The sequence below is a fragment of the Alligator mississippiensis genome, chromosome 16 (assembly GCF_030867095.1).
Source record: "Alligator mississippiensis isolate rAllMis1 chromosome 16, rAllMis1, whole genome shotgun sequence".
Taxonomy (NCBI): Eukaryota; Metazoa; Chordata; order Crocodylia; family Alligatoridae; genus Alligator; species Alligator mississippiensis.
The window spans coordinates 30,010,557-31,123,734 of NC_081839.1; the positions used below are offsets into that span (position 1 = coordinate 30,010,557).

At 51.1% G+C, this 1,113,178-nt stretch overlaps 14 protein-coding genes and 2 long non-coding RNA genes across 39 annotated transcripts in view; 7 read left to right on the top strand and 9 right to left on the bottom strand.

The window, feature by feature from the left end:
* The window catches only part of LOC102564232 (tubulin-specific chaperone cofactor E-like protein), an 85,569-nt gene extending 69,090 nt beyond the window's left edge, over positions 1-16,479 (bottom strand). Inside the window, exons 1-7 of one of the 7 annotated variants that reach the window (XM_019487317.2) lie at positions 16,410-16,479; positions 14,985-15,094; positions 13,029-13,266; positions 10,833-10,982; positions 8,983-9,122; positions 5,574-5,755; positions 4,244-4,500 (exon numbers count right to left, since the gene is read on the bottom strand). In XM_019487317.2, the coding sequence (XP_019342862.1) occupies positions 4,244-4,500; positions 5,574-5,755; positions 8,983-9,122; positions 10,833-10,982; positions 13,029-13,101 (802 nt within the window). In that variant the 5' untranslated portion in view covers positions 13,102-13,266; positions 14,985-15,094; positions 16,410-16,479. The other 6 variants (XM_059719506.1, XM_019487316.2, XM_019487318.2 and 3 more) reach the window with 6 other exon arrangements.
* Positions 16,480-33,197: 16,718 nt separating this feature from the next.
* On the bottom strand, positions 33,198-316,184 carry GRIK4 (glutamate ionotropic receptor kainate type subunit 4). Of its 5 annotated transcripts, none has more exons than XM_059719504.1 (20): positions 316,049-316,183; positions 224,681-224,812; positions 141,897-142,061; positions 132,381-132,478; positions 127,806-127,971; positions 118,639-118,817; positions 112,093-112,146; positions 94,632-94,793; positions 87,607-87,759; positions 86,069-86,173; positions 73,927-74,034; positions 72,473-72,676; positions 60,169-60,282; positions 50,082-50,191; positions 47,262-47,435; positions 46,354-46,519; positions 43,919-44,144; positions 42,289-42,417; positions 37,879-37,997; positions 33,198-35,231 (listed from the first exon to the last, which is right to left on the bottom strand). In XM_059719504.1, exons 2-20 carry the CDS (start codon positions 224,760-224,762, stop codon positions 35,193-35,195), a joined length of 2,553 nt encoding a protein of 850 aa, XP_059575487.1. In that variant the 5' UTR covers positions 224,763-224,812; positions 316,049-316,183; the 3' UTR covers positions 33,198-35,192. The 5 variants fall into 5 exon arrangements, with proteins under 5 accessions (XP_059575487.1, XP_019342866.1, XP_006259751.2 ...); XM_019487321.2 differs by lacking the exon at positions 33,198-35,231 and adding an exon at positions 35,238-37,229 and having other exon boundaries at positions 316,049-316,184; XM_006259689.4 differs by lacking the exons at positions 33,198-35,231; positions 316,049-316,183 and adding exons at positions 35,238-37,229; positions 247,138-247,510.
* An 11,932-nt stretch (positions 316,185-328,116) lies between these two features.
* ARHGEF12 (Rho guanine nucleotide exchange factor 12) lies at positions 328,117-416,971 on the bottom strand. 2 transcript variants are annotated; one of them, XM_059719665.1, is made up of 41 exons: positions 416,626-416,971; positions 379,075-379,098; positions 378,389-378,477; positions 376,677-376,733; positions 367,264-367,362; positions 366,795-366,844; positions 365,860-365,917; positions 364,769-364,947; positions 364,107-364,184; positions 363,373-363,492; positions 362,542-362,673; positions 361,400-361,471; positions 360,490-360,582; positions 359,792-359,902; positions 359,352-359,450; positions 357,953-357,995; positions 357,410-357,515; positions 356,394-356,531; positions 355,656-355,688; positions 354,975-355,089; positions 353,939-354,044; positions 353,345-353,557; positions 352,749-352,881; positions 351,282-351,317; positions 350,520-350,674; positions 349,745-349,891; positions 348,824-348,909; positions 347,466-347,591; positions 346,590-346,704; positions 344,300-344,400; positions 343,962-344,039; positions 341,968-342,043; positions 341,403-341,570; positions 340,735-340,822; positions 338,896-338,988; positions 338,678-338,754; positions 338,138-338,371; positions 335,922-336,407; positions 333,535-333,842; positions 333,015-333,087; positions 328,117-332,445 (listed from the first exon to the last, which is right to left on the bottom strand). In XM_059719665.1, exons 1-41 carry the CDS (start codon positions 416,655-416,657, stop codon positions 332,435-332,437), a joined length of 4,638 nt encoding a protein of 1,545 aa, XP_059575648.1. In that variant the 5' UTR covers positions 416,658-416,971; the 3' UTR covers positions 328,117-332,434. The 2 variants fall into 2 exon arrangements, with proteins under 2 accessions (XP_059575648.1, XP_059575649.1); XM_059719666.1 differs by lacking the exon at positions 376,677-376,733.
* Positions 416,972-421,522: 4,551 nt separating this feature from the next.
* On the bottom strand, positions 421,523-424,092 carry LOC132246529 (uncharacterized). Its single transcript, XR_009457865.1, has 3 exons — positions 423,928-424,092; positions 422,510-423,691; positions 421,523-422,408 (listed from the first exon to the last, which is right to left on the bottom strand). It is a non-coding gene; the product is annotated as an uncharacterized LOC132246529 (long non-coding RNA).
* Positions 424,093-427,759: 3,667 nt separating this feature from the next.
* On the bottom strand, positions 427,760-439,293 carry LOC102569678 (TLC domain-containing protein 5). Of its 3 annotated transcripts, none has more exons than XM_019487329.2 (3): positions 437,499-439,293; positions 432,414-432,613; positions 427,760-431,490 (listed from the first exon to the last, which is right to left on the bottom strand). In XM_019487329.2, exons 2-3 carry the CDS (start codon positions 432,610-432,612, stop codon positions 430,952-430,954), a joined length of 738 nt encoding a protein of 245 aa, XP_019342874.1. In that variant the 5' UTR covers position 432,613; positions 437,499-439,293; the 3' UTR covers positions 427,760-430,951. The 3 variants fall into 3 exon arrangements, with proteins under 3 accessions (XP_019342874.1, XP_019342870.1, XP_006259756.1); XM_019487325.2 differs by lacking the exon at positions 437,499-439,293 and adding an exon at positions 433,602-437,491; XM_006259694.3 differs by lacking the exon at positions 437,499-439,293 and adding an exon at positions 432,834-437,491.
* A 309-nt stretch (positions 439,294-439,602) lies between these two features.
* Positions 439,603-445,301, bottom strand: LOC102569914 (TLC domain-containing protein 5). The gene is made up of 3 exons (XM_014593741.3): positions 445,077-445,301; positions 443,105-443,304; positions 439,603-442,175 (listed from the first exon to the last, which is right to left on the bottom strand). The coding sequence occupies exons 1-3, from the start codon at positions 445,103-445,105 to the stop codon at positions 441,661-441,663; spliced, it is 744 nt and encodes a 247-aa protein (XP_014449227.2). The 5' UTR covers positions 445,106-445,301; the 3' UTR covers positions 439,603-441,660.
* Positions 445,302-456,787: 11,486 nt separating this feature from the next.
* Positions 456,788-511,274, bottom strand: POU2F3 (POU class 2 homeobox 3). The gene is made up of 14 exons (XM_059719696.1): positions 509,912-511,274; positions 500,814-500,867; positions 499,952-500,020; positions 488,813-488,847; positions 476,526-476,630; positions 474,087-474,189; positions 469,476-469,558; positions 468,151-468,333; positions 467,612-467,753; positions 466,860-466,996; positions 465,768-465,929; positions 462,020-462,086; positions 461,077-461,209; positions 456,788-460,025 (listed from the first exon to the last, which is right to left on the bottom strand). Exons 1-14 carry the CDS (start codon positions 510,126-510,128, stop codon positions 459,986-459,988), a joined length of 1,530 nt encoding a protein of 509 aa, XP_059575679.1. The 5' UTR covers positions 510,129-511,274; the 3' UTR covers positions 456,788-459,985.
* Positions 511,275-511,379: 105 nt separating this feature from the next.
* On the bottom strand, positions 511,380-530,800 carry OAF (out at first homolog). Its single transcript, XM_014593740.3, has 4 exons — positions 530,527-530,800; positions 514,496-514,630; positions 513,722-513,902; positions 511,380-513,095 (listed from the first exon to the last, which is right to left on the bottom strand). Exons 1-4 carry the CDS (start codon positions 530,743-530,745, stop codon positions 512,821-512,823), a joined length of 810 nt encoding a protein of 269 aa, XP_014449226.2. The 5' UTR covers positions 530,746-530,800; the 3' UTR covers positions 511,380-512,820.
* Positions 530,801-568,383: 37,583 nt separating this feature from the next.
* TRIM29 (tripartite motif containing 29) lies at positions 568,384-596,096 on the top strand. Of its 4 annotated transcripts, none has more exons than XM_006258152.4 (9): positions 568,384-569,439; positions 575,945-576,040; positions 576,970-577,203; positions 577,565-577,763; positions 583,110-583,193; positions 587,760-587,849; positions 589,829-589,930; positions 590,803-590,879; positions 593,754-596,096. In XM_006258152.4, the coding sequence occupies exons 1-9, from the start codon at positions 568,582-568,584 to the stop codon at positions 593,814-593,816; spliced, it is 1,803 nt and encodes a 600-aa protein (XP_006258214.1). In that variant the 5' UTR covers positions 568,384-568,581; the 3' UTR covers positions 593,817-596,096. The 4 variants fall into 4 exon arrangements, with proteins under 4 accessions (XP_006258214.1, XP_019342879.1, XP_019342880.1 ...); XM_019487334.2 differs by having other exon boundaries at positions 589,832-589,930; XM_019487335.2 differs by lacking the exon at positions 587,760-587,849.
* Positions 596,097-822,683: 226,587 nt separating this feature from the next.
* NECTIN1 (nectin cell adhesion molecule 1) lies at positions 822,684-922,768 on the top strand. 3 transcript variants are annotated; one of them, XR_009457945.1, is made up of 10 exons: positions 822,684-823,095; positions 863,988-864,338; positions 864,944-865,246; positions 865,737-865,854; positions 867,347-867,498; positions 901,129-901,276; positions 903,818-903,905; positions 904,190-904,300; positions 919,031-920,260; positions 920,673-922,768. XR_009457945.1 is itself a non-coding variant. In XM_019487337.2 (9 exons), the coding sequence occupies exons 1-9, from the start codon at positions 823,026-823,028 to the stop codon at positions 919,247-919,249; spliced, it is 1,560 nt and encodes a 519-aa protein (XP_019342882.2). In that variant the 5' UTR covers positions 822,684-823,025; the 3' UTR covers positions 919,250-922,768. The 3 variants fall into 3 exon arrangements, 2 of the variants coding, with proteins under 2 accessions (XP_019342882.2, XP_006258219.1); XM_019487337.2 differs by having other exon boundaries at positions 919,031-922,768; XM_006258157.4 differs by lacking the exons at positions 901,129-901,276; positions 903,818-903,905; positions 904,190-904,300; positions 919,031-920,260; positions 920,673-922,768 and adding an exon at positions 879,164-884,950 and having other exon boundaries at positions 822,694-823,095.
* Positions 922,769-1,051,531: 128,763 nt separating this feature from the next.
* On the top strand, positions 1,051,532-1,057,255 carry THY1 (Thy-1 cell surface antigen). Its single transcript, XM_006258151.4, has 4 exons — positions 1,051,532-1,051,626; positions 1,053,876-1,053,965; positions 1,054,521-1,054,856; positions 1,055,549-1,057,255. Exons 2-4 carry the CDS (start codon positions 1,053,929-1,053,931, stop codon positions 1,055,659-1,055,661), a joined length of 486 nt encoding a protein of 161 aa, XP_006258213.2. The 5' UTR covers positions 1,051,532-1,051,626; positions 1,053,876-1,053,928; the 3' UTR covers positions 1,055,662-1,057,255.
* Positions 1,057,256-1,060,954: 3,699 nt separating this feature from the next.
* USP2 (ubiquitin specific peptidase 2) lies at positions 1,060,955-1,080,007 on the top strand. 3 transcript variants are annotated; one of them, XM_059719953.1, is made up of 13 exons: positions 1,060,955-1,061,038; positions 1,064,361-1,065,133; positions 1,076,025-1,076,075; positions 1,076,527-1,076,650; positions 1,076,945-1,077,056; positions 1,077,149-1,077,259; positions 1,077,820-1,077,884; positions 1,078,057-1,078,160; positions 1,078,245-1,078,325; positions 1,078,578-1,078,656; positions 1,078,848-1,078,955; positions 1,079,383-1,079,503; positions 1,079,651-1,080,007. In XM_059719953.1, the coding sequence occupies exons 2-13, from the start codon at positions 1,064,402-1,064,404 to the stop codon at positions 1,079,736-1,079,738; spliced, it is 1,776 nt and encodes a 591-aa protein (XP_059575936.1). In that variant the 5' UTR covers positions 1,060,955-1,061,038; positions 1,064,361-1,064,401; the 3' UTR covers positions 1,079,739-1,080,007. The 3 variants fall into 3 exon arrangements, with proteins under 3 accessions (XP_059575936.1, XP_059575935.1, XP_059575937.1); XM_059719952.1 differs by lacking the exon at positions 1,060,955-1,061,038 and adding an exon at positions 1,062,763-1,062,847; XM_059719954.1 differs by lacking the exons at positions 1,060,955-1,061,038; positions 1,064,361-1,065,133 and adding an exon at positions 1,072,646-1,072,832.
* A 2,063-nt stretch (positions 1,080,008-1,082,070) lies between these two features.
* Positions 1,082,071-1,088,018, top strand: MFRP (membrane frizzled-related protein). Of its 3 annotated transcripts, XM_019488449.2 has the most exons (14): positions 1,082,071-1,082,413; positions 1,082,601-1,082,721; positions 1,083,067-1,083,195; positions 1,083,504-1,083,638; positions 1,083,770-1,083,998; positions 1,084,397-1,084,527; positions 1,084,748-1,084,873; positions 1,085,095-1,085,171; positions 1,085,440-1,085,588; positions 1,085,674-1,085,804; positions 1,086,681-1,086,815; positions 1,086,954-1,087,078; positions 1,087,165-1,087,373; positions 1,087,509-1,087,574. In XM_019488449.2, exons 1-14 carry the CDS (start codon positions 1,082,360-1,082,362, stop codon positions 1,087,510-1,087,512), a joined length of 1,755 nt encoding a protein of 584 aa, XP_019343994.2. In that variant the 5' UTR covers positions 1,082,071-1,082,359; the 3' UTR covers positions 1,087,513-1,087,574. The 3 variants fall into 3 exon arrangements, with proteins under 3 accessions (XP_019343994.2, XP_014462528.2, XP_019343996.2); XM_014607042.3 differs by having other exon boundaries at positions 1,087,165-1,088,018; XM_019488451.2 differs by lacking the exon at positions 1,087,165-1,087,373 and having other exon boundaries at positions 1,087,509-1,088,018.
* A 1,814-nt stretch (positions 1,088,019-1,089,832) lies between these two features.
* C1QTNF5 (C1q and TNF related 5) lies at positions 1,089,833-1,093,668 on the top strand. Its single transcript, XM_019488452.2, has 3 exons — positions 1,089,833-1,090,035; positions 1,091,410-1,091,640; positions 1,092,480-1,093,668. The coding sequence occupies exons 2-3, from the start codon at positions 1,091,433-1,091,435 to the stop codon at positions 1,092,995-1,092,997; spliced, it is 726 nt and encodes a 241-aa protein (XP_019343997.1). The 5' UTR covers positions 1,089,833-1,090,035; positions 1,091,410-1,091,432; the 3' UTR covers positions 1,092,998-1,093,668.
* An 804-nt stretch (positions 1,093,669-1,094,472) lies between these two features.
* LOC132246421 (uncharacterized) lies at positions 1,094,473-1,096,972 on the top strand. Of its 2 annotated transcripts, XR_009457671.1 has the most exons (3): positions 1,094,473-1,094,723; positions 1,094,860-1,095,018; positions 1,096,288-1,096,972. It is a non-coding gene; the product is annotated as an uncharacterized LOC132246421 (long non-coding RNA). The 2 variants fall into 2 exon arrangements; XR_009457672.1 differs by lacking the exon at positions 1,094,860-1,095,018 and having other exon boundaries at positions 1,095,350-1,096,972.
* RNF26 (ring finger protein 26) lies at positions 1,096,336-1,100,002 on the bottom strand. Its single transcript, XM_006258145.4, has 2 exons — positions 1,099,661-1,100,002; positions 1,096,336-1,099,200 (listed from the first exon to the last, which is right to left on the bottom strand). Exons 1-2 carry the CDS (start codon positions 1,099,837-1,099,839, stop codon positions 1,097,712-1,097,714), a joined length of 1,668 nt encoding a protein of 555 aa, XP_006258207.3. The 5' UTR covers positions 1,099,840-1,100,002; the 3' UTR covers positions 1,096,336-1,097,711.
* Between the last annotated feature and the right edge of the window lie 13,176 nt (positions 1,100,003-1,113,178).

Consider the following 1,113,178-nt stretch of genomic DNA (forward strand, 5'->3'; position numbering starts at 1 on the left):
TGCTTCAATGAATAAAAACTCTGGCTAAGTACCAGCAGTAGTACAATCATGGGACAGGCATTACTTCAGGACTGCCAAATTGCCATCAAATAGCTTTCAGGTATCATCCTGGATCTGACTTGAATGTGCACGCTAGGAGTACCCCAATTCATAAAGCCTATTAATAAAAATATCTTCACCCAATTCCAGCCTCTGAAAATGGAAGCAAGTTGTGAGGAAAGCTGAGATCGTGCGACAGTGCTGCTTCGATCACATAACAGGATTAATACTGATGCTTCCTTTGCCTCCATTCACTCTGAGACACAAATATCTTTATACATCATGCTTCTTACACAAATATTCCAGATGTTTAGCCTAACTAAGTACCAAGCGTTGTGCACTTTTATTGCAAGCTGTTGTGTGGCTTTCACCATTAAAATAGATAAAAAGAAACTAGCATCAATGGGAGATCAGTTAAAATAAAACCAGAGGCCTAATTTAATTTATCCAAGTAAGGAAATACTGGCTGCATCCAGACAAGCACGGGCATGTGGTATGTGGCGCTGCAGTGCTGCAGACACATCTGCAGCACCACACAGCACATTCAGCTATTCTCTGTGCTGCAAGGTAAAAAGTGTTGGGGGGTGGATTTTGGCCTCTGGAGATCAAAGGGTCAACCCCCCCCCCCCAAAACAAACAAAAAAAAAACCTGCACAAAACACGTGGAGCAGTGCATGTGGGGGCAGCACACATCATCCAAAACTGGAGCCTGGCTAGCTGGAGCCACACACCAACTAAATCGGTCAGGCTCCGAGCGGCAGGATCACCACTGCTGCAGCACCAGGAGGCTCCCAGGACCCCAGGTAAGGCTCCTGGGGCCACCCCAGAGCTGGCCCCAGCTTCCCCTACTCTGCCACGTGCCAGAGGGCACATGGCACAGGCATTCCCAAGGGACAACTAGCAGCGGCACAAGGTGTGCCACTACTTATCCCCAGGAAAACAAATGTCTGTGCTCATGTGGATGTGACTGCTAAGGCCAAATGCTTCTGTTGTGGTGCAGACTGCAATGATCTCAGAAGCGTAAATGATCTTTCAGACCAGAGTCACAATGCTTACTTGTAGTGTGGGAATTTACAGGACAATATCATTCCTTCCTTCCACATAAGTACAATATACTAGACAAATCAACCCATGACTCCAGGTGTCCCTGGAGTCGTGAGGTCAGCTGTAAGTGGATTTCAAAAGTAGAAAAAGGCCAGTAGGTACTTGAGTCATATTAATCCTCTCAACTCACTGTTGCCTCCCAAGGGGAAAGGGAGGGAGGGAGGTGGAAACCTGGCCTCTATAGGTCACAGTGCTAAATATACCTAGAGGAAATTTGGTGGCTAGAAACAATTGCATTTGAAAGAGAGATCAGCCTTTTTATGCTGCTGAAGGTGTTCGCTCTAGACAGTAGAATCTGGTGGAACTCCCACCGCCAGGCTCCATCACGATGCCCGTAAAAAACTGCTCTCTGCTAGACTACAGGAGCCAGCAGGACAAGGAGCAAGTCACTGATGACCTTGGTCCTGCATTAGTTTACATAATACAATTCCTTATACTGCATCTTCACTTAAGTGGAGCAGCAACAGCTATTTCAAGGGCAGAAGTGGCAGGTACTGGACTCGCCCATGGGCCAGCTTAAGACAAAGGATGAGCTTAAGAAGAGGGATGAGAAAACCAAGAGGTTTGGTTTTATATTTTATTTACTTACATTAAGATATCAGTAAGTATCACATCTACCTACCATTCAACCGCCACAAAAATTAGAAGATACGGAAACTTGTCGTAATAGCCAAATTTTGGTACCTGCTCTGTCTGAAGGAGTGGTGCAGTGCTTTGCCTGTAAAATGATCATTCTCAATTCATCTACTACATCATAGCTAGCCAGAGGACAGCTGTGCAATGGATAGCTTCATGACCTGCCTTTATTTAGGCAGTTATTTGGGTTCCTCTAGCAGTTATGAAGGTTTTAAAATGATCAGTTTTTACAGACTCTCCATTGTCAAGGTTTCCTCCCACCTGTAAGGTTTAGCTCCGGTTTGGGTCTTGGGATTTTTGGTCCTCAGACCATCAGTGTGCATTACAAAGTATCCAGGACTTTGGTGCATCTGGTGCCAAGCCAGAAGCCTTCATGTGGCAGGCAGTTCTCGCACAACAATTCAGCTTTAAACAATTACTTTAAAAAATTTCCATTTGTCTTGCTATATGAGGTTTTAGATTATTTGTTTGGTACTTATGAAGAATACTGATGCCTGTGAAAGTGTTTAATAACATGTTATGCCCTCTAAGGGTTTGCAATAATAAAGCAAAAGCAACAACAGTGATGATGAATTAAATAGGTCCATAATAAAACTTTTAAAAGGTATTTTAGGGAAGAAAGAGATAAAAAGGACTGGTGACCAATGGTAAGGCAGCCAAACTGGAACAAGAATTCACCAGGAATTCAGGTAGAGGATTTTTTTTTTTTTTTTTTTTTTTTTTTTTACACACACACACAAGCTCAATCACTAGGAATATGGATTTTTTTCATGAGGTGCTTGAAGCCTAGGTTCTCCGATTCAGCCTAGGAAGCACAGTAGACGGGGCCAACAATGAGTGACCACACAACACTGGCTGCAACGTGTGCTTGCTGCTATGGAAATAGGTCACAACTCTGAGAAAAGGATCTGGGGAAGATCTATAAAGAAACCTAAAACACGGCTTCTGGTAAGCTCAATTCCATTGGTACGTGGATGCCATTGGTATGGAAAGCAAATACAGGCCATGGGATCTATTTGTAAAACTTGATCCCTGACACCTACCACTGTGATACCACGCCCCTATAAGCCAAGGCCAGAATCTTGTGGGTAGTTTTACTATAGCCTGGCCTCAGAACAGAGACTGACTCCTCAGTTACAGACATTTTTTTCCAGCTACAAGTATGTTTTTTCCTCCCCAGAACACATGGAGAGTTGAAGGCAAAAAACATCTGCTGGCCTCTGGCAACCTGCACGTTAACTTTTTTTGTTTCATTCCCCCACCACTGGTCATTTCCCCCACTCCTAAAAGTCCACTGTTAGGATATCAGCTCTATCATGGCAGTGAACCTTGCCCATTACATCTGACTGATAGCAGATCCACCTGTGAGCCTGAACCATTACTTAGAGAACAAGGAAGTGCTAGGAGAAGCTGGAGGAGCTGAAAAGAACAGAGATGGGGTAGGGAAGAGTGCTGCTTTCTTGCTTGCCCTCTTCTCCTCGCACTATTTTCTTAAAGTTATTGGTCTGGCTTCTCCTTGTGCGTTCTCAGAGCAATGCCATGAGCTCCTATGGCATTTCTAAACCTTAGATCAGGGCCAATGGCAAATGTAATGCAGAACACATTCATCTCTTTCATTGCAAGAGTTGCAGCCTCACTGAAAAATGTTACAAAGTCTGCATGTTGCTCGGGATCTTGGGAACCAGCTCCAACTTGGGGACTCCACACATGAGATCACATCAAGTCCACCCACACTGCCCTGACATGACCCACCCTCAAAATTGTTATAGCTCCAGAGACAGCATGACCCAAATCCAGGAGAGATCAGTTACTTACCTCACAGTAACTGCTGCTTTTCCAAATATTGGGAATCCTACTCCTGATATGTGCATATTGTAGGTATCTAAGGCTTATGAAAAGAAGAACTAATATCCACCCCATAAATTTGGGGAGGCTTTGGATCCAGACATTGCAGCCTGGACTTCTCCCTCAGTAGAGCCTAGTTGCATTCTAATGCAGTCTGGCTGGCAAGTGCAGAGAGGGAACAACTCATGGCATAAGGGATCTCTAGCTCAATTAGTGATACAGGCATACTTGCACTGCAGCCCTGTCTGGGCTGCATTTATCATTTCTGTTTAGACTGGTCAGCAGCCAGAATAGACAGGGCCCAAGGTGATGGCAGGCTCCAATAGATCGCCAATGAACACATGCATTCCCACTTTACTGCAGATAGCTTATGCTTTTCATCCACCCCTTCACCTGTCTTCATTTACTTAATGCAGCAGCAACCAACAGAAAGCAATGCTGACTGCAGAATGCGCCTTCAAAAGGTGCAGGAAGCCAATACAGCAAAACAGTGCACTTCCCCACCCTGTTTAAGCATAGGTTTAGATTGCGCTGAGAGGAGAATATTACTCTCCCTCTCTCAGCTCCGCTGGCATCATCTATGCATGGAATACAGAGCATGCTGCGTGCAGTACCTCACCTGACTTGTGCAAGTTTATGGATCGCAAGTTTGGGAACAGCCTTGCCAGAGAATCTTCCGAGTCTTCAATGGTCATTACGTGATTGTTAGCCAGGATAAGGGTGTCAAGCAACGGAAACATAATTCCAAGCTTTCTGATTTCAGTCCAGTCCCGAAGATTATTGTCAGTTATGTGGAGCAATTTGAGAGACTGACAGCAAACCGGAGAGCAAGACACTGTTTCATAGTCATTAAGGCACAGGAAGAGCTCCTCCAAGCTGCACAGGGAAAGAAACAAACTTTTAGTTCCAGAGTCCCTGTGAAACAGAAATGATTCGAGAGGCTATGCACATGGCTTAAATGTGGACTGTGCACAATTTGCAACACAAGGTCTTCCAAAGCATCTTTCAGTTTTAAGCATCCTGAGAATCTTTTGACTTTGGGATATGTTTTCACCCAGACCTCTGCTTCACCAATAGTTGAAAGTGCACTTCACAGGGACAACTCCCTGCTACAATTTCTTAAACTTCAAAGGCTTTCCTAGTAATCTATCACTTAATGCACGTACACACAGAAGCATTATAAATTGGCATCGTACCACCACCACCTCTGGCTTAAATGCACGAGTTATTTGCACCTGCAAGAAGCCTAAACCAGCACTTACATGGACTCAGGTATTTACTAATTATAGGGCATAAATGAACATTTCCTTTCATAGCCAAGGGTATGGGCATTCTTGTCAAAATCCCTATTAATTTATGCTACCAACACCTCAGATAAATAGCTATTACTACTATTAATTATAAGAGGGCTAAACTGGTTCCCCTGTGAGATGTCCTAATAATCGCTTAGTTAAGGTTGCCTTTATTAAAGTTGAGTATACAGCAGTAAGGTTGGATTTACAGAGAAACCTGGTATCCAAATGAAACTGTCCAGGAAATTCAGGGAGGCAGACTGTCACTGCCAAGAGGGATTTTGGCTGAGAGACAAATCAAACAAGTCAATTCATGAAAAACATGACAACATCTTTAATGACCGGTGGCCAGAACCTCAGATTTACATCTCATCCAAAAGCTATGAGCACAGCACTGTGCAGCGCCATTCATTCAGAAGTGACTCAGAGGAAAGAATGTCACATACTAAATAATCAGGATTATAATCCATTAACTCAGCACCAATATTTAGATTAAGAAAATGTGCCTTGAGCATCACAGCACAGTGAAACCCCCGAAAGAAATGAAATCAGGATTTTCCTCTGCTCTTCCCACTCACCCCCACCTCTCCTGGCACAGGTATACTTTGCCTGCATGCAGCAGGCACTTCTCCTCCATGCCAAGCTCCCCATGCTTACTCTGGTAATTCCTGGAGTATTGTGTGGACTGTTTCCCAGGAAGTTTTGCTGTTGTTGAGCACAAGTTTGCGGACACCAGAGAAAGACCCAGCACACCTTCTCTCTAAAACTGACAAATTCAGAGGGTTGGAACTCAGGTTTAGAAACTCCAAGTGGGGAACATTTGACACAATTTTACTGACCTAGGTTGGGAGAAAAAAGAGAGAGAAAGAGAAAGAGAGAGAGAAAGTAGTGTATCAAGAAGTAATCAGACCTTGTGCAATAAAATTTCATCTCCTAAAAGGGACCCTCCAGTCTCACTGCGCCAAAGAAATATATGGTAAAAAATAGGGCTTCTTGATAACTATCTGTAATTCATACTCCAGCTATTCACTGATCTAGATTGATTGGCTAATTGCTCGTTCACCTCAACAGTTCATTTAATTATTCTCTTAGAACAGCTTGATAAGGGAAAGCAGATCCCTTGGGAGGGGTCATAAAATTCACCTGAGCACCAGCCTACAAAACAGCAAACCGGAGAAGCCAGCATCTCAAAAGGCTGCTATACCCTTCTCTGGGCAAAGAAGGAAAGGAATGGGCTCTGAGCTTATGGTGGTTATATAAATCAATTGCTCAGTTTTCCACCGCTCCCTATGAGCCTAAAATAAAAGACTGATAGAAGCTCATTGTACACACGATGAATTCCTTATTAGAATCCATTACTCCAGGAAAACATCATCTTTCTTAAAACACATGGTGCTGAAGCTGGAAGGTTATGAATCAAATCTGAACATTTGTATACCAGTGCTTGGGGCTAGCTGTGCTGTTGGTAAGTACCAGGTGTGCACCTGGAGGTATATGGGTAGGGAGTAAAGGGTGAATTATTAGGAAAACAGAGAAGCTAGACACACACACACACACACACACACATCTGAAAAGGTGCAGAATATAAATGTAGGGCATGAGACTAGGCAGGTATTTGTCTAAAATACCTTCAACATGTGTAAAGATATTGGGACAAATGATTAAACAGTCAATTTGTAAACATCTAGGGGATAAGTGAAGGACAAGAACAAATCATGTCAAATCAATCTAATTTTCTTCTTCAACAGAGCAACGGGCCTAGCAAACGAAGGGAAACAGATGAAGTGAAACACTGACTCTAGGTCAGGCTTACGACAGTGCCCATGACATTCTCATAAGCTACCTAGGGAAATATGGTCTAGACCAAGTTCCTAGAAAGACCTACAAAACTATTCGATAAACATGCTCCAAAAATAGTGATTGGGTTGCTGTGAGACTCAAACCAATCCAACAGGGTCCCACAGGGGTTCAATCCTATTCAGTGTTTCTATTCAACTACTTGAATGATGAAATAGGGAACACAATTATAAAATCTGGGGACGAGACCAGGCTGGGATGATGGGCTGTAGGCGCTTTAGAGAATATGCTCGGAATTCAAAATGATTTTGGTAAACTGGTGAAAGGATCCGAGAGCTGCAAAATGAAAGTCAACGAAGAGAGGGGCAAAGCTCAACATTTAGGAAGGACAAATCAAGTGCAAATACCAAATGCAGAATAACTGCCAAGGCAGCAGTATTACAGAAAATGATGTGAGGGTTACAATGGCCTGCAAACCAGATACAAGACAGCAATGTAATGATGTTGCAAAAGAGGCAAAATATCATTCTGGGAGATTTTAAAAGAAGAAGTGTCATGCATAAGATGGCAGGTAATTATCCTGCTCTCCTTGGCACTGGCACGGCCTCATTTGGAGGACAGCATACCACTTCTGGCACCACACTTGAAGAAAGATGTAGACAAATTGGAGAGAGCACAGAGGAAAGCAACAAATAATTGTAAAGGATTTTGAAAACACGATCTACAAGGGAAGTTGAAAGAACCGATTTCTTTAGTTTAGAGAAAAGAAAATGGAGGGGAATGTGATTGCTTTTGCAAGCAATTAGAGAAAAAAAAAAGGGTGTTATAAAGAAGACAGTGCCAAATTGTTCTCCCTGCCTGTCAAAGGCAAAACAAGAAGTAGTTGGCTTAATTTGCAACCAGGGGAAATTATAGTAGATATTTCTAATTAAAAGGATAATTAAGCTTTGGAACAGTGTACTTAGTTTTCATCAAAGGGTTTTAAGGACAGGTTAGCCTGGGGGTGGGGGAACCTGCAGCACGCACGCCACAAGTGGCATGTTGTAGCATACAACAGATCAGGGAGGAGATGGGTGCCCCAGTGGCAGGGAGCACAGGACAGGAAGCAGAAAGCAGAGTAGAAAAGGCAGGGAGCATATGTGCATCTCCCAGCTGATCATGGCTTTTAATAATATTGTAGGACTAAAAGCAGCACAATCAGAAAGTAGCGAACTAGAATCTAGTGGACTTTTAGGAGGCAACCTAAGCTAGTAGTTTCACCCTACTTCCTAATGAACAGGTGTCTGTTATCATAGCACTATCATCGCCACTGTCACTAATCAACTCTAGCTGGCAACTTCAGAGGATGGACAGCCATGGAGATGAGACCACAAAGGTGGCTCCTCCAGTGAGTGCTGAGGTGGAGGCTGGATAAGGAAGATTCTACTGCTGTTCCTGGCCTTGCAACATCTGTTCTGAAGGAAGAAGACTTCCAACAAAACAATATTCATTAGTTTTTTAAAGAAACAGGAAGTTAGAATAACTGGGGATTAAGAGACTTAACGCCCCCCCCCCCCCCAAAAAAAACCCAAAAAACAACAAAACCCAACAACCACTGCCCCTAAGATTTCACGTTGGGTCTTTTGCAGTAATTAACAGTAGGATAAAAGTAGAGCGTGAGCTGGCGAGAGTATAGGACACTTAAATGTACTATATTTATTCCACTAATAACATATTGCATTTATATAGCAAATTTCATTCAAGCACCTCGCGGTACTTTACCAGCCTCACATGAAGTTTCATCAAACCCCCTTAACATAGGTGAGCATTCTTAATCCTGCTTCAAGGACAGGAAAACTAAAGACAGACAGGATAAACAACGTGACCCAAATCAAACAGCATTAGTGGGAGCAGAACCCAGGAGTCTTAACTACCTGCCCTCAAGACCTCTTGACTACGCTCCTGCAATTAAATAATCTACATTGCTCATTAACCTCTTGGTGTTTTAGGATTGTCAGTACTCTGCACTGATGGAAAATATATTTGTCCCCTACAGGGTGCGATTATAAATCCCCAAGTGAAGTGCCTGAATGTGTTACATTCATCAAGCATATTTACTCTGACAGCTACAGAGCAATACACAATCTTTGAAGGTGAACTTGAACCTATGAAGATGGGTGCATTTGCCAACGCTGAAAGGACTGAGAAGAGTCTCATAAAACTTAAAAAGTACAAGCAGCAAAAGCAGAAGTTATTACTGCTCTGCAAGGTACATGCATAGTCATTTTACCTCATGCCAGTCTTCAAGTTTATTGTCAGAAAGATCCAGCTCGGACACATGAGCACAGAAGGCAGCAATTTCATTCTCCTCTCCTGCACAGGTGATTCCACAGCTGTTCAGTACTAGAATGCTTGGGAGGTTGAGACGATCTGAAACGGCAGAGGAACAAAATACCTTTCAGTCAGCCTTGGCTTTCCCTAGCTCGGCGAGTTCATCCCTAGGTCTCAGAACACACAAACCAGACAAATATGAAAACCAGCAAAGGGCAAGAATTAATAAGCAGAGTTTATAAAAGTGTAACTGGTCTCACGCATCTTACACTGGGACTTTGCTTCTGATCTGGCAGAACATCCTTAAAATATTGTTGTAATGCAGGTAAAGATTTACATACCTATGTTATAAGCAGTGAAATGGGCACATGTGTGCGCACACACACACAATCATGGGTTGATTTTACCAAACAAAGAAAATCCAACATAAAAATTAAAGAATGTTTAATAAATAGCAGGAAGTTGTTTCAATATGGAAATTCCATGAACGGCTAGAAGGCATCACACAGCTTGCAACTTGCAAGTACAAAATAATTTCTCTGACATGTCCTTGTAAAGCACTTCAAGATATTATCATTCTTAAAATAGTAAAATTTTTATTCTCCATATTTGACCACCACATGACAAAAGGTGCATTGTAAAGATATGGAATTATAAGATGGGGGTGATGAGAGTTCTGGATTCCTGCTTCATTAATTGTGGCCAACATTAAATGATACTGCAATACTTTCAGTATTTATGATGTATTTTTAGATTACCAAGTCAGCCAATTGATAGAATCACGTCAGGCAATGCACTTTTGATTTTAATAACCGGTGAAGCGAACAAGTAAAAAGCCTGTGCAGAATCTCGTCAAAAAACTCAGCAGTTTCAGTACTTCATTGCATTTGACTCTTTGATTCTAACAGTTGGTGGAAAAAAAAGCTTATACTCACAGAATACGATTTAAGATTTTAATTTTAAGAATCAAGCGATTCTATGAAGTGAAAAGCTAATAAGTGATGGAACTTGAACACAGTGAAATATTTTGTGAGTTTTGAATCCATTATGTGAGATTCGAATACGTGGCAGACACTATACTTTAGGGACACCCAGAATATAAAGCAGAACCCTGTTTTTAACACGTGTAGTGTATTAAATAGAAGATACAGAGAAAATATCTGTGAGATCCTCTGTTGTCATTAATTCTGAACAGCACACAGTATATTTTGTCTTTGTCTGAACTGACCCCTTTTGCTCCCTTTTTGTCAAACCTCATTCTTTATCATTTTCATCCAACTAATTTCCCTGCGTACCCCCACACTTCCTTGGGGCTAGTTTATGATATAAGTCGACCTGATGGAAAATTTAAACTAGAGCTACAACAAGAGATAACCAACAGAGTTAACAGTATGGTGGCTCTGGTGTGGTCCTCTTAAACCAAGACGGTATGACTAAAATGAGAAGAAAATCCTATTACCCAGATTTGGGGGGGTGGGAAGATTAGAGATAGCAAAATTGATGGAGCTCTGGATTAAGGCCTTAAAAATAGGGATACAAATCTTTTGGATCCTAGGAGCTACAAGAATGTGCTTGGGAACAGTAGAACTTCATGTACATCTCTGAATTTCCTTACAGAAAATGAGAAAACAGGGAAGTAACACCCACAGGGTGCTAGCAAAACATGCCTCGAAACTCTATTGTGTGGTTTGTCATTAACAATACAAGTGCGATTGTTTGGCTTAGCCATTCAGTGGGATCTTTGTATTCAGATGAATGTAGGCACTCAGTCCCAACACTCTCCATGCTCAGAGTGACCTGAAACCCTACCTTTCATAGGTGATCCCTGCGGCGTTGCTGGCACATGCACCCCCATTCCAGGACCACGACGATATGGGAAGTTCTCAGGACTGTATTTCTCACAAAGTACTTGCATGAAACTCCTTCCACTGGGCTGATCCATGTTTTCTTCTTGGACTTCTACAGTCAACACAGTAAGAAAACAAAGAATGCACTGTTAATCCACTCTCTCCAGCAGAGAGCTGTGGACTTCATTCTACTTGTTTAAATAGCTAAGAAAAAAAGGCCAGATATATTAGCAACGAGATTAATACCAGTATCCTTTCTGTTTCTCCAATGCAAGTGCCCTCACTCCCAAACAGTCTTCAAGGCAGTACCCCTGCCACCCCTAGTTACAAGGACTTGCTTAGTGATCTTAACTTCCATATTAAGCACTTCCTATGGACTCCCTAGATCAGTGGTTCTCAACCTTTTTCTGACTGGGACCTATTTGCAAAGGTCCCTGCCTGGTCCTGACCCACACCCTCCTGGTCCTACTACTGTAGGGCCCATAGTCCCCTGCTGCCTGGCCATCCTTGGGGGTCCCTGACTCCCAACACAGTGTCCTACCCCTGCCCCAGTCATTCCAGAGTGGTCCCCAGCTGTCCCTGTCCCGCTTGGGCCAGAGTGCAGTGAGCTCCGGCTCATGTGGGTGGCAGCGGAGTGAGTCTGGCCCAGCATGGACTGGAGGGAGGAGGAGGGGGGCTCCTGTGCCATGCCAGGGAGCCTGGTCCTAGCCCCTCCTTCCCTCTGAGCAGCATCTCCCAGTCACCTTGCCCCTGTGAGCTCAGGCTGCCACCAGCCCAGCCACACAGCTCTCCCCTGCTGGAAGGGGCAGGGACCTTCCTGCCACCCCCCTCTGCCCTGCCAGTCTCAGTGCCTGGCCACGTTCCACCACTGCCGACTGCCCCAAGTAACCCCTTGCAGGCTGGAATGCTGTCAACCTGCAAGGGGGGACCCACCTGTGCTTTCCCATATTTTTTTGTAATTTGTCCACGACCCTTTCAAATATTCTCAAGACCCACTTTTGGGTCACGACCCACGGGTTGTGAAACTCTGCCCTAGATCAACAGCTTTGAATCCTGGCAGTCAATTAAGCCCTTCATCTTTCTGCAGCAGATGTGCTCAGTTCTGTGCAGTGTGTGGTTCAGGCGTGTTTTAAAGAGAACCGTAAAAATTAAAACCCTCTCTGTTCTGCAGGGACATTTAAAACTCATGCACTAGGCTTTGGCCCAGAATCTGGAGCCAAAAGCTCACCGCCAAAGCTGCGCAGCATACAGTCAGCCTGGCTGAGGTGCTCCACCCCTGAAGGGCCTGTCCTTCCTCGCTATCATATGCATACACTTCTTAAAGTGCACCAGGATACATCAAAAATGAATGGCGCTATACAAATATTATGATCACTAGTCAATGTAACAGACATGACAAAGAGAGATAAATAACACACAGCAATTATTAAAGCATGCAAGCTGCAGCAGTTAAAAAGTCAGAGAGATAAATACAATCATGGCTGTGACAAGACTAAAAAAAAAAAAACCTCTTGAGTTTGAAAGTGGAAGCGACTGAATTGCCACTGATATCATAATAACATCTCACACTTAGGCTGCTCATTTTTCACTGCAAGGAATGTATAAGGCTTTGCAAATATTAACGAAACCTCACAGAACACTGGTAAGGCTAGAAAGTAGTACTTCCATTTTACAGATGAGAAACCAAAACCCAGGGCCAGAACAGTGCTTTCAGAGTCAAAATTATGCCCCAAAAGTGTAGGCCCTAAGGGGAATTCATTTATTCTAGGTAACTGTATGGTGTCCACATCATAAAGGGCAGTGCTTCATTGACAGCAAGTTTCAGCCCCTCCCCCAAATGGCAGCAGCCTTGTTTTAAGCAGGCCACTTCCAAACTCGATGAGCAGGGACTGCTACTCAGATATGCGTGCAGGATGGAAAGAGACAGGCTTTTTCATTAGGATGTTAAAGCTGTGCCATGGATCAATAGCACAAATGCACAAAGACAGAGTTCATCCTTAAAATAATTTCTTGCCTACTCATTTTTGTAGCAACATACTGTATTTTGAAGATGCTTGTCACCTTGGTATCTAGGCATCACACGGTGAAGAAAGACGAGAAGAAACAGAAAGCAGGGGCCCCTCACGTGCCAAACCCAAGAGCTCTGTGTAGTGCTGACCTGCATAGCTTAGCATCGCATGTCCGCTGGAAGTTACTTGGTGCCTACAGTGAGGTGACTGGCATCTGTACATACTCTAGATGGAAGTTCGCTAATCTGCCCTGGTTTGCTACATGTGGCTCTGAAATCATCCGTTCAGTGTATTTTTGATAAAAAGAAACCATGTTTGAGATTCATCTGAAGTCAAAAGAAGCACTCAGTACCAGGGCCAGCTCCAAAAACAAGCCTCTAATGCATCCTGGAAAAGCAGAAGAAACCTGTAAAGAAGAGTGAATCTCACAGGCCAAGCCACATCTCTGCAATGCCAGAGTGTTTTGAAAGCTTAGAGCAACAGAGAAATACAAATAGCATTCCCTTCACCCCTCATCCCCTTTAAAAGGCACAGAGAACACCGTTTGAGAATTTCATCTCCTCAGTAAAACACTGCCATCCTGGAGTCTGCAATGCTCCCCATAAAAACAGAGTGGGAACAAAGCTGAGCAAGTGCAAGTTTTCACTGCTGATAAGCACAGCCAAAAAGAGCTATGGCTCAGCACTTTCAGTTGCTGAACATGGACCATCTAGAGCAGAACATGACACCACTGATATCAAATGATAGGCTTTGATCCTGAAATTACTTACATACAAAAATAGCTCCAACATGGCATATCCCAAGCCACAGGGAAGCATAGCAAGAGAGTGGACAGGGTCCTGGACTACGACTCAGGAGTTCTGGGCTTTACTCCCAGCTGGCACTGGTCTGTTTGGGGATCTTACGGGAAATGTAGCCTGATCCACAAAAAACACTGGCAGTATTATATGACAATGTGACAATGACAACGAATTCCTTTGTAACATATTTTGAGATCTTCTGGTGAAGAGAGCTTGATACTATGCTTTCAGGATAATGCCGAAGTGTCTCAAAGAAAGAAATCAAATTGCGACCAAACCTACATAAAATTATCCCCCTATATTGTCTGAATTGCAGCTGCAAACATAACTGAGGTCAAAATTGAACAGCTTGTGCCTGACCTTTCCAATTGTGGTATAAAATAATGAAATGATTTATGCTATAACAGAAAGGTCAGCTCAGATTTGTAAATTTGCCTTCATCACCCTAGCTCCAGTGCTCTCTAACAGAGTGTGCGTGCCCTCTTGTTCCCTCATTAAAGGACCATGGTCATGTTTAGACTAATATTGTTAGCTAACACTCATGAAGAAAACTCTCTCTTGCTATTTAACTCTCTCTGGGATCCAGTTGAGGTATGGGCAAAGGACAGATTGTGAGTTAAAGAAGAGAAAACTCTGTGTCGATTTCCTTGTGTTGAGAAGGAATTCTTTGGAGACTGAAACTTAGCTTCTCCTTGGATCGATTAACTCTGTATCTCTGGTCACGAGCTGTTACAGCTCCCCCATTACAAAGGAATTAAGCATCGTAAGGAGAGAAATGACCCAAACCTACTGCCACCCTATAAAAGGTAGTTTTATGTTTTACACATAAAAGCTCCACAGACTCCCACTATATAGTACAATAAAGCACAAGACATTTTGGGTCTTAAAGCCATGGTTCAAGGTGCGTTGACATCACAGAGTTCATTGCATTTTTTCTATCAGTTTACCACTTCAAACTTCTAACAATTTTTCTTTTCAAACTTTTGCTGCAGCGCAAAGGGTGCACCCTCCCTGAGATGACTTCAGTCTGGCGGTGTAGCCTGTAGCCTTTGAAAGAAAATACTCAAAGTAAAGCCCCTCTGCCTGGAAAGGAGCATTTCATCTGATGCTGAAATGAGCAGCATACCACAGGAGTGATTTACCTTGATAATCAAGGCTTTGGGTAGAAATGCCCCGATCTTAAGATATGACTTGTAACCCAGTAGCTAAGAGAGAGGTGTTTGCTTCCAATTGGGCACTCAGACCTTCTATTTTTGAACATGTAAAAATTAAATGTTTAGGCAGAAACAGCTTGAATTCACTCACCCATAAAGCTTCCTCTCCTTCACTTTGCTCTTCAGTCAACTCCGCTCCTGTTCACCCACCGAGCTAACATCGGTTGATAAATCCCACATGAGACAGTCACCTCAACACAACTGGAGGGGAAAAAGAGATCAGCAAGTTGCGTTTCCCAACACCAAAGACTTCTCTAAGTTGGAAGAGTCTCCAGGTTTTAGCCATATTGGTCCAGAGGAAAAAGCAACCAGGACTCATAGTAGAGATGATACCCTTTATTAAACCAACAAGATTTTTGCAAAAAAAAAAAAAATTCTTTAATTGCAAGCTTTTGGACACAAACACCCAAAAAACCTTGCAATTAAAATATTTTTTTTAGCAAAAAAATCTTATTGGTTTAATAAAAGATATCACCTCTATGAGTCCTGGTTGCTAAATTGAAAGATAAAAGATCGCGGGTAAGAGTCTAATTCCTTCCGAAACACAAATATATTTCATGTTGAAGCATTACTTCAACAAACCAATTTTGTCAATAGAGGACGGTTATTTGGGGTCTGAAGCTACCCACGTCCCTTCCTACAACAGGGAAAGCGAACTAAAAAAAATCTAACTAAAAAAAATCACTCCCGATAGCCACTGCTTTCCTGAAGCTGCGTCACACCCGCCGACACGCGCGCGCCACTCCCGCCAACACCTGAGGGAAGAAAGCGTTAACAAGAGATGCAAGGACAGCACGCAGCATTTCACACACGTGTCATAAGTGCGAGGGCAGGACGCAACGCGCACTTTTTTTTTGGAGTGTGTTGCACACGCGCCGATTAAAGGGGCACCGCCTAATTTTAGACCCTCAAAGCAGGCCTTTTAAAAGGCAACGGGGGAGGTAGAAACGGTCTCAAACCGACTCCGAGAAGATCTTTTGACGGGTCGATGAAAAGCGCTGCAAGCCTCGTTAACGACTACGCGCAAATCGACCTCTAAAACAGGGATCTGTACCCATCTGGCTCACACAAGGGAGGGAAGTCAAGCAGGACGTCCCCTCCCTCCCTGTCTGTCTGTCTGGAGTCATGCAGGGATGGAGATGATGGATACACCAAAAACAACCAACATCCAGCAGCGCCACGCCACATCCCCGCGCACCCAAACCAGCCTGGCCCACCCAGGGATGAAGCCGGGCCTCCTCTCTGCAAACAGAGGCCAGGAGGGCCGGCTCCTCCTCGCAGGCGGCTATTGCGGGGCATTCATGAAGGCGGGAGGGCTGGCGAACCACTGCCCTGAGCCCGGGGGGAGACCGGCAAGGGACGGGGGGCAAGGCCCGGCCCCAGGGGGGACGTGGGTCTCCTTCCGCCGGGCGGGACGAGGACTAGGGGGTGTTTACTGGGAGGGCAGCGGGGAGCAGGCCCAGCCCGGCGCCCCGGCCCCGCGCTCACCCGCCCGCCGGCCGCGGCCCGCGCTCACCCGGAAGCAGCTCGTCGGCCGCCAAACATCACGTGACAGCCGGGTCACGTGAGCAGCGCGCCGCGGGGGCGTTGCCGTGGAGACGGGGCGGCTTCCGTGGAGCCGTTCCGCCGCGAGACCGGCGTGCATTGCGGCTGCGCGGAGGGAGCGCGCTCGCGGGGCCGAGGTGGATGACGTCATGGTTTTCTCCGAGTTAAAAAAAAAATAAAATAAAATAAAAAATCACCAGTTTTCGGTTCAAAAAAAAAAAAAATCAAGTCCCATTCTTCCATAATTTACATGAAATTCTAGCTATAAATTAATTCATTAATAATTAAAGAATTTTTGTTCCATTGGGCTAATAAAAGTGATTGCTGCCGCGAGGCCCAATGACTAGCTCTTAGCGGTGTTTCATTTAAATCGTGGGGAAACGTGGATTTGGGGGTACTACGAGTGATAGTTTCTGTCACCGCGTGTGATGTCACCGCAGTGAGGTCACCGGAGGGCTGGGTGACCTCACCCCCCTGGCGCCAGCCTCTTCCCGGGCAGCGCAGTGACATCACAAGCCTGGAACCTCGAGCGGGTGGTGATGCAATCGCAGGGTCGTCACGCAAGCTCAGTGGGACAAGCGATAGTTTCTGTCACCGCGTGCGATGTCACCGCAGTGAAGTCATCAGAGAGCCGAGTGACCTCACACCATGGCACCAGCTTCTTCCCGGGCACTACAGTGACATCACAAACCAGGATCCCTTAACCAGTGATGATGCAATCACAGGCCCGTCGTGCTACCACCATGACCGTAGGTCACAGTCCAGCGATAGTTTCTGTCAGCGCGTGTGATGTCATCGCAGTGAAGTCACCAGAGGGCCAAGTGACCTCACACTCTGGCACCAGCTTCTTCCCAGGCACCGCAGTGACATCACATGGCAGCAGTGCAGGAAGGCATCCCAGCATGGCAGTGTCCAGTGAAAGGCCGCGTCCCTCTCCTCTGCGGTGACCTCACAGCCCTTCGTGACCTCATTAGGCCGCAACACAAGACCGTCACGCGAGACGTCTGCCTCCCCGGCCTGCGGGAAGCAGAGCGCAGGGTCCGGACCCCGCGGACGGGGCAGCTCGGATCCAGACCAGTCCAACCCGCCGGTAATGGTAACAACTGCCCCCTGCTCGACGTGCGGCCGTACAGCTGCCGCTGCCCCAGGGAAAGGACAACGGGGAAAAATGCATGTTCTTGGCAAACCAAACCTGTTTCTGTATCATTCGTATCGTGTGCGAAACTTTCAGTAAATGGTACGACACACGCGTGACACAGGAACAAACAGAAACCAGCCGCTGGAATGGAGTTTGCTCCAGTCCAAAGTTTGTCTCCACCTCCCGTTGCGCACACTGTCCGTTCGCTTGGCTGAGACTTTGCAGAAAAGCCCACGCATTACTAACGAGGTTGTCCGTGTCTCTGGTGCTTAATCCCTCAGTGACGGCTCCGTCATCCCTGCGATGACTGGTCGTGACATCGCACGGGGAGATAAGGCGTACAGAGAGTGACAGAGCAGCAGCGCGTGACCCTGCCTGGCAACAAATCTTCCTGATTTCCCACAAACACCCTTTGTGGTACTGTATGATAAGGCAGAAACTGTCTAAAACGAGCAAGTTCGCTCCTGCAGCACGTCCCTCGGAGAGGAAAGGGGGAACATTTCTAAGTAGAGTTACACCAGAGGTGGCAAAATGACCTGCCATGAAGCATCTTTAGCTCTGCAATGCTACAGCCCCACCAGTGCAACATCATCCTACGAGCTACAGACCCTTTGTGCAAAACCTAAGACAATTTTGCATAATTATACACGCTAAATGGGTAGAAGAAGGGTGCCCTGGTTAACAGCACAAGCCAGGGATGGGAGAAATGAATTTACTTCCTGCTCCATCACAGATTATCATGACCTTGGAGGTGAACAGGGGGTGACCCTGCTTTGAGCAGGGGGCTGGATGAGGTGACCTTATGAGATCCTACTTTCCTATAATCCTATACAACCCGTTGGGCCAAATCTGCAAGAAGGACATAATGACCCAGATCAAATGAAGGATTTAGATGCCTACCAACTAGGTGCTATATCAGGCAGCAGGGCTGCAGAGGGAAATCCAAAATCCAGAGTTTGGCACAAGCTCCCTGTTTGATGCATGGGGAGATGTATTTGATGCAAAACACTTGCAAGCTGAGCAAGGAATTGCTTAGACTTAGCCGATAGGAAACAGTGAACACTGGAGTGTGTCTGAAATGCTCTGTAGGAGCAAAGCTCTGTAGGCGAGGCACCTGAACTAGGGCTGTAAGGGAAGCATCTCCATGTAGTCAGGCCTGACAGCCCCAAAGCCACTCGTGAGGGTAGATGCTTATCATTGAAAACAAGGGTGGGAAGGGACCTCAGGAGGTTGCATCTAGTCCAACCTCCTGCTCAAAACAGGACCATCCCCAACTAGATCATCCCAGCCAAGGCTTTGTCTAGCCGGGTCTTAAAAACCTCCAAGGAAGGAAATTCTGCAGTGTCTCTGGGTAACCTGTTCCAGTGCTTCGCTACGTTCCTCATCAGAGTTTTTCCTACTATCTAACCTAAACTTCCCTTGCTGCAACTTGAGCCCATGCTTACCTCCATTCTTGGGAACTGTTGAGCAAGGCACATTCAATTCAAAGCACGGCTGGATGTGGTACCGGCTGATTAGAAGCCCTGCCCAGGAACTGGGGAAGTTGGGCCTTTTGTGGCATCCAGAGATCAAACCCACTTCTTCCAAGGGAATGCCATGGCCACCAAGCTATCAGCTAGGCAGGAAGAAAAGTGGTCTCCGCTCCTCCTTCGGAGGCTAGGCTGCTGCATAGCAAAGAGCGCAAAACTCATGGAGGCAGAAGGGGGACGTGTAAAAGGTTGCATGAGCACCATGCTAGGGATAAGGTGGTACCGCTGGGTTTTGGATTCTGCTTGCTGACATACTCTCTGCATTTGACATCAGTCATTCGATAAGCACCAGAGAGACCAGTAACCCTGCAAGCAGGGTGCTTGCTGCTGAGAATCCCATTCTGAGCTGCCCAACTTCCCCATGCGTTGTAGAAGGAGCCTAATTCTGCTCCAAGGGCCAGGTGCCTACGCGTTAGGCACAGCCACTCAGTGCCGCAACGCCTAAGTCTTCCTATCTAGCATGTCGTTGGCACTGTACAAACAACAACAGCAATAATACAACTGCTCAAGCTGCAGGAGAAACTCTTGGGGCAAAGCCATCTCAGCAGAGGCTCCTCAACAATGAAACTCCACGCCAGAAATCAGATGAGCCCAAGGCAGACCATTTTCAGAGCACTCAGCTGTAACCATAGCTATCAACACATTATCTAGGCACCAATTACAAAGTTAAAAGCTGCATTAAGCTAGTTCATAAATGACCCTGCCGATTGCCACTCCTAGACTTAGCCACTTTGACTCCAGTTTTTTTACCCTCGCCTCCACCCTTTGTGACATGGATTTGTTTATGCAGGAAGGCTTTTAAAAAAGTTGGGTGTGCCTCTGTAATGAAGTGCTGTTAGGAAGAGTATTTGTTTCCTGGTTCTAGCTACTGGTCCGGGTTCAAGATTCAAAAGGCTAATACTACTGTCAAATGATTGTGTTCAGCTTTGCAGAAAAAATAGGGCCGGGAAGACCATCCAAACGTGCTCAAGGCCTGGCTGCTGTTGCTACCAGAAAAGCACAGTCTGAACTGGATGTACTGCAACACCCCAAACTTCTGGTGTGATCATGCTGACATCCGTGGGTCAGTCCCGTAGTTGTCAGACTAGACGTGCGGCTTCCAAAGCCATGCTATCAACACCCTTAAATGCATGCATGCTTTTTGCAGGGCTCATTTTCCTCTTAACGCAGAGAAAATACGCCTGTGTTCTTTCTTATTAGCCTATTGACACAACACTGGTGTTATTCTGTTCCAGCATAGATGAACAGTGCTCTTGCTAACTTCCCATTAAAAAACACTTACCCGCATTCCTCTGAATGTTTTGTTTGCTTCCTTTTATACATTCCTGAGAGTGCTTTGTCTCTATTTGTTTTTTTCCCCCCGGTATCTGTTTCAGTGAGATAAAGAACCAAGATGCATTCAGAAACTACACGCTTTTTGCTAACAATTCTCATGGTTTTGCACAACTCGCCTAAGTTATTCAGCTCCTAGCGCAGAAAAAGAATATTTGCTCGCTTATAGCCTACATCATCTGACAATATATTGATACAAAATTAATCTCCATTGCTGCTTTCTATAGTTACACATTTAATTGGACATAATAGATTTCCTTGTTGACCTCCAGTGGGTCAATACCGTGAGTGTGAGATTATGACCAATGCTTTCCCTGGGCTAAATAAAAGACTGTTTTAATGGGAACTGCATAACTCAGGGAATTGTTAATGGAGTATTGTCTTTCACCTGTAGGTGCCAGTTTGAATTCAGCCCAAGCTGGTAATGGTTCAAAGTGCTTATCATCTAGGGGCTGTCTCATTGTCCATGTGAAATAAATTTGGTGGGTCTCAGTCTGAGCGTTAGTTGACAGGTATCCATTTCACAAAACCTTCATCACAGCTGGCACAAAGAATGCCCCTTTGCAGACAATCTCAGCAGAGACCCCAAGGACCAACCAGGCCATGGGAACTAAGTTCACCTCTAAAATTACTTCTTCTATGTCAGGGTTGAAGTCATGTTGGTGGGACAACACAGGAGAAGCATGCTCTACTGCTGGCCCAGCCTTTAGCTATTCCATGTCTGTGTCTACACGAGATGCTGACTGCAGTTATTACTATGCAGTCATTTAGTACCCGCATAACCAAGTACTAAATGACTGCGCAGTAACCGGCATTACTGCACAGTAGCATCCCCGCACGGCTTCTGGGTGACACTGACTGTGCAGTAGCTTGTTACTACTGTGCAGTAGCGTTGCATCACAGTTTGCGCCCCACAACACTACTGCACAGTACCAATGAGCTATTGCACAGTAGTAATAAGCTACTGTGCAGTAAGCATCTCGTGTAGATGTGGCCTGTGGGTAGATGGTAGGCTTTAGTTAAAGGGGTGTTCCTCAACGCCATTCATTAGTAAAAACTAATGTTGGGTAAAAGACTAATTTCATTCTTATTGCATTATTTTGACACATTTTTAGATGATCTGAACAAATGCTACAGATGGAAACATCCCCAAATTCAGAGACAGTTGAGAGCAAGAGCCTGTACCCAAACTTAACGTTTCATATTTAAGCTTCACTTAATAAAAGTGGTTAGGACTTGCAAAGGGATTTCCCGAGTGCACAGAGACAGATTATAAGGCCAGAAGGGACCACTGTCATCATTTTGTATAACCTCCTGAATAACAGAGGCCAGAGGACTTCCCTGAAGACTTTCCCTCTTGAACACAAGCAGATCTGTTAAGGAAAAAAAAACACATACCCTAGTGATTTAAAAAATCATTGCTGATGGAGAGTCAACTGTAGCCTCTGATGGATGGTTTCAATAGCTAACTGCCCTCTCTGTTAAAAATCTGTGCCTTATTTCTAATCTACATCTGAAGAGAGAGGTATCTAAGCCCATTAATGTTCAATGCTATCTTTTAGTGCCTTATTCCCTTACTCTCCTTGGAAATTCCCAGCCAATTAAACTAACGTTTAATACTCAAGTCTCAAAGTACTGCGGAGAGGCAGAGAAATATTGCTATCCCCGATTTACAGATGTGGAAACTGCCATGCTGAGTACCACAGTGAATTGCTGTCACACACAGACGGACCAGCAGAATCCCTGTGGGGCCTCTCAGATCACCACGTTAGGTGTGTGAATCATTTTTTTTTTTTCATTTTTGAAAAAAAACATAATATATGCAATTTTTCCCTTCCTTTTTGATCCATTTGCTTATGGGTTTGGCAATTGCATTTGCCTTCATCCTTGGAGATTATTCTGGAGTTCCTCAGAGAGACTTGAGTTTTCTTTTAAATTTCTCTTCCTTTCACTTGATTTAAACATTTTTGGCCAATTTCATGATTTAATAATGAGAAATGAAAGCGGAGCTTTAATAAGTGTTGAGGGGAAACCTCTGATTCCATCTGGGGATTAAGAGGGGTGTGAGAGGTATGTGAATCCTGTTAGACAGACTGTCCTTTCAGAGCTCAAGTGTGGCGCAGAGATAGTGAAAGCTCTTAAAACACCCACTAAAGTCAAGGAGCTGGGGAAGGCTCTGAGCATCTTGGAGGATGAGGCCCTTTAAGCTGTAATGCTAGGATACAAATGCATAGGGTCAGTGACTCTCAGCTCTCTCTCTAATACCTTTAAAAATCTGAACTCATGTACAGCTGTATCTCACTGATCAACTCAAAGCAGGTTCTCACTAAACGATTCAGTTAACAATTCATGAAGACCTTAGACTTCACAAAAGTGCTTCCAAAGTTGCATCTCGGGGCTGTGCAACTTATTTGGGACTCAGTAGGAGTTTTAAAGGTAACCCTTATGTTACACTTAAAGCAAGCATTGTTAGACTATACATATTGTAAAACATCAGCCAACAGTTAAAAGTGATTCAGGTGTCAACCTAACAAATTCAGACTGAAAAGTTAAATAAATCATAATTAGCTACCAGTACTTTTCTGAAGAGCTGCTCCTTTTTGGTTGGTTTTTGAGCTTGGCACATACATGAGATAGAGCAGATGTAAGCTCCTTTGTTCCACTTCCCTCCCTGCCTAACCATGAATAGCCAAAGGCAGCTTTTCAGGTAACACACTGAGATAATGCACGGATCTTGTGCCGGATTCATTTTACCCAGCAAGTATGTTGCTGAGCGCACCAAAGCATCTAACTTGCTCCCAGCAAGTTTGCTATTGAAGTGGGGCAGTGATGGTACAGAATCACTGAAAATGAGGGTGGGAAGGGACCTCAGGAGGTCACATCTAGTCCAACCCCTGCTCAAAGCAGGACCAGCCCCAACTAGATCACCCCAGCAAGGCTTTGTCTAGCCAGGTCTTAAAAACTTTCAAGGATGGAGACTCAACCACCTCTCTGGGTAACCTGTTCCGATGCTTTACTACACTCCTAGTGAGAAGGTTTTCCTAATATCCAATCTAAACTTCCCTTGCTGAAACTTGAGCCCATTGCTCCTTGTTCTGTCATCTGCCACCACTGAGAACAGCCCAGCTCCATCCTCTTTGGATCCCCCCTTCAGGGAGCTGAAGGCTGCTATTAAATCCCCCCTCGGTCTTCTCTCCTCCAGTTCCCTCAGCCTCTCCTCACAAGTCATGTCCTCCAGCCCCCAAACTATTTTTGTTCCCTCCGCTGGACTCTCACGCTTTCTCTAGTGGGGACCCAAAACTGAACACAGGACTCCAGATGTGGCCTCGCCAGTGCTGAAAAGAGGGGAATCATCACTTCCCTTGATCTACTGGCAACACTCCTACCGATGCAGCCCAAGATGCCGTAGCCTTCTTGGCAACAAGGGCACACTTCTGGCTCCTGTTCAGCTTATTGTCTACTCTAGCCCCCAGGTCCTTTTCTGCAGAGCTGCTATTAAGCCAGTCAGCACCCCGCTTGTACCGGTGCATGGGATTGTTCGACTCTAAGTTCAGGACTTTGCACTTGTCCTATTGAACCTCATGAGATTTCTTTTGGTCCAGTCTTCCAATTTGCCAAGGACCCTTTGAATCCTAGATCTACCCTCCAGCATATCTGCTACTCCCCGCAACTTGGTATCATCTGCAAACTTGCCGAGGATGCAGTCCATCCCATTTTCCAGACGGTTGAGTATATGAGACACAAAGGAAATGTACAGGGAAGTGATTATTTTTTCTGTTGTAGTTATGTTGTCACTGGGTTATTCTAATCTGGGATAACTGACTGGTCTAGCACATTGGCAAAATCTTTGAAAAAATTATCAAGGCTCACATTTGCGAGAGCCCAGCAGGACAAATTATGCTGAGGGGAAACCAGCACGGGTTCGTGGCAGGCAGATCATGCCTGACTAATCTAGTCTCTTTTTATGACCAGGTTACAAAACGCCTAGATACAGGAGGAGGGGTGGATGTCGTATACTTAGACTTCAGGAAGGCCTTCGATACGGCATCCCACCCCATACTGGTGAACAAGTTAAGAGGCTGTGACGTGGATGACTGCACAGTCCGGTGGGTGGCGAATTGGCTAGAGGGTCGCACCCAGAGAGTCGTGGTGGATGGGTTGGTCTCGACCTGGAAGGGTGTGGGCAGTGGGGTCCCGCAAGGCTCGGTCCTTGGACCGATACTCTTTAATGTCTTCATCAGCGACTTGGACGAGGGCGTGAAATGTACTCTGTCCAAGTTTGCAGATGACACAAAGCTCTGGGGAGATGTGGACACGTCGGAGGGCAGGGAACAACTACAAGCAGATCTGGACAGGTTGGACAAGTGGGCAGAAAACAACAGGATGCAGTTCAACAAGGAGAAATGCAAAGTGCTGCACCTAGGGAGGAAAAATGTCCAGCACACCTACAGCCTAGGGAATGACCTGCTGGGTGGCACGGAAGTGGAAAGGGATCTTGGAGTCCTACTGGACTCCAAGATGAACATGAGCCGGCAGTGTGACGAAGCCATCAGAAAAGCCAATGGCACTTTATCGTGCATCAGCAGATGCATGACGAATAGGTCCAAGGAGGTGATACTTCCCCTCTGTCGGGCGCTGGTCAGACCGCAGTTGGAGTACTGCGTGCAATTCTGGGCGCCGCACTTCAAGAGGGATGCGGATAACCTGGAGAGGGTCCAGAGAAGGGCCACTCGTATGGTTAAGGGCTTGCAGACAAAGCCCTACGAGGAGAGACTAGAGAAACTGGACCTTTTCAGCCTCTGCAAGAGAAGGTTGAGAGGCGACCTTGTGGCCACCTATAAGTTCATCACGGGGGCACAGAAGGGAATTGGTGAGGTTTTATTCACCAAGGCGTCCCCGGGGGTTACAAGAAACAATGGCCACAAGCTAGCAGAGAGCAGATTTAGACTGGACATTAGGAAGAACTTCTTCGCAGTTCGAGTGGCCAAGGTCTGGAACGGGCTCCCAAGGGAGGTGGTGCTCTCCCCTACCCTGGGGGTCTTCAAGAGGAGGTTAGATGAGTATCTAGCTGGGGTCATCTAGACCCAGCACTCTTTCCTGCTTATGCAGGGGGTCGGACTCGATGATCTATTGAGGTCCCTTCCGACCCTAACATCTATGAATCTATGAATAGCCGTATGGGACTCAGTACACTCACTCCTGTCTGATCTTGCAAACTAAAGGTATATCCACACAATGTTTCTTGTGAGTACAGGGAAGGACATTTCCAACAATGCATTTCCCAGCCCCATTCATGTGCCCGCATCCAGAAATGTAACAGTGAAGCCACATCAGGATTTTCCCTTATGGCCACTCTCAACTACACTGGAGACAGAGGTCCGGAGTTTGGTCACAGGTCCCCCTCCCCAATGCAGCTTCGCCACCTCATTTCTAGGTTGGACACTAGGCATGTGTGAGCCAGTCGGGGTGGACGGGGAGTAGGCATCCCTCCCTGAACATGTTGGGAACATGGTGCAGATGGATGCTGAGCAGTCCTGATTTGTCTGTGGATAGGAAAGTGCCTGGAAACACTGAGTGCCACGGGCATAAGCCAAGAAGGCATGATCAAGTGCTTGGCAAATAGCAAACTACAGAACCTGACTAAGTAGAAAGCCTCCATTCATCCTCACCATTGCTTCTGAGGTGATGGATAGGAGCAAAAAAAAAATGAATGGGTCTGCTTACATAGCAGTGTGTTTTTCAATGCTTGCCCAGAGTGTGGAGGCCAGGGGCCAGGGTGCACTTGTGTTGCAGCTTTGTAAAAAAAAAAATGTGTACCCATAAATAATAAATCTAAGGGCTGCAAGAACAGCCCAGCTCACCTCCATGGTTAAAGTGCACAGGAGCAGGCTTTTCTGCAGTAAGATTTTCTTCCTGTAGCAGCTCGGAGCCCTCATAGGAAGCAGGTTCCCCTGGTGCAAGGTGCTGCACAAGCATAGCGTGTAAATGTTCCAAACCACAGAAGTCTGTATAAGGCAAAACCAACTGACATCAGAGCTGCTAAAGGCAAAATGCAAACTAAAAGCATAGATATGGAGGGGCATTAGCTTATGAGTTAGAGTACAGAAACTCCTGGCTTCTAAACCCAGCTTTGCCATTTATTTACTGTGCAATCTTGGGCAAGTCACTTTGCCTTCCTGTGTAAGACAGAGCTTATCGTGAGATCATGGCTGCACATACAGGTCACATCCTATTTCACTTATTAGGCATAAGCCACGACGAGGGCTATTCCATACCTATCAAATGAAGACTATTTCACAAGATGCGAATGGGCCCTCTTGCTTGCTGCTTTCCGTGAGTCAGTCTTAAGGCTAAAATGATGGCGTGTTACACATTAGTGTTTGTTTAGGGATGTGAACATGGTGGAATATGATTGCACTTAGGCACCTAAATCTATTTAGCTATCTAATAGGTGGAATAGGCTCTGGGAAAATCTTGGCTGCAGTGATGTCAATGGGAAAATTCCCATGGGCTTTGTGGTCAGGCTTTCACCTGCAAAGTGCAAGCTGAGTGGTGACTTGCGGTGTTAGGGGTAGCAGTGAATGTGGAGGTCAGAAAGGTACTGATAAGAAAGCCACGGTCATTGAGTACACGCATGTCCAAGTGAGCTGCTTGAGAGCACATTAGCATTACATGTATGTCCTTGCTCAGCACGGTGCTGGAGGCTAACTGGGAGAAAAGCCCTTATCCCTTGTTCACCTTGTGCTTCTACAGGTAAAAAAAACCTCTCTGTGCCCATCAGCCAGGGCAGGCTTTTCATTCTAGTGTTAGGGCTCAGACAGAGGCAGTGCCAGGCAGAGGGCAGCATGATGGGAGCTGGCATCCTCCTTTGCCTCTGGATTCCTGCCTCACCACAAACCATTTGTCAAACTAGCCGTGGCAGGTGCGAAAGGAAACCGAGGGCACCGGTTATGCTAGGACTGCTCACCAAGCTGACATAGTGCATACGACCCTGGCCCAACCAATGCTGCAGACTCTCCTGGTGGATGAATAATTCCTTTAACGCTCTGTAATTCTCCAGATGGGAGACACCGCTATCTCTCTCTACAGCTTAGGGAAACTTGACTTCAGCTCGTTCTCTGTCCAAAGAGAACGAAAACAGAAGGAGCCGCCAAGAACGAGTCCCGCTCTCATATTCCAGCGGCTGACAGCCAGCAGCACAAACCGCATGGGGAAGCATTGGCTTTTGCAACCCTCACGCAGACCATCTCTGGCACTAGAGAAGAACAGCAGCAGGGGCTCTGGACATGGGTAGGACTGGCCCTGCCTTCACCAATCCCTGTGGGGTCAGCTTTGAGTGTTGCGAAGCAAACCACCAGCTCTGTAGCCTGCTCTCAGCTTGAAATGGGCCTGGCTTTTCTGAATGAATGGGAAACATACAGCCAAAATCAAGGTCCTTTCTTGTACAGCTCCAAACAATGGGAATCCCATGCTGGGGGTGGTCCTTGAGGCTGGTCTTGCCCTATCCTGTAGGAAACTGGCTTTTATAATAACAGGCCATTAATATTAAAAGACACTCTGCAAATCTCTACCACCTTGCAAACCCCTGGGCAAGCTTGACTGAATTAAACCTCACAATAAGCCTCAGCAATGTGACTCAATGTAAAGCATTTCTTTGACTTCCACATTATCACAGTACCTGAATTCTTCACGCTCTTTAATGGGCTTATCCTTGTAAAACCACACACTGACTGGTACAGCGAGGAATTAAATTCCAGGTCTCCCACCACCCCACCCGATGCCCAGCCTCTTTGCACCACTTCCTCCTTAAAGTAGGCAGCATCCCTGTTCCACTGGTGGGGAAACTGAGGCACGGAGAGGTTGCACGAACAGTTTCAATTCCTACAAGTCAATGGTGCTGCTGAGAACAGCGTGTCCACAGGCAGGCAAGACTTTTCCCTCAAGGATTCTGGGCTGCTTTAGGAACCAGCTCTGAGCCCCTGGTATAAATTACAACAGCCCCTTGACAGGCTTTAATTTACTCCAGCTTCCCCACTGCCAGCCATCAGCTGTGCTGCAGCTCAGAATAAATGGGTTATGCTCACTCTTCTTGCTCCCGCCGCAGCGGTGGCCACCTCCCTCCCTCTTTGAACGGCGCAATAGATGTGGGAGCTGGGACGGCACAGAAAAGGAGCCTGCTTTTCTTAATGCTAATGTGATCAGCATTAGCTCGTACTGTTTTGCCCCAAAGGTTTGAGCTGGAAGGAAATCCAGCAGAAAGCAGCCAGCACCCTTCTCTGACCCCAGCTCCAGCCGGGGTTATGAGAAGCTACGGGGAAGTGATTGTTGTTTGGGATTTTGACTGGCCAGAAAAATTGGCCAGCGTGGCTCTGGAGGAATAACTGGCACAGTAATTCTGTTCTGGTATAACTCCTCCATGTGGGCGCTCTACTCGGGGATAAAATGGCTTCACTCCAGAGCAATTACTCTCTTCCAGAATGATTTGTCCATATTGGGGGTGAGAGATACCACAATATCCATAATGCAATAGTTAACCCGCAACTATGCAAGTTGATTTCCTGATGTAAACGGGTCTTAATAAACCTCCACCCTTCCTTCCCATCTTGACACTGGAATATGCATTTTGTTTATGCACTCACCTCCCCATCCCCATCCCATCACCATCTGAACTAGCCCTCTTAATGGGAGAACACGTTATCTCACCAGGACCCAGTGCTTAGTAGCATCACTGGGTTTCAAAATCCTTACTACATTGTGACCTCCATTTAAGCTGCTTGCAGACTAAACCTGCCGTGGCTGACAAATGGCACAGGAGTAATACCCGAGGCTATGTGTTCATCTAGTTGTCCCAGCTTAGTTCTGCAAGCAATAATCAGAGCATCTTCTGTGACTGCACTCACAACCGCACTAGGGCCGTTTACTGTAAACTCTGGAAGAACAATTGGTTTGAGGCAGACAAATCAGTCATCTTAATACTCACCTGGGAATAACAGTAGTCTCCCTCCCACACATGCTCATTTGCATTTGCTTTTGGCTTAGAAATAAATTACTTCACATCTCAGCTCAGCAAGACCTAGTCTGAGAAGCCAAAAGGAATAAACTCATCAACAGGACCTGGGAGTTGAAATGAGGGCTCAAGTGAGACTTGAAGTATTTGCATTTTGGGAACTGAAGCAACACTATTCTTTTTGGGTTTTTGGAGGGGCTGGGAGGGGGACTGTGGAGTTTAAGGGGCTGTCCGTAGTTGGTATAAACTAGCATAACTCCCCTGTGGTCAGTGAATCTGCTACATACCTCATTAGAAGCGCTAGCCCACACTGGGTGTGTCTACACATGCTATTAATATGAACGAATAAACTCTGGAGCTTATTGCTCCCAGCTGCAGCGTCTCCATATGTACCCAGGACTGCAGCATGCCAAGCTAGGTTGGAACAGCCCTGCTGGCAGGGAACCTGGGGGGTCAGCCTGCCGACCCAGGGCTGCTCCAACCCAGCTCAACGTGCTGCAGAGGGGCTGGCTGGGGTACGAGGGTGCTTCAGTGTGGGGTTAGCTGGCAGGCAGGCCCTGCACTGAAGCCCCCTCATGCCCCAGCCAGCAAGGGGAGTGGAGTAAAAAAACTCTGCAGCCAGATGCTACTTCTATTTACAAGTATTTACAAGTACTATCCTGCCATGGAGTAGATTAGCTTACTCCAACCTAATAGGGGCGCACGTGTAGACGTGCAACATTTAGTACATAGCTATTTAGTCTACTCCTCAGGTAATGTCTTGTACAGATGTGCCAACTAAGTGTTAAACCCTTGCTATGCTCCATTTCAGCTTGGCTCTCTAATGTGCATTTGACTGGATCCTCAGTGGGTGCAAATCAAAATAGATCCATTGCAATCCCCACTGATTTAGAGCAGCAGGGATCTGCAAGCCAGTCATTCACAACAGCCTAAACCTGCCAGAAGTGACTCTGTTAGCATTACCTTTAAATTCCAGGGGCAATTTTAACAAGCCTCCCCTTGCAGCCTTAGGTCAGTGCACGTGAAACAGAAGAGAAAACTGAGCAGAAATCGCATGGAAACCAACTGCCCTATTCTCCTTAATCAAGCCCAGAAACATGCCTCTGATGAGCAGCATAAACAGTGCACAATGTAAATATTAAACCTCCCTGTTTTCATACTGGAGCTGTGGCTCATCACATTGCAAAGGATGCTGCCATTCTACATGAGTGTTTGGATACGTACTTTATACCACAGGGAGATAACTCAGTGATGAGGGCGATATGAAAACCCATATGGAAAACACATAATCATTAATCTTTTACAGTTGGCCATTGGCAGCTGGGTTGTAGCGGACTGACAGCTGTGCTAGTAAGCACAGTGCTAGAGCATGAAGAAGAAAGGAGAGCATTTGCCTAATTAAGATAGCTGCCTTCACATTCATTACTGACGTCCTTTCAGCAGATCTTCTAGGAAGCTGATTTTCTGGTTGCACTTGGCGCTATTAATGGTTGCAATGTTCCACCTCAGAGGCAGCTACACATCACAAGTGGATCAGTCAATTCCCGCTTGTAGTTTGGAAAGTCCTCTGGGATGAAAAGGAGCAATATTTTTGCTGTAAAACGGACTATTAATTCAATCAGAGCAGAACACATTCCCACTTGACAAATCTCCCCGCAAGATGTATAGACCTGTCCCTTACACCGATCCAAGTGATGCAGGGCTGGATTTTACACAGCGGCATCCGGTACAGGAGGAGCCTATTTGTACTGACTTCAACACTGCTCCTTTGTACCATGATGAGCTCAGCTCTGTTATTTTCCACTGGGCTGCGACCATGAAAACAGAATGGCATTTCCAGTATTTGGGGTGCTTTATAGTCCATTAAGCAGGTGTTTATACCCTTGTCCTCAGCTTTACAAGCTCTATTTCAGTCTAGCTCCTCCTCCGATTAAAACAATGGTGCCTGCCCCCATTTAGATGGTGCCCAGCCTGACAGTAGCACCTTTGCATTCAATATAGGTCACTCTTCACCCCATATTTCTTTTGCAGCATCTGTTGGACTTTTGCAGATTGAAGGGCAAGCCTGCCTTCACCTTGACTGCTTTGATACTCGAGTAACTCCATATGCTTCTCTGGTGCTGCTCTTGATTGGCGCCAGTTTGAGCTTAGATTCAGACCCGTGCCTCTACCAATAGCACAAATCATTGCCACTCCACTGGAGTAAATGCCTATGTAAAACCCAAGGAGAAGCTGGACCCAAAGTCCTCTCCACATGGTGGTATAGAAGGTCAGTGAAGGTGATTATTAGAATTAAAACAGGCAGAGGGCTGCTTTTTCTATGTGAATAGGTCTTTTTCATTCTTCCTTATGGGAAACCCAGAAAAGGGGCTCCCTGAGCCCAATGCTGAACCCTGCCTCTGTTCCTCCGTGCTTACAGAAGCCTGCAGGCCAACTCACCAGGCAGCAGCACCATTTCCCCTCTTCTCCAAGGGATGCTTTGATTGTTTAAGCAGAAATACAGTCCAGTCCCTTTGAAAATGGGTGAACGTGCCCCTATTGCCTCACAGGACCCTACTTCAGAAAGCTTCTGTAGCTACCAACATGGCAGGTCTTCCCAGCCAGGTCTTGTACCCAACTGGAATATTAATCTCTCTTGCATGTCCTTTCTCTACCCCAGGAGCTCTCATCTCTAAGCAAAGTAATTACAAGGGAGACGACAGACTGGTCACATATAAGGGGCTGCCCGAGTTCCCGTAAAATGCCACCCCATCCTACATACCACCCCTCCCAGTATAACCATTAAAGACAGTTCTTGGCCTCTGAAACAATGGCAACAGGCTTCCTTGCTACCCTCACAAAAACAGGGGCATCTTCAACAGGATCAATCCCTCCTTTTCACCATTTTTAGTTTCTCTCCCCCTTTTCCATATCTCCCCTGGCTTGCAAGCCACAAAACGACCCTCTTGTGCTTTAATTAGGCCATCCAGTTCAGTCAGTGCCCCCAGGCGAGGTCTGAAAAGGTTTCGGCCTCTTGTCTCTACCCACTCACCTCCCACAGTTATTCAGTCTGGACTTCAGAGGAAAAATCTCTCTTTAGCGTCAAGTGAAAATTAAACTGCCTGGACTTCAAAACTAATAAAACATTCATCACAAATGCGATCCCAGGACTTCGCTTATTATCATATTAGAATCTCACCTAACCAATAATGGAGTCGAGCATGGCCAATCCTCAAGATGAGAAATCTCATATTAACGCAGGAGAAAAGTTGCCAGAGGAATTTAGGTAAGAGAACGCTCCGTTTACATACCTCCTGGGCTCTGCAGTGAGGATCCTGTAATGGATGGGGCAGCAGGGGCCCTAGGCAAAACAATTAAACGGGATAAAGCTAAGTATTATATTTTAATTGATCTAATCGTGGCCTCCCAGTGGACTCCGCAGAGATATCTTACTAGAATTACCCCGTTTTATCAAGAGATGACTATTCTGGGAAAGTGCATTTTGGATGGCAAACTGCCCCAAATCTCTAACTTCATTAGCATGTTAGTGCAGTTGGTCAAATGAGAAAGGCCACCAAAGCAGCACCCTGGGGAAGGAGGGGGGGGGGGGTGCGTGAACAAAGAGTTGAGGGGAGAAAGAGATGGGTATGTAAAAGTGTGTGTGTATGTGTGTGTGTGTGTGTACACGCACACTCAGTTTTCCATGTGTCCAGGCAGAAACACCTGACAGGGGCATTCAAACCAAAGCAGTTTTGACCCATCCATGAATACCGCAACATTTAATTCTCATTTTTATTGTAAATAGTTCAATCAAAGCAAGAACAAAACAAAGAAAAAAGAAAGAAAAGAAAAAAAAGGAAAAAAGCCAGGGAGAGAAAGAGACAGACAGACATGAAAAACCTCCTTAATTTACAGAAACAGATATAAAATACAGCATGGAAAGAGGAAGCCAATGACAAAGAGATAAAAAGTGAAGACAAATGGAGGGAGAAACCCACTGATTTGTTTTTCCTCATGTCCTCAGCCTGAGCAAACGACTAGGAGATCCTCAGAGCAGTGATAGGGTCTGGGGTTGTCAAGCTCCCTCTTTATTCACTGCGGTGAAGGGGGAAAAAAAATATCAGAGGTGATAAATGATTCATGGGAGCTTTTTCTTCTGCTAATCTGTAAATAAATTTTAAAAAGCAAGTTTCTTTTGATGAATATTTCCCGCTGCTTGTTAAAACATGTCGGCCTTTAAACAAAACACAGGCATGCTCAGATGTCACCAGTGCTGCTGTCAGGAACACAGGATACGCCGGTGAATTATGCAGTGGGAACTGTGGGAGAGGCACCCGTGTTTATCCTTAAACTCCCAGGGCCCGATTCTCAGCGGGTAGCGATCGGACTAGCACAACTGCCTTCCATGCGGCTGAGTCTGCTGACAACCCCACAAGATCTGTCCCCAGGGGTCTAGCTAGATATTAATGCTCCGGGCCAAACTTTCAGATGGTGGAAGGGGGCTCTAACTCCCTTGATATACCCAGATCAAAGCTGAGGATCTACCCTATTTCCCCCCATGTTGATCAAAACATGTGGAGCAAACCTTGGCTGGCTGCAATGCTGCTTAAGCACATTATTAGCATGGCTTTTGCAGCCAATGTAGACAGGGACTGTGTTATTTCCCAGACCCTGGTTCGAAACAATCTGCCCACGGTTGTCAAACCAAAAATAACACATTCCTTTTTCCAAGCAAGGGCAGAGCAATGACGCTGTCTTGTTTTGTGATGCAGAGCCTTACAACAGACTTGCGTCTAAGTCTTGGGCCACGAGCTCTAGGAGCTGGTATGCCCTAATGGCAGGCCCAATAGGCATTAGGCTCAGGCAGGCTTTGGGCTTTTCTGTTCAGGGTATAAGGCAACTACTACCTGGTGGAGTTGGGGAGAAACCTTCCTCTAGGGGTCAATACACCTACAACTGTCTACCTCTTTCCACATTTCCAATCTCCTTCCACTATTCCCCACTGCCTGGCCAAAGGTGCCTGCTAGCCCTGCACCCCTGCCTCTCCTCTGCTATTTCCTATGCATGAAACACACTTCTGTTGCTCCACAAAACCTCTCTCCTCTTCCCATTGAGGCCCCCAAAGCCCCACATCTCTGATGCCAGCAATTAACTGGCCATCTCTGGCATGGCTGGGGGTATTTGAGAATCATCTTCTGATTCCAACCAAAACATTAGAGACCAAATCCTCTGGAGTGTAAACGGGCATTTTTCTCTTGAAGGCAACACTGCCCTGAGTCACACCACCTGAGGATCTGCCCTACGTGACTGACACACTGGATCTTTAAGCTGTGGCTAGTCCTCACCCGACGGTCCTACCCCTAAGTTTCACCTTCACTTCCAACCCTTTCATTTTCTAGGAGCGTGAGCTCTTTATAGACTTACAGATAATTAAGGCCAGAGATGACCGTTGTCATTCTCTAAAGTGACCACCTCTATAACCCGGGGCAAAGAACTTCACCCAGGGCAGGGGCTACTCCTCCTTCACACGCCACCTACTACATTTGGGGTACTTCAGGATACAGTCCCGATCCAAAGAGCCCATCCCTGCGGTATCTGTGCATATCCTCGTATCCTCCTGTGGAGCGTCTGGTAGAGACAAGTCGCTGGATTAGATGAGCCGTCGGTCTGCTCTGCAATAGTGAACCCTGCGTCTAAAAGAGGCCGTAGCTTGCATTGTTCAGATCTCGCAGCAGACTGGGCCCCAAGGGACTGCGGTGGTGTTCTTTCCTAAGTGACCAAGGGCTGTCCTTCTTCTCTTGTTTTCATCTGCAACGATTACAGACAATGACAACAACAGAGTTTTAGGTCTTACTGTAGTAGCTAGAGGTCTGCAGAGGCCAAAGCGCCTCCACGCTGCAGGGCGGACCGACTGGGCTCACCGCTCCTCTCGGCTCCTCCCAGGGGTGCTATTGGCCTTTACACCTGAGCATTTAGTGGGGGGTCAAGCTGCTTTATGACTTGAATGGGGGTAGGGAGGGGAAGAAAATCATAATTATACAAGGACATCTTTTATTTCAGTACATTCAAGACAAAAAAAAAAAAAAACAACCCCAAAAAAACAAACCAGGAAAGAAAACAATCTGAGAACAGGTTATACCTTTGCTCAAAGGTTTGTGTTTATCCCCCTCGCCCCTTGTCATGTTTTCTTTTCCCCTCTTATTTTACAATCAGAAATTGCATAGAATTTTGTTTTTCAATCAGAAAAATCAAACTCTTCAATGTAAAACTCACGTTGTGTACCAAAGCAGAGGGCAAGCTGCTGCTACGGAAGCAACGATGTTCTCACCCGAGACCCCAGACTGATTTTCCCCACTGAACCCCCGCCCCGCGTCTTCATTCAAGGACATTTGGTAGCAAGGAAACCCTTAGATTTCAGAGAGGTCACACACAGGCGCGCCTTTGAGCCTGGGGACAGCGCTAAGGGTTTGTAGGAAGGGAACGTGCTGGGCACCTGTTTCTACCATGACGCTGGGACTGCACCACTCTCTGCTGGTGGGAAAAGGCAGAGCTCCTAGGAGAGCGTGGGGAGTCCTGCAGCACATTCAGCTCCCTCCTGTCACCATTTGGCCTTTTTCTGAAGACCCCCAACCCCTCCCCACGCCAATAAAAAAAAAGAAGAAGAAGAAGACACAGAACCCCTGAAATTCCAGGCGTTTCAAGGCCTCTTTGAGATCACTGTGTGTGTTGGTAGGTTTTTTTTTTGGCATTTCACTATATATATATATGTTTTTTTATAACTCCTCTACTGGATTTTCATCTCAACCACTGCTGCTACTTGGGAGCTGCGTCCCATCCTGCTCTTCCTCACCCTACCTGCCACATCACTGCAAAGGAAGGAGATTTTAGCACCTGAAATCCGGTGCGCTGGAGACCCTAGGTCCTGAAGTACCAAAAATAAAATAAAATAGATTACTCCTCCCTTCCCATCCCCCCTCCCCACTTCAAATAAAAATATCCCTGTCCCACCCCCCCATCCCCTCCGGAGAACATCCTTTTTTGAATCTATGTGATTGGGAGAGATGGCATTATTGTCCTTTCTTTTGTCCTAGGATGGGGAATTTCCAACAATGACTCTTGCCCCCCGTTGGAGCAGATCTGGTATGTGAATTGCCCTCAGTGTCCCTCCTCCCCACCCCAGAGTTTCAAGGTGAGGGGTAGCTGCTCAAGATAGGCCAACCAGAGGATCTTCCTCCTGGTGATTAGTATTCCAGTAGGAGCAATGTCCTCTTAAATAGGGTAAGATACCAAAACGTCTCTGGCTGGGCCTGGTTCGTAGCCATTGTCTTGGTCTTGAGAAGCTGGGTAACTGCTTTTAATTTAAAAACGAGTTTCACATTGTACAAGTCCATGTTCTGTAAAATGGAACACGACCCTCCTTGCCCACGCCCCTGCCCCGCTCTACTCGGGTTCGCTGCTGTTGGTGGTTTTCTCCCACTCCAAGCTCTCTTCGCTTCGTGCGGGCGAGCCGGGAGCTGGCCGTGCCCGGAGACCCTGGAACCTCCGGCACTCTGGGCACACCCGGATGTGTGTGCAGCCTCGAGCCACCAGCGCAGCTTCTTGTGCAAGTCTTTGGGCCAGAGGGTCGGGCTCCCCTCCGCCGCACAGCTTGCCATTGCTGAGCGTGGTTGTGCTGCGGGCTCGGCGCTCCTCGGGAATAACGGGGCGAGTCCGTATCACCCCCCCTCGCTTCCGACGAGGGTGGAAACTGTCCTTGCAGAGGATGATATTGCGCAGCTCTGTCACCATCTCCTGGCACACAGACACCTGGAAGGCAGACACAGGCAAGAGGCTGGTTTCCAACAGGTACTGCTCCCTACATTAAGGGGCTGATTCCAACAACCGCACCCATTCTGGATCCTGATGCTGAACCATTCTGGAGATACCAAGGCCGGTGCTTGGGATCTTCAACAGTTTGGGGATCCCAGGGTCTGCCACCTGTTCTAGATGCTACTAATTGAAATCCTCACTCATTCTGCCTCCCAAGGTCCACATCAAAGGTGCTCTCATGTTCTGGATCCCCAAGGTCCACAACTGGGATCTTTACTTGTTCTAGACGTGGTCCAGACTCGATCAACTGTGCCTGGAATTTAGATACATGCTAGATCCATGCCAACTGCCCCTGGGATGTCCACCTCCTTCTTACTAATTGCATACAGGGTGTTCACAAGCTTTGGACTCTGCTAAAAGGACTTACAGGTTTCACGGGTGCTAGCCCTCACCAGTTGCCTCTGAAATCCTCACGCGGTCTCCATCCCTCTGCCTAGAGTGCTCGAACCTAACTTGGATCCCCCATCTGCCCCAGATCCATCCAGCTTTTTCTTTTTTTACGGTCTTTCCGTTGGTGCAGTACCTGAGCACCTCATAAGCATGAACGTAGGAGTCCCTGCAACAGCAATGACATTTCGAGTCCTACCTCTGACTGTTCAGCGTGCCGGAGGCTCCATAAAAACTCCAGCATTGCCATAAAAATTGCTACGATGAGGCCACATATGAGAACTACGAAGATTCCTCCAATGTTCTCCATCCCCAAGCCTGAAAGAAGAGGAAGGAGTCAAGCAGAGAGGAAGATACAGTGAGTACTGAGCTCATCAGCACATGGGAACTCGATGCTAATCATCACTGTGTGATTCCATTCAGGGACCAAAATAAATGCAATGTGACCTGCGCCATTCAAACAAAATTAACTAGCCCAGATCAAGCAGCAAATACCGAGCGACTTGTAATCACTGGCTGTGAACAGTTTTTCCTAGAAAGGATGATTTAGCAAATCATTCCAAACCAGAAAAAAGCATCTCGGGGACCTGGAAAGCACTCCACATACAGACTGAGAACAGGAAAAAGATGCATGCTCAGATGCTGTTCACCTGGCTCAAGTTGCTTTGAACTCAGCAAATGGAAATAAGAGAAATCATGGAGAAAGTAAAGATAAGGAAGACAAGAGCATTAGGCGAGTTCAGCAGCAGGAAAAGTTACTTTGATCATGTTTTAAAAGTGCTGATGTAAAACTATTACAATTATTTATATTGCATTGGCACTTAAATATTCCAATCAAGATGAGGGCTCTGTTCTGCTAGGTGCTATCTGGACACATAGTAAGGGACATCCTCGTCCTCCACCGTGTGCAGTCTGGTGTAGCTCTATGGGCAAAGAGCTACTCTGGATTTGCACTGACATAACCAAGTTTGGAATTTGAAATGCCCATTTCAGGAGTCACGTTCCCTTACCGCAGGGATTAATTTGGCTTTAAGGGCCAGATCTTCAGCTGGGGTAAACTGGCCACACTGCATTGAAATCAATGGGCTGGATTCTCAGCTGCTGTAAACTGATTTTGTTCAGTTGAAGTCAGTGGGCCATATTCCCAGGCTCCCTCCACTGAAGTCTGGAGGAAGCATGTCGGTTTATACCAGCTGAGATTTTGGCCCTGATTCCTTATGCATCTGGGAAACCTCACAACTTCTTGGCCTCAGTAATAGCCTGACTCCTTCCTTTCAGCAAATCACATAGGAACAGCTAGCCCGGTCCTCTCGTGTCTCTGCAGAGCAAAGCTGGTTGGTTCAAGCATTTCAGGGCTGACATCGAGGTCAGGGACCTGTGTCTGTAGTGCAGTCTGTAGTGTCTGGAAATGACTTCTCGCTCGCCCAAGTCCTGGTTTTGGTCCCTGGTGGACTGGGCTCTTGATTGAATTGATCACCGTGAAGCATGCAGCACCTTACGCTGCGGTGATTGTGTGCAGCTATTAGTCAACCAGAACACCTATAAAATCTGCCTCCCCCCTCTGTAACATTAAATCAAAGTGTGAGAATCGATGATTTATTGACTTAATCTCTGCGTGGCTTTTCGATATAAAACCTCACCAAAACCCTTGTAAATCGCTGACCTGTTTTGTTTTAAAACTTACAGGGTCACATTTCTCCCTTGTTCTCCATCATTCTTTTGGCAGAGTTTCTGGAGCGATCTAGTCACCCAGTAAATCAGGCCTTTGCGGGGAGAGATGTTTCCACTAAGGCAGCAATTACAGGACATAAAATGTATCCTGTAACCACCACCCATTCATCTCGCACCTCCATCTCCCAAATTCACAACCCAGAGCACGACCTCACCCTTGCCTGATCCCAGCCCGGTATCAGTGGAGATGCCCCTCATGTTCTCATCCCCACGCTCAGCTCAGGGATGCTCCCCGCTTTCCTGTACTTAAGCCCCAGGACTCTCCTTGGCCCTGCCATCCTCACCTCCAGGGCTCTCCCACGAATGATCAGAGCCTCTAGGTGCCTAAAACACTTCCATTCACTTCACATAGCTCCTGGGAGCTGGTTGTTACCATCCCCATTTCACAGCTGGGGTAAACCGAGGCACTGAGCAGGGACGCAACAATGGTTAGCGCACCAGTGGTAGAGGCCAGGAATGCTCCCAAAAAGGCTGGAAGCCTCATGCTGGGCTCAGCCTTTGGGGTCTGTTCCAAGTTTGCTCTCTGCTGAGTTTGCTGAGCAAAATACTCCCATGTTCCATCCCTCCCTGGAATGTAACCACATTTAATAATTTATCAGTTTATTTTCATCCTTTTGAAGCTTGCTTTTGCATTTGGGATGTCAAGATAAAGCAATTAGTGCTCTCGCAAGTCACTGGGTAGCTGTTTCTGTCCAACAAGGCACTCAGAGACTCTCCTGTAATCCAATACTCTCAGTGAGAGAGGCCTGGAAGCAAGTGGCTAAAAATATGACTTATTATGCGATCTTTAAAGTAACCGGGGAAAATCTGAGCACCTTGCAGAGGCCTCCTTTGCTGCAACTGGGGGCTATCTGCAATGGGACAGAACTGCCAAAGCCAAGAGTAAAGTGTCTAGACATATCCCTGTTCCCCCACACTTCTTTTGCCTAAAACTTGAGAGGAGAGAGAGGGAAGAGGGTGTGATAACATGCGGTTCCCAGTCTTTTTCCCAGAAATCCCAGGTCACAACCCTTTTGGTCTGCGCCCAAGTGCTATCACTGGATTTTGGTATGGCTCCTGACCCCAAATGGGGTCACAACCTCTAGTGTGAAAACCACTGGTGTTGAGGTAGGCCGGAAAGGACACTGGAGCTATAAGCATTAATGCTCCAAGCAACCCTACCCATTACGGTGGGTTTTGGATCCAAACGACAGGGCACATTTTGCAAACAGCATTTGTCTAATTTGCCTACCTAGAGTTCAATCCTGGCCCCCGTGACTGTAGTATCCAAGCAACTCCTGTTCTCTAACGTGCTTCTCTTTGTGATCCTCTGGTGAGATAAAGGCCCCCCTTTTGATGGAGCGGGAACAAAGACACAGAGGGTATATCTATACGGCTCAAGGCAGTGCCATGCAGAAGGTACCCTGACCAGGGCAGATCCGACGGAGCTCCCCGCTTTCGCTGCGCAGCACGTGACTTCTCTATGTGTTGTGAGCTCACCAGCTCACCGTCCCTGTTTCCACCCAGCTCTGGAGCCTGGGGGTGTGAAGGCTGGCACCTCATTGCCTCTTTTCTCCTGCTGGTATATTCAGTGGTGTGGGAGGGCAGGGGAGGGCGAATGGTGGCAGTGCTCCAGCTAGAGCCTGCTCTGATAAGCTGATGGGCTCCGAGAGGTCGTGGCTCACAAGCTCCGCTAGGATCTGCGCTGACATGCTGGGGAGCTCCCTGCACACATGGGACAGGCAGAGGGATGTACCGGGCTGCTTTGCACCCTGCAGACCTGCCTGGAAACCATGTCCAAGGTCTCCCCTATTCACAGGCACTGTCTTTATTCTTGGATCATTCTCTCTCTTGAAAAGGACAATTGGTTGACCCTGAAACCTGGGTCCAGGGAACCTGAAACTCCACTCCAGATCTGAGGGCCCACTTGTAATTCCCAGCAACTCGCAGCCTTTCCTATGGTCTCATGCACAGAGCAGCTTTCTCTGCTAATGAAGCAGCATATGGAGGGAGCTTCTTGGCCAGCTGAAGCCCATGTGTGGTCCATCCAGCTTGTGCCATACAGCAAAAAAAGGAAAAGAAAAAACACTCCTGCAACTGATCTACCAGGAAAATGAAACAGCAATCGCAAGCCTGCTTGGCTCTTGGCCCCTGGGCTCAGAAGGGTCAAAAGGCTGTTCTCTCAGCCAGGGAACCTTTTAGCCTCTCAGAAAAATGCTCACTAAGGTTAGGGCGACTGCCAAAAAAATGCAGCAATTGCTTTAACCTGGCAAGTGTTCCTAGTGCTGGGACAGCAGCCTAATGCTGTGGCTTTTATGGCAATTTGCATAGCATTACCCAGAAGAATTTGCTCTTCAGTTTTAGAGCTTTATTAATAAAGTCCCTGTTCCCCCTTCCCTGTTCTGAAGGAGCTTTAAATTAGGCCCATTAACCAATGGCCCTGCAACAAAGCTCCATCTTCTCTTAAAGGGGCTCGGGCTTTGGATGCAATTCCCTTCAGCTGTCTGGTTTCCCGTGTAACGTTGCGGACATTCATTAGAAGATAATTTACCCTCCATATGCCTCCAATATTTGTCATTTGGTTGTTGCTACTCTCTTTGCCCCAGGCAAAAACACACAGCATGAGGCACAGCAGAGCTGTTTGGCTTTCTCCTTGCATTGTGAAAGGAAGAACTCTTAAGTCAGAAGAAATGAAAAAAAACCAACAACCCCACTGCTCCTCAGGCAGGAGACCGGGTGTCACTCCTATCTGGCTCGGGAGACGATCCTGCTCGAATCAATAATGATGTTGCTGCTTTACATCCTTGTCATCAGGCTCTGCTATGTGAAGGCGCGATGGCCTTGTCTCCCAGAGCCGGTGTGAAGGAGGGCGGCCTCGTCTCTCAGAGTCGGGGTTTACCTTTGGCTCTGTGGTCTTCCTCTTTGGGACACCTGCCTCCTTCCCACCACTTGCGCTTCAGGATTTCCAGCCGGTTGTTTTCTTGCAGCTGGAGAATGGCCAGGTCGAACTCATCGCGGAAGACGGAGCCTGTAAAAGCCAAGAGGGAGATGAAGGGACAGCCGGGACGGCTTTCCATCCCTCCCACCCACTACACACGGCCCTGGCAACCTGCCCGAGCAGGAGAGGGCCACCCCCACCCCCCGACTCTAAGAGACTACAAGGGAGTTCATTCTTCAAGGCGCCTTCAAATCCAAGTGGAGCCTGCCGACAAATGACTTCTAATTGCAGGTGGTGATTTTGCTTCTCCAGCAAAGACTCGATGGAAATCAGACCCAGGCCACCCAACAGCATCAGAAGGGAGAAAACTTTGAGTTGCTGCCATCTTGGCTAGCGTTCAAGTGGGCAGCTCCCTATCTCATTCCCATTCCCTCGAGCCACACAGGCTAATCCCTCGTCATGCTGCCTGTGCGCGTCTAATCTTACTCTAGCCCTCGCTCCTACGTGGGGCAAAGGATGGCAAGAAAACCCTCCCTGTCAATAACACCAATGAACCCAATCATCGGGCAAACCCCAACGCTCGCTGGAGGCCAGGCTCAGTTCCCATGCTCTCTTGCTGTCCCTGTATTTTGCACTGGAGAGAAAACCTAGGATAAATTATGAGCTACAGCACGGTAAATATAGAGCGACTCAATGGGACTGCACCAGTGTAATGAGGGTCAGAGTCTAACTTCCTTTCTCCCCTGCAATTTCACTGTTTCTCAAGGCAAACTCTGGCCTGAAATGTAGGGCTAGTACATAATAGGAATAGCAAAATACAGTTAGCCTGGGATTTGCTCTGGGAGTTAAAGCTTCCTTTGCAGTATGAACCGTTCAGATGAGCCCAGTGCTGCATTACAGCATGAGAATCACACACCAAAGCTATAAGTACTGTTACTTCAATATCGTTAACCACAAGTGTTAAAAAAGCACCCCTCCACGGCACTCAGATCACACGACTGGCTTAACGATCATGAAATCTTTCAACATAGCAAATAGGAAACCATTTAGTTGCCTTCTGGAGCTGGTACCTTTAGGGACAATGTTTTCTAGTTTTCTTTTCTTTTCTTTTGGCAACCACAATGAATAAGGACATTTTATTTCTTACAAAAGACAATTAAAGCCAAGATTCCAGGAGCGGGGGCTTACGAAAAACACCCGACATCAAAAAGCTTGTGATAAAAATCAATGGAGTTGGCGGCATCTTTTAATGCACTATGGTGGGAGACAAGGCAGAGAGTGAAACTAGCTTGCCTGGTTTCGCTCCCAGGGCTGAATGAGAGGAAACATAGTACACAAAGAGCACAAATGCAGAAAAATAAGACGCGCGCATTTTTTTTTTTATAGTAAACATCATTTTAAATGATGTGGGGGCAGGCAGATGAATAATTAAAATGTGTTTGATTTTCCTCCTGATGGCATCTCTGAAATGAAAGGGACACTAGGCAGATCAGCGAAACGCGGCATCAGTTCTAGGGCTGTTTCTGCCTTTCAAATGCTCCGATCCTCTGCAGACAGCTGAGAATGACTATAATTTTTCTTCACTGCCTACCGACTGGCATGCCAATCCCGTAGCCCTTGGTGTCCAGAAGGCCCCCGACCTGCGTGAGGTTGCAATTGCGCTGACGGTAATACTCGTTCATGGTGGACTCCAGCAGGAAGGCATAGTTGGAATTCAGCACCCTGGCGATCCCTTCCTCCGTGCTCTTTACGAACACGCTTGGCTGCTTTGAGTACATGTAATTCCACATCCGCTGGTACGTCTGGTAACGGGAGTTCTGCAAAAGAAAGGGGAGAAGAGGAGCCATTGGAGCAGCACTGTCTGGGGGGCTCTGCCCCAAATGAAAACGTGCACCAATATAAGGCTGGGATTTTGCAAGGAGTCTAAGGGGTTTGGGCGTCCAAATGTGCCCCACTGCCATAGGTTCCCATGATGTTTTAAGGCCTCAAAACATTGTTAAAAAATTACAAAACCTTAGAAGAAAAATGTTTCTATGGCAACATTTTAAGACAACTGCTTCCAGCTGGAATTGCTCTTGCTTGGCTGGTTTGCTCGGAGACCAGCGCACCGTGCTGTACAACAGCCTTGACCCAGTCTTTCCAGAAACAAGGTGGGAAATGAGAATGACAATGTTGAAGGGTCCAGGAATGACTGATGGGGCTGATCTGTAAAGTCTGCACCTTGATCCAGTCTTTGAGGCTTTCTGGATGTGGCCTTCTGATTCATCCAGTCATGGGTCTGATCCAAAGCCTACTGAAGTTAACAGGAGTCTTTCTATTGACTTCAGTAGGACCATGATGACGCTCATAAGGACATGTGAGCCAGACCTCCCTTACAGTTTGCAAGTGTTTGATATTAGAGCTTGGGTGCCAGCCCATCTTGGCTGCACAAAAAGGTGGAACAGACACGGCTACACTTACACTGCTTGAGCTAAATGGAGAGCAAAAAGTCAACAAAAAGCAGAAATGGTAATATTAATTCTGGTTAAAATGCATTCCAGTTTAGCATTTCCATGTTTTATTTTTGTTCTTTAACATCTGGGGCTCTGTCTCCCCGGATCTCACACAATGGCTTTTGCCAACATAAGACAAGTGCAAAGTGCAGGTGAAATGCTTCGTTCTGAGTCAGCCCTGCGTCACCCCGACTTGTCATTCAACTTATTCTGGTTCAGATGACTAGGAAAGGTGCGTGGCAATGGAGAACTGAGCCCTTGATTTTTACACTGCCAGTTTCCCGGAAAAGAACAGGGCTGATTCAACGCCTGAGGTACAGTCTTTTTTATTTGCTTGTGCTACATTTGGCTTTTCTGAGATACAGCAATCTGCTTAAGCAGCCCTTTTCCAAATCTCTAGGGTCTGCAAAGTTGGGCTGGAAAGATCAGATTCGCTCAAGAGGTTTCTGGGCTTCCTGTTTCAATTCAGACTGAACAGAAAGCAAGAAGAGCTTGCTCCTCTTGGTGCTTCAGCATTTAATAAATAAATAATCCCCAGACTGCGTTTTGTGCATTCAAAGCAGTGGTCAAAAGATTAACCTCCTCATTGCTGCTGAGAATGGGAAAGTACAATCACTCATGCAGATATGATGGGCCCGACTACGAACAAAGCTTGATTTGCATCAAGTAGGTATATGTATCCATGGGAAAGATCAGGGTTTGCTGACACATTTATTCTTGCACACACTGAGCCTTGCATATGCAGAAGTTAGGGCTGTGTTAACAATGCAGAAACGTATGAAAATTTGGCTGCAAATACTCGGCTGTCAGGAATGATATTATCAAGGGGCTCTGGGATATGGCTATAAATGACGTAGCTACCCACGCCTTGGCACTCTGGGCAGGAACTCAGCTCCTGGGGCTGGGAACCTAGGCTGTTGCCTGTGTTTCCTGCAAAGTTGTCCCACAACCCTACCCCTTGAGGGTGTCCAGGTTGTGTCTGACTGGATTCTTTCAAAATCCCCTCACTCCTCCTCACTTCCTATCACTTCTCTGAGCTCTGGCTTAATCCCACTTTGGTGCTGCTCATTGCAATCTCAACTCCCCTCACTCGCAGTGGGAGGTGGACCCGGGTGCACAAGTTCAATTAAAAAGCAGAGGATTCAGCCCACTCAAAATGCAACTGAGGAAAACAATCGCTCGCCTTGTAAACAACCTTTCCAAGAGCAAATTCGTCTTTCCGCACCCTGCATGCAGCCTACTGCTGTTTCTTTCCAAGTTCTCAGTTTACTGGGGGGAGGGAAAGGCCTTTACATCCCACATGCATGTACACAAATGCAACCAGATCCATCATCTCATCTCATGGCAACCAAGGACGACGAAATGGATCCAGCTGCTACAGATGCCACCTACACAGGACTAGGATGGAGTGTGCTGCAAAGAGCCCAGGTTCATATCCTGGGTCAACATCTGATTTTTAGAGAATATGTGTCCCCCAACTTTTCCATCCCCCACCCTCCCACACTCCCAGTTAACAAAAAAAAAGGGGGTTTACTTGGAAGAAGGTCATGCTGGAGCCTCCATGAATGGTGCCGTACTCGATAGCCGTCTGGTCAGCGAGGTCATCCACCGACTCTATCGGCACATCCATGCGTTGCACAGTGAGGAAGGCTGCCAGGTTGGCTGTGTAGGAGGAGATGATGATCAAGGTGAATGCCCACCTGGAGAAGGCAGGGAGAAGAGAAGATGAACTGAGATTCATCTAGGGTCTGAGTTGGTCTCGGCCCCGCTCCAGACCTGGAATAACAGGCTTGATCCCGGGAATTGCGAGTACCTGCCACTCCCAGCAAAGGCCCGCGTGTAAGTGAAAGGTGCCCAAAGTTCTTTGGAAACACAAATCAGTCTTTATTTGAATCCTTCAGGCCAAATTAAGTAGATTTAGATCTTAGCAGGTTAGTGGCACATTTGCTTGGAGTCTATCATAGGTAGGCAGGTAGTGGAAGCAGAGGCCACCTAGTTTTCTCCATAAAGGGATGCCCCTCTCTGGCAAGGCTCCCGGGGGCCTTGTGTTTGCTTAGGACTGTTATTCCCCTCAAGTGACAAACCAGACTACTCTGATTAAGAGGTCAGGCAGTCTACCACCACAACAGGGGTGGCGTTTCATGGCAAGAGGACTTGGAGGCTCAGGAAGCAGGTGAATGACCACCCCATTATGTGGGCACACTGGAGCAGAGTCCTCAGAAGTGCAAGACTGATGAGAACATGCCGGGGATCAGAAACATCCTGATCTGGAGCTCCTTGAACTCCAGAGACTCATCTGTTGTTGGCCAAACCCTTAGCAAATGGTACCATGGCGCTGCTTGATTGCACGACTCCAGAACACTACAGCGTTTAGCAACGAGTCTGCACATCCTGAACCATAACTGGAGACTGTTTAAAGGTGCAGCAGGTGTGTCTCCTTACCAGACTCCGCTGACACACCGTGTGGATAGCGCTCGAGGCGCGATGGTAGACCCTTGCTGCATGAACCCCCCGACTGGAAACCACAGGCTGTTGCCGAGGGAGTACTGATTCACCAGGAGATTGCACCTCCCTTGCGAGCAGGGATGGGGGCTGTACCACTCGTACGGTGTCAATCTGCAGTGTCAAGAAACAAGACATGAAGAAACACTGATTGCAAGGCAGGCAGGGGGAATAGAAGTGGGGAAGCCCTCACTATCCTGGAGGCAGAATCATTAGGCAGGAAACTCTTTGCTGGCAAATGGTGCCAAGGGGCTCATAGCAACATTGTGCAAGAGGTTTGCAGTAACACCCGGAAGCCCCCAGGCTTTGTAATAAGATCTGCAAAAGGTTTGTGAAGCTTTCAAGCAAATCCCAGCCTGGGCCTCTGCTTTGCACAAACGACAACGCAAGTGTGAAACGCGCATGGATCAGATGCGAAATCAGGTGCCATCCAGCAGTTTCCGCTGTGTTTCTCTAGTTGGGGAATTAATGCCAATGGGGAGCTCTAAGCCAAACACAAGGTAGGCAGGTCAATGCCAGAAAGAAAAGCCAGGCAAAGGTCTGGCATGGACCAAGTTCAAATCCAAAGTGGGGCACTGCTGTTTTCAAAGAGCCTTAGACTACCGAGCTCATGGGAGCAAGTCAGGAATCTGCATGGGGCACGTTGCGAGATGGTAGCGTGTGCTAGATAAATGTGGGCTGCCAAGGAGTCATCCAAATGACTACTGCTCACATCTCCAGACTAACATCTGCTTTGCTTACAGGCTAAGACTCATGCTAGGGACTGGCAGAGCTCATGGGCATCACAGACGAAGAACAATACGGGCACCCTGCCTGTGAATCAAAGTGGGGCTCGTCCTCCCCCCCGAGCTCTTCCACTTCCTCTCCCTTCTGCTCTTATTCCACTCCCTGCTTCCAAACTATCATATTGCTTCTCCCCTCCTTCTGTTTGGGTGGAAAAATCATCTGATAATGAGGTTTGCTCCCACTGCCAGCATCTGGTCTCGGGCATGCACAAGCTGTCTGGTCTGGCTGGAGAGGCTATTGCACCTGCAGAGACACCCTCCTTGAGTCAGTCTGAAATTGGGTTTCACATAATGTTAATTGGTATTAAGAAAACCAGAACCCAAAAGGCTTGGTTTACTGATCTTATGGGCCAGTTACTATTCCAGCTATTAGGCACCTGAGTGCCATCTAGTCTACCCTACTCAAATCCCTGAAAACCTGCCAAAACCCAAAGCAATGGGCCCTTTGGGTCTCTGCTTTTTCCGAAGGGATGTGTGATGAGCATTTTTTCATTGAATCAAGCAGGGTGGAATAGGATCACATTTAGACACCTATCAGATGGAATAGGACCTAGCCCTATGACCACAGCTTGTGCTGGGAGCCGGGTGGGGACTTTACTGCCTCACACTGAGATTAACCAAAGTATGGTCTGTGTCTTGATTTCTTAATTTCCTCATGCCTTGCTGTGACTCCAGGGAGCTGGAGTTAATCTCTGGAGGCTTCCCTTTATTGGTTTTCAATACTGTAACGACATCCTGACAGAGGCTTTTCGGCAACTCACAAAGGTCACAAAGCCCAGCTGTGAGCTGCAAACTCCCGGGCACTTTCAGAGACTATTTAATATGGGCCGGTCTTCATGGAGAACATGCAGGAGCCCCACTTTAGTCATGTTTAAAACATGCAGAAGAAGGTTAGAGTGGCTCAGTCCGGAGACAGCGTCTGACTGCGTTATTAAATGGTTTACAGAGCTGTGTTATTGAGGCTATAACAGGAGTCTGAAAACCATTAAAACCCTGTCAACATGACAACGTTAGCCAAGCCAGGGGACCTAGCAACAGCATGCTTCTCTTTTGTAATGAGAACTGGGTATTTGCTGTGCCCCGCACAAGTGTTTAAGCCTTGGGCATATCTTTAGCGCACCACCAGGACAGTCGCGCTGTGTCCGAGGAGCCCATCTGTGCTACCAAGCAGAACCGCTTGGGTACAGGGTCAAGGCGAAGTGGAATAGCAGCAAGGTCATCCCTGCTGCAATGGGGCATGTGCTGCCAGCAAGCCCTCCATGATACGATCTAAGCCTGATTTCCATGGGCCATACAGAACCTGACTCATTGCCCATCAAACAGGGGGTAAACCACAAGGCTCTAGAAAGATGCCGATGCATTTTCTGTACAGGCAGGAAAAGCCAACCCAGGCATGGGAAATGGTTGCAAATTCATTTTAGGAGCTCGATGCCTTGCTATCGCTGCCTGGATCGACCAGCCTTGTTGGTTTCTATTCCTATGCCCTCTGGGACTTCCAGGCTGCTTCTGGCACCGGCCAAGACCAACGCAGCCAACCACACGCACCCGAATCTGTCTGATCTGCTCCTGCCCCTGTCCCATGGTGACAATAAAGGCAGGGTAAAGGTGTACCTTACAGATAAACTAAATCAGAGATGCATAAGCTTTTGTGAGTTCAGGCTCACTTCATCGGCTGCTGCGAAAGGAGAATTGTGACACTGCCAGCTCTCCTCACTGGGAGTCACCGGGCCGCCATGGGCATCAGTGGGACGTGCCTTATGCATGCATCTGCACTGCCCAAACACAGACATGGGCTGACAGAGGAAAGCTGGTGCTAGGACCCCCTTACCCAGGGTGTAACCACTCCCGAACTTTTGCACAAGTGCTTCCCCCCCAGCCGAACCCTTCCCCGCATCCCCCCTCCACCAGTTCTCAGCTGCTGGCACTAGGTGGCACCATCAGGACGGGAAAGGAACGGCAATAAAAGTAACAGTACCGAGCAACGAGGAAGAGCACGCAGCTGACCGCCAGGTAGGCAAGTAACATGAAGAGCCAGACACCAGGAGAAAAGGGATCCAGGAAGGAGAAGTAGCCCGGTTTGCGCCCCTAAGATGGAGACAAAAAAGAACCCAGTGGGTTTCCTTTCTTTTTTAACATCAAAAAGTCCATGCTACAGAATAATACAAGGAACCGCCCAGAGCGGACGTGACTGTGAGCGGCAACAAGGTGGGGCTAGGAAAGGCAAACCACGGAGGGACCAGAAAATGCCCTCAGGGGAAGCAGGGGGGACAGACAGCAAAAAAGGAGCATGGTATAAACCTATGCAGCAGCTCACTGGCCAGTATGCAGCTCCCCATACAGCAGCTGCCATCTTCGTGTACAGCAGGAATACAGGCAGAGAGGAATAGCCAGGACGGGTCACACCAGGGCTCCCCTAAGTCCAGCCTTGTCTCGAACGGCGGCCAGAACTTGCCCCTAATGGAAGCTTCTTCCCGACTTTCATTGATTAGAGGATGGCTTTTGCCCTGCAGTTTGAAGGGCTGTATCCCCATGAGCAAAATTCTCTGCTAATTTAACTTAACTGAGGGTGAATTTGACCTAGCAGTTTTATCTTACATTTCTATAGCACCCTTTCAACCTGGGGGCTCTTAAAAGCACGAGCCCCAGTTTTGCAGCCTTCAGTTCACACAATCGATCCTTGCAAAGTAACCCTGTTGCAGGATAGGGAAACCTTCCTGTGTGCAGAAAGGAGGGTTGGATCACGCAGGTGAAAAAAGGAAAATGGGAGATAAATATTTTCCCTGAGTTCCATGCAAAAAAAGGAAGCATTTGGCCATCTTTTCCTGCTGCCCTTTCAATGTTACTTTTGTGCAAAATGCTTATTTTCCTATCGGGCAATGTGTTTCTTTTATCTTGTGGAAAGACTTGATTGTTGAAACTGTTCTGTGTTTTCAAAAATATAGGTCAGACCCCTAAAGCCTACACACAGAGCACTAGGGCACCTCTGAAATGCAGCCACCTCTGGGTTGGACAGGGCATCCGTCAACCAGACCCACAACATGTTGCCTGCCATTGGGGGAAAGAGGGGAAAATGGAGTAAACTCCAGCTGTTCTGGACTAAACTCCATTGAGGCTTTAATGTCCCTGCAGAGAAGGGAACAGCTAGGCATTGAGGTCCCGACACTCCCTTAGGCACCGTCGGGCCTCAGCACTTGTATAGACAAACGGTTTGTTTTTAAGTAGGAAGATGGAAGGATGAAGGGCTTCTCCAACCCAGCTGGGATTTGAACCTGTGGCTCGCAGGCCTGGGTAACTTCTGTACAGACCACTTAGTTCATCTCGCTATCGATAGCATTTCTCTATTCATTTTGCTATCAATAGCATGCCTGAGCTCAAAGCCGGCTAAGCGTTAGATCCCCTGCAAAGCTTCCTATATTCAAGTCAGGCTAGAAAAGGCCTCCCTTCCCCCTGGATCTTCTTCTGGAAGATGTCCAGGCTTCAAGAGTTAGACCCCAAGACTGGTCTATGGAGCCATTTATTATGGCTCAGCTGGGTCCTCTGCTCATTTCTTACTGCTCCCTTGCTCCAGTGCTTGCTGTAGGTGGGCACCAGCATTTGCTGAGCTCAGCTCACTTAAGCAGCAATCCTTCTGCTCTGCTCTTGGGAGAAAGCTTCCCGGGAGGCAGCTGCCCAGTTAAAAAATGGCTGGATTAACACAAAAGGGCCAGCTGAGGACTCCTCTTCGACACGCAGCCATGGCGTTCTCCTTTTGGTCCCCATAAACTAATAACAATTCATCATCTCTCAACCCAACGGCAGGGCACGTTGGCAGGGCAGTTGAGGCATCGTGCTCTAGCGGTAGAGGCATGCAAAATTAAGTCTCACTCTGGATCCCTGCTGAAAACCATCTCCAGTCAACCCAGCTGCACTTAGCCATAGTCATTCAGCTTGGGGTGTCAGAGGTAGCAGGACGTGTTGCCGGCCACGTTGCTCCCTTATCCGCCTCTGGCCTCAGAAATGGGCACGCCTCAACCACATGAGCCCAGTCAGGCCCTTCACACCTGGAATCTCATTAGCCCCATGAAACCTACTCCCATCACGGATCAAACACCTGATTGGTTTTTAACAGAATTTCATCCTAAAATAAGGCATTTTTTTTGCACAACATTTCTCAAGAAAGAGAGCTGTAACTTTCCCCCGCAAGCCCAGAAATGTGACATTAAGTGAAATCTTCATGAAAAGCTTAGCTTGGTACTGCAGTGCATTGATTTGGAGCCACACTGGATTTATACACATTTTTTAACTTTGGAAGAGAAACACTCGGGATTTTGCTGACAAACGCACCCATTTTGGAGTGAAAAACCCCTCTGCCCAATTTGCTGTGGTTCTGGGTGGCATTTCAACCTCAAGGCAATAACCAGGGCCACCACAATTTTCCTTAAAACTTTTAAGGCAAACCAGGGCCAAGTTTCAAGTTGAGATAAACTAAACTAAACCACTTATGCCAATACCCCAAGCTGTGGAGAATTTTAAGGTTGGGATCTGAACACTAGCATTTGGGCCCATTTATATTTTCACTGGAGTCTGGCCTTGTTTTTTTCCTGTCGACACAAAAAACAAGGTGAAATCCAGTGTTTCTCACTCGTTTGCTCCAAATTCATTGAAAACCCGTCCTCAAGAAAAGATGCAATTCCCACCGCGGACTGTGCACCAACATGATTTGCTTCTTCAAAACACAGCTCTTTTTCCTTGTCTGGGCTCTACTGTGTGTGGCATAACATGCAAGTGAATAGGACAGGAATGAACTGTGTAACAAACTACATTCTTCTTTTGTTCCTTCTTTCTTTCTTTAGTTAATCACCACACAGTGATCTATCCTTTTTTGTATCCTTCCCAGAAACTTGGAGACAGGCAAGATGAATGTGTGACAGCCAGCACTTGGAACTGAACCAGACACCTCCAGAACTGAACACATCATCTCGAGGCTTCAGAGAGCCAGACATGGGGGAGGGGGGATATAACAGCTATGCATTTTTCTGCAAATGCCCTGATCCTCGAATGAATTGTGCATCACTGCTGGGTTAGAAAGGAAGCCCTCTGCCTACCTTCCTGGGGGAGTCTTTTCATCACCTCGGAGAAGAGAGTACGTGGCACACAGCATGATGAGCAGCAGGTCCTACAAAGCTTCGTGTTGTTCAGGGACCTGTCTGGTGCTGAGCGGTGAACACTGATGTGGTTCTGAACCTGCTCTAAGGCCCAAAACAGCCCTTAAAAAAATTGTCTTGTTCAGCGATGTCTATGTGAAATGATCCTTGTTGGCTCTACAACCAGGGGACACAAGGAGCTGAAAAGGATGTGGATAAATTAGAGAGAGTCCAGCAGAAATGGTTCAGAGGCTGGGCTACGTGACTTATGAGGAGAAGCTCAAGGAACTGGGCTGATTTACTCACCTAAGAGGAGATTGAATAGCAGCTTTCAAATACTTGAAGGGTGGTTGCAAAGAGGATGGAGCTGGGCTGTTCTCAGTGGTGGCAGACGACAGCACAAGGAGTAATGAATGGGCTCCAGTTGCAGCAAGGGAAGTTTAAGTGAGATATTTGGGGGTCGGACTCGATCTATTGAGGTCCCTTCCGACCCTAACATCTATGAATTAGGAAGAACTTTCTCACTAGGAGGGTAAAGCACTGGAACAAGTTACCCAGAGAGGTGGTGGACTCTCCATCCTTGCAGGTTTTGAAGACCAGCTAGACAAAGCCTTGGCTGGGATGGTGTAGTTGGGGCTGGTCCTGCTTTGAGCAGAGGGTTGGACCAGATATGACCTCCTGAGCTCCCTTCCAACCCTTACTGTCCGTGATGCTATGACTGTATGAAAATGGCATGCATGAAATTTTGTATACTCTGGAGAGAGTCTCCTCCTCCAAGGCAGCCATCCAGATAGGTACAAACGGTTACCTCTGGCTCCTTAAGTACACTGCCAGGACTTTGTAAATAGCCTTGGTAAAAGAAAAAAAATAGCCTAGCCTTAAAAAGTCCAGGCGTTGAACACCGTTCTGGTGATGGTTTGGACCTGCCCAGTATCTTAAGTAATTCAGGGGTGCCAGAGATATGGCACTATAAAAGTTAGCATCATGACAATTGAGAGCTGCTAGCTACTCTTTTGGATCCGGAGACAGCAGCACAGAGGCTAAAATGACCATTTTCCCAGCGCTGACAATGTTCTCAAATCCAGAAGTGATCTCACTTCCCCTTTTCTGACTCCCACTTCAATAAAATCCTTTCTCTACGTGCTGCACCGCAACATCTCATTTCTCCAAGAGGAAATAGAGAAATGCTGTTTCCTGGCTCTGAAGAGGGACAGCAAAGTGGGTTGAGGGTGTAGGTGGGAAAGGTGTATCCTGCTGAAATGATCCATCTGACCAGAAAGCCTGTTGATAGTCAGCGCCAGGACCCGTGACAGAACTGTAAGTAGTTTCCGCAGCAGATGAGTAAGTATGAAGGATTGAGAGAGTGGTTAGTTCATGAATCTTGATGCCCCATCTGGACTCGGGTTGAGCCTCCAGACCCTGGCTGGGACTGCGTCCGGACTCCTGGCTCTGGACTCAGATGCCTGACTCCAAGCCTAACTAGTCAGCTTGAACGCCAATGGCCCCTTCAAGGAAGTCGTGGACCAGGAGGCATTGCTACCTGCCGCGATGTCCTTCCGACCGATTCCCCCTTTGGCAAATAAATGCTCGATGTCTTCACTACGTTTCTGGGGCAGTTTGTCAATATGTTACTGCGGCGAAGGAAATTGTATTGGACAAGCAGAGCCTGACAGCTTGAAGTTGGAAATTGAAAGCTGGCCAATGAATAACCCTCGCGACCCAACAGAGATACTCGTTTCTGTTCCTTTTCGGCTGGAGTCATTTTTAGGTTGACGCTATATGTTCTTTTCATTCACAGTAGCAGCAACTAAAGAACTGCACACCAGAGGGAGAATAAAGATATTCTGCTCCCACAGAGGGTGCCAGCTATTGCTTATCTGCTTTTTTGAAGCTGGGAATGAAAATAGGTGGTGTATGCCTGGTATTTTTAGCAGGTTCCAGTAGGGCTTTGTTAATTGTGAGAGCTGCTCTCCCTGTTACAGAAGTGTGTAAAATGCCCAAAAGCTTATGAAGGGCCTCCTGTACGTCTTCAACTGGAATTGAAATAGTGTGGATACCCTCCTCATCACATCTTGGAAGATTTTATGGGCCCCCAGGTATGACTGTGCTAAAGGAACTGTTGCCTCCCTTGGAGATGGAGGCAGCAGCTACTGCTCCATGAACATCCTTGCCATGGGATTGTTCTTCCTCCTCGGAGACTTCCTCCATCTGCTGAGCGTCTGGAAAGCATGCCTTAGGCTACTTCCTTTCTCTGCCTCTAAGCAGCTCCTGAGGTGATGCCCTCAAGCTATAGCCACAGTGAGGAGCCCTGGGGTCCAATCTGGCTGTGTAGGATTGCTATCGATGAAAGGAATAGGGACCCAACGCGGAGGATACGAGGGGATGGGTGAATATGCAGCTCAGAGGAATAGCTAGAATTCAGATACCGGTCCCAGCGTGCTATCAACTTAGTAGCAGGTGCTGACAAAAAAGAGGTGCTGATAGCCATCTCACAGTCTTGCTATGCATTCAAGGGGATGTGTCCTTGGTAAGTAATACTTGGTAAATAATACTACCAATAATAATAATACCAAGTGTCCTTGGTAAATAATACTAATTACTGTGTACAGTGTTCTCCACACCCTCCTCTGATTCCGGATGTAAAGTCTCCTTGGGAAGAGGCTGAAATGGTGATTTTGACCACTTCGGTACAGAAGCCTTACGAAGGGAAAGACCTCCAAGATTATAGGAGGAAGGATAGGATCATAAAAAATGAGAGCTGAAGGGATCTCAGGAGGTCACATCTACTCCAAACCCCTGCTCAAAGCAGGACCAGCCCCAACTACATCATCCCAGTCAAGGTTTTGTCTATCTGGGTCTTAAAAAGATACTTTTCCCCTACAATTCAAGGGTTTATCCAAGGGTATAGTTTGTAGCTGTGTTGGTCTAAGGCCATAGGCAGGCAAGGATCTTTGGGTAAATCTGATATCTTTTATCCAAGGAAGCCACTGAGGTAATTAAAGGCTACTGGGGGATATTTCTGGATACCACAGGAAGAAGAATTGCTTCCACCATCTATCTGTGTGGCACATCGCATAACGGCAACCCACAAGCAGGACTCTAACCCAATGTCCGCGAGCAGGACTCTAAAACAACCATTAATTGTATCCTGCTCTACTCCTGCTACATCCTTCCACCCATTTTGACAGAAAACAGCCCTCTTTCCAGTCTAAACACATCTGCTGAGAGCTCAGAGTCAATCTTTCTCCCCCCAGTCTTTCTCCTGTTTGCTGGACAGAGGGGCGGAGAAAAAAAGAACTCTTTTCTCTCAGCAGCCTGCAAGTCAGAAAGCCCATTAGCGCCCGCATGTCATAAATCCACACTTGATTATATCACAACAAGTGAAATGGAGAAAAATGACAGCCCCATTTGCAGCTGCCATATTTGGTTATGTGAGATAAGGAAGACATGTATAGCGTGGTGGTGGGCTTGGGAGGAGGAAGCGCAGGGGGGACGGGGCGGATGATTGGGAACTGAACTTAAACAGAATATAAAAGGAAGTCATTAAGTAGGGAGGGGACCAGGACACGGAGATGGCTCCTCGGCAGGAAATTTATTTGTAGTTATTTGTTAGGCGATGCCTGCTCCAAGTTGTGATTAACTTATGTCGGCTGCAATTTTCTACTTCAAGATGTGGGGAGAAGAAGGGTGGGGGCAGGGAAGGAAAGCATTAAGAGCATCCAGGGCTCTGGGGCTGCCTTTATCTGCTCCAGAAACCCGACCCTTAAAGGAAAACCAATGCAATTAGCTTGTGTTTTCATTGTTAAATACGTATTTACTAGTCGAATGAGTTCATTGCTGCATAGCTCTTAGGCACTGGCTTCTGGAGGAAGAGGGGCCAAATGGTTGGCATTACCTGCCATGATATGGAGCAGAGGGAGGGGGCTGGTGGACTTCACAGCCACAGAGTCCATTTCAGGGGACCAAGGTCTGGGAAGGATCATCTGTGGGCAAAGAGGTATGCAGACAGAAGTAGCTATAGACATCCACCAGCAGTAGGTCCCTACTGCCCCCCCACAGCAGGGCTGCAAGAACATCTGCAACTCCAGAGGTGTTGGGTCTGCCATAGGAAACTGGCTTTGAACTCTGAAGCGCCCATTTGCTGTTGGGGACAGAGAATAGGACTATACAATAGGTCCAATCCAAGAGGGTACTTCCTTCATCCTGATGCTTGCTACTGGGCCCTGCATAATTGAGGATTTGCCCCAAATCAGAGCACCAGGAGAGAATAAAGTCTGCAAAAGGCTTTCCAGGCTTCATTATTATTAATTGTATTTATGCCGGTAATGCCTATGGGCCAGGCAGGATGTAGCCTTGCTGCGCTAGCACTGTCTGAACACAGAGTAGCAGATGGTCTCTGCCCTGAAGAGCTTACAATCTAAACAGACATGGCAGATGTATTTTTGTCTAGCTTTCATGGCAGCACTAGCAAACGCCTTGCACTTATGGAGTGGATTACGTGCCCCAAACCTTGTTCTCTTTTCCTGACTTCTCTGCTAGAGAGCGAAGTAAGGCTTGCTACCTCCTGCTGCAGCGAGGGAAAGCGGACCGGTAAGTGATTTGCCTGTGATCACAGACTAAGCGGGGGGCACTGCATGTTCAGTCCATACCAGCAGCCCCCACTCCCTTGAGAAATGAGAGAAAGTAAGTGAATGAAGTAAGGAACTGCACTGGGGTCTGATCATAGCAAAGGTCTTGCAGACAAACCTCTAGGACATGCCTGGATTTTTTGGGGAGGACAGTACAGCAAGGGAAAGCATGTCTGGAGGGGGAGGGGAAGGGAGGAACCGGTCTTTACACATATTTGATCTCTCAAAGCATGAAAGGGTCCAATCCACATTGATGTGTTCGCTCATTGATCCTTCATTCTGCCCATACCGGAGAAAACCGAATTTTAACTAGGCTGTAATTACTTGTTTGTTCTTGGCAAGAGAAATCCAGCCCAGAGAGATGTGTGTGTGAGCCTGTTTATGCTACCACTGAATGCTGCATCCTTAACAGCCTTGTGAACTGAGAGAGGGGGAAGGGATCGGGAAGAAACGGCTTTAATTATTTTATCTTTCAGGTTGTTAGTGTGCAGCTGATGGGGAATCAGGGCCGTATTTCTTAGAGCATGTAGAGCATGTTTGAAACTGCAGATTGGGCATATTATGAACCATCTCTGCAGCAGTCTGCCCTGGGTGAGACACAGGAATGCAAAGGGCTTCAGCTGGCGTGAAGAGTGAGAAAATCTGGCCGCATCAGGGATTTATTAAAGTGAAAGGAGTGCATATTAGCCAACTAAAGGTGCCCAGTTCCAAATGGGCAAGGCGAAGGGGAGGTCTTAGGAGACGTGTGTCACTTTACATTGGGAATCGAAGCTGATGAGCTTTGTCCTGCTGAGCATATACATCTGCACTGCAACCTCAGAGTGCCCTGAGATGGAGGGCTCCCACCTGCTTCCATTCACATATATTACATTTGGCGATGGACCAAGCTGCTCCAGAAGGATCTCCTGAGGGCCAACCAGTGTCCTTCACAGATGCCAATAGCTTCACTGCATTGCCAAGCTCGGTGCATCTGAGCAAGAGCCATCAGATGGGTTTTGCACCCACTCTGGGGCATGCTGGGGATGTGGTGTAGCCGTGTGCTAAAAGAATATGGGATATAATGCCATGCTGGTGAGAATGATCACCCCTGGGGTGACCCACAACTACTCAACAGTGGGTTATAGACTCATGTCCTCCTAAAAGTAGGTGGGCACTTTCCTTCCACTCAAGTAACAGGGTACCCAGCAGAACCCAAGGGGGCATCTCAGACACATCAAGGAAGAGCCAAACTATGGAGCATCTGCCAAGAAACACGCTTAAGATAATGAGCTCATCAGCACATGCCTGATGCCACTGCAGTGTTAATTAACACAGCTCCCAGAATCACTAATCCATCTTGTGGCACCCTGGATACTCTAGGAAGGGCCAGATTCTGCCATACTTGCCTTGAACAGTGCATGAAACACCAGGTATGTTCTCACTACAGGCTCAGCAGTGAAGTGTAGACACAACCAAGCTAGCTTTAAACTAGCTGGCTCAGAAACCAGTGACAGTTCAGCAATTGGCTCAATTTGGACCAACTGAACCGGGTTTCAGGCTGGTTTCCAGCCTACATTGACGTCTGTACTGTTGTTGGTAGCCGAGGCAGCCAGCCTAAACTAGCTTGCGTGTGGCTAGACCATGCTGTAGTCACTTCTGTGCCGGTGGTGTAGACATATCCAAAATCAACAAGACTGCTCGAGCAGGGATGGTGTTACTCCATGTGAGCAATGAGTCAAGGCAGCAGATCAGGTACTGGGTCCAGAGTGCCAATCTCCTACTTTAGAAAAGTTCCCAATAAGCAAGACGACTCTTGAAGTCTCATGGGTGACCTCATGCAGATGCTGGCCAGACTCAATGCTGCTTATCTGCAGAGGTCTGGGGTGATGAGACTTGCAGATAGTGCGGCTACCCACTGATAACAGCAGCAATGCTCCTGCGCCAGCTGCATTTGGGGTTGAACCGGAGAGTGCTGGAATGAACGGGAATCTTTCCACTGACATGCTGGGCTTTGCATCAGCCCCTGCCAGGCAGGCATGGAGGAGGGAGCAAAGCAGACCCTGCAGTCCCCCATACATGGGATGCCTCCTGGAGCCAGCGAGAGCTGTGTGCATGCAGCACTGGGCGCTGGGAGTGTTCCTGGCAGAGTTGCTGTGCTGAATCCTTGCAGCTGAGATGGGATGGAGGGAGAGGGAAATAAAGGTCCAGCACATTTGCGTTTAGATAAGAAACCAAAATATTGTTATGAGTCATTCATTACTGCTCTATAACTATGCGCGTTTGCATGCAAATAACTGTAATGACATAAACGGTTATAAAATAAGTCTCTTACCATATGAACTCGGTAGAGAATGCTAATTCCCAGAGTCATGAATGGCTTAGAGAAATCAATCACCTTCTCCCGCTCTGCAGTAATCGTCAGGCCAGCCACTGCCAAGTCGGCTTTCTAAACAGACAGGAAGGCAGAGATTGTCAGCAGCCCTGCCCCAGAGGCCAGGTGCCCAGGCGTGCAGAGAAATGCATCCCGGCTCAGAGAATCCCCAGCTCCAAATATTCTCCCCTCCAAAGGCACCAAACCCCACGGCCACAGAAAACCCTTCTATTTAATGAGACATGGGAGAAATCCTGGCTTTACTGGGAGCTGTGCCATGGACTTCAGGATGCCACCCCCAGAGGTGGCACAAAACCCAGCACCAAGGCAGATGTCACCTGGTGTGACCATGCAGTCAGCTGCTGCCCAGGAGCACAACTGAGCGCTTAGCTGGTCTCACCCAGCCTTAACCCCCCTCCGCCTGGCTGCTTTCTGCTTCTTCCTAGTGAGGTTCCCTATCCCCAGCCTCTCTGGAGCTCCTGCTATCCATCTGCAAAATGGGCACTGTCATCCTCTGTTTCGTGGTCAGAATCCCAGTTAGGATCCCGCCGTGCTAGGTGCTGTACAAACACAGACAAAGCAGAGCCAGGCCCTGTCCCAAAGAACTTACAATCCAAAATGAACACCTACAGCACCTGCTTCTCAGAGGGAAATAAGGGAAACCATCCCTACTGGCAAGGTGCTTTGAAGAGGATGCCAGAAACCCATGAGACCTGCCCTTCCCACACCGCACAGGATTGCTGCAGCTCAGGAACTCGCTGCTTAGGCAGGATCTTTGGAGACGGGCCCTAAGCATCACTGCTATACCGCCAACCCCAAGAATTCACACTTACGAATCGAGTCATTTTTTTTTTGTGTGTTTTTTGCAAATATCTAGTTGGTCTAATAAAAAACATCACTTCTGCCACGAGTTCTGATTCCAGTTATGAATCGGTCACTGAGAAATCACAAGACCAGCTTCAAAATGAGAAGCTCAAGGAAACACAGAGAGTTTCAACAACTGCCACTTTTCTTTCCTTTTTTGAGTTTTTTGGGGGCACAGGTGCCACAGGCCACAGTCTCTGGCACTTCTTCTCAAATGCGAGGGCTAGGGTTTTGATACTAATGGAAGCTGATTTTGCTGTAATCGCCTGACTCCAAGAACCGAGGAACCATTAGAAACCGCCTCGGCAGTCAGAAAATGAAATCGATGACAAGCCAACAGTGGAAATGGCTGCAAGCAAAATGCTGAAAGCAAACAGAACAGCCCCTGCTAGAGAGCTGCAGGATTTGCACCTTCGCAGCACCTCGCGGAGACCCCTTGCCCTTGAGCTAAAGAGATAACTCCACCAGGTGATAACAGTAGTAAGACTCCTATTCTTTTGTGGCCTCAGCCACCACCCAAAACGCACACCTCCACAAATGGTGGCATCCAGCAAATTAGATTAAAATAAACTAATAAATAACTCTTCTTCCATTTTTATAATTTAGTATCACACATAAAGGAGCTTCACGTTAAATAACATATTTATTATTAGACCTTCCTTTAATGGCTTTAACTGCTGTTTGTCAAATGAGGTTTGCACGGCTCTCTTACATATGTATTGCTTCCTCTCTCCTACGTGTATACTTATGTTATTTTCAGAGTAAGCAGTGACAATTGTGCAAGGGGGGGAAGAAAACCAGCTTGTACTTTCCACCGCTGATTTCCACCAGGGCCACACAACAGCCAGTACACTATCATGACTTGAAGAGCCAATAAAATATGCAGCTTATCTCTCCGGATCCATGCCCTACTTGTAAATGCACCGTGAGATGGCAAATTCGCATGTGCATCTCTCTCTGCATGCTGCCTGAACCTGCTGCTGTTGCAGGATTTTCTTAAGAATAACTGGATTAATCATCTTCTGGCAGAGGCTCTCAGAAATCTTTCCCCATTTAAAGTCATGCAGCGAAAGGGCTGTAAAATGTAGGACCTGCTGCAAGAGCAAAAACAAAGTGTCGGTTTATTGGAGCTCTATTTTATTACCTGCAGGAAGGGGGGAAAAAGGGCTAGCAGAGCAGCAAAAATTGGCCCAACGGTAAGTAAGGTGCACGGGTCAAGGAGAAAGTGGTATTTCACATTCTGGGCAGGAGAGATTTATTGGAGAAAGCGGAGCCGGATTCTGTACGTGTTAGGATGCAGCGATAGGTGATTCTTAAAGAAGCTGAGACTGGAATTAGAAGCCAGGGGAAATTCCTATCTATCCAGCAATCTACCTATGGTGGTTTAAAAAGCATCTATGACCACAGTCTGGCAGGGTGGTTGGACATGGGAGTAACCACCCCCCAAGTGCTGAACACCCCGGCGTATAACTATTAGATTTGACCAATCTAAGCGCCATGGTATTGAAGGGATTCTGCGATTAGGGAAAGCCCCAGACGAGCTATACTTGACTTGCCTACACTTCGAGGGATTTGCTGAGATAGCAATACCGGGGAGAGCTGTACCTGAAAAGCTCCCTAATGAAGATGCAGCTTTTACGACAAGAGAGTTCTTGCGTGGTATAGCTTAAAGCAAATCATACTGGAATGAAGATACACTGGCAAAGGAACAGCAAATCCTGCATTATTGGCAAGTGGTTGGACTGGAAAACTCTCAGGGGTCCTTCCCATCCTATGGTAAGCAGGTGATCACTGAAGAGACCACCTCTCAGATGCCAATAGAGCTAGTCCTCTGTCTTCAGGTCTGTCTTCACATTTCCTTTTCTATCTGCCTAGCTTCTGTGCACCCAGCCCTTTCTCTTGCCCCCAGTGCAGTGCTTTTTCCCTGTTTCAGCTCGGCTGCGAGCCATTCGGATCCTAGGCATGGATACGCTCCTCAGTCAAGTGCATTGGCTGATGCAAGCTCTTGCCAAGCCCAGCTAGAGCCAGCACCAAGGATTCGGGGACACGTTTGCAAACTCAGTGTGCAGATGACTGAACATGGAACAGTAGCATGCTTTTCAAGGACAGGGTGAGGCTGGGGGGTCCTTGGGGAGAGGGGAAGGAGGGGGTCTGAAGAGAGCACACGGAGGCACCACTCAGCCAGCAAGCTGGTTCCTCTATCTGAATCCAGGGGCAGTGCCTTTGAGGAGGAGGAGGAGGAGGAGGAGGAGGAGTGCTGTTATGCCACCTAGATCCCCCCTGCCCATATCCTAGGAGCAAGCCCTGGGTGGGAGCTATTAGGCAGAAGATAGTGGGAGTCGTGGGAACTGAAAGTCAGCCTGAGTTCAGCAGCTAACTAGGCGAGGAAAGCAGGAGCCTTGGCACAGAGTCGGGGCTTGGCCCAGAGGTCAGGCGTGGGGAAGGTCACTCCCCGGAGCAGCCCCCCGAGGGGAGAGGAACTACACCAGCGCGGCAGCAGTCAGGAGCAAACCTGGAAGACTTTGTTCCAAGGTTACCGAGCCTCAGTGTCACTGAAAATCCGACTTACAGCACTGTATCCTGAGAAGGCTTAGGTAAATTTCAAGAAACTCTGCCTGAGACTACAGATAGGAGAGACTATTATTTTTAAATATCCGGCTTTTGCGATGAAGAAAGAAAACCCATGCCTGCGCTGACAGCCGCTACAAAGCCATTACATATGTCCTTTCTTCTGCATTTAAGCCCTGAGCATGCCAACTCCTAGGGTTTTTTTTATTTCTCCTGGCCCAGGATGGATTTTAACTCAGTTGAAAGCTACCTGCTCACCACAGCCTGGAGGAGCAGCACTGAATCTAGGGGTCAGATGCATTACTCAGGTGGTTTAAAGGTCTGATATCCAAGGACCAGTGTCAAGGGGAAAGAAAGCAGCCGGGTTTAGTCGGAGGAGGGTACATGCCATGCTGCCATTGTGGGAACCTGCTAAGAAACAAGTCCCACCTGCTCCCTCTCTCTCAGCACGCATTGCTTGCCAAAAAATGCTGCCAGGTCATTGTGCTGAGGGACGCAGTCATGATCTGTGCCACGGGCACGCTCCTGAGAGCGGTGCTGGGTATGACAGGTGGCCACCCACTCCTTCAGCCAGTGTCAGGGGAGCTCTTGCTTTCCTCTCGAGACTTCAGTATTGTCCTACTGGCATCTACTCCAGCAGGCAGGCGTGACAGCAACCTCCTGCCGATGCCTGATCTGGTGCAAATCCATCCCCCCTTCTTCCTTGTTAAGCCAAACCTCAGTGCAGCACCGAACCTCGGCCTTCATGTCTTTATGATGCATATCTGGAGCTCGCTCTCTGTCTCTCGAAACAGTGGGAAGTCATGAAAGTTAAGAGCTGGGTTCTGACGGCCATAAAGTGGATCTGCGAGCCACACGTGTTCATAGCCTCTGCCTGAATGCCACTGCCTCGTGCTTGCGACTTTTGCTTCAAAATGGCCAGGAGAGACGGGCCTTTCCCACCGTGGCTCGCTGAGGTTGCATCTCTTAGTAACTATGGGAGCTTTGCCAATGCAAATGCTCAGCACCCATTCCTCACTCAAGCCCAGGTAGAAGGCATCACTGAGGTTTCATCATGCCAGATCTGGGGAAGGTGCATCACTTCCTCGCTGCTTTTGAAACCTGTCCGAGTTCAAGCATTGGGAGGAAGGGAACAGGGTAGAGCCAGACACTACTACGTGCCTCTTATTCTTCCAATGGTGTGCCGCGTTCGCACAATCAAGGCGAACACTAAATAAACTAAAAATAAAAAGCCAAGCGCATTATGGGAGCACAGCCTGATGCTTCTAGAGCAGACAACAGCTTAAATGAGAACAAAACTCTAGTTGGATCTGAGGAGCCCCGGGTGCATGGACGTCTGCAATGAAATGTATGACCTGCCACGGCTAGCGCTGCTGCTAAGCGTGGCTGCTGCCGGCGCTCTGAGTGCCCATGCTGGAATATGCCGATGCTGCAGCTGAGCACGAAATTAACTGTTGAGCCTGTGTCTGGGTGCTGAGAAGGAGGCACAATTGAACAGATTTAAGAAGTAAAAGGCGGGGATTTTCCATCTGGAGAGCAAAGCTGCCTCCTCCAGTGCCAGCCTGACTGCAGATGCCGGCAGAGCTCGTCCTGATGCCAAGGGTGATGAGTGGTGAGTGATGTCAAGCGGCGGCTTGATGAGGAGGGTCCCCGTAGGAGTAATCCCCATGGCTCTCGGCACCGTCTGGGAGGTGATCCCTGCCCTGGCCCCTCAGTGGCTTCCCGCTCAGCCATCAAAACTAAACAGGGAGAAGTCCAGACACTTAGCAGCTCTGAGCAAACTCTTGTGTGAATTCAGCGCTGGCAAAACAAGCCCTGAAAGCAGGCCTTGCAACAAGGCTGGGGGTCCCAAAAGATAACAGGTGTGGCTACAAGCGACACCCCCAAACTCACGTCCCATTTCTATAACACAAGCTTTTTGCCCAGCAGGCTGCATGGGCAGTGCCTGGGCTGTCCGTGGGCTGGACCCAGCCAGTGGTCCTAATCCGGCACCCAGGGTGGGTGTTGCAAGGAGCAGCCTGGCCCTGACCTAGCCATGCAGGGAAGGGGGCTTGGCTCAGCCCCAGCTCAGGATGATGGGGCAGAGCCCATCCTATGGGACAAAGAAGGTGTGACCTGGCCCCAAACCAGCTGCATGGGTGGGGGGAAGGAGGGGGAGGGTGTGTGGCTCAGCACTAATCTGACCATATGGGGGCAAGGGGACATGGCCTAGCTCTGACCCGCTGAGCAAAGCTTGGGAATTTGGCAGCGGGGTAGGGTGGCAGTATTAGCAAGCCAACATCTAGTGTCCCACAAAACACCTGATTTGGTTTCCCAACACTGCCCAGTCCCAGCTGCTTCTGCTGGCTCCTGTTCTTCCTTCAACTCTCCGGGGAGGCATCTTGGCAGAAGCAGCTGATAGGTATCATCTGTGGGCACTCCTGCCTCGGCCCTACTGCTCTGCTGAGACCCCGGGAGCCCCCGAACACCTTCGTCCCCCTAAGGTTGCTTTGCAACTGGCAGGAAAAACCAGGAGCTGGACATTCATCCATGGGGACCAGGAGTATGACCCACCAGAGCCATTTTACATGGAGACCCCTTGGCACCAGCAATCGCTTCCAAGGTGGGCTGAATCCTAACTGCTGACTACACAGGAAAACATGCCACATCCCTCCAAGCATCTGCTAAGTCCTTCACCTGAAACAAGGCACCCAAGTTCTCCCAACTCCTGCTGACATCAATGGGAGCTGATAGTGCTTCAGACCTTCAAGGAGGTGGTCGGGACCTTGCAAAGTCAGGCCTTTAAACAGCAGCTAGACTAGCAAGCAATGAGACGTCCCAGAAGTTTTAATCTTTCTTGAAGAAAGACTGATGCTAATGTAGCCCTGGCCACAATTATGCATGCAGAACAACAGAGTGGGAGCAGAGCAAGGGGAGTTCTGGAGAACAAAATGCCCAGTAATAAGAAATGCCTCTGCTGGAAAAAGACGGCTGCAAATGGTCTGCGTTATCCTGCCAAATGCTTGCTGCTCTTGTATCAACAGGCAACACTCTTCTGGCCTTCCTCTCTCTCTCTTTGCCCCACCATCCTCCATCTCATCTCCTTCTTTGGCTTGAACATCAGTCAGATCTGCCAGTACAACCGCATACAGCTCTTCTCCCCCAGCACACCCACCAAACTACTTCTCTAGCTGAAACTCTGCACCAACAGCCCGCTTCACTGCAAACTGAAATGAAAAGCTGCTACCAAGTGCAGGTCAGGGCTTAGGCTGCATGACCCCCTTCCCCAGCCTTTAAATAGCTTCTTTCCCAGCTCGCTCCCCTTTGCACTCACATTTCCCTCCTCCCCGCCTTTTAAGCAAAATTTGTGCTGGCCAAAGGTTAGACCTGGAAGATTAAAGCCACCCAGCTTGCCACAGAACAGGCAGCTGCCAAACGCCAAGCCCCTGAGAAGCAGAACGAACCTTTATCTAGAAAGCACACTCTCGAACACTGCAGCTCACAACAGGAGGGAGGGAAATTGCTTTTGTAGCTGTCCCTCTTCCATGCAAGGCATTTTAATGTACTTCATGCAAGAAGGTGGGGAACCGCATTAGGTCAGAGCACCCTGCAACCCTGTGCTCTCATGTGCCACCCTCTCCCCTAGACGAGCCTTCCTGCAGGAGCCAGCCAGTGTCCCCATGCAAGTCACTCTAGTACGTGCATTCTCCAGTCTTGTTCACACCATGGTACCGTGCAATGGCCCAACCAGGATCAGGGCTCCACTGGAACGGGTTCTGTGCAACCCCGCTGGGAGACAGATGCTATTCGTAACAGCTAACCCTAAAGAATCCAAAGAGCTGTTATTTCACCCATTACTGGACATTTTAGAGAGATGACTGAAGTGATACCTACAGACTACTATCAGTTGACAGAGAGCAGCCGTTGACAGCCTGATTGGGTGTGCAAGTACTCTGCACAGGAACTTGTTTGTCTTATTGTTACCTGCCCCAACCCAACCCAACCACTCCATTAACTCGTTGCATCTTCTTGTTAGCCTATTGTATGTGCTACTCCATGTCTCTACAGCCTCTGATGCACCAGTGCTCTTGCTCTTGACTGGGACCTTTTGGGATTCGCGTACTACAGTACAAAAAAGAAGAACCTGATGAATGCTAGGGGATGGTAGCTATAGCTATGCTGCAGCATAGTTCCCTACTGACTGGGTTGCACAGTAAAAAAATCTCCTAGCTCCATAGCTTAGCCTTGCACTTTGGGAAGACAAGGACTGCAAGACAGGTGGTTTTGGCAGCTGTTGGGAAAGACTCTCTCTAAACCATCTCTGCTCCTTAGAGCTGTAGCAGTGAAAGAGTTAATCACTGAAGTTTCATCACAAGTTGATGCCCAGACACTATGAAGACACATTGAGCATAGCCAGAAACTCACGGCCAAAGGCAGCAAAGACAGTTGTATCAGAATAAAGAAGAAGCTGTCGCATTGCCTTGAAAATACATTTAGTGGCTTGTATCAAGCTAATGAATACATTCCAGCTTGAGGATGAGCAAGCAAGAGAAAACCATGAGGGACTCAAAGTGAGAGACTATATTGTAAAGGGAAAAAGTGAGACATAATTCTTTCAGCCCATCCCTATTGTCCCTGAAGGCTGCGGCACCAAATAAGATGAAACGTGGAAGATTTGCTGTTCTTTCACGTTTCCTTGTTACAGTTAGTGCTTGTCCAAGGCACCAGTCAAACTGATGGAGTCTGAAACTTTCTATCTAGCCCCATGGCAGGTTTGGCAGGGAGAGGGGTCACAACGCTATCCGCTGAGGGGCTCCACTCCTGAACCCACCTCCAGGGAGGAGAGAGGAGCTTGGCCTTCCCACCTCATTCGCTGCTCGATTCACAAAGGGCCCAATTAACATTGTGATTTCAGCCAAGACTTGGCCTGAGCTTTCCAAATCTGTTTCCCCCTGAAGCCAAAGTCCCATTAGCTGGTAACAACGTTGGGTGTCTACTGACCCAAACCAGCTGCTGACCTAGAAGTGAAGGAATCTATAGCCCTTTCACTCATCCCCAGGGCCATCCACTCCTGGCGTGCGTTCGCTCTTAATTAGCTCTGCGTGCAGGTCGATAAGATATGCACTTGTGTATTTGGGTCAACAACAAATTTGTATTTATATAGCATCTCTTTTCAATCATATTATATAGCACAATTAGCTGTAATAGAATTTCCAGCACTTAAGAATAAATCAATGGCTGGTTAATTTAGAAGCAATAAAATAAAATACGGTTTTTTTCCCCCCCAACAACCCGTAGTCACTTTATGGGGAATCAGTGCCCCAGGATGGGTTATCAAGACCAAAACTGTGACAGGATAATAATACAGGCCTAGATAATTCTATGTCCTTTCTAGTTATGCGGACAAAGAGCATGGTAATCACATTTCATGTCTTTGACTATTAACTGATCAGGGTCAGAAAGGAATCACCCTTTAACAATAGCATAGCATTGCCTAAGCAATCCAGTGCATTGCCTTCTGCTGCAGCTCTATGTGCTAGCCATGGCTGTAGGGTGGCAAGCCAATTTGATGGATAAAGCAGAGACCAGTGAAGAGATAGCCCTGGGGTTTACGGTGGACAATAAACTGAATATGAGCCAGCAATGGGCCCTTGTTGCCAAGAAAGCTATCAGGATACTGGGCTGCATTAGCAGGAGCGGTGCCAACAGATCAAGAGAAGTGATTGTTCCCCTCTATTCAGCTCTGGTGAGGCTGCAATGGATTCAAGTTATAAGAGGGGAAGTATAGGTTAGATATTAGGAAAAACTTTCTTACTAGGAGGAAAGTAAAGCACTAGAGCAGGTTCCCCAGAGAGGTGGTGGACTCTCCATCCTTGGAGCACCTCACCCCTTGTTCCCCTACCTCCAATTCCAGAATCCTTCTGTGGCAGGGCAGGAGGCATCATCATCAGAGGGCAGTCTCATATCTGCGGCCCACTCTCAGTTCAATAAAAGGATTGTAAGGCTCTGCTACACCACTCAAACCCTTTATCCAGCGTGCAGGGACCCCAGGGGTCTGATATTTGCGCTCTATGTTCTTACTACTATTTATTTACAGGTGCTGAAGCCCCCCTCTTCACCTACCAGACCAGCAAAGATACTCCTTCAGTGGCATCACTGCATGGCTAGTGATGAAGTGGATGCAAAAGCATTTGCAGGAGTAGGGCTTTGTTTTTTGAGTGCCCCAGAAAGTTTGCAGATGTTGGTATAGGGATCAGGCCAGTGAGAAGCAGCTGTCATACAAAGCAGGGAGTTTTGCAATTGTATTCACCGTGCAGAAGTGCATGTTTTATTTAAAAGGGACAGAAAAAAACCAAACAAACCAAAAACTACCCAGTTGCATGCACATAAATGACTGAAGTCTAATTCAGTAAGAAACCTAAGCTTGGGTGCTTCCCTGAATATTAACGAGATGCAAACCCTGGCACTTCGGAGAAATGAGCCTCAGTTTTGCTAAGCAGCTCTTCCAACACTTCTTCTGAACAGAGATTAAGTGCTGGGCTGGGATACTTCAGCTCTTTTGGAAGTGAGTGGTACTCAAGTAGCAGGCAACGGTGGCTGTCTCCAGATTAGAGACATCACTGTAGCGGTCCCAGCAAACTCTTTAAAGCAGGCACAATTTAGACAGGAGCAATGAGCTTCAAGCCAGAATCTCTGGGTGAACAGCTAGAGCCTTTGTAATGCCAAAAAGGAGACTAGACAATAATTAATTATATCTTGTGCATGTTTAGTTTTTTCTACCCCTCATTCTCAACGTGCTTTCCAAAGCAGGTCAGAATCATTATCTCCATTTAGTAGAGGAAGAAACTGAGGCACAGAGACAGAGAGCGACTTGCCCAGCATCGTCAGCAGGCCAAAAGCAAAACTAGGAACAGAATTTAGCTCTTCAGAGTCCCAGCACAGTGCTTCATATAGGCTGCAGCCCCTGCCCTGCACCGGTTGCTCAGAAAGGTCCTCCTTGTCTTTAAACATTTATGAAAGTGTGTCTGCAGAGAGGCGGGTCTCAGGGCTGGGCTGGTTGGTGGCAGCAAACCCCAGATTATTCGTGAGACATTCTTATTATTGGTTTCTCATGAACAGTATTATATTATAGGGAACAATCCTGCCCTGCCTGGGAGGGGGGAGGTGACAGGGTCTGATCCAAAGCGCACTGTAGCCATCTGAAAGTCTCTTGTCAACTCCAATGGCTTTGGAGCAGGCCTACGACGAACATGCCACATGAGTTTTTTTGTCTTCCCCAGTTTTTACCTGGGTCTTTCTCAGTTCTCTCCAACACTGTCTTGCTCAAACAGGAGCAAACACCTTCTGAACAAGGTTAAGCAAGGTATGAAACCCCTATTTCTCCATGGAGATGAGGTTAAAACACTTATCTCCACAAAAAAAATAAGATTAAAAAAATCAGCAGCTACCATTTATACTGGCAAGGTTAGTAGGCCAAAAATTTGATGGCTTGTTTCTTCTCTTTGTTTGCAGAGATCACACGCTGCTTTGTGTGCATTCCTCTTCTCTACCCCAAGACATAATGCAGATTGGTTTTTATGTGCAGTCCCACATGTATAAAAACTATGCCAACAGCCCAGAGCATTTGCAAACAAACTGAAAGAAAAAGTAATAAAGAGGGGGCCAGGACCTCGGCTGGTGTCAGTAGGCAGAGCCCCATGGGGAGAACATGAAGCCCAAGAGACAGGGTGCTGGCCTGGGATGTGGGAGTCTCCAGTTCAATTCCTTCCTCTGCCATAAACATCCCATGTGACCTTGAACAAGTTTCTCCAAGCCTCAAGGTAATGGTATTTCCCTACCATTGGGAAAATAATATGTTGAGGATTATGAGGTGCTTAGATGCTATAGTGATGTGGATGTGTAAGAATTATAGGTAGATTAACTTTAATGCTGATTCACACCTGCTGAGGCGCTGCAATCTGGTTCTCTCATACACCCCTATAATAACAAGGAAGTACACAAACCGAACAGCAAACAAATATTGGTTGCAATAACATCTATCTTCATAATTTGCCCTTGCGTAGCTCATTTCAATAAGGACCCTAAAGCTGTTTTACAAACCACATTTAAGCCTCAGGATCCCTCAGAAAGCATTATTTTCCCATTTGTCTCAAAGGCACGTTGAAGAATGGAGATGTGACATGGCCTGCCTAAGCTCACACATACAGCAAGTCTCTGGCTAACCTAGAAACTGAACAATTCCCCCTGTTTCCCCCACGATTTCCATTTGGGGAGTTGTCCTTTTCCAAACAACTCTCCACAAGTGTCAGGTCGCAGACCCCTGTGGCAGCCACCTTGCCAGACCCAGGGCTAGAAACCAAGAGCCCGAACTCCTGCTCTGTTACCAACATTGTCCCTGGGTGCGCCTACGCAAGATGCTACTGCACAGTAGCAATGACCTACTGTGCAGTAGCCTTGGCAGGCACTAACTGTGATGTGATGCAACTGTGCAGTAGTAATGAGCTACTGCGCAGTAGCTCGTTGCTACTGAGCAGTAGCATCTGAAATGCAGGGATGCTACTGTGCAGTAACACCGGTTACTGCACAATCATGTAGTATTTGGGTAGGCAAGTACTAAATGACTGCGCAGTCACCACTGCATAGTCTGCTGCTCATGTAGAAGCAGCCACAGTGAACTAAACATGTGCTTAGAAATCTGGAAATACTTTCAGTGCAGCTTTTCACATCAGATTCGTATACACCAAGTAAAAACAACAGGCCCTGTCATGTTAGAAACGCTTACAGGTATCGGGGGTCTTTAGTGTTGAGTTACTGCACTGCGATCAAGGTTAAAAACCACTGATGTCTCACTTACCCGGGCAATCAGCTCCCCCACCATGCCAGTCCAGGTGCCGTTAGCCTCGGGCACACCATACACCCCATCCCCAACGAGGTGGATCTTGTAGTTGAAGTGGAGGATCTCTGCCAGCTCCTTCAGCATGTCCACACAAAAGCCTTCATAGCGATCATTTCCCTCCAGCTCCTGGTGGTTCCACTTCAGCATTAAGTAAGGGTTTTCCTGCATCGAAACTGGGCAGCTGTCATTCCCATCTTAACCGTGGAAGCCCAACAGCACTGAATACAGCATGACTCGGAGAGCAGGGGACACGAGGGTGGTTTACCGGGGAGTAAATGACAAGGGCAATGGCCAGATTTTAGACCTGCTCCATTCCCCGTGGAGAAGGGAGGTACAAGGGGGACTGAAAGTCTACTTTGGACACCGACTGGGGATTTCACTTGCGATTACAAAATCCCAAGGGAGCGGAAAGCTAATGTATGCAGTTCCACACCAGCAATCCTTGGACAAAATCTATAGACATGACTGATCTAACCTGACATAAGGAGTAGTTTGGAGGGCCAGCCATCCTGAACTGGAAAAATGGTCTATTCCAATGGTTTTTAAGAACAGGTTAGAGAAACAGGTGACTAGGATGGTTTAGAGAATGATGATTCTGCCTCGAGTAGGAGTTTGGAGCAGATGACCTCCCGAGGTCCCTGCCAACCCTGCTTTTTTATGATTTCTGAACCTGGCATAACTTAGAGCAGCCTTGAGGCTGTTCTAATTGTTAGTGAGGGCATCAACTTGGCTGCCATCTGCCCTGGACTGAGGGTGGGCAGAAGGGTAACAAAAAAGTCACCTCCACTCTAATCTGTGCCTCATGTAGAGCATAACTCAGCTGGCCCCAAAGGACTGACTCCAGGGGTGTGCAAGTGAAAAGGGACACTGGCAAAAACAAAGTGGCATGGTGGAGACGATTCTCAGGGCCTACGCTATACCTATTCTCAGGGTCTAGGAAGGGAGGTGGGCAGCACAGGGGCTTTATGGGGTGAGGACCCTGGTACCTGCACATGCACAATTCCAGGTCATGACAACTGTCTCCATCTTATTCATGTTCAGTAATTTTATGGATTGAAGGGACAACCATCCCTCCCCACCTACCAGCTGTATACAGAACAAGAACATCATTCAGAGATGAATTTAAAAATGCAACATATCCCCATCACAGTCCTCTCTCCCCAGCTGCTTCTGAACTCATCAAATATCATTTCCATATGAAACATCAACTTGAGTTTAATTATACTGTCATGAATTGTCCTCAGTGCTGTAATTAGAGATTTGATCGTCTGTTCTTTATGAAATCAGTGTGCAATGCTGCATGCTAGGGGCAGAGGGGGTGGAAGAAGGGAATAATATATTGGCTGACTGACACCCCTAGACACCAGGCTGAAAAGGAGCTAACGGGAGCTGTAGGTGACCCTCTCACTTACCAGGATGGTCGTGACAATGAGGGTGGTGTTGAACAGACTATCAGAGATGTTGGAAGAGAAGATTCTGTTGTCCATGGTGAGTCCTTCAGAAACATGCCAGTGACCAATCTGTAGAGGTAAACCGCAGAATAATGAAATTTACAGTGCAAATTACTGTATGCACCTGCCATATGGCTCCGGTGACTGACAACGATCAGGCCAGCCCTGGAAAAGGTATTTATTAATGCTCCATTACCTTTACAAGGTACCCCACTAACATTACGGCAGGCAGATTAATCCACTGATACACAACCTTGGCACACCCCACCGGCACTACGACACTAAAATCTGTCCCTACTCAGAATACTCTCTTCTCGCTCCCGGCATCCATACTGAGATTGTGGCCAAGGGCCTGAATTGTAAGAGGTGCAGGGACGAGTTTCTCAAGGGCAGGCCCTGTGGCATCTGGTAAACCAGCATCCTAACATGCTCCCACCACGTCACCTAAATGTGCCCATCCTTCTCAGTAGTCCTCTCTCCACCAGCAGCTTCAAAGACCTTCCAGTCTCACCAGGGCCGTGTTGCTGTGTCTGAGGGCAAAGCCATAATGGCAGGACCACCCGTACCCTATTTCAGAGCTGGCCAACCTGTGGCACAAGTGGCACAGGCAGCCTCTGCAAGTGGCATACAGCAGATCAGGGAGGGGAAAAGCAGCACGGCGGCAGATCGGGTTGGAAGCATAAAGCAAAGCAGCAGATCAGGAAGGGAGCGCAAGGCTGGGAGCAGAAAGCAGAGCAGCAGATCAGACAGGGAAGGGGAGAGGAAGGGCACTTGGGGACAACGCAAGGCTGATTTGTGGCACAGGGTTGGCCTATTTAATGAACAGAGACTACAAAGTCGCCTTTGCTTTCCAAAGAAGATGTGCTTTTACTATGGGATAACTAGCGCATGTCATCCATCCTGCTGTAAACATTTCGTGCCCGTAAGGAAGTGCCGTTCTTATCATGAGGTAGGTAGGTGAGGCCAACACGATATCCTGGTCTGACCACAGCCTATCCAGATGTAAACTCCTGCCTTGCCTTGCCCTGCATATGTGCCCATGTGAATGCACAGGCATTTTCTGCCATGAAAACCCGGCCCGGCTGCAGTGAATTTCTGGAAGCGCTGTCGTGTAGCAAGCGAGCAGGACTCCTGCTTTTACCTTTCACTTGCTGTGAAACTGGGACATGCGATTCAACCTCTCAGCTGACTCGTGTGCAGGCTTTTATTGACCTCAAAGGAGCATCAACATCCTTAAGTATAAAGTAATCAGAGCTCTTTTGGGTAAAAGCTCCTGGTAGGAAGTATTACAAATACCCCGGCCCCCAAATTATCAGCAATCAGAGCCTAGTGGCATGGTGCTGACAGTAATGCTTTCTAACCCCTACCGTGCAGCTTCACCTTAATAACATGCTCTGAAACTAAACCACTCTCCCAGCAGCACTGCACAGCTATTCATCTCCCCTACCCCTTCTACCAGCAATGCCTGGAGATTAATTAACCCCCAAAACTATAGCACTTGGGATCATCAGCCCCACCAATTCCACTCTGAGACTAATCCACCCTATCCACACATCTGGGTCATTACCTTAAAACTAATTTACCCTGTCCAATGTCATGGAACGGAGACATAGCTCCTACCTGACACTGTGACATGGAGACTAATTCCCCCCGAGTGCAGGAGAACACCACGATCCATCTGAGAGGCAACATAGCAGGCAGCAGGGTCTACTCCGCTATACCCCGGGGCTCTGGCACAGCATCTGTTTCCTGCTGCAAAGCTCCCCGTGAGGCCCCAGACCTCTGCATACCACTGGCTGAGCAGGGGGCATGTCCCTGGGCTCCCCAAAGTGAGTTGTCTCACCCAGGCAGATAGACGGTGATCCCATCCTGCCTGGATGTCTGCAAGGGACCCTTTGTTGCCACCGTACCAAAGCAAATCGGTTCCACAGTGCTCTGGTACTGACACAGGCAGCCTCAGACGCTATAGTTCAGAGGCAGGTTTATCCTTTTGCACTGCCACGGTTGTCAGGGCGGTAGGAATAAATCGATTTCTCCTTTCCTCAAAGCATAATCTTATTACAGCTGTGGAGGTGGAAGGCAGGCGATGTGAAGCCTAGGCCAGATCCTCACCCGATGTAAACTGGCACATCACCAACCAAGCTTCCCAGCTGAGGATATGGTCCCCGAGCATTCGGCGGCTCTTCTTGGCAGCCCTTTTCCTCCAGCGTAGGGGGGAGACAGCTGTCCCAGTAACTTCACGTTCGCTTCTCAGCGTGGAGGCTGGATGCAAATGCTGTCTGAAAGAGCAGCCATACTGACGAAGGCCTGGGCAGCTCGTGGAGCTGGGAACAGGGACACAAGCTCCTTCCTCCCTCTGGGCTGCAGCTCTGAATGCTGACCGACCTTAAAGCTCAAGCATCCATTAGCCTGTTTGAGACACGCTGCCTCCCCGCACTACTTCCCACATCCCTAGTGCACTGGGCAATGCAAAAGGGCTGAAGGGATGCTGAGAAGTACTAAGAACCAGGATGGCTCATTTGCAGGGAGGCAGGAGATGGAAGGAGACCCACAGGATGTCTCTGGGGCCGAGAAGGAATATTTCCTCTGAGACCACATTTACATAGTGAACTTACTGCATCCCCTTCAGACAGCTGCGCTGGCTCTGAAACCACAAGCAGTGTAGCTGTGTCTGTGTGGTGCTTCAGGCAGGATAATTAATGTGCGGGCAGGCTAACTGGCCTGTCACTCAGCTGCACTAATTACCTTACGCCAAGTATTTCACAGACGCTGCTACACCGCTTCTGACTTCGGAGGCCGAGCAGCAGGCCGGAGGGCGCTGCTGCCAGGCACGGCGAGTTTAGCACATAGGCTGTGGGCTCCACGTGCATTTCTCTTCTCATCCCTTGAGGTGGCACGTCAAGCTGGGAGAAGGAGGTGCCCTGCCACGGCGGTGCGTGGTTTGGCTGCACCTGCTCCGTGGGCGTTCTCCTTGTTCTGCAGGTAATACGGGGAAAGTTCAGCCTCCAGGGCTGTCAACCTGGCACCTTTCACAACATTAAAGCTACTCTGGTAAAAGCACTTGTCACATAAGGATCTCGGAGTACTTTGCAAACATTAACTTATCACGGCTTGCCATCCTGCTACGAGGCACCAAAGGGTTATTAGCCTGGTCTGACAAACGGGGAGACTGAGGCAAAGTGACTGATGGCAGGTCACAGCGCACGAGCTGGGAGCAGAGCCCAGGAGTCCTGACAGCTAGACTTTGTCCATCTCTATTAGAAAACTCGCTGCGATTTAACCAAAATCAATCTGGTTGCATCTATCTATGCAACCCCCTCCTATGGACGGAGACTTCAGTGGTTTTAAATTGTGCCTTGGCTTAGCTCTGCTCTCTCCCTCAAGGGTAGAGCCCACCCCAAAGCCAGGGGAGGTGCGATTTACTGCCAGGGATACAGGATCAAATCCTTTAAGTACAATTTAGATTGTCTAAAGAGAGGCTTGATCAGTGTAACCAGATAGATTATAGCTACTCTGGTCTAAGCAAGTCCTTACTAAACAACATTTCTTCTCCCTCCATTGCTTCCCTTGGGCTGCAGTCAGTCACAAGTAACATCCCTTTTTAGATCTCATAACCAGAGATTAGTGACAGATTAACTTTAATTTTAACAGCCTCACTCTTTTCAGAGTCCTCCCTCTCCTGCTGGCTCAATGAGACTAATTGCCTCCTCCTCCTCCTCCAGCATGGCAGAGGATTTGACCCTTCTTGTAAGACAGTGCTAAGGCTAAACACTTCAATGTGCCAGGGTTATTTTCCACCCATGCTGAGTGCTTCCTCCAACTCAAGACTGACCCCCTTGATGATATGATAATGGTGTTAATCGAGTCCCCACAAGGCTTGGTGTTTCTGAAGTTTAATGTGTCAGAAAATGACTAGGCTTCTCAGATCTTCCCTCCTGCAAATGCAGGTGCCAAGGTGATTTTAATCATCTCTATTTCTCTAGACAAAGCACTGTAAAACACTTCACAAGACAATCAAACAGTCTATCCAGAACTGGATAAGATCGTTGTTACGACTCTGAGTGGAGTAGCGGTCTGGAGATTTTGCGGAGGGACTGACGGCTCTCTACAAATACCTCGGGGGCAGCAAGCAGAGAGAGGAGAGCTCTTTAAGGACAATAGTGACATAAGAACAAATGGGTAAAACCAAATGGAAATTATAAAGGCACCAGAGTCTTGAGAGTCTGGAACGGACCTCCAACAAAAGTCCTGGGGTCAGGAAAACTAGCCGGTTTAAATGGAGCTTGATACCTTCATGAACAGGATTCCCCGAACTGGTTGACTGTGACAACAGGGTCTGCACGGAGGAAGGAGTTCACTTCCAGGCACATGGTCCACAGTTTTTTTCTTTGTCCAATTCTTCTGCAGACTCCTCTGATGATGTTGGACAACTCGCTCAATCTTTCTTTGCCTCGGTTTCTCATCTGTGAAACACGGCTAATGACAAATCCTGCATCTGCCCCACTGTCATCTCTTTGGGTCTTTGATGATCTTTGCTACATCGTGTGCAACCGAAATGGTAGTGGGGCTCTGCTGGGCTTCGCAGGACTCCCGAGAGCCCCAGCGCACTGCCTGAACACAGACAAAAATAAAGTCCATCCCAACACAGCAGTTGCGCCTCTAATGAGCAAGGGAGCAGCACTGCCCGCATCGTTTCTCTACCTCCTTCGGCAGACGAGGTCTCTCAAATTAGCCGTTCCACAAAGGAGTTATTGGAATTTGTGACACTTAAAGATTTCTCATCGCCGCGGAAAATTACTGCCGGCTAACATGACAGGCACGTGGCGCTTCAGTCCCACTCCTTCCCTCTGCCAGACTCCCCTGGTTCAGGAAGGACAGCGCTAACGATGGCAGGGCTTCCCAGCTCCTTCTCACACGAGGTGAGAAAACGCGGCTCAAACGAATGATTTAATGAGGTCTTTTCTGCCCAGCTTCCCACAGGTCCACCTGGGAAGAAGGGTCATCGGGAGATGACTCTGTGCCTGCCGTCTCCACTGCTGGCCCTGCATATGGATGCCTCGAAACTACCAGGCGCCCCTTTTCCCAGCGACTAAGACGGGGTTCCTATGGGCCCGGCTGCGGGAGTCTTGTCCTGCGGTCTGCCTTCCCCACTCCCAGCTCTGCTCATCCCCAGGAAAGAGAGAAAGAGAAATGCAATTACTTCGTGGTCAGCTTGCATGTACAGATCCTTGTCGAGGCTGGGAAGGGGATGGTTCTGGTAGGAGACATAATTAGGCACTCAGGAAAAGGCTCCTTATCAGCCCAAGGAGAAGGGGATTATAATCTCAGGCAACAATTTAAGAGGCAGCCGCAGAAATCTTGCCACAGGCCTGAAGCTTTTGAAGGACACGGGAAGATCGCAGGCTGCAGAGCAGCGAGACGGAGCCGATGCATGGAGGGGCTGGCACCGAACCTGCAGAGAGTCGCCGATTAAACCGGTGGGAGTCGCAGATAACCTCCGCTCTTGGATAGGCCCAGTCTGCTCCACTGCCTGCAGGTAAGCTCCAGGGCTTGTCCGTAAAGGACCTAATCCTGCGAGGCGCCGAGTACTGTCACCCTTATAACAAAGGTCCCGGGAGGCAAAGGCATTCCAGGACATTTGCACGAGTCCTTGAATCCTCACCAGGAGTTGGGGGAATGGACAGAGCTTAGGGCAAGAGCAGTGTGGGTCCCACTGGGCCCGGTTAACCATTGACATGCTAACGGGATGAGGACTGCAGACGGTCTCTGCTCTATCAGCTGGTTGCTCATTAGGATTTCATGAGCACACCAATGATGCACACCCTACCTTACTCCATGTTAAGACCTTATACCTTGTACGTGGCTAATTAAACACACCCCTGGCATGGAGGCAGTGTGTGGCGAGAGCAAATAAACACAGCAAAGTTTCCTCCTCGGTGATCCTAACCCCTGCCTTCAACTGGCCCTATTCTCCCTTCCCTTCTGAGTGATGATCACCACCACACCCCTCCCTTCAATCCTCCCCTTTTCAAACCTGCCAAATCCCAGTGCCCTCGGTTTAATGCAGATCACTCATCAAAACCCTCAGAGAGATGCTACAGCACGTTTTAAAGCAAAAACCGGAACGATAGAAAAGAAAGAAAAATTTACAAACTCAGCCCTTGTCAGATCTCCGGATCACAGGCATGTTAATGAGTTTAGGCCTTATCAGGCATCCTGTGAACGCAAAGCGACTCTCGCACGGCTGGGGAAAAATTTCCACTCGTTAAACTAAATAAGGAAACACGTTCAGCACATTACATAAATATATTAAAAATTAAACACTTAGAGCCCTGGCGCCCTTGCCCATAAGCAACGATGAGTTTGAAAATCTAAGTGTCTCTAATTTGTTTGCTGGCTGCGATCTGGATCTGCTTCAACATTCGGTGAATTTTCTATCAAAGCTGATGAGCGAGAAGCCCCTGTGGCTTCACGAGCTGGGGAGAGGGGTGGGGTGGGGTGGGGTGGGGTGGGGGAAGAGGGAGAGACAGACACAGGCAGAGAGCAAAAGCCTGTTAAGAAGGCAGGAAAGGTGCTTCAAAAAGCATTCGGCCAAAATCAGCAAATTTGACCCTGGGGAACAGCTTGAATTGAGGATACCCGTGTTTGCTCCTGCTGGGTCAGGTGGGTTTAGCTGAACGGTTTCTAATCATTTATTTCCATAACAGCAGCAGCAACACAGCAAGTTCTCCCAGGCTGGCCGGCAATGAGGGAGACCGGGGAGATAATCAATGATGCATAAGTGCTTTCCTAGGCTCGAGACTTGACCCCGGCTCTCTGCTCCCACTGCAAGTCCTTGGGAGTGGGAGGGCAGCCTCAGCATGGCTTCTGAGCCGCTGGCCAAGGGTGCAGACATCTGGAAGGCACCTGCTTCCCCATCGGGCTCCTTGGTTGTGGGGTTGCAGGTACACCGCTGAGGCTGGGGAGGAGATCTGGAACACGGGTGTTGGGAGAAGATGCGTTTCAAGGGAGCGGGATGGGATGTCCTGAGGATGAGGTGAGGCCAGAGTCTACCTGGGCAGTCTGCAATGGCCCCGTCTCACCTCAAGAACAACCTGACAGCCAGGTGGGAAGCTCAGGTAACCTTAATGGAGAGTCCAAGTGGAGGAATTGGGCTGTTACCAGAATACGTAGCAGCCATGTGTGCAACAGCCTCCATTCGATGGGCTTTTGACAGGAAAGGGCTTAAGGCCACCAAACGCTCCATCCATACGGCAGACTCACATCAGCAGGGATTCCCCCCGTCTTCCACTGGCAAGTGTAATCTGGAGTCATTTATCATCCATCTGGTGGGATGTTGATACAGCTGGACTCCAATGGGAAAACCCAGGCCGCTTATTGAGGAGCCTAAGGGGCATGTCTTGTGTTAGAAAAAAATGTTGCTTTCTCTCACTGTGAATTGCCCGTGCACAGACCGGGCAAGAACGCATGGGTTCTTCAAAGTCCCTGGTGGGATCTGTCATGAAGCCCATTCACCTCGTGCCCTGCTATGGAGTACACCCCATTTGAAAATCCAGCGGTGATGCTTAGGTGGGATGGGTTGGGGAAATCTCACACCATTTTTGCATCTTGTTGTTAAGTGACTGCCTTTGGAAACTCTCATTTGCCCTCCTGAATGTGGTCTACAGATCTGGTACTACCACTAAGGATTTGTGAGATAACAGAACCAGGAAATACTCACAAGCCCTTAGGAAAGTTTGCGGGCTATTACGGAGCAAAAATACCAAACTAAAATGCTTTTCTCCTTGCCAATCAAGCCAGACTGATCCAGCCCCAATGGAACAAAAACAAGGGCTCTTATACTGACACTTGGGATTGTACTGAAGTGTGCTGAAATATTATCATCTGCATATCAGTGCTAAGTGGACTTTGCGTGAACCACATTATCGGACCGTTTACCAGGTTTGCTCAACAAATAAAAAGCTCTTGGAAAACCATTCTGCCTCCAAATATTAAAGCTAGTCCCCTGCCAGTTGTAAAAACTTTATCATTTCTGTCATACGGGCAAGGAGCTGGAACACAAGAGCAAAGCTAGCAGGGATTTCTATGCAATCAACCCGCACCATGGAGTTTTTAGCAAAACACAGTTACAAGAAGATCTCTCTATTTTTTTTCCTGGTACATGCAACATCACATTTAAAATGTGTTAAAAAATACAGCAGTCCTGGAGTGCCTTAAAGCCATTTCTCTCCCTTGCTCCTGCATAAGGGCTGCTCTCAGGAGCGCAGATGGGCTTGAATCTGTCACTTTTCCTCGCAACAAGCAGGGTCCAGGAGACGATGCAAATGGGTGCTGATACTATGAGGGATCTTGCCGCGTGGAAAATGACATCCAGTTTCCTTGCTCATTCAGAGGGAGCTGAAGGTGGTGTCAAGGCAGAGCTGTCGCTTGACAGGTAAAAATTGGCAGGCAACATTTAAGCCAGGACTAAAACTGGTTCCCGCAGCAACAGAAAAAGACTCCCTGATGCCAAGGTCCCAGGTAAGGATGAGGCAAGATGCAACCATCTGGGAAAGGGGTTATCTCAGAGAAAAATCACTGATGAGAGATGAGCACAGGTCAAGAACCCAGCCCATGGCTCCTTCATTTATTTCATAAAACAGGTTTGCTTTCCCCTGTAAAATATCACCTTCTTGCTCATGCTTCCTTCCATCATCAGCTAACATCCAACTTGGTGTAAGAGGGCTTGACTCCAGCAGTTCCTTTACCCTGCTGGACTATAACCCCTTGTCTCTCTCCCGGCTGCCTCCACTATTACCCATCTTTTCATTCGATCTTGTCAGTATGGGAACTTTTTTTTTCTCTGGAGCTTCTGCCATAAGGATCAGGCTTCTTCTGCAATCTCTCCCTCTCATTGAAGAGACAGGACACTTAATGCAAGGGGCCAGGGATCTGGAAATCCCCGTGTCTGTCCTGAAGAGCCTAGTCAGGAAAGACATCAGGCCTGATGAAGAATGCCTTGCATTTGAAAGCTTGTCTAACTTTATCCCAACCAGTTGGTTCAATAAAAGATATCACCCACAAAAATCCTTGAGGGTGATATGATGAGGCTATAACATCACCCCAGTACGATATAATGAGGAGCCGCACTCCTGCCCCATTCATTGCCCTACCTCTTTCTGTCAAAGTTGAGATGACAGGCCTATCGGCGCGGGATCAGAACACATACGAGCGGAAAACAGCAGGTCTGAATAACTGGTTCAGCCACTAATTGACCAAGGGGGAATTTCCCGCTCTGCTGCAGAACCAGCATGTCCATAATGAGAACCGAAGAGACCTACTGAAGCACAGCACTGAAGCAGAATTGCTGGATAGCCAAAGCACAGCAATACTCACCATCGCCGCTGGGAGCATCAAACGTATCGCTCCACTAGCCCTACATCTTTCAATGCAACCAGAGTCCTTAGGAAGCCACTCGGGAAGGACTCTCACTGGCCAGTCTTGCCTTCCTAGGGGGCCATTAATAGAAGTGTGGGGTTTTATCAATCAAAAGCCAGCCTGGCGCTGCATGAGAAGAAGCAGGGACTCTTATGAGAGCACATGAAAGCAAACAGCAGTTGAGTGAGGGAAACAGCATGACGACAGCAGAGAAAACGGCAATGCAATGAGGGCTCTGGTGCCATCACAAAAGAGAGAACAAAGGGCAGACAGGTGCCAGCACCATAGCGCGAGACAACAGAGATCAAGCAGGCGCCCAGGACAAACTGCTCTGGCTTTTCTCTGCTTAAGAGCTTGTGGAGCCTGCAGGCGGCTTGGGCACGGTACAAATTTGGTGATTCGAGCCAAAACACACCCCATCCCTACAACAGCTGGAATGATAAAGGGCTTCAGGAAGAGAAGGTAGCCAAGATGCATGAGTGCTAAAGGGGTTCTGGATACTGCTGGGTCAATCCTGCCAGAAGCCTCCCTAAATGCCCTAACCAGCCTTTGCTCAGGATGAAGAGAGACTCCTTTTGCTCTGCATTTGCTTGCTTACCTAGAGCATCGCTCTAATGGGAGAGGATCTGCCTCCTGTCAGCTTGCCCCTGTATGGAAACATTTCTAAACTACGCTGTCTGGGTGCTCAGGCAGATTCAGGCACAGGCGTGGATCTGCAGCTCCTCTAAACTTCAAGGGGACTGCAGGTGCTCAGCACTTCTCAACATCAGTCTACTTTCAGTGCCCGATTCAGATTTAGAAACCAGAACACATCAGGCAGTCATGGCACCGAGAAGCAAACTAGCCCTTATAGAGTGTACTGGCAATAGCAGGGGAATTGTATCTGGGCCCTGCTGTATCGCTGACCCTGGAATCAGCAGAAAATACTATTGGAGAAGGGGATAGAGAATAAGGAAGGTAATACATTAATAGCAGGTGCGGATCAGCAAGCACTCAAGGGGAAAGAGACCAAGAGGAATGGGAGGGGAGTAAAGGGAAGGATCAGACCTGGCCAGGACTGGGAATGCCCACTGCATGGGAAACTCGGACACTGGTGATTCTTTCCTGCTGCAAATTGGACGAAAAGCCCAAATTTTGACATTTCCCCCCAAACTCAACTGCAAAACATCCTGTTTCAGTTGGGGCCCTTGAAACATTTTGTTTCCCCTTTACTGCTCCGATGCACTTAATTTAAAATGAAATATTTATACAGAGAAAATTATACATTCATGTTCAATATCATAGAAAACCTAATATTTTAATAGTCTATAAGCGTCCCAATGAACCATTTCTACGCTGTCCAGAAGATTATGAGGAATGAGAGAGGTTCCTGTGAAATGCTTCAATTCTGACAAAACTGCATTTTTCAATGAGAAACTCCTTCTATCAGCTCCAATAATAATAAATTAAACATTTCTGTATAGATTTTAACATGCACCCTGTATCCTAACTCAGCAAGCCTGGCTCTGCTCTTATTTTGGATGTGGTAAAAATCAGGAGTAAATCCCTGGATGTTAGTAGTGTAACCAGGATGAGAATCCAGTCCAGAAAATTCTGAATGGATTGACAAGAAATGGGAAATGGGTCTTTTAAATTAAGGTGATGGAGGATTTTTCTTGACAGCTGTGTGGAATCTTGTCAGAGATTAAATCGTGCCAATTTGATACCTGCCATTCTCCATAAATCATGGAAAATAACTTTTATTTTTATAAAATGCTTAATAGAAGCCTGTTGTTTCCAATGTGCAAGAGGGCCCCTTGCCCCGTTTTGCTCCCCCGTCTGCCATTTGATCTCAATGCAGGTGGAATGAGGATGGCATGGAGTCATGTCCTTCACCGATTTATGCCCACTGTGGACCTAACCCATGAAAGCTGCTACATTTAAATGAAATCTGGTATTTTAGGATACAAGAGCTTAAAGGAAGAAGCATTGCAAAGATAATTTTCTTGCGCATAGATGGTGGGGTGGTCTGTATGGATTTAATAACAAGGCATGAATTTAAATTGATTTAGGCCTTGTCTACAAGGGAACAGTGCACTCATAGACGCTAAAGTATGAATTTAAACTGACAGAGCCATTCTAGTCGGACTTCTTCTCTGGCAGAAGAGTGCCAATTTCGATTAAGCCTCCGTCATTTGGGAAGTGGCTAGACTCAAACTAAAATAATTCTGCTCTTCAGTTGAAGCAAACATGGCTGCACAGAGGTTTGAACCAGTTTAACTGAAGCAGAACACATCTGTAATGCAGATGGCCCCGTGTGTCTGCAGCCAGTGAAAGGGTTGTAGGCATTGAATGCTGTCCCCTAGGAAAGGGGGCTGCTATGTCCGCTGCTGAAGCTGGACAGACTCCGATCTGATGAGAGAGATGGTCCTTGAAGGAGAATTTGCAATGCCCGGGGATGTTTTGGAGTGGTCTCCCGAGTTAGGGGAGCAAGGGATTGCTTCCTTCCAACCCATGCGCAGCGTGAGCTGCAGTTAAAACCACGCTCTGCTCATTCCTTGTGAAGGGCCTAATCCTGCCAGGTACTCTCAACTCCCACTGAGGTCAGGGGGATTGGAGTCTGGGCTCAGCACCACCCAGGCAGGATCTCAGCTGCCAGCAGGAACAGCCCTAAGCAGCTGGCTTGCAGGGTCCCAAACAGCCTTACCTGTCTGAAGCCACTGCGTGTGTACTGCAGGATTTTCAGGGCATAGTTTGACCGCTGACCTTTGCTGTTGAATTCGATGTGGCCGGTGAGACCTTCCAATTCTACCTGTCCAAGAGAGAGTGAGTTACAGCGCCAATTGACACGGCCTTAAGCAGACTCTCCCAACTGCTGCTGCTTACTTTGTTAGCAAGCGCAGGGCTGTGGAGCGCCTGACATTTACCCTCTCACTAAAGCCGTGGGGAAGGGGTATGAGTAGTATTTTCACATAAGGATTTTAATGGCCTTTGTGTGATCTGTCTGGAGCAAGGGGCCAGAGGAGAGCACTGTTAAGTTGCAAGGAGTTTCCTTTCCCAAGGAGGCTCTCTTCCCTCCTTCATCGTCCCCCCACCATGCCCAAAACCTCCCCTTCAGCCCACGGCTGCCCCTGGCTCTGCTGCAGAACTAAGCATCTTCATTGCATCGCATTGAATCACGTTGCTGGGGCCTGCGCGGCAAACTAACACACCACCGCACTGCACGAGGCAGGTGTTAACATGGGGTCACATTGCAAAGGATCCCAAGACGAGCATCTAACCTTGTACAGCAGATTAAATGCTGCTGACTTGCTGCTGAAGCATGTTGCTAGTCATGACAGCAAGTTAATGGGACTCCTTTGAGAGCCAGGAGCAGCTCTGTGGTTGGAGTCATTTTTGTGATCGGGTATCAGGTGGAGTTCAGCTCGGGACTGGAGTGAGATTCACCAGGCCAGCAGGGTCGGACACAGGCATGGGTGAACCGGGTGGCTGCCCAGACAGAAAAGGGGCCTGAAATTGGTAATTTTTATTATTATCATTATCTCGGCAAAGGGGGGCCTGACACTAAAAGTTCACCCGGGACTGCCAGGAGTCTCGGTATGCTGCTGCAAGCCAGACCAGGGCCACATCGGAGATAACTTCCCCTGAGTTTTCTACCATTTTAGAGAATAAATTTCATGAAATCTGTTGTTTTCAGGATGCATCCAAAGAAGAAAAAGAGAGCAGGTTTCTTTGGGTTTTGAATACACAAGTCAGCTCTGGGAATAGACATTAAACCTCTCCAAGAATTTGAGAGGGCTAAAATCTGGGATTCTGATTTTGACCCATAGTTAATTTTGATCCAGGTAGCCCCTGACTTTCCAAGCCAAATGAGGCCAAACTCCTCCGGAAAAAAAAACCTTATCTGCAATTCTTGAGTTTTGCAGGAATGTGCTGCGGGAACATGAATCAACTCAGGTTCACTGAAAACTGGTCCTGGGTTGGCTGGAAACACTCCTAAAGATCATGTTAAAAGTGCACTGAGTTTTGTTTCTGCAGCCAAACCTGCAAGACAGTGAATTTCACGCAGTTCCAAGGCTGGTTACAAACATCTTTGCCCAATGCTCCTTTGAAACAGGTTGGCACCTTGTGCTTTAGCTGAATGGGCCTGGCATCATCAGGCAGGCACACAAACGCTTGTCTTTAGCTCTTGGCAGAGAAGAGAGACGGAGGCACATAAATCAGCAAACTTCAGTCCCTTCTCACCATTCTCAGGTAGTTCATCAAGCTGGTACCATGCTGCCAGATCTGTGCAGAGCCACAGGACAGGGGTTTCACACCAATCTCCTGGCTCCGGTTCAACTCCTGGACTGCACTCACAACGGCATAAACGGCATCAAACAACAAGGCAGAAGACAGCTGTGAAGACAAGACAGAGAGAGTCAGCTCCAGAAGCTGGAAAATTCAACAAGACCTGATAGTTTGCACTGGCATGAAGGAACAAGTCCACAGCGATTGCCACAAGCCCGTGCACGCATTTACACCCCTGCACCATAAAGGAGCCCACACACATGCAGGATCAGACTGGTCAGCTAACCCCTTTACTGGAAAGTTACTGGAAACCCCTTCTCCAGCTGGGCTTTCCTCTGAAAATGCCGTTGTTCAGGAGATGTTGAAACCTATATATTAGTTTGATTCCTTCGCCATTTCTTTTTATCCACCCAGTCTCACATGCAAAACTGTCGCAGTTAATAACCGGCTAGTTGTTCTCCTATCTTCATTGCTGTAGCTGAAACCTCACTTTTAATTATCATCACTTCTCAACTGCGCTGGAATGTAGTTGTTGCAGCTCATTACGATCAAAGCTGCATTTTTCTACTGGTCTCTTCAAAGAGCCTCCTCTTGACTGCTCCGGTGTCCGACAGCATCTTTTCTCTTTAGCCTGTTGAACCTTCCCCCCATTTCACCCTGGCTGTGGGCATTTACAGTTCAACTCTAGCTACTGCTCCAGTCCCTCTCAAAGCCTGATCACATTCACTCACTTCCCCTATCACCCTAGGGAGACAATCATGTTCAGTTCAATCACCTGAGTGGTCCCCTTTGGCTCCAAGTGTTACTTGTTTGAACACAGTGAGCTAGATTTAACCCTGCTTGATCCTACTCAAGGCAATGGCCAGGATCTCACTGTCTTCGATGCCCCAGTGTCAGGCTTTTAATGAGCACCAAAGAGGGCTTTAAAATGAGGAAGCTGATGCTATGAAAAACTGTGGAATCCAAGCTTAATGCTAGCAAAATCCCTATCATCAGCATTAATGGTGCCGATAATCCCTTAAAGATTTCTATCTCCTATCCCTCAATAGCATTCACATTTGTCCTACCAAGCTTCCTTCCAGCCCAATCATTTGTCTCCTCCTTTCTCCCTGCTATTCAGTATCAGGTCTTATCCCACACTCATCCCCACAAGACCCAAGCGCCGTCTAGGAACACACCAAATGGCATGACAAGCATCTGTCACACGTGGTTCATCTCTCAGTATTTGACTTGTTTCACCCACAAGAATGAGCATAACATTTCCCCTTTCTGGAGCAACTTTCATTGCAGGGACTCAAAGTATTCTGCTAACATAGATTAACTGAGCGTCAAGATGTGCCTGGGGGCATAGGGTAAGTATTACACTCATTTTTAAAGGAGGGTAAACTGAGGCATGGAAGAGGTTGAATAGCTTGACCAAAGACACATGGGGAGTCTAAGGCAGAACTGTGAATTGAACCCAGGCATCCTTTTTCCTAAAGTCCCTTGCTTGAACCATAAGGTATGGTTCAATGTCTTCCATTTATAGAGGCAGGGAGTTTTTTCTCCCATGCCTGCTTCTTTCTGATGTTCCCCTAGGATGCACTTTCAGGGCTTTTAAAGTAACTGCGGTATCCCCCTCCCAGCCCCTCTTTACTCATCTAGTCTCCCCTCAACCCACGTGCCACTGCTAGGAATGGCAAGCAGAATTGCTATATCCTCAACTCTCTGTGCAGCTTAGGGGGGTTAGAAAAGCCTGTAAACACATGCATAACTTTAAGCATGGATTGAAGTCCCACTCGAGTCATGGGTTTACATGTGCACTTCCACACTTTGCCGACACAGGGTCCTTATCAGTAGCCACAGACCAAATATTCACGTGATGTCGAGAGGTGCAACTTCACGAAGCTCAGAGTTAAACCATGTCTGAAATCTGACCCAGCATCGTTCGCTGTCTCCAGACAGGTTTTTATTTCCATTTCATCTGAGCAGTTAATGAACTCTTATTAGCTAGTGAGCAAGATGCTTGTAGATCTTAGTGAAGCATTTGACATTATTGACTGGGATATTTTACTCCTGAGCGTTGAACAGTTTTGCTGGTCTTTTTGGTATTGTCTGTAGCTTTTGAAACAATGTCTTGGGCTTGCTTTGCTTCAGGAGATTTCCGCTATTGGGAGGGGAGGAATCTCCCCAGGTCCTGCCCTCCCCTTTCTGCTTTCTCTTATTACAGCCTTGCTCTGAAGCACCTGATTTCCATTTCTAACCCTGGGTGTCATTGTTAATCCAGTCATACCCTGCCCATCCGAGTCTCAAACTCCCCATTCTAAGCTAATCGCATGATTGTGTGCAGTCTGAGTGATGACTTCGGAAAGCTTGGGACTGGCAATGATGCAACCAGCATGAAGAGGAGCCAGGACCTGCCCTCAGACACCTTGATCTTCTCTGCCATTATTTCAGGAACCTGTTTTAGGGCCCCCACCTCACCTCCTCCCTACCCCCAACACCTGCTCTAGACAAGCCAGTGGACTACATTTTAGTCCAGCCAATTGTTTGCTTCCTCTGATCGCTTAACGCCAAAATCCTCTCTGCCACTTCACTTCCTGCTGCGGTCAGCCCAAGAGCCTGCTCCTCTACTGTCCCTGCCATCTGGAGCAGGTCTCCGCATCTCTCCAGCCATATCAAATTGCAGCTGAAAGCAATGTTTCCCCCTTAGCCTATTGCCATTATTTATCTGTTAACTCCATTAGCTGTATTTAACTCAGCAAAGCAATTTGGGATTGAATTTGTATGGAAAGCTCTTGCACAAAATTAAGTTGTTTTTCATTTATCAGCACTGCTAGCAGGCCTTTTGGGATCTTCCACCCATGTGGTTTAAAGCTCATTCATGAAATCTTCCCTGGTTCCCCTCACCCACCCTCTCAGCCTCTCCTATGAAATCTCCTGTTCCTTTTACTTTCCCCCGTCTCTAAGCCACAGCTCTTTTTTGCCTTTGACATAAAATCAAACCCGATTTGACTGTTAATACCCAACTCCATTTTTGTGCACTGTATCTGGAATAAAGAAGTCCGTGACATGCTGGGTGTGGCAGGTGCTGTGGGTCCCAGAGGAGGTTCCTACTTACTGGAGTATGTGGGTTGTGGTGGAAGGGAAAGAAAAGACCCTTTCCCTGCCCTGTATCCATCTCACATAGATTCATAGATGTTAGGGTCGGAAGGGACCTCAATAGATCATCGAGTCCGACTCCCTGCGTAGGCAGGAAAGAGTGCTGGGTCTAGATGACCCCAGCCACATGGCTGATGAGATCCATAATTCAAGTAAATACCCCAAGAAGATACCTTGGAGAGACTGAGGGATGGGTAAAAGCATCTGTCCCCTCCATATACCAGCCAGCTCCCCTACGCTGTGCCTCGAAGGGCTCTGTGGGCTGCAGCCGGGCTACTAAGCACTGTCAGCCGCTCCCTAGGAGAGGGATAAGAAGCAGCTCCATCCTTTCTATGTACCACCAGCTGGTTGGAGAAGCAGGGAGGTACGGGAGCATGGCTCACCCTAAACTGCCCACCACAGTGGCACCGATCCTCTCTGCAGCTCCACCTCCTTTGACTCCATCCCCAGGGTCAGTATAGCCGGGCACTGGTCCCGGCACACAACCCTGGTGGACTCCCACAGCTTAGCCCTATAGAAACACCAGTGGGCCTGGCACAGCGTGGCCTGGGTTATAACTTTTAGTTACCAAAATCATCCACAGAAAGGCCACGTTTGAAAACAGGCTGCTCTCAGCAGGAACAGGGGCAGCTTGGGTTGTTTCTTCCCCCCCCTACCTAAACCACTGTCATCTGCATCTTTGCCCCCCAAACATAACAGAGAGAATTAAAACCATTACAATCCCGTGCAATAGACTTTACAATCTGGATTTTATTCAATGAAATAAACACTTAATTACAAACATCTGTTTTAGCCTAAATTCTAATTACCTAATCTAGCCATCTGTAATTTTAATGATTTTCTCTGATTTCCTTTCTTTGCAACGTGATTAATGAGAATGGCATTTGAACAAGTATCTCCCTCCTCCTTCCAAAGACACTTTCACATCTCTGGCAAGGAAGCCCTAGGATTTTGCAGCTTATAGGAAACCTCCTGCCATGTCCAGCTGTTGAAGCCCCGTCCCTGAACCGTTCCAGGAGATCTCAGCTTGCTGGAGCTGACAGGGGAAGCACTTCCAAGAGGGAGGTACTTGTCTGAGCTAAGTTAAGAGCTTAGCTCCAGCAGGTGCTTGCAATGGCAAGAGACAGGAGACAATTCACGGTGAAATGAGGGACTTCCCTAGCAAACTGAAGACAAGAAAATCAGCCTCCTGCTTGTATAGTTTTGTTTCACTGGCAAAACACTTTTCTTTATCACTGGGGACTGAATAGCAGAGGGCCTTAGTAATGGTGCTCAGTCACCACAATGATGGGGTCAGGAAGAGACCCTCTATATCACAGTCTCGTGGCTACGTCTCTAGACTCACTCTGGAGGGTCCCCAAACTGCCTGCATTAAATCAGGGATGTCACTGGAGGTACATGCACAACACTTCCTCTGCACTGCTGGGGTGCTGCTCACATACGCTGCACCCCCCAGCTCCTGCTCGGTATCTGCCAAGCCAGGAAATGAGGTGGCAAAGCTGCTCTAGGGGCACCTACTGCCACTGCCCTCAATCATGCCAGAGACAGGGAGCAGGAGCAGCAGCCAGGGGAGCCCCCAGAGCACCTCTACTGCCTGGGCTCTAGGTTTGGCAGGTGTGGGAAGTATGCAGGTGCATAAGTGCTGACTTTTATTTTTACCAGGGGCAGAGGTGCTAAGATGATGGACATGTGGACATTTTATGCATTTCAGGTGACAGCCCTCTTCCCGAGGGGGCCAGGGTCCTCAGGCCCCCAAGTATTCAGCATTTCTGTGCAGGTGCACGAGAGCAGCACCCCAGAACAAATGTAGATACAGCCTGACTCTCTTTGAACCCTCTCTGCAAAATATCCCTTCCTTTTGCCCATCTTCTCTGGTGCCAGTTTAAACTGGAAGCATTTGGGGGCAGCTACTGCTCCACCATGCCTAGGACAGTGGGGGGTCCAGTCCCCGGAGGGAGAAGGAGGGCGGTCTCTTGGGGATGCAAATATTAAGCTGCCATGACAAAGAGGTTGAAAATCACTACAACCCACCAAGGTTTGGGGTTGGAAATGGGATGGGACTCGATAATCGACAGAGGTAGGACTGAACGGGCCAGGATGATTGAACCCCCTTCATGACCTCCCACCTAACCCCTCCTGCAAGCCACCTCTCTAATGCAGGAGGGATTTACCCTTCTGCTTAGCCTGTTTTTTGAACAACTTAGACATCCAGCTGCCTTAATGTTACATGGACAGGAGTTTTAGACAGAGACTCCCGAGCCGGCACCAATCACCAGCACTGAGTTCACTCAAAAATAGGGGGCAAGGTGGGGATCAAAAAGGGGCAGCCCTGTGCTCCTTGCATCTCTGGAGCATTCTCAAGCCCATTCGAGACAATCAGGAAAGAAGAGAGTGGAGATGTTTTCTTCCCCACCTTCAGCATTTGCACTTCTCGGGGTTAGCATCTGATTGCTCTGTTAGAAAAGCTTTAGTTTTAATGCATCACAACAGCCCTGCAGCTGTCGCCCAAGCAGGCAGATTCCTTGTGCAGAGTGCATCGAGATGCAGCCAACCAGACGGTGCACAAGCTGCAGCCACCTGAGCACAAAGGGAGGGTAAGGACGAGAGGGGCAGGGGCGGGAAGAGCTGGCGAGAGCACAGCGTCGGCGCTGTTGCAGCAGCAGGTTGGTACCACTCAGGTGTGAACCACGACTGCCTCTTCCTGTCAAGCAAACACAAAGTGGAGAAGACTCCTTATTGGTGCTGCTTACAGTTTATTTGTAGCAAAAACCATGGGGCTTCCAGGCTGCCTCGGGAGCCCAGGGGATTTTTATTCCATTTGTCAAGATGCAAATTGTTTGCTGCTTTTTCCTCTCCCCAAACTCTATCCTCCCCCCTCCATCCGTTTGTAGCAAAGCTGCTCTGCAAACTTTCCAAGAGAGACAGGGACCCTAGGGGAGATTGCAGCAGTCATTAGCAGGCTCATCAGGGAGACTCTGGAGCATGTGAAGTATCTCGCCCCTCAAGCTTCCAGCTAGGGCCCAGGAGGCTCCCTTCCTACATTGTCTGCATCTGCTTCCCCTTCCTCCCCTACCTTCCCAGGGAAGCCTGCTGCACAGGAAAACTCAGATGAAGATAGGGGATGACTGTGAAGGGAAGTAGCTAGCCTTGAATAAGTCTCAAAGTGGACCAAGCTAAAAAGGAGCAGAGCCCTCTTTGAGTATGTCTACATGGCAGAGTGCTCTCACACACCGAACTAATGGAGCTGTAAGGAGTCTTGGCAATCCCCATGATTTAATGAGCTCCTGGAAAACATCGCTTCCCACCTGTATTTATACGACAATGCAATTCTTTCACCGGAAATGCTGACAATAGCAACCTCAAACTCAGAAGGAGCAATGAGGTGCGTGAGGGAGGAGGAAAGGTGCCTATTCCCTCAGCTCGGCAACCAGACGTTGAGTAGGCAACCATCGATCCTCTGAATCGTGGTGTGTGCAGAGATCTAGTGAATGAATCTATTTGTATGGAGTCCTGTGACCATCACACCAAGACCTTCGATGCATATGCCTAGTGCTACTCCCGGCTCCTCACCTACCCGCTTATCCTCTTTTTTTGTGAGAAGTCCCATCCTTTCCTGTAACGCTTCCCATCCACCACAGCAGCCTCTACATCAACCCAGCCAGTTTATTGCTTTTCTGCATTACTCGCTTGTCCTGCACCATCACTCACAAGCTCTGCTCGCCTGTTAGTTCCCTTCACAGCTGTTCCACATTGATCGTCACCTTTGCATCAGCCCCTGCTGCCTCGTTACCGCTTCTGACAGCTGTAGAAAGGGATGTGGTAGAGAGAGCTACGCTTACCGCGGGGCCTGTAAAGGGAGCGTGGTCACAGTTCTCTTGCCAGGAGTGGTTGAGGCTCTGGACGAACTCTTGGAAGAAAGCATGAGATTGGTTGAAGATGGAAAATCCCAAGACGTTCACCCGGTCATCCAGCAGGCTGTCCAGTCGCTGGAGGGAAAACTCCTAAAGCAGAGCAGCAACCCAAAAGAGAAAGCAGCATTAGGCGACGGAGTACGGTAGCTAATTCATTAGCAGGTCACGGAGCAAAGGGAGGCAGGGAGTGCAGGTGGTGGAAAGCATACACTTGATGGTTGAAATGCGCCCACCCCAGGCTGTTGGCAACCAAGAGTCAGGATCGTACGACGGCTGGTGGCAAGTCAGGATATAGAATCGGCTAGTGACCTCTCGCTCCCGAGAGTGGCAGCAGCTGAGCCGACCACCACAAACATCAGCTCTTGTGTAGAGGCCAACAACTAAATGGGTATTGGAAATGGACCTCCTTTTGCAACCCATGACAGTGAACCCTACACAGCATGATAGACATATTGGCAGGGAAGGTAGGGCTGTGGAAGACTGAAGCCATATTCTCAGCAACAACTTTATATCCTCGACACGCCATTACAACGAGATCAAATACAGTGTCAAAAAAAGAGCTGTGGTTCCCCACCAAGGCACTGGGAGAACCAGTGGGGAAAGGGGCTAGTGAAGGCATGGGGAGACATGGGAGCCTTGGAGTTGACCAGGGAAAAGTGTCTGGACAGCCAGAGATGCCCCATCCTCGGGGGTTTGAGGACAAGCAGAGGTTTGGAAGAGGTCCACCCAGGACAGAGCGCCCAGCTCAAGGGGAAGAGCCCTGCAATTAAGTGGCATATCCCACCCCCACCTCCTAGTCCCCACCTTGCCACTACCCAGCAGCATCTGTCCTGCAGGCAAACAAAGGTCCTCAAAGCCTCCAGAGCACTTGCTCCAGTGCATTTCCCATTGCCCCCCTAATTCCACATGCCACTTTGATGGAGAGGGTCCCACCTGACCCAATGCCTCCACCTCCCCCCATCACTTGTTTATCAGAAAGGACCAACAGACCATTTTGCTTTTAAAAGAGGGAGGAAGAAGCCCTGGCCCAGCTCCAACCTCTAGAGAGATCCCTGACAGCACACTGTTTCCACGCTACAGCCTTATTCCAGGAGTCACACCTGTTCCCTGCCATAGCTGAGAGCTCCAGGTACACAGCTGTCCGTCTGAGCGGTGGGGGACTCCCAGCCCTCCCAGTGTGACAGACCATGGAGACACCTGTATAGAAAGAGCCTCCTGTTATTTCATCATCTCCTATTTCTTGCCTCAGAAATAACCACTGATTGGGCTCTGGCCAAGGCTTCGAATACCAGCTGCTGAATTTACCTCCTGCCAATTGCTGCTGTTTTCCACATAGACCATTTCAAGGGTTTTATCTCATGTTATAAGCAGGGCACGCGCACAAGCAATTAAACCAGTTCCATTACCCAAGACAGACCTAGAAGGTCCCCGCTTCTCAGTGAGAAGTGTTTCTTTCATTGCTTTATTTCTTGAGACAGGGGACACTCATGGGTGAGTAGCCAAGGCCCTTGGTGATGCTGGGGAGACAGCAGAAAGGGCATGGAGTGCATGGACTCCTGGTTACAACCCGGGCTGGGGAGTTGGGCATCTCCTGTTCTAGTCTCAGGTCTGCCACCCACCCGTTGCTTGGCTGGTCTCTGTGCCTAAGTTTGCTTGTCTTAAAAGGGGAATACTGCCTCTTTTTTCACAGGCTGTTAGCACTGCTGCAGTAATTAATGGCTGCAGAGCCCATTTAAGCAAGGTCTATGCCACTTCCTTGCAGGGAAACAGGCACTGCTTTCTCACTCCCTCTGTGCCAGCACCCAGTCTCATCACCTGGGCAGTGCAGACAGCACAAGAGGAAGGAAGGGACTGAATGCATGCCCAGGCAACCCTTTTCAGCTCCATGTCAGACGAGCCTGCGAGCACCTTGCGATGCCTCTAAATCCTCTACTCTGCTGACGTGCCAGGCTTAGGCGTGCCCAGAGTGAACGGTGAAGGCTCTTTTCACAGTGGCGTGTGATCCAGGCATGACCTTAGACCTGCAGTTGCAAGGAACTCACAATTACTTTATTTTGCCCAGCCATCTGGGGCAGGGCCTACTCTTTTTTTCTGCATCTGGACACAGCTTGTACTGGGGTACTCTGGTCTGCAACTGAGGCTCCCTGGTGCTGCCATGGCTGTTGATAGCAAGCAACACAGTGATGCCACAAGACCAGTTTACTGTGGAAGTTTCCAGTCTGCCTGGCACTATCACTGGGAGATCATTTATTTCTGGCGAATTGCTAAAATGAAGATAGAAGGTGGTGACTGTGATTGAGGAAGCTGACAGAGCGCCATTCCCCTCCATCACTAACACGAATGCCTTCATGGTTTTTTCTGGCTGATAGGAACAATGATTTTAAGTTTCAGAGAAGTGGAGGGGCAAGACTCCTACTACAGCCTGGCGAGGTCCTATGGGAATGAGATCAGACACAGAATTAAGTGCATTTTGGACACAACCGCATTAACATTAGGTAACATGAAATTGCCTGTGAACTATTGATTCATTTGAATGATATTATCCTCCTGTCTCCCTGACAGGTTATCCATTTACACTCTGCATCCTGTCAACCTGCAGAATGAGGGCAGATGGCTAATGAGACTCTGGGCCTGAGGAGATTTTGGATGCAAAGCGCCATGGCAAGTGGCATGCCGACACCTTGCAACACAGCTCCCTGGCTGCAGTGGGCAGGGAGGGAAGGGGCGCGGGTACCAAGGACCTCCACTCCTGTTGGCTTCATCATACAGGTGTGGAAACTGAGGCACGTGTTCCAAAATGGTCACCGAATACAACGCCCTAGAGGTTTTTGGCTGACCACAGTGGACCAAGTACTCGCAAAACTCCACGTGCAGGAAGTGGGAGCTGTGGGTACTCAGGACTAGGGAAGTTGTACTCTTTTGGTACCATTCAGGACGGGTCTACCAAAAGACAAGGCTTCCAAAAATCATTGGTTTTCTTGATTATATTCTGATTGATGGGTGTTTTCTTTGAGGCAAGATCAGCTCCTGGCAGGACTGTCCTAACTGTTACATCAAGTGCTTTCTAGCGCTTCACAAAGGAAACCAGCATAATTACATTTACAGATGGGGAAACTGAGGCAGTGGGCAATAAAGTGATTTGCCTGAAGTCATGTGGCAAAATACCAGGGCAGAGCTGGCATTAGTACCCAGACCTTGTGAGCGCTAATCAGGTGCTCTGTCTACTAGCACACCGTCTCCTTAGGGGAGAAGGCCCTTGATGGCACGTTGGCAAAGAGAAAATGTTTGCACCAGTGAGCTGTTAATAAGGCTTTCTCAGTCTAATAGATGTGGTTCCTCAAAGTGCAGAATGCCCTCACTCTCGGTCTTTTTCTAAGCCAGCCTCTTGCCATTAAAAACCCCTACAAAGTAAAAAAGTAGTTCCTTCATATTCAAAATGCACCCTTCCCTAACCTCTGCGTGCTGAATGGCCTCTAAATAAGCCTATTTGCACACAAAACTCCTCTATACTCCCACCCCCTAGCTCCAGCCCCCTCTCAGAAATGACATTAAATATAAGTCATGACCTCCGAGCTGACTATGGAATGAGATGTGGATTAAACAGCTCCTGGGGGAGATGCATCATTTGGAACGGGATAAAAGGATTTGGTAAGGTCAGAGCAGCTGCAGAGTGGAAAAACGTGGCAGTACCTGACTGCTTTAGAAGTCATCTCTGCCCCCTATTTATTTCCCTTTCGGCAGCCTCTTACACCACTTGACATTTTCAAATCCACGTTTTACAAACACCACCTCATTTGCCATTCGAGCCCTGTGCCGCTCAGCTGATTTTCAGAGCTGGATAACCCATCACTCAGCTCTGTTCCACCTGCTGCCAGCCAAAGGGGATATTTGGCTTTTCAGCGACACACTGCATCTGCAGCAGTTTGGCCCTGATGTTTTCTGTGCTTCATTGCGCAAGCTGCAGGCTTAACCAGGGTCCTGGCGGGAGGCGTCCTTCAGCCATCTTGTGGCCCCCTTCTCCACACATAGTGAGGGATTTGTCCTCATGTCATGCAAGCCAGGGAACTATTATGCTCATTTCTTAAACGGCTGGGTCAGATGCATAGTTGGGATTCAAACCCAGGCACCTCAGCAACCCTTAATACTGACCTTGACCAGCTACTTTGGCTAGGGACAGAAGTTACATGTAAACTGGTTTAAGTGATCAGAAACTGGTTTCAACCTGTAACAGAACACAAGTTCAGTGCACATAAACCAGTTTCAAAATGGCCGGAACTAGTTTAAGATAAACCAGGTTGAATGTAGTATCAGACTTAACTGATTTAGGTGAAGCTGGTTTATGGAATTTCTGTCCAAGCCCCTTCCTGGTTCAAGTTAAATCACAGTCTCCCAGCATCCCAGGATGCTTTGCAACCCTGGGCTGGGCTGGTAGTGCAGGGTTGGCCCTGCCCCTTTGCTGTCCAGCCGAGCAGTGTGGGTTGGCTGACAAGGCGGGTGGGCGGGGAGATCCAGCCAGGTACACAGCCCAGTCTGCCTGGCAGGGGTGCAGCACCTCTGCCAGACTCTTCCCAGCTGGAGTGGATGGGGCAGGGATGTGGGACAGCAGGCTCAGGCAGAGGGGGATTAAAACATCATCTCCCTTCTCCCACCAGCACGGGACCCCAGCTGGAGTCTGCTTGGCTTTTCCTCCCTGCTCGCAGCTCAGCATGGCCTGGGACCCCCAGAGCCCCCTATCCCAGCCAGGGGATGATCCCAGTGCACCTTACCAGTGGCTGGGGCAAGGATTTCACTTGGGGCAGCCCAGGAGCAAAGGCCGGACATGAGGGGACACGCACAGAGCAGAGTGCAGTAGTGGCAGCAATGGCCACTCGATCCCGGACATCGGCCCTGCTGAGCAGAGGGACCGCGGCTGTGGGGGGGTGGGAGGGGGTGGAGGGCAGGGCAGGGGCTTGAGCATGTGTCAGCGCTAGCCTGGGGCAGAGCCAAGACGAACCAAGCATACAGTTGGGGGAGCAGCTCCTGTCTGGTGGCCCCTTCTACCCACTGGAGAGCGGTGCCAGGCCAGCCCGAGCAGTGTACACGGTGCAGTCTCACCCCGGCAGCACCTGCAGCTGGATAAAGGCACTAAGAAGCTGGGCAGTGCGATGCTGGAGGCCAAGCCAGGCCAGGTGCCACGCTCCTTCATGTGCTCCAAGGCAGATGGGACTGAGGACTCCCCGGGGTTGGGGTCCCATGCTGGTGGGAGAGGGGAGGTAGGGGAGGAGGGGGGGGTTTAATCCCCCTCCCTTCCCCACCGTCACTTGTGGACAAGCCTGGCAAGGGCTGCTTCCCCCTTCAGGCACACCCTGGCTGGGGTCCCTGTAGGCCAGGGTGGGGTTTAAACCCCTCCCCAGTCATACTCAGCCTGCTGGGGCCTGGCCACAGCCACCCCCCTCAGCTCAGCTTCCCTCCAGCCTTAGGGAAAGGAGGGCTCATGCTCTAGCATGAGCTACTGCAGGGATGTGGCTGGATTTCCTGAATCAAAAGTGAATGGCTATTCACTTGCTTGTTGGTTCAATCTACGCAGGTTAGACTAACCAGCAAGATGGAATCAGTTCAGGCTCGGGCTTTTTAAATGTCTGTATTAACCTTTGCAGCTAACAGTGGGGAACAGTCTGCCAAAGTACATTAGCTTGTCCTAATCTTACCACGACCACTCTTCCAAGTCTAGACATACCCAGTGTGACCCCTTCTGAAGCATAATCTTTTGCAGACAGTCCACATACTGAATTTCAGATACCATACTGTTCTCATGCACTGTGCTCAATATTAGCCTAACTCAAATTGGGATTGGGACTCTGATGCTTTTGGGGAGATCAGATCTGAGCTTTCTGCAGCTGCGATCTCTCCCATTACAGAGCATAGTCACTGCCACCTGTTCTCTTCCACAGCCACTTCTCTCAAGGGGATGCTGTTTGCTCCTGGCACTTTCTCTGCTTCTTAGCCATGAATGGGAAGGATGCTCAAGGCACACAGGATGTGAGTGGGTCTTTGGGCACTCTCTCTTCCCTTCTTTCCTTTCATAGTCACTGATGTGTTTGCTCCCTCCTATCTACACGGCGGGCGGGTGCTTTTTGCAGGATGGAAGATTGCTTTTCAGGTAATAACTCCCAAGAGCAAGGAGCTGCTGGGAGAATAATTCATACCTGTCAACCGATTCTATTTAATGGGAGACTCCAAGCTCTTAAACCCTCCATTCTAGCCTCGCCAGCTGCCTCCTCCTTCAGGCCACCTCTCATCCATTGATCTCCTTGGCCAGAGACAGGTCATCTGTCCTTCACAGCCAGCTCTGTGCTCCCCAGGGCTCTCTTGTGACAAGAATTCACATGCACCAGTTCATAGCCTGTGCGTTTGTCTGTCTGGATACCTCAGGAGCATGCAGGTACGGGCAGATCACAAACAGATATACACCCACTTGCAGGCTGCTCCCACACCCACACAGGCACTAATACGGATGCAAACAACAAGCAGTTTTACAGAGAGACTTATCTGGGCTGTCCGCACCACAGGCAATACTACCATGATGCCCACCCCCTCCTCTCATGTCTCCTGCACATATGCCAGCTCCTTCAAACTGGGCAATGGAGCTGTCCTACTGTGGCCAGGAGCACATCTCCAACCCCATTCATATGCTGCCTCAGGTGTGCTTACTGGCACGCGCTCCAGCTGATTTAGGCAGTGACAATGCCATATTTCCAGGAGTTGGCCGGTGTGGAGAGGGAGTGAATTGAAGGGGTAGGGTTGCCAGTGCTCCCGGACTGGCTGAGAGTCTACTGGAATCGGCACTGATCTCCCGGTGACTGCTGAAAGCAATCTGGGAGATTGATATTGTGAACGGGTTGAACAGTACAATTAATGACATTACGTCATGTTGGAAGAAAAAAAAATCTCCCGGAATAGCTTCAGTCAGAGTTGGCAATCCTATGAAGGGGCAAGGCAGCACAGACCTGCCCTCCCAGTACTGCTACCACTAAAGCAGCAGGCATTGCCTTTCCAATAAACCTCGCCATTCAGGCCCCTTAAAGGACCTCACCAACACCAGTGCATTCAGACTCTGAGCAACACAGACAAGGACTGGCAACCTTCTACACGAAGGGAAACTGAGGCATGGAGAAGACCAGAAATGTCAAGTGCCTGCTGATTTGGGGCACCCCATTTGAGACCTGGGGATCAGACTTTCAAAGGGGCAGACAGAGTACCCTCAGTCAGCACTTGCTTCATGCAATTTCAGGCCGCGAGGGATCGGGGGGCTGGCGGGGATGTCTGTCAAAACCTGGCCCTAAGTGCCTGAAATGGGGCACCCAAAATTAAATGACTCTTCCTAAAAACAGAGGCCTTCAAAGTACCTTGCAAGAGGAGTGCTGAGTCTGCAGCAAAGGCAGGGACTCCGAAATCCAATTTCCTGACTCCCAGTCCAGGGCTGTAACCACTAACTGCACACAGTTAAATAAAGTTAAATAATAACACTTAGCAATTATATGGCGCACTATATTTTCAAAGTACTAGGCATACATTAACTAATTGAATACAAAGGAGTTCCCCAGGAGACAGAGCTAGAGGAATTATTATAGGATGAAGTCACTCTTGGGTTTCTGCAGCTCTTCACGCAGCACTCAACGTGCGCTCCTGTACTTTATGGCAGCAGACAAAGTCTCCGGAGTGACCCAAGCCTTTAGATCATCAGGAGAACCTGCCCACAAAAGCAGCACAGCCAGTCCCTGTATCTCATAGTCATGACTTTGATTTTGGTGGCATCACCCACCGTGAATTACCATCCCAAGATTTACAGGCCATATGCTCTATTCCATTAGGGATATCAGCTCCTTGGAGTCGAAGATACGACTCAATGCAAACCTCTGACTCATGCGCTGTGATCCCAAATGGGGCCTGATCCTGACCAGAACTGAGCACCCACAGGTTCCCCTAATTGCTGATGCTGGGGATTGTATTGTTTCAATTGAAGCGTTATTGAAAATTTCCATTCCTGCTTACTAGTTTCTTTCGGTTTCTATAATAAATAGCCTGAATATATACTGCTTTTCTATTGTCATTTTCATCACCGCATCTCCGAGCGCTTTATTAACACTATTAAATCACCGAGCCTCACATTCTCCAGGCTGCAAATTGGAGTGGCGCTGTATACAGATGGGCCAACTGAGTCACAAAGAAAAGCTAACCAGAAAACACACCGGACTGCAATCCACAGAAAGACCCCACTGATGGCAGCATGGCCTGAGACCACAGCTCAGCAAAACACTTAAGCATGTGCTTGAATTTAAGTACTGTGCTACAGCCTTGGTGCTCAGTTCACAGTTCACTAGCAAACTCAAAACACCACCATGGAGAGAAACTTGGAGTCAGCTTCAGGTCTCCCTCAGACACGCTTGGTCAGTGAATTAGCATTAGAGGCTGACCGCAGCCTCGAACCAATTCCTTTTAAAACACTCGCGCATTCCCCGCACCACGTGCAAACTGGGTTTCCACTGCCAGAGCCGGGACACCTGGTTTCTCTTCCAGGCTCAAGGAGACCTTGGCCAAGTCACCCCTGGTCTCTGTCATCTAATTTCCCCATTAGTTAATTCAAGCTAATCATACCTGTGCCGCTCAAGAGGAAACTGGGGCTTCATGTTGCAACGGGGCTAGAGATCTTTGGTTGGAAAGGGCTAGACGAGGAAAGGATTATTACTCTAATAAGAACCTGCTGATAAGGAAATGTATTTTAAACCCGAGACTCAGAACCCGTGAGATTCATCTGCATTGTCATGCCACTGATCTCACTTGAATGACTGGCTTCTAGTAATTGCTTATCTCTGACGGTAGAGAAGGCCAGTTTGCTATTGTTCAGTTCTCTGCATCAGCTATCAAGTTCCTTCTCATTTCATCGATTGGGCCGGCAATATTGTTTTGTATCCCCATTGCGTCGGTGCGACTCTCATGCCTTTACTAGATTTTTATCTCCCTTTTAATAACCCAGATCACCCGGGAAGCCAGGAGATAGTAGCACATTTCCCCCTTTCACCTTCCTGGCAGCTCAAAACACCTGCCAGGATGTGCTCACTTTGATTTTTAGTGACACTGAGACCTTGACAGGCATGTGCATCATCCTCTTTTAATTACCCTAAGGACTGTATTGGGTTTTCAGACCTGCTGATTAACAGCCTCCAAGTGATCTCCAAATGTCATTGCTGCTGCTCCTGCTGCTGGGGGTCTAGATTAGGTTATGGCCCAAATCCTCAGTTGGTGATAGCCACGCTTTAATGGGATCACCCAAACTTCTGGTCATTCTGACTGCCACGGATGCAAGGCTGACTTACAAGATTGGCCTGGCAAGCCCAGAACATGCCGCTCCTGTTCTTCTCTGTCTTTAATCAATGGGTCAAATCCTACTATTCCTCCCTCAGAGCAAACTCTCATTGAGCTCAATAGTAGTTTTGCCTGAGTAACAACAGCTCATGCTTGGAAATTATATGCGGTGACTTCTATGCAGGGATCTCAAAACACTTCACCAACATGGGGCCAAATCTGCACCTGGAGTAAACAGGTATAACCCAACTGACTTCAGTGCTGATTTATACTAGCTAAGGACCAAACACACTCATGGAAGTGCATTCTTATTTCCACTTCAGAAGTGGGCGAACTGAAGCAGGCAGGTCTCAAACCCTGCATCCCCTGTTCAGACACAAGTCCTACTGGCCATCAGTAAGTGTTTTGCCCTGGCAAGGACTTGAGAAGTGCCACAGGGCTTGGGTGAACGATACGGCAGGCAGGATCTGTTTCTCACGCGTACTAGAATAAATCTAGTATAGCTCTATTGACGTCTGTGAAATGACTCCCTGTTTGAACTGCAGCAGCTGGGCACGAAGAGTTGAACTTAACTGTCGTGAGCTGTTTTTTTATCAGCACACTTCTCAACCTACCCACGACCAAGCCCAAGGTAGAGGGGAAAGGAGGAGAAGGTGTTGGAGCCAAGGTGTGACACAGACCACAAACAGTTACTGCAGGAAGGCAGCTAAAACATGTGAGGGATCCCCTGCTTTACTGTAAATGGCCTCTGCTCCATGATCTCTTTATCACTGATGCAAACAGTTATCAGGGTGATAAGTGGAGTCCTGAATTTGTACTGAACCTGAGCCATTGGGGCTCAAATAAGGGAGGTCCCAAAAGGGTGTTGCCCCCCAGGTGCACATTAAAATGAACAGCTGGACACACCAGGGACCAACGTAATGACACTGGATTCCTGTGTGCGGCTCCAGGTTGACGTTATGGATGGGACATTTGACCTTTGAGACAGCCAATCGCTCACAAGCCTGGCACCTTTCCCATGAAGGCATGTTAGTCCTCCTGTGTTAGATGCAACGCACAGAGAATACCCATTTCTACATCTCTGGACTTGGTTGCCTTCCCGGCTGAGTCGTTGAGTCTATTAATCATGTCTGAGATGCTCTAAAAACATATTTATTTATTTACCAAAGCGCATGGAATTATGCAAAGTGCTTTACAGTTTTCTTGAAAGGCTCAGTAAGTTTATAATATATTAACAGAGTCAATAATTGTACAATAAACCAGAAGTAAAAATCAATTTCCCTGGCAGAAGAAAGTCATAGGAACAACAAGCAGTGGTCTCCTGGGTGTGGGCAGACATGCTGATACACTGGACTACATGAGCCTGCTGAGAACTGCTGTCCTAATGACCCTTGTGAATATTTGGGGCACCTGCCCATGGCTGACTTATGCATTCTTGCTGATCTTATGAGGTTGCTGTATCATGAATGCCAACTGCGTCGCATCCCTGCCGGTCCAAGGACAACGGAGAACTGTTAAACCTTAACAGCTCCCATTAAGCCACTGAAACCAGGTTTCTTCCACTTCTCTGTTTCACTCCCAGTCTAGCCTCCTAAACCACTCAGCCACTTAACCTCCACTTAGGCAGCTCTCAGGCCTCCCTCCTAAAGGATCTTAACACGAATGAAGAACCGCAGCTGAAATCTGCAAAGCTGCCTAGATGATTTGGACACCCGTTTCCTATTAATTTCCAACTGAGCATCCAAACCAATTAGGCAGCTTTGAAAATCTCGCCTGCTATGTAGAACCATCTCTTCACAGATCATTGACAAACACAAAACAAAACAAAACTGATTTATTCGGGCTCCGGCGATACAACGCAGCAGCTGTTTTATCAGCACACAGCAACCCCAGAAAATGCTGTCAGGGAACAAACCTACATACAATGAAGAAAGTGCCTGACTCAAGGCACCACTAAAATGCCTTTACACCTTCCTTCTTACTGTAGTAATTTTAATAGTTTCAATTATTTCCATCTTATCTCCTTGATAAATGCATTGAAATTTAAACCCAGCCCCAGGTCCATATAATATATTAAACCCACACACACACACACAGACAAGGCAAAACAAAAAGCTACACAGAATTAATGACCTACAAGGAATTAATTCTAATTGTTGGTTTTTGGAGACATCCAAAACCTCTCATTCTTTGCTCTGCTGGTTTCAAATATCTCCAAGGCTAGGAGATGCAATAATTTTTTATTTTTTTTTTTGCAATTCACAGTAGCCTATTGGCATCGCTCTATCTATACATCCTTATTATTATTATAAATCAAATGTCAACATGGTTACAATTTTTCCTCCAAACCTTTATCAAGTCAAATTTCTCTGCTAAACAAATTGTTTTAATTATTTTTTTTCTTATCAAAGCCATTCGCTATGTTTTAGATTACAGGCTGGGGCTTATGCTTAGGTAAAGGCCAAGAAGGAAACAACTGTCCCCTGCATAGGGCAAGTAGGTCCCATGTGCCAGCTTTCTCTCCACTCCTGAACCAGGTAGGTGGGGGAAATGGGTAGATTTTCATCCCCAGAGCAGCCGTGCAGATGGGTAAGGTGGGATGAGCTGGACATAATGCTACATGGGGGAAGCATTTGCTATTGGTCTCAGTAAATTACTACTCCTCCAGAGCAAGGAGAAGGCCAAGAGAGGTGGCAACATCATGAATACAATGCCTGCTGGGACCCCTTTAATGTGGTGCTGAATACACACATCCACTGAACAGCGGGGTTGTAGGTAGGTGGGTAAAGGGGCCAGCACTCCACCAGGGGCTTTAATCCCACTCCATGTCCTTCTCCTGGTGTTACCATGACACGGGTCCTTTTCACCACAAAATAAAAACCAAACTATTCAGCAAAATCTATACGCGGACACATACAGAGGAAATGCAGCCACCTCTAGGGTGGATGGAGAACATCTCCCTTCTCGTCAGCACAGAGGCAGAAAGGGATCTTGGAGTCATTATTGATTCCAAGATGAACATGAGCCAATGTGAGGACATGGTCATTTAGACTGGACATTAGGAAGAACTTCTTCACAGTTCGAGTGGCCAAGGTCTGGAACGGGCTCCCAAGGGAGGTGGTGCTCTCCCCGACCCTGGGGGTCTTCAAGAGGAGGTTAGACGAGTATCTAGCTGGGGTCATTTAGACCCAGCACTCTTTCCTGCTTATGCAGGGGGTCGGACTTGATGATCTATTGAGGTCCCTTCCGACCCTAACATCTATGAATCTATGAATCTATGGTCAGGAAGGCTAACCACACCTTGTCATGCATCCACAGATGCATCATGAGCAGGTCCAAGGAGGTGATCCCCTCCCTCTACGCGACACTGGTCAGGCCACAGTTGGAGTACTGCATCCAGTTCTGGGTGCTGCACTTCAGGAGGGATGTGGCCAGCATGGAGAGGGTCCAGAGGAGGCCACTCGCATGATCAGGGGGCAGCAGGGAAGGCCCTAAGAGGAGAGGCTACGGGACCTGAACCTGTTCAGCCTCCACAAGAGAAGGCTGAGAGGGGATCTGGTGGCCATCTATAAACTTGCCAAGGGGGACCAGCGGGGAATGGGAGAGTCCCTGTTCTCCCGAGCACTCCCAGGAGTAACAAGGAATAACGGCCACAAGTTGACCGAGAGTAAGTTTAGACTAGACATCAGGAGGCATTACTTCAGTCAGGGCGGCTAGGATCTGGAACCAACTTCCAAGAGAAGTGATCCTCGCTCCTACCCTGGGCATCTTCAAAAGGAGGCTAGATAATCACCTAGCCAGGGTCGTTTGACCCCAGCATCCTTTCCTGCCCATGGCAGGAGGTCAGACTTGATGATCTGCTCAGGTCCCTTCCGACCCTACTCTACCAACTATAGACCAACCAACATACGACACCTTGTAGACCATCCCCAGTTTAATTAACTAAGGAGTACTTTGTAGGAGGACCTTAACACTGATGGAGCAGTTCTGTCCCAGCACTGTCATCACAAGCGCTGTGTGGTCTGTGGCAAGTCGCCTCCCCAGTCTGAGCCTCACTTTCCTCATCCAGCATTCAAGGATAACACCACTCTCTCCTCTGAGTTTCGGGGATGGAAAGCATTGCACACAAATGCCCCTTCTTGGAGTCATTCTAGATTCTGGATAGCCATGGGGAGGAGCTGGCCCAGCCCCTCATGACAATACAAGGGGAGCTGGTCCTGCCACAGGTGGAGAAAGGCATATAAACTGCCAGTCACCTGTGAATCATCTTGTGGGTGTTCCCCCCCCAAGTCCTTGCCTCTCGGTCTCAGCCTCTGTGCACATGCATTGAGAGCTGAGAGGTCCTTCATCTGCTCTTGGAGCCTTTGCTAAAGCTCGGCATCTGTTTCCCCAAGCCATCCTTCCTCCCTGCTGCACTGACTCATAAGTAACATTTAAGGTCTGTGACTCACTGATCTTTCCATGTGGCACCCTGCATCCCCACTCCCACAGCTGTCAGAGAAAGCCAGGAAGTCATGGTGCCTAACTAGCCATTATCTAGCGTGCTCTTTATTACAATGGCTGTAATGAGCTTAATGCCAGGAGGTATAAACAGAGATGCCCTCCAGTGCCTCGGCATGCGTGCAACTCAGCTTTTTAACCTCCCTTCCCTTCTCTTAGGTTTGATTATTTTTGCCATCTCCCACATATTTAATATCCGTGCCTTTAACTATCCATAATGTCTATTCTCTTTCAACAAGGTCTGCCTCCATTTAAACCATCTTTCTGCCTGCTCTCCCAGACAGCAGTTCACAATGATTTTATCTTTCCTATTAGGCAGTGATTGCAAAACCTCAGAGGGTTCATTAGCAGCTTGATAATCCCTCCAGATTTATTAGTTTAAATTGCTCACTCCCATCTCTCATCCCCATTTAAATATTACTAATTTCCTTAAATATCTCTTCCATCTGCCCAGGTTTCGCCCAGTGTCACCTTTCTTCTTAATGATCCCTGTCAAAACTCCAGTTAGCTCTTTAGAGAACTGGTCTTTTGCAAAGTGGTAAAATAAACTGGAATAAATAGATGCCCTTTGTGATTAATTTCCAGGGAGAATGAATGGCCCTAGGATTCATTCCTCTCTAACCTCACCTTAAAGTCATGCATAACCAGATTAGAAGAATGGGCTTGAATTGCAAATTTCAGATTCTGATCTCAACTCGAATTCTGAACATGCCCGTGTCCAAATTCAGAGACACGATTCATTGCTTCGGTCATGGCCCAGGGTCCCATCGTCCCAGGCTCAAATCTTTCATAATTTGATTTGTGGGAGCACCTACAACCCCCGGTCACCCCCCTCCGCCCCGTGCTAGATGAAAATGGACAGGCTCACTAGTTTTTGCTCCAGAGTCCGTGAGAGACAAACGGGATGGGAATGTGGCGTGTTTTGGGTTTAAAACGCTTCACTCCTGAAAATACTGTACACAGTATGCCGCGTGCCAATGCACCGACAAATACACATGGCTGTGGGTTGTGGTTTACCTTCAGAACTATGGCTCTCATAGTATTACGCTGCATTTCTCACAGAGTACCTCGAGGTGCTTTAGAAAGGCTGATGACCTGAACCTGATGTTGTCCCCTGTGAGATGCGAATTGCTCTCTCCATGTTTACAGGTTGGAAAAATTGAGGCAAGGAGCCGCTTATTGGTACTTAGTTCATGTACAAAGTCAGTGGAAGAGTTAGGAATGAAACCCTCATCATTATTATCATCAAGCTCATCATCATTACTATTATCATCATCTTGATCATTACTGTTATGATTATTAATAATACTACCAATAATAATATTCTGACTAGAACAATGAAGCCTTTGGGCTAATAGCCATGAAGCAACAAATACCACCTGAAAAAGGTAACCCTACCTTTTGGGGTCCTACTGGCTTAAACTTAGCTTTCAAGGTTTATGTCACTGCTCAGCTCCTCAACATAAGGTATTTCTTTACTATTCATTGAGTTGCCAATCATCTGTATTGATTTAACTAGGACTAGGACTGAATGGCCTGTTCCTCAGTGGATGGCACTGACTAGGGTTAGGACCTATGGATTTTGCTCCGAGAAGGAATTGGAAGGCTATCTGAAAGCCTGAGCACAGCATTTCTCTCTCCGGTGACTCCTTTCACAAGCCATCTCCTGGTGCCACTTCCCACTGGCTCTCCATGGTGTTGCCTGCTCCTCCGTGTGGGTTACCCTCCCTGCACACTTGGCTCCATCTGTTTCTGTCTATCTCCCACCCAAACACACACAGACACGCCACCCGCTGCAGCTCTCGGCTTTCCTGGCACACGCCCGCACGGGCATAAATATTAATAGACATTAGAGAATCAAAGTATCATTTGGGTTGAAAGGCGCCTCTGGTTCATCATTTCATCCATCCCCCTGCACTAAGAAATGACAGATTTCATTACTCCTGCCCCATCCTTAATAGATAGTCTCAAGTGAACTATTGCTGGGGATAGCAATTTCCCCAGCCTGTGTGGCAGACTGTTTTAGGGCCTCGCAGCTCCTTTAGCTTGAAAGTTTCCCTAATGTTTACTCTGGGCTTCCCCCTGCTGCTACCTAAGCCCATTACTTCTTGTTTAGCGCAGTGCGTGGGGATTTAACTGCATGATCTCCCATTAATGTTCTTAGGAGCTGTAAAGCTAAATTGCCACAAGCCGCATTGAAAAACATGCCTCTCCCTGCCTGTCACAGGTATGCAATCACCCTTGAGTTGCCTTACACGTGCACTCAGCCCCTCACTAAGACTCATGTCATGGCTTGCCCTGTCCATACGCTGCCACCACTGCACCAGTCCCCTTTCTCCCAGCTATAGCTCAGCTGATGTAAATGGTCTTAGCTCTCTGGATCTGTGTGGGTTATTGCCAGCTGGGCAGCTGGCCCAGTGCCTTAAAGAGAGTGTCCCAACCAGGAAAAACTTTTAAAGAGAGGGGAGAGGTAGGGTTAGACATGCTGTCTTCTCATGTTTCGTCTTCTGTACTTGAGAAACCCAGAGGGGACAAAGGAAAGGTCCTTAAAAGGATGATTTAACTCTCTGTCCTGGGTTTATGCTTCAGGTGTCTCTAGCTGACCAGGGCTCAGTCCCAAAACTTCTACTAGTAAGATCAAACTTTACTCAGGTAAGTAAGTGGTTTATAGGGTAAGTAGGGGTTGCAGAATTGCCTGCTTCTGCATCCTCCAAAGCCCACTGAAATCAATGCAAAGACTTGCATTCAGTGAGCTCCATATCAGGCCCTCAGCACTGGGCATAAGCTAGAAATGATGGGCTGAAGACAGTACCACTTATAGCAGGGGCAGGCAATTATTTTGGGCGAAGGTTTGTTTGCCAAGTTTTGGCAAACTGTTGAGGGCCGCATTTCCCTTTCTGTCACAGGGAAGCAGGAACAGCCCCATGGTCCCAGGCCAGAAGCCTCTGCTAGGCAGACCTTGCTGCTGGGTTCTGCCACTAGCTTCCTCTGGGTCCTAGTGCCCCTAGCTCCTATCATCTTTGACAGGCAGCTAGGAGCAAATAAATATTAATTTTCTAATTTTTGAGGGGCCCTGTGGGCCAGATCAAATGGCCTGGTGGGCCAGATCTGGCCCCTAGGCTGTATTTTGCCCACCCCTGACTTATAGCAACCCCTCTCACCCCCACTGCTCTCAGTACAAGAGGAAAAAGGATGAGCTTGCAGCTGAAGCACAGCTCTCTCTTGTCCAAGGTCCACACCCTTCAACTTACAGGGCCGGAGCGCCCGTTTAGCACTGGTGTTGACTGGCTGTGCCATTTTACCATTCCACCGGGCATCACTGGTGGATGAATCTGCTTTCATCACACGGAGGGCAGGGCTAATTTCTCTCTCGGCCAAAGCCTGGATTCTCAGAGACCCCCCAAGTGCCTCTGGCTCATCAATGCTTTTCCACTCCCTCTTGCACATGTCTCTACCAGACACAACCCAGACTCCCACGGGGCGAGCAGATCAGTTGTCATTAGCGGGACTCTATACATATGGGAGAGGAGCTGAGGAAATGTCTTACCAGGTTAGTGAAGATATATGTGTAATAGGCTGATGCCATCCCCAGTTCGGCTGCCTGTGAAGGAGAGGAAGATCAGATTAGAGCAGAGAGTGACCGTCTTTAATCTCAGGGGTGGAAATAGGACAGGCTGGGCTGGATTCACTTTTCACCCTTTTCACTGTGCATGGACACTGCTCTCTTTTGAGAAGCCAGAAAGGGCAGGACACAGATGTACAGTTTCACCTATGAAATTAAAGTTACAGGACCTGGTTTTTCAGAGGCAGTGAACATCTGCAGGTCTCAGTGAAACTGCAGGTTACTCCAACTGCAGCAGCGCTGAAGGACTCAGACGGGGAACATCTGATCTAACCTCGGGCTACAGGCCACAGACTCCAGTCAGTGACTGAATCTGGCCCTGATCCTAACAGGTGAATAAAGACAAGGGGAACAGAGAAGGAAGGGACAGCGGTAGAAAGAGTTTCAGCTGCAAACATGCCTAATAACAGTGATTTTAGCAGTCGCAGATTGCCATACTCATCTAGGTCAGAAGAATAAGCCCAGAGCCCAGCCTTGTAAGAGTAACAGCTATTTGGCTTGGACTACAATGGTGTCACTGATATAGCCCCAGGTGTGAACACATGAGGCCGGTATATAGATCGTACAGCCATATAACTTACTCAGCCTCCCATTGTACTGATAAAACTCACTATGGGTGCTGTACCACTTCCACTATACCAGCATCTTTAAAACAATCTAACTGGTGATCATAGACAAGCCCTCAAGGACAGCACTGTTTAGGAACATTTTGGGTGGAACAAGGAAGAGCTGGCAGAACTGTCAGTTTTGTAAAAAAAAAATGTCGCATGGCATTTTTACCCTCTCCTTCAGGCAGCCAGGCACTCTCTCAGTATCAATCCCACCCCTGATTCAGCTCAATGTATTTTTTCACACTGAAAATGTGGGAAGTTTAAATGTGCTCACACTTGCCATATACAGCCTCTGTTGCTCAGCACTAGGCCTGCTTCTAAGTGCAAACAAAAATTCCTGCGAAAGTAGCAAATTCTTGGCAAAAATATTGGCAGACTCCATGGGGGGAAAAAAAAAAAAAATCACAGAACAAAACACCAAAGATTTTACAAACTGTTCAGCTTTTCACTGCAAACATTAAGCTGCAGAGAGGAAAAGAAGGGAAAACTTCACCAGAATCGGAGGGGATAAGGCTGCCATGCCCCATGGATCTTTGCCCACATACACCAGCCAAATTTAGGCTCTAACATCCTGCAACTGATGATTAGACTGAATGAACTCTCGGGCCTTTACAAAGCCTCCAGGATTTAGCAGAGTTGTAACAATGAATAAAGAGAAGGGGAATGGGAAAGGGGGTTAATGGGGTGTAAGTGTGTGTAGGGAGGGAAGCACGGCTAAATAAATGAGTGTGAAACCCCAGAATTCACAGTGAATGAGGAGCCGGTTACTGCAGCAGATGCTCAGGAAGGTGGGGAATTAGCCTGCAAATCCTTTGGAAAACAGGAGACGGCAGTTCCCTGCCAAACAGCCAGTCTCAAATCACGCTCAGGGGACTTGGCAGAAAGTTTTGCCAGGCAACCCTTCATTATCTTGGAGGGGATCTCTCCACTTCCCCTCTTCTCTTCCCGCCCGACCTGGAGGCTGGAGCTGTCAGAAAGTGCAATGGGCAAGGAAGAGGTAAGATTGTGGCCCGCTGAACTCTGTATGGCAGGTGTAAGCAAACCACCCTGGGTCCGATGTGGGGATGCACAGGTTTCTTCTACTGCCACTGTTTGTCTCCATGATAACATAAGGAGAGCACCTACAGATGAAGTCCCATGTCCATGGACTGAATCCAATTGCTCCATGGGCCACAGGTTGCTAAACCCTGCTTCAAGCCATAGGTAAAGAGGCTAAACAGGGCAGATGCAACATTGCTCCCTGCAAGCATCCTGGGGAGGAGGCCTCAGGGCTTTTCCCCACCCTCCCCCTTGGGAGGTTTTGTGCAATATTTACAAGTGCAATAAATCTGTGGCAGGAATGACTGGCATGACATGGCCTTTCAAAGGGAAACCAAAAAGGGAATGTGTAGCTAGTCACTGGCGCCTCTCTTGATCAGCTGAAGGCTGGAAGGTGAAAAACAAAAGAGGCAGAAGATCCCCCAAGAACAGTAATGGCAATGCTCTACACCTTCCATGTGCACACAGGTTGCTTCTGAGCAGAGGGACCGCGGCTGTGGGGGGTGGGAGGGGGTGGAGGGCAGGGCAGGGACTCGAGCACGTGTCAGCGCTAGCCTGGGGCAGAGCCAAGACGAACCAAGCATACAGCTGGGGGAGCAGCTCCTGTCTGGTGGCCCCTTCTACCCACTGGAGAGCAGTGCCAGGCCATCCTGAGCAGTGTACACGGTGCAGTCTTGCCCCAGCAGCACCTGCAGCTGGATAAGGGCGCTAAGAAGCTGGGCAATGCGATGCTGGAGGGATTTTTAAAATACTCTGCACCGGACAGAATCAAGGTGCTGTTGACTTCAGGGGGAACAGAACTGGAAAATCCTACACTTCATGTTCTGCAGTCAGTAAGCACTTAGCCCCGCTGTCACGAGGATTACTAGAGCAGCGCTATCACCCACAGGTACTGAACTGAAAGGTGCATAATATAACTTGTTGGGTTATCATACTCAGTGCAGAGTCCTCAGTGGTTCAAAGTCTAGTTGGGAGACAGGTATCAAGTGGGATTCCCCAAGGGTCTGTCCTGGGTCTGGTATTATTCAATGTCTTCATTGATGATTGGGATGCTGGGATGGAGTGCATGCTTACCAAGGCTATGGATGGAGCTAAGTTGGGTAGAATAGCAGACACTCTGGAGGGTAAGGCTAGGAACCAGAATGACCTGGATAGGCTGGAGAAATGGTCCACAATCAACTGGTTGAGATGCAACAAAAACAAGTGCAAAGTCCTTGGGACAGAATAACTTCATGCACAAACGTAGACTGGAGAACGAGTGGCTAGGCTGCAGTATTGCAGAGAAGGACTGGAGGGCTATGGTGGTCCATAAGCTGAATATGACCTAACAGTATGCTCTTGTTGCAAAAAAAAGCCAGCAGCATCCTGGGGTGTATCAACAAAAGTGTCACTTGCAAATCAAGAGAGGGGATGCTTCTGCTCTGTTCAGCATGGCTGAGGCCTCAGCAGGAGTTGTGTGTCCAGTTTTGGACCCCACACTTCAAGAAGGATGTGGACAGTTTGGAAAGAGTCCAGCACGGGGCAACAAAAATTGTCAGGAGCCTGGGAGACCAGACGTATGAGGAAAGGCTGAAAGCCCTAGAGTGATTTAGCCCGCAGAAGACAAGACTGAAGAGGGATTTGATAACAGTCTTCAAATCCCTGAAGGATGATTATAAAGAGATGGAGATGGAGATGGGCTTTTCTCTGTGGCTGTAAGGGACAGGACTAGGGCCAGTGGACTCAAGCTGCAGCAGAGGAAATTTAGGCTGGAGATTTCCTGACTATGAGGATGGCCAGGCATTGGAAGAGGCTGCCTGGAGACGTTGTGCAATCTCAGGGATGATCCTGCCTTGAGCAGGGGGCTGCACTACACGACTTTGTGGGGTCCTTCCAGTCCTACTTTCCTACGATCCCAGGTACAGGGAATGGAAACAGCAAGGCAAAGCAACTTGCCCTAGGCCACACCATGAGTCAGTGTCAGAGAGAGGGATGAAAACCTAGCTGCCTAATCGTGTGCCCCAACCACCCCCTCTTGCCACTAGACCACGCTGCCTCTTGTCTTGAGGCCCCTGGACTGTAACCCCCAGCAGCTGCTTACCCTTTGAAGCCAGGCAGTTTGATTTCAAGGGCAGAAAGTCAAAAAAAGAAAAAGAAAAAAGAAATAAGCACTTCCCTTCACTCATCGCTCCTGCCTGCTTAGCATCCCCAAAGGTACCGGTGAGAAGCCAGGACGGGCTGTCAATACAGCAAGCAGTCATATGTCTCCAGACCACATGTGGAGAGCAAGATAGAAGAAGTCTGCCTCACTCTCCGAAAACAGTAGAGGCCAAAAAAGAGCTTTCTAATACTAGGTTGGAGCCATAGCTCATTAAAAACAATAGTAGTTTTTCCTTTGGCTTTAGTGTCTGTTGACTCGATCTGAAGCAAGTTCCTATCTTCTAGTTGTTATCTCCCCACTTTGCTGCCCATATTCTCCCAGTACAACAGGAAATAACTTCTAGTTCCACCAGTTGCAAGAAGTTCACAAACCATGAGGGCATTGTTTATTTTGCTTCCTCTCTCGGGATCCTCTTGCCAGGATGACTGCATTACATTTTATTGAATGCTGCAAAATCTTTTCAATCTTTAACATCTTTATCGGTCACGGCATGAGAATACCCCAGAGAGGGGAAGGGAGAGTGCATATGTCTAAAGAGCCACTGCTGTGTGACTGTGGAAAATTACTATGGCAACAGACTGAGGGATAGCCCTCAATAGTGAGAGAGCTCTTTCAAATCATCTATTAACTCCGAGACCAAAAAAACCCCAAACAAACCCCCAAAACCCCTCACCAACCCAAACACTTGTTCCTGATTTCCCCACAAATCAGCAGTGTATTGCAGTGATATAGCAAAGGTCACAAAGGAAACCTGTCCATCAGTGCATGCACATTGCATTTAGACGTGCAATTAAAATGATGCAGGACCGGACTGATGACAGATGCGTGAGCTTCATGGAGATCCAGCTGGTATCGCTTGGACTTGCACAGCCTGTCAGCAGCCTCCGCCTGACCTCAGCCTCTGGACTCAAGCCTGGCATCTATACCTGCACAGCCAGCAATGGGAACATTTTGCACCGATGCACATCAGTGCTTGTGGTTTGTGGTTCATATCCCAAGAGTTGGACTCTATGATTGAAATTCTCCCTTTGTTTCTTCTCAGTGCCAATGCAATATTCATGTTTTTTTTTTTTTTTTTTTTGGCTGCAGCAGAAAAGCAAACGTAAGGAGAACTGGTTGGGAGCTTCTCAGAAGATATGTTTTTTTTAAAAAGCCAGAACTCTGCCTCAGAAAGAGACTGAGGAACAGATTTGCCCACCCTGAAAACTTTTTGGAAAAAAAAAAAAATCTCAAGGAGTTGAAATGTCTCATTTCATCACCTTCAACGTGAAGAGCTTCCTTTTTTTGAATCAAAGCATCTTTTCGGTTAGAAGGTTGTAAAATAGTAAAAAAAAAATGAAAAAGAAGAGGTTAAAAAGAATAAAAGTTCAGTATCAACAGAGAACATTTGAAGGTAACCCAATGTATTTCTCTGAACCTAATCAGATTTTAATTTTTCACATTTTTGATTCACAAAAATATTTGGGCTTGTGCCTTTTTTCCTAACACAGGATGAGAAAAATGTTTGAAATATTGAAAAATCTTGCCAGACAGGAAAATCATTCCCTGCTGTGCTCTAATCTCATTCCTCTAGCGCGTATGTTAGTGCTGTACCCATCTGCCCTCCCCTGCAGAGGACACGAGTCTCATGCTGTTGGCTAGGTGGCCTTGCTGTTTTAATTCAAGCTGCAGCAGCTCATGCTTCTAGGTCTGCTGGTTCCGGGGTCAAGCCCATGGTGGGCTGACCAAGAGAAAAGCCATTGCACGCAGGCTGCCCAACACCAGTAAGATGGCAAACCTGTGCAAAGTTCCTTTCCTTTGTAAAAAGTGATCCATACCTGTGCATCTTTGCAAGTGTGCGTCTCTTCATCGAGACCAATACTTGTATCAAGCCCTGCCCTAGCTTGCCTTAAAGACAAGCATTCTGTTCTCAGAGTGATGACAATGACGACACACAGCATGATGGGCCAGACTTGGCTACTGAACTCAATTGAGGGATGGTTGTCAATGACTGATGGGCTTTGGATCAGGTTCCACAGGCTCAGATGATCGATTCCTTAGCATCACACCCATGATGCTGCAAGAAACACACAGGACAGCAGACCCTGCTCTATGGGAGAGAGATCTCAACCATCACAGGGCACATGTACACGACACGGGATTTTTTTTACACCCCCATTAGATTCAACTTCCAAATGAAGCCAAGCTGTCCACACACAAGCCAAAACCAAAACACAATACAAGAAAGAATTAAAAGAATAGTAATTTTTTTTAAAAATCAGCTTAAAAACAAACTGATGAAGAAACAACGCAACCTGAGAAGCACTCAGAAGAGGAAAAAGAATCAAAAGTCTGCAGCGCTGATGGTCTGGTTTTCAGAACTGTTCAGCAGCCTCCTGGCTCCTGTTTGAAGTCAATAGGAGCAGTAGGAGTTCAGCACCTTTGGAAACCAACCCCAGTGCACTTAGTCAGAACAATTATTCTATTTGTTCTGTAACTGCAGTCTTGGAGGGAAAGAAAAAAAAAATGTTTCCCCTAGGAACTCAGTGTTAATCAATGGAAATCCCCCTGTAGTGTAGATAATTTTCCTGCAGTGCAGCAGAAATGTTTATACTCTGGAACCACGTAGTGCACACGCTCAGAGAAATCATCAGGGTGGAAAGCAGCAGCGTTTCTAAAACTGTAACTCAACAGCCAACCTACCTTCTGGAGGATGATGTGAGACATGGAGGCATTTGCGTGTACGATGATGGTGGCAGTTTTGTCATCCCGGATCTCTTTTAGGAGAGGGGTAGGGTCCCGGCTGTCATCCAGCATCCGCACCGAGAGGGTGTCCTTGGAGATGAGGAACTGACGAAGCAACTTCTCTAGGTTTAAAAGGCCTGCAAGGAAAAGCAGCACAAAGAGGGCTTTTAAATGATGTGTTCTGTCACGAGTCCTTCACCCCCAGGATCCAGCACTGCATTGGGCCGGGTCACCAAACGTTGTGGCAGTATGCTGAAAAGCAAAGGAGCCATGTCTTAATTACAGTCTCTCTCCTCTGGTCACCAGGGGATGGGGAGGGATGGAACATCAATCACATCATGCTTTGGCCATCAGAAACAGCGGAGTCGGATCATCATGGCGCACGGTTTCTAATTATGGCCTCAATGCAAATAATAAAAGAACCAAATGCGTTCTAGGTACTTCACAGACACACAGGAAGACAGGTCTCCAGTGACCTCAGCCACTGACACAGCACAAAACAAGATCTCTGCAGACCTAGGGCACTTGTACACATGACGAAAATGTCACTTTGTGCCGTGTAATGGCATCACACATAACACATGCACCCGTTTGGTGGAGTTTTAGATGAGCTTGCATTGTTGCAAACTAAACTACCTCTGCATTTAGTTTAGTTTGCAACAATAAGTTGCAGCTGTCAGCTCGCCACCTGGCCCTGGGAGGGGGGTAAGTTCCACAGGAAAAAAAGGATCGGGCTCTTCACCACTTATGCTTTCAGCAGATGCCTGATGCTTTTTTTCGGTGGAGCCTGTCCACCTCTCCCACAGCCACGGGGCAAGCCGCTGGTGGGCCGAGCAGCCCCTGAGCTGCAGGGGACCCATGTCCTTCTCTCTGCAGCAGCAATGCCCCCTGGGGCTGCCTGGGTAGGCTGCTTGTGGGCTGTGTGTTGCCCCAGCTTGGAGGCAGCACCCGGCCTGATCCAACTCTTCCCTGAGCCCACCTGGGGAGCAGCACTCGGGCTTCCAGTGGGTAGACTCAGGGAAGAGTTGGATTGAGCCAGGTGTGATCCATGAGCTGGGGCAGCACCTGGCCCGCTAGCAGCCTGCCCAGGTGGCCCTGGGAAAGCTCCAACCAAAAAAAAAAGGGGGATTGGGCCCCTCGTCATAAGAGTGACAAACCCCCCTAAATTGAACTGGATAGTTTCAATTAAAAACCCACCGGTTCAACTTAGAGGGCAAAGAATATAACCCTAAGGATCAAACCCCCATCACGTGTACAGGTGAGGTGCTATTCTACCTCCTTTGGCTTGCTTCTTTTGGTGAATCATTTTGGCACTGCCATAACCTCAATAACATCTCCCAGTCCGAGAACTTACTATTCAAGGGCTTAATTCTGCTTTTATATATATCTATATAGATATATGGTCTGATTCTGCTTTTCTGATTATAGAGAGATATATCTGTGTATATCTATCTATATATCTATATGGCTATATATAGATATATCTATCTATCTAGATAGAGGAGTCACAGAATTATAGAAAATAGGACTCTCCCATGATCTGCAGCACGTCACCTTGTATCAGGTTGGGAAGGGAGTTTTCCAAAGGGAGGAGAAGGAGGAGTTACATAACAGGGACCTGCAACCACTTCTCCAAAGGAAAAGGACAAACAACAGACCACGCACCCAAATCTGAGACCCAGTGCCCTGACCGTCAGAGGGGCACTCACGCCTGGAGCTGAGCTCATAAACTAAATGTTGCTCTGACTGTACCGAACAGTTTATTCACCCCAAAGGTCAAGGGCTGAGGAAGCAATACAATGCAATGCAATCAGAGTTGCAGAGTGCTGCTTTCAAGGACTCCTGGCACTTCACAAAAGGTAACAAAGCAATGCATTAAAGGGATAAATCCCAGATGAGGAGTCTCTTATTCACAGTGAGATCTTTCAGTAACTCACTGTACCTGCATGGAGCTCTTTCCCATGCGAAGCCCCCTACCTCTCCTCTTCAATACAGGAAGGATCTTAGCTGGGGACTAAAGCAACCAGAGTGGCCAGGATTTCTTAAGGGTGGAATGGATTTCCAAGCTTGCTCCTCTATAAAGGGTGCAATTCACCCCTGCACGGAGTCAGCGCATGGTCTGACCACCACTGAAACAGCATTTTATCAGCACTAGTGGGGCTTCTGTTTAAACCTCCTTTTAGATTTCTGAATTGTTTAATCTTACCCATGCCCACAATCGCCGCTTCCTCTAAGATTCGGAGGCTGCCGTGAATACAAGCCCAGCTCCGCTGAGCTGATTTAGGACTCATCTTGCAAACTCCTTTCCCACGAGGAAGGTTCTAAGAGCATTTTACTAACCTTTATTCAATTAAAGCCTCAGAAAAGGAGGCTTTTATGGTTCCTTTGACTTTTTCTTTTTACAGTGGACCCACTTCATAGCTTTTTGTATTTCTCTTGGTTAAGAAGAGGACGTTTGGGGGAGAGAAGGAGAGGGAACAATATATTTTCTTTATGAGCAAAGCTGGAAGAAAGTTCCCCAAGTGGTCGCTACCAGCCTGAACTCATCTGAAGTCAGGGATGTGTAGGTGAATATTATTCTGCCTTGTGAGCTGATGCAAGAGCCCTTTGAACTGCAGGAGTGGAGGTTGTCATGGGAGTGTAACCCAGCAAATGCCAAACCCTGGGCATTTCCTTTCTTGGGAAGGCATTTCTGAGGCATCAGACGCAAGCTATTATACATTATTCAGGCTCCAAGAGTGACTGGAGGCTTCAGCTGAGGCTACGGCCCACTGGGCATGTCTACATGGCCTCCTATCCAGCCCAAGCTCCAGCACCTGGTCCCTCACTCCTGCTGAGCTGTACCGATGACCAGAGGCACAATAGATAGCTCGGGACCAACCCTGACCGTGCCTGCCCGAGCCGTGCTCTCTGTCCTGAGAGCGCCTGAGGGTGCACAAGTCTAATCCAAGCTGCTTGGGCCACTCTGGAGAAGTGGACAGGGCACAGTTTGTCAGCAGAGGACGGGGCGTTGGAAGGGAAGTGGAGCAGTAAAGCCACAGAGGAGCAGAGTCCCAGATATTCAATGCCTCCTCCCTTCTTCTTCTTGCACCTGACTTCAGAAAGTCAACTCCTCCAACCATTTAAAAGCAGATCCATCACTATTTTTGCAATCTTTCAGACTGTTCGCTCCCTCTGGTGAACCATATAGATGGCAGCCAGTTAGTATACACTGGGCTGTCTGATGTCCTTTGCCACAGGGGCATGATGGTGAGTTTTTAAGGCCCGTTTTATGTTTGATTTTGTTGAAGCTCCATAGCCTGATTGCAGTCGATTCAGGTTTCCCCATACCCTACGTGGGAGTTTATGATGGAGTCTAGGAGGGTGTGAGGATGGTAGTTGTATGTAGTTGTGTAGTGGGGTGTGGTTGTTACTCCATTGCTCTGCCCACCTTCTCTGGGGCCCTGGATCATCACTGCTTAATGTTGATCTCTCAAATCCCAATCTGGAGCCTGAATAACAAGCTAATTATCCATGCCACTGAATGCACAAATATGCCCTCACAACCTGCTCCTGTGTCACTAGCCCCATTTTGCAGATGGGCAGCTGAAGCCCAGAGAGGGGACACAACTAGGCCATTATCACACCACAACATAATAATCGGGGCTGCAACAAGGAGCCCCTGACTCCAGTAACCTAACATTACTCCCCACAACCTGTCAAGAGGTCAGCCCTGAGTGCTAGCAGAGCAACAGTCAAGCAATGCCATTGCACACCGGTAAAGAGGGGCATGTTTAACCCTTCTTTGCAAGGTGCGTTCACATGAAGATTTCCGTTCTGACCCCTCTCCCTCCTGGCTTCAGTGGATGTGGCGAGGTGCACAGGACGGCAGCCTGGATGTCGAAAGAGATGTTCCAGTCCCAGCTCTTCCCACAACCTGCTGCATGAAAATCATTTTGCTTGGTTTCCTCTCTCTTGCATGCTCTTTGGGTCAATGACTGCACCTGTTATGTGCCTGTCTGGTGCTGGGCCCCAAGGCGATGGACCCCGAGTTTCAGCAGGTGCCTCCAGCTACTGTTCTAATACGCAATAAAGACGACATGGGGAAGGATGCTAGCGCACAAAGTGTTAAAGCCGCGTCTCCTGCCTGCCAGGAGCAGGGCGCAGACAGCCCCGAGTGAGCTTCACATCTTGTGATGGCTAAATGAAACGACTCTCGCAGTCCCTCCATGCGGCTGCAGGAACACGTTAGCCTCTCTCAGGCTGTCGGTGTCCCCATCAATACAGAGCACTGCATGGCACCAGGAGGATAGAAGAAGCCTGCTTTCTCATCAGCTAGCTCAAGAGCTGGGAGCCAGCTGCGGGAGGTTACTCAGGGGAGTCTGCTTGCACGGCATCCAGCCTGCTGCTTTGTCGCTCTCCAGGGCCATTGCAAGTAAGCAGCAACGTGGGCGCAGGAATAGGAAGACAGGCATCGAGGCGCACGCTAGGGGATTTTGTTCTGAGTGAATTAACATGCATGGAAGTGGAGGAAGCAGGGCCCTTCCCTCCAGTGGAAAGGGGAAGGTGAGCAACGGCAGCTGATGCTTGGCCACTGAGTGACAGAAGAGGATCCTCATGTTTTTATGGCTGAACAGTGAACTTGCAGTCTTCAGCACGTGGGACAGCACGGCTGGGCCAGTCATCCTAGCTGTACCCCCCCGGACAGCTTGAGAAACACAGCTCCACCACTACTCCCCAGCTAGCTTAGAGGAGCGCGGGTGACCTACACCAGGTCTGGCCCATGCAATGGGCCCAAAGTCACCAGGAGAAATTGAAAAAGCAAGCAAGAAGGCAAGCCAGCCAGCCGAGGCCCCTGGAACCACTTACCATGTGTTGAATCTCAATCCCACATAATACAATTAGACCTGGCTCCTCAAGTCTAATGGCCTGCACATCTCAGCCTTGCTTTAATGAGGCGCTGGAAAGCAGCCCCCAGCCCAGCTGTGGAACCGCAGTTCATGCCAGACCCTCGCTGCTGCTTTCGATTAAGTTTTCCCATTTTGATGCCTCCCCACTGCACTACTGCCTTTCACAGGCACCTCGCCCCCTCCCCTTGCTGCTCCCCCAGCCCATCAAGCGGAGGTAGACAGCTCTGACAGTCCTGCAGGTCGCAGAGCTCAGCCCGACTGAAAGCTTTCCAAACCAGATCAGGCACAGTGAGGAGAGGGGAGGGGGGGAACGGGGTGAAGGCTTTTGATTTCCTTTCCCTTGGCTCAACCAAATTATTATTTCCAGCACGCTCCACCTTACCTGTAGCCCCATCAGCTTCCTGCTTTCCCTCCTCTTGTCACATGGAAGGAGGATTCTATTATCTAAAGAGATTCCCTTTTGTTCTGATGACACGGGAGCGTGAAACGCCCGATGCTGACAGACTGACACTTCAGAAGGCTGTTTTACAGGCTGAACATGAGCAAGGGCTTGTAGGCCCCTTCTGGCAGCTTTGAAGTGCAGAAACGAGGAACCACCGGGCGCGGAGAGGCAGGATCGGTTGTGGGCTGTGAGAGCAGCGCCGTTCATGCCACCACTTGCCGAAGAGGTCTCCCAGACCACCTGCACCTGCCTTGTGCTCACATCTAGGCACATAAGTGCATACAGGAGACAACGGGGTCAGAGATAAGGGGTCAAGGCTCTTTTTGCCTCGCTTTCCCCATCTGTGCAAGGATTGCAGTGCAGGCCTGCATTAGAGAAACGTGGCTGGTAAGAGAAGAGTCTGGACTTGTGGATTTTCTCTCTGCTCTCCTGGATTTAGCTACCGGGCTTGACCATGCGTCAGGGAGGAAGATGTGGGATTGCCCTAACTCCATGTTTTTTTGCATGCATGCCTGATCCTGCTCACTATTGCATTGGTTTTACACCAGCATGGTTCCACTGACTTGGAAGATTTATTCCTATTTAGGGACTCAGGACTGGAAGGGATCTCCCTGACGATCAGGTTGAGCCCCTGCCTTTGCAGACAACTGCCTGCAGCCCCTTACACATCACAGCCCCAACCAAAACCTACAACGTGCCAGAGAAAAGAGCAAGAGAGGAGACAAGGGTACTGCCAATGCACTGGTCCACTGCAATGCCAGGGAACTGATTAGGTGGAAGATGCCCAAATGATCCTATGCTACAGAAGGAGGCAAAGTCCCCAGCAGCCCCAAGAGGGGGAAATACTTTCCTGATCCAAATCTGGTGATTGGTTTGATCCTGAATGAATGAGCAGGACCTATCCACCAGACAGAGATTCTCAGGATCATTAGGAGCACCAATGTATCCCAGCCAGCCTCCCACCTCTAGCCACAGCCAATATCTACTGGTTCAGAAGCTAGCAACCACCCCCTTCCCTCCTTCCTCTTCTCAAATAGCCAAATCATGCTTTAAAGGGGGGGTTGCCTCCAAATCCCAGCAGGCAACCAGTAGGAGCCTTGAAGCATGGGGCTACTGTTTTCTTTTAGTGTAAAAGCAACTGGCCCCCAGAGGAGAGATGTGCTTTTGCCAAGGTCACAGTGTAAATCAGTAAAGGCTAGGTACAGAACCAATGAGTCTTACCACCCAGTCCTGCGCTCAAACCAAATTCACCTGGCTTCATGCATCTCCCAAGTGGTCATTTTGGCTTTGGGGCACTCCCACACCGACACCCTGACAGACCAAAGCTTGTGATCAAATGCAACAGAACAGAGGAAACAAGAAATAAGGATCAGTATGGATGCACGAGAGTGCAAGTTCCCCCTCTGGCCCCTGTGCACAGAGTAAGCACTGTGCACTGGGTGTTAGGCTGGCACACAATGGCATGCATTTGTGTGCACAGCGGTAGCAACAAGCATGTGGGCACCAATTAGAATTACACACAGGCAGCTAGGGGTCCATGCACTGTCTTCCCCTTTGGCTCAACCCACTCCTCATCTGCTCTGTGCCCTATTGCATGGATGGGATTGGGCAGGTTGCCTTGTTTTCTCTATGACCCTCAGGGTGCAACTGCAGTTAGACCTGCAGTCTTGGTAGCTTTTAGCTGTTGCTGTCTTTTATTGCTATAGGCTTTAGAGAGCCATGCAGAACCTTCCTGTATGGAGTCTCAAAGCACTTTGCAAGCCCTGGAGAATTATCCTACACAATACTCCCTAGAGACAAGAAACAAAGTCATGCAGCCGAATTTCTCCTGCTGTTACACTGGATTTATACAGGCATAGCTCTGTGCCTGGCACAGTCCTTCCCTGTTTGCTTAGGTGCTTAGGACCGCTCTAAGGTGGGAAGGCAAGTGTCCAAGTGTCATTGCATGAAGGCAATGCAGACATGTCCTATAAGGTGGGGCAAGACTGGGAGCAGAAGCAGGAGGATGCAAAGAGCCCCATCTAGCATATAACTGAATATGGTGGATGGGGCTCGCTGCAGTCCAAGACAGTATTTAATAGCACTCCCTCTGCTCAAGGTGCTCAGACTTCCTCCAAGTAAGAGACTACAGCCCAATCTTTTCTCTCCACATTGGCTAGCAAACTGTCTGTGCCAGGGGACCGGCCAGTGCTAAGGCTGGCTCTCTACATGAAGAAAACAAGTAGGGTGGGGAGGAGGGGGACTGTAGTGGTCTTCTGGACCCAGGGTGGCTTCGTGCTTCACCTGTACTTGAGGCTTATGGCCAAATGGCATGTCCTAGCCCTAACTGGTGACTCCCTCTTGCAACTGAATTATCTAGTAATTCCTGATTAAAGCATAACACATTGATTCAATTAAAGGGCGGACATCATGTTATTTTAAAGCCAACGATTTGGTTCCCGAGATTTTTCGATCCAGTTAAATGAAGGATCAAATTAACTAGGGACTGAATTAAGTGAAAGGCACCTGTGTGTGTCGGCATGTAGTCGGGAGGACGCGTGTGTATGCAGATGTGTGCCGACGGGCCCCGGTGCCCCAGAGGGTGTGTACTGGACCGTGTGTCAGCACAGGGGGAGAAGGGGAGGGGAGCGGGAGATGTGAAAATGCTGCACACAAGGGAAAAAAAGGAAGGCTAATTTCAGTGTTAAATGGTCACAGCCAAAAAATGATGTCTGAAAATGCCAGTGAGGGTTCCAGCTACGACATGAACACAGCGTGGTGCACGGCTTGGGCCAGATCCCATGGCTGGTGTAAAGCAGAGCGGATGCACTGAAGTCAATTGGGTTTTGCTGTTTCTGCCAACCGTGTATCTAGTCCCCTGTGGATGCCTGGAAAAGGCAAGGACTCTCCTGGCCTGGAGCATCCCTGCAGGAGCCAAACATGAGAGAGCCCGAGGCTTTGGGGACCTGCACTTTGCCTCAGATTCACCCACGTCATGGTCTGCATGCTAAGAGGTCACCTCCTTCCTTCTGCAGCAGTATGAATTCAAAGTGGCTGCGGGCACGCCAATGCGGTTATGCTGGGGTGTTAACCAGAGGAGGGGTCTAAGGAAAAAGGGCTCAGAAGTGTGGCTGCACATGGGCAGGCATACAGCTGCAGTGACTGGCACATGCAGGTCAGTACAAGCAGGGTGGTACAGATGTGGAGCTGTGCAGAAGATGCTGGACATTAGACAGGTCCTGCACGTGCCCCATTTAGATCACAAACAGTGCAGAGTCTGAGAAAGACGTGCTTGCAAAAGACCCATTTGCTAACTAAGTAAATGAAAAGGTGCTTTCTCAGAAATTGGCCTTCGACCTGTCTCCATTGTGGGAAGCCATCCACCAGACAAAACGCTCTTTCAAGCATCAAATAAGACAAGCAGCCAATGATTGTTCCCTGTCCCCCAACTGCTGCATACACAGCTGCTGGAAAACATGGAGATTTGGGATCATTGTGCACATTCCTGTCTGCAGGCTTCCTCCTTGGCTGCTGCTTTTGCCAAGTCCCCATTTTGCCCCACAGTGGACTGAATGGACCCCACCTTTAGACAAATGGTTTCATTTATACCCTTGTAATCGGGGGGGGGGGGGGGGGGGGGGAGCACAAGCCTTCTGCAATCACCACTGCCCTTCTCAGGAGGGATTTCACCGCCAGCAGTGGAAGGTAGAGAGAGGCCTTTTTAACACAGCAGGAGGTGCCGAAAGATGTGGGAAAAGATAAAATGAAAGGAAATCAGGACCAGTGGGGGTTTAACTCAGGCTGGAGTGACTTACATTCAGCTTTGGCACAGATGAGGCAGGCAGTGGTACAGTTAAAGAAATTCAGGATCCCAGCAACAGCCACACTGATGTCTGTGTTGCTGGGATGGAGGTTCAAGGTGGTGAATCGCTGGAACTGGAACTTGAGGAATTCTTCTGGGGCCACTTTGAAATGAGGGACCTGAATGAAAAAGGACAGAGAGAAAAAGCAAGCAAGGTCAGCTGCAGGACAACATCAGTAAGGAGCTGTCAATTCACTGCTAAAAAGGGAGGAGGCAAGAGAGAAAAAATGTCCCAGGAACGCTCTGCTGGGACAGAGGAGCAAGGTTTTTGCAAGATCGTCACAGCAACAAGGCTGGGGACCAAGTGGCTAAGCAGCAGCTCTGCAGAAAAGGACCTGAGGGTTACAGCGACAACAAGCTGTGTATGAGTCAACAGTGTGCCCTTGTTGCCAAGAAGGTTAACAGCATCCTGGGCTGCACTGGTAGGAGCGTTGCCAGCAGATTGAGAGAAGTGATTATGCCTTTCTATTCTGCACTGGTGAGGCCACATCTGGAGTCCTGTGTCCAGTTTTGGGCCCCGCACTACAGAAAGGGTGTGGACACAATGGAGAGAATCCAGCAGAGAGAAATGAATATGGTTTGGGGGCTGGGGGACATGACTGGTGAGGAGAGGCTGAGCGAACTGGGCTTATTTAGTCTGCAGAAGAGAAGATCAAGAGAGGATTTAATAGCAGCCTTTAAGTCCTGGCAGGGTGGTTACAAAGAAGATGGAGCTGAACTGTTCTCAGTGGGGGCAGATGACAGGACAAGGAGCAATGTGCTCAAGTGGCAGCAAGGGAAGTTTAGGTTGGATGTTAAGAAAAACTCTTTCACTAGGAGAGTGGTGAAGCACTAGAATGGGTTAGCTAGAGAGGTGGCAGAGTCTCCATCCTTGGAGGTTTTTAAGGCCCAGCTCAACAAAACCTTGGCTGGGATGATATAGTAGGATGGCCCTGCTTTGAGCAAGGGGTTGGGCTAGATGTGACCTCCTAAGGTCCCTTCCAACACTCATTTTCTGTGATTCTATGAACAAGAACCTGGCTGGCGGCTTTAGGAGATGGATGAGGAAGGGCCTAGCTGAGGTTCTTTAGCAAAGGTCAGCAGCAAGAGCAGCGGTAAGGGGATGCTACACTGTAAAGGGAGGTGTAGGTGTGCTGAGTTAGTATAATCTAGCCAGCTTGGGTACCATGAGCAACAAAGCTATAGCAGCTCTGACTTTAGCAGGGGCTAAGAGCCCCCACTGGTATCTGTGTGGTCCTGAGCGGGGCTTACGGAGTCCACACTGGAACCTCACCACCACGCACGGCTTCATTGCTATTAGTACCCCTGTTAGCTAGATTAAAGCTGCACATGCAGCAATTAGTGGAGACCTACCCCCAGACATTTAGGAGGCTACAAGAAAGAGGAACAAGATGACCTGATGCCGGCAACTCCCAGGAGGAAGAGGAACAGTTGCAGCAATCAGAAGCTTTGGGCCTTTTGATCTGCTGAGAAGGAACAGGCTACTGTAAGGTAGAAAATCCAGTGGGATCATCCCTCCCAGCCCTAATAATATTTCATTTGCCATTAATAAATCAAGGCAAAGGCAGAAGCAGGGTAGTGAATCCCAGGGAACGCAGACAATGTGGAACAAGCCAGCGCTGAGGAAGAGCGGGCAGAGAGCTGCCTCCGTTCGGACTTGGGCATACGCTTAGGGACATGGGGAGGACGCAGCAGGAAGGTGGGAAAGGTGGCCAGGGCCAGCTGGATGGGAAAAATTATTTTTGTTGTTCTGGCAGAATTAATTATTTGGAAGAAATAGCACACAGCAAAGGGAAACATCTGGCTCTGCTTCATTAGGAGGGTGTCAACTCCTCTTTACTTCCATTATCAGAGTTTCCGGAGGCTATCGCCCCACTCTTCCGAGCTTTCTCCTCCTGGGGAAGGCTGTTAGTGGGCTGTGATGGCTGCTTTATTGAAGGCATAAGCTGTTTTGTTAGTAATCGAAAAGTTAAAGAGTAATAAGCTGCTATCTTCCTTGATTTCACTCTGCAGCCCTCATCCGGGGCTCCATTAACAGGAGAGAAGCCGACTGTAAGCTAAAGGCAAATTCCTCTAACCTAAGCAGCCGGGGCATCTACAGAATGGGCTTGTTGATCGTTTCTGAAGTCATATGGAGTCTGAAGCTTGCAGCAAAGATTGCTAACAGGAGAGAGAGATGCTCAGACACAGGTGTACATGAGAACCAGTCACAAGCAGCCTGTGATCTCCAAAGGAGGCAGGCTCCAGCCTCACAGTGGATGGTTGCTTTGATCCAGGTCTTTTCCTCACCCAGGATAAAAATCAAGAAGTCTGACTCTTTCCTTATGTGCACCAGAATAATAGCACTGACTTCACTAGAGAAAAAAAGCCGGTCTTTTGGTGATGGCACTGGACTGTGACTCAGGAAATGAATAGTTCATTACCAGTTCTGACAGGCTGCTTGTGCGACCTGGAGCAAGCGGCTTCATCTCTCTTTGCCTCAATTCCTTGTCTGTAAAATGGGTGGGTGGGTAACAGAACTTGGACTGTGAGCTCCTGAGGCAGAGCTTCCCTTACAAGCCCAGCAAAAGAGAAACCCTGGCCTTGTTTGGGGTCTCTAGGTGCTCCTGCAAGACAAATTATAATGAATTGCTCCTAACTGATGTCAGCGCAAGTGAGAGCGCCCAAGAAAGAGACCACTAAGGCTGGAGCTGAACTCCACAGCATGCAAGTTTTGGTGCCGGGGTACCTCTAGAAAGAAGCAGCAGATTATGAATGATGGGCTGAGACCAGGAGCTTGGATCCAAGTGATGCAGATTAAACGCAATGTTCAGGAAAAGCACTCATGATCTGCTACTGAAGAGGGGTTTCTGCCTGGGGTACAGAAGGTTTCAGATGTTTAAACAGGCTGAAGCATTAAAATATACGCTCTGGGGAGCCACCCTGCCGTGGTCAAGGGCTGGCTCTAGAAGATCTCTTTCGCCTCTACTGCCTCGGATACCAGGGGGAAAAAGGAGTGTGCTTGGTGTGTGAATGCAGCCCATTTACAGTGCTCCATTTCAGATGCTCACAGAGATTGGAGACGCCAGAGACAGAGTTGACTAAATGGCTGAGAGATGTTATCAGGCTTTAAAGGGATGAACTATGAGAAGAGAACTCAATTTCTTGTCCCTGGAGTGAAGTCAGATCAGTCTAAGGCGGTTCAAGGTTTATAAAATATTAAATCAGGTGCATAATCTGGCCACAGATAAAAAAGTGTTTGTACTGAAGGAACATCTCCAAACCAGAAAGGGGGAGTTATCGTCCAGGAGGGCTGCAAACAAATCTAACAGGCTGTGGGGAGACTGTGTAGGGATTCACAATTGCCAAGCAGCGGATAGCTTTTTCAATGGGAAGCGATGAGGAAGCTCAGTGGTGGTGCCGGGTCCTCGAAAAACCAGGGGGGTGGCAGTACAGGAGGGAGGGAGAGCCAAGACACAGAGGAGAAAAAGTTGATGTGGGGAGAGAAGCAAGAAACAACAAGATTAAAGGGAAGGAGGGCAACGAGACCAGGAGAGAGAGGATCTGTGCATTGAATTCTGGATTTTGGTAAGATCATTTCCATGCAACAAGGGTGACAGGCTGGATGTGTTAGTGGGTAAGGCACCAGACTGGCACTCAGGAGCTCTGGGTTCAATGCTTACACCTGAACCCCAGATATTCCCAGGCCATGTCTGATGCCTCCATTGCCCTGGTGCGAGATGTGGATAACATCCCAGCCCCAGCCTGCAGGAAGAGGCGAGGATAAAATCCATTGAGCGAGAATGAGGAGCTCACATACTGCGGTGATGGAGAGCCAGACAGATACCAGGATGGATAGGTGCAGACTCACTAGTTAGACCCGAGTGCGAGAATGGAGGCGAAGTGACAGGAAAGCTGCAGGAGACTTTAGATGTGATGGGACTGTCAGGAGAAGAGCAACAGTCAGAGCCAGGAAAGGAGAGAGGAAAGCAACAGGAAGGGAGTACGCAGCAAGATCCTGGCTGGCATCTCAGGGAAAAAAGCGCTGTCCAGACGCAGAAGACTCCAGCTTGAAGGGACAAACTGATTCAGCAGCAGGAAACCTTCCCTGCTGGATCTGCAGAGGAGGCACTTGCAGCTTGGAGGCAACAAATGCCTTCTGGGATGATAGCTGGGAAGGCAAATAATAACTTCATTTGCAGTTAATAAAGCAGAAGCGAGATGCTGCATCCTCAAGGACTGAGGCAACACTCAGTGGGGACAAGGAGGGAACTGCTCCATCCAGAGCCCAGCAGAGAGGGGAAGGCTGGAAATTGTTTTTAGCCTCCAGATTCTCCCTGGACTCAGGCTCACATGGGCTGAGAGAAGGATTTGAGATGAAGCTGCTGCGGTGAACAAGGTCAGGGGAACTGTATCACCCCACGCACCCTGCCTGCCCCTCCGTTACAACCTCCCAGCCTCGTCCCCTGTGGGCCTGCCCCGTGGGCTCAGGCAGCTCCGCTGGTCAGTGATGGCTCAAAATGACTCCCAAAGGGGACGTTTCACTCACCTCTTTCTCCCCACAGATATTGCTGATAATAGAGCTTGAAGCCGGACTTGATGAAGGTCCCAGGACAGCTACCACCCCTTTCGGCAGAATCTGGCACACTGGAGTCACCACGGAGAAGAAACACGTGTTAATGAGGTGCGATTATCCAGAGTCCCAGCAAGCAGCGATGCCTACGCAATACAGCACAAAGTATATCAACTTGCACAGCCTCCGTGCCCTGCTGAACCAAGAGTCTCTGTAGCCCCAACCTCATGAAGTTATTCTCATATCCCTAACTTTCAAAACATCTCTGCTTCCCACTACTAGTCCCATAGCCCAGCTGTCTTATGGGACAGACCTCCAACCTTGTTAAGTCCCCACCATGTGCTCCAAACCTCTTATCACCACTGCTGGTTTCCTCTTAAAAAGTCGTGGCACACTCCCCTCTGCCACCCCCAATCCCACAGAAGCCCCTTGCCAATGCCATTTGCACATTATTCTCCAACCCCTCCGAACCTCTCACATCTGTTATCTCCCCGCCCTCCTTCAAGGCCAAAGACAGCCGGGTCCCTTTGCCCGGTGACGTGCTCCTTTCAGGCTTTTCTGCTTTGCAGCAAGAAATTATCATGGAAGTTTATGGATGATATTAAGCAAGGAACAATCCAGGTTAAAGCAACATACTGCAGCAGCCAAACTTATATATATTTCTTCTCTCATCTTATGCAGAACTGAGTAATAAGAAGAATTAAATTATTGCTCTCAGTTTGTTTTTACTGTACGCTCGGTGCAGCAGCAGTTAATGTTCTGGACCCAGGCCACGAGGGTTGATATAACATTAACAGGACCCTGACAAACTGAAGAAGCTGAATTTTTCCCTTGGTCTCCTGGGTTATACTGTAACTTTCTGTCCTTTCAATCAGAGCTGAAGGGACTTGGAAGGCCTCCCCGGTGGAAATCAGATCCAACCAAACCATCCAGGACTGTTCCTCTGGAGTAATTTGTATGAGTGAAGCCTCCACAGACTGAAACCAGCAGCATCCTCATTTCTGCGCCCCGAGGTCCCCGAAGGATATTCTGAACTTGGCATGGATGACTGGAGTTTTGAAAGACATTGGGAGAAATGGCTAACTCAGTATTACCACGCTCCCATCTCCCTTCCATCTAAAGACACAGGCAGGCAGATGAACTGCAAATACACAGTCATGTTTGCTTAACTAGCATAACGCGAGTGCTTGCAAGGTATGCAGACACCACTTGGGAGAAATTAAGTTCACCACGGTTATTTGCCTTCTCTACAGTAACATCTTGCCAAAGCTTTCAAAAAAATCAAGTGTTTATGAGCTAGCTTATGCAAAGAAGTCGTGCATCTAAAAGACAGTCCCTCATATATCAAGTGACTTGTCTGGCTTGGGACAGGATTCTGCCTTTGGGCGCTGGGTGTGGATCTGAGCCAGGCCTTTACAATGGTGGTGGAAATTACCTAGATGTAAGGGTTGGAAGCTGAAACCAGAAAAACTGAAAGTGGAATGCAATTTGAATAGCGTGGGTAGTTAATCATTGGAACAGCCTTATGACAGGATATATGGGTTCTCCAGCACTTGAAGTCTTTAAATCAAGACTCAATGTCTTTTGGAGAGAAAGAAAGAAAGAGAGATATGCATTCTCCTTTGACAACGAGTTACTGGGCTCTTTGTGGCAACCAACAGATGAATGTCAAAGGTCTAAGTTATGCAGGAGGTCAAAGTAGATGATTATAACGGTACTTTGTGGCCTTAAATCTATGAAGTTATACCATCTAGTGGCTACAACAAGGGTATAAGAGGCAGGGCTCCTGGGCTGTAGTCCCAGCTCCACTAATGACCTGGTCTGTGACTCTGGGCGAGTCATTTCACCTCTCTGTCCCTCTGTGAATTAGGGATGAGACTAGTGCTTTAACAGGCAATGATATGGTTTAATTAATTCATCTTTGTAAAATGATCCAAGAAACACGGGCATATGAAAAGTGTCATCCCAGCTTACACCCTAACCGACTCAGGAGGACATGGAGGAGCTTAAACCTAAAATCAGCTAACCACAAAACATAAAATAATAATAAATAAGCCCCTCCCACCCCCATGCCTTTTAAAACAAGGATAAAGTAATCTCCCCAAGTAAAGAAGGGAAATGTAATCATGCAATAAGACCTCTCTTTTCATTGTTTTAAAAACTGATGTAAATGTATTACAGTATAACCTCGTAAATCCGGATACACATAAAAAAAATAATCGGGAATTATCAAAAATCCGGCACTTTTTAAGCTTGCACGCAGCGGCTCCTGCCGCCATCCACCACCCCACACTGCCGCGCCACGTGCGGCCGCTGCTCCAGGACCAGCCATCGCTCCAGTTTCAAAAATCCAAAATTGTTAAATTTCTGGCAGGTTCTTGGTCCTGAGCATGCTGGATTTATGAGGTTATACTGCGCTGTACTGTAAATCTTCTGCCCACAATGCAGCACACAACAGGGCATAGAGAGATGATTTGTCTTACAGGAACTAGCCCCGCATTCGAGAAGACAGCTCATTGCCATGTTTTACTCAGTGCTGGACTTTTCTGTTGAAAAACGGTGTTTGTGACCCCGGGGAAAAAACGAACACCTTATTTCCTGCCAGCCAACAGACGCCCACCAAAAGATAATACTTGTAGGCTATACTTGTAGGGCCCCAGGGGCTCACTAGGGAAGTCAAATCATCTGGGCAGAGATGCAGACGACAAAGGAGGAGGCCAAACAGCAGCCCTGCCGGACTGAATGCACCCGGTCTGGTCTGATGTAGGAAACCAAGTTGTCCTGGGTCTAGGTAGTCTTGGCTGAGAGGCTGCCTTGCAGTTCCAGCAGCTGTAGATACAAGCCAAGGAGTTTTGGTCAAATACTAGCTATGAATGAGTGACAAGGCTTAACTTAGCCCCATTGTTGCTACCGAGCTGATGGACAGGAGTAAGAGGAAGGCACAGGAAGCCTCAATGACATGCACACATCTCCCCTTGGTTTTGTTCTCTCAGACCAGTATAGTGCACCAGTGGCGGGTTTTTTTCTCCAGCAGCTTCAAAGGGATATAGCACTTGCTTCTCCTCTTTGCTTAGAGATTTGCTGGCACTCACACCTCTTCAATAGACCTTTTTGACTAAGAATATCAGCAATTTGCAAACTGTGCATTCTGTTTTAGAAACATTCATCAGTCCCTCGTGACAGCTGGGAGCCTTCAATTATTTTGCAGTGTATCAGGCACCTGCCAGCATCCAAGAGGAAGGCACAGGCGCCCGCCCGTGTGTACACGTGTGAATAAGGCAAAAGTCCTAAGGGGGGGATTTTTGTCCTGCATGTAGGGGAAAGTTTGGCAAGCACTTTCCCTTTGTCTCTCGGGTAGCCAAGAACAAAAAGTGTGTTAAGTAGTCATAGCAACTGAGTTGCAACAACTGCCAGAAGAAAGAGCAGCAGCTTATCACTCTAAGGGTGAACATCGGACGGAATTACAGAAAAGAAAAAAAAAGGAAACCAAGTGGAGATGCCTTGAGGCAGAGGCTTAGGCCATGTTGAGGAAGCTCCTCTTGTAATCCAAAGCCATTTCCTAAATCAAAATGCAGCCTGCTTCTCTTACTCTTCATGGGAGTGGGGAGGAGGAATCATACCCAGACTCAGCCGTGCTCCATCGACAGGCATCATGTATTCAGACAAGCGCTGGCAAGGATGCAGGGCTGTCTGCACAACTCCACATTCATTTCTGGTAAAAGTGATCTGACTTCACTGGCATTATCCCAAGGACAACATGGACTAACCAGAAAACCATGGATCCCAACACAGAGCCTGCCATGAAGGATGCTGGCCAGGATATTGTTTTAGATGCTAGAATCGCCAAACCAGATCCTCAGCTTGTGTGAACTGCTGTAATTCTTGATAGTCAAAGAGCTAGCCCAGCACCTACCTCCCTTACAAATGTATACAACACCCAATACTATGGTTGCATGCATGCATGAAAAATTGAAACCTTCAATGATCTCGCCTGGAAAATGGATTCAATCAGAAGAAATGTTATAACTGGCATATATTAAGGCCCTGGCTGAAACCATCATCACACCGGACATACCAAGGCAAGGCTAAACTTCTAGACTTGCTCCTCACGGTATCACACCACCTTTTTGCCAGGGTACAACAGCATGTTCTGCCTAGAAGCATGCACCCAGGTTTGGGGAGCATACCGCCTGGGACCACAAGGTCCCAATGCTGACTTGCAGCCAACCATCTCATATGTCAGAGTAGAGGGATCCAAGGGGCAGGGTTGGCCCCATCTTTGCTGGACAACCTGAGCCGAGCTTCCTAAGCGTTGCACATTGTGGCTCCAATTCGGTAATACACTTCCACATAGCTAAGGCTAAGCAGGTTGTACAGCCTCCACTGTACTGTCACCAGTCCATTGCAAATAGACCCAGTACTGTATCCCATCTGCTTCCAACACAATTCAATCTAAGTAGACTTTCAGTCGCTGTTCCTAGCTGTGGACTCCAGGGAACACCCCCAGGCTCAGACTCACAGTCTGGTGCACCATTTAGGATGTAAGTGGCTCACTCAGCCACTACAAACCTCAAAATCAGTGCCCGGGACCTTCTGACATACAAGCCTAGTATATGACTCTCTCAGCAACAGACGCTGTACCCTTCAAATACTTGAGTGTTACAGATCTTCGAATACAAAATACAAAATGGGTCCCCCTTCCAGCCTCACCTCATGCTTTCTTGCAAGTCAGAGGTGTTGATATTTCTCCTGTCCTCACACTCCTACAGGTCTTCTGGCCATGTGTCTGGAAACAGTCAGATATCCACACAGAGCAGCACCCTGCCTTTTAAAAGTAGCCTCTCAGTGGAAAGCTCCCGTTCCCACCCCTAGTCACACTGGCCCTGATGAAGAAAAGACCACTTTCCCATAGGGTCAGGCCAGTAGCTAACAGTCATTCAAAGGTGATATGCCCTGACTATTGCCTTGATGAGGTCTATATACACCTATCAAGCCAATTTCCTAGGTGAGACAGTTGCCTGGGATACATTACAATAGGGTGCCTTCATGCATAATGCAAACTGGAGCTCATCATTTGATACAGGCGCATCCCACTCTGCTTTGCTGAATCAGGGCCTAAAGAGATACTCAAAGTTTGGAAATATGAGCATCTCTGCTCACAGAGCTATAAGACATCAGTTAGATGTGTATTAGGAAGAGGTAACAATTCCTGTGCGGTCTGTATATTAAAGATACCAGCTTTCGTATACAAGAATCTCAGAGCACTTTGCAAATTCAGAGGTATACTCTCTCTTTGCCCACCGCGACGTGCTCCAGTCTCTGGTGCTGTATGCAACAGCAAGAACAGTTGAAGACAAGGAGAATCCTGAATCCAATTATCCCAACTGGAATTTGGCTGGGAATTAGCATCCTGACTTTTGTGAAACGTGTCAGGGTTTTTTAAATGACCAGACTGTGGGTTTTTTTCCTGAATTATGGGAAACCAATGAACCCCGAACCATACTAGGGTGCGGTCTCCGAAGTGAGGTCGTCACCCATTGGAAGTCGTCAGTGCTGCTTCCTGCAGCGCTCTCTACATGCTGTCTGTCTGGCAGCATCCTGAACCCAGCTGCTGATCGTGCTTGGCTGTTGAGTGCACGAGCATCAGTCAGGATTGCAGCAAAGACAGCAGAGCCACTATCCCATGTGAGCCCACTTGCTCAAATGAAGGCATCCCCTAAACACTCAGAAAGACTTCTGTGTACAGGTTAAAGCCAAAACCCCTCTAGTTACTCATTTTAGCTGATGAAACATCTGAAGGTGTTTGGATTAGCAGAAGGAAGATCCTTAGAAGCTGCCACATGCTGAAGACCATAGACTGATGAGCGGGAAATGTGTCCCTTCTTGGACTTTAAGAGGAAGAAAGTCATTAAACAGACCGTTTAGGATCCCTATAAAGGAATTTGGGGATATAAGACATGGAGTAAACAGGCTTTAGCTGCAATGAAAAAAAACAAGCCCTGTCCATAATCCTTTCACTATGGGATTACTTCAAAATAGTGATACGCAGATGCTTTCTTACAAGAACAGCCAATATATTTATTTGCCTCCACCTCCTTTTAGATAGATAATGAACAGGTCTTAATCAAATCCATGTGCGAGTTTGTCCACAAAGTTTTTTATCTGTTCTAGGAATCACAATTTTGCAGCAACTTATGTTAAGATCCCTGACTCAACCATTAAAAAATGGAAAATTGCTTTACAATAAAATAAAAAGCAACCCACAAAAAGTCTTTCTTCTCTTAAAATGCTAATTGCATGCAAAGTGTCACTGTTTGGATGTAATAGCGACATTCCTAGAATCAGTTAGCTAAACATACTAGCTGTGATATTTAGGAGTAATTCAAAAGGTGTGAAATCTGAAAGCGGTATTAAAGACATGTATAAAAGCTCCGCAGTCATAGGTTAAAACATCGAAACTACTTTCATTAATGTGACATGCAATGACAACTGCTACGGCTGTGTTAGAGCTGAGAAGTCAGGTATTCAAGAAGTAAAGAAACCTTTCATTTTAAGGGGCTTGATTCGCTTTTAATATTGGTGTAAATCAAGAGTAACTTTACTGTGAGAGTAGGGAGGGGCAGAAAGCAAATTTTCCATTTTGTAGGAAATGCTGCAATTTCATAATTTCTTTCTTGTCCTTGTTTGCAATAAAACAATGGAAAAGGTGCTGTCAAATGAAATTCCAAAGAAAGAAATTGCTTCCTTTTGATCATATCAAAGCATTTTGTTCCAACGTCTACTTTTTTATATTCAATTATTTAATATAAAAAAAAATAAATAAAAGTGTTTTAAACTGGAAACCTTTCTAACTTTTCAGGAAGCCGTATTACTCCCCCGCCCCTCCCACACAGCATTTTGCCGAAATCAGCAAGTTTCTACCAAATGTCTATGAAATGTTTTGGTTTCAACAAATTGGTATTTTCAACTAGAAACAAAAGGTGCCATCAGAAAAGTTGCGATTAGCTCTACATTGCTGTAAGGAACAAGGGAATCCGGGACAAGATCATTACCACGTTCACCCACACACGATGCGAGAAGGAGATCGGTACTAAACACGCAAATAAAGGAATGAATGGAAAATGCTGACATCAAATTCAAGAGATGTGGCAAGGAGGAGAAGCAGAACAAACAATAGAGGGAAGCAACACATTGTCCACGTTTCCTCTCCTGCTAATAACAGCAGAGAGGGTGAGGGATAGATGAGGAGGCACACATGGAAGCTGGACCCTGGCTGCCAGGTCTGTCTGTTCAACCCGTGTCCTCTGCTCTGCCCGGGATGGGTATATCTGGGCAGGCCAGAGGGCACGCGTGTGACTGATGCTCCACTTGGGCAAAGGATCAACTGAACAGACATGTGACTGGGGACACTCTTTAATCAGCTGCGATGACCCAGAACAGGGCACAAGCCGGACCCCCGTTACAGAGTTCAAGAAGCAAAGGCAGAGGAAGACCATTTCAAAACTTCTCCTTGAGATGCTGTAGGAGAAGTTTTTAACCTTAACTGTCTCACGGGTGATGGGCTCTATAGATAGACATCCAGGAACTTTCTGCAATACACATTATTAACTGAATGCGGAGGAACGGTTCTATAAATAGCCTAATTTCTTATTTGGGGAATCAAGGACTCGTGTCTCCACCTCACATGCTAACGGGCACGATGGTCCCTTCAGTGAATTATCACGAGGCTTGCTGCTCTGAAGTGCCGAGTGCCAGGACTCCCTTTGAACCTAATGGACATGGACACCACTCAGGACTGCTGAGAATCAAACCCAAAGGCTCGGAAGAGCAGCACTGAAGATAATTTTAGGAAGCTGTTATCATATCCTACGGGATAGCCCAGCAGAACTACACAGAAGTACAACCAACCTGGTTCTGCAGCCATTAGAGAGCGTTGCTCAGAAATCACTCTAAAAGCCTATATAACTTTATATCTTTTCTATAGACTTTTAGAACTCATTTGCAATAGGGAATTATAGCCCTGTTATAGGATTATATGAGATGGCTTAACAATTTGCTGTGGAGAAGTGATCATAGCCTTTTGATTTCTATAGGACTTTTTCTACAAGAGGCAGCCCTTAGAGCCATTTTTTGGGTTTAATTTTTATTGGGACTAGGGAGAGATTTTCCCTGACGCGGGAAGCAAAAATAATCAAACAAAAAAACCCAAAAAACCTTGAAGGCCTCTGAGAACATTAGTATATTAGTCAAATAGACAGGTTTTAGTAATGGATGCAGACTGGATGAGCTCATGTCTAAAGACAAAACCCTTTAGAGAGCATCTAGATCAGAGAACTGTTCGCATTTGGGAAATGCACACCCCCAGGCTGTGTATACTGCCTCTAGAAAGAGAGCTTAGGCACCACCTATTCTGGTATACACAACCCCTTGGCAGCTACTGTTGAGAAATGCAGAAGGAGAGCTGCTGCATTTCTTTGCCCAACTCAGGGCTAAGCAGCATTTCAGAAACGAGTCAATTCAAACCAACATTACCTAGTTCTTGTTTAGTGCTTTACATCAGTTCATTTCCAAAAGGTTTTAGCAAGGAAGACAGTAGCAGCATCCTCAGTTTACAGATGAGGGTGTTTATAGATGTTCTCCGAGAGAGAGGGGTGCTTTAATTAGAGCCATTCTAATTAAAGCATCATGTGTATCAGCATCCCCACTGCCATTTTCCAGCACGGGGACACTGATACATATGATGCTAGAGTCTGCTGGAGTGCAACTATTACCACACTTAAGCAGACTCAATTAATCAAGCCTGCTCAGACATGTTGTGATTACAGCACATTACAGCAGCTTCGCTGCATGTGTATAGGCACCCCCAGGCATAGAGCAGGGAAGGAAGTCACTTTGCTCACAGACAGCCATAAACTAGGGGATGAGAACTCAGGACTCCCAAATCCCAGACTTATGCTCTCTCCACTGGGCAATGCTTGCTCCCCTCCCTGCTTTCTGAGCCTGCCTTAAACCTTTAGACAGCTCTGCAGGGGAAATTCTGCAAGCAAGCCAAATCTATACGTGATAAAAGGATGGGCATTAAACTTTAGAAGGATGACAGTGTGCAGAGAAGAGGGGAGCAGCCCTAAAATACCCCCAAACTATGTAAAAGGATACCGCCCCATCTGCTATCCAGCACAGGTGAATCCCACTAGGATGCCAGCAAGCCTGCCACACACTTGGTCACTACAGCAGAACTGTCTTTAGGACACTGTTATAGCTGGAGAAGCACTCGATACACTAACAGGTTTTGTGATCGTTCAGATGCTTATAACAGGGTACTGTCTTTTCCTGAGAAAAGCCACACTGATCTCATGAATGGGACTGTTTTTTGGGGGCAAGCACCGCTGCAGACTCAGACCAGCTGATGTCTAAGGAAGGATGCTCTTGCGGGGAACCCCCACTTGGAGACCGACAGGAAAAGGAAAGGTTCAAGGCCCAGCAGGTACATACTGGTTTCCGCTGTCTCATATTCACTGTCTCTCAGCAGCTCAAAAATGTCCACCTCCACTTTGGCTTTTCCTGCTCGCTCTGGGGCCCGATTGATCCGATTCTTCGCCAGGGTGATTGACAGCCTCTCCCCTCTGCTGCACTCCATCGGGTCATCCAGAATGGCAGCTGGAAAACAAAAGCACAGCTCAGTAAGGAAGGACTGGAAAAATTGGCAGAACCGAGAATAAAACCTGGCGAGTCAGTAGGCAGAGGAAGTGAAAGGATTAGGGGGGAGAGAGAGAGAGAGAGAGGAAAGAGTCCATTTTCCATGGTGTGTTTTACCACTGGCGTTGGCAACAGTAGGTTTCTCTATTTGCAGGGATGCCTGAATCACCTAATTCGGGAGGATTACATCACTCAGTGGGGTCCCAATTCTGTAACCAGAGCCATCCATAGGATCATAGCAAAGTAGGGCTGGAAGGGACTTCACAAGATCGTCTAGTCCAGCCCCTTGCTCGAGGCAGGATCATCCCCGACTAAACCATCCCAGCCAACTATCTAATCTGCTTTTGAAAACATCCAAGGATGGACATACCACAGTTTCTCTAGGGTGCCTGTCGCAATGCTTGTCCTTTCAAACCGAGTACCAAGCTTACGTCCCACCAAAATTGCTTGCCCCCAACAGGCATTGCTCAGGCATGGGATGAGCTGTTCCTTCATCGTATCTACCGAAGTCCATTCATTTTATTACTGCCCCTCACAGCCATCTTTACCTGTTATGCCCACCTGTTAGTGCCTACCAAATTTCATAGACATTAGGGCTGGAAGGGACCTTGGGAGATCATCCAGCCCAGCACCCTGCCCCAAGGCATCGCTTGTGAGCTCCCTGCCTCAAGAGTGTCTGTTCCTTGCCTGCGCAGCGCCTAAGCTCCCACCTGGAGATTCCTGATTGCAGTTCCTAAATGTTACTAGAATACAAAAATCATAAAGCTGCGGTTTGTCCACTTCAATCAGGGCCCAGTTTAGTATTTAATGCCCAAGAAAACAGTTTAGGATTTACGGTGATGTGTCAATTAGCAAGTGAACAAGCACAGGCGCACGCACAAGAGTGCATCAAAAACATGCTTCGTTCATTTGATAAAGTCTCTGTGCAGTGCTGAGACCAGCAGATCAATTCTCACAGTCAGAATATTTCAGGAAGCGAGTGGGCAGGGGTGGGTGGGGAGGGACAAATATTTTTCAAACAGAAGACACTTGACTCTTGAACTCATCTCCTGAGCCTGCCTACTCAAATCTGTGCTACGCTGGGGTGGAGAAGAGATATTGTGGTGTATGGTTTTTATTTATTTTTTATAGAAGGTAAAAATAAATTGGAGTTGAGCATTAATCTTAATACTTCATAATGCACTAGCAACATTGCTGCGGTACCGTTTGCTGGGTCTGGTTAATAAGAGCTCCTGTTGCAGCACTCAGCTATTAAATCTTAGCTGGGAAGACAGCACTGTTTTTTTTTGGTGTGTGAATTATAAGGGGACCGATGCTTATCTTCCTTGCCAAAGTTTCTTAGCAGCATTGCTTCCATTAGGGCAGGAGCTGCCCGGGTGTAAACCAGGCCTAAGTAACACCAGAATCAGGCCCAAAGGTGCGTAGGTTAGCAAAGAGTAGATTAGTGCAGCTCTGCTGTATAATGTAAGCACACAGGCCAGGAAAATACAGAACCAGCTACAGCACTTGTTAAAGCTTTGAAATGCATCACTTTGCTGCAGAAGCTTTCCTTTTTTAAAGCAAGAACCATGTAAATCAAATGACAGCTGAAATAAAGTAAATTGGCTGTAACCTGGAGGTATGGAGCTGCTCTCGCAGTGGAGGGGGCGGGGGCAGAACAAGGAGATAGATAAGACTTGCAAGGCACAGGGAAAGTTAAAAGAAGATGTCAGCTAGGCATAAAGAATAACTTCCAGCTGGGACCAAAGCAGTGCAAGTTTGTCCTAAGGAGCTCCCACCTGGAGAGGTACAGCTCTCTGGTCTCCAGCTGATGGCACCAGACCCAGACAAAACACACCCAGAAGCCCTGCAGCAGCAGGCTGCTGCATGATAACTGGACCTCCAGGGAAGTTCCATGTTGGTTCTCCAATTGTCAGAGATTACTTTAGACCCTGAACCTTGAAGTTTCTGCCTCCAGAGAGATCCTGACTTGACAGTTGGTTGCAATGAAGTTCTCAGTGCTCAGACAGCTAATCCCCTTAGTTAGTTATGTCTACTAACAAGACCACAAGGATGCCATGCTTCCAAGAAGGTATCCAGGTTGTGGCCATATTTGTCTAAAGGAAAAAGCAATCAGGGCTCATGCATAAAGGTGATATCTTTTATTAGACCAGATTTTTGCAAAAAATTTTCATTTAATTAAATGAAATCATATTTTCCCAAGCAAGAAACAACTTGGACCACCTGCAACCTGAGATCCTGCTCCTGCCTTTAAAGTACTTTGCATCATCACAGCCTCGCAGGAGAGCTGAGACTCCTTACCAGAGAAGAACTGCTGCCCAGAGGGCTTTTTCCATCTATTGAGTCCTCTGTGAAATCCTATGAAATATGATCTTTCATTTCTACCCAGGAGAACTTTTACAATCTTTTCTCTGATGCCAGATGAAGGGTGTTTGTACCCAAAAGCTTCATAGAGCTCATAGACATTTGGGCTGGAAGGGACCTCGGAAGATCAAGTCTATCCCCCTGCTCCAGGGGCAGGAAGTCAGCTAGGGTCAAAGGATCTCTGCCCTCTGCCTCACCTGGCTCTCCAAGCCATCCTTAGCTCTCCTCTAGATCACATTCACTCAGAAGCATAGGAAATGCATAGGGATCATGGGAAATATATAGCCTTCACTGGGCCCAAAATATGCATTTATACTGAAATCCCAACCCAGTCTCTGGGAGTCAAGGTTTCATTTCACACAGCTCAACCTCTGGGCTGTTGCTTTAGACGGCACACAGCTACACCCACACCGTTACAGGATAGACATGAAAAGATTTTCTCTTTGTGGACGCACATGTCAAACACCCATTACATCTAATGGGACACGCACACAGGAGCCGGAAGGAAACAAGCTGCATAAATAGGATACCGTGTCTGTCCTGCGTGATTTCCAGTATGGTTATTCATGTGCAGTTCTAGCTCTGCTTGAACAGCACAAAATAATGGCCACGGCTGTACCTGGAAAACTGTTAAGGGGAAAAAGTGTGTGTGTCTGTGGGGGTGGGGGGGATAACAGCTATCCGATCCCCTCTAGTGAAAAACGCTGCAATCTGGCATATTCTGTCGACTGTGAAAGCTTGTTGTGATAAAAAAAAAATAATTAAAGAGGCTGCATCAGCAGACATATTAACGATATGTTTGTGGAACATCTGGACAGCTAACAAAAATAATCATTGGTGCATTAGGGCTTTGGGGTTTTTTTCTTCTGCTTCCCTTCCTCCCCACATTTTGACGCTCTCTAAGACAGCACGGCTACTCATTGGGAAGTGCCAGGTAGGCACCTAGAGGCAGCTCATACTTAGACACTCGAGTGGGAGCTCTGAGGTTCTCAGTCCCGTGGGCTAGCATCCACCTCTAGATCTAAAGAGAAAGGCATAAAAAAAAATACTAAAAGAACACGCAATGCTGAGATTTCCGGCCAGTGCTTTTTTTTTAAGCATTTAAAATATCCGCTTGCCCATGCTCCGGTTTGTGCCAGGCATGACTGTGAAAGGGAGAGATTACAGAAGCAAGTTGGAAGTTGATTCATTTAATCAGATGTAGGCACTGAGGCACTCAGACACTCACAGGATGAGCACTCAGGTCCTACGGGGATAGGGATCAGAGTTTGCCAGAGTGGGGGGTGTGCATATGGACAGCTATAGATAGGTTAGTAGCGAGGTACCTATGGGGATAGACAGATGCACCAAGGAACTGATCTTCCTGCCTTGCATCACTTTTAAGGATTTCAAAACCTGAACTTGCTTCTGATAAGGAAACACGTGACAACAATTCTTGTGAGATGTGTCTCGCCGCACAGATGTCTTGGCGAGCATTCCCAGTCCTTCAGGCAACACCATCTCGTCTGCTCCGCTTACATACAAGCGCTGTCATTATCTGCAAAGCACGGGCAGTTAATCTTTATCTCATTATACGACTGCAAAGGTTGTGCTTTCCTCTAAGGCCAGCAACTCGGATCACAGGATTTTTAGAAGTTGATATGCATGGTGGCTATTTTTAATTACAAATGAGCCAAGCGAGGAATGAAAAGCATTCCAGAAAGCCAAGTGTTGCCTCACTCCTCCTTGACCTTCTCTCACTCTCAGAATTAACCCACAAATCCTGCCTCCCTGATCCAAGCGTTAGGAGCTTGGATGCAATTTTATTTTTTATTTTTCGCCTGGCCCACGTTGCTATGAAAGGGCAGGCCAAAATCCAAGATCTGAATTAGAACTGGTTGGGAATTTCTCACAAGGTTTGCCCAAAGGAAAAAGCCAATTCTTTACTGCCAATGCCGTTTGCAGGAAAAGGCTGGTTTGGAAGAGCTTTCCATTTGAAAAGCCCTTGAAGTTGTTGGAATGGGAGACATTTTCCAACAGCTGCATTGTTCAGCTCAAAATAATTTTTCAATTCAAAATGTATGTTAATTTCTAGTACAGAACATGTATTTTTAAAGGCACATCAAAATGTCATAATTGATTCTTTTTTTAAATGGCTCACGTCATCTGTTTGCAAGCACTTTTGAGATTGATTTTTGTGCTAATTCAGGGTAGGACCACCCCCCCCCCCCTTTGAAACCTTGAACATTTTTCTAAACTGAGAAAACTGTGCTTCCTTGCTCCCCCTGCCAACTGCCTGAACTTTGTGGCTTGTCTTGAAAAAACATCCCTAAGAAAGGAGGCAATACCCCAACATTACACAGCAAATTGCGGAAAGTGAGGGGCAGCCTTAAGCAAAAAGGAGCTCCATCAGTGGCTGATATAAAGGCCTAAAAATATCCATTTGATATAGCAGGAACAAAGATACGGCTCTTTTTACTTACCAGAATCCCACTAGATCAGGGCCACATGAGAACATATTCCTTTGCTCATCTCCTCATTTCGGGAGATGACGGGAGCCCCGCAGTTTCATAGATGTTAGGGTCGGAAGGGACCTCAATAGATCATTGAGTCCGCCCCCTGCGTAGGCAGGAAAGAGTGCTGGGTCTAGATGACCCCAGCTAGATGCATGTCCAACCTCCTCTTGAAGACCCCCAGGGTAGGGGAGAGCACCACCTCCCTTGGGAGCCCGTTCCAGACCTTGGCCACTCGAACTGTGAAGAAGTTCTTCCTAATGTCCAACCTAAATCTGCTCTCTGCTAGCTTGTGGCCATTATTTCTTGTAACCCCCGGGGGCGCCTTGGTGAATAAATACTCACCAATTCCCTTCTGTGCCCCTGTGATGAACTTATAGGCAGCCACAAGGTCACCTCTCAACCTTCTCTTGCGGAGGCTGAAAAGGTCCAGTTTCTCTAGTCTCTCCTCGTAGGGCTTGGCCTGCAAGTCCTTAACCATACAAGTGGCCCTTCTCTGGACCCTCTCCAGGTTATCCGCATCCCTCTTGAAGTGTGGCACCCAAAACTGCATGCAGTACTCCAACTGCGGTCTGACCAGCGCCTGATAGAGGGGAAGTATCACTTCCTTGGATCTATTCGTCCTGCATCTGCTGATGCACGATAAAGTGCCGTTAGCTTTTCTGATGGCTTCGTCACACTGCCGGCTCATGTTCATCTTGGAGTCCACTAGGACTCCGAGATCCCTCTCCACTTCCGTGCCACCCAGCAGGTCATTCCCTAGGCTGTAGGTATGCTGGACATTTTTCCTCCCTAGGTGCAGCACTTTGCATTTCTCCTTGTTGAACTGCATTCTGTTGTTTTCTGCCCACTTGTCCAGCCTATCCAGGTCTGCCTGCAGCTGTTCCCTGCCCTCCGGCGTGTCCACTTCTCCCCATAGCTTTGTGTCATCCGCAAACTTGGACAGAGTACATTTCACTCCTTTGTCCAAGTTGCTGATGAAGACATTAAAGAGTATCGGTCCAAGGACCGAGCCCTGCAGGACCCCACTGCCCACACCCTTCCAGGTCGAAACTGAGCCTCCAGCCAATTCACCACCCACCGGACTGTGTAGTCATCCACGTCACAGCCTCTTAACTTGTTCACCAGTATGGGGTGGGATACCGTATCGAAGGCCTTCCTGAAGTCTAAGTATACGACATCCACCCCTCCTCCTGTGTCCAGGCGTTTCGTAACCTGGTCATAAAAAGAGACTAGATTAGTCAGGCACGATCTGCCTGCTACGAACCCATGCTGGTTTCCCCTCAGCATAATTTGTCCTGCTGGGCTCTCGCATATGTGAGCCTTGATAATTTTTTCAAAGACTTTGCCAAGGATGGAGGTGAGACTGACTGGTCTATAGTTGCCCGGGTCCTCCTTCCTCCCCTTCTTGAAAATAGGGACCACATTGGCCCTTTTCCAGTCCTCCGGGACTTGGCCCGTGCGCCACGAGCGTTCAAATATTCCCGCCAGTGGCTGTGCAATGACGTCGGCCAGTGCCTTCAGCACCCTCGGATGGAGCTCATCCGGGCCTGCCGACTTAAAGGCATCCAGTTCTTCCAAGTGACTCTGCACCATCTCAGGGTCTACGCATGGCAGTCTGGTGCCTTGCTGCTGCCTCTCTACAACCCCAGTGAGAGACTTATCTTGCCCCTCACTCAGGAACGCTGAGGAACACCGAGTTGCTTAAGGCTGGTAGTCCATCAAGAAGCAAGCCTATTGCAACCACACCTCCTCCAATGGCTATAGCACATTGTGGCTAAACACACTATCCCAATTAGACGTGAACTCATTAAGTGTTTAGTGGCAGCACCAGACTGGACAGCATGTCCTGGAAGTTTAGAGCTGAGCCCACCCCATTTTACAGTTTTCCTCCCCCTCCAAATTACAAACTTCATTGTGGCAGCAAGGAAAGAACAAGGATCCTTGTTTCCAAACACAGGAGCCTCCAGATGCTCGAGGTAGGAGAAAATCTACATTAATCTTTGGGGATGCAGGACCGAGGGCCCATTGCTGGGCAGCTCTGATGCAGCTCACTAGGAGGCAGTAGCACCCATACAAACCAAACCAGCCATGAATGGAGAGCCATTACAGATTGCTAACTTCCTTCAGGGCTTGTGCAGAAATTGTCACAATGCTCCATCTGCTCCCATACTGTGAGACTAGTTAGTTGTTACCAAATATTAAACCAGCTCATGAATCTGACTGGGTAATGAGGCCGAACTAATCTTTATTTATTATTATAGCTAGCAGACCAAAAAGGTAATTTAATGTTTAAAAAGGTTGATTTTAAAACTTTATGTCTGGGGATGCATTGCCAACTCTCGTCTAATAACGGCATCATTAAGTACAGACTAAAGTCTTTATTTAAATTCCCTTTTATGTATTCCTGTCTATTAACGATGGGGAGATGCATCAAGTAAATCTTTAATTCTGGAAACTTAGATTAAGCCTTTGAACTTTGTTAGCCACAAAAATTGCTACACTGCTTTTCTCCCTGGTTGTAATAAATGTCTCAGACCTAGATGTTTCAGAGAGGTTTTTTTTATTATTATTATAGGATCATAAGCAAAAAATTTCAGAAGCAGCCACAGGTTTTCCAGCCATTTCAGAGTTTGTGAATACCAACAGCAAGAGTTGAAGTCAAAGTCCTGTAGTCGCTCTGGGATTTGCTTTCAAAAAGGATAAACGTCTCAAGCAGAGCTGGTCTAGAAACATCTTTGCTCCCACAAGAAAGTTTGATAAAAGATGAAAAATGGCTCCATCAAAAGTTTTCCTCCAGGGTTTTTAATGAAAAATATTACCCAGGATCCATAAAATTATTGCTCTTTGGTTGAAAAAGTTCACTTTTTTGAGTGAAATAATATTCCTCATTTTTATCCTTCCCTTTCCCAAAGAAAACCTATAATATATTTAGGCAGACAAGGTTCCTTGGGTGAATTTGATATCTTTTATTAGACCAACCCAAATGGTTGGAGAATAGTTATTAAGCAAGCTTTCGGGTTCAAAAACCCTTCGTCAGGCCCGTTATATATTAAATATAATATATAATATAATATATAATATATATAAATATAATATATTTAATCTTTTTTTTTTATTTTTTTAGACAGAAATTGCAGTTTGGAGGGAAAAGAAAGGAGGTGCTTGCTAGTGAAAAATATTTTAGATGGTAAATTTTCATCCCGTTCTAAACTTGAGTTGGACACTCCAACACTAATTGACACATAAGGGCTTTGGCCATAAATACTCAATTAGGCTGCATAACTTGGAAACCCCAGTGTATTATCCATAGGCTACTGATGTAGATCATCACGTGACAGCAGCAAATCCTCCTCTTTTTACACTGAGCAGTGTAGGACAGCTAAAATACATTCAGCACTGTCCCACGATTCCTGTCTACACCAGTAAGTTGTCTATACATCAGCAACTACATTGCTCCAGTTGTCTCAGGGATGTTGCATACTAGTGTGGAAGGAAAGCAACCCACAAAACGAGCACATTTATTAAGATGTGATCCAAACTGTATAAGTTTTTGAGAACTCTCTCCTTGACCCCCTAACGAGGCTTGTAACTGCAGCATGTCCGCCAATGTTTCATCCAATCTAGGAAGGATCTCCCAAGGGATGGGGTTTCTATCGCGTCCCGCAGGAGATCGATTCACTGATCCTACAAGCACTTATTCCACTTTATACAAGTAAAAGCTTACAACAATTGCAACACAAGCATTTCACAGGAGCATTTTCACACTACTTTATCACAGCGAACACGGGAGGACATGAGAAGCAGAAGAGCAGGCCACGTCCCACTTTTCTCCCCTGCCCTCAAGGAAACCCCTCTCAGAGCAAGAAGGCTGTTCATTTTCCTTGTTCCAGCCAATCTTGGTCCTTTCCGGCAAAACAGCCAACAACGGGACCAGTAAACGCCAACCACCTGGGCTGCATTAGCAACACAGACCGCTGTCCACCCAGAGCTGGGCTCAGACTGATCAAGTCATCCTATGAAAGCCACCAGCCAATTTTCAAGAGAACAGGAAAATTCATTTCCTACCATCCTCAGTTGAGTTTCAACCAGCACCCGAGCAGCAAATGTCCTTGCATCGCACTCCCATGAGCCGAGCAGTCCTCAGGTGTGCCTTTGCTCCATGAGCCGCATTTGTAACATATGCGCGCTGACAAGACCAACACGGTAACATGTTTTATTACATACTTCTACTGAGTTCATGATGCAACCAAGATCTAATGAAGTGGCATTTTTACAACAACAGGGAACAGATGTCACTGGAAGGTTTATATACTGTTAGAACAACACTGTCTAGCTGACCTTTCCCAGTCAAGTTTATTAAGTACCGTTAACTTCCTTAAGATGCCTCTCGCTCTGTTGGGATGTTTTGCCATAACTTACGATCCATCAAAAAACACAACCGTCGCTCTGAGTCAGTGCCTGGTATATGCAAGATGATGAAAGCATGGAGGAACTGAGATCGCTTCCCAAAATCTACCGCCGGAGGTTCGACAGGTCTGTCTTTCCACGTTCCCTATACTCCTGGCACATAAGGTCATACTTGAGATATTCTTCCTATTTACGCCCTCAATCTATTTCCAACCTCCTGTATGTTCCCAAGAAGCTCAAAACTAAAGTTGCAATGTGGGTTCAACCCAGATACAAGAACTTGCACAGGAGAGCTAGGATCCATTGGGAAGTGCTTTAGCACTGAAGAGCAAAGGGCTCTGAGATCTGTTTTAAGATGTGGGCCATGGGAAGCATCCAGTTGAATGCAGCAAGGTCATTAATACAGGGGGTTAATCTAAGCAGCAATAGTTTTCCTAAGTCTCAGAAAGATTCAACTCCCCTTTAAAATCCATGGGCTTGGGGAGGAGCATGAGGCATAATACTCATCGCAGAAGATGGTCCAGCCCTGGAAACCAGCCTCACCTCCCACCTCGCCTTCCTATTATTCCCTGCAGTTCACACACTGAGTTTAGACCTGCTGCTATTGCCATCAAAGCCAACCCCACATTAACTGCTCCCAATGCCTAGCCTAACCAGTTTAGGAATAGCAAGACATGTTTGGATAAAGAGGCAATTCAAATTTTTTGTTTGGTTAGGCCAGTGTTTCCCAGCCTTTTCCAACCCAAGGCCCACTTGCATCCGCGGCACACCTATTAAGGCATTCCCCATCCTCATACCTATTGTAGCTCATTGCCCTGGCAAAATTTTGCAGCACACCTGTTCATTTCTGACGGCACACTTTTGTGCCGCGGCACATTGGTTGCGAAACGCTGGGTTAGGTTGAAGATGGCTGCAAGGTTTGCTTATTTTACACGTTCCCTCCCTGCTGGCTACTGTATTAGCCCTTGAGGCTGTCAGTTTGGGGAACTGCGAGAAACTTTCAAAGTCCCTCATTACGAGGCTGTCGAGTAGAGCTCCAGTGGAGAAACAGGCAGTTTTGTATTTTCATTACGGTCTACAAACCGCTGCTTACAAATAAAATAATATTACAAAGTCCCCATAATCTGCCATAACTCAGGAAGTAAAGAAGGTGCCTCAATTAACACATTTTTTTATTTATTTTTTTTTACCTATGCTTAAACTCTTTTCTTCACAGACAAAGAGACATGATAATGTTTGCCTGATCGTCGTGGCGGAGAGCTATTTATTGCTCTTGGCCAGCCTCTGAAATCTGCATTTAAATAGAGCTTCCCTCATTTATGATATCCAGAGAGAGGGTGAATCAGGAGAGAGAAAAGAGAGGGAGAGGTGGGGAGAAATGATAAAACAGCCCAGGGCTTTGTGTCTCCGTTGCTTAAAATACAGCATCTTGTTTCCTTTTCTTGGTATTTGTTTGGAGAGCATTAAAAAACAATAAGATTTATGCAACAGTTTCCCCAAATTGCCTAATGAGGTGGACAAAGTGTCCCGGCTCTGTCCCAAGCCTCCCTTCTGCCTGTAACAGGGAGCCGTCGATCTTCCAGTGACTATGGAGAGGGTTTGCAAATACTCCAGTGCCATGCAAAGCACCGATGGGACAGCCTTATCTTTGTGCCCAGGTAAGCACGATCCACCCCTTAGAGCCAGAGAAGAATGGCGCCAGGTTATGGGATGCTGCTTCCTCCTCTGCACCACCGGACACCTGCCGTGATCTCAAGCACAGCAGGTGCAGCATGCATTCGGTGTGGTAGAAGTAAGTACCTCTTTCCCATGTCCCTTAAAGCACCTGCCACTGCAGAATGACACGCGTGGACCATCGAACCTATAAGCGGTTTGGGTTAATTTGCTCAAAAGTAAAATTCCAGCTCCTCTTGCACGCTGCTACAATCAGCCTGGCCTGGTCCCTCAGAACAACAAGCAACAAAAACAACAATAAAAGCTCTTTACATTTGAGAGAGAAAAACCCTTTACTTGTTGTTCTCCTGCCAGGCACCTAGAGGACAGATCTCTCCTCTCCTCCTCTCGCCTTCACTTCAGTGGTGGGAACAAACGCTCTAATGAGACAAGGTCCCAATTTTCTGATAGAGATCGTCTGCCTTTCAGAATGCAGATCTTGCGGCAAGGGAGCTCCCTTAGTATGCAATGGAAACAGCCGGTGCGAACTCGCGACAGGTCTGAAAGAGCCACCAGAAATGGAGCCGGCTCTTCCTTGCAGAAACTGGGAGTGAAATCTTGACTCCCAAGAAGAAAATGGCAAAATTCCCGGTGACTCTGGAGCGGGGCAAGGAAGAAAGGGGCAATTTTCACCGCAGATTGCAATACAAATTATGCAAAAGTTTGACTTCGGATTCACAAGTCATGTGGCTCAGGAGTGGTGAAATCCTGTTCAGGCCTTAGAGATGTTCAGGAGGGAAGGCAGGGGCAGAGGCCAAAAGCCAGATGTTGGGGAAAGGAGAAAGAAATGGCTCAGCCTCCTCTGGATGTGCATATGCGATGAGATTAAGGTGAGGAATATGCTGCAGAAATGGTGCCCAATGTTTGCTACAGGGCATCTTGAATTGTGACCAAATGAGGAGGTCCATCTATCTAGTGGGAATAGGTTCAGGCAGGATAGGGCCATGAGCTTTCATCTGGAAGGAGGCAGGCTTTCACCACTCAGGCTTACTAACTGATGGCAGTTTCTGGCCACCCACCCTGAAGATGGAAACTTTGAAGACAGGATGACCTCCAAGAAGGGCCTCTGAGCTGTGTTACAAGCTGCAGAAACCAGAGAAGAAGGGTGCTTGGATCTTTGCTATTAATGATCAAAGCTATTTCCTAGGAATCCACATTCCTCGTTCCTCCATGGAGTCCCTCTGCAAAGGCTGCCACACACAAATGAGATTTGGTGGTCAAAACCTTTGCTCGGCCTAGGAAACTCTGCAAAACTCTGGCTGCACCAGCACGTTCCAAACTTTAAGCCTCTGCTAATGGGCTGCAGCCTTTACAAAACAGACATTTCCAGTCCCAGCCAGAAATACCAAGGAAACCACTGCTCTATACCCAGGACTCTACTGAATGACGTCAACGTAGGACGGACGTACAGGAAACAAAACAGACCCAAGGAGTACACAGGAAATTGTGGGTTTCAGAATTATTCTGGGGAAAAAAATGGACAAAAAGTGAGAAGAGGGGAAAGGCAGAAAGGCATTTATATGATCTAAGTCAGTTTGCTCCATATCTATTTTAATGAGAGATGAGCTGGACAATTTAGAGTCAGCGCCTGAGAATTCATGGAAAGGGGGGAGGGTTTCCGAGCTACGGGTTTGCTTTCATCTATTCGTGCTCTAGGACCCAATTCGGAAATTCAGCTCCAGAACACGAACCTCCTTCCTCTTTGACTGCCTTCCAAGTGGGAAGGTCCGAGCTGAAATCCTGATTTCTGTTTTTTCAGTATCATCAATCAGAGTTGAGTTTCCAGAGGAAGTCCGCCTGCCTGTTTCACGGTCTCGGGTGACCGGCAGCAGTTGTGGTTGTAACAAGGAGAGCACTTCAAACCCTGATGGGGCCAGCTAATTCGGCAAGTCCCAGAAATGAGCAAGAGCTTAATTAAGTCAGGGGAGAGTAGAAACTTGGGGAAAATAACCAAATATACCCCAAGCTCCTCTGCCAGGCAAAAAAAACAAGGCAGTAATAATATGTAAAGACTCTGAGACTTCTAAAGGCATGCAAGAAGTCGTCTGCTGGGATTTAGAGCAGCAATGATGGACTTGAGAAATAGGATGTGTATCTGTGGTGTTTGTGTGCTGACAGATAGCTGGCAGCAGCTATGTTCTGCGGAGGGGGCTGCTGGAGCGAAGGGGGGCAAAAGAAATCCTGATCCAGCAGCAAATGTGATCTTTTAGTATACATGATTTTGTTTCACCAGGACTTAGTAGTTGCATTACACAAGCTAAACCAGGGTGTTGCACACCAGGAAGGGAGACTGGCAGAGAAGGCCGCATTACTTCAAGAAGTGGTGGTGGGGAAAGCTTCAGGAGTGCAGTGGAGGGGACGTATGAATGGAAAGCATAACCTTCAGGCAGCATTTAAAACCAAGACCCTGGCCACCCATGCGTGTTAGAGTCCATATAAACTTCCCCACAGAGGCAGGAAAGAGGAGAGATATCTTCATTTTCCACAATACAGTATTATTTTAAATGGATGTAGCACTATTCCTCATGTCTTTTCTTAAAGCATCATACAACATTCCTCTGCAATACTGCATATCTGTGCATGTCACTCCAGGTGTGGCCAAATGCCATGGGTCCAGGAGGCGAGCCCTGGACTTATTCAAGCTTGCGACTCAGGGAAGGACATCACTTGAGTGCAAGTAAATGCTTCTAAAATTGACACTGCTCAGCCACTTCCCCATGAAGCCGGTGCCTGAACCGCCACCTTGCCCCTGGGCTTGAGAAGTGATAGGCTTGGTCTGAAGACAGACGGCATGATACTTTCCAACTACTCCAACAGGCCTTGAGAGAGCAAATGATGGGGCCAGTATCTCCTTCAGCACATAGCGGAGCTGGTCTGTACAGTCATCTTGCTCCTCCTTCAACAGCTCCCTCCTTGGAGAGAGTGCAACTTTGGTATTACCCCTTACCAACTTCGGTATTAAGTCCTTGCTGGGTTTTTTTCCCCCAAACAGGATGGAAATCACCAACAGGCTACAGAGGGTCCCTGGCTTAAGCCAAGCAATGGAGTGTGGAGGTACAAGATGGAGAGGCCAAGCTGGCCCCAGTTAACTGATTCATTGCAGTTATAGGGACAGCAAATAGCCATGCACATATTTGTACTGTCAAAGCAAGAGGGAAACAAGAGAGATTTTGTGTTTTGTTTTTCACTACAGCATGGAGAACTCACAGATTTTCACCACCTGTATTGGTGCAAACTATTACTATTACGAAATGAAATACTGGTCCCTGACAGGGCATAACTAAGGTCAGCAGCCTATTGCACTCGATGCTGCCCATACTCATGGCAAGGGAGTCCCTGCTGGAAAGTACTTCGAGAAGACATGCAAGGGATGTGCAAAAGGATCAGCAGCTCCACAATGAGGAGAAGTAACTGAGGCATAAAGATATGAACCGATTTGCTCAAAGTCACATAAGAGGATTGCGGTGAAGTGGGTAACTGAGCCAATCATCCCCTGGTTCCCAGCACCTTATCCACCAAACCACATTCCCTCTTTCATTGTGGACACCACCACCATTAAAATTAATGAGGACATAGCACTTTCCTCCCACAGGCACTTGTGGGCTTTACTGAAGGATTGCTAATCACATTGCTCAATGGGGAATTGCACAGCAGGCATGTCTACACCGCAGCCACTGCCCAGATGACCCCGAGCTCGCCCTGCCTACGCAGGCTTCTTCACATACTCCAAACCTGAAAATAGGACAGTGCAGATGCTCAAGGGCTGTGTCCAGAGACCACTGGGAAACATCCTAGAAATCAAGGTCTTAGGCTTAGTTGCAACCTGATGCAACTAAACCGACAGCCGAGTTCACACACAGGCAGGGAAGTCTAGAAACAAGCCAGATGACATGAAAACCAAGGGAATATGGCTTGGATGGTGTGAGAGGTCTCCTGGCCACAGAGGTGGTCGTGATGCCCCCCTAGTGACCCTGCACCTCCTGTCCAGCTTGGACCCTAATGTCGTTCCCCCTCGATAACTCGTCCACCACGCCTTGTTCTTAACATTAAAGGTTTATTAAGGGAGGCTGCCAACAGGCCTTAGAGTGAGCCTCACTCCTAATAATTTCCCACTGGGTCTCAATCCAGCTCTCAGGCCCCTTTCAGCCTGACTAGGACTCTGTAGAGCACCTGCAGCCTTAAGGACAAACTGTGCAGCTCCTTTTCCTTTCTTATTCCACACCACAAGCCTTGCAGATGTTATCGTATCATTGTTCACTTGTTGGGCTTTGGCCTCCTCAGCCATCGCCCTTTTCCTCTTAGCCAGGCCTTCTAGCCCAGGCCCACTACATTGGACCCAGCTTTGAAGTGCTAGCTCTAGCTTATCCCTTTTGGTCCTGGCTCAGCCCTTCTCTGGACACCCGGACCTGCTGGATGGCACCTCAAGCCCTTTAAGGTTTAACATAAAACAAAGGCCACTTGCCTGGAAATCCAGACTTTCTCTGCCCAGGGAACTTGCCTCTGTTCCCTGCAGAGTTATTTTGCTAAATTCAGGTCCCTGCTGTCAGGAGCTCCTCACTTCATGGCTGGTGGGAAGAGACTCCCTGGGTAGTGCAGGCTCTGGGCTTATATAGCTCCAGGTGAGTCCCTCGTTAGCTCCCCTCTGCCACCTGCAAACAGCTTCTCAGGCTGCTCGCGCCCTTAAAGGAGGCGGCACATCCCAGTGCCCTGCTACAGAGGGATTTTTTTCAGTGAAGAGTCACTAGAAGAAGGCCAGGATGCTTTGAAGAGACAAAAACATGACTCAAGAGGCATGCAGGCAACAGGTGGCTGAGCAAAATGTAAGTGCCCAGATGATATAAATGCTGAGAAAGTGGAGAGGATGGGAGAGAGTCCATTTATGAGTAAGAGTAGGGGCACACGAGAGAAGAGACAGCAGGTAATCCAGCACCGTCCTTACCACATTGCCAAAGACCCAGCTGTAGCGGTTAACCACCGAGCTCAGTCAAGTTACAAACAATGAGACTGAAGCATTCGGAGAGAGAGGCCCTTGGGATTATTTTGATCTCTCTGCTTTGCCGTGGGAAAAAACAACCTTCCTTGCTGAGCGACACCAAAACGAGACGCTAAAGAGCTTCTGTGCCAGTGGTGGAAAACCCTTCAGATTGGATTTGCATCAATCTGAGCATCCTTTTCTTTCCCCCTTTACCCAGCCCCTAGACATTTAATTGAGTCTTTTAACGTCATTCTGCCTCTTCCCCAATGTGCTGAGGTAATTGAGTCTCTGCTAACTATTCTCAGCTTCCACGCAGGAAATAAGTCAGGAATCCTTTTCTCTGGACCCTTTGAATGGTTGCACTCCTTGGCAACCTTCTTAGCAGCAGAATTGTTAATTGCTCTGATCCCAGTTTGCAAGAGGGTTTGCTGCTGGCTAGGAAAGTGACCCTGCGCTAATGCGGGGAAAGGCTGCAGCCTTTTCTTTTCCTTTTTTTAAGTTTTGTGCAATAGATGCACAGAGCTACTCCTGTTCAGCACTGAAAGAGCACCTGCTCTTCTCTGGAGTGGCTAGAGCATGCCTACATATACCCAGGCTCTCAGGCACTGATAGCAGTGAATCCAGCAGGACACGAGCTGTAGAAATCTGCCTGGGACCCTGGTTACTGACTTGCCATCGAAGCCTGTGCTGTTGTGGCTTCCCGGTTACAGATACTTGAGCTAGCTAAGTTGGACCTAGCTCGCATGCATCTACCCAGGCTGCAATCAGACCTACTCCTGCAGTGTTGGCATTTTCTTAGTTCCTCTTGCTCCAGTTGGAGGAAAGACTGCTCTGCTGTCACTTGGTAGCACTGCTGCCTTTGCACAACTGGGACTTTCTCAGGTTGGGACTGGAAGTGATTAGATAGACTCATCCTTTTATCTGGCCTCAGATTTCAGACAGTTCTCACTGAGCCATACTCCTTTTCCAGTAGGTATCCACTAGCTGATTGATGTCACCACGTGACGTGGCTTTGAATATCTACAGCGAGAAGAAAGTGTACTTCAAGAACTAAAGGAGGAAGCTGTGTGTGTGTCCCTGAATGCACCCTACCATAAAACTTGTGGAGAGGGGGATCTAAGCAGACAGAGAAGACTGAATGCAGTAAAACAAAAACCACCTCCATCAGATTTACAACATTTTGTATTGTTGCAGTGTCTTTCATGCAAGCATCACCAAAGGGCACTCAACAAGTGATGCCTCACAATCACCTCGGGAGCTGGCCCTTCTATCTCTGTTTTGCAGGTGGATTCACTAAAACAAAATGAAGTTTAGGCCAAAATTGGCAATAGATTTTGGTTATGTGACTTGGGACGATGTGGGCGCCCAAAGCCAAGTGATTGCTTAGGACAACTGGAGTGATCCACTCAGGGCCACACAGTGACATGATCCTAGATCTCTTGCTTCCAAGTCCTGTTTGCAGTTCACAAGGGATGACAGCACAGCACAGGTATTTATGTGGTTCCCATGACTGAGAGTGGTGACCCCCCTGGGAGGTAGGGAAGTGCAATCATCCCCATTTTTACAGACTGGGAATGGAAGCCTGGAGGGAACAAGGACTTGTCTGAACAAGGACAGTCAGGGAAGTTAAGGTGAACAAATTAAGACTCTGAAATCAAAATGCATCAGTTCAAGGACTTGGGACCCTTGTGAAGACACGCTCCTTCAGCAGTAAAGTGGCCTTAGCTTGTTGAAGGTTAATCTTTTGAAGGAGTGAACTACAGGGAGATCAAACCACTTGGCTTCTGAATGAGAAGGCCCACAAGGAGTTTAATGAGTGTTAACCAATGCACAGCAACCTTACAGCTCTGGTTAATTCCCAAAGTCACAGAGGGAGCCTGCAGCAAATGAAGCTATTGAACATAAATCTCCCGAGATCCAACCTAGTGTCCTGACCTTTGGATCTTCCTAGACTTCTCATCCAAAGAATCCACGACGTTCCCAATTCAATACTGTCCAGCCTTTAGTTAAAGAGCAAACTTTACCAGGCAAACGATTTCGGCTGATTCCCTTGGCGGGGGGCACTTAATATAGATCCTACCATATCTATACAAAAGCAAAAATAAAGGGTGGGGGGGGGGAAGGCATGCAAGAGAAAGAAGTTTAAAGAGGATAACTGAAAACAAGGGCAAAAAAAATGGAAGAGAAGCCAAGAGGCGCCGGGGGGAGGGGGGGGGAAGGGGAATCAATGGTATAAAGTAAATTAAAAAAAAAATCACAAAAGTATCAGTGAACAAGATGAAAGAAGTGCAGAAAAAACATAGCTCAAGAGAGGAAATTCAGGAATTATATGCAATGGCGGTAAGAGAAGATAAATGCGTTGCAGTCCAGAGCAGAATGGTGGGATTAGACCGAAACAGAGACACACTCCAGGTCATGAATGAGAAATAACAAAACCAGTCATACTTGTCCTTAAAGCGGAGGTTGACTGGAGGATCTAGTAACTGAATTACATCCCCTGTAGTTTATGATGATGCTTCTTAGAGAGGATATTGAATTAGTTGCATTAATCCATTGAGGAACTGGATCAGGTTCAGAGTGATAAGCTTAATTAAACAATATAGTTATCCATAGGGTTGTGGTTTATGCTATAAACAAGGCAACATTTATGTTGATTAGTTAAATAACGTCATGGTTCAGATCGTTAAATCCTCCGGCTTTCCCCCAGTTTACAATGCAGATACCTCAAGCAGCAGAATCCAACCATGGATGCTCAAGTGTTTGCAAGCGGAGCACAAAGGAAACCTAGCAAAGGCAACCTTCTGCTGGAAGGAAAGGGTTTGGCTTGCATTTCAGAAGGTGGCACCGGCTTCTTCTTGGGAGTTTCCTCTTGATGCTATCAAAGAAAAAAACAGGCTTGCCGGCAGCGGCTGGTGCTGCATCCCACCCAGCTCCCAATATCTGAAACAGCATCTAATGCTAATGCTGAAATTGTCTGAGACCGGGAGGCTTTGCTGACCCCTTCCTTTTCATTACTCCATCCAGTTCAATATGCCTAGAGAAACAACGCTTTATGGCCCTTCCCGCACCTTCCTAAATGGAGATGCCCAGGCCCACCCTGCAGAGGATCAGGTGCTGACAATCTCACCATTGTGAATACTCTCTCTTACTGTTCCCTTGCTCTTTGCATTCATTCACAGTCCTCCACTATAAAACACAGCCCACTTAGACTGGGGTGCAGGCAAGCCTCCCTGCTCAGAGCACCACTGCGCTATGAGAAGCCCCTGGGTGAAGCCCTGCTTGTTCACCCAAAGGGACTTCACATGTAAAATAAAAATTAAAACGTATGCTCAGGTCCTCCTCCAAACAGGGATGGATGTAAAGCATATGTTTACATGCTAACTTGGGCCACAGCTTTACTGATAAAGAGATTATGAGCTCACTTCTCTTTTTGACTCGCCACCTCTGCGAGTTTGGCAGTTCCAGACAGATTGAGTGTTTCCGTGCATGACCTAGTTGCTGTGAATGGAGCAGCCTACTTGGAAGGCCAGAGCTTGTTGAAACTCATCTATCAGGCTGGCTCTGTTTACAAACTCAAACTGCTCCTGAGAATTAGAACTGGTGAAATCATCAGCTGCAAATTTTGCCATTTTCCACCGCCCCCCTGGCTTGTGAATCATTCATGAGTCTTCTCCTGATTTTTGCAAACAACTGGTCATTCACAATTACTATCCAAATGCTTTATACAAACCAGTTTCTACCCATTTACAAACTAGGCACCTTGGCTATCCACTGCTCAATGTTGCCGGTGCCTATGCTAAGGTTGATTGTCACAGGCTATGTTTTCCGCCCCCGGAGATGCATGCTTGAAGATGAGGAAAAGGAGCCTAGTCCTCCAGGACTAGAAGCTGGCCTGTTTTACCCTCTGTTTTTCATGAGCACTTCAGGAGGAGCAAGAAAGAGATTTGGTCATCACAGGAGGTGATGGGAATTTAGACACTGGCTTCAGAGCAGGGGTGGGCAATTATTTCGAGCAGAGGGCTGTTTACCAAGTTTTGGCAAGCCATCAAGGGCCACATGACAGGCAGCCAGGGGCAGATAAGTATTAATTTTCTAAATTTGGGGGGCAGCCCAAATTGAATGGCCTGGTGGGCTGCATCCGGCCCGCAGGCCGCATTTTGCCCACCCTTGCTTCAGAGGGACCAGAATGGGCCCATGAGTCACTAATTAACCCATCATCTCAGCAAATGGTCCTAGGATGATGATCAGCACCTCTCTCGTCCCTGTAGAGTCTTTCCTATCGTTTCCAGGGAAAGGAGAAGATGGGTTTTTTGCTTTTGTTCATTTAACACCATCTTATCAAATTGAGAGAGAACTGAATAATAATAATAATAAAAAGAACAACAACAATAATGACAAATAAACCTTGTTTACTGCTGGCTGCCAGATCAGCACTGTTTCTTGCCATCCATTCACCATCCGAGAAATTGCCTTTTAAATGGATAACGATGATTGTGAGGATCCAGTCATTACCTTGAAACCTCACATTTTGATATATCCAATGCTCTTCTACTGTAATAACGGTTATTTATATAGGAAAGTGATTCGTTTTCCTCTGTACTTCCACAGGTTCCTGCCGGAGATGGCAAGGGAAATGGATTCCATTAATATTGCACTTAGGCCCGGTTGCTTTTATACTTGAACTTCCATCGTTAATCTTCTAAAGTGTCTTTAAACAAACGTTATTTACCCCGAAACTCCCTGCCTGGTCTGCTCTGCTTTCCCCTAACTCCCCACTGTCCTTTCCTGGGAAGGAAGACAGGTTCAGCCCCTGACTAGTTGGCCTTTTGCTCCGGCCATCAAGGGAAGACTTCCCTTAGCTCTTTCTGAGGTTGCTCACTGGTAATTTAAAAAGGAAAAGCCTTCAAACAAGGACTTATTAATGGGAGATGTGACATCCACATTTTCATCCCTCTGGTATCCCTGCAATAGAAAGGACACTCCAGAAAACTCTGCTTGGAGAGGGCATTTTATAATAAACCTAAGGTGAAATGCACAGGGCAAAAGCCTCGTGTAGGCTCTGAGCACAAATTTCACCTCCGGTGCACAGTGTTGGCTCCTGTCCACGCTACAAATACAAGTACCAGTTCAGGAGGCTTTTATCTGAGATAACTGACTCAAGTCCATGCAGCTGCTGTTTTCACCTGAGCCTCTGCCCCCAAAACAGGCTAACCGTGCACAGCGCTTGTTGAGAAAACCAAGGGTGCTGACAGAGGTGACATCTGTTGTGCGGTCGGCCCCCTGAAAGTGCTCTACAGCCGTGCCCTGATAGAAGTGCATGGCTGCAGAGCACTTTAAAAGTGGCTGATCGTGTTACAAATTAATCCTCCTCTAATGAGGGATCAAGTGAAGGCACTTAGGGAACTTCTGTTCCCTAAGTCAGTTTGTCAGTGTGATTGGGGCTGGGTCCCTGGTGCAGTCTGGGGAGGCAGCTGCAGGCTGGGGTTGCCTGGCCTGAGCTGAAGACAGGGTAGGTGAAGTGGAGTCTCCCATCTCCCTCAGCCCCCTCCTTCCCCTTCCTTCAGCTTAGGCTGGTAAAACCCCAGCCCACAGTTCCCTCTCCCCCTCCTTTCCCGCAGACAGCACCAGAGCTGGGGAGGTGGGGGTGGAGGGCAGGGCTGCATCAGCCCAGCCCTGAATGTGGGGCAGGCAGGCAGGCTTATGCTCCCCATCCCCTCACAGATATAGGCAAATGTCTGTTGCGTGTGGGGAGGTATTCTAACTCATGGCACTTTATGCAAAGCGCCATGAATTAGAGCAGGGACCTGCACCGCTGTCAGCACCCCAAGAGACTCTGGAGGGTGCTTACATGGTCTTCAATGCTGTAGTACCCAAGTACCTCATAACCCCTAATGCAGTGATGCTGAAAACACCTGCATGGGCTAAGGAAGCAGTACTATTCATTCCTCTTGTGCACAAAGATTAAGACACAAATCTTCAAAATGTAGGCAGACCTTTCCCCCCATGCCCCCAAGTCATGCATAGACACTTAACTCCTATTTATTTCAAGAGGCTGGGAAAGTCAGGCTCCTAAATACCTTTAAGGATCTGGGTGAACAAAACCTGGCTCCTCCAAGTGCCAGCCTAGCATCTTAACCACTGGACAAGCTGTTCTCTATCCCACCACGCCATCAGGGTGGACAGGACATGATCAAAGGGCACACAAAGAAGGCTGCCCAATGGCATATGACATAGCATGCTCTGCAATGCACTGTAGCACCAGGAGCCGGAGGAGGGGGAAACAGCCTAACCAGGTCCACAGACACCAGCAGGTGGTCCCATCAACACTGCCAAACCCCAGGGGAGCATCCCGACCCAGTTACAGTAGGACCAGTGTGCTCACCTACATTTCTAACATGGATAAAAAGTTCAGTTGCCATAGTTACTAAGAATTAACCTTGAGTACATGGACACAAACCATACTTCTAGTAAACAGTGCAACTTTCTGCTTACAAGCTCTTTTACAAAGCATACTGCAAACAGGGCCAACTGTAGCTTGAGGTCCTGGGGATGACATTCTTCCCCACGCACCAACTTGGCAAATGAGTCCCTCCAGACTAACCATCCTTGATAGATGGGGCTGGCGCTGAGGGGCAGGATAGACTCACCAAAGGGCCCTGGACCCTGAAGTTAACTTTCTCAACTCTTCCAACGGAGCCCAGGTTGCAACAAGTATTTGAACAGGCTGGGAACACAGCCGTCACCACTCTGGTGACCGGAGTAGCTCTTGGACCTTCCCTTTGGGGATAAACAGACCTGCCTATTTCCTCTTCCTCCCAAGGATGAAGTTTATCTTCCTAACCTTGGACTGCTCATCCAGAGCCGCCTCCTCCTAGTCACCCATCAGATCTAAATTCAAGTGAACACTAGCACGAGAGGAGAATTTTTTTGCTCCTCAGAAAAGCGTAAGCCAGCTAAAAGGATCCTTGCCCTCGAAGTGTTTATGCAAACTTCCTGGTAGTATCACATCTTGCTATTGGAACGGCTCCTCTCCAGGGAGCCTTTCAGTGTTAGGGAAGAAGAAGACACTGCAAGGTTGTATTAAGTGACAGCAGAGGAAATTTCACATGGATGAAGAGCAAACTAGACACCTCCACTGATTAAGCAAGCACTGATGTGTATCACACTGAGTCTTTCAGGGCAAAGTGGAGGACCCAGCCCTTCCCTTGAAAGTGAGGGCTGTGGGCGAGGAGGGGCCAGGTGGATTATTGCCACTCAGCCAGGTTAAAAATGGAGACATTCAAGATCTCATTCAAAGAGAGCTGATATCATAATCCTGGCAGAGCTGTAACAGGGCAAGGGGGCTGTTTGCCTTGGGATAATGTCTGCCTCATTGCTTTTTGATCAGAGACCCATGATCCCAAGACATATGTATTAGGCTCTTCTTGATCAATCTTCAGCCACCTTGTGTCTAACAAGTTGCTTTTCTCAAACACCATTAGCAAGATGATCTTCTGCGAGTGTCCAACACCTTCAGTCTAGGTAAAATCCCACTAATATAAAAGGGTTAGGGTCATTCCTAGGTACAACCCCGAACCCTCAAATCAGGTTTTAAACAGGACTAAGGTCATAGACCTGGTCATACAGAGACCTTGGCCAAAGATGTAATTCAGCTTATATGAGGACTCTTTTCCACTGGAATTGGCTACCCTGACTCTGATCCTACAGGACACTGAATCAACACTAGTGTTTTACCTCCACTTGCTTCCACTGAGGGGGCATCCTATTTGCACCCGTGCAACAGATAAGCAGCAGCCTCCTTGTATTCCCACTAATGTTGAGTTACCAGCACAGATGGAGCTTCTCTATTTACTCACAAACTTTTTTTATTGCATCATGACTTTCTATTAGATGTAGAAACAAAAAATATCCCAAAGTTTGTGGGGGGATAACATAGGATCAGTATAGGGTGATTTGCTCTAAGAAAACTGTTTACTGTTGCTACCTGCATTGCATACTGCTGGCACTTCAACCTCAGTAGCGGCTGGTAACTTTTAGTGTTTTCCCAGTAGGCAAGTGATTTAACATTGGGAGAGCTTTGGGATGGAGTCAGGTATCCATCACAAACCTGTAATTTGGGCCGGTAGTCTGCGTGAGGGGATAGAAGCTAGGTTGTGGACTCTGCTCCCGCTTCTGTCATCAACTAGCTTTGTGACTATTGGGAAACTCAATGAAGGCAACTGCATGCATCTCAGTTTGCCCATCCCAGAACTTTTCCCCTACTCCACAGTGAAGATTTAATTAGTCTTGTAAACTACCTTGCAATCCTCAGAGGAAAGGCTGTTTATTAAGTCCAAGGGCTGAGCAGCAAGGAGCAATGACAGAAGCCACCATGGAAAAAAACCCAACCAGTATCTACTGATTCTGAGCTGACTGTGGACTCAATACATCTGGTCAACAGCTGAAGCCAATACAGGTGGTGGTGAGCGTCCAAAACAAATAGGCAGCAGGAAACTAATGTGAAATGGCAGCAGTCACCGAAAGCTGGTTAGGCATCAAGGACTCGCACCAACAGGCAGAAGGTGTCCATGCACATTGGCAGTGCTCGATGGGACAAGCAGCGTGCTACCAACTGACATCTGCTCAGGGGCTGCTTTCAAGCGTGCTGCATGTTGGTGAAAGTGGGCAAATCATCAAAGCCAAATATCTTTACTGATGCACAGAGCAGAAACAGAGTAAGCTGAGCCCCACAGCACAGCTCCCGGCCAAACTGCCCCCAAGTCTTGACTTGGCGGGAGAAGATCAAACTTGGGCTTCTCTGCAGAAACTGCCAGCCAAAGGGCCCAGCTGAAGCCAGCTCGCTAACACATCCCCAGCCACGTTGGACCATCTTGCTTACAAGTGGGCTGTGAATTGTGCATTTCTCCAGACTCCTTCTTGCACCTATGCTCTGCTCTGCGTGATCCGTGGCAAGTCGCTCACACTTTCCGTGCCTCGGTTCCTACTTTGTAAATGGGGATTAATAGCATTTCCTTTTTTTAGGCCTTTTGTCTGATTCCCCCCCATTTAACTTGCAGACTCCTTGGGGATTTTGTTCAGTACAACACACAATGATGGCTCTATTTTGGTCAAGGCCTCCAGGCACTACTGTAATACATATAATAAACATGCATAGACGGGGGAATTTAAAGCAGCTCCAGAATGAGGGGAACATAAATTATTTCAGCAGCATGGTATTGCAGTTGGATAAGGACTGAGTCAGGACTCTATTGCCGCCCAAACTAGAGCCATCACTTTTTTGTGCATCTGTAAATTGGGGATAAAACCACCCAGTCATTTCGTCTCCCCGACATCTTTTAGGAAACACTCCAATCCTGCTAAGGTTTACATACAAAGGGGTTAAACTTCTGGCTTCTAGGGCTGCAAATACTGGCACAGGTTCTTCATACAGGTGTTTATCATCCCTCCTGTTGGATGCTTACCATCAAGACACTTAGCTTTCCAATGCTACAGCAAAAATTAAACTCTCCAACGAGGACATTTTGGGCTTCAACTGCCCTTTTGTTTCCCCTGGCTGGAAAAGTAGACAGCCTGCCGGAAGCAAGTGGCTTTTTGCCATTGGGGTCTGTAGAAAAATGAGTCACTGATTGGTGATCTCCTCCCTAGCTCCTGCTGCTGTCAGTGGAATGGTTGCCATCAGAGATGCTTGGATGAGAAGCAGAAATTATATCTCCTCATCCCCTCCCCTATTTCCCACCCTCGCTTTCCAGAACCAAGAACATCTCCCTTTCCCACTCAGCTGTCTGTCCCTGGTTAAAAATATGCCAGGCCCTTTATTTTAGCTTGTTGCAGGTGTCTCCTTTAAAGCTGCCCTCCTCCCTCGAAACTCAACCTGCCTTTCCCAAAAATGCTTGGCCAAATTCCTCATGTTCCTGATTAAACAACTAATGAAGAATCTGGACCGAGCAAAACGAGGATCTGGAATGAATGAAAATCAGCCAGAGGATGCAAATTGCAGGCATATGAATCCTGACGACTCTCCTACTTAGACCAAGGATGGAGGGAAGGAATAAGCCACAAGGGACCACTTTGAGCCTTAACTTACCCTTGGGGATCTACCGCACATACTCTATGCAACAAAACACCCTCAAGCATCGCTAAACACATGCTAATGAGCTTCTTAAACCCTGTCTTAAGCAAAGGCTTTAGGGGATCTGAAAATGGTTTCCAATGCAGCTGGTTATTACTGGAAGTGGTACTTTATTACAGGTCATTTTTTGCTGACCTTTCGGCGGTCAATTTGGCTTAAAGGATTTGTTTTTATGGGAAAATAGTCAATTGAAAAATCAGATTATATTTTTTGGCATAAAAACAAAGATGATCAGTTGAAAAACTCCTTCCAGACCAAGCTGAAAAGCAGCCAGTTTCAGCACCAAGAAAACATTTCCAGTGCACATGAAAACAAGCCTTCTCACAGGTATGCAAAAGGCTTACATTAGGTAGGAAGGTGTTTGGGGCAAATACTGTCTCTTTGTCCTGTGTTTGTACATTGGGTCCATAGCTGGGATTTCTGGATTTGTAAATTGGTCTGGAATGACGTTTCATACCTCTGGGTGGGGGGGGAACGATTCTAACTTTTGCATATGATGCACATAGTCTTTTCCCTTGTCATGATTTCTGCTCAAAGCTGGAACTAAAAAAAGTCCAGTGTGCTGAGGCTCAGGTGCAGGATTTATCCAGGCATCAGTACCAGACCACCCCTCCCTACCCGCTACTCATAACAGACCTAGTATCAACGACTCCTCCATGGCCCACTCCTTGACCTCAACTACATCTAGTCTTTTATTAACTTCCACCCCTGCCACATGCTCGCCAACAAACTAGACACATTCGCACTTCATTTCACAAGGTCCCACGGTTGTCATGACTTGGCAGGGAATAAAATGAAACACAATACCTGAACTAAAAAGTTTGGTGATGTCTACAACTTAGCATTCAGAGTCCTAAATGCATCAAACAGCATCCACCTGTACCACTAACACTGGAGCTGGAGAGGACTTTTTATTATCAGACTAAAAAAAAAAATCAGCTTGTGTGTCCAGATGGTCACAGGAGGCACTGTAATTACCATACTATCACTGTAGCTATGCATGTTTGAGCCAGTTTCAATGGCACCAGCAATGTTTATCTGTTTGGAGTGCAGCCTATGCCATCTGGGCAAGACTGGGTTCATTGTCTGCCTGGCATTGATGAAATAAACACAGCTCTCCCATTCTCACAAGTGCAATCTATTAATACGGACTCTTCTTGAGGACAAAATGGGACCAGAGTGACATGAAAAGGCTTTTTCAGTGAGCAAACAAGTGTCTACAAGGTCTCCAAGTCACCGAGTGATCCTCTAGTGCACTCGTGGAGGTGTGGGGCTCCCAACTGTACCTGGGAAGCCAGGCAGTCACGCCGCAGGGGTCTGATCGATACCTGCAGGTGTCCCTGCTTTAAAGGAATGGGATCAAGCTCCACAAAGCCGGGCTGGTAGCAGACCCGTCATGGGATACAGCTGCAGGGATGAGGCTGAGCCCTGCACTCCAAGAAGCACCTGTAAACCACACAAGGTTTGGATTGTAAGTCACAGCGGCTCCATCTTGCACAAGCAACGAATGCCTCAAGGGGATGCTTCCACCTGCCGGGGAAGAGACATCATACGGATGGATGTCTCAGCCACGATCCATTTTCCTGGCTGAGCAGGCAGCTTCTGGCAGGAGATGGGCAAATGCTGGAGTCAACACCCACTACATAAAGGGGAATCTCATGACACCGGCTGGCCTGACTTTGGGGCTGCTTTGCTCTGCCTGAGTCACAAAGGAGTTTTAAGCCTACCAGAAGACATAGCCCCTCTTGTCCTTAATGTGCCGTACTAAATTTTGCAACTCGCAGCTCATGCCAGCTTCCCTCTTCCATGCTGTCCCCTCCCTTATTGGTAAGGCGAAAGGTTGCCAAGACTAAGCAATATCCTTGCAGGGAAAAGGGGATGTGAGGGCAGCCAGCTGGTGGGCAGACCCGGGAGGGCGGAGAGAACTGACATGTGGTCCCCTGCCAAAAGCACGGGCCCTGCAGTTAAGAATAGCTGAGCGCCTTGTATTTCTGACTCTGTTGTGAGGCAGAAGTTGCCCAGGCAGAAGTAGCAGCATCGAAACAAAGCCCTGCTTGTTAATCTACCTTGAAACCTTGTCCCCTAAACTTCATTAAGGGGAACATAATTATGGAGCAAATCTCATTTAGGGAGTTCTAGTGCTTGGAGGATTTTGGAATAAAGTGGCCTGTGATGCTTCTTTATTAGAAAAAGGCACTGAGCAGGAACTGGCGGGCCCAAGCCCTCAGCTGGGGTAAACTGGTGTAGCTCTGTGAACTCCACAGGAAAGATGCTAATTTACACCAGCCAAGCAGCTTGTCCTCTGCCTCTTGTCAGGGCTGAAAAGGCAGAAAAATGTGCTTACCAACGACCTAAACAAAAGGGAAACCTGCAGGCACTGAATCTGCAACTCAGGTCTCCGTGGGAGGGAATCCGATGACGTGGGAGTCCTCTCGCAAAATTAACAGCCCCTTGCCACCCAACCTCCGAAGGGACATGGTGTCTCATTATGAGTGGGCACAGCACTGGGTCACCTGGATGCTCATCTCGCCAAGCGGATTAACTGCAGCAACGCAATGAGTGCATTGCTTAGTCAAGGCACTGAACCACTCCCTGACTCAGTTTCCCCATCTGAAGCATCTTTGCAATGAGAAGAAGAGTGATTCAATGACCTGAGGCTCAAAAAGTTCGGCTCTCAGCTCTGTATGAGCTTGGGGGAATTACTGAGTGCCAGATTTGTAAAGGTAGCTGTCTGAAAGCCCTGCAAGTTAGGCAACTGGGTACCTTTCAAACTGTGGTCCTCAGTCTTTCAGCACCTCCGGGAAGGGTAAAGCGTCCATTACCTACCAGCTGAGATTGCTCTCACTGCACATCTGTGCATCACTTAGCACATAAAATCCTCACTGTCTTGGTTGAGGCCTATTACTGCATTAAAAATATTGAACAATAAAAAGCACTTTATGCTTTAATGATGAAGAAATGACAAAATTATTAGAAAGAAGAGGGAAAATCTTGGAAAATACCAAACCTGGCCTACTTCTAAAATAATTAAACAGGTTACAAAATCTCTCCGTGAGACTTGATGCATCCTCTTCTGACCCAGCATCGCCTCAATTAAGCTGTCTCCTTCCTGAGGCAACTCAGAACAAGCACAGATCAGTGACAGATAAAAAGGTCTGCCTGTCTGAGCTGGTAATCGGAGAGCTTTCCTGCCTGGAATGACACGAAGGCATTTATTATCCTTTTCTTCCCTGCGCGTGATGTTTTGGGAGGTCGGTGGGGAGGGGCGCACAGAGCTTGGAATTAGAGCTGGAGTCTGGAAAATCACGCGCAGAATGGACTTGTCTTCCACCCCCCAAGCCCTATTTTCCTGTTTTCCTAAACTGTCACATTAACTTGCTTTCAAGATAAAACAAATTGATTTTCTTCACTTCTGGCTCTCTATATTAAGATGATTGCATTAAAAGTACGAAGTGGGGTGGGGGGAACAGCACCAGAGAAAAATGCATCAGGGACTATAACACCTAACCTCATATCATGGAAACTGTGGTGTCGCACGCCACGCCCCTTCCCCAAAAACCAGGTTTATGCTGAGGAGAACATGAAGGCTTATTAACGGAGGAGCTAAGTGGCCATTAAAGAATCCACAGAAGATTTTGCGGGGGTATCTGTATGTCTAGGAGGGAGAGTGAAGGGGCTTTGTCTAAGGGTCCTTGGCCAACATTTTCACCCTCTGCCAATTATTATTCTCCACCCCAGTGCTGGTCCTTATCTGGCAGTTTCTAATGGAGCCCGCACTGGTGATAATGGAGGTCCCAAGGATGCCTCCTGTCAGCAGCCATAGCTCAACAGCTTCATCAGCCTGCATGCTCGGAGGAGCTTCCCCGGTGCACTCGTTGCATTGCTGCAGTTAATCCGCTGGCCAGTGCCACTCAAAAGCCAAGCAGAAGGCAACTCCCTGGTAGTGCTCACGGTGATAATGCTTGTGGTGCAATTTGGGCGCACATCCAGCTGCTTGGAAATTTTACGGTTCCCTGTTAGCTGGAGCTGGATTGGAAATGGCCAGCACAGGAGCACCTTCAAAGGGTTTCCCTAGCTTGCTTAGTGCTTATTTCCTCTCCCTCTCTGGTCGCTGTGCTGCTGGAAATCCCTTCCCAAAGACTCGGCTGCATTTCACGCTGCGGTTGGGCCGCGCTCCTCTGGCAGCACTAACGGAAATAGCTTCCCCAGCGAGCGGGAGCAAGGCTTGCAATTTCATTTCCTGCGTGTATTTAATTTTAGCCTTGAATATATATTGCTTACTTAAAAAAATCATGATCCTTCTTTCTCTGGATGGAGGACAGCCTCTGTCAAAGCTACTGGAGACCTTCAGCCTGCCTCTGCAGGGACGCACTCTCCAAGGAGGAGATGCAGAGCCGGTACAGACAGCTTTTCGGTCTGGCAGAAGCACCTGCTCAGGCCACAGCCTGAGGACTGGAAATAAAGGAGTGGCCCCTCTCTAGGGCTTTCCAGACAAGAGGGGTGAATTTCTAGCACTGCAGAAATCAATGGTAGTTCTGATGTTGACCTCACCCGAACCAGGATTTCATCCCAGCTGTCCACTGGGGGCCTGATCCGGAGCTTTTGCTCCTGCTGATGACCCCTGCCCCTGCTCATACTTCATTGTATGCTGAGAGAGGAGCCAGGTGGAGCACCGGGCATTTAGCTAGCAGTTGAGCCTGGCTCTAAATCGTCTAGCCAAGGGAATTGCTCTCAAAGTCTCAATGTGGGGGAGGGATGGCACACCTGGAACCCAGGTTTCTGGTCTCTGCTGCTTTTCTGGGTTTTCAGCATTCGTATCTTGGGTGCTCCTGGGATCTAGGGATGGTGCTGGGAGAGGAGGAGGGGCTATACATGCCCTAAAAACCTCCATCGTGAAACAAAGGTTTCTATAGAAAGCACTCCTTTCACGTGGAATATTGCACCCTCTCCCCTCCCGGCAAAACACCCCTTAAAACCTGAATGAATACAACTTTTTTTTTTTTTTTTTAACATGAAATTTGCTGTGGAGGTAGGAACTAACCATTTTCTGACAATACCTACTGTAAAAATGTAAGAAAAAAGGAAGTCTCTGCCTCAAAGAGCTTGCAATCAAAGTAGCTGATAAGAGGCTGCAGGTAGATATAGCCCGGGGAGCACAATGTCACACAATGACTATTGTTCATGTAATAAAGCACCTGTCACAGCACACTTCTGTCTTAGCCATGGTCAGTGCTTTGTATGCTAGAAGCCCCACAGGGCCCTAATTAGCATCAAGGCTTCCCACGTTACCCAGTTATCCAGGATCTATGTAAAGCAAGGTTTGCACTCTGATTTGATAAGGTTCCCTTGAAAAATAAAACAGACACACACAAAAATCTAAGTTTCTTATTCCCCATGTTATCTCAGTGAAACGATCCTGATAACAGAAATGCAGCGAAGGGACGGAAAAAAAAAAATCCATATTTATTTGCTGCAGGGCCAAGAGAGACAAGAGGAGACTTTACAAAAGCGCGATTCACATTAAATGAGAGCCAAACAAAAATGCATTGCTTATTGATCCTCCATAGCAGGGAGGCAATTGATAGAGCTTAATTAGTCAGAACTGTGATCAAAGGAAATGCTTCTCACAAAAACCTGACTGCAGCCCCGACCTTTATTGGACTTGGGCCAGTCGCCAACCTTTGGACGTTCAGGGCAGATGCTTTATAGCTGGGCTCTTCTCTTAGGGAGCAATTTGTCCCCTGTGCAGAATGGCTCAAACCTATAAACCACCCAAGGCTTACAGAGGAGCTAAGTGCAGTGGGTGATGGGCTCCTCAGCAGGGGGGTGAATAAATACTTCCCACTTGGGTCTGCTGTGAAATCAATAGCAACATTCCCATGGGCTTCAATAAGAGAAGGATTAAACTCCTGAGAGACCAGTAGGCAGCTCTTGGCAGCCCATTTTTTTAAAGGGTGGTTGTAGGGGTCCATTTTGACCTTGGCTTTAGGTGGAAGCCCTCACGCTCCCCGAGCCATTTAGACCTGGGGTGGGCAAGCACAACGGAGGACGGCCGCTAGCTTTGGCCATGGTGGAACTGATCTCTCCTGTCTCCGATCTGTATGGCCGCCCAACAGCAAGTTGGTCTTCACTGATCACCCCCCTCTTAGGTGAAATCAAACCCAACGTGGAGGCTGGGTGCATCATTGAAGTCTTATTTCAGGGGCTTACATGGGACTCAAAGGATGCATAGGGTTTAGGCTGGTCTTCCACATGGGAGAGGGTGACTATCACCCCTCACAAGTGCTCAGTACAGCCCAGGCACCCCCCCCACCGCCCCTGCTCCTCTCTCTACGCTGTCTCTGAGTCACCGCTCTCCGAATGCCATTAGCCTCCCAGACCCCGGGCTGAAGCAAAACACATAGCTCACCACGCCGGTGCACAGCAAGCAGCGTTTTGAGGCTACACTATGAGCAACATCAACTCAAGTCTCTTTTATTACCTCATTTTTTTTCAGACAGAAGATAATAAATGACATCTTCTCTTTCCCTCCCTGGCATCAGGTATTGTGTCTAGACAGCCACTTAAAATAAAGGTGGTGGGTGTTTATTTTAGGCTTTTTTTTTTATTTTAATGCAGATTTTCCCCTTGTGACCTACTGCAGCAGCAGACAGCCTGATTTCAGCCTGGGCTACAATCTGAAGAGGACGAAAAGATTCACTCTGGGAGACTTAATGTGGCACACAGCACTTCTTCCTTCCCTTGGGAGGCCTGATCAAGAATTACAAGACAGAGCAAACAAAGCCTCCAGACGTTTCCTTATCTCCGAGGTGGGCAGGCACTGTTGTCTCTATAGATGGAGAAACTGAGGCACGCTGTGGTTTCATAGCATCCCCAAATGCACTATCCTTCTGTTTAAAAACGCACCATTTTCACTAAAGATCTCCTTGGGCCTGGCATCTGCACCGAGTGCCCAAATCAGACCTGATCCTTTCTACTGAAGGACCGGTGAGATAACGATTGCTACCGCATTTGGACACCACACATGCTCTAATAGCTGCTTTGCTTTCTCACTGTCATTTTAAGCCCTCCAAAATTTGAAAGATCTTCACAATAGACCAAATTCTGTCCAAGCGGACACCCCTCATACATCGCCTCTATTAAGTTCATCTACTCCTTGAGAAAGCCCATGAGGAAGTATGCCCTTAAACAACAGAGAAGGACCATCTCGCTAGCTATGGTCTCTGGGGTGAAACACAGATGCACTTAACAATAGTGGTATGCTAGGAAGAGGAATACAGCTAAACAATGGGGAAAAGGTGAAAGTGCAGACTATACCAGCACACCAAAGATAAATCACCCAATTTAAAAAAAAAAAGAAATGCAAAAGGAATTTTACTCAGGTGTGACCAAGATCTTGGGTAACCACATTTGGCTGTTGGACTTTCTGCATTTCAATGCTGGGCCCAGGGGGTCTGCTCCGACTCGGACAGTGGAGCACTGCCTACTGAAGCATCCCCAAGGGCCGTGCTAGGGTAGCAGGACCAATACTGCCTCAGAGGAGCTTGCCGTACCATATCGCCTCCCAGAACAGGGCATGGCTGTGTGCCGCACCACAGCCATTGTTCCCCGATTGCTTGCCATACATTTTTATTTTTGCATGTTGCTGCTGAATAGTACTCAGCTGCTCCTCCATATGCTCTGGCTTTTTGGCGGGAGCAGCAGTCCATTTGTCTGCAGTTTTCTGATGCTGCTTGCTGGCCCCCTGCCTGCTGGAAACATGGCTGCGTGCTAGAGCTCTCTGCCTTGCTGACACCCTCATTTAAACCCTGCCCCAGTTTTGCACACTCCCGGCGTCACATGATTAGCCCACCGACACCGCAGCACGTGTCAGGACAACGGAGGTCCAGCCGCGATGAGGCTGGCTCTTGGGGCAACTGAAGTTCCTTTGACAGAACAAAGCGTCCTCTTGGACACAAACACTCAACCAAGTGACAGTCGCATGTGACCTCCCCCTAGGCATCCACCTTCCTGCTTCTGGGCACACGCAAGAGCAGCTAATGCACAACTGGAAGGTGCTCAGGTACCACAGTGCAGATGAGGGTAAGTTAAGAAGCTACACAGAAGAGAAGAGTATGGACCATAAACCAACCTTTACCTACTGGGATCCAGAAGGAAAAGCTTTTCCTGGGGTCAGGTCTTTCCATAACTACCATAGGTTTCTTGCACCTTTCTCAGCAGTGGCTGCTACTGGGGTCTCTTGGTGAACAGAAAGAGGACTAGATGGGCCTCTGGTCTGATGCAGTCTGGCAGATCCTACCATCCCATCACCACTCAGGCTTGACAAAATAGAGAGCTCTTGAACTATGAAGCCCTTTCCTCTCCCATTCGCACCATCTTTACTGTACTCTGTGTGGAGCACAAGGAATCTCTCCCCCTTTGATGCTCCCCCATGCTCTCAAGCTGTGGCTAGAAGCAGGAGACCTAAAGGGTTTTCCCTTTGGACCTTGCCAACAGAGGACATTGCTGAAGCTAAACGATTCTCCTTCATCTGCTCCCCAACTTCCCTCTCCTAGAGGTAAGACTGCCCTCCGTACGGTGCTTCGAAAGCCACCAAGAGCAGCAGGGAGGAGAAATTACCTCCAAATCAAACCTCCTGTTGTAATAACTCCTGAAGAGCAAGCTGGAGTATTGGGCTGCCACTAATTTCACTTACTGCTGTAGTCCATGAAGCCCAAATTCCTTGCCTGCAGGTGACCATAGCATCCCCTCTCTGCAGCCATCCTTACTTGTCATCTGCAACACTTCAAACCTCACTGTCCAGGTCCTTCACCACTCTCTGTACCAGCTCTCACTGGGTCACCTCTAGCACTGGCTACTTGGCTAGCAGGGTCAGCTTCAGCTGCCAACTTATCCTCGCTCTGTACAGGCGAGTCCAAAAGTTGAGTCATTTGAGCAGCCCAGACCAAGTAGTTTGGAAGTCAGGTCCTTATATCAGCCCCCATTACTACAGTTTTCAAATACCCTGTAATCTTTAATGCCTTTATCTTCCCAATCCCCTGTGAGGTCAGCCACCTACTGCACAGGCAAAGCACGTGAAGCTTATAGAGTGATTTGCCTAAGATTATGCAGAGAGTCTGTGGCGGAGCAAATAACTGAACCCAGATCACCCAAATACCTAGCATCCTCAGCACAAGGCCATCCTTCCTGTTCAGCTCAGCTGCAGGATTGTTAAACATTGGCTGGGTGGTCACTGGTGAGCATCCCCCACTCCACCCCACCACCAACAATTTTAGAAACAGATTAAAGAAAAAGTTGCTGGGCTTCTGTGGAAGATTTTTGTGGTTTTCCACTGAAAAGCACTGGGGTTTTTTTTAATGATTTGTTTGTTTGTTTTGTTCATTTGTTTTACTCTTGAAAATCTGGAAAAACTTCAATAAAAAATGAAGAGCATCTATAAATATTTTCTTTTTTTTTTCCTTTTTTATTTTTTCCAAATAATAAAGGTGTTTGTTTTAAATATATATTGTGTGTGAATAAAACAATTTGATCAGCTCAAGCGATTCAGATCTCCAAAGCGATCCAGGCTGCTCTGCTAAGTGTGTCAGAGGAGTACAAAGGGAAGCTGTCAAAATGCAGCAGAAAATCTAGGATGGGGTGGGCAAAATATGGGCTGTGGGTCAGGTTTGGCCCACCAACTGATTGCATCAGTTGATGCATGGGACTGAGACCTACCCGCTCCTGCCTGGGGCCACCCATGCCATGCCCCCACCCACAGCTGCCCTGAGCTTGCCGATGGCACTACTGCAGCCCAGGCCAGCATGCACAGCTTCTCAGTGGGGCTGCCTTCCACCCACTCAGTCACCCGTAGGTGACTGCCCGTTGCACTAGGCAGGTGGGGTGGCTGGAAAGCAGCCGGGAGCTGGAGCTGGAGCCCTTCATGCTGGGGCAGGAGCTGTCCAGCTGCAGCTTCCCCGCGCCTGGCTGGGCATGGGGTGCCCAGCAGGCAATCCCACAGCTGCTGTCGCTTCCCTTGCCCTACCTGCTTCCTGGAAGGGTGCAGCAGGGGCAGGAGGAGGAGGTGTTGGAGGCGGGGGAGCCAAGGAGTACCTGAAGCAGCCCTGCCAGGAAGCTGTGCACACTGGCCAGGACAAGGGCAGTGTTGTTGGTGGGCACAGGGCAGGTGGTGCATGGCTAGGCCCCATGAGAAAAGCCATGGGGCCAGAGGGAGGAGGAAGGGAAATGGGGTGGACCACACTTGTACCTGCACCACACTGCCCAGGGGAGCTCTGCCCCCCCTGCAGCCAAGTCCTGGCACCTAACACATGGGCAGCCCCCACCCCTCACACTCCACATCCCACCAAAACACCATATACAAGAGTACAACTACTTTGAGCTATTATGCAATTGCCTCTATACACACTACTCAAAAACATAAATCAGCAAAAGAATTTTTTTCTAAATAAAATTAAAATATGTTATAATAAACGCTTGGTTTTTAGTATACAATTTATCTATAATTGGTTAAAACAATATCTTCTGCAAGGCTGTGTGCATGGCCTTCGACAGCTCACCCAAACAAATTAAGTGGTCCTCCAGCTGAAATCATTGCCCGCCCTAATCTAGGACCCGCTGCTAGGAGAAAAAGCACCAAAGCTGACAAACAACTGAAAACTGAAATGCGTCCCAGCAAGCCCAGTTTCATAGCAACTTCCCTGTCTTGTTTCCAGCTCTTTTCACACAAACTTTATGATCCTTTCAACAAAGCACCGCGCGCCAGGTTCTGTTTTGCAGTAACCAAGACAAATGGTAATACGATAGATCAGACTGCAGGCATGGCTATCGTTAATGCTCCCATGTTTACAGCAAGCGTGGGACTCTCAGACAATGATTTTTCAAGCATGTTTTATTGGCTGACGGAGTCCTCCTGACTTTGGCCCCGAGAGAAAGAAATAGATATGGGAGGAGGAGGTGGGAAGAGGACCGAGCAAGTTTGCTACATCAGCTTTCTCCTGGTGCTGCTGTCTCAGATATATGGATCGCTGGCAAAAAAGGAACAGTTTGAGAGTTTCTGGTCTCTTGGATCTAATTTCTCTGCCAATTTTCTAAGCTTAAAACTTTTCACCCTGGGCTATTTTTTTTCCTGGTTTCTCAGCATCTTCCCTCCATCAAATCTCCAGAGCCACAAAACACCTATATAAATTGTACGCTCCTTTAATTTCTCAGTTTTGTTACTTTGCTCTCTCTTCTTAGCAGGAATGGAAAGCAAAGCTGACGGATCTGAGGCAAGGTATCAGGCTACAGGCTGGCACGAACTGTGCTAGTGGACAGGGTTGGTCTCAGGGCACGGCCGGAGCATATTCTGCGCTCCCAGCAGCCTGAGCAAACACAGGCAGTGGTGACTGCTCAATGCTCATGCAGTTTGAAACCTGCAGTGCGTTCTTTCCTAACAATATTGACACCTGAGAGCTAGAAATAATATAGTTTCACATCCCATCCCCCTCATTTTTCTCTTTTAAACCCCCCCTCTAGGAATAAGCAAGAGTCTCTTTTGGCTACCTCTAGCAATGCATGGCTTCTTTCTTGCAGTCATCACTTCTACTGATGGGAATTACAAAAAAAACCCCCACCCAAAACATTGGGGTTGCATCCACCTGCCTTCTGCTGATTAAGATAAGAACCACAGATGTAGACATGTGTGACAGTAAACCTGTATCAAACAATACGGATATAAACTGGTGTGGTGTAACAGTTAAATCTATGCCTCCTAGAGTGATACAAATGTAGCAGAATGGTATCTTTCAGGGTTAAAGATCCACAGATTTAGCTCACTTATGCCTGCAGGTGTGACAGTTATAGCATAACAGCAGAAAAGTGCTCCAGTCCTGAGTGGTAATTTCTCCTTCCCTTTTAAAGCAGCTGAAAGTCGGATCTGTCCACAGCGTGTGTCAGGCTTAACAGTGGTATTACTAATGACTAAAAAAGGCTTGTCCTGTTGTAGAAAGAGGACCTGAATCCTGTCCTTGCTGTTGTGACAAGGTTCCCATTGTCTGGAGCATGTGGCATAGCAACAGCTGCAAAGACCATGGATTTGTTACAGTATTTTGCCCTTTTCAAGAATGCCTTTCATCAAAGAATCTCAAGGTGCTTTTACAAACGCTAATTAACTAAAACTTCATAGCTCCTGTGACAATCAGGGAAATGCCAACAGGTGGGATTATTATTATTATCATCTTTCCTGCTACTCTTACTATGTGTGTGCATAGAGAGGAAATGGTGGGAAAGCTTTTCAATGGGGAACATCCCTTGCCCGGCTCGAGGCAGGCTGAGAAAGAAGCACTGTTCCCAATGGTTCAAACAAAGGCCATGGATGGATCCTGATGAAATGAGGACCCCAAGCCTAGAAGGAAGGGGCTGGATGAACTGAAAGGCTGCAGGCTGTCTAGGATGCGTCAGAGTGAGAGAGATGCAGAGACCCTGAGGACCAGACAGCCCGTTTCTCCCAGGCACAGATGGGGGCAGCTGGGAACTTAAAAAGCAGGCAAGGAAAGATTAAGGTACAAGACAAAGCCATGCACCCAGGACTTCTAATGTTTTTATCCATAACTCTAGGTGTTTTGGACCTTTTTTTAGGGGAAGAATAAACAAAGTCTGGTGTGGGAAATGCTATTTAGCGTCGCTTTGATCACCTGGCTGGTTACGGGTTCCCAGAGCACAAGGACTAACAGATGCCAAATGCTGCATTTTGGTCTGTGGCATTCAACACAAGTGGGAAATGGGTTTGCAGCTCAGAGATGCAACCCTGGAGTAGATGAACTACATGCTTCTGCCCAAGCTGCAAGGCCTCTCGCCTCAGGGTGTGCTTGAGAGGGGCTGAGAGGTTACAGGCGCAGATCAGCCCATGAGCAGAAGGGCACTGGCTCAGGTGATGGTAATTCACAGGACGTGACAAGTAACAGTAAAAACAAGCACTGCTAAAGGTAAAGGGTTTTGTTCTTCTTCTTCTTTTCAGGAAGAAAGTAGCAAGAACAGTTAATGAAAAAGAGTGTCATGCAGAGCTCCTTAAAACACAGGGAAAGGAGATGTGCAGAAGAGAGGGAAGAGCTCCCAAAAAGCTCAGCAAAGCACAACTTGTAGGCCCCCTTCCTCTTTGTTTGGACAATCACACAAAGAATTGGGGCAGAGACCTGGAGGAGAGCTCAGGGAATCGCAGGACATGAGGGCTGGAAGGGGCCTCAGGGAGTCATCTCGTCCAACCTCCTGCTCAAAGCAGGACCAGCCCCAACTACACCATCCCAGCCAAGGGTTTGCCTAGCCAGGTCTTAAAAACCTCCAGGGATGGAAACTCCACCACCTCTCTGGGTCACCTGTTCCAGTGTTTTACTACCCTCCTAGTGAGAAAGTTCTTCCTAATATCCAACCTTAACTTCCCTTGCTGCAACTTGAGCTCATTGCTCCTTGTTCTGTCAACTGCCCCCACTGAGAACAGCCCAGCTCCACCCTCTTTGGAAACACCCTTCAAGTATTTGAAAGCTGCTATTAAATCCCTTCCCAACACCAAGTCTTCTCTTCTCTTTTTCAGACTAAATAAAGCCCAATTCCCTCAGCCTCTCCTCACAAGTCATGTGCCCTAGTCTTTTCACCATTTCCTTTGCCCTCCACTGAACTGTCTCCAGTTTGTTCACATCTTTTCTGTAGTGGGGGACTCAAAACTGGACACAGGACTCCAGATGTGGCCTCAACAAGGCTGAATAGAGGAGAAGAATCACTGCCTTTGATTTGCTAGCAACACTCCTACCAGTGCAGCCCAGTATCCCATTACTTTTCCTTGCAACAAGGGTACACTGTTGGCTCATATTTAGCTTATTGTCCAGTGTAAACCCCAGGGCCTTTTCTGCTAAGCCAGCCTGTCCCCAGCCTGTACATGGGATTGTTCTGTCCTAAGTGCAGGGCTTTGCACTTGTCTGTATTGAACCCCATGAGATTTCTTTGGGTCCAGTCCTCCAATGCATTGAGGTCCCTCTGAATCCTAGCCCTACCCTCCTGCATATCTACTACTCCCCCTAGCTTGCTGATGCCTGCAAATTTGCTGAGGGTGCTCTCTGTGCCATCTTCTAGGTCACTGGTGAAGCCACTGAACAAAACTGGCCCCAGGACCAACCCCTCGGGTACTTAACACCAGCTGCCAACCAGACATCAAGCCATTGACTACTACCCTCTGAGCCCAACAATCCAGCCAATTTTCTAACCACTTACAGTCCATTCATCCAACATGTACTTCCTTAGCTTGCTTGTGAGAATTGATGTGGGAGACTATATCAAAAGTCTTGCTAAAGTCAAGGTAGATCACATCTACTGCTCTCCCCACATCCACAGAGCCAGTCATCTCATCACAGAAGGCAATCAGGTTGCTCAGGTGTGACTTGCCCTGGGTGAATCCATGCTGACTGCTCCTAATCACCTTCTTCGCCTCCAAGTGCTTAGCAATCGATTCCCTGAGCACCTGCTCCATGACTTTTCCAGGGATTGAGGTGAAGCTGACTAGTCTGTAGTTCCCTGGATCCTCCTTAAACATGGGTGTAGCAAGTCCAGGCCACAGGACTAGCCACGATGAGCCCTGGTGGCCATGCAACTTCTGCCCGACTCAGGCTCTAATGTAGCCTCCCCCTTGATCGCTTGCATGCTGCACTATAAGGCAGGCTGCCCATAAGACTGCTTTAGAGCTGTGCAAATCACCATCAGGGCTCATTGCGTGGCTCTGTCCTTCCCTGCACCATGCCCCATGCCTCACTAGTGTTATCTATTTTTTATATTTGTGGCTGTGGTCCCTCCTGGACTTTGGCCTTTCCTGAGCCCTGGCCTTGCCCTCAGGCTAGTTAAAATCTCCCGTCTCTTCTGCTCTGGCAGTCTCTGGCTGTTTGGACGTCCTTGAGCCCCATTCCCTATTTTTCTCAGGCCTGCTCTAGGTTCCTAGATCCCCCGATCACCCTCCCAGCCTGTCTCTGGGTGCTGGTCTCGTGGATCTCCTGATCCCACTCTGTGGGCTCCTGGACTCCCAGCTGGGTCCTGGTCTCAGCCACTCTTGGGTTACCGATACTCTAAGTAGGCCTGGAGCCTGCACTCAGCAGGGCTCAAGCCTAAACTCAGTGCAACTTAATTCAAAGCACCTATGTCCCCTGGCAGGCACTCAAATCATCTCCAGGCTTAACATAAACCAAGGCTACCTGCCTATATGAACAAACCCCTCTCTGCCCGAGGCACCTTCCCTTGTTCCCACGTTGCCTTCCAGTCAACTTCATCGCTAAAGATCCTGGGGTCTAGAACAATGTAAATATATATTTGCTGACACAATTACTGAAGCAAAGATGACACTACTTTAAATTTACTCAAACTAGTGCAACGTCTTCTGTATGATCAAGGCCTTGGATAACAACTATTCCAGAAAGCTTCCTAGCTCCCTTCCTCTGACCTTCCCTGCCACAATGCTGATCCTTTCCAATGTCTAGTGAACAATGCCCCCAGTTAAATCCATCTCTTAGGGACAGCACCAAAAGTCAGCCTGCAAAGAGAAGAGGCATTGGCTATGCTGGCTCCTGATAGATTCAAATTGTGCTACAGCCTGGAGCCCAAATGCTCTGCTTTGTATGTTTTCTCTCCCACCATAAGGCCTTGGAAAGATTGAGTATTACAGCATGCGATATGGTGCTTGGTTTAAGCAAGGATATCCATCTCTCAAGGGCTGGGGAGTGAGACGTTTTGGATAGGCGACCTCCAGACATTTCTACTGGCACCAGAGGCAACAGAAAAAAATGGGTCAGCATGTTCCAACCATGATCCAATTGTATCCTCCACCCTCCCCAAAAATATCCTTCAGAGTTACGTCAAGTGACTGCTGCAGCAATCTCAATTACCTTTTAAAGTGCCACAACCATAAATCACATTAAGACTAACTACGTTAGAGGGCTCTAACCATGAAAGATGGCACAAGCTTTGCACAATCTCCAATTATCACAGGACAATGAATTAATAAAATATAAGCGATGAGGGCGATTTCCTAAGCACAGCCCCTTCAAAACATCTGTCTGCACCCAGCACAGCTCTCCATTGACTGAAAGAGCACAAAGAGCAATTTCAAGGGTGGGGACAAGGGACCAGGAAGAGGACATGCTCTGAAGCAGAAAGCAGCATGTTTAGCTGCTGGACCAGAAAACTAGGAGTCACCTCCTAGTTCATCTAGCTCTCTCTCAAAAGGCTACCAGATGATAGTTGTGAAGATTAGATACCTCTATTGTTCTCAACCCTTTTCCACACATTCTTCAGAATAAAAAGCAAGTATCTGAAGCCCAGAAAACAATGAAGAAATGGAGAGCTGCTCACTCCTGATCTGTTCCAGCAACTGCTAGAGAATCCAGCGGGTCACTCACATCTGTGCAACCTCTAACTAGTAGGGCTGGAGCGCTGCTGTACCTGTCATGGTCCAGAAAGTGTACGAGGGGAAAGATTTTTCCATCATACCTTTCATTGGACCAACTGTATAGTTGGCAGAGCTGTTGGATGATTTTTCAGGCATCAAGGGCACCTGATGCCTGAAAACTTGTTCAACAGCTCTCCCAAACTGTATGCTTTGTCCAGTAAAAATATCTGCCCATCCTAGAATTGGCAGGTATAGCCACTCATAACTCATACTAGTCCAGTCTGGCACAATCCTCATCGTCTCCGGTTTGCATTGCAATAGCACATAGGAGTCCTACTCATGGACCCTGTTATATTGACCACTGTACAAATAGAGCGAAGACACAGTCTCAGCCCCAAAGAGCTCCCCATCTTCTTAGTCATCATCGCTGACCTTCTGGAAGCTACATAGAGATGCAGCATGACCATAAAGCATATTCATATAAAAACAGGGATTTAAAATAATATATTCTTTGTCCCCCCAGCAGTCAGACAACTCACTATAATTCTCCTCTAGTATATGGAGCCAATTTTTAAACAAAGGTTGATTTGTTTGTTTGTTTGGTATTAAATCTTTGCATTCCCAGTATGACCCTCCTAGCTGTAGAATATTTTATTAAGAAGGGAATTTTAAACCCCAGTGGTCAACTTTCATTTGTAATGCAGTGCTCACATTATTGCTGTTTTCCCTCTGCACCAGTTGTTGGGGCTTTTTTTTTAATTAAATTATTATTATTTTATTTTTGCTCTGCATGCCAAACAGCTGGGCAGCACTGCTGTTCTGCTTCATTGAGTTTTCAGAGTAACCCAGACTGACGTTAACATGGTATTACCCAAGTGGTTCCACCACAACTAATGTATCAGCATCCGGTTCACAGGGGGGTGAATTCTTAGCTTCAACCTTAGCACCAGAGAAAGCCTGGAATAACAACCTTATAGAGCTCCTGTTATTCTGAAGGGCCCCTGGTGGATTTTGTAGTCTGAAAAATAATTGTGAACCCAAGAGAATTTCAAAATCCCAAATTCAGATCCATATTTCACTAAACAAAGGACTGAATCCAAACTCCAGATACAAAAAGCACTAAGTCTGAGGGGTAGCGGAGGAACCATTTCTATATCAAATGTGCATCTATGGACCAAAACAGCTTATTTCTTACGAGAAGGCATCCAGTACAATCTGTAGAAGAAATACTGATGTGCAGGATGAAAGGAAATGATTCCATTATTAATTTGCGCAGCGATCCCTCCTCTTTTATCAAAATGCAGTTATATGCTTCTTGCTTCTCATCGAAAAGCAGATCCTTTCAGGGGCAACTAATGCCATGGTCCTTGCTTGGGTTTGTTTTTGCAAATATTTAGTATTTTCCTTTACACCCCAGCTCCTGGAGTCAGGTGACTATGTGAGACTATCAGTTTTCTCTCTTACTTACATTTTTTTCCCCTTCTTTTTTCTTTATTGCACAAGATTAAGGATTTATGAGTCTTAAAGTTCCCACCAGTGGGCACGTCTACATGAGGAGTTTACTGCAGAGTAGATCAATTAGCTCTGCAGTAAATGTCTTGCATCTATGTGCATGGCCCTATTAGGTTGAAGGAAACTAATTACCTCTTGTATTTACAAGTACTACCCTGCTGCAGAGTTTTTTCACACTCAGTAGCATGCATGTAGATGCTGACCTTGCTGCCTTGGGCACAAAAGTGCTTCAGTGCAGGGGTTGCCTTCAGGCTGGACCCACACTGGAGCGCATTTGTGCCCCAGCCAGCCCCTCTGCAGCACGCCGAGCCAGGCTGGAGCAGCTCCAGGATGGCAGGCTGACCCCCCAGGCCTGCTCCTACCTGGCTCAATATACTGTGGTCCCAGGTGCACGTTCAAACAGCGCACCTAGAAACAATAAGCTCCGGCATGATATATGCCGGAGTTTCCTCCCGTGCGATAACAGTACATGTAGACATACCCGGCAGGGGGCAAATTAGGACAGCAAAACATTATTAGTCAAAGTTTCAGGATTGTTAAGCTAAGTTCATTTTTGGTGGCTTGATTCCCGATTTTGAACGATCAGTACCGTAGACAACTGTGGCATATATTCAATACTAAGAGAGGACCGCCCCCTATTGACTTCCCAACACAGCACACCCCAGCAGTGCTGGAGAACTGGTTCACCAGTACATTCGAGGGAGCGGCACCTCCTCTTTGACAGTCAACACCCCTTTCTGCAACAACTTGCTGTTCTAGTTCAGTGCAAACCAGGTCTGGTGTCTTTATACCTTGTAAAGATCAAAGCCCAAAGCTGTCTGGTTGAATTCTGAAGATCACTCCTCCATTAACTACAAAATGCACCAGGCAGCCAGACTGGAGAACAAGCTGCTGGGAAGGACATGTACACCCAAGCAGAGAGAGGAAACCACAGATGTCTGCCTGAGGGTAAACTCAGACCTAACGAGAACACCAATGTCAAGTTAAAATTCCTGCTACTTCCTAGGATGAGCTTCAGTAACCACTTGAACCTGGTCAGGGAGGTTGTTCTGCAAGGGAGAACATGGTGTGCCTGACTGGTAGCTTTAAGGAGTAGAAATCCAGAGAGTTAAACATTGCAACAGCCTTTGTCCGGGCTTCACGAGCTGGCTGTAATGCGAGTTTGCCAGCGTTAACACTGATGCCCTCAAAAATGAACAGTTTATAACTCGCTCTTGTTTATCTGTGTCTCTATTGCTGCTATTAATATTTAATGTCTCTGGAGTAAAGGCTCCTCTCCAGCATAACAAGCCCTGCTGCAGTATTAATCAGAGCGTCAGCAGCCCGGAGCTTAGCTCTGCACACACTGGTTCCCATGACACGCTCTTAACCTGTGGGCTGCCGAAAGCAGAGCGGGTTGGCATGGGGCCAGACCCAGTGTACTGGAAACACCATCTTCCCCATCCTGAACAAAAAGGCCCCAAGGGAGATGGCACTAAGCGTAGCAACCATCTTACTTTGGCCCCATACACACGGCTATAGTTGCCTCTCCATCTCCTTGGACTTCTCCGGCCTCACATTTACAAGGGCTTCCGAATGCCACTGACCGATGCTGTCAGCCCAAGGGAAGGAAGTGCTCACCCCATTTTACAGCTGGATAAGAGAGGCACAGGGTGAGTTAAGTCACTTGCTTAAGGTCCCAAGGGATATTTTTGGGCGAGTGTGGATTTGAACCTTGAGTTGCAGACCATCCCTACCTTCTGTAAAGTAGTTTCTGGAAGAAAAGCAAGATGCCCTCCACCACCACTTTCCCTGCAAAAACAACAGAGATCCAGGGATCTTTATTTGCCTCTGCTTTACCTCAGTCAGGACTCCCCTGCCCTACACATCCCCACTGGGACAGAATCAGGGATGAAAATCAGTGGTAACCTACCTCTGCAGAAGGAGAGTCCAGAACCTGCCTCCACACAAGCATCCGACCGGCTCTGTGGTTGGGAGGACATTAAGTGACACCCAACCACCAGAGCTTTAAACCCATCAGAGTGTAACAGGATGGTCGCAAGAGGTCCCTTTCAGCCCCTTACAATGAATCTATAAGTAGCACTGAGGAACAGAGCAGAAAGACTCACTGGCTACACACACAAACCAGTGTATATGCCTCCACCTTTCTTCTAACAACGTTCAAAACACAATTACTAAGCAAAGCAATTGGCCCAGGACACTGAAAAGCGCTAAAGCTCTTAGCCAAGCTCCTGGGGAAGAAGTCATATCACAAAGCCACTGCCATGCATACATACATGCAGTTCACTAAAGTAATCCAAAAGGGAGAGAACCCCAGGACTGACTTAATTACTGTTTGTGCAGCATATGGAAGGCACGAGGTGCTAATTTGCTCTTCCATATAATTATAATGAACAGGCTACATCAACCAAAGCCCCCTCTCAGCTCCACTGGGAGATTTCTTAATGGTCAGAGCTGGTTGTTATGGGCAGGTTAGGTCGGGGGAAGTCTGCCCTGATGCCCACACTGTACCTGGGCTGTGGAATGAAAGGTTTCAGTCTGGCACCTTGCACTGGTATTCAATTAGCTGCAAGCACAGTTTAAAGGCTTATGTTTTATTTTTAAAGCAAAGCTCCTCTCTGGTTAGATCTCTGCTGCAGAATCTTATCCAAACTTCAAAGCCAATTTCTCTTGTATTTACTGAAAGCTCATCTTAAACCTTTCTGTACTGCAACAGGCTGGACCCTGAACGATTGCTGTGGCTGTATCTCTGATACGGGTCAAGCAACCCCCTTCACCCCCCCCGTGTCCATCATTTTACTTCCATTTGTTTTTATCGCTATCTGTCACTCAACTGGCCCATTATCGTTGCTGAAGAACCACCTGGGTGACCCCTCCTCTGACTCACTGGCCTTAGGAGCTGCCCATTTCTAGCCAAAGCCTCCTGAAATTTGTTCCCTGGTAAGGTGGCATCAGGAGCCTTATTTCTTAGCACTCCCTATCACAGGCAGAAATCAGTCTCTGCTGGGCTCCCGCCAATGCTGGTCTCCTGGAGACACTGGGGATTAATAATGTAGTGCTGATCTGCACATTGCCACCAGCAGAGAATAAGCAGTGCCACGATCATTATCATGGACCCACTAGACCAGATCACAGCAGACTGAGATCCAGGAAGCCATGAAGTCAAACTGGAGCCCAGGACCAACTCAAACTGGAGTCCCCAGTTTGAAGTCAGCCTCAGTACCAGTGGCCATGCCAGTTAACAAATGCCTAGGGGCCCCACCTGTAATGAGTTTCTTAGTATTTTTAGGTTCTTTTGAGGTAGGGTTCATGGCTACATCACAGAAAAATCTCCCAAGAACTGGACCCCTCTTGTAGGCAGGTTGAGTGGAGGCCAAGACTGAGTCGAGCAGGAGAGAGATCTGCCATCCCCATGACAGCAGTGCCTCCAGGATGGGCTGAGGTAGATCAGTATGTGTGCATACGTATCTCGTCTTGCATTTGCAAATAAATAATCAAGACTTCAGTCCCCAGGACCAACAACTCTAGGCCCTCACACCAATTCCCAAGTGCACTATAAATAAGATAGAAGCACAATGACCTGAGGTCCCATTTCATCTCCAAACAGTCATTATGGAGCATCAGCATGTCCATCTTCTAGAGGAAAATGAGAAGCTTCATACTGCCCGGAGGAACAGTCCCACTTCCCCATGTGAGAAGCCCCCACAAAGGTACTCGAGTGCATGGCTACACAGTGTGGCATGACCTGTGTGCAATGCTGCTTTTAGTCATATCATAGCCCAATGGCAGGGGTCTGCACACCATTTTGATCCTGGTTCAGTCTGGATTTCAGCCCACAGGCTCCCCTACAAAGAGCTACTTGAAATACTTTCATCAAAACCTTTGTTCGCTTTTTGGTCAAAGGGACTATTTTCTGCTTTTTGCCATAGCAAAAGAAAGAAACCAAAGAAGCACTTACCATTTTTTGCATTTCCCAGAAACTATTTCTTATTCAAAAACAATCGAAAAGTAAAACTGATTCTTTTTTTTAAAGCCAAAAGCCAATGTTGCTTTATATTTTGTTTCAGACTTTACAGTAGCCCTCCCCCAAATTAACAGACTCCCAGCGGGGGTGGTGCAGGCACCTACCCTGGAGATCTTCAAAAGGAGCCTGGACGCACACCTTGCGGGGGTTATTTGACCCCAGCTGTCTTCCCTACCAAGAGCAGGGGGTCTGGACCCGATGACCTCACAAGGTCCTTTCCAACCCTAAACTTCTGGGAATCTGCAAAATTTGTCCTATATGCAAATCAGATTTACAAACACAGCACCTTTATACCAGTTTAACTGAAGCTGTATTAGATGGTGGCACGAATGTACTGCATGTTTCCTAAATTATGTGTAGACCTTAAGTGTTTAAGTGCAGAAAACCAGCCACCTGCAATATTCCTTTAAAAGCAACATTCCCGGGTCATTACAGAGCTTTCTGTTTTGGCTCCAGACAACCCGCTCAGATCTCATTTTCTCCAAGAGATTTGCTCAGCTTTTGAGCACATTGGGTTTAGTTTAAACCACAATTTGCAACGTGTGCTTGACAGTTGCAGCTACAGCCAGTACCACCCTAGAGGGCACTGGCGTGTGCGCACGTGCGAACTGGGGGCCAAGGGTAGTTTTAACTGCTGCACAACTATATAAAAAAGTTGGGGAAGGAAGGAACCCCTTCAATGTGTGTTGGAGGGGAGAAAAGGAGGAGGACACAAGCGCCTGCTACACCAGGGATTCAATTTTCAGAGAATTTCTCATCCAAAAATACCGGTTTCCAGCAGAACATCGGCCGGATGCAATTAACCTTTGGAAGATCCTGCTGCTGCCTGTGACAGCAACCCAATCCCGTCCTCCAGAACCTTTCAAAGATTTCCCCAGGAGAGCAGTGGGTGTCTCCCACAAAAAGAAAGACAAGCTGGCCCTACTCCAGGCACTGCCAATTTAGAGAGCAGAATAGCTGCAACAGCCAATTTATCCGCTGCCTAGGTGGAAATCTCAGCCAGGTTCCTTTGGACTTCTGTGTTTACTTCCCCAAGCTGGTATTTGTGTGAGGACGTGTGTATCCTCAGCACTGACATGCTAAAAGAAACATCTGTAAAAGTGCACACGGGAAATTTGTGAGTGGGGGGACGGGGGAAGCCTTTCATGTCAGTCTGGTTCCTAAGCAGCAATTTAATATTAGTGAAAAAGATACTAGAGCACCAGCCCTGGGGATGGAAGCTCACACTCAAAGGGGCTAACACTAGTGAGAGCGTCTCATACCCAGTGACCTGTGCGTATCGCAGCCGTCCCTCGAACGGGGCTGGCCGAGAGGGCTCAGGCTCCACAGCCCAGTCACTCCTTGGCCCCTTCTGCTGTGGCTGCCCCAGCAAAGGAACCAAATTAAGAGCACTTTGGAGGTGGCTCTGCATCATGGTCAGCTGTCGGGGCGAGACCTACCAGCCCAGTCCATGCACATCACCAATGAGCATCACTCCGTGCTGACCGGGGCTAGATCCAAGTCAACAAAGCTCAGCAGCAGCTGCGGGTCCCCTTCACCTCCCCTTACCCATCCCTGAGGGCATCTGGTAACACCGTTCAGCAGGGCTGCGTCTTGTTCGGTAATTGCAGACAACATGCGTTGTTCAGACAATTCAGCAGGAGCATCATATAAAACGCATCCTGACAGCTGGAAAGCGGCTGTCAGGAGGTTGGTGTGGCTGCTTCACAAGGGTGGCACTTTGCATGGGGAGCCCCTTGTGTGTAGGGCTGGACAGGCATAGCTTACCATCTTTCGGTGTGTTGAAGCAAAGCATTGGGTAACCTTGCAGCAAGCATTTGGGGATCTCTTTTCCTCCCCTCCACAGCTCCCCTGTTGCTCTAGTAAAGTGGCCCCTTGATCAGAAACCTCCCTCACACATCCCTGCCCTTTCCTTTGGCATGGAAGTTGAGCACATAGGATGCAACAACACAACAGATAAAGGCTGGCAGAAGAAATGCAGTCAAGTGGTTAAAATGGGAAGTTAGACACGGTGCCCCTTCTTCCACTCACCCCAACTCAGGCAGATTATGTAGAAGAGACACTTTCAGGCAGGTAATGTCTGCAAAGCACTCCCTTTGGTCAAAGATAAAGAAACACCATCAAGTTTCAGAGAGGCCCAAACTGGAAATCCACACCTAAACCACTGCAACAATGGACCACAATCTGGATCAGACTCCAGAATGGCACACCTAGGGCTGGATCAGACCTCCAGATCCCAACACCTGTGAACTTGGCATAAAGGAATGGAAAGACCAGCTTCCACACTGACCTGACTCTGATTTGTTGGGCTCCCCCATGGTAATTTGTGAGCATTTGGCTTCTGGAGAACTGCAGCCCTTTGAAGAGCACGAGTTGTGTTTTGTGAAAGTTATAACTCTTCAGAAAGGATGGCAGGATCCCTGCAAGGGGAGCCTCTCAGACAGGAAGAGTTGAGTGCTTCAATCTGGGATGTAATTCTATTCAGGGCACACAGAGTGGAAACTAGGAATCATAAAAGAAATACCTACTGACCCAGGCCAGAAGAAGACAGAAGGAGCAAGTGCTTTTAGTCCTATCTAGACCACTGAGATGAACACCGAGTCTTCCCTTTCACATGGTCCCTGCAGATATTTGATGACTTTGGTACATTTGCAAAATATGGGAGACTGCAAGGACTTCATGACAGCAACTTGCCTTTCTCCTCAGTACATCTGCCCGTGACAACCTGCAATGAGTGTTGAGCACATGCCTCCTAAATAGAGCCGCGCAACATGCATTTAACATAGGGAAGTTCCCAGATAGGACTTGGCGTCCCATGCTCATGCCTCCTCCCCATTTTCTGCTGAAATACTACAACCCTCAATGTTCTTCACTTTCCCAAGCTTTTGAACCAGGTTCCAGTATTATATCCAGCTTGAGATAGCTCAGGCTGAACTCACAAGGCAGAGATCAGACCAGTAATACCAGCAACATCAGAGGTAATAAAAATCAATGCAAGGAAAAAGACAGACATGTGCAAAAACAAAGCTAATGCAACAGACTATTTGAGGACAGATAAGTACCAGCAAACTCCAAGCTAAAGTGCAAGGATCTCAGAGGATCTCAGGAAACCAGTTGTTCCTATTGATTTGGAAGCTGATATCACTCACAAAACCCTGGGCAAAGCCATCTGATCCTGAGCTTTGCCAGTATTAGACCCGGCAGAAAGGGATCCTGTAAGTAGCTAGCTTTGCTTTGCAATATTAAACACCCCCAGCTTCTTTCGGCACAAGATGCCAGCGCCAGCAAAAGGACAAGGTCAGACAGCAGTATTTTGATTACTCAAACCAGCAACAAGTCTAGAGCAAGATGTAGACTGCTACTGCCCAGTACTTTGAGCACACGCCGATCCTGGCTGGGCCCAATCTAAACTCCAAAGTCTCCCACTGACACCACTGGGCTTCAGATCAGTCCTTCAGAGAATAGCTCTGCCTCTTAGTGAAGGCCATTTATTTGCATGGGATCAGGATACGCACAGAGCAGAGCCATCCTTCAGTGGTGTCATGGCCATGTACCTCTATAGTCTTACAGTCGTCTAAGTGAGCACTCCTGCCACCATCCATCCAGAGCTACCGAATGCTGCAATCCCCCAGCACCACTGTGCTTCCTTAGCTCACAATTGCACAAGTGTAAGCATTCACAGCACTCCCTGCCCCGTGGATCCAGCCCTTCATGACTTCCCCTTACTTCCCTGTGATGTACAGAGATAGACTTTCATTTCATACCGACTCCGTCCCAGGCACAGCACCATTCACCTTTGATCCACACATGACTTCACAAGCCCCCTCCAGGCAGGTCCATGCTATCCAGTTATTAAGCCAGGCTCCATACCACTACAAAAGCAAGCAATTATTTGGCTGCATGCCCAAAATATCCCATGTGAATTCAGAAAGGCTCTGCCAAGGACCTCGCTACTCCTTTTTGGAGCCACTCATGAAAGACTCCTGCACACACCACTGCACAGAGATACTGTGTCACACTCCCAGCTCCCAGGGTTAATTGGCCCTCACCATCTCTGGGGCTGCTTTCTACTTTAATAGCCAATTAGATCTTATTAGCTGCATTGTCATTTACATCCAGACTCCCAGCAGCAGTGCTGAAGCTGCAAGCTCTGCAGTAGCCCTTATTGCAAAGCTGCATGGCCTTCTGCATTGCAAGCTGACCCTCAGCCTAGGCCAGGGCTCTGCTGCTTCCGCATGCCTTATGGGCGGATGCTCACAAGTGTGCTGAAGTTGTGAGTTACCTGCAGGGAGCCCATATGGAAAACCCAGGGAGGGTTTAACAGATCAGAGAGAGACCAATCTGTTCTTTGTTGCTCCTAATGGGCCTTAACAAATACCGCAAGCAGACACATTAGTGGACAGCTATCTACACACAGCCATCTGCCAGACCCTGTCAACACTCTGCAGAGTAGATCAATATATGAAGCTGGCTAATGATGGTGTATTTTACACATGTAATAAAGTTGTCAGGTCTTGGATTCAGCCCAAAGTAATAGCCTGCTTTATTAAATGGGGGTTTTTTAATGAACAAATTTGCTAACAAGGCCCAGCCTGGACCCTTACCGTTATCTCTTTGCTGCACGCTCCCTCTTCCTTGTCCAACCACAGCTGGGACTGGGGGGCCAGCAGCCTGACCTCCTCCTGACATGCAAAAATGAATCTTCTGACAACCCATGTCAGGAGTGCCCTCAGATCTGATAAGGCAGCATCTTGGCTTTGCTGCAGAAACCTTCCTAATGAGAACACAGAGCAGGTCTCCCTCACCAGCAATCCACGTGGCATTTTCACCTTGCAAAGCAGCATGGCACAGTGCAGAAGCCTGGCCCTCTGGGATCTCATTGGGAAGCAGAAAGAAAGTTGGACTAACACAACAGCAAAGCAGGCACATGCAGCCTGCCTCGCCACAAAGGGTCATTACTGGGGGTCAGGGAAAGATGCAAAGGGTCTTTTTTATAGGGAAAATCTAAGCTCAATAAAACTGCCTTCATTCAAAGGACCCGGGTCAGCTCACAGCCTCTCTGTGCTTACAAATGTACAGTACAGCTCTCTACTGTGCATGCACACATCCATGCATGCACACACTATCTACCAAGCAGGTTCATGGATGGGCATGCATATGCACGCGCGCACACACACGCGCGCGCGCATATACATACCCTATAGTATGCAGCACAAAAGATGTTTGTTGGCTTAGGAGAATGATGAAGGGACCATTGCAAACCTGGGAAGGGCCGGGTCACACCGGATTCCAGCCTGGGCCTGAGTTCAGTCTCGTATCCAATCATCACCTCAAATTATCCAGATGTGTGGGGCAAGGAGGAATAAAGCATGCATTCATCATCAGCAGAAGGATGCTGAATTGGGAAGGCTTACAGACACAGATGAGAATGGACAAGAAATGATGCATTAAAAGCCAAATCCTCAGCTGGTGTAAATGGGCTGAGCTCCACAGACAATGGCTGTGTGCAAATAGCTGCCCACTAACATGCTATATTGCCAAGGGTCACTGCCCTGCCGGTTTTCCTTGGCCCAGTCAGTTCAGCACTGGGTCCTCCATATGTTCCCAGTAGATTAAACCCACTTACAAACTGCAGTCCCAAAGGTCTGGCTTCAGTGGGACTGGGCCAATTGAGACCAGGTGAAGATACTGCCTTGCTCACACGTACCTTTGCGCGCTGAAAGGAAGGTTGTTTGATTGAACAAGGTCCTGTTTAGAAAAATCCATGAGAGTAAATTGATGAGCGACCTATTCCTTTAGCACCTGCCATCCCTAAACATCCTGACATGCTTCAAAATCCTAAATGTCAACTGTAAGCAACAACTATCCATTTCTGGAATAGAGTGGACCCTGTTTAATAATCTTCAACAGAACTGCACAGCGGTTAGGACAAGAAGTGATAAGAACATCATTTGCAACTGTAATTAGAAAAGGAAAATATAGGAAAATAGGGCACATTTACCCAAGAACAGCACATAGCGGTGAGCCTTCCTGTCTTGCCGTTGTTGCCTCCAACAGAGGGGATGGGGGTCTCCAGTGCCAGCAAACTGTAGGTAGCAATGACTCCCCTTAATACTCTTCTGAATTGAGCATTAAAGCACAGACTCCAAGACACGGTTTATAAACTCCAGATTCCTACCAACTTTCTTCATTGCTCGAGCTGTGCCTTGGAGATCTCCCATCCAAACCTGCCCCAGCCTGACCTTGTGTAATGCATGGAATTGGACATGATCACAGCCCAAAGTGATGTAGCTTCAGGCGATGCTGGCAGGAGATGTGGGTTAGGTACACAAGGCTAGAAAAATAAAAGAGTGCTAACTGGAAAGAAAATGGCAACATGGGAAGTTTCAAAGCAAGATTTCAAGGGAGATTAGGCTGGTATATAACTCCTTTTAATGGAGTCTCAACAAGGTTACTCTTTATATAGCGAGAAGCCCAAAACTATAAAGAAAGACACATTGGGAAATTAGAAAGAATCCAAAGGAGGACAATAAAAATGATTAAAAGAATTAAAAGTCATGACCGAGAGAGAGAGAGAGAGAGAGAGAAGAAAAAAGAGAGAGAGATTGAGGTGAGAAGGACAGAGTGTGTATCACTTAGAGAAGCAGTCACCAAAGGTGGGGAGGGCAAAATTGCTCCACCATAAACACAAGATCAGTGGCTACATAAAAGAAGAGGAAGAATTATTTAAAGTTGTTAAGGATGGTACTAAAAGGAGAAATGGCAAAAAAGACTACAGGGGCACGTCCAGACGAGCATGGACTTTTGGTTCCCGAGGGACAAGCAGCAGTAGCTCATCTTCCGCTGCCGCTACTTGTCCCCAGGGAACGCCTGTGCCACGCACTCTTTGGCACGTGGCAAGTTACCCAGGGTGGGGTATGGGCACAGGCAGCTGGCAGGGGGGACATGTGCCCCCCCGAGATTGGCCCCCGACATGGCGCTGCTCAGGACGGAGCAGGGTTTTTGCAGTGCGGGCCGGCAGTGAGTTGGGGTGGGAGGGCTAAGCCGCGGCACAGAAGTCTAGGAGTGGATATGGGGCTTTTGGCCCACCCCTGGGCTCACCCACAAATTGTGCCACCCCAGGCTCAGGAGGCACCAGTCACCCCTGGGTAGGGGGCCTGGGGCCAACAGCATTACCTGGGGTCTTGGGGGCGTCCTGGGGCTGCAGCAGCAGTGATCCTGCCACGTGGAGCCTGGCCAGGAGCCACAGCAAGACCCCGGGCAGCCCAACTCCGTTTTTGATGTCCTGAGATCAAAAAAATACCATGGAAAAAGAAAGTGGAGCAGTGCAGACACAGGCAGCACTCCACTGCAACACAGACAGCATCTACATGTGCAGTATGTGGCGCCGCAGACGTGTTTGTGGTGCCACATACCGCACATCCACACCCGTCTGGATGCAGCCGAGGAGCTGCCGAGGCAGAAAGGACTGGCGGCAGCTTCCCAGTGCTGTAACCTTTTAAAAATCTCACCCAAGTGAATGGAAAAACAATCCAGGGGGCCACTGAGGCTCTGGCACAGCAGACCGGCAAGTAGGCTCTGCTCTGGAAAACTGCGTCCTAGTTTAACCTGGGTGGGAACCAACTTCCGTTCTAGGAGGCTGCTCTAACCCTTACCAGCGCTGGGCCTCATGCTCCCTTGCTGCTTACGGTGCATGGACCTGAGCAGTAAATGGAGGACAGTGATGGCATATATAAGGGGCTGGCACTGATGCTCTTGAGGAAGGGAGTCAAAAGAGCCTGGAGCAGCAGGCTTAAGAGCCCAAAAGATGTGGGAACCAGTGAACTACGTAAGCCAGATGCTTACAGTGCAGAGAAGCTGACAAAAGAGGAGACTTGGACCATCCTGCCACCTCTTGTTCTCTACTCACTCTGTACCCTTCTCTCAAGCTCAGGCACTTGCTGTTTCACCCTTGCCGCTGTGCCCAGCATTTCTTTGGTTTGGTTTGCACACCTGCCGGCTACACAGGCTCTTGGAAACCCCAATGCACCAAGAGCAAACTTGTGCTTCTGGCTTTTGTCAGAGCTCATCAGCATCTGGTTCCCAATAACACTACTGCTGCTCCTCTTGCTGCTGCTGAATGCCATAGCTCCCTCTTTCTTTCCCCTCTCCTGCTCCATTTCAGTTCATTCCACACATGGGCACCTTTAGTGTAGCCTCACTGCTGTCATGCACGTGCCACACACACATGCTATCCATTATCAGGCCCATGCACCGGCACGGTTATATTCTACTCATAAGGGTCACCTACACTCACTTCATTCCTCCCACAGACTTCAGTACTCCATATTCTGCCAGTACACTTCCACAACTGCAGACATGCACACACACCAATGCGCTCAGTAACAAGGTATTTGCTTGCACTGTCTCATTTCATTATCAAACTCATCCGCTGTCGCACCAGCACTTGCACGTGTGCGTCTATTCACAACCACATACTCATGCTTGTATAGAAGTATTTTGGGCAGTCACCATCAGACACCCAGCCACCCTGCAATAAGCCATGCATGTGCAAGCCTACTTGCCATTAATGACACGCACATATAGTGCTAGGTGCTACTTATTGCATGCGGATCTCAGTGATCCTATAGCAGTTGCACACTCCCTCGCTCTGGTGTTCTGCAGACATGACTTCCTTTAGGTTCACTATTCATCACAGACTCGCACACTTTTATATCAAAGACACCCATTCCTATCCATTCATTGTTCAGAAAACAGCATGATGTGTGTATTGTGCACTGGACTGGGATTTTGGAGAGGGGAATACTATCCCTGGACCCGCCAGTACCAAGTGACCCCATTTCTCTTTCCCTGTGCCTCTGCTTCTCCCAGCCTTTGATTTTGTTCTCTCCTTAGAGTGTAAACTCTTCAGGGCAGAGACTTCTGCTCACTCCTTCGTCATCTTTGTACAGCACCTAGCACAACGGTCCCTTATCTCACATGGAGCCTGCATGCTTCACCATAACACACATAAAGTTATATCCATACATTCTGACGGCTTCACCTTGTGGGCACACATTTACTAGTATGCCCACAGTTTGCACGGATATATTCTGGGCACACTCGTCCGTCCGTAGACTGATTTAAATCAGCCCTGACTGGAATCTCTAGGCCCCATTAGAAACTGATGAATTGTTTTCCGCTCTTATGCTCGACTCCATATTGGGTTATCTGTGCGGAAACGTAATTTGTTTGCTGATATCAAAATGCTGCTGCTCACCCCAGGGATTAACACTTTGACAAAATCGTTAGAAACCTGATGGAGTATTGGAGGCCTCCTGAGTTCGCAAGAACATTCATTCTTCAGCCTAATGAATGTCTTCCTTCCAGGCAAATGCTACATCTCCATTCATTTCTTCGGTCCCCTCTGAATGCCCACAAAAACATGCTCTAGCTTCGGGGTCTGCCTCACCCCTGAACTTGCTACCGGGACAAATGGCTCCTGGATCTCAGGAAGAGTGCGGAGATCCTACCACGAGCCCACATCCAGTTTCAGAGAGATGTCCCAGCATCTGGCCTCCATTCACTCCAGGAAAAGTCTTGATCGATCTGCAAGGCTCGTGCCCTTGCAATGACACGGTGGAAGGAGAACCACGGACCCATCTATCCATCCTTCTGTGCTTGACCTCTCACATGCCACAATGGCCTAGCATTCAATGTCCATCGTAGCCTACCCAGAGATACCTGCTTTCATCCATCTTCCTCACTTGCTTTCCACAAGACCCCTTAGCTGTTTGCACACTCCATTACCAAGGCCTCACCGCTCCCCAAGGGATCCAAAAACCTTCTCTTCCAAGAACCACTCTCAGATATTCCCAGCTCTACATTGCCTATTCAGGTCCACCGCATCTTCCTTTACACACCCCACCTAATATCCCCTATCACCACCGCGCAGGCTGGAATGGCTTGTAGCCTTACCTGAGACACAGGACAATGCTGTGATCCCTATTTATGGGCAAGGCACTAAGGTAGCCCGAAAAATATCACATCGAGAGACTTCCACCAGGGAATTAGACTCCCTCCTTCACTACCATTACCACTACCCAGACCTTCCCCACACCACAGTGCTCGACTCTTTTGCTTCTTCAATACTTTTACCCACCCTTTTTCTTCTTCACTCGCTCAGTGCTGGTGCTGGCACCCACACCAACCTCTCACTGAACCGGGCACCGCTTTGCTTTCCCCTCTCTTGTAGAATGGGACCTCTCCAGATCACAGCCCACACTTATTAATTCAGCATGAAGTGCACAATGCGAAACCCATCGCCTGCTCGCCAGCCATCCACATCCAGCTTTTCCTGTCTCTCGTTTATTCACTGCTTCCCCCAGGCACACTATACAGGAGACAAAACATTGCTCTTATGCCTCACCGTGCTGTTGCCTGTGAGTCACTGCACTCCTGCCCTAGGTTATGCATCGGCAGCCAGTCACTGTCACTCCTAGGGGAAGCAGGTGGGGAGAGGGGCGGAGGAGCAGTATTTCTTCGGCTGATTCACTGCAGAGACCCCCAGTTAAGACAGCCACCTGCTCAGCGTTAAACTCCTTCCATGGAGAAACAGAGAAATATTTTCCCATTGCCTGCCACCAAGGTGACATGATCAAACATTTTTTTCCCCCCCAATCAGTGCTCTAAATGACACGGAAATTTGCATTTCAATTTGAATTCGTTCGTACGGTTCAAGTGAACTTCTGAAATACCTATGCGTGTGAATGAGACTCTCTCTCGCTCTTGATATTATTACACACGCACACACGTATTTTTAGCTCTGATCCCTACATTAGAGAAAAGTCACCCTTTTAAAGAGCAGTTTTATTGCTGAGCGATATTATCACAATGAAGAAAATGGCTCCTAATTTTTATAAATTATCTCATCATCTACAACTAATTAGCAGCCGCTGAAAGCTGGGAAATGACTCTTCACCCCAGAGAGGCAAGCTCCGAGCTGAGCAGCGTTCGTGCCAGCCTTTATGGTCAACAATTCGGGCACGAGACTCTAGCCTAGGTCACCAGACCAGGTGCGGCACCAGGGTCAAAAGTTACGTATACCGACCGACATGTGTGTAAGTGCAAGCACCACCACTGCTCTGAACGGTTATGATGTCGCTTAGCTGGAAACTTTATTAAAATCCAATCTAACCAGGCTGTTGCCATTCTCCATTCTCATTACCCTCTCTCTTAGGTGCTGGTGTCTGTGCCAGTGTGAATGTGTCTATAAAACTAAATGAGCAAGCAGCCAACAGCTAAATGGCACTTAATCAGAAGAGAGCGTATACCCCAGTGGACTGTAAACTATTATGAGGGTTGAGGGGGAAATGGGAGGTGTGGGAAAGGGGAAATAATAAGCTATAAATGGACAACTGAATATATCCACTGTCATTTTGAGCGTGAGCGCATCTGCTTAGGTGCCACCTCCAGCGAGTTGTGAGCAAAATATTTATTTGCCACCGAGCACCTGGAACAGCCGAAGGGAAGGATCATGGCTGAGAGCTAAATGCAGATTTCATTGACTCGCTACCCCCCTCCCTGCCCTCCGAGGTAATATCAAAGTGGAGTCCCTGGCCTTTTCAGCTGTAACAAAATCCAATCTGAAGCGACTGACCTTTCCAGGCGCGGATTCGACAGGCTCTGCAGGGCCGAGACAGTCCTCGGGGTTGGCTATTCTATCCCAGCTGCTGCTCACACAAGCGCACGGGCTCCGGATGGACCATGCACACTCCTAAAAACCCCACCACCTCCACACCCCTCCGCCTCATCCCTACCAGAGAGGCAAAGAGGCACCGGAGCCTGATGCTGAGCTTCCACAAGTTACCTAAAGAATTTAAAATGGAGAATCATGTGCTATAATAATAATGTGCAAATGTACCAGAGGGCACACAGACTACACGATTAATGCACGGAGCCCCGGCATTCAGAGAGAATGTGATTTGGAAGTCACCTAGACTAGTGGTGCTGGGAGAGAGGCATCACTGCGGTGTGGGCATTATCACCACAATCTTCAGCCAAGGAGAGCACTGGGAGCCCGATGCTGCTAAAATCACAGAGCCCCCTGCAAGATGCTCAGCATCCCCCATCACCCCCCAGGAGTTCAATCCTGAGTTGGGATAACTTGGAGCTGAGGAGCCCTACTGGGGTGCAGCACCTCCAAGTCAGCAAACCATTTGCTTAAGTCTCACTGACATCACCCAGACTTGAATTGCTTTGTCAAGCAAGGGTGGGATTGCTCAGAGGCTTTGTAAGTCAATCCCATGATCTTTTGGCTAGATCAGTGCTGATCTCTACACCAGGGCATTTGCTAGGGTGGTCCTATGTGCGGTCTCAGCACTATGAACAGCACTAGAAAATCCAGCCACTTTTGCTCCTGTACCTTTCCACCTCTTTGGCTTTGATCTAAGAGTTATTGCTCTGGGCTCTCTGTAATTGGGAGGAAATACAATTCTACCCGTCTCCACCAAGACAAAGGAAATGCAACATGCGATCTAACAGCAACATCCCTTTGCTAACCACCCCTCTCCAGCCTCTCTCAGGAAACTCATACTCAGGCAAGTTGCACCAGTAAATAAATAACACCTAGTTCTTTTCCTCTACAGATCACAGAGCACTTTACAAGATTGGGGAAATTGAAACCCAAGGAGGTTAAGTGACTTGCCCAGAGTTACAAAGCAATTCAGTAAGAGCCGGGAATACAACCCAGGTCGCCCACCCCTCTCTGAACAGTCTAACCATTCAATCACGCTGCCTGTCAAGAAGTAAGGGGGGGAAAAAAACACCTCTCTTGCCCAGAAGGAAACCTGATCCAGCCTACCAGCTAGGCAGTAATTGCCTAACCACAGATGATGAGCTTTTGACTAATGGAGAGCACCTCCAAACCTATTCTGCAGGGCAGAGATTTTCTATCGGAAAGCCACAGCTTCGTATTCTGCAGACAGTCAGTCCCAGCATGCAATGCACCACATTCGGTCCTCATTATCGGTGGGAAAAAAAAAACCCAAAAAAACCCAAAAGTAATTGTACTGACATCAGTCTAGTTTTTCCAGATTTTATGTCCCAAACTGAGAACAAAATTCATCCCCTTGAGCCCGCTGCAGAACTACAATGGATGTTTCTGACAGTTACAAAGATCTGGCCAGGAAGTTAGCAACGCTTTTCCCCCAGGGCGTTAAAGAACCTGCTGTTTAATTCAGTACTAGGAGGGAGATCTATAAACCACCAAATAAGCCTACTCGATTTTTTAAAGGATCACGCATCTGCCCACAGAGCATCATGCTTGGCCATGACTCCTGGGATTCCTACAGTGACCCAGATCTTTAAATGTGGGAGGAGGCATTGGCCTGAACTAGCAAGGCAGGTAAAGGAGAGTGCCACTTCCAGAATGCACTCTGGGATATAGATCTCTCTGCTCTCCCCATGAGGACCTGGAAGAAAACGTGAGTAGACAGCAGCGCTGCTTTTGGGCCCTGGGCTGCTTCTGGCATGCCTCAGTCCAGAGAAGTGATCCTATACTTTCAGCACGAGTAATACTGGATAGCTTTCCAGCGTGTAGATGGGAGAGGTGGAAGGGAAGAGAACAGCTGGGACATCTAAACCAACGTTTCCAGGCCTCTTGGGGCCATTAAAGAATTCCTTGGTGCTTTTTAGAAGCGTTCAGCACTGCATTAAGGTCAAATTGAAACAATGGCTATTTTGGAGTTGCAAGCAAATTCAATATACATTACTTTCACCCTGCTCTGCCTTTTCCAGGTTAAAAATGAATACTTGAGAGGTGGCTGAATTTCAGCAGCAGGAGAGAGAAGATCCAGTTCTAGGTGCCTTGCCAGAGCAAGCTGCCAGCCCTTGCTGAGGCTAGCCTGTGGCTAATCATTCAACACATTATTTATCATTTGCTTTATAACAACACCTAGAGGCATCAACTGAGCTCAGAGCCTCTTTGCACGAGACACTGTACAAACCTAGAGCAAAAAAAAAAAAAACCCCAACTGGTCCGTGCTACTTGCAAACTGAACAGACAAGTAGAAGAGCGAGAGGATCAAGTGACTTAACCAAAATCAGAACCAGGGACAGAAGCCCTACCTTCAGCCCCCCATCTGGTGCCCCGTCCCTAAGAAAACATCGCGCCTTAGATGCCACGTGGATTTCTTCCATCCAAAGGTTTGCAACAAGCTAAAATCACTCTCCAAATGACCTCTGCATGACAGGCTCAATGGCTGCTGCTCTCTGTCATGGCCAGGAAAAAGCACCTAGATTGACCCAGAATAACCGCTATGGGCCATCAACTCTATAGTGTGCTAAGAAGCCTGAAAAGCTTTGACTTGATAAACAGTAACTGCTCCTTGGGAGCCATTACTGCCTATCGAGTAAATGAGACATGTTAGGAAAAAAATAAAAAGGGTCTGTATTTACACAAGAGTCTGTAATGACTCCATCCGTCCTGGCAGCTGCGTGTGCTCAGACAGGACAGGTGCGGACGGGATTTTACTCCTTTGTTTAATAAAAGGAATAAAATGAAGTGCTGGGGAGCCATGCTTTTTTTTTTTCTTCTCTCTCCGAGCTTCCCAGTTTACCTCGAGATTCTTCACATCCCTCATGCCGAGGAGCGAGGCTGGGGTTGCTTCGTATAATTATCCCCAACGCTGATGTGCAACAGTTTTCCCAGCAGCAACACACGTGAGCCCGTTTAGTAAAGCACGGAGGATGTTCAGCTTGCATAGCTTGCTTCACTTGATATTTCTGAGTGGTTTCCACCTTCCCCACCACTATCCGGCAAAGGCAGAAAGCTATGCACCTGGCAGGATCGTTGCCTGGGTTTACTTTGCTCCTTGCTGCTCTCTTACCCACCGAGCCTACAGTTGATGCTGGAGATCTGTGAAAGCAGTTCTAGTTGCTCCAACCTGTTTTCCCCCCCTCGTACTTTTATCCTGCTCCCACCCATGACAACTTAAGTCCTGGTTAATCTTGCCCACGGGCTGATTCTTGCCTGCTGAATATGGGTACATGAAGTCTGCTCCTGCATGTTCCCACCAGCCCAAAAGTTTTTCCCTCCATAGCAGGGGTAGGCAACCTTTTATGGCTGCAGGTCAGAAAAAACCCACCCTGCGGCAGGGGCAGCAGAGCAGGTGCTAGGACCCAGCCGTCCCTGCTGCTTGTATTCACAGCAGCGCCCGGAGAGTGTCCTCAACCAAGGCTCATCGCCAACAAATGCTGCAAAAAGGCCCAACTGCACAGGCCAGATGTGTTGCTGACCCCTGCACTATAGCAAAAACATTGTTTTTCCTGCTCTTGTGGGTCCTGGCAGTTTCTCTCTCCTATTTTAGCCTCTAGCTAATGGTTCGCTTTGCATCAGTTGTGGAAATACAATTACATAGTATTGCATAGTAACAGGCATAGATGAAAGACCCTAATTTGTGCCATTCGCCTTATATACCCAAGCACATCAGAGGACAACATAAGCACAGGTAGGCTGGCTCCAACACGAGACATTTTTCTTTCCCCAAAACAGGATTAGGACAGACCGCCTTACTCAAAGGGCTGCACTAACTCCTGTCTCCCCCCCTTTGCTGTAACTGCAGGTCCAAAGGGAAAAAAAGAAAAGAAAAACCATGTTAGGTTTACCTAAAATGTGTTTCTGGATTCTTCAGCAGTCTGCAGAATCAGAAAAGACTGTGCATTGGGTCGAATGAAATGAATATTCTGGGGATTTAGCTTTTTTCCCAACCCAAATATTTTGCCAAAACCAGTGACAATTTTCCTAAGTGTTTTGGCTGCTCGGATTCTGCACTCTCTCAGCTAAAACTACTTCAGACAAAAAAAAAAAAAAATTCACTCGCTTCAGCTTTCAAGTGAAATGTAAAGCTGTGAGCTGAACTGTCTGTGGCCATTAGGAATCCCATGAGACTTTTCAGAAGATCTTAACTTCTGTACTTACTCTGACGCTCGTGATTAGAGCTACTCCTGCCTTGATTTTCCCTTGCAAGTTTCTTTTAAACGACAGACTTCGCCTTCCACGTTCCCTACAGCGTGGGGTGCACTGATGGCAAATCTCTCCCCCTCCTGAGCGCAGACTTCCCCTTCTCCGCTCTTTCCTCTACATTGACACCCTCCCGGTCCTTCCTCCAGGATTCCTTGCAGGCTGCTTTGGAGGGGACAAAATACCCCAAATGCTTGAAGGGAAGCTGAAACAGTCGAAGCATTTTCTCCCTTAAGAAAGAAAAGACCCAAATTGCTTGCAAATGCAACTCAGAAGCCTAAGCAGGTAACACTGACCACTCGGCACACTTAATAAAGATCTCTCTTTCCACAGCTCTGCCTGTCTGAGGCATCACTCATTGCTAATGAGCCACTGCACAGGACTGATACACAAGGGGCTAAAACAGGCTTTGCAAATGCAGGCGCTGAAATGAAAGAGCCTACTGCCAATCTCGAGGCAGGCACGGAGACCTCTCGCCAGCAGACAAGGAGAGACAATAACAAGGGTCACCCTGGCCCAATCTCGGCTAAGCAAGGAGACCACTGCAGGGGCGCAGACTGCACGGAGCGTGCAGCTGTCTTGTTTGCTCTGTGACAGCTTAACGAACTCTGTTTCTAGCAGGCTGTGCAGACTTGACAGCCGTGCTGCAGCGCTGGATGCCAGAAGTAGTTATCCCCTAGCACTGCTCACTCCCATTGCTGAGAAAGGGGGGGTCTGGGCTGCACCAGGAGGAACTGTAATGCCTGCTGCTTCCCATTCACCTGGGGAGAAACCGCTGTCAACTGCACCTGTTCAGGTGGCCCTAAATAGCTCGGTGTCTGCAGCTACAACAAACCAGCGCCGCGCTGTTGCATGTTGATGTGGAAAGACCTTGCACGGCTCCTGCAACACCGGTTTCTGCAATGATTTATTTAGGGTAGCCTGAGACCGAGTGCAAGATGTTTACACACAGGCGCGGACGCAGCGCTTCCACCCAACCGCACCAGCCTCCCAGAAGAAATAAGCAGGCCAAAAACTCCGCGTGCACGTGAAAATGATGCAACACGATAGATATTCAATGCTAGAGGTTTACAATTGCCAAAAGTGAATGAGGCCCATGGAGTGAATCGCTCTCCAGCGCAGGATCCAAACGACGAAAATAACCTTTGCAGAACTCGTAGCTCAAGCTGGGAGAGATGGATCAAGCGTTTCCATCACAGCCCAGATTCCTGCCTGTTTCTGATGTGAAACTGGGATGGTTTCCATGCCAGTGAGTTCTGCAGATCTCTGTAACGCTGGTCAGTTCAGGGCTCCTGCATCACAGGGGAGCCCTGAATGCCCAAGACACAGTAAGGACCCATCACCCTTTAGATACTACAGTACTGCAGAAGCATGGGTCACGTTCCTCCGTTCCTCCAGTATGATATTCATTTTTGGCCATGAAAGATTATTTTTAAACAGTGTCGCTGGAGGACTGGGGTTTGTTTTCTGGGAATAGTTAACAGCTAGACAGCAATTTAGGAAGACATCAGGGGAGGGGCTAAGGGGTCAGCCAACTAATCAGGAGCAAAGCCTCCCAGGAGACAAAATCATTTTGGTTTTCTTTCTTTATAGTTTCTCTGCCCTAAGAACACAGCAGGAGATCAGCTGGATTAGCTGAGAAATGGCAAAGCATGGTCATTAGCAGACAGTGCCGAGGGAAGGAAAGCAAAAGAGAGAATAGATGTCTGCATGATCCTTTCAACAGCATCCTTCCCTCGGCAGCACAGCCCAGGAGCGGGCTTCAGGTAGGACATGGGGGGAAAGGGAGCAAGGTTTGTTATCGGGGAGTCTGGATTCAGAGAAGTAATACGGCTCGTAGACTTTAAAGACACCCCAGCCCTGTATGCTTGGGAAATTCAACTTGGAAAACTTTTGAACGGATCCAAGGCTGAGAATGCAATGGGTGTTATAGAGCTCAAAGACTCAATGGAGAAGGTGGCCATGGAGAGTAGGCCAAGGGGTAGGGGTGGCTACTGCACAGTTTGAGTCCGCTGTAATTGGGTTTAACATGCTACCATGCTACTCATAGACCAGCACGACGCTCAGAATCAAGGAGGAAACATCTGGTCCTGCCACTGACCTCTGCTCCCCACCTACCTCCTTGTGAATAAATACCACCTAAAATAAAGACACCTGTGGCTGGCTTAATGCCCAGATGCTGTAACCGCCATGCTTTGTATCCATTTCAAAAGAAGTGGCCTGTAACGAGCTCAGAGATTAGTAAAATTAACTTGATAAAGTATTTCCCGTGATGTCGTCTTTGCAGGGCTCATTTTCATAGGCAATGCCAGACCCCAGTGCTTCAAATCCCGAGCGTGCACGTGTGCACACACAATCCCACCTGACACCAGGAAATTAATCTGCTTTATGCTGTTTGTTTGTCAGTCTGATTTCCATACCGAGTATAGGGGCTCTTCAATACACAGATGTCCACAGGTGCTAGCACTCAGCAAAGATGAAGATGTATTTGCTTGTGCTCTGGAGTACAGGATGCTGGCAAATAGACTCCTTTCCAAAGTAGAGATGAGAGAAGACATTGATTATTTCCCCTGAATACCTCACCTCCTTGCACATACTACTGCTGGGTTTAGAAGCATCTCCAACCTGCCTCCGCTGTGATAGGTGCCAGGGAAACGGTTAAAAGAAAAGCAATGTTTGCTTTACTCAAGCACAGAACAGGAACACTTCCAAAGTTTTGAAAACTTTCATGGGCCAGGAAATTCATTTTCTCACTCAACGCCTCTTCGTACCTCACAGGATTAGGCCCCCTCACTGTGAATTTATGCCTCCTTTACAGTGTAGCATGGAGATCCCCAAGCAAGCTAGCTCAGGGATGGATGGCAGTGTAATTGCAGCGGCCCGTCACTCAGTGAGATCTAATTCACCATCTCTGATGAGCTCCCTCCACTCCTGGGTGCTGAAGAAACCCAGTACTAGCTTCAGGAAAGAGTTTTAGAAGCACCAGGAGCAGCAATGTTTTCATGCCTATCCATAAAGAGAGAGATGGGCCAGACATACATGCTGCTGGCCAGCTAAGTTAGATAAGAACGCTTGCTTCAGTGCCTTTGCAGGGCCAGACCTGTTCTAGCAGATGGAGATAATCAGTCCATGCTAATGATCAGTAAAATACATCCTTGTGATAAAAATGTAACCCACGTCTCCTCAAGTCAGGAGCCGTCATAACTCTCCATCTCTCTCTTCCAACCAGTGCACAGCATCTTGACCATATTCAGTATCAGAGGGGCCAGAAACAGGACAGAGCTCTTGTAGCAGCACTCAGCAGAGGAAGCATTTCACCCATAATGGGAATTATTTACCTGGCAGTAGCATCGGAGCTTTTCCACCCTGCTGGTAAAAGAGAAGAGCTACTCAACTAGCCTAAAACAGGGAGCAAATTGCTTTTCAAGCACCTGGAAAATCTTCCTGCAAGCACGGAACAGTTGCAAAGAAATGACCAAACCAGCACCGAGTCCCTGGGTCCTAGATAGGGAGGGCAAGCCAGTCCCTCTCCTTCCCCACAACCATTCCTCGAAGAGCCCGAGCCATTCCTGCAGGAATCCCTGTAGCGGATTAAACCTCAGTTTATTAAATAAGACAGTGCTCTAACAAGGGTAATCCACAGATAATTTCACTCATTTAAACCCTATTTCATCTCAACCCAAGTAGACTTATTTCCATTTAACAATCTTAATTCTTTTAGCACTTTCCGGCTCCCAAATTGGCTTCGACAGCAGAATTGACATTCAGCTATCATTTGCCGATACAGTTCCATTTAGCCTCTCCAAGCCCCTCCAGCCCTGGGAAGTGCAAGCAGAATTCATTAGCAGTGTCCTTGGGAGAATTAACCATTTCTCCCTGCAGCCTTCACTCACTAATAGCCTCTGCCTGGCAGGGCTGAGCTGAGGGAGACTACTGTCAGGCTAAGTTTTTCTTCCATTGTGGATCCTCCCTGCTAATTCCTTCCAACGTGATACTAAGGTCTATAGTGAGCTCCAGGCCAACACCAGAGCGGCCGTTTTGTTTGCTCAGCACTGGATGCTGATTCAGTCTGTGCGATGCACGCTCAGAGCCTGCCCCCTGAATCTCCATCCGTTGTACATTTTCCCCCCCAACAACAATGCCATAGCCCTTCCCTAAACAATCTCCTTGTCTTATTTTCTTCCAGGGTGGACATCTGGATTCAAATAGGTTAAGAAAGGCTCCTTTGACTAGGGAAAGGTTTTGCTAAGATGTATTTTGGAAAAGCATCCTTTATCTGGGCTGAGACAGGGGAGTCCAATTCCCACGAACTGCAATTTTTGGATTTTTTCTGGCAGCCCTAAAAAAAATATCAGCTTCGGCTCCTAAACCAAGAATACAAAATGAATTAATTGTGAACATCGGTGTCCTCCAAAATCAGCAGCACTCAAGCCATGTGCTTCCAGTGTAATCCATGGGTGGAAGGAGGAGTGTTGTCACTCTGCAAGGGCTCGGTGGGGGTGGCTTGCACAGCAAAGTGGACCAGAGGTCTACGAATCCCTCCTCCAGCAAGCCAAGAGAGGAGAGAAATATTTCCTCTCCCGTCTCCTATCTCCTAGCTCCAGTCTCAGGAGCTAGAAGCAAGTGGAAAGAGGACACAGGAGCTCCCGAAGAGATTCGACAGAATGCAACATCCTGAAACAGCATTGTCCCAGAGTTGTCAAACCAAGAGGACAGGGATCCCAAACTAGGGCTTTGTGCCACAACTAAGACTCTTCTGGCCAGACATCTGGAGCACAACAACGAGGTGGCTTCATCCAGTGCTGAGCTAGAGCAAGCTGAACAATCACTCCGAATGTCCATCTTTTTCCCGGTGGATGGTCTACATTTGGCTTCGCATGTAGCCGTTCTTAGGTATGTTTTGCCAAATAATACTTTTTTGACGCTGTCTAGTTAATGCAAAAAGTTGACGTTAAAGATGAATTGATTAGACACAGAGGTCACATGGGCATTTAACACTTCTCAGATTGGACAAACAGAACATTTTGCATTTTATCCCTAGTACAGACACTCAGGGTAACCATTTAGAAACGTGCCCTCTGTGAATAGTCGCCTATTTTCCCTTGAATGCCACTGTTCCCATTGAATGTTCCTGCCAGAAAAAAAACTCATTTGCTGAAATAGTCCCAGCGAGCAAACACAAAACAGGATGTGAATGTGTTCAAAAGAAATGTGTTTAAAAATAATCTGAAAAGGAAGATGTCCTTCAGTATTCACCCTGCTTGAATCACGACACACTGCAAACAGATAAAAAAAAAATGTTTCATGCTCCTAAGGCTCTAAATGGGCAGATCACAAAGTGGTAAAGAAGCACAGTTCCCATTCAATGAGAGAAACTAAGCCTCAGAGAGGAAAAAAGAGCCTTTTTATTATAGGAGCAGAGGTCCCTCTTCACCAGGCACCAAGCAGCTCCAGAGCATTTGTGCATTTTCATCCCTTGAAGACCCCTGCGAGACAGGGATAATGAAATTTCCTGTTTCCAAGATGGAAAATGGAGGCGCAGAGAGGCAAAATGACTTGTTCAGGTGAGCCTCCAACAGAACTGGAAACTGCACCCACATCTTCTGAGACCCGATCCTGATCACAGGCCTCCACCGTGGTCACGGCATGCGCAAAAGGATTCATAGATGTTAGGGTCGGAAGGGACCTCAATAGATCATCAAGTCCGACCCCCTGCATAAGCAGGAAAGAGTGCTGGGTCTAAATGACCCCAGCTAGATACTCGTCTAACCTCCTCTTGAAGACCCCCAGGGTAGGGGAGAGCACCACCTCCCTTGGGAGCCCGTTCCAGACCTTGGCCACTCGAACTGTGAAGAAGTTTTTCCTAACTCCTAGTCCGGTACTGCCGCCTTGCGGTGGGCCACATGGCCTTGCGTTCAGGATGCTGGGCCCATGGCATTAAAATGGTGCATTGCGCTGCAAGACCAAACTCAGTTCGAAATTGCTGTGGCAGATGGGTCCATCTCCACATCACCGTGGGCCGCCTTTCCAGAGCCTGGCAGGACCCACATCCATCTCCTGCCTGCTACTCCCTCAAAAGCAGTTACTGTCTGTGACCTCCACCCTCACATGCACAGAATTTATTCTTTGCCTTTACAGCAGGCTGCAATTAGCTGGGAGGGATTTACTGATACTTTGGTAGGAAAGATCTACAGAGAAAATCAACTCCATCTGCATGATCCTTCTCTTTCCTCCATTCACCAGGTTTTGCAAGGATCTCAGCTGTCCCTTTCAGTCGAATCACCGATATCTTCATGAGGCAGAGGTGGGGTAGAGAAGCAGGGCACGCCGCCAGGAGGAAGGCTCTGCAGATGAAGGGGCGTGCTAGCACCGCAGAGGTCAGCGCGCCATGTAGAGCACACCTGTACCATGCAAAGAGCCATGGCCTGCCCCACGCTCTCTGTCATCTGTTTATTTGCTGCCTTTAGAGTTGCCACCTTTTCAGATGATGCATGCTAGAAACACCTGGACTTCTCAAGCAGGAGCCTTTGAATCCCAGCCAGAGCAATCCCAGCTTTCAGCACATAATACTTCCAATGGAGCTGAATGCAATTAACTGTGTGAGGGGAGGACTCGCGAGTCAGAGCTCTCTCAGGTCGAAGGCATCCCTTCTGGGAAAGCAACCCATCAGCCCTGTAATTACTTGTAGTACAGTACCGATTCGATTCCCCAACCTGACTCTGGGCCTCATTATGGTAGGTGCTGTATAGACACATTGCAAGACGGACCCTGCTCCAAAGAACTACAGGGCAAAAAGGGCAAGGGGTGAGAAGGGGCACAGAGGTGCCGGTGCGGGCAACAGTATTAATGGCCTGGGATCAGGTCAAAACTAGAACCCATACCTCAATTGAGAGCGGCTCACATACAGGCTGGACAAGCCTGGCCAGGACAAATCCACGCTGCTGCTCTCGGTGCCCTCGCCAGCTAGATCCAGGCTGGCAGCCACGCTTCTGACCACGGCGTGGACATCCCCTCGGTTCTGCCCGCCTGGCCAGAGAAGGAAGCTTGCAGCTCCAAGGCTCTGAACAAAGCTGTTTCTTCATTTGAGTTTTGCAGTAGAAAGAACAATAAACACCAGCTCCAGAAAGGGGTGACTGCCCTGCCTCAAAGCCCTTTGGAATAAGTGCCTCTTTAACAGCACTGCCGTGGACTTTCCGCAGAGACCGGTTATTTGTGCTACAGTAAAAAAAAAAAAAAAAAAAAAGAAATAATAAAAAAAGAGCCCTTCGCTCCCCCCCGTCTTCCACAACCAAAGAAGAGATCAGGGCCCTGTTGTGCTACGTGGACAGAAAACGAGAGACAGCCCCTGCCCTGAACAGCATACACGGAGCAGAGAAAATGCCCCAAACAACAGCCAAACTAAATATTCCCCTCCTTGTTGTACAGACAGGGTGAGAGAGGTGCACTAGGTCGTCTGCTGCACCCCTACCTGAGGCAGCTTCCAGAGGCCTGATATTCAGAGGTTTTTAAATATTTGGGATGGGGATGGGGAGCGGCAGGACAGAGCCATACATGTGAAGTAACTTCCAGGTTTTACACAGAAGTGCTGGCCAAGCCAAGAACAGAAAGTCCTGTTATAGGAATCCCATTAACCGCTCATCATTCTTCCTCACCGTTTGGAGATGGTCTTAAAGGCACAGGTGTGGTTTGCTGTGACAGAGCTTAAAGATCCCATGGCAATTGCCCTAACAGTGGCCCTGCCCAAATTTGCTATGTGCACCCCCATCTCCAGGTGTTATACAGCAACCGCTTTCCCACTCCAAGCTGCCTTGCAGCAGGGCTGCCTTCACTCCAGGGTTGGTATGAGTATAGCCCAAACCCAACTTCTGTCCACGCAGAAAAACTGAGCTTAAAGCACCGTGAGAGCTCACAAACCTGCTCGACCTACCCCAGGGTGCGAGTTCACCTTCAAGTGCTGCCGACGCATGACCTGGCCACGTGTAGGGACCCAGCTGCTGCGTGCTGCTCAGCCACACACGGTGCATTACTTTGCAGCGTGATGGCTCTCGCTGCAGTTAGGGAACTCAAGGGGACTTTGCTCACGCTGACTCTGCAGCGGCGTGTGCGTGAAATCCGCTCTGCGCAGAGTGGCCACAGGCAGAACTGAAAAAAGGAGGCTCACCTGTACTTGTTCATAACATGCACTCGTGTCCAAGCCCCTATCACACTGCACTGGAGTTTTCCATGGAAACGCTAGCTTTATTGACTTCTGCTGGGACTGGGAATGAATGGTGGTAACTGGTTAAGTGGCCAGAAAAGCAGGCACCTTTCACTTTCATTCATATGAAATGTTTTTTTTTTAAGCGTAGGGAATAAATGACACAATAAGCTTTTGCTGTGATTCAATTTCCATTCATTAAAGAACAAAACACATTAAAACGAGCTGAACCACTCAGCTCTGCTCAGGGGCAGTACAGTGGTTTGGCATTGAACAACAGCTTGGTGTTGGCATTGAATTCAGAGTCTGCTTCTTGAGCCCAAAGAGGGACGTGGCCATGTGCACATACGCATGTGAGAGAGCGAGCATGAGTGTGTGTGGGTGTGTGTGGGTGTATCCTGTCTGCTCTCCCATCCCCAATCATTCCTATACTCGTCATCATGATCTGAGAGTTAAAGCAATGCAACATTTCGGCGATCACTGCAGCTCCTTGGCTCCCATCCTTAAAACAAATTTTCCACTCCCTTCTGCTGAATGCACTCACTGCAAAACCCATCCAGATCTCCAATTCACACAGCAGCACAATGCCGTCTAGCATAGGGTAGTATTCACCTGTCCTGCCCAGTTGTTCCCCAGTTTTACTAGCCCTAACTGAAGGATGCCTTGCACTGAAAAAATCCATGCTATTATGCTACCGGTGTGGCCTGGCATGTCTCATCTCGGATTTCCCAGGCAAAATGGCTCACGCGTGGATCAGAACAAAGCTTGGGACCTCTCTGTGCCAAGCCAAAGTTTTATCCATGGATGCCAGACAGTAATAGATCAGGAAAGATAATTCAGGGCCAATATAAATGCATGAACAAGTCATGGACTGGGACCCCAGGGTTCTTTATTCTGGGTGCAAATAGTCTTGATGCCAAGCAGGCCTGTTAAGTACACATTTATTTATTTATTTTTAAAGCCACTTGGCTTGCATGCCATGGTTTTGTGACACTAATGGAGGAATCGTTGCACTGGATCAGATGGCTGGTCTATCAACTTCGGCATTCAATCTACAGCCCAATATGTCTGAGGATGGTGAAGCACCAGCTGCACAGTCCTCTTGTTCCACTCATTTTCCAGCTGAAAGCAAGACATGCCACTACCCTCCCCTTGGCCTGAGCGGTTATGAAGTTTATTAATAGTCAAAAAAGTGTACCCGTGCCTGTTAGAAAATCCACGCACATCTCCTGAAACGCTGACCTTTCAGGGCAATGAATTTCAAAGGGCAACTATAGGGAAAGACTAATGAAACCAAGGAAACCACGAATCAGGAGAGAAGTCAGGCAGAGAAACCCAGGTTAAGCAATTACTTAAGTGAGTGGCAAATAAAGCCATATAATGGCAAGTTCTTCCCATGAAGCTGGAGCAGAAATGCAAAGGGTAAACCTGGGGTCACTTTGAAATGCACTCTTGGAGAAAGGCAGGTAGAGGCCCTATTCTGCTGGTCTCACTGCCATGAACAATAAATGAGATAAGATCAATATAAAACTAGGTGACAGAAAGCCAGAAGGCACAGTTGATCTCACAAAGAGCATTGAGTCCAAAATCTCTTTGGGATGCCGAGGTCCACTTGGCTGACGTACTGCCAGAGCCGAGTCAAACACACCAATTAAACACCACGCAGGTGACCATCTGGAGGTCATTCTGATGGGACCTTAAAAACTGGCGGCTTTATATAGTTCTTCCAAAAAAAAGTGGGATTTTGGTCCAAATCTGTACTCTCCGCCTCAGCATAGTTTGTTGCTGCCTCTCTCCCTGAGATGCGAACGTCAAGTGGGAAAGGCATATAGAAATTGCTTGGGTTAAGGTCTTTCCTTGTTAAGCAAGGATCCAAGAGGCTGACTTTGGCAACACGCATGAGCTTTCAGTGTGAATGGGGCCTTCTCCCACCCTCCCCTATAAAAAGGGATGCTCTGTACACTAACAATATCCCCACATTCCTGGATTTGGTTGTGTTAACCAAAAAAACCCAATCGTGTTTAGCTCAACTCTCTCCTCAAGCCTGACAGCTCCTCGGTTCCTCTCCCAGATCTGCTCAGGCTGTCCCCTGGATCTGCTTTTGCTTGCGTGGAGGTAGCATGAAGCAGCTCACCTCCTTCAGGGGAGTCAACAAAAGCCACCTCTCCCTTTCCCAGGAAAACTTAACACCTGCTGACGGCAAATATTGCTGCAGGGAGTTTTGCCTGAATATCGGCTTCAGGATTTAGTGGAGACATGGAAAGAGCAATGAACCCCCTATCTCAAGTAATGAGACCAGGCAGGGAAGGCACACAGGAATTTTTTCTGCCTGCTCATTTCAGACAAGAAGGGACGAGATGACAGATCTCAGCTGACACGGGCCACACAGGACCTCCTGGAGCATACAGATGTGGTAGCAAGAGTGGCTTCAGCAGACTCTCCCCATAGGACTCTGGCTCCATTTTATCTTAGAAGTACCCGCTGCATCTGGGTTGTTTGCAATGAGTGGCATCTTTGAAAGTCCCATTAAGGACTGGAAAGCGAAGGCTAAGAGAAGCGGCATTATTATCAACTGCTCTTTTCCTAAGCACTCAGTCACCACAACGCGGCTCAACTTGGGGAAAGTCAAAAGAAATCAAAGGGCATTTCCAGAAGATGAATTACTTGAAAGAGACTGGCATCTTTTGAGGTGTTTTTAGGATTTATGTGCATAACTCAGGGACCATAAATAAAATATCACTCTCCGAAAAGAATTGTAAAAACAAAATTAAGAGGGTGAATAGGTAACAAATGAATATTGTATTTCACTGCACCTTCCTCTGCGCTTTGCTAACAAATGAAGAATAACAATGAATCTATTTTGCCATAATGGACTTGACTGGGCTGTTTCATATCGGGATTAGGGGGAAAATGAAACATTTATAATGTCACAACGGGACATATTTAGTAGGCCATGCATCAGCAAGGGGTTTATTTATGTTGGCTAAACCATTCCTTTTACCCCTCCCCAACTTGTGTTTAAGAATCTGATTTGAAAACCTTGAATGAAACATGAGAACATAAAAAAAAAAAAACAGAAGAAAGCTTTTGAGAAATAAGTTCTTCAAACCAAAGAACAATACAGGTCAAAGCCTGAATCTGAATGTGCAAAACAGCATGCAGCGAATAGAGCTGCGGCGAAGAAAAGCAGGGACTGAAACGCAGAACTCATGAATGCCAGTCTTCCCTCTGCTACTGATTTACAGCGCAACACTGGGCACATCACTCCCTCTCCCTTGCTCATGCCTCACCTCCACCTGTGGAAAACAGGGGTGGGGAGAGTTCTCACACTGCCTCTAATGCATCAGAAAAACCACCCCCTACCCCGCCAAATCATCCCTTTACAATTGCCTATACGACGTAATGACTATAACACCCTGAAGAGCGGCTAGGATTGTTCCCTAGTTTGATTTTCTTTCCTTATCTATCCTCTGCAAGTTGAATTGACTGTACCTTTTTCACAATATATGCACGGACCTGCCCAAGGGGACCTAATCCCCAATCCAGTACAAACACTGGAGGGATGGAGAGCAAGAGATGCAAAGTGCTGCAGAAAGGCTGCTAAGAGCAAGGATGTATGAACACAAATTTCGCAAAGAAGCCTTGCCTCTTGTACTCTTCCTGGCTCATTGTGCGACAGCAACATGCCAACCCCACTATAACAATTGCAGCAAACGTCCATGCTTGCGCATGGAGTTGTGGTGCAAGCATCTGTCAAGCGTGTGCAGTTTAGAAAATGTAGCCCTGAGCTTGAGTGAGCACAAAAGAAGGATGATGAATCCTTTCAAAACCTCCTCTGGCTGCTATTCAGGTCCATGCATACAGGAGCTGGCTAATCACACATGTGTTTTAGTGACCCACTTCTTTTCCATTTCAGTTTTTCTTCTCTCCATTCTGTTCCCCTCTGGCTAGGAGTAATTAGTTCTTCTCCCTTCTGAATAGGCAGTACTTAAACCTTTTGTTCCCAGAATAGGTGTGACAAGTAGCCAGAGGAGAGCAGTACAGTTAATGCCCAGTCGGGAGCTTTGTTTTCCTAAACGCTAATCATATTTACAAGTGGAGAGGTTTTCCAGCCATGGCACTTCTTCATGAGGCTGAGAGCTCATTTCCTCCTTTCCTGGCATCTTAACCTGACCTCAGTAGCACCATTTGGTCCAAAGGCAAAATAAAGCCATTTCTAACATCCGGGAACAGACAGAAATTACTGCGGCTTGCACTGATATCGACCATGAAGGCCTCAATTATGCTGGAAAATTGCATCGTATAAAGAAATGTGTTAGCGCATTGTCTAACACGACGCTAAGTGCTGTTACATCTCATTCCGGGCAAGGACAGTTAAGCTTAAAGACCACCCGAAGCTAGTGGGAGTCACAAGGACGGCAAAGGAGGGCTAACCACAGGCACTGTGAAGCTTCCTCACCCACTCCCCGGGCCACAGGGTATATTGCGGACCATGCGCACACCGGGATATTGTGCTTATTCCACAAAGGTGCTGACACTGCAGCGTGTCCTCAGCATGAGGCTGGACTGGCAAAAGATGTGGCACCCAGAAGTCCCCCAAGCCACTGCACAGCTGGATTCTGCCTTTCCCAGTTTGCTTGCAAATACACAAATAGGAAGGGGCAATTTTCCATAGCTCTGCAAGCACTGGGGGCTTCTCCCTGACATAACGTTAGCTGGGCAGAGCACGTCTCCTCCATAGGAAGCAAGGACTCTTCAAGCAAGCTGGAAAGCTTTCTCCAGGCTGGCCCGTTTGCTTTGATGTCCATGCAATGCTCATTGTGATACTGAGTCCCCGCACACATTCTGTTCCTTTGGCTCATAATGCCTTTACAGCAGAAGCCTGGACAGCAGAACAAGGAATGATTTAATTACTATCTGAACAGGTGCTGGATGCCTGTTCACTGTGCATTTGGTAGATGGAAAAGACATTGGAGATTTCTCTAACCTGAGGCTGGATCTTCGTGAACCATGCATTCCTGCATAATGGTTGTTATTGCTGAACATTGCTTTTTTTACACATAGTATTTGCAAAGCAAAGTTGGGGGGATGGGGGGGGAGGTAAAAAATTACCAACAAGCTTGAGGAAAGAAGTGGGAAAACTGCTGATTTTAGCTAGATGGATGCAGGGGGCAGAGAGCGGGGAGCTGGACCTCTCAGAGTCCCTTCCAGCCTCATCTTGGTGCAATTCTATGACAAGAGTAATTGCAAAAGTACACGGAGAAGCTGTAGGGAACAAGTTGACAGTGCGTGCTACGGCAGGCACTGGGCAGCTTGGTGCTGGTGCATGCCATGCGGTGAATAAACAGCCCCTTGGCTTCTCACTGTTGTTGTGGAAAGGCTGCCCTGGCCTTGCTGTGCCAGCCCCTGCGGGGGAACCACGGGTAGAGAGATGGTATATACATGGGTCATACTCTGGGAAGGCAAAGTTGTCCATGCACATTCAGGGGCTGTGTCCATAAGGCTTCATAGCACTTATATTTGCTGTCTTAGGAGCTACAGACACTATGGTCTCCTTCCCTCTGTACCTCTTGGCCCTTCTGCCTTTCCTCCAGTATAAATCCCACCACTCCTTTGTGCCACCACCCCAGCTTGAGGTCTGGAGAAGATCAGCTGCTTTGTCTGATTCTCCTCCCTTCTAATCCAGATCAGTCCTTCAGCTAGGAGGTGCTTGCAAAGGTACATCAGCCAGGTCCACTGATCAACCCCAGAGGAAGATGACTGTCACTGCTTGGCTGAGTCAAAGCAAAGCCCTCCAGGCCAGCCACAAGCCATCTCTACCTCTTCTCCCCACAGCTAAGCACGTGAGCAATGTCTTCTGGCCACTCTGACTGGAAAACCAAGCCGCTGCATTGTCAATGCTTACATGACACATTTGCTTTGCTTTCCTTTCCAGTATTGTTCAGGCAAATTACAAATGACCAGTTACTGGATTGCTTGCAAGCATTATTTTCAAATTCCCCATGTATTTTATGCGATTGCTCTTCCACTGGTTTCAGCGGACATCTTTTCCATTTGCAATGCACTGATTTATGCTACTAGACAGCCTATCTGCTTGCCCTGCCACAAGCAGGCATTTCAGAATATTTCTGGGTTCCCTGTAATATTTTCTCTTATTCCTCATTCAGGACTAGCAGTATGGGATGTTAAAATAAACTGGTTACCTCAAAAGACAGTTCCTTTGCATGTCGCCCACAAGAATTTGGCTGGCACTTCTGAAGGGGGAATTTCAGGGCTCGTTAAAAAAGCAGTAAAAGAAGCAAGTGTGCATGCACTGATGCTCCTATCTGAGCTCTCCTTTCTTAGTGGGTTGTGGCTGTCAGCTCCTTGAAGTCAGGCCCAGCTGGGCCTTGATGCTCTACAAGCTCTCAGTGATGTCTGCAATGTCAAACCTTGTTCAGTTGTGAACTTGCCATTGCTGGGTGCAGTTGTGAGGTTGCATTTTCTGGACAATCACAAGATGTGCACAGCCACTGGCTGGGTGGTTACAGGATCCCTGCCCAGCACGACATCCAGTCCCAGATGCCAGCAACAGATCTGGGGGCACAGCCCGCAATTTTCTGACCCCCTTCACCTTTTGGTATGAGCAGTGCAGCTCCTTCCTGATTGCCCTGCATTACTTCCCATACCCCAGCTTCTGCATCTCCTTCCCAATGTCCACACCTCATCATGCCTGTGGGAGTCTGCATCTGGGCTTGCAAAGTCCCTTCCCTCTTGCAAGCCAAGGGAATCCAGAGCTTCCTTCCTGCAGAAGACAGCAGCAGGAGGTTTAGTTGCATTTGTGCCTGCAGCTGCCTGGCTCCCTGCTTACAAAGGAGGGACATTTTCAAAGCAAGCTGAGAATTGCAAGCGGAAGGGCAAGGGAAAAGATTCAAGTCAGGGCAACCTCTGGCTGGCAGTTCAAAGTTGTGTTCATAGCAGTCTCCGTCACAGGGACTGGGGTCCTGGGTGTTGCTGGAGGAGCGTGTGTCCCAGCAGAGAGAGTGCAGTGAGCACACAGTGGTGCAATGATCCAGTACAGGCGTTCTGCCACTTGGCCAGCACAAATCCAACCTTTCATTGGCAGGACGGCATCCTGGGTGCCAGTGTCCATGCAGGGCAAGGGTTGCCAGGAGAATGCTGCAGCGTAGACCAGGCCTTAGTTGAATTGTATGAGCGTCAAGAGCCCCAATCCTGAATCAGGACCCTGCTGTGCTAGGTGCTGTACAACCAAAGAGATAACCTTATCCCAAACAGCTTAATTTAAACACAGGAAAAGGGCCAACAGGTGGTTGGGACCAATAAGTAAGAGCAGAGAACATTTTCCAAGACTGCATCTTCCCACTAGAGACTGAAATTAATGTTTGCACAAAACGAGCAGGTAAGTTAGACGCATTCAGTCGCAATGCTTTTCTGTAGACACGGGGGGCCCCTATTCCCATTTCCCATTCCCCAATTCCCATTTCCCAGCAGCCTAGCACACTGTTAAGACACCCAGGTTGGGATTTTCACAGAGCCTCAAAACACTGGATGCTGTTTCCCATTTTCAGCCTATGGAAAAAGATTCTTGTGTTTAAATAATGCAGCATCTGGCCCGTTGAGCCCCTTCTGCACCCTGGCAGCTCAGTCAGCTTGCTCACGATTACATCTGGGGGCTAGTGCACAAAATGCCAAGCTACCGAAAACTTATTCCATGCAATTTCTGAGTGGGCCCAAAGTTGAGATGTATAACTCTGAGAAGGCATCTAGGTCAAATAGACCTGCACTTGCACATGCAAGCTCTAACATCTAATCTGATACACTGTAATAGTGGGGAAATGTGATTCTTCTCATTTCACAGGTAGTCGAACAGAGAGGGAGGTGAGATGGCTTGCCTGAGGCCAGAGCTGATAGGGAAACCAAGAATAGGACCCAGGAGTCCCCACTCCCATGACCATGTACAAAGTTTCAATGCTGCTAATCCAAAAACATAAATACACATCCTGGGGGTTACTTCAGGACCAAGATGCTCAGTCAAAGTCAAAGCCTCCTGGATCTATAATGCTGGGGACTTGAGCTCCAGCTGTACAGCACCACCTCCAGCCATAGGTGGGAAAGCAGCAGACACTCAGGGATTCACATTCCCATCCCTGGCCTTGGGGCTTTGCTCTCTGCTTACAGCTCCGGGGAAAACCCTGCCACATCACCTTGAGTGCAGAGGACCCCGTGCAATGGAACAACTGTATTTTTATTGCATGAGGGAGAAGGCTGGAGTAACAAGATTTACACAGGCCACGTGCTGCAAGATGGTTCTTTCAATAGAGAGATTTGACAGAAGGGCAAGGTTGGGTTGGGCAAAGGCTGGAGGGGCCAATTACCTTCCCAAAGACCTTAGCACTGGCTCTGGAGCACACTAAGAAAAAGACTGGATTAGAGCTCTGCATCCCAAGTCCAGCACCCATCCCAGTTACTTGCGCTGGGCAAAGGATTTGCCACTCGTTGAGAAACAGGTTTCAGATGGCTGAGACGATGCCTCGTGACTGTTGCACAGGTGCTGGAGAAGGAATCACAGGCTAGAAGGGTCAGTTCATCCAACCCTTTCCAACAACACAGGCTGAGCTATTCCTAAACCACTCCAGACCGACGCCTGTCCAGCCTCTTCTTGAAACCTTCAATGAAAAGGATCCCATCGTTTCCCTGGGTGGCTTGTTCCACTATCCTACTGCTCCTACCATTTGGAAACCATGCCTGGCCAGCACCTCCTGAGCCATCAAGTCCAGTGGCCGGTGATTTCCCAAGGATTCCCAACTTCAAGCCCTCCAACGTAATCACAAGCCACAAAGACAGACACCCCAGGAGCACCCTACAACAAGGCAGAGGTGAAGGCAGGAGAGAGACAGGCACTACCAATGCCTTGCCATTGTGATGACAGAGAAATGACTGGTTAAGGGACGCTCAGGGGAGCCTAGGAAGAGGATCATGCCCCACACTAGAAGGCCAGAAAACCTCACAGTCCTTGCCGGTCTGACTGGGGAATAAATTCCCTCCCAACACCAGATGCAGATGCAAGGGGCTGGAAGGGACATCAGGAGATCATTGGCTCCATCCATCCATCCCCCTACACTTGGGCAGGAAATGACTTCAGGAAAAGCAAAATTCACTAACCAGGAGCCAGTTAATCCCAGTCTGCTTTGCCACAGTTGATACAAACCCACAATCTGCTAGTTGCTATGACTGCTATTTATTAGAAGGTCCCTACCCTGTCCACTGGGGCCTGGGCAGCACCACCCAAAACAGTCTCAAACCCTGGATAATACATCCAAGCCACCTTCTTTACTCCCCCACTGACACAGGCTGCATTTTGGGGCTGTGCTGTGCTCCACTAGCAAAGGGGAAAAGCAGTTTTATTGTAGGTCTCACCCCCAAGGTGCATCACAAATGAGGGAGGGAACAGATTAGCCTCTTATCAGCTACAAAGAGTTAATAAAACCAGCACGGCGCTCCAGAGACAGGAGGCGGGAAGGCAGGCTTCACTCTTAACGGCAGAGCCAAGTGTCAGCATAACGAGGCAAGTCTCATTATGGGAGTCGCGCGCATGCATTTCTTTTCCCTAATCCACTTGGGCAGCAAAATAATGTGATGGTCCGGCTTCCCAACCCCCTTTTTAATGAACACAGCCAAGGCTGAATAAATGTGGGTCCCTCATAAGCTAAGCATCTCAGAGATAATAACAGTGCCGTAGTGCTGCTAAACTGCATTCAACTTGGGTTTTAACGTTTCTTGCTCACATCAACATTAGGACAAAAAACAAAAAATTGAATAATGCTGCTGAAAAGCCTGTTTGGGTTTTTTTTGTATAGAGCTTACAGGAACAATCTGCCAGGGGAAAAACTCATTCCATATTTCCTCTCCCCTCACCCCCCTGCAAACTTATATTCAAAAGATCCCCATAAGATGACATGAACATGATGAAAACAATACAAATAAGTCTACTCACCATAAGCTGCATGCAATTTATGTCCCTGTAAGGCTGTCACCTAGCAGAGAGCTAAATCTGAGGTAGGTACAGAGACCATGCAGACAAAACTACTGCCTTGATACAGAGAGAGGGACACTTCAATATCTGGGTAAGCCAGCCCTGTGCTGAGCAAGGTACCCACATATGCCTTTCCCCCAGGGATTTCAGAGGGACTAGCTCATGTGTTTCAGCTTGTGCCTAACTGCATTCATCCAGGTGTGCGTCTGTGGAGTCAATCAAGTGCAACCGGGCCTTTTATTTTCACGGAGTGAAAGCACTTCCCAGCGCTGGAAGGGGAGGGTGGTGGTGGGGTGAGGGGATGCTAAACCAAGGGTGAGCAGGGGTTTCTCACTCACCGATCCTCAGGGAGTGGGGGCTGGCAGCGATCTTCATTAGCCACACCAGAAGGAGCACCAGAGGCGCCAAGACCCGGGGCATCTTCTATAAATCCTCATGGAGCCCTGTGGTGGTCTGGGCATGACATAACTCTGCAAAGAGGAAAGCAGCAGGGGGTTAGCAACAGCAGCCAGAGCATCCAGCCATCCCACAGATTCATCCCAGCTTCAGTTGGGCCCAACTGCGTGGCCGGAAAGTTTATCACCCTGAGTTTATCAGGGAGAGAGAGGGAGGCAGGGTGTGCATCTTTTTAGCCACTGACCAGAAGCAAAGCAGTCATTCACACAGCTCTAATCCCAACGCTAGGGACCACCCCTTGTAGATCCATTTTTCTCCTCTGCTTAACCCTGCCGCCCTAAGCCACCAAGCTGCCCATCTTTACTCCTGCAATGGGTCAACTCTCAGGTGCTCTTTGAAATCCAACACCATCATTAAAGGCAAAACAATAGGGGGAGTGACTTGGAAAAAAAAGCACTAAGCCTTATTATTATCACTGCTAGCTGGAAAGGCACTTAGATACCTAAATGCTCATACTGGTTCCTACCTAACAATTTGAGCAGCTGAAGTACACAACTGGGCACCCTAATAATGCGCCAGGATCAGAAAATACAGGCACACTCTGACGCATAAGCGTTTGCTGCTCTAAATGTTTAAAATGCTAGAAAAAAGACAGAGCCAGGTGATAAAGGCACCAGGGCAGGATCACCCTGCCCTAGAAGCAAAGCTCTGGGTTCACCCTCTGCCTTTGCTGGGGTAGTCAGGTCAGCAGGGTCAGACGTATTCGTTATCCGTCGTAATTCATCCGGGGGCTCTTCAGCTGATCTGCAGCTAGTACTCAATTAACAGCAGGTTGTTTTTTTACCCAGGGAGGCAGCTGAAGAATCAGATGAAGATCACAGGGGCTGAGAGTGAGCAGAAAAGGGACTTTTGCCAAGGGGCTGGGGAATAGCTGGATTGGCACGAAACAGCAATACAGCAAGGGGCAACCATTTCCATACATCCCCTGATGTATTACCAGGATCTAAGCCCTTCTAGGCCTGCTGATCTCTATTATACACCAAGTTTTTCCTAGGTGAAAACATACACGGCGCCTTGTGCACACGCGCTAGCAGGCCTGCGGCTGCTCCAAGACCTTTCTAAGGAGATGCCACAAAACCTCGCGCCTTTCTTGTGTCGCTCCATTTGCCCTCCTTCCCCCAGAGTACGTGCCGACCTCCCCAAATTCCCCAGGATCCGGATATTTCACAACCTCTATCATGTTTCCTCTCATAACAGCCCTGGGATGTAGGACTGTGCTATAATACACAGTTTACAGATGGGGGACTGAGGCACAGAGAGAAACCAGACCCCCAAAGGTGCTTAGGTGTGCATGTCAGCAAAAAGGTGCTTAGGTTGAGAAACTCTGATCTAGACCAAAGAAGGACCATCCGCAACTAGATCATCCCAGGCAAGGCTTTATCTACCTGGGTCTTAAAAACCTCCAAGGATGGAGACTCCCTGTGTAACCTATTCCAGTGCTTTACTACCCTCCTAATAAGAAAGTTCTCCCTAATATCCAACCTCAGCTTCCTTTGCTGCAACTTGAGCCCATTGCTCCTTGTTCTGTCATCTGCCCCCACCGAGAACAGCCCAGCTCCATCCTTTTTTAAACAACCCTGCAGGGAGTTGAAGGCTACTATTAAATAGATTAGGGGTAGGCAACCCCTAACAAGCATGCCGCAGCATGGCACGTGAAAGCATTCTGCGTGCCTCAGAAAAGGGACTGAGGTTGCGCTGCCACAACAAGGATCGGGCCCTCCCGGCTCCCCTGCCACCTGCCCCCGGCACACCAACATAGTACAAGTCGAGATTCTGGGCGATTTGGGCACTTTGCCCAAAAACGTTGCCGACCCCTGGAATAGCTGATCAAGATTTCCCACGCTAATCTACAGCGCGGCCGACGCTGCTGTCACTGATCCACGTGCTGCAGAGAGCTGCAATTACGGCGTCAAATCTAACCTGCAAACAGAGGGTTAGATTTGTTGCTCAGCTCCAGACGCACAGACGTTTGTCACTTGAACTGAAAAGCATTTCTTTGAGCTCACAGTAGGGCTAGGCCTCGCGTCCACGCGGTGCACCCTGCCACATTGCTCGGTCACACAAAGTGGCAGAGTAGCATTTACCAAGGGAAGGGCGCAGCTGGAAAAGGAGGGATGTCAGAGCAAATGACTCCTCCTGGAGTGACCAAAGCCTTGGCACAGAGATGTTTTCCAGAGGTAACACAAACAGCAGCATGGAGAAGAAATTTTCTATCAGCAACAAAACTGTTGTGCCTTAAGTTGATAAAATCATCTCCACGGGCAGGAATGCCCTTAAACACTGACTTTGAATATTTCATCCATTACCTTGTCTATCCCTTCTCCAGCCTGCTGGGAAATGTACTCAACACTGTTTGTTCATCTAAAGACACAGGACCAAGTCTGGATGCCCTTACAGAGGCAAAAAACTCACTCAAACGCCTTTGACATTACGGAGAGTTCGGTCAGAGGGAAACCATTACTTTCAATCCCTGGTGTGGATGCTGAGATGCCTCTGCACAGTCTCTGAACCTCTTTTATCTGACAGTCTCACCACACAACACGTCTTTGAAAGGGAGAGACCCTTTTCACCAGGAGTTTTTTCTGCCTCAGTTCCCGTCTCGGTACGTCTTCACCGTGTCCCCAGCAGGGATGTCTCAACACACTCCACCTGTGCCCTCCTGCTTCCCCGCTTCAAACCTTGAACATGGTGCTGAAGCCACTCCAGGGACATCTCCGCAACAGTTAACTCTGAAAACAGGCATCAGGAACATCCCCAGACTGGCTTCACCACCAGCAAGCATGCGCATCCCTGCCAGGACACACTGGGGACCCAAATATAGATGCATCTTAAGCATCTTGGCCAACACTAGGCAGGAAATCTGGGGCAGAGGACAGAACCAACACCTGGGCCTCAGACATTTATCCTGATCACCGTGGCATCCTATTTTCTTGCACACCCTTCCTTTCAAACCCATGCACTGCATTTTCTTACGTACAACACGTGCAGCTTTTCCCCCAAAACGAGCTGCTGAAAATTGGAGTGTGCATTATAACTGAGAAAATACAGTAATAGCCATTGCTGCCACTTGCACTTGTGCCAGCAAAAGAGGAAGCAAGTCTGCATGCAGTTCAGAGAGAGAAGAGCAATGAGCAGGCTCTGCTCCCTAGCTGCTGCTACTCAGTTCTGCACTACAAGGAAACATCTATTTTTTAATTTGTTCTGCCTCTCAAAGAGAAGGTGCATATCTTATTTCAGGGCATGCTGTAGGTAGGAAAATACCATATCTGAATATTAGGAGCACAGTTTGCTGGCCAAGGTGCCCCAGCATGCGAATGCCCAACGGGAGACCCTATGAAAGGACCTGACTTGGAAGGTGGTCAGCTTTGGAAAAATCAGGGCCCTTTCAAAAGGCACCCCCTCAAATCCCTAGTTACTTTTGGAAATTGCACCTCCCGGACTGTTTGGTTTGTCTGTAACAGCGGCAAAGCAATAGCAGTAAAACAGCAAGCCCAAAAATGTTAAGTGTATGGAAAATTGGTTACTTAGAAGTGTTTGCAGCAGCAGATTCAATTCGTAGAACAACATGTCATTTGAGCGCTTTGAAGCAGTTATTTCAAAACTTTCCGGGTTATTGACAAAACAGCAGGATCAACTCAAATTTACTCACTCTGGTATTACAGCCAGACCTGTGGAAGTAGTTTGCTCGCGCTCTCTCCACACTACAGAGACACGGGCACACACCGTCTCTCCAATCGATTCGGAAGAGAAATGAAAGAGAGGGGGCCAGACCCTGAGAAACGGAGCGGACCCGTGATGCCCGCCGACTCCAAGGAGACTCAGGGCCCTCTCGGGGTCGGATTGAAAGCTGCCCACAGAGCCGCCACGCAGTTTGTAGGCGCTCCCTGTGCGCCGCTGCCTCTGTTGCAACGGCTCAGATGCACGATGCCAGGAGTGACCCCCCCGCCACCTTGTGCACTATGATTAACCACCGGACCCGTGCTCACAAAGTACCTACGACAGGATGCCAGACATAACCCCTCTCCCTCCCTCCCCGCTGGCCCCTTTTGCCTGACCAAGGCAGCCTAAAAGAGATGACCAGAAAGATAGAGAAACAGAGAAGGAGACTCTAAATACCTTTCCTGCCTGAGATGCAATGGAGAAACTTGGCAGTTGCTCATCCCTGCTGTTTTCTCCACTACAGCCCTGCTGCAGTCTGCCAGCCGCTGACACTTCGGCTGCCTGTTTGTTCAAAAGAGCAACCAATCAAAAGGTATTTGTACCGGAAACTAGCAGAAGTATTGGAAGCTTCTTCGCTGCACTGTCATCTTGAACATGTCACCTGAATCCCCACCCACTCCCCTACCACCAGCTGCTCTCTCTCTCCCCTCTGCTCCGGGCCCGCTTCCTCCCTTGATCCCTTGCCTTAATATTGCCGCCTGTCAGTGGCATTTGTAAAGGAGACCCGTAGGAAATGGCAGCACCTTGTTGTATGATTCAGTCCAAGAGAAAATCCCATACTTGTCAGCATTTGTTAAGTGAAATGTAAGCTTAAGAGTGCTAATGTAGAAGCAGAGGGGGCTTGTCGGGGACGCAACAATAGCCGGAGCTCAGAAGATGATGAGAAGAGCAAAAGCAAATCCTCCGGTGAGGTGCTGACCTGACACTTATAAAGGACGAAGTGGCAAGATGGAGTTGATAGCCTGAGACTAACTCCCCCATCACCGTACTTGCTCTCCCAGCAGCTTGTCCTCAATCGCAGCCCTCCAGTCTGTCCCCAAAAGCATCTCGACAAGAGGGGTGTTTTTCCCAGAGACTCACATGAGCCCAATACTCAGAGCAAACACTTTGCCACTAACATGCAGCCATCTCTGGGGAAGAACCTGGCAGTAGCTTAATAGCATATATCATCATTTGGATAAAGGCAGAAGAGCACACGTCCTATCAGAGGCAATGAGAAAGCGCCACACTGCAATTTGGGCAGGATACCAGGGATAAATGTTTTCTCCATCTTGCAAGAAGCGTCCCGGTGCTGTTAACCAAGAGGAGCGAATCTCCTTCTACATCTCCGAGGAGTGCAGCAGTGCTGAGGCACCGTCTGGATCAGTGCACCGATCTAACTGCATAAATACTGACAGCGAGCCGGGCAAAAGTCACGCTGACCTCGAGGCCACCTTCACAGCATCCGGCCCAATGCCATCCTCCGTCGGAGAAAAGGCCAAGTGCAGCAGTTTCAGAGAAGCAGCTGTCTCTGCATCCCCAGCTTGGAGTTAATAGCAAAGCTAAATAATAAATACAAGGCACCTGCTGAGCTCTGCTTCCAGATCGGCGGGGCTGTAATTACCTAGAACATGGAGCACAGAGGGATGCTGCATTCACCTAACACATTATCCCTGGCTAAGAGCAGCTTCTCAAGGCTTTGATTGCGAGCACAAGCCCAAAGAATAGCTGGCAGGCATGGAAGGAGCCTCAGGAGTTTACCAAATGACAGGACTAAGAGAACTCCTGCCCTCTTACCCCCTCCTCATGCACCGTCTGGCTCATCCAGGTACCTCCAAAGTGCCTCTGAGAGCATGACAGGAGGATCCTTTTCCACCAGCATCAGACTCAGTGGGCCAAGCAAGAGAAGCAAAGAGAAATGCAGGGCAGGGGGAAGAGAGCTTCCTTTCCCCTACAGCCCACCTTCCTCCCCTCCTCCAAAGTTTTCTCCAAGTATGAAAAGGTAACAAGTGCTACCCACCTCCCTTTGCTGGGAAGGGAATTTTGCCTGTCTGAAGAGCTAGCCATTCTCCCACAATTTTTCACTTCCTTGAAGCTGTAAAGGGTGCGAATCTTCCTCATCTCCCGAGCGCCTGCAGTTTAAAGCTGGGAAACATGCCTTCCACTGAGCTTTACTTGTCACCATGCTTCTGGGGCGATATGGGACATTTGTCAGGGAATCGCATGTGCTTCTACTAATGGGGCACCCATCCAAGTACAAGACAGGCTTCCAGCAGAGAAGAAGGAAGAGCCTTTCCTTTTGCAGCAAAAGAGTCCAAAAGAATGATTCTGTTGCTTCCCCCACCACCGCCATCGAGCAAGAAGCAGCAAGAATGCATATGAGAAACAGCTACGCTAAGCTCTCTATCCACAGATAAGTTTTCCAGATCTCCTAGAGACATCAAACATACTTCCTCAGTGTGAGGAGCAGATTCCCAAAGAAGCCACCTTCATGTCTTGCGTTAACAGGTTCTGTCTACTGAGCCAAAGCACTCCCAAGACTACAGGCGACATGGGTAAGCATGCAGCTCTTTCCAGAACAGAGCGTACACGTTGTTTTAGGCTGTATTACTCTAATAACCACAGGAACATGATGCAGAGGTGGGTCAGCTGGAAAAATCTGTTTCATAACCCACTGCAGGGGGTAAATGAATTGATGCGTAAGCTGGTGGATCGAGATCTGGTAGGTCATTGGCTCGTCTCTGCGCAGAAAGAATGAGTAATTTTAGCTGTGAGCATTTTTGCATGTTTAGCTTTGAAAATTCAGGAGGACTAAATGAATCAAGATGGTCCTGGCTGCTTCCCCAATTGTCTCAAGGAAAGAAAAGTGTCTAAACAGCCGGCAGAATTAAGCAAGGTTTACTTCTCGGAGGTAGCGACAGGGTCTGAAATGACTTGTGCATGTTTCATGAGATGCCTTTTATTGTACGAAGTAACGCTCTCCCTCCCGTTTCTCTTGCAGCAGCTTTGTGACATTTGGAGACTTTTATAGGGAATTTGTTACTCAACACAGTAAAATCCAAAGGACAGAATAAGCTCTTTAGCCACAGCACCTTCTCTCCACTTCTGCTGCCATCTGTGGTGCAGAAGACATCCTGAACACCAGGATGGATCTGCTACACCTGTGGTTCTCAACCTCATTATACTCAAGGCCCCCTCCATAACTTTTGTGAATTGAGCCATGCTCCATTTCAACAACCAATTCATTTATTGCAGTGCTTACTTGCTGGCAGAGGGGGCAGGGGAGTGGCCAAGTAGGGAGATCCTAAGCCTGGCCTTATCTGCTGAGCTCCTCGCACTGCCCAAATCACCCTTCAAAGGATCTTGCAGCACATCACTATGCAACACTGATCCTATTGCCCATCCTGCCAAGGGCATTCCTGAGGACCAGGTACAACCCTTGCACTGCTGTTTTTTTCCCTGGTACTAAAGTTACTTCTGTCTGGGAAGCAGTCTCCAAACCAAGCTTGGCTCCTGCGTTGAAGCAAATGTCGACAGCAAGGCAGAGCGCCCTGGGCCCTTTGCACACAGCACATTTTTTGCCCTTTCTTGCATTGCAATGGCAGGACTGCTTGCATGGAAGGTTTTCCAAACTCTTTAAAAGTCTTTCTGGTGCATTAAAGTAAACCTCCTCGGATGTAGTTCGGTTTGGTTTGCTGTGAATTGAAGGATGGCCACATGCCTCTTCCGCGGGACCAGGCATGAAACGAGTCTCCTACACCGCTGCGTCTGTCCATGGTGCTGAAAACATCCTCTTCACCACGCCGCTCTTCAAGAACCCGCGACAGATCTTGTCCCTCCTGATGAAAAAATACCTACCCAAGACCAGGAGTGACAGAACCACTTAGCAACAAGCAGTCTCTCTCAAACTTTTCAGCAGCTTCAATCTTATCCCTGAAATCAAGGAGGCAGCTTTCATGCCAAGAGGGGCCTTGGAGGCAGCTTTGGTTTAGATGGCTTCTTGCATGTCACCAGAGGAAGTCTGATGAGAGGGGAGACAGTGCCACTCAGACAAAGCTCCAGAGAGCTTTGCAACCGAACAAACCAAATTTCACCGCTGCAGAATACTGAGGAATTCCAGGAAAAAAACCCCCAAACTTGTCAGGAAACATCAACCAACAACTTAAAAGGGCCTTTTCATTCTTCCGACAGATACAGCAAGTCATTTCCCCCTTTCACAGTTTCATCTGCAGAGAAACTGGGATTTAAATGGAATTGGCAAGACGGAAAGGATCCGAATACCATTCCAGTTGGCTGCTGCTGGGTGTTAAAGCAGGAGAGAAAGGGAGAGGAGGAGGAGTAGGGGGCAGGGAATCAAATTACAACCCAGCCAGCAATCATGACATTCAATGAAACCAAAAAAAATCAGTCGATTTAGGACATAGATGTTCCTCAGCAACTGTGGAACTTGCTGCCACCAGGCCTCAGTGCAGCCCAAAGCACAGCAGGGCTTCAAGGGAAGGATCAGATGCAGGCGTGGACATCCAGAATCATCCCAGATGCACGCCAGTCACTTTGGATGGGGTAGAAAGTATCTTCAAGCTTCAGCGCACCAGCTAGTCTCCAAAGGATGTGAGTCAGGAAGGAAGATCCCCCAGGGGTTGGTCATTTCATAACTACAGGGTTTCTCGCACCTTCCAGTGAAACAGCTGGACACTGAAGCCGGATACCAGCCCCACTGGAGCTCTGGTCCATCCCAGTCTGGCAGCACTGGTGTTCCTGTAAATACACACCTCCTTCACTGACAATGCGCCTTCGTGGAAAGTTGCTGATGGCTCTGCTCACCTCCACTGACAACCTACAGTTACACCGTGCCTCCTCTCCCTGCACTGTCCTCACAATATTTGCATTGTGGCTTGCCAGGACTAAATGCATCCGAGGTGAGAGACAGGCTGGTGGTATCTTGCTTTCCCAGGTGTCAGTGGGATAAAAGGACTTCTTACTCTCTATCACACGGCGGTGCAGACCCTGCTGCAGGAAGGGTCATTCCACTAGCGCTGGAGGTGGCGATATCCATGGGGAGGTGATGCTGGAGATAAACACCTGTTTGGCTGAGACGGCAAATGGATTTTTTCCTCCCTTTCCTGCACGGGTTTTTTTTTTTTTATCTCTTTATTTTGACTTGATGCCTTCCAGGGAAAACTGCAGGGAGAAAATAATTCTGGGGGCGCCGGATTACTGCAAACCTGACAAGTCTCACTTTTATGGGTCCTTTCAACTGCCTCTCCTCATCTCCACAATCTTCAGCTTTCACTGTGCTTTTCCTTCAAACCTCCTCCGGGCATAGTCAAAGCAGAATCAGACTTTCCCTATTACTTGCTAACTTGGTGCACGCATGCATGCACACACACACACACACAAACACCCCACTCTGTGCATGCACAAATCATTTCACAACTATCTAATTAGGGTTAGATAGGCCTCAATATCTTTGTGTATGGGGCAGGAAGGCAAGTATGGCACAGTGGGCTTAAGCTGCCAAGCTGAGCCATAGGAGACCCTGGCTCAAGAATCTCCTCTGCTACATACTTCTTTTGCAACCTCAATCATGTCACTTAGCCTCATTTGCACCTACAAGTCTGGCTGGCGTGACTATATCTGTGAGCACTGAGGAAGGTAGACACCTGTCCCATATCTCAAATGGTAATACCTGCAAGAGGGTTAGTGTAGACGCACTTACAGAGGTGTTGCAGCTTATTTCATTCAAGGAGCTCATCAAGGGTGAGGGGGTAGGGAGAAGGCAGAGCTGTGTCCTGCAGTCTGCTTCATGGAGCTGACTGCACATGCAAATGCAATGATAATGGAGGCCAATTAAGGACAGCAACAGAACCAGAAACCAGCTCATACCCCTTCGGCTTTGCCTCGATTGCGAGAACGCGTGCATGTTGGACGGGGTGGGAGGAGGAGGTACAGCCTCCTAGCAAGGACAAGTTCCCCCTAATGTGCACGGTAAAGGGACAACACAAGGCCCAGCTGGCTCCTGGGCGACTTCACCTCGCTGCCCTGAGGTCACCCCGCAGAGCCACAAGGATGTCACGGGGAAATAGCTCATGGCTGTCAGTCCCCCAGTAGTTAACGCGGTGCCACCGCAGGGCAGAGAAGCCCAGGTGGTACCTCCCCGGTGATGCCCTGCACTGGGACACACCTGTGCACCGTGCCATTTGGTGAGCGGTGCCCATCTAGCCCTGGCTCTGCTCCAAGTTTGCCCTGCTCCCAGTACCAGCACCCTTACACTCTGCTCTCCAGCTGTGACTGAAGCACTTTAAAATGCCAGCCTTAATTTGAAACAAAAAAATCCCCTTAAGATCTTGGGATATTTGTGCAGTGCTCAGAAATTCTTTTCATGAAAACACAACAAAAGTTTGCAGTGTCGGGGTCTCAGGCAAAGCCGTGCCTACTTCAGACGCCGACGTGTGTCAAGCCGGTCAGCCAGCCCCGTGAAGAAAAAAAGATCAGGAAGATACTAGAAAGGAGAAGGATGAATGGCTTCAAGTCAATAGAAGACGAGAAGAGAGAGAAGGGCATGGAGCACCTGTTGACCTGTGCAATCCTTGAGCTCACAGCTCCTTGACACCAATATCTTGACACCACGTCAAATATTTTGCTGTTTCCAATATGCAGTTAATGATAATTACCAGCCCAATGGCAGCTTGTTGGAAATACAGCTGCCAGCCATGTCTGACTCTAGAAACATTGTCTTTACTCAACCTTGGGGCAGGATGTGGAGGGAGATCTCAGTGACTCCTCCAAACCTGAAATGCCTCCTGACATTTGCAGCCACCTTCCAGCGGCAGCTGCTCCTCTGGGCAGCAAGGTAGAGGCCTTCATATTAATAAAACCTTCACAAGAGTCCAGCAGGAAGATCCTAAATGCTCTGCAAGCCATCACAGCAATGAAACCACCTACCAAGGGGAACAGAGGGACTGTCCTGCACTAGTGAGACTGGCAGCAAGGGAAGAAATCGCAGCTAGGATCTGCAGTGTGGTCAAGGGCAGGGTAGCCGGAGAAAGGGGCAAACTCTGTAGTGTCAAACTGCTTTTGAAAAACCTTCAGTGAAATGGCCTGAAATTTCTCCAGCTCAGCTCAGGTTTGATCCTTCAAGTGCACCTTTCTTCTTTCAGATGCTGACCAAGGCAGCAGGGTCAGCCCAGCCCTGGACTTTAACCATCAGAGCAGGAGCCTGAGGACCCCTCTTTGTATCTCCAACACTGCCAGCAACTCCTGCATGGCCCAGGAAATCACTTCATCTCTTGGTGTCCGCATGCCCCAGCTATCAAGTTGGTCTAATCCTTATTTATTTCACAGGGGCAGACAAGAGACTTAATATCTGCAACGCACTCCAAGATCGCAAGGTGACAGCAATATAACGCTGCAAACTGCAACAAAATTGTCACTATATCATATAATAAGCACATGTTAATCCTCTTCCTAATTGCCCCTAGCTCTTAGATTAGTGCCAGGTCACACAAAAACAATACACAACACATGAGAGGAACAGGAGCTTCTGGTCTTTCCGCTAATTTCCCCGATTATCTCTCATTAGAGCGTGATTAGAGTGCACTTGCTGAAACACAACTTTTCTAAGCCCTCAGCCTGAATGAGATGGTAGCATTACAGACAGACAAAGGTTCTTTAAGGAAACCATTATTGTGGTGTCATCTTAGGCTCAACGCCTTTCCACATAAGCGCACAAAATTCATGCTGCTCAGGAAATGGATTTTCTTTTCTCCACGAAAAAAACAATGATGTATTTGTCAAACTTTTTCAAGGTTTTGTTAAAAAAAAGACATGCCAAGTTGCCTTTTTCTATTTGTACAAACTGAAACAGAATTTTTGCTCAAGCCCAAACCAACACCGCTTGTCAAAACCCAACAATTTCTCTTGTGTCTTGATTCCATTTTTTTTTTCCCCCCCAAGGAAAGTTTTTCTAGGAAAAAGGATCCATTTCTTCCCACCCAACAACAAACTTTCATTTTCAGGAGACTGCCTCTTTCCTGCAAAAATTCTTTGATGGAAACTGTTCAATGAGCTCTAACCCCTCCAACCCCTATTTATTCTTACATTTCCTTCCAGTTGCTTTCCACGTGAATCACAGAAACATAGAAAACGAGGGCTGGAAGGGACCTCAGGAGGTCACATCTAGGCCACCCCCTGCTCAAAGCAGGACCAGCCCCAACTACATCATCCCAGCCAAGGCTTTGTCTACCTGGGTCTTAAAAACTTCCAGGGATGGAGACTCCACCACCTCTCTGGGAAGCCTGCTCACGGGTTTCACTACCCCCCTGGTTTGAAAGATCTTCCTAATATCCAACCTAAATTTTCCTTGCTGCAACTTGAGCCCATTGCACCTTGTCCTGTCATCTGCCCCCACTGAGAACAGTCCAGCTCCATCCTCTTTGCAATCCCCCAGCAGGGAGTTGAAGGCTACTACTAAATCCCCACCTCAGCCATCTCTTCTCCAGACTACACAAGTCCAGTTCCCTCAGCCTCTCCTCATCAGTCACGTGTCCCAGTCCTCTATTTTTGTTGCACTCAGGTGGACTCTCTCCAACTTGTCCATGTCCTTTCTACAGAGGGGGGCCAAAACTGGACACAGTACTCCAGATGTGGCCTCGCCAGTGCCAAATAGAGAGGAAGACTCACATCCCTTGATCTGCTGGCAATGCTCCTACCAGTGCAGCCCAGGATGCCTTTGGCCTTCTTGGCAACAAGGGCACACTGCTGGCTCATTCAGTTTATTGTCCACTGTCACCCCCAGGTCCTTTTCTGCAGAGCTCCTGCTTATCCAGACTGGTCCCCAGCCTGTACCGGTGCATGGGATTGCTCCATCCTAAGTGCAGGACTTTGCACTTCTCCCTATTGAACCTCATAAGATTTAATTCGGCCCAATCCTCCAATTTGTCTAAGTCTCTCGATCCTAGCCCTACCCTCCAGCCTGTCTACTACATCCCTCAGCTTGGTGTCATCTGCAAACCTGCTGAGGGTGCATCCATCCCATCTTCCAGGCTGTTGATGAAGACACTGAACAAAACCAGCCCCAGGACCAGAGGAGATTCTACTCTGTGAATCAGACCTGGGGACATTTCAGAACAGTTCACATATTGAGAGCTTTTTTTTTGTCAACCAAAATGCTGCACGAGCAAGAGAAGAAAGATTAGTCTATTCATTTCACTTAAACCTCTGGCAGATTCAAAAAAAAGGAAGCAAAGTGGCTTCAACCAAAGCAACGTGTAGGAGGTCATTTATGCCCGAAAAGCCAGGGCTGCTTCTTTTTATGTCTGCCAAAACTGTAAGTAAAATAAATTATCTTCCATCTTATGGCCCAAAGAGTATTTTGATTCATAACTGAATCTCAAAGCCAGTAGTTAAAAACCAGGTCATTTGGGAATCGCTTGGGAAGACGCTTGTGGGTTGGATGGTTTATGTATTTTAACTGGACTCTCAACAGCAGCATACGTGAGAACATACGTAAGTGGAAAAGGATGTAGAGACAGGAACGTTCAAGCAACAGTGTATAAGAGCAGGGGCAAGCATGTGAGAGCATAAAGACTTACATGCACACATGCAGGGCAGAAGCAAGCACGCGACTCTGAATGCAGACAAGAGCATGCAGGCAAGTGTGCACGCATGGCAAAAATGCACAACAGCATATGAGCTCGTATGCACATCAGTTAGAGAGGGGCACGCACAAGAACACATGGGCAAGTGTGTACAATGCAAAAGTAAGCGCATGCACAAGGAAGTGCAGGGGCAAGAAGGCAAGCAAGCCTGTGAACACACACACACACACACACACACACACACACACACACACACACAAGAGTACAAGGACTAGGCTGCACATATTCAAGCCTGAGGAGAGAGCATTTGGGGAACAACTAAGAAGCCTGCAGCAAGAAATGGATGCGGTTTTCCAGCAAAACAGATCCAAAGCCCAAATCAGTTAACGATGTTCCATTGAGAAGGGATTTATTTGTGAGAGCAAAGCTTTTAATCTTGGTTGTAGCACAAATGGCACACAAACAGATTCCAGACCAGAAACCTGCATGTTTGATTAACGGTTTAACTCTGAGCAGCATCCAATTATTGGTGCGGCACAGCAGTGTTGCTAGGATGAAATGTCAAAGTCCTGAGGGGGTGGGAGAGAATGGGCAGCTCCCACACGAGCTCCCCTTGCTTTCAGGAAAAGGCCAACTCCCAAGAGCCTCCGTGGCAGTGGGTAGCGGGGACAGCGTGGGCAGCCCCAGACTGACAACAAATACCACCGAGACAAATTCCAGCGTGCAACTTTCTCACTGCAATTTCCCATTCCCTCACCCGAGTCCTGGCAGCAGGACAGCAGCTCTAAGGAATGGGATCTTTACTGCAGCATGAGCGCAGACTTGCAGAGAACGATTGCTAGGAAAAATCCAAAAGCCTTATCTGTCCCTCCCAGGCACCTGTCTGGCCCTGTTTATCTGTGCTCCTCCCAACCTTTACTCCGTTTTATCCTCACTATCTCACGGAAAGTGAGGCAGCGCTGCACCCATTTTACCGAGGGGGCACTGACATCACACAGGAGCTTGGGAGACTCGAAGCAGAGTTTTAAACGTCCCTGGTTGACACCCTGATCCTCTCTCCCTGGTCTCAGAAGCAAAGGACCACTTCAGATGTTGTTATCTGTGTTATGCTGAAGTCAAGGAGAAGGCAGCGTAGGTTTGCACCTTACAGACCAACCAAAGTGCATGTATATATATATTATATGCACACACACATGTATATATGTGCACATATACACACACATATGTACACATATATGCAAGCACATGTGTGTATGTGTACATATACACACACACATATTGTTATAGACCCATGTTTTAGTTGGTCTATAACAGGGGCGTCAAACTGAGCACGCCTGCAGGGCCAGATGAGGGGTGCGGAGCTGATCCACAGGTCAGATCAGGCCCACAGACCCCTTTGCCTGTATGCTTGATCCAGGGCACACGGTACCTGCCTGGGGCCAGGCTGGGACACTGGCCCATGGGAGCGCTGTGGGAGGCATAGCCCGGTGGCCTCAAAGAACGCTGTGGGAGGCACCCGTGCTGAGCACGGCGCAGGGCTGGTCTGAAGCAGCATTTTGGTCAATTGGGCAGCGCTGGGGCTGGATGCAGCCCGCCAGCTGTATATTTGACACCCTTGGTCTATGAGGTGCAAACCTACCCTACCTTCTATAGACAGACAGACAGACAGATATAGTGCGTGTGTGTGCATGTAAAAAATCTACTTCGGATAGTCTATAAAGTACAAATCTACCCTGCCTTCCACTTCAGGAGAGGCCTCAGTGATGGATCAGAGATGTGACTCAGTCCATCCAGGATCCAGCACAGCAGGAGAAGGCAGCTTTCATCCTTATTCATAGGCTCTAAGGCCAGAGGGCATCTCTGTGACCATACAGAGCATACCGCTTGACCTCATGTACACGCAGGTCACGGAGGCTATCCCCAAAAGATGGATTAAAGCATGTCTTTCAAACTCTCCTCTACAAGACTCGAAGCAATGGCAAGTGCGCAACCTCTCCTGGTAAGTTGTTCTGATGCTTAATTATCCTCACTGCAAGGGGACTGTGCCTCATTTCAAGGCTGCGTTTGTCTAGCTTCTACTTCCAGGCACAGGGTCTTACAATAACATTGTGTGAAGGGCCCTTCACTCATGAGCAGATCTTTCTTCTGTATGAAAGCACCTGCACTCAGGGACCAAGTCCCCTCTTAACCTTTGGTTTGATATGCTGAATGGGCTGGAGTTGCTCAGGCCAGGAGTCATTTTTGTGACCCCCAACTGAACTCCCTCCAGTAGCCCCTCTTCTTCTTAAGGTGCAGACCCCAGAACTGGACCCCAACTTCTTATCCCAGTCCCATCAATGCTGCATGCAGTGACAAAATTGTTAATATATCCTCTGGAAAAAAAGGATTTCATAGTTAATGTAGTGGTAAGGCACTGGCAGCACCCCATCTCACCAGCTCCAGCCTGTGGCATGTTATAGCATGCTCTTGGTGCTCTGGATATTGCTCCCTGGAGCTACGGGTGAGGGCTCAATGTGGCTGGACTCCAAGGCCCAGATGCTCCTTGCAGTCCTATGTTGCATTTCCCTACTTCTACAGGATACTTCCCTTCATATACATCCAAAAAATCCCCCGTCTCTTTTAGTCACAGCAACACAGTGACAGCTCATGTTAAGGGTTATCATTGATAACCACCTCAAGCCCTTCTCTTCTTGAGACACTGTTTCCTAAGGGACCAGTAAAGGTAGCTACTGTTCTTTGCTCCTGATGTATTACCTTGTGCTTTGCTGTATTAAACATTTTGTCAGATTGGGACAGACAGCTGTGTAAGAGTAACCACCTTCCCCTTCCCCCTGCTCCCCCGCCAGCCTTTTTTGCTGCCATATCACATCAATCTTGGAGTCATCTGCAAACTTAATCAGCTCAGATTTGATATCATCATCTACATCAAAGAAAAATATTGGCTAAGAGCAAGTCCCTTGGGATCAGTTCAAATGGTACCACGTGCTGGTATCCCCCCCATTAACCAATGGTTTTGAGATTGGTCAGCAAGCCAGGTTTTTAGGCAGCTAATGTGTGCCTGTTATTCCTGCAGAACGCACGTTTTAATCAGGATGCCTTGTGGTATCAAGGGCTTTACAGGGCACTATATATTGTATATATCTGCCTCCATAGTTGCACAGCTGCCCAGGCCGGTAACTCTTTGTGATGTGTGGCTCTTCCAGGAATTTACCATCACGACAGCCCCATTTTCACATGGGGAAACTGAGGCCTAAATGAAGTGAGATGTACAGGGAGAGGTTATGACAGAGCTGGGAACTGAAGCCAAGTCTATCCTCCGGGCACAACCTGCATGCATTTTAACCCGTCTCTGATCCAGAGTTTCTCCATCTCAAACCAGCCCCCACTCATGACAAATCCACACCCAATTTAGGCGTCCTGAAATTCCTTACACCTAGAAACCGCTGCAACTCATCGTGCCAGTCTCCTTCCCACCTCATTTTTGTGACCTGGTGTCAAGGGGCAGCACAGCAGACCCTAGATCTACCTCTGCCCACAAGTGTCACGAGTGCTCAATTCTCTGTACCATGCTCGTCCCAAAAAATAGCTCAGTCTTTGTTCTGCAAAGCCTGCTACGAGGAGATCAAGAGTCAGAGCAACTTTTGAGGGTGCACAAAGCCAATGCTGATTTCAGGCCAGCTGACTTTGCATTCCTGATGCAGGACAGCAGTTCTCTATGACAACTCATCTCTATCTGCTTAATAAAGAATTGAATCCCTTGTGCCCCTGGCTTTTTACCCACTCCCCCTAGAAAAGTCTGGGTTAAAAGAACATCCTAAAAGCTCTAAGTGCAAATTTAAGTGCATAGATATTGCGACAATCGGTGCAAAGACAGGAGATTTGTTTTGCTAAAAATAAAAAGCCAACAGCCCTCTTTTCATTCCTCTTTCACAAATGGCTCCAACCCTGCAGACAGATCACTTGAGAAGGGAAGAGCCCATTGTCTGCACTTAGCTATTTTGCTGAAGTGGCTCCACTACTGAGAAGTCTTGGCCCAGGAAGGTGTTTCATGCCTGGACCTCAGCCGCGGCTCTCATCTGCCGCGACCACGGTGTTTGCGCTCGATCATTAATTTCTCAAAGCGATGCACGCGTGTGCATTCACATGGGTGATGTGCAGAGGTGAGAGTGAGGGAGGAAGATGCTCTGATTGCTGACACAACAAAGAAGGAACAGTTAACCCCGCAGGCCTGTCTGTCTCTATACCCAGCGCAGCCATGCCGGAGAACCTCTCCTTCCTTCGAGATGGGATTTAGGGAGAAACCGTCACTGGGAACTGTCAGCGCATAAAACCTTGGAGGCCGACGTGAAGGAGTCAGCCAATGCCCAGAGTAAACAGACAGTAATTTCCTATTAATGAAGCACTGGATTAACCCTGGCCCCCATAAAAGTCCACAGACTCATCATGCAACAGGGCCGAGTCTGACAGCAATTCCAGGAAGCCGCTCATTAAAAGGCGTGCAGATGCAGTGCCCCATTAAATCAATCTTCCCCTGAAGTCGCAGCTTCTTCTTCTCTCTGCGTAAGCAGGCGGTATCGTTCTGCCATCGCTCGAGACGGAGCGAGAGCTCCTTTCTCTGGACAGCCAGAGCGGATGCTCGTCCCGACAGCTCCACCCTCAGAGCCATCCCACCTGGAAGGGACGTGGGTTTGACGCTCCCCAAGCCAATCCCTCAGGCTGATGGGATACTGGAAGCAAAAAGCAACTCGTTGGCCTTTCCCCCTCATGGTGCATTAGACTATGTGACTTGTGCTGTCTCCTCTCCACCATGATTTACTCCAGTCCCCAGCATGACTTCTGTCTTACCCAGCTATCTTAGGTACTTAAGCAGGCCCTATAGTACCTCTCAATCTTTCAAGCCTTGCTACACCCCCGTGAACTGGGCAATGCTCTCATCTAAGGCACAGACAGACAGACCGACCACAGCTCACCCAGGAAATCCATAGTAAAGTCGGGGAATGGAGCACAGGTCTCCCCAGCTGCTGCCCTACACATTGGGCTATTGCTTGCTGCCAAAAGAAGCAGAAGAGGACAAGGCAGCCTGCGGTTTAATGGGGAGAAAGGAGACACCTTTACTGCCAACCCCCACATTGAGGTGGGGGGCTCTGCCATGCTTGGGGAAGGAGGGGGTCATGTCTCAGCACTGGGGTGGAGATGGCAGGCAATCACGTAGGGCAGGAGGTGCACAGAGTGAATGACTGACCTTCAGAAAAGAAACGCTGGGCGATCTTTTGGGCTACAGTCTCTATTGGCATGAATCAGTTCACAGCCCCTTACAATCGGCCTCCGTTCAACTTACACACTTGCCAGACAAGGCGTCCGCTGTCCAGGCCTCATGCCCTCTGTCCCAGACACAAACCATACCAAGCGAATCGCGATTCGCCTCTCCCAAAGACGTAAATGGCTAAGCAGCTCCTGCCAGAATTTGGACCCGGAGCCTCTGGGCGTTCAACGCCAGACACCCTTTCAACCTGTGTCCCTCTTCCCTTCCCATATGCTCCAGTGCAGTTTGGCTTGGACCCTTTGCCCATGCACCCAGTTGGCCTTGCTGGGTCTGACACCCATGGAGAACACGTGCACCCTGGCTCTGTCGTCTCTGAGAGCCCAATAAAGGTCTAAAAAACAAACAAAGCACCCAATGGGCACAAGCAGTCCTGACAATCGTGAGCAATAACGTTCCTCTTCCAACAGGATGTTAACTGACCGATAAAGGAAATAGTTTGGCAGCATTAAAACCTTTCATGCTCAGCCCCGTTACCCGCTCCTGGTTCCCTACATACTTCATCTGCCGACCTCCTCTCATGAAACGGCATCTCAAGTAGAAATTGGTCTCGGGAGAGGAGGGCAGTAAGGGGGCACAGAATTATAAAATCCCTCTTTCTTGAGCTGACAGCAGCCCTTTCAGGCCAATTGATGCTCAAAAGGCCTATGCAGATAGATACGTATTTTTTATGAGAACCCCAAAATGAAATCCTTTTAAAAGCTCCTTTTCTTAGGTACTTTGGCATAATTGAAGTCTTCCATCAAATTATACCGAAAATCTTGCTATGAGAAGCCTTTAATTTCCATTTGCTTGATGTAACTTCATCCAACAGATGAAGTCTGTGGTGTGGAGGGGGGTTTGGTGCTGGTGTAGTTTTATTTTTTCCCCCTTCCCCAAACACATCGGGCTGGTGAACTTTAATTTGATTTCTGCCCGACATGAATTTTGGCCGGTGCAGCGCCCTGCCAGCAGAGCACAGCTGCAATGGGAACCACAAACCCACTCACTTCGACACTCTGCACTTAATCAGCTCAGGGCTGCAGGAGCGTAGCCCAGCCGACAGAGCCAGAGTCTCCGCAGGACCCGAACACCCGGCTCCACGCTCCCTCGTTGCAGACAAACCACAAAGGCTGGAGCTGTGGCAAGTCTTTGCTCATAGCAGAGAGTTTTATATCTTAATCAAAAGAGGGGAGGCTGCAAGACTGGCCTTTGCCTCCCAATGTAGATTGCAATGATTTCTGATTGACAGATACAGTCCCTTCAATTATTGTGGCTTTTTGAATGGATAAAGCTATGTAACAAGCCAGTTATTTTCCAACAGTCACCATCGCCACGCTGAAGGCTGCTGATGAAGATCTGACATAGCCGTGGGACGGTGCCAGCGCTACAGACTTCCTTTTCATTGCAGAGAGCCTGTGGACAAAACCCTGGAGACGCCGGGGTCAACTGCCAAACTTCAAGGACTGAGCAAAGCTACCCACCGATGGGAGGGAGACCCAACTAATGGACATTAACTTTGAACAACCGCAGGACTGAGAACAAGGAGAGCAGGCAGGAAGAGACAGGATCTTTTTTTTGGCTTCCCCACAACCTAGCGCACAGTTCAGAGAGGGACAAAGTTGTGGTGGTGTCAGGAGATGTTGGCAGGAATTAGCCACTTACTCTTGCTGACATGGACTCCATCTAACATTTGGCTTGGACATGCACCCCGAGGGCTTTGCAGGCCACTTCCCTGTTGTCTAGCTGGGGTTGGAAGGTGTCTCTACATCTACACTGCTATAAAGCTAAGTCCTCTCCAGGACTTGAACTAGATGAGACTCCTCATTGGGGCCCCGCAGGCAGCAGGCGCTCTGTAACCCCAGGAAGCCCTGGGGTCTGCCCTCACGAGAAGCTGCGCTGGCTTCAAGAGATGCTTGGAGAGACAGTACAGAGGCTGGCATCTTGCACAAAACCCCTTGTTAAAATGCACGCTTGCGCAGCCTCCGAGAGGAATTAGGTGATGGTGCAGCACTGGCCTGCACAGCGGATGCTGCAATTTGTATTCAGAGCTGCGGCTCGGTCGTGGGGATAAGCTGATTGCAGCTCGTGTTGGATGTTGTCACAGCAAAAACAGAGCACAGCACTCGAAGTCTACACACGGGTGCTCCCGGTGGCTCCAAACCAAACAAGCAGCTGGGAATATGTGTGGGAGGGTGTCCCCGACTTCCCCCCATGGGAGCTGTGGATTTACGCATCCCAGGCCAACAAGCACAGGACAGGGACAGGGCAGCAGCTGCACGGTGCCAAACAGCGACTTGGGCAAGGCTCTTGGCTCTACTGATGACTTGCTGGGTGACCCTGGGGAATTTTCTTTCCCTCTCTTGCCTCAGTTTCCCCATGTGTCAAAAAAGAAGGGGTGATCACTTGTAAAGGGTTACGGGCAAAAAGCAGTATATAAAGTGCAGGTTAGTAATTGTACGCACGCACAAGCAGGAGGGTGGGAAGTGAACACTGCCTCTTTCCAGCCCTCCGTAGTGTACTTCTGTCCTAGGATCCCTTTCCCCGCCTCCCACTCTCCTTCCCATTCAGACTTTATCCCATACAGCAATACCTCAAGGCTTGGCATGAAATCTATATCCCAGTACGCTAGGCTCTGTACGGGCAAAGCAGAGATATCCTTGCCCAGGTTTCTTATTTAAGAGACAAGACAAAGGAGAAAAAGAGAAACTGAAATAAGTGACTTAACCAGGGTCATTCAAAATTCAGTGGCAGAGACGATGGGTGGGCAGGGGACCCTCAGAAGAAAAAAAACCCCCAGACCTCTGCACACTAGAATATGCTACAATTCATCTCTGTTCATTTTGGGAGTTTGGGGGTTTTTTTGTTTTAAACTTCCCACCCGGGCTTCGGCACATAGACAAAGAACAACACCTGGAAGTCCCTTCATTGCCCAGTCCCCAGCATGCTTCACTGTGCATTTTAACCTGAAGCCAAGTCAATTTGAGTCTTCCTGTTCCCTTTTTGAGTAGCAGGGTCTTTGAAAGCCGGAGCAATATCAATAAGGCCGGTAACTCATCTGACATGTAAATTAAATGGGAAGATCTGGGGGAAATTTCTGCTCCAGTGGCTCTCTCCCATGCTCCGCACACAAGCACAAGCACCAGTGATTACCAGTTTGAGTGATTCCAATAATTCTCCTGCTGCTGGCTCAGGACATGAGATGGGGCATTTGTATCATTACAGCATTGTTATGTCTTGGAACATCGTCTAGAAGAGTGTTGGGATGAAGGTAATTAACTGCATGATATCTAATCTATTTAGCCATCCCACTGCGTCTGCAACTCATCATGAGTAAATAGGGTTTTTCAAAGCCAAGCAGTGATGATTATGGTGGAATATGTGCAGCCCCACTATCCCAAAGCATATTTGCTGGTTCTCAGCAAGAAACCTTCATAGCGCTTAACATTCACTTCCCCAGTCAACTTGAACATTTTTCTGGACATCACACTTTGCCACCAGTGGAGCTCAAGAAAAATTGAACCATTCCTCTCAAAGCAATTAGCAGCATAAGACCCCTGTGAGAGCAAGTTGTCCTCTTTTTAGATGGGGAACTGAGAGCTACAGCAGCAAAATGACTTGTGCAAGGTCACACAGGAGGTCTGTGGCGGAGCAAGGGCTTGAACCAAGCCCTTGGTTAGGCTCTACCCACTTGGAAAGCCTGCTCTTCCTCACCAAAGCCATGTGCCTGGGGAAAACTTACATTTTAAAAGATCCCAGTGAATAACCACAAGTACACTGCAGGAAGGGGGAGACAGGAGACGGCTGCTGAAGACACAAGGAGCAGCAGAATTTAGACGAGATTTAACTGGCCTTGCAGAACCGGCTGATGCGAGCTCCAGAGGATGATGGATGGCCGATGCCACGGTTGGAAGACTTTGGATTTGGCTATAACGAGGGCCATCATCTCACCCACTGCCACTGGATCTTCAGGAGAACTCGGAGCCAATTCTTGTGCTGCAGGGGAAAGAGTGAAGAGTGCCTGAGGGGAGAGGGGTGCGAGTTTAATCAGCTCGTTCCCACCTCAGGTGCTGTATGGTACAGGCACTGATGAAACGGCAGCTGAAAAGCCGCTCGCACCAGCATTTCCAGTGCAGCCAGAAGCTAGAAACAATGCTGATTCTTCAGGGGTTTCCAACTCCGTCTCTCAGGCTCAAGGGTCACACAATCGTCGTCTTCACAGGCCGTGAATTCCTGGCAACTTCTCAAATGGCCTCTCTGAACCTTTCTGAGGTTCGGTAACCACCAACACTGTAAATAAGAGGTTATACCAGCACGTGGGAGGACGCTATCTTCATCCATTCCTGTCTGTCGTGTGCCTTCATCCTCCAGCTGTCCAACTTAAATTTCTGTAGGGCTAACACTACATTGTCTAGCCACCTTCGTCTTGGGCTGCCAAGCAGCCTTCTCCCCTCTGGTACCCTTTGGTGCATCCACTCTTTCAACGTGGCCCTGCCATTGTGGTCCTCAGGCTTTGTCAACCCCTTCCCAGCTAAAGTAATGGATGGCACCTTTAAACCTACTTCAGAGCATTCAACAACTTGTGGACATGCCAACAAGGCCGCGTTGCCCCGAGTGAAGTGTTTTCAGAGCCAGCCAGGAGTGCTACAGAAGAGCTAAGCACCAGTATAAAAAGACAGTCAGTGCTAAGCATCCAGCACGCGCTCAGAGCTTGTACTTCCAGAGCTGGGAAGCTGTCAACTTGCAGAGTATCTGCCTGTCGGGGGCTGAATCAGCACAACACCGAGCATCCTGGTCCTGATCCAGCCAGGCGTGCAAGCATGCGCTTCGAGGCCGGGTGTGCGAGCAGGCTCATTGATTCCAGTGACATGATTTGTGCTTAGAAGTTAAGCATAATCTCCTATGCTTGGCTGGGTTGGCAAGCGAGGGCTCAGCACCTGGCAGGATGCAGCCTGTACGCAGCGCGGGGGAAACAGTGGGTCAGACACTCCTTTGCCATCTGCAGATGCAAAGCAGAGCTCAGAAGGGAGCTCCAGCCCAAGCCACAGTGCAAAGGTCCCGAAGAAGAGTTACATTCAGGGCCCTCGCCCCCACATCATCATTTCACTGGGAGGATTTGTAGGTTCAATTGACTTGATCACAGACACAGGGAAATCTTTCCTCAGGGATGGTATTTGGGGCAGACAGGCCTTTCAAGCTGGATAGACATGCCCAACCTGCTTGTCCCAGAGGACAAGGGGGATGTCCTAGCTCCCCATCATTTTTGGGAAGCCGAACAAGCAACTCTACGGAGGCTGATGGGGTGAAATAAAGGCTTGGATCTGACCTATGGGCCCATATTTGGCTCTAGGGACTGAACCCAAGCTCACTGACCTGAGAGCTGCCATGGAGTTCAGTGGTCTCTGGGTCAGGGTTGTAGAGCACTTGTCTCATACTGGAAGTATATGAAAATGATATGCGTGCACATCCATGATCCCTCCCATCCATCTTCCCACATTTCCTCTACGCCCCTCTCTTCCACAGCAGTGCCCACCTGTCCCCTTCTCCCCAGCAGCCCACCACATACTGCCTTATGCTCCCTCATGCCCCACAACCTGCTCTCATACATCCAGTTTTAAACCACGGACACTCAGAGACACAAGCCAAAAGGGGTCACTCACATCATGACACTGATCACGGTTGATTCTCACTCATGGATAAGAAGCAGGACGTGGTGGGGGAAGAGGAAGGGGCAGGGATGTGGTTGTCCAAGTGACTCTCCTGGAGTAACCCAGGGGCTCCTTATTAACCGGGTTACTGTCCCAATTGCTACCAATGCAGTCTGCCCAAGGGCTTGGACATGAGGGCCTCGACCTGTGGATTAAGACCCTGTCAAGTTATTTTACTCCATCCCATCTTTGGATAATAGAGAAGCTTCATGAATAATCATAAGTGCAATTCCTTATGGCTCCTTCCTGACTGTTAGAGAGCTCCTGGACTGCCGACACAGTCATTGAATCATCCTGCCTGATCCCCTTCATGCAGCTGGGCAAAGCCATCGCGACCGTGACATCCTTACAAACCATTTGACAAACGGCAATCCTGGTGCTCATCCTACTGATGTGCAGCCACTTCTGGGGTGTGGGGCTGTGGTCAAGTGGAGCAGGGCTGCCTACACAGGAGGGATTGAAGGAGCAATGCTGGCCACAAGCAGCCAAGCAAGAGCCTTGGTCTCATCAAGGGTGCTGGGGGGTCTCCAACCTCTCTGCTGCCCAAATGGAAGAGGTCCTGTGGCACTGAACAGGGTGGCAGTCGGTGTTTGTGGACTTCAAGCCAGCCTATAAAATTCAATCCCTGGGATAGAAATCTCCCAGTTAATCTCTGTGGGCTGGGGGGAACAAGCAGCATTCTCCAAACAGCCTCCTCATAGGAGATGCAAGATGAGGGGCACCAAGGTGGGCAACCCTTATGGGTGGGTGGGTTGCTTTTCTAGGCTACAAACCACATTAAGCTCATGGATTTTGGCCCCAGGCAGCACCTCAACAGAAAGTACTCAGCAGATACGCTGCTTGAATGCTGGGTAGGTAACACCCATGGGTCCCTGCAGCACTCACAGAGACCACTCTAAGTTGCCAAGTGCTGTACAAATAAATTAGAAAAAGACAGCCCTTATACCTACTTGCTCTGAGCTCTTTGCAGTAAGTATCTCAGTATAAGCATGTGATAGACAAAAATGGGGGAGGGGGCTGGGGGAGGCAGGGAGCACAAGTTAATGATGAGCTAATGATGGCAAGGATGAGAAAAGACAGCCCCCGGGTTCACACAGAGACCCCGTTCCTGTTAACAAAGCGGGTCAGCAGAATAGCCCCAGATGCCGGTGGGGAGCATAAATCCTGCCACCCAGCTGCAGCGGGCATGGACATTATGAAACAAAAAGGGATAAAAACGTTCTACTAAATTATGCAGCTTTTCAGAGTCGTTTCCACAGAACAGCCTTGGTTTCATCCCTATTAAATTCTTTAAGACTTTTCCATAAGGGGACTATTGAAATCAATTTTTTGTAGAGGTTTTATTACAGGAAAGGTAATTAGAACTAGCAAACAGGTCATTTAAGGAAAAAAAAAACAACACAAAACAACCCAGCCGAGCTACGCTGGGTTAAGATCACATACACAGCCACAGGAAACCACTGCAAAGGCAGAGACGGAGCCAAGCGAATCAGGTAGAATATGCCATCAAGAAGCTCCAGGGGCTTCATTTGAGCCTATTATCATCTCAGACAAAGGGAATAGAGAGGAGTTGGCATGTCTTAGTTGCATGCAAATACACAGCCTAGCAGGAGGGTAGGAGCAGGGTTAGTAGGTTGCCAGAATGGGATAAATTCATCTGCGTTCTGACTGGGGAAGGAATATCATGTATTTTAATTAATATGGAACGTTCCCATTCATCAATAGACAAAAAACCAATAAATACTAAAAACGTCAAGCAGTAATTACTAGTTTCCCCCCCTTTGAAAAATAAGGTAGAATGGGTGACATTTATGCCCAATCAGTAGAAAGAGCAGAGCCGGGTGCTTTTAATTAAGAAGAGGCCGGCTAAAAGTCTGAAGGAACTCAGCGACTCTCCTCGGGATTTTTTACCCTTGCTCAGATTTTAATTTTCATTCATCAAAATTAAAAAAAAAAAAAAACCACAACCCTCCAATACGCAGAGCGGATGCATATAGAGTTGCCTCTTTTTTTTTTTTTCTCCTTCCCTTTAATGGTTTTGCCAAAGGAGAAAAATAATTCAGACGTGGCCAAAAACAGCACTTCAATGTTTGCTGTTTTATCGCCTTCCATTGTACTTAATTATAGATGTGCTATAACTTGGATGATCGTTTCCCTTTCTGGAGTAAATTATATAATCACTTGCAACCACACGTACCCACCTACGACAACCATGTTACAACATAAGGGCTGCGTTTAGCTAACAGTTGTTTTCCAGGCGTAGAGCTTTCTGCTAGAGTTTGTCGTCCTCGCATCGTCTATGTGCCAACGCTGACTACTCTGAGTGGTCTCAGGGAAGTCATCGAGGCCAGGCGCTGCAGTCAGCAACATGCCTGCTGGCTACTGTTTGTGCAGACCAAACTGTGACTCCGAGCCTCCGTCATCCTCCCGGAGCTGGCCCGTAGGAGAGGTTTCATGAAACTAGTACAGCTGCCAGCGCGGGGGCTGAAACCCTGACCTGCCAAATCGGTTGAACCCTCGTTGACTTCTGCTGCAGCAGAGACTAAGTCTGCTAGCACGAACAGTAGAGGCTCTCGCTCTCCAAGACGAAGGTGCTTGTTAAGAGCTATTTGTAATATATTACAGCTCTTATTGAGCCTACAGCTTTATGAGCAATATAACACACTCCATACTTATCTGCCAATATGTGGTGTCTTTCTCCACACTAAACTAGTTGTATATGGGCAGGCTCATACTGACACTGTCTCATTTTACTGTCCCTTGCTAAACTGCCTCAACAATCAGAAGAGGACAGCACCAGCGTCACCAAAAACATGGGCACATGAACCAGCTCAGCGGTTCTCCACCTTTTTAGACTCAAAGCACCCCTCGACAGACTCAAGGCACCCCCTGGGAATAAGCCAGCTCTAAGTTTTCACTCCTCTTTGGGTACAGAAAAATATAATAGAGCAATTCTTCTATTGCAAACAACTCAGAAACACCACAACAGGGCAGAATATTTTTAACACTATGGATTCCTCAGCAAGTTTGCAGGTGACACCAAGCTGGGCAGAGTAGTAGATGCCCTGGAAGGTAGGGCTAGCATTCAGAGTGAGCTCAACAAGTTGGAGGATTGGGCCAAAAAAAAAAATCTCATGCGGTTCAACAAGGACAGGTGCAAAGTCCTGCACTTAGGACGGAGCAATCCCATGCACCGGGACAGGCTGGCGGCTGACTGGTTGGGCAGCAGCTCTGCAGAAAAGGACCTGGGGGTGACAGGGGACAATGAGCTGAACACGAGCCAGCAGTGTGCCCTTCCTGCCAAGAAGGCTAACGATATCCTGGGCTGCATTGGTAGAAGTGCTGCCAGTAGCGATTATTCTGCTCTATTCTGCACTGACGAGGCCACATCTGGAGTCCAGTGTCCAGTTTTGAGCCCCCACTACAGAAAGGATGTGGACACATTGGAGAGAGTTCAGTGGAGGGAACAAAAATAGTGAGAGGGCTGGAACACGTGACTGATGAGAAGTTGAGGGAACTGGGCACTGGGTTATTTAGCTTGGAGAACCAAGGTGGGATTTAATAACAGCCGCCAACTACCTGAAGGGTGTTTTCAAAAAGGACGGAGCTGGACCATTGTCAGTGGTGGCAGATGACAGAACATGGAGCAATGTGCTCAAGTTGCAACAAAGGAAATTTAGGTTGGATATTAGGAAAAACTCTCTCACTGGGAGGGTGGTGAAGCACTGGAATGGGTTACCCAGAGAGGTGGTAGAAGCTCCATCTTTGGAGGTTTTTAAGACATGGATAGACAAAGCCATGGCTGGGATGATCTAGTTGGGGCTGGTTCTGCTTTGAGCAGGGTTTTGGACTAGATGCAACTTCCCAAAGCCCCTTCCAACCCTCATTTCCTATGATCCTAAATCCCTGGGTTTATCTTGTGAATCATCTTGCATACCTAACAGTACTAACATTGCCTGGAAGTTCATGGCACCCTTGAACAGACCTCGAGGCACCCCAGGGTGCAATGGCTGACAATCACAGAACTAGCTACTGCACTGGATATGGAGCCAAGGGTTCACTGTGCACCAGCTGCTCAGTGTTAACTGCTGATGTGCACTCTCCTACCCCACAGTCTAGTGACAGCTTAACTGTGATATTTTAGCTTTAAGTAGAAGGTGGCAGCTAACGAAGAGTGGCCAATGTGCACTTAATCCTCAGCCTCTTGTAGCAGGCAGTAATTAGCTCATTGCACATGTCCTGATTATTCAAAACCCATGAATCTTATTTCGTGTTAGAAAGAAAGGCAAGATCCTGAGGAAATAAGGCTGTAGCTCCTGGAGTCATGTTAAAAAGGGGGGGAAAGTATTGTGGAACCTCTAAAAAAAACCCCCAAAAACAAAAACGAGGGAATTGGCAACGTTGAACATGTAAGTTGAAGCATGGGATGGGGCATAGTTGCCTCCACACATCCTCGCCTAAGATGCTAACCTGGCTAAGCCATCTCTACACTGCAGGTAATCACAGTCACTGCCTTGAATCCCGGTTCCTTGGCTCTGCAATAACTGCTGCAGAGCTAGCATCTAAGACACTGCCTTTGGAGACAGAAGTTCAATGCGGTTGGGCCCCAGGGCCAGCATGGAGCCCTGTTGAAATCCAGAGTGCATGGCAGCGGGTCAAGGGGACAACCCACAGATTGCTGGACTGGGACCAGAGGCCCAGACCCACAAAAGTATTTAAATCCCTTTTATTCCAATGCGAGTTAGGTGCCTAAATGCTTTGCTGGTCAAAGGTGGAGAAATTCATCCCGCACCTACACCAAGACACAGCCAGGGTTTCCAAGAAATACGCAAGCACATGGACAGGCTGTTGGAGAAATTAGCACCACCAAGGACTCAGAGTGGGGTCCCTTGCCCTGGCACATACATGGCAAAAGCAAGAAGGGCGGCGATTCCTGCACGTCACATGGATGCACCCAAAACTTCAGGCTGCATTACAGATTAATCACAGCTTCAGCCTCCAGCCCTGCCACAACCTCCACGAGAGCAATTCATCACTTTAATTAAAAAAAAAAAACCCGTTACAAGGCCTCTAGAGACAGCCATCAGTCTGGGAAGAGAGAAGGAGAAAAACTTTCCTTAGCCTCTAATCGGCTGCCATGTATTACGCCTCTCTCCAATAACAGACCATCTCCCGCTACCATTAAAAAACAACAACCCATAGATGTGCTCAGGAGAATATCATCCCGCCAGTGGAACCCATCCCCAGTGCTATCTTCCCAGCAAGAGAAAAAACAGCCGTATGTACATCCCCACACACGTTGTGCATTGCATTTCAACTACCCGAGCAGAAGCTGGAGGGGGCGGAGGGGAGGAAGGGAAGGATTAAGACATAAAATTCTATTGATTGATCTGAAATTATACATTGAAACAAAACCCTCTGGATTGGAAATCTTGTATTTCAAGGTGTAATGGCAAGGTGGAACATGAGAAACACGCAGAGGAATAAGCAACCTCATCTCAGAGCATATATTTTGTCTTCATTATGCCCCTGAGAAGGTGTTAATATACACTGTACAATGTATTAATCACCCCTCTAACTTCCAAATGCGAAATGCATCATTAACATTCATGTTGTTTTCAATTAGTTTGCTGTATCGGAAGGAGGGGAGGGAAGGTAGGCTTCCTCACCAAGCTTTTTTTTCCCCCCTGTCTTGAAAGTCTGATGATAAAAACCAACCCAGGTGAAAGAAATTAGAAGCCTACGTGTAATTTTTCTAAAGTCCTTTCAGTAGTTAGGGCCAGTTTTTAAAGAAAGTATTTAGGCATCTAATGGTGGAGAAAAGCGCTGAGATTTACAAAAGCACCCAAAATAGGCAAGGTGCTGAAAGCTCATTGGTGCTTCTGAACATTGAGCTCAGGGGCTATTAACTTCTATAAGCAACAAAACCCGCTTTGAGTCAGATTATCAGCAACAGCATTACTGAAAGTTGGCTCCCAAGTGCCTATCGCTTTTAAACATGAGATGTGGGCACTTTTTAATATGTTCCTGTTAACCTATTTCTGCCCCAATCTTGACCTGATGAGAGCCTTGCAACCTCTAGAGGATGTCATTTCAAGAAATCCCCTCCCTACTTTGATACCTAAATGTGTGGCCATATTCTCAAAAGACCTACTTTCAAAAGCCACTAAATTTGGGTACTAAATTATTGCTTAACCAGGCTCCTACATGCTCATAGACTGTAAAGCAAGAAGGGACCATTATCATCACCCAGTCTCATCTCCTGTTTAATGCAGGATAGGACTTCCCTGAATTAAAGCATCTCTCTTAAATAAAAGCATCCGCTTTCAATTTAAGAACTTCTGTTCATGGGGAAGTGACCATTACCCCTCGGGAGCTGTTCCAGTGGCTAATTACCCTCACTTAAAAATGTGCGCTTTATTTCTAGTCTGAATTGGTCCAGCTCCAGTTTCCCCATCTGCGGGTCTTGTTATACCTCTGTCTGCTAGGCTGAATGTAGCAAAACGAGAGCCAAGCTCTCTTGCAAAATCTAGCTGTTGGCGAATGTAGATGTCACCATTAAATCCAGAGCGGTTTCACGGGGCCCCATAGAAGTGGTCCCTTCTCCTAAATTCGCCATGCAAGCTCCAGCCCCCACGTGCTCACAGACATGCCTTACCACCCATCCATCTCACAGGGGATTAAGGCAGTCGGCTCAAGTCTTCCCAGAAATGTAGAGCTCAGATCCGAGTCTCCCCTGAGGTGTAGAGCTTGTAGCACAACAGATGGAAAAGAAAGCCTGCACACCTGGATTGGAGGATGTGACTAGGCTCTTCAGAGCAATAACACACCACCCCTTTCCTTCCTACCCAAGGAGCACTCCCTCTTTGCACTGGTGATCTCGTGCCAAGGATCAGGAAGCCACAAGATTCAGCTGATCCTCCCAAACATGAGCAGCAATAATTAAAAACCTCCTTCCTGGACCAGTTCTGAGATGGATTCGGAGACCCTCTCCATTGAAGTGTTACGTGCATCTTCCCTTAACTGTGGCAGCAAACCCCACTTAAATCCTCTCATTGGATCACATGAGCCGTTAACCAAAAATTGCCTTTTGTTGAAGGCCGACGGGCATGGAGACTGACAGGGCTGCCTGCCTTGGGATAAGCCTTCACACAGGATTGCCCCTTCCCCATTAAACACCTTCCACTTCAGGCAGCAATAAGGCATCATGCCAAATGGCAGGGCCAAACTGAACCGTCTCACCTTCTTAGGGCTTTAACCATGCGGCGGAATAGCTGCTGATACCTGCCAAGGCTTTAGCAGGGTGGACTTAAGGAAAAATTAAACGAGTATTAAAGGAAAAAAAAAAGCATAAGATAAATCTGAGCATCTGGGCCTTCTGCCATGAAAAACGTGCGCTGTCCTCAAGTCCAGCAGCAAATGAGGCATGAAACATATCAAAATAGGATATTCAATAAATGGATGTATTTAATATTTTATGAGACCGGAAATCTTGCTACAAAAAGGGTTGGACAATAAATCAAGCAGTGAGAGGGTAATTCTTTTGTTATTGTTGTTGTTTAATATTGCAAGTAAGTTTGCATGTCTGTCATTAGCAGGAAGAGGGAAGAGAAGTCACTGCCGGCTCAGGGAGGAATCAGAAAACTCTGCCTGGGAAAGCAAGAGATACCTCACTTAGCTATCAAAAGTAATAATTATCCTGCATCACACTCTGTTCTGCTTGCAAACCATTCCTGCTTTCTGAAAATACCTATTCTTTGCAGCTATTCACTGCACGTTCTTGTAATAAAGGTTAAGTAGGGTATAGACTTTAGCCAGGAGCCCCATGTGTAGAGATGTCATTGCACGATGGGTACTTTTACCCAGTCAACTCTTTCCAATTTGTTATCACACTGTTGTGGATTGTAATTGGTCATTTGAGTTTCCATTCCCTGATTAGACGGCAAACTTTTTGTAGCTGGAGAGCACTGGTTAATAATGATCAGTGTTTCCAACTCCCCGGGTGTCATCATCAATCTCAAAAAGTAGGCTAATGTCTTAAAGCCTGGATTAAGCAATAGCAACAGAGCTGTACAGTCCACCCCCACCAAAGGCCCAGAAAAAAAAATAAGTATTGAACCTTTGTAGTTGCAAAATAGACTTGAGAGTCTTATGTACTTATACACTTCAGATATGTAGGGAGTCAGAAATAAAGCAAGGGTAATGATGGACCCCTGCTGAACCAAATGGGACAACTGATAACCAACACCCAGGAAAAAGCCAACCTGCTTAATGGGCACTTCGTGTCGGTCTTTCATCTGCCCCAAGGGACTGCCCTGCCTAGCATGACGCAGGGCAGCCAAGGCGAGGGCGTATTTATAACCAGCATCAGTGCAGACCTTGTAAAGGATCACCTTGAGAGGCTGGACACCTTCAAGTCGGCTGGTCCTGACAGATTACACCCTAGAGTACTCAAGGAGCTGGCAGGTGTCATAGCCCAACCATTGGCAAAAATATTTGAAAACTCGTGGTGCTCAGGGGAAGTATCTGAAGACTGGAAGAAGGCCAATGTGGTACCCATCTTCAAGAAAGAGTGGAAAGCAGATCCCAGGAATTACAGGCCAATCAGCTTGACCTCAATCCCCGGTAAGATTCAGGAGAAAATTATCAAAGAGACCCTTCTTGATAAGCTGGCCGAGGGCAACATCCTGAGGGACAGCCAGCACGGGTCTGTCGCGGGTAGGTCTTGCCTGACCAATCTCATCTCCTTCTATGACCAGGTGACCTATCACCTGGACAAGGGAGAAGAGATTGATGTCATATATCTGGACTTTAAAAAAGACTTCAATCTGGTGTCCCATGATCTCCTCATGGAAAAATTGGCCAACTGTGGCCTGGGCTACACCACAGTTCAATGGCTGGGAAACTGGCTGTGAGGTCGGACCCAGAGAGTTGTGCTCAATGGCAGCAAATCATTATGGCGCTCCGTGACCAGTGACGTCCCCCTTGGACCGGTTCTCTTTAACATCTTTATCAACAACATGGACACTGGTGTCAGAAACGCGCTGGCCAAGTTCGCCGATGACACTAAACTTTGGGGCATAGCATCCACACCTGAGGATAGGCTAGTGATCCAGGCTGACTTGGATAAGCTTGGTAGGTGGGCAACTACAAACCTGATGACGTTCAATACCGATAAATGCAAGGTACTCCACCTTGGGGAAAAAGCCCCACGGCATGCTTATAGGCTCGGCAGTGCTACGCTTGCTAGCACCACGGCTGAAAGAGACTTGGGCGTCATGACTGACCACATGATGAACATGAGCCACCAATGCAATGCCACAGCTGGTAAAGCAAACAAAACTCTGACTTGCATCCATAGATGCTTCTCAAGTGAACTGCAGGATGTCATCCTCTCGCTGTACTCGGCCTTGGTGAGGCCACAGCTGGAGTACTGCATCCAGTTCTGGGCTCCTCAATTCAAGAAGGATGTGGAGAAGCTCGAGACTGTCCAGAGGAGAGCCACGTGCATGATCGGGGGCAAGAGAATAGGTCGTATGAAGAGAGGCTGAGAGCCATGGGACTCTTCAGCCTGGAAAAGCGCAGGCTCAGGGGTGACCTGGTGGCTGCTTGCGAGTACATAAGGGGTGTACATCAGGGTCTGGGGGAATGTCTGTTCATCAGAGCGCCCCATGGGATAACAAACACTAATGGTCATAATAACCTCCTCCAAAACTGTTTTAGGCTGGACATAAGAAAAAATGTCTTTATTGTCTGAGCTCCCAAGACCAGGAATAGACTCCCTCCAGAAGTGGTGCAGGCACCTACTCTGGACTCATTCAAGAAACGTTTGGATGCTTATCTTGCTGGGATCCTTTGACCCAGCTGACTTCCTGCCCCTGGGCAGGGGACTGGACTGGATGACCTTCAAGGTCCCTTCCAGCCCTAATGTCTATGAAACCAAATGCACCAGAAAGGCACAGAGCTTGCAAGATCGCCCCTAAAGAGTTGTGTTCTCCTGAAGCAAGGCCTACCTGGCAATCCTGAACTACCGCCTCGTAATGGTCTTGGTACCAGCAGGTTTCCAGAGGAGACCTGTGGGCTGTGAGCGGGTCCAGCCACACACACCCAACCTCAGGACTCGGACAAAACAGATTCGGCTTTGTGGTTTGCAGCACTATGAGCTCTAAGTATTCAAATGCAATGAGTCAGACCCACCCTCCTCCTCAAAAAACCATGAGACCTGTAAGTGGGATGCTCTCTGCTTGCCTTTTGCATTTGAGTCTTTGGGATGCACTTCCAAGTTTTCTCCATGACTATGAAGACTAGGACTTGCCAAGACTCACAGGTTTCTAGGAGTTGGGAAACACAAGGCGGGCAGGAGGAAGCCAAACAGCATTATCCTAGCAACTGTATTTGGATCATTAGGATTTTTGACTTGCCTTCCCCTGTGATCACAGCTTTGGCGGTTTAGGCCAAATCCCCATCCATTTCTATATGGCATCTTCCATGTGCAGGGATTACTGCAGTGATCACATAAGCAGAGATTTGGGGTTCTCCTTTGTTCTCATTTTGTGCCCATGATCCCAGCCTGCCTGATACAATATTTAAATGCAATATAGAAATGGAATAAATAACACTTTACATCCTCAAACTACCGCATCAAGACATAATCCACAAAGCAGGGAGCCTGGCTCTTTGCGACTTAGAGTGAGATCACTACGCGATCTTCCTGCAAGCGACATGACAAATCCAGCCCAGGAACTCCAATCACGGCTACTGATCCTTCTAAACCTTCCTTCAAAAGACTTATAAAATCATCTGTCTTCACTTTACCACTGATGAAAGCAAATTAATTGAAGGTAAAAGTGAGAAAACATATGCTATCAACTTCTGAACCACGAGAATTCAGCTGGAGAAGCATATTTCCAGTGTAAAAGGAACCTGTCGGTAGGGTGCTAGGAGAGAGATGAAACACGGATTCAACTCTTCTTCCCTCTCATTACCAAAACGTACACGCTCCCTTTAAACTTCCCATTACTACTTTTAGTTCAGCAGTCTAGTGATAGCGGGAAACACCGCAAAGATAAAATGACTTTCAGGAGGCCTTATCTACAATGGGAAAACAGAACATTTCTGACACAGCACATGCTAACTAGTATACGCCGAATGATGGATTTGGCAATCTGGGCAACGAGGACTGCCATGCTTAAAGTGTGTCAGCTGGTCAGCCAAGGGTTAACCACAACTAGCAGATTTGATTTCAAGTAGGAGGCTCTTTCTTCCTTAATTAACATGTCTTATAATGCCACCCCCTCTCCACATAAAGCCGCCTTTCCCAGTTTTCAGTGTGCAGGCTCTTTTCTCCCTCATCCTTAAAGGCAAGAGGCCAAGGCAGTCCACTGGACTTCGGTGGGGTTACACCAGGGATGAGCACAGCCCCACAGCTCATACTTGCCTCTACTCCATTGCCCCGATAGCTCAGGATTGTCCCTTGCTGCTCCCATTACACATCCCAGCTGGTAGAGTCACCAACCTTTCCTGGGGAAGTTTAGTGCATAGGCTGGCAGACTGCTCTAAAAGTGCCTGTGCTAATGTCAGCTGAAGGTTTAAGTGGGAGAGAGATGGAAAAAAGGTCCTTGCCCAATTTGCCTGCCAGTTAAGGGTCATCTCTCCCAGCTAGGCAGAAGAGGCAGAGCTTCCTTCTACTTGCCACCACCGTGGACCATTAAAGCCTTGCAAACACTTGGTTTCTCGGTTGGTTGGCAGTTCCCAAAGAAAGCAACCCATGCCCATTTCCATTCAAACGAGATGCATTGCTTCCATTCAGAGCAGGGTTTGTAACAAATGCAAAGAAAGGAAGGAAACTTGAACACAAAACTTTGTTTCAAAGTGAGGGGGGAAAAAACCCAACCCATGTCAAAGTGAGGGAATTGGGTGAGAGAGAATCACCTTTGCAAAATATGAGTTGGTCTAATAAAAGCTATCACATCTACCCAAAGAACTTTGCCTGCCTTTGCACAAGATCTGCATTTTTCATCAAAAAAAGTTTCAGCCACAAATTTTGCTCCGCTCTATAGAGGAGTCGCCTCTCCGGGCCTTTCCAGCATTTCAAGTCTTTACACTTCATCTTCCCAACTGATTTTTGGGCTACGGGAGAAGAGGTTTACATCAACCTAGAGGAGGAGTTGTCGGAGGATGTGTAGTGAGGCCTCTCTCACACGGTACGAAGTGCAGGTTTTGCGTTGCTGCGATGACTCACCTTTCCCAGCTCCCTTCCCCTCCCACACTGGTTGTTTTGCAGAACCGCTGCACCGTCATTATCACCACCCACCCACTCCTGCCTGTAACAGGCTCCTCTTGTCAGCCGTTCCCATCTCCTCCGGGAACCGGAGCACGTTTGCAAAAGACCCCTTGAACTCAGCACCTCCTTGCAGGCCTTGTTCACCTGCTTGCCCTTTTGCTGGCTTCCTGGAACTGAAAGCCACGGACCATCCCGGATCCTCCTTGAGCAAAAACACACAGGCGGACTAAAGCCATGCCTGCCCTGTAAAGTTACCTTACTCCACAGCAGGGTCCCCAAGCTCTGGGCAGGCTGCTTCTTACACTGGAAGCAGAGCAGCTGCATCTGCGCAGCATTTCAGGTGGGCTAATTAGCACTGTTTGGGGGCAATGCCAATCTGCCCGGCCCCCAGCTCACCAGTAGCATGGCACAGCTATCGACCCACTGCTTCCAGTTTAAGCAGCAGCCTGCTTGAGGATGCTGCTGTGACAACTGGAAGTCGTAGGGTCTTTACTACACCAGCAGGACCCAGCTCTTCCTACGGACACGGCTAATCTGAGAGCGCAGCCCAATTCTCAGCTGCAGCAAGGTCCTTTCACACTGTTTTTGCAGTCAACCAGGCCTAAAAGTGAGTACATGTGTAATGCATGCCCACCTTAGGCTCCTTTTGCACTGTCAGATCAGCGCATCATCTCTCAGGAAACTCATCCTATATTCACCGTCTCTCCTGACGCTCGCTACAGCAACTAAAACATCATCAAAGATCCATTCTGACTAACAGCAACAGACACCTCTTCCCAGACATCCACTATACGCCAGCAAGCCTTTTTTCTCTAACAGAGACTAATCCTGGCGGTCCACGCAGCACACGCGTTTTCTCCCCAAACCCAGGTCCCTGTATCAGCCTCTGACTCAATAAAGCAGGGGGGAAGAAGATGGGGGGAAAGAAAGAGGGAAAGACTGATTTCTATCCAACGTTCTCCGCCTCGGCAACTTTGTAAGTAAAATGTATAAAACACAATGTCTGTATTCATTTCATTAAGAAGTAATTAGAAGCAAGAACAGGAGTCGAAGAACACAGACGTTACCTTTCCTAAAAGGAACTCAGATTTCTAATTAGTAAAGGGAGCAGCTTCACTGGGATTTTCTCTCCAAACAGCTGTTGCTGTGGGATCATCTGCTTTATCATTTCTTCCTCTTTTCCCCCTTTGCAGGAAAATGTTCAGTTATTTTAACACATATCCGAGGAAGGCTGTATTACTGAGTTAAAAGAGATGTAACAAGACATGAAGTGAGGGGCACCGGGGACACAGAATAATCTCCAAACCCTAAAACACCAGAGCGGGGAAGAAACCTGTGTTCCAGTCTCCCAAGGCACATGGGGAAAATTCAATAGCAATTATTTTCTGCACCTAAGGAAGAGAAGCTGAAGAAATGGTCTTTCATCACCCACGATCCATCCCTCTCTATGTGGGCTACCCCATCCACTCCTGCAATGCGCATATTTGCTGAAATCCAGATGGATCACACCAGAAGATGGAAAAAAATAACATGAAGCAGACGCAGACGTTTCAGCCAAATTGAAGTTATGCAGGCCCCAGTTGGGGTCTCGAACATCCCACGTTTCAAGGGACGTTTGGGGGTTTCCACCCCCTGGGATCCAACTCGCTTTGTCCTTTCCATTGTAATAAAGGACGAGGCAGGCAGGAAGGGCGAACACAGCCAAGTTCAAGTAGCAGCCCAAAACCACCATCCTACCTACTGCTCCACACCCGGCCTCTTACTGATAGTAGGGTTGGAGCATTGTTGCAGTTATGATGGCCCAGGAGATAGATAAGACACGAGGTTTTAGGTGTTATCTTTTCCTGGAGCAGCTGTATAACTAGGAGAGATGCTAGACAAAGCATCCTCCTGTATTCCTCCACTCCCTTGTTCACTGTGTTCAGTCACAGTTTCTAGGTATTGCTATAATACAGATAAAGACAACCCTGGTGCCTTTCAATATGGATATCTAGGAACCAGACTGAGACCTGCCAAGTCACCCATACAAGCCCCAAACCTTGCTGTCACTCCCCGCTCCTGCTGGGATTTGATCCATGCACTTTGCGCACCACCACCGGACCAAATCCAGTCCCAAAGGGTTAATCACAATTGCTTAAAAAAATAAAATAAATCCTATCCAGATGTCAGATGAAGAGGGGAAAAAAAAAAAAAAAAATCAGAGTAATGTCAGTTCTAAGCTGAATATCACAGGCAGGACAGGTGGCCATGTTTCATCTTGTCCCAAGTGTCGGACTACTTTTTTGCTCACAAAAGAGGTTGCAGGGTCATTTAAAAACACTCAGATAAAAACGACTCCCAGACCCACACACAAGGTAACTTTTCCTGGCGAGCTTCAAAATCCCTCAGCATAAAAGCAGAGGCAGCACAAAGATGCCCGGGCCGGTTCTTCCCCCTCCTCACGTTTTAATTCTGGATTTCTAGCTGAATGGCACTATTCTTTTTTTTTTTGTTATCCTTCCAACACACTGAAGAGTCATGTGCAATTCTGTACAGCAAAGGCAAGATCTGAAGCTGACAAAGGGAAGGAAAGACGATAAAAAGAGAAAGGCTGTAGCTCTCTCTGGACAAGAGGAAGATAGACCTCCATGACAGATCCCCTTGAACAGAGCGAAAGCAGAAAAGGAGGTGGACTGGGGAATTCCTGCTGCAAAGTATCGATGTCTCAGCACCGGTTGCAACGCTTACCAATCTTATGCATTCCTCTAAAGGCTCACTGAGGTTCAAAGAGCTGCTGCTTCTGTTGGGCTTGGACATCAGGAGCCAAGGCCAGCTCTGTTGCAACAGCCCTTTGCCATACCGTACCAACAGCACTGGTTCCTGAGTGACGCCACGCTCAGCAGGGCACTGCTGATGATGCGCTCCAAGCTTCATTATCAAGGCAATGATCATGAGATGGGACTGAGGTTGATGGCTAGAGTTACCTTCTCACCCTTCCCTCCTCCCTCCAGCTTTCAAGGCCCACAGTTACACCCAGGAGACCTTTGCGCTAAAATTGCAATCTAATTTCAGGAGTAAAAGCTGAGGGAAGTATCCTCAATCCAGTCACTTCCTATCGTCACCTCTAGCATGGACTTCCCTTTCTTGTGGAGGCTGCCAAAAAGGGCTATAAAGTGAGAATGCAGTGAAGGCTGAATCCCCTTTCTGCTGCTAGATATGGTCTCATTTAGGAGAGGTGGAGCATATTTGGTAATGGGCAGATTACTCTCCGCCCATTGATCTCTCATGTAGACCGAGGAGTTCAACCTCCAGTTGTCAGCACGATCCAGTGGAGGAGACCAGTGCAGAGAGCAATGAACCCACCACTGTCGATGGGAGGATGAATTTATTCCTATGTATACTTGGGGCTGGCCAAGAAACATCATTTTGATCAAATTAAAATTTTTCCTGAACTGTCCCATTTTCCTCAAAAATACTGGGGTTTTTCATCAAATAACTGAAACACTTTAGGGGAAGGAGGGGGAGGAAGTTGCGCTTTTTCATCACAGTTCTCTTCAAAATGTCAGTCCTTTAAAAAAATCCCATGTAAAACAATTGATTTTTTTAAATTCTGTTTTTTTCTGGTCAAAAAAAGCCACATTCAATACAAAAACATATTGATGGAATGGGGGTTTTTTTCTTCTTTTTACTAGGAGTTATTTTTAAGCTGTCTAGAGGAACAACTTTGAAAACTTTGCAGACTTCTTTTGACAAACGAGGTTTTATGACTGCAAAAATTCTCCAGATGAAACTGGAAGGTCAATAGCAGGCGGTCACAGAATCACAGAAAACGAGGGTTGAAGGGAGCTCAGGAGGTCACATCCAGTCCAACCCCAGCTCCAAGCAGGACCAGCCCCAACTACATCATCCCAGACAAGGCTTTGTCTACTGGGGTTTTCAAACTGTCCAAGGATGGAGATGCCACCACCTCTCTGGATAGCCTGTTCCAGTGCTTCATCATCCTCCTTGTGAAAAAGTTTTCCTAGTATCTAACCTAAACTTCCCTTTGCTGCCACTTGAGCCCATTGCTCCTTGTTCTGTCATCAGCCACCACTGAGAACAGCCTAGCTCCATCCTCTTTCGAACCCCACTTTTGGTAGTTGAAGGCTGCTATTAAATCCCCCTCAGTCTCTTCTTCTCTAGACTAAGTAAGCTGTGTTCCCTCAGCCTCTCCTCACAAGTCACATCCCCCAGCCCCCAAATCATTTTTTGTTGCCCTCTGCTGGACCCTCTCCAATGTGTCCACATCCTTTCTGTAGTGCGGGGCCCAAAACTGGACACAGGATCCAGATGTGGCCTCGCCAGTGCTGAATAGAGGGGAAGAATCACTGCCCTTGACCTGCTGGCAACACTCCTACCAATGCAGCCCAGGATGCCAGTAGCCTTCTTGGCACCAAGGGCACACTGCTGGCTCATTCAGCTTCTTGTCCCCTGTCCCCCTGAGGTCCATTTCTGCAGAGCTGCTGCCCAGCCAGTCAGCCCCCAGCCTGTCCCGGTGCATGGGATTGCTCCCTAAGTGCAAGACTTTGCACTTGTTGAACCTCATGAGATTCCTTTTGGCCCAATTCTCCAACTTGTCGAGGTCACTATGAATGCTAGCCCTACCTTCCAGTGCCTCTACTACTCTGCCCAGCTTGGTGTCATCTGCAAATGTGCTGAAGGTGTACTCTATGCCATCTTCCAGCTTGCTGATGAAGACGTTGAACAAAACCGGCTCCAGGAACAACCCCTGGGGTACTCCACTTGATACCAGCTGCCAACTAGACATTGAGCCTCGTTCCAAATCAAAGGAACACCACCCAAACTTGCACCCGCAACTTCATACGCACAGGACAAAGCAATTCAGCTCTCTGTGTAAATGTAAGTCTCTCTCTCGCGTGCATGCACACACACACACACACACACACACACACACACACACACACAGATGTGCCCTCAGCGCAAGCATCATTACACATCACTACAACAAGACGAAGACAGCCGTGGCATCCATAAACATACTGCGTGTAAAAGATACTGTATAAACACCGCCATCTCCTATGGCATTTCAAGCTGAATTGGTTTCTCCTCCAATCTGTATGCTGCAGCTCCCAGTTCTGGACAAGAAACTGAATGTCATGAATATAGTTTGGCAGCCTCAGTCAGTCAAGTGACTAGAGAGGTTTTATACCAAGCCCCAAAGAACTGGAACAAACAAGCCGGCATCAATGTTGGGATTAAAATGATCTCTTAATAATTCAGTCAAACTCAAGCTGCTTTATTTACATTAGGGCAAACTGCCCTATCTTGATGGTGCAATGGCTTCTAATTGCCCTCTGTCCGCCTGCCAAAGACGGGAGGCAAGGGAGCTTCGATCCACGCAGCCATGGGAAATGCAGACCCATGAAGAATCCACGCTCTCTCCAGCACACCACTGTGTGGTGCTGGCAAAGCGAGCAGCTCTCTCCTATCCAATGCCTGAGCCACATTAAGTCAGGGATTTTCACTCAGACACAACGTCAGAGACAGCTAGGACAGCTGCAACGGGCTGCAGAAAACATCCTCCGGAAGAGACCCCCCCCCCCCTCCAAGTTCAAATGGACCCAAATGCACCGAAACCCATTCACAAATACACCCACTGCCACAGAGATGCTGTCACACATGCAAAGCCCACACACAAGACGTCTCCAGATGGCAGAAACACACTCGGGAAAACATTTCCAAGTACCAAGTCACGCTTACGACAGTACAGACGTGAGGACGAAAGATCGCTTAAGAGGCAGACAAACTGGAACTGGTATGGGGAGATATTCAGAGCATCGGTATCACACAGATGCCAACGCCACCCTGCATACCGATGTGAAAACACAAAGGCGGCTCAACAAAAGGACGTACCTTCACATTCAGAAAGAACAGGCAAAGTCCCGGCATACAGGACCACGTTCTTCCTGTGTGGATATAAATCCAAGGCAAGTAGCTCACGCTCCAGTTGCCAGCAAAGGGAGCTGTGAACCCAATACATCTTAAAAACTATAGAAATTTGAGACCTGGAGCCTTGTGGCACCTTAAAGAGGGGTTAGGAGGACTGCTTGGGAGCTACAAGTTTTCCAATAGCTGAAATCACGCCCAGCAGTAGTAGTGTCTTAGGGATCACTGCTGCCTTGCTGGGGGAAGGTGGAGCAGTCACCTCTGAAGCCATCCTTCCCCCTCGATCACGCATTCCCTGCACCAAGCCAGTGCCAGGCCTCTCTCCTCCCCCACTGTCCCAGCTCCAACCCTCGTTTCCAGTGCATTTACATAAGATTTCCTTTGAACTTCGATTCCCGTTATGCCATCTCAATCCAGTGTTATAACCCGGCCTGTCATAAACATCACCTTGATTACCGAGACGGTTGCTCCCAATAAATAGCAGCACGTAATGCGGGAAGCAAAGCAGCAAGAGACACCTCTATATTTTTTGGTTTTGTAAAGACAAATAGCCTCGATTGTTTAATCAATAAAAATGCCTCTCTAACTCCTACTGTTATTACAAAGCAATTTCAGGCAGAGTGAAAAAGAACCATTGCATCTATATTCCTGTCAAAGATGACAGCGGCTGATCAGGCCAGTAAATGAACTACCTGGACATGTCCCCTTTGGCCCCTTTTGCCCGACACCCCTCCAAACCAGGACCACAGCTCTTTCCACTGCTGGATCATCCTCCATTCCCAAGTGCCTCCTTACTGCCATGATTTCATCTGATTTATTTAAATCGTTCTGCTAATCTAATTGGGGATTCACCCATAAGAAGATAAAATGTGCAAGCAGGAAAAAAAAAAAAGAGAAACACAGAGAGCGAAGGAGAGGGAACGAGTGATCTTGCAAATTATTTGGCCAATGGCAACTAGCGCAGGACGGGAGATGCTGGCTTTGAAGGTGTGAGTCATGTTGGCATCAATTCGAGAGCGACTGGAGGTCCAGGAGAGCCAAGAGGTGCTGAGCTCGGGCAGCGGGAGGCGATCGTGTTGCAGCAGCAAGGGGTGAGGTTCGCGCAGGGAAGTTCTGAAGCGGGTGCTGGAAACCGGGATGCTGGAACAGGTGCCGGAGCAGCAGGGGACACTCCTCTTGCAGCAGAGAAGCCATGGATGCAGATGCTGGAACGACTTGCAGCAGCAGGAGGTGCTGGAGCTGTTGTTTCTGATCATTAGTGATATTTTCCTGGTAGGAGCAGGAGGGATCAGCATCACGTGGCCAAGCCAAAGTGCTGTCAACAGGCACCTCCAACTCTCTGCCTTGCTCAAGCCTGCCCTCCCCCTCGAGTTGGCAGCTTCCTACTACCCCCGTTACAGAGATGAAGAAATGCTATTTCTTCATGCTCTCCCCCTGCATGTTTGGGGTCCTTCAAGACTCACTTCCCTGCATGAGTCCCTAAAGGAAAGCTGCAAGACACCAGCGGGCAAGAGAAGCAATCCATTTTATCCATCCGCGTCTTAAACTGATCTGCAAGTTAAAAGCCAACTCGCAGTCTGGAATAAGTAGGCACAGCTCCCGAGGCCTCTCCTGCCAGGACAAGACCGGCTGCTCCAAAGGGAAGCCACGACGAGCAGGAAGAAATGGGAACAGGTTTATGAGCTCCAGGTTCCCTAGCATGCAAAGTGCAAGGTCAAGGTTGAAGGGTCCTTCCAGCAGCCAAATTTATCCCAGAAACAGGGTGGAAGAACTTCCTTATACTACCATCTGCTACCACCTAGTCACCAAAGAGCAAATGCCATGCTGCCCTGATAAACACGGGTGCCGCAGAACAAAGCAGCCAGGGGGGATACCCAGGTCTAAAATCTGCCTTCAAGGAAAGATCCCAAGGAGCTGCAGCATTGACGGCAGAACAAAAATACCACGTGAAGACAGGAACGCAGGGCGGCGCAGGAACAGGTGGCAGACAGACGGGAAGACAACCCAGGCGTCCCAGGCGAACGGCGTGCTCTGCCAGCTCTGGGGAAGCGGCAGCCTACACAGTCTAAAAACGAGATGGCATTGTGCTAGGTGCTGCTCGTACACATGGTGAGAGACATTCCCTTCCCCAAGGCAGGTGGAGCATCACTTGACAGGACCGATAAAGGTTGGCCAGAGAAAGAGATGGTTTCTCTCTGTAGGATAGGGGAGATGAAGGGTGGGATGTACAAAGAAGCCTGCAGGGCATTAGGTGCTCAAGTCCCAAAGCACATGGGGTGCCTAACTCACTCCCTCGAGCTTCTTAGAAAACACCAGCCTAAAAGACCTGACCGCGGCCACGCAACAAGTCTGTGGCAAAGCCATGACCTGAACTCAGATGCCCAAATCCTAGTCCACTGCCTTATCCTGGATCATCCCCTCCTCTCCAGACAGATCCATTGCACGCACACCTTCCATCCTCATAACATAACCAGGCTTGGGGGCAGTGGGGGCTCCTGGAGAAAGGCAGTCCCTCTGCTCCCAAGTCGGAGCAGTTTGCAGTCACCGAGGAACGCCAGAAACGGGTCAGAGAGGAGGACGAGAGCAAAGAGGTCAGGAAGATGCAGCATTTTCCCATATGGCTGCAGAGGCTCATCTGACTCTCTCCTCTGGGTAGTTCATGTCTGCGTGAAGCCGGTGAAACAGCAGCTTCAATTAAATGACTAATATATTGGAAATAACCTTCTTTTAAACAACAGTCAAAGAGATTTTTTTTTTCTTCCTTTCCCCTTGCCCCTCCTGGAGCCTGTAAATTGACTGTCAGCTCCCCGGGCTTTTGTGCGCGGCGCTCTCTGGCTTCCTTCCAGATCTCCAGCGTGTCAGTGCTGTTTCTTCTCCCTGCTGCTCTCTTCTCTTCGCCCCTCCTATTCATCTCCTTGTCTCCTGAGGCTCTTTTATCTCCTTACCTCCTGGCTGGAGGACTCGCCTCCACCTCACCTCCAACGAGTCCGATCGCACGTGTGCAAGCCACCAGGAGAGCCAACCTCCATCTCCCCGGACCCCCACCTCTGCTCCTCCATGGGCCCTGGAACCAGGATGAGCACCTCTCCCTGCCAGCAAAGTTGTACTACGCAACAGAGATTTAAAATAACTAAAAAACAAATGCTTCCCACGTCCTCCTGACACACTCTGCCAATCACAGCCCAAGCAAACCTGTTCTTCGGCCCTGGCCACGTCCCGCTGCTGCTGGCAGACTCAAGGCTGGGGAGACCGAAAAAACTCATTTTACTTATCAGTGGGAAACAAAGATTAAAAGAAGTTGAGGAACCAGGAGACAGCCGGTTATGGAGATAGTGTAGGGAGCAGGAGCATGGATTTTTCTTGTGCTGCAGATCGCAGCTAAGATGGGAAAGGAAGGAAGGGGGTAGGAGGACTAGGAAAGGACAGAGAAGACAGTGCAGGGATCAATCCTTCCCTGGGGTGGCTGGGAGGTATTTTCCCCAGCTCTGTCCTCTACGGAGGGAGGACAAACTGAGAAAACAACCTCAGTCCTCCCTGCTCCCCCCTTTCCCTCCCCAGCCCATGGGGCTGGCGGCAGTTCAAAGTCAAAGAGTGAGAAGCCAAAATGAAACAGCAGGGATCGAGATTCATATTCTTGCCATCATCCCCGCACGCCCTCCCGGCCCGACGCCCCGTCTCCCAGGAGTCGGGATCCAATTTAGGTTCGGGAGAATTTGCATCTTGTCAATTTTTCAAATGAGTGACAGACGCGGCGGGGGAACACGTCTCAAGTCCAGAGAGTGACAGATTGGTGAGAGCCGCAGCCTGTCTGGCTTGCGACAACTTCTCCCTCTTTCCCCGCACCCCATCGGGCGCCTCTCCTGGGGCCGGCTGCCCCTGCTCCTCGGCTCCCACGCTTGCCCCCGCGACCTCAGCACCCACCTGTGCCCATCGCCTCTCCTCCACCGCGCCGCCTCCTACCCCCCGACCACGATCCCCGAAGGAGCCAGCCTCCCTTTCGCAGTGGGAGCCTCCCGAAAGCTGCTGCAGTGGATCAAGGAGATGGAAAGGGTATCTGGGCTGCAGTCTCTGGAGCGGAGCAGGGGCTGCACACACCTCCAGCTCGCCTGGCTGCTCGGGCCCTGCTCTGGCATAAGGCTCGTTCATTAAGTTCTTGGCCATGCTGAAATGCCGCCAGCTACTCATGTCTGGCTAAAAGCTCAGCTGAAGTCCTGCCAGCACGAGGAGCTCGCTCTGGCAGGTGAAACACTCACTCATGGATTAGGTTGGCAGGACACTACAGGGGCCAGGGCTCAGGTGGGAGGCTAGGGGGCATAAGTGCAGGTTAGGGCAGTCGGAGACCCTGCCAGGAGCAGTAGATCCAAGCCTGCTTTTTTCACACCAGCCTTGGAGCTCCCACGAATGCCAGAGACGGGCAAACTGAGGCCTGAGTGCCACGGTGCAGACAGACCCTGCGCGCCGCTTGGTTTTATCTGGGGAGCAGCAGGGGGGCAAACCTTCCCCTTCGTCACCACTCGGCCCCCTCATCTCCAATTGCTTGATAACTTCCCAGCAAGAACTGCCTATCCTGCCCCTCCGCCACCATATCCCCCGACGAACCCCCATCACCTCTGCATCCATCGAGCTTCTCTGCCCTTCTTCCAGCTCAGCCCCCAAAGCACAGGCACAAGATTCATTTCAGCTGCAAGCTCAAACCTCTACAGGATATGTCTCCTTCTACTATGATAAACCTGAAGAGGGAGAGAATTAGGGAAGGGTTTGCTTTGGCAAGGACCTTCCCCTTTGGCTTATCATCATCACCCCTTATCTGTAAACCTTCATTCACAACCCTGCAGCAAGAACCTCCCCAGGGACTCAGTTCAGGACCTCATCATCTTGGAGTTGGACACATACACCTAATAAGCAACCGTGCCGACTCCCAGACAACTTGCAACCCAAACAGAGGAGCCAGACAAAAGGTGGGAGGAGGAAACAGAGAGGAAATTAAATGCTTTGCACAAGCCGCACGTCCATGACTAGAACCCAGAGGAGAAGGGCCTGGTTTTAAACATGATGCCACCCCCCCCAAAAAAAAAATCTGGCTTCATGTGGCTCTGAGATGGAAAGGGAGGAGGAACAAACTCAGCCTCCTTAAAGTACATCTTCCCCTCTCCAAAAACCCAGCCCGGCTGTGACACCGTGCAGCCCAGAGGGAAGACCGATTTGAGTAGAGCTGCTATTAGGAAAGATGAAGCCTGGCTTGGCTGGGAACGATTATCACTTTAACTTTGATATCTCCCCCCAATGTTTTTTCCCGAGCAAATCTATTTGGTGTTTTCTCTATTGCCAAGCCATAATATCCCAGCAAATTCTCAGTCAGCTACAATAAAAGCCACATTGCAATAAACCACCCAAAAGGCCATTAAGTGGAACACATTTTCAATAAAAAGAAAGGAGAAAAACAATAAAACCAGCATTTTTGCACAGGAATCTAGCTGCCTCCTGCCCGTCACTTTCATAGCCCTCTTCCTAAATAGTCCAGGCTCAGATGAGCTTCCCCTTCTCTCTGGAGAGCTGTCTTCTCTGCAGCTGTAGCCCATTCCCGTGGACACAATGCCTTTTACCAGCATTGGGAGAGGGGTGCCTTACTCTGGGATTCACCACCTCACTGACCCCATACTTGCCACACGCCAAAATCGACAAGAGAGCAAGGATGAATTTCCGTGCAACAGGTTTTTAACGCATTGACCGTGCAAACACACTACCGAAGTGTCGTCTGAAATGCAGCCACCTCTGGGGCAGCAAACAGGAGTGCTGTCCAACACAAGCTGCCACACTGGATCGGACACTGAGCCCAGCATCCGGCACCGGATACTTCTGAAGATAATGCAGACGCGGGTATAAAGTAACTGCCCCCAGGTGAGTTTCCATCTGCAATCCAAGCAGCTAGAGCCGCGATTCTCAACCCGGGTGTCCCAAGAGCCTTTCAAGGGCGTTGCAGGGTGCCACGCGATGCCGTCACTAGGGATCTGCCCAAATTGAGGTGGCAGAGGGGTAATTTTGTAGACTGAGCGTGGCACTGGCTGCCAGCATGTTATTTTTATTACTTTTTCCCTCCCCGGCAATTCTGTGCAAAATTGTGATTTGAGTAGGTCCCTAGTTATCACTGTTAGGCGTGCAAATGACTCAAAAGGTAAACCCAGAGGTTTCAAACAGGAATCCGCAGTGTTAGAAGCGCTCTGCCCTGTTGTGATCTTTCTGAGCTCTTTATAACACAAAAATTCCTCTATTATCTTTTTTGTATTCCAAAAAAAAGAGTGAAAACGAAGAGCTGGCATTTTCTGAGGGGCGCTTTGAGTCCAAAAAGGTTGAGAACCACTGAGCTAGAGGTTAGGTTTTACCGAGAAGCATAAGGGAGTCATTCTTGCTCATTTATTGAATCTTTACCATTATGATTCGAGATAACCTCATCAGCCCCAGTGTCCATCCTTGGCTGGGATTATCACTTGGGCCACAAGCCCCAAAAGCTAATTTGCAGCGTGCGATACGCCACTGCCTGTTATCTGTTTTAAACATGCTGCCTTTCATGTGCTTTTCCTTGAAAGTAAAGGCAATAAATCTTCTTTAAAAACATGAAAAAGAAAGGAAGCTCTTCTTCACATGAAATTACTTCCATGCGAGCCCTATATCAGGAAGGCATCTAGGCGCGTAAAATGTAACTATTTCCTGAGGATACTTGTGTTAGTAGCTCCTTCCCTTACAAAAAGCCCAATAAAATCCCCAAATCCCTGCATTGCTCAATTGAGAAAGTCTCATGGTTTTCAGGACCTTGGTTTCCAATCCCATCTGACAGATCGTTTCCACTGGAGGGTTACAGCAATTAGGGGCAACTCGGGATCCGGAAGAATGTCTGCTCAGCAGAAACATCCCTCTCAAATCGGGGAAACTAAACCCAATGAATAAACTGTGGTTAAAAGAGCAGTGAAGACGCGGCAACATGGGTATTAACTCACCTTCCCATCCCCAGTTCAGTTCTCCAAATGATCTCACCTTCACAATGGCTTTAACCTGAACTTAGCCAAAATGAGTGAGGAGCACATTTTGCTTCAGATGTAGAGGGGCTATTCATTTCCATCCACTGGTCTGCCTGGGGTAGAGACTACAGCTCCAGTTAGCATGCCCCAACAGCCGCTAACGCAATCACGGTCCGGCTAACACAATCGCTCCGCGCTGCCGAGCGCTGCGACCGCGTGGCCCGCTCTCGCTGGAGGGAGGCTAAGTCGGAGAAGTTTGCTCCAGCTGTCTGCACTTGGGAGAACTGCACTGGGAAGGCCGACTCCAGCAGCCTAGGGCCCCCTCAGCCCCCACGGAGGCATTCGTGTTAGCCGCCGACTGAAATACAGACCTCATCCGTTGCAGCATGCTGGGCCTTTTCTTCTCCGTTCTCCCATCCAGGGTCTGTCCCAACTTGACCCTTCTTAGCAAAGCTCGGAGATGGTCACGGGGAAAATAGCAAAAAAAGCAATGGAGAGAAGCTGTTTTGTTTTTTACTTGTCAAACTGGTCCCCCAACCACTTCTCTCTGCATCCTGCAGAACTCCTCTCCCTTGCCATCCCTGGTACCCAGCTGCACGCTCTCCTCCTGCCATTGCCATTCCAGGCACATGGAGTCACGTGGCTGGAAGGGGCAGCGCTGCAGCTTCTCTCCTACAGCATCACTCATGTTCTCCCTTGCAGGGCCAGGAACTTCAATCAAAACAGCTACTGCTTCTACAGTGGCTGCTCTCCCAGCAAGCCTGATGTAGGCGGGAAGAGGGCCAGGCCTGCTGCAAGACACTTGTGCCTTTCTACAGGGCTCTGCATAGCAAGGGGAAAAAATTCATTATGGCCCTTTATTATCCCTTCCATTTTAGAAGTTATTGTTGCGAGTTCTTAAGATGTCAACAATGAAAAATCCCATTGTTCTCCTAATTAATGCAGCAATCTTACTGGAATAATAGGAGCGACGATTGTAATTCCAAGCTCACCGCTCGACCACTGGAATCAACTAATTAAATAACAATCAGCGCTGCCGTTTGCATTTAGAAGATGGACTATTCCTTTTTATGGCTGCAATTAGGGAACGCACTCAATAATCAGAATGAAATACAAATTTACCCAAGAGTCCAGTAAATTATGACTATTCACTTTCTTGGTTTTCTTTGCATCCTGGTAAAAAGATGGCAGCTTTCCTTCTTTCCCCCTCTCCCAGGAAAGGGCAGACTGAAATGAGCTGGGTCGGAGAGCTGAGAGCACTGCGTTTCCATCCAGGGTAGGACTCTGTGCTTGCAATCAAGGTCCCTTGTAATCATCTCAAACCACTTTCTTTATTTAATGAGTCAGTGTGAGCTGCAGACTTGCCTGTGCTGAGATTGCAGCCACTGATGCAGCTGTATTGGCACAAGCAGGGCAAGGCTGGTGCAAAGTGTGTGCACACAAGTGGAGCTGATGGAGAGACACTAGTCAAAATCCCAGCAGAGATGAGTGAGCGATGAGCGGGGCAGGCCAATGCAATGCTGACAGGCCTGGACATCAGGATTCCCAGGTCCCAGCCCTGCCTCTCCAGCCTTGGGTAGGTCATGGGCTTGCTGTGCCCTCACCTCCCCATCAGTAAATCACGAGACTTACTCCCTTTTCAGGTGGGGTGCAGGTTGGTCAGCACCACAGAGATGTACAGCAAATCATGGAAGTACTAAATACTATAAGTAAGGGAAAAACACACAGAGGACAAAAGCAGGACGTAGAAGAACTTGTCGGAGACTACAGGACACAGCTCCCATTCACAGCATCATGGATTGCTCTGTCACTGATGCACAAACTTTTAACTATCACTTGAATCAGCAGATCGGACTGAGCACACTCAAGCACTCCAGGGCAAAGCCCACACCTGAAAACACCCGTTCCCTTGCAGACACACAAAACCCTGCCACGCTCAGAAGCAAGAGTGCTGCCAACGTGCACAGACACACCTGATGCCTAGCTCAAAAGGGCAAAAGGAAGTGGAGGCTGCCAGCAAACAAATCCACTGTCCACTACACAGAAAAAAGGTCAGACTCCAGATGGGGCCTGCCATGCCCTAGTAATGCACCAGCCAGGGACATCAGAGCAAGATCTGTGCAGAGCTGCCTGGTTCCAGACATGCTTCTGCAATGCAAGGTCCTCTTGAGCTCTCTCCTTTCCAATACTGGCCGAGTTACAGGCCTGCTTGAAGCCGATGGCATTCCTGCCTCAAACAGCTAATAGTTTAAAGCCTGGTCTGCCCTCAGGTTTTGTAGCAGCATAACCCTAGCCATGCTTATACAGCAGAACCTGCAGTCACAGCTATGCCAGGCAGGGGGATGAAGAGCTGTGAGCCCCGAGCAACATCGCTTTGCTGGCAGCAGCTCCTAGACACGGTTACACTGGCGCACCTGCATCTTCCCAGCTGGCTTTGCTCAGAGTGGTGTTGCTACTCTGCAGCTGCACTGCTATATCTGCATCCACGCTCGGAAGACTTTGCTGTGTGCCTCGGCAGCCTTCCTAGAGAGGCAAGGCCCTCCTGAGGTCTTGCTGTCAGCAGCACCCTTGAGAAGCAGTCTGCCCACCTTCTCCTGGTCCAAACCCAGGGACGAGGCCGTAAAGCCGCTCCCCGCCATCACTCTCAAGCACGCTGGGGATGGATCCTGAGAGTCAGGATGGGTTCCCTGCCTTGCTCCTGGGTCTGAGGTGTGGGTCCAGGATGGGTGGGCAGCATGTGCTTCACAGGACTGCTCTTGAGAGCACACTAACAGCATGGACATGCCCTTGTGGGTAGAGCATCACTCACTCATACGTGCAATTTCTTACTGAATGTAGTTATAATGGGTGCAAGCCCTCTGCACAGGCAGTATCGAGGTGCCTCACACTTTTCTCTTAGGCAATAGAAATATCTGCACAAACCTTTCTGTAACAGAGGCCCCACTAGAAAGCTATGCCACCTCAGCTAAGCCAGCACAGTTAGAGTCACAATTTGTGCCTGGGGACAAGGTCTGAATAGACACGCAAGGGGAGTGCTTTTAACCTTGCTGCACAGGTGAGGAACTGGGCCACGGAGGCCTCACCTACAGCCTTTGCTTCTCTTTCAGTCAATAGACTGTGTTTTAGTCACCCTTGGTTCAAGGGCAGAGGAATCGAGTGCTATTCCCTCCCCTCTACACCCCCGCAAGGATGGCACTGTTATTAGCAGAGCCAGGAATTGAACTCAAGAGCTCCTGTGTCTGGTACCAAACGTCTACGACTGAGGGGCCCCACTGACCACGTCTCACCCCATCTGGTTGGTGCTGTCGTCTTCAAACACAAGGAGGGCAATAAGACGAGAAAGCCCGGACACTCACTGCAGAGGCCTGGAGGTGCAACAGTGGAGCCAGGCTCCACAACCAGCAGCGGGATGAGGTGTGAAAATTAAATCAGGTAAAAGGCAGATGGTCAGAGAGGAGGTGGGAGAGAGGCAAAGTCAGCAGCTAGTTAAATAAAATGATATCGGCATTGTGCTGCTGCCACCGGCACTTCCGAACATTTGTAAAATGCTCGTGTCTGCTTCGTGCAGAGGAAGCGAAGGAAGCTTTAAGCTGCATAATCAAATCGTCACCAAGGGTCAAAGGAAAAAGCCACGGCAGCTTCACACACATAGGTGAACTCTATTCCTCTGCCCAGGGAAAGGAGCCGTATAAATAGATTGCAGAGCTGGAGGTTAGTCCAGAAGGACTTGCAAACAGGCCTTCCTTAGCCATAGTCAAGCAGGGTTTAGGGCAAGGGTTTGCAGATGCCCAGGCAGCTCTTTCTACATAGTTTTGGGGACCAATTTGGGTGGGTGCTTGGGAACAGATCAGCAGAACTTGAAGGTGAAGGACCAGGGGGTTGGGTGGGCTTGTCAGCTAGAAAGCAGCAAGGGATCACGTGCAAAAATGTTGCTTCAAATCAACAGTAGGCCTATTGGAAATACGTGACACCTCGCAGCAGGACATCTGATCCAGAGCGGTCTCAGCCCTTCCCACCTGGCTAAATCAAGGTGTGGAGAGGGGCACCACATCAAACAGGCCACGTGGCCACTCTCCTGTACCGAACCAGTCTCTCAGGCACAACGGCTTACCTGGGCTGGAGGTCTTTCCACTTCCCTAGCCCTGCTCTCCTGTCCTGTCCTTCCTCCAGGAGGACGTGGGGACCAAAGAGAGTGCGAGTGCCCTTCCTGACCCTTATTGCACATCTTACAAAGACCCCCTACCCTAATCCAGCCCCGACCCTATTTTAGTCGCATCAGAGGCCCACACACTGCCACCAGATCATCTGACAGGTCTTGATTTACTCTAGAGCAGGGGTCAGCGATGTTTTTGGCTGGAGCGCTAAGGTCACCCCAACCTCAACCCATGCCTCAACTTGGCATGCCAGGGGCAGCTGCAAGGGGCCCAATCCTCACTGCTGGCGGTGGGTACACATGGGCCTCCAAGCAGATGGTGAGGGAGAGGCCAGGTTTGCACTGCCCCAGCCCCTTCCCCGCTGTGTGCCCCAGGCGTGCATGCCGCCACCGCCACCACGGTGCCCGGACAAGGCTCCAGATCCAGGTGCAGCTGTTTACAGCCTCCGGGCTGCCTGCTGCAGTCGGCCCAGGCTCTGCAAGCAGCCCGGGCTCCATGCCCAGAGCTGAGGCTGGCTGTGGCACACCGAGCAAATGACGTTGCATGCCATGCTCTGGCACGCATGCCGTGGGTTGCCAACCCCTACTCTAGAGCAACGATCCTCAACCTTCTTAGACTCAAGGCATCCCTCGGTAGACTCGAGGCATCCCTCAGAAAATGCCAGCTTTTACTTTTCTCTCATTTTTTGACTATGGAAAAATATTAGAGCTGTTTTTCTGTTGCAAAGAACTCAGAAAGACCACAGCATTTTTTTATTTTTTGACATTATGGATTCCTATTTGAAATCTCTGGGCTCATCTTGTGAATCATGTTTGCACAGCTACCAGTGCTAATGCAGCCTGGTACCCCATGGCACTCTTGAAAGGATCCCAAGTCACACTGGTTGAGAATCACTGCTCTAAAAAAGGCCGATTGCAGTCACTTGCTCACAAGGTTTCAATCCAAACGCAGACGGGCCGTCCCACATCGCCCTCGCCCTGGCTTGCGTAGTACAAGAGCTGAAAACACAAACAATGCATCATTTGGGCTCCGAGGCAGCCCCTGCATTATGTGAATAACTGAACAGACATGTTGTCAGAGTACAGCACGGCTAGAGCTGGTTGACATTTTCAAGCAACTTTGTCAAAAAAAAAAAAAAAAGGTCTTTTTTCTAGACAATGGCAATTTCTGTGAATTGATTTTCCATTTTCTTCAAAATTTCCATTTTTCTGCCAAGGTCGAAAAGGAACATTGTCAGTTTTCTTCCCTGTTTCAATGGTGAAAGGGAGAAAACTCAGCGTTTGGAATGAAATTGAATAAAAGCTCTGTAATTAAAAGGGTTTTTTTTTCATGCCAAATATTTACCATTTTGGCACCTGCTCTAATTACAGCACGGGCATATCTTTGTTAATAGTATAATTAATTATTTTAGCCTTCACAGATGGCGAGGAGGGGCGCTCCTACCTGTTTATAGTCTGTTTGCCAACCTCTAGCTGTCAATGTCTAACACAGGACTCACTGATCCCGACTAGAGCATGCTTCCCTGTCCACACAGCCAAGACATAACTATGCTCCAGTGCGATCGTGGACGTTTGCTATTATTTGTATTACAGTAATGGCCTCCTAACAAAGTGCTAGACACTTTATACACTCACAGTAAGAGACTATCCCTTCTCTATATTTACAGTGTAAATACAAGCAGCAGGCGGAGTGAGGAGAGGAAAGACGGGCACAGGCAAATGCCTTCACCTTTGTAAGCTCGCCCAGGGGGACTCCGAGGGCTGTACCCAGACCACAAGACAACACTGCCTTACTCCAGCGTGATTATATCCGCCACATAGCAAGGCAAGTGCCTCATTCATCCAAGCCTTCCTATATATGCCACTTCCCTGTTTGATTATACTATTCATATATTTTAGATATAAAACTTTACAGCTTTGAAGTGCATTTAATGGCTTGAAAGAGTTTCCTATAACAACACTACCCCGGTCTTCTCCCCTGATTGAAACACGAGATGGCACGGCACATACTCCCTGCCCTGGCATCCTTGCTACCCAGCTAACTCTTTCCCACTCATGTTATTTGCTAATACGAGTATCACGGGCAAGCCACGGAAGTCTTTCCATGTATAATTCGGGCATCATGAATGCACGAGTAGCTGGAACTGCTCCTTGCCAATCAGACCAGCCCCTAATAGCAAAAACCACAAGAAACTCTTCTCTTAATTATACTTTTTCTCCCTTATCTACCTACATCTTCCAGGATAAAAAGTAAGGTTATCTCGTCTCACCATAAGCAGTGCAATGCTGTTTTGGACCTTTCTACGCGGTCCAGAACAGTTCTCGGTATTAACACAACAGGCTCGGAGGCATGGTCTGGCCTGGGCTCTATTTCAGCCTCAGTCACTGCCTTGCTGCATGATGGCGAGTCCATTGGGAATGAAAATAAACTTTGCCATTTCTTTTCAGACTGAAAAGTTGCACAGGAAAAGAAATGGTCCGCTTGGGTTCAACTACTTCATTTCAATTTTCGTTTTTTAATTATTATTTTTTTTTAATGAAAAAGCAGCTTCTAAATCCAAAAGTTGCTTCAAAGCAAAAGCGGCAAAAAAAACCCCATTCAAGTCAACGGATTTTTAAAATGATCCCCCCCAAGCAAAGTGAAGTATTTGGCTAGACTGGTACACATGAAATGTCTGGGCACGGCCAATCAGCGCAGTTTTGGCTAAAAAAGCATTTTCTGAGAAAAGAAAACTCCTCCCAGCTCTAGAGCAGAGCTTGAAGTAAGTCTAGTTCAGGGGTGGGAAAATGCAGCCCGCCAAGCCATTCTATCCGGCCCGCGGGGCCCCTAAAAAATTTAGAAAATTAATATTTATCTGCCCTGCGCTGCCTGTCATGCAACCTTTGATGGTTTGCCAAAACTCAGTAAGTGGCCCAACACCCAAAATTAATTGCCCGCTCCTGGGGACCACACAATGTCCCCTATGCCCTGTCACTACAGCATGGTCTTGTGCCTGTTTGCACCCTGCAGGGCCACTTAATTTTTTTTTACCTTTCCTATCATTGAGGAAGACCTTCTACTACTCGTTATCTGCTTTTAAAATAGTTTGAAGAGTGCCTGTTAATGACCTGATAACAGTTCTGCTGCAGGCTCTGCTGATTGCCCATGTCACCTTTTGTGCCTCGGAGACCATTGCCCCGAACACTGAGGTCTAAGCTGCAATATCATCCAGGAGGTCGAATGTAAGCCCAGCACTTAGAGCAGTCTCTCCGTGGACTGAAGTGCATTATGAGAAAGGAGCTGCACCTGTTTGCATCATCTTGTTCCTAGCAATAAAGCCATTCAGCGATGGCTAGAGGCTTTTTCCACAAAGGGAGTAGAAGCAGTTAGGCTAATTGTACCATGGATGACTCATTTGCAAAGTCATTTCATAGCAACCAACAGCAGAAAAGGAAGCTCAACCAACATATCTAGGTTTTTATTTCTTTTGTCTCTGCCTGGCTGGGGTTCAGCAGCCCACGCTTACTCCAGATCCGAGATAGCTTCTAGCCATGGGGAGCTCCTACCACCAGAGCTTGGAAACTGTCCTACAAGATCAGACTTTCGTCTCACCCAAGCCCATGATCCTGCCTCCAGTTGTGCCAGTATCACCAGCTTCCAGGAAGATGCAAGAAAAGCAGGCCGTTAGGGGATAACCCATCCCCAGGGAAAGTCTCTTCCTTTCCCCCTTTGCGGTTGCTTTATGATGCTGAGGACAAGAGGGTCCGTCTGTGTTAGGCAAATGACCAAATCTGCTGCCTTCTTGGCCTCAATAATATCCCGTGGCAATGGAGTTTCACAGCCAAAATGTCCCTTGTCTGGAAAGAAGTGCTGCCCTGCCCAACAGTGCTCGCTGTCCTGGCTGGTGTAACACAAGCTAAACTCCAAGCTGACCCTTAACAAACGTTAAGCTGCTTTCATAGATCAAGGCTGGGACCTGGTGGTGGGGCCATCAGGAAGCTTTTCCTGCCGCTGCCCCCCATTGCTGAATGGCACGTCCCTCATGCCATCAATGCTTTGCATTGCCCGCTCCACCACCAAACTGAAGCAATGCACAAGGAGCTGAGTGCTAGTCCACACTCCAAGCGGAGACCTTGGGCCCCACTGACTTCTTACACAGCTAGGAATGAGGATAATGCCCACCCAAATCAGCGGGATGACACTGGCGTGACCTAGATCCAAATCAGAACAGGACCACCTTGGGAGTCAACTGAGTTATCGGGGGAAGAAGAAAAAGAAAGGATTCCCTTGGACAACTTAGCCCTGAGAAACTTGAAGTGTTTGGGTTTCTAGAGAAAATTGGAAGGGGGAATAGTTTACAGGGATGCTTTTTTGATGGGAAAAAATACCCTTCCAATAGTCACAGCTTTCCCTCCTTTAGGGCTCAAAAAAATTTCCATCCAAAGGAAAAAAATAAAGTCCGTATGGAAAATTCCCCACCAGCCCTCACGGCTTCCTCCACTCCTGAATCAATTCATCAATCAGTCTTCACCGCTGAATCACAAATGCTCAGAAACCAGCGGGGTTTCTCCACGAGGATGAGGCAGAGGAAGCCAGGAACTGGCATAGCGCGAAAGACTGGTTGTAATCCAAGTGTTAAAAGCTCTCATCATTACCCTGTAAATCAGCCTTAACCCGATTAACCCCTACGAGCTGGGTGAGGCTTCCCCCCGATGGAGCACTTTGTTCCTCTCGCAACATTTGATCTGTTAAATACGCTGTATGTGCCGTTCACCGAGGAAAGGCTGGTTCAGACGGGGCTATTTCAAATTCAAGAGGCACCACGCACCGCTCGCCTGTCATGTTTCACTCACCCTCTCTGTCTAATAAAATTTGCCACGTTAATACAAAGCCGGCTTTCATCGGCTCCTCTCCCTGCATCCCCCAGCCCTGCCGTTGTTACAACTTGTCCCAATATCCTCCAGCTAATTAAAAAGGGAACAAAATTCTTTCGCTAATCAGGAAGGGATTTTTTTCCTCCCGTCCATATCTTTGCAGCAACTTCACGCTCATTCCGAGGGCGCCGTCGCCACCGTGCTGTAACCTACACCATCCCAGCCCTAATGAGGATAGACATCTGTGCAGCTAAAACAGGAATGTCTACTGCTGTCACGGCGCGGACATCCCTTTCACTTTCCTTGAGAGCTCAGGGACAAGATCTCCCCTGGGCAACGCAACGTCGGTTTTGCTTCCCTGTCTCCAAACGCCATCATTTATGCAAGGAGAAAGCAAAAGGAGTGAAAGAGAGAGAGAGAGGGAGAGAAACGGGGTAAGATCAGGGTGCAAAATAAGTGCTGGAGGGTATAAAAGTGAGCAAGAGATGCATGGGAGACTCCCATGGCCTGCGGTCACCGATTGTACAATAATGAATGAACATTACCCCCCTGTGATGGATACGGAGCCATTCGTTTTCACTTGACTTGACTACACTTGGCAGAGAACTGATACCATGATCCTATGAAGGTGATCAACACTTCTTCAACACGCACACAACAAGCTCGTTCACTTGCACAACTCAACGCCATGTGAAGTCAACAACGTCAACAGATGAAGAGGATCCAGTGTTTTTAGGGGAAAAAAATCCAGTGCTGCATTAGCTAGGACAGGGGTGGGCAAAATGCAGCCCATGGGCCATAAGCGGCCATTCTATCCATGAGGCCCCTAAAAAATTTAGAAAATTTATATCTATCTGCCCCTGCCTGCCTGTCATGCAGCCCTCAATGGCTTGCCAAAACTCGGTAAGCGGCCCTCCACCGAAATAATTGCCCGCCCCTGAGCTGGGATCATGTTTAAAGAGTTTGTAAGGGATATAGTCCCTCCCTCCTCCATCCTCTCCCCAACATGGGCAAGGAAGAAACTTCCAGCACACAGAAAATTATTTCATAATTGCCAGCTACCGGGTTTTTGAAGCGGCTCTGACAGTGGTCAGTGCCGGAGGGGGTTACTTTATTACACGTACCAACAGGACTGTCCATAGCATCCTTGTCCATCGCCACACGCTTGATGGGCAGCTGACCGTTTTGCACGCAAGTAAAGGAGCAGAGGCTAAGGCTTGTCCATCCAACAAGGCATATTTAAAGCCTGGTTGTTTTGGGTTGGTTTTTTTTTTCCTAGCCATCCTGGTATCAATCACCAGGTGGATACAGCACACACTACTATTAAGACAATGATTACTTTTAAAAGTCTCATTTATTTTATCTGTCTCCTGAAAAGCTCATCCCAACCTGGAGCCCTTTTGATGACACAAGGTCTTTTAAAAAAAACAACCTGCCTTATTGTTGCCATCGACGCTAACAAATTCTGCTGGATCCATTTGTCCAGTTAATTACTTTGTGCAGTAGCCTGTTAGCCTCTTAAAAAATGAAAAAAGACCCAATTATCATTCTGTGCAGCTCCCTCACTCCCAGAGCAGCCACACAGCCCCGGCGCTATAAACGCCTTTGTTGCCGCTTTAAGCCGACAAACAGGGTGAGAGAAGTGCTTTGCAAGACTTTCTTTATCCCGGCGGGACAAGGGCAGGAGAATTTCCATCTCCCGTTGACATCGAGATCTCTATTTTAGCATCAGCTGTAATGCCTACGAGAGGCGCTTCCCACTCCTACCATCTTCTGCCAACACCGCGGTCCTCTTTCCTCGGTATCCTCTCCGCTCTCTTCTTTCTATCCCCATCCCCCATCGTCCCTGTTCACGAGCATCTCCCCACCTGCTGCTCCCTAAGATTATGTTGAGAGACCAGGAGCAGTAAACCAACCTCAGCCCCTTCCACCACCCACCAGTTGGAAACCCAGGGTCAGCGTGGCTGGCTGGCTCCGCTCGGTGCTGGGGTGCTGCCCGTGTCCCGGGGGGATGCCCAGGACCCCAGACTCGCAGAAGAAGAAACCTGGGCTGCCCTGATTAGCATGCGGTGGTGCCCGCCGCTGCCTTTCATCTGCAGCTCGCCTCGTTCCTCGCTCCTTATCCGCGCACACACTAATAAGTGTACAAATGGATGTTGGTGTCATTCAGCGGAATAAAGGCAGGAGGCTTTGCTCAGACTCTGCTTCAATGAGAGCATTTTCCCTGGAACAAGGGGGTGAATTCAGCTGCTTGGTGATGTCTGATCACAGTTAGTTGCCAGAGTAACCAAGCCAGAAGAGTTGCCAGGGCCACACTAGGGCGAGGGGAGAGGAGAAGGGTTGCTGCGTTCAGCTCCAGCACTCACCTTCGCTCAGGGGCTCGGGGAGCCAGCGAGGAAGCAGGTGATCCAGCCCGCACCTGTCCTCCTGCGGGAGCAGCTTCTGCTGCACGGGGGGTGCCCCCACCCAAGCCGCAGCCACTGGGATATCACTCCCTCCTTACGGAAACAGCTGCACAGTAAATGGTCCCATCTCCTTCGGGCCAAGGCATGGGGTCGGCCAACAGGGGTCTTGGGCTTGGCCAAAAACTCCCCCTTGGTGACCCTGACCAAAGTGCTGCTCTCTGAGCCCCGAGTTCCCCAGCTGTAAAATGGGGGCAAGAATCATCCCTCTCTCCCACCTGCCTCATTTCATTGCAGCAGGTGCAGGCTGCCACGCTACATGCACTGGGACCCTGCTCTTTTTGGATGGCATGCACATAGAAATAATCATAATACATCTATCTCCCCAAGCTGCATGCCAATAACAGCACTCACTCCCTCTCATACTAGCATACAAATGACTTCCTAGATTTTCCCCTTTGCCCCCGTTTCCAACCTCCTTTGCTCCAAAAAGGTTTGTGATACAACCGACATGCTGCAGAGAAACACTCTGCACCACGTGCAGGTTGATGCCGGTGCTGATCCAGCGCTGCTTTCTGACACAAGGCTGGGGCAGGTCATCCCAGCCCCGGTGAAGCCGACAAGAGCTCCACCAGTTCGCTCCTGCTGAAGATCTAGCGCAGATGCCGTTCCCCAAAGGTGCAGTAGGAAGGACGGCCTCGTGCACAGGGCATGACAAGGTCTCAGGAAACCTGGATGCAAGAACTGATTTGGTCACAGATTTTCTGTGTGTCCACAAGCAATCCGTATCCTCTATCCTGAGCATCTGTCTATGAAATGAGACTTCAGCTTCCTACCCGATAGGGACATCACAAGGACAGAACCCACTAATGACTGCGAGGTGCTCAAATGCTGCCGGGGTGAACAATAAAATCATTTACAGTGTCAGTGCCCGGTCCTCGAACGAGCGGGGCTGGCTCCCGGGCAGGTGCTCGCAGGAACAGGCCCAAGGTAAGAGCAGAGCAAGTGGGAGATGAGAACGGGTGCGGGCTGGAGGAGCAAGGCAAGAGGGACCTCTCCGGGGGGGCCAAGGGTCCTTTCTCTGGGGTAACAAAGCAGGTCTGTTAAGCCTTTCGCTTCTGTAGTGAAACCTGGTTTTAGGGATTCAAAAGGCCTAGCGGACACGGTGCTCATATAAAAAGGGGGAGGAGGACAACGTCCATCCGCCGGGGAGCTCTGAAGCAGTCTTAAAACAGTCATGGGGTGCGCTACAATTTCCTCTTCGCACTGCTCCAACTTCCCCCTCGCCAAACCCAGCTGCTCACAGCTTCCCAGCCAGCAGATGCTTTTCCTCCTTGTCCATTTATTTATGAACTGCATCTTCATTTGCCAAATAGTTCCTGACTTGCCACCTACTTTTCTTCATGTCGCTGCCTCTTGCATGTTATATCCAGGTCGTTCCTCCCCTCCCCATATTCATAGTACTCCACCACTACAGCTACAAGCAGGAGGAAAATGTCTAGAAAGAAGTCAAATAAAGGGGAAGGCGGGTGCCAGCTGATCTCTGCACAGAGAGTGCTCTCTGCTACCCCATCCATCCGTGCACACCAGCACCCCAGCCCTCCCCGTACCAGGGCTCTCAGCCTCCTCTGCATACGGCAGAGCCCTGTCTCTCTGCCGATTCCCTTGCAGAGCATCTCTCCGAAGTGTGGAGGCCCAGCCAACCCAGCCACGCACGTTGGCTCACTCCCTCACTGCCTGTTTTGCAATTTTAATTTCTCACCTTCCTAAACAGCAAAAGATTTATCGTGCGCTTGACAGAAATATTTAATTTTCCAAATGTCTTTTTATTCCGCGGCTGTGGAAACCTTGAGGTAGAACATTTCCGCATTCACATCTTTCCAACTCGGTGCCTAAATAAAGCCCTCCTGGAAATAAAGTGCCGCAGACTGCATGGAGCAGGACAGGTTGGCACAGGCAGGTACCTGCGTGGAGCAACCCTTCTGCGCTTGAGTCTGGCCTCCAAGAGGCAAAGGGACCGCGGAGAGACTTCAGGTCCCCCATCACCCCAGAACGGAGCGCCCCACCGTCTGTATTGCATTATCCTCACCAAGCCCATTATCCCAGGCACAAAACTAAAGGACTTGCCCAAGGTCACGCACAGAGCCAGCCAAAGTAGGTCTCTCACATCCTCAGATAGTGCCCTAATCAGCACACCACAGCTCTCTCCATCTTAAGAAAGCATCAATGCACTCAAATCTTCACCAGGCCCCATGGAGCAGGGAAGAGGCACCCCTACAATGGGGAGACAGCTGCCAACTCGGTTTGAGCTGCAGTAACTTGCCTGCAACCATCAGCTTCCGGCTTTAATATCACTGGGCAGAGTCACTGGAGAATCTGGACTAGCTTAACAAGGTCCATGATGGTAGAAGACCTTTCATGGAGGAGACAGAGCTGGCCAAGCTATCTCCCTCCAGAAAGTTTTGGTTCCTTAGCCTGTGGCCAGACAGCAGGGTTAACGTTGGCATGAGTTGTCTCTGTAACTTCATCCCAGGATTTCCACACTACGCAAGCTGAAAATCAAAGGATGCGATTAACTTTGTCCTCAGCTGAATTGTGACTTGGCATCTTGGTGCTATTTAGTGTACTACCTCCCGTGCGCACCGTGACATACCCAACACAACATACAACACAGCACAAAGGAGAGTCTCGAGCTGGCACTGTGATACAAGTGCCCAGGCTCACCGGGCACCCTATGGAAACACTGGCTTGACTTTTTCAGTTTTTCAGATTCAGGTACATAAAAAGTTAGATGCCTAAATCCACATTTTGGGCATCTGAAGAACTGTCCGGATCATCAGGCCTGCCGTGTAGCAGAAGATTACATGGCCTCAGATGGATTATCCACAAACAAGTTGTGAATAACTTAAGGCATCTCACTGTGGATTTGAGGGTCTATATATAAACCCCCAACGCTGCAAGCATTGGCTTGCAGCCTTGGGAATGCAGAATGAGAGGAAAGCATTGCAGTGCCAGAGCCGGGACTTAGCAACAGCCAACCGGTCCTCAAGCAACGTGCGTTTGTTGGGGGTTTTTTTCCCTTTCTTTTTTTAAATAGTATAGGAAAAAATTTGGAGCGTGCCAGAAATATTCAGCAGAAAGCAAAGCTCTCCAAGGACCAGCAACGCCAACGGGAGACAGAAACCTGGCACCTGCTGCTGAAACACAGGCTCTGAACAGCCTGGCTAGACACAGGTCCCCTCTCCTGTGGGGGACGTCTCCCAGCTGACCAAGCCGGACTCCCCCACACCACATGCCGGACCAGCTCCCCAAATGATGCCACTTCGCCTTTGTGCACAGCCTCCCAGAGCTGATCTGACATACAAGGCAGTTGCTTTCCTCTGGTGACCAGCCCCTGAGTTTTCTTCCGAGCCGGCATATCCTAAAGGCGTCCTTTACTTTCCATTTCACGGCCATCCGCAGAGTGGTCGGTAATAAATAAGGAACAAGATCACCTTGCTTTGGAGGATTCTGCAACCCTCTGCCAGCCTCAGCCAGTCTTCACAATGTCCCCGAGGTGCAGAGCTACTGACATCACTGTTGCTCCAGAAAATAGTGACATTAAGTGACTTGCCCAAGGTCACACAGTAAGTGAGGAGCAGAGTCTAGAAGAGCTGAATCCCCTTCCTGTGCTCTGGACAGTGGGCAACGCATCCTCCTTAGACACGGACCCAAATAGTGCCCTTGAATCCTTTCACAGTGCTCCTTTCTTTCGGGGCTTTTCAGGTCAGAAGCACTTTCCCCAACACCCCAGTTGCTTAGTTTCCAGCTCCTAAGGGCATGGACAAATTCACCCTCCTCCACCAGCCACCGTTAATGTGCTGGAGCCTTCAGGGGGTCTCGTGGTGCCGGGCAATGGGCCACTGAGTCTGCTGCTTCCAGCTCTGCAGCAAAACCCCCCGCTGCCCCGAGGGGGAGCAGGACCGAGTCCTTGGCATGCACCACGGCCCTCACCTCGGTGGCTGCTGCGATGTCCGTCATCAAGCATGGCCCTTGCCCACCCCTGCTGGTACTCAGGTTATCCGAGGACATCACTGCACAAACCTCTGGCACCGGTACAGCTCCTCGAAGCGACTGATCGCTCAGCTTGGCTGCTCCGCCCAATTCCAGCAGGTTCCTGGTGGCTGTCTTGGATACTGTGCGTGGCTCAGTGGCATTTTAACTGCAAAAAGGACTCACGGGCCCTTCTCCATGCAAGCTGAGAGATCAGATCTTCCGGCATCCCCTATTTCCTACCCCTCCTGGAGCCACCAACCATTGCCCCCACGCCTCTTCCCCCTCACTGCCTTCAGTGTTAGGCAGGGAGAAGCATCTTGTGCTCTCACATTTCAGCAGGCTCCCAGCCACATGAAATCCCGGCACAGCTGGACAACATGATAGTGTCCTACCAGTGCCTCAGGTCCCAGTCTGCCCCTGTTCTGTTGACACAGCCAAGCCCTTTCCCCCTGCATGAGGATGATGATTATTAGATTTACGGTTGCATCTAGACAAGCCAATTGAGGTCAGGACCCCGCTGTGTCAGGCACTGAAGAGGACTGGAAAGCTCCACTCTAGCTAGACAAAGGGAGGAGAAGAGGATGATATCCCCACTTTTAGCAGGGATGAAACTGAGGCACGGGCAGGGGGTGGCTTACCCAGGGGAATGCAGCGAGTTGGTGGCAGAGTATTTCTTGCTGCCGAGCTTTCTTCCTAGTAAGTCTGTCCCTCGCCCTCCCCACTGCCTTACCCTGGCTTGATGCAATCATTTGTCACCTTCCCTTCTCACAGATGTGTATTCCCAGGGGAGCGGGATTTGAGCCCCTCACTCCTCCCAAGGTGCATTAACAGCAGCCTGGAAAATGACTTGCCAGCCCTGTTCACTTTCCATCCGTTTTAGGGAGGAAGATTATTTCCTTCCGTCTCTTTGTCCTTCTCTCCTAACAAGCTTTCTCCATCATCATTAGGGACGTGGCCTTTCACACTCAGTGGCAAACTGCTCCCTGGCCTTGCTGCTTCGTGCCTTCCTAAATCATCCTTGCTACCCAAAAACAAAACTTCAAACAACCCAGAGCTCCCTCGGACAAGGTGCGACTTCAGGGACGAGTGACTCAATCCACGGCAGGCAAGCACACGCGTGTGCTCCAAGCCGGTGGACTGGATCAGCCATGAACAGGACCTACCAGTCCAACCCAACCGTCACCAACCCACAATTCACAAGCGGGGTGGGAAAATTCAGACATGCACACACAGCAGCTGGCTTGCAGATGCTTTCCCCAATAACAAGAGGCTGCTATAACAAGCCTAATTCCAGCTGCACCCACAGAGCACAGTTCAGTACCAGAACCTAGAAAGACAGTCGAGTACATGAAAAATCAAATCCCAGCTATCTCGCTGATGAGACTTGGCTTTCCAGAATTACACAAGCCAACGGCTCTCTTTAATTACGGAAATGTCACGTCAATCTCAGCGCTAAACATTTGCTTAAAAGAGAAGAAGTTTGTTCTAAAGATTAAACTGGAAATAAAAACTAAAAGAAACAATATATATCTATAGATCTCTCTGTTTACCAGCAGATCCCACATCCTAGATAACAACTGCAGGGAAGAAGCAGCATCAGGGCAGGCTGAACCCCACATTTTTAGGATGGGAAGAGATTTGTTTTTATAAATATCTAAATATTTTTTCTCCAGAGACTCAAGAGCATTAGATCTGTGAAGTCAGCCTTCAAACAACCTCCAAACAAAGCCACCAGTCCGCTTGGCAAACACCTGAAGGCAACATAGACCAGAAACATGGGTACAACTGACCAGTTCTCTCATTACTGGCACGAGCAGCTCCTCACACAAGCAGTCCCACTGATGGTAATGTCGGAAAGGCACCTGGCCATGAGCGAGGTTCCCTTGTTCAAGCGGTGATTAAAGCACAACCAACCCAGCAGCAGGAGTGATAGTCCAGGCCCTGGACTCTATTAGATCCAAAACCCTGTAATGCCAAGAGATTTTGGCCCTGATCCTGCACTGTCACAGCCTGCGGGTGCTCTGCCATCATCGCAGGCCTTGGCTCTCTAACCTGGCTGCACCCCATGCTGCATTATCGCTCGAGTCAGCTCCAGGCGAGTTTAGCCGCGAGGCCTGTAGCGCTGACGCATTCCCTTCGTAAATGCCTTGAACGCGACTGGCAAAGCCTACATGGCACAGGAGGTGCAGGCAGCCAGGAAGGCACTTAGGCTCCCGGGGGAAAGTCACCTCTTCTCTTGAGCATCGCTCCCATCCCGGAGTCGCTCCAGTGAAATCATTGCTATGCAGAGACGCTGGCTCTCCAATGACATCTGGCAGCCCTTCCTGGGAAGCAGCGGGAAGTGCTCCCAAGGCCAAGCCCGGTGGTGTGACAGTCAGGCCGTACCACCCGAGTCTCTTCGTTTGCTTGGAGCTGTCAGCTTGTGACTGTGCAGCTGGTGATGTATCCCCAACCTGCCTGCAAACAGCTTTGCAACCTGCTCCCCCGCCCCTCACTGCGGCTCTCCGGGCTGTGTCTGGCAAAATGCCGCTTTCTAAAGCAAAGTTTAAGTGCCCCTGAATGCAGGACAGATGCGCCAAAGGCACCTGGAGCGAGCAGATCATGAATGCAGCACAGTTATCGCAGCCCTCAAGTCACGTTTCATCAGCTGCTCTCACAGGTGCATGCCTGTGCTCACAGCCTACTGGCAGCGCCCATGGCTGCGCCCCGAGAGGCTCGTGGAGAAGAGGTGCCTGCCTGGCATCTGCTTCTCCTCATTCAGGGTCATCTATGCAACCCTCTTTCAATGGCTTCCCCCAGCTCTTAATCACAGAAAATTAGGGTTGGAAGGGACCTCAGGAGGTCACATTTAGTCCAACACTCTGCTCATAGCAGGATTAGTCCCAACTACATCATCCCAGCCAAAGTGTTGTTGAGTTGGGCCTTCAACACCTCCAAGGATGGAGATTTCACCACCTCTCTAAGTAACCCAATTCCAGTGCTACCAAGTGAAAAAGTTTTTTTCCTAATATCCAACTTAAACCTCCCTTGCTGCAACTTGAGTGTGAATCACTTAATGCCTTCCAAAAGCAGCACTTGTTAGATGGGCTAAGTGTCAAGAGAGACGTAAGGAAACAGGCAGAGGAAGGAAGGAGCCCAGAGCAAGAACAGGAGATACTCAGAAAGACCTTAACATCTCATTCAGCACAGGGTTTCATGCTTAGAGCATGGGCCTGGGCTCCTGGGTCCCATCCCTTGCTTTGGAAGGGAATGCAGTAAGAGCAAGAGAGCACAAGTCAGCATCCCCGTGTCTATTCCCAGCTATGTCCCCGACACGTTGACTGTGTCAACCTACCTCTTCGTGCCTCAGTTTCCCGACATGGGCACCACTCCCCTCTCAGGGGACCCATGAGACTTGGTAAGCGCAGAGACATGAATGAGAGCACATATTCTCCTTGGCTGAGAGATGCTGTACAAGCACAAGAGGCAACAATGGTAATTTATGATCTCAATAGCATATACCTGGAGCTAAGATTTACAGAGCTCCTTCAGTGAGGGAGAAAGCCTGTGCTTTGATGAACTCCCCGCTATGCTCTCCAGAGCTCCCAAAATACGTCACCTTGGGTTAGGGTCCCTGCCACAGGTTGCACGTGAAAGAAAGCAATGAAGCACAAGACCCACTTTTCCACCTGGGAGAAGCTGGACAAGCCGAGTGTGCCCCCCACAACCCCTTCATTTGGGCAATTTGGGATAAAGATGCTGGACGAGAATTCAGAAGACCCAAGCTCAGCTCTTGCCTCTGCCGCAGGCTTCCCACATGGCCTTGGGGAAGTCGCTTCACCTTTCAGAGACATGTCCTCAGGACAGAGAGGCCCATCAATTCTCCCTCTGCCCTGCCCAGTTTGGCTACAAATTTTTTGCCGCAGGGCCTTCGCTTCATCCTGTGTCTGCACAGCACATAGCACAACAGGATCAATGTTGACCAGAGCTTCCAGGCGCTGCCACCGTATAAAAATAGCAGGAATGAGTTCACATAGGCAGCCTCCAGAAATATTCGATTGCAACAGCTGCAGCCAAGGGCAGAGCTGACCAGGGCTGCCCTCCCCTGCCCACCGCAGAACCGGCACCGAAGGGTGTTGCGGGCGCCAGGTCACGGCTCCAAGTCACGGCTCTCCAGCCGGACCAAGGGAGGTTTCCTGCACAGCAACATCAGCCTTGCAGGCAGGGCTGAGGTTGAGTTTGGATGGAGCTGTCCAGCTGCAGCAGTGCTCTCCTAGCCAGGGAGAAAGATTATGTTTTAAGGCAATGGTTGCTTCCCAGCCCCAGAAGCACATGCAAGGTTGGTCGAGTTCTGAAAATAGACGGCAGCAGAAAAAAGCATCATTTCCACCAGCCAAAGCTGGGGGCACTGGGACCTGGACCAAAATCATCAGGAGCAGATGGTCTAACAGACTCCAGCTCATTGGCGGAGCTGCTCAGCACGGAAGACAAAGCTTTGCACGAAAGAGGCGCACGGAGCAAGCGGGGAATCGCGACACCAACCGAGCAAAGCCGACGTATTACGACGGTCCCCGTCCTTAACGGCATGTTTCATCTCTCCAGCTGCTCAGGCCCCATGGCTGCGACCTGGGACCATTGCCGGGGGGCTATGCCAACGGCGCTCGCACTAAACGACCGCTAGGCAAGGGCATCGTGCTCTGGGTTCATGACCTAGATGGGAATGCCAAATGCCTGGTGGGTAATGCCAGATGCTGAGCACCTGGGAAGGTCTGGCCACTTATTTTGCTTCTTAAATAAGAAGTTTAAGAGCCCAGCGTCAGGCATCCCAGCATGAAGAACAGGGCCATGTGTCTGCAAGCCCTGGGGCAGTCAGGAGAAGTTGCAGTCTTCTGGTTTAGAGGTCAGGCTGGCCCCCTGGAGATGCAGTTTCAGTTCCTGGCTCTGCCACAGACGCTGTTACCTTGGGCAAATCGCACTATGCCTCACATAAAGCATCCACAGAGGAGCTTATTCCAGCCTGCTCAAGTCCCTGCCACTGACAGACGGCCTCCTCCTCCTTCTCCTCCCCTTCCCTGACTTAGTCTTAAAACTAAGGTTGCAAAAGCAATGATTTCCAGAGACTCGAGTAGTGCGACACTGAGTCACGCTTCAGTACACAAAAGCGCCACTTCCACACCTAACAGGGGAAGCAGGTTCTGGCCTCCAGTCCCCGATCAGCAAAATGGGCACCACAATCCTCCCTTGCTCCCACCCTGTGTGTGTTTTGATTGGAAACCCTCCCAGGTAGGGTCTGTCTGTCTGTACAGCACCGGCGCGATCGGGTCCCGTGCTCACCGCAGGGCTCCAGCTGCCACCACTGCAGAAGGGATAGGGATGGTGACACACGGGGCTTCCCAGGACACGGTACTGCTGAATAGGCACCCAGACAAAGCCCTTGCTAAGTACAGGTTGAAGTGCCTCGCTTTAAACACTCAAGCGTGTGAATAAATTGGGCACTTGCCTGAAATAATGAGATGGCTGATGGGAGTCAAGTGAGAAGAGCACATTCTGCATGGCTCACGGACATGGTGCCAGCCCTGCACCGCCCAGGACCGGCTTCACCACGACACGTGCTTTAAGGGCAGGCTGAACCTTCTCCATCCAAAATGTTTTCAGAATGAAAATGGGGTTTTTGACCCGCAGAAGTTTCTCTGCTGAAAACCAAAATGTTTAGATTCAGCTATTCTTCTGCAGCGGCTCGGGGAGCTTAGGTATTCCCCTCACGTCCCCCCCCTCTAATCTCTCCAAAATGTATTTCCCAATAGCCACCACGATGAGGACTCCTGACATCCAACTGCTTTCACCCCCCCCCCCCCGAGGGGGGCTGTGCAATGTGTGGGGGGCTGCGTAGCATGGGTGGAGAGCCAGGCTCTAAAAAATGAGGCTCTGAAGCACCCCAACGGGTTGTTCCCATGCAGCATTCCTGAACCTGAATCTTTCAATACGGGACCAAAGGAGGTCAGTTTTCTACCGAAAACCAGAATTTTCCCCGTGCAAAAATTTTTAGTGGGGGCTGAGGAAAGGAGGAGCCCATCTCCTAACCAGCTCTAGCCACCTCTCCATAAAAGACCCGCAGCAGAAATCTTCATTAGTCATGGCTGGCAAACTTAAGCAGAGTAAAAGGAGCTAATGACTAATACAACGCTATAAAAACATAACAACCTAAATAATGGAGAAACCAAAAGTCAGCACAAAACCTCCACAGAAACAGAGCTGTGTCAAGTGAGGCAGTGCTCAAAGGAATATTGCTAGAGGAATCCATTTGGATAACTGCACTTTGATCATTTTATCCGAGCAACCTCCGTACATGCCAGCGCACGAAACAATGCATCGTTACGGCAGATGCACACAAGAGAGGCAAACTCTCCATCCTTCAGCATTTAAGGCGAGCTGGTTTGGGCTATATTGACTCTAGCTGACATCTCCAGTAGTTACCAGGCTACGTTTATTCTAGCAAATGGAGCAGCACTTTCAGCTCCAATCAGCCGCACCATTAACAATGGTGCGAGAAATAGCACAGAAAGTACGCACACGCTGTTACCGCCTCAGCGTGGAAACCGATTTCTCATGACGCAGAGGTACAGGCACCCCTGACCCTCCATTCAACTCGATCTACACCGCCGTGCGACAATCGAGCGCTTGCGTTCTCTACTGCCGACACAACCAAGCGGTCCTTACCTGCTCTCAAAATGGGATGACAGTTTTTCTTACCTTTAAACAGAAAGACAAGTCAGAAGAGCCCTTCCCAACCCAGACCACTTCCCCGGTAAGTGCCAGGGGAAAACTTGCTAGTGCACAAGAGGAACAGGCGTGGTTACTTTAGACCCAGAGTAGAAAGATGCCTACAAGCAATGATCGCTGGCATAGAAAACTCATACATATGACAAAACGGACTTACGCTAAATTTGGACAGGACATTCGATGTTACTAATAGCCTTTCAGTCCTTTTCTCAGACTGGGAAGTGACTCCTGTGCCCATGGCAGCATAACCCAGCGCTGCCAACTCTCCTGATGTTAACAAGGTGCCCTGGATCTCCAAGCCCCACTTCCTGGGATGACAAGTTTTCCAGAGGATCTCAGCTTCCCTTTAAACAAACAAGAGTTTCTCGCCCTCCTAGCTAGTGATGGAGGACAGCTTGAAACCACAAAGGCAGTGAAACTTTAAGACCTGAGAATGCAGGGGGAATACAAGTTTAAAGATATAAATCCTAACATCAATTCTTTGAATCTCATCTCTTTTAGAGCAGATTTCATGGTTTGGTTTGGTTTTTTGCAGGCCTGACTCACAATTGAGGCCAGCAATGCTGACAGCCTAACAGACAGAGGGAGTTTCAGGGTACGCTGCAGCAGTAGCGGGGGAGAAGGCAACCTGATGGCCCTGCGTGAATGTGCACTTGGCATTGCCATTAGCCTTTTCTCTAATAATCCTCTGCGCTGAAGCCTCCGTAGGAGTATTTGTCAAGTCCTACACGTGGGAACCATACGTTCTCTGCAATGGAAAGAGAAGCAAAAACCCCAAAAGCAGAATAATTTAGAAGCCAAGAACGTGGCTGTTCCAACATTCCCACGAAGGGGAATAAAGAGGTAAAAGCACCTTCCCCCTGCCATCCTCACCAGCCTGCACAAGCTATCAGCAGCCTCCCCTTCCTTGCCACATGGGGACACAAAGGCCTGGCTCCGTGCTCCTCCCCAGCCAAGTACAGGGATGACCGATGTGGGGGGGTCACTGCCCCTACTTTGGAGCAGGCAGGAACCGGCCAGTGACCCTCCAAATCACTGCCTGGTTCCAGATCTGCTCCTGGAGGGATGCACGGCCCTTGCGCAGGGCTTCTGATAAAACCACAGCCATAGGAAGCCAGATCCTTGGCTGGTATCGACTGCACGGACTCGAATGGAGCAATGCTGCTTTATGCTAGCTGGGGAACTGGCCATGGTAGTCAAAATGGAGCCAGCCTCTTCACAGGCTTGTCTACATAGGGTCACTCACCAACTTAAAGAACATCACGAAGGAGAATTAAAACCACTTTGGGAACAACCAGGGAAAGCTTTAATACCGCTTCAACTCTGCACCTTTAGTTTATTCATCTTAAATTTCCGGCTTGCCACCAAGAGACAGCTCCTTAATCTATCCCTTTTCCTATACAATTGCAGGTATACACCACACAGGATTTTCCCAAGACATGATAATATTCCAGCAGATCTAAGAGCTATAGAGCAAATTCTTACACAGTATGATAATTGACTCAGCCTCCAAAGGATAAACATGTCAAGATATGAAAATCGTTTCTTTTCTTACCAATGAAATGAAGATGTGATTGAAAATGTCGTGTTCTGCGTGTATGAGCAATATTCTTATAACTCATCATGCAAAATAAATTGTTCTATCGTTTGTACTAGTTAAAAGCTATTGCAAGTCAGACAAGCTGAAAGCACGAGTTTAGACACGCCCCAAACAGTAGTGGGGAGCTGACTATTTCCCCCCACCCTTACCAATATTAAAACTGCAGTTTCACATTTAGGGCAATTAATCTTGCAGAAGCGTCTCAGCGCAGCAAACATCCCCGGGAGTAAGAGATTGGAGGGATGGGCTCAGGGCTTCAAACACACCTGCTGCAAATCTGAGGATTTCCTCCAAAACTTGGCACAGAAGAAATAATTGGACATGCAAAACTGCACAAGCATTCAAACATCAGGCCGCAAGAGCTATCCTTTGAAAACAATGCAATTACGCTGGACACATCGGGCTGTGCTAGGGATATATAAAAGGAAAAGGAGTGTCACGTAGCAAGTGGGATTTCTGGGTTCTGTGCCCAGCTCCAGTAATTTGCATGACAAAACCACCTCAAGGGCCCAAAGACCAGTGCCCTGTTACGGTAGGCATTGCACAGATGCGCTGCCCTGCTCTTTAGACCCCACGGTCCATCTCAGCTCTGCCACAGACTCGCCGAGCAAACTGCCCCGTATTGTTTCACTACTCTCTGCCTTGGTTTACCTACTTGAAAAAACTGAGTAATAGCCCTTCCCTGCCCACAGATGCACATGCACTCCATGGGGAGTCTGTCAGACTTAACTGAACTGCTGAAGAGTGCTGCTTTGATTCGTCTCCAATGAAAGGCATTATACAAGCGCACATTTCCTTTTTATCATCGCTACATACTAGTTAGCCAAAGTGACTTGTCCATGACTGCTTGGGCATTTACATGAAAGATATAATGAAAGAGGCTTTTGGGATGACACGGAGGGGTTTTTTTTCCCCTCTCTCTCTCTATAAAACACTATTCACTTCCATAATTGAACCTGCAGCAACAAAGAACCTCTACTGAACGAAGCAATTTCCGGGGAAACGCGCACCCTAAATCCACACAGACAAGAGCTGTTGGATCAAGTTCAAATGCGGCCCTTGGTTAAATTCTGCTCTGGCCACTTAAAACACCCCAAAGAATCGGATGCATTAAAAGGCACTCCTGAGAAAACAAAGACAACGTTAGAGCTGAGATCACTCCAGAGAAAAGGAAATGATGCTAATTACAACGCCAGTAAAATTAAATCATTGGAAAAAGAAATGATCAGACCAGACAGAAAAGTTGTGCAATAGCAACTAAACTGCTGTATCAGTGGTAGGTCATCCACTTGAACGGCGAATAATAGATTACATCAAAGTAGTGACAGACAATCAATGAACACTCAATTAACAGCTCCAATATTACTAACTTAAGTAAAATGGGGCTTTTTTGCAAGTGGTAATTTCTCCCTCTGGTTGATAGGATCCTAATTCAATTCCCGCCAAACCCCTCTGAGATTTCACAACCTGAAGAAAAACCCAAAAAATAAAGCCGACTCCAACATGACCCAAGGAAATCATCAACCCAATGAACAAACAAGAGTGGAGAGGTGTGGAAGGAGGAGGCCCGAATCATCAGGTCACCATGTACGTCAAGGGGAGAGAGGCAGCAGCCAAGATCCTGGGCTGGCAGGACAACTGGGCTCTTCTGCCAGGCGACACTTAGCTGCGGCATGACTGTAGGCAAATCAATTCATCTGCCCAGCTCCTCTCCCAAATTTTGTCTCATCTATTTTGACTGCAAGCACTTAAAGGTGCAGACTCTCTTACCCCGCTGCACACACCGCGCCTAGCACAAAGAGGCCGTGAACACGGCTGAGGACTAGGTGCTTAAATGATGCTTGTGGACTGTCTAAAGAAGGGTTTGCAAAGTGTAGGGGAGAGTGCGGGTTATGTTTGTCCCCACTAAAAAGATAACAGCCCATTAGTAACAACTAAGGAAATGACCCTTTTAGCTGAAGGAGTTCAGACCACAGGACTTCCACCCGTTTTGTTTGGATTTTCTTGGCCCCGTGCTGATCAGCTACCTCACCTTGCCCACCCCGCTAGCAACCTCTTCACCCCAGCTTCACGGCAGACCTGCCCCTCTTCTCTCCTGACCTGTCCCCCCCAGGCTCAATCCCCTCACTCCTCTTCCTGTCCCATGATTTCATCCCAAGCAAACCTGCCCTGTCAATGGCACAACCACAGTAGTGGCGCGGTGGCCACCATAAGGTCATGGAGCTTGGGTGCTGCACCCCTTTCTCAAGCCCGGGGTATGCCTGGGGTATTTAAATTCACATCCAAGAGTCGTAACATAAGTGAGACGGGTTGAAGGAGACCTTAGGGGTCCACAGTATCATCTGCAGCAGATACAGAGAAGGCTGCAACAAAAGGATCCTCCCCCAGTGCTTGCTGCGCTCCAAATCCAGCTTCTTCATCCAGGGAAGATCAAGCTCCTTTCTCCCCACGCAGGCTCAGAAATCAGCCAAGACCACGGATGTCTTGCACAAAGAGATTGCTGCTCTGAAGGTGAAGGCTGATGCTCGTTCTGGTTCTCCTGACACTCCTGAGGTCTCACGCCATGGCTACTTACGTGGAGAAAGAAGCTTTGATCACGGGCTGTTCAACCTACAGGTTTCTGCCCTTTTCTTCCTCTTTTGCTCTGCCAGGTGGTGGAAAAGAAACAAGACCCACTCATTGGAAACAAGCTAGGCAAATTCAGGCTGGAAATAAAGACGCTAATTTTTTAACAGCGAGGGTCAATAACTACTGGGACGATTTACCAAAGGTTTTGGTCGATTCAACATCAATGGCAATTTTAAAATCAAGATTGGATTTTTTTTTTCCCATTTCCTCATAAAAGATATGCTCTAGTTCAAATGAGAATTAATTCAGAGAATTCCCATAGCCTGTGTTATGCAGGAAGTCAGACTGGATGATCACAATGTTCCCTTTCAGCTTCATAATCTACGAATTTAGGGGCCGGGGGCACCAGAGATAATTACATCAGGAGCGGAAGAGATTAGCTTGGCTTGGCTTGGCAGAAGCTTACTCTGCCTTCCCCCAAGCTCTTTTCACGCTTGGGGAAGAGCAAGGATGAGGATTCACCCAAACATGTAGTCTCTCTCTGCCCTTCCACCCAGCAGTGCAACATCAGGTAGGCCAAGCTGCACAGCATCTGGCCAGGTGTTCCCCAACCCTGATCCAATGCCCCCAGCTACAGGTTCAAGATGAGGGGCTCCTTGGGAAGTATCGACTATCACAGTGCAAAACCCCTGGCATGGGCTTACTATCAATCACACCAAAACCACTGTGAAATCCAAATCGAAGTTCACAAGGTACCACGCAGCTCTGGATTGCCCCTTTCTCCATCTCTATCTCTCTGCTGGGCAAAGGTGGGAGAGAAACAAGGCATTAAGAGACAGCAACCTTGCAGAATGCACCGCACACTCTAATTAACACGCCAGTCGCTGACTGAACACTAATGATGCCTCTTAATCTCCTTGCCTGCATTTGCTGAACATGGCTCAGGTGATGGCATGAGGGATTTGCATTCGCAGGAATGATCCTTTCTCTCTGCACGGGCGGGCACATGCTGGAGGCTCTGGCGCTTTGAGCCAGGCTCTGGCTCTGAGGGCTGAAAATCAGGGGGGAGGTAAGGGGTGCTGATGGCATCAAGACTTCTCCACCCCAAAAGAGCAGATAAGAGAGATGGAATAGATCATTTGAACCTGTTATTCACCTCCATCATCAGGATGCAAGGCCTGTTCTGCACAGTAGGTGCAATCGCATAGGGAGGATTTAAAAAATATCCTGCAATATGCTGCACAATGCTTATTAGAGCTGAGATTACAGCTCAGTGCAGCACGGGGCACCGGTGGGCCTGAATCTGCCTGAGCAAGGGGCTTTGAAGGCACCAAAAGAGCAGATGTGTCCCCTGCTTCTCCCTCCAACAGCTCCAGTGGAAGCTTTTTTCCCCACAGGCCTTTGGTCAATGGCACTTCAGGGCCTTCATCGCTCCTGGCACAAGGACAGGCATCGCCACCAGCTCAAGCTTGACAGCAACCTCCATTGCAGCAATGGACCCTGTCCTAGGAAGGCTCAAAGCCATGTGCACGTGGGGAGGAGGAGAGATGGCAGGTGGCAAATGGTCCCCATGGAGTCCTGGCAACTCAGTGGTAGGGTGCTGCACTACAGCACCTGCATGGGAGACCCTCCACAATGTGTAGACGCCAGGTTCAGCTCCCCCAGCCCTGCAACATGTAAATGGTCAATATGATCCTTATAGAAACAGCCTGAGCTAGCAAAGCCTCATCTGACTAAAAAGCAGTGGGTGGCAGCGTGGGTAAAAACCAGGCCAGGGACTCCAATAGCCCACTCTTATTCTGCACAGGCACATGCGTGGCCCCAGTCAAGCCACTGTTATGCCTTATTTCCAGACCCACAAAAGGGCAGGGCTAGGGTTTTGAAAAGGAGGTTGCAGAATGTGTGGCATATCATCACATACAGCACAGCACATTTTTCTCCAGTTAAAGAGAAACTAGATGCTTTACTAATAGGCTAGGGGGCTTGCACTATATTATTCAGTTTAAGATCAAAGCAAAACAAATATAACTAGTGAAATGTGGTTAATTTACTAGATTATATATAAAGCTTTAAAAAAAACATAACAGACTGGGCAAAAAAAAAAAAAAGTCAAAAGATACAGTATCATTAGTGCTGCAGTGATTATAATTAAATGTCCATCTCTTACCCAGATTCATAAAACAAAAATCAAGCCTTACTGAGCACTTGACAATGCCTACAATACTTCACTGTCAGTCATCTCTACACCTGAGTTAATATTACCACACCTGAGTTAAGGTTTTTAGCTAGAGCTAAAAACCAGTCTCCAGGGCTGTGAATGGAAGACAGAAATTAGAAATGCCTAACAGACAGCAAAATTGCAGAGGAATAGACAGGTTGAATAGTGGAACATCAAGACATTCAAAAAGGAGAGAGGATTGTTAACACCTGTGGAGTGGAAAGAGATCAGCAGGAAGCCAGGAGATGATAATGCACCCTGAAGTCAATGGACTGCTTCATTGCTGCTGGACTAGAAATGCTGCTGCTCCTGCCAGGCAGGTAGTTTTAAAATTTGGGTGCAGCAGGAATCAAAGGAAGGGTGCAACTACACCACTGCACCCTGCAAATCTGCCCCTGATGGTGCTTATACCACTCCCCTACCTGGCAAGGTGAATACATTGATACTTCAACTATACAATAATGTTGGCAGAGTAGCATCTACATGGTAAGTATTTGGGCATTTCTGACTCTGGGCTAGCTGGAATAAGGGAAGACGCGTGGTCATTTCTGCTCTAATGTGATCCAAGAAATGGGCCAGGGTGTAAGAGCATTCATCCCAGTCACCCCATCCTTACCATGTGTGGTGCCCAGTTTTGTAATGCAAGAGCAGCTCGTCAGCCTGGGTTGGGGAGTGTTCATACATGTGACAACAGATGCCCGGTACGGAGGTCTCTGGGCATGGCAGTTCAATGATGCTAGTTTTCGTTTGCCTGAGCTTTATTGAACTGTGTCATTGCTAGAGATGGGCTCCAGGCGCACAGCCCAGCACCTCTAGCTTCCTCAAGAAAATAATGAATAAGATGCATTGATTTTAAGGCTAAAACTCACTACGACCATCTACTTTGACTTGCTGCACAGAGAACCTCACCCAGCGAGTCCCGGCAGCAAGCCTGCTACTTCCAAGGGAATGAAAATACCTCTTTAAAGGCCTTGAATTTTGATGTACAGATGTCAAAAGGAGGAAAATCCCTCACATCCCTAGTACACTGTCTCAATGTTTAAATTCATCTTGCTGCACAAAAAGGTGCATGTGTGGGGGAGCTTATTTCTAGACTGACTGTATCTACCTGCAGCTTTCAGCCACTGAGTCATGTTCTGCCTTTGTCTACTACATCAAACAACCTTCTGCTATCAGAAATCTCTTCCCCACCATAGGTACTTGTAGAGACTGTAATCAAGTCACCTCTCAACCTTCTTTCTTAAGCAACACAGATTGAGCTTTAGTCTCTCCTTGTCAGGCAGGCTTTCCAGATCCCCACCTGTTTCTGCATCTCCTTTCTTAACCCCTTCCAGTTGGCCAGCGCCCTATTCCCAGCCCTGGCATCAGACATGGGTGCGATGTCTCACAGAGGCTGCGTGGTGGTATCACCAACTCCATACCAGGAATCAGTAGTGACCTGAGGATTGGACGGCCAAAAGACAGCATTAACTCTCACAGACACCTCTCACGCAGCAAGCCCATGGCCTTTTCCACCCAAACCTCCTACCCAGTCTTGGCCACTCCCTGGGCAGCACTCTCAGGCACTGAACACAGTGCTGGCCATGTGCATCCCAGCACAGATGCACCTTGTACCTGTAGAGGACAACCATCCCTGGCAGACAAACAAGCAAGACTGGCAAAGGCACCGTATGACCATACCCGTGTCTACAAGAGGGGCTTCTGTTGGCGCACACACTGGCCTGGGATCCCGCCTCTCCAAACCCCTGACTGACAGAAGTCTATAGTACAGACAGGACTTCAACACTACTCAGTCCTTCGGGTCCTCCGTTCCCAAAGACTTACTCCCACATCCCTGACAATCTACGAGAGGATGAGCCACCTGCCTCCGTGAGTCAGCAAGACCCACTCCCCCGCTTCCTCGCACCTGCTAACAGGGTGCTCAGTGTCCGACGCAGGCTGGGAGCTCGCTGCAGGCTCATATCACAGCACTGGAATATGAATGCAGGCCTAAACTGCAAACACAAGCAGAGTTTGGAGGAATTTAGACTCATGGGTTTATCCCGAGGCCTTCGCCATCCCTATTCTTAGCACTGCCCGTTGGAAGCTAAAGATTTCTGGAGTTTTCACCGGGCATCAGAAATAATCTGTCACAGAAAATGTGTGAGCCTTGACATCTTAAGACAGGAAAGATGCAGATTTCTGAACTGTTTGCAACACATTATGGAAATACATTCTTAGGGACTATTAACTATGGGGATTATTGACTGGATAAGCAGCAGCTCAATGGACTAGCTTGCAAATATGTCTTTAGACAATTCTTAAAATGCAGATTAATTATCTAACAGATCCAGTTGTTGATTGTTGTTTTTTTTCGTTCCCAGAGTTTTTAATGATCTGTTGCATAAACAAACATCCAGACAGTTTTGTGCGCATTTGCATTGGCTGCAGTCTTCTTCCGTAACAACACAGTGACTGAGACGGAAATCTTATTTAACGCTCTGCAGGAATTATAAGACACAGGCACATCCACTCAGTTCACAGGAAACCGGCTCCCTTCAAAGACCATCACCCAAATCCTGCACCAACATCCTTAGCCCACGTTTCCCCAGCTTCAAAGCCTGGGCCACGTTCAGCTGCACCATGTCTGGTGAACGACGTATCCATCTATTAGTGTTTTAAATTAACAGAGTTAAATTCCTGAAATAGAGGTGTAGGACTGAGTTGTCTCCCTTTTCAAGAGAACAGGCTGGGTTGCATCTTGCAGCTGTTTCAGGCTTTCTGCAAACTCAAGGAAACATCATTGCCTGGGTTGAGGTTTCAAAGCTTTGTAGCTGTTAAGGTCAGAGGGGACCACTGTGATCACACCACCTCTTGCACCATACAACCCCAGAACCATGCCCAGTAATTTCTGGATCCAACCCGTAACTCCTATTTAAATTAGGATGCCCCTTTTAGAGAGAAAAGAGAATCCAAGATTAATTTAAGAATTACCCCGGATGGAGAACTGACAACCACAGTTTTTGGTAAATGGTTCCCGCAGTAAATTATCCTCACTGGTAAAGATGAATTAGTCTCCCTTCAAAGCCAACATGAAGAAATGTCAGTGAAAAAGCTGCTGTTCTGACAAAGGCACTCAAAACTGGTCCTCAAATTTTTTTCACTGGAAAGCCTAAAAGTCTATGGCTTCCTAGCAAAATAAAATAAAATGTGTGTGTGGGGGAAGGGATTCCAGCAAGTACTGAAGTACTGCCCCTGCAAAAACCAGGCTCAAACCAGTTGAGAGAGGCACCCAGTGTCAGTGAAAGAGTTAGGTGTGGGGTCTAACATCTCCTCTTTCACCAGGATAAGTTGGTGCAAAAGCAGCATTGGTCTTCCTGGGTTATCAAGTGCAGTATCCTGCTATTGCAAGCACCGGGTCATAGCAGACCTGTCATATATTGATCAGGTCCCATCTTAGGAGCAGTTGCATTTTAGTGCCCCATAGCCTTCAGGAAGGCTGCTCCAGGACCTCCTTGCACTAAAACCATCTTCTCATTCCCAGCCTAACCTTATTCCTGGCCAGTTCATATCCATTTCTTTTTGCGCCAACATTGTCCCTTATGCTCCCAGAGCTCCTGTCCCCATCCTGGTGTTTACTCCCTGACGCATTTAAAGTCAGGGAGCAGATCGCCTCTCAGCCTTCGCTTTGCCATCCCAAGCAAAGCTCCTCCCGTGTCCTCTCATACGATAGCCGGTCTCCGGTCCCTTCTCCACCCCTGCTCCAGTCTGAATCGTGGACAACCAGGACATTCCCAACGAGGCTCCTTATAAACCCTTACGATGCAAGGTTTCAAAGGTCACGACAGCATACCCACTAACACTAGGCTAGCTAGGGATTGCCACTATGAAGCATTCCCCTTATTTGTGCATAATGAACCCAGGACAAAGCTTCTTTGCTTTATTTCCACATTGGTGTGCTGGATGCTGAGCTAACCAAACACCCAATGGTGGGGAAGGAGGAAGCGTTTGCGTCTGGCTCTCTCTCTCATGCAGGATGCTAATACATTTTGCAGAGTTTGAAGCAGCGAGATCTCGGTAGAGATGCAAATCCCCCTGTGCTGGATGGCTCACCGGGTGCTCAGTTGAGACACTGGTTGGAAATTACATTATGCAGCTGCTTCCTTGCAAAGGATGGTCAGAATAAATATTCCAAGTCTCTGCTGTCACCTGGCTAGGATCTCATACATGGATTTGCAACTGAGCAGAAACATGAATCCTCTAGTCCCGCTAATCTCCCTCCCCCATCAGAAATGCATTTAGTGCCATTAAAGAAGAACTCCTTCCCCATCAAAGCATGGCAAACCCTTCCCCGAGCTGCTGAGCAGAAGGCAACTGTGGCTCTGCAATGCATAGGAAGTGACACACACAGTTTGCATCTTTGGCTTGGTCTTCACTGCAAAACAAAGGTGCGTTTTCATTGCTGGCTAACTAACAGATGTCAGTTTTTTCCCTGCAAAATCATACTGGTGACCTGGCTCTATAGGTTTATCAGGAAGTAAATCTGAGAAAGTTCATCTCAATTCATTTTTAAGCAGAATTCATGCTTAATCTGAATTAAAGCAGCCTTCATCCAAAGTGAATTTACGTTTCAGCAGCCCACATTAAATATACACCTTCAGTTAATTCAGAACAAGTTTCCTGCACGGGCCTGTGCAGACAAACTCTAGGCAAGGTCAAACCACGGGATGGGGGTCCGGTATTGTCCTCATCTCATTACACCGTAGCAAGAAGTTTAGGGATCTCATGTCCTCTGAGGTTTTACACCAAGATTGCTAATGGGCAAAAGCAATCCTGCTATCACCCTGACAGCTCTTTAGGGGTGAGGATAACGGGTTCATCCTCTGAACCACCTAGCGAGGGAGTTCAGTTGTAAAAGGTCTCCCCATCCCCATCCACAAACGCTTGTCCACCTTCACAGCTGGGACATCTGCACCCAGGTAGCTCTGCACTCCTGCCCCTTCCCCCAAGGCAGTGATTACTCCACAGCAAGACACAGGTCCATGGAAAAGGCTGTGGATTTGGCACCTTTAATGACAATCCACCGAGTGCATGCTGCAGCACAAAAGGACAGACCTGTTACTCCGGCAAGTGCAGCAGCCTGAGCTCCTGGGAAGAACCTCTCTGCCTCTCTCCAGCAGCACCGCCTGCTCATCCATGCCCCTTCCCACCCCAGTGGCAAACTATGACCAAAGCATCCCACAAAGAAAGACTACCGTATTTATGGGGAAACTGAGGTAGGGAGTAGGAAACTCGCACGCTGCAGGCCAGTGACAGAGCCCAGCTCACTGGCCTCCAAGCCCAGAGGCTCCATCCGCCTCCCTCCCCATTTTCATCTTCTGGGCTGTGCTAATTCCTGCTCTACACGCCGACCAAGACTACGCGGCGCTTCAGAGGCGGGTGTCTGCTGCCGGGCGAGGTCTGTCAGTGCTTCTGTCCGTTCACACGATGCCCAAACGCTCGCTGGCCTGCGAAACAGCTGTGGCCCACAGCGAAAAGCCAGCCTCCCCACCATGCCTCGCTCTTGCCTCTGTGGCTCTGGCTGATTCACAGCCCTCCCGCATCCGCGAGAGAAGACTCCAGCTATTTTTGCTAGAGCACATTACTTGACACATTTATCCGCGTTAAATCCCAGCTGCCGTCGTGCCAACCAAGCCCCAGACGTGCTTAAACCTGGCTGCCGTGTCTCTCGATTCTCCCCGGTGTTTAGCAACCAAAGCGAGCTCTTCCCACCAGCAAAACTTTTCCCTTGCCCACGCTCTTGCTCGCTTCCTCCTCCAAATCATTATGTGCAATAAACAGCTCCCGTCTCCATGCAAAGCCCTCCCCACCCCAACTAATTATCCGTCTCCCCTGTACTGACAGCCTCACGTTACACGTCTCTTTTCTATGGATTTGCTAGTTAAGCTATCACTGGGCTTTGCCCTTTCACCTGTAGCTATTTATTTCCTTCGTTCTGTTATTTATTTCCTTCAACAGTCTCTGATGGAGGGAGCTCTGAAAGGCTCTATGGAAATCCAGATACATTATGTTCACTGAGTCATCCGCTTCTGTTTTATTAACTTGCCCAACAAGCCATACCGGGTTAAAGACAACACCTCCCTCCCCCTGCCCATATACCTCGTTATTCCTACAAGCCCTGACACCTTGACCCTGAAGGCTAGACACAGCCACGTGTCCCAGCACCTTAATCATATGCTGCCGGTTGGCACAAAGCACAGGTGAGATTCACCAGCCTAATTTCTCGGGCTGCTCTCGGACCTGTTTGACATGGCTTTTTAAGGCTTTGCATGCCGAAATCGTCCCTGCTCCAACAGCCCTGGCTTCATCAGTCTCACCCTGTGTCTGAAGCCATTCTGCATTTGCCACTTGAAAGTTAATATGGTAGATCTGTGTTAATCTCCCTGCCATTTCACACTTTATTTACTTCAGAGCTCTCCGGTGAACCATCAGGGTCCTGCTGATTTAGTGCACCCAAGTTCCTCAAGTTGCTCCATTACTTCCTCTTCAGAGCCCCATCGCCATTCATTTCCTGCGAATGGGAATTTCTCCAGCATCCTGATTAAAAGAAATCGCTGCGCTTTTCCTTACCATTCATCTTCCTCTTCAAGTTGCTCTGGAGTACCTGTGCTCGCCAAGGCAGCCTTTTGAGGGATCTCAACACTTCTGTAGTGCATGGCTTAATATCGCTGGAAGTGTAATACCAGTTCTCCGGCTGGCTTCAAGTGGCATCGCTGCGTTTAAGGCAATGGAGCTTTGATAGCTTCCTCCTGCTGGGGGTCAGGCCCATAGTCTCCTTGCCGCTGGGCCTTTCTTGGAGCCGTGCTCCTTGCATTTCTGTTTACTCCTCAAGCAAGAGTTTCCCTGCTGTACAAATCAGGACTAACAAACTTGCCCATTTGAAGCAGAGCAATTAACAGATGCAGCACAGGAGAGGACCTCCAAGCTCCTAGGTTCTAGCCATTTCTAGCACCATCCCCAGCTTGCCCCCCCACCAGTGCCTCAGTTTCTCTGAATGAAAAAAATGGAAATGAGGACGCTTATCCTCTCCAGAAAAGCACCTCAAGATCTATGACGAGCGCTCTAGAGCAGCGGTTCTCAACTTGTTGCACCTTGCGTCCCACCAACCGTTTTGTCAAAAAATGGTCCCGACGTGATAGAAATAAAACCCTTTTCCCAAGAATTGTATTTTTACGTTCACATGCATGTTTGTAGTTTATTTAATAGATATATGATATATATTAATATATTATCGCTCAATTAATTATATGTTCAAATGAGCTGAAGTCCCACCTACATGACCTTCGTGTCCCACTGGTTGAGAACACTGCCCTAGACAGCTTGCACCTTCTTCCTCTTCACTAAAAGGAGGCTGCTTTCCATTTGCACAGGTTATTTCTGCATCCTGAATTACACAAAGCTTCTGGGCCTTGACTGACAGCTCCCTAAACAGCCTCCAGGCTACCTGCATCACTTTGAAGGTTGGCTTGTTTCCCTTTTCTACCCACCAGCCTGTTGTCTAACACTTTTAGAAGCTAGCCTTAGAAAGCTGGCCACCGCAACACCATCCTTGCAAGGAGCCGCCTTTCAAGCTGTTAAAGGTAATTGTGTTGTGGCGACTCTCGCCTCGTGGGGCTGCTAAGCTCACGTTCTCATTTATCACGGGAAGTTAAATCCAGAGTTTCCACCCTCCTCCGTAGGCATCAGAACGAGCTGCTCTAAAACGCGGCTCTTTATTAATAACCATAAATTGTCCTTCCAATCCAGGCCCAACAGACCATACGGCAAGTTAATATTGGGGTAGTTAAAACTGCTCATTACCTTGCAGCAGATTTTGCAACTTCTTCCATCTCTCAACACGCTGAAGTTCCTTGTTATTCAGCCGTGAGGTCCTGAGCTGCACTCCTACAATTATGTTAATATTTACATTAAGAGGGCTTTATAAGCAAATAAATTTAATGCAATGTCCTACTCTTCACCATTATAACCTTGTGTTTGCACCTGAAGTTTCTTCCCTGGCTAACGGAGCTTTCTGTTCCTGCATAAGCCTTTTGCCAAGGAATCACTGATATTGCACTGATTTCTTCATTGCTCTCCTCTTTCCTAGAGGACAACCTCAGTCTCCCCCCACCTGAAGTGTCAACACAGACCTCTCAGCTCTTTGCATGTTAGCTCTGAGCTCTCGTGCCTGCACTAGAGAGCACTTCTGGAAAGGTTGTTGGATTCACCTTCTGCCTACCGGCCACAAGGAAGTTAGGGCCGGATAACAAGTGCTAGGCACTCGCCACTCCACCCAAGTCAGGAAGGGATGAGGGTGATCGGCACCATGTGAGACAGGCTCTTTGCTTTCTGCTCTTCATTTCCCTACAAAGCCAATAAGCAGCATGAAGACAGCCCCAGCCCATGCAGTAGCTGAGGGCAGCTGCCCTCTGGGACTTCTTTAATCAGCAGCGAATACAAAGAGAGATGAAGATGCTAGGGACATAACTTGAGAAGACCGACTCGTGGTTAAGGTAATTAGGAGCCCTGAGTTCAATTCCCAGCTCTGCAAGACCCACATGACCTTACTCTCTCCGGCTCTGCGTCTCAGTTCTTCTGCAAAATGCAGATAATAGCCCTTGCTCGCTCTCTCCCTCGCATCGCCTGTCCTGTATATTGAGGCTGGAAGCTGCATGGGGCAGGTTTACTTTATTTCATCTCTAGACCAGGATCCCTGATCCCGGCTACTACATTACTAATAACTTGGAAGTATCTGAAGCCCCAGGCTGGGGTGGAGGATACTTGCCGGCAGCAGGGCCACATCTGGTTCTTGAATAGGGTGATAATCATAGAGGGCAGTCTGGTTGTCCTCTGTTGATATGAACCCGGATTTATTTTCTCTTCAAGAGAAAAAGAGAGGCCATAAAGGCATCCGGGTTCGTATCAATAGAGGACACAGTAGCAGAAAACAGGATGGCCACTCTATTCTTGAATGATTCAAATGGATTTGGACCTGATTTGGCTAATTTGACCTGGGGCATGAACATTTTTTCTTAAAAATACCCCCCCAAAACTAGTAACTATAGATCACAGATATGAGGCAGTATCACTTCTCTTCTGTCTCCCCTACCCACTTCTATGCTGCCCGCTAAGCCTGAAAGAAGTCCTTTCCAAGACAAAGCAGATGGAAACAGGCCAGAGAGAGGATGGGTACTGAACCTCTAAGCCAGGGAAAGGAAGTGGAGACACCCTGCCATTCCCCCTTCCTGTACCATGCCCTAATGCATCTCTAACCCCTTCTTCCAAGTCCCCTGCTTCTACTGAGATCAGCAGGGGCTGGAGGGCAGCAAGTGCCTCCTAGGACTAGGCCAACGCCAGCTCCACTTCAGCCTCTCGCCCTCCCTGCAACGTGCTCCTGGAAAGTTTATTAGTATCTGGTTGCCTGTCGGCCGATTCCCCTAAATAGCAGCCAGCCTATTTGATGGGTTTCTCCTGCTAGCAAATTTTCTCCTGCCTACCAAAGCCATTTGCACTTGCTGGTCGTAAATGCACATTTGCCCCTCAACCATCCTCTTTGGTTACTTTCTACCTCCCTACTAGCTTCTCCTTCCCATTCCCGCGTGGGCAGAGAGTCTCTCCCTCCACCCAAACAAGATAATCGCTTTCCAATCGGAAGCAAACCTCATTCATTCAATGCAGGCTGCCGACACAAAACCTGCCATCGAGGCGAAGGGACTAGATTCCCTTCTGGAGTCTTTTCTTCCAGGAAAACAAAACAAAATTAAACAAAAAAAATTTTTAAACGGCTTCTTCCCCACGGCCAAGAGCGTTAAGCAACAGGGGCGTAGGACCCTCTGTGGCAGAGGAGTGCCAGGACTCAGTAATGGATATGATCAGGATTCAATACTAAGTTTCTAGGCATAGACAGACCCCATGGTTTTTCCTGGCCCAAGGCTAACCCGGAGGGAGCACTGGCTGAACAGGTACACGCTGCTCTGCTGTAGCATAAGGAATCAGCAGGTACACGTGATGGGGTAAACGGGGCTTCTTGACACACTTTACCAGCCTGATAACAAGGTAGTTGCCAAGCAGTTATGCACGCACACCTGCCGATGTGCTCCCTGAAGACCAACTCCCTGAAAACCTTAAATCGTTTGCCAAGCACCCCCCCATCCCCAAACCTGAGGTATTCCAGCCCCTGCCAGCTCACCCCGCTCTGATGAACCTCCCCAGCTTCGTTATCCTGGCGCGGACGCTCATAAAGGGACTCCAAGTCAGCAGCAACACAGTCACTCGCAGGTGCTGCAGGCAGCAGCTCTGAAACCTCCATACAGAGCAAAGCATCAGAAGCAGGATCTCCCCTGGGGTGGGCAGAGATTTTGCTGCCTAAAATCCCCCCCCCCCCCCGTTGATGGAAAGGCATCTTCTTCTCTTCTGCTGCCCACGGGAGGGATGGGGAATCATGGTCACCTGACCTCAGCCTGTGGCTAATTAATTTGGAGGTTTTTGTCTTCCTTGAAACTGCGCTGCCACCCCTACCAAGAGAGAAGGGGAGTCTCGCCATTAAGGAACTAGCGTACAAAGAATTAATACAGATTACATAAGAACAGGTCTCTAAGAGTTTTGTCTGCCTTGTTTTATGCTGCCAGGAGAAGCCGAGCTGATAACGTAAACCTGTTTTATCCCCAGAGCAATGGCTTTGACAGTATAAGTGTCTTCGGTCACCACAGCCCATTCAGCCCCGATCTGGGGCTGAGAGCACCTATGCACCCAGAATGGACCGAGACGAACGACTCGCTCCACTTGTACCTGCTAGTAAATTCCAGTCACTGTCAAATCCAGACTGCCTCAGTGCACAGGTGAAAGGTTTTATAGCTCATTACCGCCAGCTCCCCTAAAATATACAGCAGTTACACTGATAGGCACATGCTAAAAACAGGCTCGCATCTAGGCAGCATTTAAAACGCCCTGCCTGGCACTGCAGGAGACCGGCTGCAGATTCGTTTAAGAAAGCCCCTTTCTAGTCGGACATGAAATGTAGCAGAGAAACGCCGGGGCACGGTACAGACATACCAAGTTTTATTAACATATCAGACTCCTACCTGCACGCTCCCGGGCTCAGATGGCTCAAGGCGTGGGTAATCCAACTCGCCACTGGCTCCTGCTAGCGGCTCTTCGAGAAGGATGCCACAGCAGATGGGAGATGTGGGCACCGGCTCCTGCTGGCAGCTAAGACACAAGGCTAAGCCTTGGTAGCCACCGAGAACAGGGTGTGCACATTAGATACTGGCTCCTGACGAAGCGCAGAAGACAAGACTCTAGCCTGGAGGATGCTCAGGCAACAAATCACAGGCACTGTCTCTGCTGGAAGATGCTGCTGCAGGGCATGGGCACTGGCAGCTGCTGGCAGCTGGAAGGAGACTTTCCTTTGGATGCTACTGAAACAGGACAAAGACACTGGCTCCTGCTTGAGACAGGAAGGAGACAGCCTCCTTTTGATAAGACTGTAGCAAGACACGGCCTCCAGATGCATTTTGCAAGGGAACACGCCCTGGTACAGCAAGGAAAGGGTACCTAGGCACTGCTCCATGCCAGGTGATTGGGGGCTGCAGCAGGATGCGGGCACTGGGCATCAGCTCCTGCGGGAAAAGGGTCAGCACAGGATGTGGTAGTACAGATACGGGCACAGCCTGCTGCCTCCTGCTAGGGGCTGGGAGGCAGGACACAGCTCCGGGCCCTCCAGCAGAGAGCGCCTCGACAGGGAAGGAACAAAACACGGAAAATTAGACAGCCCCAGACCGAGTAATGTGTGCATGGAAGGTTTGCTCTCCCAGGGGTCACGACCTTGAGGAATGAATCCTGCTGCTCAGGGAAAAAATAATCAACCTGATTAATGACCTGAACTGCACAGGATCTCCGGGAACCGGGCCTCCCCACCCTGAAAGAAAAAAATAAAGGCTGGGGAACTGCACGGCATGTTTGAAATGATGCATCTCTTGTCAGACCAGAATAAAGTTGGGCCTAGGGAGGTTTTCTGCACCCCCTCCCACACCCTGCAAAGTTACACTGTGCGTTTCCTAACTAACAAGGGTCTGCGTGAGCATCGTAGCTGCATCTCCAGGTACCGCTTCCCCTCCACACACACGTGCCACAAGGTGCGCTAGATGAGAACTCCTCCAGGAGTAATTCACCCCCGGTGTAACAGTACAGGATACAACGGAGTTACTCTATGCCTTATTTTCTTCCCATTGCAAAAACCAGGAAAATCTCCATTTAAGTAGTTGCATTCGTAGTATTCAGGCGCTCAAATATCCACGGGCGGGTTTATTCCAAGCATCCCTTTCAGCCAACTCCGGTCCTCGACACTTCAAGAGTGCCACGTACTTCCAGATAACCCACAGACACGGGGGGAGCGGCTTCTAGGTAATCCCCAGGGACCGGAGTCGCGCCCTCCCCGCTGAATTGCAGCTGCGCTGCAGGCCGGGGAATGGAGCTGGGTAATTTGCAACTCTTGATCTACTAAAGTATTGTGGCCACAAACAATCTGCGGCAAAGGCTGCTGGGAAAGCCTTTCCCAGCGGTAATGCAAGATATAAGGATAGCGATGCGTTCCTGCGCTGGGAGGTTGGTTTTTTTTTTGGTTTTGATTAAATCATTTGAAAGGTTTCGACGCTGAAGGGGGCCAGGGCAGGAGCAGCGGTGGGGTGTGGGCTCTTCCCATTAACCCCAGTCCCAAGAAACTTGGAGCAGGCCACGAGGTGCCGCATCCGGGACCGGGTGCGGAAGGGCACGAGGGACACCCCGCCGAGAGAGCAGGGTGCCGGCCTCCGCTCTTCTACCGCCAACCCCTCTTCCATCCACCTGCTGCCATGTCTCCATGCATCCCAGCACCTCTGCATCCTCCTCCCCATCCTGCCTCTGCCCCCCCTCCAACCCAGGGAGGGTTATCACACCCGCTGTCTATTTTTACCACCAGGTATTTTTAAATCATCCTTATCTTTTTTTTTTTTTTTGTTGTTACAAAATCACCCAGACGATTCAAACCCGGCCGGGGGCTTCCTCGGCCGCCACCCCCCTCCAGCCCCGGCTCCTTGCAAAGTCCACCTGCACCCGCGGGGTGCACCGCGCCGGGTCTTACCTGCACGGCTCCGGGATGGGGCTGGGGCGGCGGGATCCGGGGCTTTTACCGCAGCCTCCTCGCTCCGAGCCGAGCCGAGCCGGCAGCGGCAGGAGCGGAGCGGAGCGGAGCGGAGCCGAGCCGCCGTGCCGGGCGGGCGGGCGGGCAGCACCGCGCGGGCGGGCGGGCAGGGACGGGGGCCCCCGGCGGAGACCGTGCGAACTGCAGCGGGAGCGCCGGGGCCGGCGCCGGGCACGTGCGCTGCAGCCCCGCACCTGCAGCGCTGCCCCGGCCGCCCGCTCCCGGCACCAGGGCACGGGAGGCAGGGAGGGGAGGTTGTTTTTTGGGGGGTTTTTTGTGTTAGTTTTTTTTTGTTTTTTTGGAGGGTGGGAATCTGCTCTCTTGTATTAGCCCCCCTCTGCTTGTGCTTCCACCACCTCGCTGCTTGTGCTTGGACCATCACAGCTGCACTCCCCCTGGTTTTCCGCTGTTTGTGCACACCCAACACCGCACCTTTCCATCTTCTGTTTCTCTCTCCAGTTTGCCCAAAAGAGGGTGGATGCAGGGGGTGAACCCTGACAGTAGGAGTGCACAGGGGTGCTACTCACCTGGCGGGGGTCTTTCGCTGCCTCGTGTAAAGGGGCTGGATGCGCTGATCTACAAGGTTCCTCGATAACTATGAATCCAGACTGTCCTCATGAGTCCTGCCCCTGTGCCCCGACGGCATGCTGCTTTGGGGAGGGAAAGAGCGTGGCCCTGGGATGGGGTGGTGTGGTTGTGGGCCGTGGGGGAAGGAGGTGTTTTGCACACCCCCCAGCCACAATGGAAAGAAGGCGGAGGAAGAAAAAGAGCCAGATTTGATTGCAGATTGTTTCACAACCAAAACAGCAACTGAAGGAGGGGAAGCACTGCGCACCAGTCCTGGCAGGGGTCAAGTCGATGGAGAACTATTTGCCTTACCGCCTGGGACTTCTCCTACCCTGGGTCTTTTCAAGGGAAATGGTTTGTGCACTGTGCACCAGTCCTGCCAGGGGTCAAGTCAATGGAGAGCTATTTGCCTCACCGCCTGGGACTTCTCCTACCCTGGGTCTTTTCAAGGGAAATGGTTTGTGCACTGTGCACCAGTCCTGCCAGGGGTCAAGTCAATGGAGAGCTATTTGCCTCACCCCCTGGGACTTTTCCCTTGAAAAGACCCAGGGTAGGAGAAGTCCCAGGTGGTGAGGCAAATAGCTCTCCATTGACTTGACCCCTGCCAGGACTGGTGCACAGTGCACAAACCATTTCCCTTGAAAAGACCCAGGGTAGGAGAAGTCCCAGGTGGTGAGGCAAATAGCCCTCCATCGACTTGACCCCTGCCAGGACTGGTGCACAGTGCACAAACCATTTCCCTTGAAAAGACCCAGGGTAGGAGATGGTTTGTGCACTGTGCACCAGTCCTGGCAGGGGGTCAAGTCGATGGAGGGCTATTTGCTCCACCGCCTGGGACTTCTCCTACCCTGGGTCTTTTCACTGGAAATGGTTCGTGCAATGCAGAGTCCTTCAAGCTACGATAGGGAGCTTCCTCCTTCCTTCAGCCTTTCCAATGTGGGAAGTCATCTTTTGAGAAGCATGCTTTCATTTCACAGAAAGGACGCAGGCGAAAAGCTGGCTCGCAAGAACAAGCCATGCCTCGGAAAGGGGATAGCTGAAGGGGCAAATAAGTCCAAAGAAATCTGGAAAACTGTGAAGCCAGCTGTGATTCACAAGAGCTTTGCTAAGCGGGAAGGGGAAAGGCAGGCACAGGGCAACCCACAGTCCATTGGCAGGATATGTAGCCAAGACACTTACTGAAATCACAAAGGTGCTGGAAGGAAAATCAGGTGAATACAAGGAGTTATGGGAATAAGGGACTTAATATGTCTGTTTCTAAGAGCAGAACTTGTGTCAGACCAGCACTCAATCTCCTCGGATCGCCTGGTTGACAGCTGTAGGATAACATACCTCTATTTGTAACAGCTGAAATTTGCCAAGCCACGTGGTCCGTGCTAAATGTGTAATAGCCATTAATGCCAACGTCCTGACCAAATCCCCAATGGTGTTGTTCACTTAAGTGCATACTGTATTACACATCTGAACACTTAAATTACCCCTGCACTTCTGATTGCAGCAGGGTATTCTTTTCGCCTCTCAAACTGTCACGTAGTTTGGCTGCGTACTATCTGAACAGCTACATTTAACACCAGAGGTAGCTACATTTCAGCAGCATAAATAAAGCTTGCTATATAGTAGTTAAATGCATGAAGCACTGAAAGATTTTTTGGGGGGATGAAAGAAAGACATTAGAGAAACCAAGGTATCTCGTTTGACTGAAATGTAACAAAACTCTATTGTATAAGTGCAAGGGTTTTTTTTCCCTGTAATGGGCATAATGATTTTATTTTTTTTTCCACTAGTGATGGAACTGTCCAAATTGCATAATTTTACAGAAAGGAACAGCTCTGAAGGGACTTTTGCAGTGTAGTAAGTCTATAATGGTAGTTGTAAAAAAAAAAAAACAAAAAAAAAACAACACCACAACACAAAAAATCCTACTTATATATTAGACAGCTGGAGACAGACTAAATGAGAGAGATGAACTGTGTAAATAAGGAACAGTTTGTGAGCTGAAGGAGTAAAAAAGAAAACAGATTCACATGTTAAAAGAGGGCTTGCACTGGAAAAGAAAGCCTGGCCCAGACCCACCATTGCTTCCACAGGTGAGTCGCTCTACTCACTGAGTAGTCCCATTAGGCCAGATATGCAGCTGGTGTGTAAACCTGTGCATCCTCCATGGAATAAATGAAGCCTCGCTGATTCATGCCACCTGCAGACCTGGACTAGGAGTACTACTCAGCTAAGTAAAATTAAGCCCATGCATAAGTGTTTGCAGGATCAGGGTCTAAGAACAAAGAAAACATACCAAACGAAGCATCGAGAAAGCTGCCAGTGATCTTTTTTTTTTTCTTCCCTGCAATGGTTTTTAGTGAAGCAAATACAGGTTTACCAGGTACTTCAAATTTAAGTGCTTCACAGCAGGGACTGTATTCACTGCACCTAGCACAAGGGGGATGAATCCCCAACTGGAGCTGATGAGCTGCACCGCGCTGCAAATCGTGGAGAGGTCTCACTTTCAAATGACAGCTTGCAGGCACTGCAGCCCGGGACTACGTTCAAATCGGTGGCCAAAAAAGCACCGTATCTCACTATCAGTCCCCAAATCTCTCCTCGGCTCCCTGCATATAGGCCTGCAGCCCAGAGATTTGGGCTGCCTGCCAGTCCACTTGGCCTTCCCTAACCTTTGAAGGGTTATTTCTGCAGTCCCAATAGCAATTACTTTTAACACATGAAATAACGTTAGCTAGAACCGAAGCCAAGAAACAATCTTACCTAGCAGTGCCCAGCATATGCAAGCTTCTACACGCTGACACTCACCACTGAACAAGCAGTATATTATTTTAGGTTATTTTCTACCACAGTGACACTTGGCAGCCTTAACACTGACAGGTCTTGTAGCTCCATTGTACAGAAGGGAAACTGAGGCCACAGGGATGATGTGGCTTGGTCCCAGTCCCAAAGGGAGCCTCTGGCGGAGACGGGGATTGAATGCAGATCTGAGCCTTAACCAGAGCAGTTTTTACTTTCCGAACAAGAATAACAAACATGCCCTGGACTGTCGTGTGCAAAATGTTTATCTCAATTCAGATCTGCACAACTCCTGATTGTCTGCTGTTCGTTCCCTTGTAATTATCGCCATCAAAAGATGTTTTTTTCTGTGGCATTCACTCATGTACAGAAAGAAAAATAAAAGCCATCATAAAAAAAAAAAAAGAAAGAAAGAAAAACCCGCCTCTTTAAATGCAGTGGAAACACAAGAATTAAAAGGCTTTAAAAAGGAAAAGCAAAGAATGAAATTGGCTTCAAGCAGCCCAGTCTATCCGGGCAGACTCCGGCCTGAAAAGCCAGGAGGGACCCTCGCATCCTGTTCCCCGCTCAGCCACTGACCTGGAAAAAGAGCAAGGACTATCTCTTGCTGCGTCTGCTCCGTGCTTACCCCATACTGCTCACAGATCTGCTCGTCACCTACGCAGCCATCTGTACAGCAGAGCAAAGGTGGACAGCAAAGCAGCGACTGAAGAGGAAGACTGAGGCTGAATTTCGCAGAACGCACCTGGAGGAGCATGGCACGATTGTCCTCTTCTGAAATGCAAAGCAATTTTAAACCTCATTGAAATAAGCCGCAGAGGTGCAGAATCCCAATGTCATGCCCTAAATGGAGAAGCGGATGCAGAAAACGGAGAGAAATTGTCTGGAATTAAGGAGACTGGCAAAAACCAAAATTGTTCCTGAAAGGAAAGGAAGGAGGGAGTGAACGGTGCGAGACGCAGAACGCTGGCCTCAGGCTTGCCCAGCTGGGAAGAACAAATTAAGGTCAAAATGTTTTGTCCTTCATTTTCAGAAACAACCACTAATTAACGCCCCTGTTTGGGGGCAACGTCTCTCGAGACCGATTTCCAGAGACGGAGAGCGCTGGCTTCCTACGAAAGTGCTCCTTCAGGTCCAGGGGGTCTGCCCACAAATGGAGATGCCCCAAATCAGTGGGTCAAACCCTGTCCTCTCTGAAACTGGGTTTCCCTATCAGTAACACACACACGTGGCTCACTCCTTCAAAGGAAGGAAGGTTTAGCACCGATAGTCCGAGGGGAAAAGCACAAGGGACACTGGTTCAGATCCTCAGAGCTGGCGTAACTCTATGAAGTGCACTGCCCTTGATGGAAATATTGATAGACCCCAGTGGATAATCTAGCCCATTGATTATAACAGTCCCTTTATTATTACACCACAACCAATCCCAAAGCTTCAAACACTTGCAAGAACACTTGCAAGATTTTTTTTCCCCTTAAATACTTCATTTAGCATTTTCCCACTTCTCTCCAACTATAAGACCCAAAAGACTAACTATAGGTGGTCTCCTGCCTGTGTGCAGGCAGCTGGGCAGCTCTCTCGGCCCAGGAAAGACTTGCTGCCACACCTGAGCAACTTCTTCCAGGGCACACTTTTATTCTTGAACATAAAACTCTGAACAGGTGTCAAAAACAAAGCAGTCCCTCCCGGCAAGGGCGGCACCTCCCGGGACTCCTTTGCTTTCTTCTCTCAGTGCTAGGAAAACACAGCACCCACTTTCTCCTCCTCTGATCCTTCTACTTCAGTCTCCTACAGGAGCCCATCTCTCATCCAGTCCTTTCAGGACAGATGTGCTGCGCTTCACTGCAGCACACCCTGGCACCATGTCCTCCAACAGCCTTACATCTCAGAGACTCGCACAAGTCCCAGAGCTAAGGATTTAACACACAACCCTAACCATCCTAATAGTTAGCAGCACGTACTACCAGTATTACCCAGTCTAACCAAACCCCATCTCTGAGCAGCGTCTCTCTTGCTGTTGAAAATCTCCCAGCACTCAGCTCAACTATAAGCGGGTGAGGATGAAAAAGCAAAATTAAGGCTTTTGAAGAAGTGCCCATCTTTCTATATGTAGGAAAATACGGCCAGATGAGGCAAGGCAAGCAGCTCTCAATCAAAATTAGTGCCGGATCTGTGCAAAATGGGTACAACGACATACAACGCAAGTTGTATTGAAGAAAAAAGAGATACCGGATGGGTTCATCTCTTTAGAAGGTTCAATAATAGTCGACCTAAACAAGCATTTCTACATTAACCTTGGGCACGGGGATGAAGCCAAGCAAAAAGCACATGCTGTAGTACACCCATGATAGACACGGTGTTATTACATCTGAATATAAAAGACATGGGAAAATGAGCTTGGGATAGGGATATAATTGATGCCATTTGACTACTACTGTATGCACCCGAGAGGTGCAGGAAGAATGATGATAATGAGTGAGCGAAGGGTCTTTTGAAGCCTCAAAGCCTCTTAGAATAACTGTTTCTTTATGCATGGGATTACACACAAAAGCGAGAGATAAAAGTTTCAGTTTCTGGGGGTAAAATGTAGATTAAGGCCACACGGTACTGAAAAGGCAGTTTTACGATGACATTCCTGCATTGATCAGTCAAGAGACCCTAGGATACATGGAGGAAGGGTAGCGAAACCTCCTTTTGCTCCATGCTGTCTAACTAATCTTCAAAACTTGGAACAGGGAGGGAAAGGGAGGAGGCGTCCAGGTAGCATTTAAATGTAAAATGAACTACAGAACAGAAGAGTTTAACCTCTTCATCATTAGAAGGGTCCAAGGAAAAGCCAGACCGAGTGACATTATGAAACTACAAACTTGTAAGGCAAAGAAAAAGCGGTATTTCAACCTGGAGGCAGCGAGGGGAGAAGCTTGTGCCATTTCCAGTTAAGAAGTAGGACCCGTTCTGAAACTCCAGAAGAGGGGAAGAAAAAAAAGCCTAAGCTCATTAATAACCTCGAATAACAATAACCTCAGATAATATGAATTATCGCAAAAACCTCCAGAGAGCTCAGATAGAAATGTAGATTTACTCTGCCATCCATGGAGCTCCATTTAATACAGTTTATTCAGCAGCGACGAGTAAATATCAACAGGGAGGTTAAAACATTGATCGGGGAAAACGCTTCACACTGAATAAGCTACAGACATCTGGAAACAAACACACCAGTTAAAAGAAAGCGGTGGGGAGATTTAGGGTGCTTTATTCCACTGAAAGCCCAACCAATGATTTGCAGCTGTAAACTCCCATCTGCTAGGGAGGGAAGGAGAAATAGATGCTCTCAGGCTGGAGGAAAAGGAAGGAGGCAACTGTCAGTTTATTGCTTTGTTTTATGGAGCAATGCGAGAGGCTACGTGCATAGTTATTTCCAGCAAGGAGTGGGTCTGTGCAGGACACACCGTTTTCAAAATTGCTTGTACAAAGGTAGCCAAGTCAGTTAATGGGGCTGGAAACCTATTTGCAAAGCACTCAGCTGTGAAAGGGGCTTGCAAGAGGCTCCAGGATTCATTTGCATGGTGGCAGCAGGACTTCCCTGATTCACTGCTGGCTGCTTCCCTTCTCAGCAATGCCCTTAGCCCGCTAACATAAAGCACACAGTCAAGGAGACCTGGTCTCCAGTTGCAGTAACTGTGACCGGGGTGCCCTCTTTTTGTCAAACCAGGAGGCTGCATCGACAAAAGGCCAGGCGCCTGCGAGCTGCCTATGAACCCGGAAACACATTATTGAGCTTTTCGTTTGACCTCTGGTAAAAGGTTCCTTGATAGAAATCAATGAAAGTTTGAATTCACTAGCCATAAAACGGCAGCATTAACTCTCCTCCTGGGTTTCCAGGATGGGGGGGGAGCAACCGTGGCCCTTCCCTTCAGGTCACTGTTACAATCTTTGACCCACTGCTGCACTCCTGCTAACAAGTCCAGAAGCCTGAACTTTGCACTGCAGGCTCCAAGTCTTCAGACTGCCGCACTCTTCCCTCGGCACAGAGCAAGCCCTGCTCCTTCCAAACCCCTCCTGCCCTGCAGAGCGGATTGTAATGAATGGCAGAAGTCCCACTCATCCAAAAACTAGATAAATAAATATCCCTCCACCCTTTAGCAGGGCAAGAGCGCTCTTAAAAAGGCTATGACTGTGGTGCATTTACTGTAGGGTCCAGAGGCAGAAAGAATCAGCAGAAAAATAAGTATCTGGCCCCAAGCACCCTCTGGTGGGGAAAAGCAGTTTCCACCTTCTTTTTTCCAAAATGAAAGAGGCTTCAAAAGTACTGAACATGCGACAGCAACAGCGAAATGCAGACACACACCAAATGCCCTGCCCCGTCACCCCAGCCTCGTCCATTTGGGCGCTCTGTCAACCATTCACCGTGCTTAAACTGGCACATTAAAGCTTTCCACTTCTGTGCGATGCATCCTCACCAGCTGGGCCTGTTTCTCTGTCGAGGCGTGCGCTCACATACTCATCCGCCCAGCTGGCAGGATTGCATGCTGGGGGCTAGACAGCTTTCATTCGAGGCCAACTTTCATCAATATTTTAGGAAAAATAGCCACATTGACTGGTTGATAAAAGGGAAAAGGTCATCCTGCAGACAGGCTGGCAGAAAACGTGCTGGCCGGCCAACCCCAGGAACAATTAAAAGTCTTCACAGGAACGTGGTGACATACTAATTCCTCCCTTGCTGTTTAGGGTGCAAGGGAGAGTAGCAAGTAATAAATTACTAATGATGCAATGAGGTGAAGGAGAATTAGAAGGCACCATGCAGAGACCTAGAAGACAAGTGCACTGCACTTCTCCAGCTCTTCTCTGCAGAGGATCGTCAAGCACCCTGTAAGCGATTCAGAACAGAGAGGGTTCTTTTTGTTCTGTGTTTGTATAGCATCTAGCACAGGAGAGTCTCAGTCTATGATTTGGGCTCCTCGGTTGCTAACACAATAAAAATCACATTTTACCCGAAGCACCATTGCTACCGTGCGGTAGGTCATATCACCATGAAGCTGCAAACAGCACAACTCAGAACTCGTGAGGATCTGTCCAGAGGGCGAAACACCAGCAGCAGATTCTTAGAGTCCTCGCTTCCACTTCCCTCATACCTACAGCAGACAGAAAATAGGAAGATAAATCTCAGGGTCTTGATCCTGCAGCGCAAAGAACCCCAAGATATACAGCACCTTCTGATTTTCACCGTCCTCCACCTTCCACGGCTGGGTTCAAGGTCACTGGCTGCAAGGAGAAGGCACAAAGCAAAACCAAAGTTGTTTATTTTGAATCATTTATTTACAACTGAGTGATAAAGGGAATATATAAAATAACATTTAAATAGGCAAAACACGAACAGCGTCATTAGGAAAGCATAATGGAGCTCAGATTACCAATTACAATAAAGCAATCTCTCAAGGAACTTTATATACGTATTGCAAAAGGGGATAGGGAAAAGCAGGGGGTGGGAAGAGGGCTTCAAACATGGAAAAACACCAGAGATTTGGTATTTACAGATTGATTGCCAGAGAGGTAGCATGTCAGCTGCCAGGGAAGTCAAAAGGTGGGGAGAGGGATGGGGCTGAATAATGGGGATGTGCGTAAACTATTCTCTGCAGATAACACAATAAAACAAAAGGCCTGGCACAAAAATCTTCGCACAGATGTTCACTATTAAAAAACGTGCACATTCCCTCAATAGCAAGCTTCAATTTTGTTTCCCCTTAAATTTTCTCTTTTTAATCCTAGCGAAGGGAAAAACGACTAGTGAATGGAAATATAAAAACTAAGACTCCCATTTGCAGATATCCGTGATTGCATAAATGTTGCAGCCGCCAAAGGAATGGCTCTGTAGGCCTTTAATTCCCCGTCTCGCAACTGAAAGGTGGACATTCAACTCATGTGCAAATGGTAGAAAGGTTGTGGATCGCACACCAGAGGCAGGAGAAGAAACATGGAGAAGTCATGTCCCACTGTAGACACCCCACTGCCTTTGTAAGCACTCCAGGGAACTGCATTTCAAAAGATTTTGCAGAAGGAGTCAGACTACTTCTTTGAAAGGATCAAGTTTAAAACCAAAGATCCAAGAGAGTCACTTGTGGGGAGGAAAGCAAGCAAATCTAAAGCCTGATGGAGTGTTATCCCCACTTGTAAAATGGGCTGGCAGACACTTCACATGAAACATCAGCCTTTCAGCTACATTGAGCGCTTGCAAGGTAAGGAGGGAGCTGCTGTAACAAGCCTCGATAATAAAATGCTGCCAGATCCATAACCCTAATAGCCCTCTGTTAAAAAGGACCCTCTGTCAGAGTTCCTTTTGCCCGGACGGTTAGATTTTGTTTTAAAAGCACAAGTCGCTACGTTTGAATTAAGAAACACCCAGGCAGCTCATTTTACTGGAGAACGTTTCCGGTTGGACTTCCCCGTCCTGCTGGAAACCCGAATGCGAGCGCACCGTGCGGCCACGGGAAAGCGCAGCTGACTTGAAACAGGAAGTGGAACTGACTGGTCTCATTTCACTCTCAACGCTGAACAAATGAGTCAGAGCATTAGCGCTGACAGCCAAGTTAGATTTTCAAACTGCTCATTAAGCTGCTATTAATGACAGGGGAAGGATGTGTTGGCATAACAAAAACATTCCCCACAAAGTGATACCAAGGGCTGCACTCCACACCAGACTTCAGCTCCCAGCTGCAAGTCACCGCCCACCTATTAGCGACCAGCAAGGACCATCCTATGGGCTTTATCAATGTGTGTAACGATCCTAATAGATGATTTCCTATAGGGAAGCTCCTGCGGCAGCATCTGGCCTGTTAGGCTGAGGGGCAGCTTTGTTGTTTTAGTGCTATGCACGAAGTCAGAGCTGTTTGAGCTAACTCCATCCTGCTGCTCAACACAAGGTAGAGCATCCCCAACATCTCTTCTCTTACAACTGAAGATGTTAACTGGGAAGGGAACAAATTGGTGCCATTATTCACCCATGGTGGCTCCATCCAATAAGGATTATGATACTTGTGCAGACAAAAGTGGTTAGTTTGTCTCATACATTTCCTGCCATACACTATAACACTCCCTATTACTTATGACCTTTCAGACAAGTAGCCTCCGGATCTTGTAGCAGGCCACCGCGCTGACCCCTATAAGAGCAAACAATTATGAAGAACATCACATACACTTCCAGATCAGCAGGTACAGGACTGCCATGAGAGATCCTAGGTAAACACTGAGCATTTATTAAGTCATTGCAAGCAATAGAATTAATATCCTGGATATCCGGCTTGCATTAAAAATGTTTCAGAGGAATCAGAGGTGAGAATGAGAAGATCTATTAGGTCATTGATCCCCATCCTCCAGCTTCTCTAGGTCTCCAGTGTGTCATCAACACGCTGCATAAAGCTCGAGGCAAACTTCAAACACTACAAGATGGGAATTCACTAGAATGGAGATAAATACTTCACTCCCCGGCAGGGTGGTGCTTACGTTTTATCAGGCTGTGGCTAAGGTTCAGAGCACAGTTTTGGGTAGGGTGGGTATATCTTCTGCTACGGGAACGTGGTACTTCCACATGGTTAGGGCACGGGGTGAGAGAGGACCCTTAAAAAAAAAATTAAGAAGCATGGGGGGAATTTGTATAAACTGAAAAGGATGCAAGACTCTAACAAAACCCTCAGCCTAGCCATTATCAAGAGGAGGAAAGAATCAATTGGCCTTGTTTGCTGTGCGTCACTTCTGTTGCGCAGCAAGATGTGTGGGACAGAGACCACAGGCAGGCAACGAGGACAACGCTTTGCACTGCCTGAGCTATTGCCTATTACTACTGCATTATCCGAGTTGATTCAATGGCAGCTGGGTGTTAACATACCTTCGAGGCTCTGAATTGGTGTTCTCAGTTCCCCAAGATTATAGGGCCTGACCTAAAGCCCCTGGAAATCAATGGAAAGATTCCTATTGAATTTCATGGGGGTGGTATTAGGCTGCTATTAAAAGGTGACCTTTGAGCATAGATTTCAGGGGCAGATGTTCAGAGCGAGATGTATTAATGACAGATGCTAGAAGAAAATCTAGTAGAGACTGCAGTGGCAGGAAATCTCTATGTTACTCACTCTGTCCTGCTGGAAGGTTAGCCTGAGGACAAGGCAGGGCGAAGGTGAAAGCGCTGATCAGCATGAAAGCAGTTCACCAGGCCTGATCATGGATTTCTATGGAAGCAGCAGGGGATGACAGTGGGAGAGGAGACTTCGGTGTCTGGAATGACAGAACGCACTTAGACCTTTTACCTTGTCTGGACCTCGAAAGCCTTATTGCCCCGCATGGGACCAGTGTCGGCCCCTTCTCCAGACAGCCACCGCGCTCATGAAAGTTAGTGAAAGCAGGATGTCTCGACTGTCACCAGTACCAGCAGGGGGGCTCTCCCTCCGGGAAAGAGCTACTAATCAATAAGAACAATTGTGTTAACTGTGAGAAAGGCTCTCCCTCCCCACTTTGCCATAGCATCAAGAGTCTGAAAGGTCAGTTGTACTAAATAAAAGCTTCCCCTGCCCATCAAGTTCTCTCTTTGGAACAGCTTGTCCTGCCAAGCACTCCAGGCAATTAAAAAAAAAGATACAAAACAAAACCAGGCAGTCAAGGACTCGGTTCCTTTAAGCTTATTTAATGATATTTGAAACGCTTAAAATTTTCTAGTTCCCAGATCCTGAAAACAGAAATATTTTTTTAAGTGACCAATATTTAATTCCAGAAACATACAACCTTATCCGCTAAGTCATAAAAGAGCTATTTTACAAACATACATCTGGATAATTAGAACAATAAAGTCTTTTTAGACATTCAAACATGATCAGTAAAAATACAGGATTATTAATAAAGTTTTTTTTTTTTTGTATTTTTCTTTTTAAAGAATACTTCCAGATTTCTTTTTCTTCTCTTTAAAGTAAAATCTCTGTTAAGAGTACATGATTGTATGGTGTACAAAGAAAATAAAAATATTCTAGTAGGAAGAGCATTCCAAAAAGACATAATTCAAAATAAAAACAGCAGTGTGTTGGCTGCAGTATCCCTTTCGCAGTACATCTGCTTCTCAGTTGGCAGCTAGGGGGCAAAAAGGGATTTCTCTGGGGAGTTCTCAATATCAAATGCCATCAAGCATCTACTCAGGGGTTATCTGCGCAGGTAACAGACACCTCTTCTAGCCAAAATGGGAACAGCTTCAATAAGAGCCAGAGTAACCATGTTGTATGGAAAGACTGGAGATAGGCAGTGTGGCATGAAAGCTGACCAGGTGTCTAGACTTTCCATTCAAGCCCCTTGGATTTTCATCCCTCATCCCCACCCCGACTGGTGGAATCACAAGACAATTTACCCTCCTTGCAAGCAAGCAGGTCAGCTCCGCTCAAGCTGCGTTGCCAATCATTATCCTACCCCTTTATTGCAGAGAGAGAGATTCCTTTCCTTCTGGTCCTGTGAACTGGATGCCAGGACACCAGATGAGTGCATTTCTCAAGAGGGGACTTTGTAGTAACCTTTCCTCACTTCCCAAGAGGAGAAACCCTGGGTCCTCTTCTACAGAAGAAAAGCACACGGAAGAAGCGGGTGGGGGAAACACGCACAGAGATGCACAAAATCAGGGAGCACAGTGCCCTGCTCTACTGTCCAGTTTGAATGAGGGAATGTACAACCAGCAGCCAGGGACAGGTTAAAATGTCACCTCATGCCAAGCTGGAAACTGGAATTTACAGAAAGAAAACCCATGGCTAGAAGGGAAATAAAAAAGCAGGAAACCTGCAAAGTGCATTTGAGCTCCAGCCCCCTCCCCACAGAGCCATGCCTGAGGTCTGCCGTACAGTAAACATGCCAGGGAGTGAAACGGGCTCCTCCTGTGATTTCAGGGAACTCTGCTCAGGAAAATAAAGCTAGAGAATCATACTAGGTAACAGTAATGCCCTTAACATGAGACTGATCAACATAGCATGACAAGGCCAGTCGGAAAAGCAAGCAGAGCAGAGCACAGCAGGTCATTTCGCTTCCATGAAACTGGGTCCAAGTGGATTGCCCTTCTTTCTCAGCTCCAAAAAGGTCCTTTGACTTCCTTCAGTCTAATCCTATCTAGCACCCTCCATCATCCTGAAGCCTCATGTGCCACCATCACCAGACTAGCAGAGGAACAAACAGTCAATGCACCCTTTATGCATGCGGAGAGATGCTAGAGGCTGGAGTGTAGGCTAGGTCACTCCCTCACCCATGCAGCTCTAGTGGTGGGAGCACAAGTGCAAATCTAGACAACACCGGAACGGAAATGCCCACATCATGGCCATGCTAGCTTGTCCATAGCAATCATTGTCATAGTGCTGCCCCAACACCAGTGCAGTTATGGGAGCTTTCCCCAGCACAGGGGAGTCAGATGAGGAGTTAATGAGTGCAGTGTGCCCCTCCATCATGAGGCCAACTCGCTGCTGCTTAGGCAGCATCAGGATTCCTATGCCCCTAGCAGGAGGGCAGAGATCAGGAGAGGCTCTGGTGTGAATTACAACAGCAAAGTGCCTGGCCAGGATGCCCAAACAGAGCCCATCACCGCTGGGCCCATACTTGGAAACAGCCTGACCTCTGTATATTAAATATAGCACAAGGCTGAGAAAGATCAAGCATCATTTGACAACTCTGGAAAGCAGAGTTACTGGCAGCTGGAGCCATAGCATGCAATGCAAAAGGGTAACAAAACAAAACAAACCTATCTCCCATCTGTCCATCCAGGACACAGGCATCATTCTGACCAACAAAAGTGATGGGAGAAAAAACCACCACCAGAAAAAGGGCATTAAGAGCCAAGTTTGGCCAGGGATCAGGTATCACTGGATCAGGATTAGGGAGAAGGGAGATTCCACATGGGGCTCTCGTTAACTATCTGGGCTTTTCAGAAGTTTAAACTCATGGCACGTGGTGGCTGAAGTGGTGTGTGGAGCTGTCACCTATATAACACTGGAAGGCCTATATTGCTACTACCTTTGTACAGTGGCCCTTAGCATGGCCTCAGCAAGAGAGAGCTCCTGCTTGAATAGGAGGTAACACGTTGGCAGCACGTAGCTCCTGCCGGAGGAGAATGATGCTCAATGCACTTGGCTTCTCTGCGAGAAAGATCTTCCCTGCTCTATTATGGCTCCAACTTTCAAAGTCCAAAAACCTTTCTAGGCAACTGATATCTACTTTTATAAGCTCTTCCCTCTCCTCCCTTTCCTGCTATTTTAAAGGGAAATATCAAGGCTGGTTTTTGTTTTGCATGAGTGGAAGAAGCAATTTTGAATCTCTGCCATTTGCTACATGGGAAATCTGCTTGCGTGTTAATGAAGCAAAGAACATGACCTTTATGCTGATCAAAGAGATTCTCAGCACTTCATGGTCCATGCAGTAATGCAAACATCCTTGTAATAGCTTGAACATGCTAATAGGATTTACAGGTTTGGCACATTGTTCAGTTTAAAACTTTTGTATCTGGTGCAGAAGGAACGTGTCCTATGTACTTGAAGCTACCAATCTGACTCAAGGGAGATTGTGAGGCTAGAGACAGCCTGGAATTGCCTATCCCATGCCCATCCTGCTAGCAAGTTTCTGAGCAGGTGCTATCAATAACCAGTCTGGAGTGTCCAGTGTTAGCTCTGCTGTCAGACAGAAATTTCCCATCTTGTTCCTAGTCTAGGGTAAATTCCAACAGCAAACTATTCAAACTGGCCTAAAGAAGTGCTAGAGAGCTGGCTCTGGCTCCAGCTGTTCTGCCTTGTCTGCTGTGCATCTCTCTGGTTTGGGGAGAGCACTTTGGCACAATCAGTGCAAAAAAAAAAAACCCTCAGCAAGATATACCTTCAGGTACTAAAATGTACTGGCCCCATAATCAGCAGTACCTGTGGCTAACTCCATTGGCAGCCAGGGTTCATTCAGTAGTGATTCAACGACAGACACCCACCTGCCCAACACCTCAGAAACATTCCTGGGTTTCCATTTATTTCTGTCCGATAAGGAGAAGTTACACAAGTGCTCCAGCTCCAGGCATTGTTTATCGCTTTTAAAGGAGATTGTGATCAAGGCCAACATGAAGTCAAGGAAGAAAACAAAACAAAAAAACCCCAGCTTTCTCCTCTCCCAGTGAGGCCCCACAAGTCAATGAACGAGAGCACCAAGGTGGGGGGTGGAGAGGGGGAATAGTGTTTGCCAAATTTCAAGTGCCTGGCTATTTAGTGCATGGAGAATGCTCATTACACACAGTGACAGGAGCTATCTAGAACAGGCACTCGCCCAGCAGGGAGACAGCTCCCATGCTCTTCAATACAGTTCATTTCAGCCATAAATCATTCTAACCCCTTCCGAAATAGCTCTTTGCATGGCAGTTTTGTTGCCAGGAGGGACTGTGGAGCCCAGCCCAGTGAAATCAAGACACACGTGTGCACACGTGTTCTCCTTCCAACTGCACTTGCTTCCAGGAACAGCAAGACCCGGGGGCGGGGGGAAGAGGGGTACTCTATGCAGAGGCCTAGACTTGTCACTACCCAATTCAAACAAAAAGCAAATAGAAAAAAAAAAAATGTTAAAATGTGCTTTTGATACACGGAATGAAGTCAAATAAATACAATGATTTTTTTTTTTAATGTCTAAATACATTTTATATCCTACACCCAAAGCTCTGTACATTTGGTTTGGTTTTGTTTTTTTTTTTTGTCTGTTTGTTCAGAATCAAAAACAATTTTTTAGAAGCAAGGAGAGGAAGAGGAGAGAATGGAAGAGACTCCCTGCCAGCCAGGCTAGTGCAGTTGCCCCTGAAGGAAAGCACCCCATTCCCTGCTTTGCTGGAGTATGGTTAACACTTGGATGGTCCACAGAAAGAAGCCCTGTAGCCTCAGAGTCCACACGGAAGCCAGCAGGCGCCGATACTCTTCATCCAACCTTCAGCCACTTCTAAAAACGTGACTAACTTTTGTCTGAAGAAGAAAGAAAAGGTGGGAAGCCATGAGGGAGGGAGCATCATAACCAGCTCAAATTGTATGGTAAACCCAGAGCGTTGCTCTCGGGGACAATGACATGCCACGGCTGATGCTGAGCTATAGGCACCACAAAGACCTGCTCAGGCCACGTTCAAAGGGACCCGTGATACCTGCTTACAGGGCCAGAGGTGCACATGACATTTTACCCACCAAAGTAGCAGGGGTCTGTCCAGCTTCTCTCAAACTGCCTTTACTTCTTCAGTTAATCTAGTCCCCTTTGAAAAGGCAAGCAATGCACTTGGCTAAAGGGAATCAAAGCACGCTGAAGTGCCTCAAACGTCAAGCTATCCTTTCAGGGAAAGGAAAACGCACTCAGCAAGTCCCAGCCTCGGCTGCCTTGATTTTCCTCATCTGGAATCAGCAGGTTGAACTCCTTTCGAAGCCTTTTGTTTGAAAAATTAACAACTGAACCTGCTCAGCTTCTTTTGTGCCAGGGTATTTTAGCATACATCACCCTTTACAAATAGGGGCACTGGGAACAAGGGGATGGCATGTTGCTCGCGTACCTGAGTGCTCATCTGTGGGGGCTGATCCAGCCAGCCTTTGGCGAAGGAGAGTGGCATAATTTTCCTCGATCTCCTGGAAGACAAAACACATGTGGCTCTTTCCCCATGTTCCAGCTAGACCTCCAAAGCTGGGGGTACTCCAGTTAGGGACTGCTTTAATGCAGGTGACTTCATGCAAATCACCCCAAATACCAATGGCCAACACTGCATCTTAACCTAATTTAAACCCATTTCCAAGGCACTCATCCTTTTCCCCATACCAATCTGAATGCCGACATTTTCTGAACAATGCAGCTCTGTTTAACTGTCGCATATATTTAGATAGACCTACAGGCTTCTCCTGCACCTGGGATTTAAAACCAGAGGAATAATGCCAATTTTAGCTTCCAACCCTTCCAGGTATATAACATTTCTGCACACCTCCCCCACCCCCAAGATCTTCTCATTGTTCCCTCAAATTTCATAAAGTAAAGTTCAAGGATGGAGAACCCCAACTAATTCCAACAGAAGCACACTGTACCTTTAAGTGTTCAAGGTCAGCCTCGATCTTGTGAATGTACTGCATCATCTGGATACGTGACTCTACGGAGAAGGGGGGGCTTGGTGCTCCGGAGCTGGACTCCTCCACAGCCGCCCAGCGGGAGGCCATGAACTCAGCAAACAGGGAGCTCCCCCCGTCTGCCTGGGCCTCCCTGGGGGAAACGTGTTGCTGCTGCGCCGTGTCCAGAGAGGTGCTGCCTGCAGTGCACTGTAGGACTAGCGAAGACACCTCGTCGTCCGTGGAGCTTTCCTGCACCGTTCCGTATCCGTCAAGGATCAAATAATTTCCTGTTAAGAGAAGAGCTTTGGACTAACCGCGCCAGCTCAATATAGTCACCAAAAGCCAAATGAACTAGAGACAATTTAAGGAGACCTTAAAAAAAGAACAAAAAAAAAGTGGTAGAGGCCTCATCTCTCAAGCTATTTTAAAACAGACCAGCTGATGCACTGCGAGTGTGACAGAGGACAGTGGTTCACTGAACTGGGCTGGTTCAGAACCAGGAATCACAAGCCACAGGATTCGCAAATTCAAGAACCACAGAATAAGTGCTCAACTGCTCCAAAAATTCTCGTTTCAGATTTTTATTACGAGTCCCTCAAAAAAGGGTGCGCGTGCACAGTAACACAGGTGTCTGCATGATTAGCACTCGCCAGTGGCATTTCTTGACAATACCAAGGTTGCAGCAAGCTAGCACGAGCAAGCCAGGAGTTGGATTAACCAGATCTGAGCCAGTCTAGCTTCAATGTCCCTGCTTAGTTCAATGGAAAAAGTAAACAGTGTAAGAGGTAAAGAGTCAGATGTTTAAAGATGTGGGGTCAGTTCTAAGCATTTAAAGAATCTTAGTCACACAGGGAAGGAAGAGACAGCAACTGCCAATACACAACTGGATCGTGTCATCCAGCCAATCCAAAAGCGAGTCTAATTTTTAAATAAAAAAAAATACTGATGAATAAGTCCTTCAGAGCACAAGGGTCAAATGGAACGTACCTGTTAGCAGCTAATTCTGTTGCCAAACGCACAAAATAACCACATCTGTGTCAATTTAGTGCAGTGCCGCCGCTCCAGACATGCGGCAGTGGCAGGACCATCCGCCTAGAACCTGCTGAGCCCCAGGAAAGCACTCAAAACTGCCCTTTTCCTCAGACGGAGGAACTGAGTAATAAGTTGTGCTGATGAACAAGCCTGTACATCCCTCTTGGAAGGCTTGAAAACATTTGTTTTAAGATGCTACTTGGGGAATCATTAAATATAATATGATATATAAACAAAAAAGCTTTTAAGAGCTTCAGACCTGGCTGCAGGGGAGTCCCACGAGAGAACTGCAAAGCCAAGCCAAGCTGCAGCAAGTTCTTTTTCTGTAGCTCAGATGCAAATTTAAACAAGGGCTACAACATGGCAGGTCCCACCAGCCTGACAGTCCCCCTGCAGTTACCACAAAGGTCCGCCACACCATTTAAGATTACAATAGCAGATAAAGGTATGTTAGCATAAATCGCAGTAGTGCCCCAAGATGTCATTCTTCTGCTCTCCAAAGAAAATACCCCAAGTTTTGCCTTCATGTTATGCAGCAACAAAAAAAAATACAGATTTGGTGCTCTTATGCTACTGCTAACATCTCTAAGTGACTCCAGAGCCATCTCTACATGTCCACGGTGATGCTCTTCATCAGAACTTCTGGTATAGGGAGAAATCATTTAAGGAAGCTATGCTTCCGCATAAGAGAGCTACGCTGCAAGCCTGGGTGTAAGTCTGTAAGTGAGGTCCCTGTGTTGGCCCGAGGGGCTGTGGGAAAGTTGGTTTCAAGTGGCATGAACGGGCGATTTCCAGACTTGGAAAATGAACTTTACAACATCTCTCTATGGTCCCTAAACAAGGAAACTCGGAGGATGTGGCTACGGGAAGACCTTGGTACACCGATGGTGCTGCAGCAGACTGATGCAATGCTCTCTTTTATGCATGCCCTGAATTCACTGAAAGCTAAGAGCGCAAGAGGACGGGTCATTAGCTCCTACGTTCTATCCCTAGCTGTGTACCGAGGCCCATGGCAAGCCGTTAGCCTTGCAGCTTCTCACTCTCTTTGTCTCGAAAATAGAGAATTAATGAGTTAACATTTGTGCAGCCCTTTCTGAAGTACAAAGGATTAGCTATTATTATACACTCCAAGCTGAAAGGACTTCTAAAGACCAAAAGAGCCATTTTGAAGTGTTTCATATTGCATTAGCAAGACAGTTTCCTCACGAGAATATAACTGTGGTCCTCTTTAATAATATATCACTTCTTCATCACTGATCCCAAAGTATCCAGGCTCTAGCCTTTGAGCTGGACAGATCTACATTCAGTGTAGCGTGGTAAGGGGACCTGCTCACCTGAGATCCGTAACTGCACCTCCTCATCCTCCTTCCTTTCCGTCACTTCTCCTTCGGATGGGTTGTCGTCGCTGTGGGCCTCGCGGGCATCAAAGAAGTGCTCTCCATTGTCATCAGGACCCACTCCTTCCAGCTCCGTGAGCGGGGTCTCCACGTTCATGCTTACAAGGTCCATTACTACATTATTACCTGACCTGGCGTCTCTAGATACCAGCTGCACGGCATCCTGTGAAGCTGGGAATTCAGCTGAAGTCCGGATACCGTAACAAGCTGCGGGTTCACTAGTTCCAGGTCTGACAGGCATCCGGTCCACTCCGGGCTGGTGCATCTTGTTATTATCAGAGTGCTGCAGTCCACCCTGGTTTCCACTTTCTGCCCAAGCACCTTGGGAAGCTGTCCTAAACCTGGGAAAATGCTGCCAGTCTTCAAGGGTCCTCTTCTCCGACAAGCCAAGCTGCTGCACCAACAACTGTTTCAACAAGCCCACTGAAAGGAAACACAGAGTGCTCACTAGTGCACAGAAGCCATCTCAACTGTGTTTGAAATGAGATGGGTACTTTGATGCCCCTTTTGGAAAGCGCAGACACATGATCAAATCCTCTCAATGTTAACTCTTGGGGGAGAGGAGGGTAGAATACAATGCTTGTCACAGCATTGTCTCTTAAATCACGTTACAAATAGGGTAAGTGCAGCGCACAATTCCCAATTTACAGGTGAGGAAAGACACAGATCAGTGACTTAAATCATCCAGCGAGACAATGACAGCAAGGGGAAAAAAAAAATCCAACTCTCCAATTTCCTGTTTTCACAGTTTTAACTACTAAATACTACTGCTATTAATAGGAGTTTCCATTTAAGGAGCAAATATCATGAGAACATAAGATGGCAGATCAAAGCAAAGCTCCTGCTGCAAATACAAGGTAAATTCTTAAATAGTGAGATTTCACTCTCACTCCAGTTATTCAAACCAGACCATGACAGAAAAAGGATACTTATTAGGACTCTTTTCACAACACTCCCGGCACCTCTGAGAAATGCTGTCAGTTCATGTAGCAAAGCAGTCACTAATCTGAATGCAAGGCTGTTACAGAAACGTGAAATGACCCAAAGCTGTGATTAAAATGCGGCTCGCTAAATCTTAGGAGCCAAGAGGCACAGTTGACTGCTAATATCATCCACACACCTCCCACGATGAGTTTTCAACACCCTCCGAGAACAAATACTAGTAATATTCCCACACTAGCCAGAGCTGGAACAGTATTCTCCCATCCTGTAAAAACTTGATGTGAGCTGAATCAAAAGATCTGAAGTAAATTATTTGAGAGATTTCACGTTCCTTGTGGAGAAGCCCAAGGCAGGGAACTAGGGAGAGGGCATGGATGCCTGAAGTCTTGAGGCTTAGAGCGCCAATGGGGTATTGATATATCAACCCCAAAGAGCACAACTCCCAGGGACCACAACCACTTCAGAGGTGCCAGGCACGTGTGCCTGTGCCCCTCACATCCATAAATTAACAGAGTCGTCACAGGAATCACCATGTGGGACCAAACTCAGTGGTCCAGGGTCAGGAGGCAGAGGACAGTACCTCTCCTTCAAAAGAGAAATCACTGAATAACCATCTTGAAGAGTGCTGATGTTCACAGCTCCCCCAGAGGTTGGCTTACAGCCTCAGGCATGATGATAAACTCAGTCCCAACCCTTTTCATCCCAAATCTGTAATTTGAAAATAAGTATGCTGGTACTCTAAATTGCCCATCCTTTTTCATATTACCAAGCACTCCTTTATACTGTGGCAAGGAGTTCTGCACATTAGTTACCTGTTGTTTAAAATGTGACTTGAACAATAAGACTTTGCACTTCCTCATAGAGCCTCACAGTGTCGTTCTATTTCCAAAGTGCTTTATGGACGAGAACTAATGACTCCTTATAAATCTGTATTATCCTGCTCTACAGTCAGGGGAATCGTGCCAGAGCAATTACAGGAATTGCCCAAAACCACAGAAAGAGCCAGCATCTGAGATATAGTTTTGCTGCAGAAGTCCCTGAACACCAGCCCGCTGTTTCGTCTCTCCAATTTCTGCAACCCAAACACAGGCAACCACTACTACACGAATGGGCTGAAGATACTCTTTAGGACCAAACTGTTCCCCAAATTCCCAGAGCCAAAAATCAAGCCGCTCCAGGCCACAACTGCCAAAAGTACCAGAGCTACTCACAGCTCCTTAACGCATCCAGTGCCCACCGCTCTTCTGAGACTCGGAAAGGCACGTCTGTGGTCGCTTGTTCGTAGCATGCGGAGGAGTCTTTGAGCACAAGCTCGTCTTCCTGCTGCTCTTTGTCAAACTGCCTCTCTGTCACAAGGAGATCTTCTACTTCAGACTTCTCCGACATGACAGCTGAAGGAGACTGGGTCTTCAGTATGAGGGAAGGCTCAAGGCCCAACTCTTTATCTAGCACACCGAAAACACAAAAGTAACTGTATGTAAGTTGAAGTACTGAAAATGAACACACAGGGGCTCTTCCACATGATCGCCTTTGGAGAAAGTCCCAACGTGGTCCATTTTTAGCAAGCTGAGCCATTTGAGGTTCTCCTTTCCCAGCTGCAGATATGCTAATAGTATCTCTCTAAAGCCCGATCTTCACTCCACCGTAGGACTCGTGGTGCGGGGTTTCCACTGCTGTAGCAAGATCCCACTAATGCAAGAGGCATGGCCTAGCACTCCTGCACTCAATCTAGCAGTTATTTGTATCATTACCTGGACTCTGCATGCTGCTGGCTGGAATATCAGGCTGCTCGTCTTTCAACTTCTGCTCCTCTTCCTCACGCTCTTCTCTGTGAGAAGGAGACACGAGTTCTTTTAGGAAGATGCATTTACACTCACTAACAACATTATGGCCTCGATTATCCTGCTCTAGATGAGGCAAAAAAAATAAAAATACTGGAACAGCAAAGCCAAAAGTGAACTCTACTTACTCGCCAGGCCCTGGCTGCGGTAATGGTATCACCCTTCTGGTGGAAGCCTCGGCTTTCACTGTCCCTGCCATCTGAGCTATCAGGTCCTGCCATCTGTGAGAGGCCAAAAATGACAGGCAGCGAGTTAAATTCCACAGGTTAATTAGGCTGACCTCACCAGACAGACGCTCCAGCACTGGAAGACTAATGCAAGGGCCTTTGCAGGAACCGTACAGAAGCAGCAGCTGGAAACACAATTCGGCACTGAGAGGTCTGCACCCACCTGCCCCAAAGCAAAATATGCTGTGCAATGGACTGATGGCGCTAACCTATCCCACAGTGAACGGGAGGCAACATGGATATTGTGAGTGGATACAGAAGCGGGCGCAGAGATTTTATTCTGTTGCCTAAAAGTTCACCCAGAAACAAAATAAAACCAGAACGTTTGGTGAAAAAGGGGAGATTTTTGCTTTCCAAATATGTTCCCCTATTGCAAGATTCCTACTGGAGTGAAACAAGGGAATATAACCCGGGACTGCATTCCTACTGCTGCGGCTTTGTCTCCAGGCATTTTTTATGAAAATGCACAGAGCGCCTGCAAACACACAGACACTCCCAAACTACAGCTCTAATTTCTACACTTCAGAATTTAATATCCCATTTGAGATGCCAGCAAAACGAACAAAAGCTTTGTCACACTGAAAAGAGCCTTTGTTACAATAGAAGTCATCCTAATTACACCTTGATTGAAGGAAGGGACCACAAACGTCTTTGTCTGCAGTGAACTTTTAAAATTTCTAATTAATGTTTTAACTTAAAGAGAATTTGCAGTGCTTGTTAAGAAATGCCAGACTGACATTCCTGGAAGCTGAAGTCTCCTCTCCATTGGCACAGAGCAAGGACAGCAAGCACAACAGCAGCAAACACTGGGACCACCTCCCAGCACATCCTTTGACCTTCCATCCCCTCATTTAGAAACCCAATTCTGGATGGATTTCCTTAGGGGATGTGAGGGGTGGTGGTAGGGAGGGCAGAGGCAACTTTATTCTCGTGACTTAGCCAGCCATCTGAAATTCTCTCCAGAGACTGCCCAGGAATGCAGTGATTAGTTAGAGTCAAAAATCATTTGTAATTTACTTGTTGTACCATCCACCTATGGATGGACTTCATCAAAACCCACCAGTAACTCTCACACAATGCAGGACACTTAAGTCACTGGATGACAGCTTCTGCTCACTGAAGATCTGGGGCCAGTTTCAAATCCTTAATGCACAGACTGTTTTTTTTACCTCATTGCCAACTTCAGAGCCATCCACTCTCCCAGGACAAAATATTGATGAGCTGGTGTTTAAAGATGTAACGTGGCCATACTAGAATGTTATTAATAAAGCCAGGGTCACCTGTTGCACTCATGAGAGCAGGTTATCTACCAAACTCCTTTGTACCAAAGCCAGTAGTTCTCACCTGTTCTATGGACCACACATTGTATAGTCCATAAGGATGATGTACAAAACAGTGTACGCTAGATACCTTGTAATCACACACAATGTTTGTGCTCGGAAATGTCAGGTCTGCAGGCAAGACAGGAGACACCGCAATGAAAACCCTGAGGAAGAGCCCACGCTGGCAAAGAGCTTTCATCACTGTGCTTCATAATGAAGGAAAACTCCAGATGGAGGGGAGATGTGGGAAGAGAGTTTTAGACACTAATTGCTACGTGTATGTGGACACACATGGCTGAGCTGAAGGTGAGCACTTGGACAGCAGAACTATTCCTCGGGCAGTGAGAGGTACAATCTCTCTCTTAAAAGGTGACAAAAACAACACGGCACAGCGTAGGCGGCCAAGCCCCTCACTTACGCGTTTTTTTCCGAAACGGTCTGTGCCACTAGTTCATAAATATGGGCGCCATTTTCTGACATGGAGATGACAAAGAAAGCTTTGTTATCTGGAGAGACAGAGAAAGAATCGTTTAATCCAACACTTCGTCCTGCACAGTTTTATCTAGAAAGCACTGAAATCAGAAAGATACCTACATATGCTTTTATTACCCAAAAGGGAACTGAGAGAAGAGTTTGTGAACTAACCCTCCAGGCAAACTACATAAACATGAACGGGTTGCTTTAACTCAGGCTTTCAAGCCTGACAGAAAATAATTATGGCTTCTCACATCACGTTAAATGTGGTTTTATTTCCCCTCTCACTTCTCTGGTCACTTTGCACTTCTACAGCACCTTTCACCTGGGGAAGCTCCAAGCACTTTAGTTTATGGACTCTATCCAAACTCCTTCCCACGCCACATAAGGGAAAATGCTGCTCTGTTTTATGGATGGATAACACATGCACAGAGGTTAAATAACTTGCCTCAGGTCACATAGGAAGTTGGCAATACAATCAACAAATTGAACCCTGGTGTCCTGAACCTTACCCCCTGACCCCTGCCCCACCATCTAAACAAACTGCTTCCTTAAATGGCCTCAAGCTTGCAGTAACCTCACTGTTAAACACTGCTAATCGTTCAGACTGACCTGTTGCCACCTGGCGAACTAGCACAGTGTTCAGCTTGATCACAGGGCTGAATATGTGCTTGCTGTCAGCAGTAGATGCCAGGATCTTACTGTGACACCGCAGCACCAGTTTGTCATCTTGCTTTTGCAAGAGCACCAGAATATCCTCCAAGAGCAAAGTGTAGAGATCTGTGCAGGGTGAGAACAGGCCCAGGTCAGGATAAAGATCCACTTCCTCATCACACCCACCCCAGTTCAAAGAAGAAAGGTCTTTTTTCTATTAAACATGCAAAGGCAGTAATCAACTCAAGGCCATTCTAAGCTTATCTTCCTCATCAAAGCTACAGCTGAGGGATGCAGGCAGGATGAGATCAGCTCACGACTGACTGCTACGTCCCTGCATGGTCTTAATGATGCTCCAAGCACATTTCAGATTGAAGAAAATAACTTAATCAACTCTGAGAAATATGCGGCCATCAACAAAGGTAGCAGAACAATCTGTAATTGGGAATCACAGATGACTCATCTCTCCTCCAATGCTGGTTGCAAAATCCACCTCTAAGCCAGCTGCCAGAATAGGACTCACCTATAGTCTTGTCCCGATTCACCTTCCAAGTCAGAGGTCCCTCGTGAATCATCTTCCGCTTGGTTAAATCCAAATTCTGTCAATAGGGGAATGAATGAATAAATGAATAAAGAAATAAAAAACAAACCCCCCAGCATTTCTAGGGAGTGCATAGCATAAATAAAGGGAAAGAACCAAGACTTTAGAGAAAGGGTATAGATACTCCAGGCTAAAGACCAGTCCTGATTCAGAGCCTGGTAAAGAGAGATCTGGAATCAGAAAAGTTACAGAGGATGAACCCAGAGCCTGTGAATCACTGCACTCATCACTTGAACCTGGAAGCTTCACCATACCCCCCAAAAAGTCCGTTCTTCTCTGTTGTGCAAGAACAGGACCCTCCAGGCATAGACCAGATATAGGGGATGACAGGCCTATATTAAGGAAGCTTAATGTATAGGCTGAACAGGGCAAACTGGGTTCTATGGTTTGCACGGCAGGAGTGGGAAAGACGACCAAACACCTGTGAAAGCACCCGTGTAGTTTGCATGTGAAGAACAACAGAAGACGCTGTGATGACTGCCAAATGTCAGGTCAATTAAACATGGTGGGGGTAGGTGGTTTAGTCTCAATAACAGGTTTTTAGTACAAGGAATTGTTTTAAGGGCTATTTTAAGGACATTATATGAGAGAGAGAGGGGTTGAATCCTATAATCCACTGCTCTGAAAGTTAGATGCAAGGCAGAAGTCACAATTCAAGCCTTTCTGACTTGCATGCATTTTTAAGCTCTGGTATTCCAATGGCATCTCTTTGGATGAAGGTTTTACAACCTGGGGCCTTGCACAAGCTTAAAGTATCAGGTGAAGAATTTCCTTTTAAAATTACATTCTTGAGCCAGTTGAGGGGTCACTGTATTGCTTCTGGTGTTCTGTCAATTTATACAAAAGTTTGCAGTTTATATTATAGCTGGTTAGTGCTTCAACAGCCAAGTTGAAAGTTAAGAATGCCTGAAGATGACACTGATGTATGAATTGTTTTGATGATCTGCGGGACTTTATAATGTCAATGGATTCTTCATTCATTTCAGTGCTTGTGACATTTAGCAGATCTGTAGACAAGCTAGTACATGTAGTAATTTCCACAAGCCATTCCTCCCAAGCCTCAGAGTTTTTAAGTGGTGCCAGCAAGATAGCAGATTTTATATCTATCATGAGTCTTTCATTTCATGGGATAAAGAGTTTGCCAAGTCTTTTCTGACAGGCTGGTAGACTACACAGAACAGCTTTATAGTGAACTCCATGAACCTTGAAATGAAGAACTCTGACTATTATAAACTTATTTAGTGCCCCTGTGGAAGTTAAGTAACTGTGCAAGAGACTATGTTCAGCTATGAGAGGATCTATGTAGAATTTGTATTTTGCAATTTTTTTGTATGCTTATACATCAAAAAGCTCTGTTCCAAGGATATTTGTGAGCGATGTTACAGGCGCCACAAATCACAGAAGTTTACCACCAGCTCTAGCAGTTCAGCTGGTTATACCACTGGATCCTCAAGGTCAATCAACCTCAGGATGTTCCTGCTTGACACCAGACAACATCAAGGTAAAAAGACTGTTCCAACTTTTATCTGAGCCTAATTTGCACAAGATGAACTATCCCAACCAGGAGATCTTACAACACCTTCAGTTCTCCTGTGACACATGAATTTTCATTTCCACCTAGAAGAAATTTTACAATCTTCGCATTCTCCTATGCCTGAGAGAAGGGTGTGCGCGCCTGAAAGCTTGCAAATATTTTTTTTTTTTTTTTTTTGCAACTATCTAGTTGATCTAATAAAAGATAGCACCTCTGCCACGAGTTCTGATCCCTTTTGCCTCTTGACCAATATGGCTACAACCTGCATCCCACTTAATTTTGGTATTTTGTTACATAATTGAAAGCTGCAACAGAAACAACTCCAAAAATACCTGGGGAATCATCACCGTAACTAAATCATTGCTTCTGCTCTGTCACTTACCCGGAACTCATCCAGCATAGGGTCTTCCGCCTGCTTCAGATAAGATAGGTCGAGACGACGCTGATAATCTTCTAAATGCTGGAAGAGACATGATGAAGCCATTCACATTGGTTCAGGTTAAACTCAAGAGTCAAAATGGATAAGAGACCATTTGAAATTCAACAGGCTCACAGGGGCTTGGGACCCCAGCTCCACTAGCAACACAAAGATCCACCAGAAGACAAGTCTCACTCCCTCAGCCACAGAGCTAGCCATTTTGGAGGTCTCCAGCATCCTGGCTGCTTTTTTTTGATGCCCCCATTTGCCCACTCTTGTTACTAGTTTCCCTTTCTTCTTACCTGCTTGTTCTCCGACTCTTTGACAGCTTGGTTCACATAGTTAAGGATTTGACGGCAGTGATCCGCTGCTTTCTTCACTTTCTCCTTCTCCTCAGGCAGTTCTACAGGACAAGACAATAAAAGAAAGATGGGAAAGGATGAAAAGAGGTAGCAAATCTAATGGATCATGCCGCCTGTAAATTCGAGGAGACTGTGTCCACAAAACAGTCAGTGCACATGCAGCATTTCAGAGATTAACAATAGAAATAGGTTCATGGATGAGAGCAATATGGGTCTGGATCCTCCCCAGGCCATAGTTCTATAATACTGATGTATTTAGCAGAGGCAGAGTTTTGAAGCCCTAATAAAACTGACAGTTAAGTTGCTGGATAACCTTTCCAGAAAGGTTATCCGCTAAATTAATTCCAGGTCAAAGAGAACTTCGAAGCGTGTGAAAAAGTTGCTAGAACTCCATGGCAGTTCCCAGGGTAACTGCACGAGAGAGATTTGGGCGAGGGGGAAGAGAAAGCAACTAGAATCGTTTTTAATCTCTGGCTAAAATTTAAGGAGGCAGAGGAGTTAGCTCAGAGGACAGCATACACCATCAGATAAAGCTACTAGGGTTTTGAAACTAATATGGAAGAGGGATACATTGTTAACTGAAAGTATAACGTGATTAAAAATACTGGAACATGCAATATAAAAACAACAGTAATTGAATTTTATAAAGACAGGCATTTAAAAAAAATAAATAAAAAGGGGGTCAAAATGGGATTTTATGCAAACGTGGAAGTGGTAATATTCCCTAGACCTTAGACTTTTATTTTACTTGCTTAGAGTTAAAATAAATATTTTCCCCAAGCTACAAATCAGAAGCAACAACCTGCAACAACAGCAGGAGTAAAATTGTGAGTCCAATGGGCGCTAAAGACAGGTAAGGCATGATTGTGTCTACAGATGCACGTGAAACAATTCTCACGCACTGGAAGGAAGGCCTATTATAATTTTTTTTCCATTTGCAGACAGGTACAGCAAGAAGAACGGCTCACAACCCACTCTTAATTGTACTCACAGTCATCTGGTAGGTATAGTGGTTTTTAACTTAAGCAATGAGATGTCACTGCAGTTAGTGTCTTCTATTAAAACCTTTGCTTAGAAGGGTACGTTGTAGGATTACCAATGAGGTTTTGTGCAGTTTCCAGGTAGTGCATTATACAGAAGTACAGATTAGCTAGGTTCTGCTCTGGAGGTGTATGTACACATGACAGCCCTTTGAAGATTGAAAGGGTGATAAGAATAGCAATATTAAATTACCCTTCTATCAGCACCCACTGCTAGGAGAACATAGGTAACATTTACATTACTTCCACCACCTTGGCTTTACCGTTACAGGCACCTTAAAAAGGCTCCAGTGGAAATTTAATTTGGGTTTGTTTTTGTTTTTTTTAAACAGGCCAGTTTTAGATCTTGTTTTCTGAATAAGTATGTTCTCCTCACAGGAAAAGGATATTGCACAAGGAAACCCTGGGTGGCAGGAGACATGCTGTGTACCAGAGTGTACCATTTCAAATCACCAATAATTAATCATCATCCAAATCAACAGGCAGGGAACCTTGATTTGAATCTTTCATCTTCCCTTTTGCTTTGCATCTGCAGTTTTTAGTTACTTTCCTACAGAAAAGTTGATTTTTTTGGGTGAGTACCAATAAAACATACTGATTTGCATCATATAAAGCCTGACACTAAAGGTGGTAGTCTCTTGCTAGTTAAGGTAGCTCTCTGCACATATGCATTCCAATTATGCAGCTTAATGTACTTTTATTCAGATTAATTTTCACATTTTTGAGGAGGGAAGAAGTTATTGACAGAGGATTTCTTTAATTAGAAGTTTTTTTCTTCTTTTTACTCTGGTTCCATATTCTTACATTGGCACTAGCGTTTTGACTCTCTCTTTGACTTTGATCATAAACTATACTACTTGATTTCTTTTTTCCATTTAAATGTTTCTAACAGAGTATTATAGATTTAGACTTTTAAAAAATTATAATTTATTATATAAAACATGTTTATTACTTAAAAAGGAAAAAAATTAAAATGAAATTCCAAATTAGATTCCCCTCCCTCAACCCCCCCCCCCAATTTTTTATCCATCATGCTGTACAACAGAAAGGAAAGAGGTTATGCTGAAACCAGTCGTGGACACATGGCAAAAAGCAAGTTGCAAGCAGACCTCTTTATGGGTCCGACGTGTTTGGCAAAACAGCCGTGACACACTCACAAAGCCAATGGCTCCCCTGTCCAAATGCTCTACCTGAATACTTAGCAATACTATCCAACAGAAGGGGGTATTTAGTCAGTCTCTGCATCTCAGTGGGAATGATATCCTTCAATTGCAACCGGCGACACAGCGGATTACTCTCGGCATCCTAAAATTAAACAGCATAATAACTGCATTTGTCATTTTTATTAAGACTATAATTACCTGAACATGTACCATCTATTCATCATATAAACGTCTATTACTTCACTTTCTGGTAATTAAATACGAGACAAGAAATGCCAAGATTTATCACTCCGACAACATGGCCCCGTTTCATTTGCAATTACATATAGGAAAGGCTCATCACAAAAAGCAATGCCTTCTCTCCCTCATTACTTCACACAAGCCCGGTGCCATCTGCTATCAATCTCAGTCAGTGCCATACACAGAAGACATCAACTTAGTCTTTCACGGTACAGCAAAGCTACACTACATATTTCAAAATCACATCAGCCCGGTATTACCAGGCTTGCTTTCAGCCAGTGGCGGAGCAGATAACGTTCTCCTCCCGACATGCCGCACACGATGAGGTCTTGTCCCAGAGGGCAGGGGCAATCCCCATACCTCTCTTCTACCCATGGCACACTCCACCCCACCATTTGCCCCAGACAAACTCCTCCTCCATAGGACACGTTCACAGCATAAAAAAAAACTGATGACGCTTCCCTCTCTCCAGGCACTCTAATCCTCTGTGTTAAAAATTCTCCCCTCCAGAAACAATTAAATGGGAGAACTTGGTGCAGGAAATAATCCCAATCTAGCAAGTGTTAGACATAACCCCACTCATTATGACAGCCTTACCTACAGCCCTCTTATCCTAGACACCAGCCAGGTCTGACACTGCCCCAACTCCTGAGCAAAGCTCACCTGCACAAAGGTCTGGAAGCGCGAGTCCTTCTTCTGCCGTGATTTGATCACCTCTAAAGCAAAGGGCTGGTTACTACAGAAGGTGGCTGCTGCATGTTTCAGGTTCTCCTCTCCTGGTCCACTGAACTGTGCCAAGAAACCAACAGAGTCAAGTTTAGACACAAATAAGCCAGGCATGTGGGACTGTAAGGCACCGGTCAGGGCAAGGACACAAAGCTATTCTGCTGCCGAGTCAAAAATCAGCCTTGCTGAGAACAAATGCAGTTACCCAACTTGAATCCCAAGCGATCAACTGGACTGAGTTTGACTTTACACACAGGGCTGGAGGCTCCTGTGAAGCCATTTCGTTGGACCACTCACTACAAGGTCCCAGAATTTCACGTATGGAGCAATCCTCTCACTCAGCCTCCTGGTAGGGAAATCTGAGTGCAATAAGCAGGGCTGATGGATGCAAAAGGCTCTCTTGTTCATGCACCTTTACTCCTTGTCCCTGGCCTGCACTTTTGAGACAGCCTAGGATCCTCTGAACATGCCAACACCTTAGAAAGATTTCCAATTTTTATTCTTTCTTACAAAGCTTGAAAAAATTCAAGGTCCTAATGACCAGCCAGCTTGTGAGTGCGCGTGCGCGCACACACACACACACTTCTGGTGGTTTTTCCAAATAGAAATATCAGGTCTTGATTTCCTCCTCCTTCTGGACGACTTGAGAACTAAAAGGATTAAATCCTCCCAAGAGATTGAAATTTGACCATACATAAAAAAGATGTTCAAGTCCAAATTAAACAGGGTTATTTAAAACACAACTGAATTGACCCTTGTGGGAGCAGTATTTTTAACGGTTTAAACAGACTCCTGGTTCTTTCTGCATGGGCCTCCATGACAGATCTCGAGTCTTGTTAGGAATCCTCCATTAAACACACCAGAAATACAAGAGCTTCTTCTCACCATCTCCAAACATTTACACCATCCTACTTTCCCCCTCCAACCCCAGAAAACCCCGTTTCTTTCCACAGGCATGCTACCAGTTTTCTGCCCTTTAGACAACATTTAGGAGGGGGGGGGAGAAAAAGACTAAAAATTCTACCTATGTATGCAGGTCACCTTTAAATGAAATAACTCATTTATCTTTAATTGAATGAATAAAACATTCATCTTGCTAATACTCCATGCTAGGCTCCCTCCGTTCTATGTCCCCAGCTCCTTGTTAGCTCTACAGAAATGATGGATTTCAGATATTAAAAGTTGAAGCAAATGCAAATTATGCTGGTCACCCTGTGGCTGTATTTACCATTTCACTGGACTCTTGCTTTCAGGAATATTTACCTTTCAGGATAAGAAAAAGAAATTCAATTTACCCAAGTTAGTAAGTCCTCTCCAATCTGATCAATAACTGATGTCTCATTCCTTTTTCGGACACTTTTCATCTGGTCATTCAAGCCGGCTAAAAAAAAGATGGTAGTAATTAATATAACACAACATTCTAGCTTACCACGTTTGCTGCTGGTTTTAAAATGAAAACTATTCCAAAGGGAGACTGGATTTGTAATTATTTTATGCAAGAAAGTCATACAACTACAAACACAGATCAATAAAAAAAAACCATGAACAATAAAACTGTTTGTATTTCTATGTGCTGCCTGTTGTTTTAGGGACCTCCACAAACTTTTCCAACATCACTTATCCACTTCAAAAGGTGATGCAAGGTTCATTCTTCATGTGTTTAATGCGTGGGGAACAGAAACAGAGCAAGTGGCCTACAGGATGTAATCCTAAGTCACTCAGCCAATGAGATGGGGGCAGGGATGCAGATTTGGCTCTTGGCAGACCCCTACTATACCTATTACTGGACCTTTCAGCAGTAGCAGTAGCCAAAGACTTACTGATCCCTTATGTAGCTGTCTACAAATTATTCTCTTCATTAGTATCTGTCTGGTTAGTTTTTGAGCATGTGCCTAAGAGCATTCACAGAAACTGTCTCTATGACAAAGTGGATGTACACAGAGAGAAGGCAAGCTTGAGGAACCAGATGAAAATGAGCAGGCATTCAGCACCGTGGAAATAAACACTTCTGAGCCATTATACATATAAGCCAAGAACAAAGAGTGTGGGTATTTAAATATGGGAATACACCCCGAGCAATCCTATCCAGTCAAAGCACCGTGCAGACATCCACTGTTTAAGGGCCACCTGTACGTCAAATACTTCTACCAGCCCATGGCTATTTCAGTTTTGCACATGCAGTATCACTATTGCGAGCCACGTGGGGCTGTGCTTACTGTGGAGCAGAAGGATGTCCTCCAGGTTGGAAAAGATCTTCCGCAGATCTGAGGGAGTGAGGATCCCTTCACGGGAGACGCGCTGGTAGAAGACCTGATGCAGAACCTTCAGCGTGCGGACATGAGCTCGCTCTGTGTAAAACAGCTCTGAAGAAAAAGGAGCAAGGCAGGATCAGTATTATTGCCCCCTGCACAGTGCTACAGTGCAGATACAAACAGCCTAATGCTGGAAGCCTGGATCTGCCAGGACTGGCTGACTTTACGAATTACATTTGAGAAGTAGAAATTTGTTGCGGAGCCAGACACTGAAACCTGTGGAAATCACTTGTCCCATCAGAACTCTGCCTGCTAGCCCAGATTGAGCGTGCTCAGGAATGAGGAACCATGCTCTGCTATCTATCTGAGTGCAGGAGCTTATAATTTATCCCAACTAGATAGTTCACTCTTGGCAATTCACTCCATCTCGCACAGAGCTCCCCAGACCTGTAGGATCTGAATCAAAGGGAAGTCCCGGAGTGTGACACCACAGGAGGTAGGTCTCCTTCACTCCCTCCATGATGTAACCTAACCCATCATATCCCTCAGCCTGCTGCTTACTACCATGGATTAAATGCATGTCAGTAGCCTGTACATGCTAGGAGTTTGCAGGCTGGAAAAGACAGCTTGTTCCTAAATCAAGCTGTCAAGGTGATGAAAGTGCTAATCATAAGTTTGAGGAACCTTATAGGTTCCTGGGCTCCAAGAAGCACAGCCACAAGAAAGCATTTGAACTCACCGTTAATCACTTCTTGGCGTTTGATTTCATAGGGTTTCAGCCCCAGCAGCAGCTCTCGACTCACAAGCTGCTGCCAGTTGGGAGGATCGGTGTCTGTATCAAAATCATACAGTTCATCCTCACTTTGGACATCTCCATAGCCCATGCTCTCCATCCTACAAGGACACAGAATACTAGTCAGACACTTCCAGTCTCAGATAGGGGAAGTAGAAAGAACAGTTGTAAAATGCTCTGACAAAACCCTCAGACTTCTGGGTCCACTACAGTCTGGAACCTGACAACTAGAGACCTCAAATCCTAGTGTTCATTCTCACGAACCCCCTCTTCCCTCCCCCAACTCTCAGGACCGTAATCCCTACTTTTAAAACAGTAAGTGATGGGATGAACTTCTTTACCCGAGGTCAAACAGCAACTCAGTGGAAGCAGAAGGGAGCAGGAAAAGTTTGTTCCTTTTCCCATCTGCAGATCCTGAGATAATGATACCACTCAAGTAGTGCCTAGGAGTCCCAATCCAACAACTGTAAGCCGAGGTAATTATACCTAGTGCTTTTCACCCATGGATCAACGTTCCTAAACTATGAACATGCTGTATTCAATCTGGACACTAATGTGGCATTTCATAAACATGTTATCTGAGTACAGGATAATTACCTAGGTCACTGTACCTAGCAATCTATCCCCACTCAAATCATTTACACCCCCGAGCCCTACTCTAGAGCAAAACAAACTCTTCAGTTCACACAAACTGATTACTATACTCACTTGCGGAAAGGTTTTGGTGTTCCCAACTCAGCTGTTCTAAAAAAATAAAACAAACAAAAAACGCCATTATGAAAACATATGCGAGTGTAACGGGTATCCACTCTGGGCCGACCTTAATGTGTCCCGCGCACCTGTTCCTGGGGGCAACCGCACACCTACTCTCCTGCCACGCCTTGTTGATAATTGATTAATAGGTATTAATTAACAGAAGGCTGCCCTTGTACTGCCCCGCTGCCAGGGGGCGCTATCTGCGGCTCCGTTTCCTCCCCTACACCACAGTCCACACCTCGCCGATGGAATCGCTGTTGTCTCAATTCTATCACTATTTGGCCCCTTCCTGTTCTCCCTGCGCCTTCCTTCCTTTGACGCACGCTCCCTCCAGTACTAGGGCTCTCCCCGGCCCCATCTCACTCTGTGCCCTCTTCTCCGGGGCCTTATCTACAATGCTGCCCCCTCCCTGGGGCCTTCTCTGTGATGCTACGCCCTCTCTTGGGCTTACCTCGCCCGCACTGGGGCTTCCCAGTAATGCCGCCCTCTCCTGGGGCTCTCCGTGCCCACACTTGGGCTTCCTAATAATGCTGTCCCCTCTCTGGGGCTCACCGTGCCCAACTTGGGCTTCCTAATAATGCTGCCCACTCTCTGGGGCTCAGCGTGCCCAACTTGGGCTTCCCAATAGAGCCCCCTCTCTGGGGCTCACCACGCCCGAACTGGGGCTTCTCAAAATGCTCCTCTCTGGGGCTGGGGTCTATGCACCCCGTACACTGCATCCCTACTGGCGCTGGGGTCCCCACGCTACTGTGGGTCCCCTATGAGACCTCCTCCAACCCCTAATAGCCTCTCCCAAACCACCAGTCTTGTAACAACAGCACAACACAAGCCCCTGGGCTGTAACAGAAATTAAAGCCGCCCGGCTAAAACATCAGTGCGGCCTACCGGGGAACACGCTTTCCCTCAGCAGTGTCAAAACGCTGCTCCTGTAGCCAGGCCTCAAGAGAGCTCCTTCCCCTTGGGCCGCTGGCAGAGAACTGCCTCTGGCCTCCGGTCTGTGCTTTATATAGGAGCCAGGCCCTGCCCCTTTCAGTCAGCTGACCTCCTGGTTGCCCTGGCAACCCCCAGCTGGGCTCTTTAGTCACTGCTAGGGCTCCCTCCCTAGCACTTTCCCCTCTTCAGGAGCAGGGCACCTCAGTGCTCTGTGACAGCGAGCAATGGGATTTTGCTCTGTTCAGACACATAACAGGCTCCAGAGTGAAATCTTAAAGATTAAATTTGCATCCTTTCAACTTTACATTTGCATCTTTGTGGTGTACAAAGTGCTTGCTGCAAATACAGTGGAAGAAAAGCAGAAGGTCAGAGGGCACCATCCTCTCTTCCCTCCATTAAGGTCCCAAAAGAAGCTCTGCTGCTAATGAAGATCTACAGATCTACTACATTAACTGCCTTGCCAGCCCAGTAACCCGTGACAATTACCTCTCAAGTTCTCCCTCCTCTTCCTGCAAGTGGTCCAGGGGTGGGGAAGGGAAGTCAAAGGTGGCATTAGGTGTGCGGGGGGTGCCATCCACAGAGTCACTAGACGGTGGAACTTCTCCAGTCTGCTTGGGACCTGAAACAAGAACAGCTCAGTTTCCAGGGGCTGCACAACACCAGTACTTGTGCAGCCAAGTCTGACATACAGCTCTCCTCTTATCCAGAGGGGGAGAAAAATCAAGAACTCCTGGTCTCAGAAAGCAGCCCTAAACAGAGAATGATTTGAAACCCTGCAGCCTAATGTTTCTACAGGACTGAGTACTTGGGCAATGAAATTAGGGCTGTTTCTTCTGCAAAGTTGATCAAATGCTGTAGTAATAAAAAGCAATTCAGAAACCAATTTTGCATCAGTGAGGTTCCCAGATCTGAGAACAGTGACAGGTCACCACAGACCAGTGAACACCAAGAGCCACAACGTGTGATTAATTGCAGAGGGCCTCACTGCTCTATGCTACCACCATTCCCTTGAACTGGGACTGAGCTTTCTACAACCTACCCATGACATCATTGCTACTCCCTTTTTCCAACATTTTCTTTACCTGTCTCACTATCTTTGCTTGCCTCCAGGGAGGTAAAAGGTCCCGAAGTCAGGGGAGACATAGGATTAGCAGTTGGGTATGCTACATCTGTGCCCTCGCTGGAAGATCCGCTCTGGCGTGTTTTGCCAGAGTCTGGTGGCTCTGGGCTAACAGAAGAGGTTGTGGATAAGTACTTTGGATGGCGCTGCTTCTGCATTTCCATGGCTCTGCCAACTGAAGAGATAAAAGCCAGTTAGACAGCTGAACAGTTTTACCTGTCTTCAGAAACCCAGCAGGGGGAAAGCTCCTCGGGGAGATCTCAATGAATAATTTAAATTAGCTTGTCTTAAAAGACAACCCTCCCCTCCCCCCCCCAAAAAAAAAACCCTCTCAAATTGAGTGGGTTTCTAGTTAATGAATGGCTATGCGTGCTCCTGGGCAATAGTGATGTCTGTAGCCAATACACAAAAATACGGTGTACATGGAAGGCACTTGAGGAAAATGTCAAGGTCTGACTGGCTTTTCACGACACACATGCAACACATCTGTGAACAGGCAGATGGACCGACATGGAGGTATTAGCAGAGGAAACACGAGCTTCACAATCTGACATACTTGCACTACTGTCATGGCGACTCGGTCTTCTCGGTGGCCCCAGGATGCTAGGGAAACCTCTCCTCTTCACCTTTTCCTCCCCTTCTTTCTCTTTCTTTATACTTTGCTGCAGAAGATACGCCACAAAAAGAGAAACAAATGGGTCCCTTCTTCCTCCAAACTCAGTTCCTTGAAATGCTGCATCCACTGATTCTCAGCCTCGCTGAGGTCTGAGAGAGGAAAGGCCTATTCACTCTGGGTGTCGAACTCTCTCGGTACAGGACTATGCGCAACAGGATTAATGTTTCCAAAGGGATCTGCACTCTCCACTCGGCTCTTTCCTTTTTCATGTCCTTGTCACAAGGTATTTAGCAGAATTTGCAGATTTGTTGGAATCTGACAGTGCTCAAACTTGCAACCTCTGGGCTGTCAGCCATGTGCCTTACTGCCCACAGCACCCCAGCCCTCTCTCCAAGAGGTGAGAAGGAACAAGTGACTAAAGAACACAGACTTGAAATGCTGCCTCTAGAAGACTGTTGCGGCGCCACGAACTCACTGGACTGATCGGGAGGGCATTACGGGGAAAGAACTGAGACCTACAACCGGTGCTCCGTGAGTGGCAGGAAGAGGGAAGGTTTAGCTTCTTTTTGAAGCATCAAGCGCTAATCACTATTAAGAGAGGATAGGCTGTAGAGACGCAACATTTCAATTGGATAAAATAAGACTTACTAAGAAGCAAAGTAGGTTCTTGGATTTATTTCCTTACCTGGAGATTTTACAAGGCTGGAAGTATGAGGAGACACTGATTAAATTAAACAGTCTAATAGGATAGGAGCTTTTTCACATACAAGTGTCTGAATATGGATAGACACTTGATCTTGGATGACACTGAGTCACCACAGTACCCCTTCAAATCATTGGAGACTGTAGACACCCAGCACCAATGGAAGTCATGGTCACTTCAATTTAGGCACACAAGTATGGATTAAGGAGCCTCATTGTTGGCACCCACACTTGAAAACGGGGGACAAAACACTCTGGCCATACCACCATTTACCTTAATCTTTGGCAGAAAACCAATACGTCCACGCTTCTGCTCCAGACTCCGGGGCTCTTTGACTCTCACCCCCAAGTATTTCATGTAGGTGAGAATCACGTACTGCATGGTGGAACTGCAGAACACAAGCAAGGAAAAGCAGGCAAAGTAAATTTGAGTACAAAACTTAAACTGTCAAAGCCTCCTAAGGAGACAGAGTAGGAAGGTTAACAACTGATTTTCTAATCAAAAATCTCCTTAGGCATTAGGGCATCAATTTCCTCTCAGGTCCTTCCAGATGATGGAAAAGACCTTAGTCACTCACGAAATCTGCCTTCTTGCAAGTGCAAAACAGACTCCTTGATCCAAAGCATGTGCCAGTCAGTGGGGAAAACTTAGGCAATTTAGAAAATGACTCAGAAATTCTGGAGGCAGCAATAACTTAAATATGTATTTAGAACTGCAACGTGGCTGAGTGTCAGCTGTAGTAAAATCCATCCAGATGGAGCAGTGCTCTGCTGGGACTGAGCTCTCGGAGCATATGCTTGAGAAAGGAGGTTTGTGCTACAACCAGCAGAGGGCTGCCTTGTCCCATTCACAAGAAGTCTCAGGCTCCGCTACAAGCATGAGCACTTCGACCCTTTACCACAGGGGAGAAGGGATGCTTCGCCATACACTAATGGCACAGAACTGTTCCCTTACCTCTTATCCTCTTCCAAAGGTTGAGATGACACCCTGAAAAACAAGAAAGTTGCATATCAGCGAAGGAACAGGTGACAACAATCCACCCCAGCACCACCCACCTGTACAATATCCCTCTGTAACCCACCAAACAGCTGGCGAAAAAAAATCAGTGGGGAGAATGAGTACAACTTGCTTAAAAAGGCTTCTCTCATTCCTTGGAGTCTCAGAACAGCACAGACTCCCTATGCCTGAAAAAGGGTGATTGCGCCCAAAAGCACGCAAATAATTTTTTTCCAACTACTCAGTTGGTCTAATAAAAGAGATCACATCTACTCAAAGAGCCTTGCCTGTCTATGTCCTTAGTCCAGCACAGCTACAACCAAAAACCCAGCACTTTCCTAAAATCTCACTTCCAAGACTGCAAGCATCTACCAGTCAACAAAAGGGGTTCCCAAGCTATCTGACACTACAAATATTACTGCCAGAAGCTCTGGGTTTGCTATGAGGCAAGTGCTCCAGGTATAATCCAATCCATAGTGCAAAATACCTGGGGATATTTCTCTCTGATGGTTTTCTCCTGGTCATCATCATATTGATGGCAATCCACCTGCTTGCCAGATGCCAAGTAAGGAGGAAGTAAAAGGTGATAACAATGAGCTGTTTCTAGTTCTGACTCCTTTCCTCTACTTCTATCAAGACTCAAGTGTGTGTCTGTACCACCCCACCTCCTCCCCCACAACAATCCCTGCTACTTACAGAACTTCTTCAATTTTGGCAATTATCTGCTCTGCACATGCTCTCTCCTTCTCCAGCACGCTCCGGTCACGGACTCGTTCCGCATCCAGCTTAGTCAGTTCACCCTCTGCCAAGGTCAGGCCCATGCTACGTTTCTGTCTGAAATAGGGCAGGAAATAACCTCATGAAAGAAAGCACCTGGAGGTGAGCAGAAGCAGCAACTAATCTCCTGGCATTCAGAAGGCTCAAGACATGTCCCTGGGGTTCCATTTGCAGACCAGCTACCAAAACACTTCATGGCCTTAGAAGTCCTAGTAATAAAACCAGAGACTCATCCCACTTCACAGGGTGACAAAGTTCACAAACCATACAGATATAGCAACACAAACACATCTGATATTGCTGCACTTGCATGAGATAGCCATGGTTTTACAAGTGCAGCATCCTGCATACACAAAGGAGATGGGAAAATTTTGGCTGGGGGGGAGGGGGGCAACGGAAAATCTGACCCAAACCCGTATACTACAAAAAGCATTTTAAAAGCCCAGAGTGAGAGTAAGGAATCATGGATCATCAGAGAGCTGATCACAGAGAGCAGGATGAATAAGCAAGTTCCCAAATTCTGAAATATACCCAGGATAACCTTCCAATATGGAAGATTTCCCACAGAAAAGAATATGTGCATATAAAACAGGCCATGAATGAGTTTTGGAAGCCATATAAGTAGAAGAATGGTGAGGTCCTGGAACAGCCTTCCAATAGGCCTTTTGGCCCCTCTATTCCAAACTACTTTCAAGATGGAGCTTAATAAAGTTTATGACAAGAATTGCAGGTGATGTGGTCACCTGTATTAGCAGGGAATTGGACTTGCTGATCCAGGAAGCTCTTTGCAGTCCTTTGTTTCTGTCCAGGCCAAAAAAGATGAACTACCGTGTCCTAAAAGTTTGGACTTCTCTCCATTTTAAACAAGGTGTTAACTCAGAGCTGACACACAAAGCTGAATACTGAGTAATAGCTGTGGGAAAGAGCGTAGATACCTGAAGTCTTCCAAATTCCTCTGGACCTCTGGAAGGACTTTATCTTGCATAGTTAGGATGTAATGGCGGTGCAGCTCTTCTGGAATGAGTTCTGGCCGCCTCTTTTCTGCAGGTCAGAGAGAGAAAGAAGCATTTCACTTTGCAACAGAGACTCACTGGGCATTAAAGTAAAAGAAATTTGCAGATACATTCACTCCACTCAGCATGACCTATAATCTCCTGCTGTCTAACATATAAACCAAAGTTCAATAAGGACCAGCAGCTTCAGTTATGTCCAATGCTACAATACAGAACTGAGGGACCCAAACCTCTGCCAGCTGGTGCACATACAAGAACACAGTATGTTCCCCCCACACACCCATACAGCCAGCTTCTTGTCTCCCAAATCTGACACGTAATGGATTTATACACCTCACAGACATGTACACAGGCATGTGCACATACCCCCCACCCTCCACACCAAAGCCCTTTTGAGAGATTTGCTACAATTGTCTCTGACACCAGGACCCGGGCCAGTGGACACCCACTGTAAAATGACCTTACCTAGATCTACAGAAACTTCATCTGGAACTGGGACCTTCAGGTTCTGTAACCAAAGCAGGCGTTAGAACATAAGGCCATACACAACGGACTTTCCCAGCACCATGCACATACCCGAGACCTTTAAAGCACAGGCTGATGAAATCACTTGCAGAAATCCTGAAAGCCATTTCTTCCCTTTGTCACATGTAGTGGCATTGCTGTTCCTTGGTGGTATTTTGGAAGTGTTTCACTTGGTACCATGCTGGCCCCTGCTGCAGGGGGGGGACTGGGTTTTGGAGGACGAAGTCCATTGATCAACCCATTGCAAGGAACTCACACCGTTACAGACAGACCCAATTCCCAGATCATTAGCAAGAGCTGCACCAATTGTAAGAAACAGGACTGAACTCAAATGCGATTGCCCGAGTTTCCTGGACACTCCAAGCTCGCTGTGCTACCCATCACCTCATCTCGAACTTAACCCCCTTTCTGATGCGGATTTGGGGACAGCCTATGGCTCCGAGATCAGGTGCATCTTAGGTTCAGCGCTAAGATTTTAAACAACGAACAAGAGTAGAACACAAGATGTTGTGCCCTTACACAGACTTGGGGGAGGGATGGTTAAAAAAGGAGGATAGCAGGGGAAACAAACCCGCTTTGAATGGTTTATAAGCTTGCTCTGATTTTTCTGATTTCCGGGCAGCAATGACTCAGCAACAGAATCAGCTCAGCCAATGCATTCATTTTGAATCAAAATCCTATTCTATAATCAGCAGAAGTAAACCTCAGCCTGACCAACCAGAAATGGTCGGGGGGGGGGGGGGGGGGTCAGACTCGATGTTGGGGGTCAGACTCGATGATCTGTTGAGGTCCCTTCTGACCCTAGCATCTATGAAACAGCATTGGGAAGCCACCCATTGCAAGTAAGGGCCCTGAGCATTAGGTGAAGCACTAATCAACCTGCACTAAGGAGGTCCTCCTGACAAAGTGTATCAGCTCTAAACCCCAGTCACAAACAGCAACTCCATTTTACCTTTCCATAGTGCCTCAGCTTCCCTGAAAAGCAGCTACCTCTAGTGTCCAGCAATAAAAAACCAGAGTACGAACAACTGCACAAAACATGCAAAGTCAAGTTCTAGGGGAATTTGACCAGAGATACCACGACAGATGCCTACCAGTATAAAAAGGGTCAGGGGGCTTTTTAGTGCAGCACAGGCAGGGTCTATGCGTTTAAACAACACAAAGAATAGACCTACCCAAGGAACCTGAAGGGCCAAGTCCACTCTGCCTGGATGTGAAATTTTGGCTTGAGTGTCTGCCTGTCTAAGCCCATTATTTAAATCAGTCCAGCATACCAAGGCAAGGAAGGTAAAATCTGCTGTACAGGGGAAAGAAAAGGCATGTCTTATTTGGAACCTACCGCAGCTCGGTCCAGGAAGAACTGGTTAAACTCAAGGAAGACACGACGAGTCTCTTTGGAGTTGGTCTGTTTGTACAAGTCCGCATAGAGATAGCAGAGCTGGGAAGGAAAATAAAGACAGTGAGAACTCTTCAAATGCTACCTCTGAATTTCTTCCCTGATGGTTAGAAGAGGCATGCCACTCAAAGCTCCTATTTCTGAGAGGAAGCTCACAATATGGCCATGCTGAAGAGACAAGCAAGACTTTTAGCAGCCACTTCATCCAACATTTACCTTCACTTGTTCAAATTCCCTGTGCATGCAAGAGCACTGAACTCTCACATGCACAGAGCTGCAATTCTCATCACCAAGCCAATGTTATCAGTGTCACTGTCTGTGTTAAGTTGTGTAAGAAATGACCCAAAAACTCAATGCTTCAAATTTGCGCCACTTGGTCTTACCAAGGCTGCAGGGTCAAACTGGGACACCACGTGATGCAGGAACACAGCTAGATGAGCCGGGCGAGACTTCAACAGCTCCATGTTTTGGAAACAGCTGCACTGCCCATTAATCTGGAAAGATACAAACAGCTTGTGTCAAGGTGTGGACAAAGGCCTGAAAGAAAACCAGAAGGTTTCTCATTCGCTCACTAAGCCAAGGAGCAGAGTAAGAGCAACTCCAACATCCACAGTCTGTCTCTGTTAGCAGAAGGAACTCAGGACCCTCTCCCTATTCTTTTCAGTACAGTTCTGTGCGTTAAATGCTTTATAATGAAATATAATCCAAGGCAAATGACTACTAAAACCATTAGAATAAATACATTAAAAGCTAGGCTGTAATACTGCTGTGGCGATAATAGAAGCCAACTAATGAGAAGAAATTAAATAAGGCAGATTAATTTCTAGTCAGGTTACAATGACATGCAAGAAGAAAGGGTAATGGAAAGAATGATGCGTTTTAGCACAGACCCTGGAAGTGCCACTTACTGTTACACAGAGTGAATTGTTTTCCCCCATTTTTAAAGTATTACATTGTTCAGGTAAGAACTGCGTGCTAAAAACGTGCCATTAAACATTTGTGATGCAATGAAAAAAGGGATTAGCTGCAGCTGCCCCCAACACCAGAGGTGGGTTTCTGATAGAAAGTGTTGGTCCCAAACCTGCTCGTGTTCAGTGTCAAAGTCGTCATCCTCTGCTCCGATGATCTGAGGTGCCACGCGGGAGGAGGGGCTCCCAACACTGGACTGTGAATCCTGCAGTAGGTTGGAAAGGAAACATATGCAGGATGCAATTACTCTCTTGAGAAAGGCTTCTTTCCTCCAGCACCAGTTTTGAGAATGAAAAGGCATTAATATCCTTGACAATCACCCCTGACGCTGACCAAAGTCTATTGTCTTTACTACCAATTTTTTCCCTGCATGGTGAGATATCAGGGCATTGTTGCAACGTTCCCCTCTTAAATATCAATTGCTCTGAAACATCATAACTGAAAGGTTTCACATTCAACTCTGTGGCCTTCTGCTCTCTGAACACGTCACCCTAGGAGGTATTTCTAAACATGGCAAGCAGGGGGCATGTGCCTAGTAGCTTCTCTCTGCAAACAGAAACATTTGGTTAAAGAGAACGAGGCCATAAGAGTGGATGGGAGAAGGGAAACCCTTCCGACCTGTCCCCACTGAAACACTGTTGGCTCAGGCAGCATTGCCAAACGGTTCGTCAGGTCACATCCCAGATGGTCCCAGACCTAACAGTGACTCAGTGCTGCAGGATGAAAAGGCTCTCCTCTATTTAGGGTAGGGGACAGGGAATAAGACTTATGTGACAGCTCCAGCCGTTGGAGACCCAGGTGTTTTACTGCAGATTAGGTATTTCTGATCCCTTAATGGGCTCACATTCAAGCTCCATAAACATTTATTAACTAATTAACACTTCCCGTGCAACTCTTAATTGCATTTTATTTTTCTAAAGCCAAGTCAATTTATATCCAATTTAGAAAACAGGGAAAACAGCAAGATTTTAATGGGCCCATTAGAGTAGAAGCCACTGTTACGCTTTGTCTGTTGAACTCACAGTATCCTGAATTTCGCTCTTCTCTGGGCTCTCATCCAGGTAAACTCGCTCCTTCAGGCCACTCCGAGGACTCTGGGAAAAGAGAGAGAGGCAAATCTCATGAGTGTTAGGCCTGGAAAAAAAGGAAATGGTACAACAATGTCCTTGCACTACAATGGACAGAACTGCACATCGGTCCCAGTCGGGCTACTAAAAACCTGGCAGAAACAGGCAAGAAATGCTAAACTCTAAAATCACATGCGCGCTGTCTCAAAAGAGAGATTGAGGATGTGGTCCAAGGACCTGCAGGCAAGGGAACTGTATGAAGAAAACTGAACATTAGTGGAATTATTTCATTACCAAGGCTGCCATCTCAAATGGTAAATTTGACTCTGTCCAGGGCCTTTAGACTAATGCTGCATTACTACCTAGTGACAGCAAGTCTGGACTTTTTCCACCCCCTCCCGCTGCACATGTTGTGACATGCTGATAATTTGGGAGTGACACCTGGCCCCTCTAGGGCCTCTAATTTTTGAAACTCCGCCCACAGGCTCTAAATAAGATCAAAAGGAATCAGTGGCAGACCCACCCCATGCCCCCATTAAGGAAATCTTAATTTCCCTGTACTAACCAGATAATGGATTCGTGAAAGATTAGATGCTGAGACAATACAGTGAGGGGATCATATTAGCATTCAGATAGCTGATGGATTAATAAGGAAAGGGCTCTTTCTAACTGTTAGTTAATGGCTGAAGTGTATCTGGGAGGAGGGAGGCTTTCCTTCACCCGTATGGAAACCTGCCCCGTGACTCGATCTGAGTCATTCTAACCACAAACGGAGAATTAACATGTTCTTGAAGATACTGTATTTTTGCCTCTCAATTCTAACAGATGCTGGCATTCCTCTTGCTTTGCCTGGTAACAGGGAGCGTGCCAGAAAAAACCCAGCCCCATACAAAATGGTATTCCTTTCCCAGTAAGTCAAGTCTCCTCAGAGCAGCATCTTCGCATCTCCCTCAAATTGCTGCACGTGCAACGTAAGTGAGAGCGAGACTACACAACCGGGATGCACAGGGGACAGGGCTCTTCAATCTGAAAAGCTAAAATGGGAAAAACAAACCTAGGAGGGCAAATGTGAAGCCGCAAAGGTCTCCAACACTTACATCAGCAATGTCACTGTTTGGCCGGGAGCCATCGCCACTTGACTCAATTTTGCTCAGCCCTTCCCCACTCTCCGTCTCAACTTCACTGATCTGCAGAGACTCAGCCACTAATCGGGAGGACAAAACTCCATCCTGAAGAAGAGGAAGCACATTGAGAGACAAGCCCAAGCAGCAAACTAGAGTAAGAACTGAACATTAAAAGAAGAAACAATTTATGATAAGCAGGTTCAACAGCAGACCTGCCTGCACGATCTATAAAATATGCTCCCCAGCTTAAAAAAAAAAAAATGCTGCAGCATTTTTCTACAAAAAAGGCTCGTGAAGCAAGAGCCTCGTCCTCATAACCAGTCTGAAATGGAAGTCACTGGTGTACAGACAATGGGGGAAAAAAAATCCGTGTTGGTAAACAGCTTTCAATTCAAGTTAAACTTAGTCTGAATTGCAAGGACGTTTTTACAGATTGAACTGAAACCGACAGAGGGAAATAAAAAACGTAAAGATCAAATTATAAACATGCAATCACAGCTGTTTAATACTGCCTCTTTGGGGCTCAAACATGGGGAAACATACCAAGATTGTGGATTAAAAGTTTGCCACATGCAGCACCTGTAAGACCGCCAATTTTTCGCTAATCTTTAAACCCCATTTCAAAACAGATTCATTCATAATGTACACAGGCCTTCCGAGAGCAACTATATCTACAGGTTCCAGTCTGCTTGTGCAAACAATCAAGGATGTGTGCGCAACCCAAGAGGCTTCTTCCTCAAGCAGCCCTCCCCTGGGCACTCCCAAATCAGATGGACTGCTGCAGACTCTGAATACTCCCCTTACCTGAGGAGAGCCTGTGGCTTTGGACAGTTGCTCCTGCAGCTGAGGGATGTGTTTCTTGGCTTCCTGAATCTCCTTGAGCAGTCGTGGGGTGGGTGTTCGGCTGTAATCTTCCTGCAAGGACTGAAAAGTTGTATGGGCATTCAGTGAGCTCTTCCCCAGCTAGGCCTACAGCTGCAGTCAGTGACTAAGCTTCATTTCACTTTCGTGTCTCTGAAACACTAATTTCTATGCAGTTTGCTCACAGCATAAATGCCATTAGCTGGACTTAGTGGTATGCCTACCGTTGTGGAAGCTGGATGTCGCACCACCTATGTTTTATATAGCCCTCCTGCCTCTGCTCTGCCAACTAACTACAAGGAAAAAAAATTCCCAATAAGAATCTCTTAAAGCAAGTGCTTAACCAAAGCTAAACCTGGGGTCTAATTCTAAGGGGTGCCTAGCAGGAGTGAGGGAGGCTCACATCACTCTGAATTAGAGCAGAGATGGAGCGAGCTGTACGTTAAGAAACCCCTCTCTTTCTTGAAGGAATGGAAGAAGTCTTGAACTATGGAGACCATCAGCACAAATTGCTTGGCAGATCTCTGTTCGGACGCTGGGGGATAGACCCTTTTTGGTGGTCAGGTTACCGAATTCATAGGGGCTGATAGAGATGGGACCAATGAAGGATCCAACACCTGGGCCACATTTTCAATCCCCTTTCCCCCACCATCACCCACTGACCGATACTGCAGTACCTGCAGCTGCTCTTGTTCCTTTTGCAACATCTTTCTCAGAATCTCCACTTTCTGGTTGTGAACAATATTGTTCTCCTCCTGGGGAAAAAGAGAAGAGACAGGGAGAAAATCAAGTTAAGACACCTGAAAGAAAAAATATAGACATGCTCACTTACCCTCTATTCTGCCCAAGGTCTTGATGAGACTTTCTAAAATGCTTAACATTTCCGTTAACACTATCCTACATGATCTATCTCCACCCACTCTTATGGCTGAGCATAACCGTCATGACTTTCGTTTTAAATGAGTGACCAGAAGCACTTACTCACTTCCTCTTTGCTTCTATATGCCTGTGCTTCTTGCTATTTGCATACTAATAGAAATTATGGCCTGGCGGATGCAGGCAGAAACAGAAAGTATGTCTTTACATCATGCACTTCTACTAGTGCGGCTCTACAGGGCTCCCTTGATAATGTAGCCCTGCTGCCTCCACGTGAGTCCAAAGGAACACCACGCTTAGTTGTATGAGGCTTCTTTCATGTGGACAAGCAAGGGCTTACTTGCAACAGTCCGTTTTGTTTGTTGCTTGATCCAGAATTGAAAGAGAGACCTCCCCTGAGATGAAACATTAAAGCATTTTCCTACTGCACAAGCATGGTTGCAGACTGCCCTTAGACTCTTACCCCCATTAATACCGGGCTGGTAATCCTTTCTGCGTTTCCAAACGTGCCAGGCGAATGAGGAGAGGTCATGATGGGTGACATATGCCCGAATGCTGCCGGATCCACTTCGGAATCAGCTAACGGAATCTGGGGCGACCCTGGTGGGCGCCCCTGCACAGTGAGAGCTACATAGGAACCCGCTGTGGGAGGAGGACAAGAGCAATTCACATTTCAGACACATTTACACTCCACTCCTTGTGGCGCTTGCTGCCCCCCCAGACTCGAGGAGCAGGCCAGCCTCTGTCAGGATGGCAATTACGGACACCGACGGCAGCAGGGTAGCGTTGCACCTTGAAGACTAAGTAACCCTTCTCACACCAGAGTCTGCATGCAGCTTATCTGTGGAGGACACGTGGAGCGAGCAAAATGGTTCTCCCCTAACCCCAAGGAGCCTTTGTCACAGGAAGTGCAGCCCTGCACCCAATATGCATTTAACTGCGGGAAAGCAAACACCAGGAGCAGGTTCCAGGGAGCCCAGTCATGGGGATGCTGCCAACAAAGCCAGGCTGACATTGTCAGAGCAGTAGCAGGAATATACCTGGGAAGGAAAGGCATCCCATCCCCTTCCCTAACCACCCAACCCCGTCCCCCCATCTACAGTGATAAGCATACCCCACTACTCCCCGCTCAGGTGCTCAATGACCTTGCTACGCCTCTGCTGTAGATCCCCAAAGATACCTCCACTTTAGTTAGAGCCTGGGTAATTAAGGGACAAATGAGAGGAGCTGCATGAGATGAGATGGGGGAATAATTTCAAATGGGGGGGGGGGGGGGTACCATTTTGCTGTCTCTCTTCTGCTGTTAACTCAGCTGCAGTATGACAAAACCTTCCCCATATTTCACAGAAACTCCAAAGTACCTCAGGTTCCATCCTGCTATCCCTGCTGTGAAAGAACTACAGCGATATTCAACAGGTAGCATGATGGACAACAGCCCAGCCAGACTCCAGCATCCGCTACCTGAGGACTTCCTGCTAGACCGCATAAACACTCCTTCCCCTTAATGGCTTCAAGGAGTGCACTGCAAATAAGCAATAGCCTGTGTTTACTTACACTTGATCAGCTTGACCACTTCCAAATGATTTGAGTGCGTTACAAGAGTCCCATTCACCTGGTGGGGATGGGGGGAAAAAAAAAAGTGAGAACTTTTCCATGTCTGGCCCTGGGAGAAACTGCTTCAGAGAGCCTTGTACTACATGTCCAACTGCAACACAGAGATGAGCACTACACAGGATTTAATCTCCCTTTCTCCATGCTTTCATGGTACAAGTGGGATACATCCGCCTTGAGATGCTGCACTGCAGAAAATATCTGATAAATCTTCCCTCTCCCTGTAAACATGTTAGGAGAGCATCGCATTTGCTTGCAGGAAGAAAACCGAAGATTTCTCCTTGAGCAGGGAGGAAAGGCCCAGTTTAAAAGCAAGGTGTGGTGAAGAAAATAGCAAGAATGCATCCTAGCCAGGTTCAGTTCCCTCATTTGTTCACCTGGATTGCAATCCCAGATGCAACAAAACCAGTGGGTGTTTTGCCACTAACTGCAACAAAGCCAAGATTTCACCCTAAGAATTCATGCGCTGGCTTCTCGAGGTTATTTCACAGTCAACTGCCTCAATTTTACTTGTTCAGGACTAAAAAGGAGCATGGATTTAGGGATACGCAGGTGTAAAGTAAAACACCCCGATTCCCTGGCTATCATTTGCTCCTGCTCCCATACCTGGTACTCATTTGTTCCATGTGTGTGAAACTGGAGTCCTTTTACATGCACAAGTTTGCAGAGGAGGCTCCAAAAGGAAAATGCTCTCCATTTTAAAACCAGCATCCCTAGCAGCTTCTCACACCTCCTGCCTATACTAAATATAGGCCGAGGAGAGGATGCCTCAGTCACATTAGGCAAATGCCAAAATATTAATGGGAGAATGGGAGCCACAGAACAGAGTGTCTTTGCAAAGACAGCAGATATGTTTCCAACGTAACAGGCATCCATACCTTGATAATTCGATCACCCGTCTGAACTCCAGCCCGCATGGCTGCTCCATCTAAGGCAAAAAAAGACCATGATTTACTACACCATTTCCACTTCCAGTAATTTCCTAAGTATCCGGGGAACTGTAGGCAGCCCTATACAAAACCCTGTGCCCCAACCCAGCTTCCCTTCCCCCCAGAACCCAGGTAAGCAGAGTACAATCTCAGGACTCTCTAGACTTCAAGAGTTATGGCTTCATCCTGAAGACAACACATCTTGACCACAATCCCACCATTTACAAAAAGAGAGCTCGTTAACTTTCCCCCTGGTACGGGATGTGAAACAACTTTGTTCAGTTCAGACCCTGTAGAGAGGCCCCCTGCCACAGCTGTATCTACCTTGCCCTCGAGGAAAACTTCCAAAGTCCTCCTCTCATTTCCTTTTGCTTGGATGGAAGCCTTCCGGCTGGCACGTTTCAGCAGACTGTCTTACCTTCTTTGACTGACTGCACGAAGACTGGATTGTCTCCGCTGACTGTCAGCCCAAATCCATTTTCATCCCGCTGAATAACAACGCAGCGCTGAACAAGACCTGCAGAAGAAAGGTTGGGGACAGGGCAGGAGAGACAGAGGAGGGGGGCAAAAAAAATACAGAGACACAAACTAGGCATCAGTCCAAAACCGTATCCTACCAGATCATCACAGAGCACTGAATGAAACTTCTAGGAAAAGACGGGGGAGGGCGGGAATATCAGAGATATGAAGAAAGCATCAGTCCAGAAACAGACACAAATGTCAAGGAAGGTCAAGCTTATTGCTTTGGTTATATCAAGCAGAGATGTACAACAGAGATTCAGACAGCTCAGGCACATCAGACAACGTTCAAGATAAAAGCTGGTCTTGAAGGAAAAGCAGCCATGAACATGAACTGCTAAGGACAACTGCCCTCTCCCCACAAAATAATCTGATTTCCTGGCACTTGCCATAGTATGCCCAGTACTGGACAGTCCCCTTTCCACTCCCAACTGTGCCAAGCAAGATTGCCCCCACAACAATTTAAAATCACCACAAATAGCACACGCTCAGAGCACAGGATCAGAACTGAACCGCCACACTTCTCTGGAAACAAACCAGCCTCGTGGCCCTTTTTCAGCTCGGGTAAGAGGACATTTCACAGAGCCAGGGCTGCAGGAGTAAAACACAAGCCATGACTGTTTTGTTCTTCAAGCCCAGCCAAACCCCAGGAAGTCCCAAATTCTCCTGTTCATCCTTTGACAGACCGTGATACCGAGGGCGAGATGCCTTATGTCATCAAGCTAGAGAAATGGAAGCACTACAGCCGAGCTAAAAATACAGCTGCCAAGACAAATTAGTTTATTTTGTACAGCGCTTTGAAGTACCAAAATGCTCCTAACCAATCCCTTGAGCTATCCCCTATCATTAGTTAACATATTAACTAACAGCAACCAGCAGCTTAGTGCATCAGACTGCATGTTCTCTGGGGAAGGGAAGGTATTTCCATGAGGTCTGTACAACGTGTAGCACACCATGGGACTTTGGACACTTGCTGCAATATGAACAAGAAACACGCTGTAAAGTCCTTTATAAACTGTGATCAAGGGCCGTGCTTTTCAATCATCCATCCATTTGTCATCTTACAAAGCAACAGGCAAAATTCCTCCACGGGCATGCAAGGTGGACATGGAGCTTCTTCACTGTAACCTTCAGTGACTTAATTTGTAGATATTTCTGGTGAGGGCAGCGGCAAGGCAGCAGCCCACAGGTCCACAAAGAACCTGCTCGAATAAGACCATACCTGTCTGGAATATGATTTTAAAGAGTGGCTGTGGGACATGCAAGAAATTCTGGGCCTGACCCCAGGCTTATCTCACTTCTGGACTAGCGCAGCTCTGCAGAAGTGAAGGAGAGCTGAGAACATCATCATCCCTGGGGTCTCTGAGGACACTGCACGCTGCACTCCAGCCCTCTGGGCACAGCATCATCTCGCAGCAGAGTCCCTCTCCTTCCCAAACTTAACGCACTCGTTTTCCTCAGCCATGTGCTTGGAGCGGATGGACTGGACCAAAACTGAGGGTGGCCATGGCCAAAGAAGGCATCCTCACCTTCACAGCCTCATTTACTGCAGGGGAAAAGCATGCCTCCTTTCCTCGCCTCCTGCCTTTCTACATGACCAAGCTTCTCTAAGCCTCGCTTCAGAAAAACGATGCCCCGGGGCGGGGTGTGGGAAACCGAACACATGCTATTTCATTAAAAAAACGCTCATTTTAAATGCTGCTGCCAGATGTACAGGTTTTCAGTAAGGCCTCAGCTAATCTTTCTACTAATAAGAACCTTCCTGGTTTAAAGGCACAGAACAGGCCTGACTGCATTAACCCTTTATTCCCCACATCGTTTAATTCCTCTTCCAGATTCAGCAGTGCAGAAGAGTGATGCATCTGTGAGTTTTCTCCTCTGTTGAACCTGGCAGCATGGGAGGGCGGGCTAATACATGCCAGTAAATAGAGTGCAGATAGTGCTATTTACACTCCACGCTGCTCAAAAGGTGGCACATGCAGTTAGATTCCTCACATCTCACCGTGCAATCTGGTTTTTGCTTTCTCTTTAATTTTACAGAACAAGCCAATCTGACAAGGGGCAGAGGAGTCCAACAAGTACCAAAGGGCTCAGAAACTGTTTGCCACTAACTCTTCCAACACCACGTAAGTTAATCAAGTGCATGCTTCTTGGAGATCTCCCCATCAGGCTGGCTGTGAATGATCTTAACAGAACTGGGGTCATCACCAGGGATCTGGGTTTTCCATTTCCCATGGAAAAAAAAAATAAAAAAAAATGTGGATTTCCACTTTTAACCAAGAAAAAATGTGGATTTTTCATTTTAACAGAGAAACACACAGATTTTCCACTTTTGCAAAGAGCTCTCAGCAGGCTGGCACAGCTGGAGCCCACAAGGGGTTGGGGGGAGCAGGAGGAAGATGGTCAGGCAGGGGTGCCGTGTGTGTGTGTGTACGCTCACACATGCACATGGCCGCCAGGCAGCCTGGGGAGCAGCTCTCACAGGTAAGTCTGGCAGAGGGAGGAAGGGGGATTGAGGCCCCCATAGGGAGGGAGTTGGGCAGGGCTGGGGCTGAGGCTGCTGCCCAGCCTGGGTGGTGTGGGGAATGGGGCCCAGGGCCATGAGCAACTATATAGGGCCTGGCCAGGGAGCAGGATGAGGCTGCGGGCGGCTTGTCTGGCAGGGGGCAGAGAGGGCAGGGCTGGCTCCCCACCGCTGCATGCACTCTGGGGAGGGTGGGGAGACGGGACAGGGGGGGCACGTGCCCCTCAGATTTGCGCACAGGGCAGGCTACCTGCTGTGGGCTTAGGCTCCTCACCTGGCTGCACTCCCCCTGGGGTCTTCGTGGCCCAGCAGCAAGGCCCAAGAACAGCAGGGCAGAATGAGGCAGGGTTGGGAAGCTCCTTCTGCTGCAAACCCTGCACTGCCCCAGCGAGGTGTCACCTACCTATCCAGCAGCAAGGGGGGTGGCGGCGCAGAGTTGTGCCCCTCGCTGCTGCTGGGCAGGCAGGGGATGCCTCACAAAGGTGGTGCGGGGCTCCCAGTGGCGACACCGAGCTCCCCTGCCCAGCCCTGTTCTGCCCCGCCATGCCAGGTCCCACCTGCTGGGCTATGCAGACCCCAGGGGGTGGGGAGCATCAGGGTGGAAGGGGGGGCAGGAGCCAGGCTCCAAGCTCTGCTCCGTTGCAGCAGCTGCCGCCTCCCGCAAGCAGCAGCCACGGCTCAGGCACTGCCACAGGTAGCATGAGGCTGCAGACCTGTGTCCCTGGCCCCATAGCCCTGGCAGCTGGGAGCCTCCCTCCAGCAGGGTTGGGGTGGTGGGGAGGCTGTGGGTGGTGAGTGAGGGGCCTGGACCTGCACCCTGATTTGTTAAGGGGGCAGGGGGAAGCTCTGATTTTCCATGATAAAAAACACAAAATCATATACCAAAATATACAGGTATTTAGAATTTATTATAGTGATTGAGGCACAGGTAGGCTTCCGAATTGCTTTCAAATTGTAAATATATCAACAAAACACTGTGTTCAATTGATTCCCTAGATTCTGGATACCCCAGCTACCTGATAGCAACGCCATGTTTGCTGGGAATAAGAGACCCAATTACCATGATATTTCTTTGTGGACTTACTGGACCCTTTCTTTGAAGAACCTGACACAAACCATCGACCCAATATAGTAATTTTTGCCTGCAACAGGGAGTGGGGAACAGCAGCAAGACTCTACTGCAGTTTCTCTCTCTCACCAGGGAAAGAGTTTCAAAACACAGACCACCACTGACATTCTTTAAATAAGTTACATTACACACAATCAAGCTAGAAAAGAACACACTTCAGTTCTCTTCTTCAACTTGCATTTCTGTTTTTATATCACTGAGATCAGGCCCTGAGTAATCCCTCATTTCACCCCCAGCTTTGAACAGCTGGAGAACCATCAGCGAGCAGTCTCACAAAAAGCCACGAGCCACTTGAGTGCAACAAGACAAGATGCCGCCACATTTTCAGTGAGCTGTTCTAGCGTCATGACTTGCTGTCGCCAGCGCACACACCACCAGCGTGGACATGTTGCAAAGATGCATTAGAAGATAGTTAGCAGGAGCTTTCGATCAGGTCTCTTGTCTCTAGAGATGTCATTCAAATCCTGCGTGTTTCTATTTCCAAAAAGAGGAGTCCATACCCAAAGCGATACCTTAAGGCTCCCAGCTTTGGAAATCCCACCTTGCAAACTCCATCCTTCCAGCTGAGGGCCCGGTCAGATCACGGTGCAATGAAGAACATTTCTGCATGAGAGAATGCCTTACATCCCCTGACAAGGAATACTGTCCCCACAGCAGAGACAGACTTAATGATGCTTACTGTATTTCATTTTATATTACAGAGCCTAATGGGTGTTTTAAAGGTTTGGGTTATTTTTTTAAGCAACTAATTTAGAGAAGGAAAAAAAGCCCTCATCTCCATTACATGCAGAAAAAGACTATTGTGCTCTTGGCCTGAAGCCATACCATATCACAGAGACTGTTATGTATTTTAGTTAAGCAGGTTTGGGCTTGGTCAGTACTAGGAAGGGAGAATTCCAAGGAAATCTTAGACACCAATTATTCAACAGTTACCCTTTACCCCCCTCTGAGTCATTACTGACCCAATACTCAAGCACGGTTGTAGGGAACCCTGCCTTTTGTAGGACAGGAAAAATAATCAAGGTCCTAACCTTTCATGTTCATTGATTCCACGGTACTTGTAAGGGTGTTGACCCCAGTCAGTTTGGACAAATGTATTCTGAGCTTCTCTATAGTTCCAGCTGAAGAGCTTTTTTGCTCCCTTCCTACATATTATTAGGCCTGTGAAAGACTGTCGGAGCATCACAACTAAGTCAGAGAGTCACACAGAGAAAGTACTTGGGTGTCTTTAACTTATTTCTTTGGTCCCTTCTAAAGCTGAATGGGAATTTTCTGTTGCAATGATTTTGTGATGGAGCATGCACACTCAAAGCTGTTCGCAGGGAAGTCTGCATTTTGCTAGAAGACTCTTCCTCCATCAGGGACACAGAAATAAAATCCTTTTCAAGTCAGTTCTGTCCAAATCGAAATATTTCATTTTTCCATGCTGCCCTGAACATTTAGCATTCATTCAGCCAAACATACAACTGCATTTGCTGTCAGTCATTACAAGTCCCCAGAAGACCACCTTAGAGGCAGCCTGATGCATCGGAGGAAAAGCACAAACCACAGCTCACCTAATGCAACACACCTTTCCCTCTGGGGAGCTGCAAGGGGCCTCATGCATCTCATGACTCAATATTAAGGGAGAAGTGGTCCAAGCAGGGAGCCTGGCCCATACGAAAAAATGGGACAAGATAGTTCCTGACATACACCTTCCCATGGAGAGCTACACCTCAATGGGCAATGCAATTCAACAGCCAACTGACTTGAGACCAAGCATTTTGGGGTCAGTTCCAGTTTGAGAACAAAGTGATTCATTCCAAGGGGGGTTTCCAGAATTTCTTTTTAAAATTTTTACTCAAATTATTCAGAATTTGGTTCAGCAAAAGTTCAGTAATTTCCAACTGTTCCATGGTCAGATAAGAATAAATGTTGAAATGTCAGAATTTCCCCCGGGGTAGAAATTCAGTATTGTGGCCAGTTCTTGCCAACATATTTAGGTTCTCCTTGGCAAATGACCTGATGACCAGCACTCCTCAAACCTTTCCATTAGATGGGAAATGAAACGAGTCCTCAAATGCAAAGGGATAAATTACTATTGGAAGTCAGCAAACAGCACTGAAGGCGGCTTTCAAAGTTAATTTTGGTGTCCTTGCTATACAAAGACATGGAATAAAAGATTATTAGATAGAAACAACACTTTCTAGGGAAGCAACACATGCCCCTTCAGTGTGGCCAAGTGCCATTTGCACTCTAAGCCATAAGGACAACGATGAGGTCAGTCCACAGAGACCTTTCAAAGCCCAATGACTGGAAAGATGGTGACTATGGCAGGAAGCAACAATGCAGAGAAGGGGTATGCAAGAAGAGAGAACAAAGGAGCTAGAGCACTAGGGAGGTATCAACAGGGAAAAAATCTGAAATCTAAAAATGAAACCAAAAGCCACTTTGATCCCATCTATGAGAACAAGGGAATCAATTCTCAGAATTCACTGCACATCACGACCTAGCATTAAATGTAAAAGGAAATGCATTTTGAAGACAGCGTTACAGAAAAGGCCTTGAAAGATCCCCAAGCTTTCAGCCATAAAACAAGTGCAACTGGCAGTAATGACTCATACCAAGATCCCGGCTACTAAATTTTAGTCTGAAACCCATTTAAAGGGATGAAGCTGCCTTCTGTAGAAAACAGGCATCCAACACATGCAACAAAAGGCTCAACTGCATCATCATACAATGGTACTGAACAATGTTGTGTCACAATCCTCAGACTACACTGGCAATCGTTTATGATCATCTTCACTAAACACGGACCTATAAGAGAAGGGCGGTTGCTTTTCTGAAAGATGTCAAACTCGTTTCATGCTAGAGAGCCTACAATTAACTTCAAGACATTACAGTGGGGTTGCCTGCCAAGCTCTGTAGTCAACCAGTAATAGCGTCACTCAAGGGCTTTTGGCTTATTGCTCTTCCGAAGTGGGATTTCAAGAGCTCTGAAGAACAAACACACATCTGAAAGCCACACCTCATTTTTCTGTTGCCATTCAAGACATTTCTGTTACTCATCTCCTAATGGCAAGCCAAAGATCGAGTCAAAAACTAGTCAAAAACTAGTCACCAGCAAGAAAAAAAGTATAAGTTCACTATTTCTACTTGTAGGCTCTTAAATAGTTTGGTCCCGTCCAAAGCAAACAGCGGCCTTCTCCACGCATACCACAGGGCTAGGAAAAAGCTAGGGGGAGAGCGAGAACACAGGATGAGGTCTAACCCAAAGGCCATCAGAAAGGAAGGAGGAGTGGAAACTGGGCGCTTTGCTCCTGCACACAGAGCATCTGCAGGAAACTTTGGGGGAAGTAGAGACTTGTGGTAGGAAGTCACGTTTCTTTATACATCCATGAAAAGCCAGGACAATGTACTGTAAGGGACGAGTATAAACACAGATACATTCCATGAGGAATATTGAACATTTCCTGTAGTCGACATGGAGTAGTCTGCCTGCTGCTCTTCCAGTCTGCAACAGCAAAGCAGACTTAGGCACAAAGGAGTGGAGGCCCAAGGCTGGGATTTGGCCAGCACAGCTGCAAGGTCACCAACGAGCCAGGACTTGCCGTTGAGAAGCCGTGGCTAACTCCAGACTGGCGAAAGACTCAACATTAGATTGTCAGAAGCAACAATATAAAATGCTGATGCAAGATCTTCAGGCAAGGAACTTCTTGGTTCCTTCCTTCTGGATGCAGCAGACAGGCCCAGAGCTGCAGCTGATCAAGGCCCTCCCAAAGCTCCTCAGGAGACAGCCTGATGATTTAGGGAATGCGTCCACAGCAAATTGCAACTTCTGCTTTTTTGAAATAGGATTATTTCAATTTTCACTGCAGAGTGGAAAACCCATTTCTGTAGCAGACACAGAAAATTGCAGAGGACTCACCTACTCTACCAAGGCTCTGCCCGTATAGCAATACTGGAGTTTTTTCTGCAGAAATTGTACCTTGATGGGAGGTGTTGCTGGCATAGCTATGCCAGCTAGAGTTACTTTTAAAAATGTTTTTAAACACTCTTACCTAACAGAGCCCTGGCAGCAAACCTCAATATAGATCTAGCCTGAAGCCAAAATGGGGACATAAACACTGGTTAGTTCTAATCAAGTTGTTCCTCTACCCACTGGGCTGCAGAAGGGAAAAAAGTCCCCGTGGAAGAAATGAAAAAGCAGGCATCACTGATGGAAAAAGTGGCAAGGGAGCTGGGCCTTTGGCTACAACAAAAAAAGACACAGCTGGTGAAGCGGGGACAGAAAGGGGCTCCTGAAAGCAGGGACAGAAAGCAGCTTCCCTCACAAAGACTACCAGGAGAGATGAGGCTACAGAAAGGGAGGGGAGGGGATTGCATTTAGGCTTTTCTGCTGTGTTTTGTTTTGCCTGTATCTGAAAGTCTCCTGAACTGTCTAACAGTAAAGCAAATTAAGGACTGGGGGTGTTTAAGAAGTGTGCCTTCCTTTATCTGCTGCATGACCCCAAAAAGCTGAGCTATAAAATGGTGCCTACATCACTGGGGCTTCAGGGAGAATGCCCGAAGGAACCAAGACTGCTTGAAAATGCAAAGCCCTAGGCCTGGGGCCTAGAGAAACTGAACTGCAGAGTCCCAAGACCAAGGAAGAGTTTTACACGGGGAGTCCTCCTGTGCCAGGTCCTCAGATCCAGAGACAATTATCTGGACCTTGCATAGACCCAGCTGGATTGGAAGCACATGGGTCCAAACAGTCTTAAGACTGTCCCATAGGCAAGACGCTGCCTGGTCTACAACTGAACGATCACGTACCTACCCAGGAGGACTCTCATCAGCCTTGTGGATCGGAGGCAGATGCCAGTGAGAACAGAGCCTGGCTCCTGGCTTCTTTGAAGTTCAATTAAGAAACAACAAGCTAGGCGCAGACTAAAGGGGGTCAACAGGCAAAGGAGGAAAGGGTGAGCAAACTCAGGCTATATTTGATACAAAACGTTTTCTATCATGGCTCAGCCTGAAGGTGCATGTAGGCTTTTCTTAGCTGTTATGGGCCAAGCTCCACTGGCCTAAGAGGACTCACAAAACAAGGAGGTAAAGCCTAATGCGTGTTCCAGGGAAGCTACTACTTTTACAAAGCACAAGGTGCCTGGTTTCATTAAAACTGTATATACATCCTAAAACGCAGCTCAACACAAACTGCAGGAGCCTACCATAACACAGAGGATTCAAATGGAAACATTTCTCCAGGTTAGGGACCTTAAACAGGACTGATATGAGAAACTCTGCCCGTGATGCCAAAAGCGAATTGCTGAGACAAACATCTCGCAGTGAAAGCAAGACGCAGCAAGAAACCCTAAAAAATCCAGCTGGAGTTAAACATGTTGGTGTGCTGCCCTGAGGATCCGGTGGCAGAAATTCTCCAAAAACAGCGGTCACAAAACTTTCCCAGCTGGGAACAGAAGACAGGAGAACATGGCAGACAGCCTAGGCTTGCCACACACGGGTTAGTATCCAGCAGCTACAAGCTTATACATTTAAGCCACATAAAACCCAAGCGCCCGTCTCCCTGCTGCAAAGCACACCATGCAGAGCAGGTGAAGGGCAAAGGCCTCGGTGCACAGACAGGAAGCATGGAGCAGACTGTGAAAAGGACAAGGCTGCAGTGGCTGCTTTAGCTTACCATACGTCTCGGATCTACTCTCCTCCGAGCTAGACTTTGTCTTCTTGGAGGAGCTATCTGCATGAGAGCAGGAGAGAAGGAGAAAGAGAGATATAGAAAATATGGAGACCAAACATGAGGGGAAAAAAAAACTTCATTATAGAAAAAACAAAACAAAACCCAGAATGATTTATGTGATCGGGTTAAATCGTGCAAGACACAAATAAGGCATGAACACCACGCAAGTGGGAGCACTTGGAGTAAGGTGTGAACACAGGTAACACTAGACAGGAAGGGCCCGTCGCAGAGTACTAAATGCAACAGGTTCTCTCCAATGAGCTACGGAAACTGCTCAAAATAACAGTGTTGTGAGTGAACACACCCCAAAACACCTATTGCCACAATAAACAGACTTTGCATAAGTAAGACTGCACAATGCTCTGAATCCACCTTCCCCAAAGGCAGATGTTTTATGGAGGCTGCAACAGAGTCCATCTACCAGACTAGACACCAACCAACGTTGGAGCAGGCCGACAGCCCTCACCCAAGAGGAAGGCATTTCCAGGATCCTGAGAACTTTCCCCCTCCCCAAAAGAGTTTGCTTTCAAACACTGCTTCTTGAACCAGCAGTTCAAGATGCTGCGACCTTCTCCCAACTCAACCCAAATCAAAGCATGTAATCTCCCCCACCCCTAAAAGCAAAGAAGACGGAGATAAACATTACATTTAGCCTCTCCCTCCCTCTCCCAGTGTATTTTTTTTTAAATGCACTTTAAAAGTCCATTTTAAAATAATCTGTTCTTTGCACAAGGGAGGAACCATGCAGCTACTGGTAGAAGTGTTGCAACAGTACGATTTGCAACGTCAGCTTGATCTGCTCTGTACAAGAACACGTCCTACAAGGTCTACAACCCTCAGATTCAATTCTCCTCTGTCCTACTGTCCCCAAAGGAATTAGAGGGCTCAACAGTGGAATTCACAAGCATGAGAAGCACACGCACTGCTTGGGCCAGGAGGCTCCCAGGACAGCCTGGCAGACAGGTCTGTGAACACACGTAACAGTCACTGGGTTAGTTGTTTAGGAGGATGAGGAGGAAGACTCTGCATGCAGCCTAAAACAAGAGACAGCAAGAGACTCTGGAGCTGACAAAGATAGTCCAAAGCTTCATGGAAGGTACAGAAAGAAAAAAAAAGAAAAAGGAAAAATGTACATGTCCAGGAATACTATATTTTTAAAGTTAAGCGCTTGAAAGGGTAGATTCATCCCAGAGAGTGCAGGGAGGGGTCAAATCCAATGACGTTTGAAGCAAGTCACTGCTCAAGACCCACAGGACTTTACATATCCCCTTTTGCTTCACTGAGTTAGGAAAGACCAACTCTAACCTACAACAGTCAGCAGGCTAGAGGTGATATCTTTTATTAGATCAACTAGACCTACAATATTCACTTATGGAAAACTTGGGACACGTTTTGTTTCTGAACTCTATTTCTAACACCACTGGTTTAAATCTATCTTTTGCCCAGCTGACGGCCATCTTGCTAAAAAAACCCAAAACATTAAGCAAAATCAAGTTGTTCACATTCACTGAGATGTCCCAGTGTGTCAGAAAGCTCGTGCGAGTACTGAATAGCACCTGAATGCTGCCCTTCTTAAAGTGTCAGAACCCATCTACTCCCCCTCTGCCCTACAATCCTTCAAATACTAGAGCTGAATTATGTTTTGAGGGCTTTACCTGTAGGATCAAAGTCGTGCGCACTGATGCAGCGTTCAACCTTCTGCTTCTTGTCGGCTGGAGACTCTCTGCTCAGAATGCTGCCATGCCTGTGTCCAACAAAAGCAATCAATTTGGGATTGCATCAGGGTAAAAGAATCAGTTAGATCTGAAACTTTGTTACAAAAAGCGGGTAACTGTATCAGAGAAGCTAACATCCCACCCACCTTTGCAAACACTCAAAGCAATTAAGCTCTTTCTTATGATCCAAGCTGTTGCCAAATTTCACTTTAAAAATGAATTAAAGTTACAAAGGGGTAAAGGAAAACACCCCCTCCCCCCAAAAAACATCAAAAGCTCCCTAAAAAAAAATCTCTAAGATCTTCACTTTAAAATAAAAACAAAAATGTTGGAGCAAATATTTAAGAGCCTGTATAACAAGTACCAACCTACAGTCACTTCCTATGACCATCTCAAATCCTGAATGACACCAGCTGCTGTGCTTTGCTGACATGCAAAGCAGTAACACTATATCATCTATGGTGGGTATGTCGATAATTATATTTTGAGCTAACTGTCCTGATCTAGGCATTTCACGGCCCTCACTCAGCAATACACACCGATTCCTAATCTATTTTTAAGTAGTTTACAACATTAAAAAGTATCAGCTTGCAGTACAGGTGAGCAGGCAAACTCCAGTTTCTTACCTTGTAGGTTTTTTGAGGGGAAACCTGAAAAAGAAAAGAAAACAATGTTTAGTGAAACACATTTTACTTTTGATGCTTTTATTCTAAGAAAGAATAAGACTATGTTGCCCTTGTGTAGCACCTTTCACAAAGATCCCCGAATCCTCTGCATTTCCGCTTCAACATAACAAATCCTCTTGAGCTGATCATCAGCCTCATTTTACAGTTCAGTAAACTGAGCTAAAGGTCTGTACAACTTATCCCAGGTCTCCCAGTATGCCAGCAGCAAAACCAGAAGTAGAAGTCTTGAATCGGTATCAGAACGCCAGTGGTCTCAGCGCTAGAGCACTGGCTCTCAACCTTTTTGGATTCAAGGCACCCCTCCATAAAACTTTTGCAATCTGAATGGCATCCAATTTCAAAAAATGAATTTATTACAGTGCTTACTGCTTTACACAGGGGCTGAGCAGCAGGGGTGGGGGATCGTCCAGGCAGGGACAAGCCTAAGCTTGGCTCATCTCCTCACACTTCGTGGCACCCCAAAAGAACCCGGGGGCACCCCAGAGTGCCCCAGCATGCCTGGGCAAGAATCACTGCATTCGAGCACAAGACCTCCCAGCTCACCCCCTCTCAAAGCGGGGAACAAGTGTTCAATACCAAGTAAAGCCAAGGGATGGGAATCAAAGAGACAGAGCTTCTGCTCCTTAAACATCTGGCTCTAAAGCTTCACCATCTGCAAAATGGGGCTCACGTTCCCTTATACCTTTAAAGTCTTAGTAGGCAAAATGCATTACTATTTGCCAAGTGCTTCTAAAGCCCTGGCTGGAAAGCAATACACAGTGATATCTTGGGAGGAACAGAAAACTTCAGACACATTTTTGTCCCAGTTTTTTTTTCCCCACACAGCTGTTACTTGGGCCACCTCAGATTATTAGGACTGAAAGATTAGAGAGAACACATTTTCCTCTCTACTTTCCCAGTTTGTTTACTACCGGCAGCTTCTCCTGTTTATCTGGGTTTTCACACAGCAGCAACCGAAAGGGGAAAAAAAAGACTAAATTAAAAACAGGAAAGTATAAAGTAAAACACCACAAACACTGGCAGGGCCTAACACTACTTTTAACTCTTTCTTAATCCAATTTTTGAACTGGATAGGCTCAAAAAAAAAAAAAAAAAGAGGTTGGCATATAGTCTCACATGACAAATTCAGGTTGAAAAAGCTTCTTTTATTTATTTTTTTTTTTAAAGCACAGGACAGTCTGGAGACTCCCATTTCCAACCACACACACACACCACGCACGGTCCAGGGTTTTCTGGCACAGCAGCATACCCAAGATGACTATTTACACGGATCTCTGTTTCACCTGCCATATACTTTGCAAAAGTTTCAGAAGTATGGGACAACAGGGCCCCAAGTTAAAACAAGTTGTGGGAAACTGTGTAGGAAAGGCATGTTTTTATGAACCATTTCAATTGTTTTTAAAAATCAAAGAAACCCCCCAAATCCCACTCTCTGGCCTGACTTAAAGCATTCTGCCATCATTCTGGGACATGGAAAAACCCAAGTGAAACATTAGAAGCAAAAATGAAGCTGCCTCTTCCTGCTGGTTTTGTTTGGTGGGCTTCTTGTTTTGCATTTCTTTAGTGGCTGACAAACAAGAGGCAGTTAAGCTTTAATAAATACAAACTTATGCAACACTGTTCTGGTTTGCCTTCCCATAAATGAGCTTGTTGACTTCAGGGTTTTCCTTCAGCTAATTAAGGTTCTTAAGCGCATGCTTAATTTTAAGCACACAGATAGTTTCACTGGGGGGGAAACCCCCAAAAGATGGAATTATTACTGCGCTGAAGAGTTAAGCGAGTGTTTAAGTATCTCGCTGAACCGGAGCCAAAGTCTCAGAACAGTCCTTGCATGACAAGCGATGATTATCTTCATTTTAGGGATGGCATTTCGGCAGAGACTGCCAGTCGCCAACTGGGCCTGCTCAGGCTGGCAGGGCTGAAAGCAGCTCCGAGCTGAAAAGAAATCCCATCCTGGGACGGCACAGGCGCAGCACTTACGCCCGCCAGGCTCTGCCTCTTTCCTGCATCAAAACTCCCCTCTCCAGAACAATGCCGCCTGCGTCAAGAGGTGCGCGGCTCCACGAGGATTCTGGGATCGATTCCCGGAAGCAGCTTCCCAGCTGCTGGCTTCAAGCCAGTTTCCAGAGTTTCTTCCCCCCCTTCCAAAGAGGGAGGAGAATAGCGGAGGGAAGCTGGGCAGGCAGCAGGTCAGGATCACAGCAAATCCCCTCCCAGGCCTGCGCATACTCAGTGCGATCGCTGGAAGCAGCAAGATGAAGGGACTTGCAGGTTCTTTCTTTCCTGCAGTGTAAAAGCACTGCAATTCTACCTCCAGTTGCTCAGTTTTACTTCAAAGGCTTTGGGTAAAACCTGGCAAAACAGTGCCGGGGATGGGGGAGAGAGAGCTTGGCTTTTGTTCAGCTGCATTCGAGCTGGAGCAGTGATAATCTCCCTCAAAGAAAAATGCGCAGCCCGGAAGTAATTCCAGCTCACTGAAAGAATCTCAGAAATCAGAGATGGAAAAAAGACATGTTCAGCTAAGACCATAACTATGTCCTTAATGTTCCTACTTGCTAGGCTGTGGGGGTGCATCCGAGATAGAAGAAGTTTCTCATCTAGCCCCGCCGAGGTTATTTGGGTAAATGCAATCTCTTTTATTAGATCAACCGAATTGTTGGAAAATTTGTTCTTTGCAAGCTTTCAGGCACGCTGTTTGCAATCCTGGCAAGTTGTTCGTCGTAGGCTTTTGGGCACAGGCGCCCTCCTTCATCTAGCCCCACACACTCCCATTGCAAATACCTCCTTGCATTTCTGGTTTGCTCAGGATACCCTTTAGTGCCTAAATGCCAAACTTGCTTGTATTTGGCAGAAACAGGCACAGGATAAGATACTGGATAAGTGCCACATTAAAAGCAGCAGGACCCAGAATTACACTGTCTGAGCAGCCATGGGTTAGATTCAGAGGGTCCAATTTCACTGTAGAAGTAACAGGCAGCAATGCATCAGAGAGAACGGAAGGACAAAACATCACCAGGGAACCTGGTTTTCTCTGATTTAAAAAAAAAAAATGTACAACTTTCAGTTAAAAAAAAACAAAACCAAATCCACATTTTTCCATAATTAAAATGAAACACCGCTATATATAGATATATTTATATATAGACATATAAAAATCTATATTTTAAAAAATCCCCAATTTTCAGTTAAAATAAAAAAGTAACCTCAAATCCACATTTTTCCATGATTTAACTCATAGAACCATAGAAAGGAGGACTGGAAGGAACCTATAAAATCATCAAGTCTGGTCCCCTGACATGTGCAGAAGGTAATTGGGCTCAAACAGGCTCAACAAGGTATTTGTCCAGCCTCCTCTTAAAAACCACCAGAGATGGCGACTGCACCACCGCTGCTGGAAGTGGATTCCAGATTCTAGTTACCTGTACAAAAAAGAATGAAACACTTACACACACACCTCTATATAGATATATCTATCTATATACATCTAAATAGATAGATGGGGGGGTGTTAGTGGTGTTTTATTTAAATCATGGGAAAATGTGGATTTGGGGTTACTTTTTTATTTTTTAACCAAACATTGGGGATTTTTTTAAATGAGAAAAAAAACAGGATCCCTGAACATCACAAGGCTGAGTATAGATCTTTTTGAAGTTGTAAGTAAATCCTTATTTCTCTGCCAGGTGCCTGCCACAGCCTGTGGACATTCAGTAAGCGTTCATATGCTTCATTCAGTTTTTATTTGCAGTTCAACCTTAATTTCGCAGAAGTACTGCTGAAACCTCATCTTTAACCCGCCCCGCTACACCCAACCAATACAGCATGTTACATATTTATTTCAATTACTATTGCAAACACCCTACAAGCTGTAGCTACAGCAGGGTGCGGTTAACAGCTGGGGAGGCAGCTCCAAATCAAGCTGGCAAGTTAAGGCTGTGTGATAAAAGCCTGGTAGACATTTTGTCTGATAAGTAATGCACATCAGCACATTTTCAAACTAGTTGTTCCACTCTCTCTTCAACTCCCAAATACCAAGAGCAATAGTAAGAGCCAAGTCAAATTTCATTTTAAAAGTACTTAAATCACTTTGACATCAAATGACAGGCTATTAAAAGTAGGCCTGTTTTGGCCGTAAATATGTTAAGCAAAAGAAATTAAGTGACGAGTGAACTGAACAGAATATGCTAAACTTGTAATATTACAAGAGACTGAAAATTACACTGGCCTGATGTGTGCTACACACCATTCTGTGCTGGATTACTGCCCAAAAAGCACCTCTAAGCTAAAAGGAAAAAAAAAAAAAGATAGCTTTAGAAATCAAATGCATCAAGACACACCAAGACTAGGAAGAATTCCCAGCTTTCCACCAGTACAAAGCATTCCTTTCTAACCCCAGAGGCTGGAAATATATCCGACCATAAATAGCATATTATTCAGCTAACTGTGTTGGTTTTTCTTCTTCATATTACAATCTTATTAGAATTCAATTGTCTGTCATCTCAGAAATTCAAAGAGAAAAACACCTGGATTCAAATGTGCATCCCAACCTTGGAAACACTTATGCATTTGCTTAACTATCATCCCATTGACCTTGGTGGACCTACCGATGCACTTTAAATTAAACCGGCGCAGAATTTTTTTCCGGATCAAGGCTTAAATAGCTATAACCAGCACTAACTAACTAATACTGTGAAACTGGCTCAAAAAGAAACAGCTGAGAACGACTTGCTTGGCAGAGGTGATCTGTAATGAGGAGACAAACAGCAGTGCAGGAAACTTTATGACTACTTTATTGGAGTTATTTAGATCACACGGCAACTTGCTGCGGACAACTCCACCTGCAGAATTTTACATCTGACATCAGAAATCCTCCTATCTTACTTCTCCATAAAGGCTGAATAAGATGAAGAAGTGTTTTGCTCTAAGAAAGGGCTATTTAAAATGGCACTCCCTTATTCGGCAGGAGGCTACCACCAAGCGCCCTCGCTCCAGAATGGGCTGGGGCGGGTATTTGTCATCAGCTCCCGACACCAAGTGACAAAAAGCAACAGTGACATTTTCTACTGCGTTTTCTCCCAGATCTGTGGGAAAGAACCACAAATGCAGATTTCGCTGAGGAAGCAAGCTTGGCCATATCTGACACCTCCGACAAATCCACACGCCAGCCTGCGCAATCTTTATCACCAATGAAAATAAACAAAGCAGAAATGACAAAGCTTCCATCTCGGGTGTGAGAAAGACCAGCTTTTCTTATAAATTCAAGGCATTTGACCTGCGTCTCCAAGGGACGGAGAACACGGATGCTTGCAATACCAAGGCAGGTGCTTTTCAAATCAGAACTCTACTTTAAAAAGAAAAAAAAAAAAAAAAACACAAAAAAAAACTTTTGCTCTGTTCTCACATTTTACTCAAAAAATTCAGAGGGCTATTTGTTATCTGGGTTTCAAAGCCCCAGGAATGGGGAGCTTATGGGACAGTACTGACACGACCTAAACTACAGCAGCACCAAAGTGATCTTAATACCACGTTAAAGGCAGTTTTCTGTCACACTAGAATTGAGTAAAGCATGTTCTGCAGAGGAGGATCGCCGAGTAGGAAGAACTGATAAGACAGCAAATGACAGGCAGGCGGACAGACAGAAACACAGATGCAGCGAGTGGCCAGCTATTAGCACTCAAGAGAGGAAGCAGGAGGAAGTCTGGTCATCGTGCTACCCGCAAACTGCAGCAGTGACGTGGCAGCTCTCCAGGTGTCTTCCACTAGATCCCAGTGCAGCAACCAGTGGCATCTCAGGACTTACCCATTTTACAGAGCGGTTTCCTAGGCAGCATCAGCTTTCCCACCAAAATTATATGCTGTGCCCAAACCTGTGGGAACCATGAAGTCCTCCCCTGAACAAAACCTGCATAACACTCAAAGACGCAGGGTTATAAATTAAAGATGGGGGGCAGGGGCAACAGGGACTATTCCCAGCTAACATCCAGATCTCAGACTGGAAGCAAGGAGCCAGCAAAACTGAGCCGGGCGATTTAAAAAAAAAATAAAAAAAAATCCTGTTATTTTAGTCGGAGTCCAGGGCAGCAGCCGCAGCTGACACAGTGACTCATGGAAGAATCGTTCGCGGCATTATTAGCTTTAGATTACTGGCAGCTCTGTGAACGGACCTAGTCTCTGCCTTCAAAATGGGAACATAAGAAACCTAATGACAGAGCCAGTCTGGCTATTTCCCCTTGTGCTGACTGCACACAACCCTCCACCATATAAATATCCCCATCAACTTCAGCTGGAGCTTTGGCCCACCAGAAAACGCTGATATAGCCTCTATTCCGTTTAATTTTTTTTTTTGGTCGCACCCACCGTCTGCTTAATCTATTAATATTTCTGTTGCAAACTGTAGGAGTATTTCAACGCTACAGGGCTTGGGTGACATATGTAACTCTTGTTTTCATTAAAAAAAAAAAAAATAGGCAGTAGCTGTGATAATCCATCAATGCATTTTCTCAGAGTTATTAGGACTAGTCTCCAACTTGAGAAGGAATGAAAAAAAATCAGCAGAATCACTCACAGGCAAGAGGAAATAAATGCAATGTTTGATGGTGCACCAGAGGCATGGCATTCCCAAACTCCCCCAGGGAAAGTCTTGACACTTTCAGAGCTGGGGGAGCTGTTAGCTCTGAAACCTGGAAGGGCTTTCGAAAAGAAGAGGGCTGCCAGCAGCTTCAGGAGTGCGGTGACACTGCCCCACTGGTGATGAGGAGTTCAATGCAGCACAGTCAGGCCACAGACTCTGGCAAGCTTTTATCCATGCAGCTGCCGGGAGACTGGGGGTAGGAGGTAAAGAAGAGAAAACCACGAGCAAGGAAAAACAGAAGAAGAAAAAAGGGGAAATGACAGCACTTTTCAACAAATGCATACTCTGGGCCTTGGTTTCTGCACCCAGGGCAATAATTGATGCAGGTGGGAAACTAGGTTTAACAAGCTTTGGGAAATATCCTGGTGTTAGGAAGATGAATTCAGCTCCACAAAGAAGCTTGCAGCTAGGCCACTGAACTGAGTGAATAGAGAGGGACGGGCTTTGAGGATTTGAAAATCAAAATACTAGATGACCTCCTGAGGTCCCTTCCAACCCTCATTTTCCATGATTTCTATGAAAACACCAGTGACTGCAGTTGTGTCCCCAATCTTGTCCCTGGCTCAGGGGTGAGAGTTAGTATTTCCCTGAGAACAGAAAGGGTTAAGAAAGGGGAGGGGGAAAGCATTTCTGGTGAAGTCCCACGTACAGTTCAGCCATTCAGTCCCAGCCCCGGCAAGTGCCTCAGCTCCCTTCCATGACACAAGCACTTGGAAAAATCCAAGAGCTGATGTCAGGGCTTTTCAAGGAGAAAGAACTGCATTTACAGAGCAGGCAAGGAAGGAGGGCTTCCCCAGCAGCTCTCCTCAATGTGGCCTTTGTGCTGCTCTGCTGCTGAAGCCAGGACCCTGCAAGAGCTTTCAGTCACCGCACAATTTCTGCACAGGCCAGCATTTTCAGCACTGAGGACTGTTCTGCCACTACAGCCTGACCCCCAAGGTTTAGGATCATAGGAAACTAGGGCCGGCAGGGACCTCATAAGGTCACCCAGTCAAGCCCCCTGCTCAAGACAGGATCATCCCGACTAAGCCAGCTCGGCCAAGTGTCTGTCCAACCTGATCTTGAACATATCAAGTGGAGATTCCACAATTTCTCTAGGTGGCCTCTTCCAAAGCTTGGCCACCTTCACACAGTCAGAAGTTCCTCTTCATCTCCAACCTAAGACTTCCTCTGCCGCACCTTGAGGCCTTTGTGCTTAGTCCTGTCCCCTATGGCCACAGAGAAAAGCCTATCTCCATTCCTTGTAATCGCTTTTCAGGAACCCGAAGGCTGTTATCAAGCACCCCAGTCTTCTCCTCTCCGGACTAAATAACCCTAATTTTTTCAGCCTTTCCTCATAAGTCTTGCTTCTGAGATTCCTCATCATTTTGGTCACTTTGTACTGGGTTTTCTCACATCTTTCCACATCCTTTTTGGAAGTCAGAGGCACAAAATTGGACACACTACTCCAGATGAAGCCTCACCAGTGCTGAACCGAGTGGCAGAATCACTTCTCTTCACATTCCTGTTAAGACAACCCAGTAGGTTGGCTTGGTTCTTTGTGGGGGTTTTTAGAGATAGATCGACAGACAGACAGACAGACAGACAGACAGACAGATCAAGAGTGCACCGCTGGCTCATATTCAGCTTATGATCTACTGACACCTCCAGATCCATCTCTGCACAATTGCAGCCTAGCCAGTCATTCCCCAGTCTGGGTTTGTGCATGGACTTCCTCCATCCTGGTGCAGGACTTTGCATGTGTCCTTGCTAAATCTCATCTGCTTGATTGCAAAGCATTTTCCCGCTCTATCCAGGTCATCCTGGATCTTAGCCCTACCTTTGAGAAGACAAGCAACATCACCCAACTTGATGTCATCCACAAATCTGCTAGATCCCATTGCAACCCAACTTCCTTCTCAAGGCCAGGCTGCTCCATGTTCTGAGTTTCCAAGCCAGTTTATTTTACTCTTTGTTTTGTTTCTGTGGCGACAGCTTTGCTTGTGTAAAATAACCAAGTGTGCAAACAACAAAAACCTGTGGTCTTGAGAAAGGCAACCCAGGCTTTGTGCTTCTCTCTCAGGATCACAGCCTTACTGTTAACTCTCTTTGCGTCTCCACCCTCACTTATTGCTCCCAGCCCTCCAGCCAGGCAGGTTACAAAGCGTTGCCTATCTGCAGCTAGTGTTTCAGCCCCTGAAGGCTGTACCTCCTTACACCCATCACCCAAATCAGGAACAAAGATGCTGAATAACACCAGACCAAGGACCGAACCCTGCAGAACCCCACTTGACACTTCCTCCGAACTAGGCATCGAGCCATTGCTGACTACTTGCTGAGCATGACGATCCAACCAGCTACGTATCCACATCGCATTACTTTCGTCTAGTCTGTATTTCCTTAGCTAGTAGATGAGAATGTCATGGAAGACGGAAGCAAAAGCCTTTCTAAAAGTCAAGGCATGTTGCATCCACTCCCCCCAACTCCAAAGTCTGTCACCTTATCGTGGAAGGAAATCAGGTTGATTAGACATGACTTGCTCTTAGTGAATCCATGCTGGCTGCTCCCCAATCACCTTCTCCTCTGGATGCATCACATCAGATTCCTTAAGGACCTGCTTTGTGATCTTTCCAGGTAGAGAGGTGAGGCTGACTGGTAATTGCCCAGATCCTCCTTCTTCCCCTTCTTAAAGATGGGTGCCAGGTCTGCCTTCTCCCAATCGTCTGGGACCTCACCTGACCTCCACAAGTTCTTAAAAGAGGATTGCTGTTAGCTCTGACATGACCGCAGCCAATTCCTTCAGTACGCTAGAGTGCATCTCACCCTGCCCTGCCCACTTCAAAGCATCTAGCTTCTCCAAGTAATCCCTAACCTGTTCTTCTACTATTCTAGGCTGTTCTTTGTCTCCTTCCCCATCTTCTTTACCAAGTGCACTCATCTGGTAGCTGCCACTACTGGTGAAAATGAAAGTGAAAAAGGCATTAAATAAGGTGGCCTTCTTTGCATTATCTGCAACTAGATTGCCTTCTGCATTCCTTAAACGACCTACCATTTTCTTTGGTCTTTCTCTTACTTTTGCCATTCTTGTAAACTCCCTTGTTATTACCTTTTATGTCCCTTGTCAGCTGCATCTCACCTGATGTGCTCTTCCTAATTTTTTCTCTGCACACCCCTGCAATACTTGTATACGCTTCCCTAGTACTATCAACAAGTTTCCACTTTTTTTTTTTTTTTTTTTTTTTTTACAGGAGTGGCTTTTGAGTTTCAATCTCCTGTTTAGCTATGCTGGCCTCCTGTTGCAAGCAAAGATAGCTTGCTCCTGTGCCCTTAAAAGGGCCTCCTTAAAGTACAGCCAGCTCTCCTGGATTCCCTTTCGCCTCGGATTTGCCTCTCAGGGGATCCTGCCCACCAATTCCCCGAGTTTGTTAAAGTCTGTTTTTTAGAAGCACCACAGTTTCCGCACGCACTGGTCTTGAAGTTAGTCCTTTCCCAGCACAAAGGACAGCTATTGTCAAGCATCTCTTGGACTGGGTAGGAAGAGCCAAGCCAACCAGAACTACCAATAAAGAGGCTGCAATGAAGCAAACTGCTCTGTTTCCCACTCAGCTGCTCCTTTTACAAAGAACCTGACGATCTGAAGAACTAAACAACAGCATCTAGATCACCAAGGAAAACGCTGCATCAGAATCCCTCCATCCATGCTGAACCTGCCCTAAATCAGAGGGTCCCAAACAGGGGCCACCGAGCACTTGCTATTGGCTGTCAAGGGCTGATGGGTCAAAAGTTACCGCTTCATTTTGTTCCCAGCTGTGAAGGAGAGCAAGTGGGAGGGGAAGAGGAAGCAAATTAAAGTGGGACAATCAATTATTTGCAAAATGGACAAATAGAAATACCATCTTACCATGACTTTATACAGAAAAAAAACAACTGTTGTAGATAGGGATTTCTGGTTACTGTGAGCTGGAGGTAAAAACGTCCACAGCACTCACCACTGTGTTACATATTAAATAGGTGAGCTAAGAAAGTCAAGCCTTTTGATTTCAGGTGTCAGGGCTATTCCAGCTTTGGTATATTGTAGACAGAGCTTCTGAGGTTGCAAAGTTTATATATGCACTTGGTGGTAGTACCTGGCTTGCTCCTACCGGGAAAGCAGTAAAGGAAACCTTTTTCCATTTTCATGTTGTCTTGACAACCTTAGTGTCTGCTCATTGGGAAAAAAACCAAGATCTCTCTCAAGAGCACAACTGATGCCTTTTGTTGCCTTTTTCCCCTTCAGAAGCCATTAATTTAAAAAAAAAGTTTCAAATCCCTCTGATCTCAGACCACTCTGCTGTACAAAAACCACATAAAGCAACCAGATTTCTTAAGCAGACAGGGAGTGGCAGTCAAAATTAACCTACCTCCCTCCACTGAGCTAATTACTGTGGAAATTAAATGTTTGCTTTGCCTGCCAATAATTGCAATACAAAGCTGGCTGAATGGAAACACCCCTCCGAGCCTGCACAACCACCCCACGCTCCACTACCATTCCACCTACTCCACGGCTGGAAAAAGCTTCGACTCAGACGCCCATGAAAATCAAAGCAAAGGAGGCAAGAACAAACACAGCGTGCCAAACAATTTTATTCTGCTAAACCAACCATAGGAAACCGAAAGCATCTCGTCTCCACAGGACATGCTAGTCCCACACACGCAGGGGGGCTTGGGATTCAGTCATGTTGCCCCAGCATGTCATGCAGATTTTGAGTTTCATCAGATCATTATTAATGACTCCTCATACTTGTGGCTGTTGTGAGCCAGTGGCCAGACAAGTGCGAAGACAGCCCTTGAAACAGCAAATGACAGTGCTCAGGAGGAGGAACGCTGGATTGCATGAGAAGTGTTTCAAAAGTCAAATTGCTAGGATGCTGTCTCCAGTCATCTAGCTTTGTTGTTGCAATTGTGCGTACAAAGGTAAGGGGCAGATTTGAGCCCTGTGGAAAGTCTGGCTCAAAGAACAAGCTTTGAAGTGCATACAGGTGCAAGTGCAGCTCCGAGGCACAGCAGCACCACGTGGGAGGCATCCATCACAAACCGTCCTACGTGAAAGTTCCCGCTAGACAATAGTTTCTCAGCAGACCTACTATGTCTTGCATTCGAAAGCTTGTCTAACTATCCTAGCTACACAGTCGGTCCAAGCAAAGATATCACCCTAAAAACCCTTGCCTCTTAGCAGGCACACTAAAGGTCAGTCTGGAAGCACCAAATCCTGCCCCCGCTGACTACACTGGAGTTTTCCAATGGATTTCACTGGAAGTAAGATTAGGCTACAGGTGTTACACTGATTCTGTAGCTGAAGAAAACTTGCCAACATATCAGACTTGCATCTCCTTCACTTTTCCTATATTTACACAGTATTTCCTATTCCCGTTCCCCTTTCCTATATTTAAACAAGCCATTTTTTTCCTTGAGGTTTTCTCCAAATGATATTTATATACTTTCCTTTTTTTTTTAATGCAACTTTTTAGTTTTAAAAGAAAAAAAAAAGCTATATTCGGTTCTTCCTCCTCAGAGACCATAAACACTGATCGAAGCCAACTACAATTTAGTGCAATATTTTGACTAAGAGGTTCCTTTGGTGAGGGAATTCTAACACCGATATTATAAATAACTCAGTGACACCTTAATCCACGCAGCCCTATTTTAAGACCAAAGGAACCATTAGATCATCTCATCTGACCTCCCGTCTAACGGAGACTGTAGCATTTCATCCTGCTATGTCTGAAGTGAGCCAAAGAGCTGGGCTCTAAATAAAGCATCTCTTTTAGAAAAGTCTTAGTTTGAAAACCTAAGAGATGGCCAATCTCTGTCCTTCCTTAATGATTTGATTTCTCACAGCTGTAAATCTACGTTACTGGTTTCGAAGCCCGATGCTAGTACGGCGGTGTTGGCCGATTCCAGACCTACCCCCATCCAGCCAGGCGCTTGGGCAAGCAGAAGGCACACACTTAATTGTGTGCACACAACTAAGTCTGCGTCGCTCGCATGGAGCTGCGCCTCGCTTCTCAAATCACATCCCCACTGTTTAAGCACAAAGATACTCACCCTCGTGACCTTTGTGAGGCTCTTAATGTTTGCCCAGCACAATAACTAATTTGCAGCTGAACACATCCAAAACCAACCAAAGGCAAAATGCTCTTAGTGGCCCCAGTTCACAGCGGGAAAAATAATTAAAACATATCTTGCTCCACCAGAAGCACTGGGAACATAGACAGGTCATGGAAATCATTACCATAAAAGCTGCCTAACCTACAGGACAGGCGTTAACACTTGAGTGCTACCCACCGTGTCCATCGTGGCTGTTTATCACTGGTAGTGTATTGATGCTCTGAAGTTTGTTACTGCAGACGCAAACATTGAGGGGAATAGGAGTTTGCTGGTCTTAGACCTGCCATGCGAGATCTAACAAAACACATGAAACGACCGCCTCTTCTTTTTGAGAAATGCAATTAACACAACTATCCCAAATAGTTTGCATTCTGGTATATGATCACAAGACAGGTTGGGTGGACTCCCTAGTTCTGGCAAAGCGAGACAACGTAGAATAAAAGAAATAATAAATTATGCTTATGTTGGAAAGCTGCCTTCAACCTTAACTGCAGAGACCAGTGACTCTTCCTGATATCTTATGCTTACGCAGTGCCTACCAAGCCAAAGGCAGCCAAACAAACCAACGTGTTGTGCAAACCTCTACACACCCAGCACTGAAATGGAGGGCTGAGCTGGAAGGAGGGCAGGAGGCAAACTCTGGTTGCACAGCACGCTGCATGAGAAATGTGGATTGTCTTTTTTTTTTTTAACCCCCCCAACATGGCTTGCTTGGTTCATCCTCCCCTCAATTTGTTCTGAAAGAGGTCGCAGGCCTGAATTCAGGAAAGACCATGGCAACGGGCTACTAGATCAAACATGGGTTCAGCTCACTGTCTTCTGCTGGGAAAAAGGGGAAGAGAGGGAGACAAACAGAGTTCAGTAGAGAAGCCACAATCTTCACATCAGACTTGGGCATCTCCAGAATAGCACGCAAGGGCAAATCTATCACAACCAATAGTTGTACAAATGCTCTCCTTCCCTATGGACTTTCCTGTGAAATCATCACACACACACACACACAAATACTGGTGAGTAATGAAGCAGCTGCTGAGAACAATAAAATATCTCAACATGTGTGTTGGCAACTTGGAGATGAACCCAACCCCCCTGGAAACCCTGGTGTCTACATCAGGCTGCTTCTGCCCTACACCTTCAAAGCACATCAGCCCCACAGTACATGCTCCACACTAAAGGCCTCAAGCTCTGACAATGAGCAGGATTAATGCTCAGTTCACACACAGAGCTCTTCATGGCAGGGCAGGCCAAAGCAGCGCCTATCCGGGAAAGACCTTCTAGGCACAAAGGGCAAGGCCTTCTTTGGAGCACGATATTCCCAAAGAAAAGGCAACAGTTTGTGTTTCACGCCACCTTCACAACTGCTCCCGACCTCCATGCACTGACAGACACCATTGCAAAGGGAGGAGCCTCCGCTTGCTGACACAGTGCACAAATGGAGAAATCCACATTAATGCCGTCTGAATCCTGAGCAGACTGTCAGCTCAGTTCACCGTCAGCTCATCCTCCATAGCTGCAGGTCGGATTTTAAATAAGACCCCATTGGGAAAAAAAACAAAAACTGGAAAAAGATGAAAGAAAAAACACGTTTAAGAAAAAAAAAAAAAAAAAGTAAACAAAATAACCTCCCCCAACTCCCCCCTCAAAACCCTCTCGGGCACTGAGGGGGAATTAATTCGATCACAAACAACAGATTATCAAATCTCACTGGAGGTATGCTCAGGAGCTCCTGCTACGTCCACCGGGGCTTGCACGCAGTCACAATTGAGGACTGAGCGGAGGGACGTGCTGCCTGCATCCCCGAGCAAGGCATCTCCCTTGCCTGTCAAAACCTTTGTTCTTGAACCGGGAGACCGGGGCATGCATTTTTACCACGGGCATCTTTCACCGCTGAATTTTAAAACCAAGACCTTAAAGAACAGCATCAGGAGCAGCATGTAGCCGTGCCCCAAATCCCCCATTCGATGCCCACGGCCAGTATTACAGGCATGGCCCTTCCCCCTCATCTCCCCCTGCGCTCACAGAAGCAGTTTTCTAGTCTCTCACCATATTCAAGCACCACCGAGAGGGAACAAAGACTTCCAGACGTTACCTGGATCACAAGGCAAAATCAGCAGAGCAGGGAGCCCCCCCAGAGGCCCACGTTCATGGGGCAGGATAGGCCCCGGTCCTCTCCACCAAGTGCAAGCCCCTGTCGGAGGCTCTGGGCTTTTTTTATGCTCCTCTGACATTCCTGGAAAGGCATTTGTCTGATTGTTTTACTGACCACTTGAGGGATGGGAAGAAACTCCACCTCTTCTCTCCCACCTCCTCCCAACTATCATCAGCTGAGGCCCAGAACTGTGCTGCTAATGGGCAGGCAGAAAAACAGCATCTCCATCCTCCCCTGGAGGATGCATGCCACAAGACAAGGGGGAGCTGAGCTTGGGACAGCTGGGCAGCCCAACAAGGACCTTTCCGATTACTCTAGGGAGGGCAGCAATAAAAGAGCACAGATCTGGCTGCACACACTTCCCACCTGTCTGCCGGGGCACCGAGTGCCGGGGCGCTGCGCACCATGCCGTTTGGGCTTGTTTCAAGCACCCGTCACTGAAAGCCCAGAATCCTGCTCAGAAGAACAGGGTTTCTGCATTGCTTCTAAAATGGGTTGGGCAGGGGAAGAAAGCCATCTGGGCCCAGGAAAGAGATCAGCAGGTCAACGCAGGGCACACAGAGCTCGCTGCCCTCTGGGCTAGGCGACTTGTCCAGGCCTGGAGGAGGAGGGTTGGGGTAAAGGGGCCATTTTCTTCTTCTGCACCAATAACCTAATGAAGTTGGTGAGCAGTGCTCACGGGATAGACATTTCTTTACGCTACATTGTCTGCTTGCATTTGATTAATGTAAATCTTCCCAGGGCTTGAACCGTGCCGGGGGCCATGGGCTGGCTGACTGGCACTCCATTAGCGAGCATCCATGTCGCAGCCTACAGCAGGAGATGAGATGGAAAGAGAGATGCTCAGTTAAGCTCCTCTCTTGAAACCATCTCATTTCACTGAAATCCTTTTCGATAATTTGATTTGAACGCTAGTCCTAATTGAATGCCATGTCTCTCCTGCATTGCTGGGGTTACCACTAAGACAGAGCTGCCGAAAACTGCAACGAGCAACCTCAGGCATTAGGAATATGGGTTCCTCGCTTCCTTCTGCAATGGGAATCTACAGGGCCCGTTTGCCAAAACGTGATCTGCCAGCATCACAACCAAATTGTAGCGGCCAACTGCAGTCTGGAAGCTACTGGCACATCCAGGCTACAGACCTCATTATACAGCAGACTGGAAGCCAAAGAAATCAAGTCCTACCATGAGATCTATCTGCTCTGTGGCTCTAAATTCGTAAAACATTCCCTGGCCGGGAAATTATTTTCCATCCTTCTATCTTTTTCTGTGGCTTGCAATATCATTTTCTAAATAGTAGCGGGCTATTTTTAGCACGTCCCCTCTGTTTGAAACCTGTGAACGACTTCTCTTTTTGTTACAAACTCCCTATAGAGAGAGAAGCAGAGGCTCTCGGACACCTTCTGCTTTAAGAAAACACAATAGAGGGGCAGCAGCTCAAGAAATTCACTGGCCATCACCTCTTAAGACCCACCGTCCCAGCATCCTGCAGCCAGCAGAGAGGAAACAGGAAGGTTTCTTTAGTAATCCTTACCCTCAGTATTGCCAGATTGTAACTCTTTTTCTTGTTTCATGCTATCTCAAAGCAGAACCTGCACAGCCACTTTACTCACACATAAGCAGAAGCACTTGTGCGCTAAAAGCAATGGGTCCCTTCAGGGCTGGGATGGGAGGTCACACGAATTGCAACTATTTTTAACCCCAGTTTTTATTTTTTACTGAGAAAAACCAAGCATCACTCCCTCAAGTGTCCTGGATACCTGGAAAAAGGCCAGGCAGTTACAGCAGAAGACTTTTGCTCAACTCATGCACTTCATATTCAACCCCTTGTAAAGGAGGTAGCCACTGGGCATGAGCTCAAGCTACAGCAGTACATGCACCAGTCCAACACCTAGTGTCTAGAACTGCCACTTACAACCCAAAATTTACTCTACTCTTGTCCTCTCTGTTCAACTCTGGGGGAAGCATTTCCTGTGTAGACACCTTGGTTTTATCCATCTGTATAATGGGAATATTATCTGCTTGACACAGAAAAAGAGATCGTTATAAAGAGGTTTATAATTTTAAGAACAAAGGTAAAAAAACAAAAGTACAAAATGCTCCTCTATCCTTGACAGACAAGGTTCTTTGGGTAAATCTGATATCTTATTAGACCAACTCAAATAATTGGTCTTTTCTCTCCATTTTCCATTTTTCCAACTATTTGAGTTGGTCTAATAAAAAAAAATCAGATTTACCCAAAGACCCTTGTCTGCCTATGTCCTTAGACCTACCCGGCTACAACTTACACCCCTGCAATATCCTTGAAGAACTTAACATTCCAGGGTGAATCTTTTTTTTTTCTCTTAAAGATCTACAAGGAAGGTATCTAATAGTATGTCATCGTCATGAGTGTCAATCAATACGTCTTACACTCATAAGATGTTATGAGGATTTTGCACATTTGAGTCAAGGGCTGCATCTGCAGGACCAGCAAGTAAGGAAATGCTGGGTGGCGCACACACCCAGGAAAATGATACATTGCCTTTTCAACACAAAGGAGAAAACCCAAGGGTTCAGAACTGCACTGTGTGGCCATCAAGGCTGCACGCTAAAAACAGGAGAGTACTCGTGAACACTTTACAGATGCTTGGTGCTGTGACTCTTCCAGCACAGGATGAAGTGATGGCATTTCTGGCAGGCTATCACAGGAGCCAGCAAGACACAGGATTTAGAGATGTGACACACACACTTTTTGAACTCACAATTCCATTTGCACAACACTCACTTGTACCGTGGCTCCTATTACATTGTGGTGTGGTGCAAAAGAGCTGACTGCAACAAAGGATCTGACCCAGGCTATTCAATGGATCCTAAATACCACAATGCTAAGGGCAAGTTGCCATCAGAGAAGCAAGAGTGTGAATTTACAATGCAACAGCTGTCCATAGGGACTGCCCACGAGCGTGCTCTTCCCCCACAGCAAACACAGGGCAGCTTTCCCCACATTTACCAAAAGCCAAGGTACTCTGCACGCCCCATATCTCATGGCAATATGTTCACTGGCCTATACCCTGGAGGAACACAGACTCCCAAAGCTGACAAGCAGAGAACTTTAGAAACACAAGTCCCTGCTGCATCCAGTTCTGAAATAGCTCAAGTCAGATGGCTTTCAGGCCATGATGCAAAGCTCATCTATATGCCCACAGTGGGAAAGGGCATAGCAACAGCTGTGGGGAAGGACAGCCTGATCTGGCAGGATCTTGGCTGAGACTGGTTGTTTTCATTTTAGGGAATGGGCAGTAGCTAAAGACTTTGCCTTTGCCTTATGACTGTTCAAATGCTGCAAAGGCACCTAAGAGCTGGTGAGGCCAGCTTATTTTTTATTCCAGTTTATAACACCACAGAAGCATGTTTTTACTAGTTATGGAGAGAAAGAGCTGCAGATCCCTTTCGAGCCTCAATGCAGCTGTCCGGAAACAGAAGAGAACAAAAAAGAAGGCAGGAACAGCCATTCCTACATCACCCCAGATCTCCATCCCTGGATGCTCTCTGCACTGCAAGTTATGCCAATTGTGCAAAACCCAACTTGGCAGCTCACAAGGCCACAAGACCAAGTGGTTCAATACAGCTGGGCTTGCCAGGAATGAAAGCAAGCCATGGTCACCCAGTCCATATAGGCAGCTACCCATGGGCTGTTCTCCACCGTAGGGTTTTGGTGGCTTCCAAAACTCAGAATAGGGCGAGAGAGAGGCAGATGCTACTTTCCAGATTTTATTAGTCCTGTTTTTCACAAAAAGAAGGGGAAAACAAGAGGACACCCTTGAGGAGACTCCATTTATGAGCTAAGTCAGGTTGGATTTTCCATTGACTTTTCCTTGTTGCATCTTAGTTTCCTTCTAGCAGTTGCACGGGAATTTCTAAGACGCGACTCCCTCCAGTTTACCAACGTCTGGTTCAATCTCCATGGGCCCTTCGTTGTTATTCTTTGCCGCACAGCTCTGATTATAGCCCTCGCGTCTTCCTTCGCATCCTTTCCCAACAATGGGATGCTTCCTAGCTCAGGCGCAGATGAGACACGGACCCTGCAAGCAAAACAAGCAAAGTCCTGCTGGCTGCCGGGTCGCAGCGTTCGCGGCTCTCTGCTGGTTAAGATGGGATCTGGTAAATATTTATGTGGAATTCACAGACCTTTACCCCAATAAGGAGCCAAGCCTGGGAAAAGAGTAGCTTCCCAGAGCTCTGCACAGCGGATGTGAGGAGGTCCCCAAGGAGCAGACTCCACACCCCTGCAGAAAGCTGCAAGGCAGGGAAGAGATCTCTGGATCTGATCATTAGCCTCCAGCTCCACTCCTGCAGCCTTCTCCTGACCCTGCCTAGTGCTGCGCACCCTCCACTTCCGGACCACTCGAGAAGACCCGGGACACCTCAGGAACAGGCCAGAGCATGGGGAAGGATGACCTGACACTCGTTCCCTGCTATGTACACACGTACTGGGTTTCTCCTGGGACCCTGCCAAGCAGACACTTCCGCTCCAACATCACCAAGATGACAAGCAGTCAGACAGAGCAAGGTGGATCAGTCAGCAACCCGGGTCCTTTCAAACGGGAAGTTTTAAAGAGGAGCAAAAGGTGGGGCATTTAGGCAGAAGAAACCAGGCTCCCAGTATGCCTGTATTCTGCAAAGCAGGGACTCAGAGGATTTAGGAAGGTGAATAAGCAACTGAATCTGGGGTCCCAACATGATCTGAGGCAAAAAGGACCAACGCATTCTCAGCATGCTGCGCTGGCGAGACCAGTACGTGCTTGCCACGTACGGTCGTGAAGGCCACTTACTGGGGGGGGGGGGGGGGGGGGGGGGGGGAGGGGGGAAACACACACCCAAAAAAGAGAGTACAGAAAAGCACCACAAAAATGATTTGGAGGGAGGCAGAACACACCTTACAAATAAAAAAACTCGAGAGCACAATCCCTTTAATCTATTCAAAGGACAAAGAAGTGACCACTACCATAGTTATATAACTTCATGGGAAGAAATACCAGTTATTAGAGGACTCCCTAACACAGCAGAGAAAAGCAGAAACATCAAGTGTTAGAAGTTGAAAGAGAGCACACTTCAAAATTAAAAGGGTGATAAACCATTGGAACAAGCTACCAAGAGAAGTGGTGGGCTCTTCCATTTCTTGGTTTTCAGGTCCAGGCTGGATGCCGTAAATATATGCTCTAGCGAAAGAGCAGCAAGGCTTTAACCAAAAGGCAAGTCACTGGACTCAGATGGGGGGGACGGGCGGTGAGATTTAGTGGCCTGCAACCCAGGAAAATTAGAGACGATCTAATGGTCCCTTCTGAATGCCAGGAGTCCAGGGAACCGGCCAAGAGAGGTCTAAGACTAAGTGAGAATGAGTCGCCGTCATGAGACACCGATCCTGGGCAGCTCCTAGAAACATAAAGGAAAGATGGCAGCGCTCATTGTTCAGTGAACCTTTGTGCCAGGGAGGAAGCAGGTTGTCCAACAGATTGATTTTCTATTAGCCCATCGCAAACTCTCCAGTGGAATAAATTATTAAGATCCCGCAATTGCAACAGTAACGATTTTTTTTTCTTGTAAAAGCCATCTAAATGTCATTTTCCTCGGCACCGCTTGAAATTGCAGCTTTAGCCCACAGCATTTCAAGCTCTGAACAAGCTTTGAACGACACAAAGCGCGTAGATTATTACACCGCATGCTTGGAGAGATACCAGGATTGAAGGAACTGGTAATTCCTTAAGAAATAAAAATTGAAGTCACAGATGTAGAAGACTGGGCAAGTTCAAAGCGGCTGTGACGAAGAAAAACGTGCAGGAAATACAGTTGTTTAAACATTATGGGAGGACAGGAAAGAATGAACCCTGTTACCAGTCTAAAAATATGCCTCCAGACAACAATATCATCACATGTAGTCTCATTATTGCATAAAGCATTTATTCTTGCTCCACCTCTCTTAATTAGATTACAAATTATATGGAAATTAGACCCCTGTACTACTTTATCTCAGAAGTAGAAATAAAATTGAGAGGATTATTCTATGTTAATCTATGTCTATGTCTCAGTCCTCATCTTTCCTATTATAACTCACTATGACCAGCTTTTAGCATCCTGAGAGGAGCCATGGCACCAGCTCTTGCTCGTCACATTAGACAACCATTCTGCATCCCTCCTTTTCAACAGCCTGCGTCCAGGACACCTATGCTCATAAAAGACCGGACAGGAGACATTTTGCATGCCTATTTTTTAAAGCAGTACCGTCAACTCGGGATGCAAATGACTGCACTATAAATCCCTACCACAAAAATAAGCTCAATTCAGGAGTCTGCACAACAGCAGACAGTCAGGGAGACCAGCTGTGCCCCTGCACACATCCAAGGGATGCCAGGCCTTCACGACTGAATAATTACTCAGCGTGCAAAACGCTGCTGCTGAACAGCGACGTGGAGACGCTAACACTTGATCCCTTTTGTTAAAGCTCTGCAGGGTTATTGGATGGTATGAAGCAAAGTCTTGCTTCAGTGGAAATGTGTTATTTTTAGAAAATATTCATTACTCCTGGTACACACATGGGTGTGTTATGTAAAGAGCAACAGTGTCTAACCGAGTCCTCCTATTGCCTTCCAAACAGCATTACTCACCTGTCACTAGCCGTACAGGCGTGCAAACCACCCCTTTTTTTTGTGCCGGTGCTGACCCAACATCACCCATGTACCTTTATTTTGACTTCAAAGAAGTTTCTGCCCTTCCCACTTCATTGCACTGATACCGATCCTCCAAAGACAGCTTCTGGCCAGAGGCACACGAACGCTGCCAGCACTGCAGCTGTCACCCAGAACATTTGTTCCCCCACCTCAGAGACGCTTCCTCTGTGCCATTTGCAGACAGGGGCATATTTCAGGCATGCAGAGTGAAGCACATTTGTCCTCTGTGCCCCCAGAGCGCTCACAGCTTCTCTAGGTAATCTGCTCCACTTTGCCGAGACCGATAATCCACAGGGAGGGGGAAAGCAAACCCTTTTTGGCTGGCCACTATGGCAGTGCAAATGTTCCTGCCATACTTTAAGGAAGCAGAGAGGCCTTGGGCAAACTGCGTATTTTCTTTAGGTACTACAGGCCAGTTGTACTACATGTTATGAATTGGTCGGAGAATACTCAAACACAGAGGCATCATTTTAGGACTTCTGCAAGCTTACAGGAGATGGTTTTTTAAAGAGTGCACACGTTGGGTAGAAGCAGACACTTCAGAGTAATGAAGGCTTAATGCTGATAGAGCTTTTCACAATAGCACCTTCAAGAGCCCCAAATTTGTCGCCACTTTACAGACCGGAGAACTGAGACACAGAGACAGGAGGAGACTTTGGTATCCTGATGTAGCACATCAGTGGCAAACCTACATCTACGAGCACAGCCCTCGGCCCTCAAGCACGTCCTCTTACATCCATAGCACAGTCCTAACAAGACCCCTCTAATCAAAGCTGCAAGCATCAAGATTGGAGAATTCAATTCTTTTCCCTATGCCCAAAATAAAGATTGGGGGTGGGGGGATGATAATTAAAAGGCAAGTTGTGTGCCACATATATGCAAGTGGAGAAATTTAAGTCTGCAAGAAACCACCATGGACACAGCGAGAAAAGAGCAAATCAAATGTAGGGTTAGCCCTGCACAACTGAGGCCATCCCTCCCAAGGGAATCAGCAAAGACCCCAAGGTCAGAAAACTTGAGCTGGGTGGAAAACCAGGAGGGAGGGGAAGAGGGGAGAGTAACAGAAAGGAGGAGCAGGAAAAAAAAACCAAACAGCTGGGAGTTCAAATACAGAGACACAACCCTACTCATCCTGCACCTCCCCAAATGATTCACGGCAAGGAAACCCCCTAGCTGTCCTCAGAGCAAAACCCACCTTCTGCGTTGCAGCTGCCTGAAGAGCACATCAGCGTGAGTTAGGAGTAGGCCACTAACTTAGTTTACAGAGGCAGTTATTAAAAGACAAACCGCATGATGCTGGGGTGTTTTTTTTTTTACGCGCGGTTATGTTAATGTTGAGCAGACAGCAGCAGCACTATGGAATCGCTTCTTGAGCGGTGGATCTTTAAAGCCACGGCCGCTCTCTAGCTGGAGCGGTGCTAGCAACAACTGGGCTTCAATGCAGACGAAGAGATTATTTAATGGAGAAGTGGCTGTTCTAAGAAAAACGAAGGAAAAGCCCAAAAAGTGCTAGCTCAGAACCTCCCCAGCTCCATGTTGCACGACAGGCAGCTTTGCCATTCCCTAGGGCTGACGATACAGAAATGGAGGCTGATTAGAAGGAAGCTCAAAGTTACAGAAAGGCAATGATAGATGTAATAAAAGCAAACAAAAGGCTTGTGCAAGACAGCAGCAAATGGGTCCATCTCTCTCCTCCTCTCCCTCCTGTGGGAGTGCTGAGTTTAACTTGCAGGCGACCCTGGCCTGAGCTGACTTCTGGTGCAGCAAAGTAGAATTTACAGGGCTCCTTTCAAAAGGTCACATTTTCCTCCTTGGTCTTTTACCTTGACCGGTTTCAAAGGCATTTCACATTTTAACACGCAGCCTAGTAAACCAAAGCTTTGCTCACCCTGCCCTCCAGCTAAGTTCAATTGATTCCAGTAAAACTGTTAGGACACAGATGCATCAACTGGTCTAGGAATTGAAAGCAATACAAGTCCAACCCAGGACCAGCGCCACAGAAGCATACAAAACAAAAAGGGAACAGTGACCATCTTATGGTCTCATGTCTCATTAAACAGACCTAAATAAGAAGGGGGGAGGTCCAGATTCTCAATGGAAATAATGCCCTTCATCCACAGCAAGTTGGGAAAAAGTGCAAGGGTCTGAATTCATGAAGCAAGGAGATATATGCAACAGCCCGGTTTTAAGATCCCACCCCCTGCTACAGTACCTTGCAGGCCTGATAAACGTGCCCAAGCAGGAGTTATGGATCAGTGATCAGAAAGAAAAAAAATTAACTGATCCTTGTTCAGGTAAGAGCAGGGAAGTATTTTCTCAAAGCATTATGAAGCCCCTCTGGCGGAAGACCCCACTCCACCCTATAAATCAATTCTGGAGGATTTTAACTGCACCCCAGGTTTGACTCCAGAAGCTAGGCAGTTTTTGCCCCAACAGAATTAAAATCTACCTCTCCCAGAATGAATGCCTGGATTCACACTCCCAACTGCAGCACACAGCAAGAGTCACAGCCCAAGACAGCAATACCTGTATTCAGACTCCCACGCTCTGAAGACACAGAGATCCATTCCCCTCAAGTGCTACTCTCTCATCCCCTCGATGTGACAAGGAAAACGCCAGCGCTGACATTTACAGCTCCCAGCATCTCAAATGCTACACAATCAGACCCAAAGAGAGCAGCAATATATTATCTCCCCTAGAACTAAATTAATTCCTTTGTTGCTCCCGAGGCAGCAATAATTGCAATCTTTTTTTCCTGCAATGGCAATTTCTCCTTTGTGCCCAAGTCAATAAATAATCAATACTCTTTTCCAGAGCCATCCAGTCTTTCCCATCCACATCAGCGGGAAAGACTATTATGCCTCTAGCATGTTGTTAATGCCACACTGCTGACTTCCAGAGGTGAGGGGACAAAGAGAAAGGGAAAAGGAGAGTTGGGGTGTGTCTGTATTAAAGATAGTTTGTGGCTTATGTCTACCCCACTGCTGCTTCAATTGTATTGCTACGCCCCCCTGGATGAGCATCCTTATTCCAGAAAAGGGGAAGGTATAGGGGTAGAATCACGCTGGGCATTTCCCTTTCATGGAGGCAGGGCCATTAATGCTGGCTTCTGGTAGCAAATGTACTTGCACTTTCAACCTTTGCTCATTGGCTGAGAGTGGCATCCCTCTTTAGAAATCATTTCCTCTTTTAAGCTTGGGAAGATGGACAGTGCTCGACTCAGAATCGCAAGCAAAATTTAATCCAATAATGACAATAATCCACAGGTAATATTTGATCATTACAGATATTCTTAACCACCGGTTTTTCATGAGCTTCAGTTTTAGCTTTGGCATCATAACTGCAGCCTGTCTCATGCCCAGCCCGAAGAGCAGCGTGAGGTTTCTGACTTGCGCCCAAGCACAGCGTGTGCGTGGCTCTCTGCTCCTGTCATCACAAAGGGCTGAACAGCCCATACACATGTTCGAACCCACTTCTCCAACCATTTTAGGTATGTGTTTTCCAAATTCCAGCATGCTGATATTGCTTATATATTTCCACTGTACCCGAGGCATCACACAGTATGTACCAACTTACCTCCTTGCCCACTAATGTTTCCTGTTGCATAGGTATCCAGGGTTTAGAGGAAAAGGCAATCAGGGCTTGTGATAGAGGTGATCTCTTATTAGACCAACGTGATTTTTGTAAAAATAATTCTTTAAAAAAAACTCTTTATTTATTTATTTATTTTTAATTCAAGAATTTTTTTTTGCAAAAATCCTCTTGCATAGGCACTCAAAGCTGCCTCAGATACGTTTATGGCCTAATCCATTACATTTGTCCTTCTGGCCTCGGACCAAAACGGACTGCCAACTGGCCATCCTGGCTGCACAGGGAAGGGGCTGGGACTCCATTTCAGGAAACCCCTGGCCAATGTCTACAAATCAAACTTCCTCTGCAAACCATAACTGTTGTGATAACTCATTAACAGTAGAACACAACCTTCACAGGTGTTGAGATCATTGTGATGTCTAGATCAGCGTTTCTCAGCCTGTGGGTCATGACCCAAAAGTGGGTTGCAAGAATATATGAAAGGGTTATGGAAAAACTTTAAAAATGGATCAGCAAACTTTAAAGAAGGAAAATGTGGGAAACTGGCTTTCCCCTTGCAGGCTGGCAGAGTTCCAGCCTGCGAGGGGCTGCTTGGCGCTCCCCATGCCCTACATCCCCCCACCCCATACACCCTACCCTTGGGACCTGGGGGCAGCGGATCAGTAGTGAGGGGCACTGGGTCGAGACTGGTCATCGATGCTTACAAATGGGCCCTGGTACAAAAAGGTTAGAAACACTGGTCTAGACAGGGGAAACCTGCAGTCACAAGCAGATCAGCTGCCAATTTACTAACAAGGAAGCAAGGGAACTTGCTTTCCTCCACTGATGAACAGCCTGAATGAAGGCAATTTCCCTACGGCTCAGCCTTCTGAAATGGAGATAACTTCATGACCTGCCAAACTGCAGCGTGGAAGCCAAAGCAGCTTCAACATCAGAACAAGTGTTTAGATCTAAAGCTGAACATCCCCATGTCTAATGGGAGAGACAGCAGGGGGGAGGGATGATCTTCATGGATGAAATTCAGTGCTGCCAGGCTTTTTATTCCTGTACGTCATCATTCAGCTGAATAGAGATGACAGTTTGTGAGAAGCAGATTCAGAGGCCACTGGGGCAGCCACAGCCTTGGCCACCGTCAGGGGCCAGCCCCACAGATTATTGCTGGTAGTACGATCTTATGTATGCACATGAAGAAGGGGCAGAAACAAAGGGGGATGCCTCTGAGTCATTCTCAGGAGGCCTGGGCACAGCTCCAGCATTTCACTAGCCTCCAAAGGGCTCAGGAAATTAAACAAAAAAACTCCAAAAAACAAAAGAAAACAAAATCACACACACACACACACACACACACACACACACACACACAAAAAAACACTAGCGGCTACACCAACCACTCCCCTACCAACCTCAGCCCCCAGGCACTGAGCAACTCCCATCTCCACGATCAAGACTTATCCACCCTCCATTTTCTAACCCCTCCTCTGCTTCCAAAGCAAACTAAAATGACTAGATTGGGACTTTGGGATGGAGAGCAGAATCAGCCAGATCCACGTGGGGAACAGGACTTCCAACCCGCGAGGAAGGTGGGCCTTGGACAGATCATTCTTTGTCCGAAGCTGGCAGTGCCTTTGTACCTTCCTTCAGGACTCATAGCAACAACTCTCTGTACCATATGATAATTTTTAATATTATTATTATCATATATTTTACCTTGTGACCTACTTGGGTTTTTTTGCTGCTTTTTCCTCTTTGCCTACCTGATGGCCCGCTGGAGCTGGGCTGACCTCAGGTTTGATTTAAACGACGCTGCCATTAAAAACCTACCAAACGATGCAAACCCCATATGCTAGCATTCCAAAAAGGAGCTTTAAAAACAAAATAAAAGTAAAATGTCATGAAAGTGAAGCCCCGCTTGGCGGAAAGGTTTACTAGTGCTCCCCACCCTACAGAAGAGTGGAGACTTCATTCATAGCCGTGACCCTCGCTGCAAGTCTCCAAAGACATTTGCTTTACAGCTGGTCCAGGAGCTCAACCCTGTTTAATATATCAGGAAACACTGTATAGATCTGAAGGAGCTGTTTCCTCCCAATACAAACAGGGAGAGGTGGAGCAGGGTTTTCAAAGTGCTTTGCAGGCCCCCTGAGGTTCTTTGTCAGAGGAGTAAATAAGCAGCCTGGATGAAGCAGCCCCACAAGCCATGAATGACAAAACTGGGATTCCTTTCAGCTGGATCTGTTCCAAGATCACAAAGACTAGGAACCTGTTGCAAAGTTGGGGCTTTTCCTCCTGGAAGCCTAATTACCTGCTGCGGCTCTAACACTGACCCAGGAACGCTGCTGGGAGAAGCCTCCTCCAGGAAGGCAGCTCTGAACTGTCACAACAAAGCCCCAGCCTAATGCACAGACTATATCCATCCTTCTCCTGGCACCTGCCAGCCTAGCAAAATACATTTCCCATTCCCAGGGAGGGAGCATGTAGTGCTTGCAACACCAGGGGAGCCCCGGTGCTAGCCAGGCCGGTTTCCTCATCTGTAAAATAAGACTTAGAAGCTTGGAAGAAAAGCCCTGAACAGCAGAAAAGTATTAATAGCCCTTTAGCAAGGCTAAAATCTTGATGATAAAGCCTACTGAACAGGAGAGGTCAGGGTTTGTCATGCAAGGCACAGAGCTGAACCAGCACTGGGGAACAGCCAAGCCAAACAGAGAGGCCTACCATTTAAACAATCAGCACAATTTCACACCAGCATTCCTGTGACCTACCCCATTTGGAGGCGCCTGTTCCACTGAAGAGCGAGTGTTTTACTAGTCACACACTTTCCATAACGCGACAGAGACGGTTTCCTCCTGCAGCTTCATCCACGTAGCGTATCAGAGCGCAGGACTTACTACCCGGATCAATAGCTGGGCACTTTGTGAGCTCAGGGCACCCGGTGATGTTCTCCCTAACCCTCCTGCGAAGTACGGGCAATTACATCAGTAAATAGAGGTGGGAGATCTTCCTTGAGGCCAAGACTAAATGGCTTTTCCAGTAGCATCCCAGAGGCACCTTTGGCAGGCGATAAAAAGAGGAAACAAAACAACGTTGCACAAAACTATTGCTAAGCTGAATGATGATCGCAGCCTCAGCCGCAAGAGCCACTTCCGCTGCCGAAACCACAGACAACGCAGGGAAAGCCGCAACCTATCATTTTGTGCATCTCGGCAGCTGGCAGGAGCAGATTGCCAATCGCAGCACTACAGACAGGTCTCCTGGGGCCTCCGAGCTCAGCCAGAATTTTTTTTCCGGGGAACAGTTCTCCGAATCCCTTCTAGTGCTTCAGTAGAGGAACCACGTTTATTTTCTGCTAAGGGCCAAGGTCCCATCCTTCAGGTTCAAATGAAACACAGTATCCTTCCTCCTTCCCGGCCCAAGCTACTAATTCCAGGTAGCAGAAGTGTACAGTCTGCTCCAAAAGGAACTAAACATGACTGGAGTCCTGCCTAGGTTAAAGTGTTCTCACCCCTGCCAGGTGCAGGCAAAAGCCAAGTCGGTCATTCCTGAATTTGGTCCCTGGCCTCAGCCAAAGTTTCTCACAGCCAAAAAGTTGTGCCTTGTTTGCCCAGGCTGACACAACCAGTTCACTAGAAAAGCCTGACCTCAAAAAACCCCTGCAAAGAAGCAGTACCCGATACGCACAGGGCCCGACTCTCACCAAGCAGCGCTTGCAACTGTTCAGCTCCGGAGTAAAGTTTCAGAAGGCTGGATAACAACTGAAGGCTCAATCCTCCTCCCCCTGCACATGCCAAGCCCCTGGGGATGGAGAGCTTCCCAGTTTCCAAAAAGGAATCAACAGATCCCTGTGGTCCGGCTGAAAGAGCAGAGACCTATGTTCAGGTCCTGAGAGCCTGAGCTTGCTGTGGGCAATGTTAGCAGATACATTCCCCTCCCATATCCTGTTGTTACTACCATCTCTCCTGTGCCTCTCCCCCATTCATTTCCTCTCCCTTCTCTTCCTTATCTAGCCCACTCCAGCCTTTTCTTGTTTGTCTGAGCTTGCTTTTTTTGGCCAATGCTTCTCCTTTCACCTTCTCCTCTTACAAAGGGGCTACATGCTGCTGGGCATAGGCTATCCATGCACTGGTGACCCTGTGCCACAAGAGTGCAGGGAAGAAACACCTGCCTTGGCCTGCTGAGCCCGAATCTGCATCTGGGGGTGTGCAGGCCAGTCGCCAAACAGCTATCCTCCAGAGGAAGGCTTTCCAGGAGCCACCTGAAGATCCAAATGTGCATGTGTAGGAGTGGAAACAAAACTTGTGGAAGAGGTGATATCTTGTATTCGCCCAACTAGATACTTGCAAACAAATTAAATAAATAAATAAAATAATTTGTTTGCAAATAATACCTTTTATTAGACCCAGTAGATATTTGCAAACAAATTATTTTATTTATTTATTTCATTTGTTTGCAAGTATCTAGTTGGGCGAATACAAGATATCACCTCTTCCACAGGTTTTGATTCCTTTTGCCTCTAGACATTGCAATACAGCTACAACCTGGATATCTGCATAGGAGTGACAAACAAGGTTCTTTGAGTAAATCCAATCTCTTGTGTTAGACCAATATCTAGTTGGTATAAGAAAAGAGATCAGCTTTACCCAAAAAACCTTGTCTGGCTACAACCTATACCCCTGATGCATAGGAGTGGGGAACTTAGGATCCCTCATCTTTCCTTGAACCAGTCTGGTGCTCCGTCAAGGAGATCTGACCACCAGAAGCCCTGTCTTGAGTCACCTCAAACTCCAGCCATGCCTTCCACCCCTTTTCTAGCACTATTGTTCATTTAAATCACAGATATTCACTCCTACAAACATGCCCAACTTCTCACAAGCTGCTGGCTCTATGCTGGGAAGTCACCCAAGGACTATGCTGCATGCCTGCCTGCAATAGTACAAGCCAGGACTCAGATTTGAGATCTGCAAACAGGAACTTAGTTAGCTGAAGAAACACTACTCAGATCTAACTTCCCCATCAGGTATTTCTCAAAAATCTGTCACACATACAAGAACAAATAAGGCCAATCCTGCCCCTGAAAGACCATCTCATTCATGTAAGCAAGCAACTACCTACCACCCCCTCCTTCTCCACTCATTACAAGCACAATCCCTGCAGCCTTTGCTCACACCAAGAGTAGCCTTGTGGGTTAATTCACACCTGGTACTTCATGACAGGTCTTTGAGGTTAGCCATGAGTTCGGACTACCAGAGTCATCATTTCTGCTGAGCTCTTTAAACAAGTGGCGGTTCAAAGTGCATCTCCCCAGTCAGCACGTCCGACTGCCGGCCGGTCTCTACCGGATGCTGTGTTTCTGACTGAGGCTGCAATACCACCACAGCAGGACCCTGGACAGGCTGACAAGCAGACAGATTACATTAGAATGAGCGGTGTCTACCACGGGCTGTCCCACCTGCTATACATGAGTCGGCATCTTGCAGCTCAAGTACTCAGGGCTAGGAACAGCACTCTGTGTTGACTGTGCCATTGGAGAGGACAATTTGTGTTATCCAGTCCAATATACTAAATATGGACTTAACAGATAACAAAGCAAAGCAGCTCAGCAGACAACTTTAACTCACAGGCAACCAGTAGTTCGGGCAGGGCACGATCTGATTGCACAAGCTAAACCCCTACCCAAAAGAGCCGACAGACTGAGTACAGTAGACGGGTGGGGAAGGGACCTGCAGCCTACAAGCAGAGCCCGGGCACCGCGTGGGGCACATGTGGTGAGCACAGAGGCCCAACACCATTTGCTCGGGTTTTGCTGTTAACAGGAGCTGTTTTCACTGTTGTGAGACTCGGTGTTGCCACTTCCTGCCAGGCTTTCTTATTTAAAAAAACAAACAAAAACAACTTTCGATTGTTTTCCTATTATAACAACAAGCTGAGCACATGCTGCCCCTTCCTGCTCCTGCTCTCCTCTCTCCCACCCTTTTCTCACATGTTGGAGACCTGCGCTGCATTATGTCCCCTTCCTCTGCCTCCTCTACAGCCCTTTCTCATTTGTGACTAACAACCTGGCACCTGTTTCCCTTCTCTCCTTGCCTGGAGCCCAAACTTTGTTAAGACCATACCTGTATCCAGGCATACGAACAAATAAAGGCTTTGGATTTATGTGCATACATATCGAATAAAAAAATCTCAGTCTGAAAGACTAATGGCTATCTGGGCTAGAGTGAAGCCACACACTATGCAAGGAGACCTACAAAAAGTAGATGGGGTAGGGACAAAGCTGGGGACCTCTCTTCCTGAAGGCTTCACCAAATTCTTCAGGAGACAGATGAATGCAAAGCCATCTACCAAGAGGAAACATCAATGAGTTTAAGATACTGCCATCCAACTCGGCAAAACCACAAGCGCATCAGACCAGTCCTCTGACCCCTACACCACTTTCTTTTGCTACGGCCTATGGCATTATCTTCCAAGTACTTGGTGGCCCAGCATAACCAAGACCGTACAGATCTTTACTCGGCATCTCCACTCCCCAGCACAAAGGAAATGCTTATCCCATGGGCTATGTTCATCTATGCAGGAGAAAGTTCTCGTGCAATGTGGCCTCAGGAACCATGAAACAAGCTTTCGCAGGAAACAAGGGCCACGGCAAACTCCGCACCTTCTGCTCCAAAAGCAAGGTGTCCTTATCTTCTCTATAACACACAGCAGCACAGGTATTTAGAGAAACCTGTTGAAACAAGAACTCCCCTATATGCAAAATCTTCCCGGTGGGTAAAAAGCAGAGGTTAATCATGTCACTGATCCCTGCTGGAAAGGGATCAACTGTTATGGTGCTTACACTGCAATAGGAGACTCGTGAAGCAGAGTAGATGGGGGTAGGAAAGGGAAAGAGCTCTTCTACCTTTAAACAACCACTGACGGGTTCAAAGATGCCCAACACCAAAAAGGCAGAGGCTCCAAAGAGAATCTCTGGACTTCGCCTTGCCTGAAGCAGCAGCAGTGACAGCAGTGTGGACCTAGGCTTCTCACTGAGATTTCAGCCCTGGATCTCATCACCCTTCAGATCTATCTGTGACCAGTGGGCATCTATCTGTCAAGTGTCCCTGCACAGCCAGGCCAATTTTACAAGCAATTTTAGCAGTGAAAACCTCTACATCCCATTACCATTCCTGACCATTTAGCTGTCTAGAACAAAGCTAATTAGCACCAGGCTAGGCATTAAGTGCACAGAGAATTTACATCATTCCTACCTCCACGCAAGTAATCCTCGTATTCACCCACAGCAGTGTTCAAAAGTGGGGGTGGGAATCAAGCTCACCTCAACTTCCCCAGCCAGTGGTAGGCCTCACAACTTGCATGTTCAGTGAAGGCACAGAATACAGCGAAGACCCTTCTCATATTCTGGCATGTTCGGTAAAGGTATACAATCCAGTGAGCCCACATACAAACCAGATCATTTTCTCACACATAAACGAAGAGAAAGCACAATGCAAGACAAGAAATCAAAGCTACCAAATGGCTACTAACAAAAGGAAGGCTAGGACATGCACACGGGCTGGAACAGGCAATGTAAAAAATATGAATGAAATGACAGCCCTTCTCTCATAGTAAACCCAGAATGCTATTTAGCAACAGCTCTGCAGAGAAAGCCCTGAACTTCATAGAAACTTATTGTTCTGGTCCTACTGGAAAAAAAGAGGCTATTTTCCACCATTCAGTTACAAGGAGGCATCCCAATTACCATGGGGACTTATAAACACTCAAAGACTGGGGAAGTGCATCTAAGCGGATTAGAAACAATTAGGGTCTATTTTAGTATCAAGTGATGAGGAAAAAAAAAAAAAAAAATCAGCAATTAAAAGCCTCCCAAGGGTAATTATGTGTAAATTCGACATTCCCTATTTTCCAATCCATCCTGGTAGCAGAGGCTACAGAACTGTTCTAAAGAAGACTCGTTTGACAGCAATTGCATAGGAATGACAATCTGTTCTTCAACCAGACAGTCTTTCTTCTTTCAAAAGTTCTACATGCTTTACAGTACTTTATTAAGTCACAAAAAATTGCACAGCAAGTGATGTGACAGTCCAATCTCCTTGCTCTGATATGGCTGAAGTGGCTGTACGAGAAAAATGTGAACTGGGTTACAAAGTGAAAATGAACTGCATTCAAATATTTCTGCAGGATCATAACAGGATATAACAAGGTTCTGATCACTCGCAAGTCACCAGGGCCTGCAAATGGCTGGATTTCACCCCAGCCATACCATGTCCCACAAAGAATAAAACCCTTATCTTGCTCAGCCATGTGTTGCCTGCCACAAGCTGCCAAACAGCACAACGCCCAAAGTATGTCTGCTTTTAGCTTAGGACAGAGGAACTCTGGGGTGAGGGAGGGACAGACCGCGACTGCATGTTGACATGCAGCCCCAATAGAATTGGGGAAATACATCCTATGCCATACACAGCCAGGCCTAAAGCTAACTCCATGATCCAATTTAGGTGAAGCTGGACCCCTCAATCTTCACCTTTGCACTTGAAAGGCAACATCCCAGAGTTGTGCTCGGTATCAGAAAAAAACAAACAAACCATGTTACCAACTAAAAAGGAGCTGAACACAGAGCAAAAGTAGAGACCCTGGGGCTAAAACATTTTAGAAGAATGTACCGTATCCACAGTTAAGAGATTAGGGGATTATTTACAAACCTCCAGGGTATAAACACCACAGATGGAAAAGAATTATTTGTTACCATCCAAGAGGTGACAGGACTAAATTATGGAGAGAGCAGTACAGTACAGCACAGTGCAAAGTCCCCGACGTGCATAACAGGCCCATCCCCTGTATTTGTCTACTGCACACCATAACAAACCTCAGTTATCTGCGTATCTGTTAAGCACATGGGAACCTGGCTCCACTGTCTGTTTTACAATGCAGCAGTTTGAACTGCGTAACGTGTGACCCTGACTAGCAGCTGTCAATCCCAAGGCTCCTACCAGCAGCCTTCAACTAGGTCTGCCAACTCCAAAGTAGCTTTGGAAGCCTTCAGGCTCTCCAAATAAACAAGGCCTTAATGAGGTGCAAACAGCTGGGAACACCTTGTTCCCTGGGTTAACTAAGCATTGCTTCTATTAGCTCAGGTAAGCCTCTACCCCAGAGTTCAGTTCAAAGGGAGTATCCATTAGCGTGCATGGGAAGGGAAGGAGGCAAGTCTCACCGCCCTTGCATCAAAGTTTCCAAATCCTTTCTACGCTGAGACCTCACCCAGGGCACACACGGCTGCACCTTCCAGGCTATCCCAGGCAGTTCTGTGCACATACTCCATAGGGCTATTTTTTTAATTTTTTTTTTTTTTAAGAGAAGGATGCTTCTAATGTTTCAGTGTTTCTCTAGGGACCTAATGGCATACCCTACACAACAGATGCTCTCACTCCATTCTTAGGACATGCCAGCCACTTCCTTATTATTTCCAAAATAACTCTGGTGAGGAGGAGGAGCTGTCAAAAATCTGATGAAACCTGTCATTTTTTTATAAAATTCAAATAAGTAAATGCCTTTGAGTACCAGGTATTTAGACAGGGGAGTGGGGGAAGGGAAAGGAAGGGAGATGCTGGAAATCATCCCTTACAACTTTTCTGCTTTAGTGGGCAGGTGTATCAAGTAACACAGAAGAATACAGAGACGGGACACACCTATGATTAAACAGATCTGGACTAAGAGTTTGATGCGCTTTGAGACACACAACTATCCCAAGCCAAGCCAATGCAAATTGACAGCATTTCTTCAAATGCCCCCGGGCAATGACAGAGACACCTAGAATCTGCTGAGTGTTAGAGAAAAGGAGCAATAGACTAAAAGGGGAAAGGGGTTTGCGACCTAACCCATCGTGTCTAGGAGCAACAGTGAAACCGCTACCTTCTCTGTTCACCAGAGCTTGCGTACAGTTAGTGCAAGAGATGAGCTGAGCGATGAGAGTTAGGAGCAGGTGTAATCCCAGTCGAGGCGAATGTCAGTACGATACCAGAAAGCTCCTGGTGAACTTGGCGAAACCAAAGCAGAAAAAATCCAGATAAGACCTGATCATCATCAGCCATCGTCAAGCAGAAGGTGATCACACCCTAACTCAGACGCACGGGCCCACGCTGCTTTATCCTAAGGGGGTTTCAGCACAACCATGGACATGTCAGAATGCCAAGACTTATAAATAGACTGTCACACAGAGCTAAACCCAAAATATGCTCTTATACCCTGCAATCCCACTGACGCCACCAGCCCTGCATTTAGGTCATACCTGCTTTAAGATTTCTCAATTAAGAGCTTCCCATTCAGAGGCAAAACACAATTCTTCAGCTTTAACGGGGCCCAGAGCTTTCCACCACTAGATTGCCAGGGCAGTGCTTTCTGAAACCCGTTCTGTGCCCGATATGAAAGGACTGGGTGGCCTCATTCCAGTTTCGAGTAGGCAGATGTCCACATCACGAGAACACACCGTCACATTTGGCACTTGGTCGAGAGCCTCAGCCAAGCGACAAACAGGCCATGAAAGCTGAATTTCCTTCTCGCCATGACAGTTGGGGTTCCTCCAGGTCAGGGGCAAGGCCCCGTGGCCGTACCCAGGTCACATCCAAAAGCTTCTACATCTCCCAATTCCTCAAGCCGGCTGCTTTTCCTAGCATTAAAGCTGCTACTCGAGCGCTTTTAATGAATACCGCACGGAAACATGCCTGGACCAGGACTGAAAGCAGCAGGAAGCGTTTGCAGCCTGCCTGCCCAAATGCAATCATGGAAACTATTTTCTTTTATTAGCAACCAAGCCTGCCGCCCTCCTGGACTCCTCCTGGTGCAGCGAGGCACCGACGTCCGAGGAAGATGACCCTACTGCTTCTAAGCTGCCTTTCAAGCTGTTTTAAGGCACGTGCTCCTTTTGAACGCCGACAGAGTCTCACTGAGCCACTGAAACAGTATCTTCTCCTTGCTGTCACCATCCCTCCAGGTACAAAGAGGTAGGTCTGGTGAAAATCTGCCTGGGAGCATGCACTCACACATACACAATTCACACACACTTCTCTCCCTGCTGTCACCTCACACACTGCAGAAAACAAGCAAATCGTTATATTTCCAGCAAAAATGCCGCATGCTGCAAAACTCCTTTCAAATCCTCGGTATGCGGCGAATGGGTCCCCCAAAGAAAATGCAGGAGACCTGCTTCCTCTCTATTGGACTCTGGCTGTTTTACGCACAGCAAGAATCCTTCGCGTTGCCAGAATAAATGTGGAGGCCTAAACTTTCATGAAAAGTCAGAGCCGCTTTCTCGTGCCCAAACTCTGCAACCGATGCCCTCTCCCGCAGGCCCTGAAAGCGTGCTCACAGCGGATTCAGGCACCGCAGGTCACATTAAGGCGCAAACGCGGTTCAGCCCGCACCGTTCTGCTCTCGCTTGGTGCCGTCCCTCGCACCTATGCAGGACAAGGCTTCTCCTGCCTGAAAGCTGTGCCAGGGCGAGGGGTTTCCTAGTAGTCGAAAAGTGAATGCAAAGAAAAAAGCAGCCCCCTTCCTTCGCATCCCCGCGGTGCCTCCACAAGTTGCCGTGTGGGGTTACTGGGCGGCTCGTCCGCCGTCCGCGCAGGCGGTGTGGGGTCGCCGGTGCCCACGGCACCGCGAGCGCCGGGGGGAAACGTGGGGCGCGGAACGCAGCAGGGACCGAGGGAGGCGACGGCCCTGCACCAGGGTGACCGGGACACACACACACACAACAGGTGACAGGTGCACACGGGTGTGCAAGACAGGGCTAGGAGAGCTGACAGGCACATGAGTGTGCGGGGCACGGTAGGGGTGGTGAGAGGCACGCACGCACGAGTGTGTGGAGGGAGATGATGATCACACATGTGTGCGAGGCAAGGCCGGGAGAGGTGATGGGCGCACATGAGTGTGCGAGGCAGGGCAGGGAGAGGCGACAGACACGCACGAATGTGCAAAGTGAGGTGACGGGAACATGTGAGTGTGTGGCGCGGGGGGGTGGTGACAGGCACACACGAGTGTGTAACGTGAGGTAATGGGCACGAGCGTGTGGCACGGGGGCGGGTGGTGACAGGCACACACGAGTGTGCCAAGGGAGGTGATGGGCACATGCGAGTGTGCGGCACAGGGTGGGGGTGGTGACAGGCACACACGAGTGTGCGGGGCAGGGTGGGGGGAGGGGACAGGCACACACGAGTGTGCAGAGGGGGAGGGGCTCACACGAGTGTGCAAGGCCCCGCGCCCCGACGCGCTGCAGGCCCCGCAGGCCGTGCCGGGGCGGGCGGGGCACTGACCTGTCGGTGGCGGCGGGCTGGGAGCCGCTCATTGGGGCTGCGGCCGGGCGGGCGGCGGCGGCGGCGGCGCTCCGTGCGGGGGCGGCGGCGGCGGCGCTGCTAGCGGGGGGTGCGGGTGCCGGTGGCGGTGCCGGTGTCGGTGCGGGGGCGGCGGCGCCGGGCGCGGGGCGATGCGGGGCCCATGTCCCGGGCGCGGCCGAGGCTCCCGCGCCTGCCTGCCGCTGCGCTAGGGCCCGGCCCGGCCCGGCGGATGTGGCGGGGCGGGGGCGGGGGCCGGGCCGGTCGGGTCGGGTCGGCGCCGCCGGTTCCGCTGCGGGGGTTGGGCGGGCGCGGGGCGGGCGGCGAGCGCCGCGCGGGGATGTTTGTTTGTTTATTTATTTATTTATTTTCCTGTCCGTACTTGAGGCGCCGCCTCACGGGCCGCGGATCCCTGCGCGCCGCCGCACCGCGCTGGGCCGGGCCCGGCCGCGCCGCACCGCTCCGCCCCCGCGCCGCCGCCGCCGCCTCCCTCCGCGCGCGGACAACGAGTCCCTGCGGCCCCCGCGCCCCGCCCCGCGGCGGAGCGTGCGCGTGCTTGCGTGCGTGCGCGCGCATGTGTGTACCTGTGTGTGCATGTATACCCATGTGCACATGTATGTACCTGTGCGTGCATGGGCAGCTGCGTGTACCTGTGAGCGTGTACGCATGTGTACCTGCGCACATGTTGGAAAGTGTGTTGCGGTGTGCATGACTGCACAGCTACTTGGGTGCGTGTAGTGTGTCCCCGCCTAGTAGCGTGTCCCCATGTTTGGCTGTGTGTGTTTGTGTACCCATGTGTGCAGAAGGGTGTGCGGCGGTGTGTCTATGTCTGTACTTATGCACATGTGGCTTTGTACACGTATCCATGTACCCGTGTGTGTACCGGTGCGTGCACATGTGTGTTGGTACGTGTAGCCATGGGTGTGACACGGTGGCAGGGCTCCAGCTGTACAATTGCATGGAGAGAAGCAAGGCACTAAGTCCCGCTCCTGCCAGGCAGGACGGACGGCGCTTGGCTCGGTCTTTGCAGCCGGCAGATCTCCAGTCCGGCAGCTTCCACCTGCCCCAGCGCCTTCCAGGGGTGCTGCCTCCCCGCCCCATCTGTCCTAGGGCCGAGCCCCTGCGCCAGGAACAAGAGCAGCAGACCCAGGCACCCCACCCTACCTCTTCTAACCCCGTGCATCGGCAAGCACGCACGTCCCTACCCCTGTGAACACCATGCACCCCACCTAGGTGCCCTATTACCAAGTGCCGCGGGCAATTTTCTGCATGCTAAAGGTTCACGGGCCGCATTACCGTGGTTCAGTGGTGGCCTCCTTGCCTGCTCCATGGGTTTGCTTCTGGGATGTGCAGGTAACCACAGCCACCGAGGGACCAGCGTCCTGGGAGCTGTCTCCAGGTGGGATGGACGGTCTAGGCCAGCGGTTCTCAACCTTTTTTGTATCAAGACCCACTTGTAAACATTGATGGCCAGTCTCAACCCCGTGCCCCTCATTCCCGACCCCCTGCCCTGAGGGTGTGGGGCAGGAGGCCCCCAAGCTGCCCCTTGCAGGCTGGAAGTTTGCCAGCCTGCAAGGGAAAAGCCAGTTTCCCAGCTTGTTCTCCTTTAAAGGAGAATCCATTTTTTAAGTTCGTTCGCAACCATTTCAGATATTCTTGCAACCCGCTTTTGGATCGCGACCGACAGGTTGAGAAACACTGGTCTAGGCAACCTCCGCTCCTCCCTATTGTTGCCTAGGCATACGCATCCAAGGTCATAGTATCATAGTGCTTAGGGATGATCAGCAGGTCTGACCCCCCACCCCGGGCAGGAACGGGTGCCAGGGTCATATCAACCCAGCCAAATGTCTGTCCAGTCTCCTCTTGAAGACCCCCAAGGTAGGAGAGAGCACCACCTCCCTTGGGAGCCCTAACTGTAAAGTAATGTCTCCTGATGTCCAGCCTGAACCTGCTAACAATTTGTGGGTGAAGAGCATCTGGACCTACTGATTTAAATACATCCAGCCCCTCCAAAAGTTCCCTAACTAGGTTGTTCTTGACACTAGGCATGGTGGTGCCTCCTCCGGGTCCGTCTGCAGTTCTAGTGGGGAGATGCCCTGGTCCCTGTTCAGGATTATGGAGGCAAAGAATTTGTTAAAGAGGTCAGTTTTTTCATTTGCTGCAATCACCAGATGGCCACACCTATCCTGGAGGGGCCCCATGGTACCCAGTGCCTTCTTATGACTCCTATGTATTTGAAAAAGGACTTTTTACTATCCTTAATTCTGGTCGCCAGCCCTAGCTCCATCTCTGCCTTGGCCTTCCTAACAGCCTCCCTGCAGTCCTAAAAATGGAGGTATAATCCTCCTTGGTGTTAGCCCCTTGCTTCCACTGTTTGTACGACTCCTTTTTTGCCCTCGGGCATCCCTGGATGTCTTTGCTGAGCCATGGGGGTTTCTTAGCACTCCTGCCCTCCTTGGTGTGCATTGGCACCGACTCCCTTTGAGCTGGGAGGATCGTCTCCTTGAGGAACAACCACCCGTCTTGGACTCCCATCTCATTAAAGCTCCAAGACACCACTGCCTCTCCTACTAACCTGCTTAGCTCATAGAAGTCAGCCCTCCTGAAGTCGAGGACCTCTGCCTTGCTGCTTGCTTTCCAGCAGGAGATAATCACTGTCGCCCAGGTGGTCGAGTACCCGCAGACCCCTCACCAGGTCGTCGCCTGTGGCAAGGACCAACCCAAGCAAGGCATTTCCCTTGGTGGGACTATGCACCTCCTGGGTTAGGTGGAGGTCCTGTATCCTGGCTAGGAACCTAAGTGAGCGGTCGGACTGGGCTGCCTGCTCCTCCCAGCAGATGTCTGGGTAGTTTAGGTCACCCATGAAGACCACATCCCTTGACTTTACAGCCTCCGTGAGCTGACCTGATAATTCCCGGTCCAGCTCATCCTCCTGGTGAGGCGGTCTGTAGCAGACGCCCATATCAAGTCCCTTTCCCCACACCCTCCTTGCATTTTTACCCAAAGCACCTCATTTTGCCTCTCCTCTGACCTCATCCTGATCATTGAGGACGTGTATTTTTCCCTGCTCTGTATCCCTCGATGGCCACTGTCCGGTCATGGTTAGAATCCCACCGGGTTTCCGTGAGCCCCACTAGGTCTGGGGTTTTGCTAGCTAGCAGGAGAGTGAGTTCCTCCTGCTTACTCCCCATGCTTTGAGCATTTGTGTAGAGGCATTTGAGGCCTCCTGTAGGTGCCCGTGCCGTCCCCTTGTTCCTAAACCTGCCCTAGCCCCATCACGTACCTGGGTACTACCTGCGCGTCACCTGGCTTGATGGCAAAGTGTCCCCATGTTCCTCTGCGTCCCCGTCCCCCCGGCCAACTTAGTTTAACGCTCACCCTGGTGGCCTCTCACACATATACTATGAGAAAGGATTTGTAGTTACAGGTTCATGCAGGATCTCTGCCACTGAGGGTCACAGTGCCACAGGTTCAAGCGCAAGTGGCATGGATTCATGCAAGGTGCCAGGTCTGCTAGCAAGGCTTTGTGGCACCCCCTCTCCCAGGGCAAGGCAGTAATAACACCCCCTGGAGCCCACTGGTCTTTTCTTACTAGAGATTGAAGCAAATGCCCCATTCACTAGCACCAAGTGTGTATAACAGACTCCTTCCTGCTGAGAGCAGCACTGCAGTGCTTTTCCCAGGCGTTAAAGATTTGCAGCATAATCAGGAGTTGACCTGTCCAGAGATTTGTACCCTGCAGTAAAGTCTCTGCAATAACGTGAGACTAGCTGCTGCAAACCATAAAACTATGCTAGCACCCAGTTCACTTTTGGGTCCAAAACAGATGCATTGCAGGAGGGGAAATGAGATGAAATCATTCTTAAGATGACACTTGCCATTTTCTCAGACATAGAGAATAGCTGTTTCCCCTTTTGGTTTCCGGGTAGTGAGTTATGCTGAGGGACTAGCTGTGGGAGAGATGGGTTTCTAAGAGAGCCTGTGTTGTGTGTGTCAGATCTGCTATTTATAAGTTAGGCCTTGGTGTCTTCTTTAATGTAGGTTTTTATGCACAACAAAATCAACACTTTGCAATAAAACAATTAGGAGGCAGGCCTGGGTGCAGGCAGACACCAAAATGAGAAGGGACCACATAGACTGCTACTGTACACCAGCTCAGCTCTACTACCATCAGAAGAGTTGCACTGGCCTGCAGTAGCTGATAATTTGGCTCAGCATGATCAAATTCAGCATTATTGGGTGGATTACTGCTCTCCTCTAGCACTTCACATGGCCATTTATTTTTCTTTCATTCAACAATTAAGGGAGAGCTAATTAAAACAATCCACAGTGAAGCCCCCATGCAAGTAGCAATTACCTTTTTAGCAATGTGTTGATTTTGTTAGACTCTGACTGCACAGCTATTATTTTCATATCTATGTATTTATGAGGTTTCTGCTGCTTGAGCAGTTTTAGTGTGAAAGCCAGGAGCCCAAAAAAAAGAAAAAAAAAAGAAATCAATAAGCAATTACAGTGTGTAGCACCAATTAAAATAGATCTTTGTGGCTATAAAATCCTCACTTAACCTGCAATTTATAGATAGTACCTTCCATTTGTAACATCTATGTTTCTGTGAAAACACCTATTAAGATACCTACTCCATTTCTCCAAGGGAATGCAACATTGCTCCCTTGAGTATGCTCTTTACTATCCAGACAGAGAGCTACACGTCTTGCAGAAGATGAGTCCCTTGAACCGTAACTCCTCAGCTGGTGTCACAGCACAGGGTGGCAGAAGATGATAGCTCCTCAGAGGTATCTTTTATTAGACTCCTGAAAAGACAGGCTTATATAAAAGCGCTTTGCAGGGTGTATTTCTGAAGGTAAAAGAACTGGATGAGGAGTCTAGGTGATGCCTACACATCACCCAAGGACCTGTTGCCATCTGCTGGGACTTCCCAGTATTGCCTCCCATCTGAAAATCACCCCACTGACCAAGGGACATATTGGACAAGAAGGTCCAAGCATCCGAAACGGGCCGGTTAATCAAACATCAGATGATGAGTTTGATGGCAGATGCAACCTGGGTTCAGTCCCCATGTATTGTTGCGGGCTTACCCGAGAAACACCGTGCAAAGTCTGGCTTGAGCATGGAAGGGCTGCATGCATCCCATGGGGAAGCGAGCAACTAGTGAGCTGCATTTCACTCCTGACTTTGGTTTTGGCTTCAATTCACTGGTACTTAGGCTCAGCTGTTGTAACTCATGTTCAAGGCTCCATAGGAAAGAGAGACAAGAAATTAGCTTCACCACTTGCTGGAAGTCAGTAGCACAAACAGAACAACAGGAAAGATGGAAGGCAGAAATACCAGCTTTTTTCCATTCCTGTATCTTCACTTAAAAATAAGGATGGAACACAATTACATAGCAAGCACTGGACTTATTAGGTGAATTGTCATGATTCAGAAAGAAAGAAAAACAAAAACCAGAAGAATATTTTGCAAAGGTTATACCCAACATTCAAGAGGTCAAGCTTTCAGGAAAAAGAGCTACTTGCTGTAGAGCTCACAAAAGAGCTGGAGTGTCTTCTAAAGCTGTCTTCCTTCACAGTATTCCAGATTCCAACATTTCAAGAAAAATAGTCACCGTTTCAAATTTTGACCAGTTGTTGTTTCCTTATCTTGGGTTGCCAAAATTTGCACCCTTTCAATTTATTTTGTACTATTCAGAAAGTTTCAGACCCCTTCCTTTCTGCATTTCACTGCAGGATGCAAACATGAACCCAAATCTAGGTGAAAGCAGAGCAAGAAATGTAACTGTATAGGGAATCTTGGTTAAAGCAGAATCCTTCTCACATTCTGAACACGTTTACTAATGGAGATAATTTACCTGCAGATGCACTGGATTCTCCAACGCTTGTTGTCTTGAAGGCAGGACTAGACATCATCCTAAAATGCAGGTTGGAGCTTAAATGGAAGCTTTGATCTGAAGCAGAAGTCACTACTTGATGTGCTTTGGCCTGTTACATAGGAGGGGCTTAGGCTAGATGAACCTAGATGTCTTCTGACCTTCAAATCTGTTTATCTCCATTTTGCATACAGCAGAAGTGAGTGCAAGTGCTTTGGGGAACTGAGAGGATTCTCAGGAGCAACTGAAATCAACTGTGAAACTGGGGCCTCTCTGTGCTTCATGCTTGTAGGTGATGGATTTAGTACTGGGGATAAAATGCACTAGTCTACCCCACTTACAAGTATATTGGATCAGTGACATCATTTGCTTAACTGCATAACAGAAGCCTAGCCCCAGTTTTTTGCCTAATGTTTACATAGCAACAGTCTGCCAGTTAAGTGCTTAAACCACTTAAGGACATAGGAGCTCTTTGGTCCTGCTGTCCCCTTGGAAATGTAATCACACTCCTTTTAACTGTATACTTGGCAAAACCGACAAGGACCCATCAAGGTTTGTAGGGCAGCCTCCAACGGCCAAGTCCTATCAATTTTAAGGCATAAGGCCCTCTGAAACAAAGTAACATGACTATAAAAAGCTTGTTTTTACAGCTAATAAGTATGCTTTAGGCTTTTTTCAGTCCTGAGGCTACACGCTTAAATAGAGTACGCTGCATCGTGTTACACCTGTCATTGCAAAACGCTTTGTAAACTGTGTGGTGCGCTAGTTAAATGCAGCTGTCTTTGGAAGAGGACAGCCATCTGTCATCCTGCACTAAGAGACGGGTGTCTGGGAGGAGAGATTGCAGAGGAATTTCTGCCCAGAGCCACCAGAAAACACCCCTGACTTCACAAAACGTACATAGAATTGCTTAACAACCAAAAAACCCATACAAGCCCATCATTGCTAAGGCTGCAGCCTCAGTGGGTTTTTTTAAACCATCTTACACAAGAGAACACATCGATCTGCACAGAACTTAATTTCTCCATCAAGGAAGGATGAAGGGCTGAGCCAATGCTGCTGTGCCATGGAGACTCGGGGAGTCAGGCAGGCTTGATGGTTAAGCCACCCCAGGCATCTCTCAGGCCTACAGAACTACAGCCAAAGGGAAAGTAATGGGATGATCTGAAACAGAGCACAGAGGAGGTGAAGTTAATCCATTTGTTTCAACTTGCAGAGGGATCTATCAACAGCTCTTCAGCTGTTTTCACTTTGTAATGCAAAACTCCATCACAACTAAACTGCCTGCTGCCAAGCCAGCAGCTCCCCCCAAAACATAGTGCTGGGTCCTACCAACCCACACATTTATCACATTTAAAAACGCAGGCGTAAGTCCCCTTACTGGGAATGGAAATGCTTACCGCAGCTTGGCTTTGTGGTGTGGAGCAGTGGCTTCCTGCCTCCCTGCACTGCCGCTGACATGAAATCAGACCTGGGTTTCCATGCAGCCAGACCCTTTTCCCCTGTGCTCTGAATGGGTTAAGCCTGGTTTTGCTCTCAGACTTAGCACAGCTTAAACCTTCCTGCCTTATTGATTTTGGTAATTGTCTGAGCTTGGATTAAACTGAGCTCACCTGTGCATTACCTAATCTGCCCTGGGCTGGGGCTTGGTTCAATAATAGTCTTTGATCCCAAAGAACTTCCTTGGGGTTAGAGCCTTTTGAGCCAGCTGGGAATTTACTGGGAATTTGATCTTTTTGCTGAGATTTTTCTTCTGAGACAGTTGCAGGTTGATTCCAGTGCAATGGCCTGAAGCCAGGACTGCTTTGCCATCTGCAACTCAGAAGAGGAGTTTCTCTATGCTCAGGCACTTGGCTACTGCTTTTCCCTCACAATAAAGTGAGCAGCACCTGCCTTTGGAGCTCACGTGATAGCTGCTCAGGCATCGCAAAGGTTATTTTCATAATCTGAGCAGGAAAAAAAATAGGGTTGTACTGTGACTTATGAAAAGAGGCTGAGGGAACTGGGTTTATACAGTTTGGAAAAGAGAAGACCAGGCAGGCATTTAAAAGCAGCCTTCAACTCCTTGAAGAGGGGTCTGAAAGAGGATGGAACTGAACTGTTTTCAGTGAGGGCAGATGAAAGAACAAGGAGCAATGGGCTCAAGCTGCAGCAAGGGAAATTGAGGTTAGATATTAGAAAAAACTCTTTCATGAGGAAGGGTAGTAAAGTACTGGAATAGGCTACCCAGAGAAGTTGTGGACTCTCCATCCTTGAAAGTTTTTAAAACCAAGATAAACAAAGCCTTGGCTGGGAGGATCTAGCTGGGGATGCTCCTGCTTTTGAGCAGGGCGTTGGACTAGATGCAACCTCCTGAGGTCTCTTACAACCCTCATTTTCTATGATTCTACAGCAAGTGCAACTGTGATGCCTTTAAATGTTTAAGGGATATGCTGTCTGCAAAGAAAGGCAACTATTTTGTACTCCAGAGACATGCGCAGGACTGGTCTATCCTTCAGTGTGCTGGCATTGACCAGTCAGTGTTGGTTAGGAAGGCAATATTTCTCCTGACACAGGAATGCTGACTAAGCCCTAGTCGAGATAAAACTGCACGAGTCCAATAGTGGCATATGGTAAAATGGTGTATTATGGTACCCAAAGAAGAATAAGCCATGCAACCAGTGTTGTACCAGGGTACTTGCTTCTCCACTAGGAAGGTTTTGTTACTAAAGTGACACGAGACCAAAATATAAGAGAAAAGTCCACATGTACCGTACAAACTTTTTTGCTTTCTTTCAGCATCAACATCCTGAAAGGAATGATGAGTGCATTGGTTTGCTGTGGGATGTTGGGAGATAAAAAGTGAAAAGCTGAAAAATAATCTTGTTTCTGATCCTGTATAAGAACTTCAAGATGGGCTGAAGGATTCATTTGAACGCCGCTTCATGGGGAAAATAATTGCAAAAGCTGTAACTTGAGAAACTGGAGATGACAAACTGGCAATCTCTCTTCTTCATCTGGATTCATTTCAAATAGAAAATGTTTTCTTCCTTTCAAGCATTTTTTGTTCACCTTAAATACAGACCTGCTCAAATCGCTTCTGGAAACACTACTTCTGGTCCCAAACTGTGGCTACTACATCAAAAGCAGGACCGGGCCCATCCAAAGCAACCCCTTGGCCAAAGCTAATTCACTGGAACATTTGACCAATATGGTTTGGGAGGAAAAAGGTGCCAGTGTTTTGGGATAATGACAAAAGAGCTCCTGCCTGCCCAGAAATTGCTAATGTAACACCAGGCCAAAGCAGACGGCTCCTTGCTCTCTCTTCATTGGAAATGGCAACAGACTTTGTGTTGCTTGGCTGGAAATAAAATTGCAGTCTGGAAGGATCAGAAACACATTCAGGACTTTCACGAGGCTTAAAACACTCTCTCATCTTTCACATCCAGAAACAGACCCGCTGACAGCGCTGGTATTAGTCTAGACTCCAAAGACTTAAAAACCTTCTGCTTTTTCACTAGTAACTGGGCTGTTGATGCAAGGCCACAAAGCATCAAATATTATAAAATACCAATCTATTAACATCCAAGCAAGGGATCTGGTTAGGAAAGAAAACCAGAGGACTGAAAGGGAAGGATAAGATGTGTATAGCAATTATAATTCCAGGATCAAGCAGTGATTTGGGGGGAGGGGGGAGAGGATTCTCTCTCAGAAGAAAGAAGGGGAAAGAAATTTCCCCTTTACAAGATCCATCATGTGCTTGTATGTTTGCCAATCCACTTAGGGCTAGTGCTCGTACTGTCTCTCAAGAGGTGCTGCACAGAAGAACCAGCCCAGATGGAGAAGTTTAAAGCTACTCTACACCTTTCAGATTCAAATAAGGGCTGAAACAGCTTGCAGCATAAGGCAGGCCAGTTCTGGGGACTGGACTACCATATAGCGAAGCTGGCTAGGGGCTGCACAGTACTCAGAGTTACAAGTATCCAGTCCCTTGGCCTCCAAAGTGCATGTCTGCTTACATTGGACCTATTGCAATCTGAATCTTCCCTGCAGCTCCCATATGCTGCTGGAGTGTGGTGAGGACCAGAATCTTCCCCTTCCCTAGCAGAGGTAGACAATGATCCTGTGGGTGGCAGCAGTAGCTTTGGAGCCCTTGCCTTCCTCCTGAGCTGGCAGGTATCACCAGTTACACGGTTAATATACTGAGTCTGGTACCAGATCTCAATTCCTGACTTGATTTTGCTGCCTAACAAACAGGTACTTGCCCACCTGGGTTGCTTAGACCATAGGATCAGTGGGTAGGGCCCACGTTTTTCTTCTACATACAGTACCTGAAACAAGCGTCCTCATCTGTACATGGTGTAGCTCTGCATCCCTGCAATGCAAATCATAAGTTAACAGCAGACTGTTGTGAACCATTTCCTTGGCCTCCTATTTCACAATGAACCTTCTGAAGCAGAACTTCATAGAGGTACAAGGACTTGCAGCACTGATTCTCAAAAGGGCAGTTTGGGGTGCACTTGCCAGTGGCTTGCAGTCACCTTGGCTGGTCCCAGGAGGCAGCCTCCACCCCTGGTTTCCAGATGCAGAACCACACTGCAAATGCTAAAAGTACATTATTTACAAATCTTTTTTCCAGTGTCTGATGAAGGGTGTTTGTGCCCGAAAAATTGCAATTAAAGATGGGTTTTTTTGCAAAAATCTTGTTGGTCTAATAAAAGATATCATCTCTACTACGAGTCCTGATTGCTTTTTTTCTCTAGACCCATATGGCTACAACCTGGATACCTTATTTACCTGATGTAACTTTCCAAAATAGCAGCTCCTCAGGCGGATATGTGACTACAAATGGGGTAAGTGGCCCATCCCCAGGCTACGAGTGGAGAGCCCCTGCTGATATTGTGGGCATTGAAGACAAGGGAAAATGTTGTTTTAGCTATTCAGGTTTGCCTGGGACTTTTGACTGATTTTCACCATTCCTAACAATGCAGGAATGTTGCCTGTAAAATGTTTAAAGAGGTATGCAACAGCTGTGCCCTGTCTAGTTGGCCAGTGACCCTAATGAGCTCTGCCGCAGAACCTCTTGTCAACCATGGAAGTACAGAGAAGAGCAGCAAGTCAGCAGCAGAGAACAAAGCAGCCCAGCTCCTTCCAAGTGCCTTGCCACCCCACCTCAAATCTGTACTGTCCCCCTGCTAATCAGCATTTGCCTTTTAAAAGAAGCAGCATTCAACCCAAGAGAGGCCAAGCCCCTTGTATAGTTAAAGTATCTTTATTTTATAAAACATAATACAAAGCATCTACACCATTCACAGGTGGAACGTTAATAATTATTACACAGTAATTCCAACACAGGTTAGTATTTCATGGTCCCCTTTCGACGAGTCCCACGGTTCCCCATTCCTGCTGCTTGCAGATGTTATGGGTTCTCTCTCAGGCTCAACAGAATTTAGGATGGCATCTCCCCACCTCCACTGGCAACGTACCTTTGTGTTCTCTGGGACTTGATCTGTACTGGTGCCCATCGCCAGTGTGACAACACCTTGTCTCAGGAAGGCTTGCTGGCCCCCATGTCCAAAGCCATTGCTAGCGATGCCTTTCCTTCCAGCACCCTTGTTTCATGTTCTCAGCAGCAGCTCTGCAATCTGCAACAAGATCTCCTTTGGCTTTTCGTTAGCACAAGGAAACGAACCCTGTGGCCAAGGAAGCGTATATATTTCCAAGCAAGCAACAGCTCATGTAAGTGGCACAGCTAACTAGCACCTGCATGGACTTCAGCTGCACTCCCAAGCTTCCTTGGCCAGCTGCAATGGCAATACTTGTGCATGCAAATGCACACAAGCACCTTTGAAAATTGGATCAGGTCTGCTTTGGATTAACATGGCCAACACCTCCCTCCCCTGACCCTTTCCTTTTCCTTTCAAACTGGGAATGCTGCCTGAAAGCATACTGCAGGACTGGCCCCAAGGGATATCTCCAGTTCCCCACAGCAGCTGGTCCCTCCTGCACACACTGTTCAGTAGCATCTCATGACCCGCACTTCCATGCCCAGAGTAAGCCAGAAGCTGAGAAGCAATATATCAAAGTCAGAGAGTCTAGTTCTAATCCCAGTCCATAGCTTACACCATGATGAGACGGGTTCAAATCACAGCAACAATACTCTGCATTTAACAGCCCTGCCCAACTGATTCTACAAGCCCATAACAAAAGGTGGGGAAAGTGCTTTGCTAATGAGAACACCCCATGAGGTAGGTCAATAGCCCTGTTTTACAGATGGGTAAACTGAGGCAAAGAGGTACCACAACCTACCCAAAGCCAGAGGCAGAGTTGGAAGCATAACTCAGGCAACCTTCCTAACCCCCTGTGCTAATCATCTCTCTCCTTTCCAGCTTGAACACATAATGCTGCACTGTGCAAAAGGGTTTTCCCCTTTCTGTCCACCCAGCTCGCTTGAACCAACAGGTGGCAATTTGCTCTTCTGTTGTTGGGCTCCACTGAGCACCACTGGCAGCTGAACGGAAAGGTCCTGTCCAGGTTCAAGCCAGAGGAATCTGAACACAAAAGCCCAGGATTGAAAACAAAAAAACAAGCTGTGCTTGAAGGCATTCAGCGATCAATGAACAATGGTGCATGAGCAGAGCATGACCCGCTTGGTGCAAGGGGCTGGACCTGATGATCTTCCGAGCTCCCTTCTGGCCTTACAATCAATGAATCTATGAGCAGAGGAAGATGCTGCAGCCAGCCACACAGGCTGGATGCAGCACCACGTCCCTGCCTCAAATGGCTTTAGCAGCCTTGGGGAATTTTTTCACCCATTCCACCTCAGGATGAACTGGCCCCTTCAATACATCAGTGACCCATCCTCAGAAAAAAACGCTGATCGTGGTCATAGCCCCTACCCCAAGATGTGAGGGACCAGCCCAGGCCCAAGGGCTTACTTTGTGCAAATCAGCCTAGGCGCACACCTGTCAGAGCAGCACCATCCGTCTGCTGCTTATACAAAGGAGGGTCTCTCCCATGTCCTCCTGCTACAGCAAGTCCACTTGGCATTTACTGCAATCGGGATTTGCACTTGGGTCTCCAACATCACTACGCATCTAGCTACAGAGTCTCTCTCTCTCTCTCTCTCTGGCCCAATGAGTGATGCTAGCAGAAGAGCTCTGGCAGGACAGACTGGGAGACAGACATGGATTCCCTGTAATGCATTCACTAGAGATGCAGGAAACCCAGGTTCAAGTCCATTGTCTGGCCAGACTCGAACACCAGTAGGGCCCAACAAGGGCCCTCAATGCCAGCTTACTGCCTCTTCTGAGGGGATGGAGTGGACTGGGCAGAAACCCCAACAAGGAAACCTTCCTGCGGGCCCTGGGGTAAGAAGTTTCCATTTTGACAAATCCCTTCCCCTGGTCCAATCTGCAGGGCAGCCCAGTCTGACAGCCACAGGGGGAGCCTGGTTCTGGCTTCAAAGATGCTGGGTCAGATCCAGGCCGACTCCACTGAAGACAGCACCCTATTTACACCCGGGGAACCCAGCTCAGGATCAGGTCCCAGCTCTGCAGACTGCCAGTGGAACGGCCCATCTCTGTGAAACAGGAGCAGGTTGTACATGATTTTTTGTTTCTAAACTGCCAGAGGAAGTGGGGAAGGAAACACCGTAAGCGCTTTGCATCAGTGCGTCTGAACAGCTCCTAGCATAGTCAAGCCCTGATTCTAACGGGAGTCTCTGGGTCCTACTAGGAGACAAAAATAAATAAAAATTATTAAATTAGTTTAAAGTAACCATGAAAAAACAAACTGTCCTTCAAGCGTCCTGCCGCTGGGACTTATGCACTGGCTCGGACACCGCAGGAAACACAAGGGTAGTAAATAAATAGACAGCACCTCTCATCTAAGGATCCAAAAGTGCTTTTTACAGGTAGATTAGCTTCATCACCCCCAGTTCGGAGGGGAAGAGAAGTGGGGGGAGAGGTTAGTGACTCCGAACTGAGAAGGTGGAGGAGCCAGGACTCCCAGTCACCCCGCCCTGCCAGAGTCCCCCCAGGTGTCTCTCTTGGGCAGCACGCTGGACCCTGAGATCTAGTGCTACTTATCAGCCCTTAAGGTGAGCTCAGTGCTGAAGAAGTTCACCACTAATACTGCTATTTACACCTGTGCGGCTGGACTGGCAACTGCTTCTGCCTGAAAACTAAGCCCTTCCTCGACGCCCGGCTATATGTCTACACACATACAGAACAGCACTGAGCCAAGTGCTTCCAGTCCCAGTGCCCCAGACCCGTTGCCTCCGTGGCATCTCTCCAGAGGCCTTGATAGAGTTACAGCAGGGATGGATTTGGCTCGGTTATCTCCACCACAGGTTGGCCCATCTCCTGAGATCAGCCTTTCATTGCCAGGCTTTAATGCTCTTCCTGTCAGATCATGACCTCGAAGGGCCACCGTGGTGCCTGGCTAGTGGCACTTCAGGTGTCCATTGGCTTTTGAGTGCAGTTCTTCGCTCCTCCGGCTCCTCCAGGTGTGGTACTTCTTCATGGTTTTCCTCCTGGCAAAACGGCAGATGCTGACCATGAAGATCCAGGAGACGACATACATGATCACACCTCCCATTTTAATGAACCACTGGGGCTTGGGAGACGCGAGCTCGCAGTACAGCATCCAGGCCCCCACCCCGATCCGAACACCCGTGAAGAGGAGCACGAAGACGAAGTCCACCACATCCCCCGTGAAACTGTGGTAGCAGCCCATCTCCCGCAGGAACCAGCGGGCCTGCAAGAGCGGGTTGGTGATCTCGCTGCCGAAGATGACAGCGTTGACCTCGGTGGCCGACTCGCCAAGCGCCAGAGACACGGTGATGCCCAGGATGCTCACCGTGTGATGGGCCAACATGAGGGCACCCTCCGTCTGGAAGTATACACACCAGCCCAGGTCGAAGAGGAAGTAGCCGAGGCTGAGACACAGCACATGGACCTGGAGGGTTGTATTTGGTGACCCTGAAAAGGAAAGACACCCACCGGTGCAGTAAAGCAGGGAGACACCCAGCAGCAGGATCTGAGCAAGGGCACCTGATGAGCAAGTGCAAGATGGAGAAGTCATCATAGCCACCGCTACTAAGCTAAAGGGCAGAAGGCAGAGACTCTGACACACAAATACAACACTGGAGGCAGATAGTGAGGGATGAATTTCCCTTCTGTCTTGGAAAGAGCATCCCAGTGCTGGGGTCGGTCATGTTCAGAGCAGTCAGGACCCCAGCTTGTATGCATTGGTGGGTACAATTGCCAGGTATCAGACCTGCAGCTTGTATGCATTGGTGGCTACTTTGCCAGGTATCAGACCTGCAGTTCTAGGCCCAACTCAGTTAAAGTCTCTTCAGCTGGGCTGGGCAAAGACAGACCCCAGGGATATTAGTGGTGCAGAGATGCCTCCATACAGCGTGGAGGTAGCTCTGGGCCATCGCTCCTGGAGTGCAATGGGGAGGGGTGTCCTGGGGTGGGCAGCCAGCAACCAGGCTGGAGGAGGGAGGGATTCAACAGGAGATGGGCTTCCATCCTATGCAATCCCAAAGGGGACATAGAGGCAACGGCAGAGGGTGAAACAGCCCTCCAGGCTGCTCTGGTACCAACAGGAACAGCTAAAGCCAGTCACTAAGCAAAAGCCAGGGGAGAGGTGGAGGTTGGAGGAAGGCATTTCACGTGGAGGAGTCCTACTGCAAAGGGGCTTGGAGCTGAGAAAAAAATGAGGTGACATGGGAGACATGAGGACAGAAGGCTGGATGTGCCCCTCCACCCCCGTACCAACTACACTGGCCTAAAGACAGGCTCCAGGAGCACACAGCCACTGTGGGAGGAGGGTCTCGGTGCCCAGAAGACAACTTGTGTTTATACCAGGTCACCTGGGCCAAATGCTGGTGACGTACCTGGGTGTGTCAAAGGCCAGGGGCCATCAATGAAACCGATGTAGGCAGAGAGGCAGGTGGCGAGGAGACCGTGGGTCAGCGTGACTAGGCGACAGCTCCACTCATAACTACGGCGCTTGTACCGGTGACAGAACCAGGCATAGAGGGACAGCCAAGCCACCAGGCTGCCGGCCACACGCAGGGGCATGGAGGAGATCATCCTGCCACAGGACAGGGGAGAGAGGGAAGCAGATTAGCTGAGGTAGCCCAGTGCAAAGGGAATCAGCTCCATCGCAACATAGCCAGGTCCCACTAAATTACATCAACTCCCTGCCTGTACACAACCCTATTTTCTAACCCAGCAGATTACAACAGCCAATCATCCCAAAGGCATCCCCTGCCATTAGACTGAAGCATGCATGAAAATCCTATTAGTGTTACCTTCCCTCCTCTCTGCCTACATTGGAGCCACGCTGCTTACACAACACATCAGTCCAAACGCTGGGTTAGAGTACACATCGTAACGCCTGTACAGCCCTTTGCCTCGGTTTCCAGTTGTAGGAGCCTGCGGAGACAAGCCAGCTCACCGTATGGGATGCGTATGAGTGATGTGGTGAAGAGTACGGTGAGGGATGGTCCCCTGGAAAGCTAAGTCCTAGCCCTGATGGCTCTTTCAAGAGCAGACCTTGGAAATGGACCCGTCGTTGGGTCAGCAGCTACCAGACAGAAGAGTTCTCAGAGGCAAGCTGCTGTGTTTTGGGCCAGCTACATGACCTGGCTCCCAGAGAGTCATCCCTGAGCCTCAGTCTTCCTTCTCTTCCCACACCTTACAATGTGCCCACACCTAACCTGCTTGGTGACACTGTTCCTGCTGGGCACTGTCTTGACTCTTCCCCTGCTGAGAAATGAACTATTCTGCATGCAACAAAGTCGGCAACATTAAGCAAACATCCTGATGCCTCTGCAGAGCCTGTGATGCCTGTCGCCAGGGGATGTCAAGTCCTTGCCGGTGTCTGTCATCTTCTTCCAGCCTGACCATTGCACCCTTTATTCCCCAGGGCCTCCTCCATGCTCTTCCATCTGGCCTCCAGCCCCTACCCTCCTTTCTCACATAGAAAAAGGCTCATAGAAAAATGGAGCTAGAAGAGACCTCAGGAAGTTGTCAAGGCAGGATCATCTCTGATTAAACCACCCCACACAAATGCTTACCTGAGCATATTGCCACATCTCTGGCAACTGGCTCTTTCTTCATGCCAAGGCCCAATCCAAAACTGCTCCTTATCTTCTGAAAATCCACCACCTCACATCAATCCTCTCTGCTCCCCACCTCAGCTGGCTCAAGCAGTGCTGGATCTTCCACCTCCTCCACGACAGCCTTCTCCACGGTCCCTGCCAGCTGCAGCAGTCCCCTTCCCCTTCCCAACTCTTCATTTAGATCCAGATCTCCTCTAAAAACCTCCAGGTTCTCCTTTGCTGCTTTAGACTTGAGCCTTATTTTCCTCCTACCACTACTGAAGTTCAGCTTTGTGAACCTAAGGCATTTCTGGGACAGCTTAAAACTTTCAAAACTTTCTTACAGACACTTTAAAAGCCCCGCATGCAAAAATCAGAGGACACTGCTGGGCAGTGTAAGCTGTGGAGTAGTAAGCAAAAAGCATTGTCCTTTCCTAATATAAGAAAGGACAATGTAACTCAATGGTGCGCTCTGGGAAGATCAATTAAGAATTTATTTTACCTCTGCCCCCTCCTTTCCCCACCCTCCACCCCAAATTTGCCTCACAATGATGTCAAGAGACCCCCATCAGAGCACCAGTGTGCTACGGGGCTGGAGAGACAAGGAAACGAGGACAGAGCCTGCCCCCAGACAGCTCACAATCCAAGTGTATGATAAAAACAGGCTGATGACAAACACCACGGAGTATTAAGAAGGATGAAGCAATGATAAAGCAAGTAAAGATGGCATAATAAGTGGTAGCCTCCCCTTACCCCTCTGCTTAACCGCCCCCAGCACCATTTTCCCCAAAACTTGCATCATTTCATCCCGTGATTAAGGTCTAAAACTCTTTTGCAACCCCTAGATTCTGGGACACAGAGTGAGTTTTGCAGCCTTTTTAATGAGTCAGGGGTGCAAAAGGGTTGCAAATGTTGCTGAGCTAGATAATTCCTCTAATCCCTCCTAAACTGTCAAGTTGCCCAGAACTCTGACAGGTGATTTCCTTCAGCAGGGCCTGCATTACCTGCCTGCACTTCTCTTCAGGCAGCAAATTTAAGAGTAAGTTTCTCTTACCAGCCTGATCATTTCTATAGGTCCCCCCTTGTGATACAAGCAGAATCTCTCTTTCAAACAGTAACAGTTGGACAAACTGCTAGAAACACTCAGTGTAAACTTCAGTGCAACAGTGTCTACGAACTAACCTGCTGCAATTGTTTGTGCCTGTTGCTTATGAGCTATATTGCCATAATATTTACATTTCCTATATGTTCATAATGCTACTTGCAGGAATCTAAGCTGAAGTCTGTTAATATGCATTTCTGCATGCTCAATAAGTATTACACAGAAGGTTTTGATACACATTGAGATCTGTGTTTCTAACACCATAATATCAACATGGCAATTGGTCTGGTTGAGAGCTAGGGACCATTATTCTGGATCCCTGCCCGAGGTTGGGAAGGCAGACGAAGCGGCATGCAGCAAACAAGACTCAACACCAGCATAGCATTCACAAGCCCCCAGATTCCTGTTTGTCCCATTGCAGGTGCCACCAGAGCTGACCCACACAGTTTTAATGGAGACAGGGATGCAGGAGGAGCAAATGAGGCAAGGCTTTGGGTAACTGCTTTGATTTGGGGGCTCAAGAATACAGATGTGTACAAGTCAGCTGGGTAAGGGAAAATGAACGATAGCATGACAAAAGAAATCCATCAGTGGCATAAGCTGCGATAGCCGACATGGATACAGAATGAATGGTTCATACAGTATTTTTAATTATTGGCCTTGCCTGCCTGGGCAGACTTCTCCTTGACGTCCCATGCTTTGAAAAGGCGAAAAGATTCCCATGACTATATGATACAGCCATTATTCAAGTTACAGACTGAGATCACACCTGTTTCCAGGCAGACAAGATATGTGGGATCACCAATTTAATCTGTCCCTAGATTTTTTTTAATTCCGTGTCTTGGGCCAAATCAGCCAAATCCGTTCCGAATTCTCAGAGCTCAATTGTTCAAATCTGTGTGGCACAAGCACCGGCAAGTATCTTCCTTCCTACACTCATCAACCTGGGGCTTTATATACTCCCAGATCCATGGCAGGCATCCTATGAGCAAGCCTCAAACCCAGATGTCCCCTAGTCTTGCTTGCCCCAGCCAAAAGGCCAAGCTAGACAGAAAGCCTGACAGCCATCCCCCGGTACCATAAATTGCGTAGCTGAGATCCTCACATTTGGAGGCATTTGTAGACTCTAGGAGGAGTCAGCCTGCCCACAGTGCGAGGGACAGGCCTTCACCCTCTAACTACAGCAGGTCATTCAAGGCCGAGAAGAAGGGGGATGTCCCCTGCAAAGGACGTAAAACCACCGGGTCACTCTTCTGTTGTAATGCTGCAGACACATAACAAGTACTTCAAGGGTTCTATTGTACCCTGCTCCAAACCAACACATGTAACCGAGTTCCCGACCCCGGAGTTTAAAATAACAGGAGAGCAATCTGACACAGAAAATGCTGCTATGCCCACCCTACAGCCTAGCACCTCATCCAGCGCTGGAGTCCCAGCCTAGCGCCTCATCCAAAAAAGGGTCTTCTTTGCAATGACCCATATCACAGCAAGGCCCCCAGCACTCCTGACTGTCTCTGGGTACCCTTTGGTTCGTTCTGCATTGGGCCCAAGCACGAAGCACCGCACAGCCACCAACACCAGTCCCCACACTGAGCTGCCCCTGTTTCTCTTCTGGGGAGTGGGGTGGGATGTTGGAGCCACAGTGGAGACCAAGGGTGTGATGCAACGCAGAGGGATGAGGTGAGCAGATGGGAAGGCAGTTCCAGCTTTTCCAGCCGGGACCTGTCAAGCCTGTTTCCAGCCTGGGTGCCAAGGCTCACCGGCTTCCTACATGCCTGCAGCTGCCCCGAGCGGGGAAAGGCGGCTGGGCAGGATGCTGCAGCCTAGGAAATCCTCCCTGGGGCTCTTCCCTCTGCAGAAATCAGAGCTGGACAACCCTTCTCCTCCTAGCACAGTCGAGGCCTGGGTGGCTGGTCCCGGCCAAGAGAGGAGGCTTGAAAGGGGGCATAGTGCTGCACGCACAGGACCCATGTGCTCTGCACCCAGGCAGGCATGGACCGGGTTACAGGGGGCCAGCCAGCAGGTACCTAGAGCCCTTAAATCTCTTCCCGGTGCAGGGAGGGAGCAACCAGTTGTGCCCAGGGACCTTTTCTCACCCAATGCCCCAGACCCTTGTGTCCCCCCCAGCTCCTGCCAGGCCAGACATGAGGTGCCCATGTGCCTGGAGGGGTCAGGGCCATGTCTGGAGGGAGATGCCTGTGTGCCCCACGCCTCTGGAGAGAAGGGGATAAGTCCCTACAGCCAGGGGCTTGGAGAGGGGGTCCCCGTGTAACCCCAGGGCCTGGAAAGGGGGGGAGGGGGAGTTCTGCATGCAACCCAGGGCCTGGAAAAAGGGTGAGGGGTTGTCCTTATGCAACTCCGGTGCTTGGAGGGAGGGTCTGCGTGCAGCCCATGGCAGGGGGGGGAGGCGTGCAACCCTAGGGCCTGGAGAAGAGGTCTAATACAACCCCGGAGCCTGGAGGAGGGGGTCCCCGTGCAACTCTGGGGCTTGGAGGGAGGGTCTGCATGCAGCCCAGGGCCTGGAGGGGAAATCTGCATGCAACCCCAGGGCCTGGAAGGGAGATGTGCATGCAACCCTTGGGCCTGGAGGAAGGGAGGGAGGGTCTGCATGCAACCCTTGGGCCTGGAGGGAGGGTCTGCATGCAACCCTTGGGCCTGGAAGGAGGGTCTGCATGCAACCCCGGGCCTGGTGGAGGAAGGGGAAGGGGGTCCCCGTGCAACCCCGGGGCCGGGTGCGGGGGCCCGGGCGGGGAGCGCGGCCGCCCCGTTACCTGCCCGGCTCCAGGCCGCCGCCGCCCGCGCAGCGAGCCCGGCTCACGCAGCCGCATCTGCCGGCGGGGAAGGCGGGGCTCGGGCTCGGTGCACGCGCTGCTGTGCTTCCCTTTGCCCCAAGGGCTCAGTTGTGCATCCCCAGCGACCTCCTTTCTAAGCAAGGCGCCTAGTTTTCCTTGCTTCCCAACAGGCCCCCCCTGGCTGCACACCTGGCCGGCCGCCCTGCACCACTGCGTGCCCCTGGGCTCGGCAGCCCCTTCCCGCAGCAGCGTGGGGACCCCCGGGGCAAGCTTTTCCTCGTGAAACCCATTCCGAGCGTGTTTTGGCCGTGGAGCAGGGCTCCGTGTCCAGCCCGACACTGCGTCCCCAGCTTCCCACCTGCCATCGGGGATAGGCTCTGCAAAGCCCATCCTGCTGCTATTGGGACACCGCTTTTTCGGCCGGGCAAGAAAGGACTTGCTTCTCCAACGCAGCACCTGCTTTTTACGTGGGTGCCCGAGCCCTAACTAGAACAGGCCAGGGCTGTGCGGGGCTCGGGGTCACCGCCCAGGGTGTCTCAAGCTGGACCTGTGCACGGGTGATGGGCTGATACCATGAAGGCCAGGCTGACAGCTGGGATAGAGCAAGGTGTGGACCATGAGCAAAACAGGAGAAGTAGCAGCATTAGGTCGCACTGGAGAGTCGTGCCTGAGATAGAAAGCCCCTGCTGAACCAAGTAGAGCATGTGCAGAAGAAACAAGGAGCTTTGACTTGCTCGAAACAAAGCGCTATACCCAATTTACAGAAGGAAAAACAACGAGAACAAGTGATTTGCCCTAGGTTGCAGAGAGAGAGGCGAGGGCAGAGGCAGGAACTGAATCCAGACACCCCACATCACCTCAGCCTTTTTCCACATTGCAATGCCAGCGACCGGTCCAGACAGACCCGCAGCCGCTTTGAGAACAAGCTGTTGTGGTACTGCCAGCCCGTTCGCGCACAGCTCGGCACCAGCAGCAAAAGCCGCCCAACTACTTCCTCAGCTTCCCACGAGGGCTGTGCAGCCTGAGCCAAGCTGTGTGCAACCCCAGCTGCACGCCTGACACAAATGGAGCTAGAGAGCTAAAAGCTCACACGGGTACTACGTCTGCCTACACAAGCTGCATGTGCAAAGGCATGGGCACACCCTTGCTGGCAGAGCTGCCTCTTCCAATAGCATTTCTTCCTATTGCATTACCACTTGTGATGGGAGTTGTGACACGCAGAGATCCACCACTGGGTTTAGCAAGGCACCGAGACTCAGACATTCAAGATCTGCAAGAAATTCAAGATAGGCTTGCAAATGTGAACTGTTGAATTGCTGGACTCCAGTACCTTCCCTTCTTAATTGCAAGCAACTGCTTAGAAGATGCTGGTCACTTCTTTTTTTAACACAAAATTATTTCGATCCATCCCATAAGCCATTGGATGGATAGAAAAAACACTTTTTTGGGAGGCCTGTCTACTGTGAGTTTTTGATTACTTTAAAACAGGAGGACTGAGCAAAAGGCTTTAGCATACTGCTTTCCTGCTGAGAGCAGAGCATCAGACACTTGCAGGTGTCAGACAAATGCATGGACAACTTCCAGCGGCAGTTCTGTTCTCAGGTAGCATTCCTTGCTGGATCTGGGAGCCCGAGCTATTTCTTGCATCTGATTTTATTTTGTATTAGGTGCGGCTCCTTTATGTACATGCTTTTCTTCCAAAAGCATTTTTATCAGCTATTTAATATTTAATGCAACCATGTCTGGGGTGGAATGTGGCAGCAAGCCAGTGCATAGCAGCTACAACTACAGTAAAACAAGGGGATTTTGGACAAGGCCACAGGAAAACACCTTGGCTTTAGCAAGGAAGGAGATCATTGATTTTTTTTGCCCAGCAAGAGCAAAGACCACCTCAGCCTGATGTTCCAAGAGGACCCCTCCCCTCTCCTCCCCCCATGTACAACAACATTCACCACTTGAGATCTGACTCCCAGTGAGAAGCAAGAAGTGAGTTTAGGGCTGACCATCAAGTCTCATCTTATGCACCTGGACCCAGAGAGACCAAGCACGGCAATCTTGAAATAAATAAATGAGTAAACAAAGGTTGGGTTTTTTTCTTTTCCTTTTAATTACAGAGTTCAAATCTAGCACCTGTGATAAAGCAGTGACTCGGGCAGAAGTTAATGCCTTATGCTAGTCCAGTCACATACTGCCTTGACATCACCAAGGGCTGCCCTGGCAATTTCCCAGGAGGCCAAAGGCTCCACCTCCTTTGCATCTGCATTTACATGAAGCTCCTGCTTGCATTCACACCTGCCATGAGATCCTAACCAGTGCAACTTAACAGCCCCAAAACGGCATGTCCTTTGCTTTTTCTTCCAGTTCCCCTTCATTCCATTCTCCTTTCTTCTCACATCAGCAGCTTCTTATGTCGCCTGAAAATTATCTCCTTCTCTGCGGTTCCACCCCCACCCCGGCCACAGCCCTGCCTTTTTATCTGTTAACTCCACACCACTATCACATTCTCCATTCCTCACTGCCCTGGGTCCCAGTCCCCTGGGAGCCTGAGAACCAGGCAAACCACAGCATGGAGCAGAGCTGCCACAAGCCATCAGGCACATGGCTCCAGTTAGTTAATTCAGCCTTCATCAACCTAGCAGCTGTGTTCCCACTGCAACAACACAGCTTTTTTTTTAAGCACCCGCAGTTCTGCTACAACACAGACTTGGAGAAGGCGTGTTTTAGCCTCGATTCCACTCCAAGCGGCATCCTGGCACGTTAAATATCTTTAATTTGCTGCTAGAGTAAAAAAAAAAAGATTATAAGAATAAAAGAAGGAGTTGGTTTGGGGGGTTTTTGGTAGGGGCCAACATAACCAACCAACCAACCCAAAGCCACAGTTCTTTGGCTGGTTCTACAGCAGGACAGAAATTTGACCTGCCCAAACTAACCCACCCATGGATGTTCCAGGGAAATCAAACACGTCTCTCAAGGAGAGTGAGATTAAAGACAAGTGCTCCTGGACCCTCTGGTACAACAGTGTGAGGACCTGTGTAATGCAAGTGACACTGCACCGAAGTGTAGAGACAACGCCCCACCATTTAGCCACTGCCTCTGGAACCAGTCACTTGGCAGTCTCATGTGAGAGGAGCGCTCAGGAAGAAATATCTGGAGGCTGTCTCTATGCAGAACAGGTCTGGCACCCTGACAAAATTGTCCTATAATGATCTTTTCCTGGGGCAATCTCCCACTGGGGCACCGCGTGTGCGTGTACATAAAAAGAGGGGTTCGTTTTCCACATCCCCTTCAATCCTTGGTCTTGCAGTGACAACACTATAAACAGGATCACATCACGTGAACATTTCCCTACCTGGAAATATATTAAGACAACAGGAACTGTTTCAATTTCCGTTTGCTAGTGCAATGCCAGAGCAACATCACTGACGTCGCACTGCTACAAGTTCAGGATCCATTTGCATGAGGATGCAGACATAACCGTCGAACTAAGGTGAAGAATGAGGAAGAGGTACTTCATTAACAGCTACCAGACAACACACAGAAGGAGTCCTTCCCTTCCCAAAATGAGCTCTCCTCTAAAAACACTAAGCCCAACATATGCTGGACATTGAGGTTCTTATTATCCTATAAACTAGCTCAGGAAAGTAAGGCAAATGTGAAATGGCTTTTGCAGAGTCACAGCCCTGATCTGCAGCAGAGCCGTGAAGCTCACAGACGCCCCAGGTACTGATTTTCTGGCTCTCGTGATAAAAAAATACTGGCTTTGAGGAGGAAGAGTTCAAAAACGGACTGGCACTATGCAACTGCACAAAGCAGACTGAATAGGTTTAGTGCCATTGATGTTTTAGAGACAGGATCAGCACAGGAGAAGTTAGTATATTAGCACCTGACTCGGTCAGACTGGCAAGGAACTTGCTCTTCCTCCCTTAGCTTTTTCTGTGTTCCCACAGCTCCAGCTGAGTGCTTCTCCTCCAAGACTAGCGGTTCACAGCCAGTGCTGTATGGTCCATCTCACATGGCTGCTAATGTAGACGTCTTCCTTCTTGCAAGACTGGACATCCCAAGCCAGGACTCCTATACTCAGGCTAGGCCCATGGCCCATATGATTCCCAGGTTAAGGAGCTGTCACCTCCCCATTAGCTGTTCAGAGAAGACCTGTGTCCTTGCTCTTCATGCTCTTCCAAGCATTGTACTTCTTCATCATTTTCCTCTTAGCAAACCTGCAAATTTTAACCATGAACCCCAAAGACACTATGTACATGGCCAGGCCTCCAACCTTGAGTAGCCACATGGGCTCCGGTGAGGTAACCATAGCGTACATGATCCAGGCTCCCGCTCCAATCCGCAGCACTAGAAAGAGGAGCACAAAGAAGAAGTCCACCATGCCCCCCAGCCAACTGTGGTAGCGGCCCGTCTCCCGCAGGAACCAGCGAGCCTGCAGCAATGGATTGGTGATCTCACTGACGAAGACAACAGCATTGACCTCAGTGGCTGACCGGCCGATCCCCAGCACGATCGCCATGCCGCAGATGCTCAGCGCGTGATGGGCCAGCATGAGGATCCCCTCCGTCTGGAAGTACAAGCACCAACTCAAATCAAAGATGAAGTAGCCCAAGGCGATGGAGAAGGCGCAGACCTGCAGGGGTGTGTTTGGTGACCCTGGAAGAGAAAGAGGCTTGTTAGACTGAGAAAGGACATTCCTCTGGCCTCCAACCTGGGTGGACCACAGCTCCACCAGCATTGAGTGGAGAGTGTTTTAAGATAATTTCTTCCCTTTTTCCAAAGCATTAGCTTGCTATTCACCTCCAGAAGAACACGATACGTACTCAGTAGGTCAGTTTGCTGGATGTAAGCAGTCAGAGCTGCCAGTGTCAGCACTTAAGAGCCACCCCATGAAGACCCAGCCTGGGCTGCCAGTCAGTCACAGTGGAGAACCTCTGCAATGCTGTCCATCCCCCACCACACCTCCAACATGCCCTACCTTACTCTTTGCATGGGAGGATAATCAGGAATCCTCCCTAAGTTATAGCAGTGCATTAATTGCCCTTATAAACTACCACAGTATTAACCAACAGTTGAAGCAAGGGACACAGTTTGACTCCTATGCACTGGCCTGCCTATTGCTGAGGCTCCAGGAAAGGACTGCACATTAGTGATATGAGTGGACAAAGAGTTGTGTTCACTCTTGAGGAATTATCCCAGGTGTCCATGGCTCTTGGACAAGGAACTGAGAGCGAAAGTCCTGCCCCAGGGAATTTCAGCAGATGAAAGAGTCAACAATCAAAGAAATGCAGCCTCTGCAGACTCCACCTGGGATCTGAGAGACCAAATAAGCTTGGGAGAAGTCAACAAGGTTGGAAAGACAGGGGAAGAGGGTGCCGCTCTGAGGACAGATGGAAGCAGGAAATGGAGAAAGCACCTCCTACACTGATCGCAGGTCCAGTGAAGGCAGAGCCACTGCCCTGTCTCAGCAGGGTAAAACTCTGAACTCATCTAGACCCAGCACTCTTTCCTGCTTATGCAGGGGGTCGGACTCGATGATCTATTGAGGTCCCTTCCGACCCTAACATCTATGAATCTATGAATACCTGCATGGGTTAGAGGTGAGGGGCCATCCACTAGAACGATGTAACCTGAGAGGAAGGTGACAACCGCTCCGTGCGACAGAGTGACCAGGCGGCAGCTCCATTCGTAAGACCGATTCTCATTCCAGGAGCAGAAGATGGCATAGAGGAAGAGCCAGCCGGACAGACTGCAGGCCACTTGGAGAATAATGGGAAGCATCATGCTGGGGCAGAGGGAAGAGGGAAAGGGAGAAAGAGAGAGAGAGATTACATGTGAAGCAATTCTGTTTAAAAGACAGCTTCTCCCCACCCCTATTTGTACTAGCTATCCCTAATATACAAGTAGATCTTCTTGGACAGGAACCAACAGGTATCTGTGGCAACCCAGGTGGAAGATATGTACTCCTGGGGCCTGGAGAGATGTACAAGGCCATCAGGAGTAGCATACACAATACACAGCTACCTACTCTAACTCAGCATGGGATAACAGAGGAGCAGGTAAAAGCCCATTTTGCCTTTAGCAAAATGCTGCCTGAGGGTGGACCAGCATAACTTACACCACTAGCATTTTACCCCAGATTCTTTTAGGGTCAGTTCTCCAACTGATACAGCAAAGTTACCCCACTTTAGGGGCTTGCAGCATCTGCCTGGTCCTTTTTGTTTACTTGTTTTCACACAGGTACAAATGTTTCATCTCTCCAAGCCCTTCATAACATAATATTCATCCCTGACTCTTACTCTTACCCAAAATCACCCTCCCATACCCTCTGGGCCCACATAGGCATGTTTGCATTTGCACAAGACTGTGTGTGTCACTAAAAACTTCAGTCTATTTGTAAATAGTAAATCCCAGCACCCAATAACGTATTTTAGTGGATAAACATGAGACTTCAAGTGAAAGCCATGACCTGACAGCAAGCTATGCCTGCAAGGGACCTTACAAGGTTGTCTAGTCCAACCCCTTGCTCAATGCAAGATCATCCATCAAACCATCCCAGCCTAGTGTTTGTCTGACCCTGCACTCCTTAATCTCCATTGATGAAGAAAGTACAACCTCCCCCTGTAATCTGTTCCAGTGCTTAACCACCCTCAGAGTTGGAAACTTTCCTCATATCTACCTTAAATCTCCCTGATTGCCCCATCTCCCTGCAGACACAGAGAACAAATGAATATGTTAATGACCTGTCCTTTATTATATTGGGACTTCCATTTGCATGATATACCCAAAGGCATTCTCCCCTGTTACTGGGAGAGAGAGAGATCTCTCTTTTACCATCATGTTATCAGAGGTAGCCAGAGCCCCAAGGCACAATCCCAGTCCCAAAAGTTTGCAGGTATTTCTAGATCAATGGTTCTCAAACTTTCTAGACCCAAGGCACCCCTTCTTAGACTCAGGGCGCCACTCATTAGACTGAGGGCACCCCACCATAACTTTTGTGAACTGAGCAACACTCCATTTGGAAAATTCATTAATTTATTTGAGTACTTACTTCCTTAGCCCAGACAGAGGGCAGTACTATTGTAGCTATTTGGCTACCAGCACCTCAGGTAGCTCAGTTAGAGTTTATAAATTCCCTTCCTCCTTTGTACACCGGAGAATGCCGCTGTGAAGCAGGCCCTTCCCACTGACTCCTCCTCCTAGAAATAGTCCTGAGAGTACCCCAAAGTCCTGCTCTGTGGCTCTCTACCTTGGGCATGCTGCCTGGCACCTGCTCTGGGCTATGCCACCTCACTTCCAACTTTGGCGTTTGTAGAATAGGAGAGCATGGGCAGGGTGGGCTTCTCAGCAGGGATCCAGCGGGGTCACTGTAGAGGTGCTGTGAGAGCACCTCTGCCCTGCAGTACACTGCATGGTGCAATACACCCCATGCACAAGACCCCTGATAACAGACAGATACAACAGAGAGGTGCAGCCCAGGGAACCAGCAAGATAAATGGCAATCTGGCAGCATCCCCACTTCGTGGCAAAGAACAACCCCAGAGCCCAGGCACTCACCTTGGGAGCAAAAAGGGGACCCAGTCCATTAGCTGACACCAACAGGTAGCTCCTATTCTCTAAGGATCAGCTGCAGAGAGGAAACATAACACATGCTGCCAGCATGTGACATGAGACATACCGCAACCCTGGGTGTGCAGAAGGGAGAATTCAGGGGAAAGAGCTCTGCATGTTCTGCCTGAGATAACCAGCTCCCTGCACTGCATTAATCTGATGATTACTCAAACTGCAGAAGAGTCACAGGCAGCGATGGGGCGTGTGGGTGCTGGTGAAAGGGGAGGAGACTGGGAACCTATGCATGAGGCAGTAGTCAGGTTCTCCAGCCTGTGGGGCGAGATCTGGGGAGCAGATACCTGCAAGGGCGAGGCAAGAGCTGCGGCTGCTTTCTCCAGAGCAGACTCGACCAGATTTTGCCACTACCCCAGGGGGGTGTACATGAGAGGCAGAGGGACTCTGGATGCACAATGCCTCTGAGATATGAACAGCCTGGGGCAGGACAGGGAAGGGCAGGGCAGGGAGTTGCTCCTATCCATGCTGATCGGAGGAAAGGTAGGGCTCCTGTATGCCCAGGGCCCGATGGCACATCCCAGCAGCCTGCTGTGGGCACATGGGGCAGCCCTTGCTGTGGGAAAGAAGGGCTGGGGAAGGAGCCAGGCTGCAGCCTCCACATAGTGATCAGTATATACATTGGTTTGATTTCCCTTCATCAAGTCTTTTTGCTTTGGGGTTAGTGAGAAAGGCCTCCCAGCTCGGATAGGAAGACTAAAGTATTTTTAAGAAGCTATGTTATAGTACTGAGTAGACCATATCTTTCACAGTTGAAAGTGTCAGCTAATTTAGACAAAGCTGCACTTTAATTACAAGAATTCAGTACTGACTCAGAGCTCTCATTCACTGACAAACACATAAGTGCAAAGAGAGATAAAAATGCACGTTGCAAAGCACCTCCCTGAGCAGAAGCCTGACTTCCCCAATATAGCTGAGCTGTTTTCTATTGCAAGCTCCTCAGCACAGAGACGGTCTCTCAGTGCAGTTTTGTACAGTGCCTTGCACAATACAGCTTTGCTCTCAGCTGGGGCGCTAGCACTAATAGAATACAAATGCTAACGGTAATATGGAAATAGTGTTATTCAGTTCTCCATCAAAGCAAGACATCCGTCTATATTTCCATATTCGTAGCATCAAATACTGAACACAAAAAAAGAAACATTGATTTCCTTTTCCTACAGTACTTTTATGATTTTCCCTCAGAAAACACCCTTAATAATTCACGCACTGATGGAACCGTGAATGTGTGGACTTGAAGCACAAGCAGTATTGTTAGTTGGGGGCCAGATTTTGATCATGGTTTCCTCTGTGAAAATCCAAAGCAACTTGTCAAAACCTCCCAATTTTTTTGACGAGGCTCATTACACAGAATAATTTACCTATGGGTTTGCCTGATCCTCCTTCAGTGGGCATTTAAATTGATGCTAGATGTCTTCCTCGAATGCATGCTATAGTTCAGCTATTGCACATGGGCTTAGTGGAGGGATGAGTGGGTTAAATTCCTAAGATGTGATACTTGGTAATCAAAATGGTCTCTCAAAATCTATTCATCTGGATTTTCATAGAGGTGAAAGGGAGCTGTGCTTCTGCTTAACATGCACCCAAGAAACTTGTCTTCTATGATCCTAGAACATCTAAAGACACACGAGGCTCACTGGATCTCTGGCGGATGCAAATCAGCATAATCCAGTTGACTTCAGTTGGACAAGGCTACTGGGTACATGGCACAGGGTAGAGCACTGGCAGTGTCATCCAGCAGGTTGGACTGCTGCCTTAAACAGGAACAAGACCTTGTGGAATCTGAGATGCGAGTGAGATAAGGGGTCATGAGTCTGGAGAAATTCCCCCTGGCTGCAGTGCAAACCCTCTAGATTGACACGGGTGAACACTTGGACACAATCCCACTGCGGGGTGGCTTCTGCAGGGAAAATAACCAGAACAGAAGCAGCGCGGCTCCTGCCTCAATCCAAAAGGGTCTTCAAATGCAGCCTTCAGTCTCTCTCGTGTACTTGCACCAAAACCGGTAGCTTCTCTTTTCCAAGTTCTTGCAATGCAGCATGAACTGTTCTAGCATTTAGAGGGTGGCAGATCTGGGAGCAGACTTGGCTGACACCACCATTCATTTGTCTCGCTGGAGCTATGACAATTTGTTAGCTGAGAGGCTGCCTGCCTCGGGGTGTGTGGGAGGAGGGAGCTTCAGTCTTTCTCCCACCCCCATACTGGTATTTCAGGTCTAACGTGAACGGTTGTGAGCAGCACAAAACCTTGCGCCTTTCTCTGTTGGAGACAGAGGAAGCTCACGTTTAAATGCACCAGCTCCTCTACAGAGCCGCTTCTTCTGTTTGCTACTCACGAGTACAGAGAAACCCAAGAGATCAGTGGCCCCATGTGCACAGCGAGCAGAGCATTTGAAAATTGCATTCCCTTCAAGGGGTTTCAAATAATGCACCAAACATAGGCCATGGAAATCATGTCATTTCTAGAAGCTTTGGCTGTAGTGCAACTCCCTCCCCTTTCCACCTTTCCATTCCCCACTGCCAGGTGGGAAACCTGCTCAATCCTTCGACGACGATTTGCCTTCTAGTTCTCAGGGCAGGGACTGGATGGATGTCAGCTTTCTCTTAATACCAAGCAGACAGTTGTTATTACAGCTGAGATTCACCCTGCACATACACGCAGCCAGGGGCAGCCTCTGCCCTGGAAGAGGAACAGAGCAGAAGGCGTGGAGCAGTGAAAGGAAGGATTACTACCTGCATTTCACAGGTGGGAGCCCCAGATGGAGAGAGGTTAAGAGATTGCCCAGGGCCACACAGGAAGTGGCAGGTCTACCACAGGCCAATGACTGAACAAGCCTCTTCTTATTGGGGAACCTTAATACACATTATAAAGCAGTGTCTGTCTGAGAGACATTGATTGCAGTTGCCTAATTAGATTTGCAGTAAATGTCTCAGTGTCTACATGTGCAATGCTATCGGGATGGAGTAAACTAATTAACTCCTCAGTAGATTAGTACTTGTAGTTTTTTACTGCGCAGCATTGCGCATGTAGATGTTGATCTGGCTGGCTGGGACATGAGGGTGCTTCAGTGCAGGGGGTGCCTGCCAGCTAGCCCCCACATTGAAGCACCCTCGTGCCCCAGCCAGCCCTTCTGCAACACGCTGAGCCAGGTTGTAGCAGCCCTGGTAGGAGGCTGACCCCTGGGCCACCTGGGGATGCTCTAACCTGGCTCAATGTGCTGCAGTCCTGGGCATATGTTCAAATGTGGTGCCTGGGAGCAATAAACTCCAGTGTGATATGCACCGGAGCTTATTGCTGTGAATTAATTACATATGTAGATTCACCCACTCAAACTTAATTACTAACCCATGATGCGCTTCCTTTACATAGTGAAGTAGAATTAATTTAATAAGCGCATGCATGTTAGGGAGGGGAAGGTTTTACAGCTCCCAGCGTCCTAGACAAGTGCCTCCTGTATGTGCTGACAAGGTTCCTCGGGCAAATTTGATATCTTTTATTAGACCAACCCAAATGGTTGGAGAATAGTTATTAAGCAAGCTTTCGGGCTCAAAAACCTTCATCAGGCTAAGGAAGTTTTTAGCCTGACAAAGGGTTTTTGAACCCGAAAGCTTACTTAATAACTATTCTCCAACCATTTGGGTTGGTCTAATAAAAGATATTAGATTCACCCAAGGAACCTTGTCTGCCTATGTCCTCAGACCAACACGGCTACAACCTACATTGCTGTATGTGCTGGCTTTTAATAGGGCCATAAAGCAATTGCCAGCTTTGCTGGCTCAACGGGTGTCGTTGCCTCTTTTGGATTACAGAACCATGTCCCACAACCTGCCCCCAATATTGCTGCTGCTCTGAGTCAGGGGGAAGTAACCAAAATCCCAATGTCTTTTCTCAAAAAAATAGCCCACCTATTCTGACCATTCAGCATCCTCTCAGATTTTGCCTACTGCATCTTCACAGGTAGTTGCAAAAGCCTAGCGAACCTTATGCGTCGAAGGCCACAACTCTACTCGGTGCATTGTGGTGGGTGCAGGGGAATGGGCAGGGGAAGTTTCTGGATGATGGGGAAAATAATCTTGCTCCCAGATTGTGGTACCTCAGCATCACAAAGGACCAGGTACCTAAAAGGCGTAGCAGATCTATCAGCCCCCACTTCAAAGTTCATTACCTCTCCACTGTGCTGTAGTTGGAAAGAGCCCCCACCCCTGCCCTCCAAAGCTGGCTGTATGGCATGCCAGGGTACAGACATCCTGGGCAGAGCAGGGCAGGTTCAAGTGGTTCTCTCAAAAAACAAGTTTTCCAAATGGAAAATTTGGTTTGTGACCGAACAAAAAAACCTTCCCTGGAAATTCTCTGCTTCCTTCAAACATGACTGATCTATTCAGGTGGAAATAGAAAACCAACATATTTCTGATTTTCAAGCAGGTGGTTTTGTTTCTCCAGCAAAACTGCAAAATTAATGCTTTTATGTTTAAAAAAAAGTTCACAATTTTCTGCTTAAAAAAACAATTCCAGCCAGCTCTGCTGCAGGCTCCCTTCTCAGATAAGAGTATTTTGAGGGTAGAATGGGAATTTGTTTCCCATTCTGCCCTCAAAACAGCCACCAGCTATTCAACCTGGACTGACTCACCTGTTTACATGAAGCCAATAGAAATGAATTAGGTAAATCACTTAAATATGCTATCTAACTTAATTAAGCATAAAATAACAAAGTTGTTGTATATGGATAAGGGTCAGTTGGCTGTCCTTGGGGGTTTATAGCTGTGTATCAGTTGGGCAGGACTAAGTATGATAAAATAAAAGTGCGAGAAAGAACTGCTCCATCCACTTCTGAGCTTCCTCCACTCCCAGCAGAGCTGAATGGGAAGAGAAAGCCCTCAAGCGTCTAGTAAGAGTCAGCTCGCAGCTCTTCCATATCGAGCGTATTCATTTCTCAAAACACTGATGACCCACAGGAAGGACCACGCCTTTCAATGTTGCAGCTGCCATTTAAATATAGTATAAAGAGACACAGTCAGATTCCAAGTCATCTATTAAAAACTTTCTAATAAATCAGCCACATTACTAAAAAATATATTAGGGGTGGGATTGCCAAAAGTGCCCTGGTGATGTTGGAGTTCAGTTCCCACTCAGGGAAGTTAACAACCTTGGCTTCTCCATACAGATGCCATTTATTCACTTTTGCACCTCACTAGCCCCGACTGGTGAACCGAGTAGCAGCAAAAGTGAAAGGGAGTAGTCTCATCTCCATTTCACTTTTGCTTCTACTCAGTTTCACTCTGACTACTGCACCCTCGCGCAGTGCCGCACTATTCAAGTTGCAAAACACTTACCAGAAAGATATTTAAATGCAAACAAAATCTGACTTCTTGTCTCAAGTTTTATAAAGGTATGAAAATACTTCTATTGGGGTCAGAATTTTGCCATGAAATTTTAATGCCCATCCTAAAAATTAGGATTGAAACGCTTTATGGTGTCCCTTTAAGAGAATGCACGTGGGCAGGAAGAGAGACAGCAAATTGATTTTTAAAAGTCCTAGAACTGATTTCTCTTTCTAAAATATGCTGTGCTATTGTCGGTATGGTCTCACGGTGAGGCCATAGACTTCTGTAGGACTTTAGCTGCTATGGGTCAGTTTACCTTTTTTTATAACAACTTGTTCAAACTTAAGGGCTGCATCCTTTAAATACTCATGCACTAATTCTGTGTTGGAGGGGCCAGAGACTGCTGCAACATATTCAAGAAAAAGGTGCAACATATCCAAGAAAAAAGTGCAAGCAAAACTGAAAAGGGGAGAGTTGAAACTGGGCTGAAACTCCAGGAGGGGCAAAGAGGCAGGAGCTGAGGGCTAGGAAAAGGAAGGCAAAGGGGGAGAAGATGACAAACCAAACAGGAGAGCGGGGTTTAATAAAGAGAGGACAATAAGGAGGGGGCAGGGAGAAGTGCAGCTGCAAGAGCATCCCATATTTCACATAAGCTAAAGGCCAGCACAGTCAGACTTCCCTCAGCAACCTACAACCCACCACCAGTTTCAATCCCCAGCCCACAGCCAAGCAAGCTAGGGGCTGCCTCTGTGCGCATACCAAAACCAGGCCCATGGGTTACGGGCAGTTGCCACCAACTGTGCCCGCACACCCCTTCCCAGCTCAACACCCAGCAAATCCCATCAAGAATCCTAAGTAGTGGACTTCAACCAGACCCCATGAAGTGCATGTTATCCATACCAACCTCTACCCCTCACGTTGCACCAAACACGTTAAGATTTGCACCTGGTCTAAGCTCTGAGATGCAGCCAGACAATCCTTGCATCCCAGTCGCATCAAACCTGTGCTCAGCACTGCCAGCCTTCACTCTTGCTGCCATGACAAGGCCCTCCCGTGTGCACTCCACTAATAAGGAGTCCCACATGGAGCAGCCAAACACGCTAGCCTACGACCATACTAACTTTAACCCAACAAGCCAGGACTTCCCTGCCGTGTGGAACACCCCACCAAGTATTAGTTAGGGGATTGCTCACAACACAATGAGACAGGGTTGCTCACAACCCCCAGACCAAACATCTGTCCCACCACCATCACCCAGCCCAGCCATCCTCCACTCTCAATGCCATCACACAATGTCTAGTTCAAACCAGAGATGTTCCTAGCCCTGTCCAAACCCAAATATGGCACCCAATCAAGACAGGTCTCCATGCCCTATCTGCATACAGCCAATCAAGGCATTCTACCAATTAGTTCAGCCCCCCCCCACCTCACCGACAACATAGCCCCCTCATCCCACCCGAGTATCTGGCATGACCCAAGAACATGTTGTCTCCTCCCTGAACACCGAGTTTAGACTCAATTTACTTAGGACCCCTCTTGCAACCCAAGCCCCAGGCCACAGCCAACTCTACTGTCCCACACACTTCCCAAAGTCCCCAGGCTGCAGGAAAATAAGCGTCATAACCAGACTCCGGGTGTAACTCCAGGATGCTCCCAACCAATGAAGCCACCTCCTCACCCTGAGCCCACAAACTCCAATTAACTGATGCAGAAGCCCCCAGGCTTCCTAGCCTGCTCCTAGCTCAAAAGGCTCCAGCCTCACACACCAAAGGAGCCAAGGCTCTTCTCTCAAAGCCTCAGAGCTCATGCCTCCAGAGTCCCCGAAATACAGCGCGGATACAACCTACTGCTTGAGTACACAGGATGCCCCACCATCTAGTCCGTGTCCCCACAACTACATCCCAACCCAAACAAGATGCCCCGCAATACTATGCAGGCTGCAGCCGTCCCACACCCAACACTCAAAGCTGTTACCAACCCCATCAAAATGGACCATTCACCCTAACCCCTGATCCTTGACATCTCCGTTCCCAGTCAACTTCTCCCTCGCCAAAACACCCCAACAGCAGCCAACCGTAACAGGTTCCCACCATCTAGTTACAAGCAGCCAAGACAGGACACCAGACCACATCGTTTGTGCAATGCTTCCCCAAACTCCTCATTGCATCCAACAAAGCCACAGCTCTAATCTCTCCTACCTCAGCCCATAGGCTGTACCAACCAAATGGCCAACCACCCTTTCAGGCCACAGGTCACATCCAACCAGGCTAGGAAAAATCAAATGTCTTTTTGTTAGTGGAGTGACGGTTTCTGAAGCATCCTAAAGAGGCATACCTTCTCCTCACAAAGAAACCATGTGATCAAGCACACACCAGCACCGAAGGATGCATATCTTAATACTAGTGCATCGCTACACTAATTCCAGAACATGCCTCAGGGGCAGAGTTATGTTTACGCTGGATATTTAATAAATAATTCACTTCCAATTATATAATAAATAATTCAAGCATTTATGGCCCTGGGTATAGGAAAGGCTAGGCAACATTCAATCAAGTGTCAGGTGTCTTACACATCCAGTCAGAAAGCAATCACTCCATAGTGATACCTATCTTATTCAGTAATGTGGGACACACTGCCTAAGAAATGTGGGTATAACCGGGTACTTACTGGACTGGCTAGAAAAGAAAAGAGAGCTGCAGTGATGCAGCAACACGAGCCCAGATATGCTCTCCTGCTTCTCAGACAGTCAGAGTGTAGTCCAGTACAAGGTGCTATATTCCAAAATATTGCATTTGCCCTATATGATAAACATAATCCTCCCTAAATACCATATCCCCACTAGACTCACAGTATAACGCAGCCATGCACTGTAATAACTGGGGTTGGACACAAAACCTGACAACTTTGTGAAAAACAGCAGAAGTCTTACAGCTAAGCTTTCAAAAACCATACTCCTCACTTTCCAATACCAGTGCAAAGCATGCCTCTGTCTTCCCACAATGAATGCCACTAATGGCCATACTATGTTTGAACTGCTCAAGTAGACCCGGGTATAACACCCTGCCAGACCTGCTGCCAACAGCAGTTAAGTCTAGTGCTCCAATACACACAGATATTTTTAAGGAAATAAAAATCAAGGGAGAGATATTCAGGTCATCGTTTCAAGGCTAACCGTGAAACTGAAAACATTGCTTAGGAGCAGTGGTACAGGAAGGCTGTTCCAGAGGACAGCCTGTCCGTGGCCAAACGGTACCCTTTAAGGCTCATATGGAAAACGGTCAAGACAAACTACCACGTCCAGCCTCCAATAACCCAACGGCCAGAAAGGCTGAACTCCTTTGGGGAAAAAAACGCCAACTTAACAGTAATCCATTCTCCAGTTTTCCTTGCAAACAATGAGAATGAATAACAAACCTGGTGTTTTAGTTCTTCAGCAGTGCAAGGACAAGTAGACTTTTTCAGACATTGGGTCCCACTGCTCAGCGCTAGTGCTCACACACGTTGAACAGGAGCTCACATGGGCAGTAGTGAGGAAACGGGAAGGGACAAAAAACTCCTCCTCTTGGAGACGCTAGCTACTATTAACAAGTACATCTATGGGGCCTACCATAAAGGGGCCCTGATCTTTGGCCCTCTAACGATACAATACAATCAGTAAATGAAAATGGAAACAAGAAGCCAAAATGTTTGAGGACATACCCTTTGAGGGCAAGGGAATTAGCAAAACAGAATCCTAGAAAAAATTAACAGCTTAAAGATCAAGCAAATATACTGCATGTTATAAAAAAACAGTGCTCACAAGTTTTAGGCAACACCTGATTTTCCCCCATCCTGCCTCACTACCTTCTCTTGACTCTTCTCCCACAGCCTGGCCTCATATCCTGCCTCGACTGTACAGCTTTTGCTCCTGTCTTTATTCCAATCCTGGCTTCTTTTTCCCCCTTCTTTTTTTTTTTTGTATCCTTTGGGTAGCGACTGGGCTTTTAATGAGGCTGTAGCTGGTAGAAGCTGGAGTACATTCAGGAGCCTCATTTAGAGGATGAAGCGTATGGTGGCATTAGCTTGGTTGCATATAGTGCAGAGGCTTGGAGAGGACAGGGTGGTGGGCACTGATGGCTACAAGGTGCAGGGGTTGAATGGTAGTTGGCTTGGATGGCTACTGCTAGGGGGTAGTGTAGTGTATGTTTGGTGTGACAGCACGGGCTGAGTAGGTTGGGGCGGCCTGGGTGCTCCGGTACCAGGACCTGGTTGGAAGTGGTGGATAACCAAGGGCAGTGCAGATTCTGAGCTTTTTTGAGGTTTGAATTGATCACGTGCAACCTTGATGTTTGGGCTGTGCAGGCGGGGGCAGACCATGTAGCTTGCCTTGATTAGAACAGAATAGGGACCCATGGGTATTGTGCCTCTGCTGCTAGCTTTCACTGGTGAAGGGTAGCTTTCACTTCGTGATAAAAGTTGACACATACAGCATGAATAATACGTATCGTACCTCCGGCCTTTGGTCGAGAGTTTTCTGGCTCATTGCAGCTGAAAGCAAATTCTGAAACACAAGATGATGCAGCAGTGAAAGCCTCAGCAACAGGATGCAAACCAAGGAAGAGTAAAGCTCACTCAACTCTGTTGATGTTTCCTTTCCCCTCCTCTTCCTCCACTTCTTTCTGACCTGACGTTTGTGAGAGATAAGTCTGCCTCTACATCGTACCCACTAAAATATAAAGCAGATAGACAAATATTTTCTTATTTTAAGAAGAAAAAAAGTGACAAAAGTTATGCATTAAATAACAAATACATGTACTTGTATAAGGATTTAGTCCAAGTGTCCAACAGAAGCTGTTAAAGTCTATAATCACCTCACTCTTCTATGCTGGGTACAGCAAATTTCAGTGATGTCTGGGCTGAACACATGACCTTACACTTGCCTGTAAAGCATTTGCATTCCTGAATGCAGAATCTGTTACTTGCACATACTGTTACAAGCTTTGGCCCAAAGGTGCACAATTAGTTTGTGCAAAACAGGCTGAACAGAAAAGTTTCTATGGACAGGTTAAAAGTAAAGTCATACGTTTAAGGTGTAAAATGCTAGCTGGAGATGCTACTATATGTAGCTTTCTGCCATATTTTAGCAGATGTGGGGAGCTGGCTGCATCCCGGGCCCTGTTCTCCCCACCCCTGCCCCCAGAGCCAGGCGCAGTCACCAAGGGGTTGGCAGTCGTTCTTGCTGTCCTGGAACCAGCAGTTCTTGAAGGCGTGCTGCGGCTGCGCTCGCTTGTCATGTCCTTGCAGCCATGGCTTGTGCAGCGCGCATCCTCAAATCAGGTGCCCCCCACCTGTTGGGGGGCAAGGAATGGGAGAACAGGAAGAAACATGCAGCAGATCCCCCTCTGGGTCCAGGATGACATGTTATACTCAGCCTCTCTCCCCAACCCAGAGGCAGCTGCATTGCAGCTCCCTGTTATACTTGGTGTTGCCCCACTCCACAGCTGGCTGCAATGGGGCTGTGTTATACCCAGCTGTACCACACCCCACATCTGGGTTTATCCAGGCCCCTTTCTACCCCACCATGTCCCCCCCCACAGCAGCCCAGGAGGCTGCTGACTGCCCCAGCAAACTTCTGCCGTCTGAAGGCGCAGAGGAGCTGTGAGAGGGCCAGGTCAGCAGCTCCCGTTGTGGGACCCCTCCTCCGCCCTGCTGTGGGAGGCAGAGCCTTGCTCCGGCTGTGGCGGGACCTCTGAACCCAGACGACGGCTGCTCCCCACCCAGGATCTGCACAGAAGCTCCCCTGCCGTGTGCTGGATCACAACCACGCGTGGCCGTGGGTTGAAGGCAGACGCGCCTGCAGCACCACCTCGTCCAGCCCCTAGGGATTGCTGGGGAGGCCTGGCTCCCCAGGGATAGGAAGGGTTTTCCTAAAATCTTGTTCATAACCAGAACTCACACCAGATTAACTAAACTTGCCATTGAAATGGGGTTAATTAATCTGGTGCCAGCTTTTGGGCAGACAGAGTCACATGGGTTTAGCAGATAGCATGTGTCCTGCAGACTGAAAGGAGATTTATGCTCCTTTTTGGAGGATCAGTTCACTCTCTCCTTGAGTCCAGGTGTTTCAGTATTGCTCCTCTTTGCTAACAAAGGTAGCTACATGCCCAGACTCCCGTGTGCGGTTATGATGGAGCTGGGATGAGAATATACATTAGATGCTTTCTGCAGATGCTGAGGACAACACAAAGCCCCCCTAGCTGTGCCTATTTCCTGATCTCCTGCTCTACTCACCACTGGGTTAATGTAAGTATGCAATAGATTTGGAATAATGAGATGGACATGAACTTAGTGATAGTTGTGTCTGTTTATTGCTGGAATAGGGTGTACAGGTAGCCCATTGCTGCTTGTTCCTGCTACAATGGCATTTCCCTTCCAACCAGAATTCACTTTCCCCAAAATATTCTCCTCAAATGACTTTGTGAGGGCATCAGGTGAGGCCACATGCTTTCAATGTCAAGGTGCCCAGGCACCCAGTCACCCAGCCAGCATCACAAGTGATACTAGAGCATCCTACTAAACTCCACAGAAGGTCTTTGTGTTCCACAGAAGTCCATACAATTGCTCAGTATTTCCTGCCTATCACAGCCTTTAGCTTCTGGGAGGAGTTTGGGGAAGACATTGCTGCTTTTCTTCCCCGATTCCCCCTCTCTCAAGAGCAGAGACCATGTCTGGAAAAAATAGGACAGTGCCAAGCCCGCTGCAAAGACCCAGTTAATAACACTGCTGTTACCTCAATTGAATTAACCTGATTTTGGCCATCTGATTAAAAGTACCTGTAGGACAACTGGCCTCAGCTGCAAGAAAGTCTTGCTGTTGCCTTTCATTATACTATGAGTCACACAGACACTGAATATGTTTGGCAAATTTTGATTAACATCCCACCCCTCCAGGCTTTCTTGAGTCCGTCTCAAATCTGCTTGACTTCTGCTGCACCTGAATCAATAGACATAAGCCATTCAGAGCTTGGGTTGCATTTGCAGTCTTTGTTTAATACAAACAGGGAAAGGGAAGAGTTCAAACAAGCTAAAACCATCACTAAAATGCACGTGAATTCTTTCCCTAGCGCTTTGACAGCGCACGGTGAAGTCTAACGCAGCAGCTCCTCAGTTTGCGAGCAACCTGGCGACAGCCCCAGGCTCTGTCCATGAGCAGTTTGATTAGCTGCACACTACAAATTAGATTAACGTAAAGCTGGTTCCCTACGCTGTGCTTCTGCTGCATGAAAGATGTCTGCAGGTGGCCTGCTAGCGAGCTGTGTTGGCTCCACTGCTCTGAGTTCAACATCAAATACATTCAAGTTAAAAGATGTGGGAAAAAAAAAAAATATATATATATATATATAAACCAACTTGTGCTCTCACTTCCACCCAGACCACCTCCACTGAAAGCAGAGGTGGAGTTGGCCTGCCCCATCTGCCGTCACTCCAAGCTGTAAGCACCCAGCCCGCTGATCTGAAGGGCAGGCTGGTTTCCATCGAACTCACCCTTTATGAGCAGGGTGTCATTCTGCCCTCAGTTATTCCCCTGCATCTTTTGTGGCATTGCAAAGCAGCGCGGTAATGGAAACCTGCTTGAATGTTTCTGTTGGTGATGCATGAGCCAGACCGAAGTCCCGTTCTGGTGTGGTGTTGTCAGTGTTATTTTTGTCATCAGAGCAAGAAGACACAACTTTCACGTACCCAGGGTGGGACTCCCTGGGCAGCCCCTTGTAAATGCCACCTGGCCAGCCTGGTTGTGCGTTGCACTTGCTGCCACAAATACTGCACACAGACTGCAGGGCAATGGGGAATCACACGGAGGGAACTGACTGGCTGAATAGGAAGGGACCTCTGCAAAATGGACCCATACTTCAGAGTTTTAGAGTGGAATGACTGAGGACACCTCCCTGATGCCAGGGGGGGCATCTGAAACAACATCTGTTAGAGATGCCTGGAGGCCTCTTCGTAGAAATATTTTCTAGCTCAATCACCAGATCTGGGCTTGATGCAGAAAGTTCCCGGGCCTGCATAATGCCTGCAATCAGATACTATAGCCTTGGCTGGCCCTAAACTCGTTGCAGTGATCTGGTTTCACTCCCATACAGTCAGTGGTGGTTCTCCTCTCTGTTCCTCCCAAATATCTGTGCATTCTTGCAGGGTGAAGACAATCTGAATTTTTAATGTTCAAAAAACCCATCCTGAGGTATGGGAGCTAAGGAATCTTCCCTTTAAAAAAAATAAATAAATCCCCAGGGCTTTTCTACAGTAAAAATTCAGAGTTTTGTTGCACAGTGCCCTTCAAGAAAGCTCTCCTCTACATGTTACCAAGGTCATAAGGGTCCCATGGCCAGATTTGTAGCCCCGGGGCACTCATGGTGAGAGCTAGGTCTTCAAAAGGTCTCAGCTCCCAGTCAGGTCCTGGATCAGGGACCGATCTTGCCAATGTAATGTACTGAGCCATCTTGCAAATTTGTCCTGAGTAAGTGCCTCTGTCAGCTGTTTTCTAAGTAAAGGTGTTCAAGCAGGAACAATACAGGCTACAGGGAGATGGGATATGTGGACACCCGACAGTCTGGAAGGATGAGATGGGCCTGCAGTGAGACCCACTCACTAGGCAAAGGGACTGCAGCATCCTGGCACAGAGGGGGTTAATCCTGAGGTTTATCCCTGACCTGCAGCATTGCTTTGTAAAGCAGATTAATTAGGAGGTTTTGCTTAAATACAGCCAGGGCACTGCTGTGCTGTAGAGGAGCCTGAGTAGCCTCAGAGCCTGAGTTCACCTGTGGTTTTTAAAAGCAACAGTCGCTAAAAGAGCAGTGAGATAAGGTCTGAGCTGTGACAAGGACACCATCCTTTAAAAGGGGATATATGCTTTTTCTTTTAAAGGAAAAGAGAGAGAGGCACTTGGCTCGACAGTGCAAAACAGGCAGAGCAAAACATTAGCAGAGCGGGGGATTGATGAGCAAACAGGGATGGATGAGGCGGTACAGCACAGTGCCAGTGAGGACACCACAGCTCACATCTAGACAGAGGTCTTTGGTGAAATGAATTTGGTAACCTAGGCTCAGTTCAGGGGTTTGGGGGAGTGTGTATGTATGTGTGTGGCAGACTGGCATCAGGGACCCCAGTGCTCTGAAGTGAGTATGCAGAGGGGTGGTCACGATATGGCAATTCTGATGAACTACTGTCGGCAGTACCAAGTTACTGTGGATATTTGCAGGCAGTGGACAGCGCTGGTGCTGACAGAGCAAAGCAAGGGGCCTTTTCTTAATTAATGCCTGGAAGTGCGTTGCATTTCACCGCTGGTGTTCAGGTTCCCATGGGAGGTTCAGCCACAGTTCGAGTCTCTTAACAGTTCAGCAATTCTGGACTCCCATGAACGAAACCTTCGTTCGGCTGCACTTTGAAGGCACCGTAATGCCAAATCTTGCACAGATCATGGCTTCTGGAGAAGTCAGTCCACAGGCGGGCCTCAAAGCTCCTTCGGTGCGATGGAGAAGCAGCCTCAGTGGAGGTAAGTAGTTTGATTCCATCGGTACCATGATCTGCACAAAAGAAAAACATAACAGATGCAGATACAACCCGGTTTTCCCTTTTCCTTGCAGCCTGAACTGATCTTGGCCACCAGACTGCATCAGGGCACGATCCTCTGGAACCGAGGAAGCAGAGCAGCTGCTGCAACACTCAACTGCTCTTAGTTTATTTCTTGGTTTCTTGGCATCACTGATGCTATGAGCCATGCTGGTTGGTAGAAGCAAGAGAGGAACTACAGGTGTGCAAGGGATGAAGCAACAACTAGAGCTTTGGATGTGTCGGGTGGCTGGCTCAGAGCTTCTGGGATCTCTGAGGCTGGGCTAGATTTGACAGGGGAAAATTATTCCTCCTCCTTGCTTTACCTGCTGCTGCAGGATTATTGCCATGTGTGTGCTGGGTTGGCTCTGGTGGGGGAAGCTGGAATTAAAGGACAGAGTCTAACCAGGAAAACCAGCAAAACAAAGCGTCTTTGTCCCAGGAGGAAGAAGCAAGCGTCGTGGCTACACGCTATATCCTTTTACATGCTGAATTCATGTAATTCATATCAGCTTCATTGGAGCTGGACTGTTCTCAGTGATGGCAGGTGACAGAACAAGGAGCAATGGGCTCAAGTTGCATCAAGGGACATCTACGTTAGATATTAGGAAACATTGCTCACTAGGAGGGTAGTGAAGCACTGGAACAAGTTACCCAGACAGGTAGCAGAGTCTCCATCCTTGGAGGTTTTTAAGACCTGGCTAGACAAAGCCTTGTCTGGGTGATATATCTGGGGCTGGTCCTGCTTTGAGCGAGGGGTTGGACTACATGAGCTTCTGATGTCCCTTCCAACCCTACTTTTCTATGATTCTATGAATTTCTACTAGCATGAAATTTCAAAGCAAATGCAGCTTTTTGAAGCAGTAAATAGCCACTTCCCAGAATGAGAAGGAAACCACCCTGCAACACAATGGCTTCACTTAGCTTGAGTTTTGCTGAAGTTTCCAGCCCTGCAGTACGTTATTTAAGCCCTGAATGCTCCCATCATGCCTGGACACTACCAAGGAGTGAACCGTGTTGCCTTACCCAGAAGAGTTGAAACTAGATGAATTCATTGCAGGTTTGGAGTGGCTCTGGGATGCACTGGGGCTACTGGCATGGAGCGCTGTGCCAGGTGAAGAGGGCCGGCTGGAGTTCCCAGGAGAGCACGACGATGTTACTGCACAACAGGAGAGACCAGGTGAGGTTTGTATCTTGGGGGTAGTTCTCTCCTCCCCTCCCTCTTCTCTCCTTTTCCTCAGTCCTTGCTCACTACACCAGCAGGCACATTTAATCTGGCAGCCTGGGCTGTGACCAGCCAGCCAAGTGGGGCTCAGGGGGCATTCTCCCCATGCTGGAGCAGGGCTCTTGGAGCAGACGGTCCCTTCAGCATGAGATCTGCCAGCTCCAGAAACATCGATGTTCTCCTTCACAGACCCCCAGTCCGGGGCATGTTTCCAGTCCAAAGCCTTATGGTAACCATAGGAGGCATAAATGGGGCAGGTGAATGAGAGAATAGCAAGAAGGGAAGGCAGTGAAGGAAGTAAAAGAATGGGCAAGGAAGGAATTGCAATGAACCCCAAGCTGGAGCAGATAAGTCCTAACAGAGATAGGCTTGGACATGTAGATCCAGGGCCAACTCCCCCCAACTATGAGGGTCATTTGATTACAGGATTCTGCCTTGGTCCCAGCCATAAATATCTGCTTGGGATCTCACAGGAAAAGCTATTCATGTGAAGGGACTGTCCTCAGGTTGGCCAGAGGGAGGATGCAGATTTTCCCCTTTGCTGTCTTTGACCTTGAACTTGGCCACACTGAGCAACCAGTCAGGGCCAGGCCAAAGTCCCATCTCATATGGTGTGAGGATGCTGGAACCCAAGCAGCTCTCAGAGCTAAACCAAGTCCTCAGCACTGATAGATGAAACAGAGAAAGGGAGTGTGGTTCCCATGAAGGAAATAGGAGAGGTATCTTCCTGCCTGCTAGGCTTACCTGCCCCTGGCATGGTGCTATGGACTGGGTTGACTGAGGGAGGTCCCAGGGACCCTGAGGTAGAGACCTGAAAGGGAACAAAAACTGAGTCAATCAGTGACTTGGGACGAACAGAGATCCTGGAGCACTGCTCCCTTCCTCTTCCCATGGGAAGCCCTTTGCATCCTGCATACCCCCATACAGATCTCTCGTCCACGTAGAGCTGAGACTCATATGGACGGCTCCCTGTGTAACACGGGATACAGCCAACCTTGCCACTAGATTGCACATGTGCAGACACTGGTCCTGTTGTACCACACACACACACACACACACTCTTCCCATAGTGCAAGAGCAGATGGGTGCAACCTGCATTCTGTAAGGCAGGGTTCTCAGTGTGTGGAGCACTTCTTAATACACAAGCCGTGTCCCCTCTCCCAACAGCCATCCTTGGGAGCAGCTCCCCCCTCATTCACAAGCACCTGCCATTGCTGTGTGAACTAGGGTGACTGCTTGCCTGGCTGAGGAAAGCTTAGGGGAGGATTTGTTTATTTTAAGTTGACTTAGCGTGAGAAATGTTCTGCCCTTTTTCTAGAGGACAAGCACTCTTACCACCTCGCCTGGCATAACTAGAGTACCCCCTAATCAGTGCGACTCCCAGCCTCTGGCTGTAACAGGGTGCATACACCTCTAGACAAGGACCAATTAGCTTCTCCTCTTTACAAAAATGCGTGAATGCAAAGTGCTATGATGAGACTGGAAAGACATCCCTTGGTCCTGCGAAATTTCATCCATTTGCTTCAAATTGCAACAGCAAAATCCATGATGGTGCTCATCTGACATCCACCCCAGCTGTCTGGACACCTCGAGATCATTAATAAAGAGGGGGGCAGGGATTCAGGGGGGGCAACCTTTTTAGCCCCATTTCCTCCTCAAGTGCCACCCCTTTCCCTACCCAACCTGCTGCTCTGCTTTCTGCTCCCTGCCCTTCCCAATCTGCTGCCCACGTCACTTGCAGCACCCATGGTGCAGGGTGCCCGCCCCTGAAACAGTAAATGATTCTGAGCGCATAGGATCCTGGCAGAGCAAGAAGAAATGAGCAGTCCAAAACTGGTGAGCTATTCCTAGTCTGTAACTAGACAATGCCAGTCATACTTTTCTGCCTGTGGATACATGAGACTTTGCACCACTAAACTCTTCTGCAAGGGGCTCCATTTCACCATGAGTATTTTATCTGCAAAGAGACAGAGATGCACGGTCTTGACTCAAGATTTACAAAGCTGTTGTTCCCCTGGCCTGTGACAGTCAGGGCCTTTCCAGTGGTCTCAGCTTGGACTCACATGAACAGAGGCACCCAAACTACTCGTACGATCTTGGCCTCCTCCCTTGCAGCCCTTCTTACTTTGCTTCTTTGCAGAACTTGTTGTTGGCTGCTTTTGCTGCCAATTCTTCTTTTTGTCTCTTTAATTAGGGGATGTCTGGGTTTCTAATAGGCCTTTCTCTCTGGTTCTGATTTGTTTACATCTAAATAAGTACACACAGCAACTTGTTGAGAACGGACGATGAATAGCTCATGAGATCGTACTACAGCTAAGGCCTTTGTGCAAGAACTTCACCACACCTACCGCTTGGAGGACTCACTCCAACAGGAGACCGCCTGATTTCAAGACAGAAGCATCCCTTATGAATATGCACAGATACACCCTTCCCTACTATAGCATATGAACCCTTGGTGCCTGCAATACTGCAGCCAGGCTCCTACTATGTCAAGTCTGTTAGCCAGCAGCAGGCTGTTACTCACAATGCCCACGCTGCTATAGGGTTCCATACACCATTGCATGAATAGAGGTGACCCTGTCCACAGTGACTCCTGCCAACAAAAAATGCCTTTTGGGCAACAAACAGCAGCAGCATATGATGTTGTCAGAGAGTATTCATGGGAAGAACGTCTGCAGATGCTTCTGCAGCAGCGTTCACCCCAAACACTCAGCACATCTATTAGAGTCTCAGCAAGCTACAGACCTGCCTTAACAAGCAACTGCCTGATGCTCGTGGGTGGAAAAACAGGCAGCTGCCCTTTGATGTTCAGTGCACCCCAGATGAGATGGCAACTTTTGTTAAGCAGTGAGACTGCAGACCACTCCCCTGGCATCACCATCCACCCAGAGGAGGAACAAACACCTCTCCAGTTCGGGATTGCAACACCGCTCTGGAAAGGTGCGTGGAGTTTCGGGGATGTGGCTTTTTGCTCTCAGAATTAGCAAAAAGCACCTGCTTAAGTGAATTCGGTTGAGTTAAGCATGGCCTTAATGCTGTCTTGGACCAGGACAGAAAGAAAGGGGAGCCACTTGAACCCGTTTTATAGTTTGCATTGCCCATTCAGACGAGAACAGGCCTCTGGAGTGTCATTTAAGTAACATATTAAAACATGACAGAGGTCCGTGTGCTGCATACTGGGTTTGAGATGGTGGGAGCTGGATATTTTTAACCCTATATTTCCCAATAGATTTATCTGTCATTGTTAAATAGGATTTCCCACCATTTCAACTGATTGCAAAGTCATGTTTAACACTGGACTAAATAATACAGCTCCTCAGGGTTGTGCTCTACTACAGCCTTACTTCCTAGTAAAAACAAGTCCATTATGTCCTTCATCTATGCAGCCCTTTCCCTTCTTCCAGGACAGTAAATTCCCTGACTCTCACCACTTTATTCTGCAGGAGGGTAAGGAGAGAAGGGATAGTATTGGACTTAGGTTTTGCCCAAAATCCCAGACTCAACCCAGTATCCCAGTTCACTGCCTCATCTCAAATATTGTGAGGTGAGCTGGTGACCAGCATTGAAACTACAAAGGTCATCACTAGGCTTCAGAGTCAACATCACTAGGCTTCAGACTGTGGCAATGCTGATCAAACTATGGACCATATAACAACACCATGCCCTCTATACACATTTGATGGTGATATTGCAGAGGTACATTCCCTTTCCTCAAGGGCATTAGACTAGTTAATTAACCTTAAACTGGACTTATAATTGTTGCTCCAAGTCAGCCATAGGAAAGAAGGAGAGTCAACCTACTGAGTGGAGGCAGCCCACAGCTTCAAGAACCAGCTTCTACTAAAATTTAACAGTTTTTCTGTGCAACGTTAAGGGATCGAAGCTTGGGGTCTAGGCTGATTTACACCCACTGAGAAGTTGATGCTTGATTAAAAATCAAAGAAAAGGCGAACAGGAGTGTATATTCTACAGAGATGGACCAAGCTATGAGACCAGCGCAAGGTCTCAATCTACCCCCTCAACAGCATCTCCACCCAGTTCCCTGCTCATTTCCCTTGGGGCGTGCATGGGAGGAGATGGGGTGACTCAGAAAACAGTGCTGTTTTCCCTGCGTTGGTACCAAATTGAAGCCCTGATGAGAAGGTATTGCACTGCAGTAAGTGGAGGGGATGATTCAGCAAGCAGTGCTCAGCCCAGTGAATTGGGCCAGTGCCCCAGGGAGTTCCCGCTGGCAGAAGCACGGTATTTTTGGATGCAGTTAAAAGTGAGGGAAGCCCTGCCCACTGGTTCCTTGGGCATCCATGACCCATGAAGTTCTTTGCTCCCTTTTCTAATCTACTGCACAGTGCTTGCACCCTCTGCACTGTGGACAGTTCAGAGATGATCTCCACTGCAAGAAGACCCATTTCCTTATTACTCTATGGTACTTCCTGCTTCACAGACAGTAATGGGGAACCCCCCGACCCCCATGCCTTGGTCCAATGGATCTCACCAGTCTGGAGTTGTAGATGGGAGATTTAATGGGGGATGGCATCGGGCAGCTGATCCGCTTCTCCTTCTGGCGCCGGTTACAGAACCAAACCCGAACCACTTCCTTTTCCATGGAGAGCTGCTCTGCTATCAGGGAGATCTCCTCTGAGCTGGGCTTGGGGTTCTGCTAAGAGAGGGCGTTAGGTTAACAAAGAAAACCTTGGAGAGATGATGTTGCAGCATCAGCAAGTGGGGAGAATCAGTCGAATGGGATCAGACATGGGACCGGGCCAGGGTAGTAGCGAGGGCTGGTTGGAAGATGTTCCACCAGAACAGATTTGTCAATGAAAAATGGCGTTTGAGCCACCAGAGTGAGTGAGAGGTGCCTACCTTCCACCAAAAACATCGGTTCTTTTCTTTTTTGGGGCATCTGAAAGCTGGAGAACCAAGATAGTCTACTCTGAATTGCTGCCATGGTCTTGCATGCTTCTACTCCTGTCTGGAGGCAGAGCTCCCCTGCTTGACCACCCCCTTGTAGGTCACAAGGCAGCTGTAAGACTGCCGGAGGGGATGAAGCAGTGCACTGCGGGAACCTATTCTGATCGGGGGGGTGTCTACATGAGACACCAACTGCCCAGTAGCCTAATAACACTGTGCAATAGCATGTTGGGCAAAAACTGTGCTAATACACTACTGCACAGTAAGCATCACTAAAAACCCATGCGCCAGCATTACTGTGCAGTAGTGTGAGTTACTGCACATTGATTAACTAAGCTTAACGCACAATAACTATAACACATTAATGAATGTGTAGACGTGCCCAGGGAAACCCATCTCCTGAAGAGGGACCAATGCACCCCAAGACAGCCCCCTGAGGCACTGCAGCTGTGTGTCCAAGCTGAAATATTCTCTTTCCATTTTGCAGCAAAAGGGCATTTTCTTCTGTGGAAAAGTAAAATACCATGCAACTGCAAGGTGCAATAAAACCCGCTTCCCTTCCAAAGCAGATTCCCTCCCTTCTCTTTTTGGAGGCCTCGTGGCTGCAGCTGAGACCCGGCAGGGATTTCCACCTGGGGAATACAGGTCATAACCCACGCCAAGATTTTCCTCTCACATCTTGAAACCTCTTCTCCAGCGTGGAGCGAATGTTGGTCTCAATGCTGGTGCGTTTCTTCCTTTTCCGCCCAAACATCTCGCTCACCAAGGGGTAGGAGCTGGGGGTGCTCATGGAGGAGTCCAGCGGAGCAGATTCTGAGGAGAGAGGGAGAAGGGAGAGTCCGTGAGGGTTTTGCCCTTGGAATTACAGACGTTCATTTTGGTTTTTAACCCAACAATCTCCCTCGAGGGCCAAATTTTCAGGTGTTTTCACTGGTGGAAGTCAGTGGAGCTCTGCTGCTTCACGCCAGCTTGTGTCGCGGTGAATAGACCGAACGAGGTGCTGGTCAAACGCACGGGGCCATGACGTTCCCCAACGGCTTGCAGCCCCGAGGGGTTACCAACCTGCAGACTTCTGCTGTGCCGCTAGCGGAGATCCCCCTTTACATCCTAAAGGACGTGCTCCTCCTAAAACTGCCATATCACAGAGCACTTTGCCAGAGGGCTAGATAGTTGCAGGTATCCCCAAGTCACAGCTGAAGAAAGTGAAGCACAGAGCAGCCAGCTAGCTTTCCTGGTAAGTGGCAGAACCAGGAATAGAGCAAGTGTGACGCCCAGTGAGTGTGTTTCAGGTCTCCTACTGTGCCACGGCAGACAGAAGTGGCGGTACTGTCCCAAGCTGTGGGTGCAGCTCCAGCTCTTATCTTCAGAGGCCCCATTCAGCCCCCGATTGCACTGGCCATTATAGCAGAGCAGCACGGTGTGGCCTACCTGCATCGCTCAGCCACTTCTCCAGCAGGGGTTTGAGCTTGCACATGTTCTTAAAGCTCAGGTTGAGCGCCTCAAAGCGTGAAATGGTGGTCTGGCTGAAATCATTGCCGTACAGCTTCCCCATGGCCAGTCCGACGTCGCCCTGCCAAGGCAACCAGACTGATAGAGTAGCTGAGAAAACCCACTCGCAGCCTCCCACCTTGGCATCAGCTCATGCTCGGTCGTTTCTCCATTGGCAATGCCTCCAGATCCTTGGCCCACTTGCCTGAGAGCCCTCTGTCTCTTCCACAGCTGGAGACTGACCCACAGACAGGCTGTGGCCTTTCTACAGTCGTTCCTCCCTGTGCTTTCCAGGTGGTATTCCCAGGAAGCACGCCTGTCTCATACCCATCCCTTCCTCCATCCCCACATCTGTGCTGACCCCTTCCCCTTCCCTTTTGTGTGTGCATCGGTATCAAATCCTCCCCCACAACAACAGTATCAAACCCTAACCATCTCATACTAAGCCCGTCCCCAAGAGACTGCTGTTCGTCCCTCACCTGCGTGAACCCGAGCTTGATTCGCCTTTGCTTGAAAGTCTTAGCAAACTTTTCTAGCTCCTCCAGGTCGCTAGGTTCATCGCATGTGGCTGAGGATGGCAAGTGCTTTGCAACCTGCAAGTGCTGGGACACGTCCAGGTGGGATTCAACTGAGGACCCAGGGAGCCCCGAACGTCCCACTGCCTGTTAAGAAGAGAGTCATGATAAGAAAAAACCTGAACAAAGGTCTGCATCTCTTCCACTCAGTCATTGCTTAATGCTGTTATGTGCTGTTAACCAGGAGTTGCTTCTTTCACCAGAGGTGGCTGCAAGTTGGTGGAGGGGACTATGATCTTCACAGGTGCATGTGAGAGGCAAAGGGCTGGATGGAAGAAGAAGGGGGTCTCTCAGCTCTGCTTGACAGGTGTGTGAGGCACAGGAAGTGCAGTCCTAGAGAGTTTGTCATATTTTTATGGAAGTTTTTGGCCCACTGGGCAGGTTCAGGCACTGAAATCACAGCTCCTCCAAAGCTATACTGTGGAGTGTAGCTACCTGGTGGATCTGACACAGCAACTGGAGCCAATCCCCTTCCAAACCCTAGGGACCTTGCATGAGGGAGAAGCAGGGGAGGGTGAGATGGAAATCCCTCTGTGGAAGATTGCTGTGCCTGGAACCCACAAGTACGAATGAGCCAAAGCCACTTCTGCAATCAAGAAGCCATCAGAGCCCAAGGCAATGCAGGGCAGAAATGCCCTGGGGATTGTAAAGATCCTGTCTTTGCCCCTGGGTGAGGCAGGCAGCAGAAAACGGTGAAGAAAAAGACGGGCTGACAACAAGGCACAATGGGAATGAGCAGCGGAGGCCAGCACAGGTGCAGTGACTGCAGTCATGATTGCACAGGGACGCAGCGAGCACCTTGGATCTAGGGCAAGAGGAGTTAGTAGCTGCTTTTGAAATAGAGGGTGTCATTGAGGAAAGGGCCAACAGAGTAATGCCAGGCTTCAGCACAGTTTGAAAGGCTGGGAGTGGGAGAAGGGCATAAAAGGGGAGTTGTGGTGTAAGGTGTGAAGGGAACAGAGTGTTTGACAGTCCAGAAATCACCAGCCACCAAAGGGCCCTGATGGCTCCCCACTGCCAAGGACAGGAGGGAGTTCAGGGAGGAAGTGCCTCTCACCCCCCATAAGTGGGGAGTGGAGACCAGTGAGGGACAAGCCTGCATTGCCCCAGCTTGGGTCGCAATTAGCTTCATCTGATGATTCAAATCCGGGGCTCCTAGGTAGTTGGTGACGTGGCCCTTGGGGTGAATCCAATTCTACTCCTGGCTGAGGTTGTGGGGATGCAATTACCTGCGAGGCGAGGCTGGGCCCAGGCTGCGAGAGGATGAGGCTGCTTTGCTGTTGCTGGTAGGAGAGGAGGCTTGGCTGCAGAGCTGGTGAGGGAGAAAGAGATGGATCAGGTCATCCCTGTAAGCATCTAAAATGAGTTGCATTGCCAGATCACCAGGAGCCACAGGGAAGGATCCATTGCATACTTTATGGGGTGCAGCGGGGATGGGGAAACTTTATGGCCCATCCATAGCATGTCAGTGGGGGGTCCTAGGGAAGACAGGAGTGAACACCCAAGCCTACTGAAGTGCTCCAGAGTGGGAAGCTCTGGATGCGTCCTAGTTGTCTCTTCTTGACTTCTCAACCACTGGCAGCATAGATGAGCCCTTAGCAATACCATGGCTAGATAGTGGTTGAAGTCTGTGCTTTGGTGCAGCAGGTCTTCAGTTCAAACACTTGGGCAGGAGGGGATGAAGGGGAAAGGGTTATTGCATATGCAAACCATGACTCAATTACTGCTCACCTGTCTTATTCACTGTCCTATATCTCCTGTCCCCCGCCTGTTAAATAGCCCATTAATCACCTCTGACATACGACTGTGAAACTCTGTAGGGCAGGGAGATGATCATCTTATTTGATGTGTAAACACCCTCCAGCGCATTCAGGATGCTACATAATTTACAAACAGAGGCAGGACACCCACATAAGCACACACGTGCACACACATTTTCAGTTGTTTTTTTCCCCACGTGGTCATTTTTTTTTTTTTTAAACCTGTTTCAAAAGCTATCGAGCGACCAAAGCTGGGGCAGGGAAAGGGGGAGAAAAGGTGAAGGAAAATCAAATCCCGAACAGCTTTCTGTTGTTTTCAGTAGCAGAGGGAAAAACAGAGAAAAAAATAAAATTAAACTTTGAAACAATTTATAGTGGCTTTTTTTGTTTTGTCTTGGGGGTTTTTTTGACGACTAAATGGAGAATTTCAAATGATTGAAAAATTCTTTGGCTTCGACAAAAGGCCAGTTTTGTCTAAGGAAGTTTGGACTGGAAGTTTTGAGCAGTTCTAGGTTGAATGCAACAGACCTTCAATCATAGCCAATTTAGTTGGATCCGAGTTGGTGAATCAGAAGTGAGACTCCTTTTATAGGCTGAGAGGCCAGAAAAAGCCATTATGATGACAATACAGGTAAAACAGCTCACCCAATCATGCATCTAGCTCACCCAATCATGCATCTAGCTCACCCAATCATGCATCTAGCTCACCAAACCAGAGGTGAAATAAAGCAGAGCTTTTAAAAAAACACATTTTTATTTAAAGGATGCTGAGTAAAGCAGCATATATCTTACCTCTCTGAATGTTAATTATATTCCCTAGTCCAATTTTGCCTCCTATTTCCAATATGAGCTTTACAGACTTCAACTTGCAGCTACTGGATTTTTTTTAAAATCAAAATCCTATAGTTATTCCCTTTATGCTTTCGGTTATAAATTTCATTAATGAAGTGTATCTTAAGCTACTTTACCCTTTCCCTTTTTTATTCTACTGTATTTCAAATAAATTGCATTTCTCCTCAAATACATAAAACAATCCAAAATGATGAAAGAAAGCGGAAAATCTATAAAACTAACAAAAAGTGGTATTTATGGGGTCCATGTAATTGTTTAGCTGATAAACTGCCAGATGAATGTCTATATCTCCGATGGAAAAGTCCTATAGGATTTAACCCGGGTCGAAACGATATGGTTTGCCAAAAATTTAGTAAAGTTCTAGGGACATTACTTTTGAAACCCAGAGAATTTATTAGAGAATTATAGCCTTTCTGGAGGGGCCTTAGAGCCTTTCTAAAGTCATTTCTATGGAACCCAACAGAGAATTATATCCCTGTTATTGATTTAGAACTGAACCCTATAGAAAATACATTAATTTTGTTAAACAAAAATAAATTTCAACAATCCTTTTATTCTAAACTGAATGTGCCATATCCCATTTATTCACCTTGATATTTCTCTTTAAAAAATGATTTCCTTTGACACTGGAGTCATTTTGAATTTCAAATCTGAGCTAGAAATAAAGTGCACACTTTTAACAGGGAAGAGAATTATTCATTGGAGCAACTTTCTCAGGATGCAAGGGTTTCTCCATTTCTTGAACTATTTAAAATCAAGTCTAAAATGTCTTTGTGAAATGTATCTTACTCAAATGAAAGGAGTAGGGGCTGGCTTCAAGGATCCCTGAGTAAAAGTCTCTAGCCTATCTTTTGAAAGTGGTTAGCTAGGGCATCATAACGGTTCATTTTGCCATGCTGATGGTCCCTCATATCAGGTGTTTTTGTGACTGGTCATAGGAAAGGGTCAATGTAGATTTAAAAAACCTCTATTTGAGATCAAGAGCTCTTTGCATGCACCTATATCAAGCTGCAACCTCATTTTTTCTTTCTTTGCCTGTTTGATGGACAAGACCTTCACTCTTTAACCTCCATATTCAGATGAAGCACAAAGGTGGTGTCAGAAGAGGTCCTTCTTACAAGTAGCAGAGGGCTAACAATAGAGGGTCATTCAATCACGATGATTTTCTATTCAGAGGTAAGTATGCTTTGTCCAGAAAGCTAGCTACTGCTAAAGCAAAGCGGGTTTTGAAGTCTGGACTTCAACTACACAAGATGGGAGGCTGTGGCTGACCAAAAAACTTGCCTCATGAATGGGCTGGAGGTCTTTAGAAGGACGGGTCTCACCAGCCATTTTAAAGAAGAGACTAGACCTAGAAGACAAGGCCGTGCAGGGAAAAGAAGGGGGGAAGAACAAATCTTGGACACCCTCAAGGACTGTGACCAAATCCCAAAGACTATGAAGACTGTTGCAGAAACAGAGGCAGGGAGCAGCGTACAGGCATTTCTTCTTGACGGAGGACCTGAATTTCTTGTGCTATGTAAACCATGAAGGAGCCCTGCAGGTCTGCATCTACATGTGTGCAAGCTATAAACCCGAGTGCTATATAAGTACAGCTCTGGGAATGATGGGCTTCAATTACCAGGGAGTCTTGGGGGGAAGAGGGGTTCAAGATTGGCCCCGGGGCTCCAGGTTGTTGGACTGCAGGGTTCAGCTTCTGAGGACGGCTACCTGGCAGAGGGTCTACATGTCTGGAGTGAAGGTCATTCCAGCAGGATGCTTTTCTCATTTTGGATGACAACATTGGCAGCAAGAGCCAGGGCTTTAATGATAGATTAGCCACACCCCAGCAGTTAGGGACACTTAATTTGATAGGTAAATGCTTAAGTGTACATCCAGAAAGAGCACACACCAACTGCTGAAACTTCCTTAGCCTGACGAAGGGTTTTTGAACTCGAAAGCTTGCTTAATAACTATTCTCCAACTATTTGGGTTGGTCTAATAAAAGATATCAAATTCACCCAAGGAACCTTGTCTGCCTAAGTGTACATCAAAACTTTTTTGATGCGTCACTCAATAGCATCAACACCATCCGGGATGGATAGTCTCCAGACAACGTGACTACATTACCAGGCTCATCCAGAGCTATTATAATGTTGCATGTTTTATGGACCATATCCTGCAATGTGTCCGTACAGAGAGACCTTGAGGCCTTCTGAAAGCAGGAGGGGTTGAAAGCAGGGTCTGAAGGTCTCTCCGCGCTTGCTTGATTATAGGTTCAGCACCAACATTAACATAACTCACAGGGAGTGCCGACCTCTCATCATTTGAGAAACTCCCTTAAAACAATTCCATCTAAACACGGGAGTGTAGGACAGCAAGGAATTTCCTGGATCATCAAATCCAGCCCGTGGTATCACAAGCTACCACATCAGACCCCCCTTGTCAGAAACTGGCCCACTCCAACCTAAAGCTAAGCCGTTCTGGAGCATTGCTCCTGCAATGGTGAAAACCTTTCTTCTCAGTTTCACCCTCAATTTATTCCAGACTAGTCTGTACCCATTTGTTTTTCCACTAACGTTGTTTTTTAGTGGAAATCAGTCTTTTCCCTCCCTGGTGTTTACTTCCCTGCCATATTTATAGAGAGCAAACACAGCTTTTCCACGCAATGCTGCAATATTAATACAATGCAGTCTGGAGGCAAGGCGGGTTCTGCAGAAGGATTAGACTCCTGGGTTTTCAGTGTAATCCTGCTTCAGACTAGCCCAACCAGAGGCTGCTCTGAATTTCAATGGCAACTGGAAAGACGTGGCTGAGAGGCAAACCTGAGGTTACCCCAGGAAGCCCCTTGGTGGAGCTATTGCAGCGTGCAAACAGCTGTGGGAGCATCTCTCTGGGCACAAGCCTAGTGAGCAGGAGGATCCTGACCTGGTGGTTCAGTTTGGCGAGGTTTTGTTTTTGGCTGGTTCTTCCTAGCTGCTTTGCATGGGGGTGGCTTCAGGCACATCCGGGTGAGGGAACGGACCGGCAGAGAGCGAGAGGACAGGCAGGCAGGAGCAGTAGGAAGATGAGAATGAACCAGATTCTGCTCCCAGTTGCACTGGCTAGACCTGGAGCGACTTCACTGGCTGCGCTGGAGTGAGGCTGCTGAGCGACCAGTGTCCTAGGAGAACGGCACGGTTCTTGCATTGTACTTGCGACCGCCCCCATGTCAAGGGTTGGCGTTAAACGAGTGATCTCTGCTATTACCTTGTTGCCCAGCCTGGGTCTGCGAGAGCAGGAACTGAGGAACCGACTGCACGTGACCAGGGAGAAGGACCAGCTGCTGCAGGGTGTGGAGAGAATTCATGTCCTAAAGGAGAAATGCAGGAGGACCAGTGCTGATCAGATGAGTCTCTTCTTCACACGTGCCATCAACTCCCTGCAGCTGCATGCGGTACCTGCCCCCTACCCACCTCCCTGCTTCCCGCAAGCCTCGACCCAGCGCGCAGGTCACACATGCACCTCACAGCCCCAGAAATAGAGTGGCTCCAGTGTTTCTCATCTATGCTTTATTCCTCCCAACAACTAAAAAAGGCATTTGCATGGAGGACAATGACGTCTGCATGGAAAAGCACCCAGTTTCCACATCAAAGAATACATAAATTTTGGGGTTTGGGCCGCTGAAACTTTGCAGCTGAAAACTCTGAGGTGTCAGTTGTTGCCTCCTTCTCTTTGCTCCCCCCAGAACTCTGCTTTGGGCCTTTCAGGTCTTTTGACAAAATGTATAAAACTCCAAGAAAAATGTCAACTCCCTCTCCCATCCCCAAAGATTTGTGTAGACGCAGGAATCTCACTTCGGGCATTTATACACATGCCCGGGGAGTGAGGAGAAGGGGCACTTTAATTAGAGTGGCTCTAAGAGCTGCTTTAATTAAAGCACCCAAAGCATCTCGTGTATTAGCGTCCCTGCACTGAAAAGTGGTGGTGGGTGTGCTTTAAGGATAGCATGTCGAACCGCTTTAGTTAAAGCATCCCTGCCACCATTTTTCAGCATGGGGATGCTGATACACAAGATACTGGAGTCTGCTGGAGCGTGGTAATTGCCACTCTCCAAGAGAATCAATTAATTGAGTCTGCTCCAATGCGTTATAATTACAGCACATTGGAGCAACCTCATTGCACGTCCTGACCAACTCCATGGAAAAACAGAGACAATGCAGAGCCCAGCTGGACCAGCTTCTCTGCAGGAGCAGCACAGACTGATGGATACATCTCCCTGACCATCAGGTATTCTGGCTACATGTCGCATGAGAAGTCAAAATTCCTTGCCGGGTGCATCTACATGAGACATTTACTGTGGAGCTGCCTAATTAGCTCTGCAGTAAAGTCTCCACATCTACACACGTGGCCTTATTAGGCTGCAGTAAACTAGTCCAATCTGCTGTAGGATAATACTTATAAATACAAGTACTATCCTGCTGTGGAATAATTTACTGTGCAGCAATACATGCGTACGCTGGTGGGGCTGGCTGGAGCACAAGGATGCTTCAACACAGGGGCTGCTTGCTGGCTAGCCCCCGCACTGTAGCACCCTTGTGCCCTAGCTATCCGCTCTGCGGCTCGTTGAGCCGGGTCGGAGCAGCCCTAGGCTGGCAGGATGACCCCCTGGGCCCTCTGCCAGCTGGGGCTGCTCCAACCTGGCTCAATGTGCTGTGGTCCTGGGTGTATGTTGTAACGTGGTGCCCAGGAGCAATAAACTTCAGCATGATAGGCACCAGAGTTTATTGCCGTGAATCAGGTGGAATGGAAGCAGGTGGTTTGAAGCCCCCCCAGGCAAGGGGCCTCCAATCTACCTGCCCCCCTACTCTAGCACCGGCTGGGCAAACCCCAGCCCAAGCTCCTTCCCCTCCGTTCTCCCACCCTCCCATCCCGCAGGCAGCACTGGGGACAGGGCCAGACTACATCAGCCCAGCTACCTGACCAGCCAGAAATGAATGAAGGTGCTGCACTTTGGACCACCTTCATCTGAATCCTCATGTAATGAGGGTTAATTTGTCATGTGATCAGGGACTTTTAAAGCACCCTGCAGCTGTGCTCTTCTGTTAGGCCATGCATGTACAGTGCTTTCAAGGGGCCGACTGCTTGACAAATGTACCTTCTGTCTGCGCCCATAGGGTCAGCTATTCAAGTGCTCAGCACCTACCATTGGGGCCAGAATTTCAAAGGCGCTCAGCACGTAGCGCGACCAACTCTTAAAAATCTGGCACTTGAGCTCTGTCTTGAGGTCCGGGCACCACAAAGGGGATGAACTGAGCACACATCTCAGGGGCAGGGATAAGAGGGAGGTTTTCAAGGGCACAAGTGGCATGTAGGCATCTAATTCTGATTGGACATTAATGAGCACAAGTCAGGCACCTACATGCTATTTATGCCTTTGAGAATCTCTGCCAAGGAATGCATTTCATCCCTGGTGTAGATTGGCATGTGTCCATGGAGTTACCCCAGGGAAGAATCTGACCTGTGCCAAGTAGATTGAATCTGATTTATGCTACCTGGCTCCGGAGCCATCATTTTCTTCACTCTCCTCCTCCCAAGAGGTGTCTCTGGACTGGCCAGGGCTTCTGCTAGACCGCTGTGACAAATGAATGCCCCAGGCCCCATGCCACTAGGGACTGCTGCAGTTCTCAGAGAGGCTGGGTCACTTACCCCTGCTATTTGGCTTCCAGGCATCACTGAAGGTCCTTGTACAAAGGGACTTGATCTGGGGGGTATGGTTGATTGCAAGGAATCACTGAGATCTTCAGTTTTAATCTGCAGTGGAGAGCGGAAGAGCTGTATCAGCACGGAGGGCATATGGATGACAAAGTCAGAGGAAGCTGGGAGATTCAGGATATTAGCAGGTTGAGAAGCCTGGACTGGCAGGGGCGGAGATCCCCTCTGCTCATCACAGCGAGGTGGGTTTGGGCTCCTGGGCTCTATCCTTGGCTCTGTAGCAATTTGTACTTTGGACAAGTCACTTTCCCCCTCTGTATTTCTGCTTCCTCATCAGGAAAGTGGAGATAGTCCTGCTTAACAAGCAAGGGCATGAAAGCTTGCTTAATTAAGCAATCAGGGCTCGTGGACAGAGATGATATCTTTTATTAGACCATCAAGATTTTTGCAAAAATATACAATCTTTAATTGAATTAATTAAATCTTTTTTTTTTTTTTTTTTTACGATATCTTGTTGGTCTAATAAACGATGTCCGTCCACGAGCCCTGATTGCTTTTTCCTCTAGACCAATACGGCTACAACCCGGATACGTGTTTAATTAAGGGCATGTAATTTAAGCACCTAGGAACTGCTCAAGCCTGGCTGACTTGAGTGGTGCTTAAGTTTAAGTGTGCACTTAAGATCTTTGCTGAATCAGAACCTTAAAACCTTTTGTGGACCTTGGAAGAAAAGTCCCAGAAGGGCAAAGCATTAAACCAGGAAGTACACTGAAACCGGAGAGTCACTAATTCACCTTGACAATGCACTGGCTCAACCACCAAAGCTACTTGCCCATCTTTAACCACAGTGACTCAAGATGACACGAGAACTAATTTGGCAAAGCAAGGCAAAGGCATCAAGAGAGTCTGTTTTACAAACAGATTTAGAATAACCCTTTGGGTCTGCTCCTACTAAGGCATTTTAAAGCAGAAGGAAGGCCTAAGACTATAACGTCTGGATGTCTGACAGTCCAAATTCCCTACTGGCCACAGATTGAAAGTGGCCCTTAACACTTGCCTTATGCACTGGTCTCCACATTAACTGTTTACATTTCTGCTCCATAGCAAGACATAACTTATTGCATCTTCTTGTATTGGGTACAATTAATTGCTAAGGCAGGTAGCCCCTGTAAGAAGGGCAGTGGGCTTGTGGTGTGGGGAGCCAAGGGAAAGGAAAACTCGCATGGAGCCATGGGAGGCTGCAAGGAATAGGAGAGGAGACAGGAGTAGGTTCTGGCTTGGGACACCTGGTGAGTTTGCAATTTAGTTATTAAAAACCTTCAACTAAGCTCAAGTGCAATATCAGGTTAACATCAGATGTGCTCAGTGGAGAGGAATATACCCTGCAGAGGGAAGACTCGAGCTCTCACCTAAAAGATCTCAGCTAGAGATGGGTGCAGGCAGCTAAAAACCTCGCCCAGCTTCAAACTGTCCCCATGTTGGAAGGTGCTTGGATTTGGGACTCCCTCTGACCATCCAGTCTTGGTCTAATCTTTCCCCAAACCAGAGGAGTTTCCACTTCAGGCTTCATTTGTACAACTCTCCATATACAAAGAGGGACAGAGGCACAACATCAGAAGCCTAGCAGGGCAGGTCTGTGCTCGGGGCAGCTGTAACAGCTGCAGTGCCAAAAATGATGGCATGTCTAGCTGCCACTGCAGCTGGCTACATTCATGCCCTTCCTACAGGCAGTCCCTGATCACCCCCCTCAGCTATATTACTGACCAATTATTCTGAAATAGAGCTGCGAAGTCTCTATTAGAAACCAATGGGCTGGATCTTTCTACTTGCAGCAGTTTGCTTTGATGCCCAATATCACTGAACAAACAAAGCAGATTCTTGTGCTAGTGTCTAGAGAGGCTTGTGGACACGGTGGGAAGTAAAACCTCCTGTTAGCAGAGGGAGACAAGGAGCAGAGGTTTTCCTGCAAGCGACACACAAGACATGGATTTTCAGTTGAAAGGACTTCTCTTGAAGGTTGAGGAAAACAACGAAAGAACAAATTTCCACGAGAGAGAGGAAGAAAGAGCCTGATGTGCGTCTCGGAGCCAAAGTGTGAAGGAGGTTGCCAAAGCAAGCGCTAACCTCTACCTCCAGAAAAGTGCAGGGCACAGGGAACTGAATTGGGGCCCTCCAAAGTTATGTACTGGAGCCGCCTATGCTGCTGAAAAATTGTGCAATGCTAGCTGCTTGCAAAGACAGCGTTATCTGCTGAGATCCCAGTCCTTTCCTAGCTCCCAGGAAGGGGATTTCATTTACAGCCCGGATGGTAAGCAGCTGGGGTCACCACCATCACGGGCAGCATTTAAGTCAGTGGTCATTAGATGAAAGGCCTTGGGAATAAACCACGTCCCCCTCCTCTGAGCCATCTTGCACTTAAACTCTCTCACATGCTCTGAGAACTTCCCATTGGAAGAATTACTGACAACCAACCAACCAACCAACCAAACCAAACCAAACCACAGATTACGCCTACTTGCCATCGATACTCCAGCAAATTGCCAAGGTGTTCATACTTCTCTGCGTTACGTGCCCGAGGAATTCCAATCCAAACCGCTTACAAGGAGAAAAGCAACCAGCTCCTCCGAGACCAAGGTGCTCTCTCCTGACGCACGTCTGATCCCAGCAGGATTCGAGTGTGGAAGAAGCGCAAGCCATTCCCAAACTGAAATCAATTTTTTTACAGCTGCCAACTGGAAAGATCTGGCCATGATCCAGGAAGAAAGGGGTGTGTTGCTGCATCCCAGTGCCACACAGCATGAGAATGAGAGGTGCGTTTGGCAAAAAAACAGGTTCTCGGTTTATAAACAACGTCTCTCACGGCTTGTTCCCCGGTCCCGGGAATCCTCCGGCTTCTCTTGTGAAGTGGGTGAGGGCTTGGGTGTAGCCAGCACATACTTCTCCGCTGCACTTTACTTCACTGCTATCAGGCTCAAATTTACACCCACCCACCTGTGGCTACCTCCTTGTTTTTACTGCAGTGTCCCAAGCTACAAAGTTTGGGATGTTTATGATGATCCTTGGTTCTTCCAGAGAAAACTATGGCATTGCCCAACCTACATGTTCAAGAACCATGAACCAGGCCACTCAAAATCACAAATTGGCTTAAAAGCATGATTTTTTTAAAGTAATAAACTTTGTTGGGGCAGATTATTTCCTGGTTGGGAGTGCACCTAAGTCACGTGTGCAATCTCTTCTCCACCACTCTGAGGGTTAGATACTTGCGTTTCACTAAAAAAAACCCCCAAAAAAACAAAACACCAAACCAAAGGAAGAGATTGTTACGTTGCTTGATTGCTGGAGCTGCAGCTTTTTTTTTCTTTTTTAAAAAAAACAGCTCCATTAATCAGGAAATTCATGATAAAATTGAGCGAGCTGGGAATTTTTTTTTGTTATGCAGAGATCAAGGCAGATGGGGAGCAGGGAGTACCAAGGGAATGTAGATCTCCTCTTCCAGTGCTGGATTGAAGACGACGATGCCATTGTTTTGGGGGGATGTGCATTTGGGGATGGCATAGCAACATCTCGAGAATGTACTTACTGGGTAGAGACCCCTGGAAGGAGATGGAACAAAATGCCTATTGCAAACATGTCCACATTGCACACAGCAGGAGGTGGGGTTAGAGCTCTGCAGGTATCTGCTGGTTGAGTTGAAGGGGATCTCTCTAGACAGATGATAATCAACCTGTTTTCTTCTTGGTGATCCACTAGAGGGTGACATCACTGCACACACCAAAGTGGTGCATCAGACAATTGCTGGGGAGAACACAAGGAACTGCTTCTGCAAATCTCATGCAGTTGTTCTCACCACCTTGTCAATATGTTGCCTTCAGGCCATGGCTCCATGTGCAAAAGCAAGGGCAGGGCAATGAAAAGGTAGTCCCCTCGCTAGCTGGCTGGGGGGGTTCGCTGAGCTCGCGGGGTCAGTTCAATGGGTTCGCACCTAACCCTGGTCCAAACCCAAACCAAACAAGAAACAAATTGCTGGTGGTGGAAGATGATCAAAGCTGTTTGGCTCGCTTGCGTAACCCGTGTGTGGAACATTTCACAAGCAGGGGAATGATGAAGAGAACATCTCCTAACCTGCCTGCAATTACTGCACAAATTCTTCCTTACCAGTAGGGAAAAGGAAAAAAAAATGCTCTGTTTTGTAACTGATCCACGTACGTTTGGCAAAGGTTCATCTCCCCAAAACATCCTGATTACATACTGCGAGCTGTGCAAACCCAGCCTCATGGGAGGCTGCTAGCAAAGACCATGGGATGCTGATGAAGGCCAGGTCAGTACCTGCTGGACACACCCCACACCAGGCCCTACAAAACACAGGTTGGTTTTCCACCTTTTCTTTTCCACCAAGTCACCTCCTCTTTCTTAACACTTCTTACGCAATCCAAACACCAACTCAACACCCTCATGACAGGGATAGACTTATATTTGGTTTCATAGATGAAGGCTTCAACAATTGGTTTGCAACTAAAAATCCTGGCTGCTTCTTCCAGCTCCCCAGACTAGAGTTTTGCCATCTCTTCCAAGTAAAAGCATGTGTTATTTTGCATGTACTGTGCATTAGGCAGACTGACACCCCAGTAGCTGGAAACACGACTATGGGTGCTGTGAATACTCTGATGCTTATTCCACAGCTTAGATTTAGATGGTCACTTCTTTGAGGGAGATCTGCCCCACTGATCCAAGTTCTTATCTGGCCCAAGGGTGTCCGAGCAGCAAGCAATCATTGATGCTTCGGCACCACAACTCCCCATCAAAGCAAAGCAGTGCTGTTATCCCCATTTCACAGATGGGAAACTGAGGCACAGAGCATTTATGGGTCAGAAGCTGAGTCTCATACTCATGGCGATTAGCATTTTACTTTACAGATGGTCTTGCTGAAATCCCTCTCAAAAGAGCAGCTTGATACGAGTAAAGGTGTGGTGAAGTTGCCCCTCCAGGCCTTGTCGAACAGGAAGCTTGGGACAGAAATAGGAATTCCACCTGTCTCTCCTGAACCTCTGCCTTTTGGCCTGCCCTGCCTTACGCGGTTTTCCCTGAAGTATCTAGTGCTATGAAATCAAGTAATATCATAAAAAAAATAATAGACGGCAGCAATGATGATAATGGCTTTGCAATTACTCTTTTTTACATGTGCTATTCAACACGCTGAGCAAGACTTAGCAGGCATCCAGAAACCAGCTGAGGAGCCTAATGGCAATGAAGTGCAACTCCTCACTATAACATGCTATATATAGCAGAGATATGAGAGGGAATTTCAAAAGCACTCGGCACCATGGGAGCAGAATTACCCTTATGTGAAAATGCACAGAAGTCAGGACAGGCTGAGGTTTGGTTCCCTTTGGAGGGCCTTGCAGCCCACTGCTCTTCCACGACGCCTGTGCTTCCCACTCATCTGTAATCCTGCAGCTATGCCCCTCATCCCCGCTGGCCTGGGTGGCCCCCCTCCCTTTCCACACTGCAGCACTGCTCCTCACCACTCCCTGTTCCCATCAGATTTAGTCTCCTCATCTTCAAAGCTCTCCAGAACCCCACCTCTGCCCACGTTGCTGCTTTTATCTCCCACACCCTTCCTGGGCTATGCCCCAGACTCTTCCTTTATCACCCGCTCTGTGGGGCTTTCCCACTCCAGACTGTATAACATCTTCCACGCCATCTCGCATGCTCAAAATGACTCAGTCCTGCTCCCGTGACAGTCCGGAGCAAAGCTGCCTCGGTGATTTCGGCGCAACCAGAACTGATCCTGTCATAAGTGTCTTGCAGCTGGTAGTTCCTTATTTCATGGATCGTTCTGGCTACGATGAGCATCCTGTGGTTGTTCTGTACTGCACCGTGGCCTCTGTGCTCGTGGGTGGGTAGATGCTCATAGCAGGGACCACCTAACGTACCAGGGACGGGCTCCTTGCACACCTTTGCTGTCCCTATATAGGGCAAGATGGTGCCTGCCCAGCAGCTGTGGATACGGGAACCAGGTGCAAGGCATCTCACGCCGTGTCCCACATTAGCAGGAAATTACACTTGGCATCAGCAAGCACTCATGGTTGGGGCTGGCTCAGTCCTGACCCTGCAGGGCTTCCTGATCGGTACAGGGCAGCTTTGGCTGGGAGGAATCTTGTCCCAGTGCCAGAAGGAACTGGGACACAACATCAGCCAGACAACTGTGTTAACTACATCCCGGCAAAGCAATTAAGAGAGCGATCAGCTTTTATCCTGCCCATTCTCTCTCCTTCCATTGTGGTGGCAGGGAGCTGGGGCAGGGGCCTTGGAGCCGCTCCTCCTGTGATTTGCTTCCAACTCTGTCACTCACTCCTGCCGCGCCTTGGGCAGATCATAAGTTGTACTTGCTCAGCTGATTTCACCTGGAGCTCTCACTTCTTGGCACTGCTGAAAATGCAGCTCCCACATCAGGCATCCAAAAATTAAGGGACTCATTTGGAAATCAGCGCCCTCACGTATTGCTTTGGCTTGCCCGTCTGCCAAATGGGTGTAACACCCCACCCTTTTGGGGTGTCACAAAGCTTTTAATTAACCGAGCTCCTGGAAATACTTAGAGCTTTACTAAAAAGGGCTTTGGAGAAGCATAAAGTCCTGTTGTTATTGGCGAGGAGGTTTTAATTCGGGGCCAGCAGAGCAACTGCTATGAGTTCTGGTTCTTTCAATTCAGGACTTTTAGCAAGGGCCAGGCAAGCTAAATCTCCCACAGATAACTGCTATGCATGCTACAGCTTCTGCTATACAAACAACTGATCTGTCCCTCAAAGAGCTCCCTACCACCAAGGCCTGCCTACCGTGAGCCTGGAAAATATTTACTCAAGGATGACTGGAGAGCATATCAAGCAAGGCATTTGCATGAACTCTGCAAATTCACCAGCAGGTGAATGAAAGGCATTCACTTTTGTCCTTATCTGTACCAAGAGCTCCCAAACAGCTGGCTCCTGTGCATGCTATGCCATCACTGGGATAGACAGGAGGATGAGCTTAGGAGATACCCAGGAGCAGCAGGTTTCTTGGGGAAGACAGAGGCTGGAAACTAGGGGTCTGGACAGAATGAAAAGTGACTAAAAGCCTTCATTGTAGCCCAATAGCAGGAGTTGGGCATGAGGACAGCAGTTGCGGTTGGCTGGGGATGCCAGTGCCCGTGGGGCAGACATCACCTCTTAGCAAGGCTGCCATCCAGCACTGGACCGCAGCTCCATGATTCTCTCACCTGCGATCTGTGCTACAAATCCAACACCCTTTTCCAAAGAGTATTTGTCCTTTTATTACAGCACCTCCCAATACCCCGGTTCTAGCCAGTGGTCCTCATCAGAGGACCAGAGTAGCTGCTAAAACCTCAGCAGATGGTTTGCACCTGGCAGGCAGAGGATGGGGCATCTATCCTGGGAGCAGCTATGGTAGGAAAAGGGATTCCTGGCCAGGCTGGATGAGATGCAACCCATAAAACCCTGCACCTGGACCACAAACCAGTTACAAAATTGAGCTGGCAGAGCTCAAACAAGGAGCTTCAATTTTACAAGCTGAATATCTCTAGAACTTCACCCTATGCAACTTTTGCATGAGCAGATCAGCCCTTTGTGTCCACCCGCGACATGAGCTGGGGGCAGGATTATTCCTAGGAACAGGTGATGATACATGGTCCTCAGCTGGAAGCATGAGGTCGCAGATGGAAGTACATGCCCATTTCTGGGGACCATACTTCAGGAAAGATGAAGGTCAATCAGAGAGTCTAAAGGAGAGCAACAAGTATGATTGGGGGTCTAGAAAAGAGCCTTTGAAGGAAGGCTAAGAGAACTGGGTTTCTTTAGTTTAGAGAAGAGACAAGGTAACAACCTTTAAAGAGGAAGGTTACAAACTGTTCTCCCTATCTGCTGGGAACAGGACAAGCAGGAATGGGCTTTAATTGCAGCTAGGGGATTTAGATTGATCATCAGGAAAAAGGCTGAGTTGTAAGGAGAGTCAAGCACTGGCACAGATATTTAGGGAGGCTGTGGGATTTCCAGCACAACATAAGTGAGGAACAGGGTCAGTAGATTTGATGTAGCCTTGGTGCAAGTGGTTGGAATAAATATCTTCTTGACCTCCCTTAATGCCCTATTTCTATTTGTCCCAACCAGGAAGGACCTGACCACAAAAAGAAATGGAAAAACAGATGCCGCCAAGCTAGATCTGAACATCGATGCATTGCATTTAATAGGAGGAGAAACACTGACACCAACAGTCCCATGTCCTCGGACTGGTGAAGAAGGAAAGGTCTGAACGGTGCTCAGCTCATTTCATGGGAGAACACAGCTGGTTCCCTATCCCCTGAGGCTCTTTGCAAAGGAGCCCCAGGGAAGAAGCTCCAGACCAGGACACAGGCTGGTACCTCGGGGCATCCCGAGGGAAGAGAGTGCAATCTGAGCTGATGCCTGGAGGGGAGCGGGAGCAGGATGTGAAGGTGCACCAGGATGGAGATCTGGAGGCAGAAGGAAACCTGAGCTAAACTGATCCCTGCAGGGAGAGTCCAGCAGGAGCTGAAGAAACGTTAAGGGGGCCACATGACAAGGAGAGACAGAAATGCTATGGAAATGAATCCCTACAGGGATCTAGAAACTTGATCTTCTGGGAGATTTGCATCCAAAATATTATTAACAATGCACTGCTTAGACAGGGACTGGCACATTCAAGGAGGCTAAGACGGTGGATCATATGAAGAGAGTCCATTCTGCAACTGTGCTACAGGCTCCCTCTTATACCTGATAGCACCCGGTACTAACCATCTGCAGCCATCTGTTGGTTTCAGCCACAGTCCTGGGTACATCGGCACCTCTGCAAGATCAAGCCAGCCTTTTTTCCATGCCCTGGCTGCCTCCTCCTTAAAATGAGGATAACTGTTCCCTACCTCTTAGTGGTATGGTAGGGTTAAATTAGCTAGCAAAGTGCCTTGCGGCTCTTAGGTGGTAGGTGCTGCGCAAGGACAACGTATTCTTCATTGCATTTAATGATCACCAGGGAGTTCCAGGCCCTCAAACAGAATTGGCACCTCCTGACATGGCAGTAACAAGGAAGAACAAATGCTCCAGAAAATCAGCCCGAGGCCTTTCCTGATAGCTGTGCCTGTGGCAGAACTCATGCCCTGCCTGCGAAAGCAACCAGTGGAAATCTCACTCAACACCTCTGAAAATGAAGTTCCTATGATAACTGAACTGTGTGCTCAAACCACTCTGCATTCAGCCATGAATGAACCTCGCCGATGAAGCTGCTATTTAAAAGCTTGGGACTTTATTGGGCAGAAAGTGGGATGGGGTTTTATGTGGGTGTTAGGTGACAATGGCTCTCTTCGTGACCTGGGCCCAGGAGGCATTTTACCCTGGAGGAGGCTTTGCTTTCTGTGCTATGTGTGGGAATCTCAAAAGCACTCAGCCTGTCATTGCTTCCACTGGAAGTCACTAGCATTTTATCCTTAACAGGAGTCAGAGCAAGGCTAAGAGCTGTCCCCTCCCATCATATCTCTTTAGCCTTTAGTTCCCCAAACTGCCAACTCCATAGAAATAATGCAAGGGAGGCTTTCATGACCTGTGATCTTCAAATCATAATTTGGATGGTGCACGCTTAGAGTTCAAATGGCTGTGCAGCCCAAATGTGACTCCTTCCCTCTGTCCCAAACTCCTACTGACCTCTCTGGAGTTCGGTACTGGATTCATAGTATTGAGAAAAGCATTTTCCTCACCACTCAGTCTGTAGCATGGGTCTTTATACCGCTGTATGTGACCAAAACTGTGCCCAATCTGCGCTACCTGCAGCATCTACATGTGCCTCATATTAAATGGGCTTGAACGAGTGGTTAGAATGAATCATTTGAAATATTTAACAATAATTCCCATGGCATTGTTTAACAATATTTAATAATAATTCTGCGCTGGTTCATAACCATCACAGAATCCACTTTAGGACAATTTGAGCAGTGATCTGGATACACCTCCCAAATCCGTCAAGCTGAAAGCCATAATGTGGTTCCCTGGAGAGAGGATTCGAAATATGATCTCAGATTTGATCTATAGCTCCTATAATAAGTAGCCCATTGTCTCTACATAAATGGATGCATGATACCATGATACAAATAGTGATAGCATGATGAGCTATTTGATTTGCAACCAAAAGGAAAAAACTACCTGGTGGGTGAGCCTTTTCCTTCCCTTGTCCTACATTTGAAACATGGCCCTGTTCCATAAAACTTTGCCGCATTTTCACAAGTTTTGATTTTGTTCAAAGCAAACCCTTTCCTGAGGAAGTGGAGCCATCTGGTTTGAAAAAAAAACTTTAAAATATGTTTATCTGCACATATTTTCACTGGGGGGAAAATGAGTATTTATTTATATCTTGTGCAACAGCACAAAACCACCATGAAACAAAATGGTGAATAGTTCAGTGAAAGATTTAACATCCAAAAAAACCCCAACCGCCTGAAAGCTATGAACAGTCCTGGTGGCAGCAACCAACCGAGGAAGCACGTGATGGAAGAGTTGCAATGCTGCAAGAAATGCTCCGCAGCTGACCACTGAGCCCCAGGGTTGGACACTTTTACCCGACAAATCCTGATCCCAGTATATTGAAGGGCAATAGGGTCGGGGGGCAATAGGGCTGGGGGGTGGGTGGGTGATAGGGCCCTATGTGGGAATAAGGGTGCAGTCACTCCAACACGCAGAGTTGGAGCCAAATCCTCAGCTGGCGTAAATTAGTATTGCTGCACTTGGGATAATGGTGCATCCTTGATTTGCCCCAGCCTAGGAGCTGACCCTGGCAGTTTGGTAGTATTGCCACGGGGAAGGTGCACAACAGATAACGACAAGATGCCTTCACTGCCTATTTTATCTTGAGGGAATTTCCTTTTATCACCCATTATGAGAGGGTTGGATAACACTTTTGGCTTGCAGAAGCTTCCTGCCATGGGCTCTGGAAGCCATAGAGCTGGAGACACAAGGCCCTTTGTTTTAATCTCTGTTTTCCAGGAATCTGGGAGACAAATCAAGCATGTTAAGGCACCGTAGATGGGAAGGCATGATCCACCCAGGCCAGGAGGAGCCAAGCCACACAGAGATGAGCCCATCACACCCATCAGGTGGGAACCACCATGGCAAACCCTGAGGAGCAGAGATTTTACCAGGAAAGAAAGGCCACAACTGCCCACATGCCACCAGTGTGATGAGTTTACAAGTGATCGTGGCCCTAGATGCTAAAGAACGTGAAGCTCACTGTGGCTTGACTGCTACGTCTTCTTCAGACCCTAATGACAGCCCTGGAGGTTAGAGCCTCTGCTGCCGTTCCGATTCCCAACTTTATATTGGAGAGCCAGAGCCAACCTGCTAATCCTCCGCCTTGCACATCTGCCTCTAGACCTCCTCCTTCCAGCTACCTAGGTGTGATCCAAAGCTCTCCGATATCAATAGGAGTCTCTGCACTGGCTTCTGTGCACTTGGACTTTGTCCTGAACCACTTCCTCAAGTCGCTGCGAAGACCTGGGCTCTCCTCCATAAGGAGTGCGGAGTCCACCTGCCTCCCTTGAGTATTCAGACTTGGGACTCGGGCTCCTGGGGGATTCTTCAGTGCCATCTCTAAGATTTCCAAGTGATCAGTGATACAGAGGAGGCTCTTATAGCCAGAAAAGTAACATTACTTCAGAGCTGGATGCCAGAATCCAGATACAGCTGGAAGAAAGACAGCTGGCTCTGGCGCAGATGTTTTCTAGCTCCAAGGGAATCTACCATCCTGACTTCCTAGAACATTTGCCTTTATCTGATGTCCGGTTCCTCTGTATGTTGGATAGGAGAAAAATGCACAAATACCTGCTCCACTGCAGCTCTTCAACCAGGCAGGTATGATCTTGACCCAAACACTCTTACAGCTTGACCTTCCCCTTAGCTTGCACCTCACTTACTCACATGCAAATCAACCCATAATGCTCAGGCTTGCATGCTCCAAGGCTTCATGTGATAGTGCTACACACACTAAAATGTCTCTGGAGCCTTGGAGGGGGGTTTCCATTCTCCCTTTCTTCCCCCGATACCCAGAGCAATAATCCCCCTGTGCTCAGGGGATTTTAGAGAATCACCTTTGGAACAGAAAGGTCTTGAAGCCCTTCTGCAGAGATGCAGCCTCTGCCATGGGGATTCATTAAACGCAATTCTTTGGGACACCAAAGTCAGGAAATCAAATGGTCTGAGGTTGAGGAATATTTGATAATCGGGGGTGGGTCTTACCTGTCTGCTAAAGTCCAGCCCATTGCGCTCAGTTCCTGCAATGAGAAAACAAGAAAAGGTCTCAGTGTTTCTATTATCAGCATTGTTCTAGTGCCTAAAGGTCCTGGTGGGGCCTTGTTGTACTGGACCCTATAGAAGAGCTGAGATTATATGCTCCCTACCCAACAAGCTTACAGTTCAATGCAGCATGAGGTACCACCACCGAGCATGTCAGACAGGAGCATGAAGTAGGGTGGGAAGATAGGAGCAAGGAGACTAGTGCACGTGTGGGTGCAACACCAGCTGTTGCACAACTTGCTGGTTTCCAAAGGGACCAGCTCTTGATTGAAATAAATAAAATACAGCCTTCTGGAGTGATGTGTAGGCGATGTATTTGGACTGGACTACCTGTGAACAATTCAGTGGGGGTAGGTCCTAGAAAGAAAAGAGGATAGTGACTTTTAGGGGAAAGCAAAAAGATGTTGCATCTGCTGTGGGAGGTGCTAACAAACAGATGGAAGGGATCCTTGGACGAGCTTGTGCAATCTTGGGGCATCAGAGCGAATGGAGGGTGCCAGGGGACTGTGCTACAAATGTTAGATTAAGCCCTTGATTTAAGGGAGATAAGCAGGGTGCAGTCCAAGATACAGCACCACCCCTCATTCATCCCCTTGGGAAGAAAAATATCCACTCCTGCCCCCACAAGCTCATCAAAAACAGCACAGAAGAAACAGGTACACAGTACTAAAAACTGCTACTGGGTTCAGGCCCGCACACTCAGTCACACAGCCCCCACGAGACATTCACCTCATCCTATTCCTCAATTCTGTTCTTCTCCAAACCCAGCCCGGCCCCCCTCGTGCTGCCTTTTTCTCTTCATAGGGCACTTGTACCCATTATGATTTGACCATGTACATGTGACAAACAGTGACAAAAAAAATCACCATTTCTCTAGCATAATGGCATCACCATTTACACATGCATGGTATTTTTCTGTGTCAAATTTTGTTTGAGCGTGGCAATCTAGACCACCTCTGATGTATTTTAGTTTGATCGTGGCACATTGTTCTAGGAAGCTTAGTTTTATCGGGACAATTCTGTCATGTGCACATGTCGTATACAGGTAAATTCGCCATTACATGTTCTGACAGTCCTTGGTCACCAGGTGCCACTTCAATTTGGGGATTTAAAAGTAGGCCCGTTGGCAAAGCCATGGATACGGGGGCAGGAATATGGCCCAGTGGTGAGCAAGCATGGAGTCAGGACTCCTGGCTTCTAGTGCTAAGTCTCCCCACGATGCTTGTTGCTGCCCTGTCTGCGTTGCCTCCCACTGTAAAATAAAGGTGTTGTTCCCCAGGGCTGCGGGGAGAGGAACTTCCTTCAGTTCTCCCTCCTGTTTTACCTTCCACATTTAATTCAAAGCCCCGGACACAAACCCTTCACTTCTGTCTTACTTACGGCTCTGCTCTCATCTCATCCTATACCTCTGGCCCTCCACTCTGCATCTGTTCTCCAACGTGCTCCCTTTGCCCTTTTCCATTCTCTATTCTCCACCATCTTCCATCCAATCTCCTACAAATGGAGCAACCTGCCATACCCCAAATGCACCCTACTCTTCTTTCAAAGTCCTGTACCAATCTCCTCCTTGAAAATATACCCAGATCTTTCCTTGCTTGAGCAGTTGGACAACCCATTTCTTTCCGTCTCTGAGCTCCATAGATCAGCAAATGCACTTAAAAACCACCAGAACATTGATGGCATTACTAGACATCAGGTTTTGTGCCAGACCTGAACAGAACCATGGAAAGGAGCTCCAAATCATGCACTGGAAACCCTCTTGTTTCTACCCTGAAGCCCGTGTGGGAGGGGGAGGGGAGACCCTTGGTGGAAACTGGAGGCTGCAGAGGAGGAGAAAACGTAAGGAAATAAAAGCAGAAGCTGTGAGTGCAAAGGAATGGAAGGAAAATAGGACCCCTGGTCTCTCACCATGCAGTCAGAGCCCTGCAGCAATGGCATGGCATTCAAGTCTGCATGGAGATCTCTAGGTTCTTTGGAGGATGGGTCTGGACTCCAAATTTCCACCCTGACCCCAGCCACTCACAATTCAAACCTAGATCTACATTTTCACTCCTTGGCTGTCATGGTGAGATGAGATCAGAACCACCCCAGACTTTAAAGAGCTCAAAGCATGGGTTCATCTGCAATGGTGTGCCAGCCCTGCAGCCCCAGAAACCGGCACAAGAAGCAAGGGGGAGGTCTCACTTTTATATAGAAACTCATAGGGGTTATAGATAAACTCCTCATCCCATCCCCAGAGAAACCTCCCCAGGCAAACTAACCCCTCCCCAGGGGTTTCTGGGAATTGCAGTCCAAATGAACAGAAATCACAGCTTTGAAGACTGGCCCCCGGCTTTAACTGCTATTACACATATTATATTCCCATGACAGTGGATTGCTTCTTGCATTCTCATCTTCCCACCTTCCCTCCACACACAAGCAGTGGCATCTAGCTGGATTTTATCCTTCAAGGACAGCTACTCCTTCAGGTCTGGGACTCCATCACTTCACTGTACCACACTTTAATCAGGAGGGGAGTTTGCATTTCACAAAACATTTGACCCGTAATTTTCCAAAGGAACGAGATGCTTGTTGAGACCATGAGCAAGAACCATATGCTTAAATCTCTTTTGAGTAAAGCAGCCCTCAAGCAGACCTGCATCAAGACAACTACCTAATTTCAATCCATGTGTTTGGTCATTTGCACCCTGGGACCAGGACTGCTTTTTATGGCCTGCACTGATGGAAAGTTTTGGGTGAGGCAGAAAACTAGCCTGTTTCTACTGAAGTCAACTACTTCCAGAGGAACATCCAACACAAACCCACATCTTTATCTGTGCTGGCACTCCTCATCAGATTATTTATTTCTCTCACTGGAGGAACAGGCTTTGCAAACAACAAGGATCCGCATTTGAGAGTTGGCCTGCTCAGAGACAGATGATAAAAGGGCAAGACATATAAACAAGGTGAGATCCTTGGGTAACCCATCACAGCTCTGCTAATACCAGGGCGGCTGCCTCTTGGAGCCCTGCCTGATATAAAGGGAACCTGAACATCCAGATTCTGGAGCTCTGCTCTAAATGGAGAGCTCATTATTTCCAATGATGCCTATAGCTGCCTGCATGACTCCTCCGCACCATAGTCAATAGCAATGCACATCAAGATGGGAAAGTCCTGGTATTTAAACAGTGATTTGAGGCCAGAGCACTTTTCTTCCCAGCCTTGGGCTGCTCCCCTCTTTAATGCTGCTTGGGTTGGAAGGAACCAGGCAGTGACAAGCGTGGCTGGCTCCCAGCAATACGCTGGATGAAGGCTCTGAGCCTCCTCTTGAGTCACTTGTCAGCTGCTTTGCATAACATTGGCACAGGCTCTGGTGCGAGTTTGCCTGGGGAGGTTTCTCTGGGGATGGGAACAGCAGAACAGTTCCGGCCGGATTTTTTTTTGGCCTGGAATATTTTGTTTACTACCAAAAAGCCAAAAAAGAACGAGATGGCTTTTACGCAGCCAGCCCCACTCCTACAGGGTCCAGCGCATCTCCTTCCTGGGAGCACTCCACGACAAGCAGTGCAATGGGGGAAGGAAGGAAACCAAGTGGGCTGAGTGGTTATCTCTGCCAGGAAATCACCAGCTATAACTATCTCAGCACCTTGCAACTCATTCCAAGAACATGCACCGGTCATCCACACAGGGGCTTGCCTTGCCAGGCAAGCCATCTGATTAGCAACAACCTGCTGACAAGGCTGGAGGTGCCCCCGGGGAAGCAATAACCCCAAACCCCTTAATTCAACCTACCACTGACAGCGAGCTGGGACAAAGAAGTGACAGGGATTTGGACAGCTCTCAGGAGCTATCTGAAGCTGAAGGCGAGTTGAATAAAAGGGGGTTGGGGAATTTCCCCAGGGAGGAGATTTGCTATGTGGGGCATTTGAAAATTTAATTTTGTGTTGTTGAACAATGGAAGAGGAACAATGTCAAATGAGGAAGAATACCAGACAGACATTCAGGTGTGCCAGCTGCAATTATTTATCCAGTAAAATGTCCTTAGTACAACATGCAGCAAGCAGTAGGCAGAGGGTTTCTATACATACATGTATCGTTTGGAAAAAAAAAAAAAGGTGGGAAATTGGCTCTCTCACACGAATCGACTGTCTACTGACATGAATGCTCTTCCTACCAGTTCTATCGTGTCAAATATATGAGGTTCGATGCTCACACAGAAGTCAGGAATGAAGAAGAAACCCAACAACATTCATTATAGTTACACATGGCATGCAACTGAGGTGCTATAAATGAGCAAACTCTCCAGGCTGCTTTAAAAGGGGCATTTTTGCATGAAACGTGATATGAAAAGTCCATTTTAAACAATAAAAGGATCTTAGTTATTGTTACAAATAACTTGGACCTCAAGTAACTCAGTGTTTTGCTTATGCATTTCACTCGGGGTGGACAGGTCAGAGATTTGGGGAAGAATACGACCGTCTATGATGCACAGTGCAGACTAGAGAGAGAGGGAGCACAGCTATTGATGGAAGTGAGAGGAGGCCCTAACCAGGGTTTCCAGAGACAGCAAGATGAACTTAGTATGTGATCAGGTCACAAGGAGCTAGCACTCAAAGGGGCACCAGCAGTGGTCTCTTTGTTCCCCCCTATTGCTTTTGGGACCACGAGTACCCTAAAGCTGGATGGCACAGGGCAGCAGAAAGCAGCAGCAAGGTCAGCAAAGCAATGCCTCCACCAGCCTTAGCGTTAAGGAGAGCACCACGCCAGGGGAGCAAAGCAAAAAGGGAGGATGTGGGGGTGAGGGAAAAGCAGCAGCCACAGGATTAGGGATGCTTTGAGCCTGAGCTTAAAGCCCAGGTGTGTTCATTCAATAGCCTTGGACGGCTGGACCCGGATTCTTAAGGAAGCTGGGCCGGACCCTCAAGGTTCATTATAACAGCAACATCATGGAGTAAACCAGACTCAGCAGCTGAGCAGAGGGGTCAGTTTTCCAAAGACTGGCCTGAGGAGTGCATTTAAACCCCCTCCAGGTGACCACGGTGGACCCTCTTGCTGCAGGCTAAATGCGGCTGGGCAGGGGGCTTTCCCCGGGCAGGCTAAATGCTGATTTGAGTCAAGCTGCTCGTGCCCGGCTGGCCTCGGAGAACTCCCGTCCTCACTTCTAGCTCCCGCCTGCTCTCTATAGGGGATCCACATGGGGTTGGGAGAGGGATGGAGGACAATGTGGGGGGCCCAGACGTGTTCCAGAGGGTCCCCCAGCCTCCCCAGGGCAGCACCTGTTCACCTGGGGAGGCGTTCACCTGGCAGGTGCTGGCCAGGTGAGCGCAGGGAAGAGTTGCACAGCTCCACCCTTTGCAAACAGCCCGATGAGGAGCCCTGGCCCCTCTGCTCATGCCCTGAGTCACATCAAGCCAGCCTTTGCCACCCCCTTTTGTCCTCTCCCCTCTGCAGGATGTACAAAGCCCTAATCACCTTCATTTGAATTTCAAATTACACATCTCCTTGCCTCCCCCCCCACCAACTGACACCCAAGTTGGGAATATGGAAATTTCTCCTGCTTCCATGTGGCTGTTCTATGGAAATCATAAACCTTATGCAAATCTAGAGAAGGCCTAATTGTCATAGCAACCAGCTGTTTCCATGCCCGTTGTTGCTGCTCTGGGGCTGGTCCTGTGCCTGGTGCAAGCTACTTTCCAGGCCTGGAGGAGAGAGGCATGAGACTATGTCAAGGCTTTGTGGGGAGTCGAGGGCAAGGTAGCAGGACTTGCTGCGTCCAAGGGATGCAGGCAGTCTCGGCTGTAGCCTGGGCTTGCACAGCAGGCTGGGAAGGGAGAATACAGTTTAGTGCCCTGGATGTTTTAGTCCTTGGCCTCTGCTGAGCTGGCCATGAGACACCTGCTCTCATCTATGCTGAGAGTGCAATGGGTGCACTGGGATATGGGCTGAAAACCCACCAACCCACTTCACTCATGAACCACTGCACAGCCACTTGCTAGGGATGGCTTTAGGGCACTACGCTCTGGCCATCATTTGCAAAAGTGACATAGAGGTGGATGGGTCATCATCTCATTCACATCTCAGCTAACTGGCTGAAGACCAACCTTGACTTGTTTCAGGGATGTATTTGGTAGCCTTTGGCTAGCATTGACTAGTTGTATGCTGGGAGCATCTACAGGCCGCAACAGAGATTGGGGTGCTCCGGTGCTGGTCCTGTACAGACTCCAAATAGACAATCTAGGTTCATAGAGGTGGGAAAAAGGATCAATGCCTCTGAGGGGAGCAGAGATGCAAGGGTGTGCCCCGAGTCACGTAGGGAGCTAGTGACACAGCTGGGGACTGAACCATCACCTCCAAAAACCAGGTAGGACCAGAGGCCTCACCCTGGTCATGATGAAAGGGAGAAGTTCCTGTGTAGGAAGCTCTGCCCTGGTTTGGCAGGTCTTATGGCAGAGGCGTCATGTCAAGAGCTGCTGGCACCAAGAAACCTTGGGCATTTCTGTGCCAGTGCTGGCAGCAGTTGCTCATCCAGTTTGCAGCTGCTGAAGGATGTAGGAAGAAGTAAGAGTGAGAACAACAGGGGAAGGAATTGGTTCCCAAAGGGAAGGAAAGAGGCTTCAGAATTGACTCTCAGGGGCCCAATTCTTAGAGGTGCTGGGTGCCCTAAGTCCATCTGTGGGCAGGAGCTCGGATAGCACGACCAGGAGAATCTCTGCCCAGGTGCCTCACAAGACTCAGTAGTGGACAAAACACGAACACAGGTTCAAGCATGAGCCTGGTACTGTAAGCAAGTCATCCGTCCAGCTAGAAAGAAACCAACAATTGTGGCTGCCATTTGGTGCTATAGCCATGGCACAGCTGCTGGCCCAGACCGTGCTGACCGGGGCTCCAGAGGGCTGCCCTGGCATACACTGCATTGCTCTCTCTGCCCTAGGATGCCCAGGCTCTGTGTTAGTCTCCTGCATGATGCCCCAGTTCCCCTTTTGCCTGACACAGCAGAGTGGGGATGGAGGATGCCCCCAGGGTCTGAAGCTATTCAGTCACTGCCAGCTGGGGTGGAAGCAATTCCCCACTGCCCTTTTTTGCCTTCCCCCTCCTCTTTCCATACTCGAGAGAGCTATGATGAAATGAAAGGGGAGCAGCCTGTCTTGATCAGATAATGGAGCAAAAATAAAGTGCCTAACCAATAAACAGTGCAAGGGGAGTCCCTCCTAGCTGTATCGTTCCAGAGGCAGAGGACTTGGATAACTGCAAAATGAGGCAGTGCTCTGCCTCCTGGCTTGGAGACCAGGGGTAAAGCTGCAGTGCCATGCCCCCTCAATTCCCATAAAAGCCAGCCTTGTGTTTCCTGTCGTGGCTTGTGCAAGTTTCTTTAATGAGTTTACTACCAAGCATGGAGCCTATCCCATCAGTAGGCAGAGGAAACTCCCGTAGCAGCAAGCGCAGCTTTTAGAAGTAACTATTGCAGCCTGCTGGTGCGATCCAGACAACGGTATGAATGAGGTTTTGAATAGAAAGATGGTCCAGGGTTCAAGGTGGGAGGCTGGGGTTGGGTTCCCTGCTCCATCCCAGCTTCCTGAGTCACCAGGAGCAAGTCACTCAGCCCCTGTGGACATCAGCCCCAGCCCCGGGGAGGGGCTGTGAGAGTAGCCATGACAGTAATAGGGCAGGTAAGTACCTAAGAAGTGCCTAGGCAGATGAGGTTCTTTGGGTAAATGTGATATCTTTTATTAGTCCAACTAAATAGTTGCAAAAATTGTTCTTTGCAAGCTTGCGGGCACAAACACACTTCTTATGTCCTTGGACCAACACAGCTACAACCAACAACCCCACAGCATAAGAAGCGCCTAGTACTTGCAGTGAGAACAGGCAGGGTAAGACAGGAGACATCATTTGGAAGGGGAATATTTTGTTTGGAAAAAGAACTGTTTTCCTCCAAAACCCAAGCATTTCCTGATAAACTGACAACACCATTGAAGCTGTGCATCCTTCCAGACAAAAGTCATGCATACTTGAATTTTTTATTTTTTTTTTTACAATCCCCCTCTCCCCTTTTTTTATTTATTTATTTTATTTTTTTTTTTTTTAAAGAAACCATGTCCAAACTGGTTATCAATTTATTTGGCTGCAGTTTAGTTTTCCAAAAGAATGGCTTTTGGGAAAATAACCCAATGAAAATGCTTAATAAAAAAAATAGGAGAATTGGCCCATTTCACACACTTTGCAATGAACGCCATTTCTGAGCTTATCCTTTTTGGGGGGCAAAGAGTTATCCATTTTCACCCAGTTCTGTTACTACACGGACAGGTCAGGGGCTGTGTTTAATTGCTGACACTACTACCCTTCAGAGACTCCAGCTTCATTTTAGGGCCCAGTTTACAGAGTTATTGAGATGCCTATAGATGCATCTAATAGGAAAGGCATTGGGTGCTAAGCATCTGACCCACTTAGGCATTTGTTTAGGGCATGTAGGTCATGTTAAGTACCAAAATACTTTTGTAAAGCTGCTCCAAGAAAGTTTCCATTCTTTTTTTCACGTTCTGATATTGCAAGTTTTATAACACTCTACCCAGGAGGGGAAACAAATTCCCAGGGAGCTGTTGTTTGGTTTGTTACAATCCGTTAGATCTATTATAAATGGAAGGAAACCAGCTCTCAATTAATGAGCCACGCAGAGGGGAATATTCCCAGGTGAAGTTAGTAAGCAAAACAGATAACTATTAGGAGTTGCAACAAACATCCTTCTAACAGCGTGAATCAGGAAAGATAAAAGAACTTTCCAGGGAATTCAGTCAATGTGCAGGGGTGTTTATTAATTAACAGAATGGGATTAAGATTTTTTCCACCCCCATAAAGGGACACATCCCAGCCGGCGTACACTGAAATCATTGCACTGGTGCCAGTTTACCCTAGCTGAGGATCTGACCCCTAATATTCAGCATCCTCACTTTCCACTCGCATGGCAGGGAGCTGAGTGCTCTTAACTGCTTGTATGAGCAGGCCCAGAGTGCTTATTATAGTTGGGGCAAAGGTCCTGGGAAAAGCAAGAAGCTTGAATTTCACTGCGCTATCTGCCCTTTCTCCCTTCACAGCCTGTTGCTAGTTGGAACATTTCTGAAGATCAGGAACGGCTCGGACAGCTGTGCCGAGCTTGTGTTAAACGACTCTCTAAGAATTAACAGCGGGTTCATTGCTTCTGTCTGCAGGGAAGTATTTCTTTCTACACTGAGTAAAAGATATCTACAGGTTTGGGGTCCCCTGCATGAATTCCCGGCTGGTAGAGCAGAGCGACTACTGCTGCGGATACCCATTCATGGTTTTCACCCATTCAATTCACTTCTCTGCATTAACTTTCCACTCATGACTGAAAGACTTTTTTCCCTCTCCCCATACTTGCTATGAAGACTAGCAAGCTTATTTTTAAATAAATGCATATTATCTAATGGGCTTCGATTGTGGCCTTGGCTTCACACCAGTGACTTTAGCTGAAGTACTCCGCAGTTATTCAAGCGTCACAGAGCAAAATAACTAGATTAGTCAAGAGCTGAAGTGAGAAACACCACTCAACTCACGTAGCGAGCTAACGTTCTCAACCAGCCTTGAAATGATTCAAAGTCGATAAGCACTAATGTTGCAGGCCACGCAGGGCTAGACTTTCAGAAGAGCCCAACACCTGTTCAGAGACCGAAACAAATGGCTGGATTTTCAGAGCTGCTCAGCGTGTCGGGGTCTGAAGGTCTGGTCCTGTGGATGGAGAGCACTTGAAAATCTACCCAAGTCTGCAGAATCTGTAGTAAAATCTTGCCCTCACTGAAGTCAATGGGAGTTTTGCTGCTGATATCAATACAGTTGGGATATTACCCTGTCCTCACGTAGAGACAATAATCCTTCACAGACTATGGTCCACATAGAAGACTAGCTCACATCCTATTAAAACCTGAGCCTGTATTGAAGTTATTTGGCAGTGCTGGGATGGTCTCATCTGCTCTAAATCTCATGATGACATTTTGCTAACAGTGAAATCATTTCATGTGCAGTACTGCTTTGATGCAACACATGTCTTTGCCAGGCTGGGGACTATCAGCAAAGAGATTCTTCTTCACTTTTTTCCATGAGCTCCCTGCACACGGGCTACACCAGGGGGTCTCTGGAAAGTCTGGCCGTAAATATTGTAACACGAACTGGTGGGTGCTTGAAGTCTGCTCATTATTTACGTGCTTAAATGGGAAAGGAGCCTCTTTCAAACTGGGTCCCAAGGCTGAGATTCAAAGCCTGTTTGTCTAGGGGAATCTGTCTTAATACTGTAAAATACAAAGTTGAAACAGGTGGTGTTTTTAGGCCTCCTTCTGTTTTGGCTGAATTTAATGCCGCACAGATCTATGTTAAACCTGGAGCTAAAGAATCAAGTGAAAGGCCCTGCTCATTAGCCTTTCCCGTTCAGGGAAAACTGGAACAAAATGAGAGGCAGGTTAATTGCTGTTTTAACACCACTGACTTCAGCCCATTGACTGGGCTGGTTAGTGGGAAAGAGGCTTCTAACCAGCAACAGAGGGATGTCCTGGAGGAGCGTTCCCATCGGAGAAGTGGAGCAAGATGCCTAGTTGTTTTCAAATGAATCACAATAAATTTAAACCTGGGATTATACCAGGCGGTTGCCTGCCACAGAAGGGTCCTGGCCTCAAGAGACCCCTTCCAGCCCTGTCTGTAATCCCCAAAGAGTGCCTGAGTGAAGACTGCTGAATTGGACCCTGCATACAACAAGAAGCCACCTGCGCAAGGCTAGATGGACCACACGCACGCCGATGGCATTCATCCTCCTGGCAGCACATTAATCAATTTAAAGGCTTAACCACAATGAACATTACTGAGACCAGAGGTGACTAATAGAAAGGGTCTTTCCTTCTGATCTAGAGGTGAGCTCCGCTCGACACAAGCGCGGCATCTGGACCCATGCACAAGCGGCTAGCTGCGTCTCATGCAAAAGCCAAGAGCCCAGCAAAGCATAAACAGCAACTTCCAGCGACCACGACCCCCTACCTCCCCCTGCTCCAGTTCCCCCCCAGACCCCGAGTCCTGGGACAGGAGAGAGGGAGGGCGAGCTCTCACCTGGTTCCACTTGCTCGGCTTCGCTCCGCGCTTCTGTGGAATCGGCCACATCACCGCTCATCTTGATCTCTGAAAAGAAGGCACAACTGATTTTAATAACAGGTCACAGTCCCAGGCAACAGGCACATGTGGCTTCCACTAAACAGCACAAATGAATGTGTAATTATAATACACCATCAGACTTTCAAATTCCTGATTCCTCCACATCCAGTCACTAGAATATTCATCAGCTCCGAGGATGCATTTCCCCTCCTGTTGCTCTCTCCCTCGCTCTTTTCCCCTTCTCAGTCCACTGTGGCTCTGTCACCTTTTGCATCATTCATGGTGGTGGATATTTAGCAAGTGGGGCATCTCCCCTGGTCTCACTGACCTCTCCCCGGGGTCTAGTAGATTGGGATCTTGAATGAGGTAATGAAGGAAGAGGCTTGCCATCATGGCTTTGGGGTCCAGCTGCTTCTCCTGCCTATTTTAGGAGTGAAGGAGCCCCTCTCTTCTCCTGCCCCTCTCTCTCCTGGACAGTTCAGCCATTGCAATATGCTTGGTGCTGTACAGGATGAACAATGAAGTCCCTAGAGAGGCCGGGAGAGACTAGAAAGAGGGCACACCCAGAGAGGAAATAACACGAAACATGTCTCGCTCTCTCTCATCAGTAACACCCCAATATCAGCTGGCATCTTTCAACCTCTTTGCTCTCTGCCCCCGTCCATCTCACACACATGCATGCTTGAACCTCCACCGCCATGGAGCAGTCCACCCAACGCCAAGCAATGCCCCATGCTCAGCCACACCACAAGCAGGTCTGCCATCCCCAGCCAGCATTTCTTGCCTACACCCTTTTTATGTCAATAAATTAAATGTTTACCCTTGAAGTGACAGCTGCCACCTTGCCTGGGGCCACAGTCTCCTTTGGGGACAGCTGGAAGAAAGGGGTGGGAACTCAGTCAACTTTGCACTAACCCTCAGCGCGCTTTGTCCACTTGTTAAAGCAGCAAAGTACAAAATTAAAGGAAGAAGAGTATGATATTCAAATTCATACAGGCACCCTCTTCCCCCTTCCCCTGTGCATGCAAACTTTAACTCTTTCCAATCTCATTGCAGGGTGGGGTGGGGGAAGAGAGAACAAGCTGTCTAATTTGCATAGGCTTCTAGCAACCAATCCCCATTGAGAAAGCAGCTTGATTTGCATCAGGTAATAATACTGCAATGTGCAAGCACGAAGAGCATATGCTGTGGTTTTACCTAAAAATAAGAAACAGGTGGAAACCTCCTTAAAGAGACATCACCTGCAAACATTTTGTTTTCCACAACCCCCTTTAATAACTTCCCCACAGCAAACAGAAATGACTATTGCTTCCCTGGTTACCTCCTTCTCAACACTCATACTAGAGATGCTTGGAAACTTTCAATGAAAACTTTTATTCTTTGGATGGAGAACGCCGTTTTCAACGCTCATGTTTGTTGGGGGGGAGAGGGATATTAGTATGTTTTTAACAAAAAGTTTCAAAACAAAAAGAAAACTTTCATTTTTATGTGGAAGTGGCCAAAAATAAAATATTCTCCAGGTTTTCAAACATTTCCCCCATTGATCTAAAACTTGAAATGAGAAAAAGTGGTTTCTTCCCTAACAAAACTACATCTGGGCTTGCATCTTGGGTGCACTTCTGGCATCACTATTGTACATAAACAACAATATTAATAGCAATAGCACTAATAACAGGAATAAGCCACAACCATAACCACAACCATAGTAGTAATATGTCTAAATATGGTAGTACTGTTAAGAGACCATAACCAAGATTAAGTCTGGAAGGAGCCTCCATTTGAGAAACCGTTCTTTGTGTCCATGCAACATGTTTAGAAGAACAAACCAAAGCTGTATTTTTATTTTAAAAAATCTCCCTGATGATTTTTGAGGTTTTCTTAAAAAAGAAAAAAAACCCCCCAAACAAACAAAATTACATTTGGGTGTGGGTTTTACAATGAAAAGTCAAGAAAAATGTCTATAAAAACATCTTGCCATGGAAGTGTTCATTTTCACAAAAAGAAGCGTTTCAATGAGAAAGGTGTGAAATAGCAATACCTATCCAAAACTCAGGCAAACAGGGCCTGAAACACCCAATAAGAGACAATTGCTACTTTAAAGAGTTTGCAGTAGGTACGGCAGTGGAAGCAGGAGGGGAAATAGAGGCGGAGAGAATGGCAAAGTGATTTTCCTAAGGTCATCGAGCATGTCAGTGGCAGAGGTACAAAAAAACCTCTCAATGTCTTCGTTAATAGACTACAGTGCCTCTTAATTCATGTACATTGGACTTGCACAGCCTCCTCCCCAACACAAATATACACAAAAGCGGTACGGGGTGCTTTCTTGGTTGCCTCCTGCTTCCCCTCTGTTATGCTACTGCTCAGACTCCTATATCCCCCAAAAGTTTTGTGATACCTAATGGTCACTGAAACGTCTAGGCTGCAGTTCTGACCTCTTTCAGCTCCATGTCGGACCTGAAAGGAGCTCTTTTCCAGGTGATTAGCTTCAAAGATGCTCCTGCTTTACATCTGCATGAGCAAAGAATCAGCCCCTCAAATAAGTGCATTTCTGTTGGCTGCAACAGGAAGTTACAGCGGCGACGCTGCCACATCTCAGGGTTTGTACTGCAAGTCTTGGGATATTTGGCATTTTCGTTAAAGCTGCAGCTCCCAGAGTCAGGGGATTATGCAAGGACCTTAGCTTTTATACAGCTAAGGTGCATTGTTAAGAAGAAAATTGAAAACATGAGATGCGATGCCTTCAAGACAAGGAAGGTGAACAAAACAAGCCCCATTTTTATTATTTTTTTAAAAATCACCTGATCTTTGAGTCAAGCTTGTGATTTGGGTGTGGGTCTGGGCATAGGCTGGGTCCTGAGTTGGCAATAATGCAGCTGACATCCTCCAAGGATTCCTCAAGAGCCAGCAGGAGAGAAACCCAGGTATGGCTGGCGAAGGAGAGGCAACGCTGCCCGGTGCTAGAGAGAATGGCTGTTTACTGACACCTTAAGAGTCCCATCGATAAATATGTGACAGTGAGCTCAGATGATAAAACACAGACACATCAATACGCCTGCAACAAACAATCAATTTCTCCGCGTAGAGTCTGCTACTGGCATGGAAGTCCATTTAAATTCATAATCTTATGGCTGTGTGTTTATGATACAGCTTTGCTAGACAGGAGATTCACAGCGAATAAGCAGGGTGATAAAAAGCACTAAGGAAAAAAGTGCTGCAAATCTATTTTAAAGCCCTTTAGAAGCTGCAATGCCCTAAGTTAAAGGTTGTCACCTCTGGTGAGATGCTGCCCCAGCCTGAACTAGCAAAGGTTTGCTGGTATTGCTAGACACAGAAACCTTCCCTTCCCCGCGACCCCACCTCCAACTTAGGATATTTCTTTGCATGAAAAAATCTCTTCCAGTAAAGCACTTTTTGCCAGTACATCTGCACCTATACTAGGGTTTTTGTTGGCATAAAAATGTCAGGGGAAAAAATTCCTTTGCATTACTTTATTAGGAACGGTTTTAACACTAAACAAGTTATGCACCTTTAAAGGGAGAATATTAATGGGAAAAAAAATCATGTCGGCTGAGATTTTCAAACATCATCTATTGGATTTCACTGGGTTTTAGGTGCCTTGAAATTTCCACCAGGTGTTAAGATATCTCAGGTGCACTGGGATGATTTGCAGAGGTGCTGAATACTCACTGAAGTCTACGGGCGCTATCTGGGCTCAGCACCAGCACTTAGCCAGCGAGGCGGGCAAATGAGGAATTTTGCAAGCTTCCATTTAACACCCTAGAAAATGCAGGTATTTTAAAAGCTGGTCATATTTTCCATCATGAGTGATCATTTAAATGTAAGAGGCCAAGTGTCTCTGGGAGGGGAATTTCAGTTGATTCGGTGCAGTTACACTGTTACGGAAGTTGGCCCAGACACTCAGCTTGGCAAATGAAATCAAATCAAACCAGTTGGTTTCACTCCTGCACCATTTGGTGTTACCTGTAGGATTTCCAGCCCTGGGTTGCTCCAAAGTGACGGAGGCAAGGATGTTGTTCATGGGTTCTGCAGGTTTTATTTTTAAAATACTTAATTCTTTGCTTTACTGTTCCTGAATGCAAGGGGGGGGGGGGGGGGGATTTTTGCATCAAAACTGTACTTTTAAAAGGTGTTAACAGCACCCACTGACTGTGGGTCAGATTTTCAGCTGCGGTAAATCCATGATGCTGGTGAACTCTGCTGACCTGCACCCACAGAGGGCTTCCAAGTGTTAAGTCTTAATGTTTCCAAGTAATAACAAGAAACCTGGGAACTGGCTCCTCTCAGTCACCAGCCAGGGCCTGAGCCCAAGAAGATGAGCTATGAGCTAACATGCACCAGGACCCAGTGCAGTCTATAATGACAAGAGGGGCCCTGCGTCCTCACCAGCTGTTCTGGAGGAAGGCAGGACCTCAAAGCAAGGTCTTGGTAGGTAAAGGTCAGGTAAAGTGACCAATTCTAAGGCTATGGCAGTCACTGGGATCTTTCCGTAGCTGGCAGCAGATTGCTTTTACCTTCCCCGTCTAACAGGCTTCTCCAAAGTGAACCTGGCTGAGCAGCTAGCAGCTCCCAGGCCTTGATTAACAGGCACAGAGAGTGGCAGAGGAGGCAAGATCCCTTCTGGGGCTTAGGAAAAGCCTTGGTAATCTCACAAAGCCAGCTACAGTCACACAGCATGTACACCCACCCACACACACTAGCTCCATGCAGACCTGCTGGCAGTAAACAGTGATCTGAAAGTACCCACGAGCATATACAAGCCACGTGGGGACACTAATGTATGCCTTGAACACATGAAGACCCTTATACCCTGGCACAGAAGCACACACTGGTGCACATCCCCATGCCTCTTGCCATGATTTAGGGCATTCACCAGGGGCTTCTCTGTCCTGGGACTAACACAAGTTCTAGTTCCCCACATCCCATCCCTAACCCGAGCCCTGTGCACATGCAGAGCTCGTTCACCGGAGGGAGATGGTGCCTTCTGCTCCAGCTGCCTGTCCTGTGCCCGGGGGCAGGCCGACGCCTGTGCGCCCACCCTGCCCTTAGCTGCTTGTGTGCAGCTGGGCTTATGGATGAGGTGGCAACTGGAGGTAACCAACCAGACATACTTCTGCCCAAAACTCCCTGCTAGCCCCGTGTCTCTTAAGCACGCCTAGCTATTCCCCCGAAAAACCCCATTCTCCTGCTGACTGCGTTTCCTCCTGTGCCCCTGCAGTCCTCTGTCTCTTCAGCTCTAGCTCCTCGCCTAAAGGCTGCTAAATGTGCCCCCGCCTCCTGCAGAAACCCCTGCACAGGCAGGCAGGAAGCCTCGTGGACTTGGCAGCAGCTACTGAAGTCATGCGGAGGGGTCGAAGTAGGGATTGGGTCCCTTTCCCCATCCCCTACCTGACCTGCAGGCCTCTGCTGCCTGCTGGACCCAGCCAAGCCCTCTCTCCCTTTACCTGTGTGCATGGACTCCAGATTCACCATCCTGCAAGGGGAAGGGAATCCACAGCGTGCCCAGCTTCCTGCTGCCAGCCCCAGACCTGCCCGAGGGGCTGCCAGCTTGGCCTCCCCCACTGTAGCACCACCTCGTCGGCAGGGCTCAGGTCAGCTCCAAGAGCAGGGGCAGCTGCATTGCCTCCGTCCCGCCGGGCCAGGTGAGCACGCTGGGGATGGAGGAGGCCGCGCCCCCACGTTGGCACTGTCCTGACGCTGGGAGCCTGGCACATGGCCCATGCAAAACGGTGAGATTTGCATATTAGTAATTCTGGGAGGGTTGAGTCCCTGCAGCATTAAAAGGGGGTGGGGTGGGAGAGGGAGCAAGGCAGCCTCAGCGAGGCACCCACACCCCACAGCACCTGCCTGCCTGCCCGCTGCCAAGCCCGCGAGAAGGGGCTCTGCCGAGACTTGGTGCACGGCAAGTCCTAGATCTTAATCGTCCCCTGTAGGAAATGCACTGGGCTCCCGCCTGCCGCAGCACAGATAAAGGAGGCTGAGACAGACACCTGCCTGGGCAGGCCCCAGGGAAAGCACTGAGCTCCAGAGCAGGGAGGGAGCTTGCAATCTGAGAGAAGGCCCAGAAAACACAGAGACCCCAGTGCTGGGTCTGCCCATGCTGCAGGAGAGTCCGCGTGGGCCTGCCTGCGCTGGTGCCCTCAGGGCCTGGGTGGTTACGTGGTAAGCCGTGCTGGACACGGGCTCTCAGCAAATGACACCACTTGTGCAGCGGGGGCAAGCTGGGCACATGGAGGTGACATGACTCATGTTACAGGGTTTGTCCTTCCTCTCCTTGACTCCCAGTCGTGGCACTCACTGCTATGGATGCCAGCATAGAAAAGATCAGCCCCTGCTGTCAGCTCCTCATGGGAGACCCCCCTCCTGCACCATCATCTCCCTCACGCTCAGACCAGCTCTCCAAGCTGAGGCGCCAGGGACCTACAGTGTCCCTCTGTGCAGGGTTCAGGGCACACTCATTCCTATAGCCCTCTGTGATCTCCCGGTATACAGATTCCCCCACACCCACGCTGCCCAAGGGGGTCCGAGGCAAGGTGTCTGCATTGGATCATGCAGGACAGTAATAGAGAAGTTTGTTCCCAGCCAGCTATGTAGGCTCTGACCTCCCCAGGTCTCCACGCTGCTGGGAATCTCCCCCGAAATTGTTTGAGTGTTAATGCCAGGTACAAGCTATCACACATCCGTCTCTGAACCCACGCTCTCCAGCACATGCCTTTTCCCAGAGGCTGCTCTTCCTTCCTGGAAAGGCAGGTTTTCCCCCAGGGCTGGGCGGGATCGCTCTGCCCAGTGTCAAAGGCACCCCAAAATCATGGGGTTGGGAAGCGGGGAGAGAGCAGGGACGAGTCCGGGGAAGGCAGGGAGCTCCTGTGCGAGCACAAGGAAGGAGGAAAACCCAAGGGGAGAAAATCAGGAGCAGAGCAGCGTGGAGAAGTGGGACATGGAGAAGTTACCAGGGTGGGGACTTCTCAGGAGAGATTTTCCAGGCTGCGGTGTCATAGGGCTCAGACGTGGCCTTGTTTTCAGGGGTTGCAATCTAAGATATGTCTGCCTTATTGCTCTCTTGGTGGGTGCAGTGATCACCCTGGCCGGACTAGGGGTCTCTACAGGTGCAGGGGGCTGCAGCTCCAGCTGGGTGCCATAAGGGATGCTTAACCCCGAGGGATGGGTGCTGACAGACACACCAACTGGGGGCTTTTCCATATGCATGCAATCCCCAGCAGCATGCAATGCACCCGATTCCCTCTCCTGAGGCACGTGAGCCCCTTCACTGCCAGCAGACCAGCCGCCTGGGTGACAGACATCTGCCTTCACCGCTTTCCCTAGCTCAGAGCTGCAGCCGCCACACCACCTCCCTCCTCTCCGTGGGCCCGATAGGCTGGTACACAATGCCACCTCGTGGACTGCTCACTCTGCAAAGGCTGGAAGGACCATGCAGCGAGAGGACTGGGGAATTCACCAAGGACTGGGGAGTTTAATCACGGAGCTGAAATGCAGCTTGGGAGCCCAGGGGAGAAATGAGCATTTGGCAAGAGAGACCAAATCGGTCTGTATTGACGACAATTTCTGTTCAGCTGAACGTTAAAAGATGGTTAAGGTTCACCCTTTACAAAACCTCTCGTGGCCCCAATCACAGGGATGAAACGATTCCCTGCAGTCACGTGGGCTCCTGGAAGAATGCATGCAGGCATGAGGGGTTGGCTGCATGGACCCAGCTGCAAAGACCAGGCCCCTTGTTATTAACTGCTCTAAATACAATTGCCCCAATAGAGGAAAAATGCATCCCCTACAATATTTTAGCTGCAGCTATGGAAATAAATGGTACGACTAAAATAAGGCTCATCCGAGATGCTCAGGGCCTGGGGTGCCCTACTGCAGCCCTCTTCAAATGAGATTCCCTGCTTAATCCAGCTGTATAGTTTGCTCATTATCATTTCTACAGCATCCACAGCAACTCAGAGAAGTTGCAATACAATTTTCTGGCTGTTCTCTGCCTGCAGGTTTATGGCCATAGCTCTGCTGTCGAATTCAGTAGGGGAATTAAAAACAAAGCAAAGTCAAGTCAGGTTCCTTGATTGTAACTGTGCCTCCTGCTTTGGGCTATGTGGATCTATACATGCAGGATACACGAATAGACCAGTGTTAACTCAAACAGATGGTCAGGCTCACACCTATTTGGCGTTCTTGCTCTCAGTAAATGCAACAGGCAACAATTTCCCAAGAAGGCAAGTGAGGTTGGGTACCTCAGCTTCAGTGGCCCAAGCTGGAGGTGAGGAAGTTAAGAGCCCCTGTAGTGCCCATTGATTTCCATGTAACTGTGGTGCTCAGCACCTTCTGCTTCAAAGTGTCACAGCAGGGAAGAGGAGCCACTTCTCAGCACCCCGGGCTGAAAGGGTCCTCCTGAGTCAGCGAGTCCAATCTCCCAACCATCTGTTCAAAATAGCTGGCAAGAACATCCCCAAAGCACCTCGTAACAACCAAACCAAAACCACGGTGCCTGGAGGACAGCAAGGTCACCCTGACCTCCTCCGGGCTCTGCTTCTGACTTTCCGGTAGCTTCTTGATTTTCGCTAATGCAACTTGGTTTTGGACACTAGTTTACAGCCTCATTGTAACGCATGCATTAGTTTATCATCCTCCTGTGGCCCTAATAAAAGCTTTCTTCAAAAAAAAATAAAAAAAAATGCTTGTAGATGTTAAGACCATGCACCTTCAGGGAAAGTCTTTTCTGTATTAACATAAAACCATCTTTCCACCCTGAGACAGATTAGCTTTCACACTGTCCTGGAGATAGTCAGCTCTCGATTTACTGACGATACCACTGCCAGAAATCAGCAGCTCTTTTACAGTGACATCAATGAATGACCCATCCATACTCATCATTGCGTACTCTCCATCTGCCAACATCCATTCCTCCTTTGGAGAACAATAAACCTTGGGGGATAAAGCTTGATTTACAGACAGCCGCCTTCCAGATAGGACCTCAACGCACAAGCTGCAACATCAGCTCGGCACAGACAATAAAGATCCACTAATGCTTTTCTCTATTTATACCATTGCTCGCAGCCAAAACTTCCTTCCCCCACTTGCTGGGTGCCAATTTGTGTCCCCCGCTGCACCTGCAAATAGTTGCCTTTCAATAGGATTGTTGGCACAGGTGGGTTTTACAGGGCTTTGGCAAGAAATGTTGTGATAAATGAGCTTTATTCATCTGTTGGACACAACCTTGGGTTTGTTTTTTGTTGGGTTTTTTGCAAGGGGGGAGTGCAGGGGAATAATGAGAGATCCTGCAAAGTGGTGGATGGCTTGGGAAGTTAAAACCTGCAGTGCGTGGGGGTTGGCTACACATTGCATACACTGAAATGTCTGTATTGGGAAAATTGCTGTTGCAACCTTGCTACCCACCTAAGGAGAGTCCAGGGCACAGATGCCTGACTGCTTTTCCAAGTGCAGAACAATGCGAGTGCGGTGGAAACACAACCCAGCTATGCCCTCTCGTGGAACATGGCAGAACCACACGCAGCAGAGATCTAGTCTCAGACAGACTAGGACAGTGCCGCGGTCCCCTTGAGATCTGTTAGGATGCTGTGGGGTGCCAAGCATCCTAAAGGGGTTTGTTAGCACTGCTAGGTGTGCCGTGATTCCCAAGATCAACCCAGGGATTTCTAATAGGAACCAATTGTGTTAGACACATCTGATCTGCTGTGGTCTGAGTTCTTTGCAACAGATAATTGCTCTATTATGTTTCTGTCGTCAAAAAAAAAAAAGGTGAAACTCCGAGCTGATGTTTTCCAAGGGGTGACTTGAGTCTAACAAGGGGTGCCATGCGAGGTTGAGAATGCTAGGAAGCCAGCCACCCAGCTGGACAAGAGCCATTCCCAGGCCCGGAGTCAGGAGACTTACCCCAGTTTGATCTCTGGAACAACGCTGGAGACTGGAAATGCTGACCGTCTTCGGATGCATCTTGAAAGCCATGCGTGGGTCCAGGGGAATTTCCCTGGTTCATAAAAGGTATGTTGCAAATCCAGGAAAGCCCACTGATTTCCAGCCAGAACATGCTGCAAGAAAGCAGGCTTGGAAAGCAAAGTGGATACCTCAGCACAGGTGTTGGCAATGTCATCTACTGCTTCAGAGCAATCCCAGAGCCCAAGCCACTGCAGCCCCCTGGGGAGGTAGTGAAGGAGGATGTCTGCGCTTGGGGCAGGATGTTGGGATCTTGCCAAGTCTCTTGGGATGGGCTGAGCTTACCTCTCTGTGCCTGGTGGTTTCTCAGCCTCCCTGTCTCTCCCAGTGGCCCTGGATGTTTCCCAGCTGTGCACCATCCATCGGCCTGGAGAGGGCTGAGAGCATGGGGCCTCTAATCATGGGGGAGAGCAGCCAGATGTGTAGACGAGCCAGGCGGGTGGAAGGATGGCAGCAGAGAGATGCCTTGATGGGGACCACGCACTTACATGAGAGGTATGCTAGTGTAAGGAGTGACCTAGAAACTACTACGCAAAGACCAAGCAAAAGGGAATGTTATGTGACAAATGCCCATCTGCAATGATAAGGAGCAGACAGTCTTAGATAAAGGAGGCTTGAAAACAAAAGCAGAATCAGAGTACTGGGCCAAAGAGCTCATTAAAATACTAAAAATCACACCCCTAGGTGGGGAAAAAGTATGCTAATTAGACATACATGTATGTAAATGAGATACATGGCTAAAACACAGGTATAGAGACATGCTCAGTAAAGAACTCCTTGCGTCACTCCTTTATAACCAATTAGCAAACAAGGATGCTTATGACGGTTCAAGACTCCTGTATAAAAGATGCTCAGAAATAGTGATCTGTGTGCTTGTTATGTGAAATTATTCCGCTCGCACCTTTTATTGCTAGCAATAAACCTTCTTTGTACATTCACCCCTGGTATCTTTATTGGCCTTTGCATACCGGGCACGATCCCAGACTTGAGCTGGGGCTCAACACTAGGAGCTCTGGAAATATAGCCACCCTGCTGCAGAGCAAGTAGTTATGTCCTCATAGGCCATAACTGCAGTACTGCCCTGGTTGGGGGAAGGGTATAACCCTAAAACGAGACATCCCAGCAACCCCACACAGGGAAAATAACTTCAGAGACTGCTGAGTTCATTGCCATGTGGTTAAAATGCCCTCTATGACCCCACATACTTTAACAGCAGAGCTGTGTTAGACAGCGCATTCGAGTCACTGGTGCCCTGCCCCAGCAGCGCTGACCCCACAAATAAGACCAGGCTACAATCCCATCCCGGACGTGACCCTGGATTGCAACCAGGATAAAAACCTCACGAGAGCGAAAGGAACCAGCAAAAGAATAGGGCTGTGAGTTTTATGCAGACACTTGATGCTAGATCTGCTTTAAAAAAAATCCATTTATTTACCTTAAAAATGATAAATACTTTGCTTTTAAAAAATCTTTCAAGTTTAGTCTTGGTTTTACTTCATGTCGCCATATTAAAATGTAGCCTCTCCCCACCCTTCCCCCAATGAGATCCCTACAAAAATAGTTCTGTCAGCAAATTAAAAGAAGAAAAACCTGGAAATTATCTTTTTTTTTGTCCAAAATGCTCAAGTTTGGGCAAAAGGCACAAGAAAGAGGGTATGGAGCCAGAGGGGCTGGGGTTACAAATCGCAGCTGCTCTGGACCCTGTGGGTCTATGAAGACTGCGGTAGCCCTAACCCCACTCTCCGCCCTTCAGCTCCAACCCCTAAGACAGAGGAATGCAGTAATGACAGCCGTCAATCATAGCTTATCTTTGGAGGCCCTCCTAGTGCTTTACAAAGGAAAGCCGTCATCATCGCCCCCATTTTACAGATGGGGAAACTGAGGCACAGTGAAGTGGTGGGATTTAGCTATGCTCACCTAGCAGGTTAGCAGCAGGGCTGGAAATAAAACTCAGGAGTACTGCATGGCAGTCCCCTGCCCTCAGCAGATCTCCGAAGCTCTGGTGCAGACCCAGCGGGGGATTGTCAACCACAGCCCCGGAGGCAGTGGATAGAAATGTGCGGACAGCTCTTTCTTACCAGGAAAGTCCATGGGACTGCAGCCTCAACCCCAGCTTGGCTGGGTCTTAAGAACAAGCCAAACCAGAGACTCATTAAAGCTCCCTTTCTTCAAGGGGCTGGGGGGCTCCTGGTACCTAAGCTTTCCATCTCCGCCAGCCAGGGAAGGAGCTGGCACGTGGTCGGGTGCTGTGACTGAGCACAGCACGCCGCCCGCTTTGGGGCCCTCGCACCTTCCTCACTTGGGGGATTTCCCATCAAGTCCGTGGCCCCACCAGTGGCAAGTGCTGCCGTGGTGGGGCTGGGAGCCTGCGGGAAAGGGACCGGGGACAGGTCCGGAGCTGCCCTGTCCTCCGCTCACATTTTGGCTGCTGAAGTGACAGCTGAGATGGCTTCCCTTCCCCTTGAAGAGGCTCTGGGCTGGCACCGGTAAGCACAGCCATTCCCCTTCATAGTTTCATAGATGTTAGGGGCTGGAAGGGACCTTACAGATCATCGGGTCCAGCCCCCCTGCACTTGGGCAGGAAAGACTCACCCCCAAACTGTCCCTGGTGAGCGATGCGCTTGGCTCTGGGCAGCGCTGTGCTAAGACGCAGAAGCTAAGCCTGTTTTCACAGTATGAGGCAGCCTGAGGGGGTCCCAGGGAATGGGAAGAAAAGAAGCACACAGAGCCTCCATGGTCCAAGCACCTCTGCGAGCCCTCTCCCCCTCCGGGCAGTCAGCCCCGGCACATGGCCCGGAGTCATGGAGCGAGGGCAGGAGGCTGAAAAGACGCGGCCCAGATAAGCTTTGCTAGGTCTCTTCATCCCAGAGGCACAGCTGCTTCTGCGGCACGTAATAGTCAAAGGTGTAGCCCTTCTGGCAGCTGCGAATGCCACACTTGTAGGAGGAGACTTTGCCACTGGCGTCCCGGCTCCGGCAATACTTGAGCATGCAGGGGTACCACTCGATGCTCAGCGAGTAGCTGCAGATGCAGGGCTTCCAGCGGTCCGAGCACAGCTTGCAGCGCTGCAGGTCGGGCAGGTCGGCCGACTGGGGCAGGACCTCGAACATGGAGCCGTCCACCCCTGCGGGAGAAGAGAGGCAGAACAGTGCTTCAAACCGTAACATCGAGGGATGAGCTCTGTCCTGGGGATCTCTAGCATCATCCCAGTAGAGGCCAGGACTCCACATTTGGTGGAAAAACAGAAGGTGCCTACATGCCATGCACTCTGGTGGCTGCTGTCTTCTGCTGGGGGGTGACACAGGTAAGTATAGACAAGGCTCAAGTGACTTGGGGACAAGCTACCAGCCTTCTCCTCCCTCGATTACTGGTTCAGGTTCAGCCTGGGTGAGAAGTGGCTGACAGCTGTGTGTGCCAGTCTGTCCCCCTGTGGAACAAATTGCGGGGCTCTGCCTGGTTCATGCTGGATACGCGTCTCCTATTGCAACAGCCACCACTTTCGCTGGCTCCACATGTCAGAACTGAAGTAGCCACTCAATGCCAGGCAATGGGCACAAGCTTAAGTGTGGCTGGGAGGGAGACTGGCACCTGAGGCAGGTGTCTCCATACACATGGGGTATCTAAACAGCATGTGAGGCTGATGCTTTGTGACCCAGCTTATTCCCTAAGAGCCCCAGAGGGAGAGTCCATCAGGCCTTGCAGGCCTACTGGCAGTATCAGAGCTGCCCATGCAGGAGGGGAGAGTCTCACCTTTCTCCAGCCAAAACTTTACATCTTCTTCCCGGGTGTAAATAGCCTCCTGAGCCTCGGAGCAGACGTTGTGGATGTGAGGGCTCAGCTGGGCCCCTTTGCTGAAGTTGACAGCCACGTCCATGCTGAGGTGCTCCAGCCCACGGACCTCCTCTGCTTGCCGCACCGTTTTGGGGTTTTTCTGGGGAGGAGAAAGGCACTGAGTGAATTCCCGCAGCAGTGGCAAAGCTTCTTAGCTGGTGAGGAAGAATAAGGTCTATCTGCTCCACCCTTTCCCCAGACTAGCCCCAAGGGACATCGCTGTGGCACACCACCCAGTGTGCATCTAGACTGCCTTTGCATGGGATCCCATACGGTCTCCTAAGCTGAGCAGGACGGACCCTGCACCGTGCTGACAAGACAACTTCTGTGCAACGTCCAGCTGCTGCTGAAGTGTTGGAGATTCAGGATGGGCCCGTGGATGGCTGGAGTCCAAGCCTCAGTGAGTGTGGCAGTGCTGCCCGCCTGGAGCCGAGGCAGACAACAGGCAGGTCTGGTTCACCTGTGGTGTTCACCACTGCCGCCCACCTCCCCACAAACCAGGTCTGGGCAGCGCTGGACTGGACTAGACTGTGCAGTGGGAAGTGGTGGTCACAGCCGGGTCAGGCTGAGGCTGAGAAACCCAGCCAGATGCCTGAAAGGGGCTGGAGAGCCCTTTGCTCTAGATGGCCAGGAGATCAGTGGGCAGCAGTGGTGGGCTCAAGCACAAAGCTGTCTCGTGGGGCTGCCCCTCACCTGCCGCAGCTTGGCCATGGACTCGCTGGGGATGATCTCGTTGCGGTGGAGCCTCGTGACAAAGCAGAGGGCCTGGAACTGGCTCTGGCCCCTCTCCAGCTCCCCCAGGATCAGGGCACGGAAAATCTTCACCTCCTGACCAAAACCAAAACACAAGGAGAGCACAGGTTAACATGGTCCCGCAGCCCATGGCCTTCGGCCTCAGAGGGGCAGTGTGGAGAAATGCACACCCACCTGTTCCCCATAACATCTACCAGCATCCCTGACCCACTCTGCCATGTGTCACCCCATCTCAAAGGGGCTCAGGGAGGCTGACACCTAACCCTGCTCCAGCCCGAGGAACACCAGTGGATCCTTCTGTTCAAGCAACAAAACCTCCTGCCTTCAGGACCAGGAGCCAGAGGCTTGATTCTTATTACCAAAGGACTTAACGAGGCACGGGCAACATGGAGAAACAACCTGTATGAAACCTTAAGCCCAGGCTGTGGAAAACCTCCATCCCACAACACAGGGGACAGACAGAGCGCTACTCAGAGGAGGTGACACATGCCCCAATTGTGCCTTGCTGGTTGTGGTCTTTGGCCAAGGATGAACCCTGACTCCAGAGGGTTTCTTGTTTCTGCCTCCAGGAAGGGGTGATTTTTTATAAAACAATGACCTTACATTTTTTCCCCACAGTAGGGAGTCACCTCAAGATTTCTTATGTTGGGTGGACCCACGTGCTTTTGCCCCTGACATGGCATAAGCTCTCCCTGCAATCCCATCTCTCTTCAAGGGGGTCACCCCTTGCACCCAGTGCCCAAACCACTTTGGAGAGCAATGCCAGGGCTTGACTCTTGAAGGGAAAAAGGGTCAGGAGCTGCTTGCAGGTGCTTCTCCTTCCAGCATGCACAGAAAACTTCAGATCACCAACTCCTCTGGCCCCTTCCAACACAATGAGTTGTTAACAGCGTTATCTTTGGGTCTAATGCTTCCTGTTATTGTAACACAGCCCATCCTATGCCAGGAAACCCTGAAGTGTGACCGGAAGGACACATGCATGCATGTGAAAGATGGAATGAGTAAAAAAAACCAGACTCTGTCCGAAAATGAAGCACGGAGTTACCCAGCACTTGTAGCACCAGGGTGGGATGCCTCCATTCCCGCCCTCGACTGCCCACGCTGCACCCATCATCCCATAAAGTGCACCCTACTGCGCCTACGATAGGATGCCTCATTGCTCATCTATCAGTGCCAGGCTTGGGCACCCTCCCACTCCACTGCCCACACGTGATGCATCCTCCATCTGTGTTGCATGTCGCAGGACACCCCACCCCACTTCTCCATCCCTAGTTAGATCGGGATGTGTCCACTAAAGAATGGAGCACAGGGACTAGGCTGAAGCATTCAGAGCTGACAGCAACAGCAAGGTCCTCAGGGGAAACAGGACAAATCTAGAGAGCAGTGAGTGTGTCGGGTAAGGACAGGGTGGGAGGGGGAAAGAGGTCTGAGTCAGTGGAAAATGGAAAAGAGACCAACCGGACACAAGTGCAGGGGAAGTGATATTGCGATGGTACAAATGGTTCACAGGGAAGAGTCCAGCTCCCGGTCATACTTGGAGGAGGGTAAAAGAGGAACATGAGTCACAGGGACATGCTTCATTTACAGACACCGCAGCCCTGCCGTCCCAGAGCTACTCATTCATCACAGCAGACCCCAATCTCAGACGGGCCATTTCAAATGATTGTCTTTTTCCACAAATGGAGCAAAGCAATAGGGAAGAGACAGCTTTGTTGGCATGTGCTGAGAAGAAGTCCCGCATTGCTCCTGTGACACAAACCACCTCCAAGCAGAGGGTGCAGGATTCCTGCAGGGTCACCGAGACAAAACCAAGCCCTGCTGGCCCCACTACCATGCTAGTGTCGCTGTAAAAAGTTGGGAACTCAAAGCCTCTAGTAACACCTTGAGCAACAGGATTACAGTAGGCAAATCAAACAAAGTTAGCTATACAGGGGCCATGAATCACAGTGCCTGAATAAATCACCCCTGAGCAGAACTAGGCATAGAAAACAAAGGCATGTGACCCTCTCCTAGGCAGAGAACACCTGCTGAAAAGAGTATTTGCTGCTTGGCTGTGGTTTTAACCCGGTGCATACTGCTTTGCGATCTCCAAGACCTCCACACCCCAGCTGGTGTGTCTCGACACTTCCCACAGGTTTGCCATCCTGCCCGAGTTAGGCCTGCAATTCCCCCATGCCCAGGGACTGGCCCACTTCCCCCAGCAAATCACAACCTCTTCATTTAGCAACTGTCGTGACACTAAAGGAACGGCCAAATTCTGCACTCGTGGACTATGCTGCATAGCTGGAAGAAAACGCTCAAAGTTAGCTCGGTGCGCTCACCGCAGACGAATCTCAGTTTAACAGAGGCCACGAGATTAAAATTTGCCCCCAAGATTAAGATAGTAAAGTTTATGCCTTCCCAAATACAGTCATCATCTAATGACGTCTCTCCGTAGGGCTGAGATTCTCCCCCTATTGCTGGAAATCTGCCCTGACGTTTCCCTTGGTGTTGGCAGTAAACCCAAGGAAGGAGAAAGACTGAGTAGGCAGGGGACACAACGCACCCACTATCCACCTTTTGCTCACTCTGAGCAGATCGTAGGGCTTCAGACAATGATCTCTTTTCTGTGGAGCTTCCCCACAGAGTAGCTGCAACCAGGAGGAGATTCGGTTTGGGTTGCCCTAAGAACTTGAGACGCAACGCGTTTGCTTCCTGTGAAGATCTGCCATGGAGAAAACACAGAGTGGGACCCGCACAAGCCCAGTAAAGACTGGAAGATCCTCCTCACAAAGCCCAGGGATGTCAGCTCACATCCTTACTGCAGATGGGGATGTTTCAACGTGCCATGCTCTGTCAAGCTCAGCAAGACAGGTAAGAAACTTCCTCCACCCTTGCCATAACTGCATCCTCATTTCCACATGTCCCATGAACTCCCTACTGACACATCCATGTTCTGCTCAGTCCCGCGGGCAGACAGCCGTTCCTTCCAGGACTAGCTGATGGAAGGACAAACGCATCTGAAACCATATCCTGCCCCTTCACACTATGTGCAAGCTGAGAAGCACCTTTTTCCTCCAAGTTGCTATCTTTGCGTTGTAATCATAGCCCTTCCGGGGCAGCTGGTCACAGCTTCCAGCCATCGTTAACTAAAAATATCACGGGGCAGGACGACAGTGTAAATCTTCACCTCATCTGCAAGTTGCTAACGAACGGCAGCTCTTCTCTTCCCCTCCCCTGCAGCTCTCAGTCCGCAGCCAAAACTTTTCACAAGCATTGCAAAGCTCAGCTCTTCAGCTATCGTTCCAGGAAAGCTGCTCTCTTGACTTTATGAAGATGCCTTCCCTCTCGCTACTACTGGCAACACAATTTGGGCAGCAGCAGGCCAGCAACAAGTGGCTTATCTCTGCACTGGACGGATGGCAAAGCGGAGATGAAATGAATACGCTTTCAGGCTAAAAGGGACCCATGCTGATCACTGAGTGCTGGCAGCCAGCTATGAAGTCAAAGCCCAACTTGGGAAACTAGTTACTCCAGGGAGGATTCACAAGAAGAGAAAAAAAAAAAAAGCATTGTCCTGCAAACAAAAGAAAAAGCTCCCTGGGCCTACATTAAGCAGCAAAAGCTCTACTGACTTCATTGTCACCATGCTGGCATGTGACAGGAGGATGTGGCTCTTGTGTTTCACATCCTCCCTATTTGAGGGGAATGACCAACTCCAGTAAGGAACTGGGGGTTGGGGTGTGTGGGGACTGAATAAACTCCTGAGAAGGAGGTGCAAGGGGATAAAAAGGTCTCCATTTTTAAGGAAAATCCAGGGTTTACAGTCCCAGGGATAGGATTAGTTCTCAGAGACAGAGGAACATTTCATGGCTGGACCACCAGAGTAAATGCAGCTCAGGCTGCTAACGTACAGCCTGGAACGGCTTGGTGCCTCGTGCGAGATGCTTGCAACCCTGCTGCGAGCATTTGCAGAAAGCCTCCCATGCTCTGGACACTATCTGACACCTCCGCAGGGAGTGAACGTGGAAGAGGAGGTTATTCCAGGTCAAGACAGAGACACATTGGCAGGCCGGTGTGCGAGGGAAAGAGACAGAAATCTGACATGGATGTTTTTTCTTTGCTGCATCTGTTCTGAGACTCTCTGCCCACATTCCCCCGGACAGTTCATTTGGCATCGTTCACAAGGGCTATGCTCACTTACCCCGTGACTCATGGTGTCACGGAGGGAGCATTTCCCCAGAAGAGGCATGAAATCCTGTTACTTCCTTTGGAGTCCACCCAAGAACACAGCGGTGAAAAGTGACCTCCGTGGGGGAGTGGGCAGAAGCCATAGCTCAGTGCGTTAGCCAGCAGGAGTCATGCCAAGCTATGGAGAAGACTTCCCTCCTTTTAGACTTCCCTTCTATGGCAGGCCTATGACCGGTCTCATGTGGTTTGGGAAGAGACCCTCCTTTCCACCTACAGCAAAACTCTGGCTTCCTTTTCCGCAAGGCTCCGAGCAGCGTCCTCTCGAGGAACATCATCTACGTTAGAGCATATATCCCTGCAGCTTACTCACCGCCCTCCCTCCCACGTGCAGAAAACAAAGGCAGTGGAATTTGGGGCACATCTGGAGAGAGCTGAAAGAACAGCTGCAGCTTGGGATGCGATTCTTTCCCATGGCCAGAGCAGGGATTTTGCTGGATGCATCTTATTAAGTGAAAAATGAGCCAGAGGAGTAGGGAAGACGGAGGACGTATCCTATTGCTTTTGCCTACAAACCCCGTCATTGTCTTCAGTCTACTGGCTTGATTAGCAACCCAGCAGGCCTGGGGGATAGGCCTCAAGCAGCTCAGAATTGCTTTACAGGCTCGCCAGGAGCTAAAGGCTGCTGGGGGCTTTTGGTTCTTATACAGCGCCATTTGAAACCGTGTTTTGCAAAATCAAAATCGACCCCTTAACCGAGGGAGCAACGATCTTTCCTCCACGAGCCTGGAATGATGAGCAAGAGGGTCCGACTGAAACGGCTCAAGAACGGAGGGTGGAAACTGCAGAGAAGAAAAACATGATCAATAATTGCAATTTGACTGGGTGGGGGTGGGGGCAGAGGCAGGAAGGAGAGGGAAGTAATGATATTTTCACAGGAATATTTAGGAAACCGACCATTTCTCATAGCTCTCCTAAAGAAGGTCTTGCTGAAATGTGGCACCATCGGAGCAGCCCAAACCTTCAACCGAGCCACATCGGTTTATGCCAGCTGGTTTTGACCCGAAGTCTTCGTTGTGCTTCCTGCAACGTTACAAGGCTGAGCAAGTATCAGACGGATCAAACTGCAGAACAGCCAGTTCCTCAGCTCCGCCAGGCTCGGTAGTTCCATACAAAACACTTCTTTTTAAATCACTTCAAATCCTCAGATCCTCAGCTTTTAAAAACACACATAAACCAAAAAAAAGCGGGACATCCACATTTTTCACCAGACAGTCAGATCCAAAGGCTCTACTGTCCGCGTGGAAGGGATCGGGAAACATTCTCCATCTGGAAGCAAGTTTTGCAGCAATACAAAGATATTGAGGAAGAGCAGAAGTCGACATGCTCACACAGCCATCTCCTCCTAGCGGCTGGTTCCCACTGCTTCGGACTGACAGACGGGAGCATTGTGCTGAAGTGGCAGAAGCTCATAAGTCAGCACTGGTGATTAAAGCCCCGTGATTAGCCCTGCCGTGGCTGTTATGCAAGCATGCATGGTCACCTCTGAGAGAGGGCACATGCTTCTCTGTGTTTAAGAGCTGCACTGCCAAGTTCAGCGAGAAACGTACAATTTCACCGAACCCGCTGGAACGGGGAGCTGTAGGTTTCAAGTCAGTGGCACATACCCAGGTCAGCCGTGAATCTCAGAAAGCAGGGTGGGGGGGATTGCATTTTAGCAGCCTGGATTAGATACTAGACAGACTTAGTCCCCATGGCATCAAAGGGGGCAAATGCACCCCGGGACAGGGTCATGTGCACATGGTATCAGCTTCTGCAGACTTTCCACCGAGCCGGCTGCAGCGCTAAGGTCAATCCCTCCTGGTCGGGAGTCCAGAGGCAGGGGCACCTGCTCTTCCACATCCTGCCTCACCTCCTCCGACACTCGCTCCCAGGCTCCTCTGAAGCTGCTCTTGCATTTCCCTGTGTGCACCTTACCTCTATTTCCTCTGCTCCAGGCTCATTCCCATCACACCAGAGCATCTGACCCGGTGCTGTGGCTGGGCCAATCTAAATATTTATCTACCCGGCTCCGTGCGCTCAGTGATTTATGGGCTGAGGAGTCCACATGGCTGGAGCCCGCGGAGGTGGAGGGCCTCATGGATGGATCCCCGCTAGGATCTTCATGAAAGGGGTCCTTAGATGGGAGACAGACACAGGGGTGGAAGGGATGGGACTGCAGAAGAGGGGTAAGGGGAAACTTTGCAGGAGAGGAAGAAGGGAGAAGAGGGGCTTCCCAGATGACCTGCATGGGTTGTTAAAACAGTAAAGTCAGAGCTTTATTTAAAACAAGCCGTAGCTTCTCCGCCAGCCCCACTGGTTTCTTTGTTTCACAGAGCAAAGTCTATGCCCTGCATCTCCTCAGCACTGAACCCGAGGCATCAGGCTAATGTGCCGAGGACCCCTGCTCCTTGGCCAGGGCTGCTGCAGGGGGGTGCTGGCCCGGTGTGAATTACCTTGAACCCTGGGCTTCATGCCCGCTGTTGTAAGGAACAGCATGACAGCAAGACTGCTCTGGGCAGCGATGGGCTCTTCCTTTCAGAAAGCCCTTACGCCTCTTTCCGCTGTCTACACGAGGTCACTGGGAGAACCAGATGCCACAGTTCGGCTGCCTGCAGCTTGCTGGTTCTGCAGCTCATTCCCAACGAATGCAGCCACGACTCTGCTGTCCGGTTGCCTAAAGGAAATGAGCTCTGGAAGGCAAGCGGCTGGCTCAAGACGATGCTGGCAGGAAAGAGGAAGCGCTTGCAAGAGCTGGCCAAGATGCTGCCTCCACTCCCATTGCAAGCCCTATTCATCCAAGCGGTGGGGAGCCGCGGGATCCTGCCTGACTCCTCTCTCAGGGTGGATGGCCAAGTAGTGCCAGGCTCCAAAAATGCCACCTAGTTTGGAAACTTTGGTTTTTCCTCCAGAGGGAAGGACTTGGCCACAGAATCCAGGCTCCTGCTGCCTCCACGTCGGGTTACTGGACCTCACCGTGCAAGAGGGAGCAATGCGCAGACTCTAGCTGGTACGCAACGTGTCTGCCCACCTTCTCCAGGGTGAGCTCATCAGACTGACATCCAAGCTCCTCCACTGGTTCCCAGGCTGCTTCCAATGCCAGTTTGAGGATTTGCCCATCCTTTTCAACACAATAAACAGATCAAAATTTATGGGCCTTAAGGCACGCCCGGTAGAAGTGCAAGCAATGGCGGCTTTCGACATGGCCAAGGTGCCCAAACTTGCCCAGAATCCCTCTTTTCTTCCCTAGCCCTTCCTAAACTTCTCTACCTCCCTGCTCTGCCCATCATATCATAAGGGGGAGGTGGGAATCCAAGCTCATCCCACCAAGAGTCAGTCGGTCCTGCCGGAAGCAGCAAGGTGAGTCAGTGCCGAGCAGGTTCTTGGCCAAACCAACGAAGGAGCTGGGATTTCTGTACCGCTTCCCAGCAGAGAACAAGCCCCAGCACAACCTCTGAGCCTCAGCAGCACGGGGACTTTGCATTAACCCTTCAAGAGGATGTTGGCAAACGGGGCCCTGACCCACATTTGTGCAGTGAGTACAGTTGCAGCTATTGTTCAGCTTTTGGCTTCACGTTGCCTGGCGGAGCTGAGGAACAGGCCGTTCTGCAGCACCTCTCTGACTGCCGAGGCAAAACCACATCCTACCCTCCTCTCTTGGGAGAGGGATGAATTCAGGGCATCCGGCTCCCCTCAGGGCCAGGGGCTCGCATCTGCAGACCTAGGGGACTAGGAGCATAGAGGAACCGTCCTGGGAAAGAATTCAGTGTCCTCATGCCCCATGCCGGCTGTCTCCGTCTCCTGCTGGGCCTGTGTTTTAGGACAAGAGGACAATTCAGCCTCTGTTTTTAGGCCTTTCCCAGTTGGGAATCAAGATCATGTGTGGTCTCACTCTTATGTCCATGTTGAGTGGAATAAACCAGTTCCCAAGAAAATAAATCTTGGAGGGAAGCGCTAGTTCACTGCCAACTCCCACCTCCGCCCGCCTGCCAGGCGCCTTCCTTCAAGGACGCAGCTGCCGTCAAGGCCCTGAATTTTGTCCTTGGAGGCATGCAATCAGCTCCCGCTCAGCGGTGGAGGTGGAAGGGGTGGGAGCTTGCACATGTGGAGGAGGAGGGTGGGATGTTCAATGGTTAGGGCATCCATGAGGGACGTGGCTCCTGTTTCCTGCTGCGCCAGGTGTCCTCTGGGATGCAGGGTACTTAGGGGTTGCCTAGATGTGGTTTTCTGTGAGAAACCTCTTAAGGGGGGGGGGGGGAAACAAAGTGGGGCAAAGAGAGCTACAGCAACTACAACAGGCCCAGCTGCCCAAGTGCAGCCAGCTGCTGCCTCTGAGCACGGGTCCTGCCAGCACCACAATGTCACTTAGGTGCGACCCTTTTCTCTCTGTCCTACTGAACTCTGCCAACAACTTCTCCCCACATGCTCCAAAACTTCAGGATCAAGACACTTAGATCACAGCAGCAGTCAAGGCCAGATGATGCTACATGTGGGCATCCTTTACCTAACAAATTCCCTTCCACTGCAAGGCCCGAGGAACTGGTGATGCCCTGGGTTTCTCTTGCTCTCTTCCCTTGGTACAGTATAGACTGAAGCCTTGGGTTTTTCTGGACTAGAAACCCTACATTTTCTATATCACCAGGGGTATTTTGTGCCTGGTGGGGCCAGACAGGAAGTTCTTCTGGATCCTACTGGACTTAACATCCATTATGCAGTTGTTACAGATTGCAGGAGATTGGACTTGCTGGTCCAGGTGGTCCCTTCCAGTTCTCTACGTATCCAAGATTGATGCAAAAGCAGATTTGGGCCGGTGCCGTGCTAAAGTGATGTTTTCTGTCCATCACATCCTCCAACTGGAAATGGAGTAACTGAGCTGTACAAAGTCCTCGCTTGTTATGGAAAGTTGGATTATTGCTTCTGAGCTCTTGGCATGGGTGAATAAATAAATAATGCTGAGCACTTACGCAGAGCTTTAGATTTTCAAATTGTTTTATGCACCACGATGCTCTTGTGAGGCACTGGAAACAAAGTTAGTGCTTCATGGAGGAGGACATTTTGGCAGAGGGCATGCAAGCCCCCATTTTCAAATAACTTTTAGCACTTGGTGCGAGACCCTTGGTGCCCACCCATTTGAGGTGCCAGGCACCCAGAACTCCAAATAGCATTGATAAAAGCTGTAGACACTCAACACCCCTAGAAAAAAATCAACCTTGTACTACCTCCTGCTAAGCCTTCAAGCGGCGGGTGGGGGCTACTTCTGCAACTGGAGTCCAAGTGACTTGCTCGTGGCTGTACAACGAGACAGTAGCAAAGCCAAGATTAGAAACTTGGGAGTCCTAGCTTGCAAATCCTGTGCTCAGCTCACCAGGTCAACACCAAGCATCGCATACCAAACAATCCTTGACCTTGAAAAGATCAGATCCATTAAAACCACGGCGTTCTTAAGTGGAATTGCTCTACAGGGGAACAGACAACTCAATAGTCTACTACAGTGCCCCCCTCAAAAACTTCAAATGCTTAGAAAATACACACTTCAATAATGCAAAATTAAATGTTGGCAAACGCAATATCAGAGGGAGCCCTGCAGAGAACTTGGTTCCGAATTTCCTGAGTTCCTGATTATCTCTACTAAATCACTTGATTTCCTCCTGTGGAGAGAGTTAAAAAGCCTTTTATTATCTCCCAGTAACTTGCAGGCAGTTGGTTCATCTGTCCTACCACACAGTCTTAGGGCATCGAGAGGAAGCCTTTGAAAAGCACACCCTGGGATGGCACTGCCCAGTTTCTTGGTTTGTGCTGCTGAAATCCCACCCGTGAAGAAGCCAACTGCAGAGATCTTTGTGCACAAATGTCCTGGGAGCACCCAAGACAAAAAATGGGGAAATCATTCAGAGAGGTTGCCAGTCACAGCCGAGGACACAGGTGATTATAGCTCAGTGCTTCTAAGGGAAAGGGATGCAGGCAGGCACGCTAGGGATTAGAGCAGTTCTGTTTATCCCCCTCTTCACATGCTTGCTGTTTGCGGTTGTAGGGGAGCAAGGGAGCAGCAGACGCCCGAGTCCTGGTGTCCAGCTGCCTAACTGCTCCATCTTTCACCTGGGCATGCATGTCCACATGTCCAAGAAGAACACCAGACTCGCCAGACCAGATCTGACCCGAGCCACGTCTAGCCCAGGATCTCACCCCCAACTATGGCCAGTGCCTTGTGAGGTAGGTGCAAGAACCTAGCAGCGGGCAGACGGGATAATGTACCTCCTGCATTACACCTCTGTTTGGCTGGCAATTGGCTTTTGACCCAACACACTTCAAAATGCCAGAGGCCTTAGCTACGTCCCTTCTGACACTCCCAAAGGAAGAAAGACCCTCCCTTCAATTCTGGCAGTCTGGATTTACATATACAATACGTGCATCAGCTATTCCCCATTTATAGCATCCCTGGTGCTGAGGCCTCTATATTCAACCCCAGCATAAACAGCAGCAGCTCTTTTAGCAGCAATGCAACATGCTGAAGCTACTGGCACCACAAAGGTTAAGTATTTAGCCCTCTCTGCACCCAGCCCCATACACAATTTTTCTCAGTAATTATAAGAAAAATAAATCACTTATGTCAACTTGGGTATTAACCACCCACCCCGCTTGCCGGCCAGAGGGTGGGAATGCAGTCCCTATTGCGAAGAGGCTGCCAAAGAGTTTAGATTCAACAATATGGAGAGAGGAGTGGTTTGGCTTTTTTTTGTTTTGTTTTGTTGGTAAAACAGCAAACAGCCGTTTGATAAAACCAAAGAGAAACGTAATCCTAATGTTACTTTCCAACACAACAAAAGGAGGGGTGCTGATCTCTTAACTCTCATCCAGCACTGAACACCCCAGGCAGGGAAGATAGTGCACAAGAGACGAGATACACTTTGGATTGAAAAGGACTTTACACCCAGAGCTTGTACAGTGGTTTACAGAGGTGGGTAACGCTTTTTATGGCAGGGGAAACTGAGGCACAGAACAGGGTAGGCACGTCCTCAGTATCCCCAGCGGGTGAGTGTTGCAGCCAGAAAGCCCCAAAACCTGATCCAGCCGCTCCGGAGACCTGGAGGGCGAAGCTCACTGCAGTCAGGAGGCAGCGTGGGAACAAGAGTGATAACATCTTTCCACCTCCCACGCTCTGGGATGCTCTGTGGAGGGCACATCCCCAGATAAGTCGCAGCTGCCCCAGGGCTGCTCTAACTCCCTGGTGCTACAGCTGACAGGCAGCTCCGCCAGCACTGCTGGCATGCGGAGCGCTCTTCCCCAGCTGCTCGCCATGTGCTGCTCTTTGAAGGGGGGTCTCCCGAGTGTCCCTGGGCATCAGGGTCTGGATTCTGCTCCGAGATGGATGAAATGCAAGTAGCACATGGCAGTGGCGAGACAGCAAGGGGGTTTTTTGAAGTCCTCTGGCAGTTTCAGCTCTCCTCGGGTCAGAACAGCCCCACCCTGCAGAGAGGGCCAGGGCAAGGCTGTAGGCACCACTTGAGCTCCACTCCAGTCCTTGAAAACAGAGCTCAAGTGCAATTAAGTGGAGCAGAAGCCTCGGGCTGGCCCCTCCGCCGTGGGGTGAATTCCAGCCAAGTAACACAGGGAAAGAGACTGTTTAACAAATAGGTTTCATGTCGACATCACTAACGCAGCTGATCCCAGATTAGATTGTCTGCCGCGGCCCCCAGGACGGGTCTTTCCCATGCGGAGTCGTGCCTTGTTTTGAGGGTCCCGAGGGGAGAAGCAGCCTGTGGAGGACGTGCTGACCCCACCACCAAGACCAGCGTCTCACAGCCTAGTAACGACGCCACTACCTCTTACCTACCGCTTCCCTCAGGAGAATTTAATGCACATTAGGGCATGGAGGTCACTTTTATTATCTCCATTTACAGATGGGGAAACTGAGGCAACCAGGCTCTAGTTCACAAAGGTTAGTGACTCAGCCAGGTCCCTCCAGCTACAACGGGAGGGAAAGAAGTGTACCTACCCCGACCCTAGAGCTACGGAGGGCCATGAGGCGCCAAGGCACTGCAGGAAGGACAGACCGAGGCTGGGAATTGAACAGTGTTCCCCAAAGCCCCCGGCTCACCACTTCAGACCTAGATCATCTTTCCTCTCTATTGTACCACTTAGCAGCCGTCCCCCTTTGGAGGGGAAAAAAGCCTCTGCCTCAGAACTAAGCCTCCCCAGTGCATGCCAAGGAGCTGGAAAAATCATTTGTGCAGAAAGCTTGCGTCCTGGCCACAGCGTAACCACAAGAGTAGCCTGAGAAACCCAGATAAACACCTCCAGCTGCGTTTCCAGAGGCGAAGAGCCCAGAGACCTCTGCCCTGAAGGAGGGACACTGGGCAGTGGCATGGAGAAGAGCACCGGAGCAGAACGGAGTTCAACACAGTAATGCCTGGGTGACGCCAGGAGGCCAGGTCTGAACAGGGTCCCTAGCCAGGATGCAGCTCGCACGCCTCGTTCTCTTGCTGCACTTTAAATTCTACCTCACGGGCCTCGATGTTTCTCTGGTTTTCCTTTAACTACGTTCCAGCAAAGCCATTAAACCAAACAACTCCCCCCTGCAAACCCTGAGCTGCTGTAGCAAGAAACAGGCGCTGTGCAGTCAAAGGTGCCTAACAGCGATGTCTACATCAGGGCATTCCCACACGGAGAGGACTTTTTAAGCCTCTTGGATTTAATGCATTAAAACCAAAGTGGAAACTAAAGGAGACCTCCAGAGTAACTGCTCTCCTCCCCGCAAACGCACACAGGCCTCAGCTTTGCAGAACAAGCCTCGAGTGCAAATCCTCGGGGGTCGATGGGAGGACGGCAGCATCTGCACGTCCCTAGTTCACAACCCAGCATCCGTAGCCCCCGCGGAGCCTGGGTAGAGGCGCTGAGAAGTGCTCGGGTTTTCCTTGGCAAACGCTTGTGCCGACATAATTTGGAGCCAAGACAGATTTTTATTCCCTCCTCTGGGCTTCCCATTCTCTCTGTATCTGTCTTTTGCGCTCCAATTTCCTCCGAGCAGGGAGCATTTTGGTACATCGTTGACACCAAAGTTACTCTAACGTTGGCTGGCGCTGAAGGAGAGGTGCTGGGCTGCCTGCTCTGCCGAGTGAAGTTTTCTCTCCGCAGCAAGGGAAGAAAATCTGTGAACTTCCCTCCCTCCCTTGTCCCCCTGCCCACTTGCTCCAGCCCTGATCTGAGAAGACCATCTTTAGGGACAAGAGGGGATTTTGGCCTTATAGCCCCTGGCAGTAGGCGGCTTAACTTGGAACAGCTTGAGAGGGAGAAAGTATAGTGGTATGCTTTGAAGAACTAGACCAAGAGGCCAGTGGCTGAGCTGGGGCAATTGGAGAGACAAGGAGGATGTGACAGAAGGGGCCTGTAACCACCTGGGAGAGGGTTAAGAAAACCTTTGCCATGACGGGCACACTGGGCAGAGAGGTCAGGACTACCCAGGTGGATTGGCTTGCAGTAGTTCTGGGCACAATCTCCATCTGCTCCTTGACTCTTTTCATACCCGAGAGATCTCTGACCCTCTTTAATTTCTCTGACCATTTGCAATTTCCTTTTTTCCCCTGAAGAAGGACGTGCATGTCTGAAAGTTTGCAAAGAACAACTTTTGTGCAACTATTCAGTTGCTCTAATAAAAGATACCATCTCTACCCAAAGACGCTTCTTGGGCTTTTACTTTCTTGTGCTTGGAAGCAGTCAAGTCCACCTGAGTAAACAGCCCTGGAAGGAGGGCTGGGATGGAAAGCCGTAACAACAGCTGTGCCACACACAGAGCAGAGAGAATCAGGCTCTCCTGAGGCTCGACTGCAATGGAAACTCCCCGCATCCACACAGGCCTGGCAGATGCCAGCAAACTCCACTGGCCACAGCTGCCCCCTCCTCCTCCAGAGGGGCCAGTCCCCAGGAGTCATTCCAGAGGCCTATCTTCCTGGCAGATAAACCACTTTACACCCAAAGGGGTTGGGATGAGAAGGGAAGGAGACTGGACATCTTCCCTCAATCCCAGAGGTGATCCCCTAGACCCTGCTCCCAACTCAATGCCCATCCCTTCAACATCCATGCCACACAGGGATGAGGCAGCAGCGAATCCCACAGGTGGATGGATGCAGCCATGGGACATCTGCACTGCCACACAGAGGAAGGGGAAGGAGCCCGTCTTAGCCAGGCTGTGCCTTGTCAACAGAAGGGAGGCTGTGTCCCATCCAGGTGGAGCTGCACCATGCATTACCCCTAAAAGACAGAGCCTACCGAGCCCCAAAGGCAGAGATTTCAGGACCTGTTACTTCCCAGCCACAGATTTACACGTGCCCAGGGGTACACTCTACTTTGAGAGGACAAGGGCATTGGCCCAGGAGTCAGGTACCGACACATCCCTGACTAGACCAAGTGGCTTCCCTGTCCCTGTGCCCCGGGGGCATGGTACACAACAGTCACTGCCGTCCCAGCTCCCTGGGGGCATGGTACACAACAGTCACTGCTGTCCCTGCACCCTGGGGGCATGGTGCACCACAGTCACTGCTGTCCCAGTGCCCCAGGGGCATGGTGCACCACAGTCACTGCCGTCCCTGCGCCCCGGGGGCATGGTACACAACAGTCACTGCCATCCCTGTGCCCCGGGGGTCATGGTACACAACAGTCACTGCCATCCCGGTGCCCTGGGGGGCATGGTACACAACAGTCACTGCCATCCCTGTGCCCCGGGGGCATGGTGCACCACAGTCACTGCCGTCCTAGCGCCCCGGAGGGCATGGTACACAACAGTCACTGCTGTCCCGGTGGGCATGGTACACCACAGTCACTGCCGTCCCTGCGCCCTGGGGGCATGGTGCACCATAGTCACTGCCGTCCCAGCGCCCCGGAGGGCATGGTACACAACAGTCACTGCCGTCCCGGTGCCCCAGGGGCATGGTGCACCACAGTCACTGCCGTCCCAGCGCCCCGGAGGGCATGGTGCACCACAGTCACTGCCGTCCCGGTGCCCCAGGGGCATGGTGCACCACAGTCACTGCCGTCCCAGCGCCCCGGAGGGCATGGTACACAACAGTCACTGCCGTCCCGGTGCGCCGGGGGCATGGTGCACCACAGTCACTGCTGCGTTTGCAACTCTGGTAGTGAGAGCAGCTGAGCTGAGGTGGGACCGAGCTCAGCGGGGGCTAAAGGCCCAGGTATCTACTCCAATTCTGAGACAAGATTTGCTGCCATGGCTACACTGCTAATAGACCCAGGCCACCTCGGGTTTATCTAGTGCGTCGGCAACTCCATCTATATAATGGGGATAATGACATCTGAAACACCTGCCTTTCAAGAGCTCTTTGGAGGGCTCGGAAGTGAGAAGCCCGAGGTCGGAGGCAGCGGTGATCGACAGAGACTCGGGGCTCAGGAGCGAATACGGGCTCGCAGCCAGACAGGGGACCCTGCTCAACAAAACCAGACCCATCTGCTTCCCGCCAGGCGCCTGGGACTTTCCCTGCCCCGAGTGACCGCGGGCTTGCTTGTACGATTCTTCCGCAAACGCTCGTCCCCGCCAGCCCCGCTCCCCCCCGGCAGCACAGCACAGCACAGCACAGGGCAGGGCAGGACGTCCCTCTCTAAACAGGCGCCTGGTGTCCCGCGGTCCCAGGCTGACCCTCCATCTCTGCGGGGGGGGGTACGACTATCAAGCCCCCCAGGAGTGACCCCAGAGCCCCGCTGGGCAGCCTCGTCCCCTGGGGAGGGGTCCAGCCCGCAGTGTCGGCGCCCCCCGGCCCTACCCGTCGGAAGTCGGCGGTGAGGGACAGCAGGGTGCCGTCGCCCTTGCGCAGCTCCAGGCCGATGCAGTCGGCGCCGCTGTCCGCCTGCAGGCTCTCCTCCGTCACCTGCCCGTCGGGCAGCCGCACCCGCACCCGCAGCTCCGACGGCGCCGCGGGGCCGGCCAGCACCAGCACCAGCACCAGCACCAGCACCACCAGCCCGCAGCCCGCGCCGGGCATCCCCGGGCCGGCGCCGCGCCTCGTCCCCGCCGAGCCCCGCACCGCCGCCGCCGCCGCCGCTCCGCGCTCCCCGCCCGCCCGCCGCCAACTTCCCGGCACCGCCCCCCGCCCGCAGCCAGCCTGCCCGCCCCGTGTCACAGCGCCTCCCCCGCCCCGCCGCCCCGCGCCGCCCGGCTGTGCGGGAGCCGACCAAGACCCCGGGCACGCGCACACACACACACACACACTCACTATCCTCTCCTTGCTATCAGCGCGCACACATGCACAATCCTCTCCGTCCTGTCACCATCCACACACACACACACACGTGCTCACAAACACTCTGCTTGCTATCAAGCTCACACACGCTTACACGTTATCCTTTCCTTGCTGTCAGCATACACACACACACACTCACTCTTGCACACACGGTCTCACTCATTATTCTCTCCTTGCTAGCAGCACACACACACACACACAATCCTCTCCTTGCTGTCACCATCCACACACACATGAGCTCACTCACACACACACTCTATCCTCTCCTTGCTAGCAGCACACACACACATTCTCACACATTATCCTCTCTCCTTGCTGTCACCATCCACACACACACACACACACACACACACACACACACACACACACACACTCTCTCTCTCTCACATGGTCACACTCATTATCCTCTTCTTGCTATGTACACACATGTGCACACACACGTGCACTCACACTCTTCTTGCTATCAGTACACACACACACACGCACTCACACTCATTATCTTCTTCTTGCTATCAGTACACACACACACACGCACTCACACTCATTATCTTCTTCTTGCTATCAGTACACACACACACACGCACTCACACTCATTATCTTCTTCTTGCTATCAGTACACACACACACACACACGCACTCACACTCATTATCTTCTTCTTGCTATCAGTACACACACACACACACACGCACTCACACTCATTATCTTCTTCTTGCTATCAGTACACACACACACACACACACACACTCATTATGCTCTTCTTCCTGTCACCATCCACACACACACACACACACTCATTATGCTCTTCTTCCTGTCACCATCCACACACACACACACACACACACACTCTCTCACATGGTCACACTCATTATCCTCTTCTTGCTATGTACACACATGTGCACACACACGTGCACTCACACTCATTATCCTTTTCTTGCTATCAGTACACACACACACACTCATTATCCTCTTCTTGCTATCAGTACACACGTGCACTCACACTCATTATCCACTCCTTGTTGTCACCATCCACACACATCCCCTTTTTTGTTCTAAATTTGTGATGTATCCCAGGCCAAATTGGCCAAAACTAATTCCAAATCCAAGAGTCCAGACCCAGAAGCGGCTCTGCTACCAGCAAACATGCTCCACCTCCACCCGGGGCTTCAGATGTTCCCAAAACCTGTGGCAGGCATCCTACTTGCAGGCCCAAGCCCAGAGACTTGGGGTTCAGACACCCCCAAGTTTCACTTACCCTCAGCCATAAGGCCCTCAGAGCAAGCTAGGGAGGAGACTTCCCTTTCCATAAAGCGGGCTTAAAGCCGCTACACCTTGGTGGGTACTGAACCACGCCAGAAGAGCGGTTCTCCCCGGGTGCACTTTAGGAAAACTGCCTTCATGGACACAGATACATAGTATTTCCCCTGCCAGGTTAAGAACAGGCACTACATTTGATCGGAGCCACACTCTATCCTTTCCTTGCTATTAGCACATGCGCTCACACGCACATTATCCTCTCCTTGCTGTCACCATCCACGCTCGCACACAATCCTCTCCATGCTGTCACTACACCCCCTCCCCCTCTTTGCTGTCACCATCACACGGACACTCTCACTCCCTCCTCCTCTCCTGCAGCCAGGACTGGGTTTCCCCTGGCCTGGGACCAGAAACAAGTCACAGTTGCACAGTGGGGCTTAAACATCACCCAACCAGAAATGCACCCTAAGGACAATAACAGTGATGGGGATGAGCAATAAGAATAAATGCATTAATTAATAATAAATAAATAATCATATATAACCATCATAATGATGGAGATGATGATGATAGTGATAAATAATGATAAATAATAGATGATAATATGCACAATAAGGGTGATGTAATGATAAATAATAAAACACAACAATAATAAATAGTAAAAAATAATTATGATGGTGATGATGATAACGACAGTGATGTTGATGATGATAAACCACACTGTGCCAAATAAATTATGTTTTTTTCTGGCCCTGTCAACCAGGGAGCAAAATGAGATGTCACTCACGATGCAAGTGTCACCAATTCTGGTTCACTCGACAGTGGCCAAGCCTGCACCCCGCTCCCCAGGCTGGCTCTGGGTCTCCAGCCCTGCCCCGGTGACGCTCGAAGCCTCCAGTTCTGCCAGGTGTCCCATTCGCCCTGCATTTGGTCCCAGATGGGCAGGATGCTCGTGCTCGTGGAGAGGAGGCCCCTTGCAAACACAAGCAGCAGCCTGGAATTGGACTGTGGGACTGGGGCTTACTCCAGATGACAACCCCCTCCAACAACAGGCATGGGGGATAGCATCAGGGGCACCGTGAAGTTTCAGATCACAACACAACCGCAGGGTGAGAGCCTCCTTGCTTTCTCATAGCTCCATGGCGGTCCGGAGGACAACTCGCACGAGAACGGCAGAAGAGATTTGGCCCTAATTTCATGTAACATTGTTCAGGCAACCTGTATCCTGGGAACGATTTGCAGTACAATAGCAGAGCTAAAATAATAGCAGAGGGGAGAGAAATTAAGAGGCACAGACTGGGGAGTTAAAAAAACAAAAACAAAAAACCCCTGATTCAGCTCAGATGTGAAAAGAGAGGGAGTGTCCACAGACATGGAAAGACACTGGGAGGCTGTTCAACGTGCTGGGAGCTGCAGGGAAGACTCCTGCGAGAACCGTGGGGTGATCAGGCCAAAGGTTGGGAAGGAAACCAAGCAGGAGGGGGAGAGAGAGGATGTGTGAGGCTGGCTGACATGTCCTTGGGGGATCTCAAAACTAGGTGGCTGTGTGCTACCCTCAGCACAAAGCAGGAGGAACACGGCTGGCTACCATAATATATATACTTTGCAATAAAAAAAAGTTTCCTGCTAGCATATATATATTTTGCAATAAAAATAAAGTTTCCTGTTAGCATCTCCTCCAACCAGGGGGAAGCCAGGGAGGGGACTGTGGCTCTGACATGCCCCTCCAGTTGCTGGGGTAGCTCAGCTTGCTGGTCACGATGCCAACAGGGCATGGTCTATGCCAGTTTATACCAGGGAGGTGAACTCTGGCTCAGGAAGGGCAGGTTTGAGCTGGACCCTGAACACTGCAAACCCTGTAGCCTGACTGCACTCGCGTGCCCTGTAAAATGGGGCGCCTCCAAACACTGGCAGATAACCGGAGAAAAGAGCGAACGACGGCAGAGAGTGAGAGTAATTGAGAGGCCCAGCCATGGGAGGAAAGGCCTATTTTTTTTGCTGAGATTTCAAAAGAGACAGAAAGCTGACGAGGTAGAGAGACAATGGGCAATTATAGCAGTCATCCCAGCAAGAGGCATCCGAATGGACTAGTGGGGGGGGAAAGGGGGCCGGAGCTTTCCTGTGGCTCCCCGCTAGGAAGAGGAGGGAGAAGAACAAACAAAGCTTTGGAGCATGTGGGAGCAAACTTAGAAACAGCGGGCCAATTCCTCGCTGGGGTAAACTGGCAGAGTCCCATAGCCCTCATGTTGATTTACACCGCCTGAGGATCTGCCTGGGATTAGCAACCCCCTTCTTGAATGATAAAATTGAGGAGGGAACTAAAAGTTCAGGTTGCCTGATGGTTCTCATAAGCCCCTGTTTTCAACTGCTTACAAGTTTGCCAGACTTTAATAAGTCTGGGCTGCTGCTTTCCCTGCTTGCTGCCTGCTATCGGCCAACGATGCGGGGAGGGGGGGATGGATTTAATACTTCAGCCATTTTTGAGAAGGAGGGTCAGGAAACATATGAATTCCCATTTCAAAACTGTCTCACAGCTGTGTCACGGAGCAACTCCAACATATCCGTACTTTGGAGCAAACACACGCGTCTTATCCTTGCTCCAAAGACAGGTCCATATAGAGGATAACTGCCTGACACTGCTACTTTTTACTCTGTTACTTCTAGCAGTAGAAGTCTGGGCTACAGATCTACAGGTCCAGTCTCTATTGCTGACCCACAGTAGACATCACAATAGCTCCACAGGCTGCAATTACTGCAGTAATAGTATGTGATCATGTCATTAAAGTCTGACTCATAATGCACATGCACAAAGGGACTACAGTCAAGGTTGCACCTTAATTCTGGCATCACTTTGAGTCCTGGACGGTCCAACTTTAACATTCCTTTAGCCAATTTTTAGTATAGAATATAAATATTATAGTATATACTATCAATATTATATGACTCATATCTATATCTCTCTATATATGTAATGTAATACATATACATATATATCTATAGCTATATATGTAATATAATACATATATATATAGATATCTATACACACATTTGTAATATAATATATATATAGATATCTATACACACATATATGTACACACACTATATATATAGTGTGCACCTGTGTGCATATATACAATCTCTTCTCATCTGCAGCACTAGAATACCATGGACTTCAATTAGTATTTCTTTTCATACCATACTAATATCAGGCAGGTATCAGGATCACCGCATCCTGGCATCGTACCCATATAGGAGACAGTCTCTGCCTAGAAGAACTTATCTAAACAGATAAGACAGAAACAAACAGGGGAGCAAGGAATAAAGACAAGCCCGGAGCTTATAAGTAACCACCCATCCCTGCTTTCACTTCCCAAACCAACTTTCTACTACTTCACTTGTATAAGTAGCAAATCATTCATTTACCTGCATTACATATGATGTCAGCCTCATCATATGTTTAGTGCTTGTCATACTAAAGAGTTATTAAATTCATGACCTGTTTATATTCACAGGAGAGTTTTTATGGTCCTACATTTATTTTGCAGGGCAAGTATGCTCCCTCTAACTGCACAAGTGGTAAAAAAAAGACTAGAAGCCATCAGTTGCAAGGCCTCTAATGAAACCCTGAGCTCTGCAGATTTGCTCTGAAGACCTGCAGATTTCGAGCTTGCTCTTGGAGGCTTAAGATGCTCCGAGAAAAAGGGAAAAGAGCCCTACCAAAGTACAGGCTGTGCCCGTGGCTAAGGAATGTGGTTTACATTGAGTTTGGATAAAGCCCAGACCCTAGGAAAGAGCAGAACATTTCTTTCAGTCCTGGGGCTAAATCCTTAAATGAAGCACAGTGTACAGGTGACTGCAGCCAACTTCCTCTGCATTCCAGGATCCCCAGGCAGGGGGTTGGACTAGGTGACCTACAGAGGTCTCTTCCAACCCCACTTCTCTATGATTCAAGTGATGCCCTTTCCCCCACATGAAAGGAAGGATTTCTCTGGTTTACAAGAGATCAGAGTCAGGCCCCCACCTCTCAAGCTCATCCTAAAGTAAGTGCTCAGTCAGGATTCCAGAAACCATTAGAGTCTGACGTTCCTCCTGCCCACACCTAGTTTTACATGATATTACAGTAAGACTTTGTGGTCAATTTTCCCATAATGATCATAAAACCAAAGTATTTTAAAAGACAAAGCAGCAGCTGCAACTATTACTAGGCAAAGAGTGAAGGATCCTGGTGAGTGCTTTGCTTATTCTAGGAAAGCACCTCTGACTCAGCAGCCAGAGTCACAAGGCAAGCATCCTGTTGCTGCGAGTTGGAGATCTCGGCTTCTGGAAGAGCCAGGTATTTGCATAACAATGCCCATCCCACATCTTCCGGTGTGCAAGAACGGGATTCCCACTCCCACATCCTAAATCCAATGGGCTCATCTGTGTGAACAGACTGTACGGCTGCAAGGGGTTGACTACCCTTTGCTGGCAGAGGCAGCACCACACCTTTCCTTTCAGGTCTGCGCTAACCTGAGTCCTGCAGGAACCTGCTATAACCTCATGCTTCACTGCTTTTGGTTATCCACTCCAGATTGCTGAATCACGCAACTCAAGGTCATGACAAAACGGCCAAGAAATGAATCCCGGTGTGTGTTTAAGTGTCTTTTACTTTCTCTGGGGTGTAGGCTGTAGCTGTGTTGGCTTAAGGACATAGGCAGACAAGGTTCTTTGGGTGAATCTGATATCTTTCATTAAACCAACTTAAATGTTATTAGTCTTAAACTTAAAAAGTCATTTTACTTTCGCCTTCATTTGGGGTTTTGGTCTCTCTTTTGCTGGCTGCATAGATAAATGGGCAATTTCTCCTCCTGCCAACAATTTAAATACAGATAGGTCAGCTCAGAAGGAATATTAGAGCAGCACGAGCTCTGTGGATTGGGAATTGCATGCAGCAGCCAGGAAGCCCAGCTGTTAAGGTGAAACTCTCCCACGTGGAGAGCCGACACTAATACCTATGCGACTGTTCAGTCCTTTTCCCAACAGAGTACAAGTGCTGGCTCTCACTGGAGTGGCAAATTCCCCTCTGACTCAGACCAAACCTTTGTACAAGGGCTCAGCTGGAAACTTTCTCCAACTTCCAGGCAGGTGTTAATCAGGATTTGAAACAGGGACCTTTGGAACTGGGTGTGGATGGGGAAACCCGCCAATACCCTCCACTTCTCTTGTGATTGTACTGAGCAGAGCAAAGCCACATGCTCCGGGACACGGCCTGAACACCGAGACGGGGGCAGAACCGGCTCCATTTTGTATTCAGTTTAGAAGCTTTATCCCTGCTCACAAACAGCATTAAGGAAGAATGAAAACAGCCAGGATCTATGTCCTTAAGTCATCAGCCAGGCATTATCTCTTCAGGCTTTTTTTTCTGGAAAGCAGGGAAACTGCACATTTCAACACAAATAAGTTATTAGAAGGGTGCTGATGAGAGCCATGCTTCTAGCAGCCACCACCAGAACAGACTCAGGGTAAAAATACCACTGGCATTTGGTTCACTCTTTACATTTGGTTTACTGGCCTGTCCTTAATAAACTATACGCCAGTCACATCACTTTTGCTTTGTTAAGGCATAAAGGAGATGGATGGCTTGCAACTCCAGGTGACGGTAGACATCCATTATTCCATTACAATCACATCGAGCAAGTGGTTTAGGGGTAGATTATTCCTGACTAAGACGGGGAGCCAGGAAGGAGGAGGGGTCTTTTGCAAATATTCCTGCTTGGCTTTTTCCAAAGCCGGCACAGGGAAGACGTGGGTCATGACTCCATTCACTTGTGCCGTCTGGTGCAGCTGGGGAGCGCGCCCAATGTGTTGCATGGGGGCTGTCCAGACTGGGGCTTCCTGACTTCAGATTTAGCATTTCTGAAGCAGCAGCTGCTGTATGCTCCTGGCTCCTCTACCCTCTCAGCTCCCCAGTAGAAAGAACATTTAAACACTGTTTCTGCTACAGCACTTAAGCCTCTTGAGAAACCCCCCCCCCCACCAGACTAACCCAGTTAGCTCATATTTCGAACCACCCACTTCCTCCTCCTCCTCCACTGGGCACCTTGCCTTGCATTTACCAGGGATTTAGCTCCGCTGCTCTGGACACATTAGGCTCCTTTCTGCTGCCCTGTCTGTGGAAAGCACCATACCGGTATACTTAAGGTTACCCACACTTTGGGATGGCTTCTTTCTCCTGAATCTTGAAGGGCTGAATTGAAGATTCAGGCGAGGGGAAGAAAGGCCCAGCATCTGCCGGTGCTCCAGAAGCCCCGTGTCTAGCTCCAAATTGAAGGTTGGGTTGTGGCAGGGGCAGTACCAGAGGCTGAAGGCTCTCAGTGCCTCCACTAAATAGAGACAGCTGTGCAAATGCTTCAGCCCAGATCTGCAAGGCTCCAGGAGAAAGCTCAGTCCCTACATAAGAACTGCTGTGCAGGGGCCAGCTCGTGGACATCAACTTTCATTTACTATGAAAGAACCACCATTCAGCTTCTATTAACCACCGAACAGCAACACTGATGCCTGGCCTGGACTTGAACCCATGAGCTGGTGGCGAAGAATTCGCTGTCCCAGGAGTGCAGGCTTAAGCTAGCGCCTCGCATTCCCTCTTAGCCACACTTTAACAAGCTACCCATTAAAAACCTCACACAAAGGTATGGAGCCAGATGCTGGGGTAAACCTGGATTAACACAGATGTGCAGCTGTGATCAGGATGTGTCCTTGCCGTGTCTCTGAGTCACATCGGTGGGTTTCTCTGACACCCCACCCCAGCCTGGTTAACTGTTTCCAGTACTGTGCAGCCATCAGGGTCAGGGGACAGTGCATGAGCTGGGCTCTCTCTGACCTTACACCACATCGTTTAAATTGATGGCTTAGTCCCAAGCTTGCATAGAGATCACAGGTAAAATTTGCTGCTCCAGCCTTTGATAGAAACCCCACTGTTACAGGGGGGAGCAGAGTTCAAGTATTCTTCGGTTAAGTGAAATAAATTCACTACCCCCCAATGCTCCTGTGCCCTGCTCGCTTGGCAATATCAAACAATGAGGTGCTGAGCTGTCTCAAATCAGCACCCTGTCCTCTGCATCGCTGACCTCTTTACTGACCCTTTCTGAGGCAGGAAGTCAAAGCGTGGAGAGGCACAATGGACTGGGCATAATTAAATGAATGCTTTCTAGCTGTAGGAGGGTAGTGCTCAAGCCTCTGCAGCTAAAGGTCCTAGGTTTGGCCTCTCTGAGATGCCCAGGTCCTGACTAAACACAGGTTAATTGAGACACTAAGTGAAGCCTGTGATAAAGCTGCTCATGTGGCAGCGAGAAAGGAGATGCAAGGGGATAGTCTTGTTTCCAGTGCAGTCAGCAAAGCCAGACTTGCAGCTGGGTAAAATGGCATGGCATTGTTAGAGGCAACTAAGTCATGCTGACAGATGCGAACTTGAGGGCACGGCCTAGTTGAATTTAATAGCTATGGGGCTTGAATAGGAGCATGATCTATGCTGGGGCAAAGCTTGTGTGTGCTCCGGGGACTGAATGCAGCTAACACTCAGCGGGCTAAATTCTGATTTCGAGTGGTGCAACTATGTCGGCTTCGACTGTTGTACTACAACTGCTCTCTTGCTTTGTTTCTCCAGCTGGTTTCCATTCCACTCCAGCCGCTCACGCGCCTCTCTTCACATCTGGATCTAACTATCAAACAACGGTTTCTCTTTAGCAGTGGAATTCAGCCGCCCGCCTCCCCCACGGCATCATGGTTCAAAGACCTCAAGTCCTGCAGGGCAAAGGGAAAGGGACAGCGAGTCCAGACAGGTGAAATCTGTTTCTCTTTCTCCTTCCTGAGTCCCAGTCGGTGCCCGTCTGTCTGATGGTAAATACTCCCACTCTGAACAAACATACCGTTACCTTGGAAGGGAAAAACCCCAGCCCCGTTCAAACTCACACCTATCAGTCCTGGGAAGCAAGATCTATAAAAGGACCTGACAGAACGGTACAGTCCAGCATTACAAAGAGATTATTTTTTGTCATGATTTCAGGGCTACATTTGAATCTTATAGGCACCCCTGGCCTTATCCATTCTGGTTGTTGGCTGGCTCTTATTCTCTTGGGAAAGGAAGGATTTGAACTCTGACTTGTGCATCCTCTGTGTATCATGGGAGAACCAGCACCACTTCTTCCTAGCTGCCTTTTTCTAAGGGTAGGTGTGCTCCAAGCACCCCTGCCAGGTCAGACCCTGCAGGCCAAAAAAACACTTAGTTAGACATTTCTGCCAGGGCTTAGGTGCCAGGCAACTCAGCACTGTTGGGATTTAGGGACAACCACAGATGCTACCAGCCTCTCGTGGAGGAAAGCTAGGTGCTTTTAGGTTAGCTGGTAGCTGAGCTGGGGTTTTGAAAACCTGGATCTTGGACCCAAGCGCCTCAAGAGGCAACTCAGTGCAGTCCTCCTTGCAAATCGAGTCCCAGAAGCTGAGATGCCCAAGTCACCGCTCTCATCATCGAGCACAGAGGAGCCAATGATCTCATTTCACTGACTGAGATGAGCGGAGTTGCACTGGAGAGTCATGGAAAGACAGGGAGCACTTGCTGGAGACCTCCAATTGGAGATGACCACAACTAACTAAAGCAATAGCATTGCTAAGTTAAGCAATAACCATTTAACAAAAACGGGCATAAATTTTCCCAGCACAACCAGCCTAACGGAAGAAACAGTATAAATCTAAGTGAAACCCTTGCAGTCTAAGAGGATATAAATCTAATTAAAGTGATATAAATCTAAGTAAGTAATACACTGTAAATCCAGGCAAAATGATACCCGTCTGAGGGAAGTAATGTAAATGCAACGCAAGCACCATAAATAACATCAAAGCAATATATATAGGGATAATGAAAGCCATCTGAAGACTAAGTCAAGCAATAAAAATATAACAAAAGCAATATAAAACCAAAGTGATTTATAAAAATGGACGGTTGGAAAAGATGCCTGGGCAAAAGGATGCCAAGTGCGGGAAACAAGGGGCTGGATGGGTTTATTTGCAGTGACAACGCCTGCAGCGAGGAAGACTATCGAGAGCTTAGTCAGCTGTCATCCTCCGGGGCATTAGCAAGAGGGATCAGGAAGGCTCCCTGGACATGAGACTGCATCATTCAGGCTCATTTAATCTGCATGGGGTACACAGCAGCTGAGCGTAATGGTACAGGAGGAGAACAGGCCACTTAGAGCAATTCTTATTCTGAGACCATCAGGTGACCAGCAATCTCTACTTACGCTCACGATGTAACCTCTCAGGGGACATCTGATTAAATGGGTACACGGGAAAAAGCTCCAGTCTTGGTGTGTGTGCATGTTGTAGAGGAGCTAAATTAAATCTAGTAGATTGATCCAGGTTGTGCAGAGTTCAATGTACATTGACTTCTGTCCCTTGTGAATTCAGATGTGTGCAAACATCACATGTGCCTCGAGCAATGAGGATCATCCTGTTCTTAGAACAGTGGTTTGTAACCTGTGGGCCGTGGACCACTACCGTCTGCAGCCTGCATCTAAGGAATCTTTACAAGATGACTGTGATCAAGTAAAAGTATGTGAATAGCTGCACTTACAATTCAAAGGGGTCCACATCTATTCACAAATTTTTAGGGGTCTACAAATGAACACCAGTCTTTGAACATAAGAGTTGCCATTTACTGGGTCAGACCCTGGGTCCATCTTGCCCGGTCTCCTGTTACAGTGGCCGAGAGCGGATGCTGAAGGGAAGAGTGAGCAGGGTCTCACCGGGAGTTTTCCCACTGTTTCTCTATCACTTGCAGTGTCCAGCATTTAAGGTCTGGGAAACTCTGACTGTATCCCTAATGCCCGCTTGCAATACCTACTGATGCCCCTTTCCTCCAAAAATGTGTCCAATCCCTTTCTGAAGCTGGCTAAACTGTCAGCTTCATCATCATCTCATGCCAACGAGTTCCACACATTAATGACCTGCTGTATGGAAAAAAAAAAACCCTTCCTTTTACACTTACTACCCATGTTTCATTTTGTGACTCCAGGTCTTGTATGGTGAGAGATAGCACACAATAAATCCCGATCTCCTTTTTCTTTACCATTTAATAGTTTGTAAAACCTTGCCATGCTTCCCCTCATGCGCTGTAAAGCACAGAGTAAGCTTGAAGGTACTGAAGCTAGCTTTAAACTAGCCAGGTAGGCAACTGGTGGCAATCTAGCTGTGGCAGCATGGAGCTCTGTGCTACACTGCAGGCTGAAGTACAGACATGCACTTACCAATAGATGGACACCTCTGTTGTGGGTGCAGCCACTGCCATGAGAAAGCCACTACTTGGAGACAGTTAGCATGCAGGGAGGCAGTGTGCCCAATAGTTATGGACTCAGGTTTTACTCCCAGCTCTGCTACCGATCTGCTGTGCAACCTTGGTTAAATCACTTCTTACCCGTGCCTCCATTTCCCTCTATCTTAAATACAGATAATCATATTTACCGTCCCTTGTAAAACACTGATATGATTTACTTAGGAAAAGCTCCACAGAAAGTATCAGCTCCTACCCCTTTCTCCAGCAAATGTTGACTCTTTAATGGTGACAGGGGGTGTTCTTCACCTTATGGGTACAGAAATGAATGAGGCCTTATTCCCACCGTCCTGCAACTTTTTCTGTTCCATTTAGCCCCTTATTCTACACTTCTTGCCAAGGAATGAGCGTGCCTGTAGCCAGTCATTTCAACTGGGCAAAGCATAAGGGTGCATGTTCCCACGCATTCACAAGGGTGCATGTTTCCACCTGCTGTCCATAAAAGTAAGCGACTCGATAAAGGTGCAGGAGACGTTGAGTAATTTGCCTAGGAACACATCCCTGGTCATCCAGCTGGTAGCCCTATGCTTTCATTACTGGACTCTCCGCAGGCTGGTTAAACAGACCGTCAGCCCTGTACACTCTGGTTAACCAGATGTTTAATGGAAGACTTGAAAGTTGAGGGGTTTGTACAATACTTCTCCGTCCCCCCCCCCCCCCCCCCGAGATAAACCAATAGCAGGTAGGAGCAGCATAGATTATTGCCTTCGTTAATGTTAATGAAAGGGATACAAAGTATTGTGTTGTCTGTTCACTGAATCATCAGAATAAGGTCCAGGGTGTGCATTTCGATCCTGCACCCGCACTGCCTGGCTTGTTAAAGGCATGGAGCCTTCAGCCCTATGCGCTATACAGTAGGGGCCAACCTTGTTGGCAGGTGTGTCACGAATTAGCCCTGCACCCTCTGAATGCCACTCTGCCCAGTCCTCTGTTCTGCTTTGTTTCCTGCCTGATCTGCTGCTCTGGTTTGTCGCTTCATGTCCTGCACTCAATGCCCCATCTGCTCCTCTGCTTGCTGACTCTCCCCTCCCCAGCCTGTTGCATGCTGCACATAGAGGCTGCCCGTGCCACAGGTTGCCCACCCCTGCTTCATGACACACCACACACATCCCTGAAGGGCAACTGCATAGCAATGAGAAACAACTGGGTGCATAGTGCAGCACAAATATATCTGTTGCCATAACAGTCTCTGTAGAGGAATATACCTCAGCTGTTTTCCACTTTAGCAGGTAACATCTCAGTCATGATTTCTCTCCAAGGCTCTTCCATTAGTGTTGATCTTAGCCTCTTTTGTAAGGCCATCCGGTCATCCACTGTGGAGATAAAAGCTAAGATATCCTCGACTCGATTGACTGTACTGCTACGTAGGTGGCTCTCCACGATTTCACGAAGTGACCGATATTGTTCTCCCCGGAACTCTAATGGGTTTTTGAAAGCAGTCAGTCAAAGTATCTCACCTACATTTTCTTCCGGTACAAAAGAGTTTTCAACTAAGTAAAGGTTGCTGTGAAACATGACAGACATTCGTACTGAATATTTTCAGAAATAAAAGCAAACCTTTTGGGTTTCAGATGTGAGCAATTCCAGCAAAACCTTGAAACGCTGGGGGGCAAAAGGCGGGCAGTCATGTTTTAAATAAAAACCCCAAAAGTTCAGATGGAAATTTTCCTTTTCCTCAACTTTATTCATAGAAAGAAAGTTTAATTCCCTACTATTTTCTTTAAAGCTGCACTTCTAGGCATTTAACACCGGCCAAAGGGCCCTCACTGGGATGGTGCCTCATACACACAAAGAAGCAGATGGCAAGCTCTGATGTTAGGACTCTGAAAAGCTTTGTACTGCAAAAACGGTGCGTTTTACTGCAGGACAAATTAACACACGTTAGCAATACCACCGTAATAGCCTTGTAGAGGCAAGAAACTAGCTTTTAATCACAAGGGAAGTGTGCAAAGTCAGCCATATGGGTGGATTGTAGAGTAAGGATCTCACCTAACTAAGCTGTGGCCAGCTCTGCCCACACCTTGCACTAGGATTTAGAAAGAAAGTGGGCGCACATTCCTTATCTCAGATTAAAACACACCTGGTTTTGGCAGTCAAAGCAATGACAAGCTGCGGGGACTCGCAAAGGCTTTGAACTCAATCTGGTAATTCATACAAGACCTGCCACAGCTTTGTTTGCACCTGGACAGTAAGGGTTTGTCCAAAGCACGGCAGCCCAGGGCCTGTCCACCTGCTCCTCCAAATCCTGTTGTAGTGTAGACGTGCCTAACACCGATCAAGAATGCCTTTTCTTTTCAACCAGCTGCCTTTAAAACACGGTCTCCTTGAAGCATGAGCTACCACTGTATTTGAAAGCAGGGTAGAGATGCATCTTCTAGCCTAATTCAGTCTGAGATATATTGGCTTGAAGCGACCCCAAGCTCACTCCACCAGCTGCTGTGCCAGGCTTGTACAGCACCTAACCCCATGGGGACCCATGACCCGAAGTGCCACCCTACGAATGGATAAATGATGACAGAATCGAGTCAGCGCTTATTTAAAAAGAACCGCTTTCAGAAGGACTGAGCGGCTCTGTTCAGAACTGCCCCAAAGTCAGGTTTTCTTACAAATAATTAGAGGAATTTTATTTTGCGGTGATTAACTTGAAAAGCAAGCCCTTCCCTCCAAGGAGCTACCTGACTGTCAGAGACGAGGCCGTACGTGTTATAGCTGTAATTACATTTCCCCGTAGCTGAGAACTGGCTCCCTTTTGAAAACATGCAACAGTTTGAATTTTAATCTTCTATTTAATACTCATTTCATGGAGATTTCTCAAGACCAACACAGAAATCCAGGTGGTAAAACTAGGGTTGGCAAACTTGTCAATTGACTGAACATTTTTTGACCAGTTAAAGATTATGGCAATTGTATGGGGAGTCAATATATATTTTTGCATTTTTTTTTGGCAGAAATATGATTTTTTCTTGTTTTTTAATGGAAAACGTGCTTTTTCTGTTTAATATTTGACTGTATTGGCCATTTTTTACAATTTTTGACCGATATTTGACCGGTCAATTGCCCAAATATTATTTGACTGGTCCAATACCCAGCCCTAGACAAAACAGCCCAGAAGAAACCACAGTATCTTTACGTGTACAATTTGCTGACAAGGTTTCCAGCCCTTTTACAGAATGCTTGTTTCAGATTTGGGACTCGGATTTGCTGTCTTCATCAACTCCAACATGTGCTTTAAGACCAAACCTGTAACTCTTACTCATATCATGTCCACGGGGCCATGTTCCTATCTGTACTCTCTCATCTGTCTTTATAGCTCCTTGAGAATCGTAACTAAACCTCACACCCGCGTGGCGTATATGGCTATTGCAAGGGGGGTTGCACCCCCCTTTGATACCCGTTCCACCCAAATTTTAAAACCAGATGCCAGGCAGTGCAAGCAGCAGCAGCAGCAGCATTTCTATTCAGGCAGCAGTGAGGGGGGCTCTCGACTTTGTGGCTCATTATCATCTACCTGATTCTTACTAAACTCTTCATTTCATAGGAGTTCGACCCTCTCTCCTTTTTAAAATGCTCTTGATGTTCCACTGCTTAAACTATCCTTCTGCAATTCTGCTGTCTTGTTAGCAGCTCCTCTTGATGCAGCTCCCATTTCACAGCCCTGCAGACTGTTTTTAATTTTAGTTAAAAATATTAATTCAGGCGTCGAAACATTCATTTAGGTGAACATCAACTCAAGTGTGGAAATAACTTTCAGTGAAGCATTGGATGAGCTGTCAAGATGCTCAAGAAGGCTGGCTAGATTTTGTGTTATGCATCTGAAAGCGATGTGCATTTAATTCTAATGACAACAGGACTGAAGAAACGGCTGCAAATAACTTTCCCAAGCACTTAAACATCACTACAAGGCTCACCTTCACTCTTCATTACAACGGAGCCTAAACCATAAGTCAGCAGAGTTACTACTACGGGCTTCTTTCCAATACCCGTACCCACACGGCATAGCATCTTTCTGTCCACATTAAGGAGTTCCAAAATCAATGCAACCCTCAGCCGTGTGTAACGCAAGTCACTGCAAACAGGACAGTCAGCATCTGGGCCCTGTAGATTTACCCCGGTGCAGCTGAGACCTGGCTTCAGCCCCTTGTGTCTAGCAAAATTCACAGCCAAGCTGATTTTTATCCAGGTTTCACCAGGGGAGCTGTGTACAGGCTTAGAGACAGACGCTGAAATAGTCACTGGGATATAATCAGCAAATGAAGCACTAGAGCCAGAAGCTCCCCCTTTATAGCCTCATTACAAGGTTTTCAGTTGACTAAAGTGGGATTAGGGTTTCTTTAAGGAGGGCTCTATCAGGGCTCTGCTTGCAGTTACTTCACGTGCTCTGTGCTAAAACACCGTGCTAGGCCCTTCCAAAGCCCGAGACAGCTCAGCCTGTTTGCTGAGAGTCACAGCCCTGTGTCTGCAGTCAGTGCGCTGATGCTCCAATACAAACCCCTCCACTGTGCAGCGACTTACACATTTCTAACCTTTTCCCCTGGAAAAATTCTGGGAGGTCTGCTGATTACCCAGGCACAGAGCAGGCACATCTGTCCGCACTGGGGCCAAGCAAGGCTAAACTAGGGGACTGCAGCGTGCGAGGATCTGGAGCCTCTTGCTTGCAAAGAGAAAGGCAGAAAAGCATGCTCACAGGGACTGCTGTGACCCACATGTGCACAGAGAGCTGCAGTAAGAGATGTGGTGTACTGTGCATGGCACAAAGGTGCACACAACATAGACCCACATGCAGTTGCCACACAAACATTGGTACATACAAAATAAACCCTGGAGACAGACAACGCTCATCTATAGAGCAGCCCCCCACCAAGCATGTACCATTTGCTGCTCCATTTCGTCTCCAGATAACAGTCTCTGCCTCCAGAAGCTGGGCTCCATCCTTAGGCAATGCTCGGATGCTCCCAGGAGGGAGATGATGCATGCTATATTACCAGGCAGTGCCACGCCTGCCCTGCTTTAAGAGCATCTGATCTGCTAAGAGGCGAGGACTTCTTAGGGTGATATCTTTTATTGGACCAACCCTGTAATTGGGATAAAGTTAGGCAAGCTTTTGAATGCAAGACATCCATCCTCAGGTCATGGTAAGCTGCAGATTTTGGTATCTTCCATGATCTGCTAAGCACAACCTGCCTTGACTATCTGGGAACTGGCTACTTTCTTCTCTGCTAATATTCATAAAATCATAAAATGAGGGTTGAAGGGACCTCAGGAGGTCACATCTAGTTAAACCCCCTGCTCAAAGCAGGGCTAGCCCCAACTACATCATCCCAGCCAAGGCTTTGTTGAGCCAGGCCTTAAAAACCTTCAAGGATGGAGACTCCATGACTTCTCTAGGTAACTTGCTCCAGAGCTTCACCACCCTCCTACTGAGAAAGTTTTTCTTAATATCCAACTTCTGACAACCCCACCCACAGGGCAATTCACATACATGCCTGCAGGCATCCTGGCCACGGAGTCATCCTTTCCAAGCAGACAGCAATGGCCAAAAGGGGAAGTTTCCATGGTAGGCCTGGCTACTTGTGAAACAGTGATGATCTCCCAGTCATACCAGCAGCAAATAAACATAGGCAGGTCATGTGTGTGAGAGATACCTTCACCTCTTAGAGGGGATGAAGCCTGGATCTTGCTCGGCTTAGAGGTTGGGCATGGGAATCCTGGCCCTAGGGCATCAATGTGCAGGCGGATCAAACCTGGGTGTTTTAATTCAAGCATTTGAAGGAGCTGGTGGGATTGAGAGAGGGGGGGAAGCTCCGGTCGGGGGCAGAGAAGGGGGAACCGACAACAGCGTTAGAAGGAAGTTCATACGGGCTGCACCTTTACCTGGGGCTGATCTCTTGCTATGGGACGTGCTATGAGCTTGGTCTAACAGGACCTGGCTCAAACCACAGCTTAAGGCAGGAGCTGTCTTTCTGTTCTCTGTTTGTGCAGCGGGGTCCTAGCACAAGTGGTCAAATGCCTGATTTGGGAGCTGGAAGCATGGATTTAATGGGATCAAATGAAGCAAGTATAGCTTGGCATGGGGGACTGAGAACCATGCTAAGAAAGGAAGGGCAATCAGATGTAGCTGAAGAGGCCTGGCCTTCATGGGCCACTTGTAGGCTGGACTCGTGGGAGTAATTCCCATGACTTCAGTAAGACCCATTCCCAGGAGCTGGAGTGGAAAAGGTGCAGACCTGGGAGGGGAACTGTTAAAATGGATCCATTTAATTATAAGGAACAGGATTAAGTGGAGAGGGGAACCACTTGGGTTTGCCTGAAGGGGGAACTGGACTGGAAACGATGAGACAGGCTCCAGGGATTACAGATGCTCTGTTTTGGACTGAAACTCCCCTTATTCTAGGTGCGTTTCCAGACCACAGCAGTTATTCCAGAATACAAGCCATTTCGATCCAAAAGAGCATCCCCAGTGGGGAGGTATCCTGGTTGAGGTCACTCCACAATGGTCTATTTTCCCTGCATAGCCCTTAGTTTGTCTATTAAAGTAAGCACCCCGACAACGAGACCTCAGAGACCACGGAGGGGAGAGATCCAGGGTGGGATTTGCTTTGAGACCTTGCTTCTTTATGCTCTTAGAGGGAAAGAGCATTTCTGTGGAACGGAGCCTGCTTTTATTTAGAAGTTGAGGGTTGGCAAATAAAATAACTGAACATCTGAAAGACATGCTCGTTGGCCAAAAAGACATCTCAACTTCCTTTTTCTTTGGAATTTTGGGGGTTTATAGGGAAAAAGTCCAGAGAAACACACACGCACAAATCCAGAGGGCACAAGATGAGAAGAAAACCAAGCCACACTTGGACCAAGAACCCAAGCAGGCCAGGCCAGGCACAAGTGCATCATTTAAACGACAAATTAAGGCACGTGTTTCAAGTTATGTTCAAGTGTCTAGTGTTTTACCCAGTGTGGGTACTGCAGATACTGCAATACTAACACCCCTGTCATAAAGCATGGGAACAGACCCCTGATTATATCCCTCCTGTGGACAGCTGCCCTGCTAGGTATGAAGGTGCTACATCAGTCCTGCTCCCAGCTGAAGTATAGGGGGCAGATGAGGAAATGAAGGGTGTCCAGCTTCAGGGAACTGCAACAGTTCACTGTTTCCCAGCATCTATAAGGGGCCTTGAGAGCAGGGTGTACATTAGAGCAGCCTCTTGTCTTTTCTTGGGGACTGGCAGGCTGCTTTGCAACCCTACTGAACTGGGAGGATAAAGGCAGCCTTAACCATACACCCCTGGGAAAAGACAAAACAATTGAGAGTCAGGATCCTTGACCATGGTGGGGTCATTGCTGGTTTATACTAGTGTCAGGAAGATGGGAGCAGCCTTCGAAATAGCTCATAGTCCAGCTGTTGCAGGGTTAATGGCGGAGGGAGGGGCAGAGCTGATCCAGCCTCTGTGCTTGCTCTATGGATTGATCACAGATCTGGGCTAGCTTCTGTTATAAGTCTTGCAGCAATCCAGCTAGCTGGAGATGAGAGAGAGTGAGAATTCCCCTTCTGGCTGGCCCTGCGTGCTTGCTCAGCCCTGCCCTGGCTCTGCCTGCCCCCTCTCCAGCCTGCGCCCAGTCCCATGGGGTGTCTCGCCTTCCCATTCCCAGCTCTGTCTGAGTTCAAGGTTTCCCTGTCCCTGTGCAGGGGAGCTGGCACCCCTCCAGGAGACAATCTGTTCCTCATTAAGGTCACGTTAGTGCCCCGAGCACGCTGCTGATGTGGCATGGCGGAGATGGGCTCAAAGATCCCTTCGTCGCCACTCGCGAGCCTGCAAAGCCAGCGCTCGGGCGGGACTGATAATGAGAGGGGGGCACCGTGCCAGCGGAGGAAGCTCAATGCCAGGTAGCTTCCCTGCTCCCTGCCAGGCCACGGGCTGTGGTTAAAATGCATGGGAGTCACCAGCTCGGAGCTGGGCCAGGATTTCAGAGGAATATTTTCCTTCTCATTCTTCTGCAGGATGGGGTCTTTCGGATGGGGTCTCCCCAACACCTCCAGTTCTTTCAGCCTTAGGGCCCCCCACATCCTCCCCGCTCCCCAAACTCCTGCCACTCCTCTGTGAGCTCCGCAACACCAGAACGGCTGCAGCAGGGTCTCCAAGGGCCCTGCTTTATTAAGCCCAGCTGTGGATTTCAGGTCAGGTCCACAGATTCCAGTGAAAAATCACAGCTGGCTGAGAATTTCCTGTTCTTGCCTCCACTGCTCTCTTCCCGGGGAGAGGGGAGGAGGGAAGGGAAAGACCAAGCACCCCTCATAGTGACACTTAAAAGTCAGTGCGCTGCATCCTACCCAAGGCTCCCTCTGCTAGGGAGCAGGGGCTGCTGTCTCAGAGGGCTGCCCCCACAAAATCCAGGTTTAGGAGGGCCCCATGTTTTTATGGTGTGGCCTAATGGGACGCTTCCAATGGAGCTATGCCCTGTTAACCTAGGGAGGCAGTAGGAAACCAAAACAGGCTGAGAAAGAAGGGAGACACTGAGGGGGCTTCTGCTGGGAGGAAAGGTTCCCCCTTGCTAATGTTACTGAGGGGAGGAAGCTCACAGCATGGGGTTACTTGGCCCCTGGGTGCAAGGCGATAGGGGTCAACGAGTCTGATTCTGATTGCGCACGCAGAAGGGGCCATGTGAGGACAAGGCAGGGCCCTGGAGCCTGGATTTCAGAGCCTGCAGGGAGCAGGTTTTTACAACCCACTAAAAAGCTTAGTTTACAGATGTGCTGGACACCTGTGATACCCCCACCCTGCACGGCACTGGGGACTGCCAGGCAGCTACTGCTCACTGCCCCAGCGAGACCCTGGGAAACAGCCCAAGGAGGTGGTGCGAGAAGCTGAGAGCCTGGGACCGCTGCTTCGGAGCCACGTGGCCAGTGTGGAAATCTCCCCCATCTCAGGGCTTGCAGCCTTCTCCATGGCACGGCTTGCATTTTCATGCCACAGTCCCATCCTGCTCTCAGTCACGACCCCCCCGACTCAGACCACAGCCTGAAACCACAGCCACATCCTGGCTGCTGGGGGCCCTTGCCCGCTGCCCCCAGGCATGAGGGACTGCCTTGAATGGCACAACCCCAGGGACCCCCCCTGATATGATTCATAGCCCACCCCCCAGGCTGCCAGGATGGGTACACGGCAAGGACCCAGCCATGTGCGTCCTAGTCACGGCAGTGGGAGATGGGGGTGAATTTCCACTCCCTGCTGTCAAGGGAAGGGCACCAGACAGCGTAGGAGTGGCTGAGTCAGGCAGGTCAGCAGGGATGTTGCAAAGCAAGCTGCGAGTCCCCTGGCTGGGGGTGGGGGGGCTAGGCATCCTGCCCCTGGTACCCAGGCTTGTGCCAACATCATCAGCTGCCTTGCTCTCTCCAGGCAGCCCCAGCTGGGCCCTTCCTCGCAGTCACGTGAGGAACATGGCTCCGTTTCAAGGCACAAAGTGCAGGAGTTTCTCATTAACAGAGAATGAGCAGGGCCTGCTGCGAGCCAGCTACAGTGGCTGGGGGTGGAGCAGGGCCGGGAGGCCGAGGGGGAAACCGAAGCAGCATGACTGCCTCCAAAACCCAGCGCCCCAGCTCTCCCCCTGCACATGCCACGTCCATGCTAGAGGACCCATGTCTCTCCCTTCCGCTGTCATGCAACTCCCCAGAGCAGGGCGCATAGGAGGGAGCTTGCACCCTGGCTGTCTTGGCCCCTGCACGGGAGAGGCAGCTGCAAGGACCTTGACTGCAGTACTATACCCACATGAGACCTCTGCTTTCCATCCGGCTATGAGCCAGTGCCCAGCTGCTCCTGACTCTTGTCTTGCCCTCTCTGTCTGCATCCTAGGAGTGAGTGTGCATGCACGGGGTGGGGGGAGGTGACAGCTCCCTGCCCACAAGTTTAGGAACAGGGAACTGAACAAAGGAGGAGGAAGGGAAGTGGCCATCTGTGGCATTTATAAAATTCACCCATCAAAAAGAAGCTAGGATTTGATCTCAAAGCCCTGCAAAGGCCTGCCCTCCCCACCTACGGGCCTGGATGCCAGGCGCTGCCTCCATCCCCAAGAAAACAAGCCACACTGTGAGCAAGCGACAGCGCAGGGCTGGCTGGGCCCAGCCGGGAGTGGGAGAGCGGCGGGGAGGAATGAAGGGGGCCTTTATCCCGGGGCCTGGCATCACCCCGGGTGGCGCGTTGTTAGCATAGCTGGAAAGGTCATGTATGCGACTGGTCAGGAAGGGGGGTGACGTCCCCTGATTGGGAAGCCCAGAGACGATGGAGGGGGCTGGGAAGAAACCTGCACCCTGCACTGGGAAGGCACGGGGGGCTCCGAGGGACTCCCTCAGCTGCAAAGGTGGCTGGCAAAGACTGAACCCCCTTCTCACCCCCTAACCATCCTTGTGCCAGAACGAGGATTGTGAGGACCTAATTCCCCTCCCACAGACTCCAGTCATGCACAGGCATTTCTCCACTTGGAGGCAGTGGTGTTGGCCAGGGTGGTGCCTTATCCCCTTGCTCTCCCCCAACCTCTGCTTGGTGGTGAAGGCAGGTTGCCCCAGACAAAGCTCTGCTCCCATTGCCATGGAGATGTTAATTCCAGCTGAGTTCAAAGGAAATTGCTCCAAGGAGCACTAACAAGCCAGAGCCTTGCCTGGCAGGAAATAGAGCCTGGCAGATGAAAGAGGCCGGCATCTCATAAAAGGAGGGAGATGGAAGGTCACAAAGAAGTGACCTCCCTGAGACCCCTACCCCCCCAGGGGCAGCCTTGCATGGGGCATTGCACACAGACCTCGCAGCACACCCTGGGCCCCATCCCTGGAGCAGAAAACAGGCGAGAGAAGTGGCCGAGAGTGTGGGGGTAGGGCAGGGCTGAGGGGAAAAGCAAGTCGGGGCTTATCTTGGCTTGACACTGCTTCCTTGAAGGTCTTTGGTCAACTCACTTGACCCTTTTGTGCCTCTGTTTCCCTACCTGTTGAATGGGAGAGGACCTGGGGACTATCCCTGAGACAGGGAGCTGGCAGAGGCAGCAACACTGAACTAGGTCCTGAAATGGCCAGGGGCTGCCTGGCTTCTCCTGCAGTCACCCACCCCATTCCCTACACCACAGGGATGCCTCTGAAGTCAGCCCTCCTGGTGCTGGCCATCACTGCCCCTGCATAGCCAGAGCAGGTGTCTGCTCCTCTCCATGGCACCGGTCGAGGTCGACCCCTCCATTTGGGCAAAACCCCCTGGTGCCCTTACCAATCAGCCCTATCTAGCTCCTCCCTGACAGCTGGAGCATGTTCAGAAGAAGCTCTGTGTCCCCAGCAGCCCAAGCTGAGAGAGAAGCAAGCCCTGGCAAACAAGGGCTCTCAGGGAATGCGTTGTAAGCCTCCGATGCCTCTGAGCCCCGATGTTTCTGCAAAGCTCCTGGAAGTCACTGACCACCCACAAGACTTCCCTTCCCCTGCACACTGCTTTCATTTCCTCCCCCCAGCTTTCTCCCTGCTCCATCCCATGCTCTAACTTGCCACCAGGCCCCAAAAACCCTACAGGCAAGCAGCAAAATGTAAGAGGAAGAGAAAACTGCTGACAGCGAGTTCTGGGGATTTCACATCTCGGCTGTTTGGCAAGAGCTCCTGCATCTCCTCACCTCTCCTCTTATCTTCCCCGTCCTTGCAGGAGCCGAGGGGCCGGGGCTGGAGGAGCAGTCCTGGGTGCAGGGGTAAGGGCAGACGCAGGAGAGCGTTCCCAGCCCTCCCACTTGGGGAAGCTTCACTCTCTTCCCCTCCCTTTAATTGCCTCTCACTCCCCTTCCCTTTCCCACATGCCTCCCTTCCTAAGAGCTGGACGGTTCCCACGAAGTTGATAGCGCAAGGCTCGGGGACACAGCACCCTGCCGCCCCAGCAAACAACGCTTTGCCCAAGTGAATGGAAAGGGAGGAATAGGTGGAGAGTTGGGTACCGGAGCAGGCTGCAGCATCGTGAAGAAGAGATGGAGTGAGTGTGCGTCAAGGCCAGATGGGAGGAGTATGCAATAATTAATACCTTAATGATGCCTGGCACCGCTCTAACCCCGACTGTCTGCACATCCCAAATCCTCACAATCCCCCTGGGAGATCAACATGATTATCCTAACAGGCAAACTGAGGGGGGACAGCTTGCCCAAGCCACAAAACAAATCCATGGGAGAGAACCCAGGCGTCTTGTTCCCACCCTGAAACTGCACCTACAATTGTAGTCTCTGTAGGTCTCTGACCACTGAACCATACTTCCACCTCATCAGCCAGTACTGTCCCCTTTTCTCCACCGCTCGGACCTGCCATACCGTTAAGAACTAAATTAGCAGCCCCACTCCTACCCTCATCTACAGCTCCAGTGAAGAGAGCCATACAGCGAGCACATGGCTGGGTCCGTGAGCTGGGAACAAGTACAGGGAAGCTCAAGGAAAAAACCTACCTGACCACAGCCATAGCTAGGAAAGGGTCTGATTATTAGCTACATTACACATTGGCTATCCTTACTTGCATCTCTGCAACAGCAGTTTGGTGGTGGAGCCTGGACAGGAACCCAGGCGTCCTGACTCCATCCACCGGGAACATGAGGCTGAGTCAAGTCTAGTCCTCTTCTATTGAAAGCCACTCCGCCACCCCTTTCAGAAAGGGATTGGGCTCCATCCTGACATTAGCTAGGTTTCCTTTGCCCCTAGGTGCATGGCCTGGCATGCTGCATTCTTGACATTCATCCCATTTCCATTACTTCAGCCCTCCAGGTCATCCAGTTGTCCCTGCCAAATAGCTCAGCCTCGTTAGCACTGACGGGGCCCCCTAGCTTTGCTTGATCAGCAAACACCACTGACATAAACACACTCTTACTTTTTATGCCAAGGCCAGTAATGCAGATATGAAAGATAGATTGATCCCCAACCAATGCTTGAACCTTCCTCCAGCCCAATACTTCCCCTTCAACCGCCAGTTATTGCCGTCCGTTTGGACAGTTCATTCCCCATCTTACAATTCGTGCAGTCGGCATTTACCTCCATTTCCTTAACTATGCTTCGAATTTTATTCTCAAGTGAACTGATGGACAATTCACATCACTAATTCTTTAGACGGACTTTCCTGGAGTCCATCTAGAGGAGACCTGCTGCATATTCCTGGAGCTAGAAAAATGGTATCCTACCAAAGAAAGACATCGCATGTAATATACCCTTGGTAAACTCACAGTGCATTTTTTCCATTTACCGCCATTTCCTTAATTATGCTTTGAGTTTTATTCTAAAGCCTTGTGCGTGTGCTGAGGTCAGACTCATGGCCCTGTGGTTGTCTAAGCTACTCCTCCCCACCTGTTCTTAAATATAGGTGTTAAATTTGTTGTTTGTCACTCAGTGAAAAGACTATGCCCTGCTTAACAGCTTTGTTGGAAGTCCTTGCTGGTGGGCTTGGGATTGCCGTGTCCTTCTGCTGTCTGTGTTAATACCCTGTGCAAGGTCTAACCCTTGTATCAGGTCTCACTTTATCCCTACACACCTCTATCTCTCAGGTAAAGCCTTCGTTGCAGATCGGTCCTTTTCGCATGCTCCTCAGGCCTTCTCCTTGCGCTTCATACCCTGGAAGTGGCTACTCATCTGCTCAGATCCGGAGCCCTTAGCCCCTTACTCAGGATATGAAATAAGAAACTCCAAGCCTCCTCCACATTGCAGCCCCCGAGCTCCTCAGTCCAACCAGCTTCAATACCAAGATCAAAGTTTCCCCTTATGAAACTGAGAATCCTATTCTCCAATTTGTGTTTATTCTGCCATTTAAACTGAATCACCTCATGAGCACTCATGTTTAGGTTGTTTTCTATGAGCTGCTTGGCTGCAAGGGCCTCATGGTTTACTGGAACCAAATCCCAAAATAGCATCAACTATTGTTGGTTCTGTGACTATTTGGTGAAGAAATCTTGTCAGCTCTAATGCATCCAGGAATATCTTGGCTCTACTGATTGCTAGCGGGTTTTGTTTTCTCATCTGTCCATGGGAAGTTCAAATCTCCCATCATGGCACGTTTCCCGGGAGCATCTCTCTTTCTAACGGCATTCCAGAGATCGCTATCCATACCACGGCCGACCCGGAGCCCATAGCAAACTCCAGAACTGGGAGTCCATCCTTTTCCAAGGCAATCTGCATTCAGACATGTTGTATCCCTGCTCACCCTTTGCATTTTTGTCCTGGGCATCACATCATGAACGTACAATGCTACCCCAGGGCCTTCACCTTCATTCTTGTCTTTCTAGTCATGATGGCTAATCCGCCACATCTCTGTTACCCTGTTAATACCCCACAGGACTCATTCTAGTTCCTCCATCCTGTTGCTTGGGCTCCTAGTATCAATATACATCCATGTCAGGTGGTCCTGACCAACTTCCCCCCCAGGCTCCTGGCTGATGAGGTGCAAGCCTTTCTCTGTGTGCACTGCTTAGCTCTCTGCCTTCCTCCACCCTCATCCTCTAATCACCTTCATAGGATATGCAGCATCTCTCTTCCATAGAAGAAAGGGGGATTGTGCATTTTAATGGGCACTGATCAGTCCTACAGGGCTGACTTGGGGCCAAGACCTCCAGGACTACGTCTGCAATATGTCGGGTAGTATGTCCCATCTGCTCGAGGTGCAAGTCACAGCAGGGATTTTGGCCACCAATGGTCCAGTGGCTGGGCCACCATCTGTGTTAATGTAACCTCAGCATTGATGGGTAAAAGCTGCTTTGCATTATCAGTTCAAACCACCGTAAGCAGCAAAGCATGGCATATTGCAGTTTGCAACATGGGTCCGCACAGTGAAGAGTCTCACCAGATTCAGGACAAAAAAGCATTGGAGACTGGTCTCGTTCTGCTCCTTGGGTTATCTAGCATCTGACTTAGCAGCTAGAACCCAACCACCACTGGTGGACAACTAGGGCTCACTGCTAAATGGGAAGAGATCTCTCTCATGAGGAGGGCAGTAAAACACTGGAACAGGCTACCCAGAGAGGTGGTGCAGTCTCCATCCTTGGAGGTTTTGAAGACCTGGGTAGGTAACACCGTGGCTGGGATGATCTAGTTGGGGCTGGTCCTGCTTTAAGCAGGGGGTTGGACCACATGCGACTTCCTGAGGTCCCTTCCTCATTTTCTACAATTCTCTGATCTTGCTCTTTAATATTGTATTTGGTCACTGTTGATGAGGGTTCATTTAGCATGGGGCGAACTGTACAGCTAATGCGGGCACAATGCACCAGTAACTCGCTACACCCACTCATACTGGGGCATGCAGCTTATACCACTGCAGCATGGGTTTGCACCCCTGTAGCTTCACCGTTTCAAGAAACAGGCCAGAGGTGATTTTTTTCCTTCTCCATACTGCATTTGAAACCCCCTTTAAAGTCCCCCTTGCCCCTCTGCTTTTCCTCCCAGTCATCTTTCAGGCATTGCTCCTTTAGCTGGGGGCCACACCAGATCCCTGAGTGATGGCCGAGTTTAGCTCTGGCTTATGTCAGGACGAGCCCAGCTGGCAGAACACCCTGTTTGCAGCCATACGTGGCATTATGTATACTGAGAAGGAAAAATCTCTGTGAAATACGAGTTCGGGGAGGGAGAAAGGCAAGCACAGCAGGAGCCAGGCGGGTAGCAAACCCATGTGAGAAAGCAATCGAAGGCAGGCTGCAGAATAAATCAACAGAGCCTCGGGCTAGAGACGCGCGGTATCCGAAAGCCAGGCTGCACGGACCGTCAAGCAGCGGGTGTAACCAGAGAAGGAACTGGACAGACTTTTGGAACTGGTGCACAGGAACGCAGACGCCAGCTGGGCAGCTCATTTATGTGATTTTATCCCTGTCTGCCCCCTCCCTTGGATAAAAGCAGCAAAGCAGTGGTGATACCAAGGACTCTGGTCCTGCTAGATCTCAAGCTAAGGCAGGTCAGGCTGAGAAAACAGATAGCGGATAATAGGTCTCCACGAGGCTGGGGGAGAACACAGAACCCAGCACGAAAGTTGGAGGAGACAGTGCTGTAACCCTTAGCCATTTATTGGGTGCTCTTCCCAGCACAGCCTGAGCCAGTGCCCCGATGTGCTGGCAACGGGACTTGCATGAGCCAGGCTGCCAGCCCCTGAACAAAAACAACTGTCTGACAACCCGGGATGTAAAAACTACCCTGCTCTTGTGCAAACAATTATCCTGACCAAACTCCAGGCTAGAAACTCCTCAAAGCAGCAGTGAAGTGCTGCCAGCTTCGGGGGCAGCTAACAATACCCACAGGAGCAAATGCACGTGTGCAGGGCTTGGGGAGGGGGATTCTGTTAGCTTCCTGCCCTGCTCAAACCCCAATCTTGCTCCCCCATCACTTCACAGAGCCGGCCTCCAGAGGGAAGGAACAGGCATCAGGAACGTTGCTTTCGACAGCCAGCGTCTGATAAGATGGGTTGTAATCGAGCTGGTGTGGCTGGCCTGATGGAGAGCTTGGGGCTGACTCTCTCCTGGGATATTTGGGAAATACTCAGTGCTTGCTGGATACAGGGACATGCCAAAGGTGATGGTATTTGATCCTTAGCTCTGCTGTTTATGAACTGTGCTGAGAAAGTGTCTGTAGCGGGTTTCATGGGATCAGGCAGGGGCCATCCTAGCATAGGCATGAGAAACACTGCTGCTTGCCTGGCTTGCTGGTGGCAGAAGGGGAGAAAAGAAGACTTCTAGTGACTCCATCTGGCACATCCAGGAACTGAGAAGGAGTAATGCTTCCTTGTGAATAAGGAGCCCTTTGCAAAGGCAGGGACTGAAGCAATGACTCTGCTCAGGGCTGCAGAAGAAAGGAAACCCGCAGGCCCCCAGACTTCCCTATAGCCAGCCCACCAGGGGCATGGTACATTGCATCCCGGCCAGGACACTGAGCCTAGCTGTGTGCCATGCCCCAGCATGGTGAAACTATGCAAAGCCCATCCCCTCCGGGCACTGCCTGTGCGCTGGCATGGGGGAGGCAGCCGGCCCATGCCTGGGGAAAGCAGCAACCACCTCCCCTCCTCCCAGCAGCAAGTTTTGCACGTCCCAGTTCTGAACAGCACCAGGCGCATCCCTCCCGTGGGCCACGGGGGACACCTAGCGGCTGCTCTGGGCAATCCCAGGTGCCTGTTCCCTGTGGGAGGCCCAGGCCCTGGGCCTCACCCATGCCATGTGAGCAGACCCACTCAGAGACTGCCTTCCAGACACCCTCCATTGCCCTTGTGGTGCATGCAGAGCAGGGAAAGGGCTGCAGGGAAGCAGGGATGGAGTGACATCTGCCCTGTCCCACATTTCTTAACATTTCTCCGGTGCTCGGGGCTCTTGTCCTCTTTGAGATCCGGCGCCCCTGCTGCCTACTGCCCCCGCTGCTCACCTGAACAGCTCTCTCCCCGCTCCTGCCGGGACACGCTGCACCCAGCCAGGCATTTCCTCCCTCCTGCTCCACAGCTGGGATAGGATCACTTGCACAAAGCAGGGCAAGGTCACCACGGGCTGCGCTGTCTCCAAATCACATGGAGGATAAAACATCAGAGGAGGGGCTGTTGCCTTGTCCCCAGTGTTTACCCCCTGGCTTCCAGCCTCGTCTCTTTGCGTCATAGCTAGGAACGCCAGGCTGTGACCAGCGAGAGTCGGACCGCACACCTCCACCTCCAGCTTCTCTGCTCTGCGTCTCTCCTCCCTATGCACTGACCAGGGGCAGGGGCTCAGCTAGGAGGGGGCCCTGGATGGCAGCAGGGAGCGATGGTCATGAGGGCACACCCGTGCCTCTGCTCATTTTAGGGCATTGGTCCTTTTTATACTCTCTTCCTCACACCTTCCCTCCTGGTGTCAGCCAGGCCCATGACGCTATGCTGAGCTGGGTTTAGACTTGACACAGCCTCTAAGTTACTTGCAATTCATTTAATAAAGGGCATTGCCCTTTTTATTAAGGGGCATTTGTCCCATTGTGCAGCCTTGGGCTCCCAATGGAGGCATAGGGGATGCATCTGCATCCAGGGCCCCCTCCCAGCTGAACCCCTGCTCCTGGTCAATGCGTAGGGAGGAGAGATGCAGCTCGGAGTAAAGAAGCTGGAGGTGGAGGTGTGTGGTCCATCTCCACCAGCCAACACAGATTAAGCGTGCTTTGTGCATTGGTTGGAAAGTGCTAGAGGAACAACGGGACATATGGCATCTCTGCAAGCAAGGAAGGAATTATCCTTCCTATTTTTCAGCTAGAGAAACTGAGGCACAAAGAGGGGAAAGAGCATGCCTCGGGACATACAACAAGACTGCCATAAGTGACTGCAGAACCCAGGAGGTCTGGCTCCTACACATTTAAAACCAGAAGCATCAGCATGACCATCTCTTCTCAGCTAGGCTAGAGCATTTAAGCCAGGAGCTCCTCGACCACCGAAGAACAGTTCTCTATCAATGGATGTGTTGAACCTAACGGACTCCGCTGCACCAACACACTGGCATGAATCTGGTTAGCAGATAATTACCGCGGCCCCATGCCAGAGACAGCTCCGCAGAGAAGACCGAGCACCTTCATGGCCTGTAGGCATCCAGAGAACCAGGAAGCTTCTCTTTGGCTGTGCAAAGCCGGTGGTACCTAGAAGGTCCCTTTGTCTGTCCTGTGGACAAGGGCCCAAATTCATCCCTGGCGCTAGCCTGAGCAAGAGAGCTGGCTGCAGTGCTCACACAGGCACACACAGGGTCCAATTCTGATCTCGCTTTTACCCCAGCATAATGCCACTGACTTGAGCTCAGCCACTCCTGATCTACACCCTGGTGAGTCACCAGGCCCCCAGGGTCCATCCTCTGGCCTCCTATCATCACTTGGCTGCGCCTTCCCTCTCTTCCTGGTTTTCTCCCCCGGCTTTCACATCTTCTGGCTTTCCCACCTCCCTTTGCCTCCCTCCCCAGCTCTACAGCTTTTGCTGCGCTCAGACATTTGGTAGGAAACCGAGACCGGGGAGCGTAAAACACCCAGCCCCAAGAGCATGAGGCTGGATGTTTGTCTTGCTCTGTCACACAGTGAATAAGTGCCCTTGTTCCAACATGTTTTCCCCATTTCACTTCCCAGGGGCTTTGCCGGCTGAAAACTTCACAGAACAATGAGACACAAGAGCTGAGCTCACAGTTGCTTACTGTGCGCCGTGGCCTCATTTCTCAGAGCCTCGCGTGCAGGATTTCCAGCCGCTGCCCTCCTCTCCGCCCCCATCCCTATCGCCAGGCTATGCTGTAGCACAGCAAGGCACGGGGCCAGCTTGCCCGGGCGCTGTGCTATACGAGGGCATCACGATGGCACCATGGGGCAGTGGCTTCCAGGACACTGATGGGCCACCCTGGGGGTCCCAAGGCAAGTGAAGCAGAGATGTGGAGGGACCCGCTGGCCTCACAGGGCTACTCTGGGTTATTGAGTGCTAAAAGGAGCCTGGCTCTGCTTCTTCAGCACTGCTAAGCCTGGAGGGTAGGGGCAGGTCCAGCGGCCGTGCCAAGGGCTGGCAAGCAGCAGCAGAGGAAGTCAGGTGGGTGGGGAAGGGAGTCTCCATCAACCTGCTGGAGCCTGTGCTCCCGAGGCACCTCCTGCCTCCTCTGCCCACCTGATGCTTGAAGGCTGGCAATGTTGCCCTCCCCACACCCACAGGGGTGGGCTGCTTCCTCCTTGCCCAGGCCCTGACAGCTCAGGGAGGAGACAGCCACACTCCTCTGCCTCTGAAAGCAGGAACCAGGGAGAGGGGGTGCCTGCCAGGTGTGCGGGTGTCAGCGCCTCCTTGCCAAGGACAGACGCTCCGGCAGGGAAGCCAGCCAGTGGCTGAGCATGCCTAGGAGGATGGCGTAGCATCCCACGTGCATTAGTGAGTCCCATAAAGGGCTCTCCCCATTCTCTTTGCCCTTCTTTCGGTCTCTGACCTGTCCCCCGTTCTCTCCCGACCATCGCTCCCCCTCTTGGCAGCCACCTCTCAGGCTCTGATTCATGCTGTCCCCACTTCACCTCTCCTTCCTGGCTTCCTGTGCCATGAATCACATCCCATGTCATCAGCTTCGCTTGTCTTCACTCCCTGATTTAATTAGCGAGTCGGCCCATTTGTTTCCTCTGTGCACAGAGAGAGACATCAGCCTTCTGCTGACAGCACTGGAGCCTGGCAAGGGCATGGGACAGAGTGGGGGTAGAGCACCCCTTAATACCAGGCCGGGGATCACGGGGAAATGCGGGGTAGGTGGTTTGCTCTGATGCCTCCTCAGTCCTCTCCTTGCCCCTTTCTATGGTCTGGTACCAAACTCAAGAGCTCCTTCTTTCAGCTCCATTGGAAGAACAAGTCCCCCATCTCATCTGTGGCCAACCGATCCCCCCATGCTTTCCTTTCACACCTAGAGCAAAAAACCAGAGGGCTTGGGGGGGGGGGTGAATCTTTCAGCCTCCCATCCTTGTATGTGCAAGTCTCTAGACAAACCCTGCCACTTGCATGCTTCGTGGTTTCCCATTGGGAGGACAGGAAACCACTGCCCTGTCTCCCATCATCGTCAGGCGGTTTAATTAGTTTTGCACCATTGCCGTGCTTCAAGGCTCCAACCCACCCTGCTCAAGAGCTAATCCTGCTTCGCTGCAAGGGGACAAGGAACAATTTCCAGTCATCAGCTGCAACGTCCCAACACTGCCGAGAGAAGTGTGCTTGATGCAGCCTCTACATTAACTGCAATTCATTTAATAAAGGGCATTGTCCTTTTTATTAAATGGTATTTGTCCCGTTGTCCAGAAGGGCATAACTTGTCCCAAAGGGTGCAAGTCAGATCCCAAGCGCTACTGCTAGAAACACTGGGCCCAGCTCAATGGCAATAGAACAGCAAGCCAAACTCTTATACCCCACTGGATACTTGGCATCATTAAGTGTGGCGACCCCAGGGATCAAATGCTTCCCTTCCCCCACACCTCCCAGACTGCAAATCTCCACCCCTTCTCTTCTCTCCTTTGCATTCCCCTACTGCCTCCCCCTCACCTTGCAAACTCACCTGTTACCAAAGTTAAGCAAGTGACACTAAACATGCCCCTTGCACAGACAATTAAGTTTTCCTTTCCTTTTCTAGTTGCCTCTTGCCAGGAGCTACGGTAGATTTTAAACAAGCATGCCTTTTGCGCCCATGACTTGCTACAGATTGTAGAGGTCAGATATACTTTGAAGTAATTCACAGCTCACTACATATTTAGATAGAAACCCACTAAGCCGGGTACTCCTCACACACATGCCATGCCAGAGTAATTCACTCCCAGTTGACGCTGATGGAGGGAAGGCAAAATAAAGGCCTCTGAACTTGTTCTCTGAGCTGTAGTGCAGAATTAGGCACTGCACCACGGATCTGAGAAAAGCAGTATTTCACGGTCACTGATCATCAGTGCCTGGTTTGGATGGACTGGTTTATATACTCCCTGATTGCATTGGGGATGGCTCTGTAATCTGTATATTAGGTTTCCTGAATGGGATTCACAGCTGAGAGGCTATACTAGGTGTTTTGGAGACAGGGGTGTATGGGGAGGTTGTCTAATGACTAATACAGAAGAGGCAATGAGTAGCCCGAATTGCTGAACTTTGCCACTGAGTTGTTAAAAGACCCAGGCCAGGGGCTTATGGATTAGGACTGGCACCCAGCCTCCCACTGCCTTCCAGTGGCTTTATCTGGCCTCGGCGTCTGCAAATCTGCTTTGGGGAGGAGAGCTCTCTCTAAGCAGCCTGGGAATTTTTCAACTCTTTTCATTCTGTTCATTTTAAACCAGACTGATCTGTCCCTGGTCTGGCTCCCCACGGTTTGTTTTTTTTATAAACAAGCAAGCCAAAAATATGTCCCTTATGGAAACAAATTAAAAAAGCAACCCTGCATGCATTTGGACAGCACCTAGCACACGTGGTTGTGGGCCCAGGATGGGTGTTCCTCGGTACTACCGCAGTATGAACAACACACAAAGAGTTTGCTGCCCAGTGAGAGTGAGCACTGCAAAATCCAAATCGGAAAAATCAAAGAGGAGGAAAGCAATCACCAAAACGTGTATGAAAATAGCTGTGGGCCAGGGCAGTCGCATCATCGCCGGTTCCAAACCTGGCACCATCCCCAAAGCCACCCAGGCCTGACCCCATTTATTAACACAAGGATTTTAGCCAGCGCACCTCCCCGTGCCTCAGTTTCCCGAATTGTTGTGCTGGTTAGTAACACTGACCTCCTTTGCAGAGGTGTTGTGAAGCTTCGTTTATTGATCCCTTCAAAAGAATCCAAGGTCCCCACATGAAAGGCACGGAGGAGGCTTGAAAGGCTCCAAGTATGGGTGTATACTATGAATCAGGGCCTTGCCCTGCATTACAAATGGGCGTAGCCTGTGAAAAACCTTCGTAGATGCCCCAGACCTACCATGGGGCACCGCATAGGAGAGCGCTCTGCCCTGCAGGAAGCATAGGAACGGGCTATACAAAAGACACAAGTCCTAAAATGTTACCTCATTCTCCATCCTCTGTAAGACACCAGTACAGGTAGCCTTAAACAAGTCGTATAAATGCAAAGTAAAGCCGGTATGGGACTCTGGCAGTGGTATCCTGCCAGTCAGTTTGGGGAGCTGAGACACAAACCATCCAGAAAGCTACTAGGACCTGCTACTGTTCCCCACTGCCCTTCTCAGACACGGATACCCAGCAACTCAAGACAGGTACAGCAATGCCTGAAAACAACACCGAAAAAAATCAAACAAGCTCGTGTTTCAGACAAGTGCAAACAGGAGCGAATCCCAGCAAGAGCCAAGAATAACAGGGAGAGGGAGGGCGGGACCTGGCGGGAACATGGTTGGCAACGGGTCATGAAAAGTGGGTGCAGCGAGGTGCGAAGGAAGTGGAAGACAGAAGAGCGAGAGTGGGTTTTCCCTGCGTTGTCTTCTGCGGAAAAACAGCCCTTTGAAAGCAGCAGGCCCTGAAACAGGGCAGCTCCAGAGATGCACTTAAGCCCTTGCTTATCCAGGTCTAGTTATCACCCTGCTCCAAGGCAGGCAACGCCCAAGGGGGGCCGGTTATGACGGTGCGGGAGTCTGCTACGGCCTGCAGAGGCTGGACGGGGTAGGCAGGCTCCCCTGCTCTCCAGATCAGACGCCCAGCTTCTCACCGCAAATATGAGGCTGACTTAAAAGCCATGCCATTGTATAAACCGCTTCATGTTGGGGTTCTTCACCCAGCTGCCTTTGGGATGCATCTCTGCACGTCATCACTTGACTCCAGGAGCTGGGGCTTTACCAAAAACAGAACCAGCTTTGGGTGCCATTGGTTACGATGCCAGCGACAACCTGAAACAGTGCTCCCATGATTGCTACTAATGAAGGAGCTGAATTAGCCATGGTGGACAAAGGCAGAGAACAGACGTTACCCAACTTGCTGGAGGGCCCTGATCCTGCTGAGGAACCATGTGGGTAGCTTACGTGGGCACAAGCATCTCCTCGTGTTGCGTTTGCAAGACCAGGGCAGGGTCATCTCGGTGAGGAGCGAGCACCAGGCCGGATCCTTGAACACAGTTACGCTGGAGCCTGTCCAGACTAGCTGTACTCAGCTCCGAGGTGCTTGGGATTTACATCAGTGTAACCGAGATCAGACTCTAAGCCCTTAATTCACTTGCACTGCCTACCGAGGCCCAGACTCTATTAGCACCAGTGACCGCAGAGCGATGGAAGCTAAATTGCCTTTCCCTGAGCCAAGTTGCCGCGTGCTTTTTTTTCTTCTCCCCTTTCTCAAGCACTAAGAAAGGCTCTGCGGATTTTCCCCTCGTACACGCGAGTGCAGACTTACTCCACCTGGAACATTTGTTAATCACCTTGAGATCTGCCGGGGCTGCTGCTGGAAAAGAGCAGCTCAGCTGAGGAAGCCAGGAGGTGAAGGGAGGAAAATTCAATCTTTTCTCCCTTAATAAGATTTGCTCTGTAAAAAATGGCATTGGCCTTTCGTACACCGGGAGCTGGAGTCCATGCAGGGAGGGCTCGCTGTCCCACTAATAAAAGCCTGGTATTTAGAAATTGCTGAAGGGGCCTCTTGCTCACATCCATTAAACAAAACATCGTCTGGGCTGGGTTCCTCACAGTCGAGAGCTCCTGCTCTTCAGGAAGAGGCTAAAAAGGGTTGAAACCCAGAGCTGGAAGTCTGCGATTGCAGAGAAGGGCACTTTGGTGTCTAGGAATCCTTCCTCCTTATCGAGGGAGCAGCTGTGCTGCTTTCCAATGGGCTCTCCCTAGCCCCACGTCCCTTTGCATGGGCACAATTCATGCCATGAAGCTCATTTCAGGACTCGGACCCAAAGTTTAGACCGTTCAGACCAAGGGCCGTGGTTCCAGCTGTGCTAGGGACCAGCTGCACACTACAGACCTGAGCCCTCACTTCTCGCGGTTTGGAGAGCTCTAATAAATATATTTATTTATTATGAGACACTAAAAGGACAATCCCATCCCAAAGCAAAACCCCCTTTTTATTATAAAATGAAACTAAGCAAGTCTTCGGGCTGGCCTGTCCTTTCACTCCCTAGCTATAAACCAGGAGCGATTCCATTGATATCAATGGAGCGAAATCAGAGCTGAGATGGTACAAGTGCCTGTCGGTCTCTGAAAGCCGCCCAAGGACACAGGGGCCTTTGCAATGCCTGCATCTGCACCTAGTGGAGATGCAACTGCTGGTTTATCACAAACATGCGGGTACCTTTCAAAGGGGTTTTCATTGAAACAAGAAGCAAACCGTTCTATTTGATCTGAATCAAGAGGAAACAGCGTAGGTGTCTTCACGTTTTCTATCCTCCTCCTGTTTTCTAGCAGTGAGAAAAAAACAGGGAAAGAGCATAGGGAAGAGAGACGAAGCGTCTCCAAATTCCTATTCCTTTTATTTCAATTAAATATTTTTCTTAAATTTCATTTGGGTAAAAAGGTGAAAATTAAACAGGGAAAAAAAATGCTCAACCCTTTAAATGATTAATCTTTTCAATTCGCCCTGCAAAGTGTTTCCAGTTGTGACCATCAAGGTCTGAAACACGGCACATCTAGTCACCATCCAGACCCACTGCAAAGCCCTTTTATTGGGGTGAATATGGGTGGCAAGCTGGTATATATGGAAGAGAGAGTCTTCTCCATGACTGCAATGCAATAAGGTGGACGGGGGCTTTGCTTTTAAGGTCTGTTGGTCACACGATCGACGGTCACATATTCCACTGAAAAGTAAGTGGCCACCCATGCTTTGGTTCATGTTTACTCTGTTTCTCCCACGTCCTCCTGGCTGCTAAGTTCATCGCTGGGACACCTAAAACTGTGGACGGCTCCAACTTGAATCATACCAACATCTCAAACACGTGACAAGGGTCAATCACGCGCAGCGTGATCCATTCCCCTTCCTCTCCCTCCACCGCTCAGCCTGCTGAACCTTGGAGATCCCAGCTTAATGCATGTTATTCTCCATATTAATTTTAATTATGGCCCTAATTATTTTTGTGCATGGGCATGACCCACTTACCAAGCCCATGTTGTGGATCTCACGCCTGCCAACCCTGCCTACCTCTCCATTCCCGACGGCGAGAAGCAATTAGGGACGACACAAGCGGCAGAACTGGTTGCTGTGGCTTAATGAAAGTTATTTTTTTTAATCCTCATGTGTATAAACAACCCTTCCCCCTCGCCAAAAACCTGGTTAGACAGGAAGGTTCCTGGGTGGGGACTGCATGAAATAATTGCCAGCACAGCTGTAAAGTCTCATCTTTTGGTTACGTCTCTCTCTGCCTCAACCCAGCACAATTCAGGTGTTCTCCTCCCCCTCCCAGTACGTCCAGGTGTGTCATTTAGCAGAGCCTTGCCTCCAATCCACCTCCCTTCCTTGCGGAGAGACAACTGGCAAGGTTAATTCAGAAAGAAGAGCCAGTGGAGAGACCTACCCTCTTCTCAGGGGCTGAGGAAGGAGCGAGGGTGAGAGAACAAGCGGTGGAGAAGAGCCAGCTTGGTCTGCCGTGCAATGGAAACGGGGAGCGCAGCCAGGACAAACGGCACCGCTGTGAAACAAGAGGATGCGAAGAGCCAGTCCAGCCCGAAGAAAAATGGAGAGGAAGCCAAGAAGCCCACCAGCCCCAGCAGGGGAGAGGAGACGGTGAAGAGCACTGGGGGCTCGTCTCTGGAGACAGGGCAAGTGAAGAGCTCTCTCTTCCCTGGCGGGGAATGGAAGAGGCCCATCATCCAGCTGGTGGAGTCCGCCGATGAGAAGCGGTCAAGCTACTTCAGCATGGACTCGGGGGACACCAAGAAGTTGCCGTACTCGGGAGTGCAGCTGGGAGACTTCAAGAAGCCCCCGTTCTCGTTCACAGAAAAGGGGGACTTCAAGAAACCCTTCCTGGCAGCAGAGCTGAAGAAGAACTTCTTGGCCACTGATGGGGAAGGAAGGAAGCCACTGTTTCCTAGCTCGCAGTTTGGGGACCTGAAGAAGCCGTCTCTCCCTTTTGTAGAGACCGGGGACCTGAGGAAACTAAACTTCAACAGGCCTGAGCGTGTGGCTGGGTCAAGGCCCAGGGTGAAGCTGGAAGATGTCTTGTGCGACTCCTGCATCGACAACAAGCAGAAGGCCGTGAAGTCCTGCCTGGTGTGCCAGGCTTCCTTCTGCGACCTGCATCTCAAGCCCCATCTGGAGGGTGCCGCTTTCCGGGATCACCAGCTGCTGGACCCCATCAGGGACTTTGAGGCGAGGAAGTGCCCGGTGCACGGGAAGACCATGGAGCTGTTTTGTCAGACAGACCAGATGTGCATCTGCTACCTCTGCATGTTCCAGGAGCACAAGAACCACAGCACGGTGACGGTGGAGGTCGAGAAAGCAGGGAAAGAGGTAATGCTCCTGGCTGCCCTTTCCTATTCTTCTTTCCCTTGATTCAGTACTAGGTCACTGCCTTTCTGCTCTCTCCCCGTGACTCTGCGGGGAGGCCAAGGGTGCAAGGCACAGCAATCTTGCACGGACTTTGACGGGGCACTGACTTTGGGTATGGCAGTTTGGCATTCGGGGGTCCGGTCCCTGTTGTTCTTGCTCCATACTTGGGAAAGGCAATTTAGACCTGTCATGGGTATGGGCATGGAGGAGGGTCTGAAGGTGGGTAAGGTGAAAACAAGGCATTAAAAAAAGCCAGGATTGCTTCTGCCAAGCAAAATGGTGGTGCAAACGGTGGTGGCAATGTTTCTGGGCTCATTTACCTATTGAGATGATAATGTTGAACCCCAACTATGGAAAGCCTTGCTTGACGCTGTGTTGGGGAAGGTAACAAATGCGCTGGAGTGGGACTGAAAGGTGCAGAAGCTCACAGGGCTGCAGTTTTAATGGAAAGGCAGTCTGCCGAAGAGTGTAGTACCACCAGGCTAAAGACAGACACTCTGGCCTTTGATTTGTTTGTCTGCTGCTTGCTTTCTGGACGTGGGTATTGTTGCTATTACAAGAGCAGTCTCCAGATGGACCGGGGCCCTCTTGTACTAGGTGCTGTATAGGTGTTGTGAGTTTGAGAGACAAGGCAGAAAGAAGAGATCACCCTTCCCCATTTTACAGGTTGGCACAAGTAGGTCAAGGTTGCATACAGCCTGCGGCAGAATCCGGAGGTGGCGCCAGATCTCCCAAATACCATCGGCGTGCCTCCACCCACCAACCCATCCATTTTGTGTGTGTTGTTAGATCCTCCAACGCCACGGCGAGTAGATGATGATACAGATGCCTGTACGGGCAGAACGACCAGTTCTTCAGTAACCCCAAATACAGACATGTGATTTAATCCTTCCCAGGGCCGAAGGGAAGGAAATCCCTAAACCTTCTCAGCGAGGGCCAGAGTAGCAGCTTCCTAAATGAATCTCAAACCGTCAGCCATGGTAGGGAGGAAGCAGAGTGGCTGCCCAATTTCCATGCCCTCTTGCTCCCGTTCCCAGTATACTGTCCTCGTCTGGCTGCTCTTTGCACCCAGCTTTGTTATAACTTGCTCTGTATCTCTGCAACTCTCTGCATAAAGAAGCCCCCATTGAAATCCCTGCAGGGCTTATTTCTTCTGCAGTTAATTTCATGCCTCCTCGTTCACAAGTTTCACGCCAGCTCAAGCAGCTTGGTAGCATCTGCCTTGCATCCATCCCCTTAAATATTGCATCTAATCTCTGCAAGACCCTCTCTTAAATCTGTCTTTTCCAAAAAATACAAGCCACCATTTGTTCCTCTAACTCATGGTTAATTCCTGCCTCCAAATGACACAAGACTTGCTGCCTGCAAACAGGGAGCAGGGTAGAGAAAAAAATAAGCTGTTGCTGGAAACTTATCCAGGGCTTCCTTTGATGTCTGCTCTCTTTACATTCTTTCTTGGCTCTCATTAATATAGCACCCAAGCCCCAGAGGGATCCCAGATGCATTCCTGAAAGGTGTTATTTCTCCTGCTTCTAAGCCTGAGGGGTCTGGGGCTTTATCAGTATGAATCACACACGCACGCGTTACTCTAGACTGCAGCGCCTGGTCACGTCACAACTTGAGGGAGTTAGCTTGTTCGGAAGTCAAGTTGCATAGCTGCTTGACTGGACATTAGGAAGAACTTCTTCACAGTTCGAGTGGCCAAGGTCTGGAACGGGCTCCCAAGGGAGGTGGTGCTCTCCCCTACCCTGGGGGTCTTCAAGAGGAGGTTGGACATGCATCTAGCTGGGGTCATCTAGACCCAGCACTCTTTCCTGCCTATGCAGGGGGTCGGACTCGATGATCTATCGAGGTCCCTTCCGACCCTAACATCTATGAATCTATGCCATCCACTCATGCAGGCTTGGCCCGGGACCCGATTCCTTTGCTCCAGGGTGAACCACACTGAAGCCTGAGCATTGGAAAGTACCCACATGAGCAGTCCGCCTTGCTTGCAAAAATGGAGAGGTCAATTCACTCGAACGATGCTAGGCCCATGCACTGGAGTCTGGGATGTGGTCGCATGCAACCAGGCTCTTACGCCTGTTGTTTCAGGGCAAAGGAGCTCTACAAGGAGCTTCCTTTTCCTGGAATCCATTGAGATTTTATCCTAATTAACACAATCCTCTGCGACGCACGGGGAGAGTTAGATGGCATCGCTGCTAGCATGCCAACTAGGGAGACGCCTGAACCAGCCACCAGGAAACACTGCAAAGAGAGTGGTCTCCTCCTCGCCCTGCTCCTGGATGAGGCACCTGTTTGGAAGCAGAGTTAGGTACTTCTAGATACAGGTGGCTGGGTGACCAGTCCTTTTGAGGATGGACAGACTGGCTCGCCCTACTCTTTTATGAAACAGCCGCTGGTGGAGGACCCGGTGTCTTCCCCCATTATTATCTAAGACCCTAGACACTACAGTGCTCCCCTAAGGAACAGGAGACCTGCATTTTATGCTCCGCTCAGGGCAAGAGGGGGGTCAAACCCACATGGCCCACCTCTCCGGTGGCTTACCTGATGGCCAGGCAATAACTAGGTTGGGATGAGGACATGCTTCATTTCCCAGACTGAGGATGTGCAGAAAGAAAGGCCAGAGAGCGAGCCTGACTTTGCCGCCCAGTGCCAAAGGCGGTCATGAATGGCTCTTGCTCCCAACACTCTTTATGTCTTTTATCCTATGACTTTTTAATGCAATCCTCAGGCCCCCTCTGGGCTAATCTCCTGCTGCAGATTTAAAGTAAAGAGTAAAACCTCCTCAGGGCCAGACCATTAAAAAAAAAAAAAAAAGGGCAAAGCCAAGACAGGCAGGCTGCGTTGTGAAGCGACAAGGCCTCTAAGCAATTCACACACACAAAACCCTCCAGCAAAACCGATCCGCCAGTCCAGCGCTTCCAAAAAGGCTTGTGGAAAGGACCCTCCATTCATCAGCTAGTTTTGCAAGCATGTCTTTCAAACAAGGAAGCGTTTGGAAACGCTCTGCAGCCACGGATCTGTAAATAGCACAGCCTTGCTGTCCTCCAGCCTCACATCAGGTCATTTCTAGCAGAAAGTGCTTTGATTTTCTTTTGTTCTTTACAGGAAAGTTTGCATTGTCTTGTAGGCTTATCGAGGTGGTTGGGACTGGACGTGCAATGACTGGAGCTGGACGCTCCGAGTCTCAGCTAAAGGACTTCTAAAGGGAAGTCTTTGAATGGGCTGAACTAGGCTTTGAAGTGAAAAATTCATTGAGGGCCCCCGGGAGCTTCCCGTCTCTGCCCTTCCTGCGCTGTTCCAGGCTGTCTGGTTATGAAGCACACAAGAGCACGTTGTTGTGCCCGGTGGAGGAGGTGGTTGTTTCCTCCCCATGGCTGCAAGGTTGGGGAGTGGTTTGCTTTGCTATGAGACCTTGTCTCCACTGAGGAGTTCTGTGGTTCCTAAGCCACCATCCTAATTTAGGGCTATAAATACTAGCCCAGCAGAGAGACAGGGTAGGGGGGATGCATGTTGTACCGGGGTTGTTAATTGTAACTTGAAGGCTGAGTAAGCAGCATCACTGCCAATGGCGATTTGAGCAGCTTTGCTTCTCCAGAGTTTGCCCAGGGCTGAGGGGCAAATCTGTGAATGCAGTACAGACTGAGCAGCATGGTGAAACATCTGAGTTTCAGCGACAGGGTCCCAAGAGGATGGGATCACCTGGGTCCCATGTCTAACATGATGGCAAGATGATGCCCGCATAGCAAAACTGAGTTGCATCCCGAGGCAAGAGCCACTATCCGCCATCTCCAGGTATAGGCTCTCGATGCTGGGGCTGCTCCAGTCAGGATGTGGGTCGATAAATTAGGAAGCCATTCTTGTATCTCCTTAACACCACTGTTCATCATCTGTTTCCCAGTTCTCAACAATGGATGGATTTTCTCCCTTTCCTCCTGCCTCTTGTTGCAGCCATTTGAACTCTATGATTTAAGAGATCTCCATCAGGCCAGACTCAGCCTTGCTTCTAGCCGTTTTGTACAGCCCCCCTGACAAATATGCCAGACAGTGGGTTTGGACCCTGGGGAATGACTTGACATGAAGCTGCCCTTAATGGCATGGAGCTGGTACATGTCCTCCCCCCATCAGCCCCTTCTGTAAGGGGGAGCTGGGGTGTCTGTGTAGTTGGGGTCTCCCAGACAGCTCCCAAACAGGGAAGGCATGAATGCATCATGAAGCCAACTTTCTTCTTCACACTGTGCACTTTCCCCTACAAAACCTGGACCTTTGCCTTCAGCTGAGGTGTCATTCCAGTTCCCTTCTTTCTTTGAGTTCATCTTTAAATTCTTTCCCCTATTCCTGAGCATGAGCAATTTTAACATTTGCAATAGCATGCACTGCCCGCCCCTTTTACAAATCCCCCCCACCTCAGAGGACCTGAAAGTACTCTACCAAGCTTCAGTCCACTCTCCACCTCCCTGCTCATTTCCTTGCCTCTTGATGGCATCTCCAAAAAAACTTTTTCTCTCTGCTCTTGACCCTGGCGTTTTGACCTTAATCCACCTTGGAGAAATGACAATATTTGGATGCTGATGACTTAAAGTGCCTATGTAATTTCCCTTGCAAGTGGCATTCTTGCCTTAAACTGTCTTGTAGAAATTTTCTTGAAAAGCTGCTTCACTCCACTTAAAAGGTGGCCACATTTCATTGCTGGATAATACAACTTATATGCTGCCCTAGAAATACCTTGGCAAATCCCTCTGGGACATTTTTTTAAATTAAAAACTGCCATACAAGTACGTGATCATGATCCCTGTCATCCATCCATTAACTTACATTCTCCCTACAGCCTTTCTATCCAGTTCCCACTTCAGCAAGAGAGTCCATCCCAACTATAAAAGAGCTGCCCAACCTAGGTGCCCTACAGGCCTTCTCGTAATGCCAGGAGCTCTTATGAAGAAGGCCAATTTTCAGGTTCTGCTCTTTCCTTGATGAACCATTAATTACTATCCTGGTAGTTAATGGAAGCTCCTTTGAACTTGATGGACTACTGCGCGGGGGTGGAGTTTTGGATCCAACATGTTTTCCATCCGGTAGCATCCTTTCTCTTTGCATGGGTGGCCTAAAGCTGGAGATGACATTGCACAATGAGAATGAGGGAGATCAAGGGACTGTGGGGAGACTCCTGGGTGGTCAGGGACTCTTCTGGCATGGGTTTCTGGTGGCCTAAACACAAACCAAGGGACAAAGTCTCCTGTGTTCCTAAGTTGAGATCCAACAAAATCCCTTTTCTGATGAGAGACTTGCATGGTTTCTATTACTACAACATCTCCCCCAAGGCCAGCCTTCTCATCTTCTCCCTTTCTGTGTATGATATTATCTGACCCTAATAGGTTAATGATCTTGATGCCTCCACCCCTAGCTATTTCACCCTTTCAGATCCACACTACTAAACCCTGTTAGATCTCCAGTTGTACCCCGGGTCCTAGGCTCCTTCCAATGGGTTTGGGGACTGTTTCAGAGGACCAGGATTTTCAGATGCCCACAAATGAACGCTGCTTTAAGAAAGACATTTAGTGGGGGAAACAGGCAATTCTTACATGCGCTGAAACAGCCTGGAGCAGCATTGACTTCACAGATAGATTTAGGATCTGTGGGGTTTTGAGACCAGTTAGAGTTTGTCTGAGCTGAAGCTGGTGCTGGGGGTGTAAGAGTTGCACCATTGCAAGAACTTGCATGGATGCTGAGGTGGGGAAGTCTAACAGTCCTCCGACGTGCATCGAATGCAAAGGAAGACCCATATCACAGCACCCGCAATGGGCACGTTCCAGTGGCAATCTTTCTGCAAACCTCCTCCCCAGCAAACAAATCACATGCACAAGTGCTCATGGGAAGCCAGCCTGAAGGGGCTCTCAAAAGCATCCAGGCAAAGCTGCTGATCTAGGCTGAGCCAGTGCTCCCCCCACCCACCCCCCACTTTCATTTTTCACTGTTCAATCACAACATGAAAGCCTTCAAACCTGAGCAAATTAATCCAGGATCCTGTCTAAACAGAATTCCTGCCAGAGGCACCATGTCCCAGTTGCAACACGAGTTCAACGTCATTCCCTAATTACATGCAAACTGTTATTGCTGCAGAGGCACACCTTGGGTTGGGCCCTGCATTACAAATGCAGCTGAATTTTGAAACAGGCCTCTTTCCCTTCCAGCTAATCACTTCAGCTTGATTAAAAGCAGTACCATTCCCAATCCCACCCTAAGTCAAGCAGGAGCTGTGCTTAGGAAGCTCAGTGTCCTGACTCAACTGGAGGCACTGGGATCTTGTCCAGCTGCCAACACATGGTGTCCATGAAAGTGATGCCAGGAACCTGTAGCTCCCAGCCATTATGGTTCAGGGCCAAGCACATAAGTCAAAGCAGAACGTCTCTTTGAAGTGGGCCACCAGCGCTGGCTCTCATGGGTCTCCTTCTCTCCTCTCCCACAGGCTGAGCTCTCGCTGCAGAAGGAGCAGCTGCAGCTGAAGATCATCGAGATCGAAGATGAGGTGGATAAGTGGCAGAAGGAGAAGGACCGCATCAAGGTGAGGATGGTGCAGTCTCCTTGTCCTTCCCCTCCACCTCCATCTCCTCATACCCTGTCCCCATCTGTCACTCTTTTTTCCTCTTCCCCATCTGTGTCTCTGTCATCCTCACCTTGCTCTCTGCCTTTGCCTAGTTCATATTTCTCTTCTAGCTCCTCTCTCCTCCTCCCATCACCCGAGCGACCATGTTCATTTTACAGATGGGAGAATCATTCCCACTCCAAGTCTCTTGTGACAAACCCGGCAGGAGACCAAGGGCACGAAGCATGAGCTGGGTGTCAGGGGCCTTACCTCCCTGCCTCGGTTACCATGTTCTCGCCTCATCCACCCAAAGCAAACCTCCGCTTCATCTCTACTCTTCACATTTTGAAAATGTTACCCTGGACGTTCCTCACCGGATGAAGCCTTCACCCCAGACTGGGTGCAGTCACACCATTATAACGGTGCCTGGTGTGGCTGATTTCTGTTGAGGCATAAGGCACCTTTTACAATGGCACAACCATGTGACAGGATGCAAAAGCTTAACTACATCATTTAAAACACAGCTGTGCTCATTGAAATGTACTGGTACCAATCTAGTACACCAGGTCCAATGATTGCATAAAGCCTTCTTTAATACAGGTTAAGAAAATTTTGAGTTGTTTTTTCTTCCTTTCATTATTATTCTGGGAAAACTAACCCAGGAAGCTTAGCCTGTACAAGGAGGGCCATATTATCCAGGGCCATTCTCTCCATTTCAAAAGGGCCCAAAGGTCACATTTGTAAAGGTTTTGATGCAACCTGGGTGCATGCATCTCTATTCAGTTTTCAAATATCACTTAAGGGCTCAAGTCTCTTTGAAAGGAGAGGGGGCTTCGATTTTTATGCACCTAAGATATGCTTGCAAAGGGGATTCAAGTGCTTAATTAATTGTGCCTCCCTCCCTTTAGAACTTCACCACCAATGAGAAAGCCACGGTGGACCAGCATTTCAAAGAGCTGGTGCGTGACCTGCAGATGCAGCGGGACGAGGTGAAAGCTGCCTTGGAACAGAGGGAAAAGCTAGCGAGTGAGAACATCAAAGAAATTGTGCAGGAGCTGGAAGAGAGATCCAAGTTGCTGCAGGAAGACAAGGACACCAGGGACCAGATACATCAGATCAGCGACTCGGTGCTCTTCCTGCAGGTAAACACTGCCATGGGGGAAGGGACAGAACAACTAATCGCTGGGTCTCTGTTGAAGTCCCTGAAGATTACACCAGGAGGAATGCAACATTTTAGGGTCTCCCAAGAACAGACATTGCCTTGTACCCCGGATATGAGCAGGAGCTGGGAGCTGAACCCTCAGCAACCACTTGCTCCGAAGGAGTTCGCATGATGTTGCTTATTGCCCGAGTATAACCAAATCTAACCTCCCAACCTCTTCAGGGCCCTGATGGTCCCTATAATCCATGGTCACTAACCCCAGTCTCCTCTTAGCCCCCTCCGCATCCTGGCCCTTCTGTTGTGTGCCTTCCCCAATAACCTCCACCTTGTCTCGTTGGCAGGAATTTGGGACTTTGATGAGGAACTACGTCCCCCCGACATCTCTTCCCACCTACAGCGTCCTGCTGGAAGGAGACAGCATGAGTCCGTCCATGGGGCTTCTCCGCGACGACCTGCTGAATGTCTGCATGAGGCACGTGGAGAAGATCTGCAAGGCAGACCTTGGCCGAAACTTCATCGAGAGGAACCACATGGAGAACGGTAGGGGTCCGGGAGCTCATTGACTCCGATTGCATTCAGAGTGGGTCCTAGATCTGTGTCGAAGAAGGAGCTCCAGCAGCCATTCCTACCACGTAGGAAGACCACTGGGAGGGAGGAGCATGATCTGCCTTTGTAAATAGCTCTGGGGTAAACTAACCTTGTATGGTCAGTGATGGGAAATGGGGGCTGGGGCTCCTTAGCCGGCTCTGGAAGAATTTAATGCATGTTTATTGCAGGGAGGCTCAGGGAGCTGGACTGCTTTGAGCTCCCTGGGGTGGTAGTTAGTGTTAGAAGTTCAGTGCCTAATTAGTTCAGTCCCCTTCCCCTCTGCAGTTCTGATTCAAGCCCTTCCCTATAGACACCCCAGGCTCTGAAATGCCCAGTGCCCCTTGTAGCACAGTTGCATAACTTCTGAGAGCGAAACCAGGATGAGAGGGAAACCACCCTATTTTGTCTTTTGCTCCCATGCTTCACGAGGTAAGCAGGATCAGACCATGCCAGCTCTCAGGTGGGAGCCTTTGAGGGGAATTGCTAGATGGGATCCATGGGTGAGTACAAGAAGCATGGGAGCCGTAGCCATATACTATGCGAGGAAGCACTGATGTCCTTTTGGCTGGACTCAAAACTTTTATAAGGGGAGCAGTGCTAACCTTGGTGTTGCTCAAGTCCCAATTCTTTTTTCAACAAGCCGCATGCTGTCTGATCAAATTACTCACGAGATACATAGGGGTGATATTAGGGGTCTTCCTCCCCTAAACAGCGGTGAGGCTGCTGTAGAATAGCAAACAGCAGGTGCATTTCAATAGCACCATGATCTCCCAGGATGAAAAACCAGCTCTGCGTGCAGAGCCAGCATAAAGCGAGTAGCAAAGGACTTCTTAGGTCACCAAGTCCTTTCCCCTACTATTGCAGGCAGCTCCACTGCCCTCGAGTCTTAATGCACCCCAAAGTGAGCTTGAATGAAGCATGTGCTTTATGCAGGGTAGAAACGATGGGCAGACCATTAAGCTGGGAACCCTGTGCTCAATTCCCACCTCTGACACAGACATTGAGCATGACCTCAGCTGACTTAGTCTCCATGGTTATCATCGATAGTATGCGGATAAAAGCATGTTTCTACCTCACAAAGTCTTGGGAGGCTAGAGTCCATTACTGACTGAAAGGCTCAGAGACTAGGATGGTGAAGATGGAGTACTGATCTGGATCTCGCAAAGGCAAATTACTCCTCATTCACACGAAATAGGGTGCAATACCAATAGCGTGGCGCTGGACTCCTACCCACAGCTGGTACAACGGCTCATGCAGCTCTTTGAAATGACTCCCAACAAAAGCTTCCATATAAATGCAAGATCGTTATTTCATTAAGATCGGTATCAAACAGCCAACAGGCCACCTGCATTTCTGAATAGTCTTTTGCTCTGCCAAAGGTCTCACAAACCTCTCCCGGCTTCTTTATAGCAAGACGCAAATTATCAGATGTGCCGGAGATTAAAGAAACAAAACAACGCGTGGAATTGAATGACAAAGCTTAAAACAACACGGGATCTGTTCCCGGATCATCAAATAACATTTCCTGCAGCTTCTAGTTCATGAATCAGCCTTTCTGACATCCATGATTTAGAATAATAAGAATGAAGGCTGTGTGGGACCAAGGTAAAATTGGAGCTATAATGAAAGGCATTAGTATTTATTGAACATCAGCCTGCTGGCTTTGTGCATTAGAGAAAGACAGTCCCTGTTCCCAAGGAGCCTACATTCAAAACGATTAATTAACATTTGTATAGCACCATAATTTTGCATTAGGCACAAATAAAGTGGATAATACAGTTCAGTTACATGGGATCAGGCGTTCAAAAGAGCTCAGGGTCAGATTTGGAAGCGATTGGGATCTGCACTAAGGTCTGGTTTTTCAAAAGGGCTGGGAACAAGCATCCACAACCTGAATAAGGACCAAAATTTTGAGTGTTCAGCACCCTGCATCACAATACTCATAGCCAGACTTTCAAGCCTGAGCTGATATCTTTTATATATCCCAGGCAGAACACACCAGGGCACCAGGCGATGGCTCAGATCCAAATGTCAAATAGCTTTTATGATTTTTTTGTTTTGTTTTGCAAACAACTTTTTGAAAGAAATTTTCAAGATTTCCCAACCAGCTTTGCCTATTTGTAAAACCTAAGCCAATAGGATGTATGCTCCCATTTGCACAAGTCATTTTTGAAAGCGTGATTTAGCCAAGTCACTTAGACAACAGACCCTCAAAGGCACTTGGGTGCTGAATTCACATGGAGTCACTAGGAGTTAATCATCCAAGTGTCTTTGATGAGCTGCGTATTGGGTCTTGCAGGGATTGCTTATCTGTAACACCACCAAAGTGCCTTTATAAACAGGTTTAAAAGGTTTGACCAATACTGTAACTAAGGGAAGTGTGTGCAAAAATAACAGCTACTGCACCACTGCTGGCAGCTCAGCTGGGGCAGTTGTCCTACGTACCATCGTCACCCAGGTGCAGAGCAGGCCCAGTTACCAACAGCATAATGGGCATCAATCACTGATCAGATACTGGATAGACAAGAAGTCTAACAGCGTCCAGGGCTGTTGGGAACAGTTATTTAACATGACCCTAAATGAATTCACATCCCTCAGTTTCTACGAGCCACGGTTATGGTCGAAAGAGGACACAGTTGTTTGCATTTAGCAACTGCAAGGAAACAATGCCAAAATTACTTAATTAACTAGGGCTCCTTCTGAGTCATCATGAGAAAGTGGCTTGCAATCTGTTTGATCTTCCAGGGTAAAATTTAAAAAAAAATTCCCATGGAGAAATATTACATTAGGGGGAATGAAACCTGTTTAATAGCAGACTCCAAAGAGACTCCATTCTCTTTTAGTTGTTATAACAGGTGCCTGCTTAATAGGCTGGCAGACAGGCAAGCATTCAGATTGTCGTTTGCAAGGTTTAGAAACACGGAAATGAATGGAAGCAAATAAACCAAAAGTTTATTTGCCAACTTTAGAGTCAAATGAATGTAACTAGCTGAACACAAGGGTGGAATTCAACTCTCTCAAGAGCTCATAGGAAGTTTATGCACCACTTAAGGCCTTAAAAGGAAGCAAAAATGGGATATAAACAACACATAGGTCTATACTGCCTCTGCAAAAGGGTCCTTTTTACTGCTTTAGAGCTAAGCCCAAGCCGTAACTCCTGAGCTAAAGGACCTCAGGAGCTTGGAGCTGTTTGCAACCCATATCTAGGCATTGCATTTGTTTTTCTAATGGGACAAATTTATCCCCTGTTGGATTTAAAAAAGTCTCTTGCTATAGAGTACTTGCAATTCCAGATCTGGCTCTGAATGCCAGTAGCTCAACACTGCAAACAGAAGAACCATATTCTAAATCGTTAAGCATTTTTCAATGTACTTGTAGGAAAGACTCAAACCCAAAGGTTGGATGTGAATATTTCATGCCAGGGGCTTGGTCTTGGCCCCTTGGTACATGGCTGCAGTGCAGTTTACACAGCTGCCCCAGGGAACAGGGAGATAAGTGGCTGCCTACAACAGACCAAGCTATAGTGGAGGCGATAGGAAATCTCACTGGGACTGAAAGCTTGCCAGCTGTCGATACAGGTGACTGGAGACAGCAGGTGGTCATAAATATAGGCTGGGCTGTAAAATGTCAGCTTCCATAAAGTGTTGCTGCTTCCCCATCAGTGAGATTTCTGCACAGGGACTCATTAAACTCAATGCAGAGGGATGTTCCTCATCTGCCGCAAGAGCCAGACAACCAACTTTTGCCTCCTTTGCTGGAGAACGGTGCCAGCTTGGCAGCTCCAAAGAACAAAGGCCTTCATTTTCCCGCAGAGGAGAGCCGCAGGCTGAGCAGTCAGTCAGCGCCTCACCCCATGCCTCCAGCATCTTCTCACCCACCCTGTACGATCCCAGGCTTTCTGCCTTTGGAAACCAGGGTTGAGTTCAGCTGCTGTTGCTCTTGGCATGTCTTTCCCAAGAGCCCCAGTGGTACAAGGAGCTTTGCCCTTTTACGGGGATCTCTTTTAGGCAGCTTTTTGCCCTAAAGATGGACAAATCATGAATAGATTCAGAGAGTTGCGTGGAGTTTAAGTCCAGAAGCGACCATATTATCACATCTAATCTGAACATCGGTAGGTCACAGGTGAATAGATCCCTACTCCTCTACTGAGCCCAATAAGACAAGGCCATCACAGAGAATTGGCTTTTGGAGATTTTGAACCTTGGGTCCAGGCCTATAGGACTCTGTGGGAGCATCCTCCCAGTGCCCTCTGGACCGTGTCCTTGGTGTGTAAACACCTATCAGTGCAACAGGGCCTAAACTATGCAGCTCCTTCACCTCCACCTCTTTCATTGATCCCTGCCACCAGCATAGGCTCAGTTTGAGAAACTGGTCCAGTAATGAAAGGGTTTGAGCCCAAATCCATTCCCTATGGTTCTCACCCTCTCCTTGGGCTCAGCTTCATCCCCACACCCAGCCCCAACCTCCCTTGTCCCATCCTCCCTTCTCCTCCCATGGATCCTCATCTCCCAAACTCTCCCTCCCCTGGAAAACAGACCATGAACCAGCATGCCATTTGCTGCCACCCTCTTCATCACCTGCCTTTGGGTTGTACCCTTCTTCCCCACCCTGGGACTATGCAGATGGCAAGTTCTTGGGGGCAGGCACAGTCTCCCACCACATTTCACAACAGGGCCACAGGTCTTGTTTGGTCTCTAGGCACCACCATGCTAATCACAGTTAGTAGGTCAGCCCGATGCAAGCAACCCCGGGGAGGTGTGGTAGGTGCAGAGATGGAGGCATACGCAACGGTGCCAATTTGCAAGGAGTCATTTGCTATGCCTCCTTCCAACATCAGGCCTCTATCATACTGCCAGGCCGGTCCTCCGGGGCCTTGTCTCACACCCTTGAATATCTCTGGTGTTGCCTGCAAGGGGCCAAGTCACTGCCTCTCCTCCCTGTACCTCTTTCCCGAGGACCTGCTGCTGCCTCATCACTGGTTCTCTTATCCTCCCGCAAGCTGCATTTTGCAGCTGTCCAGCAAGCACAGCTGGACTGGGAGCAACGCAGAAGGGCAGATGAAGAGGGAGGCTGCTGCGCAGTCAGAGGCTCAGAGATCACAAGCAAGTGCATTGCTTTTATTGATGAGAAACCCCAATTCCAAAGGGCCCTTTACTTTTGCAATTTCCACGCTCAAAGGGCATCTCTCCTGGGGAATTGCCTCTCCCTCCAGGTGCGGGGAAGCATCCTGAGCTGTGCTGTCCCCCTCTCCCCACTACTGTGACCCCTTGCTCACCAGGCTTTGCTCTGCCTCTCCAGGTGATCACCGCTACATGTTCAACAACTACGAGTGGAACCAGCCTGACAGCCTGAAGAGATTCTCCATGTATCTGTCTCCCAAAGGTACCGTGACTCCCCTACGCTGTCTGTCCGTCCTCTAAACAGTGCCATTGCTGGGGATTTGCTTTCACTCACACATTTTCCGTGGCACTCCTGTCCCAGGAGAGCACTCATGCCATGTATCAGGGCTGCCAGATGCCACTGCTCACAAGCCTCACTGCTGTTGCAACGAGGTGAACACAAGGGACTGGTGGGCATCATGTTCATTAACAGGAAAAGGTGGGTTCTTACCTTGCATGAGATCATGGTTGGTGACCAGCAAGAAGGAAAGCTCTACTGAACCAAGGCATTTGTAGCTTCTGCACTCACACAGAAAGTCAGGGTTAAATTGATTGCGGAGCAACAATACGCCTCCACCTGCTAACTTGTGTTGAAGCTACAAATCGTCTTGTCTTCAGACATAAAAGGGAACAGTGCAATACTTAACATGTTGGACTGGGAGATTAGCATGCCTGGGTTCTTTGCTCAGGTCTGCCACTCATGGTGGGGCCTCCGGTGGGTCAATATGGGTCAAAGGACCTTAGTAGATTGAATGTTGAACTCTTTGAGGTAGGAGAGGGAGTGAGACTGGGCCTTTGTATTTCATTGTTCATCAAGATGGTGATAGCTGGGAGGGTTGGGGCAGTTCTAGGAGTTGAATGACAAGGGTAACCCATCACTGAGATGTCCCCATGGAGCCAACCCGGTTGGCACAGCTGCCTATTGGGCTCTGCTCAGGAGCCTGCAGAGCTACCCCTGGGTTTGCCAGATGTTTACAGCTGCTGCTGGGCAAAAGCAGGCAGAGGGCAGGCGTGGGCCTGCAGCTGCCATCTGCAGTGAGCAATGGCACTTCCCTGATGTCCCATGCAAGTGGCCAGGCCCATTGTGTAAGACTGTCTGTATGCACACCGGGCTTGATGCAAGGGTGGAAGATGAGCTGGATTCCCAAATTTGTCTCAATTCCCGCTATTCCTTTAAAGCCCATTTCCCTTCTCTCTTCTCTGTTCCAACCCCGAGCTCCACCCAGGGATGCACCAGCTGATCTCAATGTAGGTAGAAGGGAAGCACGTGGCTGGACTGTATTTCCGATAGGGAAGGGCTCATATGAAGAATCCAACTCCCTCTCCCAGAGCAGCCTGCAAATCAGCCATATTCTTTCTAGCTGGTTGCACTGCATCCACCCCTTGGGAAGCTTACGCAGCAAGATGAGGGTGTCGTAGAGCTCAATGAGTGGCATCAAGCTGCAACTGGCACCTGTGACAATCCAGGCCAGCCACCAGCACGGGCACATGGGGCCACTGGAGATCTTGTACTGTGGTTGCTGGCATATGCCAAGATAAAGCATGCACCACTGTCTTCACTGCCATCATTACCCAGACCTTCACACTCTGGTGAGCACAGTGACTAGGACAGGAGACAGGCCGGGGACCAAGCCCTTCTCAGCTTTTAAAACTCCGTCTGAGTTGTGCAGCCTGAGCCCACCTTTAGCCAATAAATGATGCTTTAGTGGGAGCTGGAAATTCCCCACTGGGTACCTGAATACTTGTTCCAGGCAGCACCTGGAGAAGAGCAAGGATGGGTCTTTCCCGACCACTGGCACTGAAGCATGAGACCCAAGTGCCCCCGTATGATGCAAGAAGTGAGGCAAAAGCCCTGCACTCCTCCCAGGGCTGCTGAGCTGTTGGCTCATGGACGTGGAATCCAGTGATCCTCCACGATCACCATCCATGTCCTCCCCTGTGGTCACAGTCCTGGCAAAGGCAATCTCAGCCTTTTCACCCTAGGCTAAGTCTGCATAACAAAGCTTGAGTCTCATCAGGTCCAAGTGCAACCCTCCCCATGCCCACAGCTGTGGTGGCAGCTGCCCTGGTGAGGATGCAGCTAGAAGAGGGCTGGTGCCAGCTTAGTTGGGATGACAGTGTCAGACCCTGAACAGAAAAGCTCCCTTATGCACGTGCTGCTGCATCTCAAATAGTGGGGCTTTGCCAGCATGTTTGCGGTAGCAGAGGTGGCAAAGCACAGAGAAGCCTGTGCCACAGCTGGGGAGTGACCTGGTATTGCTACCATTGCTCCTGGCAGGGAGCAAAGAGCTCAGCTTCCAGAAGGGGCCTTGGGACCAGCTGCAGGGGCAGAAGAAACTGCTCCTAGGACACAGAGGAGAGGAGGCTTGTAACTGAATACTACAAGTCACAGCATTGCCCAGCCCCTGCAGGGGTAGGAGGATTGATCATGGGCCGTAGAGGCTGCAGGCTAGCAAACACTCACTCCCAGGTGTAGCCTTTGCTCTTGAGAGCCATCCCAGTGAAGTCAAATGAGACACCTGTTGTACCCAACCCTACACAGGGCAGGGCACAGACCTGGCTGAGCACTAAAGACCCATGTCTGAGGCCAGCTGTGTCATTGCTCCCACCTCTTGGCATTTGCCATTTGCACGGGCTTTTGCATTTATAAATATCTGTGGTAATATATAAATATCTATATGTATATATAGATATCTATGTAATATATAAATATCTGCCCCTCCTGCCAGCTCCCATATTTACATGGGAGCAAGGGGTTCATTCCACAGCTCAGCTCCTCACTCGGTATTTGCTATGAACCCCTTTTGTGTCCTCACTTTAAGCACAGGACCTGTGGCCGTGTGATTTAGGCACCCAATCTCCTACTTCACAGAATGAGCATCAAAAAGCAACTAGGCCAGGAACGAATATGCCCTGATCAAAAACCTGTCCGCACAGTGAAGTTTCATCTAGCACCCATTGCAGGGATCACGACTGGGTCGTACAGGACTCACTAACCCCGGACGGGGCTGGTTTCTTAGCCACCGCTCCTTGCAGTGCAAAAGCCGACAGGGAGTTACCAGGCTGCTAAGACCATAGCGGGCAATGGAAAGTTTAGGAGCTCCTTACACAACGGGTGAAAAATGCAACAAATTTGACACTGGGCTTTCAGCTTCACGGCACAGAGCTTTCCTACTTAATGGAGAGGAGCTACTCCATGAGCTAGCAGCAGCAGTAGATCCTTATCCACTGGGGATCTGCCATTAGAGGGAGACAGGACACACTTAGCTACCTTATTACACGCGCTGGCTGGCAATGGGATGGTCCCAGGGCCACGGTGATCCAACCAGTACCACTCAGCTCTCCTACTGCAGCAGAGAGTCAGGAGAGGAGCAGCACCCTTGCCTCTGACTGCACCCCTGCCGTGGACTCCCAGCTTTGTGGGACGAGGGACTAGCCTGCCCCACTGGTAGTATCACCTGCATGGGCCGAGCCCTTTTCTCTTTCAAATGCTCTCGTGCCTGTTGGGCTGGGTCTCGGAGAAGCTCTCTTCCTTGAGCTACAGCAAGGAATTTACTCCGTGCATTGGGCAACCCTGGCTGCACACACCTGTGTTAGTTATGCTGGCCATCCATGTGGGAGGAGGGGCAAACGGAGGCTGAACTGGCTGCGGCAGTTTTGAGGCCCTGCCTGTACTTGCAGGCTGTCACCGCCCTTCTAGTGGAGTATCGAGGGCACGGGATCCCAAGGCTGCACTGCAGATTAAGAGACTTCAAGCTTTGCTATGAAACCCAGCCATGACACCCCACGGCATCCATGTCAGGCCATTGCTCCCTGCATTCGAGCACACAAGGCTCTTGGATCCTTGCAGTTGCCTTAAGTCTTTACCAGTTTGCAACCAGGCAATCAGTAGAGCCTCACAGCTTTGCTAAGCCCAGCCCTCCAGGGCTCGAGAGCAGCTAACGAATGAACCCTCACAACCAGCCCCAGGAGACGGGTGTAGTTCTCCATATGCCACAAGTGGGGAAACAAAGGCACAGAAAGCAAAATGACCCACCCAAGGATGCTCGGCAAATCAGTGCCAGACTGGGGCAGGGCTGAGGGATTCCTGGTTCCCAGGCGTATTCCCCGCTGCCCCTGCACACACGGTCAGCGCTGCATTGGCTAGTGCAGAGTGCTCCTAATGGATGCCACAGTGAACTTGGCAAAGGTTAATGGAGTCGGATGCATTTGCAAATCAGCCATTTGCTCTCATCACATTGCAACGCTCCAGCCAGCCAGGGGCTGGGCCGGCCTGGTCTCACAGATGAGCATCAATGGGGAGGTTATTGTCCCCAGCTCAGCGAGCTTTGCAAGATAGCAGGGTGGGAGGGGGCTGGCCACAGAAAGGAGCCCACGCTCCTAAATAAAGGAACAACCCACTGGGTGGCAGCAATGTATTTCGGACCCGCTGTTCCGAAAAAAGCAGTGCAGGAGCAGAGCCCTGCCCCGGGCAGCCTGTCCTAGTGACCCCTAAGGGGGCAAATCAGGTTCCCCTCTTTTTCACACCTCCCCTCCAGGTGATGGGGATGGGAAGTGGAGTGTGAGTAGGAGCTTTGTTCACACGGCTCACTAGGGAGAGAGCAGCCCCCTCTGCCCTGTCGCCTGGGGAAAAGGAGGGCTGGAGTGGCCCCAGCTCTCTGGGTGGCCTCATCCCAATGCATATGGGACTGGGTCTGCTTCTAAACCAGTTTGTGGAGCAACACGAGGCATGGGCCTAGCTGGAGATCACCAGGGGCTGGCGGCTAAACTGGCTCCTCTCGTCTTGCAGGCAATTTCAACACGCGATCCTGGGAGTATTCCAGCCTCCAAGCTACAGAGGAGGCTCTTGGTGCTAGCAACCCTGCCTTCTCCTTGAAAGGTACCTGCATCTCCCGTGCTTCGCCCTGGCTTCCCAGCTAGCCCACTGCATGCCCTGCCCACCCCTCCCCTTGTATGCAGCTCTGCCACCTAACATGTGCTTCTCTCGAGCTATGAACCACCCTATCCAGCTTGCCCATCAGGCTCAGACCATGCGTTTTTGACTCAGCACCTACAGCTCCTTGCAGAAAATATTATCCGAGTATCTCTTGCACTGCAAGGTTGGGGTGCATCTTTCCTATGGTCACAAACAATGCAATGCATGGGCCCAGTCTCAATTAATCAGATAGATTTGCCATAGTTCCCCTCCCTTCTCTCCCCCGTCCACCCTGAGATGCAAGCTTGTCAGGATTGAGTGTCCCTGGTTTAAAATCACCATCATTTCCACTACGATCAAGATTGGGGCCCCGGTCTAGGTGCTTCACAAATACACAGAGCATCGCTGCACTTGTAATCCAGACACAGGGACAGGGACATGGGGGACTGGTCTCTCCATCATGCACAGGGGAAACTCAGGTGCAGAGAAACTGAAGATGAGGTTTTTAGGAAGATCAAAGCCATCAAACTCATTAAACCCAGCACTTCCACATCTTACCAACTCTGGGCCTGTGGGATGTTGTGGAGCAAAGAGCCTGGGGCAGGATCAGGATTTCTGAGGCTCAGGTGGGTGCTTTCCCCACAAGGCTGTCCCTCTGCTCCCATGCACATGGTGTTTTGAGCCTGCAAGGCCCTTGGGTCAAGGACTCCCTAATGGTTGTGCAGCACTTGGCAGAGCAAGGCCAGATTTCTGTTCAGTCCCAGGACAACACAGAATCACAGAAAATGAGGGTTGAAGGGACCTCAGGAGGTCACATCTAGTCCAACCCCCTGCTCAGAGCAGGACCAGCCCCAACTGCATCATTCTAGGTAGGACTTCACCAAGTCAGCCCTAAAAACCTCCAGCGATGGAGATCCCACTAACCCATTCCAGTGCTTCACCACCCTCCTAGCGAGCAAGTCAACCTAAACCTCCCTTGCTGCAACTTGAGCGCATTGCTCCTTGTTCAGTCATCTGTCACCACTGAGAATAGAAATATGGTAAGAAAGATGATGAGTAATAATAAATGAACTCCGCCTTGCAGGCCTCTGCCTTTCGTTGCGCTGCTATTGCCCCACAGCAGTTGCCCATCATGTGTTGTAGACCTCTCTGATGCACGGTACCCTCACCTCCATCTTCCTTCTTATTAAGGAAGCAGACTAGCAGCACCTGTGGGAGGCAGGGCCAGTTCAGCCCATGGGAATGCTCAGTCCAGGTCATGCATCAAAGCCATCCTTGTTCACCTCCTGTGTCAAATCCAGCCACTGGCTTTGCCTCAGCAGCAAAAGCCTGCCTGGTCCAGGGCCCACCGAGAAGGTCACTATGCCTCCGATAAGGTCCCAAAGGCTGACAACCTTTGGTTTGCCTAGTCAGTCTAGTTTGCGATGCCCCAAATCCATCCCCATCCCAACATATATGAACCCCAATGCTTTGGGAGGCTCCTCCTTCCCCAGCCAGAGTGCTGAGGCCTGTCTCCATCCAAAGGCACCAAGACTGAAGTCTGATGCTTACTGCCAACACTTAACCTCTCCCAGTAGCACCTGGCATGAGAAGGTGTCACCTGCAAACCTGTCCATTCTTATGCACGGGGAGTTCTGCAAAGGTTTCCACAACTTCCCCCCACCCCATCCAAGCAAGTCTGGATTTCAGATCCCCTTGGCAGCTCTGCAAACCCCAGCTGCTGCCCTGCTCTTGCTTCTGACTACAGGGATATGACACAATGAGATAAGAAGCTGTTGACACATTAGTTCTGCCTCTGCAATGCCAGGTCCCTGCCTCCTCCCCCAGCAGGTCCCAGTCCAATGCAAGATGATGGTTATACATTCACTTTGACCCACTTGAAGCCTCTCTCTCCCCACAACTGTGTGAGGCCCTGAAGTAACGCAGACTCTTTTCTCTTCCAGTAGGCAATGGCACCAAGCTGCCATTTCAGTTCTCCTCGATGGGACAGAGCTCACCTGGGGACTTCAGCAAGCAGTCTGATGGGAGCCTCTACACCAAGACTGGTACTGGGCTTCTGGGTTGGGAGCCGTGTTCCCTTTCCCACCCCTTTCTTATGGGATGAGGCTGCAGTGCCGGACCCTGGGGAGGGCTCTCCACTGCTGCCTAAGGGTTCGGAGCACAGAGCAGCAGCACACATGGCTCTGCTTGCCTGCTGCACTGTTCACCCTTTGGGAAGGGAAGCGCACTCAGGCAGGCCATGGCAAGGACCTAATCCGATAAGCTGAGACAGCTCCACCAGTCCCTTTCTAGGTTTTTCAATAGGAAGGAAGCATCTAAGTGTTCAGGCAGTTGGGAGGGAAGGAGTCTGGCAAGCACCGTTCATGACCCCTGCACTTTCAGGGCGAAATCCCAGTGCTCCCAGACACTGCCAGAACAACAATCTCCTCGTCCTCCTTTCACTGGCTACTGCTGGTTCAAGGACACTTCAAGTAAGGAACAGGGCGTTGTGATGGCCTCAGCGCATGCCAAGCAGAAGCAGGTCTGGTTGGTTCATGGATGAAAGAGTTCAGGGACAGCCCAGCACGTGGTGGTGCTGGAGCTGGAGTCGGTTCAGCGGGGCTGCTGTTAGCTCCGAGTCGGACCTGGGCTGACGCTTCAGTGCCGTTAGTGCCTGCGGGGTTGCAGGGAGCCCTCTCTCATCTCCAAGACTTCAAACCAAAGGTGGGACTGTGCAACGAGGACAGAGTCCACTGCAATCCTAGTTATGAGTAGTGGCGATGGTACCATTCCAGTGCATCCCACCCCCAAAAACTGGCTGCATTTTGGCATAAGGCAGTGTGGGAGTTATATGAATGCAGCTTCCAATCCCTGCTTGCAAAAGACAGATCAACCTGTAATGGCATCACTCCTAACTGGCTATTTTGTATTGCTGCAGCTTACCCTTCAATAGTGAGGCACCAGTCTGCCAAGGTGACACCCCAGACATGGAAATCCTCCAAGCAGTCTGTGCTGGTAAGAAATAAAATCTAGGTTTGCCAATTCTTGGGGCATCAGCAGAAGTACCAGCTGTGGGGGTACGCAGACTTTTGCTGGCTGTGGCCAGGGGCTTTTGGATTTGGGGGAAGGAGAAAGGTTACACTTTCTCAGTGAAGGTATTTGTTGTATTTATGGGCAGCCATGTCATATAAGCTGAAAGATCTAGATCTGGGTTCACATGTTTCCAGACAGCAGAACAACAAGAATCTAGGTTTCAGTTTAATACCATCTCAAAACCTAACTGCGTGGAAACTTCACTTAAGAGCTTGGTCCAATAGCTCTCAACTAGTAATACAGCCATCACCTGGTCCTCTGCAATATTACGGTTCCCTGTATAAGTGTCACAGATAAGTCATCTGCAGGATCCAGAAAACATGTGGTAGGGCCTCTGCACTATATAATCCAAGCATGAAAAGATCTCCCCTCCTGCTCGCACCCTTTTGTAGGCTGATGGAGCATCACAGATCAATGCATGGCTTCCTTGGCTGCACATTTTTGTGCAGATATTTTGCCCACAAGAGAATACCAGTATTGTAAATGCCCACCACTGCTAGCCACGAGCACAAACCAGCGGCTGTGCCACATCAAAAAAACACAGGCACACTCCCCTGCCACACGAGGTTTTGAAAGCAGGATTCTCTTTAATGGCTTGCTGAGAGTTGAGTCCTCAAGGCTGAATCCCAGATACACAGCTGTGATCTGGTGCTTTGTAACAACCACCAACACAAATAAAACACCTATCACAAGAGCTAGCCAGGCTGGACTAAACAAATGCAAAGCAAGCCCCGAATTCCCACCTCTGACCCTGCAGGATTATCAAACCCTTCACAAAACCCTTCACTTGAAAGCGAAGCAGAACCACTCCATCTTGGCTCCTCAGCCTCCCTTACCTACACAGCATCTTAACATCTCGCAAGGTCTGAATAAGGATCTCTTTATTTTCAGTCTCCCTACAGGAGATTGCCTTGGGAATGATCATGCATTTGCAAAACTTAGCCCTCTTCTTAGGAAAAAAACAGCAAGCCAAGAGCACTTACCAGCTGGAAGACAGGAGAGCACCAAGCTGCTACCATTACAAAATGGCTGGCCCTGGCTCTGCCCAATTTAAAGGTTTTGTTTCAGAAAGGCCTGTTGGAAGAATCAGCCTCAAGAGACACACCTGTAGTAGGGAGAGATGAGAGGCACCTGGCAATGGTTGTTGCAACAGTGAGATGAGGGGACTGAAGAGTGAGGAATAGAGGTTTTGCCACCAGCTGTGCGGAAAGCAAGGGTGACTTTTTGCAGGGATCCCTGGGTTGAAAAGGAACTGGGTGTACTTCATTACCACAACTTGCACCTTTATTTATCTCTATGAGGTTCCCTCATGCAGTCCCTGATCTCTCTCCCTCTCTCATGCGTATAGTAGTTGGGGCTGTTTTCTTTTTATGGCCAATATTCACCAGATAGCCCTGAACCTACCCATTCAGCTGATAAATATGAGCATTAAACAGTCCCCAAATAGAAATACATACTCTGGCCTGCAGGAGCTTTTACGGTCTGCTGGGCCAATAATTTGGCTTTTAAAACAACCTTAAATATGCATTTAAGTAATCTACCTTCTAAAAGCCTTGTAAATATGAACTCTCACAACAGACTGCATTGCTTAAGGAGTGCCTGTCCTGTCAGCCCATGGAGTTGTTTAGAAGGAAGCTTCTTCCCCTCCCCCTGTTTTTAATTATGCTGGAAAATAGAGCTGTAAAGCAATAGGAGTGCAAATGCAAGGCAGCATTGAACAGTGGGTATCGGGAGTACGAGCGGAGTGTGATGTTCATTGATGTGAAGCACAAAGATGGGCCAAAATGTTCCTATTCTGTCTCTACCCAACCCTGCCCATGGTGGGGCTGGAGCCAGATCCCCTACCGTGATGAATCTAAACCAGGATTGACACAGGGTTGCAAAGCCGTGGCTGGCATTATTCCTGTCCCTGCCCTAAGCAGTGACATCAACTTTGTGAGATGTCTGGTGTCTCTCTGCTTAGCGCATTCCCGCAGCGGCAGCAGTTTTGACAGACTTTGTGGTTTGTGGCACAATGCTATGTTTTTGAACTGGCTGGGTCAGCATGTTTTAGAGTACATCGCACAAGACACAGCTACATAACTAGGAGGGAGCCATTTGGTTGACTTCCAGGTTTAATGCACTGCCTTGTGGCTTGTAGTTAAGAGGACTGGATGAACTGGTTGATTGCATGATTATAGGTGGGTCTGATGTGGTTTGAGGTGTGACAACCAACTCACTGGCTGTTGTGTTTTACAAGTGTTGCAACCTCAGTCTTTCAAGCCAGTGTTTCTTCCAATACATCTTAGCCAGATGTAGATGGAGGGGAGATGCTCACAAAGCTAACGGTGGGCTGGTGGGAGTGGTGCAACTGGAAACAGTGGTTTGTGGAGCTGGAGAAAGACTGCAAACAACCACACTGATTACCTATCAATGTTATCTCATACTTATGCATAAGAGTTGGGTCATCCACCCAGCAAGCAGCCACCCACTGCAAATAGCTCACGGACTCTGAACACCGTGGAGGCCGAGTTTCGGCTCTCTGGGTAGCTAGGGACAAGGAAGGGATCCATGAAATCCAGAGGGTGAAAGTCAGCCCTGATCAGAGCCTGGCACCAGGTGGAGATACTGCTGTAGTTGTGTCTGGAGGGATTGAACGTGGGGTGTTGCTCCGTGAGCGGATGGCAGTAGGCATTAACCTGGGGTAGGTAGGAGAGTGAATTGGGTGCCTGCGGTCATGGGAAATGAAGGTAGGTCAAGAACTGGCCGCACACTTGGCCTTGCCTTTACTCACATGCCCCAAATCCTCCCTTGCAGTCCCAGTATCGCCCCTTTTACGTCAACAAAGGCAACGGAGTCACCTCCAACGAGGCGCCTTGAGTCCTGGGGGCCGAGGGAACAGCTGGAAGCACCTGGAGCCACGAATCAACAGAGGATATTCATGGATGTATCTGCTACTGTATTAACCTTGCTGCTGTAATCTCTGGGGGGCAGGGGGCGGTCTGCACGAGGGGAAACGAGGACTGTTCCCAAATCCTAGTTGCCACGGGGCCATTTCCCGTTTCCCTTGAAAGCTGTGCCGTCCCAGAGACCCATAACCAGGCAAACCCTCCTCTGCTCTAGCCTCTGCATTGCCTGCCATGCACCACCACCCTCCCTGCTCTGCTTCTCTTGGGGAGCCAGGGATCTTGGGTGGCGTGCACACAGAGCGCGTTCCCTTGCACGCTAGCATGGCCCATTGCTTCCTGCTCTTCCGAGTGCCTTTGCATGAACATAAATGATGCTGAGTGAGTTTTCAATGCTAGTGTAGGAGGTGAAGTTGAGAGCCCTGCAGCCTGAAGTCAATAGGACAGGGAAAAGCAAGCTCCCTTCAGGTCCCTCTACACAGATACTTCCCCCTGACCTGTGTTTCTGTCTCTGGGGGGTGGAGGGGACCAGCTCTATCCTTGACACCCTTTCAGCCTCCTCCTTGCCAATTTTGGGTGGGTCCTGGCAACTCATCTCCTGCCGGCCACTGACCGAAGAGCCATTGCTCGGGAGCTGCTTGCAGTTCCCGTGGCTCTGGGCCGGCTGGCAGTTGATAGCAGAGAGGCTCTCTGTCCCATGAATTGCCACCTTTTCAAATTAAAGCCACTCCATCCACCTTTTCAAATTAAAAAAACAAAAGGAAAATCCATGCTGCTAATGGAAGATTGATTAGATGTCGCAGGTGACTTTTTTTTCTTTTCTTTTTTTTATTCCCCATAGATGAAATTGGCTTGTGTATCTGGGGTCAGTTCTTTTTCTCTGGGACAGGAATTAATATGATTTGGTTGCTTTTAGGGTAATTTTTCAGGACTTATCCGTCCTCTGGATCATGATCACATGGGCACTGCCAGGCAGCAGCCAGGGCTAATGCTCCAATGACTTAAGTATTCCCCCTCCGGACGGTGGGATGGGACCGGTGCTGCTCTGTGACCATCGGGGCCCCATGTAGCCAGGCACAGAGCATCGCCGCCTGCGAGGGGCCAAGCGATCTCAGCTCCCACTAGCTTCAATGTCTAGCAGTGGGGACTAGCGGCACGTTGCCTGGCTCTCTGACTACAAAAAGCAGCTGCTGAGCAAGGAAACAAGGGCTCACAGACTCCTCTTCATGCTTTGTTCAGCTTGGGTCTCTCTTGGGATCACTTCCCACCAACCCACAGCTGTACCCCCGCACCTGGCTGGGAAAGGTCGCACCTCCCATATGCTGAAAATGATTTTGGAGCTAACCCCCTGCCAGCCACGGCGCTGCTTTAATCTGCAACCTCCAACAAAACTTTGGAGGCTGAAAGATGCCAGCTCCCGAATAGGTAATATGCCACTCTTTTCCTAGGCATGTTTTAAATAAAGAAGCCAGGGCGGGTGTGTGGCTTGGAGGGTGCTGGGATTGGGGATGTGGCTGTTTGGAGGAAAACAACCCTAGGTAGGCATGTGCGTGCATGTGAGAGCGATGCCAACAAAAGGCTGATTCGTAGCTCCTCCATCCAGGGGCCGTGGGGGTGGGAAACACCCAGGTGCCGATGCCACGGGCCCAGGCAAACAGCACATGATAATGGCATTTGTAGAGCAACACGCAGAGAGGGAAGGGGCCGTGGTGCACTGGCTGGAGTGCCAGGACAGGGTACGTGAGAAGAGGATTGCCTCAGCTGCCTCACCAGCAGGTCGTAGGGATGTTCATGCTATTTTTGCTGAAGACTGGACCTCACCTGCCCCCTCCCTGAGCTCCCCCAGCCTATATATGCCCCATTCCTGACTCTACGACATTGCCCGTTGACAACCCACCTTGCCGCTCTCTTCTAGGGGCCTGATCTGTAGTGCCCTTGGCTGCAGGGAAGCTCCTCCTGATCTACCCCTGCATTTCAGCCAGCAGCCCTTGTTTGCCTGGGGTCCAACATGGGCCGGTTGGGCTTTCGGTCAGACTGACCCTTGTGGGCTCGGGGAGATTTGCATGGGGACTTCGAGGTGACTATTGCACGAGCCATTGTATTATTTTGCCTGCCTCGATCAGCATAGCACGCAGATCCTTCGCTACACGTTCTGTCAGGCCGGGCCCATGGAAACAAGGTCCTTTCAGGGTGCCACTTGTGCTGCAGAAATAAAGGCAAAAGCCCCGTGTCTGCCCAAGGGCTGGGGATGGGACTCCTCCTTCTTCGGCGTGTGTGTGTGTAAGTTGTTTAGGAGGAACGGGAGGGCTCAGGAAAGTCAGAGAAGCAGCCTGGGGGTGCTTGAGTTTGGTAGACAGCAGAGTGATCACACCTACTGCCTGCCCCCATTTCCCAAGCCACCACCACATCAAATCCTGCCCTACAGTACTCTGGCCCATCCCACCCTCCCTCCAAGACCCATTTCCAGGACCCCGCAGATCTCCTCCAGTGGCATCCACAATGTGTCTCTCCTACCCCACGACTGCATCCCAGCCACACCAAGCAGGCAGCACTGCTGAAGGGAGGATGTGGCCTTCCAGGAAAACTAGACTGGATTGTAGGGGGTTTAGGTGCATGGGAGCTAAGTTGCAGACACTTTGCTGCTCATAGCCTGTGTCCATGTCTGTCGTGCTCAGAGGCAGAAGGCCGATGCATTCAGCATGGTGCTACCCAACGGTGGGTCTCCCACAATAGCTCATCTTTCATAACCCTGGTTCCCAGGCAGAGTTTTTCTCCAAAGCATTGCCCATCCCTAGGAAAGCCTGCCTGTGTAGCTGGAGACCCAGGTAGCAGCACTAGCACCAGCATGGGATCTGTGGCAGGACGTAGAGGGCTCCAGGGGAAAGCTGCTCCCACTGGAACAGTATTTAGGTGCCTAAGCCCCACTGACTTCACTTAAAGACCTTGGTGGGTCTGGGCTTCAGTTCCTTGCTGAGGATGATGGACTTTTCCTATGAGGACAATCTCCAATCCCAAGACAATGATGTCGTGTAGAAACTCTCAGAAGACGCCTGGTTCACTTCATCTCAAAGGCAGCGGATGCCTGCTGGCTGTTTTTACACACACCTCATTGAGGGTCACTCTAGCTCGCAGGAAAATCAAGGGTAGCAGCACTTAAGAAGCCAATAAATCCCATGTGTGAGCTTATCTCGGTGCACATCTCAGCTCTTCCCCATCAATTCCACTCACTGCATCCATTACTGTTATTACTGTGATTAAAAAGCAATCAGAGGAATCTTCTTCCGGTCCTGAAATTGCTGAAAATGACTCGGTTCCAGCTCCTAAACGTGAGGGAAGGAAGTTGCAGTCTCAGTCTGTGCTCCTGTCTCTGTGACACCACGAGAAAATAATGAACCACATCGCCTGGGAAGTCAGGTCCTGCTTACAGGACAGACTCTGAGCCAGCCAGCACGGTGGCCTGGGGATAGAATAATGAACCTAACAGCTGCAGGACCATGCAATACCTGCTTAGAAAATCTAGTCAGACCCAGCCCTGAGAGACAGAATAATGAACTTCGCAGTCTGAAGTGCGGGCTGTGCTTATTGCACGACTACATCCCCAGCTCGGCAGTACAGAGACAGAGTCCAACAGAAAGAGATGAACCCGGACCAAAGCCTTGGATTGCAACAGCCCTGAATGTTGGGGAAGTTTCAGCCTGGATCCAACCCTTGGTTCCTAGTTGCAAGCGTGATCTCTAGCAATGGATCACCTCAAATAGGTTCTGGAGTCCAGTTCAGCAATGGGATATGCTAGGAATCGCTCAGCCAGGCTGGAAAGCGACCAGGGATTTCCAGTGCCCCAGAGCCTTTAACCATGCATTAGCTCAGGAGATGGTAGCTGGGTACTGGGATGGCATGTGGAGGTAGTTCCTCCATAGCCTCCAACTTTTGGGTGCATCCATAAGACAGATGGGGAACCCTCAACCTCCTCATTTTGACCTGCTCCTTCATGTAGATGTGAAGGGAAAGAAGGGAAATGGGCTGAAAGGAGGACACAGCCAAAGTGACCGGCTTCTCAGGGCCCATCACAGCTGTGGGCAAGGAGGGGTACTGGGAGCCCTGCGACTTTGCTAGCGGAGATAAGTGTCGGTGAAAAGATTCAAATCTGGGGGTACACTGAGGGCCTGAGGCAGTCACTGTTACCATCCAGATGTGATCACAAGCAACCCTGCCCTTTCCTCCACCACCTCGCACTATGCTGGGTCGTGGCATTGCTGCCTTACACCAGCCCAAAGGTGCAAAATGCCAGCGAGTGCCAGGCTCTGCTCTTGCTGCTGCAAGATATGCCGACCTGACCTTAAGCAGCGGGGTGGGGGTGCCCCAGCCAGAGGGAACAGTGGCAGGTGAGGAATATATTGACACCTTCCTCCTCCAAGTAGAGAAACGGGAGAATGCCCTGGCCATAATTCCCCGAGCACGGAGGGAAGAAGACGTTTGCAAGATGCAAGCCTCCAGCAGGTGTCAGTGTTAATCCGCACTTGGGCGACAGTCCCTTTTCCATGCTGCCCCTTCCAGGGGATGATCTTCCACTGGCATTTTCACCCCATTCACATAAACCTTTTGATGCGGCTTATACCAACACCACGCTTGGAGACTGAGCTGCATGGACAGCAGACACACAAGTGCACCCTTGCAAGGCGCTCTGAGCCTGTCTTCCCTGGCTCAGGAGTAGGTGGCAGCACGTAGCTGCGTCTCCTCTCGCTCCTGGGAGATTGCAGCATCCGTGGTGCAGGGCTGAGTTTTCACACGCAGGGACGCATGCTTTAGATACACTGCGCCCTCCTTTAGCAACGGGGTGCCCACAAATGACCCCCGTGGCAAGCAGGGAAGAAGTGGTGCCCAGCAGCCATTGTATCCTTCTAGGATGTGGGGCCAAATCCAGACCTTGGGAAAACCAACTAGTGCAGAGTTAAGGCCTAAGCCAAGCTGCGAAGAGCCCTTTCCAGCTGCCTGTGCCCTCCACCACTCCAAGTCGGATCTCTTGTTCATCAGTCACACAAGGGTCTTCCTCTGCCTCTGCAGCGTGATGGGGAGCTGTTGTGTCTGGACTCAGTGAAATATCAGTATTTTCACCTGTAGCATCACAAATGCATCAGGGGCAGCAAACCATTTAGAAAGGCTGCAACTAATGACCCACCTTCTGTTCATGCTAATAGCCCCTACTCCACAAAAGGGCAATACAACAAGGTGCTGGGATGCCAAAAAGGGCAGAGTTCGGGCTGTGTGCGTGCTGCCCCTTTAAATGCCGGTGTCCCACAGCTCTAGTCCTCGGGGTCTCTCCCCATAATGATATTTTTTTTATCTTGCAAGAGTTAGGTATTTTTCTGAAAGCCTCCATTCTCAGGGGCACGGCCTTGCGGGGAGTCTTTGCTTTCATTAAAGAAGTATCGTAGTGCTCACTGCTGCAGAAAGCAGCAGACAAATAGGACTGGTGTCCCTACATGCCTCGGCCACCAACAGTAACGGACGGTCCTTTTTCAGACCTCGTGGTTGTTGAACCAAGCTCAGGCTTTCTTGGGGGTGATTCTGATGGCAAAGCGCCGCACTGCTACACAACACTAATTGTCTTCAGAGGGGCTTCCAGGCAACGCCGCGTCTCGGTTTGTCCAATGGCTGACTTGGGGGTTTTAAGCCTGTAATCATTTAGGATGAGCTGTGATGAAGGCTACTTCAAGGAAGCCTTTATTGGTTTTGCACGGCTGCTTAGTGGCAGCTGAGAGTGCATGGGGCTCCAGGATCAGGCCCCAAATCTGCACTGATAAAACAAAAGCTGACATCCTAACGGGCCTGGCACTATTCACACTGGTATTGGGTTTGAATTTCTCTCCCTACATTAACTGCAATGAAGTCAGACCATGTGGGGTGCTAGTGTGATGGATGCCAGAATAATATTAATCTTGGGCCAAATGTTCTGTTGGTGTAAAGCTGGCACAACTCCGTTGAAGTCAGTGAGGAATCTGATCCAATAGCCTGAATGCCCTAAATGCTGGTCCCCTTCTTAATGAATCCTCCCATACATTGGACCCCTTGACTTCTGTCATCAGAACGAGTCAGCCCAGAGTTTTATCTTTCTACATATTGACTATAAAGTTTTAAAATGAACAATTCTTTGGGAGCATAAACAAGGCTAATAAAATCTAATTGCATGTGAATCTTTATGTTCTTGCAGTATTTTTGCAACATAAATTTGCCACTTTTTTTGCACAAAGATAACAGAAGAATAAAGTATCTGAATTTGCAAATTAGCAAGTGTGAAATATGGGGCCAGGCTCGTGGTAAAACGACCAGCCTGTTACAGCAGGTGGCTGGAGAGCTTCCAAAGGTTCTGGCCACAGGCATCCTCTTCTGTCTTCCTCCATACAGTTAGGCAAACACTTGGAAATTGGGGGGGTCTGGATGGACCCAGGCTGGAGAGCTGTCATCATAATCAAACATCCACTGGTTTTTAGGTTATGGCAATCCAGTTTCTGTAGCTACCAGCACCAAGGGAGAGACAGGTCTAGCACCACACCGGTCTTTGACTGCCCTGCTTGTATGACAAGATATCCTTTTACAGTTGAGTTGGTGGCCTCTGGCATCAGTCTGGAACAGGGTTCAAACTCACATCTCTGGTGCTAGAGCAAGATCCCTTAACAGTTCTGCCACCTCGCCCCAAACATCCTTATAAATACAGGAGCTAAAACGGTGTTGGCATCAGTAATGAGCCCAAGCCAACTCTCCCTGGAGTCAGTGGAAGATATTTCATTACCTTCAGCCTCTAAAGAGGCCAATCTTTGCCTTGAAGATTTGATAGTCCAGACACTGATCCTAGGAACACCTGTGACCGTGACTTCAGTGATCAAGGAAGCGATCAAGGACTAGGGGACGTGGTGGGTATGTTTTTGCAGAATCAGAGCCTGAAGTTATCCGGGGTCGAGCTAAGCATGTAGGAACCAGCGGCCCCATACAGCTATTGATGTGGCACATCTGCTTATCCCAGCATCGGAGCCAATCCCAGGCAATGATGGCTTCACCCTTGCCCTGCCTTGTGAACTAGAAAAAATTTAGCCTTTTACTGTGGGATGGGGGAGCATGAAATAATGACTTGCCCTGACGGCTCTACTGGTCTGCACTCATTGCTCCCTTGTTCTCCTCTTCATGTTGGCCATCTCTGCCTCTTATTTCCTGTTCCTCCCTTACGTTATGAAGTCTCTGGGTGGAGGCCACCTCTTAGGTCCTTGCTTTGACAGCATCTAACCCACCCCCTGTGCCATGCTGGGACTCCTAGGCGCTACCACAAGACATATAACCACTAATGCTAACATCCTCGAATGCTGCGTCACCACGGGGAGGGGACTTATGTGAACAAGGTGACACCGTGTTGATGGGGCCCTAGCATTTTTCAGGCCTGTGCTGCAAGAAGGAGCTTCTCCGTTTTGGACAGCCGTGTATTTAATGTTCTCTACGCACAGCCTTGAGTGCTGCTAATTAAAATCATGTCACCCGAAACTTGGCAGAGAGAACAGACGGTGACAGGGGTGGAAATCAAGTCCTGTCAGCCCGCAGAGCAAGTGTATTTCATGCTCCCCTGCTCCGGTCCCGTCAGCAGGGTGGTACGACGGATGGAGGGTCCGAGTCCGAGCAGCCGTGACTCTCACTGGCACCTGACGAGAGCCCTGCATGGTCGCGGGCACGTGTGCTGGCTCGTGTTCCTCGCGGGGTGTCGTCTTCTGCTCTGGATCCCAGGGGGCCGCCGCTGCCATTCTTTGTTGCTTTGCCAGGTCCAGGATTAGGTCTCGCTGCCATCCAGCCCCCTTCCAGCACCGGAGTTGGAGAGAGGCAAGATTTGCTTTCTCACCTGGGGCTCTCACTCTTCGTCTGTCCCCTAAATGCAATGACATCTCTTCCACCACTGAGTCCCCCTGCTCCCTTCTCCTCTGCAAATGCTGGAGCTGATGCCTCCGCCTCCGAGACCCTCACCCTCCACAGTCCCACCGGCCTCCACGCAAGGAGGAAGAGCTGGGTGTCTCATGATGTACTTCCCTCCCCTTGTAGCCCCTTGGGCAGTGACCTGGAGGCAGCAGAGGGAAGGGGGCATGTATTGGGAGGAACCTATGCCAACTCCTAGAAACCCCCTCTTCTCCCTGGGGGTCCAAACCAATTCACCAATTCCCAGGTGAGATCCACCAGCAAATCAATGGTGTCCCAAATTGCCGAAAGGCCTGTCCTTCACCCTCTCCCCTCCTCATCCCATGCTGAGGAGCTCGCTGGCTTGGTTTTGAACATTATTTTTTAATTCAGCCCCCTGTAAATTGAATTTATCATTGTAGCACCTGAGCAGAATGGAGCCTCAATCCCATCTGGGACCTCTGTGCTCTGCCATAATGTACATGATTACTGGCAATATAAACATGTTCAATACATTCATTCACCACCCTGACTCCTACCTCGAACAGGATTTTTTTAAACAACTCTCAATTAACCTTAATATCTGAATAGAAAAAACCGTTACCGGAGAAGGGCTTATAGGTTAATATTTCCCCTAACCCAAGAGTAAACATTTGAACCAGATAAAACATGCATGGATAGTTGTGGTAATTAATTTACACGTTTTATCCCACTTAAATTAATAATCTTACAAACCCTCATCAATCATGTATATAGCCCATAAATAGTCTCCATGCACCGTCAAACAAATCAGCTCGGTATGTTAGAAGGAGAAGTGATAATCCCGTGCCCTTTTCCAGCACCTGCTATCAGCACGTCTTGAGGTGTTTTGCAAATATTAATTTTCACCACTTCCATCTGGGGAGGGAAGCATGTATTGCCTGTATTTTGCTAGCGGGGAAACTGAGGCATGAGGCAGGGGAAACGAGTCGCACGGTCCTCCTTGTGTGGAGCTTGTAGTTGAGGGAGATTAAGAGTTTAGCAGGATTGGACATTTATCAAGGTAACTAACTCGAGTGACTTTAATAAAGATTTAAAAATAACCCAGGGTAAAATCCCAGCCCCGCTGATGCCACTCACTCGACTGCACACCCCTTCCAGAACGGGAAATGTGGTTCAGGAGTGTGGACGCGCACATCCTTTTGCACTAACCCGAATACCACAATCCTCCTCCCCGGTGGGGCCTGATCCAGGACAAGGGCTGCTTCACAGCTCAAACTCTCTTCTCAGGGCCCCGGGGGCAGCATGCGGGAGCTCTGACTCCTGGTGTCCTACCTCTTCACTTCCCATTTCTTCCAGCCGCGTCCATTCAGTGGCTGCATTACAAACACACCTCCTCAACAGGGTATACTTTAAAAGCCACAGCCCGGGAATGTGCTTCTTCCTTGGATCCCCTTCAAAGGAAAGGTTTACTTAAGACGGTCTCTTCTCTCCCAGGACCTCCAGGGGACGATAGTTCCTTGGCCCTGTGCTCTCCCGCCTACTTACAGATTCTGCAAGTACTCTCCGATTGCAAATCCTGCAGGATTTAATATCCACTCTGTAATCTACTGGCACCAACAGGCATTATCTAACTAAACCTTAAATTGAAAATGCTAGTCTTTCCATTTTCCCAGGCTGTCGAGAAGGAGTCAGGGGCTCTTGTAGCCCGATGTAATTTACTTTCTCTCTAATTAAAATACGTCAGTCAGCTGTCCCCAGCGAGATACGCGGGCAGCTAATGTTATGGGTGCTGAAGGCATGTCAGTCTCTGCGTGGGATGCTGGTGGCTCTGCAGTGCAAAAGGCCTCCCAGGTAGAAGACAATTTCTGGAACATGCTTCCATCATGTCACTCTATGCACTTGCAAGAGTGGCTTTAGCGTCCTCTCCATCATGTCACTTGATGCACTTGCAAGAGTGGCTTTAGCGTCCTCTCCATCATATCACTATATGTACTTGCAAGAGTGGCTTTAGCGTCCTCTCCATCACGTCACTTGATGCACTTGCAAGAGTGGCTTTAGTATCCTCTCCATCATATCACTCTATGTACTTGCAAGAGTGGCTTTAGCATCCTCTCCATCATGTCACTTGATGCACTAGCAAGAGCAGTTTTGGTGTCCTCTCCATGCCTCTTTCTGTGGCTTGGATGAGGGAGGGAGTGATTTGTGATATATACAGGTGAGAAAAGGTGTAACACCAAAGTTGTCCTGCTGTTGATAAGGACAAAGTGTCTCTTTTTCTGGTTTGCCCTGCTGCTTATGACTTTACTAAGGAGCCCATCAGCTTCAGAGAAATACATATTGCAAGAGGCTGGTCAGAGCAGGAGAAGATTCAAACTCTAAGGGCCTGTCTCTGTGAGATCTTAGCTGCACTAAATAACTCCAGTCACTGGTGGAGGCAATGCTATTCCTTTAGACTCATCAGTGAACCTCCATCAGTGCATCTCCACCAAGTATAATGGCACAGCTGTAGATGGTTGGATGCAAAGTTGTGCTGGCCTAGACAAGCCAAGACAAATCAGGATTTGACCTGTCCCTTGAGTCTTGCTGCAGACTAGAAGAGAGCATCAGTGCTAAATATTAGAGCTTCTCTCCACAAATGTGCAGGGCAAAAGTTCAGCTGTGACTCCTGTGATCCAAGGTCCCAGGCAGGAAGCAGCTCATGCCCCTTCTGCATGACCCCAGGGATCACAGATCTCCTTGCCAGTGTCCGTGCCAGCCCACTGTCAATCCATCTATGCATGTGCTGAGAGGGGCTAAGGCTGGGGTCCTCCAAGGTGCCTAAAGGAGTTAGGCACTCAACTGCCATTGATATCCAGTGCAGTTTAAGCACCTCATTCTCTTGGCCTCTTCTGAAAATCCCAGCCATAACCAGTTTCCCATGGCTGGCCCAGGCTTGAGGACAGAGCCGGGCAAACCCAGCCATTCTCTTCTATGGAAAGAAATGTTTGAAAGGTTCGGAGAAATGCAATGCAGCATTCAAAACCTTCAGTTTCAATAATGCTGAAAAGCTCCTTTCCACTTCTGACTTCTTCAGATGTTATATTCTGAAAAAGCCATTTCAAACCGGCGAGTCACTTCCAAATGAAAATGGAAGGTGCCGATGATATCAAAAGGGAACTTATTCCACTTCACAAAACATTTTTGTTTCACTTTTTTCCTCCCCCAGAACTGCATTTTGCCCAGATGTATGTCCATAGAAAGTTCTGATTTCAACAAAACAGCATTTTGCAGATGGAAAAAATGTTCTGTCAGACAATTTTCAACCAGTTGTACCTGGAGAACCCCTCTAGGGAAGACAGCTGTGGGTATTTCTTCTAGCTAGGGGGCAATGCTAACCCTTTTTCTGCCAGACTCTGCACTGAATGGAGATACACCCACATACAGAACAAATTGCCCTGGCAGGCCTAACTATATTACGGTAAAACACCATGCACAATGACAGAGAAATCAATTTGAGTTCAGCGCTGATGACTGGTGGCACGGCAGGATGTCTCCATTTAGGACAGGTGTGAGATGAGGCAATAGGCTCTATCTACCTTCTTGGTGCATGGCCTATATATAGAGATGGCCAATTGGTGCCAACAGCAGAGGTCATTTTTGTAAAGCAGACACAGGGAACTGGACCGAGTCCAATCAATTCATTCCACATCCATCCCCTGTCATGGCAATGAACATTGGCCAACTGGAAGGGTTGGCAAACAGACTTGGCTGGGGTTGAAGTGGTGACCTAGAGGTGAAGAATATACAGTGCTGACTTAAGATGCACGTTCAGTACATACAGATACAAACTAATGAATCAGATTTTTAACCTTGCTCCCTTTGCCCAGTCATGTGCTTCCAAGAAACAGAAGCAAATTTCCTGTAACTCTTCCTACCTCTCATTTATCGGATGTCATCTCGCTTGAATCGCCGAGGCCTAAATGCCAATGAGCAATGTTCATTTTCTTTGATGATTTCCAATTTTATTAAAAATAAAATCAAAAAAAGAGACTCTCAGTCAAGCTTTTTATGCATCAGATTTTCCACATGGCTGGGATATGGATTCTGCTCCTTCATAATCAATCCCCACTCAACAAAGGGAACATGCAAAGTGTGAACGTGCAGCAGGCTTGGGGGATACAGGAACAAAGACGGGGCCAGAGAACATCAGACGAGAGGGTACATTTAGTCCAGCGTCTCATCAACAGGCCCATGTTTCAAGGGAAGGTGCTAAAAACACAGCAGACAGTTAAATAACCAGTGCATAGTTTTTTCTTTGAACCCCATCATTTAGTGCCTGGGTCTGCCCCTAGTCTTTCTTAAATTTAAATAACTCGATATCTCTAGTGGTTAAATGGAGCCCTATTCCTACAGTAGATGGACATCTCATAGTCTTTAGTGTTTGTATTCCCACACCGCACTCTGGGGAGGTATTACCCACGTGTTAGGGGTGATAGGAGACACTAAGAGCCAGGCTCTGCTTCACATCTTAGGCATCTATGTGGTCCTTAGGTGTGCAAGCATCCAGTACAGCCTTCTTCCACCCTGTCTGAGTCCCTGAAAAATTGCTAACATACCTCCTTTTGTCACATGCTTTCATCTTAGCTTTACGATTAAATCACAAAAAGTGGCCATACACTTGGGTGACTAATCTAGCCACTGGCCCATCCTTCCTAACGGTGAATATTCTTGTTGGCATTGAAGGAATGACGCTTCCACTCAGCTCTCAACACATTTGCTGGTTGCTAGCTGAGCGAGCGGCACAGCAAATCACTGGGTTCCAGAAAACCTGTTGTTTCCTCTAATGAGACTGCAAACCTGGTTTCCCCAACCATGCATATAGCAGAAGTCAAAGGGCAGGTGCTCATGGATCAATTCCACCTACCTGCACGTGCCATGAACAGCAGATTTACATGAGCTAGCTTTTGATCAGAAGGAGAAGTCTGGCAGGGCAGAGCAAGACCACGGGGGTGGCTGGAGCTTTGGAATACTCCTTTTGAGCTGCTGTCTAAATTCTCTGATAAAAGCCTATTGATGTGTTACCACACTGATGAACAACAGCTGTATGTGGTCATCAGCATCCTACTGAACCGAAGAGCCTTGGGGGAGCGGGGAAATAATCTGAAACATCATCACTTACCCCAATTCTCTCTCAGGGGTAGATGCTACTAGGAACATCTCCCCGCACTTAACTGGGAAAATTCTCATCGAGCTTATTCACACATGCACATTTACTGTACCGTATAGATGCACACCCGTCTATACGTGCATGCCCATACTGCGTAGTAACTATGGCGACTTATGCTGATTTGGGCATATATTTGATACCTGTATGATGGAGGTATCAAATTTACACCCAATTAGTTACGTGTAGGTGCCTTACTGCGCAGTAACACTGCGTGTGTGGACTGACTTGGGACCACACACAGCGTTAATGTGCTTTAATGCTTGCATGTGTGGACACTGGCCTATTTCTGCTTACTGTGCACTAACTTACTATGCAGTAAATTTAATGCAAAGTAAATGCACGTGTAGACCCACCCATTGTCTTAATGACTGACCTTTTGCAAAATCCATTAAACTCTTTGCATGTAGTGGGATGAAGTTCCAAGGGCTATTTATAGATTCATAGATGTTAGGGTCGGAAGGGACCTCAATAGATCATCAAGTCCGACCCCCTGCATAAGCAGGAAAGAGTGCTGGGTCTAGATGACCCCAGCTAGATACTCGTCTAACCTCCTCTTGAAGACCCCCAGGGTAGGGGAGAGCACCACCTCCCTTGGGAGCCCGTTCCAGACCTTGGCCACTCGAACTGTGAAGAAGTTCTTCCTAATGTCCAGTCTAAATCTGCTCTCTGCTAGCTTGTGGCCATTGTTTCTTGTAACCCCCGGGGGCGCCTTGGTGAATAAATCCTCACCAATTCCCTTCTGTGCCCCCGTGATGAACTTATAGGCAGCCACAAGGTCGCCTCTCAACCTTCTCTTGCGGAGGCTGAAAAGGTCCAGTTTCTCTAGTCTCTATGTCGTATGTTAAAAAATTATGTTGTATGTTAAAAAATAAAGAGGATGCAGTCCAGGTGCAGGCACCCTCTTCCTACCAGTCCTCAGTTTCCAACTAATTTGCAAAGCAGCCCCCTTTATGCTGGCTTTCAATGCCACAAAGAAAGTTTCAAACTGTTCATCCCGCAGTGAGTTCTGCTACACAAAATGCATCTGACAGTCCTGTAACCAGGCTGTGACTGGCACTCTGCCGCTTATTTTTGACTCCTCAAAAGTTAACGGCAGCTGCAGGGTTGAAACTCTGGCACAGAGAGTTAAGTGCAGGCTACACACAGATTTCTCCAGGGTGGTTTAGCCAGGGTTAAGCTTGCCGCAAGCCGGGTGTTGGACTAGATGACTTCTTGAGGTCCCTTCCAGCCCTGTTTTTCTGTGACCCTCTGAACTCAAATCCTCCTGCTCCAAAAGCACCTGTCACTTGAGCTAAAGATTTTCCATTTGCTCTTAGCAGTACAGGGCTGTGACACACAGTTGAGCCTTTATGCTTCCAGCCACTACAGAGCAGTGCTGCAAACAGAGGCATGAGCCAGTTACTTATAATAAACCCAGTGGCACATGGTGATGGTTGTACACAGAAGCCGTTGTACCTGAGAAGCCTTGAACACTAAGGAGCTGTCTTCCTCCCTCCCACTTCAGGCAGTCTCAAGGAGTACAATAATATGCCAGGATCCCACTTTTCCTTCTGGGCTTTCAGAAAGGCCTGTCTGAAAGGACCCGACTGAAGCAAAGATGCAAAGTTCTTCTCCAAGGCGACTGCATATCAAATAAGAAATCACACAAGCACTCTTGATAAACAGCAGGCAGCCCTGCTCCTGCCAGCTAACAGGATTAATCTAAATGCACACAGACGCAGCTGGGCAAAATCAAAACATCGAGCAGAGCCTAAATTACACCACTTAATGGCAAAATGTCTCAAAGGCTCCTAGATCCTCCCCTGCCTCTCACATTACTGTACTGCAGCCAGGGAGCGAAGAGGTGGGCCCCCTCCTCCAGTCTGGGGGCAAGAGCTGATTTCAAAGGGTGGGGATGCCAGAAGCACACGGAGGAGACCAGCCTTCCCCTTCACTCCTGGACAAGGCGGCAAGGATGTGGGGAGGAGGCTGTGCAATGCAGGCATGGTCTGGAGGAGGGGTAGGAGGTGGACCCTGGGGTGGTAGGAAAGACAAGGGCTTAGCACAGGCTGCCCTGGTATTTGGAAGGCCTCAAAGGGAGGAAAAAGCAGTGGTGAGTGTTTTCCATGTACGCATGGGAATGGCTCAGGCTAGCTCCAACCATGGAGCTGTCTGAGTGCAGCTGCTGCCACCTGCAAGGTCCCTGATAGGGGCAATAACTTCCACAAGCAGGAAGGAGGGCCTGGGGGAGTCATGCAACCTGGGTTTGAGAGCATGACCACGAGTGAGTCCTGTGCTCATGACAGGAGGTCCTGCCCCACCACGCTTGGGCGGTCGAGGGACAAAACCCGCGAAGGACTGCATGAGGTGGTGATCACGAACCCCAGAGGCATGAAGGAGAATCTTGTTCCCAGTGAGCTTGGTTTATGCCTTTCCAATGTATTCCCCCTCACCGTGAGTCACCAGCAGAATTAAGGAGAATTAAGGAGATGACCCAGCTCTCCTGACTACTAGCCCTGTCCCCTACACCCTAGCTCAGCCTGCCATAAACTCCAGAAGAGGCTCAAGTATACTCTTCCTGAGGCCAAGAGGATAGACACTAGCATTGTCTGAAGGCTTCCAAGTCGGTGAGTTTGTTGGTGCTGGAGCTGGGTCCAGTTGGGCTTGTTCCAGTGTCCCCATCTGGTAAGTAAGGAGCGCTGTAGGAATCACACCATACCTGTTCAACTCAGGCTCACTAGACCTGGCACCAAAGGTCACCTAGGAAGCAACTGCATGACTCTGACTCGCCTTACGTGAATGTCCTTAGCAAGCAGACATTGAACCTCAGGGCACCAGGCAGACTTTGCTGTTCCTGGGCAGCAGGAGAAGGCCACAGCAAGCTCTGACAGCTGCTCCTTTGAGGGCTCAGAGCACACCCTGGCTTGCAAAGGCAACTTTGAACTCCAACAAGGGCTGACTTGGAGTGCTTATGGTAATAATAACGCCTAAGCACTTAAAGATAGTGTTCTACATTTTCCAAAGCACTGTACAAACATTAGCTAACTACATTAATCCTAGGATTTCTGTGGTCCAAGTCAAACATTTTAAGCAGAGCTAATAAATATGCTGAAGGCTGCCGAGGCATTTACAGCAGAAAGGGTGCTAGGCACCAAACAGTCAGTGTAGCACCAAGACCCTGGTACTCCAAGGGGCATGAAAGCAAGAGCGATTTGCAAGACAGATGGTGACACAGAAGATTTAAGGTCTGAAGGGACCCTTTTGACTCCCTGGCTTGACTTCTTGCAAAGCATGGGACTGCACTAGTAGTTCCTGTATCAAGTCCATACCTTGTAGCTGAGCTCAAAAGTGCAGTTTAGAAGCACGAGTCCTCACTTCACATGATGGAGAGTCTGCCATGTCCCTCAGCAAGCAGTTCTAGTCATTAATTCCACCATGCCTTATATTTAGCCTGTATTTACTGAGTTTCAGGATCCTGGGCTGCTGGATTAAAGGACTCTCCACTATCAGAAACCATCTCTTTCCCGGGCACTTGAGGACTGTGACAAAGCAGCTTCTTAATCTATTTCCTTGATTGGTCCAAATGGATTGATGACTGTACTGGTGCTTTCTGCTGGATGGACTCTCGAGTATTTCACTGCGTGGCATAAACCCTATACTGCTGAAAGCTAAAGCCGATTTTAACCCAGGGAACAGGACATCTGTGCTCGCACAGCAAGAAGATGCAAACTTGCTCTCTCTTGTTGCCAGGAATTCCCTTCAGCAAAGTGACACCCCTGCATCCCCAAGGAGAAGGGCAATAATGCGATACTCTTAGTTCAGACAGAGCCTCATATTCATGGGCTATTCCAAGATGTTCACAGGCCTTCACCCTAGACAGCAGCAGTGGGAGAGAAGCAAAGAAGCACGGAGATGTAGTCAGTTGGGGGACGGGAAGCAGGAGGGACAACTTTCCCCCACTGCAGCAATTGGAGATGAGGAGTGTCTCACCCCCACAGGACATGAGAAAGGGCCAGATGGAGACTGGTGCTATCTGAGGAGAGATCCTCAGAGATCATCAGTCACAGGGGCACATCAAAAGAGAGTTGGCAAGCTTTGAAAAGGAGCCCGAAGTGAACGCGGCATGCCGGGGCCATTTCCGAAGGGAAAGGAGGGGGGACTCGTGCTTCTTGCCGCGTGTCCTTCAGACCCCCTTGCTGTGTGGCACAGCAGGTGACACTCACAGTCAGTGTGCAGCAGTCCATTATGTCTAGGATGCGATGCAGCAAATGGCTCAACATCGATACTGGTCAATTCTCAGGGTCACACGCGGGCAGCCGTGGAGCCCCGCTGACCTGTGCGCCGACGGCACGAGGAAATCAGGCTCTGCCGGCGACGGTCCCAGTCGTTCAAGCCAGCACCAACCCAGGCTAAACTGCTGGGCACAGACCAATTAGTCTTCAAAGCTGTCAGGCTGGGGTGAGTTTAACTGAGTTACACTGAGATAAGCCAGTGTCACATGCCATTTCAAACAGCAATAGATGACTTGATCAGGACTACAGCAGCTGAAGAGAGTCAAATACAGCTCTATCATGCCTACTGGGCCTCATCTGACCTCATTCTGAGAGGGTTCATTGCCCCAGAGGGGCAATTGATATTTAATAGCTATTAGCTGGTCTGAATTAAGGAAGTTCCCAGGAAGAAGGTAGAGATATGAACCACTGTGCAACAGACTGCAGAAAAAGGATCTGTACACCAGGAAAATTAAATAGGTTCATTGAATTATCTCCTCATCTTCCCTCCTCTGGAGAGCAATGAAGTTTGTGATTGCAGGTAGCAATTTCCCCGCTCCTCCCTATCCCTATGCAGGCGGGTGCCTGGTAGACAAGGGAGACTCAGCTGGCATTCAAGCCAGGGGGGAGCCTTTTTGTCCAATACCTCTCTTCCTGCTGAAGTAAGGCTTCAAGTCCCTGTTTCATGGCAGGAGAAATGAGGCTGCTTTCTGCCTACCGGTTCAGGAGAGGAGGAGGAGGAGGAGGAGGAGAAAGCAAGGGAGGAAGCTTCTCTGGGAACTGCCAGGATGTGAAGGACGAGAAGAGCAGGCGCTTTGGCGGAGAAGAAATTACACGGGGCAATTTGTACTAAGGACCATCCTGACTCCATCTTAAATCAATTCTTGAGAGTATCCCCCCAGGTGCCAGTGTAATTTCTTTCAGCCTTTACTTAAAGGCCAAACTTTGCTCCAGGCAACCAATTTCTACAGGCTGCTTGGCTGAGCATGGAAGGCAGATAGCATCACCAATAAGACCAGTTTCCTCCTCTTCTCCAATCAACACGCAGCCATTTCTCTTGCTTAGTGTTGAAAACAAGCCCCTGCCTGGAGCTGCAGACTCCCAGGATTTTAATGCCTGGAATCTCTTGTAAGCTATGGGCCCAATCCTTAGCCCGTGCTTGGGCCTCTGCTTCTGGCAGCAACTCTTTCAGCTCAAACGCCAATATTTGTCCTTCTATTTCCCCCTTCAAACTCAATGACATGAATTAGGGCTTTAAATCAAAGTTGTTTGACTGTGTGTGCAGGAGACAACCCCCCCTTCGGCCCCAGGGACATGCCCCTCAGTTCCTTCAGGAGGGCAAGAACTCCTGCAGAGCAAACATCACCTAAAAAACCCCAAATCCTTTCTAATTAATCATGATATTTGCATATTTTCTCTCGCTTTCCCCATCTAATTAGATCGTAAGCCCCAGGTTGCTGTTCCCCCACTGGTAATCCTCTTGCTTGCTCTCCAGCTGGCATGGTGAAGACATCAGACGATGTGCTTGTGTGTGGAAGCCTGGGTAAACTCTCAAACCAAGGGTCATAGCCCACTGCAAGCAAAGTGGGTCTTTCCATGGGACTTTAGTTCAGGCAGTCATGGGACAAAGACTAAGCTGGTCTATTTACAGCACCGCTTAGTGCTTGCGTTGTAAGATGAGCAAGTGAAAAAGGTGGGTGATGCCTGGAGAAAGGGCTACCGAGCACCAAGAGATCACGAAGGCTGGCAAAGCCCAGGAGGGATGGAGAGATGCCCTTGCCCAACCACCCGAGAGTAGAAGCGAGGACAGTTTTGTGTGAGGGATTAGCTTGTTTGTAGGCTGTTCGCTGCAGCGAGTTTCAATCTAAGTCTATGGCAGGAAGCCCCAGGGAAGATCAGTTTGTGTGCAGATTGTGTAACACGCTTGCACAGATGGCGTAACAGGGAGAAAGCCACCTTCCTTGTTACGGGAGCAAGACCAGGGTTCGTCTGGCCTGACTCTTCCCGGCTGTGATTGATGATGGACTCACTGAGAAGCGAAGACGCCCTGCAGGAGGAGCTCGGAGAGATGCAGCCGCGGATGCACAGATTCAGTGATCAATGCAAGCCGGGTTTGGCAGGAGAGCTGTACAGCTGCATTTACGAGCTGAGCTCGGGCCAGTCCTATGGTATCAATCATGTTAACAGACAGATGCTGTCACAGACTGGAGAGTTACAAGACCATCAGCATGAGGACAGGGTGAGAGGGCCGAGTTGGCTAGTCAAGGTGCTGGTGCTAGAAAGCAGGAGAAGGATTTTCTCCTTCCATCACAGCCTCGATTCTCCCACTCTGGGTCAGCCATACACCACCCCCTGGGACGCCTCGGCTGTCCTACATGGCTCCCATGCTTTTCCCAGAGGCAAGAGCAAAACATGTTTGCAAGCTACACCACTTATGTCGATTAAGGAGGAAAAAAACCTCCAAGCCAAGAACAAACAGCTTGTGTCTCTTCTGATGGATTCATACAAATTGCTCACTGGGAGAGGTTTCCTGTAATAAAGATCAGCAGCAGAGCAGCCTGGGGCTCATCCTGATGAGAGGTTGAGCACTGGTGCTGAGCTGCATGAAGAACGGCCAGTCAGCTGTTCTGAATTTCAGAGCTTGAATTACTGTCATCGAGGTCATCCAGGTGAGGTCAGCCTCCTCCTGTGCTGGACACCGTATGGACACATAGCAAGGGCTGCTTGTGAGTGCAGCAAAATGGACTCAGTGGGTGGGGAGCCCCTATATTCCTACCCCTTTAAATACAAGGGACAGAGACCTGCACTCCATTACCCATATCTAACGACTTTTATTCTTTCTATAAACATAATCCTTTTTTTGGCACCAAAGATCAGGGAAACAGAGCTGTCAAATGCAGAGAGGACTGTCTCAGATACGATTCTATTAGCAGCTACTATTTTTTCCCCCTTCGAAACAGACCCAAAATAGCTTTTAACTAAAATGATTTTTCTTTTCTCTTTTTTTGCAGTCAATTACTCCAGTTAACATGCTCTATGGTTCCAAAGCAGCTGAAAGACCTACCGCGAGCTCGGGGTTTCAAATTGAAGTTTGTGAAAACACAAAACCAAGAGTTTGTTTCTCCGCGTTTTAAAGAAAACTAAAACAGGTTTGCACGGAAAGAGGGAGTCGGGGCTCACTGCATAGCATCGCATCGCGCTCTCGTCCTCCTTCCCTGTAGACAAGAACACCCGTTCTCCAAGGAGTAACAGGAAAATCCATTAATTAGCATTTGTAAAATCATTGCGATCCCTGTAAGAAAGAGGCTATAAGGTATAGTATTAACTGCGTGTTCACTTGAGATTAGGGGGCTCGGCAACGTGAGAAGAGATGGCTGAGGAGAGCTTTAATAAAACCTTCCAGCTCCCTGCAGGGTGAGTCCAAAGAGGATGGAGCTGGGCTGTTCTCCGTGGGGGCAGATGACAGGACAAGGAGCAATGGGCTCAAGCTGCAGAAAGGGAAGTTGAGGTTAGGTATTAGGAAAAACTTTCTTACCAGGAAGTTAGGAAAGCACTGGAACAGGCGACCCAGAGAGGTGGTAGAGTCTCCATCCTTGAAGGTTTTTAAGCCCCAGGTAGACAAAGCCTTGGCTGGGATGATGAAGTTGGGGCTGGTCCTGCTTGGAGCAGGGGGTTGGACTAGATGTGACCTCCTGAGGTCCCTTCCCATCCTCATTTCCTATAAGTCTATTAGCAGCCCCCAGTACCTATTGCAAGGGCAAGATTTTTCAACCTCTATTAGGATAAAGTCCAGCTATGTGGCTAGTGATGCAGACCCAGGCTGGCATTTTATCTATTACAGAAATAAACACATAGACTTGGATTTTGTACCTGCTGGTGAACACGTTAGACAAAGCTGCAGTTGGGAAGGAGCCCCGATGTGCAGTGAGATAACCTGAAGGGACCCAGCGGCTAAAAGAGCTCGGACTCCTGGCCTGTGCTGTCTCGACCTATTTGATTTCTAAAACGATGGAGTCAAGTCCACTTTGATGCTGAAGTGGGAGTTACTCAGGGGCTTGGATGGCTCAAGGGGTGGATAACGGGTTTCACAGCTCTTGTGCCAATTTAAATCTGACTCAGGTTGTGACTGGTTGCAGGTCTCCGTGGTCAGTGAGCTGCTTGGCTGCTAATGAGAAGAGGGGGTGGTCCTGGCCCATGAAGTGGCCCCTTTATTGGGGGCTTTGGTAGCAGGATTTTGGATTGAATGATTTGGGGAGACGGCAGATGTCCCTAGCTTGCAGGGTACAGCCGTGGGAATCTTATAGTGGAAAGAGGTTTCCTCTCCACTGCCATCGGGCACCTTCCAGCCTTGCTAAGTGAACTGAAAAAAAAAGAAATTAGATTCTCCCTACAGCCTGAGCCTGGGCTTTGCAGTGTCTGGACAGCGAGGACTCCTCTGTGCTGATTCCTGTTAAGTGCATTAACTGGGCTTCACACATGTAGCAAGAAGGAAAGCTATTAAAGGCCATGTCAATCAGCGTGCACTGGGATCTTGTCTCCCCTAAAGAAGTAAAATCTTCTACAGTATAAAAAGCCTCATACAGTTTGGACCAGAGGGGTCTTCAAAGAATACGAAGTTCCTTTTGACAGCTGGGCTCTGAAACACTATCTTGTCACCATGCCTCCCTCTCCCTCGCTCACTGGGGGGAATTGTAAAGGATGCAGCAACATTAATTATTGATCCCAGACAGAATTAATATAGAACGAACATTTACTACAGCTGATAAAATGCTCCATGTGAGATCTTTACCCGGAGGTCAGGAGCAAGAAAAGATGCTGGCTGGAAACCCCTTTGTGGAGAACAATGCCTTCTGCATCCTGATCGGGCCTTTGCCTTCAGAAGGGGCTGCAAAGTGAGGAGCAAGCTCGGGCAGGATCCTCAGCTGGGGATGGGAGGTCTGGCCCTGCGTGTGCAGGACCCTATTTAGCTATGGGGCTTTTGTGGGTGCAGTGAGGTACTGCTGATCTCCTCTGCTACCTGGGTGGGCACCAGAGCCAGAATCCACGTCCCAAGCTAGTGCCTGAATCAGGCACCCTTCCTTCCCCTTGCTGCCATGCTGCTTGTCAGCGATGTGTGGCTACTTCTGGGGTGGAGCGGGGCAGCCCTGCTTGAAGTAGCGCAGCCGTTTAACGTTGCCTTCAGCACCTAGCAGAAGTACTAAGCAACCCCTGGGTGGGCAGGGGGGTGGAGGTGAGGGGGCACAGAGGGGGTGTAAACTGAGGGCTCTGATCTTGCACTTAGGTGCTCCGCCGTGGGAAAAATGGGCTAAGTTTTGCTTGAGGGCAAGGTTGACTCTGCTCCAAGAGAGAGGGAGCTTTGCAGCAGGCAGGTCTTTTTAAACAGTGAGAACGTTACTCAAGTTGCAATTCAGCAGGATGCTGCCCTAACAGCTCCCGTCTTGCTAGAGAATAGCCCAGAGGCTGGATCTTACCACCCACAAATTTGGGGATCTTTCTGCTCAGCTCCTGCTCCAGTTTCGACCTGGCGCAACATAGGCAACACCGGCAAAACCATAAATTGAGGGCAAGCAACAAGGTTTCTGCCTGCTGAGCCAAAGGCACCCCTATCCCTTCAAATTCTTCCTTTTCAGATAATCCTGCTAGTGCTCCTATCTGGAGAGGCCCCAGGCACAGACCCCAGGTGGAGGGATATTTGAACCCTGGCATGTCAGCTGCAGGCCAGCTGCCAATGCCATGTCCACCAGGCAGTGGAGCCTAAGGAGTTGCTTGTCCTCTCTCTGCACCTAAGCGAGCCAAACTCCATGCAAAGCAAGGCAGGGGGCACAAGGCAGCTTGCCAGCTTGGGTTGGAAACTTGGAGACATGCTGCTGACCCAGCAAAGTGGGGCTTGAAGCTGTGATATGTAGCTGAGTGTAATTATGCCCCCCACAGAGGAGAAGGAGCTGCAGGTTGCTGAAGACTGTAGGCTTGCTGAGGGGTTTAGCTGCCACGTGTTGCAGAGCTGCAGCATGCAGGGTGCCAGCAGCGGAGGGGGCAAGGATTCTCCCGAGCAAAAGACCTATGCAGGATGCACCCACCATCTTTCCAAGTGCAGCCCTTTCGCACTGTAAGCAGCTCCTCTGTGCATCTAGTGATAAGAGTGAGCCGCAGCCCTGGCAGATGCTGGAGCTCCCAGACCTGACCCTGGTGCCAGCCACATCCTCAACACCTGGCCAAGCACCTGTTTAAAGCTCCCAGGGCTGAATGCTTCTCCAATGCAGCAGAGCAAGGGTCTCAGCATTGCAAGCTTCCTCTCCAGCACCCAGGCAGCATGTATCAGCTTGGAGCTACCAGGGTCTTTTCTAGGGGGCAGGAACAGGAGGGAGACTGTTCAGCCCTTTAATTTCCAAGAAGCTTCCAGCCAATGCATCTACCCAGCCCAGGCAGCCATCAGGTAGCTGCTGCCTTTCAGCCACCAGAGGCTGGATTCCAACAGGTGTGGTAAGAGCCTTTTATTTCTCATTACCTGCCCTCAAATGCATCTTGTTCTAACGTAAAAGCTTTCATGTCCAGGCAAGGAGCTGACTTCAGACATAAGGAGAAATAGGAACAGCCACTTTGACCAAATCCAATTATGGTCCCAGGGGATGGCAGCTTCCCCAAGATGCCTGGCTCCAGGACTACAGGGAGATTAGAAGAGTGGCTCCCTGCATAGGACCCACGCTGATGGGAGTTCATTGGGAATGGTCCATAAAGTGAGGGGAATGGCTCATTGGGAATGGCTTAGATAAAGTGAGGCTGCTCTGACTTTACTCAGGCAAGGTTTGTTGGGTAGATGTGATATCTTTTATTAGACCAACTAGACAGTTGGAAAAATTGTTCTTTGCAAGCGTTTGGGTGCAAATGCCCTTCTTCAGGCACAGACATTAACACCAGAAGAGTCTCCCTATGTCTGAAGAAGGGCATTTGTGCCTGAAAGCTTGCAAAGGACATTTTTTTTTCCAACTATTTAGTTGGTCTAATAAAAGAGATCAGATTTAGCCAAAGAACCTTACGCGTCTATGTCCGTAGACCAACACGGCTACAACCAACAACTCTGGCTTGACTCATCATCTTTGTCTCTCTCTTGTCACCCCACAGGCGACAACATATCCTGAACCCATTTTCTTTTAACTGGAACATCACCCCCCCAACGCTGATAGCACTTTTCCATCACACCTAAAAGACAGGTCTCCTCTCTGAACGCTGCGCCCCAAGTTGGACGTCCCCAAAGTGATACAGCATCATCCCAGAGAGCTAACGTGGCATCCCAGCAAAGACAGTACAGAGCTTTTCCCTACCCGGCCCTCAGATTACCACCCCAACACCCTGTGGTTATGGCCTCGATCTGAGCTGACAGTGGTTTTGACCACACAGCATTTCTCACATTCCAGGAACATGAGACGACTTCTTGTTTAGCCTGATTAGAGATCTGCTTACTGGGTAAAGACCCCTGGAGACGCCAACCTCGGTTTATTATGGACCTCTCTGAGGCCAGCGCATTCTCCCCCATCGCCTCTCTGCACGCAGACACCTACATAAATATCAGCATGGTGCATAAATCTACATAAATTAAAACCCCCCTTTTTCTTTCTCATTTCTCAGTGTTCAGTAAAGCAGAGATCAGCAGAAAAGTGGGGAAAAAGAGGATTAAAGACAAAGGGCTAGTGTCTGGGCTTATGTGAAACAACTCTATTGGCTTTGATGAAGTTACTCCACTTTACACAACCTGAGGATCTGACTCAAAGTTTCCCTCCCAGAGGCCGTGCACATGAAGTCCGGATGGTTTATGACCTAGTTCAATTTATTTGCTCCAAAACTAACCTGCATTATAAATTACACTGAGGGGTAAAGGGAGAGGATGCTTTCCCCACCCCGCCCTTCCAGAAATCTTTACATTAATCAGAGTTAATTGTAATCGACTGCTGAGACCCATAAATAATCAAATATGTCGTCGAGACATGAAATAAATCCACCCAAATTATGCTAACGAGGATGATTAAACTCAGTAAATCCCAAGTTTCGATATGGAATAGCAATCAGTGGCAAATTCCAGTCCTGAACGTGCCCCTTTTTGTAGGTGTTTTGTTAAGTCCCCATAAACGATGAATAAAACGGTTTCACTAGGTCGATGGAGCAGGTTGGGAAGGGGATGGAGGGCTTTCTTCTGCTGGGGGGACACTTACTGATGACTTGGGGGGACATCTTTACTGCAGTCAGAGCTGTGACGGCAGCGCTTCCCACTGCGGGGTAGACGTAGCTTTAGATGAGGCCTTTGAGGACACTAGAAATAGGCATCTTTAGGAATGGCTACGCAGACTAGTGCAGAAAGACCTGGGGGGTCTTACCAGCCTTGTGAATGCCTCATCTGAGCACCCTTGAGTCATGCACTGACCTATAAATACCATGAATCATAGAATAATAGGGATCTCAGGAAGTCATCCAATTCAACCCCCTGCCTACATCATCCCAGACAAACGTTTCTCTAAGCTGCACTTAAAAACTTGCAGTGACGGAGGTGCCATAACCTCTCTGGCTCATCTATTTCATGCTTAATCACCCTCAGAGTTAGGAAGTTCTGCCTCAGACGTAACTTTGTTGCAATTTAAGCCTATTACTTCTTGTCCTGTCTCCTGCAGACACAGAACAATTGATCGCCCTCCATAATTAACATCCTCGCAGTCTTGTTTGGGGTTTGCCCTGCTCTTCTAAATGGAGAAGTGCTTTTAGTATTAACACAGAGGTCTGTTACCTTCTGTCATTGTCCTTAGAAAGATGAATGCTTCTCTCCGAAGCATCAGCAAGGACTAGTTTAAAGGGGTCCGCATTTCCCAGCCCTGCCCCATAACGCAGTGGTACAACTGGAACTCGACTAGATGTTTATGGCAGCATCCATTATATGCAAAGCATGTTTGAAGCAGTCCTAGATGTTAAGGACAGGCAAAAGGAGAAAGATGAAGGGCAGCACTAAGCCATTTCTAGCCAAGTCATCTTGATTCATTGCAGGCACTACCAGGTGTCTGAGACGTTAAAGGCCAAGAGCGGAGAGTACACCGTGCTCACCCTCCACATTGGCAGATGCAGCGGCTTTAGGCATCCAGGCCTCCTCTTCGACTAATGGCTACCTGATGTTGCAATGCCCAGGGAAAACCCTCCCCACCAGAGGTAAAGCAGAGTCCAAAATACATTTGTAGCTCTCCTCGCTCCACAGCTTTCCTCCCAATAATAGCCCACCCATCCCACGCTCAACAGCTCAGTAGCCTTTTCCCAAAGCACTTGTCATTCCCCGGTCATGCCAGACTGCGGACGATGTCTCAATCTCCTAGCCTGAAGCCCTAAATAAAGATATGCCAAGGCCAGGCCTCAACTCAAGTTGACCCTTTTTGCTGCTTTGTCCCGGGTCTCTCCCTTCATTTCTTTCATCCCCACTATCTCCTGTCTCTTCTGACCTTGGAAATGTTACTCTGCTCAGGGCTGCCATCTCTTCAGAGGGTTTTTTCCCCACAGCCCATTTCGGATCATCACAGGTACTGATCACACCAGCAGGAAGAGCAGGATGTGGTGCAAAGAGCTTTCTATAGGCCTGGTATTGCTCTCACATCAGCTGTAAAACATGACTCCCAACAATTTTGATGGAGCCTTGCAAGCCAGGTCTCATTTCCAGTCCCTACCATGGGCAAGTAACTGGGTTCATATAGTCCCAGTGCAGTCAGGTGCATCCTAGACTGCACCTCCAGTCTGAGCCTCTGTCCTGCATTACCCAAAATACCTTTGATTAGGACTAAGGCCATGTTGGGGCTAGAGTCCATATTACAGGGGCTTTCTTTCTCACTGATATATGCTTCCCCAACCCTTATCTTTTCCATTTCCTTCCTCCCAACCCATGTATTCAGAGAAATTTAGGACAAACAAAGCCTTCATTCAAGGCGAGATCATTCCCTCTGCAAGCAGAAGGGAAGACACAAAGTAAATGCCAACCGATGGCAGCAGATTGCAGCCTACCTATCACTGACTCCTCCTTCCCCCCAGGCCCAGCTGTCCTGGTGATAAACCCGCTGTGCATTATTGTACGGCTATTGTTCATTAGCGCCGTCATGGTTGCTCCTGCCAGACTTGTAGGAAATGGCCAGCGTCGGCAAGGCTCACAAACAATCTCTGTGAAGTGGGCGAGAGAAGGAGGAAATGGTAATTTCATGCGCTATGTTGTCAGGAAGTCACATAAAACTCAATTAAAACTTGAAGCCAGGAGGGGGGGGGGGGGGGGAAAGCGCGTGTGTATCTGTGTCTGTGACAAAAAAAAAAATCATGATTGAAATGTCCCTGCGCTCCAGGAATAGAAAGTGTCTGCGTGTGATGAGAAACGGAGACATCTGAAGGTGCCGAGAAACAGGAGGGCGGCCGGGAAAGAATCCAGCCAACAAATTACATTGAAAAAGATCTGTTTAGGCATAGGGGGCCACAGAGGCCCAGTGCTGATTGAATAGACTTGTTAATAAAAATACATTAAAAAATGAAATAGAAAGAAAATCCCTTTGAATAAGATTGGTGCCCTGCTTTAAATCCAGGGCTTTATCTATGAGTTCCCATGTCCACATGCACTAGGCAAGATGGCAGGAGAGCAGGACAAAGAAAGGGGTATCCAGTGCCCTCCTGACCTGGCTCAGAGCTTAGCAGACACACCAGGCCCCTCACGCCTTGCATTCAAGGTAGGAGTTGGGGTGCAAGGCATCCTAGTGGTTTGAGCCATGTCTGTCTCAGGGCTGCTCTGAATTACTCTTGGCTTCCCCAGATGTAGAAGTTACTGTAGAGCAATGCATTCTGCCCATGGCCTATCCTCAGCTCTGCACCACTCCTTCAAGACAGCATCTCTACACCATTTTGAGACCACCACCTAAGCGTCCTCCCAAGCTAGGCGCCCTGTAGGACCCCATTTCTCCCTAATGAGGTCATTTGTGTTCTCCTTTTCCTTTGGCATTACCAATGGGTGCTACTTTGGCACCTCTTTGCCGGACTCTGGCATCTGGGCTAGGGGTGGCTGGGCAGAGCAGCTCTGCATCCCTCAGGGATTGCTCCTACTCAGCACCATGAATGAGGACGTCATGTGTCACCATTGCATATGTCCCAGCTGTCAGACCAGTCACCGTCAGTGGCATCAAGACAGTTTCACGATGACAGCTGCCCAGGGGCTTGATCCTGCTCATTCCCCCCCATGACCTCTCCGGGGTTTTAGAGATACTCCTGGCTCCCAGAAAGGCAAGTAGGATTAGAATCAGGCTCTCAGCTAGTGTCCTGAATTGCCAAGGGGCTGCAGAGGAGGTGTAATGATGTAAGGGTGTATTATACCCTCCTGCTAGCTGCTATTCCTGATACCCCTCCCTCCAGGCTTCTTGCCATATGAGATCCCCCAGCATAGACAGCCTTGCACCCAAATATCAACGGGCAGCATGCATGGCACTCACTCTCCATGTGGCCCGCAGGCTCAGTGGCAGGAATCATGAATCATCTTCCATCGCTGAAGTAAACCATGGCAAGAGACACGACACATCCCAGGCTCTTGGTTCCCAAATGGACCTCGTTGCACCCTACCGGGGTCACACCAGATGCAAGGGATTGTGGATGGGGCCAGGGAGCTTTGCTCCGCGTGACAGATTGCTGTTTTCCTGAGTCCACTTTCTGCACATCACTTGGTCCGAGTTTCCATTAACCTCTCTCTGCATGTCCTCAGGGGCAGGGAAAGAAAAGCCTGAGGGGATTTCAGCATTGCAGAAAATCCTCCCTAATCTGTGTAAGTCCTTGCCCCTGCCTCACCTGCATCTCCTGGGGCAGGGAGCGGGGTACAGCACTCAATGCAACAAGGGCTCTATCCTGATGGGAGCCTATGGACACCGCTGCAATACAAGTAATACCCAGTCTACACCATTTTGCAGCATTGCTCTTGGTCTTCAGCCCTTTACACGGCAAAAAATATCAGCCATACTAGATACAGCTTCTCCATGAACATGCAAAGCCTGATTACCTACCTGCTGCTTTGGACAGCTTTCTGCCACCTTCCAAACACAAGAACACAGTGAGCACGGCTAGAGGGCTCACAAGCTATGTAAAGGGATTTTACCCTATTCCTGTATATAACCGTTACCGTTCGCCAGTGTCCCAATATCATGACATTTAAATGTTATCAAACTTGGGATTTTTTTTGAGCCTTTAGGGTTTAGGTTTTGATGTTTTCCCCAACAGCCATCACAGCTAGAAATATATGTGATATGAATTGCTAATATTTTTAACCAAGGCTGACATTTTTTAGATAAACAGGGCTTCAGGCACTGGGGCTTTAAGAAGAAACACCAACTACCACGAGACTTGACTGACACGTCTTCCAGTCCAGTCCAGCTCGCAGGGAAGAGGGAAGGGGAAGGTTGAAGCGAGAGCTAGTAGGAAATACTCACACCCACTGGGTGGAAAAGAATCAAGTTTTTTTGGCTCAACAACAGTTTGATCCAAATCATCGTGTGCTAAAACGAGGCCCAGAGTTTTCAAGGCCAGATTGGAGAGGGGGCATTTCAGGACTCAGGATGTTCTAATTACCACGTCCCTGCTGAGATCACACTTTCCCGAGCTGAGGAAATGCAGGGAACTTAGGAGAGACAGGCTGATGCTAAGTGATAGGGATGGCCTTTGGTTTATGCAGTTCACTGGATGCTGATGAGGAGGTGGGAAAAAAACGCTGTCCTCTCTGCTTGGGGATGGTTCCCGACCAAGCCAAGCAAAATACGAGTGGTGAAACCAAGTCATCCCCTAACAGGAGAGAGGCTGAGAGAAGAGCAGATTTCACTCCCCGTGGATTCTCGCACAACAAAGCCAGCTCAGCCTGGTTCCTCCCTAATGAGGCATTTTACAATGCTGATGAGAAATTTTCCTGGTGGAACGGAGGTGCTGGGGTGGGGAATTTAGAGATGTCAGGAGTTGTAGGCAGGGAGATGAAGGCAGGCAGAGGGGCTGGGGAACAAAGGCAGAACCTCACCAAGAAATCAAGGTGAGTTTGTCTGTTGTACAAACCTCAGCATTTGTGCTGTCCCAAAAAAACCTGACGCGCACGTACACACGCGCACACACACACGCACACACACCCACCCACCCCCCTCTGCCCTTCTTATTTACAGGGACCTGGTATCCAATTACCCAAGTCTGACAAAAACCTGCTTTTATTCCTGGGGTCAGAGTAGCCCTGCTCACCCTTCAGGATGGCAATATTAATGTAATCGATAGTCATATGGCCAGGAAAGAATGGCAGGCCTTGCAAAATTAATTCAGTCAAAGGGATCTGGTAACATAAGACACACACACACACACACACACACACACACACAAAACAAACCTCAAGAGCAGGCCTTTGCATATGTGTTTGCACTGTGGAATAACCAGAGCAGGATACAATCTTTCCAGGGCAAACTTTTCGCCCTTGGAAACTGCAGTATTGTGAAGCAAGACATTTAAGTGAAATTCTCTTTTTTTTCTTATCAGGAGAAGCTAAAGGAAAACTGCCAAACTGCAATTTGGATTGACAGGATCAGGACGTTTTGCTTCCTATTCCGCGGGGAGCTGATTCCAGGGATTCAATGAGCAGCAAAGCGATGCTTGTAGGAGAAGTGGACCACTGAGGCCAACGGGTGAATGCCACTGGTGGCAAGCAGAGGATGTGCTCCAGGAACTGAGCAAGTAGGAAGGGTCTAATCTGCATTTTTTTGGATGAGGAAAGCAAAGTCTGGAGACTTCAAGTAGAGAATTGATCAGGAACTTCTCAGCAAAACATTTCTTCTGCTGACAAAAGGTGCAAAGCATCTCCTGGGAATGACTTGGCTGGGATGAAACAAGGTTTTTTCAAGCCCAGGATAGAGCCGAGCCAGGGTTTGGACACTCACCTATAATGCAGAAACCTGGGCCTCCCACATCCAAGGTGCATGATGATATGACCACAGGGCTACAGAGTCAGCCCTTGGCTCACTGAATATTTAACTATTTCTGCAAAACAGAACAGCCCTCAGAGCCCAGGGCAGTGCCCTAACCTTAAGCTATCAGGAGTAGGATTGGCACTTTCTTTAACGTCTCAGTTTCACCCCTTTGTGAAGTGACTATTGCTGTGATCTCCACTTGAGAGAGGGGATTAGCATTCTTGAGCTCCGGAAGCCCGCTGTGCCATGCTCGCAGCCCAGGGCTGGATCTGCTGAAGCAGTCGCTTGCTCCCACCAGGGGAAAAGCTGGGCTTTGCATATGAGAGCACTGCAATGGTTCAATATATTCCAGCACCCAGACTGGTGGGATGGTTAATCTCCAGCTTCACCATACGTGAGCTTAAGGATGGGATTCTGTTCTGTGCTACTTACATTCATCTTTTGTGTCCACCCCCACAGCACCTGCCCACCAACAGTATGGCTCCTGATGGCAGTCAGCATGGCTGGGGGACTCACAGTTCGTGCCCCGCAGTTTGCGGGGGCCAATGTTCTTCAACATAAAGAACCTGTCCCCTTTATCTCACATTTCTGTTTCTTATAAAAGCTCTGCAATGGTCCCCAGGGGCTGTACAAGAAAATAGAAATTGAATGAAGGTTAAAATGCTGATCGGGAGCTGCAAAAACCCCTCAGGAGCTCTGCAAACATCTACTTGGAATGAGTCCCATCTGGATAACAATGAAAAATGTTCAAGCACAAACCTTGAAGGTTAGTTAATGTACTCACTCCTTCGCGTTCCCTTCTGACTTTCACCCCATCTCTCTGGCAGCGAAAGCAGCATCGTGTCCACTTACAATAAGGGTCTGCCATGTGTTGCCAAAGTTTAACCATGGAAAGCTGCCCTTGGTTTGGAAGGCAAGGTGGGCGACTAGACAGAGACCTGGGACTCCAGAGACCTGGGCGCTCTCACCAACCTGTTGGTTGACCTTGGGCTGGTGGCACTACTTCTTTGGCCCACTTCTGCCATGCTCACCAACTTTTGACATTCCCACCCTTCACCTGTCCTGTTTATTTGGTTTGTAAGCTCTTTGGGGCAGGGCTTGCTGCCTACCTGTACTTTTATACAGCACCAACACAGTCGGGCCTCAGGGCCGGTTGCTACCTCCAGGTGCTACTGGAGCGTGATGATGGCCATGGAGTCTGGCTCCGACTCATTTATAGGTGCAGGATTAAGGGCTACAGCTTAGTTACAGTATGGACATACGTGCAGATTACCCTGGAGTGAAAAGTGCCCCCTTTGCTAGTGAGGGGAGGATAAACTGCAGTAGGTCATTGCAGTGTCAGAGCAAGATCCTGGGCAATTATCATAGGACCAGGCAGCACGAGGTAAAGCCCTAGCCCCTTTTCTCCTGGGCTGAATTGTTCACAAACCCATATCCCTCCAAAACATGGGCATGGGTCTGAGAGAGAGCAAGGTCATGGGCAATTATCATAGGACCAGGCAGCATGAGGTAAAGCCCTAGCCCCTTTTCTCCTGGGCTGAATTGTTCATGAGCCCATATCCTTTTGAAACGTGGGCACGGGTCTGAGAGAGAGCTCAGATGGAGATGGACATTTTCCCAGCATGTGGCTGCAACAGCAGGATCAACAAATGGAGAAGACTGGTTTGCTTTGTGTTAGAGTCATGGACTAAGCGCACCCCGAGCAGAGGTCTGTCCACAACCCAGGAGGCTCTGGAAGGAGTTGGATTCATCTCTAAGGCCCGTGGACGGCCTGGCCATACCGGGCTGTTATCCACGGGCTTGTTCCAAGGGAAATTGAGAAATACCTGTCTGCTTTCAGGTTGCTGTGCCTTCCTCTAGCCCTGAAGAGAGTAGAGCCCAGCCAACAGATGCAGTGCTGTCTTCAGCCACCTTGCTCACCGGTACACAGGACACACCGGGGCCATGCTGCCCTCACCCAGCTCCCCAAAATCACTCCCTCTTGCTTGGGGGACCCCTTCCAGACCTCGCCAGTTCATCCAAGCCTTCTCTGCGTGCACAGCCGTCTCCAAAAGGCAGGCGAAGCTGTTGCAGCAGGTTCGGACCAAGAGCAGGCCAGATCCTGAAGCTGCTGAGCTGATTGACACCAGCTGAGGATGAGGCCCTGAGCCTGTCGATGCCACAAAGAGCTGTTCTGGCTTGGGCACCCGGGGCTCGCAGCTCCTATTGCACTGCTCAGCATTCTCCCGCTTGCCATTCGATAGTATCTGTAGGCGATTAGCTATTTATTTCATCCAATTCATTATATTCCCTTTGAACTCCTTTGTTGTTTTTCTAATGGCTGGGCTGGAATCTGTTTGAATGTTTAGCCCGAACGGGCCTGTTTTATTTATTCTGTGTTGGGACTCGCGCTTCACCCCGAGGCTGACATTGTATTAATTGTTTCTGTTTCATTATCGTTACTTATGAGGAGGGGAAGGGGAGGGGAGGCATTGGCAAACGCCTCACACGCCTTGCAAATGTGTTTATTTATTTCGCCTTTGATTCTTCTCAGCTGGCTCCAGCGCTGACACCGCGTGAGCCCGAACCCCTCTGCTTCCTGCCTCCGCTCCTCCCGTCTGCTTCACTGCCCGGGCAAGCTGTTCGTCTGCTCCCGCCAGCCCACGCCAGCACCCCGCTGCATCCCGAGCCTGCTCGGCCACCCTCGCCCCACGGGCCTGCTTGGACAGCCCTTCTCGGTGTCCCCACCTCCTTGCCGTCTGCCCTGTTGTAGCCCTCCATGGGCCTCCGTTCATCACATAAACCTCCCCAGTGTGCAAAGTTAACTCTGAATCCTACTCGTCTCCCCTTTCCCTGCCTCTCCAGTACCTGAGCTGCATGGCCCAGCCATTGCCAAGCCCCCAGCAATTATACTTTGACCACTGCAAAACTTGATGCCTGCATCTCTGCACATTTGAAGGGAACAGCTGATGCCCTCCCTTCTCTCTCCTCAGCTCCCTGCATCCACCGGGCCTTGCTTCCACATATTCCTCAGTTTTTAAGACACTCCCTTATGCCATTTTGGCAGCACACAGGCTATGCCATTGCCAGGAATCATCCCCTTGATTATCATCCTAGGTACAGATCAAGACATAATCAGAGTCCATGGCACTGTTATAGATAGATAGATAGATAGATAGATAGATAGATAGATAGATAGATAGATAGATAGATAGATAGATAGATAGATAGATAGATAGATAGATAGATATGGGGAAGTAGAACATAGGATGGATAGATAGCTAGATAGATAGATATTGGGAAGTAGGACATAGGATGGATAGCTAGATAGATAGCTAGATAGCTAGATATTGAGAAGTAGAACATAGGATGGATAGATAGCTAGATAGCTAGATATGGGGAAGTAGAAGATAGGGTAGATCTACATTACATGCAGAAAGCAAGGCAGAGCCCTGCATGGTCACAGAATGGGAAGAGGACCAGGTGGTTAAAGCTATCACACAATGCAGCAAAATAACTGAGACTTAGGGCCGGCAGTAGCCGGGATATGTTGGGCTCCCTTGTTATGGGCTAGGGTTAGCCAGCTGTTTTCTTCCTGCACACTTGGGAGCCAGTGGAACGTGCCTGGCTGTATCTAAATCTTAGGTTTACACACAAAATTCCCTATTCATGGGGCCATGGAGGTTGCCTGGGTTAAGTAGAAACTGGAGATGAATCTGCCTTGACACAGCTGCCCATTGCACCGGCCTGCTTGCCTCTGCTCTCTCCGGAGTAATAAATGAAGTAGTTACCAGGTGCCTCTCTGCCTTTCTGTGCTGGCAGGTTATTTATATGCAAATTTCCTGTCTGTGGTGGCTGCTCATAAACATGATAACACAACCTTCTGTGGAGATGGGACGTGACTGAGGCGTAAGAGGGACTTTTGATCCAGCTGGGAGAGTTAATATAGGATTATCCCCAACCAATTAGATGCTATCACATGGAAAGGGATACAGCTCCTTTACTGACGCACAGATTGTTAAACCAGAATCATGGCAAGGAGATGGGGAACGTGTGGGAGAAACACCCCCACCAATTTATTCTGCTGGGATTAGACTCTGCCGAGGCATAAGGCTTTGTCCACATCAAGGTCAGCTGCAAAGTCTCGCTTCTGTGGCAGTAAAGCCAGTGCCAGTCAGACTCCTGGTTGGATCCTAATGCAATCCACTTCACACCATGTCTTCCCACAGACTCCAGTATTTTTTTTCCTCCAAGAAATCCCTGGGTAGGGGCCAAGGCAACCCCAACCTATTGGTTGCATCTCTTTGCTCTCCTGGCTGACACTAGGAAATAACCTGGCGGCGAAGGAAAGCAACTACAAGTCTCTGAGACGCTCGGTGTGTGCACGACACAATTGGGTGTGCTAAGTCGCGGCACCAGGAAATAAAACCTCTCCAAGCAGGGTTACCTAAAAGTGCCGAAAAGACTTTTCAAGCGGTGGGAAATCCCGATCGCGCCAACACAAACGCAGTTGCGGCGACTGAAACGGGAAACCGCATGTTGTCTACAAACGCCCAAAGTCCCTCATTTGAAGTCACTCTCTGGGTTTGACAAAGAGGATGTTGTCTAGAAGAAAGACCAAAAGGACTTGCAAGTGGGACTCCTTTGGTCTACTGACAGCCTATGTCTTGCCCAGTGAACCAGGACAGTTAAGCCATCTCTCTGCCTACGTAAAATAGATCTGCTCATTCACCGCGCAAGTCTGTTTTTAGCCGTGATTAGCCAAGACTACTTGCAAAGCACTTTGAGATCTTTGGACAAAAAGCACTAGAGAACTGCACGGGGCTATGTATTATGATCAACAGTAGATTTGTAGGCCAGAAGGAACCATTATTATTATTATCTGGTTCGAGCTCCTGAATAGCACAGGCCATAATTTCTGGCTGGGCAAGAACATATCTTTTTAGAAAGACATCCAATCTTGATTTAAAAACTTCAAGTGATGGAGAACTCATAATATCCCTGGGCAATTCATTTCAATGGTTAATTACCCCTGCTGCTGAAACGGCACAGCCTCCTCTCAGCTTCAATTTGTCTAGCTCTCAGCATTAGGTGATCTCTTATTCTTACAAAGGCAGGGAAAGCATTCAATGGCCCATTTTACAGGCAAAGGCATGGAGGAATGAAGAGTTTAAGACCTGAGCTGTCAGCTGCGAAAGCTCAATTTTGGATCCCTCTGCGGGCAGGTGTCACGAGCGCTTTGAAAGCAAGAAGCTGCTGCAGAAGAACAGAGCTGAAGGGATCTCCTCCAGCAGGTTGGTGGCTTATGCTTGTGGACTCCCAGCCCCGTGGTCAACGAGGTGGATCACAGCTGTGACCAATGGCTCATTTTGGCCTTGCTGCTTGTCCTCTTAGTTTCTTTCTGTCCACTTGGCTGCATGAGTCACTGCAGCCCTTATTCAACCTTCGAGGCACAGAGCTGGCCAGCCCACCTTCCCACCCAACAGACATTGGGACCTCTTGCACCCCAGAAGAGAAACCTCCCCATGGATTTGCCCCCTTGCAGCTGGCTCCCGGCTCCCTCAGCACTCAGTGGACCTGCCCGTCTCCGGATGGGAGGACGATGGGTCCATGTGGGCAGCCGCCGCATCAGGCCTGCCACTCACTCCCTTGGCTTCCCGAAGAGGATGGCTGGGGGCGTCTCCTGTCAGGAGGGGGTAAGTCACAGTGACAGGCACTGTCAGCTCTCACTTCCCCTACCCTGACAGGGCTAGGAAGCTCTAAGGCCTTGCAGAGCCTCGGGCATTTAGACCTGTCTGTTTCTTTTCAGAGGCTGCCACTGCTCAGTAGGCAGGGCATGTCGGGGAGGGAGCGGACGCCCGGAAGAAAAGCTGGGCAGAGGGAACCAGCTATATATAGCAGCATTACTTCCCTGGCACCTGACAAGCTCAGCCGTCATTTCAAAACACACCTTTCCCCTCTCTGATCGAGTGTTAAAGCGATGTCTCTACTAATAAGTGTGACACGGCGTGGTCTCTCCCTTCTTTTCCCCCACTCCACAATTGTCATTGCCTAAGAGGTATCAATGAACTCGCACTCAAATAAATGCTAGGCTGGATCCTCCTCCCACTCACACTGGCTGCAACCCTGCTGCGGGGAGCTCAGCTGTACTGGGAGCAACGAGAGGATCCCCAGTCCCCTCTCAAACTAAGCTGTGCCGCGCTGTGCTCTGTCCACTTGGGTGGCTTGTGGGTCTGGAGCAGAGGGGTTGCTTAGTGGGCTTTGCCCTGCTGAGAGTGAGTGACTGGAAGAGATGCAGAGTTACTGGGGTAGTTCATCAGCCAGCGCAAGCTGACCTGGCTCCATTGATGCAAGGCGATCGAAGCAAGCACCCACCCCACAACTCCAGGAGAGCCCCAAGAGTCCTGGACACAGGACAGCTGCAGCTGTATAGCGCTGCCCCAGGCCTGATTAGCCACAACCCACTAAGGCGTCTACACGAGCTGGAACCAGGAGAGGTGAGATTGCTTCTGGACGTCTGCAAAGCGTCCAAAACAGTCCTGGATTTTGCTACTGATGGGTCGGCTCCTTTACAAGCGAGCTGTGCTGATTTGCACCACCACAAAATCTCCCCCTTTGCTTAATGCTGTATGGATAGAAAGAGGAAATGGTCTTGTCCTGAGCTGAAAGTCAGACTCACAGGTCTGTGCTGGCCACAGCTTTCTACTTAGAGTTTTGCTTTTAACTTCCTCTTCACCCAGCTACCCATCGTGTCTTGCTTACTACCAAGGTCTCGGTTCACTGCTACCCCCAGGTACCCAGTGATGCCAACCTCACCCACTTGTTACACTGCCACATGTAACCTCCCTGTCCGTGGCTGCCAATGCACTTTGGTGTCCTCCTGAGAACATTTCTGCTAGGATGCCTATCAAAATATTTGCCAGTGGATAGGCATCCAACATGCTGCCTACAACACCATCGGTACAGCCTCATTGTTTCTACGTGCTCCCTGTCTGTAGACATCAGTTGCCCCTTGACATATTTAGATTGCAGACTCTTTGGCATCGGGATCATCTTTTTGCTCCAAGTTTGTTCAGCGCCAAGCACAAAACAGACACAGTCCGTGGATGGGGTTCCTGGGGTCTCAAGTCATGTCAAGTGAAATCAGTCCCATGGCTGCTGACCGTTGGGGCATCTTTGATGTAGCAATAACTTTCCTCTATCCTTCCCAGTCTTTTGCAATCCTTGCACAATCAGTCAGTTTTAATCCCATCCAGTCTTTGATGTTGGTGGTCCAGCTTGCCCTGGGTCTTCCTCTTCTTCATCCATGCACCGCACCCTGTGGGATGGTGTTGGTAAGGATGCCTTCTTGTTACATGTCCAAACCACTGCATCTTTCTTCTTATGATTTCGAGCGAGGTCCTGGGGTCTAACACAATGAAAATCAGTAATACTGGGCTTAAATCACTACATTTCTGTCTGGACCTAGATTTCTAATCATTCTCTCCTGCACAGCTTGGATGTGCCCAGAGCTGGGTACTGCCTCAGAGATTTCTCAGAGCAGAGAGAATATTTTAGCACATGGGACTGTTCCTTATAACAAGCAGTTAGCTTGTTGGTGAGGTCATGCGAGTAATTAAGGGAATGCTTATTTGAATTAATATGCATGTCAGTGAAAGTGTGTGTGTTGCGGGGGGAAGGACTCTGAGCCTTAAGTTACTTTCTGTGATTTCAGAAAACATCTCAGTCCTCAGCCTGTGAACTTTGGAGAAAAGGATATCTTTGGCCTGGCGGACGATGGCCCCGGGAGCCAGAAGTTGGCTTCCTGAATTGTAGCTCCAGATTTCTTTTCAACTCAGAGCTTCATGGAGTGATACCGAAAACAATGAACCCAGCATCTCAAGGACCTGCATGCAGGTCAGGGACAAGGTCACTAACATCCAGAGAGTTAGAGCAAGGCAGAAACCAGTGTGAGCACGAGCAAAATTATGCGGATCGGGTCCATTTGCAATACTGGTGAGTGACTTCCCCCTGCAGAGACCGGCACTGAGATCTTTTGAGTAACCTGTCAGACAACACAAGAAGTCAGACTTGGATTTATGGTGGCAAGGGCAAAATATTTCACTTTGATGACACTTGCTTTCTTAATATTTGAATCACGCTGTTAACTTCAAGACTTGAGAGGCAGAGGCTGCTTCCACCCTTCCGTGCTGGGCCTCCTCCGGGGATGCTGGGGCTGCAGCAAAACCTGCGTCCCGGTTCTGTGCAGGACCAGCAGCTCCTCTCTCTGGAATTTGCCCGGGACATGCATTGCAATATCCCTAGAGAGTGAGGGTCTTGCTTTCTTACACACAGGTATAATTCCACCAGCTTCATGGGGATGCTTCTGATTTGGATCAGGAGCATGTTTCTGTGACATGAAGCAGGAGAAATTCAGGAGGTTGCAAGCCACAGGGTCTTGAACCCAAGTGTTGCAACATAGGCAAAATGATGGCCTAATGGTCCATCCACTCCCATATCCCATCTCTCAGAGTAGACAATAAAATGGTTTGGAAGAAGGCCTAAATCCCACTGCATACGGGGCTTGTACTATTATATCATATAGAAGTTGCCATTGATCAGACGAGGCAAACATCTTCTGAAACAACCTGTCCTGTCCCCAGCAATGACTGACGTACTTCAGACAGATCAGCAAATCATGTGCAAAAGTGGAGAAAAGTCCCTTGGTGGGAAGAAGGGAGTGCAGAGCGACTCTCCTGCTTATACGATGATTTCGTAGGCATGGAGGTATCTAACAGGATGAGCTGGCTCTTGTAAGTCTGGCTTACAGCTTAGCACAATCCTGTTAGGAGAAATAGGGAAAGTCTTGGGGTTGGATGCAATAAAGTTTGCCTTGCTTTTGGGAGTGAGAAGAGAACTTGTAACCCAGGAGGGAAACTAGGAACAACTTGTTCAGCCTGAACTTCTCATACGAGTTGGAGAGTAAATAGGCAATTTTGTAGCCTAGGGCTGCATATCAGAGATCTAGCCTCTATCTAGATAGAGAAGAGCAAATTCAATCTGTGCTGCCTTCAAAGTGCGATTAGAAAAATCTCCAAGCATCAATCCTGCCTCACACAGCCTGACTCAGCCTCTTAAAAAGCCTACTTCAGAGATCAAATGCAGACACACAGACCCTGCACCCTTTGTCAGCCAGGAGAGGTGAAGCAAAGTGCAGGGCAAGAGGACTGGGAAGAGCAGATAGGATGGAGCTTCAGAAGAAGACAGTCAAAACCAGGGGACGCAGGAGGTGATCTTCTAAGCACAAGGAACCATGTTCTCCAGCTCGTATCTCCAGGCGACTGACCTGAAAGCCAGGTCTTGGAGATGGGCTTAGCCAGGTGTCTTGAGTGCAGGGTCTGGAGCTACTATTGTCGACCTATTTTTACTATTGTCATCATGTGCCATATTGTGATATATAAGCCCCGCACAAATTCACCTGGAAATGTGCAGCGTAGTTCCAGGATCTTCTCTACACCTGGATGCTGGTGGAAGCCTTGCACTTGATGGAGCTCTAAGTCAAGCCCTCACCTCCTTCCAGGAGGGCCTTTATAGCTCATCTCAGGCAAAGGCCCCAGAGCCCAGAAGTCACCAACTAGTCTGCTATGGAAGGAGGGGAGGTTTAGAGATGTTGTTCCACCCTGAGGCTACATCACATTTTGCAGAATCACATGGGAGGCTGCCATAACCTCACTGAATAGTATTTCCAATGCAGCAGCTGCAGGGGCTGTCCTACACCAGAGATGGGGTGAAACGACCACCTCTTGATAACTGCTTATGCCCCATTGGAGTATATGTTGCTACTGGTTGCTGGGAGATCTTTGGGGATAAATGGAGACGATTTCCCCTTCATCTGGAACACATTGCGGCCTTCACTCTCCTTTTATTCATTATTAATATCAAGGGCTATGGAAGATACAGGAGGGCCCAATGGCCTTGGGTGAGATCAGGCCCTCAATTGCCAAACAGAGCATGCGAGAGACTTTCCTGTGAAGACCTTACAGTCCAAAAGGAGAAGACCCAGCAAGGGTTGGATGAAGCAGCATTACTGCCCCCCAGTTGTGAAAATAAGACCAAAGGAGAGTAAAAGACTTTCCCCCAAAAGTACATGGGACAGGATTTGACCCCAGATTCTTGGTGCCCCCTTCCATCTGCCACAGGACCAGAGGGAAGCACCATCCACTTGTCCCCCAACTTCCTCCACAACCACCAGAGCCAGAACATATCCTCCTACTCATCTCAAGAGGACTCCTACCCCAACACCCTGCAGGGCTAAGGAGTCTTCTTTCAGCTCCTCAGCTGCCGTGGCAGGAGCATTAAAGCACGTGGGTTCTGGGATGGAGCTGCACACAGGACTCAAAAGCAGGGGAACAACTTCAATTTGCTGCGAAGGATGAAGTGCCACTGAAGGTCACCGTTTCCCTGGCCGTGCAGTGCAGAGGGCCAAGCCCCTGCAGAAACAGCAGGTGTATGAAGCATCCAAGAGTGCAGTAGCTAAGCTGTCCCAGGTTGTGATGCCTTCCTCACAACGGATTGTGCACAGTCCTATCTCCATAGGAGGTTGCAGGCAGGTCCCTAGTCACAAGCCGACCCCTATCCATGTATTTGGACTTAAAAAACTGGCAAGCAGGGCAATCAATCCTTCTTGCTGCTGACTGCACTTTTGCCCTTCACCAGCACATTCTGACAGAGAACGAATGGAATATTGTCGCTTACAGACAGGGAAAAAATTATAAGGTTCATTTAGAAAGCAGTAAAGAGGGGATTTTCAATTTCCTTTTAAAATCACAACATAATAATTCTTTCATATTGGCTTCAACAAGGGTGCAGGAACAGAAGGGATCGGGGCAGCATCTCAGCTGCACAGTTTGGATGTGAATGCAAGCTCTGGGCGAGCGTATCAGTGGGTGAACACTACACGTGTGTGGGAGTGCGTGTCCACAATCACATGAGAATACCAGGTTCTGCATAACGCATGATCGGATTGTTATTTGCATGCTGCTAGAATCTGGGCCTTCCAGCTTAAATCAGGCCTCACTTTGCTTGGTGCTGTACATACTTGTGGCAGGAAGCCGTTCATCTCCTGAAGAGCTTATTTTCTATGACACACACAAGATACATCATTCCCATTTTGCAGAAAGGGAACTGAGACCCAGAGAGATTAAATAACTAGTCTAAGTCTTGGGTGCACAAGCTATGAGCACACGCACAGACATGCAAATGGATAAAGTGTGCATGTGCACACAAAGGTATTTGCATCAGAAAAGCACACATATGATCTTATATGGGCCTGACCACACTTGCATACAAGTGATGCTCAGTCCCACTTGGTACGCCCATTGAAATCAAAGGGTATGAGAGAGAAAATGGAGCCACAGCCTACATACACAGCTGGAGGGTTACCTACCGAATATGCAGATTAGTAGAGTAGGGGTTTGGAGTAAATGGCCCGTGGAGGTCCCGTCCAGCCCTACTTCTCTCTCATTTTATGACTGATTCTATGGGCTTGCCCAGTGATGAACAGTTACAAGCTCTTTCAGCTAAGCTTATTCCCCCTCTCTTTTTCCCATTACACCATAAAGAGCCGCATAAATACTGCTGTTGCATCTGCAGGTATATAATTGATGCAGTTAAGAGATATGCAATTAGCCACATAAGAAATGAGGGCAGTTACATATCTCCAGCTAGGATTTATTTTGGCGTCAACAGGTGTAACTCCACTGAAATCAATGGAGCGATGCCAATTTGACAACAGCTCAGGGTCTAGAGACCAGAGTCTTTTATCTGAATTACTGTATTGATCCCTGGAAAATGGATTACAATTAAAAATAAAAGACAATTAAATGATGTGCAATTAGCACTAAACCTCAAAGTGAACAAAGATGATATGAAGACAAAGAACATTTCTCAGGAATCATTTTTCAAGGGATACAAATCCTTATATTTCAGGTCTTCAATCAACTTCTAACTGATGGTGCATTAGAAAGCTGCTTTCCCTATGGCACTATTATTTCACGGTTATCTACAGCAGTGCTTCTTGCCTTTTTCTCTGCTGTATCCGGTGTCAGGATACTGGTTAAAATGGATCAGTGGCTTGACCCACTGGCCTTGTACGCAAGTGTACATCAATGTAAATCTGGCATAACCCCAGTGACTTGAATGAGGAGGGTGTAAAACTGGAGTAAGTCCATCCATGGGGGTTACCTAGCAAATAACATGAATAAGAGTGCAGTTTGGCCCCAAAGAGTGCAAATCTGCAAGGAGCACAACCAGGAGTGACACAAACAGTCAGCAGCTTGGCTGCCCCTTCCTCCACCCACACAAACTGAGAGAAGGCCAAGCCATGGCATTTCTTAAGCAATGTTGACCCCCCCTGCCCCCCACCCCTTGCCTGGCCGCCTTCCCGCTACACGAACCCAGAGCTGTTTCAGAGAGCTCTATACATCTCTGCACTTTGTCAATATGGTTAATGATTTGTGACATTATTGATACAGGGGGAAAAACAGAACCTGATGGTAATTTATTGCTTTGGAAACAAAACTATAAAATCAAAGATAAAAGAAACCAGCCGTTTTGCGGGGTCAGCACGTTTTACTTGGCACGCAGAGATTCCTTCCCCCGTGGGCCCAGCTCCTCTCTAAATGCTGAGCATCCGCCAACCAATGCCCTACTGAATGGCATGACGGTGATGAGACCAAGATGCCAATGGCAGGCATTAGGCTGGGTCAAGCCAGGGTTGACCTATGGCCTAGGTTACTTTGGCACAGTTTGGCGGTGCCTTCTTTGGAGACCAATGCAGAACATGGCAGCGCATTACAGGCCCTTCATCCATGAGATTCAGACACACCTAGGTGCAATAGTGACTTGTTAGCCAGTGAGACCTTACAGTGGTGCTTTCCACTGGACATGCTTAAGACGTATTAGCAAAGTCTTTCCAGACACAACCAGTTTTCTTGCCTTTTCATGCTGTTTCCGGTTCCAGACTATTTCTGCAAGGGCAGCTCTTACTGGAAGAGACCTAATGCTCTGCTTTGGGCTTCATTAATATTTGATCGGGTGCTTCTGAGCTCCCCTTGACCTCCCATCAAGGGCTGCTCTTCCATCTCTCAGGAATTCTCCCTGGCAACAACTGGTACAGCTAATCTGCTTCAAGCAAAGCAAGATTCAGTTAGCAGGGCAAATAGAAAGATCCATGTGAATGCCTGGGAAATGGAGGCAATGTCTGGGTCTAAAAACTCTGAGTCATATTTCCAAACCATCTAGATTACTTATGCACATAGGAAGGCAGGGAGACTTGAATGCCTAAGTAGTTTTTACACTGTGCAAAAAGCCTGGGTTAGAAATCCTTGAGCTCTGAGAACCGAACGGTACTAAAAGCACTGGGGTGAACCCTCACGCTGGGGTGGACAGCTGTCTGTCTGATCGAGCTGTTTCCTCCTTCTCCTCCGAGTGTGACTTTTCTGTCCCCAGGCAGTCACACATCTGGAAGCAATGCCATTTCGTCTCCCTTTTATAGCCTGCCCTTGGGGAAGGAATGACACATCGCATCATCCTTACAAACCAGTTCGGGCTGAGTAATGGCTTCCATGGTTTGCCCTCGGCTGACAGTCACAAAGCCACCTCCTCCCTCACAGGCACAAGTGCTTTTGCTATCTTGGCTTTTAGCACCTCTGTTCAATTCGAGAAGCAGGGCTTCTTCTTTCCAGCTTCCACAGGCAAACACACATCTGGGCTGCTTACACTTCAAAACCTGACCCGCCTCCCCCCTTCCCTACGATCGTTCGTTCTTCCAATATCTGACCCTATCTGGTATTATTCTTCAAGAAAAGCAGCACAGGTTCTTAATTATATTGATCTCTATGGTGATGGCATGCAGCATCTACACCTACAGCTCTATGCACCTACTAAGTCATTAATATGCACCCATGGCTTGGACACACATAACGAACAGATAGCGGGAAGATGGGCAGACACAGGGTAACATTTCCACAAGTGACTGAAGAGTCCAACTGGCATTGAAGGGCAGTATGACTTCGACTTTGGAGTCCTCTTTAAAATAGACTCCTTTGTAAATACTGCCCAGAGACCAGAGTGTTTAGACTGGCTCAGCCTGCCCAAGAGGGCCAGATCTGCAAAGGAGTGCAGGCCACTGGGTGCAGAGGAGATGGAGAAGCAAACCACAGGCAGTGCAAGAGAAGTGGCTAATTGCAGAGGCCTTGAATGTTTAGCTCTTATTAGCTACCTAAATGGAAGCTGAACCCCTGAAAACATGGCCTCATGGACCCAGTTTGGTTCCCAGTTTAATTCCTCATCATATCATCAGCTTCTGCAGAGTTACTCCTGTTTCAAAGTAGTGCAAGTAGGGCCAGAATCAAGTCCATCATCAAAAAGAGAGAGCTAGAGCCACTGAATGGACATCGGCTAGGTCGGTCCCTTAGATTCGGATACTGGGTTTCTAAACTGCAGCTGTTAAGTTGAAGAAGAGATTGAATATTTTTGATGGTCAAGTAGGGTTGAATGTCAATACAGCACTATTCTTCATGGGCCATGCAGAGCACTTATGCCTGCCAGACCCCATTACAGCCACCCCAAGGACACCCCGCTTGAGTTTAGTTGTCACAAAGGATTGAAACTCCATCCAACATTTGATGAGCACTTTCTGCATTATTGATACCTGTGCTTGTTTATACATGAGGAAGCCGAGTGCTGGGTGAATTAAACATCTATTTGTCTTTCTGTCCTTCTGGCAGCTTGTTCACCTAAATGAAGAACAGGGTGGTGAGTGACTGCTGCTGTAAGCACTTTTTGGCCCGAGAGCCTGTTTTTTTCCTGGATGGAGGAGGAGGACGTGGCTCTTGTCTGCACGCATGGTGGGTGGGTGGCTTGTCAGCGGATTCCATTAGCTCCGTGCAAAACGAGGTCTGGAGTCTCCAGAGATGAATCTCCCAGCAGGCACATCCTGCAGAGCTGTGTTATGGCCTGACATTGCTCTGCACTGGGATTTCAGGATTTAAAAGGATGTTAGATGAAAGATTTGAAGACTTAGACTGCAGTTCCTAGGCAAACAGGGTTGGGAGTGTGGGAGTGGGGGATGAACTGGTGCCTACTAAATCAGTTGGAGTCATTGATGGATGCAGAATCATGCTCCAAGGGAGCAGAGAATAAAAGGGTTTAGATTTTCCCTGCATTGCTGACAATCCGTTTTGAAATCGGGAGTTGTACCCATTGCAGATCAGGAGGGGGGGAAGGCGTTGTGATGAATTTCCATGCTCCGGTACCCAATGCACAACCTGTGGTACAGATTCATAATTAGGGCTGTGCAGGTTGAACATGATCATAATGACAACCAAGCAGAACTTCTGTACTGCCTTCCTTGCTGGCAGAGAACAAAAACAAACCAACAGGACGCAGCTGTAATGAATATAAAGGGGATCCTTTGTTTAGGTTGCTGGGTATAGACAGACCCAGTGGCCTGCATTTTTGTTCCCTGACTGGTGTCATATCACAGGGTCCTCCCTAATTCATGGCCTGGATTAAGTAAATCTAGAAGGGATTGGAGAATGCACTATAATTTCTAAAAGCCTCTCACTTCCAGCTATTAAATTCTTCAGAAAGGGGTAAAGGAGAGTTAATAAATACAAGTAGAGATCAATGAAGCCTTCTGATGGACTGGAAAAGGTTCAGAGAAGAGCTAGAGAAAAGACTAAAGCATTGGGAAACAATGCCTTTTAGTGAGAGACTCAAAAAGTTCATTCTGTTTAAGTTCGTCAAAGACAAGGTTAAGGGAGGACTCCATCCCAATCTTATAATGCCGACATAGGGTATAAATCTTTGATAATGGACTCATCAATCTAACAGACAAATAGATAACACTATGCAGTGGCTGGAGAATGAAGGTAGACAAACCGAGTTGAGAAATAAGGCACAACTTTTAACAGTGAGAGTAATTAACGAGTAGAACAAGTGTGTGGTAGACTGTCCACTCCTGGCAATTTTAAAATTCATTTTGGATGGGTTTTTTTGCCTGAAAGATGGGTAAGAATTAACTCTAAGAAGCCCTACAGCCAGTGTTGTATATTAGCCCCTTCCAGGCTTATAGCCTACGATTAATTTGGGAAAAATCCTAGAAGCCTTGGATTAGTTTAGGAAGAATTTTTTCACTAGGAAGATAGTAAAGCACTGGAACAAGTTACCCAGAGAGGTGGTGGACTCTCCATCCTTGGAGGTTTTTAAGACATGGCTAGACAAAGCCTTGGCTGGGATGATGGAGTTGGGACTGGTCCTGCTTTGAGCAGGGGGTTGGACTAGATGTGACCTCCTGACGTCCCTTCCAGCCCTAGTTTTCTATGATTCAGTTGTTAAAAGAGCAAGGAAGAAATGCACACAAAAATGGGTAGGAATAAATGGTTATGTTTCCATGCCAAAGGAAATTATTAAGTGATTGCTCCCAAGATCTGGGTTTGGCTTAGTTATCGATGTTGACCCTTTGGAAAAGGAGGTGAATAGTAAGGCAATAAGATGTTCAGATGACACAAAACTCTTTAGCTTAGTCCAGTCTAAAGATGATTGTGAAACTCTTCAGAAGATCCTCGCTCTGCTAAATGACTGCGCCCACACGCTGGCTGATGACATCCAATATAGACAAGGTAAGGAAAGGCATGACCTGAAACACTCTCATACATGGATTTTAAATGGACTGTAGTGAACTGTAACCAGGTATTATTGTCGTGAGCTCAAAGGAAATTTCTTCTCAGTAAACAGTGGTGGGAAATTACCAAGAAAAAGGAAACAGCCTGCACTGAAAAGCAGGAGGGAAATAATACTGGGTGAAGTTGAAATCCGGGATATAAACAGATGCTGTATTTGTTCTTGGGATGCCACGTTCTGCCTACTTACCTTTCTCCGAATGGACGGATCAGGAACTGAGGGGGGATCAGAGATGGACACTGAAAATGATTAAGAGCTTGGCAAGGCTTCCATGTTCAGAGAGATTAAAAAGATTAAAATGGGATTAGTTTAGGGAGGGGGATGAATGAAAGGTGACATGATAGAGGCATATAAGATAATAAATGATGCAGAGAAGGTCAGCTGGAGGCTTCCATTTGTACTCTTCCATAAGATGAAAACTGAACTAAATTAAAAGGCAATGAATTTAAAACTGATAAAAAGGGATTTTTTTTTCTTTTTACACAATGCATAATTAGCCAATGAAACTGACTGTTGCAAGGTCTTACCGAGACAAAGAATTTAGGATCCTGCAAACGGAGGAGACGTTTATGGAGATAGCATGAATCTCCACAGTTAACTGGTTAAGATAAAAATTTACAAGGGACATAAACCTAATGCTTCAGGACATAAACTAACTGGTCAGGGCTTGATCCAAGACCCGCTGAAATCAGCTGAAAGACTCCCATTGGCTTCAGAGGCAGGTGGCTCATTGCCTTGAGTGTCTGGGGAAGAAACTTCCTTTTGTTATTTCATAATTGGCCATTACAGGAACTTTGCATCCTCCTCTGCAGCACAGCACTGGTCATCCTGGAAGGGAGGATACTAGACTAAGAGTCATTAGCCTGAATCGGTTTGGCAGTCCCAAAGAAATTGTATAGGACGGAAAATATTCAGTGTCATGCTTGAATAAGAATTGGCAGGTGTGACTGAATGGGATGCATCGTTACTTTGTCCTGCAGTAAGAGGTCTTTTTGTGCTCCGAGTTGCACGCACACGTGATAAGGCGGAGTCCCCGGTACGGAAGGCTTGTCATAGATTTCATAGATTCATAGACATTAGGGCTGGAAGGGACCTCGGAAGATCATCGAGTCCAGCCCCCCGCCCAAAGGGCAGGACGTCAGCTGGGGTCATAGGATCCCAGCAAGATAAGCATCCAGTTTCATCTTGAAGGTGTTCAATGTAGGCGCTTGAACAACCTCCGGCGGCAGGCTGTTCCAGACCTTGGGGGCTCGGACAGTAAAGAAATTCTTCCTTATGTCCAGCCTGAAACGATCTTGTAGTAGTTTGTGACCATTCGTCCTCGTCATCCCTTGGGGCGCTCTGGTGAACAAACGTTCCCCCAGATACTGGTGGTCACCCCTGATAAACTTGTAGGTGGCCATCAGATCACCCCTGAGCCTGCGCTTTTCCAGGCTAAAGAGCCCCAGGGCTCTCAGCCTGTCGTCGTAGGGTCTGCTTCCCTGACCTGTGATCATGCGCGTGGCTCTTCTCTGGACTCTCTCAAGCTTCTCCACATCCTTTTTGAATTGTGGAGCCCAAAACTGGACGCAGTACTCCAGCTGCGGCCTCACCAAGGCCGAGTACAGGGGGAGAATGACGTCCCGGGATTTGCTTGAGAAGCATCTATGGATGCAAGCCAGCGTTTTGGTCGCTTTACTAGCTGCAGCATCGCATTGCAGGCTCATGTTCATCTTGTGGTCAATGATGACCCCCAAGTCTCTTTCTTCCACAGTGCTAGCCAACATAGCAGTGCCGAGCCTATAAGGATGCTGCGGGTTTTTCTTCCCAAGGTGGAGAACCTTGCATTTATCGGCATTGAACACCATCAGATTTTCATCCGCCCACTTGCTGAGCCTGTCCAGGTCAGCCTGGATCACCCGCCTGTCTTCTGGTGTGGATGCTTTGCCCCAAAGTTTGGTGTCATCGGTGAACTTGGCCAGTCCGCTTCTGACTCCAGTGTCCACATCATTAATGAAGATGTTGAACAGTATGGGTCCAAGGACAGAGCCCTGGGGGACCCCACTGGTCACAGGACACCACGATGAGTGACTTCCATCAATTACTACCCTCTGGGTCCGACCCCGGAGCCAATTTTCCAGCCAGTGGATCGTGGAGGACCCAAGGCAACAATTGGCCAGTTTCTCCAAGAGACGATCATGGGACACCAGATCGAAGGCTTTTTTGAAGTCAAGATATATGACATCAATCTCATCTCCCTTGTCCAGGTGACAGGTCACCTGGTCGTAGAAGGAAATGAGATTGGTCAAGCAAGAAAATTGTCACGACATTTCGAGCAACAGGCGAGAGTTGCAAACTACTGGAAGGAAAGCAAGCAGACCCATGATTCAATGACGAGCAGCTCCTCATTTCCCAGGCTCTTGTCTCTTGTGTGTGTCTTTTCGGAGTATTTTAGCGAATGGGTTTCCTGGAAGGAACGTTCTTAGAAGCACTGAATAGTCAGTGAATACCAGCAAAAAATATTAGCGGAAAGCAAATCCTTAGTTCCGTAATCATATACACGTGTGCTACAAACCTGATTCTGCAAGTTACACTCTTCCAATCAAGGATTCTACAACATCACTTGCAAGGAGGGGAAAGAATTGAAACACTTCACATTTCACTTATCAAATACTTGTAACCAACAAGCTGTAGACCATGAATCATAAGCAGCAATGATTGGGTGAACACTTTGAAAAAGCAAACACATTCCAGAAAACTGTAATTATGAGCTATTTATGAAAAAAAAAAAAAAGAAGAAATTCTTTCATTTCTTTGCTCTGACTAGAGTTGGCCAGAAAAAAATAAATTGATAAAACCATTTTTCTATAGGAAAAATGGAGCTCTGCCAGAATGAAATCCCTAATGAAACCATGTCATTTTCACTGAAATTTCCTTTTGGAAGGGGGAAAGAAATATAATTGAGGAGGATTTCATTTTTTATTGGTTACATTTTTTTTTGGAATGAAACATTTCCATTTTGAAGTGACTTCTTGTTTCGAACTTTTAAAAAATCCCATACTATAGCATCAAGTCAAGTCTTCAACAATGAAACAAGGCAGGTTAGTGATGTGCAGACTGAACATTGCAACGGGTCCAAAACATTTTTTCACCCAATTCTCTGTTGCAGAGCATTTCAATAGGTTTGAGTATTGTTCCCAAATCTAAAGAAAACCTAACTTTGCAATCTTCAAATCCTCTGCAAGAAAAGACCTTCCCTCCTCTGCACAGCTATAGTGATGAAAGTGCTTAGAGTGAATGAGTGCCCAAATCTCAAAATGAGTTTCAAGCGTCTCATCTGAACCCTTGTTATTTTATGATGACGCGGCCAGAAGAGGAGAAGGGGATAAACTTGTCTAGCCAATGAATTATACAGGCTGGAAATGAGAGTATCTAAGTGTCAGAGTAGAGGGGTTTTGGAACAGCCTTCCAGTCATAGTGGAAGTAAAAATTAACCAGTTGGAGCTTAATAGATTTAGAAACGGGTTTATGTAATGTGGTTGACTGCAATGGCTCCTTCCAGCTCTATTTCCTTTTGTTTCTTTGCACTGCAAAAGCTGTCCTCACAGTTAATTTGCCCCTAGATTCAGGTGACAGGCTAAGAGGCCATGGAGGCAGGGTGCCCCACGCACCCTTTGGGGTAAGGCATGCCAGTGGAGATTGGGGGCAGCGTGCATGGGAAGCTCTCGCTGCTACTTCTCATGCTGCATCCTTCTTGCGGCTGTGCAGAGGCTTTTGTCAGCACTAAATGCATGTGTACCCTGCCGACGTTAGACCGTTCCCCTGTCTGGGCAATCTAATTGGTCAAACAGTTTTAGGTGCCCTTTAATGAGATGTAGAGAAACTCATTTTACTTGCCATTTGGCTCAGTTCTTGGAATAAAACAGCAGTGACCTGAGGACCCAGAGCTCCTATTATTTTTTTTCCCCCAGCTGCCCTCTCCATTCCTCTTGGCAATTGTCTACCATCAAATATAATCTGTGGAGGCACAGCCACCTGGAGTCCACAGAGGCCAGTTTCAGCAAAGGCTTGCGAGACTAGCTAGTCTGTAAGTGATAAAAATATAAAACCCTGTTGAGCTAAATGCAACATGAAAAGGGCAAAGCTAAAGTCATCTCTGCAGAAAGCAAGTCTTGTTCTGAACCCACAGCCTCATCAATAGTGCCTCAGCCTGGCCTGCTGTAACCTCCCCAGTTTCACGTGATGGGACTTTTCATTTGCTACCCAGGAGGTTAGGGAGGAAAGGTCTGCGCCTTGGTGAAATTTTTGGTCTCTGAAATTTTGGGTTTCTGAGCGCATCTGCAGCCATCAGAAGTTCAGGGCGAAGATGTGCCAAGCATCCCTGAATACCAGGTCTGGCTGGAGAGCATCTGTCAGCAAACACAGCTGTCCTTGGGTGGCTTTTCCCTACCAAACACACAACACTCCTTTAACCCTAGCCAGCTCTTCCCTGCACATCGCGCACTAACTGCACAGGTGGCATCTCCATCGCATACATGTGTCAAGACACCCCTCTATTTATCACACACCAGCCTATAACCACACCTGTTAGGAAGGGGACTCATTCCCCCATGGAAGGGCTTAGGCCAGATCCTATGCCTACTGACACTGGAATGAATGGAGAAATCCACCAGTTTCAGAGGAGCTTCTTTACCTTGTACCAGTATCAATGGGAGCAAACCCTGCCCCTTAATCATCTACATCAAAGGTGGGCTCTATCTATTGAATCCATATTAGGAACTTTGAACCTCCGCAAAGCCCAGTGGTTTTGAGGTGAAACTTTAGAGAGGCATGGATCATCTATGAAACGTGGATCCAGACCTGGGGGTCTGGTTATACCTCTCAACACAAGCCCTGGGAGTATCTGCATTGCACGTCTGCTTTGCATTCACATAGATGCACGTACGACTCTTCTCCCCAGCATCCCATAGGTTCATAGATATTAGGGTCAGAAGGGACCTCAGCAGATCATCGAGTCTGACCCGCTGCCCTGGCCAGGAAAGAGTGCTGGGGTCATGCATGGACATACCTCATTCTGGGTCACCTCAAGCACATGATTCTCTCCCTCTACATCTCAATTTCCCCATCAGTAAAATGGGAATAATGAGTGTGTATTCATGGGGGGGGGAGCTCCCTACCCATTAATATTTGAGTGCTTTGACCTCCTCAGCTGAAAAGGCCGCGAAGTTGCATGCATGGAACATCAGGAGACCTGGGATTTATTCCTCAGCCCCCTCTGATCTACCATGTGATCTTAAGCAACTCGTTCATCATCTCCGCATCTCAGTTTCTCTGTTAAACGGAGATAGCAACACACAAAGCGCTTTGAGAACAGCAGTAGGAAAACACTGCATTTAAGCTAAATATGATTGGAGGAGGGCAAAGTCTTAGTATTATTCAAAGAGGGCATCCCTGGGGGATAGTCAGACATTGTCAGGATCAGCATGATTGACACCAGCCCCTCAATGGCGAAAACAAAGGGGCACAGAGGAAACGTTGCTGAAAGAAATGCAATTTGGCACCGGCTGTTGCATCGCACCACCTGAGGAAGGCAGAGGAAATCAGAGGCAAAGACAAAGGTGTGAATTCCACCCACGCCAGGCTGCAAAAAGCCTGCTTGTCTCTTTGCTAAATAGAGTATAAACTACGTGAGTCACCCAATTCCCAATTTATTTTTGAAAGGCGTCAGAGAAAGAGGAGGACAACGGAGGAGCGTCTCTGCTGGCAAAACGCACTGCGATCGCATCGTCAACAGTATTTTGTTGCGAATCAGACCTGTTTCTTATTGCTCCTGACAAGAATCTCCATATTGTTAAGGGGAGGGGGCACACAAATACATAGATGAGCCTTTAGCAACTGCACAGTTGCTTTTCCCTGGCAGCTGCCTGTGTGCAGCTTTTATTCTGCCAGAGGTTGCTGTGGACTTGCAGCCCTCCATCCCCCCAAAATAACATGGCCTCATAACGACAAGAGACTGTTTGCTTCCCTGTCACAGAAAAGTGCATTTTTAGTTTCTTTCTCTGAAGCTCTTGGGTGCCTTCACCCGTAGAAGTGGTTCTCTCCGCAGAGGTTCGGAGGTTTTCCATCGGAAAGGCAGCAAGGAGGGGCCAAAATCGATGGGACTCTTGTGGCTGACCAAAAAGATCCCATTTCTGTTCAGCTGCAATGGACGTTGTTTCCCGGCCGTCACTTAACACAAAAAAAAGTTTGCAAATTTGACTTTTTACTCTCATTTGGGACAGGTTTCCTGTTGGACTATGCCCTAAGAGAGAGAGAAATGCCCTGGGATTCTGGTTTAGGGCACTGGGATTTTTTAGATCATACTGGGATTTAAATAGGGTTCCTCTTTGACTCTCATGAATATCTCACTCTGTCAAAACTTTCCCTTGTGCTCCTAGTGGTACTGAATAACCTCTAAAATATCTAATCAGAAGGCATTGAACATGTGCTTAATGTCACACCAGTCATCACCCTAATCCTACCTCTCCCTGCTCCAAAGGGCGCACACAGGCTCCCTGCTGCCAGAGACAGTGGACAACATGGCCTAACAGCATCCTTGACCTAGGAGAGCTGTTCCATCAGGTCGATGCATGCACCCGTCTCCTAGAACTGGAGCAATTACTTCTTATTTCAAATCCAAGCCACATGGGCCTCAGCAGCAGAACCACCACCGACTGCAGTCGTCACTGATGTCCGGATGCCATGTTAGCGATGTAAAGGACCGAGATGAATGGGTAGACACTGACAGGCTAGTTAGAAATAGTGTGACCGCAAAGGAATCCTGCCATAATCCCCCATAGGAATCTCAGTGTAATCCAGTTGAAAGCCCTTCCTCATTCCAGTGTAATCCCATGGAAATCCTAATACGGTCCCTCACGCATTCCATTGCTAACCTCCGGGATGTCTGATACAGCCTCAAGTTGGCAGTACTTCAACGTCAGTCATGGGGGGATGCTACCAAATGAAGGTGAGAAGAGTGAGGGGCCAACTGATCAGCAAAATTCCTGCTGCTGCAATCCCAGGCATCAAAGGCTAGGACCTGGAAACTGTATTACTCAGATTGATACCTCGCCCCGTTCTATACGGCAGAGGAACTGAAATAAGGCATGAGCTGTTCTGAGACCTCCCGTCCTCTCCTAATGAGCTCAATAGGAGTGGCGTTCCTTACAACGAGCATTAATGCTTTGCTAATGCATTAACAATTATCGATCGAGTATAACAATTGATTCTGCAGTATTAATCATGCACAAGGAGGAATGAAAACAGAAACCACTGTGGACATATTCAGTCTGAACACTGGAGGGTTTCCAAGCACTCAGGTTGTATAACAAATTCCTACAGGATTACTGGGGACAAAAAGACCCCTAGACCTCATTAGCACTGGGATGGATTAGATGATGCAGTGCCTGGACCTGATAATCCAGGAAGTCCCTTCCAGCTGTGTAAACCCATGGGCTTTGTCTTCCTGAATCTCTCAAAGACCAGGGCTTGTGGCTGATGGGTGTGTGATGAGACTTGCCTCTTCCCTCTCTCCCTTCCTCAGTTTTTCCCCCCTCTCTCTGCTAACAGCAATGGCAGATAGTTCAAACAATCTTGATTTTTTGGCAGGCAGGTTACATTAAGCAAAGGGCATGAGCGTTTCATTAGGGAGTCCTGAAAACTAACACGTGCTGCAGACCAGAGGGGGGAGAGCGGGGCAGAGGATTCAGAGAAATACCATATTTACCGGACTAGAAAATGACCCTGATTATAAGATCACCCCCCAATAATTAGAATAAACTTACACATTTTCCATGTATAGCATGTAATTTTCCAAGTATAAAATCTAATTAACGGAGGTTTGCCTTGACTTTGTCCCCCTCCCACTGCTATAGCAGGGAAAATATATCTGGGGGATCAGGTAGCCCTTTGCTCTCTGCTTCTCTCCAACTTTTTTCCCTTGGCAGCCCCTTCCCCCTCTCCTTATTATCAGACCCTGCTCTCTGTAAGCACATGGAAGTGAAGAGCAAAATGGAAAACAGTAACCTTGAAATTAAACATGGCTATAGAAATTTGCATATAGTACCCATTCATCCAGAAACGGTGCATGTTGCCTTTTTTGAAGCTGATGCAAGTTTTAGCACAGATGCTCCATAAACATACTTTTGAGCAGCACTTTGAGATCTACTTGCTTGTAATACAAGCTATATTAGTCCAAAGCCAAAGGCTTGTGATTTACCACATAGCTCATTGTGCTGGGCCCCACCAGTCAACAGCATTTCAAGCCATGGTGGCCTCACAGCTTAGCATGCATGTCTACTTCAGATACTATGCCCTGGACAAAGGATCCATGGGCTAATTACCCTCCACTCGTGACTAGAACCAGATGTTGTTGTCACAAGTCCTGATACTTCAAAAAAGTACATGCAGGTGAGGCACGGGGCAACATGGTCCAGCCTCACCTCATGGAGAGGCCACACTAATCATATGTGCCAGGCTGAGAAAGGGGCTGGAAGAGAACATGGGGATGCAGTGTTGTGGCTCACCATGACTTGAAAAAGAGTTAGTGGTGAGGGGGACTGCGCTTAGTGCAGGGGTGGGCAATTATTTTGGGCAGAGGGCCACTTACTGAGCTTTGGCGAGCCATTGAAAGCCACCTGACAGACAGCCCAGGGCCAATAAATATTAATTTTCTAAATTTTGCAGGGGCCCCATGGGCTGGATAGAATGGTCTGGTGGGCTGCATCCAGCCTGCGGGCTGCATTTTGCCCACCCCTGGCTTAGTGGGTCCTAACCTATATTTTATTCATGTGGGCTACTGTGACCTATACTTGCAGTAGGTTCCCATCAGCATCTTTGCCCAATGTGGGTCATGTGTTTTATAGTTATACTCAGTGTTGGATGCATTTAATCCACATCACAGTTGGTTTCCATTGCTGAGCACATGCTGCTTTTGGTAGCAGTTTAATGATAGACAATGTATTTAGTGATATTTTGTTGTATGTGATTATAAGACACTGGGCTTTTTTCCCCTGTGCCAATGAAGAGAAAAAAACCCTCATCTTCTATTCAAGTAAATAAGGTAGTAGCTTTTTGATTTAGGTGGGAGAAGATTATTGCAGAAGGAAGAGCAGCAAGGCCCATGGTGATATGACAGCCAGGATTAGATTGCAGGTGCGTGACACCTCTAAATGTCAGGCTGATGCAGAAACACAGGCTCCAGGACTAGAGACACTCACTGCTGCTAATACTAGGTGGTTTGAATAGGAGGAGGGAGAGTCAGGACTCCTGGGCTCTGTTTTCTGTTTGCCACAGATTTGTTGCGTGACCTCGGACACATCACCCCCTCTCGGCCTGCTGGGTTCTGTAAGCAAGGGGATACCTTCCTCACCTACTTTGCAGGGGACTCACTAGGCTTAACAGCTGCTTGCAGAGTGCTCTGAAAGCTGTGGAGGCAATCCACGCTGTACAGCTGAGTACAAAGCATTCGCACTTTGGTCTAGGCCTGAACATTAGTAAGATCCAGGCACTGACATCTTCATCCCCATCTCAGTCAGCTGGGAGGCAGACTGTGAAACCCAGCTGGACCCTGACGAATCCTGCAGTCGTAACCTCCTGGTGTTAAAGTTGCTCCTTTCGCACTGCTGATGCCTTGGGAGCTGGGGTCTGGTCTCTGGTTCTCCACAAACAAGCCATTTGCAAGCTCAAAAGTGACCCAGTTAGTCACGAAGGAAGGAGGTTTCAAGTGTAAGCGACCTTGGTCTCACAGATTTCAGCTGCCTTCCTTGCTGTCCTGGGCTTGCGATTTCCCTTCCCTCCTCTCCACTCCTTGCCTCCGTCATATCTGATCGGTCATGAATTTCCTCTGAAGAGAAAAGAGCCATGCCTGCCTTCCTATCACTGAACCTCCTTGCACAGCTTAATTAGGCTCCATCCTGTACCTGCCTGGGCAACACGCAAAGTAGGAGTAAATTAATGGAGTCAGCAGTTGCTTCCAACTTCCACATGGCCTGTGGGAGTCTCCAATTACCTTCACAATCAGGGCACGTCAGGGAAAAGAATAAAGAACTTTAATTATTGACCCTGATGGGCTACAGAGAAGTAGGCAGAAGATGTCTATTCACCTGAGTCATGTGATTAGCAAGGGGTCCTGACTGCAAAGTTCAGAAGTTCTTATAATTAATAAGCTAGTTGTGCAAGTGCTGTCAGGAGGGAAGAGCGGCACAGAGCGGCGATGCTGCCTGGAATCTGGGCAGGAAATGGGAGTCAGGCTGCATGAAAACTGGACAGACGCAGCCTAGATACTGGTTGGTGCAAGGACCCATACTGAAGTTATGGCCGTGTATGCCAAGAGCTGAATATGGGTCATAAGCTGTATGGATAGAAGTTGGGCCTAACACTAGCACAGCGGGGTTGCTCATATAAAGGCACCTAGAGGCCAGAGCAAAAGACCCCTGGTGCAAGGCACTGTGTACTCATAGCACAAAAAGAAAATCCCTACATTATGTATCTTGCCCTCTGAAAGTACAGGATGAAGAGAGAGAGAGAAGTTAAATATTTATCAGCTTTCTTTGTAGGCAGAGAACTGAGGCACAGCTAGATTAAATTTGCCGAGAGATCTCTGACAGAGCTGGGACTCGATCCCGGCCGTCCTAAACCCAGACGGTCAACCAAAGGGAGATCAGATCAAGCAGTGGCTTCTGAAATGGTGTCGAGCCAGTGGAGTGGCTCCTGACCCGCTCCCTCCATGCGGACTGCTGGCAGAGCAGGCATGACCTGGGAGGAGATGGATAGGTTTGCGTTTCCCCGAGTAAAAGCCAGCTGCCACATGAGCCCCTTGTGTCTTTGGCAGCTAGACTGATCGTCTATTTAATGCGCTTGTTCTTCATTATTATTTATTCATCATCCTCATTATTTATCATGGGCTGTAAATTGACATGGCACATCACAAACAGACAGAGACACTCTAGTCCCTCCCTGAACACCCATTCTCCCCGTACTCCAGCGTGGAGGCAATTTTACACCTATGAAAAATGCCATGGAAATCCACGGAAGAACCAGTCAGCATCACTACACACACGCACCTCAGTCTTCCTACCATCAGATCCTAAGATGTTAAGCAAATTCATACCCCCACAAGGTAGACACAGAGGCCTTACTTCTGGTTTCACTCTCCCTGGCCTCAATCCGTGCGACTGTTGAGTCTAGTGGATTTACAGTCACGTATGTCACATTATTGCCAAAGTATACGGCCAGAAGTGAGAAAGGGAATTATGTATAAGAAGAAAAATGCAAGTGGAGAAGGCTAAATTTGCCTTTGGAGATATTTTCTTGAAGAAAAAATGGCTTCTCCATCAACATTTAAATTTGTGTGAAAAATATCCATTTCCCTGCATTGAAAAAAAGAAATTAGTTTTCAGCAATAAGGAACCGAGTTTTCAGCAATGAAAAAATAATTAGAGTTTTCTATTTTTGCAACATTTTAAGGAAAATTGTTAATGAAATAGGTCCGGGGTTTAATCAGAATTTTTCACTAAAGGAGAAGAAAAATTCCCAGCCCATTTTAGCTAGAAATCTCTATAGAAGTGGGTTTGGAAAAGAGACGTGAATAAGGAAGAAATATGTATAATACCCATGGGTACATACGCTGGTCAAAATTCACACCTGCTCACAACATCCAGCACAAATCTCTTGTCTCATTTGATTTCTACAAGTTCGTTTAACATTTAAGATCTACTTCAGCCCATTGGACTGATAAGATTGCTACCAACTTCTTACAGAGATGTAGCACTTCCCTTTGAACCTTACTTTGCCAATGAAAATTAGGAACTATTTATTACAATGATCTATGCATATCGTGATGCTAATGACAGGCCCAGCTTTTGAGTCACATTTGCCAATAAATAATTCTCTCTGTCAAACAAAATGGGTGACATGTTTATCACCTGCATGTTTTATTTGGTCTCGAATGAAATATTATAGCGAGGATTTGGCTTTTGATGAATCAAATGAAAAATAAAGTGGATTTGTCATATCCCCGTTAGTGTGATTTTATATTCATATTAAACACCAAGCTGGTCTTAAACTAAACTAGAGCAGAGGTGACTCTGCCACAGCAGGAGAGTCGCATTTCATCAGATTCACACCTACGCTGAGACCCCAGCACAAGACTCGTGCAACATTTGCTCCTGTGACTTGCGTGCCAATGGTAGGACCTCGATACACCTGCCATTGATGTCTCTTCCACCACTTCTGGCTGTTCCCAAGCTGATCCTCACTTCCCTTTAACACTAGTAGGCTCCAGTGGAGGAGGAAGAAGATTAGGGTGATGGATCTGCATAGGAGACTGAAAGCCCACTGTTTAAAGGATATCCAGAAGGGCACACAGCATCACTCGTGTAGGTCTAAAACGGGGAAGTGTCTTTCCTTGCTTCTCCGTGATACATAGATGCTAGAGCTGGAAGTCACCTCCCCTTACAAGTCTCACTGGGTCCGATCCAGAACCGGTGGCTTTTGTTCCTAATAACTCCAAGGTTATGTGGGCTTTAAAACTGGCCGCCGTCTTCTCATAGAGCCCCCACTATGCCAACTCTAGGGTGGGCATCCATCGTTGCCCATAACCTAGAGCAACGATGGCTCTAGACACAGCTGCATGGCAATGATGTACTCAGGAAAAAGCCTCTCTTGTCTGCTTTTCCATCATTTCTCCCATCAAGTTGAATTTAGTTTTAATTCTTATTTCTTTTAAACACATATAAAATAGAGATTAAGATAGCGAGTAGGCATGGATGAAATCTCAAGGAGAACTTCACTCAATCCCTCAGCTATGTAAGGGCTTTTTGGGTAATTAGTATCTGGTATTTTTAAACAGATGGGTCCCACTGGCTGTGGGCAACTGCGAGGATGAAATCAATCCTGAACAAATATTATATTAATTTCCAGGCGCCTTGTCTCTGTGGACAAAAACCAGTCGTCTTCCTGTGAACACTGTAATGATGAGAACATTAATATTAGATAATTATGACTTTGAAAGATTAAATGAAAAATGGTGACGATGAGAGAAGGCATCTCGTTAAATGGGAGCCTTGCCTGAGTGGGATGCTCCAACCTGCCTGTTGACAGATTCAGATTAGAAATAATAACAACACAGAGGTGGATTTTGACCTGAGCCAAAACGGTTGAGCTGCTGCTCTGAAGCAAGGGCTCATGGGGGCAAAGGGAAAGCAGGGATCTTAAGACAGAAAGTGTCTTTATTGATTTATACTAAAAAACACTGGGCACTTTTATAGGCTTTTCATCTTCAGAGCTTTTCACCTTTATGGCGGAGGCTCAGGGTTTTGATTTGCCTGATTATCCCTGTAATGAGAATCACACACGCAGCACTCTTGGACAGCTTTTTATCAGAGGGTCTCCCAGCTCAGCGCAGAAACCCAGTCAGCCCTGCACGCAGGCATGCCGCCGTGCAACCTCCCAGCGTAGAGACGGGAAGCCGGTAGCGCAGAGCGGGGAAGAGGGTCTGTACAACGGCATGCTGCGAACGTGTCTGTCTAACGTCAGGATGCCCCCTGCAAAATCTCCACAGCATATCACTTCAAGGATCACTGAATCATAGAAAATGAGGGTGGGAAGGGACCTCAGGAGGTCACAACTAGTCCAACCCTCTGCTCAAAGCAGGACTAGCCCCAACTAGATCATCCCAGCCAAAGCTTTGTCTACCCGGGCCTTAAAAACCTCTAAGGATGGAGACTCCACCACCTCTCTAGGTAACCCGTTCCAGTGCTTCACCAGGAAGTTTTTCCTAATATCCAACCTCAAATTCCCTTGCTGCAACTTGAGACCGTTGCTCCTTGTTCTGCCCCTCCCTGGGAAGCTGAACCTAGGCCCAAAGCATTGCAGCGTTACATACCCCTGAGGCTGGAACATGCCTTTCTCTGCCCTCTCTCTGAGTATTTCTGATCAGGAGAGAGACATCACTGCAGACAGACTGGGACGGACCTGTTTGTGCATGTCGGTGTGGCTGCAGGCTGGCAGAGGGCAGGTTTTTAATTGCAAGCCTGCCCGCTTCCAGAGAGCGAAGAAGGATGGGCAAAGACATGTTTGCGCGCTCTCTCTCTCTCCCCTTTTTTATCCAAAGGAATCCTACGAATCTAAAGCCTTAACACTGTGTAATAAAGCACAATCCTCTTAAAGCAAAATCTGACTGGTGCTGAAGGCACCTTAATGGATGCATTATTTCAAATGCTGCTTTCTGTTTGATTTCTAGCAAACAGAGGGGCTTGTGATTAGAGAACCGTGGGCACTGCGAATTGCAGCTCCTGCTCTATAGCTCTCCTATTAATGCTATTTCCCACAATCACCGGCCTTTCGAATTGAGCTCTGATCTGGCCTGGATTGGAGTCTTCTGACCCTCTGATGAGGAGGGCGCATCAGCAGGAGAAGCTGCACGCACAAGCTAAATTCCTCTTTATTTATTTATTTTATTTTATTCCCAAACAGAGCTCAATAAAAGCCTTTAAGCCATTTGCTTTTATCTATTTTTATGTGGAATTTAGGGCTCTGTGTCTAGTGTGGGTTTCCCCCCACCCCCCTCCCTTCTTCTCTTCCTTCCTGGTTCCCATTGAACTGAATTACATCAGAAGTCGAGATTCATCAGACGTGCATCTTAGCCAGAACAAAACACACACACACACACACACACACACACACACACACACTTACTTTTACACTCTAAAACTGCAACTCCCTAAATTGTGCACCAGTGAATGATTTAACTGGGACCAGCTCTTGGCTCAGTCAGCAAGGATGTGGCCATCTCCGTACCTGCCATCACGTCACGGGAGGAGATTTCAACACGTATCCTGTGTGAGAGTGGGTGAGATGGATGTCTTTGCCTAGTCTCCTAACCACCATTTACACCCCGGGCTGTGCCCCTTCCCCTCCGGAGCTGGGACAAACCATGCTTAGGCCATATCACTTAATAGCAGCAGGCAGGGCTGGGGTGCATCCCCTCCCCACAGCTCCCTGGAGGAGCATTCTGTCATCTGATCCTCATCAAATCATTAACTGCAGTAATTAGGACAGGATGATCTCGGAGTTAACAAGCCTGATGCCTGTGTTTGTGCTACAGAAACCTCCTTCCCCTTCATTCCACCTTGATTACCCTCCCCCTGTGCGCCATAAAGCCGAAGAACTGACGGTAAGGGCTGAGGCTGATCTAACATTATGGTCTACGACAACTGGGATGAGGGAGTTTCCAAAATCCACTCTGGTCCTTGCTCTTTCTGCTCCAGGTGACCTAGGATACTGCAAATGTCAACCTAGGACCACGGAGCATGGTGCTCCGAAATCCACTGGACGCCCCTCCACTGCCAGCGCCTTGGCTGGCTGCAACGTTCCCATCGGCTTCAGGAACAGGCATCACGTACTAATGCAAGGAGCTTCTCATCCTCATCCCTTTCTTTCAGTGACAAAATGAGGGCAGGGTGACCCAGGCTACCACCTTGGGTGCCAACTTGTGGGAGGTGGTTAGCAGCGCGGTGGCACCAGTCGTTGTTGTCGCCCTACACCATAAGAGCCCACTCACATTGCTGTACCCCTGCTCTCCTTCTGCTCCCCCCAACACCACCAATTCTGCCGCAATGGGACAGCAAAGTGACAGTTTCCTTAGCAAGCTCTAGAGCTGGAGAGAGGAAGTCAAGCCAGCTGTGGGATATATGGCTGGGGTAGATATTCAAGTAAGTTATTAGACTTGTTCTGTCTATTATAGAAAGCAGCCTAGAAATGCTGGCCCTGGATTTGACCTAGCATAAGTGAGCCTCTCCTCACTGGATGTAGCACAGTGGCTTGGTCAAGAGCAGAGCCATCATTTGGATAAACCAATTTGGAAGGGAAAGCACGACAGAGGTGTTCATGCTCTCGTCGGTTCTGTACATGGCCCTGCTTTGTCTCGTCTCTGCTTAAGTGAAAAACCCTCGACTGTTTTCCCTGAAAAGCTCATCTCCTGCCTGCAGCTGTGCTGTCTAATGATGGCAGGCTGCCCCAGCTCACCTACAAAGACAAGTGACAGGGAGTGCGGAGTTGCAGTAGGAGCTCTGCCCTCCAAACAGTGCCCAAACGGATGATAACCCCTGTTAGAAGAGGCTCTATTGCTATTAAAGAGCCCACATTTCTCTTTTGCAACAGTTGGATTCTCAGCTCTAGCATCCTGACCTCATCCCAACTTGGATAGCTCCATGCTAGAGGGCAGTTCTGCAGCCCTGGCACAAAGTCTATGGATTAAATCTAGGGTTTCAACTGGGCTTACTGAAGCTGTGATCTGAATGTCTTACAAGGATGTACCTCTTTTTGCATTGAGGGCGTTACACGTATGGGAAACCGTAAGTGGATGAGCAGCCACATTCTACCCTTCCTCCTTATGCCCAAGGATTATCAAAAGGAGGAAGACATGCAAGACCTTCTTTGGCTCTCCGATGAGCAGATGGGAGTGAGTTTGGCTCTTTCATCCTCATCCCTTCCCTCCAACGTGTAAGAAAATGTCTGAAAGAAAAACTCAACATCCAGAAGAGCAGGGTTCTTCATTAGCAGTAGCGCTGATTCCAGCAGACCCCACCAGAATGCAAGGGCAAGGTGGAGAACATGCAGTCAGTTAGAGATACAGCAGGATGCAAGGTAAATACTAGAAAGGGAGATAAGAGCCTGTGATGCTGGGGATGGAGATCTCCCCAGAGAGCATTGGGCAGGGAAAGCCTGCTGCCTTAGGCAGAACACATGGGTAGAAAAACCAGCAGAGGCCACAGTAGCATGAAGAAGCTACTGAGTGTGTCATTACTTGCAGAAGTTAGTGTGCAATAAGCAGGGGTGTGAATCAGTATGGACTGGCTTGCACAGTATCTCCCGTAGTGGATGCTTTTATTGTAAGGCAGCTCCATCCACTTTCGAAGCCCTGCGAACACATACTTAGCCTGTGCTGAGCTACTCGCGTGGGGAACTAGCGCTGATCTGTCAGTGAGCTGTAAACTCACACTCTAGTATACTGCACACTAACCTCTCCATGTGGAGAGCCCAGATGCAGGGATGCTACAGGCATGGGGTTTTTTAGCTACTCACTGGCTAAAAGAAGCCCCTTGAACCTTGAATTTGCAATACACTAGGACCTAGGAGAGGTGACAAGTACACCATGCGTGCCTACTACACAACACTCAAATTCTGCATTTAGAGGCTTACCTAAGAAAGCCTCAGCAACTTTCCCCATTGCTTCCCTGGACTTCAGCTCAGATGCTTGTGGCTTGCTTTTCAGATGTGTCCAGTAGCCCCTAACCCACAGGCAGCAACAGGACCTGCAGGTGCCCCCAAACCTTTGCAAATCAGAACTGAGCTCCCTCTGGAAATAGGCGCTGTACCAATCTATTGACAGATCAATACCAGACAGAGGCTAACGTGAGCATGGAAGTGCAGACGCACGCCCAGAGCACCTCGCCGGTATTGGTAAACACGCACACACATTCCCCTTTATAAATCAACACCATCCTCCCACGTGCAGATGCTCTCACACATGGATAAACCTGCACAAATGCTCAGATACATTTAAATTAGGAGAATACTTTATTGGCATGACAAGTGCCACGGACACTGCCAGACTATAAGAGGAGAAACCTGGGGGATCTGTTGGAGATGGGCACCAGTCAGTGGATGGCTGGAGCGCACAGGGCAGGGCACCCCTGGGTCTCTCCCCTTTAGGGCAGCACCAAGGGGGACCGTGGCAGGATTTCTCACTCCAGACCAAGCCAATGGATGCAAGCCAACAACTTGGGCGTGTATCCATTTCTTGCAAGCCAAGGGGATGCAGATCTGGGGGGAAAGGAGGATAACCAGGCATCAGAGGGTGATGAATGTGGTTTGATATTTAACTCAGCTTCTTCAGAAAGGTTGTGGGGAGCATCGGTGAGATCTGAGGCTGGGGAGGAATGTCCCCGCAGGGAATGAGGGCAGACCTGACAGAAATGCCTGTGGTTGAGGAAGAATCTTGCCCAACAGTTCCTTGGCAGGGGCAATGGGTCTAAAACACATGCCAGGGACTGGGCGCATGGATGACTCACTCTGTTGCTTTCTTCTAGAAAACACCCTTCTTTAATGGTCCTACATCCTTCCAGTGATGCATTTCCAACCTGACTGCGGGTTGTAGATGCACTTCCTCGCAGAGCCAGCGTCTCATTGAGCTTGAATTATTTTAGGCGTGACACGGCGCAGCTGGCCCGTGATTTGGGAGACCTGTGTTTTTTATACCCGTCCCAACCACCAGACTACCAGCTCACTTTAGGCATGCACCACCATCTCTTTTGGCTTCCAGTTCCCTCCCTCTGTTAATTAAATATAAGGACGCTAAGAGCGGCAGCATTTTGAGATCTCCTGGTGCCAAACATTGTGCGGGAGCTAAGCTAAACATTGCTCTCTACTGGATGCACATTAACCTGCTCTACTTTTCAAGTGACATCTTCTTACCTGCAGAAGAATAAGTGGGAAAGAGAGAGAGGGAGAGAAAAGATAAACTAGAAAAACAAAAGCCTCTCTCCCTTCCAAATGTTCTTGGTAGCTGTCTCCACAGGTGACTGCTAAATAGGCCTCTTCTCAGGGAGCACATTTCATTTGCATAAAATGATCAGTTCCGCAAATAAAACTTGATATTTATGGGCGATGAGATTTTTTTTTTTCCTTCCCCCTCCCTCTGCCAGCTTGCTGCACAGTTTCTACAGAGATCAATTTAACTGCGAAGGGTGGTCTCTGGCCCCGGTTTGAACAGTCCATGTGTCCCGCACGCCTCTTTGCACACTGATTTCCTTTTAGAGAACGGAGGAAATTGATCCTTCCGCCTGCCTGGTTCCTTCTGGTCTCCATCATGTGCTCCAACCCGCGGCACAAAGACGAAGGAGCTTGAGGCAGCGACCCTTACCAGATATCCTGGGGACCGTATGGGCTGAAGACCTCTTCGCCCCCTACGCAGCCCTTTCCAAAGTGGATCCATTGATTTGGGATCAATGCTCTCCATTGGCATCAAGAGCCTGAACAGGTTTTGATCATGCACAAGGCACATGGAAACAGATGTCTCCTGGTGCCCCCAAGGGCATCACTGAAGCAACCTGCCAGAGAGGCAGGGCTGGAGGAACAGAGAGGCTCTGCTCCTCCATGTCCCAAGGGAACCCTCCCAATTGGAGGAGGTTTGCTTCAGCTTGGCTGATTGCAATTATACCATCCGCCGGCTGGCTGGAAATAAAATGAAATTGCAACAAAGTTCCAGCTTTAATTGAAATTTCCTGGGATCTGTTATTACACGGCAGTGATTGTTCTGCAGCGCTAATGAGCCTTTGCTCAGATGATTATCCAAGTGTCTCTCCAGTCGCTATTTCATTATTGTATTATTAATGATCAGATAGGATTGTCACAGCCGAGATGAAGCTTGAACATCAGACAACAGATAGAGCAGCGTGAACATCTGAGGCACACAAACATGACCGCTTACAGACACGCATTGCTCTTTACAGGAGTGCTGCACCCATGCTGTAACTGTGTTAAGCGTGCAACTCCCCTGCCTCTGTACTCAATTCTGATTTCCTTTCTTTTTGGCACTTCAAACCTGCCAGGACTCTGCTGTCCAAGCAGCCATCTTGTTTTCAGTTCTCTGCAGACTGTTACTTGGGTCGGCATTCACACCCTGCGCTCTCTCCTCCAGAAAGATCTTACTTTGCTTTTTCTCATTTCATCTTAATTGACGTTTTGTGGAAAACCTTAGGAAGAAAACTTGGGCTGTCTGTTGTCAAAGGTGTTGGCTTAAAAAAAATGATACTTAGAGGTTTGCTTTTGGAAATTGGCTTATAGGTTGTGTGTGTGTGTGTGTGTGTGTGTGTGTGTGTGTGTGTGTGTGTGTGTGTGTGTGTGTGAGAAATTAAAATGGTTTAGGATGGGCAGCAGGGGTTAATTGATTTTTAGAAAGCCTGGGTCTCTCATGCTCAGTTTTTACACTGCCTTCGAAGCAGACACAAGGCCAAGGGATACAAACACAGCCTGGGAAGGAGGGGGCATGTACTATACTGTTCCATAACATGAGATGAGGTGGCACCAGCTAACAAGGACCCACAGCAGGGGGGGCAGAGTGCAGGTTTTGGGGGAACAGACCAAATTAGGAGAAGGCCTGGAAAGACCAAATTAGTATGTGTGCATGTGATGAGCTACTCACGTGAACATGTGACAAACACAGGAAGACCAACCAGCAAGAATTAAAAGTCATCAGAAGTTATCAGGAGGGAAGAAAAATACAAAAGCAGATACCTGAGAGTAACAGAGGGTCCCTTCTCCCCATTTCTCCTGGGTCCTTCTCCTCCCTGAGGGGTTCCCATTCCCGTCCCCTGGGAGGGAGATTCACTCCTGGCTCTGAGAAGTGGCATGCCACCTTCAGGAAGCTGCCATGACAAAGTGGCCAGCAGTCGTGGCCAAGGAGGTCAGGAAGCTCTGGCAGCTCAGAGTGAGGGTCAGCTCCTTACTTTGCCCATCTCTTTGGTAAGCAGCTTGCTCTGTACTTCCCATGGATGCGGTGTCCCAGAATAAAGCCCCCCTAAGAAAGGGGCTGTGAATACCTGCATACTTCCAACAGACTTAATGCTGCCCAGGACTGGAACATGCTCAGAATAAGAGTTACCTCCTGTTATGTACTCAAGAAATGTAGAAGACAAACTGGTGTCCCTACGGTCCTGATATTTCATAGTGAGCTGAGAGATATCCTCCTCACTAAATCACACAGGTCATATGAAGACCTTACTTATAGAAGAGTCCATGATGGACTTGAAGTTGAGAAAGATACATTTTCACTAGCTTCAGAGGTGGCTACTATTAAATATTTGACATGCATCCAAAAGTCCAGGGTGTGACTAGCATAGCCTAGTCTGTGGCTGTATAAAACCCAGAATAGAAGCCGCGCTGCCAGGAAACTTTGATCAACCTCTCATAGCTCAGCATGATCCATCACTGACTTTAGGACACATTTCGGGGACTGGGCTCCTGACTTTCTACATCAGTTTTGTGGCAGCTATAGGTAGCATGTCTCTCCAGCCCTCTGCCCTATTACTTTGAATCCCAAAATACACTGTCTGATGGATGCAATCTTTGTCTGATGGATCTCCCTTTGGAGATCTTAATCCTATATTTCTAGCCCCATGGTGCCATGGTCTTACTTTGGACCCTGCATAAGTCACTACATCTTTCTGTGCCCCCCCCACCCCCTCCTGCCACACACACTATACCCTAGTATCTGTCTGTCTGTCTATCTATTATATTTATGCACAAATACACCTGTATACAAAAGGCGGCAATAATGTCCATCAACATAACGGGTGAATTTTTTTAAACTTATTTGAGGGGAAAAAAACCCCCAGTTTCAGTAGAGCTGGTACTATTTGCAAAATCAGGTCAAATTGCATGAAGAGTTCAAAACAGAAAAAAAACGAGGGGGCAACATCTTTTGAAACCAAGGGCTGACTTCTCATTTCAAAAGCATTTTTACTATCACTTTGCCATTTTTCTCTTTAAAAACTTGAGGTTAGATAGAGAGTTATGTAGCCCCAACATTACTCCTGTTTTCTGTTGAATGAAAGATTGCAAGTCAACTTAAAGTTAAATTTGAGGAGTTTTTTTCATTTTGAAAAAAAAAAAAAAAGAAAAAAGTTTATTTGGATTGATGTGATCTTTTATTTTTTTTTTTTTTACTTGATATTTTCCTTTGGTCACTACACTGCAAAATCCATTATTTGTACCGCTTTTCTCTCAAACACGTTGAGATCTACAGGGGGGAAATGCACGGTGTAAGTGCTAAGCGTGGTTATTAATGATGATGAAGTAAGGCAATCTACATGACTGGGAGTCATTTTCTTAAAAACCTCACAGAGACTCTTGCTCCCTTTCTTTCTTTTGTTCTCTCTCAAAAACACACCACACATGATTAGATCATTATGGTCCATCAATTTGTCATATTTCAGAGTTGTTTTTTTCCCCCTTTAAAAAAAATCAGCATTAAGAAATCACTAAAAAGGTCTAAATTGAGGGAAAAATCATTTTACAAAAACAATTGCTCCATTTTAATGTCAAAACAAACAATATTCTTCTTCTCTGAAAACGTTTGGGGAAAAGAAAAGAGATCTTGGCCCCCGATTTCTTTCTAAGATTTCTGTTCCTTTCAGGCCTAGACAAAGCTCTTAAAATGAAGCAGGACCTGATTAGCGAGTGAACGCCAGCAAAGCCACCAGGCTCCAACCCACATCAGCTCCCCATTGTTCAGGACATTGCAATGCATAGGGAGAGAGTAATTTAGGATCCGGTCTGCACCATTGTGACCGCACTGTTACAGAGGTGCACCTGAGCTACCTTTAAACTAGCTCTCTTGGTTGTTGCTGGCAGCGTGGCCATGGCGGCAGGGAGCTTAGCGTGGGCTAATCACCGAGCCACATGCTGCCGCCACTACACAACAGGCAGCTCCCGATCCCGCTGCACTCCTATACCTTTGACTCCAGTGCAGACTTGAACCTGGGGGGCAGTGTAAAGTCTGGTGAGGTGAGAGTTAGGCCCCATCTTAGCCTGTAGCTGACCTGGCTTCTGCTCCCACCCTGCAAACACAGCCTGGCTCCGCTCCCCTCATTTCTCTCTGATTCTGCAACTCTCTAGGATGCCGCCCGCCTCTCTCCCGATCCCCAGGTCACAAACAGGCCATGCCAGCTGCCCAATCAAGGAGACAAAAAAAAAAAGGAAAGCCAAATCTCTGCAGCTCCCCTCTCCCCCGCTAGAAAGGATGAGCTGATGATATTCTGCATTCAATCACTGTGAAAGGAAGAGCTTTGCTGCTTGCTCTCTGCTATCCCCCACTCCCATCAAATCTCTTTCCTCCCCCCCACTCAGCTCGTAGCCTTCCAGCATGGAATCATTTTAATGAGATTTCTCAGTAACAAATGACTAGTTTGTAATAATTATATTTTCTTCAGCAATTGCTGTAAAAATGATTTAAAGCAGAGAAGCCTCCAATTTATTAAGCATCAAATTTTCTGCAGTGAACTTTTAACTATGAAAAGAGCCTCAGTTACTGAGGGAGCCTTCTTTCCCAGTCCGGGGTTGATGCGATAGCCCTGAAATATTGATGGTGTGTAGATGAAAATATAACGATGGAAATTTGACTCTCTTATTAAAATAAATGAGTCCTGCGGCTGGCAAAAGCAACACTGCAGTCTCTCCCCTTCGCACCAAGCCTGTTGCAGCAGCATGGAAGGGAAGCGAGAGGGGAAAAGAATATGACTCAGCAACGACAGCACCCTTCTGCCCAAACCCACTCCAATCCCACATCAGAAGTATTTTATCAATGAGTTTTAACAGCTGGATCTCCTCAGGTGTCAAGTGGGAGAAGCCATTGTCTAGGAGGAGTCCTCATTTGATCTCCTAATTGCAGAGAATCCATCAGATGATGGGGGAAAACACAGTCATTAAAGGCTACATCCAGTAGTGGCTGAGATGTACTCGACATAGCTGAGAGGCGAGCAAAGAGACAGCGGCAATTCTAAGATGCTCGTGTGCTCTCTGGGGGGTTATGCCACTTTGAATGCAAGTCAGAGCAGCTTCAGCATTGCTGTACTGTGTTGGCACTGCAGTGACCGGGGTGGAGGTGGAACCAGGTGCGGACAGTTGGATCCTGATGCCAAGGGGCCAGTCCATCCCATCCCAACAGGATGTACCTTAATGGCTAATTTTGGATGGAGGGGATTTGACATTGAAGGCTGCAGTAAAAACTCACCGTTGCCTCCTTGACTTAGATGGCCCCATAATACAAGACTCTGGGGTCTCTTGGGGAAATTAATGAGGAGTAAAGCAAATAGAAGAGGAATATCTGAAGTTGGTAGAGAACTGGCTGCTGGAAGCCCATGCTGGACAGCTTTTCCAGTCAATACTCCCCCGGGCAGGTATCCATGCTAAGATAAGGACCTCCTTCACTGCATTGGCTGCCCTTGCCCTGCCCCTGACAGGCTATATGGCCTAACACCAAGAACATCTGCTTCACTAGGGCACCCCAAGGGAAGACAAGGTCTAACGGCACAAACTGCTCCAAGACCTTTTTAGGCTGGACATAAGGAAAAATGTCTTGACTGTCCGAGTCTTCAGAGTCTGGAAGAGACTCCCCCCAGAAGTGTTGCAAGCATCTACTCTGGGTACCTTTAAGAAACGCTTGGATGCTTATCTTGCTGGGGTGATGTGACCCCAGCTGACTTCCTGCCCCTTGGGCAGGGGGCTGGACCCAATGATCTCGCGAGGTCCCTTCCAGCCCTAATGTCTATGAACCAGGATCAGGCTGGTGTGAGGGACACAAAATGACCACAAGCTGCTTGCCCCCAGCCCAGCTGCCACGCTCAGTGCTTGGGCAATTGGCTGAATATTTTATTTCCCTGCTTCTGATGCCTCAGGCGCTGGGCACTGCCTGCAGCAGGATGTTGGACTTGTTGAACTGCTCTGTGGCCACGTTCCTATGGCCAGCGAACCATTTGGGACTGAGACATAAGCACGCTGACTTGCCTTGAATGTGTTCTGATCTCTTTTTTTCTTTTTCCTTCCCTTTTGGTGTTTTTCAGAGGCCTCAGCACTGCCGGGACAAGAGAAAGGAGCTGGAACATGACAAGAGAGGACGTCCTCCTGATATTTCCAGCTCAGTTGCTCTCAGACACCAGAGGCTTGGAGAGTTCAGGTAAGGTTCAGAGAAGCTGATAGCGTTTGAGAGTCTCAATCTTCCTCATTAAAATGAATGAGGCTTTCTAGATGCAACCGTCGGTGTGGAGCTCTGCTCCTCGATAACAGCCGAGAGGCTGGAGGGGATGGAGCTCCAGCTGCCTTCTGCAGTCACTCACCATCCTGCGCGCCGCTTGCCCTGACAGTGAATCTTCACGCCGTTTCCCTCCTCACCCCCAGCACCCATGCACCCCACAACAACTCCCACGAGGGAGGGAAACGCTGCTCCCTTTACCCCTGCTCAGAAGGGAACTAAAGCAGAGATGCAAAGAGCAAGCTGCAAACACGCTCACTCGCACACCGGAGCTTGCACGGTGCAAGACAAGGATACGCACTCTAGCTTGGCATGGTACTGCTTTGTGCTGAAATGACATGCCCACAGAGGGAAAGGCCCAGCCCTGCAAAGGTATTTAGGCACCCAACTCCCAGTAAAACCAGGTGGCAAATATCTGGGAGGCTTGCAGCATTATCCCCAAGTTACAGATCGGAGCAGAAGTGCTTCCTCAAGGAAGGCTGTGACACAGCGGAGAACTGAACCCAGAGCTTGTGGCTCCCAACGCAGCACCTTCACCATCACCAGCCCATGCTCCTGCTCCAGGCTCCCCTTCTGTTTTTCCCCAGCATGGTTTCCAGCTTTGGCAAGGTCCCTATTTCATCCCACCCCGTTTGCCCAGCTCTGCTTCTCACAGCAACTCTGAGCATAAAAAGGCAATTTGCTGAGGCACAGTGGCAATCGCTGAAATGGCTCCGAGTGCCAGGTTCATTTAAATGCAGGGCACCCACCACGCTCTCTTTTTACCTTCAGCTTAACCGAAAAGGAAATGGCTTCTATGGGCTGATTGACCTTTCTGCTGAATAGGTTGTCTTGCTCTGGAGCCATGATCCGTGACCCTGCGTGGCGTGGAAGGCCACGGACCATTATAACTGGACATGGCCCTAATTGCTGAAACAAGACCATGCTGAACAGGTAAAAATTTGCTGGCTTCCTGTTCAATGGGGCAGAGAGCACTGGCTGCCGTCTCTCCAAGCGTGGTGCCAAATGCTTGATTCCTCTCATTAACCCATAGGAGCACTTGGGGGGACACAGCGGAAAAGCCTGAACAGTCAGGCTCACAGAGGGGTAGCAGGTTGACTTTGCAAAGCCCTCAGCTCCATGACACCGATTGCTACGCTCAACAGACGTGCAGTCATCCAGGTAGGAACCGGTTAAAAGATTCTGGGCTGCAGGACGTGGGAAATCAGGTATAACCTCATCCCTGGCAGAGAGAGACATGACAAGGAGAGAAAAACCGAACGTGGGTCAGAAGGATGATGTAAAAAGGTGTAAACCTGCTGCCTTCTGATTTGCTCCAGCTGATGCCTGAGCAAGTGGGGTTTCAAGTAGAGCAAAGCTTAAACAAGGGCTGTTGAAACCCAGCTTCCCAGCACAAAGCACACTTGTTCCACGAATCTTTAGCGCATCTACCAAAGGGCTGTTAATTTAATTAATTATCTCTAGTAAATGGACCCCTAAGGGCTCCCAGGGGTGGCAAAGAGGCTTGGAAAGAAAACAAAACAAGAAACGGGAGCATCTGCCTTGCCCACCTAGTGACTGAACTGCCTGAAGAGAAGCCAAGTCTCCTTGCTCCTGCCTGCGAAGGGACAAGGCATTGCCCGTCCGCCCCACAGCTTCCAGCTCTGCCTCTGCGTGCCTCGGAGCACGGCTGCCAATTTCCCAGGTCAGCTCCACGCGCCCTTTGGCTGCGGGTAGTTGTTGCCCTGGAAATGCGAGCGGCGCTAAATGTGCCAATTCTCCTTCCTGGCATACCACATTATTATGACCACAGTGATAGTGCTATTCAGGGCCGGCTCCCTGAGCCAGCCTTTCAAGCCCTTCAATGCAGGTTCAGATTTTCAGCTGGTATAAATCAATGGAGCCCTACTGACTTCGGTGGAGCTGTGCTGATTTACGCCTGCTGATGATTTGGCAGGCTGACTCTTTTTGCTCCATAATCGGGCCAGGTTTTCAAAAAGAGATGCCTGCTATTGCATACGAATGGTCCCTAGCTTAGGCATTAGGGTACGTGCATTTGGGTGCATGCTTCAGTCTGTGCACGAACACTCGTTGCCTGATTGTACAGGCGTGTGCAAACAGACCTGCATTTAGGAACATAAATCTGCAGAGCCCTGAACATCCAGACCTCAATCTGTTCCTCCCAGGTAAGTCTTGTACACGTAGCTGCTTGCTTGATTTTGCTTTGCAAACAAGCCAATCTATTTTTGAGCCTCTGAGTTTAATAATCACATCTGGTTAAAAAGAAAAACCGACAACCTGATGATTCCCCCCCCCCCCAAAATTAACTCCCCTGAGCATTGAAAGTAGGGCATGCTTTTCTCCGAGGCTATCTGAAATGGAAGGAGAGATTCTCTAATAGCGTGAATCAACCAAATTCCACAGACTTCCCTAGCACTTGCCGGTTCAAGATTCGGCTCTTCAGGGCTAAGACGCTTGGGCCACGTGTCATTCAAAAAGCTTGTTCCTTCTCCTCTGGCACTAGTTTCACATGTCGCTGGCTGGGTACCCTGGAGCACTGCCTTGCCCCTTAAAGAGCGCTGTCTGCAGGAAGCAGGCGCAAGGTGTTGCCATTCTGATAAGTGCCACCGTACACTCACGGCCACTACAAAGGGGCCAGGAAGAGAGGAATCAGCCCTGCGACCTGCATGTCATTTGAATTTGGGCATTTGAAACCATCCTTTCCTTTTGACTGGCACCTTCCCTGCACACACACATCCCTTCTCCCCCACCCCCATAGCTCCATGGATACAGTGAACCTTCACTCTAATGACTAGGAGACCAATTGCAAATGACTGCTTATTTTTAGCTTAGCAAGCAAGAGGACAAACAATAAAAAAAAAAAAAGCAAGGATAATGCATCATGAAATGTACTTTGTTCATTTATTTGACAACTGCAGTTTAGTTATAATTAATTATGATAATACTTCATGGCATACCAGTTAATGTTCTGTAGTATAATTTGTTAAAGTCTTGGTAACACGAGGCCTCCCCTACAGCCTTTTGCTATTAAATCTCTATTATGTAGTCGAGAAAGTCTGACATTTTGGGGTTCAAATTACAGAGTGCGTTAGACTGATGGTATGCAAATTAGAGAGGTTCTCCTGTGTCTGTCGGCACCGTCTGGGGCTGCTGTGTATGATTCAGCTTCCTTTGAGATGCACTTAACCTGCACAGGTAGTCAGGCATGTCTGTCAAGGAAAGCAGCTAGCTCTCTTTTGTGGCAAGCGACATTGTGACTCCAGAGATTGGGGTTCAAACCCCAGCTCTGCCAGAGACTCCTTGCCTGACTGGCACCGAGCTACTGAATCTCTCCGCTCTCAGTTCCCCACCTGCCACGTGGAGATGACAGGACTTCCCTTCTGCCCTCCTAAGCCTCCCCATTTAGACAATCAATTCTTCTTGCAGAGTATGGGAGGCAACACAGCGGGGCTCACATCTCTGGTGCTACCGGAAGACAAATAATAAGTAATAGCGCCTCTCACATGGTATAGGCAGCATGTGCAATCCCATGGACAGCTGTGATGCAATTATATACATATCTCCTGCAGGCCTACACAAGTTGAGTGTTTGCTTCCCATGCTCAAATTACATTTGGCTTCACACTACATATTGCGGGTGATCTGAAACCTGGCCAGCTCAGTTTTCATATCTTGTCACATCTATTTTCTGTAAGTATGGAACATAGCTGGGGAAACTTCCAACATAATGACAGATCCGTGCCTTCCTGTCTGGGCTACAGCCTTTTTCTGCACACAACTCCTTCCCAATACAAGGAGATACTTAACTAGCTCTTTCCTAACTTCCACCTCTGGCTCTGCCTCTGACCCCCGCTGCTGCATTCGACGTATCATGCAAGCAGAGGCAGAAGAAGCCAAGAAACAGCCATCTGCTGCCGTGTTTCTTCTCTCTCCGTTTCACCTTGGGAAAGGGCGATGGGTTGCTGGACAGATGTAGCACATTATTCTGCACACTTTCAGAGAGCTGGCCCTTTATGGAGGAAAAAAACAGTCTCTAAGAATAGAGAAAGGTCACCCATCTGTGTGGCTTTTATGTGCAGCAAACCACCGAGTCTCAGAGAATTACAGCCTTGCTACAGAATGCCATCAGAGGGTGGATTTTTATTTTATTTTACTTCCAGGACATTCTAGGACAGTGATTTTCAACTTTTTTTCATTTGCAGACCCCTAAAAAAATTCAAATGGAGGTGCGGACCCCTTTGAATTGTAAGTGTGAGTATTCACATGCTTTTGATTGATTGTAGTCATCTTTTGCAGACCCCTGGACATAGTCTGCAGACCCCCAGGGGTCTGCGGGCTGCAGGTTGAAAACCACTATTCCAGGATATTCAATTCTAGGATGCTCTATAGGATGCTACAGCAAGTTCAGCACAAGTCCATTGGCTTATTCTGTTGTATATCTATGGGTCAAAGCACTGCCTGGTACAACTGGCCTAGCTCCCATGACTTCCCAGAAACCAGGCGAGCTGGCATTGCCTTGAACATCACAGAGTTTGGCAGCTTACGGCAGTTCAGTATCTAGCCCTGCAGAGCTTCGACATAAAGGACCGGTTTAATCACCTTGACTAATTGAAGAAACCCTAGAAATTCATTTCCCCATCACCCAGGAGAGCACACAAAGCAACAACAAACTCTCCCTGTGCCTGAAGAAGGGTGTTTGTACCCAAAAGCTTGCAAAGCACATTTTTTTTCCCAACCATTTAGTTGCTTTAATAAAATATATCACATTTACCCCAAGACCTCGTCTGCCGATATCCTTAGACCAACATGGCTACAATCAACAGCCCTTTCCCAATTGCAGCGTTCCCTCTTGTCTCAAGCCAGCAGGTCCATGAAGGTCCTTGAGCGATACGGCTTGGTGGACAAGCCTAAGCATAGAGGAAGCCAGGCCAGGAGCTACACCCTTTTCCACCCACCACCAAACCTGGGAGCAATCATCAGCTGAAATGAGGCAGGGATCTGAGGGAAGAGACTCAGGCTGTTAAACAGCAAGTGAATGGAAATCTCTGACAAGCTGTGGGATTCAGACAAATCTGCGATCGGTAACTGAGCATGTAATAACCGCATCTCCAGAGGAGCTCCCTCAGCGCCCATCTTCCCTGCTCTGCACCACTCCAGCCGCCCACGGTGCCTGTCAGCTCCTGCGCTGTGTCGTTGGCGAAGCACATTTGTTGCCTTCGTTAGGAGAGGGGGAAAGTTGCCTTCCTCCGCTCTCTGGGCCAGGTGGCACTGCCAGTCCACCCACAGGCAGGAAGGCTATCTTAAGCCAGGGGTTGGCAACTTTTTTGGGCAGAGTGCCAGAAACACCCCCAACTTTGACTTGTAAGTTGTTGGCGTGCCAGGGGTGGAAGCGGGAGCACTGCGTGGGGCCCAATCCTTGTTGTAACAGTGCAGCCCTGGACCCTTCTGCACTATCCACCCCACGGCGTGAATGCCAAGCAAAATGCCTTCACGTGCCACACTCCCCCGTGCCTACCCCCGTCTTAAGCCATTCAACTGGAGGCAGCAAGGAGGAAAGACGGGAGGAGGCAGCTGTATAGAGATGGAAAAAAACAAAGGGTAGATAGATGTGGGGAATCCCGACCTACGGGCACGAGAGCTTTGGTAGACGGGCTCGTAGGCAAGCAGCGTCCAACCTTTCCCTTGCACAGACGAGTCCTCAGACTCACCCAACACCCCCTCAAAGCCTCTGAGCCCCAATTTGGCAATAGTTTCACCCCGTTTGCATTGAGAAGAGTGCCACGGGCTGCTAGCGATCGATGAAGCATCGGAGAGAGGATCACCACGGCGCCGTGAGCGCAACTCCTCCCTTTGCCTCTCCCAGAGGTGTGTGAGGCTTAGCGGTTAGGAAAGCATGAAAGCACTTCAAGCAGCATTATAATTAAATCATGTATCATAGGGGCCTGGCTCTTTGATGAATCTGAAGGAGGTGGGCACAAGACTCTCATTCTATTTAAGTTGGACAAGCTGCCCTCCTCGACACCGTTTTTGAATGTGTCAACCAGTGGCTTTTGGCTTTGCAACACCATAGAAGGTAAGACCCCATTAGCTTCACTTAAACAGATGGGAAACTGAGGCAGGAGATCCATCTGTGGCCCAGCAGGGAACGTAACCCGATTCTTTTGGACATGGTCTCCTATTTGTCCTTTCTATTCTGAAGTCCTACAAGCCCTGTGGAGAATCCCCGCCACAAGCACTAAGCATTACTATGATTATTATTAAAAAAGCGCTTATTGAACTGAACTCCTCAACCTTCTCTGAGAGCTGCCCATCACTAATTACGCGTCTGAAGTACCAATTATAACTTTCATGGACCCAAGGAGAAACCTTTCCTGAAACCTCAGCCACAGAATGAAGAGATATGGGAGGAATTTGCTGAACCACCACCTCCAAAGCCTTCTGCTTAATTACCAAAGTCTTTAATAACTCTTTTAATGAGCTGCAAATCTGGATGCATCCTTCAGAGAGCAATCAAATACAAAGCAACCTCCTGCACTAGGTTACCGAGCGCGCAGATGGGTAGATGGACGAAGAGTTTGCTCCTGAACAACGTTATTGTTCGGCTCTTTGCCTAAAGGTAGTGAGGTTCAGTTATGGGATTAGTAGTCTTAAATCAGGAGTCAAGACCACCCCCCCACCAGTCCCGCATCTAAACTCTGTTATGGACCCACTGTGTGATCTTGGACAAATCACTTGCCCTTTTTCTGTTTTCTCTCCAACCTGCTCTTGGCCTTGATTGTCCTTCCCTCTGTGCGTGTAATGGGGACCCGATTTCAATCGGGACCTTCTGCTCTGCCATAAACAGGGGTAGCCTTCAGAGCCTGAGAACTGTCAAGCAATGGCAATAAACGGGACCAGAGTTATGAGGCGACAGTCTTCCAGGGAAGCAGGTCGGCTATAAAGAGCCACCTCTCCACAACATGCTAGAGAATCAGATAGAACAGCAGAAGGCCCAGAGATTTAATAGCAAAAGGAAGCCTCATGCTAACGAGACTAGATTGCATTAATAAAGTAAGGCGCCTCACTTTCCCGCCATCTCCTAACCAGAGATGAAGGTTTTCATGGGCTTTGAACCAGTTTTGCATTCAGAAATTGGGTTTCTTAGCAGAAAAGGAAACGCATCCAGCTCCACCCCTGCTGGGTCTGTGCACTAGGAATTCAGTCAGGTTTGCAGAGCAAGCAGCCCCAGGGGGATTCAGGGGAGCAACAGATAAGCAGCCGGGTAAAATGCTGGCCCTTGCTAAAAGCAGTAGCAATACTCCCAGACCTTTCAGGGGGAGTTTGCTCATTAATTATAACTCCTCTGAGAGTTCGTGCATTAATTATTAGATAGCGCTTGACCGTTTCCAAACACAGCACAGGGACTGAGTCTCTGCCCAGTGCATTTTGCACTCCAAAGGCAGCCTGGAGCCCTGACCCATGTGGGGGACAGGACAGGAGCTCAGTGGGATGCCTGCTGGGAGCCAAGACTGATTATTTGATTCAACACTGCAGTACTTGGCTGCAAATAGCACCTTGGTGAAGGGAGGGACAGGATTTGAATCAAAGAACCCGTGTCTCTCCTTTGAGTACCATCATTTTTTTGTTTGATGCTCTCTCTGTCATTGATTTGGCTCTGCCTTTTTCCGTTGGGACTCAGCATGGGGAGATACAGGACGGTCCATTAAGACATAGGAGGAGCACTGCAGATTGGGGCAAAGCGGGGCTTTCAAAGGGAAGAGAAGGTGTGCAGGCAAGGGCATGGAGACGGGGTGAGACAGCACCTGGAAGACATAGCCAGGTGTGCATCTTGGACAGGGAGAAGATAGCTGGGAGCAGAGATGCAGGCAGAAAGTAAATTGTGCAGGGTCTTGAAGGCAAGGACAAAGCCATCGATACTTGGGGACTGTCGCGGGATCCTGGAAGCACCGCAATTATTCTGAGAAAGGGCATTTAAAAAAAAAAAAAGTTCCCTCCTTCTCCGTGCTGTGAAACCATCCTCCGCAACTTTTACAGTCCCTGCTGATCTATCCTCCAGCCAGCCCATGCCCTGCATCTGCCTCCCGGGGCTGTGCCGGAGCCGAGGCTGGAGAGTTAGCGGATGGCCACTAATGCACAAATCATTGATTTCACTTAAAACGACACATCCCCCGTGGGACGGGGAGCCGCGTACAAGCAACACAATGAGTCTCTTACTAAGTGGCCCCTGGGGAGGGTGGGCTGGGCAGCCGGAAAGGCTGCTCATATTTCACTCTGCGGTGAGCAAGTGGAGTTAATCCTCCTTGTTGGAAGTGGAAGGTGGTCTCTGGTGACAAGGCTGCTACGCAAATCAACGAGCCATGATGGCATTCGGGTTTGTTTGGGTTTTATATAATTATCAAGCAGGTGTTATGTGCCCATACACACAACGGGACACATTCGGGGGGCTGTGCCAGAGCTGCAAAGGCAGCCAAACCACTTCCACACCCTCCACTTACCCTTGCCTGTTCCAGTGGCAGGGCAGGTCCCTAGCACAACTTAGAGCAGCCCTTGGGTTTCTCTAAATGTGCACCCAGCTCCATCTCTAAATGCCTTTCTGGGTGCTAGCAAATGCTGGAGCATGCGGTTGCTCCTCTCCTGCCCTGCACCATTTCCTCAGCGGTATGGGGTAATGCTTCATGCCTACCTGGATTCTCCTTATGCAAAGACAATCCCGAAGAGGCTGGCCGCCTAGAGCCGCTTGCAGAAACGAAGACCCTGGGCGAATGCTATGCTGTTAACCCTTTAAACCCAATCCATTATTTTAGCGAAGCATAGACAACAAGGTCCCACAGCTTGTTTATTTTCGAGCTATCGTGGTGAAGAGGAGCGTGGAATGAAGAGCAAGAAAGTAATAAAGGATCTTTGCTTGATTTGTCACCGCTGCCCAACGAGTTTCCAGTTCCATCACAAAGGCCAGCTCCCGTTCATACTCATCAAATGGTGTGTTAACCTTCCTGAACCTTTTAAACTAACCCTAGGCTGGATTTTACGGGAACCGGGCCTCACTTTATACACACCTGGGTCAATCTCTGGTCCTGCCTTGATAGAAGGCGAAATTTGCAGCTGTGCCTAGTTTCCGTGGGAAGTCAGGTGAAAAGCAGCCATTTCAGACCGGGTTCTGTTTTAAGATCTAAAGCCTCATTAAGCTCAAGGCAAAATGCGGGGGCAGTGGAGCTATGCAAATATAAACTCAGGGAAGAGGCACCTCTGAGCTCTTACAAATTAAAATCACAGGGCTCCAACCGGCAAGTAAAGAAAATCCAGGGAGATGGAGGTAATTTGCCAAAGGTAGGAGGGATACAGATGCTTTTGTAATCCAAGACAAGATCAAATCCAGCAGAGAGGGTTTCTCTTCTTGTTTGGAGAATAAATAATTCCCAGCAAAACGCTGCCTCCCCCATTTAAACTGCAAGCACAAACACAACAGCTGGGTACCGCAGGGAAGGGAAACTGGTGAGACAAGTGGAGCCAATGCCCCGTTCTGGAGAAGTCAACCCTTGTTAATGGTGGAGATGTGGGGTGAATATATCCCAGGAGCACTACAGTCCAGGTGAGGGGTAAGACCCAGTAGCTTTGGAAAAGCCAGAGGAGAGCAAGCTTCATTTGCATTCTTATTCAGTCCTCCTGCCTCCTCTCTTCTTTCCTGTGTACCTGTGATCATTAATATCAAAGGGAATTATTGCGTCTTTACTTCATGACATTCAATCTGAGCAATTGCAGCTCCTGTCAGCGGAGGGGAAGAGGAAGGAGGCGGTGGGGGATGAGCAGGGTCAGGCACCTCCAGGACCTAAACTCCGCTTCCATTTGCATTAAACACAAGGAGGAACTGAACGTGCAGAGCGCGCGGAGGAAATTTCATCTCCAGGCCGAGGCTTCGCACGAAAGCGGGACCCGGGCCTTTGCCCTTCGTTCCAGTTCCTGAACTCGGTGGCTCCATTAGCAATGCCAATTTGATTCCAGAAATACTCAGATCCTTATTACTTTCTGGCATGCAACCAAGCCATTTCACTCCATGTCTGTCTGTCCACCCATCAGGCCCTAAATAAATAAATAATCTATCCCAGAACGATGACTAAGAGGAACCCCCCACCCAAAACACCCTATCTTCTCCTCCCAGCGTGTGTGGAAAGGCAGGTAATTTATCAAACATTACTTAAAATAGTCTCTTTTTAAAGAAGAAGAAGAAGAAGAAGAAAAAGAAAGGTATGCGAGCCCTGTCTTTTTGATGGTTTCTTCTTCCTTCTTCTCCCTTATTTTTCTGTCAGTGATTGACAGTTCCCTGCTAATAAATTCTCTCAGCTGGCAGGTGTTGTTCATAATGTTTCCTTCCCGGTGCTGCCGGCTACGGGAGGAGATGGGCTCTTGCTGCACATCCTCTTTTTGTCTCCCCCACCACCTGCCGCAGTGTGGGTTGGTATCAGGGAGCTTGTGGATGTTGGGGGACAAGCCCATTGCCAACGCAGACCTGTGCCAGTAGACTTTAGTGCCAGGTTTGCATAACTTAGACATCAGCCAGTCTCTCATCATCCCAGGTGGGTGTTGGTACATTCAACGGGCAGCTCCATGTTTCTGCATTTCATAGCCTGGACTGGGCCGTGCTAAGTCTGTGGCATTCAAGAACGATGCCGCGGTGGAAGGGCACCGCCGTTCTGATACCAGTCTGGTACTGGTGGCACTAGCAGTGGCAGTGCATATTTCAAGCTCTGCACATAATTTGTAGCACTCCCAAGGGAATTAGGCACTTGAGCGGTGGATTAATTTAAAACAAAAAAACCCCCAAACTCTCAACCGGCTGCAAGATTACAAACATACCACTATCATTTATTCTGCGGGCGAGCAGGAATTCCTTCTGAGCCTTGATCTTCACACAACTTTGTTGTACAAGCACAGCCTGAAACAAAAAGGGAAGCTCAAACCGGCTCCATATTGTCATCACAGAAACTCTCACAGATACTGCGGTTTCATGTTGGCTTTGTCTCCCGAAATTAGAAGTGAAAACCAGAGCAGCAGGATGGGAGACATTCGACAGGTTGGAATCGTTCCCTTTCCTTGGGGTTTCCCACTGCCAGGGCAAATTTGGGGCTTGTTAACGTAGTACGAGACATCCAACGTCATGAGGCTTTTGTTTCTCGTCTGCTGGTTTCTGTTGCTTAGTTGTGACAACTATCTAAATCCGAGCAGGAGGAGGGAAACCTTCACGGCGGGAGCACTTGCTGTGCAGGATTTGCTTTCAGCTCCTGTTAGGTGAATCGAGGCTCGTTCCTGAGTTGCGGGGAGGACCAGCGGCCCCAGACGTGCAGGTGGGTTGCCGCAGCTTGGGGGCTGGCTCTTCAGATGCAAGGATGGTACCCGGCTGAGGGGGCATGTCCAAGGCTCCAGAGACTTCAGTCCAACCCTGTACTTTGCCACTGGCTTCCTATGAGCAAGCTGCTAAGACCGGTTCTTCAAAGGGATTTGGGAGCCTAATGCCCAATGACTGTGATGGGCACAAAACACTAAATGCACCTTTGAGAGCCTGCACCTGCCTCTTCGGCAGAGTCTGTCAAACATGCATGAGTGCCTCAAGGTGTAGATTGGTGCCTAGTGGGACCCTCAAAAGCACCTAAATACCTTTGAAAGCCTGCCCATTGCATGGCAGCTCCCCATCTGCTATCATGGGAAGATCACAATTCCCTATCTCGTTCAAGACTGAAGGATCACAACATTGAAGACTGACAGGCGCTCAGACATTTAAGGCATGGAGAGTCAGATGCAAGAGATAGAGGTTAATTGGGAATAGCCCTGCTGACTTCCAGTGCTCATAGGGCATCCTTGGAGACAGGTTGATCTACTCAGAGCAGGGATCTAGCTCTTGATGCTGATCCAAAGTTTCTGGATCTGGAAAACACCCTGAGAACATGGTCATTTGCAATGCTAGGACTGCAGCAAAGAACGGCAGGTACTTTGTTCTAGCGACAAGGTGTCTGATCTTACGTGCCTTCATCTGGGTCGCACGTCACGAGAACAACTTTTTTGGCTGGAGGTCATAAATCATGAACACTTCTGCTCTCAGGCCCAGACAAAATCTCAATGCACAGAAGCGTCTGGCCAGATAGAAACAATGGGGCATAAAAAAAGGGGGGACACAGCTTCATTTCTTGGGATTTCAAAGAGGGTTTGGTTCCAATTCTGTGAAGACTCCATTCCATTTTTGTTTTTTTCTGTCATAGGAGCATTGAACTGGACGGGACTTTTTGGGCCATCGAGTCCAGTCTCCTGCACTGGCACCAAAGTTAATATATGCCCAGGAGGTGGTAGGGAAAGGACCATGCCCTGCACTACAGAGGAAGGCAACCTCCCTTCCCCAACCCACAGTTTGTGCCTCTCCTCTCCTTAGCACGTAGCACAGACGAGACAGCGCCAAAGCAGTTACGGCACAGAGAAACTGCGGCGAGAGACCTGGAGCCTCCCCACACGTCCCAAATGTGATCAAAGCCCAGCTCCGCACAATCAGGCTGCGCGGCCCCCACCAGCTGGACTGGCAAATGCTCTCTTCCAGTGCCTCACAGCGGGCCGTGTTATTTTTCACCTCCCCAAAATGAGCTGCGTGAGCTCTCCGTTTCCAGATGGCACAGCGCTCTCCTGCAGAGCATTTGCTGCTCTCTTGGTTATCTAATAGGCTGCTGTAGGTACGATGCTGAAGCGACCCAGTTACAGAGATGCTGTGATGTGCTCTGCAGAGGTGACCAGTGCCATCACAGAAATGCCTGTGGGAGATGAGCTCCTGGATGAAGGGCAGCTGGCAGAGGCAGAGCTTGACGTCACCCATCAGATTATGACCTAATTTCTTGCCTTTCGCTAACCTAGGCAGTTCAGCCATTCGACTGTATTGGAGACCTTGACCTTTTATGGCCATGTCTAACAGGACCCTTTTAGCCCCTAAATGCACCCCAAAATCCTTTGCACCAGTGGTAACGGTGCTTAAGGAGAGCTGCTGCTGCAGCCAACGCAAGACTTTCTCTTAGGGGCAGCCTGAAACAACATTAAGTGTCTCATATGGGAGATGCAGGTTCAAATCCCCTTTTCACCCAGTTTGCAGTGGAGACATGAACCTTGGCCTTCCCTATCCCAGGCCAGTGCACCCAAGTGTGGACCTGTTGGAGCTATTTCATTTAGCCCATCCTTGAGCCATTTCTTTATACAGACTTGACAGACCTTTGGTTAGGGCACGCACATGGGATATGGATTCAAGCCCTTGCTTCTTCTCAAATAAGCATTTGGCAATGCAAAGCCTTTTGCTGAAAAATTCCCAATTGGGAGTATCGAGACTACAGAATTGCCTGCCTCTCCGGGCTGCACACGAACAGGTTCTGCTTCCCAGTGGTGCCCCATCTAAGAACGGGGTCTGTAGATGGAGGAGAAAGGCTGTTGCTATGTAACCTTAGTGACACAGTTGTGGGTTTATCCTGCATGAAAGGTAACCTGTGGGGTACCTCCATCCAGCTTATGCTGGGGCTTCTGCAGTCGGATGGACTTCGGCCAAGCAGATGGTTCCACCTTTGGAAAACAAAACTTTGCAATAGCATTAAGCATTCAGCAAGAGCCTGATGATGGCAGGAGATACCCAAAGTCCAGCCAGGCCTGTGCTCCACATGAATACAAATGTGGGGGGGATATTAGAGAGAGCACAAGCTAAAAATCAGACCGTTCGAGGTCCTCACTACTTCTTTGTGGCAAAAGTCAGGGGCGACAGCTGTAACTCCTGCAAAGTCTTCTGTACCCTGAGAAGACGTTGCTTGAAATCATTCATAATTTAAATGCAAAAAAAAAATCAATACAAAGATGACAGCTGGGAGAAAAATCGAAATGAGCTTGATACATATCCAGGTACTGCTGGAAAGACCCGCTCAGAGGCACATCCGTCTGGGGTTTGAATACACTGAGCAGAAAAAGCAATGCATCAAGCTTGGAGGAACGCATCCCGAGAGCTGTCAGTCTGCTGACTTCGAGCGACAGCTGTAATGCTGGCACGAGCATCGCAAGGATGCAGGCTCCTAGGACAACAAAGGCAGATATCTATACACAAGGGTTGGTCTGTAGCCAGGCTCTGAACCCTGCGAGGAGAGGTAAGAACCGATTTTGAGACAGCCGCTCAGTCCTAGAGGAGCCGAAAGCCATCACAAATTAAAGTGCAAAGCAGGGCTAGACTCACTTTAAAGGGCTGGAGAGATCCTAGTGCTAGACTGGCAAACTGTCGGGGCGTTATTCAAAAGGGGTCATGAAACCCATTTAAATATGGATTGCATCAGGTCTGTTGGCCAAAGCCTGGAAAGGAGCTGGCATCAGACTGGGCTGGACTCTGGACATGAACACAGAGGGAGCAATGGAAAGAACGGCTAGGATGTGCACGGCTTTGAGGATTACACACATCTGGCAAAGGATGTTGTGTACGGCCCTTGCCACTTTGCTCCGACAGGCCTGGCCCTCCATCCTGCTAAACACAGGCTCCGCTTTTGCTTTAAGACCCAATTCTGTTCCATGCGTGGGAGGCAAACAAGGATAAATATATCTGAATTATCTTCATTGCCGCCTCAAGCTCTCTGCCCCGAGTCGGTTCTTTCTTAGGCACTAACACACATATCAAGAAGCTCCGATTATAGCTGGCACGGTGCACGGTAGCAGAATTTCTCAGACAAGTACACACGGGCTGGGGAATTTTAATATTGTCTTCCCCTACAAGTAATTTCCAATGTTTATGCTCTGTGGAGCTCCTTACGAGTGTCAGAGCAGAACAAATGTCAGTTTTAATGGACTTGCTAAATCATAAAAACCGCTTGCAAAATTGCATCTGATTAAAACATGAAAACGTTCTATTATTCACACAAATATTTCAGGCAGCTCACAACAGTGGCAGTCGTGGGCTGGAGGAGCAGAAATCTTGGCCTGGAGGATTTTACCTCCATAGCAAAGTTGGAATACAACATCCCCGAGTCTCGCACACATACACGCGCGCGTGCGCGCACACCCGCTCCCTCTCCCTCCCCGAGAGACGGAACAAAGCTTGGCATTAGTCATTTCATCATTAATTCATACAGCAACACATAACAATATGTGACACAATATGCATTACAATGTACATCTAAGCAGCACGCAATGTCATTGGTAATATTCAAATACCTCAGAGACATACATCACCGCTGTTTGGGGGGGTGCCAGCTCTGGAGAAGGCTTAAATAGTCTGTTTCCAAAGAGGCTGTCACTAATTAGGAGAGACTATCCTGCTATTTATCCCAGTTTTAACCTGCAAACATTTTCGGCAAACTCGCCTCCTACTCCATATGGAAGGAGGTAGGATGGAGGGGGGGTGAGGGAAAATCTTTTCCATATGGGCAAAGCAGATGTGGCAATAGAATCTATATTATAAATAGGCACTGGTTTAGAGAGTAATAGCACTAAAACAGAAAGGATACCCATCAACATTATGATATTATACCATTTGCCGGGAAGATTTTGGAAGCTTAGTTCTAGCGATGCTCTCTAGATGGTGATGCAGAGTAATTATGCTGCGCTTTACTGAGAATGTAACCTTTGGTAATAGTATATTCTGAAAAGTGACAGCAAGTTATTTGGGCAGACACGCAGCTTCGAGATGGCAGTGTCTGTCCTCGAATCCTAGCACTGCAACCATCAAACGTTTAAACGCAGATTCCTTTTTATGGGATGCAGGAACTGAACAGGGTTGGTTTTTTTCACTGAATAGTAAAAAAATCACACGCGCATACAAAGGCAATTTTAAGGAAGGGGAAAGGGAGAAAACCAATTTGAAAATACTGGTAGAATTCAGCAAATTCTTTTAGCTGGGAATTAAGACAGCGGGGGGTGGAGGGGTCTTGTTTAAAAGTGCCAATACAGTGTATTCAGGTCATTTTGAAAACAAAATACTTTGGGTTAGAGGTTAATCACAGAATTGTAGAAAATGAGGGTTGAAGGGAGCTCAGGAGGTCACATCTAGTCCAAGCCCCTGGTCAAAGCAGGACCAGCCCCAACTACATCACCCCAGCCTAAGGCTTTGTCTACTTGGGATTTAAAAACCTCCAAGGATGGAGAGTCCCCCACCTTTCCGGGTAACCTGTTCCAGTGTTTTACTACCCTCCTAGTGAGACAGTTTTTCCTAATATCCAGCCTAACCCTCCCGAGCTACAGCTTGCTAAACACTTTTTTGCAAAACACTTTCTGGTTGTGGCATTTTCAAACCTAAATTTTTTAAAGAAAAAAAGCTCATTCCAAAATGGCATTTCTCACTTTAAAAAGAGCCCACTTTAAAAAAAATAAAATAATAAGTTTTGATAACCCGGGGAATAAGAGAGTCCTTCTTCCCCGACCACCACCATTTTCGTGTTGGTTCCTCCTGAACCAAAGGGGTTGGATGTTTCAGTTCAGGTAGGAAGAGCCCAAGATGAGCACCTGTCATCTACCTGGTTTTGAAGCCTCTGAAGCTGTATGACATTTTTTTTGTGAATAAGTGATTGCTTGATGGCGGCTCTGCCAATCAAGGCCACTGGACTGCTGCAAAGCTAAATGTAATTAAGACAAAGGGTCTTTGAGGAGTTTAGAGGGAACACGCTAAGTGCCAGGTATTAATAATAATTAGACAGGCTCATCAGCATTCCTGTGGTTCTCTCCCCCCCTCCGCACCCCCAGCCCTACAAGGCCTGCACAATGTCAGAGACAACCTGAAGTTCAACATAGGGAAATTCCCTCCCATGCCTCTGTGCAGGTTTCATGCAAAGGTTAATAGCTCTTGATGTGATCTGCAAACTCAGCATTTCCTCTTGATCTCAGCTTGATGTGCTGCCCTTTTCCCCACTGGCACATTCGCAGCTCGCTAGCCTTTACTCTCCACCTCCCCCCGCCCCCGCTTTATCAGCACAGCCGCAGGTGAGAAGCAGCTTCAAAGAGGTATAAAATACCATGCAGGGATTCTTGCTTACTCCAAAGCACAAACAATTATGATCAGGCTGGAAAAATCCAGTCGAGGCCCAGAAAAAGCAGCTGGGGGAAACTGGAATAGCTTTTTGGACCTGACAAGGTACACCGGCAGAAGACATGAGTCTTTGGAAACACGGGTCCTCTTTACTGGACAGACCTATCTATCACCATGTAACTCCATGCCCTTCCACTTGCCTTACAGACAATGTTTTGTGCTCACCTATTTCATCCTGGGAGGCACTTTAGCAAAAGGTGGTTAGATAGTCTTTTCTCCCATGTCACAGAGGGGTAAGTTGAGGCAGAAAGGTCTTATGACTTAGCCAAGCTCACGTGGCGTGGGGAGGAGACGGGTCGGTGGCTGTATAGAATCCAGATTGCCCTAATCCCATGACAATACATCAAAAATCAGCATCTAATCAACTTGAGTGCATAGACCCTCAGCCAGTCCTGTATCTAGGGATCTTTTAAACCTAGCAAATTAATTAGCAATATTTTGCAAGGCCTGGAAAACCCTCCTCCATCTCTCGGCAATTTTTCAGAGTTCCTAGTGGAAAGAGCGACCCGGTTGCTGAAGGGAAGCCCCCAGAAGATGCGATGGGACTGGAGGCCCGTGGACCTCTCCCACCACCAGGACACAGTCCCGTGAGGACAGAAGGAGGCTGTAAACCCGTGGCCCGGAGGATGCGATTGCCACGTGTAAAGCCCGAATGGTGCTGGTGTGGCGCAGGGAGTCACTGGGGCCAAAGCAGCTGCATGATGCATGCTGGTGGCAGGCTCTTTTCCCTCCTGGCAACCCCTGGGATAGCCGCATTTCCAGTGTGAGCAAGATTATTCTCCAAAGGTCACTGGAGCGTTCCTGCTTCATAGCGAACATATGCTTGTTTCAGTATGATTAATCCACGTACGTTTGAAAGCCCGGCTCCTTAAGTCTACCAGTGCCAAGCATTCATCTGGCTTCAGGCACCACGAGAGTGATACATCGGTATGCCAGCGTGCCAATTGCCGTTTGGCTGCGTGCTGAGGACATGTCTTGCAGGTGCCTAGGGGACGCATGGGAGGCAGGAGACGACAAAAAACAGAGTTCCTTCCTGAAGGTCGTCCCAGCGATGGGACAGCAGGTTGGGCTGGTTCTAGAAAGGCGAGGAGGGAAGTTAGGGGACTTTTGGCCAAGTTTTAATTAAAACTATATTAATTTTGAGAGTTTTTTTTCATCCTGGGCTTCAAGGTGCTTTAGAGAGAAGATCAGAGACAGCAGCCTCTCGTCACACAAATGAAAATGGACTTGCTCAAGGTTATCCCGCTGCTCAGTGGAAGACCCAGGTTTCTGATTGAAGCCAACGCAACAATATTTCGCCTTCCCCATCTTTCCATGCAACACTTTGCTGTATAATTCTTGCCGGAGATGAAGCAGAGGAGGGCAAGATGCAAGACTGGAGAGGTGCAGGTGTTCCCAGCTCCTTGGTGAACCCCAGGCAACTTGCAGGATCTGTGCCTTCCCCTTCTGAAACGAATGGCCCCCACCATCAAAGGACTGCACTAGAAATTGCCACAAAGCTTGGCACGTCTGCTCCTAGGGTACTACCCCAAAGCGGATGCAATGCAGCTACCTCAGGGTGGGTCTGGGCATATGCCCGTATACTCTCTCCCAGACCATGCCGATGCCGATACATTACGGACACTGCAGAGTGGAGTGGTGGGCTCGTTAGCATGGCCCTTTGACAGCCTTGATATTCTCTGCGAGTTGCTGCATTTCCATGTCAAACCAGCACCTTTCCTCAGTGCTAAATTCATCAATCGCATTTAAAAAAAAAAATCCTCCCCAAACCACCAATGCAAATGAATTTACTGTGCACGGAGCGAACATCGTCTTGGATCCATGCCAAGTGCCCAACTTCAGACCTCCAGACCCGAGAGTATCCACCTCTACAGCCTGAGACTCAGCATAAAGAGCCTCGTCGGACTGCTGCAGCTGACTAATACCTTCTTAATCAGTCACAGGGGAGGTTGTACAATACACAGGGAACATGGGGTAACTCATAGTTTAGCAATATTGGTGCCAGAAGTACTCATTGTTCCACTGACTCCATTGACTCACATGAGCTGAGAACTTGAACCATTACGTTTATTTTAAAAACATTGGCTCGCACATGTTTACGAAGCATTTAGATGCAGCCTGCAAGTAAATCAGAGAGCACTATATACAAACTCATTTTTCTCCCCCTCTCTACATACACACTGCCTCGTGCAAGGAAAAGTTCAAGGCAACATTCATTTAAAAGATCTCTCACTATTAAGATCACACTTTAAGTGACTAGGGAGAAGAACATTAAGAGGCAAATTGCATAGCACATCACAAAAGGAGGAGAAAAGCACAGTCTGCGTGGCAGGGGAGGGAATGAAAAAAAATAACTTTGCTATCTGAGGGCAAATGAGTTTGCAAATCAAAAGCGGTTTTCTACGTCCTCTCTGCTCTGCTCCACTGTAGACACTGAAGAGCAAACACAGTCTTAGCATAATTTTATTTTTGCACTGGAAAAAACGTAGCAAAACCAAGAAAACGCAGAAGCGTCTCCTTTAGCAAAGGGACCACAGAGTACGTGCCTCATTTAGGATAAGTAGGAGGAAGATCCAATGGTTACAATCCTGGCCTCCAGTTGGGGATGCCGGAGCGCACGTCATCTCCACTATGGGTTTCCTACGTGCGCTTGGGAAAGCCATGCAGCCTGTGTGCCTCGGCAGTAGCACCTGGCTACCCCACCAAGCTGTTCGGATTATAACATGCTCCAATACCAGAATTAACACAGTGCATGTGTCTACACGTGCATTTACTGTGCAGTAAATTTACTCTGCAGTAAATTACTGCGTGCTAAATGGATTTAAGCTAGTGTATATACACATGTGCAGGCATTAAAGCACAGTTACGCTGTATTTGGACTGACATGGGAGTAAAGTGAATCCCAAATTAGTCCACGCACACTGAGTTGCTGTGCAGTAATAGGTCTACACATGCGTTACTGCACAGTAACTTATCAGGTGTAAATGTGCTACCTGAATGATGCAGGTAGCAAATGTATGCCCAAGCTGGTGTAAGTCACCACATTTATTGCACAGTACAGGAGTGCACATGTAGATGCATGCCCATAGTGCACAGAAACTTAGGTTACTGTGCAGTAAAAATGCACATGTAGACACACCCAGGGTTCATTAATAGCACCGATAGTCCTGTTCTGTGCCAAAATTCACCTCTTGAGAGGGCTGTGCTGCAGGAAACCCCTGGAAATGCGAAGATGCCGCACATAGGAGCCAAGTCACCATGGCTACACACAAAGGCAGAATCTTCCTCCCTGCCCTGCCGTTACCGAGGTGAATCCACCGGTGAACATGGTATGACTTCAGAGGCGAGTCGGACAGCAGCGATTCAGCCGGTGGCCTGCTGAGCTCCGTGTCTCCGGATGTGCTCTGGCAGATGCTACAACACTTCCATCTGCAGAGGATGCTACCGAGTCGTCACACGCAAATAGGCAGGTAGAATGGGGAAACACAAAGTGATTACAAGGGTTGTAATTACAATGTTCGAGAGCTGTATTTTTAGAGGCAAATATTGTCACAAGACAGCTTATTGCTGCCTTCGTGAGCCCATTCATTCCTGGGATTCCAGCACAAACTGTGGAGGCAGGAGCGCCTGCTCTGCGAAGGTCCCAGCAATGCATATTGGGGGGCCACTTCCCCCCGCGCCGGCAACACGGATGGCTCAGAACAGGGCTTGTGCTACAACCAGATGAACTGCACCCATGGGACCGGTCTAAGGCATCAGTACCTCAAGGATGTGCCTGGAACAGCACCGGGGGGGAGAAGCTATATGGCTAGTGCTGATAACACTGCCCGCTGCTCAGAGCACGTCTCCCGCTCTGGGCCCAGTGCATGATGAATGCACATCTGCTACGATTCTCATCATTTGGCGCTTGAGCTTGCACAACGGAGGTTCGTTATATTGGCTCTGGAGAGCTGCCGTCCAGTCCCTGCAGCACTGGTGAAAAAAGAAGCCCTTGCCTCTGTCTAGGACAGCGGACTCGTGACGGCGTGTAGGTGGCACGGCCAGTTATGCAAGCAACGGCTTTCTAGCGCTGTGCTGCGCACGACCGAGTCGCAGCCCCCGTCCCAGCTCCCCCTTCTCTCTCTCGGAGCTCAAAACAAATTCTTTCCGAGCAGAAGTGTTCCATGCTTGGCTTCATGGCTTGCAAAGCCTGATCAAGATTGATTGATCGGGGGAGAGATTCGGGCACGAAGCAGAATGTTCTGTTCTGTTCTGTCCTGTGTTTTGTTCACACTTCTCAGAGAGCTACAAAAAAAACAAAAAACAAAAAAAACAAACCAAAAAACCCCCCAGAAAGAATGAAAAAAGAAAAAAAAACCTCATTAAAGCTAAGGACAAACCTGGCTTGTGTTGTAAATGTCACTGGTCAAACCAGGTTTGTTGGCTGTTCTGAGCCTGCAGATGATGCTGAACATAGGGAAGCATCTCGCGGGTCCTATGGAGACCGGGAATGGATTTGCTGCTGACGGGAGCAAAGACCTTGATGCTGCATCGTAAGACAAGTGTTTAGTGGAGAGCAAATACTTGGTTGCGATGGGAAACTGCCAAATCCTCCTCTGGTATAAACCACCAAGGCTCCATTAAAAATCAGTGTGTCACAACCAATTTACACAGCTGAGGATCTGGCCTCAACACTCCTGGTCGGAGGACACCAGGTTGCATTTGAATGATACCTTCTGGCCCATCCGTCTTCCCGGGCTGCCAGGCCAGGCTAATGACACAGAGGTGATGCTTCTCGGTGAGAAATGCTGAACAACGTTTCTGTGCCATCTGCCACATCAAGTATAACAGATCAGAACAGCCTGGGCTCAGGCGTTGCTCCAAAAGAAGCGCTCTCTCTCGTTTTAATCTGCAGCACAAAAAACAAGGATGAGAAGAGTCACAGCTTCCTGAAACGTGACTGGAGTCTGTCGGAAGGGGACGGGAGGCACTTGATGGAAAGTGCTGCCAGTAAAGAGTAAGGGATGGAGAAATCTGTGCCCACTTCCCGCAGACTTGTTTATGCTAACAAAGCTTGGTAATGAATTACTGGTAAGTGGCCTCCTTTAATGGGAAGTTATTCAGGCAAGCAGGTGCAGCTCAACAAACATTTATCTTCTCCAGCTACAGCACATTGCAGGAGATGGGGAAAGGAAAGGGAAGGCGTCTCTCGGGCATCAGTCACCCATCCTGCTCTTCATGAGGTGGGGCAGGAGGTGCAATGGCGCACAGAGAAGAGACAGATGAAAGGCTCGGTGTCCGTGGGTTGGGAAGCCACCATATCCATCTCACCGAACAGGGGGAGCAGATATGGGGCTGGAAGCTCCTAACAGCAGGAGCCAAGGGAAGTTAGTAGCAATTTAAGGAGTGTCCCCTGATCTTCACATCCAGGAGTGATAGCTCGGGAGAAGCTCGGGGCTGGACCCCGGAGATCCAAACTCCACGGTTGGCCATGCCATAGACTTCACCAATGACCAAGTCACTTAAGGCCTCGTCCGCCAGCCTGGCCTTGCATCAGGCCACCCAGGCTCTGTCAGCTCCCCACGCATAAAACTGGATCAATCTTGCCCGACCTCACAGGGCACAAAATCCCCTGGATAGCTGCAAAGGGCTCCGCTACCAAAACAGCAGCACTCCATCAAGCGCCTGGACACACAAACAGGGGCACTACCACTCGGTGCTGTCGCCTGGATTTGTAGTTCTGCGCTACATCCATTCCAGCCTCGCTGTAATTAAACCAGGTGTTGTTTTCTGCTTCAGTGCACAAATGAAAATCAAAAAGATTATTGGAACATAGCAAAAAAAATATAATGTTCTAAATAAAAAAAAAATAGATACTCTAAAAATAGCTCAGCAGCCCAAGCAAGCGGGATTGTCGCTTCCACTTGAAACAAAGCTCGGACGCAGCGATTGAGCGATTTGCTAGATACGAGAGAGTATTTGTTCCTTCTCCTCCTGCCTACGAGCCCCCGCTCAGATCTGATTCTCTCTTTATTATTTCCCCGTTTTGTTCTCCGCTCTGCATTTTCCTCCGTCTGCCCCAGAGGACCACAGCTCTGCTACAATTTGCATTGGCTCTTTTCCTTCCCCATGTCCCTACCCTGTAATAAATCCCCCTGGAGCTCTGAGGCTTCAAAGCAGGGTCCAGCCCCAGCACTCGGGTCGCTGGCATTTCTGCAGTTGACTTGCCAGGGTGAGGCACTGTTGGTCGAACTGGAATAACCCGCGTAGTTCTCAGCACTGCGCCATACATGTAGTGTGGGCCTGAAAGCCCATCAGCGTGCACCTGATCGGGCTGATCTTCCTCTCGTCCACACCAGTTTTACATTGGTGCAACTCCACTGATTTGAATGAAGTCTCTACTGGTTTCCAAGAACCACAGTGGATCATCATTTATAGCGAGAGCATTGGGAGGGTTGAATGTTTCCAGTGGCAGGAGCAGAGAAATCACATTTGGGTGGACCAGGACACTGAGCATAACAGGACTGGCTGCTGGGCATGGCTTTGATATAAATACATGAATAAATCAACAGGCACCCACTTTTCGCAGATGGAAGTGACTCCACGAGGCCTAGCAGGGCAGGAAGGGTGTGGAAAGAGGAGCACAGGACCAGAAAGGACCACCTAGTTCAGTCCCCTGCATCTGCAGACAACCCCTTATTCAAAGATGCCCCAAATGTACCCGCTCCAGCCCACCGCACCCTACACCCACCGGGCACCCGACAGGCCATGCCATGCACACCCGATAGCACACCACAAATCCAAAAGCAGGGAAGATGAATGCCTTGCTACTGTGATAATAGAAGTCATTGGTTAATAAGGCTTAGTATAAACCTTGCATGAAAGCCTAGATCAGTGCATGCAGCGGAGGGGGACAACATTAATTTAAAATATTAAACTTGCAAAAAAAAAAGATCTAGGGAGCCATTTCCTCATCTGAAGATGCACTGGCGTGGAGCAGCCCTTCCAGCCCCGACACACACAGTTAACCCCCTCCTCAGCCGCCCACTCCCACCAGCTCTCACCCCCACAGCACAGTTCATTTCTCGGCTACTCCATCTCCGCGAGCAGCCCTTGGGTTTGACGAGCGGCAGAGCTAATCATCTCCGAGTCAGTGAGGTGTTCCAGCTACTGACGGATCATAGTTTGTTAATATTGCTGGAACACAGCCCCGGGGAGATGTAGCTCATTCAAAAATAAATAAATAAGCAAAGCACCAAAGGAACTTCTCCGGCTATAGATTGCACCAAAAAGAGCACGACGGTCGATGGGCAACGTGACGGCGAGATGGAAATTAAACGGGAAAGAGGTGGGGAGCACCGGAGGAAGGAGAGGATATTAAAAACAGAGCATCATGATTCAATGCCAAAACTATTAGGAGAGTGGAGGAAATATGCTAGCGAGAGGCATAATCCATATCCGTCACTGGATGCTGTTCCACTGGGGAAGACTGGGGGTGCCAAGGTTGAAGAGCCTGCCATTCATTATTTTTGATTTAGTGCCGCACAGACAAGAAGAGCTTGCATGATGCATCGGCTGTATATTCTTCTATTGATCTCTCAGACTTAGTTTTCCAAACTTACCATTCATCACCCCCAAGCCCCGCTCAAACTCCCCTTGAGAGAAGGCTGAAGAGCAGTAAGTGTCCTGTCTCCCAGGGCTATGGACCAAATGGTTTACGAGAACCAAAGACACACGGGAGCGCAAGTGCATGATGGATCGATGGCATTTTCCGGCATTTGTGTCTCCCACCAGGGTAGCTCTCCTGAAGGACAAAGGATGCCTGGATGAAGTTGTCCTTCCAAGCTGGCTCCAGTAAAAAAACAAAACAAAAATCAAAAACCCAACTCGGCTGCGTGATGAATTTTCCCATCTATGCAACCATGCCATCTCGTGCAGATGGACAAGCTAGCTTGAAATGGAGACCAGCAGTGCTGGGTGTGGGGGAAAAGAGGCCTGGGCCCTGTCTTTTTGCTGTGCTGTAGGACCTGGGAAGTCCCTTTCTGCGTCTACCCTTGTGTATCCCCTTCCTTCCTTCCTTGGACACACAAGACCATGAGGGCAAGGACTGCCACATGCTGGGTGCAATGCAGGCCCCGGTTCCTGTGGGGTTGACCAGAATGCAGACACAATTGCCATTTTTGATCCCCATCGTACGTGGGACCCAATACGGCAATTCCTTTGATGCCGTTGCAGCCAAGGACAAATCCAAAGTCATTACATGGGCAAACTTTCACGGTGATCAATAGCAGCTTTGCTCAACGCAGGATTAAGACAACAAACACACACACATGGAAGGAAGACCCACAAGATTTATCTCCCAGACATCCCACTATAATCTGCTCGAGAAGTACCTCCAGGAAGCTTTGAAGGTCCTGGCAGGCACGGCACCGAATTCATCACCTTAATGCTTACAGAAAGCATACAAGGATCTTTACAATTCTTACAAAGCCTTTTTTCTTCCCCCGTAAGGGTGCAAATGTCAAGAACCAAAATTGTATTCATTTTCTACCTCCTTGAGGTTTCAACTACAAAAAGGAAACAATGGATAAAGGGGATATGTATGTTAGAAAGCGCTTTGTCTGCGCACTGTAGGGGAGGCAGGGGGGAAAAAAAACAATAAAAGAAAAGCACTGGATTAGGAAATGTTCTTGAATTGCTCTGGGTTGCAAAAAAAGAGTGGCATTAGCACGGATGGAGAGGTAAAGAACTCAGTGGCGGCTCCAGGAGACAAAGGGATATGCCAGTTGCTGAGGGTAGGAAAGGGTTATAAATGACCTAGTGAGTCACAGCTTCAGAAATCTCCAGGTTCAAAAGAAGGATGAAGCAGTATTTATCAGGCAGATGTCTTCACAGACAGCTACACGAGTTGGGTCAGGGAAGCCGCTCTCTGCATCGGGAGGTCGGCTAATTAACCAGAGGTAGATCCCACTCTGGTCGGCACAATAATGTCTTGGCAAGAGGCCTGAACAAGCAGCTCAGAGCTCAAGGCAAGGAGTGAGTGTGCTGGAGAGAAAGCAGATGCTAAGTACCCATCCAGCCTGCACTGTCCCAGAAACACATGGGAGTTTTAGGGAGAAAGCGCATCCGAAACCCAGACAGAAATAACCTCATCTGAAGAAACAGGCATGACGTGAGCCTCAGCATTATGAAAGGACCTTAGCCCTTGGCCTAGTAACTCCAGCACCAAGCTGTATTTCAATAATTGGTGAGAGAAGCAACGCTTCCCCATTTTCAGGGCCCATTTGAATATTCAGGCGGGTGATAATGGAAGAGAAATATATTGGCTGGAAATTGGATGCAATTAAAGTCTTTTTAGCAATGGATCTGAATGGAACTGACCTTTGATTTGACATCCAGGGGTCCTGCAGAGATACGATGATTAATTCTTTACACTCAAAGGAGGTTTCAGATGCTCTGATACTTTCAAGCACAATCAACTTATTTAAAAATGGCAAAGCAGAATGTGGGCTAGCAGTTATGGAGGGATGGAGGAGCTGCGATCATCATGGTTTGGTCTATTTGTCCCTGCTTCACGATGGGACCTTAGCAAGCCATTTAAATTTTGCTCTGCCTCAGTTTACCCATCTATAGAAATAACACTTGCCCTACGGCACATTGTTATCTTTAAATATTTTCAACTAACGAAGCATAAGGGCATTGAATAGAAACTAGCTCTTTATCATACTAGTAACAGCAACAACTGGCTTTGGAGACTGCAGCTCAGCTCCATAGACAACAGCGTAGAAGAACCTTGTATTTTTGGTTTCCTCTTGCTCCACCAAATCAATGGAAAACTCCAATTCTAGGTCTTTCACCAGCCTCTAAAGCCCTTAAAAACATCCAGCGAGGCCTAGTACATGCACAAAATTTGTAGCACTTTGCCTAAAGCAGCTTAGAAACCAAGGGGCTGCTCAATCCCCTGGTGTGGACCTGCTTAAGTCAGGTTAAGAGCAACATCAATTTAGCTTAAGTAGGGAGAAAAATTGATGGAGCTTAAATTCAGTGCCTGGACTAATTTAAACCTGTCTGCACTTGGGAGCTGCATTCTTTTAACTAAACCAGCTTCTAAATGGATTTTGTTACCCGATTTACCAGTGATGCTTAGTGCTTCTTACATAGTGCACAGTACCAAGGAGGGAAGGATTATGATTATTATAGGACAGAAGGGGAAAGTACCTCATTGCCGGTCACCCAGCAGTGCAGCGGCAGACATGAGATGAGTGGCGAGTCTCTAGAGACGCCACCCAAGGCCTCTTTTCTCTAGGGGAAGCTGCTTCCTCCTCTAGTAAGACGAGTGCCCCTGCAAACGAATGCACGACCTGAGAGGGACACTCAAAATGGGTGGGCAGCCTGACCCTCCTGCTGTTCCCAACAGGTCCTTGCAGAGCCTTTTTAGGCTGCTCCTTCACCTGAGTAGCAATTTACAGAAAATGAGATGAAATTACCCAAGATCACTAACTCCGTGTTCCCGAGGCTGGCAAGCAGGTTTGCTCTCTGCAGTACGTTGTCTAGCGATTGGTTTAAAATGTCCTCCGCAACGTGGCTCCCTCCCTTTCCTGGGGTGGGGGGCTATTCTTAGCTGGCCCTGGCCAGATCTTAGCATTGGGGAGCGCCGCGTTGCCCCTTTCTGAAGGTGGCTCCTAGCAATTCCTCTCTTTGCCTTTCGACATGCACCACTCCTCCCTCTCAGCACCCTCAGATGTTGGTAGACCATCATCATCGTTCCCGAACAAGCACCCGGCTGACTAACGGGTGAGAGGTCCAGTGGGAAACGGGCCCTTTTCTTTGCTGGGAAAGAAATTCTCCCGTTTGGAGACTCGTGCGTCCGGAAGGAAGGTCCCCCATCCTCGCCGGTGCACAAGGTCTATGCACCGCTTGGCCACTCTTTGAAGGCTTCTATGCTAGCAGCGTGCGTATCTCATGTTGCGGAGGGGTGACTTTTACCCACAGCGCATTAAAGATAAATAACTTCTGGCTTCGGGAATCAAAGGCTTGTAGTAGCCTGAAGCCAAACAGAATGAGGGTGCAGGTTTCCAATACCGTGATTTCCCTTATGTTTCAGGCCTAACGACCCCAACCCCACGCCCTAATTTCAGCATTCATTAGATCAACCTTCGTCGTCTTCCACAGCCAAGAATGGAAGGACTCTTGCCCAGACACCCTTCTTCATCTTAGCATCTGTATCTACTGGCCAGGAGTCTGGAAAGTCTGGCGTCATGGACTTAATGCACAAAGTGCTTATTTTTAACGCAGACTGATGGCTCTTCTCCTAGATAATGATGATTGATTCTGTTTTCCATCCTTTGTCAAGGCACAGAGTGTGACTGGAATTTTAACCAGTCTTCTCTCTGATATTTCCATGTGTCCATCTGTTCCCCTGGATCTCTCTCATCCTCCTGTTTTAATAATGAACTTTCCAGCGCTCAGAACAATCTATTAATAAATAACAATCCCAGAGATTACACAACCTAATTAATAGTAAAATGGCATCAGACACCGAAGTGATGGATGGCGTCGAATGGGGGAGGTATAGGAGGGTGGTGGATCTGGCAGCCTTTTTACACGCTGGATTAGTAGAAGATGCTGCTCTTGCTGAGGGCAAACTCGTACAAGCAGGATCATAAACAAACCCATCGTAATTAAGTACAAAAAACCCCTCGGTTTGAACAACATAAAAGATGCGACAAAAACCGTATTAAAAAGCCAGAAATGTGGAGCTAAAGCTCAATGCAGCCTCATTAACACATAAGGGAGGCGAGAGAAAGGTTCAGTTTGGTGGAAGCGGGGAACACAGAGCTGGGTCACCTTTTAATTCCTTCCTTCCAGCTTGCTGTTGAAATCAAGTAGGCTGGAGGAGGTGGAGGATTTCCATGGAGATTAGCTCGGGGGGCTGAGTGTTCAGTCCCGAGGTCAAGGTAGCTCTGGGGTGAGCGGTTCTGGTAGAGAGAAATGTGTTACCAAGGGTTTGCTTTTGCTTCCTGCAGGGTAGACGCGTGCACACAAGCATCCGAGAAGCAATCCCTTTTAACACACTGGGATGGTTTGTTATTTTGTTTTGCAGAAGGGAAACCGAGGCACAGAGCGATGACACGACCTGCCCAAGCGTGGCCAGCAGCTCTGGACACTGAAAGCAGATCTCCTAAAGCCCAGTCTGGTATCCCAACCATAAACCTACCTGTCCTTACCTCTGGTTGTCTGCTTGATCCTAGGTTAGGTTACTTTTCTGTGCCTCAGTTTCCTCATTTATAAAATGGAGTTAAAGGGCAACATTCACCCCTACCAAAACTGCAATAAGATCCCTTACCTGGCCCGTAGTTCAGACCCTCTTCGTGTGTCCCTAAACTGCCTCATAGTGGCCCTTCCTGGCAGGGCTGTGGTTTCTTTCTACCACCTCCAGTGGGAAAGAAGCTGCCTGTACTGAACCTCTTTTGTGGACGGAGGTTGCTGGGCTGTTAATCTAGCAGCTGGCACCATGGCTAGCTAAATTCAAGAGAAAGGGGAAAAACATGGAACAACAAAAATGTGGAAGGCAAAAAATAGTGAAATAGGGTAAATCTCCCAGACACCCGTGCATTTTAAGGAGGAACTGCAGACACTATCTCAACACGCCAGCACATGACAGGAGACACGCCTGCTTTCAGCATGGCCCTGGTTTCTCTTAAGGACTTCAGGAAACTCTTTTCAATGAGAAGACACAGATCTGGCTGGATGAAGTGTGCCTTCATGCCCAGCTCTGTCCTCTCTCCCGCCACCTTCACTGAGCCCCTCGTGCAAAGCAGAAGCACTTGAAATTTATGGTGCAAGAAGATCACGACTGAGGTTTGTTCCTTTTGCTGCCCAGCGTGGAGGGGATGGCTCAGCCCCTGGTTCATTTAAGCAGGGGCTTAAATCTTCTTGATCTCAGTGGGACTCTGCACATGTGCTCAGCGAAGCACATGCTTGAGCAGGGTGCTGGAGAGGGAGTAGGCTGTCGAACCAGGGCTGGAAGGGAGCAGACAAAGCCATATCCTTACTCGTGCTTTCCATCTTACTTTGTTTGCCTTGTCTTTTTGTCTCTCCTTATCCTTCCTTACCTCCATAATCTCCTCTCCTACTCCCTCTCTCTGTCTAACTGCTTTGCTGTTTTCTCTTTTCTCCTCCTTCCTCTGCCCTTCATAATGACTTAATCTGGCAGACAGTGTGACAAGCAAGTGAATCGAACACGGAGTTTTTCTGCACTCCAGATTCATTTGAAGATTTCTCCCAGATGCAGCTCTAAAGCCCCAGATTCAATTTCCCTTTGACATAATAACAGAATTAGTCTCATATTGTCATACATAAATTACTCGCCAGCCTGGTGTCGGGAGAGAAAGAAAGAGCAAAAGAGAAGAGAAGGCTTCCAAAGGAGGTGTGACGGTGACAAGCAACAACAGAATAACAATAGGAGACCAGGGGGTGACATCTATCACATCTGACAAACAAGGAGAAAGCCATCTCGGTATCAAAGGTAAGGATTATTTACCTTCTTCCCTCACCCCCCAGAGCGATTAAAACCTTACACCAAGGAGCCCTGTGCCTTAACAAGGGACACGCGAGTCTAAATAACACTTAGATTGAGCCATATTGCATCTGACGGCACGCTGGGTTTGTTGAGACGCTCGCTGCTCAGCAGAATAGCCCCGCTGCCCTCGGCGGCTAAGGAGAGGCGCAGGACAATTTGGGAAGGATCTGAAAGAAGATGTCCTGCCGTCACCCCATCAAAACCCAAGCCAGAGGCCCGTGAAGAAGAGCTGGTCTCCAGAGCAATGGAGAAGGCTCAGCTTGGACCACAGCCCTGTCCCCTGGCTACCAAGCAAATATGGGCAAACAAGAGGCATGCAGAGATGTCCCCACCGTGGGTAGGCTGTGGTCCCCCATAGTTGCCCACTGACCCCATTCCTGTAGCAGTGTCTTTTGCCCGGTGTGAAGCCCCAGCTCTTCAGAGGTTCACCCCCTGCACCCCAAAGGCTGCTTCTGTAGGTCCCCCAGGCCTTCCCCTCCCAGGCTCTCAGCCTTCCTTCATCCCATGTGCTGAGCCCCAAAGGAGAACAGCCCAAGCACCTTGATCTCAACCCACTGCATCTCTGCATCACACTCTTAGGGGGAACATCTCTCAAGTCACATTTTTGGCCCAGACACAAGCAGTTTCTTCCAGGCAGAACAATCTTCATTTAGACAAGCAAAACAAGAAGAGAGAAAGCTCACGTCTCCGTGGCAGAGCAGCCTGATACCACAGGCCAGCACACAGCAGCTGCCAGGAAAGCAGCGTGGATGGTGTATAATCACGGCAGCTGCACAGGGATGTCACAGCAGTGGGATGCTGTCATCCTCCTCGGACCTGCCCCGCAGGCGGAGCTCAGCAGCCGCTGCATTTGCTGAATTGCTGCAGACAGTTGCAGCGAGGAGACGCACACACTGTGCTCTCCCTCCTGGAGACTTTACAGTGCTTCTTGTTTTGAAGGGGAGGCCCAGAAAGGAGCTAGGCAGCGTCATTAAATAGATCCCAAATCCTAATGCCCATGCTGAAAACCCGTCCCCTAGCCCCCTTGAGTCTCTTCCACAGCTTTTGTAGAGGCAGGCATTGACTCCTAGAAATGCTGCTTGCAGCAATAAGCCAACAATTCTGTCTGAGAGCAAGGCAACAAACAGCGAATAGCAGGGGGACTGGAAGTCCCCCTCATAGCCCTTCCTTGTCCCCCACAGCACCATCACAACCTACCAATCCCCCCACACCCACATCGAAGGGTTCTCCTACCTGACTCCAATCCCAAGCATCACCCTCCCTCCCCCTGCACCCAAACACAGTACCTTTTGCCCCTAGCACTGCTCTCTGGGGCTGGGCTGGATGGGAGGGTGAAATCCAGGGGCTGTGACCGCTGCTTGGGGTTCCTCTGCTAAGTCTGAGCTGCTGCTGAAACCAAGCTGCACTTGGACTGAGCTCCCCCTTACAGGGCCAAGCTAGATCTCACCTCATTAGCCTCTACCAGAAGGCAGGTCTGCTCCAGCCTCAGCTGGTGCATTGCCAGGTGAGCCCTCTTCCAGAGCCAGGTGGTTGCCCAGGAACTCATTAGGTGACCTGTAAGCAACTCCCTTTCTCCCCTAGGGCAGGGCTGAGCTTCTGAAGGGGATCCAGGCTGGCAGCAACAAGCCACAGGTGGGATTTCCACCTCTGGGTCCTGCAGCCTAGCAGTGCTGTGGGACCAGCTCCCCTCTCTCTGCCTGCTCCTAGGTCCGGGAGGGCTAGCGATGGCAGAGCTGATGGCCTTTCCTGCTGATCTGAGCAGGGTTGTAGGGGGTAGGGAGGCTCCAGGCTTTCTTGTTGCTTTCCTGAATCTCAACTAAAAGTAGGTTTCTGCTGGCAGTTCCTGCCTTGCTCTCAATGTGTGGAGAAACACACGGGACCCCGATGCGGCTGCTCGAAGGGTGTTTCCTTCCCAGTATTTCTCTCGCAGCACAAGTCAGTCCTCCAGAAAGGAGTTTGTTCCAGCTGTATTTGCAACGATGCAGCCCTTCAGGAGCCTGGCAGAGGGACGAGGCCTTTGTGACCACATATTGGATTGAGGGACTCAGCGGCGGCCTGATTTACAGAGCCCGTGGCCTCAAGGCTGCTCATTTGAATCCAGCCCTGAGCTTGTGCCATGTAACGAAGGCTTGGGGACTATATATGACTCTGCTCGTATCAATCCAAGCCCCGGTGGAAACATATTTTCCTCTGGAAAACTCACCGCCTCGCCTGCTGACCTCAGCAAGTACATCACAGACCGGGTGACTTGGGGGAGAGGGAATGAGATATGCTTCTTTTTCGTTATAGGGGAGCTCTGCAGTTCAGGGGCGGGTGGCATCGATGCCGCGAGGAAACAGCACCGATGCTCTATGCACTTTGCGGGTGAACAGGAGATGTCCCATCCCAGGGCTGACCTTGCTGCCCCTCCCTGCAGCAGTAAAGTGCAGGGTTTCACAAAGAATCTCCCCCCGGCTTGCTTTTGCCTCCACCCTCCGCTGGAAGGAAACGGTTGGCTCCACACAGCCCAAAAGCCTGCAGCAATATCGGCACCTTCAGCAGTTTCCTGGATCTGATTGGAATGCCCCAGCCACTCTGTAGAGTTTTCTCACCCTAATGGAAAGTAGGATTGACTTTGAAAGGCTCATTCATCAACGTCAGAGTTCCCCGCTGAACAGGACAAGGCGCAGCAAGGCTCCAACTGGGAGAATAAAGCCGGCCGTCGACTCAGCTCCTTGTCACACAAAGAAACATGGATCATAAAATATTAACGCTCATGTTCTCCATCTTAAAATACGAGGGCTGCAGGTGTTGGGGGCGGCAGGCTGACACCGGCAGCTGAGTGAAAGGCCCGAGTGTCTAGTGACTCTGTCAGGGGAAGGAGGCAGCGCTGTCAGCTCAGGCTGGATTAAGCATGTGGCTCAGACCCACCTGTCATAAAAAGGCTGCTTAGAAGGAGGCAGACCACCTTACGCGACACATCGCTGCGGCGGGCACAGCCCCTAGAGACCCATCCGGTTTGCAGCTTTGCTACGGTGGAGGCATGTTCAGCTGGGGGGCAGGCTGGGCCCATCCCACCCACGTCCATCACGACTTGCTACACCTTTTCCCTTCAGACTCCTGTCTGGAGCTGTGCTCAAGGTCCTGACCTCTCTTCCGGCACGTCGGACTAGAAGGTGCCTTCTGGTTCATTCAGTACAGCACCCTGCTATCAGGGAATACCTAGGATGTAGGTTTGCCACATTGCTCAGCACTGGGGACTTCAGGGAACAGAGCCCTTGGGAAAGGCAAGACTCGTTGATCTGAAGGCCAGAAGACAGCCCAGGGTTGTAGCGGGTGGAGGAGAAGTGTGTTTTATCTGGATGAATTTTCCTGTGTCCGTGTTGATTTGACGATGGCGTTGCTTGCTGAACCAGAAACTTAGTGCCTGCCAGGACAGGCTGCCTTTTGGCTGGGAGAGGTTTGAGAAGCTTCCTGCTGTCATAGCCAGGGTGTTGTTGCTCCTCAAGTTTCACCTCCACTCAGCTCTGGCCTGGCAAAGATATTGTGGGCCATAAAATGATCCAGTCCCCCCCCTGCCCACTACCCTGCTGTAATACTCATTAAAAGGGTTTGATCCCATCATCTCCTACAGCAGTGCGTTCCGCTGGTTGACAAGACACCAAGGGAAGCAGCCTCGCGTTGTACTGCTTGCTCTTCTGCTTACTCTCAACAAGTATCTTGGTTCTCACATAACAAGACCCCACTAAAGGCAGACTCTGCTTGGATTTCACTCTATCTTTCATTACTGATGTGCACACAAAGACTGAAGGTTAGTGGTAATATCACTAAACGGCTGGCCAAGTGCAGGGAGGGAACACCAGGGATGGAGGGCTGGGCCGATGGACAGCTAGATCCTAGGGGCCACTGCGTCTGAAGGTAAAAAGTTGATATAATTCAAACTCGTCTTTATCTTTGACAGCGATAGGGTCGGGCTGGCTTTGATTGCACACACCATGAGCTCAGAGCATGATGGCAGCTAAAAAGAACCACTAGTCAAATGGACTGTGAACTGTCTGCGATCAGACAGCTGTTAAATATTGTATGGCAAAGACTGAAGCACAGACACTGCCTGGAGGAGTGATCCTACAGACTGTTATCTCAGAACATCCTGCCATCTACGCAGCGCAGCCCAATGATATCTATGGCAGACCTGGGAATTGAACCCAGCACATCTAACTCCTGTTCCTGCCACGTTGCACCAACTTTCTTTCTGCATGTTAAGCAAAAGGCTCAACCTCTCCAACATTGCAGGCTTCAAGTGGATGCAGATCCAGTGTTGCAAATAGCTCCCAGTGTTATAATACACTGACCCCAACACCTGGGCTGGAAGAGCCCTGAAGTTTTACACTCCTGACCTCAACTTTGTGGCTTTTCCCTGCTTCCTTGCCCTGAGCTATCTGTACTGCCTCAGCCACAAATGCTTTCCTTCCCTTTTGACTGAAGAAACCTGAGAGAGGCGTGATGAGCAGTGCTTGGAAGCTGCAACCATGCCTACAAACTTCCTGGAAAAGCACAGCACTCAGAGGGCAGCCAAAGGCAAGAGGAGGTGCTTTGCATTTCACGAGAGCTGTCAGGCTGCTTTGATGACCTCCAATTAGCATCACTTCTGTGTGACGAGCAGCTGACAGGACACAGATGAACTCCCGATGCTTTTCCAGGGCTCAGATAACGAAGGCAGTATTCAGCTAACATGAAGATGATAGTAGGGGAAGGACCTGATGTTTATTCAATGGACTCCGGATACCTTCAAACCACCGTCATCTCAGCGACATCAACATTGACTGCCCTAAGAGATACAAGGTCCAAGCCTACTGACTTGCTGAGCATGGTGAAGGCACACAATTTCTGTAGCTAATGGCACACCAGGGAGCGATGCCCCTGGCATCAAACCCAGCTACCTCTGACTCCTCTGTACCCATTTACAGTTGGATCCAGTAGGAGTGGCAAAGCTTGAATTCCCACCTCCCAAGCTCAAAGAGATGTGCAAACCCTACATTTCTGAAGGCTTTAGGGGGTGTTTAGTCCCATGTCCAGCTCTGTCAGCTGTGTAACTGGGAGCCTTTGGTGGGGCTTCCAAATGAAGCAGGATTTTACTTGTCTGTTGACAGCATGATTTTGGTTTGTCAGCTGCTGTCACGTAGAGAGACAGAAAGCCTCTTCAGTTCATTAGACAAAGGCGTAGCAAGGTCCAGTGGATGGAAGCTAGATGGGATTGTGAGAGACAGCAGAGAACAAGCTCAGTTAAATTTGGGGTTTGACTCTTCCACCATCTCCTGCGCAACAGCCTGAATGCAACAGCAGGCCATCTGCATGCAGGGAGTCCATCGTTCAGGTGATTTATTCCTGTGACTTAGCAGAGAGGCAGCTGCAGGTCCCTGTCTGAATTCAGCCAGCAATCATTTCATACCCTATCTTGCTCTGGATTCGTGGCTGGTGCTGTAGCTCCAGCTGGACCAGTAGACCAAGCCAGCATTGGTGCTTGCAGGTGATGGGCTTCCCTGTTACCATGCCTGGACACCACGCTGTTACTCAGCTTTGGCACAAAATAGAAGGGCTCAGATCCTCAGTTTCTTCTTGGTTGTCACCAGCACAAGCTCCTAAACGTAAGGGTTTTGTTCTCATTTAATTGCAATCCCTGCTATGTGCAGGTGGAGTTGTCACTGCATGGAAAATGCTGCTAGTATTGTCACTTGGGATCCAGCACATCCTGAATTTACAGTAAAAAAAAACCTGGCCCATGTAAAGGGCTTCTATGTAGCTCAGGTCCCCTAGCTCAATATACCCAGAGCTTCTCATGCTCCCTTGGGTAGTTGTTTTCCCCAAGCAAAGCAGGCCAGCTTCTCTGTGTCACCGCCGCTCTGTGTGAGCACCTCTGGCATTGCCCACCTGGCCTTGCTCCATCGAGGATGATGGCTCCAACACTTCCTGGCAGGAGCTTCCTTTCTGAAGACCTCGCCTCTGTGGCCACTGAGCTCCTAACTTTCTAGCTCCAGGAAATGTCAATGCACAGCCAGATCAATTGCCTTATTTCATCCAGTTAATGAGGTAGCATCAGCGCAACCCCCGGCTCTTGTCAAGAATTGGAAGACTGTGGAAAAATCAAACCATGTATAGACCACGGGATAGAAAGGACAGCTTCACGCCATGAAGGAAGTACTCTGTCCCAATGGGGCATGAGGCCTTGCACTCAGACAGGACAGAGTTGCTCCTGGTTTGGTGTAATGCAGGGGTGGGCAAAATGCGGCCCGTGGGCCAGGCCGTTCTATCCTTGGGGCCCCTAAAAAATTTAGAAAATTAATATTTATCTTCCCCTGGCTACCTGTCATGTGGCCCTTGATGGCTTGCCAAAACTCAGTAAGCAGCCCTCTGCCCAAAATAATTACCTGTCCCTGGTAATGTGTATTGACTGAGCTGGACATGGGACATGAACGGCAGATATTGGTGCCCCCCAAGACAGAGGCAGAACAAAGAGGCTTTGTCTAGCTGAGGATCTCAAGCTGTGCAGGGGCATCGTCTTGTCTTTGACTTGATAAGCTGTGCATTTCCTCCAGTACCACTTGCCTGGTCCTGAGAAGGTGGTAGTTAGCTCAAACTAATTACCATGATCAAACCCCACACCTCAAAATCTTAATCCTCTATAGGTCAAAGGAGAGGAGTCCAGGGCTGGATTTCAGAAAGTATTACCTCACTCGTACAGGTCAGGTCTCACCAGTCCATCTCAAAGGTGGTCAGCATTGCTATGACCCTGTTATAGATGAGAAAACTGGGACTGGGAGAGGTGAGGTGACTTGACCAAGGCCACAGCAGCCTAGCGACAGAGCTGGCGTTAGACCCCAGGTCCTCTTGAATACCAGCCAAGGGCTTTCCCTAGACCATTGCCTCCTTTGTGCAGCATCTTGAACTTCATTCTCCAATCTCCTGTTGCATCCAAAAACCACCCAAGTCCTCCTTAGAAGGAAGGGAGGTGCCTCTGGTACAATGGCTGGAATATCCTCTCCCTCCCACTTTTCCCTGAACTCTAAAGGCTGTTGACCTTTTCCGCTACAGCGCCTACCATAAAGCATTTCATCCCACCAGCAGCAGGAGGGGGCTCTGGGCCCACGAGCATGCTGTAGAAAGGCATCTCTGCTTCTAACAACCTCTGAAGAAGTTTTATGACCATGTCCCTGGCATTTAAAATAAATATACTTATTAGGGGAGAGAATGCTTTCCAGACCGCTGGTTTCTTAACACGGAGAAGTTTGCATACCCCAGACACAGAGGAAGGCAAAAAAATAAAATAAAAGCCACAAGCAGGCACTGCTGCTTGCCTTCATGCATTTGTTGGCATGGCTCCCCCTTGCATGGTGCTAACCTAAGCTGGCACAAAGGGGATGTAGGGACAAACAGAAGCCTGCCCTCCCACCCAGGCATGGATACAGAAGATGCCCACTTCAGGTAGGCAGTTCACCTGTGCGCAGCCAGAGATACAGGAGGGACATGGATGTGGATGGGCAGGCAGAAGAGAGTGGGCAGGGCATGGGTAGGCAGGAAGCATGACCAGGACAGGCCTGTGCTGCAATGATGCTGAGCTCCTGCCAATCTCCCTAGGAGCCATCAGAGCCACCGGTGTAAAGACAGAAGTTATAATTTAGAAAGCCTTCCTAACAGGAGACTGAGGGAGCTGGGAAATTGGGAGATGGCGCCTGAGTTAAGCAGCAGCTGGTGAATGAGTTAGTGAGAGACAGACAAAGGGTCTGCAGAGGTTGTGTACTGCTCCCCAAAGAAAATCCATCGCCTAGTTCCTTTCGTTCCTGTATGCCTGTTTGCTGAACCTGGTGATCCCTACAACACTGCCCGACAAGGATGCCCGAACCTGTGCCAGGGGCCGAGCAGGGCAGGTGCAAATCGCTTCCCCTCTGCCGCTGTGCCAGGGATTGTTGTTCTGGTTTGTAGGTCCAGTGCCAGCCAGGATCGGTCTGAATATGGGCTACAGAGAGGAGTTTGCACTTGGAGAGGGAGTGTGGTGGTGTCTAGGGGTTGATGGTTTGGAAGCACGTCATGCTGAGGAAGGGGATAGGCAGCAACAGGAAACTCTTTCCCAAGTGAAAGGGAAATGCTTCCTGCAGGCAGGGGCTGAGGGCAAGGCTCCTCCTAGGGCAGAATTGAACCTTGTGGCTCTGGTCCTGTCCTAATCCACCAGCTAGCTCTCTACCTTCCTTACTCCGGGGTAACCCCAGCACCGCGGCCTCTGCTCTGCTCGCAGTTCTGCGCTGGTAGCTCTGGAAAGCCGCCCCTGTGCCGAGGCCAGGAGATGAGGAGGCTGCATTGATTTTAATTCACTGAACTTTATTGCTGCATTTAACAACTAGATGAATTTTTTATAGAATAAACCAATGAATCAAGTAGTGAAGAGACTAATTTTTCCTGTGGCTGGACGGTGTTTGAAACACTTCTCTCAAAGCCACGTGATTAAATTTACTCACCTGGCTATGCTCCATTTACCAGGATGTCAGTAAAAGTGCTGGGGGTTCAGTAAGCACCTCTAAAGTCTGTAAAGGTGCCAGCTTTTCGATGGATTGGCATCGGTGATGGGCAGGATTTGGGTTTCATCTCATATGGCAGACTGCGTCCCCCTTCATTTCCACCACTTTAAATCAGGATTAGTTCCACCAAGATCACTGGAATTACATTGGGGGTGAGAAAGAAATCGAGACCAACAAGCCATGCTGTGATTTTACTTCGTGTCACCTGCTGATGCAATGATGCAGCCAGATTACCTTAGGTGTATGCAAGGGAAGCACTGACCCAAGACTCAGGACACCTCCATTTTCCCCTCCTCACTACTGACCTACTGGAACCTGCATCCTTCATTCTCAGACATATTACTTTGCCTTTGGCAGTATTAAAATGCATTTTGTTGGCGTGTGACCATTTAAGCAGGCAATTCAAGTCTCTCTGTAAAAGCAACCTGTCTTCTTCATTATTTACAACAGCACCAGTCTCAGTGTAATCGGAAATCTTTACCAACAAAGAATTTATATTGTTACCTAGATTCTTGGATATTAAATAGCGTTGGACTAAGAACTGATCAAGGGTAGAAAGCCAGAAATGGCCAGAGCCATTGATATCTTTCCATTTGTAGCTATGTTTTGAGATCTCTCAGTGACCCAGATATTAATTCAACTAATGCGTGCTCTGCTAATTCCATATAATGAATGTTTTTTCATCAAAACGCTATGCAGTACAAAGTCAAATGCCTGGGGGAAATCCAAGTGTGCTCTATCAACGCAATCGCCTTTATCAACTAGACCTGTAATCTTGTCAAAAATAAGACAACAGTCTTCCTTCCAGGAAACCATGATGACTGGCATTAATAATATTTTTACCCTCAAACTCTTTGTTGATAAGACCTGAATTAGCCATTTCATTATTTCACCCAGGACTGACGTCAGCCTAAGCTGTCTCTGGTTTCCTGAGTCATCCCTTTTAAAATCCTGGAACTACGCACATGGCAATGCTATCTTTTTCCATGCTTTAAGACAGTGATTGCAAAAGACCCCTGTATCTGACTACAGGAGAAATGTTAGGATGCAGAATGGAAGGATTGATATTACTGCCTCAACTCTTAGATTGGGGCTAGGAATGACTATAAAGCCAAGACATGGGTTTTACCTACTGCTAGAGAAAAGTCATCCTGTAGCATTGTGCCGGGGTGTCTGCTCTGCCGTGACTCAGGCTGTGGAGTCATCAAACAACCAACGATGTTATGCCTGCTGATACTACAGCCGGAGAAAGAAAGGGGGGGGAGGCATGAAAACCCAGTCTTTGAGCATCATTGCAACGCTGATCATACTGAGTGCCCACACTTGTCACTGCTTGGAGGCTCATGGCAACAGCAGGGGCAAAACCCAGACCATCCTGCTGCAATAGGATGGGCTTCTGCCACCAAAGAAACTTTCCCCTAGCTGTCTTCAATAAAGGAGTTGTAGCACACAGAGGAATAGCTCTGACACCAATTTTCATCACATCTACAAGCGCCCTGTATACACTCTAGCTGGTCCATGCTAATTGTAAAGGTGACAATATTTGGATCTTGGGGAGCAGTGGATTTGCAGCTGAACAGTGATCATCGTCTCCCTAGCTGTTGGGCGCCGCATGCTACTACTAATACTCAAAGCCTGGATTCTTCTAGCCCAGCAGGGAGATAGAGGATGCACATGGAGTCAAAGTCCCACCTGAGACACGTGCTGAGATGTTGCAAGCTGCAAAAAAATGGTCTTTCCAAGGGTGTGACTTCACATCTAAGCCTATGACCCAGCAGGGAGCTTATGCAAAGGCTTAGCTTTCAGCACGATCCCAATGAAATCAATGAGACCCCTCAGCGGTGGAAGAAAATACGTGCTGGATCACTTTGCCAGCTCACAGCTTAACTCCAATAGCCCGATGTGTCTGGGCGCTGTCCAAGCCGACTTGCCCAGAGCACTGTTCCCACCTGCCCTGCTCCTTGCCAGCGCTGACACCTAGCAGGCTGTTAATGCAGCACTAGCCCTGGGTAGTAAAGGTAAGCACCAGCCTGCTTTACAGGCAATAGACACTCCAAAAGTCATTGCAAGCAGAGGGAATAAATAAGCTCTGAGTGACACAGTTTTTAACAACAAAATCATTCTATGAACTGAGTGTATGTATAATGAGCTCCAGTCAGAGCAAGTTATGGGGGAATAATTCCCCAGCACCTGGAGGTAGCAACTGGTTCCACGAATGTTTTATATTCCTAGGTTGTAAATTGATTTTATGCATCATTTATCAATGGGGGCCTGGATCTATAATAGGTATTTTTTTTTAATATTTATGCCCCTCTACCTTCATGCTCAGCAAAGGAACGGGGAACAATGGGCCATGGTTGATGTTACAAGTCTCTGGGATATTCCTCCCCCTTCCCTCCCCATTCCTAGGTAGGGTGATGCAGGCCTGTGAGTGACAGATAAACCCTGGGAAAGTTGATTATGTGTTGCATAAAGAATGGCTCCCATGTTACCGAGAAGGATTAAAGAAATGCTGAGGGCCTGAGTTCTGCACCACATCTCCATATGCCGTCTCTGTAAATTGAAGGCATTGGCATCTGCAGCAGGGGAAAAAAAACCTGCTGTGTCGACATGGCTGCATGATCTACAGGGCACAGGCCAGGCAGTGCCAGTCACTGATGCTGCCGTGTCCAGCACCTGGATCTTGACTGTCACGCCGTGTCTTAGGACAGCTGGGATTTGCCACTAAAAACATCTCCCGAGGGCAAAACTGAGGGCACGGAGAGCAGACGGTTGGAGAGAGAGGACCTGTTGGGTGGAACCAGGGCTTCTCCTTGCACATACACCGCGGAGCTGTGACAGCGGTGGGTGCTAGTGAGAGACAGAGAATTTGGGGTGGGTGTTTCATCTTTTGTGCTTGGCCATTTTCATCTCAAGCTAATTGCACTGTAGGAGGCGATTTCTGCCAACGCTTTCACAACCAGCTTCAGCCCCATTTCTCCATCAACATCGCAAGAGAAAAAAAATTCCTGGGATTTTTTTTTTTCATTTCTTCCTTGCTCAACTCCAGCAATTGGGGGGTGGCACTGAATTTTGAATGTTTGTAACCGGTCCTTGCACTGGATACAAAACAACTCTATCCATTTCCCCTGACCCTCCTTTTTTTTTCTTTGCTTTTCTCTTTTGCAAAAAAATCATCATTGAAAATGTCGCCAGGAAACTAAAGTTTCAAGGAAAAAATGGTTAGAACAGGACATTCGGAGCATTTACAAACAGCTGCTTCTTTAGCACAACTCTCCCAGGTAAAATGAGTTCTCCGTGGGGCACAGACTGGTTTTTTTATGCGATTATGAAGACTTAGATAGGGTTGTACCCAGCTGGTTCTGTCAGGGCATTCCTGCATAGAATAATCATGACAGCCATAACTAGAAGGTTAGCCTCTACGAATCCTTCTTGCCTCCTTCATTTTCGCCTGCTGAGCTGCTCTACCAGCCCAGGAGAGGAAGCAAAAATTGTGCTGGAGATCACTTAATGCCTTCATAGTCTGAGCACAGGAATCATGAATAACACAACGGTCACCGTCTTTGCTGGCAAAAAAGGAGACCACAGAGGAATCTGTAAAACCATAGCCACTGCCCATTCAAAACCAGCCGCTATCTGGGTAACACTTTAACCCCAGCCAGCTATCAGCATTCAATAGCTGCGCATGGAGCTGCATTTTGATCTTGTATTGGTTTTGCACTTATTTGCCCTAGCTGAAGGCACAGCCAGGCCCATGGTGTGCTAACCGACTCCATTCTCTCCTTTATAGCCCTAACCCTACAGTGCTAACTGGATCTAACCCCAGGAGATAGCTACCGATTAGTCATGACGATTAGGTGAAATATCCTGCGATCTAAGCTGAATGCCATAAGATTTACTAGTAGCTCTTGGTACAATTAGAAAGAGCAAAACCACAACCCCAGCCGACAACAGCAACAACAAAAAAACGACCCATCCGCTGCAATGTAGCACCTGCTCTTCCTCCTCTCTGTCACATGCACATGCCTGCACAAATCATCTCTGTCAATGGTAATGGCTAACACTCTTGTAGCATCAGCGAGTCCTGGATGTTCAAGTGCTTTCCAAAGAGCAATGCATTTCACTTTGCCACCCTGTCAGTAAATAAGTGCTGTTTCCCCCAATTTACGAATGCAGGAAGCAAAGAGACTTATCAGTGAGTCAGTGCTAGTCAGGAGTTCAGACAAGGAACCTCACTTCCCAATCCCCTGCCACAGCTGGCCATCCCTATTCCTCCCCGAAAGCTGAACTCATGAGTCTTGGCCCCAGGCTGAGATTTAGGCCCTGATGCCGCTTCCTTGCAGATTGACCGTCGTGAACATTGCTCAGATGAGAATTGGGGTTGAAAGGCTGGCAGAGTAGGGGAGGAAGGGTTAAGTAGTAGAGCTCCTCACCAACCCAGCCAAAACTAAATCCAGTTTGAAAGGTGTTTCATAACTTGCCTGCCTATTGCCAATACAGGAGCCCAACAGAGAGACAGAGCGGAAAGGTTATGGTGCAATGTGGATAATGTGATGAGCTCCTTGGAAACCCAGACAAATGCTTTGGAGAGTCTGGGGCTGCAAGCAGGAGATGGACATGCACACTTTGAAGGGTTATAAGGCTTGCTTTTGGCTCTGAGAAGAGTCCAACCATGTTTCTCTGTCACTCCCTCCCATTCCCCTCTTCCCTCACATGGGATTGTGCTTTCCCCTCATTTCTCACTGCCTTCCCAAGCCACATCAATCTGGGGATCTCCTTATGGTAACATGGCCTCTTGCTAAATCAACTCTAGCTCTTACTTCTGGGCCTGGTATCTGCCATGATCCAGTGTTATCCTAGCAGTGGCTAAGTGGGCGGAACCTGTTTATTGCTTTTTACAGTGAGACGGGATTGAAGTTATAGGCTAATTAAATCACAGACAAATTCAACAGCATTTGGCTGGATTTGTAAGTGCTATTATAACAGTAAAAGGCCAGATATGACAGCTGGAGCTTACTCAAGATTATGTAGCATCAACCCTTCCTTAACCTGCGATAGTCCCTTCTCTAGATTGCAGAGAGACACTCCATTAAATTGCTACAGAAAGGCATGACACCTCCTTTCATTGGTTTCAAAGGAGAACGTGTTAAAGCGGGGCTTGGCAAAGTGCAGTGATCCATCACATAGGCTTTAGAAGGAAGACCCAAGCAAATCAAATAGGGGCATGGGCTGAGAGGAGGCAGCTGAGTCAGGGAATCTGAGCCCTCATTCAGTCCAGGGAGCTGCAGAACCAGCTGGTTTCTGATATGTTGAGCTAACTTGCAAGGGATAGTGGCTGGACCGTGGACCTTGGTGGGACAGAGGCCCCCTTAGGAAAACAAGGACATCAACCTACTTGAGCTGCTAGGGAAGGACAAATGGGGACACAGGGTTACAAATAGATTTCATAGACGTTAGGGCCAGAAGGGACCTCACAAGATCATCGGGTCCAGCCCCCTGTCCAAGGGGCAGGAAGTCAGCTGGGGTCAGATCACCCCAGCAAGATAAGCATCCAAGCATTGCATCAAATGGCATGTGCAAGGACTAGTTGCATTAAGTGGTTGCATCAGATGGCATGTGCAAGGACTAAGGGGCTACTCAGAGTTGAGCAAGGCTAATGGAGTTTGGCACTGGAAAGTGCAGCCCTTCCAGATGCGTGAAGCAGCCGCTCTACTGCCCAGTGCATGAGAACAGACTGTCCAGTGCATGAGTCCAGGGGGGTGAGCAATGCGGCAGTCGGGCTGAGATAGTTGACCTCCTCTGGACTGACAGTAAGAGGAAGATGTAAAAGAGGGCACAGAGCTGGGGCTGAGTCCCAGGACAGGGTTGGGTGCTGGTGGGGCAGAGCAAGGCCTCAGGCTTGCTAGATGAGGTGTGGAACATGCCAAGGCTCCAGTCTCTCTCATCTTGCTGCTCACCCCAAATGGCTCACCAGGCTGGACTGCAATTCTGTCCTCCTGCTTCCCCGCAAGGACATCCAAGGTCACTCCACGGTGCCGATGAGCACACAGGGTTCTGATGTGATTCGACTTGACGTGCCAATTTTCTCCTACCCGGCCACAGGCCAAAGCTGGGGAGCTGCGGCTGTCCCCAGCGGGGTTAGGAGCCTCGCCAAGCAAGGGGCATTGCAATCACAGCAGCGCCCTGAGCGACTCCAGGCCAGCGGATACCAATGCAGTGAAGTTCCAGTGCTGCCAAGCCAGGAGGGGAGCTCCCAGCAATGACCCCATCCCCTTCAGAGCCCACAGAGTTTATTTAAGAGGAAACATTTAATCATCTTGTTTAAAGCAGCGCTGGTGCATCAGGGAGGAAACAGCTGACTTGAAAATCGATCTCTCCGCTCCTGTCCCCTTCGGCATCCGGGTGGCATGTCCAACCCTGTCCAGCCTACTCTCAAACCTCCCCCATTAATATCACTATCCATAGTATAGGCCTGATTTTGCATCTTCACTGTTGTGCTTGTATTGGAGAGGCAGTGTGTTCGACAAGTGCTCAGTGTCTAAAGATGCAGCGGCTGTAATGGTGGAGGTGGGTGGAACGGATGGTTAAAGCAACTGGCCGCGACACGGGACAACCGGGTCCAGGTCTCAGTCCTAATGCAGACTCCCTGTGTGACCTTGAGCCAGGCCCCTCATTCCTCTCCATGCTGATAATCCCGATCCCTTTATCTGCCTCATTTCCTGACAGCCTGGTCGGTCCTTGTGTCAGGAACCATCTTCCTCGGGGTATTTGTACAGCAGACGGCAATACAAGAGGGCCTTGATCTCAGCCAGTGCCTCAGCTGCAGCACAACACAAATGCTTCTTTTTAAGTGGGTCTGAAACAACTGCACAGGAAATTATTTTTGGCTTTAAAAAAAGGAAGACGACGACACTGTCAGAGGTGAAGTTGAAGCCCCATGGGAGATCAAGACTTTGCATTTTCCCAGCACCACTCTCCCAGGTTACTCTGTGAGCAAGTTATCTCACAGGTGAATGGGAACAGGCCTTCTCCATGGTTGTGCAGGGAATCAGTGGCAGCCGTGGACCTAGGTCTGCAGTTTGTGTGCACACACGCATGCACACACACACCCCCATGCAGTTTCTACCTCTAAGCTCAGTATCATTAGCTGCGTGGCAGATCTCTGCCCAGCCTTGCCCTGCATCCTAATGGACCGGGACAAGCAGTTTGGTCTCGCAGCTTGCTTGGATTCCCCCCCACCATCCCTTTCCTCTCGCGGCTGCTCAGAAACCTAAATCGGATCTGATAACTCCCAGCCGGGGTCATGGGGGTCGTTTTCCTCCTCTCTGCCCTGTCTCCACAGATACAGCCGCCACGTGGGAGCCATTCCACGCCACGACAGGGAAGGGATGGCCTGCCCGAGACTTCAGCCCTCTGCTTGCTGATCCACTCGGGCAGTCGCTCCGTCCCCGGAGACACGTCATTCATCGGTGCCAGGCTTCAATGTTCCTCTTCCACGGGGAGTGGGAAAGGGGGAGCCCAGCTTCCTGCCTGGATTCAGCATGTGCTTCTCAAAAAAGGGGGCTAGTCCTCTCTTCCCACCTCTGTTTTCACAATGCTGAGCAGAGACAGATGCCTGGTCTTAGTCCAGGCCCCAGGAGAATGGAAAGCAACATGAAGCTGCTATTGATATCATCCTGTATTATCATCCCAGTAGCATCTGGGAGCCCTGGTTATGAACCACTGTGCTCAATGCTGTACAAGTGCCCAACCGAAAGGCAGGCCCCATTTCACTGCACAGACAGTCGGAGCAAGGGGTGGTTTGCAATGACAGCACTAGACTGGCACTCCAGAAGTCTGCATCACATCTTGCTACTGCCACAGACCTCTTGTGTGACCCTGGCTAGGTCACTTCTTCACTCCGTGCCTCAGTTTCCCCATCTCTTACCTACTTAAGCTACTAGACCCTGCTGCTTTCCTTCTGCGGTCCATCTAGCAGAAAGTTGCCTGCTTTACAAGCTTGGTGCCTCTGGATACAGTCCCAGCAAAGTCTGAAGATGGGGTGGAGCCCAACGACCCACTTCCAGTGAGAGAGGCAGCCCCCATATTGAAGTTGACCTCCAAAAAGGAGCTAAAATGCATCTGGCCCTGCTGCATCTAGTGACCAGAGGATCACTTCACCCATCACTGAAATGCAGCCATTTCGGGGCCAGAACGTGGCAGTGGTGCCCCAAAAAACCACGAGCAGGTAATAATCTTACATCCTTTTGATGCTGCAGCAGGATGTCGGCCTGCAAGTCCTCCTGAGCAGAGAGGCTCGTGGTATGCGTGTTTGGAGAGAAAGACATTTGCTGCTTCATGATTGCAGGGCAACACCTGTGTGTGTTCAGCCCGCGTGAGGAACTAGCAGGGAACCTGATAACCTGATTGTGAAAGCGCCGGGGAAAGAAATGAGGTTGAACCTTCTATTTATTGATCATGCTTTCTCCAGACCTTTACTATGTCCATGCCCTCGCGTCTCACCCAATCTCTTTATCTCCTTTCTTTTCCTTGTGCTGAGCTGCCAGGAATCATTTTTCACGGCTCATAAACACATTTCCATTTAGGAAAAGAAAGTAACCTTTGCCGCGGCATCGCTTCAGCTTTCTACCTGCGAGAACTCCTTGTATTCGGTTTCCCCAGATAGGGATGTCCAGAGGGAGGGTAGGAGGTGTGGGGGGGAGCAGAGAGTAGGCATTCAAGCTAGTCTGGGGCAGCTGCCTCTCCTTCAGGAAAAGAAACCCATGCACCCACAATCAGCTATTAGTATTATTACAGCACCTTTTAATGGTCCTGTGGCCCTGCAAGCTCGACATATGTGCAACCACAACACAATTCATGCAGAAGTGGCAATTGTATTTTAGGACCAGCTAAGGGGGATGTCTAGGTTGGGGGTGTATATGCCACCCCAGCTGTGTAGACATCAGAGCTTGAGATTATAAAAGGGGGTTTCTCTAAGAGGTATCCCAGCTGCTTCCATGTGAATCAGTAGATTTACTAGCCTACACTGCTTTTAAATGGAGGATGCAATATATTCCCTGTATAGGCACAATGCAGGGCAAGACTCAAGTTGCTCTCCTTTCTCTCCCTCCAGTCGTGCCATGATGTTGGAGCCACCAGAAAGAATCGATGACTGGCCAACACCCCGGATCTTGGAGGGGGTCCCCGGTACGGAGAGCTGCCAGGCTCCAGCCTGGAGGCAGCTGCACTGCAGTGCTGCGGGGGAAGCCCTAGGCCATAGCAAGGATGTTGCTGACTCTTGGGACATTTATATAAGTGCTGGGCTTTGACCGGCACATTTTCAGAGAAGGGTTTAGGAGCTGCTGCAGAAGTTGCTTTGCTATGATGAAAGGGAAGAGGCAATAGGCACAAATTGTATCACTGCACCCAGCTTCCCTCCTGGAAAAACTACGCAATAAGCCCCTGTTTACCTACGAAAGACTGTGTAGAAAACTCCAAAAAAGGCACCCTGCACCTCTGGATTATTTTTTGCCTTTTGTTTTGAGACAGTGATAAAATGCACTCATTACCACCTCTACAAGGGGTGGAAAATGAGGGGAAAGTGGCTGTTTATTAGACGATGAGATACACCAAAACCTTTTTACTTGCACTAAAAAGAAAAGGGGGTAATTTGCCAGGAAGCTTCTGTCACGGTTTGAAAAGGAAAAAAAAAACCACTTTTATTATCTGCTTTATTTATGGATGCATCATAACGACACCGACAAGTACATTAGTTGCACAGAGGCTTCGCTGCTGCCTTCGCAAAGACAAAGGAGCAATCAAATGGATGCGTGTTTGCTAAATGCCCAACTCAACAGTCAACCTGCAAAAGCTTTTCATATGTCTGAGCCAGGGAAGCAAAGCTGTGCTGCAGGGAGTTAATGGAGACGTACGCAGTTGGTTTGCTCTGGATTCCAGCGAGATGCCGGCTGGGGAAGGCGGACGGGTGGGTGAGGGTTCAACTACCCCTGGCATTAGTGTCAGAGCAGCGCCAGCCCCAGGCTGCGTTTTGCAAAGGAAATGAAATGTGTGGAGATTAAGTGATTTGCCTACGGTCATGTGGGGAATCTGGCAGGGCGGTAGAGGGACCCCAGCTATCTGAGTGCTTTCAGCGCAGGCCAGGATGCCTCCGGCAGGGTGTTGCAGTCTGGGCTTGTCCGAGCAGTCTCAGAGGGCATGTGGATTGAGAAGGACCTGCCAGATGAGACTGTAAAGTCTGGCCTGACAATGCAGCACCTCACCCAGAAAGGAGAAGCTTCTGGCTTCACATGGGATGGGTTTAACACAACCCATAGCTTGGTACTTTCCATAGCCAAAACAGTGCCTTTTGCTCCTTGGAGACAAACACCAGACTATAAAACACTTGGCAGTGGCCAATGGCCTTACCTATGCTTTTTCATTTTCCTTCCCACTCTTCAAACCCCAAATCCTGCCAAGGAGCTGTTGGCCTATCCATGTGGCATCCTGCCTCCAGCAGTGCCTGCATCCAATGCTGGGGATGTACCCAGCCAGCTGCTCACTGCCGCACAGCAGCAGACATGGGTGGGGAGAGGGGGCAGTGATATTCCTTCCCCCCAACTTCTCCGGATAATCAATTGGGAGCCTGAAGGCTGGGATTTGGCACTGAGCCTTACACAAACCGGCCCAGGAGTTTTGCAGGGCATAATGCAGACTGCAGTGGTGCTAGGATACAGCATGAAGCTTATTTTCTTTTTCTGCTACCTGGCACAGGAAGCTCTTAATTAAGTAGCTTAACTGCATAGTTATTTATACCGCACACACTGATCGCTGGATCCAGCCCTGGATCACTCGGGGGGTGTTGGCCTGCAATAGCAAGTCATTAAACAATCGGAGGCCTTTTATAGGCAGCAGTTTAAGCGGGAAGCATCCTGGTAGCGCAGGGGTATTATAAGGCATGGTTAAGTCACTCTCATGCCATACCTAGGGCTCCACTGTGCTGCCCACTCACACTCTGCAGGAAATTGCTCCTTCAAATAAAGCCAACTTCACTTGCCACCTTTGGGTGGTATCTAGTATATGCCCAATGTCCTTTGCAGGCTCTCTCTCATTGGCATGTGCTTAACAGCACTCTTAGCTGCTAAACATGGGCTTCAACAAGCTGGAAGCAGGTGGGTGGGCATGCTTCGTGGTGGGGCTCCTTGCTGCAGTGTTTATGGGCCCTTCATGACCAGGGAGGTGCAGAAACGATGCAGCTGAGGCTGTTACCACCTCTGAGGCTTGAGGTAGCATGACATTAAAACTGTGCCATGCACCCCATCTGGGTACTAATCAGCTGCTACCCACTGAACAAGGCAGGGGCAGCCTGGCATGGGGGAGAAACCCCAGGGGAACACACAGTTCATGGGGCGGTGGGTTTCTGCACCCACCACCTGAAGACAGGAAAGGCAGACGGGCTGTCACCGCACCGGTCACCTGGTTAGTGTATCGCTTCCTGCCACAAGCTGCTCCACGCTTATTTACTCAAGCACAATGAGATCCAAGCTGTTGTCTCGCACGCGCTCCATCTGGCCTGACATTGTTCAGATGCTGGGGAGAAGAAGGAGCGTCCTCTCACCGCTTGTGGGAGGTGCGGGGCGCGACCGAGTCCCGGCGGAGCAAAGGTTGGGGAGCACTGCAAGTGCCTCGTGGAACCGCTCTGTCCAAGTGAATGCATTCACGCTGGGGTCACCCTGAACCAGGGGGCACTCAGGGATGGAAAGGGGTCCCTGGCCTAGCCAGCCTGTTGCTCAGATGAAGCAGGCGGTGTATTAGCTACATGCTAAGCTTGAGGATTCAATCCCCACTTCCTTGCATGACCTTTCAAGCAAGGCATCTTCATGCAGCGTGTTGTGCAGCATGCCCAATTTCTCTATCTATATTATAAGAGAGGGCTGCTTCTGTCTGCTGGGCTGATTTAGGTCATGGTGGTCAGTAAGGGCTTGTTCTTCCCATGGTTTTTGTGTGCACAGTGCCCGGCCCTGGTCTCTGTAGGGGCTTGCTGGAACTCCAGGAAGACACAGAAGAATGAAACCCCCATCCCCAGCAGACCCACTGCTACCCCGTGTAGCTGGGCCATTACCAGCCAAGCACTCGCTAGCACAGCCAGAGCCCTTGCTCAGAGAGGTGGAGCCATGCATCAAACCAAGATGCACCGGGAAAAAGCAGTGTCTGCCAGGCTCCACATCACCCCTCAAGGGAGGAACAATTGTACATCATAGCACTCAGACTCCGGGACCCGCGGGGCTGGCGCTGACGAGAGAGGATATACAGCTCCTGTGCAGAGAAACGGTGTGAGCCCCCAAAGAACATTTCGAGCAGTGGTAATACAGCATTACTTTTATTTGCACAGCAGTAGCTCCTGAAAGGCTCCCATAAGAGTCAGTGTGCTGTCACGCCAGGTGCTGTACAGGCAGGCAGGCCTCGAGGTTTAACGAGACCAGGGAGGGAGAAAGTGGGCTGACGGGATGGAGCGCCGTGCCTGTCATTGAAGCTTTTGGGGAACTGAGGCACAGAGAAATGCTGTCCCCCAATCCTGGTACTGCCTGGGAGTATGTGGTAGCAGATCCTATGCTGAGTGTGTGCTCAAGCTCCCCCACAGCCCTTCGGAGGTGGGGCAGGGGCAGTTTCCAAGTAGATAATGCCCTTCAGGTGTCTGACCCGGGTACCTCTAGTCCTGAGAGTGCTCCTGCAATGTCCTCTTTCCCCATCTCCCTAGCATGGGGCACCTCCAACATCATCCAGTCCTTCTGCCAAAATGAACACCACCCTCCCCTGGTCTGGCACAACCATGCAACGTGGTAATTGCTGTCAGCTAGCACTGTACAGAGGGTGCAGTGGCGTGGCAGGGAGCAGGCCCATCCAGGAAAGAAGGCATGGTGCAGGCTTATGGGAGTGTGGAGGAGACTGGGAAAGAAGGGCAGGTTTCTAAGAACCCCTGCAAAGCGCTGCAGCCCCATCCGTCTCTGACAGGAGCAGGTATGGTAGGCACTAAGGAGTTTGCTGCTAGGTGTTTTTCCTCCGCTGATTGATAGTCTTTCCAGAGGGTTATTAACTGTGCTGGACTTTAACACTTTGGGGTGATCTATGGGCCAGTAACAGTTTTAAAGTACTTGGCACTCCAGCCATGGATTATAGAAAAGAGTAAAAATTGAAGCAGTCAGTCAAAGCATCACCATCTGTCAAGGCCTGTGTGTGTGCGTCTGTGTGTGTGTGTGTCTGTGCAATGGTAAGATGGAGGGAGGGCAGCTGGCTGGCTCAACGCATCATTTCTTTCAGAAATGAAGATGCTCCTTTTTGTTTCCACAAACTCCAGATGATTGAAAGGACCGAGAACAAGATGACCAGTTTTCAGAAGCAAAATAATAACAGTAAAAAAAAAAAAAAACAAACCAAACAACTAACGCAGGGATGGAGAGATTGTCAAGACAGAAATGTTCATAGGAAAACCTACTTAGGATGTGATCAGTCAGTCTCTGGAAGCCGATTTGACCCATAATGTGCAAGGAGACTGGCTTTGTAGAAAAGTGACCCCTGTTTGGTTTGGGCTTATCTGATGCTGCATTTCAAAGGCCTGGGAAGAACTAGTCAGACCTGCTTCTGATCTTATTTATAACATATGGGATGCAGTGTGTTAGGAGACAGCGCTAATGAGCAGGAACGAGAGCTAGTGTTAGGTACAGAGGCTTGAGTTGTTTCCCTAGCAGCAGCCCACCCTAGCTTGTCTTCTTGTGCCCCCTGCTTCACCAGCCAAGGTCTCTCCTGAAACACAACCTGGTATTGCCAAGCTCAAGGAGACAAAAATCATGGCCCCTGCAAATCGCAGGAGTCTTCCAAAAATAGTGGGATCAAAAATACTAATGATATACTTGAGGTCCTTGTTATTTCCCCTCTGAAGTCTGGCCTGTTAAAGGTCCTTAGGTTCTTGCTTTCAAAGCATCTTCTCATGCAAAATGCTCAGGCTAGAAACTTTTACGTAACAAATGGCTGCAATCTTCCTGTATTCATTTGACTCCAGGGGCTGGAGTATTAAAAAGCATGCCAAGTATCACCAGGCCCATAGCAAAATCCTGGGAGTTGACAGTGCTACTGACCACTGCATCCCCATGTCAGGCTACACACCAGTGTTGGAGTTAGCTAACACCACTAGAAGCCGCGGGATTACACTGGGATTGTTTTGAGGTTGCGGAGATTTGCCTCTGGCTCTCACTCTCCAAGATGTCATTTGTTCCCATTGCTAAACTCAGGCCACTGATGCTCCAGGTATTTCAAGGCCCAATTCCTGTTGAAATTGCACACATGGAAATGTCTTGTTACTAGCCCCATGCTGACGCCAGTGTGCAGATGCAAATGGTTCTGTCCCTCCACCAGGCCCCCGAACACCCATGTCCATTTGCAAAGATTATTCTTCCGGAGAATCTCCTAAGCATGCCTTCTTTGCAGCTGCAGCTTGCACCATAGCTCCTCTGAGTGGGTACAGATCTCTGTCCCCCAAAGGAGCCCAGGTATGCAAGAAATGGAGAGCGTGGGCCTGCTGGTGAAAGGGCACTGGGGCGTTTCACAGGCGAGCTGCGAAGTGATGTGCTGGGAGCCCGCCGTGGCATTATACGAGGTGACAGCTACTGCTGTTGGACAGCGCTTGAAAATGTGAGTGATAATCAAGGTGTCATGTGCGCTCTCCTCTCCCCGATCAGCGCCGGGAACCGCCGGACGGCAGAACGTCGGCTTCTGCGGGGAAATACGTGAAGCCGCGGAGGAAGCCCCGGCTCCGAGCGCCAGGAATCCAAAACGCTCCCAGCTGTCAAGAGACTTTTAACTGTTTATGGCCTCCCCTTCCATGGAGCCATTAACAAGCAAACAAACAACAGCTGCTCCCGGCTCTGCCTCCGTATTTATTGGGATCTGGTTTGTTCATTATCCATATTATTTATTGTCTGCACCGCAGGGGCTCCTTGGCATCTCGGGCTGGGCTGGGACCCATTGGTGCTAGGCTCTGCACAAAGGTGGATGGAAAATATGGTTCCAGCATCTCAGTATGAGGATTAGCATCAGACAGGAGCCTGCTGGCTCTTAGTAATGCTTTGCTTGCACAGAGCGCTGTACCAAGCAATACTAGGTGTGTATAGCTAGTGGACAGAGCTGCAGCCCTACTTATGGGGGTGGGGAAACTGAGGCACAGGGAAGCAAAGCATCATGAGCCAGGCCACTACTAGTGGAACCGGGAACAGTATCCAGGTGATCTGGTGACCAGTGCCACATATAGTCTACCGTACAGCTCCTCTCTCGTCATGTGTAAAGCAGTCATTCCTGGGCTCTTGCACTGGGATTGGCACAGCTGTGCAAAATGTCACCAAGCCAGAGCTCCCCACCGTTGCTGGACAGCATCGTGCCCTGCCTTGCACAAGTCTCCATGACAAACCCCGGTGCCAGGCAGGGCAGAGCGAGGGCCTGGCTTGTGTAGTTCTTCAGGACCCAGGTGTCCAGCACCCTGCATTTTGGCATGCCACATCTGGAGGCAGGGATCCTGGAGAATGGGCTGAGCTGCAGGACACAGCTGACACCTGTCAGCTCAAGCGGTGGCTGCTGGGGTCTTTCTCTCCATCCCTGGCCAGGACCGCACTAGCAGATGTCTCACTAGCCAAGGCTGCTCTGGGGTGAGATCACGCCTGGGTGAGCTCCCCACGCACCCTGTAGAGCTGGGCCGCATGGGGCCTCCAGCCGGTCTCTAACACACGCAATGCAGCAAATGCCCCGTCTGGAGGGAGATGATGAAAAAAATGCATGCTCTGCCCAGCGCTGTCTCTCCGTTGCACCCCTCCCGCCTGGCGCGGTGAACCTGCCTGGTAAACAGCTCTTGTGCTTTCTCCTCCTCTCCTTGACCCCCGTCCCAGCCTGGGGGAGTTGCTTCACCACTTTCTTCTGAGTCAGTTAAAAAAGTCTGGGGAATATTCATCATTCTGACATGCCCCTTTCCCAGAGATGCCGTGCGAAGCAGCCATCCATCTTCCGTGCTCTGCGCTGCCCCTTCCTGCAGGCCCAGGGTCTGGCTTACATTACAGCAACACGAAGGGGGCACGGCTCCCCTTGATTTATCACCTGGGCAGGGGGAAGAACCGACTGTTCTTCTGGTGCGACAGGTGCTCACGGCGCTCCAGAGGCGGGAGCCAGCTCCGCAGACCGATCTGTCTCTATCTCCCAGCCCACATGGAAGCAGAAGGATGTCATCGGTTTTGAAATCCCCTTGGATTGTCACCTGCTTCGCAGCAGGCCCACTGGTTCATTACCTCGTTCCCTTCTTGCCTGCATCCTCCGTCTAGCACAACCCCAGGCTCCTTGGAGAGAGCGTTACGCAAGGTTTAATGGCATTCCAAAGTGGTTTGATGCATAATGCAGGGACTTTGACACTGTGCTGCTTGCCTGGATGAAGGGCTATTTAGTGAATGAGCAACAGAAATGTTGGCATGTTCGAGAAAGGCACCAGTCCAGGTTTTGTATATGCATCACATGATGCAGCCCCAGAGTACGTGGGTGCCTGCAGGAGCTGCCACCCCAGACTGTGCCCAGGGTGTGCAGACTTGCAAGGACAGCCTGGGAGGTGCCTCGGCATGTGGGAAACTTGCTCTTCTACCTTTCATTGTGCTTCGCCTTTCACCAATCTCCATCAACATGGTTCCTCTGTGCCCAGGGCTTCTCTGTGATTTCCACCTCAGCGTACTCCTGTCTGGAAACACGTGCTTCACCCCACCTTCACGTGCCAGCTGGCCTGTGCCCTGGGACTGCATAAGGGGTCAGAACTCAATTCTGCTCATCTAGACTGAGTGCAGCTTTGGGATGCGTTGCCCTAAAATGCCCCAAGGCAGGTGCTTTGAGTCAATCACCTTGCAAACTGGGGGTGGGCCAGGTCCTGCACCCACCACCCGCACTGTGTGGAGCCCAGGGGCAGGTCTTGTCTTGACTCCCACCAGAGCCATTGACCAAGTCCACCGCCAAGTCACTGCTGCGAGTAGCAATCGGGTGGAAGAGCAGATGGGTCCCTCCTGCAGCTGCTCACCCCCTCCGTGCTCTTGACTTCCTCCCTTTCTCTTCTTGCTCCTCTGCTCCCGGCGATCAGCACTTGCTCTTCTGCAGAACACAAGGAGCTGAGGCCAGTGCATGACGGCTGGGCGGGAGCCTGGGGATAAGATGCCTGTCACGGTACCCTACATGGTACATTGGATCTACTGATCATGCTTGGGACACAGGGGCTCTGCAGACCTGACACCTGTTGTTCCCCTGCAGCACCCGACACCTCTGTCCCTTCTGGGGGGAAACAGAGGTGGCAGATTTCCTCTGGCAATAAAGCCTGATCCAAAGCCCGCTGAAATCAATGGGAATCTTTCCACTCATGGCCTTGCCATCCACGTGCTTATCCAGCCACCCTCCTTCCCCAAAGAGCCCTCCAGAGCAAGTGGTGGCAGGGCTGGAGATGCTTTATAAATTGCACTGAAAAATTATCTTCCTCCCTGCAGACACTTTGTGTGATTGACTCCGTTGTGGGTATTTTTCCCTCTGAATGTCAATGTCTTTCCTCCGTGATTCGGGTGCTGGAGGAACGGTGCTGCTGTCTGAGCTCAGGCAGGAATCAATGGAGGCTGGAGGCAACTCAGAGATTCTCAGATGCACTTCAATGGGACTCCTGGTATGAACACAGATTTGAGACGTGGCTGACAGGGCTCTTCCTACTTCAATGGAGCTCCACTGCTTTATACCAGCTGCGGATGTGTCTCGAAGGGTTCCCAGCACCGGGTCCCTAGGACAATTAGGGCCATCCTGTGTCCTGGGTGGTGATGGGGATGAAGGCAGGTCAATGAGCTCAGATCCTAGAGGAGCTCTCTGGAAGAAACTGGGTCTCGACCATCTGCCATCTGCTAATTAGATAGTTTCAAACTGGCTGGGAAATGCCCGTCTCTCACATTTCCTATTGGAGAGGCGTTTGAGGGAAGGGGAAGGCCTCAACGCTTGACTGCCAACATCCCAATGAACGACTCCGCTCCAGGGCACAAGGTAATTGGCTGTGAGGACAGGAGATACGGGCTCGCCGCCCATGGCTGCATGGTGCTTGCTATTAATTAGGATAACAGGCTATTGCTGGGCTCAGGATGACTGTATTATGAAGACACCAGGGGCTTCAAAGGAAGGCCAAGCTCCATTATGCTAGGTGCTGCGCACGCTCCGCTCTGGAGGGTTTACACTTCAGCTGGATGAGGAGACGCAGGGTGGGAGGGGAAACATGGGAGCTCCACACATCTCTCCCTTGTGTGCTGTGGTGGGAGGAAGCTGCATGGGTTCAGGTGGACCATGGCGGATGACGTGCAGGAACAAGCATGTGCGTGCAGCTCCTGGCACACTCACGCTCTGCTCTTTGGCTGTCCCAGTAAGGATTTGCCGCTTGCTCTTCAAATGGGGGAGTCCAGCCCCAATTGCATTGCAGAGGCAAGAGGGGACAAACACTCAGACTACACAGCATCTCCCAGGCTCCTGCATGCAGAGGATGCTAAGATGGTCCCGCCACCACCCAGGACATCTTGTCTGCATGGGGAATTGAAGGGAAGTGGCAGAGGAAGTGGCCTGGGGAGGGACAAACTTTTCCTCCCTCCAAGGCTTTCACCAGCTTCCTTTACTGCAAACCCCCTTCCCAGGCCAGCACGTAAGGAGTTAGAGCCCCTAATTCTCCTGCCCATCTGCTGTCCAGGTGGGTAATATCTGCTTTATCCATCCTATAATGAGTCCCATCTCCTCCGCTTCAGGCTGCAATGGCTATCGATTGCAGCCAGACACCTCTCTGTTTCCTGTCAGCTCTGACACTCGCCCCTCATCTAGCTGGGCCACTCTCCGCACTTATCACTAATTTCCTCCCTTGTTACTGCTGGAGTCAGTCTCTGGCTCCATTTTGCCACGTGCTGAAATGACTCCGAGGGGTCTGTGTCCCTCCTGTGCTGCTCCCTCGGCTCCTTCCATCGTGATGAACAAGCAAGGGGATGGGGCAGGGAGGTGGGGAGCACAGCTCCAGTCTCGTCTCCTACAGGACTGCCAGCCATGCCAGCAGAGTTGATGTCCTGGCCTGGCCCTGCCCTGAGCAAGTCTCGCTCATGTTTGTATTTCATCCCCTGGTGCATTGTTCCTCGCTCAGCGTTGCAACCTTGCACTGCACAGTGGGTGGCGGATGCCCGTCCTGTCTCTGGGATTTGTGTGCACAGGACTGAACAGCCAGCTTGGAGTGCATGTGGGTGCAGTGTGGCTTTGGGTGCAGGAGAAGCAGCGCTATCTAGGGGCTCCAGGGCTCCCATGCACACCCTGTGCACAAAGGGCATGTGCTGGTCCAAGGGAGGGCATGAAAGCCTTGCCAGCTGCAGAGTGAGGGCATTTGAGTGTTTGGTTTTTTTCATGCCTCCCATTCAGTGTCAGAGGCCCTTTGAACCAAAGCTACACCCAAGACCAATGGTGCTGAACATCCCGCAGACATCCAGGGGCAGTCAGAGCTCCTCCAGCCATGAGGACAGATGCTAGGAAGTGTGAGCAGTGGGAAACATGGAGCAGAGGGCAGGTCACCCCCAGGGGCACGGTGCATGGGGGTGCGACACGGTCCTTACACAACAGGCATCAAAGGAGTGCCAAGGATGGTTATAACCTCTGGGCAGAGACATGTCCTGGATTTTGGCTCCTAACCTTGCTTTCATGCCAGTCTGGGGCCTCCATTTGTGGCAGGATTCATCCTCCCAGCCATGGCTCTGAAGCAGTGAAACCCTTTTTCTGGGCAGCTCCAGACTAAACAGAAGTGATCTCACCAGATTTTCCAAATGGCATGCATCTCTAATAACTTATGCTTTGAGTCTCCCTTCCTGGCATCTGAACAAGGTGCTCCTTCTGCTTGCTTAGTTCCCTTTCAAAGACATAGCAATGAGAAATCTCAACCCCCCCAGCTCCGTACTGCTCTCGTCCACACCAGAGTCCCTCCAGGATCGGAAGTGCAGCTACTCCCAACTTGCATTGTGCGGGACCCTGGAATGACAGCTGACAACTAATTCACAGAGAGAGGGAGTTAGGCACAAGGCAGGGTAGATATGCACCTTTATGGACTAACTAAATTAGATATATATATAGAGAGAGAGAGAGAGCACAAGTTTTTGTGAACTCAAGTTCACTCCATCCTTGACATAACTTCATGCCCCAGCCTTTGGATATCACCTCATCTTCAAGGATTTAGCTTCTGGGTCCCAGTGAGGAACAAATGGTGGAAGGGACTGAAGACTAACTGTAAGACAGGGTAGGATAGACCCAGGTGTCCATCACAGGTAATGCCCTGAGCACACAGCGGGCTTGCAGGAGGGGTTATGCTGAGCCATGGCTTGGGCTTAGGACATCCCAAGATGTTTGCTTCTAGAGTTTCATTTGGCCCCGTTATACCAAGGAAGGCATCCGGATCAGCATGTGGGGTTAGGGCCAGGTCCCAGGCCCATCTCTACATAGGTTCATCATGTGTGTGAGCAGGGGTCACCTAAACCCCTCACCACAGGGCTCTGCCAGCTGAGCTAAGGCCAGGCTCCCTTGGCGGCGGGCAGCGAGCTTCTGTTGTCACTACAGCGGCTGTGAAAGGGAGACAGTCGCACACTTACAAGGCTTTGCTTTCTATCCAGAGCTTTGGATTCTCTTCAGCTTCCCTATTACAGCTGTAATAGTGGCCTTTGCACCACCTCACAGGCAGCTTCTGTAAACCCAGATCAAATAGATGTGGACTGCAGCGTGCTGCAGGGCACCAATTACAGTGTCCAAAGAGCAGCCGAAGCTTTCCTTTACGCACACGTACACAGAGTCAACTAGATTTCATGGCAAGGTGAGCTCCCCTGGTGCGGCCATAGCTCATGTCCTGCACTGTTGTGGTGCTTATTAGAGGCCCTTTATTTATCCACTTACCATGGCACTCAGCCCCGACAAGTCCCCTTCAGTTGTCCCTCATCCGTGGGCTCAGTAATGGGTGTGAGACCAGCTACCCCCTGACAACATCTTGCTCACGCTGCGCTGAGGTCTAGTAATTCAGGACCAAGATGCCTCCCCTCCTGCTTTTCTTGTGATGCCATGCACACCCCCCACACACATGAGAGGGAAAGATAGGTTTGTGCTAAAGGCCTGGAGCTTGCAGACCTATTCCCAGCCCTGCTGTAGACGGCGTGTGCGATAGGAAACAAATCACTTCATCTCTCTCTGCTTTGCAGTTTACATTATCACGTCCTTGTAGTACGGCCGCAGGGAGAGGTGTCAGTCAGAGACGGCAGCCCCACGCATCTCCTCCAAAGCTTGTTGTGGCTCTAACGGTGCTGTGTGTATCTAGATACCTTTCTTCATTCTCCAGCCAGCTCTTCTTGCAGGTATTTGTAGAGGGGACAGCGGAGGTTTTATGCCCTTAATATAAGTTGCCCATTTCTGTGCTGCAAGGGGCTCCCCACCTGCTCTGTTTGCTTCCACCCTTGCCCTTCAGTGCATCAGAAGCTGCCTCCTGCTCGCGTTCATAAGGGAGGCTCTTATGACCCAGCAAGGGGCTGAAGATGCAAGGAGGTAATTCACTGTCCCTTCTTTGTCCCCAGCACATGAACCTCCATGAGCCCGTCCGCGCAAAAACCCCAGCTTGACCGGGGAGAAGCAGAACTGGTGCCAGTGCTTTGATTCCTCCAGCTGCCTCTGAAAGCGCAGCGGAGATGCTTTTTCATCACAGTACAAGGCTGGGAAAGGCCACTTTGATTTTTTTTCTTTTTTCCCCGAGAATAAATTAGGCTCATTATCTGCTCAAATGTTGGAGTTGGAAGCAAAATCTGCATTGGCTGAAAATGCATTAATGAGATCCAAGACACGTTAACAACTCGGGGAACTGAGGAGAGGAGGATGTGGGTGCAGGAATTGAAGATAACGGGTCCTGCCACAGGAAAGGATAGAGGCAAAGTCTCTGGTGGCGATGAAGGATGCATGCGGTTTGGGTTTCCCCAATGAGTCTCAATGGGGGACGATTTGCTCAATTCGGTGTGTGGTTATTTAGAAAGGATGCTGGCGAGTAGGACTTGCCCCACAGCTATGTTAGCATGCCGGGGCTGCTCTAATGTCTTCCTGCTGCCCTCTGGGGACATGGTAGTGAGGAGTGCTGGAGGACACAGGACCTCCCGCCACAGGGGACACAGGGTCATGAGGATACTCAGCTCATCTGTGAGGCTTCATCTCTGAAAGTCAGTGTTACTGGTCCTGTGCCATAGGTGGGGAAACTGAGGCATTAGGAGAGAGCAAATTCTTCACTGCCTCTGGCTTCTGTTCAGTCTGGGGGAGGTCAATGCTCCCCTGGACCTCAGTCAGAGAGATGCTCAGCCTGGTACCTCTCAGATCCCCCAGCCGATGCCAGAGCCGGTCTCTTAGGAGCAACTGCATCCCCCCCACTCCAGCCTCCCGCCCCACCGCATGGATAAACCTGGCTGGGCCGAGGCATTAAATACAAACTGTTACCTTAAACCCAGCTGTGATTAAAGGTGCGGTGGTACGATCTGGGGGCTGCGCAGAGCGCAAGCCGGAAAGGTTAAGTTTAATGTCAGGGAGAGGAGATTTCATCTCGCCGGAGCTGCCTATCATCTGAAGGCCAGGCCAGCTCTGCAGGGAGCCGCGTGCGAAGGCCTCCACCCTGCTATAGTGGAGGGCGGAGATTCACCTCTGTCGCAAGGAGGCTGCAGTAGGCCAAGGCGAGCGCGTGGAGACCTTACACCTGGGTCAATGAGGAGAAACAGGAGGCTGCTGCATGCATGGGACTGCAGGAGGTCCCAACCCCTGACCCCCTTGGGATCCTCCAAATCTCCATTTGGCGCTGCCTGATATTCCAGCTTGGCACGTCCCATGCCTCATGCCAGCTGTTCCAGTCTTAGTGCCTGCCTCCGCCCAGCCAGCCCTGCCTAGGAGATGTCACAGTGGCTGTGACTGCAGCTGGAAGCTCTTCAAGGCAAGAAACGGTTCTCGTTCTGCTGGTGCAGAGCCTAGCATGGGGCACCGGGGACGAGCCATCACCCTTGCAGAGGTGTCAAGCCCCCTAATGCCACAACTCCACTCGACCTGGAAACCTGGTGCCCCCCTTCTCCCCGGGAGGCCTGGCTTCCTGCCGTGCCCAAGAAGGCATGAGACATTGAGTCTTACTACCTTAACATATGAGCCCCCTTCAATGGGGAGACAGGTTTATAGATGAGCTGGGGACTGCTGGCTGCCGAGCTTAATCATGGCACAAATGACATTATCCCTGATAGCGCCGACACCACCGTGATCCAGAGCGTGTCTCTGCATCGGGGGAGAAGCGCGAGGCAGGCTGTAGCTGCGCCAGTCCCCGGGGAGCCGCTGCTGGCAGTATGCTTGGCTGGGCTCAGACATCTCCCTGCCCCATCCCCAGCCTTCTTGCAAGCAGCACAGCTCAGCCACTCCTTTATCCAGAGAACTTGGCTTCCTGCTGTCCCCGGGAAATATCCTCGAGCATCCCAAAGTATCTGGAAATGGGACTGCTCACATGCATTCCCTCCCTGCCCCATGACAACCTGCAGAGCCATGGCATGCTGATCTCTGCCGCTCGAGGAGGTGTGTCAGGCGGCAGGAGTAGGAGGCTGTTATCCTCCATAGGGACAGACACTAACGGGGGAGGAGGCATGCATGGCACAACCAGATCGTTTGCACATGGCCGATGTGTGGCTCTGGGAACTGTTTTTCTGTAGTTTGCAGCCAGGAGCCAAGCCCCGGAGTATGTCTCCACCGTGCTCGGCGCTGTATGATCACAGAGCAGCAGAACAAAAACACGGCCCCTGCCCCTCTGTGGGTCAGCATGTGCTATGTGCTGGCCATAATGTGTCCACGAGCTGGGACTGGTATGACTCAGATGTTAAGTGCAGATCCCCTGGGGAAGAAGGAGGTGAGCAGGGCCAGAGCTGAGATGGGGAATGCAGCAGTTCTTCCCCATTTCCATGCCGGGACCCCCAGTCTGGGTCACTCCACTCCCACCTAGCTGGGACCCTCTCCCATTTACTGGACTGAAACCCTGGACGGTCCGTCTGTGACACTAGGCAAACCCCCTCTGTGAAATGTGCCAGCCAAGAGGCCCAGTGTTTGCCTAGATCTCTTTGCACAGCGCATGATGTTGCTTGAATGACTCTATTTACAACCCAGAGCGAGAGAGAGAGGGAGAAAAAGGGACGTTGATGGACACAGAGGGAAAGGGAGAGAGACTCACTCATCTCAGCCACTCACTTTATTATCTGAAGAGAAATTACTGAAGGTTTCTGACTCCTGTTTTCAGGGCCTGTTGTTGCCTGACGTTGCCAAGGGAACTTTCTCTGGGCATCCTCTGCTGCAGGGAGGAAGCTGAGAGCACTGCTTTAAATCCATCGGTCACTCTTGCCCCAATCGCACGTCCCCAGGGGATGAAGCACCGGTGCTAAACACCCCTTGGACATGCAGGCGATAGCAGAGGCACATCCCCAGGCAATGAAACATTGGTGCTAAACACCCCTTGGACATGCAGGCAATAGCAGAGGTACATCCCCAGGCAATGAAACATTGGTGCTAAACACCCCTTGGACATGAGGGCGATGGCAGAGGCACATCCCCAGGCAATGAAACTTTGGTGCTAAACACCCCTTGGACATGCAGGTGATAGCAGAGGCACATCCCCAGGCAATGAAACATTGGTGCTAAACACCCCTTGGACATGCGGGCGATGGCAGAGGCACATCTCCAGGCAATGAAACACTGGTGCTAAACACCCCTTGGACATGCGGGCGATGGCAGAGGCACATCCCCAGGCAATGAAACACTGGTGCTAAACACCCCTTGGATGTGCAGGCAATGGCAGAGGTGCAGCCTGTCTGAGAGTGGAAGGCCCATGCTCATCGGGATCTATTCCCCTAATATGACAACCCTTTGCTTCAAAGCCCTGTGATCTCCCTGAGCCCTCTATCCCCGCCGAGGCTGCGGGATCCCCTGGGTCAGTGTCAGTAGAATAGACCCATCTGTCCCACTTCCTCCTCAGCTTCACGGTTCATTTGAAGGGGCTGGGATGGATCCTTGTGAGCTCCCTGGCGCTGAGCCCCTCCGGCCCAAGAAGGCTTAAGAGTGCAGTCCAGTGGTCAGAGCAGGATGCCTTGGAGCCATGGCAGTGCGGTGCTTTGCTGGCCAATGTCTTGCCACAGGATACAGACCATGCCCTTGATCCAGATAGTGTCCCCGGGCTGAAATGAGAGCTTTGCATTGGGATGGCAAACATGGCTCAAGGAGCTGCCATGAGCTTGGTGCTCCAGGGTTTAGTGTTTGCTGCTGAACTTACATCCGTACCACAGCCCTGCATTGAGCAGTGGGAACAGAGCGATGGCTAGAGCCACTCCTTGCCCCTCCTGCTCCGGGGTAGGAGGCCATGCCATGAGGTTCCTGAACCTCTGGGCAGACAGGTACTCTCCATCACTCCAGTTAGCTTGCCTGCCAAACAGAGATGATGCTGCCTGTCTTCTTCTGGAAGTGCTTCCCCACTACTAGCAGAGAGGATGGAGGGGGCCCAGCTTCTGAATGGGCCCTTCAGGTTGAAACCAGTCCCCTGCAGTGATCAGAAAGAGAGAGAAGTCGCAGGCAGCCACGGGACTTATTAGCTGAGCTGCCTCAGTGCTGACTGTGGGAGTGAGAAGAAGTTCCTGGCACTGGCCCCTGCAAAATGATGTGTCCAAAATTTGCTTAAAAGGAGTCAGCATGTCTCTCCCCACCTGCCTCACTTCTCTCCAGTCCCTTCCTCCCTCCTTATCTCCTCCCTTTCTCTCTATTCCCCCTCAGCTCTCCATCCCGGGGTTTGCCTGGTGTGCTACAGTTCTAGGGCAGTCTGCCTGGGCCAGCACTGGCTTTCATTTCTGAATCGCTACTGCAGCATTGCTAACGCCGTGTGAATCCATCCAAGGCAATAAAGGATCCCAACAGGAGACAGTGCCGTGTGTGCAACCAGCAGTGGAAAAGAGAGAGAGAGAAAAAAACCCTCTCCCTCCAAGACAAAACCTCTATCAGTTGTCCTGAGCTGCTGTTCCCAGCTCCGGAGCCTGTAATGGAGAGGGGGAGAGTCTATGATTGAGGCAGTGTAATAAAAGACAGCTCCACGCTGGATGGGAAATGGAACAAGTAAGATCTGTGCATGATATGGTATCAGGTCCCTTGAATCCGACATGGGCCACCTCAGCTCCCTCCATCCTCTGGCCACAAATGCCCGATGGCTGGAGGAGCCCTTGATGCTCTGGGAGTCTCTTGGAAAGATAAAGTCCAAGGTGCATCACTGAGAAGTCGCATAGCTGGTACCACTATGTTCATGCACTAGTGGGCCCAGTCTCCATCCGCCCTGTGCACTCATGGCTAACATCCTACTATAGCAGCATGCTCGGGGCAGCTTCTCCCAGTGCTTTTTGGGTCCTTGGGGAGGCCCCAGACTCTTTTCCAGGAAACCCCTGGCCTTCTACAGAGATCAGTGTGATCTGCTGTTCCCAGCCTGCCTGATCCAGGTTTTCCCCTCTTTTATTGCCCTCTCTCTGTGCCTAGCATTGGTTGCAGGTACAGAAGATTCACCTGTTGCTCAGTGTGCTTTGTATATCCGCAGTGGCAGGGCTGGGCTGCATCCCTGAGACTTGTCAGAGGCAAATACCTGGAGATGACCAGACTTTCTTTCCTCACAGACACCTGGCAAAGCTTTCTTCACCCTGTTGCAGAATCAGGGGCTCATCCAAGCTCAGAGGGGGAGGGCCCCACACTCCCCAGGATCCCAGGAAAGCCCTTGGACGCTCCCCTGCTAGGGGCCTGTTCAATGCATTGCGCAGGCGCTGTCCAGGGCCAGGACCACCTGCTGCACAGGAAGGTCTTGGGAACCCCGTCGGGACTGGCTGAACAGATTTCTCCCTTGCAGCATTTTCCTCCTCACTTGTAGAGGCTGGATCATGCCCTGTGTGACCAGCAGTTGAGACAGCTCGAGTTAGACAAGGTAGGGACTCCCCATCAAAGGACAAGCTGCAACTGGAACTATAAACCCACTTGGAAAGGAACTTAAAGCTGTTTCAAAGTGCATTTTCCTGCCACAAAGTGAGCCGCCTCCCTCCCTGGGGCTGTGGGGGGTCTCCTGGGCTGAATCTCATTCCCCATAATGAAAATTAATGGTGTTGAGAAACTCTGAAGAGAGCAGACGCAGCCAGCTTCCTCCCACCCGGCATGTACATGGACGTGATGGTTGTGTGTGCGTGCACCTCTTGTTCCAAGGGAACCTGCTGTCACTACATTTTAATCATGCCGGTAATACTCTCCCAGCCAATATCCCCCTCGGATATGCACAATAACCAGTTAAACACAAGGTCGATTTGCTCGCAGTAACACAGACCACTGCGCTCTTTAATGCTACTTAATTCTACAATGTGTCATTCCAGATAGGCAAGCTCTCTTCCTCCCCACCTCCACCTCCTCCTTTGGCTGCCATAAGGGATAGCCATCAGAAGCCTTTTCCCCAGGGAGAAACAAAATGATGCTTCTCTGGAGATGCCCAAACTTCATGCCTTTCATTTCAAGCTTAAAAGCTTGGGCCACCTGATGCCTGCTTTGGATTAGGGAAGAGAGATAGGAAGGAAAGGGAGAGAGAAAGGTTATGAGATAGTCAAACCATTTGAATGCCGTGTATATCAAAGGGTCTTTGTGATAGGCATGCTGGCTGAGGGCAACAAGGAGCGCTCCTTTATAGGGGCGGTAATGTAATTCTAAGTGCTTCGGGCTCAGCAACTTATTAAAATAATAAGATCTTGTGAGTAAGAGGAGTGCTGTGAAGAGGATCAAATGGCAGAGGGGGAAGGATGGAGAAGAGAAGAGAAACCATGTTCCGGAAAAAGCAGCAGAGACACCGGCATCGTGGGTCATGGTGCCCTAGCTAGAGGCGAGGGCCAAAATTGCTGATGACCAATGATTGGGGCTACTTGGTATTTAGGTGGTATCCAAAAGGGTCCTGATCCGCAGACACTGCGGAGCATCGTCCAGCTGGAAACAGGCCTTTTGGACATGTCTCAGCTGGACATCACAAATCTGCTTGGGAATCGAGGACACTAGCTTGAACTTTGGGGTGGGCCATGCCTCCCCCCATCGCTTGGGTGGGAGTGGGAGCGGGAGCCATCTCTGAAGGCAGAAAGCAGCCTATGGGGTAGGTCTCTAGCATGGAGCAAGGACAGCTAGACACAGCCTCCTATTCCTATCCAGAGAGAGCGGTGGGCTTGTTGCATTACTTTCACCTGCTCATTGGCCTCTCTTTCTGCTCCATGACATTGGGACCAGCTGGATATTTCTGGAGGAGACCCACTCCCACCCAGCCCCTATCTTCAGGTGCATGGGGCTTCCTTCCCAAGCTCTCCAGTCGTTCCCTCCTCCTGATACAAGGGGCACTGTTCTTGTCTGGCTCAGTCCCCCAGCACTATTTGATGCCCACACATAGGAAGAAATCAGGCAGGTGGAGGGCGATAGGAAGTGCTCACTGTTCAAGTGTCAAGGCTTTCAGGGGGCTGCATTGGAGTAGCCTCAGCCGTGCAGTATTTAAACCCTCCCTCCCAAAGCCACCGCTTCCCTCTGAGTTTCAGTGATCCCACGTGAAAGACCTTCTGCAACCCGCAAGACCTCGCCGTGACCAGCAGGGAGTTTGCCGGAGAACAGGAGATCCGGTTCTTGCGAGAGATCTGACAGCCAAGCAATGAGCAACAACAACATCATTTAGTGTCTCTCTCCCCTGCCCTCTTTCTGTCCAACAATCCACCTCTGTGTGCGCTCACTGTCTCCGGAGGCTGTGCAAATGCCATGATTTCTGGATGCTTTCCAAGGGCAAGGGGGTGGGGGGGAACAAAGACCTGACAGACTTCCCCCAGGAGCTGTCCTGCTGCTTCCTTCCACATCTGCATTGCTTTCCCTGCCACCCACTGCTGGCATTGCTGCCCTGTGGTGATCTCCCTCCCCACCCCACGTCCTGCAAAATTCTGGGAAAGCTTTTTCCAGGTGCAACCACCCACAAAGCTTGGCCCGGCTTTGAGCAGGTGGAGCGAAAGGATGCGCTTTCCCCTGCAGGGAGCTGCCGGAAGCCTCTGCTTGTGCTGCAGTTCCCCACCAACCAGCTTTTTTGGGGGGAAAGGTTCATCTCAGCATCTCCGTCTAATTTATGGAGGCCTCCCCTGTAGGATAATAACCACGGCTGCAGCGGAGGCAGGCTCTGAAGCCAGAGCAACTGGGGGAAGAGAGACAACTCTAGGCCCATCACTGACTTCTTGTCTTTATTTCATTTTTAATATTCATGAGCGCTCCCAGCAGGGGAGCTAAAAATGTTCCACTCCTAAATCTAAACGCTTTATAGAAGCCTAATTAAATTCTTTGGTGGAAATAAGTGACCTTCAGAGCTGCTGCTTCTATTTGCAGTGCTATGTCCCAGAAACCTCCCCGGGATAATAACTCCCCTGACCCAGAAACTTCACTGCAACAGTCGTGTGCCAACTCTCTCTCCTCTGCCATCTCGTCACCAGGAAATACCGCAGGGGGGAAGCTCCAGAGACGGTGGCAGATTGCATGCGTGGTGGACCAGCCATGCATGTGCCTTGGCAAAGTAGAGCGTGGCGTCCATGGAAGAAGGCTCAGAGCCTTGGTGGACCTGAACCCACAGCTCTGCAGTGGGGTAGAAGGGTCATTGCCTTGTGCCTGTGGGTACACGGGCATGATGGGCCTGCTCAGGTCGCACCAGCCCCTTCATTAGTCATGGAAGAGCTTTGTTAGCTTCAGGGCGTGATGTGTCTATAAATTGGGATCCATGAGGAAACCTGCTATCACATCATGTGGTCTGCTGTGCTCTGGAGGCTCTTTGGCAGCAGTACCCAGCACGTGGCCAAGACTAGACAAGAAAGACAGTTCATCTGGGCCAACGTGGCAGCTCCTTCTAAGGAAGAGCTTGTGGCTTGCAAGCAGATCACTCTAATGGTGAAGGCCCAGATGTTCTGATAGCCCCAACAGCTGGATGCCTGAAGTCCTCGGGACTGGCACTACCAACGTGCACCCAGGGAGCGGTGAGCTTCTGGGGCTCTCCTGCTGGAGAGGAGGCATCAAGGTCACTGCTCTGACCAAGGAGCCTGTTGGCCAAGTGGGAGAGGGGTGCATGCAAAGCCAAGGCTTCCCACTGGCGGTGAAATCTGCATGTGTGAAAAATGAAAGCTAATTTTCTGACAGCTGAGAAGCTGGATCTACCAGTCCTGCGGTGTAATAACCCATCCAACACATCATTTTGGGGGAACAAGGTCAATTAAGCACTTGGAAACAATTCTGCAGCTTCGTTGAAGACCATATAATCTCTGTTTTATTGTCTTTAACTACAGAACTTTTGCTCCTGGCGTGAGCTCAGCACTGGTGAATGGGACTGGAGTCCTCTCACCATTTCCAGGACCCCGACACTGTTCTGCAGAGCTCTGACCGTGAGAGACCACCTGTAGCTCCTTCCCCTGGGCCCTTCCAGGGCCTGAATCGTTCTGAAAGCATGTGGGAAACACCATGAAAAGCACCATGAAGTCTACCCTGCATTTCCAGTCTGGTCCCAGAATATTATTGCAGAGGGAACAACATAGGGCAGAGGCCCTGGGCTCAGACTCGGGAGACCCAGGTTAAATTCCAGCTCTGCCATAGTCTCCTGGACAGGACCTGGAGCCACTCACGTTCCCGGCTGTAAAATGGGGACCAACATGTGCCCTTCCTGCCCCCACTTTGCCACATCTATTTAGATTGCAAACTCTTCAGGGCAAGGGCTGTGTCTTCCTTGAGGCATGTACAACACCTGACTTCAGCTGGGGCCTCGCGACAGTAAGTATTATTACCCCGTTTCTTGTCATTGTTACCTGCATACAAGAATCTCCATTGCTGTCCTCCTTTTTCTCTTCCCTCCAGCCTGGATGTGGCTCTCTTTGTCCCTGCCCCTCTCCATCTCTTGATTCATCCCGCTGGCTTATCATGCAGTGTATTCAGACCTCTCCTAGCTGGGCCCTGGATGCAGTCAGGATGTATGGAGAAAGCCAGTGCAAGCCTATTTGAGCGTTTCCTTTTTCTCGCCTCTCTGCAAGGCCTGTTTGCACTCTTTGCAGCACTTTTTTCCTTCTTCCTCAGGGGAAAAAAAAAAGTGCTGAATCAAATTTCAAATATCTTCATGCGGAGCTCTTTTTGCAGCAGCTCCATTGCCTTGTGCCTTGATCCCAGCAGCTCATACGAGCTATGTCAAGTCAGGCCAGGTCAGTGGGAGACCACGGCACTGCAGAGAGGGGTGACAACAGCCCAGCAGAAGGGCACTCTTCCCTCTCATCCCACGCTCGTCCACGCAATGCAACAAGCTGGCAGCACAGTGCTGAAACGGTGACTGCAAGTCAGACCAAGATCCTGAGGCCTTGTGTTAATTAAAAATCCTAAGGTAATTTATCATGAGATTGTCTTCAATGCAGTGGCCAAATCCCCATTGAGATAATTGCACTTGGGTTTTCGGTATTGCTGTCACTTCCCACCCCTGGCTCCAAGGCTCCTTATGCCCCGTGTCTGAACTCCTAGCAAACTTGAGCCACTGTCTTTATGCGTGGAAAGCTCTGCCAAGCCTTCTTGGCCAAGAAAGCTAAATGGCCACAGCTAAATGGTCTTCCTACATCCACCCAAGGTGTGGGTGACAGGAATTGAACCCAGGTTTGCTTTGTGGAGGACCTACAAGACCATCCTTCATCTCGGGGGCAGTGGGGTGGACTGGGCTGTGACATAACTTGCGTCTCAGGCCATAAAATGCCCGGGATGCTTTTGCAAGAGGTTGCTGCAGCGATGATAGTCATCTTCCCTCTGAGATCCCCCCCACATCCCCGGAGCGTCTCATCGGTGTCCGCCGGGGCACTTGGCTTCACGTAACTACCCCTCAAACTGTCACGGGGAATGCGCTCATTCTCCCGCTGACCTTTTACTAGGATCCAGACAGTTAACTCCCAGCCACAGCTGTCTGCTTCTTCCCCCGTGCTCGCTCTCTGCGGCCTTGGCTCTCTCGGCTCTCCCGGCTCCGTTCTTCGACAGCCACCAGCTGCCTCCCCCCTCCGGCTGCTTCTCTGGGGCGCCCACGTCTCAATCTGCCACGATCGGGCGCAAAACGAGTTGGACTAATCAATACCAGAGCTGCAGATGAAGGGGCTTGGTTTGGAGCTATCAATCAGTGCCGTTTACCCAGGATCTGTCAGGCCGCAAATGGAAAAAGAGATGATGTGAAACAATCCTGTCTGGAGGTTTTTAACACTCCTTACAAATTGCTGTGGTGAATAACGTGTTGCCGGCATTTATCCCTTTTCAAATTGTCTCTTAGCTACAGTCATCCATCTTCATCCCTCACCGCCTGCTCCAGACACTCCTGGCTGCTACCTCATTATTTTACATTTGTACACACTGCGGCTTGGATGTGCCTTGCGCAAAAGATAGGGCACGGTCCAGAGAGGATAAATCCCCACCCCTGGTACAACACCGTTGATTTCAGAGAGAAACCCGGCCTGCCCACCAAAACATCCCGCCCTTCACAGAGGCAGCGTGTCCTGTACAGGGGCATTTAGGTCCTCGCTGGGCACCGAGGCAAGAGGAAAGCAAAGTGTCTATTTTTAAAAGGAGACGAGAGCTCCTTGCGAGCAGGACTGCGGCGAGGTTTAATTAAAGTGCTTTCCAGTCCTGGGTTGAAAGGTGTTAGAGAAGTGTCAGCTGTTCACAAAGCCCGGCGCATCTCTGTTGTCACTCGGGCACAGAGCGGGGCCGGTGACAGCAATGAAATGTCTGGCGATAGAGCCGGCGCTGCAAACAGCACCGAGCCAAGGCGGACTCTCCCTGCCACATTAGGAGTACGGGGTGTAGGACACACAGTTGGATGGTTTTGCTTCTGCACACACCTTTGCTCTTGTTTCAAGGCAAAGGCCAATGCCATGATGCCAACAGGGGTACCCTTAGAGGGCCTTATTTCTTGCCTCTTTGCCAAGTCCCCATTTCTCCGGACTTGTGCAGATCTCCTCGGTAAGCACAGGGAACGTGATGATCTCATCGCTGACCTCACACCCCAGGGCCCACTTAAAGCTTGCCCAATTTTTGGCTAGTTTAAATCCTCTTTGCTCCACTGATACTATTTTACACCAGCTGGTTTTCAAAGCGGCCTGCTGAATTACTCCCGGCTGACCTCGCAGCTACGCAGCCTCCTCTTTCCACCCTGCATTTATCTCCCAGTCCCCTCAGCATCTTCACACCCTCCTGGCTCCTTGACCCCCCATCTCCCTGCAACTCCCAGCATTTGGCCCAGGCTCTCTTTGTCTCATCAGCTCTCCTTTTCATGTCCAGAGCTCATCCTCAAAAGTTAAATGCATCTTTTCTGCTTCTGAATCCCCCTCTCTTTCATTTGCCAGCCTGATGACTGAATGCTTCAATTTATTCACTGTCCAATGTCTCAAACCCCTGCTTCCTGTAATTTATACCCTGCACTGTCTCGCTTTTATTTGACTCTGTAAAGTGTTCTGGAGATAGAGTTTGTGTGAAAGATGTTATACAAAATAAACTCATATCGTGCTATAAATCTCCACCAAAGTACAACTAAGATAGGTATAAAATTATAGGCTGCAAGAAGGGGGGTTGATAGCACTCACTTACATAGTAGGGAAGAATAATTTTTTCCACTGCAGGAATTGCTGGATGAAATTTGACAGCCAGCATTATACAAGTGGTCACGCTAGACACTTCTTGAAACATAGGAACCTGAGTGTTTTCATTAAAGAGGCCCTCACCCAAGAACAGGGTCCGATCCTTCTGGGGGCTGTATATCCGCAGCAAGAGACATCCTCTGATAGAGCAGAGGCGGAGAGAGAAGTGACTTGGTTATGGTCTCAGAGGCAGTCGGTGGCAGAGGCAGGAACACACCAGCAATCCCTCCGTGGCCCTGCCTATGAAAACTAGACGGGGCAGAAAGCACGGATGTGAAGTGACACCCATATAGGACAGCAGAAGGACGGCGGCTGCATCTTATTGCATGGCTGGACCACACCCAGCTCGCTGGGGCTCTGATTGAAGACTCAAGGGACTTCCATGATGGAGATAATAGATAATAATGACCTCTCTGATTCCAGGCATATCTCAGCAGGAGGTTGATGATGGAAGTGTGCATGTGGGAGGTCAGGGGCTGCGCTGGCGGAAGAGAAGCCAAGGGCTGGGCCCCGTCTAATCAGTAACAAGAGGTTTGTTAAGGGATCCTTCCTCGAGAGGATGTCGGTACGTGTCTGACTGATGAGCGATGCTACCAGAGCATTGTCACGGGAACCCTACTCATCCCACCTGAGACTCTGCTGAAGTCAGTGACACTGATGTGGACGGACCAAACTGTCCCCAGGGGTAGCTTTACGGGGCACACCGGGGATCTTCTGGGCTTAGTGTATCTTATAAATGGAAGGCCAGAGTTTAAGAGCATCATGAGTGCAACCACAAGCACAGCATCTGAGCACGCAGTGATCATTACGCACGCAGCCACCATCTGTACTGCTCCCACGGTTTGCAACGCCTGTGCCAATCCACGCAAACACAGTGACCCTGGGAACAATGGACAGACCCACATTTTTCTACATAAAATTTGGAACTTGGGGGACTGATTAAAAACTCACAGCTTTTCTATTCCCTGCAACAAACTGGGAACCTATTGCATTAGGAGCAAGACAGAGTCCTTTGTGCACAGAGCCCTGATAAAGGGAATCACGCCATTCAATGGAGACGCAAATTTGCTCCAGTGGCAGAAAGCCTGAGCTCCCAGGCATCCATTAGCATCTTCTTCCACTGCATCATGAGTCCTCGCCTCGCTCTCATGCTGCAGCTCACCGCTTATTTAATTGCACAGGCCTGGAGTCTTTTGCTTTTCCCTCAAAAAAGGGCAAGGAGGAGATTTCCATTACAATTGCTCATAAGAGCGTTTCCTAGCCCCACCACAGAGTTTGTCTGTTTTTTTTGGGTATCCAGAGCCTGAGTTCAGTCCAAGTCATTCGGGGACACGTTCTGCCAGCTCTCCCTCCTATGCATTGCAGCTCTACACACAGAAGGATTCTCCCATGCATTCGGCTCTGGCTAGTCCAGTCCTTCGCCTTTGACATTAGTTGGTACCAGGTGCTGCTGAGGGAGGTCTAAGCAATCTCCCTGCAGTGATGCTACCAGGGAAAGTTTCCTTCCAACCCAAATACTTCAAATCCTCTTGAAACAATATCCTACCGTTGCATTATGTAACATTCCTCCTAATCCAATATGCCCCCAAGCCACAAAGCCCTTCGTATAATAGATGAATTCACCGGGCGGACATTTTTATTTGTATTATGTTTAATTCACTTTCTCCCTGGCTAATTTCCCTTTTTTGCTGTGTGCCCGTTAGGAAGCTGTGTCTCAGCACTTCGCTGTGTGCAGCAGCCTAAGCATACATCAAACTTCATAAATAGCACATAAATTACTAGGAGTGCTGACAGAACCATCAAGCAATACTAATCTACAGCGATGAGCAGCTATAGATGTGGCTCTCTAGGGTCATGTGGGGTAAGCAGTTTCCATCTCCACTTCCTATTCAGCTTCCTGAAACATCCCCTTTCCTATCCCCCTGCTTCCTGAATGTCTACTAACCTGCATACACACAGTGGTCGCCTTAGGTGACCCCAGCCAAGATCAGGTCCCCCTTGTGCTAGGTGTGGTACAACTCGCATTGTACCGAGAGAGCATCCCTGCCCCGCAAAGCTTGCTGTCTAATCTGACTGAAGGGGGAATACAGCAGGGCCCATTTTACAGATGGAAAACTGAGGCACAGAGTAAGTGACTTCACCAAGGTCACACAAGGAGTCTGTGCCAGAGCCAGGAACTGAACTGCTCTCTCCTGAGTCCCAGCCCAGTGCCTCACTCATTAGCTAATCCTTCTTACTGTCACCAGGGGCTTTGACTCCGCATAGAAGCATTGGCACATAGGCCTGGATTTGGCACAAAGCTAGCAGCACCCCGCACCCAAAGAAATATGCCAGGAAACTAAAGAAAGGAGCTTCACATGAGTCAAAAGATGCCAGGAGTTTGCTCACCATCATGATATCAGAGCAAAGATTTCTGATCAGCTCACAGCTTTTTCCCAATTAGAGCAAGCCAAACCGGAGGCGAGCAAATAGGACTGGTCAACGTTATGATTAGTGTGGTGTGAAGAATTGATATTATGGTTTATGAGGCAAACTGCACAATAAACAGAATAGAATAGAATAGAATAGAATAGAATAGAAGTTGTTTCTAGTTTGGTGGAAATATTTTCCCCCATTTTTATTCCTCATGGGAACAACCCCCCAGCTGGAATATACCCCCAGCATTTCTTTCCCCCGTGTCCTATGTTATCTCATCAGGGAACCGGCTATATCCTCGCTGCTACTTTTCAGCCAGTAAACAAGCAAAATGTTCTGTTCCACCCGAAACAAATTGGTTTTGTTGCATTTTAGGGGTTTATTTTTACACCTTTAATCTCCTAACAATTCCGCTGGCATAATTGCAGTAACAAACCATCGTTCCAGAAGGAAAACTCAAAACATTTCAATGGAGAACAGCGCAGCAAAAATGTTTAGACTTTTCAACGACTAAACAGAAAAATTCCAGCTTTTCGCAGCTGAAAAGCCTTGTCATATTTGGCAGGGAGTCTTGGACACCTTCCGTGCACCCCAATGGGCAATTTTCGACGTATAAAATATTCAACCCAAACCCTTTCTCTAATTACACTCGCAGAAGACACAGAAACAACCTCTGAAAAGGGAAGGATGAGTCAGTCCTGTCAAGCGGGACTGGCAACAAGCAGGGAGAAAGAAAGCTGGTGTCTGACAAGCTGGGAGACAGCATGAGCTGGGGGCTGGAGGAAACATCTCCGAGTGACTGAGCGTCCAGAAGGCACCGAGAGAGAGAGCGATGTGTGCCGTTCTTCCTGCGACAGGTTCCTCCTGCATTTAAAATGTAAGCCAAAAAAAGGACGGGATTAAAAGCCAACAGGCGCAAAGAATCCAGTTGTGCTCTGGCCTCTCTCTGCCCTGCCTCTGGTCTGCCCCCTTACGTGCCCTTTTGCGAGCTGGGCAAGGAATCAGCTGCATTGCCCTTGCTGGCCTGAGGCTAGTTCTCCTCTGCAAGGGTGGTGGGGGGTGCTTCTTTTCTCTTTAAGTGGCACTAAGTGGTACGACTGCAGTTTGAGCAGACGTGCTGAGCTAGCGAGCTGGGTACCAACAGCAGAAGCCAGAGCATCGCCGAATCCAGCCCGGGCTGGTTGCCTAGTTACCAAGGGTCCATGGCGATGAGGTTTGCAGCCCATCCTGGGAGCTGCTGCACCACTGTTAGTACGCTCATTTGGAAGTGGCTCAGTTAAGTCTGCTCCATCGGCGAGTGACATCCCATAACAGCTGTAGTGACTGGAGGAATCATGAAGCCAGAACCACAGTCATTGTCTAGTGCAAGTTCTTGGCCAGGAGTTGTCATTTAATACATTTTTGGGTACGGCATCTTGCACAATGGAGCTGAGCCTGGTGGTGGGGTTTAGGTGCTCCTGCAATCTAAGTGAGGATAATAATTATCTCACTGAGCGGTTTCTATACAGCACTTTTGACCCACACATCTCAACTCTCTTTACAAAGCGGGCTGCGGTATCATTAGCCCCATTTTACAGAGGGGGAAACTGAGGTATAGAAGGGAAGCAACTTGTTCCAGGGCAAGTAGCAGGCCTGGGCCATGCCAGAAATAGACTCCAACTCTCTTGAGTCCCAGCCCATTGCTATACTTGCTTTTTCTCCACCTTCCATATTAATCATCTCATCAGCAGCAGCAGCAGCACTGTATACCACTTAATCAAATTGATAAATCAGCTCTGTCCTTCTTATCCACCTAATTCAACTGACTTTCAGAAACTCTCAGCAAAATACTTGCCAGTAGGTTAAAAATATCTTATTTCCGTGATATCCTCCAGACCAAAAGATTTTGTGAAAAGGTTGGGAAGTCTCCCATAACATTTACAGATCTCTTGAAGCTGGGCATTGTTCTAGGGAAATTAGGCTGAAACCTGCCACATCAGGAGGAAGGAAAGCATTTGACTGTGTTGAGTACTTATATGTGCAGGACCCTAAGCAGAAATTTGCTTGGGTTTGCAATTTGAATATTTTTCCCCCCAGGCTCTTCCTCTTGCAGTCTTGCAATCGTAATAACAGGTTTTCATTTGACATAAAGCCAGGAGGCTCCATTGCACTGCTTCTGTTTCATTAGAAATCCTAATTAGGCCAAATATTGTATCAATGCCATCAAAATATAGAGTTGGCTTAGGTGCTATGGTGAGCTGGGTAGTTTGATAGTTGCTATATGATACTGATGTATCATGCCAAATTAGCAATCAATTTGAAAATCAACAGATACAATAATATAATCATTTTGCTCTTACCCAGGCTTAATGATGCTGCATCCACATTTTGGGGGGAAAAAATCATTGAATTAAATTGCCTTCTCAAAACAAACAAAAAGCAAGGCACATAAAATCCTCCCCAGACTGAATTTTGAACCACTGATATAATAGGTGAGAACAGAAGATCTAGATGGATGAGCAAACCAGATGGTTTACTAGATGTAATCTAGATGGATGACCGATGGCCAGAACTTTCCTGATAAAAACAAATATTTTTCCTCGCTTTTTCAACCAAATATTAATGATCTTAGATACATTTATGGCAATATTCTTTATTAGATTAAATTAAAACACTCCGTCATTTCTTATGACAAATGGGAAAAGCCTGGATTACTTTCCAAACCTTCAGCTCAGAAAAAAAACCCAAAGACGACCTTAATTTTGCCGATTTATTATTAATGTTTGTAGTTATTGTTCATATTTCTATAGCGCATACAGGCTTCAACTGAGATCAGGCTCCCCTTGTGCTAGACTCTGCAAATCTGTAAAAAGAGACTTTCCCCAATGCAATTGCTTACAGTCAAAAGAGACAAGGTGGACAAAGGATGAGGAGAGAAGCAGAGCCAATGCAAGGTAAAGGGAAATGCCGTCACATGGTAAAACTGGTGCAGGCAGAGACCTGACCAAGTGTGGCTTGCATTTGAAAGCTTGTCTAACTTCATCCCAACTACATAGCTGGTCCAATAAAAGATATCATTCTAAGAAATCCTTGCCTCTCAATTATTTGACTAGCTGGCTAACAAGACGGCAGGATTGCACGTGGACTTCAAGACCACCACTAGACACAGGAGAATTTAATCTGTGCAATTCAATTTTGCATGCACACACGTCACAGAGGATTCCTTGCTAGCCTTTGTGCTATTGGAGGCATTTACAAACTGAGACACCTAATAGGAGACGAACAAAAAGATCTTGTGTGTTTGGGGGTACTTCTCTTGGGGCTGTACTGTGAGGCCCCTCTGGGCAAGAGAGAGAGGAAGGTCTCCATCCCTGGTGGGATGGCAGCCCCCTCTTTAAAGCTACCACCCTTGGTGCACATGGGCAGGAGGAGATGGAAAAGGATAGGGCAGGGGTCGGTCATGGCTCTGCCTTTGCTCCTTCCATCCCTGCCCCAAGGAGCTTGCATGGCCCCAGGTCCAGACCTAAGTGAGGGCACTTCCAGCTTGGGAGAGGTTCACAGTCTGCTGCAGTTGTGCGTAACTTGGCTACGACAACTTCCAGGTCCACAGTTATTCCCTTCCTAACTAATCCCCCCTTGCTCTACCAGCAGTGTATTTGGGGCAGGCACCAAGGAACTTAAAGATTTTCTGACAGGGGAAAATATATCTCCTTTTGAGGATCTCACTAGAAAATCAATGACACAACGATACCCAACAATCTATTACTTGCAAGAAAAGACCATCTTACTGAAATCTATTTCAAACCAAAAAAAAAAAGGAAAAAAACCCAACACCTCAAATCCTACCCACCAGCGAGTGTGTTACAGAGCCTCTGAGACAAAAGATGATATTTCATTGTGCATTAGCAAATTAAAAGTGGCATTTATCAAATCAGTACATATATGTGACCAGGAATAGCAAACACGGCCCAATTAGAATAACTATCTGAATGGGATGGATAGGGAGAAACATCTGAAACGGCAGCAGGCTGTTCACAGCCGACAACAGCATCTTGCGCTCACGCTTATACCGTCTGCAGTATATATAGGCATGTATATATCTTTTCAATACCAAGATACTACCATTTTCCGGAGGCTGATGATGGTGGTGCCTGGAAGCTCTAGTTAATAATCAAACAGGGCTGCTCCGGGACTAAACTCAGATCATCCCTTCCTCGAAGCTCACAAGAAAAGACAGACAACAGGTGGAGACAGACAGGCAGACAAGGAAATATCGGGGCAGTATTGGGCTGCTCAGTGATCTCAACAAAGCAGCTGCCCAAGCACCGTCAAGTTTTTGAGGCACCAACCTGTATATTTTGGAAACGCCATATGTACAGCTGCAATCAGCAGTGGGGCTGTGATGTGCTGGGTACGCATACCGTGGACACCGTGCAGAAGGAAATGAGTCTGATGAAGAGGTAGCTCCACTTGGTTTCTTCCATGGACTATAGATTTGGGGTCTCTTTGCTTTATGTAATTGGGGCTAGTAGTAGGAAGGAGAATTGGGAAAAGAAGGGAAGAAAAGAGGACTTATCCTGCCACCTCATCATTACCCATGATTTGATGTTACACAAGAAGTGAGCCTGGAGAAGAGATTTGTTGACCTCCAAGAGGGATCAGGTTAGATCCATCCAGTCCAAACATAACCTAGACACCAATGGACAACAATAGCCATCTATCTCACTGGAAGATGTCTGCCTGTGATCCTTCTCCCAGAATATAAACCTGTCTTTACAGGGCAGGGTTTTTAAACAGCCTAAGAGATCTGGATGTCTAAGTCCCATTGACTTTCAAAAGAAATTAGGCCTCTAAACCACTTAGGTTCTTTTGAAAATTTTACCTACACCCCATTCAATGTATAGCAATGAGACTTGTGAGGCTGGGTCACTTCTGTAAGACACGCTTACCCTGAGAACAAAAGAAACTGCTGAAAAGCTAAGTGAGCTTCTTAATATGGGAGGAGAGGTGTTTCCTAAATTGGGGCAGGGCAGGGAAGGATAGAAAAGAAACCCCCCCAAACCAGCCTGTTATCATAGGGATGATGCTCTCCTTTTTAATTATTGCAGCAAAAACACCTATTGAATAGTTCGACTGAGGAATCCAGGCGCACACCTCTGAGCTGGGTTTTTGTTGTTTTTTTTAAAGAAAACGGTATTTACCTCTGGATTAAATGACACCATGTTTCAGGAAGAAAGAAGCAGGCATTAAAATATTCTGGCTTCCTTTTTTTCTCCTGAAAAATGACTTCTTTTTGTGTCCTTCCAAATTCCCTATGCATGAGCCTGGATCAGCTTTGTGTGCATTTCTGGCCAAGGTGTCACAGATGTTTTGCTTCTGACTGTGCTGCGCTTTCTGCAAATGAGCTAGTGGATAATACTCTGTAAGTGTGTGTGTGTGTGTGTGTGTGTGTGTGTGCGCGTGCACGTGTGCGTGTGTGTACAAATGCCAGAAGGAAGAGAGCAAAGCAAATGCTCTGAGAGCAACAATGCAAGCGAGAGCCAATCTCCTTTCACCCTGTGTCTCATTACAGCAGAGACACTTCCCTGCCTCTGCCAGATCCCAGTATTAGCTTTCAATTACCTGGTGCGGATTTTAAACGCTTCCCCAATTACCTTCGTCACTTCCCATTACAATCCGGGATCGATACACGGGCTGCGTTCCTTCCCCCTCCCCTATGTCATTCAAGCTAAACCTGGATGCCAACGATGCCCTTGGGCACAATATTGGGGAAAGGGAGATGGATTCCTTTCCCCTGAAGCATGCAGCTGAGCCCTCTTCCCCATGGTGCTGGATTTCCCTCTGACTCGCTAATGATTATTATTTCCTCTAGCAATAAATAGAAAGACTCTGGCTTGAATCCGCCAGGATATTTATTACCCAGTGTGCCCTTTGATCCTGTTTAGGCTAATTGAGCCTGGCACACAGCTCCAGGTTGCTAATGTATTTCTACCATAAACTATATTTGCAGACAGATGGAAGTTGCATGATTGCCTCCTTTCGCTGCTATTAGCGGAGCAGTCGGCTCCTTGCTTTTACTTACAATTTAATTACGAGGCATATGGAAATGCCAGGGAATGTTGGAACCGGGGCTCTTGTGCGGGTTCCAGTGTTTGTGTGTTTCTTTCTTTCTCTTCCCTCTTGTCAAGGACTCAACAAGATCCTGGAAACGAGCCTCCTTGGCTTGGCTCAGGAGCAAACGGGGGCTGTTGAGAGCCGCCGGTGGGAGCTGCCTTCGGGGAACCGTAGCAGGAAATCCACACTGTTCACGCAACACACGTGCGTGCATCGTGCACAGGCACATGCACACATGCTCTGCAGGGGGGCGGTGGGGACCACTAATGGGAAGCGCTCTCTCCTCCATGCATCTTGGCAGGGTAGGGACAGTGCTTGGTTTACTACATCCTGCAAGGAGGAAAGACCGACCAGTTTGCAGAGATGCCTACACTGCTCCAAGAGACACCCCCAGGCTGGCTTCACACAACACAGGGGTGCGCTGGTAGGATCAGAGCTACAACCCATGGAGCGAAGGGAGAAGCCTGCCCCTGATTTGTCTTGGTGCATGCAAGGAAATAATGTCCTCAGCTCTGGTCTTCCCTCTCCCCCCTGCTCTCCATGCCTCTGGGAGCTGGGAAGATGAAGCCGTTCCCCTTGGTTCCTCTCTTTGGCCTGACTTGCTCTATAATGGCAGCTCCTGGACGGCTCCCTCCCCACGCAGTTTCTCTAAGTGTCTTGCACTTCAGATCTCTGAAATGTCAGAGGCCCAGTAAAACCCAAGCAGCTGAAACGCCTGGCTGTTTTTAAATATCAGGATAGGCCATTAGCAGCACTAACTGTCCTTCTGGCAGTAAATCAAGGGCGGGGGTGGACCACGGCAGCTCAGGCCTCTGCACATCTGCCCGGCAGCCTCCTCCTCTCAGGGGTAGAAAAGCCACGGAGAAGTTTATCAAGGGAAGACAGCAGGGAATTGGTGATGCACTATTTACCAGAGCGCCCCAGGGAGTAACTAGGAATAATGGGTAAAAACTAGTGGAGAGTAGATTTAAGTTAGACATTAGAAAGACATTTTTTACAGTAAGGGTGGCCAGAATCTGGAACGGGCTGCCAAGGGAGGTGGTGCTATCACCTAGCTTGGAGGTCTTCAAGACGAGGCTTGACAGTCACCTGGCTGGGGTCATTTGACCTCGGTCCTCTTTGCTGCCAGGGGCAGGGGGTCGGACACGGTGATCCATTGCGGTCCCTTCCGACTCTACAATCCATGAATCTATGAAGCATCAGGTCCAGGGGGCTCTGAGGTAGATGAATCACAAGATGAGGCCTGCCCAGCATGGCTATAATTCAGAGGCTCAGATGCAGTCACAAGGCAAAAGTGGTGAAAAGTCTACTTACAGACTGTCTCAACCCTCTCCAACAGCTCCAGGAAGGAGCTGGAGCTAATGACACTGCCTCCCTCCAGGGCCCCCGATCAACCCAGCGTATACGCATGTGCCTATAGTCCCATTGCCTTCAAGAGGTCCCACATGCAGTGCATGGGGGTTGGGGTGGATTCCAGTGGATCCATTTCTAGGGGCACAGAATCATAGATAATGATGGTTGAAGGGACCTCAGGAGGTCACAGCTAGTCCAACCCCTGCTCAAAGCAGGACCAGCCCCAACTACATCATCCCAGTCAAGGCTTGGTCTAGCCAGGCCTTAAAAACCTCCAAGGATGGAGAGTACACCACCTCTCTATGTAGCCTCTTCCAGTGCTTTACTATCCTCCTGGTGAGAAAGTTTTTCCTAATATCCAATCTCAACTTCTCTTGCTGCAACTTGAGACTTTTGCTCCTTGTTCTGCATCTCCCACCCCAAAAGCAAGCTATATGAAGATCCAAGCTTCACGCATGCCCCAGCTAGAAACCGCCTCTGGATTTTTAGGGAGGTCTGATCCAGAGGCAAAGGTTGTGGCTGGTTGATACTTTGTTGGAAACGCGGGTGTTTCAGATGGTTTCACAACTGCTCTTTGTCAAGGGGCAGACAAGATTCTTTGGGTAAAGATGATATACAACTAAATAGTTGGTCTTTGCAAGCTTTCAGGCACAAACACCCTTCTTCAGGCATAGGGAAGGTCTGCTATGTCACAGGGAGCTTCCACTGTCAAGGTTCGTGGGAATTTCACCATCCATGTCATTGTAAACAGTGCTGAACTATTGCTCACAGCTTTCAAAATCCCACTGTGAAAGTTTTCCAGGCAGAGATTGTGCCTTATCCTATGTTTGCATAGCACCCCAGGAGCCACAGACCCAGCTGGGAACTGGGAACCCAACTGGATTACCTGAACAGATCCTGCTAGGACAACCTGACTCCTATGCACTTCATCCTTTCTGCCTGTATTGTTCCCATGTTCTCCTTTTCTACTTCTAATTGAAGTTGACAATAAAACTCTAAAATTGAAAAGAACCCAAGTGAGGGGGGGCAGAGAGGAGGGACAGGCAGTTAATTTTCCTCATCAAAGATGTGTGACAAGTCTGTCACTTGAGTAAGTGACAATCATATTGGGGAGGATAATTGAATCCCTGTCAATTAAAGAGAAGAATAAGATCAAGTCTACAATAAGATTGTAATCAGAAAATACAAGGCAGAGACAATGAAAGCAAACAAATAGCACCCGTTGGAGCTTTCCCAGCACAATGGGTTCACTCTAGGCCTGTTCTTGCTGCATCACATCCAGTGAGGTTGCTTCCATCTTCCATCAGCTTCAACAGGCTTCCAAGTCCCACAAAGCCATGAAGCAACATACTAGTTAATCTGAGGTATGGATGAGTGCACCTGGTTATTTAAGTAAGGTAAAATGCTTAGATCCCATGGTGCTGAGGACGGTGAAAGCATGGGTGGATGGCTGGCTGCATGGAGGGATGAGAGAGATGCACAGTCCCATTGTTTCCCTGGGATAGGAACCAGGCGTTCCCAATGGCATTACATTTCACGCATCACCATGCAGCCCGAAGGACTGAAAACTGGGCGGGATCTGAGCTCTGAATTCAGGTCGGCACTTCAGCAAATTCCAGCATAAGAGGGTTGTGGTTGTGCTGGTTTTTGGGATGGGAGATGCTGGGCTGGGCACGCACCGAATGTAGGACCTCTTGAAGGCAATGGGACATGCTGGAAGGCAATGGTACTGCTGGGCATGCACCCCAACCCCAGCGCACCAAATGTAGGACTTCTTGAGGGCAATGGGATATGCTTATATGCTGGGTTGATCTGGGGCCCTGGAGGGAGGCCACAAAAAACTGAGCCCAGTAGCAAAACTCCCATTTCCTACAATGGGAATATGATCATCGATTATGTTCTCCTGCATGGCATTGCTGTTGTATCAGTTTATCAGGTGCTGTTTATCATGCTGATTCCAGCGTGCTGTAGCTGCGCTAGATGGAGCATCACCATCCATATCACTTCCACTCGCTTTGATTTTCCTTCCCTTTTTCTTCTCTTCTTTGCTTCTCCTCTGCCTCTTTTTATTTCCCATCCTTCTCCTGCTCCCTCTCTTTCTCCCTCCCTTCATCACACTCTACCCTCTAGCCCTTTGCTCTTCTCCTCCCAAGCACACACTTCTTTCTGTTCTCAATTTCCATTCGCTCTGTTTCACTGAGTTCAATTTAATTTAATCCAAATTGCTTTATTGGTGCCACTGAAATACAAGGATTGCAAAAGCCATTATAAACGTGTACAATACACATTATGTAAAAAATATTTAAGGAAGGAATACGCTAGCAAATGGAATCAATACACTCCACAGAAAGCATTACCCGCAATGAAAAAAAAATATGTCAAACTCTTGTTAAGTGCACCACAAACCTACTCAAAATTCAGGGCTGATAACGCATTAGCACATAATCAGCTGCATTCTAGCTACTGCAGCTGTGCTCTACCTGGCTCTGGCAGTAGCCTCTCCCCACCCAAACCTGTAATCTCTGACTACTTCAAGGATTTGGGGATGTGGGAACTGGACCTTCTTCCTTTGGAGTTCTTCTTACAAAGCTGCTTAGGATTAGCCATGGATCTTTATCTCTGTCCCCTCCAAATCACCTTTCAGAGAGGAGCCAGGCAGGCATGGATGGTGGAGTGGGGAAAGCAAGACATATTTGTGACTATTTTAGACTTGAGGTGAGAACAAATTGCCGAGCCATTTTTACAAGACAGCCCTGCAGCATCCAGCCTCACACTGGCTCCTTACAACCTTTTCATCCCAGAGGGCATGTCTACACGCGCATTAACACTGGCTTAAATTTATTGCACAGTAAGTGGGAATAAGTCGGCGTCTACACGTGCAGGCATTAAAGTGTATTAACACTATGTGTGGACAGTTAGTCCCAACTCGGTCCACACATACAGTGTTACCGAGCAGTAAGGGGTCTACACATGCGTTACTGCACAGTAACTAACTGGTCATAAATGTGATACCTGCACGATGCAAGTATCAAATTTACAGTCAAGTCAGTTTAAGTCACCATATTTACTGCACGGTATGGGCATGCACATGTAGACGTGTACCCATCCTGAGCAGCAATTGCAGTTACTGAGCAGTAAATGCACACATGTAGATGTGCCCAGTGTCCTCTTTGTAAATACTAATTAGAAATCCTGGGGCATTAGAGGAAGACACGCAGCAAAAAGAGCCAAGGATGACAGCAGAACCGTTATTACAGACCTGGCAATTCAGTCCTTCCTGCAGGAATCACAGTTTCCCCATCAGGTCTAACCTAACCAAGCCCTTCTCTTTCCCGTCTCATAAAAGGCCACCGATGGATCCCAGAGCCATTCTGCTGCAAAGAGTGGGACTGAAATCAAAGCGGCTCCATGAGCAATGAGACCCAGCATGAGAAAGAGCCTTAGAAGCTCATCCTCAGTGATGGAGATCAAAATTTGACAACCCAGCCCCCTCAAGGCAGGCTCTTGAATATTGGTGGTGGCAGCAATCCCTCTATTTGAGATTTGAGGATCTGTACCATGGCTCATTGATGGGTCTTGAAGTGACTTAAGAGTCCAGTGCTTGAGCCACTGACACATCTGCAGAAGTTGCAGGTCTTTGCATAGGGGAGAGTAGGCCACAGGCTAGGATTTCTCTCCTTTTCCTTCCTCCATTCTCTTTTCTCTGTTTCGAGGGCAAGACACTTTACACCTTAAAATGCTCTGCTGCTTGGTTGAGGTTGCGGCACCATTGGAGTCGATCAACAGCCAGCTGCTCCCAGCTCATGATGTTGGCATCTGACTTCTTGAAGTAGCTCTTGAATAATGGGAGGCATTTTCAGCAAATCTGGGCTCCCAGGAAGCCTCAATAGCTGTGCTGGGGGCTTCTGAGTACTCAAGAGGGAGAAAAGAGGCAGAAGTCCCAGGAATGTTGTTTGAATTTCTGTTTGCTGGTTTTTGAATGCTAAAAAGCCAGTGGTTGGCAGTGGCTGGGCTTTGTTGCAAGGCTTTAGCTGGCAGGAACCTTTCCACCGGCTGGTGAAAAGCACACAGAGAAAGAAACTTCCCAGCAAGAAAATTGATGGAGATTTCAATCAGCTTTGGTGCTACAGGATCCCAAAAGCCCAGGCTGATTGTAGGTGGCCAGAGAGACCAGTGGTGGGGAGGGCAGCGGCTGAGAGACAGGACTCTTGTGCCTTGTGGGCACAGGGATCTCCAGAGATGCATGCCTGGGGATTTCTGCCTGCAGCTCCCTCTCTCCTCCCTCTTGTACCAGGGGAGCGGGTTGTGTGTGCCGACGACTTGCAAACAGAACGCCGGCCTCGGATCACCGATTTCTTGCCTAAGAAAGAAACAAGCAACACAGGGACCCGAATCTCTGCTGCTGCTCCTTTAGGTCAAGAGGGTAGCTGTGATGTTGCCCTGCCTGTTCCTTCATTAATGGAGCATTTCCTAGCCGCTTGCTTCCTACAAGCAAACGAAGCACCCTCTGCGCTATTAATGCTCCCATCTTCCTCCATCTCCCCACCGGGCCGGGAGATCCTTGTTTTGAAAAGGGAGACAGAAGGCTCTTTGTTTTCCCTTCTCCCCCGTGACCATTGTCGGATTATCGGCTCATTTTTCTGACAACTCCTGGATGCCCAGAGAATCCCAATATAGATAAAATGCTCTCGCCTCCCTAGGACAAAATTAAGTTTCCTCCGCGGAAGTAATCAGTCAAAGCATGTTCCACTTGCTGCAGAGATTAAGAGGGGTTAGCTAATAGTTTACTTTCTAGAACAGAACATGTCAATGTTGGCTTTCCTTCCACCGAGCTCCCGCTGCAATCTAGCAGCGCTGTGGGAGCCAGCTGCAGATAGCGCCGCTTTGAAAACGTCACTTCTGATCGTGTGAAACACAGCAGAGAACCTGATAGTTTTTCTTCCCCCCGTGGAGGTAGTTCTTAAGGTGTGGCAGTCACCCCAATGCAGGAGATTACTTAGAAAGAGAAGGTGTCACTAACCCTTTAACTGGATTAGTCCTGGACATGATTGAATTTCCAGGAGGCTGAATCCTCTAGGCATAAGGGAACTGCTAATGGGATAGGAGAGCCTTTGAGCCCTAGGTTGCTGGCTTGAATCCCATCTATATAGTTTGTGTGTTGAGGCAAACTTGCCACCGCGGAGCCTGAGAACCTGAGGTGGAGACAACTGGTGACCAGAAATTGGATGGCAGCTCATGCAGATTAAATAGATGGGCTCATGTCAGTGCCTGGAGGGCAAATGTCCCTATCTTATTGGATTCTTCTCATGGTTGGCCCCCCATGTTGGACTTCTTAGGAGCAAATAGGTAAGGAGAATGGCTTTGCTAGCTCCCCTGGAGGGTGCCCAGGAAAGGGAGGACTCAGGCAGTGGAAAATCCTGCCTCTTTCCTTCTCTTCTGGCATTCAAAATAGTCTCCAAGGCTGTCAGCTGGCACCTTCAGGAGTTGCTCAGATGCACTCAGATATCCCCTTAATAACTGCATTTGCTTTCATCGATTATCGGCTGATAATAGTGATTGCTAGACTTATCTTCTCCTGCTGGCTGGGACTAGCAAGCCCCTCCTTTTCCTCTGTCATAGTTTAATATCAGATGTGATTTATAAAATGGGGGGAAAGAGACCAATTCATATCAAGCGAGGACTTAAAAGAAAAACCTCCTGGCAAGGCAAGGGGCAGGAATTTCTCACCCTCCGGCCCAGCCCAGGGCCAGCTCTTGTGGCATCACATGAGCACTAGAAAGCATTTAATCTCTGCTGCAGCAGCTGACTGGGAAATAGGACATGTGCTCGGTCCTGGAATGGAAAAGATTATTGATAATATTTGTTAAGGCAATACATTAGGGAGCCAAAATAATGGTGATAAATGATAATGGCTCTTAAATCCCAAACTGGGATGCAACTCTGCTCACGGCTTCTGGTTTAAACCGGTATTTAAAGATAAGCCTGTCAAAAATGAACCATTCATCTGAGCCTTAACGCAACAGGGACAGAGGAGCCGCGCTCGCTAAGGAAGAAGGGACTTGCTTCCGAACAACTGGTACATGTCCTCATTCGGCGCTGCTCTCATGCTCGGTCCCTTCCTGCCAGGATGCACCTGCTGAGCTAGTTAGGGTATATCTTGATTAAAACATGCCATCAGGCAAAGGCTGTTGTGTATGTGTAGCAATCTGTACCTGCTGAGCTGCTGTGTGTGCCACCTGGGGTATATAATTAATCAGGACGGTCTTATCACACTAGCTATATCTTGCTGGTAGCAGGACTCCTCTGACTTGCTACCAAACGTCCCGGGTGTTGTGCATCCTGTTCTCCTATCTGATATATCTGCATAGGAAACACCTGCTGTACAACTGAACGCTTGAGGCACAGCTAAAATTCACCTCTTTGTAGCACCTTGACTTAGACAACGATATTTCTAGGGCAGGGACCTGTGTGCAGGGGTATCGTTACAGCACCGCTTCCTCAACCGTGTTCCTCTCATTTTGAGAGGACTTTAATAGAAGGCAGCAGAAGATTAGCTGCCTCTCTGGGGGTGGAAGCTAATGAGCAGATTAAAAATGGGGCTGGTAAATACGGCTGGCAATTAGTCTTTTAATCTGAGAAAACAAAATATAATAGGTTCCACTGAGCTCCTCCGCAGCCATTTTGCAGGAGGCTGGCCACGTGCCAACACATTATACTCCAGCCTGGGTTGAAGGTCTGAGGACAGCCGTGAAGTTCAACAAGAGTCTCCTCCGTGACTGTTAAGTCCAGACCGGGACTTACACAGATTCCTTGTGATAAACAGCACCAGGAGGGTCGATCCGTGTCCATCAGGCCCATGAAAAAATCCCTTTATAGTCATTGCAACCTTGTCTTTTTCTGTAGGATATGGAGGGCTGCGTGAGAGCCAGAACGATGCAGGAAAGCGGAGAGAAAATTAGCGCTTCAGGACTATTTGAGAAAAAAAAAAAAAGATTGCCTTTTTGGTTCCCTTCCTTGTCCTGCTTTTCTGGCCCAAAACTGCAAGCTTTGTTGTCAACTGCAAGTCATCGAGGGCAACTTGTCACTTGTGGAGGAAACAATTTCAGGGTGGCGTTCTCTGCACTGGGAAGATGCAAGTACCTCAGTAGTATAATAACTTTTTCAGATACATAATGGTCTAATCAATATTAATAGGGATAGTTATTGCCTTTCCTTGGCTCATGTGTCTTTAACAGTAGATAAAATACTTGTAAAATAGGCTCCCATTCACCATATACTGATTGCCTGCTTCCAAAATGCATTATTTCTCAGAGCTATCACTGAGTAGGACTCATTAGCTGGAAGGTTTGGGTCATTGACAAATCTGGTGGGCTCCGTGATGACTTGAGCAAGAGCTCGTAATGCGGCTTTTGTTTGAACTTTTCTATGGCTGCATTTGTTTCCTATTGTTCCCCTTCTGGAAACCTTGAAATAAAAATGGATTTTGTGGTATAATGAGAACAAAGAATGCCCTAGAAAGGACTCCGTTGAAGATACAGATGATGCTCGGAGTTTAAAAGGCAACTCCACAGCTGCTCTTAACAGTAATTTCTCAGCAACTTGTCTCATGCTACGAAAGACCCTTCTGGAGGAGAGAAGAAAGATTGTAGTCGTTGCGGCAGAATGCACGATTAGCTTCTTTAGTCTCAGGCTGCCAACAACTATGGCTTCCACGACTGCAGTCTCTGCTGTCTCAAGTCACCATGGTGCCCCCTCACCACCTCCTCTTTGGGAGCTGCAAAGCACCCTCATCCTCACTGTCGAGATGGGGAACTGGGGCCGGCACTCATGACTTCTCCAGGGCATACAGGGGGCCTGTGACAGAGCCAGGGCTCCTGCTTTCCCCTTGCAGACCGACTCCTTTCACCAACAAGAACATCTTTCCTCCAGCAACGAGGCGAGAGGAGGGGAGATGAGTAAGCCGTGCACACGCTGAAAGAAAGCGGGGATGTTTCCTTTCAGTGACTTCCCAGAGCACAGAGAGAAATACAGCCCACTGCTTTGACCTGGCGTCACCAACACAATAGCTCTGCCAAGGAAATAACTATTACAACCAGAGGTTCCTGTTGCGAACCAGCAGGACCCAGACCCAGCAGCAAATCCCACAAGTCCCCGTTTCCACAGTCTGATGCTCTCAAAGGGCTTTGTCCTGAAGGGTGCAGGAGACACCCTTGCACTAATGAAATGCCCTGCATTAATGTGACGCTCCTGTATGTCTGTGCTTGTGAACCCACAGCTAAGTGCCTCATTAGCATGATGAGGGGCTCCCTTCGACTTGGGTCTCAGCGGACATGCCTATGCCGTGACCATGCCCTGCCCTGGCTTGGCCTGAGCAGGGGAGCTGCTGGCAGGGGCTCGTGGCTCCTACTGGCTACGGGTGACTGGGGTTGAACCTGCAGCAACTCAGCCTGACACATAAGCTGTATCCAACCTCCCTTGAGAAGGCCACGAGCCTTGTCATGTCCCTGCCTGGGCTAAAGTGCTGTGACCACTGCTGCACTCCCTGTGTGACTCATCTGGGCTGCGGAGGATACAATAAGTGAAGAGGGACGTCAGTGAGCATGAAGGGGCCTGATGTTTAGGTTGTGGGCAGAAAGGAGAGGCCTGTGGACCATTAGCCATCTCTGGCTATGCTTCCCTCTGCCATGCCAGGGCACCGGCACTGTGGGATACCCAGATCCCAGCTGGTGCTGGTGTCTGGAGGAAGCGTACAGCACCTGGCACTTGCTGCTGTGTGACCGCACAGTCCGTGAGGACATGCACTTTCCCCCAGCAGACTACACAAGCAAGGTGCCTATAGGGTGCTTGTTATGCCTAGCTGGAGAGCAAGCAAAGGAAAAGGATGAGGACCCAGATTGGAGCAGACAGCACATTGACTCCACTTCACTCATTCCATTTAATTACTCCATTTAGCCAGCCTTCACTTCCAAACCACTCCATCAGGAAGGAGCAGGGCCCGGGGATCAGGATACTGCTTGGCTCGGGGAACTCAGCCCTCCCCACGCCAATAAGCATGCACCTTGGCAGCAGCAGGTGCCAGAGATTTATTATCCTTCATGTGCCAAGGAAACAGCCAGGTCCTTTTTCTCTAGTGCAAAGGCATCTGCACATCAGAGCCACCAAATGACTGCACTCATGTCACAGAAGTGTTGTTTACTGTCTGAGCCGGGGACAAGGAGAGCAACAGGCTGCAAAGAAACCACTTAGGTGCCCCATCACATAACCCTGTAATTTACAGGCTCTGTTCATCTTCTTCTTCAGCCACAAAACCAGAGAGGGAGGTAATAGCACTAGAGGGCATGCGGCGAACCGTCCTGAATTGGCAAGGAGATGGAACGGATCATCTGGGGAGGGATTTTCCACCTCCAATTTCTCTGATGCTATGAAACCCTCAGCAGGGCTCTCCACCTCCAGAAGCAGAGGGACCCAACTCCTTGCCTGGTCTGCCCAGTGCTGGCAGCAAAAGGGGGGTGGCTTTCGCTGGAAGGAGTGGTCCCCAAGTCTGAATTCATGCTGTAGGGGCTGTGATTTGTCCCAGCTCCAAGCAGCAAGCTAAATGTATTTTTTTTTTAAATATAGAGTGTGATTTAGATACTGGGTTGAGACCAGCAGGAAAATCCCTCTGCCTAAGAAATGAAAAAAATCCCCACCCATTCTTTTAGAGCAAAGCATCTCCACCCTGCCATGTGAAACAACCCTCCCAGAGATGAAAATTAGCCAAAGGCAGCTGCATGAGACAGATTCAGAAGCAGAGAGCTCTGGTTTAAACACCATCCCAGCTATCTACCTGGGAAGGCATCAAAAACCAAGCCAAAGTGCTTTGCCCTGTAGTGAAAACATTCACTCCAGAATGTGCTGGTCTAAGAAAAAATATCAGATTTACCCACAGACTTAAAAACTCTGTCTTAGAAACCCTCAGTAACTCTCCCCAAACAGGAGCAAGGTGGTTGCAATCTGCTCCTGCTCCTGCTCCAAAGCAGCCATCCCCTCCCCAGCCCTTCATTTATAGAGTCCCAGACACCTGGTCACCCAATTGCTAACTGAAGCCCAGGAATCAGCAGCTACGTGATCACCTGTTCCTCTTCCAAACCCTTGCAGCTGCCAGCTTGCCTACCTAACAGGCACTGAAGCCCATGATTTTCAAAGCAAAAGGAGCCAGGTAACACCTAATCTAGTCCTGCAACCTTTCAGGGGTACAGAACGGAGGCTACCTGCATTGCTTTCCTGTTTGTAACTATTTTTCATAACCAATTACCTGGGCCCAGGGATGCAGGGGTTAGGCCAGCGAGAATCACCTGGGGTGCCACACTGTGTTAACACTGGTAGGTGTGCAAACACGATTCACAAAGGTAAACCCAGAGCTCTCATATAGGAATCCATATTAAAAAAACCCCACAACATTTTGACATGCTGCAGTCTTTCTGAGTTCTTTGCAACAGCAGAATTGCTCTGTTGTTTTTCTGTAGTCAAAAACAGTGAAAATGAAGAGCTGGCATCTTCTGAGGGGTACTTCAAGTTTATTGAGACCTGCCTTGAGTCTAAGGAGGTCGAGAACCACTGAGTTAGACTATGTTAATGGGATTTCATGTCTCGCGGTGAACCAGTTTCCTGTTGTTTTCCTTTAACCAGCTTGCTCCTCGCGTGGAGCAAGTGTATGCCGCAGTTGGAGATTCCCAGGGGCAGCCGGGACTCCTGGGCTCTTTTCCCAGCTTTGCCACCGGCTCGCTGTTGATTCATGTGCCTAAGTGCCTCCCCAAATTGGGGCCCAATTCAATATAGAGGAAGCAAAATGAGGCAATTAAAGATAGCGAACAAAATTTGTCCCTGACGTAATCTCATTCAAATGAAGAGAGTTGCACTGCGGGTGCATTTAGCCTGTTGTGTCCATAATTTCTTTAATTTTTTTTTTCCTTTTTCTATTTACCAATGCGACTTGTAGCAATCTGCAGGAAATAGGGCTGCAAAGGGATTTTGGCAGCTTGCGCTCAGCTCAGTCTTCTCTTCTACTCATTGTCATCCAAACTATGAATATATTATCCTTTTCCCAACTTTCCCATTTTATCATCCACATCCAGTGTCATTTAGGCACAATACTGCCATGATGGGAGGCTGGGATTTTTATTTATTTATTTTTATTCCAGGACTTCACCTTAATGTGTTATAGTACAAAACATAACAGCCGTTACTGGGTTGGATAGGAAAGTTAATATTTCATTTTCTGCATGTTTTGTGTCCTGATGGCTTCCTACTAACATCAGAGGTAATTCTCACATATTTCACTGGGAAATGTAATGGTGTGGAAAGACATTCCCCAGCTCTGCAATCACGACGCTAGCCGAGACACAGATGGAACAAGGAGTCACAAAAATGTATTGGCACTATCTCCACTGGACTGACTCCCAACGATTTAAATAAGCCACTAATACATTTGTTGTCGAGAGAATTTTTTGTGAGGGGTTTTTTTCCCCCTCTCTTTGTATGTTTGTTCGTTTGCAATGCAAATATAAAGGAAAAGAACTGCTCAGTTTACCAAGATGCAATCTTTAAGCCAGCAGCGTGGAAAATTGCATTGATACCTCCTGAGCAAAATGATCAACTTTATTGAACAGCAGCAAAAGCCAAACATTTGCACGCAGCTTTTAAAAGAAATCTCCATCTTCCCCATTTGACATCCCAAACAGGAATCTGCGTTAGCTAGGAAGAAGCTATTCCAGCTGCACGATCTCCAGGGTAATGAGGACTTAATTGGAGGCCAATTTATTTATGGGAGGGAGGGTCCAGCGCAAAAAGAGATGTATTGATGAAGGGCTCCTAAGAGTGGCAAAAATGGGAGACAAATCAAGTCAAATGCATGAAGTATTGCATTGAAAAGGAAGCTGGATGGCTCAGGGGATTCCCAACGGGATGCAAGGACCTTTCATCTCTAAGGTGCCTGACTTGAATCTAGCTCACACCGGCAAGTCATTACTAGCTGATGGCCCAAATGAAAAGATGCAATGCTTCCCAATCCAGTCCTTAGGAACTTCTTGCTCATCTCACTGAAATCATCACTATAGCCATACCCAGACTCAGCAAAAGTGTCAATGGACTTGAGAAAACCACTCTAGTGATCCCTCCGTGATGACAGAGTTTAACCGGCCATGTGGAAGGAAGCTGATCCACTGATGTGGCCCATAGTGGGCTTACTCTAAAGATGAATAGAGGACACCATCCTCCCCCACGGCCACCCTGCTCAAGTCACCGGCTCTCAGGGGAAGTGTGGGCAGGTTCACTCTGAGTGACCAGCACTGGAGCCCGAAGCCCATCTAACAGAGGCTGCATCAGAGCATTTCCCGTCATGGGCTTGGGCTTCAGTCTTCGTTCAGGTTCACAGCCATGTGCATTCACTCCATGGGTCCTGAAAAGAGAACAGCTCTGGATTTTATTTGCAAAGAGATCCACACTTTCCTCTCTGCTTAGTCCCAACAGTGTCTCATTAATGGACCAGGGCTCTGACCCATCACAGTAGACCTTCGCTCTTGTGTATGGCCCTTATCAGACTGCCCCAGAATATATCCACATGCTGTCAAGTTGCAAGCAGCATTTTCTTCCCTGGGTGAAGGTAATACATCCCTGCCCTCGCTATTGCATGACTCCTGTCGCTCAAAGCCTGGCTCCTCAAATACATTAGCCTTGCAAACCTCCCTATGTAAGACTTGCCTTTTCTTCACTGAACATCGCAGCCTCGCCAAACAGATTCCCTCTGCACGCGCGTGCGTGTACGTGAGTGCACGTGCACATATGTCCCAGCTTCAAAACACAGTCTTGGAACTGGGTATCTGAAGGAGCTGTCGGATTGATTTCAAGAAGCCCTGGGGCTGTCTGAACCTTGCATTCCCCGTTAGATCTCTGCCGTCTCTGGAACGCTGCCGACCGAGAGATAAGTCACTTGAAAAAAAACACACATACGCACACACGCGTGCGCGCTCACAGAAAGCCATCAGCACTCCCCGGACTTTCATTAGGATTCAGAAGAGGACCCTCTTGCAACTGCTCTGCTTCGCGTGGGAAGCATTCAGAACAAGTTGAAAGACAGCTCTGCAAAAGGCAGCGGGGGGAAAAAAAAATCCAGCGGACGCAAGTTCCACCAATCGGCGGCCGTAGCGTTTCCCAGCTCCCTTCCTCAGATCAGAGGCGGCTGCCATGCCCAGTCCAACTTGAAAGCCACCGTCGGCCTGCTTCCAGCTTGAAAGCCTTTTTCTTTCCTGGTGTTCCCCTCCCACCGCCCCTCTTGCTGCTTGGCTGGATTTTGGGCCCTTCTCTAGCTCATTGATTCAATTATTCATAAAGTGGAGTTCTAAGCACTTGAGTTAATCTCTTGCTCTCTCATTCTCTTCCCAGCTGAGGGGAGCAGGGAGGCCGCTGTGTTGCATGCGGTGTTTATTAAGGTATTGATCAGCCTGCAGCCTTGCCATCTTACACCGGAGCATCAATCAATGCCAGACCGTCCCCGGCATCTCTCTGGAATCCGGGAAGCGGAGATGATCTCGGCTGCCGAGGGCGGTCGCAAAGGCTCTGATGGCAGAGCGCGGGCTTGACCTTGCTGTGTCGTAGGGTCGGATGTAAAAAGCAGGCTCCAAATGCCTGGGGCAGGAACCATCCCAGCCAGGCGCTGCTCTCTGACCTTCTGTTTATCTGTGCTCACTGTGTTTTCTGGGCGGAGGAGAGGCCGGCTTGACAGCCCGGAAATCAAGTCTTCCTTCGCGGAGCGCAAGGGGTGTGATGGCACCCTTCTTGACCAGGTTCCCCGAACCTCAGAGCCCAGCGCTGGGGAGATCCAGCTGGATTTCAGCCCCTTTGGATCATGCGTCCCCTTCCTTCTGTGCAGCAGCTACTCCAGGATGCAGGTGAGGAATAGCACTTTCTCCACCCTTCACAACAGAGGGGTGGTGCCATTACACCCATTGCAGAGAGGAGAGCGTCGGGGCAGGAGGGAAGGTGGCGGAGCAGTCAAGGTCTTTTGATGCAGATCCAGAGGCATGAATTTGAGTCTTGTTTGGGACTCGAGGTGAAAGTTGCTCCCAGTTGATTCAGCTGTGAAATATCTGGCCATCAAAGACAACTCCAACCATATCATGGCTTAACCATGTATGCTCCTCCAAGGAGCTGCCTTGGCTTGGCATGGGCATTGGACGCTGGAGGAACCAGATGGTGAAGCGGCTTGACCAGGCCTGCAGAAGAGACAGGAGTGGAAGCTGGTGTTTTCTGAACCACGGGTTAGATGGGGCCTGCTGTTGGGCCAAACCCAGTGGCTAGGCACATGGCATCTCCATTGGCCACTGCAAGCCCATTAAATGGGCTCAGCTTCCAGCCACTGCCAGCTTGTGCTGTACTCAAGGTAGCAACTAGGAGGTGAGGAGCCTGAGTGTCCCCCAGCATTGAGGGGGTCTCAAGCATGGATCTGCCGTTTGGTGCAAAGAAGAAAATTCAGTAAACTCCGGAGCGGCTTATATCCCAAAGGACGGTGCAGGGATGTTTGCAGCTGCCTCTGCTAATTGATCCGTGGCGGTCAGGACTTGGGCTTTGGATGGAGATCAGCTTCTGCCTGGGAGCTGGGCCATCTACAGTACTCCCTGCCTCCAACATCACAGTGACAGAGACAGCTACCAAATGGTAAAGAAAGCCTCAGGCTCCAAGTCCTTGATCTCCTCTGGAGCTGAAGAACAGGCTTTGCTCATGGAAGACGGTGTCTGCAGGAAGGAGACGGGTCCAGGTGTCCCTTTGCACCATCTTGACAGGAAAATAAATCTGATTTACTCCATCCAGTCAATGCTCAAACTTTGTCAGGACAGCTGCAAAGTTTGGGGGCTCCCCTGCTCCCCAAGTGCTGCTTCTTTTTGCAACGAGGCTGCATTTCCTCTGCAGGATCCTGCTTTATTGTCTTGCACCATTGCTGAGAGGACTCTGTGGGGATCAGGATCAGGGTCAGGGATCAGGATCCCAGGGGCTCTGTGTTTTGCCTATATACAAGAAGAGAGACCAGGGCCCATCAGAGGGTGTTCGGCACCTCATCCACTCAGGGACGTTTGAACATCCTGCTCTGCATGGTACATGACTAAACACCTTTGCCTTTACCCAGGCATCCTTTGTGCCCATCAGGGGTAGGCACTGCCAGAGTGGCAGGGGTTTGGACTGGGCCTCTTTCAGTCTGGGCCCCATTTAAACAAACCATCATAAATCGAACGGCGTGGCTGAGAGCAAGCCAGGCGCTGAGAGAGACTAACGAGGCTCATTTGCAGCAAGAAGGCCCTGCACTGCCAGTGATGGGGCTGTGGCAGGCAGCCAAGAGCCAGGCAAGATCCTCCCTGCTTTTATCCAGACGTGGGTGACCTCTGCTCCCGTACCTCTCACTGCGCAGCAGCCTTCTGAAGCCACATATGGCTGGCACTAATGAAGCCACCGGTTCCACATTCATTAAGGGGCGTTTGATCCGGCAGCCCCTGAGTCTGCAAGCCTCCGTGTTTGTCGCCTGCAATGTCTGAAGTGGCAGAAAGGGATGAGTCCTGACGCCGGCTGGGGTGGGGTGAGAGCGTTGGGGAAAGGACGCCACATGTACAATTAGAGAACAGGATCATCAGTTAGCTTAAAGCGGCGGGAGGAAGAATCCCTCTGTACCTGCTATTTTCAACACGGAGGAGACTATCGTTGCTTGCCCTCACGCACAGTCTTTGTGCCTGCTCCATTCTGCGCTTTGAAGAGACTTAAAAAGGTGAGCCAGAAAGCATGAGAAAAGCCCGCTTTCACATCGCAGGTGAGTAGCTGGGACGATGCACAGACTTAGAAATTACCAATATCATGAAAACATCCCAGCAGGGATAGAAGGTGGCTTGTATTTTTAGCCTGGCTGAGGCACCCAGTGACCTTTTCAAGACACAGCATCTCAAGACCCATTTGCTGAACCTCTTGCCCCTGTCACCACAGGGTGGGACTCAAAGATGAGGTTCACGCCAAGGATTTCTTATCAGATCTGCAATGGCAGGAGCCATACCAGTGCCTGGTAGCTCCTGAAAGTAGGAGTCTCAGCTGTCCATTGAGAGCCAGCAGCCTTGCTTCGGGGGTTTTGAGTTTTCTACTTGGATCATGTTCCTGCTTGGTGAGGGACACCCTGGGCTACGATGCAGCTGCTTCTCTTGAAGGAAGAAAAAGCAATGCACATCTCATACAAGAGCCATCCCCAGACTTGTTGAATCTCTTGGACTTTCAAGCTTAGGGTCAGAGTCAGCGGAGACCAGGCTCTTTCTTAAGATCTCCCAGCAGTCGTGCAGGGTCAGGGAGCCAGTCCTCCTCACGAGATGCAGACCCCTTTGGGTCTGTGCACCAGCTAAAGCCTAGAAGTGCAGAGGCCACCATGAGATGCATGGGTGGGCACGAAAACTTCATGAGGATATTAGGCTGGGCATCAAGGGGCCAAGATCCGAATTCAGTGTGAGCCTGGAACAAAGCTCTTGGCTTATACAGACTGATCCTCCCTTTTTTTAACAAATAGATGGCGGTCTGCCTAATGGCCTAAGTGGATGACCTCCTGTGCACTCCTGAGTCAGAATGAGCTTATCATGACCTCTCTCAGGAGAAGCTGTAGATATTCTTCACGTATGGAGATGTCCCATATAGGAAGGCAGACTTACAACTTTAGCCACTGTGAGCCTAAATATCCTGGTTGACACGATACACCCATGGTCGCACAAGAGAGCTGTGGTCCTCAGGCTCACCTCCAGACCCTTCCAATGGGTCATCTCTAAAAAAAATAAATGAAAAAGAATAAAATAACTCACAACCTGCCCAGTGTAAGAACAAGGGATTGGTTTTCTAAGACTCGCCTTCATTCGACAGTGTGCACGCATTATATGCTTTTAAAATCTGATTCGGAGAGGTAATGAGCAGTTGCAACACCCATTGACTTCAAATGAGAGCTGAAGGCATCTGGGACCTCTTCCAGAGACGTGGAAACCATACAGTTCACACACACTCGCACGCTAGATGCACACTAGAGGAAGGAGGGTTTCAGCCGGGCCCAGAACGAGGCATGTAAACAGATCACTTGGCAGCTTTGAACGCATCTTGGACCGCGGGGTTTTATTCATTTGGAAGATGTATTCCCGCATGAGTTATTAACTTTGAGGAGGCACCACTAGAGACACACGCACGTGAGAACCCGAGGAGACGGCAGTGTGGCAAATTCATTCCTTTGCCAGAGACTGGCTGTATCCTCGTCTTCGACGGCTAAGTGACTTCAATATACTGATATTGAAAATATGATTTAGAGCGCGCAAGCAAGGGAGAGGAAAAAACCCTCAAACCTGAGGGCACAGCGCATTCATAACATCAGCAACATATAATTTTTGATTTCTTCAGTCTCTCATCTCCAACCGCGCCGTGTAGCCTTGGGGGGTCCTGGCTTCAGCCTGCGTGTGTGTGTGTATTTTCACCTAATCACTGCTGAAAAAACAGCAGGGGCTTTTCATACCTTTGAATAAAACAACTAACCCTATCAGCCCACCCGTTTTTAACTAGAGTCTTTTCTTTTTCTCTTTGCATCACAGGGAAGGGAAGCCCCCTTCTTGTACCTGGATTGAATTTGAGCCTAGAAAACTGAGTTTGAGAGCCTGTGAGGCAAGACCATGGCTATGTTTCCTATGAGCAGCCCTTCTTCTCTCCTTTCTGGGGCAGGGGTGAGTTAATTTTGATGTGTAGCTCAATGAGGGGTGATGGGGTAGGGTGTCAATACTCAGAGAAATCAGGGTGAACTTAGGGTTCACCCATGACGGTGGAGGTCTGGGCCTGATGGTGCTAAAATCCCATCAGTTGCAATGACCATGCAGCACATTTGGATAGCAACGGGCATCCCTTATCACCTTCCAACCACTTCAGGCCTATCTGATAATGCAGGAGCTCATTATGAATCACCTGAATCAGGCAAGAAAAGGCCTAAAAGTACCACTCCTTAGCGAGCAGAGTGGCCTCGCAGGTGCAGCACTGCACTGGGAATTCCCACCCGCTGCGTGATGCTTGGCCACTACAGACTTCAGCTTCCTATCCCACCCTGTGTCTGTTTGAGCCATCCAGGTTGTTGGCTCTTTGAGGCAGAGAATATCTGCAGCTCTGTGCGCGTCTGATATGTAATAAATGGGGCTCTGATCTTAGCTCAGACCTCTCTGCATGACTGTAACATCAATGACATACAGGGGCTTCATACAGTCCTGGTGCACAACCTACGTTATTAAAGTTTAAAAGTGCACCAGGACTTCATGAAGACCCTGTATAACAACAACTCAGGAAGCAAAGACCCTGCCTTGGGGTCTTGATGCACCGTGTTGGCTTGGCTCAGAGCATTAGATATGTATCTTTGAGCCAGTTACTTGCCATCTCTGTGAAAGCAGGATAATCACCACCATGTAGGGTGCACCATCTGCCCTGACATCGAGGCACAATTAAGACATTGTAAGGCTTAAATCTGACACCCTTATAAGATGTACAGCTAGAAACCACTGAGACAGTCACCAGGTCCCTTGGTCAGAGCAGGAGCTACCAGATTCATATGGAGAGCACAGCATTTTTATGGGCGTCTGTGCTGGGACCCATTTTCCTAATTCAGGTCCAGCCAGGGCACTTTCAACGATGAGAAAGATCATCTTCCTTAATTCTTCCAAGGTCTATTTTGTGACTCCCCTTTCAGGACAAGACATAATCTCTGTCTCCCAGAGAGTCTCAGTAGTTTTCTATAGCCTGACGCCTGATGAATTTTGCATTGGGGCTTGAAGGCAGGAGGCATGAGTTGAATAAAGCTACTAAGTCAGAGGCTGATTCCCATTTCAATTCTTTGCTAACATAGAAGTGAATCTGTTTCATTTAATCATGCCAGATTCTCCAAGGACTGTGCCTCTCCAGCTCTCCACGTTCTGGAGAGAGTTCCTGTGCATGCAGACTTTAAATAGAAAAATCACCTTGGGTAAAAGCACACAGAGAAAAGTGTGTGCACACAGGAGCCACCTGCTCCCGAGGTGCACAGCCCCTCTCTGAGCACACCCACATGCACACAGTCACACGTTGGCAACACACGCACACTGTGTGCACCAGACACGGGCCTGAGCTTGCACCAACAGCAGCTGTGCTTCCAGTTACCCAGGTCTTGGCAGTGGCTGAGGCTACAGCATCCTCCAGCTCCTGGCCTAGAGACTATTCCAGGCAGCTTGATGGATCCTAATGCCTATCACTGCAGGGAGATTCCTATGGCCAGGCTGTTTGCACGGAGGTTGGGCTATCTGCCATAGGGGACATGGGTATTGCCCTGACAGATAGTATATCACATACCCCCTCTGCTGTTATTATTTACGTGACGATAGGACCTACAGGCCCCAGATGCGACTAGGGTCTCAGCATATCAAATCTACAGCATGAGAGAGGCTGCCTGCCCTAAAGAGTAATGCAATGCAAAGAGACAAGCAACATGGACAAATGATCACCACCCTCAGAAATGAGGAGCTGAGACAGGTGAAATTACCTACCGAAAGGCAGGTGGAGCATTTTCCAACAACCACACTTCCAGAGCATTTGCACTGATCTCAGGCCAATGGGGGAAAGCTCACAATGGGTGGGGAAGGCTTCCCCAAAGGGGCCAAGCTCCATGGTGCAGGATCAGTGCTGCACACGCTCATCTAAATGCAAGTCCAAGGATGCAGCTTTTGAGAGGGGGCTGAAGGGAGGAGAGAGGTGAGGCAGGGCAGGTGGGGTTGATCCTCATGCAGGGGTAGCCTGAGCTGAGATACCAAGGTGGAAGTGGTAGATGGACCCCAAGGAGACCATTAGGGGCGGAGGGAAGAGATCTGAGTAGAGATGTAAAGGACACAAGGCAGGGATGGAGCTACGCTAGGGAGAGCAAGGAGTCCGAGCCCAACATAGCCTTCTCCTAGCAATGGGCAAAGACAGGGCGCTGTGAGACCTGGCATTGTCCCCCGGTCCTTCTGACCTCAAGGTCACATCGACTCATCTGCAACTCTGGCGCAGGTGCGCAGAACGGCTCCATCCTCCTCCCCTTCGTAATATCGTCATGAAATCATCAGGACTTCTCAATGCCTCCCCATTTCTCTTTCCTCCTGTCTTTCCACCGTGAGAGGAAACAGCGAGATTATTTGGAGCCCTGATATTGCTCGTGGCAGATCCCACACGGTGGTGGGGAAAAGGAGTCACACTCATGCTGAAGCAGCCCGTGGCTGTGGAAAGCATAATGGAGAGCCGGCAGCCGTTCTCTCCCTGGTGGAGGCACCAGGAAAAATAAACTTTGATGTGTTCACTCCCTGCTTTTTGCCTTCCTCCCCCATCATCTATTTGAAATGTCAAGCAAATTGAGGCCAGCTCCAAAGGGCTCCAGAGCTGGGTCTCGCACGGCTCTGGAGTTCTGACTTGCATCATTTCAGGGATCTTAGCTCCTTGTTTTGTAAATAAATCGAGGGCACTTGGAATAATATACCTGTCAAACAGCAGTGAGCTTCCAATTTCACTTGTCAGCATCAGCTCACATGCGCCGCTTGCCTTACACGAGACTCTGCCATGAGCAATCAGTTCCTCAAACACATGCCAATGAGCATCCGCGCGCTCCGCAGCCTGGGGGGGATTTTATCTGATGACCGCAGACCTGGAGGGGCACGTCGCCTTTGGGCTGGGCTTCTCCTTTCATTCCTGATGTGACCTTAGCTTGCTCGGCAGGCTTGACAACATGTAAGGCGGGTGAGACCTTCAATTAAGGTTGCCCTTGATAAGACCCTGTTTTCTGGTCGCTTCTAACTTGTCTGAAAGGAAGCCGATCTGGGCTGAAATGTCCTGTGCTGGGTGCCCTGCCGAAGGGGAGTTTCAGTTAAAGTAGTCGCCATGTTTCGGTGAACGTGGCTCTTTGGAGGAAATATGTTTTGTGCCTACATATAACAGCTCCTTTGCTGAGAAGCTCCTGTGCCTCTGTGTTATGGAGCAAGGGACTAAGCAGTGCCTCCCTACCACTTGTATACTTTTTGCTGTTGCCATGAATGTAGGGGAATTGGCCCCTGTTCTGTGAAGGCCTGTTAGGTGACAGAAGGTAAAAACCCAGAAGATTTAACTCTCATCTCCTGACTCCTTGGCCAGAGTAATAATCACAAAACCTCCCACTGTCTCTTAGAAGGCATCAGCTGCTTTCACAGGGGGGCAACTGGGGCCAAATGAGGGCAGCTTTGGCCTTCAGCATCTGTGCAACTCAGTGGTCCTCTTGGCTTGCCAAGTGGATTGCTTTTCAACCTTGGGTCACTCCATCCCCTCCCAGCTCCACTTTGCTGCCTAGAGAGCTCCCATCCCATCCCCAGACAGCAAATGAGCATGCTGCAGCCCAGGATGGCAGGGGCTGGGCAGAGTTTGCCTTTTAACGGTGGTAGAATAGGCCTCTCCTGCCTTTTGATAGTCTTGTAATACAGTGGGGAGACTGGGTCTATTATATGTCCTGCATCCATAGACAGCTGCACCCATCCTAGGCTCTCAAAATATACAACAAACCATGATGAAGACCACAGAGTGCAATGTATGCAAGGGAAGGCAGCATTATTACAAACCAGTGATTCTCAACCACGCACCCTGGGGTGCCATGAGATCCTTTTAAGGGTGCCCTGCAATATCAGCATTGTTAGGTGTGCAAACCCCTACACACACTCCACAAATTAAACCAAGGCATTTTGAATGGGAATCTATCGTGTTAAAACCATTCTGACCCATTGTGGCTGTTCTGCGTTTTTTGCAACAGAAGAATTGCTCTGTCATTTTTCCCACAGTCAAGAAATAAGTGCAAACTGAGAGCTGGCATTAACCGAGAGGTGCCTTGAATCTAATGAGGGGAGACTCAGGTCTTAAAAAAGGTCGAGAACCTTTGTTATAACCCTTCGAAGAGAAAAGTAAACTGAGGCACAGAGCAGTGACGTGTCTTGCTCCCTGGCGCTGGAGCCAGGAGTAGAATGCAAATGTCTTGATTCACAGTTTGAGGGTTTTTTGAGCAGATCTTTTCTGGGTGTAAATCAGGAGAGCTCCATTCATGTCAATGCAGCTCTGTTGATTTACGTGAGCTGAGAAACAAGCTCCTTGACTCAAGCCACAAAATAAATCCTTCCCTTCTATAAAGCATCCTGCTTGTCTCATTACACACGCACATACCAAAAAATGATATAACAGCCGCCTAATGTTTGACACCAAACAATAAAGTCGCTTAATGCACCGCAGTATAAAGGAGAAATATCTGTTCTGTCCTAGCTTTCAGAGAGATATTATTTAATACCCAAAGGGCCTGATTCAGATCTCACTTAAACTGGTGGGAATCAATCACCTCCAATCAGTGGAGTAACGATGGCATGAAGCTCCAGAAAACCCAATGCTAAGACTCAGTGTTAAGCCTTAAAAAATAAAAAAAAAATAAAGCAGCTTTAAAACATGTAGCATTCATGGTTATCTAGGCAAGAGCGACACCAAGAATGAATCTGGTCTCTGGTTTCACCACTGATTTACTGGGCTGTGTTATAATCTGCTGTAAATCAGTGTAGTCCCAATGAAGTCACAAAGACACCTGCTGAACAAATGGCCTGCAGGGTATGCTTAAGCAAGCTATTTTTGTCTGTGTGTGACTCAGTTTACCTAGGTTTACCCTCTTACCTATTATATTAAGGCATTACAAGCCTTAACCAACCGTTGTGGAACGCCTCTCTAATGCGGCACACCGGGAAAAGTCGGAAGAATTGGGGTTATTTAGTTTGGAGATGGGAGGATTGAGGGAAGAATAGATATCAGTCATGAGCTACCTGAAGGGAGGTCGTAAAGAGGTTAACACTAACAGATGGACTATTCTGTGCAATTGTGGGGGACAGGAAAAGAAGTTACCATCTGAACCTGCAATATGGGACATTTAGGCTGGAAATTAGGAAGAGTTTTCTAACCACAAAGGAACAGATTTCCGAGGGAAGATGTAGCATCTCCACCTCTGGATATTTTTAAGTGTATTCTAGGCAAACATTTGGATGGAGTGGTTTAGATGGGCCTGGTCCTTGGATAAGATCAGTGGTTCTCAACCTTTTTAGACTCAGGACACCCCTGGATAGACAGGAGGCACCCGCAGAAAATGCCAGCTCTTAGTTTTCACTCTTCTTTTTGACTACAGAAAAATATTAGAGCTATGTTTCTGTTGCAAAGAGCTCAGAAAGACCATAGCTATGGATTTCGATTTGAAATCTCTGGGTTTACCTTGTGAATCATGTTGGCAAACCTAACAGGGTTAACACTGTGTGGCACCCTTGAAAGGATCTCAAGGCACCTTGAGGTGCCGTGGCACCCCGGTTGAGAGTCGCTGGATTGGACGGACCTGCTGGAGACCCTGCCAGCCCTGGTTTCCTGTGATTTATTATCAGCAGTGGGAGGCTGGCAGCTTCTACCCCGAGCAGCCCCTCGGGTGGGCTGCACCATGCACCCTCCAGGCATGGTAGATGTTGAGACAGGCTGGGTAGGGAAGTCCAACGGTCCGAGGCCCCCATCAAACGGGACCGCCCGCCAAAGAGCTGGCCAAACACTTCCACTTCATGTCAGGAAACAAAGAGAAGTGTTGACAAACAAAACACAAAAGCGGGAGGGCGGCAGGCTCTTCCGTAGTCCTCTGTGCCCGGTGTTTGCCTTCTAATATTGACACACGCAAATCCCTGCTGTGCCCTGAGCTGGGAACCCGGCCCAGCACTGAAGGACTTGTGCCAGGGCTTGTGAAGATGCTCATTTGCTTGTCGCCGATCCACGGGAAAACAATGCTCAGAGGCACAGGCTTGATCATGCTCGGCACAATCACGCTCTGCTTCCCCGGGGTGACTCGCGTCAGGGTTTTCTGCTGCCCACTTGTTTAAACTGCTTGTAAAATACCAGGCCCAAGACTCGTCCATGCCCAAAGGTAGCAGCTGTCTCGTCCCCGGAGCTCGGGAACTAAATTCCCTCTGGGTCTCACACCCTCTGAGTGCAATAAGGGCAGTAGCAGCCGTAGGGGAGGGCAAACGGGGTGATCGCCCAGGGCCTCACACTTTAGGGAGCTTCATAATTTAGGGGGCACTGATATTCTCCACTCCAGTTGTAATAAAAATTAATTATGCTGAATATTTGTATTATCAATATTGTAGTAAGATATTTTCATTGCAGATTCATAGATAGGGCAAAGTGAAATTGAAATCGAAAATGTTTATAGGTCACCAAAATTAAGACCAAATGACTGTCTTGCCCAGGGCCCCAACAACCCTACGGCCACCATGGATAAGGGGAAATACCAGGGGTCTGCAGATTGTCTGAGCTTCCCTGCAGCGGCCCTTAGTCCACATTAGATGAGCATGCTTCGTGTTAAGCCAAAGGCAGGTGCCTCCTAAGTGTGCACATGCTAGAGAACTAGAGGGCAGAGCTCTGCATTGACCCTGGCAGGCTGCTTGACTCCTCAATTAAGCACCTACATTGAGTGATCAGATCAAGAACTGGCTCTTCTGGTTTGCCACCAGAGAAATCCCCTGCCAGGAGCTCCACTGGCCGGCTCAGCTGGTTTCCTTTGCACGTTATCATGGTAGAAGTGAGGATCTGGCCCTGTACCAGAAACCATTCAGCTCCCTTGGTCCATGTGATCACCGCCTTTGTCCCAGTTCTGCTTGCTGGCGACAGACTGCATCACACCCAGCAAAGGCTACAACAGCCTCCCATCACATTTCAGTGCTCCACACCCAAAGCCAGCACCATGCAGAGCTCCATCTCCTGCTGACACGTGCTGGGCACTAGGAGATTCCCTCTCTCATCCCTGCTCTCAAACCAGCAAGGAGCTGCCCATGCACAATGAAAGAACCCAGGGCAGACTTCCAGATGTGATTAAATATTGTCCCATTGCAATCATAGGGAAGCAGTGACCAGTTCTCCCTAAGGCAAATAACTCCAACCCTAATCCCCTAATAATCATTATTATTGTTAATTAAAAATCAGCTCACATTCTCTCTCTCTCTCTCTCCAAGTTTTCGCCAGAATCAGATTGAGATCACAGAATGAAATATGTTGGAACCGCTCTTGGAGGATAAACTAGTCCTTATGTGGACGTCGTATCCCCAAATAATCAGGAAGGTTACACACTGGAGCAATCATTCTGGGACAACATCACTTTGATGGTGGATTGATTCCCATGTGCATCCAGCCCTAAGAACATAAATGAATCCACCCTTCTTGCCTGCCAAGGGGCAGCAGATGTGAGGGTGCTGGGGTGCTTGCACAAGCTGTGTGTGTGTGCAACGATGCCTTTGCAGCAGACAAACATACAGGTTTTTAAAACAGTAAAGCAGAGGCATGAGACACGTACTATCTGTGCATTTTGCCTATATGCGTATACCTGCTACGGGTTATATCCAGACTGTGGTGTATGGGTGTAACGCCGATTAAAACCATTGGCACCAATGGGATTATTCTCAATTATACCAGGTCATCAGAGAGCCAAATTCATCCCTGCACTGGACAGTTGCATGCAGCCCAGAAGGACGTCTGACTTTGTGCATGGAAGAAGAGCTCACTGAGATCAGAACAACCTGGAAAGATTTTATCATGGGCTGCGTGCACCTTGAGTATGCTGAGCTATCTTTGGATCTCCTTAGCATATTTGCTCTGCTCATTTGAATACACCAATATAAGCTACGCTCTCCAAAAAATTGCTCAAGCAGAGTCCAGAGCAAATTAAAAACTCAAGCAAAGGAAAGAGAGAGAGAGCAAGCGAGAGAGCACTAACGGAAATTGCAGCTGTTTGGTGTTTTAGGCTTAATTGTAGCTGATATAGTGCAAAGCAAAAAGACTTGCAAACATCTAATACACGGGGAGAACAGTGAAAACATGACAGGAGAGTCATGCCACTGAGAGATGGAGGGATGCACGAATGGCTAAATTTTGCATATGGGGCATGATAGAGCAGTCACAGACAACACAGCCAGGAACAAGGAGCTCAGACACTACGGCGATGGAGATGGACAGTGCTGCTTTGAAAGGTCTGATCCCAGCCTCTTCAAAATCAGTGGACATATTTCAGCTGCCTTTGAATCAGACCTTCGGTGGCAGGGTCTGATAAGTTGCTTATAAGTCAAGTCACCCTAGTGCTGCAGATGCCAGCTTGACACTTTGGAGATGTGCTGACTAGGCAGAGACCCTGGCCCTGCTGTTTCTACTTCAGTTGGAAAGTGTCGCGTGCTGGTCCCCATTAACATGGGACACACGTTCTCCCTCAAGAGCTAGCGCTGAGAAGGCCAGTGAGATCCGCAGGACCACTGCCCTATTAGGGACGCAGCTCCAGGGGGAAATAAAAGACATCAGGCTCTGCAGCTCCATGGACTAGGCTAGGTATTACACGTGGCTTCTGATACCTGCTAATTTCCACCCAAAATGTCCCGGTCCAACAAGACGTGTCCAATCCTGAACTAGCTCTGGAGGTAGGGACTGCACCATCCAGTTGGACATGTCATCCCTTTACTGCTAGGATCCTTCAGGCTGAACATAAGCCAAGGGCTGCATTCCTCATGGCTTTCTTCCCAGTCCCCAAATGCATTGGAGAGAGCTGGGCCAAGCTGGGAAGGGGTCCCTCCCTGGGGAGTCCCTAGGGATCCAGGTGCCAACCCCAGTTTTCTCCTCTTTGTGAGCCAGCAGCACCCAAGCCCCCTCGATGGATTAGCTCCACGGTTTCTGTCCCTTTCCTCAATCTCTCCCCAGCTTGCGCTAAAAAGCACAGCTGTGCTGTCTCCAAACCTGCTCAGCCCAGCAACTCTGCTTCGCATTTAGGCTACCAGTGTTAAGAAGGATTTTCTCTGCTGCTTTTGTGCTCTGTGGGCAGAAGTGAGGAGTCAGCAGCTCGTGGGAGGCAGCGTTTCCACCCTCCCCAAGCCTCTAACAAGCAACTTTTGGCACTCCAAATCCATTCCCCGTCTCCTTCCCTCTTGACAGGCAGGCTCAAAAGCCCCCAGATCAGTGCTGACTCGGAGGCAGGTGTGCCAGGGGTGTCATGCAGTGTTAGAGAAAGAGGGATATTGTCACCGAGAGAGATTAGGAGGCAGGGGAGGGGGACCAACAGGGAAAAATCTGCTCTCTAGCAAAATCCCAGCTCCCGGCTGCCCTGAGTGATGGGTTTATCTCTCTGGGAGAGGGAAGGTGCTGGAGCACAGATACGGTGGCTGTGCCCGCTTGCTTGAGGGGAGGGCATGGAGAAGACAATATTGAGCTGCCGCTTGTCACTCAGTCGGAGAACGCCGCTCTGAGCCCTCCTCAGGCGTCCGTGCTCCTGCCGTGAAGCTCAGTGGGCTCCGTACCTTTGCCACAGGCAGGAAGGACAGAAAGAAATAGAGACCGATGGTGGAAACAGGGCCAAACCAGAACCACTTCTCCAAACTTCCCTCCTTCTCCCTGGTCTTGGTCGGGGCAGAACAGGCCAGAAACCCCATAGAGATGTGTTTCCTCAAACCCTTTTGGACCATCCTTTCCATGGGATGCAGCCTTTTGACCCAAATCTCCCAAGGCAGCGGAGGCTAGGCTCGAGAGAGCCCAAGCCTAGCCGAGATCCCAAATGAGATTTCAACTGAGATCCCAACTATCTCTGACATCCCCACCTCTGGTAAAGGTGGTTTCTTTTCTTCAGTAAATTTAAGGTTCATTTGAAGCTGGCTAGCTGGGAGTTTTGCTCTTAGCACCTCACTGGAGATCTACCAGTATAACTCTCCAGTTATACTGAGACCGCCTTTTCAAACACCCCTTTTCACTGTGTCATGACCTGCCCTCCCCAAGGGACTCTGACGCTCCCTCCAGCATCATGACCTGACCATGGCCAAGGGGGCTTTCCTGCCCCTTCAGGGCCAGAAGAGTCAGCGAACTGCGAGTTTTAAATTGAGGGATGCCTCAGCTGTAACATAGCACATCAGGAGCTACTACCAGATGTGGACATTTCATACAATCATAGGACATGAGGGTTGAAGGGACATCAGGAGGTCATATCTAGTCCAACCCCCTGCTCCAAGCAGGACCAGCCCCAACTACATCATGCCAGCCAAGGCTTTGTCTAGCCAGGTCTTAAAAACCTCCAAGGATGAGACTCCACCACCTCTCCTCCCAATGCAGCTCAGGATGCCACTAGCCTCCTTTGCAATAAGTGCACACTGCTGGCTCATATGCAGCTTATTCTCCACTGTCACCCCCAGGTCCTTTTCTGCAGAGCTGCTGCCCAACCAGTCAGCCCCCAGCCTGTCCCGGTGCATGGGATTGCTCCGTCCTAAGTGCAGGACTTTGCACTTGGAGTCAGGGCTCTACCTATGCACACCCAGAGAGGCCATATTGAAAACTCTAGATCTAGTCATCCCAAATGTTGCGCGAGTTTGGACCTAGCTGAGAGAACTAACAATCAAATTAATGTCACTTACTACACAGCCAGGTCTGTAGCTGGGATGGATCAGCACCGACTTCATTCAGCAAGGCCGTGCTGCCTTTTCCAAGCTCTAGCACTGCCCAACTCCCCAGAGCTCCCCATGGTGGTGGGTTTTGCTCTCTCTGCTTGAGGAATGGGGACACTAAGGGACAGACAAGCCCATGGGCCTGCTCTGGTTCAGTAGCAGAGACGGGATGAGGAGTCAGGAATGCCTTGTCTGCCGTGGCTCACCCTAGATCAGGTGCGAGCCCAAGCCCAAAGCCAGGAGGCCCCTCCGGCAGCGTTCACAGCGAAGGGAACAGATGCACATAAAGCATTGGCAAGCACTTCTGGAAGGGCAAAGTGAGGCGTCCTTTTTTGTTCAAAGCATGTAACAATGCAGAACCTGTCAGTTCTCGTTCTGCACGACCACTGGGTAAATCTCTCTGTCTCCGTCTTTTTCTACTTTTCTTTCTCTGTTTTACTGTCTTTTCCCAGAAACAGTCCACATGAAAAATGAAAAACAAGAATTGCATTGTGGGTTAGCAACACATACGTGTCATGAACTGCAAGCAGCCGGACCATTCCTGGTATTGATTCTGCTTTTGAACTAGAAGGGAAGAAAAACCTATCCAGCCTTGCAGGAGCTGATAAATGGGAAAAGAAAACTTTGCAGGTAAAAATTGAACCCAGCATGGCATGGGCTGAGAGCTGTTCCCGTCAGTCATTGCAACATGGTTTTTCCAAGGCAGCAAAAAAAAAACAAGGTTCATTTTTTGAAGCAAATTGTTTGAGCCAGAAACATGACTTTCTCCAACATTCCCATTGACTGCAATTGTCAATTAAGGCACAATCGGGGATGGTCCTGCTCTGAGCAGGAGGTTGGATGAGATGACCTGCTGAGGTCCCTTCCAACCCTCATTTTCTGTGATTCATAATGGGAGTTTTGCCATTGTTTTCAGTGGAGCCCAGCTATCTTGCATTGAGTCTTACAGAGAATAACAGCAAGGGAGTGCAGCTTAGTAACTCAGGAATAGGCCTGCAGACTGGGGAGTCTACATCCTACCTTTGCGTCAGTCCTGCCCCCTAGTATCACCTGTATCAGGCCAAGTCCCACTCCGAAACTTGAATCTTCCTCCATATATTAAATGCACATCATGTGTGTTCCCCGTAGTTGAGATGGGGTTTTTTTAGACAGTTTTCAATCTTACGTACCAACCAGTCTGGAGGAAACATGTCCACTGAAGTCCACATCTTCCAATCCCAGACCCCCATAAGCCTCAAACTGAAAACTGTTGGCTTCCATCAAAAAAATGTATGAATTTTACAATGGAAAAAACAAACCAAAGCCTGTTTTTTTAAGATGTAGGTCTCTAACAAAACCAAAGACATTTCATGGAAATTCTCCTCCCAAAAACTTGTATGAAAAATACTGTCTGCCAAAAAAAATTGTCATTTCCCTAATTGCCCTGATCAATCCTTACCTCCTGGCAATGATGATGTGAGGGGGAAGGGGGTGGGGGGGGGGGACTATGAGTCTTTAAACAGAGTTTTACAGCCAGAGCCACAGCTGGGGAAAATTAGCATAATTCCATTGAAATCAACAGGCCATGAAGGTGGAATGTGCTTCATAGGAATCCAATGAGGTTACACTGATTTACACCAGCTGATAATGGGGGCCTCTGGCATGGCACCCTGCAGAGGTGCTAACAATTAAAAATGACATGCTTCCAAGCCAAAAAAAAAAAAAAAAACAGCAGAAAAATAATTCCAAAGGGATCTCTGGGCAAAGCAGCCTGACTCGCATCTAAGCCCTTAGGTGAATTCATTGCCATCATGGCTATTCTTGTGCATTGCAAATGATTGGGAACAGGTAACAAAGCATTCCTGTAACTTCTGCTGTCATATGATATATGTTGTTTGCACTGCAGAGAGAGAGAGGCACTGGGATGATTGACTGCATAACAGGAGTGCAAACTAAAGGACAGGTGCTAGGAGAAAAGATTTTTAAATGAGAGGAGAAACACTGAATGAATTTTCACCTGCACAAATGAAGCCACCACAATCATGATTATTTTCCTCTCCCCCTCCTTTTGCTCTCCAATTGGTGCGAGTAAAAAAAAAAAGTGGGGGGAAAAATTGAGCTTTTAAATGCTCCTTTAGCAAAGATTGGGAACAATGAACCTTGAAACTTGGCAACAAGCAATGGTGGAGAAGCTTAGGTAACTCGGAGAAAGAGTGCTGTGTCAAAATATGCAGTCAGCCTGCCGCTTTTAATCACTGGTGCCTCTCTTGAAGTGATGAGTATTGCAGGGTTTTTTTTCCCCCCTAAGCCACTTGTAAATAACTTTTCCCAGCCTTGCTTCAATCACTGCAATCCAGGCCTGTTTGTGGGGTGGGAAGAAATGAAGCTCTGCAGGAGGTGGCTCCCCATGGGTTGCTTTTCCCCGGGACTGAAGGGCAGCAGCCTCTGGGGTGGAATGGGACTGGGGGTCAGAAACGCTGCACCGCTGTTTGCAAGTGGGAAGGAAGGCCTCCTTTGAGGTATCCCAGCCCGGTTCCACGCCTAGCACTGGGCAGGGAAGAGAGGTTACCTTCCAGTTCCTGCAAAAATCACAGCTTGGTCTTTCCTTACTGCAAATGGCCCCATTAGCAGGGGCTCTGCTCGGCCCCTAGCAATCAGCCAGGCCCCCTTCGCATCAGACTGGGAGGTCTGTGGAGCAAGGACTCAAGTGAACAGTGCCACCTACCGAACCACCAGCCGCACCAGCACCGTGCAACTGGTGCCAAGAAGAGCAAGGTCCCAGGCAGCAAGGACCTGGAGCTGCTGAAGGATGAGGGGCTGCAGCACAGCTCAGGTAATGCAGGACCCTGCAGAGCAGCTGGAGCAGGAGAATGGGCAATGGGGCATTCTGGGGCAGGTGGGGTGCCCTTGTGTGGGCAGGCTGTCCTGAGGTGCACTGGGTGTTTCAGACTGAGCCTAGATGTGAAACCTCCTCATTTATCCTTTGCAACTCTGGAAAGCTCCTCGTTCACTCACTCACTCCCCCTGCAACCTCCCCTCCGGAGCATCCTGGCTCTTCCTGTTCACTCAGCTACAGCAGGAGTCCTCAGTAGTACCCCATCAAAAGTTTCTGTGAAGGATTCGGGGGCACATGTCAGCATCACAGATTCCCAGCTATGCCCTTGACAGGGATGGACAGTGAATGCACAACCAGAAATGGGCATCGTGGGGCCGGCCTCTGGGTGACCATTGTACAACCCATGTCATATCAGCATGGCTTCTCTTGGGGGGTACAAAAAAAAGCCCAACGTGCTTGTGATATGAGGCTATGGATTGGGGTTGCCAGTGCTCTCCACAGCTGCATGGCCAAATGCCAGATGTTTCTTCCATCCACTGCCTAGTAGCTCCAGTTTTCCTAGTGCGGTGGATGAGACTTGGGTCTTGAGCCAGCCCATCAGCTCCAGGGTTCCTGGTCTCTGTAATGTGGGGAGCTCTGGGCTCACTTAACCCCGGCTCAGAGCAGCTCCCGGACAGATCAGGTGCAGCGAGGAACCTGAAGAAGACGGGCGCGTGGAGGAAAGCACTGCATCAGCATCTCCAGGGCAGAGCAGGAGGCAGGATGGAAATGCATCACTGTGTAGGTGCTGGGGCTGCTGCTCTTCAGAAGACCTGTTATTTTGCTGAAGGAGCTTCTGCATTGTCTTTACTGGGGAGCGCCAGACTGCTGTGGAGCTGGGGTGCGCCTAACTCAATGGGTTTGGCTGAAGTAACTCACTGCCCATCTTAGGTGGGACTTTGGTGGTGGAGGAGCCTTGTACAGTTAAGGAAGAGATGGACCCCTTAGAAAAACGCAGCAATAATTCTCTTTCTGTGGACAAAGATGGCATCCTGGTGCTAATGCTGATAGGAGAACCCAGCTGTGGGTGAAAACAGCAGGAGAGACAATCCCCAATGAATTATATGCACATTATTTTAATAGTCCACTCTGGCATGTAACTTTCTATCCATAGATCTCAAAGAGGAATCAGTTGCTACAGACATTTTTTTACAGATATTTTTACAGATGTTATACACATTTTTTTTTTTTTGCATATGGTTGAGGAGAGTTGTTCAGGGATAAAGTTGGCTGAGAAAAATGGGTGGCACCAATTAATGATATTAGCTCCAAGATTAAATCAATCCTGTTGCATTTCAAGTCTTTAATTTCATGGGTTTCAAAGGGAGTCTGCAGACAGTGATGGAGCGCTCCTAGTTTTCCTGACTCTGTGATACATAAAGGCACAAAACTACCTTCCCTGTTCAATATTCTATAAGGACCCCATGGGAAACGTTGGCTCCAGCAACGAGTGTTTCAGTACAGAGCTCCACTCGTGTGTGCCCGAGTTAGCTAGAGCTGCAATATTTGTATCCCAGCCCAGGTCTCAAAGACCCTGGAGCTGGCGGCTGTGCTTCAGATCTGAGGCTTCATCTCTTTCAAAAAAAACCCCACCAAGACGGAGAATGAAAAAAAGGAGCAGTAAGATCTGTCCAACCAGACTGATTTGGGTTGTAATCTGGAGGCAAGAGAATGTGCTGAGCTGATCCCATGGGAGAAAGATCAAAGGACCAACAGTAAAATTCATTTATTACCTCAGCCCCCCAAAGTTTATTTTTAAATCAATTCATATTGAACCTCCATCACAAAGAAATCATAAACCCCTTGCAGCGCACTGAACTTGGAGTGACCTCGGTGAAGGGAGAGAAGCTGCAAGACAGAGCTCTGCAGAACCCACTCACCTGATTAACAATGGACCCCTCTTGATTGCTCCTTTACAAAAATAGCGTCTCGCTAATTTAGAACAGGCTCCCTGTCCATGCTAGAAATGCCCGAGCCTGAAATCAATCTAATGAAGAAAGGACTAAGAGAATCCACTTCATGTTCTGAAATACATTAATGCAGAATGTACTGATTGGTTTATATATAAGCCATTAACCCACATCAATCCAACCTCTAAAAATGAGTTGGTCTATTCTTCGTGACAGAGCAACGCTGCACTATGGGCGGTGGAGCCTACCGGCTACGATGCAGAAGCCAGTTGCCCAGTCCAGAATGGGAGTCTGGAACCAGCTGGCATCCAAATCTGGAGGACGCACATGTGATACCCATTCAAAACCTTGCCATCTGATCTAGACCACGCTGCAGCAAGCCAGTGTGTGGTCTGCACCATCTCAGCCGTCCTGAACGTACAAAAGAACTGACCCCAAACCTGCTCGAGAACGTCCAGGTTAATCTAGAGCATGGTGAAGTGGCTCACACAGCATTTACTAATCCCATCCTCGAGGCAGAGGCAGCCGAAGGAGCTCATTCAGGGTCGGATCTCACTATGGGGTTCGGCATACATGATCAAAGGTGAGATACCCACACGCCCCAAAATGACAGCCTGAATCGCATCTTGAAAAGGGTTGAATGTATCCTGTTTGAGCCTGGGACTACAGGCACTTGAGGCAAGGTAACCCCAGATCTGGAGCTCTGCTCCAGTGCTAGCTGCAAGCCTGGCAGCCAGAGCCGGACACAGGCATGGGCGAACCAGGGGGCCGCCCGGGACCCAGAGAGAAAGGGGGCCCGAAAATGGTAATTTTTTTCCCCGTTGTCCAATTATTATCATCATTATCTCTAGCAAAGGGCACCCAGGGCCACCAGGAGTCTAGGTATGGCGCTGCTGCCGGCACCCGAGTGCTTGACAGCTCTGAACTGAGACGGCAGAAAATAAATTCTGCTGTTTTTCCCTTTGTGGGTTTTTAAAAAAGAAACTGCTTAATATGCACGACTTTTCTAGCTCTGAAAGTGCCTCTCCAGCGCTGTCTCTCTGGACTCCCCCCCAGCACCTGTTCCTCCTCCAGGCTTAAGGCTTAGGCAAGCTGGGAGAGACGTGGATGGGAACAGCCTGGGTGGTGATGGGGATAAGAGCGGCCTGTATGAAATGCTTCTGGACAGCTGAGCGAACAGGTCAGACCAAAAGCGTGTAGGCTGCATCTGGCAGGGCTGCTCACCTCTGGGCTGCGGCGTGCCACGTCACTAACAATTACAAGCGAGGGGACCAAGGGTCCCTGCATCAGCACTTTCACAGATGCAGTTAGCTTCCCTAACCAGCTCCTGGACAGTTGGGCCAACCTGTCGCTCCCCATGATAGAAGAGGAATGTGTCACAGAAGCAAGCCCAGGAGTGAAGCTGTGCTACAGCCTACAGCCATGGTCTGATCCCAGGGACGCCCCTTGAAATTGCACAGGCCCCTTGAAAAAGCACAGGGGAGGATTCAGAGAGAGGCTTCTTGCCTCTTTCTTTTCCTAACAGCTGGGTTCTTGCAACAGCCTCCGCTCCCAAAAGCCTTTTGCAGGCATGTCTGCAGTAACAGAGATAGTATTAGAAAGTAGCTTGCATACAGGGCCTGATGGCATCCAGTACCTAGGAAAGCACAATGCACGTGTGTGCTGCACTCAGGGGTGTGAGCAAAGGGGAGCAGTATATGCGTGGCCTCGCAAGTCTGAAGTGTGTGGGCATGCAGGCGTGTATGACAAGGGAACTAGGTGCTCGCTCTTCATGTTTGTGTGTGAATGGAGTACACCCTGCATGGCTGCGAATGTATGCAAGCACATATGTGTGTATTTGCAGGCATGTGCATGCATGACTTGTGTGGCCATGTGTTGCTTCAGGTCACCGATTCTTAGTAGGCAGCACACATTCCTCCTTCAGCAAGAAGGACCATTGCCCCAATTGCAGCCAAGACCAGATCCCTACCAGGTCTCCTACCCTTGTGCTATGGGACAGGCAGTGAATCTGTGAGCAACGAGGCCAGAAGCCACAGCTGCAGCTGCAGAGCAGGGCAAGCTAGCTCTGGAGGCCTGGCAGCAAGAAGCTCTGCAGTGCTCTTTAAAAATGCATGCTTCCCGCTCCTGCTTGCTGACTGCCACATCTAGGCCTTTAGGCCCACTCGTGTCCTCTGCCAGCCGTGCACGGCACACTTGCCCTATTGCTCAAGCAAGCCAGGGAGGCATCTATCCCATCCCGGCAGCGCAAGGGGAAGATTCCCTCCAGCATTGTACTTCCCCAGCACAAGGTAGGACGGTCTCTGAGTCAGCCTGGCAGTCCACTGACACCGGTGGATGACTTTTGCTCAGGTTGCAGACCCGCGAATCAGGCAGTGCAAGTGCTCTGCCCGGGGCTGCCCTGTCTTTGCACCTTCCCTTCCCACCAGGAGTCTCTGTGCATGTCACTGTGCTACTTAGGTGGATTACAGCACACACATGCCCCTGGCAAGCAGGCTGCGCACGTGACTCAGAGGCAGGAGCTCTTTGACACGGAGGGATTTCACCGAATCATCAGCAAAAACACCATGTGCAAATAGCAAACGAGGAGAGACGCATTTAGGGCCTGATAAAGCTGTCAGCTTCCCCGAGACGCCTCTCGGATTTGGCTGGCACGGCTTCCCAGGAAGTTGCTAAGAGGAGCATTTAAAGCAGAGATGGGCGAAACAGATGGAAATGAAATGACAACCCTTCCTCCATGCCCGCCGCCCGCCACTGCTTCTATAGTTGCTTCAAAAGCGCCTGCTCCCCTGGTGAGATGCATGGGGGCTTTCGTTCACTGGAGCCACGCCAGTTCGAAAATGGATTGGCACTGGGGAGTCCAGCCTGCAGATTGCAGCTTGGAGGTGTGGAAATAACACGGATCCCCTAGGGCTCCCCTGACCAGTGCTGCTGGCCAAGAAATCCCAGCAATTCAGCCAGGCTTCTGCTAGGATTATTTGCTCTGTGCTATACCAGTGCAAAGAGCCCAGTCCTCCCTTCCCAGTAAACCTCCAACTCTTATTGCCATGAGTGGGATCATAGATCCGGTGTGCACAGAGACAAGATGGTCCCAGGCCCATACTCTGCATCTTAATACTCGCCCAGACCGCGGGAAGGTTGGGATCTACTTTCGACCATCTAAACTTGCTCCGGCTCCATTACGAGTGGAACAAAACTCCTCTCTTCCCACCGAGCTTTGACAACATATGATTGGGGTTAAAGGGGCTGGAAGAAACAAGCTGGTGAGGGGAAGCAGGGAGGGATACAGAGGAGAATTAGAGATCTTCCGAGGTTCGCGGTAAAGGAGATCAGAACAATACATGACCTGCGGTCTCTGGGAGTGAAACTAGGGAAGACCAACTGTACTGATTGTTATATGGGAGAAGACCTCCGATATGACTGACAGGGTCCATGCGAGACCCACAGACACAGACCATTTCAGAGCATGGCCAAGCCTTCAAACAGACCCACACAAACTCTCCCAGGGAGGAACCGGGACGAGTGACCTGCAGCAGGCGTTGGGCAAGGTGCCCATTGAACCAAGGTGAGAGTGTCTTTGAGGCAGTAGAGGACACAGAGAGGAGGTCTTGGCTGTAATACAGGGCATAGCATTAGCATTTGCAGGTACTCATAAGATTGTACAGAGAAATTTTGCTCTCTACAGCTTTCCAGGGCAGAGAGACATTTAGGGAGCCAATAGCCAGCACATGATTAAAGTCCCACGGTGGTGGGAAAAGTGAGTTTTAGAAGATCTAATACTAAGTAATCCTGTAACTATACTCATCTTCCTGGAAGCGAATAGCCAGCAGGGTACATATTTATTATCTAGAGCTATTGGGAGCATACTTATGCCAAGAGAAGAATGAACTCCTATGTTGTCCTCTATGGCTCTGGCCATTGCCTATCAGGGTAGGCAGGACACAGCACTAGATATACTTCATTAAGACATGAATTATGCCAAGAAGGATTGAGATCGAAGGGTTCTGGATCACCCACACTGCACTCACGGTCTGTGGGAGTTGCACGTCTAAGCTCCTTCCTTAGCAAATCCTCGCTTCAATCTGTGCCGACTCCTCCTGCCTTCCCCCATTGGGGCAGAGCTGGGTGGGTCTGTGCCACGGGGCCAAACATGGGAAAGGAGAAGTCCAATCAACCCACCAGCAGAAGGTTTTCACCACTTCACTTATGGATGCATTTAGTTTTAACAAATCCCTGTCTTATATCCCACCCCTCCAGAGCTCCAGCCCTGAAACCATTAAGAATTAACTTGTGGACCAGATGGGGCAGCAGTGGTACCCAGAGATGCAACCTCCAGGGGAACAATGTTTTCACCAGAAGTCTGATCTGTATTTTTAGAGCTGGAATTGAGAGATTGCCATGTCTCCTGGTTGGATCCAAGCATCAGAGAAGGTACCAAGGGCCCATGCTGCTTTCAAACAGCCAAAGCGGCGCTCCGACGAGGGAGAGAAGGCAAACACGCGCCTGGTCCGTGAACGGATTTGTAATGCGAGCGGCGCTGAGCGTTATCAGCGGCCGGGGCGCGTTTTGTGTTGCGTGCGTGCGGAGGAACAGAGGGAGTTAGTGGGAGAAGAAAGGCTTCATTTAGAAATGCATTTCATTTACATCTTTATAACAAAACTTCAAAGTCCTGATTGATCATAAGGACTTTGCTGCGTACAAAGAGCAGAATGATTAAAGCTCGCACAAGCAGTGATTGCCAGCCGGAAGAAGGCAAGTAATTCTCCCTTTGCTGATGGAGGTACCTTTATCCTACCAAGGTTTACATGCTCTCCCCAACTTCAGCGCAGCCCACACTTGCCTCTGAGCCTCGTGTGCCTGCATAAAGGGGATCTCCAGCAGCCTGGAACAAGGACGAGGCCTAATTTCCACCAAAAAGTTTCAAGCGTATGTGAAGCGGCATAGAAAGATCTTCCACCTGGCCTGCCTCATTGTATTCTTTCATTCATGAAAGAAGCAAGGATTTCTTAGGGGGATCTCTTTTAATAGGACAAACTGCAGAGCTGGGAGAGAGCTAGCCAAGCTTTCGAATGCAGGACACTTCTTCAGGCCTGAGGAGTCATATGAAGACACGCACACCTGCCGCCCTATCTTCAGCAGATGTAAATTAGCACGGCAATACTACAGCGCCTACGGATCCCTGCCACAGACCGCCTGTATGACCTCAGGCAAGTCACTTCATCGTGCAGTTGGGAAGTTGAGATATGGGGAGTTGGAGGCAACACCCTTTCCTTCCTCTCTCCTTTTGCCTGTCTTAGTTAGTTAGGCTGTATGCTTCTTGAGGCAGGGATCGCTGCGATGCGTCTGTGCAGCACCTAGCACCATGAGACCCTGATCTCAGTTGGGGCATGATGGCTCGCACCCTGCTAATAGCACCACACTGTACCCTCTTCCGTGCCATCAAGATGGTGGCAATCACATCACCACGCACAGAGTGCAGGCCCAGGTCCAAGCACATCCACGCACGTAGTTAGAGACAGTCGTCTCGAACATGCATGCACGCACGCGCGCACACACAGCCCTCGCCCGTCTGTATATTTAGCTGCTTCAGCATCACAGAGGATGATATCGCATTAAAACCCCTTTTTGTAGCCTTATCGGGGAAATGGATCACAAGCCGGATAACCGCTCTCCTCCAGTTCAGGAGCTGGAAATTTCAGGAGACGGGCTTGGAAGGAATCCAAATGATATAATTAAGGATCAAGATCAAGTTAAGCTGGATTTAAATAGCTCTAAAAAATGTGATCAGATGCATTAAAGCACAAGACAGTGCTGCATTGCGACATGGGTTGGAGGTGCCAGGAAGTAAGACCAGGTCTCTTTTTACTCTGGGGTTATCTGTACTATTTTGCAATTATCTGGCCTCGCTGCTCTGGACAAGACCTGGGCTGTACAGACCTGTACTAGGTGACAGTCTATGCCCCAAAGCCTTTATGGACTAAAGAGATAGGACAGCTTAGGAGAATCAGATCTTTGTTGGAAAATGCGGATTTGTCGAGAAGTAGCTTATCTTGTCTAAACCAGAGGCCAAGCCTGGACTGACCAACAGACCAGTGGGTCACTTAGGATGTGGGGGGCTGGGGCTCCAGGCTTTAGCCTGAACCAGGTTCTGGACTGAAAATATTCCTTCACAGTGTTTTATACCTGGGCATTGCACTGAAAGTTTTAAGAAGTGACTAATCATTGTGGCTGCTCTGTTTTCTGGAGCTGGAATTGAAAAAAGCTGAGGCTCATCCCATGAGATGCCCCCAAACTGGAGGCATCCCCATACCACCCCCCTCCCCCCTTTGAGAACCTCAGAAAAGCTTGTTAACTGCTCAAACTTTCACCCAGAATCCAGCCGGCAGATGAAATGATTTAGAAATCATCAAGAATTTTTATCCTCCTTATTTCTGAGCATAAGTCAAATCCTGATTTCGAGTTTCTCAGCCCTTAAATTACATTTTTCTGATTGGAATACATCTGTGATGGAAGGAGCCCCGTGTATTTTATAAGCGGTGCCGTGACTGGGTTTTTGATTGGCCAAATGCCGTGATATATGCTGGCTTTGTTCTCCTGGTACCTTTTTTTTCCTGACTCTTTAGTGCAATGTTTATGGCTTTATTGTGCAATGCGCTTTCTGTAGCCCATGTTTTTTAAAATAATAAATAAAATGTTTACAAGAATAAAACATCAGCCCCAGATAGAAATATGTACCGATGTGTGCATATCAGCACGGCAGACCTGATTCTGCTCTGCTCATAACAATCAGGAGTAAGCCCATGCCAGCAAATGCTTCTCAGTCAGCATAAAGAGACACAGCTCTGTTGATCTCCATAGAGCTGGGCTGATCTATGCTACTCTACGGATCTGCCCCCCCTGGAAAAACTAGTGTTGGGAAGAGGAGAATCAGTCCCTAGGTATCCATTTAGCTGCAAACAAGTCTCAGCAGCCACAATGTCAAGATACAGGAATGGGACTGAGGTATCGCAGCAAGGTAATTTGTCTGAGCTTTGGCCCAGCTCTGCTGGTCTGAAGAGAATCAGGGATGTGTCTGTCAATTCAGGGCACGGCTGCACTCCTTCTTACTCCTGATCTGCCCAGCCTGGCTGCCTACAGGTCTAATCCTGCTCTCCCTCCATTCTCAACTTGTCTCTGGTTAAGTCGTGCCAGGCACATTACAGGAGTCGGGTCGAATAGTTTCACGCCTGCCTGCCTAAGAGGTGGAACAGGATCTGGCTATAGGCATCCAAAGCAGAGCATCCATTGCCACATGCCCCCTTCAAGCACAGCAATGCAGATGAGTTCCCAACTCCAGCCTGTGGGGCTCGGGTCTGATCCACAGTCCTCTGATGCAACTCAATCAGGCAGCACTAGAGTGAGAGAGAGAGGAGTGTGGCTGAAGGCTTCCTAAACTGTTCCTGAACAGGTGATGCTGGTCTGAAAGCAGACAAGTTTTAATGCTCCCATTACAGCTAAATGCAGAGTTATAGCCCAAATGCAATGAATATGATTACTGAAAATGTACTTAATCAAGAGCTGCAGATGGACTCTTTCACTGTAATGTCTCCTTAATAAGTGTATTTGGACAAACAAAGAAAACTATATGATGCTGATGAAAACGAACCAGCGAGCCCCCCGCCGATGATTACAACTAATGGATCACTATTTAATAATAATACTTAGCACTTGTTCAGGTTTCCCCAGCTCCTAAGAGCTATGCAAACACAAGCTAATTAATCTGCACACAATCCCAGAGAGGTGTGGCCTGATGCTTCTCTCCCTTACGCCGGAGTCCAGTTCTCTCCTGTGCCATGTATTGGTGTTCGCACCTGTATGGAGCAAGGGTGTGTTGCTGCTGAAGGAAGGTGGCAGCATTTTATGTCCCCATAGCACAGATCAAGATGAGCCCGGCAAGGTGCCTGTGCTGCCAGGATGATTAGTCTGTGTTAACATTGGCATAAGGGGGATCATTATTAAGACCCTGATTTTACAAGGGAGGGAGCCAGGCACAGCAAAGCGAAGCAACTTCCCCAAGGCTATTTAGGCGTTCAGTAGCGGAGAAAGATGGGAGCTCAGAAAGATGGGTCCCACATCCAGGAGGTGCTGTGGTTTCACCCCAGTGCTATCCCTTGCCCCCCAGTGCATGATCTGGTTCCAAGTCCCATATTGCTGGGCTGTGGAGTATTTGCATAAAGATTTAACGTGGCTCCCTCCAGTCTGTGAGCTGCACTTGCCATTTCCTTCCTGGTGCGAGCGCTGGAGGTAAATCGCTCCGCGCACACTCTCTCCCCCAGCTTCTTCCACCATTCAGCAGGACCATTTGGCTAATGTGCTGGTTGCATGTGTTAATCTGGGTGCATGTGAGGGCTCTCCCCTGCAAGTTGGACAGGTCTCTGAGCTCACAAGGAGCAAGAACAGCACTCAGGACTGGCAAAGAGAAGCACTTAAAACTCAAATACTCCTCCAACCCCACCCCCCCAAAACACAAAAACAAAAAGCAACCCTCTGATTCCTGGAAGCTCAGAAAGTGGCATGGAGCCTGGAGCCAGTGCTCACCATAGCTCAGCATAAATGGTCTAAATAGTACTTAATCCAATGCTTGCCAAATTTTGCATTGAACTGGTGTCCCCCCAGGCAGGCTTGCAGAAGCGGTGGAAGACCATCCATCATCAGAAGGGGCACCCCCTCCCCAGGGACTGGATGGATGGAGTTGTCTGTCATCCTGAATTAGACAGCAAGCTATTGCCTCTGCGCTGCACCCAGGCTGGGACCTCACTGTCCAACTGCCCCAGGATTACCAGGGCTTGCAGGGTGGTGGGAGAAGTAACACATGCTTATTTGGTTGTCTAGGCAGGGCTTGGGGCTGCTCCGTGTGGGCTCTGGGGAGACTTGGTGGTTAGAGGACCCAGAGATCTGGGCTCTAGTCCTGCCTCTGTCACTAGCTCATCCATTTTCAAGACATTTCCCCTCTCTGCTCCTTTTCCCAACTAGTTACAGTGTCTCCAAGGCAGGGCATGTATATGTACAGAGCCCAGCACAAGGGGCATCTGCTCCTGGTATTGCCCTGGCTTGTTGCTCCATTCATTGCTTTCAGAGGTCTGTGTGGGGCCTTTGATTCATTGACGGTGGGGGTAGGAGATGTACGAAGTGGAGCTTTAAAGATCGGCATCAAAATCCAGTACTGAACAGGGAGAGTTACTAGGGCCAGCGCTGCCATGAGGATCGACTGCCGTATTTAGCAAAGAAAGGACCCAAGTAGTCAGCAAATGGGGCTCCATTGCAGTGATGGAGCCTGGAAGGGACAGGGGAATGTGTGATGAGGCAAGGTCCATAGGGCCAATCAAGCCCCCAAGGCATATGGTAATCCAGGAGCAGAAAAGACTGTGGGACCTGGGGACAGGGAATAACTACCCATCACCTGGTCCCCCTTCTAGCTCTTTTCCAGTCCCACCTCATCTCCCGTCTCTCATCTACCACAACCTTGATGTTCTTCATTTGTTGTGGGGGAAAAGAGGTCCCTGGGGCCAGGAGTACCCTCATGGGTAGCCTTGTCTGCCTGTCCAGGCCAGCCCCCACCTTTGCTCTCCCTCAGCACTTATGGGAGTGTTGCCAGCGGCTTCTGAGGGTTTGGGGGCTTTAGCTGCACCCTCTACCTTGGTCCACTGGTTAAGACCCCAGCCCCCAGGTATCAGCCCTGCCGTGATGGCAGCCTCTCCTCGGGGTCCAGGACCATCACACTAGTCCCTGCCCCTCTGGCTTGGGGCTCACTTCTGGTGCCTATAGCAGGGGTGCACACCCTGGCACCCCTGCCCATGATCTCCTCTGCTCCTGTAGCCACAACCCAATCTTCTGGTCTCGAGTTAAAAAAAAAAAATGGAACAAAAAAACCCCCCAAAACAAAAAAAAACACAACCCAACAAGCTTCATAGAGCAAAGAGTTTCTCTCCCTCAGGGCAAATGTTGCCCACAGGCCCTACCTATACTGAAGCCACCTCCCCTCCAGCTCCTCTGAGCATCTTGGATGCCCACCTCTTCATCTCCAGCAGTCCCTGTCTCCCAGGAGCTCCTCTCCCTGCTGCAAACAGGGGCTGGTGCCATTGCTTGCTCAGAGACTGGGCTTACATCCCCCAGTCCAACCTCTTTCCCATTGTGAGACTGGCTCTGCTACTGCCCAGGGACCAGGTGCAGCTAATTGCTTCATTAGCTGCCTGGCCTGGCTCAGCCCACCTGGCCTTCTGCTCCTTGCTGCCCTTCCTGGCCCCAGGTTTCCTACCCTAGTAATGGGGACAGTGGTTCCCTGCTACAGAGACCTACACTGCAAAGACAGAGCCCATCACGGGTATCACTTCCGTCATCACTTGAATAGCAGGCAAGAAGGAGCTCAGGTCCCGATGACAGCCATCCGTCAAGCTCCCATTCCCCTCCACCTGTGGAGATGTGGCAGTTCTGTCTGAGGCCCCACAGACCTGAAAGGCGCTCTGCTATCAGCAATTCAGCACCAGGGAGGGAGCAAAAGAAGTAATTTCCTTTCTCCAGTGTCAGCCCTCACACTAATACCGCAGCGCGGGGTGGGATCAATGAGAATGTGTTGCTACACTTCCTTAAGACTTTATTACAGGCACCAGGGCTCTGCTAAACAGCATAATAAAATGTCAATAAGTAGACACGTTGGCTTTAAGGGCTCCTTGTGCATCTGTCTCTTTGCCACCCTGAACCAGTGTTTCAGTTCAGCCAGAGGGCACTCCTGGATTTCTGGAGGAAGCAGGGTGGTTCACAAGACCCAGGGAAGTGAGCAGTGTCTTCACAGAGGGGAATCATCCCGGAGAAGAAATAAGGTTACTCCTGATGAAGCCACCCGAAGTTAAGCAAGAAGGGGCTGTTTTTTTAAATAAAAACAGGCTGGGTTTTGAACGGTGGAGGTCCCCGCTTTGGTGGGGGGGACTGAAGGTTTGCAAACCCAGGAGCACCACTCCCAAGCCATCTCTGCTTGCTTCTTCCATCATCCCCACCCACCTGTGCTTGCTCAGGGATGCTGCTGCCGAGCTCCCTGCACAGACAAGCTGGCTTTGCATTGCAGCACAATATGAGCAGCATGGCAGGCAGGTTTTCCCCCAGCATCGGCACTCGCTCTGCTTGGAGTGTGTTGGAAGCAGATTGATTTCCAGGCAAACAGTGCCTGCAGCTCTCTGCTGACCGAGGCTTGTCCCCAGGATTCCCCCTGGGGTTTTTGGAGGAGTACCTGATGAAGATGTCTCGGACGTGTCAGACATAAAGCCATCGTGCTGTTTACAAGAAGCCTGACGTGGCCAGGCCTGCTGGAGACCGGAGCTGGTTCCTCGCTAGCATTCACCACTCCAGGGCAATCAGGCAGGGTGCGGAGGAAATCTGAAATGAGTTCCAGAGGATGGACGCATGTCAAGCCACCCAGGGCCACGCTTCCCCCCAGCGTAAAATGCCACGCAACGTGTCATTCTCCCCTGCTGTGCATTTGGATTTGGCCTAATGGCTTCTGAAACACCCGGTGGGCCTCCAGTCTCTCCGAGAAATACGTCCTCCCCCATTCAGCTGTGATTGCTGCTCATGGCAGCTTGGCTGAGCGTGCAGCCGGAGAGGAGGCTGGGTGCATAGATGAAGAGTTTGTATGGAGGAGGGTTTCACTTATTTATTTCATTTATTTATTTCCCCAGTCAGGAGGGAGGTGAAATATTTAGGCGCTCCTGGAAGCTGATAACAAAGCCTTAGTGGGGAAGCTGTGGCCTAAGGGAGGTTCTGACTGTGCCACGTCCTTATACCACGATCCGGACTCATCGCAGAGATGGCATCTTTTATAAGACCAACAAGATTTTTGCAAAAAGAATTGTCCTTAATTGCAAATATCTTGTTGGCCTAATGAAAGCGATCATCTCTACGAGGAGTCCCGATTGCTTTTTCCTCTAGACCAATACGGCTACAACCTGGATACCTTATACCACAAATCACACACAGGGGGAACAGCAGCTGAGATGTGAACGGGGCTGATCCTAGAGATCCCTATTTGTATGGCCAAGGCCATAGGTCATCTTTGTGGGTAAAGCAGCCAGATCTATGAGCCCTGGTGGGTCTTGAAACAGCCCCTGCCAATGGGTTCCTCAGCAAGGAAATGAGCCCCAAAGCCTGAGTAGGTGAGAAGCAGGCCAGGCTTGCCTAGTCCTCCCCAGAAGTGCTCGTGCCAGCAGTTCAGCCCGCTGAGGCCAGCAATGCCTTCCCTCAGACCCAGTGCTTTGCTCAACATGGGCTGTGCCCCTTTCTGGGGCGTTGCCCCATTTCTGGGTTTGGTGGGGTGGGTAAGCCAACAACGCCAGGGGCTACAACAAGAATCAGACTGTCACCACCGCGAGGTCCCTTGGCTGGAGACACAGGCCCTACCAGGGTCTTCCTGGGGTCTCGCCCTGCTATGGAACAAGATGAACCAGCCCAAGCCTGCAAAATCCATCCCTGATGCACAAGTGAGCACCACTTAGCGAGTGCAATCAAGGAGACCTCTGTCTTGTGCATGCCTTTCCCTTGCAACAGGGACTAGCCCAGACCAAGTGGTTGTTGAGCTCCCATGGGAGTACTCACAGCTGTGGAGATAGTTACTGGCCCCAGGAGTGTGCAGGGCTGCAGTCCTCTAAGGAGAGGGAATGGCTCTTGAGAGCTCAAAGCATAGTGGAGAGGCAGGGAGAGGCGGCTGACCCGAATATTGATGGGAGGTGCCCAGGAAGTGCCAGGATCTGCACCTGCAAGGGCTGTGCTCCTGGATTAGACAAAAGGATGCCAGGCAGCTTGGTAATACAAAGCCCTGGATCCACCTGTCCTGCTGTCATGCACCCAGATGTGATAAAAACCGAAGCCAGGGGTCCTAGTCCCTCTTCAAAGCCACAGTGCTTTGCCCAGCTGGGAACAGAGCTGCATCCTGACTCCCAGACCATAGCCCTCGCCCACCAGACCAGAGATCTGCGAGCAGGACCCAGGAGTCCTCGTGACCCAGGTAGATGGTCTCTGCCCAGGATAGAGACTCTCTTCTGGGGACATTTTGTTTCTCCCTGAACCCAGCCTCAGGACTCTTCACCCTGGCAGGCAGACGAGGGACCCTGGCATCATGGGGTGCAAACTGTGGAGCCCAATGCAGTGAACGAGTTGTTTCTCTCATCACCTATTCAGCTTCCCAGTAAACTCAATTCTGGGCTGCGGCAGCTGTGACGTCAGTAAATCACGGCCGTAAAGAGGGAAGGCAGCAGTCGCTGCTTTGGGAATGCAGATGCAACCGGGGAGCCAGAGCCAGCTCACAACCAGCAGCAGCTCCTGGGTCGCAGAGCTCAATGCTACACCACGGCACGTCCAGGATGCCCATGTGGGTCCACCCTGCCTAGGAGCTGAGCATGCTGTTCTCACAGGGGCCCCAGTGCCAGGCCCAGGCGCTCAGCACCCTGTTGCTCCATCCGCCAGCTTGCATCCTAGGAGGCCTGACTCAGCTGTACCTTCGTTTGGGCTCCACGCACTTCACCTCATGGCTTCCCCTTGTGCAAGCAAGCCCTTGTCAGCTCTGTCACTCTCCATAACAGCTGGTGTTCCAGTGTCCTTGACCAAAGTTTCTTCTGATGAAGGGTGCTAATGTGCATCATAGGTTAGCTCCCCTCCACCCTGGAGCTGGGTGCATGTCAGTGTCTGGAGAGAGGGAGTGATCTTGGATATAGCCGAGTATAATTTTGCTTTCTATATGAGTCAAGTTAAAGTCACTGGAGCCTCCCGCTACCAGAGGGCAACTGTCTCCTCCTTTCTGATGAGATCCCTTGGGGCCCTGGATATTAGAAGGGACTACAGGCATTTTGCAGGAGGTGTAATTTGGGTCTGATCCTGATTTGGGTAGGAGCTGGGCGCTCTCTGCACTTCCCAGCTAGTGCAGGATCAAGCTCTCCCCCCTCCAGGCATTTAAAGCAACAGGCTGAGGCATCACAACCCCTCCTCGCCGGTGCTTTTACCCCATGTAGTTGTATCCCAAACACCCGTGGCACCTGGTGCTCTTGAGAGGTGATCCCAGACAGCCCCACGGGGACAATCTGTGGTGGGGTGATAACCACTGCCCAGATGCCGTGTGTGTGAGAGAGGGTGTGCATGAGTGTAGCTCAGTGTAAGACTGCCCAGGTCCCTTGGGCACTGTTGCTCCCTCTGTTCAGCATATCAGTGGCTCGGGCTGGCCGGGCACCCAATCCGGCCATGGCACGCATGTAAGCCTGAGGGTAACCGTGATGATTGCGGACACCCGAACAGGGCTTGCAGGCAGTGCCACGTTGTGTGCAGGCCCTCCACCCCCATCGCTCCCCTTGCACACACTTGGGATTCAGCCCTCATTGCATTTCCATGCTGTGTCCCTCTTCCCGGGATGGCAGGGCAAGCCCCCTCCGCTGTCACTGCAAGAACGCCAGCCACGTCTGCCCCGCTGGAGAGTGAGCCTAATGCTATGTGACATCTCACTCCGAGCGTGTGACACGCCAGGGACAAGACCAGCTGAGGCTGCTCCCTGCTCCTTGCCTTGGAAACTTTTATCACCAGGCACCTCCACTTGTGCAGGGCTGGCTTTGGTGGGCAGTTTGCAATGCACAGACCTCTCCCTCCTCCTTTCCCTCCCAAGGCAAGAGCAGACGACAAGGCTTCTCCCCCCACCAACTCCGCAGAGCCAGGAGCTGCAGAGCTTGCAAGGAAACTGGGGTCCCCAGAGGCCACTGGTCCAGCCCTGGGCAGCTGCACGGGACCTCAGGGAAGTCCGAGGTTTGCAAGCCAGGATGCAGTGCAGACGCTCTTGTGAGGCTGCAGCAATACGGAGTACAGTCCCGCTGCTGAGTTTGTGGCTTCATCCGCTGAACACAAGCAGACAGGCAGGGACGCGCTTCTCATTTGCATTGCCCCAAACCCTGAGCTGTATCTGCATCTGAAAGAACCCAAGAGCTCCCTCCAAGGTTTTCCCATCCCCCATGCTCCAAGCCAGCTGCACAACTCAGGGGAGCTCCTAATGACATCTTCTGGCTGCTTGCGAGGCAACCCACTCCACAGCATGGCTCACTGGCACGGGGCACGTGCGTCCTCCTGTGCTCTGACTTACATGCCAGATTTGGATCCAGCCTCGTCAGTGTGGCGTGACCCAATTCCTGTCTCGTGTAGGTCAAACCAGTGCAGCAAATGGAGCTAATCAGTGGCTGAAGATGCACAGTTAATCTGGGATCTTCCAGACTTGCCAAGAACACACAAAGCCCCGCCTAGACGGGGAGAGAACAAAGAAACCTCCTTTGCAAAGCATCCAAGGAAAGCATTAAAAAGGACAGAGAGCTGCCGAGGAATTCCCTTCATGGCTACGGCTCCTCCATCTGCCCCTGGTTGGTGATGGAGCGACCTCTGCCCTTGGCATGAACAAAAAATTGGCCCCACCTCTGAGAAGCCCCCAGAGACGGGGCATCAAAAAGGGCGCATAGTCAAATGAGAAGATGGCCTGCCTGGCTCTAACATCCTCCAAAAATCCTGGGCATGTGCCCTGGGCTCAGACAGGACATAAGCAGACTCTTTTCCGTGATCTGCACGTTCGTGGGAAAGGTGCCCGTGGTGTGGACAGCTCTGCATCATGGCCCATAGGTAGTTATGTGAACGTATAACAGCTGTGCTCAGCGCTGCCTGGAGAAGTTGACCATGCACAGCCACACACGCACACACACCACTCAGTGTGCACACGTTTTTGAAATGCACACCTACCCAACATGCGTGCACAGACAGGTATGCGCAGAGACAACATGTGTGCATCGCATCTTGTAGACTTGCAGGGATAAAACACATACTCAGAATTGCACACGCAGGAGAAGCACAAATACATGTGCCGCATACACTCCAGACCTCAATATACAGAGGCACACGTGATGTACATATGCACACACATACCATCCCATGCACACACATATTCTCATGCCACCAGCATTGATGACACAAAAATCCCCAGCTGTACACAGGCACAAATATGTCATCAAGAGCTGCAAACACGCACACACACACAGCTCGTGGGGGCACAGCTGTATCCTGGGTCCAGGCATGTGCTTGTCACTCCCCAGCCCAACCCCATGCACGGGTAGCACACAGATGCCTAGTCATCCACTTTACACGCATATACAAGCTGGCGTCAGCACCACAGACCCAGGCAACAGTGTGCTCAGTCATTTCACAGACACACCCCATCCCATCAGCCCTGTACATGCAGCAACGCATTTGCATTACACTAAAACCACCCATGCTTGTGGACATGGCGTGCACATGGACACGGGGACCACGCGATGCCACTCACTTAGCAACACATAAACCAACCTGCCTGTGTCCCAGCTGGATGGTTCCCACATGCCTCTGCTCACCTGTTCACCCCATTTCCTCCAGAAAGCAGCTATGACATACAGCCACCTTAAGTGCTGTGCAAACGAGGGTTTGCACTTTCCCAAGGTGTTAGTGCCACGCACAACTTACCCTCCTCTCTCCCTGCACTCTAGCCTTAAGTTAATGAGCCCAGGGCTTAGCAGTTTCCTAATGAGGACACTGCACAAGTTTGTATGCTGATTATCTCTGAGCAGGGAGGGGGAAGTGGGGTGCAGTCAACAGCACTCACTTCCCTATGAAAATGAATGGCCCCTTTCCACCAAAATGGAGATGTGCAAATGCACTTTGCAAACACTGCAAAGGGACAGGATTTCTCTACACTCCTGAGCAGCCCTTCCACATAAGGGAGGCTGCAGAGCCTGGCTGCTCTATCCGCTGCCAGCTCTGTTCAAGGGAACGAGGCTTTAACGCCAGGGGCTGTTGGAAGCTGCCTTGGAAGGGCAAGCAATGGGGTCAAGGTCGCACGCACCCAGCACTCATGCAAGCACAGGGATACGGCGGCAGGGCTGGCATGGAGAACAGCAGTTCTTCTCTCTCCACTGCTGGATGGGGCTGTGGGTTTACAGCCTGCCTGGGCACAGCATCGGTCTGCAGGTTTTGGAGTTGAATGCTGGACAAGGGGAACAGAAGGGCAATGAACATGGGAGATGAGCACACAGGCCGAAAATGGGGGCAGGGAGAGCTGTTGGCACTGCCCAAGAAGGCCTGCAGGGCAAGAAATGGGCACAGAGTTGAACACGGCACAGAGGCGGCAAGGGGGTGAGCGGAGAGCCTGGGAAAGAGAGAGAAGCATCCTTAGCACAGGCCCACGCACAGCACACCCTGTCCACCTGGCTCCGGGAGAGAGCTCACCATTCACTTGGGTGCAGGGCGAATGCTGCCGAACAGCCTCAAGAAAGACACAGCCCCTTCCTGCAGGGGTGGGGGACTGCCAGGCTGGGAGCCTGTCAGCTCCCGCATCAGCCTGCCTCTCCGGGGATGATTGCACGTTGTCAGTAAGGGATAAATGCCGCCTGTCAAAAGTTAGTCCCGAGCAATTAGCCACTGGAGGCTGGTGAATGCGTGCACAGCAGAGCGCCTGGACCCCACAATGGCAGGCGTGAGCAGTGGGAAAGAGCAGGCGGGGGTGTGCATGTGTGCGTGTGTGTGTGTGTATGTATGCATTTGTCACAGAGCCACGGGCCATGCTGCATCCCTGCCAGTCTCTGAAGATGTGCATCTGCTTGGATGCTGGGTTTCTGCCTTTTGCTTCTCTGAGGCTTGCTCCTTCCTTGCAGAAGGTCTCAAGAAGCTGGGACTATCTCAGCCCACAGCCGGCAGCTGGACAGGGGCACGTGTCCCTGGGGGAAGTGGCCAGCCGGGGGGACACTCCACCCAGGGCACCAGCGTGTGTGAGGAGTGAATCTGCAGCCTCGTGTTCTTCAAGGCAGGAATGGAGATGGAGGACTCTGAGGCTTTGGAGGCTGATCAGAAAACCAGACAAGAAGCCTGCGAGAGGAGTTTATTCCCCACACAAAACCCTGCGACATTTGCACATGCACTAATTACTAGTAGATAATTAAGAAGTCACCGAAGAGCTGTAGCATAGCAGAGCTGGGGCGGGACAATCTCCTGTCTCAGCCACCCCATGCCCACCCATTCACTCTTTGGAAATGGCAACGAGGTGAGAGATGTGGGCAGCGTGGTCAGTCATGGCCCCAGCACAGGGATGGGTGAGCCAGGCCTTTCCCCACCAGCCCCCTTTGCGACTGCTTCCTCCTTGGCCATGATTGCAGGTCGTCTCCCCTGGCACGTCACCTTTCGGGGGGTCAGGAGCCACTGTAGAGACCACAACTGCTCCAAGGTGCTGGCCAGGCCATGCTGAGAAGGGGCAGGTGGGGTGGACAGGCTTTCCCCTCATGCCTGGGATGGCTTGGCAGTGTTGCATCCATCCAGCGGTACCCATAAGCTGAGAAGCCAGGAGACCTGGGGGCTCTTTCTGCTTCTCTCCTCCTTGACAACAGAACTGAATGGGGCTTGGAGACATTTGGCCTGAGCTGCCCGCTACCATTCACCTCTGTGAGGAGGAAGTGGAGCCTGAGCTTCTGCATGGGGCAGGCCCAATGCCTTGATGCCAGTGCCCGTGCCATGCTCCATGCAGGGCACTAATGGGCACTGTGGAGGGAGGCATTCCCCAAGGGAAGCCCTGGCCTGGTGCAAGGAGCTACCAAGGCTCCAGGGGGGCAGCAGTATTTTTGGACTGCCTCCCCCTTCCTGCAGTGTGTCCCTGCGTCTCCGGCGCCGGCGCGTCAGGGTAATGCGATGTGACACCTTCCCCCACACTGTTATAAATATCCTGCGTCACTGTAACTGTGTCTGACACCCCCTCCCAGGCATTTACTCACACTCCCAGCCAAGCGCCGGGCACGTGCAGCTGCTGCCAACAAACTCAGCCACCGGGGCAGCTCCTGGTAGCCCCGGCTGGATGGACACCGGTGGCAGAGGGGCTGGGCCATCTGCAGCTCACAAAAGCCAATGGCCCTTCTGCATTCAGCTTCATTCACCAAGAAACCCGGGTGCTGGGTGAATGGCATCGCTTCCTTAGATGACTGAAGGGCTCAGGAGCGACGGTCCCCAGAGATTGGGGTCTTCTGCTTTGTCACGGAGCTGAAACCACGTACCGTCCCCCCACAGCTACCCGCCATCACCTGTCTCACCACTGAACTCTGCGGCACACGCTCGTAGTTATATTCACCTGCTTCTAGATAACTCTAAGTGCCCTACAGCGTTCCTGATGGCGTGGCCTATGGTAAACGAAGGAGACAAAGCTGGGACTTGAGCTGTGTGGAAACCCCTTTGCCCCTGGAGTTGCAGTGGTTGCATTTAACACATGCCTCTACTTTATAGAGTGTGATACTGCATTGCACAGCTTTCCAGGACAGGAGGGGAATCCAGTCTCTATGGGTCACTTCGTTTCATCTGCTGAATCTATTGATAGGACCAAAAAAAAGAAAAGGATGCAAATTGAGATAGCGGGTTTGTAATATTAGGAAAATCCTTCCTTACTCTCATTTCTCAGAAGATACCACTAGACAGTGATTTCTTGCAGTCATGCCATCCCGAGTGGGAGGACAGAGGTAGATGGCCCATGAGGCTATCTATATTCTTCTCGTTATCACTTTTAATTAGTATTTATAGCATCACCATGATGTGGTAGATAGTTCCAGAGAAGGAGAAAGGGATATTTAATCTGACTTGATTAAATATGGGTGAAATTATTGATAGGGCATGGTAATAAAATCCTGTTTCTTTGGGGAGAAAGATGCAATCCTGACTCAGCCAAATTCCTCTGCTGCCTTTGATTCTTTTGGTCAGAAAACTGAAAACTCATAAACCAAATCCAGAATTTTCATTTTTTGACAAAATGGTGAAATTTTCAGTGAAGAACCCTCCCCTCCCCCACAAAACAAATCTCTATCTTTTCTGGCCATCTCTCTGATTTATTTCTAAACCTGTAAAAAAAAAAAAACAACCCAAAACCCCAGACCTTTCCTTGAATGGGAAACGCTGATCTTGCATTCTTACATTTTGTTCCAAAAATGCAAAGTAGCAAAAATTTGCATGAAGTAAAACTTCCTCAAAAGTTTTGAATGGGAAGAAAACCGATACGGAGCGTGGTGGCGTTTCCAATCAAAATGAAATGAGCCTGAGCACTCGCATGCTATGTTTCACACGTGCCTCTGTGTTTCAAATGCAAACATTTTGTCTGATACCAAAATGTCAACAAGAAATGCGATTTTTCATTTCTGCTCTCCCGATCACCATAATTGATGTTTTCCCTGTGGAAAGCTTTGCTGAAACCACATTTTCCAATGGGAATTTTATCATTATTGGTGAGGAAATTAAAAAGACATTCAATGGTATCTATCCATCCACGCACCCACCCACTTACCCATCCATCCATCCACCCACTCACCCATCCATCTATCTAGCTATGGCTCTTATCTGGCCTCCTGTGCCTCAGTGTCCAACTTCACAATCTTTATTAGGTTTCTTCTCATGTCAGCCCTGTGATGGGGGATAGACATACATAGTAGGGTCAGTCTTGCTACATACCATATACCCTGGTTTCCCCATATGACCCACAACCTTTCACCAGCCTATGTCATCTATAGCTTGCTGAGGCTGCCCCTTTCCCAGCTGGGAGAGGGATCTGGCTGGAAAGCTTCAACCAGCGCTTCACCATGGCAGAGGGAGGCACCTAGATTCAGGCTCTGAGAGTAGAGGATGCCAACCTCAACTTTCCTCATGCCCTCATCCCCTCCCATCATACCGAAGCCATCATCCCTAGCTCTCTAAGGCTGTGCTAGGCTCCTGGAGGTGGAGCAGGCCATACAATCCCTTCCACCATAACCTCCTTTGAGGTCCATCACCTCGTGCGGTCCTGAGCCTGCTGGAGACGGCTCCCGCTCTCCTTCCCCAGGCTCCGTGACCTTGCCTGCCAAAGCCCCAAGGGGCTGCTCCATTTGCAGGGAGCTATGAGATAGGAAGCCTCACAACATAAATGACAATGATGGGAGCCCTCAGTGGCTCCTTTGCCATTGCCAATGAACCTGAGCCCTGATGTTTGGATGGCCGCAGCCTCATGGACGGCTCTGCATGGTGGCAAGCTCCCTGGAGAGAGGAGGCAGCAGTGATCCTACAGACACATGCAGGTCAAGGCTTAGCCCAGGGGGGCTTCTCCATGTAGATGACTTGGACTTGGCTTAGCATCTGCAGATGCTCGAGCTGTTCTTGGAGGGCGAATACCTGTTAAATCTGCATCACCGCTGCACTGGAAATAGTAAGGTATAAAGCCCCAGGGCTGGGCTGGGGACTTACACACTGCTGACTCATCCTCACCCAGTCACCCATGATCCCAGTGGCAGAGAGGCCAGACTCACTCCCCTCTTGATGCAGTTTTTCCAAGGGAACAGCAGCTGCAGCTGAAATGATTTCACCTCTTGGTAACTATTTGCAGCTGATGAAATGCAATTACTGTTACTGATGTCATGCAATTACTGTTGGAGATAGTTGGAAAATGCCACTTGATTTTTCCGAGAATTTGGGGAGGGGAATTGATTGCTGTTTTCAATTCTCCATAAACATTTTTTAAACATTTTTCTCAAAACATTTTTTCTTAAACCGTGTGGCTCAAAACACCAAAAATACCTTCCAAAATCCAAAGCAAAATAATTTTAAATAAAAAATAGAATTCTTAATAGAAATGAGGGGGCAGGGGGACCCATCACTTTCTGCTCTTTTGGGACATTTTAACCCAAAAAGGGGGGAAAAATACCTGAAAAATTTCACTGTGTTCAAAATGTCATCTTTGTCCCCAAAAATGTGATGACAAATATGCTGACAGGCTGGGAATAGCACATTGTGCTTATGCAATACTGTTTCTTCCACAAGAGTGTTATTTCTCACTGTGGAAATGCAGCCACTTCTGGGGAGGATCATAGCAACTGGTCAAGCATCAGACTGCAACACTCCAGAACAATTTGGATAGGAAGTGGTACTAGATGTGGGTTCATCTCAGTGCGAGGAGAGTAAAAGGTGGATAGTCTGAGATTTCAGGCGTGTTATTATTCCCTATTCAAAAGCTCCCAGCAGGTGGATGTCTTACACGGAGGAGGCTGATATCACGCAACTGTTCTCTGTGCACCCTCCTGCTTCTGCTCCTTGGTTCGGCAGTGAATAGTGGTGCCTCCTTGCACTGGAGCAATAGATGGAGGTCACACCTGAGCTCCTGCAGACATTTACACTGTGTTTATTCTTCTCTTGTGAGTTGGGTCCTCTCCAGAAGAAAACCCAGGAGTCCTGTGTGCCAGCCCCCTGCTCCAGCCTCTATTGCCAAGCTGCCTGGCTGAGGCTTACCACCCTTCCACACAATTGCATGGCCCTTGCCGTGATCAGGCCCCTAGACAGGACTCTCTGAGAAACACTCACCCCCTCCATGTCTCTCACTCCCTTCTCTCTGCTCTGCTCCCTCCTTATTTCTCTACCTCAGGCAAGAATTCATATTATCCCCACTGCAGTCAAATGCTTCTAATTAAACCAGAGCAGCCCACAGCAGGAGACCTCTTTGGAAAGGCAAATGGATTCGACCTAAGATAGCTCCATCCCAGAATCATCTAGGGACAGGCTTTCCTGACTGCCCAGTTCAGCTCATCACCTCTGCTCTCCTGGCTGCCAGGTGGGCAGGACGGGGCACCGGCAGGTCCTCACTCTGTTGCAAGGTGTCCTGAAAGTGGCTCTTGAAAGGAAGGAGATGGAGGAGCCCATCAGGGAAAAGCGTGTCTCAGTCTGGCCAAGGGCACCCGGTGGGATATTTTAAGGCTGTCAGAAATAAAGATGCAAATGTGGGGCCCAGTAGCCAAGGGTTGCACCAGCTGTTAGGGGAAGAAACTATAAGCAGCAAAACATGAATGGGCTTCTCAGGGGAGCCTTGTTCTGGTGCCCTTTGCCTTGCAACTCAGAGGGACACATCCCCTAATCCCACTGATGCAGGTTTGCCAATGAGTAGAAGCCCACAGACCCCAGAGAGCCTTTATTCCCTGCCATTTGGCTGGTCTGGGCAGCTGGCAAAGAGTACAGGGATCCCAAGCTCTTCTGAGAATATACAGCTTTGGACATGCATCCTTCTTTGAACCCGTCAATCCCAGGCCACCACCTGCATGCCCACAGGTAGCCCTCCTTCCTCCTGCCTGTCAGGGCATTTAGGCTCCTTGTGCCTAAAGAAGAGTGTTTGCACCTAAAAACTTGCTAAGAACAATTTTTCCAACTTTTTAGTTGGTCTAATAAAAGATGTCACATTTACTCAAAGAACCTCATCTATCAGGGCATTTGCATTTTAATCTGGTCTCTGCATTCCTCTGCTTTCTTGTTATCTCCCAAATCACTCAGGAAGCTGCACATTGAAGAGAGGGTATCTCCAAGTGGTTCTTAACCACTTCTGACTCGTACCTCACCACATCCTCCCTGCATTTCTGGGGGGATCCGACCATCAAGCAATGCCTCGGGACTTTCCTACCATCCTGATACAGCATAATGGAGGGAGGGGTTTCCCCATGCCTCTTGAGATGGGTGACAATTGCTTTGCACCCCATATGTGCCCTCCAGAGAGAGACATGCACAGTGATGGGTTCCCTGCTCAAAGCGATGCCAGTCTAACTGGGCACCCCAGCAGGGGGGAGAGGGCAAATGGTGAGAGGTACTATGGGCAGAAAAGGGTGAGGGCCAACTAAATAGTTTTATTAGACCAACTAAATAGTTGGAAAAATTGCACAGCAGGCCAGTGGCCTGCTCCACCCAGCTAGCATCCTGCCCTCTCCTTGCTGGGTAAAACCACACCAGTCCATGCAGAGAAGGGGCTGAGCGGATATAGCCCTGACCCCGCTGCCCATCTTTAGAGCAGCTCTCCCATCCCACTTCTGGAGCAGACATGGGCCTGTGCTAGCCTTCGAAGGCGCAGCCTCCGCAAGGCACATCAGACTCATCATGCAGGGAGGGAAAGCGCAAGATGCCCCGGAGCTCACGAGCGATCGTGTGACTGCCCAGTGACCCAGGCAGCTGTGCAGAGACACATCTTACAGCAGGAGGTGGAAGCTAGCAAGGCTTCAATTAGCCTGAGAGCTGAGCCACGGTAGATAGCGCAAATAGCCTGTCCCTTCCACCTCGGGGGACTTGAGCATCACAAACATTGCGTGAGCCGCTGCCGGGTTAAAGAGACTGCCAAGCGCTGACCCGTTGGGAGGATCAGGAGCATTGCAGCATGCCTGGTGTGGGAGCAAAGGAACCCCAGCCAACATCTCCATTGCAGCTAGGCCTGAGATCCAAGTGCAGTGGAGAAAAATGGACAGGAAAGAAGAAAGAGCCAGACCTGGGTGCTTGGCAGCTGAGATCCCAGCATGTAATGAACACGAGGCATGTGGGGCTGCTCAGGAGCTGCCTTTGAAAAGCTGGCATGTCAAGGAGCCTCTATCTCCTTTCAAAAGCCTCCTTCTCCCGGCTGCTGCTCGCTCCCTTTGTAATGGGTGGCTGTTTCTAATTAGCTGGAGATGTTAAATGCTCCCTAATTCAAGCACTACACTTGTTCGCAGATGGTAAATCCTTCATCTGTTTTGCTTTCAACTAGGTTGCCGGCTCAAGTACCAACAGTATCTGTTTCTCAAAGAGGCCAGCATGGGACCTGGGGGCTTAGGAAGTGAGGAAAGTGCCTTGGGGAAGAAGCCAGTGCTCTTCTGTTCTGTGGCACCTGAATACCTGAGCATGTGAGTCCAGCAATGTGCCTGGCTCATCGTTGCTCATCCTCCCCCTGGCAATCTCCTGCTGCACCAGAACAGGCCAGTTTTGACCTGATCCATACCCTGCTCCCAACCCAGTGGACTGGGTGAATGGTCCAGCAAGTCCCACCTTCTCGCTCTAGACACCGGGCAACAGACCAGTGATGCCTCTTGCCCCATCCCCTACCTCAGGCCCAAGTTGTCATGCATCCATGGAGTCCTGCATCCCAGGTCCCATAGAGAGCTGGGAGCAACGGTCTAGCTGACCCCATCCTACCACACTGGACAAGACCCACTTCCAGGATCTGCCTATTCTACCCACTTAAAGAAGAAAGGGAAAGTCCAGTGCAAAGTGCACGTCAGGTGGTGCAGCATGCAATACTCAATAAGCAGGACCATCTCTCCTGGCCCCCTTCCTCTTCCCACCTCTACATACAGAAGACTTGCACATGCTCACACAATCAAGGCCTCCTATGCACAAACACTGGCCTTTTTGCAACACACGCTTGCAGTCCCGCACTCACTCCAGGACAAGGACCAGAAACACTCGATCACTGGAGGAAAGACACGTCCACACACGTATCCCGTGGAGTTGCCTGGGACAACCGCTTGTCGTTCACCCACTCCCTGATGCTCACGGAGACCTTTCTGCATGGATAGTGCAGATAATGCAAGAGGCAGCTCTGCTCATATGTGGGGGTCTAAACTTAGCACCTCCCCACCCCAAGCCATACATCTCCCCCATCAAATGCTGCTGGCTTTTGCACTGTTTGTCAGATAAGCTAGTGGTGGGGGAGGGAGATTTGCTACTCAGATCCTGAGGAAACTCTCTGCTGATGACTCCTAATGATGTACCGAGGCATCCGCTCTTCCCCGCAGACCTGGGAGAGGGGTTTGTCTTTGATCAGCCACTGACTCACCATCTGGCACTGGGGTGATTTATGACAAGTCCCAGCTATTTCTGCACATGCAAGAGAAAACAGCCAGCGTCATCGGAGCGGGTGGAGAGAGCTACAGCAGGCCGCCCACAGGAAGTGCCAGGCTGGGCTTCTCCACACCCGTCGCACCTCGTGGACAGGCTCTGCTCCCCTTGGGCCTGCGGGGGCCGGAGAGCTGCTGCCAGGATCGGTGATGATGCATGCCAGCCTCTGAAGAGAAGGTCTTAAATGATCCTGCTGGTGCCATATTACACGACCAGCCCCATGCCCCCTGCATACCAGGGATGGATCAGAGCCAAGAGCCTGCTGTGCCCACAGGGCAATCTCCACCCACGTGAGCCTTCAGCCACTAGCAGGCACTCAGCCGGCGGCTACAGGTGGCATCAATTCTGCAGATGAGGGGGCAGGAGGGAGGGCAAGGGGCTGGGGTCCCTTGGCGCCCAGCCCTGTGAGCACGGTGTGGGGGAGAATAGACTAGCTTATAGACTAGAAGCTCTTTACTGCACTGGCTCATCCCATTTGTACGTACAGCACCGAGCACCACGGGGCCCTGACTTCAGCTGAGGACTGAGAGGCAGACATTCGCGGCAGAGAAGGATGAGCAGAGATCTATGCTTAGTAGGCAGAGCTGCTAGGAAAGCCACTTGTGTAGCTTGCTGCTGGGCTTCCAGGAAGGTACCCTGGAGCTGCGGGGGTCTGGGTGCATGCCACCAGCCATAGGAGCAGCGCGAAGGGGGCAGAGTGCACGCTGGTGGCGGTGTGTGTCCGTGAGACTGTGCAGTTCAGCTCCCTGTGCCTGCAAGCAGAGGAGCTCTTTGGGGCCTGATATTCCTATAAGCTGGTGGAGCCACGGGTGAGCCTGGCTCCCCCCACCATTCAGGGGAGACATGGAGGAAGACCTGCCCTGTCCATCACTGGACGTGGAGGTCTTGAAGGCTCAGGGCATGGCCGATTCCACTTATAACACCCCCAGGTCCCCCTGCATGATACAGGCGTGGGTCTGGAGCCAAGCTCCTTCAGCACCTGGGGGCATCCAGCCCTGCCCCAAGCCATGGTGGGTGGGTACAGCAAGGCAGGTCCTGATACCCCAGGCCATGCTCTGGCTTTGGGTATAATGAATGTGAATGGAGGATCAGATTTGACCTTGTACCCCAGCCACAAGCACAGGGAATATCCTGCCCTATTCCTTCCTCTCTGCCCCGGTGTCCGCCACTGCTTCCTTCACGCCCTTCTCTGTCTTCTCCCTCATCCTGTCCATCTTTTGCTCCTTCCTTCTGGGGAGCCCAGCTCCAAAGCCACCCACCCCCCTCCTGCTTCAGCAGATCCACTCTCATTTCCTCTTGTCGGGAGTGATTCAATGCCAGGCAGGAGTGGGACTGAAGCAAGCTACTGGAAGGAGAGAGATGCTTTCCTCTGCTGCTCAGATGGGCCAGGAGATGCCCGAGTCCCATGGCCAGAAAATGCTGGAGCCCTGCGGCCAGGCAAAGGGGCATCTTGCCTGGGGGCTGCTTCTCTCACAGCAAGCACAGGGTACCCCAGCACCGGCTGGCCCCCGGTGCCCCCTACTCTACCATCAGGAGCAGGACAGGCTCCACACCTGCCGTGGCCGGATTCTCAGCTACGGCCCATGCACAGAGCTCTGCTGACTTCAGCACTGCTCTTCTGATGTCCAGCACCCAGGGACCCTGCACTGGAGTCGCAGGGCCCTGTAGGCTGCAGGCAGAAGCTGGAGTCTGGGCTGGGTGCAGAGAAGTGGGATGCACTGCACAGTCACAAAGGGGTTAACAGCAATGGCACCCAGCACCTGATGCGCCCCAATAAAGGCTCGTTTGGGATCAAATCTTCCAAAGAAGATCCCCCTCCTAGTAGTGGAAGTGGCTTGCATGGCTCTGCAGCCCCCGGCCCCACTGTGCTAGGGCCTGTACAAACACAGCACAGATAACTTGCTGCCAGCCCTGTGAATCCCCTGGAGCACCTGGTACTTTGGTGGGGGTGTCTGTGTGGGTGCATCGTCCTCTTGGCTCTGCTGTGAGGTTGGGGGCAGAGTAGAGGGGGAAAGGAAGAGACTGGAAAGCTGAGGGGTGCCCCTTGCCGCCTTGTCACATCTATCCCAGTGGTGCTGTGCTTTTCTCCCACTCATCCCCAGGCCAGGCGCCCCTTCCTGCTTGTCTCTCCGTCACTCTGCATCGATTTCCTGTTTTGACCCGGAGGCCCCAGCCATTAAGGAGTTCATTTGCCATCACTCGGATGGAGATGGACTCCGGTGGAAGCAGCAGGGTCGCCGGGGCTCCATTAACACGCACTGCATCAGGATCCCAGCGTGCCTCGTCTCGCCCTGCAGCAGCACACCGGGAGCCATCGGGGCTGCTGGAAGAGGCGTGGCCCACCCTGCAAACGCAGGAGGGATGGAAAGCCCTAGGAGGCTTGTGCCAGCCCTCAGGGACTTCTGCATCCCAGCTGCAAATAGGGCTCGGATCCCATCTGGGTGCAGCTCCAGCCTACCTCCCCCTTGCCGCATCCCGGCACCTGGCAGGGTTATACTCTTGAGCCCTGCTGCGAGACAGGAAGCATCATTCACATTGGGTAAACTGAGGCCTGGATGCACTAAGTGCCACAGCCCATCCACTCAGAAGCATCGCTGATTTGTCCTTGGCTAGTGCCCCCTGACGACTCTACTGGCTTCCTCTGTCCACTGCCTTGTTTCTTCATCTTCCTTTCATGAACGGCACCAGCCTCTCCTGACTGCTGAGGGCAGGTGCTGGCTGCTCATTATGTGCGTGGGGTGGAGGCCCATGGAGACAATCTGTGCTCCAAGGCGCTTCCCTTCTAGTGGCAAAGGGTGCGAGGGAAAAAAGAGGCAGGGAAAGGTGAGGTGACTTGACCAAGGTCACACAGCAAATCAGTGACAGAAGCAGGAACGCAACCCATCTCTCCCGATCTGTGTCTGTTGCCCCACCTGATAGACCATGCTGCCTTCTCTAACTGCACCCAGGACCTTGATTAGTGCCTTCCATCCAAGGTGAGTGTGCTAATGGAGAAGGGATGCATCATCACTCCCATTTTACAGGAGGGAAAACTGAGACACAGGTGCAGAAAGGGTTAAATTGTCAGAAAAGTGGGCCTGGGCTCCCCTAGCAGAGCTCTTGTGCTTGTGAGAGGCTTTGGAAAGGGTCCCAAAGGCTCCCCAATCCCAGCCCTGCTAGTGCAGACACAAGGAGTTATAACCACCCCTGCTGGTTCTCCAAACCCCACTTCCCCCTCCCAACCATCAAGCCCAGGACTGGTTCAGCTACAAGGGAAGGGGGTCCATTCAGGGGTCCAGACAGGCTCCTGCACAATCCTGCCTTGGAAGCAGGCCCAAGGCCAGGCTGGCAATCTGTGGCAGAGCTGCAAATTGATCCCTGGAGTCCGGACCTGGGGTCAGAGTAAGTGCCCAGCCATCCTCCTGCCTCTGCACCATATGGTTTGGTAGCAGGGAAGAGAAGGGCTGGGCAGCCCCCACCCCGGCCCTCGCCTGCCAAGGCAGCTGGGCCAGTTCAGCTGATGCCAGCGTTTTGGCTAGCTGGGGTGGAGGGGGGGGGGCGGTTCCAGGCAGCCGAGTCTGTGCCGGGGAGCGGAACAGATGCGCGCAGTTCCTGCCAGGCCAGCTCCTGCCATCGGAGCCGTTGCGGATCACGACGCTTTCAGAAGCTTTGCAAATATTTGCTTGGGTTTGCAAATGGCAAACGGTTTGGCCCAGAGGCAGGCGGGGCGGGAGAGAGGGGGCTACAGCTGCATGCAGAGATGGCACTCAGCTGCACGCACGTGCCCATGCTCATGCCGTCATCATCAGGGCCGGATTTCCGAGCTGCAGCTTGGGGTCCCCCTGATGCTGCGTGCTCAGCCCCTGCCACACGCTTTGCCCACCCCCTCCCAGAGCTGGATGCTTGCTGAGAAGGGCATCCCTTCTCCCTGCTCCCAGCTGCTCTGCCAGTATCTGGGGCTGAGCCAACATCCATTGCAGGCAGTGGGAACGCCGGCCTTGGCTGTGCTGAGCCTGGCTCTGACCCCAGGTGCCCAGAGAAGGAGCAAACTCAGTTTCCCTCCAGCTGACTCTTTGCTCCCCATTCCCCCATGGCTGGGGTGGGGGGAGCTGGACTCTGAGCACCCCTGGGGTTGGGAAATCAGTGGGAAACACAAAGGAAGGAGCATGAAGGCATGGTGGTCTAGAGTATGGCATGATTCAGCAGAGTGCTATGGAAGCAGACAGCAAAACCACGGGGAATAATGCTTACACAGAGGAAAAAAAGCCAAGGCCCATGCACAACACCCTCCCCCAAAGCCAGGGACCAGTCAGGCTTATAACCTTTGCTCCCAGCACCTATTCAAAGAGGAGCTGAGGTTAATCCTTTCCTCACCCGGTTCCTAACACCCAGCTACCATGAGCTTTTCTATCTCTAGTTTTCCAAGCAATGCTCCAAGTCTCTCTTTGCTGGAGTCAGACCCTGACAGATCCTGCGTGTCCCTTGCCCCAAGGACTAGCACTGATATGGAGATAACAGGTGGAGCTTGCCACTGAGAGCAAGGCCCCACTGTGCTAGGTGCTGTACAAATACCCGGTAATTGGCACCAAAAGGAAGGGACTTGCCCAAGATCACACTGCAAGGTGACGGTCTCCTGGGTTCCAGCTCAGTGCACTGATCCGCTTCTCTATTCTCGGGACTTTTCAGAGGGGGAAACATCTCTTCCCCTCCCACAGCCTCACACCAGCTCTGTGGAAGCTGCGAATTCTTCTATCCCAGTGCAAAGCCCTCCAAACACCAGAGGACATGTCACTCCAGGCCTGCGCATTTTGCAGCCTGGAAGCATCTCCTGTCACCAGATCTCCACCAAACTCCCCCCGTGGAAAGCTCACCTCTTCTGGGAGGTTTTGATCAGAGCTCCTTTGTGCTGGGATCAAACTGCACATTTAAAAAAAATTGCTAATGTGAAGTGAATGTGGCATTTTTCCCCCTGCCTGGAAGGGGATGGCTCATGAAGTCAACCTGGCTCTGGGGCTCATCTGGAGCCCAGCATGGTCTGATCCCAGCAACTCAGAGCCTCTCATGTTACTATTTTCACAGTCTTCCTGTAAACTGGGATAGTGCAGGGACCCCAGTCTTACAGATGGGAAATTGAGGTGCAGAGAGACTAAGTGATGTGCCCAAGGTTGCACAGGAAAATGGTGGCAGTGGCACATGCCTGGGTTCCCCAGTGCCAGGTGAGCGCTTCTGCTCATGTCAGCTCTCTGACCCTGCCAGGGCCTGCAGGTCCCAAATCAGGGGATCCCACCATGGACAGGATGGCCCAGTGTCCTTTAGCATCGTGCACCTGTTTCTCCTCGTTCTCCTGCAAATTCCTCCTGCTCTATCACAGAGCAGCTTGGCCCCTTGGAGAGCTCATCCCTTGCACTGTGAATGGTGCAAGCAGGTCTGCAAGAGCGAAGGGTCTGTGGAACCACCCAGAGATGAACCATCAAGGGCACAAGGATGGGGAGAGCAGCTCAGGGAGGCAGTGAGGTCCCACTCCATCCACAGACTAGAAGGGAGCATTGATCTGGGGGTACCACAGTTTGCAGCGAGGCCGGTGGGGGGAGATGCCTAGCTCAGGTGAACAAAACCCACATGGAGGTTGAGGTGACATGGCATCTGCTAGCACTTGAGGGGCTGAAGACCCTGGAGCACGAGGGATGCCGTGTCTCCTGTGGCCGGCACTTGCCAGTCACAGAGGGCCGGCTCCAGGGCTGGGCTGAGATGGGTGGCTTTGGGCAACAAAAGAAAGGTAATGACCTGAAAAGAAAGGGAGGTGGAGGAAGGATGGAGGAGGAGGATAGCTGCAGGCACCTGGGAAATGAAGTGGCCTGGCTGGTTGGCTCAAATGCTTGCACGGACAGCAGAAGTGTCTCCCAGGCAGAGCGGCAGGCGTTGGGGGATGCATCTGTCCTGTGTAGAGGATTTGCAGTGATCCCACTGGGCTGACATCCCATCAGGACCAGCTCCTCCACTAGCTTCCAACCAGCCAGGGAGATGGGGTCGCTGTTTCCCTGGCCGCCCCCTCCGGACCCCTTCCCCCAGGGTCCTGTCACTAGCTCCAGCTGCCCCCAGACACGGCAGAGCCGCTCTCCTGACTGATGTGAGCTCAGGGTTCCTCTGTCTGGACTCTGAGCTGGCTATTTCGGTCACCATCCAAATGCCCTCAGCTGCTTCCCCACATGGATGAGCACATCCAAACCCCCTGTCCAGGCACTAGTCCTGGACTCAGTGTCCCATCCTCACTGCCCTGCAGGCTGTGCATAGCCCTTTGCAAGGCAGACAGTGTTACAGCGGCTCTTCAGTAATGGATGATAACTGCTAACGCAATCGGCACAGAGCCCCATGCTCTCTGGATGTGCGTGGATGAGTGCAGGTGTGCACGAGGGTGCTGGAGAGCATGGGGACCCAGTGGCGTAAGACAGCAATGCAGCCTTGCAGGGGAAGAAGGACATGGTTTGGATGCCACCACTTGCTAGTGGCCCTTTGAGGGGAAGGAGCGGGGGGCTGGCTTGATTTCATTTTCCCTTTGTGCCTGTTTTTCTCTCGGGCCTCCTGTGCTGCCATGGAAGCTGGAGCGAGTTCCAGGCCTAATTTCAGATAGTCCCTGTGTGTGCAGATGTGTGTGTGAAATATTATGTACAGTAACATTAAATTGGGCCTTGTACCAGGTGTTAATTCCAAGACTAGGACATGGTTACTCCTTAACCAATAACAAATGTATTAAGCCTTAAGCAACTACAGGATTATTGCTCTAATTAGCCACAAGCAATACACTAGGCTCACCACCCCAAGATTTAACAAATATGACGTTACTGGACGGCCAGTCCGTGAGGTCTTACCCAGGATTCCCAGCCCCTTCGCCTGAGCTTTGAATCTTGGATCGGTGACCAGACCTTTCAGGAGGAGCCTGCGAAGGGTGCACTCTCTCACCTCTCTTTATAGACCATATAGCTTGCTTTTCCTCATACATAAAATTAGTGTAAGCCTTCCTCCTAATGCATATTAATAAGCTTGCTTCTGCTTGCCAAATATGGTTCCCCGAACTGGAATTTTCTATTCTGAGGTAGGCAGACAAGGTTCTTTGGGTAGATGCTGTATCTTCTATTAGACCAACTAAATAGTTGGGAAAATTGTTCTTTTCAAGCTTTTGGGCTTAAACACCCTTCTTCAGGCATAAGGAGAGTTTAGTTGGTCTAATAAAAGATATGACATTTACCCAAAGAGCCTTGTCTGCCTGTGTCCTTAAACCAACAGGGCTGCAACCAACAACCCTATTTAGAGGTAAACTTTTCATCCTTAGGTGGGGGGAGGTTTTGCTCTCACTGCTCCTCTTTTGCCTGGGCGATAGATATTCATTTTAGCTAGCCAACTTCCCAATTCATTTAAAGGCAGGGACAGCATTTTCCATCTGCTCCTTTTCACCAGGAGCAAGTCTCCACCATAATTCAAGCTAAGCACGCAGCTGAAGCTAAGCACAAAGGTCAAAACCCAGGCCTGAAGGCCTCTGTGGCTCAACAAAATCCTTTCCTAGATGCCACTGCTTAGCTCCTCACTTCGGGCATTGCAACAACTTCCTCCACCTAACAATCTGGGTCCCTTTGCACAGATCCGGAGAGGGAAACCTGGGTTGACCCCAGGGGCCTGGGCACTTCCAAATACGCCCTTCTTGTCTGGGAGTGAGTCCTGTCCTGCTGGAAACCAGTGGGTGCAAAGCAGCCCTGACTCCAGTGGAAGGAGCTGGCCTGATGCTGGGGATGTCTTCATTATCCCTTCCTCCCTCTCTCCTCTGTGAAGAGCTGCTCAGCCCCTGGCATGATAAATGAGTCCCACCCGCGTCTCCTCCGGCGGATCCGGCAGCACCGATGCTGCCCTGCAGACGCTAGATGGCACTAGCCAGTTGTTCTTAGCCACGCTCCCTCCATATGGACATGGGGAATGATGGGGAGGAGGTGGGGACCTGGCTCTTGCCCTGGCCTAGCCCCTCTTCCCTTGCTGTGCCCAACTCAGCAAGGTGCCACAGGGATGGGATGCCCTGATGCAGCAAGCTAGAAAGAGACCGAGGGGGCAAGAAGGGGCAGGGGCTCAGCTTCCTTAGGCTGGTTCCCAGGCCTGGGAAACCCCTGCAGTCCATAGCATTCAATGCCCAGCACCAGCTTGGTTGTCAGAGGTGCTCCCCAGAAGACAGTGGAGGGGTGGGCGCCCCTCTGCCAACCTGCCCTGCCCCTGGCTGCGTCCTCCAACAAGGAGGCTCTGCCGACCCCATGGGTGCTGGGAAGACAGGATGAAATCCTGGCTAGTGGCAAAACTCCACCTGACTTGGGCTTTAAGCTTCCTGGACCTCTTTGTTCCCATGTACCAGGAGATTATGCTGTAATTCTCACTGCAAAGAGGGTGCCAGGCAGATTATACTGGGCTAAGACTCTCAGCTCCAAGAGCAGCTAGCCCAGCACGAGCAGGCAGACAGAGAGAGCCTGCTCCTGCGTGCAAAGCACCTAAAACACATCACAGCTCTGTTCGCAGGAGGCCGCTCTCCCTTCAATTCAAGGGTGTGTTCAGTGCCAAGCAATGGAGCCGTCTGGAGAACGGCAAGGTGGTCAGAGATGATGGGCAAGGAGCTGCCCACTATCTAAAGGGCCAGTGGCACATTTCAATTTGAGATAGGGTCCACTGTTACATCACTGTGTGTGCATGTGGGTATGTGAGTGTGTGTGCACATATGTGTTCGTTTTGGGGGCGGGGAGGCATCCAGGTATGCAAGCACATGTAAGTGTCTATGTTAGTGAGTGTGTGTATGTGTAGGTACAGATGTGTGCATGTGTCTGTGTGTGTGCGCGCGTGCCTGTGTATATGAATATGTGTAAGTGTGTGTGTGCATAAGTGTGCAGGTACGTGCCTCTGTGTGCATACATGCCAATGTATATGAGTATGTGAAATGCTATGTACATAAGTGTGTAGGTATGTGTCTGTGTGTTTGCATGTGTAAGTGTATGTGTGTGTGTGGTGTGTGCACATGCCTGTGTATATGACCCTGTGTAAATGTGTGTGCATAAGTGTGCAGGTATGTGTCTGTGTGTTTGCATGTGTAAGTGTGTATGTAGGTCTGTGTGTGCGTGTATGTGTATACATATGTGGGCATGCCTGCATGTGTGAGTAATGTGTGTGTGCACATGCATGTATGGGAATGTGTGCTTGCACGTGTGTATGTGGCTGTGCATGTGTTTGTATGTGAGTGTGTACATAAGCGTGTGGGTATGTGTCTGTGTTTGTGTATGCGTGTGGGTATGTGTCTGCGTGTAGGCAGGGTGTGTGTGTCTGTGTATGCGTGTGTGTAGGCGGTTGCAGCAGTCAAAACCAGGACTGAAGCCAAGCAGGGAGCCAGTTGAGGAGCACCTGCCCCTCACTCCTCGCCGGCAATGACATGGCAGGAACATTTATGTGTGTTTACAGCTGAAAAAGCAAAAATAAAACCAACGGCAGCTTTAAAATTCTGTCGCGCTCAGCTCGGCGCTGATTCCCAATGTTTATAAACAAGGAAAGTAATGCAATCAGCCGCTGCAGCAAATACACGCCAGGTACGCGCCGACGACAAGTGTGTCAAATGCACTCCCCACAAAGAGTGACAGGCCTCTGCTGCGGGCTGCTTCTGGAACAAAAGCTGAGAAAGCCCAGTGCAAAAATGTTTTAAAGAGCAATTTATTTCCCCTTTCAATCCCTCTGGTAATAATAATAATAAAAATAATGTATAATATCATCCAATTCTCTGGTGCCTTTTGTGTTATTGTGCTCCGCAAATCATACACATGGGGAAGTGGGGAGAGGGAAGCATCGAGCTCTGGGGTGGAAGGGAACACTATAGTATAGGAAATGGAGGGTATCGGGCCTTAAGGCTCGCACAGGTGGGAGTTACTGGGTGAATGTTTCTGGTTTGAGTTAGGCAGGAGGTCGATATGATACTAAAAGCCCCCTGGGGTCTATGAAATCACTGAGATCCCACGTTCTCTGGCATCTGCAATATTACTACTGAGTAAGGACTTGGTTTGGTCAAGGGGTTCGTCCCACAGCACCACGGCTCTCTGCTTTAGAGACCAAGGGCTGAGTCCAACCACTAAGGACTTGCACCCATGGTGTTGAGATGAGCTGCATGAGAACCAAGACCTGCAGGTGATGGAAACCAGCTTTGCGAGCAGTGAGGCCTGGCTCTTTGCAGCTCTCTGTGGGATTACTCCTTAATTTTCTAGACTGCGGGGAGCTGGGATATGTCTCTATTGTGGGTGGAACTGGAAGGCTTCATTTCCGACCCAGCTGCTCTCAGTCTAGGGTGGTGGTGGGGGGTCACCAGGCACTCAGGATCTCGCTCCTTCTGCAGGTCTCAGCCATTTCCAGAAGACTCCTCCTCAGGGTGACCCACAGCCCGTGGCATCAGCCCCCCCAACAATGGCTGGCAGCGTGTGTGTCAAGACACCCAGTGACAAATGACTGCATAATGGAGTCCCTACCTTAAGTATCAGGGTCAGCAGAAAAGTCCTGAGCTAGCCTGCTCTACACTGGGCTGGAGCCCGGCAAGGATTCAGCGTGCGCTACAGCCAGCCTCTTTCCCAGCCAAATGTTGCTTCATGCTTTAATTGCAATTTCAGGAACTACATTAGCATGACAACTTATATAAGTGTTGGCCAAGTTACTACAGTATTTCTAGTATCTGTGCCTAAAACAGATTTCACAGAGGGAACGGGTGGGGGAGGCCAGGTCGTAGCACTTGTAGAGCGCTGATCCCATGCCTGGAAGTCAGGAAGGGGCAAAGATCAATGCCATATGGTATCGAGGAGTGATTCTTTGGCCAGGTTTCAGACCGTTAGTAGCCTCTCTTTGTTTCCAATAATATTGGACCTGGATTTATTTACGGATGGGAGCTGAGCCACCATGGGTGTATCCATTTAGACTGGACTGTGCGCTCTTGTTTTAACTTGACTAATATGAGCTTGAACACAAATCTTGTGTGTTGCACAAGATTTATTCCACCACACAGAACTTTGTGGCTTCCCCTAGAAAAAGCCCCAGGGTTGGCACCACCTAGCTAGACTGACGGCAGTCCAAGGGATAATGTCATGGCTTGCTAGCTCTCTTCTAAGCAAGACAAACTCTTTGCTCTGGTCATCCAGGCCTTTATATCGTCTTGCTCTGAAACCACTGGAAACAAAGGAGACTCAGCTGGAACCATGCCACACAGCTGTGCCATTGTGATCCCCCTCGGGTAGGAGGCAATGGTGAGCCCACTGCAATAAATAATGGCTCCACGAGACTAATTTCTGCACCACTTCTCTTAAAATAATGTTTGGACGCTCTAAAAATACCCAGTAAAACTACACAGATGGAAAGATAGGGGGAGTGTTTGGTAGCTGCTCAGAGCTTGCACTTCCCACTGACTTCCAGTGAGAATCAGGTCCATATTTCTGAGACTTAGGAACAAACCTCATTATTCATTTATTTCGTTATTGAGATAGAACTAAGAACTAAAATGCTTGTGCAGAAAGCTCCAGGCAGCTGAACGATTAATTAGACTTACAATCACAAATTGATGGAGACCGCCCAGCAGCGAAAGAAAAGAAGAAAGAAAGAAGGGAAGAAAGAGCAAGAGAAAGAAAGGAGGAAAATCAGACATAAATAATGAATTAACTCAGGCAGCTGATAAATCAAAGCTCCTTCGGCTTCCTGAAGTGCATACCTTCAAACTTCCCTCCAGATCCTCCATCAGATACATCAGGATTATGTAATTAAACTTCTTACACACTGAGATCCCGTGCCCACTGAAATTAAAAGCTGCCTATCCCAGGCACCTGCATCCTGCATTTCTCACTGTGCAGAAATCCCTCTGGGTTCCCTGGGAATTTGGGATGTGCGAAGAATACAGAGCCAGGCCCCGGTGCCGCCTGTCATAACTCATCTTAAAAGTTAACAGCCAGCGCTGTGCCACATTTGATTGAGTTTGCTTCACTTCCAGCAATGCAAATAATACTAATTCAACGGTCTAGTGCCTCATGCACATGGGGGATAACTGCCTACTACTGCTAGCAGCTCATGGAGCTACTCTTTTCTCCAGTGGTTGGGGCCTGTGATTCTGGAGAACAAGACGCTAGGTTTAGTCCCAGGCTAGTTATCCCCAGAAACATTTTTCTTGGGGTCAGATGACAAAGCACCATATAGGCCCAACCCTCCATTCAAGTTCAGGGCTGGATCTGAAGAACCCCTTGATCCTCCTAGGTTTGTCTCAGCACTGGACGTGTCACTCGACTTTGAAGGCGAGCAACAAATCGGCGAGAAGTTTATTGAAAGCCTCACCCCGAGTGGCTGGAAATGATCATCAGAGCTAGCCAATCCTTGAGTGAATAAGGTCTGAGGCTAGAGATTGGGCACATTTCACTTGATCTGCAAGTGCTGAGTTGATCTGGGTGTGCTCCCACCCTCTAGGAATGCTTTTCCTAACTAATAAACTTTGTCAGGGGTTAGTGTTGCCTAGGTGCATGGCACCCCGTTGGGGTGGGAGTGGGGGTAGAGGGGGCAACAGTGGACCTCCCTCTTTTGGAGAGCATCTCAGCCTTTCATTGATATAAAGTAAAGCTTCAGCTGCAAGAGAAACAGTTTGAATGCAGCATGGGGGGCACCCAGCCCAAGACAGCCTGCTTGAAAGGGCTGGAAGCTCAGAGCAATGGCTCTGCCATTCGGGCTCCTCCATTCCTCTCCACACGTGCTAGCGCAGGTGCCCGCAGCGATGAAATAGGAAAAGCAGGAGCGTGTAATAACAATGGAGGGTAGGATGCGGCGGGACGCGAGGGGACTGGAGTGCAGTCAAAGGGAACCCACGCAGGGAGGCGATTTCCAAGAGGAGATGGTGCTCTAATGTACCAGAAAAAAAGGCATAACGAGATCCAATGGATTGGAGGTGACGCTAGACAGATTCAGACCAGAATTAAGGTGCACATTTGTAACAGTCAGGGGAATTAATCACTGGAGCGGCTCGCCTACAGAAGGGGAAGAGTCTGCCTGGCTTTGTCTGCAAATTAAGACTGGATTTTTTTTTTCCCACCCCCAACTCACATGCTGCAGCTCGGATCAGCGCGGTCCCTTCAGTCTTAAAATCCATGCGTCTATTAACTAAACCTCATTACTACGTAATAACCTTTGTTATTCTAGAGCAAACCTCGAATGGGGCTAATCCGCTTTGTTCCAGCGTCGCCCATCCTCCCCTTGAATGGGAATTAACTTCTAAAGGAATTAGCGGGGGAGAGGGGTGAGAGAAGGGCCCTCCGAGGTATCCGTCTTCTATAGCTGTCTTTCTTTCCATTCTCCCTTGGATGCAATCTCCTTCCCCACTGCTTCTGTCCTTTTCTGTGTGCCAGGCATTGATTTCTTCCTGTGTTCTTCTAATGGAGCTTGAAATCAACATGACTTTGTTGCTGTTGTTCACATCTTTGTTTGTGCTCCTGCATCCTTGTTGGGAGCCAGTGCGGCTTGGGACCCCGGCAGGGTGGGGGAACGCCAGGCAGCACAAGGCCCTCAAAAGCAGAAGGTGGTGCTGATATGCAGGCCCCAAGTCAGCGCTTCGCAGAAACACAGCGTCGTCCCTAGGATCGGCGTGCGGATCCGTACACCCACCATGCCCATGGATCTGTTGCTCGGGGGCCCATGCCACACGCTGCCCATAGAGCCACCGAGCGGTGCGCCTTGCTGTTATGAAGCATCCCGTGCAGATGCTGAGTGCCAGACCCTGGGCTTCAGGCACACCCCACCTAGGACCCCAATACCCCTCGCCCCGACACACAGCACTCGGCTCTCATTTTCTGTGGATGGAAACAGAAGTCGCATGGCTCCCTGGACACCTCTGTTGGCTTCAGGTAGCGTGTGCATCTGCGGCTTGGGGCTGAGTCCAGCGGGGGCTGCGACACTGCCTCGCCCGCAGCAGGGCAAGGAGGAAGCTGAATCCCGAGCGCGGAGGCCCGGAGGATCCGCGGCCGCGCTCGCCCCCGGGCCGTGCCCCGGGCCCGGCAGGCAGGCGGGGCCGGGAAGGGGTTAAGCGCCGGGCCCCTCCTCCTCTTGCACGGCCTGACATCACCGGGGAGGGCTGGAGGCAGCGCGGCTGTGCCCGGCTGCGCGGGGCGGGCGCGGCGCTACATTGTTGCACAGCCCAGCCCAGCCCGGCGGAGCGGAGCGGACCCGACCCGATGCCGCCGGGAGCTCGGCGCTGAGCATGGGGCGCTGCGTCCCGCCGCCCGCGGGCACCGCCTGAGCCCGGGCAGCGCGGGCTGGGAGCCGCCGCGGCACCCCGGAGCATGAGCGGCTGCAGGGAGCCGCGGCGCTGATCGCCCAGGGAGCGCGCGCCTCTCCCCGCCTGCCTCCGCCCTCCGGGCCGCTCCTCGGTGCAGCGCGGCCGGGGCTGGCGGGGCGGCCGGCCCCGCTCCTCTGATGGCTCCCGCGCTGCCGGCGCCGGGCTGGACTGTCCGCGTCTGCTTGCTGGCGGCCTCGCTCTTCCCAGGTGAGTGGCACCGGGGGGCCCGTCCCGTCCCGTCCCGTCCCGTCCCGGGGGAGCTGCATGGCACCCAGCGCCCCGAGCCCCTCCGGGCAAGTCGGTGGCGACCGCCCCGCTTTGCAAAGTAAGGCTGGGCGCCCAGACCGGCACGAAAACCGCTCGGGAGGCGAAGGGGACGGGGGCTCGGGAGGTGAAGGGCACCGCGGCTGCTGCCAGGGGTGCTAGGGGCACAGGGCTCCCCCCATTTCCCTCCTGCCAGGCGGCTTCTGGCAGGCAACCAGCACAAACTTTGCTCCCCACCCCACTCTCGCCCAGTCCTTGCCGCTGGCGGGCCTGGCAGGGGATCTAAAGCAATGTGCCCAGGGTCCGGGAGGAATCTGTGTAGAAGAGCCCCTGCCCTGCTTTGTGCCACGCCGCAGATCCACCTGCAGCGAGGCAGCCAGCCCCTGTGTCCTTCCCCATCCTGCCCTAGCCGTGCTGTTTGTGTTACCGGCTGCCCCCCAGCTCTGCCGGTGCCCCTCGCTGCTGTGCTGTCTCGGAGGGCGCTTGGCAGAGCAAAGCCCACGGCTCTGCAACACCATGGGAGCCCCTTCCTCCCTGACCCCTGCTGGTGATTGCAGCGCTGGCGTGGCGGAGGCTGTCGTCTTGGCGAGTCTGAGCAGAGCGGTGGCTCGTTCCCACCAGCCCCGAATCCCGTCTTATTATTTATTTGTACTGCAGTCGCGTCTGGGAGCGCGCATCGCAACCAGGACCCTTCGGTGCAAAGGCAGAACAATGCGCTGGGGAAGCTGGCAGGGGGCTCCTCACTTGCACCATGGGGCAGTGAATGACCTGTGGGTTTGTGGCGGAGCAGGAGAGCGTGGCCATGAGGCTATTCCCCTAGTCCTGAATCCAGAGAGGGTTACTTATCGAGGACGGAAGTGCTGAGGGATCAGTGTAAAACTCCCTTGTCTCCTGCCCCTTTCCAAAAGAAATGCCTGTGGTTGCTGGAAAGGCTGGATGGGAGTCAGCTCGCAGGGTGGGTGGGTGGGCGAGCACAGGCTGCCCAGTCAATCTCCCCCCTGCCCCAGGAAGACCTGTCCTGCCTATCTGATTTTTTTTCTCCTTGTTCCTCTCCCAATTGCATCCTCTCCCCTCTTCCGACAATGTTAGCTTTTTCTTATAAGGAAATAAAAGTTCCCTCCCATAAAAGCCCAACGAAGCCCCTTGTAAAATCTGCTCGGCAAATTGTCTTTAATGCAATCTGCTCAATTGCCCAGAACGGATTCAATTCAGGGTGCCTGCAGTCTACCATGTAAATCTGCTTTCTTGTCCGCCTGGAGCCATTACCAGGTATCGTGTCAGGCTGTGATAGTGGGGCTCCAGAGATGTGTATGCGAACAGGCCTTTTTAAAACCACAGGGTACCCAAGATCCTAAAGCATCTTGAGAGGTGGAGAGTCCTTGCAGATCTGCTCATGCCTAAAAATATGAACGCTTTATCTGTTTGCATGCTGTAGAAATTGGTGCAGTTTGAGGCACAGTCACGCAGTCTCGTGGCTGAGCCAGGCGGCTGGGTATCAGGAGATCTGGGTTCTGTTCCTGCGGGTTTCCTGTGTGACCTTGGGCAATTCCCAGCTGCTAAGCAGGGACAGTGACACTTTCTGAGCTCACAGCGGGGCCTGGGAGCCTTGGGTTGTCCAGTGGTTTGAGATCCTCCGCTGAGAGGCGATGCAGAAATGCGTGATGCTTTCATGTTGCATTTTCCAACTTCAAAGGACCTGGATGGATGGTATCTGAGTCATGTCCAGCTGATAGTAACCTGGGGGCTTAGATCAAATGGGACACTACATTGTAATTCAAGGGGAAAGTTCCTTGCCAGGGAGATAGCAAGGCCTTCCTCTCGCAGGGCTCCAGAAGGATCGGCCAATAGAGTGCCCAAGCGGCGTGTCTCCGTTAGGTGCCAAAGGGATCTGGTCCATGTTATGAGCTGAAGAGCAACAATTATGTCGCGAAGCACCTTCTAAAATGCTGAAGCCTGCAAACATCTCACTTATCATCTGGCTTGGGGGCCTGCGTGGTTTTTCTCCCTGTGCACTCCTGCGGCGTGACAGCAACCGGATTGGGCTATTTTTGGAACTGCGTTGGGGTGTTTTGTTGCTATTTCCTCCTTAAGCATCACTGCTGCGGTGGAGTCTACCAACTGGGGGGTAGCCCGGAGTGGATCTCCCGGCCCACGTGTGGCTTGGGCATCCTAGCTGGAGTTGGACCAGACTGCGACTAGCCCAGCGGGTGCACTCCTGCGTGGGAGCCGGCTAAGCCGAATGGTTAGAAAAGGAGCCGGAGACTCCAGGGTTGGATGTCCGCGCTCTGCTTCTGAGTCAGCATGACATGAGGGCAAGGCTCTTCACCTCCTCTGGCCTCAGTTGCCCCATCCGGATATAGGGGAGCATCGTGTGTGTCCACTCCACAGGGGTGTGAGTTGATGTGCCGGCTGTGGATGACAGCGAGGGGTGGGGGCACAGCGTGGAATTAGGAAGAGGCCAGGCTGGCTAAGGGGGTGATGATACTCGACCCTAGGGCAGCCTATGATGCACGTGGGTGCTGGTCCGATCCGGGCATGATTCTCCCCTGGGATCCATCCTCGTTTCCAAGGAGGCCTCAGGGACCTGAGCCTGATGCTCCAGGCAGCTCTCTCACCGGAGCTGAGTCACAGGGGAACCAGAAGAGCTGGCTCCACTGACCTGCTTCCCAGGCTGGAGTTTAGCAGGCGACACCCTGGGCTGTCTCCCTCCTCCTCTGGTTGGATGGGGTGCTGCTGGGCGTGGGGGCCAACCCCAGATGCAGAGGTGCGATAGGAAGGGTGAGGAGGAGCCTGGGAGGAGCGGCGGCTGCCCTGGCCTCAGTGACATGATCCTGCTGTAGCCTGGGGAAATCCACTCATCACCCTTTGCACTGAGTCATTAGCAGGTGGGACTTCTCCACCAGCACAGCCAGTGCCAGACAGGAAGGCAAGGGGTGAAGGGCGGAGGCTGGTGGAGAGGGAGCTGGGGAGGCAGCACCTGGAGCATTGCAGGCATGAATCTGCAGGTTCGCAGGGAGGTGCACGTGGCTGCTGGCTTCCCTGAGAAGTGTCCTGCTCCAGATCAGAGAAGCTCTTCCTTCATCTTTGAGCCAGGGGAGGTTTCTGCCTCTAGCTGGCCCTAGCTTTGCTGTCTGTTCCCTTTATGCCCTAAATGAGGAGGTCCCCACTGCTTACCCCCATCCGCTGCCCTGTGCTGGAGATGCTCTGCAGGGAGCGAAGGGCTTCGAGGAAGCCCAGAGGAAGGAGCAGAGGATGGAGTTGCGTAATGAGAAAGAAAGAGGTGGAGCTTATGGGGATCCAGGAAAAAAGCCCCGAGTAGTTATGCCTGCCCCTCCCCTACCTTTGCAGCAAGGACCCAGCGAGAGCTCACAGAGACAGTGCCATGTACACGTGCATGTGGATACGGACATGCATGCATGTGTGGGAATGCAGGCAGGGGTACATCGGTGCATGTGGGCACAGCCGGGTGCGCGTATTTGCATGTGCACACCGGAGGTGTGTTTCTGAGCATGGGGTGATGTGTGCTTGTGCATCTGTGCACCTTTCTGTCCTGGCCAGAAGGCCTTTTGCTGCGAGAAGCAGAGAGGATTCCAGGCAGGGATGAATCCCTCGAGGATGAGTCCCAGCTCAGGGCTGGCCGAGGCTGGAGCACAATGATGCAGGGCCAACTTGGAGTCCAGATGCTTGTCGTCTCTCTGTCCCATCTTTGCACCACACCAGAGATAAGTCCTGTCGGGTCACAAAGCAGTATTCCCTGTGCTCCCCCCACCCTGACCTTGTGGGCTGTGCTGAAAGGCTCCTTCCAGATCCCCTTACAAGTGGAAACTCATTCAACTGAGAAAAGGAATCTCTTGATAAATCCATCTTGTTGACACTGGTAGCTGGTTTAAGCTCAGGCTTTTCTCTTGCCTTCTGGAAGGCTAACAAGCCCATGTGGAAGAAGGTTTTAATCCCGGTGAGGAGACTGGATAGTAGCACGGGCTCCTCTGTGCAGACAGGTGCCCCTTTCAGCAGCTGCTGGCTTGAAAGGGGTTAATAAGCGGCTGCCAGTGACTGCTTGTGTATGCAAGGACCTGGCTTTCAGCCCTCTCCATGAATTCGGGTGTGTACTAAGCATAGTGTGTGTGTATCCGTGTCTGCATACCTCCTGCACTCCCAGACCCTGCTGGCAATGGGGAGTGAGAGCTGTGGTGCAAAGACCACTGTTACTGTCCCTTTCATGGGCACCCGAGCCCTTGTCTGTCCTGTACGTGTTCCCCACGGTGCCTTTGCCTTCCTCCGTCTTCTCTGGGTAGGCAGCAGCTGCTTGGCACAGGCTGGCACCCTCCAGCAGAGCAGCTTCGCAGCCCCGCATGGCTGAGATCAGGCATGCAGAGGGCAGGGAAAGGGAGCGCCTGAGTCAGCATCCACTGCCACGGTCTACCCGGGCCACGTGGGCCGTGGGCATCCGGATGGGAGGTCAGCCTGTGCTGTGAGCAGGCTGTGGGTTTTGGCCCCCTGTAGCTCCTCCTTCCCTGATGCCATGAGGAAGGGCAGTTCCACCCAGCTAAGGGCCCTCCTTCCTGCCTCTGCTCTGCTGGCCCTTGCCCTCTGCCACCTGTCCGAGACCTCACAAGAGGCAAGGGGCTGTAGCCTTTCTGCTCCCTGTCTGCCCCTTCAGAAGGGGCTGGGAGCCAGTTCTGCTAGAGTATGTTTTCAGCAGCTCTTTGAATCCTCATTAGCCAGACGGGCGGGGGAGGCAGTGCTCCAGACGCGGATGTGTCCCCCTTGGCAAGCATGCCCTCGCTGGGAGAGGATGCGGGGTCTTCTCCCACACAGGCTCCCTCCCACCCCAGCCTGCGGGCAGCCTCGCACCCAACACAGTGTGGAAATGCGGCACCAGGTCCAAGGAGCCGCGTGCGTCCTGAATTGATGCAGCGGCGCATGGCATATGGACCACCTGTGCAGGCGCTGGCAGGTTTGCTCCACCACTGCTTATTGGAGAGTGGCTGCAGCTCTTCTTCTGGCTCCTGCCCAGCCTGTCTTTACCTGGGCAGCGGACAGCTTCCCTGTGGCCCTTGGCCCGAGTGGAGGGGGCTTGCAAGCTGCTTGGTGTATCTGGGGCCCATTCTGCCTTCTGGGCCCATTGACTTAGGTCCACTGTCACCCCTTTGTGGGACGTGCCTCCAGCCGCCTTGTCTGTGAGAGCAAGCCCGGGGATCCTGCTGCTCGTGGCTGACGTCCAGCGTTTCTTCCCCAGTACCAGGCGACAGCGACTCCCCGCACAAAGGGGCGTCTGTCCGGCAGGCGAGGGGGCTAGGGCACAGCGCCACGCAGCTACCCGGAGCAGGAGCAGCCTTGTTCTCTCTGGGACCGTGTAGCATGGATGTCATGTGGGGCTGGAGCCACGGCAGACAGACCCATAGCAGAGCCCATCACAGTGCCTTGTATGCACTGATCAGGCTCTGTGCTAGCCTGGGAGCCCCTCTGGGCTCATCTTTAGGATCCTTTGTATCTTCCATGGGGGAGCGTTCCCGTGCTCTGGATGCTGCTACCCACCAGCCGTCTCTCTCCCTGCCTGCCATCCGTAGCTGGGAGACAGGGGCCAGGGCACTCAGTCGGGGAGACATGACCAATGAAAGGATCAAGTAGATTCCTTCTCTTCTCCTGCAGGAAAGCCACAGGGCTGGCGGGTCCCAACAGAGGCCGAATGGCCCAGTTCATTGGGTGTGGAGCTTAGCAGAAGATGGGCATTATAACTGGTGCACATAGGGCTGAGGACCTTCCATGTGGGATGAGCTATAAGCCAGTTGTCTGCACAAGGCAGGGTATGTAGGGTGCAGGGGAGAGGCTGGAGAAGGAATGCTAAGATGCCAGCAAGCTCTGGATGGGGTTGGGGAGTGGTAAAGGGCCAGGGTCATGGAGATGCACCTCTTTACAGCCTTATGCATGCATCTCCAGGGTGCTCAAGCCAGTGCCTCTTCCAGCACCAAGCAAAGGGAAATGCAAAACACCATCCCGACTCCGTCCTTGAGCAACACAAACAAACCTCTCTGCTGCCCAGGAGCCTGGGCTGTTATCAGCACAGTCTGGAGTCAAAACTGATCCCTAAGCCCAAACTGGCTGCACACAGATGGCAGGGACAGAGCTCCCCCTGCCTCCAAGCTTCCCCGGCTGAACTTCAGATGCTACTCCGGGATCCTGGAGTAAGAACTGAGCATCTCTGCTGGGAAAGAGGTGCGGGGGGGGGAGGGAAAGATGTAGGGCTTCGCAAAGGTTTGTCTGCCTAACTAAACCGTGTATCCAGTGCACACGAGTTAATACGTGCAAAGCCTCGTGCAGCTGCTTCTGTTCAGGAGTGAAGTGGCCATAGCGTAAAGATGAAGCTGCAACCAACTAAAGTGCCTTTGCTGCCCAGCCAGAGCCCCCTGCACAGGTACTTTATCTGGTGCCCGCTAACTTCACAGCTGCAGCCAATTCATCTCGGCTCCCCTGTGCAGACCAGCCGGGAGGTAAAAGCTTCTCAGCAGGGTGTTGCAGCCACATCTGGAGCTGGAGCCCTAGCCCGAGTGGAGGAGCTAAAAGGGTCACAGGAGAGCACGGAGGCTCCTATCCAGACAGGTACTAAGCACTGCATGGTCCCATAGGAAAAAGACCTGAAGAGCTCCCAGCCATATCCCGCTACCTTACCCCTCCTGTAGGAACAGGACCACGGCCCTTTCCTCCATGGTCCAGCTGGGTTGTAGTCACTGTGGGTTGAAGTGCTATGAAAACAGACAGTTAAGCTGTGTCTGCTTTAGCCACAGTGACTGAGAGGCTGGGCTGCAGGCGTAGCTGGTGATGGATGTGGTGGGGAAGGGGCAAGCCTTCAGTGCATCCCAAAGGAAGGTAGGGAGGATAGGAGGTATCAGGGCTACCGAGCCCCACGTAGGCATAGGGGGAAAGCTTATACTGAAAGCATTAGGGGGCTTTTCCCCATGGACTATTGAGGGATGAGAGGTGTGTGTGCATGTGTGTACAGGCACACACCTGCACCCCAGCACCTGTGTTTCTGATGGCCGCTAGTGTCTCCGTGCTTGCACTGATGCAGGCGTGTCTGGGCCTGTTGCAGGCGTAGCTGTCTCTGCATTTGCATGCGTTCAGGTATGCGCCTGTGTTTCCCACGGCTCCAGGGCCCTGTGTGCCTCTCTCCCTGTGCACTGCGGATCCTGTCGTTGTCGTCCCCCCTGCTACCCACTGCAGGGTGCACACTTATTTGCACGCACAGAGCCCATGGCTTGACCCATCTCTGGACTCACTGCACATTTGCCCCCTTAGCAGAAAGCCAGAGTGTTGCTGCTGCTGGTGATCTCCGCAGCTTTCCTCTCCCCTCCTACACCAGGTGCCATGCTCCAGCTGCAGGCAGGGCTGGGGCAGAGCTATGGCCAGGAGGGCAGTAGCAAGGCAGGGCCTGTATTACAAGGACATGTCGGGGCATCTGAAAAGAAAGGGGCTTGTGAGTGCCTTGCCAGTCAGTCACCACATTCAGCTGCTTCTAGCAGTCCAGCTGCTCTCGCCAAGCCTGTGTGGTTTGTGCTTGATTTCCAAGAGCACGAGGTGCAGGACAGGTCTGTGGGCATCTCCTCGCACTGATACTCACACCTGTGTTGTTTGGGGATCTGTGTGGTGCTGCAATGGCTGATGGCCATGCAGGCTGTGATTCGTGCTGGAGAAGATGCTGCCGTGAGCAGGGGGAGAGTAGAAGGGAGGGACCGTGGCATGTGGGGCCAGAGAGGGAGTTAGACCCGAGCCCCAGACAGCTGTGATCAGTGGTCCCCTGATGCATTTGTCCCTCTCTGATGGGGGATGCTGTGTGTAGCTGGAGGGACCCTCCAGGTATCTTTGGGGATGCAGCCAGCCTGGCTGGTCGCCTGCCTCCACATCCAGCTGCTGGGAGCCAGGCTGAGACCTGGCCCCACTTCGGTACACCCCGTGGGGCAGTTGGGAGTAGGAGATGGAGTGCTAGCCAGGCAGCCGCACTCCATCTCTGGCACTGTCCTGCTCTGTGGCCTGGGGCCAGTCCCTCTCTCTTTGCTTCTGCCCTTTGTCCTGCCTTGCTGATCGTCTCAGGGACTATCATGCAGTACAGATCTGTGCAGCGCCACGGGGCCTCCATTACGCTCAGAGCTCCAGAGCCTGCTAATACAGGCCGAACGGGTCCCCCGCCAGCAAGCGGGTGTGAGCTCGCAGGCAGGAGTCAAACCAGTGCGCTGGAAGTGACCGCTCCGCAACCCTGACCCTGGCCGTCCTCCTGAGAGCACGATGTCCCTCCAGCCACCCCACAGCCACAGCATCTCCCCCATGTCCCACTGTGGCATGCAAAATCCCTCGCCTCTCCCTCCACGGCAGAAACATCCTTTCCCATGCCTCCTGGTTTTTAACTACCGCTTCTGCCTGCAATGTTAATACCAAAATGGGTTTTTCTTTCCCCTTCTTTCCTGGAGTTTAAAAATATCGCTCACCCAGGGAGGTGCATCTTTCAGGGAGATTTATAATGGCAGCTTTCAAGTGATGTGGAAAATGAGCCTCCCTTTGCCCCGTCCTGCCTGGCACCTTCCAAGGATTTATTCCCTTTATTTGCAAGAGCCCAGGAATAATTAGAGGCTGCATCTTGGCCCCAGCACTCTAATTATTTAAGCTCAGTTTATGACTGGTCCCTGGAGAGCGGAGTGGACAGAGCAGCGGATCTTCTTCGCAGTAACTCAGCCCTGCGTTGATAACAATCAGCACATCACCGGCTGGGTATCTGTCGCCGGCACCCAAATAACATAAATTGGCTGGAGTAGCAGAAATGGCCTCTCTCTGGCTGGGCTGGGCTGGTGCTGCGGCTGGGAGATGTGAGCAAGCCCAGCAAGGGAGACGCTGGTGTTTGCTCTGTGTTTGTGCAGTGCCTAGTTGTGCAATGGGGATCTCTGCAGCTCAGTGCCTTCTGCCCTGCCAACCCTGAAGTGCCCAGGCACTGGGCTTTGATCCCAGACCCCACTCCTAAACCTCGGCACCATCCAAAAATGCATTATATCACCGTTGTCTTTATTTGCATTAACCCCTGCAATGCCAGTCGTAGAACCATCACCAGGCAGAGACCCATAGGTGCGGTGCAGCCCTCCAGAGCCATATCATATGGTCCAGACTTAGGAGGGGGAAGGCGGGCGCATGCTTCTCACCCCCTCTGTGGCCCAAGCCACCAGCCATGCCCAGCCCCGTCAAGAGTGATAGACACTCCCCGGAGGCCGCGCAGCTGCTAGCGGCTCTGCTCCCGTCACGCTCTGTGATAAAGAGAGTGCAAGAGAGATGGTGATTACATTATGACAAGCACCAGAGAGATGGAGTGAGAGCTGCAGTCTGCCTATTGTAATACCAATTAGCAGGGGTAATGTGGCCAGCGCCTGACAGCTGTATCGATCCCCCTTCTATATGGGGAGAACCGATAATGCAATCCTTAGGGGTCCCTGGGGGCCGAGCATGCACATGGCTTCAGAGGAAGAAGGGCGGGCTGGTTTGTAGCTGCAGCCCTCAGGGCAGGATGCTGCCCTTGCAAAGGACTGGAAAGTGGGGGCCCAGTTTCAGTCCAGATTGAGGCATCTTTCCAGAGAGAGCTGATGTAAATGCCCTTGAGTGCAGAGGCTTGGGCCCATCTCTAGCCATCCCGAGAGGCCTTTTCGGTGGCTTCCCTGAACTGTGTTTGTCAGGTCCCCACTCTTTGTCCAGTTCAAGCTGAAAGCCATGGTAGCCTCATGGGTCTGGAGCATGGAGACAGATGGGTTGGGTGGGCCATGGTGGGAGCAGGCAGGGGGAGAGCCTGCCCCTCAAGGTCAAAGCCACGGTGTGCTGGCGAGAGCCCTGGTAGGCCACTGGTCTGAGCAGAGGCTGCTGAGCTGCTCCCACTGTGGCTCAGGAAAAGCCTCCTGTTTGCAGTTTACTGAGGTATTGATCCAAGGCCTCGAGATGCGCTTTGGAATCTAACGCAAAATCCATTCCTTTTAAGTAGATGTTGCTTATTCCTGACGCCCGATCCCTGCTCTCCCTACGGAATAGCTCCCGGCGCTGGGTATCTCTCCAGCACCCTCTGCTGCGCTCCGGCTTGCGTCAGGTCGGAGCCAGTTTTACACAGACCCGAAGGATTCGCATGTGGTTACAGTGGGGGGAGCAAGAGCTCGGCAGGTGCTGGGGCTTTGTTCATGTCTCCGCCACTGTCTCCCCATGTGACCTCGAGCAAGTCATTCACACTTTTTGCTGCTGTCAAAGCCAGGAAAGCATCAGTTACGTTTCCTTCCTCTGCTCCCATCCAGCCTGGATGCATTCGTGAAGCACCTGGGACCTGGATCTCAGCAGGTGCCACCGTCCTGCACCTGGAGAGAAAGGGGCAAAGTGCAGGTGGGGGCACCTGTCTGCACCATAAACGAGCTGCAAAACCAACCTCTCTCCGGAGAGCAGCCAGGAGCAGGCAGTGCCCTGCGGAGGGGGTTCCTTCGCCCAGGAAGTTGCTTTGCTGAGATATTATTTGCAAATACTTAGTCAATGTAAATATTGGGCCTTCAGCTCTCGCGCTGCCGCCCTCGCTGGAATTGCACCCGGGGTGGCTTTGGACCCTGCCAGCCCCTCCGTGTGCTGCACCGCTAAGGGCCTGTGGATTTCACACACAATTACTTGGCAGTTGGCTGATCTGTGGCTCAGAATAAATATTTGATGGGCGTTGGAGGTTGGGGAAAGGGGCTGCCAGGTGGCAATGCATGCAGGGAACAACGACCTTGCAGCTGGAACCGGGGTGACCCTGGCACAATCCAGGAGGAAGCCCCTCTCCATCCCTGAGGCTCTCCTGGGCTGGCCCCGATGTCTCTGGGAGTTGTCTCTGGGTGTGTATGGATGTATTCGAGGCTCATGCTATGCTCAGTTACCAAACAGGGATGATTGGCAATGTGAATCCCACAAGAGACCCACCAAGCTACTGAGGCCCAGGCAGGATAGCATGGGTTGGATGACACTGGCAGCCCCCTTGGCAGGCCAGCTTCTATCTCTGTTCCCAGCTGGGCTTCCTCTGCCTGCAGGGAGCCTGGCCAGGGGTGCCAGGACAGCCAGTGTCAGGAATCTCCTCCTTAAGGGGCTTTGCAGACCACAGGGAGTTTGTGAAGGGTTTTCACGCTGCACTGAATGCAGGGACCCAGGGGACCTAGAATTAGTGCAGGGAGGCTGAGGATGGAAACAAAGAGCCAGCAGCTGGATCAGATGCATGCTGCCCATGCAGCTCTGCCCTCCTTTAAGGTCCTGCGGTGGCCTGGCAGGAAACCTGGGGTGGACATGGAGCTGGCTCTGAGCTGTGGGGAAATCCCAGCCTGGAGCCATGCAGGGGTGGAGCGGGTTTGACCCAGAGGTGGCTTTGGCAGATGGGTTTCAGGGCATATTAACTGTCTTTCCTGCCCTTGCCGAGCCCCCTCCTGCTTTCAACCGGCTGTGGGATTAATGGAGTTGCTGAGGAGGGAGGTGGCTTGGATGCAGGGGGAGAGGAAGGAACCAGAGCAGGGTGGTGAGGAAGTGAGGCTGGGCCAGGCTGGGGTTACCTAGCGCTTGGTGCTGCACCTGTTCCAGGAACAGCAGCTGTGGGCCTCAGGCCTGGCAGCAGGAGGGCAAGGGCAATGTGCAGGGGCATGACTCCTCCTGCCCTCCTGCTCCTTCCTCCTTTCCGCATCTAAGCAAGGCCATGGTGCACCTGTCCCTCATTGTGGTGGACTGGGCTCCAGGCTGTGATGCCAGAGCACAGGTGGAGCAAGACAGCCTTCATGGATGGTCCTGGGCAAGTCACTTCATCTCTCTGGCGCCTGTCAGGAGAGGAGCAGCAAAGGCACTGGGCCAGGATGGCAGTGACGGCCTCAGGAGAGGCTGCGGGATATTGTGAAGAGTTGGATGTCAGTGCAAACCTGACTGAAATGTGGGGTTTTGTTGGTCTGGAGCCCTCTGTCATCTCCAAACAGATGCTGCTCTGATGTGGGGTGAGGCTCAGACACCTGGATGGTGCAGGGCATGGGGGTAAGGGCTGTGAAAGAAGTGAGGGCAATGGTGGGCACCCAGGGCTGGGTCCCTTTGTCAGGGTGGCCCATGACTTCCAAGGGCAGTGAGGGGCAGGGGGTGCAGCAATTAGTTTGGGGAAGATCTGCTTCATCGTCCTCTGGCTTCTAGCAGCATGGGGGGGAGTTTGATGCAGACTAGGGCAAGTGGAGACGGAGGAGGCAGTTGGGGCCATTACCCAGGGTGCCAAGGTCAGTCTCAGGCTAACACAGGGGCTAGCATGAATGCGCCCATAGTGTCAGGCACTGATGCACGGGCTGTGGGGGCCTCACCCCAGCCCCCAGCTGGTGCAAGATAATGCAATACCCTCCATCCCATTGCAAGGGGTGAGAATGAAGGATGGGGCAGGTCGGGGAGCCTGGAGGGGATGGGGCTGCCCGGGACCGAAGAGGGCTGTTCTGGTTGGGCCCTGAACTGTTATCTGGGGCTAGAGACAGGGAACAGCTCTGGACGGGCCAAGTGCCCCTAGGTGCGGTGCGGTGCTGCTGCCTAGCACTCGCAGGCCTTGCTTGGCAAGCTGCGGGGAGGGCCGGAGCAGACTGGAGCACTCCAAGGTGATGACCTTGTCTAGGGCTGGATGACCCTGGAGGCTGCGGAGAGGCGGCCCTGGAAGGGGAGCGTTGCCTTGGCTCCTTCAGGAGAGACTGGGGCTGGTGCCTTTGTGCAGCCTGGGGCATCAGTTCTCTCTGGTGTGCATGCTGGCGTCAGCCGCCTACCTCCTACATACGGGGTAGGGGAGACTTTAGGGACCTGTTCTATATGGATCCGCTTTGCCCAGGTGTGAAATGCGGCCAGGTCTGGGGCAGAGCCCAGCTGCTAGGAACAGTCAGGACTGGGGACATCAGGCCTGTGGGGCCTGCTCCTGCCCACGCCGGGGTGGTGGGGGCAGAAGTGGGGTGGCGAGTCCGGAGCAGGTCTCGTTACCGCTTGGCTTTGCCTGCTCTGATGCACACCGCTCCCTGCCTCTCACGGACAGGCAGGCAGATAATCCCCGGAGGGATTAGGAGCCGGCTTTATCCCTGAGCCCCGGCCCCCATCTGCTCTAGCAGATCCCCCCGGACTCGGGTGCCCACCTCTCCTCCCAGGCTCGGGCTCTCTGGCGTCCAGCTCTGAGCTGAGCTGAGCTGAGGCCACAGCCCTGGAGCCTGGAAGGGGCGAGTGGGGTCAGGGGTAAATACAGGGGGGGATTTAGTGCCCCAAGACCCTCCTGCACACTCTGGCTTTTCCCGAAGCCCGAGGACTGCTCCGAGATGCCGGGCTCCGCGGAGGGACCAGGGTCCCTGCCCGCGCTGCAGCCCCATCTCCATTTCACACCCAGCCAGGCGGGAGGTCCCCGAGGGTCCCCCGTTCTGCGGACACAGGCGGGGCGGGGGTCTGTGCTGCAGGAGGATCTCGCCCGTTGGCACCCCCTTTTCCACCCCGGCCTCAGACCCATCAGCTCCCCGCTCCCTTTTTAATTGGAATTTGGCTCGTCAAGACCATCTGTTCCTTTTCGGCCCGTTGCCATAGCGACGGAGTGGCTTGAGACAGAGGTTTAGTGAGCGCTGGCCAGGGGGATGCTGGGAAAAAAAAAGTGCTGGGAAAAAAAAGTGCCGGGAAAGGTCTCCTCCTTCCTGGGCGGAAGTGGCGGGAGAGGGAGGGTCCTGGAGGCAGCCCCTTCCCTTCCCTCCTCCCCGCGTCCCTGCTTCCTACTGCCCTCCCCATCCTCCTCCCTTGCATCCAGAGCCAGGCTTCCCAACCCCACATATGCCTCCCCACCTGGGGCCCTGCATGGAGGTCTCCCGCCTTCCCGGCACTCTTGCTGCCTGGATGCTGGGGCGTCTGGACCCTGCACCCCCTTTACGGAGGAGCAAAAGCAAAGCTGAGCTTCTGGCAATACCCCCTTCCTTGCCTCCCTGTATACCTAGGCTTTGCATCTCCTATGGCCATGCCACACCTTGCAGGAAAGGCTTCTTTGGGTTTTGCCCCCAAAAACTACCCCAGGTGGTGGGGGGGTAGCTTGCTCCCTGCCCTACAATGATGTTGCCATCTCATTTTTGGACCAGCCAAGAGCCCAGACGGGGCTGGAAAAGCTGGGGTGGTTTGGCTGACCGGTCAACCCGAGTGCAGCAGAGAGCAGGGGCCGGCCGCTTGGCTGGCGGGTTTGAATTTCAAGTCACTGGTTAGACCCAGGGTTATATTTCTGTTCAAAACAAGCCTCGAAGAGAAGCTGAGCCTGGTGGCACTGGCTCTCTGCTGTCTCTTTATGTAGATAATTATCTCTAGCAAGCCAAGTGCAAGCAGCTTCAAGAAGCAAAGGAGAGAGGAAGCATCGAGTCACTATGATCTGGCAGGTGCTTGCAGCTACACAGGGCGCCTTCCTGAGAGCTTGAACGGGAATCTGCCTAGACACTGGCAGAGGGCGACTGGAGACAACCCTGGTCTCCATCCATAGATTATGTACCGGTCACCATCCGCCGTCAGTGCTCGGGGCTTCCCATCTTCCAGCCCTGCCCCGGTACTGGGAATCCCAGCTCCGAATACCTGAACCCGTTGTGGGGCTGGGGTGGAGCGGAGACATGCTGGGGCATGGGAGGGCCGTGGGAACCTCAAGGTGAATGAGAGCAGCCTTGGGGCTTCATTGACTTCCCGGAGGCTGGGCAGGGCCCGGGGAAGCATGAGGGGGTGCAAAGATGGCTTAAAGCCACATGTATCCTTCCCTTCCAGTGCAGGAAGGGAGTAAAGGCCATCAGGGCTGTTGTGACCAGAGAGATCTATCCCTGTTCCTTTATCCCAAGGAAATGCCCTTCTCTTGGTAATTAATATCCTAAGTACAACGTGTTGGCAAGCATCAATCTGCTTGGTTTTGAAGCTTCCCCCTCACCTGCCAGCTCCTTCGTCGACTCAGGACCTGCCCGTCTGTTCAAACGCAGCTTTGAAGCGCCTGCTATCGCTTCCCTTGCCTCCGAGCTTTGCTGGAGAACGCCGAGCTGAACCCAGAACCATCATTTACCGAGTTAAGTGGGAGAAACCGGCCCCTAGGAAGAGAATTGTAGTTTGCAGATGTGCGTCTCCTGCAGGAGGTGGGAATCCCAAAATGTTTGGAGGAAGATTGATTGGATCTGAAAGCGGCTCATCGATAGCACTTGGCGGGGGGAGAGGGGGAAACACCTTGCCAAAAGCAACAAAAGCTGCACAAACATCAATGGCAACTAGCTCTCTTTCCCGTGGAAAAGCAAAGTTCTTTAATTGGTTTTTAATCCGGAAAGCCAAGCGCTGTTTGTATTGAATAGTAACAGGGGATAGTATCTTGCCTTTCAGTGATAGGTTATTTGATCTCTGTGTGTCAGAAACCTGAGCATATGGGGGTGAGAGCCAGGGAGGGAGGGCAAGGGGCTGGCTCCCAGCCCAAACAGGGGCACAGCTGCTTTTTTATTTCCAATAATAATTAGAAATAAAGCAGGGAACAGCCCTCTTTTGTCTCTGCTCTGGAGTGCTGTATGACACTGGGAAACGACGGGGAAAAAAAACACCTTCCGAGATGGTATCAAGTGTACGAGGCTGTTCACATTTTGTATCCAGTTAACGGGACAAGTCGGAACCAGTGCCACAGGCCTCGGACCCCCAGCATGGAGTTAATTAGAGCCCAAGTCAGCAAAACATGGAAAGACATGCTTAACTTCCAGCAAGCCATTAAGCCCATCCCTATTCACTTAAGCAGGAGCTTACCCTTAAGTTTGTGAGCAATCTTAGTGGAAGCTTAAGGTGCTTATGGTGAAACACTGGCTTAAATGCTGAATGGGGGGCCTGACTGGCACGTGCAGATGGTCCGTTTCTGGGCAGTTTTTCAAGCTAGCGCAGAGTGGCTGGCAAAAAGTTCTTGGTTTCTTTCTCTTTGGTTGGCTTTTTTTATTTTTTAAGCTGTGCTCCATCCATGCATAGGCTTAAACCCGGCTCCCTTTCAGATCCATTTGGTCAAGGGGAGATTGGCCTTCAGGCCAGGCACACAGAAACCCCAGCCTGGGGTCCAAAAGTAGAATGAAAGCAGACGGGCAGTTGGTTCACCCGCCCATTGCTGCGTTGGCTCAGCAAGCAATACAGATCTGGGGGGGTGCGGGTTGCAGACCGCTCACTGGAGCCCATTGAAGTGGGCATCGTTGATGCCAACAGCTGACAGACTGGGTCTCGAAGGCAGCAGGTTTTGATGTGTGGCAAAGGCAGGTGCAATGGCTATGGAGAAGCACATGGTGCTGTCAGTGCTGCGTGGCCAGCACTGCCTCTGTGAGCTGCGAGACGTAGGGAACGGGACCTCTCAGCGCCTCCCGGCACCGATCCGGCCCCAAAACGCTTAGGGCAGCAATAAGATGGCACCGATTAGTCTCCGTCATTTGTTTGACGGCGGCTGCCCCCTGAGCAATAAATAGCGGCACATCCTGCCTGTGGGTTGCACAAAGGAGTTAATATTTAATCAGGGGCCTGACGCACATTGGGCTGGTTGGTAAAAACCGGAGGTTTTCCCTCCTCTATTTTAAGAGCTAAGTGAACAAGGCCAGCCTTCCCAGAGAGCTTCTGGTCAGGACTTTTCAAGGGCTCAGTCCAGATCAGCTCCAAAATAGCACGGCACACAAGGACGGCCAAGTCAACAAGAACATCCAGTGCCCGGCACATGCCCTGGGTGCAAAGCAGGTCGGTCCGTGGTGCAAAAGCGTTTCCCCTTCATGCCCAGTTGCAGGCCGGGGCCCCAGTGCATGTCCTAGCTGTGAGTAGTGTTGCCTAGGAGTTAGCAGCTGTCTTCCTAGCTGCAAACCCCCAGCGTGGACAAAGCTGGAGTCTCTGACACTTTTCTGAGATGGGTCCTAGAGGCTGTGGAGCTGCATTTGTACCAAGGGTCTCCCCAGAGAGGGCAACATCAATTATCCCCTGAGAACAAGCTTGGGATGGCCAGAGCCACATGTGTGTAGGAGGGGTGGTTTATTTGCAAGAGGGACCAAGCACTAGCATGTCAGCTCTGGCCCGTAGCTAGAGAACCGTGGCTGTGTGAAGCTGTTGGGTCCCATCTTTCCCAGGGGCCGGTGCCTTGTCCGCCCTTGTTTTACAAGGGGCAGGCTGGAACATGCTGCCCTGCCAGAGACCAGTGGTGGATGGAGCACGGACGCTGCATCTTGGACCTGATCGGGGCATCGACCCACTGGCTCACATGAAGCCTGCTTCCCCCTTGGGGGTCCTCAGTGCCCACCTTTTCATGTGTGACCACCATTGTAGCTACCAGCCAGCAAATGTTTCTGCTTCAGAACAAAGTCATTATTTGCACTAGTCACAAGGGAGATGCAGGGACAGGGCCATACATGGAGGGATATCAGGATGGAGAACATGGCTGGGATTTCCAGAGGGGCCAAGGGGGATTAGACAACTGAATCTCATTGAATTGTGGTGGATGCTTAGGAGCCCTGGAAGACCCTGGCGTAGATGTTAGAGGGAGGTGGCTTAGCAGAGGCCCTATAGCAACAGTGACCAAAATTGGGCTGTTCCAGCCTGCTGCAACCACAGTGATCTGTCCAGATCCAAGGAAAGGATCTAGGATCAAGGTGGGGTATTGCGTGCATGGGGACTTGGGGGTTTCAGAGGACATATTGAGGAAGAAGTGAACTATCTTGTCCTTCAACGTAACGACTTGCAGCTTTGAGCCTTGATGCCTGGGGGAGTTGTGACCATGGCCCACTAGTTCCCTTTCTGGGTGGGAGCCTTTTCCATGGATGAGAACGATCCCCACCCCGTCTGAAAGCCAGCCAGAGGGAAGGAGAGAGGACCAGGCACTCTCTTGTGGGCTCCCAAAACATGTGGGGCAGCTTGTCCCCAGCTTGGCACCTTGCCTTGTCATTTCAACCTGTGCTAAGTAGGTGCACAACGTTAGTGGCTTAGAATAGCAGCATTTTCTCCCCTCACCGCACAGGTGTCAGGGACTGCGGCAGATGCGAGATGGGTGAATCATGCGGGCCGGGGCTTTTTCATGACTCTGCCAAGGAATTCTTTGTTCTCTGATGCTCTGAGATAGAGTATGAAGGAGCGAGCGCGGTGAAATACTGCCATCGCGCTCTCCCAGGCTGCTTCGGCATCTCCACAGCTGTTGGCTTTGGAGCCCACGGAGGTGGATTCTGCCTCTTGAAGGAGTTGATTTAAAATCCCCTTTGGAGATGAGCAGCAATAGGGGGACCCAGGAGTGCTGCAGGCTTCCCAGCTTGGGATGCCCACCCTAGGAGAGGGGGCCGCCCGGGCAGGACCCAGCGCGGAGCACTGATTAGCCCAGAGGTGTCTCTTGCTGCTGTGCAAGGCTCTTAGACCCATTGCTTTGTTTTACCCGGTGGGAGGAGCAGTTGGACCGTTGTCTCCTGCCCCCTCCCCTTCCTGCCACCCAATCCCAGGCTGGGCAGGGGCCAGCTGTGCTGAGCGCGGCTCCCTCGGCCATTCATCTTCCCCCTCCTCCCCCCATGCTCATTGTGCTCTGGTTTGATTGCCGGTGGGTGGGGTGGGGGAGGAGGAGGACCCCTTTATCCTCCTGCCCTTCCACACTCAGTGACCAGGACAACGCGGCGTTAGCTCTGGCCACCTGCACACTTGTACAATAGACCTCAGGCGTCCGGGGAGGGGGTGGTGCTGCAAGATATAGTTCTTGTAATGTGGCCATTGAGTGTTTTTTTCTCTGCCTCTTTGCACACAGCAAAGGGTTAAAGTGCTGGGACAAACCCCCATAGCTCCAGTGATGGGTCAACCCCCCCTAAAGCTCCCTCTAGGTTTGCAGAGGGTGGCACAGAGGTGCAGCATGCTGGCGTGGGAATCCCAGGACCCCTGGGTCCTCATCCTGGTGCTGCTGCTAGCCTCGGGCAAGCGACTTGCTTTGTCCAGGCCTGGGTGCTTGCCTGGCCATGCAAGCAATGCAGGGCAGGGCTGGCTCTGCCCCTCTCCTCTTCCTACACCTGGCATGCTGGGACCCTGCTCTTCTACACCGTGGTGCCATAAGATCCATCCAGCCAGGATGCGTGCGCCCCCTGCTTTGAGGGGTGAATTCGAGCCTCCATCCCCTATAAGCTGCTTTCTTCTCAGCCTAGTAACCCTCTGAGAGCTCCTTGAAGCACTGAACTGGCACTAAACCCTTCCTGACATAAATACAGCTGGGCCAAGTGCCTGGCCCTGAGCGGGAGGGGAGCAGCCCTGCTTCGTTGCACCGTGCTGGGGTAGAGCATGGAGCCCAAGCTTCATCTTTAAGGGATGAGTCAGAAACTCAATCTCCAGGTAGGCAGGCGGTGTTGGCTTTCGCTGGGGCAGGGTTGGGGCAGGGAGTGCCCCCGGTGAACGGCAGCGCTGAGGACGCACAGGCTGCACCTGGCTTCGCTGGCAACGGAGCTGCCCATGCTGGCTTTTCTCCGGAGACGGTCTGTCCTCACAAGCAGGTGGGGATTTGGGGCACCCAGCACCCACCCCCGTCGAGGGCCCTGGCTTGCAGGAAGCAGGGCCCAGCACTCGGAAAGCTCAGGCTAAGGGGACTCAGACCGGGCTCCCCGCGCTGCCCAAGGTTTGGCAGGTTCCTCTACACAAATCTGGTGCCTGGTGGAAATGTCTTTCCTGGCAGAAGGTGGCAGCCACCTGCATCCCCCGTAGAAGTTAATCCTTTGTTCTGCACTACACCAGACTGGTAGAGGCCATCTGTGCCCAGAGAGATGCCAGGGGCCTTGTGGAAAGTCATCCAGGCCCACGCCATGGAAGACCCATGCCCCTGAAGCCACGATTACCGAAGGTCTCTTGTCTAGCACAAGGCTCATGTCCTGGCGGGCGGTCGCATGGGACTTCCTGAAAGCAAATGTCTCATCTCTTCTGGTCTAGTGATTGTGGTTGATGCTGGCACTGGGCTTTTCTAGCCGGGAAGGGTGGCAGCGGTGACAGGATTTCTCCTGGTCGCTCCCCTCCAGCCTCAGGCGCCAAGTGAGTTAATTAGGAGCAGGTGTGATGGCATCGTTGGCTTTTTGAGGATGCTCGAGGAGGTGCGCGAGGTGCGGGCTGACAGCCGGCCTTGCCCCTCCCAGCGTTCCCGCCGCATGACAGGGGAGGGAAACACAAGCAAGGGAAATTAGATCTGGAGAATAAACGAGGGCTTTGCTTCCCATTGTCATTAATTTGTCAGAACTAATTAGCATCTCTCCAGGACTCATTGCTTGCCTGCTCCCCAGTGAGCCACTGCTTTTACTCCCCAGAGCCCCATTACTTGACGACTTCAAGGGACTGAGAACGGTCCCCTGGGCAATCTCTGGCAGTGTGGAGAGGGACGTAGCTCATCCAAGGTGGACGATGGCATCTGGGCTTTGTAGTGTGGGACTTAAAGCACATGAGGTATAGGCTCTGGGCAGCAGCCCTCCTTCTTGCTGCTTCTGCTCTCGGGGTGGCATTCCCTGCAGCAGGCTCAGATATTGGGATGGGATGCCAGGCTCTCGGATATCCACACGACTGTCATTGTACCTTGTTCATGGCTCGGGTCCCCTCAGCTTGATATCCAGTTGTAGGTCCCAAGGAACCAAGCCGGCATCCTTGCAGAGCCAGCCTGAGTCTGCAGAGAGCCTGCAAGCACAGCTCCGAGAGGAGCGAGCCAACCTCGCGTGCGTGTTAACCCTGAAACATAACGACGGTGGCACAAATGCCAATATTGTTCTCTTTTGCTGCTGACCATTGCAATATGCACTGTTGACCATCAGCCTGGCAGCGCTGCCCAGAGGCCCTACCCAGCGAACGCACTCATCCCACCATCCTGCCCTGCCTTTTCTCACCTTCCTAGCTGCTGCAGGCCCCAGCTGTAGCCCAACTAGCTGCTTCCTCCTCCACCTACAGCCCTGATGATATCCAGCATCTCAGCTACATCTCTTCAGCACAAAATGGTGCTGACATTAGACATGAAAGGGCATCACAGAGTGAATAAGTGGCTTTCCACGCTCAGCTGAAGCTCTGAGGGGCCGCGGGGGTGATGGGATTCGAGCGTGTGGCCACGGCAGGACGTGTCTGTATGGTGTGGAGTTAACTGCTGTGCTGCACCCCAGCCTCCAGCCCAGCACTAGCTCATGGGAGGGTGTTGGAGTCTGTCTCAGTGACATGGACCCGGCTCATCGAGCTGCTTTGAGGTAGGCAAGGACCAGCCGTCTCCACCCTGCCCTGTAACAGGTCAGCCTCCTCCGGGCCCCGGCCAAGCTGAGCATCTCGCAGACTAAGAAGGAGGCAGTGACCAGAAGGAACCCAAGTGATGGTGGGGATCTCTGTCTGCCCCTTGTCATCTTGTCCCTTTTCCCAGCAGCTTCTCAGGCTCTGTGCAAACCCCTCTGAGACTCCACTCCTCTCTCCCTCCTCCAAGCCAGGAAAAGGCTGGTCTGAGAGGTGGCAGAGGGGAGCGCTGGCAAATATGTGCTCATGCTGTCAGATGTGGGAGGCAGGTTCTTCCTGCCTCCCGGGGCAGGCCGCTGGCGGAGAGCTGCCGATGTGACGGCTGGAGCAAGATGGGACTTGCCAGGGTGCGCGGCCTGGCGCCAAGGGGATGGGCCGATCCCGGGTGCTGTCTCCTGCAGCAGTTTTGGGTCAGGCAGGGAAGAGCAGGTCTCTGTTGTGTGGTCTGGGAGGAGGCACTTTGCTCCCATCCCCTGACGCTAGGCTGCTCAGACCTTGAGGAGCCTGGATCTGGATGCTGGGGTTCTCACCCAGCTTTCCTGAGGTTTCTTTGGGGTGTGCAAAGCTGTTGAGCCTCACTTGGGTCCAGCTTCCAGCCATGCTGGGCTGCTGCTAGCAGAGAACCAGGGGCACCAACCACCCAGGGGGATCTCAGGAGCTTGCGGGGTACAAAGCACGGAGACCTCTCCAGCATGGGAATGGGAGAGAAAGTCCCCTTAAAGCAGCCCTGGGGCTTGGGTGCTGCTCAGATCCTGGTTTCACAGCTGGATCTTACCCCCCAGCACACCCTTGCTGCCCCTGGTCTCAGCTCATCTGACATCCCTGCAGCTCCTCGTGCCCAGCGCAGGGAGGCAGGGGGCTGGGTGGTTCCCCGCTGGCGGGTGAGCCCTCGCCCATCCCTCGTCAGCTGGGAATATTCCTCGACAAGCCAGCACAGCCCACGGCCCCTTGTTTTTCCAGACCCACATTTGGAAGGGCCTAAACCACAGGCCGGGTTCGTACTCCCGGTCCCTGCTGACAGCTGGGACCGAGGCTGCGTCTTTGCAGGTCGGGACAGGAAGCCCCGTTACTGGTTGGACCAGCTCGGTTCCTGCTCGGGGCAGAAGGAGAGGCAAGGTGTGCTCAGAGCCGGGCTGGGTGCTGGGACTGGGAGAAGGGGGACGTGTTGCAACCTGCTCTGCCCAGCACGCTGCCCCAGGGTTGGACTTTGGAAAGAGCCTGCAGTGGAAGAGGGTTGAGGTGGAGCCGGCGGGGAAGGAGGCAGAGGCAGGGGCTGGGAACGTGTTGGGAGAACAGAAAGGAGCCCCCCAGCTGGCCTGGGTCCAGGTCATCTCCCTATTTACCATCAAATTTATCCGCCTGGTGCTGCTTCCGGGCTGGAGGGAGGGTGGGTGTGGATGAGGGCAACTTCATGTCTCATCCATCTCCCTTTCCAGACCTCTTTTTTTCTCCCATTCTCTCTCTCTTGTTCCTTTGTTTTCCTGCCTCCTCGTCTTCCCTCATTCATCCTTGCCTCTTTCTCTGCATCTGCTCAGTGTCTTTTCCCAGACACAACGGACACCTAAGGGCAGGGCGAGGGCCCTGCCAGATTGACTGGGTGATCATTAATTACCTTGGTGATTAAATACAATTAAAGATCCCAGAGACCTTTCTGATATCAGAGCCATCAGCCAGGATGGCCTCTGGACGCCTTCGCCGGCTATAAAACAAAAGCAAGACATGGACCAGTAAATCTTAGAATCCCAATTAAAAGCCAGGCGTAACTCATTAACCTAATTATGCAGTATGTCACCACGGTCTCTCGGCTTTGATCGGGGAGGGTTGGTAGGACCACAGAGCCATCGGGCCCGGTATTTGTTCTGGGAAGGACCGATGGGGGGAATCTCCAACCTGGAGTCCACGAAACTTGCAGCCACGAAACCCCTGCAGGTGTGGGGCTGGGACTAAGCGTGACAGTGGTGGGGTGCAGACAGGAGCCGGGCGGATGCATCTCCTCCCAGCTCCTCCACTCCCCCGTGCTGGGGTCTGGAAGGGAGCTGCTAACGCCAGTGCCCCCCTGCTCATCCACAGCGCCAGGGCCTGAAGCCACGGGCTGCCCAGCAGAGAGGGGACAGCGCTGTCCATGCTCAGGAAGCGATTTCATAGCCTTTGGGGTCCCCCCCGAGCAAGGCAAAGCGGGAGCTCCCGGAGGTGTCTGTGCCCCGGACCCCCATGACGAGAGCAGACGCAGGGCAGAGGGGGAAAGGGCAAGGCGGCTGGTGGCAGGGTGAGGTCTGGAGCACGGCGGTCTGCGGGCTGGAGCCTGCGCACACGGCTGTGCTCGGCAGCGAGGCATGTTGACGTGTGCATGTTCGCAGGGGCGGCCGGGAGCGGACGGCAGGCCCCGGCACGCTCAGCCTGGGCCCAGCCAGGAGTGAGCAAGTCGGAGCTGGGAAGGTCAGGGTGCGGCTTTGCACAGCTCTCGCCAAGTGCTGGGTTGGGCAGGGGGAAGAGATAGGGATTTGCTGCAAACCCCAGGTCCTGTGGGACCCAAACTGCGACTGACCCTTGCAGGTGCCTGGGGAGGGCAGGGAGATGGGTGGCTCTCCACGGGGTCTGTCGGCCCAGCCAGTTCTTGCCCAGTCTGGGCCAGTTCCCTCCAGGAGCGGAGCAGAGCACATGGCCTCCTCTTGGCACCCTCTTGGCTGGGACCGAATGGGGTGGCTTAGGGAAGGGCTGGATGGAGCAAGACAGTGGTGTCACTGCCTCTGCCTGGCTGTGGGGCTCTGGGGGCATGAGACAGGCCGTGATGGGTCCTTCCTGTGCAATCCCTGGTGTCTGTGCAGCTCAGGAGAGCTGGGGTTATGGGCTCCAGGGCCAGGCTGGGGTGGGGACGTAGAAACGCTGATCTGTGCCAAGGGCTCTTGGTGCTGGGGAAGAGTCAGATATGGGGGCTCTGAGTCCACCCAGGATGGAAACAGGGCCCCTTGGCAGAGCCGTCTTCTGTATCCGCATGGTTTGGAGCTGCACCGGTGCCTGGACGGCTGATTGAGGGCAGCGGGTATAGGAGCAGCTGTTCACATGGGGAGATCAAGGCACTGCCACAGCACAACCCTGGGACGGGAGAGGCACCCATGGAAAGAAAGGGAAGCAGGATCCTTTGGACTGAGAAAGAAATAGTTTGGGGGTTGCAGCTTGCGTCACTGCTATGGCGGATGCATTCGCTCCCGTGCACGTACTGGTGGAAACTGGAGAGCCACAGGGGGCTGTGCTCTCTCCCCAGGACTGTGCCCTGCCAGGAGATCTCTTCTTCTGGGTATGGCGCAGTGTTGGAGCAATCCTCCGAGCCCAGCTTGGCTCTTTTGGGATGCTGAAATGCTCATCTAACTCACCCCTGGCCTCCATAACAGGATGAACCCACCGTCCCCACCCCGTGCCCAGTGCCCCGCAGCGGACGGCTGGGCCGGGCAGGCCACAAGACAAATTGCCATCTTGCTGCAGGGCAGACATTCCCTTGTTCTCGTGTAAGAATTTAATCAAGCTGAGGATCAGCAGACAGCTCTTGGGGAGATAGCCCAGCCCCACCGGGGCCGTGGGGCCTCTTTCAACACTGACCACTGCTGGACTGGCTCTCGGCGCCCAGGTAATTACAGTGGCTTAACGACCCCCTAACCCAAACAGCTGCCTCCAGATAACAAAGCTCTGGACCCTGGGGACCGTTAGCACATTGTCTTGTCTGGAGAGCCCCATAATTACGCAGAGCCGAGGGTGGCAGCAGGGGAACGCATGGAGCTGCTTGAAATGGTGCAAGATGTGCGTGCGAGTGAGGAGGAGGGTGCAAGAGGGAGACAAAAATATCCACCTCCCGGAGCGAGGGGGTGGAAAGGAAAAGGTTGCGGAAGGGAAACATGGAATTGAAACCTAGCGTCACAGGGGGAAGGAGAGAAAGGCGCCTTGGTGCGCAGACGGGGGCGGTTGGGGTCCAGGCCTGAGCCGCAGCGAGGCGAATCCTGCAGCAGAGCAGTCCCCAGGCGCGTGGCTAGGAGTGTAGGAGGCCTAATTGCCAGGCTGGAGGCCTGGTATCCCCCAGAGCCCTTGTCCAGGACCATGTATAGCCCATTACCGCTTGCTAAGCACTTACGGAGGCTTTGAGAGGAGGCTGTGCTGGTGGTAGCTGGGAACTCCGCCTTCCTCTTGGATTTCCTATCGATTTCCTGTCAGCTCGCGCTGTGCCCTGCGCTTGAAAAGTTCTGAGGGAAAGGGAAAAACCCACCCTGAGATCATGTGGGCCTGCAGGAAGCCCACGGGGGACATGGTGTGGCTCCCCTGCACCAGGCGGACCTGCCCGCTGCGGGTGCTGCATGGTGTGCACAGGTGCTGTTCCCAGGACGAGGAGCACGCACGTCCCCCTGGCGCTGCTCTCCGTGGCTGGTGTCTCAGACCCAGGCGGTGGGTTGTGTATTCCTTCAACAGCAAGGGAAGGTTTGGGCTGATTCTAGCCCATTCCAGTGAAGGAGAGCCCATTGCCACAGCTGCCACGCTTCATTTTGGAGGTTGTGCAAGACCAGTCCAACTCCAAGAGACTCCGCTTGTGGCTCTGGTGTCCACCGTGGATTTCCTTTGCCTGGAGTCTGCCCCACAACCGACGGGTATGTCTACGTGGCCCAGTGCGGTGCTGGGTAGGATACGAGTGGGTCTGAATTAGCAAGCTGAGTCCCAAGGGCAGCATGTCCACGTGAGCACTGGGCCCCAGTACCCTGCAGATCCTCCGCTTTGCACAACCGCCCTCGAACCAGCCCCCGGCCCAAGATGCAGCAGGCAGGTCCTGCACTGCTGCCAAAGAGCAACCCCCCTCATCCAACAGTAGTTAATCCTCTTTACCTTTAGCCTCATCCATCCTCCATCCTTACCGCTTCTGAGCACATTGCAACCATTCATGTTTTCCTCTGTATAGCCCTCCTGGGAGGCAGTATCCCCCTTTCAACAGAGAAACACACAGAGATAGAGCAACTTTCCTTTCCATAGGTGGAGAATTTCTTTCTTTAGTCAATATTGACCCAATGAACCAGTGTAATATTAAGGATCGCTGCTGGAAATCTCATTCTTCTCAGTGAGCTATCCCAGCCTCCCTGGGCCAGAAGTGCAGCCAGCATCTTGGCCAGCTTTATGATCGCTCAGAGTGGCTCTTGTACCTCCATCCACCCAACTAGTCATCCATCTTCCCTCTCTTCCTCCCAGCTTGCTAGCCCTGTAGTTTTGCATCTAGCTTTGGTATTTCTAAGAAGCTCATCATATTGGTATCCACGCGATGAGCAGGATGAATTCTCCGAAGCAGTTGAGCTGTGTTACTGGGCCTTGCTAAACAGCTGCCGTGTTGCACTCGAGAGATGGCTACACTTCGGTGGTGGCTAAAGACCGTATAAGTGGTGAATGTCTGTTGAGTGCTCCTATGGAGGGAACCCTTTGTATAGCTAACGCTGCTGGGGAATGATGGTTCACGGCTGGGGAGACCCAGTTTGGGGTGTGGGGCAAGGCCCCGTAACCCTCTCCCTGCCAGGCACGGGGCACCAGGTGCCGCGATTGCACTCGCCTGCCTCCCAAGCAGTGAAATTAATGCAGGCAAAGAATTCCCCTCTCGGGGCTGATTAGCCAGGCTGCTAAATCAACACGTGTAAATATTTTTTTCAAAAATAAATATTTATTCCCTGATAAAACGTTTCCATCATAATTAGGCGCTGCTGAGCGGAATACAGGAAGTAATTAGCCAGGCTTGTGCCCAGCACCCTGCCAGATGGGGGTTGAAATGCAAGCTGGGTCACACCTGCCGGTGGCACGCTGTTTTAGGGGTTGCTCCTTGGGTGGTTGCTGGAGATGGGGGGTATAATGCACTGGACATAGAGTCTGGGAGGGTGGGGGCAGGAGTCCAGGGCAAAGGGGGTTTGCAAGCTGTCACGCTGCACTGAGATGGAGCTGTCGGTATAACCAGAGGGGCCCCTGAGTGTGGGGTGAGAAATCATTGGGCACGGAGGATGGTGGCGTAGCACCCCGGCTGGCTAGGGAAGAAGGATACTCTGTGCAAAGTCATGCCATGGGGAAGGGAGAGAGGCCAGTGGGTGATGTAGGTGCCAAGGGAGAGGGCACAGGTACTGTGTATTGGCAGAGGAGTGCGGCGTAGGAAGGGATAGGCACACTGGAGTGCAGCCAACCAAATTAACCTTCCCTGAATGCCCACAGAAAAGGGAGGGGACTGGGCTGGCCGAGGGGAAGGCGAGACACCTGCCAGGGCATCCTTGTCCTTTGGATGAGCCAGGGCCCCGATCTGAGCAGGGGGAGAGAAACCCGCCCCACGTAATGGCTCTAATAGGGAGGAACGTGCTGCAAATTAAACACAAACACTTTGCTAATGCGGGCAACACGTGGCGTGGATTCAGCTTCCGCCTGAGCCAAGCTGGGTGAAAAGCGGGCTGGATGCAGAGCTCTGAACCAGCCCCATGTGCTGCCTCGGGCTCTGCGGAGCCCCTACCTGTCTCCTACCGAAAAGCCGCCCCTCCCTGTCTGTCCATGGACGCCTTCTGTGTAACCCACCGACGGGCACATGCAAGGCCCCTCGGTGCCCAGTCCACAGCGGACATGAGTCTGTCGTAACACCAGTGCAGTAGGATGGCTCCCGTTCAGCTCTTGCTGATAGGTGAGAGGCTCCTCAGTCCCCAAGGTGTTGGCCAAGATGTAACACCCCTTCCCTTGAGACCGATCCCCCGGCCTCTCATGCAGAAGGCTCTTGGTGGGCTCCCCTTGCGAGCCCAAACCATAATGTGCGGCGGGGCCGTGGTGCCGCAGAGCGACTGCTGTTTGCCAGCAGACATGGGGCAGTCTATGCCACCTCCCCTGGTTTGCAATGACCCGGTGCCGTGACAAAGGAAGGTGGCAGCGCTGCGAGGAAGCTTGCACCGCCGTTGTCTTGGCAGGCTGGAGGCTCACACCCAGCAGCGTGCGAGAGAGCAGCTGCCACACGCGGGAGCCAAGGACACAGCCTCTAGACGACACAGCCAGGTGCTGAGAGATTTGGCTCGGCTGCGCTCTGCTTTTTTATGGAAAACAAAGTTCTGCTGGAAACCCGAAGACTCCTTCCCCTTCCTCGCTCCCCTCCCACCGGGGGAGCTGCCTGACATTTTTTTGGGTAAAGCCTACCATTAAAAATGCAGAGAAGCTACAGGAACGGAGCCCATATTGCCATTTCTGCTGAAAAATGTAACAGTTTGGGTTGTTCTTTGCCGGATCGGGAAAGAACACGAGTTCTTTTAAGCAGTCTTTCATGTCCCCGTTACCCATCAGAAAGAAACAAACAACAGACGGAGGCAAACGCAAGCTGCTTTGCTGGGCTGGGGGTAGGAGCAGAGCTTCTGTACCGGAGCAGGGGGGAAAGGGAGGACATTTCAGAGCCGGGGAGTAAGGCACTGTGCCGTCATGCCCTGGGTTACAACCACACCGTGCAGCCGATGGTCTTCAAGCTACAATATAGGGATCGGAGCACAGAGGTCCTGTGCTTAGATGCTGCTCCGATTGGTGCCGTAGAAAGATCAAGGGATGGACGGACAAGCAGACAGACAGGAGGTGTCCTCTCTCCCTCCCTCCCTTCCTCCCTCTGTTAGGCTGGATGTGGAAAGGCCGGATGTTGTAGTGGGTCTGGGCTCAGGCATTGTGTCCTGCGGAGGATTGCAGCCGTTGAAAGCGAGTTCCCTTCCCCATCAAAACAGAACCGCAAGGTCCCCCTGGAAATTAAATATAGATGTATCTTGTTTGGGGTCGATGCAAATAGAGGTCTGCCCCAAAACGGGAACGTTCGCTTCTGGGCCTGACTCCACCAGCCTCTGCCGTGTGCAGCACGAGCTGGAAGCAGTTGGGAAACAGTGCGTTGTTTTTGAATGAATAATTGAAGGGCTCTGTTTTGGGCACATTGAGCTGTGTTTCCCAGTTTTTTAACCCCTATATTACCTCCCTGGCCTCCTCCCGAAGAAGGCCTTGGCACAGGCCAAAGGGCATTTGCCAGGACTCTGCTGGACCATGTTCAGCCTAGTTTTTTTTCAACACTATTGCCATTTCTGTGGGAGCCTTTTTGCAACAGCCTCTCCAGCTGGGTGAGCAGACAGAGATGCCACGTGCACGGCTGATCTCACGAGGTTGGCACCACGAAGGATCGCCCAGCAGCCAGCATTTGCTAGCTTCCTACCTCCGCTTGCTAGCCGCAGAGGTTACTGCGTGGAGCCGAGCAGATGAACTCAAACTTCTGAGCATTTAATTTTACCGAGCAAGAGGGGAATAGCTCCAGATTAGGGGCAAATCTGCCAGCCTGTGTTGGAGGTCTGTGCTGGCTGGGCCTCTGACCCCACATCTGGACCCAGGTTGCCATCCCTGGCTCTGACCCAAGGCACTGCATCCAGCTCTGCCCCATCTGCTAACTGTTAGCAGTTGAGAACTGGACCGAATCCTCTAAGCAGCTCTCCAGGGCTCCCTGGCCAACCTCCCCTGGGTTTGGACCTTTGGCACGGTTACATTTAGAGCTGGTTCTGGCCCCAGCTGGATGATTTGGGTCTGTCTCCAGCCTGCAGGTAGCATCCGGGGCTGGGAGATGCTCTGCTCAGCATTTCAGTGCACAGCATGGGTATTTATGGCCCTGTCTTCATGCTCCAGCATCCACTGTGGTATCTGGGGACCCTCCCGAGCCCTTTTTGTGGTTGAAAACTGGGTTTTCTGGTGCTGGGCTTCTCCACCCTTCATCCTTGGGGCTGCCACTGGACTTGAGCTGGAAACCAGACCCCGAGAAGCAGCAGCTATAGGACCCAGCCTGGCTCCTGGCTGGCTGTCCCAGCAGATGACCAATGCTATGGCACGGCTCCAGGCCTCCTTGCGGTGTGCTCTTGGCAGGCCGGGCCCTGGCCGTGTGGGCTTGCAACAAGCCCAAGCCAGCTCCTTACCCAGGTGAAAACACACTGGTGAGTCACTCCATGCAACCTGTAATTCTGGCTCTCAGCGCTGGTCGGGGTGATGTCTAGCACTAGATCCCCCTGCGTTTCAGTTGCTGCTGCTTGCCTTTCACCTCCCTCGTGGCGGGAAGACGCTTGTCTGGCGAGGGGATGATCCTGTTTCTCTAACCCTAACCTCCTCCCCCACCATGTGTTCTCCTGGCACCCAGCATCGGGCCTGTCCCGTTGACTTAACTTGCAGGTTGAGGTGGGGAGAAGCTGGTCTGCCTGGCAGGGGATCCCGGAGAGGTGCATGCATCCTGTCTGGGAGAGGAGCCATTGCATTGGCCTGGCCTTGGCTGGGTTGCTTCCCATGCCCCTCTCCCCCTCGGTCAGTGAAGTGCAGTGGTGTGGGGGAGGCTGGGGTGGAAGAACCAGGGGGCTCATCTCTTCTTCACCCCCATTTTTTCCCTCCTCTTCAGCTCCCTTCCTTGCTCTCGCTGCCCCATTGCTCCTTGTGCTACCGCCCTGCTGCCTTCGTGTAGAAGGATGTGTGACCCAAGAGGACTCACCCTCTTGGGAAGGTCCCCCCTGTCCAAAGGTTTGGACCCACATCTGGATCTGGACTGTACCCCTGCCCCACTGCAAGCACATCTGTGAGTGCTAGGAGCTGGCTCTGAGTCCCGGGGGAAATCAGGGCTCCCAGCGAGGATCCCTGTTGTAACAATAGGGACCCCCTTCTCCTCCAGGAGGACAGAGATGCCCCCTCCCGCAGCCCATGGAGAGCAATGGGGAACCCACGCTGCAGAGGGAATAGAGCTGCCAAGCATGCCTGAGAGCATGGCTGCCCCATGTGCATGTCTGGCAGGGGCAGGGGCGCTCACAGTGCCCCTTCCTCAAGGGTAAATGACCTCTCCTTTGGCTGGAGGTGCATGTCTGGGAGCAGCCCTGCCATTCCCATCCTTTCCAGGCAGCCAGCAGAGCCCGTCTCCTCCTGGCTCAGTCCAGCCTCCTGGGTCCCTATGGAGCTGAGTGCATCCTGCTCACTGCCCTGCCAGTCCCAAAGGCAAAGTGGCTGCAAGGCCAAGAGCAGGGCTGCTCACGGGAGGCCTCTTTGCCAGGCTTATCTCCTCCAGACAAGTGTGATCAAGCCTTTCCCTGGGTGGTTTCCATGCTTGTTTATGGTCCTTCCAGCTGTGTTAATCCCCACCTGTGTGGCTGCTCCACGGCCCAGACATAGCTCTCATGGCACAAAAGAAGGGCAACCTCACTGCTGCTGTGGAGCTGACGAAGGCTTGGCCCCGATCCTGGCCCTGGCGGTGCTCTGCCCATCTAGACGGGCCTATTGTGGTTTGCATTTCACCAGCAAGACCAGAGCTTGTCCAGGCAAGGTAGAGAGGGAGGGTCACGGCCCCTTCCCAGGTCTCCTCCTGCCCAGTCTGCTGGAGTCAGCAGACAGGGCCTTAGCCAGGACGGGCAAGCTGGGACCTGTGCATCAGCCCCTCCTGGCACCAGGAGAGAGCCAGGACCCTGGTGCTGCAGTTGCCACTGGCGTGTAGTTGCAGCTGGGAACCTCAGGTTTCCGGCCAGTGGCTCCTGAGCAAGTCACTCGACTATGCTTGCCTCAGTTTCCCCTTCTGCAACACCAGGAGGGGAGAGGACCGTTGCACTTGGTTCACTTAGCCCTGCGAGTGCTTCTGTGAAGGGAAGGAGCCAAGTGTCGCTGCCACGGCTGAGCCCTGAGCTTGGTACAGCCTCTTCACCTGCCTGGATGGCAGGTCCCCACCTGGCACAGCACGAGGGGAACAGGCAGTCTGGGTGGGGTCAGGAATCAGGACCCTCTGGCTCTGTGGGTGGCCACTCGGCGTCTCAGGTTTCTCCACCTGCAGCACGGGGCTCACGGTCCCTCCCTGCCTGGCCGGGGTGTGGGAGGATTAGAGAGCTGCTGTTTGCAAAGCCCTTTGAAGATGTAAAGCTCCCTGTACATGCCAGGTATATCCTTGCAGGGAGGGCTGAGCGAGGCAGCGCTCCTGGAGGGAGGAGTGGAGCCAGAAGCTGCATCCCGGGCTTTGATGGAGGCTATTTGGACACGAGGCCCTAGCATGGTATACAGGGAAATAGAGGTCCGGCCTGTCCTGGGATGACTGAGGCTGGGGGAGGCAGGTTGCCTCTGGGGAGGAGAGGGGTGCTCCTTTCTCTGGGGTTGCCCCCTCCTGTTCACTGAAAATGTCTAGCGGTTCCTCAGGGCCTCTGTATCATGCCGTACTGATTCCCTACCTGCCTGCGATCCCAGCTCTTGCAGCGGTGGGAGGAATTAGCAGGCTCTCCGCGCTCCTCTCTGGCTACAGGGGAGAGGGAGAGATCAGGGGAGAGGGAGAGATCAGGGGATATGTCGATGCCAGGAGAGAGCAGGGTAGGAGAAGACAGAAGCAAGGCTGTCGTCGCAAGGGCATGAGATCAATCGTCTCTGATCTAATCACAGTGTCTCAAACCACAGGAGAGCCTGATTAGCCAGTGGCACAGAGACTTCAGTAGACACCGACCCAGTCACAGTTACTGCCCTGGGGTGAGTCCGGTCGTTTTGCACCGGTGTAGGGTTTCAAGCCCCGGACGTCGGCTCGGGAGGGTCTCCATTCCCTGTTACCCTTCAACACACATTTGGATGCTTATCTTGCTGGGATCCTATGATCCCTGCTGACTTCCTGCCCATGGGACAGGGGGCTGGACTCGATGATCCTCCGAGGTCCCTTCCAGCCCTAATGTCTGAAATCTATGAAATACCCGCTAGCCGTGGGCAGAGCAGTGTGTGTGGAAAGAGCTGGGTTTGCCGCTGTGCAGCTGGGATGGGGGGACCTTTGGGGAAGGAAGCTCCGGCCAGGGCTGAGTCAGCGCGGTTTCGGCGTTCGCTGCGTTCCCAGTGCGCTGCTCTCAGTGAGTCACCTCCCGGGCCTGGCAGGCCATGCTCCCTTCCTGCTCCCGCTCTGGGCTGCCAGCTCAGGCGCCGCTCTTCCAGGAGGTTTATTTCTGTTTGTCTTGGATCTGCCGGGGCTCAGATTCCTTTGTTTCGGAAACGAGCCCGGCTGCTGGATTACCATCCGTATCCCTCACCCCAAGCTCCCTGCCCAACCCCTCCTCCATGGCAGGGAGCGGCAGCCTTTGCACGGACCCCTGCAGCCCCATGCAGAGGCAATGTGGGGTGGAGAGTCTGGGGGTGCGGAGGGCAGCTTCCTTGCAGAGTTCGGTGCCAGTGAGCAGCAGTGGCCTCCACGGCGCTTCTTCCTGCAAGGTGATTTTGCAGTGGTCTGTTCCCACCCTGTCCTCCCCCAGCAGCTCCCAGCTGTGTCATAACATAGATGTTAGGGTTAGAAAGGACTTTAGTAGGTCACTGAGTCTGACCCCCTGCCCTGGGCAGGGCAGAGCTCCTAGCCAGGTGCTTGTCCAGTCTCTTCTTGAAGACCCCCGGTTAGGGGAGAGCACCACCTCCCTTGGCACCCCTTACTATGAAGAATTTTTTTCTAATGTCCAACCTAAATCGGCCAGGAGTGAGTCAAGGGGGACCGAGAGGGATGGGATGTGGGGAGACGGGTCACCAGAGGCTACGGGGGCAGATGGAGCTGGGGAGAAGGGCAGGCTTGGACAGAGCAGCAGCCCTGGCGCAGGTGCGGCCAAGGCGAGGGCAGCGTGGTACCCCGTGCCGACGTGTGGGAACCGGCCGCGCTGGGGAGGGATTAGCCGGCAGGCCCGTGGGCGGGGCGGGCACGGAGCAGCCTTTGTGCTTTGTTGCTGAGCTGGGGCTTTTGCAGGTTTGTTGCGGGAAGGCCTGGCCCAGCTGTGTCAGCACTTCCCGCCCGGCCCCGCGCTGACGGCGGTTCGAGGTGGGGGCTGCCGCGGGGAGACGGCGGGGCTGCGGCTGAGGAGAGCCGGGAGGGGAACTCCACCTCCACAGCCTGCCACACGCTTGGGCTCCTGCTCTGCCCCTGCCTGGCTGTGCGGCCTTGGTCATGTCACCTCCCTTCTCTGGGCCTCTTTCTACCCTGTAGTTGACCTGTGATCTTCTAGGGGCAAGGACTGCCTGTTGCTCTGTGTCCGTTCAGCGCCCAGTATTACCGGGCCCCAGGGGCTACCCTCATCCAGCACCCCCTGCACCTTTCCTATGACAGCTCTTTATCGGCTGAGGGGCAGCCGACCTGGGCCACCGAGTCCCTGTGCCTCGGCCTCATATTGGAGGTACAAGGGGGTGCCCGAACTTGCAGCGTCCTCTCTTTGTCCCTGCCGTGGTCTCAGTGCTGTTCCACCCCAATGTGGGCGCTCCTCGTCGGGACACAGCCGTGGCCCCTGGGCTGCAATCGCGTCACATCTGGCTGCCCTCCTGCCTCAGTCCCCATGCACTGCTTGCCCCCCTCTCTCTGCTCACCAGCTAAGCAGGTTCCCAAAGGGGATGAATCTTGCTTTGGAAGGGAGACGGGCTGGGGAAGACGAGCCCGCGGCAGGAAGTGGGGCTTCGGTTAGTCATTACCGAGCACACTCTCCTCCATCAGAGCCAAGCCAGTGACTAAGCATGAGGTGGTGAGAGCCGCCGCCTCTCGGGAAAAGTGCGGGGCAAGTTTCTGAGGAATTATAATCAAAGCAAATTTCGCTCAGCAAGGGGAAAGGGGCAGCTCTCACCCTCTTGGCTGGGACCCAGCGGAAATTACTACATCTAGCTGCTCCAAAATCCCCCTCCTTCGTGCTCTCAGTTGCATTCAGGCTCCTCTTTAGCTTCCCCTTCCCTAAAGCAGGCTCGGTGCTGTGGTGAGCTGTCACATGCCTCGTGTGTCCTGCCCCAGAGATAGCTGAACAACTCTGTCCTGATGTGGGTGTAGCACCGCATTCGGCGCCGGCAGCGTGGGTTGGGGGCACCCAGCTGCTTTGGGGTTGGGGTGCTTTGGGGATGCTCTTCTGGTGCTGGAGAGAAGTGGGCAGTGAGGCATGGGATGCAGTCCCTGCACCTTCCCTGTCACCCACTTCGTGTCAGCTAGAGGCACAAAGGCCACCAACGCCTTTGACCCCGGTGACACCGGCATCAGCAAGGCACAGATGCTGTTGCCACACCACGGGGGTGTCTCACCGGGCGGATGCCAAGGGCTGTTTCAGTGCCCTCGGGGCACGATGACTATCTGGGAGCAGAAGGGAGGGATCGGGGTGGGCTGGGCCTGTGCCGAGTTGTGCAAAGCGGTGTGGGGTTCACATGGTTCATGCTAACAAAGAGGCTTTGAGCGGGTCCTCCATGCTGCGCCAGCGTGCACCGATCCATGCGCTCCCTAGCCAAGGGGGCACTCCTGGGGCTCCAGGCATCACGGCAGCCCATCTCCCAAACACAGAGCCCAGCTGCTAGGTGAAGCAGGAGAAGATTTTAGCAAGGGCAGGCCTGAGTTCAACCTGCTGCTTGCCTCAATGGAGCCTGCCCTGCCTGGAGCTGCAGAGACATGGTGGTTGCTTAGATCACTATTGCCCCTCTCTTTCCCCTGGCTGTGCACACCAGTGTCACAGCCGTCCTGGTGCGACGCACCATTCCATGTGACACAGCGTGGCGGGCCAGCACTGCATCCCTCGGGCCTTCGCCGCTGGGGCCATCTTGCCGCTTGTTCTCGTCTTCCTTGGGGGGGCAGAGCCGGGGACTCCCCAGGGACAGGCCGGAGCTGGCAGACCATACAAGGAGGCTGTGCCCTGGGAGGGCATGGCCAGAGCAGGGCATGGGTGTGTCGGGGAGAGGACGGGGATGCTGCGAGCTAGTCCCTTGGAGCCCAGTCTGCCTCCTGATCCCAAGCCCTTGGCCTCGGGTCTGGATGCAGGAGGAAGGGATGGAGCTGGTGACCCCGGCAGTTCATTCCCATCCTCACACACCCAGACTGTGCCTCCCAGGCCCCGCCAGTGCCCCGGGGTGCTCTGGGCCGCGTGCCAGGCAGAGCCAGCAGCATGACCCAGTGCATGTCTGAGAACGGGGCGATCTGGGACAACCCACACAAGCCGCTTCAGAAGCCGGGGTCTGCACTGATGCAGTTTTGAGCCCAGCTGGCCCTACCCTCCAGCACATGAAGTTTGTGAGATGACTTGGCCGGGGCACTCTCTGGGGTATGCGGCTAATTCTGCCCAGCAGCCAGGCTTGGGTCCAGGCACCAGGCACCTATAGATGTGGCAAGGAGGTAGCAGGGAGCTGGGCCTGGCCCCATCCCACATGGCCCCCACAAGCCGAGCTGAGGCTGTGGTAGTCTTTGTCTCTCACACGCTCTCTGAGTCCCGTCAATTATTTGTGCATTTGCCCTGATGAATTATTGAGCGTGGCATGGGCCAAGGGCGCCAAGCCAGCCAGTCTCAATCACCTTGCAAGCTAACGCCCTGAGAGCCCCCGGGCTGCACAGGAGCACGCTGGTCTCAGAGGTGTCTCTGCAATGTCCTGCAACGTCCTTTGCTCTGGCTGACCCCATTCAGGCAGGGCTGGGGCATCCCCCCTAAGCTGGGGGAGAGGGGGCTTTTCCTGCCCCTCCAAGGCGCTGTAGGGAGTCACTTGGGAGGAAACGTGATTTCCTCCCTGGGGTTGTTTTCCTTGGATTCCTCCCCGTTGCAGCCTCTAGAAAGCTGGAATGTGTTTGCCTTTCAGAGGTGCATGTAGGAGCCTGAACCCAGCCCTGGCAGCCGTCAGACATGTGTGGCCAGCTCCTTGGCTGGGATCCGGCAGCCTGGCTCGGTTGGCGCAGTCATGTCATGTTCAGGACATTTCTTCAGAATCACCCAGGTCCACGCCTGCACGGACGGGTCCATGCATCCAGCTGACATGTACTCGCTTGGCCGTAGGCCCTTATGCTCCAGATCCCAGACCGCTGCACTCTGTACAGGGTTTCAGCCCCTCCTGCTCCATCTCCTTGTACCCCAGCCCTGACTTGCTGCCGATTCCTGCGCCCTTTCTCCTGGCTCTTCTTCCACTCTGTGCCCACGTGTCGAGTCCCTGCTTCTTTCCCCAAGACTCCAGCGGTGGTCGAGGGAATCCTCTTGGCTTGGAGAGACCGGACCAAACAGATCAATAGACCCTCCAAGACAGGACAGCAAAGCAGAGCCAAGTATGAGGAGGAGCTTCGTGGGGAATAGGGTCGTCTGTCTCTCTAGGACACGCAGCTCCCAGCAAAGAGTCATCTGTAGTGCCCTTGGGGAGCTCAGCAGACAGGGCAGTCCCTGGCTAGGAGGCACTGGGAGCTTGCTGGCCAGGCTCAGCCGCTGGCCGGGGGGTGTTGGATGCTGCCCACGTCCAGCTCTCTGGACTCTGCCTTGCACCTGGGCCTTGCTGCTGGAGGTCAGTTCACACCTCATGTGACAATGCCAGGGGCTCTGCCCCGTTGGCCTGTGCAGTGGTCTGTAACGCATGGCATCGAGTTTTCACTGAGTCCCACCCTTAGCCGTCCCCCTAGCAGGGAGATGCTCCGGGACAGCTCTGCAGCTAATGTCCATGGCACATCACGAGGTGTTTGAGTCCAGACTTCCAGCCCCTGAACCCACGCCCCATGGGTGGGTTTTGGTCCTTCAGGACAAGCCGAGGCCCATGGGGTTGTGGTGCTGAGGCAGGGCGGGAGCCAGCTGTGCCCTCACCCCAGCCTTGCAGCCAAGCGCTTGCTTTGAGAACCAGTGCTTGTTGACGAGGGATCTTGCCGGCGGCAGAGCCAACCTGCCTGGGCTGGCAGCTCTTCAACCAGGAGGTGGGGCTGGCGCTGGGAACCCACCCACCTCTGGCCTCTCCGCGCACCTACCTCCCCCAGCCGGGAGCTGGCAGGAGGCTGTTCCCAGGCCCTTGGCTACGTGATGGCTCTATGCGTCAACGAGCCCCCACACGCTCTGCGGGGATGTGAACGCTTCGGAGCCAGGCGGCTGGGCAGGGCTGGCCCTCCCCGTTGCAGGTGTTTGCAGCTCTCATCCCGGTAGAGGAAGCAGAGCAGAGCAAGGTGGAGGCAATCGTTGCACCCCCACCCTTCCTAGAAACTCATCGTGGTGCCACGAAACACAGCCAGTGCAGCCTCCCTCTGCCTCCCACGCTGCTGCACCCAGAGCAGGTCCCTGGCCCCAGTGCCTGGGCATGCATGCCTGCCCTGCATTAGGAGCTGCCTTGCCCAGATGTTCTCCATGTGGCACTGGGGAGCTTGGTCATTAGCCTTTCTAACCCAGGCATGCCCAGGAGGGGCAATGCTCCTCACTGCCTGCCCTCACCCAGCATCTCAGGGCTTTGCTGCAGTGCTGCTGAGCTGCATCTTCAGCTCAGAGGCTCCTGGCTGCATATAGCAGAGCGTCTGGTAGTCCCAGCCGTGCTGAGCAAGCGGCATGGTGTGAGGTGGACTGGAGCCGGATGCAGGGGAGCATGCCCAGGGCCTGAGCAGGCAGGCGTAACTGCAGCCCTGCTGGGGTCAGCAAACATAGGCCTTTTGCAGAAGGGTGTTGGGCTGCCCCTGGGGTTGGCAGAGGTGGCAGCTGCAGAGAGAGGGAGAGAGGCTGTGCAGCAGGCACAGAGCAAAATGCCGGAGGGGGTGTGCATGAGGACACATGGGCATGCAGTGTGTGCATGCGGGAGCTGTGCACACCTTGTATGAAAGGCATGGGAAGGAGGATCAGCTTGCCCAGTCACGTGTGTGCACGCTTGTAGGAGATTGTGCATGCACAGGTGTGTGTCTGAAGGGGTGCCGGGCATGTACACCTATGTGCATGGGTGTGCATTACTAAGGGCACCATGAGAGGTAGCGGAGCAGAAACTGGCTGTAAAGTCTTCCTGTTCCTAGATTTCTTCCACTCCTCCTTCTCTGCCTCTGGCCCCTCTCATTCACCCCCATCCCTTTCTCACCCCTCACTCTATGCCTGCTCCCCACCACTGCCCTCTCTCCCCTTCGCTGAGTGGCCGGCCCGGCTCCATTGCTGCACACGCGTGCTCCAGACTCCTCCAGAAGGGTGCAAGCAGAACCAGCTTTTCCAGTTCTCAACAGTTTGTACCTCCATTGTGTTTCCAGTCTAAATACCAGCTGCATCATTTTTGGAGCCTTATCTTTAAGCATACAGCTTAGGGAGGATTGGGGGATGGGGGGAGGAGGGTAGCCAGCAATGAATCAAAAAGTTGGGGCTTCTGGGAGACTTTTCTTTTCCCTCTGCAGGGAGAGGAATCACCTGAGACAAAAATAATAATCATTAAAGAACATCGTGCAACTTCCCCGCACACCTTTCATCTCTGCTTTGCAAAACCTTTGTGTAGCCCATTGCTTCATCTGCTTCCAAAATGAGGCCGCCCCTGGGTTGGAGCGAAGCAGGTTTTTGTTAGAGGAAGGCGACAGGAGCAGTCAGCAAGTGAGGAGTGTTCAGGGGGATCATCCGGGGTGCAGGGACATTGCCCCACTCCTGTTCTGCCTGCTGTGACTCTGAGAAGTTCCTTCATTTGTTTGAATAGGAGTTGGGCAGGTTTTTCATGAACGCAGCGTGTATGGGTCTTGGTACATGTGTGTGCTGGCTAGGGGTGGATGCATGAGCAGTGCCTGGATGTGCACGCGTGCATCAGTGTACACGTGTGCGTACACTGGACCTTTATGGGGACTCCATTTGTATGCCATTATATAGAATCATAAAAAATGAGGGGTGCAAGGGACTTCAGGAGGTCACCTAGTCCACTCCCCTGCTCAAAGCGGGACCAGCCTCAACTAGATCATCCCAGCCAAGGCTTTGTCCCATCTCAGTCTTCTCTTCTGCAGATTAAATCAGCCCAGTTCCCTCAGCCTCTCCTCCCAAGTCATGTCCCCCAGTCCCCCAACCATTTTTGTTGCTCTCTGCTGGACTCTCTCCAATTTGTCCACATCCTTTCTGTAGTGGGGGGCCCAGAACTAAACACAGGACTCCAGATGCGGCCTCCCCAGTGCTGAATAGAGGGGAGAATCACTTCCCTCGATCTGCTGGCAATGCTCCTACCAGTGCAGCCCAGGATGCCCTTAGCCCTCTTTGCAACAAGGGCACACTGCTGGCTCATTCAGTTTATTGTCCCCTGTCACCCCCAGGTCCTTGCCTGCAGAGCTGCTGGTGCATAGGATTGCTCCATCCTAAAAGCAGGACTTTGCACTTGATTTTTTATTGAACCTCCTGATATTTCTTTGGTCCAATCCTCCAGTTTGCCATGATGTTCCCCAAGTGTGAGGCATCAGCTCTTTGTGCACCCTCCTGCCCTGCAAGGGTGATCAGGGGCTCAAAGTGCCGCTCGGATGCTAGCCCGCATTGGTTGGCTGCTGGGAGTGTCCTGGGCGGCTGTGGAGGGGAGGGTTGGATTACAGCCGGCTGTGGTGGATGGGGTGGAGTTTGCCCTACACCCAGAAGTGGGACTGGCAGAAGCTGCTGTCACCCCCACTACCAGGCCCTTGTAGGAGATGCCAAGAGCCCAGTCAGCCCTGGCATAAATAGCATCGTTACTCCAGGGGCTCCATCCTGCAGAGGAGTGACTGCAGGAATGGGCTGCATGTATCTACTGCCTAACAACCTACTAGATGTATGGGGCACCTGCAGGTCAGGGGGGCTGTGGGGGAGTCCCTGGCCTGGGGTGGGAGCTGGATGGGTTAGTGCCCACGTATCTCCCCCTTTACCAAGCCCTCTGTGTCATTGCAGGGCTGCAAGCTCAGACTGTCCTGGTCAATGACACCGTCTCGGGCTTCATCGGGACGGACGTGGTCCTGCACTGCAGCTTCACCAACCCACTGCCCAACGTGAAGATCACGCAGGTGACGTGGCAGAAAGCCACCAACGGCTCCAAGCAGAACGTGGCCATCTACAACCCCGCCATGGGCGTCTCCATCCTCTCTCCCTACAAGGGCCGTGTCAAATTCCTGAACCCCTCCTTCCAGGATGGCACCATCCAGCTGTTCCGGCTGCAGCTGGACGACGAAGGCGTCTACATCTGCGAGTTCGCCACCTTCCCCACCGGCAACCGGGAAAGTCAGCTCAACCTCACCGTGCTGGGTATGGCATGGACAGGGTGCAGGGCCCTGGTCACTACCCTCGACCCGCTACCCTCAGAGCCCATGGGGTGCGGCGATCCTGGCTTTAAATCCCACCCCTCGAGCTGCTTCTCTGCAGTGCAGCCCCTGAAGGGTGCCCTGCTGCTGGTGGGACTCGGGATGCCTGGGTTCTCTCACCCATGCATGGCAGTCCCTTGGCATGAGTCGCTTCCCCTCTCCAAGCTTTGGCTCTCCAATCTATAATGCCAGGATGACAGCCGTGACCTATTTCCCATGGGTGAGGCCAGGCAGGATTTGCCTGGGGATTTGCATTTTGAAAGACTCTGGGGAGACACGAAGCATGACGTGGTGCTCTCCAGCCCAGGCTGGTATGGGGCGGAGTTGCCTTTGTGGGGTCCCCCACAAAGCTGCCTCCAAGGGGATCTCCTTGCTCCAACTCAAGGGTGTGGATTTGGAGCTCACCCTCCAGCCTGTGCTCACCCATCAAAGGTGACACCCTGCAAGGTTACTGCAGGCGGGAAGGTCGGCCAGGGCTGGGGCCAGGCAGACAGCGGCAGGTCTCTCACCATCCCGTTGTTCCCTCTTCTCCACCCTGCCTCTCTGCAGCCAAGCCCAACAACTGGATGGAGGGTACCACGCGGCCCCTCATCGCCCGGGTCGGCATGACGGAGAAGATCCTGGTGGCCACCTGCACCTCCTCCAACGGGAAGCCTCCCAGCAGCGTGACCTGGGACACCACGCTCAAGGGAGCGGCCGAGTTCCAGGAGATCCGCAACACCAACGGCACCGTCACGGTGATCAGCCGGTACCGCCTCGTGCCCAGCCGCGAGGCCCATCGCCAGCAGCTCATGTGCATCGTCAACTACCAGCTGGACCGCTTCACCGACAGCATCACCCTCAACGTGCAGTGTAAGCACCGGGGCGGGGGGGCCGCGAGGCTGTAGCGCCTGGATCCACCAGTCTGGAGGGGCGGGAGTGGTACCAGCTTTCAACTCCAAAAAAGGATGGAGTGGTCTGTTCTCCGTGGGGGCAGATGGCAGGACAAGGAGCAATGGGCTCAAGCTGCAGCAAGGGAAGTTAAGGTTGGATATTAGGAAGAACTTTCTCATGAGGAGGGTAGTAAAGCATTGGAACAGGTTAGCCAGAGAGGTGGTGCAGTCTCCATCCTTGAAGGTTTTTAAGACCTGGCTAGGATAATGTAGTTGGGGCTGGTCCTGCTTTGAGCAGAGGGTTGGACTAGTTGTGATCTCCTGAGGTGCCTTTCCCCCACCTCATCTTCTGACTCTATGATTCAAAGAGCGGGGAGAACAGGTGCGGCTCCTCTCCTCTCGGACAGGAAGCCAGCGGTCCCCTCGAATAACCACTATCCTCTGCCCTGCCCTGCTCTCCCCCCTCACAGATGAGCCGGAGGTCACCATTGAGGGCTTTGACGGCAACTGGTTCCTGAACCGCAAGGACGTGAAGCTGACGTGCAAATCTGACGCCAACCCTCCTGCCACCAGCTACCAATGGAAGCTGTAAGTACCCGCCATCCTGCCCCTCAAATGCAGGGCCTGGCCCTGCCACTGGCCATGCCTCCAGGGCAGCTGCAGGCCATGCTAGCATGGAGTCCTAAGGGCATGTGAGGTCTTGGGCAGAGCAGGCTTTGCAAGCGGGAGGGTGATGGTTCACGTGGCCTGTCTCAAATGCAGTACCACACTGCTCAGGGATGGGGGGTTTGTCCAGAGGGTCAGAGGTGGGTGCTAACACTGCCTTAGAGATGGGAGCCCTCTCTGAGGCCACCCAAGGGCACAACAGGCTGGGATGGGCAACCCCAGGGCCCCTCCATTGCAACCAGAGTGGTGCAGGCAGTAGGTGAAGAGCAGGCAGCTTCGACCTAGCTCAGTACAGTATCTTGCGTTTTGGGTGGGCATTAACTGGGCAGCATCATGAGATAAGCCGACAAGGCCCCTGAGAACAGGGAGAGCCGGTGAGCAGGGGTGGCGGGAGGGGGCCAGAGTCAGGAGAGGAGCAGAAAATGCTGCCCACACCTAGCAAAGGCAAGGCCTGTGGTGGGGGGTATTATCCGGTTCAGGGAAGACCGAGCTGCCCCTCTGAGAAGGGTTGCAGGCCCGCGGTCCCTGACACCGTGCAGCTGGATGCTGCGTGTTGTCTCCTGGCACCACTGGGGCATGAAGTCTCCATCTGCCGGAGCTCGTGTGGAGCAGCTCCTCCGTCTGCCGGCGCAGCCCTGGCTCGGGAAAGAGCGCAGCCGCAGCACCACAAGACACACATGCACACACATGCATGTGGAGGAGAGCAGCAGCAAGTGGTGGGAAAGGTCGCCCTGGCTCTGCACAGACCCCTGCCATCCTCCCCACCCACCGGGCACACAGGCTGAATATCCCCCCTGTGTGACAGGCACGGAAACTGAGGCACGAGGCACTGCCACTTCCTGGATCAGACAGCTTGAAGCACACGTCTGGGCAGGATGTTCCTCTGCCGGGTCTGCCCACTCCCCTGGGAAGCTTGAGCAGGCTGCAGGGGTCCGGGGATCTTGCTGGCCTTTCCCGGGAGGGTTGGCAGACCCTGCATCCATCCAGCTCTCCATGTTCAGGCCCTAAATGTAAAGGCCCTAAACCTTTTCCCACCTCCCAGAGTGGATCGGATCAGGCAGGGAGGGAGGGGTATCCCCAGCATTGGCATAGCCAGTGCTGTATGTGAGGGCACAGCAGTGCCCCCAGAGTCCCTAGCCAGCCCAGCTGGCCATAGCACTGGTCCTTATACCCAAGACCCAGGCCCACAGTGTCCTGCAGGGCTGACAAGTCAGCTAACCTGGACTGGCCCACCCTGATTTTACACACGGGGAAACTGAGGCACAGAAAGCCTCCTACCAGAGGCTGGACAGCGCAGCTGAGCTGTGACTTTGCCAAAGGCTGGGAAGCCACAGAGACACAGGCGCACGCCCAGGTGCAGCCCACGCCACAACCCCCCACCTCTGGGAACCAACCCCCTGCTGTCTCGCTGCAGGCTGAATGGGTCGCTGCCCGAAAACGTGGAGATCCAGAACAACACGCTCTTCTTCAAAGGCCCCGTCTCCCACAGCCTGGCTGGGACGTACATCTGTGAGGCCACCAACACCATCGGCACACGGTCGGGCCTGGTGGAAGTCAATGTCACAGGTAGGAAGACGCTTGGGGAGCGTGGGGACGGGTCCGAGCCACTGGTGAACCACCAGCAAACTCCTTCCAGAGCCTGCGTGAGCCTCTCCTCCCAGACCCAGGCTCTCCCCAGGGTCACAGCAGCCGTGGAGGCAGCGCTCTGCTGTTCCCTGCACTATGCCTGTGTGTTTCCGGAGTGGTTTTGGCTCGGGTTTTGTTTCATCTCCTCGTGCTCTCTCCCTCTCATACGGCGGAGCTGGTTTGATCTTTTCTCCCCTTGTTTTCCTTTCCGCTTCTGGTTCAAAGCGACTAATGGAAGTATTACGGCTCTGATGTGCAGTGAGAAATGCGGGAGGCGAGGATGGCTGACGGGAGCAGGGAAGGGAGAGGACAGTGGTGTGCTTCCTAGCGAAGCAGTTGCGTGCAAAGCCTTGCATGTGCAGGACTTGTGCTGGAGCCTGCTGCTCATTGTCACGGTCTTGGAATAGGCTCAGCTGATAGCCCAGCAGTGCACTTTTCATTTCAGTGCTTCTCTGCCCACCTGCCAGCTCTGCCATCTCACAGAGCTGGGGGGAGAGGCTGCAAGGACATATGTTGCTTCCTCAGAGCTGCGGGACGAAGGGACATCGGGGGGTCTGGGCAGCAGGGAAGCAATGTCATGAGATGTCATGTGAGCCATAGGGAGCCATGTACTATCTTGAGCATTGGTCTACCAAGGGAGCGCAGTGTCAAGGTTATGTCAAAGGTAGGAAATCAAGACCCAGGTAGACAAAGCCTTGGCTGGGATGATGTAGTTGGGGCTGGTCCTGCTCTGAGCAGGGGTTGGACTAAGTGTGACCTCCTGAGGTCCCTTCCCACCCTCATTTTCTGTGTGACATCAGGAGAGGTTGGGATAACATCGAAGTGGGGAAGTGAAGCATTACGCTTGCGGTTGAATAGCAGGGAGTGAAGAAGACATTGAGAGGTGATGGGCAACTTCCAAAAGGAAGATGCGATCTTGTGTGTTTGTGTTAATGGCAGGGAGGGGAAAGGACATCACAGCTGAGAAAAGAAGGACTCATGGCTCATGATGGTCTCATGGCTGAGAAAAGAAGGACCCTCTTGCATGATAGGCTTATGGAGGAGGGGAAGTGATTTTGCACAGCCATGAGCTGGTAGCTGAGGACCCATCTGCTCGCTCTGGAGTCTCGGTGTCTGCAGCAGGACATGGTAGTGTGCGCCGGGGGCTGCAGCAGGCCGTGGCGGTGTGCACTGGGGGCTGCAGCGGGACGTGGCGGTGTGCGCTGGGGGCTGCAGCAGGACGTGGCGGTGTGTTTATTGGGGGCTGCAGCGGGATGTGGCGGTGTGCGCTGGGGGCTGCAGCGGGACGTGGCGGTGTGTGCACTGGGGGCTGCAGCGGGACGTGGCGGTGTGTGCACTGGGGGCTGCAGCGGGACGTGGCGGTGTGCTCCAGGGTCTGCAGCGGGACATTGTGGTGTGCTCTTGGGGCTGCAGCGGGACGTGGCGGCATGCGCACCAAGGGCTGCAGCAGGACGTGGCGGCGTGCGCACCGAGGGCTGCAGCGGGACGTGGCGGCGTGCGCACCGAGGGCTGCAGCGGGACGTGGCGGCGTGCGCAGCGGGATGTGGTGGTTTGTGCACTGGGGGCTGCAGTGGGATGTGGCGGTTTGTGCACTGGGGGCTGCAGAAGGATGTGGCCCTGGGCGCTGGGGGATGCAGTGCCTGCACTCTGTGGCTGTGCTGGGATGTGTCTTCTATTGGAAGGAAGTGACCAAACACCATGACTAACATTGCCAGTGTTGTGCCTCCATCTGTGAAGAAGCCACGTGCCTCCAGCACCCTGAAGAGAAGCCCACCTAGCTACTGTGGTGCCAAGCAGGGTGCAAATGCCTAGATAGCAGAGCTTAGCAGTGGCAGCCCCCAGCTGAGTGGAGACAGTGGCTGGTGTCTCAGAAGGCCCCTTTGCAGCCTGTTCCCTGGCAGGGGGCCACGGGGGCTTGTGACCAGTCACTGACCCTGGGTGACAAGGGACCCTGGAGCTCACAAGCCTGCAGCCAAGTGGGCTGGGGAACAAGTGCGCCTTCTCCTTTCTGTAAGCACGACAGAGAGCCCAAGCGCTGCCATGTTATTATGTATGAGGACAGGGTTAATGAGGTGCATGGCTGATGGGGGAAGTTTCCTGGCCTTGGAGAGTGTGACTGGGGAGGTGGGACAGGCCTCCCTGCACTGGCAGGTCTAGACAAAGGGCTTTGCAGCCTCAGCACACCCGGGTCCCCTTCCTGGAGCGGGCGCAGGGTGACCTTGGTCACTTGTCGGCACATTGCCAGTTGCAGCCACTGAGCCCAGGGCTGGGTGCCAGGGGAGCACAGAGCCATGCTAGCCCCGCCACCCCTCGCTGTGGCCAGCCCACTGGGGCCAGCGTTCTCCAAAGCAGGCCCAGGCTCCCAGCTGCTTCGCTCTTTGGAGAGCAGCAGAGCCAGCTGAGGCCCGGGTCTCAGAGGAGCTGAGCCCCTACGGCTCCGATTCTCCCCTGGCCGCTGCGTGCTCGGCAGTGCTGAAAATTAGCCCCTGGGTGACTCCAACCAAGCACCTGACATCAGGAGAGCGCTGGCTTTGACATCCCTCTGCCCCAGCTCAAGCGCAGGGGTGAGGACTCTTGCTTGCCTTTGTCAAGGGCTCAGATGGATGGGCATGAAGCGTGCCATGCAGATGCTGAATGCTCTTCCTTTAGTACTGTGGCAACTGCTGCAGTGATGCTGTCTATCTTGGGGTTGGTGCTGTCCTTCTACTGGTGTATCCTTTCCTTCCGGGGGCGTTTTACTGGTAAAGAAAGCCAAAAGACTGAACCTCTGAGTCTGCAGCAGACTCAGCCCTGGCCAAGCCCGGGGGCAGTCCTGACCCAAGCCGGTCCAGTCACTGGCCTCTGTACAGAAGCTGCCCACAATGCTGCGGGCAATGTGGGCAGCCATCTCATAGAAACTGGGCTGAGACCCACTCACATATTTCACATAGCACCGGAGAATCAGCAGGAGGCAACAGCCGGCAACCTGGGGCAAACCCGAACCAGGGATCAGGAAATGAAAAGTCCCCATGCCACAGCTAGTGCCTCATCACGGGAGCCGGGAGGGTGTACTGGGTGGCTGGTGGTCCCCAGCCCCTGGCAGCCGGTAGCCTGCAGGTCCCTCAGGTGTGGTTTGGGGTCACGGGAGATGACAAGGTTGAGCCTCCAGGTGACAGGGAGAGGGGGTGTGGGGCTCCCTATTGCTTGGGGCCAGAGAAAGCCGGGCTGAGATACCAGGCGGAGTGAGCATGCCTACTCTTGAGGGTCAATTTGCTCCCTTACACAAAGCAGCAGCAGCACTGGCAAAGCCCGCTGTGATCTTCCTGGTGCCTCTGGTTTTGTGGGGTGGTTGAACTCGGGGGACATTCACACCCATCTCCCATTGAGCCCCGCTGGGGGCCCCTCCAAGGATGCCCAGATGGATGAGTTTGTAGCCCCAGGAGCCAGCTGCTTCAAGGGAACGGTGCATGGAGTATAGGAGGGGGGGACAAGGAGCAGAGAGCAGCAGAAACAGGAGCATCACAAGCAGTTTTTAAGAGCTGCAGCTTACCTGACAATTAGCACAGTGGGACAAGACAGCAGCAGCTCCCAGAGCCCTTTGGAGGGTGTGGGGATAATAGGGAGGGAAGGACGATGCTGGAGATGGAGCTGGCTCCAGCCCTGATCTCAGCGGCGCACCTCTGGATTCCCTTCCCTACCCTGACTCCAGATTCACACCTCCCTGGCCGAGATCAGGCCCCGGGCCCTGGAACGAGGAGCGGCACTAGTATGCGCTTTGGGGAGAGGTGGGGTGGGATGAGAGCACATGGAGGCAGGGAGTGATGGGGCGGGGGGGGGCGGGGGGAGCACCACTTCGGAGGGGATTAGCAGCTGACTCGTGAGGCCAGGAATGCACAAAGTAAAACCGCTTCAATAATTCATGGGATCTGAATATGTTTATCCTGCTCTCCCGAAGGGCCGATTAGGCCCGCGCTGGAGAGGGCTCAGCCCGCCTCGCTCAGCTATTACAGGTACATTTGTTTGGGGTTTGCAGGCAATTTAGGCATTGTCAGTGGACCACGAAACCTCTTTCAAGAGCTGCATGCAATAAATGGAGCTCAGTCTAGCAAGCAGCCAGCCTTGAGAGCCTGGAAGAGGAGCCCCATGCGGGGAGAAGCACGTGTGCCCCCCACCCCTGCTCCACATCCCTTGCAGGCTCTCCCCACTGCCCCCGCTGGCCCGTGCAGGGCCCTGTGCATGCTTAGTATAGCCTCCTTTTTGTGGAGCTGGTGATTTTTTCCCCCTGGGGAAAGGCTGCAAGCCGCTCGCTGAGTTCTGGAACATTAACAAGATGGATCCGGGGAAATTTCAGACTTTATTCCCGCAATCTGTTCACGTCATCCCTTCCGCTGCCTTTCAGGACACGTGTCCGTCTCGGCAAATCCATGTCGTGCAACATGTACCTATTTATCATGCCTGCTTGTGTGAAATAATAAGGGCCTGTTGTTCTAGCACGTGTCGTGGCGTGTCAGCGTGCGTGCCAGGGGGACGGGTGGCCCCGCAGGGGAGTGGGCTCAGTCAGGCATGCGTGCCTCGGTGCGTGCACTGGCTGGGCATAAAGGCCCAGTTGTGTACCAGCACGTGTCCCCCCCCTCGCCTTCATGCATCGCTGCATAGCCCTGCCTGAGCCCATCCGATCATCCCATGCACGTGCAGGGCACGCACACAGCTCCATTCGCATGCACGCTCATACATACATATGACCCCATACGCCCCGGTTCATGCATCAACCACCACCCTTTCAACATGCACATGCTATACAACACATGGGGCAAACGTGTTGCCAGAACACGGGGCACACAGCACGTGTGCTGCTATGGGAAGCAGTCGGCATTAGGGACGGCATTCTCGTGTGCTGGTTCCTGGTCTGAAAGGTGAGCTCAGCCTCCCCATACAGAGCGTGATGGGCTGCATGTTATCTCGGGACATGTGGGTGTGTGGACACATGTAGCAGCCCCAGCCTCTGCTTCCAGCAGGGCTGGAGTAGTGTTGCTGCAGGAAGGGGGTGGCTTTGTGTATAGGCCTGGGCGGGCAGGAAGGCACTGGAGACCCTGTGTGTGTGTGCCCATATTCAATCAGAGCTGGCACAAGGAGAAAAGCATCCTTAAACCGTGCTCTCTGCTAGCCCCCAAGCCCCAGGCAAGCTTAATCAAAGCTAACAGAGACCAGTAGTGCCAGAGATAATTGGCACAGAGAGCTCGGGGGCCACCCCCTCTCCCTGCTGAGCCCAGGGATCACCCCGCAGCCTCCCCAGAGACTCCTTCCCTTGCCCACTGCCCACATGGGAGCCCCCAGTGCCCGCGGGACCCCAGGAAGGGAGCGCTTACTGCAAGGCTGTTGGCTCTGCACGGCGGGAGGCAGCCAGGGAAGGGGGGACACGGAGGAAACCGAGCCCCGCTCCTGCCGCTTGCTCTCAGCTAGGAGCCAACCTCATGCTGCAGGGCCAGATGGTCAGGAGGGAATTCTTGCCTCGGGTGCCCAAGCAGCCGGGGTTTGTTAGATGTGCTTTAATCTGCCTTGGGGACTGGATGGGTCGGCCTCAGCACATCAGGCAGGAGCAGCCAGGACGCTGCATGGATGCTTGCGAGGTGGAAGGGGTTTAGAGGCTGCAATGAGGAGCGGCAGGAGGGAGGGGAGGCTGGATGGGCAGACAGACAGTTTTAGTGGCTTCCCCACTGCCCCACTTCTCCTTTCAGCCAGGCCCTTAGGGCAGCGCTTGGATTCAAACACCCACCAATTTTGGCCTGCAGCACCGGAGCCTGATTCCTGCTGTGCCCAGTACCCGCGGCCCCAACGATTGTAGGGCTCTGCCCAGGCTGTCTCCTAAGCACGAGGGGACCAAAGCTCTGGCTGGTTTGGGGGAGTCTGATCAAACTTCCTAGGCAGTGCCCTGCAGAGCGTGGTACAGGCTGGAAGTGCCATGCATTCGTGGCCACCGGAAGGGCAGGATTGTCCTCCTCTCTCCTTGCCCCATCCTATTGCTCCATGCCCAGCGGACTCGCACCGTGCTTCCCAACCCCGGGCACATCTCTGCTTCTGGCCAGCCCTGAAGTGCCCCCCTAGTCCCTGTTGCTTTGCGTGTAGATATGTGCCCTGCTCTGCCCTGGGCTCCTGGAGCTGGCAAGGGCAGGCAGGGGAGCGGAGGGAGAGGAAGAGGACAGGCTGTGATCCCTTGTTTGCTCTGCAGCCCGGGAGTTATTTACTCACCGGCTGTGATCTCATCCGGGCAAGGTCACCGCGCACAGCCTGTGGGGCTCTTGTAAGCTGTGCTCAGGCTGATCCCAAGCCCTCTGCACAACTCAGAGCAGCAGAGAAAGTCCTTTCCGGGAAGCGCTGAACTGCAGCTAAGAAGCTCACAGGCTGTTGTCGCAGGTGCATCCAAAACCAAGCCTCCTGTCCAGGCAATCCCTGGGGGCTGATTTAGGGGAGAGGGGCCAGGCCAGGAGGGCCCATGCAATGGTTTGCAGTCCTTTTTGCTGCATCTCCCCTGCCCGAGGCAGGGCCCGGGGGGGGGGGGTGGTATTTGATTGACAGGCAGTAGATGACCTGACAGAGAGATTAAGACCTAAGACACGTTTGGCATCTGTCCGGAAAGCCGTCACATTGTGACGCGCCAGCGGCAGCTGCTCGGCTTCTGGATTCGTTTCCAGCGGTTCCCCTTCCCCCATGCGCCGGCACAAAGGGAGCGGGAATCCCACCGGAGGGTGGGAAATGCGGGGCCCGGTCCACCGATGGGGGAAAGGAGCACGGCTGCATTGATGCTGATTTATGCCCCGAGGTTTCCAGGGAGCAACTGGCTCCCTCTCTCTTTCCAGCGCTGTGGGGGTCGTGTCCAGCAGCCCAAAGGTGGGTTTCCAAGTAGGCATGGGCTGGGCTGGGCTCAAAGCCCTTTGTGTTTGGAGGGGCAGCTGCGCTGACCTTGAGGACCGAAGATTGGCTGCGGTTGAGACCAAGTCTCAGCTCCAGATGTCCAGGATTTCAGGGCGATGTGGAAATCAGTGGGACACATGAGTCTGGCCCCAAAAGCAAATCACACGAGGCCTGGGTTTTATGCCCCTGGGGGAGGGCAGCAGAAATCTCTCCATCGGCCCCTCAGCCGCGCTCTGACCCCAACCCCTCAAGCCCACCCCACGGCAGGTCCTCCTCCCAGCAGCGCTTTGCTGCCCAGGAAAACTAGGAAACCCGCCATGCTCAGCCTCATGATGGAGGATGTCGGGTGGTATCACTGTCATCCTCATCAGCTGCTACCGATGTGTTGCTAGTGTTGAAGTCTCAGGAACTTCAGCGCCGGCAAAAGTCACAGCCAACACCAGTCTTGTCTTAAAGAATAACCGTAGGCTCGGTTCAGTGACAAAGATTCAGGCAGGGTTATCGTCTGCAAGCACAACCCTAATACTTTTTGGCCTGACAAGTACATCAGATGAAGGGTTCAGTCATTTGTACTAGAGACAAGTAGTTGGCACAACACTCCACAGGCTCCCCTACAAAGTCCCCATACTTTCCAACCCTCCTTTAATACAGTGATCAAAACAAGTTACGTATTGCATTTCATCTGTATCTTGAATGTCTCTAACTGTCCTGTACCATGGGCTTGTCTCACATCCGGACCTGGGGGTTCCTGTTCTAGTCTCATCATCCTGGTCCTGGACTGTCCTACACCATCTCCCCCTCCCATCGTCTGGCAGGAGTGCCCATCTGGCCAAGCGTTGTGTGTGAGGAGTTCATGCATCAGTCAGGTTTGCTGGTCCGTCCACTCTGGGCCGTGCTTTAGCAAAGCCTTTGTGCGAGCAGTATGCATATCGATCATTTGGCTATGTGCACAGCCTGTGTACCTGCACACACACCATGCACAACTGTGTTGGAGGAACAAAGCTGGTCAAAGTCCTGGGTTTGTTTGAAACGCTAAGTGATTCCTCCTAACTTTACGGCCCAGCGTGTTGAGGCGGGTTTGTTTCTGGCAGCTGATATCATTTCAATCACAATGGTCTCTGCGTTGGCTGAGCAGGGGCCAGCGGGAGGGGGAGGTTCAGGAGAGTCGTTGTTCTTGCTGGATGCCTGGACTAATTAAAACCACCCCAGAGATGCGGCAGCTCAGCCGGCTCCAATCAGACCTGCCGGGCAGGGATCAGAGCTAAGGTCCATCCAGGTCCTGGGTTGCTGCAGCCGCCCCAGGTGATGTTGGGAGGAACTGACCATTTGCAAGCAGCCTCAGCCTTGTGCTTTCAGGGAGCAGCTCTGGGACAGGAGCCCTAAGGGGCTGAAAAGGAGAACACGGGAATGGGACCCAAATGGGGCTAGGTGTTGAGCTGGTCTCCTGGCACTGGGCAGCACTCACAGCCCAGGACATCCATGGAGACCTCCCCATTTCCACCCAGTCCCTTGCACTTCCCAGGTGACTTAGGAGTGGGGAAGCCATGATGGGGCTTTGGTCTGGGAGTGGGAGAAGTGAGCTCCCCCAAACCGGCAGCAGCCCCACTGTCCTTCCCTTTGGGGGGAGCAGGGGGCTTGGCACCGTGCCCAGGCAAAACCCAGAGCGACCCCCTCTCTGCGCTCCAGCTGCTGCTGCAGAGGCCTGGCTGCTGGCACCGGGACAGGGCCTGGCTGAATGCAACAGCTGGCAGCGCGGTGGGGGCGGGAGCCAGGGGATAGTGTTGCAGCGCTAATTCCTAGGCACACAGCGCTCCCTGTTTCTGTGGGGCTGGGGAAGGGGGCAGAGCTTCCCGCTCCCCCTTTCACAGGGGCTCTGCATCTCTCCAGACTCTTCCTAATGGATTTTTCACGTGGGGCCCAGCGTGTTCAGCTCTGCCTCCGTCGCTTCATTTCCAGGGCTGGCGCGGGCACGGACTGAAAGGGAGCAGGCTCGAGACCCCCGCGAGCACATGGCAGCGCTGGCTGGGCTGCCCCAGACAGGCTCCTGGCCTGGAATCAATGCTGCTCCCTCCCCGGCAGAGAGAGAGCTGGGGATAGCCAGGATACACCCTGCAAGGATCCGGCCCCTTGCAAGTAATTAATTGATTGGGGATGGGCTAAGGAGCTGCCAGCATCCATCTCCCAGCTGCTCCAGGTGTGCCCTGGGAACGCCCATTGTGTGAGCCCCGGTCCCTGGTGAGGGAAGATTGCAGGTGAATGCTGATAACGAACAGATGCCCAGCCCAGGTGGGGAGCGAAGGCACAGGGAATTGCTTGCACGCCACGCTGGATAGCGGAGCAAAGTGCGGCCGTCTCCACGCTTCTCATCTGCCTTGGCAGAGCGGGCTCCAGGCCCGAGGAGCAGGCTCCTGGCTGGGGGAGTGGGCAGCTGGCAGAGGGACACTAGTGGTGGAAAGAAGGAGCTCAGGGAGCTGGAAGCAAAGCTCCTGTCTCCTTGCAGTCCTAAATGCACGGTTGGGCATGGCACCCAGTGACCGTCCCTTGGTGGTGTGGGCGCCTGGCCCTGGGGTGTCCCCAGCCCTGAGCTCCTGGAGGAGGAGGAGGGGGCTCCCCGGGGTGCAGGTGCCAGGAGAAAGGGACAAAGCTGCTGCAAAGATGCAGCCGTGCGGGCTGTGCCCCGTACAGCTCTGGAGGCCAGCCCTGGTCTGTACCGCCATCCCGTGGCAGTGTGGGGGATGGCTTCATTCATGGCTTCCCAGGCTGCTGGCCATGTCCCCGGGCTGCCTCCTTCCATGACCCATGGCTTTCTCCCTCTGTCCCCGCTTTCACCCTCTCTAGCTCAGCCTGGGGGAGGCAGGGGAGGGATGGCAGCACAGACAGTGCAAAGTGCATCATCTCTCCTTCTTGTTCAGTCCTATTTTCCCCTCGAGCACCAAGGCTGCCATCCAGAGAGGATTTATTTTGGAGCACCGTAGCGTTTCTTGTGATGAGTGCGTGCATCCTGACCCCAGGCAGGTGGGAGTCTTGAAAGGACAGCAGCCCAGGGGGGGTTGCAATTCAGTGGCTGAGCAGAGCCTCTTGGAGGGAGGAGAGTGCAGAGCAGGGGTCCGGACACAGCAGGCACCACCACAGCCCAGGCCCTGCTCCAGCCTGGGGTCTCAGGGCAGCATGATCCTTTGCCCTGGGGTCAGTGGGAATGGCTCCATGCGAGGACATAGAGCCACCCCCTGCCCTTGTGCTAGGACACATGTCTGGTGTCCTGCCCGCCCGTCTGTCTGCCTGCTGTCCTGGCCTCCATTGCCCTTTGCAGGGACATTTGGGAGAAAAGAAGGAGAGGTCAAAGCCCATGACCCGCTGCGTGCCTCAGTTTCCCCATCTCCGGGAAGGGGGAGAAGGGAGCGAAGAGGCAGTGTGGGACATTCGGTCAGGGATTAACTCCTAATTCCTGCCTCAGATGTGAGCTCTCTGGAGCAAAGGGGATGGAGACAGGCCAAAGCTCCCTGCTCCCTTTGCATGACCTTTACTCCCTCCTGCAGCCTTGAGCCCGGGGCCGAAGCAGACTCAGGTTCACCGGGGCAGAGCCATTGCTGGAGGGCCCTTTTGGGCTTCTCCCTTCCCATGAGCACTCAGGACCCAGCACCCCCAGCTTCATCAAAAATAGGGGCAGCTCCTGGCAGGACTGGGTGGGCATTAACCCCTTCGGTGCTGAAGGCTGTCCCACCCCTCCATCCCAGGGCCTCTGCTAAGGCCTGATCCATGTTCCCAGCTGCTGCCTGGGAGAGGTTTGGGAAGCCGGTCCTCAAACCAGCTGGAGCTTTGCTGGGACAGTGGCCCCGTGGTCCAACCAGCAATGCTCTGAGCAGAGCCAGAGGCTGTCACGGCACCCAGGGGCCCATAGCTCAGGGTGCTTCAACATCTGGTCTATGGTAATGGGAAATGGAAACCACGAACGCGGTGAAACAGGGAGAAGGGCTTGGTGTAGAGTTTCCTTCTAAGTAGGTCAGGCCTTCTGCAGGGCAGGATTAGCATCTGCCATGCCTCTGCGCCAGCCGGCTTCCTGCGACCGGAGCTCGTATCCCGATGCTTCAGGGCACGTGCGAGCAGTGCGCGGGGTCAAGAAGGAGAGGTGTCATCGGAGGGCACGTGCATGGTGGGGGCTTCTTCGTCTCCCTCTGTACCTCAGCTGCACAGGGGCTGGCCTGGGGGAGAGGGCAGGGAGGAGGGAGGGAGGGCCAGCAGCTGGCCCATGGGGTTGTGGAGGAGGTGCGCGCCACCACGGCTCAGTACCACTGCAATGCCAACTCCTCCGGCTGGCATTTCCAGAGCTCATCTCCCCATCGTGGCTGCACCCCAACGATCATTCGGGGGCTGCAGGCAATCAAAAGACAGAAGCAGGCATAGTCGGGGTGGGAGGGGATCGGGGCCTCTGCGGCAACGGCGGGGGCCGTGGTGTCCGGCGTGGCTGGGCTCCTGCATGCTGCTGGCTGGCGGTGGCATGACGCGGAGTGCCAGACCCGGCACGTGGCCACGACGGCACGGAGAGCCCGAGCGCGTCCCCCGCTGTCGGTAGGCGCCTTCCCCACCCTTGTTTTTCCCTTCCCTGTTCCTTATCCTCATCTCCCCCCACCCCACCCCCCGCTTCAGGGCCGGCTCGGACCGAGGGCGCGTTTCCACGCGGACTGACACTGTTCCCCCTTCCATCTCTTTTCCTACCCAGAATTCCCCTCCACCCCGCCTCCGAGCAATGACCGCAAATCCGTGGCCCAGCCCAGCCTGCCCACGGCTGTGATTGGGGGCGTGGTGGGCGGCGTCTCCCTGGTCCTGGCGGTGGCCGTGGTGCTCTTTGTGTTGCTCCGGCGCCGGCGTCACACCTTCAAGGGCGACTACAGCACCAAGAAGCACGTGTACGGCAACGGCTACAGCAAGGCCGGCATCCCGCAGCACCACCCGCCCATGGCGCAGAACCTGCAGTACCCCGACGACTCGGACGACGAGAAGAAACCGGGGCCGCTGGGCGGGAGCAGCTACGATGACGAGGACGAGGACGCCGGCGGTGGCGAGCGCAAGGCGGGCGGCGCCAACAAGTACGAGGACGACTCCAAGCGGCCGTACTTCACGGTGGACGAGGGCGAGCCGCACACGGAGCCCTACGACGAAAGGACACTCGGCTTCCAGTACGACCCCGAGCAGCTGGACATAGCCGAGAACATGGTCTCCCAGAACGACGGATCTTTTATTTCCAAAAAAGAGTGGTACGTGTAGCTCGCCCCCCACCCTCTCCTTGACCCCACGCGTACACACACACACACATGCACGCCCGCACGCACGCTCCCCTCACCCCAGCGGGGCCCTGCCGCGCACCTCCCGACCCCCGTACCGGGCCGAGGGGCGCGGGGACACACCTGGCACGCACGCCCGCGCGCACACCAACGCCGCCGCCCGGCCCGAGGGACCTCCACAGAGACTTGAGCACCTGCCACTAACTCGGAGGCATCGGGAAGGGATGAGGGGGGGCTGGTCGCTTTGCTTAATTGATCATTTTGGGGAGGGGGTCCTGGTTTTTTTTGTTTTGGGGGGGTTTTGTTTTTTTGGATTTTTTTGTTTTTTTGTTTTTTGTTGTGTTTTTTTTACTTTCTTCAAGGCCTTTTGTCCCCTTTCTGTGGTGTTTGTATTGATCAGTGGCTTAGGTGTTACTCTTTGCTTTAAACTACTACTGGGCAACCTTGTATATTATCCCCCGTTTGTGTCCTTCAAGTGTCTCTCAAGTGTCCCTTGAGCCCCACTGGGCCCTGAAACGTGGCCTCTCGCTTCCACGCCCCCTTCCCCGAAACACTGGATTTGTTTGTACGTTGTCTTCTTACTTGTGGGGGGGAAGGAAGTCACGGGAGAGCCAAGCGTGCCGGAGGGCAAAAGCACAAAGCAGCGAAGACCGAGATGCCACTCGAGAGGTTGACGTTGATATTTTCATTTGGTTCCTTTAGAGGGGGTTTGGGGGGCATTTCTGTTTGGTTTTTGGTGGCGTTTCCATTGCCCGCAACACACCTGAGAAGATCCATACGCAGCTGGGAACGCGTAATAAGTCCATCGGTCCTAATCAAAGGAAATTAAAAAAGCCAAACTCCCCCCTCCCTATCACCACCCCAGGTGCATGAGCTGATAGCGATGTGGGGAAATGGAGCTGCCGTTCTCCTATGATTGTATCATTGTATTTTTCCATTTGTTTTAGTGGTTAGAAGCAAAACAAAGGACGGGCAGCCCAGGCGCGTGCAATGTTTTTATCGCTTATATTATTATTTGGGTTTTTTGCAGTCTTTTCAAATGGTGCAGGGGGTTTGTACCAGCCAGCGAGAGGTTTGCTCTCCTGGCTTCCACGTGTGGGGTCTCCAGCACCCCGTGCCCCTGCCCTCCGGCCTGGCGTCACGGAGCCCCCAGGCCGTGATCCAAGTGCCTTCGTATGCGACGGGAGTCTCGGGGTGGACTTCGGCAGGCATTGGATCGGGGCTGTGGTCTGCACGCTGCAAGGGCTCTGCCATCACCCCTTTTCCCCCTTCCCTTCGGTGGGACACGGCGCTGCCGTCCGTGTCTCCATCAGTCACCACCCCTGCTCTCAAGGCCGTGCCTGGATCTGCTTGGGTTGGCCCTTTCATGGGCCGGTCTCAGCAGACAGGCAGGGGCTGTGTGGGCTTCTGCGCTGGGCTCACCTCCCGGCAGCCGGGGTGTGATGGGGTAGCGCAGAGTGCTGCTAACTGTGGATAAATAGGACCCCAGGCCCCAGGGCTGTCAGTCTGACACTGGCCTTTCACCAAGACAAGCTTCACCGGGGCTTTTCTTCCCCCCATTTTATTAAATGTATAAATGAATGTGTTGTGTGAAAAGATGTCCACTTCCCAAGGCGTGTTACAGGGAGCAGGGGACCCTCTCCTCCCGCACCACTCCAGGCCACGGGGATCACCGAGCACCGGGAGAAGGTGATCCTCTAGCATCAGCCAGGCTTCACATCCTGGTCCTTGGGACCGTGGCACCCGGCTCCTCCCACAAGGGCCCGAGGCAGATCAAATCAAAGCTGAGCAGAGCCATCTGGTAGTCCTCTCTTCTTGCTGTGGGTAGACCGAAAAGAGTGCCCCTGGCTCTCCTGCTCCCAGTGGGATGGCCAAGTGCCATGAGGAAGGCTCTTCTCAGCATGTTTCCATACCTGCTGGGATCAGGACATCCCCAATACCTCAGGAGGAGAGGTTCTCATAGGAGACCCTGCCTCTAACCCTGAGCATGTCCGTCCATGGCTGGTGGCCGAATGTGGCCTCTGGGCCATTGTAACACACCACGAGGCCAAAGACTGCCCTTGCTTCCATCCAGGAAGACCCACAGACCTCAGGGTATGGGTCTTGGGGTCTCATTTCCTTTTCCTTCCTGTACTACTGAGCAACTGCCTGAGAAAAGGAAATGGAAACCCCCACATCCCCCCTGACAAGGTGCCCGTTATGTGGGGTGCTGCAGATCAGCAACTCTTGAGGCCACCGAGGCCCCCTCCAGCTCGGCCTGTTGTGCTTAGGGATGGGGAATCGCTCGTCCGGGGAGGGTCTAATGCAGCCCATCTCAGCAACAGGCTGCATTAGAGTCTCCAGGGGCTACGACACTGTGCCCCAGTGCTCCCATTTCCCTCTCCAGTCCCCTCCTAAGCAGCTATCCCGGTTACCCGAGGTCTGTTAGGGTTAGACCCTTGTCCTGCAGATGAGAGCTCAGTTTACAGCCATGATGCTTCTGTTTCTGAGTGCTAGGAAGCCTGCTAGGTAGGGCCAGCTAGATCCAGGGGAGGGTAGGAAGCAAAGGCAGCACAGGCGAGCTTATTCACGGACAGACCAGTGGCTCTGGAGGGCAGATATATGGTGGGGGTTAGTTGGCAGGTGATACGCTGCACCCATGGGTGCTCAGACTTGCCATCTCCTCTGGGTCAGGGCTCCATGGCTCCCCTGCCCTCCTCACCGATTCATTTTCCTGAGCACGCAAAAACCAAAAGGGAAGGAAGGACACCATTCCTGCACAGGTCCTTGGTTGCTGGGCCCACCCAGTACAGCCCCCGACTTGAGACATCCACAGTCCCGCTGCTCTTTCTGGAGCCAGTTAATTAGCAGTGCAGCTCTTGGGGGACCCTCGTTAGCATGGCCCACTGATTCCCTGTAGCAAGGCAGAAGGAGCCTCGTGAAAAATGATCCATTGGCAATTTGTCTGAGAGCTGCTACTACATGGGACAAAACCCCTGCCTGGGGTAAGCACATCCAGCCTCATGCAGGTGGGGGCCAAACCACAGCAATCCACGAGAAGCTGACACAGGCTGCTGTAGGGAAGCCATACACACCCTGGGGCTGGCGGGGGATGTAGCTCTTGACCTCTAGCTTTGCACCCCTTGCTTTGCAAAGTGCCTCTGGGATTTGGGCACCTGGCTCCTACTCATGGGGTGGGCTATGTTTCAGCCTCATGAGCTCAGCCAGGCCTGGTTCTGTAGGGACGGTGGAAGGTCCTTCCCCAGGGCCTGTCCTGTCAGGCTGATCTGGGAGGGGATCCCAGGACACCACCTCCCCAAGCGCTTGCTGCTGGCACGGGGTACAGGGAGTCCAGCCAGGGTGCATGGCCACGCATAGACAGGAATCCCCTTGCTAAAGAGAAACCTTGATCACCGAGCAGCAGGGTCCTTTCAGCCCATCAGGACACATGCCATGGGGAGAAGGATGGTAAAATCTAAGCCATTTCCCCTGCCCCATGCACAGTGATCTGCACTGAGTGCAAGCCTCTGCCTTGAGACTCTTGCATTGTCCATGTGAGGATGTCCCAGCTGCCTTCCCGTCGTAGTTAGCTCTCACAGTTCATCCTGACGCTGCTGTTTCCCCTGAGCTAATCAGATTTTTTTCCCCACTCCTTTTTGCAAATCATTTTTGTTCAGCTGGGGGGAGGAGGGGAGAGAAACCTGAAGGTTTGCAAAAGCAGCAAGCCAACCAGCCCAGCCGCCAGAGCTGAACGGATGACAGAGAGGAGAAAAACAAGGCAGCCATTGCCTGGTGGCTTGGGAATAGAGCCAGGGAAGGGGCCTGCCCATGGTTAGAGAAGGGAACAGCATTAAGGGGGAGCATGTACTCATCACACACATGCTCCACCTGGAAGCCAGGAAGGCAGAGGGGGGTCTCTGCGTGTCTCCCCACAGCCTAATGAGTGCAGAAGTAGGCAGGCGCATTGCATGCCAGCAGCAGATCCTTAACCAGGCTCCATTCAGTGGAGTAGATGTTCTCAGAGTCCCGAGTTTCCCCCCAAGAGTAGGTGTTGTAGCAAGAGCCGGCTGGGGCGCTGCCTAGCGCATCTCCAGCCCAAGCAATAGGGCACACTTGGCTTGTAGAGAAATGCACTGCCACCCCGGCTGGATCGGCCTGCAGGCACTGTTGGGAGCAATGGAGAAAGGCTGTGGAAGCACAGACTTTCTCCAGCCCCAGGCTCCTATGGCACGGGGCTGGGGGCATTGCCAGCACTGTGTGCGCCGATGCCTGCTCTTTCTTCAACGTGGCTTACGATAGCACTTTAGCCCTCCCCAGTCTGTGAGTGTTTCCCCAAGTCCAACACGGATCCATGGGGAGCTTGAGCAATGAGCACGATTCCCAGCAAAGCTCCCCTGAGAGAGGCAGGGAATCCCCGAGCCAGGCCGGGCTGAGGGATGGAGGAGGATGCGGGCCCACCATGCTTAGATATATCCCATGAAGGGTCTGACTTTGCAGCCCTGGAACAAACCCCACTGAGGTCAGCAGTACTTGGCTTAATTCACCCCTGTGCAGAAAGGCCAGCTCAAGGACCAGGAGCAACTCCAAAAACGGGGGCCAATGGGGGGGGCATGCTGGCTGCCTGCACAGTGATGAATTGCAAGGCTGCAAGATCAAGCCCTCCCGATGGTGTTGAATCCATCCTGAAGCCCGACGTGGCATGCCCCACGTCACCGTACCGACCGACCGCAGGGAGTCCGGCCCTCAGCCAGTCATCTCAGCTCCGCAGTTGAGAATGGACTTTCCTGCCTGCCTTTCTTTTTCCCATTTCCCCTCCAACTTGAGTGACTTTTTTTTTTATTTCCTTGCTGTTCATGATCGTTGTGGAATCAAAAAACTGAAACAACCCACCCTGCATTTTTTTTTTTTTTTTTTTTGTAACCTGTGTCGTTAAATGCTTTTGTAAAAAAAAAAAACAAAAAAAACAGCAAAAAAGAGAGAGGGAGAGAGAAAGAGAGAGACACTGATGCTGTAACTGGACTGACTTTGCTTTGAGGAATTCCTTTTCTTTTTCAGTTTGTTTTTTGGGTTTTGTTTCCCATCCTTTGTAAGCATTTTGGTTGGTTCGGGGTGGGGGGCATCCTCACGGTTCAGATTTGTGGGGGGGTGTTGCTTCACTCTCCTTTTACTTGTATAAAAAAAATGAATAGTGGCTCAGCTGTGGAAAGAAATGTACTTTTTTATAAATAAAGGATTTTAAAAAAAGACCCAGGTTTGCTTTCTGATGTCATGTGTATGCCCGGGTAGTACCGAGGGCACCGTGGACACCAGCTGAAGACACCTGCTTTAGCAGGGGTGTTGATGTCTCCCGTGATATGGGGTGCTTCGCAGAGGGCCTGGGTGCACAAGAAGCCAGGAAGGTGGGGCAGCACTTGGAGCCCACGACCATCTAGCCCCCAGGATGCTTAAAGACTGGAGCAGAATGGGGGCTGTGGTTGCAATGCAAGGCTGGTTGACCAAGCAGGTGGGTCCTGACCGGGGGTGGAAGGGGACAACCTGGAGCCTGGAACTGCTGCCCACCCACCCCTCCAGAGCCTGCCCAGGGAGGAAGGCATCTCCTCCAGCCTCTTACCCAGCTTGGAAGAAGTTAAAGGATAGTTATATCCTTCCAGCTGGCTCCGACCCCCCCTTGCTGCTGCTATGATCCAGGTAGAGGTCCTAGCGGAAACGCAAGTGTCCTGTCGGCCGGCTGGGGTCTTGTCAGCTTGGTCACCTCCAGACTCTGGGAATCACCCAGTAAGACCTGTATCCCCAGTCTCCTTGCAAGAGAAGGAAAAGGGCTGCACTGCAGAGAGGAGAGGAGCCAGTGCCCAGAAATCTCCTGAGAGCAACCAGGGAGATACTAACAGCTGGCCTGGCTGAGCTCTGCGGGAGAGGAGAAGGCGTGAGGGTGCGGATGGGGCTGGGAGCTGGAAGGGGTAGGGGGCCAGCTGCTGCCACCCTTGGGTCTACACCGAGGACTCCAGGGAATCACTCCCTTGATTTTCTGGGCCATGTCATCCAGCTGAGCAATGAGGGAAGCAGCTACATGTGTCTCTTTGCAACCTGCGGAAGTATGGGGGTGGGCAAAAGGGGCACAGGATTATTCCCACCCCACCAGCTGGCCTGGCTGGGATCAGGGCGATTATCAGAGCTTGGCAGGTGGACAAAATGTGGGGTATTGGCTTTTCTGAATGCAATGCCCAGACTCTCAGCTCTCCCATACAGTGCAGGGAGCAGCTCTGGATTTGGACCCATGAGAGAGGGATCCAACCCCCAAGAACCAGTTCTTCCCTGGGCTGGTGCAACTCATCTGAGCCCTTGGGTCTATGGCAGTGGGGACTGGGATGCCAGGGAGATGCCCTTTTCCTGGGGTTTCTATGGGTCCACCTGCATTGCTGGAGCAGGCAGTGGTGGCTGCAGCCTGCGTGGCCATGCAAAGCATTGCTCCCCTATCCTTTCCTCAGTGTCACCCTGTGCCGAGAGCACCCTGCCCCCTCCCAGCACAGCACGGTCCCAGCCGGCAGGTGCACCCAGCTCCCTGGGCCCGCACGGCTCTCCAGGATCTGCTTAGCAAACCCCCACGGCTGCCACCTCTCTGTCTTTCAAAACAGCAAAAAGACAGGAGGCTTGGAATGGCATCAGCACTGGAGCAGCTGGGAGAGGCTTTCTGGCGCAACTCGGGGCCGTGGTGGCTGTGATCTTGCACAGTTATCTGCGTGGCAGGCAGGCAGCAACTGCCTTGCAGGTGTGCGTGTTATCTCCAGCACTATATGGAGCAGCCTCTTGATGGTTCCTGCCTGCGGGAGGAACTTGTTTCTCCTCTGGCTCATGACACTGTGAATCAAGAGTCTCTGCTGAGCTCGGCCATTCACTCCGTGCGAAGGAAGGGTGAAAATCGTGCTGTCCCAGCCCTTGGCCGGAGTTGACAGGCCTGGTTCCTGGCTGCGGGGAGTGCTTCTGGCTCTGTTGACTCTGCTGGAGGGCACACATTTCCCCCCATGATAGACTTTGGCCCAAGCAGGCTGCAAAGGGAAGGCAGACACACAGCCTTCATCTTCATCCCTCGACACCACAGTCTCTCTAAGGAGTCCTTTGCACGGCAGCCTCAGAGGAGCCAGTGTGCTGAGCGGGGAAGGGCGCTGTACAAGGGAGACTGGGCTCTGTGACAAGCAGGGATGGGGATCCCCTGGGGACCCTGAGCTGAATTAACTCCAGACTAGGGTGAGACTTGATTACACAGAAGTGGGGGCTCTAAAAATGCCAGAGACCAATTGCACACAGAGAATCACCCTCACGCTCAATTTATCCTCGCTCTGCAGCATTTGGTAAGCGTCAGGGAACCGGCTGTAGGGTCCCAACCCAGTGCCAGCCTGCATGCCAACCTATGGGCACATCCAAACCAGATTCCCTTTCTAATGCTGGTCCAAACCATTGGAAACCAGTACCAGCCCAGCCTGGAGCTGGGGGAATTAATTTGCGTTGAAACCTATTAGATTCTTTTCAGGTTTCTGTCTCTTCTCCGATTGTCTCCGAAGCAGGGCTGCATCTGCGGGAACGCACTTGTTGTAGGGAATTGCTTTATGCAAATGTGTGCCAGCATGGGGAGCCCTCGACATGGAGGGGGAGCAGTCATGGCATCTTGGAGTACTTCGGGGTCCCCTCCCTTGCAACCCCCTGCCTTGAAACCGGTCTTCCGAAAGAGAACAGCCTACTACTGCTCCTGGCTGCCGTGGGGACTGCGTTAGTGACTTGGGCAGGCCATGCTGGGTTCAAATGCTCTGGGCAGGTCATGGTGGGCCTGTGAATTTGGGACCCACCCAGATCCCCCTGAAACCAAGGGCTGGCCTCCTGTAACGGCAAGGGTTGCGATACAAGCTGCTCTGCCTCCCTCAAGGCAGCCTGCCCTGGGGCGCTGCGGGGACGCTAGCAGTGTGTCCAGCCCTGTCCTGGCTCTCCTGGCTGCAGTATGGAGACACGCATGGCCAGGTTAATTCCTTGCCTGAGAACCATGCCTGTCCTCTCCGGGCACCATGCTTGACTGCCTAGTCCACTCTGCTTCCACTTGGTCTTACCTCTCTGCTCCTGTAGTCTCCCCGACTCCTGCCAGCCTATTTATCTGGCAGGTTTGAGAAGAAAATTGCCAGCTTCACACCTGTCAGATGTAAATTATGGCCTGTCGCTAAGGGGGGGACCTCTCCCCTGGCTTGTGGGGCCTCCTCAGGGAGCACCACATCCCCCAAGGACTCAGGCTTCCTTTCCCCCAGCGCCTGCCTACTGGCTATCTGAGCTCCCCGGCCTCTCTCTAAATAGGCCCTAACCTACTGCCTTCTGCCCAGACACGGCCCCATTCACCCTCTAAGCCTCAGCTTGCTGCTGGGGCAAGGAGAGAGCCTCCCCCTCTCGTGAACCCAGGGAGTTTGCGGAAGCCAAGTGACTCCACCAAGGTCATACAGCGAGTCTGTGGCAGAGCAGGGCAAAGGAACCCAGGAGTCCTGACTTCTCCTGTCGGGCGCTCAAGAGCGTTCCCTCTTGGTCTACCCTGACCCCCATCCCACTTCTCTGTCCTCGGGTTTTTCCTCCTGCTTGCGAAGGGGCTCGGAGAAGTGGCCAGCTCATGCAGGCATCCACACAGTGCCCTGGCCATGGCTCCCCGTCTCCGCGGCCAGCAGCAGAACCCGAGGTGCCCGGCATGAGCCAGCTGCCTGCCCCCTCCCCCTTGCAGTGCCAAGCCCCGGTCTTGGCTTCCAGGCACAAATCCCTTCCCCAAGGCGCCTGGTTCCCATTAAGGCCGGGGGGCTGGAATGCGGCACAAATCGCCTCTCTGTGCCCCCCGCCCCCGGCCTCGTGGCTTTTCCTCCTCTCCCAGACATTTGCTCAGACATGGTGAGACCGTCCCTCTGCGGGGACTTCTGGTTCACTACCCACCGGCTCCCAGCAGCCCCCCAAGACAGCCCCAGCTGCAAACTTCCCATCCGCCCCTTCGGCTCTGAGGGGTTTGGCTGTCTCCCTCGGCTGCTGGACCAAGATGCTAAAATCCCACAGAGCTCCCGGATTTCTGAATCAGCCTTGAGAGCCTGGCTCCAAAATACCGGGATTCACATGGCTCTGAGAGTCTTCTTTTCTGCACTGCCATCCCAAATGCAGGGAGGGGGAGTAGGAGGTGTGTCCTATCCAGCTGCTGCCAGCTGTGCAAGCGGGGGGGGCACAAGAAGCCTGGAGCATTAATTCTGATGCTAACAGCTGTCTGCAAGCTGCCGCAGATGCTGAAGCTGAACAGCTCAAACAAACATCACAAAGGAGTCCAGAATAATGGCACGGGGGCTCTTAGAATGGGAGGGGATGATAATTAAATAGACATTAGTTACTTAAATGGTCACTTCCTGGGGTTTCGTCGCTGTCCGATTAACTTAACTTTGAATTTGCATAAGCAATAAATGTTTAATTATGTTATTAATATATTTGAGTTGAGCAGCTTATGGGGTTTTATAATTGGCATTTAACTAGATAGTTCCAGCATATTAACGGATGTTTTATAGCTCCGCGCTACGGCTTCCCAATTAGATCTGACCTAAAATGGCACTGGGGATCTGCCTGTAACGAGTTACTTGAGTGCCATGCTGGGGGGAGCCAGGAATGGCTTGGGCGTCCCCCCAGGAATGGCAGCCCCTCTGGCTCCCAGGCAGCTGGGCCGAGAGCCGCGTTGCTCTTTCCCAGTCTCCCCGCTGAGGTGTCTGGGGGGTTCCCCATCCTTGGGATGCCCCTGCTGGGTTCCTGGCAGCCTTCCCGGAGGCAGCATGCTGCAGACTCCCCTCCCTCAGCAGCCATATGGCTCCCACTCCCACCCTGAGTCTGCTACGCTGCAGGTGTTGGGGATGGAGTCCAGCGATCAGAGCAGGGCCTTGCTCCTGGGCTCCAGGGAAGGCCGTGGTGATGAGAGGAAGGTAGGTGGCAGGGCCACTGGGCTCCATTCCCAGCCCTGGGGGTGCAGTATCATTCAGTAATTACCCCAGAGGCCCAGCTCCCCAGAGCCCGGGGCCAGAAAGAACCACCAAGACCCCCCGGTCTGGTCTCTTGTGTATCCCAGGTCCTCACATGCCAGCCCATTACCCAAGTGCTGAGTCCCATGGGCCTCCTTGCATCCATGTCAGAGCCCTTGATGCAGCTCTCCATGCCGTAGCCGCAGCCCGTGGTCCCTATCATTGCACAACTGTGCATCTGGCTGTATTAACCCAACGGTAGTTGGCATGGACTCCAGTCCCCACGCCACCCCGATGGCTCTGGAAGGGGACTTTGCCTTGCAGCGGTCCTGGCATCACCGACACAACTCAGCTGGGATGCCAGGCTGCTAGTGGAAACAGCAAATACCATCAGACCGAGCGCAAGATCCCTGCAGAACCTGGCTAGAAACACTCTCACGCGGTAATGAATCCCCCCTGACAACTGCTGCCTGAGAGCTGTCAGTTAGCCAGCTCCTAATCCCTTTCACATGCACTTTATTGATATCGTATAGCGCTAATTTTTTAATCAGTGTCGTGCTATACTAAGTCAATGCCTTAGAGCAGGCTGAGCACACTCCATCTATGCCGGCACCTTAATCAACCAAACTCATAATCTCAGCAAAGAAAGAAATGAGGTTTGATTGACAACATCTATTTTCTGACAAACCTGAGCTGCCTGGCATTAAGGAGATTCTTAGACTTCATTTCTTCATCAGTGGAATCGTGTATCTGCTCTTCCATTCATTTGCGTGTGATCAGTGCCAGGCCAGCTGGTCTATGGTTCCCAGAAACACCCCACTTGCCCTCATGAAATATTGGCCCCACCTTCCAGTCCGCTGGAATTTCTCTATTATGCTGAGATTTATTAAAAATTAAACAGCAGAGGGCTGGAGATCTCCTCAGCCAGCTCTTTGAAGCCTCTTGGGTCCCTGTTATCTCCAGCCGATATCATTTCTGTTTCCAGCGGCCTGGAAAGTATTTTATCCTCCTACAATTCAAGTACAGTGTCTCGATACTTTCCAACGGCAGAGAGGAAATATTTATTCAGTGCTTGTTCCTCTTCTGAGTCATTAACGATTTTACCATCTCCATCGACTCTGGTCCACTGCTACAGTTGCTTTTGTTCTTACTTTAAAAATCCCATCTGGTCCTCTGCTCCCTCAGCTGCAAATCTTTCCACGATAGTGCAAGTTTCCACGGTCATTTTTTTACACTCCAAAGCTAGTACAAAGGGGAAGCTACTTCTCATTTGTGCATACCGCTTGATTTTATATCATGTTGCTGTGCATTTTGCGACAGACCCAAAGACGTGCCTGTATGCTGAAGTTCTCCTCTCAAGTGTAGAGTCATGGCTTTTTGACTGTCAGGACTCTTGGGTTCTCCCACTGGGTCTAGGAGAGGAATATCATTTAATAAAGGCCTCTGATTTAGGGAAGAACATGGCAATTGGGGCAGAGGGCTGGGACTCAGGACTCCCGGACTCACTTCATGCTACTGCTAACATTGGCAATGTCATTCTACCACTCTGTGCCTCAGTTTGTTCAGCTGGAAAATGGAGGTTGTGGGCTTAATCTACCACTGCCATATAAAGATGACTATGAATCACTTAACCCAGTCAATGCCCATGATCTTGAGTCCTTCCCAGGGCCTGCAAAGTGAGTTGGGATTGTATGGTGAGAGGGACTAGGGAAGCACGGGCTCTGGTTCTCTTTCTCTGCTAGCAAAGGTGAGGAGTGGGAATGGGGATCTGCAACCCAAAGACATGGGGGAGACCTCGATCTCAGCACCCTGCTTCCAAAAGGGGTTGGTGCAAGGGGAGCCAGGGAATCTGCTGCAGCTGCCAGTGCTCGGTCAGCAGGATAGGAGCGCTGACACCAGGCCAGGGCCACGTGAATGCCACACAGCCTCCTTCTTCCTCCTGGCCCATTCCTAGAGGGCTGGAAACAGGACTGTCACCGACCCTGCGGTCCCCAGGCAGCTCAGTGTCTAGGCTTGCTGGCACCCCTGTGGAGAGGAGCAGTAGCATCCACGATGGCAGTATCCCAGGGGTGTTCCCTTGTCTGGACTCTGACAGGTCCCCTAGGGATCCAAGAAACCACCAAGGAGGTGCATTTCAGGGGAAGGAGCATCCAGGATGGAACAGCTGCTGCAGCGGCTGGGAAGCAGAGGGCTGCAGCCTCTTCTCCTCACAGCTGCTGCTGGCACCTCATCTTGCCAGACAAACCCAAATGGTCTCTGCCACCAGTTGGAGCTTGACCCTTATGCCAGGGCTGGCTCCATGAATAACACCGGTGGCAGGGGGACCAGGTACCTAGACCAAGCCTCCAACTTATGCATGCCAAAAAGGAGCAGGTGGTCCTGGTACAAGGGTAGCAGAGCCAGCGGGGTGCATCAGCATCATGCGTGGCTGAGTGGAGTGCAGATGTGCCCGGGGGAACAGCCAAAGGGTCCTTGAGCAAATTAACACCCTTAAAGCAACTGATAAGGGCTGACACAGCCTCGCACCCCTATCTCTCCACTTGCATTTGGTGCCTGTCTCTAATAGCATGACCCTAATGGCCTCTCCTGAGGATCCAGGCGATATCAGCAGCCAGGCACGGATTAGGGGCCAGCTCTGCTCTGCTGCACAACAGCGGGAGGCTGAGGGAAAGCAGCTGGAAGTAGCAGAGTGGCTCTGGACTGCAGCCAGCACCAGGGAGAGCAGGATCCCACCCCTGAGCTCCAGGAGGGGCAGTTTTGAGTGTCGACACCTTCTCTGGGCCACACAGAAGCAGAAATAAGCTAAGAGAGGGATTTGATTGTTCATCCCTCTGCTGACCTGGGAGGAAATGAAGCAGATCTGAAACAAGGAGCTGGGAGGGAGAAGCACCATCAGGCAGCTCAGGTGCAGGCCAGGGCTGTGTCTGGCCCTGCACGGGCTTGGCAGCCAGCAGGTTCAAGGGAGTGGGTGATGGGGCTGTCCCATGGCACCCACACCCCCCAGCAGAAAGTGGGCAGGGCAGCAAGGTGAGGGGAAGGGGGCAGATGAACTAGAGTGGGCAGAATGGGGCCAAGACCTAGGGATGCCCAGGCTGGGGATATGCACTGAAGCAGAGCCTGGGGGGTGGGAGGTTGGGTGGGGATCTACTCCTAGTACATCTAAGGGGCTTCTCCAGCATAGCAAGAAGACACCCCCCTAAGGGGCAGCCCTCGCCTGGCGCTTGGGATCGCAGTTCAGGCCCTGGAACAAGCAAACCCCAGGGCACCTTGCCCAGCTCACATCCCTGGGGCCTTGCCTGCTGCTGCCTGATTCTGCAGATTGCAATGCGCTGGCTCAGTGCAGGAGACCTCTGCCCAGACCCTCTCTGGGCCTGGTCTGTGTGCATGTCCTGTAGGGACAGGGAAGCTGCCCTGGGCCTGACCTTCCCCGTGCCACGTAAGCTACTGCCACAGCAGCTGCCTCAGGAACCAGGAGCTGGATCAGACAAGAGGGTTTGTGGCCTTGCCTTTGAACTGCCAGGCTGGAGAGGTCCCAGAGGTCCCTGTCGGGGATGACGGGGTTGCAGAAGGCTTTGTTGTGGGGTTGCGTGAAGAGATGGACTCAACCCAAACCCCAGAGAAGCTGGGGGTTTGGCATGTGGAGCTGAAGCGGGCCTTTCTGGCACTGCACTGGGGTGGGGTCCCAGGCAGGCATGTGTGTGTGTGTGCACATGTGTACAGTGAGCCTCATTCCAGCTCCAGCCTGTGGGGCACAATCACTACAGATCACTTGGGCTGCAGTGAAATCAGTAGGGTTGATGCTCATTTATGCCACTTCCCAAACTGGCCCCACTGCCCATGCTGTGTTCAACACTGCAGTGACCTCCTTGGCCCTTTGAGACTGTTGCACTGCGCCATTTAACCCCCCTGGTGCTGCACCCCAGAGGCAGCTGCTCTCCTGGCCCGGGCAAAGCTGTCCCCGGCAGAGACGACTCGTAGGGCACTGCTGATCTCCGTCAGCAAAGGATCCTTTCTGAAAGCCAGTGCCCTTTCCTGCTGGGCCTCACCGAGTTAACGCTCCGGTTGCTCCCTGCTCCCCTGGAGATTACCCAAACTCCATCCCTATTAGCGGCTGCTGGAGGCAGCTCAAAGAGGAATGGCAGCGCGAGGTCTCGGGGTCAAGCTGCATTCCAGACAAGATGATGCTCTCAGGATCCGGGAGCTCCTTAACCACTGATGGCTCCTCGGCTTCCCGCACGCAGGCTTGAGCTGAGCCTCCTTGGGCTGGGCTGTGGCTGCCGAGGTGGACAGCGAAGCCGTGGCCCTGGGTGGAATGTGCGTGAAATCGCCACTAATCCCAACCACCTGGGCACGTCCGGGGGCAGATGGGGTGTCTCTTCAAAGCCGGGGCCCTGCAGAGGCTCCCTGCCCCCAGCTCCTCTCCCCCTCCTTTGCAAAGCCTCTAAGTGCTGTTTGGGCTGGGGAAAATATTCAGAGGGCAGGAGCTGGGCAGGGCAGGGCAGGGCGGGGAGGGGGTGTGGGGCAGTGGTTGTCTGCCAGAGCCCCTGCTGCTGGTTGGACGGGGGGAGCCGGCTCTGAGCTGCTCTCACACGTGATTGTCATTAGCACGGAGGAATTTTATGCAGATGCTTCTGATTCTCATCTCCTGAAGCTCCTGGGACAGATTGGACAAAGGGCTTTGGGGCCAGGGTCCCCCGAGGATAGGGCTGACTGGAATCAAAATCAGGCCACTTGCACAGCAGTGACAGCAGAAGAAAACAGATCCCCCTTTGCAAAATACCCATGGCAGGCTGGCATGCCCTGGCGGAGGGCGGAGGGCAGGGGGCCGTGAGGAGAGGCACACAGCTCTGGCTACTCCATCTCTCCTGATGTACACTGGTCAGGGAGAGGGGAGGCAGGAGCTGGGTGACGGCAGAGCCCTCCAGCCCATGGGGCAGTGCCGTGGCTCTCAGCCGGGTCCTGCTGCTTTGTATAGGATGATCTGGGTGCAAGGAGGGTCACATACACGGGCATGGGAGCACACACCCCAGCACTGGTGCCCAGAGGTGCCTCCTATGCAGGCAGCCGCTGGCATGTGGAAGCTGGCACACTGCCTCCATGCACTAATGCGATGCGACAGAGAGCTCTTGGCACCCTGGAAACCTCAACCACCTGACACTCAGGATGCCAGCTTCACCTCTTGCGAGAGTCACACGACATTGAGCTGTGCCAGCGAGTCAAGGCCAGCATGGCAGAGCCCCGACACTGCAGCAAACCCCCTGGACTGGCTCCCGTCCCTGCCAGCTGTGGATGTACGCAGGGTGGCTCTGGATACCCCAGGCAGGTTCTCAGGGGGCTGGGACATGTGTGTGAGCTGGCAGAGGCAGAGGCAGAGGCAGGGCAAGGGAGGGGGCTTCTCAGAGCAGGGGCTGGGAGCACTGTGGGGGGGGGGGGGGTGTTGGGGATTTGCAGCTGTCACCTGCAAAGGCGTGTGCCACCTTGAACCACGTGGCAGGCTGTAGCCACCTCTGTGCCACCTGCTTCTCTGGCTCTTCAGGGAAGGCCCCCTCAGCTCTTCTCCTGCTGGAAATGCAGGGCCCGGTCCTCCCCCAGGAGAAAAATTGCCTGTACCTGTGGCTGTGGGAGGGGTCGGGCAGGAGCCTGCTCCCCCACGCACGTGGCAGCCGTGCCTGGATCCGGCCAGGAGGCTGCTCTGCAGCTTCCCCTCCGAGACCCACAGCACTGAGGTCCTGGTCCCCCAGCAGCACCAATTGGGGTGGGGGCAGAGGGGTATAGGCCAACTGAGAGGAGCACCCCACGTCACCAACCATGGGAACAGGGTGCAGGGAGGAGCAGCAAGAGCCTTGGAGACCCCAAGGCAGGTAAGACTGACTCTCTCCTCCCACTCCCCGTCTCCGGCGCTTGCCCCCCATACCCCTCGTCCTTTGCAGGGAGGTTTTGATCTGAGCTCTGGACCGCATAATTACCCCTCCGGGCCCGCACTAGCCCATGCCATGCCCATCTCCCCCAGGTGCCATCCCCACACTCCAGATTGCACTGTCCGTGGGGCAGCTGAACCAGGACCTCAGATAGGCCTGCATATGGGACCATGGCTCTGGGCACCATGGGGTTTCTGCCTAGCCCGACACCCCCTCAGGCAACCCCATGGCTGATTCTCTACCCTGGGAACTGTTGCTTCCTCCAGCCTGTGGTCCCATTAGAGGCAGGACCCAGCCCTCTCCTGGGGACAACCCCTGGGCCCTGACCTCCCTGGTGCAGTGAGATCAAACTGGCCTGCAGAGATTCCCTGCCCAAGCCCTTCCCTGATCTCTGCTTGCCCTTCTGGCCAGCATGTACAGCAAAAGGCACATGCTGCTTAGCCCAGCCATGGCCCCATCACTTAGTTAAGCTCAGGTCTCCCCTCCTGCCACTCCTGCTCCCAGCCTGCGATTGCCCTTTGCAGACAGGAGCTGGCTGTGGGGACACCCCAGTCCAGCCATGCCTTCCTGCTGCGGCTGTTTTATTTAGCATCCTTTTAGCTCATTGTTGCACTTGGAGGCTCAGCCAGTGGAGAGAGCGCACGGCATGCGACCCTCCTTTGGGGACACGCCTGTGTGAGCTGGGGTGGGAAGCCACATGGCAGACAGGTTTTCCTCTGAGCCTCTCGTATGGGTGGGGTGGGCAGGCCTGTGTGCAGGTGAACTGTGGCAATGGGGAGAGCTTGGGAGCATGGTTGCAAGTGCATGGAGAGTGAGGAGGGTGGAAAGATCAGGACTCCTGGGTTTGCTTGTCCTTGGACAGTTTACTGCATTGCTTGTGCCTTGATTTCCCCATCCAGAGTGGGGGCAGGCATGAGGCTTGTTAGAGATTGCTCAAACAGGGCAGCGCCAGCTCCAGTGCTTCCAAAGTGAGGCACGTGTGGATGCTCTCTCTCACCAGCACCCAGCTCTGACCCTCAGTATTGGGCATGTCTGCAGTGCCCCATGCAGCTTGGGGTGGGGACAGGCTCGCTCAGCTCCTCCATTCTTTGCTGTTTGGCTCTGCAGCTGCATTGCAGAGCCCCGGGCCCGGGACGTGTGCCTAGCTCCTGCAGCATGAAATGCTGCTGCTGCCGGCTGTCTGGACAGGGCAGTAAATCTGTGTTGGGACTGTCATGGCAGATGGAGACATCAGCTGGGTGGTGGTTCGTACCAGGGTGTTTTTCATGGCTGGCAGGGCCTGTGCTAGGGACAGAGGCCTTCGCACGACAGCCTCCTAACAGGTTCTTGACATCCATTGGGGAAGGCTGTCAGCCCACTTGGCTTGGTTTAATTGGGCGTCGCAATTGGTTAATCGAGGGGACCCCATCTCCCGAATCGCTCTGTGGGGTGTGATGTGGGGAGGATCTACGTCTCATGTACACCTCTGATTGGCTGCTTGCAGGGCGCCGCTCTCACTGCCGGTTCTGATTGGGTCATTATGGGTCCTGGGCTCATGCCTGCTCTCCATCATATCAAGACCTGAGATGGGTTTGCTAGATCTTGATCCCCTGGGCCCTCCTAGAGGGACCAAGCTGGCTCTGAGCATTCAGCCTTCCTCCCTTTCCTCTCCCTTCCTAGTCAAGGATGCCTCACAATCTGCAGCTCTGGAGGCTCTGCTGGGAGCCAGGGCTCCTGGGTTCCCACCCGGCTTAGCTGCCACATGGCAAACCCCTTCCCCACCCTGCCCCTCCATAGCATTTACATGTAGGAGGCAACGAGTCCCAGAAACCCCAGATGCATACATCTATCTGTCTCGAGCTGGCTGCAGGAGGGGGCAAGGGCTGTGGGAGGCCGATGCGCAAGAGCAGAATAATGGAGCGAATGGTGCGGAAGGAGATTTGGGCTTTTTCTTTCCGTCTTCCCTAATTCTAATAGTTTGAATTAATTTCATTTTCAGCAGGAATGAAGAGCTCCCCAAGGCCCTCAGCCACTCTGATAAGGCTGAGCTGTTTGTTTGGTCCCCTCGGGCTCCATGCTACCTGCCTCGCTGCCAAATGCTTCCTGCAAACTTTGGGGGGAGTTCTTCATTGGCTGTAGCATGACTGGGAGCGTGGGGCTTTGCATGCGTAATCTGCAGAGCCTCCTCTGGCCTCCCAGCCCTGTGCCTCGTGCTGCCCTGGCCTCTTTGCTCCAGTCCCCATCTGCAAATCCAGTCCTGGTGGCCCACCGCATTGCTGACTGATCTGCAGCCCCTGGCAGTGCTCTCTACCCCTGCTGCGTGCAGCGCCTACCAGCCCTGCTGGGCACCCAGACCACTCCAGCACAGCTGCCTTGCACTCTGGTAATGCCCCATGACTCCTGTTGCCCTAAACTTGGCTGTTCCCTGCCCTGCCATACCCCATGTCCAGGGCTGCTTTGTGGGGGGGCAAGGCACTGGGGTGTGCTGGGCCCCTAGGAGGCTCAGGGAGCCTGGATTCAGACACACGGGCAAAGCGTTGCACTCAGCCGAGCCAGTGGTCTCTGGACAAGGGAAGGCCTGGGGCCACATTTCACTGCTGTGGTTGCTTCTTGGGAACTTCATGGCACAAAAGTCAAAGGGGCCGGGGACAGCAGAGAGGCAAAAGGCTGCTGGGTCAAAGAGAGTGTGGGGCAGCCTCTCCATCCGCTCCTGCAACCCCTTTGGTCCCTCTGTAGCCAGACCCCATGGCCCCCTGCCCTTGCCAGGTTCTCCACCACCTCCAGTGGTGGCACTGACCTCTCCTGCTGCCACTTTCTTCCCTGGAGCTGGGCTTTGGGCTGCCGTGAGCAGGGCTGCACAATGATGCTGAGTCCATTTAGCCCAGTCACCCCAATGACTCCATCTCCCACCCCAGCAAGGGGGAAGTCCCAGCAAAGGCAAGCCCAGACCATCTCTGCCAGGGCCCTTCGCCTTTCTCCATTCCCTTCCCACAGCCCTCCACGCACGCACAGGCCCTGATCCACAGCCTTTGTGGCAAGCTGATGTCATGCGCTGGCTCCATGACATGGACCACGGTGCTAGGGGCCCATCCATCAGGGGAACGTCCCCTCCAAAGAGGTGGGAAGATGCTTTACCGCCACTGTCCCTGCCACCATCTTGAACGGCGTCTCAGGGATTACAGTGCATCACTTCAACTGCCTGCTTGAGCATGGAAGGAAGTGAGCTTGTCTCAAGGCAGAAATATGATTTACAGGATAACACGGCGTGCGGAGAGGAGAAGGGAGAGAGAGACGCGAGCAACGGGGCCGGCATTCTGATGACTGCAGCATCCGATGACACGCGGAGCTGTTAATTAAGGGCCTGGGGAAGGCTGGGTGCATGCCGCCGACTGATGGGGGCTCTGGAGGGCTTTGTCAGGCAGGATGAAAGCAGGTTAGCATTCAGGAGACGGGAGAGTGGCACGAGCCGGAGCCTGTTCGTGGCTTCTGGGATGCTGCGGCCTGGTGCAGGGAGCCTCTTTGCATGACTGCAATGAGCACATCTGTTGCATGCTGGGGGGTGCTGGGGCAGGGGCTGCGCCAAGGACATCTTTGCTCCTCGGTGTCAGCAGCAGTCTGCAACCGGGACGCAGGAGCGCCCTGCCGTGTATTCCAGATGAGAGTCCTTGGGGCTTGCGCTGACCTGGGCTGGGCACTTTTCTTCTGGCCCTGGGAGGTGAAGGGCCCCAGTGGTCAGATCTTGGGGCCATGCAGCTGGCTGTGCACTTGGAGGGGAGCTCAGGACATGTTGGCGTTGTATTGAGAGGGGGCACAGCCCCAGATGCCCAGCTCGGGGTCTGTGCTGGAGGGACTCTTCCATACAAGACTTGCCGGCCCCACGTGGTCATCCAGGATCCCCACAGCAACCCTGAGAGAGTCCAAGGCAGGCAGTGACTCCACCTGCCCACCTCACCCCTGCGAACGCATGGGACACAGCATCGCCTTGCACTGCGAAGCGGCTGGTCCGCTCCACCCCAGAGGCTGCTGCCTTCCAGCCGCAGCAGGGAGCAACTCCAGCACCCGAACCCTGGGAGATCGTGAGTCCATTTGCCCTCCAGAAAAGACAAGACCCTTTCTTAGTGCCAGACAAGCGGGATCCAGAGGCTCAGGTGGACGGCAGGGGTCTTGGGCCTGGATGGCTTTGTAGAAAGGAGCGATATTGTTCTCCTGGCTGTTATTGTGACAGCTGCAAAGTGTGGCCTAAGCCTGACGAGAAGGCGAGAGATGGAGGTCGGGCGAAGACTTTCCTCCCCTGGTTCGGCTTTGTTGTTTATACAAAACCCCGCTCACCACTGACACCGTCACTACTATCCATCTGCTAACTCGCATACAGCCTGATCCTGATAGTCTTGTATTTGCAAGAGACAGCGTCATGTATCGCTGTCTCCATCAGGTCAGGGAAGGGCTGGACCCTGGGGGGGGGATTGGGAACTAAAGGGGATCCCGTAACAGGGATGGTTGATATGATGCTTCCTCTCCCCAATGTCTAGAAGTTGGGACAGGGGACTGTCAGCCAGGACTCCTGGGATCTAGTCTGCTGTAGTGCACGGTGGTCTGGGGCCTGGAAGGCCAGGTGGTCCAGTGGGCAGAGCTGTGGGAACCGGGGCTCTGGGGAGAGTTTCCAGCACTGAAAGGCAGAGCGTGGTCATGGTTGGAGAAGGGGTGGGCAGTCTGGACTCCTGGGTTTCTTTCCCAGCGGCGTCACAGGACGGCTGTGTGATTATGACGACAAAGCACCATGCACCAGTGCCTGGTGTTGCCAGGGCTGTGTTTCATGTGATGGATCCAGCCCTCTAGTCTGTGCAGGGTGGTCAACACCTCTCCAAGAAGCAGGGCTAGAGGGTGATGGCCCCAGCAGAGCTGGCATGACCGGCCCATGTCTCAGCCACATGAGGGTCTGGGGACACCTGGGAAGTCACAACGGGGGGACATGCCAGGGTAGGGACACACTGCAAGGTGAGCCCACCCGTGCCCCAAGTGATGGGGCCCAGCAGGCCCCTTCCCCTGCCCCCAGCTCCGCGCTGCCTCCGTTCCAATTATCTCCCTCTTTCATCACTGCAGTGCTGTAAGTACAAAGTACCAATTAGCTAGTTTTCAAGTTTAATTAGGTTGGAAGGTAGAGCAAATTAAATCCTTTTATCGTACGTTTCAAAGAGCTTTCCCATCGAGCCCCGGGGATCGGCTGGCTTTGAACGAGGATCGCGCTAGTCACGCGGGGGCTAGCTCGGACTCATCTGGATCTCCAGCCATGGGGCTGGGGGTGCGTGCCCTATGTTAGCCAGAGCACCCCGGCTCTTGGGAGGGCCCTGCCCAGCACATGCACTTGGTGACGGCTCTGACTCTGCCCCCCAGGATCAGGGCCCCACATGGTCCTGGGCACAGAGGGCAACAGCAGGGAGCATGGGGCTCTGTGGGGAGGGCTGTAGGGGTCAGGGAGGTCTGAGGACCCTCCTGGCTGTAACACTCCTCTCTGCCCTGTGTCCCTTGCAGATAAGCCGCTGCCACAGGGAGCCCCGGGGGGCCTTATCGGGATCGTGGGGGGGGTGGTCGCTGCGGTGCTCCTCATCGGTGTGGCCATCACGGTGTTCATCGTCTACAGGCGGCAGCAGAAGAGCCGCTCAGAGACCGACAACGACCTGTGAGTAGCCCCTTGGCTCGTGCTGGCCCCACTCCCGGCACCCTGCTGCCTCCAGCTCTGCTCCCCTGTAGTCTGGCCCCTGCCTCCTGTTTGGGGCTGGAGACCCCAAACCCACAGCCCCCATGTCTGGAGTCCCCGAATCCCAGCCCACAGCAGCCTCTGACCTTCTCCTGAGCTGCTGCTCTGCAGGGAGCGGGATGGATGCATTTCACCTAAAGGCATTAGGACCCCAGCCAGCATCCGAAGGCAAGGTAGGCTGAAGGCCAGGGTTGTGAAGAGAAGAGAGGGAGTCCTGCTAGGCTGGTAGTGCCGGCCCTAATGCCACGAGCGCAAAATATACATTTGTGCACATGCATGTCTGCACTACCATGCACATGTATGCATTCAACCCTCAGTACAGGGCAGACCCCATCACTCTGGCTGGTGTCTGGGGCTGTTTTATCCCAGCTGTGAATGGAAGGGAATAAGTAAGCCCGTACTTGGGTCATGGGTGGATGCACATGGATCCAAGTTTGGCTCCTGGAATCACATGTGTGCATTCAACCCCCACCCAACCCCTGGCCCAGATGCAAGATACTGCCCTTGTGCATGGCATTGGTGGCTGATCCTGCCATGACCCCAGGCCATGAGTGATGACTGGGATGGCCCAGCACTGGAGACAGCACGAGGGCTCACAAGGGGCTCTGCAAGCTAGCAGTGGGGGCAGGCTTCCCAGCTGCACCCACTGCCCTGGTGCCTCCCGGGGCTGCCCTGTGGGCTCGTCTGCAGGTATTTGGGGACACACAAGGGCTGGGCTGTTCCTGCCACCTCCTCCCAGCTGAAGAGGCAAAAGCACCAGGATGTGCAGCCCCTGCTTGGCCGCCTCCTCCCAGGGGAGTGGGGCAGGTGCTATCCATGGTGCTGCTCCCTCTCAGGCCTGGCCAGGTGCTGGGGTGCACAGTGCCCCTGGCTGGGGTCAAGTCGGCTGCCCGTGGGCAAATGCTTCTCTTCCCTTGTGTGCTGCTCATGCTCAGCCCTTTGTCCTGCTGGCTGGTCTCCTCCAAACCATACATCTTAGCTCCTCTTGGCCCCACCACGCAGGCTCCCTCCCCTGCCTGGGCTGGGCAGACCCTTACCCGTTCCCCCAGGAGATTCCTGGGAGCATCTCCTGCACGGGCCCAGCTTCCCCCAGCCCTGGAGCCAGGTCAGCCCATTGTGCAGTCCTGCTCTCAGGAGCTTTTTTGCCCCATACAGGGATATGGAGACCCCATGGCTTGCATTATAAGAAACCCTTAAAGGCACCTGCATTTTCCCCAGCTTTGCCAATGCAACAAACTGCCCCCCTCCCTGCACGGGAAGGAGGTGCCCTCGTGGCATCCTGCAGAGTCATCTACAATGGGACTAGGTATGGTCTGTTGGAGTCCCGGCCCTCGCGGCCCCCTCCCCACTCTCTTGTCCTGCTCTCCACTTGAGATCTACTGGATTGCCAAGGCAGCTGCTCCCCTACAAGTGAGGATCGGTGGGAGCTTGCCCAGGAGCTCACAGACTGGGAGAGGGGAGGGCAGGGGAGCCAGCTCATTAGAGTTGCACAGTTTAATGAGTTCTTAACAGGATTAGACACGTATATGCAGATGAGCCCAGTTTGCCGCGGCAGTCATTAGGATGGAGATTACAAAGGCTGCCAGTCCTCATGCTCCAGGGCTAAAGCGGATCTCCTGTTTGGGGTCAGGAATAAACCGGTCCTCATGGTGCACCATGCAGGGTAGGAAGGCTTGGAGCTGTCATCAGGAGCCTCCAGCAATGGCCATCGTCAGAGACAGGCCACCCAACTCGACACCCATTGACCTGATGATTGGCAGCTCTCACTGCCAGCTGGGCCCCGGCGTCCCACAGTAATGAGAACAGCTCTTGGCTGAGGGTATTCGGGGCCCATCCTGGGTGGTACCAGGAGCTGGAGCTCCCAGCACCAGCCTCAGGGTCCCCGTCTGACATGGGGATTTGCCGGGGATTAGAAATGCTGTGCAGAGAAAAACACTCCTGGTTGCAGGAGGGTTCACAGCCATTAGCAATGCAAATGAGAGGGTGGGGAGGGAGGCAATTATCCATGTGAATCCAGTTGGTGGCATGGGCAGCTCAGTGGAAAGCTGGACTGATCCGTCCAGCAGTGTCACAGCAGCATCGGGCCAGCTGTGACACAGAGGTACCAGGCAAGGTGCTGGGAAGGGGCTGGAGAAGTAGACCAAAGGGAGTGGATGAAGCTAAGGGGCCCACTCCAGATTTACACCAGTGGAAATAAGAGGGTCTATGCCAGGTCCTTGCTCCAGGGGTTCCTGGTCTGAAGTCGAGTCAGGATCGTGGCTTTCCAGAGGCAGGCTGGCCCACAGAGAGGAGAAGGAAGCCCAGTCTCTGCACCTGCTGGAGCCCAGGGGTGTCTGGGCATGGACTCAGGCACCTGTGTGGCCTGGTGTGGTCCATCTGAGCACAGGGCATGAGCCACACTGGGGGGTGCATGGCAGGGCCCTGCCTCCCTGGTCTAACCAGTGCCTGTTTCTCTTCCTGCAGAACTGACCTGCCCCCCTCTCACAAGCCCATCCCTCCGCCAAAGAGGAAGCTGGAGATGAAAACCCACCTGACAGCAGAAGACATCCAGGTACCTGCCCCCACCCCAGTGCCAGGCCTCTGAAGACACCATGTCTGGCCCTGGCAAGCCTCAGCCTGGGGTGTGGGCTAGGGGACAGTGGCCAGTGGCCCAGTACTTTCCTGTCTGTCTGGAGTCAAGACCTCTGGGTCCAGAGGCAGCCTGGACCTGGCTTGCAGCCACGGGGGAATCTGGGTCTCCCCGTGGTGTCCATGGGGCAGGGGTTGCTCCCAGCCTGGTGGCAGGAGTGAGGTCGCAGCTGCCCCCATGACCCCATCCCCATCCGCTCTGCCCAGGTTGTGCACCTCGACAACATGAAGCACGAGGAGGAGATCCAGAAGCTCCCGCTGCAGACGCCGTACTATGACCTGGCAGCCACAGAGCCCTCCCCCTACACCGACAGGCTGGTAAGGAGGGCCAGGGGCCTGGCACTGCCCCCTCACCCCCACCCCAGGGCCCTGCACAGGATCTGGACCTATTCTTTACAAGGGATTAGTGTCTTCTCCCTCCATCCATCCACCAGGGAGGACCAGCAACCTTCTCCCGCACTGTGCCAGGGCCTTGAGTGCCCTAACCTGGTCCTGGCTGTCTCCAGCATACTTTGGAGGACTCTGCCTGACCCTTTCCAACCAGATATCACCCCAGATTGGTGGCTCCTGGTAACATAGGACTCTCTGGCAACACCCAGTGTCCAGGATGCAAATTAAGACCAAATTGAGCCTGGAAGAAGCTAAACTGTTTGCCCCACACCCCAGCCCAGAGCAAGGATACAAGGGATCCTATCCCAAAGCTGATCACAGTGCCCATCCTTGTGCATGTCCCTTGGGGAGGCTGGGACAGTTGAGGGCCCTCCTGACTCTGCCCTGTGTTGTCAGGCTCTGGGGGTGCCCATCTCCCCGGGATCTCAACTATGCCGGAGGAGGGATTGCAGCTCTGGGTGGGGTAAGGAGCAGGGAGGAGGTGGTGGATGGAGGGTCTCGCAGGCCTGGGACCTGGCCAGTCCCGCTTGCTGTCAGCAATGGCTCCTGCATTGGGGGCAGAGGAGGCTGACGTGACATGACTTGGCTGGAACGGCACGTTCCCAGCTTTGTAACTCGGTTCTGTGCCAGGCCAAGAGCATCGGCATCTGGCTGGGAATCGCAGACGGCTCCCTAAAGCCCTTGTTGGGTGCAGATTTGTTCAGCTTGAAATGGGAAGATGGAGATTAGGGGTCAAGGGGACAGGGAGGGAGTTCAGCAGCAGCAGGAGGGCTGTTTTCAAGGCCCAAGGCAGAGGTCAGGTGCACTGGCCCTGCTAGCTCATTGTGAGGCCACGGCTGTCTTCCTGCAAGGTGGGTCGCGGAGGGCAGTGCACCAGCCCTGCTGCACGTGTGGTCCCTCAGGCTCCAAGCCCAGTCGTGCTTGCTCAACCTTGCCCTTCAGAGAGAGTCGGCCGCCCCGCTGTGCTGCCTGGCACTGGGGAGCCGCAGGGGCTTGTTCACCGCTGGAAAGTTGGGCACTGGCATCCAGGGCCCCGGGCGCTGTTCCACCCCAGAGGCAGCAACATTTCCATGGTGCCCTCTAGCCATAGGATGCACTTGGGGCTGGAAGACAAATGTTGAGGGCAGTGTGTGGCTCTGAAGATCCCGTCCTGGAGGAGTCTGACTGGTTTCCCGTACCCTCTGATCAGGGGCGTGGGTACCAGGACCAAGCCACGCTCCACAAGAGCAGACTCCCAGCAAGGAGCTGGCTCATTTGGGGTAAATAGCAAGAGGGCAGCTAATTAAAAAAGCCATCAGCGGCGGAGTTAGCGATGTGAGGCTAGGCTCAACCGGTGGCCGTGTGGTAACCATAGGAACCGAGTTTGGGGCTCTCCGACCTGCTCGGAGCAGGCGCGTATTCAAGGCTGCTGTTTTCGTTGGTCCTTTGTTAGAAGTCCCAGCAAAGAGGCTCTTCGGATGCCCCCACAACCGCCCTTGAAGGGGTCTCTGCAGGGTGGAGGCACGTGGGCAGGGGGCTGTGGGGGTGGGATGCTTCCCCGAGGCATCCACAGCACCTGGGTCTGGGCTTCGGGCTGCTCCATCCCTCCTGGCCAGGGCTTCTCAGCCTGGTCTGGTGCATCCCTCCTCCAGGATCTCAGGCTGGGCAGGGCACGAGCAGCCTGGCTCCCTCCTGCATGTCAGTGAGCTCTGAGCCATCCTCCTGCCCTGCTCTCCCAGGCTGGTCTCGTGTCCTGTTCTTCCTGCTCCTCCAAGCCTATGCAGACCCCAGCCCTGGCCAGGGCAGTCGCGGAGCATAACCCTCTTCCCCTAGACTCTGCAGTCCCAAGGGGAAGTGAGGAAGAGGACTGTCCTCCAGCCAGCCCTGCCCACCAGCCCTGGGTGTGATCCCAGCCTCCAGTGCCCACTTTCCGCCCCATGTCCCTGGGGCTCACTGCTATATCTCAGGCAGCTGGGCTGTTGAGCGGGTGAATGTCAGGGGGAGTTCCCTGCCAGGTAGTGCCAGCCCTGCCAGCTCTGCCAAGGGCTCTGGGGCACACAGATAGCACCGGCTGGCCGTGTTATCATGGAAGGGATGGGCAAGTGTCATGCTGCACTGCAGGAAGGAGCTGGCTCTGGATTTTCCCCATGTCACCTAGGGACCTGCTGAGGTGGCCTCCTGCCCACCCCACTACCAGCCTTGCAGACACTTCCCTTAACCAAGCTGTGACCAGGTGTGGGGCCCGGTCTGCCAGGCTCCTGCAGCCGTGCTGCCAGCACCTCCACCTGGGGTAGGCAGAGGCAGGTGGGCTGAGTGGGGCACAGAGAAGCACTCAAAGCAGCTGCTTGCTCAAGCACAGACTTGCCAATAGCCTAGGCTTCCTTTGGGGAGGGGAGACCGCAGACACGTGGTGCTGGCGCTGTGTCTGTCGGAGGGCAGCAGGGGAGGCATTGGAGGGGAGAGAGGCTTGGCTTTTGGGGGGTCGGGAAAGGGTTTCCGATGCCGTAACTCAGTTGTACGGAGTCTTGTCCTTTGGGGTTAACACAATGTGTGCATTAAAGCCTCTGCTGGGGAAGGCAATTTCAGAGAGCAGGAGGAGCTCAGAAGTGATTATCGAGAAGAGCGAGGGGGACCAGGCAAGAGAGAGGTACCGGCAGAGAGGGGAGAGAGGGCAGGAGACCGACTGGCAGAGAGAGGGGTGGAGGTGGAAAAGAGCAACCTGGCCTCACCCACAGCTACTGGGGATCTCTAGCACCCCATCTTATTTCCCAGAGCCCCTCTCTGGGCAGGAGGAGCAGTGCCCCCCAGGCAGGCCATCACCCTCCTTGTGCTTGGAGCTGCACAGGCTCCGCTCCAGGCTCAGGACCTGGGCGCCTCCTTTCTTCTTGGGGTGTTTGGCATTTGGCTCTTGACAGCACCCACTCAAATCAGCCCACATTGCAGAGAGGTTATTCCCAAGCCACAGTGCCTGGGGCTGCCCCAGCTCTGGGCTACAGCCCCAACATGAGGTCCTTCTCCCAGCTTCCCCAACAGTCGGTGGAGCCAGTGGGAACAGTGTGGGAACAGAGTTGTGTGCATGTGTGCAATGTGTGGATGTGTGCAATGTGTGCTAGTGAGGGGTGGATGGAGGGGAGTAAGCCTAGCAGCAGAGGTGTGATGGGTGGGACAGGGGAAGGCTTCGCAGCTCAGACAGCGAGGCAATGCCTGCCAACTTGCAGGGCAGTTACCGGGGTGCTGGAGCCAGTGATTTACGCAGCATACTGGCTGGCGCCGACATTAGCACTTGTATACAAGCCCCAGTATTGATTTTGTAATAAATTTCTGCTCCTAAAAAGCAGCAGAGTGCAGGAGCGAGCCAGGGGCTGGCAGAGACTGGTAGCTCCCCAAGTGCTGCAGCACAGCCCTTCCCAGGGTCTTGGCCGGGCTGGGCAGGAGCAAGGTGGGCATGGGCACCCCATGGCTTGGTCTGCTTCTCTGCAGGGCTGGAGAGGTGGCCCAATGCAGAGCTGAATCTACACTGTGGAGCAGGGGTCTGGCTGCTGAGTGGGGCACCAGCATCACCCAGCTCCAAACCAAAGCTGTTCAGCTCCATCATCTTGATATCTTCCAATTGCTGCACGTCTTGGCCCGGGCCGAGGCCGGATGCAGCAGTGCCAGAGCAGGGCTCCTCCCTGGTGGCTCTGGCCTGGGTTTCAGCAGAGACCATCAACCTGGGTGCATCATGCTGATGGGGCTCTACTGCCCCAGGTCTGGAGCCAGCACATCCAGGGCTCCCCTGGACCTCCATGTACCATGTACGTGTGCCACGTCACCTCTGATCTCCTGCCCGTGGAGGAGCATGAGCACTGCCAGGGAAGGATGTAGGAATGGAGTGATGAACCTGATCAAAACCCAACCCTTCATCGCACCACCGGACGTGGCCTCCTTCCACCTGCACCCCCTGGGTTCTGCCTGCCATCTTTGACTCTTTTGGCTACACACACCTCTAACCTGCCAACTATGGTGTTTGACTCCCTGTAGCCACAAGCTACATGCTCCCTTGCATGGGGCATTTTCACAAGCCACATGCTCTGTAAGCTGTGACAGTGCACACACATGTGCAAGCACACGCACAAGCCCTATACAATACACTTCAGCACACAGGGCAGGAGCACCCAGACCATACACCCCTCCAACAGTGCACATGCATGCACTATCACGCCATGGGATGGAGGGGCCCTGCTCCCCATGGACCAGCAAAGGAGGCCCCCACCAAGTGCAGCGTGACAGAGCAGTTCCTCAATCAATCCCCCCTTCTGACTACAGGCATTAGCACAGCTCATTGCAGAGCCATAAAGCTCTGAAAATTGCCTTGCCACAGCTGGTAAATGGTTGAGAAGAGTTCAGGAAAAGAGGGGGAATGATTTCCAAATTAAACGCCTTCTGCATAAGATCCAGGTGAGGCGATGGATCAAGAAAGGGGCGGGCAGTGAGAAAGTCATCTGGAAGGAGCCAGCTGGTCCTTGCCACTTCCAAAACTAAGCCCATATGAGGATGCTGAGATGCTCCCTTAGTAAGCAAGGGGCTGGGAGCCAGGACACCCTGGTCCTGTTCCTAGATCTGTCACTTGAGTGACAGCAAACGAATCTCCACCTCTCTGCATGCCTTTCTTTCCCCCTTCCATAAAATGGGGTCTGTAAAACTGAGCAGTCTCCCAGGAAGCTTAATTCGTTAATGATGGTGAGGTATGTTGAGATACTTGGATGGAAGCTAGCTATCAGAGACGAGGGGTGCATCCCTCCCTCCGTGCCGTTCTTGGATACAAGCCCTCCAAAAATGCTGCTAGAAGGGCTACCCTTCAAGATGCTGTCATCAGAGTGCGGGGCTTTTAGCATCTATTAAACATTATTTACAAAGCTCGAATCAGACAGGATTGGAAATATGGAACAGAAAGAAAAGAGCTCGTGGGTTACAGTCAACCTTGCCGCAAAGGGAGAAACACAGCGCGCTGCGATTTGCTTGTGCTATTAGGGAGATTTTGCGAGGGAGCAAAATAAATATAAGCTGAAGGCAATTTAAAAGCCCCCATTCGCAGAAACACCCTCATTTCTCCAAACTCCCAAGCAATTTGGAGCTCGTCTTAGTGACGTGCCAGAGACAATATCCATTATCTAAGCATTAGCCGGGTGAGGTGCTCGGCAAACATATCGGAGTGGCGTTCCTCCCTCCGGAGAGGCGGCAGTCTAGCAAGTCCCAGAGCGTCGTGGGCGGCGTAGGGGGAAGGAAGGACCTCGCTCTCATCGTGGTAAGGCATGGGCTCCCTCTCGGAGTACCGCATGCAGTGCCCCCCCCGAGCGTGTCAGAGATGCAGTGCCGGCCCTTGCATGGAGGAAGCACAAGACCTCCAACCATCCCGGTGCAGCACCCACTTCTCCTGGGCGGGAGTGAAGCCTCTGGGTCCCCTCCGCTCCTGGAGGGACGCGGGGAGGTTTGATTTCAGACCTGATTGTGGGGTGTAGGGACACAGCCCTAGCAGACCCTGGACAGCGGGGTGTTGCTGGGTGGGGGGGTTTCCACTGAGACTCATTTGAGCCCTAAATGCCTGGGGTGGATAACAAGGGAGGGAAAATGCTGCTTGATCCTCCCTTGGATTTGGGGTTTTTGTTTGACTGACTGTTCCTTCCCCCATTTCTTTTTATCTTTTCTCCCCCGTTCACCCCCCCCCCATTCCATTAACATCCCCCACTTTCCGACCCCTCTGGGCATGGCCCCCCATACACCCCCGCGCACCCTGGCATCTCCCTCCCATGTGTGTCCACGCCTCGCCGCTGTCCGACCTCCAGAACTCTGGCTCCAAGGACTGTGACGTCCACTATGCAGAGCTGGACACGGCCGCTCTGGCCTCGTCGCCCAGCCCTCGGAGCTCCATCTGTGCTGGCGGAGACCCAGTCGAGTATGCAACTATCCAGCCTCACTTACGCTAGCGCATGCCACTCTAGGCCTTTCCCCTCCGATCCTGGCCTCAAGGTACACAACCGCCCCCTGCCCGCCTCCCTGTGCCCGCCTGGGGATGTCTGCGCTCCCCTGCCCTGTGCAATGGCTCCCTCTTACCCCCACCCAGTGCTGCATGCTTCCTGCCACAGCTGCTCCCTGGCGTGGCCTGCATGCAGCTTGCAAGCAGCATGGCGCACCCCCTTTTGCTTTGGGCCCTGTGCAGAGGTGAGCTGGGGGGTTATGTTTGTCGGAGGGTGGGTTGGCTGGCGGGGCAGGCAGGCTGCGGCCAGGGTGCCTCGACGCGGTACTGAGCTGCGTGACAGAGGAGGCTGCGTGTCCCCAAAGACACCCAGGGGAGTTTCCCCAGGGCTTCCCCCGCCTGGGAGCAACTCCCTAGGGTTGCAGAGAGAGCTCTGAGGGAAGGCAAGTGAGGAGAGCAGGATGGGGGGAGTGGAGAGAGGAAGGAGTGAGAAAGCAATGGGAAGGGGGAGGGAAGGGCTGGGGTCAGCACCCTAGGCATGCTCATGATGGCCTGGGACCCTGAAGGCAGGAGGTGGCATAGATGAGAGGCAGCACAGTGTGAGGTGGGAAGTGAAAGGCAAGATGCTTAGGCAGGTGATCCAGCTGGACACTGGCCAGTGAGGTGCCCCCACCTGCCACAGGGTCTGGGGGAGTGTGGGTGGTCACAGCAGGGCACGGGGCTCTGGTGGGCTTTGAAAGAGCTGCGTGCTGTCCGCACTCAATGGCTCGTTCTCTGCCCTCCTTCCCCCCCGCAGCTGCCCCGCCGGGGCAGGGCACCACGTGGGTGTGCGGGTGCACACGTATGCACACACCTCTGTCTGCTGTAAGAGCAGACAGCTCCACCCCTCCCCCTGACCTCCCCCAAGCATGTGAGTGTTATCACTAACCCTTGGCCCCGCTCTGTGGTGGGTGTTTATCCCATCCCCTAGCAGGTCTCCGCAGCTCCTCAATCACCCGTGTGAGATGCTGCAGCCCTCGCCTGCCCTGCCCCTTTGTCCACTGGTTTCAGAGCCGCTTTCTCTGCCCTGGTGTTTGGCTAACCACTTGCTCCCTCCTGGTCTGTGTGTTGTATACTCCCCTCGCCCACAGCCTCCCATGACTGGGAGCAGGCAGCTGCGTGGGCCTGTTCTCTGGGGACAGTGCCCCGTTCCCCAGAGATGGGTCCCAACCAGAGCCCTAGATCCAAGCAGCCCTGGGAGCCAGAGGAGGTTAAAAGCTGGTGCCCGGTTCAGGAGCAATAGTTCATGTCTAATCTCCTATGATGTCATAGGAAGTTCTTCCCTCCGCCAATCAAATGGAAGAAGCTCCTATAGCATCACTCCAGCATCTTCCACATTCCCCTCTCCTTCATTCCCACCCGTGTTGGCCCATCTCTCTAGGCATCAGAAAATGCTGGAGACCCACCAGACTTGTCTGGGCACCCAGGTGGGGTGGGGGAGGAAGCAGCTTGAGGGGCTGAGCCCAGGGAACCCGGACCTTCATGTGGGAAGGTCGCCAGGCATTTGGTACGGACCAGAGTGGTTGCTGTGTAGGGTGGGCACAGCCAGTCTGGCTGCACAGGGATCAGAGCCATAGGAAGAGCTGGGAAACTGCTGATAAGTTTGCTAATTGGGGCCGTGCAATAATGAGCTGTGATGCATGTGGTTAGTTCAGGGCTCTGTATGGCACAGATAACCCTTTGATGTGCAAATCTTGCTGAGTGGCGGGCAGGAGACAGGGAGCAGAGACATGCAGGGAAGAGGGACAGAGGGCTGGGGCTAGCCATGGGCAGCCAGCAGCAGGGGCCTGGGAAAGGAGCCGCACTGGAAACCACTACAGACAAGTCCCAGTTAAGCTTGCTGCAGCCATAGGTTGTCACTGGGCAGGGGACACCTGAGGTCCTGGAAATGCCCAGTGCATTCCCACCACCATCCTCAGGACCCTGGCACAGAGGCCCAGTTGCAGCTCTCTCCATTTGAGGCAGGGAGCCCAGCCTAAGGATGGTGCTGAGCCTAGATGAGATGTGCCTCTAGTAAGGTGTACTTGCCCCAGCCCTAGGGGAAGACTCCCCCAGACCATCCTCCCTGCCCAAAGCAGCTGTTACCCTTGCTTGAGCCAGCACGGGAAGCCAATCCACCCCTGCCCTCCTGTCTGAGCTCCCCCACCACCATCCTTAGCCAAGCAGGCAGGTGTCAGGCCCCCCCACACTGCTGGATGTGCAGCCGGATCCCAGCTGACCATGTAGGGCCCCTCCATCAGAGGAGCAATCCTACCTGTGTGTCTCTACCCTGGTGGCTGCAGCCACCCCCTGCCCCCTTCTGCATCTCAGTGCCGTTCAAATGGACCCCCAGGAGGGCGGTGGGTCCCCAGGATGCCGGCCCCCGGGAGGGGACAGGGACCGTGGACTGGGAGCTTCTGAGAGGGAGGGAGCGGCCACAGGGGTGAGGGCCACGGGCGAAGGAAGGTGCGGAGCCTGAGGGAGATGCAAGACAGTCCAGGGGCGACAGTCCCAGCAGCAAAGCCCTGGTCGCTGTGGAGAGGTGGCATTGCAGGCTCAGGACTATCGGGGGTCTGTGCAGAGACCTGGGCTGGGAAGGGGCAGGGGTGAGGGAAGCAGGGTGAGCAACAGCCTGCGGGCTGTGGCTTTGCAGCGTGGCAGGGAGACCTGGTTCTGGCCCAGGTGCCTTGCCCACATGTCAACGGGGACATGAGAGCAGGGGCTAGGACAGCCTCCCCACACCATGGACCCCATGGTTTCCCTGCCCTGGAAGGAGCCCTGTAGCCCCCTGCTGTAACACGGCCGGCCCCGGGCCTGAGCGTCTGCGGCCGGCTGGCTCGGTGTGGTGCGGTAACCTGTCTCTCTTGCGGTGTCTCGCCTGCCCCCGTGCCCAGAATGAGGATCAAGGTCTTCGTAGACGTAACGAGCCAGAGTGGACAGTAAGTCGGGGCCTTTGTTTTACTCCTCCTCTCCCTTGTGTGTTGAGCAGGGCTGGTGGGGGGAAAGAGATGAGCATCAGTCCTGGAGGCTGAGCTTCTCTGCCAGCCCCCCATGCACCAACCCTGCCCTGTCTGGGGCAGAGAGGGGTCTGGCATCCCCATTTGAGGTCCACGCAGGCCTCAGCTTCCCTGCCCAGATGGAGAGCTAGGGGGTCTGGTGGGTGCCGGCTGCAGTGACTGGGCTGCCATCCCCTCACTGAGCTGAGACTGGCAAACTCATCTCACGCAGGCCACCGAACAGCTCTCCTCGCCGAGCTGGGGTGTAATGGCACCCTGGAGCCGGATGGATCTCAGCCCTGTTCAGGTCCATGCAGCGGGTGGCCAGGGTCTGACTGTATCCCTCCCTGCCAATCTCCGAGCCCTGCTGGGCCGGGCTCTTGTGGCTGTGTCCAGGCGGTGGGGAGCGCGTGGATACACCTGATCTAGATGCACCAGTCACAAGAAGCAGCCACGGAGGACACAGCGTCCCCAACCCAAGGCACTACCCTCAAGGTGCCACCACTTCTTTGGACACTGCAGGTCTATCAGACCCAGCAGGGCAGACTGACAGAAAGACAGACTGACAGGCAGCACAGCTGTAGGGAGCAATCCAGCAGGTGAAGTTTCCCCCATTTGGGACCTTTGCCCGGCAGGTGAGACAGTCCAAGCATCATCCCCCTTCCCTTGGTCCAGATCTGGGTCCCCAAACCTCCCCCTCTAAGGAGCAGCTACTTCTGGGGGTCAACTGGCCTCTGCAGCAAGTCCACTAGCTGACAACACTCTCCTGCTAGCAATGACTGGAGCTGCCTCTAATTGTTGGATGCTGCATTGCTCTAGTTCCTGGGTTCAAATTGCACCAACACACTGTAGCAATAGAGGTGGAGCAGTAATGGTCCTGAATGCTAGTCCCCCTCCAGGGACAGAGGAGCTGGCTCTAACAGGGGAAGCAGCCAACATGCTAGCAAAACACATATGTTGGGTCTTCCTCCCAGCGCCTTGTCCACTGGACGATAATAGCTTACTAGTGCTGCTCACTATTGGGTTCCTCTGTGAACTCGGTGGTATTGGAGAGTACTGAATATCTGGGTTGGGTATGGCAGGGGATAGTTAAATGGCCCTCACTGTCAGGGTTTGGGGTAAGACCCCATGGGACAGAGCAGCCTAACCAAATCTCCAGGTATTTCATCATTCCTAGTTCTGAATGTCATGTAAATGAAACAGATGAAATGCTAAGACCTTGACAGAGCATTTCACTGCTTTCCCTCCATCGGCCCGGCCAGAGCCAGGGGGTGTTCAGAGAAGGTTCAATGCTTCAGATATTAGCAGGTTGTAAGGAAATACAGCTCACAGCATTCATAACTGTACTTAAGGGCACACCTTTCAGTTGCAAAAGCAGCTCCAACGTGCAGGAGAGGTGGGAAGAGAGAGGCCAAGGTGGAAAATGTACACTCTGAAATGCTATCGGGCAGATCCCCCTTTCCAAACACACAGGTCTGTTTGCAATGGACAGGTCTTTGATAACCTGCTTAATCTCCTGCATTACAATAACATTAGGAGGGGGAAATAGATAATGAAGTGTTATATAGAACTGCTTCAGAGGGGAGAGACATGGGGAGTGGGGAAGAAGGATGTGTCAGTGCCATTTAATTAGCTCATTAGCTAGAATTTAATTTCAAACTTGGTTAGAGGGAAACTCAGCTCCAGAAAAGTCACTCCGGGAGCAGGGAGGGCATCTGAGGGCACCGGCTTTTAGATACACGAATCAACACAGGGCTGAATCTCACTTACAGTCCCTACAGCTCCTTTGGCATTTCAGCAGGGGAACATGGAGCCCTCCACTTCGAGCCTGGGGGTCACTCAGGCCCACTTCTCAGGACTTAGCACAGCAGACCCTTCGGGGCTGAGAGGTCCCATCACCTGCTTCCCTAGACAACTCAAGGTGTTCTTATGGATTGCATGAGGTCTCAGGGCCCATACGCCAGCCCCATCATGATGCACTTATGCTAGCTAATCACCAACTCCTACAGCCCTGGCACTGGTCTCTCAGTATGATCTAAGGTGCTTAACTTATCTCCTTTTTCCCTACCCCAGCTTAGCAGCATTTCACAGGGCACATCCCTTCTAGCTCCCTCAGGTCCTTCTAACTGCAGCACTCACTCTGTTCCAGGCTTCTCTTATTTCAGGCCTACACTAGCCCAACTCCTCATACCACCCTGCTTTAGCAGCCATTTCCAAAAGCCAATGCACGTCCCATGCTAGGTTTGCTCTGCACCACCTCTCTTCATGGCAATGGACCCCTTTGTCTAGCCAGCCACAACATACCTATTTACCCCCAGCCCTGTGCTCTGCCCCTTGCTGCCTGTGATGCAGAAGTAACAATACCCTGCAAATATTGCTAGAGCAATGTGACTGCATGCACCTGCCTATTTCCTACTTATCTTCCTACAAACACACCCTAGTCTCAGTAGACTGCATCTAGGAAAATGCACAAAACCCTTCCTCCTTTCATTCAGGACAAAGGTCCAAATCCTTATCAGGCTTTGCCTCCCAAATATATGAGCTCAGCTGCCAGGAGGGGAGGAAGTGGCTTCCAGGTGAGCCTGATCAAAGAAATGAGCCTGGCTATAAAGAGGGAGGAAGCTGTTTAGTGGGGCTGTTTGTAAGGAGGTTGCTGTGCTTGGCTCAGGGGCTTAGGCAGGGAGTGTGCATGATCTGGGCAGGCTGTGGGTGTATGGAGATGGTCAGCTCTGTGTTGTCCTTGTCCAGACATATTTGCTATTCCCTGTGCATGCTTTCTTGCAAGCTGTGTGATGGCACCTCTATCTGCAGACCTTTTCCTGGCTCAAATGACTTTGCTTTTGTGCTAGTAGATGGCAACGTGACCCTGAGCCTGGAGTCTGAGTGCTGTCTTGTGCTCTAAACATTTAAGCTTTGGCTTCTCCCAGGTCTTTATTTATTCCAACACAGTCAGGAGGAAAAAAAGCACTAGACTAGCTGTGCAGCAGCCCCAGCTGATATAGCAGGGACAAAGCATGTGTCTATGATCAGGGGGCTTTATGCAGCAGACTTTAATGAGGTTGTAGTAGCTAGGAGGATGCTAGCAAGCCCTTCACTGCTGCTTTAAGTGGCTCAGACAATACACTTGCAGCCCTCCCTGTGGCCCCACTCTAGATGCTGTTTTCCCCAAGGCTTGGCACAATTCCTCTCCCATATTTCCTGGAGCCAGGCTGCCCTATAACAGCTGATCCCTCCTGCCTCTCCTCTTCCCCTTACCGCTGCTCTGAAGACACTCGGTTCTCTGGCCTGCTACCCATCTCTCTCCTGAGCTGTGCTTTGCGGAGCCGTCAATAAATCATTAGCGGTGTTTTGTTTTTGGCATAACTTTCCCAAGTGTTGTGCTGGAATATCTACCCAGGCCCTGGTGGCACGTGGCTCCGAGCAGCTTGTTCTGTTCCTTCAGGCTTTTTCTCCCAAGAAACAGACTCCCTGAGGCTGGCATCATCTGGAGGCACTGTGAGGATTGTAAGAGAGGGCTTCAAAGGAAAAAAACCCCACTCTTTTGATCCATCCAAAATGGGCTTTAGGCCTGTGTTGTGGAGTGGAAATGTTGCCTTTGGGTTGTCCGGACCTACAGCTCCTCCGGGTTCTCCAGGCAAGCCGAGGACAGCACAGGACATAGCTCCAGATGTTTGCAAACCCACAGGGCTGCATTTTGCAGGCAAGTCTGTGCTGCTGTCTTGACACCCCCATCTCCACCCCTCTGCACACTAGGATGTAGAAAAGCCCTGAAAACAATTTGCCAAAGCTGGAGACCACATTTGTCTCCTTTCCCCTCCTCCCTCTCTCTGCTCCTCTTCTGTTCCCATTACACAGCCCGGATTTCTCCTGCATGCGAATGGTTCATTGTGTGCTGGCGCAGATAAGTGCATCCATTTTGGGATGGCTTTAAAAGCACACTGAGAAGGAGGCTCTGTTTCTAGCAGCCTTTGTAGTATCTGAGTCATGCAGGGAACAGCCCCCAGCTGATAAATTTCTATTACAGCCCAAGCCCTAGTTATCCCATTACAATGGGGAGCAATGAAGCTGGGTAAATGGGACCCCACACCCCCGAGGGATTGTGCCGTCCCGTACAGATAAAAATATTTACCCTGCAGCTCTTATGTGATGGGATCACCAAGGGGTCTTAATTGCAGCCCTGTTGCGCTGGATTTTGTAACACGTCTGTGATAAAGACACGGTCCCTGCCCCAAACATTTCTCAACCGAAGAGGCCCGGGTTTTGGAATAACAGAGATGCGGATGAGTTGAGGCACGACCACATTATGCTTTGCTCAATACACTCATATGCTTCAGAGGGAAGGCAAGAGGGCGTGACACGTCCAAACCCACACACAAGCTCCCTTTAGTGGCTTGCAGCCAGTCACCCAAGAACTCCCTTCCCAGCAAAAGCCAGATCCACTGAGCTGGTGCATGGCTGGAAGATGAAAGCAGCAGGATGTGTGTTGCCCAACTGTGATGGCAAGGTGCAGCTTTAATGCTAGTCACATCATGGGAGGCAAAAGCCTGTGAAGCAAGAGATGCTGGGAAACATGCATGGGTGAGGCAGTGGGGCCTGAAATAAGGCTTATGTCCCCACTAGATGCTTCACTAAGACCAGCTCAGAGGGCTTCAAAGCATTAGACAGGGCAAGAAAGCCAAAGCCCCTTTCCACCAAGGCTTGGGAGGGAGAGGACTTTGTATTCTGCAGGAGCTAACTGCAAGCACCACACGGCCCCTTCCCTGGAGCAAAAGGGCATGGGTGAGCCCTGAAAGCTCTCAGGCTTCCCATTGGGTTTTGGACAAATCTTGGCAGGAAAGATCGCTGTGATTTCACGCTGAAACAAATGCTGTTTGATTATCACTTTTTGTTCCAGCTGTGCATAACAACCCCACACCCCAGCACCTTGGCAATCGAGGGCTTTGCTTTTCATTCGGGGCTTGCAAAAAAAAAAAATGAAACCAAAACAAAACCCTGAATCTGATAGCACCAGGTGGCAAAGAAATGCATTATTTTTCCCTCCACTGAAAGAACCAGACCATTTTATGGAGGGAAGATGGATTGGTTTTTCCCTTCCAGATGACCTAACATCAAAGCAAAAGCCACAGACTCGGGAGCTCAGCTCTCTAGAGACTGGCCTCAATAAGAAACGGCATTAGCTTAGTGCAGGTGACCAGGCTGGGTGCCTTCAGTGGGATTGCTCAGGTGCATAAAAGTAAGTGCCTGGACAACAATCCAGTCTGCCATCAAAGCCTGGCCCTACAAATACTCTCTTCACACAGCACATGAATTGTCAGATTGGACCCGACTCAACGCCCATCCAATAGCCAGCCCAGAAGGGTTAGCTAAAACCCAACATCTGGACAGATGAGGCATGACCTGTCTCTCCCCAGAGTTGAGGACCTCTGTTATCTCCTTATAGTAAGACTGCATTGAGCTGCTGCAAGACTGGGGGCAAGCTAGTCTTGAGTCCACATTTGCACAGAGTAAAGGGGAGTTTTGGGGAGCTGAGGTGGAAATTGCTCCATGACAGAACGCCCCAGGTGTCACGTGAAATAAATGTAGATTTGCAAGAATAAAGAGAGTGCTTTGCTTTTCCCTGCACCTCTCCGTCCTTCCAGGGCATTGGGCAGCTGTGCGTGTTGCACGGTTCATCTCCGGGATCTTCTCACTGACTTTTGCTCTATGTTTCAGACCTTTGGAAAGTGTCACTCAGCAGTACCAGATGCGCGTGATCGCTTGACCTGCTGTTACTCACGCCAAGAGCAGTCTCTGGAGAAGATCTCCCCTGTCTATAACCCCTTGTCTTACCTCCCAGAAGACCTTTATCCTTACCATGCCGACGTCTCCATCTGCTGCCCGCCCCCTGGTTCCCGGGCACCGCACATCTGTCCTAAGGAACAGTATGTTTAAAGCCACTTCTCTACACGCTCAAGCAAAAGCAAAGCAGCCAATGTTTCACGTCTCCTGCTCTCTCCCACGTCCACCGAGACATTCTGGGTTTTTTTTCTCCCCAGCCACTGAAAACTTTGCCTGCTTCTCCCACTACTCATTTTGGTGCAACTCTTAAGTGAAATGATTAGATTACGTATCCGCCTGGCTCTTAGCACTCAAAGGGAACTTCCTGCCTTCGTCCCTGTTTCCCTGACTTTTTCTTTGCATCTTTCCACCCCCCGCCCCACATCCCTCCCTAATTTTGGCCCTATCACCCAATTGTAGCAAGCTGGCTATGCGCATGCATGCGTGGGTGCACAGTTGGCCCTTGCTGGGTGGAACGTGCCCGACCTGCTGCAGTGTCTGTTGGTTCCCTTGTGTCATTTTTTCTACCACCTGTGCAAGAGCAGCCCAGAAGAGGGTTCCTTCAGAAGCCTTTGTTCCACTGGTCTGAAAGAACCAGCGCAACTCGACTCCCTAACCGAACCGTCTTGACGCTACATCGAAATTCCCCGGCCAGTGTCCATGTCTCAGGCCAGAACTCTGTCCTTTGCAAAGACCGTTGTGGGGGGAGCCCTGTTTCTGAGAGAAAAAGGCAAAGATTTCCAAACAGAGCCCAATGATGGGAAGTTTGTAGTGGGATATGCAAAAGCAGAGCAGAAGAGATGTATTCTTCTCCACTCCCGACCTCTCGGCTTTGACAATCTGGAGGGAAAGAGGGTGGACTGTGGAGGAACAAAGACGATAACGCATTCAGGGCAAAATCTTCCTTGAACTTCCTTTCATGTGACTGGAAACCAAAAGACAAAAAAAAATTAAAAAAAATAAAAAAAATTAAAAAAAAAATTCCCTAATTAGAAAGAAGAATAAACAGGCCATAATTTTCCCTTCCAGAGCCTAAAGCTCCCCTGCAGATCTCCCCGATGCAGCTGTTGATTGGGATGTTAAAGTGAACTCAGGCAGAATATGGAAAACAAATCATGATTTCAGGTAATCTTCTTGCTCTTAATGAAGGATAAAAGCCAACGGAGGACCTGGCCTTTTAACTTGGTTTTTAAGTCGTCTTAGTTTTGGACCGTGGCATTTTTTTGATATGTGGAGTGTGTGCGCGTGTGTGTATCGGAGTGCATCCATTCCTGCAGCCACCAAGTGTTCTAGATAAGGGGATTCATCTCCATGTTGCTTCCTTGCTCACATGTATTAGAAACCCATATAAAAAAAGAAGAGGAACAAGATGGGAACAGGGTGCCTTGCGAATGGTTGGTGTCGTGGATGATGCTGTAACCAGGTTCAGCCCCCCGGGAGAGGCAAGGAACGGGCAGTTCTGTGTAAGAGGTGATGTGGCTTTGGTGAACAGACTCAGTTTCCTTTCTTTTGATTGAGGTCTTTTTCCATCCTGCAGATATGCAACTTGGCACTGCCGATTCACAAGGGCCTCTGCATACAGGGGCCCCAATCATGACGCTGGCGGCTCCCATATGCCAAGCCAGTGCCCCACGCTGCTTGCACAGATGCATGGGAACCCACCATGCAGCGTTAAAGATGCCCCCGGGCGGGGAGAACGGCACCTGCCCACCAGGCTGGACTGCGTCACCGGTGATATGTCTATCGGGTTCTCAGAAGCAAGGTTGTCCTTCGTGCTTTCTTTGCTCCCGGCCCCAGAGGTGTGTCCCCAGGCTGGCCCTGCTGCCCCTCACTTGCACAAAAGCACAGCTGTGTTCACACTACCTCGTACACTTCCTGCGAGCTACACATGCGGATAAAGGGGAAGAGGTTTATACTTCGTCTGGCAACAAAGTGCCACGGGGAACAAGGCTCCCCCACAGCTCTTGCTCGGAGGCCTTGCCAAAACCCAGCCCCTCCCCATGTTCCTGGGGTGAGGGCCACGTCCCAGTTTGGGGGAACAACCTGGCCACCCTGGTGATGACGTCTCTACAGTGGGAAATGGATGTCTCTACAGAAGCTGTGTCTGTTGGACCCAATGGCTCTGCTGTTGCATTAGCCAGGCCCCCGGCTCTAGGGCATGGAGAGGGGCAGGGGCAGACCATGGCACTGACTGAGCGATGAAACTGCCCCTTTGTCAGCAGGTGCAGGGAGTCCCCTGATTATAACCCAGGCCTTAGAGCATGAAACATGAGCAATGAAAAGCCATCCTCCTGTTCTGGCTGTTTTGGGCCAGCCTGGCCCCACACGGGATTTCATTGCCTCTCTTGACCTCCTCTGCCCAGAGAATGGGGCCATCGGTCTCCTACCTGCAAGAGCTCAAGTGCCGCATATCTTCCTCTCCACGTGCCATGCGTTAGCATATAGCGGCCATAAAGCCAGGCACCGGGTTCACTCCCAACCAAAGCCACTGCCATCGCAGTTCAGTTCCTTGCCACCCGCCCCGGCACTGGGACTGCTCTACCAATTGGCCTTTAGCGAAGGAGAGGAGGGGCCACAAAACCTCTGGGGGTGTTTGCACCCTGGGGTCCTAGGCATTGCTACGTGGCTGATCCTTGAGGACCCTCAAGGCCGGGGGCCTGAGCCATTTTCCTGCCTGCTTCCTGAGACATCTCCAGGCCCGCAGGAATCTCCGTGGGTCTGACGGGAGCTGGCTTCTACCTCCGGACAGGCCTGAGCAGGCCAGCGAGGGGCAAAGCACAACCAGCACGATGCATAAGGATCGTGTCAGACTGACGGGAAGGAAGGGCGGAGGGCATGGGCGAGATCTCCTGCCATCCTTGGGGGAGGATGTGCAGAGAGATGACCGTACTGCCCGGCAGGGCAGAGCATGTCCAGCTGCCTTGGGTGCTTGGAGCGTGAGCTGCCCCGGAAGGACAGTCATCAAGATCTTTGCTTCTCAGCTAAGCAAGAGAAGAGGGGAGAAGAGTTTCCAAATCCGACCGCCGGATTCCTCCAGCGCGTGTTTTCAGCGCAGGAATGCCTGGTCTCTCTCTGCCGTTTCTACCTTCATTCCTGCTGACAAACTAGAGGTGGCTTTTTCCATCTGTACCGCAGGGGAAGGTGTCTTGCTAGATCTCTGCTCACCCATCATGCAGGAGAGAGCAGAAGCCTACCTAGTGATGGACAGCGTGCGGGCGGGCTTGGTTTGGCACTGGGGCCATGGCCAGCTCTGATCCGGGCTGCCACTTGGTTCTCAAAGTTTATGGGACTGAATAATATTGTCCCACGTTGCCCCGAAGCAATTGGTAACCCCCCTGTGCACACGTTGTTGGGGAGTCGTGCTGGGTTGCCCACACCCCCGCAGCAAGGTTCACCTTTGACCACACCGGGATGCCAGTCCAGGACTGGCAGTGCCAACCAGGGGGGTGCCACCCTGCTCTGAGGTAGGCTGCTCTGGACAGGTGTATTTTCTTTGTCTTGCTTCATGTGAGACTTGATCATTTTCTGGGATGAAATAACTGTCCTCGCTCCTGTTGTGCTGGCGACGACGGCAGAGCGGTGATGAAGGAAAGGCTGATGCAGAGCTGAAATAAATGCAATGGAAGAGTTCAAGCTGCTGCCCACGTGTCTCTTTGCAGTGAAATGTGGATTGGGCATTTGGTCTTTCTCTCGCACACCCCATAGAGGGACCAGAGCCCAAGCCCAGACAGGGAGGAGGAGGGTGCTGAGGAGGTGCCACCCCACACCTCCTTTCTGGGGTGCTGCACTCAATGTTCTCCATCCTTTCTCTGAGCCAGAGGGAGGCATGAATTAGCCAGCAGACCCTGTCCCTTGGTAGCCCAGGTCCCCTTGTGAGCCCCCGAGGGAAGAAGCCACTGCACCAGGTGAGACAGAGACCTGCAGCAGCTGCTGGGGACTGTTCTTAGTATAGCTGAGCTTATAGCAAGGACCAGATTTGCATGGGATGCTGGTCTCCCAAAAGCATCCCCTGCTAAAGAAATCTGCTGTTCTGGGAAGGAAGGAAGAGGAATGCAGTTGTGTGCAGGGAGAGGTGCAAGGCTTGGGGTATTTTCCCTCTGGTCCCACGCCTGGTTACAACCTCCCTATGGATGGGCTGAACATGGCTGTCCACAGCTCACGGTGAGCTTCACCGCCAGCCCACAGAGTTACTGCGGAGACCTGGTCTCTCTGCAAAGGGGCAGAGCCACAAACCCATGTGGCTCCTTTTTAGTGCTCCCCTCGGGCTGCCGGAGCCCAGATGAGTGGCTGTGCTCACTGGGCACTGCAGCAATGGCAGGGAGGGGGGAATGGCTCATGGTGGCTGAGCACTGGCACCAAGGCCCGCTGTGCTGGGCGCTGTGTGAGCACAACGGGCTCATCTCTGAGCATAACATGAGATCAGCCCAGCCATCCTGGGCTTGTGTAGCCCGCATTGCCCAGGAGAGCTGCACTCCAGGTGTCCCAACCTTGGTCTGAACACCCTGGATGGCCCAGCACATCCAACCCTACCCCTCGCCTGGAGATTGGCCTTGGAGCTAATCCACCTGACAGCTGAGATGGCTGTTTTGTGCATAATCCCCTTGCTGCCACCTCTCTCTTTCTCTTCTGGGCATCCTCCATCTGTTGCCTCCCTTCAGATCTCCAGAGCATGAGCTATCTAGGACAGGGATTGTCAGTGCTTTCTTTGTCCAGTACCTGGCATAATAGCATCTTCATCTTTTATCAAAGTCCACAGAACGCTAATGTAATATAAAGGTTGATAGTAATAGCAGCAGCCTGGCATACTGCAGCTTAAGCTTCATCCACAAATTTGGCAGCTACCTGGGGTTTTTCTATAGGACCTCCTCCATCCTAGACCCTCATTTGCTCTTGAGTCAGACTATTCATCCTCTGTCATTGTCCAGGATCTCCTACCACTTCAACTCAGCGGTGGTCTACAAAGCAGAGGCAAGCACAGTGGCATCGAGATAAAGTGATGGGGAGCCAGGCTTTCCTATGCAGGGCCTATGCGTTTGCAGTATACTGATGGTGCCCAAATGCGAACCTTTGGGGGGAAGGGAGGACTTGCTGTAAACCCAGCCCCGCTGAATGGAAGGAGGGCGTTGTTGGATTGTGCACGATCAAACAGATCTGATCGATACCCAATTAGAGATTTTTTTAGCACCAGCCACTAACACTGTGAATGAAAAATCCCCAGGATAGTTTTTAATAGGAAAGCTGGTCTGCACTAGGGTAGGGCCTTCCTTTCAGCATCAAGACCTTTGAAACCATTTAATGCAGGGAAGTGCATGGCAAATGGCCTGGAATGAGGCAGGCAGACAGGAGCCCTGTGCCCCAGGGATGAATAGCCAGACATCACTGTGATGGGCAGGGTGGTGCAGGGGGAGGCAGTTGCTAAGGTGGCACAAGAAGAGATGCCAGGACCTCAGCCTGCCTTCTCTCTGCATGGGGCCACATCCTGCAACCTCCCTGGCATGGGGTTTTCTCTGACTGGTGTCTCGGACCAGTGCTGGTTCCTGGAGGCATTGATGCCAAGTCAGCCTTGATGTGCTCCAGCAGGGCCCGGTGGGGAAAGTGGACTGCGGCCTCTGCTGTCCTTGCTCTGTGGGTGGGCAGACAGATTCCTGCCATGTTGCAACCTTGTACCACACTGGCTTTACAAAGGCAAGAGGCACTGAAGCTGCTGGCTAGGTACAAGCCGAATGTGGAAGGTCACAGCCGCCACCCCTCCCGCAGCTTCTACTTCTATCCAGCCACAACCTGCCTGCCTGAATTGAAAATCCCCACAACAACCAAGGCTTGTATCAGAGGCGCTTTGCAGAGCAACAAGGCAGGGAGAGCGCGGGGCTGGAACGGGGGGCGCTCAGAGATGCATTCGTTCCACTTTGCCTTATTTCCTTCTCTCCCATCAGACTAGCAAGCAGGGCAGTACGGAAGGTGGATTTCCAAACTGCCGGCACTTACTGGGCTGCGATTAGCCGCTACAGCGGCACACAGCATATCCCGCTGGGCCCTTTTATTGTATACATATTGCTGTCACTACCTCTAGGCACGAGCCATATAGAAAATCTGTGTGTATATAGGCAGCTGAAGAGCAGTTATTTTATCCCAGAGATGAGCCAGCTTTCAAGAGAGCTTTTTCTTGCAGAAGCCAAAAAAAAAAAAAAAGGCCCCGCGGAGCCCAGACAATGCCGGTCCCCGTGTGCCACTCGCAGAGAAAGGCAGCAAATTAAAGGACAGCGCAGGAAAGTGCCGCATTAAAGATTCTGCAGCGCGCCTGGCAAATCGGGGTGCTTGATCCCTCTGCTTTGCTGTCACTGTGCCTCATTTGCTTCCCGGCGGAGGGGAGCTAGGGCCAAAAGCAGCACCGAATGCATTCCTCCAGACCTGCGGTGGCCCAGGAACCCCGCTGGAGAAGAAGCAGCTTTCTCCGAACCCTCGCCACCAGCCTGCCCGTGCCGGGCTCGAGTACCATCATTTTTATATCAGCTCTAATTATATTAATTACTCTCCTCAGTATAAAACTCATTAAGCTGGAGTTTTTGGTTCATTAACGCCAAGCCGAAGAGGTAGCTGCTTGCTGGGGCAGAGGGTTTGGTGGGAATGGTTCTCCGCTGAGCTGTCGCTTGGCCGTGCGGCTTGGCATCCACTGAAGCACGATTTAAGGCGGTTCTTGCCTTGGAGAAGACAAGAGTTGAGAAGCTGCTCATGTTCTGCCCCTCATTTCCCTGTATCTGAAACACAGCTGACAGCATTTCCTCTCTCCAGGGGTGGGCTGATCCTGAGCTTGCAGGAGCTGGGAGAGCAATGTAAGGATGACCTAGGATGAGGAGGAGCACCACTCAGTCTGCGGCCCTGCGCTCCCAGACTCTCCTTCACCCAGGGGTGCTATGGGTCCCCCCCTTCCAGCCCTCCTGCACATCACAGCTGCAAAGCCACTCTGGGTACCCACGATGTGCGAGACCAAGGCACTGCTGCCGTCCTGCCATGGCAAGGGAGAGAGAGCTGTGAGACTCCCGTGACTAGGTGGTGAGTGTTTTAGCCTCTTCCAATGCAAGGGGGACCCTGGGCCAACTGAGTGGCAAGATGCTGGAGGCTTCCCTCCTCTGTGGTGCCAATATTGTGATTAACTAAGTCCCTCGCCTACCGCCATCTCTGTCTGGCCACCAGCCCAAGCTGCCCTCCTTTCTCCATTCCTGGGAGTGGCCGGAGAAGGGTTTTGATGCAGGGGAAGCAGGGTAGGGAGGGCACTGGAAGAGCTGCAGATCCTCGCTCCGGCTGTCAGGACAGACTCGGCCACCCAAAGCGTCTCTGACCGGCTGCCCAAGCTCCCCGGGGCTGAGCTGCCTGCACCATGGGATGGAAGTGACAGGCGCGCTGACCCACTAATGGACTGGAGAAGCCATTTCCTGAGCGCAGCCCCTCCTTGGTGCCACGCAGGTTGCTACAGCGCTGGCTAATTACAGTAATTAGGGAATCACGCTGAGTGACAGCAGACAGGGGGTTCAGAGCCATTCGAGTCCTACGGAAGATTAAACAGATGCAGGCGTTCCCGCTAAGGCTGTCTCTGGCTGCGGGTGCGGACAGTGAACCCGCACACCGGCTCAGCCAGCGTGGGGTCATAGCATCTGTCATGCCCTGTCCCGCCAGGCTGGAGCAGGGAGGGATCCAGGTCCAGAGGTCTGTCCATCTTCCAGGACCTCTGCTTCTCTGCCCATCCAAGAGGCAGGCGGAGGCTGCAGCCAGCTTTTTAGAAGGGCTGGGAGGGGAAGGTCCCTCGGTGCAGTGAAAATGAGATGTATTTAGTATCAGCCCTGCATTAAGTGCTGTTTTGTGCTACCACCTATCTCAGCCTAGCAGTAGCAGAGCAGAAGGGAGCAAGTGCAGTCCGGGCACCATCTGGGCCCACACCTAACTGGTCTGGTCCATTCAGGAGGACTGTATGAAGCAGCTGCAACAGCAGGAGACTGGACTGTGATCCAGGAAGTCCCTTTCAGCTCTGTGTCCTATTTGCTCTGCTCCCTGCCCAGGTCAGACCTCAGAGGAGCACGAGACCTGCCTTCACTCGTGCCCAGAGCACAACAGGCCACGTGCAAGGGATTGGCTCAGTTAATGCACACTATTAGCATTGAAATTAATTTCTTTCTAAATGCACACGAATCGATGCCGAGAAATCCATTGGCAGGAACTTTCTCAATCCATCAATGTCCTCGTTAAAGCTGAGTCTAGCTGCTGGGTATTGGGGTGGGGGGTGGGGGGCTTGCAGGAGGGAGCAGTGTGGAGCTTGGAGGCAAAGGGGTCCAGTTCATCCCTAGGTGTCTCTGACCTCTGTTTCCTCCATCAGCGAGTGGAAAATGGAGCTACTGCACGTGCGGGTTGAAACCTCTTGGCAATTTACTGCTAGCCTTTCCAATGCTGGTCTCCAAGTGTGCACCCATCATGGTCACATAGGCATCAAAGGGGCTGCATATAGGAGCTAATTCCACTCCTGAAGTGGGTGTCTCAGAGGCATCAGTTTGCACTGGCATACGCACAATGACTTGGCCTAAACACAAAAGCCAAAGCTGAGACAAGCCTTTCACCCAAAGCATCTCTGAGCACCTAAAGATCCAGATGGGCGAATGCAAGATGGGTACAACCCTGCCGGGCTGCCCTTGGAAACCAGAGCCAGGTCACTCCCTAAGTGCTGTCACCAGCATTTTGCCTGGCCTCGTTTGGGCTGCTCCAAATGAATGGGGCATTTACTGCTCCCTTAGGAAAGCATTCATGGCAGGATATTGTGGTTCACTGATTGAACACTCAGTGTAATTCCACTGACTTCAGCTGAGTGCAAAATACAGCATTTTGCATTTGGGCCAGGCGGTAGAAAGAGTCTAATTTTCCCCAGCCCCCAATCTTCAGGTTCACACCCACTATCACGGTCTTTATTTCTGCTCCATCCAGAGCATACCTGCACACTCCCATCATCCTCAATTGTCATATGAAAAGCTTGGCATGCTTGGGTTGAGCTTTCAGATGGATGTGGGGGACTGGTTCCCATTAATATGGGGAAGTCTATTTCTTTAGGGACTGGGCATGGAGACAGAGCAGTTCAGAGGCCCTGCTGCTATAGCTCTAGAGGCAGAGATTAAGTTTCAACTAGGCTCGTGCCAAAGTCTTCCCCTAGCTGACCTGCCTGTAAACAAATGTATGATCATTCAAGCTGGGCAGATGAACATGGGTGGGGAGGGGGGGCTTGATGCTACAGCCCCATCACTCCCTTGTGTGCCAGTGGCTGCAGAAGCTGGTGCTCCTTAACCACACTAGCCCAATGGACCACTAGACTCAGGGCAACCTTCTGACCTGATTTCCTTTCAGGAGGCTTTGACAATCTCCCCTTCAATTCTGCTCCTCTTCAATGCTTCCTCACTTCCAGTGTCACCAGTAGAGTCGCATTTGATCTCCGAGCAGGCCAGCGAGGGGCAAAGCGCAATCAGCACGATGCATAAGGATCATGTCAGACTGCCTGGAAGGAAGGGTAGAGGGCACGGGCGAGATCTCCTGCAGTCCTTGGGGGAGGAGATGCAGAGAGATGACCGTACTGCCCGGTAGGGCAGAGCATGTCCAGCTGCCTTGAGTGCATCATGACCATCGATGGGCATTGGAAACAATGCAATCCACCTGGCCAACTACCCCATATGTAGCTTTTCTCCATGTGGTGAGATCTAATTGCATCCTGTGGATGTAGGTTGCTCACTCATTTCCCGGGGGAGGTTCCCTCCAGTGACCTCCAAGGCTTCTCCCTTCAGTCCACAATCTGCAATGCGGCTCACATGTCCTAACACCTTGGCAGTGTCATCCAAAGCCCCACAATGAGCGAGTGAAGCAGACAAAAGCATCTTGAGCAATCAGGGTAGGCACTCCTGCTTTTAAACCATTCCTTTCGTGGTGTTTACTGCTAAATCCCACAAAATTGTTTCTAATATCCATTCCGCATTTACCGATGTTAAACCAGTTGGACTGTAATAGCTTGTTATGTCTCAGGGTCTGGTGATAAATACTGCTATGTTGGCCATTTTCCAATGGCCTTGATTTGGAAAAGCATAAATCCGCTAAATAAAATCATGTAAATGATCATTAATTTCCACCCCTGCCTCTCTCAGCTTCAGGCTGCATGTGGATTAGCATAGTTCAGACTTTCCAAAACTCTGAGCTCATCCCTACAAAGTGGGCCAGATTCTGCATCTTTGCTCCATCAAAGGGCTCACGTCATTCAGGAACCCTGGGGCTACACCTAATGTTGCGTTAGAAATGCATAGACAGGACCAGAAATGCCAGGGTGGCAAGGCTGAGCTCAGCACCAAGCTTGGGCATTTTCTGTTCCTAGTCCAGCATCAGCGGCTATCACATTCACGCCAGGTGGTAACTTTACCCTGTGGCATTAAGGCTTTCCTGAGGGCGAGGGGCTCTGGCTCTGCCTCTACTGTGCCTCTGACACTGGTATTGTCTGGAGTGGCACGGGGCTATTCTAATTCCTTGCCAACCAACCAGGGCTTCGGCCCAAAAGAGCTCGGGTCAGGTCCAAGGGTCCATGCCCACCACCCCCATGCCATCTTCCCTTCTGCTTCCATTTGCTGTGCTATGGAAATCACTTCTTGTGCCCACCAGCCAGAAACAAACCCTCTGATGGATCAGCCCAGCTGGCAAGGTGCAGGGCCCGTCCTGATGTCAGGAGCAGTTGGCAGTGCCCAGAAGCACTCGGCCAGGTCAGGCCCAAGGAGAGGGCAAGCCACTTGTAGCAAGGAAAGCTCTTAGCCCATAGGCTTCAGTCTGAATCCCTGAGCTACTCCTGGAGAGAGGCTTCGCATTCCCTGCGGGGAATAAAAATGAGCTGTAGCAAAACAACATTTCCACGGTTCCCATTAATTCCCCACTCTGATTTTTCTAGTGGAGCAATTTTCTCTCTTACCTGCCTCTTTGTGTAATGGTGCAAACACATTTAAAGAACACTTTTTACTGTGCAGTGAAATATTTTTCTGCACTCCGTGTCTCCACTGCTCCTATTAGCTCTGCTAATTATCCTTTTTAACTTGTTTTTGCTTATTTTTATAGATCTCTCGGTTTATTTATATCTACCTATCTATAATGATTCCAGAGCCATTACTCACAGCAGCACCAGGAAACATTACATTTCCCAATTTACAATTGCAATTATGATATCCATCAGAAACAAATGCAGCTGCCTTCAATTTTAAGCAATATTTTGATCATAATAATTAAAAAAAAACTTATGGCATTGCACACATTACCAACATTAATATAATTTCAGGGCTGTGTTAAAAGGCATGGAAGGCAGTAGTCTATGGGTGAGGGGGTGGAGTAGAAACTCATTTTTAACCCTTTGGGTGACTCTCATAATTTAGCTGTTCCCACTGCTAATCCGCGGCTTTGCCATCATAAGAGCTAACTTCCCCATTGAGTTTAATATTTTTTTTTTTTGTCCTTCAACTTATTTTTTCCTCCTACTTTTCCCTTCCTGAAATTGCTAGTTATTAAAGTATTTGTGTGCAAACAAGAACATTTTCCTGTCATTGCTCATTTCAGCTTGCCTGTTTGAATGTGCAGGGACAGCTGAAATTCAGTTGACAATATTATAATCATTCCCACAATTGCATATTACAAACTCCATAACAAATAGTGGCAGATCTTGGGTTTTGTGTCTGTCTGGGTGCGTTACACGATGGAGCGTATGCTGCACAAGTTCCCATTAATGACACAAATGTGTCTTTGTGGAAAGCCGAGACTCCGACAAACCGTTGCGCGAGGCTGTCCCTTTCCCTGAATGGTAGGGAGCACTCTATTAATGGTAATTTGCCCCCTTCATCCTGGGAGGCTGCTAGTTTGCTGCAGAGAAAGCTGGATGTGACTCTTCTTCATACATTATTCACTTGCTGATTTGAACTTAACCTTGAGGTGAGGTTTGAAGCCCTGAACCCTTGCAAAGAGTGTATTCAGTTGGGTTCCCCTTTAACCTGTGAGTACTGAGTGCCAGGTGTAGGGTATGGAAGAGAAAAGTCCTCTATATAACAGTCCAAAAGGAGGAAAACACAGGTTTAATGTAGGCAGCTTCCTCCTCAACCTCTTGGCCTCTGCACGCTATCACATTCATGTGCAGTATGCCAAAGGTAGATGGATCTCCTCGTTGTGAGGTCAGTCCCCACTGTCCTCTCCACCCTCGACTTCTCTGTTGTGACCTCCAGTGCATACCTAGTGGGACGGTGGATGCTTGTCTACGTGAACCCAGACTAAGCCCATCAATTCCTTTCATGGGTATCATCAATCATGCACCCTCTGTCAGCCAACTTTCAGGTACTGATGACTGTCGACTGGACCCAAACGCACAGCCTTGTGCTGGAAAGACATACATCCCATTACCTTCCAGTCTGCAGCATGATTCAGCTGTGAGTGTGCATGCTTGAAACAAGAGGTCCTTCTTCCAAATCATCCATGTGGCTGATGGGAGGGTGCGATGCACATGACAAACTAGATTAAGATTTTCAGAAGTCATAACCATGGTTGGCTTGTCAGGAGAGCTCGGCTTGGGCCTATTTTATCAGTATGTGCTCATCATGCTGGATGCTAATGTGATTTTAAGTGCCATGGCTTGAGGAGCTTCTGGGCATCAGGCACATTAAAAAATCTGGATTGTGTTTCTATATCGGCAAGGGAGATGAGCCCTTCTTTGAAAAGACTGACTGACCCAAATGTGAAGGCCAAATCTTTGCAAATCTGGCCCTGAGATTTCTTTTGATTTTCTTGCTCTCTATGGGGGTAAGTCTGGAGCTAGGTGCCATTGAACCCAGGGCTATTTCACATGTTGTTTTGCAGAAGCAAGATGGGGCTTCAGCCTGTCAGTTTGGTCTCCATAAGAACTGAAGAAATCTTTGAAAGGTTGGTGGTGACCTCTGTTGTCATCCTCTCTCATGGGAAAGAGCGATCCCCTCTCCAAGTCCTTTCCCCTGGTGATTTTCTTTGTGCACAACATTTTCTTGCTGAACTCCTTGCTGTAACATCTCCTTGTTCTATGAACTGTGAAAGCAGGAACCCACTTGTATTACATGAGCACTTTGAAAAGATTGTATTGATTTAAATATGCAAGGCTCACTAACTCACAACCGAGCAGGAGGCAAAGACACAGCCTGAGCCTACAGAGATGGGGAGGAGAGTGTGTGAGGTGACTGGGTTCTGCTTTCAAGGACAAAAGAAAGTTGTCCAGTGCTCAAACTTCCTTAATGTCTTCTCCATATACCTGCTGTGTCTAGGGAGCCCCGATGGTCCCAGTCTCTGTTGGCCCAAATAGCCATCCATCCATTGCATCTCGCAGATGCCCTGTCTTCTTCCCTTCTCACCTATTCACTGACCCCTTCATAGCCATGCCTGAAATCTTATTTCTTCTCTGATTCTGATGACTTCAAAGCACGTCTGTCTGTCTACTCAATCATCCATCCATCTCCAATAGTTGCCTATGTGTCCGGGAAAGTCAATGGAGAGTCTTATTTCTACATGAAGAAACAACCCATCCGATAGGAAGATCTTGATAGTCTTGGCCCCAAGAATACCTGCATCTGATGGAAGCTATTTCCATTTATGATTGAGCCAGTTAACCTCTACGGTGCCGCGACTTCAGATGAACACAGCCAACTACCTCTCTTTTAAGGGTACTTGTGGGCTTCATCAGAAGATGAACCCCATTTCCAGTGCTCCTTACAACGTATGTTGGGAGGATCCGAGCGGCTCGGGGTGCCCGGGTTAACTCCGTTCAGAGCCCGTCTGGGGACGGGGTGGAGCTGTCCATCAGCTCGAGGGTGCTAAAAGAGAAATAGCTTCCACTTTTTCTATCCCTGCCGGGAGCACAGACAGCTCAATGCTGCCGTCACTTTTCAACATCATGAGAGCCCTCTTCAAGCTCCCAGTGCACCAGCGGTTCCCCATCCGTGCAAAAAGCACCATCCAGTGAAGAAGTCCAACCCTTGACACACTCCCTCCACCCAAGCCATTCATATCAGGCCTTTTTTTGTTCTGCTTTCAAACTCCTTCTCCATGAATTAGCACAATCAATAAACAAAAATGCCGCATGCTGGAGCATTACCGGTGCTTGAATATCCCATCAGATTAGCTGGCGAAGAACAGACAGACATTAAAATAAATGATCCAATCATAATTCCCCTCCTCCGCTCCCCATTTCTACTGGGGCCCGAGTTCGGAGAGCTCATCTGACCACAGATTTCTATCAGGTACAGGGTAATTTTCAGGTAATTTAAAACCTGACAGTAGCAGACAGGAAGACAGAAGTTTTGGCTGTGCTCACCTCCAGCGATGAGAAGAAAAGAGACAATTTTGTTTGAAAGAGAGGAGTGAGAGAGAGCAGGAGAGAGATGATTGAGTCCTCGTATGACTCCTCCGTCATGTTGGCACCTCACCTTAATGGTCAACGCAAGCCCATTGTTAATCTCAACCCCACAAGGTCAGCCCGGTTTACGGAAATCAAGCTGTTGTCTGTCTCTGTGCATCAGCGCTTGGAACCAGCAGCAATAATCACTCCTCGATCAGAACTTGTTTGCCATTATCTGCCCGGTGTTGGTTGATGATATATGAAGCAATTTTGGCTGCGACAGTTCCGATTCGCGCGTGTTGAGTTCCTTCCTGGCGAAATCTATACACGGTTATTTTTTTTTCCCCCTTTGCCAAGGAGCAATATTTTAAACTAAAAGGAGTTTTCAAAGAGCAGTTGCCATAATTCATCTTTACAGTCTTGGGGTACAAACAATGCCTTCATTAGACACTGAATTTCTCTCCATTATAGCACCATCTGAAAGCATGTATTTGGTCATTTATTAGCGGTTGCTTGATGAGGTGTAGGAAAAAGGAAGGACTAAATTAAGCCAAAGGGTTGTTTTGCTTGTACATTGTAAGTGGGTGAGTCTATAAAAATATCCAAACTTAATAACACCCATAACTCTGGATGCCACAGAAAAATACACAGGGGGAGCATTCGTCTTGTAACAATGGTGGTCTGGAGCGGGGGGAACACTAGGAAATGAAGAGACGTCCATCAAGATCCTGTCTTCAGTAAGAGGTGGTGAACTGGTGGGAAGGGTTAGGGAGAGAAGGAGATTTCTCTTGAAACGTTGCAATCAATGACAAGTCCTTTATTCTTAGACTGCTCTAGCAGCTGCTTTGTCTGCCTTGGGACATGATTGTCTTGTTAGCTGCACTTGGTTTTGAAAGATCTGTAGGAAGACAGGATTATAGTGTAGCACATCCAGGTAGGTTTGCCCATGTTGGGCCTATAACTGGGTCTCTCCCTCTTTTAATAAAAGACACAGGGCCAACAGAGCCGTAGTGACACACACGCACAGCTGCATATTCAGTAGAGGGGCAACACTCGTGTGTTGATCCAGGCAGTGTCTGATTTTCACCCCACACTTAGTTCTCCTGCCTGACTGCAACTTGTTAAATCCACCCAGGACATAATGGAGGCAGAAGTGGCTTTTTTACAGGAGAGAACAAGACTGAGAATATCCTTGCAGGCACAAGCAAACTGAAGGGAGGGCGCCGGGATGGTGTTCATGAGGACACCGTAAAGCCAAAACCTAGAAAGGGCCTGGTTGGAGGTGAAGTTGGGCCTGGTGGGTCATGCTGAGAGTGAAGGAAGGGGTCTGCTTATCTACGGCACCGCAGTCCTATGCACACACCGATTCATCTCACCCACCCGACGAGCCCTTCTGCAGCCACGCACTCCTTCCACGACCCACACAGACCCCTCCTGAGCACAAACCCACCTGCTCCATGCATGGGCTTTCACACAAACATGTCCAGCTTGCATCCAACCCCACGGTACATCATTGACGGACCGGACTACATATAACAGTAGCATCCTACAGGAATCCAGGGCCTGAGGAAGGACAGCAACACTAGGAGCATAAGTGATGCACAAAACCACTTCCACCACCTTTTTTTGTCAATGAGGAAGAGTCATCCTCCCTCCAAGTCAATGCTAAAGTGTAACAGGGAGGTTCTCCACCTTGGGCAGCAGTAATGGAGCAATAGATAGAGTCATAGATGTTAGGGTCGGAAGGGACCTCAATAGATCATCGAGTCCAACCCCCATGCAATTGATGTCCCCTTCTTAGTTGAAGCCCAGGGCTGATTCCTGGTTCACCTATCCCTAGCTATGCTACTGGCTTATGGTGCTAACTTATGTAGGGAGTGGATTTGTAGTTGGTTGTGCTTATTATTTTCCCTGTAATAAAAAAAAAAAGCAGGCAGGTTTATCTGCATCTCTGCTCTAATTGCAATGCAAAGCCCTGTAAAACCAACAAGATAGCTGTTTTCACCCCAATATTCTTAAAAAAATGAAACAAGTGACACAGGGACTGCTCGCTCCCTGGGAACATTTAGTTTTTTGTGTTTAATTTCCACTGTGAATCCGTCTCCCAGCCGCCGCAGTCGCTTTGTGTAAATGCCAGGCAGACTAACAAATGTGTACAAGGCTTTTGGCCTATCCGGGAGATACCGCGACATAAAACAGAATTATGCTTCCACAGTACAATAAAAAGAGATGAAAGATTCTAGAGAGATCAAAGTAATTGCAGAAGCAAAGGAAACATTTACATGGGAAACGTGACTTAAAAATGGAACCACACCAAGCGTTGTTAGCCTGGGGTATTCAAAAATCACAAAGGCCAGGTCTTAAAGGGGAGATGGAGCTGTGATGCCTTTGACTCTCATCCAGATCTGAACCTACATAGGCAGGATAGATGACAACTGTTTGAAATGTGGGTAGCTATTGGTGCTTGGGGAATAGTCCCCAAGTGTCAGGGAAATGGTGGAGCCAATGGTCTGGATTAGCAGGATGTATAAATATGCATGAGGTATGTTAGGGAAACAGATGTTTAAAATACTTGTTTAAATACAACGGTACGTAGGGATCTCCATCAAAGTGCCCAGGGAGGAGAATATTAATGTAACAGTCCCGCAGCCTTTCTGGCAAAGATCTCCAAGACAATGTGAGGCAAATAAAGTAGGATTGCCCCATTTCACAGGTGAATAAACTAAGGCAGAGGCAGGTTCAGTCATCCTAGTCCAGAGTTCTTGCTGCGAATCCATAGCAAAGCTGAGACTGGACCCCGGGAGTCCTCAGGGGCCCCCCTCCGATTTATCACACAAGCTTCCTCACTGGATCCGGGGCCAAACTCAAGACCGCTGACTCTCAGACCCCTCTTGTGACCCACCACTGCTGCTGGGAGTCAGGAAAAGGATCCAGGAGCCCTGCTCCAGTTTCCCTGGCTACAGCCAGAATGGCCAGAAGACAAGAGGGAGGCAAAGAGACCCCAGCACCTGAAGGAAAAAGGAGCCCAGCATCAGAGAGAGAAGCCAAAACTCCTTGAAGAGGCTCCTCAAGGGCAGCTCTCTGTGACAGCTCTGAGAAAAGCAAAACAGGCTCGGGGAGGGCATCTGTGGCCTGACATGTCCTCAGCACGGAGCTTGCTTTGGGCTTAAGTGTAAGTATCTATGTGTGGAGGGGGGGCTGCTTGCACTCGATGCATAGGGTTGCCTCCATGCCAGAAACAAAGCCCTTAATTAGATTTGGTGGCCTTAGTGCCACCCTGGCCATTCTCACCGGAGACAACATCCACCCCGGATGAAACGACCAAACACACCCAGGCTCAATTGCAATTTGCTGGGTGCACGACCTGTTTCTGGCTCACCCGACACAAGCTCCGTGGGGAGCTGGTTTTTGATGTCCCAGCAGGTGCCCTTGACATCTCAGACCCACCCTGAGCAAGAAGGCTGGCAAAGGTAGAGCTGCTCCAGAGAGATGGTTTCACTTCATTGTTCTGCTGTGGATGCTTTATTGAAACGGAGGGGATTTGTTAAGCCGATGAAGGGAGGCTGTAGCCGACAGACACAATAGCAAAGGCAGATTAGGCCCAGAATAAGTGTCTGTACCCTGGCGGATTAATGAGGAGACTGATGGATTTTACATGGTGAAAAGGCTTCACTGATCGTGTTAGGGGGAATGAAATGAATCCCCCTTGTGCAAGTAGGGCAGCCCATTGGCGTTGGAAATCCTTGCCATGTAAGAGCCAAATCTCCCTTCCCATCACACCAGGTGGCAGAGCAACACTTTCTGGGACATGGGCATGTGGACACAGGATGCTCAGAGGGCAGGGATTGCTGCGGTGTGCCCGTGCTGCTGTGCATCCTGCGTGGGTGGTGCGACGGGGCCCGTATACAGCAGGGACAGCACGGGTGTTCATGTCACAACAGGCAATATGTCCGTGTAGTGACCGGATGCCACCACTTATAGGTTCCTATGGCCCACCCGGTCATTCCCCTGTATCCTAAGGCTGTGTGTTGCACCCCTGAGACCACCAGCCTCGGTTCTGCATTTAGGCACCAAAATTGCTGTCATCTTTTGTCACCTTCAACTGACATTGAATTGTTCCAGATTCCAACAAGAAACCCATTGGTCACCGACTCTTCTTCCCCCATCCAGTCCACAAAAGGGTGCTGATAATCCAGGAGCTTGGCTTCAACGCCCAGTACAAAACACATCTACTGGGTAGCCATCTCCCAAGCTCTCAGAGGGCAGCAGTTTACCATAAAAATAATCCTGGTGGAACAATTGGCCATGGTAAAAATAAAACATGTCAGAGGTGGTCTAACTTGCCACGATAAACCAAAACCTACCACGATAAAAAAAAATCGACGTGTATTTTCACACGCGACTAACCTAGCGAAAAAGGGATTTTTGGTGCCATTTCGTAACATGTGTCTAAACACCACACATCGTGTACAAGCACCCTGTGAGGTCTACAGAGACACTTGGAGACGAGGGTTGCAGAGGAACATTGTCCTGCGCCACTCCAGATGCTCACACTTTGCAACCTGGCTTCCCCAACCAGGAATAAGAGCTTAAAAAAGCCGGGAAGATGCAGAAATAAAGTGAGGAAGAGCCAGGAGAGGATGAAGGACTGAACAATCCTTTAATGCATTGATTTTTTTCAGGAGACAATCAGTATCTGGATGAATTAAATCTTTTCCATGTCACCCTGACAAATGACGCTGGGGAGAGGGGACTTCCAGCGCTCTGCAGGTGAAGGGACAGAGCTGAAGGAAGAGGACTTGTTGCTGTTGAGGCGTTGGGTTTGTGTGCGCACACTGCTCCAGGATGCGCAGCAGAGGCCATTAGGAGCGGTGCGGCCTGCCTCCTGCGTCCTGTGAATTACATTCCAGTCCATCATTCTTTCTAATTAGGCACCTCTGACACCCGATTAATCCTATTTGCCTGCAGGCCTTTTTATCTTTCCTTCTGCTTTTATCGGACAGGGAATTAGCTGCCGTTAGTATGTAGAGCACATTGTGCAGCGCCGGCTCTCACCGGCCTCGCAGACTGTTAAGGAGGCAAAGTCCAAGTGAAGCTCCAAAAAGTTCATTAGAGGTAATTAATATATATTTTTAAATCACACTGATTATTTTGCTCTTCTTCTGGAAAGCAAGAGGCCGGTGAAGCTGCCAAGCAGAGCAGCTCTTGGGTGAGGTCAGCTGTTTCCTTTCCTCTGGCAGCGATTTGGAAATGGCTCCCAGTTGGTTCCAGTCCCAGCTGCTGCCTGCCTTGTTCACCAGTTCCTCGGGCACTGGTGTCTTCTCTACAGTCTGAACTGTCCCACTGAGGTCTCGGTCTGCAGGCGAGGCCCAGAAGAGCCCTGGCCAGAGCTCTGTCCAGGACTCCTGCTTCTCCCAAGTCTCTCCAAACCAAAATGCAACGTGACAGCCGAGCCCTCTTGTCATGGCGTGGTTAATGCACTGATCATCGTAATGAAGTGCCCGTGCTGCTTCCTGGGACAAGAGCACCGGCAGCAGCATCCGCTGCACCAGCGATTCATCACTGTCAAGGCTCCCTGCAGCCTCAAACCAATTCCGGCCCCAACTGAAGAAGGCCTGGCTGTACCCGGAGTGTAATCTGCCTGTCATTTCTAATGCATATTCCTTTTCCTTACAGGACGAATTGCAGAGGCTGCCAAGGCTGAAGGACTATGAATTGCTTGGGAATAAAGGGCTCCTTATCCTCTGCACCCTGCTTCTGCTGCATGGGGCAACATGTAGGGCTCCATCTCCCTGATGCTCCTCTTGGCTTGGGACACCGTGAACCTCTCCAGCAGCCCAGACTGGGCTCCCCAAGGGGCCCGTTCTGCTCCATATCTGGACTTGCCTCCAGCCCCCAGGCTTCAGGTCAGGGGACACTTCTAGGGTTTCTGCACTTTCCCAGGGAAGAGTGGGAGCAGGATTCAGTGCTCCTCGTTCCTCCAGGGATGGGTAAAACCAGACCCAGGAACCATCAGCATAACAATGCCCACTTCTTCTTGCACTTCATCTCTTCTGCCTGTGTCTACATTATCCTCCCACGTCAATCCCCGATGATGGACCCTCAGTGACCTTCCTCCAGCTTCTCAGCCCCTTCTACCCTCCATCCAGGATCCTCATCCACCCAAGCCTTTGGGTTAATTTGATCGCCGGACATGGGAGCCAGGCTGAAGTAACCCGTGTCCTTCCTTGAACCTTGCCCAGCCACGCTCCCCGCAGAGAACAGCCAGGTTAGTCCCTCTTTGCATCGCTGTTTGCTTGATTAGTGCAAAACAATGATTAACAAGACGCCTCTGACTTAGCGATCATCGCAGTGTGCCGCGTTAATTCTTCATAAGCTTCCCAGGCCGCCTTTTATATATCAAGCTGAAATGTAATTATCTTGGTGACTCGCGGCGTAAATCAGGAGTTGTGCGTCAAGGAGATTTTCTGCGGGGCTTTATTTTACTGCGTCGTATATTAGATGTGTGGCTGGAAGGTGCTGTTACCTGCCTAATCGCACGAGACGACTCCATGTGCAAACAGCTCGCCGGCGCCAGGCTGACGAGAAACCAGCCCCATGGTCGTGGCTACAGGGGCTGCCCTAATGGTGGGGACAAGTCATTTTCCAGCCAAGCAGTCAGTGCCTCGAAACCTTTCCAAGGCTGAGTCCCCCCCTGCTCCAGCACAGAGCTTCAGGCACAAACACAGCCCAGCCCCTTTGCTACAGAGGAAAGCAATGGCAGACAATGCACGCAGGAGCTACACACCAGCGCTGAGATGGGTGGATGTATAGGGCTATTGTTGCTTCCAGCTCAGGAGCACATTAATGGAGAACGCGTCTTATCAAACCACAACTCATTCTCCCTGCACAGAAGCAGTGCTTGTATTTGCTCCATACAGGGGTCCGTGTTGCATCAAAACCGATATAGCCGGTGCCCTGACACCGGCTGTACACCCAGCCTGGCCAGACCCTGGGCCAAAAGGGTGAAAGGGGCTTTGGAAGGAGAAGGAGAAATTGTCACCCATGCAGGACTGTCTGGGGGTGACATGGATGAGCTGCGGGCCGGGAGCTTTCTCATAGGACCTTTCAGCAACAACATCATTTTTTAACTCTTCACATTGAAGGACTCAGGGAGGGAAAGAGATGCACTAGCTAATCCTATGGAGATGGCTCTTTAATCAGCAGCTCCCCGATCAAAGGGGAGGCAGGCGCTCACCAGGAGCGAGGCTCTTTTCGAGAGGGCCGGGAGTGAAGGCACTGCCAGGTCTGCCACCCTCCTTCCCCGCCGTGCTACCTGCCAGGGATTGATCATTTTGGGCCGGGCTGCGGGTTGTCTCACATCAATAGCTACCAGAGCTGGCTGCAGCCTCGCTCGATTTTTGTGCTCTGTAGATAACACTCCACTGACTCGGTGGGGTTTGGATTTGTGTCCCCTGTGCCACACACACAGACACACACACACGGCCCTGGATCCTGCAGGCCTCTGCACACGCTCATTCATTGAGTACAAAGCTGTTCCGGTCCAGCACACTTGAGCCCTGGCTGCTCCTGGTGTGAAAAGGGGCAAGCGCTAGAGGCTTGGCTTTCCAAACCGCTAAGCCTCCCCGGCTCCAGCCAAAGGCGCTGGAAACAAAGCCTGCTCTGTGCCTCGAAAAATTGGGCCTTGGGCACTTTCTTTTTGCATTGCATGGCAATAAGCTCCTCTGCAGGGGAAGAGCGGAGAAGGTGGAGCTGAATCAGCTAATGAGGAGGAATGAATGTGCATAAGTTACAGCTTGTGAAATCCTCCCCTCCCTTCTCCATGCAGGTGCCGTCATTCAAGGCCAGCAGAGCCACGGCTCAGCACAGGTGTGGGGCTGGACTAGTGAAGCAGGTGGCTCTGAGCTCTGTGATCTGGGTGGGAATGGGATCTGCAGCCACACAAACCAGAGCCGTGCCCACTTCCTCAGTCTCTGCAGAGCAAGGAGCCCTTTGCGCCATTCTTGCTCTGTGAATCTCCCCATGGCTTCCAGTGGAAAGGCTTATGCAGAGGACCCTGCAACCTCCAAGTCTGGCCTGGCGAGAGAAAGATGCTAGTCTTGGAACAATAGTGGTTACCTATAAGGGTTTTCAGTGCACAGCCAACAGGATCCAAGAGTCAGCAGCCTCGGGTCGTGGCATCTGCCATGCCCAGGAAAGGGAGCACAGGTATCTGGTTCATTCTGCCAGCCTCCAAGCAGCTGCAGCTTTGCTGAGGGTAGCTGGCCCATTCAGGATGGTTTAACCTACTTATGCTAATAATCCCCATAATAAAGGCCTGGTTTATCTGTGCAGCCCAAATGGGGCTGTGCGTGAGGGGTGGAAGAGCTGCCATTCGGGGAGCAGCTGGGAGTTCAAGTCAGGTGAGGAGTGTGAAACTCAGCCATCACTCCTTTCCCAGCCTGCATCCCCAGGGGAGAGCCCCTCCCTGTGGGTTTCCATGCTGCATATCTGGAGCACTATTTGTTCATGCTGTTCTGAATCATGGCCCTCATCTCGTGTATTGTCTGGACAAACTATTTGCTAACTGCTTAACTCCCTGCTACACCCCCCTGGGGCAAGGTGCCTACCTCGGGGGCACAGGGAGTGGGTCTCCACTGAGCAAAGGGGCTGGTGCAGGGAACAGCTGCAGCAGGGAATGGGGCAGAGTGGTCTCACGATCCCAGGGATGCTGAGTTCAAGACCTGCCTCTGTCTCATGTGAGACTGGGAAGTCTCTCTCCATGTCATATACCAACTGGAGACCGTTTGCCTGCCTTGTCCACTTCAATAGATGCACTTACAGACCGGGAGTGCCTCTTACCCTGTGTTTGTAAAGCTCCAGACCCCATGGCATCAACTGGAGCTCTTAAGCATCGCTGGTTTGCAAAAGGCAAATAGATGCTGGGCGTCTCCCTTGCCTTGAAGAGCACATGGAAGTGTTTTCAGACCTGAGCACCCAACACCCTTCATAGATGTGCCTCCCCCCATGCATTTTGGGTTTCCTTCAACCTCTTTCCCACAATGTTTGGTTGCTGGCTGGCAAGGCTCTGGGTAATTCCTGATGCAAGGGCCTGCTCTGTAGTTTGGGGGTACTGTGATAGTTGCTTCTCCCTGGAAGAAAGCACTGAAGGTGATGGCACTGGCTGGGGTAGACATGAGTCCAGCCACCCACTGCAAGCCGATTGCTGGGGATAGGAGCTGTGATGGACATGGACTATTGTTTTATCCCCTCATGCCCTAGAAACTCTTGCAGCAGGGCCTTCCTCATGGAAGAGACTAGGCCAGGAGGTCCCCTGCCCTACCAAGATGGACTGCAATGGTCTATGGGGTCTATGAGCAGCAGTAATGCCCCTTTGCCCTCCTTGCTTCAACTCCCAAGGCCACACAAATGCCGCCCCTTTCCCCCGCCCACAGTTAAGAGGTGAGTTCTGTCCTCACCTCTGATACAGAGCAAATGTCCGATAGCCTTCATCTCATTTTCACACTCGCCTAACTCCACTTAATGAGGTGCAGACCTTTGCATTTCCATGATAGGATCCTGTCTAAATCCTTCCACGCTCAGCCGTTTCCAGATACTCAGGTATTGACCTCTCGGCTCAGCTTTGCACCTGGCACGCTGAACGGCTTTCAGAGCAAAATCCATACAAGCTCCGCATCCAAAGCACTGGGTTGGGGCCTGTTCTCCTGGACCTTTCCCCCACCCGTCCTGCAGCTCACGCAGGCATGTAAGAAGCTTTTTTATATACTGGCTGTGGTACGGCTTGCTTGGTCCTGTGCGAGTTGACGGCAGTTGTATTGAGCCGCAGGGCTTGAAAGGCGGAGTTGGGAGACAGATGGACAGACTGACAGACAGACAGATAAGGAATGGTAATAAGTAGAAAATTAGGTAGTGTGTGACAGATACGGAAGAAAGAGGCAGCATCGGTAGTCCTGTTATAGCTCAGGTTGGCGCCTACACGACAGCTTATACCCAACACGTACAGGTTGGCGTATACATGACAGCTGTACAAACTGGAGAGGGAAGAAGCCCTGACTAAGCTCAGAAGTGCACTCAGAGTAGAAAATATCCATTGACTTCTAAGGGGCTCGTGTGGCAGCTGCAGTCAAGGTGATACCGGCTGCTTTTGCCTAATGAATTTCCAGGTTCTCCGCTCCCTCTTGATTGCTTTTAAATCTGTCTCCTCTCATCAGCGCTCTGGAAAATAATGTTAAAAGCAAAAAAAAAAAAAAAAAACCCCACAAAGGCAAAGAAAGAAGCAGCAGAAAAAAAACCCAGCTGCTCTTGCTACAGGACTTAATAAATGTTGACATTTTTACAGAGGGAACTGTCTAAGTATTTTATTGGTGTTAATATGATCTAGGCAGGATTAGCGGGATCCCGAAATTGTTCTGTTGCCGAACAAGTAAAGGCAAATTTGCTCCTGCCTCTTCCTCGGGATTTGATTATAACCTTGCCTCCCCACGATGATGAGAAGATAAAGACGTGAGGGAATTCGCCCTTGACAGCTCCCCAAAATTAGTGCCCAGACGCACTGACACGCGGTGGTCCCTGCTGTTTCTCCAGGAGCCAGCCAGCCCCATCGCCTCCATGCAGGAGAAGGCTGCCTCTCGTGGCTCGGTGCCTCTCGCTTGCTTTCCTGTTTGACCCGTCTTATTTTTAGCCACCTCTGCCGGCTCTCTGAGCACTGTATTTCTTCAGCTTTGACTGTGGGCACCGCGGTGGCAGTGGAAAGTACAATTTTCAAGCTCCCTTTCACGTGTGGTTTTTGGACTGAAACCTGCTTGGATTAAACAGAGCAAGCTCCATCTCACCCAGGAGTGTCTGCTTATCACAGGTACATGGCGCTCTCTGTCCTCTCCTCGCTCCCTCTTGTCATGCCTTTCGACTAGTGCTATCTGCCGGGACGCCGTGCCAATCTAGAGCAGCGGCTTGCATGCCCGCATCACCTGCCAAAAAGCCTGGCTTCTTGTGCCCACAAAGGCAACCACCCTTTATCTCAGCTGCCAGCCCCGGAGGCAGCCTGCTAGCCTGTGCTTCCTCTCCCAGCTAGCCACACTCCCTGTGCTGGCTGGACTGGGCAATAAAGCCTGCCTAGAGGCAGAGATGGAGAACGAAAACTTGAACCCCTTGATTTCATCATGAGATCCTGCTCCCTCTCTGAGCTGTCCAAATGTCCTGACTCCCAGCCGCTCGCTTGAACCAGCTGGCAAAGAACAAGGCCCCCGCGGCTCCTTACTGCGTGCCGTGAAAGCTGGTTTTGCACCCCATCCAAGTGCTCCTGGTATGAAAGGAGCCTGGGCTTGGGGAAAGTTGGAGGGAAAGTGGGGAGAATCTGCACGGAGTAGTATCGCCAGGGCTTGATGCCTAAAGGGAGCCCTCCCCTGACCTGTGCCCTCCTGGCTTTCTGGGAGGAGTCCTGACACTCCCCATGCTGCAGCACACCCCTGCACCTCCTGCCTGCCTCGGGGAGAAGACAAACCCTGCAGAGATGAACAAAAGCTCAGAGGAGGGTCTTAGAAGATTCAAGTGGGGCTGGTTCCCCCTCCCTTCAAAGATAAGCTTTGACCTGCAGCAGCCCCTGCTGCACGCTGATCCCCAGGCACCTCTGCAAGCTGCTCCCCCAGGCCCAGCACTGGGTAAAGCCCCTCCCTGGAGCAGCTGAGGTTTGCAGCTGTACAAAAGCCCCACCGGGCTCAGCCTTTAATCATGTTACTTGGCCTGAGTGTGGCAGTTTGCTCGAGGAGGGGCTGGGCAGGGCAGTCATTGTGGTGGATGCTGTACAGAAGAAGCTGGCTGGGCGCCTCTTTGGGGTGCACTGGGCATCCTGGGCAGGGGCCAGGACTGGATGGCCCTCTAGGTGCCTTCCAGTGTGATCCTAGGTCCCTAGCAAAGGCCTGGTTGTCCACTGCCTGCCACCACCTCTGCCTCCAGCCCCTCTCGCTGTGAAGCCCATGATGGTTGTCCCCTGTCCGAGGCTGGGAAGCAAAGGGCCGGAGAAGCCATGCAGCGTGCTCAGGGTGAGTCTGGAGAGAGGGACCATGAAGTGAGTCATCCACCCTCCCTGTACTGGCCTCAAGTCTAACTGCAGTATCAACCAGGACGGCATCGGGCCCCGAAGCATCCCAGCTCCAGCAGGATGGGGAGCATCCCCGGGGCTGGTACGACGGAGCCACGCCGCGCATTGCAGATGGAGTGCATGGTGCGGAGTTGCTTGTTTAAGATTTGATGATAGCAATTTTGCTGCCATTGCAATCAATAAATCATGTGCAAGCTGCTGGCTGAAGTGGAAATGGCTCACTCAGAGGGAAGGCAGGGTGGTAGGAGACCCTGTTCCCAGCTTTGGGATGGGATGGGGTCCAGAGCCGTGGGCAACTGGAAAGCAGGACTCCTAGGGTCTGTGCTGGGCTCTGCCACTTGCCTGCCGGGGATGGTAGCACTAATTGCTTTTTCAGGTCGTGCCTCAGTTCCCCTCTCTGTAAGCTAGGGTAGTAATGCCCCTTCATGTGGGGCTGGGAAAGAGGATGCTAGGCTTAACAAATGCAGTTTCCCAAGCCCTGCGAGCACTTTTTTGTCCAGAAAAGGATGAGAGTCATCAGTTCCCAGTCACCAGGGGACCTTTGTCCTCTTGCACATCTGGGTGATAGCCAAGACAGAGCCATCCCTGCTGGAATGGGCCGCTGTGCTGCTGCTGAGGCAACGCTTCAGTCCAGAGACCCAGGCACGTAATGCAGGTAAGGAGCACGGAGAGGGCTAAGCCTCACAAGCCAGATCCTGCATTCACAGGCTGCAGATGTGGATGCAGGACTGGGTCAGTTAGGGGCTGGCTGAGTCTGGATTCAGATGCTCGCAGAGAAGGCAAAATCTACCTCCATGAAGGAGGCACCACCCTGCCAGAGTCCATCCTTCTTGCACATGGTGACCGGTCTTGTACATGGTATTCCCGCCAAGGTCTCACCCCTGCCTTCCACGCAGGTGCGAGGCCTTCCCTATCTCTGCTGCACCTCCCTAGGGCCATGGTGTAGGACTTGGTGAGGTCTGAATCATCCATGGGAGATGCTGAGTCCTCTGGGTGTGTCTATGGATCCCAGTGGGAGCAGGTGGCACTTAGCTGTAGAGGTACAGGAAAACCGGGTTTGGTCTGGCAGCTAATTTCATGGGAACCTGAACCAAGAACAAAGTCAAGACATTAATATTTTTGAGCTGAAATATCCACGTTTTGATTGCTTTGTTCCAGACCTTTTCAGTGTTGGCTTTTTCTTTCCTGAAAACCAGGTGTCACCCTGAAGGGAAAGGTGTCATTGGCATGGGGCATTGCCACTGCTTCAAAACTCTTCAGGCCTAAATGTTTTCAACGTGAGTTTTCAAGTCATTCGTTCCCACAAAGGGCTCTAGTTGCTACACATTAAGAGCATAAAAGAGCATTAGCTGTGCCAGACCGGATGAGAGCAATGGTCTATTCAGTCCAGGATCCCTTTCCAATGATTTGCAATGCATTGAAAAATTCCCGAGCCGCTGAGTTCAACCGCTCGGAGAACCCAGAGGGTCCTCGTGGGGGACGATGCTATCCTGCATTACCGCATATTGCAGTCATGTCCCTCTCTGTCCCCACGCTGATGCTGGATTCTCCTTCCCATCAAATACTCCAAGCGTAGTAATTTTATCAGGAGACATTGTCAAACTTACTTCCCCATGCTCGCGTCAGGGAGGCCAGTGTGCTCAAAAAAGCACATTTTGTTTTCCATCTGACCCGCTGCACACTGATTGCAGACAATGATTTCTTCTGCTTTCCCGTCATCGACGCATCGCCCTCTCTCCTGCTAAGCATTTATGGTCACTGCCTCTGGATTTGGTCATTATTTGCCTTTGTTCCGTGTTTTAACCTTCGTTAGAGGTTCAACCATCATGAAATTTCTGCTCAGTGACCCACGGCACCCGGATTCAGACAGCATTTGGATCTTGGACTCCTGGCGTAGTGTATATCATGCGCTGTGCTCTGCCCACCCCCTCCCATTTCCTCCTGTCCTCCACAATCTCCTCTCCTTCCTTTCCAATTGCCCCTTTACCCCACTCTGGGCTCTTCTCTTCTTTCCTCCTTTCTATCTTCCTTTCCCAACGTGCTTCCACCCCGCTCCCCAGCGCTTGCTCTCAGCCCCTGCGGCCCCAGAAAGTGCAGTGATGAAAGGAGACATCTGTTGATTCCCCTCAGGTGGAGGCCGATAAGGAAGCCGTTTTTCTGCCGAGTCTGGAGACGCTGGCAGACCGAGCTGGCTTGGCAGCAGAGATAATGGCCGTAAACAAGCCGTGGGGAGTGGAGTGCATCAATCTCCCGGGGACCAGCGGCCGGTGCATGTGTGTGGTCTTCTCCAGCAGTCCTTGGAAGATGTGGAGGGGTCTCTGGCTCCTCTCCTGAGTGGTTGGCACTGCTGGATGAACCGGGGCATGCTGGCTGCCTCGGACCTTCAGACACCATGCTGGAGAGTTACCCGAGATGCAAGGACTTGTGTTCAGTTTATCCCCCTTTCACTTGAGAAGCAGGGGAGGCTGCTGAGCTCAGGATGCAGGGCTCTCTCCCAGCCCCATGCCCAGAGGAGCTGGCATGGCCCTGCCCTGACCAGCCGGCCACCCAGAGCCCAATTTGCTCACGTCCTCTCTGCCTTTGCTCTGTAAGTGCCCTTCCAGGTTTTGGGGACTGTCCCCGGGCTGCTGGGATTCACCTCCTGAGCCAAGGCTCATGGGTGCACAGGGCAGAGGAGGCCGAGTCCTTCCCAGGCCCCTCTCCAGGCAGCAGGAGCCAGGTGAGCTCAGTCAGCACTGAAGGAAGCCAAGTGTCCCATGACTTCTCTGCGGCCCCATGAATGAGTTGCCTGGTGGCAAGTGTGTCGGTGCCATCTGCCCCAATCTAAGGCAAAGTGAGACCATGCCACCCCCGTGGAGCGATATCACGGAGGTGTCCCAGAGGCCGAAACATTAGCATGATCCCACAGGTTGACCTGGGTAGCAGGGGGATGCAGCTAGCCCAGCAGGCACTGAAGCAGGAGAGGGAGAGAGTGCCAGCTCCTAGTGCCACCCCTGCCAGCCCTCCCCTCCATGGCTTGAGGTGTCTCGCTGTGCAATACCTGAGATTACTGCTTTATTACTGATGCCGTGAAGCAGAAAAGGTGTTCAGAGCTTGGCAGCTTCCACCATGGAGCCGGTGCTCACGTGGCACCTGCCTGCATCGGCCGGCCCATGCGCTGACACTGCATCCAAACACCTGTTTGCTCTTGAAAGCAGCAAGCCCCTGAGGCCAACCTCAGCGCAGGGGGCAGCCAAGGGAAGCTGAAGCCAGCAGAGAGGGGATGGGGGGGTTGCAGTTGGCTCCACATCTGCAAGCACCCAGGGGGGAGCATAAAAGGTGCAACAGCTCCGCTCCGCTCGGCGTCACGACAGCTGCATTGTCATAAGAGCAAGGGAGAGGGGAGATAACAGCCGGGGAGGAAAATAAAGCCTGTTTGGCTTTGCTGTTTAGTATGAAAAGCAAGCCGCGGCGTGGAGGCCTATCAGATCTGTCAACGCGGCGATGGCAAGAGGAGGGAAGGGGGGATGCTATTGTGAGAGCCCATTCTCCTCGGGCTCCTTGCACCGGCGCGGGGAGGGAGACAGCAAACGTGTGCACAACAAGGCGCGGGGCGTCCGTTATCGAAATGGAAATGCGTCTCTTTGTTGATGAAGGTGTATCTGCCTCCCATTGTCTCTCGCCCTGGCCCACTGAAAGGCTCCTTTGATGGCTCCGTGTTTGTGCATCGGCTATGAAATTGCTTTAGAAGACAAAGGGAGCTCGTGTTTATGGATAATGAAAGGAGGTGAGGACCGCGCGGCTTCGCCCTGCCAGTGCAGTTTCCCCAGGAGCAGCTGTCAAAAGCTGGCAGAGAAAATTGGAAGGCTGGGCCCAGCCGGCAAACCCCTGATGGACAGGGCGGCTCGTGGCTCCTCGGCGGGACTAATGTGGCCGTGTAGGCTCAGCGAACAGGACTGCTCCGATCCAGGCGTATCCACCTCTCTGGGCCAGGGGTCTCCTCCCCGAATCGGCAACCTCCATCAGCAGGGGGTGGAAGATCTCTGCTCGATACGCACTGCACTTCCCATTCATCCATGTGCCAAGTGCCGCCTCTGCGGGGAGAGGCTTGGAGAAGACCTGAGCTTGGGGTCCCGGTTACAGGAGAATGATTTCCAGCTAAGCCCCTCACTCAAGGCCTGTCTGTAGGTCTTATGGGATCAAGGATGGATGCTGGCTTTTGGTGCAACAGCATGTCCTGGGGGCGATTTTGACCGGGATGATGTAGTTGGGGCTGGTCCTGCTTGGAGCAGGGGGTTGGAGTAGATGTGATCTCCTGAGGTCCCTTCAACCCTCATTTTCTATGATTTTCTCTATAGTCGGCAGTGAGATGCAGGAACAGGCTGGTGCTAGGGGCCCCAAGAGAGAATCCAAGGGGTCAGCGGCTGAACACCGGGACCCTTTGCATTTCTCACATCTGCCTTGGCAAGAGCTCAGGGCACCAGGAGAAACTTCTGGGAACCAAAGGTCATGTGAGGCTGCAGCACTCGCCAAGCTAAACACAACCCCAGCCCCTCGCAGCATGCTCCTGCTCGCTAGGGCACAGCCAGCGCGCGCGCACCTGTGCACTGCCACACCCATGTGTGACCCCACAGACTTGGACTGCCAGGTCCCCACAGAAACAGGCCCTGCCAGATAGGCACACAAGCAAGGATAAGGGCACAGACAGCCGGGATCAGCAACACCTGCAGCTCCATTTGCTGGCAGCGGTGGTTGGCTGTTACAGCTTTCCCATGAATAGATACACTCCCATGTGTGTCAGTGTGTGTGTGTGTACGTGTGTGCATGCATGTGCTCACACTGCCACACATGCACATGGCCCTGTGATCATACCACAACACCCCCGCGACCAGAGCCACATGCAGCTCTCTCCCCAACTTGTCCAAGATCCAGGCGTTGGTGCACACTCACGCAGACTCTCCCTTTGCACACACAGCCCCTCAACCCTCCTCCTCTTCAGCATCAGCTCACTTGGCATGGGCTCCTCCATCCGTGCCCCATGCCCCCCGCCCCTTCCGCTGCCCTTCTCTGAAGCCGGGTCGCTAAGCGTGTGCGTGTACACACGTGCATATCGATCTCGGGGGGGAGGGGACAGCTGCCGTGTGTATGTCCCGCTCCCTCATTAGCTAATAGCGGCCGTAATAGGAATGTGTTTCTTTCTTTACCTCTCCTCCCTCAGATGAAAAGTTTAATCATACAGTCATGCTCAGCTGGGCCGGTGCCTTTATCTGCGCAATAAAGAAATGGTTTACGGCAGATAGACGGCTCAGCCCGAGCTGTCAATTTCACACAGGGCCTTATCAGCGCGCGCACATGGTGTAAGTCCATCGGAAACCAGATGTGGGACTTGCATGTCTAACAAGCAGGGTTAAATGCTTCCCCACTCCCCCCACTACAACATCGGCACCGGCGTGAAAAGGCTAGTCTAGCCCGACTCCCCAGCAAAAGGCATTAATTTATTGTAGTCTGTGTGGCAGAAATGCCACCATTGGTGCCCCTCTCCAGAGACCTGTCTCAGCCAGCCTGGGAGGCTGGTGTTTCATTCCTCAGGGCGGGGATCTCCCACCTGGTCTACATGACAAAAGCCTGGCGCCTGGGAGGTGATGCTCTGGTCACCTGGGCAGGGGGGAAAGACCCGGCCCTGCGCGGGCCCAGGTAGCCAGGGATGCGGGGGAGATTGGTCAGCTTGTGGCCAGTATTGGCAGCTTCGATTGGACCGGGCTGCTGAGGTCAGAGAGGTTATTTAAGGGCTCGGTCCAAGAAGAAGGGGCAGTCAGCCATTAGCCATGCGGTCATCCAGGTGAATCTGAGCCTGGCTCTCTCCTCATCACCGCATGCTCCAAGAGTGCCCTGCCTCCAGAGGAAACAACAACCACCTCTGGACGATGAGAGTGAGTAAGCTACTAAAGATCCGATTAGATATTTAGTTTCAGTAACTCAGATGCGTTTAAACGGCTACCTCAGCCACCCTGGTTTGCTCTATGGGATTCCTTTGATATTCCTGTAAGATTTCTATGATACTGCTCTACCTTTTACCCTGTTTTCACCCTACCCCCTGTAATCAATAAAGTTCTCCTTTGTGACCGGTGTGGGAGACTTATTGAGGGGTGGGTCTAAATTATGCCAAGGAGGCCCCTTAGGTCTGTGGACTAAGGGAGGCTTCCTAATAAGCCCCTGACTTGGGGAAGTGCCCCAAGTGCTGGTATTGGATCTAGTACCCATTGGACGATCAGGCCTGCGTTCTCCAAGGCGCGCAGAGCCAGAAGTGAGTCCAGAGCCTTGGATGGTGGCAGCGGGACCCCAGGCTAGCGGGTGTGCTCCAGGGAAGGGGTCGGCCGGACGGGAGGCACCCTAAGGGAGGCACTCGGAGCCTGGAAGGTGGTCGGGCGCAGGGAGGTGGGCAGCTCAACGCAGGAGCGCCCCCTACTGGCCCGCCACACGTGGTGGCAGCGGTGGGATCCGAATACCCTGCTGTATTAGAGGCATAATTTTGGGAAAGGAATAGAGTCACTGAAATCCCTTGAGCAAACAATTTCTAATTTGACATCGGGTCGACTGGATAGGGTAGAGAGTCAGGATGGAGGACGAGTATGTCCGGATGACTGTGCCCGAACTGAAGGAATTGGCAAAAGAGAGAGGCCTTCACGTGAAGAAAGGGCTAAAGAAGGAAGAGCTGATTAAACTTTTGTGCACCAGCGAGTCAGAACCAGCGTCAGCTTCACGCTCATCAAGTCCTGGGCCTGACTCAGGACCACCCTCCCGCTCGTCAAGCCCGGAGGCTGCCAGGAGATCACTCTCCGAGAGGGAGCAACAGAGACTCCATGAGAGAGAGATGAAAAGGATGGAGCTGGAGGAGAAAAGGCTGGAGCAGGAGGCCCAGCGTGAGAAGGAGCAGATAGAATTGAAAAGGCTGGAGCTGGAGGCCCAGCGCCAGCGCGAGAAGGAGCAGATAGAATTGAAAAGGATGGAGCTGGAAGAGAGGAGGTTGGAAAGGGAAGCCCGGTTGGAGGCACAAAAGCTGGAAGCACAGCTCCATTTGCAGACCATTGGGGGAAACGCGAACCCTCCGCAAGCGTCCGGGGAACAGCCCAAACTGGACGTCTCCGCCTTTGCTCGCTACCGAGAGGGAGACGATCCTGCGGTGTTCCTAAGCAACTTCGAAAGACAAGCCCAGCGGTGCAAGGTGCCGGAGGAAAAGATCATGATGTACTTGTCTGCACTGGTAGAGGGTGACATGGCGGTGGTCCTTAACAGCCTGCCCTCAGACGCAGCTGATGACTATAATGCCTTTAAAGCTGCAGTGTCTAAAAGGTTCCAGTTAGGACCAGAGTATTTTCGGAAAAAATTCCGGAATACGCGCCCACAACCCGGAAAGTCATTGACTGATTTTGGGGTCCTGTTGGAGGACACATACATTAAATGGTTAGCCGAAGCCAAGGCTGACACTGCAGAAAAGTCACGCCAGCTCCTGGTGCTGGAACAATTCTATTATTGCTGTCCAACAGAGGTTAAGACCCTGGTCAGGGACAGGGACCCCAAAAATGTTCACGAGGCCGCAGAAATTGCAGACCGACTGTTGCTAAACCGTGAGAAGCCTCCCTACTCTGGGAAGGAGCAAAAAGGGTTCCAAAGAGGGGGGAAGGGAGGCCCAGGTCAAAAAGGGGAAAGAGGGCCACCTCCTGCCGAGCGCAAGGCGGCCCCAGATTCGAACAAACCACCCAATTCGGAAAAGAGGGGGTGCTATAACTGCGGGGAGCAGGGCCACATCAAGCCCAACTGCCCAAAGCTAAGCACTAGACCCAGGCCCGTCAGGCGTGCAACAGCCGTGAGCAGCGAGGGGGAGGGCCGGAGCCCCTCTGAGGAGAGTGTCTGTTGCTACAGGATCACAAACTCGGAGGAGGTGATGGCCCCCCACCGGACCATGATCACAGTGAAGGGGAGGACCCTTGTGGGGGAACTGGACACGGGGGCCAGTGTGACACTGATTAGTTCCAACCTGGTCTCACCTGCAGACATAATCCCAGGCAAGACCCTCACTATTCACGGAGTGGGGTCCGCACCCCAGAAGGTACCGGTATTCTGTGCCCCCATCGTGTGGAACGACTGTGCAACGTACCTGGAAATGGGGGTACTGGAAGGGGCTCCGGCCCCCATCCTGGTGGGACGGGATCTTATAGAGCAGGAAGCCCAGCTCCGGAGGTGGGAACAGATCCAAGAGCCAAAGCCCCGCACCGTTCATACGGTGACTCGCCTGCAGAGCAGGAAGGCTAAAGAAGGGGGGTTAGGAAATCCCCGGGAGAAAGTCACACCATTGGCCACAGGGGAAGGGACCCCTGCAGACGGCGATTGCACCCTGGTCCCAGTGGGAACCGGTAACCCCGAGGGTGGGTTAAGTGACAGTTCCGGGGAGGCGTGCATTCCGTCAGTGGCAGAGGGGGGTGACACTAGCAGGGAGGAGACCCAGGAAGTCCCTGTGGGTGAGTGTGCACTCCCTGCTGATTGCCTAGCTGGGCAAGAGGAGTTCAAGCAGGAGGTTTGGGAGGACCCCAGCTTGGAGGGACTCCGGCAGATGGCTCAGGAGCAAGAGACTGAGTTCACTCCGGACAAGAGGGAACAGGTGGTCTGGGATAAGGGGCTTCTCTATCGGTTGTGGGTGCCGAAGAACCATGCCGAGACCAGGGAGCCCCAGCGCCAGCTCATAGTACCCCAGAAATACAGACAGCAATTGCTTGCCCTGGCTCATGATCTACCGTGTGCTGGTCACATGGGCAGGGAACGGACACGCCAGCGGTTGCAGGTGAACTTTTTTTGGCCCAGAATTGCCCAGAATGTGACGGACTATTGCAAATCTTGCGAGACATGCCAGCGGACAGGCAAAAGCGGGGACAAGAGAAGGGCTCCCCTGCAGCCCCTCCCGATCATAGACCAACCCTTCCACAGGGTGGCCGTGGACATTGTGGGACCGCTGAAGCATAGGACTCGTAGGGGAAAGAAATACATACTGACTCTGGTGGATTACGCAACGCGGTACCCGGAGGCAGTTGCCTTGACCTCCATCGAGGCACCCGTGGTTGCTGATGCCCTCATCAAGGTCTTCTGCCAGCTGGGTTTTCCCTCCGAGATCCTGACGGACCGGGGTGGGAACTTCATGGCGGAGGTAATGGAGTGCCTGTGGGACTGCTGTGGGGTGCAACACCTTAAGACCACAGCCTACCACCCTCAGACAAATGGGCTGGTGGAAAGGTTCAACGGGACCTTGAAAGGGATGCTCAAGGCCTATGTGGACTCCAACCCCAATGACTGGGATGAGAAACTGCCGCATCTGCTCTTTGCCTACCGGGAGGTGCCCCAGGAGTCCACTGGGTTCTCGCCCTTCGAGCTGATGTTCGGGAGGCGAGTGCGAGGTCCTCTCGATTTGGTGAGAGAGGAGTGGGAAGGGAAGATCGCTTCCACAAAGACCTCCGTGGTGGAGTGTGTGCTTGACTTCCGTCAGAAACTGACTGACATGATGAAGGTGGCACGGGACTCCCTGGGACAGGCCCAGGAGAAGCAAAGGTCCTGGTATGATGAGAAGGCCCGCTTACGTACCTTTGAGCGGGGTGAGAATGTGATGGTTTTCCTGCCACTAAAAACGGACAAGCTGCAAGCTGCTTGGGAAGGTCCCCATGCTGTCCTGGACAGACTGGATGATGTGACCTATGTAGTGGGTATTAAGGGTAGGAAACCTAAGACAATTCACGTGAACATGCTTAAACCCTACTACGACAGAAAGGAGATGGTATTCTGGGTCCCCTCCATTGAGGGAACTCCGGAGGACCCCGAGGAGCCGGTCATGTATGGAGACTGGGATGGTGAGGCAGGGATCGAGGAACTCCGCCTGCCGGACCATCTGCCCTCCCAGGACAAGGACCAGCTGCTCGCAGCGCTCAAGGACTTTGAGACTGTGTTCTCTAACAAACCAGGTAGAAAGGACCTGGCGGTACACTCGATAGAGACGGGCAGCCATCGCCCTATATACTCCCGACATTACCCAGTCAACGAGAAGGTGAGGCAAGAAATAGAACGGGAGATCGCAGAGATGGAGGAGTTGGGGGTAATCCGGCCTTCGACGAGTCCCTGGGCCAGTCCGGTGGTGCTCGTCCGGAAGCAGGACGGGACCATCCGGTTCTGTGTGGACTACCGGAAACTGAATGCCATCACCACCCCTGATGCGTACCCTATGCCCAGGATGGACACGTTGCTGGATCGCCTGGGCCCAGCCAAGGTGATCTCAACTCTCGATCTGTCCAAAGGATTTTGGCAGATGGCCCTGGACCCGGATGCCATAGCCAAGTCTGCCTTTACCACACCTACGGGGCTATACGAGTTCACAGTTTTACCTTTCGGTTTGCGCAACTCGCCCGCCTCTTTCCAGAGACTGATCAATAATCTGCTGCAAGGATGTGAGCAGTTTGCCATGGCTTACATCGATGACATTGCCATCTTCAGTCCGGATTTCGAGTCGCACCTGACTCACCTGACCACCGTGCTAGGTAAGATCAAGCAAGCTGGTCTTACGGTGAAAGCCAAGAAGTGCCAGTGGGCACTATCGGAAGTAGTGTACTTGGGTCATCGTGTGGGTGGAGGTCATATTGCTCCCTTGTGGGACAAGATCGAGGCCATCAAAGACTGGCCACCTCCACAGACCAAGAAGCAAGTCAGAGCCTTCCTTGGCCTGGCGGGTTACTACCGAAGATTGGTCCCAGGGTTTGGAGCAACCGCAGCCCCGCTGCACGAGCTGACCAAGAAGGGCAGCCCGGACCCGGTGGTCTGGAAGCAGGGGTGCCAGGAAGCATTCGACACCCTCAAGGCTGCCCTGGTCAAACAACCGATCCTGAAAGCACCGCTCCAGGATAAACCCTTCTACGTGGCAACGGATGCCTCCGACGTAGGACTGGGAGCTGTGCTCTTACAGGAGCACCAGGAGACACGGCACCCCGTGGCGTACCTCAGCCGGAAGCTAATCCCTCGGGAGCGAAACCTGTCCTCCATCGAGAAGGAGTGCTTGGCCATCGTCTGGGCCCTGAACAAGCTGAAGCCTTACTTGTGGGGACAACAGTTCACCGTCCTGTCGGACCATGCCCCACTGCAGTGGCTGCAGACCATGCACAACACCAATGCCAAGCTGCAACGTTGGTCCTGGCAGCTGCAGGAATTTAATTTTACGGTCCAACACATAAAAGGAAGCCAGAACGTGATAGCGGACGCCTTGTCACGAAAGGACTCTGGGTAGTGAGTCCTTGGGACTTGGGACTAGTGAGGAGATCACTAGTGTAAGACTGCCATCAGGTTTTATGGTTTCTATCTGTTATTGTCTTAACTTGTTCCATGTTCCAGGTTTTTCCCTTTTCCTTCTTCTGGCATCCCGTGGGAACTCCCTGACCCGACACGCCCGGACCCACGGCCCTGAGAGGCCCCGTGTCCGAGCTTGTAAAGGAGGGGGGGGAAGTGTGGCAGAAATGCCACCATTGGTGCCCCTCTCCAGAGACCTGTCTCAGCCAGCCTGGGAGGCTGGTGTTTCATTCCTCAGGGCGGGGATCTCCCACCTGGTCTACATGACAAAAGCCTGGCGCCTGGGAGGTGATGCTCTGGTCACCTGGGCAGGGGGGAAAGACCCGGCCCTGCGCGGGCCCAGGTAGCCAGGGATGCGGGGGAGATTGGTCAGCTTGTGGCCAGTATTGGCAGCTTCGATTGGACCGGGCTGCTGAGGTCAGAGAGGTTATTTAAGGGCTCGGTCCAAGAAGAAGGGGCAGTCAGCCATTAGCCATGCGGTCATCCAGGTGAATCTGAGCCTGGCTCTCTCCTCATCACCGCATGCTCCAAGAGTGCCCTGCCTCCAGAGGAAACAACAACCACCTCTGGACGATGAGAGTGAGTAAGCTACTAAAGATCCGATTAGATATTTAGTTTCAGTAACTCAGATGCGTTTAAACGGCTACCTCAGCCACCCTGGTTTGCTCTATGGGATTCCTTTGATATTCCTGTAAGATTTCTATGATACTGCTCTACCTTTTACCCTGTTTTCACCCTACCCCCTGTAATCAATAAAGTTCTCCTTTGTGACCGGTGTGGGAGACTTATTGAGGGGTGGGTCTAAATTATGCCAAGGAGGCCCCTTAGGTCTGTGGACTAAGGGAGGCTTCCTAATAAGCCCCTGACTTGGGGAAGTGCCCCAAGTGCTGGTATTGGATCTAGTACCCATTGGACGATCAGGCCTGCGTTCTCCAAGGCGCGCAGAGCCAGAAGTGAGTCCAGAGCCTTGGATGGTGGCAGCGGGACCCCAGGCTAGCGGGTGTGCTCCAGGGAAGGGGTCGGCCGGACGGGAGGCACCCTAAGGGAGGCACTCGGAGCCTGGAAGGTGGTCGGGCGCAGGGAGGTGGGCAGCTCAACGCAGGAGCGCCCCCTACTGGCCCGCCACAGTCTGCTCTTTATTTGATTATCGGTTTATTAAAACCGCCCCGGGTGATAGCATTTCTGCTAGAACAAATCCTCCGCGCTCTTGTTTAATCTATTACTGGCCCAATTTATTGCCCAGACAAAGCCAAGGGCCTCCCGTTTGCTGCCAGAGTTGCACGTCCCCGCTCTGGGAGGAGGCCTGGCCTGGCTGTGCCATGCCCTCATCCCGTGCCTGTGACACAGAGCAGCTTGGACCTGTAGGGATGCTTTGCTCTGGGAAGAACATCACCTTCACTGGTTCCTCACCTGGTTTGGCTTCACATAATGGGGCCTGTCCTTGCTCCCACCTGTAGCCAGTGCTGAGGACATGTCCCCCAACTCTCCCCATGCTATTGCCTCTCTAGCCCTGCACCCTGCCTTCTGGGAGCAACTTCTCTTGGACAGAAAGAGGACTGGATTTCCCTCGGCCATGCAGCCATCATCCATCCCAGTTCTTCCACCAGTGACTCCTAACCTTGTGCCCACCCCAGAACCAGTCCAGCCAGGAGTGCTGTGTGCCTTGCGGAGGTGCACGCCACATGCAGGGTGTGACACAAGCCCTCCTGTCCCTTTAGCTTCCCTCTCTCACTGCACTCCTTTTCCACAACCCAAAATCCCAGCGCCGTCCCTCCCAGCAACATCCAGAGACCCAAGCCAAACTGCTTGGCCTCTCTGCCCACACGTGCCAGCCCCGCTGGCATCACCCGGCAGCTGTGACACGTTCGCCCCCTGCACACCTGCCCTCTAGCTCAGCTGCAAACGCGCAGGAGCCTTTCTCAGTGACAGCAGCTTGTTATAGACTGCGGCGCCTGCCACATAAAAGTCAGTGTCAACATTGTGGAGCGATTAATGATAATGGCTGACATTTTATGCCGTGCTTCCAGCCTGAAGCGTCGCTGGGCGCGGCGCAAGACGAGTAGTGACAGCCTCCTGCTCCATCCAGCACGGGAGCTGCAGCCACCTCTTGGGCGCGATGTCAAAGCCGTGTTAACACATGTAGCAGCCCTGCCCGGTGCTCCAGGGGGAGGAGGCTGCAACCATTCACTGCAACTGGGTGTGCAAGTCTCTTAGGCAGCAGTGGAAATCTCTGCTCAGATATCCAGCTGGGACCCCACTCAGGGTGTTTGGAGGGTGCTAGGTATTAATCCCAGTGACCGCCTCCAAGTGTCCTCCTGTCTTACCCTGCTCGCTCCCCCTTCCCCACTTGTCAAGCTGCTAAAATGCAGGTCATGCCAAGCGCTCGATCAGTGCTGCACAAGCCAAGTGGATGTGGAAGCAAGACCCCAAACACTTGTCCAGCTCATGCCCTCTGAAGTCTTTTTACTTCTGGTTTCCAACTAGGACAGGAAGAGGAAGCCTCTCCAAGCGTTTTTGCAGTCAGGAGATATATGTACTGCACATCCTGGCCTGCCTGACGGCAGGAACGAGCTGGTGGAGGGCTCTTCAGCTCAGAGAAAACTCTTGCCAGTGGGCGAAACCGAGGAGCAGCCTCTGCTTGGAGCTGCTCTGAGAATGACGATGAAAGGAGGAAAGCAAATGTCTGGCTGACTTGCACAGGGTCCCTTGCTGGCTGGGCTCAGGGAGGTTCTCCCAGGCAGAAAATAGGAATAACCTCCAAATAAAGCTGCAGGTGTGAAGAGCTCTGGGAAGGGCCAAGCTCCTCCTGGGGTTTGGCGCCAGCAGCCTGCCATCCCCACCCTGGCTACGCTGCGCTCCAGATACGGGGCTGTGGATCAGCGCTGGGTAATTCAAACCATTCGAAATCTGCCTGGCAGGACAGTGAGCTTGGTGGGTCTCAACACAGCTGGGCCAAGAAGCCCTCCAGAACAATCCCAGCCCCCAGCAATGCTCTCTGCCTCCGATCCAAGGGCTGGCTGGGCCAAAACTGTGAACGGCGCCTTTCCTCAGTGCTCCCTTGCAGCGGGGGCTGTGATGCCCTGGCCAGGGCCGGGCAGGTCGGCCTGAACCTGAGCTGCAAGGAATTGGGGCCATAGGATGAGGCAGTGCACTGCCCTAGCATTTGAGTGTTTAAATCAGAAAAAGAAAGTCCTGGGGTGGAGACCCTGCAAGACCCAGCAGCAGCTTTGGACAGCTGCAGCCTCCCCTCATCACACCTCAATTATGAGCTTCAAAAACCCTTTCCCCACCCGCTCGCCAGCCCCCACCAGGGCAGAGGAGGCTGCAGGGGGGCTTTGAGCCCTTCCAAGACTGCGGCGCTCTCTCCAGCGACAGCAGCGAGATGAAGCTTCCTTCATTCTTAATCCAGGCAGGTCTTATCTGTCCAGGGAAATATTCATATTCTCCAGCCTGGAAGTCTCCCGCACTTAGCGCTGTGCTGGGCACGTCTTCATCACAGCCCTGCCTGGCTGGACAGATGTGTTGTGGTAATGTCTTCCTTTCGCAGGTCTGGCTGCAGGGAGGTTGGGTCAAGTATCCCCCAACCATCCCGAAGAGATCCTTGTCTGATCTGCTTTTAAAAACCTCCAGTGAGGACAATCCACAGCCTCCACCAGTAACGCAGCCCAGTGCTCCACCACCCCTGGACTTGGGAGCCCTTTCCTATTATGTAACCTAAGTGGGCTTTCCTGTCTTGTTGCGCACAGTAGAAAATAATGAAGCTGCAGCACTCGAGCCCCTCTTGCACGATGCATATTTATGATCCACCCCACGGATCATCGGAGACCCTCATAAACATGGCTAGGGAGCAGGCTGGGCTGTCAATTTAAGGCCTGGACCCCCATGAACGTATCCTGGGTCTAAGGGACAGGCGGGGGGGACATCATGTATTATGTAGACTGTAGTTTGATATATCAGGGCACCGGTGCCAGGATTCCTACTCCCACTCAGTGCAACGCCTCAGGGCAGCAGGCTCCTGACTCACGCATCAGGGCTGCAGGCAGCGCTGGCTGAATAATTCATTAGGAAGTCTTACGACGTTGGCTTCCATGTCTGTCTGCCGGTTCCACGCCTGAACATCTCTTCATTAGTTCAAATTGCTTGTCGCAGTGTCAAGCGAGCTTCCCGGGGCTAAGATCCCAGCCCCATGCAAGTTTTGGGTTTATGCCTTTGCTTGGTGGCTTGCTCCAGTGAAATTAGCTGCAAAAAATCCCAGGCTCCAAACAAGAGCTGGCTGCCAATTGGGCCTGGGGCTCACCTGATGCCAGTCCCGCTCCCTGAGTGGGTGAGCCGGGCTCCCACCATCAATTTCCGACATGAATAAGAAACTTGACATTTGCTTTCCACAAATGTTCTGCAACATTGCTTAAAATTCATTTTTCCCAGGCAGGTCTATCTATCTATCTGTCTGTCTATCTAATTTTCTCTCTATATTGCCCATCACTGCAGCAGCAAGCCACTAATTTGTCCAGTCGAATATTTACTGAGAGCTGACATCTGAGGGCTGCAGACGCCATGAAGCAAATGGGTTGAAAGTCAGATGCTGGCTAAAATTTGTGGGGGGCTATTTTCCCATATTTAATCCCAGGTTCCTTGACACACGCTAAACTGTGCAATGATGATAGTGCCTGTCAGATGAATGCAATCCAGGTTTGAATTCGCCCTCAGTCACAGATGCTCCACTCAAGCCTTCAAATGAAGATGTACAAGAGACTGATCTTGATTATTTGCATTGCAGCAGTACCTAGAAGCCCTAATATGACTGAGTCTCCAGTGTGCTTGGGGCTGTACGAACACAGACTATAAAGACAATGCCCTTGCCTTTATGTCTAAATGATGCCATGACACCGAATTGTAGAAAATGAGGGTGGAAAGGGACCTCCGGAGGTGACATCTAGTCCAGCCCCCGACTCAAAGCAGAACCGGTGCCAACTACATCATCCCAGCCAAGGCTTTCAGGGAACCATAGAAAAATAGCTAAATATAATGCTCCAGCTGGCTTGACGTGGTCCCTAGATGGTCTGTGGGGTTCAGGGAAGAGGCAAGTGCACTGTTCTTCCATGGATGAATCACTGCCTACTATGTCCCCTGCCCCCATCAGGTGAGAGGGCTCAGGGGGAAGGATAAATATAAATAAAGCCAAGGAAGTTGAACTATTTTGATGACTCATGTAATATTCATTCGGCGTTAATTTGTACGCGATTCTATAAAAAAAGGTACCTTCCATAAGATTTCTTCTGCGAGCTCTAATTTGCGGCTGGTGAGGAGCAGCGTTTGGGTCTTTTATGGGTATTAGTTCCATGGTGTATAGCGGGAGGCAGAGGAAGTTTAATTATGATTCAGTGAGCCACATTGTGGGTATGTTTTAAAGCCACTTAATTAGTGCAGAAATATACAGCTGTAATTATCCTGAAATATGGCCTAATTAACCTATGGAAAACCCATACATGCTGCTCAGGAAAGTCGGATGCATTAATAGTCTATTAATATACCGGAGCTGTCAGCCTGTCATGAGCACGTTGGGGAGCTGTAATACGGAAGCTCCCGCCGGGAACTGGGCTACCTGGGCAAAATAAGGAGTTGCCTTCTTTCTGCTGGCGCTAGTCGGAGCCCGGGAAACAGGGGCAGTGCCAGAAAGCATGGTTGGCACAGCTTGGACGGGCACGGAGTCCAGTGCCCGCTCTCTCAGCCTGTGCACCCCAGGATGGACCTGCCATCCCTTGCCCAGCTTGTCCAGGCCTGGTGCTCTCCTGGCTTGTGGCTGTAATGACCAGTCCTGACCAGGATGGGAGATACCACAGACTCCTGCCTGCAGTGGGTGATCTTGGCCAGCAAGATGATGTCTTGGTGGCAACTGCTCGTCTACAAGTGTCTACCAGAGCATCCCTTTGATCCCCTCTACGGCCACAAAGCACCTGCTAGGAATAAGCCTACTGTGGAGGGAGCAGGAGAACCCAGGGGGGATGGTGTCAGATAAAATACACTCTGATGATCCCTGTTGCTTCACCCCAGAGGCCACAGAGGAAGGCGAAACCCCCACAGCCATAGCAGGGTGACCTGGAGGAAAACACATTTCTGAGCCCAGGTCTAGCAACGCAGGGTGTGAGCAAGACCCAGGAGCAAGGTGTCAAGAGGAGCATCCTCGCAGCCCACCTGATGGCCAGGAAGCTCAAATGTCTCCGACACCGTGGCTCCCCCGACTCCTGCTCTAACTACTAGCCCATGCTGCCTCCCCGTTTTCTCCTTGGTGGAGGTGGGGAGGGGGGGTCACTTAATAACACCCAAATGGAGGGTGCAGCAGAGTAGGCGAGGGGGGCTAATAAATAGGGCACCGTAGAGAAAAGCAAGGCATCTCCTACTGAAGCAGAGCGCATCAGCAAATATTCCAGCCGCGTCCTCCTCCTCGGGTGATCAAAGCACCAGAAATTGAATCCGGCTGTAATCATCCACAGGGTAGTTTGCTTAAAATTCCCCTAATTATGGAAGTGTAGAAAATTACAGTGCCGTGGCGCTTTGAATAGGAAATCGTGGGCTCCCACAACCCAGCGCCGGCTGCCGCGGCAAGGAAAAAGAAGGTGGAGAAAAATGGAGAGCGAGCGATGGAAGCGGAGGGCCGGGGGAGGGGAGGCGATCGTTTTGCTCCCTGATACCCCCATGCGGGGCGAGGAGCTGGGGTGAGCTTCCCTGCTCCGGGAAGATTGATGGAAAAATGGCTCCGGCACAGTTGGCCCTTCCACTCTGCTGGCGATTGTGCTGTGATGTATTTGATACCATATCATAAGCAGTATTTTATCCAGCATCCATGGCAGAGTCATGAGGGGCCTTGCAAGCCCCTGCCTGCCTGTCTGTGCAGGGAGGAGGGAGTTTATCGATATAAACAGCGTGAAATACAGCTCTCCAGAGAGCCTGGAGCAGCCTTCTCCCTGATGGATGGGGGCTGGTGCTGCGGGTGGTGCTGGTGCTGGTGCTGCGCCCGTGCCCGGGTGGTTGGTCCCTTGTTTGGTGGCTGAGACCGGGCTATGGAGGAGCATTTACTTTGTCACTGCTGATGGGAGGTTCAGAGCAACCCAGCTGGAAACAGGGGAGAAGGGCCCAGCCGGCCCCACTACCCAGCCATGCCCTCCTCCTTGGGCATCGCTTGCTGCTATGTGCCTCCTGCTGCAGATGGCAAAGGGATCCATCGTCCCCCCAGTGCCCCGGTCCCTTTGCTGGAGATGGACCTGGGATGAGGCAGCGGGGCAAGGACCATGCGATGAGCCAGCCCTGTATTGTGTGGCAGGGGCTTGGTCCCGAACTGGTGATCTAGCAGCCTGGATCTACCAGCTCTGTATCAGGCAAATCCAATGTAATGCACCTTATCCCAACGGGGCTTGTTGTCCCCAGCCGGTGGCAGGGTCCTGGGCAAAGGCTGTCCCTGTGAACCACCGGGAGCAAGGTGAAGAGCAGCCCCGTGGCTCAGTTGACAGAAGTGCATCGTGGCACCCCCAATAGCAAAGCAAGAGGATTCATGCCGCCCTGCTGAAAGCCATATCCCCCATGTGCCCTCCTGCTCCTTGCATCTGGGGGGACCTTTCACCTCCCCTCCAGCCCCTTTCCAGCCAGTGCAAGGCAGATGCAGGGCACTGCTCAGACAAGCTGAGGATCCCAAGGAGGGATATTCTCTCACGTCACCAGCTTCCCTCCTGATTTCCCCACTGTTCACATGAGGGGACTCCAGCCTAGAGACTGTCACAGCAGTCGATGCACTGTGGGCTCCCAGTGCCCAAGTGTATGTGTGCCTGGATTGCTTGGGAAATCAGGGCCCTGCATGACAGCTTCACCAAAGGCTGGGGTCTTCAGGAGAAAAGAGCTAGAAAAACCCACACTGTAGAAAGAGAACAAAGGCCCAAGCTGATGTCGGGAGGGGAAGAGAGATGAGACGCAGCTGTTTAATTAAGGTATGATTGATAAATCAAGACCCCCTGAACCTTTCTGCTCTTGCTACGGTGCCCATGAAGAAACCTGGGGAGAAAACAAGGCTTTTTTTCCCCCCAAATATTGCAGTATCTTGCTAAAAATCTCAGCATCGCAGGGAGCAATCCATCAGCCTTCATCCCAGTGGCGGCAGCTCCTGGCACACGTTGGTGGCTTCTGCCTGGCAATTATTGTTATTCATGCTCATGCTTGCGTGTGCATGAGATTTAACCTCCTTTGCATCTTGTATCTCCCATTTTGAACCCACCCCTGACATGTTTTTATCATGAGAGGGTTGTTTAAATTGATCTCCCTCACGCACTGGAGCTGGGGGCAGTCTCTGTTTGGGCCCTGTCCCATGAAATGCCGAGGGCTCCTCTATTCCCTTTAATTTAGGAGCTGATCAGGTGTCTGGTACCTTGCGGGATTGGAAAGTGTGCCCATAGAGGGAGCACGGACTATATGGCTGGTAGGGCCCCTACCATCACGTCCTGCCCCTCACAGACAACCGCTAGCCACAACGTGGTCCAAGCCATCATGTGCCACAGCCACAAAAGACTCAGTCAAAAGCAAAACCTACAGCGCCCAACAGGGAAGAGCACGAGAGACTGAGGAGCCACTAGTCTCCATGACCAGAACTTGAGAAGAATAGGAAAACTCCAGCCATCCACACAAACAAGGGAAGAAAGCTTTCAAATCCCTGGGAGGAATGGATGGTGGCTATGGAGGGGAGGTCCTGCCTTTAAACCCCCAGGGACACCAGCAATTCTCCATCTCAGCAGAACGGACCAGGGAGGGTCACGTCCCCAGATGCTTGATGTGGGGTGGGAGCAAGAAGTCGCTATGCCTCTCCCCAAAAGCTATGAGGTCTGGATGGTAGAAGGCTTTGGTCACCTCGTAGTGGGGCCTTTCAAGAGCTTTGACTTCACTTGCAATTCATGCAAAAAAACCCAACACCAAACACGATCTTCATGACAGCAGAGACCTGTTTGGCTCTGGCTTCCTTCTCCCAGCTGTGTGTAGGGGAAGCAGCGCAGTGGGGCAGCAAAAGCAATTATGTGGGTCAAAGAGTCCCCAGGGAAACCAGCCCCGTTAGGGATAAGGGCAGAAGCAGAGGAATCCCGCAAACAAGCATAACTCATCACAGCAGCCAGCTCTGGCTCCAGCCATCGCCCACAACTCTACCACGCATCAGAGCCAGCGACCTTAAAGCATGGATTTTTGCAGCATGAAGACAATGTCCTCAGCAAACACTGCAGCCATCAACATGGCTTTGTCCCCAGGAGGACATATAACAAGACACTAGCATTCATAATTAACAGGGCTTCACCCTTGGAAAGCATCTAAGGAGCTGCAAGTGCTTTTGGGGGAGTGGAGATTGTAGAATCACAGAAAATGAGGGTTGGAAGGGTCCTCAAGAGGTCATGTAGTCCAACCTCTGCTCAGAGTAGGACTATCCCTAACTATATCATCCCAGCCCATATCATCTGAAGAAGGAAGCCATTAGCTGGAAGTCAGTGGAGAGTAAGACATGGGGCTGTGCCAGGCTCTGCTTTAAGCCCTGGATGTTGCTGCCTTCTGTGGTTGCAAATTCTTTAAGCCAAGCAATAAAGCCACGAGAGGGCCTTGACCTCCCACTTGGCCTGCAGAGCTGCCCCTGCCAATATATAGCCAGCCCTGCGAATACATAGCCAGCTCTCCTGGAGAACTGCATCTCCGGGGTAAGTGCTTTTCCGTGCACACACCCTGCTTTCTGTTTGAACGGAGGTGTCTGCAACGCCTGGCAATAACATGGGACATTAGTCCGTTTATGACTTTGCATAACAAGAGGATTTCAATTAGTACGATGCTCCTTCCTTGTGTTTGAGCACTTTGGCACGGGTCATGAAGTCAGTTTAGCAAAACGATCCGGAGGGAGTTATTTACCCAGCTGTGATAGGGCTGCATTCCTGCTCCAAAGAGAGCTGCAGGGCAGGGCCTTGGCACATCTCTTCGGGTTTTTCTAACGTGAGAGGGGCTGCACTGTGTACGTGCATGGCCTGGCTAAGCTATGGATGTCTCTACATGCATGTACACAGGCATATCAGACCATTGCTGCGCCTATAAACAGACTGGATGTGCAAGAGCAATGATCTGTGTATAAACACTTGTCAGGGCAACACCATGGCTGCATTGAGCACATCAATGCTTGTAAATTAATGTTTGTAAATGCTGCTTATCCCAGGCAGGTGGCCTGGTTGCACGCGAAGGATGTGGCCTGCCAGTGCGTTGTGCTTGTGTGCACACCAGACAGCTGGGCTTCCTATGTACAAGGCTTGGAAATTGCACCAAGCTTCACCTCCAACATCTGAAGCTGCTTTTAGGGGAACTTTCCCCTGTGGAAAAGCAGGGGCTAGAAACACAGTCTTCCACCTCCAGACACACAGCCTCTGCTAGGGGAACTAGAGTCACTCCCTCTATGGCTGGTCTAGCAGCAGGTCCCTTATTCCCCCAAGGGAGCAAGCTCTCTTATACATGGGCACCCCCCTCAGCACAATCCCAAGTGCCTTCTAAGTGCTGAAAAGCCATGAACATCTGTCCCTGCAACTGCAGCTGCAGTGGCATCTCCAGAAGAGCCAAGCGTGGTCTTTCTCTGGCCTGAGAAGCCTGCAAGAGCCACTTGAGCCTTTGCCTGAACAAATCGGCATTTGCCGAGGTCATTATCTGGGGGAGGAAGGGCCTCGTGGGACCGGCAGGCGAGAGCATAAACAATCAGGAGATGGCTTGGTGTGACCAGGCTCCAACTCCTTGTGATGGGAGATTGATGGCTCCCCGCCCCCCAGCCCCTCGGCAGCTGGAATCACTGGCCAGTAACAAATGGCAGACATTTATCAGGACTCCACGGTTAACCAGCTTATGGTAATTAATGGAGACGCACCTGAGGCTTGAGCTGGCGACTCCCCGGAGATGCGGTCACGTTGGAGGAGAAGAGGAGAAGGGCTGTGGGAGAGCACTCGCACTCCAGTGGCTTCATGAAAGATGCATCTCTCTGTGGTGGAAATTAATTTTCTCTGATGAAGTGATAAACACTTTATCATAAAGATTCATTCATTAGAGGCAGAGTGTGTGGCACAGACAGGCGCGCCGGGGAAGTCTGCCCGCCCGAAGCAAGCGAGTCCCTAGCCCTTGCTGGGAGCCGTATGGGGGGTCCAAGATGCAGGTCCCTCATCATGCAGGCAGGAGGGGGAGTCTGGAAAAATGAGCCCTTGACAGCCTGGACAGCGAAGACCATATGGGATACAGACCTCCTGCCATCTGGGGGCCAGGTCCCTCTGCTAGTCTTTGCCCCCAACCAGACTGCATTGCTGCTCGATGCCATTTCCAGGACACCGTTGGGCTGGAGCCTGCACTGCCCTATGGCTGCACCATCCTCTGGGACCTTCTGGAGAGAGGAAGCTCTTTAAGGAATATGGGAACAAAGGTCCCCTCTGTGCACTGCAGCCTGGCACTTAGCCGTCTGCACTCCTCCAACCCTCAGCTCCCATCTGCAACAGCCCATCTGCAAAGGCCCTGCATGCAGTGACCTCCGGGAACCCCACACCCAGGTGCAGGATTTGGACGCCAGGTGTGATGATCAGGCTAACATTGAGTGATCCCATTTTAGTGCAGGCTATCACTGATTCAACTTCATGCACACATGGCCCTTAGATCCAGGAAGAATCTCAGTGCAGGGAAGTTATTCACCGATGTAGGACCACATTGCAAAGCACAGGCCCCACGGAGCGCCCATTGCCCCCTGGCTGGCACAGACACATGGAGACTTAATTTCCATGACCAGTAACAAGCAAGAGGAGAGGCATTGCTCCCTTCCCTAGGCAGCTGCAAGTACTTACTAACTTCTACAGGATGGGGCCTGTCTGACTGCTCTGATGATCTCAACGGGGTCAGGACTGTGCCAGGGGAAGAAGGCAAGGTGTTAATGAAGTACCACGGGTCATTCCTGGAAGGAGGATGTAAAATCTTCAGGCTGCAAGGCCTCCAAGCTATCGCCCCTGCGCTGCTCTGATTTCCAAGTGGCCGTGAATGCTCAGGGCCTCTTCCTCCCATCTCTTCCTCGCAGAGACAGATCGCTGCAGGGGTTGAACATCTCTCCTCACATGCTCTTGCATGAGAACTTGCTTCCGTGTCTCCAGCTCCATTGCTTTTCCCAGGTAAGAAGCGTCGGTGGCACCTTCCCATGCAGTTTGTACCTTGCTTTGCATAATTCTCAATAGTTTCATTAATAAAAAAGTCTGCCCATTATCAAACAAATATAAAAAATAAGAGCAGCTAATCTTTCCCTTATATTGCCGGGATTAAATAAGCAGAAATATCAGCAGAAGCATTCTAGACACGTCAGGCTGCCACAAAAATCGAGGAGGTGAGCTGTTAATTTGCATATTCCCAAAATGCAATTGGGTGACACTTTTGAAATTAAAAATTGATGATACAAATGGCATTTAAAGTTCATTTAATATTATTTGTTCGAATTCCAGTGACAAATGTGTCATAGATACAGTAGATCCTACTACTAGGGGGGGAAAAGAATTGAAATCCATCCCTACCCCAATGCTTGAAGGGTCTATTAAGGCAGTAGATGAGCATTTGCATTATCAAATCATCCTAACGGGAGCTTTTATAAGTGGAAATGTAAACTGGAGAGGGCTTTAAATGTTCATGTACAGAGATAACTAGTTTGAGAAAGACAGAGATGTCCCCAGCTCATCTAGATGAGGGATGGCTTCCTCCAGGGCCCAAGATGCTCCAGCAGGGAGGGCTCTCTGGAGATGCAGAAACAAAGCTGTGAGTGTTGAATACCTGGGTGGCTGGTGGAAAGGGCATTGCACTGCCTGCCAGGACACCTGGGCTCTTTTATTGGCTCTGCTGTGGGACCCTCAACCCCCCGCCCCGCTCCCCAGGCTTCTCCCAAGACAGACCTCTCCCACCTGGAGACAGCCCCACGTCATAGGGGCTGCTGCCAGCCTTACCAAGAAACACCCCTCACCCAATTGATGCGGTAAGTGCCCTACTCCCAGTCTCAGCCCCAAAGCACAGGCCACTACCTTTAGAGTGTAGGAGACTCTCCTCAGACTAGCAGCAGTATGGGGCCTCTGATGTGCGGATGAGTGGATGGGATTCCTGGGGTGCTGTGAAAAGTGTGAGTGGGACAGCTCCTGGTGCCTCAGAGCACTGCCAGGCGTCAGGCTGGAGCTGGAAGGATAAGGCATTTCAAGCCTTGGCCCTGGCCGGGGGCACACGGTAAGTGATGCAGAGGAAAGACCCCTTCTGCACAGAGCAAGGGCCTCTATTGAAATGACAAATGGCTCCTGTTCCATTTAAGTGAAGCCAAAGATAACAGCCAAAGTGCTTGGGCTCTTTTCTTTTCTTGCTTTTTTTTTTCCCCCTGCACATAAAATATGGGAAGAAGGAATCACAGGAGAAATGGTGCATGGAAATTAATCTGGTTTACAGGTCTCATAAATATGAATGAGCTGATGAATATGTAACCATCTTTCCTTCCCCCTCTTCCAATCTTCCTCTGAGTTACTGAAAACAGGCAGGACTTCACTGGCAAGGTCTTGTCTCCAGTGGTAGCAGGGGTGGCTTGCTTGCAGAGGGTTAAGGAGCCTAAAGGCCTCGTCTGAGCTGGTTACATCACATCCAGTCCTTCCCAGATTTTGCAATCCAAGGGACCAGTCCAGCACTGGTTTCCAGTTGCCATTCTTTCCCCATGGAAGTCTCCCCATCCAGTGCTCTTGCCTCTGCTGGTGGAGCACAAAGCCGTAGCCTCAAACCCTGGGCTGTTGGCAAGTGAGTAAAATTATCACAGGAACTTTTAAAGGTATTAAGAGAGGCATCTGTCTCCCCTCTGCCCCCACCCCCTCCCCTCACCACCATTTTCCAGGTAAACAAGCAATGGAGGAATTAATAGGGACTTTCATTTGCACTGTAATAAAAGGAAAAACTTCGTGGAAAGATTAAAGCAACAGGGCTGTTTCTAATGAATTCAATTAGGGGCTGTGATGATGATAATACATGCCCCCAGCTAGATGCAGCTTTCTGCCAGTGGAGTGCACCACGTGGAAAGGGCTCTGCTGTGCGAAACAGCAAAGTGGGTTTAGGCTGCTAAGATTTATCTGGGGCTCTGAGCACTCACAACATTCATAATAGGACAATTAGGAAGCAAATGGATGTAGCCATTAGGTCATATAATCCTCAAGAGCCTCCGCAGAGTGCGCGCTGTGATGCACGAGGATTCACAGCCTCAGGCTTTCCAAGGGAGGCAGGTGGAGGAGTGGCAGGGGCTGGGGATGAATCTGTGGCCGTGTTGCGTCTCTCCAAGCCATGGGGAGAAGCTTTGATTCCAAACCATGTTCGCAAAGGTCTCCAAAGCCTGCCGTATTCACATGGTAAGTTCCTGTCTTCATGCTAAATGGTTTGGGTATCTGCTGTGCTGTTTGTATGCCCCAAGACGTCTGCTAGAAGCCCCGGGCTGTTTTGTGGGCTCTTCCAGGCATAACACGCTTACAACCCTGGAGGTACAGAGAGTGCACAAGCCATTCTGTTTGCAGAGGGCTCCAGAGGCCTCCAGGCAGACTGCAGCTTTATTGTGAGGATGGCTTCGACTAGCTTGCCTAGGAAGCCTGCCCCTGCATGGCCTGGCATGTAGGACCCACCTGGCCTGCAGGTGACTGGGTTGTGACCTGGCCATAAAACAAGTTGCACATGAGAATTGGACCCCCTTGGCTCTGAAGGTGACTGCAATCCACTAGCCATTGAGCACTGAGCAATACCATTAGCAATACCATTAGTGATTGAGTTTTTAGTAGGGAGGGTGTCACCTCTCTAAGGGACAGGTGGAGCCACTCTGTGAAAGGCACAACCACACACACACCTGCAACCACCCAACAGAAGCTATGTTATGTGGGAAGGGCCCTTTTCTTCTTCCTGGATTATCCTTGGGACACATGGTGCTGGGGACCTCAGAAGACAGGAAGGAGACCTTGGTCCAAACCAACCACAAAGTCCTTTTACCTGCAACAGGGCAAGTCCCCAGTGCACACAAGTTGTCCTTGCTCCATTGATTTCGATGGGGCAGAAAGCTGATCTTTGGTTTGGTCAATAGCTGTATTAAAGGCAAATTGTGTTTTCAACAGCAGCAGCCTAATGTGGGTGTTCTCAGAGCTTAATGTGAAGATGGCCCTGGGTTCACAGGGCATTGGACTTGCTTGTGTTTTTTTGTGTGTGCTAGGAAGTGATCCTGTTTGAAAAGGGCGATGAAACATTACACAGACCATGAGTACGGAGCCAAGCTTTCGCCTTTTTTCGAGTGATGGTGAAGTTGCAAAGGTGGACTTGTCCTGAGCTGGGACAAAGGGACCCTACTTTGTTGGGCAGGACCCTAGAATAAGGAGAGAGCTTGCCTGTCTCTTCTCGGGACAATCACTTTATTGGAAAACTGGACATACATTTTATTAACATTCAGGTTGGGCAATAGAAATGCAAAAACATGCTCGTGCCTGGGAGGATGGGTGTGTAGGCTGGAGCTCTGGTTCAGGTCTTCCAAGAGCGCAGGTCCATGGTTCTCCCCTTCCCCCAGGTTAACACTCGCACACACTCACACACAAGTATTAATGACATTGCATCTATCTACAACCTGATTGGGTTCACATTAATGAAAGGGGTTCATGATCATGAAGACCCCCTCACCAACTAAGCAAAGAATGCATGCTAAATACTGAACAACTGTTTAGTCAGGATGGCCACCGTTGTTATCAGTTAGGTTTTCCTCTGGACAATGAGTGCTATTCTCGCTCTCTTGGCTAAGATCAAGCAGGACTGCGGGGATCTGAACCCCAAGGCCTCTGGGCCTGGGGCTTATACAATGGATGCCTGCCTGGATGTGGGGACTATCTGAAGCCCGGGAGGGAGGATACTTGTCCGGCGGTAGAGCCACACGAACTTGACAACTGCGTTCTGCTCAGTCAACATTGGTAATTTGACTATTGGGCTTTGCCCAGTTGAATCTGGAACTGATTTGGCCTTGAACAAGATAAATAAGAGTGCTCTTCCTTGTGGTAATGGGTTTCAGTTGCTTTGTTTATATAACTGACTACGGCCAAACGTTTAAATCAGTATTTTCTCGTTTACATCAGCAAAAACATAGAGCCTGGCCTTGCAAGCCTGCCTGTCTCAGCAAGGTTACCCAGAGTTTGCTCCAGACTTTGTATAATGGAGATTGTATATAAGATGGAGGCATTGATGCCAATGCCTGTGTGTTCCTTACTTTCCCCAAGATTAAGCTATGAAACCTTTTACCAAGGGCACCTGTGCCCTTTGCTGCTGTATTTACCAACTTCAGGCAACTTCTGGACATGACCTCTTGGGTCAGGGAGGCCAGGAGGAATCAAGAGCGGCATCATAGAAACAGCAGAGCTGGAGTCTGCCCAGGACACCTCCAGTCCTTTCCTAGGAAGCATAGATTCATAGATTGTAAGGGCTGGAAGGGACCTCGCAAGGTCATCGGGTCCAGCCCCCTGCACTAGGCTGGCCCGTCAGTCTCATCACCCGTGCGTGGGAGCAGGGGTGATGAGGCTGAGCTGGTATCTCCTGCATATCAAAACCCATCTTCTGCCAAGGACTCCGCTTCCCCAGCTGTGCAGTGGGTGCTCTTTTCCTGACAAAATCTTACAGCGAGCCCTTCCCACCCCCATATTTCCTGTGCCACTCTCGGGCAAACCCACCCCCTTGCCATGCCGCAGCCATCGGCCCTCTCCAGAAGCACTGAGCTGGGGAAGTAATTGTTCTGTCGCGGTCTGACATCTCCAGAGAGGCAGCTCGGGTCTTCAGCAACAGGAAATCCAGAGGCAAAGCTGGAAAGCTATTAATGTTTAACACATGGGAAGCCGCTGTCTGTCAGGCGCTCCCATCGCCCTGGAGTTGGCAGGCAGAACGTGTTAGCACATCTGAGGCTGTTATCGGCCTGACAGGGAGGGCTGTACCAGTCCTGCTTTGCGACCGTGCCGCTAACGTGGCTGTTAGAGAGATCCTCCTGTAGGGCAATCGCAGGGCCAGGGCACAGGTGGGAACCCCTGGGGGGGCACGTGCCAGCACTGATGCACGTGTGGGCATGCGTCTGTGAAACGGGTGGTGATGGAGTACGGAGCGAGTCTCAGAGCCAGCGCTCCTCTGGCACAGCTCCCACTGGGAGCAGAACTGCTCCTGGGGGAAACTGAGTCACGGCAAGCTGAAGGTCTCAATGACCCCGAGGCAGAAGCAGGGTCACCAGGCCTGGTGATAGGAACGTGCTTCATTCACGCACAGCCTCAAGGGCCTGGGACAAGTTGCTTCTTCACTGAGACGGGGAAAATATCAAATAAAAAAGGCCGTGAAGAGTTTCCCTTCTTATCGTGAGCTGGCCCAGCTTCCCCCCTGACGCCATTCGCAGGAGGATGCCTATCATTATGGGACGGCAGGGCTGTCTCTGTGCAGGGCGTCCCCACTAGCAGGACAGGGAAGTGCATTAAGTCGGTCTGGAGTGTGCCCGTGGCTGCTGATATGCGGCCCGCGGCGGATGCCCGTGTTAGATCTGTCTGTCTGTCTCGGGTATTAGACGGCGTGTGTCAGCTTGGCATCCAGCAGATGGGCTTATGCAATCATCCCTAAGCTAGCTCTGTCACTGCAGCCCCCTCCTACCTCCCTCCTCCTCCAGCAGCAGGCTGCCCGCCTCCCCCATACCATGCCTATCAGTAGTCAGATTTTCACCACTTCCAATTTGCAAATCTTCCCATTTTCATTCCACCTCCCACTGGGAAGAGCCTCTGGATCGATGGCAGATTGCGTCCAGTTGCCTGAGCCTGCTTCCCCATTAGCACATGGCTGCACTCCCTAGATGCGACTGCAGCTGCAAACAAGTCCCTCGCTGCTGGCTTGGAGATGGCTCCCAGCGGTGGGGGGAGATCAGGGAGTCATATCCCTCCTGGCACAACCCCACTGCTATGCCCCACACCTCTACAATATGTTGTAGCCCATGCGACCATCCTCCCCTCTCTCCATAGCTTCCCAGAAGGGTGAGATGAAGGGATTTGGGGTTGGATGCCAGCTCCATCATGGGCTCCCTGGCTGGCCTTGGATGTGTCATTTCAGCCTGCTGGATTTCAGGTCCTCCGTGGGATAAGGGAGGCAGCAGCACTTCGGTGACCCACCCGGTCTGTTCAGGTGGCAGCCACAGTCTCTTTCTATGCCAGACCACAGGGTCCCATCTTGGTGACAGCAATAATACATGACAGAGGGGTTAGGCTGCCTTGCCTGATGTCCAGGAACTGCCTGAGTGACAGGCCTCAAATACACACCAAGGCAGACGGATCACATACTCCTTGCTCTCAGCTATTGCTGCTCAACAAAGTGCCCGGATGCTGGGCTGTGATGTCACACCAGCCCCTTGGATGATGTCATCCGGGGCATTTCCAATGGGAAACTCAATTAAGTAGCCCCATGAACTGGTGACCCCATCCTAGACCTGACTTTGAATTGGCCCAACCAGAGGAAGCTCCATGAAGACCCCGGTGTGGCCTTTGAGGATGGGGCCTCGGGGTCTGCATTAAGACCACAGCGCTATTGCTGCTGAGGGTTTTGCATCTGATGTCCCCATGTGGCAGGGCTCATGGTCAGGGCAGGGGCTGGGCCGCGGTCGGCTGCCACTCCTCCACCATGAACCACAACCATGGCGAGGCCCGGATGCCCCATTGATCGGCCTGACGGATGGGGACTTTACGGAGGAAAGTGTGCCCGATCGATACGCAATCCACAGTACATGAATCACTCCGGCTTTTCCAATTTATTCAGCTCCAAATAAAATGAACTAACAAAAGATTAATATATAGCTGTGGGGCAGCGAGGGGGAGGGGGCTGCCAGGGCAGTTGGCTTTCTCACTGGATAATTAACTTGCTTTTATCATTCCAACAAAGCATTAAGCCAGTAAATGTATGAAAATGGGAATTCTCGAGGGAAATTGGGGGGACGGGGGATGAAGTGGGGACAGAGCGAGGCTGAGATGCCTTCCTGAGAGCCTCTGAGGAGTGCCAAGGTGGGCTTCAAAACCAAACCACTTGGGACTGTGGATAAGGATGGGTCCAGCTCTGAACATCCCTGCCCAGGCTTGTCTCTTGTCCTGAAGAAGCTGGGCCTGCTGCCCACAAGTCCCCCAAAGCTTGGTATCCTTCAAGGCACATAGGGATGGGCATGGCTGCTCCTGCTGCTCTGGGGAAGAGCTGTTGAGGAGCAGATGATGGAAGTAAAGAAAACATCTCTTGCGGACACCAGCACCATTTCATTTAACCTAACGTGGAAGGTTTCCTTTCCTTTTTGTGGATCTTTTACTCTTCTTTCAGCCTGTTCCTGGAACGTAGGTAATTTTTTTAGTTGAAAAAGTGCATTGCTGGTGAAGTCATGTTGTTTGAAAACCCCCGTTCCAGCACCGGTGAAACAAATCATCTCTTCCTGCCCGTGCCGGAGTGGCACGCTGAGACTGCGGGAGAAAAGTTCCTCGTTTTGTTGGCCAGGGCTCTTCAACCCAAGCTGGAGACTTATTTTAATCTCCTTGAAACTCCTATATCTTAGCAAAATTGCTTTCCCTCAAGAAAGTATTGCTTGACTCTATCGTGATGCATCGGGAGAGCACTGCCCTCATGTTTGGGGTCAGGCTGGGATGGGTGGGTGGGTGGCCTCTGTTCCCTCTGCCCCCTTAGTTTGGTTGGCCTAAGTCCATGGAGCTGAGTCCTTGTGGCAGGACCTTTCCCCATGAAGCAGCTAGCGCCAGTGTGCAGAGCTCCCTCCTTATCGGCCCCGGTCTGTCACCCCCTCCCACCATCACCACCTCTGCAACAGTCACGGTGGCTGCATCTCCATCTGGGAGCCCTTATCGGGAGGCTTATCCACATGTCCACAGTAATCAGGGACCGCTGTCAGGAAACTTAATTGCACAGCCCTTGTCTCTCTGCCCCATCTCTTTCTCGTTATTCCATCATCAATCAGTGCAGTCCAGTTAGGCCTCAGTGACCCTACCTCACCCCTCCCCGACGGCTTCATCACTCACTCCCCTGGCCTCTGCCGCTCCCTGGGGCGGTGGGTTTCTCCGTGGGTGGGATCAGTAGTGCCCTGACTGCTGCAAGGAGGATGCTGTTCTCATTTCCCCTGGGGCTGGGTTTGCGGTGCTTAGTATCAGCATCGGCGAGGGGATGCTTGGAGCGGGGGGTCCAACAAGCCTTGTTTCTTGGCACTGGATGAGCCAAGGCTGCAGCTCTGGCTGTGCCGTGGTGCCGTCCAAATGCTCTGTGCTCCCAAGGGAGCATGTCCTCTCCAGCCCCTGCCCAGGTCAGTATTATCACGGGATGTGGAAGAACTGAGCAACAAAGCGGCTGAGCTGAGGTCAGGCAGGGAATCGGGGATGCACCTGGGAGTGGCAAAGAGATCCCCGGTCCCCATCCTGGCTGTTCCTCCGCCCTGGGGTAAAGGGTCCCAGACACCCCTGGACTGGGCATGTCCCTCCCACAGCCCCAGCCTCCTGTTCTGACTCCAGGCTCCTGCCTTCACTTCACAAAGCCTGGTTCATGTGTCCTCAGCCCTGTCTCGGCTCCCACCCCACGGGGCCCCTGCCGCACACAGCTCTCCCCTCCCTGGCGTGACCCTCCTGCACCTACTTCCACCCCCATTTCTTGGGGTGTCTGATTCAGGCCCACAGCCAGCTCCCTCCAGAGAGAGAAAACAAGGGGAAAAAGCAGATTCGGAGAATGTTGTTTTGCTTCTGCACGTTCTGTCTCCCCCAGGCCCACGGCGCTCGGAAACTATGTTTAATTAAAACTGCATTTCTGCTCCCCCTATTAAGCCTGTGGGTCTCCTGGAACCATCTGTCTCTGACGGATCCATGTGTGTGTGATGTGGCAGCCCTTCTGCTCCTCCTGACAACCAGGCACCGACGCACAAAATGGAGCTTCTCCCGCTGCCAGGAAGAGGGCCAGCCCCAGCCTGGCACGCAGTGGGCACAGGGCTCCTTGCACCTTGAGGAGCGCCCTGATGCTTTCCATGCACCATGCAGAGATGCACAGAGTGACCTGCACAGAGAGACGCTGCAGCTCACTGCACAGTGCAGTCATGGATCCGGTTCCTGAACAGAGAGATGAGACCCAGTCATCCTGGACTAGGAAAACCTTCAAGAGTTGGTGGGGTGGAAAAAGCCATTTTGCGTTTCAAACGAGGTCAAGAAATCAGTCGCAAACATCTCCCCGGGTGGTAACCCAGCAAGCTTCAGCAGGGACCCATGGAAACACTGAGCTCCAGACATACCACAATGTTCCCTTCCAGTTCCTGCTTTCTCTTCCTTTCTTTTCCCTACACTCAGTCAAGCCACAGCACAAACTGGAAACCCATGCGTTGGGGCTTCTTGCAAATGTCCAAAGAGGGTGTTTGGCAAGCTTTAGGCCCTTGTTAAAAGTCTGGGAAACTCATCCAGGCAGACCAGCATCCACCCTGCCCTGGTGTGACACAGAGACTGGGCAAGGTGGACCTATGGTCTAACCCAGTAGTTCTTATGGTCTTATGATCCTTTACCACAAATGGACTCCATGCTAATGAACTGACGTGTGCTGTGGGGGGGGGCACTGAAAAATCTCCTAACCAGCTCCAGCACACACAAATGCACATGTGAACACATGCACAGACACACACTCCTTCCCATAACCTGCCCCTAACACATGCCATAGATTTTTTATATATATATATATATATATATATATATATATATATAATATCGGTTGTGTTCCAGGTCAAATAGCCTAATCGGTTCCAAATCGTATCAGTTGAGCAGAACTCAATCGTTCCAAAAACCGTAACGATTGAGCAGGAAGACGTTCAGTCATTTCAAACACCACACCCTGTATGGTGCTACAACCGGCGAGCATCCTCCATCCCAGACCCATTACCCTGGGACTTCAGATGCTCCCAAATCCATTGGCAGGCACCCTACTTGCAGGCCCAAGTCTGGAGGTCTTGGGATTCGGATGCTCCCAGGCAAGCATCCTCCATCCCAAACTCCTTAGTCGGGGACTTCAGATACTCCTTGCAGTTCATCTTAGCCTACATGCACCTACTGCAATCCAGGCAACATGCAAAAGCCAGGCTAAGCCATTCCTGCTTCCCCAGAATCCCCCAGAGAGTAACAGAGGGAGTGCTTCTGAGCAAGCTGAGGTGGAGAGAGCCATGCATAGATGAGACAGACCCAGCTGCCAGCCCAAACACTCCCTGGATGGGAGGATTCAGCTGCTGCCTTTTTAATCCATGCTCCTTGGCTCTAAGAGTAGCCCCATCCCCGCTGAGCCTCGCGGTAATCAGAGCTGACCCCTCCAAGGGAGCCGTCTTGTACATCTTCCCCAGGGGGAGCCTCCCTGCTGCTCTGCATTGTGCCGGAGAAGGGCCCAGGTTGTGTTGCTGTGGCAAAACGTTTAATTTCCCGGTGTGGTGATGGTATCATGGCCCTGACATTGTGCTGAACGCATGTCTTATCTCTGCAGCCCGGGTAAGAGCAGTATCAATTTGGTGGTGTTACGGCTGCAGAGAGAACAATGCTCTGTGCATTGTTAAACAAGCCAGCAGCCCCGTGCTGTACATGGAGAACAAGTGTAACGGGTGATATGGACTTCCAACATAATTACGACGCAGCAGCCAGCACAGAGGCAGGCCCCCTCCTCCTGCGGCTGCTGGAGGAGTTTGATTTATGCTCGGCTCTTTCCTCCAGCCCCTTCTCACTGGAGAGGTTCTTCCCTCTCAGTCTGATGGCAAAGGCAGTGTCTGGAGTGAAATGCTCTGCATGCAAGGGGCTCTCCCAAGCTCCAGACGTCCCCTAAGCAGTGTGAGGAGGACTTGTACTTGTGGCTTTGCAAGAAGGATGCATTTAATGCTTTGCTGCCGCATGCATGACTTTAGGCAAACAAGTGACTGCTGAGTGACCGCTGCACCCTGCCCTGCTCCCTTTGCAGTCCAGGGTGAGATGCAGCCGAGGCTGAGTGAACAAACTCAAAACTTGGGCAGCCCTGCCTGGTACTTGTCTTTATGCTAGAGCTCAAGCTGGTACCCCAAGTGCTGTTACCGTTGCTGTTGAAGCAGCCCCATGCTTGGACCATGTGGGTACAATGAAGAAAGCTTCCATCCCTGCTGATAGTCTCAGGAGCCGGATCTCAGCAGCAGAAAGGCTGAGGAGCGGGCGAGCCATGGAGACTGGACACCCCTCTCCTTGCTAGCCCAGGTACACCCCAGCCAAACAGCCCACTGGGCACCAGAGTAAAGACAAGCCATCTCCAAGCACCAACAGCACGTAAGAGGCAGAACTATAACTATAACCCAGTTTGGGCTTCCCAGCCTGCATGACTAAGTAACCCCTTACAGCTGTGCCAGCTGGGGCAGCCTTCAGCATGGGACCTATGCAGAGCTCTGGGCATTGGCAGGGCATTAACAGGGCACATCTGCACTGCTGATGCCCCGTGCCAGACCAGTTCATGCAATCCAACAAGGCACGTCAGCACAGGCTTGGCTGTCAGCCCTCAGGCACTCCTGTGCATTTCCGTGGGGACTATTTGGGTGATGGAAGTAGCATTTGGGGTGTGAGTTTGTGCCCCTCACTCCAGACAGCATGTCCTCAAACCCCCTTCAAGTGCTTACAAAGCTCCTTCCTAGCAGCTGTCTGCTTCTGCCCCTAGGACAGTCCCATCCATCTCCAGGACCCACCGCCCCTCACTACAGCCTTGCTGGTTTGCACTCTCTGCTCCCCATGCTCTGAAATGCCTCCTGCTACCCTGGGCAGAGATTGCCCCATTTCCTGGGCATTCCCCCCAGGGCTGCAACACTGCTTCCTTGGCTGCTGTGCAGTCGTCCATGCGCACCAGAGGCCGGGCTGGCAACTCCTCCATGCCTTCTTCATGCCTCATCGGTCTCATTCCCTGCTGTGACTCCTCACTACCTCCTCAGCCCTTTGCATACTGCCCTTGCAAACCCTCAGCCCTCTGTGCATGGCTTTTGCTCCAGCCAGTCCGCCTGGCTTCTGCTAGCTGGGGTCTTGTGCATTCAGCCCCCTGGTACTCTCTGCCACTCACCTGGGAGGCTGGGATGGAGACTAAAGCATCTTGTCCTATGTGCCTTTCCCATAGCGCTCCCAGCTGGCTAAGACAAAAGGGGCTCTGTGTCTGCTGTATACTTTCTTGGAACTGTGGGTCATGATGCCCTGAAGTCTAATTGCTTCCTTAGCCGACAGCTTCATATGATGACTCCATTTTTCTGAAATGTTGAATAACAGCTGTGTATCGGTAATATCTCCCGAGTTAGGTCAACTGCTCTGCAGTAAAACTCTAGCCTGCCTTTCATATCCCATCAGCACAATGAGCAAATTGGACTTCTCTCCCGATGCTAAATGCCGCGGTAAAGCTCCAAATTGAGCTTTCTCCGGTAGCAACTGGCTCTGCTTTATATAGTTGGGATTTGATATACACAGTGGATTGTGCGTTGCTTCTGTCATCTATATTTTTTTCCTGCTTCCGCTCAGATCTAGCTAAGTACTGGCCCCCACCGCTCTCAAACCTGCAAAACTGTGCTTTTACGAGTCATCATTCATGGGTTCTAGCCTCACAACAGCTGCGAGTGGTAGGACAGTCGCACAGCAGGAGACGCGAGCAGCGCCAGGAATCAAACCAGACAGTCCTCAGCACAAAACCAGCCTTCCTCTGCTTTGTTGCTGCCTTCAGTGATCCGAGATGTTTTATGGTGCCATTTAATTTCACACTTTGCATCCGGTACAAACACAGCTGGGTTCAGAACTGGCGTTTTAGGCTGGAATTTCAAAGGAGCCTAACAGCATTAGGCACCTAGATCCTAGTAACGAGCAGGGGAGTTGAGTGCTTTAAAACTCCCAGCCTTAGTTTTGGGAGGTTTCCCAAGAATATATGTACAATCATTGCAATGGATCCTATGATTTATTAGCATTTCTCCTCCACCCACCCATGGTCTCAGGGAAACAGTCAGTAATTGCCGTTGCTCTGTGTAGCACCTAAATTCTTATTACATCCTACAGGATGAGAGACCAGCCTGGAGCCCCATGGTGCTAGGTGCTGCACAAACCTAGAAGGAAATTGCCAGCTTCCCCTCTCTTTATCCCCAATGCAAAGCCAGCATTTCTTCTGGCTGAGCAATATTTCCCCCAGGATTATAAAGACCATTTCAGACTGTCCACACTACAGCATTATGCCAGGGTAAGGACAGGTTGTGATCCCACCAGCAGCAGTTTTATGTGCACAACCCGGCTTTGCTGGTGCCCACACGGCCCATGCTTTGTCACGAGACGGCTGTCTAAAAGGTGCAGAACCCAAGTGTGGACATGGCTTCAGTACCCAGCTCGTTCTTTCACCCCCTCCTATGACAGGGTGTCCCTCCTGCCTCCTGCCAGCCAGCTGGGATGGGCACATCTAACCTTTGCTGGTAGACTCCTTCGACGGGGCTTTTTCATGCCTGTACGTTTAGGCTTTTCTTTTCCAGCTCTCACTTAGGAGGAAATGGGGAGCGGAAGCAAACAGCTTTAAAGGCTTCTACCCCTCCTCCACCTGGAGAAGGATATTCTACCAAATCTGCGTGGCTAATTAGCACTGTAGATAATAAGCTGGTTTCATGGAGTTAGCGTGGATCAATGTCTCAGTTAACTGGGTTAATTACACAGTGGATGGGCACGTGCTTCTGGTAAAGACAAACCAATGATGAGAACGTGGCCCGGCTTTCCCGGCAGGTGCTGCGGCGCTGGGGGAAGTAGCAACAGCTCCTGTCCATGGGAAGAGGTTTTCTTTAATGGCACAGAGTGAGGTTTGGGAGATGCACGGGGTCTGTGCTGTGCCTTGATGTCCCTCCGTGATCTCTGCCTGCCTGGTCTTTCCCAGCCTGACTCTCTTTGTAGAGAACCTTATACAAATGGGTCCCAATCTTCATGGGCCTCTGGCTGGTATAAATAATGCAGATGAGAAGGTCACAGCTGAGCCCGGGGAGAATTCATCTGGGGGCTGGGTGGAATTGTGCAGCCTCTCAAGGATGAACTCATGGACACCCATTGATTTCAATAACGAAGCATCGCCTTGGACACTCGCAGGGAGCAGGAGCTCCATTTCACATGTCATAATGCCAGTGCTGCCTCTGCCGGGAATGAGGGCCCATCACTCATGGCGGGTAGACTGGCTAATTCTTTAGCATCCAAAGCCACGAACAGGCCGAGGGCTCTGGGCCTCGTGGAGCACATGCAACCCCCTTTTCCTGTGGGGCTGCCAGTGTGCTCCCCCCTGGCTCAGATGCTGTCTCCTGCCAGGCTGCAGCAGAGATGCTCCAGAGCCGACAGGCTCTCCGAACAGCACAGCGCTGCAGAGCCAGGTAACTGCTGGTTAGCATTCCCACCACACTCATGAGCCGGTAATACCTGCCATGCAGAGCACGTCCCCCCCGGCTTTCCTGGGACACGGCACGTGTTGCGGGGTTATTAATCAGCGTATCCGGGAAAGAATCGTGTTGTGTCTTTGGCTGCTGATCTGGAAGATGGGCTCCGTGCGCAGAGGCCCCGTTCACGCTGCTTGCCGACGGCTGGGGGATCAGCCCAGCCGCCCAAAACCCCTCGTCCCGAGCACACGGCAGACGCGTGCAGCTGAGCTGCAGAGCTGCCGGGAGGCTGCTTCAGCTCCCACCCTTGCCTGCCTCCTGGCTCGTGTTGCCATCTGTGGGGGAGCCATCTCATTCCCCCAACCACATCACCCCTCTGCAGCGGGTCGTCATCCCAGGGTTACCCCCTCCGCCCCCAAAAACTGGGAGTCCAGCTCTCTCCAGTGTTGGGAATGGAGCAATGTTGTGGGAGAAGCAGAAAGGGAAGAGGAGGAGAGCTCTGTCCCCTTCCTGGCTGGCTGGTGGGCAAGGAGGAAAGTGCACCTCCATTCAGCTAGCTATGCCCAAAGAGCAGGTGGGAAGGGTCAGCTGCCCACGTTCCCACTGGGGTCTCCACCTCCTGCCAGGGATTGTCAGGGACCAGGACAGGCCGGGGCCATTGCATGATGCTGTAAATGCCCAGGCAGTGGGCTGGGAATAGAGCTACCCATGCCAGCTGCAAGTTGCCCATGTATCTGAACACACCATCCCCCTGGCTTTTGCTGAAGTCACCATGTCCTTACTATTTGTGCCCCATAGTAACATGTAAGGGTCCAAAGTGGAGCTTCTAGGCAATCCCTGGTATTGGGGGCTGGCTGTGGGTGCAGGGCAGCAGAGCTGATGGCTTGGGACGTCCTAGCAGTCCAATCCCATGCCATTGCTCTGGCCATGATGCTGTTGGATATCTCAGGGCCCCATCCTTCCTGGGCATGAACCAGCTGAGGCTCCCCTCACCCCTGGGGTAGGTATAGAGGAGACCCAGGGGAGTCAGGTGTGCTCCAGGCATGCCCTGAACTGACCTCGGTTCTCTGTGCTCTGGTGAGCTAACAAGAGGTCACCGTCAGCCCCACCAGGGCTTGCCCGTGGTCCAGGAGCTGCATTCCCTGGAGCCAGCCCCTCCGAACATGACAGAAACAGCCCGCTGGCCCCTTGTTGCATGTTAGCATGCATCGCCATGTCTCCCCGGCCCTGTTATCTCTGACAGCTGTATAAGCTGAGTGACCCGGGCACGGCACTGAAGATGCGGCAGGCTTCTCGGTGGCGAGGGCTATGTGTGCAGGGGGGGTTCACACACAGCGTGCGGTTGCTACAGCAACCCCGTCCCCACGCACTGGCTCTGCAGGGGTGCAGCGCTGTGTGACTTGCTCCGCAGTGATGGTGGAGATGGGGAATGGCTTTGGCAAGAACCTCTGGGAGGGGAAGGGGAAGGGGAAAGGGGGGCAGCACGGAGATGCTCTGCCTCACCAAGTCCTGGACACTGCTGGCCAGAATCAACTAAGCTGTTTTCCTCCCAAATGCAGCAGCAGGGAGGAGAAGGATGAGATGAGCCACCCATCCAATAACCCTGAGACACCCAGGCATCCAGCCACGGTTGGTGCATCCATGCATAACCAAGGGAGGCTGGCCCTGCACAGCCCTGACCACGTCCTCTCTACCTGGACCTTGTGTTGGATCATTCCTCTAGGTTTAATCAGCCATGGCACAGCCCAGTCACCAGGTATCGCAGTGCCCAGCTGCCCCCTCCACCTTCTCTCCCTGCGGCCTGCTGGGCTGCAGAGTCTACGGAGCTGGGAGCTCACTGGCATCTGGTCTCCATGTCATTAAACAGGTATCAGAGACTGATCTTGCCACGTGTACGACGGGCTCCACTGCCTTGGTGTTTCCCAGGCTGGGGATGAATGCCAAGGAAGGGGGTGAGTGTAACCACAGCTGACACGCGGCACCTCGCCGCCCACCGCTCTTGGCACTGCACACATTTAGCCCCGTGCAGCCACCTCTGGGGTGGAAGGCGGCAGCCCCGCCAACACCATCTCTTGCAACACAAGGGAAAGGGGAAATTTAGGTGACGGGCACAGCTGTACTCTGCAAGTCAATTCAAAGCAAATAGGGCTGTGTGGGAGGGAGGCGGTGTGATTGTAGTCCTGACTCTTACAAAACACTGGGAGCTTTATTGTTTGAACGGAGCCCTTGGGGGTTAAACCTTTGCAAAGCAGCCACGCAGTAAATGACATACAGAGGACTCCTGACACAGGGGCAGATTCTCCGCTAAGGCTCATGGGAAGCCTACCTATAAATCTTATATCTATAGGGCAATTCAAGCCTCCTGCTGTGTTGGGGAAAAGGAGGCACTAGAGGGTGCCACAGCACATGCTGAGTGTGTGTGTGCAAGACGGGCAGTGTCTGTGTGCATGTGGGCATGTGCATGTGACCCTGCATGTGAAGGTGTGCGTGCCCTTGGGTGTGCAAGCATGTCTGAGCATGCACAAGCTGTGTGACAAAGGGTGCGTGTGTGTCTGTGTGTACACGCAGCCTCCAAAGAGTTAACAGCTGCCTTCTGCAGTGGTGGGAGAGAAAAAAGGAGACAAATTCTCCAGTTCAAGAGCAATTTCAGAACCCACTCAAGCTTTGTGCCACTCGGTGAAATCTCAGTGCGCCTCAACTAGATCAGAAATTGGTTTACATTCCCCTCTATGAGTTTATGAGTTTGTAAAAGTTGATTTATTTTATTCCATTGCTACTTCAAGATATTACTGCAAAGGCATCTGTTGGGAGAAGGGCCGGGATTCATTATAAAGTTATTTAAACAAAGTTGCTGCTCTTGGAATTGTTGGATCGGGTGTTGTTTTATTTTTATTGTGTGGCAAGGGGGAAAAAATCGCCAGGAAAGAAGCTGCCTCAGCCATGCCAAGTGCCTGAAGGGCTGGTGTTGTGCGCTTGAGAGGGGAGAGATCCACGCTTGATTGCATGGGATAACATCCAAACCCCAGGGAAGCCACTGACCCTTTGCCAAAGTGATGCTTCCACTTGGCCCCAGGTCCCACTAAGCTATTTAGCATGGATGCAGGGCCTGATCCAACCCCACTCAAGGCCCTGAAAAGCACAAAAGGTGGGTGGATGTTTCAGAGGATGGAGTGTGGCAAAGGCAGGGGTGGGAATGAGACTTGAGCAGGCTGGAAGAGGTCAGGCTTAGGCACCTAAGAGGTGCTTACAGGTGGTGCAGAGGCTCACCCGCTGCCCGAGGGGCTGTCAGCAAGGACCAGGCTATGGAACAGCCTCTCAGCTCTGATCCGGGGGCTGTCTTGCTCCGCGTCCTCCCTACCCCCAGATCAGAGCCACTTGAGCCATGTTCCTCCCCCTGCTTGGGCCCTGCACTCTTTTCTCATGTCGAGTTTGCCTGGCTCAATCAAGAGGCTTGCGAGCAAAACCCAATTGTAAAACAATTTGAAAGCAATTTTGCGGCAGCCGTGTGATAAGAGGCAGCGCCTGTATCAGTGATGTTCACTTTGGAGCCACAATGCACAGAAATAATCATCTCAGTGAGGGGAGAGAAAAACACACACGGCACGTGCCCACATAGCCCTGCCAGCTCCTGCCCAGCCTTGCGTTCATCTTACATTAACAACTAGCTCAGGCCCCGAGACACGGGGAGAAAGTTTGATCTCCAGCAGCAGCTCCTCAGCTGGTGCGACCTGCCCCATTGACTTGCATGGAGCCATGCAGATCTATGCCACTTAAACCTGCGCCCTATTGGCTTCCATGGGGCTTCACTGATTTTTGCTCACTCCTAATCAGGCCCATTCATCTCAATGGAGCTGCCAACTGGGCAATGGATGGATGTCATCTCAATGGATGGACGCCAACTGGACAGGTCATGCATTGAGTTGAATAGAACTGGGATGAGACTTGGTCCCAGTGTCCTCTGCTCTGAAAGATGATAGGAAAGTTGGGTTGGCAGGGATCTCACAAGGTCCCTGCTCAAGCTAGGATCACCCCTGGCTATACCACCCCAGCCAAGTGTTTGTCTAACCTGCTTCTGAAGGTCTCCAAGGATGGAGACTCCACATCTCTCGACCACCCTCCTAGGCAGAAAGTTTCTCAGAAAGATAAGCTTGGAGAATGCACTTTTGTGGGATAAGAAGGCAGTGGCATTTTCCCCAACTAGATGATTTGGCTCTTTATTAATCCCCAGGATCATGTTCTAGCACTTGGAAGCTCGTTAGGGCTGTGTTTTTACCATGCATTGGGGCCTGTCTTAACTGGGTCCAGCAGGCACTAGGGACAGTCAGTACAGAGCACTTGCCAGATCAGTTTGGTTCCTCCTGGGCAGCTTGAGATGAGGCAAAAGCACCGCCCCCAGATGTGAGCCCCAGCTCCTGTTGCCCCTGAATCCCTAGGAAATGTTCTGATCTGGACTGGCACAGGCATCGCCCAGACAGGGCAGCTAGTCCCTTGAGCCATAGGGTCAGTCCAAGGCAGAGCAGGGAGCATCACAAAGGGCATCTGCACACAACTGAATGGAGGAAGGATGAATTAGCTTCTACCCCAAGGAAAGGGAGGCCTTGATGAGGAAAGGAGTGAGAACTGGATCTTGAATCTGAGCATTTAGGGAGGAAGCATCAGACCCCCACTCACTCATCTCCAGCATCTGAAAGCTACCCAGGATTCACCTGCACACTGTACACGTGCTGCACTCCTCCATGACCCTCTATTACTGGTATTATTATTCAGTGGGAAACTCAGATTGCCACCACTCAGGCCAGCGAGCGAGAGAGGAAACAAGGAGGAGACGAGACTGCCAAGATACAACCCAAAGGGTGCGTGGGGCAGACAAGGGGCCCCGGAGACCCTGGGAACCTCCTGCTCACGGCACCCGTTCCACACGCGGTTGCAATCCCTGCCGGCTAGCAGCAGGACCAGTGCCTGTGATACATAACCCCTTTCATCTGCAGCGCTCTGCGCTTCACAAACAATAATTAATGAGGCCTCGGTGGGGAGAGAGGTACTTGCATTGGCCGCTTTCTCCTGCAGTGAAATCCTTCATCGTGTGTCTTGTTAATCCAAACTCTCCTCCTGAGCCCCAAAGCGGGTGTTAACCCAGCCTCGCTCAGGGCCCTGGTATCCCGAGCCTGGCCTTGCCTCCTTTGCTCCAGACAGGATTGTAGGAGCCATACACAAGCCCTGGACCCAGATCAGGCTTCAGCAATGACCCTCGGCAATACAGAAGCCTGTCTGGTGGTGGACACTTTGGGGCAGGGTTCACAACCTCGTTAGCGCTCCCCATGTCCGATTGCCAGAGGGGAAAGGGAGCAGGCTGAGTGGGCCAGGGCTGGATTAGAGCCCGTTCAGGGCTTGGCAGCAAATGGGTGGATTTCTTCTGCATGTTGTGGGGAGGGCAGTAGCTGGGTGGTCTCAGCGCAGGGCCTGGCAGAGGAGAGGAGGCTGAGCCTGATGGACAGTAAAACCTAATTTTTTCTGCCAGGGTATAACCCACTCCCATGGTTTCAGGATGGCAGCTTGGCCCCTGAATGAGCTCTGCAGAACTGGACCCTCCTAGACCGGCAAGGGAGAGGGGAAACAAGAAGCAGCAGCTGCCGGGGGGAAATCAGTGTGGCCCTGATCTCACTCTGAGCAACTGACTTGGCCCCCATGAGCTGGGTGCGCTGATCAAGCAGGCATCAAGGCCCTGAGATCCCTCATGCAGCTGGACGGCTTGTTGTGCTGGAATTCGTTTTGCGGGCTTTGAAACACTAAATCCCCAGAAACAAATCCAACCAGAGTGACGGGATATTGCTCAAGCTCCTGTCCACGTGCCAGTTCCAACTGCTCCACTGCAATATGCACAAGACAAACTGTGCAGCTATTAGCACCACATCAATATCATTTAAAGCCACCTTCGGAGGAGGGCCTGGCAGCCCCATTACTGCACTTAATTTCCCTGTGACTGGGAATGGATGGAAATAATTGCACTGCACTGGCCCTTCCTGTTCTGTCCTCTCCAGCCAGATGGATTATCTTTGGTTCTTTCTCCCAATTTGGCTTCAGGATGCAAACATCATTTATAGCCACTGATTGTTTGAACGGCCAAGGGTATAATGTACCATAAAAAGAGATTTTAATACTTGGTGGGAGATTAGAGGAGCTTGGGTTTATTTTTAAAGCAGCTGGCTTTCCCCAAACTTTGGTAATCCCCAGCTCATGAGTTCAGCAGATTTGACTCCAGGGCTGGCACCAGCTGACTCCCGCACGGCCTGAATTCAGTGCCCCCACGTCCGCAAAGAGAATCCATTGCAGATCCTCTGTTCCCTGAAAGAAAAGGGAAAGCTAGACATGGGAATAAGCATCTCCACAAAGAAATCCACACAGAGGGCCTGGTGCAAAGTCAACAGCAAAGAGGAAGCCCATGAAGATGGATTGCAAGCTCTTCGCCTCACAGCTCTGGAAGACGTCCCCGCAGAGAGGAGTGGAAGGATCACAGCTGTACTCCAAGAAACCGAGGGGTTCAGCAATGAGCTGAACCTAGTCTGGGGAGCGGGCAGAGAGGAAATCTATCATGGATTAATCACAATAGGGCATCTTCCCTCAGACTTCTATAAAACTCCAATGTGATAATTTACTGGGGAGAATATCCTCTAATGAGCTTCGAGGAAACTGCAGGCTTTTTAATGGGCTTCTTAATGAAGAATCATTTAGGCTTTTATTAACACTGAGGAAAACCACATGGTGTTTGGTAGCTACTTGGAGCGGGATGAACATGAATAATTGCCTCCAGTGTTCAAACACAAATTCTCTAATGGTCCCCTGCTCAGGGCTTTGGGGGCTCCCATCATGTGGGGCTTTGGGAGATGTATCCAGAGCGAGGACTTCCTTGGGGTACCCAAATGGAGTTTCCAGCACACTGAGCATTGTCACAAGCACCATCAGCACCATATGTTCTCCAGATGTTCTTGCAGCCAAAGATAGTTTGAAGAATGAGGGCTCTTGGATGGTCTCCATATTGAGTGCTCCTCTGCAATCTCCCCCTTGGTTCAGTCAGTCCCTGATGAGACTGGCGTTCACTGAGTCATGCCACCATCTAGAGCAGATACTGCTTTATGCCTGAATGCTCACCCTGTGCTTTGACACCGTGATCCATTATTCCTGCAGGCAGAGGGAAGACTCTCATTGACTTCAATGGTTTTCAGATCCAGCCTGGTGGGCAGTGAAGGCTGTGCGCCCACTGAGGCTTTGTTCACTCATTCAAACGTTTTGCAGGGAAACTTAAGCCAGACTTGGGTCCTCGGAGCCCACTTGGAGAGCACAGAGCCGGGACACACCGGTCCAGAAGGAATCAGGGTGCAAGGTTTGGCATTTCTTGGGGCTCAGAAAAGCCAGTTCAGAAACATTGCAGAATGCCCCCAGTGCAGAGAAGAGCTGTTGTTCATGCACCACCAGGTTTCATAATATGAAGGAGCCAGAGCTAATAAATCAAAGTGCTTCCTGCTACGCGCCTGCGTGGGATTCGCTTGCTGTGCAGTGCGCTTGCAGCCAGGAGAGCCTTTGTGGCTCATCTTGGCAATAGGCTCTTGCTGCAAGTGCCAGGAGCTCATGGGAAACATGGCTGCGTGGTGATGAGAAGGGCTTCAAAGAGAGCGAATTGCGGGAGGAGGATGCATCAAGAGGAGGGATATTGAAGAAAGCAACACGAGTAGTAAGGCTGGGCCAGGAGACCTCTCTCTCTCTCTCATCCTGATTTTGCTGCAGCGTTTTCTCCCAGTTTCTGCCCAGGTCTGTGCCTCCAACCCCACCAGCAAGTTTCTCGTAGGCAGCTCTTAGCAGGAACCATCTGCCTTCCCTCGCGTGGCCCATACATCCACCTCCATCGGCGAGGATGACTAAGGGGCACTGGCATGAGAGACAGAAGCTGCACTCCGAACTCATCTCTGCTTCCTCCAGTGTTGCTGCCACATTCAATAACAAGTTGGACGATGAAGAGCCGTGTTGCCTTCAGTCCCTCGATCCACGCATCATGCAGATGAGTCAGGGGACACACGGTGTCAGGCAGCTGCTTCCAGACACCGTCCCCTACACAGAGCCGGGGAGCCAGGCTCACACGTTTCCCCATGGGACAGCCGCTGGGAGACGCAGGGATGTTGCACCTCTGTCTTTGCCCTCTCTCTGCTCCCCATCATTTCCACACTGCATCTGGGGCAGGGCCATTGCAATGAACACACGATGCTCCAGGAGCACTACAGGGAATGACAACCAGCTACATAGGAGTGTCTTGGGAACTCAGCAATGCTGTGGCTTGCAAAGACCTGCTTCTGATGGCTGAAGCTTACCCCTGGGGATAGGGCAGCCAGGAGGCATCAATTGGGGGTGAGGAGGGGACCTGATTAGTAAAGGAGGCAGTGGTGTAGGGCTCTGAGCCTGCCTTTCCCACTGCCCTGCTGGGTGCCCCTCTCTCTGCCTCTGTCTCCCCTTTCACTCTGGTCTGTCGAGATTGTCAGTATATTACTGGTCAAGAGAGCGTTTCCCACTGTCTTTGTGCAGAGCCTGGCACAATGGAGCTCTGGTCTGAATACTATAATAAAACTCTTAATGATTTAAGTCATTGGGTCACATCCTAAGGTCCTTACTCTGGTCTTTCTCCACTGCCCCAAAATGCCCAGTTTTGCCTGGCTCTGCCTGATTAGGCAGTGAATAAAGGGCCTCTGAATCTGTCCCTGAGAGACCACTAGTTGGGAAGACAGAAATAACCATGAAATTACTGTCTTAATCTATCCGGTGCTTACTGAGCAATCTGAGGGCCAGCAGTTACCATACAATTATGGAGTTAATTAAATGGGTATCTGTGCCCTCCAACATAAAACACTACCAGAGGCACCCGCTGAGTATTGGCTTTCAGAGAAATAAATGAGACAAAGGACAGGGGAATGGGAACAAGTTATTTTAAGGGGGGGGAAAAAATGAAAGGACGTTCATCATTTTCATCTCTGATGTAGCAGTTTGCAAGATGCCAGGAGTTGAACTCTGGTTTCATTTCAGAGATCTCTACTCCAGCACAGAGGAGGCAGGGGAAAAACCTTTGCCAAATTCAATAGAATTAGTCAATAATATTTCATTAATACAGGGGCTATATCACACGCTTTTAAGTGGAGACACAGTAATCACAATTTATTTTCCAGCTAGATTTATTCTCCCTGTACAGCCAGCAGTAAAATAAATGGTAATATTACAATTATAATTAATCTCTAACCCTGAAATGTTAGTAATAGCCAGGAACAAAAAAAGGGAGCTATCTTGCGAGGAGAATTTTCCGGGGAGAAATTACGTGCAGGTGGATTTATTTAACTCTCAATTAAAAGTTTAACATGGCTGTTACTCCACCAGGCCTGATTCACTGGGGGCTGTCTCTGCTTTATTTCTGGCTCGTGTCAGGTTGCTTGAGCTCCGGTGCTTGGAGGCAGAGTTGATGTGGACCCCGACTGCCGTTCAGTCATTCCTGATTTACACCCATCTGAGAGCAGGTTCAGCTCAGTGGTCCGGCTCTATGACTCGGCATGACCCCTGTGCAGCAGCTGAGGCTCTATATGTGGTCTATAAAGTCTTCCACTCCAAGTCCTTGTCCTGAGATGGGTAGCAGCAGAAGGCGATGTCCTCCTGATTGCTGCCTGGGGTCTGTGTAGACCCCCAAAAGTCTCATCCAAGAGATCACTGACAACTCTCATGCCTCTCCCATGTCATCCTAGCCCCGCTCCTCTCCATCGGGTTCTCCCTTCCATTTCCATAGAGATGTCTGTCTTTCTCAATGGCTCATGCAGAGGTGGTCCCACGGGCTGGCAAGCTCCCAGCAGATTTCTTCCCCCTCGCCCCTATAATTCCTGTCTGTAACCAGTGCCTGTGACCTACATGGCTGCTGTTTGCAAGACTGGAGGATCCAAGCTCCTGTCATGCCATAAGCCAGCTCTCAAGTGCTACGAGCTGCACCTTCCCTGCTGCTAAGAAGACCCTATCCCTTCAGAGTTGATTAATGGCCCCTCCTGTCCATGGGGATCACCCAGCTCTTCCAGCAACAAATTAGCCTGAGAACATTAAACTCCAGGGAGGCCTTCCAGGCTGAGCTTGAGCAAGATGCTGTTCATAACAGGGGGCAGGAGGGCAGGGGAGCCTGTTTACAAAGAGCTGCTGTTTCCCACTGCTAATTACTCCAAACTTCTGCAGCTCCCATTAAGGGCTGGCTCTGCCCGACAGGAGACGCACACGCTGATCTAATTTGTCTGCGCACGACTGGCGGGTGGACTTTCAAGCAGAAGGAAGAGTTGGGGGAGGAGCTCGGGTCCTGTTGGAAAGACCTGAAAAGGGTTGATTATTTCCTTCTCGTCCTGCTGTGGATAAAGCTGCTCTTGGAGCCTTCCTGGGACACTTGGAGCAGGGCTGACTATCAGCTCAGGGCTCGTGCATGTTCGGGGCCGGCAGAGCAGCTCAGGCGCAAGATGGGAATAAATGGCCATGATTTCAGCCGGGGCACGGAGAGCATCTGCTAGCATTTGCCTGTGATCATCCTTGGAGGAGGCTGCTCACTGATGGAGTGGAGTTGATGACTCTTGAGTGAAGGGGGCCATCGGGCTGGACGTGACAGAGGATACAGAGCACAGAAACCATCTCCCTGCCAGCAGCCCATGGGCTCCAGGACCTGCCAAGCTGCAGAGGGATGGGGCAGAGTCCTTTCTGCTCCAGTCTGAAGAGAGACCCCAGAACAGCAGATCCCAGCACCTGGATACTGCAGGGACCGGTGCCTGTGAAGGGCTGGAGATGCATCTACCCCAGTCTGGGCTGGCAGCAGAGCACAGCAGCACTGGGCCTGGCTGCAGGGATCCTGGCAGCCCTCCTACACACAGATGCTTGGTCTGCCTGGAGGCAAGTGAACTCTCCCCACAGTGTGGCATCTGGGCCCATGACTCAGTTTCCCCTTGTCTGTCAGGTGTGCTTGATATTGCAAATAATTGGCTTGGAAGCCAGCGAAGAAAAGTCTCCAGCCTGCACGTTTGGCAGATCCTGGGCCTGGGATATCACCCAACTCAAAGGAACCCCAGCAAGTGGTGGAAATGTAGGGGAAGGGGGACAGCGGGAGGGCTCCAGCCGGGAGACCCTCAGATGGGCTGAGCTGTCCATGAACTACCACGGAGCTGTAGTGATGAGCAGCAACCAGGGATCTGGGCCCCTGGACCTCGGGGGGAGTAGAGTAGCCAGGAGCGTGTCAGGGAAAAGGCTGTTATGCCATTGATGCATGATCAGAGACCTACCCCTTTCACTCCCTGCTCAGCTGTCTGCTTTTGCCATGCACCGGGGTGCTTTCAGCCTGGGTTTCCTTTGCTGCAATGCCCAGCTTCCCTGATCCTTCTCCAACCCAAGCCATCCCAGAGCCCCACATCCCCCTGCCCCTGCCCCACACAACTCTCCCCAGCCACTGGTAGAGCCCTTCATTGCACAGCAGCATGCATGTGTGTGGGTGTGTGTGTGTACGTGTGCATGTTAATGTAATTAAACACTCCCTCCCCCCAACACGCAAGCGTGTGCCTCAGATGTGGGCAGGTTCCCTCTGTCCTGGAGGGAATAATTTATGGAAATAGAGGAAGGTGCTTTAAATTATTCAATATAAATGTAAATAGGAGAAAGGGCTTCTTTGAATAAATTGTGTTATTTATGCTCAGCCCGGGAAAAAACTGGGCAGCGGGATCGGAGCTGCTGGCAAATCGTGGCATTTGTTTCCCTGCTATAGGATGCAAATAACCTCAGTGCGCTTTACATTGTCAAACGAGGCTTATGAATTATTAACACCTTCCCAGCTCTTATTTAAAGAGCGCTCTTAAGGGCCCCACTTCAGTGCAGGGCCCTAGGATATGGGGGCAAGGGAAAGCAGAGAGACTGAGAGGTGCCTGCGTTGGGCATGCAAATGTGTGTCTGGTCCCAGGGGTGCATGGCATGATAAGCAGATGCAAAGGGAAAAGTGCCCTGGGTGTGGGTATCATAGCACTGATCCCCTGGGGATCTCTCCCAGCTGCGGTTTCCCATGGAAATGTGTGCCTGGCAAGGGGGGGGGCAGGAGGGTTTCCCTGGGGACGGTTACAGAGGAAATCCGAGCATGGGAGCTGGCTGCATTAATCATTGCAAGCAACTCATGCTATTGCTTTGGCAGGGGCTGGTGGCCCCAAGTCCCATGGATGTGTTTGTCACTGAGACAGGTGCCAACTGGGGGATGATTTGGGATGAACTTGTTTGGCCTGTGGGTGCCTCTGTGTGTGGAAACCCGTCATCCTGATCCATGGCCATGTGGAGAAACCTACCTGCCTTGATGGCCGGGCAGAAGAGGCAGCCAAGGAGCAAGGGATCCAAATCTGCAGCCCTTCTGGGCACTCCGTGGCCCTCTGTAGCAAGCACCGACCCAGCTTTCCCTGCCCCAGTGCCTCATTGCTTCTCTTTGCCTGACTGATAGGGCATTGCCTCCAGCCACTAAGGGCTAGATTTTATAGGGCTTTGCATGGTAGCATGGTGCTGGGGGCACAGGGGGGGTCCCAAATGCACTCCCCATGAGCACTGCCTCTGCCCCAGCGTGTGCCCAGCAATGGCCATCAGGGACACAGGCCCCACGGGTGAGAAGGTGCCTTCCCCCACAGCTGAGTGCTGTAGCCCTATTACAAGGGGGCCTGCCTCCCCTAATCCTTCCCCCCAGTGCACAAGGGTTGCACCTGACCCCAGAAGCCCAGGAGCGAAGCCACCGCAGACTGTCTCTGCAGCAGAGCACGTGCATCATCACCCCGGGTTGCTCGAAGCAGCATGCAGAGCCTCCAGGGCCAAGGTTGCCAGAGGTGCCCAGCACACGAGGGATGGGAACAAGCTCAGATGGATGCAACCCACTGACCTGAAGGAAGAGCAAAGAGTGGGAATACACTGGTGGAGAGACCTCAAGGGACCCTGGGTTCAAGGTCAGGGGTTTTAGGGGGATCAGGCCTGCTCCGTGCCAGCCAGCAGAGCACATGTTCTAGGCCAGGCCATGGCAGCGGCAGCTGGGGTGAAAGCAGCAAGTCACCTGGAAGCAATTTCATGGCCCCTGTCCCCAGTGAGCAGCTGAGCCCAGAGGGATGATGCTGATGCACGGGGCTAATAGATTCGCACATCTCCGTGATGCATCAGTCCTTTGTCAGGCAGCCCAAAGCTGGCTGGATCATTGGCGCTGTCCCCACCTGGGCTCACATGCATCTGGGGGCTGTCTTGCAAGAAGCCCGGTGACCTCTCGGCCCTGCCATGCAGGGCCCGGGCAGATGGGATGGAGGGGCCAGAGGGCTGGTGTGGAACGATACAAGGGCTGCGAGCAGGGATCTTCCCCAAGGCTCGTGGTGGAGAGCAGCATGCAGCTGCACAGAAGCCTGGCTGCCAGGGGACGAGGTGCATCACACATGCACACTCTGCACATGGGCATGCACATGCCAGCACAGGCACATGCAAGCACGTGTGGCAGACAGGGGCACGTAGGACATAGATTCATAGATTCATTCATAGATGCTTGGGTCGGAAGGGACCTCAATAGATCATCGAGTCCGACCCCCTGCATAGGCAGGAAAGAGTGCTGGGTTCAGATGACCCCAGCCAGATGCCTGTCTAACCTCCTCTTGAAGACCCCCAGGGTAGGGGAGAGCACCACCTCCCTTGGGAGCCCGTTCCAGACCTTGGCCACTCGAACTGGGAAGAAGTTCTTCCTAATGTCCAATCTAAATCTGCTCTCTGCTAGCTTGTGGCCATTATTTCTTGTAACCCCCGGGGGCGCCTTGGTGAATAAAACCTCACCAATTCCCTTCTGTGCCCCCGTGATGAACTTATAGGTGGCCACAAGGTCGCCTGTCACCCTTCTCTTGCAGAGGCTGAAGAGGTCCAGGTGCCCCAGTCTCTCCTCATAGGGCTTGGCCTGCAAGCCCTTAACCATACGAGTGGCCCTTCTCTGGACCCTCTCCAGGTTATCCGCATCCCTCTTGAAGTGCGGCGCCCAGAATTGCACGCAGTACTCCAACTGCGGTCTGACGAGCGCCCAATAGAGGGGAAGTATCACCTCCTTGGACCTATTCGTCATGCATCTGCTGATGCACGATAAAGTGCCATTGGCTTTTCTGATGGCTTCGTCACACTGCCGGCTCATGTTCATCTTGGAGTCCACTAGGACTCCAACATCCCTTTCCACCTCTGTGCCACCCAGCAGGTCATTCCCTAGGCTGTAGGTGTGCCGGACATTTTTCCTCCCTAGGTGCAGCACCTTGCACTTCTCCTTGTTGAACTGCATCCTGTTGTTTTCTGCCCACTTGTCCAACCTGTCCAGGTCTGCCTGCAGGTGTTCCCTGCCCTCCGGCGTGTCCACTTCTCCCCACAGTTTTGTGTCATCCGCAAACTTGGACAGAGTACACTTCACTCCCTCGTCCAAGTCACTGATGAAGACATTGCACAAAAAGCAAAGCATGTATTTTTCATTCCAGATGATGGGCTTTATATTAAAGAAGTTGGTCCAAAGACTGAGCCCTGCAGGACCCCACTGCCCACACCCTTCCAGGTCGATACCGACCCATCCACCACGACTCTTTGGGTGCGACCCTCTAGCCAATTCACCACCCACTGGACTGTGTAGTCATCCAAGTCACAGCCTCTTAACTTGTTCACCAGTATGGTGTGGGATACATGTCTGACCTCAGAGCCAGGCACTCACATTTGTGACCCACCCCGGGAAAGACACTGCCCTGGTGACACCCTTGCACATGGATGCACATGCAGGCAGGCACACTCAGGTTTCACATGCAACCAGGCAGGTCTCAAAGGGTCTGGACTGCTGGGCCTTCTCCCCCCTGCTCCCAACAAAACTCTGAGTGATTCAGCTCAGGCCACTGCTGCCTCCCAGCCCTCACTTGTGCTATGTTGAATGGCCACTTCCCCCGGCTAAGCCTGACTGGGCCTGGCTGCCGCCTCCTCCCACAGACCCTCAGAGCCCTCTTGAGTGATGCCCTGCCCCTTCTGTCCATTAGAGCCGGACCAGTGCCCTGGGGGTCTCGGAGGCTGGAGCAGGCTGCAAGGAGGGGAGGGGAATTCTCCATGGGAGCCAGGCTGGCGCTGCCCACGCTAGCTCCGCTGCTGTTTGATTAGCAAGCGTTGCGGCCGCAGGGGCCCAGGCGCATGAAAAATGCAGGAGACAGGATGTGTGTGTGACTTGATAAACATCATTACAGCACAGGCCAGGGGAAGGTCTGTTTGGACAAGGGAGGGAGGCACTGCCAGGCCCAGCCTTTGCCCTAGCGCACCACCTACAAGCCCCTGAGAGGAGCAGCGGCCCGGAGCCGGACACCCCCCAGTCTCAGTCTGGGTAGATCCAGGAAAATGTTCCCATTGCACTCAGCACCAGTGCTCAGCCTGGGATGTGGGCACACCTGTGTGTGTGAGATTCATATAGGCACTGTGTGGGTGGGTGTGATTTATATAAGCTCTCTGTGTGTGAGTGCATGTGTCGGATACACAAGTGCGTTCTAGACAAACACCTACATGAGCTGGTTTAAACAGAATTGATCCTGCCTTGAGCAGGGGGTTGGATTAAATGGATCCCCCTCACACCCAAGGGTCCTGACAACCCTGTTTCTCCATGTTTTTGCACACACATACGTGGCGTGTGGGTGCGATGTTTGCACACATGCATTTGTACACGTGATAGGGATACACAAGCAGCCACTGAGAGTTGCATCTCATTGCATCAAGCCATGACCAGCAGGGAGAAGCTGAACAGCGCAAATGAATGGAAGTGTGAGCGAGTCTAGGCACGTCCTGGAGCTCTGCACATGTGTGTTTCAGGCGTGTGTTCGCATGTTTTTTGTGGCTACGTTGTGCCTCGCTCCAGTCCATCCCATGGGGATGGGATGCATTGGGGTTGGGACATGCCTGTCCCACGGTGAGGTGCAGGGGCGTGGGGGTCCATCCAGGGGGATACAATGGACCATTCAGACTGAGCTGTCCGGGCAGGGCAAGGTTGGATCCCAAAGCACAAAGCAACCATCAGGAAGGGAGCATCTGCCCACAGCCCTGCATGAGGACAGCAGGCTGCACCCCTGCCTCTCTCCCCACCCGCAGCCTGCGGGCCTGCACCCTCCAGAGGCGTAGTCTGTGCAGAGGTTCCCAGGGCTTGGATCAGGCCTCCAAAACACCTGGGTGAACTCAAGTTGCTATTAACTCCTGGTTTACCAGTAGACCGTAAACCTCCATGCCTTCAAAACTGCCTGGGGGACAGTGTCCCCAGCGTCAGGGGGAAGGACGCCTGTTGTGGTCTCCAAACTGAACTCCTGCTCACGCGGCAGCGGTGCTTCAGACCTGGCATGGGGCAGGGTTTGATTATTGTTCTGTGAAAAAGGACATTTCCATGGATAATTCCTTCAAGAGCAACTTCCTTGTTTTCCTCGTGGATTCATTTTTCCACAGGACGGGGAACAAATTCACTACTTTCTAAACAGCTCTAGAAACAACCCAGACGTCAGCAGGGCTTCCATCCAGGACCATCCACATGCACCTCTAGCCCTGGACCTGGAGGAGTAACTCTAGTAGTAGGCTATTATCTTCTTCTTCATCGTGTCTCCAATCCAACCTTTCTATATTGTCTGTACCCAATAATCTGCACAGGTCACCGCTTCTGGTGTTGGTGTCGCCAGATCTTGTGGGGTGCATTGTGGTGCCACAGGGCCTCTCAGGAGATGAACCATGGTCTGCTTCTCCTGACAAATATTGTCTGAAAGCAGACCCGTAGAAGAAAGAGCACATGCACACTTTGCTAACAAGTCGCAGGCAAAACGCCTGGATATTATTTTTATTATGACTCAATATTTGTATCGAGTTTCTTAAATAACCTTTGATTAAAAAAAAAAAATGCCCTTACCTATGAATAGATAACAGGGCTCACGTGGCAGAGAGCCTGACAAAGATATACAATGCAGCGAGGATAATTCATAACTGATTGTCAACTATGAGGAACCAGTAATTGGAAGATATTTACCAAAGTAGTTACAGAATACTGCAGCACAAATATCTACCAGTGCCGTCCCAGGTGCCTGAGAGGACTTTGGAGTAGATAAATAATAGACTCTAATGGAGCCCTGAAACTGTAGCATTTATACGGTACTACTACTTAGCACAATGCGAATATTGATCCGTCAATCCTTACAACCCGTTCTGTTGTGGGGTGGAGGGATGGCAGTTATAGCTTTAGCTGTTTGGATTATAGCAGCATCCGGCAGCTCCAGGTAAGGTCAAGGATGCTGGGGTGCGTGGTGCTGTACACACGCATTGTCCAGAGACAGCTGCTGCCCCAAAGAGCCTAGACAAGTAGTGGGGGGAATGGAGGCCCTGAGAGCAGTGCCTTGCCAGCTCTCATAGGCAGACAAGATTCATAGATTCATAGATGTCAGGGTCGGAAGGGACCTCAAAAGATCATCACGTCCGACCCCCTGCATCGGCAGGAAAGAGTGCTGGGTCTAGATGACCCCAGCTAGATGCTTATCTAACCTCCTCTTGAAGACCCCCAGGGTAGGGGAGAGCACCACCTCCCTTGGGAGCCCGTTCCAGACCTTGGCCACTCGAACTGTGAAGAAGTTCTTCCTAATGTCTAGTCTAAATCTGCTCTCTACTAGCTTGTGGCCATTGTTTCTTGTAACCCCCGGGGGCGCCTTGGTGAATAAAGATTCTTCGGGTAGATGTGATATTTTTTATTAGACCAACTAAAATAGTTGGAAGAATTTTCCTTTGCAAGCTTTTGGGTACGAACACCCTTCTTCGGGCAGAGGAAGCATCTGCAGTTGTTTTGTGCTCTTCCTGGATGGGATAGAAGCCAGTACGCAAAAACGCCAGCCCGTGGAAATGCAAATATGTGGCTGCCAATGAGTCACAGCTCATGCAGCAGGTTGGCAGCAGAGCTGGGACTAGACCCAGGTGCCCTGCATCCCAGTTGGGCACCCGATCTGCTGGTCAACAGGGTAATGCGCGTGTGCACACACACATCGGCTGCTGCATCTGGCTGGTTGGGTTTACGGTTGCCATGGAGATGGGCGCATGCAAGGGAAAAAACTTTCAGAAGGAAGGAGGGCGAGTGTGGGATGGATGGCCCTGGGCTGGGCTGGATGGCCGGGATGCAGCTGCTGGCCTGGCGCATTCGTCAGGCTAAGGAAAGCCCCATGTGCCTCCTTCCAGCTCCCTGTAGCATAGGGCTTTCCAGCAGGGCCTTAAAACAGCTCTTGAAAGACGGGGAGCAAAAGAGAGAGGCATCCATTTGCAGTTCTGTCCTGATGGCTGGTGGGTTCATTGCCTGAGCCTGGGAGCTGGGTGTGGATATACCCAAGGAGTCCGTGCTTCGAGCGCTGCAATCACTGGAACTCCCCAGGAAATAGCGTGCGACGTGTGACCCCAAAGGGGAGCAAATGGAGAAATGTTGGTGTGCTGTGAGCTGGGGTCAGAGGGGCATGGAGATTCCTCTTCACACCGAGAGCTTGTGCTATGCCGGCTCTTGCAGGCGAGGATGGTCCTCACCTGGAGGGACGTTATGTCCAGGTGCCAGCAGGTCCCAGCCCCTCCCACCTCTTTGGAGAAGGCTCCAGAGCCCGTTTCAGCTGTGCTGCAGGGTTGCATGCTGCCAGCCTGCTCTCCCCAGAGCCAGACGTCCCAAGCAAAAAGGTTTCCCTCTCCTCCCATGGGAGACCAGTGTATCAGGTGCATCCTTGCTCGGGATCCTCCCAGGGCTTTCAGAAGAGCCCATCCTCGTCCCTGGCTCTGACCCCCTGCCTAGCATAGGGCAGCTGAGGCCACCCAACAGATCTCATACCCAGCCCATAGTAGGGGCCTATACCCTATCTAGGCTGTATGGACATAAGGAAATGTGCTGCTGTCTCCGAAGATGGCATCTGTGCCCTCCTGCACATTGCCTCTCTCCTCCTGCCTGGGCAGCACGCTCCAGCTGGGCTCAGAAAGGGGCAGCACTTGCCCACACTGACCCAGAAGCAGGCTAAGACAGTGTCCCTGCTCCCTCCTTCTCCTCTGGCTGTAGGGAGGCAGTGCACAGGGCTGGGGCAGGTTCATGGGGCAGAGCCCAAGACCGCCTCCACCCCCTCACGGGCATCCTGCTATCCATCGACTGGCATAGCAGCTTCTCAGACCCTGCTCACATCCCTACCAGCCCTCTGCGTCCCCAGACCACAGGTGGTTCCACAAAATACACACTCCTCCTCCCCACGTTGCTGTGGGGCTGGATGCTGGAGGCGGCGCAGAGGGCTCCTCGCATCAGATGGGCACTGTCGCCGGCACCAGCTTGGTACAAATTATTTATGAAAGGAAATAGCAACAGAACTGCTTGACATTTCCCCAGCTCTCATTAGCACGCACTTGTAGCCAATCAGCGCTGGAGTGCTTTAGATTTCCGCCATCCTGGAGCTTAATTAGCACCCGGCTGCCTATGTTTAAGGCTCGGAAAATTTAACCCCCAACTGCTTTCCCCTGAGCCAGCCCGGCCCAGCCCAGCCCCGGTCAGGACGTGGCCGCAAGCCAGCATCCCTGCTGCAGCCTTTGAAGGGGGAAGGTGGACTGGGACTGAAGGCAAGGCAGCAGCTCACATTGAGCTAAGCCTATGCATGCAGATGAAACCACCTTCAGTGCTAGAATAGCTCTCAGGGCCAAACTAGGGAGGTGAAGGCCGGGGTAGGCGTATGGGGGACTGTGGAGCATTTTCAAAGCAGCTGAATATTTTGCTGGCAATCTTGTAGCCCCCACAACGCCCCTCACCTACTACGTTTGGGACAAAACCACCCACATCTCACCCAGCAGCCCCAGGCCTGGCACTGGCTATGCCCTAGAAAGCCTTGAAGGTTGCCACAGGCAGTGGCTCAGCTGAGAGCTAAGCCAGGACACCCGTCTCTGTCTTCCAGGCTCTGTAGGAGAGCACCAGCCTGGGTTTCCATTGGGCTAATCTAGCTTTCCAGGACACTTGTGTCCCAGGAAAGGTGGGTCTGGGAGAAGGCACTGGCCTAGGCCTTGGCTTTGGAAGGGCTGGGTTCAACTCCTAGCTCAGTCACGACTTTATGCCCATCCTGGGTCAAGTCTTTTTGCAACAGGCTCCTCAAACACACATGGGGCCAATTCTATTGATTGCAATGGGAGCCAGGTGCTAGCAATCATCCCTAAGGAGGCTGTAACAGTCCGGCCTGACATCCCAGGTGTGTAGTGATGGCAATGCTGCTGGGAAGCATGGAGGGCACAGGTTATGGCTCTTCGCCCATCCTTTGTCCCTGCCCCAGGGCCAGCAGTGAATTCTCCCAACCTGGAGTGGCCCAGAGTCCTCTTCTTCCACCTGTGGTTGCACTTGCATTAAAAACCCTCCTCCTGTGATGATGTGCACTGGACTCCCCTCGTACAAGATGCAAACACGGTATGTCCCTTTCAGACGTAGCCCCTGGGCAGGGATCCCTGTGAAACAGAGACGCAGGCCATTTCACAGATAAATGATGTACACAGAAGGAGCTACGGATGACCTGACGCTGACCTGTTGGAATTAATTCCAGCATTTGAGCTCCCATTTCTATTAAAACTCCATTTACCGGGGAAGTGAAAAGGTAATTATCGTCCCCAGCTTTAAATCACTCTGCCGCTGAATTATTAAAGGGAAGAATTAAAAATAATCAGGCTTTTTCATTATACTTCATAGAGAGGAAATTAAAGGTGTAAGAATGTATTTTTTGCTTGAATTTAAGTATTCATTTTTTAAGATTTATGGAGAAATTGAAATGATTCTCGCTGTGTGCCCGGCTCCATCTCTTTGTGCAAGGCTCCCGCACGCACCCACGGACAGAAAAAACCCTCTTGTAAAATTAAAAGAATGAGAGCATGAGCAAGGGATTTAACATGAAAAAGTACAGCAGAGTGTTTTGCATGTTAATACCCTTTTTCTTCTGCACAATTACACCTCTGAGTGATCCAGCAGAGGGAGATTAAGCGGCTCCTAATTTCACACGCACAGTTGTAAAACGCGGAGTTAGTTCTTATCGGCAGAGGTACAAATCTGACGCGGTTCGTCAGGGAGCGGGAGGAGGGAGCGCTGGGATCTCTCCTGCCAGCTGCGGACACGTTGGAGCAAACCTACAGGCTGGATTAGCCCCGGTGCCCACCGGGCCCTGTTTCTTCTCAGGACTAATCCCAGCTACAAGAGTGCAAAAACCACACGGTGGAGAACCATGGACAGATCGGCCCCTCGGAGAAACTTCTTCCTGCCCCGCTATCAGGTGGTAAGCTAACACCCTGAGCCAGTTAAAATGGGTGAAAAAGCAAGAAGAAATGCATCTACATATCCAATGAATGCACTTTAGGTAATGCACAGTAAATGCATTGTGAGTTACTAGAAAAATGCACTTTAGCCTATCTTAATGCACATTAGCTAAAGAGCACTGTGGGGGGGGGGTGGGTTGTGATACTTTAACATGCATTAAAATAGGGTAACGCATATTAAACTACATGTATAGAGGCACCCCAAATACCCATCTGTCTAGTACAATCCTGGGTGTGCTCGTTAGCCAGGGAGCTGCCTTGTCCCCTGGTGAATCTGCTCAGCACTTGGCCTCGGTGCTATCCAGTGGCAGCGAGATCCACAGAGAAATCCTGCCTAAGTCCCAGCCGTGCTAATATGCAATGGGCACCGTTCTCCTAGGACCCAGGGGTTGAGCTCCTAGAAAGCCCCATGTCAGGACACACATGGATCAAGCATGGCCATTAGCAACCTAGGAAGGCTGGAGCTTGTGAATCCAATGGACAGAAGGACACCAGCTCTGGGGTAGTCTCCACTCTGCCCGAGTGTGTACACCTCCCCTTCCTGGGTTTACAAGAGGAGGGGAAACTGAGGCATGGAGCTGGGCTGAGATCTTATCTCCTCAGCATCTGAGCCTGCTCCCCTACCCCACACCTCTCCCCGAGGCAGAGAGCAGTAAAGGACCTTTGGCACATGCCCCCTGCCCCTGCCAGCATGCCACAGCCAGGACCCTGGAAGTGAGCAGGGAATTCAGGCTCCCCATCTCCATCCATTCAGCCAGGTCCAGGGTGGGCCCTGGCTCCCCGCCATGCTGCCACCCACCTGGGCAGCTGCTGGGTAGCCTGGCCAGGGCCCCTACCGGGCCTGCAGCTGGTCACGGCCCGTCAGACGGAGCACGAGCAGATGAGCCGGAGTCACTTGAGCATTCAGTTGGCAGGCAGGCTGGCTATAATTGCATTACACGTTATTATTGGGCCAGCAGTAATTGCGTTAGAGGCTGTGAAAGGGCTGTGATAGCAGGGGAGGGACGATTGGGTCAGGAAGTCTTTGTGCAAAGTCATTTGCAAGCTGTTGGGGAGTGATTGGCACAAGCAGGGCTCAAGCTGGTGCCCAGCCAGGGGGCCGGGGACCCAACCAGAGGGGGCCAGAGGCAGTTTCCATTCAGGTGCTTATTAGGTAGAGATCAGTCTTTTAGCTGGACCCAACCCCAGAGGCTCCATGGGGTTCCCAGAGCCTTCATACACCAGCTTAAATGCACCTCCCTGCCTTTTGGTAGCTCTTCCTTCGGGCTGATTGTGAGCGAGATCAGATTTGTGGGTGTATTTGTAGGACAGGGCTGCTGCCGCTTCAGAGAGAGGAAAGAGCCAGCCACACCAATGGCAAGGGGCTGCCAAGCAAACGAAGCAGCCAGCCTGGCCTAGCCAGGTAGGCAGGTTCATGTCTCCTTTGCTCTAGCACTGCCCCTTCCAGCACCAGAGCTACTTTATAATAGGCATCAGGACATCAAGGTTGGAAACTAAAGGCCAGTTTTTGTATCAGTCCCAAGCCAAATCCTGGAGAAGCCGATCCGTGATTCAATTGATAAAGACTTAAAGCCTAGGAATATAATTAATGCCCGTCAACATGGTTTTATGGAAAATAAGTCTTGTCAAACAAATCTGATTTCATTCTTTGATGAGATTACAAGTTTGGTTGGTAAGGGGAGCCGCGAAGCTATAATGCACTTAGGCTGTTGTAAGGCATTTGACTCGATATCACACAACACTCTGATTAAAAATTAGCACTATGCAATATCAATAGAGCGGCCATTAAATGGATTAAGGGCAGCGTGGCTGGCAGAGCTCACAAAGCTGCTGTCAATGGAAAAGCATCAGCGAGCAGAGGTGTTTTTTTGGAGGTTCCAGCAGGATCTGATGAAGGCCTGCCGTGACTCGACAGGCTCATCGATGATCTGGGAGGAAATGCAAAATCGCTGCTGATAGCATTTGCAGGTGACACAAAGATTTATGGAAGGGGGAATCACGTTTGGGGTCCTCTGGCAAGCCAGGCCTACTCCAACGAGATGTGCTTTCGTGGTGCTGAATGCAAAGCCGGCCATCTAGGAACAGGGAATGCAAGCCTGGGACAGCGTCCTGGAAACTGGGATGGACTGGGATGTCACAGCTGAGCAATGGTCCAGGGGTCTCTTCTGGCCTTAACCAAAGCTCCTGCAGAGAAGGATGGTGGGGGAAGCGTCTCCTCTCTCTTCCCTCCTCCCCTGATAACCAGCTGACCAGGCTGCAGCCTCCAGCACAGGCAGGGAGTCCCCTCATCTACTCAGCCCACCCCTGTTCAGTAGATAAGGAGCCTGGGGGTCAATGGACCGTGGGCCAGAGCTCACCATTAGCCCACATCAAAGGCATCTGCCTCAGGCTATCCCCCTCCACTGCGCCCAGCTCCTCATCTCCCACAGCTGCACCTCTTTACCATACTCTGCACAGAGCCCAGGCAGCCACAGCTTCCAAACTGCAGATTTATTATTCCTTTAACTGCCTGCAAAGAACTCACGGCCCCTCTGAGAGCACTTTACCTGCCCCCAAGCCTCCCCACGAGGGTCTCAGAGAGCTGTGCATGTGACAATGAGGTCTCACCTCCGCTCTGAAGAGTCCCGTCCATCTCACGGAGGGGGAAACCGAGGCACAGCGCTGAGCCATGCCTTATACCAGGTCACGCATGGAGTCAGGGAGCAGAACCCAGAGCTCGGGTATGTCGCTTCTGGGCTCCAGCTGTTAGACGCTGCTCCCTCCTCTGTGGAGATGAACTAGCTGTGAGTGCTATCTTAATTCCTACTGATGCTAACGCTTCGTTATTCTTGGCGTTGGGAGGAACTGAGAAGGGTCTCGGCTGTCAAACCCTGCCACAAATCCCAGCTCTCTGACACAACAGCAAAACACCGCACTCCAGCTCTGTCCCCCCACCCAAGACTGCGAATGGGGTCAGGCCAGCAGGGTCCTGGCTTGCTCTGATTAAAGTGAAGGATCTGCAAGCAAATTAGCCTGTGCCCTGATTTCCTCCAGCCAGGTTGCTACTGGGGGCACAGGCCTGTTGTGCAGAGCGATGGCTCTCCCGGGCGTCATCCTCTCCCAGGAACCTCTGCTCTAGGCGGCTCACTTCATGACTAAGTCCAGATCCCACGTCCCGGCCTGGTCCCGGGGAGAAATCCCCCCGCTTGCAGAGAACTCCAGCTCAGTGAATCACGGTCTGTATCTCCTGATTTTCCTCTATGGTTTTAAATGCAAACCAGAGGCTTCTGATAGAGAGCCCTGCCATGTTGCACCCCCAGAGAGAGCAGAGTCTATGGGAGTGGGGCAGTCTCTGCAGGCCTAGGTGGGACCAGACTTTCTAGGTGAGCATCGGTAAAGAGCATGGAGGCTGAATCCCCTACTCACTTCCAGGGTCCTGGCTCTGGCATGCTGGCAGGGGCAGGGGGCATGTGCCAAAGGCCCCCTGCTGCTCTCTGTCTGGGGGAGAGGTGTGCAACACAGCAGCAGGCTCAGAGGCTGAGGAGGTAGGATCTTGGCCCGGCTCTGCGCCTCAGTTTCCCCTCCCCTTGTAAACCCAGAAAGGGGACATGGAAGCTCTCAGGCAGCATGGAGACTCCCCCAGAGCTGGTGTCCTTCTGTAGCCCATGAATGCCTATTGGATTCACAAGTCCCAGCCTCTCCCAATTACTAATGGCCACACTGGATCCATGTGTGTCCTGACATGGGGCTTTCTAGGAGCTCAGCAGAACGGTACCCATCACATCTTAGCACAACTGGGACTTAGGCAGAATTCCTCTGTGGGTCTCACTGCCACTGGATAGCATTGAGGCCAAGTGCTGAGCAGATTCACCAGGGGAGCTTTATAGGCAGAATAGGCCTGTGGAAGAGGATGGCAGCAGCAAAGCGTCTGACCCTGCTGATGGGGGGCACCTGGCCATTGAGGCCAGCGTGGCTCAGAAGCAGAGCAGGGAGGTGGCATCTCCACGTGCCCCCCTGCACCACACTTCCCGGAGAGCAGGCTGGCAGCAGGGCGCATCCCCCACCCGCCCCTCGTTCAGGCACGCAAAGGTGCGATGAGATGAGATGATTAGTTCCTCTGACCAGAGCCGGCGGCTTTCAAGTCTTGCATGGCAGTGACAGACAGAGCAGAACGGATCGAGGAATCACATGGCTCTTTGTTTTTCTTAATGTGATTTTCCACAGAAACACATTCATGTTGATGGAGGAGTTTTGGGGTTTTTTCTTCCAAAAAATCTTGAAAAGCAAGAAAGCATTCTGACAAGGTCAAACCGCTCTGTGTCAACATTTGGGGAGCACAACGTTTTAATATGCTGTTTGGGGAGAGCTTTCCATGGCGACGCTGGTGCATTACACAGCTTGTTTCAATGTTGCAATTAAAAAGAAATGTTTCCGTTGACACAAAATAAGTTTCTCCCCCCCAAAAAAATCATTTAATAGGAAAATGTGAGCCCGTCATTCTGTTTCTTTTGGCACAAAGTTGGAACTTGCAGCTTTTCCTGTGGATGGATACGTCCAGCCCACGTAGATCAGATGGATGGATGGATGGAGGGGGTGGATGGATGAAGGGAGAGGTAGGAGAACATACTGTCGGGTTTGCCCTTCTGCCCAGGCTCCAGTCCCCTCCTAAGATATCAAGCTAGATGTTGTCAGCTCACAACAGGTCAGTGGGTCTTGCTTTGTACCCCACGTAGCATCCACCCCAGGCGTCTCGCCCTACTGCTCCGCACGCAGCCCTATTTCCCTGCAGATTACATGTGCGTCCTTCCTTCCCCCTTTCTACCTCCCCTGAGGGCTCCAGACAGCTATTCAAGTTGCTATTTATTCTCCATGCTCCTGCTCCATCCACCTCCTGCTCTCCATTCGCTTCACACCACTTCCCAATGAGCACAAATATCTCCACACAGCAGAAACGGCAGGGCCGGGCCCTCTCCTTGTATCCCCCCTTCCTCTCCTGCCTGGCGCGTCGGTAATGAATCGTGAGAAAGCGCCGCTGAGAGGTGTCAGAACAATTTCTATTAAACGTAATTTCCTAATGAAAAGGTTACGAGTGAGTGTGTCAGAGCTAATCAGTATTTAATACCCTGCCTTGGGAACCGGATCGCAGCAGGGCACCCGCACCGCCCAGCCCACCCCAGCTTGTTAGGCTGCCGGGGCCGTGTCCGTGGTGCTGGAAGTAAGGGGTCTGCCCAGCGCTGGTCTTTGGAGGCTGACCCTGATGACCTCTAGGATGGCAGCCAGGTGAACTCTGCAGGTATCTCTGCAATGCCCCTCCTGGATGGGATACAGGCAAAAACAGCGCCTGTGGCCCCTGCGTCTAAGTGCAGAAGCCCTTTCTGCAGCAGGCAGGGCTTGGACAAACCGAGTTACATGAGCAAATGCCAGTGAGGTGCCAAGTGGCAAGGCAGCATCTCTAAGCATCTGTGTGGGTGTATCCACATTTCCCCCATGCTACAGGGTAGCCAAATCATGGTGGATGCCCTGATAAGCTACCACAGTTTAGCTGTCACATATCTTGCTGGGGGAGCAGATCTGGTTACCCTTTTTGAGGAGCTAGCGGGGGGTCTTTTGTCCACACCCTAAGAATCAGGTTCTTCAAGGTCTGGAGGTGCTGTACACACTCAGAAAAGCACCAAGCAGGATTTGTAAGAGGACCTGGGCACCTCCATCAATACAAGCGAGGGGCTTCCAGGACGAGGCTACGGGGAGAGCTGGCAAGGGTTGGAGGCATGTGCTGCAGCTCCATGCGTAAGCAGGCAAGCTAACTCACTAGCTAGGTCCAAAGCAGCTCCCGGAGGGCAGGGAAGCAATGGAAGTGAGGCACCGACGTGCATTGTAAAACCCCACTGGCCACCTCTCTGCATCTTTAGGCACCTAAATACCTTGACAAATCCAGACACAACCCCATTAGCTGCAGGCAGGAGATGCGTAGGGCCCTTACCCGAATCAGTCACTAGAGGAGGACATAGATCAAGCTGTGCTAACGATGGCTGCGCTCGCTTCTGATGCGCTTGGCTGGCAGCCTCCCCTGTGCTGCCCGTTGTGATTCCAAGCACACATCAGTCCCAATTAGAGCCAGGCAAAATCTCGCAAATAAATACTTCATGCTCCCATTCCTGGGCCAGCACAGTGACTCACGGATTGGGGCGGGAGACCAAGAGTTTTCGCTGGAGAAGAAAACCCAGAAAAGTTGGAACGTTTCATTGCCAGTTTGTTTTTTTTAATGCAACATTTCTCTCTCTCTCTCTCTTTCTTTTCTTCTTGCTTCATTTTGAAGCATTGGTTTGAGACCAGCACTGGCTCAGTTGGCTTTAAAAAATAAGAATGCACACAAACATTTAATTTGACTGCAAATTAGGGGGTTTTGTGGTGGGGGGAAGTGATTCCACCAAGAATACCCGGCTTCTATGTTCCCGGTCGGCCCCAAATGAAAAGCAAAAGTATTTTCTGCAGTTTGATTGCAAAACCAAAATACTAAATGACTGCCCAGCTTCTCTTTTATTTCAATACCACGTGAACCACTGCACCCCAACTCCCTCCCTGTGGGTTTTGCCCATCCCAGCCCCTGCCAGCCACCTCTGCAACCCACAGAGCTGTTGATGAGCTTCTGGCTGAGAGCTCAGGGGTGTTTTGGAGACATGGGAGGCAATACCAGGGCCCAGAGGGGTGTCCCAGCTGCATGTAGTCCATGCTCCCTGCTTAGTGCTGCCCTCCTATGGCACTTCCATCCAAAGGACATTGCAGTCCTGTTCCTTCCCGGCTCTGTGCCAGCGCCCCCCAACACACTGAGGGGCATCCTTGGGTGCAGCATGGGAGAGGCTGCTGGATGGGAGGGCACAGCACACACACAGCAGGCTGCACAAGGGTTGGTGCCAAGGCTGCAGCATGGATCTGATGCCTCTCTGTGGTCCTTGCAGAGCTCTCCATGGCCTGGCCCAGTTACTCGGGCTGGGCACTGAGAACAGGGTCGGCCCCACAGTACGATTTTAAGGCCTCCATCTCCGCCCCTGCCTCCCTCCTTTCTTTCCCCATTCCCTCTCCTTCTTCCCATCTCGTTCCTCCCCCATTTGCTTTGGGCGCCTCCTCCTCTCTTCTCTGCTGCTCCAAGCCACTGGAGAGGATTTCAGGCAGGATTACCCAATGATAACAACAGCCACCATCACAAATCCAGTCAGGGACGGTGCCTGATCCCCTTAATGAGTTGCTTCGGCTCTGGCTGCAGCACTAGCCCATTTGTTTGCTCAGTGGTGAGGGCCGGGCTCTCTCTGGGCCAGTTCAGTGCCTGACATCTCCTGGCTTCTCACCTCGGAGCCCCCTCCTCAGCCTCCCCACCAGGGCCTGGCCCTGCTGGGAGTGGGAGCCCATAAACCAGCCCAAAATAGCAAGTGAGTTGCTCCTAACACTATTTTGCTGCCTCTCTCCAGTCAGTAATTCCAGCAGCCTCAAGTCCGGTTGTGCCCCTGGCTTTGCTCCGCAGTGCCATTGCCATCGATTTTTAGCTGCCACCCGAGAAGAGCTTGGTTCTACAACCGGCAAGGTCATACCAGCAGCAATTGCAGGCTAGGACCCCTATGGAGTTCAAGCACAAGTTTCCCGGGCTCACTTGTGAGTTCACAATTAGTGATCCTGCCTTCCTGGGTTTAGGGGTGTGAGTAAGCCTCATGGCTTCCAGCAGATCCCTGCTGCCTGGGCCCTATCGGAGGTGGCGCTGTGGGCACTGGATTTAGGAGGGGGATTTTCTTCCTGGGTGTTAAAGCAAGCATGTTTCCCTGAAGCAGAAGGGGAGGGGAGGCCCCTGCTGTGCACGATCATCTTTGTTCTCGTTATTCTCTGTTATCTGCAAGTGCCACCCATGTACTCAGTGCTGCATAAAACATGAGGCATGGGAGTGGGAGGAATCCAGCCCACCCCAGCTCCTGCTGCCCTGGGAGACGCTGGCTTCCCCTCTGCCCTGCTGCCTGGGACGACGCCACCCAGAAAGTCACAGCAGGTGCCTGTGCTAACTGCGTCCCTCACCCAGCCTGCATCTGACAAGCTCCCGTCTGGCCTCCCATCTATAGGCCTCCTTGGTCATCGTTGCTGTGATGGAGGGGGTGAGACCAGCGTGGAGGAGAGGAGGCAGCTGACTCCCCACCTCTCCTCACTAACTTAGCACAGGCCTGGACTGCACAAGGCAGAGGACAACCAGGCCTGGGGACTTTCGGTATAGGAGCTGTGCCCCAGCCTTAGGGACAGGATCGCTGCAGGAGCTGTAGGTGCCCTCTGTGCATAGGGGAATCTCAGCCAAAGGCCTCCTCTGGGTTCGATGCCCGCAGCACAGCAAGGCATTCCCACTGATTTCAGTGGGATTTCCTCAGGATCAAGGTGCTACTCAGTGGGTGGCAGCCTGACTTCACCTGCATCTGGCTCATTGCACTCAGCCAGCTCCAGCCAGGCTCCCTTCAGCCCGGGAGCAAACAGCCCCGATACACCTTCAAACCTCCTGCTCCCCCACTTCCCAGGGGCTCCTAGCCCAGCGTACCCTCACTCACCCCACCACCGCAATATCACTTCCAACGCATCATTTCCTTCCCTTTTAATGAGACACTCTCTCTTTGCAAAGCGCAAGGGTGTTTTTTTTTTTCTCCCCTTCTCCTTATTAAGATAAAGCTGTCATCGGCTTCCCCATTCTGCTGGTTTGTTGGGACTTTCAAAGCCTGGAACCATATTAAATATTCAGACTGCTCCGTTGGGCTGCATTCCTGTGCCTGTATCCTTCCCTTTAATTGCTCCGTCAAGAATAGATTAAAGTTTGATACTGCAGCTTTGGCTGGGACTAACTCAAACACGCAGGGCTCTGCTGATTTATTTATTTAAAGAGAACGGATCAGGATTATTCTGCTTGAATTAAGCTCTGCCCAACTGCTAAACACCTTTCCTGCATTCGTTCTCTCCCTTGCTCATGCATTCATTCATCCTACCACTTCGTCTCTCTCTCCTGCTATTTGCTTGTGCCATTATCTGCGTGTTCATCCTGTTCTTCATCTCTCTGATCCCCTCTGCCGTGCCGAAGTCCTTCGGTTCAGGGCTCCAGAGCTGGATAGCCTTTGTGTCTCTTCCCCACCGGAGGAGAAGAGCTTCCTCCCTGGGGTTATTCCTCCCGTATCCCTTGATGTGCTGTCCCACAAGGTTGGGGAAAACCTGAGGGTACTTTCAGGAGCTCAGGCAGTACGGAGGAGACAATCACTGTCCATACTGTAACTCAGGAGGAACTGCCCCTTCCCTTCTGTTAATGCAGACCTAGTCTTGCCCAAATATCTGGCAGCCTTGTTGGCCTCCCCCACTTGGCTGAGTGCTTGGACCGCAGTGGACAGGTCTGAAGGATGCTCCACATCCCATTGCCTCCCTGGAGCCCTCCTCCCTTCCTTTGCCCATACCAGGGGTCAGTGCAGGGGCTTGCCGGGCTGACGCACCGATCCAGCTCCCTTATGCTCCGGCAGTCTGCAGCTGGCATGAATTTAAGGACCATCCCCCCCTTGGCAGCATCTGGGCTGCTTTCCGCAACGGCTGGGAGCCTGCGGGTGGGCGCAGGAGGGGGGAGCGGGGTCGCGGGGCCGCCAGCAGCTGTGGAGCAGGCTGCGCGGTCCTCCTGGCTCCTTGCTGTAATTAACTTCCCTTTGTTATGGCCCGTGCTCACGTCTGTCTCCGCTTTAATCATCGTCTCCCCGCAATGAGCATCCTTCTCATTAGGGGCTTAAAAACCTCCATTATAAACATGTAAATGGGACGCAGCGAGGAGGGAAATATTTTACTGCACCAATTTCCTCTTGTGCGGCTGCCAGCCGCCTGGGATGCTGTCGCTAAGTGTCTGCGAGTGGCAGAGGGGATTCAGGACCTGGGCTCCCTGCCCTGCACTTTGCCACGCTCCCTGCAGCATGGTACAGAAAGCTCCCTCGGGCATGGAGGGAGGTGGGGAGCCCCCATCCAGGGGGGAGTGAATAGGGGACAGGGCTACTGAGCTGATGGTGCTTTGTCTGGGCCATGATGGGCTGGGTGATCTTTGCTGCTCTCGCCCATCCCATCCAACCAGCATTGGTCCTTCTCTCTTCCAAGGAAAGCTCGTGTTTTTTGCAGTGAGAGCTCCCACCCCATCCTGGAGCCAGCATCACCAGAGCCCCAGCTCCAGTGCCCACGCAGGCAGGAGCAGTGTGGGGGTCTCCATGCTTAAATGCAGCCAGGCAGGATGCAAAGTGAGGGGTGATGCCTTTGAAAGGTGCAACGCACTGAGCCAGCTGTTGACTGCGGCAGAGAAGAGCCAGGTGATGTTCCCTCCGAGGGACTGCAGGGCTGGGGAGTGGTGTCAGGCTGCCAGAGCCTTTCTTGGGAGTCTCATAAGCCTAAGGTCCCTGGGGCTTCTCTTGAAAAAAACTCAGGGGAACATGAGCCCATGCAATGCAGCAAGCCCTTTGGGGCTGGGTTCAGGTCATCTGGGTTGCAGGCCCTAGCAGGTCAGGGAGCTGCATGCTGAGCAAGGGCAGCAGAGCTCATGGAGCCCCCAGGCTCAGGCACAGACTGGGATCAAAGCTAGCTGGGGTTCCCTGGGTGGTGTATAAAGACCTGTGTCCCCTGTAAGTGCAGGACAGACCCACCACACTGACTGGTCTCCTTGGGATGGATATGTAGTAGGGGAGTGGACTGGGCTGATGGGGGTAAGCAGAGTTTTGGGGGGTCGGGGGAGCAGGGTTTGCTGCAGGTCGGCTCTGCGGGGCATGAGCAGTGCTGCCTGGCTGTGTCTGCCCATCCATCACCCAGCTCACAAGCATCCAATCCCCACCTCCTCCTGCCCCTTTATGTAGCACCAGATCCAGACAAAGGGAAGCATCCCTGGACCTGGTACTGAACTCCAAAGCATCGGCGAGGAAACATTTTTTGTCTCTAATTGATTCAGCTCCCCCACTCCAGTTATTCTCCTGGCTGCTTTCATCCCCATCTATCTCTGAGAGCTCCCTTCCTGCTGCTGACAGAGGCCAAAGTGATTTAGGTGCATGAGGGACCTGGAGAGATGAACAGATGTCAGCAAGGTAGCAGGGCTTTATCACACATCAGTGCCCTGTCTGCTCACTGCTACCCTGTGGTATGTGACAGCTCCACTTCCCCATGGCAGGGAAGGTTAAGTTACCATGGTATAGTGGGGGGAAAGTGGGTAGATGGACTGTTAGCACGGAGCAGCAAACGCACAGGTCACACATGGGCAGTGCAGAATTGAACACATTTGGGGGCTGAGAGCCAGCTGCAGCATGCAGGGCAGCTAAGCACAGCTGGATTTGGGGTTGGAGTCATGCTGGGCCTACCTCTGGGCACATCTGGATGCTGGATTCAGGGCCAGCCATGTCACTGAGCTCCTCTGGGTCGGGAGCACATGTCATCAGCACAGGCAGATCCGTCTCGAGGTCATTGGCTCATGAAGCTGGCAACCCCTGTGCAAATTAATAGGGCACAGGTCAGTCTGGTCCCAGAGGCACAGCTGGGCTGTTGTGGCAAGGGGCACAATCCTGGGAAGAGCCTGGAGATCCTGGGGGTGCAAAGGAGCAAACACTGCCAGTCAGCAGCTGAATGGTTAATACGTGGGGTGTGGAGAGAGCCCTTCCCTTGAATGCAGAGGCACCAAGCTCAGCCAGGAGCCAGGCTGTGGGGACCCCCAGGAATCACATCCCTGTAACATGCACCAAATCTCCTCCCCCTGCCCTCCCTCCCTGCCCCTGCCAGCTCTGCTGCAGCACGATTCCTCTCCCCGAAAAGCGCTGACATGGCACACCAGGGCCCTTCCAAGCGGGAGTTGCCTGGCCCCGTAACATTTACAATGCAAATAGCAGCTCTGTTTGCATGAGTGTCGAGTGGCAGAGAGATGCGCCGGCACGGAGAGGCCTGCTGCCTGCTGCTACTAGACCCCTGGCCAACACGCTGTGGGCTCCAGGAGCAGAGCCACACACACGGCTGGGGCCAGAAGGGCTAGGGACTCTGTCTGGCTGGGTTTTATAGCTGCTTAGGGAGGTTTTATCTATATTCCGTGCCATAGGACATCCATTGGTGGGGTGCCTTGGTGCTGGCATCAGGGTCAGCCTAGGGACTTGCTGGTCCTCAGCACTCACAACACAAGGTAGTATTCGGGGCACCCTCCCTTGCTGATCCTCACCTGCTGCTTCCATTTTTAAATCTCTCCATGCCAGATGTACAACATGAATCATGCTACAAGGCATCTACCCCAGCACCTGGCTCAGCTTGGCTAAAGGCCCCAATTCTCCTTGGGATGTCTCACAGGTACCCTTAGTAACTCCAGCCCATGCATTCATCCCATGGGGACAGCAAGCCTGGTCCCCTGGCTGTGCCTGTGCTGGGGGATCCAGCGGCTCCTTCCAGCCAGTGTCCAGCACAGTCTGGCCAGGGCGTTGGGCCTGTCTGTGAGCCTTGGCTAAAGGGCTCCTCTCCTGACCCCTCCGTTAGTGACCACAACCTCTGCCCAGGGGCACTGGCATGGCACAGCTTGGGTCTCTGCAAGCAGCAATCCCCGAGTGTGTAGAAATCTTCCCCAAAACCCTGAAGGCAGATATCGCAGCTCACGTGCTGAGTGGAAATAGTGGGTCAGGTACCACAGAGCTCCCAGCATCACCCACAAGCACATCACCAAGGCCTCTCCCCTCCCGCCGGGCAGACACGGGGCCTTGCAGCTTTCTAATTTCATAAACCACCGGTGCTTTGCTTCCCCTCCAGCCTCCTTGAAGTTCCCTCAGCTCAGTAATTACATGTAGCTGGATGGCGGCTGCTGGAGTGGAGTCCCGGTGCGGGGGCAGGACGAGATGGCAGTCTGCGTTGAGCTAAGTCACAGCCTGGCCTCAGCTGTTGGCAATGACCTTGGAAAATTTGGAGGTGGTGGCTGGCAATTTCCCTGACACTGAAGGATGAATCTCGCTGGACCCAGCCGATCCGACAGGCTCTAGTCTCCTCCTTGCCCCTTGCATTAGCCCTCCTGGATCAGGTCACTTCTATAGCAAAGGCTGAAGCAAAAGAGACACAGAGCACCTTAAGCTGCCCGGCAGCAGCTGCCTTTTGAGTAATGGCCAACACTTCCCTTGTTCCTCCTCCTCCCCACAGGCTTGTTCCCCTGCATGCCCCGTGCTGGCCATGTCTCATCCGGGGCCGGGCTGCTCTGATTGTGTCCCTACCTGCTTGTGCCCTTCTTCCCCACTCACCCTCGGTGATTTGACATCACCTCCACATCGTGTACCATTCCCTCGGGAGCTTGAGGGCACCAAAGGGCTCAAGGTTTATCCATCTCTTACCCCACTCCCCTTCTCCCTCCTTGAGGTGCAGATGGTTTACCCTTAGGGCTTAATAGAGTTTCATTTAGAAGCTGCTAACTCTTCTAACTCCTTTTCCTGAGACAGACTCCCCATGGGATCTTACCGACCAGTCCTGGAAGTATGATTCCTCAAACTCCTTTGCCTTCCCCCTGATGCTCTCCCTTCCTCCAAATCGCGAGCTCTCATCTCACCCTTAGTCAACCATGTTGTCTACCCCCTTCGTCTTCTCTACCAGCTCCTGCCTCCTGGTCCAAAACAAGACGAGAAGATTTCCCACCTCAATGTATTCTCCAAAATGGGCAGAAGGGGTGTGGGACCGGATGGGTAGATGGGACGTGGCACTGTACTCGGGGCTGCGATATGGTAGCGAGAGCATCGTAGTGTGGCTGGTTTCAGTCTCGGCCCTGTGTTGCCAGCTAATATTTTAAATACCTCTTTGTTTCATTTATTTGGGAGAAGATAAATCTGTGGGCGCCGAGATTAAAATGGCCTTTTTTTCTTGTCACTTTGGGTGCTGATTTTAATCAGTTTTTTTCGCCTTTCACAGCTCCATTTCGAAAGAAAAGGAACAGCACGGAGAGAAATTGGAGCTGCTCCCAGGATGAATGGGCCTGACTGGCAGTGCATAAAATTACCACTGTCTCTTCACCTTGCTTTCCGCATTCCCTTTATTAATTAACTGGAGCTGCAGTCATTCTCTCTTTTCTCACTCATTCATTCTCTTTCTTCCCTTCTTTCTAGCTGCATGCCTCATTATTCTGGCCCAGAGGCACAGAGATGTGCCCGGGTCTCAAATGGACTGAAATGTCATCACATCGGCCTCGCGGGCTAGGGCTGGGCTGGTTCTGCTGGCGAGGCTGGGGCCGAGACAGCTCTGGGGCTGGGACGGGCCATCCAGATGTCTGGGCTGGGGCTGGTGGAGTGAGTGGTATTGGGTCTCAGCTCATGTGTGTGCTGCGGGGCTGAATGTGCATTGCACAGCACCCTGGAGTCATAACACAGGCAGGAGCTGGGCTAAGGTACCAAGTCCAGCCTAGCTCTGGAGGTGTGACTACCGTAACGCTGGCTCTGATCCCCCTCTATGGAGGCTATTGGCTCCCAGGGCCTTTTCTCATGTGGGACCAGGCCTGGGATGAGTTGTTTAGCAGCCCTTGTTCTGCCGTGAGCCTCATGTCTGAGAGGACTCCAAGCCACAACCATCGCCTGCCTAGGCCCATTTGGTCTCATGGACCCTCAGCCACTGTGACATGAGCCCTGCCCCTCTGCAACCCTGCCTGAGGGGGTGAATCCAGCTGGCATGAGAGGGGCTCAGCACACACAGCATGGCCCAGCATCCCACCCAAGCCCCGCAGCCAGGACAGAAAGGGGGTGAGATGCCCCAGGGACGCAGCTGGGACTTGATAGCACTTGGTGCCCTGAAAGTGCCAGTCCAACGGGGGCAAGCAGAGGGGATCGGCCCTGTCGGGGCTATTGGACCCTGCATCTCTACAGACCTGTCAGGGCTGGGCCAGGCAAGGCAGGAGTTAGTACCTGGGTGAAGCACCCAGGGACAGCAGCTTTCCCTTCCCTGTGGGATCTTAGGGACCCCGGGATGGGTCTGAGCCATCCCATGCAAGGATCTTGGGAGCAGGGTACCTGTGGCTTCTGCAGCAGGCAGCCATAGAGCCCAGGGTCACTGCAAGCCCAAGCCAAGATGCCTGATGGCTACCAGACCACAGAGACAGCCTCTGGAAGAATGCCTGCCGGTGCCCTTCAAAGCTAGGCATCGGGAGGACTGCACCTCCCGGCACTAGGTGCCCAGCAGGGCAGTGCATGGGAGCCAAGCCCCAGGTCTCCAGGCCACACAGGAGAGGGAGCTGGGGGCTCCCAATGAACCATCGGGATAGCACTGCCCCACACCAGTGGCATTTGCAGCCCAAATTAACCCTTGAGGCTGTCCCTCCATCGAGGCCAGCAGGTGCTGAGCACAGACTGGGCTGAGCTGGACACTCCAGTGCCCCCAGTACTGGTGGAGATGAAGAATCAGAGCCCAGAGCTGGCTTGAGACATTTCAGTCCCCAACATTTCCCCCACCCTGTCTCTGCTGGGCCAGACAGCTTGCCCAGGGCTCCATTGTCGCTCCAGGGGTCTGGCTCTGCATTTCCATCCTTATCCGTAGCTACAGGACCCCCCCACCAGCCAGGCCCTTCTCTGCTCCCACCCTCAAACTGAGAAATACCAGATTCCCAACCCCCCTGCTTTCCCCCCTCGCTTCAGCCTGGGGGGCTTTGGGTCTCCCGGGGCAAGCTGGCACACCAAGGGCAGTGCCAGGATGGTTGGCACGCATGACGGCAACAGCCGGCATGAGGGAGGGAGCCTTATTAAAGCAATCCATTATGTGGCGTCCGCATTTCTTCCTGGTGGAGCTGCAGCCCTGAGGGAGCTTCCTTGCCTCCCCGGCAGCTTTGCACCAGCCGGGCTCGTTGTGCTGCCAGTGCCCAGGCAGAAAACACCTTCTGGACCCCAGAGCTGTTCACTCCTGCTCCCTTTGCAGCTGCAGAGTGACCCTGGCAGCCTGGGATCAAGACCCCAAGGGTTGGGATGTCCTGCTCCTCCAGCAACGGGGCATGAGCTGGAGATGCGAGCGAGGGCCCAGGCTACATCCATTAGGCTGGTGCATGTGGGGCCTTGCTGGCAGTGAGTCACTGGGGCAGCAGATCTGCCCCCCTCCCCACTCTGTCCCCAGGAACAGCCAATGGAGCCAGGCAAGGCCGCAAAAAGACTGCAGCCCCGAGGTATCCTTCAGCCCTGTGCCTGCCCCTCCTTTGGGCTGCAGCCTCTTGCCTTCCTCTCCAGAGAGAGTAGGATTTAGCTTGGGGGCCTCACTGTGACCTCCTAGTCTCTGGCCAGATGATAGCATGGGGGAAACTGAGGCACAGGGTATGGAGCAGAGCTTCCAGGACAAGGTCTAACCCCTTTCTGAGTCCCATTCCCATTTCCCTTCATTCCCATCTTTCTCTCAGCCTCTGTGTAAACCTGGCTGCAGCCCATGGATGGTGGCAGGCCTGACTTGGCTTCACCGTGGCTCAGCGACAAATCCATTGGAGCCCACGGCATGGCAGCCGGGCTCCTTCCTTGGCTGCCTGGGATGGATGCAGCACGCAGGGCGGTAGGACCGAAGCTTGCAGGGAAAAAGCTCTCCCCGCTGTGGTGTGGCCCGGCCGAGTGTCCGCTTTGAGATCTCCAGCAGCCAGAGGAGACTGCATTTTGGAGAGGGCAGAGGTAGTATGGGGCTCCCGGGGCTGTCTCAGTGTGAATCTCCTCCACCAAATGACTGCATCCCTGCATGAAACACCTCCCAGGGGTCCCATCTGCCACCTACAAACCTCCCAGAAGTGGTCATCAGAAACCCAGCAGAGCTGAGCAGACCCTGAGGTTTGCATTACCCTACTCGTGTCTTACCATGTTCCTTCAAATCCAGGCTTTAGGAGCCGGGCTAAGGACACTGCTGGGCCTATCCCCACTGGCCGCTGTCCCAGAGGCTAAAAAAAGGATTCTGCTTCCTGGCACTGTCAAGCTGGCACTGACTTCCACCCGCAGGAGTGTTTATACACAGCCTGCAGCTGTCAGTCAAAGCTGCACAGGCAGGTCGAGGTTCTTGGAGGGTAATTAATTTCCGCCCGAAGACGGGAGGCAACATGTATTTGTTTAACGAAGGCATTCACAATCCATTCTCCTGCTCAGCATGTGTCCCGGTCTGGTATTAACAATTTACAAAATCAAACCCAGGCAGGAGTGCTAACAACAAGTAACGCATCCGAGGGAGTGGAGAAAGGGGAGTGAAGGCAACAGGAGAATACGTGCCAGCAAAGCAATGGAGAGAGCTGGGAGGCACGGACAACGCGCGGGAGCCTGCTGGTAGGCCGTGCGTTGTGCTTTCCTGCCGGCCTGGTCTAGCCAGGGATGGGTCTGTTATAGCTCTGGCTACAGAGCCCCATTCACCAACTGGGGTGTCTCTCTGGTGGCCCCAGTTTGACTTCCAGGGGGTCGGCCCAGATGACAAAGCCAGTTATCATGCAAGTGATGCTTCCCCAGTTCTCACCAACCCAGGAACCTCAGCAGCAAGGGAAAGCAATGCCTTCTCTTGTAGCCTCCCTGCTCCCGCCGGCGATTGAGGAGCAGGCGTGGGAATGGGAGGCCCCGTTGCCATGCAGGCAGTAGCAGGGATGGAAGCAGGGGCACTGCATCTGCTGCGCTGGACGGGGTTGCTGAGCAAGGAGGACAGGCACGTGCATAAGGAGAGGCTGGCGAGGGACCCGAGGGCACCTAGCGCGGGGGCTGCGGTGCCCAGCAGGGGCCCATAGGCATGGGTCACTGCGGGAGCTCTCCGGCGTGCTGAAATGGAGGCCGCTACATCCCCAGTCCGATGGGACCTTCCTGCTGGGGAGCATGGCCCTGATGGCAGCCCCGAGCTCAGCTTGCTAAACCAAGCCGCGTGGCTGGCGCTGGCGGTGACAGCTGGAGGAGAATCCCTGCTCTGGCAGCTGTCCCGCTTGCTAAGGAGGCCTCCCCTCTCTGCACCACTCGCTGCTGGGCCCGTGCTCTCTCGCCCTAACCATCCTGCCGGCGGAAGGCCTGGAGGGCTCAAGGGGGTCATCAGCATCGCTGCTAATCCCTTCCTAATCCAGATAGGTGGGAATAAGGCCAGGCAGGAGGCATGGATGCTGCTACCCAGGTCCAGCTGAGTGCCATGCTTTGAATCCCAAGGCATGGGCAAGACTGGCATGGCTCCTCCATCCCCAGCTCTGGCTGGGGCAGTAAGTGCCACTTGCCCAACTCTCCTCCCCCGGGGCGGGCACCATGTGGGGCAGGGCATTATTTTTGGTGGGGGTGGTGCACATCAGCCATGCCCCGTGCAAGGGCTGACGCCGCTCATCACATAGCAACGCAGAGCCAAATATCCCGATTACCCACCAGGGACCTGGAGTCTCGGAGCAGGCGTGTGCATGCACCCAGGGAAAATGAGCTGAAGCAATTAGCGCCGGCCGGGGTAAAGAAAACAATCACGTTTTCATTTTCTAAATAATTAAGCTTCCTAATTTGCCATTGGCAGCTGCCTCCATTCTCTATGCCAGCACTGCAGGGAGAAGAGGACTTCGGCCTCCCCCATGCCAGCTCTGTTTAGGGGTAAAGCTGCCCCTGACTTTGCCTGGCCAGCTGGGTGGCATGGATGCTGGGTAGTTTGTGACACAGCTGGATGGTGCCGGAGTGGGCCTGGGTGAGTGGTGGTGGGCGTAGCTCAGGCATCCTCTCTCCTTCATCCTCAATTCTCCCCTTCCTGCTAGCCCTGCACCCGCCCTGCTCCCATCCTCCATGCTCACAGGATTTGCAATCCTTCCTTTCCCTCTGTTGTGCATCCACTGCAGGCCCCATCACTCTCGGCGCTCCTGGATCACAGCCAGGTTGGATTCGATGTTTTTTAATATTATGTAGTGGACACAACGATAAATAATAGGGAGCTTCACTCCGTGGCTGCAGCAAATGTTGTTTTACAGGAGATGGAAGCAGATACGGCCGCGACGCACTCTGCTATATTGCGTTTAGTCATTCTTTGCTTTTCTTCGGTGAAGTTTTCCAAAAGCTGTTTATATTATTTTCCTTTTCTTTCTGATGTATCAGGAGAAAATCAGTGAGAGCTTTAAAGAGAAAATTGTTTCTTTATTTTCCCCTGCCTTCCAGTTCAGGGTTCGCAGCCTGGTGGCCACTTTGTTCTTGGAGTTTTTGGGTTTGTTTTTTTTCAAAAAGAGAAGAGAGTATTTCAAACCTTCTCCCTGCAGTAGCAGGAAATTATGCTCAGCTCATTTCTCATGTGCAGAAAGAGAAAAGAAGGAGAAAAAGTTCATTTTCAGCCAGTTGAGAAGCTGAAGGGGAAGGGAGATTGGACGCTCAAGTCAGCAACGTAGGGCAGGACATGACCAGCGAATTCAGGACTGAGTTCAGAGGGGCCCAGTGCTATTACTGGAGCAGAGCCCACTCCCACCCATGCAGCTGTTCCCTTCAATTCCCCAGAGCCCCCTTTCCTCATGACTAGTCATGAGCCTGCACATCCTATTTTAGCACAAATGTATGGAAGAAGGAGGGGCTCGTGCTTCTGACACCCCTATTCAAGCATGGTCAAGGGCAGCAGAGGGAGAGCAGAAGTGTCTACTGTGCATCGTGTCTATTGTGCATCATGGGCCCCGTACTGCTCTTGAAGAGTCTCCTTCAGTTTGACAGGAACCTGAGCTTCCAGAGCATGGAGGGGCTACATCCAATCTGCTGCGGCATTGTGCTACCTGGCTAGACAAGGGGTCCTTCCTGCACCCCCAGGGCTGGAGATCTCCCCTCTCATTCCCAGCAGGCTCCAATTGCATCCACACTTCCCCAGCACAGCCCAGGGTGACAAGTGACAATGGCAGAGGGAGACATGCGTCTGGTTTATAAGACCCAAATAGACAAAGCCTTGGCTGGGATGATGTAGTTGGGGCTGGTCCTGCTTGGAGCAGGGGACTGGACTAGATGTGACCTCCTGAGCTCCCTTCAACCCTCATTTTCTATGAGTCTCCAAGCTTCTGGATCAAGATGAAGCACTGGCTGAGGACAAGGAAGCCCTGGGAGGAAGAGAGCCTCTTCCTCAGCTCTCCTCCCCCCCTAGCCCCATCAGTGACCATCTCCATCTGTCCATGAATGGCTTTGATTCTAGTTGGACTCCATCCTGTCTCCAAGCCGGAGGGTCTCCCCTTGACCCCCGCAGGCCTCACCCCATTGTGGTGAATGCCTCCCGCAGCCTGTGCCCGCATCTCCATCTGTCTCGGCTCTGCCTCCTCTCAGTGCAGACAGCTCCACAAGCTGCGTCTCGGTACTCGGAGCCACAACAAGCAATGCAGCCGGGCCAAGCCAGCTGGAGGAAAAGCAGTGCTCAGCTCCATCTCCGGGGCTCGGGGCTGGGGCTGGGTTGCCAAGGGGAGAAGGAAAGACCTTCTGTGATGTGCAGTGTGCAGTGGACTGATGGCTCTCAAGTGCAGGAGCCCCAAAGCCCAGGTGTGCAGAAAGTGCACACCTATTTCTGCAGGCGAAGGCTGGAAGTCTCCTTGGGATGAGCCCAAGACATGGGAAAAGGCAGGGTCAGGCTAAGTGCTCTATTTGCACTGAATAGCCTTGATAAGGCAGGGGCTGCCACTGTTCATACAGCACCTAGCACCATGGCAAGGTTTGCCATAGGGACTGGGTGGGATTTTGCACCCACTGCCAGCTAACAGGGGGAACTTGCTCCCTGTGCTCCTGGGTGCTGGAGGCCTACAGCCCCGTACCAACACAGGAGCTGTCTGTGGTGTCCACATGTGCTCCTTAGGGGAAGTAGGTCTGTGTGCACCAGATGTGCAAAGGCATATCAGGTGTGCAAATGCATGCATGGCCCTGAGAATGCAGGCCTGGGCCTGAGCAATCCCCTGCAGGGGCGGGGGATTGATCCCTGAAGTGTTTCCCTCCCAACTGCAGATGAGAACTGTTTTGGGAGATCTCCCCCCAGGGTTAGGGTGCTCTGAAGTAGGAACCATCCTGCTAGGGCCGTGCCCTGTGGGGCAATTCCAGATGTGTGGGAGGAAGGGGTGCCAGTTTCCACCTCTATCAGCAGTACCAGGACTTCCCTCTGCTCATTCTGGACCGTGTCAGGGGGTTGGAAGAGGATGTGGCGAGGGGCAAACTCTGCTCCTCTCCTCACTGGATGGGACATGCAGGTGTAAGCAGCCCCTGGATCCCTCTCACACTGCAAGGATAGAGGGCAGCCCAGGCCTTCCCAGCCAGGCGGGTTAAACAGGCCCAGGCTGCCTCTGCTCTGACATACAGACTTCCCCAAGCAGAGCTATCCCGGGACAGTTAATCAAGCGCAACCGTGTAGAGCCAGCCCTGTCAGCCGCCTCTTCTTTCCCGGGGCTGGTTCGAGGCGCTAATGATCTTCCATCCCGCCAGCAACAGCCCCACGCTAACACCGCCGTTCATTACTGCCTATTGTTCTGGAGATGAATGCTGGCAAGTGGAGATAAATGATGTCTCCTTCTGCAGCTGCCTGTCCCACGGCCTGTGATTCATCCCGGAGCTGGGGAGAGGGGAGGACGCCCAAGCTGAGAAGCAGGAAGGCTGCACTGGCCTCTTTATCAGCTAAGCAGCCTCCTGCGGGCATCACCTGGGGTCGGGTTTATCCCAGGGGGCAGGGTGCCCCAGGGTCTCGGGAGAGAGGTGCTCCTCATTCTGTCCTGCGCTGTGACTCAGTTTCCCTCTGCAGCAGGGGAACAGCAATCCTTTCACTTGCCTCATACCTCTCCAGAAGGCCAGTTCTGCTGCTTGCCCTGTGTCCGTGCAATGCCTGGCATGATAGCACCCTGGGCCTGGCAGATAGATACCAAATGCAGGCATGGCCACTGTGCCTCTGCCCACCAGAAGGGAGCAGCTGCACTGGGTGCGGTGCTCAGGCTGAGTTGCAATTGCCTGTGACACTGGCAGGGATAGACCTCACTCACAAGTTAGTACTGGACACGAGGGACCTGCTTCACTGAGGCAGAACAGCTCCCGCCAGCCGGGCACACACTCCCCTCTGCCTGACAGGTACATCCCCCGAGGCAGAGCCTGTTACAGCACCGCTGGGCCGTCGCTCCATGCAGCTGGGTGAGCAGCACCCGCGGGTCAGTGCCTCTCGAGCGTGCCCCTCCTGCCCTTCTGTCCCAACGGAGTTGCATGGTCCAGCCTCTCTGGGATGGGATCTCTGGTTTCCTGCCATGTTAACATGATGCACCTGGCTGCTCAGCCCCTACATGCCCTTCCCCTCCAGTCTCACACTGCCAAGGCTCCTCACCAGCTTTTGTGAGCTCTGTCTAGGAGATACAGACATGGGCTCCCTACATGTCTGCTTGTCCAGAAAGGTTTCTGGGCAGCCCTGTGCTATTCGCTCATCCCTGGTGCCCAGGACCCTGTGACGACTCAGTGCTTCCCAGTGATCTCAGCTGGCCGGCTCTGCAGCTAGGCATGGCCCAGGAATCCCTGCTGCACTTCTATGCTGTATCCCACCATCCCCAGGAGTGTGACCACATGCCCCTGAACTTTTTCCTGCTCTATGAATGCCCAAACAATTCCAGGTGGGCCTGCTTTGTGCTACCTGTGGCTCTGGCATGCCCTGTGGCCAGCAGAGGCATGAGCCCCTCAGCCTGTTCATCTACAGAGTCCATCCGTCGGATGCTATTTTACCAGGAAGAAAGCACACACACATGCACATGACACATGGGTGCCCACACACACATACACCCCGTGGTGGGTCTAATGCAGCTCCCGCCGGGGTGTCCCTCGCTGCAGTTGCTGCCTGTTCTGGGTGGTTTCCCCATCACTCGTGCACAGCACTCCCTTACCCACTGCCAGTATCTGGAAGGGGTCCAGGGTAAAGTTAATAGCAGAGGAGCTCTTATCCATCGCCTTGCTGGCACCACCTGGAGTGCAAGTCTCCAAACACTTGGCACCTCTGCTTTTGCACTTGAGCGTGCTCCTGCTGGGTGCTGTGCACCAGGATGGGGCTGGAGCACGCACACTAAGCTACTGGATTCCAGCCTTAACAGCATCATGAGGACCATCACCAGAGGCCTTATGCCAACTCCAGCTGACTGCTTACCAGTCCTCTCAGGCATCCCCACCCCGTGACAGCCAGAGACAAGCTGGCATCCTTCCCCTAGACCTCAAAGCCCGAGATCCAAACCAATTCTTTGCACTCCAGCCTAGCAGTTGCAAGGCAGAAAACCAACAACCGCCTGAAGTCTCAGAACCCGTTCTCCACTCAGGCCAAGAAGCTCATTGAATCTCACCTACAGATAGATGCATCTGTATGGACCTGGCATGTCACCTAAAGCATGGACCTCCGGTCCGTGGAGCAGGCAGCTAACAAACTTCATCCCCAACACCAGCTTCCACCCCACAGGATGGCAGCTGCCCCGCGGGGCCTGGACTGCTCTTAACCATCTCAGAATGGGCGTTGGATGGTGTACGGCAAGCGTGCACTCTTCGGGCTCTCCAGTGACGCTGGCTGCAGGCAGACAACCGACTAAATCATCTATGAAAACCCCTACAGCCCTCCTTTGGGAGCCCACAGTCTTATAAATGTTGCCTCTTCTACATTGCCGGCTTTCTGCCCCTTGTGCTTCTGACAAATGAGTGTGGCGACATTTACTTCAGCAGCAGCAGCGCTCGGTTGAAAACCCCTCTCGCCAGGGCAGTGCATGCACCCAGGCCTGGCTGCGCTGAGTGGGGAGCTGCGCACGGCCCATGGGTGTTGCACCCAGTGACACTCAACCAGCAGCCTGGTCATCTCACTGCCTGGTGCCCAGCAGGTATGGGTGCTCAGCATGGGGAGCTCCCACATGTGCTGTCTGCCAGGGTGCAGCTGCCACGGGAGAGCAGAGCAGCTGGCCAGGCGGGGAGTGAAACAGGGCCTCTCCGCTCCAGCCCTGCCAAAAACTCGTGGCAGAGCCAGCACCAGGCAGAGTCCAGGCCCCGCTCCATCTGCCTCCCGGCTTTGCCCCCTTCTCCACTGGTGCTGCTGGTGCAGGGCCCTGTTCCTCATGTTGCAAATAGAGACGTGTCCCTGTCCTCACCTGCTCCAGCTTGTCACTGGCATAGCCTCTTTGGTGGTGCATACACCCGGCATGGAAATCACTCATCCAGTCCCAAGGTAGGACTAATTGCACCAAAACCCTTCCTGAGAGCTCTTGTCCACCCTCCTTCCAACCCATCCCCCTGTGGCCATCCCACAGCCTCCCTGCGTGCCCACACCGGGGAGGGGGCACAGTTGTTTGTTGCCCTTCAAACCCCAGGGGATGCCTGATCTGTGGCAGGTCCTCGGCTCCAGCACCTGGCCCCACCAAAGGTTGTGTAAACCGCACACCTTATGGGTTATTTATTAGGCAGTGAACAAGGAGGGACAAACCGCTGCCTCTGAGTGAAGGCGGAGCGGCCAGCTCGGTCTGTTTTTGATGTTAACGTTGCATGTAATGAGCCAGCAGCGCCCGGGCTGTGCCCTGCGAATGCAGCCTCGATAGCTTCCCTGCGTGCCGACACAGCTATCCATCTTCTTTACGTGCGTTGCAGGCTGCGCCAGGCCATGAGAGTCCACGCCTGCCACACACAGCTTGCAGGATGGGCAGGCCAAGGAGGCACCTCAAGGGGATGAAGGGAATTGCCCAGGGCCACCAGGGCAGTCTGTAGCAGAGCTGGGAGGATCCCAGTTGGCCTGGGTCCCAGCCGGTGCTCAGCTGCCATCAGACAGGAGTTGCAGCTATGGGGACGGCTCTGGGAGACTCCGGCCTGACGCTGTAACTGGAGTGACACGGCCTGACTGAGCAGCACAGAGCATCGTGCATCATCCGCCTGCCCTCCCCTGCAAGCTGCACCCTCCCTTCAGATGCTGCCCTCAGCACCCTTGAGCTAATCCATCACCCCAGGCCAGGCCTCACACCAGCACAGGCATCAGATCGGGGCCATGCTGGGGGCCTCCATGCAGCACAGAGTCCCAAGGGAGGCTGGAGCAGAGCTGCCGTACTGGGGGACGGGGTCACGACTGCACCACGATGCTGAGCAGAAAGAAAGCCCCCCGCAGAGATGAACTGCGCCTCTCCGTGCAGTCGTGACTCCCCCGGCCGGGTGTGCGTCCCCCTCTCTGCGGCTCCGTCACGCTCCTGGCTGCAGATCCCTCAGCTCTGCAGCTGTGCCAGGGAGCCGAGCGGCCCCGCGTCCATGCCTCTCGCAGATGCCGGAGTTTGAGGCCCGGCAAAAGCTTGCAAACAGCGACTCTTGTGGGTGGGTGCAGGTGGGGGAGCGAGGGGAGCGCAGGCAGAAGGGAGCGGGATGCAGAGGAGGCAGGAGGGGCACAAAGACGTACATACTGGGCTGAACAGTGCCAGGGGCCGCACAGTCCCCGGGGTCGTGTGGCAAGGCTAATACCCAGCGCAGCCAGGATGCAGAATAGCCCCTCCGGAGACTGACTGATCAGGCCAGTCTGTGATAACCTCCCCACCAGCTGCAGCAGCTCCGTAGGTAACCCAGCACCCAGGCTGGCTGTGATGGGGTCGCTCCCCTTCTCCAGGGGAGGCAGATGACCCCTCCCACCGCACACACATGGCCTGAACTAGCAGGCTCCAGGGGACATGGGAGCTGGTAATCACAGCTGAAGCTGCAGCTCATGAAGAGGCAGGGCTTTTTAGGGCCAGGCGTGATGGGGAAGGAGCTGGCTGCAGACCTGCGTTGGGCTCGCCACAGGGCCATGAGCAACGGCTGCTCCCGGAGGTCTGGGGAGGTCTCTCCGGGGCTCGGTGCTGCCCTGTGCTGTGCAAATGCACAGACCGAGTCCCCTTGGCTGCATGGCTCTGTCCTCTCGGCCGGAGGAGCCCAGATCACTGGCCCAAGCCATGAATAAATCCTGCTTTTCATTTCCCAAGTGCTGGGCGCTTCCTCACCCCCATGATTATCTGCCTGCCTGCAGTGTTTTGCTTTTCCACGGCTGATCGATATGCGGCGGCTGTGCGCTCCCCTCCGCCAGCCCCATTTGTACTGGCCCTTGGCGTTCGCAGCCGAGCACTTTGTACTCCTCTGCGCCACGTTTTATTTTCCCTTTAACCTGATCTGCCTCCGATAATGAATTGGGCCTGCTCTCCAGGGCCGGAGCCGATGCTGGTGCCGTGCTGTGGGGAGGCGGTTGGCCCCGGGGGGACTGTGAGCGGGTCCCGGGGCTGCAATCATGATGAGCCCCGCGGGGCCCAGAGCTGAGCTCCATCGTGGGTCGCAGGATGGAGCTGGATGAAAGCCAGCAGGCTGGGTCTGAGAGCTGGTCCAGCCAGCACGAGGGGAGGTGAGCTGACCCATGTACATGGGTTTGATCATGGGAGCACTAACAAGTGTTCACGTCCCAATACCAGCACCCGGGGTGCTCGGCAGCTCCGTGCTTCAGGGTAGCGGGTCTGTCTGCAGCGCTCTGATTGCTTCACTGAAAGATGCCGGCTTGGCCAGATGCGGGGAGTGCTGTAGCACATTGAGCCCCGCAACCTGGTTCTCCTCCCTTTTTTAACCAGACTGTGCTAAAAAGCTCATAGATCGGAGGGGAAATCTGTTTGGGGGCTAAGGATTTTCTGCCAGGAGGATGGATACCTCAGACGTGGCTTTCTGCTCGCCGGGAACGGAGGAGTGCAAAGGGCCTGGGCTTGAAAGCCTCGCACGTTGCTTGTAGCCCTGCGTCCAGGCCTTGCAGGACCCCTGCAAAGCCCATCAGGTTGGTGAGGACCAGACCTGCTCCCAAAGCAGAAGCTCCCACCCCAGCTCCATGTGCTTCGGCCTCTCCGTGGGCTGCGGCTCTGTTTAGGAGCGCTCTGTTGCCTTCATGGTGCTCCCACTTCCTCCCGGCTGGGGCCGTTTCTTCCTTGGACAGGAGCATGGTGAGATAACGAGGGCGCTGCAGCTGACGGCTGGGCTAATTAAGATGGATCCTTGACAACTCGGCAGAGTTTCCTGAGCCGGAGATGCTCCCCCACGGTGCCTCCCTGCTGTGCCACTCTTGGGGCCCATGAACCCGCAGCTCTTTGCCCTGCTGCCGTGGGTGCTGCCGTATCCGTGTCCCTAGCACGAGGGATTAACAGGGTGCATTGCCACCGAGCAAGGCTCAGGGCTGCAATGCAGCTTCCCTGCGCTCCTTAGTGCCCTGCCACTCAGAGTCTTTTTATAACCTCCTCTTCAGGACAGAGGCAAGGAAGGGAACACAGGGCAGAGGTTTGAAATGCAAAGTACTCAGGAAAGCTTTCAACCACAGCCCTCTTTCCCTGTAGCCCTGCTGAAGTCTCATATATAAGGAGCATCCCTGCCCCCTCCTCTCCCCTCCCTCCTGGCAGCCTACAGTAAGGATGAAAACCATTGTCCTTTCTGGGGACAAGGAAGTTAGCGAAGATGGCCCCGAGCTGCTGTTCTTGCTGCCGCTGTGCTTTGACCTGAGCTGCCTTCCTGCAAGACAAAACAAGACAGACACACAAAAGGCAAGGGGAAAAAAGCCCAGCCCAGGGAGAAAGCACTGCTTCGACTCCTGGGCCAGCTCTGACTTGTAATCTTGCCTCTGGAGAAAGACAAGCGTGGTGTGTGGCCTGATCAGCCATCCCGAGCCCTGGCAACATGTACCGGTGTTGGGCTGTTGGACACGGTCTTCTTATATGTCTTTCCGGTTGCTGGCACTAGGAATTGCTTTGACCAGCCTCTTTAACAGGCAATGAAAGGAGAGAGCTGAGGCAGAGGTGAAATGGGGTGGGGAGGAGCAGGGGCTGTGAGGGAGGTGGGAGCAGAAATCCAAGTTTCATATTCCCAGAGGTGTCTGCAAGAGGCTGATGCCATCTGCGTGCCCCTCTCCGGCTCTGTCCTGTCAGGTCGTCCAGGCCCCCACGGGCCCAGCAGTGCAGGGGTCTCAGGAGATGGCACACGGGGAAGCCCTGAGGGTTGAACTCCCTCCTTCCAGCCACCAGCCTAGCATCAGTGCCAAGGGAGGACTCACAGGCAGAGGACCCCATCCCCCTGTCATGCCAACCTCCAGTTAGGCCTGATTTGCAGAATGGCATTTTTGGCCCATGATTTTCCACCTCAGAGGCTCAGCTGGGCTTTCCTCTCGGGCAACAGCCTTCAGCAGAGACCTCTGCCCAGCCAGGCCTATCCCCCTCGGCGATGGACACATGCTGCACGGTGCAGCCTCCCATCCAAGCTCCCACGCTACCGGTGGGAAAACCCCAGGGGATATTGCTGGGGGGTGGCCTAAGCAGACAGACCCGATGGTGCCTCCCAGTAGCCACCCACTTAGGCTCATGCAGGGCTGTGACAGGAGCAGGCTCTGCTCCAGCCGGGGGCTCTGGACATGGTGGGGGGCACGTATCTCCCCTAATGAACTCTGGGATAGAGCCACCTAGCTGCAACCCTCGCGAGTGGGTCACAGCCCTCCCTGTGCCTCAGTTTCCACATCCGCACAACGGGGATATCAGTGCTGCATGGGGAAGTGCTGGGATCCGTCAGGGTCTGGGGGTGCTCCGCCTGCAAAATACAATGCTCCCCGCTCCTCGGACATGCAGCGGTTCCACACACCAGTGTCCACACATGCACATGCAGCCACCTGCCTGGCTCTTGCCATGCCCCCCTTCCTGAGCACATCCGTGCCCCACGGACTGACCCCTCTGCAAGAGCCCAGCTCTGCAACCCACCTCCCCCCTCCATGCACTTCCTCGCAGCTGCCGCAGCCTGGGGCTGAGCACACGGCGCCGATATGCAAATCTGACATTTAATTTGGACACGAGTGCATAATGAGGCGGTGCAGATTCCGCTGCTCGCAGCCTCCACATCCTGCAACCTGCCGGCACATTTGCTCACTCACACGTGCACGCATACATACATACACACGTACACAAATGCACACACGCACTGGGCAGGCTGGCTTGCACTGACACTGCATGCAATGGGGCCCAATGCCCCAGTGTTCCAGCCTTGCCTTGTCTCCAACACCGTGGTGCAGCACCCCTTGGTGTCTCTCTGGAGAGGCAGGTATGGGCCTGTCCCCTCTAAACACAGAAGCAATCCTTGGCCAGCAAAGCACCCTACTCAGCACCTCCCCCTGGCTTTGCAGGGGTTAATCCTGGTGGTACACCAAGCAGACAGGAGGCCAGTTAGGAGCCAGGGAGGCTGAACCTGCCTCGTCCACCCCCAGAAGCTGCCCTTCCACAGGTCCCTGCAGCCTCGGGGCTTGGCACTGCCCCTGCACCAACCCACCTGTAGAAGCAGCTCCAATGCTCTGGAAGGACTCAGCAGCCATGTAGTGCCCTGCCCAGACTGGTCCTTGCCCTCTGATGCTGGCAAGGAGGGCTAATCTGCTGCTGCATCCACCTCTGGCATCTCTCTGCCACCTTCCCCTTCTGCCCCAGGCCCCCCACCCTCCTGCCACCACCCAGGCTCAGCACCACGCCATACTCCCAGTCTCTCCCCAGCCCACTTGCTGGCTCCTAAGCAGAGGACACCGAAGCAGAACTGCATCCAACTGAGCCTCAATTAATCTGCCTCTTTAGCAGCAATCACCAGCGTCACAGCCTGTTGATGGCAGTGCCAGGCGTGCAGAGCTGGGCCCTACCAAGGGAGCCAGGGAGGAGCTCCCCACACCCTTTGAAGCCAGCTTGATCCCTCAAGGCCTCAAGTGAAGCAGAAGAGAAGGGGAAAAAAGCCTGGGATTCCCAAAACCTGTGAGGAAGCGGCCTTTGTGCCACCCTGGCCTGTGCACAAAGGCTTGAGCAGGCTCCCGGCATGGCTGTTGTTTGAAGAGGATTATAGGAGGCCTGATTACAGGACCACTGCTTGAAGTCGGGGCCGGCTGTCCCTCCATGGGATGCCATCAGGGAGCCGGTCTAGCCTGCCTTCTGGCTGCTGCATCTCCCCACTCTGGCTGTATCTTGGCAAGAAGCCCTGCGGGCATTCCCCGCTGCCCCGGTCCTTGTGGCTTCAGTCCTGCCCCCGCGGCTCTGCCCGTCCTTTGCTCGTGGCATCGTTCCATGCTCACGGCTTGGCCACAGCAAAGGAGGGCCAAGCCCAGGGGGGTTCATAGCAGGGCACGCAGAGCAGAGGCAACCCAAGGGGCAGGGGTTGGGGGCCAGGCTGGGGATGATGGGCTGTGAGGCAGGTGTGCGGGACCCTGGCACTGCTGGGCATGGACAGGCTCCGGGATGAAATATTCATGCTGACATCCTGGGAAGGCAGCAGGCAGCAGAAGCGGTGTCTGCGCCACTTGGGCATGAATAAAAGATGGGCCAGAAAATGGGGAAGAGCAGCAAATTAATTAATCTAAGCAAAAGCCTCTCCTCTCCCATTATGAAACAAGCAGGAAGTCTGCACCCCCCCTCCCTTCCCAAATCCCTGCACTTGGCTGAGCCTGGGAGCATGCTGGCGACCAGTGCAAGGCTGCCTGGTACTGCCACGACCCTTTTCCTGGGACTCTGCAGGGCACTGCACCTGAACTGGACGCAGTGCCCCCAAGCTCAAGCCTTGTGCAAGCAGCAGGCACCTCTGCCCATTCCCTACCAGCCAGGAACTTAAGGGCAACTGGGGCTGTGTCCAGGGCCTGGGGGCACAGGGGTCCAGGACTTTGGGCAATGAGAGGCCCCTGTGTCTGCGATGGGCCTTGCAATGGGTCAAGGCAGAAGCAAGGCAGGGCCTGTATGGGCTGAAGTTCTCTGGGATCTGGACTGAGCATGTTGTAGGGCACTGGGGGTGCTGGAGAAAGTGAGGGGAACAGGCAATCTCTTCCCATATCTGCCTTGAAGGAACAGGTCAAACCAGCTGGAGGGAAGCCCCTGGCTGAGCCAGGCAGCCCCCTGCGTGCCAGCTTGGCCCTGCCAGCACGGGCGATTGGTATAGACGCACCTGCCCACTTATACTCTGGCGAGGCTGGCAGGCATGGGAATCTGCAGTGGAGTATGTGTTCAAAGCCACCTGGTGCTTATGGGTTTCCAATATGCTTCTCTCCCCACACTGCTTGGCCCCCTCCATCTCGCCCGCCGGGCAGCGCGGAGCCGGGAACGCTGTGCTGGGCTCAGACAGGCATGCATGCATGGATACATGCAGGTAGCTGCATCCTCCAAAAATCGACTCCAAACAAGAGCTAACAGCAGCTGCTTGGGCAAATCCCCCAGCCCAGAATCTCCCTCAGGATGGGAGTGTCTCTCCCCATGCTAAAAATTCACTCGTACAGTAAGAGCTTAGAAGTCTGTGTCCTGGTGCCACCTGCTGCCACCACGAACTCACTACCTTTGATCCATGTTAACATCCAGCTGGGTTCATGCAGACCCACTAATCAGGCCACTTCGGGGGAGAACTGAGTGGTGGCTGGGCCCCCTGCAGCCGCTTGCATTGCTGGGGTCGAGTCTCACCTGCTGCACAGCATCAGCTCTGCCCAGCTGTGGTTGCAAAAATGTAGCTGCGGCTGGCACGGCCGCCTCAGCACCGGGAGAGGTGGTGACAGCTCTCCCCTTCCAAAGCTGAGCCCATCAATTATAGATGTGAAGCCATTTTTTTTTTTAAATAGTCAACTTGCCATTCAAAAAAGAAAACTGATCCACTGCAGAGGTGGCGGGGGGCAGGGCATGCATGAGGGTGGATGGGGGGCACTTTCCTGAGGTTGATGAGCAGGCATTGCTCACTGCTGGCCATGGGCTGCTGCATTTCATGAGTCCTGGCTAGCACAGAGCCAGCAGTGCCTTCACTACAGCAGCCTCTGCTATATCCCCTCAACGGGGCAGGGAGCCCTGCAATGGGAGATTGTTTGCACCCACAAGCCCATGGGGCAAGAATATTTTTCCTCACTGCAAAATCCCCGCAGTGTGAGCTATTTTATAGCATCCCCAGCTGTAAATGCTGGTAGAGGCAGGGCAAGCTGTCAGGGGAGCAGAGGCTGAGGACTTCTTTCACCAGCTCCACATGCAAAAGAGTCTAACCTCGCTTCAGCCTGGAATCTGTGCTGCCCACTGCTGTGATATAAAGCGGGATGCTCTGGCCAGGCTGACTGACCCTCCTGGACTGACCAGGAAATTCTGGCTTGGGTTCCCCAGGCAGGAGGGGGCCATAGTCTGCCCTGATGTATCCCCCACTGACCCAGTGGGATCTCCATGATGTCGGCAATGCGAGCCAGGACTCTGCTCCATGCTGCATCCCAGCGTCCCCCCCTGCCCGTACACATGCACACACACGCGCGTACCCGCATGCTGCTTAGCTCCCCTGGGAGAGGAGAGGAGGGACTCTCGGAGAGACAAGAGGCTCTCACACACGCGTGCTGAGCGCTTGATATTTATTCATGGGCTCTGCTGGGAAAATGCAAGTGTCTGGGCGGCAGCCGGGGCTGCTGGAGGAGCGCCAGATGATTCCCCTGGAGACACCGGCCTCTGAGCAGGGCTGCGAGAGGGCACAGAGGCCTCGACTGCAATCCCAGCCTCGGGGTGCAAGGGGCTGGACGTCAGTGAGGCACACTAAGCTCCCCTAGAGCTTAGCTTGGACCCTCACCAAGATTTGGTTGTCTGTCCAAGGGCCTAGCTCCCACCCATTTCAATGGGCAGCAGGTACCTGCCTTGCTGGAGGCAGCATTGTCCCCCATTCAGGGGGCCAGAGAGGTGCAGAGCCAGACCTGCTGTGAGAGACTGCAGCTTTCACAGGCTGCAATGGAGCTGCCCCTACCAGTGTCCGGCCCTGCATGTACCGGTGCTCTCTGTGACCAGTCCGACAGCCTCCAAGTGGCCTGTGTCGGCTGCCTCCATGGCCTACTCCCCTCCTGTGACCCCATAGCTGGCATGGGCTCCCTCTTCCATCCCTTTCCTTGTACCCCCTTATACCCTCCTGCCCCCCCACCACACCAGAGGTGCCCCGCTGCCCACATCCCCAGTGCTGCTCTGGGGACAGGTGATCTATGAAGCAGGTAGATGAATGGCATTAATCTCCTTACTAATAATCACCCTAACAAAGGGCAGGGGAGGGGAGGGAGGTGTCGGGCCATGCTTATGGCCTGCCCCAGTGATGGATACCAGATGCTTATGGCCTGCCCCCGGTGATGGATACCGTTTCCAGCTGCTATTTCAGTCTTCCCAGGGCTATTTCAGTCCATCCGTAGCTCACCCCTTCATCATCCCTCTCCTCTCTCCACCTTTCCTGACCCTCTCAGGCTCAGCCCTGCTCCGCCTGCCGCTCCAGGCCTCTGGCTTCTCTCTGCTTTGCTGGTGGAGCGACTGATCTCCCAGGTCCGTCTGCCCCAGTGTGGCAGGAGCCAAGCACAAACACAGCTCCTCTGTTGGCAGGATGCCCACATGCTCCTGGGTCCATTGCATGAGTGTATCCTCGCCTGCTGATGACATCATCATGACCTCACAGTGCAGGCCGTAGGCACTAAATCGCTGGAAGCAGAGTCCTGCGCCAACCTGTGCCCCCTCTAGTTGCCAGGCATCCTCCTGCCAGCACAGGGAGGCCCTGGGCCAGCTCCCCGCCCCTGCCCACCCAATGAACCAGGGTGCAGCTTGTTTCACTGCAAGACTCTCTCCAAGGCAGCAACTTGATGAGGGCCTGGGAGACCTTGGCAGTGAAGTTGCTGCTGGAAGAGGGAGATAATTAATGTTCTTAATCAGGAGCTCAAGGGCTGGAGGACGCAGGCAAACTTGCGCTGCCTCTCCAGGGACTGTAGCCTGCTGCGGCACCGCACCATGAGGCTCCAGGTAGAGGAGAGGCCTCTTTTCCTCACCCAGCCCCACCAGGCCTGAGGTCAAGGTTGTGATGGGGAAGGTCCTTCAGGGTTGGATCAGTGATCAGGGCAGACTCTCAGGCCAGGCCTCAGCTCCGAAGGGGAGGAGGAGGTTAATCTCCTCTGCCTAGTCCTACTGTCAGTGCCTTGGGGCAGCGTCTGTAACACCATTCATTTTAACTAACCAGGCACACCTGGACAACACACACCCCTCTCCCTCAGGGCAGGTGCAAGAGCCAGGGCTTGCTGATCAGCCTGTCTGCCTCAGTCTGTCTCACACCCCCAGCCCTGCAAGCTGAGGGCCTCCAAGGCAGGAAGCACCAGCCGTGACACTGCTAGTACCACTGCCCGCCCTCTTGGGACGGATGTGCCATAGAAGAAGGCTGATGCTGGGCAGGCACTGAGCCAACTGAGAGCACATGTGGCTGGTGAAGAGCTGCCATGTTACACCCCAGAGGTGGCTGCATCTTCCTGGTGACAGGAAGGGATCACAAGGGGCTTTGGCATAAGACATGCCGTAGAAATGGGAACTGAGGTCAGAGCAAGCCCATGCCGCTGCAGCGGGTTGGGGTCTGGCCTGCTGCACAAACAGCGCCATTGCATTTCACAGGCATTCGTGTACCCAATTCCCTTTGGCATCTGATAGTCCCCGTGCAACCCCAACAGACCCCAGAGCCTGGGCATGAAGGCTGCTCATACTCAGTCCCTCCCAGGAGCAGAGCTGGCAGCTGGGCAGAGTGGTCTGAGCTCTCTGAGCCCAGGATCGAGGTGCCTGTGAAGTGTGTGGTCCTGCCTCTGATCCCATCCCCAGGGCTGCTGCACTCGGGCAGCTGGAGCAGAGGCATTAGAGCAGCTCCTTAAAGGTCTGTTGGTATCGCAGCCTGGCAGGGCCGGGGTTCATAACCTGGCTGTGAACGCTCGCTCCAGGCAGCAGCAGGGCACTGAGGCTCCATGCACCCAGCCACAGAGGTGGTATTTATTTTCCTGTTGTTTTACAAACGGCTGTGGCTGCCAGGGATCTGCAAAGAGTCAAAAAGACAGGGCTCGGCTCAAGGAAAGAGGCCACACCTCCAAAGGATTGAAGGATAATAGCGCTTCATGTAGCCACAGCTTGGAGCTGCTTTGCCAGCTGCAGCGCCGCAGAAATGCAGCTGCTTCTGGGGTGGAGTGCCATGCCATGCCATGCCCTGCAAGAGATAGAAAGACCCAGGGGTGGTTTTCAGAAGAAACCTGGCCATTAAAGGTGCCGTGTGGGTTGTCCAGGCAAGGGGATTGTTTTGGGTATGGTTAATGGGCTGGATGCAGCCACCAGCCCTCCAGGGGCCACAGGGAGCTCATGCCTGGTGACTCACAGCTGGGACAAAACAGTGGGGCAGGAGATGTCCCAGCCCCAAGCCCCTTGGCCTGCCATGCTGCCAGGCACAGCCTAGCCCTTGCTCCACGGACCCCAAACCTTGGGAGCATGCACCCCCTCCCTGCACATCTGGACTGGGAGCACCCCGCCTCGCCTCTGCCTGGCCCGTTCCTGCAGCAACAGCGACACCTGCTGGGAGCAAGTGGGTACCACCAGTCAGAGAGGAGCCGGGCCCCCCTGGACTCCCAGCCCCAGGGCAGGGGCACAGGGCTCAGTTGGAGACATCCCAGGCAGCCAGGAGTCTCTGACGGTGCCCCCCACCCCAGAACCCGCTGTGCCCTGCTCTGCCCGTGGCTCTAAAGACCAGTGGGCACCCAGGCCTGGAGCTGGGGGGCTGCCAGCTGGGAACTCACTTTACCCCCAAGCATCTGGGGGGAAAGAGGGAGTCAAGGCCTGTGGCACAGACCCCTCCTTGTGCTTACAGTCTGGTGTGGGGCAGGGCTCTGTGCTTCCAAGCAGAAAGTTGATGCATGGGCCGGAAAAGTAGGTCCTTAACCCACAGGCTCTGCGAAGCCCCGGCCCCCAGGCCCAGCAGCCCCCCGTCTGCCCCCACCGCCCTGCAAAGCCCCCTCTCCTGCCCCTGGAGCCGGGATGGGCACTCAGCGAAGGGCAATGCTGCCCTCTGCTGCACACTGGCACAACAGCCGGCTCCACGTACCCAGGAGCTCCCCGCGGGACCAGGTACGCACAGGGGGCACACATCCCTCTCCCCCAGGGCAGGTGCATGTGCCCCCTTGCAGCTGCACATGGTCAGACTGAGACGGTCTTGCCCATCAGCCCTTGCTGTGGGCTCAGGAGGATGCCAAGGTCCATGGAGGTTGCCTGCCTCTCCCGGGAAGGCCCCACAGGCAGTGGCCAGCGCTGAGTGCCAGCCTGTAGCATAGACCAAGCTGGTGCGGGGCACATGCCGACGTCGCCCACTCGTGTCTGCCCCTCACAACTGCAGCAACCGGCTCTGGGGCTGGACCGGCAGAGTCGCAGCCTCAGTTCCTCCTGGCAGCTCAGGGTGAAATTCCCTCCTTGGCCCCAGCTGCCATAGCAGTCAGAATAGCATTAGGGGCTGGGAGAGCATGAGGGGGCCAGGCTGGGCCAGGGCATGCAAAATATTTCTTGGCCTTTCACTCCTGTGTGCAAGCTGCCTTGGGGATTTACTTCCAGGAGCTTCCCAGCTACAGCCCCGGCCTCCTCGCACGGAGGGGGAAGCACTGCATGGGAGCTGTGGCATTCAGGAAGCAGCAATAGGTAGAGGGCACCAGCCAGCAGAGTTAATACAGCTCCTTCCTGCTCAGTGTGTGTGTGTGTGTGTGTGTGTGTGTGTGTGTTTAGGGGCATGCGTGCAGTCATGTGCATGCAGTCATGGGCACACAAGGCTTTCAGCCACCCCTGCCCCTGCAAAGCCAGGTGCAGCCTCACCTGGTCCTTGTTACCCCTGATGAGCTGAGTGCAGCCCGGGGCAGGGCTTCTAGGCTGGGAGCAATGTGGTGGAAGGGCTGGGAGCTGAGTCCTGGAGGGTGAGCAGGAGGGGTGGGAAGGGGTCTCGGGGGCGTACTGGGTAAGCTCATGGCTCCCTAAGCTGATCCCCAGCAGAGAGGCTCTGGTGGCCAGACCTCCCTAGCCACACAGAGCTGAGGAGGCGGTGGGCTCTGCACCATCATGGCAGGGCAGCTGGGGGCTGTTCACCCCAGGCACCACTGCAAGGGAAGAAGCAGACCCAGAGACAGGTGTGAGCTGAGCAGGAGCCTCCAGCAAGGGCTTGGAGCAATGTGGTTCCCACACAGCCTCCACCCCAACCTGAGGGGTCTGCCTAGAGAGCCCCTTGCTCTCCCTCTGCTGTAGCACCTGCAAGAGGCTGGCGTGTGTTAGGAGGCTCCATGTGCTCCCTCCCTCTCATCTCCCCCAGTCTGAGTGCCTGGGGGCACAGGCTGCACATGCTCCATGGTTGTAGGATGCCGTCCATGCTGGAAGCCTGCCTTGTGCATCCGTGAGGGGCTGGCAGGGTGGGCCAGCCTGGGGGAGCAGTTCTGAGCTGGGATGAAGGAATTGGGGCAGCAGGCCCTGGTGGCCCTGGCAGATGGCTCCAGGGGTGAGTGGGATGGCTATGGTTTTCCCTTGATGGGGCCTGTCACATCCTCATATGCCCAGAGCATTGCACTGGTTTAGCTTGTGCTGAGGATCAGCCTGTGGCTGTGGCCATCAATCCCTCACGGCCTTGGCTCATGCTGAGCCTGAAAGGAGGGTGTCTGCATGGCCCTGGCTGGGTGAGGATAACACCCCCTGGGTGCGGCAGTTTGGGGATGCAGAGGAGCTGGCTCAGGCAGTGTCACGCTGTCTCCAGCCCTGTGAGCAGAGGAGCTGTGCTCTACCCACAGCTCCCACTGGATGTCAGGCCTGCACCGCAGATGAGCCCTGCAGCTCCATCAGCTGGAGACTTCCAGCTCCATCCTAGGCCTGGCCACGAGAGGGAGATGCACCGTCTCTGAGCCCAGCTGGGCTGCGCTCCCCAAGCAGGGAGTCTGGTGACTCTCCAGGCCAGCAGCCAAAGCCCTGGCAAGCCAGCCATGGGCACATCTGCCCCTACAGGCTGCTCTGCCCTGCTCTGCGAGAGGATCCCACAGCAGCTGGCATTGCATGGGCCCCGGGGCCCTGAGCAGCAGGAGACGCGGTCACTAGGGCAAGAGCAGCCCCTCCAGTAACCAGGGTCCATCTGTGCAGCGTGAGGCAACCTGCACAGCTAGGACTTCTGCACCCACCGCTTCTTCCATCGCTCCCCATTAGCCTAGGGGCAGACGGGGAAAGGACGGTGACCCCAGGCAGTCAGGTAGGCTCGGAAGAGGGAAGTCCCAGAGTATGTGAGCCAGCCAAATGGGGAGAGCATCTGCTCCATAAAAGACTCAGATGTTGCAGCCTATTAAGGCAGTCAGCTTGTCTCCATCTTACTGTGCATCTTTGTTGTCCCTGTTTCTGGTTGACTCTGAGGCAGGGGCTCTGACGCCAGACCCACAGAGCAGTGCTTTTGTTATGTCTCCATGCTGAGCTTATACTTCCAATACAGCCTGGCCAGAAACTGTGCCTCCGAGCCAGCGACCTGCTGGCTTGGCCACACTGCTTAAAAATCCACGCCAGCTCCCTGCAATACAACCACGTGCACCTCCAACCAGGTCTCGTCCCACAGAGCTAGTTGGCATGAGCTCCACGTTGATCTGGGGACTCGTGGGGTGTCGTGAATGTCTTCTCCCGTTTCTTTCACTGCTACGGCAGGTGTGGTCTTGTTGGGAAGCACATCTCTTGGTGTTATCCACATCTGTTGATATGCTCACTATAGAGATGATGCTATACCATCTGCATCTGTCTTTATGATTTTAAATATGCTTCTATCGGAGTGCCGTAGGGACTCAGTCTTAAGAACACACTCGCAGACTTAGGCAGAAGGAAACATTATTGGGTTGGTCATGCAAGGCGTTGTCTGCCTGCAAAGAGATCGGATCCTTTGTAGCAAAGATATGTGAGAAACGTGGCCCGTCAGCCATGGGAATTACAGTTCAGAGATTCAGAGATGCTCGGGTAGGAAAGGACCTCAACAGATCATCAAGTCTGACCCCCTGCCCTGGGCAGGAAAGAGCGCTAGGGTCAGATGGGGGCTGCAAATTGCACAAAAAGTATGTGACATGCAAATGTCTCTGCACCTGAAAGCACAAATGGATTATGTAGGATCACTATAGGTTATGCAGAGTAGGACACTTGAGGTAGGTGAGGCAGTGCGATTGCTGATCTGATTTATGTTCTGCTGAACAGCTTCCTCTTGGGCACTTGGACGTGACCTCACCGATGATGTAAATTATGTTTTTTCCCATTGTCAGCGAGCACCTGTAAAAACAAACAGGATCCCAGCAAATATCCGATAGGGAGTGGGTGATTTGATCTATGGTGCGAGTAGAAGCCCAAGTTTAAGGTCATAGCACTGTTACTTTCAGACCTCGGCAGTTGAAAAAGGTTATAAAACTCCCACAATTGAATCTGTTATTGCGGTTTGGCTATGGGTCGTGCTAGACAGGAACAGGAGTGTATAATGCATGCATTTCTCTCTGGTTCTCTCTGAGTAAAAGGAAATGTCACTTGACTAGATAATAAAAAGCAGTTTACAGACGTGGCCTTGGACACAAATGATGCCTGTAGATTAAAAATGAAAGCCACTGCTGTCTCACACTGTTGTGCAGCTGCTTCCCTGAGCCTCCCCTTGTCGAGCTGTACTGTGAACCTGGCTCTGTCCTGATGAGGGGCAACGCGCATCGTTTTAGTGGCAGGACTGCTGTGATACATGTTCGTGTACCCAAGGGGAGACTTGAGCCGGCATTAAAAAGCCCTGCTTCTTGCAGGACAGCACAGATGGCATCTATCCAGGTAGCCCTTTCTACAAAGTATATTTGAGATTTTCATCTCAGCAGTAAATCAGAGCTGGTTCATTGATGTAACTAAGTAAGTCATTTTGCCTAAGAAACTAAAAGGTTTTGGAGTGTGCGGCCTTGCTTCCTCCTGGTGGCTCTTTCCATCTCTTCCCAGCAGCACAGCGTCTCCAGGGCATGTAGTACTGCAAGAAACCCCTGGGATTTCAGCTCCTTGCATTTTTTCCTTTCAGTAATATTACTCATGCTCTTTTTATTTCTGTGGTGGAGGGGGCCAGTCGCACTGATAGTTTTGCCCCAGATACTGAGAAGGTTGGGCAGCTCACAAGCAGATAAAGGGGAAAAAAAATGCATTTGCTGCAAAGTATTTCTTTATGGATAGGGACAGACCAAGAAATGATATCGAGTTAAAAGGGGAGGGATTTACATTGAATCAGTTGATCTGCAATAACTATGTTGTGTGTCTGCTCCATGCTGCACTAAGTAGATGATGCTAAGCCGTGGTGATTCTGCAGTTGTTGCGTTCAGAGAGAAAGTGCCCCAGTTCAGCTCCTGCTTTAGTGCAGGACACAATGGACACACGCAACGATTGGCACGGATCTGGTGGTGCGCCGTAAGTACTTATCCCTATTTTAACTCACTACCATTTGTCTGTCTCTGTCTACACACACCTCTAAACACCCTGAAGTTATCGTCTTTGAAACTGCTGGCCTGACGCTTAGTTCACAGCATTTGGCTGGGCATTTTCTCCCTTTTAGAAGCTGTGAATAGTTCAGTAAGAGCATCATTTTTCTCACACCCTTCTCCACCTTCAAGAAGGTTCGGCCATTGAAAATATACAAATGAAAGGCCAAACTGTGGATTTTTTCCACTCGGGTGTGATTCCCACCTTGACATCGGGTTGTAAAAACTGAGAAACTGCCAGAGATGCAGAAGGTAGCCTCAATAGTGCTGAAAGTAAATCCTTCAGAAAAAAACACTAGATATTACACGTAGTGAAATGATAACCAATGCCATGATTTGTGAGTGATTATGCCACCTTCCTATGTCCAGAACGAACTAGAAAAGAAGATGGAAATAGCAAGAGGGGTATTAAGGATGAAGCCAGAATGTGTGCCACTGGGCAGGTAGAGGAAGGAGCAAATGATGGAGATGATCCCTTCCTGAGTCACACGATATTTAGAGGGGGGAAACTCAGGGGACTCGACAACACAAAGGATACGCAGAGGACAGCCCCATGCGGACAGGAGTGAAGCTGTGAATTCTCCACTGGGCACTTGAACCACTGCAATGTGGGTGTCTTCACGAGAGCAGCAAAGGTACCTGTCGCCAGTGCTTCCTGATCTGGATGACCCCGTCTAGCCCTGGAACTGCTGGGGGCAAGGGGCCGCTCAGTGCTGTGACATGGGGTGCCCCTGGGCTGTGGGAGTGAAACCGGAGTGAGGACTTCAGCCTTGGGGGAGCTCCACCCCAGGGTCCTGGAGCTGGGCTTCCCTTGCCATGTGCACAGACGGTAGCAGGATACGAGGAGTGGGGCTCCTGACATCTGTTGGCATCCAGCTTTCATGGGGGCAGAGGCCTCAGATGTTGGGAAGGAAACACCCCTTCCCAGCACAGGGCTTGGCTGCCCATGAGCTCTGCAGTCTCTGGCGGGGATGAAGGCGGTGGTTCCCTTGGGTAGGGTAGGGGCTGGAGAGTGGTGGACGGTTGTTGGCAGGAGATCCTCTCTCTCTCCAATTGAATGCCTGCATTGTCCCTATGGACAATTGTGGGATGAGCTAACTGCTGTGCTGGCCCTCATGCAAACCCAAGTGCGCAGCAGCTGTCTGCCTTCAAGGGAACCACTGTGAGCGCCACAGGGACAGCAGCCAGCACCAGCCCGTCCACCCTTGTGCTCCATGGCTCTTTCCTGGCCTCCGCCTCGAGCAGTGTTCCCCAGCCCCTCTCCCTCTGCCTGCCATTAGCTTGGGAGGATCTGTATCCCAGACCTTTTCTTCTTGGCATGTTTCCCACTGGTGCAGCCAGCTCTGGGGTGGAACATGACAGCTCTCTGATGATGTGCAACACAAAGCAGGGAAGATGCCTGCATCCAGCCAGCACTGACCATCCCTTTGCAGTTGAGCCTCCTCCCACCCCTCCAAACCAGGAGGGTCACAGGCCCAGGGACAAAAACAGTTCCAAGGCTGCAGCTGAGCATGCTTTGATGCCCCATATCCCAACTGGTCCTAGAGGCTGTGGGATCCTATCTAGCACAGGTTAGCACAGCTAGGCATGAGCTCTCTTGGCATGATGGAGCTGAGACCATTTCTATTGTATTTGGCATGTTTTATTCATGGCTCCATCACCAGACAATGGAGCAGGGAGCAGCTTTCAGCATGCACAGGGTGGAAGGGCATGTCAGAGCATCCCAAAAGGCACAGGACTCGGTTCTGACTCCTGTGGGCTGCGGAGCAGGCTTGCAAGGGGGCCACCACCCCTTACCCTAGTGCCAGACCCCTTCAGCCCCAGGGTCCCAGCAGTGTGGGTTCCTCTCAGCAGCATCAGGACAAGGTAGGGTGGTGGGGAGAATGGGCATCCCTGCAGGGCTGTGCCAGGACATGGAGGCTGTCATAGAGACCTCTGTCCTTAGTCACTGGGTGTCCTAGGTGAGACTTGAACCTGGTGCATTTGCTCACCAAATGCACCAGGTCATTGTCAGACACTCCTGGATGCACTTCCAGGAGGTGGGACAGGGTGTTCAAAAGGCATAAGCAAGTAGTGACAAGGAGCAGAAGAGGGTAGCAGGACCCTGCTGTGACCCATGAGCACAAGCTCTGCGTTGAGGTTCCCCTTCCCTCCTGGGTCCCAGCCTCCCCCCCTCCCATGACACTCCAGAGCAGCCTTCTGGCTGCATTACGTTTCCCCCATCTGCCATGGCCAGGCTCCCTGCTGCTGCAGGAAGGAGACACAGCAACTTATACTCCATGCATCACTGCTGCCTCTGGATAATGATGAAGAGGCAAGAGAAATGGGAGTCTCATCCAGCAAAGTGAAATTTCAGCAAGGCTGTGAGAAGCACAGAAGGCAAAGATGAAGCATTCAGAGGGTCAATTTGAGGCCTCAACAAAAGCATGACTTTGTTCCAGGAAAGCATGCGATGATGGCGCAACTCTGCACAGAAAATGGAATATAGTTCAATGGGCTTCAGAGTTTAGTCATTGCTTTGGCAGTGACCATCATGTTTATCAAAGCCATCATGTTTATCCATCATGTTTATTAAAGCACATCCCGAGCTTACCAGGGCCTGGTTTTAGGAGTTCACAGCCCCAAGAACTCAGCCCTGAAGAGAGCTGCCAGACCCCCAACTCCAAGCAAAGCTGAAGTGGTGGCGGCAAAATCTGTGCTCCAGGGCAGGGGGGTCTGCTTTATGAAGCCCACAGAGCAAATTGTGTCCTTCTGGAAGCTGAAGTGGACATTGGACAAACTGAGCATTGCCTAAAAGCCCCAAAGGTCTTCTGGGTGAGTTGCCTTCCCCAGAAGGAGTCACTAATGCCCCGATGGGTGCAAAGGGGCTGGTGGGGAAACTGAGCTAGTTTCTCATAAGACACAATCAATTTAGAGTCCAGAGCAAAGGAGAACATTGAATTAGGAAGCCAGAGATAAACCTCTCCCTCCTCCAGAAGGAAAAGTGAATTTAACTTCCTCAATTATATTTGGACTGTATCCTAGCCAGCCATGTGTTAAGCAGATTTTTATCACATGAGAAGCACCAGGAGCCCTTTGTTTTGGACAGGTCAGACTAAAACCCATCAGAGATGCCCATCAAATAGAGTGCAACAGTAGTTCTTTTCTTCTTATTATTATTTTTTAAAGCAAAGCACAGAAGCTGATGGTCAAGCAAAGAGACTTCCTTTGCCATCTATGGTGGCATCTTTGCAATGAATTTGCAGCACTTGGCCCGGAGCTAAAACCTGCAACATGCCCAATAACCATCTCCGCTCATTTGTGCACAGGTGCTCCTTCTTCTGGCTTTCCAGCATCTCTGGTGCCTGTGAGGGGTGGAGAACTTTGCCTGCATCTCCTGCTCTGATTTCCACCCCCACACAGCAAGCTCAAGCTCATAAAGGCTTATTTTGCGCTCTGCTGTCTCTCAGTCTCTATGCAGGGGTTTTAATTCTGTTTCAAGGGAAAGCGAAGCTGTAGAGACCCTCTGACGCCATCCCCATATCTGGACTAGAGCAAGAAAAGCAGAGCTCCTCAAAGATGCTGGCTGCTGGCCCCAAGCCTTTGTGACAAAGTGATGGAGATGCCTCGGTGGACCCTGGAGTGCCTCAGTGACCCTGCCCCATTGCTGTGGACCATCCCTACCCAGTTGTGGTAGCCACACAGCAGGGCTGGCCAGTGGGGTCAGGGCTTGTCCAGGCCTGGGAAGGCTTGTCTAGAGCTGGGTGAGTTTGTCCTCATCCCTAACTCCCTCTCCGCCACTCCAAAACCTCAACGTGCCTCCACTGTGATATGGAAAGGGGGGCACCTGTCCCCATAGCCCATTTGCTTTGGCAAACTGAGGGTGTTGGTGTGGGCTGTGGGCATCTCTCCTGAAGGGTCTCTGCTCCTTGCACCCAGGACTGACCCCAGGGCCAAACTAGGCAGGGGTGCAGCATGGGAAGGAGCACATTGGCCAAGGCTTGCTTGGCCCTGGGGCATGGAGCTGAGCACGGGTGTCCTATTCCCTGCAAAGTGGAGTCCCCGGAGCGGCTGTGGCCCCTGCTCCCCTTTGCAGGGCTGGTTCGGGGCTGTGGATACAGCTGGGATGCAGGGATGCAACGTGCTGGGCTGCAGCCTGGTCCAGGCAGGAGCTCGCTGCCTGGAGCTGCTTAGCATGCTGCTGCTGTGCTTGAAGCGAGGCCCACAGTGCAGCTCTGCACAGCGATCCGTGGGCTGGGGGGGGGCCTTCCCTATCCCATAATGCCTGTCTGCAAGGCGATGCTGGGGGGAGGGGGGCAGGGGAGATGCTCCCTTCTCCCACAATAGCAGGCAACGGCGAGCCTTCACGGTGGGTTGCCAATGCAGCAGAACCACATCACTTCCCCCTGCCATGCGCATGCTCCAGCCTGTCTCCCCTTTCCCCCCACCAGGGTCTCCTGCTGCATTTGCTTCTGCTCCTCCAGAGCCCTGGCACCTGGCAGGCTACGTCGGCAGTGCTAGCGTGCGGTGTGCATGATATTTGATAATCTGATGTTAGTGCCCAAGAGAGAGGGAGGGGGGTGTGTGTGTGTGCATGCATGTGCGCACGTGCATGTTGTCTTAGGCCCTACAATGGATTGCATAGTTATGTATGTTAGGATGCAGTGTGTGCACGTGCTGTGTGGTTGATTTTGCACTGGTGTTGCAAAACTACAGGCATGCAAGCTGTGTGTGTGTGTAGTACATGTTACTGCTGCACCTTGGCTCAGGCTTGCTCTGCAGCACAGGCTGGGCTGTTGTACCATGCTGCCCATGTCTGAGCCTGCCGAGCCAGCTGGGTCTGTGTTACCTAACGCTATCAAGGGCCCAGCCAGACCCTCTGCTATAGCCTGGCTACATTTTCAGACCCTTCCCTGCTGTTCCCCAGTCCAGAACTGGTTCTTGCACCCTCTCTTCTTTCTATTTTGGGGCCACGCAGGTGCACACCAGCTGTGCAGCCCAGCCCGAGAACAGACTGTCTGGGAGAGAGGGGGAGAGAGCTCAGCGGGGGGGCCATGAATGTGTGACTCCAGCAAAAACCCTGCTGCCCGGCCACCTTGCAAAACCTCCATGATCGAATGTCACCTGCAGGATGTGACTTTGTGGATCGGCTTTCACTGCACAGACCAGCTCAGCGCCTTGGCCATGGGCATTGCTTCCAGTCTGAGACTAGCCCAGCTCTTCCCTGCCTGCAGATGTAGACACTGCCCAGGGATGAGGTCAGGCCATGGTAGTCGTAGCGGCCTCCCACTCCTTGGCCTTGCTCTCCTACTCTGCCAAAGTCTTGAGACACAGCACCAATGGATGCCCAGTGTGAAGGGCCCAATCCCCATGTCATGGTGTCTACTCTGGAGCCAGTGCCTTTGCCCAGGCTGCTCCGTGGTGCCAGGGGGTGTAATAAAGCCAAGTTTCCAAAGCTGCAAAGGCCAAAGCCAGGCGCTCAGGAGGCCTGTTCTCTCAATCTCCAACTACTCGCTGGTACGAAGTCTGCAGTTTATTCCAGGTGCTGATGGCACCACGGGTCTCCATGCCACTGGAAGCCCCAAAAGTCAGGAAGGCAGGAACTACTCCTTCCACGACAGCAGGGACACACAGCAGAGAGGCTGCCCCAGCAACGCTTCTCCACCTCCAGGTCCCCCTTGTGCAGGAAGGGGCTTTGCCAGCCAGCCCCATGGGGACATGGCAGCTGGGCTCAGGGCAGTGTGGGCCTTCCCACAAGCCCGCCTCCCCACAAGCCCCCCTCCTCATCCAGCAAAGCAATGCCCACGTTTAAGAGGCGTGACACGTTTTTTGCACCACGGCAGACCGCCGTTTCTATGGAAACAGGGGAAATGTCACCACCTCCAGGAGGAAACCTCAAGGCTGCCACGAGGGAGCCAAAAAGGAGGTGGTGGAGAGGGGGTGGCTCACAAATAGCTGTGTGCGGGGGGGTGCGTGCACGTGTGTGTGGGCACACGATTGTGCACCTAGGTGTGTGCGTGCACAACCTGGAGGGGACGTGCTGTGGCAAGAATAAGTGTGTACAGCGTCTCTCTAGCTGGCACGGGTCTCCATAGCCCCATGTCTCTCCAGTTAGACCAGTGCAAGCAGAGGGATGTCTCTGAATGAGCTGGGACGTGCCCCTGCCCCTGCCCCTGCCCCTCTGGGCTGCGCAGCACTGAGCATCTCTGCTCCCTGCGCCCAGGACTGACCCCTGGGCCAAACTAGGCAGGGGGTTGGCCAGGGGCTCTTGGGCCGCACTGATGCCAGGACTGCCAGCAAGCTGGGACAGAGCCCCCATGCCCTTGCCAACCTGCCCTGCGAGCTGGGTGTCCCCTGGAGCGCCCCTGCAGCCAGGTGGGCACGTCCCGAGCTGGCACAGGAAGGTGGGGTGGGCTGGGGTCTGCCAAGCCGACCCCTGGGAGCTGCCCCGTGCCCCTCCGCAGCGCAGGTGCCGGGGCGGGGGTGGGGGCGGGGGGCGGCCGGACCGCAGAGGGCAGGGACCGCGGCACTGCGGGCCGGGAGGGGCGCTGCTGGCTCCGCCCGTCCCCGCCAGACTGCGGCGGGCTCGGCGCAGCCGGAGCAGTCGCGGCAGCAGCGGCGGCGGCGGCGGCAGCAGCGGTAGCATCGCCCGCAGGGTGAGCCGGGGCCGGGGCCGGGCGGGCTGGGGCTGCTGGGCTCCCGACCCCCTCCTCCAGGGACCCCTCTGCGTTTTGGGGAAACTGAGGAAGGAGAGGCTGTGGCACAGCCATGCCCTTTTTGCCCAGCATCTGCCGCCCTCTCCAGCGGGGACAGGGAGCCAAGACGCCCGGGGTCCCTTTCCGAGCGGCGCCGTGACCTTGGGGGTCTGCAGGAGCCGAGGTGGCTGTGGGCACCCAGGTGGAGCAGGGGCAGGGGCAGGGGTGGGAGAAATGCTGCGTTCATCCCCCCCGGAGGGGTCTTATCTTCTGGTCCCCACCACCCCGAGCCGAGCGGGAGGGAGCCAGCCCCGAGCCATGAGTGCGGCAGCTGCTGGAGTCGGGCTAGGAGCTGAGCAAGGCTATTGCAGCCTGCCCGGAGCCCCCCAGCCCACACCTACCCGCTCCCTCCGCTCCTTGCTCCCCAAGCCTAGTCATGCCCATGCAGCCCTTTCCTCCCCTGCGTGTGCATGGCACCTGCAAGCTCCCGCAAGCCCAAGCGCCCTGGTGCACAGCACCGCTGAGCCTCCCTCTGCCACGCAGCCCCATTTTCCTCCCCTCCCTCACCCCCCCCCCATGCTCCATTTTCTAGCAGCATCCCCAGTGCCCTGGCCCTCATAGTGCAGACGGTGGTCCCTGCTGGGAGGGGGGTGGTTATTGACTCCCAATTGAGGTCGGATCCTCCCCAGTAGCTCTGCAGTGAAGACTGGGAAGTAGGCTGGATCCTTACTTGCTCCGTGGCTTTGCAGGGTCAGGAGAGGAGACCCGCGGGGGTTGCCACAGCTCAGGGGAACTGTTTGCATGTGTCAGGGCCAGGAGGTGTCAGAGGAAGACTGGTTTTCCTAGGGTTCAGGCAGACACAGGGCCTTCTTGGTGGAAAGCGGGTGCGTCAGCACCTCCTGGTCCCTGCGCTGAGCAAACGGCTCAGCTATCGCCTCCCTGGCTCCAGGGCTGGCTGGGGGCTGGATCTGCCTGCATTCTTCCCCCGCACTTGGCACCAGGGGTGCAGCATCACATGTGCTCCCCCCTGCCGCAGCAGGCCCCGGCTGGCAGGGGTGGATGTGCCCTCCTCTGCCCCAGCCCCTCCAGCATCCCTAGCTACCCAGGCTGCAGACAGAGCCCTGCTGCCCGTGCCCCCACCCCATCCCTGTGGCCTGAGAGGAGGTTACTGGACGCTCCCTACCCAAACCAGTTCCCCCTGGCAGCACACAGGGCTCTTGGGTTCGAAGCACCTGCGGTTAGGTTTTGCTGCGCAGACACTTCGCCATGCTGCTGACTGCGGCTGATTTGTTCCCCACGTGCGGCTGCAGCTGCAACCAGGGTCTGTGTGGTGCAATGGGTGAGGCATCAGCCTGGTACCCAACCACATCACCCCAGCACGGCCAGGGACCAGCTGGAGACCTCTCCCCTCCAAACTCCAGCCACCTGTCCCCACCAGGCAAAGGTCAGCAGATCTAGGTCTGGCCCCAGGATGTGCTGGACCCCTGCCCTGGCTGGCTCCTGCCCTGGCTGTCCTCCCCCTCCCTGCTGAGACCCATGTCAGCCCCACTTCCTGCATCCTCTGAATCATCCTGGCCTAGCCTGCCTGGATGTGGCCAGCTCCCCCATGGCAGGGGCAGGATGGTTTGTGCTAAGTCTCAGGGAGGGAATAGAAAGGGGAGGCTTGCGCCGTCCATGCCTGGAGCTCACCCAGCACAGCCCCTGCTTCCCCTTGTTTCTCAGAACCAGGGTCGGGGTCTGCATGGGCCAGCAGTGCAAGGACTGTCAGGGCTGGGCAGCCTACTCATGCTGCCTTTAATGAGCAGCAGATGGGCAGCCTCTCCAGTCTTGTGATCCTTTAATGCAGAGCTCATGGGGCTGAGGCAGGCCAGCTGCACCCCTGACTCTTGCCTGCTTCCAGGAAGCCCAGTCCAGCCCCTTTGTCTCTGTGGAGGGCTGTGTGCATGCCCGCTACGGCTCAGGTATGCCCTGGGAGTACACATGCCTCTCTCAGTGCTCAGCAGAGGGGGTGTTCATCTGGGCCTGGGGGTCCGTGGTGGGTTGTCTGTGTCCAGCTGTGTCTGTCCCTGCGTGAGTAGGCGTGCACATGCTTGCACATGGATGTGTGTGTGCCTCCCCCCTCCCTCGGTGTGTATGAGGGGGGTCTGTCTTGTCTCTTCCCAGCCTGCCCCTGCCCTGTAGCTCACCAGCGCTCTCTTGCTTCTGCCCAGGCCCTGATCCCAGACTCGAGCTGCTGACACCCGTGGGCTGCGCCAGTGGGAAGATGAATCCCACCCTCAGCATCGCTGTGCTCCTGGCAGGTAGGGCTGCAGGGGTGGGCACAGATGCCATCTAGTGGCCACTGCCCATAGATGCAGAGCAGCCACAGCTGCAAACAGCTGCTTTGCCCTGGAGCCAGGGGGATCCCGGGTCATTTCAGATGGTCCCAAATGGCCCTGGGGAAGGGCTACCTCTGTGCAGCTGCCAAGAGGCTGGAGGCCTCAGTTACAGAAGGGGTTGCAGGATTTTGCAGCACCCCAGCCACTACACAGGGCTTCCCCAGGGCCCATCTAGCCCCACTCTGTGCATGCTCTGCAGGCTTGGCAAGGGACCAGGATGCCTCTGGGTTATCCCTGCCCCACTGGGAAGAGCGAATGCTCCTTGGCCCCTGCCTGGGTGCAGGGAAAGCTGCAGATTCCCTGTTTCAGGTGTTGTCGTGACCTCCCAGTGGACCATGGGGGGGAGGATAAAAGCCAAGCTACTGCTGCCAGCTCAGAAAGAGCCCCTCCCTGCTAGTGCAGGGCACAGCATCTGCCTCTATGGGGTGGGAGGTCCTGGCTTCTCCAGCCCTGGCATGACCCACATGCCTGTCCCAGTGCTCCAGGCTGCCCAATGCCAGACAATCAGGGACCTGAGCGCCTGCCTGCTGGGCCAGAGCCTGCGGGTGGACTGCCACTTCGAGAACAAGACCAGCAACCCCCTGACCTACGAGTTCAGCATCATCCGGGACACCCGCAAGCGCGTGATCAACAGCAACATGAACATCCCGGAGAGCACCTACCGGGCCCGCTCCAACATCACCCTGCACCGGAACCTGATCCACCTCTACCTGTCCAGCTTCACCACCAGCGACGAGGGCCTCTACATTTGCGAGCTGAAGGCCACCAATGACTACACTGGCCACCAGGTCAAGAACATCACCGTCATCAAAGGTGAGTGGGGTGGGGGCCAGGTCTCTGCTCCTTCCTCTGCTGCTGCCCCCGGAGCACCAGGTGGGAACCGAGAGAGCCGTTTCCACCTGTGCGTGGCCCATATGTGGAGCGAGTTTGCTGGATCTCAGCCTGAGTCCTGGGGAAGGACTAAAGGCCCCTTGCAAGCCAGGCTCGGCAGAAGGGGCCCAGACCTGTGTGGTTGCAGACCCTGAGACGCATCTAGTGGGAACCTGTGAGCTTGCCTTGGCACCGCCCTGGCTGTACCTGCTCCCACGGGGCAGGACTTCAGCCTGCAGGGCTGCCCATCTGGGACTCGCCTCTCTGTCTGTGCTCCATCTGGGAAGGGATCTTCCAACCCCAGAGCCCAGTAGCCCCCCTGTATCCCTGGGGTCCAGTATCTCCCCTTCTGGGGTCCCCAAGGGATGGAGTTGTGTAACACAGTCGCCAGCACCTGCCAGTGCTGGCCACAGTCAGACAAGAAATGAGGCAGGTGGTCTGCTGGCTCAGTCACAGGGTACTGAGGTCCTGGGCGAGACCAGGGCCCCGCTGTGCCAGGTGTGGCAGACACTGGGGGATGGGACTTGCCCAGGGACATGGGACTGAGCAGTGGCAGAGGACAGCCTGCGTCCTCCAGCTCCCGGCAGGGCTCTCACTCTCCCTCTCCCCTGCTGCCCCGCACCCTCCCTCCGCAGACAAGCTGGAGAAGTGCGCCGGCATCAGCCTCCTGATCCAGAACACCTCGTGGCTGCTGCTCCTGCTCCTGTCCCTGCCGCTGCTGCAAGCCGTGGACTTCGTGTCCCTGTGAGGGCAGTGCCCTGCCGCCAGGCCGCGGCCCTTGGACCGAGGAAGGAGGCAAACGCTTTGAACACACGCACTATATCCCTCTATCTGTCTATAGCCGTACACCTGCCGCTGCCACGCTGCCCCCCCACCCCCCGTCATCGTGCCCCACACCCGCTGGGGGGGGTCCCCGTAGTATGCCAGGGCCCCGCGCATGGCGCCGTTCCCTCATGTTCTGCTAGGCAGTGCTGCTTCTTCCATCGCGATTTTGTTTGCCCGTCCCTCTATCCGTCCGTCTGCCTGTCCAGCAGGGTCTGGGGGGGGCAGCTTTTTCTTGTTTATTTTGTTCTGTCAAGCAGGGAAAGCGCAGAAGGCCAGCACACCCGGGAGGGAGCCGGGGGAGATGCAGATGGGGTGCTTGGGGCATGCCCAAGCGATAAGGGCTAGCCTGCCAGGCCCAGGGGTGTCGAGGGGGTTTCACCACTGGAGTCTGGGCTCATCCTGCCGGGGCCACGGGTGCGGTGAAGTGGGTGGGTTCTCAGCCCTGTCTTTTGCACTGCACAACGCTGAGAATCAACTGGTGTTGTCTGCTTGGGAGAGGTCTGGGGGGAGCAGTTTTGGGGAAGTATGAGCAAAGAAGGGGGCCTGGCCAGAGTAAGGCGGGGGGGAAGGGCACAGCTCAGACCTGGAGAGGGACCCATGCCTCCAGCCCTCTGTCAAGGGGGGGTACGGAGGCTGCTCCAGGAGCTGGGCGTGAGGTGGGGCAGGGGGGATAGATACTTTTTTTTCTTGGATGTTGTGGAACATGAGGGGCAGGGACAGCCGGGTCCAGGCTAGACGATATCCCGAGCCCTGAGCTCCCCACCGTGCCCTGGAATCCAGTCCTTAGCTGTGACGAGAGAGAGCTGCTGCAGAGAGACCCCTCTCTGAGCTAGAGACACCCCCTCCCTGGCCACAGCCCCCCAAAAGTGGGGCAGGGCAAGCCAGCAGGCTCCTTGCCCCTCAGCGGGCTGGGGACGCCCATGCTCGCACCCCTCCCATCTCCCGGAGCTGGGGCTTGTTCTGTCCCCTGATGCAGGAATAAGAGCAGGGCCAAGCTGCCCACCCCAGGCCAAGGCACCGATGCCCTGGGAGTCTCTGTAGGTAGATACCCCCTCCCTCTCATTTGGGGTCCAGCAGCTGCATCTCTGGCCATCCCGTCACTGCTGGCTGCTGTCTCCCTCAGGACAGAGGCCGGGGGGGTGGGACCCCTCGATGCCAGCGCTCCTCCCTCCGTGCTTCCAGCTGTTTTGCTCCAGCCCAGTCTTCCTCCAGGTCAGGGCTCCAGTCTTCCTCCCCCAGCAATTTCTGCTCCCTGGGGCTGGCAGCCCCTTTGCACCTCCCCTCTGCTTTGGGGCCCCCAGGCCAATGGGGGCCAGGGGAGGCCCCCGAGAAGATGCAAGAGAGGCTGCACCGGGGCAGCCTTGGCCCCCACCCTCTCCCCCTGCGCCAGCGAGGGGGGCGCAGCCCGGCCCCGATCCGTGATCCGTGCCCGCTGTCGTTGTGTCCCCGGCTTGCTGCAGCTCGACCCGGCGGGGCAGTGCCTGCTCTGCCACAGAATAAACCCACTGGATGCCCGAGCCTGCCCTGTCTTCCTTGCGGGTGCCCAGGGATGCCCGGCCTGGCCCAGCCCAGCCCAGGCCAGGGAGGGGGGACCGGGCTCCATTGTGACATCGCGGCCCGGGCAGCTCCGCCTAGACACCGGTGCTGGCTGCTGCGCCCGGAGCCAAGTGAGTGCATCGCAGCCGCCTCCTCCGGGCCTAGGGAGCGGGGCGATGCCCACCTGCCTGCTCCATGGCAGTGCCCCCCAGGCTGGGGGAACTGCGCCCCCCCTCCCCGGCTGGTGCCCACTGGGGTTTGCCCCCAGCTTTGTGCGGGCCAGGGAGTGCATGGGCCAAGCCAACCCATGCCAGGTAGAGGAGGGCACATGGCCCCTCACACAGCACGTGCACATGAGGTTGTGGCACATCACAGCGGCACATGTGCCACGCCGTGCTGCACGTGGAGGTTGTGACCTCAATGCCCAAGGGGCAGGGGTCATGCCAGGCTGCAGGCCCCTCCCTGCAGCAGGGCGGAGCGGGGAGCAGCTGGACCCCTGGCGTCACCCTCCTGGGGGTGGAGGCCAGGGCTGAGGCTGTCCCGGGCGCTTTCCCATTGCCGCCTGCCCCATTCCTGGCCCGTAACGCAGAAGGGAGGGAAATGCCGGGTTAATTGCATCCTGCCTAATTATCCCAGTGTGCGCAGACTGAGTCACTGCCCGCCAGCGCCCCACGTCAGCCCTGGGGACCAGCCCTCAGCGGGTGGCGTCCCGCCCGATCCATGTTGCTCTGGGTCTGTGCACGGGGCTCCTCCTACGGCCCCGGTATGCCCCAGCCCACAGAGCCCCAGGGGTGACCGGCCCGTTGCCACAGACCCACCAGGCAAAGCCGGCTGAGAAGGGCCTGCCCTGTCTCGCTTGTGAGGACCTGGTTGCTGCAGGGGACAGATGCCTAAGTGCCCTGTGACCTCTCCCCCCAACCTGTCTGTTTGCACCATCCCAGTCAGCCCTGCCCTGTGTCCCAGACAAATCCCTGCCTCTCCTTGTAGGGTCCCGTCCCATGCTCATCGCCCTGGTGCAGGAAGGTCCCAGGGGCACCGGGTCCCCGTGGCCTGGGGGATGGGGCAGGCCTTCCCCTGCTCTCAGCAGGTGCTGGATCAGGATCGGAGCAGCCTGCCATCCGGTGACTCAGACCCTGCATCTGTTGCCTGGCTGCTTCAGCGCCCAGAGGCCCTGCTGCCTGTCCCGGCTCCGTCCCATTGCCCTGTCCCCAGAACATCGCCCCAGCCCTCCTCGCTGCCTTACACCTCCCTCCAGGCCCTCCAAACCTTGGTCTCCCCTGCCTCCAGCCCCCGGTGCCTCTGGTTACCCGTGCCCCCCACCCTCTGTGGCAGTGCCCTCTTTCTGTGGGTGCAGGGCCCCGCTGGATTGGGCCCGGTGTGCACTGTGCTGCCCCTTTAAGCTCCCCGGGCTGGCATGCCAGAGGCGTGCTCCAGCGCCCAGTGAGGTCAGATAAGACACTATATTTATCTAGCCGGTAACCTGAGCTGAGAATTTCTTCAGCGGCTCACGCAGCGGCTCAGCCCTCGGCCCATTCCAGCCTGGTCCCCAGCAGAGCCGTCTGCGCAGACATCCCGTCCTGTCCCGCAAACAGGTTAGTAGCCATCGGGTTTCTGCTTGCGCGCCAGAGCCAGCACCTCACTGATCCCGACGTGACCCCGTCCCGGCTGCTCCGGTGTCGCCCCATGACAAACCGTGACCCTCCGGCCCTGCTCGTCCACACGCAGGTGCGTACGGGCCCGCTCGGGGCTTACGGGACTAATTCTGGGGCCCCGAGAGGCAGAGAAAGTTCAGGGAAGACTTAGCCAAGTTCACTGCTGCCTGGAAAGGAAGATGCTGAGCAGCCCGGGGAGGACATGGCAGCAGCTCCTGGCACCCATCCTTTGCTTGTTCTTTGTCGTTCGACCCAAAACCAAGCATCCTCCACTCGCCTACACAGCCCGCTGGGCACAAAACTGGCCTGCTTGTCGTCCAGTCCCACCAAGTCCCCCTTGGCCATTGGGTGTCAGTCCATGCCACGCAGTGGGTTTGACCGGGCTGTGGAGAGCTTGGGCAGGGGGCTGGCTGCGTCGGGCATTGAGAGCCAGCTTGGACTTTCAGCAGCGGAGGTTGGTGCCCTCTGATTGCTGCTAGGCAGCAGGTGACCTGAGTTGGTAGGTCTCGGCTTGGGACCCAGGGGACAGACCGGAAAGCCGCCCCTGGAAGTGCTGCTAAATAGAGCAGAGAAGGGCTTTGAAAGCTGGGGCCTTGGCCAGCTCTGTGATACGTGTGGGTGGGAGAAGGCCCATTGCCACCCAAGAGGGGAGCCATGGGGATTTGGGCACCTTGCACGCAGGGAGCAGAGCTGGGGCTCCAGGGCAGGAGCTCATCCTGTGTCTCCTGGCTCCAGCTCCAGAAGATAGTTGTGGATCTGGCCCCACAACACAGACCACGTGCAGTCTGTGCCCACCCCCCAGTCATGCCAGCAGGGCCAGCAGGTGATTTGCACTGAGCCCCGGAGGAGTTAAGGTGCCTGGCTGATCCGCTGATAGGCAGCGTCCCCTGGGCCATGGAGCTTCTCGTGCAAGGGAAACGTGCAGGCAGCTCCCAGCCCCCAGATAACCCCACGGGCTGCAAGGAATTCCTGGCATAACAGACCTCGCGGCCCGGCAGCAAACAGGCCCTTCCCCTCGCGACCCTCGGAGAGGGGCATTCCCTCTCCCCGAGCCTGGAGGCCTGGGTGGAGTGGGTCCATGAGGGGTTCAATTTGGTGTCCCACCCTGCTAAGAGCTTCGCCGGGCCCCCTCTCATCCCAGCCCCCAGCAGCCGTCCGCTGGTCGGAGGTGACCCTGCCCCGGGAGGCAGCGGATGCCCCGTGGTGCTGGGTACGGCTTGTTGAGATCTAGGGTAACCTCCAGGCTGGGACATTGTGTCTCTGAGGCTTTGACTCCGCTTTAGCACCTGGGTAAGCAAGAAATGCCTGTGCCGTGATGGCTCTAGCGCGCAAGCAAGCACTGGGGCTGGGTAAGCCAAGTCCATGGGGACAGTGTCGGTGCAGGGAGCAGAGCAGCATCCCCCGGCAAGGTTACCGGGGTGGGGACAGAGCTCTGGCACCGTGGCCCAGGCACTATTGCCAGCAGGTTTGGGAAGGCACAGGGTCCCCTCCGTCATGCCCAGCCAACCGGCTCAGTGACCGCCCTCGTGTGCAGCCCAGCACCTCCAGGCCAGCTCTGCAACCTCCTGGAGCACTTGGGGGTTGTCTGAGGGGACCAGGCCTCTCTCCTCACCCAGAGGTGGAGCCAAGCCCCTGCCTGTCTCACAGAAGGCATCTCTGGGCTGCCAGGCCTTGGCACACTTTCCTGCCTTGAAGCTTCAGCTCCAGACTACTCAAGAGGGAACGGGGCAGTCTAGTGGTGAGGGCTGAGAGCCAAGACTCCTGGGTCCCATTCCCAGGCTCGCCTCTCCCTCGCCACATGACTGTGGACCGGATGTGTCTGTGCCTCAGCTTCTCCATCTGCACAATGGGACTAATGACAGAGCGGCAGCCTCCCAGGGAGGGTGGAGGCCTGCCTGAGTCACTGGGGCCTGCTGCGGCCTTTGAAGTCCCAGGTGCTATAAAAGCACCGAGAATTATTCCAGAGAGAAGCTGGGCTGGTCGGGATCCTCCCACCTCGAGGTCTCAGGACAGGTGTCTGGTCTCTTGCAGTCCTGGGGCCCAGGATGGTGTGACACAGCCCGGGACGCTCCGCGGAGCAGGCAGCTGGCACAAAAGTGGCGATCTTAGATGGTAAGCGGTGAGGGGCCCTCCCGACACGGGGCAGAGGCACAGGAGTGCCTGGGGACAGGGCACTGGCACATGATCGATGTCCTCAGATGTAGCCTGACGCTGGGGCTTGGCCTCTGTGGTCTTGCAACATGTTCTGGCTGATACCTCCCCCGTCCCCCATAGCTTTGAGCTCATATTATGTTTCTTGGAAATGAATTTCCACAGCTGCTTGTTTCACCCCAGAGGTGGCTGCCTCGGTCCTGGCTGGGGGGCTGTCAGGAGAGGTGCTTTCTGCGTCAGCGGGGGGACACGGTCATCAGGGGGAGAGTCCAGCCCTGCGTGTGGCTCATGAGAGAAGGGGCCCTGTTGCAAGACGGGCACTGTGTGGGGGGAAGAGGGACTCGGAGAAGTGGGGCTATGGGGTGGGCACTGAACTGGGGCTGGTCTGTGCCAGGACTGGGCCCTGCAGCTGCCCTGGCACCAGGGAGCCTGCTCTGGGCTAGGCTCCGGGGCAGCCCAGAGGGTGTCTGTGCTGAGCTCACCTGCTGCTGAAAGGGGCCGGGAGCTGCGTGGCCTGTGCCCCGTGAGCAGTCCCCATACACCCAGTACCCGTTGGGTCGTGCCACCCTTCAACGCGGCTCCTACTTGCCTACAAACCAAGCCCCTGCCATGCCAAGGGCAGCGGGGCTGGGGCATCAGCTCCTGCTGATGGAGGGAGGGAGCAGCCTCGCCCCAGGTGGATTATTCACCCCAGCGGCCTCCTCCCCAAACAGGTCTGTGTGCTCGGGCTGGCTTTGCCGGCTCAGCGTTCCCGACCCACTCAGGGATGATTGTTTCCTCGAGAGGACGGGATCCCAGCCCGATGCTGGCGCAGCCCAGAGGCCCAGACAGAAAATCCCTGGGGCGTGGGCAGGGGCTGAGACACTGCTGTCCTGGGCCTGAGCAGCCGAGGCACGAGCGTGGTTAGCATAGCCTCCCCGGGACCCGTGACCTCCCTCCAGCGGCTTCCGATTTCACGTGGATCGCTTTCACCCGCCCGCCTGCCAGTGGAAAATCCAAAGCTCCTGCACCGCGATGGGGCCCGAGGGCCATGCACGGCCCCCATGACCCGAGCCCCTGCGCCTGGGGGGCCTCGGCCCCTGCTGGGGGGCATCATTAGGGCACAGACAGGGGCCTGGGCTGCTAGTGCTGCTAGTGCTGACAACTCTGGGTGGCTGAGCCGGACCCAGGTGGACCCGGCATCCTTGGACTGTGGGGCAGGACTCGGGCTGCCTGGGAGAGCAGGCGGAGGCCAAACCCGGTGCTCCCCGGCCGGCGTGGCTGCAGGGGGTTGGGGCTCAGGACCTCTGGAGCTCCCCCTGGCTCTGCATACTGCAGCCGAGGCCCCTGCACATCTCTGCCTGCTCCGTCAGGGCCTTGCTATGTGTCCCCAGCTGCTGACCTCACTGCCCTGGGGCTTGTGGCTGTGTCACCGGCACCGTGGCATGTGGGTCAGCAAGGCTCCGGGGATGGGTGGCGTAGCAGATGCTTGGAGATCCCCAGCAGTGAGGCACGGCGGGTGTGGGTCAGCCTGCCCTCGACCGTGGCCCCTGTGCCAGCGGCAGGCAGCGCGCCGCACAGCCGCTCCAGCCAGCGAGTGTGTGCCAGCCCCGCCCTGGCACCCGGCCAAGCGTGCCGAAATCCCGCCCAGCCATGCCGGGGAAGGGTTTTGAATCAGGGTCGTTGCCTTGGTGACCGGAGACTCTCGGAGCCATGCGAGCCGCTGTCCTGAAAGTGTGGGGAAGCGAGCGGCGGGCCCACAGGACTGTCCAGGGGCTTCCCCGGCACCAGGTAATGTCCCTAGGTCCCTTGGGGACCAGCCAGAGCCCAGGCCTGGGAGCCCTGACCCTGCCCCATGCCAGCGGCTGCCCCTCCGCATGGAGCTGCACCAGCAACAAACTTTCCTCCCAGTTGCAGCCCAGCGGGTGCCCAGGTGCGCCCCCCTGCATCTCACCTGGGGTCTGTTGGGAAGTGGGAGTGGGGGGGGGTGCTCTTGAGAGCAGTGCTTGTGACCCACCAGGCTCTGTTGCGGCGGGGGCAGGGGGTGGGGAGCTGGCCAAGGGGGTGCCCTGGGCACCCCCTCTGGCATGCAGTAGTGCTTCTGCCTTCAGGGCACTGCCCAGGGCTACGGACACCAGTAGGACTCCAAACTCCTCGGTGCTGTTGCTAGCTCTGCTACTGACTCATTGGCTGGCCTTGGGCATGGCACTTACCCCACCCTGGGTCCAAACTTGACTGACTGCCTGTAGTGGGCACTTCCAGCCATGGGTGTGATGCCCCCCAGGGGCATCTCCCCCCCCCCCACATCCATCCCATAGGTGCCCAGAGGTGAGGCTGGCACCAGGAGTCTTGGCCTGGCGTCTTTGCTCTCCTGTGCTGCCTCTGGTTGGCCCCCAGTCTAGCCCAGTAACACCCTTCCCCCCTCCCATCCCAGAGCTCTTGAATTGGGTCAGGTCTTCCCCCACCCCCAGCCCTTTCTTGCAGCAGCCTGGAGCAGAGCTGGCAGCTCCTGAATAGCCCCGGCCTCTGCTTCTGGAATACCAAGGTCCCGAGGCCGGCAGGGGAGGGGGCATTCCCATGCTCAGCCGCTCCAACAGGGCATCCCGTGGGCATCACAGTAGCATGCTCCAGCCGGAAGCGCGCTTGCGGGGCTGAATTATTGATGGGGCAGCAGCGTCCCTGGGCAGATCAGGTGTAGCGTGGCTGGGAGCAGGTGGCAGGGCCTCGCTGTGGCCCTGATCCTTAGTCTTCCCATGGTTTCCCATCACCCTTCCTTCTCTCTGCCCCCCTGCACTCCCAGGTCCAGTCCTTCGCTCTGTTGTCTTCCTCTGACCACAGTGGGGCACGAGGGGGTCCAGCTCCCGGTCTCTGCTGCACGTGCCGGTCAGGCTGTGGGGAGGGGAACTTCTGAGGTCATGCTCCACACTCTGGCACCTGGGCTGAGACTGTACAAACTCATTCTCCATGTGGCTGCATGATGGGCAGGGCTTTCGGGCCTTCCAAGCTCCCTGGACACCCCTCCAGTCCCTGGGCCCCGGCACACTGGGATCCAGTTCTTTTCTGCCCACCATGTGTCACTGACTGCCCCTGGGAAGGTGGGGAGGACAGGCAGTCCCCTGCCAGGCCATGGCTCCCTCCTAGGGGCTGGGGGAGCAGGTTGTAGTGAGGCAAGTGGTAGGCGGTGCTGGAGCCTGCCCCCCCGGCAGGTATGGGCAGAGGGCTCCTTCCCCCTGGGTCCCCCCTGGGCATGTGGAGATGCCCTTTTCCAGCCTCTGACCCCTCTCTCTGGGCTCTCCTCCCACAGTCGATGCTGCCAGTGGTGCTCACCCAGCCCCGGCCACCAGGATGTCCCAGCTCTCCTCCACCCTGAAGCGCTACGTGGACTCGTCCCGCTACGCAGAGACCACCTACAGCAAGACCCCCAGCTATGGCTCCTACTCCTATGGCTCCAACCTTGCCACCTCCTACCCAGACAAGGACAAAATCGGCTTTAAATTTGGCCCCACTGGCACCTACATGGCCCCTAGCCATCTCCGTGCCACGGGCTCCTCCCCGACCAGCTATGACCCGGGCCGGCTGTCCCTGCACTCCGACCCCAGCATCCGGCTGAACCTGGGCTACAGGCACGTGCCAGGGCGACCAGTGGGTACCAGCGGCCTAAACGGGGGATCCTGCTACTCCTATGCTGGCTCGCCCAGCAGCCCCACCAGCTACATCCCAGCGCCGGCCTCCCTGAGCCGCAAGAAGTCCAGCAGCCACTCGGACCTGGCGCGAGAGTTTGCAGGGCTGCACATGTCCGAGTCGTACCGAGTGGACTCTCCTGCCCGCAGCCCCGTCGTCGCCCGCAACCGGCCGGAGCTGTGCGCCCTGCAGAGTCTCTACCAGGCCGCCAGCCGCTCGGAGTACGTTCAGGAGTACCTGCAGTCCTACAGCCGCAAGGGCGGCCGCCCCCTCGCCAGCCCTCACCCCTCGGCCCAGGAGATTATCACACCCACCCTGCGCACCCCCAGCCACTGCTTGAGCCAGCCCTGGGAGCGCAGCCAGAGCCGCACCGACTTACCTGCCAGGGATGCTTCGGTAAGTGCCGCGTCTCGGCCCGGGAGGTAGAAGGCGTTGGTGCCTGGTTTGAGGTGGGGGTGGTCAAACCAAGATGCAGGTCAGCAGCAGTGAGCAAATGAGCATGGCAGTGTTGTGCAGTGGTTAGAGCAACAGTGAGAGAGGCCGGACACCTGGGCTCTGCTCCCATGTCTTACGTGGGGCTTGGTGTGCTGGAGCAGGCGGCAGGGTGCCTGGGTCCTGTCTGTAGCCCTGCGTTGGGGCACCCTGAACCTAGCCAGTGCCTGACCTGCAGAGCTGCGCTCACTGGAGCCGGCTGTCTGGGGGACCCCTGCCCTGCCCCCTGGGTCCTGCCTCCCTCGACGAGCGGTGCGGATGGGCTGTGCCATCCACAGACAGCCCTGGCTGCAGGCAGTCCGTGCACCCGAGCCAGGGAGGGTATCAGGGGTGAGGCTGAGCCAACTCGCAGGCCAGGGGCAGGGGACGGGCAGGGCACGCGGTCACATGGGTAGGTCTGAGAAGGGAGGGCAGGTCCTGTGCAGAGCCCTGCACACACGGGCAGTCCCGCATAGAGGAGCACTTGGCATCTCTCCTCTCGTGGTTACCGTCCGGACGTGGACCCGTCTCCCAGACACCTGCGTGTTGGCCATGCTCAGGGGGGCTGGCACCCTGTGGTCAGGCCCTGCCCTGCAAACCTCTCACCCCTGCTCCCCACCTCCAATGACAGCAAAGTGAAGGGCTGGCTGTGGGGAGTGCAGACACTGAGCTGCCCAGGGGACCAGGCAACAGCACAGGGCAGGAGCTCCCTGCTCATAAGCCCCAGCTACCCGAGTGGTCATGCTAATCCAGGTGGGGTGCGGGGGTCTGGATTTGCTACCCCTGCGTGCCCAGGTCTACCTGGCTCCGTGCATCCTCTAGCACCAAAGGGATGTTCAGGGCTGCGCCAGTTGCTCCGCAGGGGTCAGGGTGCTGCAGGCAGGAGATGTTGGCATGGGGGCAGTGCCCAGGGGAAGGGTTCCAGGTGGGGACAGGCGGGCAGCTCTGTGTCCTGGGGAAGGCCAGGCCAGCTCGGTGCTCCCTCCAGTCCCGGATTGTCTGCTGGTGCTCCAGCATCCAGGCTGCCCATGTGCTCACAAGCCTTGCACACCCGTCCCTCCTGCCCCAGACCCATCCAGGGGGCACTGGCTTTGTGATAGCCCCTGCTCGCTGAGGTCACCGAGCACAGCAGAGCCCCCACAAAAACCTTGCACTGGGCAGGGGGTTCTGCATACACACCCCTACACACGCACAGAGGGGTGCATGGGCACACGGACACACATGCGCAAGTCCACACAGTCTGGCTGCTTCTTACATGTACATACCCACACACACACGCACATTCACATATTCATGCCACCTACACACACCAGCTCACAGCCTGGCTTCCTCTCCCATGTATGGGCATACACACACTCCGGCACTCATGCTTCACACACACACTCACCACCCCACCCAACACACACACATTCACACATCACCTCCACCTACATATAGAAACCAATGCACTCATTTTACCCCTGCTGTGCACAGACCTATATATACACACACATGCACTCCACTGCCCCCATTTGCACACACACTCCCCCGCCCCTGTACACCTGCACACACACACAGGGCCATGCTCACCTCTCCTCCCCCAGCTCCCGCGATGGGCTCCTGCTGGGACGCGTGAAACTGCCCAAGCTGGCCCTGCTCTGGGCATGCCAGCCTGGCTGCGTGTGGATGTTCCCGAGACGTGGTTGAACAATGACGCTTGTTATGTAAGCTCTGCCGCGCAGAGCCGGGAGAGAGCGCCAGGCTCGCGCAGACCTCTCTGCTCCGCCTGGGCCCCGATCCCTCCCAGAGCTCCCTGCCAGGACCCTGCCTCCTGCTTCTGACCCCTGCCAGGAGGTGCCTGCTGGTGCCTGGGGGGTGGTGGGCAGATTCTGCAGGGAGCAGTCACTGCCAGGGGTGGGTTGGGAGTGAGGGGCACCGAGGAGCCAGGTAGCACATGCTAAGTGTGGGCCCAGCTGGGGATACAGCAAATCAAGGCAGCCGCATGCCCCCTCCCTGCCCCTGGCACCGGGCCCAGCACAGCCCGTTCTGTGCTGCTTGAGTGCCCGGCTCGCCCTCGCCGGGAACAAGAGCCAGGTGACGTAACCCGGGCTGGGCCGGGCTGCGCCGGCTGCTGGAGACACCGTCGAGGGAGGCTGGTTCGGCCTGCGCCAGAGGCTGCGTCATGCATGACGGGGGCTCGGATAGGGACCCGCGCTCGTCTCCCAGCTGGGGTGAGGGGAGCTTGCAGTGCCTGCGCTACACGGGGCACGCGGCACGAGACGGCAGGATTCCTGCCTTGCTGCTGTAGGGCTCATCTGATGCCTCCTCTGCTCAGCTTGGGCACCTCGAGCTGCTCTGCCGAGGACCCAGGGACCCCGGGAGCTGCTGGGTGGGAGGGGTCCGTGCCATGACTGCCCCTGGCAGCCAGGAGCCAACCTCCCTGCAGCACCTTGCACTGTCAGGCTGGGGCTGGACCAGAGCTGCAAGAGGGTGGGGGCACCAGGGAGCACCTGGGCAGCCCGATGGCCACCGTTTGTCGCTGTGGGGGCTGTAGCCACCACCAGCCGCCTGCGCTTTTGCCATGGCGTCTGCTTCTCACCACGCTGCTCCAGGAGCATCGGAGCGTGTCCACCCTGAGCGTTGCATGGAGACAGCCCATTCCCCATGGCGTGGCCACTCTGCGTACACGCCTGCACCTGGCTCCCATCCTGCCCGCACCCACACCTGGCAGCACACGGTGCTCAGAGCCCAGCAGAGAATTTTGCGCTCCAGGTTCAATCAGGCACTCGCTTCTGCCCCTGGGCACCTGCCTGGTCCCAGTCTGCTCCCACCCCCTGGCCCAGTATAGGACTGGGAGCAGTGACCCTGCCCTTCAGTTCATCCCTGCTGGATTTGCACCCAGGGGTGGTTGGTAGGAGCCAGAGGGCAGCCTGAGCAGGGGGATTTGTGCGGCTGGCCCTGCCCTACCCACGTCCCTGAATTGCAGTGGGGAGGAGGGGCAGAGCCAGCCCCAGCCGCGTGGCTGCCCGGGGACAACAGAGGAGAGTGCAGGTGCTGTCCTAGCCCTGCCCTTGAGGCCTCAGTGCAGACGTAAGCAGCCAGAGCTGGGACCAGCCAGGCCCTGTGTCCTGTCTGAACGCTGCTGCGGGGGGGGGCAGGACAGCACGAGACAGGAGCCTGCTGGGGCATTGCCACCTCCCTCCTTGCTAGGCAGTCATGGGACTCGGGGAGCCTCCTGCAAGCTCTCATGCAAGCCGGGCCTGGCCCCCACCTCCGGGAGCTCCCCCTGCCAACAGGAGCAAGCTGCCCTGTGATGCCATATGCTCGTACCCTGGGGGGAACCTGGGACCCTGCTCCTTTGTGCCCTTCCCAGCTGAGCTGAGTCCCAGCCGGGGGAGCTGGGCTGGGACTCCAGCAGCCAGTGCCTGCCAGGCAGAGCCTTACACAACAGACTGGCCCAGGGGCAGGTGGGCTGTAACGTGGTGCGGTCCCCCCCAGAGGCAGCTGCATCTGGGAGGCTTCAGGTGGAGGTGGCAGAGCATCCTCATTCTGCCCTGTCTCCTTGCCCCTCTCTTTTCCCCCTGTCATCTCACTTCCCTGCTCTGCCCAGCTCTGGGGCAGGGGACCCAGGGCAGGACGGGAGCCTGAAAAGGGCAGACCTGGGGCTCCCCATCACACATCCCCTCGCGTGGGCTCAGACAGCTCTGGCTGGGTGGAGTGGGGCACCAAGCCAACAGCCTGGCACAGCACCGGGGGCAGCTTCTTCTGCTGTCCCCTACAGCTGCTGCCAGCTGTGCCAGGACAGGGGCAACGCTCCCTGTCTGTCTGCCCTTTGCTGCATGCCCCCGGCAGCCTGGGCCTGAGCTCCCAGCACTTCCCCTGGCAGAGCAGGCCCCTGCCTCTGATCACTCCAGCCTGACCCTTGAGCTGCCACGGGGACACGTCCCCAGCTGGCAGGCTTAGTTGGCCTGGCTGGGTTGGAGCACCACAGCTGCACGGCTGGCTGGTAAGCAGCTGGCTGAGGGGGACGGGAGCGTGCAAGCTGCAGCATAGACCCCAATCCCAAGCACAGACCTGCTGCTCGAGCATTGCAAAGCGCACGGTGTTGCAGGCCCCAGCTCGACCACTGCAGCTGCACAGGAGGGACTGATCTCCGCCAGGCCCCCAAATCACTGCCGAGTCTCCCAGCTGCTCACGGTGCTAGCCGGCAAGTGCTGCCTGCGTCCCATGGCTGCCCCATGCGGAGCTTGGACCAGAACATCCTGTGCTCCTCAGCATGACGTTCCAGCCGTGCTTTTTCCAGGCCAGGAAGCACAATAGCGATCGTAAGCAATAATTAAACCGCGGACGGCAGTGCTCGCGGCCACGGGCCGCAAGCAGGCGGAGGGGCACCCGGCGCTCCGATCGGTTCTGCCCCATTAAGCAGGCACCGGGGCTGTGTTGGGTACAGTTAGGTTGTCCTGGCGGTGCCTTTGCAGCCGCGCCGGGTCCCTCTGCCCCATAATCTAGCCTGAGCCACTCACTCACACGAGCTCTTGCAGCATGGGGCCGGTAGCCTGGACGCCTGGGTTCAGTTCTTAATGGCAGAGGAGGAGCGGGCTCCAGCGACTAGAGAAGGACTCCTGGGTTCTTCGTAGCTCAATCTTTCCTGGGCTCAGTGCCTCAATTTACCATGCAGCAGGACTGTGGGGCTTCTTCAACACACACCCGCCAGGCTCTCCAGGAGGGCTGGGAGGAGGGAGAGGTGGGCCGGCAGCTACCTCTGGCCCCTGAACCCGTGCTGCACCATTGACCATTTGGGGCAGCGAGTGACGGCAGCATCTGGTGGCCGCAGCCATCCAGAAAATTGCCGGCAGCATTGACGCTTCCACCCCCAGCTGGATCACCGGGCTTGGCCTCCAGCCAGTCCTGTCCTCTGTGCCCTGTCCCTGTCCGCCAGGCTCTGGGCACCCTTGCCAGGCAAGGGCATTGCACGGGGACCTTGTCATTGTGCCCTGCCAGGAACATGGGGGCTGGGGGATGCTCCCCAGGGGGCCATGGGCTCACGTGGCACCGCGCTGTTCTATCAATAACCCGGCTTCTGGGAAGCCCGGCCTCAGCTGACCTGCGGCTGCTCTCCAGGTTCCAGGAGCTGCCACCACCGTGTGTTTTACAGCCACGACTCCTGTTACCCCCCATCCGGGGCCATCGTGCTATGTCCTCCTCCCATCAGGCGCCAAGGAGACGGGGCAGGGTGAAGCCCTGAGGCCTAGAACAGGGGAGGCTGTGCAGCCTGGCATGGTGCGTCCTGCCCGGCAAGTGTGGACAGTGCCAGCAGCCCTCGTCTGGCTGCAGGTGGGTGGATGCTCAGGTCTGGGGCTAATGTGGGTCTAACCCCACAGGCCCTGGTGAGGAATCCCAGCTGGATGGCCATGCCCCAGCCTTGCCAGCATGGCCTCTTCATGCCCATCTCTTGCCTGTGGCTATGAGCACAAGGGATAGTCTGGACCGGGCATGACAGTTGCCCTCTGCTCTCTCCTCAGGGCCGCACAGGCCTTGACTTGGCGGCTTGGTGCTCGCTCACCCTCCCTGCACCAGTGTCTGCCCCAGCACTTGCCTCTGGCTTTGCGCCGGCTCCCACGGCTGTGCTAGGGCATCTGCCCAAGGTGTGCGTCGGGGCCTGGCTGCAGGGAGCACTAGCAGTCTGGCTTCTTGGCACACAGTTGGCTGGGGCTTGGAGTTCACAGCGGCCGGGCAGGTGTCAAGACACGTGTGTGCATGCGGTGTGCAGAATTCAGGGTGTCTGGCACCTAATCTGTACTTGGATGCAGCATATCGTACAGCTTTCTACTGTGCGTGTGCTCTGTGTGTATACATGTGCACACTTAGTATGTGCACACTTTCTGTGTGCATAGTGTGTGTGTGTGTGTGTGTATGCATGCTCCCTATGCACGATGTGTGTCTGTGCATGCTTTGTGTATGTCTGTTTGTGCATACTCTGTGTAAGTGTATGTGTGCACACTCTGTGTGCATGCTCTGTATGTGCGTGTATGCTCTGTGTGCATGCTGTGTGTGTGTGTGTGCATGCTCTGTGTGCATGGTGTGTGTGCATGCTGTATGTGCATGTATGTGCATGCTGTGTGTATGCATGCTGGGTGTGCATGTATGTATGCATGCTGTGTGTCTGTGTGTGTACATGCTTTTTGTGCATGCTGGGGGGGGGGGTGTGCGCATGTGTGCAGGTAAGCACTTGTAGTCTGGTGTGTATACACCGTTAGCAGCGCCTGCCTGCCCAACTTGTATGCACGCGTGTGGGCTTCTCCCTCCTGTGCCGGTGCATGTGCTGTCCGCTGTACATAGTAGCTGTGACGGGCACACATGGGATGGCTCTGCCAGGCCAATTGGTACACGGCCCCCTGTACATGTACACAGAGCTCAGCACGGCAGCAGGCATCTGGGAGGAGCAAATCCAAGTCCCCTGCAGATGAGTAACACTACAAGATGCCTCTTTGGATATTTTTAACACTGCCAAAAATAGTCCTGCCTCCCCCCACCACAGCCAGCTCCCCGGCAGGTCTGTGCACCCGCACTGGCAAGGAGGTGGCTGCCGGGGGATAGGGACCCCTATCCTCTGCACCCCAAGGAGACCTCCAGCAGCCAGGCAGGATCGGGCCAGTGTGTCCGGCAGGACATCCTCTGGCCCCCAAAGCCCCGGAGCCAAGGCATGCCCTGGCTGGCAGTGGCATTTTATTGGAGGGGCACCAGGCACGGGCACCAGGCACTAGAGACAGTGGCGGCCTTAGGGGAGGGTAAACCAGATGACTGCCCGGGACCCCCTCACTTTAGAAGGCCCCAAAATTTTGCAACAAATGTCCAACTTGCTTGTAGATCATCAAAATTAAGCCTCTAAAGAGTCCCAAATAATTCTCTTGCCCAGGGCCTCAACAACCCTAAAGCCACCACTGCCAGAGAGGCAGGGCAGCCCTCGCCCCGCCTGCTGCCTGCAGGTGAATGCAGGGCAAGGGGGCAGGCTGCCCGGGGGGGCCGGTGCAGGGCTCCCAGCTGCCCCCCGGTGCCAGGGGGAGGATGCAGGGCAGGAAGGTACCCACAGTCCCTGCAGCTCCCCCAGCCCCCAAAGAGTGGCTGGCACCCGGAGGAGGGGTGCAGAGACCCCCTGAACCCTTCCGCCCCACCCTGTGTAGCGGTGGGTGCTGCCCCCCTCCAGCTGCCCCTGATGCCAGGGGGAGGATGCAGGGCAGGAGGGCACCCCCAGCCCCCGTGCCCCCCCAAGAGCGGCTGGAGGCGCCCCCGGTGCCAGGGGGAGGATGCAGGGCAGGAGGGTCCCCGGCTGGCACCCCGCGGAGGGGCCGGTGCTCGGCGCTGCGCGGCGCGGGAGGCGGTGCCAGTGGCGCGGCGCTGCCAGCCCTGCCCGCGCTCCTCCTCCCTTTGATGTCAGCGCGGCTCAGGTGCCGTCAGCAGGGGCCGGGGCCGGGGCCGGGGCCGGGCCGGGGCGGCGGGGCCGGGCAGCATGCGGACCTCGTACACCGTGACCGTGCCCCTGCCGCAGCCGCCGGCCGCGCTGCCCAAGGACCTGCGCCCCCGCGCAGCCATGCCCGGCTCCCTGCTCGTCTCCGCCTTCGTGGGGCTCGTCCTGCACAAGACCAAGGTACCCGGGCTGGGGGTCCGTGCCCGGGCGGGGGGCACTGCCAGAGCCGCCCCTGCCCTGCGCTGCGCTGCCCCGGGAGGCAGGACTCTGACCCTGCGCCCAGCTCTGCCACTGCGTGACCTTGGCCAAGTCCCTTCGCCTCCCGGCACTGGGGTGCCCCCCCTGCACCCGCACCCTGCGAGATGTGCACTCAGCCCCCCCGGCACGGGGTAGAGCAGGCACCGGGGGCGGTTATGTAAGAGTCCCCCGCGTCCCGGGCAAAGGGGCAGGAGCCGCGGGCAGGCCCACATGTGCCCTCCTTGTGGCCCTGTGTCCTCGTGTCCCCTCCCGCAGATTTTCCCGCGTCCTAGATAAAGCCGGGGGCGAGGGATTAGCTGGCGTCGAGCAGCGTGGCGGGGGGGTTGCTGTGCAGGGGGGGCTCCCGGCTGCTCTGGCAGGAGCGTGGCAGAAGCGTGGGCTGGGGGGTCCAAGGGGCTGCCCCGACACCACAGCAGGGAGGGTGCCCACAGCTGCCTCCGACACCTTGGGCAGGCGGGGAAGGCCGGCCAGCCCCGGCACTCTCGGTTCCTAGTTCTGCACTGGCGGAGCTGGAAGGGGAAGCGCCGGCATGGGCCCTTGCAGCTGCCTCCCCCACCTGGGCAGCTGGGGCCGGTTGCTCAGTAGAGCTGGCCGCCCACGGCGGGGCTGCTGGCAGGAGCAGCTGGAAGGCAAACCAGGGGCCTGGGAGGGGCTGGGGGAGGCAGGAGATGCCTGGCAGCTGAGGCGCCCTTCCATCACCCCCATGCTGTCACGCTTCCCATGGTCCAGCATCTGGGCACCCCCAAGCAGTGCTGCACAGCACCGTGCCCTCCCCACAGCACTGGCACGGGTCTGGGGAGCCCGCAGCAGAGCCCCCGCCTTCCCGCCGCCTGCATCAGAGCCCTGCCAAATTCCTCCAGTGACCCCGAGCCACCGGCCGGCACCACACTCGCCCAGCCCAGCCTGGGCTGTCCCGCGGCCTCCCAGAGAGCATCCGCCAGGCTGCGTCACGGCCCTCCTGCTTGCATCCACATGGTGCCCTGCTGCTGCCAGGTGTCTGCCTGGCAGTCAGGGCACTGTGCAGGGGAAGCTTGCAGCACCGCAGTCCTGACTGGCAGGGTCAGGGCATTGTGGGAGGGAAGCTGACGCCTGCGCACTGCCCCAGGGCTTCCTTCCCCACCCTCCACCCACCATAGTGGGAAAGAGGTGCCAGCTCTGGCCAGAGTGGTGTGCCCGGACACCGGGGTTCCTCACTTCCCCTGCCCATGACGCCCACCCTGGGCAGCCCCTCTTGGGCCAGATCCTGAGAGGGGCCCCAGTGCTGGCTTTGCTGTGAGCTGCGTGGCTTGAGTAGAGACCTGCCACCAAACTGCCCCCTGCTGGGGCACTGCTGGGGGAAAGCTCACAGCGCACATGGTCCACAGGGTGGGGGGGTGTTTTGGGAGAGCCAGAGCCAGGCTGGGACAGGCCCGGGGCAGGGGCTACCAGGCCAGTGCGAGCATCACGAGGGTTTTGGGGGGTACCTGGATGGGGCAGGCAGCATGGTGGAGCCAGGCCAGGGTGGGCAGCACCCGGGTGCCAATGCCAGATCCCCCGCGCTGTCACTGAGGAGCGCGTGTAATGGTATCTGGGCTATTTTGGGCACTGCCAGGCTGAGCCTGCGCCTCCCCCGCGTGCACCAGCTGCTGCTATTTCGGAGCTGCTGGCACGGCCCCCTCCCGTGGCTGGGGGTGGCCTCACGTCATGCAAGAGCTTTAAGCCTGGCAGGGGGAGGGTGTGGGAGTCACCGCCTTAACCCAGCCAGCGCTGGTCCGGGCCTTGCTGACGTCCGGCCAGAGGGCTGCAAAGCCACTGCCCGGCTTCTCCGTACAGCCAGCCCCAACCTTGCTGCTGAGAGGAGAGCCCTGCCTGCAGGGCTGGGGCCAGGACTCCTGGGTTCCTGGAGGGAGTGGGGTAGGTAACATGTGTCACGTGCAGCTCGGGGAACAGGACTCCTGAGTGCTCCTCTCTCCCCTGTCTTCTGTGTGGCCAACGATCCCGAGGGGGACGGGCACTTGCTCCCTGCCCGCCCCCACCCCCCCGGGCTCTGTGCTAACAGGCTCCATTACAGCTTGCCCAGCTGCTGGTATCCGTCACATGAGGCGCCTCGCTAAGCCTGCTCCACTAGCAGGGCCAGGGTGAGCTCACCCAAGGTCATGTGAAACCCTCTGAATCCCCAGTCAGGACACTGCTGTGAGGAAGCTCACAGCACTACTCCTCTGCCTGGCAGAGTCAGGGCATTGCTTTGAGGAAGTCCACAGTGCTGTCAGTGCCCAGGAGATGAGTCAGGTGGGGGGCCCTTACTCCAGCTGCCATGCGACGAGTGGACTTTATCCAGGCCGCGGGTTCCAAAGTCCTGCGCGCTCATACGCAAGCAACCACAGGCCCACGTGCCAGGGGTTTGGGCACCGCCTCTGCACGGGACCTGCCCGGGGTCAGTGTCCCACATGGGACAGCATTGCAACATATGGCAGTCCAGGCAAGTGCTCCTTATGGTCAGGACATTGCCCTGCACCAGTCAGGGTCACCTGGAGCCTGCCATGCAGCACCCTGGAGCTTAGAAAAGGATGAATCCCCCTCCACTAGGAGAGGGGGAAACTGAGGCAGGATGCTGAGAAGCAGCCTGCCCAAGGTCAGACATGGCACCCAGGAGTCCTGCTGCCCCAGCCACCGTGGGGGGCTATGCTCCGGGGGGCAGCAGGGCCCTGACCCCACAAGCACAGTGATTCGCCAGCGGCAAAGGGAGCCAGTCTGGCTCTGATGCTGGCCACGGCTGCCTTACACCAGGCGTGGGCCAAGCCAGCTCCCTCGGCAGCCTGCAATGGGGCCTTGCGGAGCTGCTCCGTCCCGCAGTGCCCCTGTCTGAGCACAGCCATGGGGGGCTGTGAAACCCTGGGGCTGCCACGAGGGAGTGGGAGGGAGGTGGGAGCAGCAACCTGGCCCCCGCAGGGCAGGGAGGATGAGTGCGGCTGCCAGGGGCAGCACATGTAAGACTGCTCCTCCCCTGCATGCCAGGGGGCTAGGGTGGTGCTGGGGCCAGAGCCACATCCCCCCCTGGCTCCCTAGTCCTGGCCCCTGGAGGGCAGGGTCCTGCTGGCCGGCCCCCCACTGACCGCCCCCATGCTCTCTCTGCAGAACTCCAAGACGGTGCAGGGTCTGACCGGCCTCCGCAACCTGGGCAACACGGTGAGTCCCCCCCATCCAGCCAGGGTCCCCCCGATGCCCCCACCTCTCTCCCTCCCTGCACCGCCCGCCAGCCATGCGCCCACGTCTCGCAACTGCTGCGGAAACCGCAGCCCTCAGCAGGTGTCCCTCCTTCACGCCGCCTCCACACAGCGCCCACGCAAAGAGGAACCCCTGCAACGGCAGGAAATCCCAGCCAGGTGCCCCGGGGGTGCCCAGAGTCCCCTGGCACCGGCTCCACCCTGCTAGGGCATCCCTGGGGTGGAAGTCCCCTTTGCTTGTGGCTTTGAAGCCCCACTCGGAGCTGTGGCCCTTCCTCCCCTGCGTTCCCCCCCACCCCACCCCAGGGCAGCCTGCCGGAGATGTACCAGAAGGTAGGTCCTGGGCCCCCTTCCACCCCAGCCGGGGGCTGTCATGCCTGCCGTTGCCATGATGTCTCTTCTGCCTCCCCCAGTGCTTCATGAACTCCATCCTGCAGTGCCTGAGCAACACACGGGAGCTGCGGGACTACTGCCTGCAGAGCCAGTACTTGCGGGACCTCAACAACACCAGCCGCATGCACACAGCCCTCATGTCAGGTGAGAGGCTGCGCTGGCCTTGCCGGGCTCCACCTTGCCCTGCAGCCTGTGCTCCACCCCACGGGCCAGGCCACGAAGCACAGGCGCGTTCCCTGGCAGCTCTGTCCTTCCTCCTCGTGGCCCTGCACTGCCTCAGTGCCCCCTCTGCAGTGCCGCAGCCCCCCTCTGCCCTCAGCCAGCCCACCCGGCAGCACCCGAGCCCACGGGGGTGGTGGAGAATGGCCTCCGCACTGGGCAGGGGTAAGCAGGGCTCTGGGTCTGCCACCCCCGTCACCACCGTGCTCCACCCCGCAGAGTTTGCAAAGCTGCTCCAGCTGCTCTGGACCTCGCCGCCCAATGATGCCGTGAGCCCCTCGGAGTTCAAGACACAGATCCAGAGATACGCCCCCCGCTTCGTGGGCTACAAGTAAGGCCCTGCCCAGCTGGAGGGAGGGAGGGGTAGCAGGGCAGCCTGGGCAGGGAGCAGTGCCATCTCACCCGCCCCGCTGTCCCTTCCAGCCAGCAGGATGCCCAGGAGTTCCTGCGCTTCCTCCTCGACGGGCTGCACAGCGAGGTCAACCGGGTGCTGGTTCGGCCCCGCGCCAGTGCCGACAACCTGGATCACCTCCCGTGAGTGGGCATCACTCAGGGGGTGACATCAAGGTGCCCTCCCTGGGATGAGGGAGCATCCCCAGGCAGAGGCACCCAGCCTCTCCAGCAGCTGCTTCTACTACCAGTGCCCCCTACCCCATGGCCTCCACTCTCCCTGCGGGACCAGATTAGGGGTGGGCAGCGGCACAACTGCAGCCCATCAGGGCTTGATCAGGGTAATGCTTGGGGTGGGGAATAGGACTCCAGAGCTGGCCTCAAAGCAACAGGGTCCTTGGCCCCCAGGCACCTTCTCCCCTTGGCCCTTTCCCATGTGAGCATCTGGGACATGCATCCTGCAGAGCCGGGGGTGCAGGCAGGGGCCCAGAGGGCTGAAAGCTGCCCATGATGTCCTGGTTTCCTTGGTCTATGGGCCCTTTGGCACCTGGCACACAGCTGGGCCTGGACATCAGCTGGCAACCCAGCAGAGCTCGAGGCCGGGGGTGCCCGTGCCAGGAGGAGAAAGGGAGGAGCCCGACCCTAGACCCTGGGGTTGGAGGGCTCAGGCTGGGGCACCTCTCACATGCTGCATGTCCCCGCAGGGATGAGGAGAAAGGGAGGCAGATGTGGAGGCGGTACCAAGAGCGGGAGGACAGCCGGATTGGGGGTGAGTGGAGCACAGGGGGCAGGAGGTGCTTTGCAGTTGGGCTCTGTAGCAGGGCCTGGGGATGGCTGGGGAGGGCGCGGGCAGGGCCAGGGCTGTGGGTGCAGCTGGACGGGCAGGCTTAGCACTCCCAGACGAACCCCCGGCGTCTCACTGCTCCTACTCCTGCCCCCAGATCTTTTTGTGGGACAGCTGAAGAGCTCCCTGACCTGCAGCGAGTGCGGCTACTGCTCCACGGCCTTCGACCCCTTCTGGGACCTGTCCCTGCCCATCCCCAAGGTAATGCCCGCGGCCTCGTGCCCCCGACCTGCTCCTGTCCTGCCCGCCCCGGGCACGTTCTCACTCTGCCTCCTCTCCTCGCAGAAGGGCTACGGGGAAGTGACCCTCATGGACTGCCTGCGCCTCTTCACCAAGGAGGACGTGCTGGACGGGGATGAGAAACCGGTACGGGGCACCGGGACTGGGGGCAGATACATGGGCAGGGCAGAACGGACGGATGGGACCCATTAGTCCTCAGGGCTCTGCTGCAGCAGCTGTGCAGGCCCAGGGTGCAAGGCTGCTTACCTTGGGGAGGCACCTCGAGGTGGGCATCGCAGCCCTGGGCCGGGCTGGCCCTGGGCCTGTTTATTCTCATCCCCTACCCGGGGAGCGCCGTGTGCCCCTCGGCCTCGTCCCTCACTGGCCCTGTCTCCCCAGACATGCTGTCGCTGCAAGGCCCGGACGAGGTGCACCAAGAAGTTCAGCATCCAGAAGTTCCCCAAGATCCTGGTGCTCCGTATCCTTTAGTGCAGCCAAGTGCCCCACAGCTGCCATCCCAGCACCGGGCAGCCTGTGGGGATGTGGGGGGCATGGGTGGGGACACCTCCGGATCCAGCAGGACATGGCAGAGGCAGCTGTGGCCTCCTACTCTTCCCCCATGCCCCTATCTGCATGCTGCCCTGGCCCTTTCCTTGACACCGTCCCCAGACCTGAAGCGCTTCTCGGAGGCCAGGATACGCACCAGCAAGCTCACCACCTTCGTCAACTTCCCGCTTAGGGACCTGGACCTGCGGGAGTTCGCAGCACAGAGCTGCAGTGAGTGCCCGAACAGTGGGCAGGGGCCGGGGACTCACACTTGCCCATCACAGGGGCTCCAGTGCCACGCACCCCTCCACAGCCCCGCCACCAAGGGAAAGCCTGTGGGGAGCTGTGGACTCCCCCTACCCCAGACTTGTCTTGCCTTTCCGGGCAGGGCCCTGTCCCAGGAGCCCTGCGTCTCTGTACCCTGCGCCATCCTTCCCACCACCCTCCGTCACAGAGCTGTGAATGGGACCCAGGCGTCCTCGTGCCTCCAGCTGCCCCCTCAGTCCCCAAAGTCATGCTACTTATGCCTGGCGAGTAGGACCCCGGGGTCCCCCACGGGTGCTCTCTGGGGCACCGGCATGGCCCCAGTGGTGCAGAGCAGAGGGGGGACACTGTCCCCTGCCATGGCTAATGGCTATGTCTGTCCCCGCTCCCCCAGACCATGCTGTTTACAACCTGTATGCCGTGTCGAACCACTCCGGGACCACCATGGGGGGACACTACACAGCCTACTGCAGGAGCCCCGTGTCCGGCGAGTGGCACACCTTCAATGACTCCCGGTAAGGCCGGCGCCGGGCAGCCCCACCCTGGGGTGCATGCTGTGGGCGTGGGGCAGCTGTAGGGCATGCTCTGACTGCAGAGGATGAAGGGGCTGTGCGGGTTCCTTGTTCTGCCCCCCTCGCCCTGACGGCCCCCTCTGCCCACAGCGTCACCCCGATGTCCTCCAGCCACGTGCGAGGCAGCGATGCCTACCTGCTCTTCTACGAGCTGGCCAGCCCGTCTTCCCGTATGTAGCTCCTGCCGCCCAGCCCCGGAGCCTGGTGCCCGTGGGGCAGAGAGGACAGGACCACGCCTTGGGGGGCAGGTGCACAGGGCCCTGCCCCAGGCCAGAAGAGATGGCAAGGCTGCCCTTGGCATGACATCTAAGGGGGTTCCCAGCATTGGCTGAGCGAGGAGGAGCAGAGCTGGCACTGAGGAGCTGGAGTTACGGCCTCGCCGTTGGCAGGGGCTGACGTTTAGCTTCGTTTGTTCCCTTTGGTGTGTAATAAAATGCTGAGCAGCGACAGAGGGCACGGGAGCCTGGCTGCGCCCTGTGCCCCGCAGCACGCCGCCCAGGCAGCTTGGGACCGTGCCTCCTTCACCCAGTGTGGCGGCGTCCCCGCAGCCCAGCGCTGGGCATTGCCACCTGCACCCAGGACACCACGGCACTGCAGGAAGGGAAGGACACTGTGCTGCCCCTACCCTGCCCCTTCCTGGGCCAGGACTCAAAGCCCCAGCAGGCCTGTGCCCATCTCAGCTGGCCGGGGGGAGCCTTGTCGAGCTCCTTTGCATCCGTAAGGGACCTTTCTCGGCCCGCAGCCGCTGCCCAGCTCGGCGGGTCCCCGCTTCGGGCGGGTTCTACCTGCCTCCTATACAACGGTGCCTTAAAACATTTGGGGAGTGGCTGGGGGGCCCCATCCCCCCAGGCTGGGCTGTGCCCTGCCCCTACCCCGCTGCTCTGGGGCAGGTTGGGGTGCTCGGCCCTGCCCGCAGTGCCCAGGGGAGCCAGCAGCTTTCCAGGGACCGGCTGCGTCTGCCCCATGAGATCTGCAGCACCCGGCGGGGGCAAGCCCCTGTTCCAAGGGGGGGCATGCAGGGTGGTCATCCCACTGCCCCTGGCCCTGAGAGCCTTTTTTAGCTTTTTCTGTAATTTATTCTCTCAGCCCCTTTCCTCCCACGCGTGTCCAGGGTGGGGGCACATGCAGTGTGCCCGGCGGTTGGCCTGCCCCCCGCACAGCCCTCACTCCCGCAGGGCGGGTCGGAAAGGACCGTGCACGGCTCATGGAGGGGCTGGCGAGGGCACCATGAAGGGGAAGGGGCACCATGGGGGGCTGTGGGTGCATTGCTTGTTTACTGTGTAAGCAAGGCGGGTGGGAGAGCGTGTTGTACAGGAATAAACTGGAGCTCAAACACCCCCTGCTGCCATCCTTGTGCTTCTTGGGTCTCGTCGGGGTGGGGAGAGCCCTGCACGCAGCTCCAAGCAGTGCAGAGAGCCAGGCCTGGGGGGTCTGGTGCACAACGAGCCCGCAGTGGTGCTCCTCCCATGGCCACCTCCCTGCTTCAGGGCTGGAGCTGCCCCCCATGTGGGGGTCAGGAGGGACCATGCTCAGGATCCTGGTGGTGCGGTCTGTGCGGGAAGCAGCTGGTTGCTGTTGGCCTGAGGTTACCAGCTCCCACCGCCCATGAGGGCAGGAGCAGCAGAGCATCAGCCCCACCGGGCAGCTGTCTTCAGCTCCGCAACCGGGCTGGGCAGAGAGGCGCCCTGAGAGGGGCACCCTGGGCCCTGGCTGGGGTGCCAAAGCCATCCTCTACAATCTCCCCCACCCCCCAAATACCTGGCACGCCCAGAGCACTAAGCCCCTCTCCCCCACAGGCCCCAGCAGCTCCACGCTCACCCCAAAGCTCCCAACAAAAGGCTTTTCTCCCCTGCTTAGTAACGGAGCAGGGAGCCGGGTGCTCGGGGAGCAGGAATGCGGCTGCCTGGCTGGGCTCTGGCTCCGGGCACTGCGGGAACAGGATGGGGGGAGGGAGGGAGGGGCATTGTGACCCCCACACATGGGCACACACTGCCCAGGGCCTGCCAAGGGGCAGCATCGGGCCAGGGGCATGCACTAAATAAGCACTGGTGCAAGCCTGGGGCAGGCTGAGACTGGAAGGGGCCTGGAAAGAGGCAGGGAAAGGGGGAGCTGGGACTCTCCCCCAGAACAGGCAGCCACAGCACCCAGAGCTGCCCCGTCCAGCCCGCACTTGTCTTGGGGCCTCTCAGCAGCCAGGTGGGAGTAGGACCCAAAAGCTACACAGGGCACAGCCATGGTCACCAGAGTCCCCCGCCCCAGCTTCACCGTGAGCTCGGCAGGGAGAGCAGCCCCGAGGCACGGCGGGGTCGAGACCTGCTGGGGAAGGCACCGCACGCTGGGCAGCTGTCCCCGAGCCCCACGATGCAGCCACCTCTGGAGAGGAGCCGCTCGCCAGCCCGCAGCCTCCCCAGGCAGCCCCCTCTGCACCCCAGCTGCCGGGGCCAGCAGCGCGGAGCTGTGCCTTTAAGCCTCCAGTTTGCAGCGCCAGGGCGCCTGACCTCAGCATCCTCAGCTGAGTTGGATTAAGGACTGGGGGTGGGTGCTTGGAGAGTCTCACTCCCCTCATCCCCCAGAGCCTAGCACAGCCCTGCTTTGGCTCCTGTGCCTTGCCGCCCGCCAAACCGTGCCCGTTTACATCCCGGTGGAAGTGGACGTCTGGGGGGTCCTGTGCAGCTGTGCTGATGGCGAAGGGATTGTGGGAAGGCGCCTGGGGCTGGCAGGGGCAGGCAGTGGTGCCAGGCGGAAAAGCCCCCAGGGTGGGATTCTAGCCGGACCTGCCGGAGTTGCCCACCCGCTGCCATGAAGGATTTCACGGAGATCACGCTGTGTGCCGACGCACTGGAGCAGAGCAAGGTACGAGCACCCCCTGCCTCCGCTTGCCCCACGGCCATTCCCTTCAGTGCTGACCCCTGCTCCCCAGCACGGTGCCACTGGCAGGGGTTGATGCCCCAGAAAGGCCCCGCTGGTTGCAGCTCAGGAGCCACCAATCGCCCCGGGCATAGTGTGTCCCCGACTGCAGCCCCCACTCCTTGCCTTGCAGACAGAGTTTTGCAATCCTGCCTTTGAACCTGAGAGCGAGGGGGCCGGGGCCATGCCCCCTGCCCGGCACCGGACAGAGGCCAAGAATGGGAGCATCACGGGAGCCGCCTGGAACGGCCTCGGTACCGTCTGCTGGGGGCTGCGGCACCCCGGGGTGCCCTGCTGAACAAAGGGCAGTGCGGTGGGGGGTGGGGGAGGCAGAGAAGCAGGGGACCCTGAGCCTGCCCCTGCCTGTTGAGGAGGTCTTCTCTGTGTCACAAGCCAGACCAGTCTGTAGGCCCTCCATGGAGGAGCTCACACTTCATGGGCACAGTGAACCATTGGCCCTGCCAGCGGCTGTGCCCCTGTGCCCCCAGCCCCAGGCATCCTTTGCTCATAAGCCAGGGCCCAGCTTGGACCCACTGGCATTGTGGGGGAGACCCCCCCAGCAATGCTCCTGTGACGGGCTGCGTGCACGGCTCCCGCAGGCCGGCAGGGCTGGCGCCCGACGGGGGAGATGCTGCGCCCCGACTGCAGGTTCTCGGGGCTCTGCGTGGTGCTGCTGAGCGTCCTCCTGCTGCTGCTCCTCACCCTGCTCCTCGGCCTCATCCTCTCCCGTGAGTACCTAGGAGCAGGGAGCCCAGCCTTGTTGGGCCACCCTCCACAGCTCCTACCCTGGGAGGGTGATGCCAGGGCAGTGGGGCTTTGGGCTGCGGTAGCATCTTCCCTGTCCCTCTGCACCCTAGCTGAAGCTGGGGCTGGCACCTTGGCTGCCTTGAGCCAGGAAGACTAAGGAGGGGAAGGGAAGGGAGGGGGGTCCCTTGGCCTTGGGCACCTGCAGGATGCTGCACACAAGTCCCAGGGAGCAGACCTGCACTCTGGGTGCCCCCAGGCTTGACCCCTCCTTGCCATCCTGCCAGCACAGAGCTGACGTCCCCCGACCCAGGCAGCTCTCCCTCCCTGGCTCCCCCTGCCAGCAGCACCACGGCACCTGCCCCCCAGAGCTCCCTGGCCCCCCAGGAACAGAGCAAGCTGCCCACAGCTGGCACGCCAGAGCCCGGTGAGTCTGGGTGGCACAGCCCCGTCCCCATGCCCAGCCGCCCTGGGGTCTGGAGAGGCAGCACCTCTGGGAGGTGAGCATCCCCGCAGGGTCTCTGCCCTGAACCCCCCATGCATCCCCTCTGCCCACAGCCTGCGGTGGGACCCTGCGAGGCCGCGAGGGCTCCTTCAGCTCCCCCAACTACCCGGCGCCCTACCCCCCCAACGCCCTGTGCGTGTGGCACATCTGGGTGCCCCCCGAGCTGGCCGTGCAGCTGAAGGTGGAGGCGCTCAGCGTGGAGGGAACCGCCACCTGCCTCTTCGACCACCTGGAGCTCTACGAGGAGCCCGACGATGAGGGCACGGGGACCGGTGCAGTCAGGTGGGGCCGGGTGGGGAAAGCCCCATCCCCTCTCTCGGCCAGCCCTATTCTGGGGGGACATGGTGCCCGTCGTCTCCTTGTCCCCCCAGCAGCCCTGGCTCCGGGCAGACGCTGCTCAGAAGGGGCAGGGGCTAGAGCAGCTGTGGGTCGGGATTGAGGGGCACCAGCCAAGGGAGGCTGCAGCGCTGGTCTGGGATGGAGGGGCCCAGCCTGGCACGAGGGAGACACCTGTCCCACACCTGCTGCCAGCACTCTGGCCCACTGTGCCATGAGCAGGGCCTCCGGTGTTGGTTGGGGAGGGAGCATCCCTGCATTCGCCCACCCACAGGTACCCCCTTGATGGCATGGAGGGGGTGGTCACGCGTGGCACCACCTGGGCTCACGCGCCCCCTCCACAGGTTCTGCGGCAGTGTGGCGCCCCCCACGCTCAACACCAATACCAGCCGGCTCCGTGTCACCTTCGTGTCGGACGGCAGCGTGGGCGCCCGGGGCTTCAGCGCCCGCTACCGTGCCATTGCGCCCAACGAGAGTGAGTGCTAGGCTCACCCCGCGCCGGGGTCTTGGGGGAGCAGCCTGGAGGGGCACAGCAGGGTTGGGGAGGAGCAGGGGCTTGGGGCGAGGATGCTGGTGCTGGCTGCAGGCAGAGACCCGCTGGCCAACGGTCATCAGTGTATCCAGGGCCCGTTGCCCTGCCCAGCTAGGCTCTGGTAGAGCCGTGCATCCTCAGGCTCTGTCTGCCCATCTCCTAGGGAGCTGCGCCTGGGACGAGTTCCTGTGCGACGCCGGGCGCTGCCTGCCCCTGGCCTCCGTCTGCGACAGCTTCCACGACTGCACAGACCACAGAGACGAAGCCAACTGCAGCCACAAGCCCCCAGGTGCGGGTGGGCCGGGCAGGGCTGGTGGCACCTGGGCTAGGGACAGGTGAAGCTGGGGAGGTCAGGGGAGGTGGCCAAACCCGCTGCCTCCCGGGGTCATGGCTCTTGGGATGCTGCATGTGTGGGTGCTGCCTGGATGCCCGTGCCTGGCCTGGGCCCTGGCAGAAAGGGTGAAGGGTGCATGGCTTATCCTGCCCCACGGCTTGTCTGTGTCCTTCCAGAGTGCGGCGGGGCGCTGACCAGCCTGGAGGGGCAGATCTCCACCCCCAACCACCCCCGGCCCTACCCGCACCAGCAGGTGAGTGCAGAGCCTGGGGTGAGCAGGGAGGCCAAGCCACGGTGCCCAGGCAGGGTGCTCAGCTCACATCCCAGGAAACCACCTCCATGAGGCAGGGGTCAGCACCTGCCTGGAGAGGGGAGCGGGGCAGAGAGCATCTCCACCCAGCCCCCCTGAGCTCCTGGGAATGGGGGGGGGGGGGGGGCTTGTGCCTGGCCAGCAACTCCCCCAGAGGTGGGCAGTGCCCACGGCACCTCCCCAGCAGGTGCACCCCCCCAATCTCTTGCAGCTGTGCCTGTGGCAGATCTCGGTGCCCAAGGGCCACCTCATCACCTTGCACTTCCGCAACTTCAGCCTGGAGGCGCAGGATGGCTGTTCCTTCGACTTCGTGGAGGTGCACGATGGTGCAGGCACCAGCGCCCGCAACCTGCTGGGCAGGTAGGGCCCTTCCCCGCCTCTGCTTCCCGGGGTCTCCTCCATGCCCCCCGCCTGCCCGCCGCTCCCACTGCCCGTGTCCCGGCAGGTTCTGCGGCTCCCGACTGCCGCCCACCCTGACCTCGACGCGCCACGTCATGACTGTCCTGTTCGTGGCCGATGACGGGGTGGCCGACGACGGGTTCTTCGCCACCTACCAGGCCTGGAACGCCACGGAGCGTAGGAGCCGGGTCTTGGGGGGCTGGGGGCACCCACTGCCCGGGCACGGGGGGCTGGGGCAGCTGGGCCTTCTGAGCCCCTTGCTGTGCCACCTTAGGCCCCGCTGTCTCCCCGCCCCAGGATGCCAGGCAGCGTGGTGGCATGGTTAGCTCCCTGGGCTGAGACATTGCAGTTTAGTTCCTGGCTCTACTTCAGGCCTGTGGGGTGAGCTTGGGGGTCCCCCCCCAAAACTGCCTTGTGCCTCAGTTTCCCCAGCTGCGATCCCAGGGGAGAGGAGGAAGCCTGGTGTCTCCCGCTGCCGACTTGGAGCTGCAGGCCTGTCCATGGGGAGTCACGCCAGCCCACGCATCCCCAGCTCTGGCCTGGCTCTGGTATCTCCTGCCCCCCGACCCTGCTGGAGCCAGTGCCTCCTCCTGGGCTCCTGCCCAGTTTGAGCTGAGGCTGGGGGGGGGCCGGGGGGCTATTCTGTAGCCAGAGCTGCACCCTCCCGCCTGCCCTGTGCGTGGTGCCTGGGGCAGCAGGGGGTGGATGGAGGAGCCGGGAACAAGCCCCAGGTCCCCGGAGCAGCCGGATGCTGTCCTGAGCTCCCTGCACTTTCCCACGCTCCCCCTTCCCCCCTCCCCGTGGGAACGGGTCTCCTTGCAGGGCCCCACTCCCATGCCTCAGCCTGACGCCAGGTCCTGCCATAATGACCCCTCAGCCCCAGCCTGCCCGTCCCCCTCGGGACTGGGAACGGCGCCACAGCAGCTCTGCAGTGCCCCGAAAGCACCAGACTCCCTCGGGTCCGTGGCACCCCCCGTCCCAAGGGCCTGTGAGCACAGAGGGGCCAGGTGTGGGGAGCCTTCACCGCATCCCTTCTCCCCTCACCCCCTGCAGGGACGTGCAGCCCCTGGGAGTTCCCCTGCGCGAACGGGGAGTGCCAGGCGCCCGAGGCGGTGTGTGACGGCTGGCACGACTGTCCTGATGGCAGTGACGAGCTCAACTGCACCAGCACGCTCCCCCCGCCCGTCGGTGAGTGCCTTGTGCCCAGTGCATGTGACCCATCAGCCCAGGGGCTGGGGCAACAGAGTGAGCGTGGCAGGTCTCAGCAGGGCGGTGCACCCGTGCACCTGGACCTGCCCCCCGTTGACAGTGCCCCTGCACCACCAGAGTCCTGTGAGCTGATCCAGGTGGAGATGTGCCTGGGGCTGAGCTACAATGCCACGGCCTTCCCCAACATCTGGCTGAACATCCCCGACCAGCAAGGCGCCGCCGACGTGCTGCAGGGCTACAAGGTGAGCTGGGCACCAGGGCTGGGCAGGGGGGCACAGGCCTGGCCCTGCCCTGCCCAGCTGCATCTCCTGGCCCCTCTCTCCTGCAGAGCCTGGCAGGGCTGTCCTGCTACCAGCCCCTGCGCCTGCTGGTCTGCGGGCTCTTCGTGCCCCAGTGTACGCCCGACGGGGGGGTCCTGCGGCCCTGCCGCCCCGTGTGCCTGGCAGCCGAGCAGCGCTGCCAACCGGCCCTTGACCTCTTAGGCATTGCCTGGCCCATCAACTGCAGCATCCTGCCAGACACCAGCCACCCCGGGGAGTGCGTCCAGCCATAAGCCCCCCCATACAGCCCCCCTGCAGCAGGGCAGGAGCTCCCACCTGGGCTCCTGGGGGGTAGAGACCCCAGCCCAGCAGCAGGGAGGTGTATCATGGCTGTTTCCTCCCATGGGCCCAGGTAAAGTCCATCTGGTTCCAACCCCAGCTTTCCCACAGCCCATGTGTCCAGCCATGATGATCCTCCTGTGCCTCAGTTTCCCCCTCTGTAAAGCAGAGGTGAAGGTAGGCCTCTGGGCCAAGGTGGGAGGATGAAGTCACGGCAGCTGGTGAGGGTCCCTGGTCAAAGCCTCATAGGGAATGGCCCCCGCCCAGCCCTATGCCCTGCTCCACCTCCCTGGGGCAGCCGAGGGCAGGGGGCTGGGCCAGTACATGCCCCTCCATGGGGCAGCCTAAGGCATTGGGGGCCTAGGGGCTTTGGCTCCCCAGTGTCTTTCCTTGCCCGTTTTATGGGTGCTTCTCTCCAGAGCTGCCTGCGTGCCAGGAAACTTACTGCAGCAGGTTGAGGGTTAATCCTGAATGCAGGGCACATCCTGGGCCCGTGACTGGCTGCAGCTGTCTCCTTCACCCAAGATGTCTCGTGCCTTGGGTAATAAACAGCGTGAGCAGCTTGCAAACACGCTTGGCCTCACCACTGCCTGGAGCACGCGTGTATGTGAGGGGAGGGGGGGAGCAGCGGCCACCAGCACCCCCACCTCCGAGCTGGGGAAACCAAGGCACAGAGGAGGGAGTGCAGTGTGTAGATAGGGGCACAGTGGGATGAACCCCGAGGTGCCCAAGGCTCCAGGCCCTGGAGCATGGGCATCGCAGGCTGGGGGCAGGGAGTGGGCAAAGACCTGGCTGCTGGCTGGGGGCACAAGATCAGAGCCAAGCTGTGGCTGGCAAGGGCTGGGGAAGCAGCAGGCGCTGCCTTGGCTCCTCCCTGGCCCAGTAGCAGGTCCCCAGGGACCGATGCTCAGCTCCGAGCCCATCTCACACCCTGGCTGGGGAAGGGACAAGAGACTTCCGCTCTGGAGTATGGGAAAGGGCCAAGGCCGGAGCTGCTGAGCCCTGGCGCATCTCCCAGCCATAGGCCATTCAGCCTGGAGGAGCCTCAAAGCCACTGAGCCGTGCCGGCCAAAGGCAACATCCGTCCTCACCTTGGAAAAGAACCATTGAAGGCCTGGATGGGCTGACCCTGGGCTGGGCACCACAACAGCTGGCGCTGCCACTGGGCCTGCGTGCCTGCTGCAGAGCAGGGAGGAGCCCAGGCCCAGCAAAGCCTTCCCTGAGGAGGGCATGGGGAGAGCAGGGTGGGAGCCATGGGGTGGTGTGTGCACCATGCGTGTGCATTGCCAGGGGATGTGTGTGCAAGCAGGGATATGTTTTCTATTAGCGGGGGTGTGCATGAGCAGGGTGATGCATGTGCTGCCAGTTTATGGAGCATGTGCACAACATTCAAGGGGCCGCGTGTCAGGCTCATGTGTCTGTACCGTGTTGGCGGGTGTGCGGCACAGGGCTGGCAGCCAGGGGCTTGGCTGTGATGTGACGGGAAGTGCAGGGAGTGCTCCAGGGGCGGGTGGTGGGTGTTGGCTGTGAATGGTGTGTGTGTGTACTGTGGAGGGAAGGGGAGGGCCTGCTTGGTGCTGGTGAGTGCATCCTGAGTGTATAAGGGAGGGGGGTAGTGTTTACAGGCAATGTGTGTGTGGGTGTGCTGCTAGCATGTGTGTATGAGTGAGTGTGCAAATTGCTAGACAGTTGTGGGCATAGGGGGGTGTACTGCTACTGTGTACCGTGTATGCTAGTGAGCGTACATGAGCCTGCATGGGTGTGCACTGCTAGCATGCAGTGCGTGTGCCAGTACCTGGCATCGACCGTGCGTGGCATTAAAGGCATGTGCATGCAGCCCAGCAGGTGTGAGCACGTTTTGAAGGAGCCGAGGCCCTGGCCGCAGCCCCAGCCAGCCCTGCTCCCCGCGGAGGCCATCCGGCCGCTCGCCCCCGCCCTGTGCAGCGCTCACGTTCCCAGCCCTGTCGCTGCTTCCAAAGAGGCAACCACAAGAATGAGGCGCTGCGGTTCCCCTTGCCAGGCCTGGCTCCATGTAGCACGGAGGCTGCTGTGCTTCCCGTGGGGGCGGGGGTGATGCTCACGGCCTCGTCGATCCCCCGCTGCACCCAGCTTGGCCCGGTGCGTTGTCTTCTGCCCTGGCCGCGTCTGGGCATCGTCTGGGAGAGCTGTGGAAGGACGATGCCTTGGGAAAAGGGGTCTTTTCAAGTCCTGGCTCCCTGCGGCCCCTGTCCCAGGGTCTTAATGTCCATCTGTCTGTCTGCCTCCGCCTCCCGCTGCCTATGCTGACACCCTAGGAGCCTTCCCCAGGCCTTGTAGCTCTTGGCTCCCAAATTCCCCAGTTTCCTCTGGAGCTGGGAGGAGAGCTGGGAGGAGAGGGTGAGGGGGGCCGGGGGGGAAGGCAGCTTTCCCAGGGCTTTCGTCACAGCTGAAGTGGTCAGGAAGAGCTCCAGGACCATCTGAGCCAGAAGGGAGCGAGGAGTCCGGCAGCACGGGAGCTGGGAGACGCGGGGAGTGCAGCCAGTGGGGACACCACGGAGGGCAGCTCCTGGCTGGGGAGAGCGGGACCTGCCAGGGAGCCACTCAGCCACGGCACAGTCCAGGCAGGTTTATTTTCCTTCCTTTTCCTCTATTGCAGGAGTGGGGGCTTCCCCTCTGCCCTGAATGCAGGGGCTCCATGGTCCAAGGGACCCCAGTTAGCTGGGAGCCAGTCAGGGGGAGAGGGCTGCGTGGGGCAGTGTGGGAAAGCAGGGATGCAGGGAGGCTAGGGGGGATGCTGGCCCTGCCCACCCACCCACGCCCTGGCAGAAGCGGGGTGGGATGAGTGCCAGCCCTGCAGGACAGCTGCCCCAGGCTTGGCAGTGTGCTTGCTGTGGGCATGACACGCCAGCCCTGACGTGACTGCTCCTGGGCCTGCACACCTGGCCGGCAGCCGTGCGTGTGTGTGGGTTGAGCCAGCGAGGACGGAGGCCCCCCAGGGACAGGAAACAAGGGCAGGTCCCAGGGCCCATGCCAGCATCCTCGCACGCAGAGTGCGCACACACACACACACACACACCCATGCATGCACGCGCACACACAGCCTATCACAGAGCTCACAACCCAACACACAGATCCCACCCCATAGGCACACACCCAGAGCAAACTACCCCCTACCCGACACACGCCCACAGCTCACAACTTGCGCAGACCCCTTGCAGTTCACACCTTACCCCCCTGGCATCACTCAGTGTACCACACACATCCCTCCCAGTACACAGAACTCACCATTTGCACCCACCCACACATGCACTCCTCCAAATCCCATACCCTCCACCCTTCCATAGCCCCCTGCCCCTCCCACGGCCTGGCAGGGGTGCCGGGGCCTTGCACACCCCGCCCTGCGTGCCAGGCGAGTGCCGGCCGGCGGTGGGCCCCAGCGAGCGCATGCAGCAGGAATGTGCTGGAGCTGCTGGAAGGCGTCACCACATTCCAGACGCCTCGCGACAGCTCCTGCGGATGCTGGGCCGGCCGGGCAGCCGGGGCCAAACAGGGCCTGGCCTGGACCAGTCTGGCCTCCCCGGACACTGGGCTGGACTAGCCCCCACCCTCCCAGCATCCCCCTTCTGGCTGCCGGGGCAGCAGGGAGAAGGGAGGAGGAGGAGGGGCAGGGATGCGGGGCCGTGGGGTTCTCCAGCCCCACCCCCAGCAGCCACAATCTGGGTCTCCTCCCGGGCAGCAGGATCCTGGGAGGGTGGAGAGAGCTGCTCCAGCCCCGCAGCACCCCACAGTGCCCGCCTCGGCTCTGCCCCACCGCCATCAGCCAAGCCAAATAGCCCCGTGGCCAGCCAGGACCATGTCTCCCACAGGCAGTGGGGCACCCCCCCAGCCCAGTTGGACCCCCTGCTGCAGGAACCATGCCACATTGTGCCAGGGGTCCTGGGCCCGGGCACTGCCTCTCCCTCTGCTCCAGACCTCACAGCTCGCTCTGCTTCCAGCCCCCGCACAGCACAGCCTGGCGATGAAGCAACTCCTCGTCCTCCTCGGGATGATCGCTGGCGCCCTCCAGATCGAGGACAACAAGATCCCCAGCCTATGCTCTGGCCAGCCGGGGCTGCCAGGGACACCGGGGGTGCACGGGAGCCAGGGTCTACCTGGCAGGGACGGTCGTGATGGCCGGGACGGAGCAGCTGGGGGGCAGGGAGACAAGGGGGAGATGGGCCCCCCAGGTAAGGAGATGCTGAGCCATTACCCAGGAAGGGGCTGTGGGGGGGACGGGGGGTCTCTGGCACCCTTAGTGCATGCTAGGTGGGTTAACCCTTCGTATGCCAGCAGACACGACTGGGGCAAAGCACCAGGATCTCAGCACACTGCCTCAGTGTGCCACGCTGCCTCGGCTACACAATTTATGGCGCTGGGGGATTGCTGTTAGGCTCTCCCTCTACTTCGCTCCTTTGGCCTTTTGGCTCAGGGTAAGCGAGACTATGGGGCATCTGAACTCCAAGGCCCTCGGGCTTGGGGCCTGCACGTAGGATGCCAGATCTGGGGAGTATCCGAAGTCCCGCAGCGATGGTTCCGGGAGGGAGGAGACTCACCCGGAGGTAGAGCCAGACTTGAACGATTGAGCTCAGCTCAGTCGATTAGGAATCTGGAACTAATTCAGCCTTAAGCCAAAAAAAAAAGAAAAAAGGAGGAGGAGGAAAGGGACATCAGTAGCTACCGAGCTGGGGAGTGAGGGAGCTTCTGAACGGGAGAATGTACTGAGCTTCTGAATGGGAGCATCCTGGACCTTAAATGCTGGAGGCTGCAAAACCCTGGTCAGCCCCTGCTAATTCTCTCATGCTGTGGGGTGACAAGAGACTGGGAAGACAGACCTATGGGGTCTGACCCAGTAAATGGCAATTCCTATGTTCTTAGGAGGTCTGTGCTGCTGCCTGCATGCCCATATCACATCCCTGGGCACACAGGGTGGCAAGCTGGGGTAGGGTTTACAGAGGGTGGGTGACGGGGTGTGGTGGGGTTGGGGGCATCCCAGCTGGTGATGTTCTCCCCTCCATCCTCCCTGCAGGCGTCCCCGGCCCCCGCGGGGACATGGGCAGCTCCGGCCTGAACGGGCTGCCAGGCGAGAAGGGGGCTCCAGGGGAGTGTGCGGTGGCACCCCGCTCGGCCTTCAGCGCCAAGCTGTCGGAGGCGCGTAGCCCGCCCGCGGCTGACCAGCCGGTGCGCTTCGACGAGGTGCTGCTCAACGAGCAGGGCCACTACGACCCGGCCACGGGCAAGTTCACGTGCGAGGTGCCTGGGCTGTACTACTTCGCCGTGCACGCCACCGTCTACCGCACCAGCCTGCAGTTCGACCTGGTCAAGAACGGGCGCTCCGTGGCCTCCTTCTTCCAGTTCTACGGGAACTGGCCCAAGCCCACATCGCTGTCCGGGGGCTCCCTGGTGCGCCTGGAGCCCGAGGACGAGGTGTGGGTGCAGGTGGGCGTGGGCGACTACATCGGCTTCTACTCCAGCGTCAAGACGGACAGCACCTTCACCGGCTTCCTCATCTACTCCTACTGGCAGAACTCCGCCGTCTTTGCCTGACGTGGCCCCGCTCGGGCCTGGGAGCCCGGACGCCTGGGTTCTTGGCCCGGCGCCGCCACTGACGCTTCCCCGGAGTGCGGCACGGGGATAGGGAGGCTTCCCTGCCCCAGAGGAGTGGCTGGGAGGGGTCACCAGATTAGCACTGTATAATAGCACCGTGGGGAGGGGGCTGGGGGTCCCCGTGGCCCATAAGAGGTAGTGATGTGGGAGCAGAGGCCTTGATGAGCTGAGCACCGCATCCCTGGGGCTGGGACCCAGGGTGCAGCAGGAAGGGGTCCCTCGCCCCTTGTCTGCCCCTGTACCTGGCCTAGAAGCCACGGGCTGGATGGACCCTGGAGCCCAAATGCCAGGCCCCTCGTAGGGAGCCAGCTCTGCTGTGTCCCTGCTGTGAGCATCACCAAGGGCTTGGAGGTGCCAGAAGCCACAGCTGGGGGGCAGATCCTGCTCCCCAAGGGCTATCACCCTCATGCCACTGAGGCCAGGGCAGGGGCAATGGGTCTAGGTGCCAGCTGGGGCTGTGCAGCACATGCCCTGCATGGCACTAGGGCTGGGACGGGTCCCCCCAGCTGAGCTGGAGGCCCAGGCCATGCTGATGTTCCCTTCCAGCCAAATGTGCTCCCTGCCATGTACCTGCCACCCCAGACCACTCAATAAATGGGCTCTGAGCCGGTCACGTGTCTGCTCCGGGTTGCGTGTCGGGGTGTGACCATGCATTCAGTTTGTGGGCAAACTCCGGGCATGTTTGCGTGATGTCTGTGCCACCTGGCAACATGGGCTCACCGGGGCACACGTGGGCACTTATGTCTGTCAGACCTGCCATGTGTTTAACAGGCATGTTCACGCCTTCCCTCGTGCACGTGTTCGTGCCTTCGGAGCCCCTCTCGGCTCCTGTACGCTCACCAGGGCACGTTAGCCAGCGTGTTCTGGGGGTGGCACCTGTCGTGACACATACACATGCCATGCACCTCCACGCACATGGCAGAGCCTGGGCACGTGGCTGTTCTTTGCGTGCCCCAACAGCGCAGCCCGGGGCCCTCGGGGTCGCTGCACCGGGAAATCCAGCGACGAAACGACGGGGCCTGTCCAGGGTCCATCTGCACGCGAGGGGGCACATTTACTGCCCCGGCCAAGGTGCCTCTGAGCCCAGCAATCTCCCGGGGAGCTGCCACCCCCCTAGCCCCCAGAGCTCACAGCTTGGCACCAGCACCCCCCAGCCAGCATCTGGGGTAGACCCGCGATGGAGGCGGCTGCAAACACGGGCTCTCCCGCACCTTGCTTCTCCCCTTTGGAGGGGCTGGGGCAGGATGCACGGGGAGGAGGCAGCAGCGGGTGGCAGCAGTGCTCCGCGGCGCGAGGGGCAGCGGGGACCGGCCGGGCGGTGCACGGGGCTCCGTGCCCGGCAGAGGGCAGCCGGCTCCCGCCGCTGAGCCCGGCTGCGGGGCGGGTCTGCAGGCTCCGGCCGCCTCCCCCGGGCTCCCGCCCCGCCCCGAGCCCCGGTGCAAGCACAGCCGCGTGCACGGGCCGCGCCGGGCAGTGCTGGCGGCCGGGAGGGCTCCGGGCTGGGCTCGGCAGGGAGCTTCACAGCCCTGGGGCAGCCCCGCCGGTGGAGGAGGGCACCTGGGCAGACCCTTGTGGGGGGCAGGGGTCTCACCCCGATGCCAGGAGAGCAGCTGGTGCACCCCCCGCCCCTGCTGCAGCACCTGGCCTGCACTCACCTGGCCTCGGGGTAGGTTCCCATCAGCCTGTTTGCCCAGCCCATGCTGCCCTGGCAGGGCAAACACCGTGACCGCTCCCGCGGGTTTCCTAGTGGCTGGGGATGGGGGGGAGGTAAAGTATACTTAACCTCCCGCTTTCTTTTCCAGTGGGAAGCTCTTGGCTTGACGCCCACTTTATGGAAAGGGGAGTCTCCTCCCTAGCTTGCTCCTGCGGCCGCACCGCTGAGCGTCCGAACCCCAAGCTTCTGGGCTTGGGCCTGCCCGTAGGATGCCCCCTAAATGATTTGGAAACATCTGGAGCCCCAGGTAGGGGTGGAGGATGTTTGCCGGTTGTAGGGCCACTTATAGTTCTTGAATGACTCACGGATTGGGAATGGATTTGGCTTGGAACGTGAACATTTTTCCTTAAAAAAAAAAATTAAGGGCACTGCTCATGCACCCGTGACCTCAGCCCGACACCTCCGGCCCTGGAGCAGGTGGGGAGGGAGCCTCAACACCGCCGCCCCTCTGTGTCGTGGCCCAGGCACTAGGAAAGCCCCTTTGATGTGCACGCAGACTGTGGGCTCGTGCCCGTGAGATGAAGCCGAAAGCCCTCCTTAATACAGGGGGGCTACTAAGTGTAGTCAGGTGATTACAGGGGAAACCTAAAGCTGACAGCAGGGACAAAAGCAAAGGACCGAGGTTCAGGAGTGCCCTGAGGGGGGCACCGAGCACAGCACCCGACAGCCCTCCAAGCCAGGAGCCCGCAGGCACGGCGCGCCAAAGCTGCCTGGAGATGCGAGCACTGCCGGGAAAGGAGACTCTTAATTTGCAGGGAGCTCGTGGGAGCAGCGCCGAGCCAGACCCTAGAAGGCAAGAGCTGCTTTAAAATAGCCACAGCAGCAGCACGGGCTGGGGAGGAGGGGGCCGCTCCAGCTTCTGGGGGGTGCCCAAAATAGCCACCGGCATCCCCCACCCGGGGGCAGCTGAGGGTGACCTCGCTCCTGGGATTCTTTACAAGGCAGCTGGGAAGGGGAGGCGGGGGCTGTTCTGCCTCCCCTTGGGAGTGAGATGAGAGGGGCATGGAAGCTTCCCAGCAGTGTGATGCCTAGAGGCACGCCAACTTGGAGGGCAGAATCGCTGGTCCTAAAAGGACTCCCTCCCCAAGGCCCTGCCCTGCTAGAGCAGCTGGGCTCCAGCCTGCAGGAGCAAGATGCAGGCGGCAGCCACGCCCGCTCGGGAACCTTCCTTGAACCGCAGCAGCAAGTCCGGCTCGGGTCCATCGCACCCTGCAGCCGGGACCCAGCCTTGCCTGGCGCGCTCCGTATCTGCAGAGTAAGCGAGCCCAGGCGGCTCCCCTCCCCCAGCCTGCTGCCGGGCTCCATTTGGGGTTAGAACACTTATCAATTTTTTATTAGCTGGATAGGGGAAAAAAAAGTCCCCCTCCCTCCCAGCCCCGCGGGCTCCTGGCTTGCAGTTGAGGCTGGCACTGGTGATGTGCTCAGGCCTGGCACACTGATGCCCCCACTCCAGCTGCTGTTCTAATTCAAGTGCCTATTTGTCGGCCCTCTTGACGCCTGTGCTTCTCCCTCCCAGACCTCCCGGTTCAGACACTATCACATCAAAGAAAAAGGCAAGAGCAAGTCAGGTTAGAATATGTTTCACGTTGGAGGCAGTCGGTAAAGCAGAGCACTGGAAGGGTCCCACTCAGCTGACAACCAAGGCAGACCTGTAACACGCGATGCACAGGCGTGACGGCGCCTTCCTCACGCACGGAGAAGCACGGGCCTCTCGGAGCTGCCCACAGCATCCGGAGCTTGCCCCATCTGACCCGGCTTGGGGGTTGTCTTGGGGTTGCGCAGGCTGTGGGAAGCCACCTTCCAGCGGTGGACTGAGTCACAGCAAGAAGGGGCTGGTTGCACTGGTGCTGCAGAGATGGGGCTGGCTCTGCTGGGAAGGGGGCAGCTGTTGCTCTCGGGGGGTGTCATAAATCGCGTCTTACAAAAATAGAATCCGTGTTGTTCCCCCTCCCTGCACCGCTTCCCCTCCACAGAAATCATCAGCGGTGCGAGGAGCCTGGAATGTGCTATAGAGTTGCATCGGAGACCTGCAGAGCAGACATGCCAGCGCGGCCACGGAAATCCTGGTAACCCTGCCACAGGTCAGACTGGGAAGAGCTTGTGTTTTCCACTGCCAGGGAGGGAGGCATCCGGTGATGTGGGGAAGAACTATCTCAGACTATTTTTCTCCTGGTTTTGAATAGGGATGGGAAGAAGCCAGGCCCCCACCCCCTTCCCCACTAGAGTGTCAGGGTCCAAAAATGAGAAGCTGCTTTCTGAAAGCAGGTCTCGGCCCCCACGGGACACGTCCCCGCAACATGTCTCTGGTGGCAGGGAACACAAGCCAGGTGGGATCAAGGCTTGAAAAATGCATTTGTGGCTGATGGGGGCCTGAGTGGGGCAGCTCCGGAGTGAAACTGTTTCACTGTCCTGCTGTGGGCTCCAGGCCATCCACTCCCCTGGGAGGCCAAGGCAAGAATTAGAAGGACATGCTCTGCCCTCACCAGTATAGAGGGGGGACCCCGAGGTTTTCAGGGGCATAGCCTGCTAAAAAATCCCTCCCAGAGCAGGGTGCAAGCACCTGGTGCTGGCTGGATCCCCAGACCCAACCCTGTCCTACCAGTTGGCTTTCCCCCCAGGCCCTGCCTTCACCTTTTCTCCCCTCTCAGCCACTGGAGCATGTTTCAAGCCTTGCTTCAGACACGTCGCGTGACCTGCAATCGAGGTAACAGTCATGAGCAAGGCGAAGCCTCGTGACCCAGACGGGCAGCTGTGCTTTCTGGTGACAGCAAGAAGCAAGTACAAGACATGAGCGAATGGAAGCTTCTGACAGTCTCTTCGCTCTTTGACCCTTTCATCAGTTCTTTGGAAAACTCAAGGCAGCATCGGGAGCGTGGCGCCGAGCTGGAGGCAGAAGCTGCCCCGGCAGAGGGGGGCCCGGCGTGGTCCAGCACGTGCGGCTCACAGGTACACGTCAAGCGTGTGCAGGATCATCTGGCGGCAGAGCGGGCAGTTGCGCTGGTAGACGGCCTGCTGCAGCAAGATCTCGGTGCACTCCTGGCACAGGCAGAGGTGGCGGCAGGGCAGCAGCAGGACCGTCTTGGTCTGGTCCTGGCAGATGACGCACTTCTTGCGCTCCTCCTGCTCCTTCAGGAGCAGCCAGGGGTCCTCCCCATCCTCCACCGTTGCCGCATTCAGTTGTTCCTTCCCCGAGGCTCTTCCCCGCGACGTGCTCGGTTCCTCCCCAGGGACCGCAGGGTGCTGCCCTGCCACGGTGCCCTGTGCATCCACGCCATGCTGCTCCACGGGAGCTCTGGCTGGCGGCTGCCGGACCTGACGGGCACCCCCTGTTGCCTGCTGACTGGCTCCTGGTAGCCCCTGCCTGGCAGGAGGGGCTGGCCTGGGGAGGGCTGCAGCTGCCACTTGCCTCCCTTGAGCACCCACTGCTGGGCCCAGCAACCCTGGAGGGACCTGCGGGTTCGCTGCTCGGACTCCTCCGCTCCAGTTGGCCACTTGGAGGCTCCAGTCAGCCAGCCTGCGCCAAGCCTGGGAGCTCATGACCATGCCCAGTGTGAGGAGCACCACCTGGTAGAGGCGGCACATGTCCCGGCGCAGGCGGTGGTAGGAGGGGAAGGTGTTCAGGTAGCCCGAGGCCTGCATCGCCAGCGTCCACACCAGCTCAGGATTGAGGAGCAGGGCGCTGACCGCCAGAATCAGCCCCAGCAAGACAAGGCCGTAGACATTGAGGACGAAGGCGCTGAGCAGGAGCTTGGCGGCAGCCGCCAGCAGCTCGAAGGCCAGCTGACAGGGCGACCACAGGAGGATGGCCACAGCCACGGCGCTGCTGGACACGTGGGCCAAGAAGGCGGCCAGCAGGTCCGTGACGCGCAGGAAGGGGCTGACGATGGAGTCCCAGAGCGCCAGCGCCAGGGCGAACAGGTTCTGGGTGCCGATGAGGCACATGTTGATGACGCTGTTCACCAGGTAGGCCAGGAGGCTCATGGCGATGGCGCACACCTCGCACGCCTGCCGCAGCAGCGCCTGGCCCGAGCCCAGCAGGTGCCACAGCCCGCGGTGCACCGCCTCCCGGCCCCGCAGCACCAGGTGCCCGGCCAGGTGCCCGGCCACCTTGAGGCTCTCCAGGCTGGCGCTGAAGCCCCGCAGCAGCCCGGCCAGGGCCTGCAGGGAGCCCAGCACCAGGCAGCAAGCCACCTCCGCCAGGTAGAGCAGCGAGAAGAGGGCCCCGTCCCAGCACTGCAGCGCCCCGGCCACCAGCGCCTGCGGCAGGCTGCACACGAAGGCCACCAGCCACAGCAGCACCGACACCAGCGTGGACACCAGGAAGAAGTTCACGTCCAGCACGAAGCCCACCACGTGCAGCGCCAGGCCCGCGCCGCGCAGGATCACGAACAGCAGCTCCATGGCAGGACCGGCCGGGACCCTGCAAGGCCTGGGGGCGAGAGCGGGGGTCAGCGAGTGCAGGGAAGGGGGCGCCAGGGGCCCCCGGCTGTTCCCTCCATGGGGGGGGCTCCTCCCCCTGCCGGTGGCCCAGGGGGTGGCACTAGGGTCCCAGCTGGAGGGTCCTGGCTCTGAGGGGGGTCCCAGATGGGGGGGGGGGATTATGGAGCAGGTGCAGCTGGGGGGGGGGGGTCATAGTGCATGGGGGGGGTCCCAGATTGGGCAGGGGAGGATTATGGGCCAGGCCCATGGGGGGGGGAGGGGGGGGTCTCCTGGGGCAGCTCCAGGCAGGGGGGATTATGCAGCAGACCCAGCTGAGGGGGGGTCCTAGCTCATGGGGGGTCCCAGATTGGGATGGTGGATCCTGGGCAGGCCCATGGGGGGTCCCGGATTGGGGGGATAATGGGGCAAGCCCAGCTGGGGGGTCACAGCCCATGGGGGGGGGTCCTCACCCTCCGCGCTTGCGGGGGCCCCGGCCCGTCCCCCCCGCGGGGGGGCTCAACCTCCGCCTCTCCCCACCGCCCGCTCCGCTCCGCTGGGCGCCGCCATCTTGCGGGGGCGGGGCGAAGGCGCAGCCTATGGGAAGCGCGGGCCCGCCTCCGCCGCTCTCGGATTGGTCGGTTTGAAGCATGCACGCGTCCCGGGGGCGGGACCGGCGGGGCTCAGACTCCTGGGATTGGCTAGTGGGGAAGGGTGTAGCCCCGCCCCCCCCTCGGGGGCCTTTAAAGGGGCAGCTGCGCGTGGGGGTCGCATGTGGGCCTGGATGCCCACGTGTCTGGGCATGGTGGGCATGCATCCCCATTATGAAACGCCACATGTTTCTTTCTGGTTAAAAATAAAATTGAAGCTTTGCTGAGATGCTCCGGGCCTCGGGCTGGATTATTCCAGCAAAAACCCCTAGCAATACAGGGGGGCGGATTAAACCCAGTCTGCAGGGCTGTGAAATGGGTGCATGGTGACCAGGAGCAGCAAACGGACAGCCGAATTGCAGGACGAAGGGTAGCTTGACGGATGGAGACCGTGGAAACGGAAGGAGGGTGGTTAACGCCCGTGGGATGACGAGTTTAGGAGGGATCCGGTAGATGGTAACGAGCCACGAAGTTAACGACTCCCGGACTAGAAACGCTGCTGCCCACCAGGCTGTTGGTTGCAAACCTTGGGGCGGTGTCTACACACGACGCTGCTTGCGCCGTAGCTCGGTACTGCCGTGTGGCACGAAGCGCGCCGCGCCGCTGCTGCGTGGTAATAAGTCACCGACGTCGCCAAAAAGCCGTTCGGAGACACCGCTGCACGGGTGCTGCGCAGTCATTTAGTACTTGCGAATGCATCGCCGAATGACCGCGCAGTCAACGTCTCGTGTAGACGCACCTTGGATGCAGCAGGAACCGAAGGGGGTTGCAAGCGCGCCACTGCCCCCTCCCCCCGCTCACCTCTGCACACGGGCAAAAATAGCCTGAACTCTACCCAAATTGTGATGGGTTTTGCCTTGGCTGTTACTGCACGGGAGAGAGATCTGGGAGTCCCAGCAGACGGTCCGCTGCAAACACCAGCTTGGTGCTCAGCAGCCATAAAAAGGCAGAAAAACGTTAGGGATTATTAGGAAGGGGCTCATAACCAAAGCAGAAATGTCATGATGCCTCTTTAAATCCGTGGGGCGTCCCTACCGGGAAGGCTGTGCCCAGTTTTGGTCCCCACACCTCAAAAATGATAAGAAGAGCGAGAGAAGGGCAGCAACGAGGGTTCGTGGTGTTGAGGGGCCTCCACCGGGCAAGCCCAGGCCTGTTCAGTTTAGAAAAGAGACACTTGAGGGGGCAAGATAAGGGTCTACAAAGTTTGCTAAGGGTAAACTAAGGATTACTAGGGTTCACTAAGGGTTACTCAGATCGGATGAATGGACTGCAAGGCAGGAGTGTTGGGCTCAGTGAGTCATGATCAATAGCGCGATGTCTAGTTGGCAGCCGGCATCGAGTGGAGAGTCCCAGGGGTCAGTCCTGGGGTCGGTTTTGTTCGATGTCTTCATCAGCAACCTGGAAAATGGGATGGATGCACCCTCAGCAAGTTTGCAGATGACACCAAGCTGGGGGAAGGAGTAGATATGCTGGAGGGCAGGGCTAGGATTGAGAGAGACCTAGACAAATTGGAGGATTGGGCCAAAAGGGATCTCATGAGGTTCAATAAGGACAAGTGCAAAGTCCTGCACTTAGAAAGGAAGAATCCCATGCACCGGGACAGGCTGGGGGTGACTGGCTAAGTAGCAGCTCTGCAGAAAAGGACCTGGGGGTGACAGTGGACAATAAACTGAATATGAGCCAGCAGCATGCCTTTGGTGCCAAGAAGGCTAACAGCATCCTGGGCTGCGCTGGTAGGAGCATTGCCAGCAGATCAAGAGCAGTGATTCTTCCCCTCTATTTTGCATAGGTGAGGCCACATCTGGAATCCCGTGTCCAGCTGTGGGACCCCCACTACAGAAAGGATGTGGACACATTGGACAGAGTCTAGTAGAGGGCAACAAAAATGGTTGTGGGGCTGGGGAGAGGCTGAGAGAACTGGGTTTATTTAGTCTGCAGAAGAGAAGACCAAGTGGGACTGAATAGCAGCCTTTAGCTCCCTGCAGGGGGATTGCAAAGAGGATGGAGCTGGACTGTTTTCAGTGGTGGTGGGTGATGGAGGAAGGAGCAACGGGCTCAAGTTGCAGCAAGGGAGGTTTAAGTTGGATATTGGGAAAAACCGCACTAGGAGGGTGATGAAGCACTGGGACAGGCTTCCCGGAGAGGTGGTGCAGTCTCCATCCTGGGAGGTTTTTAAGCCCCAGTTAGACAAAGCCTTGGCTGGGATGATGTAGTTGGGGCTGGTCCTGCTTTGAGCAGGGGTTTGGACTAGATGTGACCTCCTGAGGTCCCTTCCAGCCCTCGTTTTCTATGATTCTAAAATACTAAATGGTGAGGAAAAAGTAGATAGGGAATTATTACTCTCTCTCACCACACAAGAAGTAGCGGTCTGTAACAGGCTATGGCAGGGGTGGGTAAAGTGCGGCCCAGGGGCACTCGCCAGGCCATTCTATCTGGCCCATGGGAACGCTAAAAAAATGAGAAAATTAATATTTACCTGTCATGCAGCCCTCAATGGCTTGCCAAAACTCAGCAAGCGCCCCTTTGCCCAAAATAATTGCCCGCCCCTGAGCTATGGGCTGGCAGCCTGGATCAATTAGCCATCTGGCAACAAGCTGCTTGTGTAAGGGGCCTCAGCTGGCAGGCAATCAGCAATAAGGAGGGGAAGTTTGACTAGATGACCGGATATAAAAGTAGAGGAGAGGAAGTCAGGGTGTGGTACTTAGAGGGTTCCTTGAAGGAAGGCTGTAGGGTGAGTGCTAGCTCTTGCTGGAAGTGTTTATTTTAGAGTTGTTTTATATTTGCAACTGAGCCATCCAGGGTGTTATAGTTTGTGTTTTGGAGCCTAGAGAAGGACTGTTGCTGGGACCAGCTTCAAGAGCTCAAGGACTGATTAGAGCTGGGCTGACTGGCCACCTGCTATGGGGTCACACAATGAAACCAGCAGGTAGTAAGTTCAAAATAAGCAAAAGGAAGTTCTTGTTCACGCAGCGTGTTGTTGAAGCGTGGAGCTCATTGTCACCAAATGTGGTGGAAGCTGATAGTTCAGCCAGCTTTGAAAAAGAGATTGGACATAATATTCTTGGAGGATTGCCTCTATTCTTGGGCATTGGTAGCTAGGGATGAGGGGCACGGCCTCTGAATCAGATTTTCCTTGACCTTAAATGCTGGAGGCTGCAAGTCAGAGAGAAGCAATGGGAAAAACTCTGGTCACAGTCTGTTCACTCTCTTCTGCTGTCTGCCCGTGCAACAGGAGCCTGGGCAAGAGACTTAGTCTGATTCATGAAGTGGTGAGCCTTATGTTATTACTTAAAATCCCCCTAACCACCGCCCCCTCAGCATGCATTTCTGGGGTTGAGTGATTCACCTGAAGAAGCCTAGGCAGACTCCTGCCCAACCTGAAGCTTGTTTTTTTGAGTGGCACAGTGGCTGCCCCCAGGCCTGTGTGCTATGTACAGAGCCCTGAATAAGGGACTGAGTTGAGCTGGGGTTATCAAGCCAAATCCACCTTGGGTTGCCCCAAACCACACATCTCTGCCATTGAGGGGACTCTCCTGAAGCAGCTTAGCAGGGCACTTCCCAAGCCAAAGACTGGGTTCAGAGGCTAGGGATAGAAATTACACGCAAACTGGTAAAAGTGTTCAGATTCCAGTTCAAATCTGTAAGACAACAGAAGTTCAGTCCATATAGCCCATGTCTAAAATGGTTGAAACCAGTTTAAAATAAACCTGGCTGGATGTAGTATCAGACTGAACTGATTTAGGTTAAATCCGTTTCAGACTTCAGCAGCGTGGTCACAGCCCCTTGCTCCACCCCTCTCTTGCCCACCGCGTCCAGGCTGGAGAAGGGACCGATGTGTCTCAGGGCTCCAGGCAGGGGGCTGCTACTTGCCTACCCAGGGGGCAACTCCCTGCAGGCACTGGAGACAAATCCTTACACCAGCCAGTTGTTAGAACTGGCCCCCAACCACCCTCTCTGTGCTGCTGTCAGGGTGGGCAGCCCCAGGGGCTGGCATAGCTGGCAGTGCTCCTGTCCTCCCTGCCAGCACTTGGCAGGATGCCTAGAGTCCAGGGGGGCCGCCAGGGGTCCCTGGGGGGCCAGCAGCCCGCTCTGGGCACAGCAAGCCCCACTGCCCTGGTCCCAGCTCCTTGCTGGTGTTGCTCAACCCAAGCCCAGCCTGGCCACGGCACACCCAGGCTGCCACAGGGTGCTTCGGACCCCTTGTAGCAGCAGATCTAGCACCTGCCCCCACCTCAAGGCTTCCTTCCCTCCATCCTGGCTCCAATTTCTGGCACATGCCCTCCCGGGCTTGCCCCCAGCTCTGCACACGGGCCGCTGTGTCCTGTCCCCTCCCATCCCCTCCACTGCCGGGCTGGAGCTGCTTTGGGCATTTATGGTAATGTTTGGGTTGCTTTCATTTAAAAAAAAAAAAAAAAAAAAAGGCAGCGGTCCCTGCTGCCTGAGCCTGGGTCCCTGAGCAGGAGGCAAGAGACACAGTGTCCTGGGACCCGCTGGCAGCCAGAGCCCCCCTGCCCCTGCATCCTCCCTGCCCTGCATGCTTTTCTGGAGCTGCTGGCTGCTCTTCCCCCACACCCTGCTCTGGGTCCCCTGCACCGACCACCCCATAGAGGATGCAGGGTTCCCCATAAGCATGACCAAGAGGGGCTCATCCAGCCTCACGGGGTGAAGGGAGAAACCTGCCTCCTCACTTGCTCTGTCCCCAGCAGGTCCCACGCTCCCTGCCTGGCCTCCTGCACCTGCCCCCCCACAAGCGTTGTTATTGCAGGTGGTGCCCGGAGGTCCCCCTGCCTGGCCCCAGTGCCGTCCCGGCAGCTGTGCTAACAGCAGCAGTAGCAGGCGTGAAGCCCAGCGCCGGCACTTTGAACACGGCCCCTCACCGGGCCACCCACCCTCCTCTAACTCGATTACAGAAACAAGTGAGCTCCCGGCCCCGGTTTGCGTCAAGGCTTGCCATTCTGGAGAGGCAATTAGCCTTCTCTAACCTCGTTAGGACCCAGTTATGCCCATTTGGATGTGGGCAGCAGAACAGGCCCCCTCCTCCGGCTCCCGCGCTCGGTGGGCACTGTGGGTGGCCGGGATCCCAGGCAGCTGCAGCCAGCGCCGAGCCCAGGGGAATTGGGACCTGCTGGGCAGACTGGGCAGCAGCCAGTTTGAACTGGTGCTGGAGCCTTTCCCGTGCCAAACCCTTGGCCAAGAGTGCGGGGTCCCTGTGAGCGTGGGAAGGGGGAGAAGGACTCCTTCCGTCTCTGGGGTGGGACGGAGCAGCTGCTGAGGGAAGGAGGGACGCCGGTTTCCCAGCGCTGGCTCAGGTCTAGGCGTTTGCACTTGGGCCAGAGCTGTGCCCGGCTCAGGGTGCAGCCGGCAGAGTCGCTGCCACACTCTGTGCCTCAGTTTACCCAGGTGATGAGCAGGACTTTGCATGGCACCTGCAGCAGAGCTGGTCCGGGATTGATGGGAGACTGCAGGGGTCCTTCGGTGGCAGGGCCAGTGGCTGGGCAGGTGGGTCCTCAGCTTGGCAGACATGCAGGTGGGTGTGGGGCAGAGGCAACCACCGCTGCCCAGCCCCCCACATCACTGCCCCCCTTGTCAGCCTGCCAAGCCAAGGGCCTGGCCTTGGCGCTGCATCACTTGGCTCTGAGCTGCCTCTTCCCGGCTCACAGCCTGAGATCATCGCCGTGCTGAGAACTGCGGTTGAATGGACTCCCATGCAGGTGTCTTCCAGGAAACGAGGCACGAGCCAGCAGGGCTAGGGGGGCTAGTGAGCCAGCTCTGCACAAAGCCAGGCTCAAAGGCAGTTCACAAACAGGGCGAGTGCATGGGGTTTCAGAGGCATCCCAGGAGAGGGGTCAGGATTGAGCTGGGGGGCACAGAGGGGCTAGGAGGGCCCGGGCACAGCCGTGGGGACGGCAGTGGAGCCATGGGTCGGGATCCAGGAGCGCTGGATCCGTGCATCCCAGGGGCTGCGGTGCTGGGGCCAGGCGTGCAGCCACGAGGTCTGGGCTGGGAGCCCTGCAGCAGCAGGGTGAGGCGGCTGGAGGGCAGGCCCCGAGGGAGGCAGGGTCCGGGCTGCGTGGGCGTCGGAGGAATGGGAAGCATGAGCATGCACGGAGAGGCAGGGCCCGGAGCCTCGTCCAGGCTGGGGGGAGCACAGGAGGGGAGGCTTGTGCAGAGCCCCCCCACCCCAACCGCCTGTGTGCAGAGGGGCCTCTGTGCGCGGAGCAAGGGGCTGCTCAATGCCAGCTCCCACTCCATCTCCTGGCGGGATCGGGCCCCTAATGAGACCCAGGGACCAAGGCAACCCCAGCCCCTCCAGGAAGAGGCGCTTTCCTTTCCCAGCCTTTGTGCGACTCTCATCTCTGCAATGAGGCGGGAGCTTCCGCGGGGGCTTTCCACCCCATGGAGGGGGAGGGGGTGCATCCTTTCTGGACCCTCTCCAGCAAAGCCCTGGGAAAGCCCTGGCTGGAGCAGGCAGCGCTTGGGAACGCTCACTGCGCAGGCAGGGGGCTGGGGGACGGACGTGCCCCAGTATCTGTGACTCAGTTTCCCTGTCCCACTGTACAAAATGCTCTGAGCCCAGCAAGCCACCCATGTGCTGTTGCTAATGCCCCCCTGCTGCTGCCTGCCAGGTCTGGGGGTGGAGATGGGGAAGCAAGAGACCTGGCACCTGGGGCAAGGTGTAGGGCAATGCCGTGCTCCCGCACTGGCCTCAGGGAAGGGCTCTACACCTCGGCAACATGGAAAGGAGGGCAAGACGCTGCCCAGGGAGCTAAGGCCTGGCAAGGAAGGGACCTGGGGGTCCTGGCCCCTCCAGGAGACAGGCAGGGATGAGTGGAGCTCCCTGCTTTGGCAGCTCCACCCCAGCCAGGGCCAGAGACAAAGAGGCCCCAGCTCCTGCCTGCCACCTGGGCCCAGCCCCTGGCCCAGTGCCCCCTGCCTCGGATTAATGAGCTGATTGAGGCAGGACGGGGCCCGGCTGGAGACAGCTGCTCCCTCCCTCCCCACGGATAATCTGCCTTTGTGCGGGCGGCACGGGGCACAAAGGGGCCTTTGCTGTGCGGGGCTGGGCTGGGCGGCTCGGCGCTCTCCCAAGGAAGAGGCGGGATAAATTTAGCTGCTGGCTTCGCTCCCAGCCCCGGCCCCTTTCCTCTGGGAAACCCACTCTGGCCCCCGCTCTGCACTGCTTCCCCTGCCGGCTGCAGGGCCCCAGGGCAGCAGGTGCCTCCTGCCTGCGGACACGGCGATTCCCCCTCTCCTGCATGCACCGAGGGGCCAGCGCCGGGCAGGGGCAGCTGAGCCTGGCAGCCCCGCGGCAGGCACCTTGCAAGTCTCAGACCGTGGTTTGCATGCAGATGCGCCCATGGACCGAGGAGGCTGCCAGCCTGCCCGTCGGGGACTCGGGCTGATGGAGGGTACCCCAGTTTGCAGCACAGTGGCTTGGGGGTCCAGGCTCCTGGGATCGGTCTGAGGCCCGGGCTCCCATGCTGCCCTCCTCCTGGGAGCGGTAGGGTGACGGCATTGCCCTGCTCCCTGGCACTGGGCTTGGAGATGGGGACACTCCAGCTGCAGGGCGCCATCCTTCAGCCCCTGCCCGATGCCACCGCGCCAGGAGCGGGAGCAGGGCACTTGAGGCATCAACCTGGCCCTGCTCAAAAACCAGCTGCTGTTTTGTTTCTTGCCGGGGCCATTTCCCCCTCCTCTCACATCCTTCCTTCCGCCGGCCAGCACCCGCGCCCCATCTTGATTTTCCAAGACACTGTAAACAAAGGCTATTGTAGCCATGGTTAGTAATCCCCAAATAAAGAATGAGGAGAGCAGCCGGAGAACAGGAGCTGGGCGGTGGGGAGAGCGCAGGGCCTGCACCTCTGCCGGCTGGGGGCTTCGGCCCAGCGAAGCACCCAGGGCTGGTTGGAGGGCACAGGGCACCTCGTGGCTTGGTGCCTTGATACCTCTTGGCTGTGGTATCAAGTCATCATGCGGCTTTGTTAGGCAGCTGAAACTGCCAGCGGCCACGGGAACAGTGGGTGAGCTAGAGCCATGCCAAGGTCACTTTACATCACGTGCAGGGCAACGGGGGTTCGTGCCTGCCTCACCCCTTCAGTCCTCCTCCGGGGCTTTGGGGAGCCAGCACGGTGCTCTGGATGGAAGGGGCAGGGTGGGGGTCTGGCCATGGAGCTGGGGGGCCCCAGTTCCTCTCCCATCCCCCCGGCGTCTGCCCCCTTCCCAGGGGCACGAATGAGCCAGGCTCCCGCCCAGCTGCCTTCCCTCAGCCGAGCCCCGGGCAGGAAGCGAGTCCTGCTGAATAATTCATCGCTCCGGGCTCATCAGTGATTGCTCATCGAGAGCCCCAGACCTTGGCTGGAAGGAGCTGACCCCCCTCTCCCCTCCGCTCTGTCTGCCATCCGGCACGCACAGCAGTGATGCTCCTGGCAGGGGGGGACTGTGGACCAGCATGGCCTGTACCAGGCTGGGTCATCTCCCACCCCGACTCCCATCCCAGAGGGGAGCTGGGTGGCTCCCAGCCCTGCCTGAGCTCAGGCTGGAGTATCCAGAGACCCCAGAGGCAGGGTGGGGTTGGCTAGGGGCTGCAGTTCCTGCCACCTTCTACCTTGGCCCGGGGATACAACAGGGGCTTTTTGTCTGCAGGAGGGGGAGCAAATGTCCCCAGCCCTGTGGTCCTGTAGCTTGCAGGGCAGGTGGAATCAAAGCAGCCCAACCCTGTCCAGACGGAGCCCTGATGCAGGGCCGTGCTCTGAGGGTCTCAGCACCACCCCACCAGGCTCCTCTGCCCATGGGTGTTGCAGCCCCCAGCCCTTAGCCCGAATCAGCCCCAGCGCCAGCAAGCATGGGGATGGGGGATGGCAATCACGAGCTCAGCTCCACTCGGAGAAGGTCAGATAAGCTGAGGGTAAACAGGCCGTGAGGCTCCAGCTGCTGGCAGTGTTTGCCCAGCCCTGCGCGTCTGCAGACTGCAATCACCCGGTGAGCTCTCAGGCCTCGTGGGGACTCCCTGCATCGGTCTGGCACCCTGGTGTCCATGTGGGCATGGTTGGAGAGGGCTGGTCACTGCTGGCAGTCGCAACTCCCCCCACCATGCCAGAGCAGCCAGGACAGATGTGCCCATCGGTCACAGAGCTTGGAGCAGAGTCTGCTTGGCCTGGCTCACCACCCCCCGGGTGGGTGGGAGCAGCTGGATGGAGCTGTGAGGGTGGGAGCCAGGATCCCGGGGTCCTGCACCCAGTTCTGGGGGGGACGTTTCCCTGCTGCCTGGCCTTTCACAGCTGTGTGCGTGCAGGTGCAGGTGCAGGGCAATGGAGAGCCCAGCCCAGCCTAGGGCACTGGTTGACAAGGATGCCAGACTCCTGGGTCCCCTTCGCGCAGAGGTGCAAACACCTCTGGCCACCCTCTCCCAGCTGCCTGAGCCCTGCTCTGCTGCCCTGGCCACCAGTCGTGCTGATGCAGTCAGGGTTGGGCCCAGGGCGTGGTCGGATGGGGGCTTGTGCCCACAGGGCCTCAGTGTCAAGACAGCTGGGGGGGGGGCAGCAGCAGATCTGCGGGCTGGGGCTGGAAGAGGTTTCCCCTCCCCAGGCACATCCCGTGATCCTGCAACACCTGTGTCCCAGCACCCTGCATGTGCATGTGTCTAGCTCCATCCCAGCTGTCGCATGGGTCCCAGCCAGCCCCTCTCCGCTGTGTTTGTTTGGACAAGCAACTGCAGCCCAGCCAAACCCATTAAATACTCAAATAAATAAGGCCAGAAATAGGGCCCAGAGCTCCCTTGTGCCCTGCTCCCTTGCACGTGTTGTGCCCCCTGCCAGCTCCCCATGCCCACTCCCACCCTCCTAGGCAGGCAGTGGGGACTTGTGGCCCCGAACTAGGCATATGGCCGATGCCCAGAGCCCCTCGTGCAACCTCAAATCTGCACGTCCTTCCCTGGCGCCACTGGAAGGTTGCTTCAAGGCCTCCATTTCGGCAACACTTGGGTTCAGAGGCCACCGGATCGACCAGCCCCAAGGCCTTGGGGATGGGACGGGGTCCACGTGGGGTTTGCAATGACTCTACTTATCTAGCACAAGAAGGCTGAAGGAGAGGTGAGGGCCGTGCACACACAGATGTTATCATGATGGGCCCCAGCGGCTCTGTTTGGGGCTGGTTTAGCCTAGGGCAAAGGTTGCATCTTGTCCCAGAAAGCAGAAACTCCAGCCGCCTCCCAGCACAGCTCCTTGGGCACATAGAGCCTGGTCCAGGCATCCTCCTCTCTCCAGGGTGCAAGGGTTGGGGCAGAGCTTGCTGAACCATCCTGGGAAAGCAGAGGGGCAGGTCCCTCCACACTGCGGGTGCCTGACCGTCCCCAGCCTGGCACCCCCCAGCCTGGCACGCTGCAGGAGCCGTCCCCAGGGTCTGCTCTGCCTTTTGCTGCTTAGGCAGGCGCGCAGACCCCGAGGGAAACGGCTGCACTGGGAATCACCGCCCCTAGGACGTCAGGGATTCCAGGATACCCCCTCCCCCCACCCACACCGGGCCCAGACAAAGAGCAAGCGGGGACCTGACACCAGCCAGCCGCAGCCACGAGTTCCTCTCCGGGAACAGGCCCCGGCAGTATACACAAAGCTGCTCGGCGGCTGCACGCCCAGGGCACCATCTGGCTGTCTGGCGAATGTGACAAAACGCCCTCCGTCTGCCTCGGCCGATTGAGAAGCTGCCTCTGTGCACGTGTGCATGTGTGTGTAATTGCCTGTATGCGGGCAGGCGCTGTTCTGCACATGTGTGCATGGGGGCGTGGGTGTGCACGCTTGGATTTATGTTTTGAAGTAGGCATGGACATGGGCACCTTTGTGTGGGAGGAGGGGGCATTGGCGTGTGCGTGTGTATCTGCATATGCAGCTGTTTGCATGCACACTGCAGGGCTGTGCGTGTGTGTGCGCAGCTTGCATCCATGCCTGCCTTTCTGGGCTCTCCCTGCCAGCAGCCAGCTGCCCGGGTGCATCCCTCTCTAGTAGCGGGCAGCTCTGCTGCGTCAGGTGATGGATGCATCGCACCCCTCTAACAGACTGGCAGGCCTGGCAGGAGCCGCGCTCCAGGGAATGTGGTGCAGCTGCCGCTGCTGGGGCCCTCCCTGCCCAGCTCCTGCCAGCCCCCCCGCCCTGGTCCACGCCACTGCCCGGAACCTTATCGCAAACCAGCGATGCCATTTTAAGCCACTAATCTTATTTAGGGAAAGTTAATCATTTCTGATGAATCATCCCAGGCCTTTCGGCTAGGCGTGGGGGCTGGAAGACCAGTCAGAGAAGCAGCAAGCAGCAGGGGATTGTCGGGCAGAGAGAGGGGCAAGGGGAAGGGTATGAACAGCCCCCGGGGCACCAGGAAGGGCCACAGGGGCAAGGAGGGTGTGGAGCAGCCCCTAGCCCATCCTCACATCCCCAGCCATGCAGCAGCTCTCCCCCACCCAAAGGCATATCGCGTCCATGCGTGCACACAGGGAAACTGAGGCACAGGGTGCTGGATGCTAGGTCGCATCCTGCCTGAGCGCTGGGCGTAGAACCAGGAGTCCCAGGGCTGGTCCCTGCTCCAACCACACTGGCCAGGACTCCCCAGGCAGGGGCAGGGATGCTGCATTCGTATCCCATAGAGCTCTCCTTTTCCCCTGCCCCTTCCCTGAGGTTTTGCAGCTGGGGAACGAGGGCATGTGGCAGCCTTGTGGGTGATGCCCAGCCCAGCTTGGCAGGGAGGTGCTGTGGAGAGGAAGGGGGCTGCAGATGACCCTCAGGAAGGCTGGTGGCTGGGGAGCGGAGACCTTTGCACCTAAGTGAAGCCTCAGGCTGGATAATGGGAGCCCCGCAGGCCTGGGAAAAGGGGGCTCCTCAGGACAGGCAAAGACCCATGCTTTGCCTCCCGGCCTCCTCTCCCACACTGCACAGTTGAAAAAGGAGCAGGGGTGGCAGCAAGCCAGGACAGGAACCCAGGCGTCCTAGCCAATACGCTGCTGGTGCAGATAGGTTTGTTACAGCTTTTCAGCAGGTCTTATCTGCCCGGGCCCTGCAGGCTGCTGCGGGACAATTATCGCAGGCAGGGGCTTAAATGCAGGGAAAATAAATCACCCAAGGAGGGAACTCAGCTTGGGCAGCAGCTGAGGCCTGGGTCATCGGTGCTGGATAAGGGCAGCTGCTGCTGCAGTCAGAGGCCTGGGTGGGTGCTGGGCATTCTCCCCACCCCTTCCCAGAGCCCGCATGCAACAGCTGCGTGGGGCTGCAGCCGGCTTTGTGCTGCTTTCACACCAGCCGTGCAGGCTGGGAGGGGGCAGGGCCCTGTGCTCCGCGTTTCCAATCGGGAATCCGTGCATCCTGGGTTAGCACAACTGGGAGAGCTGGGCGTGGGCGGCTGGGGCTGGGGTAGGGCCCTCCCCTCCACCATGCCCCACAGCACAGGGACTGCAGCTGCTTTTGCTTGGATTGTCAAGCCCCAAGTCTCCCAGCACAGAGCCCTGTTGGCTTGATCCCCTAGGGCAGCTCAGCTCAGCTCCCCGGCCTGGCCCACCTGCGTCCTAGGGATGCTGGATCCCCCCCATGCAGCAATGTCTCAGAAAAGGCAGATCTCCAGCTGTAGCCTCCAGACACGGATCTCCCATGCCAGGCAGGGGGACGGGGCCCAGACCCCAGCTGTGGGCATCTCTGCATCTCCGCAGGTGCTACCAAGTTGGCTCAAGCCAAGATGTCCCTGTGCCCCAGGGAGGAGCTGGGTGCATGGATGAACGTTTCATCGCAGACAGGGAAGGAAAGGGCCTGATTTAAGGGTGGGAGGTACGGCCCAGCAAAGAGGGCTAGGTGGCTGCAGGAAGGGGTGCGAGGGACACGCTGGCTCCATCCACCACCCCGCTGTGGGCAGCGCCATATGGAGGATAGCGGCCTCCTCCCACTGGCGCTAGCCCCATCTGCAGAAGCCCAGCTGATGAGCCAGGGCAATCACTGCAACAGCCCCAAAGCCACTGGCTCTGGGATACTTCAGAGCAGATGGAGCAAGCCTCTGGCTGCGGGTCGGGGGAGATGGCCCTCTGCCACCCTGTGCTGCCACATGCTAGCAGGCTGCGGGCACGGACAACAGGGCATTCCTACCGTGTCCTCATTGCCCTGCCAGTTGGTGCCCCAGGGACCTGCCCGGCTCCGGTGCCAGGTGTCTGCAGCGACAGACCCATGCAGCCGCGCGGGGCCAGGCTGGCTGCAGCGCTCCAGGCTCGAAGGCAATGAGGATCCTGGTAATAGAGTTACGTGACATCGGACCTGGCTCAGCCTTTGCAGCAGGGTTTGAGTTATGGGACTCCCGGCAGGCTGGACCAGGGTGGGGTTACAC

Coding starts and splice junctions, on each gene's coding strand:
- POU2F3 (XM_059719696.1), bottom strand. CDS start 510,128: ATGACATTGCCAACACCTGTGCTGAGGTATCCACTTTGCTTTCCAAGC. Junction 467,754..468,150: donor TCAAGCTCGGGTTCACGCAG/GTGAGGGACGAA, acceptor TTGCCTTGGCAG/GGCGACGTCGGACTGGCCAT. Junction 462,087..465,767: donor CCATCTACAACTCCAGACTG/GTGAGATCCATT, acceptor GTTCCCTTTCAG/GTCTCTACCTCAGGGTCCCT.
- LOC102569678 (XM_019487325.2), bottom strand. Junction 431,491..432,413: donor CTGGCCTTTGACACACCCAG/GTACGTCACCAG, acceptor TTTCCTTTTCAG/GGTCACCAAATACAACCCTC.
- OAF (XM_014593740.3), bottom strand. CDS start 530,745: ATGCCCGGCGCGGGCTGCGGGCTGGTGGTGCTGGTGCTGGTGCTGGTG. Junction 514,631..530,526: donor TCACCGCCGACTTCCGACGG/GTAGGGCCGGGG, acceptor GGTTTTGGTCAG/GAGGTGAAGATTTTCCGTGC. Junction 513,903..514,495: donor CCATGGCCAAGCTGCGGCAG/GTGAGGGGCAGC, acceptor TCTCCTCCCCAG/AAAAACCCCAAAACGGTGCG.
- THY1 (XM_006258151.4), top strand. CDS start 1,053,929: ATGAATCCCACCCTCAGCATCGCTGTGCTCCTGGCAG. Junction 1,053,966..1,054,520: donor CATCGCTGTGCTCCTGGCAG/GTAGGGCTGCAG, acceptor TGCCTGTCCCAG/TGCTCCAGGCTGCCCAATGC. Junction 1,054,857..1,055,548: donor GAACATCACCGTCATCAAAG/GTGAGTGGGGTG, acceptor CTCCCTCCGCAG/ACAAGCTGGAGAAGTGCGCC.
- LOC102569914 (XM_014593741.3), bottom strand. CDS start 445,105: ATGGACTGGGTCCCCTTTTTGCTCCCAAG. Junction 443,305..445,076: donor GTCCCCTTTTTGCTCCCAAG/GTGAGTGCCTGG, acceptor CCTCTGCCCCAG/CATGATGCTTCCCATTATTC. Junction 442,176..443,104: donor CTCACCTCTAACCCATGCAG/GTATTCATAGAT, acceptor TTTCTCTTCCAG/GGTCACCAAACACACCCCTG.
- TRIM29 (XM_006258152.4), top strand. CDS start 568,582: ATGGAAACGGGGAGCGCAGCCAGGACAAACGGCACCGCTGTGAAACAA. Junction 577,764..583,109: donor GAGGAACCACATGGAGAACG/GTAGGGGTCCGG, acceptor CTGCCTCTCCAG/GTGATCACCGCTACATGTTC. Junction 590,880..593,753: donor CCTCCAAGCAGTCTGTGCTG/GTAAGAAATAAA, acceptor CCTCCCTTGCAG/TCCCAGTATCGCCCCTTTTA.
- NECTIN1 (XM_019487337.2), top strand. CDS start 823,026: ATGGCTCCCGCGCTGCCGGCGCCGGGCTGGACTGTCCGCGTCTGCTTG. Junction 864,339..864,943: donor GCTCAACCTCACCGTGCTGG/GTATGGCATGGA, acceptor GCCTCTCTGCAG/CCAAGCCCAACAACTGGATG. Junction 901,277..903,817: donor TCAGAGACCGACAACGACCT/GTGAGTAGCCCC, acceptor CTCTTCCTGCAG/AACTGACCTGCCCCCCTCTC.
- ARHGEF12 (XM_059719665.1), bottom strand. CDS start 416,657: ATGAGCGGCTCCCAGCCCGCCGCCACCGACAG. Junction 378,478..379,074: donor CCCCTCAAAAAACCTACAAG/GTAAGAAACTGG, acceptor TGTTGGACACAG/GCATGGCAGCATTCTGAGCA. Junction 376,734..378,388: donor GCACGACTTTGATCCTACAG/GTAAAGCCCTCA, acceptor GCTCTCATGCAG/ATAGCTCCTCCAAGAAGACA.
- GRIK4 (XM_019487321.2), bottom strand. CDS start 224,762: ATGCCCCGGGTCTTGGCGCCTCTGGTGCTCCTTCTGGTGTGGCTAATG. Junction 142,062..224,680: donor CCCCCACTCCCTGAGGATCG/GTGAGTGAGAAA, acceptor TTTGTTTTCCAG/CTGCCATTCTGGATGACCCG. Junction 46,520..47,261: donor CGGTGTGTCAGCGGAGTCTG/GTAAGGAGACAC, acceptor TGCCTTCTCCAG/GTGGGCATTCACCTTGATCA.
- RNF26 (XM_006258145.4), bottom strand. CDS start 1,099,839: ATGCTTCAAACCGACCAATCCGAGAGCGGCGGAGGCGGGCCCGCGCTT. Junction 1,099,201..1,099,660: donor GGCCCCCGCAAGCGCGGAGG/GTGAGGACCCCC, acceptor TCTCGCCCCCAG/GCCTTGCAGGGTCCCGGCCG.
- C1QTNF5 (XM_019488452.2), top strand. CDS start 1,091,433: ATGAAGCAACTCCTCGTCCTCCTCGGGATGATCGCTGGCGCCCTCCAG. Junction 1,091,641..1,092,479: donor GGGGGAGATGGGCCCCCCAG/GTAAGGAGATGC, acceptor TCCTCCCTGCAG/GCGTCCCCGGCCCCCGCGGG.
- USP2 (XM_059719953.1), top strand. CDS start 1,064,402: ATGTCCCAGCTCTCCTCCACCCTGAAGCGCTACGTGGACTCGTCCCGC. Junction 1,077,885..1,078,056: donor GGAGGACAGCCGGATTGGGG/GTGAGTGGAGCA, acceptor TCCTGCCCCCAG/ATCTTTTTGTGGGACAGCTG. Junction 1,078,161..1,078,244: donor TGTCCCTGCCCATCCCCAAG/GTAATGCCCGCG, acceptor CTCTCCTCGCAG/AAGGGCTACGGGGAAGTGAC.
- MFRP (XM_014607042.3), top strand. CDS start 1,082,360: ATGAAGGATTTCACGGAGATCACGCTGTGTGCCGACGCACTGGAGCAG. Junction 1,084,528..1,084,747: donor TGCCATTGCGCCCAACGAGA/GTGAGTGCTAGG, acceptor CCCATCTCCTAG/GGAGCTGCGCCTGGGACGAG. Junction 1,084,874..1,085,094: donor CTGCAGCCACAAGCCCCCAG/GTGCGGGTGGGC, acceptor GTGTCCTTCCAG/AGTGCGGCGGGGCGCTGACC.